The sequence below is a fragment of the Aedes albopictus genome, chromosome 1, assembly GCF_035046485.1.
Source record: "Aedes albopictus strain Foshan chromosome 1, AalbF5, whole genome shotgun sequence".
Taxonomy (NCBI): Eukaryota; Metazoa; Arthropoda; class Insecta; order Diptera; family Culicidae; genus Aedes; species Aedes albopictus.
This window is the reverse complement of record NC_085136.1, coordinates 270620609-271595763: the sequence shown is the minus strand read 5'-3', so window position 1 is coordinate 271595763 and position 975155 is coordinate 270620609. Positions and strand designations below refer to the sequence as shown.

Here is a 975155-nt window from a genome sequence, read left to right as displayed (position 1 = left end):
TATAAAACAACATATTAGTGTAATGTAAACATCAACATTTTATCAAAAACAGGTCCAGTACATTGTAACGGAAAATTTAAGGCCACACAACTACATGTTATGGCTTTAAATTTTGTTTTATTTACTGTTTTGTATGATCATTATGGAATTTTTGTAGCTTTTCGAGTAAAATAAATTAAGTGTGTCATGAAAACGTCACTATTACTCATCAAGAACATCCAGCACGCTTTCACGAATAATTTAAAGGCAAAAAACCACTTTGCATTGTAAGCCATTATTTTTATTAACCACTTTGCGTGAAAAATGTGATACTTTCGTTGATTTTTGAGTGAATCAAAATTTGAGTGTAATGAAAACATCACTTTTATTCTTCAAGTATGTCCCCCAAACTGCTACGAACATTTCAAGGCTAAAAATCTACATGTTATCGTTTTAAATTTAGTTTTGTTGACTACTTTGTGTAAAAAGTATGGAATTTTTGTGGTTTTCCGGGTAAAACAAAATAAGCGTGTAATTAGAACATTTTCATTGTTCATCAAAAATGTCGAGTACAATCCTACGAACAATTTAAGACCAAAAAAACTATATGTCATCGCTTTGAATTTTGATTTATTGCTTATTTTATGTGAAAAATAGGGTATTTTAGCAGTTTTTTGAGTAAGGTAAAATATCAGTGTACTGAAAAATCACTAATTTTGCATAAACATGTTCACTCCAGCTGTACGCATGATTTAGAGTCGAAAAAACCATATGCCATCGCTTTAAATTTTGTTTTATTGAACAATGTGCGCAAAAAATGCGCTCTCAAAAAAACTAGGAAGTGCCTTTTGCTTAATAACTTTGGGTAGACGCATCTATTTCATATTTTTTTAAGTGGACGATTATCTTGAAACCTGTCCGGTTCCATCGCAAAAAAAAGTTTTAAAATCGGTTGAAAAACGGCCGAGAAATGCCTTGTCAAAGTTGGACTTCTGACTTTTTTTGGACCCTTGGTAGTTTAGGAGTTAAGGATACCTTCAAATGTAAGTCAGAATCTCCAAGATTTATTCAGGAATTTCAGCAAGGGATTGCTTCTAAAGTTCTTCAATGGAAATTACGATGTAACACTGCGAACACTACCTGTGTTGGTTTAGCTAAATCTCCCTCTCACACTCTCCGTGGTAACATTCATAATCATCGATTGGAACCGTCACCCAAGAGTGATAAGGATGACCGATACCAAGCCCAGGATGTGATGAGAGCGGTGAGAGTATCACAAATTCCTCTTATTTTTTTTTTGGAAATTCAAAGGAAATTCATTTGGAAATTCTTCTAAGGGTTCGTCCAAGAATTTCTTGATAAATTTCTTCAACATTTAGATATTTCTGTAGAAATTTTTTTTTTAGAAGTTCTTAATTTCTTAAGTAATATCTGGAGGATTGTCTAAGGGAATCCCTTAAAAAACAGCCGGTGATTACTCTAGGGATTGCTAGGACTTTTTCAATTTCTGAAGGAATTCCGGAACAACACTTCTGAGCAATTTCTGAAGTAATCTTTGGAGGAACTCCTGGATGGATTCCTAGGAGAATACTTGTAGAAACTCATTTGGATACGTCCTAAATTCCTGGAAAGAATCATTAGAAACTTCTGTAGGAACTCTGAAATCAAATCCAAGGAAAAATTACCTGAGAAATTTCTGGATTTCTCTAAACATCCGGGAAAGAACTTCTGAAGGAATCTCTTGAAAATGTCCGCTGAAATCAGTGCGAAAGGTATTGGCAGAATTCTTGAGGAAATCCCTCAGTCATTTTCTGAGTGATCCCTGGAGAGTCTTCTAAAGACCTAACTGAACAAAGTCCTAGAATATCTATGGAGAAACTCGCCGAAAATTTTCCGGACAAACAAGTTCTGTAGAGATTAGTACACAAACATCCTTAAAGTGTGTGGAAAAATCCTACAGAAACAAAAAAAAAAAACATCAAATTATTTTTAATGTATTTTGCATGAAAACGTCCAGTATTGAAAAAAAAAGTAAACATTTTTGAACTTCCATACAAAATAGCTATTTTTGGTGGTCTATATCTTTGGAGTCTATGAATCAATTAGGCTGGAAATTGAACATAGGAGTAACAACAATCTGTATTTTCAATTTCCGTTGAGTTCAATTGGTTCCATTTGGAAATAAAAAAAAGTAATAATTGGCCCTCATAGCTGAACAACAAAATTAATTTTGAAATAATCTCATGCCCGTTTACTGTCGGGCTGCAAAGATTGAGAACATGTTACAAGGGCATTCTCTTCAAACATCTGGTATTAGAGTTCTGAGGATCATAATTCATTTTTTTTTAGTTAAAACGATTAATAAACTTCAAAGATATGGACCACTAAAATGGATTTTTGGTATGGACATCAGAAAATGTTTACGTTTTTCTTTTGAATACTGTAACTGTGAAAACTAGAGAATCTTTAGAGCACCACCGGTAAAAAACAATTCTGAAAGAATGCCTGAAGAAAAATCTGAATAAACCCTAAACAATACCTGAAGGTACTTCTGAAGAAACCCCCAGGGGAATTTCCAGAAGAATCTCTTTAAAATTTCTAGAGGAATTCCTGAATTAATGCCTGAGAAAATCCCTGAATACATTTAGCAGTACCTGAAGAAACCTCTGGAGAAATTCCAACAATTATAAAATAAAAGTTGCTGGAAAAGGAAAATCCTAGAGGAATTTTGAAACGAATCTCTGAGTCTTTGTAACAAAAATTCTCCTACAATTGCATATTGTAAAGACGTCTTTAAAAGAAATGCTGAAGAAGATCTCCTGGAGAAAATTCTGACAATATTCGTGGAAGAGTTCATTTAAAAATGTTTGAAGAAATACATGAGCGAATACATGCATGAACCTTTGTAGCAATCCTAGAAGAAATTTTCTAAAGAACTCTTCAATTAACTTTTGGAGGAATTTCTGAAAAAAAAACTAGTTTCAAGGTGATTTTTTTGAGAAACTTCTTGAGAAACTTCCAAAGAAGACCCTAGAACAATTCTCGAAAGAAGCTTTGGAGATATGTTCAAAGAAATATGTGAACAGGAATGGATTCTAAAGGAATACCTAAGGAAATCACTAATTACTGAAGAATTTTGTGAAATAATAATTCATGCAAGGGTTTCCCCAGAAAATCATGCAATATTGAAGTCATTCCCATGTGCCATACAAATATAGCGGGCGCCTGAAATTTGGAATCCTTGAGTAACCAGATCTGATTTACCTTGACAGTACTGAAATGGAGCGCTACTATACCCTTGATCCTTTAAAGAAGCTTTGCTGTAGCCATAGGGGCAGGTATTACATTTGAAGATAATAGATGATAATAACTTCCGTACGATCATTCATTTCCACTTGAATGGTCTACTTAACCAACCGCTGAGTTTTGGATCCACACGCGATAATCTTTCGCAATTATTTGTCCGCAATCCCCTGCACTGCCACTTACGCTAAACCTATCAAAATGCCTACAAACAATCGCAGGCAAACGGGTAAGTAGGTAGGTGTCCCTAGTGCAAAAAACTAAATTGAACCACGACAACGGCCTATGCTGGACACCACGTGATGCTTATCGTACTTGCTAATTGTGTGTACGCCTCCGGGGACCTCCAGGTGAGATCTGGAAAACTAGCTGCAGTTAGTTGCGGACGGTAGCTGAGCTGGCTGGAACGCTCGATCTAATCTCATCTGATCGATGCTATAGGGAAGGAAAAAAAAAAGATGGACCTCCCTCTGGTTTGCTGGTTGTTACAGCAGCCCAACCAGCGGAACGAAAGATGTGTCCGGTGGTGCGATTGGGTGATCCATCTTTCTGTTCCGGATTAGTATGGGTCTCAGTAGGACCCATTTAGCGCTAGTGCACGCAGGAGTAGGGTGAGCAAAGTTCCGGCCAAAATTTTTAAAGCTTTTGAAAATGTTGTGACCAATTGTGTTGTGTGTCACGTTATGATTCAGAGTTGAGTAATTGTTACCACGCAAATGTCCCTGTAACCCCTACGTGTACACAGTCAACAGATTTGGCGCTTCAGATTTCGTCGCTCTGGTTCAGACCGCGACAACGGTGGTGTAAGAGACCTGCACCTGGAATTACGGCTAATTGCTAGATTACAATGTGACGCAAATTAGCCAATCTGGTGTAGTGTAGGTATGTTCGCTTTCCCCGGGGGTTATTATCGATCGAGTTGTCTCCGTCGTCCGCTGAGCTGCCCAGGGTGGATCGGATTGTGCACTGTGCGCAGTGCGTGTAGAAGAAAATTCAATTAACTTAGATTAGAGATGTGGATAGTTGATCGGAAACCTTGCGTTAGTTGTTACATCATACCCTACCTCTGGATAATTGCATTGTCTTACGACGAGTTGACCAATTAGATGACAAGATGAACCATTGCGAACCTGATCGTATCGCATTCGCATTTCCCATAGGGTCCGAAACATAGTTGCTTTCACCTTTCGGCCGACTGCCCAGTCGGCTTCGGTGATCTCGATGAATAAATAATGGACTCTGATAACAGGAATTAAGTCCCCGCTGCAAAAGATCCAGTAATGCACCGTGCAATTGGGGTGCACCCGCCAATTATGCAATCCGCAAAATTGAAATGTAAATTCGCCCCTCCGGGAGACTTCTGCTCCCGGTTCCGCCCGCCTGATTGCATAAGGTTCGCCCTTCATCGGACGTCGTCGAGTTGCCATTAGTCGTCCGTCCTTTTTCGGGACCGCCTGCAGGAGATTTGTGGTCACACACCGCCACGCCACAGCCACGCATCTCATTTCCCCACGACCCCGAGGCCCGAATGTCAGAATGTGGTCCGAATTGGAAAATGATTCAAGGTTCCCGATTTCGCACCGCGAGGAGGAGCAACCTAGCCGAACGGCGGCATCCGGGAAGCAGACAACAGCCAAGGGCTCCGGGTTCAGGCAATTAGCCATAAAACATCACCCCGTTCGTCGTTGACGATGAGCCGCGCTTCACACAACGGGGGCCAGTTTTCAACGCTCTCTGCCGCCGCCGCCCTGAACTCCATAGAGGCAACGATCTCGCGCTGATCTCCATTCAGAAAGGCAGCCTTTGAAATGCGCCCATAGTATGGGAACTTTCGCATCATCTACCTCTTTGGGATACAATATATATGAACTAGACGTGGAATTTTTCGATTTTAAGGGAAAACTTTCCAGTGTTGAAGAATAGCAGGCATTTCAGGAGCGTTTCAAGGGGTTTTCAGCTGCGTTTCAGGGGGTTTCTGAACCTTTTTAAGGCGTTGCAAGAATGGGGGATTTCAAGCGTACTTCTATAGGATTATGGAGGTTTCAGTCAAGACATTTTAATAGTATGAAGCATCCCAGAGACCCCTTGGAACCTCCTAAAACCCCGGGAGTCCCTCTGAAACCTCCTAAGGCCCCTGAAACCCCGTGATACACCCCATTACCACAGAAGCGCTACGGATACCCTTGAGACTCCCATGAGACCGCCTAAAATGCCCCTGAGACCAATAAGTACCCCTGATGAGTCTTTACGAAATGCTTCTGAGACCTCCAGGTAACAACTAAAACCCACTGAAACCCCCTAGAGCAACCTGAAAAGCCTCTTAATATCCCCTATCGCCCTATGATCTCCTTGTACCTCCGAAACACCCTAAAACACGCCTGAGTCTCCCTAAAGCGCTCCACAGACGCCTTGGAACCCCCCTGAAACGCTCCTAAGAACACCAGATACCCCCTGAAACAACAAGGGACTCCCTAAAACGACCCTGAGACCCTATGGAACGCCCGTGGAATCACATGAGGTGCATCTGAGGTCTTCTGGAATTTCCCTGAAACTCCTTGGAACTCTGTGAAACTACTCTGAGACTCCTTGAAACGTCTCTGAAGCGCTCTCCAAGAGACCGCTCTTTTTTTATAGAAAGAGGAAATCTGCTTTTACAGATACCCAAGAGGTGGTTCCTCGGATTATGTGGGGTCGACACTAAAAGTTCTTTCTTTCTTTTCCTTGGCCTGAGTGTCCATCTACTCCTGCTGAACGAGTCCCATTCTCTCTAAGGGTTTCCAAGGGGGTTTCTGAAGGAAACTCAGAGCGTTCAGCAGGGATATTTCAAAGAGACAACGAGGAGCGTTTCAATGGTGTCAATCACCCTAGAGACCCTCTGAAACCCGGTAAAACCGAGTGAGGCCCTTTGAAATCCCGTGAGACTCCTGAAATGCTCCCGAGGCCCCCTGAAGTGCCCCTGACACCGCCGGGTGCTTCAAAAAACCTCCTGAAACGAACTTGAGACTTAATGAAGTGCCTTGAGATCGCCTGGAATGCCTTTAAAGTGCCCCTGAAACTCCCTGAAGCCCCCCTGAGATACTTTTAAATAGCCCTGAGGCCCCTTGAAGCGCTTCTGAGGCCTCTAGGTATCCTTTTTTACACACACCTTCAGGTTTTCTCCTTGAAACCCCCCAGAGCCCCTTAAATGTCCCCTGGACCCCCAGAAGCGCTCTTGTATTTAGTATGATCTCGATTTGTTCACTAGCTAGGCACCCTGTGTATTTCTACCTTTCTACATTTGTTTACTGGACTTGTCATCCAAATAAGTTCACTAAGCTTGAAGTTCTTTGACACGGGTAAAACGGCAGACTAAGCCTGACTCAGGCTGGATATGGCTGGCTGAGACTGTCTTCTGAAATGCTCGTGAGTCCCATTGAAACGCTCCACAGACCCCTTGGAACCCCTTTGAAGCAATCCTGAGACCCTCAAAAGCCCCTCTGAGGCCTCCTGGAATCTCCCTCAAGCTCTCTGGGACCCCTAAAACACCACTAAAACATATTTAAGACTCCCTGAAACGTCTCTGAAGTGCCCCTGAAGTGCCCCAGAGACCTCCTGAAACGACTTTGAAGCGCCTTTGAGACTTCCTACAGCCTCCTGTAACCCCTAGAAACCAGCATGAGAACCCCATACACCCCTTGAAACCCGATGAGCTCCATAACGACCTGAGACCCCCTGGAATGCCCCTTGGGCCCCCAGAAATTTCTATAAAACGCTCCTGAGACCCCTGAAACGTGCCCGAGACCCCTTTGTGCCCTCCTTGATATTCCTTGAAACATCTCTAAAACGCCCCTGAAGTGCCCCTGAGACCCCTCTGAAACACCCCTGAAGCGCCCTGGAGCGCATCTGAGATCCCCTTCAGCCTCCTGCAACCCTCATCAACCCACCGCCCCCCTCCCCCCAAAAAATCCTAAGTACCCTGAAGCGCCCCTGAGACCTCCTGGTACCCTCTGAAAACTCCTGAGATGCCTCTGAGGTCCCCTGGAACGCCTCTGGGACTCTCTTAAGTGACCCTGACACCCCCTGAAACACCCCTGAAGCGCCTCTGAGACCTGGAGTTTCTTGGAGCTCTCTGAGATCCACTGAGACGCCTGAGAAATCCAGAATCTATCGGGAATTCCTCAAGAGATTCTTGCGTTATTCCTTCTAGTGATTCAGACAGGTATTCCTCCAGCTATTCCTTAATGTATTTCTCCAGTAACGTACTCTAAGTATAACTCTATAGCAGATTATTTAGGTTGTTTATTCCAAAATACTTCCTTTTACAAAAAAAAAATCCATTAGAAATAACTTAAGAGTTTCAGTTTGGGATCTTTACAGAAGCTTATCTAGGCGTTTCTCTAGGAATTCCTATAGGAATTCCTTCAAAAATCCTTTCACGGATGGCTCCTGCTCAAAGAGTTTTATTCGAGAATTTATTCAGGATTTTTTCCTGAAAATCCTCAATATACTTCTCTAGGAATCCCACCAAAGGTTTCCCGAGGAGGATTCCTCCAAGCATATCCCTGGAAGTTCTTCAGATATTCATTGAGATATTCATTCAAGAGTACTTTCTGAGATTTTGACCTAGATTCTCCAGAAAATCCTTCAGCGATTCTTTCAGAAATTCCAGGTAGGATCGCTTTAAAAATTCTTTCGAGAGTTCTTCAGATTTTTAAAGATTTCGTCAAAGGTCTTCTATGGAGTATTTCAGAGACATCCTAGACGTCCTGGTACTCCCTGGAACTCCCTCAATTGACCCATTTAACTCCCTAAAACGCCAGTGACACCTCTTGAACCTTTTCTGAGATCACCTCAAACCTCCAAACCCTGAAGGCCCCTGAATCCCTCTAAAACCCCTGAAACCTTCTGGGACTCCTGAAGCGCCTAAAAACGCCCCTGAAACTTTCTAAAACTCCTTCAAGCACCCTGGGATTCCCTAGAGCGCCCGATGAGACGAGCTGGTTCCACACAGTGGCCTAGGGTGGTCGAAACCTTGATAGTGTTTACTTGATAGTGTTTGTTTGACTTGATAGTGTTTGTTTGACCTAATAGTGAAGATATGTGAGGATCATCTGTATGGAATGTTGTGAAAAAGTGGCCCAAAAAAGAGTTATCCTTCGATATTCTTTAAAAAGACCCGTTTTTAAGTTAAAATTGATCTGAAACTATAGTAGGATGTGTGCGCCAGCGATGGAGTTGTGTGATTTTGTAAGCCTAAGATCAGTGCTTTGGTGTATGATTTTCTTTTCGAAAACTTGCTATAGATTTCGTGGTTTTCATATATTTTTGAAGCTTATGAGTCAGAGGTTTTGACTGGCTCGTGTTCAGCAACGCACCACTGTGTTCCGTCTTGCAATTCCTTGAAACCCTCTAAAATGCCCCTGAAATCCTCTGGAGCTTTCCTGAGACCCTTTGGAGCACCCAGGAGGCCTCATTTTCTGTTCTTTTGGTGCTCAATAGCATAAAAAGGTAGAATACCACGCAGAATATTTTTTCTGGATCCTAGGTCATCCAAACTATTCTTGAGTTTAGATCCTAAAGTCTATGGATGTAACGGTAACTTCTTTCAGTATACAATGCTAAAATTTGTAATCATCATGTTCAGTAGGTCTTCTGAAAGGTTTATAGACAGTATCAGATCATTCGGGATATCCAAGGTCACCCAAACTGTTCTTGATCTTAGATCTTTAAGTCTACGGATGTAATGGTAACTTCTTTAATTATACAAAGCTACGATTTGTAATCTAAAGTTCAATAGACAGTGTCAGATCAGTCGGGATATCCTTAGTCATACAAACTGTTATTGAGTTTAGATCCAAAAGTATACGAGTGTAACAGTAACTTTTTTTCATTATACAAAGCTATGATTTGTTATCTATCATATCCAGTGAGTCTTCGGAAAAATCAATAAACAGTATCAGATCTGTTGGGATATCCTAGGTCTTCCATACTATTCTTGAGTTTAGATCCTAAAGTCTACCGATGTAACGGTAACGTCTTCCAGTATACAAAGCTACGATTTGTAATCTATCATGTCTAGTAAGTCTTCTGAAAGGTTAATATACATTATCAGATCAGTCGGGATATCCAAGATCATCTAAAGTGTTCGTGAGTTTAGATCCTTAGGTCTACGGGTGTAACGGTAACTTTTTCTATTATACAGAGCTACGATTTGTAATTTGTCATGTTACTGAAAGTTCAATAGACAGTATCAGATCAATCGGGACATGCTAGGTCAGTATCAAAGGTTGTTTTATATTGTGGGATGTTCTAGGTGTTCCAAATTGTCCTATAGTGAAGTCCTTCAAATCTACAAGTAGAATTTTATGTATTATCGCCGTAAGTAAAAGCATTGCACAACCTACTGGGATTCATGAAGCTCTTGACATCTACAATGTCATTTATAGACAACTATACGGATATTCCAGGTCAGCCAAACTTCCTTGGAGATCAGAACTTCAGGTCTGCACTTGTAACAAGAGTTATATCTGTTACACTGAGTAACGTTGCATAATCAACCGCAGTTACTGGAGCAATCTGAAGTCTATTAGCTTATTACAAACCTTTGGGACATTCACGATCGTCCAAACTGTTCTATAATGAAGTCCTTCAAATCTACGAATAACTTTATATGTTTTCACCATAAACGTTGGTATTACATAATCTGCTGGGATTCGCGAAGCTCTTGACATCTCCAATGTCATTTAGAGACACTACAGAGATAATCCAGGTCAGCAAAACTACCTTGGAGTTCATTACTTCAAGTCTACACTCGTAACAAAAACCGTATCTGCTATACTGAGTAACGTTGCATATTTATCCGTGGTTACTGGATCAATCTGAAGTCTACTTGTTTATTATAAACCTTTGAGATATTCAGGTTTATAATGAATTCCTTCAAATCTACAAGAAAAACTTCACGTGTTTTCATCATGAATAATAGCATAGCTTAATCTGCTGAGATCCGTGAAGCTCTGGAAATCTCAAATGTCATTTAGAGACACTATGGGAATGTTCCAGGTCAACCAAACTATCTTGAAGTTCAGAACTTCAGGTCTATACTCGTAACATCAAATTTGTCTGACATACTGAGTAACGTTTCATAATCAATCGCGGTGACTGGACCAACCTGAAGTCTACTATATATTATTATGAACCTTTGGGACTTTGAGAGTCGTCCAAACTATCCTGAAGTGTAGATCTTGATAGTAACAGTAGTTATTCTCACAATGAACTTTAAACTGTAATCTGTAATCCCCCTGGCATATCATGAGTCATTTCAAGATAGTTTTGAGATATTCCAGATATTCCGTTTAGTAATGTGACATAACCCACTGTGCTTACCAAAGTAGTTGAGGAACCAATAAGCGTTGTTATATATATTTGAGATATTATGGGCTTCTTTACTGTTATGAAGCTTAGTTGATGAAAACAGCCACTTACAGAAGACTTACTGGACATTATAGATTACAAATCGTAGCTTTGTTTAGTGAAAGAATTTACCATTACATCCGTAGACTTTAGGATCTAAACTCAAGAACAGTTTGGATGACCTAGGATATCTCGACTGATCAGATATTTGCTATTGACTTTCAGAAGACTTTGAACTTTCAGAAGACTCACTGGACATGATAGGTTACAAATCGTAGCTTTGTATATTGAAAGAAGTTACCGTTACACCCGTAGACTATAGAATCTGAACTCAAGAACAATTTGGTTGACCTAGAATATCCCGACTAATTTGATATTGTCTATTAACTATTCAGAAGACTTACTGGACATTACAGATAACAAATCGAAGCTTTGTATAATAAAATAAGTTACGGTTACACCCGTAGACTTGAGAATCTAAGCTCAAGAATAGTTTGGATGATCTAGAATAACCCGACTAATCTGATATTGTCTATTATCCTTTCAGAAGACTCACAGTACAATACAGATCACAAATGTCTAGCTTTGTATAACATAAAAAGTTACACCCGTAGACTGGAGGATCTAAACTCAAGAATAGTTTGGATGACCTAGAATATCCAGAAAATATTCTGCATAATAATCTACCGTATTGACCATAAAAACTACAGAAAAAACGTAGATAAAACTCCATAATAACGCTTGGAAAAATTCCGGCTTCAAAGGATTAAGCTATCTTGGCATACCCTTGCCAATTTTTCGAAATGTTGGGCTGAACAACAATCGCAAAAATAATTTTCCTCTGAGCAGCGATGAAGCCAACCCAAGGGAGAGAAAGAGCTCGCAGAAGACATTGTAGTACTTTTTTCGCGTAAAATAATAAAAAAAAAACAACTACACGGGTCGGCAGCAGCCAAAGTGACCGCGTCGTAAACAAGGAACGTTCAGCAGGGACGCGATGCGCGGTTGCGACGAGGTAAAATAACTTATTTAACATTTTCCACAACTTAAGTCACCTATACCGCGCGACCGAGCGGTGTGGACTACTCGTAGTAGCATCTGGTCTTGTCGTTCGTCCTAAAGGTAGGAGGCGAGACAGACGACAGACGAGTAGGCAGCAGCAACGGCAGCAACATTTCACACACTCGTCCGCGCCGTTTTCTCTCCGGCTCATAAATCTTGTGGACTTAATAACTTAATTTCATAATTTTATTATCAACGCTTTTCACGGCGCGACGACACCATCGCCGTCGACCGGTGACCGATAGTGGGCCGGCCAAAGGCAGACGATGGCGTTCACTGGGATGGGTTTTGAGGGGATGGGACTTGAGAACGGTGGAGCGTCATCGCGTTGCTAACGGATCTGAATTCCACTACAACATTTTAAGGAATTATATAGAACGCAACAACTGGAACAATTCATGAACCTACATACTAATACACACGATTCACTGAAACTTCGGCGCCCACGTGAGCTCGTGAAGATGCAGTGGGCGAGCGGTTGCATCAACATTTTCTTCCTCCTCTTCTTACTATCTATCACACTGAAGAAGCCTGTTCGTACCAAGCCTTATCAATAATCAATCAGTAATCACTTGACCTTTCTTTCTCTTCCCCAGCTGTTCATCAACAATCAGTTTGTGGACTCCCAGAGCGGCAAGACGTTCCCCACGCTCAACCCAGCCACCGGTCAGAAGATCGTCGACGTTGCCGAGGGTGACAAGGCCGATGTCGACTTGGCCGTCCAGGCCGCCAAGACTGCGTTCGCTCGCAGCTCTCAGTGGCGCCAGATGGATGCCTCGGCTCGTGGAAAGCTCCTGCACAAGCTGGCCGATCTGATGGAACGGGACATCAACGCGCTGGCAAACCTTGAGTCGCTGGACAACGGAAAGGCTTTCGGCGATTCGGTGTTCGACATGAACTGCGCCATTGACACGTTCCGGTACTATGCCGGCTGGGCGGACAAGATCCACGGAAGCACAGTTCCCTCGGATGGCGCGGTCATGACTTACATTCGCAAGGAGCCAGTCGGCGTCGTTGGCCAAATCATTCCCTGGAACTACCCGGTGCTGATGTTGACCTGGAAGTGGGCACCTGCGCTGGCCACTGGATGTACTCTGGTGTTGAAACCAGCCGAGCAGACTCCACTGAGTGCGCTGTACATGGCTGCGTTGTCTAAGGAAGCTGGCTTCCCAGATGGCGTTATCAATGTGGTCAACGGATACGGACCAACCGTCGGAGCGGCCATTGTTAACCACGCGAAGATCCGCAAAGTTGCATTTACCGGTTCGGTGGAAACGGGTCGCTTGATCACCGAGGGATCATCGAAGTCCAACCTGAAGCGAGTTTCGTTGGAACTGGGCGGCAAGAGTCCGCTGGTGGTGTTCGATGACTTCGATGGTGAGTAACAGAGTCTTACTTCATACCCAAACAGATTCCAAATCCAATCCAATTTCACCCGAATTTCCTTTAATCATGTTTCATATCTTCAACTGTAGTGGACGAAGCCGTAGAAATCGCCCACAACGCCATCTTCGCCAATCACGGCCAGAACTGCTGCGCCGGAAGCCGTACATTCGTTCAGGAAGGCATTTACGACAAATTCGTGGCAAAGGCCGTCGAGATGGCCAAGGCCCGCAAAGTTGGCGATGCATTCGCCGACGGTACCCAGCAGGGACCCCAGGTGGACGAAGAGCAGCTGAACAAGATTCTGGGCTTCTTCGAGTCGGCCAGTAAGGAGGGTGCCAAGCTGCAAACCGGAGGCAAGCGCCACGGAAACGTCGGATACTTTGTGGAGCCGACGGTGTACTCGGACGTCACGGACGAGATGCGCATCGCTCGGGAAGAGATCTTCGGACCGGTGCAGAGCATCCTGAAGTTCAAGACGCTGGATGAGGTTATTGAGCGGGCCAATCGTACGGAGTACGGATTGGCAGCTGGTGTTCTGACGAACAATTTGAACAACGCGTTGGTGTTCTCGAACGCCGTTGAAGCTGGATCCGTTTGGTAAATATTATAAATTCAATCGAACGTATCAGAATTCGTATAAACAACATTCCTTTTTATCATAACAGGGTCAACTGCTACGATTACGTCATGCCGACCACTCCTTTCGGTGGATTCAAACAATCCGGACATGGGCGCGAGCTGGGCTACGACGGTATCGAACTGTACACGGAAACCAAAACCGTAACGATCAAGCTGCCGACGAAGGTCTGATGAAAAGGTCACCAAGTCACCAGGTTCGTCCCACAGCGAAATTAATGAAAGTGAAAACATCCCCAATTGAACGGCGATGCGATGAAGAGACGACTGATGATTGTCGTCGTCGTTTAAATAAAAACAATCCGTTCGAAATCAATTAACGTTTAAAATTCATTTTTCATTATCCACGATCCAGCGATCGACCGATCGAACGCTAACGAACGCCCTCGATCGATTATTGCTCTCGCGGTGAAAAGCGCGCGCTATATCACAGCGGTTCCCAAGTGTTGTTGCCTTTCTCGTACACCAAGATGTACCGACAGGCTATATGTTCACTCCAAAAACGAAAATTTGAAAGAGCGCTCGGAGGGGTCAAGTCTTGTATATCAATCGACTCAGCTCGATGAGTTGAGATGATGTCTGTGTGTGTGTGTGTGTGTGTGTGTGTGTGTGTGTGTGTGTGTGTGTGTGTGTGTATGTGTGTGCGTATGTGTGTGTACAGAAAGGTCATCTCATTTTTAGATAGTAAATATCAAACGATTTCAACGACCGATGGTTCATTCGACGGGGCATTTTGTCCCATTGTTTCCTATTAAAATTGGTTCAGATCGGTCAAGCCGTTCCGGAGTTATGGCCATTTCGGTGTTTCGGACCGGTACCCAAGAACGGGATCAGATATGAAAACGCAGCAAACCCATGCATGCGGTGCATCAAATCGCGGCTTTTTCGGTAATCTTATAAACAGTTAGTAAGAAAATAAACTCGGACCGTATTTGAAACAACGGGTTGCGTTCCGGAGCCGGTTCCGGGTAACCCGACGGAAGTGGCCAAGCATGTAAGTGAGCCAAATGCATGCTTTTGATACATGAAATCGCTGCTTTTTCGATAACCTGATGATCAGCTAGCAAGAAATTAGGCTTTTTTTATTCGATTTTTATTAAATTTCATAATAGATGTTTGATTGAAGATGTAACATTGATATTGTCTGTTTATATATAACATCTTCTTCTTGTGTTAATTTCTGACTCTACGTTCCCACAGGAACTTCGCTGGAATTTCAAGGGAGTTCCAACGGCGTTTCAAAGAATTTCAAGGGCTTCCAAGGGTTTTCAAGGGATTGCACGTGCAGAGTTTCAGGGACACTTGAAGGGTTTCAGGAGGAGTATATGAGCACCTGGGGAGCCGCACCAAAAACCACCTGAAACTCTCTTACAACTCTTCTTCGGCAGCACCTCCTAAATCTCCTGAATACCATTGAAACCACACTGGAAATCCTTGAAACGACATAAAACTCAATACAGGCCTACTAAAATGCTAATGAAACCCATGAAACGCTCATTAAACTCCATGAGCAACTATTGCAACTTCTTGAAACCTCTAAAATGCCCGTGGAACCATCTAATCTCCCTGATATGCTTCTGAAACTCACTGAAACGCTCCTAAAATGCATTAAAAAGCCCTGAAAACTCATGAAACTCATTAAAATTGCGGCTCCTTGGTCGTGAGGCTAGGGTCACCAAGCTCTTAGTCGCATCGTGCTGAGGAGCGCGGGTTCGATTCCCGCCACAGCTGTCAGGAAAAGTTTTCGGCTGTGCCACTGGGCGTTGCATGCTAGTCTGTTGTCTAGTGTCGTGCTTCCTTCAAAGAGCGAAAAGCTCACTGGAAGCATTGAACGTGTCCGTGTCTTTAAAAAAAATATTTTGAATAATTTTGAAACCCTAGGAGACTCCCTGGAAAGCCCCTGAACCACCGGAATCCTCCTGAAGCCTCATGAAACCTTCAGAAACCCCCTGAAAACCCTAGGAGTACCATGAACCGCTCTTGCAACCTCTGAATCCCACTGAAGCGTGTTACCAAAGGCTTGGGAACAAGTTGGTTGCTCAAGGCAGGGTGTTCAAAATTTTGTAGGGATGAGAATAGGTACATAGTTCTTCCACATTTCTTGAGAAGCGTAGGTCTTGACAAGGACAATGGATTGTTAAATTAAAATAGGTACAAAAGATTTAATTATGGCACAAATACAAATTGTAAAACTATCCTAACATAAAACAGAAATCTTCTAAACAATTACTGGTCTAAATTAGTTTAAATTCGATAAGTATATAAATCAGACGCATAAGATATCTCAGTGTATATAAACTGCTATAAAAATCTGACCTCAACACTAACCCTAACCCTTCGACGTTACGTCAACTATTAGTCGGGACGGTTGTCATCACTGAGTCCCGGAAGAAGCAAAGGATGAGAGAGGGATGGTGAGGAGGAAGGGAGAGAGGAGGAGGAGTTATGTGAGCTGATATCGAAGAAAGGAGGGAGAGTAGTGACGACCTTAGAACCGAGCGGACGCATTTTTCAAAGGACGGTTCACGAAACGACGGGTGTGACTCAAAGACGAAAACGATCCAAAAAAGTGTTCGTAATACGGTTCACGTCAGAATCGGAGGAGTTTTCCCGATACGCCGAAGTCATCAGCAAGGCCCCTAGTGTCCGGAGGGAACAGGTTCTTAGAGGGCCGAACCAAGACCGAACTGGAAGATTGGACCAGCCCGTTTCGATCGGATACGGCTCAGCGAATCCCGGAGAATCCTCTTCGTGCACGTGGACGGGCTGAATCGGACCATTGCGACTCCCTTAACCGGAGGTTCCACGGAAAACCATCCCAGGTCGCCGGGCAGGAAAGCGACCGTTATTCTGGATTCTGGCGAGTCCCTTGCTGGTGGTTGTTCGTGCGTCTCGCCATTGCACCGCCACACGCCACGGGCAGAACCCGGGTAGAGGTGAAATACTGACGATCAAAACATGATATTGATTTGATTGATATAAGAGATAAAAAATCTGAAAATAATATCTGAAAAATGTACCTGGAACATCTGAACAATATCAAAATTTGATATTTCAAGATCAAACGAATAGCTTGCTGCTATTGGTTAGATCTTACAAGATCTAATTTTGACCTGATGATGATGATCCAGGAGTAAATTCCAGATATTATTTTCTTTTATCTCTTATATCAATCTAACCAATATCACATTTTGATCTCAATATCAAAATATGCTATTATTGAGCTCTTTTCCTCTACCCGGGAAGTGACCAAAGTCTTTGAGGTGAGGGTTTAGCTTGCTAGACCCAAAATCCGATGCGTCGCGTCGCCGTGAGCGAGCATGCGGAACGTCGGAAAGACCATCCTGCACCAATCAACCCGCACCAAGAACATTCCCACGTGCTGATCCTGGTTCGCGGAAAACCAACCCAGGTCGCCCTAGTACCGGCGGTGAATCCGTTAGACAGGAAAGCGAGCGTTATTCTGGATTCTGGCGAGTCCTTGGTTGGTGGTTGGTCGTGCGTCTCGCCATTGCACCGCCACACGCCACGGGCAGAAGGGACCAAAGTATTGGAGGTGAGGGTTTAGCTTGCTAGACCCAAAATCCAATGCGTCACGTCGCCGTGAGCGAGCAAGCGGAACGTCGGATAAACCCTCTAGCACCAACAAGACCACACCAAGAACTTCCCCAAGTGCTGGACCTGGATCGGACGATAGGAACGATTCGGCGAGTTCCGGGCTGGTGGTCCCTGAGCGTCACGCCATTGCCAGCCCACACGCCACGAGCTGCACCGGCCGTAGTCTTTTAGGTGAGGGTCAAGCCAGCTAGAACCCAATATCCGATGAGCCTCTGCGCCGTGAGCGAGCCCGGGAACGTCGAGTCCCAGCATAACCCCAGAAGTACCCGTTGCAGATCTACTGTGTACCACCTCCGCCTTCAATAGCCTACGACCGTGTCACCAGGCGAAGTAGCCAGCTCCACCACAAAGCCAGCCAACACGACCCACCTCTCTCTCCATAGCCAGCATGCGTCACCATGGGACCCACCAATAACAGAACGGCCGCAACGATTATTCCCCCCTTAAATGAATGTAAGTCAAAAGAAATACATGTATAAGCTAAATTTGTATTGTGTTTGTGCCATTCTTTTTAACGGGAAGAGGTCCTTGGATGTCTTGTGTTGTTCCGCCCCTGTTCCTCAGTCTCTTGGTATAGTTGGTGTCCACTCGTAGCAAGTAGGTGGCGACCCTGAGGTTGGAGCCCTGAGCTAGTCGATTTTTACAAGCGCTATGGAAACTGAATGAAACGACTCTGCACCTACGTAATGTCTTCTGAATCTCCCTTGGAACCCCTGTGGAGTGCCCTGAAACATCTCGAAAGCATCTTGAACCCCCTTAATCCCCCTGTTATGCTCGTCAAATGTACCCATGTAGCTCCACAAAACCTGTTTAAACGTCCCCGAAATTTTTCAGGACGCCCTAAGGGGGCATCCATTTAGTATGTCACTCAAAAATGGGAATTTCCAACCCCCCTCTCCCCTTCGTACGGCTTTTCCTAGCAATGTATAAAGCTTTACACACTTTTCAAAATACCTTCTCCCACCTCTAAGCGTGACGTACTTTATGGATGCCCCCTAAGATCACTCAGGAGTCTCTTAAAATGCTGATGAATCCCTCCTGAAATCATCTGAAATGCTCCTGAAAATCTTTAAAACTCCTTCCAGAAAACCCCGAAATGCTATGAAACCCCCAAGAACCTCATGAACTCTGACGCTTTAGAAACCCCACAAAACCTTTTGAAGCATCCCTGAACCCCCATGAACAAATTTCTTCCAGGATCACCGGAATACCCTGACGGAACTTATACTAATACACATACACTTTAACTTCAATATACATATACAACAGTGTGGTGACGTTCTCCTCCATCATAGTAACCTAGAAATAATGTTTGGTATGGAACTCCATGAGTTGATATGGAGTCAAGGAACATCGACTCATGGAGGTTCGGCTGTGCCTAAATGGATTGCAAGGATGCAACGAAGTTTAAGAAGGGTGAGTGACTAGGAGATTAGGAAGCGGGTTATGCGGGGTTTCCTAGGGCCTTCAGGAAGAGAGAGAAGTTCGAAGGCGTTACAGTGGGGTTTTGGGGCGTTTCGAAAGGTTTCGGAGGGTGCGTTCGGGGTTTGCAGAGGTGTTTTAGGAGATTTTCTGAGGGTTCTGGAGGCGTTGCAGGAGCGTTTTCGGAGGGTTCGGAGAGACTCAGGTGTGTTAAATGGGGTCCGAGGGGGCTTTAGGAGGTTTTCGGAGGAAGTTGAGGAAAAGTCAGAGGAGTTTCAGTGAATTGCATAGATGTGGGGCGTTTTTTAGAGTGTAGGATATAAGGTGCGTTACAGTGCGTCCAAGGGGTTTCAGGGGGATTTCAGGAGATATTTCATGAAATCTTAGAGGATTTGCAGGGAATTCTGGAGGCGTTGTATGAGCGTTACAGGACGTTTTTGGGGGCTTCAGGTGGTTTGCGGAAGCGTCGCAGAAAAACAAATTCGGGGTTCCGGAGGAGTTGCGTGAGTGTTTTAGGAGGTTTAGGAGGGTCTCAGGTGCGTTTCTGGAAATCCAAGGAGAACTTCAGGGGGTTTTCGGAAGAATTTCAGAATCATTTAGAGAATTTTCCGCGGATTTCAGGAGCGTTACAGAAGAATTTTCGGTGGTTTTAGTGGTTCTTATTAGCATCGCAGAGGGTCCGAGGAGTTTGGGGGTTAAGAGTTGTTTCAGGTAGTTTCAGAGGACTCTCTGCGGGTTTCAGATACGCATTGGGGGATTCTGGAGGGTCTCATGCAAAGTTTGAGGGGGTTGAAGGGGGCCTATGGTTTTTGAATATACATTTTGATTATTGCTCACAGGTGAGCTTCTCAGGGATTTCAGATGTGTTTTAACCCTCTAATACCCAACCCCGCCTTTGGACGGGGTATAGTTTGAGCATTTTGGTAATTTTTGTTTCGTGGAAAATCAAAATTTTTATATTTTTGGCTGATATTAAGGACTGTTTTGTATATCTCAAAATGGTTTTTGGTATATTTCAAGGCATATTTACTTTTTTTATAAATCATTGAAAAATTGATGTTTTAGTCACCTTCTAGAAGTTATTGTTTATTTTGTATTAAATCGCTACAATTAACATATTTTGCATTTTTCCCAAATCATTCTATCCTAGTTTTATAGTTTAAGGGAATCGAATACACTCTAAAATTATTTTTTTCAAAATTACACGGAAAATAAAATTTTCTATGAAAAAAATTTAAAATAAAAATATTTCAACAATTATCATAAAATCTCTAAATGTTTTCATCTAAAAAAATCCGTACCCCAAATAGGCTTCCAGGAAAAATATAACACTGTGGAGATGTTCAAAAATAAAAATTAGAAAAATCAAAAACTGATAGGGAATCGCGCCACTTGGGCGGTGGCTTCTATATTCGTCTGTTTTCCACTATAACTCAGTCAAATTTGAACCAATTGACACTACTTTTGGAATGTGGTGAGATAGGTATAGTATCTACCTGTGTACAACATTTCAAGTCAATTGATTCAAAATTGATTGAGTTATAGTGGAAAACAGACGAATATAGAAGCCACCGCCCAAGTGGCGCGATACCCTATTCACGAAATCGAGAATTAAAAAGAGTCATCTTCCAAAACATGTTTAAATCGATTTTAGATGACGAAAAATAATATTTAGATCAAAATCAAAAATTTGGGTATTAGGGGGTTAAGGCGTTTCATTAACGCTTCAGGCAGTTTCAGAAGGGACTGAAGACGTTACAGACTGATTTCGCTTGAAGATCCGATCAAATGGGCTTTGAAGATTCTTAGACAAACAGTGAACTCATCATTTGACAGCATCATTTGATGCTGTGCAAGCATGAATTCCATCCAAACACTTAAGTAGATGCGATGACTTATAAAAAAAGACAATTCACACCGTCTTCAGCCAGATGCTGCACAGACTGAACACATTACTTACACTAGACAACGGACAACACACAGAACACCCAGTGGCCCAGTGATGAATTTTTCGTTTGACGAAAAATAAATCCGAGGCTTACGATACGCCTAGACGACTGCCGCCGCTAACCGCACGGCCATGAAACCCACATGACTTATGCTCAAGAAAGTTTTTATTGAACCCTTAATAATCTCAACACCGCCACCGACCCTCATCACTCACTCCTGAACATGCCCCAAAATCGGCTCCTTTCTTGTAAAGCAACCTTATCGCTAATCTTGAGCACCACAACTATTCTAAACATAATCAAATTTTATTCAGGTTACGTTTATATATAAATAGATATGGATTCTACCTAAATGGATGTTCCAGTGGCATCCCTGTGGAAGCAAAGTTCTTGTAGTGCCGTTGACACCCAGCCTTCAGTTGCAAAATAACGGGTGATTTCATCCAGGAGTCTTAGTAAAGGTACCCAAAAAGGGTGATCTGATTGTATGCGATAATTGACGGGGCATCATGTTACTGTGTATCGTTCTCAAAGTCCTCAGCAAAGTGATCCTTAACCGGATACAGGAGAAGATTGACGCAACTCTCCGACGGCAGCAAGCAGGATTCCGTGCCGGACGATCCTGTGTGGACCATATTGTCACGATCCGTATCATTCTGGAGAAAATCGATGAATTCCAAGAATCTCTCCAGCTGGTGTTCATTGATTACGAAAATGCTTTTGACCGTCTCAATCACGGAAACATGTGGGAAGCCCTCTGGCGCAAGGGTCTCCCCGAGAAAATCATCGGCCTCATTGAAGCACAGTACAGAACATTTTCGTGCAGAGTACTGCTTTGTCCGATTCCATCCGGGTCGTTTCTGGAGTGAGGCAAGGATGTATACTATCACCGCTACTGTTTCTCATCGTAATCAATGAGATCTTGGTAGAAGGGCCCATATAGCCGAGGCGGTAAACGCACGGGTATTCAGCATGACCATGCTGAGGGTGACGGGTTCGATTCCCGGTCGGTCCAGGATCTTTTCGTAAAGGAAATTTCCTTGACTTCCTTGGGCATAGAGTATCTTCGTGCCTGCCACACGATATACACATGCAAAATGGTCATTGGCAGAGGAAGCTCTCAGTTAATAACTGTGGAAGTGCTCATAGAACACTAAGCTGAGAAGCAGGCTTTGTCCCAGGAGGACGTCACGCCAAGAAGAGAGAGAGAGAGAGAGAGAGAGAGAGAGAGAGAGAGAGAGAGAGAGAGAGAGAGAGAGAGAGAGAGAGAGAGAGAGAGAGAGAGAGAGAGAGATCTTGGTAGGTACGATAGACCGTGAACCAAATCGTGGATTGCTGTGGCAACCCATTACCATGGAGTTGCTCTCCAAGCTCAACGGCGCTCTGATATGCAGAGCAAGCTTGATGATCTTGCCAATCGCTCCTCAGCGGCAAGTCTTGCCATCAATATCAACAAGACCAAATCCTTGGATGTAAACACGGTCAACCCTTCCAGCTTCATAATAGCAGGGCAAACAGTGGAGAATGTTGAAAGCTTCCAATGTTTTGGTAGCAAAATGGCGACCGATGGCGGCACCAAGTTCGACATAGGTGCATGGATCAAGAAGGCGATGACTGCTTTTGCGCAACGAAATCCGAATTTTCAACTCGAACGTGAAATCTGTGCTGCTATACGCCAGTGAAACCTGGTGTGTATCAGGGGAGAACACTTAACGGCTGCAGGTCTTCATCAATAGATGCCTGCGGTATACAATTCGTGCATGGTGGCCTCACAACTGGATCTCCAACATGGAGCTCCATCGTCCATGTCATCAAAAGCCGATTGTGACAGAAGCTCGGGAGCGATAGTGGAGGTGGGTCGGCCACACTCTACGGAGAGGCGGGAACGAAATCTGCAAGCAAGCGTTAGATTGGAACCCAGCAGGACATCGCAACAGAGGCAGACCCAGAGGCTCATGGCGGCGCAGCCTTAACAACGAAATCATGCAAGTCGACAGAAATTTGACCTGGCCACAGGTCAAGGCGATGGCTGGCAATCGCTGAGGATGAAAATCTTTCAATTCGGTCCTCTGCACCACCGCAGGTGCCCAGGACTGAAATTAAGTAAGTAAGCTTTAACAAATAAATGTATGTCTGTACTTACGAGTTGGGAAACACTGCCATCGATATTCAATAAGCCACACTTTCGGCGTGCTGCACCAACCACCCACCCCCGTGAGCGTATGCTGGCTGGACCAACCATCAGAAGGACATGCTTGTTTTGCATCGTTTTATTATCTTTCTGACAGCAAATTAATTCACTTTCAAACACACAGTCGGAATGGTGGTGATGGTGGTCGGCAGCTGCGCACAGGACCCCAAAACAAACAGGCTGGCGCAGCGCAGCGCGGCGATCAATAACTCTGACGGTGCAGACGAAATTAAAAAGAAAAATGAAAGTTCCCGTTTTTTTTTTCGGGGAGACGGACGGTTCTTGTTGTTTGGTTTAGGGTCCTTCCTTCTTTGCTCGTTGTCGTCCGTCGTCGTCATAGCAGGAAAATATGACCAAGTGACTGTGCGACAGCCCAGAAAGAGATTCATACTTATTACCTTGACAAAATTCTGGGAAAGTTGTCGAAAAGGAAATTAATGGCTGGAATCCGCTGTTCGAGCAGGCTCAGACATACACAAATTTTATAAGACATTTCTTCGATCGGTTTATGTGCGGTGGGTGAAATTCTGGCACCAAAGAAGGGCCTCGGGGAAATTTAATTGGAATTAATTACGTGTGTCACCGGTTTGGTGCATGGAATGGTTGCAGTGGTGGTTGTGCAACGTGAGTCATCAGACGCGCCAACTTGGCCAAATTATTGGGGGGCAAAGCCTGGTTTTTCTGATTTTTTGAATGGGAAAATCGAAAAATCGTCAAATATGGGGAGTGGGGAGCAAAACGATGCTTGACCCCCCCCTATGTTGGTGCCTATGGAAAGGTAATGCAAATTTCTTCTCACTGAATAAAGTCAACTTGAGTATGAGCGTTGACGACCGTACAAGATCCAACAAACAAAGCTTGGGAATAATTCATATACTGCTCTCAATGTGTACCTTCGGGAACTGCAAACTTTCACAAGTTAAATCTTTACGCTCATCAGGGAAGAGAAGATGTGTTGGTGTAAGGTGCGTTACGACTAGAGATCAAGTTCATATCCGATACATCTCCACCCTATGGACTTGAACAAAACAATAGGACGCAATCAGTGAAGTACTAGATTGAAAGTAGTGAGCTGAATTTTTGTATGGTGAGATGACCAACTCTCCATTTCTGCAATGAAATGGTGCAAGCAGCGTGGGTTTTATGATTTCTTGACTAATTTGATGCTGTTTGAGCAAAAGTTTGGGTAACTGTGTTGTTGAAGTTGCAAGAAATAAATAGTACAACATCACAGTTATCCAAATTTTTGCTCAAACAGCTTCAAATTAGTCAAGAAATCATATAACCCACACTGTTTGCACCATTTCATTGCAGAAATGGAGAATTGATCATCTCACCATACAAAAATCCAGCTCACTACTTTCGATCTACACGCAACCTGAGATTGGCAGATTCTAATACAATTGGGTATGAAACATATACAAATATTGTATTAGGGCCTTGCAAATACAAAAATTGGTAGGTGGCAGTAAACCAAAAATTGTATTGGCTTCCTAGAATCTGGAAAAGGAAAATGTCGCATGTGTGCGTGTGCTCTGTCGCACTGGTTTCTCATTATTTGTTCTATTTTTAGACTGATCATGGCAGCAGCGGCGGCATCAATTACCAATACATGTTTAAAAAGAAATACGGGCGGCGTCGGGAATCGAATCGAGGCACTATCATGGTGATACACAGTATCCTGCGCTCTAACCAGCACGACTATAACTGCACATGAATAGACAAGAGGCTGAAAGCCATCATGATCAACACAAACGTGGCTTGGCGATGGAAGTGCTACAGCCGCCACACTGCACAATGGGTCCAGAGCCGTATTTGCGAAGACAAAACTGTTTATGCTTCAGCCTTAAGTTTTTAGACACATTTTGTGTTTGAGAAAGTTTATTTCCAATTGTTGACCCTATTCCCTATTATTGTTATGTTAGGGTGGTTCGTCTGGTTGAACTGATTCAAAAATCTGCTTTCTAATAATTTTATTTGCGATGCCATGATGGATGGTGATGGATCGTTTAATTAGAAATTCCACCAATAAACGGCAAATTCTAATTTTCATATATCTCAGGACTCTCACCACTTAGAAAGTTGGTGTCTTCGACAACGTTGTTAAGTGAGTCAAGGGCTTACAGTTAATGGTCCACTAGGCGGCGCTAGTTACACATTTGCAAAATCATTCAAATGATTGATATTTTTTCGTGAAGTAATCAACAAGCTGTAAGTTTGTTTTCTTTGAACGTGTCTAAGTCAAGTCAAAGGTCAGCCGGGGCCCGTGGCGTAGTTGGTCACACGTTCGCTTCATATGCGGATGGTCATGGGTTTGATTCCCAGCCCCGGCACTTGCAATTTTTCGTCAGTTGCTTTTCCCCCAAGAGCAACTGACACTGACCCTCTTCTGAGCCCCATGGCTCAAATGGACCCGGATACCTGGACATCGGCGAACTGCTACTCATAATGGACCCCCAATCGGACTGGAAAGGAACAACGGCCATCCATCATCATCCTTGTGCTCATCATTCTACTAGGTATAAAGTAGAAAAAGTGAAAGCAGCAGAAAGGCAATCAGTTCGATAAAGTAGAATAGAATCTTAGGCGCTGTACAAAATGTAAGTGCAGCTGTCAATTGAAATTGCTCACGTAGTGCCCCAGTGGACAATAGAGCTGTAAATTAGGTTAAGTGATCAAGAATAAAAAAAAAAGTCAAAGGTTTTTCAAAGAGCTATGTATTAGTCATAATTGTGCAATGTCGCATTTCATTCGGTTCACTTGATCCAGAGATATAGCAATTAGACGAAGAACACTCAAATATGAACTACTTTATTAGAGTTGCTCCAATTTTATGTACAGTTAATCAATCGAGCCCAAATTTGTACCGTTTATAGCTTACTAGTTGTGCAACTGGCAGGAAAAATTTTGATTACTTGTTCCTCAACGAGTTTGATTTAATTGGTGCAAATTTGGGCTTGATTGATTATTCAACTTTACACGAAATTAGAGCCCTTCTATCTATATCTAGTTTTTGACTTCCGTTTATCACATTACTGTACCTTAGGACTAAGCGAACCGAATTAAATTAAATTTTGAAAGTTTGTGACTAATGTATTGGTCTTCATTATCGTTGGACTCGACTAAAATATGACCAAAGGCAAAAAAGTTGCAATTTATTGAAAACTTTTCGAACAGTTCTAATGATTCGAATGTTTTATCCAAGGGCTGAAAGTCTCTTGAATAAACACAAATCAATCAAATCAATCGAATGTTTTAATTTTGTAAATTTGCTATAACTTTGTAAAACATTCTGATATTGTATAGAGAATAATTAATCAGCAGATTTTTGAATAAGCCACACTTGATTGACCGTAATCATTTCACAATAATGAAAAAAAAGAAATGACAGAACTTGGCAGAAACATTTTTGTCTTCGTAAATACGACTCTAGACCCATTGTGCACTGAAAAGCCCGCATCCAGCAGGTTGCTGTTTGCAAGTGGAAAATTCCATGTAGACAATAGGACGCGAAGCTCAGCAGCGAAGCGAAAGTTATTTTTAGACGCAACCCGGTTCAACTTCTCGGGTTTGAATGGAGGTGTTTGTGTGTAGTGGTATGGAAGCTATGGAACCGTGTAGCGCATCTTAATACAACGAATAGATTATGATTTATCACATTTTCTGTACGTTTTTAATACATAAATTGGTAGAAAAGGCATATCTCAATTTTTGGTAGCTTTTCTTGTTTTGCGTGTAGTACTTTACTGATTGCGTCTTATAGGGCCCATCACTAGCTACATTCTTGCTCAATCCTGTAATGAGCCTGGACTGGATGGTGGATTGAAGGTGCTCCTTGAGCCATAGCAATCCAGGCTTGATTCTGGACCCTCGCCGTACTGTTGTTGCTGCCAAGATAGTGTAAGCTCGCTGATTTTCTCAAGCAGATTTAAGTGGCTTGCCGGCTTCTTCGACGGCGAATGTACAAATCACTGTTACTTATTTCCTGACAGACATCTAGGTTGCTCTACCCACCCTACGCTTCCGGAGTCCCTTCCGCAGATGCACCTGCCGAGTCGAGCTTTCGTTGCGACTGGATCACTCTTACAACCTTCTCGGATCTTGACACTACTGGTAGGAGACGTACATGCTCGATGCCGATGATCATTCCTGGTTTGGCATCCTTGTAACTTTTGACTGGCATGCCATGTAGATATGCGTAAGCTTTGGATACTGGGTAGTTTAGTGTTTGGCTGGGTAGTCGTAACTCACTCACGGTCAATACGTTGTTCAAATGGAACGTTTCCTTCTTGCCACTACAGTAAATCTTGACGATGACCCTTTAGGAACTCTTCTCATACCTGCCGATTTATCGGGATGCTAACATAAGGCTGAATTTCAAAAGGCTGAATGCACAAAAGGCTGAACACGAAAGGCTGAAAGTAACATAAGGCTGAATTTCAAAAGGCTGAATGCACAAAAGGCTGAAATTGCTAAAATACAGGAAATGAGTTACAATACTTCTTCTTTTTTTTTTCTGGCGTAACGTCCCAACTGAGACAAAGCCTGCTTTCAGCTTCTATACGCATTTCAACAGTTATTAATTGAGAGCCTTCTCTGCCAATGATTACTTTGCATTTGTATATCGTGTGACAGGTAGGAAGATACTTTATGCCCGCGGTTGTCAAGGAATTTTCAATTACAAAAAGTTTCTGGCCCGAGGGAGAATCGAACCCGTCACCCTCAGCATGACTACCCGTTCACTAACCAGATCGGCTAAATATATGAGTCCTAGTCATAGAATGTGCTTAGTGAAGAGGCTAATGATGCATACCAACTAACACAAAAATGACTAATGGTATTTCAATCGGAGATTTTTCCTTCTTTGAGCATGAGCTATTCTTTCGAGTCATGCTGTTATAGAGATTAGTTGCCATTACAGCTGCCAACAATGTGATCAGAGGTTTTTCCTTCTTTAAAATATATGCTATTCTTCCGAGAAATACTGTCATAGTTATGTAGGCGATCAATAATGCATACTTTAGCGCGGAAAAACAGTCCTAACGCTGTGGAGCGGACCTGGTGTGATGGTTAGAACACTTGACTATCACGCCGAGGACCTGGGATCGAATCCCACTCCCGACAAACTCACAAAATGTGGGTTCTTCCTTCGGAAGAGAAGTAAAGCGTGGGTCCCGAGATGAACTAGCCTAGGGCTAAAAATTTTGTTAATACAGATAAAAAAAAAGTCCTAACGCTTTCCGATTTTGAACATAGTAACGGAAGCATGTTCGTCCAATAAACCATCAACCAATGAGCGATAGTGTGCGTCAAATGTCAAACTCAAGCAAAACCAATGCAAGTGTCAGAGCTGAGTAGTCGGCCAACTAGCAAATTTTCATAAAGATCATTATATCAGTGTACGATATGAATAATTAGAGTGTTATATCTGTTTGTCTGTGATGTTAGTATTGCCTTTAGGCTTGCATGACTGCCTTTAGGATCGCCGTTTGAAAACTAGTCGAATCATTATTTCAGCCTTATGTTATTTCAGCCTTTTGACATTTTCAGCCTTTTGTGATTCAGCCTTTCGTATGTCTAACCATTTGAAACAAGAACAGCTGGGGATGGTAACATAAGGCTGAATTTCAAAAGGCTGAATGCACATAAGGCTGAATACAAAAGGCTGAAACTATGGATATGTAACAAAAGGCTGAAATTACAAAAGGCTGAAATAACAAAAGGCTGAAACATGGGTTTCAGGCCTGTGTGGGCTTCGTGGGCGGGTGGTTAACGGCGTTAGTTGTTCAGGTGTCTCGTAAGCCTCGGAGTGTGGGTTCGATTCCCGCACCAGTCGGGGAAAACTTTTCGTGAAACGAAAAATTCTTCACTGGGCCACTGGGTGTTATATGTGTTGTCCGTTGTCAAATGTTAGTATTGTTCAGTCTGTAGAGGGCAAGGTCGAAGACGGTGTAATTGTCTTTTTTTAAATGTCACTTAACCGAATAGGATATAATGATTTTAATTCTAAGGATGATTACTAGTTGTACAGTACTAGTTACAATAATATTACAATATTACTAGTTGTCCCATGTACAGCCTAGTTCAACGGTTAAATTATGATCTATGCATATACCTCGAAAGGACAGCCTATCTAAAAAAGCGGGAAAAATCTCTGATGGGAGAGTAAGTATTGTGGCCGCAAATAGTACAGTGTAACGACTAAGTGGAAAGGTTTGATGATAATATCTCCATACTAATAACTCTCCCATGATAGATTTTTTTCTTTTTTTAAATAGGCTGTTCTTTTGTGGTATATGCATATATTCAGTGCTGGCATTCTTACCAATGTGTAAAATGCAACGAGCTTCTGCGTGCGCATATTCCTTAAAAACGATTTATCAGAGATTTCTCCTTCTTTTGAACATAGGCTGTTCTTACTGTGTTTGGATGTTATAGCTACAGCATTTTTGCTTCTTTTAAAATGTTGAAAGAACAATAATTTAAGTTCAGGTGTTGAAGCAGCTTACTTTTTACCAGATGTTTCTCCTTCTTTTAAACATAGGCTATTCTTTCAAATAGTATTGTATTCGAACTGAACGCGAGCCAAAAATGAACTGAACACTTTAAATTTTTTGGACGACAAAGAATTGAACTTGCCTGTCAGAGCTTTTGCTGCTTAAGAACATCATTTGGCTTTGAGTTCATATGCGCTTATCTTCATCATTAAATCCTATGTGCCTTCTTTCCTAGGACTAGGACCTTGTGCCGCATCTCCATGTTTGGACGTTATTATGTTATGTCACGGGAAAATGCGTCACATTGATACGACATTGTGGTCTCGGATATTGAAATACAGCTCTAGGCATTCGGATTTTTTGAAACACACGATAGTCGGGCTTGTTCACTCTCTCAATAGAAGGAGATTCTTAATCGAATTAGTCCAAAAGATTGCTAAAATTGACGAAAAAAATGGCACAAATATGGGGTCTATAGTTAGCCTAGTGGTTAAGGCTATGGATAGCCAATCCGGAGACAACGGGCTCGATTCCCGTTCCGGTCGGGAAAATTTTCTCGACTCCCTCGGTATAGTGTATCATTGTGCTTGCCTCACAAGGTACAAAATTCATGCAATGGCAGGCAAATAAAGCCCTCCAATTAATAACTGTGGAAGTGCTCAAAGAACACTGAGTTGGAGAGAGGCAGGCCAAGTTCCAGAACGTAGAGCCGTACAGAAGAAGAATGACCATTTTAGTTCCACAGATACCAGGGTAACATGTTAGTCAGCATGCTACGGGTGCAGTTCTTTCCATTAGTTTATGCCGCGTTCAATTTGCATGTTCAAATATATTTGATCGCAGTGTGCCGAGTATAAACTTGAACGTAAATTGATCACGTTCACACTGTGGTACTGCAATTCGGTTCTGAACTCCTATGCGCACAACATTGCTTGACATATATGTGAAATAATTTCTGTCGACGCGAATAAAGCGGTATAGTTCCCGGAGTTCTGGAAAACCCGAAAATCTCCTACGTTAATACATTATTGGGCTGAGGAGGGGTGAAGTATAAGAAAGTTTTTATTTCCTGTCATGGTTCCTTGAGAAACTTAATCAGGAATGGCCAACTGATGGACTGCCGACCAGACTCTACTCGTTTAGGCAATTTTATGATTTTCGATGGGTCACGCCGCTAACTCCGTACTGTATTGTATTAAATTATATGATTGGAAATCTGGATTTTCCAAAACCCATGTTGACCGGACTGGTACGCTCAGATATGATTCCAATAGCAGAAGAGTTTCTGAATCTAATGAGCTCCAAATGTTTGAAATCTGTGGAAACATGGTGGAGGTATAGCCATTTCATTTTCGCGGATCCCACGGTACCCTGCCGGCGTTCAATTTGGAGCTCGTATGCGTTAGAAATTTTGAACTGAACAAAGTTCAAACATTTTGGAGCAATAGTTACAATTGTTTGCATCTAAGACTCATTCAACCTAGTTTCCGTGTTACACAAAATACTTCAAACGAGTGGAAATGAAATGTTGGCGATTTTTTTTTTGTAAATTTGAGTTTAGTATTTGTGGAGTATTAGCCGATATGACATTAACATAGACATTATGATAACGAAATCCATAATATTATGATCCACTCGAATGTCTTTTCATCAGTTAGAGCCTTAGCTCACGTGACTAGATGTCCATTCGATGAATAGTCCAATCAACTAAATGTCATACGTCATACGTCCTCTTCCGTAAAATGGGTTTTGACCGAATGTTCATTTGACCAAATGTCCGTTCGACCAAATTTCCAAAGATTTTTTTATTTCCTATGATCATTTCAAGTCGAGTCGAATGTTTTTCAAAGGTCAATAGACTAGCCATTAATGTTCAAAATGTCATTTCATTCGATTCTCTACAGCTTTCAAAACTTTTCAGCCTTTTGATATCTTTCAGCCTTTTGATACCTTTCAGCCTTCTGATGCTTTCAGCCTTTTGATCATTCAGCCTTATGTGTTTCAGCCTTTTAATCATTCAGCCTTATGTGATTCAGCCTTTTGTACGTAACCCGAACAGCTGAGGATTTGATGCCCTTCGTTCCTGCAATATGAGCAGGTTTGCGACGTAGACTCTTTGGCTGACGTATCATTCCCTCTCTTCGTTACATCATGTGACTCGTTGGTACACTTAGCGAAGTAAACTACTGAAATTTATCAAAATACCTAATGAAATTTAGCCATAACTGTAAAGCATGTTTGCCATAAGAATGCCTTATGAAAGTTGAACATGCTTATTATGACCTATTTACATAAGATAAACTTATGAAAAGAGCAGAAAAATCGTTAAATGATGCAGACTGGAATCGATCTATGAACGTCGAGATCACTAGGCTCGTGCCCAACTCACGCGTCTATCGACGCTTGAGAATTTCGTGTTGCTAAATGTGTATGAAAGCCAAACTGTGAGTCGATTTTGCGCCATAAACCGACATTATGAAATTCATTCTAGCCGTTATGAATTGTTTAAAGGCCATTTCATAAGTTAGACCTTATGATAATCTTAGGTTTATTTGCCTGAGTGCATGTGTGGCCAGATTTTCTCTCTGCTTGAGATTCTCCATACTCACTTGTGTGTGATGATTTTGAGCAGAATCTACATCGATGCCTCAGGTGCCAGATTGACAAGGCCATCCATGAAACCACTAAACGTTGCCAAGTTGACATTTTTGAAGGCCTGCTTGTAAGTTCCCCACTGCTTCTTCAGCAAGGTCGGCAGCTTATCGACCAACATTGGATTCGATAAATCTCGCGTTCAGTATCATACAGGCGTATCTACAATGATCGATTTCTCTTAGTCGATTTTCTCTTCGGACTATTACGAAAAATACAACGAATATTCGTATGATCTCTCGCTGTGTTTCGGTGAAAGACGACTAGGACTAGCATCTAAAACAACAAAAACAACCGAAAATGATTTGCCGGCCAAGTTATTAATAAACGAGAAAATCGATGAAGAGAAATTGATCATTGTAGATACGCCCGTATGATACTAAGCGCGAGAAATGTACTTGTTGATTAAACAAATCTACCTAGATTAAGTTATCTATAATTTTTTACCTAAGATGTTTAAAACGTGTAGAATGCGATGCATATCTTCAGTCGAGTCATGTAGAAGACACTGAAGACGACCTTACCTAAGGTGGGAATTAAAAGGAACAGTTCTTAACCCGATTTTCTTTTTACTTACAGGTATTCAACTAACAAGCCCAGGTTCATCATCATCACCATGGCTACCAAGCGGACGGAGCAGAGTTATTTCATCGATTTGAAGAGATCCATCGTAAGCATTCAGGTAGACGTGCTATTTTTGAAGAAATGTCGAAAGGAGAAACTAACACCCGTTAGTCATAGGATTAAGGCCAAAGCGGAGTACATCGCAGACACCCTCAAACTAAGCCAAGTTGGACAAGCTGACACTCCTCAATAAGGGGTTAGGATATGCGGTTACTTCGAAGCCAGACGTGAAACATCATCGTGGATATGAAAACAGCAGCGATCACACAAAATGTTGCAATCAAAGACCAACATACAATCAGGAACATCGTAGCAGACGCCATCAAAACAGAACAAGGCAGGAAGGTAAATCCAGACGAGACAAGGATTTAAACGGACCTTAAAAAAACAGTATACTACATGAAGGCAGACAAAGATAACGCAGTGGTTATTATGGACAAGATGGACTATGACAGATGGAGAAGAAGATAAACGAAGGACCATACAGACATCTATGAGTAGTCCCACTACACGGAATAATTAGACTGACAGACAAGACCTTGATAGACTGTAAACCCATCATCGGAGAGGCTCGTTTGAAGGAGGCAAATCCTATTTTTCCGTGGATCAAAGGTCTCCTTAAAATTTACAAACCCGGTTAAGAAATCCGCGAGATTATTTCAGCTGAAGGATGCCTTACCCACAAATTGGCTAAATGGTTTGTCAAAGCGTTCCAAAGTATGCCAAAACCCTTCCCCACCAGTTCGGTCAAAAACACTCAGGAAGTCACCCAAAAGTTGTTGGAATCAGGAACCATCGGGGAGGACGAGATGATAGTTTCTTTTGACGTTGCAGCACTATTTCCTATTATTATTATATTATATAACTGAAAATTCTTTAAAGAAATTGATTAGAAGTGTCTTCGGCCATTTCGATCCGAATTAACTCGTTATTTTCTAAAAAAAAAAAAAAATGAAATGAATTCCTTCAAAGATTCTTTGGGAGTGTTTCTAGGGATTCCTCCAGTAATCCAGCCAAGGATTCCATAGGCTGTCCATAAACCACGTGGTCATTTTTTTGGGACTTTTCAACCCCCCCCCCCCCCCCCCCGTGGTCATTTGTCCATACAAAATTTTTAATTTGTCCATACAAAATGGTCATTGGCCGAACCACCCCCCCCCCCAGGCCCACGTGGTTTATGGACGGCCCCTTAAGGGATTTCTGTATTAATTACTCCAGACATTCCAGAGTTTCTTAAAGGAATTCCACTAGCGATTCCTTATTGTCGTGCATGTATTCCTTCAGGGATTCCTCGATTAAATAATTCAAGGACCCCTTCAAGGCATCCTCTAGAAAGTTATCCAAAGATTCCCCTTCAAAAATCCAGCAATCCCTCCAGAAATTTATTTAGGAATTCATCCAGAAACTCCTCCAGAAATCACTGCTGGGATAACTGCAAAGATTCATTCTGAAATTCTTCTAAAAAATATTCCAGGAAGTCCTTCAGGGATTCCTACAGCAATTCCTCCAAGACAACCATCAGAATTTCCTTCAGAAATTTCTCCAGGAATTCCTCCAGCGATTCTTCCATTTTTTCAGGAATCCCTCAGGGATTCCCATAAAAATATTTTCAAAGAATTCCTCCACAAATTCCTCAACGAATTTCTCCAGGAATTTTTCTTTGACTTTTTCCAGGATTTCTTTCCAGAAATCCTCCAAATATTCATCCTGATATTACTACTGGGATTACTCCAAAGATTCCTCCTGATATTCCTCCAAAAAATACTTCAGGAATTCCTCCAGAGATTCCTCGAGCAATTCCTCTAGCAATTCCTAAAGGAAATCCTTAAGAAATGTCACAAAAAAATCTTGAAGATATTCCTCCAGGAATTTCTTCGGAGATTCCTTTAGGAATTCCTACACTAAATTCTTCAGAGATTGTTCTAACGATTTCTCAAGCTAATATTTCAAGAATTTACCCAGATATTTTTTTTCGAGGAGCTCCTCCAAGAAATCCTCTAGAAATTCGTCCAGGTTTCCCTCACAGAATCCCTCTATGAACCCCTCTAGAGATATTTCCAGAAATTCCATGATGAAGTCGTTAAGAAATTTCTTTAGAAATTTCACTATAAATTCCTCCAGAAACTCCCCCAAGAGTTTCTTTAGAAATTTCTCCAAGAATTTTTCCAGGATTTTCTCCCAGATATTCCTTCGAAAATCCTAACACCGCTAGCCATGATGGTCTCCAATAGCGGAAGGTCCGAAAGAGCTTGAAACTATTGAGAAATCATCATGTCTACAGGTCGTAAGCCCTGATAAAGTGTGGAACGTTTTGATGGCTGTGATCCCTGACCATCATGTCAAAACCCAGGGATACCCAAGTGACCATACTGTTAGGGTGTAGGGGTTGCATGTGTGAGGCGCATATATTGACAGGCATTGCTATGGACCGTTAGGGCTGAGTAGGGTCGAAGAATGGATCTACGATTGCTGAATTATACTGAAAAACTCGTGATTCAGCAGTGGTGGCACCGCTTTCCGCTTTTGGTCGGCCTTGGTGGTTTGTGTGGGGTGGTGCGTGTCGGTGTGTGTGTGCTTTGTGCGTGTGGTGCTTACGGCTTCAGCAGGGTGGTTACTTGGGTAGTGTGGGATAATTGGGTTTGGGACTGAGGGGGTCGTCGTTGATAAGGCCGACATCATTGAGTGCTCAGTGTTGGCGGTTGTATTGGTGACGATTTCTTCAGCCTTAAGATCTCATTTATACCACGCACAGATTTTTGGGAAGAGGGAGTACTTTGTAATGCAAGAGAGGGACTTAAACTCTGCGTTACGGGTTGGGCGAGGTCATGCAGATAGACTCAACCCAGGTGACCGTGCGGCTCGGACAGTGATGCATGAATGAGTGCGGTGTGGGTGAGGTGCGCTGCCCTGTGGGTGCAGTTGAGTCCGGGTTGGAGTGGAAAGAGACCCTTCTCTACTCTAGGTCGGGTTCGGTTGTACGGGCGTGGTAGTGTTTGTCTTATTTGTGCCGTGTTGTGCGTGAATTGCGGCTCGAGCTGTGTGGTTACTTGGGAAGTATTGTGCTCTGTAATCTAGATTTTGGTTTTAAGGTGAAGCTAAGGCTGGGCTGTGCCTCGGATTTGTTGGGCGCAGGTCGGGAGAGCTGGTGGCAGTTTGTGCTGGGGGGTTTACTCGATTGGTTATTCACTGATGGTGGCCAGTCGATCGACTTATCGGCGCTGCCTGTCATTTGGTTCTTGGGGTTTGTGCTCTCGAGGTTCGGGGCGTTGCTTCGTTGTATCTTCGCTTTAATACTAATATTCCTTGTTTGATTTAACTGACTGTTTTCTACAGGCGTTTAACTCATTCTATTTCATAGATTGCCAAATTTAAGGGTAATGGTTCAATAGGGTGTTAGCTATCAGAGTGGATTAGAACGAGTTGGCGCCTACAATACACCAACACTGACACACACACTCCAATACTTACACGCACACATGCACCTACAACTAGCTGTAAAAGACCAGTGGGCGGGACAATGGTGCCTACCCAACAGTTGTAGGTGGGGTGTTTGGCTTAGCTACATGACTTGGTCCGGCAAGCCCATAAACATCAATTGGTAGACGTATTGCCTAGTGAAAAGACAACGCAGATGGGCGAAAGCCAGGGGATGCGTTGATAATAGCAGAATAGCAGCAGAATAGCAGATATTCCTTCGAAAATCCTCCAAAAATTACTACAGATATTTCTCAAGGAACACCTTCAGTGATCCCTACATGAATTGCTCCAGTAGCTTCTCCTGAAAATCCTCCAGCAATTCCTCTAAACATTTCTCCAGGAATTCCTCTAAGAGTTCCTCCAGGAATTTCCTTCAGAAATCCCTTCAAGAATTACCCCATAAATTTCTTCAGGAATTCCTCCAGAGTGTCTGGAGCAATTCTTACTTGAATCCCTAGAGTGATTCTTGGAAGATTTCTTGAAGGAATCTATGAAGAAATTCATGGAGAGATCATTGATGAAGTTTCTGGAAGAATTCCTGGAAAAAAAATCCCCCATAAATCCTTGCAGAGATTTTTGCAGGAAACCCTGGATCGCTTCAGGTATTTCTCCAGGAATTTTTTAAGCAATTCCTCCAAGAAAAACTCCAAGAATTTCTAAAGAAAATCCTCCAGAAATTATTCTTAGATTTTTTCTAGGAAATCCTACAGGAACTCCTCCAGAAATTCTGGCTGGAATTCCTGCGCGAATTCGTCGGAGAATCCATTCTGGAACTTCTACGGGAATTATTCCAGGAAATCCTCCGGAAATACCATCAGAAATTTTTATAAAGATTTCATCTTAAAACTGTCTCTGGAGTTTTTCAAAGAATGCCTCCAAGAATTTCTTCAGAAGTTTTTTTTTCTAGATTTTCAACACGAATTCCTCCGAAAATATTCCAAAAATTCCTTCAGCAATTAATCCAGGAAATCCTCCGGAAATTTCATCAGAAATTTTTATAAAGATTTCATCTTAAAACTGTCTCTGGAGTTTTTCAAAGTATGCCTCCAAGAATTTCTCCAGAAGTTTTTTCCTAGATTTTCAACACGAATTCCTCCGAAAATACTCCAAAAATTCCTTCAGCAATTAATCCAGGAATCCCTCCACTAATTGCTTTAAAAAATCCTCCAGGAATTGCGTAAAAATTTTTTCCGGAATGCCTCCAAATGATCTTCCAAGAATTCGTTTAGGAATCTCTCCATGAATTCCTGCAAGAAATCCAAAAAATATAGGAATCCCTCCAGGAATTGCTCCAGGAACAACTCCAGGAGTTCCCCCAGAAATTACATCAAGCAGTACTCCAGGGATTCCTTTATGAATTCCTCCAGGATTATTTCCAAGAATTCCTCCAGGAATTCCTTCAACAATTTCTTCTAGAACTCCTTCAAGCATTCCTACACGAATTCCTCCAAGTATTCTTGAAGCAATTCCTACAAAAATTGCACCAGAAATTCCTCCCAGAACTCCTACAGGAATTTATCCAATATTTCGCTAATATTTCTTCCTATAATTTCTCCAGGAGTCCCTTCAAAAAAATCCCCCGAAAATTACTACAGAGATTCCTCTATGCATTCCTCCAGTAACTTCTCCAGGAAGTCCCCCAAAAAGTTTTTTCAGGAATTTCTCTAAGAGTTTCTCCAGGAATTGCTTCATTAATTATTCCATAAAGTTCTTCAGAAATTCCTCCAGAACTTCAGGAGGAATCTCTAGAGGAATTCCTGCAAGAAAACCAAGAGTAATTTCTGAAGGAATTCCTGGAGGATTACCTGAAGAAGTCCTCAAGGGATCCCTGGAAGAATTTCTGGAGGAATCTCTGGAGAAATTTCTGGTGAAACTTCTGGAGAAATCCTAGGAGGACCTCTCAGGAGGATTGCCTGAAGAAATCCCTAGAGGATTTTTGGGACAAATCCCTAGAGAAAGTTTTGAAGAAATCTCTGAAGGAATTTCTGGAAGAACTCCGGGAGCAACCCCTAAAGGAATCCCTGGAAGAATTACTGGGGAATTTCATGGAGGAGTTCCTGGGCGAATCTCAGGAGGAAATCTTGGAGCAATCCTTGGAGAAATTCCTTAGAGCAATGCCTTGAAGAAATCGCTGTAGGAATCTCTGAAGCAAATCCTGGAGGAATTCGTGTAAGAATTTCCCTAGAGAAATGTTTGGAGGAATTTCTTGAAAAATTCATGGAGAAAATCTTAGATGAAATAGTGATTCCTAGAGGAATTTCTTCGAGGATTTCTGGCGGAATTTCTGGAAGAATGTCTACATGAATTCTCAGAAAAACTTCTGGATGAATTCTCGAAGAAAATCCTTAATAAACTTCCCAGTGAATTCCTGGAGAAATTCCAGCAGTAATTTCTGGAGGACTTCCTGGAGGAATTCCTGTAAGAATTCAAGAAAAAATCACTAGAAGAGATCCTGGGCGAATCTCTGGAGGAATCCCTGAAGAAATTCTTGGAGGAATCAATACAGACATTTCTGGAGGAATCTCTAGTTAATTTTTGGAGGATTCCCTGGAGATATTTTTAGAAACATTCCTGGACGAATCAAATTAAAAATTCAGAATATTAACTAATCGCTGGAAGAAATCTTGAAGGAGTCCCTGGAGGGATTCACGGAGTAGTTCCTGGTTAAATTCGCAGATGAATTTCTGGAGAATTTCCTTAAGGAACTCTTCGAGAAATTCATAGAGGAATTCTTGAGGGACTCCCTACAGAAATTCCTGGATAAATCCCTGGAGGGAGGAATTTCTAGAGGAATTCCTAAATTAGCTTTTGAAGGAATCCCTTGAGGAATTTCGAGTAAAAATCCTAGAGGAATCCTTGAAGAAATTCGTAGAGAAATAACTCGTGGAAATCAGAGAAGAATCCCTGGCGGTATACTCGGAATAATTCCTGGAGGTATTCCTAGAGACACTTCTGGAACAATCCCTGAAAAAAATCCCGAAGAAATTCCTGGAGAAATCCCTAGATTAATTCCCGTAGAAACTCCTGGAGGAATTCCTGATAGAAGTTCTATGAGAAATTCCTGGTAGAATTCAAGGAGAAATCTCTGGAGGAATTTCTGGAAAAAAAAACTTGGAGGAGCTCTCGAAAGAATTCCTGGTGAAATTACTGGAGGAATTCCTGAAAGATCCCCTGACGGAATCCTGAATCCTTGGTGGAATGCCTGGAAGATTTTTAGAGGAATCCTTAGCAAATTTTTGGCATTCCAGGAGTGGTTGCAGGGGTTTCATGGGCGTTTTAGGGGGCTTTAGGGTATTTCAGGAAGTTCCAGAGACGTTTCGGGGGTGTTTCATAAGAATTCTGGGGTTCAGAGGCCACCTATGCAGTTCCTGGAGTTTCCAGGGGCGTTTCCAGAATTCAGGAGCGGAGGGGGGGGGGGTGTGTTTCAGAAGTATTCCAGAGGTTTCATGGTTTTAGGGGTTTCAGAGACGTTCCAAGAGTGTTTCAGGGGGTTTTAGGAGCGTTCCAGGAGTATTCCAAGGGGTGTCAGGGGGTTTCAAAGACTTTTTAGGAATGTTTCAAGGGGTTTTTAGGAGCGTAATATGGGTGTTCTAAGGGGTTTCAGAGTGCTTCATCGGCGTTCCAGAGGTTTTAAAGGGTTTTCAAGGGCATTACGAGGCTTCAGGTGATTTCAGTGGGTCGCAACAGTGTTCCAGGGGTTCCAGGGACGTTTCATGGTGCTACAGAATGGCGTTTCATAGATTTCAGAGGCGTTCCAGTGGTCTCCATGAGGCTTCAGGAGCGTTTCATGGGGCTTCATTGGGTTTCAGGGGTTTCAGAGGGTCAGATGGACGTTCGATAGGCTTCGGGGAGTTTCAGAAGCGTCCTAAAGGTGTTCTAGGGGTTTCATTGGAAAATCAAGGCCATTCCAGGGATTCCTGATATATTCTAGAATACTGAAACCCCTCTAGAATGTCTCTGAATCTTCCATGAAAATCTCCTAAATTTCCCCTGATTACTCCGGAAACCCCTTCGGAACCCATCTGGAGCAAGGTTGCGACCATTCATTTGCAAAGATTTACATTCATTTGCTATTATCTCAGTTCAGAAGCATGCTATCGAAAAACAATGTATGAATGAATTTAACCTTGTAATTTTATCTGAAAGTTTGCCGAATAACATTGGGGTCGCAAACGTATACCAAAGTCGTGAGCGAGCTGTGAAGGCAACTCTCCACGCGGTGAATGTAAATTTCATTCACGCTGTGGAAAGTTGCCTTCACAGCTCGCTCACGACTTTGGTATGCGTGTGCAACCCCAATGTTATTCGGCAAACTTTCAGATAAAACTACAAGGATAAATTCATCCATACATTATTTTTCGATAGCATGCTTCTGAACTGAGATAATAGCAAATGAATGTAAATCTTTGCAAATGAATGGTCGCAACCTTGATCTGGAGGCCCCTGAAAAGCTGTAATGCACCCCTCCGAAACCCTTCTGAAACTCCAATGTAACTGAACCAAAATTTTGACAAATTTGTTAAATTTTCACCTCCGGAGTGTTCCTCAATAATTAGTGAGAATCGGCCAACAATAGGATGTGCAAGTTCTACGGGTTCCAGACTTCCGATACAAATGTTCTAGTTTCTCTTACAAAATAAAAAGAAAATGAATTCTATGGGAAGTAAAAGGAATGACTGGATCTGAACATGCGCCGGATAGTGTTCTACTACCGTGGAATTATTCACGGAAAAAACAAATAAAAACGAAAATTTCAGTACTAGCCGTTCAACAATTGGTAAATTAGCCAACCTCCCACCATGAGCAGCGGATATTGACGCCTCCGGGTTCAGGTCATGCGATGTATCTGTGGTCCGCACCATCATCCAAAGAGCGCAATTATGGCAATCGATTAACTTTCGTTTGAAGATCGTCGCACATCTCTGCAGTGCCTTCTGGGGCAGAACATATCCAAAAGAAGAAAAGAGTTATTCTTCCACGCACGGTCAGTCTCGAAGGCTAAGAAAAAATATTAACTGTTATTTTACGCAGAAATTCTTTGCGTATGCATAATCAAGGCGTCAGATTGCGAATTAGTGGGCGAGAGGTGGTGATGTGATTGATGGATTCAGTATGGCCGTAGGAACAGTCTTTAAGGTTGGTCTGGGTAATGTAATTGGAAAAAGATTGGACGAAGTTTTCAAATATGCAACTGGGTGATGAACTGGTGCTAAATACAGCAAAAATTGTTATAATGCGATAAATTTGATCATGGTAATCCTTCCATTCAACCCACCTATGAGTTTACTGCGAAGAAACCGCAAATGACATATCGATCTTGCTTCGGAGATGTGAACCGGCTGTGATCGATTTCAAGATATGAAGGCGTCTTCTGTACTACACTGTCAGTCCTGTCAGTAATGAAAGCTGGCAGCAGTGACAGTTTTGATTAGTTTCACCTTGACTGTAGCGATTTCCCAGTAGTCGATATAATATGACTAGCCTTGATTGTGGGTTGAGTCTGTTCTTCGGAGAGGCAGGTCCACTCGAGAGTAACACGGTTTGTGGTAAAATGGATCATTCGCTATAGCATTTAACAAGTGTTGATTTGTGGTTAGCGAGATCCAAGTTTGAAGTAGTTACCTGCAATACGAGCAATCAAGGTGGCACACTCGAAGCCACGTGATAATTAGACTCGTTTGGAATCCAGTGCCATTGAAAATTCGATAGGCTTTACACTTCTAATTACTGTCACTCTTAATTGCAATTCAAAGCATGTAATGTTGAGATGGATTTACAAAACGATCAGTTCAGATCTTTAAAGCTCAATCATTGCCGTTCGAATGACACTCAATTATGACACCGCTAGTTAAACAAACATGTCCGCCCAACAATTAACCGCTTTCAAATGGCAATTATCAGTCAATATATCTCCCCCAGCCAGAATGACGCAGCAGTTGATCAGGCCAGTTATAAAGTTTCTCACCGCATCGCCCCTCGGCTTAGATGCTCAAGTCGAAGCACCATGGAGTCCCATTCGGGGACGGAACACCAAGTGCAAACGTAAGTCCGGAAAGCTTCGAGGCGGAACCAACCCCCACGCCCGTATCAGCTATGAAGAAACGCTATGAAAACGGTACGGATTGTGATGCTGTTGGTTGCCGTTCTGCTGCTGGAAACACTCCGCCGAATCGACGCCGCGGTAAGATTAGAAATTCTGAAGGGGTTTTAAGAGATATTAAAACCAATAATTTACTTTTCTACAGATGACAATGAAGCAAATCAACGAATCCATGGAGACTATGAGGAAAGCTTGTGCTCCGAAATTTGATCTTACCGAAGGTACGTCAAATATTGTGGATTTACCGGCTACTTGTATTCTACCGGTTACTTGAGTAGCCGTTACAAAGTAGCCGTTTTCATATAAAAATCAACTTGATTGTCAAAATATGAATGTCGCTGAATAGCTAGTGGCAACGAGAAATAGCGCACACAATAAAAATGTTTAAAAACATTTTTAAGTTACTCTTTTTATAAAACGGCTACTTTGGAGGCCATACTGAAGCGACCGGTAGAATACAAGTAGCCGGTAAATCCACAATACTTTACAACTTTAGAATTAATGCGTTCATTACAACTTGAACATCAATAGTATAACTAGTCACCTGACAAGCTAAGTAAATTAATCCTAATTGTTTCAGCAACCCTTAACGAACTCAAGGCCGGAAACTTTCGTCCCGACGCAAACAAGGAAATGAAATGCTATGCCAAATGTATCGCTCAAATGGCTGGCACGGTGAGTTCCACAAATTCCTCTCGTGTTCATGTCCTCAAGGTATCCTTACGCATTTCATTTCTTTCACCAGCTAACCAAAAAAGGCGAAATCAGCTTCACGAAAACGTCAGCCCAGATCGAAGCTCTACTGCCTACAGAACTGAAAGCCCCGGCCAAGGAAGCACTGAAGGCGTGTAAGGATGTTCGTAAGTCATCATTCTCCACCCTGGTCTGATTAACTCCGAGAGACAATAATCTTCTTGAGTATTTCAGATGCTGAGTACAAAGACAGCTGTGATAAGGTGTACTATTCCGTAAAATGCGCCGCTGATTTCAATCGAGACGTTTTCATTTTCCCATAGAAGATCTCCGGACCAAGCCAAACGAAAACTGGACTATGATAATGGATACACAAATACGTCAATAAGACGTCCCTTAGTTGAAAAATAAGTGTTATTTGATTACATGTCTAATGGTCAATCTGTCTGTTTCCGCACTTTAGCAATATAGAGACAAATCCTGTTATTAATGATAGAAGAGTTATTAATTTCAATAAAAGTACTATCTGCAATAATGTTGCAGTAGCTTATACATCTTCTTCTTATTCTTCTTCATGACTCTACGTTCACATTGGAACTTGGCCTGTCTCTCTTCAACTTCAACTTGGTGTTCCTGGAGTATTTCCACAGTTATTTGAAGGACTTTCTTTTCCTGCCATTGCATGAATTTGTTCATTGTGTGGCAATGATACACTCAGATCAATCTTCAGCACAAAAGAACAGCAACGATCAATCTTTGTAGACTTATGCAAAATGGTACAGCCCAAGTGGCGTTAGTCCAAGAACCTTACTTTCGTAAGGGGAATTTCTATCTAGGAAACCTTGTGAATCCGGTGTTTGCTACTTTCGGTAAAAATGAAATGGCAAACTCACGAGTCATGCCTCAAGCATGTGTGCTTGTCAACAACGCAATCGTTGCTACACTCATCTCTGAACTAACTACTAGAGATGTATGTGCTATCACAATCGATGTATCTGTTGGAAACCTCAACAGGAAATTCGTTTATTGTTCGGTTTATTTACCGCATGATGAACCATCCCCTACGGATGCTTTCAAGCAAGTCATTGCATACTGCACTTCAAAAGGCCTTCCGCTAATTGTTGGTAGTGATGCTAATGCTCACCATATAATCTGGGGCAGCTCAGACATCAATTTAGGAGGCTCCAGTTTGATGGAATACTTAAGTAGTACAGATCTTGGATTACTTAACATAGGCAATCGCCCAACCTTCATGGTATCTGCTAGAGAGAAAGTGTTTGACATAACGCTTTGCTCTAGCAGAATTAGTCACGAGCTGACCAATTGGCATGTGTCAGATGAAGAATCTTTATCTGATCATCGCTACATCTTGTTTGAACATGCGAATGTTACTTCGCAAGCTTTGCGTTTCAGGAACCCCCGGTCAACCAACTGGGATCTCTTTACCGATTTGGTTGCAGCCAAATTTCATGGATACTCACCATCCATTGACAATCCAAGTGATTTAGATGATGCCGTTGATACTACAACGGCCTTCATCATGGAAGCTTTTGAAGAAGCTTGCCCTCTGCGGTCTGTGAAGACCACAAGAGGAACCCCTTGGTGGAACTCTGATCTGGTGAAGCTCAGGAAACAATGTAGAAAGAGTTGGAACAGACGACGTTCTGCTGGATCGGAGGCTTTCAGGTCGGCTCGCAAGGCCTACCAGAAAGCTCTTCGGTCTGCTGAACGATCCGGCTGGAAAAACCTTTGTACTAATGTTTCCAGTCTGAGTGAAGCCAGTCGGTTAAACAAAATCCTTGCAAAATCTAAGGATTTTCAAGTGAACGAACTTCGTTTACCAAATGGTGATTTCACTTCCTCTGATGAGGAAGTTTTGGAATGTTTATTCAGTACACACTTCCCCGGATGTGCGGATATTACATCTTCGGATGAACCTGATGTCTTTTCTTGTAGTTATGATTCTTTAGCTTTTGCTCGGAGTATCATAACTTTAGAATCGATTGAATGGGCACTTAATAGCTTTGCTCCTTTCAAATCTCCTGGGGCAGATGGAATTTATCCTATTTTGCTTCAGAAGGGATTTGATCATTTCAAACATGTTTTGAAAAAACTACTTGTTTGCAGTTTTGTTACAGGGTATATTCCCAAATCCTGGCGGGATATTACTGTCAAGTTTATTCCGAAAGTGGGTCGTGCGTCGTATGAAGAAGCAAAGAGTTTCAGACCTATCAGTTTGACCTCTTTTCTTCTGAAATGCTTAGAACGCATTGTCGATCATCACATCCCTGATGTTCATCTGGCCAACGTGCCTCTTCATGTGAACCAATATGCTTACCAATCTGAGAAGTCCACTGTGACTCTTTTACACAAAGTTGTTTACGATATCGAGAAGGCATTCGCTGAAAAGCAATCCTGCTAGGGTGTTTTCTTAGATATCGAGGGTGCCTTTGACAACGTGCCTTTCGATGCCATATTGGAAGCCGCACGGGTCATGGTATATCTCCAATGATTTCCAATTTGGATTCACCAAATGCTCAAAAGCCGACATCTCTTCTCGACATTGCGTCAAGCGGCGATTATGAAATTGAGTGTTTGTGGATGCCCCAAAGGTGGAGTCTTATCAACTTTTTTGTGGAATCTCGTAGCAGATACGCTATTGAGGCAACTCAATAATAGCGGTTTTTCTACTTATGGTTTTGCCGACGACATTGTTAGTCGGTAAGTGCATCAGCACCCTTTTCAACCTGATGCAAAACGCTCTTCAGGTAGTTGAGGGTTGGTGTCGCCAATATGGCCTTTCGGTAAATCCGAGTAAAACATCTATTGTTCTTTTCACGGAAAAGCGAAACCGTATTGGTGTTCGACCTTTACGTCTCTTTGATTCTGAAAGCAATGTGACTGAACAGGTAAAGTATGTTGGAGTCATTCTTGATTCCAAACTTTCCTGGACACCTCATGTTGAGTTCAGAATCAAAAAAGCTTGTATGGCCTTCGGGCAATGCCGGCGAACCTTTGATACAACTTGGGGTCTTAAACCCAAGTATATCAAATGGATTTACACTGTTACTGTGTTCGCCATGTGATAGCTGAGTCGGCAGTGGCCAGTCAATGCTTTGACCAGCATGCTGCAATTCTGCTTAGACAGATTAGTTAGATACTTCGCCACCCGTAGAGATGGCTCAGCACTATACAATTTGGTTTGACGACATGACTCCAAACTATTCCAATATTGTCTGTGTTGAGTGACAGCCCAGGTGTGAATCTGAAGCTTAATCCAACACTTCGATATCGGAATAGCTGGCTCAGGGCCAATGAAGTCATGTGATGCTCCAGAGCGAGCTAACTCATCAGCCAATTCATTTCCAACGATGGAAGAATGACCAGGTACCCATAGAAGGTGAACAGCGTTTGCTGAATTCAGCTCCTCGATTTGAGTTCGACAAGCGATAACTATCTTCGACCTGGAGTTGGCCGAAGCAAGTGCTTTAATAGCAGCCTGGCTATCTGAACAGAAGTATATTACTTTGCCCATTACGTGCTGCTGAAGTGCTGATTGCACTCCGCACATAAGAGCAAAGATTTCGGCCTGAAAAACGGTACAGTGTCTACCAAGTGAATAAGACTGATACAGCCTTAGCTCACGAGAATAAACACCAGCACCTGCTCGACCTTCGAGAAGGGAGCCATCAGTGTAACATACGATGCCGTCTGAAATACTTCTTTCCAGATAACCAGATATCCACTCTTCCCGGGAAGGGAATTTCGTGGAAAATGTCCTATATGGAAAATTACAAGCAATTGTAAGATCACTTGGAGCAAGGACAACTTTGTCCCAATTCACCAAAAGTGGAAACAACGAGGAGTGTGTTGAACTCCGGTTCACAGGAGTTTCCTCTAGTAAACCGAGTACCCATAGGCGGTAAGTGCAAGAAAGTGCTTCTAGTTTGAGATGAATGTGTAGTGGGACAACGTCAAAGGGAACTTCGAGCGCTGCCGTAGGAGTTGAAGAGAACGCTCCAGACATCGCCATTAAGCACATCCTTTGGAGATGGCCTAACTTTGATCGGACCGTTCTCACTTCGCCCTTTTGCCACCACACAAGACATCCATAGGCCAATATTGGCAGAACCACAGTTGTGTAAATCCATTTGATATACTTGGGTTTTAGACCCCAAGTTGTACCAAAAGTACGCCGGCATTGCCCGAAGGCCATACAAGCTTTCTTGATTCTGAACTCAATGTGAGGTGTCCAGGAAAGCTTGGAATCAAGAATGACTCCAACGTACTTTACCTGTTCAGTCACATCGATTTCAGAATCAAAGAGATGCAAAGGTCGAACGCCATTACGGTTTCGCCTTTCCGTGAAAAGAACAATAGATGTTTTACTCGGATTAACCGAAAGGCCATATTGGCGACACCAACCCTCAACTACCTGAAGGGCGTTTTGCATCAGGTCGAAAAGGGTGCTGATGCACATACCAACTAAGAATGTTAGGTAGTCGTTGGCAAAACCATAAGTAGGAAAACCGCTATTATTGAGTTGCCTCAATAGCGTATCTGCTACGAGATTCCACAAAAGCGGTGATAAGACTCCCCCTTGGGGGCATCCACAAACACTCAATTTCCTAATCCCTGCTAGACGCAATGTCGAGAAGAGATATCGGTTTTTGAGCATTTGGTGAATCCAATTGCAAATCATTGGAAATATACCATGACTCCGTGCGGCTTCCAATATGGCATCGAAAGGCACGTTGTCAAAGGCACCCTCGATATCTAAGAAAACACCCAAACAGAATTGCTTTTGAGCGAATGCTTTCTCGATATCGTAAACAACCTTGTGTAAAAGAGTCACAGTGGACTTACCAGATTGGTAGGCATGTTGGTTCACATGAAGAGGCACGTTGGCCAGATGAACATCACGGATATGATGATCCACAATGCGTTCTAAGCATTTCAGAAGAAAAGAGGTCAAACTGATAGGTCTGAAACTCTTTGCTTCTTCATACGACGCACGACCCACTTTCGGAATAAACTTTACAGTAATATCCCTCCAGGATTTTGGAATATACCCTGTAGCAAAACTGCAAACATGTAGTTTTTTCAAAACATGTTTGAAATAATCAAATCCCTTCTGAAGCAAAATAGGATAAATCCCATCTGCCCCAGGAGATTTAAAAGGAGCAAAGCTATTAAGAGCCCACTCAATCGATTCTATAGTTACAATACTCCGAGCCGAAGCTAAAGAATCATAACTACAAGAAAAGACATCAGGATCATCCGAAGATGTAATATCCACACATCCAGGGAAGTGTGTGCTGAATAAGCATTCCAGAACTTCCTCATCAGAGGAAGTCAGATCGCCATTTGGCAAACGAAGTTCGTTCACCCGGAAATCCTTAGATTTCGCAAGGATTTTGTTTAACCGACTGACGTCACTCAAGCTGGAAACATTTGTACAAAGGTTTTTCCAGCCGGATCGTTCAGCAGACCGGAGAGCTTTCCTGTAGGCCTTGCGAGCCGACCTGAAAGCCTCCGAACCAGCCGAACGTCGTCTGTTCCAACTCTTTCTACATTGTTTCCTGAGTTTCGCCAGATCAGAGTTCCACCAAGGGGTTCCTCTTGTGATCTTCACAGACCGTAGAGGGCATGCTTCTTCAAAAGCTTCCATGATGAAGGTCGTTGTAGTAAGGACTGTTCATTTTATAAAGAGGACACCTTATTTGTGTGATATCTTTTTTATTTTTCAATAAAATTCTTATCGGTTTTTTGCATAAATTTCCATAGCTTTTTTACAGTGTAGGAAAAATATAACATTATACAAATTGTCCTTAGTTATGGAACTGAAGCGGTTTTCGTTAAAACTCAATAAAACCCCATTTCTCAAAATTCGACACAACTTTCCACATACATAACTTTAGAATTTTCATAAACTTTTCAATATGTTGGGATCTAATACTATTCTTCTAAAGGTAGAGTGTAATAGTTGGTCAGTAATAATGCACCAAGCATTATACAGCTTGATATAGTGAGTTGCCTTGTTATCAATGAAATTGATAAAAAATAGTTATTTAAATCCAGTGATGCAATAACACTACGGAATCAGTTCAAAATTTGTCCAGTATAGAAGAGAAACGCATTCTAAATGATACCGAAGAAAAATATGCTTTAAAGTACATTCTTCATCATTAATTTAATACTTAATGATGGCCATAATGAAAAATTGCATACTTTTTGCTCCATAAATGCAAGTTTTTGAATCTAGAGAAGCTTATTATTATTTATTTTCAGCAAGGTCTGACCCTATGTGATTATATACCTTATTTGAAAATAACTACATGTTAATTTTTATTTTCGACATCATTGTTAAGTTGTATTTGCAATAGAGTACATCGTTATTTAGAAGAACCTTCAAAGAACGAAGCGGTTTTATCTCCGATAACTGCCATGAAGCACAGTAACCAAGCCAACAATGCTATCAAGAAGCGGTTTTCTGCATTTGAAATTGCATTATTAGTACTTTCGACTAGATCCATTGAAAACATTCAAAATTTAATATTTTTATACATTTTTGTTTAACAAATAAATTTTATTCTGAAAATCGAGTCCAACTTGTAACTTTAATATCTCAACAACCATTATTCTGATTAGGTTTATATTTTGCCAGAATATGTATCACTCAAACTGCTGCAGCATGGCAAACACTTTTATGCAATTAAAAACGATACACCGATGTTTTACAGAAATTTTGTGTTTATCTTTAGTTTTTGGTAATTGAAAAATTGATCTCTCGAAACACTTTGCCACATTTCTAAGAAGTTAAATAATTTTAACCCAATTTATTTATGGTTATTATCTGCTAATATAATGTACTGAACAACTAACCAAGGCTGCTCAAATTTGAACTACGCGTTTTCTTTTTATAGCCTTGCAAAGTTGTCCTCTTTATAAAATGAACAGTCCTTATCAACGGCATCATCTAAATCACTTGGAGTGTCAATGGATGGTGAATATCCATGAAATTTGGCTGCAACCAAATCAGTATAAAGATCCCAGTTTGTTGACCGAGGATTCCTGAAACGCAATGTTTGCGAAGTAACATTTAAATATTCAAAAAAGATATAGCGATGGTCAGATAAAGATTCTTCATCTGACACATGCCAATTGGTCAGCTCGTGACTAATTCTGCTAGAGCAAAGCGTTATATCTAACACTTCCTCTCTAGCAGATACCATGAAGGTTGGGCGGTTGCCTATGTTAAGTAATGCAAGATCTGTACTACTTAAGTACTCCATCAAACTGGAGCCTCTCAAGTTAATGTCTGAGCTGCCCCAGATGATATGGTGAGCATTAGCATCACTGCCAACAATTAGCGGAAGGCCTTTTGAAGTGCAGTATGCGATGACTTGTTTGAAAGCATCCGTAGGGGATGGTTCATCATGTGGTAAATACACAGAACAATAGACGTATTTCCTGTTGAGGTTTCCAACAGATACATCAATTGTGATAGCACATACATCTCTGGTGGTTAGTTCAGAGATGAGTGTAGCAACTATTGCGTTGTTGACAAGCACACAGGCTCGAGGCATGACACGCGAGTTTGCCATTTCATGTTTACTGAAAGTGGCAAACACCGGGTTCACAAGGTTTCCTAGATAGAAATTTCCCTTACGAAAGTAAGGTTCTTGTACCAAGGCCACTTGGGCTGTACCATTTTGCATAAGTCTGCAAAGATTGATCGTTGCTGTTCTTTTATGCTGAAGATTGATCTGAGCTATCCTAACCGTAGCCACTACCCAAACTAGGTAAGATTAAACTCTTCGCAACAACAGCACAACAAAGAACAGCAACAATAAAACCAAATCGGTATCGATTGGAAAACGCCAAAGGCGAGGATACACAGAATACACTGTGTAAATCGCATAATGCGAATCCATATAGGTGAAAATTTAAACTAATTAACAACATCTTCATAATCCCGCCCTTATTTAGCCTCAAGTGAGACTAAAGAAGGGCAGCTGATTGTCTCGGAGAAACACAAGGTCCACTGCACCATTGCTCCGGTTAGCGCAGTAAGGGCTACATACTGTGGAGGGCGCCCTGGTACTCCACAGGCTCCGTTAGCGGTTAGGTTTTTATTAGACCCCCCTAGCCATTCATTCCTAGGCACGGTAAGCATAAAGCCGCATCACACCATGAATTAGGGGTCACCTGTTGGTGGATTCTTACCACCGGAACAGGCGGTCCGTAGTGTTATTCTTAGCCAATTGAGACAATCGCTACCGACACTACACAGCTATCTAGGCTGATCGAGAAAAGAAGTTAATATTGATGATCAACTTCATACGGACTCGAACAGCCGAGCAAACTTTGGCAAAGTTGTTGTAAATTTCATGGGCTACTTGGTGCTGACAAAGTTGATTCGTAATACGTCCACTAGGCGGCGCTAGTGAGCAATATCATGATATATCTTATATCTCAGGATCCTGATATCTTAGAAAAATGGTGTCTTCGGCAAAGTTGTTTGGTATGTCAACGGCTTACAGATTATTGGCCGTTTAATTCGAAATTCCACCACTAGGCGGCGCTATTGAGCAAATAAACTTTATATTCTATGTATCTCGGGATCCTGATTACTTAGAAAGATGATGTCTTTGACAAAATTGTTTGGTAGATCAAGTACTTACGGATGATTCGCAGTTTAATTTGAAATTTCATCACTTGGCGGTGCTAGTGAGCACGTAAACATTATATATTATGTATCTCTGGACCCTTATTACTTAGAAAGATAGTGTCTACGACAAAGATGTTTGGTATATCAAGGGCTTATAGATGAGTGATAGTTGCGCTAGTGAGCATGTAAATTTTTAATCTCATGTAGCTCAGGATCCCGATTAAAAGGGCACGGGACACCGTCTTCAGCCAGAGGCTGTACAGACTGAACAGAACTCAACACTAGACCATGGACACGACATACATTACATGCACCAGTGGATAGCATGGTGCGGTTACACGCTTGGTAACGCTAACCGAACGGCCACGAAGTTCCACTTTACTCAGAAAGATGGTGTCTTCGGCAAAGTTGTTTGGTAGATCAACGACCAAATGGAGCAAAAGTTACCTCTCGTGCCAACCTTCTAAAAGATCGATAACTTACAGATAGTTGTCCGTTTGAATAGTAATTTCACCACTAGATGACGCTAGTGAACATAAAAAATGTATATGCAATAGTTCTCAGGATCCTGGTTACTAGAAGAGAGATGGTGGTTTCGGCAAAGTTGTCAAATAGGTTAAGTGCATTTGGTTGATGGGTCGTTGAAATCAATATTTCGCCAGTAAGTGGTGCCAATGAGTGCAAATTTTATATCATATATCTCCGAGTCTGATTACCTGGGAAGTTGATATCTTTGGCAAAGTTGGTTGGTAGATCAAGGGCTTTCAGTTGATTGACCATTTGATTCGTGCTTCTGCCATCAGAAGACGCTAGTTGTAAATTTGCAAAAGCATGAACGTGTTCGTCTAAAAAAAAAAAACCAACGAGCTGTAAATTTTTATACTTCCGAAAGTTTTCAAAATTTGAAAATTACACAACTAGTTGATTATAATTTGTTTAAATTTGCACTTGATTGATTAATTTTACATGAAGTTAAAGCGCTTAGTAAAATATTCAATATCTTACCATCGTATTTCAATATACTCTATCTTAAGGTTGTCAATGTCACGGGATAAGCACAGACAAACAGACATACTACTCAAATCGAAATCATCGCACGATTTAACGATCATTTTGAAAATATAGTGTGGTTCGGACTGTGCTCGCAAGTGTCATGGTGGCGCTGCTGTGCCACCGTCACCTCTCAATTTTGGAGAGAAATGAACGCGACGCCGATCAATGTTTACATAAAATGACTCAATCATGAACCTTCATTCATGTTTTATGGCGCCTAGGGGGAATCGTCACCTGCAAAATTGTTACATCGAGCCGAGGGAATCAACACCTACAAATGAATGCTTCGGATTGAGCATTATAGAGGGTGCTAGTGAGATGCCAAATGATGTTTTGAAACCATTTTCTTCTAAGTAATATGTCTGTTTGTCTGTGGCATAAGGACATCCATCCTTTATCTATCAAACAACAATGTCGAAGACATCATCTTTCTAAGTAATTAGGATCTTGAGATACATGAGGTATAAAATGGGAATGCTCACTAGTGCCACCTAGATGTGAAATTGCACGTCATATTTGTCTTCATCAGTTAGTGTTTGATCTACTAAACAACTTTTCAAAAGACACCATCCTTCTAAATAATCAGGGTCCTGAAACACATGAGTTATAAAATTTGAATACCCACTAGCGCCACCTAGATGTGGAGTTTTAAATCATACGGCTCTCCATCAGTTAGTGTCTGATCTACTAAACAACTTAGCTGAAGACATCATCTTTCTAAGTAATCAGGATCTCGAGATATATGAGTTATAATATCTGAGTACTCACTTGTGCCACCTGGATGTGGAATTCCACATCATTCTTGTCTTCATCAGTTAGTGTTTGATCTACTAAACAACTTTGCAGAAGACACCATCTTTCTAAATAATCAGGGTCCTGAGATATATGAGTTATAAAATTTCAATGCCCACTAGCGCCACCTAGATGTGGAGTTTCAAACCAAACGGCTCTCCATCAGTTAGTGTTCAACCAACCAAACAACTTTGCCGAAGACACCATCTTTCTAAGTATTCAGGATCCTGAGTTATATGGGATATAAAAAAATACATGCTCACTAGCGCCGCCTATCGGTTGAAAACTGAATTTCTCAGATCACCTCGCGAAGGCCCTTGATATCCCAAGTAACTTTGCCGAAGACACCATATTTCTAGATCATTTAGATTTTGAAATACACTAATTCACATTCAACTGTCTATCTTATCTTAAATATAGTACGTTCTTCATATTGCGATTTTCAATTTTCCGCATTATAAGGAGCTATACTGTTTTCAAAAAAGGTCTTATAATATTCCAAATAAGATTCCTGTAGAATAGATTTGGGGTTGACATCGATAGAAAAGATGGTTTCAAAGTAATAGTCGATAATTCTCATGTGTTGTACAAAGTACAACAGCGCGATTAACGGAAGGTTAAGTGAAACTGACTTCAGAAACTTGAATCTTCAGGACGTTCTGCTGTTCTTGACCCGCTGTGGTAAAGAGTTATAGGCTTTCTGTACGCTTTATGCGTTATCACAGGGCCCTTCTCATGGCGCTGTTTGAACCCATTGTGGTACGCTTATGTTTGAACCCATTGTGGTACGCTTATTACAGTGTCCTTTTCAGGACGCTATGTGAACCCATTGTGGTACGCTTTTGCGTGTATGACGATCCTATTCCCTTACCTGTCCTTTCCCCTGTCCTATCCTTTTTCCTTCCCTTCCCGAGCAGAAGAAAATAAAAAATGAATAACATATCAAGGTATTTTCCTTAAATACTACCATACCTTGATATGCCCCTCATTAGGTGGTAATAAGAGGCAAAATAACAAAAACAAAAACCAAAAAATGTATAAATAACACCTAGAAAATAACAAGTCTTAATATTTTAATAATGAATGCATACCTAAAATTTCAAGTGCAGTATTTGTTATCCCAAAGTTATTGAATAACAAACTAATAACATGTCTTGTTATTAAATGTTTCATTTGTTCGATGACTTCATGATGAAATAGCAAATCTTGTTCTTCGGTTATTTTCACTGCTAATCCAACAAATACCACGTTAATACCAAAATCTGCTCAAATACCTCCAACAGTTATTGTGATGTTCTCATAACATTTCGTAGAATAACGCAGCAATAACAATTTTAGGTATTAGATCACATGTTGCTCTTCGCATGGTATTTGTAAGGTATGCCCTCCTGCTCGGGTTCTCCGTCGGGTAAATGATGAATAGGCTCGTGTTCATGGCGATGGCACAAATTTTCCAAATGGAGGAGAACGTGCCTCTAGAGCCGACCTACTGATACCTGATACCCTATTCTGGAAGTAGCTCTCCAGTATCCGGCATAGGCTATCAGGGACTCCTAGGAGGTGTATGACGTACTCAATGGCGGCCCAGCTGACGCTGTTGAACACATTCTTCACGGCCAGCGTGACGACCGTCCAATAGGAAATTGCCCTTCGCTTCTTTTGGAGCGCTATCTCGGCCGTTTGCTTACACCATTAATAGTGTCCACCATCGATCAACCCTTCTGGAAGCTAAGCTGGCTATCCGAGAGGCATGACTCATCTGGTTTCTCGGTATAGACCTTCAGCCTCGACAGAGTGATCCGCTCCAATAGTTTTCCGGCGGTGTCTCGAAAGCAGATAGGTCTGTATGCCGATGGGTCACCAAGTGGCTTCCCGGGTTTGGACAGTAGAACCAATCTTTACCTTTTTCACCTCTCCGGATACTCTGCGCCTCTGTCCAGGCGCATCTGCATAGTCATTCTGAACATGTCAGGGCTAGCTTTGAAGGCCGTCTTAATGGCTACTGTCGGGATATCGTCCGGACCCGGACCCTTATTCAACTTGAGCAACTTCGGTATTGTGCTATTCTTCACCGGGGCGACCTTGCTTTGGTTGATTTGGCCACAGGGGAGCGTTCCGGGAGTACTGACGCGCCCTTCGTTTTGGCCATGACTATTATGTAGGCATCACCGCAATGGGGTCGTGTTGACTGTCTGGCAGAGATTTTCGAAGCACGTCCACTTACGTACCTTAATCTCTTTGTTCAGTTTAGCCGCCCTTCATTCCATTCTACCCTAACCGGTGCGAGCTCTTCGCACCTTCTAGTTATAAGGCCGGATGCGCGGAGTTTTGCTATTTCTGAACACCACCAGTATACAGGTTTGCATACATGTCTGGGTAGGGATCGCCGTGGTATTGTGGCGTCACATGTACGACATAGGATTCCGACTGAATCATCGTTGGATAGATCGTCGTTGTTCATGAGAAATCGCTCCACAAATGCCGGTTTATCGAAGTGCGAGGTCAACCATCCTCCTCCCTGTTCCACCCTGTATAGAATTGCCAGATGGTCACTGTGCTTGTACCACTTGTGCGGAGGTGTAAAATATGTAAGTGTCTTGATAAACCGCTTTCTACCTTAATTGACATTTTTCAATACTGGAATCAGTTATTTAATATACCGCCTTAGAATAAGGGTACACTTATTATCTATTACTTGCAGACAAACCTCAAACCTTTATTTATTCATGTTTATCGTCGCGGTTGAATCGACCAGCTGCATGTAAACAATATTTTTCTCGCCTACATATTTCTTGTATTTTTTATCATCTTCTTCAGAACTGTCATCATCGTACCAATCAAACAACCATCCGAAAAACCTTGCATTTGCAGCGGGACTCTCCGGGTCGCCTTCCATTGTACCCGCCGTAGTTTGATTGCTCTGCATCATTGCCGCCAATAGGCCACTTCTCATGTTATCGCCAGGCTCCTCCTTCTCCTCTACGGGTGCTTCCACTGTATTTCCACAACCACAACAGCAACACGCACTGCAGCACATTGGTCGAGCCTCGATTGAGATGATGGGAAACACTAGGATGGTTATAAACGCCAGTGGACCTAGACGAGGGAATGCGATCATGTTTGTACGAAAAGTGATTGGAGGTTCTGAAATGACTGCCGAACAGGAAAGCTTCGAAGTAGAGAAATAATCATTCTTACGGCCATTATATTTTTATTGCCAATTACAATTAGAAAACATTTGCATCAAATCACATGGTGTACGCTTCCCACATGTTTCTGTTTGCAAAACAAAGGTCTATGTCAGGGCTGCATTCTAACGTTGTCCAGACATATTTGGTCCGTGCGGTCGTCAAACGGGTCAGATATGAGATTTTGTTCTGAGACGTCTATAGTGATTTAGAAGTAGTCAAAATCCTATGACAGATTTCTTAGTCCGCTGTAATACCACCAATTTGAGCGACGAATCTGAACAACATCTTCTTATTTTCGGATAGGTCGACGAACAGTGGCGACTCATACCTAGTTGTATTTGAATCGAATCTACTGCGCAAAAGTTGTTTCTCTTCCATTATACATCCAGTCCTGTTGTTAGATCGAAACACTGAATCGTTCCCTTCAGACTATATGAGTATCTTTCTTCATCCTATGCTCCTATATTTATTCTATTACAGCAGATCAAATCATTTAGGCAACGATTGTTTCCATTGTGTTTTGTTATAAGGCATGCTCACTTCTAACAAAAAATACAAAAGTTAATGAAGCAAAACAGGTAGCGCATACTTGCTTTGTATTAGTTAGGATGGAAATGGTAGCACTTTGATAGATTATTATTTTTACAAGACTGGAATTAGTTCGTCCTAGTTCGCCATAGGTTAAAGACACACCTAATTGATAACTTCAGGCAAACCTCAACTCTTTATTTATTCAAGTTTATCGTGGCTTTTGAATTGACCAGATTCATGTAAACAATATTTTTCCCGCTTGTGTCATCTTCTTCAGAACTGTAACTGTCGTAACTGTCATAGGAATACCAACCAAACAGCCATCCGAAGAACCTTGCATTTGCAGCGGGACTTTCCGGGTCGTCTTCCGTTGTTGTTGTTGCTGTATCCGCTGAAATTTGATTACTCTGCAGCATTGCCCCTAGGCCACTTCTCATGTTGTCGCTAGGCTCCTCCTTCTGCTCTACGGGTGCTTCCACTGTAGTTCCACAGTCACAACAGCAACACGCACAACAGCATTGTGGTCGAGCCTCGATTGGTATAATTGGTGACAACAGCAAGGTCAAAAACGCAAGTGGACCTAGGCAAGGTAATGCGATCATGTTTACAAGAAAAGTGATTGGATGTTCAAGTATTACTGATGAACGATGAGGGTTCGGAATGGGAAAGTAATAATTCTTCCAGTCGTCTTATGTTTGCTGCCAATCACAATAAGAAAACATTTGTTGAATCATATGGTGTGTGTTTCCCACATGTTTGGTTTGTTAAACAAAAATTTACATCAGGGCTTCTCAACCTTTTTAGTGCATTACAGGCAAAGTCCGTCTGTTTACATGACCAGTTTTGTATGAGTTTGTTCTGAGCCATCTTCACCTTGGTGTTTGAAATAGTGGTGTCATCGGGGTTACTTTAAGATACTCACTAAGTACCCAGCTCAAAAATAATAGTTTACGCAACAAGATGCATAATGAAGATTTTTACAGCACGAGTCTACATTTATCCAGCAAGGCTTGCCGAGTTGGATATTTTCCGTGCAGTTGAAACCCGGAATTTTCGACAAGCGAAGTTGGATTTTTCTCCAAATCCGTGCGTCGAACCTAACTTCGGAAGTGGTGCGCTGTATAGCGGACCAGGTTTACTATACAGAATAATTACGACGAGTATTTTAAAAATCGAATTCTGCACCGAGTTGCGTACAACGTTTTTTGTAATTTCATAAATTACCGATTGAGGATAGTTTTTAACATATCGTTTTCATCAAACTACACACTGATGTTTATAGCAATGTTTAAGAAAGTCTGATGATCATAGAAGTATATACTGTGCAATGGTCACAATTTTTCAAAACTGCGTCCAGAAAGCACAAAGAAGTTGATCAAAACTGAAATCAGTGCTGTAATGGTTCATTACGCAACGCAAGTCAGTGCTGTAATGAACCATTACAGCACAGGGAATCTGGTGTGAGAAAGTAGGCCTTTTCCTGACAGATTTGCGTGAGGTAAAACAGCCTATTATGATGAGAAATTGCAAAAAAATCCTTTCCAACTGAAATAAAATCTTATATGAGATATGTTCGTGTGAGAATAAGCTACTTTGAAAACTGGGGCCCTCTGTCACTGAAAATATTCTGAAAATTCCTTCAGAAATTCTTCCAGGGATTCCATCGGAAATTTCTTCTAGGAACTCCTCTTCTATTCCTTCATGGAATCTGTCAAAACCTCTTCCTATGATTCAGTCAGAAATTTACTCCATGAATTGCTTGAGAAATTCCTTCTGGGATATCTTCATATAGTCCACTAAAGATTTCTTTAGAACTTCCTCAAACAAATCTTCAATGGTTTCTTCAGTGCCTTTTACCGAAATTTCTTCATGGACTTCTCCAAGAATTCCCCTAAATTTATCTGATCTAATTATTTAAAAAAAAAATACATGAATTCATTCGGCAAGTTTCTTCAGACATTGCTTTAGAAGTTGTGATGATAATTAGTCTAAGAATTCATTTCAATATAAAAAAATTTGGCACTTAGTATAAGAATTATTGACTTGAAATAGCAACATCATTTAACATATGTTCTTTTCAAGCTTGCACATACTGATCTTGCGATATTAAACATGCCGAGTGACATTAACCCATCTCCTCTATTCATATTCCTTTCATTTGGTTGTAATCAGGCTTAACAGAAACTCCCTCGCGAGAAAATGAGGAAGCGATTTCGGCGATTTTCTGAGGAGAACAAATAAAACTCTGATACCACAACGCAAATCTTCAATAGCACCGAGCGTGAGCTTGCCGCGCATCGAGGAGTTCGTCCAACACTCATAATTGCTTGTTGTGTTTCTCACATCCACTCACACTCAAAAAGCTTTCGCGAGTTCCACTCCCATACAAAGAAATACTCTCGAGGCAAAAATCGCACTTTTATCCGAAATCATCATCGGCTCTTTTTTTGTTCCCCTCTTCCTCGCTCAATTTTTATTGCCTCTCTATTTGGGGTTCGTTCGCTCCCTCGCGACAAGGCAGAAGCAAAATACCGCTCTAGAGCATGTTGCAAAACTCTTTTGATTTTGAGGAGAATTATCAAGCCTGGTTGTAATCTGAGAGAGAGGAGACAGCTCACTGACAGCCACGATGTTGACATGTTTTCTTCTTACTTCTTTTTACAACTTTGTGGGCCGCACAATGGTTTGAAAATATATTATTGGTCAAAAATGATTTGCATATTGAGTTCGTTGCGACAGAGCATGGAAAATAAATGAATTCGTTGCGCTGGTCGAGCAAAATTGATCATTAATATTTTATTTTATATAATTACAATAAACGGAGCGAAATTTTAATAAGATCTTTTGGATATTTGGCCACTCCACACCATCAATGTGCGATTTTCAGCTCGGTTTGCGGTGACAGTTTGTGACAGGTCCTCCTTGACATTAAGTAGCACGCAATCGAAGCCAGCTGTCTCCTCTCTCTCAGGTTGTAATGTCAGCAGGGTGGGTAGTGTTGGCAGCAAAACTTTGTAATTCTGAAATCTTCCAAAAATCCTGCCCGAATTCTTCCAGGGGTTGCTTAGGAAATTTCCACAGAAATATTCTTAATGGTTCCTAAAGAAATTCCACCAGTGGTTTTTTCCGAAATTTCTCTTTTTTTGTAAAATTCTTGAATGGGTTGCCTCGAAAATTGCTCCATGGATGCCTACACAAAATTTCTCTAACGATTCCCCTAGAATATCTTCTACGTAATTTCTTCAGACATTATTCCAAAGAGGCTCTATTTCAGGAGATTAATTTAAGAATCTATATATATATCAAAATGCAGTGGCATTTAGGGGCATCTGGGGTAATACGCACTGTCGAGGCAAAACGCACCCCCTTTGTTTTTCAGGGATTATCGGTTTTAGAGCTTTGAAACCTTATCAGTCTAATAGAACGTCTTAATAAATGAGCATCTGGAGAATGTTACATATCTGCGTTACGTAATTAGTGAGAAAAATGAATAAAATTGAAAAGCACGATTCTGATATAATTTTCCCGATCGTTTGTCGAATGATTTGATGGTGAAAACCGACCAAACATCTAATGCTGTTGTGTTTATTCAGTTCATTGAGGGCAATGCTAAGCATAGGAAAAATAACTTAAACAGTAATCTACGTAAATTATATGTTTTAAACTATTTTATTTTTTGCTATTGATTGGGGCAATATGCACTCCATTGGTTGGGGCAAAACGCACCTATAGAAAACAAGCTGTAATAATATCTATGAGTGCTCTGTAAGTAATCGCAAACAAAATTGAGCTATTGTTTGTCTTAAAACCTTATAAAACATGCATTTTGTCTAAGAAGTAAAAAGATTTCTAAACTCGACGGTGCATCTTGCCTCAATGTTGTGGTGCGTCTTGCCCCTTTGTTTGAGTGCATCCTGCCCCATTGTTGTAGTGCATTTTACCCCGAGCAAGGGTGCATACTGCCCCGCATAAACATACGAAGCCGTAATGTTAGTCTTTACAAAAAACGTTATTTTCAAGAGCTGAACTGTATTAAGGCTGAAATTTTGTTTGGTTTCTCTTAGAATGAAAGTATATGCAATGAATGCATGCATTAAACCAATAAATTATTACCTTTTTATATGCATTTGGACGCATCTTCCTTAAGTGGTGCGTATTACCCCAGAATCCCCTAAGAGACCGCGAATAACTTGCGAACGGAGCGTCCGTTTTAGGTCGCCTTTGTTTTTTTCTGTTAGTTTTCACCCAAGAAAGGTTCATGAGGTGAAAAACATTGATAAATTGAGATTTTTTTTTAGAAAATCGCTTTTCATATTTTGTAAACGACGAGGGTGGTGCGCTTGGACTTAAATCGTCAGAAACGCAGTAGGCAAGACAAAGTTTGCCGGAGACAGCTAGCTTCTTAAAAAATCATTCAGAAATTATTCTCAAAATTTTTTCCAAGCACTCAATTAGAACATTTTCTACGGATTCCTTTAAAATTTCCTCACAAGATTCTTACAGAAAAACTTCTAAAGGATCCCTTAGCAGTCGTTTGAAATCTCCTTTATATATTTAATTCAAAGTTTCTTGAAATATTCCCTAAGAAACCTTTCGTTGATTCCAATGAATTCCTTTGAACAACCCTTTGGAAAATCTCCCTCAGGCTTTAATAATAAATTTTTCCAACGAATTCCAAAAAAAACTTAAAAAAAGATCCTTACACAAACCCTCCAAGGGTTTTGCCACAGAATCGTGTAGATTCCTTTAGAAACTCTCAAGAGATTCCTTCAAAAGTTTATCTTGAGATCAGTGAATCAAAATTCAAGCAACGCGCAACAATAAAGACAATGTCACAACCTGAATTTGTTGCGACATTCTACCCAATGCGACATAGGTTTGTCCCAACTTGAACAGAATAGGACAAAGATCATGTACCACGAGTTTAGCGATTTTTAAGGCTTGCATTATGATTTTCGAGCGGTAACATCGAGTCGGTAAACACTGCAACGCTGCTAAAGTTTTATCATCAAAAAGTTCGATTTTGGCTTGGTAATAATTGATTATTTCCGAGTTGAAATGTACGCAACAAATTCAGCTTCCGTTTTGTCTGCAACAAAAATGTTCGAGATCATGTTACCAGTTGGGATAAAGAGCAATGGCCGCGTCTTCTTTGTTGCTTGTTTTGTGCCTCTTTTGTCTGACAATTCTCTTCACTGCTAGAGATTATAAAATCCTTGCGAAAAGATTCCATATATTTCTTCAATGATAACTAATTCTATAGGAATACTTTTCACAAAATCTTCCAGGGATTCCTTCAAAAATTTCTTCAGGTATTGTTTATAGAAATCATGCATAGATTACTTCAGAAACTCCTCCAAGAAATTTCTTCACAGTTTCTTTCTGAAATTCTTGAGGAGATTTTGCCAAGGTTGTTGTATATTGTTGAATAATAAGCACTGATTTTTTTTTTGTTATTTTTTTATGTTTTCCACGGTAGTAGAAAAATACCAAGTGAACGTCTAGACTCCAGCTATTACTTATACTTCGTATTCAATTTGATTTCCTTTCAATTCCATTTTCTATTTTCAATTGCTTTGATATTCATGCACACAACAGAAACACGTGTTTGATGAACGAATTGGGAATTGAATTGCGAAAAGAAATGCACGTGCTCCGGTAGGAATCGAACATACGACTCCAAATTCGCTAGACGGGCGCTTCTTTCCTCCAAACCACGGAGCCAGTTGACCATCCTTAAGGCGAAACTGGAAGCAATGCCTCATATTTTTGGTTTTTGATTATTTATTAAATAACGAAGCAATATTTTCAAAATTAGTTTTCGTGCACATGTAGAGCATGCATCAAAGTATCCTCTGCTTTTTTTTATTGTGGAAAAAGTTTTCCAGTTTTGCGGAAACCATTTTTTTGTGAAATTTTATTCAAAAATGGTTTCTGCGAAAACGAAAAACATTTTCCTCCACGAAAAAAAAATCAGGAGATATCTTGATCCATACTCTACATGTGTACGAAAACCGATTTTGAAAATATTGCTTCGTTATTTAATAAAAAAAATCAAAAACCAAAAAGTGAGAAAAATGATCGAGTTTCGCCTTAAAGGCACAGAACTTAACTCGGTTCCACTTATGCACAATGTTTGTTCCTTTTGACAAACTAATCTCCTTCGGATGGAGTTAGATTAACATCCACACGTCTCTTTTGTGCGCAAATTCAAATTTCAATTTGGTCATCAAACACGTGTTTCTGTTGCGTGTATCTATGAATGTCAGAGCGATCAAATGTTGCAATTTCCACTTGGTTTGGTTAGCCTAAACAAAAATCGGATAATTGGCTCCTATTTATAATTGAAGTTCGCCCAGGGATTTCTTCGCAAATTTCCAAGGGGCCCCTAAAATTGTTTTCACAGATTTTCCAAAAAATCCCCCCAGAATTCCTCCACTTATTCTTTTAAAATATTTAGGCGGCTTCATTGGAATTTTTTTTTCCGGGTATTACTTTAAAACTCCTCCTTCTGGAATTTCAGTAGATAAACATTCAAAAAGAAATTATTTGAAAATTCTAGAAAATCTTAGGAAATTCTTCAGACGCCTTTTTGAGAAACTCCTGTACGTATTTATTCAAAAATTACTCCAGGGTGTTCATCAGAAGATTCATTCAGGAATGCCTTTGAGGGTTATTCTAAAAACCTATCAAATTTTTCCTCATGTATTCGTAATCAAACTTTGTCGAAAATTCCTGCTGAAATTCTGACAGAAATTATTTTCCAAATTCTCCTAAAAAAATCATCTGGGACTCATTTGGAAACCACCGGTGATTCCTCCAGAGTATTCTCAAAGATTTTTCTTAATTTTGTATGAATTATTTCGCAAATTTCTCGTTTACCGGATTCTCAGATTCTCGTTTTTCTTCGAAAATTTCTCCAAGCATTTTACTTATAATATGTAGATGCTTCTATAATTTCCCCAAGAAATTCTTAAATAAATTCTTCCAGAGATTCCTTCAGAACTTCTCCAGGCATTCTTTTCCAAATGCCATAAGAGTTCCTTCAAAAGTTCCTTTCGAAATTTCACTCGATATTTCATCTAGTATTCCTTGAGAAAACCTTCCAAAGATTTCACTGCTAATTCTGGAAAATATACTACGGCTTCCTCAAATTGCTTCAGCCAGGGATTATTTTCTAAAAAAAAAACATCCAAAAACTCCTCAACAAACCCACTCAGAATTCTTCCATAAATTCTTCTAGGAATTTCTAGTGATTCCCTCGAAAGTTTTTCCCCAATTACTTCTTTAGAAAATCTTCCATGCATTGCTTCTGAATTGTTTCTTAGAGAACCGATCGAATTTTCTCTAAGAATCCTGTTTAGAAGATCAATTCAGTTGCTTCAAAAATTTCGCCAGGTATTTCTTACGAAAATGTTGAATTTCTGTGAATTCTCTAAAAATTTCTTCAGAGTTCCCTTCTGAAATTCTTCTACAGATTCCCTCCGAAGCTTGGTCAAGTATTAAGTTGACACCGTTTTATGAATTTCTTTTGCAATTTATCCATCCACGGATTGCTTCAGAAATTCCTTCAGCGATTCCACCAAAAACATAAGAAATTCAGAATTTCTTCAGAAAGCTTTCTTAGTACATTCGTCCTGGGATTCTATTGGAAAATCTTCAATGATTGGTCCTGAAAGTCTTCAACAAACTTTTCCAAGAATCACTTTGGAATTTACTACTGTAAAAAAGAAAAAAAAACACACTTCATCCAGGCATTCATTTTTTTTCATTTGTTTTAAAGATTCCTTCAAGAATTTATTCAGAAATTTCTGCATGGATTCTTTAGGAAAGTGTTCAATGACTTTCTTGAGAAGTTCCTCTGAGGATTGCTTTAGAAATTATTCCAAAGGTTCTTTTAGATTTTTTTTTAAATTCTTTTGAGAGTTCTTTTGGAAATCCCTGTATCGGTTTCTCCAGAAATTCTTCTAGACATTCATATTGGTATTCCTTCCTTACTTCATGGGCTTCTTCAGGAGTTTCTCCGGGGATTCGATTGGAAGTTCCCGAAGGAATGTTTTCAAAAATTTCTATAGAGACTCCTTTAAAGATTTTTGTGAGATTTCCTCCAGTGCTTCAAACAGGAAGTCCTTCAAAAATGTTTACACGAGAATACCAGGAGGAAGTACTGATAAATTCCTGGAGGAGTTCCTTAAAGAATACAAGGAGAAATTCCTGAAGAAATCCTAAGAAGAGTTCCTGGGAGAATCTTTGGAGGAATTTTTAAAATAAGTTGTTCCAGAATGAATCACAGAAGTTAATCCCGGGTTGAGACATGCAGAATTTCTTGGAAGAATCCATGGAGGATATCCTAGAGGAATCCCTGTAGGGATTAACTGAGGAATCTCTAGAAATACTCCTGGAGAAATCTCTAGAAGAATTCCTGGAGGAATCTTTGGATGAGTTTTAAGGGGAATCCCTGCAAAAATTTACAGAGGAATCCCTGGAATAATTCCTGAAGGAATCTTTGAAGAAATTCGTGATGGAATCCCTGGGGAAATTCCTCGAGAAATCCCAGGACAAATTCCTAAAGAAATTGCAGAAGCGATTCCTCTTAACACTCTCTGTAGGATGTACTGGATTAATTCGTAATTCCTGGAGAAGTCCCTGACAGAATTCCAAGAGGAACTCCTGAAAGAATTTTAAAAAGTGTTGCTGGGGGAATATTTGGAGGAATTTTTAAAATAATCCCTGGATTTGTTCCTGAAAGAAACACAAAAGAAATTTCCGAATGAATCCCTGGAGGGATTCTTGGAAGAAAACCTGGAGGAATTTCTGAAAAAAATCCCATGAGAAAACCCATAGGAAATCCCAGGAAAGCTTTCTCAATAAATTCTGTAGAATTTTTGTAGGAAAAAAATATGAAATCCGTGTCTGCAATAATTTTTTAACGGATTATTGTTGGAATCTTTGGACGGACTACCAAAAGAATGTTTTATACAATAGGAACTCCTGGATTATTTTTTAGCTAATCTCTGGTAAAATTCTGGTATTCCTACTGAAATATTTCGAATCATTCGAGATTATTTAGGGAATAGTTCCAGAATAAATTCCTAAAGGAATTTCTGAAGGCTCCTTGAAAGAACTCCTAAAGAAATCCCGGGTATTTTGCTCTTAGCATGACGTTTGTTCAAATTTGCTAGTGAAAATTCGTGTAGCAGTAGCACATAACTGCACTCTATAGTAGCATATGGTTTTACAAGGTCGTACCGGAACTAGTTCTGGTATACCTTGAAAATTTGGCATGCTGTTTTTGTATTCCATGAAAAAACATCACAAAATTTAGCCATTCAACCAAACTTGTTTTTTGATAAGATTTTATGATAACATTGAACTGGTTCCCTTGGAGAAATATTCGGCGAAATGGCCTGTGGTTCTCGACTTAAAAAGTTTGAAAATTGTGGACAAAAACCTTAATTATTAGAATAATTTATTTTTGTGATATTTTTATCTGGAACTCTGAAATATAGATAATCTTTGAGTTGGCTCGATTTAAAAAATAATTTGGCGGCCAGGGGGACACGCCCTTCCCCCTGCCCACCTCTAGCTACGTCCATAAATTTCACCGAAAGTATCACGAAAAGTGGGCTTCGTGACCATGCGGTTAGCGGCGTCAGTCGTCTAGGCGTTTTGTAAGCCTCGGAGTGCGGATTCGATTCCCGCTCCAGTCGGGGAAAACTTTTCGTCAAACGGAAATATTCGCACCACTGGGTGTTATGTGTATTGTCCGTTGTCTCGTGTATGTAATGTTCATTCTGTGCAGCCTCTGGCTGAAGACGGTGTAGTGTCTTTTAGAAGTTTGTGCAGGTAGGTATGCTTTTATGAAATTCCTCAGAAAATCTTCTTTTGATTTTGTCAGAAATTTTCCTTTGAATCCTTCTGATATTCCTCTAAGATTTTTTTAAGAGTTTTATTAGAGATATCTACAGAAATTCTACAATTTTCTTTGTAAGTTCCTTCCTAAATCATTTAGAGGACTTCCAAAGATTTATTCTGAAACTCCTCTAGGGATTTTTTCAAACATATTTTCAGAAGCTTGATAGAATTATTTTTATAAAAAATAAATTTCTATAAAAATTCTCCAAATATAAGAATCGTTTTCTTTGCGTTAAAAATCGCATTTGCATTCTCATGCTATTTTTCAGAAATTTGGGCCCCTTCTTGAGGGACTACTGAGGTTTGAGATACTGACTTCAAATTTTGATCCGATCTTGTTTAGCTAATCTCTAATTTTTGCAAAAGAAAGATATGGCCTAGTAACCAGTTCCGATTTTACCATGTCAGCACTGCTTGAGAATAATCAAAATCAAATGAGTGATCTTCTAGTCCATTTTAAAAGCATGCAATTTGAACAACGAAAGCTGCTCGGATTACATCACCTTATTTTCGGAAAAGTCGTTGAACTGCAGCGGCTCATAATATCTGAACCAAATCTACTGCGCCATAGTCGATTTTCTTCCATTACACATCCATTCCTTCTGTTAGGTCCTAAACACTGAATCGTTCCCATCAGTCTCTAACCTATCATCACGCCAGCACACAGCTAGCAGCCCTTGGATCATCTACCTACGATGCGCGGTATGCTAGGTCTAGGGTATTAAGCACCTCCAAAGGGCATTCGAAAAGTGATACGATCCTATTAAATGCTTTCTTCTGTGCGCTCTGCGTGCTCCCCATTATGTTACAGAAGCCAGCCGATCCCAGCATCATCATACCCAAACTACATACCTACGTCGAATTGCCACACATGCGGCATGGGGTTAGTCACATTGCAGTGGCCGCAGTGAATTGCGATCGGAAGGTAAGTGCCGCGTACGCCTTCTTCTTCACTCACAGCTTTTTATTACGTAATGCGACAGGGCGCGCGATTTGTTCGCGAGCATCTACTCTACTAGGTAGGTACTAGCCTCAGCGGGAAAGAAATGTATAATTACGGTTATGGCATTCATTTCTCTTCCGAGCCTCGGCGGAGCATGTCAGTGTAGAGGTATGTAGGTATAGTACGACTGTCATCATCGCAATCGAGCGAACTTTTTTCTTCCTTCAATGCAGCAGCTGTTCAATTTGTGCCGATTCAAAGGGCCACTTCAGATCAGTGAAAATCGAAAATCTTTCTCGGCCATCGGCATGTATTGATGAGCAATGATTACACTGCTCGACAAAATTTTACAAAATTTGGTGTTATGGGATGAGAAAAAAAATAACAGGGGTTTGGGACTCTAGAAGGGTCATAGAGAAAGAATTTTGGAAAAATATTGGACCGGGCCTTAACAGCTTGAAACCGAGGTTTGTATGGAGAACTTGGGGTGTTCAATTGATATGTGCATTAGAACGTGCCGTGCATATTTTTAGGCGTTTTCGGTATTTGGGTTAGTTTCGTTATTGTCTAACGCCTAAATATATGCACTGCGCGTTCTAATGAAGTTATTGAACACTCCAAGTTCTCCATACAAACTTCGGTTTTAAACTGTTAAGGCCCGGTCCAATATTTTTCAAAAATTCTTTCTCTATGACCCTTCTAGGGTCCCAAACCCCTGTTATTTTTTTCTCATCCCATAACAAAATTCAGTGTTGAACGGTGTTATCAAAATCGGTCACCCGAAATGTGTCCGCCTGTTGAAGAAGAGGACGGCTCATCAAATTAACGCAAGGCCTGAGGCCCAAAACTTAGAATCAAAGGATAAACAAGACAGGGCGGAATCAAAAGGTACAAACTGATTTCACTCCTTAGAGTCAGGTTTCCTATTTTTTGCTTTAGTGATTTACAGTTTTAAAACTTAGTAATAATGTCTTACGATCTTTTTATTCAGATCTACATGTTTTGTTGTTCAAAGATCGCACCACACAATGCAGTCGTAGCTTTAACATCTGACAAATAAGGCAAACAACAATCCACAGCTGCCATGTGTGATTACAAACGAAACAACCGTACAAACAGCATGCTCATTCATTACACGGAACTATTAGCGAGCAAACGAACCAACAACAGAACAGAACAATCTGTATCCATTTCTGCGGAAAACACAACTTGCACATATTTTTAAGGCGGGCTTCCATCGCATCGTCGTCGTTTTCTTCGCCCCAGACACGGGTCATTAGAAAGCAAAGATCGCTGTTGCTTAGAACATTAGAACCCATTGCATTGCCGGTCCGGAGTAGTTGAACGGTTGTAATGCCGTTGTTCTTCCGTGGAAAAGCGTCTTTATTGGCACAATAAACTACAAATGACTGCATGCTAATATGTTTTCCGGCGAACGAAGACGACGACGACGACATCGACGACGGTTGCAAAGACGTGGTCCGATAACGACCGACTGTTGGTGGAAGCTAGCGTTTTGTGCTGTTCACATTGACCGAGAGGAACAAATGCATACATGTACTGGATACGCATGATGTTGCGACGAGGACTAATGCGCTTCTCTCCGCCCTCGGGGCACATGTAGCAACAAATAGCATTAGCACGATATCATATTTCCTGGATGTTCGTGTGAGCCCATCGACGACGACGACGACGACTGTCGAGCTGAGAAACAATGTAACTTGTGGGGCAATGCACAAGCGATCGGGAGAAATTATAGTGGCAATTAGTGACCTGTGCGGTTGTGGGAGCGCGTGTCGTTATCATTATGGTCAATCGTAAGATGGGAGTCGTGGAATTCTGCCAGCTGTGTAGGTCCATAAGGATCAGCTGGAGCTAGTGCTCGAATGTTTCTCATTACGAAGATTCACAGCTTTGCGAGATTGATAAACCATGCATTTTTGAATGCAAGACATTAACTGGCAGAAAATTTGCGGAATACACATGGACCTCATCCTTCATGAACAGATCAAAATCCACAGAGGAACTGTCGAAGCTTTAGAAGTTGCCACGATTGGTGTCAACCGAAGATAGGTTTACCTCCAGCGTCATGTTCCAGTAGTACACACTCATAAAACGAGTTTGAGAATTCTGTTCGAGCAGCTTTTCGAAGTTTTCTATGACCAAAAGATTCACAACCTTGCTTCGAATGAGGAACCGAATCAACAACTCCGCAAAGCGTAAGTCGAGTTCGTGCCACCTAACGCGATCCAAAGGCCATGGTACTGAACCCGTTGAAGTTTCAGCAGAAGGTCAAGCAGAACGAAGCATAAACGGGCAACAGCCGAGCCCGTGAAGCTGAAGGTTCTGACGTCCACCCAGACGGAGCCTTTGGCGGCACCCTAATGGACAGAAAAAGAAGAGGAGAAAGAAGTCGAAGGAACATGAGCGCAGACCAAGGAAAGGTAGGAGGGCAGCGAGAAGGGTGACGTGCTCGTCATCTAAACGGAAGAGTCAAAGTATTTGGAAGTCTTGTGTTGAAGGCGATGAGGAGCGACGATCTACAAATACGCCGCCTACAAGTTCTTCGCCGCCTGGAGGAAGAAGTTCTTGGTAAGGGCTAAGAGTATCACGGTGACGGCACTTGCCGCTGAAACAACTTTATTCTGCTATTCTGCTACTATCAACGCATCCCCTGGCTTTCGCCCATCTGCGTTGTCTTTTCATTTAGGCAATACGTCTACCAATTGATGTTTATGGGCTTGCCGGACCAAGTCATGTAGCTAAGCCAAACACCCCACCTACAACTGTTGGATAGACCATTGTCCCGCCCACTGGTCTTTTACAGCTAGTTGTAGGTGGATGTGTGCGTGTAAGTATTGGTGTATGTGTGTTAGTGTTGGTGTATTGTAGGCGCCAACTCGTTCTAATCCACTCTGATTGCTAACACCCCATTACCCTTAAATCTGGCAATCTATGAAATAGACTGAGTTAAGCGCCTGCACATAATAGTCAGATAATCGAACAAGGAATATTAGTATTAAAGCGATGAATGCTCATACAATGAAACAACGCCCCGAACCTCGAGAGCACAAACTCCAAGAACCAAATGACAGGCTGCGCGAACAGTCGATCGACTTGCAACCACCAGTGAATAACCAATCGAGCAAACCCTCCAGCACAAACCCCCTCCAGCTCTCCCGACCTGCGCCCAACAAATCCGAGGCACAGTTCAGCCATAGCTTCACCTTAAAACCAAAATCTAGATTGCAGAGCACAATACTTCCCAAGTAACCATGCAGCTCGGGCCGCAAATCACGCACAACACGTCACAAATAAGACAAACACTACCCCGCCCGTACAACCGAAACCGATCTAGGGTAGAGAAGGGTCTTTTTCCACTCCAACCCGGACTCAACTGCACCCACAGGATAGCGCACCCCACACACACTGCACTCATGCATCCATCACGACCCGAGCCGCACGGTCACCTGGGTTGCTTCTATCTGCATGACCTCACCCAACCCGTAACGCAGAGTTTAAATCTCTCTCTTGCATTACAAAGCAGTCCCTCTTCCCAAAGTTTTTGCGTGGTATAAATGAGATTATATAGCTGAAGTAATCGTCACCAACACAACCGTCAACAATGAGCACTCAATGGTGTCGGCAGAATCAATGACGACCCCCTCAGTCCCAAACCCAATTATCCTACACTACCCAAGTAACCACAATGCTGAAGCCGTACGCACTGCACGTACGAAGTACATACAGACCTACCCGCACCGCCTAAACAAACCACCTAGGCCGAACACAAGCGAAAATCGGCGCCACCACTGTTGAACCACGACTATACCAGTAGGTATAATCGCAATTAAGCAATCGTAGATCCATTCCCCGCTACTACTCAGCCCTAACGATCCATAGCAATGTTTGTCAATATATGCACCCCACACACGCAGCTCCCACACACGCAGCCCCCACATCCCAACAGTATGGTCACTTGAGTATCCCTGGGATTTTGATTACATGATGGTCAGGGATTACAGCCATCAAAACGTTCCACACTTTACCAGGGCTTGCGACCTGTAACCATGATGATTTCCGCTATGGGAATCCATTATGGCAAGCGATGTTAGCACTTGCCGCTGAAACAACTTTATGGTTATAAACTGGACGAGATCACGGACGGGGAAGAGCTCGTCATCCCAAGTAACACAGAAAACATCTTAAAAAATTGAAAGATAAAAAGTTGTTTTATAAATGTTACATAAGTGGATGGAAATACATCTTTAGCTATAATAATGCTCTATTTAGGCTGGACGATGAATAACTTCAAAATACTATCAATGATTTCAACAGGTACGAAATGTGTTATTTGTACTGTTGAATAACGTTATTAGAGCATCAAATACACTACAGGCAAACGCAACAACTTTGCTATCTTCTGTTAACGTTTTCACATTAGTATACGTCAAGAAACTGGCCCCGATAATGTCCGAGTGTCACATGATGTCCAAGCGACGAAATGCTTTTTACGCACTTCAGCTCTCGGAAAAAAACAACAAATTGAGCCGCTTTTCAACAATATTGATGTGCTGGATCTCATCATCATCATCAAGCATCCGCAACAAAACAGGTCATCATCTACTACTTACCACAGCGCCACTTCTTCTTCAGTGCCACAGCAAATTCGCTAAATCTTTCAATCCAGTGCTATTCGGCGCAAATCGTCATGCTACCTAAGAATTTTGCAGTCACTGTTGAATCGATACTAAACTAAATCAACCCATCGGGTGTGGTTCAGAGTCTTGCTTCAGCTGTCCGATGTGGTGCATCACAATCCATCACGCCCAGCTGCTGATTAATTTCAGAGCAACGAATTCGTGAATTATTCAACGACGATTTATTCTTTTCACAGGGTTGGCCACAGGGAACTTGTATTCCTGTGGAACCCGGGACTTTTTACATTTGCGAGCGGGAAACATTTACGAGCCACGGGGCCATTTGCAAAACAAACTAAAATAATTGTTTTGATTTGATGTTTTGACAGATTGAGTCTGGCCGAGAAACAAGTTATAATTGAGTTATTTTAACGTTGTTTTATTGTTTGTCGCAACACATCTTCACAGCTAATGTGTGAGCATGTTTAAAAGATGTTGAAAAAACGTGTCGAAAACTTTATTACAAGTATTTCCACGTCTTATTTTACAGTCGTTTTCACTACGTTCTTTCAACCTAATTTCCACTTAATTCTAAATCCACTCGGAAAAAATATCTAGCTGACAGTACCTGCTCAAAATGTGAGTACAAGTGTTATTACGGGAAAAAATGAATGTATATTTTTTAACTTTGTTAATCATTCAGAAGAAATTTGTATTTTTGTTAAGTTTATAATACTCAAATCTTACTTTTTCATATTTAGTAATGAACAAGAGACTAAATTTTAACCACAATTGAAACATAATGTGGTCCTAAATCTTTAGAACGACACTGTAAGCTTCAAGAAGAGTCAGCCATATTGATATTCATGTGGATCTAAAAAAAATCTCGTAAATTGGATTGATCATGATATACTATTTCGTCTAGGTCAATGGCGCATGAAAAATTGGCAAGTAAAATCATAACATTCACCACAAATCTTGAACCGCAGGTGAGCATCAGCATAACTAAGTGTCAGTCATTCTATTATTTGTTATTCGTAAATTATCGTATAGGAACATTGACTTCATCACCATCAATCCCTTCATCGGAATGAATAATCTGATAAAGTAAATCCCTTTTTTTATTTATTATATCTTTTTTTTTCATTTTGCTTTTGTGTCTGCTGCTACGCCAAACATTTAGTGCGGAGTTTTATTGACCTGTATTATACATGTTTTCTACAAGTCATATGATTGGCAAAAAAACAGTTTTAATCTTTATGTATGTTGTATGTTCTATAAATGTTTTCTGCTAGCTGGATGTCATCAAAATAACTATATTGCAATGTGAAATTTTTTTGTACTATATATGCGTTTTGAAAGCATCTGTTACTTAAAGTTAACGTGATAATACCTTGTCAATATATGAGCGTTAAGTTGGAACGTCATTATTAGTTTTATATATGTATTAGGATACATCTTATATAGCTATAAAGATGTTTTATAAGCCGCCATTTTTTGCGCTGTTTTGAGATTATAAGTGCTTGATATCAAGTTAAAATACAAGCAAAATACATCTGATTGAGTCTGAAACGTGAATTTTAAACTATTATATAACAAATTGTGTTACTTGGGATGGTACTTCGGGAACAGTGCGAGGTGCGGGTGGCCACTACATCTATTCGGCTACGGAAAGGCCCGTCAGGCACACAGATGGCCTTGGTTCAACTACCTGTGGCGGACGTCAATAAGTCCGTAAAAAGTAGGTAGACCTCCCGTTGGGTATCAGGTATCAGAATGCCGGCTCCCTCCATTTCCATGTCCTCCATTTGGGACATTTTGGAAAATAACGTGCCTCAGGAGCCGGCCTTTTGATACCTGATACCCAACGGGAGGTCCATGGTGCCTGACCTTCAGAAGAGCCCCAGCTGACAAGTCACAATGCATAAAACGCAGCCAGACTTGCACCACAGTGACACAGTCCAGCAACTGCTGTTAGGCTGCCGCTAAGTGGGGCGAAAATCGTCATCGTAGCGGACTCATGCTGAGCACCCACCGGTAACGGTAATTGGATCGCGGATGGATCCGGAACAATGATGGCGATATGGACGACGGGCAAATACACCCCGTCCAGGAGTTGAAAACTTTTTTACGAGGGCTTCATGGTCGTTGGAGTCAAGGGAGTCTTCTTCTGTTTCTGCTATGCACCTCCACGGTGGCCGATCGAGCAGTTCATACAGATGCTGGACTGTATGACGAGTGGACAGGGCGAAGGCCGGTAGTAATAGCGGGTGACTTCAATGCTTCAGCCGTGGAATGACGAAGCCGTTTTACGAACCAGCGGGTTCATGATCGATGCAAATCTGACTGATGTTGGTTCCAAAAGTACTTTTAGCCTGAACGGAGCGCAGTCGAACATCGATGTTACTCTTTGTAGCCTAACAAGTAGTTCGAACAGGAGGTTAGATGATGCCTGCGACCAGCTAACGGTTCGCCACAGTAACGACTACATGGACAGCAGGTAGCGGGTATCCTAGGGTGAATGAAGAGTCTACTAGGCCAAGTCCAAAATCTCGCCTCGAAGATGGCGTTCGAGGTTGCTAAAGTCGCACTTAAGACCGTGTTAAAGGCAAGCCAAAACGCTTGTTATTGTTTCTGCTACGCAGCATTGTTTAGACGAGGGAGTTTTTCTGGAGATTTGAGCGGCAGAGCCTGGTCCTATTGCCAAAGCCGGAGAACCCACCTGGTGACCCTCGACATATAGACCAACACAGCGGGGAAGATACTCCAGCGAGAGCTTATTCCCCAAAAAAATGTTGATGTACATCGATAATGTAGATGGTATCTTGAGTAATAAGATTGGTTTTTGGAAACTACCTCTTGATTAGCGACTGCACTAGCCACTCCTCGCGTCCGCGAGCCACCTGCTCTGTAGCCCCGAAACTATTATGGCGATAGCAAAGCAAAGCAAAGCAAAGATAATTGTACACATCGTAGTTGCTACTCCGTGATTGACCAGAACAATCGAAGTTGCACAGAGATCCAATGAATGGTGCTTGGGACCAGGCTTGTTATTTGCTCCCACAATGTGCCTCAAATGAACGTTTTTGCTCTCTTTATTTTTGTGCGTTCCTACCGAAGTCGTTTGTGCGGGAGCGATGCACAAAGAGAGAACGGGAGCGAGACAAAGAGAAACTTCGAGCCACTTGAATCAACACAAAGTGTAACTTTTTTGTGCCTCATTTTTGAGCAACCCGGTAAGTTGGTGGACTATTTTTATGGCGTTGTTTGCAGTATGAGCTCGCCGATCGGGTGGTATGTCATAATTGCACATATAAATACTTGTGCAATTGTTAATAAATGATTTGTTATCACAAACATATTCATGTTTACTCCCGGCGTACACAAAGTGCCTCAATTTTGAGGAAACGCACTTTTTTGAGCAATCAATCCGCACGTTTTTCGGAGTCACAAGCTACAAGCAGGAAGCTAAAACAAAACGAGAGAAAACGCTCTGGCTTTGAATGCGGGAGCGCGGAGCAGATTTTTTGTTCTCTTGTTTTGCTCTGAGGAGTATTCCATGCCTGCTTGGGACTAGCTACACACTCTCAATGTGCACAAATCGAGAGTTCAATATTTTAAAGTCAATAACGGCGCCGGCCACGTCCTTACGGTCATCGGGAAAGGGGAAGGAATGTTAGTTCGACAACCGTTGTTACTAGAAACCGTGGAATCCACAGCGTCTCCACAGTTGTCTCGGGAAGGAGTATTTGTTAGCAGGGTAGGGTAAGGTGTGGATCTTGGAGCCACCTTTGGTAGGTAATATGATCCACAAGTTTTATGAAAATACACGACACGGTCTTCATCCCGATTATGATATATTTGGTCGCGATAGTAAGGATAATGCACATACGTCAACGATCGTTCTATATTAAACGCGTCACCGCATCGATCGTTTACATTTCCGTGAAAATCGACTTTCCCAAGAAAGTTATCGCGCGCTTCTAATTTTGCATTCAATATTCGCGTCCGCATCTTCCTACCGAGAAAACCGACCGACTCACGGAAATAGTCACGCGTTTCCCACGATATTGAACTTAGAGTATACGGAGAACAAACTTTCAAGCTTAGGCAGCTATTTTCGAATTATGTATTTTACTAAGAGTTGTCCCAGTCCTGTAGTCGACAGCCGTTGAGGTAATTAAGCCAATTATTTTAAATTTGTGTACTGATTTATCGACCGTATTCTATAATTAACTTGATGATTTTGTGGCTATATCGGTCTCTTTCTACTCATAAGTATAAGGGAGCAGAGATCAAAGTGGATAATGAAATGATAGATATGATAGAATTCGCTAGGTAGCGAACAAGTGTGAAAATTTTATAGAAGGTGAAATTAGGCAAGTAGGCTATGCATTGAACGAATACATCGAATGCGTGAAACTTCTGCCGTGCGACCTGTGCTTTTAAACAGATCGGCTTGGTTGGTAGTTCATACCACCTTACCAAGACTGGCAAAAGTTTCAGGCACCCGACTGCCTATGTATTGTTCTGTTTTCATCACAAATTCTATCGATCGGTAGCTTTTTCGGAATTCGCACTCCGTTCATAGAGGTATGCCTATATCGCGGATAGAACACTTTTAAATTTGCTCAATGATTGTTGTGAACTGCAATCACTTTCTTCTAACATATTTATCGCTTCAATAGCAGGCCTGCACCAGAACTACAAGATTAATTTGCAGATATTACAGACTCAAGGAGTCCTCATGAAAAAGCATTGGCGAAATTACCCCAACTTCTTCTAGTATGAAAAGAAAAAAAAACTCGGAATGATCTCACCCAGTTCCATGTCGTCGGATGACCGCAACCACTCCTTAATTCCTTCAATTATCTGCAATACTGTTTGCTATCAAGTGTGCATCCATTTTTATCACTTCACGAGGAAGGAAAATGTGCACCTGCCCCAAACACATGTCACTCCTCACTAATTCCTTCGAACAATGCAACGCGACCGAGATTTTTATTGCAACTGCCACAAACAAGCGTTACTTTTCGTTTTTTCCGCCGAACAATGCAACCCGATCGAGATCCCCATCGCAACTGCCCCAAACACGCATATTTTTTTCACTTTTTCCTTCGAACAAAGCCACCCGATCGCGATCCCCATCGCAACTCCGAAACTATTATGGCGATAGTCGATGAAAAGGTATAGGGCACTGCACTGTTTTGAATTTGTATGGGATTTTGACGTTTCTTGGCCTTGTTGTTTACAAAATTTCTGTTAGAGTGAAAGAGAAGGAGAGAATTTCATGCAGTGCCCTATTCCAGGCAAGCTGGTCTTTTTACATCCTCTAGCTAAGATTGTCCGAAGTCATGTCCATTGGCGGAGCCAGCTTTTTCATTTTTCTTACACACTCTCCTAAACATGCAAGAGAAAGAGCGAGATGAAAGAGGAGGCAAGCTGCCAACGCTTCCATCTTTCTCTTTCTCTTGTATGTTTGGGTGTTGAGAAAGAAAGAAGAAAAAGCTGGCTCCGCTAATGGTCATGTCCGCACCACATGTGGTAACGCATTGTGCGAGACGCGTGCGCACAAACAAGACGTGATCTGCCGTTTTCTCTAAACCAGGCTTAACAGAAACTCCCTCGCGAGAAAATGAGTAAGCGATTTTGGCGATTTTCTGAGGAGTGAAAATAAAACTCAGAAATCACAACGCAAATCCTCAACAGCCCCGAGCGCGAGCTTGCCGCGCAGCGAGGAGTTCGTCCAACACTCATAATTGCTTGTTGTGTTTCTCACGTCCACTCACACTCAAAAAGCTCTCGCGAGTTCCACTCCCATACAAAGAAAGACTCTCGAGGCAAAAATCGCACTCAAAAACCCAAAATAATCATCGGCTCTTTTTTCGTTCCCACGGTCACAAAATTGACACAAATCTGTGTATCTTTGAGCCAAATTTGCGGTCGACCGGATCAGCACTCAATTTGTGCAAAGGTGACTTTACACAAATTTGTGTTGATCCACGTTGTCGATTCACCGAGTGTGAAAATGACACAGCCAGAGAGCGCATGGAACGAACGCTTGAAAAAACGCTTGGAAACGAACGCTTCGGTTACGGAAATGTTTGGGATATTCATGCATTTTTAAGTTTCATATCAATTAATTTGCAATAAAATGAAACAGAAATCAATACTTATTATTATTTTTTGTTGAAGGTTTTTTGTGTCAATGTTAACTTCTCTGAAGCACCGCGGTCGGACTCGATTTTCCGGAGTCGGGATCTGAAACTTTCCAAAAATATATATAGCAAATGTAATGCTGTACCAAAGAATAAAAATAGAAAGAATGCCCTCTCTTGCCTTTTTCTATGTAAACGTCAAGCGACAAGACAAGTGGCGCTCTCTAAGCGTATCAAGGTGGAAGCTCTCTGTAACAGTGTTCGTGATTTGTCATCAGAGAAGGTGGTGTGCGTATGTTTTGATATCCGAATACAATCATTAACGCACACTATCATATGAAGGTTGAACTTTCATCCGCAGATAGCGCTGCGGTTGTGTCCCCCCGAACATAAGCGGAGTGGACATTCTTGATATTCTTATTCTTTGGCTGTACGAAGCTGAAATTTCATCTGATTATTACGCAATCAAAGTTGGTTTAGCAAAATTTCTACTTAATACAGCATTCCGTTTGCCAGATATATACTTTGGTAGCTTAAGAGCCTGACTACGAGTTCAACTTTTTCCCATTTTGGCTTAACGAATTACATCCAAAATTGCAAAACTTACAAGAACTACTAAATTGCTCCTATCTTCGCGATTGTTTGTAAACAGAAGTGAAACACGAAGCAATTCGAAACGTTTAGCATGCTCGCTCTCGTCGAAATAGCGCACACAAAAATGTGTAACTTTAGGTTTGCACAATTTCTGTGTCATTTTTGCAAACCGTTTCAACGCATTGAAGCGTTTTTTGCTAGCTTTTCGATGATTTGTGTCATTTTGACACAAGCGATGAGTAATCTGTTTTAAGCGTGCCCCTCTTCCTCGCTCAGTTTTTATTGCCTCTCTGTTTGGGGTTCGTTCGCTCCCTCGCGACGAGCCAAATGCAAAACACCGCTCTAGAGCATGTTGCAAAACCCTTTTGATTTTGAGGAGGATTATCAAGCCTGCTCTAAACCTACACAAACCGGACATTCGGGAGAACTCACACGAGCGAAATGGTATAGTGTAGATACTGTCTCTAAAGCAATCATGGCCCAAAAGGACCTGAGCTAGGTGGAATGTTACTTCTCCATGGCGCCGGACAGGACTACGATGAGATGTTTGCACCGATCATCACTTATCATCAGTCTTATTCGAAGCGGAGGCTGTTATTACTGAAACACGTTGACGTTAAAGCGGCATATTTGTACGGCACTCTGGGAGAGTAGCTGCGTCAGACAACCACGTGTTCCCAGCACATCGAGACCCACTGTCGCGAAGGAATTTCTACTGTTATAGAAACAACTGCCCATTATGTTTTATCAAAGGCAAACAGGCGTATCACTTCACCTACTTCTCATTGTTCCACTTTTCAACGGTTATAGTTCAAATACTCTGGAGTTCACACATCGCTCATTCGCGGCGCTCGAATCACTTTTGCACCTATTTGACGTTTGCTCAACTACCGCCACCCCGCCACCTACTGTGTGTGTGTGTGTGTTGTGTGGTACTTCTGTTTGTGGAAATTTCTCCTAAACTGCCTGAGTGCATATGAAGTAGTGTTAGACCGTTGCCGTGATTGAAATCATGACGTTATGCCCGTGGTGAACAGTTGTCTTTGCGTATTTGCAAGTCTATGCAATGTCTAACAATCCAAACGGACAGAGAAGTAATCGATTGAGCTTACAGGGTTTTCTATAGGGTAAAAAATATATTTGATTATAAAATAATTACTTATAAAAGCTTACAAAGATTTCAAATAGAACGGAAGCATTCCCACAAAGACACTTCTTGCAACGTTTCGAGTGTTTGATTCAGAGATGCGAAGACATCGGGACACCGTTCCAAGGAAGAAACAATCGACCGCACACAGTGCGGTCATGCCGATTGTCCAGTAGTTCTGCCGTTGCGCAGCCAAATATCCCAATCCCAGCAGATTAAGTACGTTGAAGACCCTCGCCACGTTGTTGAAGTAGCTCTCCTTGAGTTCGGTGACTGCCAAGGCAGTCGGAACAGCCCCGGCAAGCACCAACCCCAACGTAGGTGCATTCCATACATCCAGGAGGCCACTTTGGCGACAAAGTTCCATGTTGAGCATGGTCCACGGGACGAATTTGGACAGCTTACAGGTGATTTCACTCCAACGGGTCAAACTTCGAGGGGGCACACCGCAGCAGTTGAGCTCCAAGGATCGGAGCATGGTTTTGGCCATCAGGAATGCTACGGCACCATGGACGTACGGCTCGGACTCGTGCGAAAGTTGCATCAACGAAGCGGTGCAGTTTGCACCGAGCACGAAATGGGTAAACTCTTCACTGGAAATTTCGACGTAAACATCGTCTTCGTTTTCAAGCATCAGGTCAGATTCGGAATCCGTCAGTGCGCGAACAGACATGGTTGTCTGGTTTTTCGTGGTCTGGAGCTTGACAGCAAATGAAGTTGAAATGATTTGATGGATTTCCAGGCTGCTTTGCGCTTTCTTATTTTTGATGTGTTGAGCTTCCTGTCACATCGGTTCTATAACATTTACCCGAAAACCATTTACCCGAAAGACATTTGCCCGAATGACATTTACCCGAACGTCATTTACCCGAATGCGACAAATACCCGAATGCGACATTTACCCGAATGCGACATTTACCCGAATACAACATTTACCCGAATGCGACACTTACCCGAAAAATAAAAAAATGTGTACTTGATCCCCATATGATTTGTCAATAATAAATATGTTATGGTCCGGTATCATATAGCAGGCTTTGGTTAGACCTAATAATCATCAGACTGAGTGATCATCAAGCACTCTGGTACAGGACTAACTGGCTGTCACAATGCTATTTTTATCAAAAAATTTTAGTTGATACATATTCTGTTATTTTGCGGCTCCATCCAATTAGCCCGAACGCCAATCCGAATCAATCAGGAGGTCGCCCAAAAATTGCAAAATTAGCTATTTATATACACGGTTACAAACTGGCAGTCATACCGCAAAGATTATCCACTTCTTCTAAGATTTGCCTTCTTTTTAAAATAGGCTGTTCTTTCGAATTTACATTGTCCACCCGTGAACTGTTGATGAGTTGGTCAGCTGGTACTGACAAAACTGGTAATTTCTCCATATAATGTATTCATTTTTTTCATAAGAGGCTACTTTTTCGAGTTGGAGTTGAAATGTTATTTAATTTGTTGCGGACGAACTACTAACTCCATAGGAGACCCGTGAATCCATCTTTCTACCTATATCCTTTAGGGAACTATTATACTTACTATGGGGGTGATGACCCATTCGGGGAAATGGCTTTTGGAATAATGTCCTATTCGAGGTTATGACGGCATTCGGGGTAAGAGGGTAGAGTTTCTTTAACAGTCATAGTATCACTGTGTTGTTTGGTGGCCAAACTATTACCTATTTTTCGGAGATTTTCCCTTCTTCTCTTCAAAGGCTGTTCTTTCGAGTTGCACTGCTGCATATTTTGTTTGCGTTCGCACTACTAACTGCACAACAAACATCGTTGCTGTACAATAGAAGAATAAGCCATTCATAAGCTTAATTTTTGAAATTTTGATTGAATAAGCTTTTATTCAGCTACCATTGTTAGTTGGGATGCATATAATTATTGTCCTTGTTTCGATTATATGATGTTCTTTTAAATTACACTCTTACATGATTGAGTGATGGATTCCAAGTCTACTTCTAAGATTTTTCCTTCTTTTAACAATGGGATGTTCTGTTTGGTGAACAATCTGCAAACTTTTCTGTCAAATATTATTTTCTAATGATATGTGGATTTTCCGAGGGCTTTTTCTAATCGTTTCGAACTAATGACCATTTGGACTACAAACAGAGATTTCCCCTTCTTTAAATCATAAACTGTTCTTTGCTTATCAAAAGAACAGCATATGAATCAAAGAAGGGTAAATATCTAGAGTGAACGCTAACAGCGTTAACATAACAAATGTAAGCTGCAGTTATGAGTTTTATTCAAGCATATGCCCTGTGAATTCCTATCACGGATCTTTTCAGGGAAAATTTAATGCTTTTGTGATCCTCAAAACAAAATAATACATGCACTTTTTAAATTGAACAAAATAAGTGAACTTTATTCACAAAATCATAATTTGGGCATAGTAATAAACTATTCGGGTAAATGTCGCATTCGGGTAAGTGTCGCATTCGGGTAAGTGTCGCATTCGGGTAAATGTCGCGTTCGGGTAAATGTCACATTCGGGTATTTGGCATTCGGGTATATGTTACATTCGGGTAAATGGTTTTCGGGTAAATGTCTTTCGGGTAAATGGTTTTCGGGTAAATGTTATAGAACCGTCACATCATGTTATAAGAGGTTACGTATTTGTGCATAATCTGCTGGTCTCAATCGATTGTATCATACGCCGATTTGAAATCGATGAACAAGTTATGTGTGGGCACGTCGTATTCGCGGCATTTCTGCAACACCTGGCGGATGGTGAACATCTGATCCGTTGTAGCGCGTTTACACTTGAATCCAGCCTGATCCGGGACGATCTCTCTGGTGATAGACGGTGACATAAAGTTTGAGGAGTTAAATCCATGGTTTGAGAGTGCTGGTTAATTGACCGCGTAATAGCAGCAAGTGCCCAAAATAGCTCACCTGCCCGAATGGTCCCAGACCCTACCTTGCATCCACCCATCATCGTGTAGAGATAAATACCTATCGAACCAAAATTGATTGTTTGTTTGTCTTTCCGGCAGTTCTCCGCTGTAGCAGCCCCGACCCACAGTTGCGTTGCGTTGTCGTGATGAGATGATTAAAAGGTCTGGCCGTGTTTGAGCGTTCATAATATGCCAATTTAGCTCGCTAAAGTATCATTGCTTGTAATTTTCGTTTAATCAGCCAGAGAAGGTGTACAATTAAGGCGATCCCCGCACTCTCACTTTCGACGATCGTGGACCGAGCAAGAGCGCTCTTGCTTGGACGGAGCTTCCTTGTTTTGATGGTTGATTATTCATTTAGAGTGCACTGATTGTGTCTCATCGTCGCCGGCGGTGGCCAGGTCTTTTGCCTATGAGTTGGGCTGGGCTGGTCAGGATCCACGGAGGAAGAGAGTGTTTATTTGCAATGATGATGAAATCGGCCACACACAAGACAAGACTCTACGATTCATTTGAGAGGAGATTCGACAGGTTTATAGTCAGGCTGGACCTTAATTGTCTCCTGTTGAACCTGAGCAGAGGAGGATGACAATCGAATATTCAATATAGGTATGTTCGCTCGGAAAGCTCTGTACGTGAACCTGCAAAGTACTTAACTTTATCGAGAGCAAACTTATACTCGTCGATGTACGTATTAAAGAACCAGGCTCAGGAGAGGTTCAATGATCTCTCTCTCTCGAACACTACCGTTGTTTAAATAAATTCAAAAAAAAAAACACATGTTTGCATGACTTGTAGAGAGAGTTTGTCCTTTCCCCCAGCTCGGGAATACATGTGAGCAATAACTTTCGCCAACCAACAACGTCGCAACACCGGATCGATTGATCACCGCGCGTGCAATTCGACAACCGGAGGGCAATTGATTTTGTAACTCCCAAACGGGCTTGGCATGGGCTTCGTTGAGCAATCTGCTGCCTGTTCCCAACCAAACAACAAGTTTAATTGTTTTTCTTTTATTCTTGAAATGTAGAAGCTCGGCAATCAAGCACGAACAACTCGATTCGAAAGAAATGCCTTGCCAATGCAACTCATTTGAGTTGCATAATGTTCATAATGCAACTCATTTGAGTTGAATTATGCGACTATTTTCCTTTATGCAACTCATTCCAGTTGCATTATGAGCCGGTACGGAAAAGTTGATCATTATAATACTGAAATGAGTAGTAAAAAATAGAAATTATGACACTGAATTGCATAAAAGCATATATTTGACCCTTCAGCGTGTTGTACAGGGGATGGCCAAAATGTTTGGGATAGGCAACTTTTTTTTCTCTCACAAAAAAGTTCAACATGCTATAACTTTTCATAGAGGGCATCAAAAAATCTCAAATTTTGACTGTTTGTCAACCTATTATATGTGCTTCATTGGTACAAATTTGGGCTCGATTGATTAATCTTTTGCTAAGATAGAACCGTTCGGGTAAAACACTATTTTTCAGACAACTCATTTTTGAGCTGTCACATCTCGGAAACCAGTGAACCGAATTGAATGAAATTTTGTACGTACACTAACAATATATAAATGCTTCTCAAACTATTAAAACATAGATACTTTTTGAACGTTGAAAAAAGTTATCATGGATTGACACTTTTTCGATTTTCCTCGAAAAAATTTAATTTTTTTACGTCAATGTCAATAAATTTTAGTGTTAATGTCCAAAGGTTTTCCACTTCTGTTCTGAAGTTAGCTTTAATCAGATATATTAGAGCCTATTTAGATTGAAGGAAGAACACATTGAGTAATTTTTGTGTGATATTGTAAAATTGACTTATTTTCATCTATATGGGTAAAAATTTTAACCCGGTATAACTTAATTCGCCGTGAGAAAATATTACATCTTATAACGTTGTATTAAGTATCTATCTATATATTGTTGATAAACGATAAAAAAATTATTCATTTCGGTTCACTAGTTTCCGAGATATGGCAGCTAAAAAATGAATTGTCTAAAAAATAGTGTTTTACCCGAACGGTTCTAACTTTGCGAAAAATTATTCAATCGAGTTCAAATTTGTACCAAGGATGCACATATAATAGGTTGACAAACAGTCAAATTTTGAGATTTTTTGATGCACTCTATGAAAAGTTACAGCGTGTTAAATTTTTTTTTGGGTGAAAAAAAGTGGCCTATCCCAAACATTTTGGTCATCCCCTGTATTTTGTACGATACGTTGAAAAAAGCTCGTCTGTTCTTCATTAATCAGCGTGGTGTTGGTAGTGTCCAATTTCTGAGAAGTCTTCGATTTTTATTAACTCGTGTGTTATTTCTCTGCAACTCATACTTTATGTGAATATCAACAACACTTTCGTAAAAAACATAGCTGAACTGTTTTGGAAATGATGTACTTTAAGGACTAACCCCTAGACTAACCCAGGATTGTCTTCTTGATTTCCTTCAACATTTTCTCCAACATAATGAAAACCCGTCCTAAGATTTTTTTTGTTTGAAAATGTCTTCATAATGTCTGCCATGACAAATTTAAAGTTCTTTCATCCATTTTGTCCATGCTTTTTAGTATTCTTGGAATGTCCTGAATCTGTATTCCTCTATCAATGAACCTTCAATGGTATTGTTCCGAGTGCATCCTTGCCGGAATTTCCCCAAATATAGTTTTATAAACTATATATGCTGCATATACTCATCTCAGAAAATACAGTGCCGATTCGTTCGATGGAGGCTCGTTAGATGGGCTGTCTCGATGGTTGGGTGTTGTTGTCAGTTGTCCCATCGAACGAACACGATTGCTAATCGGGGCGCAATCGTGACCCAACCAGCGAATCCAGGCTGCAATCCTAAAGAAATGTGAATTGACGTATTCCCTGAAGGATTCTTGGAAGAATTTTTGAAAGTAAAAACCTGGAAACTTTCAGTGGAGAAAACACTCGAAGTATCCCTCTGAAAAATCCTGAAGGCAGTCCCTGGAGAAATTATTTTATTTTTTTAAGAACTTTCACATAACGGGATCCTTAAAAAAATCGTTGAATTGACCTGAAGGAATCGCTGGAATATATTTGAGAAAAAATGCCTAGATGAATTTAGGAAGAAATTCCTGGTGCATTCCCAAAACAAATTCTGGGAGAAATCCCTGTGAGAATTCCGAAAAAATCTTTCCTTAATGAATTCCAGAAGGATTCTCTGGATAAATGTTTGAAAAATTGAACTGTAACTGATAAAATCCCTGAGTAAACTCCTGAAGAAACTGCTGGAGGGATTTCCGAAAGAATCTCTGGAATCCTAAGATAAGTCCTAAAACAATAGATGGAGGAATCTTTTCCGACATTCCAGAGGGATTTTTTTAAGGAATCCATTAACAAATTATTGGAAGAATTCCTGAAAAACTTTCAAAAGGAACACTCTCAAACATCCCTGAAAAACTCCTAGAGGAATCTCTGGAGGAGTTCCTGAAGAAATCCCTGAATAACTACGTGAAAGATTATTAGGAGAAAAAAAAGAATCTCAGGATATATACCTGACAGAATCGCAGGACGAATTTCTGAAAGAATTCCTTTGCAGGAGCTGCAAGGGGTATTCTTGAAGGATTTCATGGATGGATTCTTGAGCATGGATGAACTCTTAGAGGATTTCTTGGATAACTTTGTGAAAGAATTCCTGGATGACTTCTTGGAGGAGTTCCCGGCTCCTGTTTGCATCACTTCTAAATCATCTTAAATAATTCTAATACAAATCGGTAGAGTAATTCCTCTAGAAATCCTTGAAGTAGTTTAAAAAAGGTTTTAGGTATTCCTATATGAATCTTGGATGCATCCCTGGAATAAAATAATGGAAGGAACACCCGAGCGATTTTTTAAGAGATTTCGAGAGGCAGTTCTGAAGAAATCACTAGAGGAATTCCCGGAGCAATCTTGGAGGAATTTCGGAAATAACCCGTGGAGGAGTTCTTGGAGGAATACAAGAAAGGATTTCTGAAGGAATTCCTGGAGAAAATGCTGGAGGAATCCGTAGAGGAATCCCTGGAGGAACCCCTGGGGGAATTCCTGGAGAAATCCCTAGATGAATTCGTGGAGGATAATCTGGAGGATTTCCTGAAGAAATTTCTGGAGGAATTCCTGGAGCAATCACTGAAAGAATTCCTTTAGGAATCTCTGATTGAATTCCCGAAGAAATTTTGGGAGGAATCTCTGGATGAATTTATGAAGGAATCCTTTGAGGAATACCTGGAGTAATTTCTGGATAAATTCTTGGAGGAATTCCTAGAGGAATCCCTGAAGCAATTCCTGGAGAAATACCTGAAAGAATTTCTCAACAAACCTCTGAATGAATTCCCGAAGAAACTCTGGGAGGAATCCCAGGAGGAGTTTCTGAAGAAATCCCTTGAGCAATTCCCGGAATAATTTCTGGATAAATTCTTGGAGTAATTCCTGGAGGAATAACTGTAGAAATTTCTGGAGGAATCCCTGAAACCATTCCTGGAGGAATCTCTAGAGGTATTCCTGGAGAAAACCCTGGAGGATTCCTGTATCAATTCCTGGAGGAGTTCCTGGGGAAATCCTTGGAGGCATCCATGATTTTTTGGCGGAGTTCTTGAAGGAAGATTCTGGAGGCTTGCCTGGAGGAATTTCTACTGAAATTTCTAGAAGAATTTCTAGAGACATCCTTGAAGGGATCTCTAGAAGAATCACATTCCTCCAGGGATTCTTGGAGGAATACCTGGACTGCCGTTCCACGCATAATTGTCCCATGTTATATGGGATTCCCATATAACATGGGACAATTGGGCGTAGAACTGCAGTGGAGGAAAAATTCTTGGATGAATTTTTGGAGGAATTCCTGCAGCATTTCCAGGAAAAATCCTAGAGGAATTCCAGGAAAGTATTTCTGTAGTTCTTGCAGGCTTTCCTGGCAGAATTCCCGGAGGAACTCTTGGAAAAATGCTTGAACTTCCTGGAGAAAATGCTGAAGGAATTGCTGTAGGATTTTTTGAGGGAATACATTGAGTAATTCCTGGTGGTATCCCTGGGGAATCCTTGGATAAAATCCTGGAGAAATGCCTTGAGAAAATCCTGGAGGAGGTTTTTTCTGTAGGAATGTCTAGAGGAATTCTTGGAGGGACGAATTCCTAAGTGGAGGGACCTTTGGGGAAATTTCTAACAAATTCATGGGGAATCACTGGAGATTTCCTATAGAAATCTGTGGAGGAATTCTTCGAGGATTCCCTGAAAGATTTCGTGGAGGAATCCCAGCAGGAATTTATGGAGAAATTCATGAGGAAATTCCTCGAGGAATGGCTAGAGGATTCTCCAGAGTGATTCCTAAACGAATCTCTTAAGGAATGCCTGCAGGAAGCCCTGGAGGAATGCCTTTAAGAATTCCTGGAGCAATGGCTGGAAGAATCTCCGGAGCAATTTGTGGAGAAATTATTTTTTTTATTTCGTTATTAAGAATATGGTTGTTCATCATCCGAAGAAATTCCTGAAGACATGCCTGTATGAATTCCTGGAGGAATCTCTGGAGAAATTCCTGGAGGGTTCCCTGCAGAAATTCCCAGAGGAGTCCCTGGAGCATTTTTGGAGGAATTCCTGCGGGAATCTGTGCAGGAATTTCTGGAGGAAGTACTGAACAAATCGCAGAAGGAGTTATTGGACAAACCCTTAAGGAATCCTAAAAAGAGTTCGTTCCCAAGCAACACACATGTTCTATATTAGTTACGACAGCGCAAGTTTTGGTTGTATAGAAGTTCATTTTACGTTATTTCAACACAAGGTTAGAACTACGTAAAATTAACTTCTATACAACCAAAACTTGCGCTGTCGTAACTTTTATATAACATGTGTGTTGCTTGGGTTGCGGAACTCCTGTAGAATTTCCTGAATGAAATTCTAAAGGCATCCTCGGAGGATTTCTTGGAGAAATTCCTAGAGATATCGCTGTAGGAATTCAGTTAGGTATGCCTGGAGGAATTCCTGAACGAATTCTTGTAAGAATTTCTGGAGAAGTTCTTGGAGGAATTCTTGGAGGAGTCCCTGGATGAATTCCTAGAGGAAATCATGGATGAATGCCTGAAGATATTCCTGAAAGAGTTACTAAAGAAATGACTTGAGGGATTGCTGTTCCATTCTTGGTGTAATTTCTGGAAGGGTCTATGGGAGAATTCCTGGATGAACTCTTGTAGGAATGCTTTGAGGAATTCTTGCTGGAGGAAGCAGGAATCTCTAAAGGAACTCCGGGAGGAAATCGTATAGGAATACGTGTAGGAATTCCTGGAGGAATCTCTGAATAAATTTTTAGGGAAATCTCTGGTGGAATTCGTGGAGGAATTCTTCATTTAATTCTGGGGGAGCTCCTATAGAATGTCCTGGAGGAATCCGTAGAGGAATTCTTGAAGAAATCTTCGGAGGAATGTCTGAAGCATTTTTTGGAACAATCGTTGTAGAAATTTCAGGACGAATTCCTGGAGGTATTTCTGGCGGATCCAAAGAAAACCTCTGGAAAGATCTCCCTCAAGAAATCCATGAATGAACTCTTGGATAAATGTCCAGAGAAATCCTTAGCGCATTCCCTAGAGTAATTACTTAAAGAATGTCTGAAGGAGAAACCCCTGGTAGAATGCTTGAAAGAATTGCAGGAGACATGCCTGTAAGAATTCCTGGAGAAATGTCTAAAAGTCTTCCTGGAGGAATCTCTGCAGGAATTCCTGGAGGAATCGAAGGATATGACTTTTTGAAAAAAAGTGATTTTTTGAAGAAAACAGCCAATATCATTTCAACTATGAGAGATAGAACATTGAGCTCTTTGGAAAAAGTATGCGTCATTGATAGTTCTAAAAGTGCTTGGATTAAAGTTTTTACAAGAAGCAAATGTATTAAAAATTATTGCAAGGAAACTGAATTTCATGGATCACCCTAACATGATTCTTTAAAAAAATATTAGTTCGGAACCATAAGAGATAGAACAATGGTTTCTTCGGCAAACTTGCTCTGAATAAGTCCTTTCACAACTTTGTAGAACATTTTGTAAGCTTACATAAAACTTTTAAAAAGCAGATGTTTGGATCAGCTAAACAAGAGGAACCACCCTAGTTTCACAATGATGAGAAAAATGGTCGAAAAATATGAAGAAACTTTCCCAAAGACACCATGTATCTAAAACAAACATTTTTGTCTTCGTAAATGCGGCTCTGGACCCATATTGTGCAATGCAACGAAGAAATTATTCTCTGTGGTTGTGAAATACGATGTTTCGTAAGCAGAAAATCCACGCACACTTTTGCTTGCATCCTCCCTAGGCGAAGAATACTTGTTGTTTACCTTTTATCGACGGGAAAAAGTGAGTTTTTTGATCAATTGAACAACATTTGCTGCATTCTGCCGCAGTGAAATCCAACATTGTAGTGCTACATAACATTTGTGGGGTGTGAATTGAAGGTTGGATCAACAAGTGATTCTTGTGAAGTGAAATTTAAACGGCGATGCAGAGCAATTCGACTGGCTGCTGCTTGGGCACGATTGCCTTCGAGAAATAAATTTCAACTCGTAAGTAGAGTGAAATTGAAACGTGAAATATTGCGTCATTATTTGATTTCCAATGAAAAAGAGGCTGATTATCAATATGTAGTCTACATCGTTTTGCTTTCATCTAATGAGCCGTGGCGAAGGTAATTCAGAATATCTGTAATTGTTTGCTATTTTCTTTCTGATGAGACGGAAATTAGCGCATACGACGAAGTACATTTTTATCTTATTTCTCGGGGATTTCGGCTTTCAGTCAAAGAAAAGCGTTGATTTTCTTATCTCATCGCCAACGTTTCGATCCAGATGTTGGGATCTTCTTCAGGGCTCGATCAGCTGTTAGCTCTGGCAGTGTTGGCAAGTGTCGTGGATCCTCCTGGTGTAGACCTCCCATTTTGTACCACCCACCCACTACCTTCGAGGGTGCTGACAGTAAATGAGACTTGTGCAGTGCAAATTCAAAAACGAGACAATCAACCGTGAGATGTACACGGGATTAGACAAAATTGATTAATTTCGAGCCCTGAAGAAGATCCCAACATCTGGATCGAAACGTTGGCGATGAGATAAGAAAATCAACGCTTTTCTTTGACTGAAAGCCGAAATCCCCGAGAAATAAGTCAACTTCCCAGTCGAACCTCTACAAATACATTTTTATCCTATCATACCACTCGGTTTACTTTATCAAAACCCAAAGCAATGTAAGAAGCCCACATTCAAAGCATGACAATAAACACTAATGAATGTTTACTATATTCCTAGTTTTATAGCCATTTCTCAGAAACAGACCTCCATTCTGGGGAACATTTAACTCGAAAACGCATAACGCTCACACTCAGTCGTCGTACCATACTATACTGATTCGCAGTGCCATGAAGAACCTGTCACTGATCCTTCTAGCCCTGTACATTGCAGTAACAATCCATCCTTCGGAAGCTTTTCCCCAATGCTGTGCGTCGATGTGTTGCTCTTGTGGTTGTGGATCATCATCTGGCAACAGTCCGACCATGGCAGATGGGATTGACGTTGGCGGCGATGAGGACGTCGTAAGGAAACGTAAAACCAGTTGGCAAAAAGCCGATACAATCATTAACGGGGTCCAGGCCGCAGCCGACGTGGGAAATTTGATCATGGGGATTGCTGGTGTAAGTTATGGCGTTGAGCTGTTAGAGAGTATCTGATTTTGATGATCATTTGTTTTTTTTTTGTTTTCTTGCAGGCTGGTTCATAATTACGCGGCGGATCACCATTCATGTTTTAAAATACGACTTTTTTTTGTGAATTTGAAAATACAACAATACTGAATGTGGAGTGATTTTTGTGCTATGACTCGAATTATTACCGTGCTTTGGCTGATTTCCTACTCTCCGCATCGATCAATGTGGCGCTAGCTTTGATGCGCGAAAAATCGCTTAAAAGTAAATCACGATGCGTCTGGGGATACCCGGGTACCTGCACAAGATTCTCTAAAGTTACTTTCAGAATCGAGTACCACTGGTCTACGACACAGAGGTGGGTCGGAAGTGCTTCCACATTACCTCAGGAGTTTCGCAAGGTTTCATCTTAGTCTGGTGTTATGGAATGTCATGTACGACGAGGTGTTGAGGTTAGAGTTCCCTTTGGGAGCAGCAATCGTCGGCTTCGCTGACGACATTACGCTACAAGTCTATGGTGAGTCGATCGAAGAAATGGAATTGACTGCAGCCCACTCGATCGCAGTTGTGGAGGAATGAATAGCTCCAGGAAACTGGAATAGGCTCACTACAAAACTGAGGTGGTGGTTGTGAACAACCGGAAGTCGGAGCAGCAAACGGTGATCAGTGTAGGTGATTGCACTATTATTTCGAAGCGCTCCGTCAAATACTAGACGATGATCGAAGATATGCTTACCATCGGTAGCCAAGTTGATTACGCCTGCAAAAGAGCCTCCACAGCTATAGTGGCACTGTTCCGGTTGATGTCCAATACCTCTGCGGTATATTTCAGTAAGCGCAAGCTCCTGGATAGTGCCGGCTTGTCCATACTAAGGTATGCCGGCCTGGCTTGGAGTATAGCGCTAAGTAACAAAAGCAACCGAGGTAAGCTGGTAAGTATCTAAAGGCAAATGTGCCTGAGGGGTTGTGAGAGTGTACCGTACCGTGCCACACGATGCACCATCACAAGTATGGTGCCTATCGGTATATTTATCGGGGAGGACAAAGAGTGCTTCGAAATACGCGGCATAAGAAGCATACGTAGGATTGGCCAGATTGGTCTCCATGATCAAATGGCAGCGCGCGTGGATCACTTCCACCAAAGGAAGGTGCGTGGAACCACAGGTTGATCCCGAGGGCAGATAGCTGAGTTAACAGGCGCCATGGGGAAGTAACACTTCACCTGACTCAGGTCCTTTCAGGCCATGGTTGCTTCCGACAGTATCAACTCCGGACAATCTTGTCCAGAGGATGTGTTATGATAAGTTTGCCTTAGACCCTGTTTCAGGTGGCATGTGGACTCAGAGAATGGCTAGTTCAGATGCTATTCAAGAGTTGATCCAAGGGTTCCGAGTCGGCTACGTTGGTCACACCGGTGCCCTGAGGTCGAAGTAGACCCTTACAGCGTTAAGATGGCCGCGAGGAAAACATCCTAGTAGCGTTGCTGTCGTGGCGTCGGATCCGAGTCCGCGATTGGATAGGGGTCCTCGGTAACGGTCGGGCAGGTGGAGGCCCCACTGTCAGCAACTCCTTCTGAGCTGAACCTTGAGTTGAAAGCAGGCGTGGTGTCGACCCTACCTGCCTTCCGAGGACAAAGGGAGTGGTAAGGATGACGCGGTAAACTGGCTAAGTGCCAGCATGCTACCTTGGTGAACTCCCTAAAGCGTTCCATCGATGTTCGTTGCGGCAGGCTACGTAGCAACCATGAGAGTGCGTTGTGCACTAGCCCCTCTTTGAAGCAAAGCCTTCTTGGTGGTTCCGCACAGACGAAGGGTTTGGCGACCATGGGGATATTGTTTAGTGGGTCAAGGAAAGAGTAGTCCTGGCCCCCACTTTTTTTTAGAATACGCCCCTTAACCCTACACTACCTGGTTCAGGTATCTTCTGAGCAGAATATCCCCCGTGGTTAAAAAGAAAAAAAAAATGTTCGGAGTGATATCTCTACCGCATACCTCTTGCATACCCGACCTTTGCTCCACGAAGCGTGGACAAAGACCACATGCTCCGCAGTTTCGTCGCAGTCTGCGCTTTCCGGTCAAATGCATTAAAATCTGTTCAGATTTTACTCACATCCAGTGTATGACGATTACCTCTAATGAATGTTTACCATTTCTAACTCAAGTACCAGTTCCCAAAAACAGACTTTGAGTCTGTAAAGTATTTAGTAGGAACACTCATAGCCCTTGCGCTTAGTCGTTATACTATACTGCACTGATTTACAGAGCCATGAAGAACCTGATCCTTATCCTACTAGCCCTGTGCATTGCACTAAATATCCATCCCTCGGAAGCTTTGCCCCAATGCTGCCCGTCGATGTGTTGCTCTTGTGGTTGCGGCAGCGGATCTGCTAGCAGTCCCACTCTAGCGGATGAGCCTGACGTTGGCGGCGATGAGGAACTGGTACGGAAACGCCACTCTGGGTGGAAAAAAGCCGATATAATCATCAACGGGGTGCAGGCTGCGGCCGACGTGGGACATTTGATCATGGGTGCTGCTGGTGTACGTTATGGAAGCTCTTGCTACTTTAACAAGGATCTGGTAAAGGCTAATTGTTTATATGATTTCTTTTCCCTTGCAGGCTGCGTCGGGTTCCTAATTATGCCGCGGATACATGTATTGAAATATATATTGTTTTTTTTTTGGTAAAAATTTTAAGTTTCCCCAAATACATACATTAATAAATATTGATTCAAACTGATTTTATATAAAAAAAAACTGCACCGTCTTTCCCTAGAGGTTGCACGGACATGGAAAAACCTATGATACACCTAGAGGTCCAGTGGGGAGATTTCCATTTGACGAAAAGTTTTCACCATCTGGAGCGGTAGGCGAACCCACACTCCCAAACGCCATGACGACAAACGCCGCTTACTACACGTCCGGGAAGCCCAAAAAGACTTGAAATCTGCTTGGTATCTTGGATCAGCATTTTACTGTGATTCCTTTTACATATAATTTACTATCCAAAAGCTTCAAAAAGTATGTCTGCAAAAGCACCAAGCATTGCTAGAACCGTAAATGTGTTGAAGTAGCCTCGCTAACCAATGCAGAAGTTTTGTTCAACCTGACCAAAGAGCACCATAGTGGCCCAGTACACGCCAGCAAAGATTCCTGCTTGAGCCTTTAAGCCAGTGAAGCAAGTGCAGCAAGCTTCTTGCTGAAGGCTTCTAATTTTAGGCTCGTAGTTGAAGCAATCTAGCAGAAAGCTTCGGGCCAAAAGCTTAAGCTCCAAGCTTTTTGTCAGAAAACATCTAGCTGGGAGCTTCTACTTGAAAGCTTGTAGCTTAAAGGTGCAGGAGAACGGTGTGTGGCGAAGAAGGATGAACCACGAGCTCGCTGCACTCTACGATGAACACAACATCCTGAAAGTGGCTTAAGCTGGACGGATACGGAGGGCGGGACATGTTGCAAGAATGCCGGACAACAACCCTGTAAAGTTGGTGTTTGCTAATCATCCGGTTGGTATAAGAAGGCGTGGAGCGCAGAGAGCACGATGGGCGGACCAGATAGTGCGTGATCTGGCGAGCGTTGGGCGTGACCGACGTTGGAGAGCTGCAGCTGAAAATTGAGTATTATGGCGGTAAATTGTTGATTCAGTGTTATCATGAATTTGATGTTTAACTAAATAAATGAAATGAAATGATTACTTGGGTAGTTTTAAGCTTGTAATTTTAAGCTTCCAGTCAAAATCTTCAGCAATTTATCTGAAAGCATTTAGCTAAAAGCTTCTGGTTTAACTGAAGCGGTTCTGCTTCTGTCTGAAAGTTTCTTTTTTAAAGCTTATAATTTAAAGCTTGTTGTCGAACTCTTCTGCAATTTAACTGTTAATTTCTGAATAAAAACTTTAGCTGAAAGCTTTCTGCTAAGAGCTTCCAGCTTTTAGCTTGTAATTTAAAGTTTCCCGTCGTTATCTTCTGCCATCTAACTAAAAACTTCTGGCTTCAAATTTTTGGCTCACAATAAAGCTGACTTTCAAAATCTTCTCCTATCTACCTGAAAGTTACTAGCTAAAAGCTCTAGTTTTAAGCTTATAGTTCAAAGCTTCCAGACGAATGCTTTTGCGATCTAGCTGAAGGCAATTTAAAGCATCCAGTTGAAATTTTCTGCAATCTACGTGGACAATATGTCATCATAGAAATGACTTCAATATTGCGCCAAATTGAGACTTATTCTAGAGAAACACCTTCATGAATAATTTTTCTAATTTTTTTTTTCTGTTATCGCGAAAAAAGCATTTTTTGTGAGAAATCCTTTTAGCAAATCGCCTTTAAAGTATCAAATCCGATATTTTTTTTTAGAATGCCTTCTTTCTTATGCACTTTTTAAGCAATTTCTTCACGATTACTTCCAGGGACACTGCCAGAAATTCCTTCAGGCTTCAGAGATTCTTTCAGGATTCATCAAAATTTTTCCATTATTTTTATATGTTGTAGATCCAAGCAGGATTCCCTTGAATGATTTAAGTAAAAATTTCTTCACTTGTCCGATTCCATTCCTGTCATTGTAATGTTTTGAAAAGTTTCTCAAAAAATTTTTCTGGAATATCTCCATGAAGTTTCTCAAAAAAACTCTTAAAAGATTCATCCTGAAACTAGTACACGGACTTTTTCAGATAAGTTTCTTCAAGATTCTACAGGGATTCTTAGGAAATTTTCTTCGAAGATCACTACAGTAGTTCGCGAATGTATTTCTTCAAACATTTTTGAAGGAATTCTTCCACTAATATTATCAGAACTTTCTCCAAGAGATTTTCTTCGGAATTTTCTTCAACGATTTCTTTAAAATATGGAACATCAGGAGATTTTTTTTTCATGATGATTCTTTAAGAAATGTATATTGGGTTTTTCTTTGGAAGTTCATTTCAGGAACCCTTTTTTCTTAAATAATGATTGCTCGTAATATTCAGACAAAGATTTTTTTTTTATTTTTTTATATTTGATTCAGAGATTTTATCTTACCCTTAGTCATTTATTTAGAAAATCCTCTAGAAAATTCATAAGAGTTTCTTCTGGAAATTCTTCATGTGGTTTCTCTAAAACTTCTTCTAGCTACTGCTACTGGATTTCTTAACACCTAGGGATTGCTTGGTATTAATAAACAACTTTTTTTCAGAGATTCTAACAAAAATTCTTCCGGTAATGTCTTAGGAACTTCTCCAAAGAATCTCCAGTTATTCTTTCAAATAGTCAATAAAATTAAATAGATTTTGTGCAATTTTGTTTCTGCAGAATATGCTTCAAGGAATTTTGGTGTACTAATCTGTTCAAACCATGTTTAACATATTGTTCCAAGAATTCCTCCAGGAGTATCTGCAGGAGTTCTCCCTGGAATTTCTTCAGGAAACCCACCAGCGATTCAACCATGCAGGGATGTCTGCACACATTTTCAAGAGATTCTAAAATTCTTTCACGGAATTCGTGCAGAAATTCCTGAAGCATATTTACTTGGAAGTCCTTCCACAGTTGCTTAAGAAGTTTTTTTTTTCTGTATTAACGAGATTTTTAGCCCTGAACTTGCCCATCTCGGGACCCACGCTTTACTTCCCTTCCGAAGGGAGAACTCACATTTTGCGAGCTTGTCGGGAGGGAGTGGGATTCGATCCCAGGTTCTCGACGTGATAGTCACATCGGGTCCGCTCCTACAGAAATTTCTCATGATATTTTCATCTTGAAGAGTTTCTTCAGGTATTCTCCCAAGCATTCATCCGGGAATTCCTTCAGAAATTACATCAGAAATAGTTTAAAAAATTCTTGTTTTAGAATCCCTTCAGAAAATTTCCAATAATTTCTTCTAAGAATCTCCAAAGTTATCATTAGGATTATTTTTGAGGATAAAGGAATCTTAAAAAAAAAAACTCCTAGTGATACCTTAGGTAATTCTTAGAATGTGGAGCGGACCTGGTGTGATGGTTAGAACACTTGACTATCACGCCGAGGACCTGGGATCGAATCCCACTCCCGACAAACTCGCAAAATGTGAGTTCTTCCTTCGGAAGGGAAGTAAAGCGTGGGTCCCGAGATGAACTAGCCCAGGGCTAAAAATCTCGTTAATACAGATAAAAAAAAAAAAAAAATTCTTAGAATAAATAAGACATTCATCCAAGTATTTATTTAGAAATGCCTTAAGGGGTTCTTTCATGATTTAAGTCAGTTATTTTTGTACAAGTGCTGAAAGAACTTCTAAATAATCCAAAAGAAATATCTGAATGCTGCAAAAATTTCTCAAGGCATTCTTAAAGGAACCATTGGAAAACATTCTCAAAAAATCTCTGTAGGATTACTCCATGAAATAACTAGCTGAAATTCCTGAAAAGATCCTAAAAATGTCTTTTGAGATATATTCGAAGGTATCCGTAAACAAATTTTGGAAAAAATACAAACTTGAACTACTGAAAGAATCCCTGAAGAAATTTCAATAGAAATCTTCAATAGAATCCCAGTACAAATCTCAGGAAGTTCCTCTCAAAGAATCTGTTGATGAATATCTGAAGAAGTCCCAAGGAGATTCGTGAAGGTATCCCAGGAAAAATTTCTGATGAAATTCTGAGGAGAAATAACTGGAAACACTTTTGGTGAAATCCTTTGTTGAATTCTAAGAAAAGTTTGTTGGGGAAAAAATGTTTTAATAAATTTTTTTAAAGATTTTCAGAAAGATATCATGGATCAGCCTTTTGCAGAAATTCCTGTGGAAATACTCGGAGATCCATGAATACTCCAGATCCCTGGAAAGGAAGATTTTTGATATTTTTCAAAGAATCCTTGTAGAAATTCCATTAAATTATGTCTGAATTAATCCCATAAACAATCCGTGGAGAAATTAAGGTCATCTTTACATGCTATTTCAGAAAAAAATCAGAAGAATTGTATGGAGGAATACCTGAAGAGCGATTCCAAGCAACAGCATCAAAATTAAGGAAATTTTTTAATTCATGATTTTCTATTGAACTGAAACATTGCACAGTTTTTCAGTTCCATCTAAATAGCCATTTTTCGATATCAAATTTTTATTTTGAATCACGACTAACTTTTCAACAGGGTGTATGTGAAAATGGTTCAAAAATATTCAAAAATCTGCACAGCCAAAACGGTTCGTTCGATTGCTATGAATTTTTCAGTAAAGTTAGATAACTAAATGGTGATTCCTAAGAAAATATACACTGTGAAAAAAAATCTTTTTTAACATGAAAAAATATAATTTTTGGCACAAAAATTCAAATATCTCAAAACCCTATCTTTTTACCAACGTAATTTTTTTAGGGAAGACGGTCCATTGTATAAGCAATCTACCATAAAAATTTGGTGATGGTAAACTCATAAACAAAAAAGTTATAACATTTCAAACATTTCACAATTTTCACATTTGGTAAATATTTTTTTTCTGTGTAAATTATTTCGGTCAGAAATCGCAGTTTGATGCTAATTTTATTGTTCAGCAAAGTTAGATAACTAAATGGTGATTCCTATGAAAATTTACACTGTGAAAAAAAATCTTTTTTCACATTAAAAAATATCATTTTTGTCACAAAAACTCAAATATCTCAAAACCCTATCTTTTTACCAACGTATTTTTTTAGGGAAAACGGTCCATTGTATTATAAAAATTTGGTGATCATAAAAATTTGGTGATGATAAACTAATAAACAAAAAAGTTATGACAATTCAAACATTTCACAATTTTGACATTTAGTAATATTTTTTTTAGTGTAAATTATTTCGGCCGGAAATCGCAGTTTGATGCTCATTTTATTGTTAATGGCCTTGCGTGAGTAAAACAAGCTGTTTTTATTATGTATTATGTATATTATATAGGGCCCATATAGCCAAGGCGGTAAACGCACGGGTATTCAGCATGACCATGCTGAGGGTGACGGGTTCGATTCCCGGTCGGTCCAGGATCTTTTCGTAAAGGAAATTTCCTTGACTTCCTTGGGCATAGAGTATCTTTGTGCCTGCCACACGATATACGCATGCAAAATGGTCATTGGCAGAGGGAGCTCTCAGTTAATAACTGTGGAAGTGCTCATAGAACACTAAGCTGAGAAGCAGGCTTTGTCCCAATGAGGACGTTACGCCAAAAAGAGAGAGAGTATATTATATGTACAGTAATGTTCCGATTTCATCACGCCCTCCGCGCATTAGTCGTTTATTCATTAATTTGCTGTTACATTTGAGGACAACTGTTTTCCCTCTTCTTCAAGATGGGTATTCAGCGTGTTTTGCAACGTTAAAAATATTGAAATGGGTATAGATGTTGAAGGATATTTCAAAGCATTATTGAAAAGGGGCGTGATTAAATTGTTTAAACAGATGTCGCTGATGGTACGGTGGCATGACTCTCTGCACTTAGCACTTCTGGCAATTTCTCAGTTGTTGTCGTTTTCGAACTTCCTGCGCTCTGCTTTACCGATGATATACAGTTGGTTCGTTTGTCAAAGTCTAGACGGCAGGACGTGCGAATGCGTAAATTTGTATTCAATGTGGACATTTGGGCATAACCAGTCTCTTTCAGTTTATCTATGGTGCTTTCGGTGAGATTTCGTAACGCTTTTGAACATTTTTTTTTCATCAAACGGTCTACAAGAGAGCGTTGAGTTGAAGACCTTTGGAAAAGCGACTGTTCATGTTGTTCGTTAGATTATAATAAACAAAATCACTTATTAGTTTTTATTGACTAGTTTGGTGTTTTTTGCTTGGCTGAAAAAAAAATACTATAAAATTTTTAATATCCATAGCGGTAGTATTTTTTTGCTTTTTCGTGAGCATTGTCATGGTATGTATACAGACAAACAAACGTAACACTGACGAAATTTTCATTGACCACGCCTTTAACGATCACTTTGAATCTTGGTTGTGGCTTTCATAGCCAGAAGAGCACCCATCGTTTTTCTTTGCGTTTGACGCTTCACACTAGCGCCTTCTGATGACGATATTGCACAACGCAGTGTTTCGTGAAACATTTCCACCAGGTGGTGGTAGTGTGAACTGGGCGATGGATTTTCACGAAAATTGTTCTAGGCGTTTCGTCTGTTTGTCTGTGGTATGTACCTCTCATGCATTTGTTGTTGAAGTTACTCGCATTCTTCCGATCATAAAGTATGTTCTCTAAGAGGTATTTTTTTTGCAGATAAACTAGACGTATACGCGTATTTTTGATCACAAGACTGGATCGCGTCTAAGTTTCAAATAGTAATTATGAATAATCAAACAAAAATATCATGAAAACAACTTGTTTAATTCAGGCGGTAGCTTTTACAATAAAATCAGCATCAAAATATAATTCTCGAAATAATTTACACAGAAAAAAATTTTTTTTTTTGTTACTAAATGTTGAAATTGTGAAGTGTTTGAAATGTCATAACTTTTTTGTTTATCAGTTTACCATCACCAAAATTTTATGGTAGATAGCTGATATAATGGGCCATTTCCCCTAAAAAATTGACGTTGGTAAAAAGATAGGGTTTTGAGATATTTTAGTTTTTGTGACAAAGATCATATTTTTTTAAAGTAAAAAAATAATTTTTTTACAGTGTATATTTTCTAAGGAATCATCATTTAGTTATCTAACTTTGCTGAAAAATTCATAACAATCGAACAATCCGTTTTTGCTGTACAGCTTTTAGAATATTTTTGAACTATTTTCGCATACACCCTTTTGAAAAGTTAGTCGTGAGAGAATATGAAGGTTTAATATCGAAAAATGGCGATTTAGATGAAATTGAAAAACTGTGCAAAGTTTCAGATATTTTTGAAATGGTCGCTCAGGATCGACTGACATGACCCCGTGGAATTCCTCTGAAGGAAATTCTGGATAATTCTCTGTATGAACTCTTGCAGGAATCCGTGGAAAAATTTTGAAAGTAATGATGCAGTATCTCTGGAAAAATTCTTGCAAGATTGAATCGCTGATGAAATTCCTTGCAATATTTTTGTGGGAATTTTCGATTGAATACCTCAAGCAATTCTTAAACACTTCTTGAAGAAAGACCCGTATAAATTTTTGGATATCTTGCTGTTAAAACCACTGATTTTTTTTTAAGAAGATTTGAAAGAACTTCTGAAAAGTTGCTTGGAGATATTTAATAAGGATTTCTCAAACGAACCCGAATAAGAACTCATAGAAATCTGACTCAAAGAATTCCAAGAAAACCCAGGATAATTGGTTGAAGGAATCCCTGGAAGAATTTTTAAAGGAGTCTGTGGAAGGTTTTCTCGATAAATCCGCTAAAGCATTTCTGAAATAATCCGTGAGAACTCTCGAACTGATATTTGAAGGAATCTATTAATTCTAGAACCGTTATTAGAGAAATTTCAGGAAGACCTTCTTGAGGATTTTCTGAGCAATCTATCCCTTTCGTGACGAACCAGCACAATTGTGCTGTTGAGCGGTAACAGTTGTGCATATATTTTTCATCTGTTTAGACTTTGTTCTATGTAATGTAAACTGTTTCAATAATTCAGGCATTACTTATACTTGTATGTGTGCAAACAAACTTTTGTTTACGTTGCCTGTGAGATTTACCACATCAACGTCAACAGAAAAAGGACAAAAATCGTAAAACATGTAAAAGTTTTATCTGTCGCATATTTATTATTTCTGATTTATTAAGATAGTCAAAGCTAGAAATCGAAAGATTAAGAGTAGTTCTTTCAAATGAGGAAAAATAATGGTTGTTTTGTTGGGAAATCTAAGAGTTCTGGTGACCCAAAGTTGAGCCATTTGTATGGATATTTCACTTTCTGCGCTCCGTCCCGAAAGGGCAAGATGTTCTGGAAGAACTTTCGAGAAGGAATTCATGGAAGATTTCCTGAAAGGAACTCCTTGAGGATCTTCGCAGGGAATTCATGAAGTTATTTCGGAAGGAATTCCAAGAAAGCTTTATAAAGAAGTTCTAAAATTAATTTCAAGTGTTATCTGTACGAAAATTTCGATAAAGTCGTAAAGGATAAATTCCTGAAGGAATTCTCCGAAAAATTTTCTTAGGTATAACTGGCACTATTTTTCAAAAAATCCCTGGATATTTTTTTGAAGGTATCGCTGAAGGATTTTCTGAAGAAGAAGAATTTTCAGGATGGTTTTTTAACTGAATCCTCCGAAAAGTTTCTGAGTGAATCCTTCTTTCGAAGAATTTCTCTGAAACATATCAATTAATCATATGTCTCCAGTTAGCCTAAAGGCTAAGGCTATGGATCGCCAATCCAGAGACGGCGGGTTCGATTCCCGTTCCGGAGATAATGTATCATTGATACTGGGCATAATGTATCATTGTATTTGCCTCACAATATACAAATTCATGCAATGACAGGCAAATAAAACCCCTTCAATTAATAACTGTGGAAGTGCCCAAAGAACACTAAGTTGAAGCGAGGCAGGCCAAGTCTCAGTGAAGATGTTGAGCCATGAAGAAGAAGAAGAAGTAGAAGAATAATTAATCACTGTTAGAAAGTAAAGAAATTCCTAGAAGAAAAATCTGAATGAATGTTTTTATTTATGTATTTATTTATTTCGGTTTTCGTGCACATGTAGAGTATGGATCAGGGTATCTTCTGAATTTTTTACGCGGTAGAAAATGTTTTTCGTTTTTGCAGAAACCATTTTTGAACAAAATTTCACTATAAAATGGTTTCTGCAAAAACGAAAAACATTTTCTACCGCGCAAAAAATTCAGAAGATACCCTGATCCATACTTTACATGTGCTCGAAAACCGATTTCAAAAATATTGCTTCATTATTTAATAAAAAATCAAAAAACAAAAATATGAGGAAATCCTTCCAGTTTCGCCTTAAATAGCCTTGAGGAATTTGTGGGGTGACCATTAAATAAAGTTCTGAAAAATGCCCGGGGCAAATTTCTGAAAGAATTCCTGAAATATTTCTTCAAAATTTCAGTTTTAAATTTCAAAATATTCCCTGGAAAAATATCTGAATCCTGCAAGATGTTCTTAAGAAATTCCTGAAAGAACCATTGGAAAACATTCTCAAGGAGTCCTTGCAGAATTTAAAAAAAAATGAAGCAATTTCTAAAATAGTCCATTGAAGAACTTTTAAGGTAATCACTTGTTGAAATTCATGAAGAAATCCTTAAAAGTTTGAAAAAGTTATTAGAGATATATTTGTAACTATTTCTAAAGAAATAGCAGAAAGAGTTCAAGGAGGAATTTCTGAAAAAAAAAAAATTCCTGAAGAAGTTTCAGAAGAAATCACCTGTAGAATCCATGTAGAAATCTCAGGAAGTACTTCTCATGGTATCAGTAGGTCGGCTCTAGAGGCACGTTCTCCTCCTGGAGGAATTCCTAGAAACGTTTGTTGAGGAATTTTTAAACAAAATCTGGGAAAAGTTTTCAAATATTTTTTGTGAGATTTTCTGAAAGTAATCCTGGAGCAATTGTTGGATATATTTTTAAGAAATTTCTGAAATATTTGGAGAACGCCTAGATTAACATCTACAAAGATCCCTAGAAAAGAAGTTGTTAAACGCACAATAATTTTCTCGATTCCGAACTCACAACTGGAGAAACGCGGACCGGCCTTCGATGTACAAAGTGGATGGAAAATAGCAGCGGCAGATACTGGGAGATTAACACTTGCGTAGAACTAATTCACTTTCGGTTTTGGTATCCATGGAAGAAAGCATTTCTCAGAGAACACTCCGAAGGCATTCCCGACATTTTTTTTATTCCCAGAAGATTTTCTGAAAGCATCGCGTGCAGCTGAAATCTTCCGTTAAAAGCTGATTGATCGAATGTTATGCTTCTTACCGTCAGCTTTTTGCTTTCGTTTCTGACTTCTAGTTTTTTTTAATGGTCATGTTCCGACAATGTACTTAACTGTAATTAATGTTTACGATTACTCGTTTACAGTGTAGTATAGTGCAGCTGGTTCTCGGAATATTTTGATGTTGAATGGTCTACTGACAGTTTGATTCCTATTTAGCCAACACGGTCACACTGTCCACTGCTATGAAATACTTTAAGTTCGTATTATTTGCTCTGTGCATTGCAATGAAAATGGGTGTATCCGATGGGTATCCTCAATGTTGCTCAACGGCGATGTGTTGCTGCTGTATGAGTGATTCATCGCAAGTATCTTCTATGCACAATCCACCCGACTATACCAATGATAGTGATGGACTTACCAGAAGAAGAGGTTCAAAATGGGATAAAGCAGATACCGTTATCAAAGGGATCAAGGTTGCAGTTGATGCTGGCAAAGCCGTCAAGGATATCACTAAGGTACGTATCGTGGAAGCTTTAAAACTTTACCTATACCATCTTGAATCTTGGTTTCTATTTCTACAGGTTGTATCATCGGGATAACGATCTGTGTATACTATCATCCATAGATATCACGCAACAGAACTTTTTGAACGGAAAACTTTATTACCGTTATCTTTCGTTTATTTTTGTAAAACATTAGTGGAGAAAACACCACTTGTGAAGAGTGAAAATTTACTAAAGTTGTTTGTTTATTTACTTCCGGGGATGTTAACCTTTTATGGGCCCGTATTTTCTTAAAATATAGGTAAATTCAAGAGAAATAAGCCTACATAAGACAAAACTTAAAAAAAAAATAGGGAAATTCATAAGCCCGACGACAGATTTCAGCGCAGAACAACTTTTGTAAATCTGTAATCCTCGTGCATATACAGACCCACTTGTCTCTGGATCGCCGGTAATGATGACAGAACAATTCAACTGGATGCAACAGGTGAAAACGCAATAAATATACAAAGTCTGCTGTTCCCTCGAGCCAGTGTAATAGAGTCGTCAGTGCCAGCTGCCAGCAGCCAACCAGCCAGCCAGCGTATTGAAAGTGTAACGTGCACTGGCACCCGCTAATGTCAGATAGGCCAAAGTCATTGATGGTTGATCGGAAAATCGTGCAGCTCGGTAGACATAAACTGCCACTGACTGACTGCAGAAGGGAAGCGGTGGAGCATCGGATGAAAGTAAATCTATCGGTGGAATATTGCCGTGACCTTTTCGGTTGGAAGGAAATGAAAAGTTTGGAAAAGGTGGACGAGTTTAGGTCTTGGTTTAGGTCGGGATGAAATAGGTTTCTTGATTGAAAAAAAGATTAAATGAACTTATGCCTTTCCAATTTTAAAATCATGAGAAAACTGACGTGTAACTCGAATAGCCCTCTTCATGCTATGCCAAATGAAGTTGTTCATCTTATTTCAAAAGGGAACCAATTATTTCCGTTGGTTTTGTTATGATGCATGCTCACTTCTAACAGAACATCAAAAAAAAATAAACAAAACAAATAGATTTTAACTTGGTATTTTTCGGCTTTCAGTCACAGAATAGCGTTGATTATTTTATTGCATCTTGCTTTGCTTTTTTGATTACCATGCAAATGTTCAATCGTCCAAAATGTTTGCTCACACGTCAACATTGGCGTATCTAGGATTTTTTCCTAGGGGGTGCCCAGAGGGTGCCAGATTTAGTGGCTTTCAGCCGCTCAAACCGATTGATCTAATTTGCAAAATTATGGAACTCGGCCTTCTAGATAAATGTGAAGTGTTTAAAACGTCTATTAGACAAATGCTGTATTATTGTGAACTAAAAACTCAGTAAACCGCAGAAACTAAAAATTCTCCAAAAAATAAGGTTAATATAGGATATTTTTATTTTCACTCTAAACTTCACGTTTACTACGGCAAGCTCTGTGTTTTATCGTATGCAAGCAATCATTTGAATATAAACATATCTTTCCAGAGCAACTGTAATACTTGGTGTTAAATCAGGATACTTATTTGCATTTTCGGTTTGAACTTAACATAAATAGTGACTGTCTTTATCTTTTATAAGTTGAAAACTACTACGTGAGCATAAATTTATTTTTGAAGAGCAATTGAGAGTATGATTCATAAAAATTACCAATTTTTAAATAAGAAGTACGTAAAATACAAGAAGTTTGTATTTTCGGAAATAATATTTCGGCATTCCTCAGAAATTTGTCCGACAATTTATTAGAAAACTGTTTTGCAATTTGTTGCACAATTCAAATTTCTTTTGGAAATCCCTCAACAATTTCTTTGACATTGACAAATTTCTTCGGCAACTGCTTTGTATCCTCTACGATAATTTCTTTGAGAATAAGTTTGGAATTTGTTACAAAAAAAAACTTTCAGCATATCCTTTAATAATTTCATTTGTTAGTTCATGGAGTTTAAGTGGCTTATTGTTAAATGTCATTTCAAACTCTTCGGATTTTTTGAGCGTTCCTTCACCAATCGTTTTAGGAGTTTCTCAAGAGTTTTTCCTTTAATTATGCCACCAATCCATTCGATATTTTATTCAATTTCTCCAGCGCCTCTCGGTATCTCGGTATCAACATCTTTCGGTGAAGTCTTTCAATTCCCATTGTATTTTTTCGGGATTTCCTTCGGTACGTTTTTTTTAAATTTATTTTATCTTTGTAATTAAATATTTCTTTGATAATAAATTTGAGGAATTTCTCGACAATTACATTGAAAACTTTTTCGGTAATTCTTTTATAATTCACATCTATAATTCCAGTGAATGTTATCAGACAAATAATTCATCGAGTTTTCTTCATTAATAAATTAAGGAATTCCTACAACAGTTTCTTTCGGGATACTTCGGCAATTCCAATGAAACTTGCTTTGAAAATGTTATCAGGCATCAGGAATCGTCTTTCGTTATTCCTTTGGGAAGTTATACAGTATTTCTTTTGAAAATTCCTCTGACAAATTTCTTAGAGATTTCTTTCGGTTTTTTTTTTTTTTGAAAAAATCTTCGATTGATAGCATTGAAACCAACTTTTCCGCCACTCACCGCATCAAAACAAAAGCGCCACCGTATATGCACTGTAACATGGTGACAGCAGTCGAGTTACGTCAAATCTACGATGGTGCTATCTGTTCATTTCATTGCGGCCGATTTAGTTATTTTAGTTTTCCATTCTTTTGAACATTTCTTCACAATTTGGACGAATCCCTTTTCAAATTCGTTCAGAAATTCCTTCGATGTTTTTTTTTTCAACAAGTCATTTGAGAATCTCGCTGGCATGGTTTTTGGAAAAGATTTCCTCTGAAACTCCTTTTGCATAATATTGAAAATTCCTTCGTGAATTGCTTCGGCAATTTATTTTGGGATAGGTTTTGGCCGATTGTTTTCTTAATTTCATCTTTCATAATTTATTCATAAATTCTTTTGGCTATTATTATAGAAATTACTTTTGAAACACCATTGGAAACGCATTTTTTATAGCAAATGATCTGTGAATTCTTTCTGAAATTCTTCAGCAAGTTTTGATGGTATTTCTTCGAATTTTCTTTTGAGATTTTCATCGAAAACTCCTTTGCGATTAAGCAGTTACTTCAATATTCTTTTGAAAATCGAACTTCCTTTTTAAAACTCCTTCAGTTTATTCGAGAATTTCCGAAGGAATTATGTAAGAAACTATCAAAAGAATGCCCCACGAAATTCACACAGACGAACCACAAAAGAATATGCAAAAGCAATTGAGAAAATAATCCGTAAAGAAATCGTCCGAGGAATTTCCCAAATTATTGGCTTAAGGAATTACTAGAGAAATGGCCGAAAAAGCTACCAATGAAATTTACTAATAATATTTAAAGGGTAATTTCCAAACAAATTACCGGAGGAATTTCCAAAGGAAGTGCTGAACACCGAAGTAGCTCACTAAAGGATCGCGGAAGAAATTCAAGATTAAATAGCCAAAACATATCTCAAAGAAACTTTCGAATATTTTTTTATGAGAAATACCGACAATGTTTTTAAGAAAATTTTCAAGGCAGTTTACAAGTAATGAAAATAAATAGAAAAAATTCATGAAAAATGACAGAACAAATCACAATAAAACTGCCAAGGAAATTTACAAAATAATTGCAAAAAGAAATGGCAAAGGTATTGTTCAATACTTACTCAGAATTACATAAAATGAAATTTCCCAATTAGAATAATTAATTAATTTTGACTCACGCAAAATAGTTTTGACCCACTGTGCACACCTAACGCACATCACATGTAAATAGTAGCATAAGAAATGTAAATAAAATTAGTTGAATTTCGCATCTCGCCGCGTTTACACCTATCCTGGTCTTGCTTCGGTTTGTGGTGTCCGAAAATTACCAAATCGCGACGATTCCACCCGATTATACCCGCCCGCTTGTGCGGTGCTTTGTGGAAGTAATTTGTGCAAGAGTTGAAATCGGAGTGGGAAAGAAAACTTGTCTTCCGCTGGGAAAAGTGTCCCACGGACGAATGAAACAAGAAGAGTGGTTAAGTGCTAAACATAATCGATCGAAGGACCACAATGTTGACGCCGTTGTGGATGGTCGAGCTCTGGGCCCCGGGTGTAGGCCATAATGGTCAAATGTGAAACAGGAGTTAGGTCATCTTTCATTAATCGCACTAACAAACTAGAGTTCCACATAGTTCAAATTTATTATTCTATTTGCACATATACACTATTTACATTAGGATCATACACCCGAAGGTATGTGGGTTTAAACCGGGGTATTGACGAGCGCGCACGGGGCTGCTCTGATTGAGCCCGAAAGACTGTACGGGGTGGCAGTCAACTACTATACTGACTATCTGAACCTTGCTGCTAACGAGGTGAACCATCCGAACCGATAGGTGATTGTTTACGAATCACCGTAGAATCGGCCCGGACTATAAGGTAGTCGCTGTGAAGCTATACAAACAGCTGATGTCGAGTATTAGCCGAAGTCAGATCAGCTGTGTGTGATACTGGAGATCACTCAAACGTAGGTACCCGATAAACTACCGTGGATAAATTATTATGTGCTGCACTATGGGCGCAAATTGTGCGGACGAGTGGTCAAAATACAAAACATTGTTCACTTTAGGCGTGAACAGGTATTTCAGAGGAATCACCGTTGTTTCAAAACAAATTATTTCAAGTTTCAAAACGAATTTTCAATAAAATGGTTGATTAAATTTCAATGGAACTACCGCAGATATTCTTAAAAAAAACTATAAAAAAGGTCGAAGGGATTCTCAAAGAAATTGTAATATAAATAAAGGAATTTACACAGTACTTAAAAAAATAACGAAGGAATTACAAAGGAATTTCAAAAAACATTTCCTTATATATTTTCGCAAAATATTTCAAAGAAGTTGAACAACCAGGGCCGGATCTAAGGGGGGCCGGGGGGCCAGGGCCTCGGGCCCCCACACTTTAGGGGCCCCCACAAAACCCTTTTTTTGGTTTCTAACATTAACTTTATTTTTCATATTGCTCAAGTTACTGTTCAAAAACAAGGAAAATTTTTTTTGCTTATCTCTCCGAGGGGCCTCCACATCCGCTTGGGCCCCGGGCCCCCGCAATCCTTAATCCGGGCCTGTGAACAACAATTTTCAAAAACATTACTTCAGAAATTCACAAAGCAATTCAGGAATAACCGAGTCCCAAATGAATTGTCGACAAAATTTATAAATTTGTTACTGATGGAAAAACCGAATGAGTTGTTAAAGAAGTTAACAATGGTTGCAATAATTGCCCACCATGTGTCCAAAGAAATGCTTAGTTCGATTTAATTAATAAAATGTTGATATGAATGTTCATCTCCATCATTGATGGTCCACCAAAACACCAACTTCCTGTATTTTACGTATCTCCATAAAATTACTTGTAATACAAGAAATTTATTCAAAATTACAAAATAACAGCGTTAATTCAATGAATATTGAGTTGGAACTGCACATATGAATTTACTGTGTTGTGTGTAATTTTATAAATTTTGCAATTTTTAGAGTTCAAACTTCTAACAATTCTTCTGGTAAATTATTCACAAGCTGAAAATCAAACGGGTAGTCGCGATAAATATTAACCCTCTAATACCCAAATTTTTTATTTTGATCTAAATATCATTTTTCGTCATCTAAAATCGATTTAAACATGTTTTGGAAGATGATTCTTTTCAATTCTCGATTTCGTAAATTTCAGTTTTTGATTTTTATAATTTTTATTTTTGAACATCCCCGGACTTTTATATTTTTCCTGGAAGCCTATTTGGGGTACGGATTTTTTGAGATGAAAACATTTTGAGATTGTATGATTATTGTTGAAATATATTTATTTTTATTCTTAGAAAATTTTATTTTCCGTGTAATTTTAAGGAAAATAATTTTAGAGGGTATTCGATTCCCTTAAACTATTAAACTAGGATGGAAGGGTTGGGGAAAAATCTAAAATATGTTAATTGTAGCGATTTAATACAAAATAAACAATGACTTCTAAAAGGTGACTAAAACATCAATTTTTCAATGTTTTTTTTTAAATGTAAATACGCTTTAAAATACACCAAAACCATTTTAAGTTATACAAATCAGTCCTGAATATCAGCCAAAAATATAAAAATTTGATTTTCCACGAAACAAAAATTACAAAAATGCTCAAACTATTCCCCGTCTAAAGGCGGGGTTGGGTATTAGAGGGTTAAAATTTCCTGTATTATACGTGATTTTTTGAAGGTTTCATAGCCTTTGAATAGAGCATCTGCAAGTATTTCAGAGCAACATTTCTGCCCTAAAATACTAAATTTGAAGGAATGACACGTAACTTCGATAATAAACCCCAAAAAAAGACTGTGTTACCTCAAAAATTGGAAAAGCATTGGGAGTTATAAATGAGGCGTATTGAGTGATAAATAATGAATTTCAGTTTGTAATATTTGAACAAGGCTCTGCAACGCAGCATGAAGAGCTAGACAATTTATAATAAAGCCAGCTGGAAGGAAATCATGTTGAAATTTGGTTTGAGAAAGTGTATATTGTCTATTAAATTAGTCAACTGTGAAAGTTCCATACGTAACCAATCAAATTTTAAGCAAATGGCTGACATCAGAGGACTCTACCCAGAGCAGTCACAAAAATCATTCTGGATCTACCGTGAATTGAACCTACAGGGGATAAACAAAATGATCGGGACAGGCAAAATTTTCACTTTTCAAAAAATGTTCAACTAGCTATAACTTTTTGAAATAAAGTGCATCGAATATTCTACTGTAAGTTCATCAACTAGTTGTGTATCAGTAGTCAAAATTTGGGAAAGATCGGGCCATTTTCACGAAGTTATAAAGAGTCTTGAAAAAGGTAAAATTATCCAATAGCCATCTTTGAGCTATTATATCTCCGGATTTCATGAACCGATTGCAATGAAATTTTGACCATTCATTACTTATATAATGAACTCTGAAAAACATTTGACTTAGCTTTACATTTTTAACAAGAGAAAAAGTTTTAGCGATTTTATTTTTTTTACGATTTTTTAGTAAATTGGTCTATTTTTAACCCTTATGTGGCCGACAGGGTACCCGGGTACCCAGCGCCCATTTAAAAAGCACGGTGTAGAAAAAAGCAAAAAATTTGTCGGACACATAACGGTTAATATGTACCATTACTTTTTCAATTTGTTGGCGGCTATGTCGTTACTTTCCTTCAAAACACATTTATATATAAGTCAATTAGAGGAAAATTAAATGAACTATAATTTGCATCTTTAATTTTGAAACGTTGTTGAAGTTTTGGATAATTTGGTGTTTCATTAGAAAAATAATCTAATCGTTATAATTTTCTTCGGTGTTAAGAATTTTAAGTTAAGTCAACGGTTTTTCATAGCTCATTATATAAGTCATAAATGGTCACAATTTCATTTCATTCGGTTCATTGAATCCGGAGATATAACAGCTCAAAGTTGGCTATCGGATAATTTAACATTTTTCAAGAATCTTTATAACTTCGTGGAGAATGGCCCAATCTTTCCCAAATTTGAAACACTGATAAACAACTAGTCGATGAACTTACAGTAAAAATTGGAAAATGTTTGATGCACTTTTCTAAAAGTTACAACTAGTTGAACATTCTTTGAAAAGAGAAAATTTTGCCTGTCTTGATCATTTTGTCTATCCCCTGTAAATAGCACCAGATCGATCCAAATTAACTGTACATTTACCAGATTAGCCCAAATTTCTAATCTGTTAATATTTTTCTGTTTGCGTAACTGTTAAGATGAACCAGCCTAGGGCTGAAAACCTCTATAATAAAGAAAAATTAAAAAAAAATGCGTAACACCCGTACGCATTAGTGTTGTAATTAACCCGTAATCATTACTGTATTGTTTGATTGTTTAACATTAAAATGTTATTTTTGGTCATACACCACACTTTTTTTTCCAAAAGATTATGTTTAACTTATCGTTGTTCTACACAAAATAATAAGCTAGTATAAATAAGCATCACTTTGGTGCTTAATTTGACGAATATAAGTCTGTTGATTGTTCTCACAGTATCCACAGTTATCCCGGGTATAGCTCGGGTTTTGTTCAAATGCGCCATTAACACATAGTTGATTTATCATGCGAAGTTTGTAATTTTAGGTGATTGTTAACGGAAAAATTCTAGGGGGTGCCAAATTTATTCTAGGGGGTGCCAGGCACCCCTGGAACCCCCCCTAGCTACGCCAATGCACGTCAAACACTAAAGAAAGTAGCAAGTAAACAAACCGATTATTCCATGCACCACCCAAGAAGTGTAACCGACGCTTAAAATCGCTAGCAGCGAAACGAACCAATGTATGCTGAAACTGATGGAAACATATTGTGGTGTGACAAAAAATTTCTGCAGGGGGTCGAATACGGTGCAAAAAAAGCAATAGATCATTGCCAACGATTCAATCCCGTGGTTGGGATCATCATCAGGGCTCGATGTGCTTTGACGAAGATCCCAACCACAGGATCGAAACGTTGGCAATGATCTATTGCTTTTTTTGCACCGTATTCGACCCCCTGCAGAAATTTTTTGTCACACCACAATATGTTTCCATCAGTTTCAGCATACATTGGTTCGTTTCGCAGCTAGCAATTTTAAGCGTCGGTTACACATTTTGGATGGTGCATGGAATAATCGGTTTGTATACTTGCTACTTTCTTTGGTGTTTGACGTGTGAACAAATATTTTAGACGATTGAACATTTGCACGGTAATCGAAAAAGCAAAGCAAGATGCAATACACTGAGCAGAATTTGTAGTAAGGGTACACACACGATACCTTCCATCCATTCCTCCGGTAATACTTCCTCCCCCCAAATCTTGGTAATGACCCAGTGTAGTGCAGTGTAGAAGCACTGATGAGAGTGCTTCTCCTACGTGTTTTAGTAACTCGCTTGGTAGTTGATCTGCTCCAGCGGCTTTGTTGTTTTTCAACCGGCTAAGCTCTTCAATCTCTTGGAGATTAGGGGCTGGAAATCTTTCGTCCTGCGCACGTACTCCTAGATCTGTTACCACGTCCCCTTCGGTGCTTGCAACGTCGCCAATGAGGTACTCATCGTTATGCGTTATGACCACCTCACGCTCGCTCGTGAGAATATTCCCGTGATTATCTCGGCACATGCCGGCTTGTGGCACAAAGCCTCTGCGCGAGCGGTTCAGTTTCTCGTAGAACTTTCGCGAGTCGTTAGCGCGGTACAGCTGTTCCATCGCTTCGTGATCTCTTTCTTCCTGCTGGCGCTTCTTCATCCGGAAGACTGAATTCTGCCTGTTCCGCGCCTGTCTGTAACGTGCCTCATTCGCTCTCGTACGGCGTTTTTCAACTGTTCACATTCGCCGTCGTACCAGTCGTTTCTGTGATTCGGAGTCGCGAAGCCTAGTGCTGTAGCCGAGGTACTACCTATGGTGGGTCGGATGTCCCTCCAGTCATCTTCAAGTGTAGCTGCGCCAAGCTGCTCTTCCGTTGGTAGGTCCACTGCTAACTGCTGCGCGTAGTCTTGAGCCACTTCTACGTTACGCAACTGCTCAATGTTGAGCCGCGGCGTTCGACTTCGACGCGTGGTAATAACTGTCGAAAGTTTTGAGCGCATGCATGCAGCGACTCAGTAGTGATCCGAATATATATTCGCACTGCGGTATGTGCGGACATTGGTTATATCCGAGAAGAATTTACGTCGATTAGAACGTGGTCGATTTGGTTTTCTGTCGGGTGATCTACAGGTGGCTTTGAGGATATCTTTGCGAGGGAAGAAGGTGCTTCGGACTACCATACCACGAGAGGCTGCAAAGTTTACGCATCGCTGGCCGTTATCATTCGATACGGCGTGCTTCCTCTCTTCCTACCTGCGCGTTCATGTCGCCGACAACGATTTTCACGTCACGCGGCGAGCAACCGTATGCTCTAACTGCGCGTAGAACGCTTCTTTCTCGTCATCAGGTCTCCCTTCGTGTGGGCAGTGGACGTTGATGGTGCTGTAGTTGAAGAAACGGCCCTTAACTCTCAACATGCACATCCTTGCGTTGATCGGCTGCCACCCGATCACACGTTGTCGCATCTTGTCCAACACTATAAATCCTGTTCCCAGTTCATTGGTGGTGCCACAACTTTGGTAGAAGGTAGCCGCTCGAAGCCCGGTTTTCCACACTTTCTGTCCAGTCCAACAAAGTTCCTGCAACGCCACGATGTCGAAGTTGCGGGGATGTAGTTCGTCGTAAATTATCCTGCCACACCCTGCGAAACCAAGTGACTTGCAATTCCATGTTCCAAGTTTCCAATCGTAGTCCTTATTTCGTCGCGTGAGTCTACAGTGCTACAGCACTCGGCTTCACGACTCCGAATCACAGAAACGACTGGTACGACTGGTACGACGGCGAATGTGAGCAGTTGAAAAACGAGAAAAATGCGGCATGGGCGAGAATGCTGCAACACCGTACGAGAGCGAATGAGGCACGTTACAAACAGGCGCGGAATAGGCAGAACTCATTCTTCCGGATGAAGAAGCGCCAGCAGGAAGAACAAGATCGCGAAGCGATAGAAGAGCTGTACCGCGCTAAGGACACACGAAAGTTCTACGAGAAGCTGAACCGCTCGCGCAGGGGCTTTGTGCCACAAGCCGACATGTGCCGAGATAATCACGGGAATATTCTCACGAGCGAGCGTGAGGTGATCAAGAGGTGGCGGCAGCATTACGATGAGCACCACAATGGCGACGCTGCAAGTACCGAAGGTGGCGTGGTAACCCACCGCCGCCAGCTAATTAGATTAGAATCTCTACGCCAGCGTCGTGAGTACCATCAAAGAATGTTTGCTTTCGACATAGTGAGTGGACATCTAGACTGTGCACCGCTCCTGCAATGCGTCAATTTTTATGTTCCTGCTCGCCGTCTCCGCCAGCGTCAACTGTTCCACGCTACTAGGCACACGACAGTATTTGGCCATAATCATCCCCTGGAAAGATGCCTCGCCCTCGTCAACGATTTGCCTTGGTTTGATTTTAATATTAGTAGAACACAATTCAAAACGTGTATTAGAAATATAAGTTAATTTTGTTTTTCTGTTTTATCAGTCTGTACGGCAGTTTTGCCGAAGACGTAGAAATAAATAAATAAAATAAACAGATCTAGGAGTATGTGCACAGGACGAAAGACTTCCGGCCCCTGACCTCCAAGAGATTGAGGAGGAGGTTGGCCAGTTGAAAAACAACAAAGCCGCTGGAGCAGATCAACTACCAAGCGAGCTTCTAAAATACGGTGGAGAAGCACTGGTACGAGCACTACACTGGGTCATTACCAAGATTTGGGAGGAGGAAGTATTACCGGAGGAATGGATGGAAGGTATCGTGTGTCCCATCTACATAAAGGGCGACAAGTTGGATTGCGGGAACTACCGCGCGATCACACTACTGAGCGCTGCCTACAAGACACTCTCTCAACGCGCTACAACGGATCAGATATTCGCCATCCGCCAGGTGTTGCAGAAATGCCGCGAATACAACGTGCCCACACATCACTTGTTCATCGATTTCAAATCGGCGTATGATACAATCGATCGAGAACAGCTATGGCAGATTATGCACGAATACGGATTCCCGGATAAACTGATACGGTTGATCAAGGTGACGATGGATCGAGTGATGTGCTGTTCAACATTGCTTTAGAGGGTGTAATTAGGAGAGCGGGGATAAACACGAGTGGAACGATTTTCACGAAGTCCGTTCAGCTGATTGGTTTCGCTGATGATATTGATATTGTTGCTCGTAAATTTGAGACGATGGCGGAAACGTACATCCTACTAAAGAGTGAAGCCAGGCGAATCGGACTAGTCATAAATGTGTCGAAGATAAAGTACATGATGGCAAAGGGCTCCAGGGAGGGATCATCGCGTCCGCCACCCCGAAATTATATAGACGGTGATGAAATCGAGGCGGTTGAAAAATTCGTGTACTTGGGCTCACTGGTGATCGCCGACAACGACACCAGAGAAATTCAGAGGCGCATTATGCCTACTTTGGACTCCACAGAACTCTACGATCGAATAAAGTTCGCCGTAACACGAAGTTAACCATCTACAAAACGTTGATTAGACCGGTCGTCCTCTATGGGCACGAAACAGGGACCCTACGTGCAGAGGACCAACGCGCCCTTGGAGTTTTCGAACGGAAGGTGTTCCGTACCATCTACGGCGGAGTGCAGATGGAAGACGGGACTTGGAGAAGGCGAATGAACCACGAGCTGCATCAGCTGCTGAGAGAACCAACCATCGTCCATACCGCGAAAATCGGGAGGCTACGGTGGGGGGGTCACGTCATCAGGATGTCGGATAGCAACCCGACTAAAATGGTTCTCGAGAGTCATCCGACCGGTACAAGAAGACGTGGTGCGCAGCGAGCTAGGTGGGTCGACCAAGTGGAGGACGATCTGCGGACCCTACGCAGAGTGCGTAACTGGAGATAAACAGCTATGGACCGAGTGGAATGGAGACGGCTATTGTGTACAGCAGAGGCCACCCCGGCCTTAGCCTGATCGAAAAAAAAGACCACTGGGACGACCACGCTGATGGGGCTACCCCCTTGGATCTAGCTGGGCGTGATGCAGCATTTCTTACTCAGCCGTTGCAACTCAGCGTTGCGTTGGATGCCAGAACAGACGCTGTTTGAGCCGCACCTCCTTGGTGAACAGACGCTCGGGTCGTACCTTCTCAATCTAGCTGAAGTCAGAAGTACAACGGTGCCCAGGCTGCACTACCAGCTAAGTACACAACTCTTAGCTGGCGGTCTTTGTCATCGTTTGACCCGTGGAAGCATGAGGTAGGTACTTGTGAGGACGCTCTCCTTATCGACTCACCGTTTTACAGCCCAGTTACTTCTTATAAATGTCAATCAAAATATGGGGTTTGGCTTCAAAATCGGAGAATATTTTTAAAAGTGGAAAGGCCTACCCTATATGAGACAATTATACGTTGAACGGCAGTGATGACCTGAATATTATTTCTTTTACGGCAAGTTGTTGCCGTTGTTCACATAATAAATTTAGCTGGAAATGCACTTTTGTCATCAGCAATTTAAGATATTCTGATGCTGTTATGTTTCAGGATGCAGTTAGTTTTTGATGTATTTTTTTTTTTCTTGCAGATGACGATCGTCACTATTTTTTTCAAACCTTTCCGGGTTAAAAATGCCACCAAAAATTACAAAACTTTCAAACACCTGCCAACCGGCGGGCTCCAAATACCCAATGTACAGCAGCATTTGGAGTCACACGCAAGTTCGCGACGTCCAAATACTACCGCAGCGGTGCATTTCCCGATTTCAATTAATTAAAATTTGGCCCCCGTAAATCACCGACCACCTTCTTCTGGAGCTGTACAATGTTTCATAATTGCCAACCTGAGCCAGAGCTGAATGTGCCAGGCCAGTCAGTGGTGGATCGCGTGGATCCACCGAGTACGCCATCCTGCTGTGATCCAGCAATGTCTTGCCCGAGCGAATCAAACTCAAGTTGGGGGTGTACGTACACTGCACTGTATGTACATTATACAGTGCACTTTATGACAGGGACCTGCCGAGTTTGAAGTCGAGAGCGCGCGGGAGGAGCCGATGTCGTAAATCGTTCATCGACGGAGGCTTTGCGAGGGTGATGTTGTTGCACGCTGCCTGGATAATTCCCCGATTAAACTAACGGACATATGGAGTGGAGGTGCGTTGCATGACGATCACGATACAAATTATAACCTGGCAAAACTGTTGCGATTGGGGTAGGAAAATGCGGGGTCTTTGGTATAAAAACCCAAAACTTGCTGGAACTACAACTTCAAAAATTCTGTATTCTCTCAACCTACGACCAGTTTCCATCAAGTCAAAAATCATTGCAGACCTCAGCTGCAGGCTTTCCTTATTTAAGTCCACTCACGATTGCATTCTACCAGGCTATAATCAAAATCACCTTCGACACATTGGCACATGATGTAAACACGCTTCTTCGCGCCATTTGCCATTACAACGTTTGAACAGTCAGACCGACGGTCGCAGATCAGAGCAGCAGCGTTGATCAGCAGGAGCCACCAAACCGCGCGCAGGTATGCGCTGCGCATGCACTTTTCTCGCCACACGGTCGTCGTGATTCGGTTCAAACACTAAACGAACGGCTCACCACTCGTTAGGCAGCGCAAATAGCTTACCTTTAATTAAATTAAATTATCGATCTTCGCGTGGGCAATTAATAATACACAAAATCAACAGCCCGGGCATGAGTGGAAGAGTCAGTCCAGAAAAGAACGGATTATTGCAGACAAATGGACGAATCCTATTTTTTGGGCTTCGAGCGTTTACTACATCTCATTTTGGCCGACGTATCAATCTTTAGAGTGGTCCTTCTTCAGCGTCTATTATTAATTTATTTGAATTAAATTTACAACCTTGATATGTATGGAATCTTGGAAGTATGCTTTATATGCAGAATTCGCCTTTGGTTCGACAATGGTAATACAGTGTCCATTTGTCTGTGACATAACCTAGAGCAACCCCAGCACCACAATATGTAATAATCATCGGCCGATTGGAATTTATGACAACTGCAAGCGCCTCTGTCCATCCGCGCGCATGGTGCACGTCGTGTCGGTCATCTCTGCAGCACCTATAAATGTGCCAACTAATTAAAATCTGTTCATCAAACGGGCGATAAATTTCCATTTCTCAGTCGAGTCCAGAGTAATTTTGCGCAACTTTCATCAGGTTTTAGCTGAAACGGTCAAGACCTCTGTTCGTTCATCTGTCCCAGAAGGGGACACTGGGCACTGCCGTGCCGTGATCGTAATTCAATTTCCTAATACTACAGTGCGGAACACTGAATAGATGCGCGAATATGTACAATATCAATACGCACCTCATCAACAATCCCACCGAGGAACAGCTCTTGAGGGTACAACAACGTCCGGTCGGTCGGTCGACGAACAATACGGACACCCACCGCCTACGCAACTACGATGACGACGAAGACTTTGCTTAACATCATAATCCCCACTTTCGCCCTATTCCAGCGCCAGGTCGGTTTGCGGAACTCAGACATCGCATCTCCATTATTGTTGATGTATCTGGTCTTGGGTTCTTTGCCGCCTCAGTGCTCACCAATAATGTATCTGCCGAACATTATGGGTTGGATCTGCTAATCGCTCACACTAAAAGCAGCTTTCACATTTACAGTACTGGCCAAAATTATAGGCAGTGATGATGATACGATGCATAGTTCGATATACCTTTCTTCGGGTTAGCTTAACTCAAATGCCATTATTCGAATATAAGTGTTTATTGATCACGAAATAAAATTGCATTGTTTCAAACATCAAGCAAAACTTAACGAAGGAGAAAGAATTCAAATCTTGAATTTGGTCGAAAATTGTCTGGCCAAAATTATAGGCACTTTATCGACCTTCCTAAGAAAGTTTGATGTTCTATTTCAGACATTAGTAATAACATCACCAGGATCCTTCAATATTCCGTTTAGCAGAGGTGTTAGTATTGTTTAGAATCGAGATCATTGGTTTGTAAGTTTGATTTTGGGTGTATTTTATCAAATGTCAATGATAGCTATCTCGAGATACTTGTGATTTCTAGTTTATAAATTTGCAGTTAATAATAAATGTCCTCCATACGTTTCCAAAAGGTTTTAGGTGTAGGTTAGTGGGCAAGCCGTCCAGAATATGAACTCCCAGCTATTGTAATGGATAAGTTTTGTTGTATGGCATTGAAATTGATTAATTTTGAACTGTGAAATAAAGCGTTGGCTTGTTCAAAATACCTGTAACCATCATTACGACTAAAGTTCTTATTGAGATATTTCTCGTGGACATTGGAAATGTTTCTGATATACCTAATGGAATTCAATCTATCTTTCTATGAAACCGGCAGTCCAGTTTCTATTGAAGAAATGCAGTCTCACACACTGTTAGTATCCAGTCCCACTTTCCGTTATTAGTTATACAGCCACTCAAAAAAGCGGTTTTCAGTCTAAGACAACAAGTAAATTAAGAACGCCTCGAAGGGTGCCAAAAACATGCCCATTGGAGCCAAATACAACGGTCCCATGTTGTATTCAGTGATTTTATTCTTTTTGAAGAAATTTACTGGAATATGGGGTGTCTGTAAGGTGGACTGTAGAATAACGCAATATGCTATTCAGCATCCAAACACGACTGCAAGGGGCTGGGGTAGTAACAGTCTGTGGGGGTGATTTTTTTTTAAAGATATTGATCCCCTGATATCATCTGGGGTATGCTGAATGCCAAACAATATATCAAAACTATATCTGTTGTCTAGGATAAACACTTTGATGAGAACTTCAGTTATAATGATGATAGCTGGTATTTCCATGAAGAGAATGCTTCATATCACAAGGTGAAATATCAATTGATTGGTTTCAAAGCCATGGAATTTCTGTCCTAGTTTGATCGTCAACTAGCCTAGACAACAATCGTATTGAGAACACTTGAAATATTTTGAAAAGCAGTTGTAAAACTATCAAACTAAAAATCTCCAGGTATTCGTTGTAGCTTTCATGGATATTTGTTCAAAATTCACCAAACGCCAATAGCATAAACTTATGATCCCGATTCCAAACCGTGCTAAAAGAATATTTAAGGCTCGTGAAAGTATTATAACCTCGATGATAAAAAGTTTCTGAGATAGGACATCATACCTTCTTTAGTAGGTCAACATAGTGCCTATAATTTTGGCCAGACAGTTTTTGACCAATTTCAAGATTTTAATTAGTTTTTCTATGTTGATAATCGTTTGGATTAAAAAACGTTGTATTGTTAATATGTAGTCAATACACAATAATACTAAAATAATTGCATTTAAATAAAGCTATCTCAAAGGGAGATTTATCAACCTAAACATAGTATCATGAGCATTGCCTATAATTTTGGCCAGTACTGTATGTCGGTAGATAAAAAATCGCTTTCTGAGTTTCTCATCAAATATCGTGCCTCAGCTTTTGAGTCGGACACAGACTGTTGAATGGCAGGTATAGAATTCACGATATTCTCTGTGCTGCACACCTTCTTGTGCCAACCAGATCAGTAGTGTACACCAACTTTGCAGGGTTGTTGTCCAGCTATCTTACAACAGACCTTGCCCTCTGTAACCTTCCGGTTTCGACGCGTCGCTCGAAACCTTCAAGTGCTTGCCGGTACTCCTCAAGTATGATCTTCAACGTTGATCGGTCCAAAGTAGTCGAGACCTGTGAACGTAAAAGCTCAAACGTACGGTGTTAGGCGGGAGACTGGAAGTGGTGCCATCGATGGAACTTGCGGTGAGCATTTCTTGATTTGGCACCATACACATCTTACGCTCGCGTCAGAATACCCATTTTTTCATTGCTATCTCTGTCGCTCTTCAAGAGGCTCCATTTAAAAATACCCATTTATGAGTTGGGTGGCCCAACTTGAAAATGGGTATTTTTAAATGGACCCTTTTGAAGAGCGACAGAGATAGCAATGAAAAAATGGGTATTCTGACGCGAGCGTGCTGTCCGCAATTTTTCTGACGACAACTCGTATCTCGGAAATATGTACTCGTTGTCGTAGCTCGTTCACTACAGTCTCGTTGTTTGCCGTGTTTGTATCTTCTCTGGTACTAGCCAATTAGTAGTTGCGTGACGCAGTGCTTCTTCGGGAGATTGACGGGACACTTTATTTCCTGAGAAACGCATTCCGCAGTTCTTAGTCTACTGCCCTTTCTAAAAAAGGAGACAATTTGTAGATGCGACTTTTCTTATCGATCCAAGCTGACTGTAAATCTTCATTAGCTGGTACAACTGCATACTCTTGCTTGTATACCTCCATTTGGATCAGCTTGAACACCAACGTTTCTGTCTGTCTCCGCTCTTCGCTACTCGGCACTACTCCAACTCCGCTGCATGTCTGCTTCCAACAATTGATGTCTCCGAAACGACGAACGAACGTTACCACACCAATCAACCGTTCCCATGTAGAGAAGCGCTTAAAATCAAAAACTTGTTCATCTATTTATTATTGATGCACGTGGACAGCCTTTAGCTCTTCTATTGTGTCAGCTTCAATTGCTTTTTTCGGCCATTCTCGTTCCGGCCGATATAGGAACTCTGGAGCCTTGAATGACCTACTGTTTTCGTCGAAACTAGGGCCTCGACCCCATTAAGATGCTTCATCAGCGACGTTCATATCCGTTGGAACCTTTCTCCAATCGCTGACATCGGAATCATCCAATATCTCCGTGACCCTGAAGGCTACATACTGGCGATACTTTCTTGCATCTGATCTAATCCAGTTCAGCACCGTGGACGAATCACTCCACATGATAGTACGTCTGATCGTAAGCGTATGGTCCGTCGTTATGGTTTTTCGAAGTCGTGTACCAATCACAGCTGCCTGGAGTTCTAGTCGTAGTACAGGGAGTAGCTTTATCGGTGCCACTTAAGTTATGGCGGAAACTGAACTACAGCGAATCAGTCCACCGTCATCTATACGAAAATAGCCAACGGCTGCGTAAGCAGCAACACTGGCATCGACGAACACGTGTAGTTCTAAGGAATCGTATGCGTCAGGACTGCAGCCAGGGAAGTAACATCTATTTTAACGTATTTTAACGTCTTTCAACGACCCGAGTAGGTTCAACCATTTTTCCCACTGCTGGATGATGTTTGCTGGCAGTTGGTCATCCCAATCGTTGCCGGACTTCCATACGTCCTGGATTAGCACCTTTCCGTGTACTACGATACCCAAAGGATCTAACACGCTCATCACGAGATGCAACAACTCGCGCTTGGTTGGTACGATGAAGGAATGGAGTAGACATCGAAGATCTTCACGGAACGTTAAGGAAAACGAGAAAACGTCTTCCTGAGGCAGCCATACCATTCCCGGGACACGCTCAAGATTACTTCCTTTGTCCATGACGAAACTCTTCACGGATTTTGTGTTCTGTTCGCCGATTTGTTGCAAAACTTCTGTGGAGTTGGACATCCAATGCCGAACCAAGAATCCTGCTCGTTCGTGAACCTCTTTTACGTTCATAGCCAGCTGAACGGCCTCGTCGACGGTATCAACACTGTCCAGGTAATCATCAACGTAATGATTCTCCGTGAATGCCCTAGCCGCCTTAGGGAATTTTTCTGAATGCTTCATTTTCACGGCCCTCATGTAGCTTCAGCGTCGTTTTCAATCTCGTATTGTCTAGTCCGATCAGAATACCGGGAACTGCGTGTGTGTAGCATTGAATTGGAAAGCCCCTTAGATGCGGAAACATCTCTTTCAGCTCATCGTAGCACACCGATTGTCGTGGCAACTCCATGGAGTTGACGGTCTGAACGTTGCGTAGTTTGAAATGCTTTTCGCAAACTGCGCCGGATATGCTGAGCTGGACGGTTTGTGATTATTCTTCTGTGCGCTTCACTCCGTTGGTCCTCTGCATACGCAAGGGCGTCGTTGGCCCATTCACTCCTAGTTGTTCCGCTAATGATTGCTCTATTAGAGTGGAATTCGATCTACTGCCGAGAAAGGCGAAGGTAGAAATGGAACGGGTCTTGGAGTGGAGAAAAACCGGTATAATCCGAAAAAATACATGATGGCGTTGTTGGTAGACAGAAACTACACCGGGCACGTTTACCGGATGAAGAAGAAAGCTGCTTACTGCTTTTCTCGCCTCGCCTTTCAGACTTCTCTGAAGCCGCATAAGATTCTCCGCATCGTTGTACCCACACATTTGCGTGGACTTTTCGAAACTACTCCAGAAAAGTGGCTACTCTGCCGGATTCCCAGAGAAAGACGGAAGCTCCTTGGGAACGCGCCTTGGCCGCGCTGCAAGTTGTTGAGCATTCGGACAACACACAGTGGTTGGGACTACTATAGGGGTTGCGATGGTGGAAACTGCACTGACGAGATAGGAGGTTGGTAGATGGAAACACTCACTACCGGAGGATATGATACGGGGTATTGATTTCCCCACATCGTTGAAGTGGTTTGTACAATAGGGTTCGGAGTGGAAAACAGGCTCGCATTTTGTGAAACCGTGTGATTCAAAAAACCAGGAGGATAATTACCATGGTTACTTGTTCTCAAGCTCGTTGGAGGAACATACATAGATATACCTGCACACCCTAACTGAGGACGTGATTGTGGGATTGCGTTTGACGAAGGTATTTGGTTGTAACTGTAATTTGGCTCTACAGTTCTCCAAGCTGTAGTTTCTGAATTGGTTGTACTTAGCAGGGACGAAGTGGTAACGTACGGATTTTCAAAACCTACTTGATCAACCATACCAGTTCGCCCAATACTCCGGAAATAACCACCGTCTCTTGGGTAGATGAACACCGGCATTTGAGAATGGATAACGCTGTTCAAAGTTGCTAGCACTGGTGCCGATTTGTGCTCGCTGCTATCTATTGCCGGCTGCAGAACTTCTGCAGTCCGAGGGGTTGATTGCATATGAGAACGTGCTATATCGGAGTTCCGAACATGCCGCCCGGTGAAGATGGGCGACATGACGATGTCTAGTGATTTCGGAAGAGCCCTAGTTGCGTTGAACTTGTCCGCAATTGGCACTCCAGCCGAAGGCTGCGGCTCTGTTTCGACCAGGCCAACTGTCTGTGATGTGGGTCCAGTGGGAGCGCTTTCACCAGTTTTGGTACCCAGGATCACCGGATGGCTTTCATCCATCAGCTGAACTGACACTGCATGACATTATCTCCTTCTCTTTCACATTTATAGAAATTTTGTAAACAGCAAGGCTAAGAAACAAGGCTATAGAACGCCGGGCCCGTAGCGTAGTGTTAACACGTTCACTTCATAAGTGGATGGTCATGGGCTCGATCCCAGCCGCGGCACTTGCAGTTTTTCGTCTGTTACTCTTCCTCTCGAGAGCGGCTGATACCTGACCCTCTTCTGGGCATATGCTCTATCGGACCCGGAAACTTGAATATCGGCTAACGGTAACTCATAATGGACCCCCCATCGGACTGGAGAAGCAACAAGAGCCACACATCAACATTCTCGTGTTCATCATTCTACCATGGAGAAACCCCGGATGATCTTGCTGTATGAATTCCTGATGAACTTCCTCTATCAATTCCTGAAAAATCCTGGAGGACTCTTTTAAGGAATTTTTGAGGAGTTCGTAGAGAAATTCCTGAAGAAGATTCTGAAGAAATACCTGAAGGAGTTCCTGGAGTAATCCTTAAATGAAGTCTTGAAGAAGTCAGTTCCTGGATAAATCATCCAGGAAAATAATTCCGGAAGCACTTCCTGTTTGACGCCTGGAAAAAACTCTAGGAAAAGTCCCTGAAGGAGTTCTTGGAAGAATCCATCAAGAAATCCCAGAAAATATCGGTCAAACTACAGGTGAAATGCTCTTAAGCATTCCAAGATAAATTCTTGAAAAGAAAATCCAGGTAAAATCCTGTATGAAGTTCCTGGAGGAATCCCAAAAAGAGTTCTAAAAGGAGTTCCAGGAAAAATCCCTGAAGAGATTTGAGAATAAAACAGTGCGAGAATTTCTGGAAGAATTCTTGAAGAAGAAATCCCTCAAAAAATTCTAAGAAAATTGTCTGAAGAATTTTTTAGAAGAAATTGAAAGAAGTTCATAGAGGAATCCCCAAAGAATCCCTGAAATATTTTTTTGGATAAATCAGTGAAGGATTTTTTTAGAAATTTTTGAAGGAGTTCAACAAGAAATCCCTCAAAGAATTCCACGAAAATTTCCACAAAAAAAAACAAGTGAAATCCCTGAAGAGCCCCTGAGGAAATCCCTGAAAAAAGTCCTAAAGAAATTTCTGAAGGAAATCCATGATGAAATTCCTGGAGAACTCCCTGATGGAGTTCCAGAAGAAATCCCTGGAGGAATTTGAAAAGAAATGGAGAAATCCTTGAAGGAGTTGCTGAAAACATATCTCAAGCAATTCCACGAAAATCGCTCAATAATTTCCTGGAAAACCTCCAGTAGGAATTCAAAAAAGAATTTCTAGAGAAATACCCGAATGATCCCTGGAGAAAGGTGAAAGTCTCTCTAATAAAGACAAATCAATCAATCAATCCCTGGAGAAATCATTGAAGGAGATTCTAGGGGTATTCATGAAAAAGTTTACGAAGACATCCCTCAAGTAAATTCTTGGAGGGATCCCTGAAGGAGTTCCTTCAGCTTCAGAAATACATGATGGAGTTCCTGGAGAAATCCATGAAGGAATTTGAGAAGAAATTCCGGGAAAAAGAAGAAGAGAAATATCTGCAGGAATCCCTGAAGAGTTCCTGGAATAACCCCTGGATAGTTCAGGGATTCCAGAAAACAAAATAAATCAATGCATGCAATTAGAAATGCTTGAAGTAATTCCTGAAGGAATTCCGGGTGAAATTCCTAAAGAAACTTCAAGAGAAATTCCTCAAAGAATTATAGTAGAAGCCTCTTGATAAATTCCAAAAAAAAAATTGCGGGACGAATCCCTGAAGGATGTGCTGAATAAATCCTGAAATTTCTAGAGGAATTCCTGAAAGAACTTCTGGAGGAATCTCTGAAGAAAGTTCTCGAAAAGTTTCAGAAAATAAGTCTTATAGGTATCTCTAAATAAATTCCTGGAGGGAGGAGTTTCTAGAATTCTATTTTACGAAACGACAACAGTGTTAATATTGATATTTACACTCACGGGCTGGGACGCGACCTCCTGTAAATTTTTTATCCATGAAATGATTGATCAGTTTATCCGAAACGTCTCGCAAATGGCTCATATAGTTTATTAGCTTTATGGTCCACTGCACGAACTTACGCCGGCCTGCTTACTCTCACACGAAATTTGACGTTTGAGAGGTGCCGACACCTCTCAAACGTCAAATTTCGTGTGAGAGTAAGCAGGCCAGAATAAATTCGTGCAGTGGACCATTCTTCATTACACTAACAAACCTAACCTCAAAATGACTGACAATTCTCACATCATTTTGACAGATGTAACATGAGCATGAAAAGGATGGCAACAAGATCGTTAAAGTAGAATACATGAGCCGCCTTTTTCGTGCATGTGTGTGGTCTGTCAAAATGACCTGAGAATTGTAAAACATTTTCATGGCTAGCTTTGTTGGTGTTATGAAGAATTGTTGTTAAGGAAATTATAAACAAATCAAGCCTAACTTTACAAAACACCGCATGTAACAATCGCATTCTCGATCTGAGAAAATCACCTCCAAAATTTTGAATTTTTCTATGAAATCGTAATTAGTGTTTTCATCCCTAGAAAGCTTCAGACATAAAACTCAAATGAGGGATCTGATATTAATTTTCGGATTATTTTCATTTAAATAAGTGAAACTGATAGATAGGGTATTTTCTCTTACGTTTGGTACATACGGTATTTGTTGATACATTGTTGACTCTGAAGATGGTATTGAAATCCGCATCTGCGTTCTGCTGTCAGCAATTGAATTATGGTCACATGCATCATACACTAGGTAGGAACACGCAGTGGCGGGAAAGCGGTACTTATTGTGGTTCCTTCAAGCTACAGAAAAAGGTGACACCAAAAGACCGTATGTCGCAGTTTGCTATGATACCATCAAAATGGGTATTGAGGTATTACTACCCTATGTAACAAAAATACTGGTTCCAATATACTGTAACATAAGGTGTTTTTAATGTTAATTGTTTTAAACTTTTGGAATGCTAATTGACGAGAAGAAAAAACTCTACACATAGAATCCGTATCACTGTATGCATTTACATCAAAACCTCGATTTGTTTACATTTGCGACATACGGTGTTTTGTAAAGTTGAGCTTGAAATTAGCTGTCCTGTCAAACGTCGTTCTGCCTGCCTACTGTGTTTTTTGACATGCAGCTCTGAAGAAAAATGCCCCGCAATATGGAATTAAATATTTCTTGTTCTCGCTGCCTTCCCGGTCGATTTTCTCAACTTTTTTTTCGTACGAACACGTCGGAGCCCTGCACGAATGAAACACTGAAGGAAAGTCAGTCAATTCGAAGTCATTGAATATAAAGCCGCACAGATAAAAATAATGAGATTTACACGTCATGTAAACTTCAGTTTAGTCATGTAAACTTAGTGTTAAACATTTACCCAGCTATGCAATACGGGATAGGTACATCAACCTATGGTTTGGTTCACTATGAATCGCACCTATTAGGATCTCGTGGAACAATAGTGGTGATATTATACCTACATCCTAACGTCCTGGACAGCGTTGTGCAATACTCTGCAGGAAAATGCCTCGTACAGTGCTTCAATGAGGCCGGTGATTTTTCCAGGGACATCTTTGGGTCTCAGGGCTCACCACATGTTTCTTGATTGAGACGGCCAAAAGCTTTTTCGTACTCATTTTATGACCAGAAAGAGCGACACTTGTATCAATTTAAGTTGCTCCAAGATGATAGGATCACTATGCGGAAGACTTTGAAAATTTGAGAATTGTCGCATACAGCCAGGTCACCTTTTTTTATTGGGAAGTTGGTTGAAAATGTCCCGATGTTGGGTTGCTTGGGAAGCTTGAATCTTATCATCGCAAGTGCAGCAAATTTCAACTTGACATGACTGCATCCGTATGCAAAAGTAATTTACACATAACATAATGCAGAAGAATCGTATGCAACCAATAAGTTCATGATTAATTGCATTCATAACTGTCCGAGATCATAAACTGGCCGATGATTCTTCCACAGAGGCTTCTGTTCCTCCAGGCAACGCGTATCTTCCCCATAAACCGTTTTAAGAGTTAATTCTTCCTGACCCAGCAGCGATAATGATAGTAATAAATGTGCAAGAATGAGTGATTTAGTGAGATGCTGCTGTCCCATTGAGGCCCAATAGCCATTTATCACCAGTATTGAAGGAACGGAAATTCGGCCCAACACTGTTGGCTGACTGGGATACCTGCAGGTGTCCATGCCATAAATTACCGGCAATGGAAGTGCATTACAAGGTACCGGGATCAGAACACGGCCACGGTCAAAATAAAAATTTAGCAATTTCAGAATGTAACGGGGATTGTTTGTTTAGTTTCACATGGTTTATTTCAAGGCATATAGAGGACAACGGCTCATCAGCAGCAGCGGTTCCGATCGGGCCCCGTTGTTCCCGTAGTGGGTGCCGTTCTCGTGGCCTGTCAGAAGGCCTGACTTGCCAACGAATCGTGAGCTATAAATCACACCGAACTTGGCGGGTAAATGCGCTCAAACACAAATTACGTTTCAAGAACGAACCTGGCAATCTATCTAACTGTAACGGTGTCGCCGGCGTCGTGCGCTTTTTCCCATTTGGATCTCGGAGTTCTAACCCCAATCCGTCAGTGCCATGGTAGAATGATACCGCCGTCAATGCCACGCGAAGGGAAATAAGAATTCTTGGGTATTCTGGCGATCGCCGCCACCCCAATAAAACAAACAGCGAAGCCCATTAGGCCAAGCGTTCTTAGCTCATGAGTTGGGGACATCATAATGAAATGCGCATTGGGTGAAAAAGATATATCTCAACACTCATCTAAGAACATTAGGACAAAATGCGCTAGTTGAATGTATAAGTAATCTAAAATCCCACTTCATAAAACCAAGATCATTGGATATACTGAACCTCCCCCACAGAGTGCATCTAACCCCGCATCACTCACAAGCGGGTGACAGGTCCCTTCCATGATCACAGAGAGCATTCAGAATCGTTCCCGTCTGTCAAGGTAGAATCGGAAAGAACAAAACAATAGCGCGAAGCGCTCACGCCGGCGCGGGAGGACGAAGACCTCTAGCCACTGCACTGACAGGCTCCAACGAAGTCTCCACATCACCGCAGAGACAGCACCCGGTCGGACTGGACCAGATTGGATTGGATCCGATCGGTCGCCTCTTGCCTCCTGCCCTTCGCTCTGCTTGGTTGATCGTCCGCTCGGAGGGTGCACAGAAAAGGCAATAACAGAATGTTTTCTAAAAGTCGTGACATTCCATTTTTCTAGCGTGTATGCACGCGACCCCGCGAATGCGCGCAAAAAATAGGTGTAAAAGCGTCCCTTTTACGTCGGACACGAATGGAAAGTTGCAGCCAGCCAGCGCGAGCTTTGGGGCGACCGTAGCCGGCCGGCCGTCCCACAGTGGGGCACCCGATGGTCACAAATTCGAACCGGGAAAAAGGCTTTTCAAGACGTTTCAGGTTGATTTGAAAGTGTTTTCCAGAGATTGCAAGATGCTTTCATTGAGGTTGCAATGATGTTTCATATGTGTTTCCGGACGTTTCAAGACGTTTCAGAGGGTTTCCAGAGTTTTCAAGGGAGGAGTTTTAGAGTATTTCAGGTGGTTTGACGACGTTGCAGTTTGAAAGTGCTTCCCGGAGGATTCTGGAAGGGCTTAAGAATGTTTAAGGCATATTTCAGTAGGTTTTCAATGCGAACCAGGGGAAATTTAGGCAAGGTTCAAATGGAGTTTCAGAGGAGTTTCAAGTGGTTTGAGCAGTAGCGAAGCTCGTTTGTAACATCCTGAAAATCTACAACTCTCCTGACAGCCCATGGAATACCAATGAAACGTTTGATACCTCCTGGAACCCATTAAAACGCCCACGGAATCTCGAGCGCCTTTTGACATCTTGGAACACCCCTGAAATCCCTTGAAACTATCTTTAAACCCACCGGAACACGCCTTAGAATTCCACTGGAACGCCCTGGAGCGCTTTTAGAATCCCTCAAAATTCCCCAAAACCCTCTGGAAAGTTCCTAAACCCCTCTGAACCCCTGGAGCGCTTTTGAAATCTCTTGAGACCTCTGGAACACCCCTGGAATACCTCTGAAACTTCTTGAAAGCCCATGAAACCACTTCAAACACCCTGGTACACCCCAGGAATTCCCTGTAATACTCCCTCAACCCTCTGAAACCGTCTGAAATACCACTAAAAGGCCTCTAAAGATTCTGGAACCCCCTGCAGCGCTCCGGAAATCCTGTAGGACCCCTACAATACCCCTGGAACGTCCCTAAAACCTCATGATACCACCTGAAACAAACTGAAACGCTCCTGAATTCCCTTGAAATCCCCAGGAATGCCCCTGAAAAGAAGAAAAAGAGATAGCCCATGCATCCTCTTAAAACCTGTAAATCTTATAGCACCCCTAAACTTCTTAAATTTCCCTTCAATGCCCCTTCAACCTTCTGATACTCCCTGGAGCACAAGAGCAATGGAACGCCTCTGCAACCCTTCTGATACCTATGGAACTTCCATGACACCTCCAGAAACTCTGGAGACCCTCTAGACCGACCCTGTAACACTTCTAGTACCCCATGTAACGCTCCTGAGTCCCTATGAAATCCTCCTGGATCGCTTTTGAAACACTCCTGGAACGCCCCTGAAACCCCTCAATTCCCAAGAGCAAATGTTTGTTTTTCCGTTGGAATGCACGATTGGAATTCCGATCAACGAAGAATGTTCAAGGTTCAATCAAGAGTTACTCCAGAAGTTTCATTGGATTTTTTCCGAACTTTCTTCCGTAAATTCCTCAAAGAATTTCCCAAGCAACACGGCTTGTTTCCAAGCCAGTAACAGCAACATCAGTGTAATTTATTCACTGTTCGTGAAACACAGGGCCCATATAGCCGAGGCGGTAAACGCACGGGTATTCAGCATGACCATGCTGAGGGTGACGGGTTCGATTCCCGGTCGGTCCAGGATCTTTTCGTAAAGGAAATTTCCTTGACTTCCTTGGGCATAGAGTATCTTCGTGCCTGCCACACGATATACACATGCAAAATGGTCATTGTGCAGAGGAAGCTCTCAGTTAATAACTGTGGAAGTGCTCATAGAACACTAAGCTGAGAAGCTGGCTTTGTCCCAGTGAGGACGTTACGCCAAGAAGAGGAGGAAACACAAAATGACCCGGTACATCTGTGATAAACTGTGATGAACTGGAAATTTTCTCGAAAATTCTTTAAGAAAATCATCCAAAATTTTGCCTGGGAATTCTTCGAGTAGCACCAGGAATTCCTTCATGTATATTTTCCAAGAGTTGCGACAGCTCCTCTAAAAACTCTTCGAGTTAACGAGTTACAATTATACGTATGTCGAAAACCTGGCACTCGTCCGTCAACTCTTCAAGGAATTCTTCCAGAAAGTTTATAAGTGCCTTCGAGGATTGTTTTTGTTTCCTATACCCAGTTGCTTCAGTAATGCATTCAAAAATGTTCCCAGGAGTTACTCCAGTACTTCTTCCCTGAAGTCCACACAGAGTTCTTCTGGAAGTTCCCACAAAAAGTATTTAAAACTCCACCAGCAATTCGAACGGATGTTCTTCCTGGAATTGTTAAGGGAGTTCCTTCAAGAATTCCCACGAAAGCTCCTTCAATTTTTTTTCTCCCAAAAGTTACCCTCGAAACTTCTACAGAAGATTTTGCATGTTTCTCCCTAAAGTTCTTCTGATTTTTTTTTTGATATCTCATGCGGAAGTTTCTTCTTAATTTTTGTCAGGAATTTCTAAACGGCAAGCGTCCTAAAGTGTGAAATACAGTTTTCGTAAATGATTGTTTATTTAAATTCGGCATTTTTTCTAAGAACTAACCTATCATCTATCGAGAGTTACTCCAGAAGTTCCTCTGAGTATTCTTCCGGATAACCCTCCATAAAATCTTCCTTAAGCTCTATGGGACTCTTCTGGAATATCCATAAGGATTTTTTGTAGTTTTTCAGAATTCTTCTAAAAGCCCCTCAAATGTTCCTCTGGGAACTTTCCAAGAAACCCATTCGGCAATCAGTCCTTGTTTTTGTCTCGAATTGTTTCTCCCCAATTTGTTCCACGTATTCATTTGAATGTTATTCAAAGAATTGAAACAACTCTTCTGAAAACTCTTCCAGTTGTACCTCCGGTAGTTACTAGGAACCATTGTAAGAACTCTTCCAAGAATGTCTTCAAAAATTCTTTCAAGAGTTCCACCAAAGTTGTTCCCTGCAATTGATTCGAGAATCCATTCAAAACCATTCTTCAGAGTTTCTTCAGAACTTCTTTCCCGAGTTCCATCGAAAATTTTTCTTGAAGTTTTTTAAAGGATGCTTTTGGAAGTTTCTCCGGAAATAATTTTGAAAGTTCTTTCACAAATCCTTCAGAAGATTTTGCGGAAATCTCTTCTGGAACTCCTTTTACAAACAGTTTCTAGAGTGTTTCCAGAAATTTAGCATTCTTTTCAACAGCATTTGCGATCGTGCGTTCGCTGGAAAATGTTTTTTTTCCATTACTTCTCCTGGGAGTTGCTACAGAATACGAAAGTTATTCCGAGAAGTCATGGAAAATTTCATCCGAGAATTTCAAAGAAGTTTTTAAAAGATCTCTTCTCAAAGGGCCTCCGAGAATTCCTCTGGCATCTGTTCCAGGGATTCTTCTGGGAATTGTCCCTTGCCGTTGCTTTGGCAATTCTCCATTAGTTCCAATTCCTCAACTTTTTCCAACAAAATTCTCAGAAAGTTCTCGCAGGACTTCCTTTGGGAACTCCAGAAGCTTGTGATCTCTTCTAGAAGTTTCTTCGAAAAGTTCTTTCGGAAATTCTCTAGAAAATCATCAATAACTTTGACTCAGCATTGTTCTACTAGTAACTCCAGAAACTCTTCCGAAACTTTGTCTAGTATTTTATTTTCTTGAAAGATCTTCAAGAGATCCATTCGGTAATTATTTTAAAAGTTTCGCTTTGTAATATTGGTGTTGCAGTCTTTTTGACTAAGAAACCTCGACCGATTGAACCCTTGAAAAACAAAAACCATAAACAAGTAACTTCCGATCCCCAAAAGGACTGCAATGCCAATATTCTGCTGCAAAGTCATCCCAGTCGTATGTGTCTCAACCAAGTATTAAAAGTTTCACCTGAAATTCTTCGAAAGAAGCTTGTTCTTTTTTTGCCTAATAAATTCTACGCAACATTTCCCTCGCATCCATTTTGTTCTATTTCAGAGAGCGAGTAAAGGCGCTTAAGCCTACACTCTTAGAAAAATTCATGTAAATTTAAGTTCTCTTGGATGCGGCCCGTTTGACACAAATTTATGTCTTCTATCACAAATAAAGTCGAGTTTGCAATCGCTAAAACCGAATCGACAGATGCAACATATGAAAGTAAAATAACGAACTGGATTCGAACACTGGTCCGCTGATTTGGAGGCACGGACTATACCTTCTTCTTTTTTTTCTTTGTGGCTCTACTACTCTACTGGGACTTGGCCTGCCTCGCTTCAACTTAGTGTTCTTTGAGCACGTCCACAGTTATTAATTGAAGGGCTTCCTTTGCCTGCCATTGCATGAATTTGTATATTGTGAGGCAAGTACAATGATACTCTATGCCCAGGGAGTCGAGAAAATTTCCCCAACCGGAACGGGAATCGAACCCGCCATCTCCGGATTGGCGATCCAAATCCTTAACCACTAGGCTAACTGGAGATCCCAGACTATACCTCTCCGCCATATAACCGAGTTGTAGGGCTAGCAATAAATGTTAAACTGTTTCTACCTACCTGGTCAGATAGGTTTGTTGACATCTTGTGCAATCTACTCAAACTTACATGATGGATGTTAAATTCAGTCAAATTGGCCATTCAGTCATAAAATATTTAAGTACGTTGATAATTTACGCCACGTGTAAATTCCTATTTTTTTTTAGAGTATAGGTACAAGGGCCAGGACACGGACGAAATACCTGTGTTCCATCCCAGGAAGCGAAGGACCAAGGGGTGACATTAACCTTCTAAGCATCATCATCCGCATCGATTTTCACGTATTTTGCTTTCTTAAAAGCTGAGCGGTTGGTACAAGATGTCTCGCTTGTAATGCTTGTAATGCAATGTCGATATACTGCAAACATTAATAATGACAAGAAAATAGTAGAACTAGTCGATTCTATCATTTTCCAGGATTCTTTCAATGAATGGCTGTGTATGTGTAGACTAGACTAGACTAGGCTAGTTCCTCCGAGAATTTACAGATCTCTCTCTATAGTTGCTTCAAAAATTCTTCTAGCGCCTATTTCAGGAGTTCCTTCGTGATTTGTATTCAGAATTCCTTCGATTTTTTTTTTCTAAGATTCTCTCAGGAATCCTTAGGTAGTTCCACCTAGAGCTCTTTCGGACCATCCAAAAATAATTAACTACAGTTGATTCGTTTTTTTTTTTCGAGAAACTCATTCATAATCTTTCGACAGTTACTCCAGAAGTTCCACTGAGCATTATTCTGAATTTTCTTCCGTAACTTCTTCCGCCAGCTTCACCGGATATTTTTAAGCAAATGCGTTTAGAAAATCTTCCAAAAATTTCCCTGGGAATCCTTCTAGAAGTACCTCCTGGGATCCTACTGGAATATCATCTTGGATCTTTTTGGTAGTATTCCAGGAGTTCTTCTAAAAAGTCCTCTGGGAGTTCCTTTACATGATCCTCGGGGAACTCTTCAAGTTCAAGTTCATCCGGAAATTGGTCCTTGTTGTTGCTTCGAAGAGTTTCTGCGCAATTTTTTCAGAAATTCGTTTAGATGTTTTTTTTTTTCCAAGACTTGCATCCGAAAACTCTTCGAGATGTACCAGTGGTAGAAATTCCAGTTCCAGTTCCTCCGAATATTTTTCTATGTATTTTCCGGAAAGTCCTTTAGAATTTTCTCCTGGAACTAGATGAGGAATTATTCTTTCCAGGAGGTTCGGAAGCTTTTCTGAAAACTGCTGGAGAAGTTTCTCTGGGAATAATCAGGATGAGGTGTTCAACGAATTCCTCCGGAACTTCTTTAAAGTGCTACACTCTGTAGTTGTTTCGGAAATGTGTATTTTTTTCCTGGAGTTCCTATGGACATTGTTCTTCCGAAAATTGCATCCTACATCCATTGCTGAAGTTCTTCCAGAAGTTCATTAATGCGTGTTTCAGTGATTTCGTTCGAGTATCACTCCAGTACTTCTTTCGAAAATTCCCATGGAACTTCCTCCAGAAATTATTCCGTCAGCTCCTCCTGGAGTTGTCCCAAAGGTTTCATCAGGAATTACCCTCGAAGCTTCTACGGGATTTCATCAGAGGGTTTTTTGGAAGTACTTCCAAATGTTCTTCGGGAAGTTCCTCTAGAACTCTTCCAAAAGTTATTCCGAGAAGTCATCATAAAATTCCAACGCGATTTCTTGCAGAAGTTCTTGCATGAACTCGTCCTAAAGGTCTTCCGGTAATACTTCTGACAACTGCTCCAGGAAATTGAGTATCATTTGTTACATGCCGTTGCTTCAGCCATTCTCCAGGAATTTTAATTACTCCCGTTTTTTTTTTAAGAAATTCTCAGAGGGTTCTTACTAGAGCTCCTTTGGAAACTCCAAAAGTTAGGAAAGTTCTCCAGAAAGTTCCACCGGAATTTCTTACGAAACTTTCCTTGGGAAATCATCAAACATGTTGGCTGGGAGATATTCGATTAATACCTCCGGAAGCACTTCCAAAAGTTCATACAGGATGTTTTTTTATAGATCTTCCGTGAATTATTACAGAAATTGCTCCGGGGATTATTTAAAAGTTTTCTCCAGAAATTCTAGGAAACTTCCTCTGAGAGTTTTCCTTGCTTTTGTTCCAAAAATTGTTCTAGGAAGTCTACCACTTGATTTTCCAGGAATTTCTACAGAAACTTTATTAACCAAGTATTCCTTATGATACTTTATAATGAGTTGCAACAGCTGCTTTGAAAACTCTTCGAGTTGTACCTCTAGTGGTAACAAAGAACACTTGCGAGAACTCTTCCAGGAATTTCGTCGAAAATTCTTTTAAGAGTTCCTCCGATGATTGTTCCCTACAGTTCAACGGGACTTTCTGAAATATTCCCAAAAGTTTTCTTCGAAAATTCCTCCACGCTTTTCTCCAAGACTTCTTGTTTGAGTTTTATCAAGAGTGCTTCCAAAAGCTCCTCCGACGATTTTTTTAAGTTTTCAACAAGAATCATTTCTAAAGCTCTCTTCTTAAAGTTCTTCCGGGGATTCTTCTGCCATCTGTTCCAGGAGCAGAGATCCCAGATTATTTTTATCAAAAATCTGTATCAATACAGATTTTTCTGTATCGCCGTTTTTCAGGGTATAGCAGACACCGAGAGTCATATATTTCAAAAGAAACTAACAAAAATGTACTACTTTTTGACGGTTTTAATTTTTTACTGGTTTTCATTTTTTAGAACATGTGTGGAAATGTACAAATTTTTATAAATTTTTAAAGTTTAAGCAGAAATTTATAAAGTTTCCATTGAATTCATTGAAAATAACTTCAATTTTTAAGCTTTCTGGAGAAATCTGTATCAAACTTCAAAAATCTGTATTTTCTGTACTCTGTATCTTGTCTGTATAGAAGGTAAAAACTCTGTATAATACTGAAAAATCTGTATATCTGGCATCTCTGTCCAGGAGTTCCTTTTTGGTACTTACCAGGAAGTTCTCCTGGAATTCTATCGGAGATTATTTCGGGAATGCTCCTGAAAACTCTACTAAGAACTCTTTCAGATCATCCAAACATTGTTCACTTTAGTTGCTTCGGTAACTTTTCTAGGAACTCACTAAATGTCCAGAATTTTTTTCCGAAGCTCCTCTGGGACTTCATCCGGATTTCTCTCCGTAGTTTGTCCGAACATGCCACCATAAATTTTCACTTGAATGTCTTTGGAAAATCTTTCAAAATTTTGCCTGTGAATCCTTCCTGTAGTACCTCCGGGGGTTTTTTCCTTTGAATTTCTTTGATTTTCTTTTATTTTCTTTCTTTTCTTTGATTTTCTATGAAACTTCTTCCGTGAATTATTATGAAAAGTTATATGGAAACACTTTTAAATGTTCCTCCGGGAATTCTTTGGTATGTCCTCGTGGAATTGTTTTGTGTTTTTACATCAATAATTCGCTTGGGCATTCCTATGCAAAATTTCACAAGAATTCCTAAGGGAACTTCACTAGGGATTCCTACGAGTATTTTCCCCAGAGTTGCAACAGATTCTGCGAAAACTCTTGCAGTTGTTGTTGTATCTTCCTTGATATCCATGATCTCCCTCTGAGAAATTCCAGGAGATTCTGCGGAAATTTTTGTAGGAGTTCCTCCAAAGATTCTTCCCTAATTTTCAATGGGAAATTAATTCTAAAACATACAATCTCTGAAGAATCTTCAGGAGTTCCATCAGGAAATATTTCCTGAGTTCCATCGACAATGCCCCAAAACTTCACCAGAGAAGTTTTTTTTTCGGAAGTTTCTCTAGACATTCTTCAAGATTTTTTTCCTGGAATTCTACAGGATTTTTTTTTTTCGAAAACGTCCACTAGAATTCATCAGAAATGCAGCTCAGTGGTCTTTTCCTGACGATTCTTGATAATCTGTTCCAGGAGTTCCTCCGGAAATTATCGCATGCAGTTGTTTTGAGAGTTTTTTTTTTCCAGAAATTCCAGAAGTTTCTCCGGAAAACTCTAGGTATTCCTCGGAGAGTTGTTGCAAAAACTTCTTCTGGAATATCTAATTTCGCATTGAATCTTACCAGGAATGCTTCCTTGAGCTGTACCACAAATGTCGCCGGGAACGTTATCACAAAGTTAAGTCGTTCATCCAAAAACACTTCGAAGAGCTCCTCTGGAAACAATCGGAAACTCACCCGAAATGTTTTTCACTAAATATTCCGAAAACTTTTTTCAAGCGTAACTCACTGCAGTGGCTTCGAGAATGCTTTCATTGAAGAATTCTATCAGGAATTCATGTAGGAAAAAACAGGAGTACACAGATGAAAATAATGAGATTTACACGTCATGTAAACTTCAGTTTAGTCATGTGAACTTAGTGTTATGATGATTTACATGATATATCATGTAAATTTGTGTTATATGTCATGTAAACACACAGAGTCATGCTGAATTACATGACATAAAATAGAAGTTTACATGCTATTTTATGACTTTTATACGATATGTCATGTAAACCTCTGTGATATCCCACGCTCCAATCATGTGCATCACATGTCACAGATTTTTACACTCTTTTTTCGATCTGTGTATATTCAAAAGCTTTTTCAAGTTGTTTCTCCAAAAATTACACCCAACGGTTGCTTCTGTAGGGCCCATATAGCCGAGGCGGTAAACGCACGGGTATTCAGCATGACCATGCTGAGGGTGACGGGTTCGATTCCCGGTCGGTCCAGGATCTTTTCGTAAAGGAAATTTCCTTGACTTCCTTGGGCATAGAGTATCTTCGTGCCTGCCACACGATATACGCATGCAAAATGGTCATTGGCAGAGGAAGCTCTCAGTTAATAACTGTGGAAGTGCTCATGGAACACTAAGCTGAGAAGCAGGCTTTGTCCCAATGAGGACGTTACGCCAAGAAGAGAGAGAGAGAGGTTGCTTCTGAAATTCTTGAAGCAGCTCATTTAAGAATACTTCCTCTAAAGATTACACAGATCCAAAAAAGAGTGTAAAATTATGTGACTTATGATGCACATGATTGGAGCGTAGGATATCACAGAAGTTTACATGACATGTTATGTAAAAGTCATAAAATATCATGTAAACTTCCATTATATGTCATGTCATACAGCATGACTCGGTGTGTTTACATGACATATAACACAAATTTACATGATATATCATGTAAATTTGCATAACACTAAATTTACATGACAAAAATGAAGTTTATATGACGTGTAAATCTCATTATTTTTATCTGTGTACTCCTTTAGTTTTTCCGAAAATTCTCCCGACAGCTTCTCCAGAAATTCTACTCAAAGTTTCTTCGGGATTTCTTCCAGAAGCTCTTCGGAAAGTTTTACCATAAAGTATTCTTCATGAAGCTTCTACAGGAATTACTCAGAAATTTTCTTTACGACAATTTCCGAATGCTTTTTCGCTTCCGGAATTCTTCCAAAAGTTCCTCCGAAAAGTACCTTACCGAAGTTCCTGCTTGGTCTCTCACTAAAATTTCCCCGAGATTTAATCTGAATCTCTTCCGTGAGCTCCTGCGTGATCCTCTTCAGTGGTTCCTTCGAAGGTTACTTCAGTGTTTCTTCGAAAAATTGCCTTATAGTAAAAAAAATAGAAAATTTCTTCGAAATTATTCTTAGAAGTTCTTCTGAATTTTCATGCGTTTATTGTTCTGGAAGTGCCTCCAGGAATTCTAACAGTTAAGTTTAAACAAAAGTTCTTCGCGCTGCTTTCACTTTTTACCCTACAATGGGTGAATAATGAGCACTAGGATAATGTTGTTTGTCCCTTTTTCCAGTCCGGATGGAGGTCCATTATGAGTTGCCGTTCGCCGATATCCAAGTATCGGGGTCAGTTTAAGCCATGTGCTCAGAAGAGGGTCAGTGTCAGCTGCTCTCAGGAGGAAAGAGCAACTGACGAAAGTGCCGGTGGTGCTGGGATCGAACCATCTGCTTATGAAGCAAACTTCCAGCTCCTATGAAAACTCTTCAAGTTGTACCTCGAGTACTGTGGGTACTCGAGTACTCTGGGTACTCTTCCTCGAGTACTGGGTACTCTTCCAAGAATTTCTTACAAAAAATCCTGCAGGAGTTCCCGCGAGGATTGTTCCCTATGATTGAATCGGAATTTCATTCGAAATCTTTCTTACGGTTTCTTTTGGGGGTTACTTCTATCGAGAATTTTTCCAAGAGCTCTGGGAATGATTTCAAAAGCTCCGTCAAAACTTCTTCCTGTAGTTTATCCTGAAATACCTCAGGAAGTACCTCTAGGGATTCTTCCAGTAGCTCCTCCGAAAATTCTTCTTCGTGAACTTCTCCTATAGTTTTGTCGGATTCTGCTTCGGGTGTTCCTTATGAAATTCTTACTTGCTGGTTTTGTAAAAAAAATATTTCAAAACATAAGGTATTCCATACTGAATTCGTCGAATTTTTCCGAAACCCTACCAGGTACTCTACCGTGAATTTATCCAGGAATTTTTCAGGAGTTTTAGTAGGTAGTTCCTCCTTCGGGGAGTTTGTCTTGAAACATCCAGGAATCCATCTGGAAAGTTTTTCACGAATTCCAAGGGAAATTATTTCAAACGTGATTATTTGCAGTTGCTCTTGCAATTTTTCCAGTAGTTAAATAAATAATTCACCCAGGAATTTTTATGGGATTGCAAAAGTTTTTATTTTTGGAATTTTTCAGCAATTCCTATGAAACTACACTCAACTGTTGTTTCTGAAATGCATCCTGGAGGTTATATAGGAGGTTACTATAATAGTGGTAGTCCTGTCGAGAATTCCCCCGGAGGTTTCCCAAAAAACTTTTTTTTTATTGTGAGAGCTCAGGTTTCCCAAAAGTTTCGTTAGCATTTATTTCGTAAGCTACTCCGGAGATTATTGCCCTTTTCCGGCTATACCAGTCGGCTAGTATGTCTGAAATAGACGTAAAAACTTGAAGTATTTTAGGCAAAGTACGTTTAATTGGCAAATTGAGAGATAAATTTGTGAAAAAATTACCACTTGTTTTGGTGGGATTCGAACCCACGACTCCGTTATCGCTAGTCCGGCGCTTTAACCAACTAAGCTACAGAACAAGTTACAACTCTGCAGAATAGAAAGTCAAACTGGATTCGAAGCACCACCCTAAACCGGGTCCGTCTTTCGCAACTTTATCTCTCTTTCGGCTCTTAGATGCCAATCTCCCGCACTCTCGCGGCCTACCAACAACAAGTGTGCGCGTATTGTTTTTAGAATGTTGATATTGAAGCTCGACTGACACATACTTCGTCACCAACCATATGATCGGTGTAAACTCAGTATGCGTTGAGCCGAAAGAGCCGAAAGAGAGATAAAGTTGCGAAAGACGGACCCGGTTTAGGGTGGTGCTTCGAATCCAGTTTGACTTACTATTCTGCAGAGTTGTAACTTGTTCTGTAGCTTAGTTGGTTAAAGCGCCGGACTAGCGATAACGGAGTCGTGGGTTCGAATCCCACCAAAACAAGTGGTAATTTTTTCACAAATTTATCTCTCAATTTGCCAATTAAACGTACTTTGCCTAAAATACTTCAAGTTTTTACGTCTACTCCGGAGATTCCTTTGAAGTTTTTCTTTGGGATCGCCTCCAGCAGTTTCTCTGAGAGTTTGTACAGAAGTTCCTCCGAAAATTCTTACAGAATCTCTGGAGATGTAGTTGGTCTATCTCTCAGAGGAATCCTGGATGGAATAGGAAATATCTGGTGGAACTCTTAGAAGATTTACATGGCATCCCAAGTGAAACTCCTTTAGCAAACTGTAGCAGGTGGAACTTCTGCAAGAACTACCAAAATAACTGCTTGAATAGGATCACGGAGGAACTCCAAAAAGAGATGCCACAAAAAATCCAAAGGAACATAAGGAATACATACATCATGCAGAAACTTCTGAAAGAATTCTTCGAGGAATTTCTGGAAGAATTCCCAGACAAACTGGTAGAAGCATACCTGGAGCTAATCCCTAAGACAAACTCCCAAGAAATTTCGGAACAAGCTTCGGAAAGAATTACTTCTGGAACTTCTGGAAGAATTCCCGGAGGAACATTTGGAAGAGTTCCCGAATAAGCTTACACAATAATTCTCAAAAAAAAACCTCGAAAGAGTCTTCCTGGGGAATGCTCTGAAGGGCTACTGGAGTAATACTCGTAGGAACTCCTGGAAATACTCATAAACAACTTTCCAGAAATAATTAAGAAACATGTGCAAATTCCATTGAAATTCCTGGAAGAATTCAAAGACAAAATCCAGTTTTTTTCCAGGGAAATTCCTGGAAGAATTATCCACTGAACTCCTGGAACAATTTCCAAAGCAATTTCAGGGAATCACGCCTGTAACAATATTCCAAGAAATTCGGGAAACAATTTTCGGATGGATTCCTGATTGTTTCCAGGAGTTTTCGGAGGAACTGCTGAAGCAACATGACAAATTCCACAGAAGAATATCTATTAGGATTTCGTTCGAGGGATTCCAACGAATGATCTGAGAAATACCTAGATTTTTTTGGGGAAACCTGGAGTTCTAGGAATAATTCGTCGGAGAAACTACAAGAACCTGCAGGAGAAGATCACGGAGGAATTCTTAGAAGAATTCCCTAAGGAGCTATCTCAAGAATCCCTGGGGGTACTCCCTGAGGAATTCACGAAAAAATTGAATTGAACTTACAGGACAGCACGAAAGAACTTCTCAAGAATACCTCAAAACCCGAAAGAACACCTCAAACCAAAAAAAAAACTTGAAAAAGTTCTCAAAAGAACTCCTGTTGTTATTCTAGGATGAGTGTTATTGGAGGAACCCGTGAAGGCATTTCCGGAAAAAAAATCGCATTGGAAGTGGTGCTAGGATTGAAGAAACTTCTCATAATATTTTTGGAGGGACTGGTAATGGAATTCATAGAAAAACGCATTAACTAATTTTCGAAGAATTTCTCTGAGCAATTTCTCAAGGATTTTCTGGAGGAACTCCTGAAAAACTGAACTCTCTAAAGTAAGGTTTCCCTGGGACGATATTGAAAGATTGTACATTAAAATGTTTCAATAATTTCTAAAAAACCTTTAAGAAGCTCAGTGTATCAATTCGAAGGATTTTTTCGAAGGTTCTCATAAACAATTCCCGTAAAAACTTCTTGTAAAGGATAATTTCATCAATTTTTTCTTTAGAAGGAATGTCTCGAGAAACTCCCGGAGGAACTCCTCAAAAAAATTCTGTTGAAACTCTTGAAATAGTTTTGGGAGAGACTTTTTAAGTAACTCACTGAAACTTCTGAAAGAATTCTAAAAATCGCTTGAACATGTCTCGCAGGCAGAGATGCCAGATGATTTAAAAAAAAATCTGTATCCCATACAAAATTTGGGTGAAAATCTGTATCCCGAGCAAAAATAAAATAGCCCCTCTAGCTCAAAAATCTGTATTTCATATAAAACGACAGATTACGGATGCTCGAAAATCTGTATAGTACAGATAAATCTGTGTATATGGCATCCCTGCTCGCAGGGTACAATGATACATTGCCCTTCTCTGGCACTTTACCTGATTGCTGGTATGTCTGAAACATTCTGGAATAACTTGTAAATAATTAGTAGGCACGAAATGTTGCTAATTGACAAATTGAGAGGTGAAATTCGTGAAAAAAATCGCGTTCTGGTGGGATTCGAACCCACGACTCCGTATCCGCTAGATCGGCGCTTTAACTAACTAAGCCACAGAACAGGTAATGATTCTGCGGAAGACTCCTTTTTCACAAACCCATCTCTCTTTTAGCTTAGATGCCAATCCACAACACACTCCAGAAAAAATAACAAAGGATACTCTTTTATTCCCCTTCGGAGCGCAAGCTGCTATCGGCGTCTTGATGGTATTCAATGGGCTGCACATGCTTACGTATGTCATTTAAGTTGTCACGCGCTGGGCGCATACGGGAACATTTTAGAGGAATACCAAACTATTCAATCAATTTCTGAAAACTTTTGAGGGTATTCTCTGAGCAAATCCTAAAAGGACCCCCAGGGTAAATGTCCACGAAATTCTCAGTGGAATTCTTGTAATAATTATCGGAGGAACTTAAAATCCAACTCCTTTCTCGAAGCTTTCTCGGATGAACTTATGATAACAAAAAGGAAATCCAGTAGTACAGTTTCATCTTATTTGTACCAGAACTGTCAAGGAAAAGTTAATTTGGAATGCTCCGGTGGAAATGTGACCTTCTATCGAAATGTCTGAACTTGGAAAACGACTTTAGATACCGACTTCTTTTCATGACCACTCAGTAACAAAAATGATCCACTGTGCATCGTCGTCGGTGGCGTTTTGCTGAGCTAGTTAGGCGATGCATTTGAGAGGTTGATCGCCGCCACCACCGCGGTGTACCGCCGAGGCGGAGGAGCAGGTCGAGAAGCGAGAACCTGGGGACATTGATCTCGCCAAGTGTTGGTTGACCCTCAGCCTCAGCAGTGGTGAACTTTGAACAACGGACCACGCAGCCAAACACGGGCAACGACGACGGCGCGGCTGGTGATTGACCGGGGCCGGTGGTGTTTTGTGATGAGTACGTGTGTTAATAAATATCTCCCTTTCAGCAACCCTCGCTCGGCAGCAGCCAGCCAGGCAGCGCCGCCAGGTCGTGCCGTATGTGCAATGTGCAGTGATCCTCGTCGCCAAGTGTTGATTTTCTGGATCTACCGCGCGCGCGCTCTCACTGCATGGCAGCAGCGCAGGACACTGAACTCCAAGGTACCTACAGCGAAACGACTGACTGTTGTCGTCCCATCATCCATCGTCGCGTTGTGAAGAAGGTGCTTCTGCTTCTGAGCTGTGTGATCGATGTGGTGTCGTTGCGGGCGTGATGGTTCATTCTTCACGGTGGCCATCCGTCATTGAGCGAGCTGAAGTCTGAACGACGACCGAAGAAGCGGGCGGAGGCGTCAGGTTGCATGACGCAATTCGTCACCGTCTATCGGTGGTGGCGGCGCCGTGTTGATCCGAATCAGAATCGGTTGGTCAGTGTCGTCAATGAATCGTCGAGACGGACCAAAATCCAGCTGAGTTGGTGCATTACAACGAATTATGACGGGCTAATTGTGGAAGAAAACAATGACGAATTGTTGTGAATCACTTCAAGTGCTAGATAAAAAGATGTAAAAGGTATATGTTTGAATTGCTGTTCAAAATAATCTGAAACGAAGAGGATATGAATAAGGGGAAAACATGTTCATGTGACGAGCAATCAGCTGTATTTTCCTTCTGGAAATCCACTTGAGATTCCAGGGAAGAATCCCTGGACAAATTAATGAAGATGTCTCTTGGAGTATTCCAGGAAGAATTACTAAGAGACATTTCTGGAGGAATCCCTGGAATTCTTGGACAAACTCCTGGAGGAATTCCTGGAGAAAATCCTGGACGATTCCTGGAGATACATTTGATCAAATTACTGGCGGAATCGCTGGAGAAATTCTTGGAGAAATCTCTTAGAGGAATTCTTGAAGGAATGCCTGGAGAATTTTCTGAAGAAATATCCGGAGGATTTTCTTGAGCAATTTCTTGTTGAATTAATGGACAAAGGAATTCTTGGAGGAACCCTTAGCAAAAAAAAACTTAAGAAAACCCTCTAGAAATTCTTGAGGGATTTTTTCGAGAAATTCCTGGAAGAATTGATGGAGGATCCTCGGAGAATTCCTGTGGAAATCCCTGGGGAAATCGCTGGAAAAATTCGTGAAGGAATCCTTGAGGCATTTCTCGGAGGAATCTCTGGATGAATTCTTGGAAAAATTGCGGGAGGAATTTCTAGGAAATTCCTGAAGGAATTCTAGAAGAAATGCATTGAGTAATTCTCCTAGAAAAATGTCTGGAGCAATCCCTGGAGGAGAAATTCCTGGATAAATTCCTGGAAGAATTTATGAATGAATCTTTGGAGGAATTCCTAGAGGAATGCCAGGAGAAATTTCTAGGGGAATGCCTGAAAGAATTCTGGAAGCAAAATGTCGCATCGACGAAAGTAGTGACCGTCAACTCGTGCAGTGTGCAGCAGCGTCGAAAGTACGTACCGGTCGGGATCAACAGATCGCCAGTGCGACACCGGTTCCGACGTCACCATCATTTCTTCGGAATCGTGGAGGAAGATTGGCAGCCCTTCAATGGCCGTGTCGACGGTCGTAGCCAAGTCAGCGAGCGGTAGGCCCCTGCAGATTGAAAGTGAGTTCACATGCGATCTTTCCATTGATGGACGAGTGATGCGTGGCACGTTACGTGTTACGAAGGAGGAACTCCACCTACTGGGTTCCGAAATGATCGATGTTTTTGGATTGTGGTCGGTTTCGTTGGACTCCATTAGTAACCGTGTCAGCAGTACTCCAGCCAAGGGTGCAAGCTGCAAGCCGAGTTCCCGCGAGTGTTGGCTGGTAGTCTCGGGCTCTGCAAGAAAGCGAAGGTGCAGTTCCAGCTGAAGACCAGAGTGACCCCTGTATTTCGGCCGAAGCGTTCGGTTGCGTACGCGATGTACCAGGCAGTCGACAACGAGCTGGACCGATTGGAACGTGCGAAGATCATCACACCGGTAGATTTTTTGAAGTGGGCAGCTCCGATTGTGGCGGTTCGTAAGACAAATGGGAAGATCCGGATCTGCGGAGACTATTCGACGAGACTGAATGAAGCGCTGCAACCTCATCAGTATCCGTTACCTCTGCCGCAGGATATCTTCACCAATCTGGCAAACTGCACGATCTTCAGTCAGATTGACCTGACAGATGTACAGTCGCCCGAGTCCAGATGCGTTCCTGAACTGTGAAGCCGCGCAGCAGCTGTTGTGGCAATCCGCCTCGGAGTCGAGTATAGACATCGCGCTTCTTTCGGACCCATATCGCATCCCCCCCAATAACGGGAACTGGGTTGCAGATAAGGCCAAGAAAGCGGCGATCTGTACGACCGGTCGGTACCCGGTCCAGGAGATAATCTCCACGACGTGCGAGGGCTTCGCGATCGCGAAGATCGGCGGAGTCTACTACTGCAGCTGCTATGCCCCACCTAGGTGGCCGATAGGTCAGTTCTCGTCCATGCTGGATTCGCTGTCAAGCGCTCTAGCTGGACTGAGCCCCTTGGTCATCGGTGGGGACTTTAACGCGTGGGCGGTCGAGTGGGGCAGTCGCTCTACGAACGAGAGAGGTTGGGCTCTACTCGAAGCTATGGCGGGATTGAACGTTGAGATCGCGAATGTCGGCAGTGTAAGCACTTTTAGCAGAAACGGTGCGGAGTCCATCATTGATGTGACCTTCTGGAGCCCAGGGCTTAACCCTAGCTCAGACTGGAGAGTTGATAACGGATACACGCATAGTGATCACCTGGCGATTCGATACAGTATCGAACAGGGCGGTAGACGGCAGCAGTCGAGGATAAGCGACACTCACCGAGGATGGCTAACCTCGAGTTTCGATAAGCCGGCATTTGTGGAGTGGATGCTCATGGAGCAGAATACAGACTACTTGTCTAGCGACGGTCTAGTTGGTACCTTGAGACGAGCGTGTGATGCGGCAATGCCGAGGCGATCCATACCCAGGAATGGACGAAGACCGGTGTACTGGTGGTGTCAAGAAATCGCGGAGCTCCGTGCATCTTGCCACAGGGCAAGGAGAAGGATGCAGAGAGCCCGGACCGATGAGTCGAGAGCGGAGCGAGAGGTGGCATACAGGGCGGCAAAGTTGGCACTGAACAAAGAGATCAAGGTGCGTAAGCGGGCGTGCTTCAACGATCTCTGTCAGACGGCCAACACAACCCCCTGGGGTGATGCGTACCGCGTAGTCATGTGCAAAACGAAAGGCACATCTGCACCACCGGAACGCTCTCCCGCGATGCTGCAGAGGATCGTGGAAACGTTGTTCCCGCACCACGAGGTGAGACCATGGGCACCCACACCACAAGACCATCCTGGTCCGAGTGAGGTTCCCCCAGTGACGAATGAGGAGTTAGCCGCAATTGCGAAATCACTTAAGCTGAACAAGGCCCCGGGCCCGGATGGCATTCCGACGGTGGCTATCAAAGCGGCCATCGAGGCTAGCCCTGACATGATCAGATCGGCTATGCAGAGATGCTTGGATAGAGGCGAGTTTCCGGAGAGGTGGAAAAGGCAAAAGTTGGTTCTACTGCCCAAGCACGGGAAGCCACCAGGCGACCCGTCGGCTTATAGACCAATTTGCCTCCTGGACACGGCCGGGAAACTCCTGGAGCGGATCATTCTGTCAAGGTTATTGGTCTATACCGAGAGGTCGGACAACGCGGGGCTATCAGACAGCCAGTACGGGTTTCGCAAAGGTAGATCGACAGTGGATGCCATTAGGTCGGTGACTGGATTGGCCGAAATTGCGCTGCAGAAAAAGAGGAGAGGCATACGGTACTGCGCGATCGTAACGCTAGACGTTAGAAACGCCTTCAATAGTGTAAGCTGGGCCGCCATAGAGAGCGCCATATCTCGCTTAGGGGTCCCGGCTGGCCTAAGGCGTATTCTGGGTAGTTACTTCCAGAACAGGGTGCTGATTTACGACACCGAGGAAGGCCAAAAACAGTACAATGTCACTGCAGGTGTACCGCAAGGATCCATCTTGGGTCCGGTACTGTGGAACGCGGCATATGATGGAGTACTGAGGCTAGCACTACCACCGGGAGTAAAGTTGGTTGGCTTCGCCGACGACATTACCCTGGTGGTATACGGTGAGTCGCTCGAAGAGGTGGAATTGACGGCAGCGCATGCGATTGACATAGTGGAGGGCTGGATGAGGTCGAGGCAACTGACACTCGCACACCACAAGACAGAGGTGGTGGTGGTGAACAACCGCCAGTCTGCACAGCAGGCAGTGGTCACCACGGGCGGGTGCTCGATCGAGTCCTGTCGCTCACTGAAGCTCCTTGGAGTCATGGTCGACGACAAGTTGAGCTTCAGTAGTCATGTCGAGTATGCTTGTAAGAGGGCGAGTGTAGCGGTTATGGCATTGTCTAGGATGATGTCAAACAGTTCGGCAGTTGTCTCGAGTAAGCGGAAGCTGCTCGCGTCAGTCGCGGTGTCCATACTACGGTATGGCGCCGCCGCATGGTCGAACGCGCTCAAGCTGCAGAGGAATGTTGACCGACTGGAGAGTGTACATAGGCTGATGTGCCTCAGGGTGGCCAGTGCATACCGGACTGTCTCGAAAGACGCGGTATGCGTGTTAGCGGGCATGATGCCGATAGCACTGGTGTTGGCCGAGGATGTTGAGTGCTACGATGAAAGAGGTACGAGAGGCGCGCGACGAAACGCCAGAACTTCGTCTATGGTGAAATGGCAAAGAGTCTGGGACTCTTCAACAAAGGGTAGGTGGACACACAGGCTCATACCGAGCGTGTCCCGGTGGACGTGTAGACCCCATGGCGAAGTGAACTTTCACCTGACACAATTTCTGTCGGGCCATGGGTGCTTTAGGTGGTACCTGCACAGGTTCGGGCATGCAAACTCACCCTCATGCCCGGAGTGTGCAAACAGGGCGGAGACGGCGGAACATGTACTCTTCGAGTGCCCGCGTTTTGCGGAGCAGAGGTCGAGCATGTTAGAGGTATGCGGCAGGGATACTACTCCCGATAACATTATTGAGAGGATGTGTACGGGGGTGGACGAGTGGAATGTCGTGTCGAACACGGTATCCACAATCGTGCTCCACCTCCAAAGGAAATGGCGGGCCGACCAACAGTTAGTCGAGTTGGCCCCCTAGAGATATGCCGAGTGTGATGGCTGACAGATGAGCGAGAGTGCGAAAGCACAGTCCCCCCCCTCCTCTACGAAGTAATCCCTAACGGGCGTGCCGCGGAGCAAGGTCAGGTAGTGCAGAATGTGGTTTTCCTACGGTGTTGCTAACCAACAGGTTTCCTCATTCTATAAAAAAAAAAAAAAAAAAAAAAAAGATGCGTTCCTGAAAGTGGAGGTGGACGAAGGCTCTCGTAACCTCCTGACGATCAACACGCATCGTGGACTGTACCGCAACAACCGTCTTCCGCTGGGAGTGAAAGCTGCGCTCGGAGCATTTCAACAGCTGATCGAAACGATGCTGGTCGGATTGAAAGGGGTGAGCGGTTACCTGGACGACATTGTTGTTGGCGGCGTCGACGAAGAAGATCACAACAGGAATCTTCGTGCGGTGCTGCAGCGGATCCAGGAGTTTGGATTCACCATCTGACCGGAAAAGTGTAGCTTCGGGAAAAGCCAAATCCGCTAGTTGGGGCATCTGTGCGATCGGCGCGGAATACGGCCAGACCCGGCAAAAATCGAAGCGATCCAGATGCTGCCTGCGCCGAAGGACGTCAGCGGAGTTTGTTCTTCTCTGGGCGCAATAAACTATTACGGAAAGATCGTTCCCAACATGCGCACGCTTCGGTTCCCGCTCGACGAGCTGCTGAAAGGAAAAGGAGAGTTCCGTTGGACTGCCGAGTGTCAGCGTTCTTTCGACCGGTTCAAGGAGATCCTTGGTTCCGACCTTCTGTTGACCCACTACGATGCGTGACGAGAGATCATCGTTTCGGCAGATGCTTCATCGATCGGCGTCGGCACAACTATCAGCCATAGGTTCCCCGACGGTTCAGTGAAGGTGGATCAGCACGCGACACGAGCGCTTACGAAGGCGGAGATGGGCTACAGCCAGCCGGATCGCGAAGGACTGCCAATGGTGTTCGCTGTAACGAAATTCCACAAAATGATTTTCGGCGCTGGGCGCTGACGTTGCTGTTGTACGACTTCACCATCGAGTACGTGCAAACGGAGAAGTTCGGGAATGCCGATATCCTGTTGAGGCTGATCAACAACCACGCCAAGCCTGACGAGGATTACGTGATTGCGAGCGTGATTTTGGAGGAAGATTTGCGGTTTGTGGCGGACGAAGCAGTAAGCTGTCTTCCGCTCAGTTTCAAGTCGGTGAAACAGGAGACGCAATCCGACGAACAGCTGTGCAAAGTGTACCGATACTTTCGAGAAGGCTGGCCGGAAGAGGCGAAGATCGTGGATCCGGAGATACGCCGGCTCCATGGAAATCGAGATTCACTGTGCACCGTTCGGAGAACGCTTCGTGATTCCCGAGAAGCATCGGCAGCGGTGTCTGCGGCAGCTGCACCGGGGACACCCCGGAATCCCACGAATGAAGGCGTTGGCAAGGAGTTATGTATGTGTATTGGCCGTCGATTGATGAGGAGATTGCCTATTTAGTACGTGAAGGCGTGTAAGCACTGCGCTTCCGTAGCAAGGAGTCCACCGAAAGAAGCACCCGTTCCGTGGCCACGACCAACTGGCCCATGGAAGCGAGTTCATGTGGATTACGCCGGTCCCATCGACAGAGTGCATTACTTGCTGGTAGTCGACGCGCATTCGAAGAGGCCAGAAGTGGTTCCAACACAACGGATCACTTCCACAGCCACGATCAGCATCTTGAGAAGCATCTTTGCCCTGCTGGGATTGCCTGAAACGCTCGTCAGCGACAACGGGACGCAATTCACGAGCAGCGAGTTCCAGCAGTTCTGCAGCGACAGTGGCATCTATCACGTCACCACGGCACCGTTTCATCCACAGTAGAACGGTCAGGCTGAAAGGTTCGTGGACACGTTCAAGAGGGCGCTGAAGAAGATCCAGGAGGGGAAGGTCGGCGTTGGAGAAGCGTTGGATGTTAACCTACCGCACAACACCGAATCGACAGGTCGACGAAGGTAAATCACCGTCCGGAACAATGTTCGGCAGGCGCATCAGAACAAGTCTGGACCTGCTTCGCCCTCCACCAGAGTGCCCACCGAGTGCCGAAAAGGAAGAAAACCGAAGGAGCTTCTCTGCGCACGATGCCGTTTATGCGAAGGTGTACAGCAACAACAAGTGGCACAGGGCACCTGAAACGGTGTGTGAGAAGATCGGCAAAGTGATGTACACCGTCTGGGTTGAGGATCAGCGGATGGTTCGAGCGTATGTTAACCACATGCGCAGTCGTGGCGGTACTACACCAGGTAGCAGCAGGCCGCAGTCAGCACTGCCTCTAGACGTTCTGCTGGATGCGTGGAGCATTCCGAGAACTGCGCCGCCAGTCCCAACACCATCTTTGATCCCGACGGACCCCACGGACTCGTCAAGAAAGTTTCCAACGTTGCCACCTGTGCCGTCTGCGTCCTCGTCGGTGTCTACGTCCATGTCCTTGTCATCATCGTCATCAATGTCTGCTACGTCAGCATCCCCGGAGTTCGCATCGGCAGATAGGAAACCAGTTACTCCGGTACAGCTCCCACGAAGGTCTTCCAGAGCTCGAAGGCCTCCGAAGTGGTTCGACCCGTACCATCTCTATTGAGAAGAGGGGATGTTGGGGACAACATTAACGCGGATAGCCCCTACCTATGCCGCCGCCGCTGGACTCGCGAGCGACTGTAGATCTGTCACCCTTTGATGTCGACATGGCGCATACATATGTAATTGATAATGAATGAATGTTGTCCAATGTAAAATGTAAATAAAGTTTAGTTTTGTTATTGTTCGTTTACCGCAACAACGCGTTTTAATTCGTTCGTCCGTTTAACTATGTTTCAAATTGTTTCTCGCGCTAATGACCGCAGTACGCGAGTTCAGCCACCACGTACGGGTACGGGATACAAAACAAATATACCCATATTTCATGGTTTTATGGCCTAACACTCCATTAAATAGTCGCCATCTTGAATGTTCAGCCGCCATCTTGGATTTTAGGCCGCCATCTTTGATATTCTGGTCGCCATTTTTGGACTCGGGACATCTTCCCTATACAAAATATACCCATATTGCATAGTTTTAGGGCCTAAAGCTTCATGAAATAACCGCCATTTTGAATTCGGAGCCTCCATCTTGGATTTCATGCCGCCATCTTGGACATTCTGATTGCCTTTTTGGACTCCAGACATCTTTCTCATATTAAATATACCCATATTGAAAAAAAGACACTACCCATATTGCATGATTTTAGGGCCTAAAACTCCACTAAACAATCGCCATCTTGAATTTGGAGCCGCCATCTAGGATTTTAGACCTCCATCTAGAATTTTGAGCCGACATCGTGGAATTGACGGTCTCCAGTGTTGATTTCCGCACAGATTTCGTCAACCATGCTTGACGCACATATCGCCGCAGGTTGATGTGTCGTGTGATGGGACTTGGTTTAGTTTGATATAGGGTAAATGTTCCAATTATGGCTATAGTACCATAGAAGACTGGGATGAGAATGCCTTAGAAAACAAAGACGACAGAGAAGGCAGACAAAACTGAGAAGATTGAGAAGAATGGGCAGGCAGAGATAATAGAGAAGACAGTGATGCCAGATAAAACAGTAATACAAGGAAAATATACAAGATAAATAAGTTTAAGAATAAGATTACAAATCTTAATAAAATGACAGAAAAACAAAAAGGGGAGCCGAGAAAGACGAGAAAAGAGATATCAAAGAAGGATGACAGAACAAAGAGGACAGAAATGCTGAACAGCAGAGGAGACACAGTATAGAGATATCACACGAGTATGGACACATCGACACGAACTTCCATGCATTTCATTTGCTAATATTGTTTGCATTGGTAATGCTAAGTTTATGCATAGGAGCACTGTCAATACTAGTTCAAAGTGTATTATTTATTTTATTTTAATACCATGAGCTAAATTGACCGCTCATACTTGCTTCTCCGTTGTGGCAAGAAAAGTTGTACATACACATGGAACCAACTGGTGCTGCTAGATATTAGTTATATTTTTAATGTGTAAGTGCTAGTGATACCATTCTTTGACAAAATTGGGCAGAATTCACGTTCACAGGTAGGCAGCAGTTCAGAGAAACGCCCATGACTAAGAACTTGTAACAAACTGATTATCCCTACCGCTTTTTCTTCTCGAGAAAACTCCGGCGCAGACACAATCTCATTCCACCGCACCTCAGGCGATAACTAGCGCCGGTGTAACCGAACCCTCTTGCCTGCCATCCGCCGAGCCAAGCGGCTAGGTCAGCGCCACCAATCACACCAATAGGGCTATCTCCGCGGCTGTCTGGCTGGCTGGCTGGGCACTGCACTGTCCTGCGGTCGGACGGCCTGAACGGACGACGCTACAAAAGATCGCTGATTCGGTGTTGTCGGAGGGTGTGGTTGGACTTGGACCGTCGCCGCGTCGTAGAGCAAGTAGCACAGAAGCCGATGAGGGCCGGGCCGCGGCCACGACAACTCCGACGAAGGTAATAGCGAAAAAATAATAAAATCTTAAACAGCCCAGCTTACCTGAAATAAAATGCCGCGATAAAGTGATTAATCAGGAGGGAGGGTTGTTGTGTGAAGTGTGTGTGTCTGTGCTTGGGGTTTCAGCCGACGATATCCTCTTAAATTAATTTATTATAATTAAAATAAATATTTATAAAACGAAATTAACGCGTTGTCAAGCGCAAGACGACGTACGATTGCCTTGTATTTAGAGGATAGAGCTTGGGGTCGCGCAGGATGAGAAATTGCTTGCGGAATCTTTGTTTGGATTGGAATAACGACAAAGAGGAGCCTTTATCTGCAAAGCCTGATATATGGGGTCCACATTTCCATGGAGGTATGTTGAAGTTATCTGGCCAAGAAAGCGAATTAAATGAAATCTGTGATAAGGTAATCAGTACAGTTTTTCGCTATCATTCAATTGAAGCTTATGTTATCTAAATTTAGATATAAAGTGTTGAGTGGAACAATTAAGATTATGGCTGAGTATTTAATTGATCTCCTCTGCTTCTGCTTCTGCTTCTGCTTCTGCTTCTGCTTCTGCTTCTGCTTCTGCTTCTGCTTCTGCTTCTGCTTCTGCTTCTGCTTCTGCTTCTGCTTCTGCTTCTGCTTCTGCTTCTGCTTCTGCTTCTGCTTCTGCTTCTGCTTCTGCTTCTGCTTCTGCTTCTGCTTCTGCTTCTGCTTCTGCTTCTGCTTCTGCTTCTGCTTCTGCTTCTGCTTCTGCTTCTGCTTCTGCTTCTGCTTCTGCTTCTGCTTCTGCTTCTGCTTCTGCTTCTGCTTCTGCTTCTGCTTCTGCTTCTGCTTCTGCTTCTGCTTCTGCTTCTGCTTCTGCTTCTGCTTCTGCTTCTGCTTCTGCTTCTGCTTCTGCTTCTGCTTCTGCTTCTGCTTCTGCTTCTGCTTCTGCTTCTGCTTCTGCTTCTGCTTCTGCTTCAGCTTCTGCTTCTGCTTCTGCTTCTGCTTCTGCTTCTGCTTCTGCTTCTGCTTCTGCTTCTGCTTCTGCTTCTGCTTCTGCTTCTGCTTCTGCTTCTGCTTCTGCTTCTGCTTCTGCTTCTGCTTCTGCTTCTGCTTCTGCTTCTGCTTCTGCTTCTGCTTCTGCTTCTGCTTCTGCTTCTGCTTCTGCTTCTGCTTCTGCTTCTGCTTCTGCTTCTGCTTCTGCTTCTGCTTCTGCTTCTGCTTCTGCTTCTGCTTCTGCTTCTGCTTCTGCTTCTGCTTCTGCTTCTGCTTCTGCTTCTGCTTCTGCTTCTGCTTCTGCTTCTGCTTCTGCTTCTGCTTCTGCTTCTGCTTCTGCTTCTGCTTCTGCTTCTGCTTCTGCTTCTGCTTCTGCTTCTGCTTCTGCTTCTGCTTCTGCTTCTGCTTCTGCTTCTGCTTCTGCTTCTGCTTCTGCTTCTGCTTCTGCTACTGCTACTGCTTCTTTTTCTGCTTTGCTCTCTTTAAATTCAATCAAAACAAAGGTTTTACCAGGCAAATAATGTATCACTTCTTTGGAAACGAAACTTTAACGTTAAAAGAAAGATAACTGAAAGTACAGTATTGTTCCGATTTTATCACGCCCTCCGCGCTTCAGTCCTTTATTTTTCATTCATTTGCTGTTACATTTGAGAGCAAAAGGCTCCCCTTTTCTTCAAGACAAATGTTGAAAGCGCATTTTGCAACGTTAAAAATATTGAAAATGCCTATAGATTTTGTAGAATATTTAATAGCATTTTTGAAAAGGGGCGTGATAAAATCGGAACAATACTGTAATACAAAAACATCCAATTGCCCGTTTTGATCTAGTGTCATCGATGAAACGATGCTGATGCTTCACCGTATCGAATTCCTCACTTTTTTTTTGCTCAACCACAAACGGCAACGAATTCTCCACTGGAATTCCTCGGGAAGCAATCCGCGCAGTCAGTCGATGGTGCATATATTTTTTATTATTATTTCGCAATCCTTATTTGCACACTACACGGTTGTCGATCGAGGATCGATGGTTGCTTGGCTGCTCGTCGCAACAATCGACTTAAGATCCCCAATCCTCCCTCCTATGCTGCCCGTTCGTTGTCGTCGTCGTCGTCGTCATCGTCGGCACATCGCAGAGAAGCGCCAATGCGCGATGCATCTCGATGTGCCCCTAGCAAACCACGAATCGAAGAGATTTTCACACAGGTTTAATTTTTCTTTTATTTGTTTTCATTATAATTCGATTAAAATGCTGTTACCGAGCTGTGAAATCCCTGTCGGCATGCGGACGTTCCTCGGTGATTGCGGCGGCGACGCGACGATTTTTTACAATGCTGGTGCGCACCTATTCGCGTTTCAGGTGGGGATGTTCAGATATTTTTTATACATTAAAAGCTTAAGAATAAGCAGCTGTCAATTGGGTTCTTTAGGGGTATCCGGATTATTTTATAATCGGATTCTCCGCCCAAAAAATAGTCGAAATGCAAAATTTCATAATTTTTGGAGTCCGGGAACTATTTTTAAAATGCATTTAAAGTTTGTATGAGTAAAATTTTTTGTTCGGGTCGAACTGTCATTTTATCGATTGATCTGTCATTCTATCCACGAAAATAAAAACTGTTTTGTTAATTTAACCATCAAAACAAAGGTATTGGAATCCAATAAAATCACGTTATATTCAGAAAAATGGGCTCTTTCGATTAGGCTATAGAAAATAGCAGTATTTTATTCACTAAACAACCCAATTCTCGACCAGTTTCAATCTTTTCTTTTTGTTTCAGAAGCTAAAATCAGTTTGTATCTTTTTTGTAGCCAAAATTTAAACCAGATCTGAGAGAATTCATGCATAACATCTGCCGGTTTTCTACAAACTGGAGCACATTAGGAAAAAAAGAATGAAACAATGGGTCCACGTCTGGAAGAACATCAACATAGTGCAGATGACGAAGTCACCGATGGCGGTTGCATGATGCAGCTGCACCAATGCAGCTCTTTGTGGTTGGTGGATCCATAGAAGTGTTGTCCTTGAGACTAATGAACGGCGCACGTTATGCCTTATTCGTTGATTGAGGGCGAACGATGGATCAAATAAAATAACACTCTTAGAAAACACATATTATGAGTCACATAAAACATGTCGTGATAGCCTTAAACACTTTGTGATATTAATTTACATGGTGCATTAGAGATTTTGTTTGTCTAAAGGTGATTCAATATTTAGTGATTTAGTATTTTTCATTTGAGGACGCCATTGTTACTGAATCATCCTTAGTACTATAAACTTAATTCAATATTCAGCTCATCAACTACACTTTTGTTTGCTTTTTAGATTATAGCACAGAAAAACAGATGTAACACTTGCGAAATTTCCATCGACCACGCTTTAAACGATCATTTTAAATTTTCATAGTTGTGGCTTTCACAACCAGAGGCGCGCGCATCGTTTTTCTATGCGTTTGACATTCCACACTAGCGCCTTTTGTTGACGATATTCCACAACACTGTGATTCGTGCAACTTTTCCACCAGGTGATGGTAGTGTGAACTGGGCGATGGATTTCCATGAAAATCGTTCAAGGTGTTACGTCTGTTTGTCTGTGTTATAGTACTTTAATAGTTCTTAACTGAAAACTTTCATTGTCAACTTAACATTTTGAATTCATATAGGGTTTTTATGTAATTCCCGTCTATCAAAGCACCGACCAATAATGATCGAATTCATTATTGCACCTCGCCTAACACCTCATGGCGTACCTCCAGGAATTCCTACACGAATTTCTAAGGGAATTCCTAAAAATTTCACTGGAAATACCAGCCTAGGACTCTCTCCGAGAATTTCTTTACGAATATCTACGGGAACACCTTTAGGAGATTAACCGGGATCTCCTCAAAAAGTTTCCTGAGCAATTCCTCTACGAGTTTTTTTTTTATTCTTCAATCACTTAACCTAATTTACAGCTCTATTGTCCACTAGGGCACTGCGTGAGCGATTCCCATTGGAAGCTGTACATACACTTTGTACAGCGCCTAAATGTATTCTATTTCTAATTGTACTACATCAAACTGGTGGCCGTTGCGCTGCTTTCACTTTCTACCCTATCATGGTAGAATGATGAGCTCGAGGATGTTGATGTGTGGCTGTTTGTTGTTCCTGTTTCCAGTCCGATTAGGGGTCCATTATGGATTGCCGTTCGCCGGGGCTGGGATCGAACCCGTGACCATCTAAGTTCATCCGACAATTCCTCTATGAGTTCTCTACGAGATCTTCCTTGACTAATTTATTGGGAATTCCTTTAGGAGTTACATTGGGTATTCCTCCAGGAGTTCTTTCAGGAAATTCTGTAGCAGTTCATTTGGTATTTCCTCTAGGAGCACCTCCGGGAAGTCCTCTACGACCTCCTGGAATTTCTTTACGAATTTCTTCGGAAATCCCTCTAGAAGTCCCACTGGGTATTCCTTTAGAAACTTTTGCGGGATTTTTTTTGGTAGTTCACCCGGGAACTTATCTAGGAACATCTCCGGAATCTCTTTCACGAATTTCTTTGGAAATTCCTTTAGGAGTTCTACCGGGAATTCCTCTAGAGGTTCCGCCGATAATTCCTCCCATGATTATTCAAAGAGTTTCCTTTAGAAGTTATTTCGGGAATTATTTGTAGGAATTCATAGTATTTCCTCCGGGAATTCCGCTAGAAGTTTTTTTTATGGAATTCCACATGAAGTTTATCCGGAAATCCCTTTAGGAGTAGCTCCGAGCATTCTTTTACGAGTTCCTCCGGAAATTCCACTAGAAATTCCTTAATAAGTTCTTCTGGGGATGCCTTCAGGAGTTCATTCGGGAATTCATCTAGGAGTACTTCCGGATATTCCTCTAGGAGTATCTCCGGGAATTCCTTTACGAGTATCTTCGGGAACACCTTTAGGAGTTTAATCGGGATCTCCTCAAGAAGTTTTCCAAGCAATTCCTCTACGAGTTACTACAGAAGTTTTTCTTTCCTAGAAGTTATACTCAGCAATTCCTCTTAGAGCTCTTCCGGAAATTCCTCTAAAGTTCTGCCAGGAATCCAAGTATGAGTTTATCTGGCAATTCCCCTATGAGTTCTCTACGAGATCTTCCTTTACTAATTTAATGGGAATTCTTTTGGGAGTTCCATTAGGTATTTCTCAAGGAGTACTTTCGGGAATTTCTGTAGCAGTTGATTCGGTAATTCCTCTAGGAGTACCTCCGGAAATTCCTCTATGACCTCCGGGAATTCCTTTACGAATTTCTCCGGGAATCCCTCTAGTAATCCCACTGGGAAATCCTTTAGAAATTCTTCCGAGATTTTTTTTCCAGTAGTTCATCCGGGAACTCATCTAGGAATATCTCCGGAAATTCCCCTACAAGAATCCGAAAATTCCTTCACGAATTTCTTCGGCAATTCCTTTAGGAGTTCCACCGGAAATTTCCCTAGAGGTTCCTCCGATTATTCCTCTACGGGTTGCTCTAGATGTTTTCCTAGAAATTGCACTACAAGTACCAGGATGGAGTTTTCTCCAAGAATTCCTCAAGGAGTTCCATCGGTTATTACTCTGGGAGTTCCTTCGGAAATTTCTGCAGTTCTTCCTACGATCATTCTAAGAGTTTCCTCTAGAAGTTCTTCCGGGAATTTTTGTAGTAGTTCATCCAGGAATTCCTCTACGTCCTCCTCTACGAGTTCTTCTATTCTTTACAAATTTCTGCGGGAATTCTTCTAGAAGTTTCACTGAGAATTCCTCAAGAAGTTGCTCCGAAGATACGGATTGCTCTAGAAGATTTCCTAGAAATTGCATTGGGTACATATACCACAAGTTTCCTCCGAGAACTCTTCTTGGAGTTCCTCCGATCATACTTCCAAGAATTCCTCCGAAAATTATTCTAGAAGTGCTTCCATGAATTCCTCTGGGAGTTCTTCTGGCGATTTCCCTCAGAGATCTTCCAACAATTACTCTAAGAGTTCATCTCAGATTTGTTTCGGGAATTCTTTAATCAGTTTCCCCAAACAATCATCCAGGAGTTTCCGCAAGGAATTCCGGAATTCCTCTAAAAGTTTCACCGGGAATTCCTCTAGAAATTCTTCCCGGAATACCTTTAAGAGGTCATCCAGGAATGCATAAAGGAGTACCTCCGCGATTTTCCCTACGAGTTCCTCCGGGAATTCCTTTCCAAATGTCTTCGGGAATTCCTCTAGAAGTTTCTCTGGCGATTCCTCTACGAGTTGTTCTAGAAGTTTTACTAGTAGTTACACAGGAGTCCCTTCGAGAATTCCTTTTAGAGTTCCTCTAGGAGTTCTTCCGTAAATTCTTCCACTAAATCCCCTGAACATTCCTCTGGGAGTTCCACATGGAATTTCTCTAGGAGTGCCCCAGTAATTACTCTAGCAGTTCTCCAATGAACTTCTCTAGGAGTTCCTCCGGTAATTTCTGTAGGATTTCCTCTAGGAATTTCTATAGGAGCTCCTCCGGGAGTTCTTCCGGGTATTCCTTTAGCAGTACCTCCGGGTATTCATCTTGAAGTATCTCCGGGAATTTCTTTAAGAATTCCTGTAGGAGTTCGAACGGATTTCCTCTAGAAGTTCTTCCGGGAATTCCTCTATAAGTTTCCCTAAAAGTTAATTTAGAAGTAGTTCTGGGAATACCAGGAGTTTCCTTTGAAAATTCCCCTAGTAGTATCTCCGGAAATTCCTTGAACAATTCCTTTGAGAATTTAACGAGAATTCCTTAAGGAGTTTGACCGGAAATTGCTCTAGAAGTTTGTTTAAGAATTTCTTTAAGTAATTCAACCGATTTTTTCTTCTCCGTGTTCCAGTCGGTATTACTCTTGGAGTTCCACAGGCAATTTTTCTATGTGTTCCTGCGAGACCTCTTCTAATATTTCCACCGACAATTCCACTAGGCGTTCCACTTGGAATTTCTCGCGAACTTCCTTCCGGGAATTCTCCAGAGTGACATTCAGAAGTTCTCCGGGTATCGCTCCTTGCAGTTGCTTAGCGAGTTAGAGAATCTCAGGAGTTCTGCTTGAAAACCCTCTACGACTTCCTTTGAGAGATCTTCTAAGATCTCTACCACGAATTGCAGATGTTTGGCTAGGAATTCTTTCAAGAACAAAGTCTAGTATTTTTCGAAAATGCAGTAGTTTCTCAGGAAATTTTTCTAGGAATTCCTACGGCGAGTTTTTCAGTGGTGAACCGGAAATTCTTCCAGGAATTGCTCCGGGAATTCCTTCAGAATATTCTTTGAAAATTCCTCCATCAGTTCCTTCGGAAATTCTTTCCGAAAATTCTTTAACATTTTTCTTTGGAACCTTTCCTCATTCTTTGGAGGAGATTATTAGGAAATTTCTTCTGAACACCCGGAAGATAAATCTTAAAAGGACTTCCAAAAAAAAACCCTCTCAAGGAAATTTAGATAAAAAATTCTTGTAGGATTATTGGGAAGAATGTCTTGTAGATTTACTGGTGAGTTTCACGGTGAAATTCCTGAAGGAATTTGCGGTAGAAAATCTTTGAGGAGTTCTCGTAGATTCCTGAAGGAATCCCAGAAGAATTGCTGCAGGAATCCCAGAATGAATTCCTGGAGGAATCCCCGAAGGAAATCCTGGAGGAATCCCAGAAGGAATTCCTGGAGGAATCCCAGAAGCAAATTCCTGAAGAAATCCCAGAAGGAATTCCGGGAGGAATCCCAGAAGGAATTCCTGAAGGAATCCCAGAAGAATTGCTGCAGGAATCCCAGAATGAATTCCTGGAGGAATCCCCGAAGGAATTCCTGGAGGAATCCCAGAAGGAATTCCTGGAGGAATCCCAGAAGGAATTCCTGGAGGAATCCCAGATGGAATTCCTGGAGGAATCCCAGATGGAATTCCTGGAGGAATCCCAGATGAAATTGCTGGAGGAATCCTAGAAGGACTTCCTGGAGGAATCCCAGAAGGACTTCCTGGAGGAATCCCAGAAGGAATTCCTGGAGGAATCCCAGAATGAATTCCTAAAGGCATCCCAGAAGGAATTCCTGGAGGCATCCCAGAAGGAATTCGTGGTGGAATCTCAGAAGGAATTCCTGGAGGAATCCCAGATGGAATTGCTGGAGGAATCCCAGAAGGACTTCCTGGAGGAATCCCAGAAGGAGTTCCTGGAGGAATCCCAGAAGGAGTTCCTGGAGGAATCCCAGAAGGAGTTCCTGGAGGAATCCCAGAAGGAGTTCCTGGAGGAATCCCAGAAGGAGTTCCTGGAGGAATCCCAGAAGGAGTTCCTGGAGGAATCCAAGAAAGAGTTCCTGGAGGAATCCCAGAAAGAGTTCCTGGAGGAATCCCAGAAGGAATTCCTGGAGGAATCCCTGAAGGAATTCCTGGAGGAATCCCAGAAGAAATTCCTGGAGGCATCCCAGAAGGAATTCCTGAAGGAATCCCAGAAGGAATTCCTGGAGGCATCCCAGAATGAATTCCTGAAGGAATCCCAGAAGGAATTCCTGGAGGAATCACAGAAGGAACTCCTAAAGGAATCCCAGAATGAATTCCTGAAGGAATCCCAGAAGAAATTCCTAAAGGAATCCCTGAAGGAATTTCTGGAGGCATCCCAGAAGGACTTCCTGGAGGAATCCCAGAAGGAATTCCTGGAGGCATCCCAGAAGGAATTTCAGGAGGAATCCCAGAAGGAATTCCTAGAGGCATCTCAGAAGGAATTCCTGGAGGCATCCCAGAAGGAATTCCTGAAGGAATCCCAGAAGGAGTTCCTGGAGGAATCCCAGAAGGAGTTCCTGGAGGCATTCCAGAAGGAATTCCTGGAGGAATCCCAGAAGGAATTCCAGGAGGAATCCCAGAAGGAATTCCTGGAGGAATCCCAGAAGGAATTCCTGGAGGCATCCGAGAAGGAATTCCTGGAGGCATCCCAGAAGGAAATCCTGGAGAAATCCCAGAAGGAATTCCTGGAGGCATTCCAGAAGGAATTCCTTGAGGAATCCCAGAAGGAATTCCTGGAGGAATCCCAGAAGGAATTCCTGGAGGAATCCCAGAAGGAATTTCTGGAGGAATCCCAGAAGGAATTCCTGAAGGATCCTCAGAAGGAATTCTTGAAGGATTCCCAGAAGGAATTCCTGGAGGAATCCCAGAAGGAATTCCTGGAGGAGTCCCAGAAGGAATTCCTGGAGGAATCCCAAAAGGAATTGCCGCACGAATCCTGGAAGGAATTGTCGCACGAATCCTAGAAGGAATTGTCGCAGGAATCTCAAAAGAAATTGCTGCAGAAATCCCAGAAGGGATTTGTGGAGGAATCCCAGAAGGGATTTCTGGAGGAATCCCAGAAGGGATTTCTGGAGGAATCCCAGAAGGAATTCCTGGAGGAATTCCTGGAGGAATCCTAGAAGGAATTCCTGAAGGAATCCCAGAAGGAATTCCTGGAGGAATCCCAGAAGGAATTCCTGGAGGAATCCTAGAAGGAATTCCTGGAGGAATCCCAGAAGGAATTCCTGGAGGAATCCCAGAAGGAATTCCTGGAGGAATCCCAGAAGGAATTCCTGGAGGAATCCCAGAAGGAATTCCTGGAGGAATCCCAGAAGGAATTCCTGGAGGAATCTCAGAAGGAATTCCTGGAGGAATCCCAGAGGGAATTCCTGAAGGAATCCCAGAATGAATTCGTGAAGGAATCCCAGAAGGAATTCCTGGAGGAATCCCAGAAGGAATACATGGAGGAATTCCAAAAGGAATTCCTGGAGGAATCCCAGAAGGAATTCCTGGAGGAATCCTAGAAGGAATTCCTGAAGGAATCTCAGAAGTAATTCCTGGAGGAATCCCAGAAGGAATTCCTGGAGGAATCCTAGAAAGAATTCCTGGAGGAATCCCAGAAGGAATTCCTGGAGGAATCCTAGAAGGAATACCTGAAGGAATCCCAGAATGAATTCGTGAAGGAATCCCAGAAGGAATTCCTGGAGGAATCCCAGAAGGAATTCCTGGAGGCATCCCAGAAGGAATTCCTGGAGGAATCCCAGAAGTAATTCCTGAAGGAATCCCAGAAGGAATTCATGAAGGAATCCCAGAAGGAATTGTTGAAGGAATCCCAGAAGGAATTCATGGAAGAATCCCAGAAGGAATTCTTGGAGGAATCCCAGAAAAAAATCCTGGAGGAGTCCCAAAAGGAATTCCTGAAGGAATCCCAGAAGTAATTCCTGAAGGAATCCCAGAAGGAATTCATGAAGGAATCCCAGAAGGAATTGTTGAAGGAATCCCAGAAGGAATTCATGGAAGAATCCCAGAAGGAATTCTTGGAGGAATCCCAGAAAAAAATCCTGGAGGAATCCCAAAAGGAATTGCCGCACGAATCCTAGAAGGAATTGTCGCAGGAATCTCAGAAGAAATTGCTGCAGAAATCCCAGAAGCCTTGAAGCAATTCTCAAAGAATTCCATGGATAAATTCCCGGTAGAAGTCCAGAAGTGGTCTCTGGAGCATTTCCTGATGAATTTGCTGGAGCTTTTTTTTTTGGTTTTTATTTCTGTGTATTTTAACTCAAGCTAATTCTACACTTAATTTGCTGGAGCATCCAACGAAGAAATTCCCGGAAAAACTACCAAAGGAACTCCCGGTAAAACTTCTGAAGAAAATTCCCAGAAGAACACCTTAAGGAAGCTTCCGGGCGGATTCCGCAGAGATTTCCGTAGGAATCCCTGAAGAATTCATAGATGAACTTCAAGAGAAATTTGTGAAAGACCTGATGAAAAAAGTCCCGAAAGAACTTCTGGAACAAATGCTGGTGGAACTCCCAAATCGGAAATAGTATCCAAAGAATTCCCTGACGATTTATTAAAGGAATAGCAGGCGAAGTTCCTAAGGCATTCCCAGTAAAACTGGAAGAAAATTTCAGAGGAACTCCTGAAGGAAGTCTCGCAAGAACTTAGGCTCTGAGGGGATACCCGGAGGACCTCCCGAACGAATACTCGAAAGAACTCCTAAAATAATTTCTGTGGAGAATTCTTTGGAAAATTGTAAAGGCGTTCTCCGACAATATTCTAACGGAATTCCCAGAGCAAAACTTAAAGGAAATTCTTGAAGGAACTCCTGAAAGTATTTCTGTAGGCACTCTTCGCGTGAAATGAAACAAAGTGTTGTAAAGTCCTATTAGATTTGGAACGAAACTGTGCTAAAATATAATTTGAAACTGCGCTGTGGGAGGGTAAATTTTGTGTTAGTCTATTCATCTGTTCAAAGTTTGGAATGGAACGCTACCGCTGAAAACGACCTAAAAGAACTACGATTTCCTTTAAATCAATAACACTAGTTTACAGCATTTTTGAACTCGGTAAGCTGATGATCATTTTTGGTGTAGAATCATGCCCTTTGTTCGAAAACGCGAAGGAAAAAAATTACAGTAGAGCGGAAATTTTTTCGACTTTCCATACAAGGTTGATGATTTGAAATCGATTTTTGTTCTATTTTTAAGCAACGTCGCTCACTTCACACATCGCATTCTCCGTAATCAATGCTACGATTGAGCTGATTTTTTTACTGTAACTCGCCTACATATGATATGTCAAATAAACGTTGAGAAAGAATGTTTAGATTGTTTTTTTCTTATTGAAAAAAAATACATTTCTTCATATATTTTTGGAAATTTGGCTAAAATTTAAGGAGATCGTCCCTAAAACTCGCCAATATCTTGAATTTCATCAATCTGACGCAAAACCTGCATTCAGATGATCGAATGGTATTGTATTTAGCTTTTAATTTATGGAAAAAGATTTGAAATTGGTTGAACAAAACGCAAGATATTTGAATTTTAGTAAATTTCATATTTTGAAAAGTTGTAAAACTCGATATTGAGCTTAAACTCAAAAAGTGCTCTACTTAAAAAATTTTGAAGCACGGTTTCGAAATCAGTACTAAATTGTGCTTCAAAAATTTTGGTCGTTGACAGACGACTTTCGTTTTGTTTTGTAAACAAGTGTAATTGTCCTTCGGATTTTATTTCCGTCTAGTCCACATCTATTTCGAGCACAATCTGAATTCAATTACCGGTACACCTTCTACGTGACACTATGGTACCTAGGATGCATCCTAGGCACTGTTGCGGATGGCATAAAAACGTGATCGAAATTGTTTTGACCATGAAAACATGGTTTTTGTTATTTGGTGTCTTCGGCAAAGTTTTTCTATAAAATAAGCCCTAATTTGGGTTACGTACAAAAGGCTGAAACACGAAAGGCTGAAATAACAAAAGGCTGAATTACGAAAGGCTAAATCACAAAAGGCTGAAAATGTCAAAAGGCTGAAATAACATAAGGCTGAAATAATGATTCGACTAGTTTTTAAACGGCGAGCCTAAAGGCAGTCATGCGGGCCTAAAGGCAACACTAACATCACAGACAAACAGACATAACACTCTAATTAATCATAGCGTACACTGATATGATGATCTTCATGAAAATTTGCTAGTTGGCCGACCACTCAGCCCTGACACTTGCATTGGTTTTGCTTGAATTTGACATTTGACGCACACTACCGCTCATTGATTGATGGTTCATTGGACGAACATGCTTCCTTTACTATGTTCGAAATCGGAAAGCCTTAGGACTGTTTTTCCGCGCTAAAGTATGCATTATTGATCACCTACGTAACTATTAAAGTATTTCTCCAAAGAATATCATATATTTAAAAGAAGGAAAAATCTCTGATCACATTGTTAGCAGCTGTAATGACAACCAATCTCCATAACAGCATGACTCGAAAGAATAGCTCATGCTCAAAGAAGGAAAAATCTCCGATTGAAATACCATCAGTCATTTTTTGTGTTAGTTGGTATGCATCATTAGCCTCTTCACTAAGAATATTCTATGACTAGGACTCATATACAGGGTGTTTGCTTCCTGATTGTACATATTTTAAGGGTAGATAGAGGACCTCGAGCCATGAAAAAGTGTCCAAGGAACATGGGGTCGGAAGTCACTGCTAAGTGAGTTATTCAAAATTCGATGTTTTTAAAAAGGCTCAAATTCAAAAACTTATAACTCAGCGATCTTTTATCGGAATACAAAAATTTTTTTACGAATCAAAAGCTTGAACCTTTGAGATTTTATGCTTCTTAGACGTAAACTAAATAAAAAGTCATTTTCATTCATAAATTTTAAAATGTTTGTGGCAGAAGCCAAAAAAAACAATTACTTTTTGTGCTATTTTTGGTGTTATTTAAATGGAAATGACGTTTTTTGGAAAAATGTTCTTCTACAAAAGAATGTTTATTTAATTATCTAGAAAACCTTCTTTGAGACCAACATTGTATGATTTGTAGTTTGGTCACAATAATCAATTCAAAGTTATGTAAAAAACTCATCGAATTGCGGAAAACATCGCCCCGATTGCATTGAACCGTGCTTTGGCAGCACTTCCCGTTTGGTGCTTGCTTGCACTCTCCCCAAAAGCAGGCAAGAGAATCGAGGGCCAACTCGCACACCACTCGGACGGTTGGCACACGACCGACCAACTCGCTCAGATTGGTGCTGTGTATGGTCATGTATGACCAACATTACATCAATCTGAGCGAGTTGGTTGTCCGTGTGGAAAGTTGAAGTAGCATGTGAGCTGCTCAACGTCTTTGTTATTGTAGATGCGATCAATACGCGCGTGGTTTAGAAAATCGCATCGATCCTCCGCTCATAAGGAGACGACGACGCGGTGGTTATTTGTCAAAGGACGTGCGTACAAGATTAATTGTAGCCGCAGCGATATTAATGTTGGCTGCTGAGCGAGGAGAGCAGATGAGAAACGAGCTACGGCGGGGTGTTTAAATCCTTCGTTGATTGTTTATTCCTTGCACTCGCAGTCAAACTGCGGTGCTGATAAGATGGGGTGGCGTGCGCTAACGTACTTTTCAACAATTTTTAACAAGTTTAAATGTATGATGCTTTGCTTAAATGTTTTGTTAATTTTCAATGTCAAATAACGTATTTTGATGGATATTTGGGATTTTACGATAATGCTGGGGAATAATTTTAGGGATTGTTGGCAATACATAAATCATGGTTCAGAGATAACGGGATTTATTCCAAGGGTTGATGGGTACTCTAATGGTATCTTTGAAGTTTTTAGGAAATGAGGGGCACATTTACAGAATTTTAGGGGTTTTTAAAGATGTCGGGGTAAAATTTAAGAGATACTTAGATCTTTGAAAAAGTTTTAGACATTTTGGAATACGTCATGGTACATTCCTCAGGTTGTTGCGGATTTCTAAAACAAACTGGTAATTTCAGAAGATACTGAGGATAGTTTGGAGGAAATGTAAAACTTATTCGGTGACTGTACGGGTTTTTTAGGAGACGTCGGGGCTCATTTCAAGGAATGTTAAATTAGAAAAAAATCTTTGGTAATTTTAGAAGATACTGGGGGTTGTTTAGAGAAAGCAAGGGACTTATTCAGCGACGCAGGCGTTTCAAGGAGATGTCGGGGATTCAAAAGGAAACTTAAGTAACTTCAGGAGATACTGTGGGTATTTTGAAGAAAGTGGGGAACTTATTCAGCGACTTAGGGTTTTAAGGAGATGTCGGCGATCATTGTAAGAGATGTTGGGGATTCCAAAGGAGACTTTGGTAATTACAGGGAATGCTTGGGGTATTTTGGAGAAATCGGGGAACTTATTCAGCGACTTAGGGTTTTAGGAGATGTTGGCGTTCATTGTAAGAGATGTTGGGGATTCCAAAGGAGACTTTGGTAATTTCAGAGAATGCTTGGGGTATTTTGGAGAAATCGGGGAACTTATTCAGGAACTTAGGGTTTTTAGGAGATATCGGGGATCATTGTATGAGATGTTGGGGATTCCAAAGGAGACTTTGGTAATTTGAGGAGAAGCTTGGGTTATTTTGGAGAAATCGGGGAACTTATTCAGCGACTTAGGGTTTTTAGGAGATGTCGGCGATCATTGTAAGAGATGTTGGGGATTCCAAAAGAGACTTTGGTAATTTCAGGAGAAGCTTGGGGTATTTTGGAGAAATCGGGGAACTTATTCAGCGACTTAGGGTTTTTTAGGAGATGTCGGCGATCATTGTAAGAGATGTTGGGGATTCCAAAGGAGACTTTGGTAATTTCAGGGAATGCTTGGGGTATTTTGGAGAAATCGGGGAACTTATTCAGCGACTTAGGGTTTTAGGAGATGTCGGCGATCATTGTAAGAGATGTTGGGGATTCCAAAGGAGACTTTGGTAATTTCAGAGAATGCTTGGGGTATTTTGGAGAAATCGGGGAACTTATTCAGGAACTTAGGGTTTTTAGGAGATATCGGGGATCATTGTATGAGATGTTGGGGATTCCAAAGGAGACTTTGGTAATTTGAGGAGAAGCTTGGGTTATTTTGGAGAAATCGGGGAACTTATTCAGCGACTTAGGGTTTTTAGGAGATGTCGGCGATCATTGTAAGAGATGTTGGGGATTCCAAAAGAGACTTTGGTAATTTCAGGAGAAGCTTGGGGTATTTTGGAGAAATCGGGGAACTTATTCAGCGACTTGGGGTTTTTTAGGAGATGTCGGCGATCATTGTAAGAGATGTTGGGGATTCCAAAGGACACTTTGGTAATTTCAGGGAATGCTTGGGGTATTTTGGAGAAATCGGGGAACTTATTCAGCGACTTAGGGTTTTAGGAGATGTCGGCGATCATTGTAAGAGATGTTGGGGATTCCAAAGGAGACTTTGGTAATTTCAGGGAATGCTTGCGGTATTTTGGAGAAATCGGGGAACTTATTCAGCGACTTAGGGTTTTAGGAGATGTCGGCGATCATTGTAAGAGATGTTGGGGATTCCAAAGGAGACTTTGGTAATTTCAGAGAATGCTTGGGGTATTTTGGAGAAATCGGGAAACTTATTCAGCGACTTAGGGTTTTTAGGAGATGTCGGCGATCATTGTAAGAGATGTTGGGGATTCCAAAAGAGACTTTGGTAATTTCAGGAGAAGCTTGGGGTATTTTGGAGAAATCGGGGAACTTATTCAGCGACTTGGGGTTTTTTAGGAGATGTCGGCGATCATTGTAAGAGATGTTGGGGATTCCAAAGGACACTTTGGTAATTTCAGAGAATGCTTGGGGTATTTTGGAGAAATCGGGGAACTTATTCAGCGACTTAGGGTTTTAGGAGATGTCGGCGATCATTGTAAGAGATGTTGGGGATTCCAAAGGAGACTTTGGTAATTTCAGAGAATGCTTGGGGTATTTTGGAGAAATCGGGAAACTTATTCAGCGACTTAGGGTTTTTAGGAGATGTCGGCGATCATTGTAAGAGATGTTGGGGATTCCAAAGGAGACTTTGGTAATTTCAGGGAATGCTTGGGGTATTTTGGAGAAATCGGGGAACTTATTCAGCGACTTAGGGTTTTTTAGGAGATGTCGGCGTTCATTGTAAGAGATGTTGGGGATTCCAAAGGAGACTTTGGTAATTTCAGAGAATGCTTGGGGTATTTTGGAGAAATCGGGGAACTTATTCAGGAACTTAGGGTTTTTAGGAGATATCGGGGATCATTCTATGAGATGTTGGGGATTCCAAAGGAGACTTTGGTAATTTGAGGAGAAGCTTGGGGTATTTTGGAGAAATCGGGGAACTTATTCAGCGACTTAGGAGTTTTTAGGAGATGTCGGCATTCATTGTAAGAGATTTTGGGGATTCCAAAAGAGACTTTGGTAATTTCAGGAGAAGCTTGGGGTATTTTGGAGAAATCGGGGAACTTATTCAGCGACTTAGGGTTTTTAAGGAGATGTCGGGGATCATTGTAAGAGATGTTGGGGATTCCAAAGGAGACTTTGGTAATTTCAGGAAATGCTTGGGTTATTTTGGAGAAATCGGGGAACTTATTCAGCGACTAAGGGTTTATAAGGAGATATCGAGGATCATTCTATGGGATGTTGGGGATTCCAAAGGAGACTTTGGTAATTTCAGGAGAAGCTTGGGGTATTTTGGAGAAATCGGGGAACTTATTCAGCGACTTAGGGTTTTTTAGGAGATGTCGGCGATCATTGTAAGAGACGTTGGGGATTCCAAAGGAGACTTTGGTAATTTCAGGGAATGCTTGGGGTATTTTGGAGAAATCGGGGAACTTATTCAGCGACTTAGGGTTTTAGGAGATGTCGGCGATCATTGTAAGAGACGTTGGGGATTCCAAAGGAGATTTTGGTAATTTCAGAGAATGCTTGGGGTATTTTGGAGAAATCGGAGAACTTATTCAGCGACTTAGGGTTTTTAAGGATATGTCGGGGATCATTCTATGAGATGTTGGGGATTCTAACGGAGACTTTGGTAATTCCAGGAAATGATTGGGTTATTTTGGAGAAATCGGGGAACTTATCAGCGACTTAGGGTTTTTAAGGAGATGTCGGGGATCATTGTAAGAGATGTTGGGGATTCCAAAGGAGACTTTGGTAATTTCAGGAAATGCTTGGGTTATTTTGGAGAAATCGGGGAACTTATTCAGCGACTAAGGGTTTAAAAGGAGATATCGAGGATCATTCTATGGGATGTTGGGGATTCCAAAGGAGACTTTGGTAATTTCAGGAGAAGCTTGGGGTATTTTGGAGAAATCGGGGAACTTATTCAGCGACTTAGGGTTTTTAAGGAGATGTCGGGGATCATTGTAAGAGATGTTGGGGATTCCAAAGGAGACTTTGGTAATTTCAGGAAATGCTTGGGTTATTTTGGAGAAATCGGGGAACTTATTCAGCGACTAAGGGTTTATAAGGAGATATCGAGGATCATTCTATGGGATGTTGGGGATTCCAAAGGAGACTTTGGTAATTTCAGGAGAAGCATGGGGTATTTTGGAGAAATCGGGGAACTTATTCAGCGACTTAGGGTTTTTTAGGAGATGTCGGCGATCATTGTAAGAGACGTTGGGGATTCCAAAGGAGACTTTGGTAATTTCAGGGAATGCTTGGGGTATTTTGGAGAAATCGGGGAACTTATTCAGGAACTTAGGGTTTTTAAGGATATGTCGGGGATCATTCTATGAGATGTTGGGGATTCTAACGGAGACTTTGGTAATTCCAGGAAATGATTGGGTTATTTTGGAGAAATCGGGGAACTTATCAGCGACTTAGGGTTTTTTAGGAGATGTCGGCGATCATTGTAAGAGATGTTGGGGATTCCAAAAGAGACTTTGGTAATTTCAGGAGAAGCTTGGGTTATTTTGGAGAAATCGGGGAACTTATTCAGCGACTTAGGGTTTTTTAGGAGATGTCGGGGTTCATTCTGTGAGATGTTGGGGATTCCAAAGGAGCCTTTGGTAATTTCAGGAAATGCGTGGGTTATTTTGGAGAAATCGGGGAACTTATTCAGCGACTTAGGGTTTTAGGAGATGTCGGCGATCATTGTAAGAGACGTTGGGGATTCCAAAGGAGACTTTGGTAATTTCAGAGAATGCTTGGGGTATTTTGGAGAAATCGGAGAACTTATTCAGCGACTTAGGGTTTTTAGGAGATGTCGGCGATCATTGTAAGAGATGTTGGGGATTCCAAAGGAGACTTTGGTAATTTCAGGGAATGCTTGTGGTATTCTGGAGAAATCGGGGAACTTATTCAGCGACTTAGGGTTTTTAAGGAGATGTCGGGGATCATTGTAAGAGATGTTGGGGATTCCAAAGGAGACTTTGGCAATTTCAGGAAATGCTTGGGTTATTTTGGAGAAATCGGGGAACTTATTCAGCGACTTAGGGTTTTTTTAGAAGATGTCGGGATTCATTCTATGAGATGTTGGGGATTCCAAAGGAGCCTTTAGTAATTTCAGGAAATGCTTGGGTTATTTTGGAGAAATCGGTAAACTTATTCATTGACTTAGGGTTGGGGATTCCAAAGGAGACTTTGGTAATTTGAGGAGAAGCTTGGGTTATTTTGGAGAAATCGGGGAACTTATTCAGCGTCTTAGGGTTTTTTTTTTGGAGATGTCGGGGATCATTCTATGAGATGTTGGGGATTTCAAAGGAGCCTTTGGTAATTTCAGGAAATGCTTGGGTTATTTTGGAGAAATCGGGGAACTTATTCAGCGACTTAGGGTTTTTAGGAGATGTCGGCGATCATTGCAAGAGATGTTGGGGATTCCAAAGGAGACTTTGATAATTTCAGGAGAAGCTTGGGGTATTTTGGAGAAATCGGGGAACTTATTCAGGAACTTAGGGTTTTTAAGGATATGTCGGGGATCATTCTATGAGATGTTGGGGATTCTAACGGAGACTTTGGTAATTCCAGGAAATGATTGGGTTATTTTGGAGAAATCGGGGAACTTATCAGCGACTTAGGGTTTTTTAGGAGATGTCGGCGATCATTGTAAGAGATGTTGGGGATTCCAAAAGAGACTTTGGTAATTTCAGGAGAAGCTTGGGTTATTTTGGAGAAATCGGGGAACTTATTCAGCGACTTAGGGTTTTTTAGGAGATGTCGGGGTTCATTCTGTGAGATGTTGGGGATTCCAAAGGAGCCTTTGGTAATTTCAGGAAATGCGTGGGTTATTTTGGAGAAATCGGGGAACTTATTCAGCGACTTAGGGTTTTTAGGAGATGTCGGCGGTCATTGCAAGAGATGTTGGGGATTCCAAAGGAGACTTTGATTATTTCAGAAGATACTTGGGGTCTTTTAGAGAAATCGGGGAACTTATTCAGTGACTTAGGGTTTTTAGGAGACGTCGGGGCTTATTCTATGAGATGCTGGGGATTCCAAAGCAGACTTTAGTAATTCAGGAGATACTTGGGGTCTTTTTGAGAAATCGGGGTACTTATTCAGCGACTTTGGGTTTTTAAGGAGGTGTCGGGGATCATTGCAAGAGATGTTGGGGATTCCAAAGGAGACTTTGGTTATTTCAGGAGATGCTTGGAGTGTTTTGGAGAAATCGGGAAACTTATTCAGTGACTTAGGGTTTTTAGGAGACGTCGGGGCTTATTCTATGAGATGCTAGGGATTCCAAAGGAGACTTTAGTAATTCAGGAGATACTTGGGGTCTTTTAGAGAAATTGGGGTTCTTATTCAGCGACTTAGGGTTTTTAAGGAGATGTCGGGGATCATTGTAAGAGATGTTGGGGATTCCAAAGGAGACTTTGGCAATTTTAGGAAATGCCTAAAAACCCTAAGTCGCTGAATAAGTTCCCCGATTTCTCCAAAATATCCCAAGCATTTCCTGAAATTACCAAAGTCTCCTTTGGAATCCCCAACATCTCATAGAATAACCCCGACATCACCTAAAAAATCCTAAGTCGCTGAATAAGTTCCCCGATTTCTCCAAAATACCCCAAGCTTCTCCTGGAATTACCAAAGTCTCCTTTGGAATCCCCAACATCTCTTACAATGATCGCCGACATCTCCTAAAAACCCTAAGTCGCTGAATAAGTTCCCCGATTTCTCCAAAATACCCCAAGCATTCTCTGAAATTACCAAATTCTCCTTTGGAATCCCCAACATCTCTTACAATGATCGCCGACATCTCCTAAAACCCTAAGTCGCTGAATAAGTTCCCCGATTTCTCCAAAATACCGCAAGCATTCTCTGAAATTACCAAAGTCTCCTTTGGAGTCCCCAACATCTCTTACAATGATCGCCGACATCTCCTAAAAAATCCTAAGTCGCTGAATAAGTTCCCCGATTTCTCCAAAATACCCCAAGCATTCCCTGAAATTACCAAAGTCTCCTTTGGAATCCCCAACATCTCTTACAATGATCGCCGACATCTCCTAAAAACCCTAAGTCGCTGAATAAGTTCCCCGATTTCTCCAAAATACCCCAAGCATTCTCTGAAATTACCAAATTCTCCTTTGGAATCCCCAACATCTCTTACAATGATCGCCGACATCTCCTAAAACCCTAAGTCGCTGAATAAGTTCCCCGATTTCTCCAAAATACCGCAAGCATTCTCTGAAATTACCAAAGTCTCCTTTGGAGTCCCCAACATCTCTTACAATGATCGCCGACATCTCCTAAAAAATCCTAAGTCGCTGAATAAGTTTCCCGATTTCTCCAAAATACCCCAAGCTTCTCCTGGAATTACCAAAGTCTCCTTTGGAATCCCCAACATCTCTCACAATGAACGCCGACATCTCCTAAAAACTCCTAAGTCGCTGAATAAGTTCCCCGATTTCTCCAAAATACCCCAAGCATTCTCTGAAATTACCAAAGTCTCCTTTGGAGTCCCCAACATCTCTTACAATGATCGCCGACATCTCCTAAAAAATCCTAAGTCGCTGAATAAGTTTCCCGATTTCTCCAAAATACCCCAAGCATTCTCTGAAATTACCAAAGTCTCCTTTGGAATCCCCAACATCTCTTACAATGATCGCCGACATCTCCTAAAACCCTAAGTCGCTGAATAAGTTCCCCGATTTCTCCAAAATACCGCAAGCATTCCCTGAAATTACCAAAGTCTCCTTTGGAATCCCCAACATCTCTTACAATGATCGCCGACATCTCCTAAAACCCTAAGTCGCAGAATAAGTTCCCCGATTTCTCCAAAATATCCCAAGCATTTCCTGAAATTACCAAAGTCTCCTTTGGAATCCCCAACATCTCATAGAATAACCCCGACATCACCTAAAAAATCCTAAGTCGCTGAATAAGTTCCCCGATTTCTCCAAAATACCCCAAGCTTCTCCTGGAATTACCAAAGTCTCCTTTGGAATCCCCAACATCTCTCACAATGAACGCCGACATCTCCTAAAAACTCCTAAGTCGCTGAATAAGTTCCCCGATTTCTCCAAAATACCCCAAGCATTCTCTGAAATTACCAAAGTCTCCTTTGGAATCCCCAACATCTCTTACAATGATCGCCGACATCTCTCAAAACCCTAAGTCGCTGAATAAGTTCCCCGATTTCTCCAAAATACCCCAAGCATTCTCTGAAATTACCAAATTCTCCTTTGGAATCCCCAACATCTCTTACAATGATCGCCGACATCTCCTAAAACCCTAAGTCGCTGAATAAGTTCCCCGATTTCTCCAAAATACCGCAAGCATTCCCTGAAATTACCAAAGTCTCCTTTGGAATCCCCAACATCTCTTACAATGATCGCCGACATCTCCTAAAACCCTAAGTCGCAGAATAAGTTCCCCGATTTCTCCAAAATAACCCAAGCATTCCCTGAAATTACCAAAGTCTCCTTTGGAATCCCCAACATCTCATAGAATGATCCCCGACGTCTCCTTAAAACCCTAAGTCGCTGAATAAGTTCCCCAACATTTCTTACAATGATCGCCGACATCTCCTAAAAAACCCTAAGACGCTGAATAAGTTCCCCGATTTCTCCAAAATAACCCAAGCATTCTCTGAAATTACCAAAGTCTCCTTTGAAATCCCCAACATCTCATAGAATGATCCCCGACATCTCCTAAAAACCCTAAGCTCCTGAATAAGTTCCCCGATTTCTCCAAAAGACCCCAAGAATCTCCTGAAGTTATCAAAGTCTCCTTTGGAATCCCCAGCATTTCTTACAATGAGCCCCGACATCTCCTAAAAAACCCTAAGTCGCTGAATAAGTTCCCCGATTTCTCAAAAATACCCCAAGTATCTCCTGAAATTATCAAAGTCTCCTTTGGAATCCCCAACATCTCATAGAATGAACCCCGACATCTCCTAAAAAACCTTAAGTCGCTGAATAAGTTCCCCGATTTCTCCAAAATAACCCAAGCATTTCCTGAAATTACTCAGGGTGACTCAGGGTTTCTAGGAGGCGTCGGGGCTTATTCTATGAGATGCTGGGGATTCAAAAGGAGACTTTAGTAATTCAGGAGATACTTGCGGTCTTTTAGAGAAATCGGGGAACTTATTCAGCGACTTAGGGTTTTTAAGGAGATGTCGGGGATCATTGTAAGAGATGTTGGGGATTCCAAAGGAGATTTTGATAATTTCAGGAGATAATTATCAAAATCTCCTTTGGAATCCCCAGCATCTTTTACAATAAGCCCCGACATCTCCTAAAAACCCTAAGTCGCTGAATAAGTTCCCCGATTTCTCCAAAATAACCCAAGCATTTCCTGAAATTACCAAAGTCTCCTTTGGAATCCCCAACATCTCATAGAATGATCCCCGACATCTCCTTAAAAACCATAAGTCGCTGAATAAGTTCCCCGATTTCTCCAAAATAACCCAAGCATTTCCTGAAATTACCAAAGTCTCCTTTGGAATCCCCAACATCTCATAGAATAACGCCGACATCTCCTAAAAAACCCTAAGTCGCTGAATAAGTTCCCCGATTTCTCCAAAATACCCCAAGCTTCTCCTGGAATTACCAAAGTCTCCTTTGGAATCCCCAACATCTCTTGCAATGAACGCCGACATCTCCTAAAAACCCTAAGTCGCAGAATAAGTTCCCCGATTTCTCCAAAATAACCCAAGCATTTCCTGAAATTGCCAAAGTCTCCTTTGGAATCCCCAACATCTCATAGAATGATCTCCGACGTCTCCTAAAAACCCTAAGTCGCTGAATAAGTTCTCCGATTTCTCCAAAATAACCCAAGCATTTCCTGAAATTGCCAAAGTCTCCTTTGGAATCCCCAACATCTCTTACAATGATCGCCGACATCTCCTAAAAACCCTAAGTCGCTGAATAAGTTCCCCGATTTCTCCAAAATAACTCAAGCATTTCCTGAAATTACCAAAGTCTCCTTTGGAATCCCCAGCATCTCATAGAATAAGCCCCGACGTCTTCTTAAAACCCTAAGTCACTGAATAAGTTCGTCGATTTCTCTAAAAGACCCCAAGTATCTCCTGAAATTATCAAAGTCTCCTTTGGAATCCCCAACATCTCTTGCAATGATCGCCGACATCTCCTAAAAACCCTAAGTCGCTGAATAAGTTCCCCGATTTCTCCAAAATACCCCAAGCTTCTCCTGAAATTACCAAAGTCTCTTTTGGAATCCCCAACATCTCTTACAATGAACGCCGACATCTCCTAAAAACTCCTAAGTCGCTGAATAAGTTCCCCGATTTCTCCAAAATACCCCAAGCTTCTCCTGGAATTACCAAAGTCTCCTTTGGAATCCCCAACATCTCTTGCAATGAACGCCGACATCTCCTAAAAACCCTAAGTCGCAGAATAAGTTCCCCAATTTCTCCAAAATAACCCAAGCATTCCCTGAAATTACCAAAGTCTCCTTTGGAATCCCCAACATCTCATAGAATGATCTCCGACGTCTCCTAAAAACCCTAAGTCGCTGAATAAGTTCCCCGATTTCTCCAAAATACCCCAAGCTTCTCCTGAAATTACCAAAGGCTTCATTGGAATCCCCAACATCTCTTACAATGATCGCCGACATCTCCTAAAAAACCCTAAGTCGCTGAATAAGTTCCCCGATTTCTCCAAAATACCCCAAGCTTCTCCTGAAATTACCAAAGTCTCTTTTGGAATCCCCAACATCTCTTACAATGAACGCCGACATCTCCTAAAAACTCCTAAGTCGCTGAATAAGTTCCCCGATTTCTCCAAAATAACCCAAGCTTCTCCTGAAATTACCAAAGTCTCCTTTGGAATCCCCAACATCTCATAGAATGAACCCCGACATCTTCTAAAACACCCTAAGTCGCTGAATAAGTTCCCTGATTTCTCCAAAATAACCCAAGTATTTTCTGAAATTACCAAAGTCTCCTTTGGAATCCCCAACATCTCATAGAATGATCCCCGGGGAACTTATACAGCGACTAAGGGTTTCTTAAGAGATGTCATCTCTTAAGAAACCCTTAGTCGCTGAATAAGTTCCCCGATTTCTCTTAAAGACCCCAAGTATCTCCTGAAATTATCAAAGTCTCCTTTGGAATCCCCAACATCTCATAGAATGAACCCCGACATCTCCTAAAAACCCTAAGTCGCTGAATAAGTTCCCCAATTTCTCCAAAATACCCCAAGCTTCTCCTGAAATTACCAAAGTCTCCTTTGGAATCCCCAACATCTCTTACAATGAACGCCGACATCTCCTAAAAACTCCTAAGTCGCTCAATAAGTTCCCCGATTTCTCCAAAATAACACAAGCATTTCCTGAAATTACCAAAGTCTCCTTTGGAATCCTCAACATCTCATAGAATGATCCCCGACATCTCCTAAAAATCCCCTAAGTCGCTGAATAAGTTCCCCGATTTCTCCAAAATACCCCAAGTATCTCCTGAAATTTTCAAAGTCTCCTTTGGAATCCCCAACATCTCTTGCAATGATCACCGACATCTCCTAAAAACCCTAAGTCGCTGAATAAGTTCCCCGATTTCTCCAAAATAACCCAAGCATTTCCTGAAATTACCGAAGTCTCCTTTGGAATCCCCAACATCTCTTACAATGATCGCCGACATCTCCTAAAAAACCCTAAGTCGCTGAATAAGTTCCCCGATTTCTCCAAAATACCCCAAGCTTCTCCGGAAATTACCAAAGGCTCCTTTGGAATCCCCAACATCTCTTACAATGAACGCCGACATCTCCTAAAAACTCCTAAGTCGCTGAATAAGTTTCCCGATTTCTCCAAAATACCCCAAGCATTCCCTGAAATTACCAAAGTATCCTTTGGAATCCCCAACATCTCTTACAATGAACGCCGACATCTCCTAAAAACTCCTAAGTCGCTGAATAAGTTCCCCGATTTCTCCAAAATACCCCAAGCTTCTCCTGAAATTACCAAAGTCTCCTTTGGAATCCCCAACATCCCATAGAATGATCCTCGATATCTCCTTATAAACCCTTAGTCGCTGAATAAGTTCCCCGATTTCTCCAAAATACCCCAAGCTTCTCCTGAAATTACCAAAGTCTCCCTTGGAATCCCCAACATCTCTTACAATGATCGCCGACATCTCCTAAAAAACCCTAAGTCGCTGAATAAGTTCCCCGATTTCTCCAAAATACCCCAAGCTTCTCCGGAAATTACCAAAGGCTCCTTTGGAATCCCCAACATCTCTTACAATGAACGCCGACATCTCCTAAAAACTCCTAAGTCGCTGAATAAGTTCCCCGATTTCTCCAAAATAACCCAAGCTTCTCCTCAATTTACCAAAGTCTCTTTTGGAATCCCCAACATCTCTTACAATGAACGCCGACATCTCCTAAAAACTCCTAAGTCGCTGAATAAGTTCCCCGATTTCTCCAAAATACCCCAAGCTTCTCCTGAAATTACCAAAGTCTCCTTTGGAATCCCCAACATCCCATAGAATGATCCTCGATATCTCCTTATAAACCCTTAGTCGCTGAATAAGTTCCCCGATTTCTCCAAAATACCCCAAGCTTCTCCTGAAATTTCCAAAGGCTCCCTTGGAATCCCCAACATCTCTTACAATGATCCCCGATATCTCCTAAAAACCCTAAGTTCCTGAATAAGTTCCCCGATTTCTCCAAAATACCCCAAGCATTCTCTGAAATTACCAAAGTCTCCTTTGGAATCCCCAACATCTCATAGAATGATCCCCGACATCTCCTAAAAATCCCCTAAGTCGCTGAATAAGTTCCCCGATTTCTCCAAAATAACCCAAGCTTCTCCTGAAATTACCGAAGTCTCCTTTGGAATCCCCAACATCTCATAGAATGATCCCCGATATCTCCTAAAAACCCTAAGTTCCTGAATAAGTTCCCCGATTTCTCCAAAATACCCCAAGTATCTCCTGAAATTTTCAAAGTCTCCTTTGGAATCCCCAACATCTCTTGCAATGATCACCGACATCTCCTAAAAACCCTAAGTCGCTGAATAAGTTCCCCGATTTCTCCAAAATAACCCAAGCATTTCCTGAAATTACCGAAGTCTCCTTTGGAATCCCCAACATCTCTTACAATGATCGCCGACATCTCCTAAAAAACCCTAAGTCGCTGAATAAGTTCCCCGATTTCTCCAAAATACCCCAAGCTTCTCCTGAAATTACCAAAGTCTCTTTTGGAATCCCCAACATCTCTTACAATGAACGCCGACATCTCCTAAAAACTCCTAAGTCGCTGAATAAGTTCCCCGATTTCTCCAAAATAACCCAAGCTTCTCCTCAATTTACCAAAGTTTCTTTTGGAATCCCCAACATCTCTTACAATGAACGCCGACATCTCCTAAAAACTCCTAAGTCGCTGAATAAGTTTCCCGATTTCTCCAAAATACCCCAAGCATTCCCTGAAATTACCAAAGTATCCTTTGGAATCCCCAACATCTCTTACAATGAACGCCGACATCTCCTAAAAACTCCTAAGTCGCTGAATAAGTTCCCCGATTTCTCCAAAATACCCCAAGCTTCTCCTGAAATTACCAAAGTCTCCTTTGGAATCCCCAACATCCCATAGAATGATCCTCGATATCTCCTTATAAACCCTTAGTCGCTGAATAAGTTCCCCGATTTCTCCAAAATACCCCAAGCTTTTCCTGAAATTACCAAAGGCTCCCTTGGAATCCCCAACATCTCTTACAATGATCGCCGACATCTCCTAAAAAACCCTAAGTCGCTGAATAAGTTCCCCGATTTCTCCAAAATACCCCAAGCTTCTCCGGAAATTACCAAAGGCTCCTTTGGAATCCCCAACATCTCTTACAATGAACGCCGACATCTCCTAAAAACTCCTAAGTCGCTGAATAAGTTCCCCGATTTCTCCAAAATAACCCAAGCTTCTCCTCAATTTACCAAAGTCTCTTTTGGAATCCCCAACATCCCATAGAATGATCCTCGATATCTCCTTATAAACCCTTAGTCGCTGAATAAGTTCCCCGATTTCTCCAAAATACCCCAAGCTTCTCCTGAAATTACCAAAGGCTCCCTTGGAATCCCCAACATCTCTTACAATGATCGCCGACATCTCCTAAAAAACCCTAAGTCGCTGAATAAGTTCCCCGATTTCTCCAAAATACCCCAAGCTTCTCCGGAAATTACCAAAGGCTCCCTTGGAATCCCCAACATCTCTTACAATGATCGCCGACATCTCCTAAAAAACCCTAAGTCGCTGAATAAGTTCCCCGATTTCTCCAAAATACCCCAAGCTTCTCCGGAAATTACCAAAGGCTCCTTTGGAATCCCCAACATCTCTTACAATGAACGCCGACATCTCCTAAAAACTCCTAAGTCGCTGAATAAGTTCCCCGATTTCTCCAAAATACCCCAAGCTTCTCCTGAAATTACCAAAGTCTCCTTTGGAATCCCCAACATCCCATAGAATGATCCTCGATATCTCCTTATAAACCCTTAGTCGCTGAATAAGTTCCCCGATTTCTCCAAAATACCCCAAGCTTCTCCGGAAATTACCAAAGGCTCCTTTGGAATCCCCAACATCTCTTACAATGAACGCCGACATCTCCTAAAAACTCCTAAGTCGCTGAATAAGTTCCCCGATTTCTCCAAAATACCCCAAGCATTCTCTGAAATTACCAAAGTCTCCTTTGGAATCCCCAACATCTCTTACAATGATCGCCGACATCTCCTAAAAAACCCTAAGTCGCTGAATAAGTTCCCCGATTTCTCCAAAATACCCCAAGCTTCTCCGGAAATTACCAAAGGCTCCCTTGGAATCCCCAACATCTCTTACAATGATCGCCGACATCTCCTAAAAAACCCTAAGTCGCTGAATAAGTTCCCCGATTTCTCCAAAATACCCCAAGCTTCTCCGGAAATTACCAAAGGCTCCTTTGGAATCCCCAACATCTCTTACAATGAACGCCGACATCTCCTAAAAACTCCTAAGTCGCTGAATAAGTTCCCCGATTTCTCCAAAATACCCCAAGCTTCTCCTGAAATTACCAAAGTCTCCTTTGGAATCCCCAACATCCCATAGAATGATCCTCGATATCTCCTTATAAACCCTTAGTCGCTGAATAAGTTCCCCGATTTCTCCAAAATACCCCAAGCTTCTCCGGAAATTACCAAAGGCTCCTTTGGAATCCCCAACATCTCTTACAATGAACGCCGACATCTCCTAAAAACTCCTAAGTCGCTGAATAAGTTCCCCGATTTCTCCAAAATACCCCAAGCATTCTCTGAAATTACCAAAGTCTCCTTTGGAATCCCCAACATCTCTTACAATGATCGCCGACATCTCCTAAAAAACCCTAAGTCGCTGAATAAGTTCCCCGATTTCTCCAAAATACCCCAAGCTTCTCCGGAAATTACCAAAGGCTCCCTTGGAATCCCCAACATCTCTTACAATGATCGCCGACATCTCCTAAAAAACCCTAAGTCGCTGAATAAGTTCCCCGATTTCTCCAAAATACCCCAAGCTTCTCCGGAAATTACCAAAGGCTCCTTTGGAATCCCCAACATCTCTTACAATGAACGCCGACATCTCCTAAAAACTCCTAAGTCGCTGAATAAGTTCCCCGATTTCTCCAAAATACCCCAAGCTTCTCCTGAAATTACCAAAGGCTCCCTTGGAATCCCCAACATCTCTTACAATGATCCCCGATATCTCCTAAAAACCCTAAGTTCCTGAATAAGTTCCCCGATTTCTCCAAAATACCCCAAGCATTCTCTGAAATTACCAAAGTCTCCTTTGGAATCCCCAACATCTCTTACAATGATCGCCGACATCTCCTAAAACCCTAAGTCGCTGAATAAGTTCCCCGATTTCTCCAAAATACCCCAAGCATTCCCTGAAATTACCAAAGTCTCCTTTGGAATCCCCAACATCTCTTACAATGATCGCCGACATCTCCTAAAAAACCCTAAGTCGCTGAATAAGTTCCCCGATTTCTCCAAAATACCCCAAGCTTCTCCTGAAATTACCAAAGTCTCTTTTGGAATCCCCAACATCTCTTACAATGAACGCCGACATCTCCTAAAAACTCCTAAGTCGCTGAATAAGTTCCCCGATTTCTCCAAAATAACCCAAGCTTCTCCTCAATTTAGCAAAGTCTCTTTTGGAATCCCCAACATCTCTTACAATGAACGCCGACATCTCCTAAAAACTCCTAAGTCGCTGAATAAGTTTCCCGATTTCTCCAAAATACCCCAAGCATTCCCTGAAATTACCAAAGTATCCTTTGGAATCCCCAACATCTCTTACAATGATCGCCGACATCTCCTAAAAAACCCTAAGTCGCTGAATAAGTTCCCCGATTTCTCCAAAATACCCCAAGCTTCTCCTGAAATTACCAAAGGCTCCCTTGGAATCCCCAACATCTCTTACAATGATCGCCGACATCTCCTAAAAAACCCTAAGTCGCTGAATAAGTTCCCCGATTTCTCCAAAATACCCCAAGCTTCTCCGGAAATTACCAAAGGCTCCTTTGGAATCCCCAACATCTCTTACAATGAACGCCGACATCTCCTAAAAACTCCTAAGTCGCTGAATAAGTTCCCCGATTTCTCCAAAATAACCCAAGCTTCTCCTCAAATTACCAAAGTCTCCTTTGGAATCCCCAACATCTCATAGAATGATCCCCGATATCTCCTAAAAACCCTAAGTTCCTGAATAAGTTCCCCAATTTCTCCAAAATACCCCAAGTATCTCCTGAAATTATCAAAGTCTCCTTTGGAATCCCCAACATCTCTTGCAATGATCGCCGACATCTCCTAAAAACCCTAAGTCGCTGAATAAGTTCCCCGATTTCTCCAAAATAACCCAAGCATTTCCTGAAATTACCGAAGTCTCCTTTGGAATCCCCAACATCTCTTACAATGATCGCCGACATCACCTAAAAAACCCTAAGTCGCTGAATAAGTTCCCCGATTTCTCCAAAATACCCCAAGCTTCTCCGGAAATTACCAAAGGCTCCTTTGGAATCCCCAACATCTCTTACAATGAACGCCGACATCTCCTAAAAACTCCTAAGTCGCTGAATAAGTTCCCCGATTTCTCCAAAATAACCCAAGCTTCTCCTCAAATTACCAAAGTCTCCTTTGGAATCCCCAACATCTCATAGAATGATCCCCGATATCTCCTAAAAACCCTAAGTTCCTGAATAAGTTCCCCGATTTCTCCAAAATACCCCAAGTATCTCCTGAAATTATCAAAGTCTCCTTTGGAATCCCCAACATCTCTTGCAATGATCGCCGACATCTCCTAAAAACCCTAAGTCGCTGAATAAGTTCCCCGATTTCTCCAAAATAACCCAAGCATTTCCTGAAATTACCGAAGTCTCCTTTGGAATCCCCAACATCTCTTACAATGATCGCCGACATCACCTAAAAAACCCTAAGTCGCTGAATAAGTTCCCCGATTTCTCCAAAATACCCCAAGCTTCTCCGGAAATTACCGAAGTCTCCTTTGGAATCCCCAACATCTCTTACAATGATCGCCGACATCACCTAAAAAACCCTAAGTCGCTGAATAAGTTCCCCGATTTCTCCAAAATACCCCAAGCTTCTCCGGAAATTACCAAAGGCTCCTTTGGAATCCCCAACATCTCTTACAATGAACGCCGACATCTCCTAAAAACTCCTAAGTCGCTGAATAAGTTCCCCGATTTCTCCAAAATAACCCAAGCTTCTCCTCAAATTACCAAAGTCTCCTTTGGAATCCCCAACATCTCATAGAATGATCCCCGATATCTCCTAAAAACCCTAAGTTCCTGAATAAGTTCCCCAATTTCTCCAAAATACCCCAAGTATCTCCTGAAATTATCAAAGTCTCCTTTGGAATCCCCAACATCTCTTGCAATGATCGCCGACATCTCCTAAAAACCCTAAGTCGCTGAATAAGTTCCCCGATTTCTCCAAAATAACCCAAGCATTTCCTGAAATTACCGAAGTCTCCTTTGGAATCCCCAACATCTCTTACAATGATCGCCGACATCACCTAAAAAACCCTAAGTCGCTGAATAAGTTCCCCGATTTCTCCAAAATACCCCAAGCTTCTCCGGAAATTACCAAAGGCTCCTTTGGAATCCCCAACATCTCTTACAATGAACGCCGACATCTCCTAAAAACTCCTAAGTCGCTGAATAAGTTCCCCGATTTCTCCAAAATAACCCAAGCTTCTCCTCAAATTACCAAAGTCTCCTTTGGAATCCCCAACATCTCATAGAATGATCCCCGATATCTCCTAAAAACCCTAAGTTCCTGAATAAGTTCCCCGATTTCTCCAAAATACCCCAAGTATCTCCTGAAATTATCAAAGTCTCCTTTGGAATCCCCAACATCTCTTGCAATGATCGCCGACATCTCCTTAAACCCCTAAGTCGCTGAATAAGTTCCCCGATTTCTCCAAAATAACCCAAGCATTTCCTGAAATTACCGAAGTCTCCTTTGGAATCCCCAACATCTCTTACAATGATCCCCGACATCTCCTAAAACAACCCTAAGTCGCTGAATAAGTTCCCCAATTTCTCCAAAATACCTCAAGCTTCTCCGGAAATTACCAAAGGCTCCCTAGGAATCCCCAACATCTCTTACAATGATCGCCGACATCTCCTTAAAACCCTAAGTCGCTGAATAAGTTCCCCACTTTCTTCAAAATACCCACAGTATCTCCTGAAGTTACTTAAGTTTCCTTTTGAATCCCCGACATCTCCTTGAAACGCCTGCGTCGCTGAATAAGTCCCTTGCTTTCTCTAAACAACCCCCAGTATCTTCTAAAATTACCAAAGATTTTTTTCTAATTTAACATTCCTTGAAATGAGCCCCGACGTCTCCTAAAAAACCCGTACAGTCACCGAATAAGTTTTACATTTCCTCCAAACTATCCTCAGTATCTTCTGAAATTACCAGTTTGTTTTAGAAATCCGCAACAACCTGAGGAATGTACCATGACGTATTCCAAAATGTCTAAAACTTTTTCAAAGATCTAAGTATCTCTTAAATTTTACCCCGACATCTTTAAAAACCCCTAAAATTCTGTAAATGTGCCCCTCATTTCCTAAAAACTTCAAAGATACCATTAGAGTACCCATCAACCCTTGGAATAAATCCCGTTATCTCTGAACCATGATTTATGTATTGCCAACAATCCCTAAAATTATTCCCCAGCATTATCGTAAAATCCCAAATATCCATCAAAATACGTTATTTGACATTGAAAATTAACAAAACATTTAAGCAAAGCATCATACATTTAAACTTGTTAAAAATTGTTGAAAAGTACGTTAGCGCACGCCACCCCATCTTATCAGCACCGCAGTTTGACTGCGAGTGCAAGGAATAAACAATCAGCGAAGGATTTAAACACCCCGCCGTAGCTCGTTTCTCATCTGCTCTCCTCGCTCAGCAGCCAACATTAATATCGCTGCGGCTACAATTAATCTTGTACGCACGTCCTTTGACAAATAACCACCGCGTCGTCGTCTCCTTATGAGCGGAGGATCGATGCGATTTTCTAAACCACGCGCGTATTGATCGCATCTACAATAACAAAGACGTTGAGCAGCTCACATGCTACTTCAACTTTCCACACGGACAACCAACTCGCTCAGATTGATGTAATGTTGGTCATACATGACCATACACAGCACCAATCTGAGCGAGTTGGTCGGTCGTGTGCCAACCGTCCGAGTGGTGTGCGAGTTGGCCCTCGATTCTCTTGCCTGCTTTTGGGGAGAGTGCAAGCAAGCACCAAACGGGAAGTGCTGCCAAAGCACGGTTCAATGCAATCGGGGCGATGTTTTCCGCAATTCGATGAGTTTTTTACATAACTTTGAATTGATTATTGTGACCAAACTACAAATCATACAATGTTGGTCTCAAAGAAGGTTTTCTAGATAATTAAATAAACATTCTTTTGTAGAAGAACATTTTTCCAAAAAACGTCATTTCCATTTAAATAACACCAAAAATAGCACAAAAAGTAATTGTTTTTTTGGCTTCTGCCACAAACATTTTAAAATTTATGAATGAAAATGACTTTTTATTTAGTTTACGTCTAAGAAGCATAAAATCTCAAAGGTTCAAGCTTTTGATTCGTAAAAAAATTTTTGTATTCCGATAAAAGATCGCTGAGTTATAAGTTTTTGAATTTGAGCCTTTTTAAAAACATCGAATTTTGAATAACTCACTTAGCAGTGACTTCCGACCCCATGTTCCTTGGACACTTTTTCATGGCTCGAGGTCCTCTATCTACCCTTAAAATATGTACAATCAGGAAGCAAACACCCTGTATGTAGTCGATCTGGTTAGCGAACGGGTAGTCATGCTGAGGGTGACGGGTTCGATTCTCCCTCGGGCCAGAAACTTTTTGTAATGGAAAATTCCTTAACAACCGCGGGCATAAAATATCTTCCTGCCTGTCACACGATACACAAATGCAAAGTGGTCATTGGCAGAGAAGGCTCTCAATTAAAACCTGTTGAAATGCGTATAGAAGCTGTAAGCAGGCTTTGTCTCAGTTGGGACGTTACGCCAGAAAAAAAAGAAGAAGAAGTACTATAACTCATTTCCTGCATTTTTGCAATTTCAGCCTTTTGTGCATTCAGCCTTTTGAAATTCAGCCTTATGTCACTTTCAGCCTTTCGTGTTCAGCCTTTTGTGCATTCAGCCTTTTGAAATTCAGCCTTATGTTAGCATCCCCCTAATTTATGGAAATATCAGTTTTGTGATCAATCCCCCTAAAAGTGAGAAACGATTTCTATCTTTTTTATTTGTACACTAAAAAAATATGTTTGTTCAGAGAAGTTGTAGACAATTTTACTAGAAACAACTTTGCCGAACATACAAAATTTCTATCTTTTGATTTGTATGTACATTTGAGGCGTTTTTTATGAAGTGTTGGGAACCACTGGACCAACCTAGTGATCAACCGATCGCTACCACCACCAACACTGCTATGCTCACTGGTAGCAGCTTGACTGCTACCCGTAGATGCGCGAAGCATAAATATTTGTAAACAATAATAAATCAGCCATTGTAGTTAGTCCGCGCGCTTCCCGCAAATGCATGTACGTTTTTAGTTCGTTCTTTTAATAAAGTTTTATTTATGTTATTAATGTACGTTCGCGTTTGATTCATGTGCAATGATGCACTCGACCACCCCGCCGGCGCGTACGTAACAGTGGCGACGAGGAAAAAGTGAATTTTTGAGAACATTTTCGCGCGAGTGAGTGAAAGTGTTTCCTTCACGGAAGAGGAGGAGGATCTCGGAAGACGGAATGTTTTCCCCACCCGGAGGTGACCGGCCAGGATCAGTGCCGCCGGCGAATGGACTGCAGCAGCATCCAGCAGTTCCAAATCACCAGCCGGGAGTGTCATTTCAGCCACAGCAACCACCGTCGGTTCCAGTCATCAACCCTCCTCCGTTCCTGCAGACCAGTGGTTCACAAGCTGGTTCATACGTACCACAGCAGCAACAGCAAAATGTTTCGTCGGTCGATCCGGTGACGCTGCAACTTTTTCAGCAGATGCAACAGCAAATCAATCTGCAATTTCAGCAGCAGCAGGCGTTCCTCACCCAGCAGTTGGACGTATTCCGGACGGCGATGTCGGCAATCCAGGTCAGTGTTCCGACGAATCCGGAGCAAATACTCGACTCGCTGGCGAGTAACATCCGTGAGTTCCGGTACGAACCGGACCACAACGTTACATTTGGCGGATGGTTCGTTCGTTACGAGGATTTGTTCGCCAAAGACGCCGTTCGACTCGACGATGAAGCCAAGGTCAGGTTGCTGCTACGGAAGCTAGGCCCATCGGAGCACGAGAGGTACACCAGCTACATCCTCCCAAAGAGTCCCAACGCAATCAGGTTCGACGACACGGTGAGTAAGCTTAAAAGCTTATTCGGAACACCAGAGTCTGTGATCAGCAGGCGGTATCGGTGCTTGCAAGTCAAGAAGCAAGTGACCGAGGATTACAAGACGTTTGCCTGTCGGGTGAACAAACTTTGTGTCGAGTTCGAACTTGGGAAGCTCTCGGAGGACCAATTCAAGTGCCTCATGTTCGTCTGTGGGCTGAAGGCGGAAAGCGATGCGGAGATCAGGACGAGGCTGCTCAGCCGCATTGAAGAGCGGGACGACGTCACCCTGGAGCAGATTTCGGACGAGTGTCAGCGGCTGCTCAACATCAAGCACGACACGGCGATGATCGAAACAGCGTCTTCGTCGGCAGGAGTGCAAGCAGTGCAGAAGCAGTATGGCAAGCGGAACTTCCGTTCCGGGAAAGGATCACCACAGTCAAGATCCAACCATCCGAAGAGCGCCGGTCCAGCAACGCCTTGTTGGAACTGCGGTGCCATGCACTACTCCAGAGACTGTCCGTTTCAGAAAAACCGGTGCAAGGAATGTGGTCAAACCGGTCACAAGGACGGATACTGCTCCAGCGCGAAGAAGATCAAGTCTCCCAGCAAGCGGTACACAGGAAGGCAAGCGAACACAAGAAGTGTGCAGGTGAAGAACATCCGGAAGCGACGAAGGTTCGTGAAAGCGGAGGTCAACGGCAGGCAAGTCAGTCTGCAGCTCGATACTGCGTCGGACATCAGTATCATCTCCGAGCAGACCTGGCAGAAGATCGGGCAACCTGCATCAACTCCAGCGACCGTCCAAGCAGCAACAGCGTCGGGTAAACCCCTGAAGTTACAGTTCCAGTGTTGCTGTGAAGTCGCCATCAAGGGAAAGAAGCGCACTGGTCGGTTCTTTGTAGTCAAGCAGCAGCTCAATTTGCTTGGACTAGACCTCATCGACGCGTTCAACCTCGGGTCGGTGCCAATGTACCAGTTCTGCAACCAGGTTCGCAGCTCTCCGACTTCCGTCAGCTCCCTCAAAGCAGCCTTCCCGGGCGTTTTCAGCGATGCACCAGGGCTGTGCACGAAGGCGAAGGTCAAGTTCACGCTGAAAGAAGGAAAATCCCCAGTGTTCCGGCCGAAGCGACCAGTGGCTTATGCCATGTACAGCACCGTCGACGCCGAACTGGATCGGCTTGAAAAAGCGAACATTATCACTCCAGTCGACTTTTCAGAATGGGCAGCTCCCATCGTCGTTGTTCGCAAAGCAAGTGGCGCCGTTCGTATCTGTGGAGACTACTCCACGGGCCTCAACGACGCTCTCCAGCCACATCAGTATCCGCTTCCGCTGCCGGAGGACATCTTTGCTAAGTTAGCGAACTGCAAGGTGTTCAGTCAAATCGACCTGTCGGATGCGTTCTTGCAGGTAGAAATGGACGAAAGCTGCCGGGAGATGCTCACCATCAACACTCACCGAGGTCTCTACCGGTACAATCGGCTCCCACCAGGAGTGAAGGCAGCACCCGGAGCATTCCAGCAGCTCGTGGACACGATGCTCGCTGGGCTAGAATGTACGTCGGGCTATCTCGATGACGTTCTGGTCGGCGGCGTAGACGAAGCAGATCACCAGCGTAACCTCGAAGCAGTTCTACGTCGCCTCCAAGAATTCGGATTCACCATCAAGGCCGAAAAGTGCTCATTTGGCCAGAAGCAGATCAAGTACGTCGGGCATCTCATCGACGAGCAAGGTCTGCGTCCGGATCCAGCGAAAATCGAAGCAATCTGCAACATGCCAGCACCAACCAACGTCACCGAAGTTCGCTCGTTCCTGGGAGCGATCAACTACTACGGGAAATTCGTCCCGAGTATGCGCAAGCTTCGCTATCCGCTAGACGAGCTCCTCAAAGCAGACAGGAAGTTCGCCTGGACAGCGGAGTGCGAGAAGTCCTTCACCACGTTCAAGCAGGTTCTCCAGTCGGATTTACTTCTGACGCATTACAATCCGCAGCTTCCTATAGTGGTTTCAGCAGATGCATCATCGGTAGGAGTTGGGGCGACCATCAGTCACAAATTTCCAGATGGGTCGCTAAAGGTAGTGCAGCATGCATCCAGAGCACTGACAGCCGCCGAACAAGCCTACAGTCAGCCAGACCGCGAAGGACTTGCGATCATCTTCGCCGTGACCAAGTTCCACAAGATGCTGTTCGGACGGCATTTCACGCTACAAACCGACCACGCACCACTGCTTCGAATCTTCGGTTCGAAGAAAGGCATCCCAGTCTACACAGCGAATCGGCTTCAGCGTTGGGCACTTCAGCTGCTACTCTACGACTTCGACATCGTCTACGTGAACACCGAGAAGTTCGGGAACGCCGACGTTCTGTCCCGGCTCATCAACCAACACGTCAAGCCGGAAGAAGACTTCGTCGTAGCCAGCGTCATCACCGAGAACGATGTAAGATCGATAGCATTAGATGCAGTTGATGCACTTCCTCTCCATTTCAGGGCGATTCAGCAGGCCACCCGCTCCGACCCTGTTCTTAGCAAGGTCTACCGCTATATTCAGCAAGGTTGGCCAAATTCCAAAACTGCCATCCAGGACCGAGAGGTTCAGCGGTTCTTCGACCGTAGCGACTCACTGTCCACGGTTCAAGGGTGCGTCATGTTTGCTGAACGCCTTGTGATTCCCAGCAGTTTCCGGATGCGTTGCCTACATCATCTCCACCGAGGCCATCCGGGGATCCAGCGCATGAAGGCGATTGCGCGCAGTTACGTGTACTGGCCGTCGATCGATTCGGACATCGCTGCGCACGTCAGTGGCTGCCACAGTTGCGCAGCTGCAGCCAAAAGTCCGCCCAAATCAGCGCCGTTGTCGTGGCCCAAATCAACACACCCGTGGCAGCGGGTTCACATCGATTACGCTGGGCCTATCGAGGGAGAATACTTCCTGCTCAGCATCGATTCGCATTCCAAGTGGGTGGAAATCGTCCGGACCAAGTCGATCACAGCCTCAACTACCATCGGAATCCTACGGAGTCTGTTCGCTCGCCTCGGCATGCCAGAAACGCTAGTCAGCGACAACGGCACGCAGTTCACCAGCGCCGAGTTCGCGCAGTTTTGTCTGGAGAGCGGGATCAATCACGTGACCACCGCACCGTTCCACCCGCAGTCCAACGGTCAGGCAGAACGTTTCGTGGACACATTCAAGCGAGCGATCAAGAAAATCCGAGAGGGGAGAGGAGCTATCCAAGAAGCACTGGACACCTTCCTGATGACATACCGTTCGTCACCGAATCCGTCAGCACCCGAAGGCAAGTCTCCGTCCGAAGTCATGTTCGGGCGCAAAATACGGACCAGCCTGGACTTGCTTCGTCCGCCAACAACAGTTCAGCCGTCGGACGATCATCAAGCTGCACGGTTATTCGGGAAAGGTGATCTGGTGTACGCCAAGGTGCACTCGAACAATTCCTGGAGATGGGCACCTGCGGTAGTATTGGAGCGGATAGGTAACGTCATGTTCAACGTGTGGGTGGAAGACAGACGTATGCTTCGGTCGCACATCAACCAGTTGCGTAGCCGAGCAGGTGCTGGCAACACACCAAATCCCAGCACGATTCCGTCCAAGGCCGGCAAACATCAGTTGCCTTTGGACATCTTGCTTCAAGCCTGGAATCTACGCCAACCAAGTCAGCATCAATCAACGTCTGCTTCTCCGCCACGTTCTCCGCTACCAACTTCAGCACCATCCATTCCTGTGGCACAGATGCCATCGACGCTTACAGCACCATCCGAGCACTCGACTCCACTGCAAGCTACACCAGCTCAACCGAGCCTGGTCTGGGTTTCTCCAGCCACGACGGAGACTCGTGGGTCGTCTTCTGTGTCAGTGTCAACGTCCAGATTCCCATCATCCTCGGCAACAAGCTCCGCAGAGTTTATGTCAGCAACAGAGACCGAAACATCTGGCCCGTTACCTCGCCGCTCTTCACGTCAACGAAGACCGCCGATAAGGTTCGACCCGTACCAGCTGTATTAAGAGGGGAGATGTTGGGAACCACTGGACCAACCTAGTGATCAACCGATCGCTACCACCACCAACACTGCTATGCTCACTGGTAGCAGCTTGACTGCTACCCGTAGATGCGCGAAGCATAAATATTTGTAAACAATAATAAATCAGCCATTGTAGTTAGTCCGCGCGCTTCCCGCAAATGCATGTACGTTTTTAGTTCGTTCTTTTAATAAAGTTTTATTTATGTTATTAATGTACGTTCGCGTTTGATTCATGTGCAATGATGCACTCGACCACCCCGCCGGCGCGTACGTAACATGAAGCAACCCTAAAAATCAGTTTTTTCCTTATAACTTTTTCTATGCATTTTTGACAATTTTCAAATGTTCTAGCAAATGTTTTGCCTTATAAAAACGCGTAACTTTCGCGAAAAAAGTATATATCTATCTCTCATATTTATCATGTTATTGGAAATTTCACTTCAAAATATGCTTATGTTTGACATACCCATTTGTTAACTTTCGCACGTTTTCGCAGGCCAGGATTTTCACAGTTGAAAATATGGAACGAGTTTTATCTATTGCAAATATAGCCAGTTTTAGCCTGATTTCGCCTGTATATTTAAATTCACATACTAGAAATGACTATCATTATAAAATGTGTCATTGTAAAATGATCAACATATCAAAAAATGTACTCAGTGCTTTTCTTACATGATTTTCCCACATGAACACGCAAACACGTTTTCACAGAATCATTTGGAACTGCATCAGATGACTTTCCCATAAAATTTAAGTTTTTTTTATCAGATAAAAAGTGGTTCCCAAAGTAGTACGATAAGTCTCTTCCACAAAATAAACGATATTGTCAAATGCTCTTTCGTGTTCATGTACACTTTGCGAAACTGATGTTTCGATTAAAATTGATTTTTTATTTGTTTACTTGAAAAATAAAACTTATTTGTTAATATTAACACATATCATTGATTATTTATTTATTTATTTAAATTTAAATTAATTTAAAATTTAAATTTAAATTTATTCATCATTAAATGCATTGCTTCCAGTTACTGTTTATATGTTTTTTTTTGTCCGAGGAAGCACAAGAGTCACGCAACAAAGACATCAGGAATTACAGAGAGGATCATACACATAAGTTTTCAAGAATCCAAACTAGCACAGATCTCTTACATTGACTGCTTGAAACATCTGATCCCATAATAAGGATTGTTGGACTATTTCCGAAAAAATAACTAGAGCATCATAAACGTAGAATGCGAAAAACCTTTTGCTCATAACATATGACGAGATAGTAACTGGAAGCAATGTAATTAGTGATGACGTTAATCAATGATATGTGTTAATATGACCAGATAAGTTATATTTTTCAAGTAAATAAATTGAAAACCATTTTTAATCGAATCATTAGGTGCTATTATTTGAACATTCTGAAAATTAACATTTCTGCAAAGTGTACATGAACACGAATAATTTTATGAGCATTAGCAAGAGCATATAACAATATCGTTTATTTTGTGGGAGAAACTTATCGTGTAACTTTGGGAACCACTTTTTATCTGAAAAAAAAACTTAAATTTTTATGGGGAAGTCATCTGATGCAGTTCCAAGTGATTCTGTGAAAACATTTTTGCGTGTTCCTGTGGGAAAATCATGTAAGAAAAGCACTGAGTACATTTTTTGATATATTGAACATTTTACAATGACACATTTTATAATAATAGTCATTTCTAGTATGTGAATTTAAATATACAGGCGAAATCAGGCTAAAACTGGCTATATTTGCAATAGATAAAACTCGTTCATATTTTCAAATGTGAAAATCCTGGCCTGCGAAAACGTGCGAAAGTTAACAAATGGGTATGTCAAACATAAGCATATTTTGAAGTGAAATTTCCAATAACATGATAAATATGAGAGATAGATATATACTTTCTTCGCAAAAGTTACGCGTTTTTATAAGGCAAAACATTTGCTAGAACATTTAGAAATTGTCAAAAATGCATAGAAAAAGTTATAAGGAAAAAACTGATTTTTAGGGTTGCTTCATAAAAAACGCCTCAAATGTACATACAAATCAAAAGATAGAAATTTAGTATGTTCGGCAAAGTTGTTTCTAGTAAAATTGTCTACAACTTCTCTGAACAAACATATTTTTTTTAGTGTACAATTAAAAAAGATAGAAATCGTTTCTCACTTTTTGGGGGGATTGATCACAAAACTGATATTTCCATAAATTAGGGCTTATTTTATAGTAAAACTTTGCCGAAGACACCAAATAACAAAAATCATGTTTTCATGGTCAAAACAATTTCGATCACGTTTTTGGACCATCCGCAACAGTGTGGGATTGTCAAAAATTGTGTTTATCCGTGTTTACTCGAAAAGCCGGTCGAACTCTTCGCAATTCAAATCAAATCATGTGTTCAAAGAACGATCAGCAAAAACCTTTCAAATTGAGATAGTTGTAACTTTAGAATGACGACCAAAATGTTTCGGTTGATATTTTTGTCGAGTTGATGATAATTTTGCCCATCAGTTCATAAAACGCCATCACACTTGCAACGAAAACATCTTTCCCTGTAGTTGTGAAGCACGATGTGCACAAAATCCACGCATACATTTCTTTGCATCTTCCTTTAGATGAAGACAAGTTGTTGTTTACAATTCATCGACGGGAAAAACCAATTTATTTCAGTAATTGGGCAGCCTTTGCTGCATTACACAGCAGTGAAAAGCACCTTTGAAGTGGCCTCAAGCTTTTGTGGGGTGTGATTTAAAGGTCAGTCCAATAAGTGAATCTGGCTAAGTGAAAATTTAACGGTGATGAAGATCAATTCGGCTAACTGCTGCTTATGTGCGGTTGTCTTCGTCATACGCAAAACGAGAAAAAAATGTGAAGTCGTAAGTGGATTAAAACTGAAACGCTACACTCTTAAAAAAATAGGAATTTACACGTGACGTAAACCATCAACGTACGCAAACATTTCATGACTGAATGGCAAATTTGACTCAGTTTTACATCCTTCATGTAAGTTTGAGTTGGTTGCACAAGATGTTAACAAACCTATCTGACCAGATAGGTAGAAGCAGTTTTACATTTATCGTTTGTCTCACAACTGGGTGATACAGCCGAGAGGTATAGTACGTGCCTCTCAATCAGCGGGCCAGAGTTCGAATCCAGTTCATTATTTTACTTACATATGTTTTATCTCTCGCTTCGGCTCTAGCGATTGCTGGCTCGATTTTATTTGTGATAGAAGACGTAAATTTGTGTCAAACGGGCCGCTCCTTTTATGTGCATCCAAGTTAACTCAAATTTACATGAATTTTTCTAATGGCGGTAAGCTCCACAGCGTCCTAGACGCCAATCACGTATTATCCTCGATTTTCTCAAGCACCAAACGGTATTATCCTTGATTTTAATCTGAGATTTAACTTTAGTGCGCCGATTTCGACGCATTAAAAATAAATCTCGGATTTACAAGAACTGGCTGCGTGCGGAGCACGCCTGCTACGCAATCATGTTGGGAAAACGTCAGAGCATAATAATCAAAACAAACTGTAGAACAAACTGGAGTTTTTGTGGCGGGCGTAAAGTTAAAATTACTTTTTAATCGTAAAACGGTATTTTTCGGAGGAAATCCAACTGGACTTGTGGCAACGTTGGAATGTTACTGAATTTCACGACCATTTACCGCTTGAATTGACGGAGCAACGGAACGAAACTTGTGTATGTTCCCGCCACAGAATTGGAACATCGGCATGGAGATCTCCATCTGCGGCTTGCAGGAGAGGCTTTTGCTTCTTATTCTTGGCTTAACCTACCCACTGGAACAAAGCCTGCTTCTAGTAAAAAATCAACCAGTGAATCAGTGATTTTTTTTCGGGGATGCCTCCAGGATTTCTATGAATTGCTGTAGTGTTTTTTTTAAGATGTCTCCAGAAAAAACCTTCGCGGATTCTCGCAGGATTTTCTAGGGAGATTCTCTCAGGAATTCCCTCAGAAACTCCAGAATTTTTTTTCATGATTTTCTTCAAGAACACATTTGGGAATTTTGTCGTGGATTATAAAAAGATTTTTTTTGGGATTCTCCGGGATTCCTTCGCAAATTCCTGTAGCAATTATTCCGGGAATTGCTTCAGCGATGCCTCCAGGGATTGCTTCGCAGATGCTTCTAGGGATTTTTAGAGGATTCCTTCATGGTTTTGTTTTTGTTTGTTTTTATCTGCGAGTATCTTCAAGGATTCTTCGTAGTAATACTTTCTAGGAGATCTCCAGGAAAAGTTTTAAGAATTTCTCTGATTTTTTCAAAGATGCTTCTAGGAAATCCTTTGCAAAATCCGTAAGGAATTTTATCAAACATTCTTTAAGGAATTTATCTAGGACTCCCCCCGAGCAGTCCTTCGGGAATACCTCCAAGAATACTTTCAAGTATTCTCCAACTATAACTTCGGGGATACCTTCAGAAATTTCGTCGGAGATTCCTTCAGGATTTTTTCCATAGATTTCTCGAGAAATTTCTTCGGAGATTCTTCCAGAAATTCCTTCGGGGGTTCCATTGAAAATTCCTGCAATGTTTTCTCAATGACTTCTTTCATGTTTTTTTTTTTGCAGAAAGACCTACAAAAGTTCCTATTCGGATTGCTTTCAAGAATTCCGTCTGGGATGTTTCCAAGAATTCATATAATTTTTTACTGGGATTTCTCCACGTACATTTTGGATTTTGGGGGTTTCTCCAGGAATTTATTCGAGGATTCTTCCAGTAATTCCTTTGGAGATTCCTCCAGGATTTTTTTTTCAGGGAATCCGCCAGCAATTCTTTCAGGGAATCCTCCAGGATTTTTTTTTCAGGAAATCCTCCAAGAGATCCTTCAGGGTTTTCTTTCGGGAGTTGCTTCAGGGATTCCTCCAGAAATTCCCTCAGGGATGCCTCCAGGAATTCCTTCAGGGATTCCTCCAGCAATTCCTCCAGGGATTCCTCCAGGAATTCCTTCAAGGATTCCTACAGGAATTGCTTCAGGAATTCCTCCAGGAACTACTTCAGGGATTCCTCCAGGAATTCCTTCAGGGATTCCTCCGGAATTCCTTCAGAGATTCTTCCAGGAATTCCTTCAGAGATTCCTCAAGGAATTCCTTCAGGGATTCCTCCAGAAATTCATCCAGCGATTCAAAATTTGCAAGATGCCTCCAGGAATTCCTTCAGGGATTCCTCCAGGAATTCCTTCAGTGATTCTTCCAGGAATTCCTTTAGGGATTCTTCCAGGAATTCCTTTAGGGATTCCTCCAAGAATTCCTTCAGGGATTGCTTCAGGAATTGCTTCAGGAATTCCTCCAGAAATTCCTTTAGTGATTCCTCCAGGAATTGCTTTAGGGATTTCTCCAGGAATTGCTTTAGGGATTCCTCCAGGAATTCCTTCGGGGATTCCTCGAGAAATTCCTTCAGGGATTGCTCAAGGATTTTCTTCAGGGATTCCTCGAGGTATTCCTTCAGGGATTCCTCCAAAAATTTCTTCAGAGATTGCTCTAGGAATTTCTTCAGGGATTGCATCAGGAATTCCTCCAGGGATTGCTCCAGGGATTCTCACAGGAATTCCTTCAGGGATTCCTACAGGAATTCCTTCAGGGATTCCTACAGGAATTCCTTCAGGGATTCCTACAGGAATTCCTTCAGGGATTCCTACAGGAATTCCTTCAGGGATTCCTACAGGAATTCCTTCAGGGATTCCTACAGGAATTCCTTCAGGGATTCCTACAGGAATTCCTTCAGGGATTCCTACAGGAGTTCCTTCAGGGATTCCTACAGGAATTCCTTCAGGGATTCCTACAGGAATTCCTTCAGGGATTCCTACAGGAATTCCTTCAGGGATTCCTACAGGAATTCCTTCAGGGATTCCTACAGGAATTCCTTCAGGGATTCCTACAGGAATTCCTTCAGGGATTCCTACAGGAATTCCTACAGGAATTCCTTCAGGGATTCCTACAGGAATTCCTTCAGGGATTCCTACAGGAATTCCTTCAGGGATTCCTACAGGAATTCCTTCAGGGATTCCTACAGGAATTCCATCAGGGATTCCTACAGGAATTCCTTCAGGGATTCCTACAGGAATTCCTTCAGGGATTCCTACAGGAATTCCTTCAGGGATTCCTACAGGAATTCCTTCAGGGATTCCTCCAGGAATTCCTCCAGGGATTCCTCCAGGAATTCTTCCAGGGATTCCTCCAGGAATTCCTCCAGGGATTCCTCCAGGTATTCCTCCAGGAATTCCTCCAGGGATTCCTCCAGGGATTCCTCCAGGAATTCCTCCAGGGATTCCTCCAGGAATTCCTCCAGGAATTCCTCCAGGGATTCCTCCAGGAATTCCTCCAGGGATTCCTCCAGGGATTCCTCCAGGAATTCCTCCAGGAATTCCTCCAGTAATTTCTTCGGAGATTTTTCCAGGAATTCCTCCAGCAATTCCTCCAGGGATTCCTCCAGGAATTCCTCCAGGGATTCCTCCAGGAATTCCTCCAGGGACTCCTCCCAAGAATTTCCTGGGGATTCCTCCAGTAATTTCTTCGGAGATTCTTCCAGGAATTTCCTCGGGAATTCGTCCAGAAATTCCTTCGGGGATTCCATCAGGAATTGATTCGGGGATTCCTCCAGGATTTCCTTCAAGGACTCCTCCAAGAATTTCTTCGGGAATTCCTACAAAAATGCTTTCGTAAATTCCTTCGGAAAGATTCTTCCAGGACTTCCTTTGGGAATTCCTCCAAGAAATTATTCGGGAATTTCTCCAGGATTTTTATTGGAAATTCCTTCAGGATTTTTTTGTACGGAAATTCCTCCAGGAATTTCTTCAGGAATTCCACAAAGAATTACCTCGGGAATGGCTTTCGGAATTCCTCCAGGTTTTGTTTCGGAAATTCCTTCAGGAATTGCTTCGGGAATTCCTCCAGGATTTGCTTCGGGGTGTCCTCCAGGAATTTGAGGGTTCCTCCAAATATTCCTTTGATGATTCCTCCAGAAACCGTCACTGAGGGAATTTTTTGAGGATTTCTTGAGAATTCTCTGAGGAAATTACTCAAGAAATTCCGATGAAATTTCTGAAGTAACCGCTGCAAAATTGTTTTGAGTAGTCCCTAAAGGAAAGCCTTGAGGATGTTCTGATGTACTTGAAGAATTCGTTAAGTAATGCATGTGGAAATTTCTTATGGATTTTTGAAGACATTTTTTGAGGATCCTTGCCGAAGTTTTATGAAATTTCACTGGGGAAGCATATCTGGAATCTCTATAATTCTCGGAGGAATATCAGAAGAATTTCTGGAGAAATTTCTTAAGGACTTTCTGGACGAATTCCCGTAGGAATTTCTGGAGAAACTCTCTGAGGAATTTCAGGAGGAATTTCAAGACAAATTCCCGGAAGAATTTCTGAAAAAAAATCTGGAACAGTTTCCAGAAGAGTTTTTGGGTGAATTCCTCGAGGACTTTCTTGAGGAATACATGGCAGAATTTTTGAAGGAATTCCCGGAGGAAATTTGAAGTGAATTTCAAGAGAAAATCCTAGAGGAATTTCCAGAGGATTTTCTGAAGGTATTATCGGAGGAATTTCTGGATGTATATCCAAAGAAATTTCTTGAGATATTTCATGAAGAATTTCCGATCAAATTTATGGAAGAACTTCCTGAGGAACGCCCGGAAAAAATATGGTGGAATTCCCGAATAAATTTCTGAAGGGTTAGTCCTAAGAATTTTTAGAAGAATTTCTGGAGGAATTTCTGAAGGAATTCCTGAAAGAATCCGTAAAGTAATTCCTGGAGGAATTTTCGAAGAAATTCCTGGAAGAAACCCCGACGCAAATCCTGGAGAAATGTCCGAAGAAATTCCTGGAGGAATCCCCGAAGAAAATCGTGAAGAAATCCCCAAAAAAAATCCTGAAGGAGTTTCCGGAGAAATTCCTAGAGCAATTTCCAAAGCAATTCCTGGAGGAATTCCCGAAGAAATTCCTAAAGGAATTTCCGAAGAAATTCCTGAAGGAATTTCCGAGGAAATTCTCGGAGGAATCCCCGAAAAAAATCCTGGAGAAATCACCGGAAAAATTCCTGGAGGAATCCCCGAACAAATTCCCGTAACCCCGCAGGAGTTCCTGGAGGAATATTCCTGAATATAATCCTGGAGAATCCCCTAAGCAATTCTTGGAGGGATTCCCAAGGAAATTCATGCAGTCATTTCCGAGAAAATTTCCAAAGGAATTCCCAAAGAAACTCCTGAAGATATCCTCGCAGCAATTCCTGGAGGAATCCGGAAGAAATTCCTGGAAGAATTTCTGAAGAAATTCTTGGAGTGATCCTTGAAGGAAGTCCTAGAGAAATCACCGGAGGATCTCCCGAAAAAAAATCCTGGAGGAATTCCCAAACAAATTCCTGGAGGAATCCCCAGAGGAATTTCCGAAGAAATTCAAGAAGGAAAACCTGGAGAAATCACTGCAAGAATATTCCCGAAGAAATTTCTGGAAAAAATCCCGAAGATATTTCTGGAGGAATTCCCGAAGAAATTCCTGGAGGAATTCAACCCGGAGTAATTCCCGAAGCAATTCGTGGAGGAATTTCTAAGGAAACTCCTGGAGGAATTCCCGAAAAATTTCCTGAAAAAATTCCAAAGGATTTGCTGGAGGAATTCCCGAAGAAAATCCTGGAGGAATCTCCAAAGAAACTCCTGGAGGAATGTCCGAAGAAATTCCTGGTGGATTCCCGAAGGAATTCATGGAGGAATTCCCAAATAAATTCCCGGAGGAATTTCCGAAGAAATTCTTGGAGGAATCCCCGAAGCAATTCCTGGAGAAATTACCGGAAGAGTTCCTGGAAGAATCCCTGAAGGAATTCCTGGAGGAATATTCCCGAAGATATTGCTGGAGGAAATCCCGGATAAATTCTTGGAGGAATTTCTTAAGAAATTCCGAGAGGAATTCTTGAAGAAATTCCTGGAGGAATTTCCTAAGAAATTCTTGGGGGAAATCCTAAAGGAATTCCTGGAGGAATTTCCAAAGGAAATCCAGGAGAAATCCCCGAAAAAAATCCCAGAGGATCTACCGAAGATTTCCCAGAGTAATGTGTTGAGATATTTCCAGGGGATTTTATGGAGTAGTTCTCCAAGCAATTTCTGGACAAATTGCCAGTGAAATTTCTCGAATAATTTCCAGATGAATTCGTGGATAAATTTCTGGAAGGATAGCCGATGGAATTGAATTCCAGGCGAAGTTTTAGAAGGAACTCACGGATTTTTTTTGCAGGAATAACCGGAGGACCTCCTGCAGAAATTCTCGGAATAATGTCTAGTTTCCCGACAAAATTCCTCCAAAAATTCCCAAAGGATTTTCTGGAGGTTCTCTCGTAGGAATTCCGTTAAGCATTTTTGAATTGATTCCCGGAAGGATTATTGGAGCAATTTCTTGAGAAATTCCTTTATGAATGCCAGGAGAATTTCGTGGACGAATTTCCGGAGGCGTTCTCGTAGGAATGTGTGTTAGTACTTCCGTGAGGATTTTTTGAAGTAATTTCAACGGAAATTTTGACCCACAGGCGTTTCTGCTAGAGAAACCTTACAGAAATTTTGATTTGAGGAATCCTTGAACTAATTGAAGAAAATAATCATGGATGAACGTTTCGAGCTACGTACTTCCAAAGCAAATCCTGAAGCAATATGTACTTGAGGCACTTTGGTTGAAATTTCACAAAAATATTTTACGGCAAGTTTTGTAATCTCTCGGTGAATAAGGAGGAATTTAGGAATGAGATTTGTGTAGAGATTTCTGGCATGATCCACCGAAGCAATGGAAAAAAAATCTGGGAAAGAGCTTCTCGAAGAATCCCGGATGAAATGTGTTGCGCACACAGCCGCCGGGCGGGATATGTGGTGCTTTCTGTTTGAACTGGAAAACTGACAGCGGTGGGGCGTTTGATAGTATCCACTTATCCTCGTTGGGTAAATTACGATTGCGTTGTGCATCCAACGCTCATCGCGAAATTCCTGCCCACCGATCATGGGCCATCACGCAGGAGAAACAAACATTTTTTTTTTGCACGAAAAAAAAAGAGTAAATAAACACCAGCTGATTGAATGCTGAAGCTAACTGAATTGACATTTCCGCGAGCTGGACAATCACGAGAGAGAAAATGGCTGCGTGCTTTCTTTGTTAAATCCTCTCTTGAAGCTCTTTGGTGCTTACCGAACGGGGTATCAAATTTAATCTCGGATTTGGTAAATCCCAGATTAAATCGCGGCTAAGACGCGTTGGTGCTTATCACCATAAGAGTGTAAGTTTTCGGTTTTATTCGATTTCCAGAGCTATAGCGGCAGATTATTGATGGTTAACATCTTTTTGCTTCCTTCAAACGAATCATTGGCAAAGGTAAGTTGGAATATCTTTAGTTATCATCTATTTTCCATCTGACATGACGAGAATCAGCGCACATGACGAAGTAAATTTCTACCCTAATACAAACTCCGTTCGTTGAACCAACTATGCGTCACGATTTCAAACCTCATAGCGCCCAATCCATCCCATCCTGCGCAATAACGTGTCCCGCAGCGCGCTTTCGTGATCGATGCGTGCCAAAAGCCGCGGGAAAGCTCATGCACCACAGTGCATAAATTGCACTCCTACCGACCAACGGCGCTCTGAACAATTTCCACCTCCACATACTACTGCCACCGTGGTCAACCGGACCGACGCGACGACCGACTGACTTGCAGTCCAGCGCAATAAGATTAATCGCTGATATGATTACGATTTTTATTAGCGCTTTTACAACCGTCGTCATATCGACTAATTCCGCATAGTTTTGTGCAATCTTGCTTTACGGCTTCCCGTGCGTAGCTCAACGTCGTCTTCGTCAGTATCCATCCAATCGATCTTCAGATCTTCGGACGCATGGTTGAACTCCAACTCCGTTCCCCCGTAGACGTAGTCCACTTGCGCTCCGACGACCCCTTCCATTCAGCCCTGACCAAGCACCAATAAATCCAACTGACATCCATTATAAGCACCGCGACAAGCCTAATCTGTGTTCGCGACTTCGCGCGAACGATCTGAGACGTACTGCTGCCCTGGCACATATAGCCGCAGGCATCTCCTTCCGCATCGCAGCAGTGCGCCGCCACAACTCGTTCGGATTTGATCCGTTTTCCACGGTAGATTTGCATCGCAATCATTCAATGGCAAATGAATGCGGTGATTCGCGTTCTCAGGGAGCGAGCCCCCTGAGTGGTTGATGGAGCTGTTAGCTGGTTGGGGGAGAAATCTAGCGCCGGTTGACTTTGCTGTCCTAAACAAATGTATACATGGTACGAGTTGTTTTCACGCAGCGATCGAAACACCCTTTGTTTAGCTCAAAAGAGAAGTCGATGGTCAAAATGATGGTCCATGGCTACGTGGAAAGTATTACATTGACGATCTCATTCATCTGCCAAACACGTGATTCAACAACCATTTTCGATAGGGTAATCCTAAATGTTAGAGAAAGGCCCAGATAGTTGAAGAAAGTCCGATGGCGAGCACAGGTCAGCAACTGGATGCGAACGTAAAAGCGGCCATGGCTTCAAAGAGCATGCCAGGCTTCAATGACCTCTCAACGGCGATGGAGACCCATGCGTACAATGATTTGACAATGACCATGGAGATGGTAAAAAGTAAGCTACTGCGCCGAAGAAAATAGAGAAGTCTCGTCAAAGCAAACCCAACCTTCGCGTCGATCCCGAGAGGATCGCTTGCAATCGATAGCACTGTGCAACATTGTTGAGGTCATGAAAAGTATAACCAATTTTGACCTAGGCGTTTCAATGGCGTAGACTCGCTTTGGATGTGATAGGGTTAATTAAAACACTCTATGATTGTTGAATTGAAACTGACTGTATTCTCCGGACAAGCCGGTATTTATACCCCCCAAATATGTTGCACATCAATTATTACATACCGGGTCTTATGGAAGACTCCTGGAGTGACTTATGCTAGGTCAGCACGTGACAAAATCAATCGGTCCGAACTTTGCATGTCGCAAACGATCGAACTGTAAACAGAGCAAGCATGGAACCTTGATGAAGTTCAATCGTTTTGCGTCAGCATATAATTCTGTGACCACCGTATTTTAATTTATTAACCATGGGCACGTCTTTTCATTTGTGCACCACAAGGATTTCAATGGCATTTCTAATTGATAACGGAGAATCAATGGGATCATGAAGGTTTCAGGGGCGTTTCGAGGCATTTCAGGAGCGCTTCAAGGGGTTTCAAGGTCATTTGAGGGGGCTTCAGGAAACCTTCAAGGATGTCGAAAGGGATTTCCAGGGCATAACAAATGAATTACGAGGGTTCCAAGGTGGTTTCAATGACATTATGGGGGTTTCAAGGCCGTTTCAGGAATTTAAGGGGCGTTTCAAAGGGTTTCGTGGGATTTAAACATGAAATCAAAAAATAAAAACAATAATCATAACTCAGGTGGAGGTAGTGGTGGGATCAACCCCTTCGCAAGAAGCGGGTTGATGAGGTCTCCGAGAAGGAGAAGGGAGGAGATAGGCGCTGGGAGTTGCGTACGCAGCTCAAGCGTGGGTGCTCCAGTCCACTTCCCGGCAAGCCAGCCGGTGGAGGTTATGGACGGAGCATGGTTGTTGAGGGCCGTCAACCGAGTATCCAAAGGACGGTCCGCAATAGAGGTGGCTGAGCAGCAGCTTGGCAAAATCATCGACTTTGCGTCCACTAAGTCGAATATGAGCAAGGACCTGAAAACGGCCTTAGACTTAGGGTGTCGATCGACGATGCCAAACAGGGGCACGCGGCACTCGCGTTGCTGACTGGTGCAGCAGCGGAGCCTGCAAATGAGAAAGGGCCGAAGTTTACCCAAACGGAGGCCTTCTCCTTCGCAGGAAGTCCTAAACAGGCGGAAGCGACTGCTCGCGACAAACGAGGCAAGCAATCGCAGAAGCGGGCGAGGCAGCCGTCAGGCGAGGAGCTGTCTGGTGGTGCCCGCAAAGCCAGGCGAATCATTACCCCGAAAGTGGGTAATAATGCCGGAAGGTCGGACCCCAGCCAGGGTTCCCGGAAAGCTGGGAAGGGTGGGCCTGAAAAGGCTGGCCCGTCCCGGAACGATGGGAACAAGGGGTTGCGACCGCTGGTGGGCCCTCAACAGCCACGGAGCAGGGCGATCCAAGGGAAGGACCCCACTTGGACGAAGGTAGAGCGGAAGAAGAAGAAGAAGACGAATCCGCAGGTAGTAGCGCAGGACGCCAAGCCAAGGCGTAGGAGGGCAGGTGCCAAGCGCGAGAAAGCCGACGCGATCGTCATCAAGACGGAACAATCCAAGTACTCGAACGTCTTGAAGACGATGCGAAGCGACGCCAAGCTTGAGGGTCTTGGAGCCGACGTACGCAATATTAGACGTACTCGTACGGGCGAGATGATCTTGGAGCTGAAGCGCCAGAAGGAACACAAGGGCGCCGCCTACAAGAAACTAGCAGAAGAGGTCCTTGGTGAGGGTGTGCAGGTGAGGGCTCTGACACATGAGGCGACTCTGAAGGTCAAGGACATCGATGAGATGGCCGCCGCAGCCGTTAAGCTACGAAAAGGGCCAGCAGGGACACAGATAGCTTTTTTTCAGCTACCTATGGCGGACGTTAAAAAGTCCGTTAAAATAGGGAGAATAAAGGTGGGCTGGTGTGTATGTCACCTGACATTCCACGAGCCACCAGAGGTTTGCTTCAGGTGTCTGGAACCAGGACACAAGTCGTGGGACTGCAAAGGCCCCAACAGGCGCAAACTGTGCAGGCGATGCAGCGCTGAAGGTCATACGGCCCAAAGCAAGTGGGAGACGGGTATCGCCATCATATCGGACCCATACCGAGTACCCGCCGGCAACGGCAACTGGGTCGCGGATGGGACCAGAAAAATGGCGGCGATATGGACGACGAATTAATACCCCGTCCAGGAGTTGGTGTCTACTACCTATGAGGGCTTCGTGGTCGCCAAAGTAAACGGGGTCTTCTTCTGTAGTTGTTATGCGCCTCCGCGATGGCCGATCGAGCGGTTCACGCAAATTCTGGACTGCTTAACGACCGTGCGAACAGGGCGAAGGCCGGTGGTAATAGCGGGTGACTTTAATGCCTGGGCCGTGGAATGGAGAAGCCGTTTCACGAACCAGCGGGGTCATATCCTGCTAGAAACACTGGCCATCTTAGATGTCGACTTGGCTAATGTCGGTACCATGAGTACCGACAAGTTGAAACGGAGCGGAGTCAATTATTGACGTGACCTTTTGTAGTCTTGGCTTAACAAGTAGTTCGAACTGGAGAGTAGATGATGGCTACACTTACAGCGACCACCTGACTGTTCGCTACAGTATCGACTACAACAACAGCAGACAGTGGATAGAAGAAGAGGCGGCTAGGCCAAAGCCAAGCCCTCGCAGGTGGAAGACATCATACTTCGATGAAGGGGTATTTAGAGAGGCGCTCCGCTGTGAGCGAAACTTAATCGGTTTAGACGGCGACGAGCGGTGCTCTCACGTGCGTGTGATGCGACCATGCCTAGGCGAGTTCACCCTAGAAATGGGAGGCCACCGGCTTACTGGTGGACCGACGCGATTGCAGACCTGCGGCGCGCCTGCCTATGGGCGGCTTATGTAGCGAGCACGATCAGAGGAAGAGCGAAACAAACGGCGGGTGGTGTTCGCCGCTGCAAAAGCCGCGCTTAAGACCGAGATAAGAGCAAGCAAAAAGGCCTGCTTCGAGGGTCTCTGTCCGAGTGCCAATACGAACCCTTGGGGTGACGCCTACAGGATCGTTATGGCCAAGACGAGAGGTGCGATGGCTCCTACAGAGCAATCTCCAGATATGTTGGAGGAGACTTTTTCCGCGTCATGATCCTAGTCTTTGGCCTCCTTTCGTAGGACAGCCGGGGACTGGGGCTGGCGATGAGGAAAGGGTCACCGATGTGGAACTTGCGGAGATAGCTAAGTCCTTTAGCGTAGGTAAGGCCCCAGGTTCGGACGGTGTTCCGAACTATCCGGAGTACTATCGGTATGGCCATGCCGCTTCGCCCTTCTGCCCGGAGTGCAAAAAACATTGCCCCCCTGAAGCAGTCGCATCAAGGGGTCTGCGGGGATCGAAGCATATAGGTGTTGTAACGTTTTGACGTTTTTATTCTGTTTAAGTAAAATAAAGTATGGATTCAATCAAAATAAATTGTTATATATTTTGAATATTTTGATTTTGATTTTAGAATTTGTTTTTTTTTTTATAATTCATTATTAGTTTTCATGATTATTTTGGTTAATTTGTAGCTTTTGACGTTTTTATCTTTTTAAGTAAAATCCTAATTGAATTGGATTCGTTGAATTTGCCTTAGAGTTTGAACCGTTTCATTTAGTATAGATTATCCGTTTCATATATGGTTTGTGTCTAGGCTAAGCTAATGACGATTCATGTTACGTATCTTATAGGACTTTTTCGATGGCGTTAAATAGTTTTTTACGGCCATGTGCGATTTGAATTTGGCGCACTTGTATGTATATAATAGTTTGTAGATTCAATAGACGACTGATTCAATAGCAGGAAATTTACTTGACTAGAGAAATCGACTTGACTCCATCACTTTTAGTTAGAGTCGGCTGGAGAACAGAAGTGAGCTTCGGCGATCTTCTGCCAGGTTTAAGTCTTGTAAAGGTGTGTAGTGTTTAGTAGAACTGTAATTTTGTAAAGTAGTGCCATTTGAAGTGAATTTATTGTTAATTGACTTTGTTTTTCGTTCTGTAGAGTCTTAAATATTGGATTTTGTCGCCAGGGGCAGACACTCTGTTCCCTGTGCGCTTATTTGTTGTTTTAAAGGTAAATATAAAAGTGAATTCGTTTAGTGTATATTGTTTTTAATTTGTGTTCCCTTTTTGGACCTCAGCGTCCGAAGCAGTCAGTAGTGTGCGGTAGTTCGGCAGCAGCAAAGTTTCGCGCGCTCGCTTTGCTAGATTTTTGCGATTTTTTTTTTCTCTTCTCTCTGCGGGGCTCCGACGACGGGACGAGTGTGCGCGCGCCGTGGTTGAGTCGGTTCCGAATTTTTCGCTTCCCTTCGGCGCTAGTTTCCAATACACTTTTAGTTGATAATAAATATTTTCTTTCATTTTTTGCATTTACACAAAAAATGTTAGTTCGGGTTCGCCGGTCGAGAAAAAATCCGGGCGCCGACAAGTGAGTCGCGTTCAGTGTATTTCTGTGTGGAATAGACTAAAGGTTTCTGCTCCCTAGTGGAGTGGAGACGCGCGATAGAATTTTCTTTTTGGCTAGTTCTTGCGTCGAAAAGTGGTCGGTTGTTAACGGCGGTTTGTGTATATTGATCCATTGTCAAATCATATCACCAACCATAGGTGACTCCCGGACTGACAATGTACCTTACCCTACTAACAAAAAAAATCCTTTCTGCGACAAACGTGGAGATGCAGCGATTCGCGGTCTTTTTAACAACGTTTGTCTTACTAACATTCCCTTCCATCCTCGATGACCGTAAGGACGTGGCCGGCGCCGTTATTGACCTTATTAAAGTTGAGAGCTCTCGACCTGTGTACATTGAGAATAGTAAGCTAGTCCCAAGCCCTATTCATTGGTTCCTTGTGCAATTTCGATTGCTCTGGTCAATCACGGAGTAGCAACTACGAATTGTGCGGTCATCTATGCTCATGCTCATGCTCATGCTTTTTGGACCTCAGCGTCCAAAGACGCTTTTTATTTTGGGCTTTAAGCCATTTCCGCTGCTCCTTGCCCGCCAAAACTGGCAGCCAAACGGAGTAGGGATCACGTCCGGCCTACCTGCGTACAGCTTACGTACGATCGGGCAGAGTACCGGACCGCCGACACTCCCCCTCCGCACCTATAGATCGGTGAACGATAAGGAGAGCGCGACGTCGACGAGTGGCCAAGAGCAAGCTTCGAGCATCAACAAAACCTGCGCAGGTACGTCGTTTGAGTTCATGGCCATGATCATACACACATACAACACACACACACACTTGACGAGCATTTGTAAAAAACAATATACATACGAATGAATTCAATTGTTTTAGTTTTTCTTCGTTTTTATTATTATTATTTGTTTAATTCCTTAAATTCTTTATTAATAAACTCACTTCAGTGACCTCTAAATGTTTGTTATAGTTTATTCTGATTCTTAGTATCTTGTTATGTAAATTTCTGTTAGTGATTCGGTTTGTACGGTTTGTATATTAGATTTTGGAGTTTTTAATCGAGTCAGCGGCCGTTCGAGAAAGCCCTCGAGATAAGAGTCGTGATTTAGTCGGGCAAACCTAAAATGAACCGGTGGTCTCCGGTTCGCGAGAGTGGCGCAAAAGCCACCGCGTTTTGACAATCTCTCGAGCAATTCGGCGAACGGTTACATTGGCGCCCAACGTTAAAAACTACAAATTTTCATCTCAAGTAATCTGAATTGAGATGATTTATTATTTGGTTTGTTTGTTTGAGTTTAATTTGAATTTCAGTTAAAATGTCTTGTATGTTTTTGTTCTTTCTTGGTTTTATCTACGAGTTTGAATTAAATTGAGTTTGATTAAGTTTTTTTTAAGTTTTGTACATTTTCGATTTATTTTTTTTAGTATTTCAGACTTCGTTTCCTTAATATTTCAGTTAAGTATAGTTTTTTAAAGTTTAGTTACGTTCATTTGAGTCAAATTTAACGCAAAGTTCAACTTTAAGCATAAATTGCATGTAAATTGACTTTTTTTATGACTAATGATGGAATTTTATGTCTTTAATTGATTTTTGCAATATTTTATTTTACTTTTGAAGTTTTTCTAAGAAATTATTAATTTTGAATGAATTTTAGACATCTATTTTTTTAATTTTGGTTGATTTGCGGCGATTTTTTGAAGAATAGATAGAAATATATGGACAGAAAAGTGTTTTCGACGTTTTTCTCTTTTTAAGCAAAATTACCATTGAATTCGATCAATGAAATTTTGTTTATACATTTATGTTGTGTTGTTTAGACGTGTTTGGAAGACTGCGTAAAGCAAGTCAACCAAATGATTGTCGCTTAATATTTTTGGTTAGCGAAAAGGCTTACGAAGGTAATTTAGTAGTTTTGCTTATCCTATGTTAGTTTTAAATCAAAATTAGTGAAAAAGTGGAATGACTCACCCTTTGATACGTTTTTTTTCGTCGCGATAACTTCTAGTTTCATCTCCGTTTTGTATCCGATGGAGGAACTTCTCCGTCATCAAACGATATCGTCGAGTTCCATCTCGCGTACTTTCTACTGCCGCCGTCGGGTTTTCACCATCGCGCGTTTGTAGCGGTTAATTACATTCCTTCGTTAGCTAGTGGATCATCTGCAATCCATTCGGACCAGGTACATCACTAGCGTTCCAGTACGCAATCCGTGACGATTTCTTTCGCGATCTACTCCGGTGTTAATCCGCATTGTCGTCGACGAACCGCCGTTTGAAGGTCGCCGTCGAGTAATCTGTAAATATTGGAAAGTTATTAGTATGGTAATTAGTAATATTTATGAATAAGTTTAGGTTAAATTTCGGTTATCATTACTTTTCGATCAGAAATCATTATTTTTTTCTGTAAATCGGTCTTGGGATTAATTCCCCAGACGACAACCATAATTAATCAATCATCGCGTCGGGACTGTGAACATTGTCCGTTAGCGATGTTTACCTCTTCTATCGTAACGAATACGATAGAAGAGAGCCGCCATATTCAACGTTAATGAGAATGCATTCGTACTTTACCTTATTTACCGTTACTGCTTATTCCGACGAGGTCCCGAGACGAATACCTGAAAATATAACCATAAAGCAATTAATTCCAAATATTAATAAAGAAACAGTAGTTTATACTCCCCCGGTTTATCCATTAAGCTTCGAGTTTTTTTTTCTCCACACCGCGACCGCGACGATCACCACCGATTTTGACTTTTGTTTTTATTTTTGTTTTTCTTTTCCCGTTCCATTTCATCTCGCGTCGGTGACAGCGCAGACGTCACTCGTGTTGACAGTACGTTTCGTTCGTTTCGTTGCAGTTGGTAGTAGAACTTGCATGCAAGATTTTATGCTGTCAGTTTACATCAGATGTTTACATAGAGCTGTTCGATATTTTTTGCAGATTCTGAGTTTTGTCAAATTAAGTTTGATGTTTGGAATTTATTTCTGCTTACGTTTATGCAGCGTTCGATTGCATATGAGTCAAACAGAGTTTTGAGGTGCAATCAGCTGCGGTTTAGTTCCGTTACGTTAAGGAGAGTCAGGGAGGAGGTCAGACGCAATGAGCTGATGGACTCTGATGATCCGAGTTTAAGCAGTTTGGTTTGCGAATGTGTCGACGAGAGTGTTGATGATGCAACCGACTGTAGTTCCGTTACGTTAAGGAGAATCAGGGAGGAGGTCAGACGCAATTAGCTGATGGACTCTGATGATCCGAGTTTAAACAGTTAGATGTGCGAATGCGTCAACGAAGGTGTTGATGATGCAACTAACTGTAGTTCCGTTACGTTAAGACCACGGCTATGTAAGTTTATTGACATTGAGGAGTTCCCATTGTGGTAATCGTTCAACGAGTAACGATTATGTAAGTTGTTTGACAGTGGAGAATTCCCTTTGTGGTAGTCGTGATCGAGTCTTCCGTGTTAATTGCAATATGACCATCAATGTAAACTGGACATAAGTTTTGTGTTTGACGTTAAGTTTGATTCAACTGTGTAGTTTTCTTTTCGAGTATTTTGTGAGTTATGAAAATTTGATCAGTTTCTCTGATCAAATTTTCATAAAACTGGGTGGTGTGATGTAACGTTTTGACGTTTTTATTCTGTTTAAGCAAAATAAAGTATGGATTCAATCAAATTAAATTGTTATATATTTTGAATATTTTGATTTTGATTTTAGAATTTGTTTTTTTTATAATTCATTATTAGTTTTCATGATTATTTTGGTTAATTTGTAGCTTTTGACGTTTTTATCTTTTTAAGTAAAATCCTAATTGAATTGGATTCGTTGAATTTGCCTTAGAGTTTGAACCGTTTCATTTAGTATAGATTATCCGTTTCATATATGGTTTGTGTCTAGGCTAAGCTAATGACGATTCATGTTACGTATCTTATAGGACTTTTTCGATGGCGTTAAATAGTTTTTTACGGCCATGTGCGATTTGAATTTGGCGCATTTGTATGTATATAATAGTTTGTAGATTCAATAGACGACTGCTTCAATAGCAGGAAATTTACTTGACTAGAGAAATCGACTTGACTCCATCACTTTTAGTTAGAGTCGGCTGGAGAACAGAAGTGAGCTTCGGCGATCTTCTGCCAGGTCTACCTGCGTACAGCTTACGTACGATCGGGCAGAGTACCGGACCGCCGACACTCCCCCTCCGCACCTATAGATCGGCGAACGATAAGGAGAGCGCGACGTCGACGAGTGGCCAAGAGCAAGCTTCGAGCACCAACCAAATCTGCGCAGGTACGTCGTTTGAGTTCATGGCCATGATCATACACACATACAACACACACACACACTTGACGAGCATTTGTAAAAAACAATATACATACGAATGAATTCAAATGTTTTAGTTTTTCTTCGTTTTTATTATTATTATTTGTTTAATTCCTTAAATTCTTTATTAATAAACTCACTTCAGTGACCTCTAAATGTTTGTTATAGTTTATTCTGATTCTTAGTATCTTGTTATGTAAATTTCTGTTAGTGATTCGGTTTGTACGGTTTGTATATTAGATTTTGGAGTTTTTAATCGAGTCAGCGGCCGTTCGAGAAAGCCCTCGAGATAAGAGTCGTGATTTAGTCGGGCAAACCTAAAATGAACCGGTGGTCTCCGGTTCGCGAGAGTGGCGCAAAAGCCGCCGAGTTTTGAAACTTCTCGAGCTAATTCGGCGAACGGTTACAGTGTAGCAGAGTTTTTCCAATCGGTTTTCTCTGCTGAGGGAGGATGGGAAAAAAAATACACAAACACACACAGACATCATCTCTATTCGTCGAGCTGAGTTGATTAGGATATGTGACTCGACCCTCCGGGCCTTCTATCAGAAAGTCATTTTTGGAGTGAACGTAATTGCAACCTTACAGTACACAAGTACTTAGTGTACGAGAAAAGCAAAACGCCGTCTAGTAGAAGCGGAATATGAGGAAATGGAACTGCTGTGCTGTTCTCAATATAGGTATACGGAAGTTCTATCAAGCGCTCAAAACATTTCGCAACAGCTTTGTCTCACAAACTGAAATGTGGAATGATAAGAACAGGAGCCTCTTGACGGACGGACGGAGGTGATTGCAAGGTTGAAACAGCACTTCGATGAGCACCAGAATGGTGTGGGGAGCGCAGACATGCAGGACAAAAGCATCTCAATGTGTAAAATTTTACATTACATAATATTTGATCGAACCCCAAAAAAGTATTGGACCATTCCCTAGCTCTCATTGGCCAGCAGCATCGTAAATTAATCGAATGGGCATCATGATAAATTCACCTGGATTTACCAGATCAACCACAATCACGATAAGCCACTTGATTAACCTATGATTCAACAGCTGTCCAGTTTCGATTCGACCTCGCCAAACGATCAGGATCATCTGATCATCACCACCGTTGAAACCTTTCACTCTTGTCGATCGTGCCGTCATCGGCGATGTACGTAGATTCGACACACCCTTATAAGGGGCAGAAATATTAGCACGTAACGCACGCACCTTGTTGCCCGTCAAACGTGTTTCGTTCGACGTCTCTAGGAGATTGATTGGTGTGTCGTAAAGGAACGTCCGTCATCGTCGTCGCTGCAGTTTCGCGGCAGGATCTTTCCACCCATGCCCCAAAGGGGGCCGGTTTTGAACTTGAGTTTTGCGACCCCCAGTTCATCATAACGACTTGACTGACCACGGACGAACCGGAGAGGTTCAACGCTCTGCATCAGACTCCTCGGAGGCAGATAGGAGATAGGCGATTGGACACCTTCCAAATTGCCGCGAACCTGCTTCGCCCAGCCATCAGTCACACGGACGACGTGGGGCCACATATGATCTGGCTTGGGAGCGAACGGACTCGTCAGGAAATAACAGGTATTGACCATTTATTGATTGAACGTGAGCGTTCCCCTCGGTGGTGATGGGAGAAATTTTTGCATAAAGTTTGAGCGCGAGTCAAGGCGGTGATCTATTGGTTGTCAAAATTTGATCGAGATCTTGACTCGTATGCACCGGGTGTGGTGCCGTCCACCGTAACAGGTACCACAGCACATCAGGTTTGTGTGGGGTTGTCCCGAGCTGGAGACTGACCAGTCAGTCGCTTGTGTCTTTTAGGTGAGACCCATGGTATAAGCGAAGCAAAGTTGAACTTCCACTCTCCTCCAGCAGTGCGTTCAATGAATGCGCCCGGGCCGGGTGTGATTTTGATAAATGCTTTAGAAATCGACAAAGCGGTTGTTTCCTGCATGTACGGGCTACGGTTTTTAGTGTTTGGTCTTTGTGTAAAAAAAACCAGTCGAGTTTGAGCAATAGTTTGATGAGGACGCACAGCAGTGGAAATGCTCTTTATTATTATCAATTGCTGGTCCAAACCTTCATGACACTTGCATAATCCCTAGCTTAACCCGACCTCAAATTAGACAACATTATCTAATTCTCTTGCATTCAACCGAGACACCTTCAAGCAACGAACATCTCAAACACAACGTTTGACAGCATGTTTCTTGTCGTCCCGGGCGCATGAAGCCCCAAACCCGAAACAACATGACACTAATAACGTCATCCCGAAATCAGCACCTTCTATCTGCGAGCCGGCTGCATGCTGAGTCGGTTTGTTGTGTTTCTCTGCTGCACTGCCCAGAGCCCAGACCCCATCTCATTGAAGTGTTTGACGTGTGTCCTGCTGCAACAGCCAGCAGTCAGTGGCAGCCTTAGTCGGTCCGACGACGTCGAACGATTCGACTCGTGCTATCGTGATTACCTAATTCACATTTTAACACCTTCCTACCTGTCTGCCAGAGAGTTGGCAATCAGAAACGGTCGTCGTCGTCGAGTCAACAGGACTCCCCGACACACAGTCGGGGCAGCGGAGTAACTGCTCAGCTCTCAGTCAGGTGATACGCAGTCTCGATACTCACAAATTTTGCCTGTCGTCTGGTTTGTTTAAACTGAAACATTAGTCTGATGGCATGTTCGACTGAACGTGACATGGGTATAACTCGCACCCGGCCATCATGGGTGTAGATTGGGGGAGTGCAAGGGGCGTCGTGCATCCCCTCTAGATAATAGAAAATTTAAAAAATTATAGAAGATGATGAGAACGGTACAGCAATTCCATTTCCTCGCACCGCGCTTCTTCCAAAAGGCGTGGCGTTACTATTTCCGGAAGAGGCGCGTCTGCTGCTTCCGATAGCGTTTAAAACTGCCCACATTCTGCCTAGTGCCATGCTGCAGCATGACCGCTCGCACTGCATTCTTCTTCTCCGCACATTTTGTCGAGCCAGTTGTTCCTTTGACTCCGTTCCATGTACCCGACGGTACTCATTGCTGTGTTGGTCGTAGGTAATTGAATTGCACTCCAGCAGTCCTCCTGGGACTCACCCTCGTCCGGCAACGCTGTCTCGAAAATCTGCGCATATTTAGTAGCGACATCTGGATGCTTCAGTCAATTTGTGCAGATGTACCTATTTTGGGCACTTGCCGCTATTATAACTATAAGTCAATTTCATGACAATTGATTTGAGTTTTTGTATAGGGTCAGATACTGTGCGTATCACACTATGTGTCAAAACTTAAGTTATTAGTTATAAAATTGACTTTTATTTCTGTTCGGGACATGTTGCCAAGAGTGCTCATCTTCGTACGGGGCGGTTTAGTGTGTTTATGGAGAGAATGTTGAAATGCCGCTTTTTTCATTCGGATCGACCGCACGGTGTCAAAATTTCGATTATTATCGAACATTCATATATCTCGGATTTTTCTTTGGAAATGATTAGTATTTGGGCTATATAGGGTGACGAAGGGTATTATCGGCAGGTTTGTTTTCTTCGTCATGAGGGGTTTTTGTGGGCCTAATTGCCTGAAATTTGGGCATATAACTCAGCTTGGTTGGGAAGGATTTGAGGCCAACTCTGAGACATACAGGTTTCAGAAAACCCCCCATGACGAAGAGAACAAAACTGCCGAAAATACGTAAGTTCCCCTATTCATAATCGGGAAACTAGAAAATATTTCATCGGCGAAAATTTTTCCATACATTTTGTATGGGACGTTTTTTGGGCTAAAATAGTAATTATTGATTTTTAGTATGAAAAATAGACAAAAACTTTTTCCCGATAAAATATTTTCAAATTTTGCATTTATACATTATAGCCGAAATTCTAACATTCTATGAAGAAAAATCCAAGGTACATGAAAGTTCGATAATAATCAAAATTTTGACACCGTGCGTCGTCGTCGTCGTCAATTAGAAAGTGCACATCGTCGTATCAGGTATCAGGTATCAGTAGGTCGGCTCCAGAGGCACGTTATCCTCCATTTCGGAAATTTGTGCCATCGCCATAAACACGAGCCTATTCATCATTTACCTGAGGGAGAAGGGAAGGAAAAAAGAATAGGACAGGGAAAAGGACAGGTAAAGGAATAGGGTCTTCATACACGCATAAGCGTACGACAATGGGTTCAAACCGCGCCCTGAAAAGGGCACTGTGATATCGCATAAAGCGTAAAGAAAGCCTATAGCTCTTTACCACAGCTGGTCAAAAACAGCAGAATGTCCTGAAGATTCAGGCTTCTAAAGTCAGTTTCACTTAATAAGTGTTTACCGAGTACTCGGAAACGCAGTTGCGCAAAAACTGGACAGTTACATATCAAATGATACGAAGTTCCATAATCGGATTCACAGCTATCACATGCAAATCAATCAGCTTGCTGAATATTCGCCATGTGATAGCTAAGTCGACAGTAGCCAGTCAATGCTTTGATCAGAATGCTGCAATTCTGCTTTGACAGATTTGTTAGATACTTCGCCACCCGTAGAGATGGCTCCGTACAGTACAATTTTGTTTGATGACATGACTCCAAACTATTCCAGTATTGTTTGTGCTGAGTGGCAGCTCAGGTGTGAATCTGAAGCTTTACCCAACACTTCGATACTGGAAAAGCTGGCTCAGGACCAATGAAGTCATGTGATGCTCCAGTGTGAGCTAACTCATCAGCCAATTAATTTCCAGCGATGGAAGAATGGCCAGCTACCCATACAAGGTGAACAGCGTTTGCTGAATTCAGCTCCTCGATTTGAGTTCGACAAGCGATAACTATCTTCGACCTAGAGTTGGCCGAAGCAAGTGCTTTAATGGCTTTAATGGCTATCTGAACAGAAGTATATTACTTTGCCCATTACGTGCTGCTGAAGTGCTGATTGCACTTCGCCCATAAGAGCAAAGATTTCGGTCTGAAAATCGGTGCAGTGTCTACCAAGTGAATAAGACTGATGCAGCCTTAGCTCACGAGAATAAACACCAGCACCTGCTCGACCTTCGAGAAGAGAGCCATCAGTGTAACCTACGATGCCGTCTGAAATACTCCTCTCCAGATAACCAGATGTCCACTCTTCCTGGGAAGGGAATTTCGTGGAAAATGTATATATATGGTTCGCCGGCATTGCCCGAAAACCATACAAGCTTTCTTGATTCTGAACTCAATATGAGGTGTCCAGGAAAGCTTGGAATCAAGAATGACTCCAACGTACTTTACCTGTTCAGTGACATTGATTTCAGAATTTAAGAGACGCAAAGGTCGAGCACCATTACGGTTTCGCTTTTCCGTGAAAAGAACAATAGATGTTTTACTCGGATTTACCGAAAGGCCATATTGGCGACACCAACCCTCAACTACCTGAAGAGCGCTTTGCATCAGGTCGAAAAGGGTGCTGATGCACATACCGACTAACAATGTTAGGTAATCGTCGGCAAATCCATAAGTAGGAAAACCGCTATTATTGAGATGCCTCAATAGCGTATCTGCTACGAGATTCCACAAAAGTGGTGACAAGACTCCCTCTTGGGGGCATCCACAAACACTCTGTTGATACTGGCAACATTTCTGGTCACGCTCCGATGACGGCCGGAGCGAACCGTCAAACTTATGTCAGGGAATCTGTAGTGGTTGGTGATGACAATTAAGGGCGGACGGGACGGTCGAGAAAATATCCGCCTTTGCTCTGTTGCTACTAAGATGGTAATCTCAGATTCTACTTCATATTTTGCAACAAAAACCTATCATTGTGTATGCTCACTTGCAGTGCATATGCTGATTGGTTTTCAGCATCTTCAGTGCGATAGGTCTCGAGATTACCATCTTCAAAATCGCGAGGCAAATTGTTAGAAAGAGAGGCAAGATAGGAAAAATAACACGGCGTTCCGTTCCACCTTAATAGAGCAATGTGATGGCCTGCCTCGTCATCGTTATTGTTGGCCAAAGTAGAGTGAAGAACACTTGTGTAAGGTGAAAACTCAATTGAACTCTAATTAAAAACGTAATGCTAAAACTTAATCTAATTTGAACTTACAGCTATTTGTGCCTAGTATCTACAGTTATAAAAATTCATAGATTGTTATTCCCGATAACCTACACAAAACGTTACACAAATTGTAAGTTAGAGTCTAAATTGTTTGAACTTAACCTAACTTAAACTATATATACAAATACTCCTCGTGTTAACGGTAGTACGGTTAGAATTGTGCGATAAATTATCCATGCAAACGATTTTCTGTGAGTACAAACATGCAATTAACCTAAAACTTAAACTAATTAAAAATAAAATTTACAGCTAAAGCTACATTACCACCAACATAACGGTGTTGTAATTTGCTACAAGAAATCGACCAGGGGATCGCAGTTCATAACCACAACGGGAACACACTCAATTTCCTAATCGCCGCATGACGCAACGTCAAGAAGAGATGTCGGTTTTTGAGCATTTAGTGAATCCAATTGAGAATCATGGGAGGTATACCATGATCCCGTGCGGCTTCCAATATGGCATCGAAAGGCACGTTGTCAAAGGCACCCTCGACATCTAAGAAAACACCCAAACAAAATTGCTTTTGAGCGAATGCCTTCTCGATATCGTAAACAACTTTGTGTAAAAGAGTCACAGTGGACTTTTTAGATTGGTAAGCATGTTGGTTCACATGAAGAGGCGCATTGGCCAAATGAACATCACGGATGTGATATGGTCGACAATGCGTTCTAAGCATTTCAGAAGAAAAGAGGTCAAACTGATAGGTCTGAAACTCTTTGCTTCTTCATACGACGCACGACCCACTTTCGGAATAAACTTTACAGTAATATCCCGCCAGGATTTGGGAATATACCCTGTAGCAAAACTGCAAACAAGTAGTTTTTTAAAAACATGTTTGAAATATTCAAATCCCTTCTGAAGCAAAATAGGATAAATCCTATCTGCCCCAGGAGATTTGAATGGAGCAAAGCTATTTAGTGCCCACTCAATCGATTCTACAGTTTTGATACTCCGAGCCGAAGCCAGAGAGTCATAACTGCAAGAAAAGACATTAGGTTCATCCAAAGATGTAATATTCACACATCCGGGGAAGTGTGTACTGAATCAACATTCCAAAACTTCCTCATCAGAGGAAGTGAAATCACCATTTGGCAAACGAAGTTCGTTCACTTGAAAATCCTTAGATTTTGCAAGGATTTTGTTCCACCGACTGACTTCACTCAAACAAGAAACATTTGTACAAAGGTTTTACCAGCCGGATCGTTCAGCAGACCGAAGAGCTTTCTGGTTCCACCAAGGGGTTCCTGTTGTGATCTTCACAGACCGCAGAGGGCAAGCTTCTTCAAAAGCTTCCATGATGAAGGCCGTTGTAGTATCAACGGCATCATCTAAATCACTTGGAGTGTCAATGGATGGTGAGTATCCATGAAATTTGGCTGCAACCAAATCGGTAAAGAGATCCCAGTTGGTAGACCGGAGATTCCTGAAACGCAAAGTTTGCGAAGTAACATTTACATGTTCAAAAAAGATGTAGCGATGGTCAGATAAAGATTCTTCATCTGACACATACCAATTGGTCAGCTCGTGACAAATTCTGCTAGCGTTACGTCTAACACTTCCTCTCTAGTAGATACCATAAAGGTTGGACGGTTGCCTATGTTAAGTAATCCAAGATCGGTACTACTTAAGTATTCCATCAAACTAACAAAAACTCCTTCCCGTGACAGTCGTGGAGAAGATGAGGTGATCTCGGTCTCTAGTAGCAACTTACGTCACACTAACATTCCTTCCCTTCCTCGATGATAAGGACGTGGCCGGCGCCGTTATTGACTAATAAAGTTGGAATCCTCGAACTGTGCACATTGAGAGCGGTAGCTACTCCCAAGCTCCGTCTGTTGATTCCTTGTGCAATTTTGATTGTTCTGGTCAATCACGGAGTAGCAACTATGTACGAGTTGTACGGTCATCTATGCTCATGCTCATGCTCATGGGACATAAACCACTGTGGCCAATATTTGATCTATAGTGGTCATTGCACAATGGATCCAGAGCCGTGTTTACGAAGACAAAAATGTTTGTGCCTAAACCTTAAGTTTTAGATACATGGTGTTTTCGGCAAAGTTTCTCCTTATTTTTCGACCTTTTTTCTCATTATTGTGAAAATAGGGTGATCCCTCTAGTTTCGCTGATCCAAACATCTGCTTTTTAATAGTTTTATGTACGTTCACAAAATGTTCTACAAAGTTGTAAAATAACTTATTTGGAGCAAGTTTGCAGAAGAAACCATTATTCTATCTCTTATGGTTCCTAACTTATAATTTTTTATAAGATTCATGTTAGGGTGATTCATAAATTTCAGTTTTCCTGAAATAACTTTTAATTCGTTCGTTTTTAGTAAATACTTTGTTCCGAGCACTTTTAGAACTATCAACGACTCATATTTTTTCCGAAGAGCTTAAAGTTCTAACTCTCATAGTTAAAAAGATATTGGTATTTTTCTTCGAAAAATCACTTTTTTTTTTTAAATGTCATATCTCAAAAAGGAGCAAATGGATTTTCAATCTTCCGGTTGCATTGGAAAGATCGTACTCTGTTCTATTGATGGTGAAAAAACTGCAGGTACCTTTTTTGTTTAAAACTTTTTATTGAATTTTGAAAAAACGATTTTTTTCATGGAAATGCAGTTGTAACTTTTAAAATCGATGAGATACAAACTTGACGTCTTCGACAATATTGTGAGTTTTTGGCTGCTCTAAAAGTGCCCAGAACAAAGTATTACGAAAAAATCAACACATTAAAATATATTGAATAAAAACCGATTTTCATATGGAAAGCGGAACATTTTCAGCACACTCGACTAGTCTGTGTTAGATAGATCGAAGTAACCATGTCAAAAATGTTTAAATTTGCTTATAATCCATAATTCGTCGATGAACTCAACTTAAAATGTGATTTTGATAACCATTTACCAAGCTACTTTGATCTATCTAACAAAGACGAGTTGAATTTGCTTGAAATGTGTCATTTTTCATATGAAAATCTGTTTTTACTCAATATAATTTTATGTGTTGATTTTTTCGCAATACTTTGTTCTGGGCACTTTTATAGCAGCTAAAAACTCACAATGTTGTCGAAGACGCCAAGTTTGTATCTCATCGATTTTCAAAGTTACAACTGCATTTCCATAAAAAAAATCGTATTTTCAAAATTTAATAAAAAGTTTTAAACAAAAAAGGTACCTGCAGTTTTTTCACCATCAATAGAATAAAGTACGATCTTTCCAATGCAACCGGAAGATTGAAAATCCATTTGCTCCTTTTTGAGATATAACATTTTGAAAAAAAGTGATTTTTCGAAGAAAAATGCCAATATCGTTTTAACTACGCGAGTTAGAACTTTGAGCTCTTCGGAAAAAATATGCGTCGTTGATAGTTTTAAAAGTGCTCGGAACAAAGTATTTACGAGAAACGAACGAATCAAAAGTTATTTCAGGAAAACTGGAATTCATGGATCACCCTAACATGAATCTTTTAAAAAAATATAAGTTAGGAAACATAAGAAATAGAATAATGGTTTCTTCGGTAAACTTGCTCCAAATAAGTTCTTTTACAATTTTGTTGAACATTTTGTGAACGTACATAAAACTATTAAAAAGCAGATGTTTGGATCAGTGAAACTAGAGGGACCACCCTAATTTCACAATAATGAGAAAAAAGGTCGAAAAATAAGAAGAAAGTTTCCCAAAGACACCATGTATCTAAAACTTATGGTTTAGGCACAAACATTTTTGTCTTCGTAAATACGGCTCTGGACCCATTGTGCATTGGCGTAAATAGGGAGTGACCTGGCCGCTGGCCCGCTCTAGTATCACGAGATTCAGGATATACGTATCTTTGGAGTAGTTCTGGAGTATAAAAATCAATACCGTCATGGCCATGCACACCCCCGCCCCACTCCTAGACTTATGACCTAGTTACGCTTCTGATTGTGGTATACCCCTCGTCCTTTGTATAGTGCATGTCATATTACTTTATCACTATTGAGAAGTAATAATCGTTTAGTAGGGTCTGGGACCATTTGGGCAGGAGCACCTATTTTGGGCAGGAGGTTTGGATTGTGAAAAAGAAGATAACCATGTGCGACTGTGAAATCGAAGTTCAGTTCTAGGCCTACTGGCGACGGAGATAATCGAGTGACTCTGTAGCTTGAAGGAATAGAAACACCCGTCTAGCGAATTGCGAGTCGTGAGTTCGAGTCTCACCGGAGAACGTGGATTTCTTTTCATAATTCAAATCTCAATTTGTTCATCGAGCACATGTTCTGGTGTGCACATGGATGTCAAAGCATTTTTAACAGTGTAAGTTTAGTCATATTTCACTCTATACAAGCACACAAAAGAGGCCGAGGTGAACCCTGAGAGTACATTTTCATTTTGAGAAAGTTCCACCAGAAGCTGCCTAGAAGGCTATTTAGCTTCCTTATGCGAACTTTCAAGTTCCGAAATTACTTTAAAATGAAACTGATCAGAAGGCTAAAGAGCAACCTCTAGCAAGCTGCTTAGCTCATAAAGTACCTACCCTCCCATCCCTCTTATATTACTTTTGATTACTTGGGTAGGCACCCCCTCGGACAGTCTCAAACACGCCCATGACCATCACCATTGCAGCTGAGTCTCTTGGGTTCTCTCCGACTTTTCGTGAACGTTTGAAGCTTCGAAAGCGATAACAAGTGTACAGAAGACATCTTTCTGACTGCAAGTTGCCATGTGCGACGTTGTTGTTGGTATCACCAAAATGTGGCAGCAAAATGAAACAGCATCCCTTTCATGGGGTCAGCAGCACTTTCCTCGTTGACTGGGCCCAACATTTTAACCTGAAGGTGCATTTGCATGGTAATGCATCATCATCATCCTCATCATCATTTTCTGCTGTTGTTGCTGCTGTTGGTAGTGCTATTGCTTCATACATCAGCATCTATTTAGAAGCGTGAGCTTTTCTCCACCGCTGGGCACTTGGCATGGCAGGAAGGCAGAGGTGGCCACTCACTCACCCACTAGGGTGCAGCCGTTGCGTCGCCATCCATCGTCGCAGCAGAAGCTCATCAAAAATAGCTCTAAGAGTCTCCGGTCCCTGATGAAGTGCAAAGGAAAGGCAGGCAGGCGAGCCCCAGCAGCAACCAGAGATGAACGCAGCGTGACCAATGGTTCGGGTCGGGTCGTGCGTGGTTTTCGGCACTTGCGGTTGCGGTCGTCGTCGTCGCGCGGGAAGATAATTTAGAGAGAAAATTTGCCTCTGCAATTGCTGGGCGCATGCAATCATGCTGCTAGTGCTGCTGCTGCTGTAATGTGACCTGTACTTTCCATCTGCAGGCTGGCTGCCTGGCTGCATCGATTTGCGGACTGAAAGGGTGTACGAGAGGAAGGTCATTATCGTTACAGCACGCAACCAGAAGGGAGAGTACCTACAGTTGGAAATGGGCATGCGAATTCGAATCGCACATGTATCATCAGCACCTTGTTGTTACTTTGTTGGAGAGTAGGTAATGGTCCCTTGAGGTTAACCATCACTACTGGATGGATATCAGTAATCGAGAACGAAATCGTGGTTTGCTGGAAATGACTTTATCTGATGCGATCTGGTCTGCCAATCATCTCTGTATGCAGCAACTGCATATGATACACTTCTCCGTCGTTGTACGATAGGTGGAATGGTGCAGAATTAGTTCATTTTTAGCAAAGCTCTAGTTGCTTCCCTGAATCTGAATAGGGGGCCGTTCATAAACCACGTAGGTTTTATTGAGGGAAGGGGGGAGGATTTCTCTGGTCGAAGTCTACGTAATGGCACAAATGTCCCAAATGGAGGAACGTGCGTCTGGAGCCGGCCTTCTGATACACAAATTTTAAAATGTTTGTATGTACGAAAGTCTACGAGGGGGCAGGGAGTCTCAGATGACCAAAATTTGGTCTACGTGGTTTATAAACAGCCCCTAGCTTTACATTGGTCAGAGCATTCATTTTTCTTCGATTCTATCTACCTGTTGGCAGGGATGGCATGCTTCTCAGTGTGAGTGCAAGTGTGCGCGGTTTTAGTATGAAAATGAGCTGCACTGTGCACATTTTCAGTGCAGAATGCCATCCCTGCCTGTTGGTCTATTTGGGAAATTTGTACCATCGCAATGAACACGAGCATATTCATCATCTACCCTCACGGTTAAAAATTCGGAGCCCAAAACATGACGAAAAAATTATAAAATCATAAAATATGTCGCTTGATAACATGACTAAAAGTCATAGAACAATGCCGCTGAGTCATAGAACCATAAAACAGCGGCATGAAGCCATGAAACAAAACAAAATAGATTTATAATTATTGGCACTTTTTGCGGATGGAACCAAAATCATAAACGATAAGTACGAATTTCATAAATAAGGTTTATGATTTCATAAATTTTCACCATGATCCAGTGTACATGCGGCATGATTTTAAGCCGCAAATTTGTAATTATTAGTTCCAAAAATAAGGAACGGCAAAACTCGTTTTATGATATCATGCCGATTTTTTATGGTATGTATCCATAACCTAAAAACACATATTTATCGTATAATCATAACGCATTTTGACAGTTTCGGATTCCGGATTTTTACCCGTGTAGGTAGAGGGAAAAGGATATGAGATGAAATGGGGTAAAGGACAGGCAGAGGAATGAGGTCATCACTAACTTAAAATCGTACCTCAATGGGTTTGAACAGTGCCCTAAACAGGGCACTAAAATAACACATAAAGCGTGGAGAAAGTCTAGAGCTTTTTAATCACAGCGATTCAAAAACTACAGAATATTCTGAATATTCGGAGATATGAAGTCAATTTCACTTAGGGTCGATTTCTTCACCCTGGCTTAAGCGTTAAACCAGGTTAAACTATATGGGTAAGCCTGGTTTCAGTTAGCCAGTCTCCATTTAGCCTAGTGGTTAAGGCTATGGATCGCCAATCCGGAGACGCCGGGTTCGATTCCCGTTCCGGTCAGGAAAATTTTCTCGACTCCCTGGGCATAGTTGTAGCATTGTACTTGCCTCACAATATAGAAATTCATGCAATGGCAGGCAAAGAAAGCCCTTCAATTAATAACTGTGGATATGCTCAATGAACACTAAGTTGAAGCGAGGCAAGCCAAGTCCCAGTGGGGACGTAGAGCCATAAAGAAGAAGAAGAAGAAGAAGTAGGCCAGGCCTACCGGTTAAACCGAGGTGAAGAGATCGACCCTCAACTTAACCCTCCTTTGGCATTAGGGTCATTGTTGACCCAAACTGTACGATCGTAGAGTTCTGCGGAGTCCAAAGTAAGCACGATTTCCTGCCACAATGCGCCTCTGAATTTCTCTGCTAGTGTCGTTGTCAGCGGGCACCAGTGAGCCCAAGTACACGAATTCTTCAACCGCCTCGATTTCATCACCGTCGATATAAATTTGGGGTGGCGGGCGCGGTGATTCCTCCTTGGTGGAGCCCTTTGCAATCATGTACTTTGTCTTTGACACATCAATTACTTATCCGATTCGCCTGGCTTCACTCTTTAGTCGGATGTACGTTTCCACCATCGTCTCAAATTTACGAGTAATAATATCAATATCATCAGCGAAACCAAGCAGCTGAACGGACTTCGTGAAAATCGTTCCACTCGTGTTTATCCCCGCTCTCCTAATTACACCCTATAAAGCAATGTTGAACAGCAAGCACGAAAGACCATCACCTTGCCGTAACCCTCTGCGAGATTCGAAGGGACTCGAGAGTGTCCCTGATACTCGAACTACGCACATCACTCGACCCATCGTCGCCTTGATCAATCGTATCAGTTTATCCGGGAATCCGTTTTCGTGCATAATCTGCCATAGCTGTTCTCGATCGATTGTATCGTACGCTGATTTGAAATCGATGAACAAGTGATGTGTGGGCACGTTGTATTCGTGGCATTTCTGCAACACCTGATCACTAGCGTGCGCAGGGTTCTTGCTTAGGGGGGGGCACTACAATGATGGTACAATATATGTGTATGATCATGGTGCAAAATAGAATTATGCTGTTACACGCAATATGAATTTCCAAGAAGGGGTTTCAACATGCTGTGTTGCTAAACATCGCTAAGTACTTCATATTGGGATTCTGGAGAAGGCTTCGGATGGTGATATTTTCAAGGCAATGAAAAACTTTAATATGAAGTCATTATCTCGACTCTTATAAAATTTTATACAGTGTCGGACAAAACAATAAGACCACCAGCCATTTTTCATACAAAATGACCAACTTTGAGGAAATGATGCTCGGTTTCTGGTGAACCGATTTGGCTGAATTTTTGACAGTCGCCATGGAGTTACGTGAATTTTGATTTGTATTTAATTGATCGAGTTCTGTTCACTACATCCAAAGTTACAGATATACGAAACGACAAAATAATAGGACCACTTTCAGATGGCCATTATCGAAGGATATATATCTGTATCTGAAACTTGATAATTGATAAACAAGTACTAAAATTAAGGATGCCATTTAAACTTGGGGACCTTTTTATTGAATTGACCACAAATAATTATCATAAAAATCTGGTGTTCGAATTTTGTCGCACCGTATATCTGTAACTTTTGATGTAGTGAACAGAATTCAATTAATTTATTACAAATCAGATTTCCCGTCATTCCATGTCGGCTGTCAAAATTTCAGCCAAATCGGTTTACTAGAAACCGAGTACCATATCTTCAAACTTGGTCATTTTGTATGAAATAGGACCGGTGGTCTTATTGTTTTGTCCGACACTGTAAATGTATCAAATACAATGTAAAATATCGAGAAAATTATCAATTATAGAGAAAAAAATAATGTCGTTGTTAAAGAATTTTGATTTTGGGTAATCAGTGATGCTACAATTGGAGAAGACTCCATAGATTGATTCAGAATTCCTAGATAGAAAATTTCGATCGGAATCCTTGTTGCAATCTACAGAGATTTCTCCAAACATTCGTGCTTGAATTCCTTCAGGAATTCCCCCAGGAAGCCTTATATATTTCTCCAGAAATTCCTCTAGTGAATACTCCAGGAATTCCTCCAGAATTACTCAAGAGAATCGTCCTGAAATTTCTTCTAGGAAAAATCCTCTAGGAATGTCTGCCACAATTCTCCTAATATTTCCTCCAGGAATTCCTCTAGGAATGGCTCCACGGATTGCTCCAGAAAATCCTAAAGGAATTTCTCAAGAATGACTTCCACGAATTCCTCCTGGAATTCTTCGAGAAGTTCCTCTAGGAATTCCTCCAGAAAATATCCAGGAAATTCTCAAGGAATTTCTTCAGGAATTCCTCCAGGGATTCATCCCTAAATTACTTCAGAAAATCCATCTAAAACTACTCCACAATTTCCTCCAAAAATTTATCGAGCAAGAACGCCAGAAATTCCTCTAGCAATTCTTCCAGAAATTTCTCCAGTAATTCATTCAGGGATTTATCCAGATAATTCTCTAGGAATTTCTGCCTGAACTTCTCCAGAGAACCCTAAAGAAATGACTCCCGGAACTCTTGGAGAAATTCCTCCACGGATCCCTCCAGTAATTTCTCCAGGATTTTTTCCAGGAATTTCTTCAGGAATTCTTCCATGGATTCCATCCGAAATTTTTCAAGGAATTTATCCAGGGATTCCTTCAGGAATTCCTGCACGGAATCCTTCACATAATCCTAAATCTTCCTAAATTTCTCCCAGAACTTTTCTAGGAATTCCTCCAGGGATATTTCCCTCCTGAAATTTTTCTAGGAATAATCCTCTATGAATGTCTAACAGAATTCCCGTAATGTTTCCTCCACGGTATCCTCCATAAAATCCTAAAGGAATTTCTCACGGAACTCTTCCAGCAACCCCTCGAGAAATTTCTCAAAGAATTCCTCAAGGTAATTCTCAAGAAATTTCTTCAGAAATTCCTCCAGGGATTCATCCATGATTTTTTTCAGAAATTCCTTAACATTTCCTCCAGAAATTCCTCTAGGCATTCTTTCAGAAATTTGTCGAGGAAAAACTCCTCTAGGAATATCTGCCAGAACTCCCCGGGAATGTCCAAGAGGAATTCTGCGAGGAATTTGTTCAGGAAATCTTCCACGGATTCCTCCAGGAATATCTTCAGGATTTTTCCAGCAATTTTTCCAAGAATTCCTCTAGGGATTCTTTAAGGCTTTTCGTCAGAAATCCAGGTATTCCTTCAGAAATTGTTCGAGTAGTTCCTTCAGACATTCCTCCAGAAATTCATCCGAGATGCCTCCAGGGATTTCTTCCCGAAATTCCTCCACGGATTCCTCCAGAAAATCCAAAAGGAATTACTCCCGAAACTCTTCCAGGAATTCCTCCAGGAGTTCCTCGAAGAACTTCGAGAGAAATTCCTTCAGGGAATCCTCCACGGAATCCCCTAGGAATTTCTCCATGATTTTTTCCAGAAATTTCTTTAGAAATTCCTCCAGGGATTCAATAATGAATGTCTTCAGAACTTCCTGCAGATATTTCTTCAGAAATTCCTCGAGAAGTTCCTTCAGAAAGTTTTCCAGGAAGCCTCACATTTTCCTCCAGAAATTCCTCAAATAATTCCTCCAGTAAATACTCCAAGAATTCCTCCAGAGATTCCTCCTGAAATTTCTTCTAGGAAAAATCTTTTAGGAATGTCTGCCAGAACTCCTCCAATATTTCCTCCAGAAATTACTCCAAGAATTGATCAACGGATTCCTCCAGACAATCCACGGAACTCTTCCAGGAATTCCTCGAGAAATTCCTCCATGGGTTCCTCCAGAAAATTCTCCAGGAAATTCTCAAGGCATTTCTTTAGAAATTCCTCCAGGGATTTATCCATGAATTTCTTCAGAAACTCATCCAGGAACATTTTCAGAAATTTCTCAAGGAAGAGCGCTAGAGATTCTTACTGGAATTCCTCCAGGGATTTCTCTAGAAAATCCTCTGGGAATTTATGCCTGAATTTATCCAGTGAATCCTGAAGGAATGTCTCTCGGAACTCTTCCTAGAATTCCTTCAGGAATTCCTACTGGGAATCCTGCATGCATTCCTTCAAGAATTCCTCCAGAAGTTTCTCAAGGAATTCCTGCAGGGATTCGTTGAAAAATTTCTTCAGAAATTCTAAAAAAAAATACTGCAGAAATTCCTCCAGAAAATCCTTCAGAAATTTCTCGAGGAGTTCCTTCATACATTATTTCAGAAATTTCTCCAGGAAGCCTCACATATTTCTCCAGAATTTTCTCAAATATTTGCTCCAGGAATTCCTCTAGTGAATATTCCAGGAATACCTTCAGAATTACCTCCAGGAATTGCTCCAGAGATACCTTCAGGAATTCCTCCAGAGATTCCTGATTTTTTTTCTAGAAAAATCCTTTAGGAATGTCCAATATTTCCTCCAGGGATTTCTAAAGGAATTGCTCCACGGGATCCTCCAGAAAATCCTAAAGGAATTTCTCCTGGAACTCTTATAGGAATTCTTCCTGGAATTCTTCGAGCAATTCCTCCATGTATTCCTTCAGGAAATTCTACAGGGAATTCTCAAGGACTTCTTCAGGGATTCCTTCAACGATTTATTCATGAATTTCTTCAGAAATTCGACAACAATTCATTCAGAAATACCTCCAGGAATTCCTTCAGAAAATCCAATAGGATTTTTTGCCTGAATACCACCATGGATTCCTCCAGGAATTTCTCCAGGATTTTTTTCAGGAATTCTTCAGAAATTCCGCCATGAACTCCATCAGACATTTCTCAAAGAATTAATCCAGGGATTCCTCCAGGAATTCCTGCACATAATCCTAAATCAATTTCTTCCATTACTCTTCTAGGAATTCCTCCAGGGATACTTCCATGGAATTCTCATGAAATACCTTCATGAACTGCTGCAGGAATTCCTACAGGAATTCCTCCAGAAAATTCTCTGGGAATTTCTGGCAGAATTCCTCCAATATTTTCTCCAGGAAATTTCTCTAGGAATTCCTCCAGGGATTTCTCCATAGATTCCTTCAGGAATTTATCCATAAATTTCTTCGGGAATTTATTCAGGAATTCATCCATGAGTTTCTTCAGAAAGTCCTCAAAAAATCCTTAACAAATTCCTCGAGGAGTTCCTCCAGACATTCCTCCAGAAAGCCATAAATATTTGTCCAGAAATTCCTTAAAGAAATCCTCCGGGAATTTGTCTAGTTATTCCTCCAAGAATTCATAAATGAATTCCTCCATGAATTCTTCCAAGAAATTCTTCAGGAATTTATCCAGAAATACCTCCCGAAATGCAAACAGGGATTCCTCCAAGAATATCTCCAGGGATCCCTCAAGGAATTCGTCATATATTCTCCCAGAAAATCCTCCAGGAGTTTCTACTGGAGTTCCTCCAGGAAACCTAAAATATTTCTTCAAAAGTACCTCAAAGAAATCCTCCAGGAATTCCACCAGTACTTTCTTCAAAAATACCTTCAGTAATTCCTTCATGAATACCACCAGGATTTTTTGCAGGGATTCCTCTAGGAATTTTCGCAGGGATTCCTTAAAGAATTACTACTCGGATTTCTCCAGAAAATCCTAAAGGAATTTCTCCCGGAACTCTTCCAGGAATTCCTCGAGAAATTCCTACGAGGATTTCTATAGGATTTTTTTCTGTTTTTTTTTAAATTTCTGCAGCAATTTCTACAGAAATTTCTCCTGTGATAACTCCAAAAATGTCTCTAGTCGTCCGGCTAGCGGCGTCAGCCGTCTAGGTGTTTCATAAGCCTCGGAGTGCGGGATCGATTCCCGCTCCAGTCGGGGAAAACTTTTCGTCAAACGGAAAATTCTCCATTGGGCCACTGGGTGTTATGTGTGTTGACCGTGTTCGTAATGTTTAGTAGTAGTAATGTTCAGTTAGTAATGTTCAGTCTGTGCAGCCTCTGGCCAAAGACGGTGCAGTGTCTTTCTCCCGGAACTCTTCCAGGAAACTTCTTCGAAAAATTTCTCCAGAGATTCCTCCATGGCTTTTGCTAGGAAATTCTCCAGGAATTCGTTCAGGAATTCCTCCAGGGTTTCATCAATGAACATGCAACATGCAATGAACAATCCACATGTTTTCAGGAATTTCTCCAGAAAAACCTCTAGGAAATGCAAGAGGGATTCTTCTAGGGATTGCTCCTGAAATTCCTCCAGGAATTTCTCCATGGACTTATCCTGGGGATCCTCCAGAGCAGTGGCGTCGTGTAACCTCACTTTTAACTGTGCACCGACCCTAAAACTTGCAATTGCAGAAAATTTATGATCAAAATCAGAATAGAACTGAGTGAAAGCAGCAATTCTCGTCATTTTCCAATTATTACAAAAAATGTTCAAAAAAATGCAAGAATTCATACCTGGTGCCCCGGTAGATTTGAGGTTAGGGAATCGCCACAGCTCCAGAGATTCCTTTAAGGATCATTTCTGGACTGCAAAACGGTGAGTCGATAAGGAGAGCGTTCCTCTAGGAATCTCTAGGAATTCTTCAGGAATTCTTCAAAGATTTTTCATCTGACTCATACCAATAGGCCACTAGAATGGGCCTGTATTGATACTAGATTTGCGGAACGGAACAAAAAAATACTGGAATGGAATCGATGTGAACCTGGAATTACAATTGAACGGCACTATAAGATTCCGAAATTGTCATTTCACAGGAATGGAACTGACATGGACCTGGAATTGACTGAAATTGCATAGGATTGGACCTGGAAATGAAACTAGAAATGCAATGGCGTAGAAATACTTATGAAGTCTTACTGGAATAGCACTCAAGTGCAACTAGCTTTGCACTGGAATATCACTGGAACGACATTGAAATGGCACTGAAATGACATTGTAATATTACTTAAATGGAACTGGAATGGCACTGAAATGGACCAAAAATTGCACTGGAGTGGTAAAGAAAGGAAATTAGAATGGACATGAAATGATACGGATACTGGCGTGTGTAGCATATTTGGCCCATGTAGAGAATCCCATTGATCGTGGCACAAGTAAGCTGCACACGGCAAAATACTATCCTGAAATGGGTCTGGAATTCAACAGGAATAGCATAGGCAAGGTCTCAGCATGCCACTGGAATGGCACTGAAATATGTCTAAAATACCCCAAATGTATGTTTAGGTCTTATTGCGCAGGATCCACGGCGTCTGCATGACGAATGCAAAGTATTGAAAGTTTATAAACAGTGGCTGGAACTAGCGTTGGACAATTTTAAATCGATATTCGCAACATCGATGTTTTTGTTTCGATTTATCGATTTTTTGAATCGATGTTGAGCCCCACAAAATCGACTGAATCGATTTTTCTTTCGATTCAAAAATATTAAATTTTCATTTTTCTTCAGAATGCATTGTCTCAACGTTATATCAATTTTCAAGGATTTTTTGTGGCCCAGGGAGGGGCGGGAGCTGACTTGAGATGACTTTTAAGGATAAACGTCCTAAAATCCCACTACAAAAGTGCATCAGAACTTCAGACGCACATATCTCAAGAAGCAAGCTTCAAACAACAGTGCATTTTATTATTATGTTCTTGCTCACTTGTAATAAGCTTAAAATGAGAAGCTCAGGTGCGGTGTTTTATTAACGAAGAGGTTTGTGCCTTTGAAATCGTGAGTAGTTGCCAAAGTCGGCCATTGTGGTGGCCATTTTGCGATTCTAACAAGTCTGTCCTTAAGCGGCATGGGCGCCCAATATGGAATATACACATAGGCATTGGAGTTTTGAGGCATCAAAATGACTGTTTTAGATTTGTTTCTAGTTTCGTAAACTATATGAGTATGAACAATTCCTCCAGGATTTGCTGCAGTGATTCCTTTAAGAATTCCACCAGACATTTCTTCGAGGATTTGTCCTGGGATGTTTTTAGAGGTTCCTCCAGTGATTGTGAAAGTGCTGTTTTCAAGGTTTCCTTCAGTAATTTCTCCAGAGATCCGTTGGGTTATTTCTGCAGATACTTCTTCAGAGATTTCTTCAAGGATTTTTACATATACATTAATGTTCCGATTTTATCACGCCCTCCGCGCGTCAGTCTTTCATTTTTCATTAATCTACTGTAATATTTGAGAGCAAGTGTTTCCCCTCTTCTTCAAGATGAATGTTGAAAGCTTGCTTTGCAACGTTAAAAATATTGAAAATACGTGTAGATTTTGTGGAATATTTAAAAGCATTTTTGTAAAGGGGCGTGATAAAATCGGAACAATATGTATTCCTTCCAGAATTCCAATGGAGATTGCTCCAATAATTCCATGTGGAATTCTTTGAAGTACTTCTGCAGGAATGTCTCCCAGAAATTCTTTAAGAACATTTAAAAAGATCCATTAGAAGTCCATCCAAGTTTTCCTTCAATAATTTGTCTAGAAATTACTGAAGACATGGATTTCTTCAAATTTTAATCCAGGGATTCCTACAGCAATTCTTCCAGGAATTCTTGTGAGATTCCCTAAAGAATTCCTCGTGGGATTGCTTCCGGGATTCATCATGGGGTTTCTTCGCAAATTTCTCCAAGATTCCTCCAGGGATTCAACTGGAAACTCCTTCTGCGATTCTTTTGGGAACAACTCCTAGCATTATTTTGAAAATGCCTCCGAGAACTGAGATTGTACGTCGTTTCCCGGAAAACCGTTTCCCGGAAAGCCATTTCCCGGAATGTACCGTTTCCCGGAAAACCATTTCCCGGAATGTACCATTTCCCGGAAAACCATTTCCCGGAATGACCATTTCCCGGAAAACATATTCAATATTTAAAAAAACAACATTTCTATTATTTTCATTATTTTGTAAATATTTCTTTGCATAAAAATAATAATATTATGTACTACTCTCAATTTGTATTATTTTTTTTATGACGAGTATTATGAATAATTGAAAGCTCTTAATTACGGTATGCCTCCACAGCTAATCGGAGGGACAAGAACTTTTCCAGTTTTTTGATCTTACGAATATCAAAGACTCCTTGTTGGTAGCCTAAGTATTTGTCAAAAGTATTGCGTTCCTCTTCTTTGAAAACTAAAGTTTGTTTCATATAACTGTTATAGAAGTATAACTTTAAAGAACAGCCTATGTTTAAAAGAAGGGAAAATATTCGATGAAATAGTTAGCAGTTTGATCTCGATAAACTCGAAAGAACGGCATATGCGTAAAAGAAGGGAATATATCATATGGAAATATTGCTAGCTTAATGCCAACAACTATTCTAACTGTGTAACTATAAAGAACAGCCTATGTTTAAAAGAAGGGACAATATTTAATGAAAACATGGACAGGTTAATGCCGACAACTATTTTGAAAGATATGTCGGAAGAACAGCCTAGGTGTAAAAGAAGGGAAAATATCGATTGTGTAACATTTCGCCAAAAACCATTACGCGGAATTCTTATTCACGATGGAGCATATCGGAAAATCGTTTTGCGGAAAAAAATAACTGATCGAGAGACTACATCATGATAAGATCTAAGATTCAAAACTCAAAACAGCAAATGAAGTATGGATTTTTTCATATCAACAATTAAATTTTTGAAAGGGTATACTTCGAAAGAACGGCTTATGTATGAAAGAAGGAAAATTCTTCGATAATATTAATTCAGAAGTTGTTCTTCTAAAATCAGCATAACGCATAATATTCATCAAAGAACAGCCTTTGTTGAGAAGAAGGGCTGATATTTGGTATCTGATTAATAGCATATCTGTAAAAAAACAGCGTATGTTTGATAGGTAGGAAATCCTCTGATACAAAAATGAGATTTGTTTTGATTTATGTTATAACAGTACAAGCTAGTTGGAACATCAAAAAGAAGAGAAAGCCGATCAAGTTATCCCTAAGGAGTGTTCCTTGACTTAAGGGTTACGCGGTCACGTGGTTTACAAAAAGCAATATTTTAACATATATTGCTTTCAGTCAATAAGGGCGGACGTGTAGAAGCTGAGAAGTAGGATCAGAGCGAAAATGATGATGCTGGGAGATTAGGCTCAATTGACATGAGGCGATTAATCACTGGGCTGAATAGATGTAAGACCAATTGGATTGTAAGATCTGCCTATTATTAAAAGAAAGAAAAATCTCATAAGAAGGAGTTAGTTGCTGGTTTACTAAATAATACTGTAGCACTGCAACATATAAGTTAACAAATTATTCTTTAAAGAAGGAAAATTTTTAAATGTAGATATCAGTTTGGTCACCATCAAATGTTATTTGGAAGGAGACCACATTTAAAAAGAAGGACAAACCTCCGACGTAGTTAGCAGTAGACCACCAATAAACAACATAACTGTCCAACTCGATAAAAAAAACTCGATTTAGAGAAGGATACATTTCTGAAGGTAAAGTCAGCAGCCTGGGCACCAAAAAACACATTAACCCTCTAATACCCAAATTTTTGATTTTGATCTAAATATCATTTTTCGTTATCTAAAATCGATTTAAACATGTTTTGGAAGATGATTCTTTTTAACTCTCGATTTCGTGAATTTCAGTTTTTTTATTTTTCTAATTTTTATTTTTGAACATCCCCACAGTTTTATATTTTTCCTGGAAGCCTATTTGGGGTACGGATTTTTTGAGTTGAAAACATTTTGAGATTTTATGACTATTGTTGAAAAATTTTTATTTTAAATTTTTTTCATGGAAAATTTTATTTTCCGTGTAGTTTTAAGGAAAATAATTTAAGAGTGTATTCGATTCCCTTAAACTATAAAACAAGGATAGAATGCTTTGGGAAAAATTTAAAATATGTTAATTGTAACGATTCAATACAAAATAAACAATGACTTCTAAAAGGTGACTAAAACATCAATTTTTCAATGATTTTAAAAAAATGTAAACACGCTTTGAAATACACCAAAACCATTTTGAGATATACAAAACAGTCCTTAATATCAGCCAAAAATATAAAAAACTGATTTTCCACGAAAAAAAAAAATTACAAAAATGCTCAAACTATACCCCGTCTAAAGGCGGGGTTGGGTATTAGAGGGTTAATAGTGTTACTCTAAAGAAAAGCCCATTCTTAATAGAAGGAAACATGTTCATTTTATCAGCAGTTTGGTCGCTGGCCAAAATTTTCTACAGTGTAACTTGAAAGAACAGCCTATTATCAAAAGAAGGTGGAATCTTCTATAGAGTGCCGGATTTCATCGCCGCAAACTTAACAACACATATACAGTCTTTGACGAAGAAGACAAATGATGGAACATTTAGCAATTCGGTATTTTGCTGGAAAGAACAGCCTTATTTGAAAGAAGGAAGAATCTCTGATGGAGTTACCAATATAAGCGCTTAAAAGTACAATCTATGTGACAACAAATGCTTATTGATTATTACGCCTAATGCCCATTCGTCCTGATGACGTTTGGCCTAATGGCCTTTGGCCTTACGTTCGAAATTCTTGAGAACAGATTACGAATCAAACAAGGCAAATTTTTATTCAGGAAGGTATTAGATTTACAATCAATTAGTATAATCGGAGAGCTAAGGTTAAGCAGAGTTAAAGTTAAGCAGAGAAAATAATTTGTCATTCTTTTATTGTCAAATGTTAATTTCTTGATTTAGCTTTGGCTTGACCAAGCCATGCGGAAATTACACTGTTGATTCTTCTATTGTTTGTAAAATATTAAATTCCGCGAAAAAGTATTCCGCGAAAAGTCATTCTACGAAATGATATTCGGCGAAATTGTTCATTCCGGTAAATGTTGCACTGCGAATGTAATTCCGCGAAATGGTGTTCGGCGAAATGGTATGCACCCAAAACAGCCTATGAAATTATTTGCAGTTGGCTTCCAAGCTTAATGTCAACAACTATTTTTGCAATTTAACTAGAAGGAACAGCCTATGCTTGTAAGAAGGGAAAATATGTGATGAAAACTTGGCAGTTTGATTTCGTCGGTGGTTTGATGCCGACAACTATTTTAACAAAAAACTCAAATGAATAGCCTTTGAAATAAGGAGAAATTTACTATTTGTGAGAATTACAATAATTGAAAAAATTACGGTCCCTCATGCATTCTGCAGTAAATGATTTTGTGTCCTTCTTATCGATTACTGTTCTTTGAATATCAATACTGTCAAACACTAGGTCAAACATTATACAATTATAATTCACTGCCATTTTTTACAAAACACGGAGAAACTCAAGTACTTAAATTTGCGTTTTTTTAAACTCACTTTTGAGTTCTTTTTTGTCTCCTCTCTCATCCACTCTCTTTGTTGTTGTCAGAGAGCGAAGAGCGAACCAACCCAACTTTGACAGTTCGGTGCGGGAAGCCAAAATTGAGTAAACAGCATTTCACTCAAATTTGAGTATTTTGAACTAGCAGTTGGGTGCAGGGTTGACAATCGTCCTTCTCGTCACCACTGCGTGAAGATAACAAGAAAACAATCTTCGTCCGAAAGTACAACGGTGACGATTATCCTTTTCGTCGTCGACTGCGGGCTTCACGACGAAGCTCAACCATAAATAGTCACCCACCAACTTTTTCGTCGTCCTCTTTGTTCCCTGGAAACGAGCGACGACAGGCCAAACGAACGCCAACAGGGAATAGCTTGTATTGGCGTTTCAGCACCTACGATGGTGTAAAAATTCACTAGCTCAGTTGGTAAGAGTGCTGGATTGGCAATCTAGAGGTTCGTTGTTTGATTCCAGGTTCAATTATTTTCTAATTAAACTCATTTTTTTTGTGTGTTACTGGTGGCAACATTGACTCCGTCGGCTAGACGCACTTGGACGAAGAGCGAAACAAAACGAATGAAGATTTTGTTTTCGTCACGACGCAAGCCCTTCACGACGATTCGCTGGCTTAAATGAGTCATTCGATGTGGAACGAGCAACAATGACGATCTAGTTTTCGTTCTCGTCGTCGACTTTTTTGGTCGTACGGCGACGATTTTCAGCCCTGGTTGGGTGAAAAAAACTTAGCCGGTAGGTACTTTGCCGCACGGGATCAAATGTAAAAACCCACTTCAACATCGCTTCCACGAACTCAAATATGGGTTCCCGCACGCAACCCCGAAGTTGATACCGATATTGACCATGCATCGGAACCCTAGTCCTTTCTGTTTCAAGTGTACAGCGGATTCCTCCAGCGATTTTTCCAAAAAGTCCTTCAGGAGTTCTTCCAAGAATTTCTGCAGAAATTTCTCTAAGATTTCCTCCAGGAATTCTTCAAAATGTTTCTTCTCCAGGGATTCCTCTCAGATTTCCCCTAGGGATTCATCCAGGCATTCATAGAAGAATTCCTCCAGGGATTCCTTCAGGTATTCTTGTAGGAATTCCTTCAGGACTTTCTTTAGGAGTTCCTCCACCGATTCATACAGAAATTTTATAATATCGAATTGATGTGAAAACATCGATTCTAAGCATTGGATTGAATCGGTGCATCGATTCTGCTGGTCCGATTCAAATCGATTTACAAAAATCGATGTCTCAGTCAAACTTGTCCAATGCTAGCTGGAACCACTTTTATATAACTGCAGGAAGCTGATTTAATCAGCACGAGTTAAATTCCTGTTATGTCAAAAACAAATCAATTGTCAGTCCAAACAATCAGACAATTATACACATATCATTCGAGCCCTTATCAATATGCATCAAACACGTTTTTCATTTCGTTCATCCGCATCGGAACCCAGTGCCCTATTTGGTGCGCCACACAAAAAGAGCACAAATATCAAATTATTACCCGGCAAGAGAAAAGAGAAAAATTCCAATTTCTCACTCTACAAATCAGATTATTATCACTCTTATTAGGTACCTACCTGCCTCAACAACACCCGAATATCGATTAAGTGCCGTAATAAACGAAATGAGAGAAAAAAAATCAAATTATCCTCCGCGGCTGACAGGGCCCCAATACCTATCTACCTACCGAGCATCCATCGAACGAAACCAACAACGAGGGCCTCCCATGATAAACATCGTTACGCACGAACTGATCGCCCCCTGAACGATTCGGAGTGCACCGGATCGGACGAGATGTCCTACTTCACACTCTGTCCGATCAGGTCATCTTGCTGCGACCGCGCGGAGAGCAGGGCCACTGCCACTGCCTGGTGCCATGGGGCCCGGTGGGCCACCTCGCCTCGTGTCAATGAAGGCAAATGAGCATCATTCGTTGGACTCCGCACCTCAGCAGCCGAGGAGGCGAGAAATACGTAATAACACAAACAACACATCGACAGCAGATCAGCAGCCAGCTGCCGGGTAGCCCGGGTGCTACCACCAAATTTAGGGGGAGTTTGTGGTCCAATTGAACGTGCGCTCGCGTGGTGTGATTAGGGCGCACGATCGACCCATCGAAGACGACGACGACGACGACGAAGGTGTTGGCGAAGGTGCGTGCGGGGGTTGTTTGAAAGCATTGCGCCAATATTTGGGTGTTTGGCAGTGCAAAAAAATAAATGTGACGACCGATATTTGCCTACAAACCTAGTTCAGCACGCCGAATGACTTACTGACCGGGTGAGCTGAGTGGCTGCCATTGGCCACATCTCTTAGTAGGGCAAAATAATGTTTGCAAAGTCACACTTTCATCGGCACGAGGGGCTGGCCGTTGGCCGCGCTGGCTTATACAATCAGCAGTTCAACATAACGGTCAATTTGGGGAGTTCTGCAAGCAATTACCACTACTGCGATGGATTCAATTCTGCACGCTTTGTGTCGATTTGCTTTGGTTAAATGGTTTGTGTTGCTAAACTTCGGTGCAAGTTGTTGTGATTTTAGGAGGTGTTTTTGACAGATGCTATTCTCTTCGTAGACAAATTTGAGTAACATTTCATGTTGATCGATCGTGATTGCGGTTTCACGATGAAATTTCTATTCTAGCTTGAGCAACTCACCACACAACAAACCAACGAGATTGCTACTGAGGTCTAACAGACCCCTGTGTAAGTATTGATCAGCTAGAGGCGATAGTCTGCACCGGTAGTGTCCGTGTACTAGCTAGGGAATTCCCAAACTCAACCGGAACGAATGGCCCAAAAGTGTACCAGACAACGTGACCCTTTTCAACCCGACGGTTTACAAATTATACGAAATTGTGTGACCTGTTGATTTGTATATCGAGCCCTGAAGATGGTCCAATAGCCGGACCGAAACGTCGGCGATGATGTGTAATTAACCAACGCAATTTGTTAGACTGCAAGCCGAATTTTTTCCGAAAAAACAACCATCATACAGTCGAAACTTGTAATCAATTCCTTCAGTGATTTCTCCAGGTTTTTGTTTTTGATATTTCATTAGAGTTTCTTCCGGGATTCTTTACGGTTAAGGTAGCCTGGATATTTAAAGGATGTCATGTGGGGTTTCAGAGGGCTTTTCAAGGGGGATTTTCAAGAGGGTGGGAAGAGGGGTTTGCTGCATGGGGGCTTCGGGAACGTTTTCGGGAGGATTCGAAGAGTCTCAGTTGCGTTACAAGGGATCCGATGGGATTTTAGGGGATTTCGAAGGCATATTTAAAAGTTTTAGCGAATTTTAGGCGCGTTTTAGAGGCGTTACGCAGGAGTTACGTAGGCGTTTTCGAGGTTTCTGTTGTCTTAGGTCCATTACGTGGGGTCCAAGCGGGTTTTAGGGAGATTTCAAAGGCATTTCAGGAACTTTTAGAGGATTTTAGCGGATTTTAGAAGCGTTACGCAGGCGTTATGTAAGCGTTTTCGGGGGTTTTGGAGCGTCTCAGGTGCGTTACATGGGGTCTGGGGGGATTTTGGGGGATTTCGAAGTTATTTCAGAAGGCTTCAGATAATTTTTGGCTGGTTTCAGAGACGTTACGTAGGCATTTTCGGAGGTTGCTGAGGGTGTCAGGTGCGTTACATGGGGTCCAAGGGGATTATAGGGGGATTCCTAGGGCGTTCCAGGAAGCTTCCACTTGTCAGCACACAGTTGCATGAGGTTGTGTAAGCATGACTTTCATTCAATCACACACACAAGTAATGCAGATTCGATTACTAATGCTCAAGAAAGTTTGTAGAAAACCTTAAACAGTCACAAACTGATCCCCCCCCCCCCCCTCATCGCTCCCGTTGAGCGCGCCCCAAACTCCCCTTAACTCCACTCGTTACTTATTTTCCGTAAACCAACCTTATCCCTAATCTAAGTTACTCCAACTGCGCTGAACACAATCAGATTCTATTTAGGTAACGTTACCAAAATGGAGGGACCTGAATAGAATTTAGCTAAATAGATCATACCTCAATGGATGGAGCGGACCTGGTGTGATGGTTAGAACATTTGACTATCACGCCGAGGACCTAGGATCGAATCCCACTCCCGACAAACTCACAAAATGTGGGTTCTTCCTTCGGAAGGGAAGTAAAGCGTGGGTCCCGAGATGAACTTGCCTAGGGCTAAAAATCTCGTTAATACAGATAAAAAAACCTTAATGGATACTACCTAAATGGAAGTTTGGGTGTAGTGTGACCGTTTAGATTCATAGCTTAAGAAATATTAGTATGCTCTAGATAAAATGTGTGTCACAGGTAGTCAAAATATTATAGGAGTTCGGAAAAACATGTAACCATGATTTACGAGAGAAGTTAGAATTTTGCCAACACATTAGAATGATTGCTGTTTACATTTTGTTAATTGCTCTCAGTTGGGGCCAGCAGCGAAAAGTGCGGATAAGAACCTTTATAGCATCTAGTTTCAAGCGCTGACTGCCCGGCGGCGACACCATCACTTGTATTCAATGCATCGTCTGTGCTAGTCTCGGTTGTCAACATTATCAAATTCTCACTTCAAGCTCACGGAAGCATAGTAGACAAAAACTGTCAAATCGTATGAAAAAATAGCGAAAAATGTTAATTGTTAGAAAACGGGACAGTTTTGTGAAAAGTAAGTAAATAGAAATCAAGAATAGTTTGGAAAGGCAACTTTTTATGTTTACTCATGTTTCGGAATAACTTCTAGCATTAGCATTAGTATTAGCATTAAGCGAGTCGCACAAATTCGTAGGTGGTACAGTCCTAGATCGCTGTTATGAGGGTTGCCTCGCCTCCTTCCCGTCCGTATCAAAGCACAAAGATTTGGGACTAATCTCTGACTCTTAGACAAGACTGACGCAAACCTCCAATGGTCGAGCACTGTCCTGGCCACGTCCTTGCGACTGCTGAAGGATGGGAAAGGATGGTTAGTTTTGGACACCTATGAAAAATGTAGACAGCTCTACGATCTCTCAGGCCGGGTGTCACGGGAATTTGGGTGTTGTTAGTGGAAGGGTAGACTCCAAAGGATACGCTTGGACAACGTTCAGGCCACATTTGTTAGACTGCTTTGAATCAGTTGTCTGTTCAATTCATCCTGGTTTCCTCGTCATCTTGATGGCATTTGGTTGAGTTACTACCCAGACAACCAATTTGCAAGTATAATGAAGTTTATGTTCATGTTATACGTACTTTTATGCGGTAAAGTTACATCGCATAAGATGCAGTAAAAGTGCCTTATGCGTACAAAAGTGGAGGCGCTATACGTGCATTGACGGGAAAATAATGACGCTATATGACTTGAGGCGATATCTTATGCTATGTACGGTATGCACTATTGCGACGTAATATAGCACCTTATGCGACTTAAACTATTCGAAATAAAAAAATCTTGTCCCTTAAGTATCGAACTAATAACCTTTGGATTATCGAGCCGCACTTCACACTTAGCACCAAACACTACTTATGAAACACACTGATTAAATGTTATGACATTCTAACTCACCTCAGTGCTTGTTGAAATGCACTTGGTTTCCGTGCGCTGTACGTGTTCGGCAGACTCTTTGGAAATAAAAATGATGTAGCATGATTTCCCGCACAGTTACCACTACTCCTCTCTTGCTAGCACCACCCATTGTTAATATTAAGATCAACAAAACAAAAATCATGACTTTTTAACCTGTTTTGTAACCATAATGAAGACTTTTCTCTTTCATTTAGCTTTTTGGCACTCCAACAGCACCTCTTTCATTGTTATCACATATTACATCGCAATATGCCAACTTTAGCGATTCTAGCTTATGCGAGTTTGTATGTACATTTGAACGAGTTTATTTTCACTTTTATGCGATTTAGTTTGTACACCAATGCGAGTTAAACTGACATAATTAGAAAAGCACCAAGTGAAGTCGTATAATCATCGCAGTACGCAATTATGCGAATTCAATTGACACTTTGCGAGTTCACTCGAACGCTTTTGCGAATAAGCAAAATTCGTCGCAACAAAACATCGGAATATCGTCTACTATGATGTAGTCATGCATTATAAAAGTTAATTTGCACGCTTATATGATTTTACCAGATACATCGCAGTAAGTTCAAAAAATAACATCATATGCGATGAAAATTATCCCTCAACCGTACATATATGCGATAGTGACTTAAAATAGTAATTTATACGATGTACAGTGTGCATCCTTATGCGATTCCTGGTTGTCTGGGTAGATTCTTCGTTTGTTAATCTGGAATATAAAATGATATCAACATCGTACGTCAAATAAGCTACATATTAGTGATACGCTCGCCACAGTTACATATTTTTACAATATTATTTATATCATACGATAAATTTACCTGCACCCTGCTGAAATAAAATGTTAATTAGCAGTACATTGAAACAAAATAAACTACAAAACATAAAAAAGTGCATCAAACTTCGATCTTGGAATATTTATAAATACGGTAAAATTGTATTTGGTAGATCTTACACCGCAACGCACCATTCTAAGGCCGATGACATAGTAAGGCGGCGCGTGAAGCGATGCGCAACGCGTTTGTCGATCAGCTTTCATACACGCGTCGAGCAACGCGAAGCATGACACAGTGACGCGTATCCGAAGCGAAATTATCGATGCCCAGCAGGGAGGTTTAAAAACGACTCTGGCCCAGCACCATAATCACAACCATCAGGTTTTAGAACGCTCAAACCACGACCAAACTCACACCTGACCTCACCATTCCGTCGTGACGAATTCACTCAAACAGCACACACCACACACTAGGCGCACATAATCATGAAACGGTCCTAGCTACCATCATCAGTTCCCCGTACAGCAACTTGTGCATGCACGCGCGTGAAAGCACTCGACGGAATGGTTTGACGCAGCTGCCGACGCTGTGATTCGCGTTCACTCTGACTGGTCAACGCGTCCCACCATGTGTTTTGCACTGGCGCTTACAGAAACTGTTCGAACGCAAACGCGTTGCACTGCGCTTCGCATCACGCAACTCCTTACTATGTCACCGCCGTAAGGTGATCTACCCACGCTACGGGGACTCATGTTTCGGAATAACTTCTTCGCCGATAAAATTTGTTTTTACTACCACACAAAAAAGAGTCATCTGATATATTTTTTTTTAGTTTGGAAAGTCATTCTGTGGGCCTGAGCTTCGGCTTGACATACTTCTGCATAATGACCTGATGCCCCCTTCATGTGCAAAATCTCATGGCTAGGCAGCATTTCCGTGCGGAGGTAAGTTGCACTCGAGGATGCTGAAGTACAGTAAAAGCGACCATGAACAACACACGTAAGAGCATCACCGGGTACGTGGAACGGAATCAATGGAATGGTTGGTTTGACGAAGAGTACAGATTCAATTATACATACTGCCCTTTACTGGCATTTACCAGATTAGAAGGGACGTAATGTTGCTAATTTACAAATTGGGAGATGAAATTGAGCTTGTGCTTGAGCTTGATTGACCGCCCATGGATGCTACACCAGTATCGCCAGACCAGCTACACTCACACAAGGAATCAATTAGATTATCTGCCGGGGACAAGCAGGCATCTTCAGTGTGTGAGCGTAGGTGATATTCTATTTTTGGGCGACAATGGCGCCTGCCACGTCAGGTTGCAGATCAATGTGGGGAAGGGGAAGGAAGTGATGATTGCAATCCTTTGTATCCACATCAGACCGAATATACCTCTGCGTCTGCACAAACTCATGCGGATGTCGGAGTGTTGGAGGGATATGATTGGCAGAGGGCTCACACATTGGTGCGTGGATGCCAGGCGTAAGGTGATAGATTAGTGCGACACAGCTAAAGCAACACAGTTCGCTTGATTGCATAACCTGTAGGCGTTATCTGATAGATTGACAATGTGCTGTGAAAGTTGGAAGGAAAAGAAACGGCTTTTCAACCGTTTCTGTTTCTAGCGATGGCTATGAACATATGAATATACATGAGTTGTATATATAGAGAGGAGACTATAGAGAAAGTGGATAGAAAGATACAAAGTAGAAGGAAAAAAACGGGCTAGGGAATGAACCCAGGACCTTCTGCATAAGAATCAGAATCGGTAGTCACTAGACCACCAAGCTCGTCCTTACAAATTGGGAGATGAAATTTGTGATGAAATTGCGTTCTGGTGGGATTCTGATGGGCCAACATGAGATGATCGAAAGGTGGAAGCAGCACCACTTTTGACGTGCTACTAAACGGCCGAAAAGATTGTAGGCACGGTGGATCAATACAGTACCAATGGACGGACAGCCAGCTACGTTCCACGAGCCGAAAAGCGCAGGGATGAAGACAGGATCCCTTTAACGGATGGACGTGAGGTGTCTGAAAGGTGAAATGAGCACCTCCATGAGCACCTGAACGGAAAAAAATCTTCCGTTGGTTTGAGCTTTGTTCGCAGAACACAAATCGTGTTATTTTAGTCTGTCGATCATTCATCGCGGTGCCGGAAATAACGCGCTTTCGATGTGTTGTTAGATTGGGCTTTGTACATGTTTGCATAAGAGTATTTCCTACAATAATGGTCTCTACTCTGAAATGCGTTGACAGATCCTCATTTTCAACAGCGAACACCTACGAGTCCAGATTCTTGATAAATTCGAGCTAAAATCGTTGAATATGGTGTACACATTTTTTGTTCACACATTCGATGACTCTACCAGTACGAAAAGTGAAATCATCTCGCATTTGACAAGTCATCTCAACTCATTTCGCACCTTCTTTTCAATTAACATCCTTTGTACCTGTCTCAAATTCCTGATTCTTCCAATGATGACGATGATGATATCGAATCTTATCGACAGTGATTTCCATCTTCTTCGACTTCAGTCTAGTAGAGGCTCCAATTCGCTACGGACTGATCGATGAGCTGGCTCCTTTCCTCTGACTCATCTCCACCACCGCGCCGTTGCCGCGTCAAGTTCTGCCCGGTCCGGTGCGATCTAAAGAAATAGTTAGCTGGCCGCAATTGCGTCAAAGCTAATCCTCAGCGGGTGAGCTTTCGAGAGATTGTTGCTTTCATTTGAACCTTCGGCCAATGAAAGGAAAAGCCCATAACCGATCGATCGGAATGGAAAAGAGCTATTGAGGTGCTGGACGTCCCCCTCAGTCTCAGACTGTCTAGGTCTTTAGGATGATGATTCGATAGTGGGAAGCGCGTGCAAACGCTTGGGCGCTAAGCTTTGCACCGCCGCGCCGTCACAGTCAATGCGGGGAACAACTCGTATGCTGAGGGTGGACGAGGAGGATGGCCGACGTTTGACACGCTCTGTCTGGCTCCTTACTGCGCTTGGTGGGATGATGGGATGCTGGACTGACTGGAAGGTACACCCAGGTCTAGGTATATGGGTAAACTTTCGCTTGATTCTTTCACGCTATGTCCATTCCGCGTCAGTGAGATTGGATGGGTACTCAAAGTAATGCAGCGCCACCATACCGCGATGGTAGCTGTCAGATTTCAGGAACAAACGAGTTTCACTTTCTTCTAGGGCAGTGGTTTTCAACTTAGGTTTACTTGCCCGTATTGGCCAGACACCCTTTGCGTTTGCTATGAACTCGACAGGTAAATAATTCAGCAATATCCAGAATTATCCAACAACGAATTCAAAGGATTCATTAATAATAATGTTATCCACATAGATATATAATACTGCCCTAAAAGATACAACACACGATTTGAGCATATCCTTTTGATATGCTCAATTCAACCAATTGAAAACCACTGCTCCAATCTGAATCATCGCAACCCGTGATCGAGGAATTGTGAGTGAGTCCTCGTTTTTGAGGGTATGCGGAAAAGCCAATTCTTTCGCGCATTTGTTGCTGTTCTGGTAATTGCCTTAATGTGACTTAGTCACGGAACGTCCATCCGTGAGAAGATGTTTAGCTATGATTGTGATTTATTGTACATTTTTGTTTATACCGAGAATAGCCCAGGGCAGGCAGCAAATACGCTTTTCACTCGATGGTTGTTACGCAAATTATCGATCCGATGCCTTCTGGTTTGGGACCGGGTAGTGACTAGTCACATTTTTTCCCTGACATCATGTCCGAATCAACACGATAGTGCTTTCGAAGGTAGGTAATTCAAGCTCCCATCTCGATGGTCACTTTACACCAGATGATGATACCTGCCTCACTGCGGGCGCAGAGACCATCTTCCATCAGCCATTACTCAGCAGTTCTTCGCCAGTCGGTTGGTTCGGTTGAATCCCAGAGGCATCAGGTACCTACACCTAATACTTCCTCCCCCGAAACCGAACCGACCGCGACCCGGCTCAACGTGACCCCTCTTATCTGCTGCTGCCACCCAACTCACTGGTCTTGCGCAATGCCTTCACCACACCGCGTTAATGAGATATTACGGTGCGCACTTTGGACCAAAGGTGATGATGATGGCTCGAACAGAGTGTGTCTAATCACACACACTCTCTGTAGGGTATTGGCAGGTGATGTTCATGAGCAGCACCCCGAACCTTTATAGAAGTGAACCCTTCCGTCTCTATATGATTGCATTGCGTTGCGTCGTTGCCGTCGCGTGCTGGGCCCAAAATCGACTCACGACCCAGGGTAAGTGAGTGTTAATTAAATTACGCGTGCTGTCGATGTGCATGACCTATCCGGCTCTGCAGGTTGAAAGCTACGATCGACATCCGTCTTCGTGGTGAACTTATGAGTAGACGAGTAGAGGGAGCTTCGATTGCCTTGTCCATTTACGTAACGCACACTTTCCTATTATTAAATTAGTTTTTTGGAATCGTAAGCATGTACTTAAACGCTTACACAAAGCAAAAATTGGGTTTGTTATAAGTTATTAGTAATTACTTATTACTTATTACAGGAATGATGTTCCGAAACTATATGTATCATCAGTCATCGGTATGCTCTGCGTAACCGACTTTAAATCCTTGGACTGCCTCTTGTTTAGCGTCTGAATTAATCACTCCTTGAGTCCTCGTACCAGCTCCTCTATAGCTAAAAGACGATTTTGGTGGTAGCCGATGGAACAGAATTGCAGTGAAGTTCATGTTTGCATACACTCTGGACAAAATTGTCCGGAGTCATGTCCCCAACACATGTGGCATTCTCCAAAGAGAATTCGGGAGAACCCGCATTACCGAAACGGTGTGGTTACTATTCACCCCATAGCGCCTATTGACCAAACTATCTACCCTCAGAATCAACCTGTGTATCCACTTTCCTTTGGTAGAACTGTCCCACGGCGTGCTGCCATTTGACCATAGAGGCCAATCTTGTAATCCTGCGTATGTTCGGGACTGAGGCACGTTCATCCACCCCTAACTTCAACCCTGGATCAAATTTATCTCATGGGACCCCCAGCTCAACCACCCAAGGCTTAATAGACTCCAATGTGGAGACACACTCTCTGAGAGGTTCCAATTACGCCTTTGATAGGTTCTATAATTGACGTCATATAGTTTTAAGATTGTACCTCTTTAGTGTCCAATTGGCTACAAGACAAACGGTTGTGTTTTCAATGTTAAATGTACCAAATTGTAAATATGTAAATTCTGTTACTATAAAATAAATGTATTTAGTGAGTCCAAATAAAGTGTAGTCAGTGATAAACATATGTACCTGTGTCTATATTGACCATGACCGAGAACCACATATGACTCAGTCCGAGTTGTGGAAGGTCAAATACATGGATCACAATCATTCCTTACACCCCTTGGAAAGGACGCTTCCGTGGGCATGAACTCTTACGTGTTGGGACCTGGGCGAAGGGAGTTCCCGACACCTCATGTGCCATGCATTCAGGATACCGATAGGCACCATACCAGTAATGACCCAGAGCGCATCGTGTGATACGGGACGGTACGCGCTCACAACGCTTAGACTTATCATTAGCCTTTAAGGACTGTCCAGATTACCACGTGGCATACATCGCAAAGCTATTGGACATCATCTGGGGGCAGTGCCACTAGCTGTGGAGGCTCTCTTGCAGGGAATAACCAACGTGGCCACCAAATGTAAGCTCATCGTCGATCATCACCCCCCAAGTGTTTGACGGAGCTTCGAGGTGAGTGCAATCGCCAACACTGATCACGGTTGGCTGTTCCGATTTCCGGTTGTTCACAACCACCACCTCAGTTTTAAGGTGGAACAATTCCAGTTTACTGGAACTCATATCCACTCCTCTTCAAATGCGATTGAGTGGGCTGCAGTCAATTCCACTCTTTCGATCGATTCGTTGTAGACCTTCAGTGTAATGCGAAGCCGACGATCTTCACCCCCACCGGGAACTCTAACCTCAACACCTCGTCATACAAGACGTTCCATAACACCGGACCCAGGATGGAACCTTGCGGGACTCCTGAGGTTATGTGAAAGCAGTTCCGACTTACCTCTGCGTCGAAAACTAATACTAGATTCTAGAAGTAACTTCCGAGAGTCTTGTACAGGTATCCGGGTATCCCCAGACATTGGAAATAGCCGCCCAACTGACGCAATTGAACGCTTCCTTACTGTCATGGGATTCTCCCTTTCTCTTACGCTTAAGCGCTATCTCGGCGGTCTTTATTACCGACAAGATAGCGTCTACGGTCAAGCACCCTTACCGGAAGCCAAACTGGTTACTCGAAAGACCGATTACACCTTCGGTGTGCCTCAACAGTCTGTCGATGATGATCTTCTCGAGCACCTTACCCGCCGTGGCGATCAAGCATATTAGTCTATATGCCGACGGGTCTCCGGGTGGTTTCCCCGCCTTTGGCAATAACTCCATTCGCTACTGCTTTCAAAACTCTGGGAAAACTCCCTCGTCCAGGCATTTCTGCAGTCTTGAACATCCCGGGAGCCTCTGCAATTACTACTTTTAAGGCCAAGTTCAATACTTCGTCCGAGTTTGGGGCCTTCTTACCTACGCTAAGGAACTTTGATATCACCGCAAGTTCCTCAACGGTGACCCTCTCCTCATCGCCAGCCCCAGTCCCCGGCTGTCTACGAAAGGAGGCCAAGGACTAGGATCATTACGCGGAAAAAGCCCCTCGATGATCCCCTCCTACATCTCCGGAGATTGCTCTGTAGGAGCCATTAAACCTCTCTTCTTGGCCATAACGATCCTGTAGGCGTCACCCCACGGGTTCGTATTGACACTCTGACAGAGACCCTCAGAGCAGGTCTTTTTCTTGCTCTTATCTCGGTCTTCAGCGCGGCTTTTGCAGCGGCGAACACCACCCGCCGTTCATTTTGCTCTTCCTCTTCATAGCTTTTTTTTTTTTTACTTAATCATTTATTTAAGGCTCATGCGCCAACAGGCATAACGGAGCCGAATCCAGTTAAAACTATTTACAATTTCATGTTTTTGTCTTATAAACTATGTTAGTTTTGGGAAACCGAAAAACTCGCGGTTTGGTCGAGGTTAGGGGGAACAACAATATTTGAGGAAAGGATAGGGTGATGGGGCTTTTCATTGACACGTGGCAGCTTGGTGTGGCGTATTGCTGCTGGTCAAACGTAGAGTGGACATACAACCTGTAACGATACATACAGACGATTTTCGAAGGGACACGAGGTGGACAAGTGGAGCAACAAGACTGGGATATCAAATAAAGACACGAGGTGGACAAGTGGAACAACAAGACGGGGATATCAGACGAAGACTTCAGCTTGCTTCAAGAAGTCGTACACAAATCGGATCTGGCAATACCGTATTCGGGACATTCCCACACAACATGGTTGATATCTTGATAGCCTGCTCCACAGCTACAACGATTGCTATCTGTGAGCCCTATTCGATAGAAATGCGAGCCCAGAGAGTAGTGATTGGACATAAGTCGACACATTATCTTGATAAAATCTCTACCCATATCCAACCCCTTGAACCACGCCGTCTTCGATACCTGTGGGAGAATTGAGTGTAACCACCTGCCCAACTCTCCTGCATCCCATTTTTGTTGCCAACTAACCAAGGCATGCTGACGAGCAATCGAAAAAAATTCATTGAAAGCGATATGACGGTCATAAATATCGCCTTCCATAGCGCCCACTTTGGCGAGTGAGTCCGCTTTCTCATTGCCCGGGATCGAGCAATGTGAAGGGACCCAAACCAAAGTGATGTTATATGCTTGATGCGATAAAGCACTCAGAATTGATCGAATTTCGCTCAGGAAATACGGGGAGTGCTTCACCGGCCTCATTGAGCGAATAGCCTCAATTGAGCTGAGACTATCCGTAAAAATGAAATATTGATCAGAGGGAAGAGAGGCAATTCGCTCTAATGCGTAGTGTATAGCCGCCAATTCTGCGATGTATACTGAGCAAGGACTTTGAAGTTTATGGGCGGCGCTATGAAGCTCATTAAATACACCAAATCCAGTGGAATCATTTGTTTTTGACCCGTCAGTGAAAAACCTTCTGTCGCAACTGACTTGGCCAAACTTGTTTGCAAACATTTTAGGGATGTGCTCCGATCGGAGCGGATCTGGAATTCCACGGATTTCTTGCAACATGGACAGATCAAAAACTATAGTGGAATTGGAGAAGTCTGGGAAGCAATCACGGTTGAGAACATTCGAAGAAGGATGAACCTCCAGAGTCATGTACGAGTAGTACACTGTCATAAACTTTGTTTGATGAATTCGTTCGATCAGCTTCTCAAAGTTTTCAATTATCAATGGATTCAGCACCTCACAGCGGATGAGGAACCTTAACGACAGTTCCACGAAACGATCTGATAAAGGGAGTACTGCTGCTAGTACCTCCAAACTCATTGTGTGCGTCGAGTTCATGCAGCCTAACGCGATCCGAAGACAGCGATACTGGATACGCTCTAGCTTCAGTATGTGTGTTTTCGCGGCGGACTGAAAGCAAAAGCTACCGTATTCGAGAACCGACAGTATCGTTGTACGATAAAGCTTTATCAGATCTTCCGGGTGGGCTCCCCACCATGTTCCGGTAAGTGTACGCATGAAGTTGATTCGTTGTTGGCACTTCTGATACAGATAATTAATGTGCTTTCCCCAGGTGCCTTTAGAGTCGAACCAGACCCCCAGATACATATGTGAAAGACTTTGAGTGAGTTCCCTACCCAAAAATTGAAGCTCTAGATCTGCTGGATCACGCTTCCTAGAAAAGACAACTAACTCAGTTTTCTCCGGAGAGAATTCGATACCCAGCTTTACAGCCCAAGCAGACAAATTGTCTAAGGTATCTTGCAGTGGTCCTTGCAGATCTTCCGCCTCTGGTCCGGTGATAGAGACCACGGCGTCGTCCGCAAGCTGTCGTAGCGTGCAATTTTCCACGAGACATTCGTCGATATCTCTGACGTAAAAATTGTAAAGAAGGGGGCTTAAGCATGAGCCCTGGGGGAGACCCATGTAACTAATTCGTGAAGTTGCCGAGGTTCCATGAGAGAAAAACATGTGCTTCTCAGACAACAAGTTGTACAAATAGTTGTTTAAAATCGGAGAAAGCCCACACTCGTGGAGTTTGTCTGAAAGGACATCAACGCAAACGGCATCAAAAGCCCCCTTAATATCCAAAAATACTGAGCCCATTTGCTCTTTTTGAGCGTAGGCCTCTTCATAGCTCTTCATAGCTTGCCATTGTCTCAGTCTTCAGCACGACATAGGCCGCGGTGAACACCACTCGCCGTTCGTTTCGCTCTTCCGCCGCCTAGCCTTTGACCACCAGTGAGCCGGTGGTCTCCCATTTTTAGGATGGACTTGCTTAGGCATGGTCAGTCACATCGCACGCACGCGAGAGCACCACTACCTGCTTGTCGCCGTCTAAACCAAGTAGGTTTCGCTAACGGTGCAGCGCCTCCTTAAATACCCCATCGTCGAAGTATGATGTCTTCCACCTGCGACTGCTTGGCCTTGGCCTAGCCGCTCCTTCCTCTACCCACTGCCTGATGTTGTTGTAGCCGATACTGTAGCGAACCGCCAGGTGATCGCTGTGAGTGAAGATATCGTCTACCCTCCAGTTAGAACTGCTAGTTAGGCCAGGACTACAAAAAGTACTCTTGGTACCGACGTTAGCCGGTTCGACATCTAGTATGGTCAGTGTCACTTGCAGGATCTGACCCCACTGGTTCGTAAAATGGCTTCCCCATTCCACGTCCCAGGCATTATAGTCACCCGCTATTACCACGGGCCTTCGCCTTGTTAGCACGTTCATCATACAGTCCAGCATCTGCGTGAACTATTCGATCGGCCACCGCGGAAGCACATAACAGCTACAGAAGAAGACCCCGTTAACTTTGGCGACCACGAAGCCCTCATAGGTAGTAGATACCAACTCCAGGAAGGGGTATTTACCCGTCGTCCATATCGCCGCCATTTTTCTGGACTCATCTGCGACCCAATTGCCGTTATCGGCGGGATCGACCCTTACAGCGATTAAGTGGCCGCGGAGAGGAAGTCCCGGTAGTGGTGGTGTCGTGGTGTCGGTTTACTGGGTTGGACCCGAGCGTGGAGACCCTGCTGTCAGCAACCTTCTGATGCAGCCGATAGGGCCTGGAGGGTAGTGATACCCTTGCCTTCAGCAGATCAGATCGGGTTGCACGTGGGCATCAGTTCTTGATGTCTGCCAAGCAGTTGGGCGCGGGCGGGGTTGACCCTGCCCGCCTTCCGAGGACAAAGGGAGTGGCGAGGACCACTCGGGAAACTGGCTAAGCGCCAGCATGCTACCGTGATGGACTCTCCAAAGCGAGTCATTGATGTTCGTTGCTGCAGGCTACACAGCTAACCTTGAGGGTGCGATGTGCACTAGCCCCTCTCCGAAGCCATGCCTTCTTAATGGTTCCGGAGAGACAAAGACTTTGGCGACCATAGGAATGTGTTTTAGTGGGTCGAGAAAAGAGTAGTCCTGGCTTTTACTATTGTTGTAGAAGACGGCCTTGACCCCACACTACCCTAACCTTCCTGTTAGGGTGTTTGTTGTGCAGATTTTCCCCCCTATGGTTTATAACAGGCCTGCCCAACCTTTTTCATCCGCGGGCCACTGGTGAAACTGTATACCAGTCGACGGGCTAGAAATAAAAATTCGTTAATAATACATTATTTTTATATCTTTTCTGAGCATGGCTAGATAATAGAAAAGAACTTTTTTTACAACTTTTTTGCAGTTTAATGTTTCTAATGAAATTTGAAAGGCTTTTAATTTCTTGCAGAATATTGGAGCTTGACAAAGTATTTAGGAAGTTTCAATAACATGTTTCAATGTAGTACTAGACAGAGCTATTGAATGGCACAAAAAAATCTCTGATTAGCTTCAAAAATTGTGATTAAATTTCTCATGTTTTTCCTAAATTAAGTTTATGGCGTAATCATTCTATTTTGTTTTACAATTCGCTTGATAAATTTTCACATTACAAATTATTTTTTTATTAAGAATCTTTTACTTCAATTCTGTAGGACACTCAAACCAAATGCTTGCATATTTTTAAATCTTTTAAAAATTTTACAAAATATACTCTACAACGGGGGGAGCGACACTAGTTTTGTCAAGCCGAAAAACCCCAAAAAACCGAAAAAAGTCGAAAAAACACGGTAAAACCCGTAAAAATTTTGCGGGTTTTAGCGACTTTCAGCTTTTTTTCAGCTTTTTTTTTTGAGGTTTTTTTGGCTTGGCAAAACTAGTGTCGCTCCCCCTGCTCTAAAAAGTCATTTTTGCAGTCCCATGACTTGTGTCCTGATTCCAGACACCTGAAACAAACCTCCGGTGGCTCTTGGAACGTCAGATGGCATTTGCACCAGCCTACCCTAATCCTCCCTACTTTAACGGACTTTCAATTGGTTTCGGCTTGCAGTCACAGAAATAAGCGTTGATTATTTTAATTCATCGCCAACGTTTCAATCCTCGGGTTTGGATCTACTTCAGGGCCTGACTGTGGATGAACAGTTTGAAATTGTAGAAAATTGCGGGCCATTTCACCAAAATCCTGACATACATCCGGGTAAATACGGCACTTCACAAGTTGTTTAACTTCGAGTAAACAAAAAGTAAAAATGGGCAATTACCGAGATTAAAACCGTCAATAAACCACAGGACCCCAAAAAGATCCAAACCCGAGGATCAAAACGTCGGCGATGAGTAAAAATAATCAACGCTTATTTCTGTGACTGCAATCCAAAACCATTAGAAGTTCCAATAAACAAAACGGACTTTCTTACGCCCGCCACAGGTAGCTGGACCAAAGCTACCTGTGTCCATGCCAGCCCCTTCCGTAGCCTAACAGTTACCGCAGTGCCGTGACGAGCACTTCCACTTCGATGACCAAGTCTAGTTTTTTTCACCGTCAGCGTCGCCTCTTGTGTGAGAGCCATCACCTCTACCCCTTCGCCAAGGACCTTCTCCGCCAAACTTATGTAGGCGGCGCCTTTGCGTTCCATATCGCGCTTCAGCTCCAGGATCACCTCGCCCGTACGAGTACGTCTGATACTGCGCACGTCCGCTCCCAGATCCACGAGCTTGGCTACGCTTCGCATCGCCTTCAAGACGTCCGAGTACTTCGACTGTTCGGTCTTGATGACGAGCGCGTCGCCTTTCTCGCGCTTGGCACCAGCTCCTTTACGCTTTCACGATTTGGCGTCCCTGACTTCCTCGATCTACACTTGACCTTCGTCCAAGGGAGTCCTCCCCGTTGTTCACCCTACTCTGTGGTTGCTGAAGGCCTAAAAACGGTCTCAACCCCCTGTTCCCTTCCATCTGGGACGGGCTAGCCCTTTCAGGCGCATCCTTCCCAGCTATCTGGGACGCCTGGCTGGGGTCCGAGTTCCCAGTATTACTGTAGACCTTCGGGGTAATTATCCATCTAGCCTTGCGGGCACCGCCTGGCAGCTCCTCACCTGATGGCTGCCTCACCCGCTTCTGCGAGTGCTTATCACGAGCAGTCGCATCCACCACACCTTTTGGACTATCTGCGAAAGCGAAGGCCTCCGTCTGAGTAAACTGAGTAGACACGTGATCCTGCTTGGAATCATCTATCGACTTGCGAAGTCGCAACAGGGCCGTTATTTTCCTTGCTGATGTTGGACTTCGTGGACGCAAAGTCGATGATCTTGCCAAGCTGCTGCTCAGCCACCTCGATTACGGACAGTTCTTCTCTTTTTTGGTTCATGGCCTTCAACAACTACGCTCCGTCCAGTATCTCCACCGGCTTAGCTTGCCGGGGCATGGAGCGAAGCTCTCACGCTGGAGCTGCGTGCTCAACTTCCCACATCTACTTCCTCGCTTCTACTTTACTGGAACCTCGCCAACCCACTTCTTGTGGAGCGGTTAGCGTCGCCACTACCACTTCCACCTTGGTTTTGATTTTTGTTATTTGAATTATTCAGGATTAATCTCACGAGTAGTACGGAAAAAGATGTCCACCACGCCAGAGCCCTGCATTAACGCGGTAAGGGACAAAATACTGTGGGGATGCCCGGGTACCCCACAGGCTCCGTTAATGATCGATCATATTTTCACCCCCTCGATCAGTCATTCCTCGGCACAAGTCGCTTGACACCTTGAATTGGGGTTAGTACACTCAAACCTCCATTTAAGTAATGAACCGGGGATACTAAAATGGATCCATCACGTAAATGGATTCATATTTTATCTTAATTAGAGTTCATGCTTATCTATTGCAGTATTGTCGAAATAAGCCAGTAGATCGGTAGGCCGAAATCGTTATTAGGTCGAAGAGGTCATTAGGTCGAAAATGTTGTAAGGTTGAAGAGGTCACCAGGCCGATGTGTCGTTTGGCCGAAAAAAGGTCGTGTGGGCGAAAAATATTGTTACATCAGTTTTTATTTGGCCAAATAGGTCATTGGGTTGAATTAGTAAATGGGCCGAATAAGTCATTAAGCCGAATAGGCTGAATAGACCATTAGGTCAAATAGACCCAAGCCGAATAGTTCATTGGGCTGCAAAACGGTGAGTCGATAAGGAGAGCGTCCAACATAGCTCTGGTCCTCACAGTTCCTATCTCATGCTTCCACGTCAAACGATGACAAAGACCGCCAGCTAAGAGTTGTGTACTTAGCTAGTAGTGCAGCCTGGGTGCTGTTGTCCTTCTGACTTCAGCTAGATTGAGGAGGTACGACCCGAGCGTCTGTTCACCAAGGAAGTGCGACTCAAACACCGTCTGTTCTGGTATCCAGCGGCTGAGTAAGAAACGCTGCACCACGCCCAGCTAGATCCAAGGTGGTAGCCCCATCAGCGTGGTCGTCCCAGTGTCGGTTGGGACGTTAAACAGAACTGGCTCGATGGCCCTCCGGCGAGACACGAGTGTTAGCGTAGGCCCAATAAGCCACCCGTAAACATCTACATTGCAAATAACATAGGAGAAAATATGACTCCATACAATCGGCAAAGACCCACGCGACGAAATAAGAACTACGATTGGAAACTTGAACATGGAATTGCAAGTCACTAGGTTTCGCAGGATGTGACAGGATAATTTACGACGAACTACATCCCCGTAACTTCGACATCGTGGCATTGCAGGAACTTTGTTGGACTGGACAGAAAGTGTGGAAAAGCGGGCATCGAGCGGTTACCTTCTACCAAAACTGTGGCACCACCAATGAACTGGGAACAGGACTTAAATATAGTGTTGGGCAAGATGCGACAACGTGTGGTCGGGTGGCAGCCGATCAACGAAGGGATGTACATGTTAAGAGTTAAGGGCCGTTTCTTCAACTACAGCATCATCAACGTCCACTGCCCACACAAAGGGAGACCTGATGACGAGAATGAAGCGTTCTACGCGCAGCTAGAGCAAACATATGATGGTTGCTCGCCGCGTGACGTGAAAATCGTTGTCGGCGACATGAACGCGCAGGTAGGAAGGGAGGAAATCGGGTGAAACAGCCTACACGCCGTATCGAATGATAACGGCCAGCGATGCGTAAACTTTGCAGCCTCCCGTGGTATGGTAGTCCGAAGCACCTTCTTCCCCCGCAAAGATATCCACAAAGCCACCTGGAGATCACCCGACCATCAAACAGAAAACCAAATCGACCACGTTCTAATCGACGGTAAATTCTTCTCGGATATAACCAATGTCTGCACATACCGCTGTGCGAATATGGATTCGGATCACTATTTAGTCGCTGTATGCATGCGCTCAAAACTTTCGACAGTTATCACCACGCGTCGAAGTCGAACGCCGCGGCTTAACATCGAGCAGCTGCGTAACGTAGAAGTGACTCAAGACTACGCGCAGCAGTTAGCAGTGGCCCTACCAACGGAAGAGCACCTTGGCGCAGCTACACTTGAAGATGGCTGGCGGGACATCCGATCCGCAATAGGTAGTACCTCGGCTACAGCACTAGGCTTCGCGACTCCGAAACACAGAAACGACGACGGCGAATGTGAACAGCTGAAAAACGTGAAGAATGCAGCATGGGTGAGAATGCTGCAACACCGTACGAGAGCGAATGAGACACGTTACAGACAGGCACAGGACAGGCAGAACTCAGTCTTCCGGATGAAGAAGCGCCAGCAGGAAGAACGAGATCGCGAAGCGATGGAAGAGCTGCACCACGCTAAGGACACACAAAAGTTCTACGAGAAGCTGAACCGGTCGCGCACAGGCTTTGTGCCAGAAGCCGACATGAGCCGAGATAATTTTTTATTCTTCAATCACTTAACCTAATTTACAGCTCTATTGTCCACTAGGGCACTGCGTGAGCACCAATTGGAAGCTGTACATACACTTTGCCCACACATCACTTGTTATCGATTTCAAATCGGCGTATGATACAATCGATCGAGAACAGCTATGGCAGATTATGCACGAATACGGATTTCCGCATAAACTGATACGATTAATCAAGGCAACGATGGATCGAGTGATGTGCGTAGTTCGAGTATCAGGGACCTTCTCAAGTCCCGTCGAATCTCGCAAAGGGTTACAGCAAGGTGATAGTGTTTCGTGCTTGCTGTTCAACATTGTTTTAGAGGGTGTAATTAGGAGAGCGCGGATAAACACGAGTGGAACGATTTTCACGAAGTCCGTTCAGCTGCTTGGTTTCGCCGATGATATTGATATTATTGCTCATAAATTTGAGACGATGGCGGAAACGTACATCCGACTAAAGAGTGAAGCCAGGCGAATCGGATTAGTCATTAATGTGTCGAAGACGAAGTACATGATGGCAAAGGGCTCCAGGGAGGAATCACCGTGCCCGCCACCCCGAATTTATATCGACGGTGATGAAATTGATGCGGTTGAAGAATTCGTGTACTTGGGCTCACTGGTGACCGCCGACAACGACACCAGCACAGAAATTCAGAGGCGCATTGTGGTAGGAAATCGTGCTTACTTTGGACTCCGCAGAACTCTACAATCGATGGTTAGCCAACTATCTATACGGGAGACGATAGACATTACGACCCCTGAGAAAGGCCAAAACCCTTCGGCCGAAACGTCGGGAGAGTAGAAAACAATTCGTTCTCGACTTAAGGACTGAGAAAGCCACCCAAAACATCCAGTCAAAACCCTCATGAAAGTCTCATAACGATACTTTATACAGTTGCAACAATATCAGATTAGAGGAGAACTCGTCAAACACGAATCTAAGATTTTGACTCCATTCCTTTTGAAACTCCAAGAAGAGAAGCAAATGTATAAAACTAAATAGCCTGAAAATGCATTTTCGTGTTCGTCTATGTCAAGATCAAATGCAAGAACTTTCATTCGAAATGCTCAGCCCATATTGCACAACACCCACAATTTGAGATGACAAGACCTGTCACAGAGTGAACGGGCACTGCATCACTCAGTTCAACAGCACAAAGGTTCAAACGATGAGTCCCTTCCGTAAGTGTCGGTTGCCCTCGGCGTGACATTTCCCAAATTCTGTACAGAGACCCATGTAACGACGACGCTGGACGCAGTATTTCTCCAATGTACAACCAACTCTCATAAACTTCGAAAAACCCCGAAGGCGAGCACGATCCAACCAAACGACGACCCTGGCGAGAACGCAACATTCACAGAAATTCAACCACCAGCCAGCAGGTCCGCTTCGCACAACAATAGCTGATTATAACTCTTATCATGGTGCAGGGCCCGGTGCGATCTTTCCCTTCGGCAACCTTAGAGCAGGCCAGGAACCAACCATTCAATGTGGTGAAGTTTCGCGCTGGGATGGGGCTCGTCGTTGGCCAGGAAGGCAATCGGGAACCCTGTGTGCGAGACGGGTTCCCTTTGTTGTTGTGAGCAAGATGCTAATAATTCTCATAATTGACCATGGCCATCGGGGCGCGCTGTGGTGATGCGTTGATGTCGAGGATCCTCCTCAATTCGGACAATTTGGCAGGTTGCAGCGTTTTTTTTTTTGTTTTCAAGGGATTTATTTTTCGCACACGTTTCGCTCCTGCACCTGTCATTAAATATTTATCCATGCCAACAGGGCATCTCTGCACCGAAAATAGCCGCATCCAAGCCGCATCGAAATGTTAATATGTCTCAAATTTTCTCCCCGTTCGTGCTCTGGAGGTGGTCGTAATGGGATGGTAAGAGAACTGCATTTGGACCTTCGAAGTTTGAACAACTAAAATGAACATGAAAATGTACATTGCTGGGCCAGAATGGTGAGATGCAATATTTCCGGAAGCGATTACAAGAAATCCGTGTAAGAGAAGGAACAAGCAGACAAAAGACGGTCCAATTTAACCCTTTGAAGCCGGAGTTCTTTGTACGTATTTCTAAGGTTTTGGCGCTCAACAACATAGAAAAGGTAGAATATGATGCAGAATATTTTTTTCTGGAAATCCTAGATCATCCAAACTGTTCTTGAGTTAAGATCCTAAAATCTACGCGTGTAACGGTAACTTCTTTCATTATACAAAGCTACGATTTCCAAAATAACATGTCCACTAAGTCTCATGGAAGTTTAAAAGACAGTATCAGATCTGTCGGGATATCCCAAGTAATCCAAACTGTTCTTGAGTTCAGATCCTGAAGTCTACAGGTGTAACGGTAACTCCTTTCATTATGCAAAGCTACGATTTCTACCATGTCCCGTTAGTCTTCTGAAAGTTCAAGAGATAGTCTCAAATAAGTCGGGATATCCTAGATTATCCAAACTGTTCTTGAGTTTAGATCTCAAAGTCTACGTATGTAAAGGTAACTTCTTTTATTATGAAAATGCAAATCTACGATTTGTAATCTGTCATGTTCAGTAAGTCCATCGAAAGTTCAAAAGAAAATATCAGACCAATCGGGATATTCTAGGTCATCCAAACTGTTCTTGAGTTTAGATTCTAAAGTCTACGCGTGTAACGGTAACTTCTTTCATTACACAAAAGAACGATTTGTATTTATCATGTCCAGTAAGTCTTCTGAAAGGTTATGTTTAGTTGGCGATTCAGTCATCAAATTGATTGAAAACGATGATTAAATTTTCATCCAACGTTTCGCTTCGTATGGAAGCTTCTTCAGGGACTCTAAAAGTGTTGTTTATTTACTGTTTGTTTGTCATTAGTGCTTAATTTCTTACCAATTTGTATCGTTTTTTTGTCTAGTCGGATTTGTTAAACGTTGAAATGTCAATATTGCTAGAGTCTGTTGTGGATATTTTACAAAGATTATGGTGTGATTTGTGTGAAATATTTTTAAAGTGTACTTACAATTTGTTTTGGGGGTGGTAGCATTACGTAACATCCGAAGCATGTGCGAAACAACCAACAACAAACTCCGAAGGCTAACCGAGCGAGCAGCATCAGGCCTACAGAGAGAGAATCCAACTACAAACGCCGAAGCTCTACTCAATGCAACTCGTGTCTCAATTCCCCCCGAGGTTTCACTACTACTGAGCCTAGGACCGAAATTCGCACTCCCCTTCACGAGCGTGGGCGAAACACCAATATATCATCTAATAGCAGACATAGAAGGAATCCTCAAAACGAATCCAGATGCGGATGTCCAGGAGAGAACCAGGTGTTTGATAGCGAACAACATTCAAAACTTCCTCCATCGCTCAAGAAAGGGACCACACAGCTCAACCACCAACAAGCAGTTGGAACAAGCGGAGCGTCGTACGAGAGTTTTCCTCCGACAAAATCCCACTCTGTTGGTGTTGAAGGCGGACAAGGGGAATAAGACTGTGATCATGGAGAGAGAGGACTACACCGCGCGAATGAAGGCTATGCTCACCGACGAAACAACTTACGAAAAAATCAAACGAGACCCGACATCCACGTTTCAAGCGAGAAACAACAACCTGGTACGACGCTTGCAAAACCTGGACTTGATTGATCGATCGACAGCAACACAGTTGATCACGTACAAGGCGGTCTGTCCTAGAATCTACGGACAACCCAAACCCCACAAACCTAATATGCCTCTCCGGCCAGTGGTTCCATGCATGACAGCCCCGACGTACCACTTATCCAAATTTATTGGTAACATTATCCAATCATCCATTACCAGTAAATACAACATCAAAGATTCATTCGAATTCTGCGCTTTCATCAACAATGTGCAGATTCCAGAAGGCCACATAATGGTCTCGTTTGATGTCGTGTCCCTCTTTACCTGCATCCCAAAAGAACTCGTCCGAAGGAGCATCTTCAAGAACTGGGTCAACATCACCCAGAACACAACTATATGTCTAGATCTATTTTGGGAAGCAGTAGAGCTATGCATCGACTGTAGTTACTTCGTATTTGAGGGAGAATACTACAAACAGGTGTTTGGAACGGCAATGGGGAATCCCCTATCACCTGTAATTGCGGATCTCGTCATGGAAGACATACTGAACGACGCAGTGGAAAACACTGGGTTTCCGATCCCATACATAAAAAAATACGTTGATGACTTGTTCTTAGTGCTACCACCGAGCAAGATAGACGAAGTGAGAGAGATATTCAATCAACAACACACCAGTATAAAATTCACGGTCGAAACAGAAACAGATGGACGGTTACCCTTTCTAGACATGATGCTAATTAGGAAAGAGGATCACACTGTCGTCACCGAATGGTACGCAAAACCCGTGGCTTCCGGAAGAATATTGAATTATTATTCATGTCATCCGATGCACACAAAGATGAATGTTGCGGTGAATTTTGCTAAGAGAGTCTTCCAACTTTCGACAAACTTGGAGTCATCAGCAATTAACAGCATCATACACGACCGTTTGAAGCAGAACGACTATCCAAAACAAATAACCAGTCGAATCATAACCCGAATAAACAGAAGAGTAACACCAAATACAGCTATGGAAGTGAGCGTAGAGGACACTGGAGAAAAATGTTTCCGCTCACTCACCAATATCGACGGCCTAACAGAGCAAATAACTAAAACCATACGAAAAGAATATCCCAATATACACATAGCACACAAGCAGGCAAAAACAGTTGGCTCGATTCTACCCATGGTGAAAGACAGAATCAGCCAAGGGGAAAAGAGCAATGTAGTGTACAGGATAGACTGCGCAGACTGTGATGCATGTTATATTGGGATGACAACAACAAAACTAAAGAGCACGCTCTCTGGCCATCGATCAAACGTGAGGAAGCTGCAAAAGCTGAGAGAGGAGGGACACACAAACAGGGACGGAGCAATAGCAGAAATCAGAGAGAAGACAGCATTAGTTAACCACGCAGCAGCAATGGAACACTCGTTTAAGTTAGACGAAGTAGTAATAGTAGACAAGACACACAAATCAACCAACCTCCAATTCCTAGAGAGTTGTCACATATACAACACTGAGAAAACAGTAAACAAACGATCGGACACAGAAAATCTACACGCAACCTATGCAGGAATACTACACACATTTAAGAATGCTCAAAATAGAACCAAAACAAATCACACCAATAGACCTAACACAAACAGACCATAGACCATAATATTATTGACACACTTCCAAACTAGATAGTTCATCCAAAGTTGACCCTGCTAAATTAGTGCTTTCCGTAATGCTACCACCCCCAAAACAAATTGTAAGTACACTTTAAAAATATTTCACACAAATCACACCATAATCTTTGTAAAATATCCACAACAGACTCTAGCAATATTGACATTTCAACGTTTAACAAATCCGACTAGACAAAAAAACGATACAAATTGGTAAGAAATTAAGCACTAATGACAAACAAACAGTAAATAAACTACACTTTTAGAGTCCCTGAAGAAGCTTCCATACGAAGCGAAACGTTGGATGAAAATTTAATCATCGTTTTCAATCAATTTGATGACTGAATCGCCAACTAAACATAACCTGAAAGTACGCCTACAGTCGTTCAAAACCAGAGAGTCTTCTGAAAGTTCAAAAGGCAGTATTAGATCAGTCGGGATTTTCTAGGTCATCCAAACTGTTTGTGAGTTTAGTTTTTAAAGTCTATGGGTGTAACAGTAACTTCTTTCATTATACATACACAGAAAAAAATATGAAAGTTAAACAACACGTAAATTGAAGATCAACTGAAGTTTGCGACATTCGTCCACATTCGCATCGCAAGTGATTGAGCGGTGATGCGATTCATGAGTGATACGAGTAATATTGTTCATAGGAATTTTTGATGTTTTCAAAAAATGTTTATTATTTTCTTTGCTAATCTTGCATTTCAACAACAATGCACTAAAAATGTGTGCATTACAGGCAGAAATTCTCTTCTACTTATGTTAATAGCTGCTTCGATCGCTTACTAGCATTCTTCGCCATTCATTCATTCGCTTGCGATCCGAACTGCGACGAATGGCAACGAATATCCATGTCAAGCTACTTGTGCATCGCTTCCCACTGGTGATGGGGTTGCGTGTTTGATCACGACAATCCGTTTGCTGCATCTTTCTCGATTCGCTTCAGCAAAGAGGAGTGAAATTGAATGGAGTGAGGTGAATATACCGATCCTTGGTTCGAATTCAGTTCAATATTTTACTTTGATATGTTTTATCTATCGAATCGGTTCTAGCGATTGCTAGACGCAAGAACAAACAAGTTTCATTTTGGGGTATCTTCGAAGACGCAAATTTACATGTTTGACCTCTAAATTTGTGTCTTTGAAGACAAAAAAGACAATTCAGGACACCTAAAATTACATGGTGTTTTCTAGGTGTGTACGATATGTTATCTACATGGTAATCTATCATGTGCAGTAAATTTTTTGAATGTAGTACTGTCACGTTTTGACGTTTTTATTATTTTTAAGTAAAATAATTTTGCTTTGAATTCATATATTTTATTTAGCTTAGTACGCTTGAATAAGATAGTAGTATTTGAATATGATTGAGTTGAATTTGAGATGACGAAACGGTTTGAGAGAAACGGTTTTGACGTTTTTCTCTTTTTAAGCAAAATTATGTATATAATTTGTTTAATTAGGTTTTCATTAAGTAATTGCTTTTGTAGAAATTGACGAGAAATAATACGATTGCATTTGAATTCATAACATAACCTGACTTTGCTTGTGACTGTTCGTTTTGTAAATATAAATAATTTGTCGGTATAAGGTTTGTGTCTCGGCTATAGCAATGCCATAAAAAGACGTAGTGAGTGCAGCAATGGCTCCTGAATATATGTATCTCAGTTACACCATCTTGACGAATCTAGACCGGCGCCAAATTCTTAATTCGCCATTCGAATTTGTCGTTGGCGCAATTTCTAGAGATAATATGTTGATTGTTTAGATAGGTTTCATGTTGGGAAAATGACTTGAGCTCGTGCATTTCGCTCGCATATCGGCTGGAGAGTAGTAGTTTTTCGCGTTACAGTTTTTTAGAAGTTATTTTTGCTATTTGAAGAGTTTTGATTCGTGATAATTGACTAACGTTATAAAGCCTAGTGACGTAGTCTCCGTCTAGTTACGCGATCGCTACTCAAGTTTTAGTTGAGAATTTGGTACAAAAAGCGCTGTGGCGCTTTTTGGTACGGGCTGGAGTAAAGTGGAGCGTCGACCGGAGTCGACAGCCCAAGGCATCGTGGCGATTGAGCCACCAATTTCGTCGAAGGACAGTCTTTCGCTTCGAGTCCGTGCAACCGCCAAGGCCCGCCCCTAGGGGTAGCAAAACGGAGTGTGAGTGAGGTCGCTTAGCCAAGTGAAGCGAAATTACCGGTGGTCGCCAATCAACCACCCGGAACAGTCCACCAAGTTACAACCCGTGTGGACCGCCCGAAAGAACGAAGCGAACCGGAACTTCCTCATGGTAACCAACTTCGCCCCGCTCGGCCTAGTAGGAATGTAAGTACGCGAAGCCTGGTCGTTGGGCAAGCGGGTTTCTGTTTGAAAGGGAAGGTTCGATCCGGACGTTCAAGGGCCGCAAAATCGGAAGTCTTCCGTCCAGCCGCCACTCACCCCGCACCTATAGTTTCGGCCATACCCGCGCGGACTCGCTACGCTGCCCGCCATTCTGCAGCAAAGGCGGAATCTCTTCGGCGCCATTACCCCGAAGGTTTCCACCGCCATCGCCGAGGTTCGTGCTGTCTACGAGCATCGCATCGATTCAACGTCCAAAATCCTGCGCAGGTATGTGGAAGTTTTATTTGTTCATGGCCATGACTAGCTTCCGTTAGAGTTCCCCGTTATCCACATTTTTCGTCCAACCCGAATGGTAGTTGATCAATAAAGAAATTGTTAGAGTTGAAGTACCGAAACTTTGTTACGTTCCGTTTTTAGCACTTCAGAAAGAGTTTCGCTTTTCTTAAGGTTTTTCGTTTTCGTTCAGTTCAGGCTAACTGAGAATCGGACTTCCACTCTTCAAAATCGATATTGCGTCTAGGATTGAACGAGCTGAGGTTGTTGGGGTCATTAAGGAAAAGGTTGGGATAGAGTTCGGAGTTGATCTAGATTCGAAAGGATTTTGAGTAATTTTGGAGTCAAACGACCGTTCGAAAGCCCTGAGGAACTTGTCTCAGCAAAGTCGGGCAAACAACAGACTGGTGGTCTCTCAGACGAGAGTGGCGCTTAAGCCACCAGGTTTACCAAACCCTCGTGCGAGTTTTAGAACGGTTACAGTACTATGGACATCATCAGATCAGCTGGGGTCATTCAAACTATTATGATGTTTAAAATCTAGCATCTACAGCAATTGAAGTTTCTGTTTTGGCTGTATGCTGTATGTTATGTTGTATAATCTCTTATACTTATTGGAGCTCAGTGAATACAATCAGAGACTATGAGCTTCTGGATATCCAGAATCATACACACTGTCCTGCAATATGGACAACATGCAACATAGAGTCTACAACCCTTATAATATCTTTTTTGCTGTTTTGTGTTACACAACATTACCAACAGTAAAGAATGTTCTATCTCATTTATTTAGCGTTCATTATAATTATAATGAAACTGAATCAACAATTCTTCATCACAACACTCGGTTTATGGCTGTAGTCCTAATCCTCGGTCACGTCCCACATTTGCATTCAGATTTGTGTTCGAGATGTGGCTTCGTCACATCTACACCTTAGCTGGAAGTTCTCAGTTAGGGAAGTTTAGTTATTATTATTATTATCTTTATTATCGAGACTTTCAGCCGATGGCTGGTTCATCTCCGATCAGGGAAGTTTAGTAATCCTGAAATATCTCAAAGGTAATTTGGAATGGATCTGAGTTTCACAGAAGTTCACGGATCTTGGTGGGCTAGACTAGGTAACGTAACTTGTGATGGCACAAATAATGAGTACAACGAATGCAGATTTAAACAAAAAATGAGTTTCATAAAAATTTGAACAAGCAAAGGTGCATAACAATGCCTTCTAGTCTTTGAACAATATAAGTAAATATGATGATGATTAACCTGGGCTTGTTAGGGGAATATCTGTAAGTAAAAGAAAATCGCGTTAAGTACTGTTCCTTTGAATTCCACTAAGAATTTGCATCCTTTGACAGATACGTATTTCGACCTCAACTGTAAGGTCGTCTTCAGTGTCTTGTACTCGACTCGACTCGAGTCGAGTCAAGTACAAGACACTGAAGACGACCTGCAAATTCTTAGTGGAATTCAAAGGAACAGTACTTAGCGCGATTTTCTTTTACTTAAGTAAATATGGTTCATTATGTATCATTATTCAGTGTAGCAGACTAGCAATGCAAGTGTAGATATAAAGTTGTGTGTCCATGAAAGATTGGATGATCTAGATAATCACAACCCGACTAGATGGACATTACAAAATTATAACAAGCTGTGTTATTTTGTTACAATAAATTTTTATAACAAGGGTTGTTATAAAACATGTACCGTTAGTAGTTAAAATAACAGAAATTCTAACAAAGTTGCCATATGGGAAGAACAAAAATGTAATAGCTTGTGTTATGATCATAACCAAAGTATTACAAAATTTGTTCCATAAAATATGATAGAATTTAACAAAATTATAACAAATTGTGTTATAATTCCTTGGCAAACTTTTAGGGTAAAACTAAATTTTTATACTCATTTTTGGGTAAATATTTTTATGTGTGTTATTCTATTTTTAGAAAAAGTAGGTGACATAAAAAAAAGTTTCCAGTACGTTATAAAACTTTCGGATCCGAACGGGATTTGAACCAAAACACCTACCATCGGTAGCAATCTGACACCTCTGCCAATGAGGCCATCACAACACTTGATTAGGGCGGTGATAGAAGCTGTACTGGTTCTACGTATTGCCAGTTTCCTCATTCAAATCCTTGTTTGTCAGATGCACACGAGCGGAGTAGTATGACGTCACATTGAACTCGTTGACGTATAATAGACTTGATTTGTCGTTAGTGATTTTGTTTTAATCTTTCACAATTATATCTTATGCAGATATGATAACAGCTGTAGATATGATTTAGTTATCATTCACGTTTTTTTATTTCAAGCAATGAAATGGAATCTATCACATAAGGGCCATCCATTAAGTTTATCGTCACGTTTGGAGGAGGCAGGAAGGGTTGAAAATTTCCAATTTTAGCGTGACGTACTTAATAGATGCTCTCTAAGGTCGAAACAGAATAGTAGAATAAACAAATTCCATGTTATAATGATTTAGTCCCACTTTTGCTTTCTCCATGTTCAATAACATTCACTACTTGGTATACTTTTTGGCGAAAATAGAACAGCAGTACTGTTTTGGTATTTATTATAATCGATCTAATGCTTTCTCTTGTAAAGATACGTCATTTGTGTAAAATCCAACTCAAAAGTATTGGAAGGCATACAAACCGTAGTTCCATGTAATGTAAACATTGTTCATCCGGTCGCAAATGGCAGCACATGCAATATCCATCGTTTAAGAAGACTTTGGGTATTATCGTGAGGTTTTTCTCTTCGTCTTGAGGGTTTTATCGGCCAAATTGCCTGAAAAATCCCGGTCAACCAGTGAGAGATTTTGGATATCGATCGATATCGATTTGTATTGAATCGATGGCGATCGCTATCGTCAGATAAAGCTCTATAAAGGAAATCCGAATCTGGTGGATACGGATGCCCACGCATATATGAAGCTTGTTTAAGGTGGAACATCAAGAAATCCCATTGCAATTTTGCATACAAACTTTAAAAGCACAAATCTGACGAACGAAGCATCGACCCAAGCCGCTCTTGTTTATCCTGGCTTTGCTCACTTGCAAAAAGAGGCAGCTTTTCCAAATCGAGAGCATTTGTTCATGAGTTTTCAAGATTGGTGCTCTTGAAAACGTGAGTAGGGGGCGAAGTCGGCCATTGTGGCAGCCATGTTTGTATTCTCTGAAGTTTCTCCTTAAAACAATAAACAAGTTGAGAATTTACTTTTTCCAAAGTTGTATTTCTTTGTTCTTAGTTAGAGTTTATCGATAAAAAACAACCCATTATCATCATTTAACGTTAGAAACTTCATTTGTTTCTGCAAAATAAAGTTCACAATCTTCCTATAACTTTCAAACTGTTCTTCCAATCAAGTGAATGATTGTACAAATGTGTTGGAAATAATAAAATGTTGTTGATAGAGCATCGAATAACTCATGAAAATAGCGCATTTTCTTACATACTGAGAGACTCATGAAGTTAAATTCCGAATATCTCGGAAACGGTTACTTTCAGAAAGGTTATTACAGTAGACGTTCGGTCAGTGCAAGCGGTTTAACTGCAATGCTTTTGAACTGCGAGTCCGGTAAGTGTAACAAATTTGAGTTATCGCCATGTTTGCCCAAATGAACAGACGGAGAAGTTCACGTTTATTTAACGTCAGTTGATGGTTTGTTGATACTGTCAGGCGTTCCAGTTATCGAATTTTTGTTCGCTAAGTGAAGCGTAAACATGTTGCAGTTATCGTCTACTGTATCTTTGACATCCTACTAAAATATGAAAACGGTCTGATAAAAAGTTCCAAACCTTTTTTCACGTTGTTCACCCGACTATCTATCGCGTAATATTACAAAACTAAGTTTAACAGAGAAGAAAGAAAAGCTAATGATCTGACGTAGGGGAAGTATGTCAATGGGTAATTCTCGCTGAGACCGGCCCACTATTTACACCTTGTCTTCAAAAATGTTTAAGATGCCGATTTTCTGAAAGCCCTCGCTAAAAAAGTAAGAAAAATGCATTTGGTTACTCAAATTGATGGACCCCCTGTTAGTTAGAGCCACAACAATTTTTGCAGACCCCTCGATTTTGGTCAAATGGTGGCTCATTTAAACCGTTATAACTCGAAAGTTTCTCCAAAAACAACCTCAAAACGAATTGTTGTTGAGAAGAGGAAAGATAGAGCTACCTTGATACCTTGTTGGCTACAAAGTAACTTTACTCCAATGCCGAGCGTATAGTAGAGCACCATCTTCGTCGGTCTTGGGCGATGTTCCTCCAGTTTCCCCGAACGTGTAGGGATCGTAGATCTTCTTCAACCGCGTGCAGCCAGCGAGTTCGCGGCCGCCCACGAAGTCGCCTATCTCTACCGGGTTCTCTGCTGAATATTGTTTTCGCTATTCTTTCTTCCGACATTCGCACTACGTGTCCAGCCCACTGAAGTCTGCCGTATTTTATACGTTTCACAATATTCGCATCTTCGTACACTTGGTACAACTCGTGATTCATGCGTCTGCGCCACACTCCATTTTCTTGTTTCCCACCGAGAATTGTCCGCAGCACTTTGCGCTCAAAAACTCCAAAAGCTTTTCGGTCTACCTCCTTTAACGTCCACGCTTCGTGACCGTAGAGGGCAACCGGAAGAATCAGAGTCTTATACAGAGCGAATTTTGTTTGCGTTTGCAAGTTACGGGACCTAAGCTGGCTACGCAATCCGTAAAAGGCCCTATTCGCAGCTGCAATACGCCTTTTCACTTCACGGGAAACGTCATTGTCACATGTCACAAGTGTTCCAAGATAAACAAATTCTTCAACAACTTCAAACACTTCCCCATCAATCACTACCTCAGCACTAACACCACTAGGCCTGCTTCTGCCTCTACCCGCTATCATGTACTTCGTCTTGGTAGAGTTAATCGTCAAGCCTATCCTCGCTGTCTCTCTCTTCAGAGGAGCATAAGCTTCCTCCACTGCCCTACGATCGATGCCGATGAGATCAATATCGTCCGCAAAACCGAGGAGCATGTGCGACCGTGTGATGATAGAGCCATTCCTCTGCTCTGCAACTTTTGAAAGAAGAAAAAGACATCTCTAATTTTTTGATATGTTATGCATAAATGTCTCAGCTTTCAATTGATGCAAAAATTTTGAAAATCGGTGGTTGCCCTCACGGTGAAAAAAATGTTTTGGTATAAAAATCCAAGATGGCGGCCAAAATCAATATGGCCGAACCAACTTTTTATTATTAAAAATAGTAGCTCTATCTTTCCTCTTCTCAACAAAAATTCGTTTTGAGGTGGTTTTTGGAGAAACTTCCGAGTTATAACGGTTTAACTGAGCCACCATTTGACCAAAATCGAGGGGTCTGCAAAAATTGTTGTGGCTCTAACTAACGGGGGGTCCATCAATTTGAGTAACCAAATGCATTTTTCTTACTTTTTTAGCAAGGGCTTTCAGAAAATCGGCAACTTCAACATTTTTGAAGACAAGGTGTAAATAGTGGGCCGGTCTCAGCGAGAATTACCCCAATGTTTACTTGTTATGTTTCACATCAGACAAGACATTACCATTGTGCCACAAAACTAACCCAACATCATCTAGAAAATATTGTGCTGTTGCGTCAACAGGTTCTTCGCCACTGCTTCCAGCAGAAACAATATTCTTCAAAACGCTACAAAGCGCTGTAACAGTACCAAAACGTACTCTATGAAAGCAGCTGTTTTGTTGGTGAGGATTCTTTTTCGATTGGCAGTTTTTTTATTACACTTCCAGCTGTAATGATATCGCATAACGATAGTAGCTTCAAAGCACTGCTGGTTTGGGAAGAATTTGGCAGATTATAACTAAATAATAAGTTGTTCTGTTGCATTTTATGACGCCATCCGCAAATTAATCGTGGGGGTGGTTTTAACATGACGATTTAGGCGTTGCGTTCTAAATGAATGCTATATGTTTTCTTTTATAGCTTTTGGCTCGAGTGGTCAATATTACAAAAATGATCAAACTATTTCGGGTCAATACAAAAAACCCAACAAATTTTGAAATTATTTTGTTACAAAAAATGTTGCAAAAACTACAATACATATGTTACGAAATTTTGTTATAGGCAATTATTTTAATATGCATAATGTTACAAATGCTGTTATATATCTGTTTGAATAAATATTACAAGTTTTGTTATAGTTTTGTTTTTAAAATAATAACAAATATTGTTACAATTTTGTTATGATAATTCACATATACGAATCCTTACAACAAAATTATATGAAATTGTGTTATTTCTAACAACGGTTGTAATAATTTTGTTATAATCTTGTTAGGAGCTTCTGGTCGGGAAAACTATCATGAAGTGACCCTTAGGAGTTAAAAGGTTCATGGATCCTGCAGTGTACCAAACAATTGTCCATACAGCAATTTTTTAGTCATAATAATTTTTCATTCAAATGTTTATAACTTTTTTATACGTTAATCAAAAACGCTGAAATTTAACCAATCATAAACCATATATTAAAGCTCCATTGGTAAAATTTTGAGCGAGATCGAATAAGTTTTCTGAAAGTTATAGAACTTTTTGTAAAACTTATAAGATTTTTTGAACACATATTTAAAACATTATATCTCAATATGTACTCGATGAAACTTTTTTTATTTATTTTTTGTGTTACAGCTTATACCTAAGGCTTCCATACGCAGCTTCGTTTGTGGTTTTATATTAACTACAAACAATATGAAAAGTCTGTATATGTTCACAGTGTCATTTGGAAATTTATCATATTTTGATCATTAAATGTGCCAAGTGTTTTCAACTTTTTTAAACTTTCTTAATGTAATATTTTTATACAGGACCTACTGAACAACATATGAAGAGAAGGTCCTATGCATTTTTCGTTCAGTTAATGCACTTTTATTGGTGGAAAACGTTTGGCAGATTATATGTGCAAAATATGGTAATTTTTTAAACATCGTCAATTACATAAGCACAAAAATGTCTAGACTTTGGAAGAATACCATCTGGCCCTTGTTGGACAATTCTTAGAGGATTTCTGCAACGATTCCCTCAGGATTGCCTCCAGGAATGCCAGATGGGATTCTCTAGAAATTTCTGTTGGGAGTGCTAAAGAAATACCTTCAAGGATTCCTCCAGATATTTCTGCATGGATTCGTCCAAGAATTCTTATGGCTATACCTCTAGAAACTCTTGATAGAACTCCTCCAGCAATTCTTCCTGTAATTTATTCAAGGATTTTTTAGAAATGTATTCCTGCTGGGAACCCACTTTTTAAACATCCAATTTTAGAAAATACTGCTGGGATTGGTCCAGGATTGCTCTAAACATTCGGGCAGAAATCTTCCATATTTTTTTTCTGATTTTCGCATACAATATCTGCAGGGATTCCTTCAGGAGGTTCCTGTTGAAACTCTTCGAAAATTCTCGCCAAGAATTTCGAACAAATTCTAGTAGGATTTCCTGAAGGAATCCCAGCACTAATTATTGGATTTCGAAGAGCAGAAGGAATACGTGTAAAAATCTCTGAAAAAAGCATAGCTGGGAACCTGGAGAACTTCATGAGGACCAGGAATCCCTAGAAAAAATCCTTGTGGAATTTTCGGAGGCATTCCAAGAAAAATTGCAGGAAAAATGTTTCGAAAAATCCTCTTAACCCTTATGTGGCCGACAGGGTACCCGGGTACCCAGCACCCATTTAAAATGCACGGTGTAGAAAAAAGCAAAAATTTTGTCGGACACATAACGGTTAATATTTCTCCAGAAGTACCTGATGGGATTCTGCTAGGAGTTTATGCTAGGATTTCTCCAAAGGTTCCTCTGTAAATTGCTCCGGTGATTCCGTTAAGGATTTCCTCACGGATTTCTCTAGGAATTCCTCTCGGAATACCTACAGAAATTATTGTTGGGATTCCTTCATGAGCTCCTGCCAGGATTTCTCCAAGCATACTTACTGGAATTTCTCAAGCATTTCCAGATGGTATTTTTGCAGTTATTTCACTAGGAGTCTTTCAGGATTTCGTGGAGGATTTCCAGCAGGATTTGCTTGAAGAATACCAGCAACACCACTTGAATGATTCCTACCACGACTGCCTGAAGAAATCCCAGCGGCGTTCTAAGAGCAGTTTCAAAAGAAATTCTCAAAGGAATCTTAAGAGGATTTAAAATAAAAATACGAGGAAAAAATCATAAAAGATCTTTAGAGAAATTCAGAATAGATCTCTTAAATTTCAGGGTGAATTTCTAGTGGCAGTGTTTGGAATTTTATCGCGAGTTTCTGAGTGGTCTATACTCAGCTTGTGCTACACTCGACGAATGTAACAAAACATGAAAGGACGTGCTCGGTAACGCTTCCCGAAATGCTACTCATCTTTTTGTTCGGTTCGATACGAGAATGTAATCAAGAGAGCTGCTCGGAAATGTTAGCGAAAGAAAAGCATTCTGCAGCAATATTTTTTGTCAGAATATTTTCATAACTCTTGATTTTTATGGTAACGTCACCTGCAACATCATTATTATAATTTAATTTAAAAGTATGTAAGGTTTTTACAACGAAAATACGACAAATAATGATAAAAATAACGTATATTCACAGTTGTTCCAACCCAAAGATAAGAGAGCATCAGAAAGTGTTACACACAGTGATGCCCGCATCTTGCTGCAGCTATTGTATATCGGAGTATTTTCTATGTATTCCTCCGTGAACCATGCAACTCGACGAGAGAACAAAGACGCGTTTGGTAATTGAAACAGGACCAACATAAGGGAAGAAAACTGCCTGGTTCATTTATCACTTCGGCTTCCAAACACTTCCACACAATTGTTTGAAACCCAGCAAGAATTTCTAGAGAAATAATTCCGGAAGAATCCTTGAAGTAATTGGATAAATTCCAAGAGGAATTCTTGAAGGAATCCTCAGGAAAATCTCTGGAGTTCCACAAGAGGTTTTTTTGGCGAAACCCAGTAGGCATCTTTGGAGAGTTTCCAAGTGGAATCTCTTGAAAAATGCCTGAAGAAACCACAGAAGGAACTCCCTTCAGAAATTCTCCAAGAGTGAAATCCGCGGAGAAATCTTTGGAAAATCCTCTTCTCATTCCTCCATAAATGCCTGATGGGAAATTATTTATGAGATTGCTCCAGAGGTTTCTCCAAGGGTTTCTCCAAGTATTCCAATCATCTTATCTGTGGTTTCTCCAGGGATTCCTGAAGAACCCAGCAAATCTTCTTGGTGCATTACACCAGAAATTTCTGAAATTATATCAGCAGCATTGCGGTAGCAATTCCCCGCAAGAGTTCCTGAAGAATTATCAAATGAATTACCAGCTAGCATTACTGGATTCTTATTGTAGCAGGAAATTTTGAAGAAATATCTGGATCAAAGCTGGATTTTTTTAAGAATCTCAGCTACACGGTAAAAATTCTGCACGCTCGATGCAAGGGAAAAATCCCTTAATTATTCAACATATCAATCAACATGATCAGAAATGCTTTTTCCTTTGAATTCACAATGCTGTCACTGTTGATCTAAGAACCAAAATAAACCCATCGGAGAAGTAAACTGAAAATCACTTCCATTTACACTAGTGCACTAGTGTACAAAGCTACATGATCTGATGTGAAAAGTTCTTGATTTGGAAATAACTGCTTTAGACATGACAGATGGTAGAAAGTGGTTCGCATCGATTCACAGCTTTCTAACAGTTGTGAGGTAGAGTAGTGGTAAGACCAGGGATCATACAGGTCAAGGTCCGAGTATGAAATCTGGGTTTGGGACAAACAGAGGGATAAACTTTTTTTTATTTTCGTTTTCAAATCAAAACATTGTCAACAGCGTGTTGCAGCGATATTCCATTGAAATTGAAGAGGCATTGGGTGTTACTTTCAAAATGATATACAAATGATATCAAATTGATAGGCAAATAGTGCGAATTCAAGTGCCAATCCCCTCATATCAGCGTGCAGATTTTTTACCGTGTATAATTGCATGTAATATTACTGCAATAATTTCTGGGGAAGTCCTAGTATCACTCCAGGATTTTTTTTGTAATATACCTCCTGTGATTTTTCCAGAGATTTCTCCAATACTCCACCAGGAAATCTTTCTGGGATTTCTCCCAAGTTATTTCTCCCAAGTAGGTTATGTTTCACAAGGAGCGTAATTCCAATAAGAAAAAGCAGAAGGAGGTTTATTTCATCACAAAGATTAACTTTGTAGAACACACGAAAGTTTCCAAAAATCCCTTGAAAGTGTTATAACGAAAAAGCTATTTCAAGGGGTCATCCACAAACAATGACACATAACTCCTAAAATTGAGCAAATAATGTAAAGGTTTGTTCGGAAAACTTTCCAACAATACATTTTTCTGTAACTTTGCAGAATACTATCTTCATTTATGAATAAAGTCAATTGTTATCGCACTTCTAGGTGGATTAGTCACAAACGTAAACATTTCAAAACTAAGATTTAAGTTTATAGAACAAATTCTTCTAAGACACCATACCGATAAAGTCAACATTTAAGGTTGCAAAAAATGAAATATTGATATGAACCCCAGTATACAGTATGTAGCAGGTTTCTCCGGAGATTATGTCCGGTGGCCACATCTGATAGTTTCTAAATGGTTTAATACTGTAGATAAACAATGTTTGATGGTGGAGGAGTAATGGAAATAGAGTGAATTTAATTGCGATTCATAACGGAAAACATGCTGTGTACCAAAAAACAGCCCTTTCATAAGAATCTGACCCAGTGACCCACCGGAATAACTCCGGCCACAGGGACCATTCCGACGTTCTCTGTCCTCTTTTCAAACTAGACATACATATGTACGAGTATACTGTGAAAAAAATATTCAAATCCATTGAGTATTCACTAAACGGCGAGAGTTTTAGTTCGTTTGCGCTGACTCAGGCCGATACGGGTTAACCCTCGAGCGTTCGCGTCTCTGATTATCTGCAGCAACGCCGCGCTCACGCTGTGTACCACATGCGTGCATTTTTCATGGTGCGTGTACTCAGTACACGACGCGACCGCTCCCGGGTTAAGGTAAGCATTCTGAAAAATATGCTTTAGATTGCATGGCACCAAGCTCCCACAATCTAACGCAAAGCTTAGCCTCTTACACAATTATACCCCCAACTGCCCTTACTCATTTGCAGAAAAAATGCAACCAGCCGTGTGACAAATCCGTGCCGGTCCGCATTCCTAATTAAATATTACCGGTCAGTGCCGTACGCCACCGTCATCCGCGGCAAGAGACTGTTCATTCGCCGCCATCCGCAGCCAGTCAGCCTGGCGGCGCGGCAGTAGCAATCGACAGGATTTGCTAATTAAAATAGATGGTCTCGATCGCACCTCAACGCTCAACGTACATATACCCGTTTCCTATGCTGTTGAGCAATCCAATCTAGGTCTGTAGGATCAAACCAATCGGCACCATTATTAGTCCGACGCAGACCTGGCCTGGAGGCTTGCGATTTTAGCTACCCTACATCAATCACAAAATTGAGGAAGACAATCAATATTGAGATTAATTTCTTCCGTTGTTTCGTTGTATAAGATGCCGAAAATCATTAGATACGATCAGTGAATCGTAATTCATATGTTATCTGATTTAATCCGTGAACAGTAGAATCGTAGTACATTCATTAAGTTACATAACTTACATTTTCTTGTTCAAACATTAATCATCAAAAGAATTTAGCTATTTCAAAAAGCTCCCACTACCCCCTATAAATAGGGGTCATTGGGAGCTTGCAAGAAGCATGCAAAGCTCCCGCGACAGGGGGTGAACGGTTTAAAGAGCAGAAAAGAAGCCAATTCAAATTTGCAAACTGAAGATTTCAGCAGCGCAACAATTGTGCAATTACCATAATCTATAGCCAGCCAGCAGTGCGCAGCTGCCGATGCCCGCCAAAGCTCGACGACAGTAATTGAAGTCTTTTTAAGCGAAAACATTCGCAAAATGGCATCTGCAAAACTGTTTTGAAACACACTTTGCGTACTGGGAGTACCTACTGCTTCCGACCATTGGTAGTGTTGTTGATTTTGCAATTTAAATCAATCATCTTAAAACGTTTGACCGTCCCACCCGCTCCAGCCGTGTTTCGCTATTTGACTGCGATTGATTGTGGCGTGGGACAGTGCTATCACCTTCGTTTGGCTGGGCCCGAGTTGGAAGATGTAGCACGATTATACTCTGTGCTGTAGTTGAAGCGGTAAACACGCGGTGGTTCTCAACCAGACTACTCTGAGTTTTTTCTCAGTTGGTCCAGAAACATTTCGTAAAGGAAATTTCCTTGACTTCTTTGGGCTAGGAAGTATCTACGAACCTGTCAAAAAATAAACAAATGTTCGAATGGCTGACTTCATAGAACAAGTAGCTGAGAAGCAGACCATATACTAGATGGGACGTGACGCCAGGAAGAGCAAGAAGAGAAATGTAGCATTGGCTAAACAAGATCCCCCGCAGTAAGAATGGTCGGCATCAATACACAGTGTAAGGGCTAATCTTCGAGAAAGCATGGATCGAAACGATATGCTGTGATTTTATACAGACGTCAACAGTACACGATACAAGAGTGCGCTAGTGTCCGTATTATGCGATGGAAAATGGATGTACGGAAGATTTCTCCAAAATCTCGGCAGCAAACCTTTGGTAAGCTTTAAGCTAAAACGGGGCACAGTCGGTGTAGTACTAGATTTGTAGCAATGAGCGGAATTTTTGTATGGTGAGAAGGTAAATTCGTTTTCCCGTAACGCTCGATGATCGTTTACCTCAGTGGCCTAAATTGTTTATATTGTGAACCCACGCACCCGTGAACCTGGATGGAGCCACCATCATGAACGACTGGCTCATCGCTTTCCACGATGTCTTCCGCAGATAACCCTTGCTACACGTCCGTGAACCCACTGATGACACGCCGTTCCACCTACAACAAGAACGAGATCACCGACTTTCAGGTCCCGCGTTTCCGTAAACCATTTGGTCCGGCGAGTACTCCTTTACCCACCTACGCCAGAAGTCGTCGCAAATCGATTGAGCCAGTTTCCAGAGCTGCTCCGCAGGCCCCCTCGCTGTAGTATTGTCGTGGATGGCATAATCTACAGACCACTGGAGTTGCCCAACAGAAAGTGGTATGGTGTGAGCGATTCTTGATCTGCCGACTTAATAGGAATGTAGGTGAGATGCCTGGAGATTATAATGAACTCGGTTTCCACCAGGATTGTTTCCCGGGTTTCTTTGTCTAATTTTCGAGGGCATCCGCAACTGCTCCAATTGGTTTTCTCCGGAGAGCATCCATTTTGTTCTGGCACTTGTAAAAGATGATCCCAGAGCTTCGTTCCGCTCAAGCTGCTTTTCTAAATTATTACCTGCACCCTAGAAGCCCGTTCCGCCGGACTGATATGATGCACGTTCAGTTGACAGATTGTGCACTATTTCGATGTGCACCGCACGCACTGTCAGGCAACGTCTAACTCTGACAAAAATCGTCCCTAAAAAATCTGCCCCAATAAATGTAAATGGTCGGACGAAAGCTTGCAGTCGTGCCAGTGGATGTGGAGGCATTGGTGGAGGTTGTGGACGAATTTCTTCAAGAGACAAGAGATACATTCCCTTAAACCTTCTCGACGAGACTTCGCAGCTTTACCACTTCAAATAGTTGCTGCATTTCGTTCACAACGGCTTCCCATGCTCTGCTCTGCTCTGCTCTGCTCCATAACAAGAAGCTGAGAAGCAGACCATTTACTAGATGGGTCGTGACTGCTCCGCTCTGCTCTGCTCTGCTCTGCTCTGCTCTGCTCTGCTCTGCTCTGCTCTGCTCTGCTCTGCTCTGCTCTGCTCTGCTCTGCTCTGCTCTGCTCTGCTCTGCTCTGCTCTGCTCTGCTCTGCTCTGCTCTGCTCTGCTCTGCTCTGCTCTGCTCTGCTCTGCTCTGCTCTGCTCTGCTCTGCTCTGCTCTGCTCTGCTCTGCTCTGCTCTGCTCTGCTCTGCTCTGCTCTGCTCTGCTCTGCTCTGCTCTGCTCTGCTCTGCTCTGCTCTGCTCTGCTCTGCTCTGCTCTGCTCTGCTCTGCTCTGCTCTGCTCTGCTCTGCTCTGCTCTGCTCTGCTCTGCTCTGCTCTGCTCTGCTCTGCTCTGCTCTGCTCTGCTCTGCTCTGCTCTGCTCTGCTCTGCTCTGCTCTGCTCTGCTCTGCTCTGCTCTGCTCTGCTCTGCTCTGCTCTGCTCTGCTCTGCTCTGCTCTGCTCTGCTCTGCTCTGCTCTGCTCTGCTCTGCTCTGCTCTGCTCTGCTCTGCTCTGCTCTGCTCTGCTCTGCTCTGCTCTGCTCTGCTCTGCTCTGCTCTGCTCTGCTCTGCTCTGCTCTGCTCTGCTCTGCTCTGCTCTGCTCTGCTCTGCTCTGCTCTGCTCTGCTCTGCTCTGCTCTGCTCTGCTCTGCTCTGCTCTGCTCTGCTCTGCTCTGCTCTGCTCTGCTCTGCTCTGCTCTGCTCTGCTCTGCTCTGCTCTGCTCTGCTCTGCTCTGCTCTGCTCTGCTCTGCTCTGCTCTGCTCTGCTCTGCTCTGCTCTGCTCTGCTCTGCTCTGCTCTGCTCTGCTCTGCTCTGCTCTGCTCTGCTCTGCTCTGCTCTGCTCTGCTCTGCTCTGCTCTGCTCTGCTCTGCTCTGCTCTGCTCTGCTCTGCTCTGCTCTGCTCTGCTCTGCTCTGCTCTGCTCTGCTCTGCTCTGCTCTGCTCTGCTCTGCTCTGCTCTGCTCTGCTCTGCTCTGCTCTGCTCTGCTCTGCTCTGCTCTGCTCTGCTCTGCTCTGCTCTGCTCTGCTCTGCTCTGCTCTGCTCTGCTCTGCTCTGCTCTGCTCTGCTCTGCTCTGCTCTGCTCTGCTCTGCTCTGCTCTGCTCTGCTCTGCTCTGCTCTGCTCTGCTCTGCTCTGCTCTGCTCTGCTCTGCTCTGCTCTGCTCTGCTCTGCTCTGCTCTGCTCTGCTCTGCTCTGCTCTGCTCTGCTCTGCTCTGCTCTGCTCTGCTCTGCTCTGCTCTGCTCTGCTCTGCTCTGCTCTGCTCTGCTCTGCTCTGCTCTGCTCTGCTCTGCTCTGCTCTGCTCTGCTCTGCTCTGCTCTGCTCTGCTCTGCTCTGCTCTGCTCTGCTCTGCTCTGCTCTGCTCTGCTCTGCTCTGCTCTGCTCTGCTCTGCTCTGCTCTGCTCTGCTCTGCTCTGCTCTGCTCTGCTCTGCTCTGCTCTGCTCTGCTCTGCTCTGCTCTGCTCTGCTCTGCTCTGCTCTGCTCTGCTCTGCTCTGCTCTGCTCTGCTCTGCTCTGCTCTGCTCTGCTCTGCTCTGCTCTGCTCTGCTCTGCTCTGCTCTGCTCTGCTCTGCTCTGCTCTGCTCTGCTCTGCTCTGCTCTGCTCTGCTCTGCTCTGCTCTGCTCTGCTCTGCTCTGCTCTGCTCTGCTCTGCTCTGCTCTGCTCTGCTCTGCTCTGCTCTGCTCTGCTCTGCTCTGCTCTGCTCTGCTCTGCTCTGCTCTGCTCTGCTCTGCTCTGCTCTGCTCTGCTCTGCTCTGCTCTGCTCTGCTCTGCTCTGCTCTGCTCTGCTCTGCTCTGCTCTGCTCTGCTCTGCTCTGCTCTGCTCTGCTCTGCTCTGCTCTGCTCTGCTCTGCTCTGCTCTGCTCTGCTCTGCTCTGCTCTGCTCTGCTCTGCTCTGCTCTGCTCTGCTCTGCTCTGCTCTGCTCTGCTCTGCTCTGCTCTGCTCTGCTCTGCTCTGCTCTGCTCTGCTCTGCTCTGCTCTGCTCTGCTCTGCTCTGCTCTGCTCTGCTCTGCTCTGCTCTGCTCTGCTCTGCTCTGCTCTGCTCTGCTCTGCTCTGCTCTGCTCTGCTCTGCTCTGCTCTGCTCTGCTCTGCTCTGCTCTGCTCTGCTCTGCTCTGCTCTGCTCTGCTCTGCTCTGCTCTGCTCTGCTCTGCTCTGCTCTGCTCTGCTCTGCTCTGCTCTGCTCTGCTCTGCTCTGCTCTGCTCTGCTCTGCTCTGCTCTGCTCTGCTCTGCTCTGCTCTGCTCTGCTCTGCTCTGCTCTGCTCTGCTCTGCTCTGCTCTGCTCTGCTCTGCTCTGCTCTGCTCTGCTCTGCTCTGCTCTGCTCTGCTCTGCTCTGCTCTGCTCTGCTCTGCTCTGCTCTGCTCTGCTCTGCTCTGCTCTGCTCTGCTCTGCTCTGCTCTGCTCTGCTCTGCTCTGCTCTGCTCTGCTCTGCTCTGCTCTGCTCTGCTCTGCTCTGCTCTGCTCTGCTCTGCTCTGCTCTGCTCTGCTCTGCTCTGCTCTGCTCTGCTCTGCTCTGCTCTGCTCTGCTCTGCTCTGCTCTGCTCTGCTCTGCTCTGCTCTGCTCTGCTCTGCTCTGCTCTGCTCTGCTCTGCTCTGCTCTGCTCTGCTCTGCTCTGCTCTGCTCTGCTCTGCTCTGCTCTGCTCTGCTCTGCTCTGCTCTGCTCTGCTCTGCTCTGCTCTGCTCTGCTCTGCTCTGCTCTGCTCTGCTCTGCTCTGCTCTGCTCTGCTCTGCTCTGCTCTGCTCTGCTCTGCTCTGCTCTGCTCTGCTCTGCTCTGCTCTGCTCTGCTCTGCTCTGCTCTGCTCTGCTCTGCTCTGCTCTGCTCTGCTCTGCTCTGCTCTGCTCTGCTCTGCTCTGCTCTGCTCTGCTCTGCTCTGCTCTGCTCTGCTCTGCTCTGCTCTGCTCTGCTCTGCTCTGCTCTGCTCTGCTCTGCTCTGCTCTGCTCTGCTCTGCTCTGCTCTGCTCTGCTCTGCTCTGCTCTGCTCTGCTCTGCTCTGCTCTGCTCTGCTCTGCTCTGCTCTGCTCTGCTCTGCTCTGCTCTGCTCTGCTCTGCTCTGCTCTGCTCTGCTCTGCTCTGCTCTGCTCTGCTCTGCTCTGCTCTGCTCTGCTCTGCTCTGCTCTGCTCTGCTCTGCTCTGCTCTGCTCTGCTCTGCTCTGCTCTGCTCTGCTCTGCTCTGCTCTGCTCTGCTCTGCTCTGCTCTGCTCTGCTCTGCTCTGCTCTGCTCTGCTCTGCTCTGCTCTGCTCTGCTCTGCTCTGCTCTGCTCTGCTCTGCTCTGCTCTGCTCTGCTCTGCTCTGCTCTGCTCTGCTCTGCTCTGCTCCTGAGATAAAGAATCATCATCTTCCATTCCACATTCATACTACAAAGTCATCCGAGCAAAACGATTTTATGTGTTCTTTTTTATAATAAGTTAAAGCTTGATCACTTCCTCCCAGTCGGAAATTGCCATCAAGATCATCATCGTACTTTACTTGAACGAACCAATGTAGCCTACAACAGGCTTCGATCGTGTGGTTCACTGCCCTAGTGGCGAAGCGTGTGATGCCGTGCGCCAAGTCGTAGAGAAGGCGAAGGGAAGCCCCCCTGAAGAAATATTATTGATGATGGTAGATTTTCCTTTCATCGCGACAGCGAACGAACACTCGTGGCCGCGCCGGCAGCTGGTCTGGCATGGCATGGCCTGGCCTGGACGTCGAATAGCCCTGGGGCCATGGTTCGCTTATTGATGTAATAATTGATTTAAACTACCTGTCGATCATTTGCGCGCGCGAGTGTGGTTGTTTGCGGAATGGATCGGAATGGTGGGTCCTGGAAGACTGGAAGATGCGGGAGCCTTCGCGCGATTATTGGTGGGTGACTGCCCTCACTCCTAATGGACACGCTGCCACCGCGCGCGCGGGTGAATGTCATCTGCTGCACTGGGACTGAGATGAGTGTATGCGGGCGGGAGGGAGTCGTTTCTGTGTGAAGGCTCTGACTTATTGAAGTGAAGGATATGCCGGAGCTCTGGGAGATAATGTCAGATCGATTGAAAACCACTTCAGGAATAACTGGTTGGAGGACTAAGTTGCAGTGCCGCCGTCGTGATGCAGTTTGGAGTTTCATTTTTCACGTTGCACGTCAATTGACTTCATTAGTGCAGAATTCAAATTGGCAATTCAGACGTGCTTGGCAGAAAGCAGTACTTTTCCCAGGTTAACGATTTTTCTTTTCTTAAAACATCGTACGAGATGTCACTGAACCCAAAAAGTGTGAGAATTGATTACCTAATTGATTCTTCAGATACCTAGATATTTATTTAAGAAGTTTTCAGGATTTAATTTCTTTCTTTTTCTTTTTTCTGTATTAACGAGATTTTTATTCCTGGGTTAGTTCATCTCGGGACCCTCGCTTTACTTCTCTTCCGAAGGAAGAGAACTCACATTTTGTGAGTTTGTCGGGAGTGGGATTCGATCCCAGGTCCTCGGCGTGATAGTCACGTGTTCTAACCATCCAACCAGGTCCGCTCCACTGGATTTAATTTAATAACGACTAACATAACATATACACATTTTGTACGATACCCTATTATTTGCAAGAATTTTTTATAATATATACCAATAATTGACGATTGAGGTTCATCTACTCTACAAAGTGCTACCGTAGATCGTCTTCCGTCGTCTCTCACCAAAAGTGAATGAGTCTGTGGGAAGTTATCAAGCCGGCTTCGTCGACGGTCGCTCAACAACAACGGTCCAGATCTTCACCGTGCTGCAAGTCCTTACAGGGATACATGGGGTCCACTGGACCCCAGGCGCCTTTCAGAGTTCGTCTTTGATGGAACACACTCAGCGAGGTGACGAAACTGAGGCCATGAAGGTTTCCCTTTTAGGGTTAAAAACACCGTGAATACCAGGCTCCACTTGGTAATCGACTTTAAGGCGGCGTACGATAGTATCAACCGCACAGAGTTATTGAAAATTATGAACGAGAACGGCTAACTAGACTGATTAAAGTGACGATGGACATTTGTACTAAACTGGGTAAGGATTTAGGGCGATCTGTCCAGTTTAATATCGTCCTGGAAGGTCACTGGATTTTTCACGAAATCCGGCCATTTTTTTTTTGTTTTACGGATAAAATGAACATGATTGCTTAAACATTTGCAACGGTGGCAGAACTGTTCACCTGCCTGAAACGTGAAGCAGCAAAGTGCAGACTGATAGTGAACGCGTCAAAAACGAAGTACATGCTGGCTTGAGGGATTGCGAACGACAATGCAAGCCTACGCAGCAGTGTTACGATAGACGGAGATACTTTCGAGATGCTGGTGCAATTCTTCAACTTCGGTTCCTCATTATGCTTAGTTTCCTGCTCCCAAGTAAAGCGAAAAATTCCTCCTTTTTCCGTAAGTAGTTTTGACATTTGTTCAACTGACAGCATTTTAATGAAACGATGCTGTAAAAGGGATGTGAAGAAAAGGGCACTAGGTTGTTTACGATTTGGACATAAAGAAATTTCGTTCATTTCTTCAACAAATGTTATTGAAATTGAAATGTAGGTGGTGTAGTGGTAAGCGTGGTAGCCACTCACCCCAGTCGGTTAAAATTCCAGTCGACGCCGATGGGAATTTTTGAGACATAAAATCCGTGATCATGCCTTCCCTCGGATAGGAAGTTAAGCCCTAGGTCCCAGCCCATGTGTTGATTTGTTCGATATTTAGGGTCGCAGGTCGCAGGTGTGTGGTGGCTGCCTTCCTGGGCGTCGGAATAAGAGGCTTAGCTCCTAGACCCAGCCGACGTAAAACACAATTGGCGCCGAACGAAGGATTCTTTGTGATGAATTTTCTGGCATCCCGTACGAAAGTGTTTCTATGAGATTGCACAGAAAATCCTCTTAAAATTCATCAGGAGTTCGCCGAGGATCCTCGTAACGTGTCTCTGAGATTTTCATTAGAAGTTCTACAAAAAATCGCTCCATGAGTTCCTTCTAATGTTTTTTTTCCAGGATTTAATAGCATGGGATCTATTAAGAGTTCCTTCAGGGTTTTCTCCATAGGTGTTTTCTAAGATTCTACCACAAGTTTTTTCGAATCATCCTCCAATAACTTCAACCGGGATTTCTCTAGTACTTTTTTCCGGGATTCATTCAGATATTTATTCGGAGATTCACGCAGAAATTTCTTCCGGGATCATTCAAATAATTCCTCCAAAGATTCCTACAGATATTCCTCCGGAGATTCCACCAATAATTCCTCCAGGAATTCCTCCGGAGATTCCTCCAGGAATTCCTCCGGAGATTCCTCCAGGAATTCCTCCAGGAATTCCTCCGGAGATTCCTCCAGGAATTCCTCCGGAGATTCCTCCAGGAATTCCTCCGGAGATTCCTCCAGGAATTCCTCCGGAGATTCCTCCAGGAATTCCTCCGGAGATTCCTCCAGGAATTCCTCCGGAGATTCCTCCAGGAATTCCTCCGGAGATTCCTCCAGGAATTCCTCCGGAGATTCCTCCACGAATTCCTCCGGAGATTCCTCCAGGAATTCCTCCGGAGATTCCTCCAGAAATTCCTCCGGAGATTCCTTCAGGAATTCCTCCGGAGATTCCTCCAGGAATTTTTCCGGAGATTCCTCCAGGAATTCCTCCGGAGATTCCTCCAGGAATTCCTCCGGAGATTCCTCCAGGAATTCCTCCGGAGATTCCTCCAGGAATTCCTCCGGAGATTCCTCCAGGAATTCCTCCGGAGATTCCTCCAGGAATTCCTCCGGAGATTCCTCCAGGAATTCCTCCGGAGATTCCTCCATTAACTTCTCCGGAGATTCCTCCAGGAATTCCTCCGGAGATTCCTCCAGGAATTCCTCCGGAGATTCCTCCAGGAATTCCTCCGAAGATTCCTCCAGGAATTCCTCCGGAGATTCCTCCAGGAATTCCTCCGGAGATTCCTCCAGGAATTCCTCCGGAGATTCCTCCAGGAATTCCTCCGGAGATTCCTCCAGGAATTCCTCCGGAGATTCCTCCAGGAATTCCTCCGGAGATTCCTCCAGGAATTCCTCCGGAGATTCCTCCAGGAATTCCTCCGGAGATTCCTCCAGGAATTCCTCCGGAGATTCCTCCAGGAATTCCTCCGGAGATTCCTCCAGGAATTCCTCCGGAGATTCCTCCAGGAATTCCTCCGGAGATTCCTCCAGGAATTCCTCCGGAGATTCCTCCAGGAATTCCTCCGGAGATTCCTCCAGGAATTCCTCCGGAGATTCCTCCAGGAATTCCTCCGGAGATTCCTCCAGGAATTCCTCCGGAGATTCCTCCAGGAATTCCTCCGGAGATTCCTCCAGGAATTCCTCCGGAGATTCCTCCAGGAATTCCTCCGGAGATTCCTCCAGGAATTCCTCCGGAGATTCCTCCAGGAATTCCTCCAGAGATTCCTCCAGGAATTCCTCCGGAGATTCCTCCAGGAATTCCTTCGGAGATTCCTCCAGGAATTCCTCCGGAGATTCCTCCAGGAGTTCCTCCGGAGATTCCTCCAGGAATTCCTCCGGAGAATCCTCCAGGAATTCCTCCGGAGACTCCTCCAGGAATTCCTCCGGAGATTCCTCCAGGAATTCCTCCGGAGATTCCTCCGGAGATTCCTCCGGAGATTCCTCCGGAGATTCCTCCAGGAATTCCTCCGGAGATTCCTCCAGGAATTCCTCCGGAGATTCCTCCAGGAATTCCTCCGGAGATTCCTCCAGGAGTTCCTCCGGAGATTCCTCCAGGAATTCTTCCGGAGAATCCTCCAGGAATTCCTCCGGAGAATCCTGCAGGAATTCCTCCGGAGAATCCTCCAGGAATTCCTCCGGAGAATCCTCCAGGAATTCCTCCGGAGAATCCTCCAGGAATTCCTCCGGAGATTCCTCCAGGAATTCTTCCGGAGAATCCTCCAGGAATTCCTCCGGAGAATCCTGCAGGAATTCCTCCGGAGAATCCTCCAGGAATTCCTCCGGAGAATCCTCCAGGAATTCCTCCGGAGAATCCTCCAGGAATTCCTCCGGAGAATCCTCCAGGAATTCCTCCGGAGAATCCTCCAGGAATTCCTCCGGAGAATCCTCCAGGAATTCCTCCGGAGAATCCTCCAGGAATTCCTCCGGAGAATCCTCCAGGAATTCCTCCGGAGACTCCTCCAGGAATTCCTCCGGAGATTCCTCCAGGAATTCCTCCGGAGATTCCTCCGGAGATTCCTCCGGAGATTCCTCCGGAGATTCCTCCAGGAATTCCTCCGGAGATTCCTCCAGGAATTCCTCCGGAGATTCCTCCAGGAATTCCTCCGGAGATTCCTCCAGGAATTCCTCCGGAGATTCCTCCAGGAATTCCTACGGAGATTCCTCCAGGAATTCCTCCGGAGATTCCTCCAGGAATTCCTACGGAGATTCCTCCAGGAATTCCTCCGGAGATTCCTCCAGGAATTCCTCCGGAGATTCCTCCAGGAATTCCTCCGGAGATTCCTCCAGGAATTCCTCCGGAGATTCCTCCAGGAATTCCTCCGGAGATTCCTCCAGGAATTCCTCCGGAGATTCCTCCAGGAATTCCTCCGGAGATTCCTCCAGGAATTCCTCCGGAGATTCCTCCAGGAATTCCTCCGGAGATTCCTCCAGGAATTCCTCCGGAGATTCCTCCAGGAATTCCTCCGGAGATTCCTCCAGGAATTCCTCCGGAGATTCCTCCAGGAATTCCTCCGGAGATTCCTCCAGGAATTCCTCCGGAGATTCCTCCAGGAATTCCTCCGGAGATTCCTCCAGGAATTCCTCCGGAGATTCCTCCAGGAATTCCTCCGGAGATTCCTCCAGGAATTCCTCCGGAGATTCCTCCAGGAATTCCTCCGGAGATTCCTCCAGGAATTCCTCCGGAGATTCCTCCAGGAATTCCTCCGGAGATTCCTCCAGGAATTCCTCCGGAGATTCCTCCAGGAATTCCTCCGGAGATTCCTCCAGGAATTCCTCCGGAGATTCCTCCAGGAATTCCTCCGGAGATTCCTCCAGGAATTCCTCCGGAGATTCCTCCAGGAATTCCTCCGGAGATTCCTCCAGGAATTCCTCCGGAGATTCCTCCAGGAATTCCTCCGGAGATTCCTCCAGGAATTCCTCCGGAGATTCCTCCAGGAATTCCTCCGGAGATTCCTCCAGGTATTCCTCCGGAGATTCCTCCAGGAATTCCTCCGGAGATTCCTCCAGGAATTCCTCCGGAGATTCCTCCAGGAATTCCTCCGGAGATTCCTCCAGGAATTCCTCCGGAGATTCCTCCAGGAATTCCTCCGGAGATTCCTCCAGGAATTCCTCCGGAGATTCCTCCAGGAATTCCTCCGGAGATTCCTCCAGGAATTCCTCCGGAGATTCCTCCAGGAATTCCTCCGGAGATTCCTCCAGGAATTCCTCCGGAGATTCCTCCAGGAATTCCTCCGGAGATTCCTCCAGGAATTCCTCCGGAGATTCCTCCAGGAATTCCTCCGGAGATTCCTCCAGGAATTCTTCCGGAGAATCCTCCAGGAATTCCTCCGGAGAATCCTGCAGGAATTCCTCCGGAGAATCCTCCAGGAATTCCTCCGGAGAATCCTCCAGGAATTTCTCCGGAGAATCCTCCAGGAATTCCTCCGGAGAATCCTCCAGGAATTCCTCCGGAGAATCCTCCAGGAATTCCTCCGGAGAATCCTCCAGGAATTCCTCCGGAGACTCCTCCAGGAATTCCTCCGGAGATTCCTCCAGGAATTCCTCCGGAGATTCCTCCGGAGATTCCTCCGGAGATTCCTCCGGAGATTCCTCCAGGAATTCCTCCGGAGATTCCTCCAGGAATTCCTCCGGAGATTCCTCCAGGAATTCCTCCGGAGATTCCTCCAGGAATTCCTCCGGAGATTCCTCCAGGAATTCCTCCGGAGATTCCTCCAGGAATTCCTCCGGAGATTCCTCCAGGAATTCCTCCGGAGATTCCTCCAGGAATTCCTCCGGAGATTCCTCCAGGAATTCCTCCGGAGATTCCTCCAGGAATTCCTCCGGAGATTCCTCCAGGAATTCCTCCGGAGATTCCTCCAGGAATTCCTCCGGAGATTCCTCCAGGAATTCCTCCGGAGATTCCTCCAGGAATTCCTCCGGAGATTCCTCCAGGAATTCCAACGGAGATTCCTCCAGGAATTCCTCCGGAGATTCCTCCAGGAATTCCTCCGGAGATTCCTCCAGGAATTCCTCCAGAGATTCCTCCAGGAATTCCTCCGGAGATTCCTCCAGGAATTCCTCCGGAGATTCCTCCAGGAATTCCTCCGGAGATTCCTCCAGGAATTCCTCCGGAGATTCCTCCAGGAATTCCTCCGGAGATTCCTCCAGGAATTCCTCCGGAGATTCCTCCAGGAATTCCTCCGGAGATTCCTCCAGGAATTTTTTTTTTTTTTTTTTTTAGTTCTTTATCTTCTTTATTAGGAGCAGGGAAAAGCCCCTGGGAGTGGAATGTCCATTTGAATCCCTTCTCCCAAAGGCATAAAACCTCCTCTTCTTTTCAAAATACATTACAATGGCACTTCCAGTGAGAATTATATCTCTTTGAAGGAAGTGCATAAACTGTTACAATTTAATTTTAGAAAAATATATCAAATTCATTTGTGAGGTGACGATGACTGGTGGGAACGGTGGTGAAGGAATACGGCTGACGGGTTTTGCAATCTCTTCGGTTGGTAGATGAGCCCCTTTCGGACGCGCGTGTGGTCTGGAACAATTCATTAATTTTATTAGGCGCGCAGCATCACTAACTTCGGCCAGACATATACCAGCATCTTACCTGGAAGAGCTGAACTATCCTCTCGGCCGACGGATGAGCGGACCATAGACGGTTGTCCAATAGTACATCGCAGTTGCAGCAATACGAAAGTCAATTTCGATGGTATTATACGCACGTTATGGAAGAGCTGGATTTTCCTCTAGGCCGGCGGAAGAGCGGCCCGTGGACGGTTGTCCGCAGCACGTCGCAATAGAGTAGCAGCAAGATGGATCTCGGCCGACGGATGAGCGGACCATGGACGGTTGTCCAACAGCGCAGCGCAATGGAGTTGCAGCATGATGGAAGCCAGTTTCGGTGGTACTTTCAGCACATTGTGGAAGGCAGTGGCAATGTTTTTTCGCAAGTTCTGGAACAGTTTTTCGGTCTAATTAGACGCGCAGCATCACTAACTTCGGCCAGACATATACCAGCTTCTTACCTGGAAGAGCTGAACTATCCTCTCGGCCGACGGATGAGCGGACCATGGACGGTTGTCCAACAGCGCAGCGCAATGGAGTTCTAGCTTCGGTTGTACTTTTCGCACGTTGTGGAAGTCGGTAGCAGTGTTTTTTTTTGTAAGTTCTGGAACAGTTTTTCGGTCTAATTAGGCGCGCAGCATCACTAACTTCGGCCAGACATATACCAGCTTCTTACCTGGAAGAGCTGAATTATCCTCTCGGCCGACGGATGAGCGGACCATGGACGGTTGTCCAACAGCGCAGGGCAATGGAGTTCTAGCTTCGGTTGTACTTTTCGCACGTTGTGGAAGTCGGTAGCAGTGTTTTTTTTTTTTTTTTGAAAGTTCTGGAAGAGCTGAACTATCCTATCGGCCGACGGATGAGCGGACCATGGACGGTTGTCCAACAGCACAGCGTAATGGAGTTGCAGCATGATGGAAGCCAGTTTCGGTGGTACTTTCAGCACATTGTGGAAGCCAGTGGCAATGTTATTTCGCAAGTTCTGGAACAGTTTTTCGGTCTAATTAGGCGCGCAGCATCACTAACTTCGGCCAGACATATACCAGCTTCTTACCTGGAAGAGCTGAATTATCCTCTCGGCCGACGGATGAGCGGACCATGGACGGTTGTCCAACAGCGCAGCGCAATGGAGTTCTAGCTTCGGTTGTACTTTTCGCACGTTGTGGAAGTCGGTAGCAGTGTTTTTTTTTTTTTTTGAAAGTTCTGGAAGAGCTGAACTATCCTATCGGCCGACGGATGAGCGGACCATGGACGGTTGTCCAACAGCACAGCGTAATGGAGTTGCAGCATGATGGAAGCCAGTTTCGGTGGTACATTCAGCACATTGTGGAAGCCAGTGGCAATGTTATTTCGCAAGTTCTGGAACAGTTTTTCGGTCTAATTAGGCGCGCAGCATCACTAACTTCGGCCAGACATATACCAGCTTCTTACCTGGAAGAGCTGAATTATCCTCTCGGCCGACGGATGAGCGGACCATGGACGGTTGTCCAACAGCGCAGCGCAATGGAGTTCTAGCTTCGGTTGTACTTTTCGCACGTTGTGGAAGTCGGTAGCAGTGTTTTTTTTTTTTTTTGAAAGTTCTGGAAGAGCTGAACTATCCTATCGGCCGACGGATGAGCGGACCATGGACGGTTGTCCAACAGCACAGCGTAATGGAGTTGCAGCATGATGGAAGCCAGTTTCGGTGGTACATTCAGCACATTGTGGAAGCCAGTGGCAATGTTATTTCGCAAGTTCTGGAACAGTTTTTCGGTCTAATTAGGCGCGCAGCATCACTAACTTCGGCCAGACATATACCAGCTTCTTACCTGGAAGAGCTGAATTATCCTCTCGGCCGACGGATGAGCGGACCATGGACGGTTGTCCAACAGCGCAGCGCAATGGAGTTCTAGCTTCGGTTGTACTTTTCGCACGTTGTGGAAGTCGGTAGCAGTGTTTTTTTTTTTTAAGTTCTGGAACAGTTTTTCGGTCTAATTAGGCGCGCAGCATCACTAACTTCGGCCAGACATATACCAGGAATTCCTCCGGAGATTCCTCCAGGAATTCCTCCGGAGATTCCTCCAGGAATTCCTCCGGAGATTCCTCCAGGAATTCCTCCGGAGATTCCTCCAGGAATTCCTCCGGAGATTCCTCCAGGAATTCCTCCGGAGATTCCTCCAGGAATTCCTCCGGAGATTCCTCCAGGAATTCCTCCGGAGATTCCTCCAGGTATTCCTCCGGAGATTCCTCCAGGAATTCCTCCGGAGATTCCTCCAGGAATTCCTCCGGAGATTCCTCCAGGAATTCCTCCGGAGATTCCTCCAGGAATTCCTCCGGAGATTCCTCCAGGAATTCTTCCGGAGAATCCTCCAGGAATTCCTCCGGAGAATCCTGCAGGAATTCCTCCGGAGAATCCTCCAGGAATTCCTCCGGAGAATCCTCCAGGAATTCCTCCGGAGAATCCTCCAGGAATTCCTCCGGAGAATCCTCCAGGAATTCCTCCGGAGAATCCTCCAGGAATTCCTCCGGAGACTCCTCCAGGAATTCCTCCGGAGATTCCTCCAGGAATTCCTCCGGAGATTCCTCCGGAGATTCCTCCGGAGATTCCTCCGGAGATTCCTCCGGAGATTCCTCCGGAGATTCCTCCAGGAATTCCTCCGGAGATTCCTCCAGGAATTCCTCCGGAGATTCCTCCAGGAATTCCTCCGGAGATTCCTCCGGAGATTCCTCCGGAGATTCCTCCGGAGATTCCTCCAGGAATTCCTCCGGAGATTCCTCCAGGAATTCCTCCGGAGATTCCTCCAGGAATTCCTCCGGAGATTCCTCCAGGAATTCCTCCGGAGATTCCTCCAGGAATTCCTCCAGGAATTCCTCCGGAGATTCCTCCAGGAATTCCTCCGGAGATTCCTCCAGGAATTCCTCCGGAGATTCCTCCAGGAATTCCTCCGGAGATTCCTCCAGGAATTCCTCCGGAGATTCCTCCAGGAATTCCTCCGGAGATTCCTCCAGGAATTCCTCCGGAGATTCCTCCAGGAATTCCTCCGGAGATTCCTCCAGGAATTCCTCCGGAGATTCCTCCAGGAATTCCTCCGGAGATTCCTCCAGGAATTCCTCCGGAGATTCCTCCAGGAATTCCTCCGGAGATTCCTCGAGGAATTCCTCCGGAGATTCCTCCAGGAATTCCTCCGGAGATTCCTCCAGGAATTCCTCCGGAGATTCCTCCAGGAATTCCTCCGGAGATTCCTCCAGGAATTCCTCCGGAGATTCCTCCAGGAATTCCTCCGGAGATTCCTCCAGGAATTCCTCCGGAGATTCCTCCAGGAATTCCTCCGGAGATTCCTCCAGGAATTCCTCCGGAGATTCCTCCAGGAATTCCTCCGGAGATTCCTCCAGGAATTCCTCCGGAGATTCCTCCAGGAATTCTTCCGGAGATTCCTCCAGGAATTCTTCCGGAGATTCCTCCAGGTATTCCTCCGGAGATTCCTCCAGGAATTCCTCCGGAGATTTCTCCAGGAATTCCTCCGGAGATTCCTTCAGGAATTCCTCCGGAGATTCCTCCAGGAATTCCTCCGGAGATTCCTCCAGGAATTCCTCCGGAGATTCCTCCAGGAATTCCTACGGAGATTCCTCCAGGAATTCCTACGGAGATTCCTCCAGGAATTCCTCCGGAGATTCCTCCAGGAATTCCTCCGGAGATTCCTCCAGGAATTCCTCCGGAGATTCCTCCAGGAATTCCTCCGGAGATTCCTCCAGGAATTCCTCCGGAGATTCCTCCAGGAATTCCTCCGGAGATTCCTCCAGGAATTCCTCCGGAGATTCCTCCAGGAATTCCTCCGGAGATTCCTCCAGGAATTCCTCCGGAGATTCCTCCAGGAATTCCTCCGGAGATTCCTCCAGGAATTCCTCCGGAGATTCCTCCAGGAATTCCTCCGGAGATTCCTCCAGGAATTCCTCCGGAGATTCCTCCAGGAATTCCTCCGGAGATTCCTCCAGGAATTCCTCCGGAGATTCCTCCAGGAATTCCTCCGGAGATTCCTCCAGGAATTCCTCCGGAGATTCCTCCAGGAATTCCTCCGGAGATTCCTCCAGGAATTCCTCCGGAGATTCCTCCAGGAATTCCTCCGGAGATTCCTCCAGGAATTCCTCCGGAGATTCCTCCAGGAATTCCTCCGGAGATTCCTCCAGGAATTCCTCCGGAGATTCCTCCAGGAATTCCTCCGGAGATTCCTCCAGGAATTCCTCCGGAGATTCCTCCAGGAATTCCTCCGGAGATTCCTCCAGGAATTCCTCCGGAGATTCCTCCAGGAATTCCTCCGGAGATTCCTCCAGGTATTCCTCCGGAGATTCCTCCAGGTATTCCTCCGGAGATTCCTCCAGGAATTCCTCCGGAGATTCCTCCAGGAATTCCTCCGGAGATTCCTCCAGGAATTCCTCCGGAGATTCCTCCAGGAATTCCTCCGGAGATTCCTCCAGGAATTCCTCCGGAGATTCCTCCAGGAATTCTTCCGGAGAATCCTCCAGGAATTCCTCCGGAGAATCCTGCAGGAGTTCCTCCGGAGAATCCTCCAGGAATTCCTCCGGAGAATCCTCCAGGAATTCCTCCGGAGAATCCTCCAGGAATTCCTCCGGAGAATCCTCCAGGAATTCCTCCGGAGATTCCTCCAGGAATTCCTCCGGAGATTCCTCCAGGAATTCCTCCGGAGATTCCTCCAGGAATTCCTCCGGAGAATCCTCCTGGAATTCCTCCGGAGAATCCTCCAGGAATTCCTCCGGAGAATCCTCCAGGAATTCCTCCGGAGAAACCTCCAGGAATTCCTCCGGAGAATCCTCCAGGAATTCCTCCGGAGACTCCTCCAGGAATTCCTCCGGAGATTCCTCCAGGAATTCCTCCGGAGATTCCTCCGGAGATTCCTCCGGAGATTCCTCCAGGAATTCCTCCGAAGATTCCTCCAGGAATTCCTCCGGAGATTCCTCCAGGAATTCCTCCGGAGATTCCTCCAGGAATTCCTCCGGAGATTCCTCCAGGAATTCCTCCGAAGATTCCTCCAAGAATTCCTCCGGAGATTCCTCCAGGAATTCCTCCGGAGATTCCTCCAGGAATTCCTCCGGAGATTCCTCCAGGAATTCCTCCGGAGATTCCTCCAGGAATTCCTCCGGAGATTCCTCCAGGAATTCCTCCGGAGATTCCTCCAGGAATTCCTCCGGAGATTCCTCCACGAATTCCTCCGGAGATTCCTCCAGGAATTCCTCCGGAGATTCCTCCAGGAATTCCTCCGGAGATTCCTCCAGGAATTCCTCCGGAGATTCCTCCAGGAATTCCTCCGGAGATTCCTCCAGGAGTTCCTCCGGAGATTCCTCCAGGAATTCCTCCGGAGATTCCTCCAGGAATTCCTCCGGAGATTCCTCCAGGAATTCTTCCGGAGAATCCTCCAGGAATTCCTCCGGAGAATCCTGCAGGAATTCCTCCGGAGAATCCTCCAGGAATTCCTCCGGAGAATCCTCCAGGAATTCCTCCGGAGAATCCTCCAGGAATTCCTCCGGAGAATCCTCCAGGAATTCCTCCGGAGAATCCTCCAGGAATTCCTCCGGAGAATCCTCCAGGAATTCCTCCGGAGAATCCTCCAGGAATTCCTCCGGAGAATCCTCCAGGAATTCCTCCGGAGAATCCTCCAGGAATTCCTCCGGAGAATCCTCCAGGAATTCCTCCGGAGACTCCTCCAGGAATTCCTCCGGAGACTCCTCCAGGAATTCCTCCGGAGATTCCTCCAGGAATTCCTCCGGAGATTCCTCCAGGAATTCCTCCGGAGATTCCTCCGGAGATTCCTCCAGGAATTCCTCCGGAGATTCCTCCAGGAATTCCTCCGGAGATACCTCCAGGAATTCCTCCGGAGATACCTCCAGGAATTCCTCCGGAGATTCCTCCAGGAATTCCTCCGGAGATTCCTCCAGGAATTCCTCCGGAGATTCCTCCAGGAATTCCTACGGAGATTCCTCCAGGAATTCCTCCGGAGATTCCTCCAGGAATTCCTCCGGAGATTCCTCCAGGAATTCCTCCGGAGATTCCTCCAGGAATTCCTCCGGAGATTCCTCCAGGAATTCCTCCGGAGATTCCTCCAGGAATTCCTCCGGAGATTCCTCCAGGAATTCCTCCGGAGATTCCTCCAGGAATTCCTCCGGAGATTCCTCCAGGAATTCCTCCGGAGATTCCTCCAGGAATTCCTCCGGAGATTCCTCCAGGAATTCCTCCGGAGATTCCTCCAGGAATTCCTCCGGAGATTCCTCCAGGAATTCCTCCGGAGATTCCTCCAGGAATTCCTCCGGAGATTCCTCCAGGAATTCCTCCGGAGATTCCTCTAGGAATTCCTCCGGAGAATCCTCCAGGAATTACTCCGGAGATTCCTCCAGGAATTCCTCCGGAGATTCCTCCAGGAATTCCTCCGGAGATTCCTCCAGGAATTCCTCCGGAGATTCCTCCAGGAATTCCTCCGGAGATTCCTCCAGGAATTCCTCCGGAGATTCCTCCAGGAATTCCTCCGGAGATTCCTCCAGGAATTCCTCCGGAGATTCCTCCAGGAATTCCTCCGGAGATTCCTCCAGGAATTCCTCCGGAGATTCCTCCAGGAATTCCTCCGGAGATTCCTCCAGGAATTCCTCCGGAGATTCCTCCAGGAATTCCTCCGGAGATTCCTCCAGGAATTCCTCCGGAGATTCCTCCAGGAATTCCTCCGGAGATTCCTCCAGGAATTCCTCCGGAGATTCCTCCAGGAATTCCTCCGGAGATTCCTCCAGGAATTCCTCCGGAGATTCCTCCAGGAATTCCTCCGGAGATTCCTCCAGGAATTCCTCCGGAGATTCCTCCAGGAATTCCTCCGGAGATTCCTCCAGGATTTCTTCCTTAGATTGTTCCATGAATTCTTCCAGAGATTCCTCCGGAGATGCCTCCAACAATTCAGAGAGGAGTTTCTGGAGGAATCTCCGGGAGGTTTTCCCCGACGAATTTCCATAGGAACTCCTGGAGGAATCTCCGGAGGAATTCCTGGAGGAATCTTCGGGGGAATCTCTGGAAGAATTTCCAGAGGAATTCCTGGAGGAATATCCGGAGGAGTTCCTGGAGGAATCCTCGGAGGAATTCCTGGAGGAATCTCCGGAGAAATTCCTGGAGGAATGCCCAGAAGAATTCCTGGAGGAATTTCCTAAGGAATTTTTGGAGGAATCTCCGGAGGAATTATTGAAGAAATCTCCTCCGGGAAATTACTCCAGGAATCCCTCCGGGGATTCCCGGGGAAATCCTGCAGGAATTCTGGAAGAATTGCACAAGAATTTCAGAGGAGCTCCTGGAAAGTTTAACGGAGAATTCCTGGTGTAATTATTGGTGAATTTCTGGTGTAATTACCGAGGTTATTTTATATGAATTCCTGGGAAACTCTTGAAGGAATACCCTGGAAACTCATTGGGGAATTCACGGGGAACTCCAAGAGAAATTCTCGAAAATTCCCTTGACGAATTCTTGATGAACTTCTGGAAGAATTTCCGGGGAACTCCTGGATATACTCCCGGCGAACTTGTAAAGTAATTAACGGGAACTCCCGGAAGCTTTATCGGGAATTTTGCTGGAGGAATTACCTGAGAATTTCTGGATGATTTCCTGGGAATTCCCTGGAGGAGATTCCTAATTTTTTTTGAGAAATCTTACGCTCCATACAAAAATATTTGAGATCTCTTATGAAAAATCGTACAAGGTGGGTCGGGGTGCTGGGCGTGTCGAACAATTGTCAAAATTCCCTTACGTAATAAATGGGCAGAATCCCGACAGAAAAACTGGAGGTTTCGTTGAGCCCGACGGGCCTTGGAGAGAAGTTCGTATTTCAGCAGAATCTTGTGGACAATGACCCGAAGCATACTGCCGACAAGACCAAAACTAGGCCGTCAACGAGCGCCTCACTACACCTGGAAGTGCTAGGTAGCCTATGCTGGATCCTAGAGGGCTACTTCCTCGTTCACAACACCGAGGAAGAAGAAAGGAGCTACAACATTACCATGGAGGTATCTCAGGGGTCAACCATGGACCTTGTAATATGATAAGCGGTGTATGACTGCGAATTGAGGCTCACACAACCACCAGACGTAAAGCTGGTTGGCTATGTCGACGACAATACCCTCGTGGTACACGATGAATCGATACATAGCTGGCAGAGGCGCAATCAAGCCGATCGGTAACATAGGAATACCATTAGTAGATAACGCAAGCAATGTAATAACCAATGCTGGATAAGAAGAAGGTTTTAATCAAACAAGATTCTGTCGCGCTTCTTGTCTATCAAAATGAGGTACTATGAGGAGTCCCTTATCGATGAATGCCAGGCTGGTATTTTTGAAGGCCGGTCAACGTTTACGCAGCAGATGACGGCAAAAAAGTTCCAGGAATTGTTATAAAGAATCGTACGATTCATTGAAATGAGCTTTGGAGGATCATGTGAGCACACTGTTTTCCTACGAAACAAATTCAGCTGATGCAACATTGGCACCGTAGACGAAGTGTCTACGGATGTTACTTTAGATGGATTGAAGCAGGCAGATGCACATAAAAACTGCATGCACCGCACAAACGTCTAATTGACATACAAAAGGTGGCATCCAGGAATTACAGCCCTCTGCCCAAAAACTTCTAGAAACAAAATGAGTATGAACCCCATAGTTTCTTTTTTTTTTCTTGGCGCAACATCTCAACTGAGACAAATCACGCATCTCAGCTTAGCGGTTCTATAAGCACTTTCTTAGTTTTTAACTAATAGCTTCCCTCCAGTTAGCCTAGTGGTTAAGGCTATGGATCGCCAATCCGAAGACGGCGGGTTCGATTCCCGTTCTGGTCGAGAAATTTTTTTTGACTCCCTGGGCATAGTGTATGTATATTGCACTTGCCTGACGATATACAAATTCATGTAATGGCAGGCCAAGAAAGCTCTTCAATTAATAACTCTGGAAGTGCCCAAAGAACACTAACTTGGAGCGAGGCAAGTCAAGTGTCAGTGTGGACGTAGAGCCATAAAAAAGAAGAAGAAGAAGAAGAAATAGCTTCCTCTAACCATGATAATTTTGAATGTTTTATCGTATGCCAGGCACAAAGATGCTCTATACTCATGGAAGTTAAGCAAATTTCCATGACGAAAAGTTTCTGGACCGACCGGGAATTGAACCCGTCACCTTCAACATGGCCCAGCTGAATATCCGCATGTTTACAGCTTCGGTTTATTGGCTGTATTTCATAATTGGTATATTCCGGTCAAATTCATTACATCGCAGCACACCCTATTCCCACTCACGTGACCAATCAAATGATCCATATCTGCGCCCCGTGGCACGAGCCGTCTTAGTTCTTCATTCATCGCCGCGCCGGCTCGAGATTGATTGACTGATCAAACCGTTTTCCTGAAGCCCAACCTATTAGATAACACACATCGCATGTATCGACACCCGCAGTCGGCAAGCGCTGCTCACTCGCCGCTTCGATCTCACAGGTCCTACCCATATCTTCCTCTCTTCCATAGGTACCTGGTGACCGGCTTTTCAGTGTTCAGTGTGCTCTAATAAACCCGTCGTCACCGCGTCGCCATCCGTCGTCCGACGTCCACCGCAATTCTTCCGCGCGCTCTTTCACGTCACACCATTTGATTCGTTTCACTTTCAACCCGTCCGGGGCGGGATCCAACGCTAGTTCATGCATCCTTGACACCTATCTCGTGCGCGCGCGCCAAATTGGAGCCCCTCGGTAGATTAGAACAATCGATCTCAGGCCAAAGCGCGCGCGGCTCCAATCAATTGGCTAAGCCGCGGCTCTGTCTTAGCCATAAGACGCCGCGCCGACGACGTTGTCTGTTTTCTTCACCCTCATTCCTCTCTAAGTGCACACGACGATCAAAATGAAAAATGAAAGTGATGCTATCAAACGGTTTTTTTGAGGAGGGGTACCGAGGCAGTCGGTAATGGGCAAAGAGTGTATCCAAAGGTGATTCGTCCGAGGGGTGATTATTTAAGCATTAGGAAGGAAAAACGATTTTATTTCGTTCTCTTCGTTCGGAGGTGCTTCAGCAGTCGGCAGCCAACAACAACTGGAGCACTCGCTGAGGGAAACCATGATTTCGATACGCGAGAGGGGAGCGAAGTGACGGAACATTATAAACGGCGATCATGACCTGTCCGTCAGGAGGATTGAGTTACCTCGAGGAGACCATAATCGATGCGATGCCATCAGATACCGCCTTCCTTCTGATGGGCTTTTTCCTGAAATTGGATTAAAGCTCTCGGTTTTCGGGATGCGCATTATACATATCTTGTTTGATGGAGAAGCCTCCAAGAGGTGTGTGATTAGGCGGGTTACGTACAAAAGGCTGAATCACATAAGGCTGAATGATCAAAAGGCTGAAACACATAAGGCTGAATGATCAAAAGGCTGAAAGCATGAAAAGGCTGAAAGATATCAAAAGGCTGAAAGATATCAACATGTTGAAAAGTTTTGAAAGTTGTAGAGAATCGAATGAAATGACATTTTGGACATTTATGACTAATCTATTGGTCTTTGATAAACATTTGACTCGACTTGAAAATGATTTCTCTCTCTCTCTTCTTGGCGTAACGTCCTCATTGGGACAAAGCCTGCTTCTCAGCTTAGTGTTCTATGAGCACTTCCACAGTTATTAACTGAGAGCTTCCTCTGCCAATGACCATTTTGCATGCGTATATCGTGTGGCAGGCACGAAGATACTCTATGCCCAAGGAAGTCAAGGAAATTTCCTTTACGAAAAGATCCTGGACCGACCGGGAATCGAACCCGTCACCTTCAGCATGGTCATGCTGAATACCCGTGCGTTTACCGCCTCGGCTATATGGGCCCTAAATGATCATAGGAAACAAAAGAATCTTTGCTCGAAAGTACATTTGGTCAAAACCCATTTTACGGAAGAGGAAGTATATGACATTCAATCGATTTGACTATTCATCGAATGGACATCTGGTCACGTGAGCTAACTCTAACTGATGAAAAGACATTCAAGTGGGACATAATCTTATGGGTTTCGGTATCATAATGTCTATGTTATTGTACTTTCTTCAGTATCATATCGGCCAATACCCCGCTAATACTAAACTATGTTTGCTCAAATTGACAAAGGATTTCGCCAACAATTTATTTCCACTCGTTTAAAGTATTATGTGTGTCAACTCGGAAAGTAGGTTGAATGAGTCTTAGATGTAAACAATTGTTCGGGTAATTCGGGTGATAAGCGGTAGTTGAGGCAAAAACTATTATACCTAACTGTTGCTCAAAAATGTTTGAACTTTGTTCAGTTCTAAATTTATAACGCGTGCGAGCTCTAAATTGAACACTACCGAAATCCGCGAAACTGAAATGGCCTTACTTCCACCATGTTTCCACAGATTTCAAACATTTTGAGCTCATTAGGTTCAGAAATTCTTCTGCTATTGGAACCATATCTGAGCGTACCAATCCGGTCAACATGGGTTTTGGAAAATCCGGATTTCCAATCATATGATTTAATACAATACAGTAACGGAGTTATTGGCGTGAATTATCGAAAATCATAAAATAGCCTAAACCAATGGAGTCTGATCGTCGGTCCATCAGTTGGTCATTCCTGATTAAGTTTCTCAAGGAACTCCGGGTGACTAAACAGGTTTATTAGCATCACATATCGACAGAAACTATTCCCCCCAATGTTGTGCGCATAAGAATTCAGAACCGAATTGCAGCACTGCAGTGTGAACGCTTTCAATTTGCATTGAAGTTCATACTCGGCACACTGCGATCAAATATATTTGAACATGCAAATTGAACGCGGCATGAACTGGAAAGGACTGAACCCGTAGCATGCTGACTATCATGTTACCCTGGTATATTTACGCCATTTCATCCTTCAATTTTGGCAATCTTTTGGGCTATCAATCTCCTTCTATTGAAGAGTGAACCAGTCCGACCATCGTGTGTTTCGAAAAATCTAAATTCCTGGAGCTGTATTTCAATATCCGAGAACACAATGTCGTACCGAAGGATCTATGATGCATTTCCCTGTGACATAACATAATAACGTCCAAATATGTAGATGCGGCATAAGGTTCTAGTCCTAGGAAAGAAGACACATAGGATTTAATGATGAAGATAAGCGCATGTGAACTCAGAGTCGAATGGGAACCGAGCGGGCGCTCTTAAGCAGCATAAGCTCTGACAGGCAAGTTCAATGTTTTGTCGACCAGAAAATTGTGTTCAGTTCATTTTTGGCTCACGTTCTGTTCGAATACAATACTGCTTGAAAGAATAGCCTATTTTATAAGAAGGAGAAACATCTGATAAAAAGTAAGCAGCTTCAACACCTGAACTTAAATTATGTTTCTTTCAACATTTTAAAAGAAGGAAAACCTCTGATAAAAAAAAGATGCAGCTATAACATTCAAACACAGTATGAACAGCCTATATTCAAAAGGAGAGGAAATCTCCGATGAATCGTTACTAAGGAATATGCGCACGCAGAATCTCGTTGCATTTTACACATTGGTAAGAATGCCAACACTGAATATATGCATATACCTCAAAGAACAGCCTATTTTTAAAAGAAGGAAAAATCACTCACGGGAGAGTTATTAGTATGCAGATATTATCATCAAACCTTTCCGCTTGGTCGTTATACTGTACTATTTGCGGCCACAATACTTACTCTTCAATCAGAGATTTTTCCCGCTTTTTTAGAAAGGCTGTTCTTTCGAGGTAAATGCATAGATCATAATTTAACCATTCAACTAGGCTGCCTAGTAAACCTCCTTAGGGGCTGTTCATAAATCACGTAGACCAAAATTTGGCCTTCTCAGACCCCCCCTCCCCCCTCGTAGACTTTTGTCCATACAAAAATTTTGAAATTTGTATGGAGCGTAGACTTTGGTGAGACCCCCCCTCCCCCCAAAAAGTGTACGTCGTTTATGAACGGCCCCTTAGCATTAAAATCATTATAACCCATTCACCTTAGTGGCATTTGAGGCCTGATATCCTTCGGCATAATGACACAGCACCAACGGGAACGACATTTCGGCAAATGCCACTCCGGGGAATAGTATTCCGGAAAATATAATACCTTGTGTAATACCATCTTTTAAATCATTAAACCCTCAGCTCAGATTCGATAGAGTTCATTATTCACGGCGTGCATATGGTGAAGGTTTATCACAAAAAAATAGGCATCGCCAAATCCGCCGTTTTTCGAAAATATGGACTTCTAGCTTTCATTTAACGTGTTCCCCAAAAAAATCCACCGAGGGATCCCGAACAACTTTTTCAGAATACTGTTTTTCCCCATACAAAATGCACGGTTCCAAATTAATCCCTATTTCTACTTAACGCAAACATACCCAATTTTTGTCTGAAAAAGTTCCCCCGATGGAATATTTCGATGTTGGGCTTGAAAGAAAGCAGGTAGCGTCAACTTTCACGTAGCGTAAAAATTAGCGATGCCCATTTTTTTGTAATAAATTTGTTCTACCAGACACACCGTGTATTATGCACATTTCAAGTTTTGGAATTTACCATGTTTTCAGCCTTTTGTTATTTCAGCCTTTTGTAATTTCAGCCTTTTGTTACATATCCATAGTTTCAGCCTTTTGTATTCAGCCTTATGTGCATTCAGCCTTTTGAAATTCAGCCTTATGTTACCATCCCGATTAGGCCGAGATGCATCGTTATTTCAGAAACGAGGTTTCGTTTGTGGCGACGTTTGGCAGATTGCAGATTGGTAATTGATGCCTCAGCGGAAGGTGCTGGGCGAAACCCGATAGGAAAATGATGATCATACTTGGAAATGAAGCTGATGTCAGGTTTTAGGAAACGTGGGGTTTAACGTTGGCTCCATGTAGACATCGTCAGCTCAGAAGTGATACGGTTTTGTTTATATATTTTTTTCATTGCATGAGTAAAGTACAGGCTTGGTATTGGTCACGATATTCACAAGTGTGCTATGGTTTTGTTCTAATGATCCTTCACTAGCGGACTCGATGGTAGTAACCATAGATCGTATACGCTAATGGAAAAGTCGTAACCAAGAAACCATAGGTGACCGTGACGATTTGTTTCTTTGTTTGAAGGTCTTATACACTGACCGTCAGCCAATTAACCGTCAGTCAACGTTGTAAACGTAGCTGAAGTCTCTGTACTTCAGAAATTTTGCATGTGAAAGCACCACCTCCCCAAAAAGAAAAATATTGCCCCTGCAGCAATGAATGCATAGATTTACAGTAAGATTTGATAATTTTTATTCGACATTCTAAATATTTCAATGTCAAACCTTTATTCTAGTGGAAGGTAATCTGGATTCATAATAACCGATGGTTGACGTTATCCCACTCTTGATATCGTCAGGTTAGAACTCCTGCATATTTACCGATGGAACGAAAGTTCCGGAAGAATCATAACGGCTACAGTAATGCACCTCTTCCTATAGATAATTAGGCAAATAAAAATTGAATCAAAATATGTTTGAGTAAATGATAATCTGGAAACGTTTTTGTTTCATTATTCATACTCCATTTTAGAAAGAATAAAAAACGTATATTTTATTCTGCGTACTTTTTTAGTTATGTAATTTATATTAACTTGGAAAAACTGCGTAGTAATTGTATGAACGACCAATTTGGATGAACATGAGAATATGAAATGATGGGCATTATTCCGTCAGTTTATCAAGGTACATATCTCCCCTGTCGTCCCGATTACCCATCGAATTCAGGCAGCACTATCTCTTCCGTCCAAGTCTTCACTAGTTTTTGGTCAGTTCCCGTCGATCCGTCGCTGAATGCCGTGACTCAGCAAGAGAAGACCATTGAGTTCTATTGGAAGTTCGAGGACTGGGTTGAACGTGAGGACCCCACCCTCGAAACGGTGGCTCAAAGATTCGGCGTATCACATCGATTCGGAAGTGCTGATCAACTGAGCAAGGTTGAGTTTGCCATCTATCCTGGTAATATTCCGTCATCCGGCTTAAATAGAAAATCAAAATATTAAGTGGACTATATTCGTTTGAAATCGTTTTGAAAATCAGGCCAATTAACCTTCACTTGTTCTGTCGTGCGCTTTCTCATAAACTTGGATTTTTTATTTATAAGGCCGTTACAAATATTTATTTCACTTTTTGTCCCACCACTCTTTGGCTGGTCGAGGGGGGGGGGATAAAAATAATAAAGCATTTATTCTGAAAAATATTAAGAACTCATCGTATTTGTTAAAGAATTTTCAGCAAGGCCCGATATTTTGATAAATATTTTTCATCTGCCCCCTCGAAATGTGAAATCCAGCCAAAAAATTTTGAAGGGGGGGGGGGGGGGGACAAAATGTCAAAAATAAACTTGTATCAGCCTAATGTTAAAATGAAAAATTAATTCCAAGAGTAGTTCACGGCATTCAGAATTCACATCGTCCGGGTAATTCAAATAAGCACTGTAGTTATCTAACTACTGCAGTGACCGTTTTGACCTTGACCATCAATTCAGTAACCAATGAAGTTCGTTGTTTGAAAAACTTTATGGGCTTTTCCTATGGTTACTAAAACGTTCTTTTGACGTTCGTAGCGCGAAGCGCTCCCGAGCAACGCCCTACACGATTTAGAGAGCCTATTGCGATGGCACGACTGTGACCGCGTAAAACTGGTTTTAGTTACGTGAAAGTGATTGCCAACGGTGATCAATGCCAAGCCTGGTAAAGTATCCATAATGTGGATCTACTGGATGTTACTGGACCAATCTGAAGTCTACTAGATATTATTATAAACCTTCAGGTTCGACTGTCCTTTAATAAAGTCCTTCAAATTTACAAGAATAGTTTTCCCCATAAATACAAGCATTGCATCATCTGCTGAGATCCGTGAAGCTCTTGAAATCTCATATGTCATTTAGAGACACTTTAGTGATATTCCAGGTCAGCCCAACTACCTTGGAGTTCAGAACTTCAGGTCTACACTCGTAATATTTGCCAAATGTATTATATTGAGTAACGCTCGACTTCTCTGATACTGTCTATTGAACTTTCAAAAGACTTACTGGTCATGATAGAACACAAATTGTAGCTTTGGATAATAAAAAAGGTACCATTACACCCTTTGGCTTTAGTATCTAAACTCAAGAACAGTTTGGATGACCTAGGATATCCCGACTGATCCGATACTGTCTATTGAACTTTCAGAAGACTTACTGGTCATGATAGAACGAGAATCGTAGCTTTGAGTAATGAAAGAAGTAACCGTTACACCCGTAGACTTTAGGTTTAAATCTCAAGATCAGTTTGGATGACCTAGGATATCCCTTGGTCTAATACTGTCTATTTAAATTTCAGAAGTCTTACTGGACATGATAGAACGCGAATCGTAGCTTTGAATAATGAAAGAAGTTACCGTTACAACTGTAGACTTAAGTTTTAAAACTCAAGAATAATTTGGATGACCTAGGATATCCCGACAGATCTGATACTGTCTAATTGAACTTTCAGAAGACTAACTGGATATGATAGACTACTAATGGTAGCTTTGAATAATGAAAGAAGTTACCGTTACAACTGTAGACTTTAGTTTTAAAACTCAAGAACAATTTGGATGATCTAGGATATCCCGACTGATCTGATACTGTCTAATTGAACTTTCAGAAGACTTACTGGACGTGTTAGATTACACATCATAACTTTGAATAATGAAAGAAGTTATCGTTACTCCTGTAGACTTTGAGTTCCAAACTCAAGAACAGTTTGGATGACCTAGGATATCCCGACTGATCTGATACTGTTCATTGAACTTTCAGAAGACTTACTGAATATGATAGACGTAGCTTTGTATAATGTAAGTAGTTACCATTACACCTGTAGACTTTGGGATCTAAACTCAAGAACAGTTCGGATGACCTAAGACATCCGGACTGATTTGATACTGTCTGTTGAACTTTCAAAAGACTTTCTGGTCATGATAGAATACAAACCGTAGCTTTGTATCATGACAGAAGTTATCGTTACACCCGTAGACTTTCAGATCTAAACTCAAGAACAATTCGGATGACCTAGGACATCCCGACTGATCTGATACTGTCCAATCAACTTCTATAAGATTTTTCGGACATGATAGATCACGAATCGAAGCTTTGAATAATGAAAGAAGTTACCGTTACACCCGTAGACTTTAGGTTTAAAACTGAAGATCAGTTTGGATGACCTAGGATATCCCGACTGATCTGATACTGTCTATTGAGCTTCCAGAAGACTAATTGGACATGATAGACTACAAATCGTAACTTTATACAATGAAAGAAGTTATCGTTACACCCGTAGACTTAAGAACAGTTTGGATGACCTAGGATATCCGGACTTATCTGATACTGTCTATTGAAATTTCAGAAGGCTTACTAACAAATCGTAGCTTACTTACAAATAATAGCTTTGAATAATGAAAAAAGTCACCGTTACGCCCGTAGACTTCAGGATCTAAACTCAAGAACAGTTTGGATGACCTAGGATATCCGGACTGATCTGATACTGTCTATTGAACTTTCAGAAGACTTACTGGATATGATAGAATACAAATCGCAACTTTGAATAATGAAAGGAGTTACCGTTACACCCGTAGATTTTAAATTTAACACTCAAGAACAGTTTGGATGACCTAGGATATCCAGACTAATCTGATACTGTCTAAGTGAACTTTCATAAGACTTACTGGACATGATAGACTACAAATCGTAGCTTTGTATAATGAAAAAAGTTACCGTTACACCCGTAGACTTACGTATCTAAACTCAAGAACCGTTTGGATGACCTAGGATATCCCAACCCAAGTAACATTTTGATAGCTTATTAGTCTTGTAGAGGTTTTGAGAAGCGTAATAAAACTTTATATGAAAAGTTTGGTTATATGATTGTTATAAGAACCTCTTCTAGTTTATTTGACTTAAAAATGCTACTTGAGAACTGATCTGATACTGTCTATTAATTTTTCGGAAGGCTTACTGGACATGATAGATTACAAATCGTTGCTTTGAATAATAAAATAAATTACCATTACACTCGTAGACTATAGGACCTAAACTCAAAAACAGTTTGGACGACAATGATACATATTACCCTTTTGCTGGTATTTTACCAGATTTGCTGGTATGTCTGAAACTACTAGAAAAACTTGTAACTGAAAGGCACGAAATGTTTCCAATTGACAAATTGAGAGATGGAATTGTGAAAAAACGCGTTCTAGTGGGATTCGAACCCATGACTCCGTATTCGCTAGACCGGCGCTTTAACCAACTAAGCCGCAGAACGGTTCTGCGGAATAGTAAGCTAAACTGACTCCAAGCCCACCCAGATCGAAAAATGAGTGTAAAATTCTGTGACATATGATGCACACAATTGGAGCGCGGGATATCACAGAAGTTTACATGACATATCATGTAAAATTCATGAAATATCATGTAAAATTCATTAAATATCATGTAAACTTCCATTATACACGGTGTTCAATAAGTTCGGATACACACTAAAATTGAATTTATTTCCCATCTGTAATTCAGATTTGCAAAGTGAATGTATTAATTGAAAGCTCACATAATACTGATCAAATACAGTATATGTTTTGAAATAAACTGTCCTTTATCCTTTTATAATAATTGCAAATGTGTCTCAAGTTCCTTTCGGCCGGCACGCACGTCTTTCTATGGCATTTCGTCTAGTTTTTATTGAGTAATGGTGTTAAGTTAAATCAAATTAGGTTGTTGCCCTCAGCATTAGTGGTAGCAACTATGACCATACGAAATAATTTATAAGATTCAGATTGGGTGAAGTACGGAGTCATTTTATCTTGATCTTTAAAATTGATAAAATTGTCGCTGCACCTGCTTTACCGACTTTTGTTTTGTATAAAAGCAAGGCTGCGTTATATCTCAGTTTAATCCATTATTATCTTTTCCAAAACTTGATTATATCCCTATTGTAGCAAATTTTAACCAGAATAGGTTTTATATAATGTATTTATGCCTTCTATATAGATTTAAGCACATTTAGACTAAACTTGCAAATTTATCGCCATATCATCACTGAAATAGCAGTGTAAAAGTTTTGTCTATTAATTTAGTTATTTTAATTTAGTATAGTGAGATGTAAACTCAAAAGTCAACGTTTTAGACTTCTGTAGCATGAGCAATTTTTCGAAAATTATATTAGCGTGCCGTAGCTATCAAATATTAGATACATCTAAAGCTTATCAAAAAAGTAGAAAAAGACGTCATTCAAAACCATATATTGCATTTGATCAGTGTTATATGACCTTTCAATAAATACATTTACTTTGAAAATCTGAATTACAGATGTGAAATAAATTCAAGTTATATGGTGTATCCGAACTTATTGAACACAGTGTATGTCATGTAATTCAGCATGACTCTGAGAGTTTACATGACATATAACACAAATTTACATGATATGTCATGTAAACCATCATAACACTAAGTTTACATGACTAAAATGAAGTTTACATGACGTGTAAATCTCATTATTTTTATCTGTGTACACCATGAACACCCCTACTTTCACAATTCCATCTCTCTTTCTCTTTTTTCTCTTTTAGTATACGTCGAGAGAGATTCCATCAGAAACTTCTTGGAAGTTACATTTAGAAACTCTCCTAAGAGTTCCTTTAAAAAAAATCTCTAGAGAATGGTCTTAAGTAATTTTAAAAGTCTTCTTTAGAAATTCATTCAGGGATTCCATTGAAAATTTTGATTTTTTGAATTTCTAAATGTCTTCAGAAATTCAATCAGAAATTTCATCAGAATTTACTCATTAAATCCGTTTTTTAATTTTTTCATTAGGTACCTATTCTTTAAAACTATTTGTCTTACCCTAAGAATTCAGATTTTATTCGTATGGAAATTCCGTCAGGAATTTTTCCAATGATTTCTTATGAAACTTCGCCACGGATTACTTCATTTTTTCTGGGGATTTATTTAGGAAATCCTCCTGGGACTCCATGAAAAACCCCTATAAAGATTCCCTCAATGATTTCTTTAAAAAAATAAGAGTTTCGCTTCATTAGAAATTACCATAGGATTTCTTTCAAGAAATCGTCGAGAGTTTTGTGCATAAATTTCTTCAGAATGTCTAGCAATATTACTCTTATGATTCAAGCATTTTTCCGCACATTTTTTTCTATAGATACATATGGAAATTAATACAAAGGTTACTTTAGAAGTTCCTCCGTGTATTTCTTCATGTATTTTCCAAAAAAAATCCTCAGGATTTCCTCAAGGAATACCTTCAAATATTTTTGAACAGTTTTTTTAGGAATTTATTCAGCAATTTCTCTAAAAATATTCTTCAGAAATTTCAACAGGATTTCCTTTAGAAATTTTTCACAAGATTTTTGCAGGAATCTGAACAGATGTTTTTATTTTTTTGGTGCTTCCTCTGATATTCTCACAGGGATTTCTTCAGAACCTTGTCCGGTCCAGAAATGTTTTGAGAAAATTTTTCAGGAATTTTATCAAAGGACTCCAGATATTATTTAAAAAAAATTGCCGGTAAATTCTCCTACGACATTGTTCATACGAAAATTCTCAAAAAAAAAAATCTCCAGATATTCTAGAAATTCATTCAGAAATTTCTCTGGGGTTTTTATAAGATTTAACAGATTTTATTGCAGAACTTCTTCCTAAAATACCTAGAATATCTCCCGAGATTTCTTTTAAAAAAGCAGGATTTTTTTCGGACATTTTTCCACAGATTCAAAGAGAAATTTCTTCAGAATTTCCTCCAGAAATATATTCAGAGACTTCTTCAACAATTTAGGCGTTCAGTTTCAAATCTTACAGGTTGTTTAGAGGAAAACAATCCCAATGCAATATCTGGAGTAATTCATGGGGAAATACATGTTGGAATTTTTGAAAGAAGAGTTTTTTTTAAGAAATCCCTGGAAAGATTTCTAAAGTATACCTTCGAGGAATTTCTGATGAAATTCAAAACAAAATCAGCAGGAATTCCTGCAGGAATAACAGACAAAGCTAGTGGAGGATCCGATGTAGAAATATCTTAAGAAATTTCCGAAGAATTTTTTAAACGATCCCCTAGCATAGCAGAACTCTTGCAGCTTCCTCCGGAAGCATTTTTGGAAAAATTGCTTGAATATTTTCAGAAGGAATTATTGAACAAAAAATCCTGAAGTTATCCCTGAAGGTATTTCTTAAGCCTCTTATTGCTTTCTGATGATAATCTTGAAAAAAGTTGTGACGGAAATCCTGCAGAAATAAAAAAAAAACGGGAGGACTTCTTGAAAGAATCACTGAAGGCATTTCTGAAGGAATGGATTTTGTGAAGAAATATTATAGTACGTTACTCGTCAATAAATTGTTAAAAAATTCCTGGAGAAATTCCTGAGATATACATAAACATACATAAAAGATTACCGGAATATTTTCTGAAAAAAAATTCCCTGTAGAAAGGTCGAAATTCATCGCAAAAGGATTTATAAAACACAATCCTTCGACGGCTTCTGGAAGACTCCTTGGAAAATTCCCTGTATATATGGAGGAAAACTTTTGGAAACTTGTGGATGTATTTCAACAAAAAATTTATAAAGAATTCCTGGATTTTTTTTTAAATTTCTGGAGAAATCCCCGGAAGAGTCTAGGCAAGAAATCCTGAAAGAGTATTCTAAGGAACTCCTGTGGCAATATCTAGCTAGAGGCATTCCTGCCAGATTCTCTGGATAAATTCCTGGAGAAAACCCTGGAAGATGTTCTTGAGAAAATTTCAAAAAATAAATCCAGAAGCTGTTCCAGAAAAAAAAAACAGAATTTCTGAAACAATTCATTTTCAAGAAGAAATTCCTGAAGAAACTCATGGACTAGTTCCTGAAAGAATCTTTCTACAAATTGTTTCTCAGATTCCTAAAGAATTCTCAAGGAGAATTCCTGGAAGTAAATTCCAAAGTAAACCAAGGACAGGAATACATGTTTAAGAAATACCTAGATGAATCTTGCCATAAAATGAATCAGAGCGTGCAATACATCTAGTAAAAAATCGCAAAAATAAATCTAGAATGGGCTTCCCCGGATTAGTTTTTTGAACAGGATCCTTAAAAATATTTTGTTCCAGACTAGAAGATTCTAGCAAAAATATAACATAATTATAACAAAACATAATATTTATACCTCATTGTGATATAATCATGTTTGAAATCTCTGGTATTTCAAAATATGATATAAATATGTTATGTTATGCATGTTGTATAACAACTCATTGCGAAATAATTTAATTTTGATTCGTTGGCAATCAGAAAATAATTTTACACAATTATATCAAAATATGATACAAACTAGTTTTCTTGACGCTAAAATATATATCATTCAAGCTGTCCCGGCAAACGTTGTAATGCCTGCCTACAGTGTTTTTGACACACATTTCCATAGAGAGGTGCCAGAGATATTCCAGAGATTCTTCGAGACATTCTTCCGCAGGTTGTTTAGGTAACAGTTCAAACAAATCTTTCAAATTTTCGTCAGAAATTTCTTCACGAATTGCTTTAGAAATTCCTCCAAAAATTATTTCGAAGACTCCACTTAAGATTCCCAACAAGTTCTGGAAGAAAATCTTACATGGTTTGCTTCAGAGTTTCATTTATGGAATCCTTTAGAAAATGCTCTGCGGATTTCTTGGGAGATTTTTACAGGGATTTCAGAATTATTTCCAGAGATAATAATATAGGAAATATTCATATATTGTTTTAAAAAATTTTTCACTTCTTTAAGTAAATCTTGCATGAAAAACTTCATTTATTTCTCCGTAAATTTGTTCAGAAATATCCCCAGAGTTTCCATTAGAAACATTTTCAGAGATTCTCAGAAATTTTTGAGAAATTCTCTTTGGATTTATTCAGCTAATCAGAAGTCTAGTATTCCTTCAAAAGTTTTCCCACAGTTTCTTTCATAAGTTCGTCCTGAGCTTAATTTAAAAATTTCTCCAAGAATTACTTCTGAAGTCAACCTAGAATTTTCCCCATAATTTTTCCTATGATTTGTTTTGAGAACCGTTTATAAATTTCTTTGAATATTTCTTCATGGATTCTTTTAGAAATTCCATTACAGATTATTTCTGAAAACCTTCCACGATTTTTTTTCAGAAATTACAGCACGAATTCTTTCATAAAATAATCGAAAAATTATTTCAGAAATTTTCCTTTAGAAAGTTGTCCATGAATACCTTCAGGAATTTCTCCAGCGATTCCTTAAGAAAACCTTTCGTGAATTTCTTCAGAAATTCTTCCAAGAACCATTCCAGAAATATCTCAGAATTTGTGTCAGTAATCCAAACAGGTACTTTGTTTTACTCTTTCAACGATTTTTTCAGGCATTTCTCCAAGGAATTTCTATTGGGCCTTTTTCGAAGAAATCTCTCCATGGTTCTCTCCAAAGATTCTTGCGTATGATTCCTTTAACCTTTTGAAGACGGAATTTTCATCTTTTTGGATGCATCCTCACTGGTCTAGAACACGTTTGTAAAGGCCCAAAGGGTTAAATGATTCCAGCAGGAATTCAAACAGAGATTTACTTTATGTATTTTCTAAGAAACTATTCCAGGATTTTGTTCAAGGATACCTGTAGGAATATATCCACGAATTCATTCAGGATTCAAGCAATTTACTCGTTCTTTCCTCCAGGTATTCTTCTAGGGAGTATTTCAGAAATACATTTAAAAATTCTGTCAGCAATTACGATATTTGGAAATCGCCCATCGAATTTTATTATATATCAAGACATTCTGTTACGAATTCCAGCAGGGGTTTCGCCAGAAGTTTCTTCAAGTATTCCTCCGGTATTATCTTTTTTTTATGGGGATTTCCATTGGATTTCTTCAGACAACTTCAATCCTTGGAGGAATTATTTCCTCCAGATTTCATCTGAAATTCGACCCAGGATTTGAATAGATTCCAGTGGTGTTCCAAGGAGCTCCAGAAGTTTTCACAGGGTTTTCAGAAGCAGCAATGTTCCAGAAATGTTCTGGTGGATCTCTTTGGTTTTCTGGGGCATTTCAGAGCTGTTCCAAGGTGTCTGAGGGGGTTTGGAGGGGTTTCAGGAGGTTCCAGTGACGTTTCCAGAGATTTTAGTTGACGTCAGAGGGGTTTCAAGATATTTTAGGGGGTCTCCGGAGGTACCAGGGGCGTACTAAAGGGTTACAGGGTACAAGAAAAACCTGCTCTCCGAGAAAGTTTTCAGGGTTTTCACTCTCATCAACTTTACAGAACATTTTATTTCGATACCTTTTGAAACCAAAAGGTAAGTGCCAAAACTTGGAGTATGTTAAGATTTCGCACTTAGGACACTTTTGTACATAACTCATACATACATAATCCTTGACCTCATGTAACGTAGCAACTAAAACGTTATCGTTGACAATAAAACAACAAATTACAAATTACAATTACAAACTCGGCTTACACACTTAAATTCATAAATTGATCTCGGTAAACGGTTTACCGAGAATCCAACAGCTGATATCTCGGTAAAATATTTACTGATTCTCGGTCAAAATTTTACCGAGATTTCGGTAAACCATTACCGAGTCTCAGTGAACTTTGCCGAGATCTCGGTAAAAAGTTGGATTACCGAGATCTCAGCAAAGTTTTAACGACATCTCGGTGAAACTTTTACCGAGATTCAGTGAAAATTATTACCGGATTCTCGGCTGTTGGATTCTCGGCAATCCGTTTGCTGAGGTCGGCTATTTAATTTAAGTGTGAAAGCTATGAGCAAAGACTTCAAGACTCTATCATGGATGATTTTTTAGTTATGTATTATTGTTTTCCACTAATTGTGATCCTCAGGCTGTTTTGCTAGGGCTCATGAAGCCGATACGATATGCGCATGGGTGACGGGTTAGTTTCCGGTCAGTCTAGGAACTTTTCGTTAAGCTTGACTTCATCTGCATAGTGTGCCACACGATATACATATGCAAAATGATCATTGGCAGAGGAAGCTTCTAGATACTGTTGAGGTGCTCATAGAACACGAAGCTGAGAAAAAGGTTTTGTTCCAGTTGGGAAGTTTTTATAATTCTTCAATCACTTAACCTAATTTACAGCTCTTTTTGTCCACTAGGGCACTGCGTGAGCGATTCCAATTGGAAGCTGTACATACACAGAGAAAAATTTCTACTCAGTGGCTGAGTTGGTCTTACTCAGAAATCGAAAAATCCTTTGTTTTCTTACTCAGTTTCCGTAAAAAGTGGGGCAACCCATTGCCAATGGGTTGTTTCACTTTTAGCCGAAACTGAGTAAGAAAACAAAGGATTTTTCGATTTCTGAGTAAGGCCAACTCAGTCATTGAGTAGAAATTTTTCTCGGTGTAGACTTTGTACAGCGCCTAAATGTATTCTATTCTAATTGTACTACATCGAACTGGTTGCCGTTGCGCTGCTTTCACTTTCTACCCGGTCATGGTAGAATGATGAGCACGAGAATGTTGATGCATTCCTGTTGGTTGTTCCTGTTTCCAGTCCGATTGGGGGTCCACTATGAATTGCCGTTCGCCGATGTCCAAGTATGAGGGTTCATTTGAGCCATGGGCTCAGAAGAGGGTCAGGTGTCAGCTACTCTCAGGGGGAAAGAGCAACTGACGAAAGTGCCGGGGCTGGGATCGAACCCATGACCATCTGCTTATGAAGCAAACGTGTAGCCACTACGCCATGGGCCCCGGCGGGTTGGGAAGTTACGTGATCAGATCCAGATGATTCCTTGCCGGGAGTTTGTTGTTCGACGTAAAAAGTAGGGTGTAAACAGTCAATAGATCGGCGCGGAAAGTAGACGTTGAACAAATAGTGAAAAAAAATGTTTGAATATTGGCTATTTTTGTTATCCTTTGCTATCGGAAGCTGTTTCAGGTCTAAACACATTCTTAGTTGATGACAGGACCTAAACATAGAAATACTTGCCAGGACTTGGTGAAGCTGTATGGAGGTTGCAAAACATATCAGTTAGAAAAAGGGCCCCGATACATTGTTGACTCACGTTGTGGTCCCGCACATTAGTTAATTTGGCCCTTAATGTTCAATTCACAAAGATAGAAGTTATATAAAAGACCACACGTCGAAGAATTATTAAAAAGCATCGAAAAGGCTGAAATATGCATATTCACTGTGTCGACGACATCATTCCCGTAACATTTCATTAGCCGAGGAGCTGAACATCAATGCGGGAAAGTATACAGCCATACTCCTTAATTTCTGGAGGTCCCTGGTGCTTTCTGGACATCCCAGCATCAGCAGATGTACCACTCATTAAACATCCTCACGCACATTGCTCGCTCACCCTGCTGATAATGGCATGACTCATTCCGGTTGCGAGCTTCGTTCGCATGCCATACGGCAGTGAAAACGATCCCCACCATCAATTTTGGGCACGCGAACCTGCTGCCAACGAAGATGTTCCATAGTTCCCATGGAAGATAATGTGCAGAAAAACGCAAACACAAGTTGCTTTGCACAAGTTGCGAAGCATTTTCGCGTGTCCGTCTGTAGTACTGTGGGCATCCTTCAACCCGCGCGCAGGTTAAATGTAAATCTAATTCAATTCTGTTGCCCATTCAAACGCAGCAATGCAATGTTTGCACCGTTGTTCGAATGGTGTTTGCACTCTCCACAACCAACCAACGCCACTGGCAGGCGACAAACGACGAAGATGATGATAGTCTTTGCGCTCTTGGGAAGGCTGCTTACCGCAGCAACACTAGGGTATCTCAAAATTTGCAAATTGACAGGACATTTGTGTGCTCGATGTGATAGTTGAGGAGTTGCTACGAGTCTAGAATCGCTTGATAGACATAGACTCGTATCCAGTCCCACTGCGCTGATTTTGAAGATGCCTGGATGTTTCAAGGCCTGTCCAAGCTGATGTTGGAGTTGCCGAACCATGCTGTTGACATTTCCCGTTGTAGTTGGCCTTCGGATATCCTACTAGCACCTTCGACCGCTCAGGTTCAATCGACTTGATTCCAGCCGTTGACATCTTCTACGACCTTCTTCGTGACGGAATGCAGTTCTGACTGTTCTGTTTCCCAGAGGAAAATCAACCTACTTTTGGGTAACTAGTTTATTCGATATACTCAATTTTGGGCTGAACCAACCCAAAAATTAGGTAGTTTGGATCTTCCGTGTAGGGGCCTCAGGAACACTTCAAAGAATCTTAGAGGATTAATGAGACTTCAGAAGTTTCAAGTGGCGTTTCAGATGGGGGTTAGGAGTGTTTCAGGGGGTACCAGGAGATCTCAGGGGCATTTCCAGGTAGTTACACGGTGTTCGAGAGGTTACAACAAGGTCCCAGAGACGCTTAAAGGAGCATCAGAGTTTGCGCAGGGGGGTCTCAGGGGGCCTCATGGGGCTTCATAGGATCTCAGGTTTCAAGATTTAAAACTTCTCTGAAGCCCCTGAAACTCCCCTTAGTTACTTTATAGCGCCCCTGAAACATCCTGGTACTTTTTGAAACGCCACTGAGTCTCCAGCAAACATTTTAGCTGTATAAGAGTGGAACAAATCACTCTGAAGCAAACTTTAGCTTAAGATACTGTTATTCAGCTAGTAATGGTTCATGGGTCCCTCTGCAACTCCCTGAGACCCATTACTCGTCCATAAGGCCCCATGAAATCCCCTTGAGACCCCCATGATACTCTATAAAACACTCTGGGACCTCCTTGACACGCCCCTAAGATCTGAAACCCCATAAAACACCCTGAAACCCTCTGGAACTTTCCTGGAACCTCTGAGCCCCTTAGAAGCGTCTCACAGGAAACCCCCTCCCTCCAGAACCCACCTAACACCCTACGATACGCTACTGAGACACCCTGAAGCACCACTGATACTCCTCTAAACCTCCTCAGAGGCCCCCTGCAAGCTCACTGAGACTTCCTGTAACTCATCTGAGATACCCTGATGCGCCCCTGAGAACTCCTGGTGCTTCTTGAATCCCTCTGACACCCTCTGGCCCTGAGATCCCCTGAGACTCCTAAATTCCCTTTGAGACCTTTGAAGCCCCTTGCAATCACATGAAACCCCATGAGATGACTCTGAGACTATATGGTACCTCCTGAAATTCCTCCTGAAAGGGTCCCATTTGAAACGCCCCTAATATATCCGGTTACGCCCTAAAACGCCACTTAAACCCTCTGGAACCCTCTCATAAGCGGCCCTGAGGCCAACTTGAAGCCTCCTGAAGCGCCACTGAGACCCATGAAGCGGCCCTGAGGCCTTCTGAAACCTCTGTACAAACACCTGAGACGACCCTGAGACCCCTTTAAACACCCCTGAGTTCTCATGTGACCCCCTGAAACCTTATTTTCCTTTAAAAGATCCTCCCGAAATTTCTATAAGAATTTCATCGGAGAAACGTCCACGGGTTTCCTCAGAAGACCTTTCATAGATTTTCAGAAGATCTTCCATAGATTCAAATCCGTCCAAGAAGTCAACAAATCATCCACTGATTTATTCACAAAATCTAAAGAAATTCTCAAAAGGTTGCTCCAAATATATCTTTAAAGAATATTCCACAGTCTACTTCAGAAGCTCTTCCAAAGTGTCCTTGAAAAATTCTTCCACGGATTTCTTTGGAAATCTTCCTGGAGATTCCTGTGGAACATCTCAATATTTTTTTCCAAGGACTCCTTAAAGACATCTTCTATGGGTTCTTTCAAAATTGCTCCATGGATTTCTTCTGAACTTAGAAACTCCTTCAGCGGTTTCTCCAGGAATTTAAAAAAAAATCTTCAGCGATTTCACGAAACCTTCCAAAACGAATTATCAAGAAATTTTCATTGCTAATTCTTTTAGGAATATTTCTATGAGTGCCTTCTAAAATCCCTCTAAAGTGCCCCACACAATGCATACGTTTGCGTGACAGTAGTTTGACACATTTCCCATGGGAAAACTGTCAAAAAAACGCAAACCTCGACGGAACGGACGCTATGTGCTCCAGGCTTAAGGACAGACTTGTTAGAATCCCAAAATGGCCGCCACAATGGCCGACTTTGGCACCTACTCAGGATTTTGAGCGCACAAATCTCTTCGTAAACAAAACCAGCGCACCTGATCTTCTTATTTTAAGCTTATTAGGCGGATACAAATTTATTTTTGACTTTTTGTCTCCCCCCCCTTCAAAAATTTTTGGCCAAATTTAGCATTTTGAGGGGGCAGATAAAAGAATATTTATCAAAATATCGGGTCTTGCTAAAAATTCTTTAACAAATCCGATGAGTTTTTAATATTTTTCAGAATTAATACTTTATTATTTTTATCCCCCCCCCCTCGACCAACCAAAAAGTGGTGGGACAAAAAGTGAAATAAATATTTGTAACGGCCTTACAAGTGAGCAAGAACAGAATAATAAAATGCAATGTTGTTTGAAGCTTGCTTCTTGATATTTGTGCATCTGAAGTTCTGATGCACTGTTCAAGAGGGATTTCAAGACGTTTGTCCTTAAGGATTACTTTTGGAATTCTCCTAGGAATTCGTTTAAAAATATCTTCCGGAATTTCTCTAGTGATTCCTTAATAAATTCTTTCTAGTCTAGTCTAGTCTAGTCTACACATACACAGCCATTCATTGAAAGAATCCTGGAAAATGATAGGATCGACTACTCCTATAATTTTTCTTGTCATTATTAATGATTGCAGGGCATTAGGGATGCATTACAAGCGTTAAAGCGGCCAGGCCTACTGTGCAGCGTTGATATTGTTATTGTAATCAGAAAACGGGGACATCTCGTACCAACCGTTCCGTGAAAAGTGAGAATAATATACCGCTTCGTTGGAAGTGACTTTGCTAAGAATGTTAACGTCACTCCATGTCCTCTGGAATCCTGGGATGGGACAACGGTATTTCCCCCGTATGCCCTGGCTCTCAAGCCTAGGCTTAAGCGCCTTTACCCGCTCTCTGAAACGAAATCAAAAGTTATGGTATCTAGCCCTCCCCAAATGAACATTTATTCGTAATATTCGGTTGTTTTTACACGAGTATAAATAGCGAAAAAATCAGAAAGATCTCACCATATTGTTTCCAATTGGGGCCTTGGCAATAAAGCAAGATTGTTTCAAGCTGATCAGGTAAAATCAGCGTCAGCATCACACTATAGCAATTTCGCCTTATTGAAACTCAATCAAGGTACTTTTTTGTGTGGCAGCTTTTTCTCGTGAATCAAAAAATATCACTTGGAAGTCCACTTGCACTTGTACCTTTATTTTTATTTAGTCCACAGGGATACAATGAAACTAACACAAATTGCGAAAACATTTTCTGTACCACCTAGTGATTCCTAAATAAATTCTTTCAAAGAAAAACTTTCCAAGACTCCTTCAGAAACTCAAACAGGTAGATCTTCACGAAGTTCATCAGAGATTTGTTTAGGAATTGCTCTAAAGATTCTGGTGAAAATTGGCGCATTAGTTTGTCCAGAAATTTCTCCAGGGAATCATCCAGAAAATTCTTTAAGAGCTCCTCTTGCGATTCTTGCATATTATCATATTCAAGCAGGAACTCCATCTGGATTATTTCCAGATATTCCTCCATTTATTTCCCCAGAATTCTTTCCGACATTTCCTCTAAGGAGTTACGAACTTCTCCACGAGTTCTCCAGGAATTCTTTAAAAAACATTTCATAGAAGCTTATCTAGGTGTTTCTCCGGGAATTACTGCAAGAACTTTTATAAAAATATGTTCACAGATTGCTTCAGGATTACAAAATAATCATACAAGAATTTTATTGAACAATATCTTCAAGAATTTTCCTAGAAATTCTTCAGTAAACTTTCCTAGACAATCCCCCAAAGGTTTCTTGCTAAGTTTTACCAGGCAGTTCAACAAAAAATCTTCCTGGGACATTCCCAAGTATATCTCCAGATATTTCTCTAGAGATACTTCCAAGAGTTACTTCTGAGATATACCCGGGCAGAAATGAATTACAAAACAATTGCAAGTTTTACCATTCAAAAAGAATTACTGAATGGTAAAATTTGCCATTTGTTTGTTTGAAATAAGTGACAAAAGGGCAAAAATAATAACTGAAGTTGTTCAATAAAATAACTAAAGAATGTCAAATTTTAACATTACAATGGCAAACCAAGGACAAAAAAATAAAGGTTGAGAATTGCAAAATATACCATTAATAAATTAATTGAAAGAACAATATCAAAATGAGTTATTCGCTTGCCAACCCAAAGAAGGGTATATTAAGTTGTTTATTCCAATAATAAATTGAAAACTTCTAAGTTTTCTGGGTAGAAAGTAATCGCAAACAAATATCAAAAGTTACCATTACAATATCCAAAATTCAAATTTTGTCATTATGTTCTTCTTTATAAGTGCCAAAACTGCGATAGTTTATCAAACTCGTTATGGGACAACATAATCTCACCAATTGCAAAATTTGTAATGATAGCCAAATAAGACATTCAGTAGTTATTCTTCCAAATTTGGAAAATGACAAGCGAATGGCATATTTTGATATGATATCATATTATGCTATTGACATGTTGTTTCAAGCTCTTCATGAAAAACTCATGAATGACAAAATTAGTTATGACGATAAAACTTGTTATTCTTTTGTTTTTGGTTTGCCATTCACCTCTACCTGCGTATACATACATGTACACATATGTATACAGGACTTCTACTGGAGATTTGTTCAGAAATTCTCTCCGAGTTTTTTTCCGAAAGTTCTACTCGGATTCCTTCAAAAATATCTCCAGAGACTCTATCAGAATTTTAGAAATTTCTTCAGAATTTTTCAAATGTTTTTCCGTGGAGTTTTCTTATCACAAATATTTCTCGGAGATTCCTGCAAGAATTGCTTCAGATATTCCTCCAGGACTTTTTTCAGAAGTTTTTTTTTTTCAAAAATTGCCCAAACAATGCTGGTAGAAAACTTGGAAGAATCATTGAAGGAATCCATTTCAAAATTCTTGGTTATACCATTGGCAAATACCAGAAGAAGTTCTTGAAACTATTCTGCAGAACAATTTTTGAAGTTATCTCTGGAAGAGTTTTGGGATAGACGGCTGACGCTGACAGTAACCTGTAGAAACTTCTTAAGATACCTCCTGAATTACACTAAGGTCTTTTTTACACGGGTAGTTTTTCTGCTTTAACTCGGTCAATTTTGAACCTACCTATCTGATTTTCCGTACACAGGTAGTACTAACCGTGTCTACCTGTGTACAAGTTTTCATGTGAATTGTCTCAAAATTGACCGAGTTAAAGCAGAAAAACTACCCGCGTAAAAAAAGACCTTAGTGTACTGTACTGCTAAGGACGATCTTCGGCGGCGTGCAGGAGAACGGTGTGTGGCGGAGAAGGATGAACCACGAGCTCGCTGCACTTTACGGCGAACCCAGCATCCAGAAAGTGGCCAAAGCCGGAAGGATACGAAGGGCAGGGCATGTTGCAAGAATGCCGGACAACAACCCTGCACGGCTGGTGTTTGCTAACCATCCGGTTGGTACAAGAAGGCGTGGAGCGCAGAGAGCACGATGGGCGGACCAGGTGGAGCGTGATCTGGCGAGTGTTGGGTGTGACCGACGTTGGAGAGCTGCAGCTGCAAATCGAGTATTATGGCGGCAAATTGTTGATTCAGTATTATCATGAATTTGATTGTTTGAGTATGCGATAAAACCCCAAGGCTTCAACCCTGATTGCAAGAAGCCTCCAGCCACAGCAGCAGCAAATGATGAACAATATATCGTCGGTTTCCTGCAATAGGGGCACAACTCAAAATTTGTCATTTTTGAGATTTTGATGGCAAATGATGAAAAACTATGTAAAATTTCATCTCACAAAGACCCGTTCCAAAATTCGTTGTAAAACGCGAGATTTGGGCATTTTCACCAATTTTCCGCAGTAAGGGCACAACTCAAAATCAGTCAACTTTTTCAATAGTCGTTGAAAAATAGTTGTCAAAAATTCATGAAACAGATAGTCCTTCAGCCCCTTTCAATGATACAACCACCAAAATTTGTTTACTTTTGTCAAATGATGAGAGAAATAAGTGAATTTGCAGGAGGTGCTTCATGATTGCCAATTTTCAAACGCTTATTCTGAAAATTCACATATTTTGAGTTGTGCCCCTATTGCAGGAAACCGACGATATCACCGTCGTACTGGATCAAACATAGAACCGCTCATATCTGCAACCAGCAACAGCAGCAATAGTCGTCGACTACCTAAGCCTGACCAACTGACCGTATGAAGAGCAAGAGCACCCGATTGTAATCCCTCTCCAGGGGTTCGCTACTATCCATCCAGCCAAGCCCGTCATCATCATCGTCATCACCATCATCATCACCGTGAGGGTGATAAGGAGGGCCATATGATAAGAGCGGTTAGAATCGCTCTGAGAACCTTCGAGGAAGTCATCGCATCGCGAGATCGGAGGACCGGTGGAATCGACGAGTTGGAGTGAAGATCAGTCCAAATCCATCCGGTCACCAAGGCACACGGGCGGTGAACCTACGGCCGGTTAATTTTAATCCGTTTTGTTCGTGTGAATATGTGTTAGTTTTAAGATCAACAATTAAATAGTTTGATAAGAATAAATCGTTTTTACATGTCCGCGATAAGGCTTTAATAAATGTAGTGTTTCGCTAATTAGTCGCGAGTGGTGATTTTGATTGGTGTGACACCGAAAGGCTGCCCAAGAACCCCAAACGGCTCGATTGAAGAAGTTGATGTGCATGCAGTTGGATAATTCGTGTGGCTGAATTTACTTTCGATGTTGGGGACAGGAACCCTCGCAACTATCCACAATTGAGCTATCTGCCCCAGGTATTTGGACCTTCCCCTTCATTGATGTTAACTAAATAAATAAAATAATGTACTGAAAAAAAACTCACTTGAAATTTCTGCACAAACTTTAAAGTAATTCCAAGGAAAAATTGCTTGACAATTTTCTGAAGAGATTATTTTTTTTTTAATGATTCCTGAAATATCCGTTGATGTATTTCTGTGGGTATCATTTAAAAAATGTCTACAGAAGCTGCAGACAAAGGCACTGTGCAATTCCTAAAGAAATTCTCTTATCAATTTCTGAAGATTTTTTGATCCTGTTGAGATACTTCTTGAGGATGCATAAGTATATTTATTAATGACGGGAAGTATTGCAACGATGGCTAGGGAGGGGGTGTTTATAGGGGAGAGTAAAGGAAGGTTACAGGGGCATTTCAGGGGGTCCCAACTGGTTACAGTGGGGTACCAGGAGATCTCAGGGGAGTGTTCAGGGGTCTGTGGGGGTTTTCAAAGGCATTGCAGAGGATCTTAGACGGGGTTTGTAGGGGTAACAGGTACGTTTTCGGAGGTTTCCGAAGGTCTCACGTTCGTTACATGGGGTCTGGGTTTGGGGGTTTTGAAGGCATTTTAGGAAGTCTCAGAGCATTTTAGGCTGTTTTCAGAAGCGTTGCGAAGGCGTTTTCTGGAGGTTCCAGAGAATCTCAAGTGCGTTACATAGGTTCCGAGGGGGTTTTAGGGAGATTCCGGAGACATTTCAGGCTGTTTCAGAGCATTTTCGACGGGACTCAGCGGCGTTACGGAAGGGTTACGGCGGAGTTTTCGGAGGTTTTGGAGCGTCTCAAGTGCGTTACATGGGGTTCAAGGGGAACTGAAGAGGCATTTCAGAAAGTTTCAGAGTATGTTCGGCGAGATTCAGAGGCGTTATGGAAGTGTTACGGAGGAGTTTTCGGAGGTTTCGGAGCCTCTCAGGTGCGTTACATGGGGTTCGAGGGACTTTAAGGGGGATTTTGGAGGAACTTTAGGACGGTTCAGAGCACTTTCGGCGGGATTCAGAGGCGTTACGGAAGCCTTACAGGGGAGTTTTCGGGGGTCTTGGAGCATCTCAGGTGCGTTACATGGAATTCGATGGGCGGATTTTGGTGGGATTTCGAGAAGCTTCAGAGCATTTTCGATGGGATTCAAAAGCGTTACGTATACGTTAAAGGGATTTTTCGGGGGTTACGGAGTGCGTTATATAGAGTCCGAGGAGGTTTCAAGAGGATTTGGAGGAATTTCAGGAAGTTTCACAGCATTTTCGGTGGGATTCAGAAGCATTTCTAAAAGAGGAGTTTGGGGTGGTTTCGGAGCCACTCAGATGCGTTACATGGGGTCCTACGGGATATAGGGGGGATTTTAGAAGCATTTAAGAAAATTGCAGGGTATTTTGGGCGGTATTCAGAGGCGTTACGGCAGTCTTACGGAGGAGTTTTCAGTGGTTTCCCCCTTGAATGTCTTTAATAGGGTCCAAAAACTCCATGAAACGCCCCGAAATGCTATGAAACCCCTTGGAACTTCCTGTTTTGGGCTCTCTGGGAATTTTCTGGAAACCCCCTTAGCCCCACCTCAAATGCCCAGGAGCAGGCCCTGTTCTTGCGAACTAGATTCCCTCATTAAAGCCCAAACTTAATTTATACATAAATTTCTCTCTTTTTATGCCATTTTTAATTTTTGCACATTTTTAGCTTATGCAGTCCCAGCCATGTGCATAAAAAGAGGTTCCAGTGTGCAATTTCTGAAGAAATCAGTACACAGAAATTAAAAAAAAACTACCTGAAAAAATCTGTAGGAAATCCAGCAGAAAGCAAAACGAAATTCTGAAAAATTCCCGAGATAACCACCGAAGAAATTTCTGTAAAAAATGAACGTTTGAAGGAATCTTTGAATGAATACGTGGATGAAATGGACCCTCAGCAAATATTCATAGAAGAATTTCTTGCGAAAATTGCGTAGGAATACATTCTGGAAGAATTTTCTCTAGAATTACTGAGAGAAGACTTAAAGAAATTTCTGAAACATCACCGGAAAAATTTCTGAAAGAAAAGCATATTGCTGGAGGAATACATGAAAGAACTTCTGGAGAAACCTTTGAGGGAGTTCCTGCTCAGTCTATTGAGAAATTAACATAGGGAACCATCTCGGCAGGGGTCCTATTTTGGGCACTTTTCTGATATAACTCAGCCAATTCTGAACCAATTGACACAATTTTTGGAACGCGATGAGATACGTATAATATCTAGCTGTGTACAAAATTTCAAGTCAATTGGTTTGGAATTGACTGAGTTATAGGGAAGAGTGCCCAAAACACCGGCTGCTGTCCAAGTGGTTCGCTACCCTATGAGGTGATACGTAAATAAACTTCCAGAAATTCCAATAATAAATTCTGAATTTCTTGAAAAAAAAAATCTGAATTTCTAATGGAGAATCCTAGATGAATTTTTGAAAAACTTTTCCAGGAGACATTGTCTCCTGGAATTGCATATTTTGAAGAAATTCTTAGAAGAGATGCTCCGAAATTTTCTTGAAGACTTCTGGGAGAAGTCCGAAAATAGAACCCCGTGAAGGAAATGCTGATAATATTCCTGGAGAAATTCCCTTAGAAATATTTAAAGAAATACATGCACGAACTTTAATCCGAAAAGAACTCCTAAAGGAATCTCTGGCAGTGTCCCTGGAGGTCATCGTGGAGAAAATATTAAGGAAGAACATGGGAAGGAAGAATTCTCGGAAACATACTAATCGATAATTATAAAAAATAGTGAAAAAATATGTATGGTATTCATGGAGCGGTTTCCCAGGTATAATTCTCAATTGGGCGCAATATTGAAGCTATTTCCATGGGGACGTTCCAGTATAGGGCGCTGAAATTTGGAAACCTTGAGTAACCAGCACTAATTTTACCATGACAGTACAGCTGGTAGGTAGTACTGCGCGGAACAGGACAAGCCTTGGCAGCAGTGATACGATAGACGGGGATACCTCTCGAGATGGTGAACGAATTCGTCCAGCTCGGTTTCTTACTAGCGAATGACAACAACATCAGTCGTGAAATACGAAGACGCTACCAGTGGTCTGATACGGACTCTAGAAGAAACTAAGGTCAAATATAAATTACCACCGCATCAAACGCACCATGTATAAAACGTTTTTAAGGCCGGTGGTTATTTACGGGTACGAGACATGAACCATACTCGAGGAGGACTTGCCAGCACTCGCATTTTTTACAAACGACGCGTGCTGAGGACAATCTTCGGTGGTGTGTAGAAGAACGGTATACGATGGCGAGAGAATTAATTAATCACGAATTTGCTGCACTCTACGACGAACCCACCATCCAGAAATTTGTCATAGCCGGAGAAATACGGTGGGCAGGATATGTCGCAAGAACGCTGGGCATCTACCCTGTAAACTTGGTGTTTGCATTTGATCCAGTTGGTAAAGAAGCCGAGAAGTGCAGAGAGCACAATGGGCGCAGCCATTATGAATATGAATCGAACCGTGCAAACATTATGCTAATCGGTTCATTCGTTCGTGAGTTATATTGCATCAACGGACATTCAAACTCATTTTCTTTACTTGAGATTTTTTCTCCGTCCCCGAAGAACTATGAAATAACCAAAGAGGCAAAATTATAGATCACCCTAATAAACAATATGCGAATTTGCTTGTTGCACCTGAGCCGTTTCGACAAACAGAGCTTCACACCGATTCGATGCATAATTTCGCATTCACTCGTGTCCATTTGTCTCCCCTAGTCCATCGCCCTGGCGGCGGATGGCGACAGAGGATGGATGACCCGTGAAATTCACCAACTTAACAGCAAAACGGTGTCTGCGCGACAAGTTCACCAGCCAGCGAGAAGACACTTAACCTCGGGCGTCCCGTTGCGTTGCTTGTTACACCTCCTTCCAACTCCGTCCTCTTTACCGTACGGATGGGGGCAATAGACAGACGCCAACAAGTCGATTGTTGTAAATACACGCGGAGAAAAAGTGCGAACGCACCATGAAGATACGTACTCACTCAGTTACTTACTTATGTACTTACGCGCTTCGTCATCCATCGCCGTTCGCGCATGGGTCGTGTTTTTTGCTGGTGTTATTATTTTTGTTTTGAATACCCTTTACTACACTGATGCTACTTACGTTCGACACAGGGTACGGCCAGTAGTAGCGGAACGGCGAGATTCCTCTCCAAAAATAAGCGATTCGCAACTCACCCGAAACGAAACGGGAATCTCCCGGCCGAGACGGCCGGCGACGATTATGAGTTTGCGCAGCGCATCGCACACATGTCTTCTCCTGGTTGGCGATGCTGTAGTGTGCAATCCTTCTGCTTGCAATTTCTCTACCTACTGTCAATGTTCTTCATCGAAGCAGCTGCGGGCTGATCGGTTGACGTTGGACCATGTGTGCGGGACGAAGTGAGACATTCATATGCAAAACATGCGGCGGCAGCTCGATTTATGCTGGGAGACGCCACCACCATCGACTGACCAAAGGAGAAATGCATTGGCTGACGACGACTAGTGTTGGGATTTTTGAAGAAAAAATATGGTGAAGGCAATCCAGCTATAGAAGTTAGAAAATGAGAAGCATTAGCCAAATTGTACTGCATTGCTCGCCGAACCATTCGTTTCGTCGGCTTTTTTCTACGGACCCAACAGCGTCGTTGATGGCTACATTACAGCTTCCTACATTTCAGGGTCCAAATCGAGCTGGCCCTAGTCTGGCAATGCTGCTCCGAGATTCTGCGCGTATGCTGAGGCTATATTCTGTTGCTCTAGTCACTCTAGGTTCTACCGTGGTGGTCGCCGGTACCGTACATTGTTGATAGAAGGTTTTGGGCGCAGTTTGACTGTCACCAGATAGTGGTCGGAGTCGATGTTATCGTCACGATAGGCGCTTCAGTTAATCGATAATGTTGGATAAATGCCGTCCGTTAATCAGAACGTGGTCGATTCGCGATTCCATCTGCTGTGGCGATCTCCAGGTGTAGCGATAAGGGAGGCTATGCTGGAAGGTGTTACGAATGACCATGTTCTTGAAAGCGACGAAATTGATGAGACGCAGACCATTTTCGTTCGTCAGCTGATGAGCGCTGAACTGTCCAATCGTCGGTCTGAACTTCTATTCCTGGCCTACCTGAGCGTTTAGGTCTCCTATGGCGATCTTGACGCCGTGGTTTGGGCAGCGGTTGTACTCGCGTTTGAACTACTCGTAAAATGCGTCTTTGTCAACATCAGTGCTTCCGGAGTGTGGGCTGTGTATGTTTATTATACTGATGTTGATGAATCGGCCCTTGATCCTCAACCTGCACATTCTTTCGTAGATCGGCCGCCAACCAATAACGCGCCTCTGCATGTCGCTAATCACGATAAAAGCTGTTCTCACCTCTAAACGTTCGCGTCATAGATCCAGTCCAACACACCACCTGCAGCGCTACGATTCCGAAACTGCGGTCCTTCAGTATATCACGAGTATGCGGGTACTCCCAATGAAGTTGAGAGATCAGCAGTTCCACATACCGAGCTTCCAATCGCAAGTCCCCTTTCGTCGCTGTGGTCTTCGTCATTGGTATCGGTTCGTATTCATCTTATGTTGATTTTCGGTGTTTGTCTTCTTCAGCTTGCTCGCAGGACCGGACACTAACGCCCTACTTTCCAGAGGACCATAGTGTACAGTTGAGCTTAGATTCCGACCCTGGTATTCGAACACTGATCAGCCGCAACATGGAAATCAGACACTGTTGTGAGTCGCTCCTCCAGGAAAACAGACGCTCCCTTCCTTCTCTGTCGGCCTACGTCCAATGTTCCAACGAGGATGGTTGGTTACCCAATCTTTCCTGAAGTTGCCAGCAGCCCACCTAGTGCCACGCGGAGCTAGGGATAGGAGTTGCTGGGCAGAGACTGATGGATCTCAATGGGATTAGAATTACGTGAAATGCCCATTGCCGAACCTTTACCATGCCACAGTACGTCTGCCTCGCCCCCGATGAAGCCTTGGCAGATCTCTAGGTACTTGCAGTACTAACACCAACTGAGACATCAAAGATTGCTAGCTCTTCAGTCGTTTATCATCCAAATCGTATCTTAACTAACTTTGGTGGGTAGTAGGCTCAAATTAAACATTCCTTACTTACGCTGATCGGGCTCCGGACTCGAACCCCATGAAGAACATGTGCACCCCTTTCCTAGCCTCCCTGCAAGAAAGTGAGGGAGGATCAGAAACAGTGGGAGTTGGATTAGGCGTCCAACCAGGCACAGTAAAAAATAGGAGATTGCGAAATCCTTAGGTAAGAAGACCACCGTGAAGCGAGCTCACAGGAGGCTGTGTTCGTGATGAAGGATCTGGACGAAGTTACAGTCAATCCGACTGCCGGTGGAGTCTGTCAGCAAGCTGTCGGAAACTGGTGAAATCAAAGTCGAATAGCCAATATACTCTGTGTCCGCATCCCGAGTCACAATGAAAAGTTGTATCAGGCATATTAAGTTTGGTCACCAGCGGCGAAAACGGACATATTACACGATACAACATAGAGAAACCTAGGTGCAAACCAAAGGACGAAATAACCATACGTTGGGAGGCTATAAATGCCCAGCTTAAAAAAAGGCAAATGCTGGCTTACAATGATGCAACACAAATTATTCTAAATTATTGTGACAGCGCACAACAACTGTTGACAAGCAACAACAGAGACGAAGGGTGATGTTGCGATCATTGCGGAACTGTTCTAAGGGAACGCTGCAATGGACCCGAGCAGAAGAAAATAACAAGTGAATAACATATCAAGGTATTTATCTTAAATACTACCATACCTTGATATGTCCTTCACTAGGTGGTAATAAGAGGCAAAATAACAAAAACGAATACCAAAATTTTGTACAAATAACACCTAGGAAACAACAAATCTTCTCACTTGAAGTGCAAATTTTCGGTAATACCAATCCGTGTGGTCAAATTATGAAATTCAAATAACTCAACGTACATATGTACAGATGGGTAAATTATTGGTTAAATTGAGAAAAAATCCACAGCTCAGGTGAGATTTGAACTCACGACCCTTATTCGCTAGACAAGTGCTTTACCAACTAAGCTACCGAGCCAATTAATGACCCGACAACTTACACACCAAATTTTTCGAAACGCTTCCAGCACAAAAAAAATCAGCAAAATAAATTGCTGAATTTCAGCAACATTTTTGCTGAACTTCAGCACAACGTTGCTGATCAACTGTCAAAATTGCTGGATGGTTCAGCAAGTTGAAAAATACTTGCTGATATTCAGTAAATTCATATTGCTGAATGAAATCAGCACAAAAAAAATCAGCAAAATTTGCTGAATACCAGCAAACAAAATTTGCAGTGTAGTTGTCATAAGGTTCAAATCTAATCTCATCGATCTATATCATCTTCCCCTAAACCGCAAATATAACCATCTCTGTTGTACATATGTAGGGGAATTGGGGGTAATATGAACACCCTAAGCGTTTGTCGTCTTTTCCAATAGAAATATGACAAAATCTTTCTTTATTACCCTGTTGCATCGTAGATGGTAATATATTCTAAGAGTTCTGGAAGAAAATATTGATGAAAAATACAATTTTCTTACATTATTTTCGATTGCAAAAAAGGCAAGAAAACAGAGTCATAAAAAATAGTGTGGGTAAAATGAACAATCGATGGGGGTAAAATGAACATGTCTTCAAAAACTAGCTGAAATGTTTAATTTCGATATATTCAAGTGTAGGTTAACAAATTCAATGTAAACTTTATATGCTCCACTTTTAAAACTTTTGATATAAAATTTGGAATGTGCTGGAATCATTATTTGTAAAAAATGCACTAAAATAAGCGGTTTTTAGGGTAAACATCTTATTTTATAAGCGTAAAATATTTTTTTCTTAACTTTTTGCTCTAGTTGTGTCATAATATGTATTCTAGATTTCAATATGCCGAGATTGCACAAAATTTTGTTAAAAATGGATAAAGTTTGAATCAGCTGTTCATTTTACCCCCAAGTCGTGCTGGTTTTAAAGTTGTTCCTAAAATTGTATTGAAAGCATAACCTAATTATTTTTTTCAACTGAATATTGTCTTTTGGGAGTACATTATTGGAATATGACATTACATATGTCATAATCTGCGAAAAATATACGAATAGACCTTAATTCAGATAAGTTCAATTTTACATCAGAGCACATTTTTCACGTGGGTTCCGAATTTTTCGTTATAATCAAGTGTTTTATTTAATTTTAAAGTTCAAAATCTGCAGTAGTATAATAATTTACGCTATCACACAGTATCCAATCGTTAAAACATGCAGAAAAACGCTTATTGCTGTAAAACATCACCCTGTTCATTTTACCCCCCCTGTTCATTTTACCCACAATTCCCCTACGAAGAGCGAAAGCGATTTGTTTATTGTTTGAAACTGTTTGCCTATCGTACAGGCAACGCTTCCTCAACCACTTGTAGAGGAAGAACAATGCTACCTGGAAGGCGATCAAACGCGTCGTTCGCATTCTATTTGATACGACGGGTAACTACGTAGAGGTAGATGCTCGAAAACGACTCACTTGAAGTGCAAATTTTCGGTAATACCAATCCGTGTGGTCAAATTATGAAATTCAAATAGAATTGAACCTTATGACAACTAAGTTGTCGGGTCATTAATTGGCTCGGTAGCTTAGTTGGTAAAGCACTTGTCTAGCGAATAAGGGTCGTGAGTTCAAATCTCACCTGAGCTGTGGATTTTTTCTCAATTTAACCAATAATTTACCCATCTGTACATATGTACGTTGAGTTATTTGAATTTCCAAACAAATCTTGTTATTTTAATAATGAATGCATACCTAAAATTTCAAGTGCTGTATTTGGTATCCCGAAGTTATTGAATAACAAACTAATCATATTTCTTGTTAATAAATGTTTCATTTGTTCGATAACTTCATGATGTAATAGCCAAACTTGCTCTTCAATTATTTTCACTGCTAAACCAACAAATACTACATCAATACCAAACTCTGCTCAAATACCTCCAACTGTTATTGTGATGTTCTCATATCATTTCGTAGAATACCGCAGCAATAACAATTTTAGGTATTAGAGCACACGTTGCCCTTCGAATGGTATTTGTAAGGTATGCCCTTCTGCTCGGGGAGTGGTGGATGTAGCAGCAATGACAACAATAGAAGTCTTAAACAGATTCCCATGGTTGAGATCTCCATACGAAAGATTCGTGATTGCGTAAGTAAATGATCTCTGCTACAAAGCTACGCGTGTCCTAGATGGACAAAGATGCAATACAACCAGATGTCGTAACGGTAGGATGTTGGATTTCGATTTCGATATATCCAGAAAAATGGCAACGTGGTTTATGGACAGCTCTAAAGACGATATAGTCCATCGTTTATGAAACACATAGACTGCAGGGTGAGCGATGAGAATTTCCACAGCGACCACCAGGAAATTCTCTATAGGTCAGAGATCTCTTTTGAGGATATGGAGAACGAAGAAGCGTTAGCAAGGATATATCACAGACAAGCAGACGTATCACCACCGACGAACCGACGTGACAGCTAGAACAAATAAATTCAAATTTGTTGTCCGCGACGCCATGATGAAAAATAAGCGAACACTATCGCCACCTCTATAACGGCCCGCGATGGTTTGGTAGCTCGACACTGAACCCCCATGTGTTCATATAGGAAACGGTTCGCGTCTGCGCTGATTTGACAGAAGCGATCGCTCGCTTCGGTGGTCGACCGTTAAATTTGGGGGGGACACTTTTGAATCACCACTGTCACGTCGGTTCGTCGGTGGTATCACTTGGGACAAATTGCGATAAAAATCATCGTCACGAAAACATAATCGCCCAATGCTAATCAGGCTGTGTTACGCAAACCACTCAGTAGGTGGCGGTAGTGAGCAAACGTCAATCAGGACCAAAAACGATGCGAGCGCCGTGACCGAGCGATTTGCGAACTACAAACTACAAACTACGAACTACAAACCAAGCCGTTAGTCGCATCGTGCTGAGGAGCGCGGGTTCGATTCCCGCCGCAGCTGTCAGGAAAAGTTTTCGACTGTGCCACTCGACGTTGCATGCTAGTCCGTTGTCTAGTGTCGTGCTTCCTTCAAAGAGCAAATAGCTCACTGGAATTCATTAAACGTGTCCGTGTCTGTCTTTTTAAAATATTTGAACTAACCGTTAAAAAGGGTGACGATGAGAAGTGAAAAGAGACAGACGTCTGTTTGTATGTGGATATATGATGCGGTGAAGCCGAGGAAGATGGCTCCAAAGAACGATAGACGTCCAACGTACTGGTGGCATATGATCACTGACAAACAGACGCAACACTCTTCAAATGGGCTTGGCACATGCATTTAACGATGAATCTAAGTTGCTTTTGCTTTTCGATCCTTTCACCAAAGGCTCTAGTGTTCGATCGCTTTGACATTTGCTGCCACAGATAAAAATAATGAGATTTACACGTCATGTAAACTTCAGTTTAGTCATGTAAACTGAGTCTTATGATGGTTTACATGATTAAGCATGTAACTTTTTGTTATATGTCATGTAAGCATACAGAGTCATGCTGAATTACATGACGTATAATAGAAGTTTACATGATATTGTATAACTTTTACATGATATGTCATGTAAACTTCTGTGATATCCCACGCTCCAAACATGTGCGTCATATGTCAAAGAATTTTACACTCTTATTTTCGATCTGTGTAGTGTACACATTGCTGAATGATGCAAAAGAAAATTACAGGCGGTTTGTGTACGTAAATAGAAAGAAAATCGCGTTAAGTACTGTTCCTTTGAATTCCACTAAGAATTTGCATCCTTTAACAGATACGTATTTCGACCTCAACTGTAAGGTCGTCTTCAGTGTCTTGCACTTGACTCGAGCCGAGTAAAGGTAAAATTGAAAGGCCCAATGACGCCAGAAGAAGTGTGCCCAGACAAACTGAAAGGAATTGTAGAGGGTCTAATTCCGAAACACGATACAACGACGTGAACTGCTAATCGACTATTCTCCAATGGTCAGCTCATTACGGTGGCGAAAGCATTCCCTTTGGATCCTGACGTACAACAGTGTGCTACCATTGAAGTTTCTGGAAGGAGTCGTCATCGCGGGCTTTGCAGCGACGTGGCTTAACGGTTCCAGGCGAAACGATTGAAGAAGTGGAAATGCTGGTGTCTGAACCCATGCATACCGTTGAAGGATGGGCAAACGAAGTAATGCTGCAGTTAGCCCATCACAAGACAGATGTGTTTGTTGTTAGTAATTGCAAAGCAGTCCAAAAGATAGAGTTCATGTAACCAGTGGCTCCATTTGTTACTTGTCGGCTTTACCGTAAGGTACATTTTGCTTCCTTCAAAGCCACCATGCACTTTATGTTGCAGTACGGGCTAGAATGATATTCTTGTATGAATTGAGCGTGAGTGCAGACCATATCTCAACACCAACATATATTACCCAAAGTACTCGCTTAAAGCGGTTTGAGCGCAAGCAGAACATTTGAGCTTACCTTACGTCTATATTTATATCACCGACGAACCGACGTGACAGCTAGAACAAATAAATTCAAATTTGTTGTCCGCGACGCCATGATGAAAAATAAGCGAACACTATCGCCACCTCTATAACGGCCCGCGATGGTTTGGTAGCTCGACACTGAACCCCCATGTGTTCATATAGGAAACGGTTCGCGTCTGCGCTGATTTGACAGAAGCGATCGCTCGCTTCGGTGGTCGACCGTTGAATTTGGGGGGGACACTTTTGAATCACCACTGTCACGTCGGTTCGTCGGTGTTTATATTTGTATTTATTTAGTAAAACGTAAGCCTTCAGTTCAACACTTTTTGTTAGGTCAAGGAAACAAACATACAGAAAAAAAAACTGGTGGATAACTAAAAGATACTACTTAGGGCCGATTTCTTCACCTCGGCTCAACCGGTAAGCCAGGCTTACCCATATAACCTGGTTTAACGCTTAAGCCAGGGTAAAGAAATCGCCCCTTATAGTATTACTCATAAAAAACGCAAAAATTACTCGTCTTGAAATCATAAGTATGGCAAGGTAGTCTAGAGCTCGTTTAAATTAAAACTTCAGTCAGGTGCTTTGTGAAAGAATTTAGAGTATGTTTTGCTGCTAGTGCCAATCAATTCCGCATAATTGCTCTACCGATCGGCAGGCATATCCGTGATAAAGTTGAAAGGCGGGGGATGATGAAGCACCTAGAGCGCCCATGTTGACCTTTTTGGACTAACGGAAGGATGTAGCCAGGAAGTTCTTCGTGATATGCCTGTCGCATAAAGCAGCATATGCGGTTGAAGTAGTTTTTCAGGAGGTCATGTCCAAGAATAGTATCCCGTACAGTTGCGGTTGATTCCCTCGAAGTATGTTATGGACAAACCGTAGCGAAGCCTTGAAGCAACGGTTCAGTTGTTCTTTAAGGGCCGCAGACAATCCGTTGTAGTAGACCACATCGCAGTAAGTGATCAGTGGGATGACTACCGTCTGCACGAGTTTCCTACGTATCGCTGTGGTCCGTACCGGTGCAAAATGCCTTAATGTTCGCAGAGTGCCGAAAACTTTCGCAGTTTTATCGTTTACGTATTCTGTCCAGCTCAAATGTTCTGTCCATATGCAAACCCAGGTTGATGACGGTATCTGAAAAAGCGACTGGTTTCCCGCAGAAGAAAATGTTTTCGATGGAAATAGTATTTTCCTTAGAGAAAATAATGGCTTGCGTTTTTCTGGGATTTGGGAAAGCGCACTAGCCTTTGCCCAGTTCTCGATGGTGATCAGATCTTCGTTGATGGTTGTTATTAGTCTGTCGATGTTGCTTGTGGGACCCGAAATAAAGGTTTGAAGGTCGTCTGCATATAGCTGATACTTGCATTTCAGCTGCGCCGGCACATTGTTGATGTACAGACTAAACAGCAGAGCACTTAGACAAGACCCTTGTGGTGTGCCTTCAGGTACAGACCTTTCGGCCAATCTTGACAGCTTGACTGCGTTGGCTAAGAAAAGCAGCCACAAACGCACCAGCTTGATCTGAAAACTGGAACTCGCTGATCAACTTGTTCTGTAGTCTTCGATAATTGATGCAGTTGAACGCAAGGGAAAAGTCGACCAGAACCATCACGGTGCAACGATTCTGACCGAGATTTGTGTAGATGTCGTGCGTTATTTTGACGAGTGCCATTGTGGAACTAAATCCCCTCCTATACCACGACTGATGCTTGGCCAGTAGTGGCCTGTTAGGGTTGTCTATGTGCTCCGAGAATTGGTAGAGTATGGACGCTTATTGGTCTGAAATCCTTCGGTTGGCTCGGGTCTGTTGTTTTAGGGATCGGAGTAACAAGTGCTTGTTTCCATATCGAGGGATAGACTCTAGCGTCTATGATGGAGTTGAAGAGATGAGCCAGAGCAGGAAGGATGTGCGGTTCGAGCATTTTCACAAATGAGATAGGAATATGATCTGAACCTGTGGCGTTGGTGTGGATTTCATTGGCCCATAGGTGTCGTATGGCGGAAGGGACCACAGTCTCCAGTACCTTATCATTAGAATGATAAGTGCGCTTCACTTGCTTCACCATAAATGGGCCGAAGTAATCCACACCAGTGTAACTGAACGCCAGGACGTATGAGGTCAACCGAACTGCTGGAAGTGAGCTTATCATCGGTGCTTGTGGCACGGACTTTGTGATTCGGTAGCGCTGGCAGTCTCTGGTAACCCTTTTGAATTTTGAGTCTTTGGCGTACTTCGTTGAAGGCAGTTTCGTTATGCATGTGCAGAAAACGCAGGTGGTAGCTGTCGTCTAGTAGCAATGGACAAAACAGAACAAACAGACAACGGACTTCAACTTCTGCTAACCGCTCGAGTAGTAGAATCCAATTTCTCCACATTCCTTGTAGCTCCGGCAAGATACCATCGTCCCAATCCGTGCCGACCTCCAAATATGCTGCATCATAGTCCTCTCACAGACAAACAGACGTATCACTTGGAACAAATTTCGATAAAAATCATCGTCACGAAAACATAATCGCCTAATGCTGACCAGGCTGTGTTACGCAAATCACTTAGTAGGTGGCAGTAGTGAGCAAACATCAAATAGGAGCAAAAACGATGCGAGCGCCGTGACCGAGCGATTTGCGAACTACAAAATATTTGAACTAACCGTTAAAAAGGGTAACGATGAGAAGTGAGTAGAGTGAGACGTCTGTTTGTCTGTGGTCCTCTCTTCCAGAAAGTTCTTCATGTCATTTCCACCGTTACAACGAACAAGAACAAATCTTAAGCTGGCTTCCAAACCATCCACAGGATTCGCTCGTATTAGGAAGCTGATCCTTCCAGATCCAGAGATTTCGGTGAATGCTCCGTTTCACCTAGGCATCGAAAAACTGCTGACGAATACGATGAAAAGTTCCGTATTTCGAATCCTCCTAGCGCGTGCACGCCCTTCACCTCGTTGACTAGCTGAACCGCTTCCACGACGGTATGTACGCTATCTAGGTAATCGTCTACGTAGTGGTCTTTAATAATGGCCATGGATGCCTTCGGAAACTGTGACGCGAATTCTTGTGCGTTTTGGCGCTTAACGAACTGCGACGAGCAGGGAGAACATGTCGTTGTCACAGCTGGGTAACAATGGAACAAAAACTTATGTGACTGCTTATCCTCAGAAGTGATCCGGACCTGATGAAACAGTTCACGGATGTCCCCACTGAATACGATTAACAGAATAGCGACCAACGATGTCATCATATCTGGTCCATTAAGAAGAATATCGGTGAACGACAGTCGATGTACCCGTGCCGCAGCTTCTCAAATTAGACACACTTTCTCCGGTTTCTTCGGGTGCCTCACTACTTCCAGTGGAAGATCCCACACGCGGCTGGGGTCGGTGTATTCCAACTCTTGCTGCGTGATTTTGTGTGCGTATCACTTTGCTCCATAATCGCGAATTAACGATACCACTTTTACTCGCAGCTCTTGGCCCTTTGCGAGACGCTTCTCTAATTACTGCAGTCTCCACAGGAATAGAGGCTAGCCTTCCGTAATGATCGGATAATCGTACTTCCAGATCAGCCCAGTTTCAAAACCTCCTTCAATCCTGTGCATCGTTTTATGTAAGATGACACGGCACGAGGTCGATTGTCTTCTGCCGACTCGGTAGAGGTGGCCACCGCAGCTTCCTCACCGTAGCTTCCGCAATAGCGAAGCACTGCTTCATCAAATCATGCATCTCACGGTTCACAGTTTGTTGCTCTTCTTTTATTGATAATGAAATTACATTCTTGTGCGATATTTTCAACACAAATCTTGCGTCTGAAACACCGTCCCTCGGAGAAAGAGATGTTGCAGTCAAGCTTGCAATAACCTCCCATCTGCATCTCTCCGTTCGTACAGCTCCGACGGTCTCCAAAACTGCAACAGCTGAAGTGCCTAAAACCTCGATCAAGCGCAGCAGTGCAACCAACTCCAAACTCCAACCGATCCATGCGTCGATCCCTTTCGTCGTCGTTCGGTCGGCTCCACAACACGACGACGACAACGACGCGACGGCGTCGCCGAGAAGCCTTTCCACTCGAGCGCAACCGGCGATCGCTCTCAGTTTCATTCTGTTCAGCGATCGCGCCGGTCGTACTTTTTGCATGGCATGCGCTATCCGCCACGCTTGTGTACAGAGAGAAGGTACGAACGAACCAAAACAAACCTTGCGCGCGGTGCTGCGGCGATCTCGTGAATTTCCGCCGGGCAATGGTTCGCGTTCGCGATCAATCGCGATCGCGACACTTTAGTTCTATGGTCGTTTCGTCGCGGTTTGACGGTTGAGTGCCAGCCAGGTTGGGAGTTCGTGTATGCGCGTGCGCGATCGCGCTCCAGTGAGCAAAATCCTCGCGTGTGATAAATCTTGCAAGCAGTGCACATTTTGCGCGCTTCGATGCACTTTTCTATGGACGCCGCCGCCGGAGCACTAGAGTGGTCTAAGATTATGTGGGGAAAGCTAAAAGTCTAGAATTGTGAATCTTACCCTTGTGAAAGTAAAATTGTAATGGTCAAGACTATCATCTTACATTTAGAACTTGTTAAGTTGTTCATGGTTCAGTACGGTTCATCCCACAAGGTCTTCAGATTCAGATATGGATCACTCTACTGAACAACGGCAGTGCACTGCCTGGTTGCAATTCGGTCGAAAGGACCGGATGGAAACGGGAACAGCCTGCAAAACTGCGATCGTAGTCGCTAGCTTGTTTTCTTTTCGGTTTCGAGTGGCGGCGGTTCGATGTTGAGTTGTTGCGAATTTCGCTTTTTCTCCGGCTGTTTTCGGGTTTTTGTTTTGGGAAACCTTTTCTAAACGCGGTCCATCGGACGCGACGTCGGTGATCGCCGCGGGAAGGAAGACTAGCGGTCGCGTGGTGAAGATCGTGCTAACTTTTCTCACTCTCTCTGGCGCGCGTTGTGTTTTGGTTTCGTTCGTTTGCCGGCACTTGATGCGTGTGCGAAATCGGAAGAAGCGTGGGAAGAGAGTTGTTGGGTGCTGGCTGACTGGAGGACCTTGATATCTGTCTCGTCCGGTGAAGAATGTGAAGATGGTGCAGACTTGGTGACGAGACTGGATACTGAGTTAGTTGTTTCGTTACGAAGAAGAAGCCCAGAATAAGAAGTTATGTTTCTTGCAAGTTGAATTGATTTAGTTGCGGTGTTTGAGACCTCATGGAAAAGACGGTCGAATAAATGATACAACTCGGTGCAGTGTTAGTGTTAAAGAAAATTTGTTAAAAAAAATCGGTTGAGAAACCCTGAAACAATTGTTCTGAAACGTGAGTAAACTGTTCAAGTTTTATGGTATGATGCTTCAAAAGTGGCAGCTTCAGTACATCTGGTGCAGGTGATATAAGAGTTACAGCGGCGACAAAACGTAAGTAAACAACAGCTGTTTAGAACAGCATTAGGTAGTTAGATGTTAAAACAATGACCGATGTTGACAGTTTATCTAGCATACAGAAGCGACTTCCTATTGTTTTCAACTGCTGTCGACAACAGTAAACAGCACGCCTCAAAAGTATTTAAATCTTTTAGTTCTACACGTGTACAGATTATTTAATTCATTGGACAAACCGAGAATAGCAAAATGTTTAGCTATACATACAGCCATACCTCGATATAACGTAACTTTTTTTTATTACAACTTTTTGCAATTCAAATAAAAATCTTAATTTATAGAATAGTATATACGATAGTACGCCCCTTCTGGAACCAAGCCTGCGCCCCAGTTGAGCATTATTCGACCAATTTCGCAATTTTATGGGATGTTTAGTTGTATAAGAAATGTTATTTAGCTTTTTACAGTACAACCATTGCATCTTACTTATTGACATAACATCCCTACTGGAGCATAGTTTTTAAACTCCAAACGACAGTAGGCAGCAGTAGGAGCGAATTCAGAGGAAACCCTTCAGAAAATCTCTAGAGAAACTCTTTGATTAAACCCTGGTGAAATTCCTTGACAAATCATTGTGTGTATCCCCGAAGAAATCCACAGAAGAACTCTTGAAGAAATCCTTAGAGAAATTCCAGGATAAATTCCTGGTGCAATGTGTGGAAAAATGCCGTGAGATTTCCCGAGGAATTTCTACCGCAATAAAATTAAAAAAAAAAAAAAAAAAGATTCTAAAGAAGTTCGTGAAATATGAGGAATTTCTGTAAAAATTTCGGGTGAAGTTCCAGCAATATTTTTTGGAGAAATTCTAGCACGAATAACTGGAAGAACCCTAGTTGGAATTTCTGGAGGGGTCACAGCGTGAATCCATGGACAAACTCAGGAGGAATTCCTGAAGAAATTGTTAAGAAAAATCCTTTAGAAAAATTCACGAGGTATCGCAGGAAGAATTCTTGTAAAAAATTAACTGCCTGGAAAAGTGAAATTTCATCACATATTCCATTTTCCATTCAAACTCATCAGGAGAAATCCTTTCAAGAATTTTTGGAATAATAATCGGTGACTATCAGTAAGAAACTTCTATGGAGTCTCTGGAGAAATCACAGTAGAAGTTTTTCTCGGGTAATCTGAATAGGAAATCCTTTAGAAATTCCATCAAAATGTGCTGGATAAATCCCAGCAGGAATCCCTAAGTGAAATTTAGCAAACATTCCTTGAGCAGAAATAGTTGATATATTGGAGATTTTTGGAGGGATCCTAGCAGGAGTGATTGGAGAAATCCCAGAAGATATTTTGAGAGATAAGGGAATTAATCCTTGTGTAAATCTCTACTGTTCTTCGGGGAATCCTACAGAAACCACAGGGGAAATTCCTGGAGAAATGATATCAAGAACTTCTGGAGCAACTACAGTAGGCATTTCTAGAGAAATCCTAGCAGATATAAAACCCTGTAAGAAATTAAGGAGGAATAACAGAAACACAGACAAACAGACGTATCTCTTAAGCGATTGAACTAACGCCTTCGGTGGAAGAATCGGGAAAATAAAATGAAATTTGAATTTATCGTCCATTTCGAAGAGTCAGGAGTGTTACGTCTGTTTATATCTGATAGAAAACAATTCATGCAATGCAATGGCAAGCAAAGAAAGCCTTTCAATTGATCAGTGTGGAAGTGTTCAAAGAACACAAAGTTGAAGATACGCAGGCCAAGTTCCAGTGGGAACGTAGAGCCATACAGAAGAAGAAGGAGAAGAAGAAGAAGTGATAAGAGAATCCTAGAAAAAATCTCTGAAGAACTCCTTAATCCTTCAGGGCCACGCCATTGTAAAAAGTATGGCAATATGAAAAACCTCACTTGTCGTATACAGCGCGAGCACGGTGCAGTTTTAGAACCAAACAGGCACGTGTCCTGAAAGGTTAAAGAATCCCTGGATAAATAACTGGAGGTATTTCATCCATCAGGAAATTCCTGTGTAAATTCCCGAACTAATTGTGGAGGAACCACAAGAAGAATTCCTGGATATCGTTTGATGTTGACCATCTCCAGATGCAAAAAGAAGAATCTTGCTTTATGCAATATCAGTTTGTATAGTTAGATATAAATAGGCATGCTTTGAACTTGATTTATGTGTGTTCTTGCAACTTTTTAAGAATATATAAAGTACAATGGTTAAAAAATATGTAAGGAATGCTGAGAACCACTGTTGGATGAATAACACAATCTTTAGGGTAATTTTCTTTTCAAAATACTCATCTATAAATCGAAATTCTGGATTTTTTTTGCTTCGATATAACGTAACTTCGATATAACAACGAAAACAAAAATGCAGTTACGTTATATCGAGGTATGACTGTATAAAGCTCAACAGAAAGCTTCATAAAGAGGTACAGTGGCTATCTAATATTACATTACCGAAGGTTAGGGGATGTTCGAGGTGCTCCAAATTTCCTTGACCCAGGTCATACCAAAACCATGCGCGTAACTACAGCGCATTTGGCTCCTGAGCTCCAAAGTCGTGCGCGCTTTTTATGTACTACAGCCAGCGTGTACGATTTTGAAGCTGGGGGGCCAAATCGTTTAGTTATGCGCATGATGAAAACGCAAGTTCGGATTTAAACCGTAACCATCATCCGGGACAATCTTCTTTTGGTAAAAAGGAGGCACTAGCTCCAGTGAGCCTAGTAATTAAGGTTATGGATCGCCAATCCGGAGACGGCGGGTTCGATTCCCGTTCCAGTAGGGAACATTTTCTCGACTCCCTGGGCATTTTGTATCATTGTCTTTGCCTCACAATATACAAATTCATGCAATGGCAGGCAAAGAAAGCCCTTCAATTAATAACTGTGGAAATGCTCAAAGAACACTAAGTTGAAGCGAAGCAGGCCAAGTTCCAGTGGGAACGTAGAGCCATATAGAAGAAGAAAAAGAAGAAGAAGAATAAGAAGAAGAAGAAGAAGAGGCACTATCCTCCGATGTTATAAATATCTTACGTATGATTTTCCTTGACCTGATATATAGCCTGTCCAACAGGGTGTCGTGGTGTTACTAATAAAATACAAAATGGCTGTTGTGTTACTTACCACAGTGGACTGTATAGGGTGTTTGGGTTTGGGGATGAGGCTGGCTATTGGCCGGTTTGGCCTCACCGGATGTGCTCGCGTCCCCGCAGAGACGAAGCCAGGTGGGAGCAGGAGCGGTAGGGAGCTCCTTCCCAGGGATGCCCGCAGGCTGTGAAGTCCCTGTGACTTCACCTCGAAACTGGTGGACTGGAACAGCCTCGGTCGGCTGTCAGCACCTCAACTCCTTAAGTGGATATGCTCGCGTCCCCGCAGAGACGGAGCCAGTTGGGAGCAGGAGCGGTAGGGAACTCCTTCCCAGAGATGCCCGCAGGCTGCAAAGTCCCCGTGACCTTACTTGGATGGTGGTGGACTGGAACAGCCTCGACTGCCAGCACCTCTACTCCAACGGCGGATAGAACTCTGGTCAGAGTTCTATTACCTCAATCCCAAGGGAAGGGAAAGGGAGAAGTAAAGCCAGGAAGAATTGCTTCTGAATAACTAAATATATTTATTCTCTACTTGTCGAACGTTAGCCGGTTCGAATAAAACTGTTCCCGAAACTGCGCAACACGCGCATATTTATAGCTGGCTCCGATGCGCTCTAGAATCACGTGGAACATTCTAGGCGTATCGAGTGGTGATGATGATGATGACGGTATTCGGTTGCTGATAGCGCGGGCCAGGCACGTCGCATACGGTAGCTCTCTTGCTCTCGGTTGATCGGGTCACTCACGCTCTCCGTGGGATCTCTCTCTCTCGACGTTCGTCGCAAGTGCTTCGTCGTCGTCACGGTCGTTGTATCGTCGTACGCTCTCTCTCGCTTGCCAGCAGGGATGGAGGTAGCCATCTCGAACGTTCCAAGGCGTGCACTCACAGTCGTTCGGGGGAAAGTGGGGCACAACGGACATACGACAGGGAAGTGGGAGTACAATGGACATCGGTGTCATAATTTCTTCATTCAGTGCGCCTTGCGGACTGAACATTCTCCCGCCGGCAAGTGTAGTCACCGCAACGTTTGGATAAGAGGAAACAAAACTCAAGTATTGGTAATGGTGCTACATTGTGTACGTTTAAACTTGTTCACTCTGGGGCACACTGGTATAAAGCAGCATAGTGCACAGTTATACACATATATTTGGATAATGGTTTCGATTTTAAAGTATGACGATTTGGTAATGGTAAAATAAGAACGAACTAACACTAAATGAGTACGAATCAATATTTCAGGGTTTGTAGAAGCTATGTACAGTACAGACGAGATTCTTTCTCTTGTTTGATTGAGATATGGGGGGTCAACTCACATGTTTTTATCAAGAAGAATGCGACACAGTTTGGCATTATAAGGCAATTGATCGTGACGAATTCTGTCTATCGCTGGGATGGATACCTTTCGGTTATTCTTTACACGAAGATCGAGAATCTTTCGCGAGTCGTTGGTAACAATTCTTTCAGATTTTTTTAGGGATTTTATCTTGGGATATGGACAGTCTGTGACATTCGCTTCTCGTGACTGTGAACAGAGATTATTTGGAACACTCATGCGTATATCAAATCTGACAGGCATATCGGGAATGTCACTTGGGGGAATCGTATCATCAAAGAGGATATGATGGCATACTGTTAGCATCGAAAAATCGTTGAGCAAAGATTGGAATTCTGGCAGATGATCGACATAGTCTATCAATAGTAATGGATCGACACGAACAACGGGTTCAATACGAGGGTAAGTGGACAGAGAATACTGATCAGACCTTTCTACGGTAGTGGTTGGAACTAGCTTAGCTGCGACATGTTTCGATTCTTGATACTTGTACAGAACTTCAGCAAGATACACACACGAGGGGAACGATTGCAAGTCGGATTCAGTATTCGGACTCTCTCGGTAGGTTTCTCCTACCAGCCAATCACAATGGGAATCTCGTAGCAAGGGAAATTGTTCAGACAACTTCATGTAATTGAGATGAAAACCTGACGAGATGTTCGATGAATCGACAACAGTGGAGGAAGGAAATAGTCCGGCTGGTTTGGGCAAAACTAGGCTGGACGCTAAGTTATTACTTCTGGAGCGAACTGGGACAGTACACGTTTGACTAATGGTGGATGTAGCAGTACCAATACCGGTTAACGGAATACTCACCGAACCGCAATCATAATGGTCCCTACACGGGTGCAACGGAGTCTGATCCAAAACGTTGACGATATCGGTGAATTGGAACACTTGGATCGTCGACCTTGCTGGAATACGGGAATGAGCGGCATTGATGGACGCATCATCGCTCGTTGGCTGACATAATGGAACTGGGATAGGAACACCAACTGGAGTGCACGCTGGAACTGAGACTGAAGGTTGACTTGGTGTACACGCTGGAACTGGACTCGGAGCTGAATCTGGCGCTGGATCAGGAACTTGGCTTGGTTGATTCTCGGGATGGTTCATTTCGCTGCTATCCTCTGGTGGTTGTATCGTCTCAATCCTGTAGCTGACGGTTAGCTGGTTGAACATGGTACACTTGAACGTAAGATGGATCTCGGCGCAGAAGTCACAACGTTGGTATTCTGAGGCTACGGATGTAGCAATGTTCACATTTGGCACTGGATGCTTCGGCGGATTCGGCTTGGTTGGTGGTCGATGCTTGGGCTGGATATTCTCGCCGGATGACTGGCATGTCTTCAGCTCAGACACGCGCTCTTCCGGGGAATCGATGGTCTCGCTGGACATGGGTAACTCTGCTTTCATGATCGTCGACTCACACGGCATTCTGTTCTTGTCGTTTAGAGACAGACCTCGATTGATGGTACTGCGCTCGTTCGGTTGTTTACAGGCTCGTGCGTAGTTGCAGTCGGTGATGGTGTTAACTTCATTCAGACCGGTGGTGTGGTCTGTCGATGATTTCTCTAGTTGGCAAAGGTTTGTGTGGTCTCGTTCGCTGATCATGTCGACCACATCCTCGAACTTCTCGGAATGCTCATACCGTACTTCGAGTGTTGGTAGAGCACGCTGGAGCGGAGATTGGATTATCTTCGGCTGCTGGTTCATGGTAGGCGATGGCTGCACATGTGGTATTGATGCAAACCTCTCCATCCAACTCTCGAGAAAGATAGAGACTTCTTCGTAGAGGTCTAAGAATCCAAAGTAATAGTCGTCTTGCTCCTCGCGCTGGGTTGGCGAGGACAGGGCGATGATCTGGTGGTGGAGCCGGGTGAACTCGTCGTAGGATTTCTGAACACTTCGTTGGTATACTCGCACTCTAGCTGGGGTTAACTGATCGTTATCTGCGTCGGCTTGCTTGAGGTTTGTCCGGATTCTGTCCACATTTCGATGTGCCATTCCACGGTTGTGGAACAGCGCCTCAAGTACCTTGTCGTTCTCAATAGTGTCCGAGACCTTCTTCATTGTAGTACGTTTCAGAAACATCTTGGAACTCTTCTCGATGGACTTGTTCTTCACAGCACTTCACGATCACGTTACAGGTGCCGACGCACTCTTCGCGTTTCTCACGATTTCTCTTTTTTCTCTGGCCACCGATGCGCTTGTCGCAACGGTGAGATGGAATCGCACTACTAGTCCCGATGCGACGAAAATCACACTCTACGCGCCGGCGAAACTATTCTTCACAGGTGATCGACGCGTTATCGCAACGGATGGGATATAGCACACACGAGTTTCGATGCGACGGATCAGCGCACTACGCAACGGCGGATTGATTTATCGGGAGACCGACGCGTTGTCGCAACGGATGGCGTTCCCGAAGCGATGGAAACACACTCTACGCGACGGCGGAATTACTCCACGTTGTCTAAGCCACGTGGACGCTTCTAGAATAACACACTCTTCACGAAATACACACACGGTAATCGACGCGTTTGCCGCAACGGAAGTCGTTTCCGAGACGACGGATGCACACACTACGCGTCAGGGGAACACTCCACGTTGTCCAAGCCACGTGGACGCTTCTAGAATAAAACACTTGTCACTTCACGGATATGTACATCCACAGCTACCGACGCGTCTGTCGCTACGGAGGAATGGAATCTCTCGAGGGTTCCGAAGCGACGGATAGAACACTCTACGCGACGGTGGAATCACTGACGGAATGTTACGCACTACTGTTCACTGATTAGGCCAACAGGTACCGGCACGTTTGTCGCAACGGAGGAATAGAATCGCACACAAAGATTCCGAAGCGACGGATCAACACACTTCGTGACGGTGGAATCAGTTCGAAAGTACACGCACTACTGTTACACTTCTCACTGGGTATAGTACTGGTTCACAGGTACCGACGCGTGTGCCGCAACGGAGGGATGGTATCACACACGGGATCGGCTGCGACGGATACAACACTGCACGCGACGGCGGAATCACTGAAGCCACGACCACGATTCGAAAAGCAGCGTTGTTGAAGCCACGCTGACGCTTTCACTTCACGCTGTCGAAGCCGCGTGAACGCTTCTGGGATCACACTCTCGCGTTATTGAGCTACGCGAACGCTTCTTCACTACACTGCACGCTGTTGCAGCCACGTGCACGCTTCTGTAGCTACTCACTGCCGCGTTGTCGAAGCCACGCGGAACGCTTCTTGGATTACACACTACCGTGTTGTTGAAGCCACACGGAACGCTTGTACACACTACCGGATCATGTATCCGGCTCGAAGGACCAAAAATTGTTGTGTTACTTACCACAGTGGACTGTATAGGGTGTTTGGGTTTGGGGATGAGGCTGGCTATTGGCCGGTTTGGCCTCACCGGATGTGCTCGCGTCCCCGCAGAGACGAAGCCAGGTGGGAGCAGGAGCGGTAGGGAGCTCCTTCCCAGGGATGCCCGCAGGCTGTGAAGTCCCTGTGACTTCACCTCGAAACTGGTGGACTGGAACAGCCTCGGTCGGCTGTCAGCACCTCAACTCCTTAAGTGGATATGCTCGCGTCCCCGCAGAGACGGAGCCAGTTGGGAGCAGGAGCGGTAGGGAACTCCTTCCCAGAGATGCCCGCAGGCTGCAAAGTCCCCGTGACCTTACTTGGATGGTGGTGGACTGGAACAGCCTCGACTGCCAGCACCTCTACTCCAACGGCGGATAGAACTCTGGTCAGAGTTCTATTACCTCAATCCCAAGGGAAGGGAAAGGGAGAAGTAAAGCCAGGAAGAATTGCTTCTGAATAACTAAATATATTTATTCTCTACTTGTCGAACGTTAGCCGGTTCGAATAAAACTGTTCCCGAAACTGCGCAACACGCGCATATTTATAGCTGGCTCCGATGCGCTCTAGAATCACGTGGAACATTCTAGGCGTATCGAGTGGTGATGATGATGATGACGGTATTCGGTTGCTGATAGCGCGGGCCAGGCACGTCGCATACGGTAGCTCTCTTGCTCTCGGTTGATCGGGTCACTCACGCTCTCCGTGGGATCTCTCTCTCTCGACGTTCGTCGCAAGTGCTTCGTCGTCGTCACGGTCGTTGTATCGTCGTACGCTCTCTCTCGCTTGCCAGCAGGGATGGAGGTAGCCATCTCGAACGTTCCAAGGCGTGCACTCACAGTCGTTCGGGGGAAAGTGGGGCACAACGGACATACGACAGGGAAGTGGGAGTACAATGGACATCGGTGTCATAATTTCTTCATTCAGTGCGCCTTGCGGACTGAACAATGGCAATACTATAAAATTACAAAATGGTTTTGCCTAAGAATTTTCTGTGGGCTCGTGGACATGACCTAGATGCGGTGTTAAGTACTATGGATCGTAAAACCTTCCAAGGTTTTGCTTTTCTAATCCAAGCGGTGTCACACCCTGATACATCAAACTGGGCAAGGAAGGGATCACTTATGAAAACACGCTTACTGCAATGTCTGGGTTTGGGTGTTGTTGCACGGTTTGCACTATTGGCAAACGTTGATTTATATATGAGTAATTGGTTGCAATAGCGTCCGTTGTTTTAATTACTATTAGTATTATAGTTGTAATAGTAATTGTCATTTTTGTTTAACATAAGTAAGCCTGTATGAGAGGGTAATTCCTCGGTTCAAGGCACAACAATTTTCTTTGTTTTTAAACTTTTTTTCTGGGACTTTTTCTACAATCAAGTGGAGCAGTTGTGCTGGAAAATATATGAATATATGGTAACTTTCCATATCTCAACCCTTTGAGAGTAGTTAAAAATATGTGACAAGTTTTCTATTTTTAATGCTAGAAGTTTTTTTTTTCTAACATTTATCATTTTGCAAATCATCGATAATTTTCACTGGTACTCGTCACAAATATAGTCTTCTAGCTAATGGAAGAAGAACCAGCAGAACCTCCATGGTGCATGGATTGAGTAATCTAGGTTATTGTTTCAGAAATAAAATAAAAATTCATTATTATGAAGGATTAAAACATCACGATACATAGAACCTTACAAATGCACAAATTAGAAACATCACAAATGGACGCAGCACAACACAGAACACAAATATGCCCTGTTATCCAGATGGATAACACCTCCACAGGATGACGAGGTTTCAATTATTGGTTTGGGTCGATCATTCAATCCTGGAATTGTATTTTATTTGGCAGTTTGCCGTTTAGTTTACAATCATTGCTGCTGCTGTCATAGCTTGTTTTTGTCTAGGAAAACTTATCCTAATCGAGCACCCCAGTTCGGGTTTCATCACTAGAGCTTTATAACTTGAAGTCCGTGCCAGGGAAAGATTTACATCTCCAGTACTTAACTGCTGCCCGAAATGGCCTGATAGTTGGCAATCAAAATTGGGTTGCATTTCATGGGCCTCTGTTCTGCCAGAACCCTATAAATGTGTACTAAAACACGGGGAATATTTACAAGTTAAAATAAAACATGTGTCACAAAGAATGCACGAATATAGAATTTATAACACAAACACATTTAACAATTATTCTGTCTTATTATGTAACAAATATTTAAGAGATGAACCAGCCTAAGGCTGAAACAACATTATCTTCACTACTCTGGAATCAAACATTGTAGGGTTTACGGGCTCCACTATCAATTATGTCACATGTCCACATGAAAATCATTCCCGTTGATGGCCGCTGGACCTCGCAATGTATTCTACCGTTTTTCGCAAGTGAAGAACTAGTCCTAAGTTAAAATTCATTATAATATATCAGAATAGCCAGCTTACTTATTGCCCGTTAGAGAGCATCCATAAAAAGACGTAGTTTTTTGGGGGAAGGGGGGGTATTTGAGATTTTGTGACCAATGATGCAAATTATCACCTCACGAATGCTCAATCAACTTATCAAAAGTATTTTTATCGCTTGTGATTGAACAGTGTACAGTTCAGCGATGATCATAGGCAAAGAGGTGGCAAAACGAACATGATGTAACTCATAAACGATTTTGAACACATCTGTCAGTACCGCCACATGCTCACCCGAACAGCCGAATGGGTTGGTTTTAGAAGCTACGGTACGAACGCTCGACACGCACACAGAAGCAACATTCGCATGTACCGACACCACACCAATAACGTTTCCAGCCTTCGATGCTTCGCGATAAGGTGATCGAAAAGCATCGAAAGCGATGAAAAGACAGGCTTGGCTGGAACACAACAGCTCAACGGCGAAAAGGAGCAGCCAACAATGCTGATCAGCGTCGAGTCTGTTCGTGTGCTATTCGTACGGGAGGTTGGTTTGATGAAGCGAGGAAGGGCGAAAACGTATTCGTTGTCGAAAGCGAATCGCATCATTTCGCGAATGTTTTCACCAAATAGCAAGCTTGTTTGTGTCGAAGTGTGACGCTAAAGGGGTAGGGGTTTATGATATGCTACGTAGCTTTCTACTAAGCCTATTGAAAAAAAAGTATTTCGTAATAATTCATTTTTTTACTTGCATTATTCAGTAAATCAAAATAGTTAGTTATGTAGCGAGTTGCAAGAAGGTTATTTTTGATTTTTGGATAAATATGAAGAGTTCTGAAAAAATAGAGTTTTGCAACGAGTTCCATACTAGTTATTTATGTAACGAGTTGCAAAAGGATGATTTTTTCAGCACGAGTTGTACATTTATCCAACGAGGCCTGTCGAGTTGGATAAATACGAAAAGTGCTGAAAAAATCGAGTTTTGCAACGAGTTCCATACAAAATTTTATGCAATGATTTTTTCATAATGCAACCCATTTGAGTTGCATAATGTTCATAATGCAACTCAAATGGGTTGCATTATGAACATTATACAACTATTTTTCATTATGCAACTCATTTCAGTTGCATAATCAACCAGTTCGGAAAAATTGGCCATTAAACTTATTGATGGCACATATTCCGACGTTATGTTCAACGTATAGGCAGAGCTGAAAAATATCAGACCTCTCAGTTGACAGCTTGACCTCCTTCACTATCACTGGAGGCCGATCAACACCAAGACGATACAACTTTTTCACAAACACAGATACCTTAACGATTTTCGACAAAGTATTTTCTACACACTTCTACACACGCTATATTTTATCATCATTGGTTACAAGATGCATGTAAAATTTGACAAAAACATGCAAGTAACTGAAATTTTTCATACTGAATCCCATTCAACTTTCAACCACATTACAGTGCGTGAGGAAGCAACCAGTCGCACAAAAAAATTACGCAGTCATTTTAGACGCGAAAGACAATTGAAAAAGTTTGTTCGGAGTTATTACGATTAAATTTTAATTTTCCCATACAACGTTGACCCATCCTTCTGCATTATTACACCTCAGGAATCTGAAATGGTGTGGTTGGATGCAGACGCGCCAACTTGATCAAATTATTGGGGGGGCAAAGCCTGGTTTTTCTGATTTTTTGTATGGGAAAATCGAAAAATCTTCAAATATTGGGGGGGGGGGGGGGGCAAAAGCATGCTTGCCCCCCCCCCCCTAAGTTGGCGCCTATGGTTGGATGAGATCGTCTTAGTTTTGTCAAGATATCTATCGCTTGCTTTAATTTTTCTCACTTTTGAATTCCGACGAAGCACCCAACGCTAGTTTTGGAATACTACCGGTAGTTTCTTATGTGGTCGCGACTATTTTCTTGCTTACCGTTCATCAGGTTATCGGAAAATCCACGATTTGACGTGTCGCATGCATGGGTTTGGTTCGCTTTTATATTTGGCCACTTCCAGCGGAACACTCGGAACCGGTTTCGGAACACCATCGGTTGTCGCAAATATGGTCTGAAACTATTTTCTTGCTAATCGTTTATCAGGTTACCTAAGGAGCCGCGATTTGATGTGTCGCATGCATGTGTTTGGTTCACTTAAATAATTGGCGGTGGAGCGGGCCTGGTTAGAGGGTTAGAACTCAAGACTATCATGCCAAGGGCCTGGGATCGAATCCCACTTCCGACATATTCACAAAACGTAGGTTCTTCCTTCGGAAGAGAAGGGAAGGGTCCCGAGATGAACTAGCTTCGAGTTAAAAATCTCGTTAATAAAGACACTTCCGGAGGGAACCCGGAACCGGTTCCGGAAAACCACCGGTTGTCTCAAATATGGTCTAAAACTATTTTTTACTAACCATTCATCAGGTCGTCTAAGGAGCCGCGATTTGAAGTGTCGCATGCATGGGTTTGGTTCACTTATATATTTGGCCCTATCTGGCGGGACATACGGAACCGGTTCCGGAACACTACCGGTAGAATCTTAGGTTGTCTGAGACTATTTTCTTGCTTATCATTCATCAAGTTATTGAAAAAGCCGCGACTTGATGTATCGCATGCCTGGGTTTGCTTCACTGTTATATTTGGCCACTTCCGGTGGGACCTCCGGAACCGGTTTTGGAACACCGGTAGTTTCTTCTGTGATCTGAAACCATTTTCTTGCTAACCGTTCATCATATTATCGAAAATGCCGTGGTTTGATGTGTCGCATGCGTGGGTTTGTTGCATTTTCATATCTAGCCCCTTCCTGAGGTACCGATCCGGAACGCCTAAATGGCCATAATTCCGGAACGGCTGGACCGATCTGAACCATTTTCAATAGCAAACAATGAGACCAGATTCCGCGTCGAATGAACCGTCGGTCATTAAAATCGGTTGAGATTTACTGCCGAAAAGTGACGTGAGTTCGTTTGTACACATACACACACACACATACACACACAGACATCACCTCAATTCGTCAAGCTGAGTTGATTGGTATATGTGACTCGAATTTCCGGGCCTCCTATCAAAAAGTCATTCTTGAAGTGAACATATAGCCTTTCCAGTACACTTAGTGTACGAGAAAGGCAAAAAGGTTTTAAGCATACGGTAGTAAGAATTTCAATGGGATTCCTATAGTATGACTCAGGAAAATTCGGTGTAATTTCTTGGCGTGAGCAGAAGAATTACATTGGAATTCGAGGAGAGATCTGATGCAAACCAGATCAATATCTGTCGAGATTTTCGGTGGATTCCGGTGAGTTTTCGTTTAGGATAATGAGTAGAGGTTCTTGTGATACGTATAAATCAAGAGGGAATGCTAGGATACTTTTAAAGGGTTTATGGTTTATGGTGCTATGCAGTTGATGGCTGGAATCTGGTGGAAATGAGATTTTTCCAGAAACTCCTCACGGGAATCCTCCAGGAACTCCTCCCTGTATTTTTGCAGTAACTCCTTCTGGGATTCTTTCCGAAATTCTTTCAGATGTTTTCAATGGAAATCTTCTAAGAGTTTTATTCCTCAAGGATTTTTTTTTATAGAATTTCTTATGACACTACTCCAGGATTTTCTTATATAATTTCTACGAGGCTTTCTTGAAGAATTCCTCCGACAATTTCCTCAATTGCTGAAGGAACTATTATTTAAGGAATTTCTTATGGATAACATTTCCACAGGAATTCCTTCTGGGAATAAAAAAAACTTCTGAAAACATTCCAAAAAGAGCTAGAAGAATCTCAAAAGCTCCTGGAAGAATCTTGACAGGAAATCATGGAGAAATTCCAAAAGAACTCTCGTGAGAAGTTCTTGGAGCAATTCTAGATGAAACTTTTAGTGAAATCTAGAATAAACTCCTAGAAAAACCTCAGAAGGAGCTATTTGTAGATTCTTAGAAGAAACTTCTGGCTCAATTTATGGAGAAAACACGGAAGAAATTTTTGATGGAATCGCAAAAAAAAATGTCTGAAGGAATCAAGAAAATATGTAAGTTTTGAGGAATCCCGGAAGATTATCCAGCCTACTATCCAGCTAACACTTCTGGTGAAATCTAAAAAAAATCCTGAAAGAATTCCTGAACCTGTGGGAGGGGAGGGATTGCTTGCGGTATTCTAAGAGATCCAGGAGGAATCCTAGTGGGAGTGAACGGAGGGATGCCAAAAAAAAGTGCAAAGAGGAGTCCTAGGAAAAAAATCCTGGATAAATCCCATCGAGGAATCCCAGATGAAATTCCTAGAAGAATCCTGGAAGGAATTCCTGTAGGAATCCGAAAAAGAACTCCTGTAGGAATCCCAGAAGCAACTTCTGGAGGGGTTTTAAAAGAATGCTGGAAGAAATTCTTGCAGAAATCTCGAAATGAATATATCTGAGTGAACTCCAGAAGAAATTCCCGAAGGAAACCCAGAAGGAACTCCTGGAAAAATCCAGGAAGTAACTTCTTTAGAAAACTTAGAATGAAGTTCTGATGGGATCTCAAAAGAATTACCGGTTGAAATCCCTGGAGAGATTGTCCAAAGAAACTCCTGGGGGAAAGAAGGAAAAAGTAAACCTTGAAAGAACTCTTGAAGGGAACTATGGATCAACTTAAAACGTTAGAAAAAACTCCTGGAGATACCTCAGAAGGAACTCTAGGAGAAATCTTAGAAGCATCTTCGGAAGGATTTCTTGTAGGGATCTCTGAAGCCTGAAGGAATACAAAAAAGAGGAATTCCTAAATGAAATCCCAAAGGAAATTCTTGGAGAAATCCCAGATGAAAGTGCTGGAGAAATTCAAAAAGGAATTCTTAAATATGGGAATATCAAAAGGAATTCCTTGAGGAATCCCAGAATGAACTGCTGGGAGAGCTTCAGAAGAAACTCCTACACAGTCGTCCAAATTTCATGGTGAATATTATTCAAATGAAATCAATTTGATATACTGAACAGATTTATGTCTCCAGTTAGCCTGGTGGTCAAGGCTATGGATTTTCTCGACTCCCTGGGCAATGGCAGGCAAAGAAAGGGCTTTAATTGATAACTGTGGAAGTGCTCAAAGAACACTAAGTTGAAGCGAGGCAGTCCAAGTTCCAGTGGGACGTTGGGCCGTAAAGAAGAAGAAGAAGAAGAAGAAGAATACGAAGAAGCAGAAGAATTCTTAGCAGATTTAGTAAGCAAACTAATATCTGAAGATAGAAAGAAACGACAAACCTAGGGAAGTGGAACCATCTTGGCTTCTTATTTGGACAATTTTAAGCTATAACTCAGTCAATTTTAAACCAATTGACTTGACATTTTTGACCGTGATGAAATATGCATAATATCTAGCCGTGTACATACGCGCCAACTTGTGACGTAGTTGGTGGGGCGAAAATATTCAAAAAGAGCAATTTTTCCGTGACTCTCTTGTGAAACTGGTCTAGTCACACAAGTTTTTCATATACCATCAGTGTACCAGTAGCCGCTCACCGTCTTGAAAATGATGTTTATTGGCATAAATATGTATGATTGTCTTCATCTATGTATAATTCGGCACGCATATTTTGAATATCCGTGGAAAAAGGATTGTATTTTTGCAGGGAACTTTGTTTTATACGCTCGTGAGCGGCTTTTGGAACATGAGCGACTACTGGTACACTGAGGGTACCATATTCTTAGGTTATATAAGGTAATATAGGTAAGAAGCTGAAAGTGGTTGAATTTAGATATGTCGTAATGACATTTTCAGCACTGGCCGAAACTAACAGTGATGGACCGCACAAACTTAGGCAAAATACTGACGCATTCACTGATAAAATCAGTGTGTGTTGGAGATGAACCAGCCGCGGGCTGAAAATCTTCTTAACCCATATCCGCCCAGCGTCCTATTTATAGGACAGATGCCCCGAACGCCCAGCGTCCTATAAATATGACAGTCCTTTCATGTGAATATCTCCAGAATTATGCAAAATTTTAGAATACTTTCTTCAGAGAAGATGGTTTCCGCACCCATACCTTGCTCATGGTGGACAATATAGTTTGTGACTGGTTCACTAGGTGGCGTAAACGATGCTGCAAAGATTACATATTGTCACGATCTATGAGCTTCATTTCCAATGCGAAAATAATTTATTTCCCTGGAATCTTGACAATAATCAATGATTTATAGTTCATTTCTTCGGCAGAGTTGTTTATCAATACATACAAAAGTCAATGTATGTATGATTGTATGTTTATATGCTTGTATGTTTATATGTTTGTATGTTTTTCTATTTGTATGTTGATATGTATGTACGTATGTATATTATGTATCAATGTACCGGTATAACTTTGGAATGCGTCAAGAAATTTCAATCAAATTTGGCATACGCATTCCTTAGGATGTGGATGTGGTAGTAGAGTTATTGGAATTCAGGATGGCGGCTTAGGTTCCAAGATGGCGGTGAAAACTCCACAATATATGCTTTTCAACGGTAATACTGCTTCGGTTACTATGCAATATGGGTATCTATCGATCGGGCTTCATATTGCGACATTTGCACCCATTTAGACTCGGCCAAAATTCGTTATTATCACAGTCGAATTTCGCACACGACTTCGCAGCGGCTAGCGTACACAAGTTCGATTGAGTTCGTGACAGGGGCGTCGGATGCACAACAGGTAAACAAAATAAGTTTGATTTGTTTGAAATGTCGCTGGGAAATAAAGATCTAATGGATTCTCAAATTATCACAGTAGTCTAAACATTTATGAGAAACCCAATAAGTAGAACTTAAAAATGAATATCCGACGCCATTTTGAAATCCAATATAGCGGACCATATCCAAGATGGCAACCATGGAATGCTAGTTTGATCTATAATACCATGCAATATGGGTATCTATCGATCGGGCTTCATGGGTAGAAGTCAAAAATCGATTTTGACCCTATTTTTAAATCCAAGATGGCGGACCATATCCAAGATGGCAGCCATGGAATGGTAGTTTGAGCTATGATACCATGCAATATGGGTATCTATCGATCGGGCTTCATGGGTAGAAGTCAAAAATCGATATTTGACCCTATTTTTAAATCCAAGATGGCGGACCATATCCAAGATGGCAGCCATGGAATGGTAGTTTGAGCTATGATACCATGCAATATGGGTATCTATCGATCAGGCTTGATGAGTATGGTAGGGTAGTGGGTAGGGTAAACGGTAGAGAAGGCGGTCTGGTAGAGGGTTTGAATGAATGATACAGTAGAGGGAGTGGAGTAGAAGGTTAGGGTAGAGGATAGGATAAACGGTAGGGAAGTGGGTAGGATAGAGAGTAGAAGGTGGGAAAAAGTTAGGGTAGAGAGTAGGGTAGACGGTACGATTAAACACAATATAGACTAGAGGGTACGGTAAAGGAAAATGCAGTGGTTATGGTAGAGTATAGGGTAGAGGGTATGGCAGATGGTAGGGTTAAAGGTTATGATAGAGCGCATGATAGAGGGTTGGAATAAAGGGGCAAAGAAGACAGTAAGGTAGAGGCTAGAGAGTGGGGTAAAGAATTGAGATGAGATTAGATGAGCTGAGATTTTTTGTTTCGAGATACCTTCAGGAATTCTTTCCAGGATTTCTTCAGGCATTCCTTTCGAGAATCTTCCCAGGTTTATTCCCAGGATTCCTTCAGATATTGCTTCCGAGATCGCTGTACGTATTGCTACGGAGTTCTATTCAGGTATTTTTACAGGGGTTGCTTTGGAAAATCCTGAAAGGTTTCTTTTAGTTATTCGTTTCTGCATTCTTTCAGGGATTTGTGCTGGAATTCTTTCAGAGATTCCTTTCCGGATTCCTGCTGTGACTCTTTAAGGGATTCCTCCCGAAAAAAAATATATGAGAAAAGGTAGATTTCTTCCGAGATTGTTTTCAGGCAATCCTAGATCATAGAGACATCTTCTATGGTTCTTACAGGAATACTTGCTCAGCTTCTGACCGGCAAGACCAGAAGTCATCAGGAATCATGATCATCTCTCTAAGGATTCCATCAGGTATTCTTCACAGGATTCCTTCACGAGAAACTTCAGTGTTCTGTCGAAACATATTCAGAAAATGCCAATGGAATTCTTACTACGAGCCGGGATTCTTGCTCGGAATTTATACAGCAATTCCTCCCGGGATTTCTCCTGTGATTATTTCAGGGATTCCCATCAAGCTTTCAGCTGAGATTCCCTCAGATTTCTACCAGATATGCCTCTCAGAAATCCTTCAGTAAATCCTCTCAAGATTCCTTCAGGGATTTCTACCGGGAATGTTCTTCCCCCCAGCGTTATGTTTTTCAGACTTTTGTACGTAATTCAAAATTGCAATTGGTAGACCGAATAAAATTGAATTTTTTGGTGGTTTATCATTTTTCATGTAGCCGAAAGACATCTTTTCGATGCAGCGATGCCAGATGAATTTCTGTACCACTCGTTCAAAAATCTGTATCCCATACAAAATTTGGGTGAAAAATCTGTATCCTATACAAATGAAAAATCTGTATTTCATACAAACGCAATCTGTATAGATGCTCATAAATCTGTATAATACAGATAAATTTGTATATATGGCATCCCGCTTGCGAGTCAGCCGCGTAGTTGCCGGCTAAGAATAGGACTACTAACCCCAATTCAAGGTGTCAAGCGACCCGTGCCGAGGAATGAGTGATCGAGGGGGCGAAAAAGATGCTCGATCTTTAACGGAGCCTGTGGGGCACCTGGGCACCCCCCACAGTAAGCTGTCCCTTACCGCGTTAATGCAGAGCTCTGGCGTGGTGGACATTCTTTCTCGTGCGACTCGTGGGAATCAAATATGAGTAACAAATCCAATCAAATTCAGAAATCAGGTGCAGTAGGTAGTAGTGGTGCGATCAACCCCTTCGCAAGAAGCGGGTTGATGAGGTCTCCAACAAGGAGAAGCGAGGAGTCAGGTGCTGGAAGCTGCTTACGCAGCTCAAGCGTGGGAGCTCCTGTCCACTCCACGGCAAGCCAGCCGGCGGAGGTTATGGACGGAGCATGGTTGCTGAGGGCCATCAGCCAAGTAGTAGGAAAAGGACGGCCCGCATTAGAGGTAGCTGAGCAGCAGCTTGGCAAAATTATCGACTTTGCGACAACTAAGTCGAATATAAACAAGGACCTGAAAACGGCCTTGCTTCGGCTTAGAGCGTCTGTCGATGAGGCCAAGCAGGAGCACGCGGTCGCATTGCTGGCTGCAGCAGCGGCGGAACCCGCAAAGGAGAAAGCGTCTAAGTTTACACAAGCGGAGGCCTTCTCTTTCGCGGGTAGTCCGAAGAGAGTGGAAGCGAATGCTCGAGACAAACGTGACAAGCATTCGCAGAAGCGGGCGAGGCAGCCGTCAGGTGAGGAGCTGTCTGGCGGCGCCTGCAAGGCCAGGCGTATAATAACCCCGAAAGCCGGTGGTAATGCCGGAAAGTCGGACCCCAGCCAGGGTTCCCGGAAAGCTGGGAAGGGTGGGCCTGAAAAGGCTGGCCCGTCCCGGAACGATGGGAACAAGGGGTTGCGACCAATGGTGGGCCCTCAGCAGCCACAGAGCAGGGCGATCCAAGGAGAGGACCCTCCTTGGACAAAGGTAGAGCGGAAGAGGAAGAAGAAGGTGAATCCGCAGGCAGAAGTGCAGGACGCCAAGCCAAGGCGTAGGAAGGCAGGTGCCAGGCGCGAGAAAGGCGACGCTATCGTCATCAAGACGGAACAGTCTAAGTACTCGGACGTCTTGAAGACGATGCGAAGCGACGCCAAGCTTGAGGGTCTTGGAGCCGACGTGCGCAGTATTAGACGTACTCGTACGGGCGAGATGATCCTGGAGCTGAAGTGCCAGAAGGAACACAAGGGCGCCACCTACAAGAGGCTGGCAGAAGAGGTCCTTGGTGAGGGTGTGCAGGTGAGGGCTCTGACACATGAGGCGACTCTGAAGGTCAAAGATATTGACGAGATCACCGAAGTGGAAGAGCTCGTCACGGCACTGCGGCAACAGTGCGATGTGCAGGTGGCCGCCGTAGCCGTTAAGCTACGGAGAGAGCCAGCAGGGACACAGATAGCCTTGGTTCAGCTACCTGTGGCGGATGTTAAAAAGTCCGTTAAAGTAGGAAGTATAAAGGTGGGCTGGTGTGTATGTCACCTGACATTCCACGAGCCACCAGAGGTTTGCTTCAGGTGTCTGGAACCAGGACACAAGTCGTGGGACTGCAAAGGCCCCGACAGGCGCAAACTGTGTAGGCGATGCGGCGCTGAAGGTCATAAGGCCCAAAGCTGGACGAGTCCGCCCATCTGCATGATCTGTACCGGGAAAACCTCGAAAAACAGACATACGATGGGTGGTCCAGGGTGCCCGGCCTTTAAGAAAGCCGTAGTGAACAATAAATCACAGTGCAGGTAACGCAGCTGAACCTGAACCACTGTGATGCGGCTCAGCAACTGCTTTGTCAGGCGGTTTCTGAGTGGGAGACAGATATCGCCATCATTTCGGACCCATACCGAGTACCCGCCGGCAACGGCAACTGGGTCGCGGATGGGACCAGAAAAATGGCGGCGATATGGACGACGGGTAAATACCCCGTTCAGGAGTTGGTGTCTACTACCTATGAGGGCTTCGTGGTCGCCAAAGCAAACGGGGTCTTCTTCTGCAGCTGTTATGCGCCTCCGCGGTGGCCGATCGAGCAGTTCACGCAAATGCTGGACCGATTAACGACCGTGCTAACAGGGCGAAGGCCGGTGGCAATAGCGGGCGACTTTAATGCCTGGGCCGTGGAATGGGGAAGCCATTTCACGAACCAGCGGGGTCAGATCCTGCTAGAAACACTGGCCATCTTAGATGTCGACTTGGCTAATGTCGGTACCAAGAGTACCTTTAGTCGAAACGGAGCGGAGTCAATTATTGACGTGACCTTTTGTAGTCCTGGCCTAACAAGTAGTTCGAACTGGAGAGTAGATGATGGCTACACTCACAGCGACCACCTGGCGGTTCGCTACAGTATCGACTACACAACAGCAGACAGCGGATAGAAGAAGAGACGGCTAGGCCAAGGCCAAGCCCTCGTAGGTGGAAGACATCATACTTCGACGAAGAGGTATTTAGGGAAGCGCTCCGCCGTGAGCGAAACTTAATCGGTTTAGACGGCGACGAGCTGGTAGCGGTGCTCTCACGTGCGTGTGATGCGACCATGCCTAGGAGAGTCCACCCTAGAAATGGGAGGCCACCGGCTTACTGGTGGACCGACGCGATTGCGGACCTGCGCCGCGCCTGCCTACGGGCTAGGCGACGGATGCAGCGAGCACGATCAGAGGAAGAGCGAAACGAACGGCGGGTGGTGTTCGCCGCTGCAAAAGCCGCGCTCAAGACCGAGATAAGAGCAAGCAAAAAGGCCTGCTTCGAGGGTCTCTGTCAGAGTGCCAATACGAACCCGTGGGGTGACGCTTACAGGATCGTTATGGCCAAGACGAGAGGGGTGATGGCTCCTACAGAGCAATCTCCAGAGATGTTGGAGGGGATCATTGGAGGACTTTTTCCGCGTCATGATCTTAGTCCTTGGCCTCCTTTCGTAGGACAGCCGGGGACTGGGGCTGGCGATGAGGAGAGGGTCACCGATGTGGAACTTGCGGGGATAGCTAAGTCCCTTAGCGTAGGTAAGGTCCCAGGTCCGGACGGAGTTCCGATCCTGGCCTTAAAAGTAGCTATTGCAGAGGCTCCCGAGATGTTCAGGTCTGCTATGCAGAAATGCCTGGACGAGGGAGTTTTCCCAGAAGCTTGGAAGAGGCAGAGCCTGGTACTATTGCCAAAGGCGGGGAAACCACCCAGAGACCTGTCGGCATATAGACCAATATGCTTGATTGACACGGCGGGGAAGGTGCTCGAAATGATCATCCTCAATAGAATGTTGCGGTTCACCGAGGGCGAAAATGGTCTTTCGAGTAACCAGTACGGTTTCCGGAAGGGGAGGTCCACCGGAGACGCTATCTTGTCGGTTACAAAAACCGCCGAGAAAGCACTCGAGCCTAAGAGGAGGGGAATTCGCTTTTGCGCGGTAGTGACTCTGGATGTAAGGAATGCGTTTAATAGCGCCAGCTGGTCTGCTATTGCCGATGCGCTCTTGCGTCTGGGGATACCGGAGTACCTGTACAAGATTCTCGGAAGTTACTTTCAGAATCGTGTACTAGTTTACGACACGGAGGTGGGTCGGAAGTGCTTTCACATAACCTCAGGAGTCCCGCAAGGTTCCATCCTGGGTCCGGTGTTATGGAATGTCATGTACGACGAGGTGTTGAGGTTAGAGTATCCAGTGGGAGTGGTGATTGTCGGATTTGCCGACGACATTACGCTCGAAGTCTACGGTGAAACGATCGAGGAGGTAAAGTTGACTACCAACCACTCGATCAAGGTTGTGGAGGCGTGGATGCGGTCCAGGAAACTGGAGCTGGCTCACCACAAGACAGAGGTGACGGTTGTTAACAACCTGAAGTCGGAGCAGCAGACGGAGATCAGTGTAGGAGAGTGTACTATCCTGTCAAAGCGCTCCGTCAAACACTTGGGCGTGATGATCGACGATAAGCTTACCTTCGGTAGCCACGTCGATTATGCCTGCAAAAGAGCCTCCACAGCTATTGCGGCACTGTCCCGGATGATGTCCAATAGCTCTGCGGTGTACGCCAGTAAGCGCAAGCTTCTGGCTAGTGTTGCTACGTCCATACTTAGGTGGAAGAATCCTGGTAGGAGTTCCTTCAGAAATTTTGGGAGGAATTCGTGGAGGTATCCGGGTGAGTCAATTCTGAAGTAAATTATCCACCAAATTGGAAGTATTGGTATTGTCAACAGAATGTAATTATATCGTGTTATTCTCAAGATATTCACTTCAAAAGAAGCGTACTTATTTGAGGACGCTTGCCACTCGGTAATCTAGGATGCTGGGCATATACGAACTAATTAGCGTCATTTTGAGCATGAGCATGAGCATGAGCATGATTGACCGCCCGCGGTTGCTCCTCTGTTATTGCAAGGACAACTGCATTTACACAAAGAACCAACAGATGATGCTTGGGATTAGCTCTTCATTGTGTAAATGCTGGAATCCCAATACTTTTCAATAAGCAATACCAGCGCCGGCCGCGTCCGAATGCAGGTCAATTGAGGATAGGAAAGGAAGTGATGACGTGATTCTCGCTTAGGCCAATAACCGAGGAATTCTCTGCGTTACTACGAGAAATCACTAGGAGTTTGGACAGGGGAAATGGAGTTGTGTTGAGGATTTTGTCGTGGTAAACGAGTGTAATGTTTTGATTCGCGATTAATAATGCGCTCGCGAAGAAATATCCTTCTGAATCTTGGACGACGAACGCGATCTATTGTGTCTCAAAACTCACCCTACATTAGTTATTCATTCGCAACTAAGGAGAACACAATGCTAAACACCGACGCATCTGTAGTTTGCGTTTCTGCGCGAGACAATGCTGAACGCGATCAATTCACAAGTATTAACAAAATAACACGTGATAAATAATTCAGAAAGATCTTACCGCATGGTTCGCCGTCTATCTTTTACCGACCCTCTCTTTTTCCAGAAATTCATGCAACCTTTATTTGAGTCAAAACATTTATTCATTTGGACTAAAATATTACAAATGTCGACACCGAAGATGACGAACCATTCAAATTTTTGTGTCCATGAAAAAAATGAAAGGAAATTATTTATTATCAACTAAATATGCATTTGGAACTAGCGCCGACACATGACGTGACGAACTTTTCAATATTTGTTAGATAAAAACACAAAAACCAGAGCTGCAGCATCTTACACTAACTGGCCTCGAAATTACACTGAACTGCTACAACAACACACGGGTACGACGATGTGCACATTTAAATTGTCGACGCCAACGCGGCCGATCCGAATAAAAAAGCGGCACTTCCTGTGCCTCCAAAAACACAGTAAACCGCCTCGTACGAAGATGAGCACGCACACAGGACGACGACGCGATGCAACGACGAACCAAGACGGGCTGAAATGTCATCCGCTGCTGGCATCACACGACCGACTCGCACAAAAACTAGTTTTTTTCTTCTCTAAAAGCACGCACACAGAACGGCGACGCGATGCAACGACGAACCAAGACGGACTCTCATGCAACCTTTACTTCAGAGCGTTCATGATTAACAAAAATTTTAATCATGATTAATCATGATTATTCAATCACAAAAAACTGGAAATGATTAAAATATGTATATATGTATATGTATATATATATATGTATATATATGTATATGTATATATGTATATATATATATATATATATATATATATATATATATATATATATATATATATATATATATTATATAACGCCTATATAAATATATATATATATATATATATTGTTTAACATGTTTTAGAAGTTTCAAAAGTAAAAGCTAACTCTGAGATTTTTGAAAACAAAATTATAAATTATATTATCTAGAACAGCATTTGAACCAATTTAAATTGGATCATTTATTTTATATGATGAATCATTTTTGGTGATGAATGATTAATGATTGATTAATATTTTTTCTTATGATTATGTTTAAGTTTTTCTGCACAAATTGAACAAAAACCAATCATCGTCAGATTCAAGATTTGTGTAGGAATTTAAAATTGCCAAATCCACCAATTACGCAGTATAGAATCGTTTAAGGTCTCATATACGAACTAATTAGCGTCATTTTGCAGAAAAACTTTAATATAATTTTCATTACCAAATAATCCTTGATGTATTGAACACTTTTGCCGAAGACACAAATATTCTATACATTCCGAATCTAAAGATATTCAAGCTAAATTTAACTTTCAATCCATGATTTGAATAAACAATAGTGCCACCTACTGGGCTAATTCCAATTCCATTTGTTCGTCACAAGATTGCCCTTGGTCTATTGAACAATTTCGCCGAAGACAGCATTATTCTAGGAAGTGACGATCACAAGATATAATCATTCGTGTCGTGGGGTCCAATGGACCCCAGGGGACCAAAATTGCCCGGTTCAACTTTGACATAAAAAATAATCTATAGTACGCCATGAAATATTTGTTATTTTTGCACAAATAACTCATCGTGGTGTAGTTTGAAGGTACTGTGAAAACGGGACCGATGTGTCAATCCAAACTTTTTTGCGACCACTTCAAAGTGGTGCTGGGGTCCAATGGACCCCAGGTATCCATTAGAGGGTTAAATGTTAGAAACATGACAAATTACAATAAACCAATTTTCTTTACAATGGCCAAAATGTTTGGGATATGCAACTTTTTTTTTCTCTCACAAAAATAGTTCAACAAGCTGTAGTTTTCCATAGAGTGCATTCAAAATTCTGAAATGTTGACTGTTTGTCAACCTATAATACGTGCATCATTGGTACAAATTTGAGCTCGATTGGTTAATCTTTCGCGAAACTAGAACCATTCTCGTGAAACACTATGTTTAGACCACTTATTTTTGAAATGTCATATCTCTAAAACCAATGAACCGAATCGAATGCAATGTTGATCGTTTATCAACAAAATATTGTCCCTCGAATGTCTTAAAAATGGGCACTTTTAGAACGTTGAAAAAAGTTATGTAGAATGGACACTTTTTGAATCTTTCTAAGAAAATGCTATTTTTTCAAGGAGAAAATATTAAATTTCATAAGGTCGTATCAAGTATCAACATATTGTTAATGCATGTTCAAAATTTCTAAAAAATCGATGCATTGGTTTCGGAGATATAACAGTTCAAAACTTATTGATCTCAAAATAGTGTTTTATGAGAACGGTTTAAGCTTCGCCATAGATTATCCAATCGGCCTCAAATTTGTACCAATGGTGCACATATAAAAGGTTGACAAAGAGTCGAAATTTGAGAATTTTTGATGCGCTCAATGGAAAGTGACTGCTTGTTGAACTTTTTTTTTGGGGAGAAAAAAAAAGTTGCCTGTCCCAAACATTTTGGCCACCCTCTGTAGGTATACAACTTGTTTGTTTTCAAAGAGATGCATTTTTATCAATCTCAATTCACCCATTTTAAGACCACAATCTCTTCCAACCACCAAAACCAATATCACCTGCTTCACTCACCTCTCAATGCACACCATACCCGCCGTAAAACCTCAATTATCAACTTACAAAACACTGGGAAAACATGACCCATCAATTACCCAATCAAAAGCCAACAATTTTACGGTACCGTCTAATGGCTATAATTCAATCAGTAGTGGCCGGCATTAATTTTACAACCATCATTCATTTAGAGGTAGTACCACACCACAGCCCCGAAAGCAGCAAACCCCAAACAAACAAAAGAGAAAGAGAGGGTCCCCCATCCGATCCCATTGACGATGACGACGACGATCAAATCATCATCTTTTGGGCGCGTAAAAAGGGTATTGCGGGGGGATTCGGTATAAAATGCCAAATCTTAAAAAAAATGTATTTGCCTAACTAAATTAAGTTTTACTTTCTCCATAACTCAGAACATTCAAAACAATAAAGAAGCATTGTTTTCTTCGATAAAAATATTAACCAAAAATACAATGTTACATACTCACCAAACCATTTGGAGAATTGCTCAAATGGCAAGTTTTTATCTTTGGTATTCAATTTTGATACTTCAGGATGGTTTGTTTGAACCCTAATCCTATTAAATTAAAAAGAACGTTTTAATTAAACCCAACGTCATGATTTTGATTGAACTAAAATAGATATTGATACAATTCATAGTCATGTTGAAGTTTTTTTTTTTTTGAAATCTAATTTCACTCGCAGACAGCTCACACTCTCCCTCTCTAAGTCAAAGCAGAAGAAATGCTTATCGGTACTCTTAGACCCAAGCAAAAAACCACGATAAATCGTTTATGCTTCTCTCGCTATCTCCTTTGCATGCGGAGCGGAGCTTGCTCGAACGGTGACAAAAAGTGTACAACACGGTGGAAGACATAATAGCCTAAGTAACATGTTCATGACCAAAAAGTCTTGAAGATGTTTTGAGAAACGTCATAAGGCCCTTTTATTAACACCTTTTATTTTTAGAGAATCATCTGATGATTCTGTAGAGAATCCTCTCAGGAATCTGTTGAGAATTTCCTCAGGATTCTGTAGAGAATCTTCTCAGGATTCTATGGAGAATCCTCTCAGGATTCTGTGTAGAATCCTCTCAGGATTCTGTGGAGAATCCTCTCAGGATTCTGTGGAGAATCCTCTCAGGATTCTGTGGAAAATCCTCTCAGGATTCTGTGGAGAATCCTCTCAGGATTCTGTGAAGAATCCTATCAGAATTCTGTGGAGAATCCTCTCAGAATTCTGTAGAGAATCCTCTCAGGATTCTGTGGAGAACCCAACAAACATTTTTGCTGAACAAGAGTGAAACAAACCATTCTTAAGCAAACTTTAGTTTAAGAAACTATTATTCAACTAGTTCTGTTACTTGGGAATCCTCTCACGATTCTGTAGAGAATCCTCTCAGGATTCTGTGGAGAATCCTCTCAGAATTCTGTGGAGAATCCTCTCAGGATTCTGTGGAGAATCCTCTCAGGATTCTGTGGAGAATCCTCTCAGAATTCTGTGGAGAATCCTCTCAGGATTCTGTGGAGAATCCTCTCAGGATTCTGTGGAGAATCCTCTCAGGATTCTGTGGAGAATCCTCTCAGGATTCTGTGGAGAATCCACTCAGGATTCTGTGGAGAATCCTCTCAGAATTCTGTGGAGAATCCTCTCAGAATTCTATGGAGAATCCTCTCAGGATTCTGTGGAAAATCCTCTCAGGATTCTGTCGAGAATCCTCTCAGGATTCTGTGAAGAATCCTCTCAGGATTCTGTGGAGAATCCACTCAGGATTCTGTGGAGAATCCTCTCAGGATTCTGTGGAGAATCCTCTCAGGATTCTGTGGAGAATCCTCTCAGGATTCTGTGGAGAATCCTCTCAGGATTCTGTGGAGAATCCTCTCAGGATTCTGTGGAGAATCCTCTCAGGATTCTGTGGAGAATCCTCTCAGGATTCTGTGGAGAATCCTCTCAGGATTCTGTGGAGAATCCTCTCAGGATTCTGTGGAGAATCCTCTCAGGATTCTGTGGAGAATCCTCTCAGGATTCTGTGGAGAATCCTCTCAGGATTCTGTGGAGAATCCTCTCAGGATTCTGTGGAGAATCCTCTCAGGATTCTGTGTAGAATCCTCTCAGGATTCTGTGGAGAATCCTCTCAGGAATCTGTGGAGAATCCTATCAGAATTCTGTAGAGAATCCTCTCAGGATTCTGTGGAGAATCCTCTCAGAATTCTGTGGAGAATCCTCTCAGGATTCTATGGAGAATCCTCTCAGAATTCTGTGGAGAATCCTCTCAGGATTCTGTGGAGAATCCTCTCAGGATTCTGTGGAGAATCCTCTCAGGATTCTGTGGAGAATCCTCTCAGGATTCTGTGGAGAATCCTCTCAGGATTCTGTGGAGAATCCACTCAGGATTCTGTGGAGAATCCTCTCAGGATTCTGTGGAGAATCCTCTCAGAATTCTATGGAGAATCCTCTCAGGATTCTGTGGAAAATCCTCTCTAGATTCTGTAAAGATTTCTCTCAGGATTCTGTGGAGAATCCTCTCAGAATTCTGTAGAGAATCCTCTCAGGATTTTGTGGAGAATCCTCTCAGGATTCTGTGGAGAATCCTCTCAGGATTCTGTAGAGAATCCTCTCAGGATTCTGTAGAGAAACCTCTCAGGATTCTGTAGAGCATCCTCTCAGAATTCTGTAGAGGGTCTTCTCAGGTTTGTGTAGAGAATCCTCTCAGGATTCTGCAAGGAATCCTCTCAGGATTCTGTAGAGAATCCTCTCAGGATTCTGTGGAGAATCCTCTCACGATTCTGTGGAGAATCCTCTCAGGATTCTGTGGAGAATCCTCTCAGGATTCTGTGGAGAATCCTCTCAGGATTCTGTGGAAAATCCTCTCAGGATTCTGTGGAGAATCCTCTCAGGATTCTGTGGAGAATCCTCTCAGGATTCTGTGGAGAATCCTCTCAGGATTCTGTGGAGAATCCTCTCAGGATTCTGTGGAGAATCCTCTCAGGATTCTGTGGAGAATCCTCTCAGGATTCTGTGGAGAATCCTCTCAGGATTCTGTGGAGAATCCTCTCAGGATTCTGTGGAGAATCCTCTCAGGATTCTGTGGAGAATCCTCTCAGGATTCTGTGGAGAATCCTCTCAGGATTCTGTGGAGAATCCTCTCAGGATTCTGTGGAGAATCCTCTCAGGATTCTGTGGAGAATCCTCTCAGGATTCTGTGGAGAATCCTCTCAGGATTCTGTGGAGAATCCTCTCAGGATTCTGTGGAGAATCCTCTCAGGATTCTGTGGAGAATCCTCTCAGGATTCTGTAGAGAATCCTCTCAGGATTCTGTGGAGAATCCTCTCAGGATTCTGTGGAGAATCCTCTCAGGATTCTGTGGAGAATCCTCTCAGGATTCTGTGGAGAATCCTCTCAGGATTCTGTGGAGAATCCTCTCAGGATTCTGTGCAGAATCCTCTCAGGATTCTGTGCAGAATCCTCTCAGGATTCTGTGCAGAATCCTCTCAGGATTCTGTGCAGAATCCTCTCAGGATTCTGTGCAGAATCCTCTCAGGATTCTGTGCAGAATCCTCTCAGGATTCTGTGGAGAATCCTCTCTAGATTCTGTAAAGATTTCTCTCAGGATTCTGTGGAGAATCCTCTCAGAATTCTGTAGAGAATCCTCTCAGGATTTTGTGGAGAATCCTCTCAGGATTCTGTGGAGAATCCTCTCAGGATTCTGTAGAGAATCCTCTCAGGATTCTGTAGAGAAACCTCTCAGGATTCTGTAGAGAATCCTCTCAGAATTCTGTAGAGGGTCTTCTCAGGTTTGTGTAGAGAATCCTCTCAGGATTCTGCAAGGAATCCTCGCAGGATTCTGTAGAGAATCCTGATTAAGTTGTGCACAGAATCCTGAGCGGATTCTCTACAGAATCCTGAGAGGATTCTCTACAGAATCCTGAGAGGATTCTCTACAGAATCCAGAGAGGATTCTCTACAGAATCCAGAGAGGATTCTCTACAGAATCCAGAGAGGATTCTCTACAGAATCCTGAGAGGATTCTCTTCAGAACCCTGAGAGGATTCTCAATAGAATCCTGAGAGGATTCTCTACAGAATCCTGAGAGGATTCTCTACAGAACCCTGAGAGGATTCTCTACAGAATCCTGAGAGGATTCAATACAGAATCCTGAGAGGATTCTCTACAGAATCCTGAGAGGATTCTCTACAGAATCCTGAGAGGATTCTCTACAGAATCCTGAGAGGATTCTCTACAGAATCCTGAGAGGATTCTCTACAGAATCCTGAGAGGATTCTCTACAGAATCCTGAGAGGATTCTCTACAGAATCCTGAGAGGATTCTCTACAGAATCCTGAGAGGATTCTCTACAGAATCCTGAGAGGATTCTCTACAGAATCCTGAGAGGATTCTCTACAGAATCCTGAGCGGATTTTCTACAGAATCCTGAGAGGATTTTCTACAGAATCCTGAGACGATTCTCTACAAAATCCTGAGAGGATTCTCTATAGAATCCTGAGAGGATTCTCTACAGAATCCTGAGAGGATTCTCTACAGAATCCTGAGAGGATTCTCTACAGAATCCTGAGAGGATTCTCTACAGAATCCTGAAAGGATTCTCTACAGAATCCTGAAAGGATTCTTTACAGAATCCTGAGAGGATTCTCTACAGAATCCTGAGAGGATTCTCTACAGAATTCTGAGAGGATTCTCTACAGAATCCTGAGAGGATTATCTACAGAATTCTGAGAGGATTCTCTACAGAACCCAGAGAGGATTCTCTTCAGAACCCTGAGAGGATTCTCAATAGAATCCTGAGAGGATTCTCTACAGAATCCTGAGAGGATTCTCTACAGAATCCTGAGAGGATTCTCTACAGAACCCTGAGAGGATTCTCTACAGAATCCTGAGAGGATTCTCTACAGAATCCTGAGAGGATTCTCTACAGAATCCTGAGAGGATTCTCTACAGAATCCTGAGAGGATTCTCTACAGAATCCTGAGAGGATTCTCTACAGAATCCTGAGAGGATTCTCTACAGAATCCTGAGAGGATTCTCTACAGAATCCTGAAAGGATTCTCTACAGAATCCTGAAAGGATTCTCTACAGAATCCTGAAAGGATTCTCTACAGAATCCTGAAAGGATTCTCTACAGAATCCTGAAAGGATTCTCTACAGAATCCTGAAAGGATTCTCTACAGAATCCTGAAAGGATTCTCTACAGAATCCTGAAAGGATTCTCTACAGAATCCTGAAAGGATTCTCTACAGAATCCTGAAAAGATTCTCTACAGAATCCTGAAAGGATTCTCTACAGAATCCTGAAAGGATTCTCTACAGAATCCTGAAAGGATTCTCTACTGAATCCTGAAAGGATTCTCTACTGAATCCTGAAAGGATTCTCTACAGAATCCTGAAAGGATTCTCTACTGAATCCTGAATGGATTCTCTACTGAATCCTGAATGGATTCTCTACTGAATCCTGAATGGATTCTCTACAGAATCCTGAATGGATTCTCTACAGAATCCTGAAAGGATTCTCTACAGAATCCTGAGAGGATTCTCTACAGAATCCTGAAAGGATTCTCTACAGAATCCTGAAAGGATTCTCTACAGAATCCTGAAAGGATTCTCTACAGAATCCTGAAAGGATTCTCTACAGAATCCTGAAAGGATTCTCTACAGAATCCTGAAAGGATTCTCTACAGAATCCTGAAAGGATTCTCTACAGAATCCTGAAAGGATTCTCTACAGAATCCTGAAAGGATTCTCTACAGAATCCTGAAAGGATTCTCTACAGAATCCTGAAAGGATTCTCTACAGAATCCTGAAAGGATTCTCTACAGAATCCTGAAAGGATTCTCTACAGAATCCTGAAAGGATTCTCTACAGAATCCTGAAAGGATTCTCTACAGAATCCTGAAAGGATTCTCTACAGAATCCTGAAAGGATTCTCTACAGAATCCTGAAAGGATTCTCTACAGAATCCTGAAAGGATTCTCTACAGAATCCTGAAAGGATTCTCTACAGAATCCTGAAAGGATTCTCTACAGAATCCTGAAAGGATTCTCTACAGAATCCTTAAAGGATTCTCTACAGAATCCTGAAAGGATTCTCTACAGAATCCTGAAAGGATTCTCTACAGAATCCTGAAAGGATTCTCTACAGAATCCTGAAAGGATTCTCTACAGAATCCTGAAAGGATTCTCTACAGAATCCTGAAAGGATTCTCTACAGAATCCTGAGAGGATTATCTACAGAATCCTGAAAGGATTATCTACAGAATCCTGAAAGGATTCTCTATAGAATCCTGAAAGGATTCTCTACAGAATCCTGAGAGGATTCTCTACAGAATCCTGAGAGGATTCTCTACAGAATCCTGAGAGGATTCTCTACAGAATCCTGAGAGGATTCTCTACAGAATCCTGAGAGGATTCTCTACAGAATCCTGAGAGGATTCTCTACAGAATCCTGAGAGGATTCTCTACAGAATCCTGAGAGGATTCTCTACAGAATCCTGAGAGGATTCTCTACAGAATCCTGAGAGGATTCTCTACAGAATCCTGAGAGGATTCTCTACAGAATCCTGAGAGGATTCTCTACAGAATCCTGAGAGGATTCTCTACAGAATCCTGAGAGGATTCTCTACAGAATCCTGAAAGGATTCTCTAGAGAATCCTGAAAGGATTCTCTACAGAATCCTGAAAGAATTCTCTACAGAATCCTGAAAGAATTCTCTACAGAATCCTGAAAGAATTCTCTACAGAATCCTGAAAGAATTCTCTACAGAATCCTGAAAGAATTCTCTACAGAATCCTGAAAGAATTCTCTACAGAATCCTGAAAGGATTCTCTACAGAATCCTGAAAGGATTCTCTACAGAATCCTGAAAGGATTCTCTACAGAATCCTGAAAGGATTCTCTACAGAATCCTGAAAGGATTCTCTACAGAATCCTGAAAGGATTCTCTACAGAATCCTGAAAGGATTCTCTACAGAATCCTGAAAGGATTCTCTACAGAATCCTGAAAGGATTCTCTACAGAATCCTGAAAGGATTCTCTACAGAATCCTGAAAGGATTCTCTACAGAATCCTGAAAGGATTCTCTACCGAATCCTGAAAGGATTCTCTACAGAATCCTGAGAGGATTCTCTACAGAATCCTGAGAGGATTCTCTACAGAATCCTGAAAGAATTCTCTACAGAATCCTGAAAGAATTCTCTACAGAATCCTGAAAGGATTCTCTACAGAATCCTGAAAGGATTCTCTACAGAATCCTGAAAGGATTCTCTACAGAATCCTGAAAGGATTCTCTACAGAATCCTGAAAGGATTCTCTACAGAATCCTGAAAGGATTCTCTACAGAATCCTGAAAGGATTCTCTACAGAATCCTGAAAGGATTCTCTACAGAATCCTGAAAGGATTCTCTACAGAATCCTGAAAGGATTCTCTACAGAATCCTGAAAGGATTCTCTACAGAATCCTGAAAGGATTCTCTACAGAATCCTGAAAGGATTCTCTACAGAATCCTGAAAGGATTCTCTACAGAATCCTGAAAGGATTCTCTACAGAATCCTGAAAGGATTCTCTACCGAATCCTGAAAGGATTCTCTACAGAATCCTGAGAGGATTCTCTACAGAATCCTGAGAGGATTCTCTACAGAATCCTGAAAGGATTCTCTACAGAATCCTGAAAGGATTCTCTACAGAATCCTGAAAGGATTCTCTACAGAATCCTGAAAGGATTCTCTACAGAATCCTGAAAGGATTCTCTACAGAATCCTGAAAGGATTCTCTACAGAATCCTGAAAGGATTCTCTACAGAATCCTGAAAGGATTCTCTACAGAATCCTGAAAGGATTCTCTACAGAATCCTGAAAGGATTCTCTACAGAATCCTGAAAGGATTCTCTACAGAATCCTGAAAGGATTCTCTACAGAATCCTGAAAGGATTCTCTACAGAATCCTGAAAGGATTCTCTACAGAATCCTGAAAGGATTCTCTACAGAATCCTGAAAGGATTCTCTACAGAATCCTGAAAGGATTCTCTACAGAATCCTGAAAGGATTCTCTACAGAATCCTGAAAGGAATCTCTACAGAATCCTGAAAGGATTCTCTACAGAATCCTGAAAGGATTCTCTACAGAATCCTGAAAGGATTCTCTACAGAATCCTGAAAGGATTCTCTACAGAATCCTGAAAGGATTCTCTACAGAATCCTGAAAGGATTCTCTACAGAATCCTGAAAGGATTCTCTACAGAATCCTGAAAGGATTCTCTACAGAATCCTGAAAGGATTCTCTACAGAATCCTGAAAGGATTCTCTACAGAATCCTGAAAGGATTCTCTACAGAATCCTGAAAGGATTCTCTACAGAATCCTGAAAGGATTCTCTACAGAATCCTGAAAGGATTCTCTACAGAATCCTGAAAGGATTCTCTACAGAATCCTGAAAGGATTCTCTACAGAATCCTGAAACGATTCTCTACAGAATCCTGAAAGGATTCTCTACAGAATCCTGAAACGATTCTCTACAGAATCCTGAAAGGATTCTCTACAGAATCCTGAAAGGATTCTCTACAGAATCCTGAAAGGATTCTCTACAGAATCCTGAAAGGATTCTCTACAGAATCCTTAAAGGATTCTCTACAGAATCCTTAAAAGATTCTCTACAGAATCCTGAAAGGATTCTCTACAGAATCCTGAAAGGATTCTCTACCGAATCCTGAAAGGATTCTCTACAGAATCCTGAGAGGATTCTCTACAGAATCCTGAGAGGATTCTCTACAGAATCCTGAAAGGATTCTCTACAGAATCCTGAGAGGATACTCTACAGAATCCTGAAAGGATTCTCTACGGAATCCTGAAAGAATTCTGTACAGAATGCTGAACGGATTCACTACAGAATCCTGAAAGGATTCTCCACAGAATCCCGAAAGGATTCCTTACGGAATCCTGAAAGAATTCTGTACAGAATGCTGAACGGATTCACTACCGAATCCTGAAAGGATTCACTACAGAATCCTGAAAGGTTTCTCTACGGAATTCTGAAAGAATTCTCTTCAGAATCCTGAGAGGATTCTCTGCAGAATCCTGAAAGGATTCTCTACAAAATCCTGAAAGGATTCTCTACAGAATCCTAAGAGGATTCTCTGCAGCATCCTGAGAGGATTCTCTACAGAATCCTGAGTGCATTGTCTGCAGAATTCTGAGAGGATTCTCTACAGAATCCTGATTGAATTCTCCACAGAATCCTGAAACGATTCTCCTCAGAATCCTGAGAGGATTCTCACAGAGCAGAGATGAACCAGCCACGGGCTGAAAGTCTCTTTAATAAAGATAATAAAAAAAAAAAAAAAATTCTCACAGAATCCTGAGAGGATTCTCCATAGAATCCTTAAAAGATTTTGCACAGAATCCCGAAAAGATTCTCTACAGAATCCTGAAAGGATTCTCTACATAACGCTGAGAAGATTCACCACAGCATCCTGAGAGGATTCTCTACAGAATTCTGAGAGGATTCTCTACAGATTCCTGAGAGGATTGTTTACAGAATCCTGAGAGGATTGCTTACAGAATCCTGAGAGGATTGCTTACAGAATCCTGAGAGGATTTTCTACAAAACCCAAAGAGTATTCTTCATAGAATCCTTCTCTAGAGAAATCAGGCTTGTGTAGAGAATCCTCTTGTTGTTCTGTAGAGAATCCTCTGAGGATTCTGTAGAGAATATTATCTTTTTTGCTGCTTGCTGATTGTTTCCACGGGTTGGCCTGACACCAACTCACTTGCTACATCCGTGCTTAGAGTCCTTCACTGGCGCTCGGACGTTTATGAGCCGCCTCTAACCTAGGAAATAAACTATGTTCTACTGTTATAAACCGTTGCTCCTAGAGAATAGGCGTTCAGTCTTCTGCTAGAAATTCTTCCCACAATTTCGCTTCACTGTAAATGTCACTTTGCGCATCGAACCAGTCTAAATGCGACTTGTAACTAGAGTGACCAATCACGTGTCGATAGAAACGCCGTATTTATGCCAGATAGCTTGCTATAACTGTTGAACCGCGCACTCTGTCGGGTGTGTACGGTATATGAGAAGCTCTAGCTGCTAGCAGCTTTCCACCACAGCAGAGGAGGAAGTGTGCGGCTGCCGGCCACGTCTGTCTCCACTCTGCAGTGCATGCAAAGTGTGGTCACCGGATTGCACAGGACGCGACGTTCATAAACCGACCCGAACCCATAAAGTGACCAATTTTTATCGTTTTGTTATACATTTTTATTTGGAGCGAAGTAGCAAAAAATATGGGTATGGAGCTACGAACGCCATCAGCAGCCGTGCGATTAAAACTAGTTGCTGGCGAGCGCGTGAGCTAGCGAGTAAAGAGTGGCTTAAACCATATGGCTTAATCTACGGTGCGGCGTTGAAGGTATATTCCCCGGTCTAGTCGGTAGGCGCAGCTTGGAGCTGAACCATAAATTCCCACTCGAAAGCCGTTGCCGGACCGAGATTCTGATTCTGACCAAGAACCGCAAGAAGTCCACCACACGGCACCATCCAGGAACAGGAAGGCAGCGTAGGTGGTTTATTTGACTTTTCGTGACGTTGGGGTATTTGGATTGGCTAAATTTGTGGTTTGACACATTCCTGCTGCTACTTACTGTTGCTGAGCGTGGGACCACCTATTGACAAAAATTAGTCATTACAGCAGCAGTAGCCCATATAGCCGAGGCGGTAAACGCACGGGTATTCAGCATGACCATGCTGAGGGTGACGGGTTCGATTCCCGGTCGGTCCAGGATCTTTTCGTAAAGGAAATTTCCTTGACTTCCTTGGGCATAGAGTATCTTCGTGCCTGCCACACGATATACGCATGCAAAATGGTCATTGGCAGAGGAAGCTCCCAATTAATAACTGTGGAAGTGCTCATAGAACACTAAGCTGAGAAGCAGGCTTTGTCCCAATGAGGACGTTACGCCAAGAAGAGAGAGAGAGCAGCAGTAGCAGTAGGAGCAGCAACAACAACAACAGCTAACAAACAACCTACAACTCACGGGAACAAATTATCTTCTGCTTCTTGAGTCTGGATTGCATCAACGGTCTTTACAAGCCACACGCGCGTTGTTCAGTCCATCCAAAAACGGCAACAGCTGTTTGCGGACTGGTTTTCCGTCTAAGGTAGGTTACGGTGCGGTCAGTTCCCGTGATTATTCCAGAATGATTGTTTCACCTAACAAGGTTGCTGCCTGGTTCAAGTTGTTTGTCTGCCTGTCTATCCAGTTAACTTCACTATCGTTTAATTATGACTCAATACTTTTACCACAAACACAGTTTCGATAATTATTTTGATTGGTCAGCGGCGCGAATGTGTGTCAATGCCTGATGTACAGACAGACAGACAGACAGGCAGGTGCAGAGCAATGACGAATTTCCGTTGAAAGTTGGTCGTGCTGCCGTTTTGGTTAATTTTTTGTGACCAAAAAAAGATTAAACCTCGAAACCGTAAACCGCTAGGAACGAAGCATTTGGAGATCCCACGCAATTAAGAATCTTTGCCCCAAGTGGACATCGTTATGTGACGGAAAATTATGAAGTGATTTGAGTCCTACCTGGTGAAGGTAAATCAATTAGTTAAGGAAATTGCTAAAGCATTTCATCTGGCGATTCTTTTAGGTAATGGTAAAAACTACTATTTTTTACTTCAGATGCTTTAAGAATTCCTTCGACAATTTCTTGAAATTTCTTTTGACAACCACTTCGGTACAGCCTTTGAAGAATTCGTTCAGTAATGCTTTTGAGTATTCCTTCGGCAATAAAGTTGGCAGTTCCTTTTGCAAATCTTTTAAAAAATTCTACAACAATGTCTTTAGGGATGCCTTCTGTAATTTCTTACAGCCAATTCTATGAGACTTTTTCCGTTAATTTCTTTAGGAATATCTTGCAATAACTTTGGGAATACTCTTAGATTTGTTTTTTTTTTTAATTTTGTCCATAAACTTTTTGAAAACTCCTTTGGAAATTTATTTGAGAATGTTTAGAGCAATTTATTTGGAAATTCTTTTGGCAATTACTCCGGTAAATCCTTCGGAGATTCGATCAGCTATTCCTTTTGGATTTCCTTCAGACGTTAGAAATTCCTTCAGCAGTTCCTTTCGAAATACCTTCAGTTACGCTTTTCTTCAGTAATTTCTTTAGTAGTTCCTATTAAATCCTTCGGAATTTCTTGTGGAAACCGCCATAGTAATTCATCTTGGAACTTTTTTTTATGTGTATTTGTTTGCAATTCATTTGGAAATATGTTCGTCAATTCCTTATGGTATTGTAATTTCTTTGAGAATGTCTTCGATAATTCATCTTAAAATCCTTCGGCAACTTTCTGAGAAATTCTTCACATAGTTTCTTCGAAAATTCATTTGGCAATCACTTCAGTAAACCCTTTAGAGATGCGTTCAGCGATTAATTTGAGAATTCCTTCGGCAATACAAGTCTGTGATCCGTTCGAAAAACTATTTGGAATTCTACAATTTATTTTAAATTCCTTCAGAATTTTTTTGAGAATATTTTCAGCAATTTCTTTGAATAATCTTTCAGACTAAGAGACTTTTTTGTATTTTATTTTTTTTTTGAATAAAGGGATTCTTAAAGAAATTACAAAAAAGTCTCTAAGTCTGAAAGATTATTTAAAGGAACTGCTGAAAGTATTCCCAAAAAAAATTCTGAAGGAATTTAAAATAAATTGTCGAATTTCAAATAGTCAACACTTAGAAGATTCTTTTAAATTATTTTTGTTTTTTATTTTTTTTGACAGATGTTATATATTGCCATTTACTGGCATTTACCAGTGCTGGTATGTCTGAAACATACTGGAAAACACTTGTAATTAATTAGTAGGTACAGAATGTTGCTGGCTGACAAGTTGAGAGAGAAATTTGTGGAAAAATCGCGTTTTGGTGGGATTCGAACCCTCGACTCCGTATTCGTTGGACAGGCACGTTAACCAACTAAGCCACAGGTAACAATTCTGAGCAATAGAAAGCCAATCTGACTCCGAGTCCACACCATGAACATTCCTGTTCTCACAAATCCATCTTTCTTTCGGCTTAGATGCCAATCCACAACACACTCGTGACTTGAGAGCGACCGTGACGAGCTTACGGCGTATACTAAATTAGACACCAGCAAACAGACTGCTTGGTTGTTAGGTATGCGGAGTACGCGAGTGGTTCTCGGCTTCATATGTATAAACAATTCGCTCTTGCCTGTAATCAATGGGCACAAACGCGAGTGTGTTGTGGATTGGCATCTAAGCCGATAGAGAGTTGGATTTGTGAAAAAAGGCATGTTCATGGTGTGGGCTCGGAGTCAGTTTGGTTTTTTATTCTCCAGAATTGTTACCTGTTCTGTGGCTTAGTTGGTTAAAGCGCCGGTCAAGCGAATACGGAGTCGAGGGTTCAAATCCCACCAGAACGCGATTTTTGAAGAAATTTATCTCTCAATTTGTATATTAGCAATATTCTGTGTCTTCTAATTATGTACAAGTTTTTCCCAGTATGTTTTGGGAACTTCTTCGGAAATTCCTTCGGCAATTTTTTTGAGAGTGCGAAGAAAGACTCGGACAAGTGGGTTGCGTTTCCTCTCGCGTTCGCCGGTGTGATGGGCTTTTTTTCTTGGTCGTCGGACGTTGTGTGTGCGTGCTGCTAAGTGGAAGTATCGAGTTCCGTTTGTGATGCTCGGTCGTGTAGATATTTCCGTGGCATCGAATGGTCTTCATGATGACTGGTGTAATGCATGCCTTCCGGTAGACGCAAAGATAGATTCTAATGGGTGAGCTCGTTCCATATTCATGTTTGATTTATAATAGGGTCTTGTATCACTTGGGCTGGTGTGCCTATTTTGGGGACTTGCCTCGGTGACTAAGTCAATTTCATATCAATTGATTTCATTTTTTGTAAAGGGTTAGATACTGTGCGTATCTCACTACGTGCTAAAGAGTAGATTATTAGGTATGAAATTGACTTAGGTATAGTGGCAGGTGCCCGAAATGGGTACACCAGCCCAGGTGGTGCAAGGCCCTATATTTTCAAGTATTGATCCATACTTCTCCTGTTGATATTTGTTGTGATATCTGTTTTTGTATACTTCATGTATATGTAACAATCGTTCACCTAATTTGTACGGTTCGTCACTGTGAGTGTCGACTTGGTTGTTTAATTTATACCCAGGGGGATGGCTTTCCGGTCTTGACGAGGATGGAAGAGATGCTATTTTATCTTGTCCACAATTGAGTGGCATTGTTTTCGGTTTTGTCGGGACTGGGGCCGTCCTTCAAGAGTTATCGATTTCAGCACAAAAGTTTGGTTCAATATCTCGATTTCATGATAATAAAAGCAAGTAACGATGTAGGTATAATGATTCACCAGTCCTCCTAATTGCGAGGTGGCGCAAGATCTCTCTCGTTACATAAGACATCCCCAAAATTCTATTCTGAATCATCAGGGTCTCACCATTCTTCTAAATTGTGAGGTGACACAATTGCTTGTATGTGTGTTTTGTTTATGTTTACAGTTGCATAAATCACATTGCTTACCAAAGTGAATTCTGATCTATGCAATTATCCATCCCTCCCTACTGATAAAAATTCCTTCCCGTGACAGCTGTGAAGGGCACAGTAGTATATACAACCTCTAGTAGCAACGGTTGTCAAACTAACATTCCTTCCCTTCCTCGGTTGACCGTAAGGACCTGGCCGGCACCGTTATTGACGCAATAAAGTTGGAGCTCTCGGAACGTGTACATTGAGGATGCTGTGCTAATCCCAAGCCTCATCTGTTGGTTCTCTGTGCAATTCCGCTAGCTCTGGTCAATCACGGAGTAGCAACTACGAAGTGTACGGTCACCAATGCTCATGCTCATGCTCAATTCTTTCGGCAGTTTCTTTGAATATATCTTTGGTAATTACTCCAGAACATCCTTTAGATATTCATTCAGCAATTCATTGGAGAATTCCTTCAACAATTATGTTTAAAATTCCTTCAGCATTTTCCTTGAAATTTTTTTTCCGGAATTTCAAATTGCTTCGACAATTTCTTTTTAATACCTTCAGGAATTTACTTGGGAATTCTTTCGACAATTGCTTTGAAATCGACGATTTTTTTGGAATCATATTCAACAATTTCTTAGAGGAATTCCTATTGTATTTCGTTTTAGAATGTTACAGCAATTTCTTTAAGAATCCCTTCTACAATTCCTCTAATTTTTTTTTCGGAAATAACCCGAGAAATTCATCCCATAATTTCTGTGCTTCGGTAATCACTACGGTAAACTCCTACGCAAAGAAGTGGGTAATTCGTTCGCAAACTGTTTGAAATTTGGCATTTCTTCGCATTTTTGTTTAATTCCTTCTGCATTTTTATTTTTTGTAATTTCTGGGAGAATCTTTCAGCAAACCCTTAGTGATTCTTTTGTTATTTCTTTGGGAAACCAACTTTGGGGATTCGTTTACATTTTTGTTGGATTTTTTTTTTCGAAAGATTTTTTAGAAACTCCTTTGTTTATTATTTTGCAAACTTTTTCGGAAATTCCTCCGGCAACTTTTTTGAAAATTCCTTCGGCGATTACTCCAGTAAATCCTTTGAATATTAATTCAACAATTCATTTGAGAATTCCTTTGGCAATTATGTTTAAAATTCCTTCAGCATTTTCCTTGTAGTTTTGTTCGGAGTTCTTTGAGAATTGCTTCGATAACTCCTTTAAAATTTCTTCAGCAATTTTCTTCCCATTGTTTCCATGAAAATTGATTTGATAATCACTTCGGTAAACCCATTGGAGATTCAATCAGGGGTTACTTTTGGGAATATTTTCTATAGTTCCTTTGAAGAATCTTCAGCTATGAGCAACCCCTTAGAGACTTCTTTCGGAAATTTCTTTGGAAATCCCTTGGAAACAACATTCGGGATTCTTTAACATTTTTCTTGGATTTTTTGACTACAAATTCTTTAGAAACTTTTTAACCAATTATTTTAGGACCGCCTTCGGAAATTTCTTTGAAAACTCCTTTCGGCAATTACTCCAGTTAATTCTTTAGTTATTCATTCAGCATTTAATTTGAAAATTTCTTCGGCAATAATGTTTAAAATTTCCTCAGCTTTGTTAACTCTTTTTAAAATTTGTTTAGAAATTATTTCAGATTTTTTAATTTGTTCGACAATGCCATAATAAAACTTGTTTTGTAATTTATTTGGGGATTTTCTTAAAATTCCTTCGTTTTGTTTTATTTTGCTCGATAATATCTCTTGAATTCCTTCGACGATTCCTTCTCAACTCCTTCGGGAATTTGCTTGGGAATGCTTTCGACAATTTCTTTCAAATCGAAAACCATTTCACCAAACCCTTGGAAGATTCGATCAGCAACTCATTTGGGTATTCTTTCAGCAATGAAGCTGGAAATCCCTTCGACATACTCTTTGCTTTATTTCAGAATACCCCTATAAATTCCTTTTTGGTTTGCTAATTCCTTAGGAATGCCTTGTTGGGCGTCGTCCACGAGTTATGTACCGCTATAGGGAAGGAGGGAGTATGGCTGTGTTACGCCCCATACGAAAATTTTAACATTTTCATTCTAAAGAGCTTTGCGAGCGGGGACGAAATTTAATCAAATATTGTTCCTATTCTTTATTTTTGTATGGGATAGCGAGCCAGTGGCTGGTATTTTGGGCACTTTTTCACTAAAACTCATATAATTCCTAACCAATTGACTTCAAATTTTGTACACGACTAGATACTATAACAATCTCATCGCGTTTCAAAAAAATAGTGTCAATTGATTCAGAAATGGACGAGTTGTAGCCGAAAGTGCCTAAAATACAAGCCATGCTGAGATGGTTCTACTTCTCCATTCTTTCAAATCTGATAAAAAAGGCGAAAGTTTTTTTTTTTTTTTGAAAAGTGAAATATAAACTGTTTAAGGTATTCCCGAGTAGATGAAAAAACTAACGAATAACACATTCAGTTATTAAAAAAATGAATTACTGAAGAACAAAAACTGATATTGGTTTGATTGAGATAAAACATCAAAACAATATCAAAATCTAGTATGGAGAAGTGTTCAATAATAGCTCGTTATGATAAGACAAGACAAAACAAAAGACCATTACACCGTCTTCGACCTAGCGGCTTCTACAGACTGAACAATACTAACATTTTGACAACGGACAACACATATAACACCCAAGGGCCCAGTGGAGAATTTTTCGTTTGACGAATAGTTTTCCCCGACTGGAGAGGGAATCGAACCCACACTCTGAGGCTTACGAGACACCTAAACGACTGATGCCGCTAACCGCTCGGCCACGAAGCCCACTTATTACATAATACAAAATAAAACAATGGCAGACAAGATTTGTCGACCTTTTTCTTGAAAAAATAAGAAAAACTGCCAATATCCAGCATCGAACCAACGACCTTAGAATTCATATGCAACGATGCTTACCACTCAACTGCGGCTCACTGTTGTGAATATCATGGCAACAAGAGCATGAGGTTCTTCGTTTCCCCAGCTCAGAAAGGGGCACATGGCATTTCACTAATATTGAGCCATCTCTAAGAGTGTATGTGTTCCTTTTCGTGCAGAAGAGCTTAATTTGTTCTTATGTTGAAATTTTCAGATATTTCGACAAGAACAAAAACTGTTATCACTTTGAGTTATTGGTGCGATATTCTGTAAATTTTTGAATAACACATCAAAATCACTTAGAACTATGATAACAAAAATTGTTCGATTTGAGATTTGATTTAGATATTCTCGTCTGCCCGGGTTGGCCTTTTATCAAAAAGACCAACGATTCGTTTACCGCCAAGATTACTACTATCAGTAGGTCGGCTCCAGAGGCACGTTCTCCTCCATTTGGGCAATTTGTGCCTGATTACTACTAGAATGTTCGACAGAAATTGTCCTTAGAACTTCATAAGAATGACGTCTTGGTATTTTTTTTTGATCAATGTGTTTTTGACATTTTAAGTCCAAGCCCTTGTTGAGAATGCATGCAAATCGGGTTTGAAAGTTATAAGTTATAAGGAGAGCTACTGTAGATGTTCAAATCCCGTGTCTGCAATTTAATCACAAATGTTACATGTATGTACATTGTACATATACTCCCGATCAAAAGTTTGGGGTCACCCCCTTAAAAACATGTCATTTTTTTAGGCCCATATCTCCGTCAATTTGCGTCCGATTTCAAAACCCTATGTCTAATTCAAAAGATAATAAGTCATAGAAACTTTGAACTAGAGGTTCCATTTCCCGACCATTTTGGTTGTCCCGGGATTCGGGATAAAATTTGTTGCTTGTCCCGGGAAATCCCGGGGTCCCGGGAAATTTTTCAATCTGCTTAAAAACACATTTTTGCGATCAGAAATATGTTATATTCATCATATCAAATAAATAAATGGTTCACATCAAGTAACTGGTCTTATCAATTTGAATTCGTTCTCTAAAAATACGACTTCAAGAAGCAAATGTTTTTGATGATTTCATCGAACAGTGAGGGTCGCTTTTTAGAACGGATATATCCGGAGTTCAGGGCTCATATAGCCGAGGCGGTAAACGCACGGGTATTCAGCATGACCATGCTGAGGGTGACAGGTTCGATTCCCGGTCGGTCCAGGATCTTTTCGTAAAGGAAATTTCCTTGACTTCCTTGGGCATAGAGTATCTTCGTGCCTGCCACACGATATACACATGCAAAATGGTCATTGGCAGAGGAAGCTCTCAGTTAATAACTGTGGAAGTGCTCATAGAACACTAAGCTGAGAAGCAGGCTTTGTCCCAGTGAGGACGTTACGCCAAGAAGAGAAAGAGAGATATCCGGAGTTCGATTTTAAGATTCGGGGCCAGCTTACCATGTAGCTCAAAAAGTGACAACTCTTTCGCAATTACTTTCGAAAATTCAATCATTTCCGAATCAGTCTAAGACGGGTTGCCATATTACTTTATAGCCGATTCCAGTTCTTCGCGCATGCTCGATGGTGTTATGCATACAAGACAATCCAGCATTCAACTCGGCATCATCATTATCGGTCTGTCTTTGGCAGTCTCGCAACAATCGAACTCCCAGTTTCTTGATGAACTTAATCTTTTGCGTTTTCGATGAGCTTTCCAGTTCTGCTGGCACTTGCGTTGACGACGGAAGACCTTGAAGGAACTTTAGCGCTGTTATTATTTCTTTTTGGCGCCAATTGTTGATTCTTTTCATAATTGCATGGAAGTAACATTGGAGTTACTTTTTGTAAGCTTCGAATACAAGAAACTCAAGCTGCCTTCCGTAGACAATAATATAGCATCCCGTCTTCCCAATGCTTCCGAAGCGAGTCTGATTGGCTGAAGAGCTTCCTGATGATTTTTTGCAGCTTCAAAATCATTGTCCATGTCCAACATAAGTCTAGAAAGGCCTATTTCGAAAAAAAATCTTTTTGATGCTATCAAAACCGTAAATGAAGTGCTCCAGCATTGTTTCAGTCGAGTTTCAACGAGTTTTGATGTCCACATACAGTTGAAATGGTTTATGTAACATTTTCGTCGTGATTTTTTGTTAAAGGCGATTTTTGAAAAAAAAAATCACGACTCTTCGAATACGTTTCAGAGATTCTCCAAATTCAAATCAAAGCGAAAAATATGTGTAAGAAATGTGCGTCCCGGGAATCCCGGGATTTTCGGGACGGTGAAAAATGTTATCCCGGGATTCGGGAAATCCCGAATTTTTCAAGATTCCGGGATTTTTTGTCCCGGGATATCCCGGGTTGGAACCTCTACTTTGAACATGATTTAAAAGAAACTGTTTTAAAAAAATTTGCATGTATACTTAACTCAAAGTTGCCAAATTTTCTAAAAAAAATGAATTAAAACTTACGACAGTGTCGCTGGAAATTGGTTCGATCTAATTTTAAGATAAGAGCGGTAATATAACCCATTTTCTATTAGCTTTCAACTGTTTTTTACAGATCTTATCTTGAAAATCTAGAAAAAAAAAGTTATAAGTAAATTAACTCTTTATGTCATCGACCAAAAGTTTGGGGTCACCCCTCAATATGATGTATCAGCCAAAAGTTCGGGGTCACTTTCGTAATGCATGGAAAAGTGATTTGGTGATATCTTCGTCAACTATAGTTCAATTTTAATTCTTTTTGGATCATTTCATAGATAATTTACGTAACTAAATTTACGTTTGATGTCTTTAACTAAACGTATTTACCGATTTTTATATATAAAAATGTTATGTAAAGTTAACACATTTCACCACACTTCAAAAAATGAGGCAACTTTCCGTTAAGTTTTTGTATGTAAATTTCAACAAATATGTGTGGTTCAATGTCTATGCAGCAAGTATCATTTATTTTGTTTCAAATAAGCCAAGAAGAATTAAAATTGAATGAAAGATGACAAAGATATCAACAAATCACTTTTCCATGTTTTACGATAGTGACCCCGAACTTTTGACCGATACATCATTATGAGGGGTGACCCCAAACTTTTGGTCGATGACTTGAGGAGTTAATTTACTTAATAACATACACTGAACGGCGGCTTGCGGTGAAAATTACTATTCTGAGGGTCAATTTAAATACACAACGCCACTAAATTTGTGCAGACTGATTGTCGTTTCAATTCAACAGAATTATGTTTTCAATTTTACCATGGACTCGGTTTTCAATTTAAAAAAGTTACTGTTGGCAACCGGATTCGGACCAAGAACCTTGACATCACCAGGCTCGCACGCTACCACTCGGCTATCGAACCGGTTGATGTGAGAAGAAACAAAACGCACACAAGAAGCGTTAGTGGGTCGATGATCATGTTTTGCCATGGTAAATTTAAAAACTTTGTCATGCTTGTCATTACTGCAAGCCGACTTTCAGTGTATTTTCTAGATTTTTTAACTAAGTTCTGTAAAAATCAGTTGAAAGCTTCCAGCGACACTGCCGTAAGTTTTTATGCATTTTTTAGAAAATTTGGCAACTTTGGGTTAAGTTTACATACAATTTTTTTTGAAAAAGTTTTTTGAAATCATGTTTAAAGTTTCTTTGACTTATTATCTTTTGAATGAGACCTATGATTTTGAAATCGGACGCAAATTGGAGAAGATATGGGCCTAAAAAAAATGACATGTTTTTGAGGGCGTGACCCCAAACTTTTGATCGGGAGTGTATATGTAAATGTCTTCTTTAAAAATGTATTAGAAAAAAATTGACCTTTTATTGAGTACTCTATCCTTCAGAAAGAAATTCATCCAAAAAGTCTGCAGGATTTTCGTCGATACTGATGTCAAACTGTTCGGAAAATATATTGAAAATCTACATTCAGCTAGTTTACAAACTCTTCCAATTTGTCAAAAGGTTCATGAATCATGTAACTTACTTCCTTCGTTTTAAGGTGCCATCAACCAATATTTTAGATTCGCTCGAATTGCTTTAATAAACGCTACCTGATATTTCAAAACTGGCTTTGAATAGAATTCTGTGGAATCCGAGAAAAATCTACTAGACTTCTAGCAGATAATTTTTGAAAGTTTTTCCAAAATAATTTCAAAAACTAAGTTTTGTAGAATGAATTCCACTTAAAAAACCTTTTGCATATAGCCAGTCCTGTTTTTGTTGCATACGTTATCATCTTGAAATAGCTGAAACTTATCAAATGCTGTCTATTCAAAAAGGCTTTTTCGGAATGCATTATCAACATTTTAAGAAACTTCTAGTTAACCAGTCTCTAACTTGTTTCGATAGAAGGCTCGGAGCGTCAAGTCACTTATACCAATCAATTCACTTCAAAGAATAGAGGTGATGTCAGTATGTGTGTGTATGGATGTGTGTATGTTAGACTATATACAAAAAAGGCAACTAACTTTTAAGGTACTTTCCATTGAACGATTTTAGCACGAATCGAACCGAAATTTTACCGCATTGTTTGCTATTGTAAATGATTTGGATTGGTCGATACGTTCCGGAGTTCTGGCCATTTTAGTTATCTGGACCAGCACCGGTCAACAGCCCCGTGCACAGAAAAGGCGACAAGGGAGGGGTTTTTCCAAATTTTGGCAAAGGGCGGAGGGGCGCCTAGTGTATGAAACATCGGCAAGGGGTTTAACCCTCAAAACCCTTCCCTTGTGCACGGGCTTGCCGGTGGAACTGGTCATATTTAAAACTGAACCATACCCTACCATGCGACACATCAAATTGCGTAATATTTTTCAAAACCAGAGTGTCGTGTGAGTTTGTGTGCAAAATTTGTATAAATTATGTAGACAAAAAGGCTGTTATTTTTATTTAAGATTTTTTTTCAGCGATCTTAGATTAAGAATAGTCTGACATAAACGGCAGTGTTCACATGAATGATTAAAGTTATACTAAAGCAAAAACAAAATCAAAATCTAATAGGGAACTTAAGTATTTTCGGCTGTTTTGTTCTCTTCGTCATGAGCTGAATTTAAAACCTATTGAACTTAAATTTAGCCTCAAATCCTTCCCAATCATCCTGGATCATAGGACCAAATTTCAGCCAATTTGGCCGACTAAAAATCCCGAAAAGAACAAACCTGCCGACAGTACCCAATGTGTCACCCCACAACAAAGATTTCTCTAACATATTGGAAAAAATCCAAGCAACTTTTGCGCAAGCTCAACACGTACTAAGCGGACCAGTACTTGTTTTAAAAATATTGAACATTCCTAGTTTTCGAGAATCGCTAGGGGAAAAAACATAAAAATGCATCATTCTTTCTGCGGAATACGGTACCACGAAGAAAGAATTCATGGGGCAATATCTCCCATAGATTACACTACGAATTCTTACTTGGGTATGACTTTTTTGGCACAAAGTTTTTCTTAATCTTGTACGAATCACACTCGCATTCATTCCACGGTCTCTTGAATTCCGAACATTGACAGATTGAACTGTGATCTCCAACTGCGCCAACTCCGAACCACAAATCAGTGCATCGTTTTGATGTGTTCCAATTCGATAAAATCTCACCTAGATTCCTGCTTAAACACCAGCTGATTATCCATCACCGTCGCCGTCCGTTAATCCGGAGGTGTTTGAGATCACCCAGCGTGAGGCGGCGGCGCCATGCCATCCACAGCCCATTGGAACACATTAGCAGCCATCATCTCATTAGGATTTCAGAGGCGCGCGCGCGCGCTCGGCCACGCTTATCGTGTTGTGTTAAGGTGTTTGCTTAACGAGCCATCTGAATCCATAAAGACACCCGATGCGATGGATGCTGTGGAATGCCGTTCGAGATAATCAATCCCTTCCCGGCACCCAGCACCGAAAAAAAAACAGTTCCATCGAGCGATTCTTCGCTGGGTGCTTCTATCTAAAAGATATTAGCCGTTAAGTTGACTCGGACGACGACGACGGAGTAGAGCGCAACACAAGAAATCCGTCCCGAACCAATCCATTTCTTATCCCCCATTTGTACGAGATGATCCGCAACCGATTACTTCACCTTCGACCACGTTGCATTCGTGCGATCCAGTCTCAGCCAAACGAACTGCTTTAGTGCGAGCATTCCCGTTCACCAAGGGGTCACACACACGCGCGATGCGCTTTCTCACGCGAGATGTTCAACCGACCAACCGATCGACCCCACAGAGATTGATGGGGCTATGACGGATGATGAGTAGGACCGCTCGTCATCACTCGGCTCGGCACAAAACAACAGGTTATTGGTGGGTGTATGGGAAAATCGATGCAAAAGGTACCTTTTGGAAGTAAATCTTGTGAGTCCAGTGCACTGCACAAAAGGAGTCTGAAGAATACATACTGAAAAAATAAGCTTAAGGCGAAACTGGAAACATTTCCTCATTTTTTTGGTTTTTGATTTTTAATTAAATAACGAAGCAATATTTTCAAAATCGGTTTTCGTGCACATGTAGAGCATGGATCAAGGTATCTTCTGAATTTTTTTTGTGGTGCAAAAGTTTTCCATTTTTGCGGAATCCATTTTTTTGTGAAATTTTATTCAAAAATGGTTTCTGCAAAAACGAAAAACATTTTCCACCACGAAAAAAACAGGAGATACCTTGATCCATGCCCTATATGTGCACGAAAACCGATTTTGAAAATATTGCTTCATTATTTTATAAAAAATCAAAAACCAAAAACTGAGGAAATGGATCCAGTTTCGCCTTAAGGTCAAAATTGTTTTCTATCAAGTTTGAGATAGTAATCCCTCGAATCTTCCCTTTGCTAGTTTGAATTTTTGTCACCCTTAATCTTGAACACACCGCGGGCACTTCGATTCCCTGTGCTGAAATAGTATTAAAGTTTTAACCAAATTCCCGTCTATATAAGCTCCGACCAATATTGATCGAATTCATTCTTGCACCTCACCTAACAATACAGAACAGATAAAAATACGCCATCACAGTACAACGAAGAAATCTTTCTTTGTGGTTGTGAAATACGATGTATTGAATGGCCAAAGGTTATTGCAACCATAACAAATTGCAAATGCTCCATAGAAAACCAAAAAGCACTCCATAAAGAATGAACATATATTCCATGAAATATGTCCAAATTACCTATAAATAATTGAAAACATTCCATACTTTATAAAAAAAATTACAGGTAAAACATAAAATTTGCTCATTTACTGAAATGCACCATAATAAAATACAAATGCTCCATAAAAAAAATAAAATTGTACCTATAGAAAATTGAATATTGCTTCATAGAAAAATTAAATTGCACCATAAAAAATTGAAGTTGCACCATAGAAAATAGATAAATGCTCTATAAGTATTATCAAACTGCACCACATAAAATACAATTTGCTCTATGAAAAATTGAAAATTCTCCATAACTTTAAACATTTGCACCCCTAAAGCAGTGCAACGTAAAGCAATTCAGCCCTGTCAAATTAAATTATGAGAATATGCTATCTATGGACGAATTTCAGTTTTTCATGGAGAGATTCATATTTTCTATGGTGCAGTTTGATAATACTTCATATATTTTCTATGGTGAAATTTCAATTTTTTATAGTGCTATTTAATTTTTCTATAGCGCATTCCTTAATTTTCTATGGACACAATTTTATTTTAATATGGAGCATTTGCATTTTTCTATGGAGCATTTGTATTTTATTATGGAGCATTTCAATATTATTTATTGGTGCAAAATTTCATTTTATGTTTTATCAGTAATTTTTTTATTAAGTATGGAACGTTTTCAATTATTTATGGATAAAATTGCACATTTTCATGGAACATATGTTCATTCTTTATGGAGCGCTTTTTGATTTTCTATGGAGCGTTTCTATTAGTTTATGGGTGCAATAAATTGGCTGCCGTTTTGAATGCAGCAAATCCACACACAAACTTGCTTGCATCCTCCTTAGGCGGAGACAACTGTAAAGAAACATTTTGCGAGTAAACCCGATTGAACAGCTTCTGCTGTATTCTACAGCAGTGAAATCCAACTTTGAATTGTCACAGACATTTTGTGGGGTGTGAATTGTGGGTTGGTTCACCAAGTAAATCTGGCGAAATTGAAATTATTCGGGGATAAAGAACAATGAGGCTAGCTGCTACTTTGGTGCGGCTGCCTTCGTCGTACGCAAAACGAGAAAAAAAATGTCAACTCGTAAGTGGAGTTGGTTATTGATAGTCTACGTCTTTTGCTTCCATTTGATGAGCCATTGGCAAAAGTAAATAGGAATATCTGTAATTATCGGATATTTTCCATCTGATATGACGGGAATTAGCGCACATGACGAAGTAGATTTCAACTTCGTACTAATTAGCTTCCGGTGATCGTTCTGAAGTCTCGAACACCCATTGATCTTTTTTGAGCTTAGTGACTATTGCTATGTATCACGGTCTCCTCCGTATCATCACGCACATGATGTGTACAATCAGTGTGGTTGTTCTATGCGTACCGAATACAGTTTGTTTTGACATGCAATTTTAAAATCCGGATTTTCTAAAGGTTCACACTAAGACCGCTCAACACCTAGAATGTGTAAGACCTACTCATAAGTGAATATTTTCCAGACCACACCAAAAATGTGTAACAATTACACATTCACAAAAAACAGCTCGTACACCCTTCTAGATGCGAAATGTCGATATTTTTTGTTTACCAAGGTCACTAGGAAACCTAGCTAGATTGCGCAACATTTTTTTTGTGAATGTTTCGATTTTGCGGACGCAGAAGCTCATTTATTGAATGTGTAAGGGTTACACATTCTTTGTGTAGTCTGGAAATTATGCATTTTAGTGCTGAGCGATTTTAGCGTGTATGTATGTCAAACTAGCGCTTTTGAACAGCGTGGAATTTTCCTTGGAGTAAACATTCCGGCATTTTTTGTGCAAAATACATGTTCAGTACTATCGAACAAGGTAGCCAATCAATAGCAGGTAGCTTTGAATAAAAGCAGGAATATGCAAAATACATGTTCAGTACTATCGAACAAGGTAGCCAATCAATAGCAGGTAGCTTTGAATAAAAGCAGGAATGGCCAAGTTTTGAAATTGATCACTTTCTCAGAAAAATCTGGAACCTTCTACAGATTGGCCAGTAAGTCTCAGTGGTATGAGCTATCGGTTCGCAAAATCCTGAAGTTTGGTACTCTTATTTCCACAGCCATTGTCACTTTTGAAATTGGTCACTAATCAACTTCTCCTGAGGCACTGAAGCCAGCTACGGATTGACTAGTTAGACTAGAATGCAAATCTGAATATGTTTTTGCACCAATCAGCTCGCAGAAGTTTAAAATCTATTGTACGTGCCCAACGCGTGCAGAAGAAAGATGTACCATCCATTCATCCTCTGCGACGTGCCTCCATCAAGAAACTTTCTAACTAAATGCACTCAGAATGGGTGGAGCTTATTTTGCAGTGCGCTCTGCGCTGACCGACTTCCATGACGATGCACAGAGGTCCAATTTTGAGAAAAGCTGGCAGAAACTCAATTTTTGAACATGTCTTATATGGGATACATCTAGGGATACAGTATATTGAGCTCATCCATAATACCAGGAGCACTAACTGGCATTTAAAAAAATTGGAAATATTGATTTTGTATCTTGTTACAGCACTGAATAGCTGCTGATGGAAAAAGCGCTGAATTTTTGATAAAGAACACAAACAAGATCAACCACTACAAGAGTCTATTGATATAAGTAATACAATTGCTTTCAAAAGTTTATTTGTAAGTTCTTGTGTATATCAGACATCTGCAGTGGAGCAAAAGATCAAAATAACACTTTTGGTTTCACAATTGACATCAAATGTCATTAGTACGAGAAATTCTTACAGTTCGACTTCAAAGTGTCTTACAAATCGCTCCCCGCTACTCCCCGCGGGAAGATTTCGTTCTAATGCTCGTTTATGAATGCAGAATCGGTTAAAGAAAAATGCAACTGCCAAGAGCTGCCAAAACAATAGCGCCATGATGATATGTGTATAGTAAAATTGTATGAAAAACATCAATTTTATTCGGATTTTGTTCGAAGAAATCGACAAAAAATGAAAATGTCTGTAAAATGAAATTGAGCGCTAAATCATGTTATAATACACTCATATAGGCTAAAAATAACAGACTACTATGATTTGGCAATTTATGCCAGGTATTTTCAAATCTGGACCACTGTGCGATGGCAAGGTCTATGTAATAAATGTAATTTTCATGTTTTTTTTCAGAGTTACACTCACTTGCTGTTTTCTCAGCTCAGAAGCATGCTATCAAAAACAATATATGGAGGGCTGTTGCCTTGAAGTTGTATCTAAAAGTTTGCCAAACAAAATAAGGGTCGAGCACTTAGATTGACTTAGATACCCAACAAGGAATAAAAAAAAAGAAAAAAAAAGGGTCGAGCACGCACACCACAGTCGTGAGAGAGCTATGAAGGCAACTCTCCATGAGCTTAATGTGAAAGTGCCTGAGAAGGATAGCTCTGCAAAGGTCGCAGCGGTTATAGAGGTAGCCATCCTTTAATTCCAAGGGAATCGTCAGTGAAACTTCCAAATCAGGTTCGTCTCAGGTGGTTAACATGATAGCCACCGACTTTTCAGTTTCTGGCAGGACTTAACAGTATGCTTCTCAAGTTAACAAGATGACGAAGGAAGACAGTTTTATGCTCGTGCTCTGTTGGATTCAGGTAAGGAAGGCAACTTCATCACGAAACGGCTTTGTCAACGGATGAAGACCCACCAAGAATGGGTTGACATTGCGGTACGCTCGCGAGTTTCTCCATTCTCGCTATCCATGAGTTTCCTTGTTCTGCTTAGTGAAACGGTGGAAGATTGTCTGCTACAATCAATACGGATGGTTGGTCGACACCTCCAGGGATCAAACTGACTGATCCTGAGTCTGGTAAAGTGACACTCCCAAAGGAAGAGACGCTGTTTCACGACTGGCTGAATCCGGCGCTATCCGGCGTCTTCAAAGTACCGAGCGTGGATTGAGCATAAATTCAAATCTTCACAAAAGCTATCACGACTTCATGGAGGAATATGAGTCGATGGGACAAAATCCCCTAACGTAGTAACGCAGAGAGTTCCTCGGTTATTGGCCTAAGCGAGATTCACGTCATCACTTCCTTCCCTATCCTCAATTGACCTAGATTCGGACGCGGCCAGCGCTGGTATTGCTCATTGAAAAGTATTGGGATGTCGGCATTTTCACAATAAGGAGAAGGCCAGTCCCTAGCATCTTCTGTTGGTTCTTTGTGTAAATACAGATGTCCTTGCAATAACAGAGGAGCAACCGCGGACGGTCAATCATGCTCATGCTCGAATATGAGACAATGGGACACATGGTGAAGGTAAAAGGTGCAGCTTTAGCATCTGAACGGCAGTGGTTTCTACTTCATCATCCCGTTTTCAAGGAAGACAGCACTACCACAAACGTCAGGGCGGTGTTCGACGCTGCCTGTGCGACGTCTCATCCGGCGTATCGCTTAACAATGTGTTACCGACCGGACCGAGGGTCGTTCATAAACCACGTAGACAAAAACTTGATCATCTCAGACACCCCCCCCCCCTCGTAGACCTTTGACCATACAAAAAAAAATTGTTTGGAGCGTGGGCTTTGGCCAGACCCCCACCCCCCCCCCCCTTCCCCTATAAAGTCTACGTGAACAGCCCCCCGGTAATATAGGACAACTTGAGGTCAATCATCTTGCGGAGTCATACCAAACAGCTAACACGAAGACGTCTATGATGTAGAATAGGATGCTGCAGTGGAGGCCATTTGCGTACGTGCTTCCATCAAACCGCGTGTAAAACGTACGCATATCGCCTCCACTTTAGCATCATATCATCATATTCTACATCATACAGGTATACCTCGATTTAGTGGACATTTCAATTTTTGAAATGTCCATAAAATCGAATTTTACATAAAATCGAAACAATTTTTTTTATTTTATTTTAATTTAAATTTTATACCAAAATGTATCAAAAGTTATAACAACTATTCTATTCTATTCTATTCTAGTGCTTGCACAGCCAGTATTGAAAAGCATCCTGGAAATATCAAAATTTCTTTCGATATTTTCTTGTCAGCATTAATATTTGCAGCATGTCAGAGACGTGACACAAATATTAAAATGGCCAGGCCCACTGTGCAGACTAATGGTTTGGAAGATAATTCAAAAATTTAAGGCAATCAGGCTATCCACTTATGAACAACATGATTGACAAACCTTTTTGAATTGATTGAAGGAAGAAACGGGGACAACCGTACCAACCGTTTCGTTAAGGGGAATAGTATTTGTACGTTCGTTGGGAGTGGTGCTGCTAAGAAGGTTAATGCACACTCCGTTTTAGGTGACGTCTCTTCTCCTGGGATAGGACACAGGCATTTCTCCATGTGTCCTGGCTTTAAAGCCTAGGCTTAAGCGCCGTTACTCGCTCTCTGAAACGAGAAGAAAATATAATGATCCCTTCCCCGAATGTACAGAAAAAGAGGCCCATATAGTAAGCACAATAAAAAATATGAAATTGCTACAAGTATGCCATTCTATCGAAAAAAAAAATTAAATTATAATTTACGAAAAACGTATAATAAAATACTTAAAAAATCTTCCTGAACCAAGTTTGGATCTGGCGATTATCGCAAAGAACCACAATGGCAACATGAACCCGATTTTGCGAATCAAACAATGATCATTAAATAAGTATATAAAATGGTTGTTGAAATACATAATATTTGCACACTTTCCATGACTACTATGAAAAATATAAGCAAGCTTTCACAATACAACAGCATGAAACAAACTCACCAAGTCAGGAATCCACCTCTCCACTGCTCCTTCTCTTGTCGTACACTAAACGATACACTATCTTCAGATTGATTTTAGATTTATTTTAGATTCAGGTTTAATTTCATCCCAAACCACCGTACTGGTAGTCTTCCTATTTTCCTTAAATAATTTATTAATCGTTCCCAAATATTATCCCAACCACTGTTAACACTCTCCCGGCAATTGAATTTTGCTCGTTCGAAATCGCACATAATCACTATTACTCCTGTATATCCGGTGGCAGCATCGCAGTTCAAACTGTCTCCACTACTGGCAGCCGCGGCTTTGTTTTGGTCGACGGGCGACCCTTTGTGCACCACCCCGGTGGTAGTACATTTAGTTAACACAAAAATGCTCACGGGAGTGAATTTTTCCTCGAAACTGAACACCAGCGGAAGGGAAACGCGACGAACGGAACCCCGACGAATCAACGTACTGCGTCCGAAACCCCTACACTAAAAACACATCTGCGGAGCAAACTTTTCTCTTCCCACTCGCATGTAATATGATGAAAAATGGAACGAATAATCTTCGGCTTTCAAAAAACCCACAAAATCATCCATCCATATAGTTTTCTTCTGTCCACAAATTTTCTTTCAGCCTTCGTCGGACGGAATTCACGAGCTATTTCAACACTTTTTCGAAGCGCGCGAGATCAAACTCTTGGAAACCCCGGTCCAAAATTGCGGTTACACTACTGCGGTTTGTTACACTTATTACTTTTCTATGAATCACTATTCAATTACATTTAGTTTTAGTTGAAAAGAATCGGCTGAATAAAAAATTGAGAGATGCACAAAAATGACAGCCAAATAAATTTTAAACGTCCGCGCGCGCTCGCAGGCTGCTGGGATCTCCATTATCAAAAGTTATAACAACTGCATGAAAACTGAGTTTTCGATAAAAGGCTCGGAGTTTTTGGCATATATTAGTAATTCTCGCTAAATAACGAATTAACCACTATCTCGCTATTTTCTTACTATCGAAAACTTTTGTCGACAAAACTATGTATGGTTGGAAATAAACCAAAATTTTGAGCAATGGAAATACACAATAACATTATTTGCATAAATGTCCCAAAACATTTAAGGACAAGGTATTTGGAGTACATTGCTCAAAATTTCTAGAGCACCGTTTTTTAGAACCGTTGAACGGATTTGGATTAAAATGCATTACGCTGTTGACAACCACTGAACAATTAGCGTGATGCATTTTCATCCAAATCCGTTCAAAGGTTCTAAAAAACGGTGCTCTAGAAATTTTGAGTTATGTACTCCAAATACCTTGTCCTTAAAAAGTTCAGAAATTCACTCAGGGATTCCTTTGAAAATGTCTCCGAGGATTTATTTACCCTGGAATTTTTGCACGAAATGCTTCATAAATTCCTCCAGGGATCGCATCTAATCCTCAAGGGGTTCCTTCGAAAATTTTGAGGCTCGTGACAAGCACTTGACATGGCGTGATTTCTGGATGTGCTGTATTTGCAGAACATTCTTTCTGTATAAGTAGTGTAGGTTTGTGCCGCTATCTGTTCAGTGTCAACGCAGAATTTTCAACTTTATAACGATGGTCTCCGAATAAAACTTCCCACATCAAATTATTATGTTATAGAATATTTCAGAAAATCTTCCATGTGTTCCTCCAGAAGTCACAAAGAATTATTTAACGAAATTTGGCAAGAATTGCTTCACCAATTCCTCCGTGATTTTTCACAAATCATTCCAGAGATTGTTTTTTTTTTTTTTTTTTGTCTGTATTAACGAGATTTTTAACCCTAGGCTAGTTCATCTCGGGACCCACGTTTTACTTCCCTTCCGAAGGAAGAACCCACATTTTGTGAGTATGTCGGGAGTGGGATTTGATCCCAGGTCCTCGGCGTGATTGTTTGAGAAATTCGCCCAGGGATTACTTTAGAAATCCCTGAAGTTATTTTTTTTATAAATTTCCCTAGGTATTCGTTTGGAGAATCCTTTGGAGATTTCTTTAGAAAATCTACCAAAAATTTCTTCAGAAATTCTTTTAAAACGTCTTTCTATTTTTGTTTGCGGAAACTTGTTCGAGGATTTGGCCAAAAAATCCTTCACGGATTCATTAAAAAAAACCTTTCATTGATTGAGTCGTAAATTTTATTCAGAGGTTTGTTTAGAAATTCCTTTTATTCTATAAATTTCACAAAGAATTCTTTCAATGCATATTTTATCATTTACTTCTGAAATTCCTCCACTTTTTTTTCAAAAAAATTATCCATGAATTAGAGTAGAAATTCCTCTAGTGATTCGTTCAAAAATGCGCTCAGAAATTTCACTAGGGATCTCTCAGAAGTGTCAGAAAGAGTTGTGTATGATTTTTTGTAGATATTTCTCCAGGGATTTCTTCAGAAAATCCTTCAGAGTTTTATCTTTTTTCAAAACTTTTTAGATTTTTTAGTCCGAAAAATCCTTTGGAAAATCCTAGGATTCAATTAAAAATCGTTCAACAAATCTTCCAGGAATTCTTAAAGAAATTCTGACAGATTTTTTTTTTCATAATATCTTCGAGGGATTCCTTTAGACTTTAGAATGTCATTTAGTTTCAGTTTCCAGTGTCAGTTTCCAGAAATGTTGCATGGACTTGAAAAATCTTGCATAGATTGTTCCAGAAATTCATCTACGAATTTCTTCAGATTTCTTTAACAGGGATTCTTAAAGATTTTTTTCAAAGCATTCATCTAGAAAACCTTCCATGTACTTTTTCAAAGATACTCCAAAAATTTTTTTTTAGAATTTGGTATATTGAGTATCAGAAGCTCAAAACTCCTTCGAATTTTTCTAATATGCTTTCTCAAGATCTATCTCAAAGATTGCTTAGGACTGACTAGGAATTCTACAAGAGAATATTAAGGAAATTCTCAAAATTTCTTCACGTTCCTTTAGATATTCCCTCAAAACATTTGTCCAGAAATTGCTTTAAGGATTTCTCAAGAAAGTCTTAGGAATGTTCTAGTTCTAGGAACCATGACAACACCAGAAATAATTTATCACACATCTTGTAATCTTCAAAAGCATGACAATGGTCTTTTAATGGAATTTGCTACAAATTGGAATTCAATTAGCAGGCATCTACAAAAAATATCAGGAATATAATGCAATAGTAGGCAATCAGTGAAGTACTAGATTGAAAGTAGTGAGCTGAATATTTGTATGGTGAGATGTCCAATTCTCCATTTTTGCAATGAATTGGTGCAAACAGCGTGGGTTATATGATTTCTTGACTAATTTGATGCTGTTTGAGGAAGTATGAGATTAAGGTAAATATTAGACCGATGCAAATTTTGAAATTATCGCTCCCCTATGCTTGATCGATGCCAAATCGGGTTCTAATAGTCCTACCAAAATTTGAGCTCGTTTGGATTAAATTTGACTGAGCACACACCATTTGAAGTTTGTATGGGAATTACTATGGAAAAGTCAAGCTTTCATTTGCACAAGCTGAAACTTTTTTCCATGTTGATTTTAAAATTAAACCGATGTGGATTCACATAGACTACATTGCCAGCTTTCAAATTGTCGAAGACACCTAATATGTAAAACCAACAGAAAAATTGTTATTCAATAAAATGTGACTTTAAATCTTTTGAAATGATGTTTCTCTTTGCTTTATGGGAACACTGCGTGCGGGAAATTCTGCCTAGTAGGCCTAAGGAAAATCTTGCAATGCAAATGACAAAACGTGTTGGCTTGCAGCCAAAGCGAGAACAGCTGCTCTAACTGTTGACTGGGTAGTAAATTAGGACAGAAATAACAGAGCGAAGACAAAATAGCAAACTAATTAAAGGGACACTTTCTCATACTCTGAAACGAATACAACCACTTGACCCATCTTACTTACTGCCAACGTTCCATAACCCGAAACATTTAAATCCTTCAAGATTTTATGGTCGGTCATCTTGTCATGAAGTTCTCCGCCTTTTGCCAAAATTACGCAAAAACTTTCCCCTAATGCCTGTTTTGTAGACGGGCTTCAATCCTTAGGACAGTTTCACAATATCATGGGCTAGCCAGAGTTCCGCTCTATGGGTCTATTCATTAACTACGTAGACTCTCAGGGGAAAGTGAGAGTTGGCCCAAATTCTACGATCCATCCAAATTTCGAATTACGAAGGGAAGGGGGTGTCCTGAGATGACCAAAATAAGTCTACGTAGTTTATGTTTATGGACAGTGCGCATGCAAAGCATAAGAGCGTATATCCAAGAGTTTGTTATGGGAAGCAATATGGGGAGCAATTTTCGTCTTTTTATGGTTTCTATTGAAATATCGTAATAAAAGTGATGTTCATTTGTAAAAATAAATTCACAAAACACAATCATCATTCACTGGATTCGCTCGGTTTCGCTGATGCTGCGTTTTGTTGTGTTTTCGTTCTGACACTTTGTTTTGCATGATTTTCCTTTGGCCTACTAGGAAAAAAAATCCGCGCGCAGTGTTCCCATAAAGCAAAGAGAAACATCATTTCAAAAAAGTTAAAGCCACATTTTATTGAATAACAATTTTTCTGTTGGTTTTACTGGTTAGGTGTCTTCGGCAATTTAAAAGGTGGTAATGTAATCTATATGAACCCACATCGGTTTTAATTTTAAGTCAACATGGAAAAGAGTTTCAACTTGTGCAAATGAGAGCATGACTTTTCCATAGTAATTCCCATATAAACTTTAAATGGCGTGTGCTCAGTCAAATTTAATCCAAACGAGGTCAAATTTTGGTAGGACTATCAGAACCCAATTTGGCATCAATTAAGCATAGGGGAGCTAAAATTTCAAAATTTGCATCGGTCTAGTAAATATATAGAACTAAGTATATCATGAGGTATGCTTTGACGCTAATATGGGTGCTGCACAAAACAACTTATTGATCTGAAGTGCTCCGCGTGTTAAAAGGCTGAAAACCCCTGCATTATAAGTCATCATGATACAAGCTGCAACTTTTAAACTGATTGAATATTAAAAATTTTACCATTAAAAAAATTGTACATAAAATCGAGGTAAAATGTACATAAAATCGAAGTACATAAAATCGAGGGTCTATATAATCGAGGGTCCACTAAATCGAGGTATACCTGTATGCGATCGTGTGTTGGCTGGGTGCTCGTCTCGGACGTCAAGAAGATGTATCATCAAATCTTGGTGCATCCGGACGACAGACCTTTACGTACGGAACGTAGCTAGCATCATCTAGGCACAAGGACAATCAAACAGCTAGCGATGGATGAAGAGGTGATATACCTCCATGTTGCAGCTGCAGCGAGTGAGATACATACATTGATGATGTCATCACGGGGGCAGATTCGGTGAAACAGGCTTGTGAGCGTGAGCTTCGTAAGCAACGGAATGAAATAACGGAAAAGTCTAGATTTGGGCTCAGAAAGTTGGTTTCCAATTATCACATGGCCTTGTAAGGACTTACTTAAAACAACCTAGCGATCCGAAAGGTGGACGGAATCAGCTTGGACCCGGATCCGTCATGGAGACCCTCGGACTTACCTGGATGCCGAGGAATGATCAGTTGAAGTTTAAGTTCGACATTTGGGCGACGCAACAAGATCAACAATTCACCAAACGGGAAGTGCTATCCATAATTACGATGCTTTTCTACGCCCTAGAGCTAACAATCACTACTGTGAAGATCGTGATGCAGCTTCTCTGGAAATTTTGGAACAACAGCGACCATGAGCTGGAATGGGACCAGCCAATATCTTCGATGGTGGGTGAGGTTTGATGGAGGTACCTTACACAATTTCTGCTCAACGAAAGCAGGATCGATCGTTGTGTCTTCATTCCCAACGCAGTTTCCACGGAAATCCATTGCTTCTTGGACGCCTCTAAGATGGCTGTATTTTTGTGAGGAGCGTAGATGCAACAGGAAGGACTAGGGTGCGATTAGTTTCGTCCAAATCGAGAGTAGCCCCTTAAAATGTCTAACGATCTCGCGTCGGGAGCTTTGAGGCGCTGTTCTATCCGCGTAACTCTTCGAAAAGGTTCAAGAACGCCTTAAATTCCCGACGCAGTCATATTTTTGGACGGATTCAACCGAACGGTGAAATCCACACGCTCATTAATCCGGTGGAGGCACGTACATTGTAAGGAGAATACGGCCGACTTGATTTCTTGGGGTATCATGCCGAAATAAATAATCCAAAGCAAATAATGGTGGTGTGGACAGCGATGGTTCGAACGATATTTTGGACAATGGCCAATTACGCTGGAATCATTCAATGTGGTTGAAATAGAGAAGGAGAAGCGCCGAACAGCTGTCTTTTGTACCGGTTCCCCTGTTGCAGAATCCCACGATTGGTATCTAAGAAGATCCTCATCGTATGTCGAGCTCGTTAGGTGGATGGTGTGCTAGTTACGGTATCTCAAACTTTTACGTACTCCGAAGGAAAAGCGGAATCCACCAAAATTTCTGACGAATGCGGAATATGAATAGGCGGAGTTTGCGGCACTGCGGATGGTGCAGAAGGAATTCTTCGTGGATGAATGGAAGGCGTTGGTGGTTTGGTCCGTACATATCTGAAGATCAGGTTATCCATGTAGGAGGTAGACTACCATTGGCGAATCTGGTGGCCGTGGCACCCCTTTGCATCCCACTCTTTCTCGTGTTTATCAAGGAGAATGAGTGAGAAAAAAGAAAAAGCTAGATTCGCCAATGTAGACTGCGCCATTCAGAAGAAGCCGAGGATATCTGGTCATCATCTTGCCAAGTTGATCCTCCAACACTACCACGAAAAATTGCTTGGCAGCAGTTTAGCAACGCTTTTGGCCGTTAGGAGGGAGAAACTTAGCCCGAGACCTAGTCCAATGATGCATCAATGGCACTTCAAGTCTCAGAGTGCGCCACTCTTTGGAGGCTGCTGGGAGGTGGTCAGGCGCATGTATTTAAAGTAGCAGGAGAGGCATCGGTTTCATCTGAAGGGTTTAGCATGCTGCTTGTCCAAATAGAAGTCTGTCTACACAGTACGAACTAAATCTGTAAATTTATGACGAACTGAATGTAACAAATTGACCTCCATCGCGTTCGATAGAAATTTATGTGTGATCTTAAAATTACACTGCTGATTTCTGAGAGAAAAGTGTTAATTGAGCACCGAATTTTCAGAGAAACTTAAAAAAACCTTCATACGAGAATCGAACTCACATCTTCCGAGTGAGAGTTCACGCCTTACCCCTCTAGGCTGTCTCACCAAGCTGAAGAGAAGGCAATCAAAGAAAAACTTCTTCCACCATAAAGGAACAAACTGTTGTACCGCTTCGGCCACAGAGAGTGAGAGAGCAGTCTCCGCAGTGAGGCAGACGACTGAGCGTAGCTGTCCTCGTTTACGTTACTGCATGTAAATTTCAAGCAAATATGTCTCAAAAAATGTAAACAGTACGCACGATTGGCTGATTACTGAGCGGACAGTATCATCTCTCGGCAAATGGCTGTAATTTTGTAGCTTCTGCTATAATTTTCAGTCGATGCTCAACTTACGTGCTGTTTAATTTTCATGATTTCTTTCTGTGTATACTCCCGACCGTTAACACGTTTTTTCGACGACCCCAAAGATTTGGAGCCATTCACGCTGCCCATTTTTTAATCTGATTCATGGTCAAAAAATTAGCTATTTTGGCGAACGCAATCAAAAGTTATACAATATTTTCTGTGTGCCAATATCATCGTTGACACCCTTTACATTTCAAAATGGCTTTTGGTGTCTTTTGAAGCATATTTGCATTTTTTTTTAAATTAAAAAAAATGTTTTTGTCATCTTTCAGATGTCATTATTTCTTTTGTATTGAATCATATTCTATATTTTCCCCCAATCATTCTATCATGGCAAAAGAGCTTAGGGGAGTTGAATACACTCTTAATTATTTTCCTAAAAATAACACGTAAAATAACCATTTCTTCTCATTGAAAATAATTTCAAATATTTTTTTCAAAAACAATCATAAAATCTCAATGTTTTCATCTTGAAAAATCGGTATCCCATATAGGCTTTCTGGAAAAATATAAAAGTGTATGGTTGTTCAAAAATAAAAATTAGAAAAATCAAAAATCAAAATTCACGAAATCGTGAATAAAAAATAATTTCTTTCCAAAACATGTTTTAATCGATTTTGATGAAAAAAAAATTTAGATCAACAGGGTTAAAATTTCCGGAAATCTCCTAAATTGCCCTGAAACATATTGAATCATCCATAAACGCCTGAAGCGCCCTGACACGCATTTAAACGCTTTGAAACGCCTCCGAAACGTCGGGAAACCTCCGTACACCAAGCAAAATTCTACTCAGTGGCTGAGTTGGTCTAACTCAGAAATCGAAAAATCCATTGTTTTCCTTCCTTTTCCGTTAAAAATGGGCCAACTCATTGGCACGTAAGTTGAAGATCAACTGAAATTTGCGGCAGAAAAATGTAAATCACCAACATTTAAAGTCAGCCGAGCAGCCCGCTGCTAGTCAGACGGCTTGTTTAGAGATTTTAAAGCATATTCGCTTTAAATTTACATGCATCTGCCAGCCACTCTCCGTCATCAGCTAAACGAACGGCTGCTCGCAGCTGTGGCGGTTTCCTCGTTGTCTCTCTCAGTACTCTCTGCAGCAGCCGGAGCATTTCGGAAATAACGTGCATTATGGTAGAAGCAATTTAACTTTGACTGTCTGCTTTTCAACAAGCTGAGATAGCCGAGAGAGTTCGGGCGTGCTACTCACACACCAAGGATTTGAGTTCAATTCTCGCTCGGAGCTCAATTTTTCTTTATATTTTCTAATAGTTATCTGCAATGTAATTTTAAGATCGCACAAAAATTTCGGTCCTTTTGTTACATTCGATCCGTCATAAATTTACAGGTTTTTTTTCGAACTGTGTAGTATATTATGTGTAGCTAATACCATAAAATTTTCATTAAAATCGATTGAGTATTGGCGCAGATATTGTTGAGATCATAAAACGAGATTTTAGAAAATTTGGACACCTATTTCAAAAAATTGCTTAGGCTATAACTTTTTTGTTACCTCATCAAAACGCTTGAAAATTTCACTCGATATTCTTAACATAGTATCAATTAAGGCGAAACTGGAACCATTTCCTCACTTTTTGGTTTTTGGTTTTTTATTAAATAACGAAGCAATATTTTTAAAATCGGTTTTCGTGCACATGTAGAGTATGGATCAAGGTATCTCCTGATTTTTTTCGGCTATAACATTTTAATGGTATGATCAAATTGAATGAAATTTTAACAAATTACTTCTTCATACATACTTTACGTACATAAAAATTTTCATTAAAATCGGTTTAGTATTTTTGGCACCAGATTTGCACAAGATTCTCAAGTGGAAATTTCCTTGTTTCAACGATATCTCCGTCAACCGATTTTAATGAAATTTTTATTGTATTAGCTACATATAATAGGGTGACGATGGGTATTATCGGCAGGTTTGTTCTCTTCGTCATGGGGGGGTTTTTGTGGGCCGAATTTGAAATTTTGGCATATAACTCAGCTTGGTTAGGAAGGATTTGAGGACAACTCTCAGACCTACAGGTTTCAAAAAACCCCCCATGACGAAGAGAACAAAACTGCCGAGAATACGTAAGCTCCCCTATACTATTCATGGTAAAAAAATAGCTATTTTGGCGAACGCAATCAAAAGCTATACAATATTTTCTGTGTGCCAATTTCATCGTGGACACCCTTTACAGAACAGTCCTATAAGCCAAAAATATAAAAGGTTAGATTTTCCAGGAAATAAAATATACAAAAATGCTCAAACTATACCTGTCTAAAGGCGGGGTTGGCTATTAGAGATTTAAGAGGGCTTCGGAGACTCGCAGGTGAGATCCACGGTAGTTTCGAGAGGGTTTCAGAGGCGTTTCAAATCGTTTAAGGCCTTTTGATGCGTTTCCGGGCGATTCAGAAGGTTTCAGAGGAGTTTTAGGGGGCTTCAAAGGTTCTCAGATGAATTTCACGGAGGTTTGATGCGGCTTTCAGATGCGTTTCAAATCGTTACATACTTTAGTTACTTTACTACATTACGTACTTTACATTACCTTACTAAGCTTTACGAATAAAAGTGGCGCCAAACAAGCAACTGCATCGTAGTTCTCTGACCGGATCGGTTTTGGATTTTCCCCTTTATCGAACCACCGCCGCAGGCGGACGATACGTTCGTCTGGGACAAATTCGGCCTATGTTGTAGGCCTATGTTACGAGAAAACGGAGCATAGTTAATTCTTTGAGAAAGGCATAATAAATGTTACCGAAACGTCGGATGTAAATTTGAGAATCTGTTTTGAGATATTCCTCCCATGAGCCATAACCTCCAAACATTTACGATAATAGTTATATGAGGCTGGGTAAGTATGACCTTTAGTCATAAAGCTCTTAGGGGCAACCAAATAAGATCCGATGACCTATACTCAAGGAAGTTCTCGGATACAAGCATAGAACCCACCACTGCAGCTGTAAGAGTATGAACCTCAGTCATAATGCTCATAGATACAACTAGAAGCTCACGTATATTCGATAGCCCTTACTCAAGGAAGTTCTTGGAGACCCTTAAAAAATGATCGAACTCACCAGACCATAGCTACCTGCGGCTATGTTAGTATGAACTTTAGTCATGAAGCTCTTCAGATTGGAGGTCCTCAAACAGAAAATGAACCCTCCACTTGAGAGCACATAGTTGCATAGGGCTGTGCTAGCATAAATTTTATTCATAATGATACAATAGAGGAACCTAAATGGAGGTTTGGCTGTACTTAGTATTTTGTATATCAGGTAAAAACAAATTCGCATACTCGATACCTCCGATAATAACACTAAATTTAGATACATGCAAAAACAAATCAACCCCAATCATCAGTAGGACTGTACAACATTCCATTTGAGTACCATTTCACCCCACATCCCCCTACCAGGAAGCAGAAACCCAAATCCGCCGCTGCGCATGCACTTCAAATAGGATAAAAGCTCAGTTTCGACTCGGGTGATCCACCCTCATTCCCGTTTATCATTGTTCACGGGCGCCCTTTCAATAAAAACGTAAACCGCGGTTCCATGCATATATTGTGTGCAGACCGCAGTAGTGTAAAATCAGCGAAAAATGTGCCGATTAACCGCTTTCCTGGCTCTCTACCTGGTCCGGTCTCCGGTTCACGCATCTGCAGCTAGGCCTGGGGTCGGGTCGTCGTCGGTCTTTATTGGTTGCTTGATGTGCCTGCCCTATGGGTGGTGGCTCTGCGCGGGTATTTGAATAGAGATGGTTTTTTTGCGCGCTTTGCGGCCGGTTAGCAGCTGGGTTAGCAGTACCACCACTCGCACTCGGAATAAAGGCGCATTTACGATCAATGGCAACAAAAAGAGCGTAAAATGGGCGGATCGGATCAGGCGGATGAGCTTTAGCGGGGCTTTGACGGCGGCATTTGCTGCGGTGGTATTTAGAAATATCGATCTACTGTGTGTCGGCTAGGTGGAACGAAATTAGATGTTTTTGATGGATGTTTGATTAATGGGGTTTAAACCGTGGGGAATAATGTACGAGATGAGATAACACACATTTGATTGCGTAATTGGAGGGAGATACGTAGTTAGTGCTCTAGTCCTTTTACATCGCTAAGTGGAGCATGCAGACACCGGTTGCCACTAGGACTTTTAGATTAGATCAGTATATTGAGGACATTTTCTAAATATGACAGTTGCTTTACCGGATTTTGTGAAAATCATTACACGGATGTTGAACCCGGCTTGTCACACAACACCTTCCAGAGCGATACTGTAGAGTAGACATGAGAGTCCTTTACCTTGTCGCAGTCGCCGGCAAGATCCGAATGAACTGGATAGTTCACCTGAGTCCCCAACGTAGTTTTGCACACCGTTCATCGTTGTTTTAAACAGTCTAGTCAGCTTTCCATCAAAGCCGTTTTTGTTCATGATATAGCTCTGTGTGGTCAGTTCTGTCGTGTGCCGCCTTGAAGTTGATGAACAAGTGGTGCGTTATCACCTGACATTTATTCCATTTCTGGAAGCTTAACCGTACGGTAAAGATCGTGTCCGTTGTCGATCGGTCGTCGATGAAGCTGGCTTGATAACTTCCCATGAAGTCATTCGTTTTAGGTGATAGCCGACGGAAGATGATATAGGATAGCAATTTGTAGGCGGCATTCGAAATGGTGATCGCTATGAAGTTCTGACATTCCAAGTGATCGCTGTTCGCGCGTTGATTACCACGGTTCTTCGGACACAATTTGGAAAACTCGCGACGGATTTTACTGCTTTAAAACGACTTTATTAGGCGAACAGAATCTAACACCAAGAAAATGTTGGCTTCACAACGGTGTAATCCGATTTTATTTTGCTCTTACCAGCGATTGGAAGCGATCACAAACTGTACCTGCTGAACCAAGCATCGTGTAGAAATTTCATGTAGAATTGGAACAACTTACCTGGCAGATAAACTTCTGGACAGGAGACCGTTTCATACGGTGATAAGATATCTGCCAGGATTCTTGAGTACCGTTGTGCTTTATGGGGTGATAGCTTCAGTAGACATTGGACAATGTTAGTGGCGATGTGTAGACTGCTGACTGATATTACAGATTTCGGTGTATTTCAGTGACTTCGACCTTCGATGACTTGCGACGTGACGATGACTCTGGCTATTTCAAGGAAAGCTTCCTGACCGACCGATGACGATTCTGATCTGAAGGACTTCTTGACAAACTTTGACGATCGATGGTAGATTCGATTTGCTCTAATACTCGATGACGTTGATGCTCGTTGGCTTCTTCTCCTTCTTCTTCATATTCTTCTTCTTCTTCCTCTCCTTCTTCTTCTTCTCCTTCTCCTTCTTCTTCATCTTCTTCTTCTTCTTCTTCTTCTTCTTCTTCTTCTTCTTCTTCTTCTTCTTCTTCTTCTTCTTCTTCTTCTTCTTTTTCTTCTTCTTCTTCTTCTTCTTCTTCTTCTTCTTCTTCTTTGTGGGTCTACGTCCGCGCTTGGACTTGGCCTACTTCGCTTCAACTTAGTGTTCTTAGAGCACTTCCACAGTTATTAATTGAAGGGCTTTCTTTGCCTGCCATTGCATGAATTTGTATATTGTGTGGCAAGTACAATGATACACTATTCCCAGGGAGTCGAGAAAATTTTCCCGACCGGATCGGGAATCGAACCCGCCGTCTCCGGATTGGCGATCCATAGCCTTAACCACTAGGCTAACTGGAGACCAGTGATTGGCTTCCTAGTTATCTTTAAAAGCGGACGATCCTCACAGGTTGGCCATACCCACCCATAGACGACACATACAGGGGATAGAAAAAATTATCGGGACAGGTAAAAATTTCACTATTCAAAAAATGTTCAACTAGCTGTAACTTTTCGAAAAGTGTATTGAATATTCTCAAATGTCTACTGTAAGTTCATCAACTAGTTGTGTATCAGTGGTTTAAATTTGGGAAAGATCGGGCAATTTTCCACGAAGTTATAAATATTCTTGAAAAAGGTTAAATTATCCGATAGCCAACTTTGAGCTATTATATCTCCGGATTTAATGAACCGATTGCAATGTAATTTTGACCATTCGTGACTTATATAATGAACTCTGAAAAACATTTGACTTAACTTGAAATTTTAAACAAGAGCAAAAATTATAGCGGTAAATTGGTATATTTTTAATATGCATCCCATTACTATGTCAATTTATTGGCGGCTTTGTTCTTACTATCCTTCAAAACACATTTATATATTAGTCAATTAGAGGGAAATTAAATGAACTATTATTTGCATCTTGAATTTTGGAACGATGTTGAAGGTTTGGATAATTTTGTGTTTTATTAGAAAAATAATCTAATCGTTATAATTTTCTTCCGTGTTAAGAATTTTAAGTCAAGTCAACGGTTTTTCATGTATCATTATATAAGTCATAAATGGTCAAAATTTCATTGCAGTCGGTTCATTGAATCTGGAGATATAACAGCTCAAAGTTGGCTATCGGATAATTTTACCTTTTCCAAGAATATTTATAACTTCGTGGAAATGTCCCGATCTTTCCCAAATTTGGACCACTGATACACAACTAGTTGATGAACTTACAGTAAAAATTTTAGAATATTTGATGTATTTTTTGAAAAGTCACAGCTAGTTGTACATTATGTGAAAAGTGAAAATTTTGCCTGTCCCGATTATTTTGTCTATCCCCTTATTGTTTACGGACGTATCCACTCTCGAAAGTATTTGGTTCGTTCGAGTGCATAGTCCATTTGAATTGTCTGGCGTAAACGAGAATACGAACGATTTACATTCGAAAATGGATTCGATCGTAAACAAAAACGAGGGTGATAAACTCAATTTTGACAACAATGAACGGGAGACAGCTCGAAATTTAATCATGACTATCGTTCGTTTGGTTTAACAAACGGTAGAGAGGAGAAAATCTAGTAGATATCTTTCTCGAAAGTTTAACAACTACATAACTTAACTGGGGTTGCGGAGGTCTTATTTCAACGTCCGCCGTTGGACGAGTTCTAGCTTTCCTCTTTCATCAGACGGTAGATTGCCTCGTATCGGCAGCACACATACCTTGGAGATCGTTCGCTGGTAACTGCCGTCTTTGGTCCACACGGTCACAACTCCAATGTTCCCGTCAGATCCAGGGTGGACTTCGGTCACCAGTGTCAACTGCCACTGGTTGGCAAATTCTCCTCCTTGGGAACAACCATAGTGCCAACAGCTATGTTGACTCTCTGCCTCGTCCATTTCGTCCGGTTGTGGAGGTTGGAAAGATACAATTCCGATCATTTCTTCCCAAGCCGAAAGTATATTCTCTGGAACTCCACCAAGATTGGGTTCCGGAATGACCGTTACCGGCCGCTGGATCAAGAAGTGTCCAGGGGTGAAAGCCTGAAAGTCGTCCTGATCGTTACTGATCTGGGGTCAGTGTATTTGAATGCAAGGTTGCCGTTTTTCCTATACCGGGACTGTTTGCATCCTGTTGCAATCCAGGCTGCGGGTGCCAACCGTTCGCTTGAACAGTGTCTTTAACGACGTCACCGACTGATTCCCACAGTCCTCCGAAGTTCGGTGAGCAGGCAGGAATGAATCGGATCTTGATTATGCCCTCTAGGGGGCTGTCCATAAACCACGTGGTCATGAGGGGGGGGGGGTTCGGCCAATGACCATTTTGTGACAAATAAAAAAAATTGTATGGACTAATGACCACGCGGGGGGGTTTGAAAAGTCCCAAAAGAATGACCACGTGGTTTATGGACAGCCCCTATCGTGTGTCGCAATACTGCAACCGTGTTAACTCGCGAATAGCTGGACTCTCATCCAGCTTTCTTCATGTGCCGACTAGGCACACGTAGACTACTACGAAGTATTTGGTTGGTCGGGTTTGACGCTGCGGGTTCAGCATGTGGAATGGACCGGAATAATCAACACCTACTTTCTGGAACGGGAAACATGGCCTGACTCTCTCGGGGCGTAGATCGGCCAGAAGTTGCTCCTGGAGTTCGCCTGAATCGCTCCCGAACTGCCATGACTATCTGCTGTTGACCATCGAGGAAGTATTTGCGGTGGTTATACACTACGACAACTATCATGAAAGGATGATGATGATCGAGTATGTACGAAGGATGCTTCTTGCTATCCGGAACAGCTGCGTTCTTCAACCGGCTGCCAATGAACAATACGCCTTCAATTAGTTCCGAAGCCCGAATATCACACTAGGAGAAACAGTGGTGAGGGCCACGACAATATAGTCTTGTCCTACAAGTCAGCCAGGTCGAGACTGCCCTCGTCGATCTGTACCGAATTGGGCCAGTACTGGATTTCCAGCATCAACCATTCCGGCCCGTGAAACTATCGGGAATTGTACTGTAACTACGCTGGACTCATTCCCGGAGAAACAATGTCTGTCGGGTTGTCCTCACCGGTGCGGTGACGATTTGCAACGAAACGTGATGAAAGCCAGCAATTTCGGCAAGAAGAATCCAGCAGACTGCAATAGTTCTACTATCTGAACCAGGGTCTTCCCTTCTTCAATGTCGACTACGCCGGACAGCATATTATCGACGTCGAAGTCCCTTCTGAGGACCTTTGTCGCTGTAGGATGCAACTTTTCACCTCGATCCGACACGGTAGAATCTCTCGCACTGGAATACAGAGTTTCGAGGCGGCACTTCAGAGCGGACTTGAACGATGTATTGTATACACAGCTGGATGAGATTGTAGTTGCTGGATAGGAGCCGTAGGCTTTGATGGAGTGATCGACTGTAGTATGGAGTAAGGGCTGTTCAAAAAGTCCAACACAGCGAGATACTGTGCAACTTCTTTGTTGTAGCGGTGGGTTTTCCGCTGCCGTAGGGTAGCCATATTCTCCAGCATCTGCAGATTCTTCTAACACGCGCCAGTCAATCGGTTGAGCTCATCGTAACTTCCTTTTAGAGCGTCTCTCCGGCGAAGCGGTGCGCTTTGACGACTAATTTCTTATTCTCGTACCAGCTCTTCAACGCCTTCCACGGCACCGCATAATTGGCTGCCGACAAATCGATGGAGTTTATTTCATGCAGCGCACACCAGGGACAACGAAAACCTCAAATCCTCCGTGAGAAGATTGCTGTCGCGGACTCCGGAAGCTGTCACGGAACGGCACCCATTCGTCGATCTTTCCAGTGAACGACGGTAGCCTTATCTCGGGGAGTTTTACCTTAGTATCAAAAGCAGCCGCGAGGTACACTGAATCTTTCAGCAGGGCAGTCATACTCATGATGGTTTGTCATGTCACACGCAATAAACTATAATTTATTATTAATTAATCAGTTCTTATACATAATAATACAAACTACTTACAGTTTCGTTGTTTTTCGCCTCGGAACAATAAAGTTCCATTGCATTCGTACGGCTGCTAGCTTCTACGTCTATTGAATATGTAGTAGACATCAATAAGCACCGATTGCAAAGCAGAATACCACTCTCTCTTCTTGGCGTAATGCCCTCACTGGGACAAAGCCTGCTTCTCAGCTTAGTGTTCAATAAGCACTTCCACAGTTTTTAACTGAGAGCTTCCTCTGCCAATGACCATTTTGCATGTGTATATCGTGTGGCAGGCACGAAGATACTCTATGCCCAAGGAAGTCAAGGAAATTTCCTTTACGAAAAGATCCTGGACCGACCGGGAATCGAATCCGTCACCCTCAGCATGGTCATGCTGAATACCCGTGCGTTTACCGCCTCGGCTATATGGGCCCTATATGGGCAGAAGACCACCGATGCCCAAAATATACACACGAAGCAAATACAGCTGGCATTCAGGGGTTCGCATCACCATTCGTACGTAACACTTAGCAAACTGGATTCCTGATTGCACATCCGCGGGGTTTGCGACGTGGAGTTCTTCAACGTACTGCATCCAAGCTACAGGAAAGCGAGCGATTCTTCGTCCCCATCGCCTTCCTTAATCGAATCCTCCAAAAGTAGCTCAATTCATATTCGGATCTCGAGAAACTGGCTGAATAACTTGTCCGACGCATCCAGTCTAACGCTCACCTGTCCTGCATCTCGCTTCATTTGGAAACTACTGACGATCTGCCGAATTTCTACCATCGAATTCCGCAGCTGATGCTCCTGCTTGTTAAGGGTTCGAAGGTCAGGCATAATAGGTAACAATTACACTAACACTTGCACTAAAGAAGAAAGGAGCTTTTATGAAAGAAGATAGTAACAGTAACGTGCTATACTGCCGTTCTACGCATAGTTGTCCCATGTTATATGGGATTCCCATACAACATGGCACAATCGGGCGTAGAACGGCAGTATATGACACAGCTTCTTATGGGAGTCTGTTTTGCTTGTTACAGTGTAGTTGTCACATGCTTTGCACCAAACTAAAACAATGGATTCTCGCATTTATGTCTTAATCCATCACACCTGTAATAGATTCACATTGGAAGAAAGACCATTTCCAACCCTCTCGTTTTAAAAAAATGACTATTATTGAGTTCGGTGAAATATCATCGAAATCGAAATCTTCACATTCAATTTTGATTTTTATATTGCCTAAACTAATTATCATGCCTGATCAAATATTTTCTTTCATTTTCATTTCAGGGTAATTATCAGCTTTGCCATCAAGCTCAATAAGGGTTTTGTTGCATCAGAAAATTCATATTATCTACATTTACCATGGTAAGAGATTAAAACACTTATTTTCATAATGAATCAATCCTTATGCGTCTAACAGGGTTCCCGGGTACCCATCACCCAGTTATCAGGTATCAGAACGCCGGCTCCAGAGGCATGTTAAACTCCATCTGGAACTGTTATGCCATCGCCATAAAAAGGCATATTTCATCATCTAGGTACCTGAAGGCAGGCTTGACAGAAACTCCCTCGCGAGAACATGAGGAAGCGATTTCGGCGATTTTCTGAGGAGTGAAAATAAAACTCAGAAATCATAATGCAAATCCTCAACATCACCGAGCGCGAGCTTGTCGCACAGCGAGGAGTTCGTCCAACAGTCATAATTGCGTGTTGTGTACCTCACGTCTACTCACACTCAAAAAGCACTCGGGAGTTCCACTCCCATACAAAGAAAGACTCTCGAGGCAAAAATCGCACTCAAAAACCCGAAATAATCATCGGCTCTTTTTTCGTTCCCCTCTTCCACGCTCAGTTTTTATTGCCTCTCTGCTTGGGGTTCGTTCGCTCCCTCGCGACGAGGCAGAAGCAATACACCGCTCCAGAGCTTATTGCAAAACTCTTTTGATTTCGAGGAGGAATATCAAGCCTGCCTGAAGGAAAGGAAGTAAATTAGGATTGGGATGGGGATATGGACAGGTGGAGAGGCTGTTCAAGCCCGCACGAAGTTGATCATCAATATTAACTTCTTTTCTCGATCAGCCTAGATTGATGTGTAGTGTTGGTAGCGGTTGTCTTAATTAGCTAAGAATAACACTACGGACTAGTTCAAATTTTCACCTATGTATATGGTTTCGCATTATGCAATAAACACAGTATATTCTGTGTATCCTCGCCTTTGGCGTTTTCCAATCGATCCGATCTGGTTTTATTACTACTATTAGTTGTGCTGTGATTGTAAAGAGATTAATCTTGCCTACACTGCAAATTTTGTTTGCTTGTATTCAGCAAACTTTGCTGATTTTTTTTGTGGTGATTTCATTCAGCAATACGAATTTACTAAATATCAGCAATTATTTTTCAGCTTGCTGAATCTTCCAGCAATTTTGACAGTTGATCAGCAACGTTGTGCTGAAATTCAGCAAAAATTTTGCTGAAATTCAGCAATTTATTTTGCTGATTTTTTTGTGCTGGAATTTGGTGTGTAGTTTGAGTAGTGGCTACAGTTAAGATAGATCGGATCAATCTTCAGCGTAAAAGAACAACAACGATCAATCTTTGTCGACTTATGCAAAATGGTACAGCCCAAGTGGCCTTAGTCCAAGAACCTTACTTTCGTTAGGGGAATTTATATCTAGGAAACCTTGTGAACCCGGTGTTTGTTACTTTCAGTAAAAATTATATGGCAAACTCGCATATCATGCCGCAAGCCTGTGTGCTTGTCAACAACGCAATCGTTGCACTATGGGCCAGAAATCAAAATTTCACGACAAAATTCAAAAAAGTTGTTTTTTTCTTTAGATCAGTAAATTTTCATATGTATGTATGACTGTTTGGGCTATGTTTGATTGCATAACGACTGATTTTTTTTTTTATTTGAGCATGAGCATGATTGACCGCCCGCGGTTGCTCCTCTGTTATTGCAAGGACAACTGCATTCACACAAAGAACCAACAGAGGATGCTTGGGATTAGCTTTCTCTTCATTGTGTAAATGCTGGAATCCCAATACTTTTCAATAAGCAATACCAGCGCCGGCCGCGTCCGAATGCAGGTCAATTGAGGATAGGGAAGGAAGTGATGACGTGATTCTCGCTTAGGCCAATAACCGAGGAATTCTCTGCGTTACTACGAGAAATCACTAGGAGTTTGGACAGGGGAAATGGAGATGTGTTGAGGATTTTGTCGTGGTAAACGAGTGTAATGTTTTGATTCGCGATTAATAATGCGCTCGCGAAGAAATACCCTTCTAAACCTTGGACGACGAACGCGATCTTTCGTGCCTCAAAACTCACCCTACATAAGTTATTCATTCGCAACTAAGGAGAACACAATGCTAAACACCGACGCATCTGTAGTTTGCGTTTCCACGCGAGACAATGCTGAACGCGATCAATTCACAAGTATTAACAAAATAAAACGTAATAAATAAATCAGAAAGATCTTACCGCATGGTTCGCCGTCTATCTTTTACCGACCCTTTCTTTTTCCAGAAATTCATGCAACCTTTATTTGAGTCAAAACATTTATTCATTTGGACTAAAATATTGCAAATGTCGACACCGAAGATGACGAACCATTCAAATTTTTGTGTTCATGCAAAAAATGAATGGAAATTATTTATTATCAACTAAATGTGCATTTGGAACTAGCGCCGACACATGGCGTGACGATAACGACTGATTTTTTTTTTTATTTGTAACAAAATTGTATCGTTTTTTGTATGGAGAAACTTCTTATAAGCGCAAATTCTCGATTTTAACCAATATTAAGAAAAATGTGCCCAACAAATATAACACCTACATTTCCTCACAGCAAATTTAGTACATTTCTCGCGTTTGGTATCATACGGGCGTATCTACAATGATCGATTTCTCTTCATCGATTTTCTCTTTGGTTAATAACTTGGCCTGCAAATCATTTTCGGTTCTATTCATTGTTTTAGATGCTATTTCTATCTGTCCTTCACCGAAACGTATCGAGAGATCTATCGAATATTGGTCGTATTTCATGGAATAACCCAAAGAGAAAATTGATGAAGAGAAATGGATCATTATTGATACACCCGTGTGATACTAAACGCGAAATTTTGCATTTTTAGTGCACAAATTGCGATGTCTTTAAGTTTAGATTAAAATATTACAATATTTACTCAAATATTACGGTTTATAGGCCAATTTGTTCAAATAGCAGTAGTATTCGACATGCAATCGATCTAGGAAGCTAGTTGAGGCTCTTCTTTTACGGAAGCTGCCGGACTTTTTTGTGGGAAACCAAGTTAGAATGATGATTAACCTGGGCTTGTTAGGGGAATATCTGTAAATAAAAGAAAATCGGGTTAAGTACGGTTCCTTTGAATTCCACTAAGAATTTGCATCCTTTGACAGATACGTATTTCGACCTCAACTGTAAGGTCGTCTTCAGTGTCAGTCGAGTCAAGTACAAGACACTGAAGACGACCTTACAGTTGAGGTCGAAATACGTATCTGTCAAAGGATGCAAATTCTTAGTGGAATTCAAAGGAACCGTACTTAACCCGATTTTCAAGTTAGAATGATTTTAGTGCATGCGTTAATTTTACAATGTTTTACGCTGTGCTTCAATAACCATCCACACTAAGATAGACTTTTGCCATTATGACGAAATCTCTTTCTGGCTTGCGAAACAATACACATAGCAACAAACTACTATTATTCTGTAAGGATTGTTTCCGGTAAAATTGTGATTGTAGGCGTTAAAATCAATACAACACACTTACTCAAAGTGCAAAGTTTCGATACATCAATTGGTGTGGTCAATTATGATTTTTAATAACCTCAATTTATGTATACCTGTATAAGTTTTTGGTGAAAAAAATCGCTGCTCAGGTGTTTCAGATGTCCGGCATTTGGCTGAATGCCGCTTGGCTGAATTATGTTCAATTTTTTTTCATATTCTAGTTTTTTTTATTATTTTTATTTCTGTGTATCCACATTCTAGCTGCCAATACGTTCATCATTCATTTTTCCTTCTTCCTTCCTCCAATCATTCACTATTCTTTCTAGTTTTACAATTCAGGGATTAGTTGGCGTTGAAACTGTCAATATTTTATCAGAGATTTTTCCTCCTTTTAATCACAGGCGAATATTTTTGTTGGATGTAAACTGCGCATCCCTATCGAAAAGTCAGTTGACGCTCGTCGCGATGACGTATCCGAACAAGCCGAGCCGAATGGCTCGAACGAGGTAATGAATATACAAAGAATCAGTCTTATCTGATACTCCAGCAAGAACAGTTTATTTAGTCAGTTGTGCGAGAAAACGAAATTACCCTTTCGCTCGATTCTGTTCTTTTGGTTTAAGTCCTCCGGGTTTGGTCTGTCCCGCAGCGGCATCGCAGTATTTAAAAATTTTGAGTTATACTGACGTGTAGAACAGTGCCACGATTGTTTCTTCTTCAGCCAAATGGCGTTCGACCAAGCGGCAATGAGCCAAATGACACTCGCCCAAATAACTCGTAGCTAGTATTTTAACAATAAACAAATTGTGTTCGCTCTTCGTACATATGTACAAGTGGGATGGATATATTTGCGATTAGGGGAAAGATTTGATTTTCCTTATAATATTTAAAATGCCGTGTCATTGATTGGATCTATAGCTAAGTCGGCAAAGCACTACTGTAGCATATAAGGGTCGTGAGTTAAAACCTCATTTGAGCTGTGGATTCGTTCCTTATTTCACACACTAATAATGTATTCATCTGTACATATGTATATGTATGTGTACGTTGAGTTAATTTAAAATTCTAATTGATCACATGGACTGACATACCGAAACTTTGCACATTGTGTCTGTGGTCTGTGGTATTGATTTAAAAGCTTATAATTACATGTATATCTGAAACAAACCCTTCCATAATGGAAGTTGTTTGTTGCTATGTATATTGTTTCGCAAGCCATAAAGTCATTGCGTTGTAATGTCAAGAGTGGATGATTATTGAAGCACAGCGAGCAATATTGTAAAATTAAAGCAAGCACCAAAATCACTCTAACTTGCTTTCCCGCAAATTCCCGCAAAAAGTCCGGTAGCATTCGAAAAAGAAGAGTCTAAACTAGCATCCTAGACCGGTTGCATGTCGAATACGGTCGAATACTCCTACTTTTTGAACACATTGGCTTATAAACCGTAAAATTTGAGTAAATATTGTAAAATTTATTTTTTAAACTTAAAAGCATCGTAGTTTGTGCATCAAATATGCAAAATATACAAAATATACTTTTAAGAAATGTATGCGTTATAGTTTTTGGGCACATTTTTCACCACAAATCACATTTTTCTTAAAATTGGTTAAAATCGAGAATTTTCGCTTATAGGAAGTTTCTCCATACAAAAAACGATACAATTTTGTTACAAATCGAAAAAATCAGTCGGTAAGCAATCAAACATAGCCCAAACAATCATACAAATATGGAAATTGATTGATATTCAAAAAACAACTTTTTTGAATTTTGTCGCGGAATTTTAGTTTCTGGCCCATAGTGCGTTGCTGCATCCGTTGCACATCCGGGATGTTCATCTGGCCAACGTGCCTCTTCATGTGAACCAACATGCCTACCAATCTAGTAAGTCCACTGTGACTCTTTTACACAAGGTTGTTTACGACATAGAGAAAGCATTCGCTCAAAAGCAATCCTGCTTTGGGTGTTTTCTTGGATATCGAGGGTGCTTTTGACTACGTGCCTTTCGATGCCATATTGGAAGCCGCACGGAGTCATGGTCTATCTCCAAGATTTCCATTTGGGTTGATCAAATGCTCAAAAACCGATATCTCTTCTCGACATTGCGTCTAGCAGGGATTAGGAAATTTAGTGTTTGTGGATTCCCCAAGGGGGAGTCTTATCACCACTTTTGTGGAATCTCGTAGCAGATACGCTATTGAGGCAACTCAATAATAGCGGTTTTCCTACTTATGGTTTTGCCGACGACTACCTAACATTGTTAGTCGGTATGTGCATCAGCACCCTTTTCAACCTGATGCAAAACGCTCTTCAGGTAGTTGAGGGTTTGTGTCGCCAATATGGCCTTTCGGTAAATCCGAGTAAAACATCTATTGTTCTTTTCACGGAAAAGCGAAACCGTAATGGTGTTCGACCTTTACGTCTCTTTGATTCTGATATCAATGTGACTGAACAGGTAAAGTACGTTGGAGTCATTCTTGGACACCTCATGTTGAGTTCAGAATCAAGAAAGCTTGTATGGCCTTCGGGCAATGCCGGCGAACCTTTGGTACAACTTGGGGTCTTAAACACAAGTATATCAAATGGATTTACACAACTGTTGTTCGTCCAATATTGGCTTATGGATGTCTGGTGTGGTGGCAAAAGGGCGAAGTGAGAACGGTCCAATCAAAATCAGGTAAGTGTTGGTTGTTTTGTGTCGTGAGTGTTACCGAGAACTTCGTGATTTGTGATGCGTGAAATGTAAAAATGTAAAATGGCAGGTAATACTCGTGGTTAGTGTAGGTGTCACCCAGCTAAAAGCTCCCGATAGGCTAGATAGGACAACGTCAGGCTCCACCACCCTAAACAGCAACCATCAATACTACACACTGTAGTTGAAAACCCCACCACCAGAGGGACTGGTTACCACTCATTGAGCGGCCCTGAGGGGTGGCGTAACGGAGCCATTGAGAAATGGGATGGCTGGAGAGGGCAATGACCGAGGAAAGAGGTCATGAACCTCAAGGCAGTCAACGACTCGGTATGCTATCACTTGCCCAGAGTTCGTCGACTAAGACAGTAGTAAAAGTTTGGAAAGTTTGGACAGAAGTAAAAGTTTGGAAAGTTCTATGCAGAGTTATTGGAGAAAGTTGAAAAGTGGAAGAAGTGTCAGAGAAGTGGACTACAGGTAATACCAGTAACCGTAACATTTAAAACCTGTGAGTAATGCCCTCTCTGTGCTACAGAACCCCGCCGTTTTTGACTTGAAAGTGCCCGACCGATTTCCCTACGTCGTTTCCGTGACCATCTGGGCGAATTCCGGCACAGAACTTGCCGAAGGCCGATCCGTCACCATATCGGCAGGACCGAGACGCGTAGGAGGTTCAGGAACCCGTGTAGTGCCACCCCAAACCCGTTGCCGTTGTTCATAGCGGTGTAGAGTACCGTGCGCCGCCATCGCGTACGCCAGCTGTACAGAGGACTGCGCGCCGCCATCGCGCACAGTATCCAGGACGCAGTGGAGGACAGGTGTGGTGGAGTGCTGCAGGAGAGGGGCCCCCAACGATAAGGTCAGGTTAGCTTTAAGGAAGTGGGAGATAAAGGAAGTGCCAGAAATATACAGTGTAAAACCTGAATAAAGTGTAGTTGTCCGTGAAGTGCTGCTGTGGTTATCTATTTCTAAGTGCGAGAGTTCCCTGCCCGCGAGTTACGGAACGTGAGCGTGCCGATCCTGAGGCTATTGTGTCGGGGAGTCTCAGTACCGCTCCCGACCGACTTACCCGATAATTACAAGGGCGAAGTGAGAACGGTCCAATCAAAGTTAGGCCATCTCCAAAGGATGTACTTAATGGCGATGTCTGGAGCGTTCTCTTCAACTCCTACGGCAGCGCTCGAAGTTCTCTTTGACGTTGCTCCACTACACATTCATCTCAAACAAGAAGCACTTTCTTGCACTTACCGTCTATGGGTACTCGGTTTACTAGAGGAAACTCCTGTGAACCGCAGTTCAACACCTCGTTGTTTCCACTTTTGGTGAATCGGGACAAAACTGTCCTTGATCCAAGTGATCTTACAATTGCTTGTAATTTCCCATATAGGACATTTTCCACGAAATTCCCTTCCCGGGAAGAGTGGACATCTGGTTATCTGGAAAGAAGTATTTCAGACGGCATCGTATGTTACACTAATGGCTCCCTTCTCGAAGGTCGAGCACGTGCTGGTGCTTATTCTCGTGAGCTAAGGCTGTATCAGTCTTAGGGCCGATTTCTTCACCCGGGCTTAAATTTTAAACCAGGCTTAGCAAAATTTTAAGCCGAGCTTAACTTTTTTTCGATTTCTTTACCTCGGCTTAACCACTAAACCCGGTTTACTAAAGCTACGGTTTACGTTAAGTGTGGCTTATTTTAAGCGGTGCTCTGAGGTGGCTTAGCAGCGCTAAGCCAGGCTTAGGCCGCAAATTGCAGAGTTTGGGTTTATTCACCTGCTTCATGGATACGCTTTTGAACAGCAGAAATTATTTTTGTTAAAGTACATATTTATGAACGATGCAATTGTTAAACGTTTGGATACGGATGAAGGCGATGATAAAGAAAATGATTATCTACAGCCGGCGCGTCGTCAATAAAATGAAATATTCGACATCGATTTTTGGAACAATCAAGTTTTTACATTAAATAGAAAGTCTTCAAAAAGGCACCGTGTTGATGGTTTTGGAAATTTTTCATCCTGATTTGGAAGTACATTAGCATTGAAGTTTCTATTTATTTCGTCCGGTCCTTCCATAAATTCAGGTCACATAAACATATTTTTGCCTCTTATGGTTCAAGAGATATTTTTTTTTTAACAAACAAACTTAGGATGACAATCAAAAAAAAAATCTTCTAATAACTTGTTATAGGGTGCGGGCACCGGTTTTGGCCAGTCTAAGAGAAATTATTTTTATAAAAATAACCAATAAATCCTATGAAAACAACCAATGCGTCAAATGAAAGGTTTATATCTATACTTTATAAGAAAAATGTAGAAATCAAGCTAATACTTGATTTTTGTATTAAAAGTGGCACTGGCCAAAATAGAAGCACTGCCGCAGTTTTGGCCATATTCTCAACTTTGGTTTCTATTTTGGCCAATCACGTGTATTTCTTATGGGAGTGGCCAAATTTGAAGCACCCTGGCCAAAATAGACATATGGGAGTTGATTTTTTAAGGAAAATTATTTTTTTCTTTTCTTTTTCTTTAGTCAAAATGCATGCTTTTGACAGCTTTAATCATCATATTGCATTAAAATCTACTAAAAAAAAAAAAAATATGCCGATTTAAATCGTAACAGGCTGAATACCGCACTATGGCCAAAACTCCGGGCTGGCCAAAACTGAAGCTTCTACCCTACACTGATTTCTTACAAAAACTTAGTTCAAAGCACGTTTAGCCCATCGAATATTCCACATTTTGACTCATTCTAAATATAAAAAGTATTATTCGTGGTGTACTTCTAAATATGACTTACTTTGAATAACTAATAGGGTGACGTTGGATATTTTCGGCAGGTTTGTTCTCTTCGTCGTGTGGGTTTTTGTCGGCCAAATACCTGAAACATGGTCATATCATTCAGCTTATTTTGGAAGGATTTGAGGCCAGCTTTGAGTTCAATAGGTTTCATAAAACCTCCCATGACGAGAACAAAACTGTCAAAAATTCCCCTATCTAATAATGACGCAAGTGGATTTTAAATATCCTATTGCAACTCAGCACTATGAAATTTGATTTATATCACAACGGACTAGTTTTTGGTACTATCCATTTGCAGTTCAATGATTCATGCAACTGATTTTGGCTGTATCTTGCTTTATCAAATTTTAGTGTCTAGCATGATGGAATACATGACCGTTCCCACCGAACCACCGCAAAGCACGATGGTGCTGATGGAGATGATCATATTCTAGTGATTCGTTTTTCATTGCAAAAATGTTTTGCAACTTGTTGCAATACTAGATCTTTGGATCCCATTGTTGCATGATGAATATTAATTGCCTTTTTCGAAGATATTCGATGACATTTAATCTAGATAGGACGAAATTATATTTTCTGCAATGTGGCACTCCAACTTTGTACAATGAAAGGCAAATTCGAACACCAAATGTTGTGGAACGATCATGTGGAGTAGATACTAAATCGAAGATCTTCGATACTAGCGTTGGGTAAAATATCAACAGTCTAGGTAGTTCATCATTGTTAACCCTTATGTGGCCGACAGGATACCCGGGTACCCAGCGCCCATTTAAAAAGCACGGTGTAGAAAAAAGCAAAAAAAAGTCGGACACATAACGGTTAATTTCCTTCTGCATCCGAAAAAATTGCCGAGCGATTCTGCTTTTCCTGCTAAAATTTTTGTTGTTGTTACTCCATACTACATATAACTGGCATTTCGAAATATCGGCGGCTTAAAATGACGTTTCCATTGGAAAGTCACTGGAATGATATGGGAAATTTCGTTAAGCTTGGCTTAGCGTAAGTCATCGCCTTCATTTGCTAAGCCGGTGTGAAGAAATGCAAATATTTAAACCTGGCTTAAGAATTTGGCTTAACTTTAAGTGTGGTTTAAGATAAACCAGGCTTACGTCGTTAAGCCGGATAGGTGAAGAAATCGGCCCTTACTCACTTGGTAGACAGTGCACCGTTTTTTGGGCCGAAATCTTTGCTCTTATGTGCGGAGTGCAATCAGCACTTCAGCAGCACGTAATGGGCAAAGTAATATACTTCTGCTCAGATAGCCAGGCTGCTATTAAAGCACTTGCTTCGGCCAACTCCAGGTCGAAGATAGTTATCGCTTGTCGAACTATTCACCTTGTCGCTGTTCACCTTGTATGGGTCCTGGCCATTCTTCCATCGCTTGAAATGAATTGGCTGATGAGTTAAGCCTGGAACACATAGCGTCCGTTCCGTCGAGGTTTGCGTTTATTTGACAGTTTTCCCATGGGAAATGTGTCAAACTACTGTCACGCACACGCAAACGTATGCATTGTGTGGGGCACTTTAGCTCGAACTGGAGCATCACATGACTTCATTGGCCCTGAGCCAGCTATTTCGATATCGTTGGGTAAAGCTTCAGATTCACACCTGGGCTGCCACTCAACACAGACAATACTGGAATAGTTTGGAGTCAAGTCGTCAAACCAAATTGTATTGTACTAAGTCATCTCCAAGGGTGGCGAAGTATCTAACAAATCTGTCTAAGCATAATTGCAGCATGCTGATCAAAGCGTTGACTGGCCACTGCCGACTCAGCTATCACATGGCGAATATTCAGCAAGCTGATTCATTTGCCTGTGATAGCTGTGAATCCGATTATGGAACTTCGTATCATTTGATATGTAACTGTCCAGTTTTTGCGCAACTGCGTTTCCGAGTACTCGGTAAACACTTATTAAGTGAAACTGACTTGAGAAACCTGAATATTCAGGATATTCTGTTGTTCTTAACCCACTGTGGTAAAGAGCTGTAGGAGTGTAGGCTCTCTTTCGCTTAATGCGATATTACAGTGCCCTTTTCAGGAACTGCAAACGTCAGCAGACTGCAAACGAAAACAATACTCGCGTTGATCAAAATTCTGATTCTTCCGGTTACTTAAATATTACGGCCATGAATCATGGGCATTAATAAATGCCTTTGGAGTCATCGAACGTAAAGTGCTGTGAACAATACTCGGCGGTTAACAGGAGGATTGCATCTGGCAGTATCGCCAGAATTGAACACGGCAGGATACGGTGGGCTGGGAACGTAACTCGTATGCCGGAGGAACGACAAGCCATATTCAGCAGAGAACCAGAAAGGGGAACCAGGAAGGCTTCGTGGTAGGCCACGTACACGTTGGCTCTTCACAGTTGAGAAGTTCTAAGGCTTCTAAATGTTCATAGCGATCAAGTATGGGACAGTTATGCGATCACTGACAGCGCACTGGTCATGTAATGCCAAGTAGAAGATCCACGGTAAGACCACAAAGATTTATTTCGACAATGTTTAAGTATCGCGATGCATTTCCAACAAAACGTAACATTTGAGCCTAAATGTCAGCCCATCAGGGCTTCCAATTTCAAAACTACAAATCAATCGACAATTCGAACCGAAATTACGCAACCTAAAGTCAAATACTGCATTTCCCATACATAACTCAGTGCGCTTACTACACACCGAGTGATTTGTACATGTGCACCAATTACACCCTTTCGCATCCGTAGTAAGAGCAAAGGTGAGTGAGTGTGGATGCCAAGAGATGCCGAAGATCATATACCCTGCCAGCTGCCACCATTCCCGTCGTGTAGTCTGCCATCACTTGCATTTGCTGATCTCTGCAGTCTGCACTAACTGAATGGATGGCATCATCATCGCCGGCGCAAACGAACCGTTTAACCTTTTGGTGGGAGCAATAAAATTCAAATTAAATTGATCATCATCGCCATCCGTCAGCCGAATGACATGCACCGTGCTGTAAATCCGTAACGAAAAAGAAAAACGATCATTTCGAGAGCAAAAATTCATAAAGTTTTACAACTTCCCTTCCGCGTCACTCGCTAGCAAGTCGCTGCTGCTGGCGCTGTCGGTTGGTTGCACAGCACACTGTCCAAACTAAATCTCGTCGCGTCGACGAAGGTTCCGGTCTCGCTACTGATGTGGCTGACTTACTGACGACCAGAGCGCGATCTCGATTCCTGTCAACGCAGCAATGATGTAAAATCATGGGAAAATGGTCCATCTTTTGCTTCAAGTTGCGACGCGGCACGGATGAGAGGAGAGCGTTTGACGAGACGGTATCTAACTAAACTAGGCGGATGACTGGGCAACCAGGGAAGAAAGGTGATCGTGAAGGGGTTTTGCATCAATGAAGTTTTGCAGGTTTGAGTTTTTGACAGCCCTGAATTAGATCTGCTGTCCTACTGACTGGTCTTCTTTCCTTGCTGTCTGCCCGTCGTCGGTTTACAAGTAAGCATCAGAGGCGTGAGTAGAGCAAACCTTTCAACTGTTTTCTAGCACGGTTCCGGGTCATTTGACCGAATGCCGTTTGGCCGAACGCCATCTGGCCGAGAAGGTCATTTGGCCAAATGCCGTTTGGCCGAAAAATTAATGATGAACTCATGTGAGCATGCCACTGTTCTTCACATCAGTATAACCCGAAAGAACAGCCTATGATTCAAAGAAGGAGAAATCTCTGTCAAAAAATATCAAAGTTTCACCACCAATTAATTTCTCAATAGTAAAGAAGAGCCTGTGAATAAAATAAAGGAAATATTTCTGATGATCATAGAGGTAGTTAGAATGTTAACCGAAGGTCATGCTCACCTCTAAGTTCAATTGATCATAATTCGGCCAAACGACATTCGGCCAAATGGCCGGACACCGTTGAATAGACCATTCCCGTCTGACCTAACCCCACTTTTTTATATTTTTCTTCGAAAGACAATTGGTTTTCATGATCATTGCCGCTTTTGAATATTTTTTATATTGTTTCCTGATTTTCATACAAATTTTTGAAAATTCCAAAAATCTCTCCAAAATGATATAAAAATCGCCGTGCGAAGTAGTGTGGCTCCGTCCCTGGTCTGTGGAAATATTTAAAGTGTGGAGATTAGGCGTCCAACCGTCCAACCCTGTCGTCAACCTGACATGTTTACATTTTAAAATGTCAAACCCGCTCGACTCGCTAATCATCAAAGTCGGTTCCCGCGTATCGAGCATCCATCTGGACGTACCTACTAAATATCCAATAATGGTTTTCCCCAACAAAAAAAAACGTGTGATACCGGTAGCGGCAGCAACGAGTAAAACAACAGCGGAGTTCTGGATCGCCGGCCGGCTGGAATGGGAACCAATATATTGAGAAGGGAAAACTGACTGCGACAGTTTGGCGAATCGGAACTGCCGAACGGCAGCTGCAGCAAAATCTCGAGGAAATTAGGAAAAAAGCAAATGTAGGAGGGATTTGTAAGTATATTTTTATTTTCGTACCTATGAGCCTCTGCACGAATTTGCCCTGTCCTGCTCACTCCCACAGAAAGTTTGAAAACAGCGCGCACAGTAAAAGTCAAATTTGACTTTTACTGTGCGCGCTGTTTTCAAACTTTCTGTGGGAGTGAGCAGTAGGCCAGATTCGTGCAGAGGCTCATAATATGTTTACTCACACATTTCTATGACCTTTCCAGATTGCCACTGAGATCGATTTCAACGAGAATCTGAGTGCAGTACCTGGCTCCAGTAGTCTCAACATCTCTGCCATCGATCGTCGCAGTTCGCTTCGGGCGGCAGCGTCAGGCGTACAACTTCCCCGATATTATCGGAATGCATACTCCTCATCAGCACCTCCCACAGCAGCAGCAAGCGTTAAATTGCCTTTTGCAGCGTGCGTACTGCGCACTGGTTTGTTTGGATTAACTAACCAAGTCACGGCACCAAACATTATGGCCCATTGCGGAGGAGCAGGAAGCCAATGAAAGCCGAACTTCGGTCGGAGGTTTCCTCTGAAGAAGCAACTGCAGGAGGAGAAAGTGCTGAGGACTTTAGGGAAGAGGAAGGAGAGCGCATCGGAGAGTAGGGTATCCCATCTGAACCCAGACGGAGATACACCAGGAAGTAAAAGTGAAAGTTTTTCGGCCGATTATTTCTCTTCCCCGGGGAAGTGAGGACCATCCCCCGGAAGGTAGAACTGAGTAACTTCCTCGGCAACACTTGCCAAATCACTCTACCTGCTCCACGCCGTGCCATCTGATCTCTTGCGAGCATAATCTTTGCTCGGATACTAGCCGGTTTACTTGCAACATGCCCTGCCCACCGTATCGTTCTGGCTTTGACCACTTTCTGGAAGCGGGTTCGTCGTAGAGTGCAGCGAGCTTCCGTTTATTCCTCTCCACCACATTCCGGTGTCCTGCACACTGCCGAATATCTTCCTTTCACGCGACGCTCGAAAACTCCGAGTGCTTGCAGATCCTCGAACTCGTGCCCGTACAGGACCAGGACCAGGTACATTTGGCGTGTATGAATCTAGGTAGGGTAAGGGTGCCCATCATTGGGAGTATTGAAAAAATATTGTAGGTACCACCTAATGAACGATTTCAGCACGTTAATTGGTAGTTTTCTATTTAAATTTGCTTGGAAAAATATAAAAAACTATCGTTTCTCTATTTTTGATGATAAATTGCTTGTACCAACATTAGGCACACTGTTCCTATTATGGAGGTAAACTTCAGTTTTGATTCCTAATGTTGCGGTATCCCATTGAATTCATATGGGATACCGCAACAATAGGAACATAACAGCAAAAATATTAAGGAAAATATATTTTTAAATAGGTTTTTGGACAAATCTTAAGCACGGAAACGATGCAATCTCACAATTGAAGCATAATACACATCTATAAAATATGCCTTTTTTGCCTGCTTGTTATTTGTGCTTATCTAAGAAAATGGCTTTTACAATGATGGGTTGGCAGAGATTTGTAACACTTCCAAGTTCGAATGAATCAGGAACTGGTATCGTGACATCACTTCTTCTTCTTCTTATTTGTGGCTCTACGTTCCCACTGGAACTTGGCCTGCCTCGCTTCAACTTAGTGTTCTTTGAGCACTTCCTCAGTTATTAAGGGCTTTCTTTACCAGCCATTGCATGTATTTCAATATTGTGTGGCAAGCACAGTGATTCACTATCCCCAGGAAGTTGAGAAAATATTCCCTCCACTAGGCTAACTGGAGACCCGTGAGACCGTGGCATCACCTAATTCCAATCACTTTTTTTCGGTTCTTAATACCGTTCACCACACCATGCAAAACAAATAGGGTCAACGGAATTAGGAACCGGAAAAATAAAGGATTGGAATTAGGCGATGCCACGATATTGAATATTGTTCCTTATTCTGCGCAGATATTTTAATACAAAGTTTTAAACATGTAATCAAAAGAAAAATTCAGTTTGTATTCTACGTTTCTAGTAATTCGTGCGTGCCTTTACGTTTCAAGAAGATAGTATTAAAAACATTTTTTTTGCTTTGCACTAGTTCAACCGGATTAATTTACCTAAGTGAAACATTTGCACCAGCCCATAGGTATTTTATTTGGTTCATGCAAACATTCGTTAATTATATCCTTTAATTGACGATAGGGTTTACGTAAGTTTACATGGAAGAGTTTACATGAATAGAGGCACTGACTCGGGACGAGAAAGAAAAAAAAATAGAAAACTACGACCGCGCAGGTCTCACGGGAATATGGGTGTTAGTAGAAGGGAAAGGTCCGAAGGACGACGTTCAACGTGGTCAACGTTCAGTCACATAATACATTATTATACTGCTTCGAAGCAGCTGTCTTCATCCAGGTCATCTTGGTCGAAGCTGGACTGTTCGATTGCGAAATTTTAATCTGAAAATTTTGTTGCACGTTTTGAATTACAACTTATATGGTTACTTTTGACAGGAAAATATAAATAATTAAAATTCGATGTGGTAGAACCGTAACGCATCAAGGTGAACTTGTCGGTATCTCAATACTAAATACTCACGTTACGGAACAACGAAAGATTTTGTCTTTCTTCTCAAATTATTAACAAAGGGAATTTGAAAACAAATCATTACTATGCATTTAGATTGGTTAATTTGTATTACATCATAATCTTGATTTGTTCTCTAAAATATTAGAAAGCAATCCGCTAATCTTTTTATTCTATTCTAGTAATTCCTATTAACCATGGTAATCTAGTGGTAATTTGATTGCCAAACAATGTTAAACATTTCTTCCTGAAGAAGTTTTCGTCACTCATCACTTCGCATCGTTGGAATCAATATGGATGAATGGAGTCAGATATCATTACTGTTATTGTTTTATGTATTTTTTGAATTCGTAAATAAACAGTACTGCTTGGAGGGGGGGAGGGAGGGGGTGGGGTTGTTTATATAAGTATATTAGCACGCATCCGAAATTCCCCGGAGGGGGGGGGGGGTCTATGGCCAAGACTATTGATTATTGGTAATGATTATAATTTCATGTAGCTGACGGATTCATCATGCCCTCTTTATTTGCGAAGTGACACGAAAAAAGTAAATATGAAACAAAAGAAGTATGTAAGTATGAAAATAGGACCATTCCTCTTAATAATCAGAACTTGTCGTTGAGAAGGTTCACCAAGTCCTCTGAAGTTGTTTGGTGAAGCACAATACATTTATTTTGCAAATAGAACCATTTCTCCTAAAGTTTGTCGTTCAAAAAGGTTCACCAAGTCCTCTAAAGTTGTTTGGTGAAACACAATACATTTCTTTTGCAAATAGAACTATTTATCCTAAAGTTTGTCGTCGAAAAGGTTCACCAAGTCCTCTGAAGTTGTTTGGTGACGCACAAAATATCTACTTTGCAAATAGAATCATTCATCCTAAAGTTTGTCGTTGAAAAGCTTCACCAAGTCCTCTGAAGTTGTTTGGTGACGCACAAAATATCTACTTTGCAAATAGAACCATTTCTCCTAAAGTTTGTCGTTCAAAAAGGTTCACCAAGTCCTCTAAAGTTGTTTGGTGAAGCACAATACATTTATTTTGCAAATAGAACCATTTCTCCTGAAGTTTGTCGTTGAAAAGGTTCACCAAGTCCTCTGAAGTTGTTTGGTGGAGCACAATTCATTTATTTTGCAAATAGAACCATTTCTCCTAAAGTTTGTCATTGAAGCACAATACATTTATTTTGCAAACAGAACCATTTATCCTAAAGTTTGTCGTTCAAAAAGGTTCACCAAGTCCTCTAAATTTGTTTGGTGAAACACAATACATTTATTTTGCAAATAGAACCATTTCTCCTAAAGTTTGTCGTTGAAAAGGTTCACCAAGTCTTTTGAAGTTGTTTGGTGAAACACAATACATTTATTTTGCAAATAGAACCATTTATCCTAAAGTTTGTCGTTGAAAAGGTTCACCAAGTCCTCTGAAGTTGTTTGGTGACGCACAATCACCCTCATTCTTGTTTTCGATCGAATCCACTTTCGAACGAAAATCGTTCGCATTCCCGTTTACGCCAGCAAAATCAAATGGCCTACTGATTCGATCGAACCAAAAACGTTCGAAAGTGGATACGTCCGTAAACAAGAATGAGGGTGAATACATCTACTTTGCAAATATGTAGAACAAAATATTGATTGACTTCATACGGGCCCAAACAGCTGATAAAAATGATGGAATGGGAATGCTTTTGAATTTTGACATTGATAATTTAAAAAAAATGAAGGAGTTCTATCTTTGTTTTAGCTTTGTCTTAGCTCAATGATATGCTTGTCATCGGCGTGTGCCATACTGATATTCAGCTAAAAGGGATTTCAGACCAGCATTAATTCCACAAATGTCCAAATCCGAATTTATTATATACACCTATATTTCTATACCTAACACCCTGGATAGGGTAGTGAACGTATTTTGGCCCACCCTGGGATTTTTATTACAAAATCTTGGCAAATTCGGTTCGGCATGGTGCAGCCCTTTGCAGTAGAAGCTCGGGCCCCCGTCGCTAGCATGGTATATAGATCAGCACCGCCATGTTGGCTACCCGGATCAGTTCGATGTAGCGGTCGATCACTTCGCTATCGTGCCGCGATAGGACACACTCCATGGCCAGTCGCAACTGTTTGCTGGAGAACTCGATCTAGTGGGTGGCCGGATTCAGCGAGGGATGCATGAAGTGCTCCAGGTTGATGAACTGCTTCGAGTTGTCGGTGATTTTCTTGTCGAACATTTTTGATTTCACGTGCTACTGGCTCATGGACAGGCAGTCTTGCGGATCGTCTCGTGCGTTGCCATCTGTAGATTGATTTGAAAGGTGTGATACATATAGCAATAGCACAGTTTCGAATTTACCCCAGCGCACTTCAGACCACTGAGTGCAAACAAAGAACTTCACGGAATCAATGGTTTCGCTTTTGTCGAAGCAATTTGGTGGAAAATTGTCTACAGAGGATGTCCCTCGGAGGGTACCTGAGGGCCAACTAATCGCAGTGGCTGAATGGCCATCTCCTCCAACTTCTCGGCGGTAAAAACGTTCCTTACGGCGCAAACTTATCGGACATCGGCCGCATTGCTGGACCATTCGACTTCACAAATCAAGAACCGCGGGAGATGTCGATACCTGAACCACAACTGAAATAGATTTAGTTTTTAAATAGTTAATAAATAAATTTCAATTAGTTACGTAAATTAAATTACTTTCAGCTTCGTATCATTTTCGATTCTTACTGATCTGATTGCCGCGACAGTGCTCTTGACCGCCTTCGGAATCTGAACCACTTGTACTTTTGCAGTTCGCTGTCTCGAAAGTGAGCTAAATTTGCCGGCCAAGATCTTCAGTACGGTGGATTTGCCGATACCGTTTTGCCCGACCAGTCCCAGTACTTCTCCCGGGCGGGAAATCGGCAAACGATGCAGGGATGCAGCTTGTCCATCCGACTACCGGGCAGGACTTCTTGCACTTCTATGGTGTGGTGACATCGTTTCGGTTTGTTTTGTAGGTAATTGTCCGAGCCGACGATGGCGATACGTATCTGCTTACTGCGCGGACACAAACGAATCGCGGACAGACGAGATTTTGGCGACTTGGCGACAAAAATGCTAGAGCTGTTTACTTTTGTAGCTTCGATAAAAAATGTTGACCAATGTTTTGCTGGTATCGGCGGGGTCGGAGCGGATGGGATCAGATCAAAACAAAGAATATCAAACGTAACAATTGACAGCCAGCTGATTGAAAATTCTCCGCATCTCTCCGTTTTCTCGTAGAGGAGAAAGGGGTTCATCGGGTTTTGTGGAAAAATATTTTATAGGAGACTATGGGGAAAAGTGCTACTTCGCAGGTTTTTCATTGTTTTTCAATAGTTAGAGGCTTCAAAACATATGGGTTCTTTGGGAAAGTTTGCTCAATAAATTGTCGGAAAGCCGTAGAGCACATAAAATTTTTTGACGGGAATGGTCTATACAAATAATACCTTGTTCAAAAAATACTACGTATATTAAACAACGCCGGCTTCTTCTGGTGGCCCTCAATCCCGTGATTGTGGCACCGCTTTTGACAAACGGTGAAAGATTTCTACAGATTTCCCCTAAAACTCCTCGAAGAAAGCCTCTAAAATTGCAATCTGGGTTTTCTGCAGATTTTTTCTTAGATCTCTGCAGAATTTCCTTCAAAGATAGTTCAGTAGTTCTTTCAGAGATTTATCTAGGAGGATTCAAGGATGCCTCGAGGAGTTTTATCATGGATTTCTTCAGAAGATCTTTCAGCCATTTATATAGGGATTGCCCCAGAAGTTCTCTAATGGATTTCTCCAGGAATTCTTTCTGATAGTTCTCCTGGGGTTCCTTCTGTGTTTCCTCCTGGAATGTCTTCAAGGATCCAAGGAGATATCTCTTGAAATTCCTTCGGTATGCCTCTTGAAGACTTTTCAGTGATTCTTTCAGGCGTTCATTTAGGAACTTCTCAATGCGTTCTTTCAGGTATTCCTACAAAAGTTCTTCCGGGGATTAATCCAGCAGTTTCTTCGAGTATTCCTGCAGTATAGTAGTTCCTTTAGAAAATACTCCAGAAGTTTCTTTAGGGATCTCCACAGTAGCTAGTTATAGAATTCAGGGATGCATCCTGATGTTTCATTAGGGATTCCTCCCGAAGTTCCCCTTCAGGATTTCCTACAGGAGGTCCTTGAGAAATTAGTCTAGGAGTTCTTGGAGGGATCTCTTTATGAATTCCTACATGGATTTTTCCAGGAGTTTCTTTACACATTCCTTCAGAAGTTTTCAGGGATTCATGAAGATGTTTCTTAAGGGATTCCTACTGGGATTTCTTCCTCCAAAAGTTCCATCAGAGATCTCTCTAGGAATTCCTTCAAAGTTTCTTACAGAAGGATCCAAGAATTCTTCCAGGAGCATTCAGGAATTACCCCTGAAGTTTCTCCATAGATTCTTTCAGAAGTTCCTTCAGGAGTCCCTTTTGAGGTTTCTCAAAGAGTTCCTTATGAGATTCTCCCAGGTGTTCTTCCAAAGATCGCACCTGGAGTTCTTTCGGAGATTTTTCCAGGAGGACTCAAAGTTGTCTCCATTCTGAAGAAGTTTCTTCCTGAATTGATGCAGAACTACCTTCAAAGAGGTCCCTCAAGAATTTCTTTAGAACTATAATCAGGTATATCTTTAAAATTTCCAAAAAGGATCTCTCATGGAGTTTCATAAGAATTCCTGCAGGAATTCTTTCGGGGATTTCTCCTGAAAATTTTTCGGGGATTGCTTCGGGTAATCCTTCGGAGATAGCGCCAGAAAATTTTCGATGCTTCTTTCTGGACTTCTTTTGAGAATTCCTCCTGGAATTCCTTCGGAAATACGTTAATGGAATTCTTTTTGGGATTCCTTCTAAATTCCTTCAGGGATTCCACCTGGAATTTCTATGAAGATTTATCCTAGAACTCCTTCGGAGATTTCTCCGGGAATTCCTTCGAAGCTTCATCGCGGAATTGCTTCGGGATTTTCTCCTGGAATTCCTTCGAGAATTCTTTCTGGGATTCCTTCGAGAATTCTTTCTGGAATTTCTTCAGGGATTTCTCCTGGAATTTCTTCGTGGATTCCTCAAGGAATTTCTTCGGTGATTTCTCCTAAACTTCCTTAAGGGATTCGTCCTGGAATTTCTATGGGGATCCTTCCTAGAGTTCCTTCAAGGATTCTTTCTGCAGTTCCTTCGGGGATTCCTCCTAGAACCCCGTTGGGAATTCCACCTGGAACTCCTTAGAGGATTTTTCCTGGAATTCCTTCCGGGATGCCGCTTGGAAATCCTTCGGGGATTTCTGCTAAAAATTCTTCGGAGATTTCACCTGAATATCCATTGGAGATTCCTTCGAGAATTCCTTCTGGACTTCCTTCCGAGATTCGTTATGGAATTTCTTCGAAGATTTCTCCTGGAAATCCTTTGGGGATTCCACTTGGAATTCTTTCGGGGGTACCTCGCACTTCCTTCGAGGATTCCCCCTGGACTTCCTTTGGAAATTCTGCCTGGATTTCCTTTGGGGATTCATTCTGGAATTCCTGTTATTTCTCCGTGGATTCCTCCTGGAGTTCCTTCGGTGATTCCTTCTGCAATTCCTTCGGGGGTTTCTCCTGGAATTCCGTCGGAAATTCCTCCTGGAATTCCTTAGAGGATTTTCCCAAGAATTTCTTCATAGATTGCTCTCGGAATTCATTCGAAGATTCTTCCCTGAATTCATTCGAAGATTCCTCCTGGTATTCCTTCGGAGATTTCTCCTGGGAATCCTTTAAAGGCTTCTCTTGGATTTCCTTCGAGGATTTTCTATTGGACTTCGAAAATTTCTTCTGGACTTCGAAAATTCCTCATGGAATTCCATCGTGGACTCCTCTAGGGGTCTCCAATTAGCCTAGTGGTTAAGGCTATGGATCGCCAATCTGTAGACGGAGAGTTCGATTCCCGTTCGAGTCGGGAAAATTTTCTCGACTCCCTGGGCATATAGTGTATCATTGTCCTTGCCTCACAATGTACAAAGTCATGCAATGGCAGGCAAAGAAAGCCCTTCAATTAATAAGTGTGGAAGTGCTCAAAGAACACTAATGTCGAATTCGTTTATTTGCACTGTCTGCACCGCTTTGCTACCGGGTGTAGCAAACTTGCACCGAAACCGTTCGTTTATTCGCAGGTACTGTTCTGTTTTGACACCCGATTGGCACCGGTGCAAGAAAATGCTACACCCAGTTTGAGCGCGGTGTAACAGGTACAAAGCTAGTTTTACCAATACATGCATATCGCTGAACTTGTATCGTGGTTTTGTTTTGGTAGGAATGATGATTTTCTCTTCGGCATTAGGTAAACAGTTTTCTTGGATATTCATTTAACAGCAAATCTGTGCGTTTAAAAATTATTTAAACTTGATCGATATTATCACGTCTTTCAATCAACTTCTGAGGAATCTTCAAAATTTATCGGTAAAATGAAATTTCAAAGAGTTGATTCAACGTATATTTTTCCCATTACTATTTTTTTTTTTGATTATCGCAAATATGTGGATTACTCAAAATGATTTTATGCTATTCAGTATTATAATTTATATTTTATCTAACTCATTTTGGTGTCATTATCGCCATTTTTTCCGAACTGGTTCATTATGCAACTGAAATGAGTTGCATAATGAAAAATAGTTGTATAATGTTCATAATGCAACTCATTTGAGTTGCATTATGAACATTATGCAACTCCTATGAGTTGCATTATGAAAAAAAATCATTGCATAAAATTTTGTATGGAACTCGTTGCAAAACTCGATTTTTTCAACACTCTTCGTATTTATCCGAATCGGCAAGCCTCGTTGGATAAATGTACGACTCGTGCTGAAAAAATCAACTTTTTGCAACTCGTTACATAAATAACTATTAATCATTAGAATTTTCTGTCGCATGGTGATCTTTCAATTATGAAAAAAAAATGACGTAATAAAATTTTGATAAGCCCAGAATAGAAAAAAAATCTATTCATTCAAATTGGACTGAAATATTACTGAAGCAACATTTTGTAGGTACAAACAGTTTCAAAAACCGTAAATTCTATTTTTTTATATGTCTCGGGAACACTTACAAAATCGTTTTTGAACCCCAGGAGTGCTCTTGAAACCTCTGGAATCCAATGAAACATTCATGAAACTCCCTGGAACACTCCAGCAATGCACCTGAAACTCCCTTTAATCCCCAGGATTCCCTCATGGAACGCCTCTGACACTCTCTACAATACCCCAAGAATGCCTATGTAACGCCCCTCAAATCCCCTGAAGCCTTATAGAACGCCTCTGAAATCCCATGTAACGCCCCTGACACTCTCAGGAACCCCTCTGGGATCTCTTGAACCCTCCTGAGTTCCCTGGGACACCCCAGGAACGTCCCTGTAACACCTTGAAACCACATGGAATGCACATGAAATTCCCTCGGCCACCCGTTGACCGCTCCGAAAACCCCATTAAGCCCTTAGAACACCTTTGGGACGCTTTTGAAACCCCCTGAACTCCATGTAGTCCCCCGATACCCCCTGGAGGATCCTCAACAGAATCCTGTGAGGATTCTCAGCGGCATCCAGAGAGGATTTTCGGCAGAATTCAGAGAGTATTCTCGGCGGAATCCTGACGGGATTATCAGCAGACTTCTGAGAGGTTTCTCAACAGAATCCTGGAAGGATTCTCAGCAGAAAAGTCTCTGAATCTCTGACAATTGTCTTCCCAGGAATTGCATCTTTGGAAGAAATCTCTGGAACTCGTTGAAAAATTTCCAGAAGAATTCTCATGGCATTTTTATTACAGAAATGTTGGAAGAATCCTTGAAGGAATTTACTAAATAATCGCTAAGGAAATCCCCAAAAGAATTTCTGAAAGACCATTGCTTGAATCATTCCAGGAAGTCTTGCAAAAATCTTCTTTCTGTAAAAAGTTCTTAATTTTTTTATAAATTTTGAAAGAATCTCTCAAGGAATTTCTGACGTTATCCCTGGAGAAAACGTGTTTACAAACTTATTGTAAGGATTTTTTTTATTAATTTACAAAATGTGTGAAAGAGAAACAAAATAAGCCCTTCATATAATTGTCAAGAAAAGCTTATAAGATTTTGTTCAGTAAGCTCTGAAAATGCTTTCAAAAGTTTTCCAGAAGTTTTTTCCCAAAAAAAAACATTTTTCCAGGACTTGAGACTAATGAAAAAACTATCAACCATGCTCGGTAATATGGAAACTTTATTATCGTCAAGTGTGTCAGTGGCTTTCTGATGTAATCCAAAAATTTCACCTAGAGGCTGCTGTATAAATTTACCATAATTTCCTTTGGGAATCTTCCCAGGATTCTGCTGAGAGTCCTTTCAGGATTTTGCTTCGAATCCACTCAGAATTTTGTTGAAAATCCTCTCCCAAGATTCTGCTGAGAATCCTTTCAGGATTCTGCTGAGAATCCTCTCAGGATTCTGCTGCGAATCCTCTCAGGATTTTTCTGAGAATCCTCGTAGGATTCTGCTGAGAAACCTCTCAGAATTCTGCTTATGTAGAATCATCTGAGGATTCTGCTAAGCATCCTATCAGGATTCTACTGAAAATTCTCTCAAAATTCTGCTTAAAATCCTCTCAGAATTCTTTTGAGTATCCTCTCAAGACTCTGATGAGAATCCTCTCAGGGGTCTGCTGAGTTTCTCTCAGGGTTCTACTGAAAATCTTCTCTGGATTTCGCTGTGAATCCTCTCAGGATTCATCCAAGGGTATGGCTCTGCCGAGAGTCCTCTCAGGATTCTGCTGAGAGTCCTCGCAGGATTCTGCCGAAAATCCTTTAAGGATTCTGCCAAGAATCCTCTCAGGATTCTGCTGAAAATCCTCTCAGGATTCTGCTGCGAATCCACTATGGATTCTGCTGCGAATCCACTATGGATTCTGCTGCGAATCCACTATGGATTCTGCTGAGTGTCCTTCCAAAATTCTGCTGAGCATCCTTTGAGGATTCTGCCAAGAATCCCTTCAAGACTCTGCTTAGAATCTTCTCAGGATTCTGCTTAGAATCCACTCAGGATTCTATTTAGAATCCTTTCAGGATTCTGCTGCGAATCCACTATGGATTCTGCTGAGAATCCACTATGGATTCTGCTGAGTGTCTTTCCTGGGTTCTGCTGAGCATCCTTTCAGGATTCTGCCGAGAATTCCCTCAGGACTCCGCTGAGAATCTTCCCTGGAGAATTCTCTCAAGATTCTGCTGAGCATCCTCTCTGGAATCTGCCGAGAATCCTCTCAGGATTCTGCTGAGAATCCTCTCAAGATTCTTACGTGAATCCTCTCAAGATTCTTAAGAGAATCCTCTCAAGATTCTTCCAAGAATCCTCTCAATGTTTTCCCGAGAATCTTCCTAGGATTCTGCTGAAAATCCTCACAGGATTTAGAATTCTCTTAGGATTCTGCTGAGAATCCACTATGGATTTTGCTGAGTATCCTTTCATTATCCTTCCGAGAACCTTCTCAGGATTCTGCCGAGAACACTCTCAATTTTTTTCCGAGAATCCTCTCAGGATTCTTCCCAAGATTCTGCTGAAAATCCTCTCAGGATTGTGCTGAAAGTCCTTTAAGGATTCTGCCGAGAATCCTCTCAGGATTCTGCTGAAAGTCCTTTAACCCTCTAATACCCAAATTTTTTTTTGTTCTAAATATCATTTTTCGTCATCTAAAATCGATTTAAACATGTTCAGAATCATCTTCTATCTTTTTAATTCCCGATTTCTTTAATGTCAGTTTTTGATTTTTCTAATTTTCATTTTTGAACATCTCCACTCTTTTATATTTTTCCTGGAAGCCAATTTGGGGAACGGATTTTTTGAGATGAACACATTTAGAGATTTTATGATGATTGTTAAAATATTATTATTTTAAAGTGTATTTGATTCCCTTAAACTATTAAACAAGGATAGAATGATTTGGGAAAATTTTAAAATATGTTTATTGTAGCGATTCAATACAAAACAATACAAAATAAACAATGATTTCTAAAAGGTTAACATAAATTTTTCAATGATTTTAAAAAAATGTAAATTCGCTTTAAAATACACCAAAATCCATTTTGAGATATACAGAACAGTCCTTAATATCAGCCAAAAATATAAAAAAAATGATTTTCCACGAAACAAAAATTACAAAAATGCTCAAACTATACCCCGTATAAAGGCGGGATTGGGTATTAGAGGGTTAAGGATTCTGCCAAGAATCCTCTCAGCATTCTGCCGGGAATCTCCTTAGAACTCTGATGAGAATCTTCCCAGGATTCTGCTGAAAACCCTCTCAGCATTCTGTTAATAACTTTCTCAGGATTCTGCTTAGAATCCTCTCAGGATTCTCCCGAGAATTCTCTCAGCATTTTGCCGAGAATCCTCTCAAGATTCTTCCGAGAATTCTCTCAGGATTCTGCTGAGCATACTCTTAGGATTCTGCCGAGAATCCTCTCAAGACTCTTCCGAGAATCATCTCAAGATTCTTCCTAGAATCTTCCTAGGATTCTTCTGAAAATCCTCTCAGGATTCTGCTTGAAATTCTCTCCGGATTCTGCTGAGAATCTGCTATGGATTCTGCTGAGTATCTTTCCAGGGTTCTGCTGAGCATCCTCTCAGTATTCTGCCGAGAATCCTCTCACGATTCTTCCGAGAATCCTCGCAGGACTCTGCTGTGAATCTTTCCAAGGTTCTGCTGAAAATCCTCTCAGGATTCTGCTAAGAATTCTCGCAGGATTTTATTGAACATTCTCCGAATTCTGCTTAGAATTCTCTCAGAATTCCGCTGAGATTTCCCTCAGGTGTATGCTGAGAATCCTCCATGAATACCCTCAGGATTTTGCCGAGAGTCCTCTGGGGATTCTGCTGACAAGGGAAGGTTACGATGGTGTCCCCCGGGGATTTCAACCGGACTATTTTTGTTGCATTCTACATGTGGAAATATGAATAAATCCAAAGCCTTTCGGGTGATGGGCCAGTGGTGTAGTCAGGAGGGGCCCTCAAAGGGAAAAATTAGGCAAAATATAACATTATTGAAAATGCTCAAACGTCATCAAAATGTAAATTTCACAATGTATTGAAGTAGAAACAGGCAGAATATGCATGAATACATGATTTTGTATCAAATTTAATTTACCCTGGGCGTTGCCAGGGTAAGAACCAGTTGAAGTTATTTTAATAAAAATGTATCACCTTGATCATCACCCATCCCACCCTGGCAACGCCTGTGGTGAAATAAATTTATCTTGAAATCATGTATTCATGCATATTCTGCCTGTTTCTACTTCAATACGTTGTGAAATTTGCATTTTGATGACGTTTGAGCGTTTTCAATAATGTTATATTTTGCCTAATTTACCCCTTTGAGGGCCCCTCCTGACTACACCACTGGCCCATCACCCGAAAGGCTTTGGATTTATTCATATGTCCACATGAAGAATGCAACAAAAATAGTCCGGTTGAAATCCCCGGGGGACACCATCGTAACCTTCCCTTGTGAGAATTCTCTCACAGCAATCTACTCAGCATCATCCCAGGATTCTGCCGAGAGCCTCCTCAGGATTCTGCTAAGAATCCCTTTTGTGGATTCTAATGAGAATCCCTTTTGTGGATTCTAATGAGAATCCCTTTTGTGGATTCTGTGGAAGATTGAGTGGAGATTATTTGAATTTTTGATTTTATGAAGGGTTCGCTGAAAGTATTTTTGAAGATATTCCTGAAGAAATTTGTGGACATATTTCTAAAGAACTGGAGAAAAAATCGTCTGGGTAAGCTTTTGTAGAGATCTTTTGAAAAAAAAATTGATTGCGAAAAAAAAAAACTTGACAACGATTGCGATGAACTCTTAGTAGGATAAGTGTTCAGAAATTCCCCAATTTCTGGGTGGGTGAGGATGTTCGGGAGTAACGTCACCCACTTACTACAACCCTGAGCTGCTTTAAAGCAGATGCACACAAATGCTAGAAAAGGACCCCATTACAGGCTCTCAATTATTGGGAGAGATTTTACGATGATCACTTGATCGACAGGCCTTAGGCTCATTAGGATAGGTTTATTTTTAGTACCCACTAGCCAATGGTCGGGGTTAGATGGAGTGGGACAATATTTTAATGTGTTAAATGTATATTCGTTTGTGTAAATAAATGTAAATTGTATGTAATTCGTAACGTTAAATAAAATGTAGTTTGCACGGAACCGCGAGTGTCGTTATATGAAGAACCAAGTTCCGAAGGAAATGGATTATCCATTGTGATAGACCAAGATACCCCCCCCCCCCCCCCCCCCCCCTTGGATGGATTCGTGTTGGGGTTTGGAACCGCTTTCCACTGCTCGGCTATCGAAGGATTCCCAGTGAAGGACCATTCCCCAACATTCTGTAGAAATTCTTAGGAAACATTTCTTAAATTCTCTTAGAGAATCCACTGAGCCATTTTTAGAGTTATCTCTTAAGGAAATTCCGGAGTGAGAAATATCTGGAAGAAATTCTAAAGGAATCTCTAGAGAAATTCCTACAGGGTTTTCGGGATGAATCCCTGCAGAAGTTCCTGGAGTAAACTACTGTTTTTCTAGGTTAAAAAGTTTGTTCCAACTAACTAAAACGGTGTTTTAGGGGAAAATAGGACAAAATGACCACTTCCAGTCAATGACACAAAGTTTGTCTGACAATATGCACTGATCAATTCTACGTGAGGAAAACATTGTTTTGTTAGCTTAAATTAGATAAAATTATTTCTTAAACGAGAAAAACCGTGTTTTAGGGAAAAAATGGGCACTTCTAGTCAGTGACTCAGAACAAGTTGTGCCTTATCATTACACATTAGGAAAAAAAATACTTGGTTAACTGCAATGAGTTGGAGCTAATTAGGGAAAAATGGAGCAAAACGGACAATTTTAAACTAACGCATAGCGCGTGGTGTATCACATAGTATGAAGGGTCGATTCTACATCAGAAAACATTTATTGGTTAGCTGCAATCAATTGAAACTATTTTTAAATCCAGAAAATCCGTTGTTTAGGGTAAAATGGAGCAAAATGGGCACCATCACCCTAAGACACAGAACGAGGTGCACCTTAAAGTATGCGCCGGTTAATTCTACATCAATTAAAAATTGATTAATTAGCCACAATCAGTTGATACAATTAGGGCCCATATAGCCGAGGCGGTAAACGCACGGGTATTCAGCATGACCATGCTGAGGGTGACGGGTTCGATTCCCGGTCGGTCCAGGATCTTTTCGTAAAGGAAATTTCCTTGACTTCCTTGGGCATAGAGTATCTTCGTGCCTGCCACACGATATACACATGCAAAATGGTCATTGGCAGAGGAAGCTCTCAGTTAATAACTGTGGAAGTGCTCATAGAACACTAAGCTGAGAAGCAGGCTTTGTCCCAGTGGGGACGTTACGCCAAGAAGAGAGAGAGAGAGTTGATACAATTGTTTAATTCAGAAAAATAGTATTTTTAGGGGAAAGTAAGGCAAAATGGGTACTTCCGGTCAATGACACAAATCAAGGTGTTCCCCAAAGTATGCGCCGGGTAATTCTACATCAGGTAAAAAATGGTTGGTTAGCCGCAATCAGTTAAACTATTTTTTAATCCAGAAAGACAGTATTTTTAGGGGAAAATGAGGCAAAATGGGCACTTCCAGTCAAAGACACAGATCGAGGTATGCCCCATAGAATGCACCTGTCAATTCTACATCAATAAAAAATTGGTTGGCTAGCCGAAATCAGTTGAAACCATTATTTAATTCAGAAAACTGGTTTTAGGGGAAAACAAGGCAAAATAGACACTGACACGTAAATTCCGGTGAATGAAACTATCACCAATCGATTCCTTGACATTTTTCCTTTCGGAAAAGATGGACTTCAAAGATCGCAATCAGCCGCAATAATTAAGTGCCTTTTTGGGTATTGGGACTTTAAAGTAAATTTGCTGCATTTTATGCGAAGTAGCTTGCCCGTATGAGAGTACGTATAACACGGTCAAAAACTTCATTATACGTGTAAATTTGTTGCCTAGATACACCCTTGGTCGATCTGTTATGTTTACTCATCGAGAGAGCATCGGCGGTCACCATCAATGGTTCATAGATTTTTCGTTTTTCTTTTATGACGACGGCAACAGGGCTCTGGATTTCCAATGTGTCTACCGCACTCATGAGGTCTCTGATGTGAAAAAAGGGGAGTGTTAAATGGTCAGCCTCTCCGTCACGCGGACGGGAGCTGACAAAATGTTGTATAATTTTCAATCCTCTACCAATACGAGATGTGAGCGAAGCTAAAAAAAATCGCTTTACTGACGTTTGTGTAACACGCTTTAGCCGGGTACTACCGGTAAAATGCCGTTTGATAAGAAGTTTATAAACTGGTCACTGGGCTGCCAACCCAACAACGGTCATCGCATAGTGGTGCTTTGGTGGAGTGATGTGTCGATGTCGAAGTCGCGCGTTATGAATGAGAAACAGGAAAGATTGGGAAGATGTAATCGGATTTGCTGATTGGACCAGTTGGGAGCATTGTTGGATGGTGGTAGCCTTAACAGTTTATTTGGCAAGTTTGATTTTGATTGATAGGATTAGTGAAAAGGCGATTATGGATTTTACCATTTGCTGAAAAGGTGGGTTGTTACATCATTTTTGACCATATTGTCACAAGTTTAGCCAACTCATCGCATCGCAAATTTAGACACATGGCTGTAATTCAACGGAAAATAAGGAAACGTTGAGAAAGATTAAACACGGTACATATAAATAAACTAATAATCATCTCCAAAAACAAAAAGTCCAACATTCAGAAAGAATATCAACCTCCAGGCAAGTTCTAATGGCGAGGCTTCTGAAATAAATCATAATTATAATTGTATCCCATTTCGCTCTTTAAATTACACCCTTTGGGCCAAAAATTGCACTTGAAAACAACGAAAAATAAAACCGAGAGTGAAATCTTCGCCCTTCAAGTCGGTGCCCATAAAGCCGCTGATAATTACAATTACTCACTTTCGGTATCCGAGGGCTCACCATTCGACCATTCTTATGCAGCTCTCTTTTCTCCTTAGCATTCGAAATCGAAATGTAGCGATGCTGCTGGTTGCTCTGGTTGCTGGTGGCTTGGGGCAGGAAAAAGTGGAAATTTATACATCATAAATGTTGCTTACCGGCAGCAACTATCGACGCACGGCTGCTGTGGATTTATCAGACCAGATAAAGTGCGGCGACGACTGCGACGGTGACTGGACGACTGCAATGAGAGTTGTATTCTGTGATAATCCAGGACTGGTTCCTGCGGCAGTGTAAACGTACGACGTCTGTGTTTGGCTTCAGAAGCATCTGTTCAATGTACACACAAATAAGAATGGCTAAATTTCCGTCGACAATAACGTGAGCCGTGAAATACGAAGGCGCATCATCTGTGGAAGTCGTGCCTACTATGGGCTCCAGAAGAAACTGCGGTCAAAAAAGATTCACTCCCGCACCAAATGTACCATGTACAAGACGTTAATAAAACCGGTGGTTCTCTACGGACACGAGACATGGGCGATGCTCGAGGAGGACCTGCAAGCACTCGGAGTTTTCGAGCGACAGGTGCTAAGGACGATCTTCGGCGGTGTGCAGGAGAATGGTGTGTGGCGGATGAACCACGAGCTCGCTGCACTTTACGGCGAACATAGTATCCAGAAAGTGGTCAAAGCCGGAAGGATACGATGGGCAGGGCATGTTGCAAGAATGCCGGACAACAACCCTGCAAAGTTGGTGTTTGCTAACCATCCGGTTGGTACAAGAAGGCGTGGAGCGCAGAGAGTACGATGGGCGGACCAGGTTTAACGTGATCTGGCGAGTGTTGGGCGTGACCGAGGATGGAGAGCTGCAGCTGCAAATCGAGTATTATGGCGGCAAATTGTTGATTCAGTATTATCATGAATTTGATGTGAACTAAATAAATGAAAATGAATGAAATTTCCGTCGAAATGTTGTAGAATTTTAGCTCAAATTTGCTGATCATCAGAACGGATTGCAAGAAAGTTCAGCAAACGTTCCAGATGGCAAACCACTAATTGCTTGTTGTAAGAATGCCAGGTGACAACCCTGCAAATTTAAACTAACAAGTATTCGTCTGAAATGTCGTCATTTGAAAGCAATTTTGAAAGTTCCTTATCTCTGGCGTTCTGCAATCAGATAATACAGATAAATCTGCCGCAAAAGAACAGCATTTACCGTTGCAAACTTATGTAGCGTGCTACAGTCCTAGAGCGCTGTTCATAAACTACGTAGTCTTTTTTAAGCCATCCCCCCTCGTAGACTTTTGTCCATACAAAACAATGAAAATTTGTATGGAGCATAGACTATGGTCTGAAAACCCCTCTTTCTCCCTAAGAGTCTACGTAGTTTATGGACGGGCCCTAGTCATAGTGGCAAACGTCCATCTAGATAACCTTGTGAACAAGGTTTTTGCAATTTTCAGTAAAAATGAACAAACTAACTCACGTGTCATGCCTCGAGCATGTGTCTTTTTCATTCGATTTGCGTGCATATCAGTACAGAGTGATAAACTAATATTTGGAAGCGCCAGACAAAAAAAAACTACCCAAGTAACATTGTTTAGTCAAATGAACTAGAAGAGGTTTTTAAAACCATCATACAACCAAAATAAAAGGTATACAGCTTTATTACGGTTGCCAAAACCTCTACAAGACTTATTGATCATCAAAATGTTACATTGGTTATGCATGCACTTCGACGCTATCACGGTGTCGCGCTTGTATTTTTCATCTGATTTGAGCATGATCGATGTGGTGCAGACTGCATTTTTTCTGTTGTTCCATTCACGAAAATATAAATAAAAGAAATCTGCAAAAAAAACAAGACTACTTTATCAAAAAGACATGAAACTCTGCTGTTTTACCATACTAACGTACTGGCACCACCGCCAGTGTAGCTAAGGTAGTATATTTGTATATGTAGATTCACTCATACTATCTAGAATAGTTCAACCTTCAATCGTGGGTGCACTGCGAGATTTATTGCCATAGGCTAGTTAGTTCATCTCGGGACCCACGCTTTACTTCCTTTCCGAAGAAAGAACTTACATTTTGCGAGCTTGTCGAGAGGCCGATGAGGAAATACAGCACTTTACGAAACCAATTGTTAAGATATGATATCAATTTAAAAAAAAATTGTATACTCAATTTTTGTCAATTTTTGGCCCTTAAATTCCAAATTATTGAGGTTTTTTTCAGAAATTCTTCAAAAGATTTCTCCAGAGATTCGTTATAGAAAATGTTCTATTGATTAAGGATTTTTCCTGTCATATTTTTTTCCAGAATTTCCTCTTCGAGAGCCTCAAGATGTTTCACCTAGAATTATTCTAGAAAACCTTCAATAATTAAGCAATTCCTGCCTGGATTATTTTAGAAACTTCTTCGTGGATGCTTTCAAAAGATCATCGACGAACTCCAGCCATTCTGAAAGTGTTTTTTTTTATGTCAAGAATTCAGATTTTTTCCAGAAGATTCTTCAAAAATCTTCTAAATGTTACTACAGAAATATTTTTCAGAGGTACCTTAAGATGATTCACTAGAGATCCGTTAAGAACTATCTCTAAACTTATTTTTCTCTAGAGATTCCTCTATAAATGTTCCCAAGCATTTTTGAAATAAACCTTCTGTGGATTGCTTCTACAAGTGCTGCATTGATTCCTTTGAAAGTTCATAAATTAGGTTGCGCAAAAATTGCCCATATTCAACCCACCTTCTCCCTGTGGCACACTTTTTGTATTGGACCTGTGAAATTTGTGTATAGGTGTCACACTTTTGTGTTTTGGTATTCCTTCCTGTATTCACCCAGATATGCCTCCAGGATTACTTTCCAGGAATACCCTTCTTGGATTTCTTACTCGGTTTCTTCAGAAAGTTCAGAAGATTTCTCTAGAAATAATCCATAGCAATTTCCTTTCCCTTGGAAATTTTTAATGAGATTACGCTATTAATCTACATAGAATTAAAAGTGTTTCTCCAGATATTCTTCCAAGGATTCCAGGTTCCTTCCAGGTATTCCTCCAGAGATATCTTCAGCAACAGCTTTTAGGATTCCTTCAAGAATTTCTCTGGAACTCGTTCAGAGATTCTTTTAAGACTATCACTAGGGATCCCTTAAGGATTAGGACAGAAGATTTATTTAAAAACTTCATCAAAGATTCCTTCAGAAATTCCTCTCCACGGATTCCATCCAAAAATTCTTCGGAAACTTCTTGAAAAATATCTCCAGAGATTCCACTAGCAGTTTAAGGATTTTTTTATGTCTATGAGCAAGCGATTTCTTAGGAAATTCTTCCTCCAAATTTTGGATTGTCCAAAAATTTATCTAGCTTTTTTCAAAAATGCCTTAGTGATTTTTTCGGAAATACTTCAAATGGTTTCTCCAGGATTTTTTTTGGAAAATTTCTTCAGGGGCTACTAGAGAAATTTAAGAAGTATTTTTTTTATTTTTCCTGCTGTTCCTTTACAAATCTTCTTCTTCCTGGTGTAACATCTCCATTGGGATAAAGCCTGCTTCTCAGCTTCTCTGCGCCACCCTGAGTGTCATGCTGAATATCTACGCCTCTACGGCTGAGGCTATAAGGGTCCTTCCTTCACAAATAACGCCTGGGATTTAATCAGAGATTCCTCGAGGACAATACAGAAAAAATACCGGAAAAGTGCTCCAACGATTCTCTCAAAGAACTTCTGAAGGAATCCCTGGATACATCTCTTGCGATTCCAAGAAGAAATGTTCAAAAAAATTCCTGACGCGAATTCTGAACAATATTTTTTGAAGCAATTTCTAAAATAACCTACGGAAAAGTTCGTGGAGAATATCTGGAAGAACTGCTTGATACAGGTCTAAAGGAAATCCTGAAAGAATTTTATGAAAAACTGTGTAGGAATTCAAGGAATAATTCCTGGAGGAGTACTTGAAATAAAAATATATATGAAAGGGTTATCTTAAGGACACCCTCGGGGAATTTCTGAAGTTAATCTCAGAGAAAGTTCGCAGGGAATCCATGAAAAAAAAATCAGTAAGAATCCGTGTTGAAATTGCAGACAAGGGTGCTGGGGGAATTCTTGAATAAATATCTAAAAAAAATCTGGAATGATTCCTGGAGGATACCCTAGAGTAAACCTTGGAAGAACTCCTGGCGATACTTCTGAAGGAATTCCAAAAATAATTTCGTGCAAAACACCTGAAGGTATTAATGGATAAAATAAACTGAATCAATTTCTGAAGTAATCCCTAGAGGTATTTTCAGAGGAAACCCAGCTGAAATTTTAAACAAATCTGAAAGAATTCTTTAAAGAATCAATTAAAGAAAATTTAAAACAAATTGAATGTTTTAAATGAATCTCTGATGGAAAGCCTGGCCAACTGGAAAATGCTTTGCTATAATCTCAAGAAGAATATCGCTAAAAATTACTGGAGAATCCAAGAGTTAAATTCTAAAATGATTTCAGAATAAAATCTGGAAGAAATCCTGAAGAATGGTCTTACATCTCAAGGCAAGTTTGCAATGCAATCTCTGGAGCAACTTCTACAAGAATCTTTTGAGAATTATCTTGAGAAATTTCTGAAAAAAAACCACTTGAGTAATCTTTGATGAAACTTCTGAAAAAAAAGCTGGTTAGAAATTTCTGCAGTAACTATTTTTTTTTTTGGAAATAGCTGAAGCAATATCTGGAGAAGAGCCGGGAGGAAAAGAAAGTTTCTGTAGATATTTCTAGAAGAATCCTGGAAAAGCTGAAAAAAAATCCCTTTTTTTTTGAGGAATTCTTGCTGCGCTCATAGCTTCTCATAAATTTCTGTAAAAATTAAAAAAATATTTCACCAAGAAGTTTTATAGGAATGGCTTTTTGAAAAGTATTCTTTGAGTAGTTATTGGAGATGTATTGTGTTGTTTCTTCTGTATGGGGTAAGTACCGCAGCATAATCGAATGCGTACATCATTGTCTCGCATGTAACCGTTAACAGAAGATGCGCGAATATCTCGTATTTTGTTGTTCCTTGTTTAAAATGGTGGGTGATTGTTTACAACGTAGTTCAAATAACCGTCGTTACTTGTGGGGAGAGCAAATGACCTATATAATTGATGTTTCGATCAAATTATCAATATCTCTGCAAGCAAATTTTTCTACATTGATTTGAGATTACCACAAAGTCTTTGATTACCATCTTCTAGAAATTATCGTTTTTCTTCTTCTAATGATATTATGTTTCCTTCTATTTATAGGTAAGGCATCGTTTTAACCGGACCGGTATACAAGACGGCATCAAACGGTAGGAGATCTTTATTCGACTCCAAATATCTATGATTTCCGAAAATGCTGAAGAAATTGCTCAGAAATTTGAAATCATTGAAAAAAAAACATGCAACCGGGGATCCGTATATTCGCCTATTTCCACCCATATTCATTCCTCTTTGTTGAAGCGAGTCGGGTCGATTCGAGGAAAATGCAGCAATCGGATTGGACTGAATGGACCACGCAACCCCATCGCCAGTACGATGCGCTGCGTCATTCATTTGGCATTGTTGTTCATTGCTGTTCGTTCGTAGTTCAGATTGGAACCGAAAGAATTAACGGTGAATGGTGGTAGGTCACTCGCGAATTGCATTGCCGGTCGATCCCGCAGAATTTTATTAAAGCTTCCACATTCGCCTTGTCCATCCTAATGTTGACCGTTTCTTCTGAATGTTAAACGCTTCACTGTGGTAGCCGAAATTTTGAACTATTTGTTACAATGTTTTCGGATTTTCACTTTCAAATTCTATGGGAAGGATTCCTAGCGATTCCTTGGGGCTTCTAAGGAGGTTTCAGGGATGTTTCAGAGGCGTATCAAGGCTTTTCAGAAGATTTATGGAGGGTTCTGAAGGGGATTCAGGAAACTAGGAGACTAGTATCAGGAGATTTCCAGAGGAGTTCCAAGGCGGTTCGGGGTGGCAGGTCATATCATGGAACACCCTTGAAACCCCAATAAACTCCCTGGAACAGCCCTTGAACCCCTTGGAACGTCCTGGGATGCCTCTGAGACCACCTGAAGCCTCTAAAACAACCATTACGCACCTTTGAAATCCATTGAAGCTCCATAAAACGCCTCTGAACCCTTTTGACACAGCCAAGGAATGCCCCTGGGACTTCTTGAACACTCTAGGATATTCCTAAAGCGCTCTTGGAACCCCTGCTTCCCTTCTGGTAACTCCTGGTACCACTGAGACACCCCTGGAACATCCGCGAAACACTCCTGAAACCCCCTGAAACCCCCTAGGATGAGCGCGACCTGCATACCTTTTCAATAGCTCTACAGTGTGCCTTCCGTCGGCCTTCGGTGTGAATTGCCGTTTCAGACCTAGAGATAAGCACTTCTTGTAGTCAGGGTTAGCGGGTGATCATCAACCATTATTTAACTCTTCACAAACGGTGTATAGCGTGTCCTGCCTGGGTATCACAAGGCCGGCTCCAGAGGCTGCGAAGTGTGTCGAAGGCACGAGAGGTCTCCTTTCGAAGTTGTCAATTTACGAAGGTGTTAGTACACCGGGTCAAATGTTTGTCCAAAAAGAAACCAATGCTCGAACATCTGCTTGACTCGATCGAATTTTCAATAGTGTCAAACAGATGTTGTTTTTTGAGTTCCTTCCTTATGAAATATTTGACACTGTGTACTTCAGGCCTTACACCACCGTTTGTTGCGATCGACAGAGGGGTTATCAATCGATAGTTGATTAAAAACAGTTGATAGCATTTTTAATCTTAAATCTTCGGTACAGCGAATTGAACTCATCCATTACAATACTTAGAATTTTTCTGAGACCCTTTAAAACATCATGAATCCCCCTGAAACACTTCTGAAACGCTCATGAAGCTCCCTGAAATTTCTGAACCGTCTATGATAACCCCTGAAATCCATGGAACGCTCCTGAAGCCTCCTGGGATGCCCTCAATCACTCCTTGGAACACACGAGAAACCTCTGAAGCTTCCTGGGATACCATTAAAACAACTTAAAATCCTCTGAAACATTATAAACCCTCTGGAACACCCATGCTACTCCTTGAAAATCCCTGGTACCCCATGGAACGCCTCTGAAACCTTGGGACGCATTTGGAAATCTCTGGAACCCTCTGGAACCCTCTGAAGCCCCATGGAACGCCCCAAAACACCAAGAAATCCTTCTAAACACCACTGAAACGTTTCTGGTCCCCTTGATACACCTTGAAGCTCTTTGGAACACTCCTGGAACGCCCCTGAAACCCTTTGAAAACCCCTGGAACCCCAAGAAATTTCCATGAATTCCCCTGAGACCCCATGAAACAGTCCTGAAACCCTCTGAAATTGCATGAACCTCCTTGGAACACCCCTGGAACGCCTCTGAAACTCCACGTAACGCCTTTGAAATCCCCTGGAAACGGAAGCCTCTCTAACACTCGTGGAACGCCTTTGAACGCGCATGTTACGACTCTGGAACTCCCTGAGACCCCCTGGAAAACCGCTGGAACACCTCTGAAACCCCTCGAATGCTTTTGGAACGCTCCCGAAACCTTGAAACCCCCTGAAACTTTTCGGATCTGTAGGGGTGTTCCGAGAAGTTTCAAGATTTCGGGAGCGTTCCAGAAGCTTACAAGGCGTTTCATGGGCACCCCTGAAATACTCCCGAAACACTCCTGAGGCCCATTGGAAGCTCCTGGTACGCTGCTGAAACCCGTTGGAACATTGTTGCATCGTCCCTGAATCCCCTTAAAATTAGGTAAATTGATAAAAAAAAAATATAAATTAAGGAAAGACATGCCACCAGTTTAAGTAAGGCCAGTGTTAAATAAATGGCATATGAATGCCCAATAAATCTGTGATAAAATATAAATTTATTTAAATTGCAATAAAAGAGTAATTTGAAACAATACAAAATTGTAAAGAACCTAGTTCTTGTAACTATGATGTGAATTTCATATTTGTGATGAGTTTATGAGCAACGCTCATTTCATAACATCAATTTCACAGAACGGATGTAGGCCACTGAGCAGGCTGTAAGAATGCCAGGGATCGACTCTAATCTCAATAATGTTCTATGGTCCTCCGGACAGTAGAGTGTTGATGTCCGACTCTACGAGCCAGCCGTAAAAAAAACAATTGCAACGAAAATCAACAGCAGAATAATGCGATCCTGGACCACCGGCAATGACCTCAGCCAACGAAAAAAACTTGCGATTGGAAACTCGGTACATGGAATTGTTGATCACCCAACTTCATTGAGAGCACCCGCATACTCGCCAATGTATTGAAGGACCGTGGGATCGGCATCATGGCGCTGCAAGAGATGTGTTAAACAGGATGGATGGATGGTGCGAACCTTGAGATGTAAACATAGCATCCACCAGAGCTGCGGCAACACACGCGAGCTGAGAACATCATTCTGTTATCATGATGCGGTGATGCGCGTAAGCGGATAGTTGCGGATTGACGAAGGAATGTGCAGATAGAGGATCAAGGTTCAAATTCAGTTTAATCAACACGCAAAGTCCTCATTCCAGAACACAGATGATAACAAGGACGCATTCTACGCACAGCTTCAACGTGCATACGACCGTTGTCCAAGCCACGACGTCAAGTTTATCATAGCCCAGTAAACATTTTGGTCTATATAATTTGTGTTATACATATCCATATAAGAACCAACATACTCGTATATAGTGCACGAAACGGCTATATACGTACCAAAGTGGAGGCCATATATATACTTCTGACGATTTTTCTCGATTTCCTTTGAACAGTAATATGATGTCCCAAAGTATCGTCGGAAAAATAAAAACGACTTTCAATGATAAGTATTACGATGCCCCATATTGCCGATGAAAAGTAAAAAAAAAATGGAATGTCAGTATCCAGCTTTGAACACAAAACATCGGGGTCCATAATCCAATACCGTACCTCGGTACCAACTCATCTTTCTCGAAAAGACATTGAAATTTGGCCAACTTAAACTCAAAGGTTGTCCGTATCAAATGCCTTGTTATTTTACCAATGGTGCTGATACAGCGAGTCGGTCGCAAATTCTCTCTAAGTCTTTGCGACTTCATTTCGTGCTTTTCAGATCGGATGTGTAATATTAAGACCTGCCAGATATACAACTTCTAACGATCTTAGGTTGCACTTTATGGTGCTTGTCTTGTTTACATTACAACAGTGCCGTCGCGCTCCAGCCGTCGTCGTCGTCGTCGTCCATCGTCGCGGAAAAATTAATATTTCTCGTGAAAGTCTCTTAAATAAGGACAAATCAATCAATCGATTTCTCGTGAACTATTTTCGTTTGTAGTGGAAAGCTGCTTTTAACACCCAGAACATCTTGTGGGTCGGTCATCGGCAACAGAGTAAACAACAACGTTTTGGTAAGGCGTGCATCCAAATACTGAATAGTTGGAGCACCCAAATATTCCCAAGGATCAAGTGAATATCAGCCCCCAACTTTAATTTGCGGCTAATACCTATCATTGAGTGTTATAATTGCAATCAGTTGGTGCACAATTTTGATTTTTTGGTGTAACGAAAACTTGGGTAAAAACAGATTCAGAAACGGCGGCCCAGTGAGTGGAATTAGTGCCAAATTGTGGGTAGCACCGTACCAGTGGCAGTGATGTGGGGGAGGCGGGATTATGCTATGCTAATTGCGTTGACTGCTGGTCTGTTCCTGGCATTTATGTACTGCAGAGGTGTGGAAATTAAACATTATATCATGTAAGTATTATTCCAGTCCTGTATTGAAAACAACTAACTTCCGGCTGAATCGCAATAATGATTTATGTTCACTATTCTCTTGGTCGGTTGGGTGACAATTTCTTTGAAGTCATTACGATTGCGCTCAATGCTTGTCTGACTGAATATATGATATAGTATTTTTGTTGACAAGTTACGATTTTGATTTGCTCTATTTACGGCTTGTGCTGTTTATAATACTGCCCGTCGTAAGCACATCGCAATACTGATTTCTATACAAGTTTTTTCGACATTATTGCTGCAACACTTATCACTTCCTGCGATTTCGATTTCTAACAGAATAAATTACGATTTTGAATGAATATCGTTTTACGATACGTGGTTTACTGGGAGATGACCTAAATACTCAGATAGGCCTGGAAGAGGAATTCAGACCGTAGCACATTTTCCCAACATCTCTTATCGTTACACTTAGAGATCACCATAGCAAACGAAATCACAAATCGACCACTTCGCATTGACGGTACTTCTCCGACATTAGCGACGTCAGAACCTATCATAGCGCTAACATCGATCACTATCTTTTCGGAATCCACACGGTACCGGCGTCCGCCATGGTATAACCTAGACTGAAGTAACCGGATGTCGCTTCAGCATATGTGCAGATTCTTGAGGTAGCATTTCCAGACGAAAGCGATCTCGATGAGGCCCCGCAAAAGTACTGCTGAAGTGCAGTAAAATCAGTCATCAACAACGCAGCCAGTAACACATTCCAGTACGTAGAACGGAGTCGACGGAACGAATAATCCGATGAGGAGTGCGGGCCAATTCTGGGGAAGATGAACGCAGCGTAGGCGATAATGCTGTAGAAAGGTACCCGGCAGAACATGGAACTATATAAACAGAAGCGTATTCAGCAGACTCGTCTGAGCTGAAATCTGCAGAGATAAAGAGGAGGTTGTGAGGTGATCGAAAGGTGGAAGCGGCACTTCGATAAGCATCTGAAAGGAGAACGTAGGCACGAAAGACCACGACAACGCCGGGGACTACATAGCTCACAGTTTGGCGTACACCAATGTAGCAGAGGATGGAAATGAGCCAACTCCCAAGTTGAGGTAAGTTAAGGATACCATTCACCAGTTCAAACCCAATAAAGCAGCAAGAAAGGATGGTTTCGCAGCTGAACTCATCAAGATGGACCCATAAAAGTTGATCATGTGCCTGTGCCGGGTGATAGTCAGGATCTGGGAAACCGAACAGCTTCCGGAAGAGTGGAAGGAAGGGGTAATCTGACGCATTCACAAGAAAGGCGACCATTTGGAATGTTAGAACTTCAGAACAATCACTATTTGGAATACCGCATAGAAAATGCTATCCCATGTAATTTTCCGTCATCTGTCACCTAATACGAATGAGTTTGTGGGAAGTTATCAAACCAGCTTCATCGACGACCGGTCGAAAACGCACCAGATCTTCACAGTAAGGGAAATCTTCCAGAAATGTAAATAGTGCAGATCCCCATGGGGCTGTCCATAAACCACGTGGTCATTAAGGGGGGGGGGGGGGGGGGGTTCGGCCAATGACCATTTTGTATGGACAAATAAAATTTTTTGTATGGACTAATGACCACGCGGGGGGGGGGGGGGGGTTGACAAGTCCCAAAAAAATGACCACGTGGTTTATGGACAGCCCCCATGCATCATCGGTTTCAAGGTGACTAATGACCAGGCTTGTAAACATTCCACAGTGGTCCACGAACCATATTTACGAGGAAAGATGCATTCAACGCCTTCAAATGAGTTTTCAGGCAAATATGGTCTTCTACAAAGTTGTCCCTAATAATAATGCCCTCTTTTCAATATACCTGAAAATTAGGGTGGTCCATATTTTCAAAGAAATTGGTAACCAAACTTTTTTATTTGCAAGAATAACTGTATACATTCTTCGGGAAAGTTGTAGATCTATCAATTTTGAGCAAGTTTGCGGAAGACACTATTTATGTAGCTTTAAAATTGACCGATCTAGAGGTATTTTTCTGAATAAACTTAGGGTGGTTCAAGAAAAACCGGTTTTCTGGCGTTAACTTTTTCAATTTCGATTTTTCATTAAAGTCGCCCAAGAAACACTTGTAGAGCATTCGAAGACGCGTCGTTTCGGGCACTGAAATGATCGTTATCTCTTTTGGTTCATAAGTTAGAGGCATTTTTCTTATGATATCATAGTTTTTTAAAAAGGTGTTTTGACGGGTTGGGGCAAACATAAAAAATATATTTTGCCCGCATTCAAAAGAAGAAATGTTGTTATAAAACATATCAAAAAATTAAAGGGGTGTTATTTTTGTAACTCAAGTGAATAATACTTGAAAAGTGTCTATTTTTTCTAGAAAATCCTCAATATCTTTTGAACGGAATGACGTAGCAACATTTTCAGCGCACGAAAATTTGCGTTTTTGAGAGCTCTAAAAGTGGTTTTTAGGCGACTTTGACGAGAAATTTGAAACAAAAAAGATAAAGCAAAAAACGGTTTGTTCTAGCGTCACCCTATGAAAACTATGGGAAAATGCTCCAAATTTGGTCAAAACAGTTTAAACCCTTTATCCTTTTTGTTTCAAATTTCTCATCAAAGTTGTCTAAGAACCAGTTTTAGAGCTTTAAAAACGCACATTTTCGTGTGCTGAGAATGTTGCTACGTCATTCCGTTCAAAAGATATTGATGATTTTCTAGGAAAAATAGGCACTTTTCAAGTATTTTTAACTTGAGTTACAAAAATAACACCCCTCTAATTTTTTGATATGTCTTATAACAACATTTCTTCTTTTGAATGCGGGCAAAAGATATTTTTTATGTTTGCCCCAACCCGTCAAAACACCAAAAGAGATAACGATCATCTCAGCGCACAAAACGACGCGTCTTCAAATGCTCTACAAATGTTTCTTTCGCGACTTTGATGAAAAATCGAAACTGAAAAAGTTAACGCCAGAAAACCGGGTTTTCTTGAACCACCCTAAGCTTATTCAGAAAAATACCTCTAGATCGGTCAATTTTAAGCTGAGCTTGAGCTTGATTGACCGCCCGTGGATGCTACTCCAGTATCGCCAGACCAGCTACACTCACACAAGGACCAATGAGATAACTACCGGGGACTAGCAGGCATCTTCAGTGTGTGAGCGTTGGTGATCTTCTATTTTTAGGCGACAATGGCGCCTGCCACGTCAGGTTGCAGGTCAATGTGGGGAAGGGGGTGGGGAAGTGATGATTGCAATCGTTTGTATCCACATCTGGCCGAATATACCTCTGCGCCAGCACAAATTCATGCAGATGTTGGAGTGTTGGAAGGAATTGGATGGCAGAAGGTTCACACATTGGTGTGGGGATACCAGAGGAAGGTGATAGAATTGTGTGTTTTTATTATTTTTTTTTAAAGATGTGCAGCACCAGCTCGCTTGATTGCATAACTTGTAGGCGTTTTCTAATAGGATTGTGACACTGTGCTGTGAAAGTTTGGAAGGAAGGGAAACGGCTTTTTCAACCCGTTTCTGTTCTAGCGACGGCTATGAACATGTTTATATACATGAGTTGTATATGTAGAGAGCAGAGAGAAAGTATATAGAAAGATACAAAGTGGGAGGAAAGGGACGGGCCAGGAATTGAACCCAGGACCTTCTGCATATAAATCAGAAGCGGTAGCCACTAGACCACCAAGCCCCTCTAGATCGGTCAATTTTAAAGCTACATAAATAGTGTCTTCGGCAAACTTGCTCAGAATTGATAGATCTACAACTTTCCCGAAGAATGTATACAGTTATTCTTGCAAATAAAAAAGTTTGGTTCCCAATTTCTTTGAAAATATGGACCACCCTAATTTTCATGTATATTGAAAAGAGGGTCTTATTTTTAGGGACAACTTTGTAGAAGACCATATTTGTCTAAAAAAACATTTGAAGGCGCTGCATGCATCTTTCCTCGTAAATCTGGTTCGTGGACCATTGTGCATTCGACACTTTTCACTACCTTCGTTTCATTGCCGCGGTCGGGTCTCAGCTTGCTTCGTAACATTCGTGCGCTACCGCTACCTCTCATACACAGTACGAGAGGTAGAACGAAGATAAATCAACGTCGTCTGACACGATGACATTTGTCTAATTCCAGCTTTTCGCATGATTTTAGCCAATTTTGATTATGATTTGTATAATATAAGTTTATTCGTGCTTATCGACTACTAGATCGACTACGACGCATACATTTAGCCAAAACAGCTCTCCTTATGGGAACGACAGTAATAACAAAAACAAAACCATCTCCTGAAGACGCTATCGTGGTCAAGCGCATTCGTTTGACATTTTTGTTTCGCACGGTAGTTTGATCGCTTGTGATGCGAATGTGGCAAACAAAGGCAGCTGAATATCGACGAAAAGGTGTCAAAGACTGTGATCGCTAACAAGACTGCTAATGACATTATCGACCACACAAAGCTTCGGAAAGTTTTTAAGGATAATGACTTTCCCGGGAAACTTACAAAGTTGATAAAAACAACGATGGTCGATGGGTGGTGTGCAAAACTACGTAAAGGTTTCGGATGAGCACTGTAGTTCCTTGGAATCTTAACGGAGACTACGACATCGTGATGAACTTCCATGGCTTTTCTACTCATATGGGACAGTTATGCGATCATAGGCAGTGTAGAAGTACGGTGTGTGGCGACGAAGTATGAACCACGAGCACGCTGCACTTTACGGCGAACCCAGTATGCAGAAGGTGGCTAAAGTCGGAAGGACACGGTAGGTAGGACATGTTTTAAGAGTGCCGGATAACAACCCCTGCAAAGATTGTGTTCGAAAAAAAAAACAAATGGTACAATATGACGTGGAGCGTAACAGACAATGTGCGACGTTCCCAAAGTTGGAGAGAAACTGCAGTGAACCTAAATGTGCGGCGTATAACTGTACACTCAGTATTATCTATGTAAAGATGCCACGTATTCATTTAGTAATAAATGATTATATTAAAAGTATTATATTCCGAGAAAGCTGTTCATCCAAAAAAAGTAGCTCAAGAATGCAGAAAATTCAACACGAGAGTAACAACAGATGATTTTACTCAATTACATCAACTTTGAGTACCGTTAATCCATTTACGCATTTCTACCATCGACGACCTTTGCAGTTGGGTACCCTTGGTATCTCCTTGTCAGGCACGTACCGTCTACGAGCCGTAAACCAAAATATTTACCAAGTCGTTTGTGTCCGCACTTGCGTCAGACGCATTTTTTAGCACTTTCCGTTGGCTGGATTGTTCTTGTACCGAGCAGCAGCAGCAACAGCAGCGTCCAAATTCAACGCACATCCGCAGAGGGAGGTGGTGAAGATGATAATGTTCACGGACTGGGGTTACACAACACGCAAATTCGTAAAATTCGACCTTGGCTTAGTCTTCCATTCCAGCAATCGCCTTCCTACCTACACGATGAGAGCAGTATGCGCTACTTTGCGCCGAGGAATTTCGAAACATCACCCCATTGCGTGCCGACCAGGAAATTCTCCGACCACCTAGGACGTGTCGCAGACTCAATACGTCGTTGCTGTTGCAATGTAGTCGCCGCACGCCGGGCAAGTGGAGAAGTATAAATTTTTGGCCACCGAACAAAACACGTGCTGACTGCTGACTCACACCGGGAGCGCACAGTTTGGCGCCGACCGACGGTCGTCCATGTGCTGCGCGGACATTATTGAACTACAACAACGCAACAACGGTTGACTGGACCCGGAGGAGGAGGACAGTGACTCTCAGAGGTCCAAGTCCAGTCAACGCAGCGCAGAGCTGACCACTGACCACTAGCGGGTACTTTGGCATGCAGATTTGACCGCGATTGTGTAGAGTCACACCGCGCCCGCCCGTTTAGTGCTCTACGGCCTGGCAGTTTGCAAATTCCTGCGACCTGAATGATAATCACCCTCACTTGTGTTGGGCAGCCTTTTGGTCGGTCGTCGAGTAACGGTAATTGAGTACCAACCAACCAACCAACCAACCACAAAAATGGCCATATCTTGGGTGTAGTTCACAAAACGACGAAAAAAAATATCATAATAAATTGAGCTTGTGTACCTCGGACCAGCGGGAGGAAAAAAGTGGCCTTCTTGAATGTTGGACACGCGCCTGTTGGCGCGTTGTCGTCGCCGTTTTCGTCGTCTGACTGACTGACTGACCAACAGAAAGAGGGTTGTGGTGGCGTATCTAGGAGGAGCCTTGGATACCTGACAACCCCTGTAATGTATCCACAATCGAGATTTGGAATACACTAAAACATCCGTTTAGGTAACGAGTCGGGACTGCCTAAATAGAGTTTTTACCTAAATCGATTCAGTTTATTACGTACGTAAATGGATATGAAGATTGCAAAAAACTTTAAGAAGGGTGAGTTCCCTGATGATTTAAAAGGTGCCAGATTTCAGGGGTTTCAGAGGGATTTCATGGGAGTTTCAGGAGGAGGCGGAGTGTGGTGTCAGAGGCGTTGCAGGGGGGGGGGGGGGTGGGGGGGTTGGGCTTCAGGGGTATTTTCGGGGAGTTTCGATCCGAGTGGGTTTTGAGGGGATTTCGTGGGCATATCAAAAAGCCTCAGAGTTTTGGCGAGAAAACTTGTGATTATTTGCGAGTTTCAGAAGCGTTACGAATGCGTTTTCGGGGGTTTCTGAGGGTCTCAGATGCGTTACATTGGGTCCGAGGGGATTTTAGGGGGATTTCGAAGGCATTTCAGACAGCTTCAGATGATTTTTGGCGAGTTAAAGAGGCGTTACTCAGGCCTTACGTAAGCGTTTTGGGGGGAGGGGGGGTTTCGGAGGGTATTAGGTGCGTTACAAGATGTCCAAGGGGGTTTAGGGGGATTTCGAGGGCGTTTTAGGAAGCTTCAGAGGATTTTTGAAGGGTTTCAGGGTCGTTACGCAGGCATTTTCGGGGGTTTCAAATAAATAAATAAATAAATAAATAAATAAGACACTACACCGTCTTCAGCGAAAGGCTGCACAGACTGAACATTACTAACACGAGACAACGGACACACAGATAACACCCAGTAGCCCAATGGAGAAATTTCCGTTTGACGAAAAGTTTTCCCCAACTGGAACGGGAATCGAATCCGCACTCCGAGGCTTACGAAACGCCTAGACGACTGACGCAACTAACCACACGGCCACGAATACCACAAGGAGGGCCTCAGGGGTGTTACTGGGGATTTTGAGGGGGGTTAAGGGAGCTTATCATTTCTAAAAATACATTTTGGTTCACAGTTCTTAAGTAAGCTTCAGGGAGATATCAGCGGCGCTTCAACGTGTTTCTTAAACGTTTCAGGTGGTTTCAGAAGAGATTCAAGACGTTCCAGACTGTTTACGGTTGAAGATTCGATGACCTATACTCAAAGGAAGCTCTTAGATATTCTTAAACAAATTTTGAACTAACCACTTGTCAGCACAGAGCTGCATGAGGCTGCGTAAGCATTGAATCATTTAGGCGCACAAGTTATGCATGTAGATTCGATGATATGTTCAAGAAAGTTCTTAAGAATCGTTAAACAGTCCCAAACCAACCCCATCCCCTTTCATCCCTCCCCTTGAGCACGCCCTGAACTCCCCTTAAATCCAAAAAAAAAAATCCAGCATAAAGCGTTGAATCTACATTACTTGTACATTACATTACTTGCTTGTACAGCCTCACGCAACTATGTGCTGTCAATGTTTGTTTAAGAGATTCCAAGAGCTCCCTTGAGTATAGGTCATTGGATGTACACGCGTAATCAGCCATCTTGAATCCGCCATGAATCCTTTCTGAAACCGCCTGAAGAGGTTATGAAACGCTTTGAAACGCCTCTGAAATCCGCCTAAAAGCTGACACTTTCTGCAATGTCTCCGAAAACCCTTGAAACCGCCTTGGGCCTTCTGTACCATATGATAACCTCTAATGATTCTTCTGTCTTTCTGTAATGCCTCCAAAAACTCATTGAAACCCTCTCGGACTCCATGTTACGCACCTAAGACCTATCTAAACTACCGAAAACGACCCTGCGAAGCCTCTGGAACCCGCTGAAAATCCTGTGAAACTTCCTGAAAAACCACAGCCTAAAGCCCCCTCAGACTCTCTGTAATGCATCTGAGATCCTCCTAAGCCCTCGAAAACGCTCATGTAACTCCATTGAACCTAGCCAAAAATACCTCTAATCTTCCTGAAACACCTCCGAAATCCGCTTGAAACGCCCTCGGACTCCATGTAACGCACCTTAACCCCCTGAAAACCTCTGAAACTTCCAGAAATACCTCAAAACCTGAAGTCCCCTAGATACACACATGTTACCCTCCGAATTCTTCAAGAGCGATCTTGTAACACCTCTGAAATCCGCTGAAAATCCTCTGAAACTACCTGGTATATGCCACCAATAACCCCTTGAAGCCACTTATGACCCCCATCTGAGACCCTTCGAACCTACTTGAAATACCTCCCAATTCCCCCTCAGAATCCCTGTAATGTTTCAGATACCCTCTGAAACCCCCGAAAATGACTAGAGCTTTAACGCCTCCAGAACCTCACGAAAATCCTCTAAAACTTCCTGAAATGGCTCCGAATACCTCTAACCCTAAGTAACGCACCTGAGACTCTCCAAAAACCCTAGAAAACGGAAGATTCGTCTGGATTCCTACCGGCTTAGGCATCGTATACAAATTACGTAACGCAATAGGGGGAGGGGGGGAGTCCAGCGTAGCGTTACGACCCATACAAAAAATTTCGGGCTTTCATATACGAAGGGGGGGAGGGAGTCTAAAATGGCCAATTTTAGCGTTACGTAATTTGTGTAAATTCGTGATCGATATAATTTTGGACTTGAAAAATTGTCTTTAGTGGTTCAGTGTCTTCGAAGAAGACTTGGTAGGCCTTGAAAGCATCACAAATGTGATAAATCCACGTAGAAGTAAGATAGAAAATTGTTTTTTTTTCTTTCATAAGTGCAGATAGCGTGTTTATTTCTTCAAAAAAAGGTGTCAGTGTAAAAAAACTTGTGGAAAAAAAACTTTTGTTCTATCTGCTCAAGTTTTAGAGAGATAGGCCATTATTTGTGTACGACCTCTTGAAATCAGTTTATTTGTTGTAATTTTGCTTGTCATTTTTAGGAAATTTCAAATATTCGAGGAAGTTATTTAATATAATAAAATACGTGTTTCTTCTTACATTAATACATTAATCATAAATCAACTAAAAAAATACTCCGAATAATGTCTTACTGTCTTCAGAAGAAAAATGTATTCATGAACACACTATCCTCACTAATGTAAAAAAAATCGAATGTTACTCTTAGTGATATTATTAGTGATACTTTCAACCCTTTGGAGCCGGAGGGGTCAATATAACCCCGGCGATGAAACCGAGCATAACAAACGTATTCGAGACCAGCGAGGTTGCGGCAGCAGTGGCGAAATTATCCGGCTCCAAAGGGTTAAAGAAGGGCGCAAACATATCAAACAGCTCCTTTAAACACACTTAACCTCTAAAATCAACTTTTCAGGTCCGATGATCACAACATTGGGCCTTTGGAAACAGTGTGCGGCTCCAAGAGGTGAACATCTTTCCTTGAGAATCTTGAAGAGTTCCTGAGTTCCGATTCCCTCTGGAGTTTCTCACAAGGATTCTACAGAATTTCTTTCCAGAATTTATTCCTAAGGGTTTCCTGGTATTGCTCTCAAAGTTCCTCGTAGGATTTTTCCCGGAGTTCCTGCTGTAGTTTCTCTAAGGATATATCTCAGATATTCTCGCGGAATATCTTCTTCCCCAGGAAGTCTTTCAAGTATTCCTCGCAGAGTTTTTACAGGAGTTATTCTTGGAATTCCTGCTAGAGCTCCTCCAGGGATTTTAAGAACTTTTTACGAATTTTCTGCAGAAGTTCCTAACAAGATTTTTAGAGAAGCTTTTCCTGTAATTCATTTAAGAAGTTTCCGCGAGTGCTCTTCTAAAGTTCCTCCCTGGATTTCTACAGGGATTTCCAGCCGGAATGCTTTTCGAAGTTTCACCTGAAATTTCTCTCGGAGTTCCTCTCAGGACTTTTCTCAGAAGTTTCCTTCCGATGTTGGGCTTGGGTTGCCTCTTAGAGTACATTGATTGATATATATTGCCCTTTTATGGCATTTATCAGATTTGCTGTGGTATGTCATGCACATACAAAAAAAAACATGTAGTTCGAAAGCACGGAATGTTGCTAATTGACAAATTGAGATGGGCATCTAAGCCGAAAAAAAGGTATTTTTTTGAAAAAAAGGAGTGTTCATGGTGTGGGCTCGAGTTTCCGCTTTCTATTCCGCAGAATCATTACCTGTTCTGTGGTTTAGTTGTTTAATGCGCTGGTCTAGCGAATATGGAGTCGTGGGTTCGAATCCCACCAGAACGCGATTTTTTCACAAATTCATCTCAATTTGTCAATTAGCTACATTCTATGCCTTATAACTACAAGTTTTTCTGTATGTTTCTCAGAGTTTTTTATTCATAATTTACCCTGGGCTTTTTCCTAAGATGGTTTGCCTGAAGTGTCTTTAGTGAGCTCTTGCTGATATTTCTCATGGAGTTCTTCCCGTGATTTCTTTCAGGACTTCTTCCAGGGTTTCCTCGTTATTGTTTACAAAATTTCTTACAGTGATTCTCGTGTAATCATTTGTTTGCCGATTTTCTCCGGAGCTCTTCCAGGAAGTTATCTCTAGATCTAGGGTGCTCCTTTGGAATTTCATTGATAGTTGCACCCGGAATTCTATCAGGGATCTCTGCAGGAATTGTCACAGAATGTCTCCTGGGATAACTAACGAAATTCCTTGGGAAAAATTCCCTGAGAAATATCGGAAGATATCCAGCAGAAACTCCACCTATTGGAGAATCTCGAGAGGAACTTTGGAAAAAAATCTTTATAAAACTGAGACATCTCCGAAAAAGTTGTGATGGTAATCCTGGGAAAAATACAAGTATAAACCGTGGAAACCTCTTGGAGAAACTCCGAAAAGAACTACGGGTGAAATCCCGCGAGAAAACCCCAAGAGAACTATCGGAAACTCTGGAAGAAATTCCTGGACAAGAATCCCCGGCAAGAATCTCACGAAAATTCAAAGAAAAAACTGTTGGAAAGTTATCCCTTGAACACCACCATAAGAAATTCTTGAAGAAATTTGGAAGGATCTCCGGGAGGAATCCAGCGAGAAATTTTTGAAGCATATCGGGAAAACCTCTGGAAGCAGAAACCCCGTGAAAAACTCCTGCAGAAATCCTGTGACGGACTCTAGTAGGAATCACAAGAACATCTCTTAAAAATACTGAAGAAACACTGAAAAAAAAAATTTCATGGGAGCAAATACGTATAAACAATCTCTGGATGAAAACTTTGGATAACTTGTAAAAACCAGAAACAAACTCCAGTAAACTCCAGAAAAAAAAATCTAGGATAAAGTCTAAGAAGAACTCGCATGAAGAATACTGTGAGAAACTTCAAAAGAGGAAAAATGGTAGAAAACCAAGGAGGAATCTCAAGGACTTCAAGGAAGAATCATGGGCAGATTTTCGAGAGACATGCTCAATTTCTTTAAAAAATGAATAAAATTTCTTTAAAAGATTGTTAAGGTTTGTTCAGAAACGCCATTTCTTTTTAAGAATTTACTCCAAAATTATTTTGAAAAATTTTCCTCGAGTATTCTAAGAACAAGGTGCAGGATTTTTACTAAGCATCCCTCCAAAAACTAGTTCACTTAATCTTCTTTGGAGTTCTTCAGAAATTTCATCAGATTTCTTTATTATATCTTTTTCGATAACTTCCAAGAGTTATACCATCAACTTTAGTTCATTGCACTATGTTCTTAGCCCAGAAATTACCTACATCATGAATTCCTGCTGATTTTTTCTTACTTAGAAGAATCTTTCGAGTAATTACTTCAGGTGTCCTGATGAATCATCGCGAAATGTTTTATAAAAATCCTCGGAAGAGTTTCTAAATTAATTTGCGGATGGTTTTTAATACCTTAAGTAATTTTTCGAAGACTTTTCACAAATATTTGGTGTAACTTCTGAAAAATTCAGAAGAAATTCTTTACGGAATCCTAAAAGGAATCCGCGGGAACAACCATCATTAAACTAAAATAAAAGTTTTAGGTTTTATTGTGGTTCTTAAAACCTCTACAAGATTAATTGGTCATCAAAATGCCACTTAAGATGTCTGAAGTAAAATTTGTAGAAGTTCTCAAGTTTATCCTAGAAGAAACTTCGGTTGAATTTGCCGTGAAATTTATACAGTACTCCTGAAAGAAACTTCTGAATAAAATTTAGGATATTTTTTTTTGGGGAATTCTTGGATTGATCCGATGAAGAGTCCCAGAAGAAAACTCTAAAGCAGCCTTCAATAAATTGTTTTAATGATAAAGTGGAACACCTATTAGTAAAAAAATAAAAATAAAGATAAATTCTGCTGCATGTAATTCCAATTATGTATTTTGAGCTCTACTGTAAGGTCTCGTGCTTGACTGGTCTATTTTTTTGTTTTGATAATATCCTGGAGACATCTTCTGAGCAGTCCCTGGAACAAACCTTAGAATCATTTCTGAAAATATCCTTTTAAGGATTGCATAAGACAACTAAAATAAAATTCTAGGAAATTCCTTGAAAAAATTCTAAATTAAATTTCAGGGGATTTCATAATGATTTTTTGGGAGAATTTTTAAATGTATAAGAAAGCAATTGTTTGAGTAACCGTTGGAAAAATTATTGAAACACCCAAGAGGAATCTTAGCAGTAACTCTTGCAGAAAATTTCGAACGAATTTTTGAAAAATTCTGGGTGAAACTCCTAAAGTGATTGTTGAATAAAATTATGGAGAAGACCTGCTAGAATGCCCGACAAAACCTCGATCAATTTTTTTTTTAAAGAAACCTTCATCATTTTTTAGAAAGATCTTAAAAACAAGCAATGGAAGAACATTTAGACGAATCCGGAAAGAAAACTCATACAAATTATTCATGAAAATTTGTGTTAGAACACGCGATGGAATTAAAAAATACTTTAATGCAGTGATCAAGCTTTCCAAATAGATAAAAGAGAAATTACAGGATAGTGGTATTAAATATTCTCCAGAATAAAATCGTGCATGTGTTTTGGTTTATCCTTTCCGAAACGAAAGACAGAAAAGGGGCCGTTCAAATATGACGTCCATAATTGAGAGAAGGAGGGGGTTCTGCGAAAGTGTGACACTCCATGTATTAAATAGGTACACGAAAAACCGTGACAGAGGGGGAAGGGAGGTCTAAAAATCCTGAAAATGATGGACGTCATATTTGAATCGGTCCAAAGTGAGCATTCCTATATAAATGACTCAACTTTTGCTTTCTAGAACTAGACGTTTTATCAAAACGATACTTTTTCTGCACCATTCAGAAGAACTACTCCATATCTTCTGGTTTTGAAGCTTGCTTATCGCGATTAATGAAAATAAAAAAAAATAAAGATAAAACTTGTATTCCTTTTATAGTTTATATAGTTTATAGTTTATTTTCACTTATAAGGATGACTTGTGTAACCAAAGCATAAAAGTATACAATATCATATCACCCAAACAATTTTCCATGTTTTACGATAGTGACCCCAAATTTTTGGTCGATGACATCAAGAGTTAATTTACCCAATAACTTTTTTAGTAGATTTTTTAGCCAAGTTCGGCAAAAAGCAGTTGAAAGCTAATAGAAGATAGATTAAATTACCGATCTCATCTTAAAATTTGGTCGACCCAATTTTCAGCGACACTGTCGTAAGTTTCTATCCATTTTTTTTAGAAAATTTGGCAACTTTGGGTATACTTTACATTCAAGCATTATTGAAAAAGTTTCATTTGAATCATGTTTAAAGTTTCTTTTACTTATTATCTTTTGAATGAGACCTCCTCTCCTCTCCTCTTCTTGGCGTAACGTCCTCACTGGGACAAAGCCTGCTTCTCAGCTTAGTGTTCTATGAGCACTTCCACAGTTTTTAACTGAGAGCTTCCTCTGCCAATGACCATTTTGCATGTGTATATCGTGTGGCAGGCACGAAGATACTCTATGCCCAAGGAAGTCAAGGAAATTTCCTTTACGAAAAGATCCTGGACCGACCGGGAATCGAACCCGTCACCCTCAGCATGGTCATGCTGAATACCCGTGCGAATGAGACCTAGGGTTTTGGAATCGGACGCAAATTGGCGGAGATATGGGCCTGAAAAATGATTTGTTTTTTAGGAGGTGAACCCAAACTTTTGATCATGAGTGTATATCAAATGAAAAGGGAGAATATAGAAGATAGAAAGCTACAAATGAGGAGGAAAAGAGGCAGGCTGGGAATTGAACCCAGGACCTTCTGGATACGAACCAGAAACGGTTGCCATTACACCATTATGTTTTAAATTTAGTTTAGTTGTTTAAAATAATAAAGAGTGAAAATGTTCTAGTGCCGAATACCTCTTAACTCCCCTAGCTACACCAATGGCTAAAAAAAAAACGACGAAAATATATTGCAATGATTTATCGGAAAATATTACACTCAATTTGCAAATTGTATATGTGCTCCTACTGCACAAGTCAATCGAACTGCCTGAAAAAGGGACGTAACGAATCGCGTTGCATGGGCCTGCTTCCACTGACTGACTGACTCTGCGCCCATGCCCAATGTCCAATGCCCATGCTGTCTGTGGGGCGGTCACGTCGCCGTCCACTTAGAGTTTATCTATCATTTCTCGCTGCTGCCACCACCCTTAAGCCAGCCATCATCAGAGTCGCACAGGGAGATCTTGGGTAATTCCCAGGGGTAACGGGCGGATGGAGGAGTGGAGTGAACTTTTCCGCACCGATCGCTATTAATAGAGCACGTGATATTTACGGCCCCATAGATAACTCCTCCGATACCAGAAAATGCACACAATACGGTGGAAAATGAATGGTCCGTCACCGCCCGGGAGATTGAGTGCACTTCGAAAGGGTTAGGGTTCAAGCTTTGCGTTGGATAGGGACTATTCAATTTATGAAACGGAAAACTTGTCTCTTCGATATCTTTTTTTTTTTTCAATAAAACTTAGTAGAAGAAAAACACTAATATTCGCCACTGCTCTAGTTTTTATTTATTTATTTATTTATTTATTTATTTATTTATTTATTATTACTATGTCTTCGATAAAAAAATCGTACAGACTGGTTCTTAATCTAATTTAATAACCTATTCCTGAAGTTCTCCTTCGTCATGCCAAAATCGAACATGTTGCTAACTTCATTAAACACTCGTATGCAGGAGCTCAAAGGATTGTTGTGGCCGTAGTTTGTTCTATGCCCAGGAATAATGAGGAAGTCGTTTTGTCGAAGTTGACGCGTCGGTACATTCAATGACAACTGCCGTAGGAGATCCGGACTGTCAATATTGTTCTGCAATATATCGAACACGACTAGCTGATGTGACTTTTTACGCCTATCAGAGAGCAGTTCCAGATCGATTAGGCGGCAGCGTGCAGGGTAGTCCGGGTAGTTTTTGCCTTATTCCTTCAAATTCAATTTTTATGTATGTACTGGCGATGATTAGAGCAGAGTTTTAGGGGGGGGCGAAAATTATTGTTCTTACTCTATCAGCATTTAAGAACTTCCTATAAACATTCAACATTGCAAGAAAAATAGAACAACCAACAAAATGTTCTTAAATACGTGGCTGAAGCGGTTTTACCTTAAAAAAAACACATAACTTTAAATGCTTTGTAACTATCTACATACTTTACATACTTTACCTAACACTATTCCACTGAAGTGAGAGTTCAAATTTGGTCAGTAGTATTATACCAAACAGTAGCAAGCTTAATGTAGTAAGTATAGTACATAAGTTTTCATAGAAATTGAAATATTTGTGATGCAAAAGTATTGGCTCAACATTTGTCTAGTCCTAGTATAATCCAAATGATGCAGAAATACTTATGCTTTTAAAGTGCTTTTTTTATCATTAGTTCAATGTACAATTATGATCATAGTGAAAAGTTGCACATTTTTCGCTTCATTGCAACTTTCTCGACCATATAGAAACTAACGATTGTGGGCCAATATAGCCACAGCGGTAAACACGCGGGTAGTCAGTACTATCATTTTATGGGTGATGAATTCGATTCCTGGTTAATCCAGGAGATTTTCGCAATGGAAAATTCTTTGACAACCTTGGCCATCTCGAGATTAATTTAGGAATGCCTTCAGAGATTTTTTTTCCGCGATTTTTTTATTGATTCTTCCTGGATATCATTTAGGGATTCCTCCAAAGATTCTTTCATGGATTTCTCCCGAGCTTGTTTCAGGAAAGTCATCCAAGTTTTTTTTAACGATTTATTAAGGCATCCTTGCTGATTTTATTCATGGATTTCTTCCTAGGTTTTCCTATGATTTTTTTAGGTATTTCCCTCGGAATTTCTGTCAGGACACCTAACAGGATTTTTCAGAGATTATTTCAACATAATTTTTGTGGATTGCCCCAGGGATTAATTCGGGATATCTGCCGGGAATCCTTCTGTATTATTCCAAGCATTTTGTCAGGGATTCCTTTCTGGAATCGTCCCAGTATTCCTCTTGAGGTACCTTCCTGGATTTCTCAAGGGATTTCTTCCGGGACTCCATCAGAGATTTCTCCCGAGCTTCTTTTAGGAATTGCTATCGTGATTCCTTCCGATATTTCTTCTCCCAAGCAACACACATGTTATATAAGAGTAATGGCAGTGCAAATTTTGGTTGTATAGAAGTAAGCTTGAAATTGTTTCAACATTGTGTTAGAATTACGGCGAATTACTTATACAGTCGAGACTCTTATAAGATCACTGCTCGGGGGGCGCAATAAGAATCCGCTTAATAGGAGACTAAGAGCTTATGGGATTTCGGCATTTTGGGGGTGTGGCCTATTATCTCGGGTGTGTTAAGAGTTAACGCAATACTTTCTTCGGCAAAGTTTTAGGGCTTGATAAGATCTACCATTTAGAACTTTGGTTCATATGATTAGTTGGCAATTTGGCCGCTAGAGGGACCATCAACAATTTGATGCTCAATTGCACTACGGGAACCATATCAGGTTGTCAAGCAAACGTTACGATATGCGACAGCTCAAGACCCTGATAATTTGGAAGGATAGTGTCTTCGGGAAAGTTGTTGGGTACGCCAATAACTTACTGACGATGAGTTGCGAAGTTCGAAATTCCTCCACTGGGCGGCGCTAGTGAGCAAGTAAAATATCAAAACCTCATATCTTAGAATTCCGATAACTTAGGAAGATGGTGTCTTCGACAAAGTTGATCAGTATGACATGAACTTACATAAAAATAAACACTTGTTTCGCAATTCTACCACTAGGCGGCGCTAATGAACATGCAAATTTTAGAAATCTCATAGCTCAGAATTCTAATAACTTAGGAAGTTGGTGTTTTCGGCAAAGTTGATCAGTATGACGTAAACTTACATAAAAATAAACATTTGTTTCGCAATTCTGCCACTAGACGGCGTTTACCGGGTTTTTTCGTTTTTTTTTCGACTTTTTCGGCGGTTTTTCGGCTTTGCATGTTCACTAGCGCCGCCTAGTGTCAGAATTTCGAAACAAGTGTTAATTTTTATGTAAGTTTATGTCACTCTGATCAACTTTCCCAAAGACACCAACTTTCTAAGTTATCAGGATTCTGACCTATGAGATTTCTAAAATTTGTATGTTCACTAGCGCCACCTAGTGGCAGAATAGCGAAACAATTGTCTATTTTTATGTAAGTTTATGTCATTCTGATCAACTTTGCCGAAGACACCAACTTCCTAAATTATCAGGATTCTGAGCTATGAGATTTCTAAAATTTGAAAGTTCACTAGCGCCTCCTAGTGGCAGAATTTCGAACCAAGTGTTTATTTTTATGTAAGTTCTTGTCATTCTGATCAACTTTTCCGAAGACACAAACTTTCTAAGTTATCGGAGGGAGCGACACTAGTTTTGCCAAGCCGAAAAACCGCCAAAAAAATTGAAAAAAGACGAAAAAACCGGTAAACGCCGCCTAGTGGCAGAATTGCGAAACAAGTGCTTATTTTTATGTAAGTTAAGGTTATACTGACCAACTTTGCCGAAAACACCAACTTCCTAAGTTATCAGAATTCTGAGCTATGAGATTTCTAAAATTTGCAAGTTCACTAGCGCCTCCTAGTGGCAGAATTTTGAACCAAGTGTTTATTTTTATGTAAGTTTATGTCATACTGATCAACTTTGCCGAAGACACCAACTTCCTAAGTTATCAGGATTCTGAGCTTTAAGATTTTTAAAATTTGCAAGTTTACTAGCGCCTCCTAGTGACAGAATTTTGAAACAAGTGTTTATTTTTATGTAAGTTCATGTCATTCTGATCAACTTTTCCGAAGACACCAACTTTCTAAGTTATCGGGGGGAGCGACACTAGTTTTGCCAAGCCGAAAAACCGCCAAAATAAATCGAAAAAAGACGAAAAAAACCGGTAAACGCCGCCTAGTGGCAGAATTGCAAAACAATTGTTTATTTTTATGTAAGTTTATGTTATACTGATCAACTTTGCCGAAGACACCAACTTTCTAAGTTATCAGGATTCTGAGCTATGAGATTTCTAAAATTTGTATGTTCATTAGCGCCGCCTAGTGGCAGAATTGCGAAACAAGTGTTTATTTTTATGTAAGTTTATGTCATACTGATCAACTTTGCCGAAGAGACCATCTTCCTAAGTTATCGGGATTCTGAGATATGAGGTTTTGAAATTTTACTTGCTCACTAGCGCCGCCCAGTGGAGGAATTTCGAACTTCGCAACGCATCGTCAGTAAGTTATTGACGTACCCAACAACTTTCCCGAAGACACTAACCTTCCAGATTATCAGGTTCTTGAGCTGTCGCATATCGTAACGTTTGCTTGACAACCTGATATGGTTCCCGTAGTGCAATTTAGCATCAAATTGTTGATGGTCCCTCTAGCGGTCAAATTGCCAACTAATCATATGAACCAAAGTTCTAAATGGTAGATCTTATCAAGCCCTAAAACTTTGCCGAAGAAAGTATTGCGTTAACTTTTAACACACCCGAGATAATAGGCCACACCCCCAAAGTGCCGAAATCCCATAAGCTCTTAGTCTCCTATAACGCTCATCCCTGTCTAGTAGGAGTTCGTTTAATAGGAGTCCGTTTAATAGGAATTCGTTTAGTAAGAGACTCGACTGTATATAACCAAAACATGCACTGCCAAAAGGGCCTGTCCATAAACCACGTAGACTCTAAGGGGGAGACGGGGGTTTCTGGCCAATGTCTACGCTCCATACAAATTTCAAAAATTTTGTATGAACAAAAGTCTACGAGGGGGGAGGGGGGGTCTGAGATGGCCGAAAAAAAGTCTACGTAGTTTATGGACAGCGTCTAACCAGTGTACGCAGAATATGGCACCGCAAGCGAAAAATAGGCAACAAAGAAGACACGGCAACAACGCTTTGTTTTTTCGTTAGCAGATAATGACAAAATCGCTCCCCAGTTTGTTCACAACAAAAACGGTAGGAATATTTGTCTCGTTCTATTCTCATCTTGATTTTCGCATTATTTTACAACTGAAACTCGACTCTGAGGTTTGCAAGAGTCTTAATTCGTCCAAATGCTTATGAATTCGATTATATGGGTCGAAAATTTTAGCAAAAAAGCCGGAATATCCGTACACGCACCAGTAACGATGTTTGTTTTATTGCTCGCATCACATGACATGCGTTTGTTGCGGAGCGCCTTTGTTACCAACATGCACCGCTTAAGGTGAAACGGGACGCCGTGTTATTTCTCCTATCTTGCCTCTCTTTCTAACAATTTGCCTCGCGATTTTGAAGATGGTAATCTCGAGTTCTATCGCACTGAAGATGCTGAAAAACAATCAGCATATACACAGCAAGTGAGCATACACAGTGATAGGTTTTTGTTGCAAAATATGAAGTAGAATCTGAGATTACCATCTTAGTAGCAACAGAGCAATGGCGGATATTTCCCCGACCGTCCTGTCCGCCCTTAATACAAAGCGTTAGTTTTTCGGCGTGATCCGTTTTTCGTACCCTGGCCATAACTCTTTAATGACATGTGTGCTGTTAAGGCTAGAATTTCTCCTGGGATTTCTTCTGAGGCTGTATTCCACCAGGTAACTTTACCGGGATTCCCGCGGGGATTACTCTATGTGGATATTCTTTGATAAGTATGGGAACATATGCTACAAGGGACAAGATAATGCCAAAAATCGATTAAAAATGCAACTCCATTTATAGTTTCTACTTTAACCCTTTGGAGCCAGAGCGACCCCGGTGATATAACCGAGCATAACAAACGTATTCGAGGCCAGCGTGGTTGCGGCACCAGTGGCGAAACTATCCGGCTCTAAAAGGTTAAGAAATGATATTGTATCGACTAATAATCAAACCCAGACTCCAGACATCTAAAAATGTTCTTACTGAATAAAATATTTCAAATTAGATCATATTAAAGTGGAAGTTTAAGAGAAAAATAAGAGACGTTGAACAGAATTATTGAAGAAATCCTTGCTGAAATTAAAGAAATCCTTGGAAAAATTCCTTAAGAATTCAAAAAGAAATTTCTGCAAAAACAATCAAAAATTGTTGAATAAATTCTGCTTGAATACCTGGACTAATATTTCAAAAAGCCCTTGAAGACATTCTGAAAATATGATATAATAAATTGCTGAAGCTTTTAAAGCCGAATTGTATCAACCCTGCTTCCGTAGCCTCGCCGGATTCAAACACGTTTGTTATTCGTGGTTTCATCGCCAAGGCAGTATATTATCCCCTTCCAGTCAGAAAAGATTAACGAATACATAGAGAAATTCCTGCAGGAATAGTTGCACAATCAGCAAAAAAAACCTTGAGAGAATGCTTGGAGCAGTTCCAAATGGATTCCTTGGAGGAATTTCTTATGATTTGATTAGAGAAATTCCTGATGGAACAACTGGAAGAAAATTTGGAGAAATGTCCGTAGGAATCATGGTTTTTTTTTGTTAAATGCCTTGGAAAACTACTTGCACGAATTCTCGAAAGAGTACTTGAAGGATATTCTAGAGGAATGATTGAAATAAAAATCTTACAGAATTCCTGAAGATTTTTTTTGTAGAAATCCGTAGAGAAATTTATGAAAAAAAATCTTAGAGAAATTCTTGAAGGTTTACTTTTAGGATTGTTCAAGAAATTCTTAAAAGATTCTTTATGGAATACATGCAAAAATTCCCGAACAAAGCCTTAGTGAGCTTCCGATGGACTCATTGGAGGTATTATTGGCAACAATTCTGAAAAAAAAAACACCTGGGAAGTGTTCGTGAAGAAACCCGTGACAGAATTCTTCCAGGAATCTTTTTTTTTATTAATGTGCATTTTAACTTAAATGCTAATTCTACATTCATTCTAGGAATCCTTGAAAACATTATGATACAGAGTTTTAAGAGAATTGCTAGAGAAATCCTTAGAGTATTTCTTGTGCTTTAAAATCCTTGGAGGCCTTCATGAATGAGTACTTAAGGGACTTCTTGAAAGATTTAGGAGGACTTTCAGACGAAATTTTGTAGATATTTTTAAAGAAATCCTGGGAGTGAATAACTGACACGATTTCTAGTGAAATTCCAAGCGTAATTCTTGCAGGATCTCCACGAGAAACCTCCTGCAGAAATACTTGAATGTTTACCCGCCAGTTTTCCCTCAACTACTTAACTACTAGTAGTTAACTTCCTTAAAAGTAGTAGTAGTTAATTGAGTACTTAAGGGACTTCCAGAAAAAAAGGACTTTCTTAAGGATTTAGGAGGACTTTCAGAAGGAATTTTGTAGATATTTTTAAAGAAATTCTTGGAGTAAATAACTGACAAGATTTCTAGTGAAATTCCAAGCGTAATTCTTGCAGGTTCTCCACGAGAAATCTCCTGCATAAATACCTGAATGTTTATAAATTGATAAAAAAAAATACACAATGAATAAGTAAAAAGAAAATCGCGTTAAGTACTGTTCCTTTGAATTCCACTAAGAATTTGCATCCTTTGACAGATAAGTATTTCGACCTCAACTGTAAGGCAGGCTTGTCCGCACTGAACGCATGAAAATTCTGCTCTTTTAATTTACACCACCAAAACCATCGTAATCGTGCAATCTTCCTATCTTACCCGATAGAAAGATTTTGAAAATGCCCGAATGTCATTTTGAACTGTCAAAAAACCGCACCGCAATGCCACACTGTGCGCGCAAAAAGAATTTCACCCGGGTGAATTCACCCCAGTGAATTTCTCATTACGCGCTCAGTGCGGCACTGAAGTGCGGTTTTTGACAGTTCGAAATGTCATTTAGGATATTCAAACATCCTTCTATAAGGAAGGAAAAGAAGATGGCATAAACACGACGGTTTTTGTGGCGTAAATGAAAAGAGCAGAATTTTCATGCGCTCAGTGTGGACAAGCCTGCTGTAAGGTAGTCTTCGGTGTCTTGTACTTGACTCGACTCGAGTCAAGTACAAGACACTGAAGACGACCTTACAGTTGAGGTCGAAATACGTATCTGTCAAAGGATGCAAATTCTTAGTGGAATTCAAATGAACAGTACTTAACGCGATTTTCTTTTTACTTACAGATATTCCCCTAACAATTCCAGGTTAATCATCATACACAATGAATGCTATTTCCCACAAAACTTTTCACTGGAAAAGTCGAAAAACTAATTTGGATGTCCGGAAAAAAATCTAAAAAAAAGTTTTTGGAAGGAAATACATAAGCTACATTCTGTGAAATTTTCAATATGTGGTTTTCTCCCATTCTTGAGCTATGACCAATTTTGTGGAAACGTCCAGTGCTATATGAGTCGTTTGTTCAGGTATCAGTAGGTCCGCTCCAGAGGAACGTGAGCCATTTGTTACTCAGGAACGAAAAAAAAACACATCTTGAAAATTTCACAAAATATAGCTTATGTGATTCCCTTCCAATGTTTTTTTTTTAGAATTTTTCCGTACTTCCTAAATAGTTTTTGTGACTTTTCCAACCGATTTTCCTCAACAGTGGGAAATTTTGTGGAAAACAATTTAAAATTATTTTTTTTGATTGCCGAGAAAATTTGCCTATGATTTCGCAAAAAAAAAACATTGTGTGACATAGTGCTACATATACGGCTATGACTGTTTAACGGTTAAATGAAATTGAATGAAATTTTGACACAACACTTCTACATATATAGAGTAATGCGGGGCAAAAGTTCGCACGGAGCAAAAGTTCGCAGTGGGTCTTTTTCTGAACACGAGTTAAGAACCCAAACAAATTTGCATGGGTTCGACACATAGTCAGTCCAGTTACTCGTCAACAAAAATTGGAAGGATTTCGTTATGGTGTGGCAGAGTTATGCGAAAAAATGTGTTTCTAGGTGTTTTGATAGATTTTTTGGGCTTTTTCGAATAAGAATTTGTAGTAACAGGAAGAAGAAGAATCTCAAAATCTCTTGATGTCGGAGAATCGTTATTCCATAGTAGTTCAAGAGGTGCACTCAAATAAACAATAAACTACTAGTGCTTCTTGCAGAAAGGGACATTGTTAAAACCTTGACGGTGGGGCAAAAGTTCGCACTAGCTTTCTGAAAGTAGTACATCAATAAAATTACAGAATCTTTGCAGTAATGATGGTTTCGTATAGAAACTACTATATGTGTATAATATGTGTAGTATGTACCCTGAAATCGTTCCGGCAGAGGGTTTGAATTTTGTTTTGTAAGAAGATCCATTGTAAGGCAAACATTATGTTCACCCATTTAAATCAAGAAATGAAAAATGGCTAAAAAAAACATTTTAAAACATTTTCTTCGTCATCCTCGTCGTGTCTTTTCGTATGTTTCTGAAGGTCATGTTATGCTCTTCTACTTTACCGGGGTCTTTCATAGCTTAGTTTGCAAATTCACAGTTATAATTCATCACCATACTAACGGGGTTAAGATTCGATTACGGTCCCGTTCAATAGTTTTGCAGCATATTTGATTTTCTTTAATGTATTTTGTGCAACACGTATCTTTATGATTACCCCACAATGTATTTTGATAACTTCAGTTATGCAGGAAAGGACAGCTTCTTGTTAGTAGTTGTGGAAGTCTTCATAAAATACATTGTATTCCAAAGCTAAACACCAGGTCGTATTCCAGATGGGCCGTAAAGCTAAGAACAGAAAGATACAGATTTCACGGCTAAAGTGAAAGGACTAACATAAATTACCGTGAAATAAATGCACATCACACCAATAAACTATGCTATTCAACGTGCGAACTTTTGCCCCGCATAATGCGAACTTTTGCCCCCACTATGGGGCAAAAGTTCGCATTGGAGTACTTGCATTAAAAATTGTATTACTGAAACTACGAAAAGAACGCGAAAAAATCTAGTACTACGTTTTGAAGGCAACATGATAGGAACCCGTTTAACGAAGAAAAACGATATTATATATTTTTTAGCTATTTTGTGAAGTCTGTTAGGTGCGAACTTATGCCCCGCATTACTCTACTATACTTGCAGAGATATTTCCATTAAAATCGGTTTTGTATTTTAGGCTGCACAGTTTTAGGTGATAAAAGTGATATTTTTTAATATGTTTGGGCAAGGTTCTCAAATGACAAGTCTCTCGTTTGACAAAGGCCAACACATTTTGATGATTTTTTTTTGGTAATCAATTGTTATCATATCATATATTCTTCATCTTTGATCGTTAATGAGGGCCTGCGTGACATGTTTGCGGAAAATGCTTAAATAGTCTTAGTTATTGTTTATTTGTGAGTGGTTGAACTTCAACCATAATTATCTCGGAACAAACTTTCTAATGCTTAGTTTGATTTAGCAGAACCATCCGGTCACATTGGCTTAGCAAAATTGTATGAAATCAATCATTTTGTTCAGATTTACAAGGAAATCGAGGGCTAAATCATGATACAATACATTTGTTCTGACTAAAACTAAAACTAAAACAATACATTTGTTCTGACCAATACATTTCTGACTAAAACTAGCAGACTGCAATGGTTTGGTCATTTTTGCCAGGTATTTTCAAATCAAACGCTATCCCCATTTCCCAATTGACATTTAAATCCCCAAACCAACACCTTAGGTGTCCCATTGGCACTAAAGCTTAGCACCAAAGTAACACACATCGCTCTAATCCCGTCTTGTTCCACTTTTTACAAAGTAATCCGTGCACACTTTTCCAAATCCCGTGCATCGCATCACCTGCATCGATCGGGGGGGAGCTCGAATCGAATGCATTCATCCACGTCCTTAATGTGTTTACGGTAGGTATTTGTGTTGCAATAATGCAGGCAGCACCCGATGCACGCGAAACCACTTTTCAATCCCCACGACGACGACGACAATCATTGCAAAACCCGCAAGAGCGCAAAATCTTCAAACTTTGCCCATATTTTCAACTTTTCGATGGATGCATTTTCGAGGAGGGTACTATGGGTTAGAGATTGAAGTTTTGCGACGAAACTATTATTTTCTTGCAGTTTATCAATCGAAAACACAATTGTATGATTTTGCAGTTTAGTTTTTTGTAAAATATTTAGAGAAAAAAATCCCCTTGAAATTTGTAAATGTTTCAAATTTGAAAATCAAACGAAATTTGGTTTTCACTGACTTTCATCTGAATTTCTTACCCACAGTGTTAAGGTAAAGAAAAAAACCTCGCAAATCTGCTTAGCGCCCTACCGCTGCTGCTGCTACTGAGTGCACACGAATCCAATCAAGCTCGCTTCTGAAATTTATTTTTCAATTATTGTACAATTCGTAACCGTCAATTAGGATTAAAACATCAAAAGCACGGTGGCGGCTACCGACACCGACTGACGCGACCGACGACGACTGCATTGCTACCTCCTACTGGCTGCATTTATTGATTGTGCACTTTTTCCTCGTTCGGTTGGTTTTCCCACACCAGATGTGGTGCGAGATGTGCATTCCAACATGCGACGACGACGCGACCGACGGGTTCAAACGGTTGTGAAACCTACCGCCTGCCTCTAAGAAGGCCCTGCCAGAAGCTTAAGTGAAGTGATGTGTGCAAATTTCCCGCCCGACTGGTGCACCCAGAATTGAACCGAATCAACGATCGATGGCATCCAAGAGATATGGGTGGCTTCTTAGCGGTGAAGGTGTCACGCCACAATGGAATAGTCTACTTGGTATCGTATCGATGCAGTCAAAGGTGTTTCTCAACTCCGCTAGAAAACTTCGAGTGCTTGCAAGTCCTACTCGTGTATGGTCCAATATTCCTCAAATATACCTCTTCCTTCCATTCTTTCGGTAACTGCTCGGTTTCCCAAATCCTAACTATCAACCAGATAGGTCGCCAACTTTTCTGTGCCCATCTTCAGCAGCGATACCATCCTCACCAGCTGCTTTGTTCGTTTTGAGCAGCTGGATGACATCCTTAACTTCCCTCAGCGTGAGAGTTGGCTTATTTCCGTCATTTGCTGCAAAGGCGTAGTCGTTTCCTGTGTTGTCGTGGCCTCTCGTGCCTACATTTTCCACGTCATTCAAGTGCTCAGCTTATGGAAGTGCTGCTTCCACCTTTTTATCACCTCACGTTCATCCGTCAAGAGGCCACCGCCCTTATCCCTGCATATTTCGGTTCGCGGCGCAAAGCCTTTGTGGTATGCGTTGAGCTTCTATTAGAACTTCCGTATTCCATGGGAACGCCATAGCAGTTCCATTTCTTCGCACTCCACTTCTTTCAGGCGGTGCTTTTCCCCCCGAAAGAGGTGGGTTTGCTGTTTCCGCTTCTGTTTGTAACGTTTCACGTTCTGCCGCGTTTCTTGCTGCAGCATTACCGCCCGTGCTGCGTTTGTCTCCTCCAAAATTGCTCTTCACTCCTCGTCAAACCATTGCATTGTAACCGTTCGCCGAATTAGCTTGAGAAGTTTCAAAACTCGGTGGCTTTCGCGCCACTCTCGCGAACGAGAGACCACCGGTTCAAATTCTAGTTTACCCGACTAAAGTGACGACTCTTACCTCAAGGGCTTTCTCGAACGGCCTCTGGCCGAAATAAAACCCATAAACGTACCAAATCTATTATACAAAACTTACAAACTGAACCAATAACAGAAAATTTACGCAAAAAGAAACAAGCAGAATAAATAACAACAAGTAAATGAAAGAAAGTATTTGAAGTGAATTTATTGTATAATCGTCAAAAGGGAAGAAACTAACTCAAATTAAAACATCAGAACAAAACAAACAATTGAATTCATTAGAATGTATATTATCTTACACCATTGAGCGTCAAATTTGTGTTGTGTGTGTTGTGTGCAGGGTGCAAAATTTTCATAGTCATTGACTGAAAACAGCACGAATTTGAATGATTCTGCACTGAATATTCAAAACAAACAAATTCATTTTCGCTCTCCCTCTTCACATAGTCAGTCAATTCGTAGTCATTGAATATGAAGCCGATCGAGAAACATCTTCATAATTACCTACGTTTATGGCTACGATTCCTTCCAAAAACACTCCACAACAATCAAATGGGAAAAGATCTGTGTGAAGCACCGTTAAATGTAATCGAAACGTTAATATTTTTTCGGCAATTTAACACTTTGTAAGATGTTTACAAATATTCATTGACTTTCATTCAGTTGACAAACGAGTATCGAGCAGCTGAATATGAATATACAGGCAAGTGAATGAAAATTGCCGCACGGTGAACTTCAGCTCGTCTGCTCGAAAATTTTGCGCCCTGGTTGTGTGTGTGTATCATGGCCATGATTGACGTACCTGCGCAGGTTTTATTCGTTGGCGTTGCTCTCTTGGCCAATCGTCGACGTCGGTGGGCTCTTCCAACTGTTCGCCGAATTAAAGGTGCGGAGGAAGGGTGTCAGCGGTCCGGTACTCTGCCCGAACGTACGTCTACCGCACGCGGGTAGGCCGGATATGCTTCCTTTGCTCCGTTTGACTGCCATTCGTTGGCGGGCGAGGAAGAGCACCAGTAGAGCACGGAAAAAATGGCATAAAGCCCCAAATAGACGCTTTTCTTGGACGCTAAGGTCCAAAGACGAGACACAAAATTATAACAACATACACTAAACACGAATTCAATTCCAATAATTACCTTTTTTACAACAATTAAACGTACAGGGAACAGAGTGTCTGCCCCTGGCGACAAAATCCAAAATAAAAGTCACTACAGAATGAAAAACAAAGACAATTAACGTTAAATTCACTTCAAATGACACTACTTCACGAAACTACATTTCTAAGAAACACTACACACCTTTACAAGACTTAAATCTGGCAGAAGGTCACCGAAGCTCACTTCTGTTCACCAGCCGACTCTAACTTAAAGTGATGGAGTCAAGTCGATTTCTTTAGTCAAGTAAATTTCCTGCTATTGAAGCAGTCGTCTATTCAATCTACAAACTATTATATACAAGTGCGCCAAATTCAATTTGCACATGGTCGTAAAAACTATTTAGCGCCATCGAAAAAGTCCTATAAGATACGTAACATGAATCGTCATTAGCTTAGCTTAGACACAAACCTTACATGAAACGGATAATCTCTATCATAGGAAACGGTTCAAACTCAAAGACAAATTCAACGAATCTAATTTAAATAAGATTCTACTTAAAAAAGATAAAAACGTTAAAAACTACAAATTAACGAAAATAGTAATAATTTAAAGAAACGAACTTTCAGTTAAAATACTAAAATATTAAAAAAAACGTATTTATCCAAATTTATTAAACTGAATTCAAACTTTATTTTACTTAAACAGAATAAAAACGTCAAAACGTTACACCATTCGTTTCGTCGACTCCTTTTCAAGTACCCGCCAGAGCAAAGGCGGATAACAAAATGATAACAAGTTCTGTTATCTGGTTATCATTCGATTGATAATTGAGTTTGTTATCATTTAGGTTGAATTAAGAGCCAACATAACAAAAATGATAACTCATATTTACTTTTCGAATACCAAAATGATAAAAAGTTAAGTTATCATTGAGTTCAAGTTGATAACTAATTGTGTTATGCAATATTTTGTTCAACATTTCATTCAGTTATCAACATGAAAAAATACATCTGACTGATAACTGTTTTTGTTATCAATTAGTTATCATCCAGAGCTGTTTTATCGACGAAAATAGTAAAAATCTACTTTACCGGCATCGTCACCTATTGAAAAAAGTTTCTTATAATTTACAACCAATGTTTTCAACTATTGCGCCCAGGCGGGTCTCGAACCCTGATCGAGTGATTGTCGGTCGCAGCCGATAGCTCCTATACCAACGGGACTCATTGAGAGTGAGAGTAATAAAAGGCCACGCTTTCGTACTGCAGTCGCATTGTAGGTGGTAAGCGGAATCTATTTTAAGATTCCAGGTTCATCAGACTCTCAGTTTCGGGAAAGCTTTGAAATATGCGCTTGGAAACTGATAACATATTTTGTTATCATTTAGTATTTTAATGTTATCGCGATAGACCAAAATTATCGATAACTAAATTTGTTATCATCTGGTTATCATCAATTGAAAAAGATGATAACAAAAATAACAAAATGATAACACCGATAACACAGTTTATTATCAAAGTGATATCACTTTGTTATCCGCCTTTGCTCGGGTTGTGCTCTCGGCTGTGTCGTTGCTGACTGCTTTTACTGTTCAGTGGTCCATATTTTCAAAGAAATTGGGAATCAAACCTTTTTATTTGCAAGAATCACTATATACATTCTTCGGAATAGTTGTAGATCTATCAATTTTGAGCAAGTTTGCTGAAGACACTTTTTATGTAGCTTTAAAATTGACCGATCTAGAAGTATTTTTCTGAATAAGCTTAGGGTGGTTCAAGAAAAACCGGTTTTCTGACGTTAACTTTTTCAGTTTTGATTTTTCATCAAAGTCGCCCAAGAAATACTTGTAGAGCATTTGAAGTCGCGTCGTTTCGTGTGCATAGTTTTTTAAAAAGGTGTTATGACGGGTTGAGGCAAACATAAAAAATATCTTCTGCCCGCATTCAAAAGAAGAAATGTTTTCATAAAACATATCAAAAAATTAGAGGAGTGTTATTTTTGTAACTGAAGTGAAAAATACTTGGAAAGTACGTATTTTTTCTAGAAAATCATCAATATCTTTTGAACGGAATGACGTAGCAATATTCTCAGAGCACGAAAATGTGCTTTTTTAAAGCTCTAAAACTGGTTCTTAGACAACTTTGATGAGAAATTTGAAACAAAAAAGATAAAGCGTTTAAACTGTTTTGACCAAATTTGAAGCATTTTCCCATAGTTTTCATAGGGTGACGCTAGAACAAATCGTTTTATTGCCTTATCTTTTTTGTTTCAATAGGCACTTTTCAATCATTTTTCACTTGAGTTACAAAAATAACACCCCTCCAATTTTTTTATATGTTTTATAACAACATTTCTTTTTTTGAATGCGGGCAAAAGATATTTTTATGTTTGCCCCAACCCGTCATAACACCTTTTTAAAAAACTATGATTTTTTAAGAAAAATGCCTGTAACTTTTGAACCAAAAGAGATGATGACCATCTCAGTGCACGAAACGACGCGTCTTCAAATGCTCTACAAGTATTTTTTGGGCGACTTTGATGAAAAATCGAAACTGAAAAAGTTAACGTCAGAAAACCGGTTTTTCTTGAACCACCCTAAGCTTGTTTAGAAAAATACCTCTAGATCGGTCAATTTTAAAGCTACATAAAAAGTGTCTTCAGCAAACTTGCTCAAAATTGATAGATCTACAACTATTCCGAAGAATGTATATAGTGATTCTTGCAAATAAAAAGGTTTGATTCCCAATTTCTTTGAAAATATGGACCACCCTAATTTGTATGCACATTTTAAAGAGGGCCTTATTATTAGGGAGAACTTTGTAGAAAACCATATTTGCCTAAAAACTCATTTGAAGGCGTTGAATGCATCTTTCCTCGTAAATCTGATTCGTGGACCACTGTGCATTGTCGATGACGGAGAGTTTTAGGCGCAATTTAACCATCGCCAGGTAGTGCTCAGAGTCGAGTAAACGCCTCGATAAGCCCTGGCATCGTGTTGCCGAATAATTGCCATCCGTCACTTAGAACGTGGCCGTGAACGTGATCTATATTGGAAAAAGGTGCTACGTTTGACCATATTCTCGTAGTGAAATCGATGAGTCGTAGGCCGTACCCGTTCGTTAAATACATGGATTCCTACAGTTGTTAAGTTTCGAATTTCTTGAAGAATTCCTTCTAGAAATTAAGCTTAAGAGCCGTGGGTAGATCACCTTAAAATGGTGCGTTGCGGCGTAAGATCTACCGCCACATCAAATTTCGATCTTGTTAATGTTTGCATGCCTAAAGTGGCCGATCTGTGGTAAGCAGACATTCCAGGATCGAGATTTGATGTGTTTTTTATTGTTTTGTTGCTAATCCACATTTTATTTCAGGAGTAATCAGGTAAATGTTTCGCATATTTTATATATGCTTATTAATCATGATTATGATTGTTTTTCATACAAATGTATAACAAAACATACACAACACACACTCACTTACATTACATATACATATCTCATCATAATATATTGGGAAAGGGAGGGACCATCAAGGCACCCGATTGAAGCGATTTGGACAGGAGCTTGGAACTGCCTCCTCCTTGTTGTTAACATTTCGTGGATTGAGGGCGGGCTCTTCGACCCCATCAATTGGGAGTATTCTGTCAATCGAGGGCTTGATTTTGCAGTTGTTCGTGAGAACTTTCTTCTGGAAGGAGATTCGTTTCCCCTGACGCGGGTTTCGCACAAGTGTCTCTGCTTGCGGGTCCGCATAACCCTTTTTGGCCCTTCATACAGGAGAATGACTGACCACTAACAACAGCACAATCTTGATCAAATCGCTTTTCAGATTATTCCAGTACTATAGGCAGCTGCCTTGCTATAAAAGATGGTAGAACAATATCATCAAGTATGGTTGAATGTAGGAATAAAAAATATGCATAGTTTTTCAATTCAAGTTTGTACGTAGAGTCTATTTTTGGTATAAAAAATCCCAATTTCAAATCCCGATTTGAATTTGCTAAAAATGTTTCGTTTTCCATATGTAATCTGTTTTTATTCAATATAATAGAACAGAGTGCAATCTCCTTGAAGCAATAATTCATTTGCTCCTTTTTGAGGTATGACTTTTTGATAAAAAAGTGATTTTTCGAAGAAAAAGCCAGTATCTTTCAGCTATGAGAGATATGTATAACATTGAGCTCTTCGGAAAAAATATGAGGCGTTGATAGTTCTAAAAGTGCTCGAAACGAAGTTTTCACGAAAAACGAGAAGATTAAAAGCTATTGTAAGAAAACTGAATTTCATGGATCACCCTAACATGATTTACAAAAAAAAAAATAAGTTAGGAGCCATCAGAGATAGAATAGTGATTTCTTCGGCAAACTTGCTTCAAATAAGTTCTTCTACAACTTTGTAAACGTTCATAAACTCTTAAAAAGCAGATGTTTGAATCAGCTAAATTAGAGGGACCACCCTAATTTCACAATGATGAGAAAAAAGGTCGGCAAATAAGAAGAAACTTTCCCAAAGACACCTTTTATCTAAGGCACAAACATTTTTGTCTTCGTAAATACGGCCCATTGTGTATTTTTTCCTATTGAAAATGGTTCGCATCGGCACAGCCGTTTCGGAGTTATGGCCATTCAGGTGTTCCAGACCGGTACCCCAGGAAGGGGCCAGATATGAAAATGTTTCAAAATCCTCATACAACACATCAAACCGCGGTTTTTTCGATAACCTGATGAACGCTAAGCAGGAAAATAGTTTCGGACCATATCTGAACCGGTAATGTTCCGGAACCGGTTCCGGGTGTCCCGCCGGAAGTAACCAAATAAAAAGGGACCCAGACTCATACATGCGAAACGGCAGGAAAATAGTTTCAGATCATATCTGAACCTCTAGTTTTCCGGAAGCGGTTCCGGTTTTCCCTCTGGAAGTGGCCAAATAAACTAATGAACCAAACCCGTGCATATTGCATGCGACACTAGGGTGTCCCAAAATAGAAAAAGTGTCAAAAAGTTAACTTGCTCACCCTTAGAATGATAGATTAGGTTCCTAGCAACAATAGTTCCATACATGAAAACTCAATCAAAATATATTTAGAGGTTGCACGCATCGATTTTATGAAAAATGGACGATTTTTGGTATTTTTACCAAAACAATGCTAATATGAGTTGAAAAATAAAAGAAATAAAAGTCATCAATCAAAGTAAATCATAGTTCTGGGTCCCGCAAACAAAGTTTGGAGGGAGTTTAGGTCATCAAAGCTGATTTTATATATTTGGCAAAGGTTAAAATATCAAAAAATCGCGATTTTTTTTCACCAAAATTTTCAAAAATGCTCAATTTATAAGGATTTTGAATTTTTTCCTGCGAATCACAATTCCCCTATTTTATAGCAAATTTTGTGTAGATTATTTCGGCTGAAGACAGTTTTGAGCTATCTCCTTCATGAGCTGAGATATCGGTATAATAATGATAACACAATCAAGGAAAAAATCATGTTTTCTTACGTTAGTCGATTTTGTTCACTAGTTTCCATGACTACTATGCAATTAAACAAAACACGACAAATTTTAGACATTATAGTACGTGCAAATGCACATTTTTGAAAAATTTCAGGAATTATTGGGTTGCTTTGATCATTACTGATTCATACTGCATGACAGTAACAATATGTAAATGTTTTGAGAGTTAAACATCGTTTCATATCTACATATGCTGAACATAACTTTTCACACTCGATTTGTGAATACGAAAAGATTTTTTTTTTCTTACATTTCATCTGGTGATCAAATAGCAGTAGCAAGCCACCGATTCAAAACTTGTAATTTTGGTTGAAAATTATGTTTTAACAAGTAAGCAGCGCAGCCGAAAGATTTCAACATTGACATTTCTTAGGTTAACACCTCTTGTAACATATTAGGCCAGCCACTACGTTTATTTTTTTAAATAATAGTGGAATCTAAACATCCTGATCCTTTCTGAAATCCAACTCTAGCTGCAAATATGTGCGCTTATGGTTCGCTTTTTAAATCAAATTATATAATAGAAATCAATATTGTGTAAAGAACTAGCTTTAGTTAAAATTCGCGAATAAAAAGAAAAAATATCCTTATATTCGTGAAAATACCTGCATTTCCATGCACATATTTAATTTTTTATTTCAATTGGCTGAAACTATAAAATTATATTTTTCTTTCTTGCAGTTTTTACTAGCTATTTTATTTTCATTTTTGTTGTTTTCGCTGTTAGAGCATTAGTTCTGGTATGACTAGAAAGAACCTATATGTTTGCTTAACAAGAGCACCAAAATCTACTTGAAAAAGGATAACATTGTTGAGCGATCTACACATCACTCAAAATATATCATATAGAACATCACACATTGAATTTGATTGTCTGACTTGCGATCACTTATATTTTTAAAATATCACAGCAAGCCACTTTTTGAGCCTTTCTTTGAACCGGTAAGCACAATCAATGTAAAATTATCAAAGTAACCCAATTATATCTGATAATCTTCAAAAATGTATACTTACATAACATAACATATCAAAAACTTGTTATTTGCTTTTTTTTTGCATGGTAGTCATAGAAACTAATGAACAAAAACAAATAACATAAGAAAACCCGATTTTTTTCATTGATTGTGTTATCATTATTATGCAGATATCTTAACTCATGAAGGAGATAGCTCAAAACTGTCTTCAGCCGAAATAATCTACACAAAATTTGCTATAAAATAGGGGAATTGTGAATTGCAGGAAAAATTTTAAAATCCTTATAAATTGAGCATTTTTGAAAAAATTGGTGAAAAAAAAAACGCGATTTTTTGATATTTTAACCTTTGCCAAATATATAAAATCAGCTTTGATGACCTAAACTCCCTCCAAACTTTGTTTGCGGGATCCAGAACTATGATTTACTTTGATTGATGACTTTTATTTCTTTTATTTTTCAACTCATATTAGCATTGTTTTGGTAAAAATACCAAAAATCGTCCATTTTTCATAAAATCGATGCGTGCAACCTCTAAATATTTTTTGATTGAGTTTTCATGTATGGAACTATTGTTGCTAGGAACCTAATCTATCATTCTAAGGGTGAGCAAGTTAACTTTTTGATACTTTTTCTATTTTGGGACACCCTAATGCGACACATCAAATAGCGAAATTTTCTATGATCAGATAAAAACCCAGCAAGACTTCCCGTAGTGTTCCGGACCTTTCGATAACACAAAGAAAGGTTAGTAAATAAATTGACACATACCACATAAGTTACTACCAGTGGCATCACCGGTTCCGGGTGTCTCACCGGAAGTGGTCAAACATAAAGTGATATGCGATACATCAAATCGCGGCGCTTTTTCGGTAACCCGATGAAGAGAAAGCAATAAAATAGCCTCAGACCATACCGACAATCGGTAATGTCATGGAATCGGATCCGGGTTTTTCGCAGGAAGTAATAAAACGTAACAGTTTACCAAACCCATGCATGCAGCACATTGTTAGGAGAAGCTTTCAGCCCTTACCCGCTGTTACCCGGCAGGGCGGCCTAAAGCAGGGTACCTCCACTTAAAATTCAGATTTCGGATGAAATTAATTGGGAAAATATAAATAAATAAATTTCGCAATATTCTTTTAATTAATCTATCTGACCTTCGTTTTGCCCCGTTCTCCCTTTTCGCACTTTCGCTTTGGTCGACTCGTTGGGGCCCTTCGATGAACAGCAGCGGTGGTGATGGTGGTCGCTGGCTTCACACGCCTGTGCGAAGCTTCCTCCTTCTTCTTCTTCTTTCTTCTTCTGCTTCTTCTTCTTTTTGGGCACTTTAAGACTGCTGAGCAGTCGTCCTTGGCGTTTAGCTAGGGGGAAGAGCGGGCTCCTTTGTCGGATCCCCCCTAGCGACGGTGGTGTAAAACACCGGATCTATCCACTCGCCGTGAATGATCCCGGCAGATTCCGCAGAATGCTGCCACAAGTTGTACGCCCCTTTGTACAAACTTGTCTTCGTTCTCCTTGACAATTAGCTACACGGGCGAGACTGGCTCTATTGGCTGAGCCCGTGTAGCGAGAACGGTCGATGTGTGGTACACTTGGCGAACCGCAATGGCGGTGGTCCACACACCTTTTGGCACTATCACTAGCACTCACTTGTTCCCGAACCGCGGCCGGCACTTTCCTCTTTGGGAACTACGAACGGACACTCCCGACGTTGCTGGGAACAACCATCCAGCTAATATATGCGACACGGAGGCTGATTCGCGCTTTTTCCCGGTCAAATTAAACGGGGAACAAAATCGCGTCCGTCGTTGTTCGCGGTTCGTAACCATTTCCTCTCGATCAAAACAAAAAACACCACACACCGCACTCGATTGTTTCTGCTGCTTGTTGCTGCTGATGTGTGCCTTGGAGTGGGGAGATTGGGGGTCAAATGCCTCACCGATACAATATACATACGAATTTATATCCCTAATTTTAACTAAATAAATAAAAATTAATAAAAATAATCAAATTAAATGGCACAAAACACAGTGGTGTATGTGGGTAAAATGCACGCAACAACAAAAGTACACAAAATTGTAACCACAGGTTACAATCTCGCCCACACCGAGGAGAAAAAAAATTGTGAACAATTTTTTTTAACTAGCCCTAACACCTAACACCGATAACAATAATAATGAAACGAATTAAAAGAAAATAAATTAACATGAAAATAAATAAAAAATAATATAAAGTGTAAATAAAAAATCTGCCTAACCTAACCAAACAAAGACATTTTCCACAGATTAAAAGTGTTTACATCGACACAATCAGGGAACGACCGAACAAAAATAAAAACTAAATCGGTATATCGTCTCGTGGTTGTTCTGCAGACAAGGACTGGGACCCGTCGCTATTAACGGCACCAGACCACCCTCGACACATCCGGTTCTCAATGGGAGAGCTAAGAATCTTCAACTCCCCCAGACCAATTCGGGATAGCACCTTAAACAACCTGACTTCCTAAAACCCTGCTAGCCTCCGGTCGGAAGTAGCGTAGCAGAGGAACGGTTGTCATGGTCTTGTTTTGTTTTGTTATTTTTTTCTTTTGACGTCCACTATTCCCGTCCTGACGGTATTTATATTAACTACACAGGTGGGGTTCCAATTCAATCCACATTCATCCAAAGTGTATCACTCATTCATCCCAATCACTGGCCTACGCGTACACACAATCACACAAGACATTTGAATGAACACCCCGCCATTTCACACACTTTCACTCATTCTCATTCACTCCCATTATTTTCACTCATACAATACATTTTCCCACTCATACAGCACACAAAATACCAAAACAAACGGGCAATGGACGCAAGGTATTGTCTTTTACGCTACAAGTAATTCCTTTTCCAAGGATACTTGAGCAAGACACCGAACGTGAATGCAGATCAATTACGAACTGATTCCGTTTGGAATCAGTCGAATTTCCCTGATTCTGGCAGATAAAAACAACGAAGAACAAACAAATTAAAAAAAGATAAAAATGGTGTTGTCATCTATGCGCTGGAAATCAACATGAAGATTACTTTCAGTGTACCGGTGCGCATACATAGATGACCTCCCGAATGGATCCACGGTCGTGGTTTGAGTCCTTCCGGCAGGAAGGAAGATTAAGTTGGGGTGTTGATAATGAATTGAGGTGATGAACCCTAGAGGTTCACAACCTCGAAGAATTGTCAGGTGCCGGGAGATTTAGGTGTCGGCTCCTGAGGAAAGAAGATGATTGCCAGCGTGAAGTGATGCGTGATGTTCCCGGATCCATCGATCTTCGGAAGCTCCCAAGTGAGCAACCTGGTGAAGTCGATATGGTGGATCCGAGAAGCTCCTGGAAGATTTTATATTCACGCTGGCTTGGGAAAATTTGCTGTCACCCTCCAACGGCTCAATCAGGCTGTGTGGGCGACACCATTCTTCTTCAGGTGAGTATTGTGATTAAAGATAGTGTACTAACCAGTGACCTAGTATTGACAACCGTGGTTGTCAAGCCAATGTTTGACAGTCTTGGGCTGCCGCTAAGATTCTGGAATCGGACACTCCCCGGTGGTCCACTAACTTTTCCCACAACCTCACACTGAATTTGATATCTACTTGCAGGTCATCGTTGAGCAATATGCAAGCAACGGATGCCTGAATCAAAGTAATTGGAAAGTTTATCTTTGAAGTAAACATTTAGCATTCACTCCCACTCTACCAATTTGGGAAAATTTGTTATGAGAAATTTAATGGAAACAACACTTGAAGAATTGGCACAGATAGAAGCTACGGGGATTTTACGTTGAAGACTTACAGAGGGATTAGATTGCCATCATGTTTAATTGGATCTAATCCCATTATGCAAACAATAAGGGCAGCGAGAAGCTTCAAATCCCTTAAATCCACACAGTACGCAGAAAACACGCTTGGGCTTTGAACACTTTTCATGTTCATGCCCCTGAATTCCGCAGTTGTAGCACACTCCCAAGTGTGGCGGACGGTGTTTGTCCACCAGGGAGCTCAAACATATTATGCCTTCTTGTCGCGACTGTGGAGATTTAGGGATTGGGCTAGTCTTCTCTCGGAGATTTCTTTCGGGTCGACCTCCCGTTTCTTTGAAACGAAGAGGTGGAGGTCTATTTCGTTTTGGTGACGATGGAGGGCTATTCTTGTTGTAGAATACCCTTGGTTTGTACCCATTTCCATTGTCACGAGATTGTTGTTGCTGCTGGCTTTGTTTATAACCATCATATGCAGGCTTACTTGAAATTGTAGATGCTTCCTTGGGAACTCCAAATACTTTCTGGTAAATGGAGATTTTGGAAGCATCTATGGTCTTTCCGATGAGCATCAACTCGGACAATGTGTTCACCGGCTTGAAGACGAGTACCTGTTTATAATCAGGCCTCAGGTTTCGCTTGAGGATGTCTAGCTTCTCGTGGGAACTTAGCGGCGCAGGCATAGCACGGAAGATCTTCTCCATCTCAAGATAAAAATCTTGGAAGGATTGATTCCTCTGCTGTCGCCGCTGAGACGCTTTCATCCTCAGCGCAGCATCAAGTTCCGGGTGCACGAAGTTCGCCTTCAACTCGCACACCAGGTGGTTCCAGTTGTAGAACCGCTTCTGGGAACGCATCGCTTGAAACCAAGCCAACGCGTTACCGGTGAACAAATGCATTGCCGAGCTAAACAGTTCTGCCTCGGACATTTGTTCTGACTCAGCGTAATGGTGAACACATTCCAAAAATTCGTTGAGTCCCATTCCTTCGTCATTCCCAGCATACTTCCTGATTTTCCAATCGGCCACCCGTTGGGGCCGACGCTGGTAACCGGTGAACTCTACCGATGCTAAGCTTCCCGACTGATGCGGAAGCGCGAAATTCGGGAGAGTGTGTTGTTGGTAAAAGTTCTGGGAATTGAGCGAAGGTCCGAGATTCTCAAAACTTTTAGAATTATTCACCTTACGGGACTCAAAACGTCTAGGAAGAGGTTGATTGGGTAGTCCAAAGTTCTTGCCAGAAGTTTGCATCTGCAGGTTCTCCGGAGTACCCAAACCATCTAACGCTTGCTGATCAAAATCAGGCAAATCCGGTAGAACGGGACTTTGTTGCAATCGAATATCTTGCGTATCTACCGGCAAACTCGGGGAGTTTACGTTAGGAATGATTTTGTCGACGATGTCCTGTAACTCAGAAATCTTCTCGCGAAGTGTTTGCACTTCGCGGTTAGTTTTCTGTAGTCCGGATGCAATCGTACTAATGGACGCAAGGCCGCTACCTAGTTTTCTGACTACATCTTCTAGTGAATCAACTCTAGATGCAGTCCTAGTTTCGCTTTGATTGATCTGCTCTTGTGTCCTTTTAATCTCCGCCCTTATGTCAAGTAAGACATCGCGAATTTCTTCGCCCACCGCCTGATTGGAGGATGCTTCAACGATCGGAAGTTGGTTCCCTTTCGGTGAAACATCCTTTCCCGCGGCAATTTGAGCCAGCAAATCCTCACCATCATCTTCTTTGTTTTCCTCGGTTGGCGTGAGGGGAGGCACCAAACTATTCGCGAAGTGGTAGTTATGGAGGGCTACCACATCGCTCAACAAATCTGCAAAGGTCTTATTGGCCTCCCCCACGACATAGTTTTTGACGATTTGGAGCCGAGCACCCAGATGGAGCAACCTGCTCCGGTAAACCTCCTTGTTCGGACACCTGTACCCCAAATCCTCCTTCATGGACTCAAATTTGCCACGACAAAGCTCCAATTCAGCGTCAATATCCCCTTTAAAGGAGCGGACAGTGGTCTCGGAGCATTTCTGTTCACTGACCAATAACGCTCGCAGTTGACGACGCTTTTTGGAACTGGATTGATCCGATCCAGGAGGGACAACAACACCGCGGGAGTTCAATTCAAAGTCAATTTCGTCAGGTTCCAAGTGATCGGCACGCAAATGGAAGTAGGCGACGTTGAACTCCCCCAACGTCAACATGTCGATCAGCATTTTGACGAATGAGCAACACAAATTTTCAAAATGTGGACGAAATCAAAACTTACCAACTGTTTCGTTAGTATAAATACGGTGAGGAACCAAGTTTCGGCTTACTGACGGTTCCAAAATGGTTCTCGGTCACCAGGTTGCGTCAAATGCTACCCCAAATCGGCCCAGAAGAATCAAAAATCCCGCCCTGAGAACAAAGAGACCCAAAATGCACCAATTCGTTCTGCAGACGAGACGAATAACCGATTTAGGACAACACACAACAATACAAAATAAATTTAACGACCACGCGACTGTGAAAAATATCCCCACCACTGTGTTTATTCCACCCAAAATCCAAATTTTGGTGGAAGTACCCCTCGCTCAGTGAGAAAAATCGAAGATTTTTCGTCAAATTTACGTTGGGCGCCAATGGTTAGGAGAAGCTTTCAGCCCTTACCCGCTGTTACCCGGCAGGGCGGCCTAAAGCAGGGTACCTCCACTTAAAATTCAGATTTCGGATGAAATTAATTGGGAAAATATAAATAAATAAATTTCGCAATATTCTTTTAATTAATCTATCTGACCTTCGTTTTGCCCCGTTCTCCCTTTTCGCACTTTCGCTTTGGTCGACTCGTTGGGGCCCTTCGATGAACAGCAGCGGTGGTGATGGTGGTCGCTGGCTTCACACGCCTGTGCGAAGCTTCCTCCTTCTTCTTCTTCTTTCTTCTTCTGCTTCTTCTTCTTTTTGGGCACTTTAAGACTGCTGAGCAGTCGTCCTTGGCGTTTAGCTAGGGGGAAGAGCGGGCTCCTTTGTCGGATCCCCCCTAGCGACGGTGGTGTAAAACACCGGATCTATCCACTCGCCGTGAATGATCCCGGCAGATTCCGCAGAATGCTGCCACAAGTTGTACGCCCCTTTGTACAAACTTGTCTTCGTTCTCCTTGACAATTAGCTACACGGGCGAGACTGGCTCTATTGGCTGAGCCCGTGTAGCGAGAACGGTCGATGTGTGGTACACTTGGCGAACCGCAATGGCGGTGGTCCACACACCTTTTGGCACTATCACTAGCACTCACTTGTTCCCGAACCGCGGCCGGCACTTTCCTCTTTGGGAACTACGAACGGACACTCCCGACGTTGCTGGGAACAACCATCCAGCTAATATATGCGACACGGAGGCTGATTCGCGCTTTTTCCCGGTCAAATTAAACGGGGAACAAAATCGCGTCCGTCGTTGTTCGCGGTTCGTAACCATTTCCTCTCGATCAAAACAAAAAACACCACACACCGCACTCGATTGTTTCTGCTGCTTGTTGCTGCTGATGTGTGCCTTGGAGTGGGGAGATTGGGGGTCAAATGCCTCACCGATACAATATACATACGAATTTATATCCCTAATTTTAACTAAATAAATAAAAATTAATAAAAATAATCAAATTAAATGGCACAAAACACAGTGGTGTATGTGGGTAAAATGCACGCAACAACAAAAGTACACAAAATTGTAACCACAGGTTACAACATCAAATAGCGGTTTTTTCGATAACTTAATAAATGTTTAGCAAATAGGCGCAGATCACATGTGAAACGGTGTGAACAATTAGCCTAAGTTAAAATTCACAAATAAAAGAAAACAATTGAAACTACCGGTAGTGTTTCGGAATCGGTTCCGTGTGTCACGCCGAAAGTGGCCAAATGTAAAAGTGAAGCAAACTCATGCATGCGATACATCAAACCGCGGTCTTTTTGATAACATGATGAACGGTTAGCAAGAAAATAGCTAGAAAATCAGTGGAGCCTCGTGGCCGTGCGGTTAGCGTCACGAAGCGTATAACCGTTCCATTCCATATTTATTCAATTGTAATTTTAACTGACCAATTTTTGGTCTTATTAAAATGTAATCTTAATACTATACAACTACGTTAACACAGACATTGATAGATTAGGCTATGAAAATCAATGATTCGTAAAATACTAAGAAGCTTGAGTAACACAATCAACCATTTATATATAAGCTAACACAACAACAATACCGATTTTAACAACAATAATGAGACAGCTAACAACAATAAAACACAACATTACCGATTTCTTCACGATTGATTTGGTTGCCAAACAACGTGGCGATTTTCAAATTCTTTGAATTTAAGATGTTTAGGCCATGTAGAAGGCTGTAAAGCCAACGATTTCAATTTTTTGTCTAACATAATTTTGAAAGAAATGTAATCTCTTTCAAATTCTTTCTGCTTAGAACCAAGCTTCCTCACCTTCACTTTACAGTAATCGTCAATATTCAAACTATCGCATACGAGCCTAGTAATGTCTTCATTTGTAGTTCTACAATCAACATTGGTCAAAAAGAGAGAGAACGTATCGCCAATATCGGTTTGCGTTAAAGATGTAGTGTTACCAATAGATCCGCATTCGCTCGTATCTCGAGTTCCATTGAGTAGCTGGCTATTGTACACAGCAGGTGAAACAGGCGTAGAATGTTGCTGTCTATACGTTTGCTGTTCTGTGCGTTGAGATATAATCGTAGTGAGTACATCAACAATATCGCTCACTTTCGTCTTCAGCTCCTCGATTTCGGCTTCACATGTTGATTTATGAGTGCAGCAGTCAATCGTTTCAACGACATCCTCGGCGGGGGCATCGGTGGTGGCATCACGAGAACTGCAATAGTCTGCCAAACACGCATCACACATCCAAAGAATGTTTTTGGCGAACAAAGCACGAACGGTGTCCTCAGCTAAGCCAACGCAGTCAGCGTGATATCGTTTCGCACATTTTCCCTCGCAGACAGTGTATCGTTCGATCTTACGGTCGATGGCGAACGCGCATTTGTTACACTGCATTATGGTGAATCCAAGTAGGTACTCACAGTCACAAAAGTATGAAATGGCGATTGAAGATTCTGAAGCTTCTCGGCTTTTTATTTTGCTGTCGTTTTAGGTTCAATTAGAGCACCAAAACTTCTTAACGATATAACACAAAGATAATGATGTTCAGTTTATATCACTTATCAGTGCAGGAACAATTTTTAGAAGTGAATAAACACTATTTTTAGCACAAATAGACTCAGCGAATCAAACAAGCAGTCGGTTACGAGGCGGTAACTCAGATCTCTTCATAGGATAAGAGTTCGATTAAGTTTCATTCAGCTGTACAGCCTCTTGCTGAAGACGGTGTCAGTATAAACAAAATAGAGACTACCGGCAGTGTTGCAGAATCAGCATTGGATGCTTCGACGAAATTATGAAACTCAACAAAATCGATGCTAGCGATAAATATGTGTAAGACAACACAATCTTGACAAAACTAAAGCGATTTCGTCAAATCACACCATTTCAGATTCTTGAGACGTAAAAATACAGTATGATAAAATCAAAAGTTTATCGTATCAACCCCGAACAAAGTTTTTTCAATCCCCTTTTGCGTATATAATTAGTGCGCACAGTTTTTGTATAATGCTTGAGATCGATGTAATGTTATTAAAATTTTAATGGGTTTTAGTATGAGAAATTTCACTTGCTTGCATTTTTATTGTCAAATTTAACATGAATTTTGTAACCAAAGATAATAAAATATAGGCTAAAGTGTGCAAAAAAAACTTTGCTTGCTAGTGAAGTTGGTCAAACAATCAACAAAAAGTTTGGATATTTTTCAGCTCTGCTTATACGTTTAACATAACGTCGGAATATAAGCCATCAATAAGTATCAAAATTTAATGATGGCTCAAATATTCTGAATAAGGCTGACACAAATTTCAGTTTTCTCTTATGTCACTCACTCCCCATCCCTCCCCCAGCTTTCGGAAAGTTATGGTCAGAATATAACATTTTAAGGAAGGGCACAAATAAGTTAATCAAAACATTTTAAGGTTCGAGTCCCCAGAAACTTTCCAAACAAGTCCAAATATTTCAGGGATTTTGCCTAATTGTTTGGGTATCTTTCCATCAAATACATTTATTATTTAACATGCCCCCCCCCCCTTGACGCGTGTGTGACGAGCACTGTGACAAAAGAATAAAATGAAACTTGTTCCGTTCTAAAGTGTTCTCAGGATTCAGGAACACTTCAGCTTATGTGTTTGTCCAGGATAAGCCTTACTTCGTCAATTTGTCCTATCCAAAAGTGATTGCCGTTTTTAGATGAAAGATGAGAGATGATTATGATGATGATAATGATGATGATGATGATGATGATGAGAGATGAGCGGTGACAGGTAAAAGATAAGAAAAGAATGATAAAATGAGAGAAGCGTGATAAGAGATAAGATTCGAGAGATGGTAGATGAGAGATGAAAGGTACGAGATACATATAGATTAGATATTTCAAATGAAAAATAAGATGAAAGTTGAGAGCTCACAGTTAAGAAATGCGAGATAAGAGATGAAAGATGAGAGATGATGATGATAATGAGCGATGGGAGGTGAGAGAGAAGAAATGAAATATGAGTTATGAGAAATGAGAAATGAAAGGTTAAAGATGATGATGATACTGATGAAAGATGAAATAAGAAAGATGGAATATGAGACATAAGATATGAGAGATGAGATACGAGAGAGATGAGAGATGAAAGATGAGAGGTGAGAGATGTTGATTATGAGAAATGAGAGATGAGAGATAAGAAATGAGAGATGTTGCTGATGAGAGATGTTGATGAAGAGAGATGGAAGATCAAAATGACTGTGGTAAAGGTTCAAATAGGTTATAAAAGTGACAAAGATGGTGATTGGAAAGTAGGATGGTTGTGAATGTGATGATTGAAAATATTGTTTTTAGAACGAATACAATTGTAAGTTGTGCTAGGGATACCAAGAAAGGGATAACAATGACATATAGTATTAGCAGCGGTGATAAGCTATCAGATGAACAAAGCAAACGAAACAAATGACTACTTGACTACTTGTTTACAAAAACAAAATTCCCTGATTTCTCCAGGTTTTTTCCAGGTCTAAGAAAATAATTCCAGGTTTCTATTACACATAATGATAAATTCAGTAAATTGAACAGACTGCCAAATTTCCCATAAATGTACAAGGCAGGAAAAACATTGCTGAATTTTATAACAAAAAACTTATAGAAAACTTTATGGCGGCATGACTAGAAGTATTTTCGGTTGAACTATTTAGGAAAAAAAGCAGCTACCGAAACAATATACGGTGGAGTTCATAGAGACGTGATGTTAGGATTTCAGATCAAATTTGAAACCAATTTCTAATAAATGTATCTATCCATTGGTAAGGATTTTTGATATTTCCTTTTATTTGGGAAACAATTGTTAAAGTTGCTCAAAGTGATGTCACACCCCGAATTTCCAGAAGCACATGAGGTTTTCATTTCGCTATAAGTGATTCTCACTAATGTTACTGAAGATCCATCAGTACTCAAAAATCCTCATAGTTTCAGCCTAATTGCAAAATAAAGGCATTACACCGACAATTATTTCTGCTTAGTGGGTGAGTTGGACTTACTCAGAAATCGAAAAATCTTTTGTTTTCTTATTCAGTTTTTGTTATCTGTCAAAAGAGATTCCATAAGTTTTACAAAAAAAAAAACTTGTTGAAGAAATTCAAGCATTTTATCTCTATACTTCACCACAATTTCTTAAAGAAATTCATATTGGTCTATTTCAAACTTACTCGTCTCTGTGATGTTTCATGTTCAATAAATTATTACAATTTCAACAACAATTTCTTACCACCAAAAATTCCCTGTTCGGATCCAGAATTCCCTGATAATTCCAGGTATTTTCCAGGTTGAATGAAATTCCCTGATAATTCCAGGTTTTCCAAGTTTTTCCAGGTAGTAGACACCCTGAAATGGTCAAGATGAAAACAAACTTCAGTCTTGTAAAGTATCTCACATGAGTAGGTTTCGTCATTCGCAATTTTCCTCGTTGTGCAGAGTTTTGGCCGCCGGCATTGGTTGCACCGGACACTACACACGGTACTCATCAATTGAGCTCACAGCACGGAGAAACAGTAACGAACGTCTGACTGCGTCAACGATTATCTACACGGAGAAACTGAAAAACTCAAAATTAGGTACTTTTACACTAAATTTTGAGTTCTTTTTCATCTCCCTTTTCATGCGCTCTTTCTATTGTTGTCAGAGGATGAAGAGAGAAACAGCCCAACTTTTGCAGTTCAGTGCGTCAACCCAACACTGAGTTTCTAGCACAGTACTCAAACTTGAGTGAATACAACCTAGTCGAAATTTCGGTTGGGTGAAAAAAAACTTAAAATTATGTATTTATTTCACATGGAAGCAAGCAAAAACAACCCACTATAAACATCGATTCTTTCAACTCAAAATTGGGTTTTTAAATTAAGAAAAATGTAATGATTTTTTGATTTTATACGAAAGAGCACATTTTTCTGAACCACCATGAATTTTTTCAGATTTTTAGAACTTCATTTTAGTACCTAAAATCGCTTTCGAAGAGCCCAGTACAAAATGACAGCTCCGCCCAGTACAAAATGCGATGAGGGGTGATTCGACAAATCGCTCCCATACAAACTTCAAACTGATTTTTAAATAGGTTCCCGGTCACCAAAATTCATGAAAATTTGGATTTCGGCTCAGTTTTGCATGCAGGTTCTGAATATGAAATTATCTCAACACCGCTAAAGAAGCCAATTGGCTTGACGCACGCAACCCCGAAGTTGAGAGGAAAGAACTCACTTTTGGGTAGTTTCGTCTCTCCGTGTATGAATGATTCTACACTACTGTCAAGACTGCGCTAGTGCCCACCATGTGTAATGACCATAGGAAGAGAATTCACTGACAAACAAAACAAAGGTGGCAACGGTGAAGCAGAGTGGGATCACCAACCTTGGATGAGGTTAAGAAGGTCCTGAATGGGCTAAAGATCAATAAGGCTGCGAAGGAAAGAATCCCGGTCAGAGGCTGAGTGTTCCTAAACCACGTTAACCAGAACTTGGCAATCTGAGACCCCTCCCATCCCGCCTCGGAGACAAAAATTTAAAAATTTGTAAGGGAGCGTAGACTTTGGCCAGACCCTCCTCCCCCAAGAAGTCTGCGTAGTATATGAACGACCCCTCAAGCATCCGATAAATTTTATCCTTCGCCCAGCGTGAAAATGAGACCTGTAAATATGAATTTAAAAAAAAAATCACAAGAATTACATGGAAACCTTCAAATTTAAATTTAAAGTCCTTTGATACAAATGCTAAAAAGAAGTCTTATATCCCACAATATTCATAACAGAGAATAACGATTAAAATAAAAGTGAGAACCTCTAATCCACGTTCCGTTCCCACGCACATGTGCACCTGAACACCGAATAGAAAAGTGAGATTCGAGTGGATCCTCCACCACGATGCACGGAACGGCTTAACCGCTGAGTAAGTGCACTCGGATTAATCGGATTAAGACTTTGGCTGCGCGGTGCGAATGAAGTTGTCGACTTAACGACGACGACGACGGTGAAGATGCGCTGGCTGGCTGCTGCCAAGAACTTAACCGCCGGTTTCGAGATCCGAGCATGCTTGCATACTTTCGTTTAACTGCGGTCGGCGAGATGCATCTTGAGGAGTGACCCAGATTTCAGATCGATCGCAGTGGCAGATCTTCTTCTTCTTGTTGGCATAACATCCTAACTGGAAAAGGAGATTGCTCTCAGCTTCCAAGTAGAGAATATGTTGAATACGAATGATCGGACTTAGGCTTGAAAAGCGTTGCTTTTCAGTCATGCACCCATCCACTGGAGCTCTGGAAGGCCTTCCATTATTATTGGATTGAAAGTGATCCACGCAGTCAGTGGTGGTGGGTACTGGAGTAGTAAAATCCAAACGTCACGGGCGGCCCGCTATAAAAAGACAAACGACTCTCGACTCCGAGTGAATTGAGCGGAAAACGCACTGCATCCATTATCAGATTACGGGCACCGGAGTGTCATCGTCTTCGGAACTTAACAGCAGCAGCGGCGGGCACGCTTGTTGGCTCACTTACTGAATGCTTTGAGGGGAAATCGGTACGAAATGCATAATCGGTATAATAAAAAAAATCTTGCACAAGCTTCTCGCAGAAGCTTGAGAATCCTTCTCCTAGAAGCTTGAGAAAGCTTCTCTCAGAAGCTTGGAAAAGCTTCTCCCAGCAGCTTAGGAAAGCTTCTACCAGAAGCTTGGAAAAGCTTCTTCCAGCAGCTTGGGAAAGCTTCTCCCAGAAGCTTGGGGAAGCTTCTACCAGAAGTTTGGGAAAGCTTCTTTCAGAAGCTTGGAAAAGCTTCTTCCAGAAGCTTGAAAAAACTTCTCCCAGAAGCTTGGTTCAGCTTCTCCTAGAAGCTTGGGAAAGCTTCTCCCAGAAGCTTGGGAAAGCTTCTCCCAGAAGCTTAGGAAAGCTTCTCCCAGAAGCTTGGGAAAGCTTCTCCCAGAAGCTTGGGAAAGCTTCTCCCAGAAGCTTGGAAAAACTTCTCCCAGAATAATAAATAAAAAGAAAATCGGGTTAAGTACGGTTCCTTTGAATTCCACTAAGAATTTGCATCCTTTGACAGATACGTATTTCGACCTCAACTGTAAGGTCGTCTTCAGTGTCTTGTATTTGACTCGACTTACAAGTACAAGACACTGAAGACGACCTTACAGTTGAGGTCGAAATACTTATCTGTCAAAGGATGCAAATTCTTAGTGGAATTCAAAGGAACCGTACTTAACCCGATTTTCTTTTTATTTACAGATATTCCCCTAACAAGCCCAGGTTAATCATCATTCTCCCAGAAGCTTGGTTAAGCTCTCCCAGAAGCTTGAGAAAGCTTCTCCCAGAAGCTTGGGAAAGCTTCTCCCAGAAGCTTGGCAAAGCTTCTCCCAAAAAGCTTGGGAAAGCTTCTCACAGAAGCTGGGGAAAGCTTCTCCCAGAAGCTTGAGAAAGATTCTCCCAGAAGCTTGAGAATGCTTCTCCTATAAGCTTGAGAAAGCTTCTCTCAGAAGCTTGGCAAAGCTTCTCCCAGAAGCTTGGCAAAGCTTCTCCCAGAAGCTTGGCAAAGCTTCTCCCAGAAGCTTGGAAAAGCTTCTCCCAAAATTTGGGAAAAGCTTCTCCCAGAAGCTTGGAAAAGCTTCTTTCAGCAGCTTGGGAAAGCTTCTTCCAGAAGCTTGGGGAAGCTTCTACCAGAAGCTTGAAAAAAATTCTCTCAGAAGCTTGGTTAAGCTTCTCCCAGAAGCTTGGGAAAGCATCTCCCAGAAGCTTGGGAAAGCTTCTCCTAGAAGCTTGGGAAAGCTTCTCACAGAAGCTGGGGAAAGCTTCTCCCAGAAGCTTGAGAAAGCTTCTCCCAGAAGCTTGGAAAAGCTTCTCCCAGAAGCTTGGAAAAGCTTCTCCCAGAAGCTTGGAAAAGCTTCTCCCAGAAGCTTGGAAAAGCTTCTCTCAGAAGCTTGGGAAAGCTTCTCCCAGAACCTTGGGAAAGCTTCTCCCAGAAGCTTGCGAAAGGTTCTCCTAGAAGCATGGAGTAGCTTCTCTCAGAAGCTTGGAAAAGCTTGTCCCAGCAGTTTGGAGAAGCTTCTCCTAGAAGCTTGGAAAAGCTTCTCTCAGAAGCTTAGGAAAGCTTCTCCCAGAAGCTTGGCAAAGCTTCTCCCAGAAGCTTGGAAAGCTTTTCTCAGTAGATTGGAAAGATTCTCCTAGAAGCTTGGAAAGCTTCTCTTAGAAGCATGGGAAGCTTATTTTAGAAGCTTGGGAAAGCTTATCACAAATCCTTGGGAAAGCTTCTCCCAGAATCTTGGGAAAGCTTCTCCTAGCAGCTTGTGGAAGCTTCTCCTAAAAGCATTATGAAAGCTTCTCCCGAAGCTTTGGAAAGCTTCTCCCAGAAGCTTTGGAAAGCTTTTCACAGAAACTTTGGAATTCTCTCCTAGAAACATGGAGAAGCTTCTCCCAGAAGCTTGGAAAAACTTCTCCCAGAAGCTTGGGAAAGCATCTCCCAGAAGCTTGGAAAGCTTCTCCCAGAAGCTTGGGAAAGCTTCTCCCAGAAGCTTGGGAACGCTTTTCCCAGGAGCTGGAGAAAGCTTCTCCCAGAAGCTTGGGAAAGCTTCTCCTAGAAGCTTGGAAAAGCTTCTCTCAGAAGCTTGGAAAGCTTCTCTCAGAAGCTTGGGAAAGCTTTTCCCAGATGCTTGGAAAGCTTCTCTCAGAAGCTTGGAAAGCTGCTCTCAGAAGCTTGCAAAGCTTCTCTCAGAAGCTTGGAAAGCATCTATCAGAAGCTTCGAAAGCTGCTCTCAGAAAATTGGAAAGCTTCTCTCAGAAGCTTGGAAAGCTTCTCTCAGAAGCTTGGAAAGCATCTCTCAAAAGCTTGGAAAGCTTCTCTCAGAAGCTTGGAAAGCTTCTCTCAGAAGCTTGGAAAGCTTCTCTCAGAAGCTTGGAAAGCTTCTCTCAGAAGCTTGGAAAGCTTCTCTCAGAAGCTTGGAAAGCTTCTCTCAGAAGCTTGGAAAGCTTCTCTCAGAAGCTTGGAAAGCTTCTCTCAGAAGCTTGGAAAGCTTCTCTCAGAAGCTTGGAAAGCTTCTCTCAGAAGCTTGGAAAGCTTCTCTCAGAAGCTTGGAAAGCTTCTCTCAGAAGCTTGGAAAGCTTCTCTCAGAAGCTTGGAAAGCTTCTCTCAGAAGCTTGGAAAGCTTCTCTCAGAAGCTTGGAAAGCTTCTCTCAGAAGCTTGGAAAGCTTCTCTCAGAAGCTTGGAAAGCTTCTCTCAGAAGCTTGGAAAGCTTCTCTCAGAAGCTTGGAAAGCTTCTCTCAGAAGCTTGGAAAGCTTCTCTCAGAAGCTTGGAAAGCTTCTCTCAGAAGCTTGGAAAGCTTCTCTCAGAAGCTTGGAAAGCTTCTCTCAGAAGCTTGGAAAGCTTCTCTCAGAAGCTTGGAAAGCTTCTCTCAGAAGCTTGGAAAGCTTCTCTCAGAAGCTTGGAAAGCTTCTCTCAGAAGCTTGGAAAGCTTCTCTCAGAAGCTTGGAAAGCTTCTCTCAGAAGCTTGGAAAGCTTCTCTCAGAAGCTTGGAAAGCTTCTCTCAGAAGCTTGGAAAGCTTCCCTCAGAAGCTTGGAAAGCTTCTCTCAGAAGCTTGGAAAGCTTCTCTCAGAAGCTTGGAAAGCTTCTCTCAGAAGCTTGGAAAGCTTCTCTCAGAAGCTTGGAAAGCTTCTCTCAGAAGCTTGGAAAGCTTCTCTCAGAAGCTTGGAAAGCTTCTCTCAGAAGCTTGGAAAGCTTCTCTCAGAAGCTTGGAAAGCTTCTCTCAGAAGCTTGGAAAGCTTCTCTCAGAAGCTTGGAAAGCTTCTCTCAGAAGCTTGGAAAGCTTCTCTCAGAAGCTTGGAAAGCTTCTCTCAGAAGCTTGGAAAGCTTCTCTCAGAATCTTGGAAAGCTTCTCTCAGAAGCTTGGAAAGCTTCTCTCAGAAGCTTGGAAAGCTTCTCTCAGAAGCTTGGAAAGCTTCCCTCAGAAGCTTGGAAAGCTTCTCTCAGAAGCTTGGAAAGCTTCTCTCAGAAGCTTGGAAAGCTTCTCTCAGTTTGGGAAAAGCATCTCCCAGAAGCTTGAGAAAACCTCCCCCAGAAGCTTGAAAAAACTACTCCCAAAAGCATTAGAAAGCTTCCCTAAGATGCTTGGAAAAACTTCTTCCAAAAGCATGGAAAAGCATTTCCCATAAACTTAAGCAAGTTCCCCCCAGAAGATGGAAAAGCTTCTCCCATAAACTTGGGAATGTTTCTACCTGAAGCTAGGGAAAGCTTCTCCATCAAGTTTGGAAAAGCAGCTTTAAATAGCATTTCCCAGAAGCTTGGTAGAGCTTCTCTCGAAAGCTTTGGAAGGCTTCTCCCGGAAGCTTGTGAAAGCTACTTCCAGAAGCTTATCGGAGTATCTCCCAGAAGGTTGGAAAGCTTCTCTTAGAAGCTTGAAAAAGCTTTTCGTAGAAGCTTCTTCTAGAAGCTTGGGAAAGCTTCTCTCGAAAGTTTGGGAAATCTTCTCCTATCCAATCAAAACTTATTCCACCTGATTCATTTACCCCCTTTCACCCCTACAACAACTGAATGTAAGAGCACGAAATACAAGCGGTGCGCTCCGTAATCGGCCCGGCACAGCCCAAGACAGCAAGTTGTTTTACAATGTTTCGAAAATCGGAACATAAATATTTGTCAAGCCGTGCGCGTCAGGTAATTTAAGCTCATCAGATGCCCGACGGCGCATGCAAAACTGAAAGAAAGAAAAAAGTGGTGGCCTTCGTTTGTGACAAGACAACACGCTGGAAAACTATGTGGGCGCTTGCGCCTCACGAAACCTCACGAAAGAAGGCTTAACAGGCGGCATTTGTAACCGGAATATGGCACGCCAATTTGTCCATATCGGTTATCGGGTGAGATGAAGTGATTTATCTTGTCGATATTGTCGATATTTTTAGCCTTCCAGTGTAGGTCTTAAAAGCATTTTGGCGGAGATGAAACTACTGCTCATACGAATATACTCTAATTTATACTTATTCTCCTTCTTTTAAAATCTTCATTAATAAAAGGCAATAATAATAACAATATTCTTCTTCTATTTACAGGTAAGGCCTTCAAATCAAACCGCTTTTTGTGCAACAGCAAGTATAATATTCTACATATTTTTAAACAACATGTATTTGGAATTACTTTCTACACTACACGAAGATACTTTATGTCCATTGTCTAAGGACATTAAGAAAGAATCCTGAACAGAGCGGGAATCGAGCTCGCCAACTCAGCATGATGTTGCTGAATACCCTCTGGGCACTCCAATTGATATTCCATACGCTATCTAAGCCTTGATTGATAAACCGTGTAGAAAACAAAACACAACTTACACCTATGATCTAAACATGTCACCATCCCAAATACAAAACAACCAACCCCAAAGGAGATCATTTCGATTTCACGCTTTCTCACTTCTATTCGTCGTGCCTCCAACCACCACGGTCAGCAGCCACCTGGTCGTGATATCCTCAACTCATTTACGAAATGACTCCATAATCGTACCTCATAAGTGATTCAATTGTGCCGGAAAAAAGGCACCCCCTCGGGATCCAGCCAACCAAGAGATCTACTACAGAAGGGAAGCAAAAAAAAAAAAATCTGCCGCCGCGCTACCTAATCGGAAAATTTGCAGATTGTGTCTCTGATGATGGTGGACAATCCCCAAATCCCCCGCAGCCATCCATTTGCGCAGTCGTAGATATTTCTGCTCCGCAGCCGCCGAAACCGCAGCAGCCCATTTCACGGAACTTCTCAAAACGGTGCGACGCGACGCGGCCCTCGAAGGGGAAGCTACCTAACACAGTACTACTACCGCCACTCCTCTCTGGCTGACTTCGTAGTATACTCGACGCCGAACAGATGGACAAAACTCGAAAAATGAGGTCAAAATGCAATTATTCTAAAAATGCAATCTGAAATTCTCTAGAATACTGCTAACTGAGAAGCCCATGCAATAATGCCTCATCGAAATCCTTTTCAAGAATCCTTGTTGTAATATGTCCAGCTCTCAGGTAGCGTGATTGAAATTTATGTGTGTGGTTCACGCGTTCGGAGAGGTAGGCTAATGTTTGACTTTATGAAGAGATTCCTCCAGGAGATTCTACTGCGATTCCTTCGGGCATTATTCAAAGCATTTCTCCCGGTATATCTCAAGGAATGCTTGCTGAGATTCAACCAGGAATTCTTCCTGCGATTTATTTTGGAGTGTCTTCCGCGATGAGGGAGCTCCTTCAGATATTTTTCCATTGGGTTTACTCAGGATTCCTTCAGAAGATTCCCCTGGCATTCTTCAAGAAGCTTCTACTGACATGCCTTTAAAGAATCTAACCCGCATGCCTGCAGGAGTTTCAGATTCTAGGAATTCCTTCCGAGATAACTCTAAGAATTCATTCCGAGATTCCTCCAGGGATTTCTTCGGCAATTCTTTCTGGGAAGAATTCCTTCCGTGGTTTCTCCAGAAACTTATTCAAAGACGCCTCCAGGAGTTTCTTCTGGGATCTCGACAGGAATTTCATCCGGAATTCATCCAGAAGTTTTTGTTTTAATCTGCTGCAAGACTTCCTTGCAGTATTCCTCGGGGATTCCTCTTAAAACACCGTGCGAGATTTTCCAGGATATCCTTCAGAGATTTCTCCAGGAGCTTCATCCGGGCTTCCTCAAAGAACTCCCACAGGGATTCCTCCAGGAACTACTACAGAAATTCTTCCAGGAACTGCTTTCGGGTTTCCTTTGGAAGTTGGAATTCCTGCACAAACTTCAGGGATTCCTTACTAACCTTACTTACCGGTCAGGCTAAGGCTTGAGTGGCCTCTGCTGTACATAGTAGCCGTCTCCATTCCACTCGGTCCATGACTGTGTGTCTCCAGTTCCGCACTCTGCGAAGGGTACGTAGATAGTCTTCCACCTGATCTAACTCGCTACGCACCACGTCTTCTTGTACCGGTCGGATGACTCTCGAGAACCATTTTAGTCGAGTTGCTATCCGACATCCTGATGACGTCATCCGCCCACCGTAGCCTTCCGATTTACGCGGTTTGGACGATGGTTGATTCTCTCAGCAGCTGATACAGCTTGTGGTTTATTTGCCTTCTCCAAGTCCCGTCTTCCATCTGCACTTCGCCATAGATGGTACCCCGAGCAGGAATGAATAATTGCCACATAACTAGAGCATACCAAAGTCAGGTATCATACCAAGACAAGGTATTGGTCGGTTATCCAGGTATTGAAAATAACTTATTTTGGTATTTTGTAGGTATTGATACACTACCTCAACCAGTTATTGGTTTGGTGTTGAGGATTGCTTGAGGTATTATTCAATGATGGAATATTCGCTATTTGTATGGAAAACCGCCGATTATTATTTAGGTATTGCCATACCTGAAGTCATTATTCACGCGTTATGCACAGAATGCACACCAGTTATTATTTTAGGTATTTTACCTCTTATGCAGGGCTACTTAATACCTCATTCAGGTTGTAGGTATTCGGTTTCCATACCTGTATTAGTTATTCTTCAGCTATTTTCTCCTGCTCGGGACGCAGCACCTTCCGTTCGAAAACTCCAAGGGCATGTAGGTCCTCTGCACGTAGGATCCATGTTTCGTGCCCATAGAGGACGACCGGTCTAATAAGCGTTTTGTAGATAGTTAACTTCGTGTTCGTTCCACTCGTGTTTATCCCCGCTCTCCTAATTACACCCTCTAAAGCAATGTTGAACAACAAGCACGAAAGGCCATCACCTTGTCGTAACCCTCTGCGAGATTCGAAGGGACTCGAGACAATCCCTGATACTTGAACTACGCACATCACTCGATCCATCGTCGCCTTGATCAATCGTATCAGTTTATCCGGGAATCCGTATTCGTGCATAATCTGCCATAGCTGGTTGTAATATTGTGAGTAATTCGGATTTTATAGACGGATTATTTATAGGAATAATAATTAGATCACACACTGTGTATTCACTGGTTCATTACCTGTCCTGACTACTCTACTCTCAGTTCTCTTCTCTCGAATCCATGGCCTACCACATATTCTACGATACTACACTGGTCTCGATCGATTGTATCATACGCCGATTTAAAATCGATGGTCAAGTGATGTGTGGGCACGTTGTATTCGCGGCGTTTCTGCAACACAAGGCGCATTGCGAGCATCTGGTCCGTTGTAGCGCGTTCACCCATTAAAGGTTTCCTCGGGAGCTAATTTTGGAATTCTCGCAGATGTTCCATTGGAAATCCTCACGGAGATTATTGCGAAAGCCTTCGAGACGATATTTTAACCCGGGAGCGGTCGCGTCGTGTACTGAGTACACGCACCATGAAAAAAGCTCGCTTGTGATACACAACATGAGCGTGGTGTCGTTGAGGGTGGCTGAAGACGTGACTGCTCGAGGGTTAACGGAATTCATTACAGAATTAATCCAGGAGATCTGTACGAAATTATTCCATAAGCTTTTAATAAAATTCCTACAGGAGTGCTTTGGGAAATTCCTCCAACAATTTCCTAAGCAATTCGTCCAGAAGTCTCTCTGGGATTCCTGCAATAGTTCCTTCAGGGATCTATTTTCTCTGGAATTTCTTGTGAGAATTCCAGAGAATTAAAAAAAAACTGCTGAAGACGTTCCAAAAGGAACTGGAATAATCTCAAAAAAAATACTACAATAGATATCCCTGAAGTTACTTCATGATAAATCTCAGAAGAAATTCCTGGAATAATGTCGGAAGGAGTACCTGGAGTTAACCCAGGAGAAAATCCGAAAGAAATCCCGGTGATAATCTCTGTAGGAATCCCGGTTGGAATTGCTGAAGAAATCCCGGAAATCACTTCTAGAAGAATCTCAGATGAAACCTCTTTCGGCATTTCAGAAGAAAAAAAACTCCTGAAAAACCTCCCTGGGAAAACCCACTAGGAAACGCCTGCAGGAATCCTGGAATAAATTTCTGAAGAAATCACGAAAGGAATGCTTTGAGAAATCCCGGAAAGAATTCCTGGGCGAATCTGAGGTGAAATACGTAGAGGAATCTCAGAAAGAGTTCCTGGAATCTCAGAATTAACTCCCGAAAGAATCTCAGAGGGAATTGAAGAAAACACTAATTCAACCCCTGTTAAAATCCCTTAACGGATCTCCCTCAGTAATCTCAGAAGGCACTTTTGTAGGAATTTTGAAATATATTTCGAAAAAATAACGCAACGGAATTTCTGAGCAATTTCAAATAAATCCTGGAAAAATTGTGGATGGTGGAGTCCCTTAAAAAAATTTGCAAGAGGCTACTGAAGAAATTTGTAGAAGGTTTCTTTTTGAAATTGTTTTGGCAATTTCTTCAGAAATATCTTGTGGTATACCTTCAGAGATTCCTCCAGGAATTCTTTCAGATATTTCATAACGGATTTTACATATGTACTTTATTAACCCTCTAATACCCAAATTTTTGATTTTGATCTAAATATCATTTTTCGTCATCTAAAATCGATTTAAACATGTTTTGGAAGATGATTTTTTTTATTTCTCGATTTCGTGAATTTCTGTTTTTGATTTTTCTAATTTTTATTTTTGAACATCCCCACACTTTTATATTTTTCCTGGAAGCCAATTTGGGGAACGGATTTTTTGAGATGAAAACATTTTGAGATTTTATGATTATTGTTGAAATATTATTATTTTAATTTTTTTCACGAAAAATTTTATTTTCCGTGTAATTTTAAGGAAAATAATTTTAGAGTTGATTCGATTCCCTTAAACTATTAAACAAGGATAGAATGATTTGGGTAAAATTTAAAATATGTTAATTGCAGCGATTCAATACAAAATTAACAATGACTAAAACATCAATTTTTCAATGATTTAAAAAAAAAATAAATACTCTTTAAAATACACCAAAAACCATTTTGAGATATACAGAAAAGTCCTAAATATCAGTCAAAAATATTAAAAAATGATTTTCCACGAAACAAAAATTACAAAAATGCTCAAACTATACCCCGTCTAAAGGCGGGATTGGGTATTAGAGGGTTAAATAACATAAAAAATACTGAAGCGTTTGTTCAAAAATTACTAAAAAAAACCATGGATAGGGTCTGGGACCAATAGCACCTACTTTGGGCACTTGCTGCTATAACTCAGTCAAGTTCAATCCGGTTGACTTGAATGAATGAACATGATTAGATACTGTGCGTATCTCAAAAAACAAGTCAAACGGTTCAAAATTGACTGAGTTATAGAAGAGGGCCCAAAATAGGTGCTCTTGCCCAAATGGTCCCAGACTCCACCTCTGGATATTCCAAGTTGAAATTTTTGAAAATTTCTTGAACAGATTTCTGAAGTAATCGTTGAGGAAGCCTTTATTGAAATTCCTGAGGAATACCTGGAGGAACTTTTTGGGATGGCTCTAAAGGAATTCTTAGAAAATTTTATTGAAAAACTTAGAGAAATTGCAGGAAAGATCCTGGAGGAGTTTCTGAAGAAAAAAAAACCTATCGGTTTCTGTACAGATCTTATGTCAGAGGTTCAAAACAATCGAATGTGATGAAAAGGTCCCGTTATCCATGCATCGGAGCTCTAGCCCCGTCCATGTCTAAATTCTAGTTTAGTATAATAGCGATTGCTGGCGTATTTTCGGTCCTCGGGTTGCTTATAAAACAACTGTTTAAATTAAGGCCGACGTTTCGAGCGTTTATTCACTCATCTTCAGGGCAAAATCAAAAGTTGTTTTTAGGTCAAGTGGGTTTCGATGGACTGATGGAACGGCTAACAACATTACAACAGCTTTCACCTAGGCACATCTAAACAGGTTTTCAATTCTAGTTTAGTCCCAGGACAGCATAGAAAAACCAAGTACTTCAGGATAGTTGCAAAACTCTGTCACATTGGAGAATGTGTATAATCGAACTCACGTGAGTCCTTGAATTATTACATTATTATTACTTATCAGTCAACACTCATACATCAGGTATCAAATGATACCAGTTAAAGTTACCACATTATGGCATTTTTTAAGAATTCTTCTAAAATTTGTATTGGCAAAATTGCTTTTATGTAGTTTTTAGAATATTTTTGGCGAATTTTTATGAAAAAAATCTGGTCTATTTTAAATTTAATAAAATGGACGATGTTCTTGAAACCTGTCCGGTTCCATCGCAAAAAAAAAGTTTAGTAATCGGTTGCAAAACGGCCGAGAAATGCCATGTCAAAGTTGGACTCCCGACTTTTTTTGGACCCTTGGTAGTTTAGGAGTTCAAACCAATACTGGACAGAAATTGGTAATTCTGGAAGCAGGTTAATGAATCCAGAGAAAGCTAGTAGGGACAGAAAACAAAAGGATGCTGGGAAGAAGCTGAAACTGGCAAATATAGGGGCTGTCCATAAACCACGTGGTCATTTTTTTTGGGACTTTCAAACCGCCCACCCCCCCCCCCCCCCCCCCCCCCGCGTGGTCATTAGTCCACACAAATATTTTTATTTGTCCATACAAAATGGTCATTGGCCGAACCCCCCACCCCCCTCATGACCACGTGGTTTATGGACAGCCCCATATACATCCGGTCAAAGAATTCTGAGGTATCCGTTAGACGGGGATTTCAGTTGAGATTTTAGGACAATGTGGGGTTATTTATCGGGAACAAGTTGGCATGGTAACAATCAGAAGATTTCGAGAATAAACTAATGTATACGTGCGATGCCGGGTAAAGATTCTTCCAGGGAATCCTCTTTTTTTTAAGACTTCTGAAGATATTTCTTCATAGTTTCAAAAATAAGTATCTGAAAGTTTTCATTAGAAGAATCTGTCAAATGTTGCTTCAAAAGTCTCTTTATGATTCAGTAGTTCTACGAAAATTCCACCAGAAGATGCTCGGAAATTCCACCAGGAGTTCCTACGAAATACATCCATACGTTCCCCGAGAATATCCTCAGGAGTTCATGGAAAAATATCTCTAGAAGTTCATCGGGGATTTCTGCAAAAGTTCCATGGGAATTCCTTCAGGAGTTCCTTGGATAATCGTGCAAGAATTTCTTGGGAATTTTTCCGAGAATTGATCAAGAATTCCTGCAGGAGTATCTGACATTTCTGCAAGAGCTCCTCTGAAGTACCTTCAGAAGGTCCACGAGAGTTAATTGTGATTTCCTTCAGAAGTCCCTCAGTAATTTCTTCAGGAGTTCCATGGTATTAGTTCCAGGAGTTCCCTGGGGATTCGTCCAGAAGTTCCCAGGAAATGCTTCCAGGAGCTCCGTGGAAATTTATGCTGAAGTTCATTGGGAATTTATCCTAGAACTCTTTCAGTAGTTCTTCCAAAAGTTCCTCCAAGAGTTCCTCGAAAATTCCTCCAGGAGCTCCATTGGAATTCGTCAAAGAGTTTCTTCGACAGGTCCTCGGGTTTTTTTTTTCCAGGAGTTTCTCGGTATTTTTTCCCCAGAAGTTCCTCGGGAATCCCTCGAAAATTTCTTAACGAGTTCTTCGGCATTTTTTCCCCAGAAGTTCCCAGGAAACTCTTCCATGAGTTTCTCGCGAATTTCTGCAGAAGTACTTGGGGAATTTCTTCAGCAGTTCTTCCAGAAGTTCCCCGGATATTCTTCTATGAAATTCCTTTATAACTTCACAACCACCCCCCCCCCCTCCCCAGATTCCAGTTGCTCGGCAATTTGTCTAAGAGATCTTGACAGTTTTTCAAGGACTTCTCAGGAAATTTATTCAGGAGTTCCGGCGGTAATTCTGCTGGAGTTTCACGGGGATTTATCAACGAGTTTCTCGGAAACTTCACCAAGAGTTCGATGGAATTTCTTCAAGATATTCCTCAGAAATTTCTCCAAGAGTCCTCGGAAGTATCTCCAGAAATTCCACGATATTCCTTCAGGAGTTCTTCAACAATTTCTCCAAGAGCTCCTCGGAAGTTGCTCCTCGTGAATTTCTCCAGCATTTTCTCGGGAATTCCTCCAAGAGCTCCTCAGAAATTCCTCCAGAAGTTCCTTGGAAGTTTCTTCAGAAGGTCCTCGGGAATACTTCCAGGAAGTTCACTGGAATTCCTCCAGGTGTTCCTCGGGAATTTCTCCAGGAGTAGCTCTGGAATTTCTTCCGGAGTTTTTTGGGAATTCCTGCAGGAATTCATCGAAAATTCCTGCACGAGTTCCACGTTCTCCAGGAGTTCTTCGGAAATTTATATGGAGGAAATACAAGAATTCCTCCAAGAAATCCATGGAAATTCTTCAAGATGTTTCTATAAAATTTCTACAGGAAGTTCTCGGGAATCCCTCCAAAAGTTCAACGGGGATTCCTTTAGGAGTTTCTCGACCATTTCTCCAGATGTTCCTCATGAAATCCTCTAGGAGTTGCTTTCGAATTCCTTCAGGAATATCTGAGGTGTTACTCAGGAATTTCTCGAAAATTCAGAAGTTCCACAGAAAAACCTTTTGACTGTTCCCCGGAAAGATCCCTCCGTGAGTTCCTCGTCAATGTTCCCAGGAGATCCATGGAAATATTCCTAGAAGTTGCTAGGAAATTCTTTCATAAGTTCATTGGAGTTCCTCTTCAAGATTCCCTTAGGAATTTCTCCAAGAGTTCTTCGGAAATCGCTCGAAAATTCCACATGAATTCATTAAGAAGCTCCTCGGGAATATCTCAGACATTTACCCATAAATTCTTCCAGGAGGACTTCCGAAAGAATTTCTAAGGAATTCCCAAGGAACTCCTAGAGCAATTCTCAAGGTACTCCTCGAGGAATTCCCAAGGAACTCCTGGAGAAATTTTCGAGAAACTCCTGGAGAAAATCCCAAAGAACTCCTGGAGGAATTCCCGGAGAATTCCAGAGAAACTCCTAGAGGGTATCCCGAGGAAATCATAGAGAAATTCCCGAGCAGCTCCTGAAGGAATTTCCTAGGAACTCCTGGAAAAAAATTCCAAGGAGCATTTGGAGGACCTCCAGGAGAAATTTCCGAGAAACTTCAGGAAGAAATCCCGAAGAACTACTGGAAGAATTTCCGAGGAACTCCTGGAGAAATTTCCGATGAACTCCTGAAGGAATTCCCGAAAAACTTCTGGAGGAATTCCAGAGGAACTCCTGGAGGAATTCCAGAGGAGTTCTTAAAGAAATTCCCGAGGAAATACAAAAGGAATTTCCGAGGTGTTCCTGGAGTAATTATCGAGGAATTCTTGGAAAAATTCCTGAAGAGTTATTGAAAAACATCCCGAGGAACTCCTGGAGGAATTCCAGAGGAGTTCTTAAAGAAATTCCCGAGGAAATACAAAAGGAATTTCCGAGGTGTTCCTGGAGTAATTATCGAGGAATTCCTGGAAAAATTCCTGAAGAGTTATTGAAAAACATCCCGAGGAACTCCTGGAGGAATTCCCGAGGAATAGAGGACTGCCTGAGGAAATCCTTGAGAAATTTCCCTGGAGAAATTCTCTAAGACTTACTTCTTCATTCAGTCCTGGACAGTGGGCACCCATGGTGGGGCTGTGGGCTGAATATTGAAAGATCTCCATTCTGGGCGATTGCCAGCCATCGCATTGAACTGTGACCAGGTCAAATTTCTGTCGACTTGCTTGATTTCGTTGTTGAGGCTGCGCCACCATGAGCCTCTGGGTCTGCCTGTGCTGCGATGTCCTACTGGGTTCTAATCTAATGCCTGTATGCAGATTTTGTTCCCGCTCCTCCATGTTGGAGGTCCAATCGTAAGGCCACCATGCACGAATAATATATCGCAGGCATCTTTTGATTAAGACCTGCAATCGTTAAGTGCTCACCGCTGATACATATCAAGTTTCACTGACATACAGCAGCACATATTTCACGTTCGATTTGAAAATTCTATGTTTGGTGCGTAGACTAATCTGATTGTTTTTCTACACACTTCTTAAACTCGTAAAGGCATCCAACGCTTTCTTGATCCTTGCACCTATGTCGATCTTGGTGCCGCCATTTGGCTACCAAGATATTGGAAGCTTTCCACATTCTCTATTGCTTGCCCAGCTACCGTGAAGCTGGAAGAGTTGACCTTGTTTACATCCAACAATTTGGTCTTGTTCACGTTGATGGCGAGACTTGCCGCCGAGGAGCGGTCGGGAAAATCATCGAGCTTACTCTGCATATCAGAGCGACGTTGAGCTAAGAGAGCAACTTTATCAGCCAGTTCGAAGTCATTTAGGTACTCTATGGAAATGGGTTGCCACAGCAATCGACAATTTGGTTCACGGTCAATCGCACCTACCAGGATCTCGTCGATTACGATAAGGAACAGTTAGCGGTGATAGTATACATCCTTGCCTCACTCCAGCAACAACCCGCAAGGGATTGGACAAAACACCGTTGGGCAGTACTCTGCACGAAAATGCCCTGTACTGTTGAATGTTATTCCGACAACCAGTGATCGTACACGATGTTGAACAAGAGGTGTATGTGTATGGAGTAGTTTTTCCAAGAATAATTCAGAATTGGCCGCAATAGTTAAATCATTTCTCTGACGGCGTACCAGTATAAGGAACGCTGAGTTTTGAGAAGCTTGAGTAACCAAATTTAAGTATGACAGTACTAGGATATTTCAGAAGGGTTTAGAGGGGTTAAAGAACGCTCTAGGGAGTTTAAAGGGGCCTTCAAAGGGTGTTCCAGGTTTCATGATGTTTTAGATACGTTTCATGAGTGTTTTGAGTATCTTATCAGGTTTAAGCAACGCTGTAGGCTGTTTCAAAGAGTTTCAGAGGCGTTTCTGGAATTACAGGATGTTTCAAAGGCGTACCAGGGTGTTAAAGGGTGTTACAGGCGGTTCATCCCAAGTAACACTTTGCTAGTCAAATAGACTAGAAGAAGAAGCCATCATGAAACCAAAATAAAAAGTATTTGGTTTAATGCCGGGTTTGAAAACCTCTACAAAACTAATTGGTAATCAGAATGTTACTTGGGATGAGCCCTCTTGGAGATTGGATTATTTTCTTGCGCGTTTCAGGGAGTTTCAATGGATTTATGATACAGTCCCTGGAGTTTCAAGGGTGTTCCTGTGAGTTTATGAAGCCTGAAAGTTTCAAGGGCGTTCCAAGTGGTTTCATGGCCATTCTAGGAAGTTCCAAGGGGTTTCAGCTGTATTCCAAAGGATTCCAGGGAGTTTCAGGGAGTTTCAATAGAAGATTTCAGAGGGAGGGATTTCAGAAAATTCAAGGGTTTTCAGAGGCTTTCAGGAGGTTTAATGCGCGTTTAGAAATATCCAGAAAACACCTGAAGCGCCTTGAAACGTGAAACACCCTGAAACGTCTTGAAACGAAATATGCCTTAAATCACTGTAGGATACATATAACCTCTCTGAAAGCATCCTGCAGCCTCCAGGAACCATTTTCAAACAAATTATATAAAATTCCGACTATCGGAGTGGAACGTTCAACAATTAGCATGAATCGGTGCACATTAAGATGAGCTATCTTAAGGATGCATTCAGCACTTGGGTTCCAGACTTCCGATACAAATGTGCTACTTTATATTGGAAAATGGAATGAAGAATGGAAGGAATGGAATGGAATTGGGGTATTTACGTGAAACTAAATCTGGAAAAACAAATGAAAACATAAAATCCAGTACTAACTGTTCAACAGTTCGCAAATCACCAACAAATCTTCTTATAGCTGGCATAGAAGATCACAGTTTCTAATGATGTTTTGTTGTGTACCTGTAGATTGAAGTGTCTATTTAGCCACTTTTCCGCAACCCACGAGTTATAATTTGGTCATTATTGTCTCGCTATTTTTAGACAAAAATTTAAGATTGTCGCCAAAAGTAACGGAGTGATTGCTCATTCACCTGAACGTTTCTTTCAAAAATCAACCATCATTTACCCGATTTATCCCACCGTGCACCATTCGGTTGTTGGTATGGCCCCACGAAACTTTTCATTTGAAGCACCATAATTTATTGCCATTCAGTTATGCTCTAGCTGGAGCATGGTGGAGGCTATTTTTGCCTTCTTCAGCAGCAGCAGCAGCAACAACAACAGTAGTGGCGGCGGCAGTGGCAGTAATGCGACTACAAAACACCCGGCGGGTCCATTCGGAACTTGGTTTGAGCCATTTTGCGCGCGCCCAGGAATGAAAAGCTCATTAAAATTATCTCTCCCTGTGGCGTATGTGTGTGTTTGCGAGGGACTCGATCCGGATCGGCCTTTCGACTTCTTCACTCCTAATGGCAAAACGGCTCCCCTGGCTAGCAGCACCCAATAGTGACCGGGGTCTCTCATTGTTATTTGCTTAAATTGTAATTCATGCGCAATAGGCATAAACTATGAAATTAATGATACAGCCCGGACGGCTATATAGCCTCGGCGTGGAACCTGGCCGAGGTGCGCCCGGCAGAGAGTAGCCATTTGGTTTTTTCCCCTTCAGAAGCAAAATTTATGGTTTTCTAGTGTAAACAAATTATTGGTTCGATTGAGAGGAAATTGGCAGAAAAACACAACTTGTGGCCACTGTGTCGTGGGGCGCCCACGTAGGTCCCCCCTAGTGTGTCATTGGAACGAGCAATGGATGACATTCATTATTTGTTGCAGCTTCCTTAAATTTTGCTGTACGCGAAAAGCTCTGTTGTGAAACCGGTAGATTTAGTAATAGAAATAATAAGATTTTTCAGAAATCATCTTATTTAAGATCTCATTTTGAATGCTGTAAGGGTCATTCAACAGTTTCTGTCCACATAGGACATTACCTGCTATCTGGTTTCAGGGTATCAGTTGCCCTCTTTATAAAAATTGACACAGACTGGAAGCGTGAACAAATTCATGCCACGTATTCCGGCCAACAACTTGAAACCACTGCAGCGTCCTTGAAGAGTCGGCGAACACCAAGCTGGTTTTCGCGAGGACTTTACCCTATTACAGATTCCCGTACTCATAATTTTTACTGAAGACATACTAATTAATTATCACTCTTGCCCATAATTATCATTTATCTTATTCACCAAATCACTGAATCACCCATTTGCTCAAACATTCACTCATTACCAGGTTCACTCACTCACTAACTCCAAAACTCACCTATTCACCCTTCACTCACTCACTCACTCACTTATTCGCTTACTTGCTCACTGACTGATCATTTCACTCACAAATCACTATGTCAACCTATTGCACTGCCGTTCTAAGCATAGTTGTCCCATGTTGCTTTTTGGAGATTTTGACTTTTTTGCACCAAGTGCTCTATTTTCACATATATTTTCATAAAACATCAAAAAATAACATACTTTGTTCGAAGACTCTGTAAAAAGCATGTCAAGTCAAATTGTCCCACTGTTTAACCCTCTAATACCCAATCCCGCCTTTAGACGGGGTATAGTTTGAGCATTTTTGTAATTTTTGTTTCGTAGAAAATCGTTTTTTATATTCTTGGCTGATATCTAGGACTGTTCTGTATATCTCAAAATGGTTTTTGGTGTATTTTAAAGCGTATTAACATTTTTTGAAAATCATTGAAAAATTGATGTTTTAGTCACCTTTTAAAGGCCATTGTTTATTTTGTATTGAATTGAATCGCTACAATTAACATATTTTAAATTTTTCCCAAATCATTCTATCCTTGTTTAATAGTTTAAGGGAATCGAATACACTCTAAAATTATTTTCCTTAAAATTACACGGAAAATAAAATTTCCTGTGAAAAAAATTTAAAATAATAATATTTCAACAATAATCATAAAATCTCAAAATGTTTTCATCTCAAAAAATCCGTTTCCAAAATTGGCTTCCAAGAAAAATATAAAAGTGTGGGGATATTCAAAAATAAAAATTAGAAAAATCAAAAACTGAAATTCACGATATCGAGAATTAAAAAGAATCATCTTCCAAAACATGTTTAAATCGATTTTAGATGACGAAAAATGATATTTAGATCAAAATCAAAAATTTGGGTATTAGAGGGTTAATTTCTACGCATGTCTGTCCCACAACTGAAATTTTACGCATAACAGTTCCACTTTAAAATTTCTACGAAAAACCGATACGTTAAGCATTTTTAGTAACTTACTTCACCTAATAGAATGGCTATTTCAATACTGGATGGTATAAACTCTTTTTTTATGTTGGTATTACGCTCCAGCTGGAACAAAACTTGTTTTCCAGTTTAAAAAAAAAGTAATTTCTTCGTAACTTGCAGTTTCAATCTAAATTCAAATTTTGTTGCAATGTGTGTTGAGCTCATAAACCAATCATAAACATTTTAACTTAATTAAGAGGCTCAAATGTCGTGAAGCATGACGAAGCCGATCCAATATAATGACAAAGGGGATGCTGAATTGAATGACTGGTATATGTGAAAATTTTCAGAATTTTAGCAAGCTTGAAATATTGTTGGTAAGGGCGTTGATGATTTTCACTTTTTTATTTCAATGTGTTATCCCGAGAATTTGATTGAACTAGTGAGTCGGTAAGTGAGTGGCTTAGTAATTGCCTATTTCTCTATGAATAAAAAAGGACACTTTTGTATTAAAACCAAATTGAAGACTATCTGCTGGAGGTACTGAACAATGAATCAATAAATCAATTGATGAGAGATAAACCGAGTAGGTGAATTGAAGAGTAAGTGAGTGACTTGGTGAGTGAGATTTTGTAAGTGTGTTGGTTGATAAGTGCGTTGGTTTCTTGATGGGTTGATGGGTAAGTGAGTGACTGTTTTGAATGAATGTGTTAATGAGTTGTTTAGTAAAGGCCCGTTTAGACTATCTGATTTTTCGGTCTGATTCGAGCGATTTGAGTGACTTTTCTTTACGATTTCATACATTTTTTTCGAGCAGTCACTCAAATCAGACCGACAAATCAGATAGTCTAAACGGGCCTTAAATTGATAAATAAGTGACCTAGATGCTCAGAGACTTGATGAGTAAGTGAGTTCTTGAGTAAACTTGTAAGTAAGTGAATTGGCGAGAAAGTGTATGTTAGTAAGTTGTGTCGTAGATAAGCGGCTTTCTGTGTATATTATGCAAGAGAAGTGATAGAGCCACAAGCGTTATTCTTATTATTGTATTTGTATTAAAATTTAACACGGTACCGTAATTGCTTGTTTTCTAATAGGATGAATATAGAACCGTAGCGTTACCAACGGCATTCTGACCCTTCATATTCAAATAAAGATGCATGAAGCAATTATAAAGCCGTGACCTGCCTCTAATGGTAAATCACTCTAAAAATTTGCTGGGATTCCTATTCATATGACGCAGAGGAAGGCATGGTGCAGAATCTTTTGATAACTTAAGCTGTTGTATTTCTAAACATATTTTATTTCAATGATATGTACATATTTCTCGTCCTTTAAAATTAATACAAAAGCTTAATCAGTTTTATTGTTTGATGGCCATTAGGCAAAATAGGCCAGTAGGCAGAAAAGGTCATTAGGCGGAAAAAGTTATTAGGCCGAATAGGTAATTAGGCTGCAAAGGACGTTAGGTCGCAAAAGTCATTAATCTGAATAATTCAGGTATAGAACAAAGTAATTTGGCCAAGACCTGGTCAAAAGACCTTTTCGGCCTGAAGACCTTTTCGACCTGAAGACCTTTTCGGCCTGAAGACCTTTTCGGCCTGAAGACCTTTTCGGCCTGAAGACCTTTTCGGCCTGATGACTTTTTCGGCCTGAAGACCTTTTCGGCCTGAAGACCTTTTCGGCCTGAAGACCTTTTCGGCCTGAAGACCTTTTCGGCCTGAAGACCTTTTCGGCCTAAAGACCTTTTCTTGAAAATGGCTTCTTCAGTCTCGACAAAATTCAAATACTGCAATTCAATTTCGTTCAACGTTTCGGTCGCATATAGGACCTTCATCAGGGACATCACAGATTCTTGAGTCATTAAACGTTGGACGAAATTAAATAGCAGTATTTGAATTTTGTCGAGACTGAAAAAGCCATTTTCAAGTTACATTCCATCACAGTCGTAACCAAAACTTAAGACCTTTTCGGCCTAAAGACCTTTTCAGGAAAGTTTTCTCAGACTGGAACGAGAATCAAAGCCACACTACGTGGACATCAAAACATACGCCTAAATGGCTGGCGCTGCTAACCACACGGCCACTTACTAACTCACTAATTCACTCACTAATTAACTCACTTGTGCACTCACTTACTCCTACGGAACAGATCTCACATACTCATAAACCAACAAACTCACTTATTCACTATGTCACTCACTGACTCACTAACTCATTTACTTACTATCCAACACACACTCACCAATTTATCAATTCTCTTACCAACACATTAAAATTCACGGGGCAACTCCTTATAAGTTGTAACTTTCCTAATTCGTATCTGACTCACTCACCAACTCACTTAATCTTGGAGCACATCACATTCACCCTCTCAGTAATTCGCTAATAAACTTCTCAATCACCAACTCACTCACCTATTTCCTACTCACCCAATTATAAAGAAAGTGTTAAAATTTGAAGCCACTCTTATGCTGTCTTTCGGCTCCGTTTTGCCTCGAGATATTTGAGCCTTATGGCGAGACTGGAAGCATTTCCTCACTTTTTGGTTTTTGATTTTTTATTAAATAACGAAGCAATGTTTTCAAAATCGGATTTCATACACATGTAGTAGAGTGTCCTTCCCGGGACGTCCCGGGACAAGAATTCCCGGGATTTGAATGATTTCGGGACTTCCCGAATCCCGGGATATAATTTTAGAAATCCCGACAATCCCGGGAATCCCGGAATGAAGATCATTCGTAGCTAAAACTGCCAAATATCCAAGCAAAACCTTGTTTTCTCTTTTGGAATTTTATCGGTTTTCTCACATACTACCCATTGGGCTTTGGACACTAGGTTATACTTAAGAAAACATTCACGACAAATTTGGTTTTATCTCTCTCTTTTCTTAGCGTAACGGGACAAAGCCTGCTTCTCAGCTATGAGCACTTCCACAGTTGTTAACTGAGAGCTTCCTCTGCCAATGACCATTTTGCATGTGTATTTCGTGTGGCAGGCACGAAGATATTCTATGTCCAAGGAAGTCAAGTAAATTTCCTTTACGAAAAGATCCTGGACCGGCTAGGAATCGAAACCGTCACCCCCAGCATGGTCATGCTGGATACCCATGCCTTTACAGCTGTGGCTATATGGGCCCTTGGTTTTATATAATGCCTTAAAATTAAGTTTTGAATTATACTGGTTTATTCAGTGGCGGTAAGAACTAACTGGACGTGACCCAAATACTATATTACATTGTAATGTTTGGAAACCTGAGTCCAAACTTGTACTATATTATGTGAATTATCCGATTTTTTTAGAAGAGAATTCATGAATCTCAAAAACGAGTACAACGTCTTTAAAATTATTCAAAAACCGGAATTGCAAAAAAAGCCAAACTTCTGTATTGAAATATTCATAAAACTATGAGTTCAAAAGATTTCCTAAAGTTGCAATGAGGTTGAACAGATGCGTTTTTTTACAATGCACCAAAATACAAACATTATCCGTAGCGATATGGGACGGATTATGATGCTTTTTACCACTCAAAATATAAGATATTTGTAGAAAATTAACTTGCAATAAATTAACTACTAAAGAGTTGAAAACAGACATTTCTTGGTGAACTTAACATTGATCTTTTATTTCTCTTTATAGATGATTTTTTACATAGAATAATGGTTCATTACATTGTACAATAATTGAATAAAATGGCTTATAATGAAAACAAAATATAAATGTGTTAAATAAATAATAATATTTGAACTGCACAAGAGCAAAACAAAACAAATTTCTAGGTTTTTATTGAAATTAAAAAAAAAATCTCGGGATCCCGGGATTTCCCGGGATTAGATGAGTATTTTGTCCCGAATCCCGGGACAAGAAAATTGGCCGGGAAATGGACACTCTAACATGTAGAGTATGGATCAAGGTATCTTCTGATTTTTGTTGAGGTGAAAAATGTTTTTCGTTTTTGCAGAAACAATTTTTGAACAAAATTTCACAAAAAATGGTTTCTGCAAAAATGGAAAACATTTTCCACCACAAAAAAAATCAAAAGATACCTTGATCCATACTCTACATGTGAACGAAAACCGATTTTGAAAATACTGCTTCGTTATTTTATAGAAAACAAAAACCAAAAAAATGAGGAAATGCTTCCAGTTTCGCCTTATGCGTGAGATTATAAGATTCTTAGAAGCACACAATGTTTTCTATTGATAAAATATAACAAACACGTACAGAACAGACCACATCGAGCGTGAAAAGAGACGACTTATTCTCGTGGGACTGATATGCGTAGAAATTTCGCCAACAGGACCACATTTCTAGGCATAACAGTCCCACTAATCTTTTTTTTTTTGCTAAAAACACTATATTGGGGTTTCCAGTTAGCCTAGTGGTTAAGGCTATGGATTGCCAATCCGGAGACGGCGGGTTCGATTCCTGTTCCGGTCGGGAAAATTTTCTCGATTCCCTGGGCATAGTGTATCATTGTACTTGCTTCACAATATACAAATTCATGCAATGGCAGACAAAGAAAGCCCTTCAATTAATAACTGTGGAAGTGCTCAAAGAACACTAAGTTGAAGCGAGGCAGACCAAGTCCCAGTGGGGACGTCGAGCCATAAAGAAGAAGAACTGTATTTATAAAAATATTTGATTGGAAATATTTCAGGCATGAAAATATAAGCGATTTCCAACGATGCTATGAAAACTTAAATCCAAATTGTTGCATCGTTTGGCCAAAAAAAAACAAGAAAAACCGGTTTGAAACTTTAATCGCGATTTTCTCAGTTTCAAGTTTTTCAACATGGGACAACTATGCGTAGAACGGCAGTGCATCACTCATTAAATCGCTAGTGGTGTACACTAGCTCACTAACTGGCTCACTCATTTTTTTAACTCACTATCTCACGCTTTTGCCAAGGCACTCATTTAATTATAAACTCACTATATCACTCACTTACCCACTTTGTAAATGACATATCCACTCATTAACAGGCTCTCTCACCAATTCACTAACGCATTAGCTAACTCACTAACTCGCTCCCTTATTCGATCACTTGTTATCTCACTACACACCAATTTCTTTTGAAACGCTTCCAGCAAAAAAGTCAGCGAAATTGCTGAATTTCAGCAAATTTTTTGCTGAAATTCAGCACAACGTTGCTGATCAACTGTCAAAATTGCTTGATGATTCAGCGAGTTGAAAAATAATTGCTGATATTCAGTAAATTCGTATTGCTGAATGAAATCAGCACAAAAAAATCAGCAAAATTTGCTGAATACCAGCAAACAAAATGTGCAGTGTACATTACCCACTAATTCACTAAATTACTCACTAACTCACTAGATCACTCACTAATTCACTACATTACTCATTGACTCATAATATACTTCACTCACTAACTAACTTATTTACTCACTAGCAGGCTAACTGACTCAATAACTCACTAACAGGCTCACTCAACTCATTAGCTCACTTACTTACTTATTAGCTCTCTTCATAACTCACTAACTCAATACATCACTCACCAACAGACTCACGTGGCACTTTCTCTGTCCCCTACGCTCGAGGAGGCGGAAAAGTGACCGAGCGTCTACCTCCATAGGAAGCTCAAAAGAAGGCGTGCCGCTGAGCACATTAGGGCCAAAACCAGTAAGGCTGCAAGGACAAGAATATGCCCAAGGATTTTATCAACACGACGCTATTCCACTTCCTTAGTAAGAATGAGTGACACCATTCTGAAAGGGCATTTGGGCCGGCAATGGTACGTTTGCCCCCGTCCCGATCAAACCGTGGCATACCTCCTAGTACGTTCAAAACTCGCCACCTAAGCTGGTGGAAAGAAGGCTCAGTTGAAATTTTTTGACTAACGTCGATAGGCTCTGATCACGGTACCCCATGAAAGACCGTGGCAACCTTATCATGGTCTCCCTGTTACATAGATAACCATGAGTTCAATAGACCACTAGTTACAACGAGTGGAAATAGCGGCTCGGAGAGGGGGCCCCAAAAGCATAGAGAAATATAACGATAACAAGAGCATCAACGGCGAAGGTGTGATGAACCCTTCGCAAGAAGCGGTTTGGTGAGGTCGCCGACAGAACAGAATCAGCGAAAGCAACAACATCAGCTAGAGCAACAGGAGCGGGAACAAGAGCTGCACGAGCGAGAGCTGGAGCTGTACGACCAACAGCAGCGCGAGCGGGAACCATTAGCAACGACAGTTGCGAAGCGCAAAGAATTTACTTCCAAAGCAATCGAAGATGGAAGCTACAAAAACTATAGCGAACGAACTCCGGGATTTCGTCCACAACATGCACAAGGACATTAAGGAGCTCGTGGCAAGAATCCAAGGTAGCCTGTGGTCAGCCATCAAAGACTGGAAAAGACTGATGCAGAGAGCGAAAGCTCGCCTTGGTGACAGCGGTACTGCAGCAAGTGAAACCCGGTACAGCTCCCTGTAGAGGTACCAAGCCGAAGGGAATGTCATTGGGGACGGAAACCACACCAGTATACAGCCCAAAGAGAACCAAATCTTCTTCTGGAGGCAAAAGATTGGCAGCTCGATAAAAAACAAAAGAGTGGATGCCAGACCGGCGTATGAAGCAATTGCCGGCGGAAAAGGTGACACCTCCTGGCGTGAGGTCCGGAACAGGAAGGACGAAAGCAGAAAGGATAGTACCAAAATCCAAAACCTTCCAGAAGGAGGAAGAAAGGTGAAGTGGCCATCGTGAAAACCAGCAAAGATACGTATGCCGAAGTCTTGCGAGCCATGAGAACGGATCCACAGCTCAAAAAGTTTGGGAGCTGACGTCCAGAAGATTAGGCAAATTCAGGCAGAAGGCATGATTTTCGTATTGAAAAAAGCTCAGCGTACAAAGAGCTTACGGAAAGAGTAACGGCACGTTAAAACCATGTGTCCCGAAGCGACGCGACGATACAATAATGCAAGGAGCTGGACGAGATTACCACCGAAGAGGAAGTGAGAACCGCCATGACTTGGAAGGCGTGAAGATGACGGAACGCAGAAAGCATCGTTGAAGCGTGCAGTGGACGCAGGCAGCAAAGCGATGCCGATCGGCAAACGGTAGTTCGGAATGCCCACTAAGGTTCTCCCAACGACCGGAAGGGTGCTACAGGTGTCTGGAATACGGCCACCTGACATGCAACTATAAATGAATCGACAGAAGTAAGCTGTGTAAGTAGTACGATCAGGAAGGTCATAAAGCGCAAGATTGCAATAACGAGCAAATATGTTTGTTTAGTGCTGACAAAAGTCGTAATAGACGCGCGACGGGGCGGCCTGGATGTCCGGCCTTTAACCCGTAAACACTCGGGATGATCTTCTTTTGACAGACATTCAATGCCTTCTTTGTTTTAAAACATTTTACCCTGGAATATTGTTGCAGTCAAGGGGGAGTACTCCGAAGTTTGTGTCACAAATCCAACATACTAAAACAAATTTTAAACACGATGAATGATCACAGGACAGTCTACAGTACTCTAAAAGCTTCAAAGCACCCCTAGAATATTCATGGTGCATGAATAGGGTGATCTAGGTCATCCAAACTACTCTGGAATTCATTTTCTTAAGATCTACAACATATACCATCATTTGTGTTCACTTTGTTCAAGCAATTTAGCCACGTTAATGTTCATTAGATCTCTCAATGCTACGAGCAACTCGATATTGTGGAAGTTGAACATTACGTGAAATCCAAAGGCCTCCAATACACTTTGAAGTTTGGGTTACAATATCTACATACTGTATCATGCTTGAATTGAAACATGTAGTCGTGGAATGTAGTCTATATTGCTGATGCAGCTTCTGTGCATAACTATTATGCTTTTGGTGCATTCATGGTATATTCCAGGTTTTCCAAACTGTTCTGGAATTAGGACCTTCAAAGTCTACAGGATCTACTCTAGTTTCTATTTACTCTATCGGCACATTTCTTCCCCGATTGTGTCTATTGCACCTCATAATATTACGAGTATCTCAAAGTGTTGCTATTTGGGTGTCCACTGGCATACGAATGGACCCAATGTACTTTGAAGTATGGGTCGAAAAATCTTAGGATATTTGTATTGTAGCGAATGCTCGCGGAATATGATCTACGCTATTCTTAGAGCCTCAGAGTAAAAACATTTACTTGGTGATCCAGGTCATCCAAACTATTCCGGAATTAAGACCTTTTAGCTTTACGAGCTTCACTCTTGTATTTCTTAACTTTATCGATGCAATTTCTTTTTTCTCTCTTTTTTCGATTACTTCTGTTGTATCTCATTGTATTTAGAGTATCTCTTTGAGTTATTTGTGGATCCACTGTCAAACAAATGATTTTATGGTATTTTGAAGCCTCGAAAATTATTTGCTCCAGTCGTTACTCGGAAATTCCTCCAGGAGTCCCTCAGAAATTCATCGTGATGTTCTACGAGAATACACCCCAAGCAACACACATGGTCACAAAACAGTCATGGTAGCGTAGTAAGTCATAGTGATTTCTGTGCAACCCATACATGTGTGATGCTTGGGAAATGTCTCCAGGACTTCCGAGAAATTGCCAGGAAACTCGTGAAGGATGAGTTTCCTGGCAATTTCTCGGAAATTTCTTAAGAAGCTTGTTTCGTCTAGGGTTGTGTGGTGGAAGAGGGAGATCCAGGGACGACGAAGAACAACTACTGCTTTCTAAACTAAATGGATTTTATTAGCCCCCGAGAGGCACACGCCTGCTCGGGAGGGATCTTCAACTACTATTCTACATTACATCAATTCGTGTGCACCTTTTATAGGTGCACACAGTACGGACGAACAAATAAAATATAATTATTCAATTGTCGCGCGCACGGCAGTGCGCTGGATGATGATTCAACGGCGCCCACCGCGTCGTCGGGCTGACGATGGATTTAAACAATGTGCAGCGTGGTTGAATAGAACAATTCACATCACACGCTGTTTGGATGTACCTAATCAGTGGACAATATTTGGCGCGCTCTCGGCGCGAGATCAAACAAAGCTATTTTTTAATTCCTCCAGGAGTTCCTCGGGAATTACTTCAAGCAACTTTTGAGAAATCCTGCAGTAGTTCCTCGGAAATTCCTCCGGGAGTTCTCCGAGGATTCCACGGGAGTTCCCTGGGGATTCCTCAGGAATTCCCCAAGGATTCCCCAGGAGTTCCCTGGAAACTCCTTCAGATAATTTCCCAAGAGTTCCTCCAGGAATTTCTCCTCAGATTCCTCTAGAAAGTTTTCCATGGATTCCTCCAGGAATTTTCCTGAGAATTCATCCACGGGTACCTTCAGCGATTCCTCTAGAAATTCCTCAAGAGATTCCTTCAGGAGTACCCCCTGGGATTGCTACACGAATTCCTTCCTGCATGGGTTCCTCCATGGATTCCTCCATGGATTCCTCCATGGATTTCTCCATGGACTCATCTAGAAATTCATTCAGGTATTCCTCCAGAGATTCCTCCAGAGCTCCTTCAAGAATTAATCCGGGAGTTCCTCCAACAACTAGTCCAGGGATTTCTTCAAGAATTCTTCTTCTTACAGAAATTCCTCCAGTGATTCCTCTTGAGTTTCCTGTACGAATTCTTCCAAGAAAATTTCTACGGGTAATTTTCCCGGATGATATCTTCAGAAATTCCTCCAGCACTTCCTCCAGGACTTTCTCCAGGAATAACCGCTAATTCATCTAGGAAATTATAAAGAGATTCCTTCAGAAATTCCTTCACGATGTCCTCCAGAAATTCTTCCAGAGGGTTTTCCAGGAATTCCTCCACGAATTCATCCCGTAACTTCTCCAGCAATTCCAACAGGAGTTCTTCCAGTAACTCCTCACAGGGATTCCTCCTAAAATTCTTCCAGGGATTCCATCAGTCATTCCTCCAGAAAATACTCCAGGAATTCCTTCAGGAATTACTCCGAAAATTCCTCCAAGAATTCCTAAAGGAATTACTCTACGAATTCTTCCTGGAATGCAGGAATTTCTCTATGAATTACTACATTAGTTCCTCTAGGAATTGTTCCGGTAAATACTTCAAGAATTCATACAAGAAATATTCCAGGAATTCCTCCAGGAATAAATGTAGGAATTCCTACAGGGATTGCTGTAGGAAATACTACAAGTATTAATCCAGGAATCACTTTACGAAGTCCTTCTGGAAATACTCCAGAAATTCTTCCAGGAATTACTCTAGGAATTGTTCCAGGAATTCTACTAAGAATTTCCCCAAAATATTTGAAATGTCTCACAAATTACATCATGAATTCTTCCAGAAATAACTCCAAGAATTCCTCCTGGATTTTCTCCAGAAGTTTCTTCAAGAAATTCTTGAAGAAATTCCTGAAGTATTCTTGTTTGAAATCAGGCAGGAATTTCTAAAAGATTGTTCTAGGAGGTCTTGGTTAAGTTCCTAGAATTCTTGAAAGAAGTCTTGAAGGATTGTTGGAGGAATTCTTTGCGTATGTCTTGGAGCAATTCATTGACTAATTTTTTGAGAAATTTTTGAAGGATTTCCTGGAAGAATCCCTGAAGGTATTTATTGAAAAATCCCTGAAGGTATTTCTAGAGGAATTTACAAAGGAATCCCTGGCCAAAATTCTGGAGGGATTCTTGGAGGATTTTTTAGCAGAAGTACAGGAGCAAGTCTTGGAGAAATTCTTATTGGAGTTCCTGGCAGAATTCTTGATAGAATTTCTGGACGGACTTTTGAAAGAATTTTTGAAGGAAAATTTTTGAAGAATGCCTGGAGAAATTCTTAGTAAAATGCCTGGAGGAATTATTAAAAAAAATAGTGGAACTCTTGGAGAAATTCTTGGTTGGATTCTTGGAGGAATTCTTAACAGAATTTTTGGAGTAACTCCTGGAGAAATTCTTGAAGGAATTCTTGGAAGAAGTCACGGAGCAGTTCCTGGAGAAATTCCTCGAGGAGAGAGGTATTAAACCGTAGAGGCGGTAGCTGAACTAAACCTTAGCCGCTGTGACACAGCGCAACAATTGCTGTGGAAATCTGTATCGGAGTCGAAGTGTTATGTGACTTTCTTTTCAGAGCTGTATCGCATACCAGCTGGACACGGTAACTGGATCGCGGATAAGGCGGATACAGTTGCTATCAGGACGATGGAGCAGTATCCCAACCAAGAAGTAGTGTTCCAGGCAAACGAAGGCTTCGTGATCGCCACAATTATTGAGTTTTTCTTCGTAGCTGCAACGCACCCCTTCGATGGACAGTAGAACAGTTCAACCAGATGCTAGCTGACCTAACCGATGAGCTAACCGACCGGAGACCTGTCGTAATATCCGGTGATTTATTTGCCTGGGGCAGCCGCCTCACCAACCCAAGAGGGCGTGTTGCAAAACTCAACGTGCACCTTCTGTAGCCCCGTTCTGGCGCGAAACATGAACTGGAGAGATTGCGACGGTGACATCTGGAGGTGCGGTAAAGCATCGAAGTATGGCCACGAAGTACAATTAACGGCAGACAGACAACTTCGCGATCGAATGTGGAGAACGATGCAATTCAACAAGGAGAATTTCGGCTCTCAGAAGAGAAGATCCGGGGTCGAATTTGAGGCCGGAGGAGTGAACGGTAGCGCTGGTACGTGTGTGCGACAAAACCATGCCGAGTTCGTGCTGAACCCTAAACTTCGGGACCTCCACAAAACCTGCCCTAAAGCCAGGAGATGAATGCAAAGAGCTTAAACCTGCGGCTAGAGAGAAGAACCAAGAGTTGGAAGACAGAGATCCCATATCGGCAAGTCTTGGGATCGGGAAGGTCAAATCGCTGTGCGCACAGTACTAGTGCTCGATAACAGCACTAGGCAGTTAACCTCAAGGGTGCAAACTGCACAGACCCCTTTCCAAACGGTTCAGGAGAGACGATATCCTTGGCTGCAATCATGGACGCTTTTGGGTTAGGTCGAAAAAATAGCTCCTTCTCCTTCGTGAAGGGAGATTGCAGTCCCTTCTACCTATGCTAATTCAACGGAGCAGGTTAACGGAAGAAAAACAGGCGAAGTCAATACTTAGAAGAGAGCCCGACCAGACAGATTCGGCGTAAATCGGAGCGAACTATAGCTTACCATAAAGACTGTTGAACAATGCAATGCTACCGTTACTACAAGTATGACCTCAGAGATACACCGTCAAGTATTGTAACTTTGGTAGAGAAAGCATTTTAATTAATAGGTATAACAATGATGAGGATCATGCGTATCCGCCTTCATTCATATACTACAGAATCGGACGACTGATTGTGGTGATATCGATGCTTAATAGATATCGGATTGAAAGATTGATGTTAAGCAGGTCTATACACTATTAATTCAGATCCATTTATCGCTAAATAAATAAAGGTGTAAATGATCGCCTCTATCATACATCTTCACTGAGTTCAACAGCTTTCAGCGAGCTGTTTCAAAGATCACGAGCGAGCGTGGGCTTTAGATACCTAGTGCTTACTTCCCACGGCAATCTCTTTCACGCTCGGTTTCAATCTTCACAGCCGGGCGCCAGGAACTAATTTCCAGCAGCCAATAACCTGTCGCCGCGGTCAAGATATCTCTCGACTCGACCGACAGCGTGCGCGCCTGCGCACACAAAACGATCATTTGTAGTCGATTCGATTATCATCCATCCGCCAACGAAGACGACGATGACGGCGATGCGGTGCCAGATTGAGATTCTTGCGTAGGTGTGGTCCCAGCGAGGGGATTGTTGGCTACTCGCGGACCGCGAGTCGCGGTCATCGATCGATTGGACAAATATTCCGCGACCAAAACGCATCAATAATTCCTACCGTTGTTCTTCTACTGGATCGATGTTTACAGATGAAAGCAAAATGTTTGACTGCCCGAGTGGGAAACGTAAACAAGTTGGTGACTGGATGTGATACGTATTGTCGATCGCCTATTGACCGATAAAACTTTGATATTACACCCTACTCGGGATGCTGCACACGCGGATTTCCGCGCGACCGACCGCGAAGACCGTGAGTGGGCGGAGGCGGCGCGTGTTTACCGATTACTAATCCGATTCTGCTTCTTCTGCTACGTATATGATACGAAACTTGAAATCCCGGTGACCCGTTGTAAATGCCTTGCGTATTCCATAATGATGAAAAGCATCAAAAGACCCGTTATCGGATTGTGCTGGTTGAAGGTGAGGATATTTCGACTGAATATCATACATATTTCATTCAACATTGAAAAGAATGTGATTGGCTTAACTGTAGAAGTTGTTAAGGGTTTATCATACACAAGCCTGTCCGGCAAACGTTGTAGTGCCTACCTATTGTGTTTTTTGATAAACAGCTCAATAGAGAAGTGCTTCGTAAATTCATCTGTATGGAAGCCCCCATTTCCAGAGGTAGGAGGTCTCAGAACCTTCCTCATCAAAAAATAAAAAAAAAACCTGCATGCAAATTTTCACGCCAATCGGTCCAGTAGTTTTAGTGCAGATCCAGTTCATTTCCAGCATAAAAAAACGAAAAAAGCTGTAATTTTCAACTTGATATATATTTTTTTCTAAATTTGAATGACATTTTGTTATACACGGGACTTTTTTATAATGATTTTTTGCATCAACTTTTCTTATTTTTTTTATCCGAAAAATCCTTCGAAAATTCCTTTAGGCATTCTCTCAAACGATCTTCCATAGATCTATTCGAAAACATTCTCGGGGTTTGCTTTAAAAATTGCTCCAGGGATTTTTTTTTTTTTGAAAATCTGAATTTCTGTCAGAAGTCTTTTTGGGATTTCTTTTAAAATTCCTATGATCCCCTTCACAAATTTTTCGATGAATTCTTTCAAAAAATCTCCCATGACTATAAATTAACAAATTATATATTCGACTAATAATTTATTCAGAAATATCTCCATATTTTCCACCAGAGATTTTTTTTATTTCTCCAAGGACAACTTCCACAGATTTTTCGATAAATCTTACAAACAACCCATGCTGAACTCCTTTGAAAATTCCTAGTAGAATTACTTCAAAAAATCTTCCAGGAAATCCTATAGAAATTCAGTAAGAGGTTTTCTCACTAAAATCTCATTCTTTTAGTTTTTATAATATCCTCCAGAAATTTATCTACGAACTCCTTGAGAAAGTGTAGCACGGAAAGCTTCCTAAATAGAATGTTGCATTGATTCGTTTAGAAAATATTTAAATATCTTTTTTTTTTTTCAAATAATCTTGAATAGGTTGTTCCAGAAATTCATATACGAATTTCATCAGATTTTTTTTTCAATAGAAATTCCTCCAGAAATTTTTCAAAGCAATAATCTAGTAAACTTTTCATGAACTTTATTAAAAATAGTCCGTGGATTTTTTTTTTGAAACTGATTCACGGGTACATTAAGAATCAGAAATTTGGAACTCCTTCAAAGCTTTCAAAAGAATTCTATAAAAGATTTTTTTTTTGTCTTTATTAAAGAGATTTTCAGCCCTAGGCTGGCTCATCTCTGTGTATAAAAGATTATTAAAGATTTTCTTAAAATTTCTTTACACACCTTTAGATATTCCTTCAAGACATTTCTTTTCCCATATAGCCCATATAGGACCCATATAGCCGAGGCGGTAAACGCACGGGTATTCAGCATGACCATGCTGAGGGTGACGGGTTCGATTCCCGGTCGGTCCAGGATCTTTTCGTAAAGGAAATTTCCTTGACTTCCTTGGGCATAGAGTATCTTCGTGCCTGCCACACGATATACGCATGCAAAATGGTCATTGGCAGAGGAAGCTCTCAGTTAATAACTGTGGAAGTGCTCATAGAACACTAAGCTGAGAAGCAGGCTTTGTCCCATTGTGGACGTTACGCCAAGAAGAAAGAAAGAAACATTTCTTTTCCAGAAATTGCTCTGAAGATTTCTTAAGAAAATCTTCCAAGGGTCCCCTGCCCTTAGAAATACAGATTCTTTCAGATATTCTTATAAGGATTCTTATGGAAAGGCTGGAATACATTGTGAAGAGATTTCTGCAGAAGTCTGCACAGAAATTTCAATAGAAATTATTATTTTTTTCTTAAAGATATTTCTACGAAATTGCATTAGAAATTAATTTATCCGGTAGTTCCTTGAGAATCCTTGCTACAGAAATTCATTTAGAAAACCTTCCAAGGAACGCTTCAGAAATCCTCCAAGAAATTCTTCAGAATTTTTTCCAGCGATTCCTTAAGATAATCTTCCAGAATTCTATCAGAACTGCCTTAGGAGATTGCTGTAGAAATTTCATAGTTTCCTTTAGAATTTCTCCAAAGTTGTCTAAAGATTGCCCTAGAAGTTAATGCAAAGCTTTCCTTGGATTCCTTCCTAAATTACTCCACGGATTATTTAAAAACATCTATTATGGAATGCTTTAGAAATGGTTATGAAATATCCCTCAGAATTTCCTAAAAACATCCACCTAAAATTTCTCCAAAACTGTCTCGAGAAAAACTTCAATGGGTTACCTCACAGTTTTCTTCCATAGATTTTTTCAGAAATCCGTTCGAAAATTCTTTAGGAAATCACTGGAGTTCCTACAGAGAATCCCACGTATTTCTGCTGACATTTACTCTATGGACAAATCTAAAGCTTTTCCATGAATTCAACTTCCTAAGACTTCCTAAGAAGATTTCTTCAAAAATTCATTCAGAGATTCTTTCAAAAAATATCACCAGAGTTTTTTTCAAAAATTTTAGAAAGGGATATCTCCAAACTTTCTTTCATGGAGTTTCAAAGAATATAATAGACGAACCAGCCAAAGGCTGAAGTCTCTATAATAAAGCTAAATCAATCAATTTCTATGAAATTGCTCTAGAAAATTCTTTGAATAAACCAACAGAGATTCTCGTAGACATTCTTCTAAAGGTTTTTCCAAGGCTTTCTTAAAGGATTCCTTCAGGGATTCTCGCAGAAATTCTAACAATGTTCTTTTTTTTAGAAATTGCTCCCCCAGTTCCGTCCGACACATCTTCTGGGATTCCTGTACAGATTCCTGCAGAACTTGATTTAAATACTCCTCTGGAGAATTTTTTTTTCAGAAGCTCTTCCAGGAATTGCGCAAAAAATTCTGGACGAATTCTTGAAAGAATCTCTGAAGGTATTGCTAAAGAAATCCTGAGGATTGTCTGAAGGAATCGCTCAAAAAACTCCTGTTGATACTTTTGGGGACTCCTCGGAGAAGTTTATGTAAATTTTCTGGTGGGAATCCTAGGCGAAAATTGCTGTAGCATTTTCTAAATTATCTCTGGACAAATTTCTGGATAAATGCCTGAAAGGTCACCTGAAGAAACTCCTCAATTACCCTCTGAATTCCAAGAAAAAAACGGAAAAACTTTTGGAGGAACTCTGGAAGAATTTCCAAGGAAATTCCCGGAACGATTCCTGGAGAAAAACATTGAGGAACTTTTGAGGGGATTCTTGAAAAATGTCCTTAATAAACTTCTTTGGAATCCTTGAAGGATTTGCTGAAGAAATGCTTGGAAGAAAACCTGGATTGATCTCTGGAGAAATTCTTAGAAGAATTTATCAGGCGATTTCTGAAAGGATTAGAAAACCAACAGAAGAAAATAAATTCTGGAGGAAAATTTGCTGAAATCAAAATAAAAATCTTAAAGAAATTCTTTGGAAAATCACTGAAGAAATTTATTTTAAAATTCATTTTTTTAAGAATCTTTAAAAATATTTCTGGGATAACTGGAGAAGCCGCTACAGGTATAAGCAGAAGAAATTCTTGAAAAAGTCAAAAAATAGATTCTGAAGTAGTTTATGTAGGGCAATTCCTGAAACTCCTTGAGCATCACCGGAGATTTATTCCGAATGAATCCAGGGCAACAATACCTGAAAAAGTATTTGAAGGGAATTCTGTAAGAAACCACTTGAGAAGTTACAGCAATAATGCATTTCCTAAAGAATCTTAGAATCTCTGTGAAGAAAATTGTCCTGGAATGGAAATACAAATTTAAAACATAATCTTTGAAGGAATTTCTGGAGAAATCCCTGTAGAAATTCTGGAAGAATTTCTTGAGAAATTTCTAGAACAATTCCTGGAGAAACAGCAAAGAGAATCTTCTGGAAGAAACTCTGCGATTATATCTCCAGAGGAATTTGTTCTGAATGAATTTTTGAAAAATTCTTTTGCTAGTTTCAAGATTAATCTTCTTTAGAAACTCCTGAAAAAGACCCAAGAAAAATTCCTTCAGGAATTCCTGAAATAAGCTCTGGAGGAATCGCTAGAAGATTTAAAAAAAACATGAACAGGAATACCTTCAACCTGGAGGAGTCTTCAGAAGAATCGTTTGAAGAATTCTTGTTGAGATCATTCTAGAATAAACCTGGGAGAATTCTATTTGTGTGCAAATTCCGGAAATATTTTGTTAAATGCCGAAATAATCCCTATAGGAATTTTTGGCGGTATCGCTGAAAGTCGTCGTGGAGAAAATTCTGAAGAAATACGTGGAAAAGAATGCATTCAAAGACAGAGATTCCTTTGACTTAGTTGGACAATGAGAGTATAGAGATGTTGAAAGACAAGAGCGCAGCGAGGTCGGTCATGCTGCAGCATGGGACTCCGCAGAACGTGGGTAACCCGAAAAGAACACGGAAACAGCAGACCCGTCTCTTCCGGGAGAAAAAGCGCCGCCTGGAAGAAGCGGAATGTGAACAAATGGAACTTCTAAGCAGTTCATAAGAAACACGGAAGTTCACCCAGAAGCTCAACACATCCTGCAAAGGCTTCGAGCCGCGAGTCGAAATGTGCAGGATGATAAGGACGGGAGCATCTTGACTGACGGACGTGAGGTGATCGAAAGGTGGTAGCAGTACTACGACGAACTCCTGAATATTGCGGAGAGCGCTGACATGGGGCATAAAGGCAGCGGGAGAAATGACTACGTCAGCACAGTAGGAAGCAACAACGAACCAACATCCACATTGAGGGAAGTGAAGAAAACTATGCAGCAGCTCAAGAGCAACAAGTCAGCTGGTAAGGATGGTATCGGAACTGAACTCATCTTAAGCTAATGAACTCACTCAAAGCTAATGTTTGTGGGAAGTTATCAAGCCGGCTTCCTTGACGGCCAATCGAAAACGGACCAAATCTTCACCGTGCGGAAGTCCTCCAAAAATGCCAACGCACCACCTGTTCATCGATTACAAGGTGGCGTACGACAGTATCGACCACAGAGAGCTGTGGAAAACCATGGACGAGAACAGCTTTTCCGGGAAGATCATTAGATTGATCAAAGCGACGGTATATAGGAAACTGCTTAAGGGTTTCGGGCGATCTGTCTCGTTTGTTCGAATCTTGCCGGAGACAACGACAAGATGATTAAACGTGAAGGAGCAAAGGTTCGACTCACTGTGATGACCCGGATGACACAGTGCTAAGTGAGTGGACCAGGTACAGAACGATCTGGCAAGTGTGGGACGCGACCGAGGACGCAGGACTGCAGCCACGAACCGAGTGTTGTGGCGAAAAATTGTTGATTCAGTTTCATTATGATTGTAATGTAATGCTAAATAAATTATTGAATAAATCTACATTGTTCCTTACTTCGCAATAACATTTCCCAAGATTGGAGATTTCGGCCAATCTCGAGTCAAAGAGTCGCATAATTTCACGTCCACCCAGTTCTCCCTAACTCCACCGCTTTTTTTACCCTATTGGTGACCACAACTTCATCATAAGCATGCACCTCGCGATCGCATTCCACAGCAGCCCCGCACTCGCAGTAACCTGCGTTACCCGCTGGTTGTAGCGGCCTCCTCAACGAGCTCTCGGAAGAAGTACGCGCACAAAGAGTCGAAAGACGCGTGGTCAGCTACCATAATTTTCGATGACTGGACTGCTGGGACTGACTGTTGCGGTGGTGCCACAAAGTCCGCAACGGACGACAACGACTGACTGATGGCGGCGGTGCGGTACGGTGATGAATACCGTGTACGTTCACGACGGACCGGAGTTGTTAGATAATGGTAACTGTTTGCGAGCAATTTCAACCACAGACGATGACGATGACAACGACGGGAGAGACCTTGACCTTGCAACATTATCTTCTAGCGTAGCGCAGGGTAGGAGAGCTCTATGGATCTATGGAATCAATCGCAACGATACGGTACGGATCTTTTTTTTTCTCTCGACTAACGTTAATTTGTTCGCATCAATTGCTGTCGCGTGGATGAAATTTTTAAGTTTTTTGTTCAAGGTTGGAGCTTGGAAGGACCGTCTTAGTCGTTCGCAGCTATAATTATGACATTAATTTTAGTTTCTAGAAATGAACTTTTCGGTGATGGTTAACCATCCATCGATTGCAGCTAGGAGCAGCCGGTATTGTTCTCATAAATGATATGCCTAAAAGTTCAAGGGATTTAAATGTATGCCAAGAAGGCTATTCGATAATTCAATTATGAAAAACCGACTTGGACTTAAATGCTTGAAAGTTGCAAGCTTAGCACCTCTAGTTTCTTCGGAAACGGTTGGGTTGGCCATCGAACGGTAACGGGACGTGCACGATCCCACCATTTAAAACTGCTACTCTGAAATTCAATCCAATTGCCAAGTGCGCCTCCGTTTATCGGATTATCTTTCTGTGTCAGTGAAAGGGATGAGAATCAGTCCAAATCAAGTTTTTTTTTTGAAAATCTGTGGAATTCAAAAGAAAATCGTAAAATTTTTGAAAATGACGATTTTTAAAACATTTTTTTGTAAATTTCGGGTAGAATTAGAAATTATTCCCTGGAGAAATTTCTGGTTGAATTCATAGAAATTCCTTGAATAATTTCGAGAGCATTTTCTACTTAGAGAAATTTCCTGAAGAATTTTTCAGAAAAATTACAGGAGAATTACCAGATGACTTTCTAGAGTATAAAGAAAGTTCCCTAAAAAGTATAAAGAAAGTTTCTTGAAAACATAGTGGTACAGAAATATCCACAGGAATATCTTGAAGATTTTTCTGAAAACTTTTGGAGCAATATCATTAGGAACATTGAACGAGGTGAAATTTTGTTATGATCCTTTGATGGAATTTTTAGAAGAATTCCAGAGAAATTCCGGGAGCCATTTCCACAACAGATCTTGGAGGAATCTCCATAAGTATATTTTAAAGGTGCCTGAGATTATTTTCAGGAAAATTCTTTGAGAAATATCCAAGGCAGTTGCTGGAGAAATTTCCCAAGAAGATCTTAGGAAAATTTTCTGACTTATTCCGGGAGCAGTTTCTCACATGATTTCTGGGAGAGTATCATTGATATTCTTCGACTAACCTCCAGGAGAGTTGAATTACATTCAACTGTAATACCCACAGAAATTCGATAAAGCTCCTGCAGAAATTCCAAGTTTCAAAAATTTCCCGGTAGTATTTCATGGGGAACTTTTAAAATACAATGACAAAAGAATTCGCGAAACAATTTCTGGAGAAATTTCATATGGCATTTCAAGAAACAAAAAATAAATATGTAAGTCAGTTACTAGAGAAATTTCCTGAGAATGTATTCTTGAAGGAATTTCCTGATTAACTTATGAAAACAAATTATGCATGATTTCTGGAGAAATTTCTGGCTGAATTTCATAGAACTTTATCGAACAATCTCCAGGAGAATAATTGAATTTCTTTCTTGAGTAATACATGAAGCAATTTCCTGTAGTGTTTCGTGAAAAATTCGTGGAGAAAATTCTAGGAGAATCCCTAGAACAATTTTCTGAAAATTCCTGGGGAAGTTTCATGGAATACACTAAAAAAAACCTCTCAAAACACTCAAACGAACTGCAATAGTTTTATCTAGAGGAATTTCTAAGGATATTTCAAAACTTTCTCTAGAGAAGAAGTACATTTTCCTGGAAGAATTTCTGGTTGAATTTAAATAAAATTCTTTGACTCATCTCCAGAACAGTTACTGGATGACTTTCTGGAGTTATACATAGAGAAAATTCTTCAGGAAACTCGGTAAAGCTCTCGGAGAAATTTCTGAAGCAATTTTCAGAAATTTCCCGAAGGAATTTCATGAGGAACTTTTGTAGAAAAAAAGTCAAAGAGAAATTCTTGAAGCAATTTTCATAAATTTCCAGGAGGAATTTGATGGGGAACTTTTATAAACAAAAAAATAAATAAATATGCCAAACAGTTACTAGATAGATAGATGCATGAATAAATCATGCATGATTCCTGGAGAACTTACTGGTTGAATTTCATAGAACTTGTTTGAACAATATCCCACAGAAAATAAGTAAATGACTTTGTAGAGTGATACCAGAAGAAATTTCCTGCAGTTTTTCGTGGGAAATTGGTGGAGAAAATTCTAGAGGAATTCTGGAGCAATTTCCTGAAGTTTCCTGGAAGAATTCCATACAAAAAACTTAGCTCCTCTAAAGAATTCCAAAAGTTTTCCCAAGGAATTTCCATATCATTGAGGATAAATTGTAGGAAAAATTTCCAGAATTACATTACAAAGAAGATTTAAAGTTAATAAAAAAATAAGTTTTGGCAGAACAAGCAGTTATTCAGCTATCATTGATAGGTGGGAATTCCTGAAAAAAATGTTGAGAATTTCCTGGACGAATTTTCTGACGATTCCTGAAGGAATTTCATGGGAAACTCCTCAACATTTTTCAAAATAATTTCTCGTTATATCTAGAAAATTCCTGAGGAATTTCCAAAAGCGTTTTTGAGGAATTTCTAGGAATATCATGAAAGCTTTTCTGAGAAATTACCGGAATAATTTCCAGAAAAAAAAATCCTGAAAAAATATCCAGGAGAGTTCATGAAGAAATTTCCTTAGGTTTTCTTGGAAAAAGCCACGAAATAATGTCATAAGGAATGACTAAATCTATCCTGAGGAATTTACTTCAGAGAGATTCCTGAAAAAATCCTAGATCTAGAGATGTTTCCAGAGGAATTTTCGGATAAATCTTGTGAGGAATTTTTAGTGTATTTCTTGGTAAATTTCCTGAGGCAATTATGGAGGCATTTCCTGGTGAATTTCTGAAGGAATTTACAGAAAACAAAAATAATGTAGGCGTTTTCAGAGGTATTCCTGGACGAATTTCCAGAAGAATTTGTCGAGAAATTTCCAGACCAGTTTTTATGGGAATGCTCAAAAATAAATCGAAATCTCAGTTTTCAAGAAGAATTTCCAAAGAAATCCCTAAAGAAATTTTTTCGAGAATTTTCAAACAAGTCTCTAAAACAGTCATCAGAAGATTTCTGAAAAAAAAAACTGCTCAACAATCCTGGGGAAACGTTCCTGGCAAATACCTATATGCACTCTTGGAGCATTTCGTCATGTGGAAGTAGTTCATAATGAATTTATATACAAATTCTCTGAACAATTTCCAAAAAAATGAGGATTCCTGAGGAAATTACCAGAGAAATTTCTAAAGGAAACCCAAAGAAACTTCAGGAACTTACTGTAAGCAACTTCAATCTCCGGGCTAAGAAATTTCTCCAATAGGGACAATCTAGAAAAATTCCGTGATGTATTACAAATTCAGATGAATCCATGGCAAAATTTGCAAATAAATTCTTGTGTGTATCCCTGATGAAATTTCTTGAAGAATTTCTAGTGAATTTTAAGAATATCCAGAAAAGAAACTGATTGACTTTCTAAAGTAATACCTTGATAAATTTTGCGAAACATTTTATGTGGAATTTATGGGGATATTTCTAAAGAAACTCCCGCAGAAATTTTCTGAACATTTCAGATGAAATTCTATGACAATCTTGTGGAAGAATTTAGATAAAAATTCTACAAGTAGGTATTATTCATATAATTTCCTGCAGAATTTCCAGAGAAATTCCTGGAAAAAGTATCCAGAGGAGTCCCTCGAGGATTTTTTTGAGAATTTTTAAGGTGATTTTCCTGAGGAATTCCTGATGAAAATTTCTGTGGAATATCTGGATGGATTTCCAGATAAACTTCTGGATAAATTTCAGATTCAGATAAATCTTCGGTATTCAGGGAACCTACGCAAACTTCCTAAATAATTATTGAGCCAATTACCTGATTGATTTCTGAACGAATTTCCGGCTAAATTTTAAATAAACTCCTCGAAAGCTCCCTGAAAATTTGTGCATGACTCTCTATAGTAATACATAGAAAAAAATCATGAAGAATTTCAAGACACATGTCTATATAAGTTGTTTGAGATTTTTTTTGTAAATTTCTAGAGAAAATTCGTGAAGATTTTTATGGAAGAGCTTCTTAAGAAACTCTTGGTGGATTTTTCAGAGCTTTTGGAGGTATTTTCAGAAGAAATTTCTCGAGTAAAATGCAGGGAATTTCCTTAGGCACTTTTCAAACAGATCTTGAAGGAATATCCCTTAAAAAAAACTTTAAAGCATTTTCAAATGAATGCCTATCAGAATTTCCAGAAAAAAGTCCTAGAAGAATATCCAGGGAAGTTTCCAGACAAATTTCCGGGAGAATTGTCGAAAAAAAATGTGGGGGATTTCTAGCAGAAATTCACGACAAGTACCACAAAAAAATAGTAAACAACTAAAAAGGAAAAATTTCTTTATGAGCACCTGAGGAAAATTCCAGAAAAATGCTTGGAGTACTTTCCCGAGCAATATCTGGAGGAATTTTCAAAGGAATTTGTGAAAGAACTTCCAGAGAAGCTCCTGGAGTCATTTCAAATGAATTTTTGGGAGAAATTCCGTGATGTGTCGCATTTAATTTTCTGATAATTTCTTGTGAGAATTTTCTGATAAATTCCTGGATGGGTTTCTGAAAGAATTTCTAAACAAAATCTTGAAAAACCCCTGGAGAATTACTAGATGATGTTCTGGACTTATGCCTGGAAAAGTTTTTCAGGAATTTCCGTAGATATTTCTCGATGAATACCTGGAGGTATTTCACGTAAAACTACTGGAGTTTTTGTTGTGCAACTTGTGGAGTAGCTCGAAGCATGCTTCGAGTATTATTCTGAGAAATTTCGGTAGTAGTTCTTTATTTTTTAGGAGGAATTTCCCAAGGAATATCTGGATAAGTTGTCAAAGGAATTTGTGGAGGAGAAATCTTCAGGGATGCCCCTGGAGTAATTTCAAACTAATTTCTGAGAGAATTTTCTAAGAATTTCCTGGATATTTACTATTGAATTTTCTGAGGAGTTCTCATTGGAATTTTCTAATAAATTCGTGGAAATATTTCTAGAAGGGTTTAAAAAAATATTAAAAAATAAAATTCCTGGGAAATACTGTATCATTTTCGGAGCTCTTCATGAAACATTTCCGGAGCAATTTCTATATGAATTCCTGGACAATGTTTTTGAAACATCATGAAGGATTATCTTGAAAAATTTTTGTGAATTTTTTTTAGTAGCTTCTTCTGTGAAATTTTTTTAGTAGCTATTTCCAGAATGATTCCTAGAGGAATGTTTTATCTTTATAATCTACATTTTTGGCCAGTTCGTTTTATTAACCAGAACACTTGACTAATTGCTTTCGGAACTTAACTTCCCTTCCAAAGAAAGGATTCACATTTTGTGAGCTTGTCAGAAGTGGGATTCAATCTCAGGTCCTTGACGTGATGAGCATGTGCTCTAAACGTCCTACCAGGACCGCTTTATTTCTAGAAAAAAATCGAGAAAAATGAGAGAAATGTTATAGGAGCTCCTAAAAGAATAACCTGGAAAGTCCCTGGAGGAATTTCATGAGGAGTACCTTGAATCTATGGAGGAACTCGAAACAGAAATCGTGAAAGCATCTTCAACGATATTCATGACAGAATTTCTTGATGAATTTACAGAGCAGATCTTGTAAAAAAACCCATAAAAATTTTTAGAGAAATTATCAGTGATTGACGCATTTTCAGAGGGATTTTTTTTTGCAAATGTCTGAGAAATTCCTGAAATATTGTTCAGGGAATTTTCTGATATTCTTGGGAAAATTTCAGAGAAAATCCTGAACAAACTTTCTGAATTTCTGGCAGAATTCCCTGAGGAGCTTCTGGAGAAATTTCAGACTGAACTTCAGGAGCATTTCTTGAAATTCATATAAATCAGGAGAAATTTCATGAAAAAATCCTGTCCGTTGCCTTGAAGATTTTCATAAAAAAAAATTAAGCAATTTTTGGACAAATTCGTAGAGGAATCATCAGAAGCATTTTCTTAAAATTTACAAAGATATTTTGGGAAGAATTTTTAGAAGTATTCCTAGAAAATAAGCTTGGAAATTTTCTGCAGAAGTTTACTAAGAAAATCAGCGATTTTTTTAGAAATTTCAAGTAGCATAATTTTACTGGGTCTGCTTAATTCCTAGAAGCATTTTAGAAGGAATCTTGGGAAGTTCCTTGAGAAATTGTATATGGAGTACCTCGAATCTCTAGAGGAATTCGAAACAGAAATTATGAAGGCATCTTTAAAGATATTCCTGTAAGATTTTTTCCAGAGCAGATCTTGTAAGAATGGCCAGATTAATTACTGGAGATTTTATCAGTTGATTTTCTTAATGGGTTTATGGAGGAATGTCTGGATAAACTTCCAAAAGAGTTTTCGGATGCGTTTTTAAAGAGATTAATCAATTGTCAGGTTGATTAATTTTTAGAGAATTCCCTAAAATAATCAACAGGGAAATTTCCGAATATAAAATTTCTGTAAAATGTCTGGACAAACTTTCGGATCAATTCCTGAAAGAATTCCCTGAGTAGCACCAAAAGAAATTTGTGGTTGAATTCCAGGAGAATTTCTTGATAAACTTCAAAACCAAAAGCCAGGAGAAATTTTATGAGAAATTCCTGCAAATTTCCTGAGGATTTTCATGAGAAGCATTTGATGCAATATCTGGAAAACTTTTTCAGGAATATTTACAAGAGTTTTCAAAAAAACTTGAAAAAAGATATTTTGTGATGAACTTGCAGAATTATTCCTACAGAATATTCCCAGAGAAATTTCCTGTAAAACTAAAACTTTAGAGAAGATACTGGAGCATTTTATGAATGGATTTTTACCTAAATAAATTTCCTAAATAAATTTCGTTCATATTTTAAAATTTTTTAGATGAATTCCTTGATGAATATAAAACAGAAATCTAAAGTATCGCGGATAAAATCTTAAAAGTTTTCTGGAAGAGTCCCATTGAAATTACTAAAGATTAAACGTTAAACTGTGAGGTTAAAGAAAATATAATACAAATCGGTGGAAATTCTTTTAGATACAAAACAAAGTTGAAAAAAAATACAACTTAACAAGTTTTGTGGGCACCACCAATCTGAGGGTTTCCAATAGTATCGTGGAGCACAGCCACGGCTTAGAGTGTTTGCAGACGAACTTCTGCAGGAGTTCAGAAAAAATCCTGAAGAGTTGATGCGGGATGTTCCAGACAATAATTTCTTAGAAGAGCTTATTTCTTGAGAGAAATCCTAGACAGTTTCCTGATAAATTTCAACAGGTACATCGAATAAATACCGAATAACATCCCGGACGATTCCTAGATAATTTTTTAGAGTAATTCCTTTGCAAATTTCCTGAAAATTTTCTTCAAGAGTTTGTAGATTAGTTAATAGAAGACTTCCTGGAGAAATTATCAAAAAAAAAATCTCTAGAAATATCCAGAGAAACTCCCGAGGTGTTCATGAAGGAATTTGTTCCAGAATTTCTTCTGAAAGTTCTTGAGAAACATCAGTATTGATGTCCTGTGCAAATTCTGGAGAAAAATGTCTGATAAATTTATAGAAGAATTGCTGGGGAAATTCCTGTCAGAATTTCTATATAAATTGCTTTATGGATTTCCATAAAAATCCTAAAAATGCTTCCCAGTGAAAAAATCTTTGAAAGATATTTACTGCTGAAAGACTTTCCAGAGCAATTTCTGAAGGCATTTTGCTGGGATTTCTGAAGATATTTCATAAGAAATTACTGGGTGAATTCCCTGGGGTGCTTTTGGTAAAACTTCAAAAGATTTTCAACATAAATATCCAGAAAATTCCTTAATGTATTTGGCTGGAATTTCCGGAAAAACCGATGGTAGAATTTCCTGAGGAATTTTATAGAAGAATTTTTAAAGAAAGAAGAATTCCTTGATGAAATTATAGAGGAATTACCCGATAAACTATTTTGCGATTTCTAGAGTGATGAAGGAATATGTAAAGAAACGCCTGGAGAAATTTTCAGAAAATACAAAAAAAACTGTCTAAAAAATCCAAGGACTGATTTCTGGATGAGTTTCAGACAAAAACCCTTGAGGTATTTCCAGAAGAGTTCACAGAGAAATTTGTATAGGAACATTTTCAATAGAACTCTAAAAAAATCAGCGAAATTCCTGTAAAACTGTACAGGAGCAGTTTTGATAAATATCTGAGGAGAATCCTCCGAGGATTCTGAGGAGATTCCTCCAAGGTTTCTGTGGGGGATCCTCCGAAGATTCTATGGAGAACCCTCTGAGGATTCTGTGGAGAATCCTCCGAGGATTCTGTGGAGAACCCTCCGAGGATTCTGTGGAGAATCCTCCGAGGATTCTGTGGAGAATCCTCCGAGGATTCTGTGGAGAATCCTCCGAGGATTCTGTGGAGAATCCTCCGAGGATTCTGTGGAGAATCCTCCGAGGATTCTGTGGAGAATCCTCCGAGGATTCTGTGGAGAATGCTCCGAGGATTCTGTGGAGAATCCTCCGAGGATTCTGTGGAGAATCCTCCGAGGATTCTGTGGAGAATCCTCCGAGGATTCTGTGGAGAATCCTCCGAGGATTCTGTGGAGAATCCTCCGAGGATTCTGTGGAGAATCCTCCGAGGATTCTGTGGAGAATCCTCCGAGGATTCTGTGGAGAATCCTCCGAGGATTCTGTGGAGAATCCTCCGAGGATTCTGAGGAGAATCCTCCGAGCATTCTGTGGAGAATCCTCCGAGAATTCTGAGGAGAATCCCCCGAGAATTCTAAGTAGAATCTTTCGAGGATTCTGAGGAGAATCCTCTGAGGATTCTGTGGAGAATCCTCCGAAGATTATGTGGAAAATCCTCCGAGGATTCTGTGGAGAATCCTCCGAGGATTCTGTGGAGAATCCTCCGAGGATTCTGTGGAGAATCCTCCGAGGATTCTGTGGAGAATCCTCCGAGGATTCTGTGGAGAATCCTCCGAGGATTCTGTGGAGAATCCTCCGAGGATTCTGTGGAGAATCCTCCGAGGATTCTGTGGAGAATCCTCCGAGGATTCTGTGGAGAATCCTCCGAAGATTCTGTGGAGAATCCTCCGAGGATTCTGTGGAGAATCCTCCGAGGATTCTGTGGAGAATCCTCCGAGGATTCTGTGGAGAATCCTCCGAGGATTCTGTGGAGAATCCTCCGAGGATTCTGTGGAGAATCCTCCGAGGATTCTGTGGAGAATCCTCCGAGGATTCTGTGGAGAATCCTCCGAGGATTCTGTGGAGAATCCTCCGAGGATTCTGTGGAGAATCCTCCGAGGATTCTGTGGAGAATCCTCCGAGGATTCTGTGGAGAATCCTCCGAGGATTCTGTGGAGAATCCTCCGAGGATTCTGTGGAGAATCCTCCGAGGATTCTGTGGAGAATCCTCCGAGGATTCTGTGGAGAATCCTCCGAGGATTCTGTGGAGAATCCTCCGAGGATTCTGTGGAGAATCCTCCGAGGATTCTGTGGAGAATCCTCCGAGGATTCTGTGGAGAATCCTCCGAGGATTCTGTGGAGAATCCTCCGAGGATTCTGTGGAGAATCCTCCGAGGATTCTGTGGAGAATCCTCCGAGGATTCTGTGGAGAATCCTCCGAGAATTCTGTGGAGAATCCTCCGAGGATTCTGTGGAGAATCCTCCGAGGATTCTGTGGAGAATCCTCCGAGGATTCTGTGGAGAATCCTCCGAGGATTCTGTGGAGAATCCTCCGAGGATTCTGTGGAGAATCCTCCGAGGATTCTGTGGAGAATCCTCCGAGGATTCTGTGGAGAATCCTCCGAGGATTCTGTGGAGAATCCTCCGAGGATTCTGTGGAGAATCCTCCGAGGATTCTGTGGAGAATCCTCCGAGGATTCTGTGGAGAATCCTCCGAGGATTCTGTGGAGAATCCTCCGAGGATTCTGTGGAGAATCCTCCGAGGATTCTGTGGAGAATCCTCCGAGGATTCTGTGGAGAATCCTCCGAGGATTCTGAGGAGAATCCTCCGAGGATTCTGAGGAGAATCCTCCGAGGATTCTGAGGAAAATCCTCCGAGGATTCTGAGGAAAATCCTCCGAGGATTCTGAGGAGAATCCTCCGATGATTCTGTGGAGAATCCTCCGAGGATTCTGTGGAGAATCCTCCGAGGATTCTGTGGAGAATCCTCCGAGGATTCTGTGGAGAATCCTCCGAGGATTCTGTGGAGAATCCTCCGAGGATTCTGAGGAGAATCCTCCGAGGATTCTGAGGAGAATCCTCCGAGGATTCTGAGGAGAATCCTCCGAGGATTCTGAGGAGAATCCTCCGAGGATTCTGAGGAGAATCCTCCGAGGATTCTGAGGAGAATCCTCCGAGGATTCTGAGGAGAATCCTCCGAGGATTCTGAGGAGAATCCTCCGAGGATTCTGAGGAGAATCCTCCGAGGATTCTGAGGAGAATCCTCCGAGGATTCTGAGGAGAATCCTCCGAGGATTCTGAGGAGAATCCTCCGAGGATTCTGAGGAGAATCCTCCGAGGATTCTGAGGAGAATCCTCCGAGGATTCTGAGGAGAATCCTCCGAGGATTCTGAGGAGAATCCTCCGAGGATTCTGAGGAGAATCCTCCGAGGATTCTGAGGAGAATCCTCCGAGGATTCTGAGGAGAATCCTCCGAGGATTCTGAGGAGAATCCTCCGAGGATTCTGAGGAGAATCCTCCGAGGATTCTGAGGAGAATCCTCCGAGGATTCTGAGGAGAATCCTCCGAAGATTCTGAGGAGAATCCTCCGAGGATTCTGAGGAGAATCCTCCGAGGATTCTGAGGAGAATCCTCCGAGGATTCTGAGGAGAATCCTCCAATGATTCTGAGAAGAATCCTTCAAGGATTCTGTGGAAAATCCTCCGTGTAATCTTGGGAGAATCCTCCGAGGATTCTGTGGAGAATCCTCCGATGATTCTGTGGAGAATCCTCCGAGGATTCTGTGGAGAATCCTCCGAGGATTCTGTGGAGAATCCTCCGAGGATTCTGTGGAGAATCCTCCGAGGATTCTGTGGAGAATCCTCCGAGGATTCTGTGGAGAATCCTCCGAGGATTCTGTGGAGAATCCTCCGAGGATTCTGAGGAGATTCCTTCGAGGATTCTGTGGAGAATCCTCCGAGGATTCTGTGGAGATTTTATGGTTGTTCTTACCACAAAAAACGGGTGATTTCCTACGTTGTGTCCTTTTTTTAGCGTTTCCACCCACAGGACGACGTTGACGACTGGCAATTAGGTAGCAGCACACAGGTAAGTCACTTTTCTTAATTTTCTTCCTTTTTTACAGGTTCCACAGGACAAGATGACGGCGAGCACCACAGACACGGATGAAACCACGAAAACGAACTTCCTTAACAGGCCACAAAACTCAACCAATTACTTATTTCCTATGCATTTTATTTTCCACAGACAGTACAACAAATTTTGTTCCGAACTTCTATCTTCTTTATTCTTTCTAGTTATACTTCTGCTCTTCAAGCGAACCCAAACACCTGTGGAGAATCCCCCGAGGATTCTGTGGAGAATCCTCCGAGGATTCTGTGGAGAATCCTCCGAGGATTCTGTGGAGAATCCTCCGATGATTCTGCGGAGAATCCTCCGAGGATTCTGTGGAGAATCCTCCGAGGATTCTGTGGAGAATCCTCCGAGGATTCTGTGGAGAATCCTCCGATGATTCTGTGGAGAATCCTCCCAGGATTCTGTGGAGAATCCTCCGAGGATTCTGTGGAGAATCCTCCTAGGATTCTATGGAGAATATTCCGAGGGTTCTGAACATGGGAGGGTTCCTTTCTTGCAATGGATGGCTATGAGAGTTAAAGCCATCCATTGCAAGAAAGGAACCCTCCCACTTTAGGTGACCAGATCCAACCTTTTCCGTTGAACCCGCTTCGAAGTATGAAAACAAAACGCAACAATAAACGAAACGAATGATGTTCCGAATCGAGACACCACGCGGGGCCCATACGTGTATGTCACTTGCTGCCTCGCATCGAGTCGCTATCAAATTTCCAACTACATATTACAAAACCCCATCAGCCAGCACACAACGGTGCAGTGACTGGCATCAAAGTGGCAACTACTACTGATTCAGCAAATCCAAGGTCAAGGAACTAACCGCCAGTCAGTCGCGGAACAGGAAATTTTCCTCCATAGAGACACGTGGTGGGTATCGCGTTCGCTTGCTAGAGTCGAGGTAGAACACCAGCTGTGCGAAAGTTCTATACCATCCGCCCTATGGCGGGTGTGATGCATTGAGTCATTACCACGTTAAATGGCATCGGTCCTCCTTTTTGTGAGTTGCCCGCGCACACTCATGAAAGCAAGCATGCCGTTTGAAAACTTATGGTGATTACAATTATTTATTTTGAAACATTCACCGATGAACGATAGAACATCCATTGCGGGCCAACTCTCTGGATGGTTGCTTGCTACGCAGTTAATGAACAAGCATAGAGTTCAAGGGGTGTCTCAAACAGTGACCATCTGGAAACTGAGACAATTGAGATCTTAAGACACGAAGAATGATAATCTTGGGCTGGCCAAAAACCACGTAGCCCTTTGTATAACTTTTGACTCACTTCCCCTTCGTAAGCTTATTGTTGATTCTTATGCCCGGCAGATGAATCGAAACATCAATCGCAGACGGAGCTCTAAAGGGGAGATTTCTAGCAACGGGACCGTAAAAACCTTTCCTCCTTCAAAACAGAAAATTTCAACCCGCACCCAGTACCACATCTAGTCATTTTCCTATATCATGACTCTCTGAAAACCATTCGAGTTGTAACTGTCAAGGTGCCTCCAATTGGATGGCACGTGACGCCCGTAACAAACCGAACATCAACCAGATGCAGTTCTTTCTTTCTCCGAATCACCAATCAACGGAACACCACAGAGCACACTTGCTAAATCTTGTGTATGTAGATTGTAGGCACACCGTAGGACGGAGTGATATTTACTGGATACTTCTGTTGAGCGTTTAAAAGCAGCTAAAACAGCCGGCCGAGGCGGTAAACGCGCGGATATTCGAGACGGAGTTGAGGGTTCGATTCCTGGTCGATCCCGCAACTTTTCGTACTAGAAATGAATATGGTTTTCCGGTAAACCTTTTGAGGCTGATACGCGCAATGCCGTATAAGTTGAAATCAAGAATCCCATCTCTTACCAATCTCGTTGTTGCTTCTTTTTTTCAAAAATTCAATTCAATTCAACCCCAACTTACGGTACACCAATTTGACTACCACCAGCCATTTATTTATTTAGAAATCCAAATCTGCCCATTGAACTAGCGAGCGCGACTAGCCAGTGTTGACTGCAAGCGCACTTGCGCTCGCACCTTCTCTAGTCAATCTGTCCAATCGGAGTGAATTAAATAAATAAATTTACATATTTGAACCCATCTTGGTTCACAGAATCCCATCCCATCAGCAGTGCAGCAGCAAGTGACATCGTTGCGTCTGGAAGTGGTGATCCAGATTCCGGCGCCCCGTCTAGCCCAAGTCTATGGTGTTGTCGTCCAAATCCTGTCCAAGTCTGGGTTGTAAAACTGTCCCAAACTAGATCACCAGCAGTTCGATCCTCCCGCTTTTTATCAGATATCAGGAGGGTGGCAGACGAGAAGGCAACTGACGAAAAGCAATCGATTTATAAACTGAAGATGTTGGCATTCCGATCGTCGTCTGTTGTCGTTCGTACGTTAAGATGAGGGATTTGGTGTTAAATGTACCGAAGTCTTGTAAAGGCTTTCTGCAAATCCTGGAAGTACTTTCCGAGAAACCTTGGAAGGGCTTCCCCTCCGGAAGCCTTGGAAGGGCTTCCCCTCCGGAAGTCTTGGAAGGGCTTCCCCTCCGGAAGCCTTGGAAGGGCTTCCCCTCCGGAAGCCTTGGAAGGGCTTCCCCTCCGGAAGCCTTGGAAGGGCTTCCCCTCCGGAAGCCTTGGAAGGGCTTCCCCTCCGGAAGCCTTGGAAGGGCTTCCCCTCCGGAAGCCTTGGAAGGGCTTCCCCTCCGGAAGCCTTGGACGGGCTTCCCCTCCGGAAGCCTTGGAAGGGCTTCCCCTCCGGAAGCCTTGGAAGGGCTTCCCCTCCGGAAGCCTTGGAAGGGCTTCCCCTCCGGAAGCCTTGGAAGGGCTTCCCCTCCGGAAGCCTTGGAAGGGCTTCCCCTCCGGAAGCCTTGGAAGGGCTTCCCCTCCGGAAGCCTTGGAAGGGCTTCCCCTCCGGAAGCCTTGGAAGGGCTTCCCCTCCGGAAGTCTTGGAAGGGCTTCCCCTCCGGAAGCCTTGGAAGGGCTTCCCCTCCGGAAGTCTTGGAAGGGCTTCCCCTCCGGAAGCCTTGGAAGGGCTTCCCCTCCGGAAGCCTTGGAAGGGCTTCCCCTCCGGAAGCCTTGGAAGGGCTTCCCCTCCGGAAGCCTTGGAAGGGCTTCCCCTCCGGAAGCCTTGGAAGGGCTTCCCCTCCGGAAGCCTTGGAAGGGCTTCCCCTCCGGAAGCCTTGGACGGGCTTCCCCTCCGGAAGCCTTGGAAGGGCTTCCCCTCCGGAAGCCTTGGAAGGGCTTCCCCTCCGGAAGCCTTGGAAGGGCTTCCCCTCCGGAAGCCTTGGAAGGGCTTCCCCTCCGGAAGCCTTGGAAGGGCTTCCCCTCCGAAAGCCTTGGAAGGGCTTCCCCTCCGGAAGCCTTGGAAGGGCTTCCCCTCCGGAAGCCTTGGAAGGGCTTCCCCTCCGGAAGCCTTGGAAGGGCTTCCCCTCCGGAAGCCTTGGAAGGGCTTCCCCTCCGGAAGCCTTGGAAGGGCTTCCCCTCCGAAAGCCTTGGAAGGGCTTCCCCTCCGGAAGCCTTGGAAGGGCTTCCCCTCCGGAAGCCTTGGAAGGGCTTCCCCTCCGGAAGCCTTGGAAGGGCTTCCCCTCCGGAAGCCTTGGAAGGGCTTCCCCTCCGGAAGCCTTGGAAGGGCTTCCCCTCCGGAAGCCTTGGAAGGGCTTCCCCTCCGGAAGCCTTGGAAGGGCTTCCCCTCCGGAAGCCTTGGAAGGGCTTCCCCTCCGGAAGCCTTGGAAGGGCTTCCCCTCCGGAAGCCTTGGAAGGGCTTCCCCTCCGGAAGCCTTGGAAGGGCTTCCCCCTGGAAGCCTTAGAAGGGCTTGCCCGAGAAGACTAAAACAAATCATTTCCACGTAGAGCACTTTTCACATCGATCTCCCCTACGGCGACGACCGACGGCGTGATTTAAATTACTACCGCACGCTACTATTTCTAGGTTATAGCACAAGGAGAAGACGCGCACTGAACTGACTGCAGCAGAGTGCAGCGGCGACACAAGGCAAGATGCTGATTGCACTGAATAATGCTGTTGATCGGTGCTGCCGGTGCTGCTCTCCACTCCTTCCGTCCGGCGATGCGATGGAAGGCGCTGGCTGGGTTATGTCTTGTTTAGGAATATTTTAATGTTATCATTTTATCGCTTCGTTTGCGAGTATTAAATACTTGTCGACGGAGACAACGACGACGACGATGAAGCTGGGTGTAGAGCGTAGTATTTCGTTACAATTCGACCATCGCGATATGGAGTGGCGGTGCGGTGAGATGTGTGGTGTGTTCGGTTGACACCCGATAGCTCGGTCTAGGTTAAGGTTTCCTTGTAGATTGTACCGAGATTGCAGATGATTTGCATGCGGGTGTGCTAGCGGGGGTTGATGTGGCTTAGAGGGAAGCTCATAGTAATGGGATTGTAAGTACTGGTTTGATCTTTCTTGTGAGAACGCATTACATGCGGTTGTGAGCTTGAAAATAAACCATTTATTGCGTTTCCTAGAGTGTGTGGTTAGGTAGGATGATTTGGTTCTGATTCAGAGCAATACATTCTGATTATCCTATGTTGAGCAAATTCAAATAGTTGGTTATGCATAAAATTAATTAACACGCTTTTTCTTATCTCTTCTTTTCAGATAAACGGACTAAGACAACTACTTATTTACTGTACAGCTGCTGGCGATTGCTACATTACATTGTAGATCCTTGGCGTGTATCTGGCGGCAACCAGGCGAGATCTTTAATAAATTATTCTTGAGATCCTTGACGGATTCCTAAAAAACCATTGCTACCTTTTGCCTCCTTAAAGTCGATGCACAGTGATGCGTTAACTGTATTTCTTAAGGATTCCACCTAAATTGAGAATCTGGGCCGTTGTCAACTGGCCGTCGTTGAAGCCGGCTCTATGATTGTCCAAGATCATATTTGCTTAAGATCTTCCGGCATCTATGAAGATGAGCTGGTACTCGGTAGGAAGCATTCTTGTCGCCTTTCTTTTTTATACTGGTATGACCTTCGTATACGACTCCGATACCTTAGACCTTTGAATGGCAGAGCGCCTCCCAAAATACCTTGTCATTGAGGTATGATGTCTTCCACCTGCGAGGGCTTGGCCTTGGCCTAGCCGACTTTTCTTCTACCCGCTACCTGCTGTTCAGCGTCGTCCCCGCTGTGAAAGCACTCACATCAACGCTCTCGTCAAGGACCTCTTTTTTTTCCTTCTGAACCATAGGGGGATAAATCTGCTCAACAGACACCCTAACAGGAAGGTTAGGGTAGTGTGGGGTTAAGGCCGTCTTCTACAACACTAGTAAAAGCCAGGACTACTCTCTCCTCGACCCACTAAAACACATCCTATGGTCGCCAAACCCTACGTCTCTCCGGAACCACCAAGAAGGTATTGCTTCAGAGAGGGGCTAGTGCATATCGCACCCACAAGGTTAGCTGCGTAGCCTAGCAGCAACGAACATCGATGACTCGCTCTGGAGAGTCCATCACGGTAACATGCTGGCGCTTAGCCAGTTTCCCGAGTGGTCCTCGCCACTCCCTTTGTCCTCGGAAGGCGGGCAGGATCAACCCCGCCCGCGCCCAACTGCTTTGGAGACATCAAGAACTGATGCCCACGTGCAACCCGATCTGACCTGCTGAAGGCAAGGGTAGCACTACCCTTCAGGCCCTATCAGCTGCACCAGAAGGTTGTTGACAGCAGGGTCTCCACCTTCCCCGACACTTAATCGCTGTAAGGGTCGATCTCGACCGCAGGGCACCGGTATGACCTACGAAGCCGACTTCGAACCCCTGGACCACCTCTTGTACTGCATCTGGACTAGCCATTCTGCGAGTCCACGCGCCACCTCCTCTGTAGCTCCCAGACGATATGGGTGATAGCCGTTGAAACGGCGTTCCAGCTAACCTCATCCCTACACATCCTCTGGACCAAATTGTCCGGAGTTGTGTCCACCCCGCATGTGGCAAGCATGCGGTCACGCATTGTGCGAAAACGCGGGTACACGAACAAAACGTGTTCCGCCGTTTCCTCTAAACCATTGCACACTGGGCATTCGGGAGAATCCGATCCCCTCCAACATCTCTGGAGATTGCTCTGTAGGAGCCATCACACCTCTCGTCTTGGCCATAACGATCATGTAGGCGTCACCCCACGGGTTCGTATTGGCACTCTGACAGAGACCCTCAAAGCAGGCCTTTTTGCTTGCTCTTATCTCGGTCTTAAGAGCGGCTTTTGCAGCGGCGAACACCACCCGCCGTTCGTTTCGCTCTTCCTCTGATCGTGCTCGCTGCATCCGCCGCCTAGCCCGTAGGCAGGCGCAGCGCAGGTCCGCAATCGCGTCGGTCTACCAGTAAGCCGGTGGCCTCCCATTTCTAGGGTGGACTCGCCTAGGCATGGTCGCATCACACGCACGTACGTCAAGGACCTCTTCCGCCAGGCATTTGTAGACGGCGCCCTTGCTTTGCTCGTCGCGCTTGATCTCGAGGATCATTACACCTGTGCAAGTTCGTCTAATACTGCGCACGTCGACTCACAGATCCACGAGTTTGACATCGCTCTTCATCGCCTTCAAGACTTCGAAGTACTTGGACTGTGCAATCTAGATGACGAGCATGTCACCATTCTCGCACTTGGCACCTTCTACGTCTCCTAGGTTTGGTGTTCCTACGCTCCGCATATCCTGCAGTTTCTTCTTCCTCCTCTTTCATTCAACTATGGTATAAAGGGGGCCCTCCCCATTACCCGCTCTAACTTGTGGTTTCAGTTTCCTTCAATCCAGGACGGGCTGGCCTTTTCAGGCCCACCCTTCCCGTCTTTACGAGACGCCTGGCTGGGATCCGACTTGCCGGCTCTACTACCGACTACCGACTTTCAAGAATAACAGCCGCCCAGCCATCCGGGCTCCGCTTGGTGGCTCCTCATTTGACGGCTGCCTCACACGCTTCTGCGATTGCCGCGATTGTCGTAAGCGATTGCATTCGTTACACTTTTGGGGCTACCCACAAATTCAAAGGCCTCCGTCTGGGTAGACTGTGGAACCTTCGACTTCACGGGCTCTGCCGCAGCCGTAGTTTCCATGAGTTTCGCATGGTCTTGCATGGCTGCCGTCATTGACTTTCAAAGTCTGAGCAGGGTCTGTTTGGATCCTTGCTGATGTTGGACCTCGAGGACACAAAGTTAATTGAGGAGTCAAACCACCTCCATCGCAGAGAACCCATCTCTATTCTTGTTGATGGCAGCTTTCTACTTCTCCTTCTGCTTTTCTTTAAAAAGACCTAACTAGCCCACTCCTCGCGAAGGGATTGAGCTCCATTACGCCACTACCGCTACCACTAGGATATTCATTGTTATTTGTATTCAATTTGAATCCTACGAGTATCACGGGAAGAAAGGTCCGCCATTCCAGAGCCCTGCATGAACGCGATAAGGGTCGCTTTACACCTTGAATTGGGTTACCCCGTTTGGTGAACTCTTACCACCGGAATAGGTCATCCGTAGTTCTCTTCATAGACGGTAACTACACGGCAGCCATATCGTAGTATGGCTCGAATCTACAGCCGAGCTGTTTGGCATGATCTTCGGTAACGCCAAGGTTCACCCAGCTGCTTCAATGATCGTTTGGAGTTGATCATGCACTCACTCGTGATGACCACACTTGTTCCTTGGACTTGTGAATATTTGCGAAATTCCATCTGTAGCGGCCTCATCCAATCCTCTGTTATATCCATCGAATGCACCACGCCACGGTCAACTGCACTTCCGCCATCCTTAACACGCCGTCGTACGCTGCGTTTATTATTACCAAGCCCACGATTGACCCCTAAGTATCCCCGTGGTGATGTTGCAGCGCATATCTCCAACCTCGGTGTAATAGATAAGCACCCTGTTTCGGAAGTAGCTCTCCATGATCCGGTACTGCGGGACTCCATGGCTATGGCGGTTTTACAGTAGTGCCTTAGTTGACACTTTTGAACACATTCTTCACGTCTAGCGTGACAACCGCGCAGACACGGATTCCCCTTTGCTTTTTTTGAGCGTTACCTTGATTAATTACGTTACCTCATCGATTCGTCCTTTCCGGAAGCCAAATTGATTGTCCGAGAGCCCATAGTTAACTGACCTCTCAGTAATCATCTCCAGCAGCTTCCCGGCAGTGTACAGAAGGCTGATTGGTCTTTACGGCTTCCACAATCCTTTGTAGCATCTCGGGGGAAAGCTTTGTGATGCCTACAAGACTTTTGTTCTGGTCTTGACTATTCTGTAGGCCTTCCTCCAGGGATTCGTTTTGGCTAACTGACACAAATTACCGAAGCGTGACTTAATTTCCTGCCAATTTAGCCGCATTGCAGGCCTCATTTCACTCCGTTCTACCCTTATCGGTGAAAGCTCTTTGCATCCGTCTCCTATAGCTCCTAGGCAGAATGGGCAGAGACCTGCAATTTCCGGGCACTGGTGGGCAGGTACTCGTTCTTTGGTAGGTATCTTCTTGGCATTTCGACATCGCACGCGTGACAATGGGCTCCGACTAGACAGCTTGTCGGTGTTACCCTCCGTGAACAATCATTCCACAAATGTCGGCTCGTGGGAGCACGAGGTAAGACATGCCCGGTGGCTATCGATGACCCTCGGCTGTAGCCTTCTTCGAAGATCTTCCGTGTTTAACCGTGATTTACCGAATCGCTAGATGGTCATTGTGCGTGTACCTATTGTTGAGTACTGTGTGTGTATCCAAAGCCTGAGTTAGGGATCAGATGCGGACTTCAAAAGGTTACACCATTCATACTGTAGGTATTTTGTCGCCAACGTTCGCGAAGTTCACAAACAGGTCATACTTCCGAGAAGTTAGTTAGTTATGCGCAACCTCATTTAAACTCCCAGACATTGAAGTCTCCACCGATGTCAACATGACTCAATCGGACTAGTGCGCTGGATAACGAATCTATACCCAAGCAACACACATGTTATAATAGAGTTACGACAGCGCAAGTTTTGGTCGTATAGAAGTTTATTTTACGTAATTCTAACATTGTGTTGAAATAACGTAGAATAAACTTCTATACAACCAAAACTTGCGCTGTCGTAACTTTTATATAACATGTGTGTTACTTGGGTAGTGGACGAGGACAGTCCTATAGACCATTTGGGGTCATAGCTTCTCCAGTAGTACACCCCGTTGATGTTCGCTATTGCGAACCCCTAGTAGGACGATATCTGTACTTGTCTCCAAGACTGACTACCACAGCAATTGTTGTGCGGCCTCACAGTTACTTAGGGTCAGCTGTGTAACCTGCAATATCGCCGGCTGTTAGGTCCTCCCGTGTTCCGGAGCATTAAGACCCATCCATCGCGTCGTATGGCCCTTGTTCGCGGTGCAAATCAGGCATTTTTCTGCTGAGTGCAACATCTACCTCGTACTGCTGCTTAAGAGCGACTGCGAGCTCATCGGTGTAGATGATCTCATCCAGGTTTTTACGCTGGATAGTCGTCTCCATCGTCATGGTTCTCACCTGCACCTTCTCGCCCAGGACCTCCTGGGCTAGTGCCTTATAGAAGGTGTCCTTTTGGCTGCCTATTTTTTCAGCACCAGCATCACTCTCTCGGGTGATCCAATTTGCCGGCCAGAGATGGAATCCTCCTCAGAGCAAAACAAGAGAACAAAAAATCTGCACCACGCTCCCGCATCCAATGCCAGAGCGGCTTCTCTCGGTTTCTTTCACCTTCCTGCTTGCAGCTTGTGACACCGAAACATGTGCGGATTTGTTTGCACAAAAAAGTGCGTTTGCTCAAAATTGAGGCACTTTGTGCACCGGGAGTTAACATAAATATGATTATGCTCATAAAATCAATAATTAACCAGCGCACAAGTATTTATGTATGCAATTGTGTCATGCAATGCGAATGCGAACGATCATACCGCGCAAAACGCCGGTGAAATTGTCGAACAACTTTGCGGGAGCCTCAAAAATGATGCACAAAAATGATTCTCTTTGTGCTGATGTTTGTGGTTCGACGTTTCTCTTTGTTTTCGCATGCTTCCTCCTTGCGCTACGCTCCCGCACAAATGATAGCGGTGGGAGCGTACAAAGATAAAGAGAACAAAAACATGCATTTGAGGCACATTGCGGGAGCAAATGACAAGCCTGATGCCGGCTATATGTATCCGTCCTCCAGTCAGAGACTGTCTGACACAGCAGTTGCTGGGCTGCGTCACTGCACTGTGCAGTGATTTGGGCTTAGCGACCTTACCTGCACTATGATTTTTTTTTTCATTTGACGCTGAAGGGTCGTTCTTGCTGGAATTTCTTTCGTTCTTCTTAAAACTTCTAGAAAATTGTCCAAGATTACCAGGATTACACTGCCAGAAATTCCTTGGAGTACTCTTTCAGGATTTATCATAAAAAATATATCTTTGTCCATGGATTTTTATGAAATGCCCGCCAGAATTTTCCTTGGAACTTCTTCACAAGTTTTTCAAGAAATTTCTCAAATGATTCTTTTTTAAACTGGTCCACAGGTTTCCTAAGAAAAATTTCTTCCGAAATACACACCTTCCTTTTGATTTATTTTCCAGATTTTTTTTCCAATTATGTTCTCAACAAATCCTGCATAAATTACTCCAGAACCTATTCCTTAGCATTTTTCAAGAAATTTTCCTGCAAATACATGCAGAAGGTTTTGAAGTTCTTCCAGGATTATTTTTTTCAAAGATAGCTTTAAAAATTAATATTTTTTATTTATTCAGTGGTTCTCTGAAAAATTCCTTCATGATATTTTTTTTTGTTTCCGCAGGACCTCTTTCAGAAATTTCTCCAGGTAGGGTAGAAGCTTCAATTTTAGATAGTACGGAATTTTGGCTATAGTGCGCTATTCAGCCTGTTGCGATCTAATTCGGCATAAATTTATTTTTTACTAGTAGATCCTAATACTATATGATGATTACAGCTGTGAAAACCTATGTTACAAAAATAAAAGAAAATTAATTATTATAAAGGATTAACGCATCACGATACACAAAGAACCTTACAAATGCACAAATTAGGAACATCTCAAATTGACGCAGCACAACACATAACATAAATGTGCCCTGTTATCCAGATGGATAACTCCTTCCGATCACAGGATGACGAGGTTTCATTTATTGATTTGGGTCCGTCAGTCATCCTGGAATTGTATTTTTGTTGGCAGTATGCCTTTTAGTTCACAGAATTTGATGCTGTATTCATAGCTTGGTTTTGTCTAGGAAAACTTATCCTAATCGGGCATCCCGTTTCGGGTTTCGATACTAGAGCTCTATAACTTGAAGTCTGTGTCAGGGAAAGGTTTACGTCTCTAATATTTAATCGCGACACGAAATGGCCTGAATGTTGGCAATCGACATAGGATTGCAATTCATGTACCTCTATTTTGTTAGAACCTTATAAATGTTAATTAATAAAAGGCGAATATTTACAAGTTAAAATTCAACATATAACACAAAGGACGCACTAATATTAAACTTTGAACACATTAAACAATTATTCTGTTTTATTAATGTAACAAATATTTATACCCGTAACACCTAATGGGCCCATATACCCGAGGCGGTAAACGCACGGGTATTCAGCATGACCATGCTGAGGGTGACGGGTTCGATTCCCGGTCGGTCCAGGATCTTTTCGTAAAGGAAATTTCCTTGACTTCCTTGGGCATAGAGTATCTTCGGGCCTGCCACACGATATACACATGCAAAATGGTCATTGGCAGAGGAAGCTCTCAGTTAATAACTGTGGAAGTGCTCATAGAACACTAAGCTGAGAAGCAGGCTTTGTCCCAGTGAGGACGTTACGCCAAGAAGAGAGAGCTGTAAAAACCATACATTTTGATCGACAACTGAAAGAAAAAAAAAATTCCTTTAAAAAATCAGCTCCCTTATGTCTATTTTGACCAGGCTGTTTCTAATTTGACCACTCGCATAAGAAATACACGTGATTGGCCAAAAAAGAATCCAAAGTTGAGAATATGGCAAAACTGCGGCAATGCTTCTATTTTGGCCAGTGCCACTTTTAATACAAAAATCAAGTAGATACTTGATTTCTGCATTTTTTTAACAAAATTTAGATTGAAACCTTTCTCTTGGCACATTGGTGGTTTCCATTAAATTATTAAAAATAAATTATTAAAAATATTTTCCTTACACTGGCCAAACCGTTGCACAGTGGCGGGGCTCCATACAAATGTCGGACAAAACCTAAAACTTTCCCCAAATGCGCTGAAATTCACATGTCTAGATAATTTGGGTGTGCTGAATCTATTTCTGGCATCAAAATTTACATAACTTGCATTATTTTTGTGTAAAAGTAGGTTTAAAGTATCAAAATAACCTTATTTTTAATAGAAAATAATGAAAGCTTATAATAAATAACTTGGCATCGTGTTTATTTGTTTTGGAATATTGTTTTAGTGCTCTATGTTAATCTACATAGTTTTTTTGATGAAGCATGTAGAATTGTATAAAAATGCGAGTTAAGAAGACAAAATTGCTTCACACTTTTTATTAAGTGAGGGTTACATTCTATTCATCATGTCCGCTTGTCAACCAGCGAAAATAACAATGACGATACCTCATACCACATCTATGTAGAACAAAAGTCGACAATACAAGCTCACAGCACAGACACACAGACATCTCATGCTACTCATATCCCATTGATCCTCTTATTAACAGTTAGTTCAAATAATCGGTAGTTCGTAAATCGTACGCTCATGGCTCTAGCATCATTTTGGCTCCTGTTTGACGTTTGGTCACCACCGCCACCTAGTTATTGGCATTGATTGGCGGTTTGATTGGCATTGAGCGATTATGTTCTCGTGACCACTATTTAAATAGTTCCAATTTGTTCGAAGTGATACGTCTGTTTGTCTGTGCATTGGTCTCTGGTCACCATTTCAGTGGGGTTTTTGAGTTAATCATTATTGAAAATAATATTGCCGAATTTCCGAGAACGTATTTTAGCAAATGAAACCTTGGATGATTAGTTCATAAAATAATAAATATGCATATGTAAGGTACATTCCTTTTTGAATGTACAAGAAATCCGTTATTTCATTAAACTTATTAAAAGGTAAACTACATATAGCTACTTAGTCTAAAATAATCGATATAAATACAGTCTATCACAAAATCATTCAATAACCGCTCTGTTGTATTTGCTCAAAAATACACTTGTTGAATACAGTACCAACGAAATGCTGTCTCAAAAGACCGAATGCGCGACAATAAACAGGTTAAAACCCCTCCCCAGTACATTCTACATAAGTGATAACGCAACATATCAATGTGCTATGATGACTTTTATATTCTGGACGGAAATTTTAAAAGATATTTTATAAGTTTACGTTCGAAAACAAAATTCATAAATTTTGGACTGATCCGCAACCATGCGTCTCCATTACAACTTTTTTTCAAAAAAGTAAATTTTTTGTTCTAAGCGCAGTTTTGCGCAGACAGTGACGTACAGGGGATGGCCAAAATGTTTGGGATAGGCAACTTTTTTTCTCCCGCAAAAAAATTCAATATGCTGTAACTTTTCATAGAGTGCATAAAAAAATCTCAAATTTTGACTGTTTGTCAACCTATTATATGTGCATCATTGGTACAAATTTGGGCTCGATTGATTAATGTTTCGCAAAGTTAGAACCGTTCGGGTAAAACACCATTTTTTAAACAACTCATTTTTGAACTGTCATATCTCGGATACCAGTGAACCGAATTGAATGAAATTTTTAACGTTTATCAACAATATATTGATACTCAATACGACGTTATAAAATGTAATATTTTCTCACGGTGAATTAAGTTATACCGGGTTGAAATTTTTACCCATATAGAGGAAAATAAGTCAAATTTACAGTACCACTCAAAAATTACTAAATGTGTTCTTTCTTCAATCTAAATAGGCTCTAATATATCTGATTAGAGATAACTTTAGAACAGAAGTGGAAAATCTTTGGATATCAACACTAAAATTTATTGACATTGATGTAGAAAATTACATTTTTTCGAAAAAAATCCAAAAAGTGTCAATCCATGATAACTTTTTTCAAAGTTTAAAAAGTACTTATGTTTTAATCGTTTGTGAAGCATATACATATTGTTAGTTTACGTTTAAAATTTCATTCAATTCGGTTTACTCGTTTCCGAGATATGACAGCTCAAAAATGAGTTGTTTAAAAAATAGTGTTTTACCCAAACGGTCCTAACTTTGCGAAACATTAATCAATCGAGCCCAAATTTGTACCAATGATGCACATATAATAGGTTTACAAACAGTCAAAATTTGAGATTTTTTGATGCACTCTATGAAAAGTTACAGCATGTTGATTTTTTTTGTGGGAGAAAAAAAGTTGCCTATCCCAAACATTTTGGCCATCCCCTGTATATCCCCAAAAACTAGACAAGATTTGGGGTAAGATGCAACACACCTGATCGTTCCGAACTGTTTCATTAAAAACTACTAGATCAATGTAGTCTGAATTTATAATCAAAAAAATCAGTAAAAGTTACATTTTTGGAATGATCTGAAAAGACAACAAATGTAAGCTAAGATTCAGATTGAATGTTGTAATGCTAAGGTTAAATGTATCCCAAAACAATAACAAAATTCATGGATTTCAATATCAGCTATATGTTACACATTGCGACATTGAAATTATGGTTTGAAATTATGATGATAAAAACATATTATTCAATACATAATTTTTCAACTTTGAAAAATTCCCCTGGACTCAATTTTGATTCAATTGACTTGAAAATTCGGATTTATCTTAGTTGAAGTATTTATAACAAAAGAAAAATGTCAAAGCAATGAAATTTTGAGGTTTTGTCCGGCCTCCGGCCACTGTGCGTTGTGGTATTTTTGTATACAAACCCCTTCAGAAATTGTACAACAAAATTTTCACAAAATTCCTTCAGAAATTTATTGAAGGAATTCTTCAGTAATTTCCCCAGTACCATTGGCTGCGATTTCTGCAGACATTTCAAAAGAGATTTCTTGAGAAATTTCTCTGCAGGTTTTTGCAGGACTCCCTCTCAACATTTCTTCATCATTTTTTCCTTGGAAGCTGCTAGAATTATGTACTCCAGAAGTCTCTCATGACTTCTTTTCTCCTGAGATTTAAGGTGGTATCTTTGAGGTGTTTCTTTAGGAACTCTCCCAAGTTTTTCCTAGGCATTTATCCAGATATTGAACCAGATATAACTTCAGAAATCGCTTCAGGATTTTTTGTCCAGGAATTCCACTTGGAAAATTTCAAGTATTTCTACTACGAGTTTTCAAAGTTTCTCCAAGTGTTTTTAAAAGAATTTCTTGAGGCATTTTTCGAGAAATTTCTCATAATTTCCTTCAAGGGTTCCTCAAAGGATTCTTCAGAAATTTTGTCTAATTTTTAGAAGAACTTCTGAGTAATGCCTACAAGATTATCTGAACAAATGGTGCAGGGATCTCCATAGAGATCTCTGAAGACATTCCAGGAGATATTTCTGATGGAACTGCAGAAGCAATGTGTAAAAACATGCTTTTAGGGATTTCTGCAGGAATCACTGAAGGAATTTGTCAATGAACTGTTGAACCCTGGTTAGAACACTGGATTTGTAAATAAAATTTTGGAAGAATTTCTGAAAAACTCCATGAAAGAACTTTTGAAAAAATCCCTGGCTGAAATTCCACAATCAGTTTCTACAATTCTGGAAAAATCTGTGGAGGTAAAAATATTTCCTCAGATATTTTAGAAGGAATACAAGCAGGGATTTCTGAACAAAGCCCTAAAGGATTTTTTAAAGAAACCTTGAGAAGAATCTTGAAGGAATCTCGGGAGGAATTTCTTAAAATCTTCCTGGTGAAATACCTGGACAATCTTCTCGGGAAACTCTTGGTGGAATTCCCAGAAAAATATTATCGACGAACTTATGGCGACACTCGTGAATAAAATCATTACAGTAGACGTTCGGTCGGTGCAAATGGTTTAACTGCAATGCTTTTTAACTGCAAGTTCGATAAGTGCAACAAATTTTCAGTTATCGTACTGCTAAATGTCAGAATGATGCGCCATGCCAGCCCAAATGAACAGTCGAATGAGATTCACGTTCATTTTAAGCCAGTTGTTGGTTTGTTGACGCTGTCATGCGTTGCAGTTATCGGATTTTTGTTCGCTAAGTGAAACGTAAACATGTTGCAGTTATCGAACGTCTACTGTAATTCTTGGTGGTTTTTCAGAAAGTATTCCTGGAGAAATCTGCGGAGGAACTTCTGAAGATAAAAATCCTGAAGGATTACCCGGAGAAACGAATAAATAAGCGTCTGCAAAGATGTATGTATGTATGTATTTACAATCCATCTCCCACTGACCGGCAGTGCTTTTATGGAAGAAAAATGTCTGCGTCTATTTTAACTTTTATCCATAGACGCAAACAGTTTTAGTCCTGGAGATAGAAGGTGATAGCTCTACTGCACGTCCAACGACCCATTTCAAGTATGACAGGGCTTCCACGTACATCTTGAGGTCGTTTTCTGGAACAGTAAGCCCCGCATTGATGCATCCGGATATCATTTGGATATCTGAAATGCATTAACACTTCCTGAATCAAAAATTTGCATTTTTGTTTCTGGCGCGTATTTGATATGGTAAATATCCCATGTATGATTAAAATGACGTTTTTTAATTAGAAAGATCTCACCAAGTTCTTCATAGTCTGCCGTGATGTAGTTGTATTCTCATTTCTCCAGCGGTGCAGCAGCGATCGAAATAGGATTTATTTCATTACCGCGTACACTTAAAACGACGTACTCTTCACTTTGCCTCCAAAATCACACTAAACCGCCCCGTACGAAGATGAGCACAGCCAAATCGGCGACGACGACGACGCGGCCGGTCCGAATGAATAAGCGTCTGCAAAGATCCCTTAAAAAAAGTAAAATCCGAGGAGAAGCTATTGAAGTTATCCTTAGAGAAAATGCCGAATATATTTCTGGGGAAATACCTGGAAGAATATATGGAGCAAATCCTGCATTAATCTCTGTATGAACTCCTGCAGGAATCTCTGGATCAGTTCTGGATTAATCTCTGAAGAAATTCCTGGACACAACCCTTACGGGAAATTTCAATGGAATCCCTAGCGCAATTCCTGAATAAATCAGTGGAAAATCCTAAATTTCCAATGATTTTTTTTATTTCAAATGAATCCCTAAGAATTTTTAAAGTAACTTCCAGAGGAGTTTCAGAAGAAACTCAAAGAAACCAACATAAACAAATTCTTGAAGAAATTATTGAGGGAATATCTGTAAAAAACCCTGGAAAAATTTCTTAAAGAATCCCTGGAAGAATTTCTAAAAAAAACTCCGTAGGAGGAGTTTCTGAAAGACACCTTAGAAGATTTCGAGACCGACATCCGGGAGTATTTTTTTGATCCAATCAATGGATTAATTTTGAATGAAATCCATAGAAGATTGGAAGAATGGAGGAATCTCATTAGGAATTTTAAAAGGAATCACCAAAGAAATTTCTAAAAGAATACCTGGAAAAATTTCTGAAGAAATCTTTTTTAGAATTTCTGAATAAATCCGTAGATGATTTCCTAAAAGAATTCTCGTATGGATTCCTTAAAAAAATCTTTGGATAAATTTGTAACTGTAAGCTTTTCTGGGAGAAATTTTGGAAAAATCCTTTATGCAAATTCCGAATGAAATTCTACAGGAAATTCTGCAGCAATCCATGGAAGAAGTTATGAACAGTTTTCAATAGAAATCAGACTTTTCGAAAGGAATAACTGGAGGATTTTCCTAGTCTTCTGGGACACTTGATCGGGCCCAACTCACGGACTTTGTTGTTTCTTTATTTTCCTCTTCTTTCATTACGAAAAATAGCTCATCTTCCAACGACTGCCGCGTGCGTATTTGTCAGACTACCCGCGAATGCGAAAGCCTCAGCCTGAGTTGCCTTTAGTACCACGTACTTTCAACTTCACGGGCTGTGCTGCTGCCATTGTTGCCATGAGCTTGTCATGGTCATGGAGTTTCGGCAAGCTCTACTTGAGGTCCTTCCCGATAATTTGCTTCAAGGACTTACTTACCTTATCGGTCAGACTAAGGCCTGAGTGTCCTCTGCTGTACGTAGGGGTCCCTGTCTCGTGCCCATAGAGTACTACCGATCTAATCAGCGTTTTGTAGATGGTTAACTTCATGTGATGGCGATCTTTGTTCGATCGTAGATTTCTACGAAGTCCAAAGTAAGCTCGATTTCCTGCCACAATGCGTTTCTGAATTTCTCTGCTGGTGTCGTTGCCGGCGGTAACCAATGATCCCAAGAACACGAATTCGTCAACCGCCTCGATTTCATCACCGTCGATGTAAATTCGGGGTGGCGGGCGCGGTGATTCCTCCCTGGAGCCCTTTGCCATCATGTACTTTGTCTTCGACACATGAATGACTAATCCGATTCGCCTGGCTTCACTCTTTAGTCGGATGTACGTTTCCGCCATTTCAAATTTACGTGCAATAATGTCAATATCATCAGCGAAACGCAGCAGCTGAACGGACTTCGTGAAAATCGTACCACTCGTGTTTATCCCCGCTCTCCAAATTACACCCTCTAAAGCAATATTAAACAGCAAGCACGAAAGACCATCACGTTGCCGTAACCCTCTGCGAGATTCGAAGGTACTCGAGAGTGACCCTGATACTCGAACTACGAACATCACTCGCTCCATCGTAGCCTTGATCAATCGTTTCAGTTTATCCGGGAATCCGTATTTGTGCATAATCAGCCATAGCTGATCTTGATCGATTGTATCATACGCCGATTTGAAATCGATGAACAAGTGATGTGTGGGCACGTTGTATTCGCGGCATTTCTGTAACACCTGGCGGATGGCGAACATATGGTCCGCTGTAGCGCGTTCACCCATGATATCCAGGCTGATATTGCCCCACGAACAATCTTGCAATCAGTGATAGACGGCGGCATAAAATTTGAGAAAGTATCTTGTAGGCAGCGATCAGCAGTGTGATCGCGTGATAGTTCCCGCAACCCAACTTGTCGCCCTTTTTGTAGATGGGACACACGGTGCCTTCCATCCATTCCTCCGGTAGTACTTCCTCCTCTCAAATCTTGGTAATGACCCAGTGTAGTACTATCACCAGCGGCTTTGTTGTTTTTCAACTGGCTAACATCCTCCTTAATCTCTTGGAGGTTAGGAGCCGGAAGTCTTTCGTCCTGCGCACGTACTCCTAGATCTGTTACCACGCCACCTTCGGTGCTTGCAACGTCGCCATTAAGTTGCTTATCGTAATGCTGCAGCCACCTCTCGACCACCTCATGCTCGTTCGTGAGAAGATTCCCGTGTTTGTCGGCACATGTGTGCTTGTGGCACAAAGCCTCTGCGCGAGCGTTTCAGCCTCTTCGAGAGCTTCCGTATGTCCTTAGCGCGGTACAACTCTTCCATCGCTTCGCGATCTCGTTCTTCCTGCTGGCACTTCTTCATCCGGAAGACTGAGTTCTGTCTGTCCCGCGCCTGTCTGTAACGTGCCTCATTCGCCCTCGTACGATGTTGCAACATTCTCGCCTATGCTGTATTCTTCCCGTTTTTCAATTGTTCACATTGGCCGTCGTAGCAGATCGAATGTCTATCCAGCCATCAAGCCATTCAAGTGTAGCTGCGCCAAGCTGTTATTCCGTTGGTAGGGCCACTGCAAGCTGCTGCGCGTAGTCTTGAGCCACTTCTACGTTCCGCAGCTGCTCGATGTTCAGCCGCTGCGTTCGACTTCGACGCGTGGTAATAACCATCGAAACCTTTGAGCGCATGAATACAGCGACTAGGTAGAGATCCGAATCTATATTCGCACTGCGGTATGTGCGGACATTGGTTATATCCGAGAAGAATTCACCGTCGATTAGTATTAAATACCAAATTTTAGTCGATTTGGTTTTCTGTTTGATGGCCGGGTGATCTCCAGGGGACTTTATGGATATCTTTGCGAAGGAAGAAAGTGATTCGGACTACCATACCACGGGAAGCTGCAAAGTTTAGGCATCGCTGTTCGTTATCATTCGATACGGCGCAGCGTCCAGGCTGTTACGCCCGATTACGACCTCTTCAAGGACGCAAAGTCGATAAACACGTCTTGCTGTTGTACAGCTATTTCCATGGTAGAAAGCCCTTCGCGGTTTTTTTTTGTTGACGGCCCGCGCCTTCCACACTCGGTCCATTACCTCTCCCGACGACATGCCAGGCGGAGTTGCTAACCTTTTTATTTCTCTTAAATTAATTAAATAAATGTGTAATTGTAGCAATCGCCTGCCTATCACAATGGCCTTATATCATTTTCCACCTAATTAAGGCTTATCTAACATCACCAGAAAATTATCACTTGCACTAAAGCTTAATTACACGTTCTCTCCATACTTATGTTTTTTTACTCTTTACTCTTCTCTATCCGGGAGAATGGAACTGACTTTGCTCCTCGGAATAACAGCGCATCGATTTATCCGTTCTGCTTATCCAGTCGGTAGGTAGGTATTCACGTTTGGTAGCAGAAATGAAGCGATAAAGTCACCAGCAAAGTGAAAAAAAAACTTACACCAAACCAGACACTCATTAAAAACAAATAAAATGATAAGTGCGCAAACAGTGAGCTGAGCGAGCGCATAAATACCGACCGACCGCGCATGCACAATTTATGCGACAGCCCAGCAGATATCCGGAGACAAGAAAACGAAATTCGTGACGTTCCGTGGCAAAAGGAAAGCAAAAGTCGAAGAAATGGTTCCCCGCTGGGGCAGCAGTAGCAGCAGCAACACTTGTCACGACATCGGGATCCAGTAGAAGTTCCCCTACTCGCCCACTAGTACCCTCAACCAGATGAAACTTCGCACGCCAAAGCACAACGAAAAATGACAAACCTAAACAAACTCAAGGTGGTCGTCATTGGCAGCTCCAAAGTGGGAAAATCAGGTGAGTAGCATCTCCTTTCAGTCCGAGTGTGGCGGCGCCACGCTGCTGCTGCCACGCTATCCTCGTTGACGACGTTTATTGTTATTGATATAGTTATGGTTATGACACGTGGCAGTGAGTGGTGAGGGCCTCCTCGTCGATTGATGGCTAACTGCAGTTGAATTGTTTTCTATTGGAGTTTAATTGTCGTCGTCGTTTCCATTTGAAGTGTCCGGCAACGGACGGAAGCCTTGAGGATGGCCAACTAGGGCTTCGTGCCGGACGGAATGCTGAACCATATTCGTATAATGTTGGGGTGGTTTATAGGTTGTAGCTTCTTAACATTGACCTAGTCCGGGCGATTGAAGATTCACTTGTGGTGGTTAGTTTGAAACATCCATAAAATTAGTTTTCATTGGTTTACTTAACTGAGAGTTGTTCAGCTTAGTAGAATAACTAGCCACAGAAGTCCAATGCCGCGACTGTTCGTGTGACTAACATCTAGTTTGCCACGCCCTTACAGCGTCAGCAGCGGTAGTAGAAGTGTCAAGTTAATTTTGTTTACCTGGACACTTTAAAATAGTAAATTAATGCAATTAAAGGTATTAAAATAATTGAATAAGAAAATTGACTACATTGGAGTTCTAGTGTATTTCTATTTTCAGCTTATTCATCTTTTTAGTCGTGCAGATTGAAATGATTCCTTTATGTACTTCAATATCTAACTATGACAATACTGAGTTAAGCTCTAAAACCATGCGCTATGGGGTTAAACGGCCGCCATCTTGAATTTTTAGCCGCTATATTCAGACATCTTGCCTGAAGAAGATGTTTGAATATAGCGGCAAGATGGCGGCCGTTTAACGGAGCTTTAGGCTCTAAAACCATTATATATGGGTATATCTGGTATGGGGAAGAAGTCTGGAGTTCGAAAATGGTGACCAGAATTCGCAAGATGGCTGACTTATATCCAAAATGGCGGCTCAACATTCAAAATTGCGACTTTTTTTAAGAGTTTATGGCTCAAACATTAAAAGCCAGATAAACGATGTGATTTCTGGTGTCTTGGAATGGTTTTTTGTTAACCTTCATCCAGCAAACGTACATTTTCCACCTGCGGAAAAGCACAAAAATGGTCTTACCTTTTTTGTTTTTCGATGGATTTTGATGAAATTTTCACAACTTCCCGAAAAACTCGTCTAGTTTATGATGCCGGGGACTTGAGTGCCAGGTCCACATGATTCCGGAGTTATTCCGGATTTTCTTGGGGTACCAAAGTTGGCCACATACTTTGCGCAACGTATATATCAAGATCCTGATGAGGTAGAAGTATAGTGTCTTCGGCAAATTTGTTCAGCAGATTAAGAACTAACTGGCAACGGCGACTTTGGTTCGCGATTCGGCCGCTAGGTGGCGCCAGTGTCAAAAACGTGCAAACCCTTATATCTCAGAAACCTGATAAGATAGAATGATGCTGTCTTCGACAAAATTCTTCAGCAAGCTCAGAACTACCTGATAGTAAAGTCTTTGGTTTGGGATTTATCCGCTTGGTGGCGCATTGTGTCAAACACGTTTATTTCGATACCCTAATAAGGTACAAGCATGCCGTTTTCAGCAAAGTTGTTCAGCAAGCTAAAAATTGTCTGAAAGTTGAGTCTTTAATTCGTGATTTATTCGCTAGGCGGCAGCTTGTGTATAATATTTAAAACAACGGGACGGCCACCTGTTTTTTTTTTCAATATGGAGTTTGACAGGTTGGATTGTGCCTCTTTACGTAGAGCATAAATTTATGCTCCAGCCAAAATATTCACCAATACTGTCGTGAAATTTGAATGTTTACCCTTTTACGAGGGATATTGGTGCCAAACGCTTGGATCACATTAGATATCATTGAAGTGTTGATTATGAAAAAGTGATATTATTTGATAATCTTCAATTTGAGAATGTCAATGTTTAGGTAAAGTTCCTACAGAGAGTGGAAATCGTTTGTGAAAAGACACGCAACACCTCTTTTCGCAAACTGTTCGCTAAAGTGCGTTTTTCCTTATTTTCTCCCCCTGCTGTATTGAGTGAATGTTGGTATTAGTGAGCTCTGGTTGCGCATGATAAGCGGCAACAAAATAAGATCACCGTAGAACCCCCGTGATTTAAACACGTGTATTTCGTAACTGTAATAAGCCAAAAGCATGGTGTTTTCTGTAAAACTGTTCGGCAAATCTGCAATGGTGACGCTAGGTGACACCAGAAATCAAAACATTAAAACAATTTTATCTCAAAAATCGGAAAACGTCCAGCAAATTGTTCCGAAAGTTAAGAGGAAGTAAGACGTATCTGGTGTCCTTGGTTCTGATATAATTCGATATTGTATGAACACCCCAATGAACAAGAAGTATTCCATTTTCAGCATAGTTGTTCAGCAAGCTAAATGCCATTTGGCAGGATAGTAGACAGTCGAGTAACACCGTTTTTAACTCCTGCGGACAAATTTTGTCGCCCTACAATATTGCTTCTTTTCCTCCGTTTTTTTTTTCTTCCGGGAATGTCTCCGCGAATTTCTACAGGAACTCTTCTGGGATGTTTTCCAGGAATTTCTCCGGGAATTCCACCGGGAATTTATCAAGAACTTCCTCAAGGGATTCTTCAGGAAATCTTCCGGGAATTCTTCTAGGAAGTTGCTCCGGGGAATCCTCTAGGAAATCCTCCAGGAATTCCTCCGGGGATTCCTCCGGAAATTTCCCCAGGATTTCACCTAGGACTCCCATCAGGAACTCCTTCAGGAATTCCTTCGGCAATTTCTGCAGGAATTCTTCTGGGAATTTTTTCAGCAATTCCTCCGTACTTTTTTTTCCAAAATTTTCTCCGGAAATTTCACTGAGAATTTCCCCAGGAATTCGTCCATGAGTGAGAATTTCCGGGAATTCCTCCATGAACTCCTCCGGGAATTTATTCAGGAATTTCTCCGGGATGTTCTATAATTTTTCCAGGAGTTTCTCCAGGAATATATCCGGGAATTTTCTAAGGAAAACTGTCGGTTTTTTTTTTTTTTCAAGGAAATCCTCTGGGGATTTGTCCAGGAATCTCTTCAGGAAGTCTCCTGTGATTTTTTTTTTCACAAAACCCTAAAGAATTTCTCCTGGAATTCCTTCAGGGCTTCCTTCACGAATACCTCCGGAAATTTATCCTGTAATTCCTCCGGAAATTCTCCAGGAATTCCTCCGAGATTGTCTCCAGGAAATCCTCCAGGGATTGTTTTGGGAATTTCTTCTGAAAATCTTCAAGAAAATCCTCCAGGATTTTTTTCAGGAATTCCTCCGGGGACTCTTCTGAAATTCCTCCGCGAATTTTTAAAGGAAATCTTCAGGATTTTCTCAGGAAATCCTCTGGGAATTTCACCAAGTATTCCTCTGAGAACCCCTTGAAGATTTCCTCCAGGAATTCCTCAGGAAATTTCTCTAGGAATTCGTCCGGTAATTTCTCCAGCATTTCCTCTGGAAAATTCTTCAGGGAATCCTCCTTCCTGGGGGATTCGCCGAAGGAAGTTCCTGGAAGAATCTCTGGAGGAATCCCGTGAGGGAATTCCGGAAGAATCTCCGGGAGAATTCCTGAAGAAATACCCGATTATTCCCGAAAATAATCCCGGAAAAGTCCTAGGAAAAATACTGAAGGAATCACCGGAGGAATTTCTGATGGGAGTCTTAGAAGAATTCTCGGAGAAATTCCTGGAGGGAATCGTAAAGAAATTCCTAGTGGAATTCCAGGAAAAATTTTGGAAAGATTTCCTGAAAAAAAATCCTAGTGGAATTTCTGTAGAACTTCCAAGGAGAAGTTCCAGAGACATTTCCGGAGGAATTCCGGAGAAAACAAAGGAGGAATTCCTAGAGAAATTCCCAGAGGAATTGCTGGAGAAATTTTCAGAGGGTTTTCTGAAAAAAAAAATCACGGAACACTTCCTGGAGAAATTCTCAGTGGATTGTTTTTTAAACAAAACCGGAAGTTTCCTGAAGAAATTCCCGGAGGAATTTTTGGGGGAATTCCCGGACATTTTTTGAAGACATTTCTTGAGCAATTCCTGTCGAATTTCCTGAAGATATTTCCGAAGGAATTCCTGGAGATATTCCTGGAGGAACTCCTAGAAAAATTCTCGGAGATATCCTGCCTGGAGAAATTCTTGAAAGAATTCCTGAGGAAATCCCGGAGCAATTCATGGAGCGCAAAGTATGTGGCCAATTTTTTTTACCCCAAGACAATCCGGAATAACTCCGGAACCATGTGAACCAGGCACTCAAGTCCCCGGCATCATAAACTAGACGAGTTTTTCGGGAAGTTGTGACAATTTCATCAAAATCCATCGAAAAACAAAAAAGGTAAGACCATTTTTGTGCTTTTCCGAAGGTGGAAAATGTACGTTGGCTGGATGAAGGTTGAACGTATGAAAGTGTGATTTTATCAATATGACACTTGAGTTTTGTTGAAATGGGTTCACGTCCCCGGCACGACCCGCAAGTGGAGTTCAGAAAAAAATTTCCGTTTCTGGTCAGAAATCGTCCGTTTTTTGGTGCCGTTACAGTAACAAGTTCGTTGGACGAGCTGTGTGTGTATTTAGTAGTAAAGTTAAAACACTTTATGTTACCTAACCTCAAAAGTTAGGCTATGTGTTAGTGTCGTATTGTAAACGTCAACGTAGTATTGCTATCATGGGAAAAGAGACATCTGCGCTGCTTGCAGCTGTGCAAATTCCCAACTGTGAAGAACAAGAAATCCAAGAAAGCAACGCTTATCGGATGAATTTCCAAATTTTAAATATCCAAAATTTCAAGTTTTTTTCTGCGAAAACTTTGGTCTTCGCAGAATGCCTATCCCAAAAACGACAAAGACCCAGCCACGTGCGATGACTTAGAAACCGTTAGTCAAACAATGTGTGACCTCACGTCACGGATAGCGAAGCTCCAAGCAGACATAGAAAACATCCAGCTAGTACCCAGGCAACCAGGAGCCGTATAAGCATGAACGCTGTACATCATATAAAGAACTTTTTAAGCCACTTGCACATATATGTACGGCGGAGGGTAAATTTTCATTGCATATGATGTTAATTTTAGAACTTATGGCGATGTATCTGGTAAAGTCATAAAAGAGAACAAATCAACTTTTATAAGGTATGACTACATCGAAGTAGATGATATTCTGATGTTTTAATGCGATGAACTTTATTCATTCGCTAAAGCGAGCGAGCAAACTCGCAGTGCTAATGGAATTTGCATAATTGCGTACTGCGATGATTCTACGACTTCGCTTGGTACTTTTCTTAATATGTCTGTTTAACTCGCATTGGTGTACGAATGAAATCTCATAAAAGTAGAAATAAACTCGGTAAAGTGTGCATACAAATTTGCATAAGCTAGAATCGTTTATGTTGACATAATGCGATTTAATATGTGATAACAATGAATGAGGTTCTGTTGGACTGAAGATGCAGTACCAAAAAACTGCAAGTATGTGAAGGGCCATCATTACACAAGGTCACATGGACTACAAGGTCATCATTTTTTGTTTTGTTGGCATGATAATCAAAAATGGGTGGCGCTAGCCAGAGAGCGGTAGTGAAAATTGAACGGGAAATCATATTTCGACGTTTTTAACTCCAGATAGCTTGCCACACACTAGCGCCGATTAACCAAGTGCTTTCCAACAAACACTGAGGTGAGTTAGAATGTCATGATAATCAATCAACTCGTTTCATAAGTAGTGTTTGGTGTTAAGTGTGAAGTGTAGTTCGGTAATTAGGTCATTAGTTCGATACTTGGGTGATGAGTTTTTATTATATATTTATAAGTTGCATAAGATGCTATATTACGTCGTAATAATACACATCGTGCATCGCATAAGATATCGCTTGAAGTCATATATCGTTATTATTATTCCGTCAATGCACGTATAGCGCCTACACTTGTGTACGCATAAGGTACTTTGACTACATCTTATGCGATGTAACTTTGTCGCTTAAAAGTGCGTACATGGTAATAAACTTCATTATACGTGCAATTTGGTTGTCTGTGTAAATAGCAAATCGATCATCATCTTCGGAGTAAACAGGATGAAGACCGGCTTGAAAGCCAGGCCGTTGCCCGGAACCTGTTAGATTAGCAGTCAATAAGGTACCCAATTCCGAAGGCGAAAATTTTCATGCGATTGTGGAAAGTGTCCTCATGTTTCTCGGTATAGATCATCTACAGAACAACTTGATCAACTGTTTCCGCTTTAAGGGCGGTTTCCAGTTCACAAGGAGTTTCTCGGCCTATCTTGAAATGCCTGAATCTCCCAAGAAACCGTTTTTCTCCACAGTACGCAGTTGCGCAAAACCAATCTGGATATCGGGAAGGTTTCAGTACACGACCAACTGTGTGGATCATCTCCTACTACGCATCAAACTCAACGAGGAGTTTCTATTCTTTCGAAATGCATGTGATCTGGTATTATCATTACTAGGAGAACGACACCAGACGGTTCGTGTTGGTGAAAAGATGTCTGCTGTTCGCGAGGTTACTGTCGGAACGCCCCAAGGCTCTTACCCAGTGAATCAAAATTCAATCATCGCGCAACAATAACGACAGTGTCGCAACCTGAATTTGTTGCGACATTTTACCCAATGCGACATAGGTTTGTCCCAACTTGAACAGAATAGGATAAAGATCATCCAGAGCGAGTTGAGAGATTTTTGAGCCTTGCATTGTGATTTTCGAGCGATTACTTCGAGTTGGTAAACAGTGCAACGCTGCTAAAGATGTGTCATCAAAAAGTTTCGCTTTTGGATATGTAATAATTGATTGCTTCCGAAGCGTCGACAAAACAGTGCAGCTCCGCAAGGCCGTAGTCAGGAGCGAATCTAAATCAGCCAATTTAGACGTTGGAGAGTCTTGGAAGTTGATCGCAGAATTGACGACATTTCCATTGCAGATCAAGTTATACTTTGTCATCCCAATCCAATGCCAAAAGCTACAGGTGTTGCATCAGCATAGTCTGTACAATAATGGGAGTGATGATTCCGAGGAAGTCGTACAACTGCGCAATGGCGGACAGGTTGTTGCGCTTCGTATCTGGCAGGTTGTTTACGACAGACATTCGCCTCGAGGTCCCAGTGAATTCTCAAGGTCAGGATGGTTTCGCCAGGATCAAAGCTCTGTGATGACTGTGTTACGAGAAGTTCGGGAGGGAGTTCGGCTAGAACGGGAAGTGAATTCGAACTCCATTTACGAAGACGGAATCTACCCTTCTGCAGCAGTGTGTCTAATTCTTCGCGAAGCTGGATGACATTAACGATACGGTCGGTTCTGCCGAGGAAAGCATCAGCGTAAGTGTTCTTCTTGATTTCTTTGTTTGCTTTCGGGTTCCTTCATCCGCATCAAGCTGAAGAAGAGTTTGTGTAGCGAAAAATGAAGAAGGCTCCAGACCGTTACGGTTACGGTGCTCAATTCGAATTCTTGAAGCAGCTAGGATTCATCCCCACAGTATTCTTTTCAGTGTTCGGTCGTGATCGTGCATTGTAATCTGGCGATACACTTTAGTCGAGTAGCTGACTAAAGCGATCGGAAACTTCCGAAACCGGAGAACTAGGCGTAACAAATTGGCTTGAACAAAGGGGTCCGAGGAGCAAGGAATCGTTCAAAGAACGTCCAGAGCTCGTCCTTGCAGATCCATCGAAAACGACTCTAACTTTCGTAGTGGAGCTTGACTCCTTCAGCACGGGATGATGTAGAAGGTAGCAAGCCTTCAGGTTCAGCAGAATCGGTGTCATGTGCTCAAGCGAAATGTATTTCCTGATGAAATCGTGGTCTTGTGTCGGTTTAGATGCTCCAATCAGCTCTTCGTGGTTGTAGTGTTTGGCATACGCACTACGTATTTACATATCTGACAGTTGACTCGCGGGAGCCGTTCACGCGGTAACTATTTTCGCACCTTTGCTCGTTGATTTTTTTTTTTTTTTTTTTTTTTTCCTCCCCTGTTGGGGAATTTAAGCCACTGCGTCCAATAAGCTGAACTTTTGTGGCATGTCCCGTTTTGATATTCGCATCTAGCCAGCTAATTACCATGTGTCAAGTAATCAGCTTCTGCCACGACGCGTCGTCTCCCAGTCAGGTGCAATGAAATTAATAAACCCCAAGACCTTCCCAGGTTCTGCAGACCAGATCTCACTGGGTTGCAAGCAACCACTATTTAGAAATCTTTGCCTGCGCGTGTATAAAGCACCACAACTGCAAAGCAGATGTTCCGAGGTTTCACGTTCCGTATTACAGAAACGACAGATATCACTCTGAATCTGGCCAATATTTTTCAAGTGATACCTGCTCGGACAGTGTCCAGTTACTAGGCCAGTGTATGTACATAGAGCTCTCTTGTTGAGCTCTAAGAGCTTTTTGGTTTTATAAGCATTTGGTGTTATAAATCGTTTTGACTGATTGCAATTTTTGACGTCCATCCAATTGGATATCACCCTCTGCTCAGCCCAGCGTTTCAGGTCCATTTTAATTGTACAGTTTGATATACCACAGAATGGTTCTGGGCCAGCAAACTGTAAATTGGAACCACTTTTAGCAAGCTCGTCTGCCATTTCATTCCCTTCAATGCCGCAGTGACCTGGAACCCAGTATAAGTTTACTGAGTTCCCTTGGCACAGCCTGCGCAGTGAAAGAATGCATTCCCAGACAAGCTTTGAAGTACATTTGTAAGCGCACAATGCTTTTAGTGCAGCTTGACTATCTGAGAAAATACAAATATTTGCATATCTGTATTTTCTCTCAAGGCAGATATTTGCGCATTTCAAAATAGCAAGAACCTCTGCTTGAAACACCGTAGGATAGTGTCCCATCGCCACTGATGTTTGTATTCCAGGGCCGTAGATTCCTGCTCCCGTTTTTATTCCAACTTTTGAGCCATCTGTATAGAATTTGATTGATCCTTGACGAACAGTGGGACCTCCGACTTCCCAATCTGCACGAGTTATTTCGTGCAACTTGTAAGGAACATCATGGTTCTCCACAGGTTTCATCCAGTCTTTAATCATTTTCATTACTGGCCTATTTTGGAAATATTGTGAAATGCTCAGGTGACCTACAAGATCACCTGGCATAAACTTTTCAACTCGTTCAAGTCTCAGCAATTCCTTTTCTGCTTCTAATTGCACGTACTCGTGCAAAGGTAGCAGATTGAGAATCGCATCTAAAGCTTTTGATGGAGTGCTTCGCATCGCTCCTGTAACAGCAATGGACGCAAGACGTTGAATTTTCGCAAGCTTTGATTGTGTGGTAGCCTCTTTTGTTTTTGGCCACCAGACAAACGAAGCATACGTCACTTTTGGGCGGATTATGGCAGTATAAATCCACATTATCATTTTTGGTTTCAAGCCCCACTTCCTGCCAATAGTTTTGGAGCATAACCAGAACGCACTTGTTGCCTTACCGATCACGGACTCAATTTGAGCATTCCAGTTCAGTTTGGCATCCAGAATCAAACCTAAATATTTGACTCGATCACTAGGATGAATTTGTATCCCTCCAAGCCGAAAAGCTTTTAGGTTGATCTTCCTTCTCCTAGTGAAAGGGACAATTACGACTTTTGACGGGTTGATGCTAAGGCCCTCCTTAATACACCATGAATGTGTATAGTTTAGGGCCCTTTGCATTCTCTCCGAAACAGTTTCGTCATACTTTCCTCTCACTATTATGACTATATCGTCTGCAAAGCCCACAACTTCGAAACCTCTTTCCTTCAAGCTTCTTAGAAGATCGTCTACAACTAAGGACCACATTAGTGGTGAGAGGACTCCTCCTTGAGGGCAACCCTTTGTTGCCCTTACTGTTATAGAAGAACTTCCCAGCTCAGAGGTGATTTCTCTTTTTGCAAGCACAGTATGAATCCAATGTATGATACATTGGTCGAAGTTTTTATTCTCCATGGCACGCTTCATAGATGAATAGGAGGCATTATCAAATGCTCCTTCTATATCTAAAAAGGCGCATAGAGCTATTTCTTTTGCTGAAAACGTTTTTTCCACCTTTGTTACTAGCGAGTGAAGTGCCGTAACCGTTGACTTACCAGATTGATAAGCAAACTGGAAGTCAGACAGGGGATGCTCTTTTATGTAAGAAGAATTGATAAAATCCTTCAAAACCTTTTCCATAGTCTTCAACAAAACTGAAGAAAGACTAATTGGTCTATATGCTTTCGGATGCATTTTATCTCGTTTCCCCTTTTTCGGGATAAAGATAACTTTTACAAGTCTCCATTTTGATGGAACGAAATTCAATCTCAAACTAGCCTTGAACATCTCAATTAGTGATGGAACCAACACCGCTTCTCCGTTTTGAATCAGTGCTGGAAATATCCCATCAACTCCTGCAGATTTAAAAGGCTGAAAAGATCTTATCGCATTTTCCACTCTGGCCTTCGTGAAGATTTCATCAGCTAAATCTGAGGCGGTGTTTACTGTACTATTTGACTCCATTGAGTTTATACTAGCACATCCTTCACCTTCCAGAGATATAGTATCATTGGAATCCACACTTAGAACCGAACCTGGAAAATGGGTTTCCATCATTAAATCTAAAGTTTCACAAGGAGTTTTGGTAAAAGCTCCATCGTCACGCTTCAGATTTCCCAATTCATTTGCATGATCTTTTGCAAGCGTTTTTTGTAGTCTAGCAACTACAGGAGTACTGTTTATGTTTTCACATGTCAGCTCCCAAGATTTTCTTTTAGATTTTCGTATTTCGTTGTTGTACTCAGTCAGGGCTTTCCTATACTGAGTCCAATCTCCCGTTTGTTTCGCTCTATTGAACATTTTACGAGAAAATTTTCTTAGGCGATCCAGTTTAAAGTTCCACCATGGCACGTCTCTAGTAGAAGACGATTGTATGGTGGGACAACTGCTGTTAAAGGAATTGATGATACTTTCATTTACTCTTTGAGAAAATGATTCCAACTTTTGGGTTGAATCGATAGTTTCCCCCATTGTAAAAGAATGCGAATTCAACAATTCTACATATTGATCCCAGTTTGTCTTCCTGGGATTTCTAAATGCAGTTCTAGAATAATCTCCACCGCTCCAATTGAAGATTATGTGTTTATGATCAGATAGAGAAATCTCATCTGACACGTGCCAGTTTGTGATCTTGTCAAAGATTGCAGCGTTGCACAGTGTTAGATCCAAGACCTCTTGTCTGATTGCATTTAAGAAAGTAGGTTTATCACCATTATTACAAATGTCTATATTGTTCGAAGACAGATACTCTAATAGTGACTCACCTCGACTGTTAATATCCGTACTACCCCAAACCGTGTGATGCGCATTGGCGTCACAGCCAATGATAAACGATTTGTTGTTTTCTTTACAGAATTGAACGAATGATGCGATCTCAGGAGGAGGTACCTCAGGAACATCACCAGGAAAGTAAGCTGAAGCCACAGCGATCTCAGTTTTACCCCTAGTGGTTGGTACCTCTACCATGACCGCAACAATGTCCCTTCTGATAAACTCTGTAATAGGATAACATTTTAACGTTTTACGTACTAGGACAGCAGTTCTGGGAGAATCTTGTTGCTCATCATAAAATAGTTTACTATTTTGTGTCAGAACACCAAGAATCTTTCGTTTATTGGACCATGGCTCTTGAATAAGCGCCACTTCCAGTCCTTCTTTTTTAAACCTTCGACTCAACACAGCAGAAGCACCTTTTGCGTGATGAAGGTTTACCTGTACAAACTTGATTCCAGTCATGAAAATATACATTTACCCACTTTTATTAAGCCTCGGAATTGAGACTTAAGAAAAGTAGCCGATTATCCCGGAGACAAATTAGGTCCACTGCGTCATTGCTCCGTTTAACACAGTAAGGGCAAAAATACTGTGGAGGGTGCCCTGGTACTCCACAGGCACCGTTAGCGGCTAGGTTTTTATTAGACCCCCCTAACCATTCATTCCTAGGCACGGTACGCATTAAGCCGCTTGACACCATGAATTAGGGGTCACCTGTTAGTGGACTCTTACCACCGGAACAGACGGTCCGTAGTGTTATTCTTAGCCAGTTGAAGGAACTGCTACCGACACTACACGGCTATCTAGGCTGATCGGGAATAGAAATTAATATTGATGATCAACTTCTTTCGAGCCCGAACAGCCGTTGCTCGTTGATGAAGTAGTTCGAATCGTTATGGCTAATTTCCACTTCGTACGTACTGTACAAAAAGATAGGACAAGTAATGATTCCGCTTCGAAATTACTTGTGCAGTTCGCAGATGGCAAGTAAGGAAAAAAGGGTAACACTCGTAACGCCTCCCATGCGAATCAAATGGAGCTGTCACTTTTCCTTGCGGAAAAATAGTCCGCGCTATTATTCCGCAAGGAAAAGTAACGTTTCTCCCCGTACTGGATCAGTTGTCAAAATTACTTGCGGAAAAATGTGGAATTTTACTTGAGCGCTCTACTTGGCAACAAGAAACTAAGCTTTAACTTAAAGCCTTTAAGCAAAAAACGCTCTAGCTGCCTAACTATGAAAGCTACAGTCGCTGTATGACACGTAACTGCGGGCCGTGAATTCGTGCCACCGATTTTCTAAAACCTTCCGGTCACTATCCGGCCGAATAAATACCGTCTCGACGAGTAATGAGCCAGGCCTTTATAGACGAAATCTTTCATCGCGCAGGAATGAATAGTGGGCGGCTCCAATGATCACATCCACTCTTTGAGAAGTGCAGAAGTCCGGATCAGCCAGACCTTCGGGAAGTGTCCACTGAGCAGTGGAGAACGAAACAGATGGCGAGTCATGGCTAACTCTTCGCAGAACAAGAAAGTGCAGTGATTCGTAGATGTTGGCCGCACAAAATCGAATTTCTGCACGTCCTTCGTGTTTCTCATCGGTGGGGACGATACTGTCAACTGCGGCAATCGGCACGTTAACAACCTTGCGGGGGAGGTGCAGCTGCTGACACTGCGCTCGCTGATTGCGTTGCACTGCAAACCGGTGTCCAACATAGCGCGAGCAATGTGCTCTTGGCCGTAAACGACGATGATGATCAGTACCACTGTCGTGAGGAGGACGCTGGCGTAGGAGGACTTAACCGTGGATACAATCTTTGGAGCGGGAATCACTGTAGGAATCTCGTAAAAATGTCTTTATCAATCCCTGGAGGAATTTCTGGGAGCATGGCTGGAGAAATTCCTAGATGAATCCCTGGAAGAGTTCCTGGAGCAATCCCAGGAGAAATTTTTGAGAAATCAGGAAGAATTTCTGGATGAACCCTTAGAGGAATTCTTGGAGCAATCCCTGAAGGATTTCTGAAAGAATTTCTGGAGGGATTTTTGAAGGAACTTCTGGAGGAATTCTTGGAGAAATCCCATAGAGGTTTCTTGAAGGAATCCCTGGAGGAATTACAAGAGGAATTTCTGAAGGACTCCTACGATGAATTCATGAAGGAATTCGTAGAGGAATTCCTGGAGAAATTCTTTAAAGAATCCCTGGAGCAATTCCTGGGGAAATTTCTCTATAAATCCCTGGAGGAATTCTTGGAAGCATACCTGGAGAAATTCTTTGAGGAATCCCTGGAGGAATTCCTGGAGCAAACCTAGAAGGAATTTTTGAGAAATCTCTGGAAATATTCCTGCAATAAACCCTGCAGGAATTTCTGAAGGAATTCCTGGAGGAATGTATGAAGGAATTTTTGAAGGAACTTCTGGAAGAATTCATGGAGGAATTCCTGCATGAATGCCTGGAGGATTTCTTGAAGGAATCCCTGGAAGAATTATTGGAGGAATCCTTGAAAGAATGCTTGGAGGAATCCCTGGAAATCCCTGGATGAATTTCAGAAGGAATTTCTGGAGAAATTCCTGGATGAATTCCTAGAGGAATCTCTAGAAGAATACCTGGAGGAGTGTCTAGATGAATTCCTAGAGGGATAGCCAAAGAGCTTCTAGGAGGAATCCCTGGAGGGTTACTTGAAACCATAGAAGAATTTCTGGAGAAATGCCTGGATGAATTCCCGGAGCATTTCCTGGGAGGAATTCTTGGAGGGATTCTTAGAAGAATCCCTGAAGCAATTTCTGAAGGAATTCCTGATGAAATGTCTGGAGAAATTCTTAGAGAGGAAATGCCTGGAGGAATGCCTGGAGGAATGCCTGGAGGAATCCCTGGGAAAACTGCCTACTTTCCGGCACTTGGACGTCGATCAGCCACTCCTAACATAGATGAGGAGCATGAATGAAACATTTCTTTTCTTCAAAGATTAAACGTAATCATTTTCCCATCCATCTAAGTGTCAGTCCACCGCAAATACAGACATTCCTAAGAGAAGGTTCACTGCCACCAACTTCAAGGCCATGACATCCACGACTCCTTCTCATTAGTGTCAACCAAATGCATTTTCCTATTTCTCCCTCCAAGTGATGGCAATCAACTGTCGCTACTCCTAGTCAAATTGTGAATACTTTAGATTCCCCAAGTCAGCAGGTGGCGGCGTATCTCTATGGCGTACCGTCCGCGCAGCGCAGTTGGTTTGAGAGTCAAGTGTGACACTCGTCTGTCACATTCAATTCCCCACCGGCCACCGGTTCCGCCGAAGCCTTTTCCACAGTTGGATTTTGATCGTTAACTTTAATTATTATGATCGTCGCTTGCTTTCTTACCGACTTGGCGTACCAGGAACCAGAACCATACCGTTAGCTGTTTGTAGAGGAGATTTCCCGGTTTTGCGATGGCAGCTGGATCAGCGTCCACTGATTTAGTGCGCGAGTGACCCGTAATTAGGTTATTACATTACAATAAACATTTGATAGCGGTCAATAAAAGAAGGCTTCAGAAAGAGGCGGGATAATCTAATGCAAGGTGGAAAATCTACTGTACAGACGTGATCCACGGGAGGGCTAACCTCCTCCTGGATGGAGGAAAGATCGCTCGCTAACGAGGAGCAAATTGAATGGAAATAGCCGCCACCACGATGGCCCAGCTTCTGGGACCGTAAAATACTTACAATATTCGGAGTATCCTTGCAGAGGCTTCGTGACGCGAGTCGAAATGTGCGGGAAGTCGAGAGCTTCTTGACGGAAAGACACGATTGATCGAAAGGTGAAAGCAGCACATTCATGATCACCTGAATGACTAGATTAACGTGATCATGCAGACCAAAGCAGTGGACGAACCGAAAATGAAGAATCTCCCACACTTTGGGAAGTTCCGGTTGCCATCTGCCAGTTCAAAACAACAAAGCAGATGCTAAGGACGATATCGGAGCGGAACTCATAAAGATGAGTTCAGATAAGATGGAACCGGAGAAACCGAAGGGAATGATAAGAACTTAAGAAACTTAAAGCAATCATTACTTCGAATTTCAAGTACACAATGCTATCTCAGAACATATTCAGTCATCTATTATCAAAAGCAAATGAATTCGTGAAACGTTACTAGATCTTTACCGTACAGCGTACACTGCGGCCACTTCGCACCTTCAGTTTCATATATTCATATGTCTAGCAATTTTTACGATAAAATCTATATGTAAAGCAACATGTATTGCAGACATCGAGCTTGTTCGTTGAGGACGAGGACCTACATGAACTCAGTATAGACGGAACCGGTTAGAGTGCTGCTTCAAATCCAGTTTTGCTGTCTATTCCGCAGAGTTGTTATGTAGCTTAGTTGGTTAAAGCGCCAGACTTGCGTTACGAAGTCGTGGGTTCAAATCCCACCAAAACAAGTGATAATTTTTTTTTTTCAAGTTTTTACGCCTTTTTTAGACATACTGGCCGACTGGTATAGCGGGTAAAAAGGCTGATGGAACTTATTGATAAATCTACTGAGCGTATTCCGGTTGATGATGATGATTGCCACTAGCCTCTCAATAATGGTCGCAAAAACCCTTTCACCCGCTGCTTGTTTGTCGTGGCGGCGGTAAAGATGTTTCCAAGCGATAAAAACTAAAATGGAAACGGACACTAAATGGGAGAGGAAAAATTGCACATTTCTTTGCGGCACACACGACGCGATGGTTGGTTACGGTTACGGTCGGCCAGCGGCCGGCGGCACAGACCGCGAGCCGACGACGATGGTGGCGAAGAACTTCAACGTCGATCACACCGGGAGATACCTGCCTGCCTGCCTGCCTAGTTATGTGTGGTTAGGTCGCGCACGTCGCCCGGTTCAACAGCGAGATGATGATCGAGCGGCGGCGCGACGCGCGATGCTGGGCACTTGACGGCAGTTTAGATTAGTGCGATTGACTGACCGAACCAGAGAGACAGAGAGGAAAGGAGCGCATATATGCACCATTATTGCCGGGGTGCTATTTGGAAGGTGTAGAAGGTGGTCGTTAGGCAATTGCTGACAGATTGTTGACTTAATTGACGCCAGCAGCAGCAGCGGATGGGTTTCCGATTTAATTGAATGTCTTCGGTGGCAGTCCGAGTCCGAGACGCTGACAAAGGTCATGGTTGGTATTTTCACATTAGGTGCGCTTTTCGGGGAGCAATTTCAAGCTCAGGGACGGTCGGTACGGATTTACGTAAGACGGCATGGATGTGTGTAATTATTTTCACAAATAACCAACCGGAACGGACATAAAGCTGTTCGAATTAACAAATGTTACGTACGCGTTTGAAAGTATTACCAACAATTACACGTTTTGGTGGCACAAGGTTTTCTGTAAGCCTATCAATCTCTCCCTTCGAAATGTGGCAATACTTTGATAATTTGAACAAACACAATTACGTTCCAAAAATTTTGCTAACAAACAAATTGATGATCTTACGAAAATTGTGGGCTTTTCAAACAGCTTCCGCCAAGACTTAGAGAAAAGCTCATACCTACTGCTGATTGGTAAACGAGCGAATATTCTTCAAGAGACTATGTCAAAGTATCTGGTTTGATTTCCACTTGGTCTAGGAATGGAAATGAACATTTACTTGGTGTAGCACTAGGGGCAAGGCAGATACAACGAGAGTAACTCTGTTATCGAAGTATTGCTCAGAATTCCTCTGGATAGCTCTGGATCACTCTGGCTTTCTCGAAGTGTTGCCTGATACCAGTGAAAAATCGAGCAGTCTTGCCCGATTTTTCGCTTCGTAGAGACGTTTCTAAATGAATTCGAACAAAGAATATTACCCAGGATTGCTCAGAGTTGCTCCGGATTGCACAGTGAAGTGTCTTACCCCTAGGTATAGCATATCCACGCAGCTGCCACTCGAATGACGCATTCACCACCAGTCCGACCCTTCAGGACGTTTCAGGCAGCTCTGCCACCATTCCAAATGTTCTGGCGATAATATCGGCTCGGGGGCTGTCCATAAACCACGTGGTCATTTTTTGGGACTTTTCAAACCCCCCCGCGTGGTCATTTGTTCATACAATTTTTTTTTATGTCCATACAAAATGGTCATTGGCCGAACCCCCCCTCATGACCACGTGGTTTATGGACAGCCCCTCGTCGCATTGCACCTTCTAGAGCGATGTTGAAGAGTAGGCATGAGAGTCTGCCACCTTGTCGCAATCCCCGGCGAGTTTCAAATGAACTAGGAAATTCATCCGAAACCTTTACGCAGTTTTGCACACTGTCCATCGTTGCTTTGAGTACTCTGGTCAACTTTCCAGGAAAGCCGCTTTCGTCTAAGATTTTCCATACCTCTGTGCGGTTGATACTGTCGTATGCCGCCTTGAAGTTGATGAACAGGTGATGCATTGGGTCCTGGTATTGACGGCATTTCTTGAGGATTTGTCGCACGGTGAACATCTGGTCCGTTGTGGACCGGCCGACGATGAATCCGGCTTTATAGCTTCCCACGAACTCATTCATTTTTGGTGACATACCGCGGCGCAGGTCGGAAAAGTGGAGAATTTCTGTCCCATCATCGGTACGGAGAGCCTTCACAATGGTTTGAGATTAGTCAACTTTGCTGCTCCCAAGGGGGATGACCGTTAGTTGTACCTACTTTGCACGCAAGTTTGTAGCCAAATCAACCATGTGCTGGTGTTGGATGCTGGTATCGGGAGCCTAACAGAGCAGGAATAGATATAGGGAAGCGAGTAGCAGAGATACGAATCCACCGCAAAATAAAACATTGTGATTGCTCAGGCGCAAGAGAGTATAGAATAGAATGATATGCGGAGGTTTTACGAAAATGTCGATGACGTGTAGAAAAAAACCGAAGCGATAGCCAGAATTCTGATCGACGACGACGAACAAGCTGTGGAAACTCCAACGCTAGACGAGGTCAAAACAGCAATTTAAAGACTGAAGTATAGCAAGGGCCGGATCAGTTGTTCACCCCAAGACAGAAATTCGATAAATTTAAAAAGTACAACTTGCAGATCCATCATCTGTTTATCAGCCTAAGTTATCTGTTTCTGGACAAGCGTCTTGAAATCCCAGCTCATGCAAAAAATAGCAATAGTTTTCAATAAGATTTGTGCGCTTAAAATCGTGAGTAGGTAACAAAGGCGGCCTTCTTGAGATTCTTACGTGTCTGTCTTTAAGCAGAGATAACCAGATTAGTTAACACAAAAAAAATAATTCTAATGTGAAATATGTGTAACCCAGTAAAACGTGACGTGAATCAGCACAGACCACATCATATATAAAAACTCTATGATTATCTTTAACATGTAAAGTTTCGATCCACAGTTCCGGGTCATTTGGCCGAACGCCATTGTAATGGAAACACTAAGAAGAATAACCTATGATCAATAGAAGAAAATATTTTAATGGTCAAATTGGCAGCTACAATTGTAAAAAGTTGCTCTGATTTGTTTGATCATAATTCGGCCAAACGACCCATTCGACCAAATGGCCGAATACCTCGATCCTCGTATGCTTTTTGTTCAACTGACATATGGAATCATAATATATATAAATTATAAAATAAAACATGGAATGCCTTCCATACTGTCAAATTTATCCGCATTATCAACAATATCCAGTATCTTCCAAAGAAGAATTTCAGAGTTTCTTGATGATACATAATGCATAATTTATATATACAAATGAATAACCCTAATCAATGGAAAATATATTATTAATATTTATTAAAAACACTTTTCCCCTTAACTAAGGAAAATGTGTGATTCTCATAAAAAGCAACAAAAATCTTTCAGGGCGAGTGACCCTCCATTTCCAGAATCGAACACAGAGAAACACTTGACCAAAAAAGTACCACCCGTACCACCGTCGCAACGATGAACAAACGACCCGTAACGTGTGCGGCATTTCGTTTTTCAAAATCAAGGTTCCAATTATTTTAATCGTGGGCAGACAATACGAACGCGCGCGATCGCCCGCCAGACCGCCTGACAAAGGCATGGACATGCAAAGCATTGATGAGCGGAGACTCGTTTGTTGCTTGTTGGAACCTCTGTCTGCAGCTGATGGACAGGGAAAGCAGAACAAGCTTTTGTAAAAACTGTAAAACGAATACCGTAATCCGGGGTATCATTGATCAGCGGGGTAACATTGATCGGCTTGACCCACCTCATGAAATGTTCAAACAAGCATTTTACATTGAATCAGTTTCTGCTATGGAATGGTATACCGTAATCTGCTATCATTCAGCTATTAAATGACATGCAATTTATGAAAATTGAATTTCATAAACATTGAATTATTCGATGTTTCCATAACTGTGTTTCGTAGCGCAATGAGATACATTGTCAAACATTCATGCTTGGCGTGAATACTAGATACAATATGAGGTTCGAAATCACTGTATTACTTCATTATGATGTCCTAGATGTGGATTTAATAAACGAAACTTGTATGAAAATGCTATTTTTCAGTAAAATATACGATTTATTAAAAGTCGGCTATAAATTCCTTAAGCCATTGCCTACCTTTAGGCGTTATTCGTGGTTTAGAGGATTTTAATCCTAAAATAACTTAAAAAGTACATAATTTGTAAGAATTTGGACAACATATTCGAAATCAGCGACCCCGAATTTAGTAACTAAGTGTATTTTCAACACAAATGAACATTGATCACTGACATGATCAATGTTACCCCAAATCAACACAATCAAAAATTAGATTAAAAAACTTATTTAAACATGTTTTAAAGTTTTACAATACTTTTTCGAGTAGCTTAACACATACTCAGAGAACCAGTACTTGTTTTAAAAATATAAAACATGTAACGTTTGCTTCAACAAGAGAATTATTCAAGAAAGATAGAAAATTCTGATCAATGTTACCCCGGATTACGGTACTGAATAAAAGTGAATGTGCAGGTAGGAACACTTTACTGTAACCGGCTGGTGGGTTCTCAAATTGTCTCTTTAAATAGTTTTATTTAAAACTAGTTTTATTTAAAATTCTAAAATTTAATTAACGAGTGATGAAAAAATTTATTGAAAGCCATTCCCGAGAGACGGTGCTTTTATGAAACGATATTTTTTTATGATTTCAAATATACACCTGATAGGATTGCACAGTTGCTGATGAATTCATGCCGTTTAGCAAAAGAAGTGTTTCACTACGATAGCTTGCTTCTTTTGATCTTTTGGAAAAAATAATCAATCGCCCTAAAAATGAGATAGAAAATTGATTTTTGATTAAGTTTTTCAAGATTTTAGTTTTTAACTCAGTAACATTTCATGATACGTTACGTTTTTCTTATCAAAAGCACCTTGCTTTTCTAAATAACTTTTTCACCTTTCTATAAAGTTTTAGATATTAATATGTAACACAATATTAATACACAATTTTTCATAACATTGTATTTTAGCAATTAAAAAAATAGAACAGTTGTTCTAAGTTTTATATCTTTGAAGCTATATTTTAAGCGTGAATTTCAAGATCAAGTTACACAATTTGAGACACGGACACGTTCAATGCCTCCAGTGAGCTGTACGCTCTTTGAAGGAAGCACGACACTAGACAACGGACTAGCATGCAACGCCCAGTGGTACAGTCGAAAACTTTTCCTGACAGCTGCGGCGGGAATCGAACCTAAGCTCCCTTGCGCGATTCGACTAAATGCTTGGTGACACTAGCCGCACGGCCACGAAGCCACACAATATAGGTAATAATAAGTAAATTACTCCATACGCATGTGAAAATCATTATCTCTCTTAGAAGTAGTCAAAAATAATTATAAACTGTTAGAGACTGTAAGAATAAAATTATTGAAGCAAAACTAAAAAAGATATTGAGAAAATCCTTCTTTTTCTTCTTTATGGCTCTGCGTCCCCACTGGGACTTGGCCTGTCGCTCTTCAACTTAGTGTTCTTTGAGTACTTCCACAGTTATTAATTGAAGGGCTTTCTTTGCCTGCCATTGCATGAATTTGTATATTGTGAGGCAAGTACAATGCTACACTATGCCCAGGGAGTCGAGAAAATTTTCCCGACCGGAACGGGAATAGAACCCGCCGTTTCCGGATTGGCGATCCATAGCCTTAACCACTAGGCTAACTGGAGACCCCAAGGAACCATCGGTAATAAAAACGTAACGTATCTTGAAAATTAACGGAGTTACAAACTTGGCGTCTTCGACAAAGTTATTTTCGACCCCATTCTCGGCACTACAGGGAAGCAAAATTGGGGTGATACACAAATTGTGTCACGCAAAAATCGACCTTTTTCAAAGCACCCTACCCCCCCCCCCCCCCCCCCATGTCACACTTTTTGTATGGGACCTTTAGGATTTTTTGTAAGGGTCGTCACGTTCTGCAAACCCCCCCTCCCCCTGAAAGCGTGACATAATTTATGTACGACCCCATGTGCATTACCAAAATTCACACAGAAACGACCGTTTTCGTCCACTTTTTCCATCTGAATCAGATACGTTGCGTGAACTTGTTGTGAACAGTGATTATTGTGAAGACTTTCTGCCGGAAAGTTGCTTTTGAACGAGTTTACTGCACCTACAGGGGGTGGCCAAAATGTTTGGGATAGGCAACTTTTTTTTTTCTCTCACAAAAAAGTTCAACATGCTATAGCTTTTCATAGAGTGCATCAAAAAATCTCGAATTTTGACTGTTTGTCAACCTATTATATGTGTATCATTGGTACAAATTTGGGCTCGATTGAATGATGTTTCGCAAAGTTAGAACCATTCGGGTAAAACACTATTTTTAGACAACTCATTTTTGAGTTGTCGTATCTCGGAAACCAGTGAACCGAATTGAAATAAATTTTGAACGAACACTAACAATATGTATATGCTTCACAAACTATTTAAACATAGGTACTTTTTAAACGTTGAAAAAAGTTATCATGGATTGAGCGCCATCCACAAATTACGTAACGCTGTAGGGGGGGGGGGGGGGAAGGAGAGTATGGCCGAGCGTTACGGTCCATACAATTTTTTTTCGGGTTTTCATACAAAAAAGCGTTACGGAGGGGGGAGGGGGGGTCGAAAAATTGGGATGTTAGCGTTACGTAATAAATGGATGCTTGACACTTGACACTTGCCTTGACACTTTTTGGATTTTACTCGAAAAAATGGGATTTTTTTACATCAATGTCAATAAATTTTAGTGTTGATATCCAAAGATTTTCCACTTCTGTTCTTAAGTTATCTCTAATCAGATATATTAAAGCCTATTTAAATTGAAGAAAGAACACATTTAGTAATTTTTGTGTGAGATTGTAAATTTGATTTATTTATCTCCATATGGGTAAAAATTTCAACCCGGTATAACTTAATTCGCCGTGAGAAAATATTACATTTTATAACGTCGTATTAAATATCAATATATTGTTGATAAACGTTAAAAAATTCATTCAATTCGGTTCACTGGTTTCCGAGATCTGAAAGCTCAAAACTGAGTTGTCCAAAAATAGTGTTTTACCTGAATAATTCTTACTTCGCGAAAAATTAATCAATCGAGCCTAAATTTATACCAATGATGCCCTTATAATAGATTGACAAAGAGTCAAAATTTGAGATTTTTTTATGCAGTCTATGAAAAGTTACAGCATGTTGATTTTTTTTGTGGGAGAATAAAAGTTGCCTTTCCCAAACATTTTGGCCATCCTCTGTAGTCCAGCGCCAAAACCAGCGCTACGTTTGGAATGACCATGCGTCTCCATCACTTCAAAAATGCCGTTTATTTTTTTATACATTTACAGCCATGGGCTACTGGGTGAACTTCAGTTAGTAATAAAAATACCAGATTATTCTTCCAGCAGTGCCTTCTGATAATGCTTCAAAAGTTGCTTCTGTGATTTTTTTTTTAAAAGAGTTCGTTCTGAGGTTCCTCAAGGAGTTTCTAAGAGTATTTCTTGGATTCTTCCAGAAGCTCCTTCGGGGATTCCCTCAGGATTTTCCAAATTTGACCAGAAGTCCAAGAGTTATCCAAGAGTTCCTTCAAAGATTCCTCTTAATGGAATTTCTACCGTGGTTTCTTTATGTATTTCTCCAGAAGTTCCTTCCGGAATTCACTCCTTCCTGTTATGATTTCTTTAGGGCTCAAATAACCATCATTCAGTCATCAGCAATCATCAATTATTAAAAGTAGTTTTCTTCTTTTAAGTCACAAAGCCATCATTGAAAATAATTTCACTATTATCCATATGGTGGCCAGAGTGTAGTGATAAATTTTTATTTACATTTGTTGAGATTTCAGCGAGAAAACTGCTTTTGAATTTTTGCTAAGCGATGATAGTTTGTTCCCTCTTAAGAGCCCTCTGGGATTTTCAAGGATTTTCTTAAAATTCCGGGGAAATTTCAGAGTGACTTTGGAAAACTCCAACTTGATTTTATATGAGTGATTCATATTTTCCCAGGAGTGTACCCAGGATTCCTTCAGAAGTTCCCTCTGTGATTCTTCCAGGAGTTTCTTTTTTTTTGAAATTTCTAAAGAGGTTCCATCTAGCACTAGGAATCCTCCAGATTCACTCAGTTCAGAGTTTACTTTTACTTTCAGAAGTATTTTTACTGGGATTCCCAGAAAGAGATCCTGGATAAATGTCATCTCAGAAAGAGCTTTTGAAGGAAATTTTAAAAGAATTCTGGAATAAGTTCTAGGAAGAATCCCCCGAGAAGTTTTTCCTAGACGAAGCAACTTCTTAAGCAATCTCGGAGAGAACTTCTGGAGGAAACATGGCATAAATCCATTTGAAATTCCCAAAAGGATCTCACAAGGAACTCTTGGTGTAATCTCCGGAGAAAATCCTGAAGAAATCCCAGAAGAAAGTATGGGAGAAATTCATGAAGGAATTCTAGACAGAGTCCCTGGAGTAATCCCGATAAGAGCCAATAAAACCCCGCAAGAAATTTTTGGTGAAATTCAGGAAAGATCTCTTGGATCAATCCCAGAAAGAACTCTTGAAGATATCTCAGAAGGAACATCTTGACTCCTCGAGAAATTACAGAAGGAACTTCTTGAGGAATCCAGGGAAAAAAAATCCTGGAAGAATCTGGGAAGAAATTCCTGGAGAAACCTTAGAATTTTCAAAGGAGGAATCTCTTAAAAAATTCCTGGAAAATCCCACCAGAAGACTCTTGAAGGAATCAAAAATCCAAAAAGGAAGGAGTGAATTCCGCAAGAAATCACGATTGAAATTCCCAGAAAGAGAAATCCTTGAAGGAACTCTTGGATGAATCCCAACAGCAACTTCTGGTCAATCTTCGAAAATTTTGGAGGAATTCCAGAAAAAAAAACTTCAGGGGGTATTTGTAATGGAGGGAATCCTTGAGGGAGCTGCTTGAAGAATCCAAGACAGATTCTGAAACTCCTTGAGGAATTTTAGAAAAAGCTTATTGAAAAATCACAGAAGAAATCTTTGAAGTATTACCAGAAGGCACTGCTGGAGGAATTCTTAAAAAAGGGAATGATGATTAACCTGGGCTTGTTAGGGGTCTGTAAATAAAAAGAAAATCGGGTTAAGTACGGTTCCTTTGAACTCCACTAAGAATTTGCATCCTTTGACAGATACGTATTTCGACCTCAACTGTAAGGTCGTCTTCAGTGTCTTGTACTTGACTCGACTAAGGAACTTCTTGTCGAATCCAAAAAGAAACTTCCTGTGGCTTCCCAGATTTTTTTCCTGGATAAACACCATAAGAAACTGCTGGAGTAATTTCAGCAGGAACTCCTTGGGGTCCTTCGAAGGAACCTCTGGAGAAATCTTAGAAAGAAGTATTAGATCAATCTCTGAAGGCACTCCTGGAGGAATTCCAGAAGGAGCTCCTGAATGAATCTTTAAAAGAAACTTCCGTAGGAAAAACAGAAGGAATTTATGGTGGAATTCAGAAGGAATGCCTGAAGCAATTGTTGGAAGATTATCACTCTACAGGAGGCGTATTCGCTGGTATTTTTTTCTAATTGAAGTTCATCCATTAGTTCATGGTTGTACACACTTAAAATAGAATGCCGAGATCGGCTGTGCGAATTCCGGTTAAAGTTCATTTGCTGAAGTCTCGGCTAAACGCTTGACGTTTGATGTTTGATGCCAGCGGTACCCATGGGTGCTGCTATGAATAAACCTGACTTTTTGCTGATATCTCAGTTAATTGCGATCTAACGCTCGGCTGTGCAAATCTCGGAAAAAGAATGAAAATTAGCCGAGCTCAATTGAGTGTGTATAGTGTATATGTACAAATATATAAAAAAAACGTCATTTTAACCATCGAGCGATCGCGCTGATGGTGGTGGCTCTATTTTCAAAATGGCCACCCTAACGGCGAAACAAAAAATTACGGGTCTAACTATTTTCGGTAAAGATCTATTTCTTCTTTTTAATCATCATCTTCTTCTTCTTTATGGCTGAACGTTCACATTGGAACTTGACCTGTTTCTCTTGAACTTGTCTTAGAGCACTTCCTCAATTATTTATTGAAGGGCTTTCTTTGCCTGCCATTGCATGTGTAACAAATACAATGATACTCTATGAAAATTTTCCCGAACGGAACAGGAATCGAATCCGACGTCTCCGGATCATAGCCTTAACCACTAGGCAATTTAGAGACCAGTAACGAACACTTCTTCCAAATTTGAGCAATATGGGAGCACTTTTATTTAGAGTCTATTCTTTTTTCATGAAATGGCTGTATAGATAATGACTTTCTGAGATGAAAATATCTAAAATCGATGAAAAATTAGCGGAGACATTATGATCACTTCAATTTAGAGCCAAACATTTTAAAAATCGGTGGAAATTTCACAGAGATATGATCATATCATTTTCATGGGACACTGTCGGCATTCTACGGGTGTTTTTCTTTAATTTGCTGTAATTTGAGTGCGGTTGCATGGAGGAAAAAATATGCATGGTTTTTTCATTGAAACTTGTATGTGGAATCTATTTTTGATATTAAAAATTTCAAAAAAATGCTTTCTTTCGCTTGTTTAAAAATCAGTAAAAAAAATAAAAATTCGAGAAAAAAGTTAGAATTATTTGACTATTCTGAACTACTTGACAAATTTTGAGGCTGAAAATCAGATTTCTACAGAAAAATAATAAAAAAAAATCGAAGGGTACGGTTCTTCAAAAATTGAAATTATATCACATCTTACATAGATCTGCGATGAATATTACTCTCAGTGTCCTTAAAGGGCTTCAAATATCCTGAAATATCTTTGAAAACATCATTTCAATCCAACTAAGCCTTTTCGACTTATAATTTTTAGAAGAGGAAATTAGGCTTTTCCATTTACCCCAGATTCAAAAGTTAGGTGAAGAATATTGCAAAATCAAATATTGTCATCGCGGTTGAAGCCCGAAGTTTCGAATCGAATTTTCTCCAAATCCATACGTGAATCCTAAAGTCGGACGTAGTGCGCTGGGCAGCGGATCTATCCAGCGCACTTTGCCCGTCGTACGTCCGACGCACGGTTTAGGAGAAAAATGGATTTTCGCGAGTCAAAAATTTCGATTTTCAACTGAACGAACAATAACATGATAAACTTTATCAGATAGAAGCTCATACATGAGAAAAATTTCACTTGAATTGAAAAAGGTCACGTCTACGCGATTCGTGAGTTGACTTGGAAATGCTGCATATGTTCTGTCTGAATTAGCATAACATTTTGTCTTGAACGACTATACCGATCCAGTGCCAAAATGAATTGGGAACCCCTGAATTATAACTTAAGTGATGCGTACGCATATCGAAAATCATACGTAGATGGGTAAAGCGACCGTCAAGAGTGCTGTAAAAGTAAAAAGCTGACGCACTTGTCTTAATCCTACTTATCCTGCACCATTGTCGCGTCGTAGCGGCCGAGGCATATCGTGATTGAAATGCGTGTGATTGTGATTATTAGTGACGCGTGCTTGCTTACTAGGGAACCAGGAATGAATTATTCATATAAATGCAGCATTTCCATCGAATCGAATCCAATTTGTTTAACCTGACAAATTGACGACGACGAGACTGACCGATCGACCGCTGCAATGATGATCGATAATGGGAAAAGATTGTTGCGACCATTAATAAACTTATAGGTACAACTGTAGAAAACAAACACAGGAAATACTTCAGATATTTCAAAAATCTATACAAGACATGAAAAATAGATTTGAAAAAGTAACATAGGAGAAACAAATAATGTGATCCTAAAAGCACTTTTGGAAAAGGCAGTTAAGAAAACATTCTAGTTAATGGGACTACATAAAGAAAGCTTGCACTTACATTGGGGAATGGTCATTTCTTATTAAAAACACCTTTCAATTCATTAGAGTATTCACATACGAGTTTTTGTATGTTCGCATTCAACGGCCTACCATCGACAACCCTCTGCAAATGGAACGTGCCAGCTAGTAGGAAGGTTGGAAAGGTTGATTGACACAGTTTTCAACTTTTGGTCATCTAACTGCACGCGGAGACAAATGCGTGACAGTTTCGCGCCCGCCCGGACTAGGTCACTTTTTGCTTTCAACCTTACGTAAAAAAGGTTCGAGGGTTTTTTTTCTTCCTTTCTTTAATTGAAGCTCTGCCATATCCATGCATGCATATGTGAAGGTGACGATTGTGTGTGACTAATCTGGGTGTCTTTTCGCTTTCGTTTCAGCCGTCACCGTGCGATACCTGACGAAACGTTACATCGGAGAGTACAGCTCTTCGAGAGGTTCGTCACTTTTGTTACATACGTACGTCGTTGAAATCTTTCGAATGCCTCACTATCTTTTTCAGATTTCGTCTACCGACACAGCGTAATCTACGATAATGTCACGACCGAGGTGGAAATTCTCGATACCTCCAAATGCGACGTAAGTATAGAGTCAACCGAACTTTTTCTTCATAAAGTTCTAACCTTTGAATATTGTTCTTCACCCACAGAAGCGAGGCTGCTTGTACGAGCACCTTCGCTGGGGCGACGCGTTCGTCGTGGTGTACTCCATCTGTGATAAGGCCAGCTTCGAGGAGGCCGCCGACTACCTGCAGCAGCTGACCAAGCTCAAGCTACCGTCCTACTACACGATCCTGCTGCTCGGGAACAAAAGTGACCTCGATCATGCACGGTAAGGGTTATAATGTTTTTCAATTGTAAGATTTAGTTGTTCATGGCGGTTGGGTAGTACTTTGGATCCTCGGGTCATTTCCAAGATTTGGGAGGAGGAAGTATTACCGGAGGAATGGATGGAAGGTATCGTGTGTCCAATACCATAGCATAGCATAGCCGACCGTACACATCCTGGGGTGGCTGTCGATAGAGACGTTTAATGCGCCAGAAAAGTTGCCTGGGACTTGACAAACCTTTCATTTAACGAACTCTCGACACCTGGCCAGGTCCTTACGATCAGCGGGGATAGGGAGGAAATGTTGATTAGATATCTACTCAGAATATGTCCAAGAACTTGGCCCACTTCATAGATATCTGGAGTTGGAAATTGGATAGGGTTTAATGGGGTGCTTTCCTTGGCGAAAAAGCGCATGAGAAATTGTCATGGTTTAATCATTTACCTGGTTACCGCTGAAAAAGTAAACATAAGCATTAAGCAAGTCGCAAAGGTTTCGTAGGTAGTGGAGCTCTAGATCACAGTTATGAGGATTATCTCCTTCCCGATAAAGATTGGAGACTTATCTCTGACTTCTCGACAAGACTGACGTAATCCTCCAACGTTCAGACACACCATTATTAGACTGCTTTGAATGAGTTATCTGCCCAATACGTCCTGGTTTCCTCGTCATTTTAATTGCATTTATTTGAGTTAGTTGATTTTTCGGTTGATAATCTGAAATATTAGATAATATTAACCTTGACGTCGAATAAGCTACATATTAGTGATACGTTCGCTACAGTTCTATATTTTTACAATATTAATTGTATCATACAATATATTTACCTGAATCCTGCTGAAATAAAATGTTGATGAGCAGCAACATTTCATTTTCATTTTCATTTTCATTTTGCAGCATTTGGGTGGGCAATGAGAGCGCAAGTCAGTCCAAAGCCGATGATAAGGAGGGGTAATGGCTGAATAGTCTTTGCTGATCACATAAACGCCATGGGATAGGAAAAGGGTATTTTGGTGTGGGATTAGGGTGTTGGTGCAGACTTGACGATATCAATGCTATTCAGATGCAAAATAATTTTAAGGCTCAATAGTGAATCGCATACCTTCCAAAACCAAAAAACAATAATCCACAAAATACCAAGCAAGTCATAGAAAGAAAAAGCGCCCGATTGTTTATTTTGTCAATTATAACAAACGGAAACTTCTACCCTCTCCGACTCGCCAGTCATCCCGGAAAAAATGTCCCTTCAGTTCTGGAAAATATATTATCCCCAATTAAGCCTTTAATCGAATTGTCCGCGTGGTCTTGTAGTACCCCTGCTAGGTAAGAATCAGTCATTGCCATACATATTAAATGCTAGACATGACCCCATGGATAGCATTTGCATATGTAAAAGCTCTGCTGATGTGACTTTCCTATTAGGCAATTCTCTCATCTCATGTTTGTCTTCAAAACCTTATCAAGCTTAGAAAATTGAAGTTGATAAACAATACATTACAAGGTTCGAATTCCCATAGAATGAGATCATTCATTCGCACTACAACACCATAGGAGATAATACCACATTGGCTGATTACAGTACAAATGTGAAAAATCTCCCTTTTCCCCCTATCCGCAACCCGGGGACGCGCCCTGTTGGATTTCGAAAGCCTCGGAGAATATTACAAACCTTCAATGGCATTCCCATAAACTAACCCACATTGCCCATTCAGGGGTCTGACTGGGCCAATTACCCTCCCTCAGTTTGTAATATTCTCTCCAACTTGGAATTATATTTTCCCGGCACATAAATGACTTCGACAAATGTTCGATATACTATGCAGCGTCATGATCAGTATAACTATATTAGATGACTTGGAGATCTGATTCTTACAGAATTGTTTGCCATTGATTATACATTCAGCTATTCTAATCATTACTGCAAAGGCCATCGACCACATGCCTGAAATCAAAGCTTCCTGGAAGATATAATCCAAGCCCAGGGATGGAAGGTATCGTGTGTCCCATCTACAGAAAAAGCGACAAATTGGATTGCGGGAACTACCGCGCGATCACACTACTGAGCGCTGCCTACAAGATACTCTCTCAAATTGTATGTCTATCACCGATTGCAAGAGAGTTCGTGGGGCAACATCAGGCTGGATTCATGGGTGGACGCGCTACAACGGACCAGATGTTCGCCATCCGCCAGGTGTTGCAGAAATGCCGCGAATACAACGTGCCTACACATCACTTGTTCATCGATTTCAAATCAGCGTATGATACAATCGATCGAGAACAGCCATGGCAGATTATGCACGAATACGGATTCCCGGATAAACTGATACGATTGATTAAGGCGACGATGGATCGAGTGATGTGCATAGTTGTCGTAGAGTATCGGGGACATTCTCGAGTCCCTTCGAATCTCGCAGAGGGTTACGGCAAGGTGATGGTCTTTCGTGCTTGCTGTTCAACATTGCGTTAGAAGGTGTAATAAGGAGAGCGGGGATAAACACGAGTGGGAGATTTTCACGAAGTCCGTTCAGCTGCTTGGTTTCGCTGATGATATTGATGTTATAGCTCGCAATTTTGAGACGATGGCCGAAACGCATATCCGACTAAAGAGTGAAGCTAGGCAAATCGGATTAGTCATTAATGTGTCGAAGACAAAGTACATGATGGCAAAGGGCTCCAGGGAGGGAACACCGCGCCCGCAATCCCGAATTTATATCGACGGTGATGAAATCGAGGCGGTTGAAGAATTCGTGTACTTGGGCTTACTGGTGACCGCCGACAACGACACCAGTAGAGAAATTCAGAGGCGCATTGTGGCAGGAAATCGTGCTTACTTTGGACTCCGCAGAACTCTACGATCGAATAAAGTTCGCCGTAACACGAAGTTAACTATCTACAAAACGCTGATTAGACCGGTCACTCTATGGGACCCTACGCAGAGTGCGAAACTGGAGACAAACAGCCATGGACCGAGTGGAATGGAGACGGCTACTATGTACAGCAGAGGCCACCCCGGCCTTAGCCTGATAGGTAAGTAAGTTGGATCCCCGAAGAATCATACAGATATGTTAGTGGCGTGGGTGACCCATGCAATGTGTTTCTTCCTCACCCGCACACGACAATATCACGGGCAACCAGAGGAGCCGAGAGGATTTTCAGCATATTTTGGAGGTTTCAGAAGTTCTCATATGCGCTACGGTCGGTTTCAAGGATTTTCGGAGCCATTTCAGGAAATTTTAGAGGAGGGTTTAAGAAGCGTATTATTGCAGGATTCCGGAGGGTGAATTACATTTTTAATAATGGTCCTGCTGCTCCCGCAGAGACCCTGAGGTGACCAGGATCGCTAGTTGACCCTGTGGAGTTTTCCGGTACTGATGAGGGATTAGTCATATCATCTGAGTGGTTTGTTGAATCTACCTCGACTGGAAGGATACACAGCCTGGAAATAGAGCGCGGATAGTTCCGGATGGCCACTTGACCATTACTACGCGCACCATTCCACCTTTTTTTCTTCTAAACCATAGGGGGCGGCACCTACTCAACAGACACCAGAAAAGGAAAATCCAGATAGTGTGGGATTATGGCCATCTTCTAGAACAGAAGTAAAAGCCTAGGCTTCTCTCTCATCGACCTACTAATCAGCATTCCCATGGTCGCCAAACCCTATGTCTCTTCGGAACCACCAAGAAGGCATTGCTTCGGAGAGGAGCTAGTGCATATCGCACCATCCAGGTTAGCTGCGTAGCCTGCACACCTAGAAAATATCATGTAATTTTAAGTGTCCTGAACCTGACATATACGAGCATCTTCAAAAACACAAATTTAGAGGTTATGACATGTAAATTTACGTCTTCCAAGACACCCCAAAATAATTTTTTTTTTCTTAGCGTCTAGCAATCGCTAGAACCGATTTGATAGATAAAACATAGAAAAGTAAAATATTGTCATACATGGGATTTGAACACTGGATCTGCTGATCGTGAGCCACATCTCTTACCTCTCGGCTATTTCACCGAGTTGAAAGGTGGCTGTTGAACGTGATACTGATTCTACGTTTCTGGTGAAACGGATTTGTTAACTAACCAGCACTTACATGATGCGCGTAAAATTAAGTCCAATTTGTAATTCAGTCTTGAGAACATTTAGGTTTTTTGGTGATTCCGTTTCGTGGAAATTTCAGAATTTCTAAGTGTGTGGTGTAACGAATATCGATGATTCGCTTTAGGGAGTCATCCAAGGTAGCATGCTGGCGCTAAATGAGTTTCCCGAGTGACCCTTCCCAAGTAACCAAAAGTTCCGCTTCCCATGACAAAATGCACTTTCAAGTTCCGCGAAGTTCAGATAAAGTTCCACATGGAACTTTCTGGCTGCTTAAGAGGCTAACGATGAGCCTTGGTGGAACTTCGGTCACAAGTTCCGGCAAGGCTCATTGTTAGCCTCTTAAGCAGCCAGAAAGTTCCATTCGGAACTTTATCTGAACTTCGTGGAACTTTAAAGCTGCTTAAGATGCTACTCGGAACTTTGTCGGAACTTTCAAGTTCATAGAAGTTCAGTTCATTAGCATTGTGTTTCAATGAAGGTTAAATTTATTTCTTTTACAGAAAACAACTGTTTAAGCATACACGAATAAAAGACAAATATGAATTTATCAAATCAATGAATACTAGGCATGAGCAAAAAAAAAATGCCGCCCATCGGATTCGAACCGATAGTCGCTGCGTGAGAACCCTACGCTCTACCACAGTGCTACAGCTGCGATTGAGTTAACAGCAGATAAAGTCTGATTTGAATCGATTTTCTGTCGGCAGTTAGTTTTGCACATTTGTACAGTAGTGAAGTTAGCTTGACTTTGTCAAGTGTGTTCAGCAGCGCAGCGTTAAGTCAGCAGGCTATCACGCAGGAGGATCCAGTTCAAATCTACATAGCAGCGACATGTGGGAAAATATGAATTAACAGAAGCAATTTCCAGACGTGAATCACAAACCCACCAACAGGGTTGTGATTCTGAAAAACAATTTTTTGTTTCTGCATGAATTTTGTCAAAGTTCTGTCAGAAGCTGCTTAGAAGGCTATCCAGCGTGCTTATGTGAACTTTCAAGTTCCAAAATTACTTAAAAATGAAACTGCTGAGAAGGCTAATGAGCAACCTCGAACAAGCTGCTTAGCTTATAAAGTACCCTTTTATCTGAACTTTTGGTTACTTGGGTGCACCCTCCTACACTGATCTCCGTCTGCTGCTCCGACTTCCGGTTGTCAACAACCGGCACCTCTGTCTTGTGGTGAGCCAGCTCCAGTTTCCTGTATCGCATCCACGCCTCCACAACCTTGATCGAGTGGTCAGTAGTCAACTTCACCTCTTCGATCGTTTCACCGTAGGCGTAGACTTCGAGCGTAATGTCGTCGGCAAATCCGACAATCTTCTCTCCCAGTGGGTACTCTAACCTCAACACCTCGTCGTACATGATATTCTATAACTCCGGACCCAGGATGGAACCTTGCGGGACTCCTGAGGTTATGTGAAAGCACTTCCAACCCACCTCCGTGTCATAAACTAGTACTCGATTCTGAAAGTAACTTTCGAGAATCTTGTTCAGGTACCCCGTACCCGGGTATCCCCAGACGCAGATGCGCATTGGCAGTAGCAGACCAACTGGCGCTATGAAACGCATTTCTTATATCCAGCGTCACTACCGCACAAGTAACGAATCCGAATCCCCCTTCTCTTAGACTCGAGTGCTTTCTCGGTGTTTTTTGTAACCGACAAGTTAGCGTCTACGGTGGACCTCCCCTTCCGGAAGCCGTACTGGGTACTCGAAAGACCATTTTCGCCCTCGGTGAACCTCAACATTCTATTGAGGATGATCATTCCAAGCACCTTCCCCGTCGTGTCTGTCAAGCATATTGGTCTATATGCCGACGGGTGCCCGGGTGGTTTCCCCGCCTTTGGAAATAGAACCAGGCTCTGCCTCTTCCAAGCTTTCTGGGAAAACTCCTTCGTCCAGGCATTTCTGCATAGCAGACCAGAACATCTCGGGAGCCTCTGCAATAGCTACTTTTAAGGCCAGGTTCGGAACTCCGTCCTATTCTTTCCCTCCGCACCTGGGGTCTTTGCTATCCCCGCAAGTTCCACATCGGTGACCTTCTCCTTGTAGTGTATTAACACGAACCGTCCCGACTTTCTGGCATGTTACGTCATACTAAATTATACAACACCAATACTGGTAAAGATACCAGATGTACCTACCTTATATAGAAGACCTTGATTGATACATTGACAGGTAGCGAAAGGTAGAGAGAGAGGAGATTAGTCAGTGACAGACGGGCGCGGAGGTGAATACTACAACTGGCGACGAGGATGGGATTCTAAACAGCACGGTGGGTTGTTGTTGTTTTTCTTCTTAGTGAACAGTTTCCGGATGAAGTGGAGGAACGGCCAGGTAAGGAATCCATTTGCATGATTTGGATTTGACCAAGAATGGACGGTTTTCGGTAGCCGGTGGAGAAATGTTTATTTTGATGCTCGTGATTTGCACGATGAGCGGAAGTTACCCAGCAAAGTGTTTATTTTTACTCATTGTGTTGCTTGCATGCAAGGAAGAGAAGATTACATGCATTTGAATGAAAAGGGAGAAGTGGTCAAGTGTGCGCAACGATACCTTTTGAGCGTCTTATGGCTGCGCATCTTTTGATTATATCGGAGTTGCGAGAATCGTAAGGATTCTCCGCGTTTAGAAAATCATTAGGATTTTCTCGGATTGCGAAGATCGGAAGGATCTTCCAGTAGCGAGAATCGTAAGGATTCTCCGTGTTCAGAAAATCAGGAGGATTTTCTCGGATTGCGAAGATCGGAAGGATCTTCCAGTAGCGAGAATCGTAAGGATTCTCCGTGGTCAGAAAATCAGGAGGATTTTCTTGGGTTTCGAAGATCATAAGAATCTTCCAGTGGCGAGAATCGTAAGGATTCTTCGTGTTTAGAATACCAGGAGGATTTTCTTGGGTTTCGAAGATCAAAAGGATCTTCCAGTTGCGAGAATTATTTAGATTCGCCGTGTTCAGAAAATCTGGAGGATTTTCTTGGGTTACGAAGTTTGAAAAGATCTTTCAGTTGCAAGAATTGTGAGGATTCTTCGTGTTCACAAAATCAGGAGGATTTCTTAAGCTGTGCAGATCGGAAGGGTCTTCCAGTTGCGAGAATCACAAGGATTCTCTGAATTCAGGAAATCTGGAAGATACCCGGGTAGTGAAAATCGGAAGGATCTTCCAATCGCATGTATCCTAGCGATTCTACGTGTTATGAAAATCAGGAGGTTTTTCTTGTGTTGCGAAAATCGAAAGGATCTTTCAGTGGCGAGTGTTTCGGGGATCCTCAGTGTTTCAAGGTTGCTAAGATATGAAGGACCTACCATTTGCGAGAAACTTTAGGAGCCTCCTCGTTAAGAAAATTTGAAATATCCTAAGTTTGCGAAGACCGGAAGCATTTTCCAGTGACGAAAAACTTAAGGATTGACCATGTTACGGAGGGCGGAAGGATTTTCTGCAAGAATCGCGAGGATTCAGTAAGTGTAAAGAATTTGCCATGGGCATGTAGAAGCGTATAAGCTACGTAAATACAAGGAACGTCATTGGGTGGCAAAGATACAAGATAATAACTCAAAAACGGATTCTTAAGATTTCATCCGACGTTTCGGTCACTATATAACCAACAGTCGAAAAAAAAAAGAAGAATGTTCCAGTTAAGATAATCGTGGTTATTCTGGAGGATCCATATAGTCGATGTGGTAAACGCTGGAGTATTTAACTACACTGAGAGTGCCTGGGGTTTATTGCAGAATATTCAAGTAACTTTTAATATGGAATTTTACTTGATTTTCTTGAACGTAAAGTGTATCCATCACACAATAATGTGGCATGTTACACGATGGGAGAATGCAAAAAAAAAATGTGATTGGCGAAGAGAGGTCTCTGAGAATATATTATCGTCGCAGCACTAAATCGAAGTCGTGACACGCGCGACATGTAAAGTTATAGATGCGAAGTAAATTTGAACAAATGGTTAGCATTGCGCATCATTCAGCTAGTTAAGAGCTACTACATGCACTCATCCGAATCGAGTAGTGACACATTAAAGTGAGTAAAAACTCAATTTTCGCACCCCAGTTCACTTCGGATTCCAAGCAACAGCATAATAGTCGCAATGTTCATATTACACTGAACTGAGAAACTAGTTTGGTCCCATTAGGACCATCACGCCATTTAGAAAAGGAATCGAAGTAAGGATTCACTGCATTTTTGGGAATTAGCAAGGAGTTGTACGTTTGTGATTGTTTTATATTTACGTAAATACTAATTGTTCGTGTTTACAAAAATACTAAGTATTCGTGTTACTGAAGCTGAAAGAAGCTGCCGAATTCGAGAAAAGATAGAGGCAATGAACGATAGTGCTAAGATTGGATCGTTGATGAATCTAAGGGAAGTGATGATGATTAACCTGGGCTTGTTAGGGGAATATCTGTAAATAAAAGAAAATCGGGTTAAGTACGGTTCCTTTGAATTCCACTACGAATTTGCATCCTTTGACAGATACGTATTTCGACCTCAACTGTAAGGTCGTCTTCAGTGTCTTGTACTTGACTCGACTAGTCGAGTCGAGTCAAGTACAAGACACTGAAGACGACCTTACAGTTGAGGTCGAAATACGTATCTGTCAAAGGATGCAAATTCGTAGTGGAATTCAAAGGAACCGTACTTAACCCGATTTTCTTTTATTTTCTAAGGGAAGTGGTTTATAAGATGACGGCCTGCACATGATGTCTGTGTAGCTTTGCAACATGGAGTAGCTAATAATCATGTGGTGAGATTTCGGTGGAATTGCTGAACGGTATATGAATCAGCTGATTTGAAAAGGATGAAATAAAAAAAAAATATCCAGAAGAATGGAGTCAGTTGAGTTGTGTGAAATAGTGAGAGATGAAGATGAACAGGATGGATCAGTGTCCCAACTGATATGGAGAGTTGAGAGTTGAGAATCGTGACGGTCAACATACCTTATTGTCATACATGCTCGCCTCATTCGTTTTGTCAAATTGGAGACTGCAAGTTACATTCCCGTTCCGGTCGAAAAAAAAAAGATTTCCGGTTTCATTGTGCTTACAACACAATATACAATTTCACGCAATGGCAGGTGGAAGGAGGCACTTCAATTAATAACTCTGATAGTGCACAAAGAGAACGAGGTTGAAGAAAGACAGGTCGGGTTCTAGTGAGAGTCAGGATTTCAAAAGAAGCAAAAGCATCAACTAATGAATTGATTCGTTTAGTTCTGAGTGAAAATGTCGAGAATCACAGAATACACTTTTGGTTGTCCTACTGCTGTGTTTTGTACTACTCAACAAAAAAAATCAAAGTATTAAACGCAGCTCTAACGTGTTGCTGCTGACCGCATAAAAACCGAAAGGTTGAGTGAGTGTATTATAGGTATGTGACTCACAGAGGTGAATTACACTTTGAAAACTTTACGGCCTATTTAACTAATTCACAAACTAATCATAAGTTAAACGAAAAATCAGCATGGATTTGAATATCTGATTGCTGTGGATGCGTTGATTCTGGTCACATTCTTAATAATTTCAGTAACTAGCGACTGAAATAATCTTTCTTGGGAAACGCTGTTCTCGTTTTCCCGTACACTGGAGACAAACTTCAATATAGCATCCGATTACTAATTTAGAAAGTTTGAATTCAAAGAGTGTTTCAATGAATTATTTGGAGGCCGTCACTGTGAGATTGATTATTAGGTGTCAATCCTAAGTATCGAAGTACTTGTGAAGCCCAATCCTGATCATGTTTTGCCGGCAAGCGCTGTAACGAATAACCGGAAATAAGAACTGTTATATTCTTCAGATAAAGAAAAGCAAGGCAAAATGTTTGGTATGTTAGAAATATAAATGAATATATTGTAGGGACTTATAAAGAAAGACGTGTAGTTCGTGCTACGGTGCTCTTTATTATGACATAATACAGTTTTTTGAAACGGCAAGGCCTACTACAGTTCGGCCATCTTGATTTTTCACATCGTCCTCGATGTGCACGGCTGCTTCAACTTTATTTTCCTTAAAGCTCCAACTCGTCGACAAAGTCTCCGATGTTGTAATGCATCACTTATGCTTAAATCTTCACCTGCTGCTCCCAACGCTTCTGTGTCATTCCATTTCGTAACTCCTCTCGCCGACATCGTCCGAGAGTAATGGCCAGATAAGATCCGCTTCTAGATTCACTGTCGTTTCGCTGGCATTTCACTTTTTCCATAGGTAATTGTAGTTCTTCAAGATATCGTGATGATTTCTTGAAAGGCAACTTCTAATTTTGACGAAATAGTTCCAGAATGTTCACGGTTCCATCTCACTTCTGAAATGTAGGGACTAAAGAAAGACGTGTAGTTCGTGCTACGGTGCTCTTTATTATGACATAATACAGTTTTTTGAAACGGCAAGGCCTACTACAATATCTACTTTAGACAAGACGAAATTCCCTTTTTCCGAATGAACAGCTGATCCACATGTATGTAAACTTCGAGATGTTTCGATGATAGAGATAGAGTTAATTTGGCGTAAGCGTATGTGGATTGAGCTCGTTACAATAGTATTGATGTCTCCGATGTTAAAAATAATAATTACACGGAGTAATGAAACTCGATAAATGAAAAAAAAAACGGATTCATGTAGGTGCAACGTAACATGAACTAATGTTTTGAATTGGAATGGTATTGCCATCGTTTAGGCTAAGTTTGGTTATATCGCACGTGACATTTACTGCCCCTCTTCGCATGTCAGTCCCATGTTGTTTTTCAAAGTGCCTACGTTTTGCACTATAACTCCAATTGTTTTCGAAAAAGTGTATTCAATTCTTGCATACACTTTTCGTGGAACATTGGGCTGTGAAATGAGGCAAGAAAAATATCAAATTTATTTTAAATGATCTCGTGAGAGACAAAAATATGATTCGCATTAGAAACGACATGGGACTGACATGCCAAGAGGGGCAGTTTAGATGAAGAGAAGGAATTTGAAGTGGTATGAAGAAAATAGTTACTGCATAGATAGCTACAGACGTCTCTAAACTAAAATAAAAAAGTAAGGGAGATTATGGCAGAATCAACGTACAGTAGACGTAGAATAACTGTAACATGTTTACGTTGTTTAATGATCGAGATAATGAGGATAGGTCAAAAGTTGGACTTGTTGTTAAACGAATCACATGCTTCTTGGATGATCGTATAAGTTAGATTATTCAGATTTTAACTGATCTGAAGTGATTTAAGAATGTGTAGTCAATCATATGGGACTCGAAATAATTGCAACTTTTCTTCGGTATAAATGAGTTACTCTAACATGTTGTACGGCGCTTTTGGCCAAGATTTATGTATTAATATTCGGCTATAGTGACGAGCACTTTATTTATTGTTGAGGGGGGATTGTAGTGTATTAACACGAACCGTCCCGACTTTCTGGCATGTTACGTCATACTAAATTAACACCAATACTGGTAAAGATACCAGATGTACCTACCTTATATAGAAGACCTTGATTGAAAGGTAGAGAGAGAGGAGATTAGTCAGTGACAGACGGGCGCGGAGGTGAATACTACACTCCTCATCGCCAGCCCCAGTCCCCGGCTGTCCTACGAAAGAAGGCCAAGGACTAGAATCATGACGCGGAAAATCCCCTCGATGATCCCCTCCAACATCTCTGGAGATTGCTCTGTAGGAGCCATCACACCTCTCGTCTTGGCCATAACGATCCTGTAGGCGTCACCCCACGGGTTCACATTGGCACTCTGACAGAGATCCTCAATGCAGGCCTTTTGCTTGCCCTTATCTCGGTCTTAAGCGCGGCTTTTGCAGCGGCGAACACCACCCGCCGTTCGTTTCGCTCTTCCTCTGATCGTGCTCGCTGCATCCGCCGCCTAGCCCGTAGACAGGCGCGGTGCAGGTCCGCAATCGCGTCGGTCCACCAATAAGCCGGTGGCCTCCCATTTCTAGGGTGGACTCGCCTAGGCATGGTCGCATCACACGCACGTGAGAGCACCGCTACCAGCTCGTCGCCGTCTAAACCAAGTAAGTTACGCTCACGGCGGAGCGCCTCCCTAACTACCCCTTCGTCGAAGTATGATGTCTTCCACCTGCGAGGGCTCGGCCTTGGCCTAGCCGCCTCTTCTTCTATCCGCTGTCTGCTGTTGTTGTAGTCGATACTGTAGACGAACCGCCAGGTGGTCGCTGTGAGTGTAGCCATCATCTACTCTCCAGTTCGAACTACTTGTTAGGCCAGGACTACAAAAAGTCACGTCAATAATTGACTCCGCTCCGTTTCGACTATACGTACTCTTGGTACCGACGTTAGCCAAGTCGACATCTAAGATGGCCAGTGTTTCTAGCAGGATCTGACCCCGCTGGTTCGTGAACTTCTCCATTCCACGGCCCAGGCATTAAAGTCACCCGCTATTACCAACGGCCTTCGTCCTGTTAGCACGGTCGCTATGCGGTCCAGCATTTGCGTGAACTGCTCGATCGGTCACCGCGGAGGCGCGTAACAGCTACAGAAGAAGACCCCGTTTACTTTGTCGACCACGAAGCCCTCATAGGTAGTAGACACCAACTCCTGGACGGGGTATTTACTCGTCGTCCATATCGCCGCCATTTTTCTGGTCCCATCCGCGACCCAGTTGCCGTTGCCGGCGGGTACTCGGTATGGGTCCGATATGATGGCGATATCCGTCTCCCACTCAGAAACCGCCTGACAAAGCAGTTGCTGGACCGCGTCACAGTGGTTCAGGTTCAGCTGCGTTACCTGCACTGTGATTTGTTGTTCACTGCGGCTTTCTTGAAGGCCGGGCACCTTGGACCATCCGTCGGATGCCTGTTGTTCACGGATTTCCCGGTACAGATAATACAGATGGGTGGATTCGTGCAGCTTTGGGCCTTATGACCTTCAGCGCCGCATCTCCTACATAGTTTGCGCCTGTCGGGGCTTTTGCAGTTCCACGACTTGTATCCTGGTTCCAAACACCTAAAGCAAACCTCTGATGGCTCGTGGGATGTCAGGTGACATTCACACCAGCCCACCTTTATTCTCCCTACTTTAACGGACTTTTTAACGTCCGCCACAGGTAGCTGAACCAAAACTATCTGTGTCTCCTGCTGGCCCCTTCCGTAGCCTAACGACTGCGGTGGCCATCTGCACATTGCACTGTTGCCGCAGTGCCGTGACGAGTTCTTCCATTTCGGTGATCTCGTCAATGTCTTTGACCTTCAGAGTCGCCTCATGTGTGAGAGCCCTATACTCCATCACCAAGGACCTCTTCTGGGATCATTTCGCCCGTACGAGTACGTTTAATACTGCGTACGTCGGCTCTCAGACTCTTAAGCTTGGCGTCGCTTCTCATCGCCTTCAAGACGTCCGAGTACTTGGACTGTTCCGTCTTGATGACGAGCACGTCGCCTTTCACGCGCTTGGCACGTACTTTCCTGCACCTTGGCTTGGCGTCCTGGACTTCTACCGGCGGATTCGTCTTCCTCTCAACCTTAGTCCATTGGTTCGCCTTACTCTGCGGTGGATAAGTGGAAGTGGCCCACCAGCGGTTGGAACCGCTTGTTCCCATCGTTCCGGCGCGGGCCAGCCTTTTCAGGCCCACCCTTCCCAGCTTTCCGGGAACCCTGGTTGGGGTCCGATTTTCCAGCACTGACCTTCGGGGTAATAACCCAAGTAACCAAAAGTTCCGCTTCCCATGACAAAATGCACTTTCAAGTTCCGTGAAGTTCAGATAAAGTTCCAAATGGAACTTTCTGGCTGCTTAAGAGGCTAACGATGAGCCTTGCTGGAACTTCGGTCACAAGTTCGCGGAACTTTAAAGCTGCTTAAGATGCTACTCGGAACTTTGTCGGAACTTTCAAGTTCATAGAAGTTCAGTTCAGTAGCATTGTGTTTCAATGAAGATTAAATTTATTTTTTTTACAGAAAACAACTATTTGAGGCTTTTGGTTACTTGGGAATACGCCTGACCTTGTGGGCGCCGCCGCTCACCCGACGGCTGCCTCGCCCGCTTCTGCGAGTGCTTGACACGCTTTTCACGAGAATTCGCATCAACCACCTTCCTCGGACAACCTACGAAGGAGAAGGCCTCCGTTTGGGTAAACTTTGGCACTTTCTTCTTCACCGGTTCCGCCGCTGAAGCAGTCAGCATCGCGAGTACCGCGTACTCCAGCTTGGCTTCATCGATCGACACCCTAAGTCGATACAAGACCGTTTTCAGGTCCTTGCTTATGTTCGACTTAGTGGACGCAAAGTCGATGATTTTGCCAAGCTGCTGCTCAGCCACCTCTATTGCGGACCGTCCTTTCGATTCTTGGTTGACGGCCCTCAACAACCACGCTCCGTCCATAACCTCCACCGGCTGGCTTGCCGGGAAGTGGACTGGAACACCCACGCTTGAGCTGCGTCCGAGATCTCATCAACCCGCTTCTTGCGAAGGGGTTGATCCCACTACTATTTCCACCTAGATTCTGATTTTTATTGGACTTCATGATTAAATCCCACGAGTAGCACGGGAAAGAATTTCCACCACGCCAGAGCCCTGCATTAACGTGGTAAGGGACAGCTTACTGTGCCGTGTGCCCAGGTACCCCACAGGCTCAGTTAAAGATCGAGCATCTTTTTCACCCCCTCGATCACTCATTCCTCGGCACGGGTCGCTTGACACCTTGAATTGGGGTTAGTAGTCCTATTCTTAGCCGGCGACTACGCGGCTGACTCGCAAGCGGGGGGTTCGTCAGGCAGGCCCCAGGACTGTAGCACCTATTGTAGGAATGATAAGTAATAAACTTGAAATCAAGTTTATTACTTATCATTCCTACATCTCTGGGGGGTGCGTCTAGGAAAGTGTGACAGTACGTGTATTAGGTATAGGGGCAGGGGGGGGGGGGGAGGGGGTCTAGAAATCTTGAAAAACGGTGGACGTAATAAATGAATCTTCCCTATCTTTAACGTATCAGATGTTGTCTGTATCGATCACGATTCTCTCTCTCTTCTTGGCGTAACGTCCTCATTGGGACAAAGCCTGCTTCTCAGCTTAGTGTTCTATGAGCACTTCCACAGTTATTAACTGAGAGCTTCCTCTGCCAATGACCATTTTGCATGTGTATATCGTGTGGCAGGCACGAAGATACTCTATGCCTAAGGAAGTCAAGGAAATTTCCTTTACGAAAAGATCCTGGACCGACCGGGAATCGAACCCGTCACCCTCAGCATGGTCATGCTGAATACCCGTGCGTTTACCGCCTCGGCTATATGGGCCCACGATATCGAAGTTAAAAATATAAATATAGCGCATTTAGTTCACCACTGGACTATCGCACTAGTTTTCACGAGTGCGAAAACGTAAATAAAAGTGCGCGATTGCATCAAATCAACTCGGTGTCTTCAGAGCACTTGTTCACCATAGTTTGAAGAAATAGTGCGCCGAAGACATCAACCTGATTTGATGCAATCGCGCACTTTTATTTACGTTTTCGCACTTATGAAGTCGCAGTTCGCAGTCCAGTGGTGAACTAAATGCGGTATACAATTTTACCTTTCTTTTTCACTCCCCAGGGAAATCTCCGTCAACGACGGCCAGGAGCTGTCCTTCCGCTACTCGTGCCAGTTCTACGAAGTCTCGGCGGCGGAGAACTTTGCCGGCGTCTCACTGGCCTTCCAGTCGCTCATCCGCGAGGCCCGCTCGACCCAACTGTTCCGGGCGCTTCCCCTCCGCCGGAAACTGGGCGTCAACAGCGTCTCGAAGGCGCTCGGTAACATCTTCGGCAAAAACAGCAAAGGCGAACGGAAGAAGAGGCCCTCGCTCAGCATATGACGTCCAGCGTCGACGGCGGCGGCGATGGTGGACCTCGAGGATTCGAGAAGTATTTTGTAAATAGACAACTTTTGAGCAACTGTACAACAAATAGTCGGTAGAATTCTAGACGTTAAAAGACTAATGTTAAGTTGTAGGCATAAGACAATTTTCTTTATAAGCTAGCAACCATTCCCGGACGGAGTTGTAAAATATGTCATTTTTACGGACAAGATATTGTAAATAGCTCAAACCCTTGAGAAAAAGTTTTAATTTTACGTGTAAGTGATGTTTAAACAAACGATTAACAAATAGTTGTTAGCAGCAAGCTGAACCCATGAACAAATCGATTTTATGTTATTTTATGGACACGTGACGTTCCTATTTGTGTTATGTCGAATTCGTTTTTGATTCAGTTCCAACCTGGGTTGGAACTGGATGAGATCACAGTTTCAACCCCAACCCGACTTCGGTTTTGCTTGTACTAAAGTTTGTTTGAGTTTGTTTGACGTTTGTTTGTTTACACATTTTCCGCCAATCCAGTTCCAACCCAGGTTCAAAAACGAATTCGACATTAGTTTGTAAGTGCGCGCACTGTACTTTTGAGACTTTTGAAACAAAATTTGAACCTGAATAAAACAGAACGAATTGGATTTTTACCATTTTATTTTGGAGATAAACGGCTGTTGTTTTCCATTTCCTGTATCACAGTCCTGGTTTAAACAAAATCTAAATTTCATTAATCTCTCCCCGGTTTACGGTACTTGTGAAGAATGTAGTGCAAATGGGTATGTTTTTACAAATAATGGGTTTTCACACATGAATGTGCAGCTGTGTTATTTTAAACGCCTTAATGTATGCTATTACACAGCGTAACTCGGAGTAACTCCACAATTGGCTGCGTGCTTAATGAGCTACGTTTTCCCTAGAAATCCTCTACATAGAGATGAGCGGAAGTTACATACGTCGATTCGGCAACGCTGTTTGTTTTGTTTACAACAGCTGCCAACACTTGCTACAAAGCTAGATGTTCAAACTTTGTGCGTGACTTCGTTGTGGTTCAAGTTGTTTTGTTTACATTTTCTAATAATGGTAGAATTTTTTTTTTGTCAAAATTTTGTTGAAATTGCGGAGCAATCGAAGAAATCTGAAATTCATTGCAAGTGTTACGCTAATTATATCGGCAGAAGTGATGCAAGAAGCAGCAATGGAAGTTTTTTCGACAAGTTCAGCAACAAAAGTGTCGTCATAAGCATGAGCTTTTGAAAGCAGAATTAATAATTTTTTTTATCTTTTTACTAAACATGCATAGGTATATGCCGCCAATATCTTGATATTAAAAATAAATAATTTTGATTTATTTAGTTCCGATTGCAATACCATTCAAACGACGCCTTCCTACGAACGATAAGCATGTTCGTTTGGCTCACACTTTGACAGTTCTCTCTGCACGATTGGCTCACAATGGCCGCCTCCGCAGATCTCTATAATGTAGGATTACTAGGGAAAACTAGTAATCCTACATTATAGAGATCTGCGGAGGCGGCCATTGTGAGCCAATCGTGCAGAGAGAACTGTCAAAGTGTGAGCCAAACGAACATGCTTATCGTTCGTAGGAAGGCGTCGTTTGAATGGTATTGCAATCGGAACTAAATAAATCAAAATTATTTATTTTTAATATCAAGATATTGGCGGCATATACCTATGTATGTTTAGTAAAAAGATTAAAAAAATTATTAATTCTGCTTTCAAAAGCTCATGCTTATGACGACACTTTTGTTGCTGAATTTGTCGAAAAAACTTCCATTGCTGCTTCTTGCATCACTTCTGCCGATATGATTAGCGTAACACTTGCAATGAATTTCAGATTTCTTCGATTGCTCCGCAATTTCAACAAAATTTTGACAAAAAAAAATTCTACCATTATTAGAAAATGTAAACAAAACAACTTGAACCACAACGAAGTCACGCACAAAGTTTGAACATCTAGCTTTGTAGCAAGTGTTGGCAGCTGTTGTAAACAAAACAAACAGCGTTGCCGAATCGACGTATGTAACTTCCGCTCATCTCTATGTAGAGGATTTCTAGTTTTCCCCTCCTTGGATCAGCTGTTTCTCGACCGGTAACGTTCGAAATGTCAAATCCGTCTGTCTCTCACGCTCTCGTTCGCAACATTCTCTCTGGCTGCCGCGCGCGTTTCAGTCGCAGTTTTGTTTTGATTCCGCGCGTGTTTGTTGTGCATTCGCCGGTTCGATCGTCGTCGTCGTCGCGTTTGATTTGAAAACGTTTTGCGAGGTTTTTAAGGTGTTTTAAATTTGAATCGTGGTTCCCCGTTTAGCCGCTCAAAAGATAACTCAAGATGCCAAAGCCAAAACCAAAGGCCAAGAAAGCTCAACCCGTGGAGGAGCCTCCGGCGAAAATGCACAAAGGTGCCCTCACCGTGGCCCAAATCAACGCCGATGAGTTGACCTTCGTAAGTATAATCCCCCGGAAGTTAACCTGTTGCAGACCGGTAGACAAATTAACATCGTTATTCTTTCAGCTGGCCAACCGGTTCTGGGCTCCGGACACGGCCGGCAGTCACGAGGAGTACAACGCTGGCATCATCGAGGAAATTTATCGGCGGGAGATTTGTGAGTCGCGCTACTCGATGCGTCGGATCATGATGTTGGAGTTTAGCCAGTATCTGGAGAATTATCTGTGGCCAAACTTCCGCGGTGAGGTGGCCTCCCGGGCGCATCTGATGTCGATCGTGGTGATGTTGAACGAGAAGTTTCGCGAGAAAGTGGAAGTGTGGAAAGTGTTCGAAGTGAATGGGGATCAGTTTGCGGTTTTCTTCCAGCGGGTGCTGGAAGCGTGTCTGGAAGACACGGTGGTCAATGCGTTCAATATGCGTGAGCAAACGGCGCTGTTGGTGTTCTTGAATCATTGTTTCAATAGTATGGAGGTGGAGCTTTGCAGGAATCAGGCGAAACGACTGGTTTCGCTTGCGATGTGGTCATGTTTGCAGCCTCGTCGTCGAGAGCAGGAATTGAAAGAGATTCCTGAGTGGCGCAAGTTTTGGAAGAAGCTCCAGAAGCGAGACAAGGCCACGGATAAGGAACGCCTCGAGTGGGAGAGGCACTTTTTGCAGAATCTAATGATCAAGTTTATGAACATTTTGGAATCGATTCCGGAGGAAGGAGAGGTATTTGAAGAAACGGTGCGCTATTGTGAGCGGTTTTTGGAGTTCCTGATTGATTTGGAAGCGCTGTTGCCGACCAGACGGTTCTTCAATACAGTGATGGATGACTGCCACGTGGTGGTGAGGTGCTCGATGGCGCCGCTTTTGCAGCGAAACGAGGGAAATCTATTTGCACAGGTGAGTCAAAGATTATATTGAGTCATTGAAGTTGTGATAATAAATACGAACTGCAAAGGATTACAGTTCGTTCCATTGATCCAGGTTTTGCATTCCGAGATAAAATTGTATGTCGTAGGGTACGTGAACCATTATTGGCCATCATAATTAAAACTAGTTTTCAGACCAACATGAGAGTTTGTGTCAAATGCACAAAGCTGTCGCAACAAATGTCAGCGTATTGTTAGAGCAAGCTTGTGGCCTCCGCAAAGATGTTGAAAGTCCGAAAAAATCTTCAGGAAGCAAGCAAGCAAGCTAAATTCGGATGCAAACTAGAATGTGGATGAATCTTGGAGTTATAAACTTGCACCGTAATTCTTCCCAGAGAGCTTCTTTAGGAACTCCGTCAGGGATTATTTTCTGGAATTCCTCCAAAGATCCCTCCATGATTTTGCTCGCTGAGTCCTAGCGATTTTTTTTCAAGGATTAGATTGTTGTTCGAATTCCTAGGAGTTTCATAGAATCAACGCCAAGGTGCATTTCGGGATTTCGCCTGAAGAGGCCTCCACGATGCTCCCGGAAATTTGTCTCAGGATTTTTCAGTACCTTATAATTCCTTTGTGGATTTCTAAAAGTGTTTCTTCGGGATTTCCTACAGAGGTAATTAATGGTCTAGAAATTCCTTCTGTGATTTCCTATGAAGTCCTTTGAAATTTTTTCTGAGGTTTTCCAGGATTCATTTCTGAATGTCTCGCGATATCTTCTTGGGATTATTTTAAGAGCTCCTCCCGGTATTTCTTCCATCGGTCTCTCCGCGTGAATCCCTAGCAAATAGCAATGCTAAGCGCAGGAAGAATAACCTAAACAGAAATGTAGGTAAATTATATTTTTAATACAATTTTATTTTTTTGTTATTGGTTGGGGCAATATGCACTCCATTGGTTGGGGTAAAACGCATCTATAGCAAACAAGCTATTATAATATCTATGAGCGCTCTGTAAGTAATCGCAAACAAAATTGAGCTACTGTTCGTCTTAAAATCTTAGAAAACATGCATTTTCTCTAAATAGGAGAAAGATTTATAAACTCGACGATGCATTTTTCCCCAATGTTGTGATGCATGTTGCCTCTTTATTTGAGTGCATCCCGCAAAATTGTTCTAGTGCATTTTATCGCGAGCAAAAGTGCATACTGTCCCGCATAAACATTCGAAGTCTTCACAAAAAACTTTATTTTCAAAAGATGAACTATATTAAGGCTGAAATTTTGTTTAATATCGCTTAGAATGAAAGTATTTGCAAAGAATGCATGCATTAAAATAATGAATTATTGCCTTTTTATATGCATTTGGACGCATCTTCCTTAACTGGTGTGTATTACCCTAGAATCCCCTATTGGGGCACCTTTAATAGTTTTTTTTCGTATGTATTAACGAGATTTTTAACCCTAGGCTAGTTCATCTCGAGACCCACGCTTTACTTCCCTTCCGAAGGAAGAACCCACATTTTGTGAGTATGTCGGGAGCGGGATTCGCATTCGATCCCAGGTCCTCGGCGTGATAGTCTTGTGTTCACCAGGTCCGCTCCACAACCTTTAATAGTGATTGGACTTCGAGGAGGGATATGATTGTTTGAACATATGTGCAATCTTGCACTCTTTTCCACTGAAACATCGAATCCTGATTAATCAGTCCATTTTGTCACGGTATTAACTGCCGTTTGAAGCTTACGACTAGTACTTTTAGGGGTTCTTAGGGTTACAGTAAAATAATATCGTCTGCGTAAACTAGAATGTACACTTATTTGGACAAAACTCCAAAGACCCCGTTCATCGCCACAAAAAAAAAAGAGTGACGGCAATGACGGAGCCCTGAGGAACGCCCGTGTCTTCGGGAACAGATTTTGAACGGTTATTCCCAATTACTACCTGAAAAGATCTGCCATTTAGAAAAAAAAATATAAAGGATAGCATGTTACCAGTAACACCCCATTGGATCAGCTGTTTGAGCACGTTCGGTGCCCATGCTCGGTTATAGGGGAATCAACGTATTTTGGACACAGCGTTACGCCAATATATTTTTGACATTTCCATTTGTTTTTGCTGTAAGTGTCCAAAAAATATTGGCGCGTTGCTGTGTCCAAAATATGTTGGTTCCCCTATTCCTTAGATAAATCAAGAGAGGCTATTTCGATGTGGTCACCCCGACCTAATGCTTCGTCCAAAATCTGACCTAGTGCTGCGAAGTACGTCCCTGTGCCGGATCCAGATCTAAAAGCATGTTGCCGATGATCTAACCTATTGTTCTCTTGAAGATGCTGTAGATATTAGCCTTCTGTTGATCAGTCACTCCATTATCTTTGATCTTTGAAACAGCTGGTGAGCGCATTGGGTCGGTAGTGTTTCGTCCCGCTGGCTGATCCAGTGTTTTTTATTGGAATTGGAACTACCAAACTGTGGTTCCAGCTGGAGGGAGATGTACCATTAGTCCAATTCCATTTTCTATTGAAATATCTAGCAGGACAGCTTTACAACGTAGCGGCAGTCTCTTCACCATAGGATAGCCAATATCATCTGGTTCCGATGATATTCCTTTATTTATTTATTTATTTATTTATTTATTTATTTATTTATTTATTTATTTATTTATTTATTTATTTATATATTTATTAGTTTTATTCAATATTAATTCAATAACACATGGGTACAAATAATTTACATGAGCTGAGCTGTGGGTAACCTTTCAACAGCTATAGTTCGAGAATTGCAAGACTATCGGCGATTAGGATACTAATTCAGATTAAAAATAATCAACTAAAGGAAAAATTACGAAAAAAAACCTTTGAATTAGCTAATAGAGTTTAGGGATAGTTGGAGGAAAATATGTATCTTAATCTAATATCACAGGTAGGTGTTGCAGCAGCGGATTTGCTGAGGTGGTGCATCCCATCCAGAACTTTGGAAGCACACGTTGGAACCAGTCGTCGATTCTTTCTACGTTTGTGGTTTTATGAACGTCGTCAGTTGAATGGAATGGCTCCAAGTTCAGCATCATCTTGAGGATTCGGTTCTGTTTAATCTGGAGCTTTTTTCTGTGGGTTGCAGCACAATTGTACCACGCCGGAAAACCGTATGACATTACAGGCTTGAACACCGTTTTGTACAAAAGCAGTTTCGAGTTTGTGTCCAGATGTGAGCGACGATTAACCAGCCGATAGAGCATCCTGATGAGCTTATCACACTTACTCAAGGCGGTTTTGATGTGCAGGGCAAATGTAAGTTTGCGATCCAAAGTCAGATCCAAATAACCTACGTCATCCGACCATGGAATATGGCGCCCCCATACAGAGATATCGTTTTGTGGAAGTTTGCGGGGACTTCGTTTTCGAGTTAAAAAAATTGCCTGCGATTTTTCAGCGTTTGACTTAATTTTCCACTTTCGTTGATACCGTTCGATGGCATTTTGAGCCGCTTGTAATTTAGTGAATACAATGGTCGGGTCAGAGTCGGAAGCGATGAAACCAGTATCGTCAGCGAAAAGATAATATTTGACATCTTCGAGCATCACCAGGTCGGCGGTGAAGATATTGTACAGCGTGGGGCTTAGCACAGCACCTTGCGGTACACCGAATGGTACATCCATGTCGACAGATGACCATTGACGCACACTTGGTAGGAACGATTCGACAGGAAGGAACGAGTAAGTTTCAGGATGTACATAGGAAAGTTACCTTGAAGCATTTTGTGCAGGATTGCTTTCTGCCATACTGAATCGTATGCCTTCTCAACATCTAGAAGCACCATACTAGATGATTTTCCCCGTGCAAAATTTGAGCGAATCTCCCTTACAAGCCGCACAAGTTGATGATTTGTAGAGTGACCCCTGTTGAACCCGAACTGCCCATCTGGAACAATCCGCGTGATCTCCAAGTGTTGTTCGATGCGTTTGAGAATTATGCGTTCAAAAAGCTTGTTAAGGGAAGACAGCAGGCTGATTGGTCTGTAATTTGACGGAATCGTTGAATCTTTGTTCGGTTTTGAAATGGCGATTACCACGGCGTGTTTCCAACTAGCCGGAAAGTATCCGAACCGAATGCATGCAGAGAAAATTTTGGCTAAGAAGATATGGGCTTTCCGAGGCAGTTTCTTCAGCACACAGTTTAGTATTTTATCTTGCCCTGGAGACTTTTTTGGTTTGAGCTGTCGGATGATCTGAACTATTTCCTTTGGACGCACTAGCCACGGATGTGTTCCTGTCAGATCAGTCTGGTCGATATGAGCGATTGATCCATTCACTTCTGCAAGAGTATCTGGATCGTCAGGCATTTGATTGGTGTGGGCATGCGCAAAGCTCCTGGCCAAAAGCAAGGCTTTCTCTAGCGGGGAAGCGATAAACGTGTCTTCGTGGCGCAAGGGTGGGCTATACTTCGTAGGTTTCCGCAAAGCCTTTTTGATCTTCCAAGGTGTGTCGCGATCACCGTTTCGCAGCGTTTCCTTCAACTTGCTGAAATTAGCCTGATCGCATTCCTGTCGGATTCTACGATTTAGCGATAGCACGATGTCCCGGTAGATTGGGTCTCTCCTAGAAATCCTCTACATAGAGATGAGCGGAAGTTACATATGTCGATTCGGCAACGCTGTTTATTTTGTTTACAACAGCTGCCAACACTTGCTACAAAGCTAGATGTTCAAACTTTGTGCGTGACTTCGTTGTGGTTCAAGTTGTATTGTTTACATTTTCTAATTATGGTAGATTTTTTTTTTCAAAATTATGTTGAAATAGCGGAGAAATCGAAGAAATCTGAAATTTATTGCAAAAGTGTTACGCTAATCATATCGGCAGAAGTGAAACAAGAAGTAGCAATGGAAGTTTTCGACAAGTGCAGCAACAAAAGTGTCGTCATAAGCATGAGCTTTTGAAAGCATATTTTTTATCTTTTTACTAAACTTACATATGCCGCCAATTTCTCGTTATTAAAAATAAATAGTTTTAATTTATTTTGTTCCGATTGCAATACCGTTCAAACGACGCCTTTCTACGAACGATAATCATGTTCATTTGGCTTACACTTTGACAGTTCTCTCTGCACGATTGGCTCACAACGGCCGCCTCCGCAGATCTCTATAATGTAGGATTACTAGTCTCTCCTTCTGTACCACTGTCGCCGGCGTTTGTTCCGCAGCGCGATCAATGCTCGTGTACTCTCCGGGATTTTTGCAACTTCATACGTTCGTTTCTGAACTTCTGGAACTGAGGCAGCTTCAGCATCCATTAGCGTCGTCGACAGGAATTCAATAGCAGCATCAACAGCCGCTACATTGTTGAGAGCTATAACAGTCGGATCTAGCAAATCTAATTTAGAGTTGACTTCACGTTGGAAACGAGGCCAATCTGCCCGTGAGTAGCAGCGACACTTAGGTATTGAACTTTCGATAGGCGCCGAGAGATTAACGTTCAATATTACCGGGAGATGGTCTGATGACAATTCGTTGAGAGCGACTGGCTTGGTCATATCCAACAGGTTGTTTGAAAGGGTCAGATCCAGAGTGGATGGCCGGCCACGGCCAGTGGGATGAAACGTATGGGCGTCCGGAAAATGGATGAAGAAGTTGTGGTTGGCTGCCTCCTGATACAGTAGCGTTCCAGCTTTGTTAGCCTTCAAGCAGTTCTAGAGGCGATGGCGTGCGTTCAGGTCGCCGGTAATGAAGAACGGCTCAGCTCTTCTTGTGAGAGTAGCAATGTCTCGACGGAATTGGGTCCAGATCGATCGTCTCCTCGCCAGTGGTGGAAAGCATCATGCGCTTGACGTGTTTTTTGGTTCGCATCAAACACAATCTTTGCTCACGCGCTCGCGAACCCAAAAAGAGAGAACGGTTCACGATTTCCTGGATCGACGAACCAACACAAACCAAATGTCAAACGAGCAGAATCGCAGTTGGTTCGCCAGAAGGATCATAATGTAGAACACTTGGTTTGTTGCCATTTTTTATACACTTAAAGTTAATTAGTTTGGTGTTTTTTGATTATACTGGTCAGGTACCATTCCAATAAATGATATCGACGAAAAAGTTTACCAACATTTGATTTCATTACAGAAATATCGGCCGCGAACCTCGAAAATAAAAAAGCATCGCGCTTGCAAAAGATGCGATGCACTCGTTGGCGTTCGTGTCGTACGATCGTGAGACACAGACGTACGAACACCATCGCATAGCAAAAGTTTGCGATGCGATGGCATTTTTTTGTAGCGCGTAAGCACACGTTCGCGATCAATTTCCACCACTGCTCCTCGCACCAGGGAAATAGGCAGCAATTACATGTAGGTTCTCGTTTCCCACGCTAATAGAGATCCCCACGCTTTCGATGACATTAGTCGAAATATTTAGCTCGGTAAACCTGAAGCCTCTCCGAACCGTAATCAAGACACCTCCCCCACGTTCGGCGTCGTTGGAAATACGGTCGAAACGGATACAGGAAAAATTTGAGTGGTAGAATGCTTGCTTATGCTGCAGCCACGTTTCGGTTACGATCCCTACGTCCACCTTGTGCCGCTCAAGGAAGTCGAAAAATTCTAGCTTTTTGCCATGAACGTTCCAGTTTGCCAGACGTGATATTCCTTTACCTTGCTGTAGAACAAGGGCATATTCATTCATCGATAGCTTCGGCTGGGATCCGGCTGAGGAAACCAGACAATACTTAGTATCGTCACAAGGAGCATAGCTCCGCAAAATAGTCCGCTAACGAATCTGCGACTATTTCTGGATTACGCGTGGTGCAACTATTGATTTTGAGGGAGCGCGCCGTTTTCCTTGGATGGCATTTAACCTTTTCCACAGATCGGTTGTAAATTGGTTGTCGTTGTTAATACTATCCAAGAAATTAATCCAGCTGTTCCGAGTTTTTCTATATTTTTTTTGTATCTTCGTGTTTGTTGGGGTGGCCGGCTGGTAAGCGTTTCGCTGCACGGAGAGCTTTTCTCCTTGCTTTTACCGCGTCTTTAGTTTCTTGTGATCACCACACCATGGAAGAGCTCGGCGCCCAGGGGTAGTACTCGTGTTCGGGATTGATGATTGTGCAGCGTTGTGAATAAGGTCAATCGGGTCAATCAGTTCTGAAATTGAACCGGGTGTTGTTTCATCTAAGCTAGCTTCCACAGAACTTTGGAAGGCTGACCAATCTGCTTGGTTATACAGCCAACGTGGTCGACGCGAAATCCCAGGTGAAGTCTCATTAAAGAATAATGTAATCGGTACTTGATTACTTCCAAGCGTATGTGTTATCGATGCTGATGTCGCTGTAACATCCACCGTAGTTTCCTTTTGTCCGCTAATAAATGTGGTGGACCCATCATTCAGAAAGTTAAGGTTGAATTCGTTTGGCACGTCGGTCAATAGCGTACCACGAGAGTTATTCACCGTGCTTCCCCATATACAGTCTCCCAATAGGATGATCGGTTCTGGTATTTGCTCCAAGACGTGACGTAATTGATTTTTAAGATCTTAAGATATGCCATTCTTTTAAGATACAACGGAAACAGGGAAAGGCCACGAGATACGGACGGCTACGAAAGGAAGTTCGGTATCAAGATTAATTTGGGAAAATGGTATTGCTACCGTAATGCCTAGTGCAACGGAATGGTAGAAGTTTCGACCGCACATGGTAATCCACTTGTAGCCTCCAGAAACGGAGGTTTCCATCCAACTGGACGAGGCTTTGTGAATTTCCTGAGGAGCTAATATTGCCGGTTTTCGCTCCCGGACAAGGTACTGAAGGTCGACTGTATTATTTAAAAAACCATTCATGTTCCACTGTAAGGCAAAAGAACTACGTATACAATGGTGGGTAGATTGCGGAAGGTCTGCAAGAGGAGAAGAAATGCTAACGGGTGGCCACTAAATAACGGGAATGCTTTTAGCAGCTGATTAAAAACAATAGAAGCGTCCATAGAGTAAACATTTTTTAGACAAAACCATCGTCTATCTATCCACAAAGTCAGCGTATTTTTTATTTTGTGTCAACTTATTCTGTTCTGCAGAAAACGACATTGAAACAGGAAGCACTACCAAAACGCCTTGGACGGCTCTACTGATTGCTCAAAACAATCGTAAAAAAAGTTAATAGTAAACCATTATAAAACTAGAACCCGCCCGGTTTTGAATGAATTCCACATTTCGGCATCCCAAGAAACAGATCCTGAAGGAAATAGAGGAAAACTAGCAAAACCAATAAGCATGATATCATTTCACATAATAAAATCTTCTTTTGTGACATGGGCTGGATAAATCAATAGAATGCCTTGTTAAATAACAAATATTTACATCAAATCACATTTACACATTGAACAACATGTAAATGGTTCGTTATAAAAAAATAGCACAAAAAAAGTTCAACAATGAACCGCAGTGCACAAATTACATCGACACGTTTTGGTGATACAGAAAAATAACATTTTTTGGAAATTTCTATAAATGTCATTTACGGGAAAAGGCTACAACCAAAGCAAAAAAAAAAAACAAGTCAGTATCCCCATTTTTTCTTATTACTGTTTGAGTGTGTAGATGCTAAAGGTAGCTGAGAAACCATTTATTTTGACCAACGATTTCACAGACGCAGAAAATGCGTGAAAGTAAACTCTGAAAAGTCGTACAAAGCAGTTGCTCCAACATCACTGCAAAAAAATACTGTACAAATTACTACGTTCAACTTTCTTAAATTTTATATTTTCCATGGACGTACATTGTTAAACCTTTACGATAGTTAAATTCAGATTGCCATTTTTAAAGATCATATATTTTTAAGAGCACATTCAAAGCATTCCCGTTATTTAGTGGCCACCCGTTATATGACGTACCTGGTTGATTTATACTTGAGTTACCGTATCTCCTGGCATGAGATTTATCATACAACTCGGCGTTGGTTACCTCCAAGCCCAGAGGTTGGAAAAAGCATTGTTCCGGTTAAAAAAGGAACGGTTTACAACGATTTCGTATAGGGTATCTTCTTGTGGACTTACTGTTTCCATACACGAATTCCACGGTGTCCTCTGTGTGCCGGAGGGAGTCCACCGGTACCGGGAGAGATATCGTGGCCGCATTGGTGGGGATCTGATTACTCGAGCCTCTGCTGTATGTAGATAGTTATTGCTGGTGGAGTATTGGTTTACATCTTCGTCGCTTTGGATATCATCAGCAGTGCTGAAAAATTCATTTCGTCATATCCAAATTCAATCACCTACAGCTCATTTTAGAAGTTGAACCTGAGAATATGGTATATGGAAAACTTGTGCGGCTAGACCAGTTCTGCAAGAAAGTCACGGAAAAACCGCTATTTTTCGAATACATAATATAAATGTCACGGACTACCTTCGAAAAATGCGAATGATATTCACGGTAAATATCATTTGGCATTTTTCAAATGTAGTCCGTGACATTTACATTAAATATTCGAAAAATAGCGGTTTTTCCGTGACTTTCTTGCAGAACTGGTCTAGCCGCACAAGTTTTCCATATACCATATTCTCAGGTTCAGCTTCTAAAATGAGCTGTAGGTGATTGAATTTGGATATGACGAAATGAATTTTTCAGCACTGATCATCAGTCATTTCTTTGTTTTTCCTGTGATTTCTCTTGGAGTTGAAAATATCGTTATTGACATTCTGCCGGATGGGCGGATAAACATTTGTTGGCACGGAAATGACTGATCAAAAAGAGATATACAGAGTATTGTTATTCTAGATCATCGATTCCCTGGTCACCATGGTCGCTTCGTTTTGGTTGCTTTATTTAGCTATATTATAGAGAATTTCAACCCTTGGTTGGTTCACGCTTCGTTTTGGTTTAGAGGGTTTACTGGAGTCGCTGCCGGGATCACCTTCGGAGTGATTTCTTTTGGAGAGGGTGGTTTGGATCGAAGCTATCTATCGATTACGCTTCGTGCTGTCATCGGATGAAATTTCCATAGCTGGGTCGGGTCGAGATCTTTCTTCAGTCGATTTTTCTTGTGCTTTTTTCGACCTTTTCCTGGCTGTGATGTCCATTCTTGATACTTGCGGAGTAGTTTTTTGTGTCTGGTGTAAGATTCAGGGTATCTGTTTGCGGTGTCGAGTTGGTCGGTACATCCTGAATTTCGGGAATATGTATTTCGAAAGGAGTAGTAAAGCTTGATTGGGTTTCGATGGCATTCACGTAGATCTTTCTCAAATATTCGATTTCCAGGTCCTTCTTCTTGATTGTAGCCTGTAGCTCGATGACACTTTTGATTAGTTGGTCTACTCTAGTGATCAGGTCTTCGATGGTGCCGTGCTGCTGGACCTTGTCCATTCGCTGTCCAACGCTGCGCCCTTGTAACGATCGTTCCAGTTCAGTTCAGTTTTCGATTAGCCGCCGTACCGTTTTAGAAAGGTCTGATATTTCCTTATCTTTGCTAAGAGCTGCTACCCCGGCGAAAGAACCACGATTTCTGTTGTTTTCCTGCAGCAATTATCTTGCGAATTATCTTCTGGCCTGTGGATAGGTATATCTTTTATCGATTCGGATGTGTTGAGCATCTACCTCCTTCATGTATATCGGGCATTTTCGGCTGGACACCGGGTGGTCGGTCGAGTTGCATGATTGTTACACGTTAAGGGTCTGCAGCGCCCATGTTATCAGCCATTCCAGAAGCGGTGGTGGTTCTATCATCCTCGTGTACTTCGGAGCACCACAGACAAACAGACGTAACTCTTAGAGGAAATTCATCAAAAATTTTGCCCGGTGTCATTTTCATGAGCACACTGCCATCTGTTGGTAGAACCGCGCGCGACACCGTCGGCCATGATGGATTTCAATTTGACGTTTTGCTGACACGCACACTACTAGACAAATTTCCTGTAATTTTTGTTTGCATCATTCAGCAACGTGTACACTGACAAACGTCAAAGCGATCGAACACTAGCGCATCTGGTGGAGCGATCGCGTAAATCAAATAAAATTTGAATTTATCGTTAAATGCATGTACCAAGCCGTTTTGAAGAGTGTTACGTCTGTTTGTCTGTGGGAGCACGTTCCACAGGTTTGATTAACTTGTAAATAACGTTTTTTGGTTAGCCCATATTCCCAGCACTTGTAACAGAGATGGGAGCGGGGTAATGATTCCGTGTTTTGTATCTCGATCAACCAAAATCGATGTGATCGGCAGCTACTGTTCCAGAGATGGTCAGAATAATAGTGGGACTGTTCATCAACTTACTTTCGGAACTCTTCTTATTGATACGGCAGATGCCGCGGACTCCTTGACCACTAAGCTGTTCCAGGAGGTAATCATCATTCAGATCCACACAGTCATATTTACTAACAACACATTCCCGTTTGTTTACCGTTAGATGTTCCACAATCTGAATTCTTGTTCCATCTGTAAGCAGGTCCATTTTGAGGAGCATTTCGCACCTTCAGTGCGTAAGAATACCACGGCGCCATCGATCGCTTTACCGACCCATTTTCCAATGGATGTTCGCAAAAGGAATGGGTCCAATGGCAGTGTACCTGTGGTTGCTTTCATCTGGAGGACCTGGATGGCGCCAGAGCAACCATCGTTGTCCATGTGTAGTGGTACCATGTGGCCTGCATAATCGCCACGGTACAAGTTGCTTGGCCCTTACCACCGGGACCCCTTGGATCCCTAAAGTGGGGCGAGGTCCTGAGCATCGGCACCATGCCGGAGTACGGAATTAGATCCACCTTATTTGAACTTTCTTTAGCTAATGCTCACATGTGGTTAGAAACAAAAACAACAAAAGAGAAAGGTTTTAATCTACTCACGCACACACACACACACACACACACACACACACACACACACACACACACACACACACACACACACACACACACACACACACACACACACAAACGCTGGATGCTCGGAAGATACAGGACGTCCTTTCCGGATTCCTCCAGAGTTCCATCTGTGATGTCTCCAGGAAATCTTTACGATATTCTATCAGGAATTCTTTCAGAGATTCTTCTAGAAATTCCATTCGGGATTTCTCCAGGAGTTCCATCTAAGATTCCACTAAAAATTCCTTTCCACATTCCTTCCGGGAATTCATTTCCGAACTCCTCCAAGAATTCTATCTGGCAATCGTTTAGGAACTCCATCGGGAATGGCTTGAGAATTCCATCCAGGAATTCCATCCGAGATTCCTGCAGGAATTCTATCCGGGAAACCCTTTTCCGATTCTATCAAGTATACTTTCCGAGAATCCTTAAGGATTTCTTTCCAGATTGATCCAGCAATACCTTGTCGGATTCCTCCAGAAGTCCATTCGATATTTATTCAGGAATTTCAACGGGATTATTTAAGGATTCCATCCGGGATTCCTTCAGGTGTTTCATCCGGGAATCTTCCTGGAATAACATCAAAATTTCCCCCTTAAAACTCCTTCCGGGATTCCTTCAGAAAATGCTTCCAGGATTCCTTAACGAGTTACTTTCGCGCTTTCTTCAGGAATTTTTTGGTTAATGGTCCAAGAAAAGCTCCGGAGCCGAAGGGAGCTCAAATACATAGGTTCCGGCTTGTTGAACCCTGCTACTAGTTTATATTAGATGTACTAGTCCCATCCCTTCCAGCCAACAAGAACTTCTATAAGACGTAGAATAGGATGCTGAAGTGGAGGTCATAAATATGCGTACATGCTTTCATTTATTTCATGCGTGTACGCATATCACCTCTCCATTTCAGCATCCTATTCAACAGCATATGCGATTGTACTATTAGCCCTCCGATGATGTTCATGTGGTACGCTCCTACTATTACGGTCATTATCCTCCTTAATCATCGGCTTTGGATTGACTTGCGCTCTTGTTGCTCCACCAAATGCTGCACAATGGAAGATAGTAACTTTGCAGCTATAATACAGCATCGGATGCTGTGTTCAATTACGGTCCAATAATTTTCCAAGATGTTTTAGATTTTATTCTTGTATCTTTTTCAAGGTGTATATCCATGATTGGAGTTTTCTTTCATGAAATAATCTAACAACCAAGCTATACAATTATCATTTAGTCATTAGTTAAACTAAAAACTTTTGTTGACCTATCCTACTTACGTTTCTCTTTTTTATGAGTCTTTGTCAATGTTAATAAACTTGTTTACTCTAAGTGTTAACTGGAAGTTAAGCTCTTTCTTTCCTTAGCACTAGTATCTACCTAATCGGTCAACAATTGCTGATTTTGTTCCTAATGTTATCATCGCTTCGCATATGACTCATTCAATTTAAAGTAAAGCACACTTATTTTGTATATGTATTATCATTAATACCACCTAGAATAATTTGTTTCTCTTTTCGATCGTACGTAACCTAACCTAGTGAAATGGATCAACAACTGGACGTTTTTAGTCGTAGGTATTCATGTCATACAACCATCGTTATAGTTATATCTATTAATCTGCACCAATTCTTTCACGTTTCAAAGGAATGTGTTTTTCCTGACTGTCTCACGGTGGAAGACCCCCGCATTTGGTTATGTCCGTTGCTTGCGCCGGAGGAGATTCTTTTCTAAAGATTCCAAGTTGAATAACTAACTTCGACGTCGTATGGGAGATTCTTTCGGTACTCTGACTCTGACTTGGGTTTGTTACGGTGGTGGTGCCGCCGGGGTCAGTAATCACCGCCATTCATGTAGGTCATCTCGTCGCCCCAGTCGGACGTTTGGGGAGGTTCATTGTAGCAGCAGGACTTTTTCAGTAGGAATGTGACGTGCTTCTGGCGGAGGACGCAAATGTAGAGGATGAATGGGGCCTGCAGGGCGTTCACGACGATGTGTGTGTAGAGCAGGGCGTCGTAGTGCAGCCAGGATAGGATGAGGAAGAGCCACGAAATGCTCATGACGAGGAAGATTAGCGAGAACATGACGAAGCTGTGAAGTGGAATGTTGTTTGTATGAATCTGTCACAGAATAGTAAACCAATTGTACTTACTTTCCCTTAAGTTTGTGGTGTATCCGCCCGTACACGTTCATCCGGTTGATGAACTTCATCGTGGTGACGTAGAAGAAGATGTTCACCAGAATGATGAACGCGATCGGCGTGAAGAATACGGCAATACCCAACCAACCGATGTTATCCTGGTCTTCGAAAATGCTCGAACTTTTCTTCGCGTTTGGCCCATCCAGGAAGAAGTGGGAGAATATGGCCACCGCAGCCATGGTAGCCGTCGCGCCCCACGCATATCCGGAATACAAACAGTACTTGCGACCGTCGGTAACTCGCAGAAACACGTTACGAGCTCGAAACGTTTTCCAGATGTAGTAGCCCATGCTGTTGAGCCAGAAGAAGGCCCCCAGAAGGCTGATGTAGAAGAAGGAATCTGCCACGACGAAGCTAACGTGACTGCTGAACTCGGTGAATATCCGGACCAGATCGGCTGCTTGGCTGATGATCAGACACACCGTGATGGATGTGACGATGTTTCCCACTAGGTCTCTGCAACAAAGAAACAAAAGTTTTCATAGTTAGTACCTGTAAAAGCCTATTCTCCCAAAAACCTACCTCAGCGTGGGCAGCACAAAGTAGATAATCGCCACCACCAGCAGGATCACGATGGCCATCCCGTGGCAGATCGGGTTGATAATCTTGCGCAGCAAAAAGTCCGTGTCCGTCCATCGGATGGCCTTCTCCGGTGAGCACACGGTGGCGAAAATGCCCTCCGGTTGCTTTTCGTTGCTACTCAGCGCCTTGTCCAAACAGTACTGGCCCTGTTCGTAGTCGTACTGGAACGGAGCCTCCGTGTGGATCTCGGCCACGTACAGATGGTTCCAGTCATCTTCCGGTTCGTTGCGGGCGTGCGGGTCCAGTATCAGATGACGCACCTTGCCGTCCGGGAAGAGAATCAACTTGTCCTCGCTCTGCGTGGTTGGTTGTTGGAAAGAGAAATTGTGGAAGATGTGGACACGCGTATAATGAACAAGAGTAATTTAACGCTTGTCGGACCACGTGAGCGGTCACTGAGGTTTTGGATTGCATCCAGGAGCAGTTTTGTCGCGAGATAAACTGCCGGTGGACGCATAATTGTCCCATGTGCAAAAACAGACAATCGAGAAAATCGCGTCCAAAGTTCAAAAAAGTAAAATGCCTCAACTATGAAGCTTAAGTGCTGAATCGTGTTATAACATCGACCAATTTTGAATTTGAGCACTAATTTTTGTTTTAGAGCGATTTTATTGTTCCATAGGATTTGCAATGAAACGTGACGCTTTTGCGTCCACTTTTTAGAATGTGACAAATCGGCGTTTCATTTTTTCGACAATTTTCAGAACAAACTAACTCTTTTTATTTCCCTGTATGATAGTACACTATAAATCATGTTCATAAGCTGCAAAAACTCAATATTGCCAAAAATGCACATGGGACAAATATGCTTCCACCGGCAGTAAAGTTTTTGCGACCTTAAAAACATGGACGACATGCATCACAACGAGTTAATCAACGAAGTTTTTTTAAGATTCATAGGTTAAAATTGAAAGACTATACAACTATTTCTACTTTGGAACTGTTTTGATTTTATGAAACATTGTAAGTATTCAAATGATGTGTTAAACGTACTGCCGCAACCGTTTCGTCATCTCCATCGTCATCATCTCCCATGAACTTCGTTCGGGTTATGACACTAGCAGCAGTGCATTATGGTGACGACATCAAAGCTAAAAGCTGGGATGATTCGCACCGCATGGTATACACATGAACACTCCCATTCTCATGTGGGGCGACTGCTGATGGCATTGATGACGACAAAGATGACCACGTAGTAAAAGCTCGTACTGCTGGTGCTGATGCTGGTGGTAGGACGGAATCTTACCTTTTCGTAGTGGAAGATGGGCCACTTTTGCATGGTACCGCAGTCCGGAGCTCCGATTATGTACTTGATAGCTTCGACCTGAACGTTCTGCGCGCCATTGCGACCGGTGAACTCCGGTACCCACAGAGCTGAATAGTTAAAGCAGAGAATATGCGGGTTAGGAAAAGAAAAATATGATACTAATAAAGTACAGGACAGAGGAAAGTTATTTGTTTTTCAAGTTTTAAGCCAAATAGATTCGAGAAGGTTCTCAGAACCATAATAAAGCCAAAATTCATTCGTTTGGACATTATAACGTTTAAGAGGACATGACATTTCTACTTAACTCTGACATCCTATTTAACTCTGAGCTTACTATGTCCATTGACCATTTTTTTGTCCTTTGGGCATCTTTTTCTTCCTGGCATACGGCTCCAAAAAGACAAATTCTGCTTCTTAGTTTAGTGTTAGCTTTCTATGAGCACTTCCACTGCGATTTAACACTAAAATACAGTGGAGAATCCCCCTCCTCTTATGCTGAAGCGCTACCAGGGCGTTTTTGTAATCAACAAGATAGCGTCTACGGTAGATCTCCCATTTAGAGACCATTTACACCCTCCGGGTGCCTCAACAGTCTGTTGAGGATGATCTCCTCGAGCACTTTCCCTGCCGTGTCGATTAAGGTTTAGCCGCTTACAAACCTATGGGAAGACTGCCTTGTTCAGGTATTTCTGCATAGCAGATCTGAACATCCCGGGAGCCTCTGCAATAGCTACTTTTAAGGCCAAGTTCGGAGCTCCGTCCGGAAACCTACTCTAAGAGACTTTGCTACCCCACAAGTTCCTTATCAGTTACCCTTTCCTCATTGCCAGCCCCAGTCCTCCAGCTGTCCTACGAAAGCAGGCCAAGGACTTGGATCGTGACACGGAAAAAAGCCCCTCGATGATCCCCTCCAACATCTCTAGAGACTGCTCTGAGAAGTCATCACACCCCTTGTCTTGGCCATCACGATCCTGTAGGCATCATTCCACGGATTCCCATTGACACTCTTACAGAGACCCTCACAGCAGGCCTTTTCACTTGCCCTTATCTCAGACTTCAGTGCGACTTTGGCAGCAGCGAACACCACCTGTCGTTCATTTCGCTCTTCCCCAGTACGTGCTCGCTGCATCCGTCGCCGAACCCGTAGACAGATGAGAAACAGGTTCGCAATCCTTAAGTCTATCAGAAGGTGGACTTGCCTAGACAGGGTGGTATCGCGAGACCTTCGCTACCAATTGGTAAGTAAGTTTTGCTCACAGCAGTGTGCCCTTCTACCTCGTCGTTGAAGTAAGATGTATTCCAGCGACTTAAGCCAAGCCTCTCAGGTCTTAGCCTAGTCGCTTCTTTCTCTATCCGTCCATGCGGTTTTTGTAGTCGTTACTGTGGCGAACCGCCAAGTGATCGCTTTGAGTGTAGAGCGTCTACCTTCCAGTTCAAACTATTAGGCCAAGACAACAAAATATAATGTCGGTGATCGGCTCCTCTCCGTTCCGGCTAAAGTTCTTTTAGTAGTGACATTAGGACAACTAGCCTGACCAGTGCCGCTATCAGGATCTGAATCCGCTGGTTTGTGGAACGGATATTCCACGACCGGGGTTATAGAAGGCAACAGTTATTACCACCGGCCTTCACCCTGTCAGCACGATCGTCATACAGTCCAGCATTTGTGTGAACTGCTCAATCGACCACAGCGAATGCACATAGCAGCTACAAAAGAAGGCCGTGGCTACCACGAAGCTCTCGTAGGATGTAGGGACCTAACTTCTGGGCTGGATATTTGCGCGTTGTCCATATCACCGCCATTTTGGACCCATCCGCGGTCCAATTTCCGCTACTTGATGAGTACTTTGTATGGGTCCACTATGATGGCGATATACGTGCCCCACTCAGCGACTGCCGGACAGCTAACAGCACAGTGCTTCAGGTTCAACTGCGTTACCTACACAGTGACTTGTCATCTGAAGTTCTTCTGGATGGACATCTTTGACCTCCCGTCGAATCCTTGTGCAGTTTGCAGATTTCCCGAAACAAATCAAGTACGTAAAAGGGTTCGTGTTTCGCGCCTTATGACGAGAAAATCTCCGGTGGCTTGTGTACGCACAGCGAATATACCTATCCTATCTTGAGCTTACCTACCTATGTACTTTAGCGAACTTCTTAGCGTCTACCACAGGTTGCTGAACCAATGCCTCCTGTGTCCCTGCCGAGCGTTTCCTTAGCCGGACGGCTGCGGTGTCCATGCGGAGTAGAATACTGCGTACCGTGGGTACATAGTTATGGATCACACACAGTTACGGATCAATTCGATGTTTACGGTCAAATGTCGCCTCACTGCACAGCATGACATAACCCAGCATACTCTTCATAGCATAAACACTACACTATGTCACGCCATGCCATGCTAAGCTGCAACATACGACCGTAAACATCGAATTGATCCATAACCGTGTGTGATCCATAACTGTGTATCCACGGTACGTCAGCTACAAGACCCACGAGCTTGACACCGCTCCTCATCGCCTTCACGACCTCTGAGTACTTAGACTCATCCGTCTTAATGTTGAGAGTATCATCATTTTAGCGATTGGTCCTTGCTCTCCTACCTCTCCTGGACTTGGTGTCCTGAAGCTGTAGAAATTAGCTTGTAGACGTGTGTATTCAGTAGTGGTGGTTCAAACTAGAATAAATGTATTTCTGACGATCTTAAATCCTCTAATATTCATGGCATACTACGGCTTCACTTGCTCAGTCTTTCAACTTCCAACACTCCTCCGAAGTCGTAGTCCCATGCAACTCCGGAAGTACTTCAACTACGGTTTCTGCAATGGCTTCGTTAGTCCGTCAGCTATCTACTCATCCATCCGTACTCACGTAGATAGATTAGGTTGTCAACTCCACGATCGAGGGCTTCTCTGTTGTAGTGATGCCGAATGCCGAGAATTGTACCCGGCATCTGTCGCTTTCGGCGGTGCAACTTTGGTTGTCGCAGTTAGGCTGGACTGCCTGCGTCACTCCAACAAACTTGTGATACTGCGCCACCAGGATGCCTCTTGTACGGCGGCCGACTCCGCCATGTACTCCGCTTCACTTTTGGTTGGTTTTTGCAGGATCACGATATCTCGCACCTCCTGAAGAAAGAAAGACGTATCCGCTTGTGGATTTCCGCTGATTGGGATCCGATCCCAAGTCAGCTTCGCTATACCTTCCAGATTGGCGTCTCGCTTGCAGTGCAACTTCTGCTTTGATGCTCCCCGAAGGTGTAGGGGAACGTGTTTCCCGACTATCCAGTGCTTCGGTCCAGGGTTTTGGTTGAACCTGGTGAGGACGTTGACCGCAAACTGGATCAGATACATAAGACATCCGATTACCTTCTGGAACGACTTCCATCGTGGCGGACTCTTCGTCGTTTTTTGGCGACATTTCAGTTGAGAGCTTCTCGCTGTAGTTCATCGAAATTTTGAGGGGCATGTGCACTCGCTCATGTTGCACCGCTTCCATACGGTCTCGACGTACGCCTTCTGGTCCATGATGATACCGTCGTCGTTTGTCTTCTCGATCGGAATTTCGTCGCAATGCTTCGCTGTTCCGAGATTCTTCATACGGGAGTGTTTGCTGAGATGCTCCTTCCACTTGTTTTTCATGGCTTCATCGTTGCTCATGATGATCATCAGATCGTCCACGTAGATAGCCACAATGACAATCTTTCCTGCTCAGTTCCTCACGTACACGCAGGGATCGTATTCCGTGGAAGTCTGTCCAAATTTCTTCATAGCAGCATCAAGCTTCCGATTCCATACTCGACTTGAGCTCTTATTCAGTTTGCAGACCAACGTTTTGATGATGCATGTTGGTTGCTCCATATAAATCTTTTTGTCCAGCTCGCACTGTAGAAACGCCGTTACAGCGTTTTTGTCTAATATCATGTAACTAATGACGTTAAAGTATAGCCTAGGATATGCCGAAAAATCAAAAATTCTCAATTTTACCGTGACGTACTTAATGGGTGCTCCTGCTCCCTAAAGGAATAACATCAATAATAAAATCTCAATTTTTGGCCTAGGTTACCAAGCGAATAACTTTTTTCACAAGTGTCGAATTACTTTGCGGTCTTCGGAAAAGTTTTTCGGCATATCCTAGGCTATACTTCAGCGTCATTGTTAGTACGTTTTAGACAAATTTCAATTTATGAGCAAAATGCAAAAAACACGTTTTTCCATACCCAATTCCATACAAATGTCAATCGCAATCAGTGAATCAAAATTCAACCATCGCGCAACAATAATGACGATTTTATTGACCCAGTCTAATGTGTATCTTTGTTAATGTCACTTAGACCAATTTTATTATAGAACCCTTGAAGAAGATTGAATATACAATAGAAACGTCGGGCGTAGAAAATATGCCTTAGTTCTGACCACTCTAAAGACTGAAAGCCGAAAAAGTCTTCCGGTATAAGTCTCACTTTTACCGGCTTTTTCGGATTCTGTACTACACCCAATGGTAGATACCAGACCTCAGTTAGTTCCGTAGACTTCAGCTCCTCAGCGTGAATACGATGTGCATATCCCGTGGGTTCATAGTCTGCAATCTGCTCCTTCAATATTGTTTCAAGTATTGGATGCTTACTCAACCGGGTTTTCTAAATCGTTCAGACGTCTCACTGCCATTGGATAGATGTCAGGGAAGCAGATGCGATCAAACTTCCATAACAGTCCCATTTCGAAAACACCGTTCACCTGTCAAGCTGTTGCTTCTAAAATCTCCCGCTCTCGTTTGGCTTCTGGTTTTACTGTAACACTTGATTTCTCAACCGCAAAAAATGATTGTTCCATCCACTGATGTAGTTCTCTGTTTCCAAGTTCGCCGTCCAAATGTAGATTCATCTGTTTTATGACTGTACCACTGTGCATGCTCTTCCCGAAGATCTACCAACCAAGGCTGGTTTTGATATCAACTGGTTCGTCGTTCCCTCGCTTAGACGCAGCGTGGATAGCAGTCTAACATGTTCGATTCCGATGATGATGTCAGGAGGTGCATCCGCATCACTACAAACTGGAAAACTTTTCAAGCAATGATAGAAACGTTGCAACTTAACGTAGCACATAGTCTGTCTCGGCAGTCAAAGATCCTGTACTGTTCCGACACTGTGAACTTCTTGCCTTCACCGCTGATGGCGATACTGATACGTTGGGATTCCTTCTCGTCTCTCGATATATTGCAAGATTGCTTTTTGTTTACTTGAAACAAATTTATCAGTATCCAGCAGTACTGGAATAAGGCTTCCATCCGTGGGCTCGGTCCTTCCAAAATCATCCGTAGAATTTGACGAGGAAGTCGACGTTGAAGTGGGAGCAATTAACACCGAAATATTTCCAGCATTTGATGTCACAATGCTGGCATGGCTGGTGTTGTTACGGAGATGGATACCGGAATCGTCACTAGATATCCTGGAGGGTCTATCCACTGCGGTTGCCACCTGGACCTCTGTTGCCACAGTGCCGTGATAAGTTCATCCGCGTCCAGGTTTTTGACCTTAGAGTCGCTTCCGCGGTGAGAGCCCTCATCAAGCACCTGCGAGTTTCATCGCACTTGAGCTCGAGGAGCATTTAGCCAGTAAGAGTACGTCGTGTACTGCGTACGTTAGCTCCAAGATCCACGAGCTAGGCATCGCTCCTCATCGCCTTCAAGACTTATTCTGACTCTGAGTGCTTAGACACGCCCGTCTTAATGACGAGAGTGTCACCTTTCTCGCACTTGGTCCTCATCCTCCAACCTCTCCTTGATTTGGTGTCCTTAAGCTCCCGTTTTTCTTTCTTTTTCCTCTTCGTCTTCAGCCTGTTCACTCTATCCCTGATGTCTAACCACTGTCTGTTAAAAGCACATAATCTTCCGTATTGTGCTCTCGGATAGCAAAATCTGTGTCAGCGGCGTGGCTTACCAGGATATCGAGCATGTCATGTGGACATGCGATAAGCATCGTGAGGTTAGATCTAAGCAGTATTAAATTCTCCGGATCCGCGAAGAGAACAACAGAAACCCATTAGAGAAGTGTTGGCGGGTCTTGATTTGGAGCAGATCAGTTTTTGAAGCGTGTAGATTTTGTATGTCCTTGTTTTCGTAGTCCGATGTGTGGTTTTGTTGTTCGTTCCCTGTCTTTCGATGTCACCCTTCCGTTTGTACTCTTCTTGTCGATTGTCTTGACAATCTGCCCCATCAGTGTTTTGAATATAAATTTTCAAATAATTCAGTTTAACACCTCCTTATAAATTTTCAATTGTTGTTTTCCCTAACCTATTTAGCCACGAGTACTGTGGTTCCCCAAACTAACATAGTTTATGACAGTACAAATTTAAAAGTATGATATCAGTTTACAAACAAAAATATACAAATTATTTCGGCTCCGCTATGCCTAGGTGGTGGCCGAGCCCACCAAATCTAGATGAACATTTGAAAATGGCCTATCTGCTTTTTGTAAACACACATGTTTCTGTCTTTGTAGGGCCCATCTGCATCCACCCACGCACATCAACACCCTTAACAGATAGCTTGAAGAACACTCTTTCTGATAAGGGTATTGATGTGCGTGGATGGATGCAGATGGGCCCTACATAGACAAAAACATGTTTGTTTACGCAAAGCAGATAGGCCCTTTTTAAGTGTTCGTCTATAAATTACAAATAACTGAAAAAAAGACTGATCCAAGGCCATCTGAAAGTTGAACCCAGATACTCTTAGCGAGGTCTTGCTGAATTGCTAGTGCGTTTTGTTTACTCCGCTCTGAAAAAAAATAAGCAAATTAAGGATTTTTTATCAAAATTTTAAAACAAATTCTTGACACATTTTTTTTAATTCCATATCATGTTTCAAAGAACATCAACTAAGTGCCACTTTCACATCTCTACTGCTCAACGTTTTCAATCCACAGCTACATACAAGAAACTCCATAAATTTTAATCAAAAAACATTTAACTCGATTCTCCGACGAGACGACCCCCCATTTCTCTCGCATAAAGGTGTAGGGGTTTGGCTAATTCCCGTCTAACTAAGCACAGACCAATAATAATGATCGAGTTTATTCTTACACCTCGCCTAATGTCTCATGGGCATTTTGGTATCAATTACGAATTTATAAATGAGCATCCATATCGTGTAAAAACATATTGTGAAAGAACTATAATTTCCTTCAAATAGGAAAATTGAATAACTGTTCCTCGAATTTTGTTTCCGTCTTGTCCAATTCAATTCAATTCCCGGACACGTTCTACGTGATACTATGGTACATACACAGTGCAACGAAGAAATCTTTCTCTGTGGTTGTGAAATACGATGTTTCGTAAGCAGAAAGTCCACGCACACATTTGCCTGCATTCTCCCTAGACGAAGACAACTTGTTTACATTTTACCGACGATAAAAAAGTGATTTATTTAATTGATTGAACAGCTTTTGCTGCATTCTGCAGCAATGAAGTGCCACTGAGCTTTTGTGGGGTGTGAATTGAATGTTGGTTCAACAAGTGAATGTGGCGAAGTGAAAATTGAACGGTGATGAAGAACAATTCGGCAAGCTGCTGCTTTGGTGCGGTTGTCTTCGTCGTACGCAAACGAGAAAAAAAATTAAAATTCGTAAGTGAAACGTAAAGTTTCGCGTAATTATTCGATTTGGGCTTGTTAGACTATCAATAAGTCTGCTTCCATCTAATGAGTCATTGGCAAAGGTTAAGTAGGAATATCTGTAATTACTAGCTATTTCCCATCTGATATGACGGGAATTAGTGCACATGACGAAGTAGATTTCTACCCTATATGTTAGTGACCGTGGCGGACACGTTGTAGCCATTAGACCACATTCTAACAATCTTGCATCGCCAGCACAGCATCCAGTATCACCATACCAGAAAGTCTCCATGGGAGGAATTTCCCAAACAATAAAAGCTTCTAAAATCGTTGCCAAAAAGTTTTGCATTATAGTCTTCGCGCTCTATTCCTCTGCTGTCTCCCACCGCTCTCGCTTCGCTTTAAAAGAGGCAAAAATGCGGGTGGAAGAATTCCCGCTCCCTCGTAACAGCCAACTTTTCCAATCCGCTTCGAAGCGAACCGGGGGTGGAACGTCCGGAAAAGCCAAAGCAAAGAAAGTTTTCGTGTTTTCCGCTGTTCTGCCGGTTAGTTCGTTTTTTTACGATACTTCCGTAGTCGGTGGTAAATCGGTATGGAAATCGATTTGGACGCTTGGAAGTGAGCAGGCGACGTGACTCTACCGACTCTACTGGTGTTCAGGAGTAATGAACCGTTATGAGTCATGCGTTGTCAGTTTATATATGTCAAAGTTGCAGTTGTTTTTTCGATTCTCTGTGGTCGATAGTAGGTTCATTAAAACTCGAAGATTTCCAAATATAAAACATCATCCTTACTCAGGATTCCTGAGTGGACATGTAGATATCACTTTGCATCAGTACACCGGGGAAAGTTGAAATAGCGAGTTACGTGAAGTTATCCTACAATGAAAAAAATTCGAATGTCCATAACACATAGTTTCGAAGCAATCTTTTGTTAAAGCCAATTTATCGATTTTTTTTTCAAAACTTCGCGTTTTATATTGTTTTAGCTGTTCCAGCTTACCCCGGCGAATCTTAGTGTTGGAAATTCCGCTCTAAATGCTTTGTTTTTTATACATACGAAAAAAAAGTAAATAATTATTAAAACAGTTTGGTTAAGAGTAATCGAATGCCTTTCTGTCATAAAACTATCTTAAAGAGAACGTAAAAAAATCTACAAGCATTATTTTCGTACAATAAATGCATAAAGAGTTTCTAAGCTTGGTTTCAAACATTTAGCCTGACTGTTAAGATAAAATTCATAGTAGGAGATGAACCAGCCATAGGCTGAAAATCTCGATAACAAAGATAAAAAAAATCATAGTAATGACATATCTCTCATTTTATTCTTATTAGTTTTTCTCTATCATGGTTCTCAGCACCTTACCTACTGGCAGTACTCATTAACTTTCTTTTGCTTGTACAAATAAACGCTAAACTTCAATTCTGATTGAATACAGTGCGACAAGCGCACCCTTATTAAAAATAATCTCTCAAGTTTGCAGTGGCTACATCAAACCGGAAACTGCCTTCGTTGATTCACTCTACCTCTTCTTTTTAAAGACAGCTTCCAAACTCATAAAAAAGAAATAAACTAAGAACAAAGTTTTGTGTATTGGGGCTGTTTTATGCCTCTGTGTATAAATCTTGCGGCTATTGGCAGCACCGCGTTGAAAAAAAGAGGAACGTTTTTTTGCGAAATCAGCGAAGTTACTTGACTCCAGGCGGTGTGGTGAAATCTTTTCAAATTGCTGGAGGAGAGTCTCCTAATGGATGGCCGGATACAAGGGCGAACAAGTAGAAAGTGAGCCAAGAAAGCACGTGAGAATTGTTGAACATCAATTTAAGAACTGAATTTTTGATAATATCCTCAACTGACCATTTTTTTTTTCGAATAATATAATGGCATGCCTCTTCGCAATATGCCTCTAAAATTCAGGAGGAGGTTATCCCTGATACATTACATGTCATTTTTACCAGTGGCGATTCCCTAACCTCAAATCTACCTGTTCAACGAATGTAAATACTTAGATTTTCTCAACAATTCGGCTTGTAGTTTGTAGAGAACGATGAGATTAGCCGTTTTCGTCCATGTACAATTTTATTCTGATCCTGAATCCTCCGCAAATGCAATTTTTAAGATCGTTGAACAGGTAAAAAGTGAGGTTACGAGACGCCACTGATTTTTACAACGTTGTCTCAAGACGTAAAACTGCATGTGTTTAGAGGCACGATGTGCGTTTAGTTAACGAATAATTGAGAGATAAATTTGTGAAAAAAATACTACGTGGTTCTGGGAAGATTCGAACCCACGACTCCGTTTAGCTAGTCCGGCGCTTAAAACAACTAAGTCACATAAGAAGAGGCGATTCTGCAGAATAAACAATCAAACTGGATAATCATCCTAGGTGCCATCCTAACCACAGACACACTGGTATAGCTGGAAAACGGCAATTAATTAGTTGTCATTGCTTAAGGTATTTTGTGATAGATCCTCAGATTTTTCTGAGTACTTCCGCAGTAGATAATCAAAGAATTTCACCACAACAGAAAGAGCAATATTCAAGCTATCTGATAAGTGTGTTGATGTGAGTGGATACAGGTGGGGCATACAGAGACAAAAATGTGTTTGTTAACAAGAAAGCAGATAGGCCCTTTTCAAATGTTACGCTAGAGGTTTTTACGAAATCGTTTTGAGGAACTTCATTTATGATTAACCGGATCAGAATCGTAAATTTAAAGCGGAATTCATCTAGAAATCTGCACTCTAGGAATGTAATTTTGGGGACATGTTTCACCGATGGATTTCAGACATGGTTCACAAAAAAGTTTTGAAGATATGTTTGGGAAAAACAAATTTTCAGCCCTTCTTGAAACATTCATGAAGAAATTGAACATGAGCTTGAGCTTCATTGACCGCCCGTAGATCCAGTAGATGCTGCTCTAGTATCGCAAGATCAGCTACGATCAGCACAAGGAACCAATGAATTAACTGCTTTCGGTAAATCAAGCGCCGTCAGGCGGGGCATTGATTGATCCGAAATTTCCCCACTAGATGGCACTACTTGGCATTAACAATTTAGTAATATAATATCTTCATGCGAACTTATCTGAAGATCTTAAATTTTTAGAAGCGTAATGTCTTCAGGAAAGATGCTCAGTCAAGCGGTTACAGATAGTGGACCGTTTGATTCGAAATTCTACCAATAGGTGACGCTAGTGAGCATGCAAATTTAATATCTCATAATCTCAGTATCTTCATCACATAGAAAGATTTTGTGTTCGGCAAAGTTGTTAGATAGGTCAAGGACTTACAGATGTAAAATTTGATTCGGAATTTCACACACAGATGGCGCTGGCTTAAATTTGTGATTATGTGAAGTTGTTCAGTAGGTGAGGAACTTATAAATGATGGATCATGTAATTCTGAATGTTGCTCATAAATGGCGTCAGTTTGCATAAACATTGTCTACCTCATATGTCTAATCAATCATTCTAATCATTTGGAAATATTGTGTTTTTGGCAAAGCTGTTTGCTACAAGAACTAACCAATTATAGACCATTTGATTCGAAACTCTACAAAAAGATGGCGTTACTAATAATATAAATTGTATATTTTATATATCCATGGATCTTGGTTACATACAGAGACAATGTCTTCAGCAAACTCGTATAATAGGTCAAGAGCATACAAAAATTGGGGGCCACTTGACAGAGATGGCATTCTCCTCCATTGTGAGAATTTATAATCATACGTTCTATTGGGTTACGTACAAAAGGCTGAAAGAACAAATGGCTGAATAACAAAAGGCTGAAAATATCAAAAGGCTAAAGTCTCGAAAGGCTTAAATGATAATTAGAAGCCATAAATTCAAAAACATTCGTTTATTATATAAAGTCCATGGTATGCTTTATTGATCAGCCACATGGTTATGGCAATATTTCTCACTAGCGCCCCCTATTTGTGGAGTTTCAAATTGTTCAGCCCATTATCTGTAAGTCTCTGACCTACTCAATAATTTTGCCGAAGACTCCATATATCTTAGTGATCAGAACCCTGAGTCATATGACACATTCAATTTGCTTGCACACTAGCGCTATCTATATTTTAAGTTCCGAAACATGCCACACACCATCTGTCAGTTCTTGACCTACCCAACAACTTTGCCGAAGACACAATCTTTCTTGGTGATCAGCATCCTGAGATATATGAAATATAATATTTGCACGCTCAGTTGCGACATCTGTGTTAGAAATTTTCAAACGAACGGTCCATCATTAGTGAACACATAACCCAATAAACAACTTTGCCAAAGTCCGGATCTTGATATATATGTGATCAAATACTTAATATTTACATGCTCGCTAGCGCCACCTATGTGTGAAGTTCCGATTTAAATAGTCCATCATCTGTAAATACTTGACTTACCCAACAACTTTGCTAAAGCTATCGATGTTCAAACAAGTCATTTTTTTTGGGAAATGGTTTTGTGGCAGGGGGTTCACGTTGGTGTGTGGATGTCAGGCATTGTGTAGTTGACTATTCTAAAGAGGATGAAGCGGTTCGCTGGATGCGTAACTTGCACGTAAGATATGATAAATTAACACTGTGCTGTAAAGTTGGAAGGAAGAGAAACGGCTTTTCATTCCGTTTCTGGTTCTTAAAGCGTTGACTATGAGCATACATACATCGAATATGTAGAGAAGAGAAAGTAGATGGAATTATACTTAGTAAGAGGAAAAGCACGGATTAGGGATTGAACTCAGAACCCTCTCCGTACGAATCAAGAATGGTAGCCACTAGACCATCAAGCAACTGATATCGATTTTCACCATCTGTAGCTCTTCCAACCTACTACCACTCGACCACACTCCGAAATGATCGGAGGTATTTTGGTTAAATGGTTTCTGGCTGCCCATCCGTTCGTTCCTCTTTGTCCGCTGCAGACACACTCGGAAAGCAGACGTTGACAGAAAAATGTTTTACGGCCGTCGTCGTCGTTGTCGCCGGGGAAAATGAAAGGAAATTTAATTTCGACTGGGAAAACCACCCTCCCAAAAAAGAGATGAGACTCTGCCCGTTTAGTGTTCTCTGTATCTTACGGTTACGCTCATAATGCCCTTTATTAGGGTGACCCAGCGTGGTACGAAAAAAGTTCTCATCTCTTCAATTAATAAAAAAGACAATTATAAGTATAAACCAAACGATTTTAGGTTTTGACATCTAGATGGCGTTGCTATTGAACGTCAATCATCACTGATTTCACAAAACTTACAAGTGATTTTTTCTCGCCGATAACCACAACATAACCCGAAACTTTTTCGAAAAGTTATGCCACTACCAAAGTCGTTTATTTTGTTGCATCTTCATGATGTTTGGACGAGAACAGCGCCATCTTTCTTTGAAAGTGGCGTTTGAGCAATATTTGTTATATTTCTCATACATTTTTAAGGTTATTAAATCGATTCTCTTAAAATTTAAATCATATCATTTGGAAACACAGCGTAAACTTGTTGAACAATAATTTTCTTTAGTAATCTCGAAAGTTTCTGTTTGTGAAACGATTACAGTGCACCCTACATGTAAAACTGGGAAACAAAATACTCTTTTTATCTTTTGACTAGTGTTTTGTGGCTATAAAATTTTGGTTTCACTTTTCGGATTATCCTAGTGCCCGTTGTTACCCAAGAAAATGACAGGCGTGCGGTCTTTTAACTGGCTTTTTAGGAAAATGATTCCGAATTGTCTAAGAGTTGTGAAGAAAAGCAAGAGAGAAGAAAAACACAATCATGAGCTGATGATGGAATTAATGTTGGGTCGTTCGCTTTCGCTATCGCTATCGCTCGTCCCCAGCAGATCGACCCTGTGCCCTGGCGTTGGACTGGTTTTTGGAAAAACAGAATACCTACTTACACAATTTTCGACAACCAGCAACAAAGAAGCTGGGATTCGGCGGCGGATACCAACTAACTCTGAACCCGCAGAGAAGGATGCTGATAAGCGATAAGACGCGTTCGCCGCGTTTCGTTGCCTGATGGTGTTTCGAAACAAAGTGCTGACACCGACGACTGGGTGGCACAGCATTGACTATAGGGCAGGTTGGGTGGTGCTGGGAAGATGAATGGGCTGCCTCTATCTCAAGAATAATGTAGGGAAAACCTATGCCACTTTGGAAACATGGGCACACCACGATAACAACAAGGACAACGGGTTCAAGAGTGCCGACAACGAAGATGGAGCAAATTTATCTAGATTTTATTCTGATGGTTTGCAAAGATCGATGAGCGAGGCTCATGGTTGATGGTGTTTGGCGGTGGTAATTGTGGAATTGGTTGAATGAATAGTTTAAACTGTTTGAAAGAATTGCTGGAAAAATCTTGAAACAATTTCTATGTACATGCTAGAAAGATTTCCTGCAAGAAATCTTCGAGCAGTCCTTGTTTTCCTTGAAAAAATCTTAGATAATTCGCCGGAAGAGTTCCTAAGGAAATGCTTAAAGAATCCCTCGGGAAAATCTGGGAGAATACCTAGAGGAATTCTTGGGAGATCTCTAAAGAATTTCCTGAAAAAAATCCTAGAGAGTTCCCTGAAATTGTTTTTGGAGGCAGCACTGGAAGAATCTCTGGAAGCAATCCTTAGACTTAGAGGATTGCATAGAGGAATTCTTGGAGAGTTCCCTTGATTATCCCTGGATCTCCTCGTCGAAAAAATCCCCTTGAAATTTCGGAAGTAATTTCTGGGGAAATAACTGGATGAATAATTGAAAGAATTACTGAAGAAATCCTAGAAGAAATCCTGAAATATGTTTAAAGCACATTCTAGAAAAATTTTTGGAGAAATTGTTGAAGAAATCTCTGAATTCCTTGAAAGAATTCAAGAAAAAAAAAACGCTTGGGTAATTTCCTAGCAGAGTTCCAAAAGGAATACTTAGAAGGATTCCTCGGGAAAACTCTGGGAAAATATCTGTAGAAACTCTTGGGTGGGAGACTTCTAAATGGTTTCCTAAAAGAATTCCTTGAACTCATTTCCGAATGAAACACTGAATGAATCTCAGGAAGAATTCAAGACAGAATCCTTGAAGAAGTCTTGATGACTTCCATGGACAAACTCCTGGAAAAATCTCGTGGGAAGCATTTCCGGCGATTTTTTGAAGTTATTTCTAAAAAAAGCCTTGATGAAAATTATGGAAATCTTAGGAGAAATAGAAAATAAGCTTTGAAAAAATGTTAGGTGAATTCTAGGGAAATAATGCACGTTTCTTTTACTAAAGTTCCTGGAAATCATGAAATCCCTGTGATAATTTCTGGTAGACTGGACGAATTTTTGAATGAATTTCTATAGAAATCCCAGCAGAATTCCTGAAATAATTTTTGTAGACATCCTAGAAAGATTTTTTAGGAGAAGTTCCAAGTTTTTTTAAATCCTTGAAATATTTCTTTAAAAAACTGGATAATTTCCTAACAGAGTTCCAAAAGGAATACCCAGAAGGATTCCCCAAAGAAACTCTGGAGGAATTTCTGGGAGAATACCTGTTGGAACTCTTTGAAGACTTCCAAAGGATATCCTAAAATAATTCCTAGAGGACCTAATTTCCTAAAGGATTTAATAATATTTGGAAATTATTTCTCTATGATATACATAGAGAATCTACGGAAGAATGCAAGAGAGAATTCTAGGAAAATTTTTGGAGACCTCCCTAGACAAATTTGTAAAGAAATTTCTCGGAGAATTCCTTGGGAAGCATTTTGGGGAGTTCTTGGAATGGTTTCTGGAAAAAATCCCTAAAAAATTTCTTGGAAAATTTGAGAAATCTCTGGAGCAATAACAAACAGTATATTTGAAACAATAACTGATGAATACGAGGGTAAAATGCACGATTATTAGATTAAAACTCCTGAAAATGATGAAATCCCTGCAAAAATTTCTGATAGACTGGATAAACCTTTGAAAAAATTGATGAAGAAATCCCAGGAGAATTCCTGCAATAATTACTGAGAACATCATGGAAAGATTTCCTGGAGAAATTATTTGAAAAATCCTTGAAACAAAAATCTAGGATAATTTGCTGGCAGAGTTCCAAATGGAAAAATTAGATGCATTAGAGAAACTCTGGAGAAATTTCCGGGAGAATATCTGTAGAATCTGCTAGGAGATTTTGAAAGGGTTTCCTGAAAGATTTCCCAGAGAATCCTTTAGTAATTTATTGAGTTTATGTCTATATGAAACATTGCAAGAATCCAAGAGAGAATCCTAGAAGAATTCTTGGAGACTTCTCTGGACAATTTCCTGGAGAACTTTCCCCGAGAATCTCCTGGGCAGCATTTTGAGTGAATTCTTGAACTAGTTTCTGAAGAAATCGCTGATGAAATTTCTTGGAAAATTTGGGGAACCTCTGAAGAAATAAAAAATAAAGGTTTGAAACAATGGCTGGGCGAATTCTAGGGAAAAAATTTTTGATTCTTTGAATAAAATTCTTGGATATGATGAAATCCCTCCAATAATTACTGAAAGATACTGAAAAAAACTTGTAATTAGTTAGTAGGCACGAAATGTTGCTAATTGTCAAACTGAGAGATGACATTTGTGAAAAAAAAATCACGTTCTTGTGGGATTCGAACCCATGACTCCATATTCGCTAGACCGGCGCTTTAACCAACTAAGCCACAGAACAGGTAATGATTCTGCGGAATACAAAGACATTTTTTGCCTACTAATTTATTATTACAAATTTTTTCAGTATGTTTCAGACATACCAGCAAATATAATAAAATGCCAGTAAAGGCCAATATGTATCATTGAATTCCTGAAAGACTAAATGAATCTTTGAAACCAGAGGAGAATTTCTGAATGCTAGAAAGAAATTTCTTGAAAAAAATCGTGCAAAAAATATTGAGAATATCTTAACAGAGTTCTCAAAGAAATACTTGAAAGAATGCCTCGGGGCATCTCTAGAAAAACTTCTGAAGGTTTTTTTGGAATAAATTCCTGAAATTATATCAGAGGAAAAACTAAAGGAATTCTAGTGAAACTTTTGGAGGCATTCCTGAAATAACAAAACCTAATTCCTCGGAGATTCCCCTGAGAAACATTTTGAAATACTTTCTGGAAAATTCTTCTTAGAACTTGGAGTAATCTTTGGTGGAATTAAAGAGAATAAAAAAATCAAGATTAGTTTATCTAGCATCTCTGAAAAAAATAACCGTGAATCTCTAGAAGATTTTCTGGACGAAGTTCTAAAAAAATTCATAAAGGTAAATTATTGTATTTCCTGGAGTAATTCTAGAGGTCTAATTAAATGAAATCCTGTGAAAGTAACCTTTGATGGCATCAGATAACTTTCACAGATAACAGCTGCTAATGATCTCATCCTATATACACGGTACTTACTATGGGAAACATATACATAACAAGAGGAGTTTAAGGCATATTCGAAATTGATGGATTAGGGGGTTTGGGACTATGCTAGGTTCTTCAAAAACTTCCTTGAGAATAAGTTATCAGATCTACACACATAACTTGTGACCTCTCGCTGTATTGTGAATAACGTTTATACTCACATTGGCTTATACTTCTATATTTAATCTAGCTATGAACTTAATGGCTGATTAACAGTATCCGAGGACTCCCTGGGGTATGGCTCATCGGATCTACAAGCGTAATCAAATATCCTTCTGAGCATTATGGTTGAAGTGCATGCTTACATAGACTCATGCAACTATGTGTTATCAACTAAAGAGTTCAATATCTGTTTGAGTATATACAAGAACTCCCTTGAGTATCGATGGTCATCGAACCTACAAACGTAACTAGTTGTCTATTAGAGCTTTAAGATTAAGGTTGATTCTCACACGGCCTCAGTTAGCTACGATCTATGAAATAGAGAATTGAATAGCTCTAAGAGTCTCGCTATAGAGCCCCCATAGATCTCTCATGAAGCTCTCGTTAAATGTTTTGGACTCCTTGAAACCTGTGGAAACGCCAGGAAACGTCATGACGTCCTCTAAAACTTGAAGCTCTCCTGAAAGACTTGCCTTTGGAGCCGACTTACTGATACCTGAAGTCTCCTAAAATCCTCGAGCATCCATTTTAAACCCTCAAACCTCTCTAAAAAACCTGTAAAGCAGAGTGCTCATCTAAAAGCGTGTAAAGCATCCTTGAAACGCCCTGAAACACCTTGAAACGCCTCTGAAACCCCCTTGAAATCTCTCTGACGTATTCCTGGAAGCCTGTAAAGCAACCATCACACAACCTCCCCTCTTCCCCGGATACTACTTTGAAATCTTCTGAAATCCAAAAAAAGGCCCTAAAACCGTTCTAAGCCCTATTTGAATCTATCCTGAAGCTTGACTTAAAGCATGAGAACACCTTGAAGTGTACGGAAATATCCTGATACGTTCTGAAGGGCTACTAAAACCCTATGACCCTATGATGCTTCCGGGGTGGTCTCGTAATACCTCTAAAACTCACCATCTCACCACCACTCATCTAGAGATCTGAAAGTTTGTGCAACCCTCAGAAATTCTTCTGTAATCCCCCAATGCTTCCTGAAATATCCCTGAAACCTCTAATGAAACCTCAAACCCTTCACCCTTCTGCATCCTTCTTATTTGTCCCTCAACTCCGTAGGATCCCTACTGAAACGCTTTGCAACCACTTTGAAATGTATCTGAAACCCCTCTGAAACTCTCCTGAATTACCTACCCATGAAGCCCCCGAGAACCTCTCTAAAACCCAGCATGATCTTTTCCTTTAAATCTCTCGGCCACTTATCTCATCCTTAAACCTTTGTCGTACACAACACAAGTGCGGTGAATTTTTAGGTTAGAATTGGCGCGCGTTCCGAAAGGTTAAACTCCTTTGGAAACTTTCATAAACATAAAGATATCTAGGTAATAAACTGATTTCATTTGGTATTGACTTCATTTAAGTAAAAAATCTATTTGTGTGCCCCCGATCCCGACATTTTACCATTCCACTACTGGTGAGAAGTGAAGAATGATAAATGAGCAATTTGGAGTAAGGAGTGAGCAGTGAAGAGTGAGAAGGTGGAGACTACTGTGAGGAATAAGTGTGGGTTTAGAAGTGAGGATTTAGTAGTGAGCAGGACGGAGCGATAAGTGAGGAGTTTAGATTGAGTAGTGAAGAATGAGCTGTAATTAGTGAGGGGTGAGCAAATAAGCAGAGAAGAGTGAAAAGTGGAAAGTGACTCAAGCCGTACCCGAAGTAACCATGTATACTAGCGCCACGTGGTGATGACATTCTGAATTATGGAATCCAGCAACACCAGGAAGTGGTTGTTGTTCTGAACAACTTTTCCGACGACAGAATGTTGCTATCTTGCCGAAGTTCTGAGAGAACTCACTACATAGACATGGTACGCATTACCAATCTGGGAACAAAATGGAACCGGTAGAATGTAGAACTTATCAGCAGAGGAATTTCAATCTTTTGTATCCTACGTTTCTAGAACAGCAATGCAGGATACACAAGATTGAATTTGGATTCTAAATTTTCTGAGTTAGGGCTGTGCAAAACAATAGTTTGCCTGTCGGTACTTAAATTGCGCGTTAAACAGCGAGTGAGAAGTCGGAAAACAGAAGTGAGGAGTGAAGCAGTGAGAAACGAGAAAAAAAAGAATGATGAGAGAACAGTAAAAAGAGTAGAGTGATGAGTGAATGAGAAGTAAGCAGTGAGGAAGGGTGAATTAGTGAGGAGTGAGCAATGAGAAGCAAGCAGTGAAGTGTTAGAAGTGAGAAACAAGCTTCAAGGAATGATAAATGAAAAATAGAAGGGCCGCTATTGCCATAGCGTTAAAGACGTGAGTATTCAGCATGACCATGCTAAGGGTGACGGGTTTGATTACCGGTCGGAGCCATGAGTTTTTCCTAAGGAAAGTTTATTGGTTTTCTTGGGCAAAGAGTATATTCGTGCCTGCTGCACGATATACACTTGCAAAATGGTCATTGGCAGAGGAAGCTCTCAGTTAATAACTGTGGATGTGCTCTTAGAACAAGCTGAAAAGCAGGCTCTGTCCCAGTGAGGACGTTACGCCAAGAAAAAGAAGAGAGAAGTGAGCAGTGAAGTAGTGAGAAGCAAGAAGACAAAAATTAAGAGTGAGTAATGAAGAGTGGAAGTGAAGAGAGCAGGGCGAGGAGCGAATAAACAGTTAGCAGTGAGGTGAGTGAGGAGGGGGCATAGAAAAGTGAAGACTGAGGAATAAGGTGTGTGAATTAGTGAAGAGTGAGGACTGAGAAGCGAGCAGGGAAAATGAAGCTCGAGAAGTGTGAAGGAGCGAGAGTGAGCGATGAGCAGTTAGGAGTGAGTAGTGCAAAGTGACCAATGAGGAGTGACCAGAGAAAAGAGGAAAGTTAGGAATGTTTCACAGAAGTGAGAAGTAAGTGGTGTGGAGTAAAGAATGAGCTGTGAAAAGTGAGAGGTGAGTAGTGAGGAACAAACAATGAAAAATGAGAAGGAAGCAGTTAGGACTGTTCAGGAAGTACTGAGCAGCGAGAAATTGAGCAATGTGAAGTGTGGAGCCCTGAGAAGTGAGGAGTGAGCATGGTAAATTTCCGCTCACCAGTTTTTTTTTTCTTTGGCGTTTTCTAAGATGGTCATTAGTTAATAATTTTATTGATAACGAAATTTAGATAAATTTATTCTGATTCTATTTACATATAGTTTGAGAAATGCTATATGTGATCCAGTATTTAAAAGTCTGCCATTCTCTATAATACTGGAACTCATCTCGTTTTGGATGTGATTTGGTGTTTTATTTTTTGTTTAGGAGACATTCGAAAAAAAAACTACGAAGACCAGACTGTCTTTCCGAAAGCGCAAGAATACAGTTGCCACTGGCAGCCACCATTGTCCATAAGCTTCTTCCAAAACACACATTGCCCTCGCCTTCATCCTCGCCATGAGGTCAACAGCGGGCGACACCCTCTACGATCCTGCTGATCCTTTTGTACGTCAAAACGCAGAAAAAGAAAATCCAACAAAGCCACCACGCACCGCTGGCTGCTGCCATGCCGGTAGGTAAGCGCAAAAGTTATTCTGCCACTTTTGCATTTCTGACGACTTTGTTCCTCGATTTCAAAGGCAAGAGGAATGTGCTTCGCAATCGCATTATACCTATACGTTGGGCTCGAGCTCAGAAAGAGACACCGGATGTTCCGGACTTTTCGCCTGTCGACTGTTACGTTGCAACGGGAAAGTCTTCTCTGTTGCTGCGTTCTTTCCGAATGACGTTCTGGTTATCGTGGAATTCATGCTAGAGCAAGTTGGAGCATCGATGCATGCCAAACAGAAGTGGCTTTCGAATGCATTGAATTATTAGAACATAACGACATCTCGGTTGATACCCAGTCCGTGACCGGGCACGTGTTTCGGGGCGTAACGCTTTCTCTCCTTTTTAGGACCCGGCTTCGGAACCTAATTTCGTGATGTTCCGCTTTTATAGCGATCTAGTGTTTTCACTTGACTGACATGCAACACAACAGAGAAGATGTCCTCTTTCTATAAGGATACATAACATGCCAGTCTATCAATGTTTAAGTTATTGCCATTGCCCTTCGTACAGGAAGGATAATCCAGAAGAGAAAAAAAAACGCATGAACAGGCGAAAGAGATTTCATGCATCGGTTAAAAATGCATTCCATGCCCTCATCGCATCGGAGCGGATATGAGGATATGAAGAATAGAAACGTTGCACTCCCGTTCGTTGATAATGCGCTCTGCGTTATGCATGGTGATGCTCCACTATGCCAGTGGTTACCAACAGACACGAAGGATTTTGATTTATGTAGATATGTCTCGATACCAATGTATAAAAGGTAACTGAAAGGTGGAAGCAGGACTACAGTGAACACCTAAATGGCTTTCTGTAGAAACCTTTTCCACATGTTTGCGTCATTTCTACCAGTATTGTTTACGTGAAACTGTAATTCTACTGAAAATGAGCCATCATTCTTTAGTGAGGCTCAGGCTCCGTCTAGTTATTTGCTCGGGAACCACTTCCGTACCAGGTGAAGGTATGAACCTCCCAGAAAGAAGCAAAAAAGTGATTTTATATGAATTCCATCTTCCGTTCCGTTCGGATCAGCAGAATACAAAAATCCACAGAAAAAAAAACGAACGAAACGAAGAAAGTAAGGGTGCGCTGCAACTTTGCTGCAGCTGGCTGGGTGCCTGAGTGGCACGTGGATCGGCGGCGGTGATCAGCTGCTTTGCTACTTGCATTATGTGTGTAGGCTGGAACCGCACAGACCCAGGAAAAGGACTGAACTGGATTGGAACAGCCAGCCAGCCAGCCAGCGTCCAACCGGATTGATTTTCCATTCTGTTGCACCCGGGCCGGGTTCAGGCTGATGATGGTGGTAGGAGGGTAATAAGAGTGGCGCTCATCGTGGTAGCACTCGCAGTAGCTAGGGAATAGGATATCCTGTGATATTGTGTTTGCTCACGACGGGATTGTGCGATTCAGGTTTTGTATGCAAATTTCGGTCATGGATGGTAAGTGCTGCAGGATGAGGGTTGGTTGGAAGTTATTTGCTTACCGAGAGGAAGTTGTTATCGAAGGTGCGATGGATTCACGTGTGGAAACAAATGTAATTGAAATGCAGTCATTATGATTTGGTATTTGGTAGGATCGGTTTGGAGCATGCTGTGCTGTCTTTTCCGAAAGCCGTTTGACTAAATAATATTTAAGTGAAACGAAGTTAGAATTGGGTTTTTGAATTTAGATACCGTCGTTGGAGATGAGAATGGGTCAAAAATCCATACTGCCACATTCATTGTTCTATAACTTTTGCTTCTTTTGCCCCCGTCAATTTTCCGTAAAACTAAAAGTATATGCAAATTGACCCATTCTTACCCCTTCGAGGGGGTGAGAATGGGTCAAAGAAACCGATTTTTTTTATACTCCAAGAGTTTCTCCAGAAAGACCTCAAGTTCTATCAGAAGCTTCAACAAATTCCTCCAGAAGGGTTGTCCCATAGCTTCAAGTGTTTCCCCGTAAATTTCTGGTGGAGTTTCTTCAGGAATTCCTCTGGAAGTACCAAATACCTGAATCAGATCTAATGATTCACTACACATTTTTGTAGGAGCCGCACTTCCTTGATGAACAACCACTCGAAACCTACCTCCTCAATCTTGCTGAAGTCAGAAGAACAACACGTTTGTCCATTCTGAACTACCAACTAAGCACACAACTCTTGGCTAGTGAGCCTTATCACTGACCCATGGAAGCATATGGTAGGAGCTTGTGAGAACCAGATCTATGCTGGACGTTCCGTTCAGGTTGTTTACTCACGATTTTGCAGGCCATTTTCTCAATCAGCTTATTCAAAGTTTCTCCAGATGTTCATGTAAAAGTCATCCTCCTCGAATGCTACAAAGAGTTTCCTTCAGGAGTTGAACTAAAACTTGCTATAGATTTATTTTCACAGAAGTTCTTTTACATAATATTCTAGGAATTACTTTAAGATGATGATTTCGTTCGGGAATTGCTTGAGGATTTCCTTCGGTGTTTTTTCGAGAATTCAATGTTAGAATTGTTCCCTGCAAGTGCTTCTCTAGGTGTTCTTTCAACAACTGCTCCAGCAGTTCCTTCAGAAATTCCATCTATCAGTTTTCCCTGAAACTCCTCCAAAGATGAAAAATGGTTTCCGGAATTTCTCTGGAAGTTTTTTTTCTATAAACCATCCACGGTTACTTCTAGGAATCCCTCCAGGAGCAAAATTCAATTAAGAAGCACATGGTGGAAAAAAAATTTAAAAATATATATACTAATTCCAATTGTTTTGTATATTACCAAATACTTGTTGTATTTTTGTAGAAATTCCTTTTTGAGTTAAACTAGAAGTTGCTGTACTTACTGTTTTAGGATTTCTTTCAAAAATACCCCAAGAAATCATCAAGGAGTTCCTTCTTAAGATGTTCTTTTCGAAATCCTTCCAGAATTTCTCCAGAATTCGCTTTATGAATTGTTTCCTGAAGGAATTTTTGTATTAGTTCTTCCAACGATTACTCCAGCGATTCTTTTAGATCCTAGCATACTTTCAAAATTCTTCCAGGAGAAAAAAAACATGGTTCGACCATCCTAACTGAAAATACATCACTTTTTGTACCACACAACAAAAAATCTGAATTTCTCGGTGAAGCAAGCATGTGCTAGTCACAAAAAGTTGGGCTTCCAAATCATTCTTGACTTCTATTCACACACTTTTCACTGCTAGCGCCAACTAGAAGCATTCAATGGAAAAGCAAACAAAAACTAGGCTATTACGAAACGCATGATGAAATTTAAAAATAACAACAAAATACCTTCCTGAAGGAACGTTTGGAGTAACTTTTAAAGGGGCTTCTAGAGAAGTCTAACAAGTATCTGTTAGATAAATTCTTGACACCATTTCTGAAGAGGAATTTCAAAGATATTATTGCGAAACTCCTCGAGGGGCTGCTGTATGAGCTCCTAGAGAAATTTTTCAACAGACTTTTGGAGAATTTTAGAAAGAACTCGTGAAGAAGGTCCTGGGGATTTCCTAAAAGAATTCCTACAGCAGTACCGGAAGAAACTCCTGGAGATATAAATGCATTAATGGATTACTGGATGAATTTCTGAAGATCATTAGGTAAGATTTTTTGGAAAATCTCATGAGAAAAATCTCTGCGGGAACTCTTAGAGCAATGCTCGAGGAACTGTTGGAAGAATTCCTAAAGCAAATCGCTGAAAGAACTCCTTCAGCAAACGCAGAATAAACTTTCAAAATAATTCCTAAAAGCAGTCGTGCAGTATTTTCTAAAGGAACTCTTGACAGACTTTCAAAAGAAACTCCTAGTTGTATTCCTACAGAAACTTCTAGGAAGATTCCTGAAAAGACTCCTAATATCCACTAAATTTAGTTCAAACCAAGAATTATGTTGACGTGAAGAAAAAAATCCAGCGATACTGTTGAAAATGGAATTCTCTTGCACTTTTTTTAGTTTTATCTACATTTTCCATCTGGTTTAACGAAACACTTCAACAAGCATCTACTTAACAGATGATCATCTGTGAAATCATCGTGAATCGTGTTGTATTTTCTGAAAAATCATCCATCGTATGTTACTTTCAAAAATTCTCCAGGAGAAAAAGTCAATTGAGAAACACATGATAAAATTTGAAAAAAATATTTCTTTTTTTAATTTATTTTTATTTTTTTCTTTTGAAAAATTCCTGAAATTTCTCAAAAGACTACTAGGAATTTTTCAGTAGGAACTCCTGAATAAGCTCAAGCAGGGCTTCATAATAGAATTTCTGCAATAGTTCCTGAAGAAACTCATGGAAGAATATTTGGAGAAAATTTTGGAAACAACCAAGAATCTATTACCAGACGAATTTCTAAAGTTAATTCTGGGAGAATTCTTGAAAAAAAACTTTAAAAGGTACTTTTGGAGTATTTAGTGGATCACTTTCAGATTTTCAAACAACTGCTTCAGGAATTTATCTATGAATTTTCCTAAGAATTCATCAAAGAAGGGTATCAGCAATTTTTCCGGGATTTTTGCTTTTCTAAAGATTCATCCATGGTTACTTTCAAAAATATATCCGAAAGAAAAATTCAATTGAAAAATACATGATAAAAAAACTGGGTTTGCTGAAAGAGCGCCTTGAAGATTTTTTGAAAAATTCGTGGTAAAACTACTAGAGAAATTTCTGAAAAAATACTCTTAAAGTAGTCTCAAAAGTATCTCTTAGAAGAACTCATTTAGCCATTTCTACTTCTAACTCCTAGAGAAGTTTTTGAAGGAATTTCCAGAGAGATCATAGTAAAACTACATTAGATATTCCCAAAGAAACACCTTATGAAGTCCTGAATAAGAACCTAGAAAAAAAATCTCAAGAGACTTCCAGAGAAAATTATTCAGTAGAAACTCCTGATCAAAGTTAAGCTGGATTTCCTAACAAACAAAAAGGAACAATTGTTGAAGCAGTTCCTGAAGAATCTCCTGGAAGAATACCTGGAGGAACTTCTCGAAACATCCATGTATCAATTACCGGAGGAATTCCTAAAGTTGATTCTGGGAGAATTAAAAAAAAAAACTATTGAAAAGCTTATCACTGCCGAAAATTTTGGAGCAACATGTGGATCAATTTCTAGTTGAACTGTTAGAATAATTTCTAAACCAGGCCCTGGAGTAATTGCTGAAGAAATTTCTTCAAAAACCCTTGAATTAAATCCCACAATAATTCTATAATAATTTCTAAAACAAAACTTTTGGAAGAATTTCTGAAGAAGATTTTTGAAGGAACTCCAATTTTGTTTGACAATAATTTCAATCAGATAATTAAGTTTATAAGAGAAAAACAGTGGTTCTATAGGAGCTCTTTCAAAAACTGCTACAGCTATCCACCCATGGTTACTTTTAGAAATTTATTCAGGAGAAAATTCAATTGAGAAATACATGATAAAAAACTATTTCCCTGAAGAAAACTCCAAATTGTTTTTGAAAAATTCCTGAAGAAACTACTAGACAAATTTCTGAAGCAACATCTCAAAAGTATCTCTTAGGGGAACTCCTAGAGAAATTTTTGAAGAAATTACTAGAGAGATTATTGTAAAAACGCCATGAGAAATTCTTAAAAGAACTCCGCATGGAAGTTCTAAATACGCTTCTAGAAAAAATATCAAGAGACTTCTAGAGATATTTCTGCAGGATCTCCTGAACACACTTCAGCAGCATTCCTGAAGAAACTCCTGGAGGAACTTCTCGAAACATTCATGTATTAATTACCGAAGAAATTTCTGATGTTAATTCTGGAAGAATTTTTGAAAACTTGAAAAACTTCTTGTAAATCTTTTCCCTGCTGGAACATTAGAAGCAACTCGTGGATCAATTTCTAGTGGAACTTTTGGAGGAATTTCTACAGCAACCCCTGGAGTAATTGCTGAACAAATTCGTTCACAAGCCCCTGAATAAAATTTAACAATAATACTGTAGTAATTTTTTGAACAAAACTTAGTTTGTTTACAAAATCCTTCAAGTATTTATCTAGATATTTTGCCAGGAATTAATAAAAGTATGATTTCAGCAATTTCTCCGGGATTTTTGTTTTTTTTTTATTAATCCAGCTTTCAGAAATTTCTCTAGGAGCAAAATTTAATTGAGAAGCACAATATAGTAAAATGTTTTCCCTGAAAGAAAGCCTATAATTGTGTTCGAAAAAATCCTGGAAACACTACTAGAGTATTTTTTCAATAAATTTTTGAAGTTTATTCTGGGATAATTTTGAAGGAATATCCAGAGAGATCATTGCAAACACTCCATGAAAAATGTCTAACGGAACTCCTCATGGAGAAAGAATATCTGGAGGAACTTCTGAAAACATCCGTGTGTTAATTATCGGAGGATTTTTTTAAGTTAATTTTGAGAGATTTAAAAAAAAACTTGGAGATATTCCTGCAGCCACTTGTGGACCTATTTCTAGTGGAACTGTTGGAGTTATTTCTAAAACAACCCTTGGAGCAAATTCTGAAGGAACTCCTTCAAAATATACTCTCTAAACTCCCAGAATAACGCTGTAGGAATTCTTAAAAAAATCTCCTGGGGGAATTCCTGAAAAAAAATCCCAGGAAGTCTTCCTAGATATGTCGGCTTTTAGTCTGACAAATTGCGTTGATTAATTTCTTATAATCGCCGTGAAGGGTCAAGCCGTCTGGTACACTTTTGGGCAGCGTACGCAAAATATGCCACCGCAAGCGAAAAACAGGCAACAAAGAAGGCACGGCAACAACGCTTTGTTTTTTCGTTAGCAGATAATGACAAAATCGCTCCCGAGTTTGTTCACAATAAAAACGGTAGGAATATTTGTCTCGTACTTTTCACATCGTGATTTCGCATCGGATTACAACTAAAACTCGACTCTGAAGTTTGCAAGAGTCTTAATTCGCCCAAATGCTTATGAATCTGATGATGTGGGTAGAAAATTTCAGCAGAAAAGATGGAATATCGACACACGCACGGCAAGCGATGTTTGTTTTATTGCTCTCCTCGCCTGACATGTGCTTGTTGCGAAGCGCCTTTGTTACCAACATACACCGCTTAGGACAAAGCGTTTGTTTTTCGGCGTGATCCGTTTTTCATACCCTGCTTTTGGGCGATTCGTTCTGGTTCTCTAGCTTATGTACGGATACTAGCTGACGGTCAGTACAGACAATCGGCGATAATCTGAAAGGTTTCCATCTGGGATTTCTGACAGGTGTTCCTGGTATTTCTACCAGAGTTTCTCCCGGGATTTCTACAGGAGGTTTCCTGGAGGTATCTGCTGCAATACCTCCCAAAATTTCTTCTAAAGGATTATCCGATATGCTTCCGGAGTTTCTTGCCGGATTCCTTCCGGAGATCCCTCCAAAATGTATCCAAAGTTCCTTCATGAGTTTCTCTTTCTAGTTTTTCGGGAAGGCCTTCCAACAGCTTTTTCCCGGGATTTTGTGGGATTTCTGCAAATTTATTTATATTTATTTATATTTATATTTGATTTGATCCATCTGACATAAAAATTGTCTCAATGAATATAAACTAAAAAACATACTTAAAACATAAACGGCACAAAGTTAATTACGTCTAAAATATTCTATAAAACGGTTACGCAGCGTCGAAGTTTGTATATTGAAGACGAAGATAGGATAAACTTGGCTGAATTTCATTGTCATGTGTCTAGTCGGATCATGTTGCCCGTATCAAGTATTTGAGCTACCGAGACTAACGAAACTCCTGTTACGTAGGCGCCGCTCAGGGGCGTAGATATCGATGTTTGCCAATATGTTATGCGAATCGATTTCACCTTTGAGCAATTTTGCAACAAAAGTGGCTTGCGACGCATAACGCCGGTCCTCCAGAGTATCGATCCCCAATAAACGACAGCGTTCCGCATATGGAGGCAGGTTTTCCGGATCACGCCAGGGAAGATTTCTCAGGGCATATCGCACGAATTTCTTCTGCACGGATTCAATTCGAGTTATCCAGCTTATGTGAAATGGACACCATACCACAGCAGCAAATTCCAGAATGGAACGTACCAGAGCACAGTACAATGACTTCAGGCACAGTGGGTCTCTGAATCCTTGGCTCATCTTAAGAACAAACTCTGGACAAGCTCTTTCAGGGATTTCTGCCAGAAAGTTTTCCAGAATTTGACTTGGGCTTTCTCGCGGGATTTGGTGGGATTTTTCCTTAAATTTCCCAAATATATGCTCCCGGGATGATTCCCCCATTTCCCCCCCGGGATGTCCCAGTTTTTATCAGGATTGCTTCTGAAATTCCTCCCATTTATCAATTAGGTCACCTAATTTGGATGTTTGCGAAGTGTCTCGCAAAATTTCATCTGGATTCTTTCCGACATTTCCACAGAGTTTTTTTTCACAGGAGGTTATCCCATTAAGTATTTCGAGAAAGAATCCTGAACATTTTGTGAAAGGAATACCCAGAATCGCGGAGAAATTTCCGGTAGAGAACCTGGGAAGGCATATGGGATAAATAATCTCAGACATATCACTACAAGAAATTCGCTTAATCACAAAAGAAACTCCGGAAGATACTCTGGAAAAAATCTTGGGAGGAAGTCCAGTATAAATCCAGATAAGTTCTGAGAGGCATCCCAAAGGCAACATCGGAAGGAATCTTCTCAGCGGATTCCCGGGGGAAAAAAATCAGAGGAAAATCTCAGATAAAACTTCGAAAGAAATCCCACGAGAAACTTCAAGCAGAGGAGAGGATGCTTCTAAAGGAGAATCTGTAGAAGGTAGCTTGAAGATATTACAGAAAGAACATCGGAAGAAATCCCTGGAGGGAATCCTGCAGAAAATTCTCCTGACTCCTTTGGAGGAGCACTAGTAGAAATCCCAAGAATAACTCTTGTAAAAAATAGGGTAAATCCCATGAAGTCTGCTTGGGAAATTCCAAGAGAAACAAGGAGTATCTATTTATTTATTTATATAATTTCGTCTTCGAAGGAACTTCGAGAAAAGTTCTTCGAGGGACTCTGGAAGCAATACCGGGAAAACCTCTGGAAGAAATTATGTAGGATCCCCGTGAACATCTCCAGTAGAAATTGGTAGAAATTCAGTAATATTTTAAAAGAGGAATTTTTCGAATCTTCGAAAAATGATGGTTGGAATCCGAAAATATCTTCGGGAGGAATTGAAGAAGGAATATGAACAAAAATGCCGTAAAACATATAGAAGGAATATACTGAGAAATCCAAGAGGAATTTCTGAAGGAATTTCTGTAGTAGGGTTTTAATTTCCAGATAAATCCGCGTCCGCATAGAATTTATACACCGTGTGATCGGGATCATCGACTTGCCGGAAATATTTACTTGGGGAGCCTACTTGTTGATCCTATAGCAGGGTTAACCAGATTCCTCCTTGATTCAATTTACCGTTCGAATAATCATGCGGAGGAATCTTTAGCATCTTACGGAACCACAAACATCCACTAAGAAGCTCAATATTTGTATTCACAGTTCTCTACTACACACATGTAGTAAAAGCTCATGTTCGAAAGTAGAAAACAATACTATACAATACGTGTGTGCAGAAGTATGCTTGCAGGAAGTTGGTTATTCAGCGCGAAAAGTAAACAGTCAGTGTGAGTAGAAGATTCGGAAGTTCGCTTCCCGGGAGTTGCTTATTCGTCGCGAAAAGTAAACAGTATGCGTGGAAAATAAGATTTGATTAGTTGGCGCGAGAAGTAAACAGTGTGTGCGAAAGTTTCGGAAATGCGCTTGCAGGGGGTTTGTTTTTCGGCACGAAAAGTAAACAGTGTGCGCGGAATATTCGGAAGTTCGCTTGCCGGGAGTTTGTTATTCTGCGTGAAGTAAACAGTGTGCGCAGAAGTTTCAAACCAAGGATCGGTATATTCGCCTCACTCCATTCATATTCACTCCTCTTTGCTGAAGCGAATCGAGAAAGATGCAGCAAACGGATCGTCGTGATCAAACACGCAACCCCATCACCAGTGGGAAGCGATGAGCCAGCTGCTTGACATGAATATTCATTGCCATTCGTCGCAGTTTGGATCGCAAGCGAATGAATGAATGGCGAATGGTGAAGAATGCTGGTGAGCGATCGAAGCGGCTATTATCATAAGTAGAAGAGAATTTCTGCATGTAATGCATACATTTTTACTGTATTGTTGTTGAAATGCTAGATTAGCAAAGAAACTAATTCGAAAACATCATAAATTCGTATGCACAATATCAATCGCATCACTCACGAATCGCATTCGCTTGCGATGCGAATGTGGACGAATGAGTAATTTCCACCGTTCGCCGGAGTTTGCTATCGTCGCTGACAAGCATACACACGAACTAAAGCGACAACCGTTCGCTGCTGACTGTCTTCGAATGTGGAAGAAGATGAAAAGTGGAAATCAGGAACCCTGATTCAAACAGAGTTACGTTGTAGATTCGGAAGTTCGCTTGCCGGGAGTTTGTTATTTAGCGCGAAAAGTAAACAATGTGCACGAACGATTCGGAAGTCCTTTTGTAGGGAGTTTGTTATTTGACGAAAAAATTAAACAATGTTCCCTACTACACACATGTAGTAGTAAGAGGTTATGTTCGAAAGTGGTAAACAGAGTGTGTGAGGAAGTTCGCTTGCTGGGAGTTGATTAGTCGACGCAGAGAGTAAACAGTGTGCGCGGAAGATTCGGAAGTTTGCTTGTCCGTTGTTGGTGATTCAGTATAAAAAGGAAACAGTGTACGTGGAAGATTCTGAAGTTTACTTCCCGGGAGTTAGTTATTCGACGTGAAAAGTAAACAGAACCCGCTGAATTTTCCGATGTTCGCTTGCCGAGAGTTGGTTAGACAGCACAAAAGTAAACAGTGTTTGCGGAAGATTCAAAAGTTCGCTTTCCGGGAGTTCGTTAGTCGGCGCAAAGAATAAACAGTGTGCGTGGCAGATTTGGAAGTTCGCTTGCCGGGATTTGCTTAGTCGGCGTGAAAAGTAAACAGTATACGTGGAAGATTCGAAAGTTCGCCGAGAGTTGGTTAGTCGGCGCAAAAAGTAAACAATAAGGAGTGAGCAACCAGTTCACGTGCAGCTCGTGCCGTTCGTTGTCATTACGAGTTTGTATACGGAGGAAGAAACAAGTTTCGAGGGATTTCCGCACGCTGGATTTCAGTAATTCTTTCGATTTTACGGTTTATCCTTCATTCAGCAACTGCTGAGTCAGAAAGTGGTGTGAACGAGTGAACATTCGACATGGTTTGGAAGCATTCTTAGCCCATTGGATGCTAAAACAAAAGGAAAACAAAAAATCAGTAGAAAAAGAATACTCGGTGAATTCGTTCCTTGTTGTTTCCCTTTATATTTGAACATGACATGTACTTGGGGATTTCGAGAAAGGTAGTCCAAGGAATGATCTGGTTTCCGGATGAATATTCGTGGGGTGGCCAGGCTTTTATCACGTGATTAGCCATCATATATTGTTTCCGAAGGTTTCCGGTGCATTAAGCAAATCATCAGGTAGATCATTCCCTTCCAGTATTACTCCGCAGCAATTGATGTAAAGCGAAGACACTGTTTTTTTTTTGACGTGTGTCACCGAATAAAAACGTCTCTGCAGCCGTAACACATTTCTTCAACTATCACTAATGGTGCGCTTACCCTGTCCAGCAACAGAGTAGCATTTGCACCAATTCCCTGTAACTTACTGATTTCTGTCGTAGCTATCATTACTTACAATCATTTTCCCATTTCGATCGTCCTTCTGCTGGGCCACTTCCTGAAAACTACCAAACCTTCGCATAAATATGCCACTTTCAAACTGTTTCCAAACAACTTTCTCTCTCGTCCCTTACCTTACCCCCAGCATCTAGTGGAAATCATACTCACTCGCATTGATGGTGTCGGCGACGGTGCACTTGCCATCGTACATGACCTCGAACTTCTCGCAGCACTTGTTAATCCGCACCGCGTACGGGTGGTTGCTGTTGGCGTTCTTCTGCGGCGTCGTTGATGTGGCGACCGATCCGACGGCCAGCGTGGCCAAAAGTTGCACCAGCAGCAGGGCTATTAGCTTCCTGCTGCTGCTGTTGCTGGACGACAACAACGACGATACGGACAGTGTCCTCCCGAGCAGTAGTCGTAGTAGTGGTTGGAGCATTTCTGCGTTCGTTCCCTGGTGTTATATCTACCGGTTCAGATGTAGGGTGTAGTTGGATTGTGTTGATTTAGTCCTGTTTGACGATTGCACTAATGGAGATAGGGGTGTATTTATAAATTTGAGCGTCGTTTACTTTGGCGGTGAGCTGAGCTGAATGTGAGCCTGAGCCGTCGTTCGTCGACTTCTGCAAGATCCTAGGAAATGCGGCTGGGAATGGGACACCCGGTTACTGCTTTCTTCGCTTTTGCCTGATCCTCCTCGGGTTTCGTGGTGGTTTCATTTGAATTGGCTTGTTTGCAAGTGTGGAAATGGCGACGACTGCTGTGCTGCTGACGACTGTCTCTCAGTCAGCACAAGTTCGAGTGGCACGACGAAGCGCCTCGAAGTGGAAGTTAATTGAAGCTGCTAGAGCTTTCCGCAAGTAGACTAGAGTATTTAGTGAGGGATTTAGTTTGGTTGATATCAGCTTGCCTTCTGCATCGCTGTTGCCTCTTTTGATGGAGAATTGCTATTTTAGTTGTGAAATCTGAAACGAAACAGAAGGAAAACTCGTTACTGCTGGAATCAATGCTTACAAAAGTTTCAATACGTTCAAAAACATTCTTGTTTCAAGCTAATGGAAGCCATTAAACTTCTTTTTATCTTGAACGCAATAGTACAACTTCTTATAGGACCAGGTGACAACTCCATTCCTTTTATGATAATTGCTCCGCCGGTCCAGCTGGCCGTATCCCCAAATTATGACCCTTTATCAAACAAGATTTTCGCATTCCGCTTTCCTCCGCTTCAATATACCGTTATATCGCTTCGAATCACGTGATTCCAGTGATACTACCCAGCAGGTACCATCCGGCTGAAAGTACGAGACCAAAAAAAAAGACGAGAAAAATTGCAATTTCATTCCCATGTCACTTGACGGACTGACAACGCGCTGTGGTCGTTCACGCTTCTTCCCTGGTGGCGGGAGCCACTTTCGCGGTGCAGCAAGTCCAAACTAGGATATACAGGAATGGAGAAAATTTCTCCATCACCGTCGTAACGTAAGCACGTTTTCCTTCTGCGCTGATACCGCGGGAAAATGAAGAACTGCATATTTGGAATCGAGCATATCTTCTCAGTGCCGCGCCGCGTCGTTGCAACTGTTCGGACGTGATGATGACGGTGATGATGATGAAGATGGGGAATTGTGCACTGACTGGTTCATCCAGTGTCCAGTCCGAGTGGTTTGGGTTAGACGTGCGAGTGCTCCGTTATGTGTTCGGGAGTTTTTATTTGCATGATTGTGAGACTCCACCTGGAATTGTACGAACCATTTTAAACTTAATTCGGGATGCTCCAAACTTCAAGAAGCAGAACTTCAGATCTACACTCCTAACTGTAGTCATGCTATACCGAGTAACGTTGACATGATCAACTGAAAAAGGACTGACATGAATGTGTTATACATATACTTTTTAGATACTCAGATTCCTCCAAATTGACCTGGAGTTTAGTTTAGTTTAGTTTAGTCTTCCCATAAATTTGTGATTTTCGCTATCAACTGTAACATCACTTATTCAATGACTATCAATGATACCAATCAGGCATGAGAATGAGACTTTTTTCTGTTTACCGTTCATCGATACTGGCAGTAAAATTAAAACAAAACAACGGCAGCACCAATACCATCAGACGCCGCGCCGACGGCAGTCAAGCAGACGCTTGATGGTTTTCGCTTCCCCACGATAATATATATGAGCAGTCATGCTGAGGCGTATGATTGCGAAAAATGTCAAATATTTTCAACTGCTAATAACTCACTTGTTTTAATAAATAATTTAAATCGATTTGCATAAATAGCTAGAGCACACTCCTAGCTTTTTGATGCATGTAAAGAAGTTTGTCTAGAAGCGGTTTGAAACGCAGAAAAATGCGAAAATGGGTGAGACAGAAATTTCTGTCGTCGTTGTGCTCGAGTACTGGCGCTCTCGCGCTTGGAAACCGTTTCGAGGAAGAAAACTGCAGGAAAAAAAATGTTATGACATTTATTTTTCGAACAGTTTTAGTTTGGCTGGGCCTGTAATGTTCGTGTGGAAAAATGTCAAATGTACAGCCGGTAACCGTTTTTTCCAGTACATTTCTCATCCCTGATACCAATGATACCATTCAAACTATACGAATCATTCTGATATTTTTTGGGATATTGCAGACCAACCAAACTACTCTGGAGAAGTCTACACTCATAAAAAGTAGTCATATGAATTTTAATTTTATAGAGTAACATTGCATAACTAACCAGTTTGTCGTTTGTTGTGAGAGGCCTTCTCATTGATACATCATAAACTATGAGTTTTTGTAGTGCACAGAGGTTCCACACTTGGTTCCACATACATAAAATATGTGATTACAGTTTATCTACAGCTCAACGAACTCAAGTTGAAAAAAAAAGTTAAGCTCAACGAACTCAAGACATGACTTCAACCAGAGAATTTACCTACTTTTGTTAAATGTAGTATTAGTTTCTGGAGCTAACCACTATTTTCGAGTGCAAATAACTCTCATTGTAGTCCAGCTATGGTTCTCTAAAGTCAAGGCATGATTTCGCTTAGATCATCTAAATATTCCTAGGAATAGTTTCGAGAGACTTTTCTATTGACACAAGATAAAATATGAGTTTATGCAGTACACATAGAGGTTCCATATAGTTAAACATGTGCTTACAGTTCATCTACAGCCCAATGAACTCAAGGCCTGACTTCAACCAGGCCATCCCGGGTACTCAGGAATCTATTCGAGGAATTTACTTACTCCTGTTCGGTATAGTATTGGTTTCTGGAGCTAACCGCTGTTTCCCGCGTGCAAATAACTCTCATTGTAGTAAATCTACGGTTCTCTGAAGTCAAGGCATGACTTCAATCAGATCGCCCAAATTGTCTGCTGTACGTTGACATACAAACATTATACAGATTTTCAACAAATACTTTCAATTAAGAGCAATAAAAACAATTGAAAATCATCCGTGGTTCGGACAATCTATCAAGAGATTCAGAAAATATAAATAGTACCTATTAAGAGCAACACATGTTCTAAAAATGTCTCCGGTGACCTATGGGGTTAATAAGGAAATCATATCTGGTGTTTGATATCATTTGAAAACAGCAAAGGTAAATGTAGACTTGGATGGATCAGAAATGTTAAATATCCCAAGAACTCAAAGGAGACCTATCGAAGAATCCCAAAATCGAACCTGCAACTATCATTAGGCTACGGAATTTGTAACCTCCCATTGAAATACTTCGTTAAGAAGAAAGTTATGGTGGTGAAAATCGCACTTGGCCTTAGTTTTTTCTGACTTGACCCAGTGACCCATCAGCCTTACTCCGTCCAGAAGTCCATAAAACGTTGACCCCGTATATTTCCGAAACCAGAGTGTTGTGCGAGTTTGTATTCAAAATTTTGACAAATTCTGTTAAGACATGGGCTGTTGACAAACGGGTTAACTATGGTTACCGGACCTCAGAAGGTGGGCTCCAGAGGCACGTGCTCCTCCATTTGAGAAGTGTGTGCCATTAGCGGACCTACTGGAAGTACAGTTACAAGTGTATAGTATCTACATCTACATTTGTAACTGTAGTCATATCCGTTACATGTACAAAACAAAAACAAAATTTTCAAGAAAGGCAATGGTTTCTTTGTTCAAAGAAAATTTCGTCTAACTCTAACTCTTAATGCACCAAAACATATCAAATTTTCCAGAACATTCCCTTAGACCCTTAGAGATTATTTCAGGAACTCCTTCAAGGTTTACTTAAGAAGTATCATCTAGGAGATTCTTCCATCCTACTAAGAGATGTTTCCTTCTTCAGGGATTCCCACTGAGATTTCTCCAATAATTACATAAGGAATTATCCATGAACTCCTTGAGGTACTTCCTCGCATGATTTCTCTCGGGAGCCTTTTCGGATTCCTAAAGGGAATCGTTCCGAAATTCCTTCAGGAATTTCTTCAGATTTTTTCAGAGATTCTACATTTTCTCCTGGGATTTCTTTTCCTTTAAGGTGCCCTTCATGATTTCCTTAAGGGGTTCCTCCTGAAATTATTTCAGGGAAGCCTCCAGAAGTTCTTTCAGGAATACCTTCAGAGATGTCTCAAGGAATTTCTTCAGAGATTTCTCCTGGAATTTCTTCAGAATTGCTCCATTGATTTCTTCAGGGATTCATCCACATTTTCCACATTTTTCTGGGATTCTTCCAAGTTTTTAAGGGATTTTTTTTTTCAAGAGCTCATTTAGCGATTCCTGCAAATATTTCTCCGGTGACTGTATCAGGAAGTATCCGAGGATTTCTTGAGAGATTTTTCAGCGATTGCTTCATGAGTTCCTTCAGGTATATCAACATACACTACCCGCCATAAATATGGAATGCATATTGCAACACTCATACTGAGCATTGTATTACTCTAAAAAGTTTTGCATCACCCTAAAATGTGTTTATATCAGGTTATTGAGGCACAAATCACTTATGAACCCAGTAATTCTCTTTGAAAAATGGAACTTGTACCCATAACCTAATCGGTTCTAGGTTTACTCCATTCCCTGTGGTAGTTTTTAACGCTTTTCTTCAGGGATTTTTACCGGATTCAAAAAATTCCTTCAAGAATTTCTCCAGGAATTCCTACAGAGATTCTTCCAGGAGTATATTCTGGGATTCTTTTGGGAATTTCATCCGGGGATTACCACAGGAGTTCTTTCAGGAATTATTTCTGGGAAACGGAATGTGGTTCTTCTAGGATTTGCTGCATGGGTTTCTCCAAGAAGTCCTTCAGGAATACATTTGAGAAATTCGATCGTTCCTTCAGGAAGTCCTGTAGGAGTTCCTCCAGGGATTTCGTCAGGAATTGCTCCAGTAATTCCCTCAGCGATTTTTCAAAGAACTCAACTCAATTATGCTTAAGCTAATCCCTTAAGTCAGTCTTTCTCAAACTTCTTTAACGACGCGTGTATTTCGCGATCCATAGTTTGAGGAGTGGGACCCAAAGTTATTTATATACGAACTTCTCCAGGAATTCCTCGAGGAACTTCTAGTTTAGGATAGAGACGAACCAGCCAAGGGCTGAAAGTCTCTTTAATAAAGACAAATCAATCAATCAATCGAGGAACTTTTTTAGAGATTGCTTCAGGAAATCCTTCGTGGGTACCGCCAGATTTTTTTTCAGAGATTTCTCTAGGAACACTTTCTAGAACAAAAGATGCCTTCAGGTATTCTTTTGGTTATTTCTTTATGAATTTCTTTTGGGCATAATCCAAGAATTTATTTAGGAATTCTTTCGGTAACTCAAGGATATCTCCAGCAATTTTATTCAACGATTTCTCCAGGAATCCCTTCAGGCATTTCTGCAGGAATTTCTTCAGAGATTTCTTTAGGCATTGCTTCGGAGACCTGCGCAAAAATCATTCAGGGACTGCTTAAGGAACTGCTTCTGAAAGCCCTCCAAGAGTTCCTCCAAGGAGGCACCTTGAATTTCTTCAAGAACTGTTCCAGGAACTTCTTCAAGGAGCCCTCCAGGAGTTGTTCCACGGGAAATTCCACGAACTTCTTCAAGAACTCCAGCAGTCATTCTTTCATTAGTTACATCAGAGATTTCTCTAAAAACATTCATGGATTGATCCAGAAATTCATCCAGGAGCTGCAGAATTCCTCGGAGAAAATTCTGAATATTTTGCTTAATTTTGCTGATTGGAATGGCCCAGAAAAATTTGTTGCTGAACTTTCGGCAAAATTTGCTGAATTTCAGCAAAACGGGACTGGTATTCAGCAGAGTTAGGGTGAGAAGTCTCTGAAGTAAAGCTTGAAAGAATTCATGGAACAATCTTTTGCAGGAACTCTGAAGGTGTTTCTGTACATTTTTTTGGACAAGTTACAATAGAATTTATTTTTTCCGAAATAGTTTGCGGAGCAAGTATTCAGTGAGTTCTTGGAGGAATCCCTGTCGGAGTTCCAGGAGGAAACTCTTAAGATCTTATTCTTCTTTTCTTCTTCTTGTCATAACATCCGCACTAGGACAAAGCCTGCTTCTCCACAGTTAATAACTGAGAGCGTTCTCTGTCTATGACCGTTTTGCATGTATTGTGTATATAGTTAGCACCACTTTTATCCATTTTAAACATTTATTACCTGGTTCCATGTACATGTTGCTGGAGAAGCAGCTATGGGCGGTTTAACTCATGCTTATTACAGGTAGGTATGTTCACTTTTTGTCGCTATATGTTTTTGTCACTATCCGATTCGTCAACATCTTTGGAGAATTCCCAGAAATAACTACTAGAAAATGTCTATAAGGAACACCATGAGGGCTCCCAGAAGAAATTTTTGAAGGATTCCCACATTAAAAGCATGCAAAAAGGAACCCTGGAGGATTTAAAAAAAAACTGCTAGAGGATTCTCAGAAATAACTCCTAAAAAATTATCGAGGAAGTATCTCAGAAGGATCTCCAGAAGGATTTCCACAACGAATTTCCAAATGATCCAACAAGAAACTCTTGGAGGATTTTCAGTAAGAGCTGTTATTGAGTTCCTAGAAATAACTCCTGGAAGATTTCTATAAGGAACACCAGGAGGGCTCTCAAAAGGATCTTCTAGGGGATCTTCAAAAGGAACTTTTGGAGAATCCCCAAAAGTAACTCGTGTTGAACTCCCAGAAGCAACTCTTGGAGGATTTCCGTAAGAAAAAAACATTAAGAAATCCTTCAGAAATCCCCAAGACGAGTAAAGATAGAATTCAGCAAAATATTTTGGAAATATTCAAAACCAAAGCTCCAGAAGAAACTCGTACTGCACAAATGCCAAAAAATAAACTCCTGCAGGAACTCCTTCCTTCTTTATAGGAGGAAATGGTTGAGAAATGTTTGGATGAGTTCCTAACGGATTTCCTCGAAATATTTCAGAAGAAACTTTTTGCAGAATCCCACAAGGAACTCCTGATAAAATCCTAGAAATCCTAGAATTAAAATCTGAAGGAACCCCAGAAACAATCAGGAAGATTTTCTGAAAATAATCTTGGAGGAGTTCTCGTTGGAAAGTCTAGAAAAATCGGAGGAATTCCGGTAGGAATTTCGGAAGAAACATTGTGGTGAATTTCAAGAGGACTCTTGGATGAATTTTAAGAGGATGGCTTGATGATAACCTAGAATGATTTTCTCAAAAAAAAAATCCGATTCCTAGTGGAAATCTTGAAAAAAAATCCCGATGGAACTCCAGAATGAATTAGAAATGGGGCATGTGGGTTAATCCTTCCTCCTGAACAAATTTCGGGGGTTGGAAACTATATCCTCGAAAAAATCTCATAGAATTCCAAGTGGGATGATGCGAGTTAACCTAGAGGATTCCCAGAAAGCAATTGTTCTGAAACCCTAGAAGAAGTTTTGGAGAAGTTCCAAGTGATTGCATAGAAAGAATACTTGAGATTTCCTAAAAGTATCCCAGAAGAACCTACTATAGAAATCTGCGCACGAATATCTGGAGGAATCTCTACTCGTGCCTTCCGGATGGAAACATGTCCTTCTTTGTCAGATGTGCAGATTTTGTCAACTAATGCCGTTTTTCTTTATTATCCAGTTCCAACCTAGGTTCAAAAAGAAAAACGACATAAAACTCGTGGACCGTGTCTAGTCTAGTTTAGTCTGGTCTATACATACACACACAGCCATCTATTGGAAGAATCCTGGAAAATGATAAAATCGACTACTTTTATTATGCCCCAAGCTGAAAATCTCGATAATAAAGATATTAATAATAATATTTTATAATCATTTTTCTTGTCATTATCAATACTTGCAAGGTACCAGAGATGCCCACTGTGCAGTGTCATTGAAAAAAATTGCACAAATAGAAAGGCGACATCGTGTTAGCCGCTCCGTATAATGTACATTATAGATGAGAAGCAAAAACCGTTGGGAGTGGCGTTGCTAAGAAAGTTAATGCCACTCCCTTGATGATATTTTTCCTTGGATAGGACATAGGAGCTTACGCCTAATGTCCTGGCTCGAAAGTCTAGGCTGAAGCGCCATTGCTCGCTCTTTATAACGCAACAAAGTGTTGCTCTCATCTCTTCCACGCTTTCAACTAAAACTCGTGGACCGTATTGACGAAAATGGAACATACCTGTATTTCAATGAAGTATTGACGTAGGACTACGTCTCTCTTTTCTATACCGGGTGTCATTCTAAATTTTCAGAAATCGGCCGCGTTACGTTTAAAGTGGAGATTTTGAGCGTTAATAACTCAGCCATTTCTCGTTGAATTTTCAAAATTTTGGCATCAATCGATTGCAAATCTTTACACCAATTATGTCCAATAATAACATTAGCTGTTTTTCAATAACAAACTATTGAAAAATTGGGAAAAGTGAACCCATGTTTATTCCAGCCAATCACGATCGAGCACATTTTGGATGCACCAGTCGAATATAAAAGCTACTGCTTCTTCGCATCTTCCCTCATTTGTCTTTGTCGTCTCGAGGTGAACGCATCGAACGAGAGCTGCCGTGTCGGCTTGGTGGCGGTGGTTGTCGGCAAGGGTGCTGTTGCACATTCGCCTTCTAACCGTCTAACGCGGCCGACCATGGAAGGATTACTTTTCATCGAAGTATTTCGAAAATCGGATTGATTGGCAGTGGTGGCAGAGGCAGCAGCAAAATTCCAAGAAGGATCCGCCACGACGAACGAATTTGCGAGTTGCGTGGCTTTTCTTCCACGGCCTCGATTCTTTCACGGATTGATTGGCGGCGGTGCATTGCTGAAAGCATCAGGAATCGCACCACGGGCAGCAAATGGCGGGACAGTTTTCGAACGGTATCAGCACGGCTAAATCCATCATACATTGCGCGTCATGATAATTTCACGTCATTTTCTGTCCAAAACTGTCCAATATTCAAAAGGCCCTTTTCAGGACCATCGAAAACTATTCCTCAAGAGTTGTGAATCAGATAATTATGTCATTCCATTGATCGATAAAAGTGTGGTATAGCCGAAAAGTGAAAGATTGAATGCTTGACGGCCCCGCAACAGTGATGATGCCGGCCACTAATGGTTCCATCTGGAATTTTGCAATGCCTTATCCTATACGGAGCATTTCCGGAAAACATTGTTCAATTATAACATTTTTCGAACTGAATTAATCTAAATCTTTCAATATTTTGGTTACTTTATTCGTTAAATGAAAACGTTTCTTATTTCTCGGTTAATTAACCGTTTCAAGCGTCTGGTGCATGTGGGGCGGGTCACGTAAACGAAATTATCTGGAAAGCCAGCCAAATGGGAGGAGCTGCATCTGCAAATCTAGGGGCATAAAACCTGTTCCCACTGATTTCTTTCGTCATTTTCCATGGATCAGTCAGGGAGGGTGGATGTCACCTCCACAGCTGAGCAGTGGCACATCAACCCAGCGGCGGATCTCGGCTATCGTGCTGATAGCGCCAGGAATCTCATCCACGGCAGAAAGCGGCGTAGCAGTTTTCGGTGGCATCCAGTATTTAGAAAGGATAAAACCAACACGCATTGCGTGACATGATGCTTTTGTTTCTAAAATCGTCAATCAAACGGTTCTTTCCAGGATCACCGAAAATGATTCCTCAAAGGTTGTGAATCAGATAATTTCATTCCATCAATCGAGAAAAGTGTGGTTCAACGAAATATAAAAGATTGAATGTCGGCCACTAATCGTTCCACCCAGAATTTAGCAACGCATTGTCCTATCAGAACCATTTTTCGTGAAACATTGGGGAGCGTCTATAAATTACGTTAGGTTTAAAGGGGGGGTGGTGGGGGTTCAGCAAATTGTGACGACCCATACAAAAATTTCATAGGTCCCATACAAAAAGTGACTAGGGATGAGGAAGGGTTGAAAATGACTAATTTTTGCGTGCCGTAATTTTAAGACGATCCCTTGTTTAATTCTAGCATTTTTCCAATTAAAATGATCTAAATCTTCCTATATTTTGGTTACTTTATCCGTTTAATGATTTTTTTTCTCATTGCTTGGTCGAAAATCGTTTGAAGCGGCTGAAGCATAGGGGGCGGGTCATGCAATCGAAATAAACTGGAAAGCCAACTGAATGGGAGGAGCTTCATCTGCTAATCTAGGGGCATAAAAGCTATTCCCTCTGATTTCTTTCGTCATTTTCAATGGATCAGTCAGGGAGGGTGGAGGTGGATATCACCTCCACGGCTGCGCAACAGCACGTCAACTGCGACGAGTGATTACACCAGGAATCTATTCCACTGACCACGGCTGTAAGCGGCGGGCCCGGCAAGGATAATGGAAGTAACCTCCGTAGCTGGGTAGCTGCGCACCAACCCAGCGACGGCTCTCGACTATCTATCTGATAGAACCAGGAATCTCATTCACGGCAGCAGGCGGCGGAAGTTTTCGATGGCTTCCCGCATTTAGTGTAGATAATTTTCAATAGTCTTTCTAAAATCAATCGTTTTTTGAACGGACCTTTTCAGGGCCAGAGAAAATTATTCCTTAAGAGTTATGAATCGGATAATTTTCGGATATATTCCAACGATCGGTAAAAGTGTAGTGCATTCGAAAAGTGAAAGGTTGAATCGCAGACAGACGTTCAAGTTTGACTCAGCAGCATGTGTAAAAAACATGGCCGCCACAAATTGCCAAGTGGCAATCAGCGAACAGATGGCGTTAGCGACGTTCATATTCAATCGCTGCCGCACATGTGCGTTGCGACCAACAACTGTCACCACGGTCATCTTCAAGCCGGATGGCGGGAAAAGACCGCACGTGTTGCACGCTAATATTGTCTATCCGGTTGGAATCAAGACCGACATTCAATCAAAAATTGCCATTTTCTTGGTCCACAAGTGTCGCAGCTGTTTCGCATCTAATGCGCTGTGTTGCTGACAACAACGGGAAGGATGCGCACTACTTTTGACATGATTAAAAAAACGTCGCGAGTTGGGTCGCGTCGCGACTTGTTTGTGCGAAGTCCGGTTTGGTGGCGGCCCGACAATAATGTTGCCACATAATTTGTGCAGAATGAATGACTTTTATTTAATGTCTAAAATATTTTGAACAAATTAGCGCAGGACTCTTGTAAAATATTTTACACATTATTACTTTTATTTTACATAGATTTGTTTGAATAAAACTGCATTTGGATGAACTTCACTTGCATTGGGAAATCTTTGTGAATGTGACGCAAATGTAGGAATGATTTTGACAGTGTTTGTTTTGATTTTATTTTTCGGTGGGTGGTGAATTGGGTGGTAAGTAAGCGGCTGGAAGCACGTGGTTTCTCAAACTGTCAACTGCACGCGACTTCACTGTGGCAATCGGTTACCTAGGTGTCGCTAGTGAAAATTTACATGGAAAATTTGAATAAATTTGTTCGAGCTAGAACGTCTGTCTGCGGTTGAATGCTTGTTGGCTCAGAAACAGCAAAATCGGTCACTAATCTTTCTATCCGAAATTTAGCAAAGCGTTATCTTATTCGGACAATTGCACCTGAAACATTGTTTCATTCTAATATTTATCGAATTAAATGATCTAAACTATTCAATACTTCGATTAGTTTATCTGTTCGATTATAAATTGTCTCAAAGAACGGTCGCAGTCATTTGAAGCGTCTGACACAATGTGGGCGGGTCATGCAAATGGAATAAACTGGAAAGACCGCCGAATGGGAGGAGCTTCATCTGCTAATCTAGGGGCATAAAAGCTGTTTCCTCTGTTAGCTTTCGTCATTTTCCATGGATCAGTCAAGGAGAATGGAGATGTCACCTCCCAGCTAGGCAGCTGCACACAAACTCAGCGACTACTCTCGGCTATCGAGGTGGTAGCACCAGGAATCTCATCCACGACAGCAAACGGCCGCATTCAGTATGGGTAAAATCAACTCGCATTGCGTGATGAATTCATGCAATTGACTTGCCAAAATCTTCCGTTTTATAAACGGTCTTATCCAGGATCAGCGAAAATGACTCCTCTAAAGTAATGATTCGGATAATTCAAAGTGACAGACTGAAAGCTTGGTAGTTTAGCAATAGTGAAGTCTAATATGTTCTTCCCAGATGAAAACAACGTATTGTCGAATGAGTTTCACGTTAAACTTCAATTAAAAGGATCTATCAAACGCCGTTCAATTATCCAATAATTTTATCCGCTCGATAAAACTTCTCGCGTAGAAGAGTAAATTAATTATTTCTCTTCAAAACGAAATAACTCTTGAACTAGTCAACATCTTCCCAAGCAGGGTTCCTGATTTCCACTTTTCATCTTCTTCCACATGCGGAGACAGTCAGCAGCGAACGGTTATCGCTTTAGTTTGTGTGTTTGCTTGTAAGCGACGACAGCAAGCTCCGGCGAACGATGGGAAGCCACACTTGAAAATTACTCATTCGTCCACATTCGCATCGCAAGCGATCGAGCGGTGATCAGGGAATGAAATTATCAACAAATTGAGACGAAAAACGGCGTTTTTCGAGCAACTGATTTTTTTCTGTTTTTACTTTTTCTGTGAGAAATGTTTATCGGTCGTTGCTGTTTGTCCCCGATCAAAGATAACCGAAAACTGGAAATCGCTTTTTTCATTTTCGCTATTCAACTTTATCGCCTGCAAAGTTATCGCGATAATTATCAGAAAACAAATAACAAAAATTTGCTGCTAACGGGATTCGAACCTAGACCCTCCACAAAAATGTGTATGAGCGCGCACCAGAACCACACGACCACACAAGCTGCTCGAGAGAGGACAGAAATTTTATACATAAAAGCTACAGTCGGTGCCGACGGCACTACGGACAGGCGAACAAAGAGCAGAAAGCAAACCAGTCAACTTTTCATTGTTGCTGATAATCGATTTTCGGCGCTGCGGAACGAGCGAAAACACATTCTCGGGAGAAGCCCGGGTCTGAATTTATCGCACGTCTTTTTTCGCCGATAATGCGTGTGAGAGAGGTTTTTACAATCGCGATCGTGATCGATAATTTCATTCCCTGGCGGTGATGCGATTTGTTAGTGATGCGAGTGATATTGTGCATACGAATTTTTGATGATTCCAAAAAATGTTTATTATTTTCTTTGCTAATCTAGCATTTCAACAACAATACACTAAAAATGTATGCATTACATGCAAAAATTCTCTTCAAGTTATGATAATGGCCGCTTCGATCGCTCACCAGCATTCTTCACCATTCGCCATTCATTCATTCGCGTGCGATCCAAACTGCGACGAACGGTTACGAATATCCATGTCAAAAAATTTGCGCATCGCTTCCCACTGGTGATGAGGTTGCATGTTTGATCATGACTATGCGTTTGCTGCATCTTTCTCGATTCGCTTCAGCAAAGAGGAATGAATATGAATGGAGTGAGGCGAATATACCGATCCTTGTTTATGAATGCGTTCATGGCCCGTTTACATATTTGCTAAAAAAAAAAGTCTCTCAAATAAAGATAAATCAATCAATCAATATTTGCTAATTCTACGCGACAGTTCAGTTTCGAGCAGTATTGGCGTCAATTTAGCGCAATGTAAACACTTTTTAGCAGACAATAAATTTAGCATGACAAAATCAGAAGCTTCTGAATTCGGTGCTAAAACTAGTGGACAATAATGAGGATATTAGATTGTCCGACACAATTAGCATCATGTAAACGGTCTACTAGACGAATTGTCAGCTAATTATGCCATCACGCCAATTTTATTGGCAGATAGGGAAGTGTTTACATTACGATAGTTTGGTATCAAAACAGTCGGACAATTTATTGTCCCAGATTTAGCAGCTAAATTTTAAGCGGCAATGTAAACGATACTAGCGTGGAATAAATTGTCCGACAGAATATTGTCACTTATTATTATCACATATGTAAACATTGTTATGAGAACATAAAAGTCGGAATTTCGTTCCAGCCTTTGTCCTACGTCAACATTACGGTTATGTCTCAGACATTACCCACTCCTAGTTTTTTAGATGACAAAATGACGCTTTATGTCACTGTTCAACTAACCCTACGAAATTTTCATTGTATCTCGTTCTTATTGATCATGACAATAAATATTAACTTATTTGCAACATGTGGTGTTGGAACAATGCTAATGTCAATTAAATATTTCGTTCTTCGCAAAACCAGCTTCGCGAAGAAAAAAAATAAAGCATCATTCCATTAGGCCAAATACATTTTCATCAAAAACCTGTTACTGCTGTTGACCGTAGTGCAGCCAACGACTGCGCGATTTTCCATCTGCCACACACGCAGAGGATCCATCCAGCCGTTGAAATGTTGCGCAATATCGTATATCGGAGCCTAAATACAACAACGATATCAGCAGATGGCAAGCAGTCCGGAATCCGAATCAAGCCTCCGTAGCAACTTAACGATCCATATATGAAATAAAAACGTAACAAAAAAATAAAACTTCGATTTGGCACCGTCAAACGAGTGGCGATGATAGCCCGGGAGAAAGTTGTATTCCCACTCCCTTCTGATTTCAATGACGCAATCAGTTTTGGGAGTCATCGATCCGATCCGATCCGAATATCCAAACGATGCTAAATGATTTCCGTGTGATATCCACGAAAACCGACGCCACCGTGGCTTCTGGCTTGCAGGTGATTATTGGAAACTCATTCTCACGATTCCAGCCGGCAAACTTACTCCGCGCCATCATAAATCAATTGCCGTTTTGCTCCGATGCGATGGCTGGAAATTGCATAATCCCGCCATCCATGCTTGAGCGGTTGGCGAACTACTAGTTACCCACTGTGTAAGGATACAATCGCGCATTAAATGCCGCGGGAGGTCGTTAAGTGTGGGGATAAATGTTTTTTGACGGCTAACGAGCTAGAAAAATTAAATTACTCCCTGGGCGAAACGGCGGTAGCGCCGGGACCTCAACGAAGTACCAACCGGGGGGAAGGAAGCAATTAACTTGTTGACGTCTCCTGTAAATTAAATGCATCTTGCTCTTCTGCTGGTAGTGGCTGACTGGAAGAGTTGATTAGGATCATATAGTCCGAGCGGTACACGCTCTGGCATTTGAGCAAGACCATGCTGAAAGTGACGAGCTCGAATCCTGGGCGATCTAATTTTTTTTCTATAATACATATTTCATTGACGTCTTTGGGCATAGTGTGTCTTTATACCTGTCACATGATGATTGAAGCAAAATGGTCATTAGAAAATAGAGCTATCAGTTAATAACTGTAGAAATGCTCATAGAGCAATAAGCTTAGGAGCAGGTTCTGCTCCAACTGAGACGTAACACTAGTCAGAAGAAGAGCTGGCTGTACCAGTTAGAGATGGTGATCGTTCTGCATTGGTAGCTCAGTAGCGTGCCAGTAAAAGGCTATTCCCGAACAGAAAGAGTGTAAAAAAAAACTTTATGGATGCTATCTCTCATCCTTACAGCTGACGCTGACAGCCGGCGGCGGTGGGCCCTTTTATATCGATGGAGTGCGCACTACTCTCCTTTCAGTTGGTTTTATGTGCCTTCACTATTCCCACTTCCCAGTTGAGAAGTGGAGGCGAATATCTATTTCACGCGATGTCCGTCCAGTTTGTATACTACAATGGAAGCATGCTGCTGTTTCTGAGGAAAGTATATTGGGTGGTTATCGAAAGACCTAATCCAGCATGTTCTTAAACGAAAGAGCAAATTTGACTAAACCTGTTTTCATCATGGGAGACACTAATATTGCAGTCAACTATGTATAACGAGATTCTGAAGACTATGCAAATCTCATGCATTCATTTGGCATTATAGTTTTCAATAAAAAAAAAAACAAGCAAAACAAGATCTCAAAATGGGAACATCCTGAATCACGCAATGTTGCAATTTGCAATGTACCTGTCGACGGTGTAGCTTTGATATTGGAGTTCTTGTACATGAAAGTGATGAAGTGCTGAAAAATTGGAAAGAGCTCTTAGAAGGATACATAGGGGTTTTATCTAATTTCCGTCTATCTAAACAAAGACCAATAATGATCGAATTTATTCTTGCACATCGCCTAACACCTCATGGCCAATTCGATATCAATTTCTAATTTATAAATTAGCTTCCTTAACACGTAAATAATATTCTTTATAAGAGAACTACAATTTCTTCAAAATGATATGATTGAATAACACAGCGTAACAAAAAATAACTTTTTGTCTGTCTCAAGAGCAAACTTATGTGTCTCCGAAGGATTTTGGGCCGCTGAATCCGAATCCGGGCTCAGATTTGCTCTAACACGTCACAATTTTGAGCTATACCTCAATTTATAGGGCAAAATATGCGATTCTGGGCTTTTTTGACTGCAAGCCATTAAGCAAGGAATTTTTTTTTAAGTAATCAAAAGATTAATTGGTAAATTTTCATCTAAATTAACGATTCATGCAAAATATTTCGTTTTACCAAATCGAATTTGATAGTTTTAAGCGATTTATGTTAGGTACAATATTTCCCATACAAGTCATCCTCCAAAAGTTGCATGCAAGTTTTCATACTAACATAAAATGCTTAAATCTATCAAATTTGATTAGATAAAACAAAATATTTTGCATGAGTCGTTAATTTAGATATTAATTGATCAATTAACCTTTTGATTGCTTAAAAAAATATTTCCAAGCTTAATGGCTTGCAGTCAAAAAAGCCCAAAATCGCATATTTTGCCCTATAAATTGAGGTATAGCTCAAAATTGTGACGTGTTGGAGCAAATCTGAGCCCGGATTCGGATTAAGTGGCCCAAAATCCTTCGGAGACACATAAGTTTGCTCTTGAGACAAAAAAATGTTGCGCTGTGTAATTATCCCTCGAATTCTGTTTCCGTCTAGTCCACGTCTATTTCTGGCACAACCTGAATTCAATTTACGGCACACCTTCTATGTGGTCGATGGTACATAGGATGGTCAAATATTATGATTTTACTGCTAAGGTGTGTCATTCTCTTCGCAGTACGATTGAGCAGACAGTTCTAAATTGAAATGGATGTAGCTTTAGAATGACGACTAAAATATTTCAATTGATATTTTGTCCACCAGATCACAATGCGCCAGCACAGTGCAACGAAGAAATCCTTCTCTGTGGTTGTAAAATACGATGTTTCGTATGCAGAAAATCTACGCACACATTTGCTTGCATCCTCCTTAGATGAAGACAACTGTAAATAAACATTTTATCAGCTTTTGCTGCATTCTGCAGCAGTGAAACCCAACTTTTAAGTGCCACCACAGAGCTTTTGTGGGTGTGACTTGAATATCAGTTTGATAGGTAAACCTGGCGAAGTGAAAATTGAACGGTGGTGAAAAATAATTCGCCTAGCTCCTGCTTTGGTACGGTTGCCTTCGTCATACACAAAACGAAAAAAAATGTCAAATCGTAAGTGGAGTGAAATTGAAACCTAAAATTGAAATGCATAGTCTTGCGATTTCCAGTGCAATAAGGGCTAGTTAATGTCTACATCTTTTCGCTTCCGAGCCATTGGCGAAGGTAAGTTGGAATATCCGTAATTATTTCCCGGGTAGAGGTGAATGGCAAACCAAAAACAAAAGAATAACAAATTTTATTGTCATAACTTATTTTGTCATTCATGAGTTCTTTATGAAGAGCTTAAAACAACATGTGAATAGCATAATATGATATCATATCAAAATATTCCATTCGCTTGTCATTTTAAAATTTGGAAGAATAACTACTGAATGTCTTATTTTGCTATCATAACAAATTTTGCAATTGGTGAGATATTGTTGACCTTTTGCGAGTTTGATAAAACTCGCAGTTTTGGCACTTATCAAGAACAACATAATGACAAAATTTGAATTTTGGTTATTCTAATGGTAAATTTTGATTTTGTTTGCAATTACTTTCCATCCAAAAAACTTATAAGTTTTCATTTTGTTATTGGAATAAACAACTCAATATACCCTTCTTTTGGATGACAAGGGAATAACTAATTTTGATATCGTTTTATTTTCAATAACTCAATAATGGTATATTTTGCAATTCTCTATCTTAATTTTTTTTGTTCTTGGTTTGCCATCGTAATGTCAAAATTTGACATTCTTTAACAATTTTATCGAACAATGTCAGTTATTATTTTTGCCCTTTTGTCACTTATTTCAAACAAACCAATGACAAATTTTACCATTCAGTAATTCTTTTTGAATGGTAAAACTTGCAATTGTTTTGTAATTCTTTTCTGCCCGGGTTGCTATTTTCCGTCTAATACGACCGGAATTGGCGCATATGATTTCCTCCATATTAAAAGAGTTTTATCAATGAATGAGTCAACAAAATTCTGGCGTGGTTTAAAAAGCATTTCTTAAAAAAATCCAATGAGTAAATCTGGCAAAAATTCTTAAATAAATTCCAGAATGGAATTGTGAACCTTGTTTCGGAAAGAAAGTTTTCGCAAGAGGTGCTACCAAAAAAAAAAATATATAAAAAAAACCCAGATTAATCCACCTAGTGGTGATAGTGCCTTTCTCGTCGAATATGTACTCATGAACTTTTCGTCGACGTTAGCCAAAATCTTCCTGAATCCTTAAAACACTTCATATAGAAGAGCAACAATTTTAACAAAGCCATCATCGATTTTCGAAACTTATTGATGATACATTTTCCGATGTTATGTTCAACAGCAAAACAGAGCTGAAAAATATCAGACCTTTCAGTTGACTGCTTGACCACCTTAACCCTAGTCGTGTATTGGGGTCATTATGACCCCATTCCATCCACTACGGCAGCGGGGTGAGCGTTAGCTAATGCATGAAGGTTAACGTTATTCACAATCACAGATCACTTTGTGATCTTCGCCAATGTTTATTTCAGCACACTTTAGGCTATATCTTATTATCATTGGTAACATGATTCATGTAAAATTTGACCTTCCTACGAGAAAATTACAGAAAATGTAAATTTTCCATTCAAATTTCAATCGCAATGAGAAGAGTGAGGGCTCAACCAGCCGCACCCAAATTGTGAGCAGTAATTTTAGAAGCATAAGGAGATTGAAGATTGAAAAATTGTATAAGGTGTTGATGCGATTAAATGATATTTTTTCCATGAAACGTTGATCCATCCTACTATACATTTACACCGCAGGAATCTGAAATGGTGTGATTTGAAGAGATCGCTTTGGTCACAATTTTGTTCTCTTGCATATATGAAGACTTTGACCATTTCTTCACTTATGATCTTACCCAACGTTTACATGCTATCGAAAAAGCCACAATTTGATTTATCGCTTTGACATTTATTTTGTTCATCTTTATAATTCCGCTATTTAGCTTGCATGAGTTTTGTTAAATTTTACGTTTGACCACTTCCGGCGGGACACCTGGAACCGATTCCGGTTGTCTCAAATATGGTCTGAGACTATGTTTTTGTCAACTGTTCATCGGGTTACCTGAAAACCCGAAAATTAATGTGATCTGAGGCTATTTTCGTGCTAACCGTTCGGCAAATTTTTGAAAAAGCCCCGATTTTATGTATCGCATGCATGCTTTTGGTTCACTTCTATGGAACACTCGCAACCGATTCCGAAATATTATTACAAGTTCTAGATGTGGCCTGAGACTATTTTCTTGATGACCGTTCATCAGATTATCAAAAACGCCGCTATGATTTAGCTCCCTTCTATATTTTACCACTTCCGACGCGTTACTCGTCTTGTCACCAGTCCTGAAACACTACCGGTTCTCCCAAATATGGTCTGAGATTATTTTTTGATTAACCGTTTATCTTGTTACTGAATAAGTCATTGATGTGTCGTATGTATTGGTTCTCTTTTACATTTGGCCATTTCTGGCGGGACACCCGTAATCGGTTCCGTAACACACTAATATGGCTTGCGTCTATTTTCTTGCAACTGTCCATCATGTTACCTAAAAAGCCGTGATTTGAGCTATCGCATGCATGGGTTTGGTGTCACTTCCGTCCCGACACTACCGATAGTCTCTTAAAGAGTCTGAGCCTATTTGCTTGCTAAAGTTTATTAAGTTATCAAAAAAGCCATGGATTTGGTTCAATTTTATATTTAGCCGCTTTCGGGGGGAAACCTGGAACTAATTTCGGCACTACTGACAGTCCATAACGTGGTCTTAGCCTACTTCCTCTATAACCGGTCATCAAGTTGTCGAAAAAGCCGTGATTTGATGTGCCGCATGCAAAAGTTCTGTCAACTTTTATATACGGCCACTTCCGGCGGAACACCCGGAACCGGTTCCGAAGCACTACTACTTCAGATATGGTCTGAGACTGTTTTCTTGCTAACTGCTCATCAGGTTATCGAAAAAGCCGCAGTTTGATATGTCGCATGCATGGACATGCATGATCCCTGGGGAGACTTGTTCCCACCATATTTTATCGGAACCAAGTTTTCTTCCAGCATATTTTTTCCAAAACGACATCTGGACAGACGACAATATTTTGGCTGCAATTGATTTTAATTGTGTATTGCATTATTTTTTAATGGCCGATGGTTAGTTTTCAGTCTTTCAGAAATTTTTTAGGCAATTCCGAAAAATCTCAATTAGTGAAAATTGAACCAAATCGTGTCAAAATTTCACAGCACATAGTATGAATAAAGTGCTATCAAACGTTTTTATTCAAATAGGGCTGTTATATAAATATTTCAATTAATGTAACTTAGTATACAACAGTGACATGGGGAGACTTGATCCCTCAAGGATTACACACACATTATACACGTGAAAAATAAAATTCGATTTGAAAGCCTCTATTTACTCGGAATTCTAGTATATTCAATGATAAAACGTGTCAGATAATTATTATTTTAGTACAAACCATGAAAAGGGGGATCAAGTCTCCCCGTTTTCAAGATACGGCATATCCTTATCAATTTAAGGAAATCTTATAATTTCAAATACACCGTATGCATAAAAAATGCAAGGAAACTTGAAAAGAAAATGAATAGGAAGCTTCTGGAGTTATTTTCCCTATAAATTAATCATGAGCTCAAAAGGGGATCAATTTTGACCCATTTTTGAAAAATACATTAAGACATGCCTACATAAAAACACAGTTTTGAAAACTTTAACAATAATTTAAAGTCCTTCTGTTTTGTATAAACTTGCAATAGATGTTTACCTGCTATTCTGTACGAAAAATGGATTTAGTTTTGTGTTTTTTTCTTAAAGTTACAGGCAAATTAAGAAAAAGGGATCAAGTCTCCCCAGTCTCCCCTACTGGTCCGAAACACCTAAATGGCCATAACTCCGGAACGGCTGGACCGATCCGAACCATTTTCAATAGAAAAACAATGGTACCAGATTCCGCGTCGAATGGACCGTCGGTCATTAAAATCGGTTGAGGTTTACTGCCAAAAAGTGATGCGAGTTTTTTTTTTGTACACATACACACATACACACACATATCGTCGAGCTGAGTTGATAGGTATATGTGACTTGACTCTCCGGGCCTTCTATCAAAAAGTCGTTTTTGGAGTGAACATATAGCCTTTCCAGTACACTTAGTGTACGAGAAAGGCAAAAACATTCCAAACCGTATCTTAGGGAATATCCATTCCAACCGGTTGGTTGAAGCGCTGGTCTAGCAAACTCGGAATTGTGAGTTCTATTCCCACCAATATCCGCTTTTTTGTCAACAAATAGAGACATGCAAGTGTTCCCGGAAAAAAATATGCGAAAATCCTTTTTAGGTAGCGTAAAGTGGGGCAAAAGTTCGAGTGGGGCAAGAGTTTCTTTTGAAGCATTTGAGCTTAATTCAAATTATATCTTTCGGGTGTCAAGGTTGTTCGATACCTTTTTGAAAAAGAGTCTATTCTCCAAAAGCTGTCTATTACTATAAGAATAGTCGAATTCCTCTAGCTTGCCTTTAAAACAACATAGAGTAAAGTGGGGCAAAAGTTCGAGTGGGGCAAGAGTTTCTTTTGAAGTTTTTGAGCTCAATTCAAATTATTTCTTTCGGGTGTCAAGGTTGTTCGAAGCCCTTTTGAAAAGCAGTCTTTCACTCCAAAAATTAAGTAAATTGATCAATATTTCGAAGAGTTATGACAAAATTTTGGTTTTTGATCAAAAAATTATAATTTGCGATGGTCCTTCTAACGCATGGATTGTAATTGTAATGAAAATGAATCCGGTCTTTTATTTTGGGGCGTAACTGGGTATATTTTGAAGATGCTTTGGCATGTATAACTTTTTGCAAAACAGATTTGGAAATCATATTTTACACATAGTGGGGCAAAAGTTCGAATTGTGGGGCAAGAGTTCGAGTCATGTGGCAACTTTGGCTAAAAACCTAAAATTCTGCAAAATGTACATATTATCTCTAAATATGATGGAATTAGTGAGAAAATTCGATCAAAGTTGAAAAAAAATGTTGTTTTATCTGAATTTGGCGGAAAACTTCAAATTTTTGGTGTAATAAATTTAACCCTGATTTGGGTAAAGTCCAGATCGAACTTTAAAGTGTATTCCAGTTCCAACATCAAATATTAATTGGTTTCAGATATTCCTATTATCAAAGTGTCAAAATAGTGTGCTACGGTTAGCAAAATTCCACAAACACTAGATTCGAACTTTTGCCCCAGTGGTGGGGCAAGAGTTCGAATAAGACACACACACATGCAAACAATGTTGTAACTCAAAATTGAAGAGACATGTGGCGTAACTTTGTTCAGCAAAATTTTAGCTCATGAGAGGTAGAATCACCACACTGTATTTATTTATTTTTATCTGCTCCGATTTTTTGGGAAAACATGAATTTTCAACTAGGGTCGAACTTTTGCCCCACCTTACTCTACACTTATGCTTTTTGTTGCATAACCAAGTATTTGGTTGCAATCAACTTTTGTAGAATTTTATAATCAGTAAACTGATTTGCAAAGCATAGGTAAAATATACTATATATATATATATATATATATATATATATATATATATATATATATATATATATATATATATATATATATATATATATATATATATATAATATATATATATATATACAATATACAATGTAATTATTAACCCTTGATAAACCTTTTGAATTCCAAAACACATTGTTGTTTAACCGATTTAGATCTCTTGTAATTCAGTCTTGAACAAGGTCTTGAACGATTCAAAACTAATAATAGTATTTTCTGTTTATTTTCAGGTATGTTGCTTGCTCGCTCCAATCGGTAATTGGTAACAGTAGACCTTCCTTTTTTGTTCGGAGCTGTACGGAGCATGGAACGCCGGCGTCGCCGCACCGATTCTCTGGTTTGGGTTGATAAAGAGCAGTTTGTTAGAGCGGAATTTAATTTGCAGACGAGACGTGCCACTTTTGTTTTTCATTTTATGTGGTATAATGCTCATACTAGTACAGAGTTTCTCAACTCAGTGTTCTAGAAGTAGTTCCACAATTAGTAACAGACCAACCAGGAATCGAACGCGTCATCCACAGCATGGTCTTACTGAATAGCCTCGCATATATCAATTCGATGGGGCCTGTGACACTGAATCTGGCTATTCTAGGAGGAAAGTGTATGCTATTGAATAACTATTTGATTGAAGAAGGCATTCTGATGGAGATACCATTCCTTGCATCAGACGGTTAGCTAGAGTAGCTAGAAGTAGTATTTGTATAGAACAGCGTTTCTTAAAGTATGGGATGTGACCCACATGTAAGTCGAAAGCTAAAAAGGGTACTGAAAAGGGGGAGCTACTTTTACAAATCACATCAGCAAGGAGAAACGAATAAGAGCAGAGTTTTGTAATATCAGGAAGGTTAATGCCTAACAATACTCGGATTCTTACTTCAAATAGCAAACACCGTCTATCAAAACAACATCGAGCCACGCCAAAGCAATTCACGCTAACGCTTCAAGCGAGTATCAACAACATTCAACTACAGCGATTGTTCTTCTTTTTGAGACACACGATGAAACACGAAGCTCTGACTGCTTGATTTTTTGTTCTACATCTCACATTCAAATTCATACGGCGTGCTACGTTTGTGTTTGTCTCGCCATGCAATACAACTTAACCAATTGAACTTTATCCGAACAACAGGGTGATAATCTTATAACAGAGAGCGACATTGTTTCCGCGCCGGAGCGACTGGTAACGTATGCGTTAGGCATGTCACGACATTTCCAAAGAAAGAGCGTGGTGCAAGTTCTCATCGTTTTAAGATGTTGATGGTGCACAAGACTGAATAGGAGTGAAATGACGCAAATGGACGGTGTTAGAGTGTTGAACTTCATCGAAGAACTTCCAACAACCCCAGCCCTAATGGCGCCTGCGAACAACTCTTCCATCACTTCTCAACATGTTTGAAAATATTTGTGATTTTGTCGACAGATTAGGGGACAAGTGCAAGCTAGGAACGCATACACAAACTAGACGAGTTGTGGGAGAAGGTTAGCGATGCGATCCTGAACATCGAGATTTACGAAGAGTCAACCGAGGAGGAGTAGGTTTACTCAAAGAAACGATGTAGTACGACAACCAGCACTACAACGTGAAGTCGTTGAACAAGGCTAAAGAGATGGAGATATCACCAGCCATGAATCCAACCGTCGAACACGTACGACTCCTACAAATCAAGGTCCAGACCATCGACAACAAATTTGAGCTTCCGCGAATTGTATACTTCCCTGATTCATTTGAAAGAATACTTACACGACGTGAATAAGTTGCTCAAATGATTCAAACGTATCACCGAGTCGCAGGATCAGCTGGTACGACCAGTGGTTCACAAGAAATTGCTGGTGATAGACATCCTGTGTTCTCGTTTGAATCCAACGACGAGGAGTTGCAAAAAAAAACTCTCGTCAACTAAGGTACAGGAATTGTTGGAATTTCTGCAGCTTATAGAATAAAGCTACTGGAGTCTTTGCCTGTTATCTTATTTCATGAGTGTTTACTAAATACTATTTAGCCAGTTCCTTTTCCGAAAAAGCAGTTCGATTTACATTCAAGTTACATCCCAGTTTATGCAACAACAACGGACCATTGGGTATTATGCTCCGAAGACCACCTTCTATACCAACGACCGACTTTCCAAGAGATAGGTATACCAGATCGTCACATGGTATTACGGAATCATGGACTCTGCCATAACTACTTCAAGCATGGACATCATGCGATGGAATGTCTCTTTCGATACGTGTTCCGAAGATGCAGAACTTCTCGAACATCTATCAACAAAGGTAGAAATGGATCTTCCATATTGTGTTGGACTACAACAGACAGCAATACCGAATCACCAGCTAACCGCAGTACTCAGTCGCCAGGAAGATCAAAGATTCCCTAAGGAATGTCTATTCGGATACCATCCAATAATTCCAGTAATAAAACATCTTTCCTAGATGCGACCTAACCGAGAAAGACATCGATATAGCTTGAAATGAACAAGCGAATACTCCACGGAGTAGTACTGAAGGGAACAACCGAATGTTCGTATCGATAACATTCAGAATAAGCAGTAAAAGGTTGAATCCGACATCCAAATGGACTATTTCCCAGACTACCGTACTAGGAGGTACATGGGGCCAACTTCGGAAATGATCACTGTCCGATTGAAGGAGTGATCAACCAAAATCTAACAAGCCCTGAGTTTAGAAGAAACAAGGCATTCCCACCTAAATTGTACTGGAAGACCAACCGACAGTCTACTAAGTCAGCCCAAGGAAATCACGTCCAAACCGATATTTAGGATCAGTTCCATAACAGACGGAACTCTGATTACCTATTACTAAAATGATTTTTTTTTTATTTGTGCAAATAATGTGTTCAGAAATGAGAAGAAATACCTAGATTCAAAAATGAATTAACTGTTACCAATTACCGATTGGAGCGAGCAAGCAACATACCTGAAAATAAACAGAAAATACTATTATTAGTTTTGAATCGTTCAAGACCTTGTTCAAGACTGAATTACAAGAGATCTAAATCGGTTAAACAACAATGTGTTTTGGAATTCAAAAGGTTTATCAAGGGTTAATAATTACATTGTATATTGTATATATTGTATATATATATATATATATATATATATATATATATATATATATATATATATATATATATATATATATATATATATATATATATATATATATATATATATATATATATATATATATATATATATATATATATATATATATATATATATATATATACAATATACAATATACAATATACAATATACAATGTAATTATTAACCCTTGATAAACCTTTTGAATTGTATATTGTATATATTGTATATATATATATATATATATATATATATATATATATATATATATATATATATATATATATATATATATATATATATATATATATATATATATATATATATATATATATATATATATATATATATATATATATATATATATATATATATATATATATATACAATATACAATATACAATGTAATTATTAACCCTTGATAAACCTTTTGAATTCCAAAACACATTGTTGTTTAACCGATTTAGATCTCTTGTAATTCAGTCTTGAACAAGGTCTTGAACGATTCAAAACTAATAATAGTATTTTCTGTTTATTTTCAGGTATGTTGCTTGCTCGCTCCAATCGGTAATTGGTAACAGTTAATTCATTTTTGAATCTAGGTATTTCTTCTCATTTCTGAACACATTATTTGCACAAATAAAAAAAAAATCATTTTAGTAATAGGTAATCAGAGTTCCGTCTGTTATGGAACTGATCCTAAATATCGGTTTGGACGTGATTTCCTTGGGCTGACTTAGTAGACTGTCGGTTGGTCTTCCAGTACAATTTAGGTGGGAATGCCTTGTTTCTTCTAAACTCAGGGCTTGTTAGATTTTGGTTGATCACTCCTTCAATCGGACAGTGATCATTTCCGAAGTTGGCCCCATGTACCTCCTAGTACGGTAGTCTGGGAAATAGTCCATTTGGATGTCGGATTCAACCTTTTACTGCTTATTCTGAATGTTATCGATACGAACATTCGGTTGTTCCCTTCAGTACTACTCCGTGGAGTATTCGCTTGTTCATTTCAAGCTATATCGATGTCTTTCTCGGTTAGGTCGCATCTAGGAAAGATGTTTTATTACTGGAATTATTGGATGGTATCCGAATAGACATTCCTTAGGGAATCTTTGATCTTCCTGGCGACTGAGTACTGCGGTTAGCTGGTGATTCGGTATTGCTGTCTGTTGTAGTCCAACACAATATGGAAGATCCATTTCTACCTTTGTTGATAGATGTTCGAGAAGTTCTGCATCTTCGGAACACGTATCGAAAGAGACATTCCATCGCATGATGTCCATGCTTGAAGTAGTTATGGCAGAGTCCATGATTCCGTAATACCATGTGACGATCTGGTATACCTATCTCTTGGAAAGTCGGTCGTATGGTATAGAAGGTGGTCTTCGGAGCATAATACCCAATGGTCCGTTGTTGTTGCATAAACTGGGATGTAACTTGAATGTAAATCGAACTGCTTTTTCGGAAAAGGAACTGGCTAAATAGTATTTAGTAAACACTCATGAAATAAGATAACAGGCAAAGACTCCAGTAGCTTTATTCTATAAGCTGCAGAAATTCCAACAATTCCTGTACCTTAGTTGACGAGAGTTTTTTTTGCAACTCCTCGTCGTTGGATTCAAACGAGAACACAGGATGTCTATCACCAGCAATTTCTTGTGAACCACTGGTCGTACCAGCTGATCCTGCGACTCGGTGATACGTTTGAATCATTTGAGCAACTTATTCACGTCGTGTAAGTATTCTTTCAAATGAATCAGGGAAGTATACAATTCGCGGAAGCTCAAATTTGTTGTCGATGGTCTGGACCTTGATTTGTAGGAGTCGTACGTGTTCGACGGTTGGATTCATGGCTGGTGATATCTCCATCTCTTTAGCCTTGTTCAACGACTTCACGTTGTAGTGCAGGTTGTCGTACTACATCGTTTCTTTGAGTAAACCTACTCCTCCTCGGTTGACTCTTCGTAAATCTCGATGTTCAGGATCGCATCGCTAACCTTCTCCCACAACTCGTCTAGTTTGTGTATGCGTTCCTAGCTTGCACTTGTCCCCTAATCTGTCGACAAAATCACAAATATTTTCAAACATGTTGAGAAGTGATGGAAGAGTTGTTCGCAGGCGCCATTAGGGCTGGGGTTGTTGGAAGTTCTTCGATGAAGTTCAACACTCTAACACCGTCCATTTGCGTCATTTCACTCCTATTCAGTCTTGTGCACCATCAACATCTTAAAACGATGAGAACTTGCACCACGCTCTTTCTTTGGAAATGTCGTGACATGCCTAACGCATACGTTACCAGTCGCTCCGGCGCGGAAACAATGTCGCTCTCTGTTATAAGATTATCACCCTGTTGTTCGGATAAAGTTCAATTGGTTAAGTTGTATTGCATGGCGAGACAAACACAAACGTAGCACGCCGTATGAATTTGAATGTGAGATGTAGAACAAAAAATCAAGCAGTCAGAGCTTCGTGTTTCATCGTGTGTCTCAAAAAGAAGAACAATCGCTGTAGTTGAATGTTGTTGATACTCGCTTGAAGCGTTAGCGTGAATTGCTTTGGCGTGGCTCGATGTTGTTTTGATAGACGGTGTTTGCTATTTGAAGTAAGAATCCGAGTATTGTTAGGCATTAACCTTCCTGATATTACAAAACTCTGCTCTTATTCGTTTCTCCTTGCTGATGTGATTTGTAAAAGTAGCTCCCCCTTTTCAGTACCCTTTTTAGCTTTCGACTTACATGTGGGTCACATCCCATACTTTAAGAAACGCTGTTCTATACAAATACTACTTCTAGCTACTCTAGCTAACCGTCTGATGCAAGGAATGGTATCTCCATCAGAATGCCTTCTTCAATCAAATAGTTATTCAATAGCATACACTTTCCTCCTAGAATAGCCAGATTTAGTGTCACAGGCCCCATCGAATTGATATATGCGAGGCTATTCAGTAAGACCATGCTGTGGATGACGCGTTCGATTCCTGGTTGGTCTGTTACTAATTGTGGAACTACTTCTAGAACACTGAGTTGAGAAACTCTGTACTAGTATGAGCATTATACCACATAAAATGAAAAACAAAAGTGGCACGTCTCGTCTGCAAATTAAATTCCGCTCTAACAAACTGCTCTTTATCAACCCAAACCAGAGAATCGGTGCGGCGACGCCGGCGTTCCATGCTCCGTACAGCTCCGAACAAAAAAGGAAGGTCTACCCACCACCGCCGCGGGAGTACCCGCAGGTACCCTCCGAAGCCTGCCCGCCTTTCGCGTTAATTCTTCAGAGAAATAACGATTTGCACCGTATTATTACGGCTCATTAGCACCGTACGTACGTAATCACCCGCTAAATTGTTGTCTCCCGGCGGCAGCCAGCCGCCCGATGATGGTGACGGCGGCCGTCGTTGAGTCCTTTTCGAGAAGTTGAGCCGGTACTGATTTGGACCTGGGACCTGGGGGTATGTTGTGCTCGTCCGTAGACTATTCGCGAGGTAGACAATAGGAGCGTTTATCTAACTGTGAGTCGTTGGACTGAGAAGTATTATTCGTAATTCCAACTGTACAGATTTGTGTTTTTGTTTGTTTCAAAGCGAAAAATTACGAAACATTTATTTGTTTTGTACAGAACTGCTTTAATGAATTCTTGAATAGACAATTCGTTTATTTTGCAGTGTCTTCAAATATGAATATGGCATACAAGTACCGAAGAAATTGTGATCAATTTAAATTCAAACGATGGATAAACAACATTTCATGGTTTTCATAGAGGCAACCCAAAAATTTATAAATATAAACGGTTGAAATGCATCAGCAGTTCAAAGCCCCAGCAACTAACAAGCATCGTTTTCCGATAACCAAATCGAGTTCATTCAAAAGCAGTCTCAGCTCTAAAACGGCCAACAACCATTCCGAGAGAGAAAAAAAAAGGAAATTCTCGGAAGGAACAAAAAAGCGATTCGCAAGCATCACCCACCAGAACTCTGCAGATGCAGAGAAAGCTTTTTCTTATGGTCCACAGCAGCCGGAAACGAAATGGCCGGAAAATGGACCAAAAAGGGGGAAAGGACATCAATTTCCCGTATTGCACAACACAAGCGAACAAAAGGACCTGCTAAGCTATAACCAACCAAGTGGCCCGGGCCCAAGCCGGAAAAGTGGTGGGAAAATCTCATTTAAAGGATTCGCTGGCGTTTGGTTCGGAGGCTTGTGCGCGATAAAATGTGGTATATTAGAAAATATAACCTGGTACGATAAACGATATGTATTGCGATGTAAATCATACATTGACCGCACACATTGCAATTACGTTTATGCGATTTTGACGTAATTTAGTAATAATATGATGAAATCCGTAAAATCCCATACGAGTTATAGTTCTCTGAAATAAGTATATATTTTAATATCTCGTAAATTCTACAAATTTGTAAGTTATTACGATGTATATACAAGTTTACTAGATACGTCATTACATGTTCCATAAACAACATCATATGCGATGAAAATTGTACATCCGCCATACAATAGTATGTAATAGTGACTTAAAGTAGTACTTTATACGATGTCTGCATCTTTATACGACTCCTGGTTGTCTGCGAAGGATCATGTTTTCCTGTTACTTCGTATATTCCCAGAAAGTTCCAAATCACCAAGGCGGAGACATTTATCCACATTCTGTCGCCAACAAGCTTTCGTCTGATCCTCAAAGTAAACAACCGACCTAGAAAAAGCAAAACCCACAAAAAAAACGAAAATCGGTGACAGCCGGTGTCGCGTGCTGCAACCACTTGGGATGAGATGGGATTTCCCCGCAGCTGCCTGCTGGAAAAGAACCGGTCGGTTTCCGATCTCCTGTTTCAACGTTTGGGTCGAGCAAAGGGTACGCGCGTCTGGGCTTCACCCCATCGCGTCCGCGTCGTCGTAATGTTGCACCCCGTGGGGTTTTATTAATATTCATAGAAAGGATGTTTTGATCGCGGACACACATAATTTATGAATACAGATCAGAGTGATTCTGTTTTCTGTTTATTTACAACTCCACCCGGAGGTGCAAATGTTTGCACCGACGGGTGACGAATGACAACACCCGGCACAATCAATATCCCACGGATCATCAAGCATATTCATTGGATCACCTTACACCGTTCGTGCGATGGGATTCCAATTTACTAAACCGTTTATCACAATCATCGACAACGACGACATGATGAGCTCAAATCAATCTTGACTGGTAGAATAGGGTGGTGGAATGAGGCATTTGTCTGCTTTTTTTTGTAGTACCAAATCGAATGGTGAAGAGGTCCATGTAGCTCAGCCGATTGACTCGCAGCATTTCAGCAGTATCCTGCTCAGGATATCTGGGTTCGATTCCCGGTACGGTTCAGGATTTTTTCGTAATGGAAGTTTACTTAGCTTCCCTGGTCATAGATCATCTTCGTGCCTGCCACACGATGTTAAAGTTCAATCATGATTATTGGAACAGAAAGATTTCAGTTAACATCTGGAGAGGCATCAGCTCATAAAATATTACGCCGGGAAACAGGCTTTGTCCCAGTTGGAACATCACGCCAAAAAAAGAACGAGGAAAAAATTATCGATAATTGATTGAACATTTTTTCGGGGGTGAACGTGAGGATTCAATCTTGGTTCAGACACCCGTCGATTATGATTTTCCTCTTTCTCTTTTATTCTGTATTGAATGATTGAGATCAAAGGAGAACACTCGTGGCAAGCAGTAGACCTGTGAGTGATGGAAATTGATGATTTTTCTTGCAATTAGTAGGCCAGAAGGGTTTCATTGCTTTGCCTGGTTAATAAGTACATTGCATTGCTTGCACCAAAAACAACCTTACTTCGAAATTCCTCGCATGAACAAGCTAATATGAACAAAGTCGAATCTACCCTAATTCCACACCAACGAAAAAATCCATCAGTACGTTGTGCCTATAGCCGATGTGGTAAGTGCATGGGTATTCAGTATGGCCATGCTGGGGGTGACGGGTTCGATTCCCACCGGTCGGTACAGGAGCTTTTCGTAACTGAAGTTTCCTTGACTTCCTCGAGCGTAGAATATCTCCGTGCCTGCTGCAGCATATACACTTGCAAAATGGTAATTGTCAGAGGAAGCTCTCAGTTAATAACTGTGGAAGTGCTGACGTACCCCACTCTAAGCTGAGATGCAGACTTAGTCCTAGTCGGGGAGTTATCTCAAGAAGAAGAAGAATTTGCGCCTAAGACTTTTCCATATACAATGAACGTAGTTGTCCACAATAATGGGCGAGTGAATGCATCATCAATTACTTCACTTTCCCAGTATTGACCTACATTCTGATGCAGTAGGTGCCATTTTTGTCTAAAAGTGGAAGTTCGCCTAGTTCCAGAATCCTAACTTTTGTTGTGGCTTAGTTGCTAAAGGCGCCGGACTAGCGAAACGGAGTTCTGGGTTCGAATCCCATCAAAACATGTAGTATTTTTTCAAATTTTCACTCAGTTTGACAATTAAACACACACTGTCTTCGAAATTTGAGTTTTTTGTTTGTTTCAGTCAAACCGGCCGAAAAAAGGCAGCGCAATAGAATTTGTTTGCAATTTAAACTTCCAATAACTCTATGAACATCGAAAAACGTACTTCCTGTAACCTTATTTGCTGTTTTGTTTAAATTCAGCATTTCTTCACAACCTGCTCCATGAGCAGAATGACGTTTAAACCATGTTTAGTTGAAAAGATGTGCAGATTAGTTAAGATCAGATTTAAAAAGATATCGGTGATCAGATTAGAAGCGGTCCAACCCAGCGAAGGTAGTCGGTCTGTATATGGACATGACCGAAATCGTGTTAGATTGATTTTGTCCACAACTAGGTTACCCACCGAATTGGGCTGACTCGTGCCAATCGTGGAATCGTTACTGATCAATTATCAAGCTCCACTTTAAAGAGAATATCACAGCTTTCCAACGTGATCAGTTCAGCAGAGTGTCTTTTATAGTTCAGCGTTCAACTCTTGAAGGCTTTTACATATTTCCAACCTGGACTTCTTCAGAAATTCCTTGTAAAATCCCTGAAAGATTTTAAGTAAAATATCTCATTAATTTCCACCGAATTCTTATCAGTCAACTTCTTGGATAAATTCCTAAAGATCTGCTTGAAGTTATTTCTAGGATATAGTGCAGAAAATACATCGGAATCCGCTCAAGTCATAAGCGGATGGTTATAGTATTGATTCCCAGTCCCTACACCTGAAACTTTTTGTTAAGCCGGTCTTCCTCCCTAGGGCGGCTGATACTTGCCAGGGATAGGGTGCGACTCAAAACTCTTTGCGCACCGCACATGCTGCTACGAGACAACACAACATACCAGAAGGAGACGAGTGCGTGCAATCGGTTGTGTGTTGCCCACTTACTTTGCTGTGCGCTGGAGGTTTCCTGTCTCTCACGCTCTGTAGTATGCACTCACTCTGTGCTTTGCACTTTACTTGACACTACGCATGATTGGGGAAATTTCGAATCAAACGATTCATCATTTATAAGTTCTTGACTAGCCTAATAACTTTGCCGAAAACACAAAAACACTCTCTAATTAATTTATTACGCGATTTTTTTTCTGTTTGTTGACAAGCACCGCCACAAGCACGGTGCATTACTCCCTGCACCGTAGAGTTAGTGCTGCGATACGTCACTGTCTCTCGGCAAAAACGGGAGACAGCACTTGAGATTGTGCGAAGCTCATTCTTTTTTCGCACCGTACATGCCGCTAATCCCTGATACTTGCTCCATTTCAGACTCTTTCTTGGAGACTACATATCTTCACTATCACTTTGGAACTTTTTGTAGAAATTTTTCACTTGAAATTTAAAAAATAACACTTCACTTCACTTTTGCAAAAGTAAAAAATAAATGAACCTTTTTAAGAAAAACTAATAAAGCAAATTCCTTTTTATTCCACTACTTCGCTTATCTTTGGACAGATAGGCCTTTTTTTGTCTGCGACTTACAGACTTCTTCAGTGTTGAGCACTCGAACACTACTGATTCATGACTACACAAACGGCAACTCTCAAAGAACCCTGAAGTTAGGTTAAAAAGTTAAAAATTAAAAAAAAAAATGTGTGAATGGCTGAGTACCTATACACTCCCGATCAAAAATTTGGGGTCACCCCCGCAAAAACATGTCATTTTTTTAGGCCCATATCTCCACCAATTTGCGTCCGATTTCAAAACCCTAGGTTTCATTTGAAAGATAATAAGTCAAAGAAACTTTGAACATGATTTGAAAGAAACTTTTTCAAAAAAAAAAAAATGTATGTAAACTTAACCCAAAGTTGCCAAATTTTCTAAAAAAAATGAATATAAACTTACGGCAGTGTCGCTGGAAATTGGGTCGACCAAATTTTAAGATGAGAGCGGTAATATGACCCATTTTCTATTAGCTTTCAACTGCTTTTTCTAGAACTTAGCTAAAAAATCTAGAAAAAAAGTTATTAAGTAAATTATCTATTCATGTCATCGATCAAAAGTTTGGGGTCACCCCTCAATATGATGTATCAGCCAAAAGTTTGGGGTCACTTTCGTAAAACATGGAAAAGTGATTTGGTGATATCTTCGTCATCTATAGTTCAATTTTAATTCTTTTTAATTCATTTGAAAGATAATTAACTAAATTTACGTTTGATGTCTTAACCTTAACGAATTTCACAATTTTTGTGTATGAACATGTTATGTAAAGTTAACACATTTCACCACACTTCAAAAAATGAGGCAACTTTACGTTAAGTTTAAGTATGTAATTTTCAACACATATGTGTGGTTCAATGTCTATGCAGTAATTATTATTCATTTTGTTTCAAATAAGTCAAGAAGAATTAAAATTGAATGAAAGATAACAAAAATATCAACAAATCACTTTTCCTTGTTTTACGATAGTGACCCCAAACTTTTGGCCGATACATTATTTTGAGGGGTGACCCCAAACTTTTGGTCGATGACAGCAGTTAAAAAGCAGTTAAAGGTTATTGGAAAATCGGTTATATTACCGCTCTCATCTTAAAATTTGGTCGACCCAATATCCAGCGACACTGCCGTAAGTTTATATTCAATTTTTAGAAAATTTGACAACTTTAGGTTAAGTTTACATCCAATTTTTTTTTTTGAAAAAGTTTCTTTTAAATCATGTTCAAAGTTTCTTTGACTTATTATCTTTTGAATGAGACCTAGGGTTTTGAAATCGGACGCGAATTGGCGAAGATATGGGCCTGAAAAAATGACATGTTTTTGAGGGGGTGATCCCAAATTTTTGATCGGGAGTGTATGTCTATTGTTGCGTACAGATAGTGATACGTTTGGTGCTTGGTGAAACCGGCAACACTGAAGCAAGGTTGCGAACTACAAGCGCCGGCGCTACCTAGAAACAATCGATTAGGCAGTGTTGTTTAATCAGTGAGCCCGGTAGAAACTGCACTGCGGTTAGGTGACCTGTCTGTCTCGTGAAGGAATACTAGATTGTAAGTTTGAATGAAATGTAATTCAATATAATATAATAAAACTGAGTAAATTTGCAGTATTGAAGCTGCGTGAAATAATGCTGCTATCGATATGGTGTTCTGGTTCCGAGCGCGACTGACTTCCTAACATCTATATTTAGCTGTTCCTGAACGAATTTCTAAAGGCATTCTAGCCTTACCTTCAAGTTTTTTAGTAGAAGTGCTAATGAATTCCTAAAACATGGTGAAGAGAATTTCCGGAAAACCGTAAACAGCTCGGAAATATCAAGCCATTGGGAAAGCACCAGTAATTACATATAGGCACCGGGAATGTTCAACTTATGCCTTACCTTTGACTTCGATAGTTTATACAATTCTATATTGATAATAACAGTCAGGTAACATTTTCATGGAATTGTCATTAAGGTTCCTCATCCTCGGTGAGGTGCTGGATCCATTGGTAATTGAAAACTTTGAGAAGCTGATCGAACGAATTCATCAAACAAATTTTATGACAGTGTACTACTCGTACATGACTCTGGAGGTTCACCCTTCTTTGAATATTCTCAACCGCGATTTCTTCCCAGTCTTCTTCAATTCTACTATAGGTTTTCATCTGACCATGATGCAAGAAATCCGTGGAACCCCAGATCCGCTCCGATCGGAGCACATTCCAAAAATTTTTGCAAGCAAGTTTGGACACATCAGTTGCGACAGAAAGTTTATCACTGACAGGTAAAAATCAAATGATTCCACTGGATTTGGTGTATTTAATGAGCTTCATTGTTCCGCCCATAAACTTCAAAGTCCTTCCTCAGTATATGTCGCAGAATTGGCGGCTATACACTACGCATTAGAGCGAATCGCCTCTCTTCGCTCTGATCAATACTTCATTTTCACGGATAGCCTCAGTTCAATTGAGGCTACTCGCTCAATGAGGCCGGTAAAGCACTCCACGTATTTCCTAAGCGAAATACGATCATTTCTGAGTGCTCTATCGAACCAAGCATATAATATCACCTTGGTTTGGGTCTCTTCGCATTGCTCGATCCCGAAAGCGGACTCACTTGCCAAGGTGGGCGCTATGGAAGGCGATATTTATGACCGTCATATCGCCTTCGATGATTTTTTTTTTCGATTCTCCGTCAGCATGCCTTGGTCAGTTTGCAACAAAAATGGGATGCAGGAGGTTGGGCAGGTGGTTACACTCAATTCTTCCACAGGTATCGAAGACGGTGTGGTTCAAGGAGTTGGATATGGGTCGAGATTTTATCAAGATAATGTTTATTAAATCCGGAGATATAACAGCTCAAAGTTGGCTATCGGATAATTATACCCTTTTCTAGAATCTTTCTTACTTCGTGTAGAACAGCCCGATCTTTTCCAAAATTGGACCAGTGATACACAACTAGTTGATAAACTTACAGTAAAAATTTGAGAGAATATTTGATGCCCTTTTCGAAAAGTTACAGCTAGTTGAACATTTTTTGAAAAGTGATAATTTTACCTATCCCAGTTATTTTAAGTATCCCCTCCCAATTATACTTTTGTGGCAATCCTGAAGTAATTTCTTAGATTGAATAATAAAACTTAGCAATAAAGCTCTTTGTTCTGCAAATCTGAGATTAAATAGGCATAAAATATCCATAAGACTAATCTGGCCCACTCTTCAGGAGATCTTCAAGGCTGCTAGTGAAGACTGCTTTGAAACTAGTTGTATTTATGTACTTACACTGATGATTGATTATAAGAACTTCATAAAACTTTAACAAGAATAGCTTGAGGCATGTTGATCTTTTAGCTGTCTTTCTCAAAAGTGCTAATAGTGCATAATAAATGAAATCTTTTACCTAAGCATTATTCAGATGCGAACTAGTTTTGTTTCATGGATGAAATGTTAAATGAACTGTGAATTAATTTTCATCAAATTGAAATGGCTAAAGCATTAAAATTGCCTGACAGATCATTGCTGACAGGGAATCAAAATTTTCCGTGCCATACCCACTTTGTCGTTGATATGCCACCTAAAACATACGAAAATAACAAAGCGCCTCAAAAATAATATCATTCATTAATATACGAAGACATAGATTTCCTATAAAAACAAAAGTCTACGCCACTTTTTCAATTCTTTCTAAACATGGCTGCCGTTCCAAGCGAATAAAACTCATGCAGCCGCCATCAATTGGGTTTTTAAATTAAGAAATAGGGTATCAGGATGCTTCGTTGGCATAGCCCCCTCGTTCGGCCTATCTCAATGTAAACCAAAAACTCAAACAAACACGCATAATTGGATACCGGAAAAGCTATGCGCCAAACAACTGTAACATTTCGTTTCAATTTTAGCACTTTGGAGCATTAAAATTGAATGAAAATGTCACTTTGTTTAACTTTTGTAAACGCCACGATTCTTCGGCTTAGTGGGTAGTCTATACACATGATCATAAATGGCATGATTCTGGAACATTTCGAATTGACTTTTCAATAACTGAACATTTGATGCGACGGTTAAAGACGCTATTTTGGACTTGTGTATTTGTTTTCAACGAATAATAACTATTTTACAAATTGAATGTGGGCCGAATATCTTGGCCCATCAGTAAAGTGACGTCAAAAACAACGATAAAATGACGTCAACAACATTTCTTGCGTAAGAACCAGAAAGAACGAACAGGAAGAAAGATTATGTGTACGGTGACTGTAAAAATATAACACAATAATAGGGTTGCGTTGTTTTTGTTACTAGATTAAGAAAGAACTTTAGTTAAAGTGATTTATTTATAGATTTTTGAAAATTTGGCTACGAAAATGTAATTTAAAAGTAAGATTGGTGAACAAACAGAGATAATACTTCAGCAGAAATATTGAAAAAATAAGATAATAAGTGGATCTAGTGCATGGAAAGCAATAGGCCAACGTTGTATCCACTGATAGGCCAATGTTTGTAGCATAGACCAACGTTGCACACCATCGCATCGATTTTTTTTCAGCTTAATTAAGTAAATTTTTGAATATTTACGTAAGTTTAGAGTGCCTAGAGTGTGTAATAGGGTCAACATATTATTTCTAGTGCTATTAATTCATGAGTTATGGTCAAAATTGTCAAGGCGGCTTGCAAATTAGGCCAATGAATGGTACACATACCCTATATATCAATTTTTTGATTTTATACGAAAGAGCACCTTTTTCTGAGCCACTATGATTTTTTTCAGATTTTTTGAACTTTATTTTGGTACCTAAAATCAATTTCAAAGAGATTTTTTGAAATTACCTTTTGACAGCTGGGTAACTGTTTGACAGCTCCACCCAGTACAAAATGCGACGAGGGGTGATTCGACAAATCGCTCCCATACAAACTTCAAATTGATTTTTAAATAGGTTCCTGGGCACCAAAATTCATGAAAATTTGGATTTCGGCTCAGTTTTGCATGCAGATTCAGAATATGGAATTATCTCAACACCGCTAAAGAAGCCAATTGTTATTACCTTTAATCCATACCACCTCAAAACAATGATGGAACCAAGTCGCCTTGCATGAAATCTACAACATTTATTGAAGATTGATTTTACTAGTGATAATCTTAAGGCAGATTTGTTCGTCTTAAATGAAACTTATTCGTTTTATTCAAGAGTAGCAGCCTTTGACAATTGTTTGTTTACCTTTTTGGAGCTAGAAAGTTGTTTCTGTACATTTTGCGTCAGGAAGTGCCGCTTATGTTATAGTTTCGTGTAATTTAATTAGTGCATTAGTAAAATTTACTTGTATTGCACTATTTAGCACGAGCATGCGAAGAGTCACAGTAAGTACCCATTTCATTTTTGATTCAAGTTGCTGTGGCCTGTGTGAGTAACTGGCTGATGGTTGGACGACAGCAGCAAGCTACTCGCATTTTTGATTGGCTATAAAATTAATATTTCGTCGATATGACTACTTTTGAGCACCAAAACGGCTAAATTAACAGTGAGCAAAAATGTTGGAGTGTTTATATTTGCATAAGTAAGCCAATTTGTTGCATTATTTATTATTTGAAATAATAAGATAGTTCGTTGTTTTATTATTCCGCTTAGTTCTTGTTCCAGGGTAGAGGCTCTAGCTCCAGAATTAAAAGCTTTAAGAAGTTTTTAAAGGAGAACAACTCAGATGAATTGTACTTTAATAAAGAAGCATAAACTTTTAATAAAATTGGTTGATGTTATGTGTTGAAAGTAACTTCAAATACGTCTTAAAACTTATTATAAGATTAAATGCCTTAGTGAATCAAGTTGTTTTATGCGCGATTTTCATAATTAACTTGAAGAAAACTTAAAAACCGCATACGAACGGAGATTATTTTGTCTTGATAAAAACAATTATGAATGTTTCATGAATTCTTCATGCTATGATAAAGCTTCTATAAAAATAAACAAATCAAAAAGGAATTCAAATTGTTACTTGGGCTGTATGTCCAATCACTACTCTCTGGGCTCGCATTTCTATCGGTTCACAGATAGCAATCGTTGTGGCTGTGGTGCAGGCAATCAAATTTGTGCTCCCTAACCTCGACCAAACCGCGAGTTCTACGGTTACCCAAAACTAACATAGTTTATAAGTCAAAAACATGAAATTGTAAAAAGTTTTAACCGAATTCGGCTCCGGTATGCCTGTTGGCGTAGTAATTATCGTCAAAGGTATCTTACAATTGTCGACATCTATGAATAAAGCTACTATTAACAATCAAGATGATCAAATTGAACTGTTGAATCCACAGTTTAGCACAAATTTGATGAACTTTTGTATTTATGATCATAAGATTGCTAAATAACTGCTGAAGATAACACTAGTTTACAGCATTTTTGAACTCGGTAAGCTGATGATCATTTTTAGTGTAGAATCAAGCCCTGAGTTCGAAAACGTGAAGGACAAAAGTCGCCAACTCCTGGATTTTGAATATTTTTCTGAAATTTAAGGAGATCGTCTCATATATGTACTCACCAAAATCTCGACGTCTACCAATCTGATGCAAAACCTGTATTCAGACGATCGAAACGTATTATAAGTAGCTTTCTATTCATACAAAACATTGAATATTGGTTGACTGCAATGTAAGATATTTGAATTTCTGTAAAATCCATATTTTTAAAACTGTACAACTCGATTTTTAAATTTACCTCAGAAAGTGCTCTACTTAATTATTTTTGACGCAAGGTCTCGAAATCAGCATCAAATTAAGCATCAAAAATGTTGGTCGTCGATAGAAGTTCACGACTTTTGTTTTATTTTGTAAACTTGTGTAATCATTCAGGAATGCTTTTCGGATGAATGAGAATCTACGTAGCGGCGGAGTTACTTAACAGCAGCTCTTCTTCAGTGGCGTGATTTCGGGTGAAATTAATCGACGTGAGAATTTTTGTTTGCCAAAAATAATGTATTAAACATGAAATAAGATGGGAAAAATTACCATCATGTATTTGGTATTTTTCGGCAAGTTCAGGGAACAACATTGAAAAGACCCAAGTCTAGATGTTTAACGATATTTTTCGGACATACTACACAAGTTCAGACGAGATTCTGAAACTGTCAAGATAGCTTATCAGTAAGTTTACCTGAATCAATAAGAACTGAACCTTATAAGAGTTTTATAGGAGATCCCTTCAAAGAGCATCTTGCCCAATCCCAGAATTATTTTGAAAAAAAAAAACGTAGGCAAATAACTTTAGATACACTGCAAAATATTTTTGCTGGTAATCAGCAAACTTTGCTGATTTTTCGCGTGCTGATTGCATTCAGCAATACAAATTACTGAGTATTAGCAATTATTTTTCAACTTGCTGAACCATCCAGCAATTTTGACAGTTAATCAGCAAAGTTGCGCTGAAATTCAGCAAAAATGTTGCTGAAATTCAGCAATTTATTTTGCTGATTTTTTGCGTGCTGGAAGCATTTCAAAAATTTTGGTGTGTAGATAGTATGAAGACATCGACGTCCAATAGGGCTATAAGAATTCATCTCTTTATTCTGTTAAAAAAATACCTTCCTTGTCTTTTTTTATTCCTCTCGTTTTCCCCAGTCCTATAATCTACATTCTTCTTTTTGATCTCAAATAACCTAGAGAAAAAAATATAAAAAAAAAATCCTGGTGGAATAATTGGACGAATTTTTGGAACAATTTATAAATTCCTTGGATAAATTCGTGAAAAGGGCCCATATAGCCGAGGCGGTAAACGCACGGGTATTCAGCATGACCATGCTGAGGGTGACGGGTTCGATTCCCAGTCGGTCCAGGATCTTTTCGTAAAGGAAATTTCCTTGACTTCCTTGGGCATAGAGTATCTTCGTGCCTGTCACACGATATACACATGCAAAATGGTCATTGGCAGAGGAAGCTCTCAGTTAATAACTGTGGAAGTGCTCATAGAACACTAAGCTGAGAAGCAGGCTTTGTCCCAGTGAGGACGTTACGCCAAGAAGAGAGAGAAATTCGTGAAAAAAAAACATTGGAATAATTCATGAAAACGACATAGGGACGAAATGTCGTAAGACAAAACGTAGAATTCCAAAACGTCGCATTGCAATAAATGAGTTGTGGCGGGATCTTCAAAACTGATTCACAAACCACAGCACAAGCCATAAGTTTTCAACGATGGATTCCCTTGTGGTCTAGCTGGTCTGTTAGTCATTGTTTAGTCACGTCATACATAGCACGTGCCTGTATTTTAAAGCGTCGTGCCGGCCGGCAAAGCTCCACCGCACAGCGCCACACGAAGAGCCAAAAAGAAACCAAAACCGACCGTCATCATTTCTCGCTAAACACACCATTATGTGAAAGTGAAACCGCACATTTCGCGTTGTTCGGTTAGTAGCAACGTGTGCCATCAACAAACCTCGCCATCCCGCCCGTGTTGTGTTGTATATAGATTTGTTATCATTAAAAAAGAAACAAACACCCAAACGAATGAGCAAAACGATACAAAGTGACGTGACGGATGAGGTGCTGCCGGTTGGTAAGCCCAAAAGTGAAAATCACGAATCACGTACATAACCACCAACCGACGACGGCCGCTGCTAGGCATAAACCCGTTTTTATTTGGTCCGGAGCACTTGCACACGCTGACTGAACCGACACGGAACCAATTGTTTCGTGACGAAGCGTTCCGATTGTACAAATTTATCGGCTGTTTGTTTCAGTGTGTTTCAACCTGTTTTGGAATGGCTGCATCTGCTACACAAATGTCGAGGTTTGGTGGTTTGAGGGCTACTGCTTCTGATTCTTATGCAAAAGATCTTGGGTTCAACCCGTGAGCAGCCCTTTTTCTTACTTTCTATCTACTTTTTTCCTCTACCGTACATATACAAATTACGTACATTCAAAATGTTTGTAACCATCGGTAGAACTAGGAACGGGTAAAAACTCGCTTCCCTTTTAACCAACTTCTCAGCGCAGTGTCAATAAATCATATCACACCCACAAGTTATGCAACCGGGGAACTGTGCCGGTCAATCAACATATATACATTCTGTCACCTTACGCCTGGCTACCACGCACCAACGTGAACCCACTGCCACACACTCTATTCCCACAAAACACTCCGATATTCCAGCATGAACTTCGCATACTCCACATTGTTAAAGCATGTTTCCCCAAGATTATCGGGGAATCTTTTAACGCATTACATAAATCGAATGGAAACTCAAATTAAGTTTCGAGACGCAGAAGAATTGAACTTCGTGTTCTGTTCGCTCACTATCGTCAGATTGGAAACTGCTGCTGCTCCAGCATGGCAGTAGTAGCAAATTGAAACGCTTCACTGTTTCGGGTCAGAAAGGTCACGTACAATTGGAGAACTGGTGGACATCGCTGGCGCTATTAACACGACATCGCCGTCAGCATTTCGTAGAAATGTCCCAATTGATTTAATTACATAAATAAAGTGAAGCGGGGGTAGCTACAGGAACAAAACTACATAGAAGTGAACAACTATTTCCGATGCAATTAAAACATCGGAACATAAAACAGTGAACTAGTTTGCGGAATGGATGAATAGACGGACACGGAATTGATGTTGTGATGGGTTTTTATTGCAATTTGCCTATCATTGGCACAGGAACTCATTAAAAATTTGTACTTAGTTTCCGCGGTGCTCTAGAATAACTTTGCGAGTGCGGGAAGGAAAGTTTTCTGCTCAGCCATGGAAGTGCAAAAATCCAATGGAATCGCGGTATCGAACCCCCGAGGAACGCGATTGCTTGTATCTACAAATGGCGAACAAAACAACTGGGAAGGTAAAACTTGCTTGCAATCGGATAACTTGTTCCTAACTTTGCTAGTGGTTTTACTATGTGGTGATGCTTCATTTAAGTTACGATGAAGTTGCTGAAGCTCACAGGGATGTACTAGATAAAGTCCGTAAATTAGTATCATTTTTTGCTATGGGACAGTAGTTAGAAACGCAACCCTGATCAAGCAAACAATTCCTCAACTAAATTCTTCCTGTTTGATATTCTCACCCAGCTTCGCCCGTATGTCTGGCTTATCTCAATCGTGTTTACATGACAACGAAAACGGGTTGTGACTTTTCTCTTTGCCACAAATCCTCGAAAAAAAAACTTGTAGCTAGTGAGAAAAGACCCCCTCCTGACAGGAAGCGATTGAGTGCTTCCAGGCTGTTTGGAAGATTGATGTTCACACATAATACAGTGCGCAGCGGAAATTTAAAACAGAAATTTTATTTTAGTCATCCGTTGCCGGTTTAATCACAGTGGTCCCAATTTCATCCTACTCTATATTGAAGGAAAACGAAGAATCGCGACATCACTCACCAAAATGCGACTGATACCTAAAGTGCCACGCTTATGTCATTTGTGTTCCAGATCAGTTAATATTCAATCGCACTCGGTTGAACGATCACCTGAACGAGTGAGGTGATCTCACACGATCACCCATGTTGTTGTTGATCGACTCGATTCAATCAACAACTGCACTCACCAATACGCACACAATCTTGCAGCATTGCCGCAAAGATTCCCGTGAAGAACGGAACGATTCAATGTGGATTATTCATTCTTCCGTTCGGAATTAGCATACCTTGATCATCATCAGTTCAGAGAAAGATTCGCAAACAGATTGATTCACTCGTTGTCGCTGACTGTCAACGTCAACTGGTTTGCGACGCGACGACGCGTTGATCACTGACGAAGATACGAAACGCTATACGCAACGCATGGATGCGCAAACTCATTTGCAAGTATGTACACTAGTAATAAACGTTGTACTGTCATACTGATTGCAGTCTCGTTGCTGCATTGATGTGAGTTAATGACGACGCGATCATTTTCGTTGTAAGCAGAAAACGGCGCGGCGTGCGCACAAATACTGTCTGGTTTTTATGCGCATTTGTTACGAATGAGGAGAGAGATGAAGAATATATTTTATTAGCCATTGCAAGCATTGCATGTGAAAGGAGCCTAAGTGCTTTTTGTAAACAAACATGTTTTGGTCATTGTAGAGCCCATCTCGATACACCCACGTTCATCAACATACTTATCAGAAAGAGCAGTTTTCTGCCTACCTGTAAAGGCTGTTGATGTTCGTTGGTGGATGCATTTGGGCCCTACAGCGACCGAAACATGTTTGTTTACAAAAAGCACCTAGTCCCTTTTCACATGTTATGCTAGATTTGCAGTTTACGCTCCATACAGATTGTGCTACATGACAACGATGATTCTTTTTAATGCTCCTAAAACCTAAGCTGTTACGCTAGACGCATCACGAAGGAGTAGTGTATGTTGAGCGAGCCTATCTGGAGTGATCGGATAGAGCTGCTAGAGGATTTCCCGAAACAAATTGCTGGAGGTTTCTAAGAAGGAAATTGTGAACTCATTTGGGAAATTCTTTCAGGAGTTTCTTTGGGGAATTCTCTTGGAGATTCTTCCAGGAGTTATTTCTGGGGATTTCTCCAAAAGTTCCTCCTGTGGATTGCTCTAGGTGTTCCTTTTAAGATTTTTTTTCCTAGAGCTCCCAAAAGAGTTCCTCCAGAAGTTCCCTATGGAGATTTCTTCAGCAGTTCCGTCCGTGGATTTCTCCAGGAATTGCCTCTGGTGATTCTTCCAGGGTTTCCCTGTAGGGACTCTTCTAGGAGTTCCCTCCGAGGATTTCTCCAAGTATTTATTCTAGGGATACAACTTGCAAAAGTTATCCTCGGAGTTCTTCCTGGGGAGTTTCATCCACGAAATCTTGCAGCAGTTTTGGAGATTCCTCCAGAAGTACCGTCTGAGTATTTTCCCGAAGTTTTGCTTGAGGATTTCCTCTTGAGTTTCTTCTGAAAATTTCTCCGGAAATTCCATCTAGGCATACAGTATGCGGCAGGAAAAAATGCGAAAGTGTTTTTCAACTTCAAACCTCATTTTCGTCCATTTGACATTAATTAATCTATGTTTCAACGTTCCATGATCTATAATAGACTAGTTTTCTGAAAAGTTAATTAAAAAATTTCCCATTTTGGTCACTAACCTTTACAGGGCGGCGCCTGAAGATGAAGACAACCAGAATTTTCAAACCGCAGAAAATCGCACAGGTCGCTGAATTTCGCATTTGATAAAACAAAATATTTGATTTTCTCTACAATATCATCAAATATATGTACTTATTTCATCTACCATGTGAAACTACATGGCTCTGGATCAGTGTGGTCTGGTTGTTCATCGAATTTGAGCTAATTTTGTTACTGTTATAGTCATTTTGTTTAATGACCATTGGGCGCGCAGTTTATTGATATCCGCTAATTAGGCCTACATTATCACATGTTAAACATCAAATGTGTCCATTTTTATTTTTCAGTGCTAGAATATAGACATTGACTGATACACTGTCATGAAAAAATAGTCATATATATCCCATATTTAGCGTGTAATAGTGCCTTGAACTTTTCGCATTTTTTCCTGCCGCACCCTGTACCTCTAGAAGTTCCTCCTAGCGATTACTGCAGCGGTTCCCTCTGTAGGTTTCATCAGGAGTTCCCTCTGGAAATTCCGCCGGTAATTTCGTCTTTAGAGTCCAAGAATTTCATCTCAAAACTATGCTATGATTCCCTTTGCAGATTTTGGCAAGAGGTCCCTTGGGAAATTCCTCCAGGAGTTCCATTTGGGGATTTCCCATGCGTTACACCTGGATTCCCCAGAAGATCCTTTTAGGACTTTCTTCTGAGGATTCCTCTAGAAGTAACTTCTGGGAAATACTCCAGGAATTTCTTCTTGAGTTCCTTGTGAAGATATCTCCAGGAGATTCATCAGGGGTTTGGTGAGTTTTTTTAGGAGTTCTTCCTGAGGGTTCTTCTAGGATTTCCATCTACAAAATCTTCCAGAAGTTCTGGAGCTTCCTCCAAATATAACATTTGAGTATTTCCCAGGATTTTTTTAAAGGATCCCCCCCCCTGGAGTTTCTTCTGAAGATTTCTCCAGGAGTTCCATCTGGGCATTCCTCCAGAAGTTCCTTCTAGCGATTACAGCATCGGTTCCTTCTGTGGATGTCTCCAAGAGTTCCCTCTGGAGATTCCGCCAGAAATTTCGCCAAGAATGTCCTCTTGAGATTCTGCTATGCTTCGCTTCGTAGATTTTTCCAGGAATTCTCTTTTCAAACTCCTCCCTGAAAATCTTTTTGGTGATTTCCCGGTTGTTCCTTCAGGATTTCCAAAGAAATCCGTTTGAAGATCCCTTTTGTGCGTTCCACTAGAATTAACTCCAGGGAAATAATTCAGAAGTTTCTTCGAAAGTTCTATCTGGGGATTGCTCCAGGAGTACCTTCTGAGATTCCTGTTGGGTTTTACTCTAGGGAATCATCCAGGAATTCCTTTTGCAGATTACTCCAGATTATGTTTGTTCAAGGAATTCCTCCAGAAATTCCAGGGAACTCCTCTAGAAATGCATAGACGAAAGTCTAGGAATCCCTAGAGCTATTTCATGGGAACATCAAATGAGGTAATTCTGAAGTTGTCTTCAGAAAAAACTGCCTCAGGAATTTCCCCAAACATTCCTCCGTGAATTCTTTCATGAAATCAAAGAAATTCAAGACTTCCTCTGGTACATCTTCTATACATCTTCTATAGAATTCCTCCAAATTTTTTGTATGGAGTTTTTTTTACGCGGCCGCGTAAATGAAAACCGCGTAAAAAAAGACGTGACTGTACTTAAAAAAATCATGCGCTGATTTATCAGAGAATTTGCCAAAATTTTCTCCAAGAATTTTTAAGAATTAAGAATCCTGAAGAAAATTTTGCAAAGATTTTTCTAAATATTCTTTCAAACATACTCTAAAAAAGGAATTTCTTCAAAAATTTAATCAGAAATTCTTTCTAAATTCTTCCTGAATTCTTTAACGATTTTTTTAACATTTTTCCGGAGATTCCTCCCACATTTTCTCCGATCTTCTCGCAAGGGTATTTCCGGAAATACTTCCAATGATCTCTAAAAGAATGATTCCAATGATTTCTCCAGATTTCTTACTAGGATTTTTTTTTTCAAAGATTTTTCTATGAACTCTTTTCAGATCTACTTCAAGAATTTTTCCAATTACTTCTCCGGAAATTCTTCAAAAGGATGTCCCCAAAAATTCTTTTTCAAGATTTTTTTTCCAGATATTCTTAAAAGGATCCCGTCCAAGGATATCTGTGAAATTTCTTTTGGAGATTTTTTTACATTCTTCGAAGGATTTCTGCGAAATTTCTTCCAGGGTTTTCTGCAGAAGATACCGTAAAAATTCGTGCTAAAAATTACTAGAAGTGTCCTCGACTTAGCTGCTGGAGGGATCTTCGGAAGTATGCCTGTAGAGTTGCTTAAAAGACTTCTTCTAGGAATCCTTTAACCCTTCAAACGTCTGAAGACGTCCTCTAAAAGTATCTTCTGGAAGATCTCACGAAGAATTTTTTGGAGAATTCTTGAGGGAACACTTGGAAAAAAAACCATTAAGGACAAACGTCTTTAAATCCCGCTTGAACAGTGCATCAGAACTTTAGACGCACAAATCTCAAGAAGCAATCTTCAAACAAAAGTACATTTTATTATTCTGTTCTTGCTCATTTGTAATAAGCTTTAAATAAGAAGATCAGGTGCGCTGGTTTTATTTACGAAGAGATTTGTACCCTCGAAATCGTGAGTAGGTGCCAAAGTCGGTCATTGTGGCGGCCATTTTGGGATTCTAACAAGTCTGCCATTAAAAGAAGCAATTGGAGCAACGCAATTCATTCAAAAAATTTCTGGATAAATCCTTGTTATGGTTCTTGGAGAAATTCTTAAAGGAATTCTTGGAAGATTTTCAGTCGAATACTGATAAAACGCCCGGATCAGGATATCCAGATGTTTTTTTTTTGGAATAATTTTCGAAAATGCTGCAGGAGAAACTGTCTACGAATTTCTGGAAGAATCTTAGCTATAATACTTGAAGTAAGAATTCTTTGAAGACTATCTGGGAGATTTTTTGGAGGAAAAATACCTGGATTAATAATTTAAGCTTCCGTAGCTCCTGGAGAAATCCATGGAAAAATTCCTGGAGAAGGGCTTAAACATTCCTTAGAAATTTTTTTGAAGAAGTTTTCGATAATTTTTAGATAAATCCTGTGTTTTCTATCAAGACAAGACCGTACCCAAGGGAGGGGTTTTGGGGTAACCCTTTACCTCCGATATTCCATACACTAGGCGCCCTCCGTCCTTTGTCAACAGGAGGAAAAAACCCTCCCTTGCCTTTTCTGTGCACAGGCCTGTGCCAAGACTACAAAAGAAATCCTTACGAATGTTTCCAGGATATCCTTAAAAAATCCTGAAATAGTTTTTCGAAGCCCAAAAAAAACGGTTTCTTGGAGGAAAAGTCTTGAAGATATCCTAGAATGGATTCAAGGATACCAACATACCTTCTTGGAATGATTCCTGGGGAAATATTTACATGAATTCTTAGATGAATCTTTGAATGAAACCCTAGAAGAATACCTATAGAAATTCTTGGGGGGATTTCTGGAGGAAATTCTTAAATAATCATTTTCGCAATCCTTGGAAAAACTGTTATTACGAAAAGTCGAAAAGGATTCTCATGAGAAGTTATGCAGTAAATTCTAAGAATTGAGGGAGTTCTTGAAAAATTATTTACACGTGATTGAGGAAATATTTAGATCCGTTGGAGAAATCCCCGGAAAAATACTGGATGTATCTTTACAGAAATTGGTTGGGCAAATTCAAGAAAGAATCTGCGGAAAATTTCCTGGGAGAATCTTTAGAAAATTTTCTTAAGAAATATCAGAAAGGATTGTGCAAAATCCTGAAGAAATCCATGGAGGAGGCATTGGAGAAATCCCTAGAGCAACTCCTGAAGAACTTGTTCTGCAAGGTGTTTATCATTGGTGAGTTTCAGAAAACAAAATCAAATAAAAATGTATGGAGTAAATCTTATGAGAATATCCTGGAGGAACGCTTAAAGCAGGCCTGCCCAACCTTTTTCGGCCACGGGCCACTGGTGAAACTCCATACCAGTCGACGGGCCAGAAATAAAAATTCGATAATGATACATTTTTTTTATCTTTTCTGAGCATTGCAAGATAATACGAAAAAACTTTCATAATTTTTAAGATGACAATGACACTTTTTTCAGTTTAATGTTTCTAATGAAATTTTTACGCTTTTTTGAAAATTCTTACAGAATATTGGAGCTTGAAACAGTATTTAGGAAGTTTCAATGAAATGTTTCTATGTAGTACCAGACAGAGCTATTGATTGGCATGAATATACATTCTCTGAAAACTTCAAAAAATTATGATTTAATTTTTCATGTTTTTTTCTAAATTACTCGAAGTTGATGACGTAATGTTTTTATTTTGTTTTACAATCTTATCAAGAGAATTTTCACAAACTTTCGGGACCCATACTTTACTTCCCTTCCGAAGGAAGAACTCACATTTTGCGAGTTTGTCGGGAGTGGGATTCGATCCCAGGTCCTCGGCGTGATAGTCTAGTGTTCTAACCATCACACCAGGTCCGCTCCACAAACACATTACATTAATTTTATTGTTGAGAATCTTTTACTTTGAATTTGTAGGAAATTCAAACCAAATGCTTGCATTTTTAAACCTTTTATAAAATTTTCAATATACCTACACTCTAAAAATATCATTTCAGTTTTTAGAATTATTAAAATACATTTCTATTGAAAAAGGAAGTTATTGAGAATTATTATTTATCGGGCTAAATTCTATTATTTTTCTCCAATCGTGCCGCGGGCCGCACAAAATGTCCTCGCGGGCCGGATCCGGCCCGCGGGCCGTACGTTGGGCAGTCCTGGCTTAAAGGGATATCCTAGATAATGAAGGAATTCCTGGAGCAGTTCTTTCTTCTCATGGAAACTTCTACAAGAATTTCTGGAAGAACTCTTAGAAAAATATTTTGAGAAACCCTTTCGAAAATTCCTAAAGAAACTCCAGCATAAATACTGAGGAACTCCTTAAAAGAATTCCTGAGGAGGCCCTCGAAAACCTTCCGAAGAAATTACTGTATAGATTGCCAGACGAACATCGGGATAAAAAAACTGGTAGAATTTTTGGAATAACATCAGTGGTGCCATATAGGTGAGTTCGTTCCGTTTTGCCCTTGGGGTGAAAACCTGTGCCCCTTCCTGGAAAACTAGGACCAAGGAGTGACATAAACTTTCTTGGCAACGTCACTCCCACTGTTAATATTTACAATATATGCTACGATATGGAACGGTTGGTATGAGATGTCTCCGTTCTCTGATTTCAATTGAGAACCAAATGAAGCATTGATGTCTACAAGATGCTTGTAATCGCCGCTGTGCTGCATTCATTAATAATGACAAATAAAAATTATGGAAGTAGTCGATTCTATAATTTTTCATGATGTTTTCAATCATTGAAATTCAATGATTGGCTATGTATGTGTAACCTAGACTAGACTAGACTATAACAACTGGGAACATTTCCCAGAAGACCTTCTTGAAGATATTCTATTGCAATTACAACTAAGAACTCCCGGAACAAGGCTCTGGAAAATTATTAGAATTGCTGCAAGAATTATCAGAACCACTTCTTACCTAATGATTAACTTCTAGAAGAATTCTTAATTTTTTAAGGAAATTTTGAAATATCTTCCGGTAGAACAGCTGGAAGAATTCTTGGAGCAAGAATCGGAATCGGATCGGACGAATTCCCACACGGAAAATCCAAACTACCTAATATTTGGGTCGATTTTACTCAAAATTATCGAATATATCGAATAAACTCGTTACCCAAAATTAGTTTGTTTTCCCTCTCTGGCTCACCAATGTTTCCAAAAACAAACAAAGATGCATCTACGCAAAGGTGGTCCTTGACCCCAATAAGCCAAATTTGGGTAAATGTCGGTTTACTCAAAATTGAGTTGAATGAGGGAATCTAAGGTTGAATTTATCTACTCTTGAGTATATTTTTTAGCTGGGGGTAAAGGCAATCTACCTAGCGTGAGTTTAATCGATTTACTCAAATTTTGGCGAACTATGGAATTGCGTCAAAAGAACTTAATTTTGGGTAGTTTGGCGGTTCCGTGCACAGAAACTCCTGGAAGAGTAACTTCTTGAAAAATTTCCCAATGAATTTCTGGAAGAACTCTAGAATGTATTTCTTTAAAAACTCACGAAGGAACTCCTGGCAGAAATCTCGGTGGAAATTCTCCAGAACAACTTTTGGAATATTTGCAGACGCTTTATTAAAAGAATTCACCAAAAGCTTTTGAAAAAAAAAACTTGAGAAACTTCTCGGAAAATTCTCCATTTCTCAAAGAAATTACGGGAAAAAAATATAGAAAACCTTTTAGGATCTCCAATAATTTCGATCTCTTTAGGTTCTCTTGAGAATTTCAAAAAGAACTAATAGAAGGACTCTCACAACTTTCTTGAAAGAAGCAATTTTTGGGAAACTTCTATAAGAAGCCTCACAGAAAGAAACTTTTGTATGAATTCTCCTTAGAATATCCGGAAAAAATCTCGGGGGAACTTTTGGAAAAAATTACTTAAGAATTTCTGGAAAAACCGTCGGAGGATTTCCACAAAAAAAATCTCAAAGAAATTTCCGTGAAAAGCTTCTAGAAAAATTTTCGCATACACATTTGAATAAATTATGTATTCTGGAAGAAACATTTGGAAAAAAAACATATTAGAGTAGAAATTACCGAGGAATTTCGTTTGAAAATCCCAGAAATAGCTTCTGTGAGAATTTGGATAAACTCCTGGGTAAACTCTTGGAGTTATTTTCAGAGAAAATTTTAAAAGAAATTTTTTTGGAATATTTTTTGAAAAGAAGAACTTTTTAAAGGTCTTAAAGAATTTTAGGCAGAAATCCATGAGGTTCATCTAGATCAATTTTTTGATGAATGCTATTTTTTAGAAACACCTGGAATAATTTTCGAAGGACAGCTACTGGAATATTTCCAGAACTACTTCTTTAAACACATCTGGAAGATCTGTGAGGATTTTTTTTCTCTCGGGTGAATTCCCTATAATAAAAACTATCGCTGAAACATTTAGAAGAATTCCTGAGGAACGTTTTGGGCCTGTCCCATAAATTTCATACGTGACTCTGGGTGGGTGTTGGTTGGCAGGAGGTCTAGCTAAAGTCCACTGTCTTTCTTCACTGATGAGAACATAATAACATAAAAGAATCATAACTTTTTTGCTTTCATAGCAGTTCGACAGACAAGAATTACAAAAATCCTAAATAAACAGTCCTCGTATTTAGTTTCCTGCTCCATTTGAATACGTATTAGTTAATGGAACCTGTCTAATCTGCTAGTGGTTTCTCCTCAGCATTCATTCTGCATTCTGTTCGTCCTCCGCACCATGACTGACTGTTAGCTGCTTTGCCACAAAATCCACCTGAAAGCATTCCAACATTCACGAAAAATAATCCCCCTCGCTCGCAAGCACTTGTACTGCCATCAGAACGCTAATCCATTTCCCATCCCATTACACGACGACAACAAGTCAGCTTGTCTTACACGCGGGCAGATTTAAACATAAATGGAACATTGCTGAGCAGTGCCCTATATTGCGCCCCCGTGGATCGAGTGGCGAGGAGACACCCGGGTGGCTACTGGAATCATAACACGACAGTGGTGGCACAGTCGGTGGTGGGACACTGGGACATATGTGATTAACGATACATATCTCGCTTAACTTTTCGGAAGGACCTATCTCATTATGTTTACAGTATCTTTTGCTGATAACTAAGCCGATAAGGCGAATACCATCGAAAGAAAACGGAAGAGCAGAGTATCTCTCAACTTTAGATAGGTCGTTTTGAAAAGTTGAACCTGATATATTCATTCCAGCAGTGCAAAAACGGCAAATCCGCTGTTGCAGGCCGTCGTTTTTCATCACATACCACACCACACACAACCACGACGATCAACCAACGAATCGACATCTGACTGGAGAAGTCTGTTCCACCGTTTTGAGACCCGCAACACCACGAAACACCACACCACAACCACACTACACTGTATAGGCGGGTTTCCGCTTTTTCTTTGCTGGTTGGAGTGCTTCACTGCTTGGTGGTGGCAGACGGCTCTCTTCGTTTTTTATTGGTATGATTATTGCTTGGGTTATTATTTTTTCTGTGTCCATTGTTGTTGTGTGTCGTCTCCTTTTTCCAAAAACTGTAGTCAGTGAAGCCACCGCACCGCTGCTAATCGGGTTTCATTCGTTAGCACACTTTAATTCCTTTAAGGCTTAAGCTTCTTTTTGGTACACTCATTTTTTGACCGCTGGCTGCTCCGGTTTGCATACACACCACGTTCGTATTCCGCTTCCATGCTGTTTGGCATTATTTGTTGATGTAAACATTCGGCTTCGATAATTTCGGTGTTTACTTCCAACTTCACACAACCACTTGCACGTTTGGAAAATGCCACAGCAGCAACACACAATTGGCATAACTCTAAACTACCTGAGCATTAGGGTGCGGCCTATGTTTCAAAATATCTCTCAACTGAAAATTCGTGTTTTTTCCTGGATTCAAATCATATATGGTCTTTACGCCTCCTTACCAATTCCGTATCAATTACTAGTTTATAAATTGGTTTCCATATCATGTAAAAAATATTCTAAAAGAACTACAGTTTCCTTAAAATTACAAGATTGAATAATTGTTTTCGTCAAAATTATGTTTCCGTCTAGTCCACGTCTATTTTGGACATAACCTGCATTCAATTCCCGGCATACCTTCTACGTGAAACTATGGTACATAGGATGGTCAAAAATTGTGATTTGTCCGTAGGTGTTTATTCGGAATGTCGGTTAAATTCTTCGCAATCCAAATTAAATCATGTATTCAAAGTACGAAATCACATATTGTTTCTTCCATCTGGTGAGGCATTGGCAAAAGTAAGTCGAAATATTGGTAATGATTGGCTATTTTCCGTCTGATGTGATGGAATTAGCGCATATGACGCTATTTGAGAAAGGGCAGATTTATCCTTGCCCTTTCTCAGGTTTTTTTTTTCGGGGTTCATTAAGAGTTTCCTTTGGGATTTCTACAAGCGTTATTGTTACTATTTCTTCTGGAGTTCTTCCCGCGATTTCATTCTGTTATTTTTTTCAGGCTTTCCTTCGTAGTTGTTCTCAAGACTTTTTGCTGTGATCGTGCTTCATAGATTTTTTTTTCCCAAGATTACTTCCAGTAATTTATTCTGAATCCCCACCTAAAATAGCCGCGGGATCCATTTTGGGATTTCCGTTATTAAAACTTTGGGAGTTCTTGTCCGGATTTTCCACGAGTTTTTCTCGGAATACACTGGAACCTCTTGATTGAAATCTAAATAGGGCGGAATAAGAGAGAATTTTGTGCATTCAATTCAGTCAGTTTTCGAGAAAAACGATTTTGCCGTTGTTTGTGTGAGATAGCTCCAATGGGGTTTTCTGGGATTTCAAGCGATCCAGGAGCGAGGGGGTATCAGGGATGTTTCGGGGGCTTCAGGGGAGAAAGCCTAAATTAAAATTTCTGGAAGTTTTAGGTACGCTTAAAAGGTATTCCAGGCAGATTCCAGGGGTTTCCAATTTGTTTCATAAAGTTTGAAGCCCCTACAGAGGCTTTTTTAGATGTTTAAGGGGCATTTCAGAGCGATTCAAGGGTCTCCAGGACCTTACATGAAATCCCCTAAAACGCTAAAACACCCCTGAAACTCTCTAAATCCACCTGCGATTACCGGAACCACGTGAACCCATCTGAGGTTTTCTAGAACGCCCCTGAGACTACGTGAAACCCCCTGAAATCTCCTGAGACTACCTTAAACGCCCTTGAAACCCACTGAAATGCTTTGAACCCTCCATTAACCTCCTCAAATCCTCTGGAGCTCCTTAAATCGTTCCTGAGACCCTCTGAAATCCCCTTGAGTCATCTAAAATGCCCTGATATGGCCTTGAGACTCCCTGAGCCAAATGACATTCCCTGAAACTCCCTGAAATCCCAAAAAAACTGAAATCCCTAAGAAATCCCCCTGAATCCTCCTGAGGCCAAGCCTGAGACCACCTAAAACGCACCTGATATCCCCTCAAACTCTCATTAGACTTCTCCCAGGGCGTACGCTCTGAGAAACATTGAAACAACCCCTGAAATGTCTCTGAAAACCCCTGCATCGCCCTTGGGATCTCAACTTTAAACGCCTCTGCAACCGCCCTGCAATTTACCTGAGAACCTCTGAAATTTCCCTGATATCATTTGCGATATCTGATCACTCCAGGAACTCCCTGATCCCTGAGCTCTATAACCACTGACCTACCCTCCGTTCCCAAACCCCTTGGAACTCCACGAAATGCCTAGGGAATCTCACGAGGAACTCCGAGATGAACTACTGGAGATATAACGAGTAAAGCTTCGGAATAAATTCCGTGAAAAAGTGGTACATCTCAGAAAATTTAAGGCAGTATGCATGGAAGGAAATATAAGGGAACTCCAAGAACTCTGGAAACCTTTGAGATAAATTTCCGAAGGTACTACGGGAAAAACCTGTCGAGAAGCTCCAAGATCATTTGAAAAAATCTATGAGAGAAATCCCTGGCACAAGTGTACTTCTTCTTCTTTACGGTTCTACGTCCCCACTGGAACTTGGCCTGCCTAGCTTCAACTCAGTGTTCTTTGAGCACTTCCACAGTTATTAACTGAAGGGTTTTCTTTATCTTTTCGTTAGGGACGAGGAATCCAGGATGCAATTTTGGTTGAAATCCTCATAGAAATTTCGGAACAAATTGTGCATAGATTTCCAAGCACAAGTTTAAGTTGCAAGAAATGGAGAAAAACAACAACACGGTTACCCAAAGTTTTGCTCAAACAACATCAAATTAGGCAAACAATCATAATACATACCCAGACCCACTCACTAGGCTGCTGCATATTTTTCAAAAGTTGTTGAAACCTGGAATTCGGAAGCTCTTTTGGATTCAAATGACTTATGAAGAGAAATGGCCGAGTTTGAGCTAAAAATATTGAGATTTAGAGGTGGCGCAATCGCCTCAAAGTTGGATTTTCGAGTAATAAAAATGTGTTTTCAAGTGCCATAACTTTTTCAATTTTCAACCGATTTTCAATCTTTTTTTATGAATCTCTCACAAATTAAATTTTGAATAAACTTGTAGAACATATTTTTTTTTTCAAAGTCACGAAAAATATGAGTTTTTGAAGAAAAAATATCTGCAAAAGCATGCTAAAAGATTTGAAATTGGTCAAGCGGTTAAAAAGGTATCGGGCCCTAAAGTATTTTTTTTTTGTAAAAAGAAGAAAAAAATAAATTAAATCTTTAAAAACTCATATTTGGCGTGACTGAGAAATTTCATGTTCTACAAGTTTATTCAAAATATAATTTGTGAGAGATTCATAGAAAAGGATTGAAAATCGGTTGAGAATTGAAAAGGTTATGGTACTTGAAGTGAAAACATCTTTTTATTACTCAAAAATCCTACTTTGAGGCGATTGCGCCACCTCTAAATCTTAGTATTTTTGACTCAAACTCGGACGTTTCTCTTTTTATGTAATTTGAATCCAAAAGAGCTTAAGAATTGCAGGTTTCAACAACTATTGAAAAATAAGCCGCAGTTCAATACCCACGCTTTTAGCATTCAATGCAGAAACGGAGAATTTACCTTTTCACCATACAAAAGTTAGCTCATTATTTCAAATCTAGTACTTCACTGATTGCGTCGGAATAACATTCTATTATTTGGACGATACCATGAATTGTCTTTGTAGTTTCACCGCCTCACAACACCTTTTCAAAACAAACACGAATTTTCGGTTTCAGCAAATTTCGAAGAATAGGCCGCACCCTACTGAGCTCGGAGCTTGGATACATCAGCAACGTAATCGAACGGGGAATTCCACTATCTATATGCAGCACCACATCACCTTCATCAGCATCGTTAGTTCTCTTCTCGCAATAAAATTCCAATTCAGCCCACAACAGCGGTAAACATAGCAGCACACGATTAATCCATCGTAATTCGGATATTAAACATCCTCTTCGCCCACACTCTCCTCCCCTATTACCCCTTCCGCCACATGATTGGAACGATTCTCACCCGAAAACTAAACCACAGGCACTGGTATTCCGTTATTACTGCATCTATCTATCTATCGATGCACATGGACATAGGATGCATCACTCGTTCAAGACACGCAGTTTAATCACAACACAGGCTGAGGCTACTCAGTATCCACCACCGACGACGACGATGACGACGTTGATGGTGACCACATCCAAACGGGATGCTTCCTGCCCTGTCGTCGTCACATGCAGGCAGCTGATATAGGTACGACCTGACGAGACCACATCGACCGCAACCGTCCAGACCGTGCAGCGTCCAATCACGCAATTCGTTCACGTAACCGTCACGATAAACATACAAAACGCCAGCCCGTTTTTCGCTGTTTCCAGACAATGATCAAAGCGATGCGATGTGCCACGAAACGAAACTACAGCAGCGGGATCAAACAAAAAAAAATGAACGCCAGCCGGTTAAACCAACAACGTTGCAAACGTTCGCCGCGACCAACCGATCAAAACTGAATTCCACACTCCGTCGTTGCCGTGTCCGTGTGTCCCACACGCCACACAGTCGGTACTCTCTGTGAGACGCGACGACGGTAGGTACGGTAGATCTATCCATCCATCCGTTTTGGCCGGTTGTTCATGTACACTACCCGTCGTAAGACTTTTGATAATCGTGCATCGTACAAAGATCTCGACATCTGTAAAGTAGAATCTCTCGATCCTCACATCTTCGTTGATCATTAGAATTTTAAGTTGTCCTAGCTGCAACACTTTTCATGTGAATTCATTCTTATGACAAGTAGTGTACGTATACGTACACACAACTTCGGTGGTGCACACCTTTCCGACAAATCTTCCCCGCATTTGTCCGCATCCCTGCATCGCCACACAAATCCAAATATGTTGATGGGTGAATACTGGTACTTCTCAACGGTTAACGAACCGTTCGGGCGTCTAACGTGCCGCGGCTCGCATAACGAATGTGCGACGGAATACGGAGACGGGGAGTGCCCGTTCATGCCCAACCAAGCCTGGCTGGGTTGCTAGCTGCTACTAGGCTCGGCTGGGGTGAGTATGTAGTAGTTTGGATTTATGGAGTTTCAACGAACCGGTCCAGGCTCGCTGGGAACTCGCCGTTGTTGCTACGTGCGCGTTGCGCTGATCATTATTTAATTGTGTGGTGTACGATCGGCACCGCGTTTGAGAGCCCTGATTGTAGGGGTGATCATTATTTGATAGGGTCTGGCTTATCAATATTATGGCTTAAGTGAAGTAATCAATCATTTTAAATATCAGGCCAAACATTTCAATAGGTCCTATCTGCATTTGAGAGGCTCTCTTTGTTAACTTTCTCTTTCAATTATTGCAGTGTAATAGTACACTTTTCAACTATTTTTGCAGTACAAATCAAAAGACGATTGTTTTGTCCATCGTTCAATGCAAGGAGATAATCATAATACAAATAAATAGCTGAGATATTAACGAAAGAGAGGGAAACCGAAGAGAGCCTCTCTTCTGCAGATTGGACCTTTAGACATGTTTGGCCTGATATAGCTTTCATTATAAAGTATGTATGTAATGGTAGGGATCAATTCATTAACCCCCGACTAGAGGAGACAATTTTTTCATCTTTTAACTCTGTCCCCAGTGGTAAGATATACCGTTTCCCCACTTAGGTTAGAAGATCACTGAACCACAGTGACTGTACACTGAACACTAGGTTGGTTATTTATTAAGAAGTTCGTTCCATATTATTACAATAATTACCAGCATACAATTAAACACTCTTTTTCATATATTTTCACAAGTTTTGAAAGGCTCGTTACATCAAGTGGGCTGCAAAATGGTGAGTCGGCAAGGAGCGCCCAACATAGAGCTCTGACCCTCATAAATTCCTACGGGTAAATCGATGAAACAGACCGCCAGCTGAGAGTTGTGTACTTACATAGCTGGTAGTACAGCCTGGGCACTGTTGTCCTTCTGACTTTAGCTAGATTGAGGAGGTACGACCCGATTGTCTGTTCACCAAGGAGGTGCGGCCTAAACAGCGTCTGTTCTGGCATCCAGCGGCCGAGTAAGAAACGCTGCACCACGCCCAGCTAGATCCAAAGTGGTAGCCCCATCAGCGTGGTCGTCCCAGTCTTGGTTGGGACGTTAAACAGAACTGGCACGATGGCCCTCCGGCGAGACAGGAGTGTTGGCGTAGGCCCAATAAGCCACCCGTAGATATCCCCATTGCGAATAACATAGGAGAAAATACGACTCGATACAATCGGCAAAGACCCACGCGACGAAATAAGGACTACGATTGGAAATTTGGAACATGGAATTGCAAGTCACTAAGTTTCGCAGGATGTGACAGGATAATCTACGACGAACTACATCCCCGCAACATCGACATCGTGGCGTTACAGGAACTTTGTTGGACTGGACAGAAAGTGTGGAAAATCGGTCATCGAGCGACTGCCTTATACCAAAGCTGAGGCACCACCAATGAACTGGGAACAGGATTTATAGTGTTGGGCAAGATGCGACAACGTGTGAACGGGTGGCAGCCGTTCAACGCAAGGATGTGCATGTTAAGAGTTAAGGGCCGTTTCTTCAACTACAGCATCATCAACGTCCACTGCCCACACGAAGGGAGACCTGATGACGAGAAAGAAGCGTTCTACGCGCAGTTAGAGCAAACATACGATGGTTGCTCGCCGCGTGACGTGAAAATCGTTGTCGGCGACATGAACGCGCAGGTATCGAATGATAACGGCCAGCGATGCGTTAACTTTGCAGCCTCCCGTGGTATGGTAGTCCGAAGCACCTTCTTCCCCCGCAAAGATATCCACAAAGCCACCTGGAGATCACCCGACCATCAAACAGAAAACCAAATCGACCACGTTCTAATCGACGCTAAATTCTTCTCGGATATAACCAATGTCTGCACATACCGCAGTGCGAATATAGATTCGGATCACTACTTAGTCGCTGTATGCATGCGCTCAAAACTTTCGACATCGGTTATCACCACGCGTCGAAGTCGAACGCCGCTGCTCAACATGGAGCAGCTGCGTAACGTAGAAGTGGCTCAAGGCTACGCGCAGCAGTCAGCAGTGGCCCTACCAACGGAAGAGCAGCTTGGCGCAGCTACACTTGAAGATGGCTGGAGGGACATTCGATGCGCCATAGGTAGTACCTCGGCTACAGCACTAGGCTTCGCGACTCCGAATCACAGAAACGACTGGTACGACGGCGAATGTGAAGAGTTGAAAAACGAGAATAATGCAGCATGGGCGAGAATGCTGCAACACCGTACGAGAGCGAATGAGGCACGTTACAAACAGGCGCGGAACAGGCAGAACTCAGTCTTCCGGATGAAGAAGCGCCAGCAGGAAAACGAGATCTCGAAGCGATGGAAGAGCTGTACCGCGCTAAGGACACATGAAAGTTCTACGAGAGGCTGAACCGCTCGCGCAGAGGCTTCGGGCCACAAGCCGACATGTGCCGAGATAATTACGGGAATATTCTCACGAGCTAGCGTGAGGTGGTCGACAGGTGGCGGCAGCATTTCGATGAGCACCTAAATGGCGACGTGGCAAGTACCGAAGGTGGCGTGGTAACAAATCTAGGAGTATGTGCACAGGACGAAAGACTTCCGGTCCCTGACCTCCAAGAGATTGAGGAGGAGGTTGGCCGGTTGAAAAACAACAAAGCCGCTGAGGCAGATCAACTACCAAGCGAGCTTCTAAAATACGGTGGAGAAGCACTGGTGAGAGCACGACACTGGGTCATTACCAAGATTTGGGAGGAGGAAGTATTACCGGAGGAATGGATGGAAGGTATCGTGTGTCCCATCTACAAAAAGGGCGACAAGTTGGATTGCGGGAACTACCGCGCAATCACACTACTGAGCGCTGCCTACAAGATACTCTCTCAAATTTTATGCCGCCGTCTATCACCGATTGCAAGAGAGTTCGTGGAGCAATACCAGGCTGGATGTATGGGTGAACGCGCTACAACGGACCAGATGTTCGCCATCCGCCAGGTGTTGCAGAAATGCCGCGAATACAACGTGCCCACACATCACTTGTTCATCGATTTCAAATCGGCGTATGATACAATCGATCGAGAACAGCTATGGCAGATTATGCACGAATACGGATTCCCGGATAAACTGATACGATTGATCAAGGCGACGATGGATCGAGTGGCGTGCGTAGTTCGAGTATCAGGGACACTCTCGAGTCCCTTCGAATCTCGCAAAACCCTCTTACGGCAAGGTGATGGTCTTTCGTGCTTGCTGTTCAACATTGCGTTAGAAGGTGTAATAAGGAGAGCGGGGATTAACACGAGTGGTACGATTTTCACGAAGTCCGTTCAGCTGCTTGGTTTCGCTGATGATATTTTTTATTATTGCTCGTAAATTTGAGACGATGGCGGAAACGTACATCCGACTAAAAAGTGAAGCCAGGCGTATCGGATTAGTCATTAATGTGTCGAAGACAAAGTACACTACCCGCCATAAATATGGAATCGCATATTGCAACACTCATACTGAATATTGCAGCACCCAAAAAAGTTTGGTATCACCCTAAAATGTGATTATTTCAGGTCTTTGAGGCACAAATCATTTATGACCCCCCTAATTCTCTTTCAAAATGCAACACGTACCCATAACCTAATTGGTTCTAGGTTTCTATTTTTCCTCCTTATTTTGGGTGATGCCAAACTTTTTGGGTGCTGCAATACTGAGTATTGCAACGATTCCATATTACTGGCGGGTAGTGTACATGATGGAAAAGGGCTCCAGGGAGGAATCACCGCGCCAGCCACCCCGAATTCATATCGACGGTGATGAAATCAAGGCGGTTGAAGAATTCGTGTACTTGGGCTCACTGGTGACCGCCGACAACGACACCAGCAGAGAAATTCAGAGGCGCATTGTGACAGGAAATCGTTCTTACTTTGGACTCCGCAGAACTCTACGATCGAATAAAGTTCGTCGTAACACGAAGTTAACGATCTACAAAACGCTGATTAGACCGGTCGTCCTCTATGGGCACGAAACATGGACCCTACGTGCAGAGGACCAACGCGCCCTTGGAGTTTTCGAACGGAAGGTGTTGCGTACCATCTACGACGGAGTGCAGATGGAAGACGGGACTTGGAGAAGGCGAATGAACCACGAGCTGCATCAGCTGCTGAGAGAACCAACCATCGTCCATACCGCGAAAATCGGGAGGCTACGGTGGGCGGGTCACGTCGTTAGGATGTCGGATAGCAACCCGACTAAAATGGTTCTCGAGAGTCATCCGACCGGTACAAGAAGACGTGGAGCGCAGCGAGCTAGGTGGGTCGACCAAGTGGAGGACGATCTGCGGACCCTACGCAGAGTGCGGAACTGGAGACAAACAGCCATGGACCGAGTGGAATGGAGGCGGCTACTATGTACAGCAGAGGCCACCCCGGCCTTAGCCTGACCGGTAAGGTAAGTAATGGGCGACTTCAACGCGAAGGTTGGTTCTTACAATGAGCGAGAACGGTGAGCTGTTTGCAAAATTTTGTGCCAACAATGACATGGTGATTGGGAGATCGCTCTTTCCCCAGCAACCAGTGCACAAAGTGACATGGGTTTCCCATTATGCCTCACGGAAAATCAACCGCGTAGCTCCGAAATTGCGTCTAACCATCATCTTCTAATCGGCGAGATCCGATGCTAGGATCCATCGGTATGAGGAGAAAATCGGGCGCCGGTTCAACACACGCGGACTGGAAGACATTGCGGTGAAAAGGGCCTTCGTCGAGAAGCTAGAGAACCGTGCTGCGGATATTCCGGAAGGTGAAAGCGCTGAAGATCAATGGGGCGCCATCAAGAACGCCTTCATTATCACAGGCGAGACTAATTTGGGTGAGCTACGCACCCGGAGAAAGCAGTGGATCTCAGATGATACCAGGAGGAAGATAGAGGAGCGAAGGAACGCCAAAGCCGCGATAGAGCGAGCGAAAACACGAGGAGCCAAAGCCGTAGCCCTTCAGCGCTATTCGGCTTTCGAGAAGGAAGTGAAACGCTCATGTAGACGGGACAAAAGAGCGTGGGACTCCCTAGCTGACGAAGGCGAGAAAGCCGCAAACACCGGCGACATCCGTCTCCTCTACGATGTCTCAAGTCGCCCTAGTGGGACCAAGATGAATGGTACGTTGCCCGCGAAAGACATGTCTGGGCAGTTATTGACCGACCCGGCTGACCAGTTGAAACGCTGGTTCGAGCACTTTGGAAACCTTTTTCAAGTATCGACTACGCCATCAACACCTCAGTATGATCCGCCAAGGGTTCGACGCATAACCCGTGTCAACACCGAAGCTCCAGCAATTCAGCAGACAGAAACAGCCATCTGTAGCTTGAAATCCAACATAACCCCGAGGGTCGAACGCATATCAGCCGAGAAGCTCAAAGCTCCGTAGTATCCGCACAACTGCTGCATATGGGGAACCGCGACATTTCCGGCCGACTGGATGCAAGGCATCTTAGTAAAGATATATAAAAAGGGTGACCTGACTGTATGAGGTGATTGGCGGCGTATCATTTGGTTGTGCATCGCTCTCATAGTCCTCTGTAAAGTGATCCTTAACCGGATACAGGAGAAGATTGACGCAACTCTCCGATGGCAGCAAGCAGGATTCCGTGCTGTATAATTCTGTGTAGACCATATTCTCATAATATTTATGACAACTTATTCTTTCTTTTTGTAGTCATGCTAACATCTTGAACAACCCTAATTATTGCAATCTACCACTTCGTGAACACCTTTCGTTAATAAATTTACTGATACTTGCTTACTTCTCCCATTCACCATTCCCCTAACTATCGTTTCATTTCCGAGTCATAACTAACGCACACACTATAGTCATACGTTCACCCCATCCAGTGCGGTTCAGCCAAATAAACCTACACCTAGGAACAAACAGTTTGCATCACGTCGTTGCCCATTCGAACAACAACACATCGAAAGCACAAACAAACAGGTAGACAGACCCTACTCAGAAAGGTACCCCACACCGCATGGTGGAGAGACTGGCGACCGGCACTATTGCCTGAGTGGTAAATAAAAGTACAAACGACATCAACGATCGACCTGAATGTTCAAATGTGCGGGAAAAACTGCATTCAGAGAGAGAGTGCAATCCAAACACACCACTGTGCACTACTGGCAAAGCCGAGCGACTCGTCCTGAATAAAGGGAAATTTTGCGCGTTACCTGGATTTCAGGAGGATAGGGTCCTGGTCATCAGGTATGGGAAGGTAGCCTTTTGAATGCATTCTACCAAACCACACCACCCAGCTTTGCGTACGGTTAAAAAAGCAACTTGAATTTATAGTTGAACGTTGCACTAATGCACGGTATACCCGAGTAAAAAAAACAGTATGTGGTACCCTTAATTTTGCTAGCTAACACATGAGATGGTATGAAATAAATCATTCTGATAAGAATCAGATATCTGTGAAAAATGTTTTGGCTTATTCATTAGAATGAATTAGAATCATTCATTTAGAATAAAATTCGCATTTAGTCTGAAATAGTCGGAATATCTGGCAACCCTGCAATATAAAATATTGTTCTATAATTTAAAGTGTAATTGTGTTTTTGCATGTTGCTCCGTACAGATTGCATCTGTTTTAGATGAGTATCGTTATAACTAGAATCTCTACTCTACACCGTTCATAAACGCAGTGAATCGTTCCAAACCATGTCTCAACGGTGACGTTACGTATATAATGCCGTTTGCTAAATCTGCGTTGTACTATCTAGCAATGTACTTGACAAAGAACTCAAAGAACAGACTTCCAACGCGAATGCAGCATATTGCGTCAGTCAGTGATGAGTAGAAATATTTCATTACAGAGGTGGACGTTTAGCCACAGAGAACAGACGTTTATGCTCGCACAAAACTACGTCGAAATCGTGTGTAAAGGATTGAAGTGTACATCAATGCCATCATTGGAGGCTGCTCGACATATAAATTCGATTTGACCACAATGGCAGTGTTGATCGTTAAACACACACTAGCCCATAAAGCGACACGAGCGCTCAAATTCCAAAAACGGCGAACACTGGAAACCAAAATGACAACACAACATTCAGTGGAAGTGATGGGATGCTAGCGTCACGCAGCGGGAGCATAACGACATACTCTGACATGACCGTTACAAAGTTTTACACGAGGCAGAAAGCAATGATAGACGTCTGTCCTCTGTGGTGTTTAGCTCTGTTTCTTTCCTTGTTTAAAACTTCGTTACTGTCATATTAAAGTAGCCCGTTATGCTCCCGTCGCACGGCGCTAGAAACCCAAAGCTTACAGTGTTGAGTTGTATTTTTTAGTTTTCGAATCAACCGCGTTTGGCATTTCAACGCTAGCATCGCTTTGTGTGCTATTGTATTGTAAAGATTAACATCGCCATCGTACGGCCAAAATGAGTCTATAGATTGGACAGTCTTCATATGTGGCGTTAAGGCGCACTTTAATTCTTTATACAAGTTTTTAACGATTTTTTGCATCAATTATCTGTGATTTCATATTCATTTTTGGTACGTTTTAGCAAAGGTAACTAGCCGATTGCAGCGCCGTCACGATGTTGCTACCTCTATAGCACTGAAATGTTTTTAAAAACTTTTCCCAACCGACTTGGATGTATGTTCTCTGTGGCTGAACCGTGCATCACTTGTACAAGATTGTTCAGTTTATTCCTAGAATTGAATAGGTCCCTATTCACCATTTTCAGCAAAAAAATAGAACAAGCTCTGAAAAACGACCCGTCACATAGAAAAGGACAAATAGGTGTGTTAAAGTCACTACTGCGCCACAAAGGCCTGATGTTAACAGGATCAAATATTTGGCAAGGAGAGAAGAATGAGCGTTTAGTTTTCTCTCAAAATTCGTTCAATGTTCAATTTATACTCACATAAAGCTGTTCCACAAAAAAAATAGAGTGAGCAGTGAGCAGAATAAAGAGTGAGCAGCATAAAGAGTGAGCAGTGACGAAGCAGTGAAAAGTTGGTAATCAGTAGGTCGGCTGCACAGGCACGTTCTCCTGCATTTGGGAAATTTGTGAGCAGAGAAATATGAAGCGTGAGGAGTGTGATAAAGTGAGGAGTGAGACTTACGGAATGAAGAGTGAGCAGTGAAGAGTGAGAAGTGTAGAGTGAATGAGAAGTGAGCAGGAGTGAGTAACGAAAACAGGAGTATGTGGAGAGTTAACCAATGAAGAGAGTTAATCAATGAGGAGTGATAAGTGAATAGTCAGTAGTGAGAAGATATAGGGTCTTGTACCATTTGGGTAGGTGTACCTATTTTGGGCACTTGCCGCTATAACTAAGTCATTTTCAAACCGATTGATTTGAATTTTTGTGTAGAGTTAGATACTGTACGTGCCTAACTCTATACAAATTTTCAAATCTATCGGTTTTAAATTGACTTAGTTATAGCGGCAAGTGCCCAAAATAGGTACAGCTGCCCAAATGGTACAAGACCCTAATTGATCAACCAGTAACTCAGGTGCTCCAGTAGTACTAAAATGGTCAAATTAAACAACAAGCTATGAATTCAATCAAAAAGTCCAGGACAGTGCTGAAAATGTCATTGAGCTGCAGGTGATTGAATCTAGATATGTCGAAATGACATTTTCAGCACTGGTCCGGGATACCAATCAAAGTGCTACATATTTAGAATTGGCATATTTTTACAGCTGAATAAATTCACTGGAATCACGCATTCGCTATAATTCGATATGCCTTTAAGTATCAAAATTAAAACACTCACTCTCCAAAACATCCAGGTCATCTTTATGACTTTTAATTAAACGTGGTAGAGCTTGAACTTCAGACTGGCAGATGTAATTAATGAACGGGTGCATAAAAATGCCAAGTACAATCGTTGTGAAGTACGGTGTTGGACCATTCGGGTAGGTGTCCTAATTTGGGCATTTTCCGCTTTTACTCAATGCGTACTTCATACCAACTGATTCGAATTTTTCGGCACGGCTTGATACTGTATCTACATTCTACGTAGTTCTCGGAGTACGAAAATTATGTCAATTGGTATAAACCAAGCCAGAGGATCGAAACGTAGCCGAATGTGCCCAAAGTAGGACCGCCAACCCAAATGGTCCCACATCCTACCTCTTCATCGCCTGAAATTTCACCACGGGACCAGTTGCGCATCTCGTTAAAAATTTCCAAAAAAGAGCCCCTGTTTTTCCATGCTACCATAGTACCTACCATACAATGTATCATCACCGCCGCATGGCTTTGAATTGCCACCTCCAGCTAAAGCTAAAGGTTCTTGCAGGTAGAGGTACGTCGTCGCCCACCTTTGCGTCGCGTCGTCTGCTATTGTGACTGGTGATGATAACGTTGCACCAGACCAGACAGAGAGAATCTCGTGCTGTGCTGTGATGTGGTGGTTAATGAGAACATGTAACGACCGCTTCCCCGGCCCTGTCGGGGTACTATAGTACAATATATCGTTCCCCCGTGACAAACGGTCCATGCACGCATGGAGACGAAGGCGAAAAAACAGCCACGTTATTTTTAGGAAGCATAAATGCAGGCGTTTGCTACTCGCCCGCTGATATGGTGGTAACGATATTTTCCCGGCAGGATTTTTCTTTCATATTGTGATGAGAATACGACGGCAGTTGTCAGTTACCGGGTAGACTATAAAAGCCTATGGAGTTGAAATAAAATCAGTGTAATGCGAATGCATGGATTACATATAAGATAGATTTGATACATAATAATTAAGAATAAACATTACAGTTCTAGATTAAATTCGGCAGTATAGAAAAGAATATACGAAATATTTAGCTCAAAATTGTATGTCCTGCCCATCGTAAATGGTCTAAATGGTCAGCTAACAATGGTGGCATTACCCATGCCATCAACGAAACAAACAAATTGACCAGATTTCATGAAAATCGTCGTATTGCATCATCTAAGAAGCATCATTTCAAAGCCTCCGAAAGAGTTCATACGACGTGGATATTTCGGACAAATTTCTACACAGGGTTTATTTTCATTTATTTAGTTTAACATCAAATTCATAATCGATCCAGTTGAAAACACAGCGTAACAAAAATTAACTTTTGGTCTGTCTCAAGAGCAAACTTATGTGTATCTGACAGATTTTGGGCCGCTGAATCCGAATCCGCGCTCAGATTTGCTCCAACACGTCACAATTTTGAGTTATACCTCAATTTATAGGGCAAAATATGCGATTTTGGGCTTTTTTGACTGCAAGCCATTAAGCATGGAAATATTTTGTTTAAGCAATCAAAAGGTTATTTGGTCAATTAACATCTAAATTAACGACTCATGCAAAATATTTCGTTTTACCAAATCGAATTTGATAGTTTTAAGCTATTTATGTTAGGTACGATATTTCCCATACAAGTCACCCTCCAAAAGTTGCATGCAAGTTTTCATACTAACATAAAATGCTTAAAACTATTGCATCTTGCTTTGCTTTTTAGATTACCGTGCAAATGTTCAATCGTCTAAAATATTTGTTCACACGTCAAACACCAAAGAAAGTAGCAAGTAAACAAACCGATTATTCCATGCACCACCCAAAAAGTGTAACCGACGCTTAAAATTTCTAGCAGCGAAACGAACCAATGTATGCTGAAACTGGTGGGAACATATTGTGGTGTGACAAAAAATTTCTGCAGGGGGTCGAATACGGTGCAAAAAAAGCAATATCAAATTTGATTATTGCTTTTTTTGCACCGTATTCGACCCCCTGCAGAAATTTTTTGTCACACCACAATATGTTCCCACCAGTTTCAGCATACATTGGTTCGTTTCGCTGCTAGAAATTTTAAGCGTCGGTTACACTTTTTGGGTGGTGCATGGAATAATCGGTTTGTTTACTTGCTACTTTCTTTGGTGTTTGACGTGTGAACAAATATTTTAGACGATTGAACATTTGCACGGTAATCTAAAAAGCAAAGCAAGATGCAATAAGTAAAACGAAATATTTTGCATGAGTCGTTAATTTAGATGTTAATTGACCAATAAACCTTTTCATTGCTTAAAAAAAAAATTTCCATGCTTAATGGCTTGCAGTCAAAAAAGCCCAAAATCGCATATTTTGCCCTATAAATTGAGGTATAACTCAAAATTGTGACGTGTTGGAGCAAATCTGAGCTCGGATTCGGATTCAGCGGCACAAAATCCTTCGGAGACACATAAGTTTGCTCTTGAGACAAAAAAATGTTGCGCTGTGAAATCGGAGTTTTCGACTAGCGAAGTTACATTTTTCTCGAAATCCGTGCGTCGGACCTAACTTCGGAAGTGGTGCACTGCATAGTATACCAGGTCCGCTATACAGCGCACCACTTCCGAAGTTAGGTCCAACGCATGGATTTGGAGAAAAAATCAACTTCGCTAGTCCAAAATACCGGGTTCCAGCTTAATTTATAATATTGCGATTTGCAGCTAGCTCTCCAACGTCGGTCACGCCCAACGCTCGCTAGTTCACGCTCCACCTGGTCCGCTCATCGTGCTTTCTGCGCTCCACGCCCTCTTGTACCAACCGGAAGGGTAGCACACACCAAATTCGCAGGGTTGCTGTCTGGCATTCTTGCAACATGCCCTGCCCACCTTATCCGTCCATCTTTAGCCTCTTTCAGGATGTTGGGCTTACCGTAGAGTGCAACGAGTTCGTGGTTCATCCTTCGCCACCACACATCGTTCTCCTGCACACCGCCGAAGATCATCCTTAGCACGCGTCGTCCATAGGGGACCACCTGTCTTATTAGCGTATTGTACATGAACAGAGTACGTTTGGTGCGGGGTGAATCTTTTTTGACCGCAGTTTCTTCTGGAGCCCGTAGTAGGCACGACTTCCACTGATAATGCGTCTTCGTATTTCGAGACTCACGTTATTGTCAGCCGTTAGCAAGAAACCGAGGTAGACGAATTCTTCACATTGTTGCCAAGGCTTGTTCTGTCTCGTTCAGTCCCATCTACCAGCATGTACTTTGTTTTAGCCGCATTCACCGCCAGTCTGATCTTTGCTGCTTCACGTTTCAGGCGGGTGTACAGTTCTGCCACCGTTTCAAATACTCTAGCAATAATAGCCGTGTAATCTACAAAACAGACAAATTGGCCGGATTTCGTAAAGATCGAACCCCGCCTGTTGAGCCCGGCTCGTAGCACAACTTTTTCCAGGGCGATTTTGAATAGTAAGCAGAATCACCTAGTCGCAGTCCCTGTCGAGATTTTAAGGAACTGGACAGTTCACACGCTGTTCTGCGCACCGTCCATTGCAGGGTAGTAAACCTGAAAAATCTGGCGAACCTAGATTTATCACGAATTGATATTTGAAACTTGCAAACTTCAAGTAAATTCCTGTGCGAAATTTAAAGAAATATCACAGGATAAGCTTCTACAGAAATCCCGGGACAAACTCAAACAGAAAGCTCACGATAATTTCTTGAAGAAATTACGAGAAAATCTTCGGAACAAACCCCGGAAAGAACTACAACATAAAATTTGTGAAATCCTAGTAGAGTTGAATAGTCGAATGGTTTGGACGCACGACACAACGTTCAATTCGTAGTTCAGCTCTGTATATACGATAATGTAAAGTCGTTGATCGCAGCCCCATATGTATTTATCGGTACTTTTAAGCGTCCATAAGGCCTACATAAATGGTTTCGCTGATAATATGAGGAGTCCAACCAAACCAAGATCGCTGGAAAGGCATTTGCGATAGGGCGATTCGTTTCTCAAGTGGATTTTTCATCGGTCGTGGGCAGATCAATCTTGTAACGCAGGTTCCCAAATGGAGTCCTAGACGTTCGATGCACTGGTCACTGTCAAGGTCTATCAATGTTTTCAACTCATGGTTGCCTGGAGAAACACCTTCTAAAACGGCTTCAGCGTTTGATGTCTATTTTTTTTTCTACGGGCTTTCCTCCAGAGAACAAGTCGTGCATGTATGAATTCTAGCACAGAACTTAAAAAACCCTCGGAAATCACGTTCGTTTTCGGCGAGTTGATGGAGTATCCTAATTGCCAAAAATGGTGCGCTCGCTGTGCCGTTCGTAACAGTCCGTAATTCGTAGATGCCCATTGGAGCATTCAGCAACTTTCGCCAATCTATTCGCTGTAGAGTTGTGTTGTACTCGTCAACTATTATATTCTTGAAACAATTGGTTCAGTTTTCAGGGTATCATTTGAGAATGATCTTGCAAAGTCTCGGTAGGATCTGTCAAGCTGTTCTCTCGGGTGACGGCGTAGCGTGGGAGATGATAGCAGAGATATGGTGGCTTCGGTAGTCATGGACTAGCTGGAGGCACCCCAGTTCCTCATAATCTCTGATGAAATCTAAGTATTGGTTAGCAAGCTCAGGCATACGAGACACGCGATTCTCGACGAAGTGGAAGCGACGAAGGGTAGAACGACCTAGATGCTTAAGCGAAAATCAATCCATGTGGGGACCATCGTAGGAACAAGAGATAGTTCGATAGAAATGAACCTCACAAGCAGCTTCTTCGACGGAGTAGTTGGTGGAATCGTTATCTTCTTCTTTGGCCCAGAACTTTTCCGTTAACCCTTTAGGACGCGCAGCATTGTAAAAAGTACAACACTACCAAAAAAAAACCTCGTTCGTCGTATACAGCGCGAGCGTGGTGCAGTTTTAAGTTCAAAGAAGCGCGCGTCCTGAACGGTTAAACGATGGTGGTCGACAAAGACAATCACAATACTTTTAAGGGATCGAAGAAAATTTCTGCTCCCAGCAAGAGTTGGACGGATTGGGTTGCGTATCGTGGACTGCGGTCGAGTAAGATTCCGTGCGAAATTTCCCAGGAAGCCGTCAGCAACAAGAACTCCACGGTGGTAGAGTATCCAATCTACTGACATGAGAGTGGATGGTCGATTGCATTTTGAGCCGGGCATGCGTTGTACACCGTCCGGTACCAGTTATCGGAACGTTGATCTTGATGCGTTTGGACTTTATTTGTTGAGCAAAGCAGCACTCATCGCCGGAGTCCAGAGGTGCTCTAGCGGCATTCTTGATTCCACTAACTGTCAGAAGCGGTCCAGGTTCAGGCTGGAAGGGTCTCCAGTTAGACTAGTGTTATGGCTATGGATCGCCAATCCGGAGACGGCAAGTTCGAATCCCGTTCCGGTCCGGAAATTTTTCTTTACTCTCTGGGCATAGTGTATCATTATGCTTGCCTCACAATATATAAATTCATGCAATGACAGGCAAGGAAAGCCCTTCAATTCATAACTGTGGAAGCGATCAAAGAACACTAAGTTGAAGCGAGGCAGGCCAAGTAGGAACGTAGAGCGATAAAGAAGACGAGGAAGACTGGAAGAAGCGCAGCTGACTGGTTGTGGTACTGCTGCGGCGGAGTTTTTAGGTTGCTCGTTTACAACAGGAATCGCGGTGGCGGTTGAGATTCCCAGGGTCATGGCGGTTTCTACTCTTACGATAGGTGCTGTGTGATGGGCATTCACGAGCTTGGTAACCCTTTCGGAGACAGTTGCAAAAAAGTTTGTGGCGTCGGGCATCCTTCTTCTTGTCTTCAATAGTCATGTTAGATAACAAGGCGCATTGGTACAACAGATGGTGGTCGGAACAGACAAGGCACTTGCGATAATTAGGGTGACTAGCCCCGTGGTTGGCAACGAAACGAGACTTCTTTGGGGCGTTTTCGGATAGAAATTCATTTGGCTTGCTGATTGTCTGCATGACAGTGGCTCTAAACTATAGGAAGGTCGTCAGCTCATTGAACGCTACGTCTGTGTTTGTCGACGTGTGGTCCTTCCAGTCACGTGTGGAGGTCGGATCTAGGCTGCTACTCAGCATTCGGATCAAGATTTGTCCTAGTAGTACTCTTTCCTCTCCCCCAGCTGTTTAGGAACTCTGACATTTGTCTCCAACTTCTCAACAAGTGAGTGTAATTCCGAAGGATCCTCTTTTCAGTGAGGGAAATTCAACTAAATGGAGTTCTGGTAATGAGTTGTCAGCAAGTTTCACGTCACCAGGTAGTTGTCGACGCCGCCGATGGTGATGGTCTTAGCTTGAATTAGCTTGAGGGCACCTCCGGAAAGTGAAGATCGCGAGTAATAGATCTTATGAGGATAATGGAGAGCATATGCGACGAGTAAACGAGAGACACGAAAAAGTCATACTGGATTCGAAATCCGTGCGGATCTTCAGATATTGACCCAGGCCTTCGTCGTCCAAAGGCTCGAGTTCCACTTGCGTTGCGTTGCGTTTATGTGTCCAGGTAACCATTAAGCCATAAAAATGGCATTAAATCAGCTCTATAGTCGAATATAGAAACTGGCTAACATAGCTAATTGGCTCTATATCATCTAATAGAGCTGCTCAAAAGCCACTTTTGGCGCATTATTCGGCTGATATACGGCCAACTTCAAAATTCCGTACCAAGTCTCTGGAGCGAGTGTTGTCAAAAGTGACAAAGAAAGAAGGAAAAATGATATGGGAGGGTGTTGATCGAGTGATGATTTAGTGGTCAATTTGGTGGTGACGAATGCAGGAAGAGAAGTGATGCTGGAGAAGCAACATGTATGTATATAAATGGTCGGAAAACGTTTTCCGACCGGAGGTGGAGTTTGTAGAACAAATAAACTATTAGAGTTGTGCCTGGAACCTGGTCTGGAATCACCACATTTGCTTAAAAGATTCCATTATCTCTTAAAATAGTATTCCGAGCAGCATTTGTCGAATGACAACAATCCTGTTGTCAACAGGATGATCCTGTTCCCCCGATCCTGATCCGGGGATGTATTAATCATGACCGACTTGAGTCTGTTTTGGTTGAAATCATTGATAAAGACGTCATGTACCCCAAGCCCTGTGACAGCACTGACAAACTTTTTTACAGCCTGTAGGCTTTATATAAGCATACAGGGCTTATTTTAGTTTTAACTGTTTATAGTGCCTATAAGTATTAGGAATGCTTACATAGAGCTTTTTACCACTGAACAGCTGTTCAATGAACATTATAATGCTTAGAACAGTGCTTGGGTGTTACCTGGGTGGTTTCAGAGGGCCACCAGGTGCTCCAGACGTACCAAAACATGGTGAGAATCCTGCTCTTCCTGGTGTTCCTCCACGAAGGTGAACTGTAGTGAGATGACGAGAATGTCCGGGACATGGAGTAATTTGGATGACGTAAGACCGGGCAGCTCAAAAGAGAAACTGTTGGTCGATTCATGACCAGAAAAGAGTAGGTATTTTCTTTTGCTGCTCGTGTTGCCTTTATACGTCGTTTCGGTTGACGGATTGACTGTTGACGAATGTCAATTATTGTCGGTCTCTATCGTCGCTCGATGATCGATGATCAAGGTAAAGGATAATTGTTGATCGATGACGTAAAGATGTCGCCTCCATCGTTTCTCGCATAAGTGAACAGTGTTGTAGTATGTAGTATGTAGTATGAGTACTGTATTTACCGAAATGATTGTCATCATACCAGAAAACAAACAAAGCGCAAGACCAATTCAGTTACGTTTATTAAAATCCATAATTTTATGCTTGAGTTATTTCAACACTGCGCATTCAATAAACATTCTCTGTTATCTTCAACTTATCTTAGTGCGATTCTGCTGATTATCAACAATATGATAATAAACTATGTATGTATGCCTTAAGCTTGGAAGCAAACGATCACTATCCTACATCTGTTAACAGCTATTTGCTTATACACAGTATTTGCTACGTACTGCTTTGCTTTAACTAACATCTAACTAAATCTTAAATTGATGAAGTACCTTCGCGTAAGTCACTGTTTCGTGTGTGTTAAGCTTGTTGTTAATCTTCTGTTGCGCTTATTTCCTAGAGACGGTAATGCTGTTGCTGCTGCCTTATGTTGTTTTTGGGGAAAAACCATTCCCCTCCACCGACGTGCACTTCCTGTGTTATTGTTCCATTCACTTGATGATTAAGTCATACTTTCCGTAGTCTCGACCTGCAGCTGGAGAGAAAGTGAGTTTTGATTAACGACAGGGTTGAGTGTTTACTTGAATTATAGCCACCAACCTTCCTCCTCCGCCAGTTGTTCCTGTTCGTCATCCTTGAGCTGGGCCCAGCTGGCCGGATACCGGAAGCAGAGCACCTTCCGTCCGGACAGTTCCCGTTTGATGCGTTGTCGCCAGACGATCAGCACGAAGAATATCAGCACCCCATGCAGGCAGTTGATGGAGTCGATCAGGAACCTAGAGCGAAAAAATAGAACTCAAGTGGTTTCTTTTGTTTGAATTTGGAGCAGTAATAGCGGAAATGCAGATAAGTTACTCTGCAGCAGTGTAATCGCCTTCAACACTGAAGTGCTTTTAAAGAGCATCCCGACTTGGAAGAAACAGCAGTTTATGTTGATTTCATAATATCGGTTGTTTTGAATTTGATCCCATATAACCGATGCGGGAAACGTGCAGAAAGCACCTCAGTTTAGATTCAGTTCAGACATAGCTCCATACTCGGGATGAACTCTCGAAAAATAGCCATTCCACAAACTCACCAGAACCAGGACCGATGCAGACGTCCGTCTTCCACGTGGAAGGAGATGATTTCGAAAATCCAAATCAGTCCGGCCAGCAGAAACAGTTTCAAGTAGAGCATGCATCTGGAATAGAAGATGGTGAAAAAAAAACGAATAGAACGGAATTCTAAAGGGCCTTGTGCCGCCACACGTTTTTGACACTCTTATCTGCTGCCGGCCGTTGTTGTTGCTTGCAACAGTTCAATTTCTCGAGTGGAGAAAAAGGGTGGGGCAGCACGAGCGCACTTCACTTACTTGTATCGGAGTGCTTTCTTTCGATCCGGGCTAATGTCATCGCCGCTGGCATGCAGATGATAGCTGGTCCACACGAAGAGGAAAATGTTGATGCTAAGCATGACGCTCAGCGGCAGATAGACGAAATAGGACTGCTCACGTTCCGCTGCACGGATGGGAATGGAAAAAAAACGAGCGAGTTAGATGTTGGAAAATTGGAATGCAGGAGGAAAAAAAACGGTGTGCAATAACGTCGAAATGGGACATAAATAGGAACATGAAATCGAAAATGGATGCATAAGAGATCATGAAGTTAGTCGCGGTGGGTGGGAGGAGCGGAATGATCCAGCACATATCTTGGAGAAATTGAATTGCTACTGGTGCATCCGTTTGCCGAGAAATCACTTTGGACGAAAAATGTAGCAAGTGGACAAAATATGGATTAGCGATTTGTTGAAGTATATTGGAAAAACTTGTAATTAGAAGGCTCGAGAAGTTGACCTATTGACAAATTAAGAGATGAAATTTGTGAAAAAATCGAGTTTTGGTGGGATTTGAACCCACGACTTCGTATTCGCTAGACCGACGCTTTAACTAACTAAGCCACAGAACAGGTAATGATTCTGCGGAATAGAAAGCCAAACTGTTGACATGAATTATTTGGACATGAATTATAAGCAGTTGTTTGATATTAGCTTTTACATCCTATAGTATACGAAACTATATCAAACCACAGCATAGGGCAATAGGAAACAACTCTCAACTGTCAGACCACACCCGACTTACACGGCTCCAATTCGCAGTGTCCCGGAGCTATCCGGGCCCAATATTCTCGCTATCAATGAGTTCCTCCACTCCTCCCTTCCCCTAGACGACAAACATTTAATCATTCGCGAGTGATTCGGTCGGACCAAGATCGACGTGTGGTATGCTTGTATAAGTGACCAAACAGTGCGATCCTCTCTGTTTATCGGCAATCGTTATCACAGTGAAACCATTTCGTCAGCGCCGATTATAGAGTAGGACAGCCAGCACATCTTCCGCTGATTGGGTCGGCATCACCGAATCCAATGTGAATACCGGCCGCTCAGCAGTTTTTTTTTTGGAGCAGTCTCCACTGTACCAGTGAGTGTATCAGGCTTCAACTATTCTCCGCACTCACAGGCGATACAAAGTGGTCCAGGTCATCCCGAATCTTCGACAAGTTTCGACGCTTAACTTTTCATCGCCCAACAGCTGGCAACCTGCCAGGTCGGAACTCCCATCATTTTCTGGAAACCCTGCTAAATGGCCGTTCTATTGGAGAAGTTTCAAAATATCAACGAGAATTTGCGGCTACAGAGATTCGGAAAACCTCATGAGGTTTCAAAGATGCCTCAACGGAGAAGTAAGGAAGGCGATGAACTGTTGTTTCCTTCTCCACCCGTTGAATGTTCCGGAAATGCTTCGAACTTTGAGCACCCTCTACGGACGACAACAGGCCATCATCGGGACATTGCTTGCGGAGGTACGAGCTACTCCGGCTCCACGAATCGAGAAGTTGGAGACTGTCATCAATTTTGGATTGGCGGTACGGAATCTCTGTGCCCACTTGATAGCCCCGATTGGGCAAGAGATGCATTTAGCGAACCCGGTGTTCATCAACGAGCTGGTCGACAAACTTCCAGCTATCATCAAGCTGGACTGGGCCTTGTATACAGGGCGCGGGGTATGAGCGGATTTGCGGGCTTTTTCGGAGTACATGAACGTCATCGTTGATGCAGCGAGCCGGGTGACGCCGGTCATGGATAAACCGGAGAAATCGAAGGGGAGATCCGTCGTGAAAGCCCATGCGTCGGCAAGCTATACAAGCAAGAGTCACGGGTAGTATAAACCGTGTACGACGAAGACAAGCTACACAAAACCACCCGTTGGAGCTAGTGACAAGACATGCTTGGTTTGTAAGACTAGAGGAAACAAACCGATGGACTTTGGAGAATCGATGGAAAATTACACAGGACCTTCACCTCTGCAGAAGGTGTCTATACCCGCACGGAAAATGGGCCCTGAAAAGTGTCGCTATGCGGTAGGGACGGCTGTAAACAACGCCAATACAAGCTGTTTCAACCCGGCGACCCTAGGAAAGAACGAGAATCTAGTGCATCTTCAAGTGCTGTAACGGGAGTAGTAACTGTCCACCGAAACGGGCACAACAATGTGCTGCTCAGAATCATTCCCGTTATGTTGCACGCCAAGAGCAGATCCGTCCAAACCTTTGCCTTCCTAGACGGAGGATCGGACTCAATTTTACTGGAAAAGTTGCTGGTGGGTTGTCTCGGCGTGCAAGTATCTGTGCTCTCCACTGTGGACCAACGAAGTTAAAAGAACCGAGAGAGATACCTGGAGGGTCCACTTCAACATCTCCGGAGTAGGGCAAGGCAAGCAGTTCCAATTAAGAGGCGTACAGACCGTGGAGAGTATGGACCTACCCCACCAGACAATTCACTTCGAGGAACTTGACGGTTGATTCGCTCATCTACGAGGGCTACCTGTCGTGAGTTATTGCGATGGAGTTCCGGGTATCCTAATCGAACTAAACCCAAGGTGTAGACTTCCCAATGACCCGGTAGTCACCCTAACCAAGGCTAGGTTCGCTAGGATAGGTGGTATTCGGCCGTACCTGGACCCTTGATCAAACCCAACGTCATCGGGTCCTGCACGTCTGCACCCATTCCCACGGCGACGACCTCAACGAACTTCTCAAGCACTTCTTCTCTACGAAGAGCGTAGGAGTGTCTACGGCGAAGGTTACGCAATAAGCGGATGATCAACGAGCATGAGAAATTCGGGAATCGACAACGGTTCAGACTTTCTCTGGTAAATACCCTTTCTTACAGGCCTTCTTTGGAGATACGATGGCGTCGAGTTTCCGAATCATCTTCCAATGGCCGAGTTACGTCTAAAATGCCTTGAATATCGCCTCACCAGATCACCAGAACTCTACGGTAAAATGAGGCAGCTGATGGCCGATTATCGAGTGAAAGGTTACGCCCATAATGCCACACAACGGAATCAGATTCAGATTCCAAATGCGTCTGGTGCCTACCCTTAGGGGTGTTCGTAAACCCAAGAAAATCTGATAAACTTCGCGTAGTCTGGGATGCAGCCACCGCAGTTCAAGGAGTCTCGTTCAATTGACAAGCACAGAGGTTCCTGCATGGTTTCACGTAATCGCCGTACTCCACTCAATATGCCAAGAATGTCAACGCCGTATAGAAGTTCTCGAGCGCAGCCGTTGCGATCATGGAGAACCATTACTTCGACGACTATTTGGATGGCGTCGACCGTGTCGACGAGGCGGTACAGCTGACATCCGATGTTAAATGGTTCATGAACGAGCAGGATTCCAAATACGACCCTTAACGTCGAACTCTCCAGAACTGCTCGAGTGAATCGTAGAACAGAATACCCAAGCAGTGAAAAGCTTCGTGATGGACAAAGGCAGCCAGCAGGAACGTATTCTAGGAATGGTCCTGCTGCCAGGCGAGAACATGTTCTCGTACACGACGGCCTTCCGTAGCGATTTGGAGCGCCTTTTGACACAGCCGTCATCCCTACCAAGCGAGAGGTTTTACGGCTGGTAATGAGTCTGTTCGACCCTCTGCTGGGGCTCATGGTATCTTTCGTCATTGAAGGAAAAGTTATTATGCAGGATGTTTGGAGAGCAAAGGTTGGCTGGGACGAACGTATCCCCGCTGAAATCATCCCTCGGTGGCAGCAGTGGCTGGAGGTGCTGCGGCCACTGGATAGAGTGAAGATTTCTTCACTTTACAGCAAGGAAGGATAAAAAGAAGTTCGATGTTGCTTGGTTGGAGCTAAGATAGAAGTTGCTTCCTTGAAACAACTCTATATACATCGCTTGAAGCGTCAGGCAGCTAAGATTGGGGCGCGGCCAATGAAGACAATTGCCGACATCTACACCATTGCAAGCAAGCGCAGAGTACTATGGCGCTATTCACGAACTGTGCTTTAGTGGATCCGGTCCGATTAGAGACGATATTGCCAGTTCGTGGCATTCCGCGTCACGGAGATACTGGAGGAGACGAGTGCTGCAGATTGGACATGGGTACCATCCAGGCAGAACGTGGCGGATTAAGTTACCAAGTGGGGAAAGAGCTCCAACTATTTTGAAAGTCAAGAACGCTAGAAAGTCAGTGGCCCGTGGAAGATTCTGGGATGGAGGATTGTACGACCGGAAAGTTGCGGAGCGTCCACGTCAATGTCAATGGCAAAAAATCCCCAAATGGAGGAGAGCCGACCTACTGATACTACATTAACATGCAGATTTCGATGCAGCCTATACTGAAGTTGCAACGGTTCTCCAAGTGGGAAAGACTGCTCAAATCGATAGAGTATCTTCTTCGGTTCTACAACAACTTCCAGCGAAAAAACGACGCTTACTTTGAAATCCACGTGGTTGCTCTCTCGAGCTTAGAGTTGATTGCAGCGGAGCATTCCGTCTGGAGGTTGGTGCAGGCAGAGGCTCTTTACGACGAGATCCGTACTCTACGCAAAAAAACAGTCCGTTCCCGAAGGCCAGCAGACAACTGTGGACATGAGTAGCCATATCTAAATACAAGCTGTCACCGTTTATCGGCGAAGGAGATCTCATGCGGAAGAATGAACGAATAGCACCGTACGGTACGAAGTAGTCGTCCGGAAGGCTACGGAACGCTGCAGTCGCTGCTCAAGTATTGCCTCGGGTTCAGGAAATGGAACCGCTACCGGTGTCCCGGATCACTCCCTACGTGAGAGCTTCCACTTTCGTAGGACTGGACCATTTCGGACCACTGACAGTTCGCGTTGGACGAGCGAAAGCAAAGCTTTGGGTGGCCTTGGTTACTTGCCTGACCACCAAGGCTATCCATTTGGAGGTTGCGGCTTCGTTAAGTACGGATTCCAGTAAGCAAGCTATACGCAGGTTTATCGCAAGACGAGGAGCTCCCCAGGAAATCTATTCGGGCCAGGGTGTGAATTTCCAAGGTGTTCGCAGTTAACTAGACAAAGAAATACGGTCTGTCAATGATTCGTTGGCTTCCACCATGGCCTACCAAAGGACCCAATGGAAGTTCAATCCCCGTACGCTCTTGGGTGGCGTGTGGGAAAGGCTCGTGCGCTCCGTTAAGAAAGGGCTTAGTTGTTAACTAACGGATAGTAAAACCGACGATGAAGCTTTGGCTACTGTGCCTGCCGAAGTAGAATCGCTGGATGATTCATACCCATTGACAAATTTGCCCCTGGAAAGCGAAGAGCTCGAAGCCTTGACATCCAACATTCTTTTGCTCCTGAACTGCAGTGGAGTGGTTCAACCTGCTGTGCGACCGACGGATGAAGCAGCAGCTCTGTGTTCCAGTTCGCTGGAATTTTTGGACAACTTCTGGAAGCGTTGGCTCAAGGAGTTTCTCCCGGTGATATCTCCTCAGTCAAAATTGTCAACCCAGGTAACATTTTTTAGTCAGATAGACTAGAAGGGATTCTTGAGTCCGTCATAAAACCAAAGCAAAGGATATTTGGTTTTATTACGGTTGTCAAAACCTCTACAAGGCTAATTGCTCATCAAAATGTTACGCAAGGTTGAAGTCGGCGATTTGGTGATGATTGCCGGCGATAAGGAGCAAAACAACTGGATGCGAGGAAAAATACTCCCAGTATGCATTTCCAGGGAAGGACCGGCGAGTTCGGCGAGTCGACGTGCAAACTACGATGGGAGTTCAGCTACGTCCGGTATCGAAGTTGGCGCTATACTGAACGTCGCTGTAGATCCAGGTATAGCTGAAGATCCTGGCTGCAATGCAGGTGGAGGTGTTTTCGCGACCGAACCCATGGTGTTCCAGTACCGCTCAAGTAGATGCGCTGTAGTATACCAACTACACTGGAACCTCTTTTTATGCACATGGCTAAGACTGCATAAATAAAAATGAGCATTATTTAACCCTGAAAGGGATACCTTCATGGCCTCAGTTTCGTCACCTCGCTGAGTGTGTTCCATCAAAGACGAGCTCTGAAAGGCGCCTGGGGTCCAATGGACCTCAGATATCCCTTTTAGAGTTAAATAATGCATAAAAAAGGGAAATTTATGCATAAATAAAGTTTAGGCTTTAATGAGGGAATCCACATAGTTCGCGAGAACAGGTCTTGCTCCTGTGCATTTGAGGTTGGGCTAAGAGGGTTTCCAGAATGTTCCAAGGAAGCCCAAAAAGGGGTTCTAAGGGGCTTCAGGGGAATAAGGTTTTTATTTTTCAGGGGGTTTGAGGAGCCTTTTAAGGGCATTCTATCAAGATTTGTTGGCGTTTAAATCGGATTACGGGGAATTCAGGGGCATTTCAATAGTATTAGGGGGGGTTTCAGGGTCGTTTCAAGGGCCGTCAATGGCAATTCAATGGATCTCAGGAGCCTATGAAGGGCGTTGCCAGGGGTTTACGGAGCATTTCAAGATATTTTAGAGTCATTTAAGAGAGTTTCGGGGTGTTTCTGGAACATTTTAAGGGCGTTCCTAGAGGTTTTAGGAGCGTTCGATAGCATTTCAGAGGCGTTTCAAGGGCTTTTCAGGGGCGTTTCAAGGGATTTTCAGGTGCGTTTCAGGGGGTTTACGGGCCCTATTAAAGTCGTCCACAGGGTTTCAGAGGCATATAAATACGCAGAAAAAAAAAATATTGAACTCAAAAATAAAGTGCAGGGGCGTTTCAGAAGATATGCGATGAGGTCCCAACCTCCAAAACTTCTTGAAATGCGTCCAAAATCCCCCTTTAATCCCCTCGAACCCCATGTAACGCACCTGAGAGGCTCCGAAACCCCCGAAGACTCCTCCTTAACGCTTCCGTGACGCCTCTGAATTCCGCCGAAAATGCTCTGAAACTTCCTGAAATGCCTCTAAAACCTTCCTAAACCCACTCGGACCCCATGTAACGCACCTGAGAGGCTCCGACACCTCCGTTACGTCCCTGAACCCCGCCGAAAACGCTTTGAAACTTCCTGAAATGGCTTTAAAATCCCCCGTAAACCCCCTCGGACCCCATGTAACGCATCTGAGAGACTCCTCCGAAAACCCCCCTGAGATTTCCTGGTAATCCGCTGAAACCTCTTAGGACCCACTGAAACGCCACTGTAACCTTTCTTCGCTCTCCCCTATAAACACCCTCTGACCGCTGTTGCAATAGTTCCCGTCATTATTAAGTATTCTTATGCACAAGCTTTTCCTTGTTTTCATGTAGGACATAAAAAGGTGCATAAAATAATAAAAAAATGCATAAAAAGAGGTTTTAGTGTACCAACACTATAGCAAATCTACCGCTATGAAAAACTTAGTTCTATAATTGTTGAAATTCATTTTCCTAAACCTGTTCGTAAATGAATTTGAAATTACCTACAGCTAAACATAAAACAATGAAGAATAATGTTACAAACTAAAAAACTGTAAGTTAATCTTAATTTATTACTGCGTCCCACCATCCAGAAAAGCATTCGATTTACTGACTCTACCAATTTGGCATTATCGCATCCAAACTACAGCCCCGCTAGTCACATTAAGGCGCATTTCTAATCTAGAAGATCGCGATATCCACACCGTTTTCCGTTTCCTTGTTATTCCTACGAAGATTCTACACCCACCGCGCTTCTAACCACCCCCACTCGCCGCAGGAGTCCCAAATCCAATAAGTATGATAATTTCGCACTACGTATCGGTTCAACCCATAAACATTCGAGGAAATTGTCTTGGGGCACTGGGGGTAAGAAGCCCATCCCCTGAGCTTAGTCAAATAGACCAATAATAATTATAATAATGACAAAATGACCCCCATTTTTGTACTCATCGAGTACTTATAAAAATGTTGGTTTTGTTATGATACGAACTTTATTTTTTTAATTTTTTTTTTCATTTTTTAAACCAGTTTTTTATACTAACTTCTCAACCAACTTCTGACAGAATTTGAATAGCATAGTGTACTTCGCTCACTAATTCAAGCCCACAATTGTGTGATTAGTGTACTCATTTATAAAAAGTGCTACTGTACGCTTTAAACATGTTTTTTTTTATTTTTTTTTATTTTTTAACCAATTCTTGACACCTATTATACAGTACATTCATGTCAACTCATTTTTCGCATAACTTCTGCCAAAAGGTAAATAGCATAGACAACTTGGCTAACTAAAATTAACACTAATAAAAAAATGTTATATTGAATGGTTCGAACTGTTCATTTTTGTAAAAAAAGAAAAAAAAAACAAAAATCTGTCACGCCAAAATTGCATGAAAAGTAACATAAACAGTGTTTAAGTAAAATGCGCTAATTCAAATGCCAAGTAGCATTTTGAATCTAACGTGGTAAACCTCACACAAGTGTGGGCATATTACCACCAATTCCCCTATTCGTATGAGAATATCCCCAATGGAATGAGCAGAAGCACAGGGCCAGGACACTTACTCCGGAACCAGCAGGATATTTCGCCGAACGTCGGATTCCGCATGTGGTAGATGTAGACCATGGCCGTCAAGGTGAGCGCCACCGTGTGTGCGTAGATGTGATTCAGGACGTACCATGCCTTCTCGCGAATTTTCCACCGCCGTGCACTGTGAATTTATAGATAGCAAGCAGAAAGCGGAAGTTGGGAGATTTGAAAACGGTTGTTATTGAGCGAGACGGGAAAGGGAATGATTGGCGCGATTTACGCGCGGTCGATTCCCATCAGCATCAGCGTCAAGGCGCGCGCGGTTGTCTAGTCTAGTCAGGCTGACTAAGCGATTCGATGGGATTCCTGACAGACGGTTCGGCGGTCAGCCTGCGTAAGGGAAAATGGCTATATCCGTTGCTGCTGCATCCGAGCGAGCATATGCAAACGTGTTGGTCATGCTGGGGAATTATGTAAAAATCTGGGCTACATGCCGCGCCGTCGTCCGGTCCTACGTCATTTGAATGATGACCAACAATCACGGTCGAACTTGACTCATCCATTCGTCATTGTCAATCAGTCAGTCAGTCAGGAAGGGCAGAGTAGGGCACAGCTAGACCTAGATATATCTAGAATAGACGAACGCGGGGGGCATCTTGAGAACATTACTCACACTGTCAACTTCCAGACGTTGGCCATCACCGTGTTCAGCCAGGCGAAGTAACTGATCATGAAGAAGTACATCAGGAAGGCTGGAATGAACAAGAAATGGAAACGTTAGTCAATTGAGGCAGAGGTTCCCAACTGTTTGATTGCAAACATTGCCATTTTCTCTTTCAACTGGATCTGCTTTCGATTGAACTGGATTGGTTTTGCATTAAATTTGGATTGGATTTGGATTGGATTTGGATTGGCTTTGGATTGGATTTGGATTGGATTTGGATTGGATTTGGATTTGATTTGGATTGGATTTGGATTGGATTTGGATTGGATTTGGATTGGATTTGGATTGGATTTGGATTGGATTTGGATTGGATTTGGATTGGATTTGGATTGGATTTGGATTGGATTTGGATTGGATTTAGATTGGATTTAGATTGGATTTAGATTGGATTTGGATTCGATTTGGATTGGATTTGGATTGGATTTGGATTGGATTTGGATTGGATTTGGATTGGATTTGGATTGGATTTGGATTGGATTTGGATTGGATTTGGATTGGAATTAGATTGGATTTGGATTGGATTTGGATTGGATTTGGATTGGATTTGGATTGGATTTGGATTGGATTTGGATTGGATTTGGATTGGATTTGGATTGGATTTGGATTGGATTTGGATTGGATTTGGATTGGATTTGGATTGGATTTGGATTGGATTTGGATTGGATTTGGATTGGATTTGGATTGGATTTGGATTGGATTTGGATTGGATTTGGATTGGATTTGGATTGGATTTGGATTGGATTTGGATTGGATTTGGATTGGATTTGGATTGGATTTGGATTGGATTTGGATTGGATTTGGATTGGATTTGGATTGGATTTGGATTGGATTTGGATTGGATTTGGATTCGATTTGGATTGGATTTGGATTGGATTTGGATTGGATTTGGATTGGATTTGGATTGGATTTGGATTGGATTTAGATTGGATTTGGATTGGATTTGGATTGGATTTGGATTGGATTTGGCTTGGATTTGGATTGGATTTGGATTGGATTTGGATTGGATTTGGATTGGATTTGGATTGGATTTGGATTGGATTTGGATTGGATTTAGATTGGATTTGGATTCGATTTGGATTGGATTTGGATTGGATTTGGATTGGATTTGGATTGGATTTGGATTGGATTTGGATTGGATTTGGATTGGATTTGGATTGGATTTGGATTGGATTTGGATTGGATTTGGATTGGATTTGGATTGGATTTGGATTGGATTTGGATTGGATTTGGATTGGATTTGGATTGGATTTGGATTGGATTTGGATTGGATTTGGATTGGATTTGGATTGGATTTGGATTGGATTTGGATTGGATTTGGATTGGATTTGGATTGGGTTAGGATTGGATTTGGATTGGATTTGGATTGGATTTGGATTGGATTTGGATTGGATTTGGATTGGATTTGGATTGGATTTGGATTGGATTTGGATTGGATTTGGATTGGATTTGGATTGGATTTGGATTGGATTTGGATTGGATTGGATTTGGATTGGATTTGGATTAGGTTGGATTGGATTTGGATTGGATTTGAATTGGATTTGGATTGGATTTGGATTGAATTTGCATTGGATTTGGATTGGATTTGGATTGGTTTTGGATTGGTTTTGATTTGGATTGGATTTGGATTGGATTTGGATTGGATTTGGATTGGATTTGGATTGGATTTGGATTGGATTTGGATTGGATTTGGATTGGATTTGGATTGGATTTGGATTGGATTCGGATTGGATTTGGATTGGATTTGGATTGGATTTGGATTGGATTTGGATTGGATTTGGATTGGATTTGGATTGGATTTGGATTGGATTTGGATTGGATTTGGATTGGATTTGGATTGGATTTGGATTGGATTTGGATTGGATTTGGATTGGATTTGGATTGGATTTGGATTGGATTTGGATTGGATTTGGATTGGATTTGGATTGGATTTGGATTGGATTTGGATTGGATTTGGATTGGATTTGGATTGGATTTGGATTGGATTTGGATTGGATTTGGATTGGATTTGGATTGGATTTGGATTGGATTTGGATTGGATTTAGATTGGATTTGGATTCGATTTGGATTCGATTTGGATTGGATTTGGATTGGATTTGGATTGGATTTGGATTGGATTTGGATTGGATTTGGATTGGATTTGGATTGGATTTGGATTGGATTTGGATTGGATTTGGATTGGATTTGGATTGGATTTGGATTGGATTTGGATTGGATTTGGATTGGATTTGGATTGGATTTGGATTGGATTTGGATTAGATTTGGATTGGATTTGGATTGGATTTGGATTGGATTTGGATTGGATTTGGATTGGATTTGGATTGGATTTGGATTGGATTTGGATTGGATTTGGATTGGATTTGGATTGGATTTGGATTGGATTTGGATTGGATTTGGATTGGATTTGGATTGGATTTGGATTGGATTTGGATTGGATTTGGATTAGGTTGGATTGGATTTGGATTGGATTTGAATTGGATTTGGATTGGATTTGGATTGAATTTGCATTGGATTTGGATTGGATTTAGATTGGTTTTGGATTGGTTTTGATTTGGATTGGATTTGGATTGGATTTGGATTGGATTTGGATTGGATTTGGATTGGATTTGGATTGGATTTGGATTGGATTTGGATTGGATTTGGATTGGATTTGGATTGGATTTGGATTGGATTTGGATTGGATTTGGATTGGATTTGGATTGGATTTGGATTGGATTTGGATTGGATTTGGATTGGATTTGGATTGGATTTGGATTGGATTTGGATTGGATTTGGATTGGATTTGGATTGGATTTGGATTGGATTTGGATTGGATTTGGATTGGATTTGGATTGGATTTGGATTGGATTTGGATTGGATTTGGATTGGATTTGGATTGGATTTGGATTGGATTTGGATTGGATTTGGATTGGATTTGGATTGGATTTGGATTGGATTTGGATTGGATTTGGATTGGATTTGGATTGGATTTGGATTGGATTTGGATTGGATTTGGATTGGATTTGGATTGGATTTGGATTGGATTTGGATTGGATTTGGATTGGATTGGATTTGGATTGGATTTGGATTGGATTTGGATTGGATTTGGATTGGATTTGGATTGGATTTGGATTGGATTTGGATTGGATTTGGATTGGATTTGGATTGGATTTGGATTGGATTTGGATTGGATTTAGATTGGATTTGGATTGGATTTGGATTGGATTTGGATTGGATTTGGATTGGATTTGGATTGGATTTGGATTGGATTTAGATTGGATTTGGAATGGATTTGGATTTGGATTTGGATTTGGATTTGGATTGGATTTGGATCGGAATTGGATTGGATTTGGATTTGGATTTGGATTGGATTTGGATTGGATTTGGATTGGATTTGGATTGGACTTGGATTGGATTTGGATTGGATTTAGATTGGATTTGGAATGGATTTGGAATGGATTTGGATTGGATTTGGAATGAGTTTAGATTGGAATTGGATTACACTTAGATCGGGTTTGGATTGGATTTCAATTAGATTTGGATTGGATTTGTGTTCAATTGGTGTCAAGTTGTGATGGCCTCGGCCACGTGCTTGCTAGTAGTGATCAATTTTTATTTTTTCGTTGATTGTTGATGAATACATAGTCGAAGTTTTATGATCCTATAATTGTTTTGGCCACGTCCTTGCAAAAAGATGTTTCATTCACATAGGGTTTACGATATGAGTTTTCTTTTCATTATTTGACTTTGTCAAGATGGGAGTATTTACTATTCAAATTCAAATGACAAATTGCCCCGGCCACGTCCTAACAGATCAAGATGTTTTACTTCTGGTAAAATTTAAGTTTGAGAACGCCTGCTTTGAGGTGAATTGAAATCGGCTACACCAACATTCTACCTGTAACATCGATTCCCATGAAATGGAATCGGTTCGCCATTCAGGCGCGTGGTTGCCGCTGAACCAAATGTTACGAATCAAGGGACACATAAATCCAATCCTGCCAGGAGAGCAGTCGCAGCTCGTCAGTAGTGGATTGGATTGCAGCGTGTGCGTCCGACCCCACAGGCAATAAATTATCGTTTGGGGCTTTCCCCGTTCATGCCAGACGCTCTTTGCTGGTCGATGAGTCAGTCACTTACTAGTGGTCAGAGTGGTTCGAGTGATTGGGGATCCTTTTTATCCTTTTTTTTTGCTGCTTCCTTGTCGAACACGGTTGTCACTGCAGCCAGCAATGGCGGTGGTGATGAAAATACAGAGTCCCTTGTCGGTCCCCTACAGAGTCGGTGACATTATCGGATATACCAATAAACCAGCTCGACCTTTTTTCTATTCACTTGAACAAACTTGTTGAAGCGGGTGAAAGTACACTTTAGAAAAACTCGCGGCAGTTTCTTATTGACACACGCGAAACGAGAAACGTGCCTGACATGGGGTCATGACAGTGATGCCAGATTGATTCAAATGGGCAACACTCATCAAAATTTCTCAAATTTTCCTAGCAAATCTTCCATAACTGAAGAAAATTTTGAATTCAACCATTTATTAGCCAAATTTCGTATTTCTTTGCGAACGTGGAATTTTGCTGGCAACACTTCCTCCCCAACATATGTCAGCTGTTCAACCCAGTTTCCGTTCCCGTAGAGATCAATTTCCCGGATATCGAGTGAGGAGATTCCACCAATATCTCCCCTGCTCTCTCGCTCTCCCCTCCCCCTGTTTCAATCGGAAGTGGTGCGAATTGTTTTCTCACGTTTGACGGCTGAAACTGCACCTCGGATGGATGGTGTCGATAACTTCGTACGACGACTTTGATGTTATCGTTGCGAGCTGGGGTTTTCTCCGAACTGGCCTGGAAAGGGGGGGACCAGACGGTTGGTTGGTTGATTGATTGAACCAGCAGAGACTTCTTCCCGGTTGGCCTCAATTGGGTATGGGCACTTGACACGTGAAATTGCCTTTTGAGTTGGGAATGGGGTTTTGTGCGGTTCACCGACAGCTAAGGAATTGGAACATAAGATGGGCTGTTTCTTTGGAAGGTCGTAGGATTTTTTAACCTTTTTCTTGGAAAATCTGGTCTTTTGAATAAAATCGGTCGTTAATGGAATGGAAAAACTTTTTTTTTAAATTTGTACGTGACTATAACAAAACAAAATAACAGTGTTTGGTATAATTTTGCTCCTGATTTCAAAGATAAAACTGTTCATCTGCTGCATTTTCTTTAGATCTACGTCAAATCATAACCCATTTGAAACTTATTCTGGTATTTTGCTTTCTTTACAGGTATGTCCCAAGGCGTATGTGCACGAACCATGTAAATCATTCGTAGTTTGGTAAGATTTTTGCTATGCTTGTTAATCCCCGAGAAACAGTAATATTGTCGATTTATAAGTTCTGTCATTGATGTCGTTGAAGTTTCTATCAAATAGTTGCACTTGAAGGCTAGATGATGAGCCACGTGCAAAAGTAAAAAAAATAATAATTTCATAAAAGTTGCATCCTGATTTTTATTTTCAGTCAGTAGCTTCTTCCGACATTTTTTATAAACTCCTTTATCGTTCAATTTTTTCATAGATTTTTTTAAAGATTTTTCGGGAATTCAGAAATTTTAGATTGATTTGAAAAATTTCTTAAAAAACTTCCCCAGAGCCTTTTAAAAAAAAAATCCTCCATGAATTTTACTGAACATTTCCGCAAAAAGTAGTTATTATTTATCTCTAGGAAAATTCTCGGAGATTTTTTCCAGATATTTTTTATTTCAAATTTTTAACTCAAAAGTTTTTTTTTGCGAAAATCTTTTTTTAACTTTTTTTTGAAATTTCGTCAAGAAACTGCTCGCATCTCTTTGCCTTCCTATAGGGTTCAGAAGATATTTTGCTGTGGCATGTCTTCTAAATTCTGAGAATTATATTCAGATGAAGTCTTGAAAGAATCCTCGGAGGAGCTCGTTATCGTATTTTTGGAAATATTACTAAATAAATTGTCAAGAGAAATATTCAGAGTACATTATTGGAGGAATCTCCAAATAGTGTTACGAGTGCTAAAGGAAAACAACGGAAATCAATAGTTATATTTCGAAGAGTGTTGATCGTAATTTCTCTCTTTCTCGCTCTTGTCCCTGGAAAATTTCCCAGAAGAAATATTGGGAAAATTTCGGGATTTTTTTTTGAAGAAATGTGTGCAAGAATTCTCTGTGGAATTCTTAGATAAATCTCAGGAACGCTTAAGAAACCAAGCAAATCTTGAGAAATTTCTAAAGAGGTGCCCTTAGGAATTCCAGAAGAAGTCTTAAAACTATCAACTGGTAAATTTCTTGAAAGAATTTTTATCTTAATTGTAAACTGGTAGAATTTTTGAAGGAATCATCATAGGAATTTCTATTTGAGTTGACGGAGAAATGTTAAGATTCTTCTGGACAATATTTGGAAAAAAAATCCTCAGAGGAGCTTCAGGGGGACTCCCTAAAGATTTTTTTTAAATTTTATATGGAATTTCTGGAGGACCTCATATAATTTTTTAGGGGAGTTCTCAGAGTAGTTTCTGAAGGAATTTCTGTGAAAACCCTCGGATGAACTTTTGGAGGAGGAACTTCTTTCGAGAAAATCTCGTTAACATTTACGAAGAGATGATCAGATTAGTCGTAGAATTATGCTTTGGTAGAATCCTTGAAAGAATTTATGGATGAATCATCATAAGAATTTCTATTTGAGTCAACGGAGAAATGTAAGGATTCTTCTGTAGAATATCTGGGAAAAAAAACCTTACGAGGAGCTCCTGGAGGATTCTCCGAAGAAATTTCTTGGAAAAATTTTAGAAGAAATTTCGAGAGAAAACCTCACATAAATTTGTTTCTGAAGGAACTTCCGGGAAAATACTTGGATGAACTTTTGGAGGATCAACTTTTCGTTAACACTTCTGAAGAACTTTTCGGAAGAATTTCTTGATAACTTCTCGGAGAAATCTATGAATATTTCATTTTCGATGCACTTCTAGAGGAATTCTCAGAGTTTTGAAGAAATCGTCGCAGGAATTTTTAGAAGAATGTTTATGGAATTTATAGAGGAATCCAGTTTTGCATAATAGTTTATAGAAATCATCGGAGAAATTGGTAAAATTTTGTCTTTGAGGGTAGAAAATGCTAGATGAATTCCAGAAGAAAAAAAACTGAAGGATGCACACAATTCAGGAGGATTCTTCGGAATCACTAATGGAAGATTAAAAATAAATAAAACACTTAAAAATTTCGAAGTTTCTGGAGGTATTTGTGGGGAAATGCTCGGATGAATTTTTGAAGGAGGAATTCCTTTCGAGGTAATCTCGTTAACATGTTTAAGGATCTTTCGAACGAATTGTTTGATAATTTCTCGGAAAAAATGTGGATAAGTTTTTGGATGCATGATTTATGGAGGAATTCTCATAAAATTGCTTCGCAGTATTTTTGCATGCAATTTTAAAGAAATCACCGTATAAACATCAGAAAAATTATTAAATTATGCCTTTGGGGGTACTTCAACAGAAATCTTTAGATATGCTTCTGAAGAACTGTTGCTAGACGAATCCCTGGAAAAAACTCTGAAGGACGGACACAATTCTGGAGGATTCTTCGGAATAATTTATAGAGGATGTTTTTTTTTGTGGAAAATCGTCGACGACATTTCTTAAGACGTTCTTGGCAAAATCCTCGATGGCTTTTTAGTGAAAACCATGGGCAAATATTCGTTGAGCTTTCAGGAAGACAGTTGTTAATAAAGCTCTCGGTTAAATTTTGGAAGAAATTATTTGAAAAAATCTAGAAGAATCGTTGGAGGAACGCTTGGAGGATTTTTTTTAGAAATTCTCAAACAAATCCTGGGAAAAAAAATCAATAAGTGTTGCCTGGGGATTTTTGCAGCAGCTTTCCAAGTAAGTTCTGGATGTATCCTTTGAAAAATTTCTTGAGAAATCCTCGAATGATCTCTCAAAACAAATCTTTGGTGGAATTGCCGGAGACATCTTCTGGGAATTTTCTTGGGCAAAGATTTCTGATTTTTTCTACATAGAATGTTTTGGGAACTTCTAAGAAATTCTTAGAAGAATCCTCGTACACTTTTTAATGAGAAACAACGGTTGACTTTCAGAAGGATACTATGTTAAAGACCTCGGTGAAATTTCGGAAGAAATTAATGAAAACATAATCTGGAAGAATCGGTTGGAAGAAATTCTATGACAAATCCTGGAAAAAAAATCTATAAATGCTGGGAATTTCTGCTGCAATTTTCCAAGTAATTTCTGGATGAATCTTTTGAGAAATTCCTAGAGAAATCCTCGAAGGATCTCTTGTGGGCTTCGTGGCCGTGCGGTTAGCGGAATCAGCCGTCTAGGCGTTTCGTAAGCCTCGGAGTGCGGGTTTGATTCCCGCTCCAGTTGGGGAAAACTCGCCATTGGGCCACTGTGTGTTATGTGTGTTGTCCGTTGTCTCGTGTATGGTAATGATCAGTCTGTGCAGCCTCTAGCAGAAGACGATGTAGTGTCTTTTTAAAAAAAATCTTCGGTTGTATTGCTGAAGATATCTTCTGGGAATGTTCTTGGGCAAAGATTTCTGAAAATATCTTCTGCAGAATTTCAGAATGAACCTGTAAAAGGAGTTCTGGAACAATTCCTTAAAGAATATTTGAAAATATGCTTGAAGAAGTTCTTGGGAGTATTGTCGAAATAATTTGGAAAAGAATTTCTTAAATTTTGTGGAAATTCCAGAAAATGTTCTCGAAGAAATTCCTGTAACAACGTTGTAGAATTTTCAGGAAAAAATGAAGCAGGCATTCTTGAAAAAATCTTCGGACGAATTTGCGGAAAGTTTTTAGTAAAACTTCTGAAGTAATTCTTGGAATGAATTGTAAAGAATTTTCAAAAAAAAAAACGTAGAAATGTTTAAAAGAAATCTTCATATTTTTTAGAAAATATCTACCAAAAACTAGTAGGAAAATACTCAGATGAATTCCTAAAGGAGAACTTTCGCTGGAAAGGTGTTTAGATAGACTGATGAAGCTTTTAAAAAACTTATAAATAGACATATTATTTATTTTGGAAAAAAATACGATTTTTGCTAGTTCATCAAAATGTTGTAATAATTTTCAGAATTACTTTAGAATTAATTTATGTAAAAGTCAGACCTAAATCGCTCACAGTTGTAATGACAGTTTATTAATTATATACTTCCAAAATCACAACTTATCGAAATCTCACTAGAATACCCAGTTGAATGGCGTGACTTCAAAAATTCTACAATGTTGAAAAATCTCTTTAGCGGAGTTCCTGTGGGCACTTTTGGAAAAATAGTTAAAGAAAATCCTGGAGGTAATTCTGAAAGAACTCTTGGAGTACGTCTACAAAAAAACTCTAGGTTGGACTTCGTAGAAGAATGATGTAGGGGTTTCTAATCGAGTACCAAAAAGAACTTTTGGAGGTATTTCAGGAGGAACTCTTGCAACAATTTCTAGATGAAAATTTTGCTACAATTTCGCAGAGAAACTTTCCGACGATCAGCCTAGGATTTGCTGATGGAAATTCTGGAGGAATCACAGGTAAAACGCTTAAAAGAATCCCTGGCAAACCCCCAGAGAAAGCGCTGACAAAATTCATAGAGAAGTCCTTGAAGAAACCGCTGGAGCAAATCCTGAAATATCTACTGGATGAAGCTCGAAAGAATTTACAAAGGAATTTTTTCTGAAGTAATCTCCGAAGGTATTCCTCCGGAAAAAAAACTCTGAAGCAACTCTTCCTGGAGAAATCTCTGAGGGAACTCCGCCAGAAGGAAATTATTAAGTACCATCTCCTGGGAAAACCCATCAAGAGAACTCTTCATGGAGAAATCCCTGAATAAATTCATCCTGAAATAATGTCTTAAAGAACTCTAGACAAGTTAAAAAAAACTTGAAAAAATCATTTAAGAAAATCCTGGGGGCAGTTTTAGGAGAACTATTTGAGAACTTCTCTGAGAAACTCTAGGTCGGACTTCGAAGGAGATCTTTTTTCAGTATTTGCTATAGAGGTTTCTGAATGAATACCAACGAGAAAGGGCTTTTAGGAGAAACTGTTAAACAAATGTCTAGATATTGTATATGGAGTGTCTAAAACAAAAACTTTGAAATTTCTCAGAGAAACTTCCCGAGGATCGCCTTGAGGAATTGCTTATAAAACTCCTGGAAGAGTCACCGCTGAAACTCCTGGAGAAATCACTGACAAAACTCGTGGAGGAAACCCTGGAGGAATTCCCCAAATATCCACTGGATGAATCTCGAAAGGATTCGTGAAGGAACGTTTTCTGAAGAAATCTCAGAAGACACTCCTCCGGAAAGACTCTCTGAAGGAAGTTTTCCTGGAGAAACCTCTGAGAAACTGAACCAGCATGAATTTCTAAAGTATCAACTTCTGGAGGAACCTATAAAAGAGATCTGTTTTGAGAAATCCACGAATGAACTCCTCATGAAAGCATGATCAAAACAACTTCTTCTAGATACTTTTCTAAGAGTAGAAAAGGTTCTCATAACCATAATAAAACCAAAATAAAAAGTATTATGGTTCATGACGGTTCTTAAAACCTCTACAAGACTAATTGGTCATCAACAAGTTGCTTCGGAGGTGTTGTCTCTAGGAAAACATTCTGAGATTTTCATGATCAACTTTTGAAAAAAAATCTCGAACTTATAAAGAAATAACTGAAGGTTTGCTTAGAGAAGTTGCGTTTATAGAAAATAATAAATAAAGACATTTTTTATAAACAGTATTTTTTGGATCTGTTCATTTATGATGATTTAATAAGAAAACCAACCTGGAGACGTTTTAGCTAGCTTGTCGAGATGAGTTGATGGACGTAACATTGTTTAGTTAAATAGACTAGAAGAGGTTCTTAGAACCATTATAAAACCAAAAATAAAAGGTATAAGATTTTATGACGGTTCTCCAAACCTTAATAAAATAAATTGGTCATCAAAATGTTACTTGGAAGAGCTTCTAATAGCTTTTTTGCATTTATTGTAAAATCATTTTGGAACTCTTTAAGAATTTTTTCATTGTTTCTGGTTAGTATTCAGAAATTTCTGATGGAATCTAATCACAATGATGTTTAGAACTAGATTCGAAGGACTCCCAGGTATTTTAGGGAATATCTCGAGAGCATGTCTAATTACACTTCTTGTTGAATTGGTGGAGAAGTCCATGGTAACGTTCTTTAGAAAAGCTGAAGATTTCTTCACAAACTTTCAAACATTATTCTGGAGAATGTTTCGCGAAAGATGGTTCTCAAACATTGTTTTTAATAAAAGGAAGAATTTCCGGTATAACTAATAGACAGTATTTCATATGCTGAATTATTTTTATCTAATACTTCAAAAACAAATTTCTATGTAATTAACAAAAAAATAACATTTCTATTTTCCGGAAGCACACATTCAAAATTGCCAAAAAATCTTCCTATAAGTTTGGGTAATATTTGCTTTTAGCTTTCCACAAAAAAATAGTCAGGCATTCTGTATGTACATCAGTTTCTTTGAATTCCCCTAACATGCGAACATATTCCTGGCTGAATACTTAAAGAAAACTGTGGAGCGTAAAAATCCTTAAGAAAAAATGGGGCTAAATTTTTCGTGAGAATCATCGCACTTATCACAAGAATTTATGGATTAATCCTCGATTTTTTTTTTAAATTCAACCTATCTGTAACTTTTGTAACAATAGTTATCGCTGAACTTTTTCAGCAGTTTTTGAAAATTGAAATGTTTTGTAGTTCGTCACAGATAAATGAAAACAATCAGTTGAGAAATAACTGAGGTATGGTAATCTAAAGTTGACTAGTTTGTATGGGAAAACAGCTTTGGTGCATTTTTATTGCCCGATACTGTAGATATTTTCAAGGAAATCTTCGGATGAATTGTATACAGGAAAAACCTGCACAAGAATTAATGAAAAGATTGTCGAAAAAAATCGCAAGAACCTTCAAAAAAATATTAATAAAAAATTCCTCAGAGAAATTTCAAAGGAATTTTAGGAAAAATTCTGGAAAATCGTTGGATTTATGCAGAAACGCTCGGTGCAATTTCTGTAGTAACTTTTCGCTTGACTCTTGAGGCGGTTTCTGGAAGAAATCTAGAAACAAAAGTACTGGAAGAATCATCACACGATCTGGATTGATTTTTTGAGGAATTTCTCGCAGAAATTTCTGCACGAATTTTCGAAGAAACTTATGCTGGAATCCCTGGAGGAATTTTTGGAAAAATTCTGAGATAAATTCCAGGAGGTATCTTTGAAGAAACTAGTGGTTGAGTTCTTGAAAAAATTCTGGAGAAGGAATTTTGTTGAAGAAACTCATGAATTAATGAGGAGAGAAAAAAATCCTCGGATAAATTTCTGTTAGAACTTATCGGCAGACTCTTGAAGCCGTTTCTGAAAGAAATCTAGAAACAAATATACTGGAAGCATCACACGATCTTCTGGATAAATCTTCAGGATTTGTTTTTAATGAGTTTTCGAAGAAATTCGTGTAGGATTACTCGCAAAAGTTTCTGCACAAATTTTAAAGAAACTTGTTCTGGAATCCCTGGAATTTTTAAAAGCATTCGGAGAAAAAATTCTGGAGGAATCTTTGAAGAAATGTCTGGTGAAACTCATTGAAAATTCAAAGACATTGTTTAAAACATGTCATGAGGAACCCACGGAAAATATCCCAAAAGGACCCTCGGAGGAGTCGCGAAATTTCTTGAGGAATTATTACAGGAATTTTCGGGGAAACTCTTGAAGAAATTTTGGGAAAGATCATCACAGTAATACCTGGATTAATCTTCAAAGAATTTTCTGAGAAATTCGTAACACATTGGATAATTGGAATCCCTGGAAAATTCTGGAGGAATCCTCGGAGAAATTTCTCGAAGAATCCTGTAAAAAATTCTGAAGGGTCTTTTGGTGGAATGCTTGAAGAAATTTTAGTGAAATGTATACAAAGGCAAATTTCTGAAAGAACCTGAAATTTCCTGGTGGAATACTCGAAGAAATTTTTATTTAAAAAATCGTGTTTAAATTTACTGGAACATCATTGCAAGTATTTCAGAAAGAATACACGGTGTATTCTACGGTAGGATCCTCGCAGAAATTCGTGGAAGATTCCTTGGAAGAATTTCTGGAGAAACTATCAAAGAACCTCATTAAAGGGACCTCACTGTAATGCTTGCAAGAATTTTCGAAGAATATTTGAAAGAATTCCCATTAACTTCTGGGTTATTTCTCAAGAAAATTTCTGAAGAAATTCTTTGAAGATTCTTTGGAGGGGTTTCTTGAGAAACTTTTTGATAACGTTATGAAGCATATATTGGAAGGAATTCCTGAAAATTTCCTGAGGAAACTTTGGGAAGAACCTCTGCCGTTATGAAGTAGCTGTAGCGGAATCCTCGGAGAAATTTTCAGAGTGTTCAGTGGATTTTTTTAGAGAAACCATTGAAGGAATGTTCAATAAAAGTTTTGGATAGTAGCAGAGAACTTGCCGGAAAAATACTCAGAGCAATTTCTGGAGTTTTTTAACGAAAATTTCCAAGAATCCTCGAAAGAATTTATTTAAAAAAAGCCTTCGGAGACAGTCATGTAGAAAAGTCCGATCTTTTCCAAAATTGGACCACTGATACACAATTAGTTGATGAACTCACAGTAAAAATTTAAGAATATATGATGCCTTTTTCAAAAAGTTACAGCTAGTTGAACATTTTTTGAAAAGTGAAAATTTTACCTGTCCCAGTTTTTTTGAGTACTCCCTGTATCTAGAGGAATATATTTCTGGAAGAATCTTCGAAGGAATTTCTGGTGTAATCATTGATCATATTTTTAGAAAAATCTGTGGAGAAACCATCCAAGTGATTTTTTTTATTCGTGAACTTTAACTTAGGCTTATTCTTCACATAGAGTGTGAACGAAATCCCAAAGAAAAAAATTTCAAAGAAATTTCTGGCGGAATCCTTACGGCAGTCCTCGAACGAATATCTATAAACTCTGGTAAAAAAAACTCTGGTCTGAGCGAATCGACAAAGAGTTTTTTTTTATTGCCAGACGAATCTTTACGAAATGTCTAGCAGAATTCTCGAATAAATTCGTGGAGGATTCCTCGAAAGAATGTTTGAAAGAATTATGTAGAAATCATATGAAACATTCCTGATGGCATTTTTTGAGGAACTTCTGGCAGAATTCTTGAAGAATTTCTTAGAGAAATCTTATGCTGAATTTGTGGACTCCGTTCCGGTATGACTCTGGCTGTTTTGGCAAAATATACTCCTAAAAATCGCTAAGAAGTTTCTTAGAAATATCTCTGAATATTCTCATAAATTACTCTTGGAGTTCAGTTTGAATTTCAATCAGCAAATTCTTTCGAGAAATCCGTTTGATTGTTTACTAGAGTTTCTCCTATTCAGATGAAAACTTCGTGCAGCAGTCTGGAAAATACTTTTCTACATACATACATACATTTATTTGTTCAACATCATTAAGACAAGACATAATCAACAATAGTACGCCACAATACTCGGTTTGTGGCTGCCGCTCTCCATCCTCGGTCGCGCCCAATGCTCGCCAAGTCACGCTCCACCTGGTCCGCCCATCGTGCTCTCTGCGCTCCACGCCTCCTTGTGCCAACCGGATCCGTTGCAAACACCAGCTTTGCAGGGTTGTTGTCCGGCATTCTTGCAACATGCCCTGCCCACCGTATCCTTCCGGCTTTGGCCACCTTCTGGATGCTGGGTTCGCCGTAAAGTGCAGCGAGCTCGTGGTTCATCCAAAATACTTTTCTATACAGTCTGAATTTTGTCAGATATTTCTCTAGGACTGAATTCCTCTATAAACCACCATTCCAATCAAAAACTGATATGGTTAATATCCGAATGTCTTGAAATTTGGTGGATATGTCGACATCGACAATAATTGATTCCGTATTTATTAGAATGATCATTTTTAGGATAGATTGGTTCAAAAAATCAAGATTTATCGAAAACTACATTTTTTTTAAATCATAACTTTTGAAACAATTGACCAATTGGTTATCGATTTCATATCAAATGCGACGAAAGGGCGCAAGTGAGTTTGGGTGCAATAAATTTGCAAATATATTAGGTTTTTCGTGTTTTTATGGTCTTGGGAACAAGGGCTAGTATTTTAATATTTTTATCAAAAAAGTTTTGAGATGTATATTTTTTAATTAAGAAAGTCTTATTTTAACACTAGCTACTCTCAAATGTTCCTAAAATGTAAATCCTATTAAAAAAAAATCATTGTATTGCAAAGTAATCCACAAAAATACAAGTATTGATAGTTTTATAAGGATTAAAAAAAATCAATGTTACAAAAGTGTCTAGCTTCTTCTTCTTCTTCTTGGCGTAACGTCCTCACTGGGACAAAGCCTGCTTCTCAGCTTAGTGTTCAATGAGCATTTCCACAGTTTTTAACTGAGAGCTTCCTCTGCCAATGACCATTTTGCATGTGTATATCGTGTGGCAGGCACGAAGATACTCTATGCCCAAGGAAGTCAAGGAAATTTCCTTTACGAAAAGATCCTGGACCGACCGGGAATCGAACCCGTCACCCTCAGCATGGTCATGCTGAATACCAGTGCGTTTACCGCCTCGGCTATATGGGTCTAGCATGAGAAAAATAAACAAAAAATTAAAAAAAAGGTTTGTGTGTATCGATTATTTTAGTAATTTGCCGTGTACGAATTTAGCTTCGGCTTCTTTGGCTTTAGCGTTGATAATTTGTTATCTTCACCGACGTTTCGGTCCTCTGATCGAACCTTCGTTAGGGCTCGATAATAATAAACTGGCCATTTTATAAAAAACTTTCGATTTTTTATGCTTTTTTGGTGGCGCACATCCTATATAGTTGTTGGATTAGATCATGGTCAAGTGCTTTTGTATGGATGTGTTTAGTCCGACTAAAAATATGGTTTGGTCATTGGTTTTAGCAGGAGATCTAGGGAACTGGTTGAACGCTATTATAACTAGTGCACATTCATCAAAACAAACCTTGTTTAGGAAGTTTCCATATGCTAAAATTATATTAATCTAGATTCTAGTTCACTTTTCTTTTTCTTTATGGCTCCACGTCCCCACTGGTACTTGGCCTGCCTCGCTTCAACTTAGTGTCCTTTGAGCATTTCTACAGTTATTAATTGAAGTGCTTCCTTTGTCTGCCATTGCATGAATGTGTATATTGTGAGGCAAGCACAATGATACACTATGCTCAGGGAGTCGAGAAAATTTTCCCGACCTGAACGGGAATCCGGAGACGGCGGGGATTGACGATCCATAGCCTCAACCACTAGGCTAACGAAGACTAGTTCACTTATAGGTGAATCAATTACATGAACAATACTTAAAAAAGGGATAATAAATCTTTCTTTTAATTTTTTTTAAAGGATTTATTATTCCACAAACATTTTTTATTAATACACTATTCCTCTGGAATAAACTTTTCGAGTGCAAAGCATTTTCGATCACGAATCTGGGCCTGAACAGTGGTGTACTTTACACTTTAAAAAACAGTAGTGTGGCAATAACGGAACAAAAAATAGTTCCATCATCTGTAAAACTTCGAACCACCATGAGCAGAAACTGAACTGAACTCCCTCACAATCAGTCACGTGGAAAATGGCTAGTTGTTAAAACTTCCATAGAACTTGGCTTCCGAGTGGATCCTTATACTTTTTCCTTCTTCTACATTGCACATAATGCAATTCACGAAGCGTGAGCCGCGCCATATCTGGAGAACTTTTACCTGGCTGGGAAAAGCACAATAGCCACGCTGCTGGCTGCACAGGAACTGCCACCAGCAGTTTGGCATCATCGACGTCGTCGCCGTCATAACCGTTTTACCACGAGTAACGCAAAGCGAGCGGTGCTCGAGGAATGTGCATATCATCGATGCAATAACTTACACCTGCTGCAGTTGCGATGCTACTAAGCGCCCACCCGCATTAACCCCGGCATAAACGATGACGACAGGTAGGTAAATGGGGAAAATGGCACTTTTGTTGCATACAAGAAGACTTACCCATCGTCATGCAGAGCACCGGATGGAAGGTAAGCGAAGCCTGCAGCTGCACCATGCTCAGCAGTATCATAAACACCATCAGGCAGGCCACGGCTATCGAGGTGACCTTATCCTGCGTTTCCCGCAGGTCCGGAATGATGAAGTAGATGTAGAGGGTGGCCGCCAGGAAGAACACCGAAATCAGCATCATGATGCCCTTGCTGAAGAACAACGACACGTTCGGTTGCTGATCTTCCGCGTTGAAGCACACCAGAAACACCGGCTGGTTTTCGGTGCCTTCGACCAGCGTTCCGGAGCAGTATCTGTGGGGAAAGTGCGACACATGATTATCGCTCGTTGGAAGAACGACGTTGTTTGGCAAACTTACCTCTCCCAGTCGACTTCGTACTCATTTTCCACCAGTTTTCCCTGGGTGTCCACGTGCACTTCCGTCTCCACCTCCTGGTAGATGATGTAGTACTGACTGCAGTTCAACTGCAGCGGATACGAAGCGTTACCCGTATGGTTGAAGCATTCCCGGTGGACCGTGGATAGCACGTCCTTGTCACGGCAGCAAGACTGAGCCCTCACGGTGAGAGCGGTCGGGTCTGGCCCTCCGTTGGAAGATTGTTGTTGTACTGTAGTTGCTAGAGAGCCGGCTGCTAGAACGCAGCCAATCACGACGGTCACCAGCATAATCGAATCGCGAAATTTAAACGTCATGTCTTTGCTGCTACTTGCGGAACTACACACCCCGGGAAACTACTCTACTCATTGAGGTTTGGCGAAGATTTTGGCACAATTGTTACCCCACACACACCCCTCCCGAAAACCAACAGCTCCTTCTATAAGCGCCTAGCTAAAAACACTACTAACAACTGTTCACACCTTTCACCGAGTCATGTTTCCGGAGAACCGTTGTTGTTTTGTAGTTTACTACCCAGCCGACCGATCGCCCAACCGACTGTTAATGGCTACGTAGCGACGAAGAAGCCCAGGAGCGTGCAGCCGAGACAGAATACGGAGTTCATTAGCCGTGCAGCACCTTACTGTAAAGTAAAGTATATCGTTTCACCCGGTGCACACAGACGACGGCAACCGTGCCCGACCGCGCTCTGCTGTTAAGCCACCTGGAAGACAGAGAGAATCGTGATGTGGTGCATTATTAATTCATTAGTTTGGCAACTAGTTAGTTACTGTGAAGCAATGTGGGTTGGTTCGACGACGACCACGGTTGGGGAGAGTGCTGTGATATGCACCATTTACATGAGATTTTCGGACAATTTCATAAGCAAACATGTAGGGTCATTCGTCAATTTTTGAACAGTTGGGCATTTTTTTTTATTATCGTACAAATTGGGCCGAAGGGTATCAGATTTTCATGAAACTTTTTTCCACAGGCAGGGTTTATGGATATATAAACAAAAAAAATTGAGAAAAATTCAGGGTCGCCTATTTTCCCGGAAAACTCAGGTGGAAATTTTTGATTTTCCCCTGACACTACTTACTTTGAAAAATCATAACTCAAGAACGAAGCATCGTAGAAACAAAGTTTTTTTTTAGAAAATGAAAGCAAATTTTCTCAGGAATCCAAAAAAAAATATGAACTGGATAAAAGCCTTCCACAAAATTTTCCAAAGTTGAGAAAATTTGTAAAGAAAAACCGGAAAAACTATGCCCGAACTCGTGCAAAATTTTCGAAAAAATATTTTCGAGAAGGTTATTTTATAAGCTTTAATCGCTGAAATTTTTGGAATGTACTTTTTTTTCGTTTTTTGAGTTATGGCCAATTTTGTTGAAAAATGTCCAAATGTGCCATAAAAGCCTTTTCTTTGAAAAATCATAACTCAAGAACGAAGCATCGTAGAAACAAAGTTTTTTAATGAAAACGAAAGCAAATTTTCTCAGGAACTCAATAAAAATTTGAAGTAGAACAAGATTTGCACAAAATTTTTCACCGTCGAGTTAATTCATAAGGAAAAGCCGGAAAAACTATGTTCGAACTCGCGGAAAATTTTCAAAAAAAATATCACGAAATTTACCATAACTCAGGAACAAAAATTAAGTGCATTCTAAACATTTCAGCGATAGAAGCTTATGAAATTACCGTCTAAAAATATTTTTTTGAAAATTTTCCACGAGTTCGGACATAGTTTTTCCGGCTTTTCTTTATGAATTTTCTCAACGGTGGAAAGCTTTTAGCACTTCATATTTTTTTTTGAATTCCTGAGAAAATTTGCTTTCGTTTTCATTAAAATAAACTTTGTTTCTACGATGCTTCGTTCTTGAGTTGATTTTTCAAAGAAAAGGCTTTTATGGCACATTTGGACATTTTTCAACAAAATTAGCCATAACTCAAAAATGAAAAAAAAGTACATTCCAAAAATTTCAGCGATTAAAGCTTATAAAATAACCTTCTCAAAAATATTTTTTCGAAAATTTTCCATGAGTTCGGGCATAGTTTTTCCGGCTTTTCTTAACGAATTTTATCAACTGTGGAAAACTTTTTCCAGTTCACGTTTTTTTGGATTTCTGAGAAAATTTGCTTTCATTTTCTAAAAAAACTTTGTTTCTACGATGCTTCGTTCTTGAGTTATGATTTTTCAAAGTAAGTAGTGTCAAGGGAAAACAAAAAATTTCCACCTGAGTTTTCCAGGAAAATAGGCGACCCTGAATTTTTCTCAATTTTTTTGTTCATATATCCATGAGCCCTGCCTGTGGAAAAAGTTTCATGAAAATCTGAAACCCTTCGGCCCAAATCCGTACGGTAATAAAAATAATCCCCAGTTGTGACTGCAGTTTTTGTTATCATTTTTTCCGTAAAGTTCTGCAAGCTTGTTGAAAAATATACTCTTCCTGAACGAGCCCTTTTGTATAGTTTTCATTGATTTTTTTAACTCCAGTTTTCAAGAGAAAATAACACAATAATTATTAACCCTGAAATATCTCTTGTCGCGTATCCATTACATACACTTAAAACTGGGACCGGTTAAGTCAGAAACGGGAAAGCACGCTTATCACACAAGTAAACACAATTCCTAAAAGAATCCTTGAACAAATACATAAAGAAATCCTTGCAAAAATCTTATGAAGTTATCTCTGTGAATCCTACAGAAACTTTTGAAAAATGTTAAGAAGAATCAATGGAGAAATCCTTGATGAAATTCATGGTTAAACTTTTAGAGGAACCCCGAGATGAATTTCTGCAAAAATTACAAGACGAAGTCGTACCGGAATTCCTGAAGGCACCCCCTAAGTAGTTTCTGTAAAAACACGTAAGTTCCCGGATAAATCCTTTGAGTAATTTCTGAAGAAATCCATCATGCAATCTCCAAAGGAATTCCTGGAAGGATTCCTAAAATGATGTCTGGATAAATTCCTACAGAAATCTCTAAAGATATTATTGTTTGGATTACATTTAAAATCTACGGAGATATTCCTGAAAAAAGTTCTGGGAGAACATCTGGAGCAAATCCTGGAAGAATACCAGCAGAAATAGCTTGAGAAATTCCAGCGTGGATTTCAGAAGAATTTGCAGTAAGAAGTCCCCTCAGGAATGCCCAGATAAATTGTTTGAGTAATTTGTGGAGAAATATACTCGATTCTTTTTTTTTACACGGGTCAGATTTTCGTTCAGTCAATTTTGAGCCGATTCTCATAAAATTGTGTACACATGTAGGCACGATTAGTACTTCCCATGTACGAAAAATCAAATCAATTGATTCAAAACTGACTGATAACAAAAATAAAAATGATCTGAGTGAATGTAAAAAATCAGGCATCCATAGATTTTTTTATAAATAAATTTCAAGAGGGGTCCCCGGAAAAATGGCTGGATGAATCTCTGGCAGAATTTCTTGGAAAATTCCAGCAGAAAATTCTAGAGAGAAGAATCCCTAGATAAATTCTTGGATGAATCCACGAAGTAGTTCTAGCAGGAATTAATGGAGAAATCCAAACAGAAACTCCGAGATATATTCCTAGAGATTCTGTAGAAATTCCTCGGAAAAGTCCTGCAGGAATACCAAAAACACTTTCAAGAGAAATAAAAGCAGACACCACAGGAGGAATGCTTGGAAAAATTCTGAGGGACATATCTGACTGAATTCTTATTAAAATCCTTGATAGGATTTCCGGGGGAATTTCTGGAAGAAAACCAGTTGAAATTCCTGAAGGAGTCGTGGCAACAATTTCTGGAGGAATCCCAATACAAATTCCTGGAAAGTATGGTGTAATAAATATTAAAAAAAACTGGAAAAAATTCGAGAACACTCCAGAAACAATCGCAGCTCAAAATTACCGTATACATTTCTGTCGTCTCTGTTCAGAATCACCCCCACCCCTTATCTTTCCTCTAAGATTGCGTGGTTTTTGAACGGCTTCTAAAGAGTGTTAAATAATTCGTCAAATTTCAACCTTTTTTGAACTTAGAATTGATGAAAATTGAGTTGATTTTGGAACTGGGATAACAATTTGGTGGTTAACTTTAAGCCTCGAAAGCGGATTGTTGTAACTTACACCCCTTTGCATCTAGCCCACTCAATTTGTATATGACACCAGAAGACATCAACTGAATTAGTATTGGTTATAAAATGATAATGTTGAGTAAAACACAATTACACATGTCTATGTTGCCTTTCACAGGCTTGTTCCAATTTGCAGGAACGTCGAATCGTACTGGGAAAAACTTGAAAATTAAAAGACACAGTATGTTGATTAATTGGCAAATTGAGATATGAAATTGTGAAAACAATCGCGTTCTGGTGGGATTCGAACGCATGACTCCGTATTCGCTAGACCGGCACTTTAACCAACTAAGTCACAGAACAGGTAACAAATCTACGAAATAGAAAGCCAAACTGACTCCGAGCCCACATCATGAACACTCCTATTTTCACAATTCCATCTCTCTTTCAGCTTAGATGCCAACTCCTCAACACGTTCGCGGTTGTGCCTTCTAAACATACAAGCTAGAACGAATTGTTATTATAGTACCGAGACTTACTGTCGCACTCCGCATACCTAGGCACCGAGCCGTATATGCTGCCGGTGTCTATTTAGTATGCGTCGAGAGCTTGGTTCGGTCACACGCTCAAGCGACCAAGGTTTTTATATATTGTAAGGCTGAGCATGACGTTTAGTTTGTGGAGAAAAGCAGAGGAAGCGAAATTTTAAAGGAATTTGAGGTGGCGGGGGATTTGTTTTCAGAATTTCTCACGGTGAAAAAATAATGGCCGCTCAGCCAGTTTTAACATCTAAGACTACCTTAGAATATGTAAATACCTTGCAAGCAACCAACTGCGCCGATGAGACGCATGTAGGGTACACATGTCTATGTTGTCCTTCACAGGATGTACCAATTTGCTGGTATATCGAAACGTACAATTGCATCCCTCAATTTGCAAAATTTATCAACATTCTGTGTTCTAATTTTCAAGTTTTTCCCAGTATAACACAATTATATTTTTCTTATTCAAAAAAGCTGACAAAATCGGAGCCGGAATAGACAAAATCGACTCACCGCGGCAGTCCTAAAATCTGGACGCAGTGAACTTCACCCGACAAACGAGACAGAGAGAAGGGGTTAAGAATGAGCAGTGAGGAGTGTGCAGATGTGAGTAGTAATTTCTGACTATTGAGCAGTGAAGGAGTGGGAAGTAAGCAGTGTAGAGTGAGGAGTAAGATGCGAGCAGTCAGCAATGAGCAGTAAGGAAAGTTAAGCATTGACAAGTGAGTAGTAATGAATGAGAAGTGCGAAGTAAAAAAAGAGAGAAGTCAAGAAGGAGAAGTGAGCTGTGGAATAATGAGCAATAAAGTAGTAAGAAGAGAGAAGGGTGTAATGAAAAGTGAGCAATGAATATTGAAAGGTGCTGAGTGAGTGAGAAGTATACCATGAGAAGGGAAATGTAAATAGTGGGAAGTGAGAAGAGACCAGTAAAAAGTCAGAAGTTAGAAATAAGTAGAGAAGAATGACTGATTGAAAATTAAGAATGAGGAATGTTAAGTAGTATTAGTAAGTGAGTAATGAAGAGGAGTGAGGGATGAGAAGTGAGAGCAGTCAATTAGTAGCTATATGGACTCGTCCATAAATACCTAGATTTGAATTGGTCAGCTACTGATTGTTTGATTTTGTGCTACTAGAAAAAGAAAACAAAAAAAAAATACCAGCCAAAGTACTCCCGATCGTGTGTAGGCAGTGTTGTCAAAAGCGATTGAAAATACGTGTCACATACATACATTTTTATTATGTCACATACATACATTTTTATTATAAGTGCATAATTTCAATGAAAATGAATTAATTTACATATTCATGATTAATCTTCTAATACCCAAATTTTTAATTTTGATCTAAACATCATTTTCGTCATCTAAAATCGATTCAACCCTTTTTTGACATTCGGGTCATTTTTTGACCCAAACCGTACACTACGCAAGCGAGCTCTTCCCAAAGTGATGCAAAAGGAAGGTTAAACATGTTTTGGAAGATGATTCTTTTTAATTCGCAATTTTGTGAATTTTGCTTTTTGATTTTTCGAATTTTTATTTTTGAGCATCCCTACATTTTTATATTTTTCCTGGAAGCCTGTTTTAGAAACCAATTTTTAGGATGAAAACTTTTTGAGATTTTTATGTCTATTATTGCTAAAACATTTTTATTTTAAATTTTTTAATGGGCTTTCCTCATTCATGTTCCATTTGCCCTATGTTTCATATTACATAAATAAAATACTTCAATGATATTCACCGTGTGGAGCGGACCTGGTGTGATGGTTAGAACACTTGACTATCACGCCGAGGACCTGGGATCGAATCCCACTCCCGACAAACTCACAAAAATGTGGGTTCTTCCTTCGGAAGGGAAGTAAAGCGTGGGTCCCGAGATGAACTAGCCTAGGGCTAAAAATCTCGTTAATACAGAAAGCAAAAAAAAATAAAATATTCACCGTAAAAACAACTTTCAACTTGGAGCAACACAAAATGTTTGGCAACACTAGGCCGAACGGTGCTTCGTTCACCGAAAGGAAAATAAACAACACACAAATGGGAAGAAAAGAAGATCCATAACAAGCCAGTTGTCCGGTCTCGCCTCAGGTAATTGGCTGTGAAGAGAGGGCAATGAAAAGTGAGAAACGAGGAGTGAGAAGATGGTAATGAGGAAAAGATTGAAAAATGTAAAGAATTAGTAGTGAAAAGCAAAGAGTGAGAAGTGTGATGAAGTGATAAGTGAGGAGTAAAGAGTGAGCCGTGAAAAATTAGGGGTGGGGAAGTGAATGAGAAGTAAGCAGGAGTGAGTAGTGAGTAGACAAGAGTGATGAGTGCAAATCAGTGAGGAGGACGGAGTGAGAAGTGAACCAAGTAGAGTGAGAAGAGTAGGACTAGTGAGCAGCAAGGATTGAGAAACGAAAACGAAGACCGAAGAATGTTATACAGGTGGTACTTGTGAATAGCAACATATAACATATAAAATAACTACGAAAAGTCTTGTGTTCTGCAAGTTGAGCCTCGCGTGTGTTCCTAAATCTTGATCTAAAAATTCGGCTCGTTTTGTGCTTCCTCCTTTATTTTCATAACATTTTTCTGAAATCCTAGCAAGAGTTGCGGAAATTCTATAAGAATTTTGAGTGCGAATCTTGGATTTTCTGAGGGAATCCAGATAGCATTTGTGAAATTCAGTAAAAATATTGAGGTATTTTAGGCGGTATTTGTGTGCTTAGTGAGGAAAGTCGGGACCTCCCAACGAGTACTTGGGCATTTTTTCAGATATTGGGGTGCATTCTAAGGCAAATTGGAGCCTTTAAACGAGTGTTTGGGTATTTTGAGCGATAGTTGGATGCATTATGAGAGAAGTTGGGACCTCCCAACGAGTTTTTGGAAATATTAGGAAACATAGAGGATCATTCTGGGGAAGTTGAGACCGCATATTAAATGTTCGGTTATTTTAGAGACATTGGGGTATCTTCTGAAGAAGTTAGTGCCTCATAATGAGTATTTGAGTACATTGGATATATTGGGGAGTATCCTGAGAAAAATTGGGACATTTGAGGAATTTTGAGTCTTTAAATGAGTTTTTGTGCAATTTAGAAGATATTGAAGTGATTCTGAGCATAGTTTGGACCTCTTAACGAGTATTAGAGAATTTTAAGAGATATTGGGGTACGTTTTTAAGAGAAAATGTACCTCTAAATCAGGGCTGCCCAATCTTTTTCGATTGTTTCAAACGTTTTTAGTTCGTGCAATCCCAAAAATTGTCAGCCTTGAGATCTTTTAGCGTCAAACTAAAGCCTGATGATTGAACTAATAGATACATGTGTTGAAATTTCAATTTAATGTATCCACTTTGCTACCCTTTGGGCCGGACTGTTCTTTGTGTTCAACTGTACGGGTAGCTAAACGTCGTCCAAAAATTCAAACTTTTTCTCTTGAATGAGTTATATGTTACACTTAATATCCATATGATGCGAAAACATTCCATCTATGACTTGGTTGGGCAGCTCAAAACGATTATTTGGGTATTTTAGGTGCTGTTGAGGAGCATCTCGTAGGAATGACCCTTATAATGCACCACAATATTGTTTGAAATACCCAAACGGTCGTTTGGAGGTCCCAATTTTCCTTAGAATGCACTCCAATGTCTCCTAAAATTCCCAAATACTTGTTGTGAGGACCCAACATGCCTCAGAATTCATCCCAATAAATACCAATTATCCTGATGAAATCATCATCATTCTTGCTCATCAAGAAGAAAACAATGTTAAAACTTAAATCGCGTTTTTCTCAAGTTGCTGTTTTGGGACAAGTTGCACACGACAGGAAAGAAGGTCTTGAGACTGAGGATCCAGTCCTAAAACCTTTTGTAACGCTAATGAAAGGCCTTTTAAACCCCACGGAACCCTCTGAAACACCTCTGAGACTCTCTGAGTTCTTTCGAATTCCCCTTCAAACGCTCCTGAAACCCCTGCAAAACTCCCTGAAACCTCTTTCAAACCCCCTGAGGTCCCTTTAAAACCATCATAAGCCTTCCCAATTCGCCTTAAACGCCGCTGAAACTCGTGGAGCCTCGTAGCCGTGCGGTTAGGGTCACCAAGCTTATAATCGCACCATGCTATGGAGTGAGGGTTCGATTCTAAAAAGACACGGACAACGTCTTCAGCTTTCGGCTGTACAGACTGTTTTATTAAACTTAACATTAGACAACGGACAACGGAGCATGCACCAGTGGAAACGGGGAAGAAACTATTCTCACGAAAAGTTTCAACGCCCGAAGCGGGAATCGAACCCTCACCCCATAGCATGGTGCGATTATAAGCTTGGTGACCCTAACCGCATTCCCGCTTCGGGCGTTGAAACTTTTCGTGAGAATAGTTTCTTCCCCGTTTCCACTGGTGCATGCTCCGTTGTTCGTTGTCTAATGTTAAGTTTAAAACAGTCTGTTCAGCCGAAAGCTGAATACGTTGTCCGTGTCTTTTTAAAAACTCCATGAAGAACCTGAAAGCCATTGAAACCCCTTGGAAAGATCCCTAAACATCCCGTGGAACCCCCCTGATGCATCCCAAATTCACCTGAAACGCATTTGAAGGACAAACGTCTTGAAATCCCGCATCAACAGTGCATCAGAACTTTGGACGCACAAATCTCAAGAAGCACGCTTCAAACAACAGCGCATTTTATTATTCTGTTCTTGCTCACTTGTAATAAGCTTCAAATAAAAAGATCAGGTGCGCTGGTTTAGTTTACGAAGAGATTTGTGCGCTCAAAATCGTGAGTAGGTGCCAAAGTCGGCCATTGTGGCGGCCATTTTGGGATTCTCACAAGTCTGTCCTTAATCTCCCTGAAAACACCTGGGAGACCAACAGACAATATAGCCGAGGCGGTAAACGCACGGGTATTCAGCATGACCATGCTGAGGGTGACGGGTTCGATTCCCGGTCGGTCCAGGATCTTTTCGTAAAGGAAATTTCCTTGACTTCCTTGGGCATAAAGTATCTTCGTGCCTGCCACACGATATACGCATGCAAAATGGTCATTGGCAGAGAAAGCTCTCAGTTAATAACTGTGGAAGTGCTCATAGAACACTGCTGAGAAGCAGACTTTGTCCCAGAAGGACGTTACGCCAAGAAGAGAGAGAGAGAGAGAGACTAACAGACAAAATTGGTCGAATTTCGTGAAAATCGGGCCACGACTTTTGAACCCGGCATAACACCTTCCAGGGCAATATTGAACAGTAGACATGAGAGTCCTTGTCTTAGTCTCCGGCGAGTTTTGAACGAACTAGACAGATCGCTCGAACATTTTCCCAATGTTAAAAAAAAAATCAAATTATTTTTAATCAATTTAGTGAGCTTCCCAGAGAAGCCGTTGTCGTCCATGATTTTCCATAGTACAGTGCGGTCGGTACTGTTGTACACTGCATTGAAGTCGATGAACAGGTGCTACGTTGGGACTTGGTATTCGTGGCATTTTTGGAAGATTTACCGCACGGTGAAGATCTGGTTCATTGTCGAGTCGAGCGGCCGTTGATGAAACCGGCTTGATAAATTCCCACAAACTCATTGACTTAAGGTGAGACACGACGGAAAATGATCTGGGATAGCAGAATTTCCGCTTGGAAATTCTCACACAACTTGTAGATGAAACAAATGACCCCTTCCTTCCACTTCTTCGAAAAATCTGTTGGGTCTCTAAGACCCGGACTATTAGTAGGTGCTGGCAGGTGGCCAACTTTTTCGGTCCCCTTTTGATGAGTTCAGCTCCAATACCATCCTTTGCAGCTGACCTAATGCTCTTGAGCTACTGGATAGCGTCCTTAACTTCCTTCGACGTGGGAGTTGGCTCTTTGGTGCTTCGTGCTGTATTGATGTAGTTATTTTTCCCGCTGCTGTGGTTCTCCATGACTGCGCTCTCCATAACATTCATATGCTCGTCGAAGTGCTGCTTTCACCTTTCGATCACCTCAAGTGCGTCCGTCAAGAGGCTCCCGTTCTTATCTCTGCATATTTTAGCTTGCAACAAAAATTATTTGTGAGATGCGTTGAACTTCAGATAGACCTTCAGTGTTTCTGAGAACGACAAAGCAGTTCCATATCCTCGCACTTCGCTTCTTCCAGGTGGTGTTTCTTTTTGTCTCGAAAGAGGCGAGTCTTCTCCCTTCGCTTCTGTCTGTATCACTCCACATTCTGCCGCGTTTCATGCTGCAGCATTACCGTCTGTACTGTGTTCTTCTGTTTTGACTATTACATCATATTAAGAGGTGATCCCAAGAGTGATCCCAAACTTTGATCGATGACTTCAACAAAAAAAATGATCGGATGGGAATAGAACCCACGACTAATTAAAAACTGACGTGCACCTTAGCCAACAAGACCACTGAGTACAAATAACAACTCAGTGAGATAAAAGCCAAGTGTGTTTGTTATCAGAAAGAAGTGCCTTCCAATCTGTTCAGATACCGTGGAAACCTTTTTTGTTCTGCCGGTTCATATTACACTACGTTCCTCTTTTCACAGTTTTTTGTGGCATTTTTGCCACCCAGACGGCGAAGTGTCTCGGTATACTGTATAGGGAAGGCTGGGTGGCGCTTGTTTCCTTGTTTCAGAAAGGTGCATGATTTGCAATACCAATTATTGCTTAGGAACCGGCACCAAACAGCAGCGCAGCGGGTTTGCGATGAGCCGTTTTATCGGGTGTTGCTGGAACATATCTCCAACAATTAAGCATGTTTTGGGTGATGATACCCACCCACAGCTATTTCTGTTGCTATCATATTACTATGGCATTACGGGGGATGTAATGAGTCTTGTAATTGGATGTATAACTAACGCTATGTTGACGCTCGGTAATAATGGTAAATGGGATGCAACCCAAGTAAAGTTACTAGGTAATGATGAGCTCCATAAAGTTTTAGCGATAGTTACAAATAGCCTAACGACTTGTTAATTTTGTGGTACATTAACTAAAATTGAAACTGTCGGTATGGTATAGAATTTGTGTGGACTTCGACTCCGACTTCTTGCAGTGAAGAAGCAGAAACTAGTGCGTAGTTGTTAGCTCGAGTATGTTGCAAAGTTTTCTGGGTATGGTTATTTTTATCTTATTGACGAAGTTTTTAGACCAGACACGTTTTGTAAGTTGTTCGTGAGTGGGATTCAATCTCACGCCATACACCAGATCCACATTTCTGTGTTCTGCCGTTGGTATTCCATGAATTCAATTTTCGTTCAGCCAACGACCAAGCGATGAAAGGATTCATATAAATTGGTGAGCTCGTTTCACATTATTATGTTATCGTTCATAAAACGAACTGTTTAGAAAATAATGAAACTCTTCGACCGTGGAGATCCACAGTCTTCACTATCTGCATCTTTAGAAACATCAAATGAAGTTTTATAAAGACATAATGTTAAGTATGGTCGGAGCTATAGGAACGACGCTACCGTCTATGCCGTGGTTCTTTGTATATTGTTTAACTGGTATCTAATGCTTCCTGTTCAGTGACAAACTATAATTTCCGCCAGTCAATGAATCCCTAATGGCAAAATAAGTCATCCAAACCACAGATAGGTACCAGCTTATATATCTAGTGCAATTAGTCACGGTGGTTGCCAAACTTAGGGATTACCCACACTCTAAGTGACGTACGAGAGCAATTGGCGTTCTCCTGCTAATGCCTAAACAAACAAACTATTTCGCTGTTGCGTCCCAGCAGACGTCGTCCGGTCGTCAGCCGGCCAGATGTCACTCAAAGCGATTAGTACATAGAACTGTGGCGTTTGTCGTTTCCCACGTCAAAACCGGAAAATAATTGCTACGATTGACTTAACCGCCCCGTCGCCCATTCGACAATAGTGTCGGATCGGATACCCCCTCAACCTCACACTCTTGAAAAGTAACAACTTTTGCCGCGCATAGGGAACGTGTTGATTAATGGATACGCCCTCTATCTATAAATGGAGGGAACCGCGAGAACCGCGAGTTCGCGGTGATTAATTGACGCCGCTGACGCGCCGCTGCTCCATATTTTTCGATTTTGATATTTCCGATGAGCTAAAACAACTGCGCCGCACGGCGGCGTTGAACTTCACCATCAATGCAAACATTACTCTGGCTGGCTGTTGGCTGGGCTGTTGTTTGTTGTTTGCTAATAAATAATGCGAAAAAGGCGTAAATCTGCTCTCAATCAACGGTCGTAATTCAAGCTTCGGCTACCATACCACAGCTTGAGCAGAACAGCAGTCAGCTATCTGGAACGATGATTCCAAATTGCTTCGGCTGATGATCTTGATGCCGCCAGGCCGGGCCGGGAAGTTTGTCTAGATACAGATGGGGAATGAAGAATTGATGGCAGTAAAAGTTGTTGTCGGATGTCTAATTGAAATTTAAGTGATTTATTGGGTTCGGTTTTGGAGAGCGAAACTTCGTTCTGGGAATTTCGGTCAAGGATTATCGGAGAATAAAATACGGTATGAGGCCAGCAGTTGGGGATTGGAAGGTAATCCAATAAGTCGGTTGACCTTGGTAGTCGGTATCGGGTTCAACATTTCCTATGAAAAGGGGAACCATGTGTAGTTGATATAACTAACAATGCCAACAAGAACCTATACTGAACGACATGCATGCATGCTGTATATCAATCGGCTTAGTTAAGAGATTGGTTTCGTATCATCAATTGCAGTGGTTTTCAACGGGGGGTGAGTCCACCGTCGGAGGTTAATTTCACTAAGTTATTGAATTCTTTGTATTACCATGTATAACACTGAACTTATTCTAAAGTTAATCGGTGTGAATCCAAATTTCACCGAGTATTGTGATGAAGAATTGTTGTTTCAGTTTTATTATAGTTGTTATTAACTCTAAATAAATGACATAGATTCAATCATTATGGTTGGTAATGTTTGTTGGTAATTGTTTGTTAATGGGCCCACATAGCCGAGGCGGTAAACGCACGGGTATTCAGCATGACCATGCTGAGGGTGACGGGTTCGATTCCCGGTCGGTCCAGGATCTTTTCGTAAAGGAAATTTCCTTGACTTCCTTGGGCATAGAGTATCTTCGTGCCTGCCACACGATATACGCATGCAAAATGGTCATTGGCAGAGGAAGCTCTCAGTTAATAACTGTGGAAGTGCTCATAGAACACTAAGCTGAGAAGCAGGCTTTGTCCCAATGAGGACGTTACGCCAAGAAGAGAGAGAGAGAGGTTGGTAATGTTGTGTAACTCAAAACCGCAAAAAAGATATGCATGTTGTCTATACAGGGTGACTGGTAATTCGTGTTACACCCGAAAGGAAGTGAAAGTAGACCATATTTGCAGCAAAAAATTGTTCTACAGGTAGGTCCGGAAATCACTGCTAAGTGAGTTATTCAAAAATTAGTGTTATTAAATTACCCCATCTTTAAACATCTTTAACTCAGAAACTATGAACCGTATTATCAATCTAAGCGCATGAATAGAAAGTTTAAAGCTTTGTCTTTTAATGCTCTTCGGACAGGTAATTGATAAAAAGTCATTTAAGTGCAGAAATTTTGACTTTTATGTAAAAAGTGCCTAAAAATGTACCCCCTTTTCACCTTTTTTGATAGTTTACTCGTGAAAAACGTGATAAATGTGAGAAATGTTCTTCTACAAAACATTCATTTTTTGATACGCTACCAAACTGTCCTTTGGTGCAACATTGTATCTTTCATAGTTTTGTCACAATCTTGAATTTAAAATTTTGTGAAATAAATCAATGTTTTTATTGCAATACTGTCTGGCAACCCTACACGTTTGCTTGCTGTTAGTCGTCGTGCGCATGGCAACGAAGTCCAGCGTCGCGGCGGTGGTCATCGTTTGACAGAGCCAACAGTGAACGGCAAATTGCGCGCTATGTTTATGAATCAATCTCAAGGCATCCTTTTCTTTGGGTGAAGATTCAATTCGCCTAGATGCCATACATCCAAACCCACTCACTGGTGGAATTTAGCGAGATTATACCGCTGGGTGGCACCGTTTTAAGGGATATTCAAACCTACGGGCCGAGACTGGGTCCGGGCCGGGGCCGCGGCTGAGACTCGATAGGGCTTTTGTCGCTTCGTTCTCACTGCACACAATGCTCACCGGGCTATAGCGCCTGCGCACCAGCAATTTATGTTGCGCGAACGCACGCACAGTATGAAGCGGTTGTCATTTATTTTTGTTTTTGTTTCTGCGCACTTTCTCCAGTGTGTTTGATGTACATTCATCCAGAACTTTCTTTTGTAATTTCTACAGGAATCTGGGATTCCTCCAGCTTTGTTATGATTTCCCTTGGAAGGCTTTCTGGGACTCTCCCGTAGTTCTTTCTGGAAAACGTCTAATGAGATTCTTCTAGGAGTCCTTCCTGGTATTTCTCCAGCTACTCCGTCTGGGTTTTTGTCCTTGAGTTCTACTAAAATTTCTTCTGGGATACTTTCAAGAACTGGTTTAGAATTTTTCTTCAGAAATTCCTCCAGGAGTAGCTTCCCACAGTTTATTTATTTTCAGTTCAACGGGAAGCCCTCCTGAAGTTCCTGAGAGTGAGTCCAGGAGCTCCCCAGGCATTCCTCCAGGGCACCCCCAAAAAATACCAAGGGAATTTCTTGAGAATTAGCCCAAGAATTTCTCCAGCATTTGTCGTAGAATCACCCCAGGATTTTACTGGGAATTTCTCCATTATAACTCTGGAAATTAATGCAGGAGTTCTCCAGCAATAATGCATGCTTCTCTTCAGGATTTTTCCCGAAAATTACTGAAGGACTCAAGGGATTTCTCCAGAAATTCCTGCATTAATACCACCAGGACTTCCTCAAGGGATTCCTCCAAAAAATCCTCCAAGATGTCAACTAAAAATTCTTCCAGTAGTTCTTCCAGGAATACCTCCAGAAATTCCATCAGGTATTTTTCCAGGAAGTCTTCTTGGAAATACTCCAGGCATAACTCCAAGAATTTCTCCGTGAGTTACTCCAGGTATTCCTACAGGATTCTTACAGATGTTTATCCAGGAACTACTGCAAGATGTCCTCCAATTTTTTTCCAGGAAGGAATTCCTCCAGTGATTCCTTCATAAATTTCTCCAGTAAATGCTCCACAAAATTCTTTAGAGATTCCGTCAGAATTCCTTCCTGTATTTCCTCCAGGAAATCGTCCAGAAATTTCGCCAGTGATTCCTTTATTAAATCTTCTATGGATTCCTCCAGGAGTTCGTACAGAATATCCTCCAGAAATTCCTCCAGACATCCCTCCAGAAAACACTCTAGAAATTCCTCTAAGAATTTCGCCAGTGATTTCTTTCGTCCAGAAATTTCGCCAGTGATTCCTTTAATGAATCTTCTAGGGATTCCCCCAGGAATTGCTACAGAATATCCACCAGAAATTCCGTCAGGCATTCCTCCAGGAATTCCTACAGAAAATTCTCCATGAATTCCTCCAGGAATTTCACCAGGAATTACTCCAGGAATTCATCCACGAACTTTTCCAGCAATTCCTCCAGGAATTCCTCCGAAAATTCATCCAAGAATTCTTTCAGGATTTTTTCCATAAAGTCTTCCAGGATATACTCCATGAATTACTCCAAGAATTGCTTCAGGAATAACTCGAGGAATTCCTCCAAAAATTCCTACAAGAATTCCTTCAGGAATTCTTCCATAAAGTCTTCCAGGCTATACTCCATTAATTACTCCAAGAATTGCTTCAGGGTGAACTCTAGGAATTCCTCCACGAATTGCTTCAGAAATGTCTTCAGGGATTCCTACGGGAATTCTCCCGGGAACTACTTCAGCCTGTTCTCAAAAAAATTCTCCAGGAATTCTACAAGGAAATACTTACGGGATTCCTCCAAGAATTACTCCAGGAACTACTCCAGGAAAGCCGTCAAGAATTCCTCCCGGAAACAATCCAAGATTTCCCACAATTTCTCTTTGAATTACTCCAGGAATTCGTCAAAAAATTGCTTCTGAATTTTTTCCAGAAATTCCTCCCAGAATTCCTTTTAGAAATACCTCAAGGAAATGCTTCAAGAATTTCTTCAGAAAATCCTTAAAGAACTCCTCCAGAAGTGCCTCCAGCAAATCTTTTAGGAATTCCTTCACGATTTTTTTCAGTAACTTCTCCAGATATTGCTTAGGAATATCTCCAGGAATTCGTCTTGAAGAACTATTCCAGAACTTACTCCAGGAATTACTCCAGGATTTCCTCAAGAAATGTCTCTAGAACTTCCTTCAAGAATTCTTTCGGTTAACTTTCCAGGAATTCCTCCCGGAGTTATCTCAGGTACAGTATTCCTTAAAGAGTTACTACATAGATTCCAGAAATTGCTCCAGAAACTCCGTTAGAATTTACTCCAAGAATTCCTCCAGGAATCACTCCAGTAATTCCTCAAGGTAGGATGTTATCCAGGAATTTCTGTACGAAATCTTGGAAAAAAATTTGAACGGATTCTTGATTGAAATCTTGAAAGAATTCTTGGGGGAGTTCCCGTAGCAGTTTCTGGAATAATTTCTGGAGGATTTTCAGGGAGAATTCTGGAGTGATTTTTTGGGAAGATCGTGTAGGAATTTCTGGAGGATTTCCTGGGAGAAATCCTAGAAAAGTTTATTTAGGAATTCCTCCCAGACTTCCGCCAAGAATTGCTTCAAGAATCCCTCTATGAATTTCTCCAAAAATCCCTCGAACAGTTCTTCCTGGGATTTTTGAAGAAATTTATTCAGGATTTGCTTTACAAACTCCTCCTGGAATTCCTTCACAAATTCCTCCAGTAATTTCTTCAAAAATTCCTCTAAAAGTTCCTCCATGAATTCTACCAGGAAATCCTCCAAAAATAACTTGTGAGATAGCTCCAGGGAGTCCTCCTTGAATTCCTCCAGGTATTGCTCTAGTGACTCTTTCAAAAACTCCTTCAAGGCTTACTGCAGATATTTCTCTAGGGATTACTAATGAAATTTCTCCAAGGAATTCCCCCAGGAATTCTTCCAAGACTCCCTCCAGGTATTTATTCAAAAATTCATCCAGGGATTATTTTAAGAGTTCCTCCAAGGATTCCACCAGGGATTCTTCCAGGGAGTAATTCCTGAAAGAAACTCCGAAGGAACTCCCGGGAGGAATTCTTAGATAAATTTTCGGATGACATCCTACCTAGAGGAATTACTGGAGTGATTCCTGGAGGAATTCTTGGAGTAAGTTCTAACGGAGTTTCTGAAGCTATTCCTGAAAAAAATATGAAGCGCTTCCCAGAGGAATCCCTGGAGTAGCTCTTTAAAGAATTCCAGTACCTGAGATAATTCCGGGAGGAATTCCTGGAAGATTAACCGAAGGAATTCTTGGAGGAAATTCTAGAGACATTTCTTGAGGAAATCCTGGAGTCATTCCTAGAGTAGGTTCTGGAATAGTTTTTGGAGAAAGCCTTGAAGTAATTCATGGAGAAATTCTTAGAGTGTTTCTGGGAGGAATTTCTGGAGGCCTTCCTGGAAAAATTCTTGAGGAATTTCTAAAATAAAACCTTGAGAAATTTCGGGAAGAATTTCAGGACGAACTCTTGGAGATATTTGTAAGCAATATCTGGAAAAATTCCTGAAATAATTCGTGAAGGAATTCCTAAAAGATTTTAGCCACTTCTGAAGCAGCTCTTTAAAGAATTTCTGAATAAATTCTTCAAGCATTTCCTTGAGGCATTTCTAAAAGGAATTCTGGGAGGAATTCTGGAAAAATTCCGGAAGGTTTTTTTTTTATGAATTCCTGAAGTAATTCAAAGAGAAATTATGGGAATTCTTGGATTGTTTCCAGGAGGAATTCTTAGCGGCTTTCCTGGACAAATATAGGGAAGAATTCGTGCAGGAATCCCTGGAGTGGATCCTAGAAGAATTCCTGGAGTCATTCTTAGAGGAATCCCGTAAGTATTTCCTTGTAGAATTCCTGGAGGATTTTTTGAGGGTATTCTGAAGTAGTTTCTGGAAAAATTTCCGTAGGAATCCCTGAAGTCATTTCTGGAGGATTTTCTAGAGTTATTCCTGAAGCAATTCTTAGAGTAATTAATGGAGTATTTCCTGGAATACTTTATGGAAGAATTCCTAAAGGAATTCTTAGAGGAATTTTTGGCGGAATTTCTGAAGAAGTTCGTGGATGAATTCCTGGAGTAATTCCTGGTGCAATTCCTGGAGGAATTCGTGGAGTATTTTCTGGAGAAATTCCTGGAGGAATGCCTAAATGAATTTCTGGTGGATATTCTGTAGGAATTGCTGGAGGAATTCCTAGACGATTTATTGAAGGAATCACTGGCGAAGTTCTTGGAGGAATTCCTGGAGTATTTTCTGGAGGAATTCCTGGATGAATTTCTGGTGGATATTCTGTAGGAATTCCTGGAGGAATCCCTAGAAGACTTATTGAACGAATCACTGGCGAAATTCTTAGAGGAATTGCTGGGGGAATTTCTGGAGGAATTTCTAGACGATTTCCTGGAGGAAATTCAGGAAGGAATTCTGGAGGAATCTATAAAGAATTTTCTGGAGCATTTACTTCCAGTTATTCCTCCATGAGTTCCTGCAGGAATTCATCCCAAAATTCTTGAAATCCTGCAGGAATTCCTCCAGGAATTCCTCCAGAAAATCCTCATGGGATTCCTTCAGAAATTCCTTAAACGAATTCTCCCGTGAATCATCCAAAGATGCCTCCAGGAATTCCTTCAAGGGTTCATTCAGGAATTCGTCCTGGGATTCCTCCATAAATTCCTCCTGTAATTGCTGCAGGAGATTCTCTAGAGATTCCTCCAAGGATTCCTCTAGAATTCCTTCCAGAATTTCTCCCAGGAAATCATCAAGATATTCCTCCATTAATTCCTTCAGTAATTCCTCACGGAATTCCTCTAGGAATTTCTACAGGAATTCCTAAAAAAAAATCTCCAAAAAATAGTCCATGCATTTCTCCACGAATTACTTCATGAATTTCTCCATAAATTATTCCAGGAACACCTCCAGAAATTACTTCAGGTACTACTCCAGGAGTTCATCCAGGAATTTCTCCGGAAATTCCTAAAGGAATACCACCAGAGATTCCATCAGGTATTTTTCCAGGAAGTCTTCTTGCAAATACTGCAGGCATAACTCCAAGAATTTCTCCGTGAATTACTCCAGATATTCCTACAGGATTCTTACAGGTGTTTATCCAGGAACTACTGCAAGATGTCCTCCAATTTTTTTCCCAGGAATTCCTCCAGTGATTTCTTCATAAATTTCTCCAGTGAATGCTCCAGAAAATTCTTTAGAGATTCCTCTAGAATTTCTTCCTGAACTTCCTCCAGGAAATCGTCCAGAAATTCCTCCAGGAATTCCCCCTGTTATTCCTCTAAGTTCTAAGTATTTCGCCAGTGATTCGTTCAATAAATCTTCTAGGGATTCCTCCAGGAATTCCTACAGAATATCCACCAGAAATTCATTAAGGAATTACTCCAGAAAACACTCCAGGAATTCCTCCAAGAATTTCGCCAGTAATGCCTTCAATAAATTGTCTAGGAATTCCTCCAGCATCTCCTACAGAATATCCACCAGAAAATCCTCCAGGCACTCCTCCAGAAAACACTTCAGGAGTTCCTCTAAGAATTTCGCCAGTGATTCCTTTAATAAATCTCTCTAGGAATTCCTCCAGGAATTCCTACAGAATATCCACCAGAAATTCATCCAGGCATTCCTCCAGGAATTTCTCCAGAAAATACTCCACGAATTCCTCCAGGAATTCCACCAGGAATTACTCCAGGAATTCATCCACGAACTTCTCCAGAAATTCCTCCAAAAATTCCTCCAAGAATTCCTTCAGGAATTCTTCCATAAAGTATTCCAGGAAATACTCCATTAATTACTCCAAGAATTGCTTAAGGAATAACTCTAGAAAATCCTCCAGCAATTGCTACAGGAATGACTTCAGGGATTCCTACGGGAAATTTTCAGAAACTACTTCAGAATATCCTCAAAAAAATCCTCCAGGAATACTACAAGGAAATACTTACGGGATTCCTCTAAGAATGACTCCAGGAATTCTTCTAGGATCCACTCCAGGGATTCCTGCACGAATTCTTTCCGATATTTCTCCAGGAAAGCCGTCAAGAATTTCTCCTGGAAACAATCCAAGAATTCCCATTATTTCTCTTTGAATTACTCCAGGAATTCGTCAAAAAAAACCTTCCGGAATTTTTCCAGGATTCCTCTTAGAAATTCTTTAAAGAGCTGCTTCAGAAGTGGCTCCAATCTTTTAGGAATTCCTTCACGAATTATTTCAGGAGTTCCTCCAGATATTGCTTACGAATATCTCCAAGAGTTCGTCCTGAAATTCTTCCCGAAATTTCTCAAGGTTTTATTTTAGAAATTCCTCAAGAATTTTTCCAGGAAGGCCTCCAGAAATTCCTCCCAGAAACACTCTAAGAATTTCTCCATGAATTACTTCAAGGCTTTCTCCAAAAACTATTCCAGAACCTACTCTAGGAATGACTCCAGGATTTCCTCAAGAAATGTCTCTAGAATTTCCTCCAAGAATTCCTTCGGTTAATCTTCCAGGAATTCCTCCCGGAATTATCTCAGGTACTGGAATTCTTTAAAGAGCTACTCCAGGGATTCCTCTGGGAAGCGCTTCATATTTTTTTCAGGAATAGCTTCAGAAACTCCGTTAGAACTTACTCCAAGAATTCCTCCAGGAATCACTCCAGTAATTCCTCTAGGTAGGATGTCATCCGAAAATTTATCTAAGAATTCCTCCCGGGAGTTCCTTCGGAGTTTCTTTCAGGAATTACTCCCTGGAAGAATCCCTGGTGGAATCCTTGGAGGAACTCTTAAAATAATCCCTGGATGAATTTTTGAATAAATACCTGGAGGGAGTCTTGGAAGAATTCCTGGGGGAATTCCTTGGAGAAATTTCATTAGTAATCCCTAGAGAAATATCTGCAGTAAGCCTTGAAGGAGTTTTTGAAAGAGTCACTAGAGCAATACCTGGAGGAATTCAAGGAGGACTCCCTGGAGCTATCTCACGAGTTATTTTTGGAGGATTTCCTGGTAGAATTCATGGAGGAACTTTTAGAGGAATTTTTGAAGAAATTACTGGAGGAATTTGTGAAGGAATTCCAGGAGGAGTTTGTAAAGCAAATCCTGAATAAATTTCTTCAAAAATCCCAGGAAGAACTGTTCGAGGGATTTTTGGAGAAATTCATAGAGGGATTCTTGAAGCAATTCTTGGCGGAAGTCTGGGAGGAATTCCTAAATAAACTTTTCTAGGATTTCTCCCAGGAAATCCTCCAGAAATTCCTACACGATCTTCCCAAAAAATCACTCCAGAATTCTCCCTGAAAATCCTCCAGAAATTATTCCAGAAACTGCTACGGGAACTCCCCCAAGAATTCTTTCAAGATTTCAATCAAGAATCCGTTCAAATTTTTTTCCAAGATTTCGTACAGAAATTCCTGGATAACATCCTACCTTGAGGAATTACTGGAGTGATTCCTGGAGGAATTCTTGGAGTAAATTCTAACGGAGTTTCTGGAGCAATTCCTGGAATCTATGTAGTAACTCTTTAAGGAATACTGTACCTGAGATAACTCCGGGAGGAATTCCTGGAAAGTTAACCGAAAGAATTCTTGAAGGAAGTTCTAGAGACATTTCTTGAGGAAATCCTGGAGTAATTCCTGGAGTAAGTTCTGGAATAGTTCTTCAAGACGAATTCCTGGAGATATTCCTAAGCAATATCTGGAGAAGTTACTGAAAAAAATCGTGAAGGAATTCCTAAAAGATTTGCTGGAGGCACTTCTGGAGGAGTTCTTTAAGGATTTTCTGAAGAAATTCTTGAAGCATTTCCTTGAGGTATTTCTAAAAGGAATTCTGGGAGGAATTTCTGGAAAAAATTCAGAAGCAATTTTTTGACGAATTCCTGGAGTAATTCAAAGAGAAATTGTGGGAAATCTTGGATTGTTTCCGGGAGGAATTCTTGACGGCTTTCCTGGAGTAGTTCCTGGAGTAATTCTTGGAGGAATCCCGTAAGTATTTCCTTGTAGAATTCCTGGAGAATTTTTTTGAGAACAGGCTGAAGTAGTTCCCGGGAGAATTCCCGTAGGAATCCCTGAAGACATTTCTGAAGCAATTCGTGGAGGAATTCCTAGAGTTCACCCTGAAGCAATTCTTGGAGTAATTAATGGAGTATAGCCTGGAAGACTTTATGGAAGAATTCCTGAAGGAATTCTTGTAGGAATTTTTGGAGGAATTCCTCGAGTTATTCCTGAAGCAATTCTTGGAGTAATTCATGGAGTATATCCTGGAAGACTTTATGGAAAAAATCCTGAAAGAATTCTTGGATGAATTTTCGGAGGAATTCCTGGAGGAATTGCTGGAAAAGTTCGTGGATGAATTCCTGGAGTAATTCCTGGTGAAATTCCTGGAGGAATTCATGGAGAATTTTCTGTAGGAATTCCTGGAGGAATGCCTGACGGAATTTCTGGTGGATATTCTGTAGCAATTCCTGGGGGAATCCCTAGAAGATTCATTAAAGGAATCACTGGCGAAATTTCTGGACGAAAGAAATCACTGGCGAAATTCTTAGAGGAATTTCTAGAGTGTTTTCTGGAGGGATGTCTGGAGGAATTTCTGGAGGATATTCTGTACGAACTCCTGGAGGAATCCATAGAAGATTTAATAAAGGAATCACTGGCGAAATTTCTGGACGATTTCCTGGAGGAAATACAGGAAGGAATTCTGACGGAATCTCTAAAGAATTTTGTGGAGCATTTACTGGAGAAATTTATGAAGGAATCACTGGAGGAATTCCTTCCTGGAAAAAAATTGGAGGACATCTTGCAGTAGTTCCTGGATAAACATCTGTAAGAATCCTGTAGGAATACCTGGAGTAACTCACGGAGAAATTCTTGGAGTTATGCCTGGAGTATTTCCAAGAAGACTTCCTGGAAAAATACCTGATGGAATTTCTGGAGGTATTCCTGGAAGAACTACTGGAAGAATTTTTAGTTGACATCTTGGAGGATTTTTTGGAGGAATCCCTTGAGGAAGTCCTGGTGGTATTAATGCAGGAATTTCTGGAGAAATCCCTTGAGTCCTTCAGTAATTTTCGGGAAAAATCCTGAAGAGAAGCATGCATTATTGCTGGAGAACTCCTGCATTAATTTCCAGAGTTATAATGGAGAAATTCCCAGTAAAATCCTGGGTGATTCTACGACAAATGCTGGAGAAATTCTTGGGCTAATTCTCAAGAAATTCCCTTGGTATTTTTTGGGGGTGCCCTGGAGGAATGCCTGGGGAGCTCCTGGACTCACTCTCAGGAACTTCAGGAGGGCTTCCCGTTGAACTGAAAATAAATAAACTGTGGGAAGCTACTCCTGGAGGAATTTCTGAAGAAAAATTCTAAACCAGTTCTTGAAAGTATCCCAGAAGAAATTTTAGTAGAACTCAAGGACAAAAACCCAGACGGAGTAGCTGGAGAAATACCAGGAAGGACTCCTAGAAGAATCTCATTAGACGTTTTCCAGAAAGAACTACGGGAGAGTCCCAGAAAGCCTTCCAAGGGAAATCATAACAAAGCTGGAGGAATCCCAGATTCCTGTAGAAATTACAAAAGAAAGTTCTGGATGAATGTACATCAAACACACTGGAGAAAGTGCGCAGAAACAAAAACAAAAATAAATGACAACCGCTTCATACTGTGCGTGCGTTCGCGCAACATAAATTGCTGGTGCGCAGGCGCTATAGCCCGGTGAGCATTGTGTGCAGTGAGAACGAAGCGACAAAAGCCCTATCGAGTCTCAGCCGCGGCCCCGGCCCGGACCCAGTCTCGGCCCGTAGGTTTGAATATCCCTTAAAACGGTGCCACCCAGCGGTATAATCTCGCTAAATTCCACCAGTGAGTGGGTTTGGATGTATGGCATCTAGGCGAATTGAATCTTCACCCAAAGAAAAGGATGCCTTGAGATTGATTCATAAACATAGCGCGCAATTTGCCGTTCACTGTTGGCTCTGTCAAACGATGACCACCGCCGCGACGCTGGACTTCGTTGCCATGCGCACGACGACTAACAGCAAGCAAACGTGTAGGGTTGCCAGACAGTATTGCAATAAAAACATTGATTTATTTCACAAAATTTTAAATTCAAGATTGTGACAAAACTATGAAAGATACAATGTTGCACCAAAGGACAGTTTGGTAGCGTATCAAAAAATGAATGTTTTGTAGAAGAACATTTCTCACATTTATCACGTTTTTCACGAGTAAACTATCAAAAAAGGTGAAAAGGGGGTACATTTTTAGGCACTTTTTACATAAAAGTCAAAATTTCTGCACTTAAATGACTTTTTATCAATTACCTGTCCGAAGAGCATTAAAAGACAAAGCTTTAAACTTTCTATTCATGCGCTTAGATTGATAATACGGTTCATAGTTTCTGAGTTAAAGATGTTTAAAGATGGGGTAATTTAATAACACTAATTTTTGAATAACTCACTTAGCAGTGATTTCCGGACCTACCTGTAGAACAATTTTTTGCTGCAAATATGGTCTACTTTCACTTCCTTTCGGGTGTAACACGAATTACCAGTCACCCTGTATTGCAGGACAATGTGTACGATTCTGAATATCACGAAGCTATGTCATAGTCTCTGATTGTAGTATGTGAGCTCCAGTGAGTATAATAGATTACAAAACATATCTCTATACAGCCAAAACAGAAACTTCAATTGCTGTAGATGCTAGAAGTTACTAATACACGCGTAGACTTTAGGATCTAAACTCAAGAACAGTTTGGATGACCTACGGTATCCCGACTGTTATGATACTGACTTTTGAACTTTAAGAACCCTTACGTGACATGATAGAATACAAATCGTAGCTTTGTACAACAAAAGAAGATACCGTTACACCCGTAGACTTTGGGATCTAAACTCTAGAACAGCTTGGCTTACCTAAGGTATCCCGACTGATCTGATACTGTCTTTTGAATTTTCAGAAGACTTACTGGATATGATAGATTACAAATTGTAGCTTAACTTAATTACCGTTACACGTGTAGACTTAAGGATCTAAACTCAAGAATAGTTTGGGTGACCTAGGATATCCCGACTGATATGATACTGTATTTTGAACTTTCATAAGACTTACTGGATATGAAAGAATATTATATAGTGAACAAAGTTAGCGTTACACCCGTAGACTTCAGGATCTGAACTCCAGAACAGTTTTGATGACCTAGGATATCCCGACCGATCTGATACTGTCTTATGAACTTTCAAAAGACTTACTGCACATGATAGAATACAACTCGTAGCTATGTATAATAAAATAAGTTAGAACAGTACTGTTACACACGTATACTTCAGAATCTGAACTCAAGAACAGTTTGGATGATCTTGGATATCTCGATTGATCTGGTACTTTCTTCTGAACATTCAAGAGACTGACTAGACATGACAGAGTACAAATGGTAGCTTTATATAATGAAAGAAGTTACCGTTACATCCGTAGAATTCAGGAATTATACTCAAGAACAGTTTGGATCATTTAGGATATCCAGGAAAAAATATTTTGCATCATAGCCCTTTCTATGCTGTTGAGCACCAAAACCACAGAAATACGTAGAAAAAAAAAACTCTATAATAACGCTTGAAAAAACTCCGGCTTCAAAGGGGGAAAATCCTAAAAAGTCGAAAATCTTCTGCTTCTTTGTTCTGGCGTTAAGTACCCATGATACCCTATGCCCAAGAATGTCCAGAATGATTCCATTAAGAAGATATCCTGGATCGACCGGGAATCGAAACAGTTACCCTAGTCAGGTATCCACAAGAAATTTCGTTAGAAAATGTGCTGCAGGATTTCTACCCGCAAAAATATCGAAATCTTTGAAGTTTTGTTTGAAGAAACTTTAGGTATGGGATAATATTAAATACGTTTAGACTATCCCCACCAGTGCGTAGTAAGTCGGTGAGTAGTAGAGGTATGAAATCCGGTTTCATTTCTAATAACCTCCCGTTGGTAAAACATGTCCTATTTTGTTTCTCTACCGGTGGTTGGTAGTAGTACTTTTAACCGAGAGGCACATAGGCACATAGAGAAGCAAATAAATGTCAAAATCGTTCAAATTAGGCTGAACGGAATATCTTGATCTTTGAAAATGAACTCCACAAGACTTACTCTTCTTCTTGACCCCAGGAGGAGTCCTTGAAGAAGTTTTCAAAAGAATCTCTCCAGCCATTTCAGAAGAAATTCCACAAAGAATACCAGGGAAAATCCCTGAAGGGGTTCATGGAGGAATCCCTCAAAACATCTAGAATGAACTCCAAGAGAAATCCCTGAAGGGTTTTTTAGACGTAAATTTCTGAAAGCCTTAAGCAGAAATCGCCGAAGAAATTACTGGAGAAATCCATGAAGAACTTCCTGTATGAGTCAATAATAAAAACTCCTGGAGAAATCTGGAGTATCTGGAGGTGTCCTTCAAGAAATTACAAGAGATATCGCTTAAGAACTTCAGGCAGAAATCTCTTAAAGAATTCCAGTAGGAATCCCTGAAGGTGTTCCTGGAGATATTGAAGGAATCCCTGAAGAGTTTCTTTAAGAGATCCTGAAGGAATTCCCGGAAGTCATAAATCTTCCAAAAAATTCCATAATAAATATCTAATGGAGTTCCTGGAGGAATCCCTGAAGAATTGGACAAAACTTTTCAGAAATTACAGGAGATGTTTCTCCAGCGACTTCAGGGGGAATCTCTTCTTAAAAATTCTTGTAAAATCTATGAAGAATTTCAAGAAAAAATGATGAAGGAAACCCTGAAAAACATCCTGGAGTAATCCCTGAAGCACTGTCTTATGAATCCTTGAAAGAACTCCTGGAATATATCTGAAGTATCTGGAGGAGCCCCTCAAAAAAAAATTCAGAAAAAAAACCTCAAGGAAATTTAGTCAAAATACTTGGCAAAGGACTCCAGGAGGAAGAATTGCTTATAAATCTCTCAAGAAGTTCTTGGAAGAATTTTAGAAGTCTCTGATAGAGCTCCTGAAGAACTTCACGAAAAATTTCTGGAAAAATCCTTGAAGGAATTTGAGGACAAATCTTTCAGAGAGTTCCTGAATAAATCTCTCTAACAATTTTAGGAGAAATTCTTAAAAGAATTTCAGGTCCAATCATTGTAGAAATTGGTTTGCGGAGGAGTCTCTGCAAAATATCAGAAATAATTTATGCACAAAATAATGAAGCAGTTCCTGGGAAACCCCTGAAAGAGTTAATGAAGATATTCTTCAAGGAACTCCAGGAAAAATCTCACAAAGAATTCTAGGAGAAATCCCTAAAAGTGTTCCTGGTGAGATGCTCGGCAAAATATATCCAAGAATTCCAGGAGGAATTTCTGAAAAAAGATCTGGAAAAGGAGATCCATGAAGGAGCTTCTGGAGAAATCCCTGAAGGAATTTAAGACGAAATTACTGAAGGAATTCCTGAAGAAAGTTCTCCAGTAATTACAAGAGATATTCTTCAAAGGTTTCCCAGAATATCCCTGAAGATTTTTTTGCAGGAATTCAAGAAGAAATTCTTAGAAGAATCCCCGAAAAAATCCTGAAACATTCTGTGGAGGAATTTACAAAGGAGTTTATGAATAAAGTTCTCAAGGAATTCCGGAAAAAATCACAAAGTATTCTAAGAGAAATGTCTGAAGGGATTCCTACAGGAATTTCTGAACAGTTCCAGGAGAAATATGTGAAGAAGTTCCAGGAGAAATTCTCAAGGAATTCCTTAAGAATTCCATCAAGTAATTCAAGGAGAATCCTTGAAGAAATCCCTAGAGGAAGGAATCCCAGAAGGAGTTCCTGGAAAAATCCCTGAAGGAATCCTGTGAGCAATCCCTTAAGAAACCCAGGAAAAATTTCGGATGGAACTAAAAAAATGATGAAATTTCTAGAAGAATTGCTAAAGAAGACATTTATCAAGGAATCGCTGAAAAAATACCTAAAGGAAACCATTAGGAAATTTTTAGATATCCCTTACAGAATCCCTGGATAAATTATAATAGGAATTCCTGTATTGTCATGAATTTGATGTGAACTAAATAAAAAAATAAATGGAGGAATTCCTGTAGAATCTCTGAAGGAATTTCTAGAAGAATTCCTGAATTAACGCCAGGAGAAATCTCTAACAGAACTTTTAGAAGAATGTTTGAAGCAACTCCTGAATTAATCCCTGAATAATGCCTGAACTAGCCACAGAGAAACTTTTTGAATCAATCCTTAATGGAATACTTGGAGGAATCATTGAAAATATTCCAGGAGAACCCCTGACGGAGCTTTAGAAAAAATCTCTGAAAAAATCCTAGAGGAATCTCTGAAACAACTTCTAGAGAAATGATTGAATTTCACTTCTTGACGAAACTTCTGTACGAATTCATGATCAAAGTAACATTTTATTTGGAAGAAGTAAATCACAGTGACTTCTGCACAACAAAACCTGCGCCACTTCAACTCTTCTGTGACAAGTGTGTTACTTGGGAATAAATTTCTGATGGGGTTCCTGGTAGATTGGCCGATTTTCTTCTGAAGAAGCACCATTCACTCTGCGGACGAGGGTTATTTTGAGCCATGCAGCTAGCCATGGGGCTCGCAGTTCAGTTATTAGGAGAGTCGCTGTTTCGGATCAAAGTCCAAAGGAACTTCTGGAATATTCAGTTCTTTGTTCTCCAATTTGTTCCCACTATCGAGTTTATCTTCTCGGGTCCATTTTTTCCTTTGCGGCTTTGACGCAATCAATGCATCGTTGTTGGTTTCGGCCAGCCGAATGGGACATACGCAAGTATCAACCCAGGAAGGAACCACGGTTTCATGGACTAGAGATCACCTTTTATGTTTTACTTGTTAGGCATTGTTTTATTTTTGTTTTGGTATCCAGATTCCAAAAAAAGAAGGTGATAACAGCGATTGGGTTGGGTTGCCAAATATATGAATCCACTGTTCATCAGGAAGGTAGGTTGTCAATTCTAATCCGATGTAACAACGATTGGTAGGGTTCTCCGTTATGATGGGGGTTGCCAATTTAGATTTACTCACGCCTTGGTGGGCATCGTCTTAGAAGGGATTCAGTTGCATTTCTTCCTCAATTCCTCAAACAATTGAAAAATTCGAGAAAATGAGAAACTCCACCAGAAAGTCTACAAGGGTATTGCATTACAATTAAGTCTGAAATTTCCTGCTATAATTTGAAAAATCATCAAAACTATTACAGAAGTTTCGCTAGATATGTTCCACACTTTCAGAATCAAGGACTGAATGTCCCAAGTAACACACTTGTTGCAGAAAAATCACGGTGGCGCAGGTTTTTGTCGTGCAGAAGTCACTGTGACTTACTTCTAACAATTAAACACTTACTTGCTAGAAAACAATCCCAGTGTCTTCTGCGAAAGAAATACAGTGGCTCTTCTGTGACAGGTGTGTTACTTGGGGTAGATAACAAAAATATAGTTTTAAAACTTGATCTAAGAAGATTGATGGATTTGCCAACACAGCTGGTGTGTTAGAAACTGATGGAACATTTCCTTAAAATTACCACAGAAAGTTTTTTTTTGGCAAAAGTGCGTTGGAATAGTGGGTTCAGATGCCAATAAATTTGGTCATTTCAGCATTCTATCGATAAAGAATACACTTTCCTTTCTCCGACTTTCGTGGATAACATGCCATGGCTACGCCTAGTGGCAAGTCGGGCTCCGTAGACTCTAGTTCTGCTGCAATGATGCGGTACGCATATCCTTTTTCGACGCATTTCGCTTTTTGTTACCTGACTTGTCTATCTAGGAAATTGTCTTTCGCCAGTTTCCTCTTTGTAGCCACCATTCGTCGAACCTCAGTCATGGAGAAACTATTCGTCAGATAGGTTCTTTTTAACGCCATAACAGCTTAGATCCGAATCTTCCATCTGCTTTTCTGGTAATCAGTATTACTGTTGTCTACAGCGATGATTAACCGATGGGATTCATCGAATTAGCTATATGGTAGATGGTTTTTAAAATGCGCGTAATTCTCGCAGAGTTCTCCGTTATCCATAGTTTGAATTGTTAACTTTAGTGGACCAACCGTCTTGGCTTTTCACGGAAAGCGCCTATCTTCGTTTATGCCGGTAATCGTAATTTCAGTGCGTCTCGATCCTTATTGCAACACTCGTTGAGTTTTTCTTTGTTAAGCAGGTTGGCTACTTCTGCCACTAGTATACCGCATTATCCCATGGTGTATGGAAATCCTTATGTACATGGGGCAATTATGCGTAGCATGACAGTATAGTTGATGAAGAAAGAACCACCGTCTAGAAATGCATACAGCTCTACCCGGGTAACCATTAAGCACTGTTATAAGCGTAATACAGGCCGTTGACCAGCATTCCCGTGCCAACAAGCTCTGTAAGAGGTTCCCAAATGCATACAGGCCCTGTCAATCGTAAGCCCTTATATAGGCCGTATATCGGTACATAACGCTAATTTGTAGTGCTTGTTAACCCTGTGCCTTCAAGCCGAATAAGAGGGCTGTCAGTGTTTTTGAACGGCTTAAACTGCCTGACAATCGTGTCAATCAAAACTGATTGCAACCAAAACAAAACTGCGGGGCAATATTGAATGTGAATGCAGTTCAGCGGAACGGTTAGAAAACAAAAGCTATTAACAAGTAACACCGTATTTAATCGATCACGTATGTAGCTGTTCCCCTAAGAGCTATTATTTATCTGGAATTGTGATTCCTAAATGTTTTTTTATCTGACTTACTTACTTCTAACAATTAAACACTTACTTGCTAGAAAACAATCCCAGTGTCTTCTGCGAAAGAAATACAGTGGCTCTTCTGTGACAGGTGTGTTACTTGGGGTAGATAACAAAAATATAGTTTTAAAACTTGATCTAAGAAGATTGATGGATTTGCCAACACAGCTGGTGTGTTAGAAACTGATGGAACATTTCCTTAAAATTACCACAGAAAGTTTTTTTTTGGCAAAAGTGCGTTGGAATAGTGGGTTCAGATGCCAATAAATTTGGTCATTTCAGCATTCTATCGATAAAGAATACACTTTCCTTTCTCCGACTTTCGTGGATAACATGCCATGGCTACGCCTAGTGGCAAGTCGGGCTCCGTAGACTCTAGTTCTGCTGCAATGATGCGGTACGCATATCCTTTTTCGACGCATTTCGCTTTTTGTTACCTGACTTGTCTATCTAGGAAATTGTCTTTCGCCAGTTTCCTCTTTGTAGCCACCATTCGTCGAACCTCAGTCATGGAGAAACTATTCGTCAGATAGGTTCTTTTTAACGCCATAACAGCTTAGATCCGAATCTTCCATCTGCTTTTCTGGTAATCAGTATTACTGTTGTCTACAGCGATGATTAACCGATGGGATTCATCGAATTAGCTATATGGTAGATGGTTTTTAAAATGCGCGTAATTCTCGCAGAGTTCTCCGTTATCCATAGTTTGAATTGTTAACTTTAGTGGACCAACCGTCTTGGCTTTTCACGGAAAGCGCCTATCTTCGTTTATGCCGGTAATCGTAATTTCAGTGCGTCTCGATCCTTATTGCAACACTCGTTGAGTTTTTCTTTGTTAAGCAGGTTGGCTACTTCTGCCACTAGTATACCGCATTATCCCATGGTGTATGGAAATCCTTATGTACATGGGGCAATTATGCGTAGCATGACAGTATAGTTGATGAAGAAAGAACCACCGTCTAGAAATGCATACAGCTCTACCCGGGTAACCATTAAGCACTGTTATAAGCGTAATACAGGCCGTTGACCAGCATTCCCGTGCCAACAAGCTCTGTAAGAGGTTCCCAAATGCATACAGGCCCTGTCAATCGTAAGCCCTTATATAGGCCGTATATCGGTACATAACGCTAATTTGTAGTGCTTGTTAACCCTGTGCCTTCAAGCCGAATAAGAGGGCTGTCAGTGTTTTTGAACGGCTTAAACTGCCTGACAATCGTGTCAATCAAAACTGATTGCAACCAAAACAAAACTGCGGGGCAATATTGAATGTGAATGCAGTTCAGCGGAACGGTTAGAAAACAAAAGCTATTAACAAGTAACACCGTATTTAATCGATCACGTATGTAGCTGTTCCCCTAAGAGCTATTATTTATCTGGAATTGTGATTCCTAAATGTTTTTTTATCTGTATTAACGAGATTTTTAGCCCTAGGCTAGTTCATCTCGGGATCCACGCTTTACTTCACTTCCGAAGGAAGAACTCACGTTTGTCGGGAGTGGGATTCGATCCAAGGTCCTCGGCGTGATAGTCACGTGCCTTAACCATCACACCAGATCCGCTCCACCATTCCTAAATGTTTGTCTATCCGTTAAAATACGAAATACTGCTCAAATTTCTCCTCTATTTGCTACGGATTCGCCTCCTCTATCTCAAACCCGCAAACCCCACTAGAACATAGGTAATCATGTTTGTCTCCGGACAAAGCAACGATGGTAATCTCTTGGATTCCATCAGCTTCTCACTCGGTTTCGTATGAAACTGTTTCCTCAGCCGATGCTACTGAACGGTATCTAATGCATTAGATTAGAACATCATGATTTTGAAGATTCGGCTGCTTTAAATACGGGTTTAAGAAAGCGAAATCCATTATGCGTTGGTGGAGCAGATGGGAAGCATGATGCGAATCGACTGAAGAGGACCTTGAGGACATCGACTGGAATCTGGATAGAGCAGCAAAAAAAATCGACAGAAGCATAAGATGCCAGAAAAAGACAGAAGATAAACAAATCATTTTATTTTTTTCTTTCTTCTTTGACCCACTTTTGACAGCTCTCTCTCTCTCAGAGCCTCGGTACGGTGGGTTGGAGTCGAGGTTGGAGTAGGCCGTATAACAGCCGAATAATATACCAAAAGTGGCTTTTGAGCAGCTCTATTGGAGGATAGCTCTGTTAATCATGTTCTATATTTGATTATAGAGCTGATTCAATGCTGTTTTTACGGCTTAATGGTTACTTAGGTACGCTTTGAGGGTATGCTAACCCTCATCAATGTAGATTGTAGGGCTTTAAAATTGTGTGTCCAAAAGTTTTCAGACATTCTCTAATCTATATGATGAAGATTGAGAACCTCAGGCCCACATGGAGTCTGGTTGCCAGCCAGCATGGCCCTGGCATTGCACTTGGGCAATATTGTGCACTGTATTGTGTTGTGTGCAGTGCACGTAATAATCCGTAAAGCGTTACCAATATTCACGGTCCATGGTCAAAGAGCGATGTGCCTGGATGCGCCCATTGGCATATCGTAATAATCGAACGAACCCGCTCTACTTTGTGCATGATGAAGCCGGAGCTCTTGAAGCGAATCTTATACCGTAAATCATCAAGAGGACCGCCGCCTGAATAAACAAACTAATTCTGATCCAGCATTAATTCCAATCGCCATAAAAATTCACTTGATCGTTTTCCATCCAATTTACAATGACGTTCTTTATACAGATATGTGCGTCGTCGTCGGTCTAGAACATAAACAATCTCCCGATCCCCATTTGGGTTGATGCTTCTCCCGGCAGTAATTTATAATCCAAATACACAAATTCCCATTACCGTTTCTCGGAAGTCTCTACCCGTCCGTCGCGACGCGTCGCCCTACCACAAGGAGAAACCCCGAAATCCAAACCGGATAAACAGCGCACACAAATTTGTTTACACTCCCGCACCAACCAAATAGACTAGTTCGCCCGCTGCCGACGCCGACGGAGGTGGTCGAAACGTGACGAACATATACACATTACACATCCCCCGAAACAGAATTGAGTCGTTATGTTGACTGACAGCTTGTAACTAATCGTTTGCAGCCAACCAGCCACCCAGCCAGCGCCAGCGGGATCTCTCATACAGTTCTGTTTCTCGAACTTGAACTTCACCACTGCTGCGACGAACGTGCTATGTGGTGAGGGTCTAAGTTCGATACTGAGAGACGCCATCCTGGGGACTGCACTTCCTAGTGTGCTCCCCGATGCACAATTCATCCCAAGAATTTACTTTTCAGTCACCTACCTATGGCGCTATAGCGCCACCGGCGGTGGCGGCGCTATGACTATGATGCGTTCCGTATTCGTCGCTGTCGCGCATTTGCATTCCGTTCACACAACAAGCCGTAAATCATTGCTCAGCGCTTACTTTTTATCGGCTCCATCATCGTAAGGGCACAGCTGTTCGGCTTCATCCACGATTAAAGTGAGGGAGTTGCAGTTACTTATGGGTTGAATGTAACAGGTTCAGGTCCATTACCATTACGAATTGTAAACATCAAGATGTCTCGTATTTGTTAACTGAAAGTCAATTCAAATATGTACCTTCAATTGAGAATGTAAGTACTAATTTACAGTCCAATAGGGCTCTGAGTGAGCGAAGACACATTCAATGCTGTGTTGCTTTCAAGTAGGGGAAAAGCGGGTAACACCGTCAGGGTGGGTAAGCCCGTCACCCCAATGAGTTTACCAGAAAACAGTTATTTAGTAGGTTTTTGGCCACACGCTTTATTTGTTTTTACCATTTTTACTTTTTCGAGACAAATGGTACCAAAACTTACCTGTCAAATACGAAGAAAATAAACAAAACAAACGCACGCGTCATTGCACCAACGGTGGATGTAATATTTCGTCGGTAGAATTTAGCTTCTGGATTACAAAAGAAGTGCATAAATTCACTTTTATCAATCATGTATTCTCATCTGTACTATTCTTTAGTGCCAAGATTCATTGAATGGGCAGTTTCAACAATTATTCAGAAATTACGGTGTAATTTAAGAAAAATGGCCTTTTCGGGTAAGCCCGTCACTCATTGGCGGGGGTAACACCGTCATGCTTTTCGGATAACCGGATGTTTGTTGAACTGGCTAGGAATTTCTATTAGATGCCACGCAACTACAAACCGATGACTAACCGGGGAAATTTATATAGGGGTCGTCCATAAATGACGTAGCATTTTAGGAGGGGGCGGGGAGTTGGAATCTTGGATTATGCTACGAGTTATGTGTTACGTATTGGAAAATAGGCTACGAGGGAGGAAGGGGGTGTCAAAAATCGTAAAAAAATCTACGTCATTTATGGACGACCCCATATGGGTATTTCTATGGCGTCTTTCAGTAATTCCTACACGGAACCGCAAAACTACCCAAAATTGAGTTCTTTTGACGCAATCCCATAGTTCCGCCCAATAAGCCAAATTTGAGTAAATCGATTAAACTCACACTAGGTAAATTGCCTTTACCTCCAGCAAAAAAATATACTTAAGAGTAGGTAAATTCAACCCAAGACCCCTCCTCATTCAACCCAAATTTGAGTATACCTACATTTACTCAAAATTGGCTTATTGGGCTCAAGGACCCCCATTGGGTAGACGCATCTCTGTTTGTTTTTGGCAACATCGGTGGGAGAAAGAGGGAAAACAACCTTATTTTGGGTAACTAGTTTATTCGATATACTCAGCTTTGAGTAAAATCGACCCAAAAATTAGGTAGTTTGATTTCTCCGTGTACGGTTCCTAATTTGTCCTACTAAATCTTCTAGGATTTCTCCAGGAGTTCCTGCTTGGACTCATCCTGTTTCTTCTGGACCTTCTAAGGGCATAATTTGTGGGTTTTTTCAGAGATTGCAAATTCACTAGCGCCGCCTAGTGGCAGAATTCCGAAACACGTGTCCCGTTTTATGTAAGTCTATGTCATACTGATCCACTTTGCCGAAGACACCAACTTTCAAAATTATTGGGATTCTAAGATACGGGGTTTTGAAAATTTACATGCTCACTAGCGCCGCCCAGTGGAGGAATTTTGAACTTCGTAACTCATCATCTGTAAGTTATTGGCGTATCCAATTAATTTTCCGAAGACACTATTCCTTATCAGGGTCTTGAGCTGTTGCATATCGTAACGTTTGCTTGACAACCTAATATGGTTCCTGGTAGTGCAATTTAGCATCAATCTGTTGGTGGCGCCTCTGACGGCCACGTTACCAACTAATCATATGAACCAAAGTTGTAAATGGTAGATCTTTTCAAGCCCTAAAACTATGCCGAAGAAAGTATTGCGCTATAACACACCCGAGATAATTGGACAAACCCTCAAAAAGCCCAACCCCATAAGCTTAGTCTCCTAATAAGCGGATTCCAATTGCTCCCCCCGACCAGTGATTTTATAAGAGTATCGACTGTAGACCATCACTGCACATCATAAATGTCTTGAAAATATTTTAAAATTAAAATCTTCAAAAGTATCTTTATAAAAATATATATGACGGACTTACCCCGTTAGGTGACGCCCTTACCCCATAGGGGTGACGGTCTTACCCGCACTGAATTAATAACATCAATATTTAATATAGTTGTATTATGTACATTGTTCGCAAGAATAAGCATAATTTGACAATTCTAACGCACAAGTCTTATAAAAAAATAATGAATCAAATATTCTGCGTACTGAAAATATCAATTTACGTCTTACATTAATTTTGAAAAATCCGATTGCTTAAGGTGACGGGGTTACCCCTTCCTCCCCTATAGGATCTGCAATATTTTTTATTTTATCTTCTATTTTCAATTTTAGAATGAATAGCACGTGTAGTTGTTGCTGTTGTTTGTTTGTCAGTTCGTTAGGAGATTGGCATGGCGGTCTTCAGACTAGCATTTCTGATTCGCATACAGAAGGTTCAGAGCTCAATCCCTGGTAGGACTCATTGCTCCTACACAGATCGAAAAAAGAGTGCAACATTGTGTGACATATAATGCACATGATTGGAGCGTGGGATATCACAGAAGTTTACATGACATATCATGTAAAAGTCATAAAATATCATGTAAACATTAGAGTGGGTCATCGTTTATATGGAAAAATGAAAAATTCAATGGTATCCCATCAGATCAAAGCTTTTTTGATCCCATTTCAGGACCCAAATGAGTGTGCAAAATTTGGGCACGATCGGTTATGTCTACATTTTGCGCATCGCGTTTGAAGTTTGTATAGGGTTTTACATGGGAAAACACACTTTTTTGCATTTCTCTCATAACAAGCTCGAATTTTTCTAAAACCGTGTAACCGATAAAGTGAAAACATAGCCTAGGGTGTCCTGAAAAACTTTGTCGAAGACCGCGAAGTGATCTGATGCTTATGAAAAAAGTTCTAGCATTGGCATTGCTTGGCGAAACAGCATGATTTTGTTGCTATTGTTATTCCTTTACATGTTAAACCATAAACACATGCATGCGGTTCGTTGGATATAACTATTTTCACAAGCATCGGATCGCTTTGCGGTCTTCAACAAAGTTTTTCAGAACATCCTAGGCTATCATTTTACAGTATCAGTTAAAAAGTTTCAGACAAACTTTTTCAACTTATGGCTAAAATACAAAAAAGTATGTTTTCCCATACAAAATCCCATACAAATTTCAATTGCAATGCGCAAAGTGTAGACGCAACCGATCGTGCTCAAATTTTGTACAGATACTCAGGACCCGAAACGGAACCAAAAAAGCTTTGATCTGAGAAAACGGTTCCGATGACCCACACTAGTAAACATCCATTATAAGTATGTTATGTAATTTAGCATGACTCTGAGTATTTACATGATATATAACACAAATTTACATGATATATCATGTAAACCATCATAACAATAAGTTTACATGACTAAACTGAAGTTTAATTGACGTGTAAATCTCATTATTTTTATCTGTGTACTTTGAATATTTCTATCGACTCTGATTATCATGCATGTAATTTTTATTTCCATACTCACACCACAGTACAAGGATCGAAAAAAGAGTGTAGAAATCTATGACATATAATGCGCATAATTGGAGCGTGGGATATCATAGAAATTTACATGACATATCATGTAAATGTCATGAAATGTCATGTAAACTTCCATTATATGTCATGTAATTCAGTCTGACTCAGAGTAATTACATGACATATGTATAACACAAATTGATATGATATATCATGTACACCATCATAGTATGAAGTTTACATGACTAAAATGAAATTTACATGACGTGTAAACCGCATTATTTTTATATGTGATAATCAATCTATCATATTACGCGTGCTAATTGGCAGTTCGTGAACTGTATTACATCATTTCCACAGTAAGTTTAACGCATCCAGTTTACCGCCTTACGCCCAGAGCTGAAGCGTGGATCCAGCCGTTTTTAGGAAGCACCCACACTGGCCCCCTTTATGCTTAATGGGACAGAGAAGTAAATTGTCGGGCAAAAGAATAAAAGTACAACTACAGAACGCTAGAGGCGCTGTTTCCACATAGGGCACTGCAAGCCGCAATTGCTAATATTGCGGATTTTTTGAAAAAAAATCGCAGCTGTCAAAGTCCTACCGCAGCCATGAAAATCATCATTTTTCGAAACAGATGCCCTAATCAAAGTATGATGCAATGTGAATTACTCTGGAAAGCAACGACCACGGTATAAATATCACAAGGCAGGCTAGTAACATATGTAAACATCTATTTTGGATGTAAACATGTGACGTCGTTCTTATCGTTTTACACGTTGATCAAATTGGTGTGGAGTACTAGATCACCTATGAACAATTTGAACTACGTCATCAAAAAGCTGTAAGATTTCGGGATTATCTCACCTTCTGTACACCGTGGCAACGACAAACAATGATCATCGCGTCGTATCCAAGGCATCCTTGACCTGATTGATGATAACTCGGTGAAAATCAGTAGTCTGACAGCAGCGAGAGTTTTTTATCTTCCATAAAACGGATTTTTTTTCTCTAAATTACCAATATATTTTTTTATGTCTTTGACGTTTCGTAGCCTTGTTGTTTACGATTCGGACTTAGACAAACTTCATCAGTTTTCGGACTTTCGGAAAATTTCGCCAGCTTTCCATGGGTGGTTTGGTTTCATTCAGCATGTGAGGTTCGTGTGCGTGCAAAAGTGTGCTGATTTGTGACTTGATGACAGCACGGTGGCAGGAGATCCTTGTGGGATTCCCGATTCCTTCGGGAATTCGATTTCCTTCCGCCTTGGTTCCTCCATCGTTCCTGGACTCCTTGTGGGATTCCCAGGGAGTTCTTGATTAGATTCTTCTGTGGGTTTGTTTAGAATTCCTTCAGAAGTGTTCTCAGGGGTTCTTCCAGGAGCTGCTACTGAGATTCTTGAAGAGGTTCCGTTTGGGATTCTTTCAAGAGCTCTTGCCAGGATTCCCCCAGCAAGTACTCACGGGATTCTCCCAGAGATTCTTTCCTGGTGTCCTCGAAGAATACTATCTGAGATTATTATAGGAGCTGCTGGATTTTTTTTTAATCAGGTAATTCTGATTTTTTTCAACCGTCTTACTTCGTTTATACGACACACACTGTTGTCGAATCAACGGGGTAACGTTTTAATTCGACAAACTGGCTACCCTGTACTGCTTCATGCAACTCAAATTTGGCAACCCTGTTTTTGTTTTTGTTTTGATTTCAATGTTATTTACAAACAGTTTTGAGCGGACCATGGTAGGTAAAAGGAAACCTTTCGCTGTTCTTAACAACAGGTAATGTTTTAAGTTAAATACTGAAGATTTATGAAACAAATCATCAAAATTTCAGCTCAACACCGGTGCCGCCTAAGAAAAAGCATATTGTGTTGACTCTTCAGCTAAAAGTTCAAGTGCTCCAGCGCTTGGACGGAGACAGTACAGCAGCAGAAGTTTCTCGCACGTACAACGTCGGCCGGACGACGGTTTTGGGAATCGTCAAACGGCGGGAGGCCATTCAGATTGCGGCACAAAAGTATGAAGGGAACGCAGTTACTGAACGACGGACGATGAAAACAGCAAAGTTCCTAGAGCTGGAAGAATCATTGTTACTTTGGGTCCTACAGGAACGGACGAAGAAGCACATTCTTACACCTGAACTTGTGAGGACAAAGGCGGAACTTTTGTTTTCGATGTTGCAGAGCCGTGGAGTTTTCGTCTACGCCAATTTTGTGTTTAGTAACGGATGGTACGACAGATTCAGGAAGCGATATGGGCTGAAAATGATTGCCGTTGAAGGTGAAAGAGCTTCAGGGTATTTAGCTGCATTCGAAGAACTCAAAACCGAATTCGTCCGTCAAATCGAAACGAACCATTTTGATAAGTCAGAAATCTACAAGGCCGACGAATCTGCGTTGTTCGTTAAACTGCTTCCATCTCGCACATTGGCTTTGAATGACGAAGATATTGCAGAAGGAAAAAAAGTTGTCAAGTCAAGGATAACCTTCATGCCCTGCAGCAATATCGATGGGTCGAACAAACTGCCACTGATGTTCCTTGGCACTGCACAAAATCCACGAGATTTGCCAAAAACAAGTCAGAGCTACCAGTGTAGTACAAGAGCTCCAAAAAAGCATTGATGAATCGAGACTTGTTTAGAGGGTGGTTCTATGAACAGTTTGTGCCGTCGGTAAGAAAGTTTACCAAAGCGAAAGGGCGAGAGCCCAGAGCGTTACTGCTCCTAAATAATTGCTCGGTACATCACGATGGTGGCAACGCTCTCGAAAGCGATGACGGAAAAATCAAGGTAAGCTTCCTATCTCCGAATGTCACATCTCTTGGACAACCGATGGATCAAGGTGTCCTTCATGCTGTGAAAAAAAGATACAAGAAAAAGCTCATGCTGCATTTGCTTCTCGATTGTCATTTCTTGTCAGAAAGACATTGTTTTTGAGGAAAGGCTTTAAAAAATTTCCTTGCGTCAAATCATTGACTGGTTACTCCAATCCTGGGAGAAAATTTCTCCAAAGACAATCGAAAGTTCATGGAAAAACCTTCTTGATGAATATCCTCTTTTTCCTTTGGAAGATTCTTATGAATGATCGCTAATCGAAGATAATCTGTCCCTAGTGCAGTCCACAGCTCATTTCTTTCAAGAAGATCCATCAAATGACGAAATACGAGATTGGTTTAATGATTCAGTTTGCGACAGTAATGGTAACAAAATCATCGGAGATTGCGACATATACAGTGAAAAGGAAATTTTTAACAGTGTTGTCCTGAAGAGAAAATCTGAAGATGAAGATGGTGAAGAAGCGAGTGAAGAAGAGTGGCTAAATAAAGACGATGGTTTACCAAATTGCGATGGTGAGCGAAGGCTTGTTATTGAAATCTACGACGAAAGACGCGAAAATCATCAAAAGGCAATGGATTACGTGGATTTCCTTATTGATTTGATGAATCGTAAATGAGATGCAATGGAATCTATCAAAGTGCTATCGTTGCGAAGTAAACTAATCGAATCTGAATGGCAGCGACGTCGGCAAGAGGAATGAATCGTTTTCAATGTTGTAATGTTATCAAGATAAATTAAAGAATAAAATACGTACGGGGTAAGACGGTATATAATAATTATTATAGATTACTCCTTCCAACAAGAAGACGGGCTTGGTGGTCTAGTGGCTACCGCTTCTGATTTATATGCAGAAGGTCCTGGGTTCAATCCCTGGCCCGTTCCTTTCCTCCTACTTTGTATCTTTCTATATACTTTCTCTCTGCTCTCTACATATACAACTCATGTATATAAACATGTTCATAGCCGTCGCTAGAACAGAAACGGGTTGAAAAAGCCGTTTCCCTTCCTTCCAAAACTTTCATAGCACAGTGTCACAATCCTATTAGAAAACGCCTACAAGTTATGCAACCAAGCGAACTGTGCCGCACATCTTCAAAATAATAAAAACACAATTCTATCACCTTCCTCTGGTATCCACACACCAATGTGTGAACCTTCTGCCAGCCAATTCCCACCAACACTCCAACATCCGCATGAATTTGTGCTGGCGCAGAGGTATATTCGGCCAGATGTGGATACAAACGATTGCAATCATCACTTCCTTACCCCTTCCCCACATTGACCTGCAACCTGACGTGGCAGGCGCCATTGTCGCCTAAAAATAGAAGATCACCAACGCTCACACACTGAAGATGCCTGCTAGTCCCCGGCAGTTATCTCATTGGTCCTTGTGTGAGTGTAGCTGGTCTGGCGATACTGGAGTAGCATCCACGGGCGGTCAATCAAGCTCAAGCTCAAGCTCAATTACTCCTTCCAACAAGATTACCCCAGCAATTTTTCCTGAGATTTTTCCAGGAATTCATTCCGTGGTCTCTCCACATTTTTTTGGATCCCCTTAGAATTTCCTTCTATAATTCTTCAGGAATATAGGACCTATATATGCGACACTTTCTGGGGTCCTTATGAAGTTGCCTCTGGAATCCTTCCAAGAGTTCCTACTGGGGATTCAAGGGATTACTTCCGGGATTTCTCATGGAGTTTCTCCAGGTATTTAATCCGAGATCCTCCTAATTGCTTCTGAAGAAAACCAAAAGGAATTTACTGTTATTCCTCAAGAAAATCCTGCTGTAACTTCATGAGGCATTCCATAACCAAAAGCTGCTGGAGGAATTTCTCAAAATCATAGCAAGAGCTCTAAGGCATGGTTCCCCAGGGGGTCGCCGGCCTTCATCCAGGGGGTCGCGAGGGACAGTCACGTAACGGACAACAAATGAAAGAATTTCTATGGGGGGTCGCGATCATTCAATAGGTTTAGGAACTCTTAGGAAAGAAGATGGTTCTTTAACTAAGAGTGCAGACGAAATTTTAGAAACCATGATGAAAACACATTTCCCGTGTTCTATTCTTGTTTCAACTGAAGACCAAAATACATTTGCATCACATACTGTTGGTAATAAAACCAGGAGATATAATCAAAATAATGATGATTCAACTGGGATAGAAAGCATGAGGAGTGATGAATGTATTTTGGCCAATGAAATTTTTACAGAACAAAAAGTCGAATGGGCGATTGATTCTTTTGAACCCTTCAAAGCGCCTGGTAGGGATGGAATTTTTCCTGTACTACTGCAGAAGGGAAAAGAAATTGTAACACCCGTTTTAACTAAAATGTTCCAATCTAGCTTATCATTAGGCTACATTCCTACAGCTTGGCGAGAAGTGCGGGTCACTTTTATTCCCAAAGCAAATAAGAAGGATAAATTATCACCAAAATCCTTCAGACCTATTAGTTTATCGTCCATTATGTTGAAAATAATGGAAAAACTACTAGACGAGTATATCAAATCGTCATATTTAGCTAAAAGCCCTTTGAGCCAAAATCAATTTGCATATCAAGAGGGCAAATCTTCAGTAACTGCACTTCATAAGTTGGTTACAAAATTAGAAAGATCCTTTGATGCAAAGGAGATTTCACTTGCTGCGGTCCTTGATATTGAAGGAGCGTTCGATAACACATCTTACGATTCAATGAGGAAAAATGTCAAGACGTGGTTTTGACAGATGCATTGTTGATTGGATCGGAGAAATGTTATCAAAAAGAGAGATATCATCTAACCTTGGCAGCTTATTTATTACCGCTAGAGCTGTTAGGGGCAATTTCTTCACCCTGGCTTAAGCGTTAAACCAGGTTTAACTATATGGGTAAGCCTGGCTTACCGGTTAAGCCGAGGTGAAGAAATCGGCCCTTAAAGGGTGCCCACAAGGAGGCGTGCTATCACCTCTATTGTGGTCTTTGATAGTCGATGATCTCCTCAAAAAACTGGAAGCACAGGGCTTCGAAATAATTGGCTTCGCTGATGACATAGTCATATTAGTTCGTGGTAAATATGACAACGTTATCACTAACAGAATGCAAACTGCATTAAATTTTGTCTCCTCGTGGTGCGATAAGGAAGGATTGAGCATAAATCCTTCTAAAACCACGATCGTACCGTTTACACGACGGAGAAAATTATCAATTACTAATTTGAAATTGAAAGGAACCTTTTTGGAACTTTCAAATACAGTCAAGTATCTTGGAGTATATCTTGACAGCAAACTTAATTGGAATCTACATCATGAGCAGGTAGTTGGTAAAGCTACAAGTGCTCTATGGATCAGTAAAAAAACTTTTGGTAAAAAATGGGGATTGAAACCGAAAATGATCCACTGGATTTACTCGGCAATTGTGAGACCCAGAGTTACCTATGCGTCACTGGTCTGGTGGCCTAAAACAAATGAAAGATTAGCACAAAAAAAGCTTGAAAAACTATAGATAGACTCTTTCAATTACTGGTGCAATGCGAAGTACACCGTCTAAAGCGCTTGATACTTTACTTCATCTCCTTCCACTGCATCAATTTGTACAATTAGAAGCTGCAAAGAGTGTATTGAAGCTCAAAAGAACTACACAACTCTTTGATGGTGACCTGAGAGGGCATCTCAGTGTTCTGAAAACAATCAGTATCGACTCTCTAATCGTTAACCCTCTAATACCCAAATTTTTGATTTTGATCTAAATATCATTTTTCGTCATCTAAAATCGATTTCAACATGTTTTGGAAGATGATTCTTTTTATTTCTCAATTTCGTGAATTTTAGTTTTTGATTTTTCTAATTTTTATTTTTGAACATCCCCAAAGTTTTATATTTTTCCTGGAAGCCTATTTGGGGTACGGATTTTTTGAGATGAAAACATTTTGAGATATTATGATTGCTGTTGAAATATTTTTATTTTAAATTTTTTTCATAGAAAATTTTATTTTCCGTGTAATTTTAAGGAAAATAATTTTAGAGTGTATTCGATTCCCTTAAACTATAAAACTAGGACAGAATGATTTGGGAAAAATTTAAAATATGTTAATTGCAGTGATTAAATGCAATATAAACAATGACTTCTAGAAGGTGACTAGAACATCAATTTTTCAATGATTTTTCAAAAATGAAAATACGCTTTAAAATACACCAAAAACCATTTTGAGATATACAAAACAGTCCTAGATATCAGCCAAAAATATAAAAATTTTGATTTTCCACGAAACAAAAATTACAAAAATGCTCAAACTATACCCCGTCTAAAGGCGGTATTGGGTATTAGAGGGTTAATAATAGTGATTGGATGAAAAAAAGATACAATTTTGATCGCTCTTTTGATGTGATTAATCCAGGGCGAAATCTGTGGACAAATGGTGGCCCAGAACTACACCCAGGATCAATCGTATTTTATACTGATGGTTCGAAATTGAACGATCAAGTAGGCGCAGGAGTGACTGGCCCCGGGATCAACATATCAATTCCTATGGGCAAATGGCCACCAGTTTTTCAGGCTGAAATTCAGGCGATTTTAGAATGCAGTAATATTTGCTTACGCAGAAACTACAGATGTCTATTTGCATGATGTCTGATAGCCAAGCAGCTCTCAATGCTTTGAAATCAGCAACATGCACTTCTAAACATGTTTGGGAGTGTATTCAATCACTTCAACAATTAGCTTGTCGCAATCAGGTAAAGCTATTTTGGGTTCCAGGGCACTGTGGAATTGAAGGAAACGAACAAGCCGATATGTTAGCAAGACTTGGATCGTCTAATCAATTCATAGGATCAGAACCATTTTGTGGTGTGTCTGGTTGTTCTCTCAGAATGGAGTTTAAAACATGGGAACATGAGAAAATAAAATCCAACTGGGAAAACACCACTTCTGCGAGGCAGTCGAAACGTTTCATAAAGCCGAACGTCTCAAACACGCGCAAAATTTTAGAACTTTCTAAAAAAGATTTCAGTTCTTTTACTGGCCTATTAACAGGTCATTGTCCGAGCCGGTATCATCTGAAGCTGATTGGAAAGCTTCAAGATGATATGTGTCGCTTTTGCGGCATAGATACAGAAGACTCGGAGCATTTGTTGTGCCGTTGCCCGGCAATTGCAGCTAAAAGAATTAGGTTCTTCGACAAGGGGCTGATAGAACCCTTTGATGCCTGGAGAACAAACCCCAATGCGGTAGTACAATTCATTCGAACTGTAGCACCGTGTTGGGATCAAGCTAACAGTCAAGGTTCGATTATTGCTACTACCAATGGCGATACGTCAACTTGACATAGCCAAATAAAACTGGGGCATTTGTCACAATAGATCTAAAAGCTGGTCGCAGTGACTTAAATACCCAACAAGGAATAAAAAAAAAAAATGGGGGGTCGCGAAAAGTACGTCTGCTGGCTAAAGGGGGTCGCGCTCCTGAAAGTTTGGGAACCTATGCTCTAAGGAATCACAGACAGAATCTCTTTAGGAATCTCATATGAAACTACTGGAAGAATCCCAGAGAATCATCAAGAACTCCCTGGAAATCCCACATAAAACTCCTGGAGGAGTCCCGGAACATATTTGTGGAGAAACCGCGAACGATTTCTAGAAGCAATCTCGGTTGAAATTCCTGCGCAATTCCTCAAGGACCTCCTGGAGCGGTGCCATCGTCATAAATCAGCACCTTTTCCCAGGCTCGCAAACCCCCTTATTTAGAATTAAATCAAACTACCTATAAAAATCTGGTTCTAGAAATGCATATGCAACTCTTTTATGACCAAATTTAGTCATACATGAGTTGCATATACTTTTGTAGAACATGTGTGCTACTAGGGCAATGCAGTGCAATATAGTAGCATCGATTTTTAAAAGTTGTAGTCTTACAAAGTATTTATGCGAAACTTGGATGAAAATATTTACACGATCCATTGAGGTTCATCTGGACCAATTCTATTAAATCTTTTCAACTTAACTTCCCCAGTCATATAACTAAGATCATCTCCCCGCACCGCTTCGTGATAATTTAATTGTAGTACTGTTAAAAAGATCCAATTCAATATGAGTGCACAAAACCGTCTAGGGAATTCAGGCAGACCATCCGAGGCTGAGAAAGCCAAATTCGCCGAGGAATACTCCTTCCAGTCGATAATTTCACAGTAGATCTGCCATCCTAGGCTCTGACATTTATCTGTAGTCATATCAGCCTCTTTGCATGTATGTTAGTATGTAAACTTGCATGCAACTTTTGGAGGGTGACTTGTATGAGAAATATCGTACCTATCATAAATCGCTTAGACCGTTCGCAATGCTGTTTTATTTTGTATGGCGAGTTTTAAAATTTTTAAAATTCGCCATTCAAAATAAAACAGCATTGCGAACGGCCTTAGAACTATCAAGTTTCATTTTGCAAAACGAAATGTTTTACATGAGTCGTTAATTTACATGATAATTGATCAATTAACTTTTTTTTTTATTCTTTATCACTTAACCTAATTTATAGCTCTTTTGTCCACTAGGGTACTACGTGAGAGATTCCAATTGGACGCTGCACTTCCACTTTGTACAGCGCCTAAATGTATTCTATTTATTCTATTCTACTTTATTGAACTGGATTTGCCTTTGTGCTTCTTTCACTCGTCTACCCTGTCCATGGTAGAATGACGAGCACGATGATGCTGATGTGTGGCTGCTGTTCCTTTTCCAGTACGATTGGGGGTCCATTATGAGTTGCGGTTCGCCGATTTCCAAATTCCGGGTCCATTAGAGCTATATGCTCCGAAGAGGTGCCAGGTGCCAGCTGCTCTCGGGGGGAAGAGCAACTGACGAAAAACTGCAAGTGCCGGGGCTAGGTTCGAACCCATAACCATTCGCTTATGAAGCGAACGTGTGGACCACTGCGCCACGGGCCCCGACAATTAACTTTTTGATTGCTTAAAAAAAGTATTTCTATGCTTAATGGCTTGCAGTTAAAACAGCCCAAAATCGCATATTTTGCCCTATAAATTGAGGTATAACTCAAAATTGTGACGTACTGGAGCAAATCTGAGCCCGGATTCGGATTCAGCGGCCCAAAATCCATTAGAGACACATAAGTTTGCTCTTGAGACAGACCAAAAGTTAATTTTTGTGTTATTATACCGTATCAACATTATTTTGTCGAATGGCCGACCAACGTTAGGTAGTTGTTCGGCTATGTTGGGCTATGTTGATTTAAATTTCTTCACTTCAAGAAGATATAGAAAAATCAGAAATATACGAGTTTAATAATACAATATTTAATCCAGTTTGTTGCCAATTCCGCTTTGAAACTTTGAATGATCTAAAAAACATTACTCTTCCCAAAAATAACCTCTTTCCACACAATAAAACAATTTCCCTCAAATCACATCCCTCACAGTCTGAAGGAAATCCCTCAAATCAAATAAGAAACTCGCTTGAGTCCCTCCGCCCACACTGACTGCACGCTAACCGACTAACCTCATCCGGACAAGTTTTTCCTCCATAAACAAATACCGTCCTCCCTACTTTTGAAGCATTATATTACATTATAGCTCGCAGGAGACTGACTTCTGTATCTATCTACAAGGAAAAAAACATGCTAACTCGCAGTCGTAGTCACTGCTACTACTCCCTGTACATGCCTTGTCAGAGTGCTGTTGTTTGACAGCCTCTTTCCGCGGAGCAGCCAGAGCGCATCAAAAGGTTTTCCTCGCTCGCCTCAGCCAGCAGTAACAACAGTTACACGGTTACAGAAGTTACACAGATTTGTGTACTACTAGATCAGCCTCACCGCTGTGTCAAATGTACACAGATACTTTTCCGGCTCTAGCGCTGGCATGAAAACAAAATTAACAATTATTGTTGCACTGATTGATTCCTGATAATGCATGTCATCGTTCAGAGAAAAATAATAATGAACTTTGCTCTCATACCAGTGCTAGAGCCAGAAAAGTAACTGTGTACATTTGACACAGGGGTAGAGGCTGATCTAGTAGTACACAAATCTGTGTACATTGTACACAAGCCTGTGTTGTTTCGTTTTAGGGTGTAGTTGTTGTAGGTACAAGTGCTCCTCTCTGCTTATGCTTGAGGGTGCCCGAGTGAGTTGTTTCGCTCGAGACTCGACAGCAGCAGTAGAAACAACAGCCAACCGACAACCAACCAACCAACAAGGGTTGTCCGTAGTCCGTCTCCATCGTCGTTGAAGAATATGCCAAAATATGCATATTTGCGCGTTTGCAGGATGAATTTTTCATTACGTTTATTAGCTCGAATGGCTTCGGGCTTCGGGGTGGCGTATTCTTTCTTGGTCTCTGTAGATGCAAGGATAAGCCAAGGTGAAGATGTCTAGGGTTCGATTCTCGGTATGGTCCCTGAGTGTAATATGTCTTGGTGTCCTCCACGATATACAGGAATACAAAAATCGTAGCATTGGTAAATAGGAGACGTTCTGAGAAACATGCTATGTCCCAGTAAGGAAGTAATGCCAAGAAAAATAAGAAAAAGGCTTGAGAATGAAAGATGGATGGTAGTATTATCAGAGCGCTGAACACAGCGAAATTCGTTAATTCCTCCGAGTTGGCTAGAAACTGGAAGCCTCACTCAAGTAAAACTTTTCCTCTTTGTATCTCTTGATTCTTTTAGCCTTTTTACCATGCTTCTTGGTGGGCTACAAAAGTTGATGAATGCTTTGAAACTTAATTATGCATAATATTTCAGATCAAGACAGAAACATAACTGATTGTCCGTGCTAAGGAGTTTAGTTCCTAAATTTGATAGAATGTTTTGAATTACCTGAAACCGTCGTCACGATTATGTAGCAGATTATTAGGAATGGAACCGAGATAGAGCCTTATTCACCAGGTGTAGGGTAGAAATCTACTTCGTCATACGAGCTAATTCCCATCATACCAGACAGGAAATAGTCAATCATTACAGATATTCCAACTAACCTTTGAAAATGGCTCAGTAGATGGAAGTAAAAAAATGTAGACTATCAATAACATGAGTTGAAAATGTTCCTAGTTTTACGTACGACGAAGGCAACCGTACCAAAGCAGCGGCTAGCCGAATTGTTCTTCATCAGCGATCAATTTTTACTTCGCCAGATTCCCTTGTTGAACCAACCCTAAATTCACATCCCACAAAAGGGCTCTATCCCATTTGGCATAATGCCGTTTGGCATAACGCCGTTTGGCATAATGCCATTTGGCATAATGCCGTTTGGCATAACGCCGTTTGGCATAATGCCATTTGGCATAAATGCCATTTGGCATAACAGCCATTTGGCATAATGGCCATTTGGCATAACAAATATTATGCACATTCTTATCTAGAAGGCTGTTCTTCGTGTTATGACAAACGGCATTATGCCAAATGACCATTATGCCAAATGACCATTATGCCAAATGGCCTTTATGCCAAATAGCAAAAGCTGAATGCAGCAAAAGCTGTTCAATCAATTAGATAAATCACTTTTTCCCCGATGGTAAAATGTAAACAATCAGTTGTCTTCGTCTAGGGAAGATGAGGGCAAATGTGTGCGTGGATTTTCTGCATACGAAACATCGTATTTCACAACCACAGAGAAAGATTTCTTCGTTGCACTGTGATGGTGTATTATGATATGGTGGGCAAAAATATTAATTAAAATATGTTGATCGTTGTTCTGAAGCTATATCCAACTCAATTCAAGAGTACTCAAAAGTACGCTCTGAATTGCGAGGAATTTGACCTACGGTCAAATCATAATTTTTGACCATCCGTTGTACCATAGCGTCAAGTAGAAGGTGTGCCGGGAATTGAATCCAGGTTGTGCCAAAAATAGACGGGGACTAGACGGAAACAGGATTCGAAGGACAATTATTCAATCTTATTATTTTAAGGAAATTGTAGTTCTTTCGCACTATTTTTTACTTGATATAGAAGTTAATTTATAAACTAGTAATTGATACCAAATTGGCCATGAGACATTAGGTGAGGTGCAAGAATAAACTCGATCGTTATTGGCCGGTGCTTAGTTAGACGGGAATTAGATCTAAACCCTATTTTATCTACCGCAATCCTCCAAGTGGAGTGAAACCGTTTGGCTTTTCAGTGCCATCGCCAGCAGACCGAACCGCACCCTTTTAATTATTTCCAAAACGAGAACCCCGATTCAAACTTTATCTTATGGTTGGAGGAAGCATTCGGCATTGGCCAATCCTGTTCCTACCATTTGGGGTTCCGGAGTAATATGCACTCCGAAAACACAATGCTTTACCGTTTTGTTTATTTCCAAATTTCCAGTTATATGTAGCATTCTTGATTTTATTGTAGTTTTATATGAAACAAACGATCTGTTTTCCCGAGTAAGTTATTTGACGCAAAAGTTGAAAAAAAAATCTAGGCGTAAGTGCGATTGTCCGACGAAATGGAGTTTGGTGAGCTCTTTCCAATTAATTATGTGCAAAATATCATCTATCGGAAGCTGTTTTAGTTCTACATATTCCCAAGCAACAATGAATGCTGAACAGTGAGAGTATTAGCTGAACAATAGCTGATTAATGGTGTCAATGGCTGAACACAATGACAGCTGAGTATTGATCTGAAGTATGGCTTGTTCAACCTCTTGAATCAGCAATACATAGATGGCTGAATTTCAAGTTGAATAGAATATTATTCATCTGGGTAATCAGCTTTAAAACATACACCAACATGCAGAATTGATCATCTGCTGTTCAACCTTTATTCAAATAATTTTTGATAGCTGACCCAAGTATGAATTTGTGAAGTCCACATCGCTTCTTCAGCCTCAATAGACTTAGTTCAACTTATTTTTTTGACTATTCAGACTTGACAAGTATTGCTCTTGTTTTCGAGTATATATATACACAGTTGTGTGTGGTGCAGGTGCTAGGGTGAGTGACTATAAATTAGGATGTCCGAGTTCAATTCCCAGTTTTCCTACAGATGAATGTATACATTCCTTAACATCTCTTCTGGAAGTAGACGCAGCTAATGGTAAAAATAGGCTCACATAAGTGTTTTTATTATATCTTTACGCAATTCACAAATTAAATTGATTACTGATTATGCGCTTATTAAGCTTTGAATCAGCCTTCCAATGAACCTCAAATCAGCTAAAGGTTGAATAAAATCACCATAATTAGATGTTTAGGAGCTGAATAAAGGATTGTACTTCTTGTGCTCAGTTTTTGTTCAAATGAAGGCCGATTTAAAATAATTGGAGAAACGTTTATACAGCATCAAATTGTTACCTGGGTTTTCTAAGTTGATGATAAATGCTTACAGGGACTCGTCTTTCTTTTGCAATCACTTTTGGTTTTGGGTGTTCAATGCTTTCAGCCTACCGGTACTCAACTAGTGTTATTCATCTAAATTTAAATCCTTACCGACAGAGTCAGATCGCTGAGAACATTTCATTCCAGAATCCAGCACCGAATTAGGCAGTAAACTTTCCGTCCCCCTGCTTGCGAACCAAAATTTTCTAATAATTTTTTTTTCTACCTTTTCATCTGTCTCTTTTCAGGTAAGCCATCCCCCGCAAAAAGTTTCTTCCAGTTCGATTTTCCCATGACGGCGGCTAATGCGACACGGCGCGACAGCCGGGACCGATGAAGATGGAAAAGTTGAGTGCGAGAAAGAGCATTCACCATCACTTGGGCTGGAAACGACGACACCTTCGGGTGCGTGGTGCTCCGGTATAGGTTAATCATGTCAAACGGTTCATCGTTTCAAGGTAAAATGACAATTTCGGGGATTAATTCGGTTGAAATACTTTGTGCTCGGATTGGTGGAACTTAGTATGGAAGTTGTTTTATAGATTGTTCTTAAAGTTTAACTTGGATAATGGAACATCTGCGAAGTTTCGGTTGCGCAAAATGCACTTGAATTGGGTGAATTTTTCGAGTTATCTCCGAGTTTTGGTGAATAAGATTCTTATGAAATTAAGGACAGACTTGTTAGAATCCCAATATGGCCACCACAATGGCCGACTTTGGCACCTACTCACGATTTTGAGGGCACAAATCTCTTCGTAAACATAAGCAGCGCACCTGAGCTTCTTATTTTAAGCTTTTTACAAGTGAGCAAGAACAGAATAATAAAATGCATTGTTGTTTGAAGCTTGCTTCCTGAGATTTGTGCGTCTGAAGTTTTGATGCACTGTAGAACCGGGATTTTAAGACGTTTGTCCTTAATATGATAATTAGCTTTAGAAACAGGAATTTTGTCAAGACGAGAGATATTCAAAGGCAAAACTAGGAAAACAGACGGTCTGATGAAATTCTTGGGATAAATTTGTGTAAAGACTAGTGTAATAGACTAATAGGAGAATCTCAGACAGTTTTTTTTAAATGCCTGGAATCCTGGAAGGATTCTCAGTAGAATCCCGGAAGAATTCTCAGTAGAATCCTGGAAGAATTCTCAGTAGTATCCTGAAAGAATTCTCAGTAGAATCCTGGGGGGATTCTCAGTAGAATCCTGGGGGGATTCTTAGTAGAATCCTGGAAGGATTCTCAGTAGAATCCTGGAAGGATTCTCAGTAGAATCCTGGAAGGATTCTCAGTAGAATCCGGGAAGGATTCTCAGTAGAATCCTGGAAGGATTCTCAGTAGAATCCTGGAAGGATTCTCAGTAGAATCCTGGAAGGATTCTCAGTAGAATCCTGGAAGGATTCTCAGTAGAATCCGGGAAGGATTCTCAGTAGAATCCTGGAAGGATTCTCAGTAGAATCCTGGAAGGATTCTCAGTAGAATCCTGGAAGGATTCTCAGTAGAATCCTGGAAGGATTCTCAGTAGAATCCTGGAAGGATTCTCAGTAGAATCCTGGAAGGATTCTCAGTAGAATTTGGGAAGGATTCTCAGTAGAATCCGGGAAGGATTCTCAGTAGAATCCGGGAAGGATTCTCAGTAGAATCCGGGAAGGATTCTCAGTAGAATCCGGGAAGGATTCTCAGTAGAATCCGGGAAGGATTCTCAGTAGAATCCGGGAAGGATTCTCAGTAGAATCCGGGAAGGATTCTCAGTAGAATCCGGGAAGGATTCTCAGTAGAATCCGGGAAGGATTCTCAGTAGAATCCGGGAAGGATTCTCAGTAGAATCCGGGAAGGATTCTCAGTAGAATCCGGGAAGGATTCTCAGTAGAATCCGGGAAGGATTCTCAGTAGAATCCGGGAAGGATTCTCAGTAGAATCCGGGAAGGATTCTCAGTAGAATCCGGGAAGGATTCTCAGTAGAATCCGGGAAGGATTCTCAGTAGAATCCGGGAAGGATTCTCAGTAGAATCCGGGAAGGATTTTCAGTAGAATCCGGGAAGAATTCTCAGTAGAATCCGGGAAGGATTCTCAGTAGAATCCTGGAAGGATGCTCAGCAGAATCCTGGAAGGATGCTCAGCAGAATCCTGGAAGGATGCTCAGCAGAATCCTGGAAGGATGCTCAGCAGAATCCTGAAAGGATTCTCAGTAGAATCCGGGAAGGATTCTCAGTAGAATCCGGGAAGGATTCTCAGTAGAATCCGGGAAGGATTCTCAGTAGAATCCGGAAAAGATTCTCAGTAGAATCCGGGAAAGATTCTCAGTAGAATCCTGGAAAGATTCTCAGTAGAATCCGGGAAAGATTCTCAGTAGAATCCGGGAACGATTCTCAGTAGAATCCGGGAACGATTCTCAGTAGAATCCGGGAAAGATTCTCAGTAGAATCCTGGAAGGATTCTCAGCAGAATCCGGGAAGGATTCTCAGTAGAATACGGGAAGGATTCTCAGTAGAATCCGGAAAAGATTCTCAGTAGAATCCGGGAAAGATTCTTAGTAGAATCCGGGAAAGATTCTCAGTAGAATCCGGGAAGGATTCTCAGTAGAATCCGGAAAAGATTCTCAGTAGAATCCGGGAAAGATTCTCAGTAGAATCCGGGAAAGATTCTCAGTAGAATCCTGGAAGGATTCTCAGCAGAATCCGGGAAGGATTCTCAGTAGAATCCGGGAAGGATTCTCAGTAGAATCCGGAAAAGATTCTCAGTAGAATCCGGGAAAGATTCTCAGTAGAATCCGGGAAAGATTCTCAGTAGAATCCGGGAAAGATTCTCAGTAGAATCCGGGAAAGATTCTCAGTAGAATCCGGGAAAGATTCTCAGTAGAATCCGGGAAGGATTCTCAGTAGAATCCGGAAAAGATTCTCAGTAGAATCCGGGAAAGATTCTCAGTAGAATCCGGGAAAGATTCTCAGTAGAATCCGGGAAAGATTCTCAGTAGAATCCGGGAAAGATTCTCAGTAGAATCCGGGAAGGATTCTCAGTAGAATCCGGGAAGGATTCTCAGTAGAATCCTGGAAGGATTCTCAGCAGAATCCGGGAAGGATTCTCAGTAGAATCCGGGAAGGATTCTCAGTAGAATCCGGGAAGGATTCTCAGTAGAATCCGGGAAGGATTCTCAGTAGAATCCGGGAAGGATTCTCAGTAGAATCCGGGAAGGATTCTCAGTAGAATCCGGGAAGGATTCTCAGTAGAATCCGGGAAGGATTCTCAGTAGAATCCGGGAAAGATTCTCAGTAGAATCCGGGAAGGATTCTCAGTAGAATCCGGGAAGGATTCTCAGTAGAATCCTGGAAGAATTCTCAGTAGAATCCTGGAAGGATTCTCAGTAGAATCCGGGAAGGATTTTCAGTAGAATCCGGGAAGGATTCTCAGCAGAATCCGGGAAGGATTCTCAGTAGAATCCGGGAAGGATTCTCAGTAGAATCCGGGAAGGATTCTCAGTAGAATCCGGGAAGGATTCTCAGTAGAATCCGGGAAGGATTCTCAGTAGAATCCGGGAAGGATCCTCAGTAGAATCCGGGAAGGATTCTCAACAGAATCCTGGAAGGATTCTCAACAGAATCCTGGAAGGATTCTCAACAGAATCCTGGAAGGATTCTCAACAGAATCCTGGAAGGATTCTCAGTAGAATCCTGGAAGGATCTCAGCAGAATCCTGGAAGGATTCTCAGCAGAATCCTGGAAGGATTCTCAGCAGAATCCTGGAAGGATTCTCAGCAGAATCCTGGAAGGATTCTCAGCAGAATCCTGGAAGGATTCTCAGCAGAATCCTGGAAGGATTCTCAGCAGAATCCTGGAAGGATTCTCAGCAGAATCCTGGAAGGATTCTCAGCAGAATCCTGGAAGGATTCTCAGCAGAATCCTGGAAGGATTCTCAGCAGAATCCTGGAAGGATTCTCAGCAGAATCCTGGAAGGATTCTCAGCAGAATCCTGGAAGGATTCTCAGCAGAATCCTGGAAGGATTCTCAGCAGAATCCTGGAAGGATTCTCAGCAGAATCCTGGAAGGATTCTCAGCAGAATCCTGGAAGGATTCTCAGCAGAATCCTGGAAGGATTCTCAGCAGAATCCTGGAAGGATTCTCAGCAGAATCCTGGAAGGATTCTCAGCAGAATCCTGGAAGGATTCTCAGCAGAATCCTGGAAGGATTCTCAGCAGAATCCTGGAAGGATTCTCAGCAGAATCCTGGAAGGATTCTCAGCAGAATCCTGGAAGGATTCTCAGCAGAATCCTGGAAGGATTCTCAGCAGAATCCTGGAAGGATTCTCAGCAGAATCCTGGAAGGATTCTCAGCAGAATCCTGGAAGGATTCTCAGCAGAATCCTGGAAGGATTCTCAGCAGAATCCTGGAAGGATTCTCAGCAGAATCCTGGAAGGATTCTCAGCAGAATCCTGGAAGGATTCTCAGCAGAATCCTGGAAGAATTCTCAGCAGAATCTTGGAAGGATTCTCAGCAGAATCCTGGAAGGATTCTCAGCAGAATCCTGGAAGGATTCTCAGCAGAATCCTGGAAGGATTCTCAGCAGAATCCTGGAAGGATTCTCAGCAGAATCCTGGAAGGATTCTCAGCAGAATCCTGGAAGGATTCTCAGCAGAATCCTGGAAGGATTCTCAGCAGAATCCTGGAAGGATTCTCAGCAGAATCCTGGAAGGATTCTCAGCAGAATCCTGGAAGGATTCTCAGCAGAATCCTGGAAGGATTCTCAGCAGAATCCTGGAAGGATTCTCAGCAGAATCCTGGAAGGATTCTCAGCAGAATCCTGGAAGGATTCTCAGCAGAATCCTGGAAGGATTCTCAGCAGAATCCTGGAAGGATTCTCAGCAGAATCCTGGAAGGATTCTCAGCAGAATCCTGGAAGGATTCTCAGCAGAATCCTGGAAGGATTCTCAGCAGAATCCTGGAAGGATTCTCAGCAGAATCCGGGAAGGATTCTCAGTAGAATCCTGGAAGGATTCTCAGTAGAATCCTGGAAGGATTCTCAGTAGAATCCTGGGAGGATTCCCAGTAGAATCCGGGAAGGATTCTCAGTAGAATCCGGGAAGGATTCTCAGTAGAATCCGGGAAGGATTCTCAGTAGAATCCGGGAAGGATTCTCAGTAGAATCCGGGAAGGATTCTCAGTAGAATCCGGGACGGATTCTCAGTAGAATCCGGGAAGGATTCTTAGTAGAATCCGGGAAGGATTCTCAGTAGAATCCGGGAAGAATTCTCAGTAGAATCCGGGAAGGATTCTCAGTAGAATCCGGGAAGGATTCTCAGTAGAATCCGGGAAGGATTCTCAGTAGAATCCTGGAAGGATTCTCAGTAGAATCCGGGAAGGATTCTCAGTAGAATCCGGGAAGGATTCTCAGTAGAATCCTGGAAGAATTCTCAGTAGAATCCTGGAAGAATTCTCAGTAGAATCCTGGAAGGATGCTCAGTAGAATCCGGGAAGGATTCTCAGTAGAATCCGGAAAAGATTCTCAGTAGAATCCGGGAAAGATTCTCAGTAGAATCCGGGAAAGATTCTCAGTAGAATCCGGGAAAGATTCTCAGTAGAATCCGGGAAGGATTCTCAGTAGAATCCGGGAAGGATTCTCAGTAGAATCCGGGAAGGATTCTCAGTAGAATCCTGGAAGAATTCTCAGTAGAATCCGGGAAGGATTCTCAGTAGAATCCGGGAAGGATTCTCAGTAGAATCCGGGATGGATTCTCAGCAGAATCCGGGAAGGATTCTCAGTAGAATCCGGGAAAGATTCTCAGTAGAATCCGGGAAGGATTCTCAGTAGAATCCGGGAAGGATTCTCAGTAGAATCCGGGAAGGATTCTCAGTAGAATCCGGGAAGGATTCTCAGTAGAATCCGGGAAGGATTCTCAGTAGAATCCGGGAAGGATTCTCAGTAGAATCCGGGAAGGATTCTCAGTAGAATCCGGGAAGAATTCTCAGTAGAATCCGGGAAGGATTCTCAGTAGAATCCGGGAAGGATTCTCAGTAGAATCCGGGAAGGATTCTCAGTAGAATCCGGGAAGGATTCTCAGTAGAATCCGGGAAGGATTCTCAGTAGAATCCGGGAAAGATTCTCAGTAGAATTCGGGAATGATTCTCAGTAGAATCCGGGAAGGATTCTCAGTAGAATCCGGGAAGGATTCTCAGTAGAATCCGGGAAGGATTCTCAGTAGAATCCGGGAAGGATTCTCAGTAGAATCCGGAAAAGATTCTCAGTAGAATCCGGGAAAGATTCTCAGTAGAATCCGGGAAAGATTCTCAGTAGAATCCTGGAAGGATTCTCAGCAGAATCCGGGAAGGATTCTCAGTAGAATCCGGGAAGGATTCTCAGTAGAATCCGGGAAGGATTCTCAGTAGAATCCGGGAAGGATTCTCAGTAGAATCCGGGAAGGATTCTCAGTAGAATCCGGGAAGGATTCTCAGTAGAATCCGGGAAGGATTCTCAGTAGAATCCGGGAAGGATTCTCAGTAGAATCCGGGAAGGATTCTCAGTAGAATCCGGGAAGGATTCTCAGTAGAATCCGGGAAGGATTCTCAGTAGAATCCGGGAAGGATTCTCAGTAGAATCCGGGAAGAATTCTCAGTAGAATCCGGGAAGGATTCTCAGTAGAATCCGGGAAGGATTCTCAGTAGAATCCGGGAAGGATTCTCAGTAGAATCCGGGAAGGATTCTCAGTAGAATCCGGGAAGGATTCTCAGTAGAATCCGGGAAAGATTCTCAGTAGAATTCGGGAATGATTCTCAGTAGAATCCGGGAAGGATTCTCAGTAGAATCCGGGAACGATTCTCAGTAGAATCCGGGAACGATTCTCAGTAGAATCCGGGAAAGATTCTCAGTAGAATCCTGGAAGGATTCTCAGCAGAATCCGGGAAGGATTCTCAGTAGAATACGGGAAGGATTCTCAGTAGAATCCGGAAAAGATTCTCAGTAGAATCCGGGAAAGATTCTTAGTAGAATCCGGGAAAGATTCTCAGTAGAATCCGGGAAGGATTCTCAGTAGAATCCGGAAAAGATTCTCAGTAGAATCCGGGAAAGATTCTCAGTAGAATCCGGGAAAGATTCTCAGTAGAATCCTGGAAGGATTCTCAGCAGAATCCGGGAAGGATTCTCAGTAGAATCCGGGAAGGATTCTCAGTAGAATCCGGAAAAGATTCTCAGTAGAATCCGGGAAAGATTCTCAGTAGAATCCGGGAAAGATTCTCAGTAGAATCCGGGAAAGATTCTCAGTAGAATCCGGGAAAGATTCTCAGTAGAATCCGGGAAAGATTCTCAGTAGAATCCGGGAAGGATTCTCAGTAGAATCCGGAAAAGATTCTCAGTAGAATCCGGGAAAGATTCTCAGTAGAATCCGGGAAAGATTCTCAGTAGAATCCGGGAAAGATTCTCAGTAGAATCCGGGAAAGATTCTCAGTAGAATCCGGGAAGGATTCTCAGTAGAATCCGGGAAGGATTCTCAGTAGAATCCTGGAAGGATTCTCAGCAGAATCCGGGAAGGATTCTCAGTAGAATCCGGGAAGGATTCTCAGTAGAATCCGGGAAGGATTCTCAGTAGAATCCGGGAAGGATTCTCAGTAGAATCCGGGAAGGATTCTCAGTAGAATCCGGGAAGGATTCTCAGTAGAATCCGGGAAGGATTCTCAGTAGAATCCGGGAAGGATTCTCAGTAGAATCCGGGAAAGATTCTCAGTAGAATCCGGGAAGGATTCTCAGTAGAATCCGGGAAGGATTCTCAGTAGAATCCTGGAAGAATTCTCAGTAGAATCCTGGAAGGATTCTCAGTAGAATCCGGGAAGGATTTTCAGTAGAATCCGGGAAGGATTCTCAGCAGAATCCGGGAAGGATTCTCAGTAGAATCCGGGAAGGATTCTCAGTAGAATCCGGGAAGGATTCTCAGTAGAATCCGGGAAGGATTCTCAGTAGAATCCGGGAAGGATTCTCAGTAGAATCCGGGAAGGATCCTCAGTAGAATCCGGGAAGGATTCTCAACAGAATCCTGGAAGGATTCTCAACAGAATCCTGGAAGGATTCTCAACAGAATCCTGGAAGGATTCTCAACAGAATCCTGGAAGGATTCTCAGTAGAATCCTGGAAGGATCTCAGCAGAATCCTGGAAGGATTCTCAGCAGAATCCTGGAAGGATTCTCAGCAGAATCCTGGAAGGATTCTCAGCAGAATCCTGGAAGGATTCTCAGCAGAATCCTGGAAGGATTCTCAGCAGAATCCTGGAAGGATTCTCAGCAGAATCCTGGAAGGATTCTCAGCAGAATCCTGGAAGGATTCTCAGCAGAATCCTGGAAGGATTCTCAGCAGAATCCTGGAAGGATTCTCAGCAGAATCCTGGAAGGATTCTCAGCAGAATCCTGGAAGGATTCTCAGCAGAATCCTGGAAGGATTCTCAGCAGAATCCTGGAAGGATTCTCAGCAGAATCCTGGAAGGATTCTCAGCAGAATCCTGGAAGGATTCTCAGCAGAATCCTGGAAGGATTCTCAGCAGAATCCTGGAAGGATTCTCAGCAGAATCCTGGAAGGATTCTCAGCAGAATCCTGGAAGGATTCTCAGCAGAATCCTGGAAGGATTCTCAGCAGAATCCTGGAAGGATTCTCAGCAGAATCCTGGAAGGATTCTCAGCAGAATCCTGGAAGGATTCTCAGCAGAATCCTGGAAGGATTCTCAGCAGAATCCTGGAAGGATTCTCAGCAGAATCCTGGAAGGATTCTCAGCAGAATCCTGGAAGGATTCTCAGCAGAATCCTGGAAGGATTCTCAGCAGAATCCTGGAAGGATTCTCAGCAGAATCCTGGAAGGATTCTCAGCAGAATCCTGGAAGGATTCTCAGCAGAATCCTGGAAGGATTCTCAGCAGAATCCTGGAAGGATTCTCAGCAGAATCCTGGAAGAATTCTCAGCAGAATCTTGGAAGGATTCTCAGCAGAATCCTGGAAGGATTCTCAGCAGAATCCTGGAAGGATTCTCAGCAGAATCCTGGAAGGATTCTCAGCAGAATCCTGGAAGGATTCTCAGCAGAATCCTGGAAGGATTCTCAGCAGAATCCTGGAAGGATTCTCAGCAGAATCCTGGAAGGATTCTCAGCAGAATCCTGGAAGGATTCTCAGCAGAATCCTGGAAGGATTCTCAGCAGAATCCTGGAAGGATTCTCAGCAGAATCCTGGAAGGATTCTCAGCAGAATCCTGGAAGGATTCTCAGCAGAATCCTGGAAGGATTCTCAGCAGAATCCTGGAAGGATTCTCAGCAGAATCCTGGAAGGATTCTCAGCAGAATCCTGGAAGGATTCTCAGCAGAATCCTGGAAGGATTCTCAGCAGAATCCTGGAAGGATTCTCAGCAGAATCCTGGAAGGATTCTCAGCAGAATCCTGGAAGGATTCTCAGCAGAATCCTGGAAGGATTCTCAGCAGAATCCTGGAAGGATTCTCAGCAGAATCCTGGAAGGATTCTCAGCAGAATCCTGGAAGGATTCTCAGCAGAATCCTGGAAGGATTCTCAGCAGAATCCGGGAAGGATTCTCAGTAGAATCCTGGAAGGATTCTCAGTAGAATCCTGGAAGGATTCTCAGTAGAATCCTGGGAGGATTCCCAGTAGAATCCGGGAAGGATTCTCAGTAGAATCCGGGAAGGATTCTCAGTAGAATCCGGGAAGGATTCTCAGTAGAATCCGGGAAGGATTCTCAGTAGAATCCGGGAAGGATTCTCAGTAGAATCCGGGAAGGATTCTCAGTAGAATCCGGGAAGGATTCTTAGTAGAATCCGGGAAGGATTCTCAGTAGAATCCGGGAAGAATTCTCAGTAGAATCCGGGAAGGATTCTCAGTAGAATCCGGGAAGGATTCTCAGTAGAATCCGGGAAGGATTCTCAGTAGAATCCTGGAAGGATTCTCAGTAGAATCCGGGAAGGATTCTCAGTAGAATCCGGGAAGGATTCTCAGTAGAATCCTGGAAGAATTCTCAGTAGAATCCTGGAAGAATTCTCAGTAGAATCCTGGAAGGATGCTCAGTAGAATCCGGGAAGGATTCTCAGTAGAATCCGGAAAAGATTCTCAGTAGAATCCGGGAAAGATTCTCAGTAGAATCCGGGAAAGATTCTCAGTAGAATCCGGGAAAGATTCTCAGTAGAATCCGGGAAGGATTCTCAGTAGAATCCGGGAAGGATTCTCAGTAGAATCCGGGAAGGATTCTCAGTAGAATCCTGGAAGAATTCTCAGTAGAATCCGGGAAGGATTCTCAGTAGAATCCGGGAAGGATTCTCAGTAGAATCCGGGATGGATTCTCAGCAGAATCCGGGAAGGATTCTCAGTAGAATCCGGGAAAGATTCTCAGTAGAATCCGGGAAGGATTCTCAGTAGAATCCGGGAAGGATTCTCAGTAGAATCCGGGAAGGATTCTCAGTAGAATCCGGGAAGGATTCTCAGTAGAATCCGGGAAGGATTCTCAGTAGAATCCGGGAAGGATTCTCAGTAGAATCCGGGAAGGATTCTCAGTAGAATCCGGGAAGAATTCTCAGTAGAATCCGGGAAGGATTCTCAGTAGAATCCGGGAAGGATTCTCAGTAGAATCCGGGAAGGATTCTCAGTAGAATCCGGGAAGGATTCTCAGTAGAATCCGGGAAGGATTCTCAGTAGAATCCGGGAAAGATTCTCAGTAGAATTCGGGAATGATTCTCAGTAGAATCCGGGAAGGATTCTCAGTAGAATCCGGGAAGGATTCTCAGTAGAATCCGGGAAGGATTCTCAGTAGAATCCGGGAAGGATTCTCAGTAGAATCCGGGAAGGATTCTCAGTAGAATCCGGGAAGGATTCTCAGTAGAATCCGGGAAGGATTCTCAGTAGAATCCGGGAAGGATTCTCAGTAGAATCCGGGAAGGATTCTCAGTAGAATCCGGGAAGGATTCTCAGTAGAATCCGGGAAGGATTCTCAGTAGAATCCGGGAAGGATTCTCAGTAGAATCCGGGAAGGATTCTCAGTAGAATCCGGGAAGGATTCTCAGTAGAATCCGGGAAGGATTCTTAGTAGAATCCGGGAAGGATTCTCAGTAGAATCCGGGAAGAATTCTCAGTAGAATCCGGGAAGGATTCTCAGTAGAATCCGGGAAGGATTCTCAGTAGAATCCGGGAAGGATTCTCAGTAGAATCCTGGAAGGATTCTCAGTAGAATCCGGGAAGGATTCTCAGTAGAATCCGGGAAGGATTCTCAGTAGAATCCTGGAAGAATTCTCAGTAGAATCCTGGAAGAATTCTCAGTAGAATCCTGGAAGGATGCTCAGTAGAATCCGGGAAGGATTCTCAGTAGAATCCGGAAAAGATTCTCAGTAGAATCCGGGAAAGATTCTCAGTAGAATCCGGGAAAGATTCTCAGTAGAATCCGGGAAAGATTCTCAGTAGAATCCGGGAAGGATTCTCAGTAGAATCCGGGAAGGATTCTCAGTAGAATCCGGGAAGGATTCTCAGTAGAATCCTGGAAGAATTCTCAGTAGAATCCGGGAAGGATTCTCAGTAGAATCCGGGAAGGATTCTCAGTAGAATCCGGGATGGATTCTCAGCAGAATCCGGGAAGGATTCTCAGTAGAATCCGGGAAAGATTCTCAGTAGAATCCGGGAAGGATTCTCAGTAGAATCCGGGAAGGATTCTCAGTAGAATCCGGGAAGGATTCTCAGTAGAATCCGGGAAGGATTCTCAGTAGAATCCGGGAAGGATTCTCAGTAGAATCCGGGAAGGATTCTCAGTAGAATCCGGGAAGGATTCTCAGTAGAATCCGGGAAGAATTCTCAGTAGAATCCGGGAAGGATTCTCAGTAGAATCCGGGAAGGATTCTCAGTAGAATCCGGGAAGGATTCTCAGTAGAATCCGGGAAGGATTCTCAGTAGAATCCGGGAAGGATTCTCAGTAGAATCCGGGAAAGATTCTCAGTAGAATTCGGGAATGATTCTCAGTAGAATCCTGGAAGGATTCTCAGTAGAATCCGGGAAGGATTCTCAGTAGAATCCGGGAAGGATTCTCAGTAGAATCCGGGAAGGATTCTCAGTAGAATCCGGGAAGGATTCTCAGTAGAATCCGGGAAGGATTCTCAGTAGAATCCGGGAAGGATTCTCAGTAGAATCCGGGAAGGATTCTCAGTAGAATCCGGGAAGGATTCTCAGTAGAATCCGGGAAGGATTCTCAGTAGAATCCGGGAAGGATTCTCAGTAGAATCCGGGAAGGATTCTCAGTAGAACCCAGAAGTGTTGAACTTTGTCTACTGAATACAAATAGTTTCTTTATTTTACTAATTACTTGTGCCCTCATGTTCATCACATTCAAAGATATATTTTGATACTTGAATCGATTCTGGTTATATCCTGGTGGTGTTCTAGGCAGCATTAAATGCTATGGAGTTCTGATTGTAAGGGTTATACCTTTCTAATTATGTAACTAAGGCCTTTAAATTTGGACTCGTAACAATGCGTCGGGTAGATTTTTAAACTATAAATAGGATTTTTTGGTAATCATAGAAGACCAGTTTACTCTCCTTTTTCTTCTTGGCATAACGTCCCAACTGGGACAAAACTTGCCACTTATGAGCACTTCCACAGTTATTAACTGAGAGCTTCCTCTGACAATGACCATTTTGCATATGTATATCGTGCGGCAGGCAGGAAGATACTCTATTCCCAAGGAAGTGATGGAAATTTCTTTTACGAAAAGTTTCTGGAACTGTCGGGATTCGAACATGTCACTCTTAGCATGGTCATGCTGAATACCCACGCCATTAGAGCTGTGGCTATAGGGGCCTTAACATAGCCTTGTAATGCAAGCCATGTGTGACAAATTTCCAGATCATTGGGTCATCTACAATGTGAAGTGGTTAAGGCCTTCAGATCTACACTCGTAACGAAGCATCGGGTACACTTCAAACTTAGCGTAACGCGTTTGAGTAGTCTTAGTAGATCAGTAGATGTCAACGCATCCAACATATTACTAGTCATAGAGGTTATTTTCAAAAAGTAATGAAGCACTAAGAAGGACTTGTCTTCTGTATCAGAAGACCAATACGGAGCGTCATGGAGCTCCTAATGCTCTAAAAAAAATACGATCCTGAAACACTAGACGAAAGGACGAAAGTAAAGACACTTTTCCAGAATTCAGTTGAGTTCTTCAACATACAGATTGAATTGTGCTTATAAATGTGTAAAGAAATGAGATTTCAAATCCTAATTAAAAACTATGAAAAGACCGCAAATTTGGAGAACGGCACTATAATGGGAAGTGTCGCATCGCGTCGAGTATTTTCTATGGTTCAACAGGCTCGTTCCTACAAGTAACACCACTTCATCAACCCTCTATAACGAATGGTAGTGTAAAACTTCATTCTCTCGCGCCCTAGATGTCACGTTCCGTGCCAAAGAAAGCGTGAAATGCACTTAATGAAAAAAAAAAAAAAAACGCCGTAGTATTAATCCTCGTTGTAACATCGTTCCCTATTCTATGGCGCTGATTCAAGCATCCATCCTCTCGGGCAGTGAATGCTACCATCAGCTTCACTTCGTCTTCATCGCACACTGTTGCATGCGTGGAAAGAAAATAATGACGCTCCGTCTGGTATTCTCCCGCATCAATTCCGCTGCTGCTGATTCAATTGGACAGAAACTAAGATTAAGTTCTTCCATGGATTATCGACGATTCGATCGGTCTGGCCGTCGTTGCCCTCGAGAGTGTCGCCAAAGTAATTCAGAAGTCAGCAGGACAGTACCAAGGAAGCCAAACAAAGCGAGAAAATGATAATATTTTTTTAGATACCTACACAACGTGCGAGGGTTGCAAGGGGACGGGATGAAAAACTTTGGCTTCGATTTAATCGGGAGGGAAACGAACGGAAAACGAAAGTGGGCCAAACTAAGGGTATTTTGCTCGGAGAATGGGTGAGATTGAAAGCGATACTCAGTTAGTTTCTTCGTATCCTTATTCCCACGTCTCTCAGTGCATGAACAAGTTGTGTTGATAAAAAAGTTGATAAAAAGTTTTTAAACATCATCAACAACATCATACGTACCGAGATCAATATCATTTTGAATAAAGGTTTGAATATCGGTTTCCTGGATAAAAAAAGTATTGCTACTGACAAGGCTGGAACCTACGTTCATAGTTTGTAGGGTTGCCCGGCTACCCACATACACCACCGTTACCGGTTTCTAGTTCTCGGTGTGTAGCGAAAATAACAATGAACTTTGTTAAACAAGTTATCATTCCATTGTTGCTTCAATGTATTTGTGATTTGAAACTTTTTGATAACGATTTTCATTGTGCCACCTTGTAAACTGTGATACGATCGTGATATTGCATCGAGATACGGTCCGACACGCGCAAACTGACGGACGAACCCATCCACGGAGAAAAGTCTTATCAAACTAGCATTCATTCCGTTGTTGGATGGTGTACTTGCTTAACGGAAGGAATGCGGAAGGAAGGACATGATACTACTCGGGAAAGGAAGAACCCCTTGGTTATACAACCCCGAGCACTGTCTAACGTTGAAAAAAATGAAAGATTTAAAGCTTGACGTGGAAACTGAAAACTACAATGCCAGAACGATGGCCATTGGAACAAGGGAAACTAATTATGGCGCGTTCTTGACCGTACTTTTCTATTAGCTAGCAATCCGTTCGTATCGCACTTGTTTCAAGGCTTTTGTTTCGAACGGAAATCCAACTAGTGAGCTAGTTTCCCCAGCACAAGCTGAGTGCGTGCCGAGAATGCTATAACATGCTCAGCTCATGCTCAACGTAGAACGGATTCGATGGCAAAAGTAGAACCAGGCTATAAAGCTGTCGCTTCTCATAATTTAAATTCCTCTGATTTTGCGGGATTCGCTTCTCGGCTTCTCGGGAGCATTTCCACTTTCCGAGCAAATTTATAGACTGACCACTAAATTCATCCACATATTTATGAACATTGATTTTCGGAACTGGAATTTCGTGGGAATGAAATATTGATCGAACAGTCAGGGCGAGTGTCGCATAGAGCTCTCTAGCTTTCGTAGAGCCTACCGCTGCTACCGGCTGGAGGGCGGCCTACATTCTAGCGAGGACGAGTTTCCCTGTTTTGCGAGTTTCTGCACTTTACTCGGATGCTGGGTAGCAGTCAGTGCACTGGTGGCATGGAGATTCATCCTGGTCTGGTACAGCCGACCAGCCAACCATAATGGGCAAATGTAATTGATGAAAAAAGAAGCAAAACCAATGCTATTGCCACGGAACAGTAATGGAAGAATTGACCGATTTTCAACATTTATGTTATGCAGTTCAATCACGACGTTCAGCTCGCTGCTGTCATCTCGAAAATGCACATAAAAACCACGTTCATTTAGTCCACCACTGTAACCGTCATCTCCGGAAGTCCCTCCTTCATGCATCGTGTCCCTTGGGGCACAATGTTGCGGATTTAGTGCCCTTTTTTTATGTTTGCTGTATATTAGGCTGCGGCTTATTTTTCAAAAGTTGTTGAAACCTGGAATTTCTTTTGGATTCAAATGACACAAAAAGGGAAACCTCTGAGTTTAAGCCAAAAATATTGAGATTTAGAGGTCGCGCAATCGCTTCAAAGTCGAATTTTCGAGTAATGAAAAGGTGTTTTCACTTCAAGTGCCATAACATTCTCAATTTTCAACCGATTTTCAATCTTTTTTTATGAATTTGTCACAAATTAAATTTCAAATAAACTCGTAGAACATCATTTTTTTCCAAAGTCACGCAAAATATGGGCTTTTGAAGATTTAATTCATTTTTTTCTTCTTTTTACAAAAAATTTAACTTTAGAGTCCTATAACTTTTTAACCGTTTGACCAATTTTAAATTTTTTAGCTTGCTTTTGTAGATATTTTTGTTGCCTAAGAATGCTGTGAATAAACTATACCTTTAAAACAACGTTCCAAAATAGATAAATACCAAAAACCGTTCAGAAACACGTATTTTATTGGAAAAATCAGAATTGTGGCAAAATTTTAATAGTTTTCATGCTTAGTTTTGAGCTCAAAGTGAAAAATGTATACTAAATAATCATTAGGAAGCCCTCAAATTCAGTTTTTGGAGTGTTCTGAATCAAAAAAATATTTTTATGTTCGAAATGCGAGGAAAAAATATTTGAAAAAAATATCCTCCAATGTGTTCCATATCCCTAAATGTGATGCTAAGTATCTGGTTTGGAGTAAAAAATTGCAAATAATTTTCAAAAACTCCAATTATGCATGAAATAGTCAAGTTTTAAGGCATGTTCTGGCTGTTTTTGGTGAAAAGTATTATAAAAATGACTACTTTGATGAAAAGTTTGTTTAGGAAAAAGATAGGCAACAAAAATAATTACAAAAGCAAGCTAAAAAATTTAAAATTGGTCAAACGGTTAAAAAGTTATAGGACTCTAAAGTTAAAAATTTTTGTAAAAAGAAGAAAAAAATGAATTAAATCTTCAAAAACTCATATTTTGCGTGACTTTGGAAAAAAATGATGTTCTACGAGTTTATTTGAAATTTAATTTGTGAGAAATTCTTAAAAAAAGATTGAAAATCGGTTGAAAATTGAGAAAGTTATGGCACTTGAAGTGAAAACACCTTTTTATTACTCGAAAATTCGACTTTGAAGCGGTTGCGCGACCTCTAAATCTCAATATTTTTGGCTTAAACTCAGAGGTTTCTCTTTTTGTGTCATTTGAATCCAAAAGAGCTTACAAATTCCAGGTTTCAACAACTTTTGAAAAATAAGCCGCAGCCTACTGTATATGTTTGCATCTCTCGGTCTACCGCCACCACAGCAGTTCCCGAATGGTCACCAGTAGTGAGGGAGAAACAGTGCTCACATATGAACGTGGCATCCATGGTATGACGTTGTGGCTAGGCTTCCCAAAAAAGCGGGGGCAACCGGGTAGGAACAATTAAAATGTCAGTATCAAATAGACGAGCTGTCAATAGCGGGATGGTTTTCCCGCCACGGCACGGTCAGGCCAGTAACGTGGTTGAACGTTGAACTGTGTGCTTTCGAGCTGGAAACAGGTCAGTTTGTCAGTCGGTGTCAGGACAGTGATGGTGGTAGCGTAGCCAGCATATAAACTGGGAAATTGAATTGTAATTATGGTTTAATAGCTTGGTCAGATGTAATTTGGTAATAATGATTTTGATATGTATTGTTATTTCAGAGAAGACTTTTCGGTTCACAATGTTCGTAATTTTCCTGAGAGATTCGGTGGAATGCCCCGGAGAGATTCTGTGGAATCTCTTGGAGAGATTCTGTAGAATCTCCTGAAGAGATACTGTGAAATCTCCTGGAGTGTGGAATCTCCTGGAGTGATTCTGTGGAATCTCCTGGAGAGATTCTGTGGAATCTCCTGGAGAGATTCTGTGGAATCTCCTGGAGAGATTCTGTGGAATCTCCTGGAGAGATTCTGTGGAATCTCCTGGAGAGATTCTGTGGAATCTCCTGGAGAGATTCTGTGGAATCTCCTGGAGAGATTCTGTGGAATCTCCTGGAGAGATTCTGTGGAATCTTCTGGAGAGATTCTGTGGAATCTCCTGGAGAGATTCTGTGGAATCTCCTGGAGAGATTCTGTGGAATCTCCTGGAGAGATTCTGTGGAATCTCCTGGAGAGATTCTGTGGAATCTCCTGGAGAGATTCTGTGGAATCTCCTGGAGAGATTCTGTGGAATCTTCTGGAGAGATTCTGTGGAATCTCCTGGAGAGATTCTGTGGAATCTCCTGGAGAGATTCTGTGGAATCTCCTGGAGAGATTCTGTGGAATCTCCTGGAGAGATTCTGTGGAATCTCCTGGAGAGATTCTGTGGAATCTCCTGGAGAGATTCTGTGGAATCTCCTGGAGAGATTCTGTGGAATCTCCTGGAGAGATTCTGTGGAATCTCCTGGAGAGATTCTGTGGAATCTCCTGGAGAGATTCTGTGGAATCTCCTGGAGAGATTCTGTGGAATCTCCTGGAGAGATTCTGTGGAATCTCCCGGAGAGATTTTGTGGAATCTCCTGGAGAGATTCTGTGCAATCTCCTGGAGAGATTCTGTGCAATCTCCTGGAGAGATTCTGTGGAATCTCCTGGAGAGATTCTGTGGAATCTCCTGGAGAGATTCTGTGGAATCTCCTGGAGAGATTCTGTGGAATCTCCTGGAGAGATTCTGTGGAATCTCCTGGAGAGATTCTGTGGAATCTCCTGGAGAGATTCTGTGGAATCTCCTGGAGAGATTCTGTGGAATCTCCTGGAGAGATTCTGTGGAATCTCCTGGAGAGATTCTGTGGAATCTCCTGGAGAGATTCTGTGGTATTTCTCGAAGAGATTCTGTGGAATTTCTCGAAGAGATTCTGTTGATTATGTCGGAGAGATTTTGTGGAATCTCAGAGAGATTCTGTGGAGTCTCTCGGAGAGATTCTGTGGTGTCTCTCGGAGAGATTCTGTAGAGTCTCTCGGAGAGATTCTGTGGAATCTTTCGGAGAAATTATGTGGAATCTTTCGGAGAGATTATGATGAATCTCTCGGAGAGATTCTGTAGAATCTCTCGGAGGGATTCTGTGGAATCTCCCGGAGAGATTCTGTGGAATCTCCCAGGGAGATTCTGTGGAATCTTTCGGAAAGATTCGGTGGAATCTTTTGGAGAGGTTCTGTGGAATCTCCCGGAGATACTGTGGAATCTCCTGAAGAGAGATCGTAAAGAATCCTCTGAAGAGATTCTGTGGAATCTTCTGGAGGGATTCAGTAGAATTGTCCTCCAACATACTGTAGAATGTCCCGGAGAGATTCTGGGGAATATCCTGCAGAGATTCTGGGGAATATCCTGGAGAGATTCTTGGAAATATCCTGGAAAGATTCTAGGGTACATCCTGGAGAGATTCTGTGGTATTTCTCGAAGAGATTCTGTGGAATTTCTCGAAGAGATTCTGTTGATTCTGTCGGAGAGATTTTGTGGAATCTCAGAGAGATTCTGTGGAGTCTCTCGGAGAGATTCTGTGGTGTCTCTCGGAGAGAATCTGTAGAGTCTTTTGGAGAGATTCTGTGAAATCTTTCGGAGAGATTATGTGAAACCTTTTGGAGAGTTTATGATGAATCTCTCGGAGAGATTCTGTAGAATCTCTCGGAGGGATTTTGTGGAATCTCCCGGAGAGTTTCTGTGGAATCTTTCGGAGAGATTCTGTTGAATCTCCCGTCGATCCTGTGGAATCTCCTGAAGAGAGATCGTAAAGAATCCTCTGAAGAGATTCTGTGGAATCTTCTGGAGGGATTCAGTAGAATTGTCCTCCAAAATTCTGTAGAATGTCCCGAAGAGATTCTGGGGAATATCCTGGAGAGATTCTGGGGAATATCCTGGAAAGATTCTAGGAAACATCCTGGAGAGATTCTGTGGAATCTTTTCTAGAGAATTTGTGGGATCTCCCGGTCTCTCCGGTCATCCTGAAGAGATTTTGTGAAACCTCCCGCATTTTGTGAAACCTCCCGCAGAGATTCTGGCAAATCTCCCAGAGAGATTCAGTGGAAATAAATTCTGTGAAATCAATCTTTAGGAAAGATTCTGCGGAATCAATCTCTAGGAAAGATTCTGTGGAATCTTCTGGAGCGATTCTGTGGCATCTCCTGGGGATATTCATTGGAATCTCCTGGAGAGATTCTGTGGAATCTCCTGGGGAATCTCTTGGATCTTAAGGAAGTGATCCTGTGGCATCTCCTGGAGAGATTCAGTGAAATCTCCTGGAGAGATTCAGTGGAATCTCCTGGAGAGATTCTGCGGAATCTCCTGAGGAGATTCTGTGGAATCTTCTGGGGAGATTCTGTGGAATCTTCTGGGGAGATTCTGTGGAATCTCCTGGCAGATTCTGTGGAAACCTTTGGAGTGATTATGTGTACTTCTCTAGAAATCTCTTGGAGAGATTATGTGGAATGGAGATATTGTGTCAAACCTTCTGGAGAGTTTCGCTTGAATCTCCTGGAGAAGTTCGGTGGCTCCTTCTGACGAGATTTGGTAGAATCTCCTGGTGATATTCGGTGGAATCTCATGCATAGATTCGGTGGAACCTCCTGGAGAGATTCTGAGAAATCTCCTGGAGAGATTCTGAGGAATGTCCTAGAGGGATTCTGTAGAATCTCCTGGAGAGATTCTGTGGAATCTCCTTGAGAGATTCTGTGGAACCTCCTAGAGAGACTCAGTGGAATCTTCAGGAGAGATTCAGTGGAATCTTTTGGAGAGATTCTGTGGAATCGCCTGTAGTGAATCTGTGGAATTTCCTGGAGAGATTCTGTGGAATCTGCTGGAGAGATTCTGTGGAATCTGCTGGAGAGATTCTGTGGAATCTGCTGGAGAGATTCTGTGGAATCTGCTGGAGAGATTCTGTGGAATTTGCTGGAGAGATTCTGTGGAATCTGCTGGAGAGATTCTGTGGAATCTGCTGGAGAGATTCTGTGGAATCTCCTGGAGAGATTTTGTGGAATCTCCTGGAGAGATTCCTATGGAATGCATCGGAGAGATTCTGTGAAATATCCTGGGTAGGTTCTGTGGAATTTCCTGAAGTGATTCTGCGAAATCTTCTGGAGAGATTCTGTGAAATCTGTTGGATAGATTCATTGAAATCTCCTGGAGAGATTCTAGGGAATCTCCCGAAGAGATTATATGGAATCTCCTAAAAAGATTATGTGGAATCGCCTGAGCAGATTCTGTGGAATCTCCTTGAGAGATTCAGTGGAATCTCTTGGACAGATGCTGTAGAGTTTCCTGGAGACATTCTGTTGATCTCCTGGAAATATTCTGTGAAATCTCCAAAGAATTTTTGTGGAACCTCCTGGAGAGATTCTGTGAAATCTCCTGAGAAATTTTGGGGTGATTCTGTGGAATCTCCTGGGGAGATTTTGTTGAATCTCCTGCGGAGATTTTGTGGAATCTCCTGGGGAGATTCTGTGGAATCCCGGGCAGAGTTTAAGTACTGACGATCAAAATGTGATATTGGTTTGTTTGAGATAAGAGGTAAAAGTACTGAAAATAATAGCAAAAAATGTTCTTAGACCATCTAACCAATAGCAAAATTTGATATTTGAAGATCAATCAAATAGCTCACTGCTATTGGTTAGATCTTACCAAGAGCTAAACGTGCTATGGAGAAGATGTTCTAGGAGTAAAATTATGATATTATTTTCAGTACTTTTACCTCTTATCTCAAACAAACAAATATCACTTGTTGATCTCCGTATCAAAATATGCTATTATTGAGCTTTCTTCCTCTGCTCGGGATCTCCTGGGTAGATTCTGTGGAATCTCCTGGGGAGATTCTGTGGAATCTCCTGGGGAGATTCTGTGGAATCTCCTGGGGAGATTCTGTGGAATCTCCTGAAGAAATTCTGAGATTCTGTGGAATCTCCAGGAGAGATTCTGAGGAATCTGCTGGGGAGATTTTGTGGAATCTTCTGGGGGATTCTGTGGAATCTCCTGACGAGATTCTGTGGAATCTCCTGACGAGATTCTGTGGAATCTCCTGGGGGAGATTCTGTGGAATCTCTTGGAGAGATTCTGTGGAATCTCCTGGAGAGATTCTGTGGAATCTCCTGGGGAGATTCTGTGGAATCTACTGGGGAGATTCTGTGGAATCTCCAGGGAAGATTTTGTGGAATCTCCAGCGGAGATTTTGTGGAATCTCCAGCGGAGATTTTGTGGAATATCCAGTGGAGATTTTGTGGAATCTTCAGCGGAGATTTTGTGGAATTTCCAGCGGAGATTTTGTGGAATCTCTAGCGGAGGTTTTGTGGAATCTCCAGGGAAGATTCTGTGGAATCACCAGGGGAGATTCTGTGAGATCTCCAGATGAGGAATGGATGTTTCCTAAGTTGATGGTAGGTAACGGGGCATTTAAAATATGTCTTTCAAAGCTGAGAGAAATATTTATTACATTTCTTAACCAATATAGGGGAAATTGTGTATTTTCGGCAGTTTTGTTCTCTTCGTCATGAGGGGTTTTTTTGAAAGCTGTTGAACTCAGAGTTGGCCTCAAATCCTTCCCAACCAAGATGAATTATATGACCAAGTTTCAGGAAATTTGGTCGACAAAAACCCCTCATGACGAAGACAACAAACCTGCCGATAATACCCATCGTCACCCTATCTTTCACATCGCGATTGAATAATCCATATGCAGAAGTTCATTGATGAGCAATGCAATTTATCACAGCTTCATCTATGATCGTTTTGTTTAGCATTTCAATTGCCACAATAATGTATCACATTGCTTGCAATCGCTGCTAATCGTATCTCGATGAGACATCATCAGCAACTCAAATAATCAAACTCGTTTGTAGTTCATTCTGTAGACGAGACGGACATGAGCATTGAGCAAGTTTCCGTGTGACGCCAACCCTACACAAACACACACACCCATGCCAAATTCCATCAGGTGTTTCAATTAAAATCCCTTCCCTAAGGCCTAGTTTACATTTGTAATACATTTTTAACAATTGTCAACCTTTTGTTCATCAGTGCTCGCTCACAGATAGTAGGTAGGTACGTGCCACATTGCATGGCACCCCAGTTCTGCCTAATCCAAAACGTTCGTGTGTTCACCTCCATAGGCTTTTGGTAGTTTCGGTCAACCTGCAATCACGCTGCTGCTGGTAATATCCAGATAGTTTTACGTGAAGTGGAATAATTAAATTACAACCCAATTAACACGGCGGCACAAACTACGGGACAGCACGGCCGCTGGCGCTGCGCTACGGACTGGTTCGCGTATGCGTTGGAAATCCTTTGTATGCAGCGTGGGAAATGTGCACTGTAAAAAAAGTGACACAAATTTATGCGTTTGTTCATAAAACACTTACTTGAATGAATATTTAAGACACCTTTATCAGAAATTCTTATAATGTCCTTCTCGGACAGAGCACTGCCTCAGTTATAAACTGAGTGCACTTTCTTGACGTAAATTCACACTTCTTCAAAAAACTCACAAACTCGGTTCGCATATTCTTCCTATTTTATCACACTACGTTGCTGTCCCTTCCCCCCAAGTCAGCAAAGATTATATCAGACTACTGAATTTACAAACTCGTCCGTCTCGCGTTGAGTACAACCAAACTTCTCCTTTTCTAGCATTTTAGTGCTAATAGGATGGCAAACAACCACATCGCCCAAAACACCGTCAAACTTTTTCAAAGTGCACCGAAATCTAATTTGCTTCTTGTTTGCCAAACGCGCGCTTTGATGAAGATGTGTGTGAGGGTGTGTGAAGAGGACTTTATGGGAGAGCTTGAGGTTTCCCTCTGTCTCTTAATAGTTTCGGCTGGAGCGCGCGCGTGCATGTGAAATATTTGCATCATAAAGCTAAGTTTCCTGCTGCCAAGTAGAGCGCTCAAGTAAAATTCCTCCTTTTTCCGTAAGTAATTTTGACATTTGTTTAACCGACAGCATTTTTACGAAACGATGCTGTAAGAAGTATGTGAAGAAAAGGACACTGCATACGGCGGTTGCTAGATAAATTATTCATTGTTCGTGTGGCGTTTCGTGGCCTTGTTGTTTACGATTTGGACTTAGAGAAATTTTGTTCGTTTCCTCAGGAAGTGTGATTGAAATTTAAATTTAATTTTTGCGCGCGTATGGGTAAAATCCAGATAGTGAGATTTCAACGCCACTGTGTCAAAATCTCGATTATTATCGAACTTTCATGTACCTCGGATTTTTCTTCGGAAATTGTTAATATTTGGGCTATATATTCATAATCGAAAGAGGAGAAAATATTTTATCGGTGAATATTTTCCCATACATTTTGTATGGGACGTTTTTGGTTAAAATCAGTATTTAATTAATTTTAGTATGGAAAATAGATAAATCAAAATTTTCCCCGATGGAATATTTTAAAACTTTCCAATTATAAAGTATAGCCAAAATGCTGACTTTCTGTGTAGAAAGATCCGAGGTACATGGAAGTTCGATAATAATCGAAATTTTGACACCGTGCAACGAAGTTCCAAGGGAAATGCTAATGAGAGACGCTGGGATTCTGAGGGAACTTTTAATGGGTGTGTGAAGAATTAGCCTAAGTTAAAATTCACAAATAAAAAGAAATTAAAAAAAAAACTTTTAATGGTATTACAGCGAGAACTATGGTTGGATACTAATTATAAATTCTGCAATATTGGAGTTCGGATTACGGTGGGAGGAATTCGGCTGGGACTCTGACGGTTACCTTGTGGAGTTTTAGATGAAATACGAGGTAGGACAAAGCTTCACGGGGAATTTAATGAAGATACACGAAAGATTCTATGTGATGAATCTTTTGGCATTCCGTACGAAGGTTTTTCTGGGGTTTCACAGAAAGTCCTCTTGAAATTCTTCCAGATGTTCCACCCAAAAATCCACCAGAAGTTCGCAGGGGATTCTTATAAAATGTCTCTGAGATTTTCATTAGAAGTTCTACAAAAAATCCCTCCGTGAGTTCCTTCTAATTCAGGATTTATTTATTTTTTTTTTTTGGGATCTTCTAGGAGTTCCTTCAGGGTTTTCTCCAGAGGTGTTTTGTAAGATTCTACCAGGAGTTTTTTCGAACTAGGGGAAATTGCCTATTCTCGGCCGTTTTGTTCTCTTCGTCTTTGGGGTTTTTTTGAAACCTATTGAACTCATAGTTGGTCTCAAATCCTTCCCCACTAAGCTGAATTATATGGCCAACTTTCAGACAATTTGGCTGACAAAAACCCCCCATGACGAAGAGAACAAACCTGCCGATAATACCCATTGTCACCCTATTCTACAATAATTTCATCCGGGATTTCTTAAGTATTTTTTATCCGGGGTTCACTCAGATATTTATTCGGAGATTGCTGCAGGAATTCCTTCCGGGATCATTTCAGGAGTTCCTTCTAGGATTTCTATAGGAATTCATTCTTAGATTCGTCCTGGAGTTCTTTCAGTGATTCTTCCAGGATTTCTTTCTAAGATACAACTTTTTGAGATTCATCTAGGTTTTCTCTGGACGTTTCTCATGTGAATCCTCAAAGAATTCCTTTTGTAATTCCTCTAGCTTCCTCCGGGATTCCTCCAGGAACTCCTACTAGGTTTCCTCTAGGAGTAAATTTATGGGTTCCTCTCATAGTTTCTTCTGGTATTTCTCCAGGATTTTCTTCTAAGATTACACCAGGGGTGGCATCAGGGACCTCTCCAGAAATTTTACCCGGGGTATCTTCCGGGAATTTTTCAAAAGTTCTTTCCGGAATTTCTTCAGAACTTCCAGACTCCTGGAAAATAAGTCAAGGTTCTTCCAGGAGTTCCTTCTAAGATTTGTCCAATAATTTATCCAGGATATCCTTGCGGGATTCCTCCAAGAACTTCTACTGGGATTCCTTGCAGATTACATATTCTGGAATTCATTCTGGAAGTTTCTTAAATTTTGCTCATGAAAATACTCCAGAAGTTTTTTTTTATTCTTTATGGAAGTACTCCAAGACTTGCCCTTGAGTTCCTTATAAAATTCCTCCAACAGCTTCTTAAGGAATATCTTCAGCAGTTTTGCAGGAAATATCTATACGAGCGATTTCAGAGATTCTTTCAATACTTTCTACCCAGATAAAAATAATTTCATAGGAATCTTCTGGAGGAATCTCGGAAGGAATTTCTAGAGAATTCCATGAAGGAATCTCTGAAGGAATCCCTTATGGAGTTACAGGAGTAATCCTGGAGAGAACTCCTGGAAGTTCTGAACAAATCCTAAACAAATTGCTGGAATAATATCTGAGGGAACTCCCTTAGGTATCCCAGAAAGAACTCCTGGAGCAATCCTGAATAATTTTCGAGAGAGATCTAGGATGGAATTTCTGGAGGAATCCCAAGCAGAAATTCTGAGGGAATCCCAGAGCAATTCTCGTAGGGATCTCGGAACGAATTTCTGGAATTCAGAAAGATTTCATAATAAAATGGTAAATGACTAATTTTTTACCAGGAATAGTGTATTACGTAAAGCTAATACTATACAAATTTCATCAAAATCGGTTGAATATTGGTGGAGATATCGTTGAAACAAGAATTTTGCCATTTGAGAAGTTTGAGCAAACGAACGTTTTAAAAAATATCACTTCTTCACCGTTATAGCTCTAGATTCAAAAATACTGAACCGATTTCAATCAAAACTGTTCTGTATGTAAAGTATACATGTAGAAATATTGTGTAAAAATTTCATTCAATTTGATCTAGCCGTAATAAAGTTATAGCCGTATATGTGGGACAAAGTCACAATAAGCAAAAATGTTTTTTTTTTGTATCGTGACATTCACACAGTTATAACTTGAAAAGTTTTCAAGCAATTTGGCTAAGAACAGTTTTTATAATGGTTTTACAGTTTCAAATGCTAATAAAAATCGGAACAGTCATGACAGTAGTACAAGCAAAATAGTACACACGGAATAAAATGGTTAAAATATACCTAAAATATGCCTTGAAGCGATTTGAGTTTTGAATACTAGAAAAACGTATTGAACCGATTTTAAGATTTTTTTACCAGTTTATTGATACTCTGTTAAGAACTTCGAGTGAAATTTTCAGACGTATTGACGAGTTACATCAAAATTCTAGCCTTTACAATTTTTAAAACGGATGAAAAAATTTGCTAAATTCTTATTTTATGATATTAACAATATCTGCGCCAATACCAAACTGAATTTGTTGTCATTGTTACGGTATTAGCTACACATTATATATTATTCCTGATCAAAAAAATATTTGATTTTGTGAACGCAATCAAAAGCTATACATTATTTTCTGTGTCCAAATTTCATCGAATACAGTCTTTACTTCTCATGGTTCTAGTGCACCATAGAACATTTTATTCAACAAACGAAATGAAATGATTATGATGCAACAGTTTTTAAAATCATTGTCTCCTCATCAGCTAAACACAAATGCTATTTACTTTTTTCAATAGTCGAACTATTTATAAACAATTCAGTTTTAGGGTGTCTTTATAAATTTTAAACTACGTAACGGCAAATTATTCAACCTCAACCTCAACCTGAGGGACGACGGAGCACACATTATAGAGCGACATGGCTAAATACTAATGCACATTGTGAACGCGCAGGCGCGAAAGAAGAAACACAAAGAAAGAGAAATGTCCCTTTTACTCACGGAATAATATATCGACATATTATTCCGTACGGAAAATCAACAACATGACTGACAGCATCGCATGACAGTGCCATCTGTTGGCAAATCTTTCTGGCTGTGAATTACTTATCAACTGCGAACGCTTAAGTAATTTTGATTGCAAAAATTTTACGTGACCATTACTTGTCCTATCCTTTACCACAGTACTTACCAGGTGGAAACTAGCCATAAAGGCTCAGTGTTCAGAATGTGCATAGAATGTAGAGTGGAGGAGGTGTGGCTGATTGTGGTGCTTTCTTCTTTGCAGCCGTGCTTTATGATGCAATTAGTATGTTAATCAAACAGTCTCGGTGTTTAAGTGGGATGCTCAATTTTTCCATTGTCTCGTTCATACAATGGGGTCTTGGAGACCAATCTACGAAGGAATGATTCGATATACGAGGTCCTCCATCTTACACATTCATCTTCTTTTTCTAAATATGAAAACTCCAAATAGTACAAAATATAGAATCTTATATAGGTTTCTGCAGCTAGCTTTATAAGAAGGTATTGCTACTAAAAGCAGTTACGGGTGGCGTAGCAAGGGAGGTGCGGATGATGCGGTCCGCACCGGGCTCCAGAATTCAGGGTGCCTCCAAATCAGGGAAGATTTCTAACACTGATAGGTATGTAGTTGCCCCTACGTGATTATCAAAAGTTTTTAGACACACAGATGACTAATTTAATGTCCTATTAGATATCAACATTATAAATGTACCCACTTTATTTATATAGTTCGGCTAGTTTAGTTTAGATATTTGGTAATAACTCTGTGTAGTTGCAGGGGCCCCAGAATTAAAAGAAAAAAATGTGTTAGGGCATAGTTTTCGTTTGTTTTTCCGTGCATTATTCCACTTTAGTTAAAAAATATCCAGTGAACGTCTAGATTCACTTATTCCTTATACTACCTATTGAATTTGTATTCCCTTAAATTCCATTTTCTAATAGAAAATAGAACATTTGTATGGGAAGTCTGTAACAAAAATGTTGAACGCTTCCTTAAGCTAACTTATCCTAATGTTGGACGGTTCTCGCTATTTGTTGAACGGCTGAAGCTTTGTTCGTGATGACGTATAACCCGACATAAACCTATCATTGGCCTGTTTTTATTTTGGGCTCCAAACCCAAAATATACCCAAAAGCTATCCAATGTTGGTCCAACAGTGGTCCAACATTCGATAAAATTTGACCCTACTTTGACCCGATATCCGATATTTTTTCACTCTGGCGGATTTTGTGTTTTGTGCCCAGCAAGTCCCAGCTAGTGACAATTCATTTAAATGACAAGGAATAGCTCATTTGAAGAGACCTTTAGTGGCCTGAAATCGCTTTAAACATGACTAGATGCAAAATGGCTGAAAAGATTTGATTAGAAGCGAGAACGATAGAAGAAAAGTACGCCTTTAAAAGTCCCTGAAACACTCCTGGTAACCCATGGGATCCACTCAACCCCCAAGAACTCTCATGGAAAGACTCTGAAACCCCTTGAAAACCCGTGGGTTGCTCTTTAACCCCCTGGAACGCCTTGAAATACTCCTAGGACCTCCTTAACAGTCTGAATACCTCTTGAACAACTCTGGAACGCCTTTGAAACCCATTGAAAACCACTGGAACCTTTCTGAAGTCCTCTGGATCACTCCTTGAACATCCCTGGAACGCCCTTGAAACCCCAAGAAATTCGCGGTTAGGTAAAGTGTAAAAAATTATGCCAGTGTTCAACAATTGGATCATGGATGCATAATGAGAGTGTGATAATTTTTTTTTTTTTCAAATTAAATTACATTGAAAATGTGTTTTTAAACAATGTTAAACTGTTAAGGGCATCCTTCCAATTATTTTAACTATGGTGTGACTTTGATATTTGTGGTCAATTTGCCCGCAAAGCTTAATTCGTAACAGCAATTTCTTAAAATTAATCTGTGTAGTTTTCGTGTCATCAGCGGTATAAAATGTTCAATCAATATTTTTGAAGTGAAATATGTATGATTTTGTAACTTAATTAGCGCAATATCGTGACACACATATGCATCTACATCATACATTTACGTTGAGCGAAAATTACTAAAGTATGATTTATAACAAAATTTCCAGAAACTGTTCAACATTTGGGTAGTGTTCAACAATTAGCGAATTACCCTAGATATTGGCATAGCTCAAGGTAGCGGCTGAAATTCAGGGGCCCCATTTATGAAAACAAATGAGAATCGCAGGAATGCTAAGTGTAATTAACGTATTTTATCAAGTATTTCTTTTCAAGAACTCTGATGATATTCCTTGAAGAACTTCTGCGGGAATTCCTTCGGGGATATCTTTTACGATTTATTTAGCAATCACTCAAGGACTTCTACAAAAATTCCTCTAAATTTACTTGATAACTTTTTTCAGAGGTTGCTTCAGAAAGCATTTAGGAATACTTACAATGATTTCTTCAGGAACTCCTTCAAGGATTTCTTTGGAAATTTCTTCAAAAATTTCTCAAGGAGTCTTTAGAAATTCCTTCAAGATTTTTTTAAAGAATTTCTGCAAGCATTTCTTCAGATGAACCTGAACGAAATTCTCCAAGGTTTCTTTCAGAGATTTCTCTAAGAAGGAATCATGTAGGGGTTTTTCAAGGAAAATATCTTTAATGAATTTCTAAGACCATGCTTGAATGGATCTTTGGGAGATTTCCTAATGGAATCTGAAATTTATTCGGATAGAATCCTTGGGTTGATTTTGAAGGTATCTTTGATAATATTCCTGAAGGATTACTACAAAAATCAACTTTTTAATATCTAGCATAACATGTGAACAGGACCCAAGAGCGAAAAAGGAAACAAACATGTTTTAATTGCGGTAGGTCTCATCTCGATCCATCCACACACATACTACTTACTACTAACAAATACTGTGATGAGTGTTCTTCTTGCTAGAGGTTCGCGATCGAAATAAGTTTGTTTACAGAAAGAACCTTGGCTTTTTCACATGTCAGGCTAGAAGTACTGTGAGGAATTGTGTAAAGGGTTTTTGAAGACATTTTGAAAGCAAAGGGATTTTTGGAAGAATTTCTCATGAAATGCCTGGATTATTTATCAAAGATATCAATGGCGGAAACTCCGAAGAATTCCTAACAAAGTCTATGATGTATATCAAAACACAACACAATAACTCCTTGGAGCTTGGAGAAATTTCTGAAGGCGTTGGGTGAATTTCTGTAGGACTCCCTGACGAAATTTGTGCAGGAATCCTTTGGAGATGAATGTGTTTATCTTTGTAGGTTTATCTGAACGAAAACTTTGAGAAATTCCTGAAGGAATCTTCGTTATGTAGCTCAAAAATCCTTAGAGGAAAAGATTAAATCCTTACTGGAATATCTCGAAGGAATATTTTAAGAATTGTGAAAAAGAAATTCAAAAAATCATCTTTGGACGATTTACTACAGCAATTATTGGAAGAATTTCTGAATGAATCCCTACAGGTATAACTAAAAAAATGCTTGAACAAATTCCTAAGAAATCCTTGAAAGGACTTCTAGAAAAATCATTCGAAATTAAAAAAAAAAACAATCTTGAAAATTCTGGAAGGATTCCTTTGGGAAATTGTTGAATAGTTCATGTCCCTGGTAGAGAAACAGAGCTCAATTACAGTATATTTTGATATGGAGTTCAAAAAGTGATACTGATTTGATTGATATAAGAGACAAAAATCTAAAAAATATCAAAAATTTACGCCTTGGACATCATCATATTTAGATCTTGCAAGAGCTAACCAATAGCAGCGAGCTATTTGGTTGATTTTGATTTCATTTGAACATTTTTTAGAAATTATTTTCAGATCATTTATCTATTATATCAATCAAACCAATATCACGTTGAGGAACTTTTTATGTTACTCTTGGGAATATAACTAAAGAAATTTCTTCAGAAATGTTTGGAGGAGTTCTCGAAACAATCACTGGAACAACTTTTGAAGAAATTCTTGGAGGAATTTGTAAAGAAATCCTTGAAGAAATTCCTAGACGAAACGTAACAGATATCCAAGGAAGAGCTCTTGGGGATTTCCTTTAAAATATTTTACTTACTAATATTTGGAAAAAGAGCTTAATGAAATCGTCAGTCATGTTCATAGAAGTTTCGTGATGGATTATCCGAACGAATCCTTGGTGTTATTGCTAAAGAAATCTTTTAAGGTATCAATAAAAAAAAAATCCTCATGGATACTCCCCCTGGATATTCAATCTTGACGCGATGGGAGGGCTTAACCCAATAGCTCTTTAGCGCCAGTTTATTCACCACCGCTTGAACTTTGAGCTAGATGTAAGTATCTGGTTTACGAGTTGAGCGCAAGTGAAGGAATCGGCCGTAAGTGCTAATGGGAACCAAAGGAGTATCCGTTGTTCATTTATCACAAGTCACAGACAAGTTATAATTAAGCTTGCACAGACCTAATCTGTGCATTCTTTGAATTTTCTCAAATCTGACAATAATTGTTAAATTTAACGTAACGCAAGAGTGGGTAGGGGAGGTCTCTGCGTTACACTCATCATTCATCATTTTAATTCGAAAGTACACAAGACAGGGGACGCTAGGATAAGTAGACTTACAGCCTTACAGATTAGGTTATCTTAACAACTAAATTTATTACCATTAGACAATTATGGACTGATTAGGTAATGATAAAACTGTGATTGTTGAAATGAGTTTATATTTGTGTTTCTTATTTTTACCTACCTACAAGTGTATATATATAAAAGTTGACAAATAATCTCTATCATTTTTATTTTTGACACAAAAATCAGCTGACTGAACTTTTTTTTTTGTTTTTATATCTTAGACGGTATTATAACACTGACCAAAAAAAGCAGGAATTTAGTTACTTGTTTCTTTAGGACTTAGGACGGTTGACAATGTAAAGGGTTACGGTGGATATAATAATTCTTCGGACTGAGATGATCACAGATATGCAGAAGACGACTAGCGAAATTAATAACACAATTTGACACATTATAGACTACATTTTGACATGAAGGGTTTTACAGATTCCTTTTCAACATCGAATGGAAGCTCAAAAATTGTTATCTAATACTAACTAATATGAGAGTTATTTGGGGGTGATGCTGGTGCTGTTAATGACCAACATCGATTATTGACACCATTGGTAATCAGCTTGAAATAGTTCTCAGAATATGTTATAAAATAACTTATTATTATTATATATATATATATATATATATATATATATATATATATATATATATATATATATATATATATATATATATATATATATATATATATATATATATATATATATATATATATATACCTATATATTATTTGATTATTGTTTAGGGAAGGTGTCAGAACAAATAGTTGCCCATATCGGCTAAAAACGCTAACTCTGGTAGCTGTCTCCAAATATTTTTCAGAAATATCAAATCTTTAATAATTAGCTATGACACATATTTTTGCTCTTCTTTGTAATATTTCTCAGTACTTTTCATTGAAGGCGTTAACTTAGACAGCCTTCTTTTCTCTGAATTTTCGATTATTGAAATATTGTTCAATTATCAAATCATCTTTGGAGCTTCCATTCGGTCAAAACACTAGTGCAATGGGAATAGTTAAAACACAGTATTTTTAAAAACTACTACGACCCAATACTAATTACTACACACTTTGCTCAAGTTGACGACATCGTCTAGTCCATCGTGAGAATTGGTCCTAGTAAGGGGAACGTTGGGAAACGGTCCTGCAGCTCCACCTGGTCACTCTACAAAAAAAATCCTCATGGATACCTTGGAAAACACCAAGATACAAGGAATTCCAGTAGAATTTCTTGGAGAAGTTGCTGTGGGAATTCTTGAACGAATTCTGGCATTTTTTAATTTGATTTTTTGAAGTATTCATTAAGAGAATTCCTGAATCCTTGAAAGGTTTATTGGAGGAATTTTAAAAGCCTTTCTAGCAAAAATACTCGAAAGATTGATCGGCTGGAGGAATTCGTGTAGATTTTTTTGGAGGAATTAGTGCAAGAAAATAAAAAAAAATCTTACAGGTGTAATTATAGGAAAACATGAAGAAATTCTTGCAATAAGAATTCCCGAAGGATTTCTCATACAAAATTATTGATAGAATTCAGGGTGAAATCATGTTTGAAATTTTTAATGGAATACTTGAAGAATTGCTTGATGAAATTATTTTAAGAAATTCTAAGAGAATACTTGAATAAATTTTGAACGAATCTTAGGAGAAATCGCAAGAGGATTTATTGGATGAACTACAAAAGAAAAAATCCTGAAAGAAGTTTGAGAGGAATTTCTGAAGGCATCTTTGAATGACTGCCTTAAGAAACCTTAGTAGAAGTTTTAAATCAATCCCTGGAACAATTCCAAAAGTAATCAACGGTAGAATCCTTACTGATTTTATTAAATAAATTGAATAAGCAATTCTCTATACGGTTGATGAAACTTTCGTAGGAGTTTCTAACAAGGTACTTGAAGAAATTCTTTGGAAAATTTTCAAGAGATTTTTTGAAAGAAATCCTTGGAATCCTTGCCGTAGAAATTCTTGAAATGATTCCTGGAGAATTTCCAAAAGATATCCTCTATGAAATCTTAGCCTTACATGACTAATTTGAAAAATGTTGCTAGGCATTCTTAAAGAATTCTTAAAGAAAATGGCAAAACAGTCTTAGGAAGACTTCTTGAAATTCTTGAAGAAACTTCTAAAGGAAATATTTAGTTTTTTCATGATAGGGTACCAATTCCTTTACTAAGCATATACGCTTCTTCCCATTTTCATCTCATTCAAAACAAAGAAACAAAGTGGGTTGTGTTTTGTTTCTTGTTTTTGTTTTTGTTTTAGAAATGAGCTCGAATTTTGTTCAATTACGGAATAAATCGTTACCGAAATCGAATAGGATGAATTCTGAATTGCAAGACTACTAAGGGCATGGTGACCCTACCAGAAATCCTCAGAGAAATATTATAAACGATTTATTGGAGAAATTTTTTGAAAAATTATTTTTAAATCCTGGAGACGTTTGAGGAAACTAAGAATGATTTTTAAAAAGGTTTATCTCAAAGGAATCCTATTAAAAATCGCAATAGAAATTTTTAGAAGAGTTCCTAGAGGAATGTTGGCAAAAATTCCTGAAGTAATCTTTAGGGAAACTACTACAATAGATGGATTTTAAAGAATTCTTTGGAGGATTTCCAGAGGGATTTTTCGAAAGAATTACTATAGATTTTCTTAGAGGAGCTTCTGTAGGAATCCTTTGAGGATTTTTTGAATTATTATCCAATGGATTATTTGGAAATTTCCTAGAAGAGTTCTAGGATGAATCTCTTAGTTAAAACTTAGAGAAACTCCTTGAGAAACCCTTACAGATTTTTTTTTCGAAGAAATCGTTGCAGTAATTCTTGAAAGGATCGTTGGAAGATTTTTTAAAGGAATTCTTTGAAAAATGTCTTAAGAAATCATCGAAAGGACGCCAAGATGAGTGATGCTTAAGAAATGCGAAGACAAATCCTTGGAAAAATCTCGGTAAGAGTTATGTGAGGGAATAATTTAGAAATTCTTGCAGAATCTTTGGAGGAATACCCTGAGTATACCAGTAGCCGCACATGTTCCAATAGCCGCTCACGAGCGTAGAAAACGAAGTTCCCTGCAAAAACACAATCTTCTTTCCACTGATATTCAAAATATGCGTGCCGAATTATACATGGATCAAGACAATCATACATATTTATGCCAATAAACATCATTTTCAAGACGGTGAGCGGCTATTGGAACATGAGCGGCTAATGGTACACTGACGGTACTTTCGTGGAAAAATCATGAAAGGAATATTTGGGAGATTTCCAGAAAAAAAAAAACATGTTGGGATGATTGACAAAATTCTAGAAGACTACTTTCTACTACTACTCTCTTTGGCGGAATTCCGATGTATTTTCTTGGAAGAATATCCGGTTGCGAAGGAATCATTGGACATTTTTTGTAGCAAGAACTCTTTGGATGATTTTTCACAGATATTATTCATAGAATCCTTGTTAGACCTCCTGGAGCTTTTGCAAGAATCTTTTGAAATCCTTCTGAAGTATTTTTGAAAAGAAGTCAAGCCTAACTTTACCAAACGCCGTTTCTAACAAAATTAACGAGCGGAGAAAATCGAAGGGGAAGTTCACTGTTCTCATAGCAACTCATACATTGAGCATTTCGGAAACGTGAAAAATCGGGTATTTTTTCACAAATCATCCCCAAAGGTGAGTGATACAAGCAAGGGGAATGACATATCCTTTTCTAACCGGAATATCCGCATTTATCCGTTTCTAACCGTCGCTAACCGTTGCTAAGCGAGCTGCTAAGTGAGCAGCGGTTAGACACGGTTAGCGACGGTTAGAAACGGATAAATGCGGATATTCCGGTTAGAAAAGGATATGTCATTCCCCTTGGATACAAGTAGTCCTTAACGAAATTCAGCGCCTCATGGAAAAATCTTTTTTTTTTTGTTTACATATGTTACATACGGTGTTTGGTAAAGTTAGGCTTGAAGTGTAGAACTACAAATAAAAACTTTAAAAAATACTTTTAAAACCAACCTCGGAGACATCACTGTAAGAATTGCTGAAGGAGTGCTTAGAGAAATTCTGAAGGACATCATTGCATTAACCCGGGAGCGGTCGCGTCGTATACTGAGTACACGCACCATGAAAAAAGCTCGCGTATGGTACACAGCGTGTGCGTGGTGTCGTGGAAGGTGGCCGAAAATGCGACTGCTCGAGGGTGAACCATCTAAAAGGTTCTTGGAGACAAGTTATTCTCCAAGAAAGATTTCTTAAACAAAACGGTAGAACAGTTTTTGAAGGAGTTCCTAAAGGATTACTTAGTTGAATTTCTAAATAAATTGTTAAAGAATTTTTCGATACAAATCATTTAAAAACAATCTTACGCTCATTGATGGAACTCCGGGATGTATCCTTGCAGAAATCCCCGAAGAAATTCATAAAAGAATATAGAAAATAATGTTTAAGCTTCCGTCAGTCAGCTGGTCACCACAGCCAGCACTACGCTAATGCTGAGTACAACAAACGAGATTTTTCAACGTGTTGTGCAAAATACAACAGTGCGATCACTCGAGGGTTAAATGGATAAATTTATCATTGTAAAGCATAATTTTCATGGGGGGGGCACAAATTTGGTTGCGCACCGGACCCCCACATTCCACAGTGGTTCCATTTGTTCAGGGAAGCGGTCATAAATCATTTTCTCCGTTTTTTGAAGGGCAGAATCATTATTAAAAACCAGGAATACAATGTTATGACTAAAAGGGATGTTTCAGTACGTTTTCATGAACATCACTTGAAAAATATTGACTTAGAACATTTTTATTTATGATAATGAAAATATCATTAAAAAAGCTTTATTTTGCACAAAAATCAGTAATGAAATATGTTCAATTATTATGAAGAGTGGTTCGAATTATATAAGTTTCTTCCAAGTATAACAAGTTAAAACATGTATGACACGACAGTATCATAATAGATTCTTGTTAATAGTATCAATATTAGCATCATAATTGTGATTTTATTTCTGCTGTAATAAAACATTATATAAAACTGAATATTTTTCCTCGAAAATAAGGAAGTTTTATTGTCGAAATACAGAAAAATCATCACAAATCGAATTTCTTTGTATAACTATAGCATCAAATAACCAATACTATTAATTTTGAAACAATAGAGAGATAGTGCAATAACAAAATCAATTACTACTGTAATGGCAAAATTTTATTTATTTATTTTATCGTCTTTAATCAAATATTCCGGATTATTTCATAATTCGTACATAAAAGAAAATTTTAAAACCGAAAATTTAATGTTTTACATAGTTATATGGCATACAATTAATGGGCTTGCATTAAAAAAAAACAAGTATATGCAGTCGTTTTTGTTTCTAGCTATTGCATTGGAAATGCTATCCAGTAATGAAGTACGCAGAATTTCAATCAAAGATAGCTCTAATTCAATAAAATAACTATATATAAATATCGCTCTACATTGCTATATGTATATTCGACAATAGTATAAACGACATCAATATGAATACAAAGATTTAATGTAAATAAATTTTTCAAATATTTAGATTTGGGATAGGAATATGAAGTAATAAGTCCAGTAAATATTACTCACAGAACGTATTTACTCCTTCCTCTTCCAGCAATACAGTTTTAGGTAGCTTTTGAGGAAATTTTGTCAATATTAGCATTAAATGTAAAATTTCATATAAACTTTGACAATTACAAAGGTATGTAGGTTTTGACGAGACCAAATGAGAATGGTTATTATTCGATTACTCATTGAGGTATGAGTAGCTCCAGAACTGCGTTTTTTATAATTAGAAAAAGCATTTGCAAAGTTTGTGTCCAAACAAAATGTCCCTCAATGTTTGTTAAAAACATTGAAATATCTCCTGTAAAAAATTCAGTAATTTTGGTACGCATTTCAGACTGTTACAGAAAGACTAGTATATATATAATGTTGTAGTTATTTTAATACAAATTTTTATAAAAAATAACCGGTAACTTCCAATACATCCTGCAATCTTATATGCAAATATTTGCAGCTACAATCTTCACAGATTGATTCTCCTACTCAAATCTGATCATTTGATGGCTGACGATTGATTAAATGTGGTTCAGAACATGTTTGAAATGATACATGAATTTTTATTATGTATATATTCTATGGAAAAAATAGGGTGCCTATTTGTTACATCCTTATTGGTCAAGAAACATCCAGTTGCACTTCTTGGTGCTTTGGATTTGACAGATAAACATCTATTCTGATTCTCTGCGTTCAAAACCATTTGAAAATCCACTTGGTTTTATTATATGAAGGTGCTGTGTACAACTCGATTGTCATGCAATTTTTCGACAAATTTTGAGAATGTCAAATTACATAACAGTACCCACGCTCTCAAGCAAAATATGCAACAGAAACTTACATAAAAATGGCTTGTCTGCATTCTTGGAAACATCATTGACTAGTAAAAATTATACAAACTCATGAATTAAAAAATCAATTTTTCGATTTTTGGCCTATGACGGTACCACTGTGCATTCCTAGCTACGCCACTACGTCCTATTGAAAAGTTTGTGTCGATTTGTGGGAGTACTTCTCATATCAAGAACGATTGTCCGTTGAATTGTTCGAATTGCAATAGCAATCATAAGTCATGCTGTTGGAATTGCCTTACCCGTAAGAAAGTTGTTGAATTGCGTACCCGGCAGATGAATCGAAACATCAATCGTTGAACGTACCAAATATATAGACAACTTAGATTTCTTCAAATCTTCGAACAAATCTCGTTAAACTTCCAGTTTCACAACACTCATATTTTAATGAAAGTTTGAACTCTGAACTGAACCTGAAAATCAAATTAACCTCGCGATTACGGAGATGTAGCTTTTCGGAAGCGGTTTGTTTGTTTTGCTTCGCATTCGACGACGACGACAACGCCGACGGTTCTGCTCTTTCTCCGTATAAGGAAACCAGCCAGCAGCCAGCGTCTGTTGGCCGTCGGTCGTCCTCGTCATGGTGCTTGTCGCATAAATGTTGCAGGCTTCCCCAAGCTATCAACCGCGGCGCGGTGGCCGAGTCGAATGAGTAGACCGACGAAGATACGGACGAAAGACAGACGAACCTGTTTTCAATGGCGCGTCTGACGGCCTTGACCCCTCAATTCGGTGTTCGGTGGGTGGCGGTAGCGACGGATTACGACGGAATCCGTCGTTCCGGTTCCAAAGTGTCTTTTTTGTGCCGTTCCACCAAGTTCGATAAATATTTACTAGGTAGATGGAGAGAACCTGAAACAGAGGCAAGCTGCCAAATATGGACCTTGGTGACCAAGATTTGCGTATCCTATAGCTAGGTAGGTAGGTCGTAGAACGAAGGGCGGTGTGGTACGGTTGTGCAATCCTCCTCGGACGAACGGTGCACTTGTACGGCGAGCGAATGTGTTGAATGCGATAAAACTTGTTGATTTACGGAAATGCAATGGCTGAGAATATGGTTGGGTAGTAGGATTCAAGTGGAAGGATAGAGGACTGTGTTGGTCGGAGGAGCTACAGAGCTGCGCTATGTAGCTAGCATAGAAGCGGCGGATGCTGATTGCAAAGCGGAACGCAATAAATCTTGGTTCGTTGTCCTAGGGAAGTTGTTCTTTTGTGGACGCAGGAAAATGGGTTTCGAGACTATTACGATCGTTAGGATTTAATTAAAGGTACGGCTGGGTGGAGGAAAACTTCAGCAGAAAACGGTGTTGGTTTAGTAGTAAAACGAGAAATTACTACCGCATGCGGCATGGAACAGCTTTGGGAAAGCAAATTCGTGTTTTCTGAAGAAGATTTCCGTACTACTATATAGCTGTACCATGTACAACTGTCATTAATTTCACTGTCAAATTTGGTCGAGAAGCAGATTGTTCTAGGAAATAGTTTATACTGGATTGCTTCGTTAACAGTTACAGGCAAGCATTTGAACATTGGAAGGCAAATTTCAAATCTGCAAAAGTTGGGACACAGTTCCATCTGTCCAGCACCCCAACTAACATTTTTGCTGAATAAGAGCTTAAGCGAGCTTTCTTCCAAGGACGTTTGCTCCATAAGCTTTTATGCAGCTACTTTTGTTAGTAGGGGCTGCTCCCAATTTCATCATAGTCAAACCCAAAGTTGAAACGCTGTTCGTGTTATTCCTTATCTTTGTAGTTTCGGCTGTAAGCACGTATGATAACAAAAGAAACGGAATCAGTCGGTACCATAATCGTTTTTTTTCTGATCTGGATGAATTTGGCAGCAATTGCTAATGGCTCCGTAACCCTATGGTACTTTTGATCGGCAGTCTAATCTTTATAGAAGCGGTTCGGTCATTGAAACCAATGATGTATATCCTGTACGAAATACGCCAAGTATTGAGTGCGTTGTCAAAACGCTCATAAACTATCGCCATGACTTGGGTCCCTTCGTATTGCTCGATTCCGGGCAAAGAGAAAACGGACTCTCTGGCTAAGCTGGGTGCCTATGAAGATGATATTTACAAGGGTAACATCGTCTTCGACGAATGCTTCCCAATGCCCGTCAAAAACCTTAATTAGCCGACAATAGAATTGGAACAGTAAATAGTTGTCCCACAGCGCCACAGGTGTCGAAGAAGCCAACTCCTTGAGGATTTAGGTCGTGGTTTCAACCACTATTTGTTGTGCCTTCCGTATCCCTGAGAGGGATTCCTTCGAATCCCTGAGTGGAATTCCTTCAAATCCCTGAAAAGGACTCCTTCGAATCCCTAAAAGGGATTCCTTCGAATCCCTGAAAGGGATTCATTCGAATCCCTGAAAAGGATTCCTTCGAATCCCTGAGAGGGATTCCTTTGATTCCCTGAGAGGGATTCCTTCGATTACCTGAGAGGGATTCCTTCGATTTCTTGAGTGTGATTCCTTCGATTCCCTGAGAGGGATTCCTTCGATTCCCTGAGCGGGATTCCTTCGATTACCTGAGAGGGATTCCTTCGATTTCTTTAGTGTGATTGCTTCGATTCCCTGAGAGGGATTCCTTCGAATCGCTGAGAGGGATTCCTACGAATCCCTGGGAGGGATTCCTACGAATCCCTGGGAGGGATTCCTTCGAATCCCTGGGAGGGATTCCTTCGAATCCCTGGGAGGGATTCCTTCGAACCCCAGGGAGGGATTCCTTCGAATCCCAGGGAGGGATTCCTTCGAATCCCTGGGAGGGATTCCTTCGAATCCCTGGGAGAGATTCTTTCGAATCCCTCCCGAGCAGACGAGAATAGCAACAGCATAATAAAATGTGTTATTTTGGAAAAATAACTGAGTAGCGGAAAGAGTTATTTTCATGTTATTTACATAACATATCCTGTTATAAACTTGTCTGTCATAAGCGGCAAAATAACAAATATTATAACAAAAAAATGTTCCTGGAAGACCTGTTTAATAACATGTTTTGTTAGTTTCAATAACAACTTAATAACAACGAATTTTGAAAATATTTTAATAACAAATTTTGATATGAATACGTTATTGATAACAATCTGAAAACAAAATTTGCTTTTTTTTCTGTTGCGGATAGGAACTCCTCCAAAGTCCCATATGCATTCAATGGGATACGCAACAATAGGATCTATTGTTAAATGTTTCATTCATAATTGGGACGCTTTTTTTGTCGCAAGCGATTTCTTATCGAAAACAGAGAGAAACAATAGTTCTCGTTTATTTTCCAAACAGCTTACGATGAAAAACTACCGTCGTTTTGAAACCCTTTATTAGGTGGTTTATTGTTTATAAGATTAATTTACATTATTACCTCTTTGATTGACACATTTATCCTAGTTAATCTAAGTGGGCTCGATGCAGTGAAATCAATAAAAATAAAATGTCTAAAAATAATCAATGGAATTCTTGATCACTTATTTTTTTTACATTTTTGTCGAAAATGTGTTGTTCGTCGTTGAATTCCACCAGTTGATCCAGAATGTTTCATAAAATGGCTAACACTCTATTACACTCTCTATTTTCGTATTCATACCTAACTGAAACTGGGACAAAAAAAAACAGGTATACTTTTCAAAGTGCTTATAAAACAAAAGGCTGATAAGTTGGCTCTGTAACGTAATGTCAGTAAGAAGATGAACTGATGACAAAATAATATTTTCTCTTACAGTTCCTAACGGAATGCTGTGAACAACGAAAATCTCGAATGGTGTAGTTTTGATTGCAAAGCTAGTTATGTTGTAATATTAATGATCAAATATTTGTACTAGTCTCAATGACACAATAATAACTGAATTTGTGCTACAACAAAACAAGTTATTGAAATGTAATTTAAAGAAAATATACCAAGAGCACGATCATAACAAAATAAGATTGCCCAACAGAACATGTTATGGAACGGTGATGACTTAATTAGTTAATAATAACAAACCGAGATATAAAAACAGGTTTTGTGATTCCGTTGTTATTGTTTTGATATTTTCCTCTGCTCGGGCTGGGAGAGATTCCTTCGAATCCCTGGGAGAGATTCCTTCGAATCCCTGGGAGAGATTCCTTCGAATCCCTGGGAGAGATTCCTTCGAATCCCTGGGAGGGATTCCTTCGAATCCCTGGGAGGGATTCCTTCGAATCCCTAGGAGGGATTCCTTCGAATCCCTAGGAGGGATTCCTTCGAATCCCTAGGAGGGATTCCTTCGAATCCCTGAGTGGGACTCCTTCGAATCCCTGAGAGGGATTCCTTCGAATCCCTGAGAGGGATTCCTTCGAATCCCTGAGAGGGATTCCTTCGAATCCCTGAGAGGGATTCCTTCGAATCCCTGAGAGGGATTCCTTCGAATCCCTGAGAGGGATTCCTTCGAATCCCTGAGAGGGATTCCTTCGAATCCCTGAGAGGGATTCCTTCGAATCCCTGAGAGGGATTCCTTCGAATCCCTGAGAGGGATTCCTTCGAATCCCTGAGAGGGATTCCTTCGAATCCCTGAGAGGGATTCCTTCGAATCCCTGAGAGGGATTCCTTCGAATCCCTGAGAGGGATTCCTTCGAATCCCTGAGAGGGATTCCTTCGAATCCCTGAGAGGGATTCCTTCGAATCCCTGAGAGGGATTCCTTCGAATCCCTGAGAGGGATTCCTTCGAATCCCTGAGAGGGATTCCTTCGAATCCCTGAGAGGGATTCCTTTGAATCCCTGAGAGGGATTCCTTCGAATCCCTGAGAGGGATTCCTTCGAATCCCTGAGAGGGATTCCTTCGAATGCCTGAGAGGGATTCCTTCGAATCCCTGAGAGGGATTCCTTCGAATCCCTGAGAGGGATTCCTTCGAATCCCTGAGAGGGATTCCTTCGAATCCCTGAGAGGGATTCCTTCGAATCCCTGAGAGGGATTCCTTCGAATCCCTGAGAGGGATTCCTTCGAATCCCTGAGAAGGATTCCTTCGAATCCCTGAGAAGGATTCCTTCGAATCCCTGAGAGGGATTCCTTCGAATCCCTAAGAGGGATTCCTTCGAGTCCCTGAGAGGGATTCCTTCGAATCCCTGAGAGGGATTCCTTCGAATCCCTGAGAGGGATTCCTTCGAATCCCTGAGAGGGATTCCTTCGAATCCCTGAGAGGGATTCCTTCGAATCCCTGAGAGGGATTCCTTCGAATCCCTGAGAGGGATTCGCTCGAATCCCTGAGAGGGATTCGCTCGAATCCCTGAGAGGGATTCCTTCGAAACGCTGAGTGGTATTCCTTTAAATCTCGGAGGGGGATTCCTTCCAATCTCTAAAGGTCAAGAGGGATAACCTTGATTTCCTGAGATAGATTCCTTCTAATCACTGAGAGAGATGCCCTCGAATCCCTGGGAGAGATATTCTTGAACCCCTGGAATATCTCTCCATTGAAAAACATTTCGTCTACTCGTTTCAAGAGATTCCGTGGAATTGCGATGGCATAACCATAGCAAAGCCCTGAACATTATTCTGTAAGGTTAGCAAAACCTCTCAGCTCATTTCGGAAAAAATGGCAAACAATAAAGTTCCATTTTCTCCAAAATGATGAAATCGCCTAATCCAATAATAATCGTCCGCTAATCCTCGCCGCTTTGCCAAAAGATCAGTCTCCGTATCCGTTTGAAAATCAAATTTCAACCAGAAGCCATCATTTATGAACTCATTCCGTCACACCGAACCAAGACCGACTCTCCGCATGCCATTGACCGTTGCCATGCACCACCACCGTCCTCGCTTTTAGCAGCAAATCTTTATTGATTCACGCTCGGCTTACGTCCTACGCTTCGTCCCGAACGAGAACTCTGCCGATCCTGCTCGCTGTTGATGACTGTGTCGCGTGAGAAGAGGACATGAAGCTGTTTCGCTACCATCATCCGCCCGCAGACTCCCGTAGTCATAGTGAGTGCACCACGCCACACCATGGCCAAGACGGATTATGGATGGCACCCGATTTGTTTTCGTTCCACTGCCCCACCTCCCCTCTTCACATTGTTGGCCACTACGTACCAGTACAGCATAGTAATTGGATTACCGAAGCAAAAGAGTTCATGGATTCTGCGGCGCGGCGGCAGCTGAGCGAGCACCGAGTTGAGCAGAACGTAGAAAATATGGAAACAAGATGCGAACTGTCAGCTCTTGGATTCATCATCTTGCGTCGCCGTCGAAGGAGAAGCCCCCACAGATGAACGTAATCTCGCATTTCGCTTTTTTTGTTTTTGCTGTTGAGTCCTCAGAATATTACGGAGGCATTACACGTGGTCACGTTCGAGAGCTATATACCACGACACGAGACGACTCCGACGCCTCATGAATGTCAAAGCGGAATCAATGTGCGAAATACGGAGGACTGGTCGTTGTTGTTGAGTGCGGCGCACATATGGTCTCGCAAAATTTGACAACATAAAAAGTCAAAAGATTAAGAAATTTATGTGCATTTTATTCTATAGCAGACTCCGGTTGCTCCGCATCTGATGTTGCCGCCGCCAGCTAGCTGCTACAATTGATACATACATGGATGGAATGCTTATGATGAGAACGAACGACCGACCCAAACTCCGGAATGATTCCCTCGTCTTTATGGGAGGCATTCTGTCCGTGTAGTTATTCATCGGGCAGTCGTCAAATCGGAAACCGAAAGATTGATGTCGTCATGTTCGTTTTGGAATCCCTTGGGATAATGTTTTCGAGGGCAAAAACATCATAAATTTTCAAACTGAGTTCCTTCTGTAGGGTGACGGTTGACGGAGAGTGGTGACCTTTTCACTGGGTCGCTTGAATTATGTTTTTTTACTGAATGGGTTAGGTTGTCATTTCCAACTTTATATCTGTTAAATCGGAGCTTAATATGACTGAAATCATTCATCAAAATGAGGACCACTTGACGTGGATCACCTAACTACTTTAAATCCCTCAAGTTTACATTTTTTACTGCGTTATGTAACAGTAGACTGAACGTATTCCAATAGTATTGATTCTCGGGAAATCAAAGGAATCCGTCACAGGGAATCCCTCACTGGGGTTCGAGGGAATCCCTCTCGGGGATTCGAGAGAATCCCTCTCGGGGATTCGGGAGAATCCCTCTCGGGGATTCGGGAGAATCCCTCTCGGGGATTCGGGAGAATCCCTCTCGGGGATTCGGGAGAATCCCTCTCGGGGATTCGGGAGAATCCCTCTCGGGGATTCGGGAGAATCCCTCTCGGGGATTCGGGAGAATCCCTCTCGGGGATTCGGGAGAATCCCTCTCGGGGATTCGGGAGAATCCCTCTCGGGGATTCGGGAGAATCCCTCTCGGGGATTCGGGAGAATCCCTCTCGGGGATTCGGGAGAATCCCTCTCGGGGATTCGGGAGAATCCCTCTCGGGGATTCGGGAGAATCCCTCTCGGGGATTCGGGAGAATCCCTCTCGGGGATTCGGGAGAATCCCTCTCGGGGATTCGGGAGAATCCCTCTCGGGGATTCGGGAGAATCCCTCTCGGGGATTCGGGAGAATCCCTCTCGGGGATTCGGGAGAATCCCTCTCGGGGATTCGGGAGAATCCCTCTCGGGGATTCGGGAGAATCCCTCTCGGGGATTCGGGAGAATCCCTCTCGGGGATTCGGGAGAATCCCTCTCGGGGATTCGGGAGAATCCCTCTCGGGGATTCGGGAGAATCCCTCTCGGGGATTCGGGAGAATCCCTCTCGGGGATTCGGGAGAATCCCTCTCGGGGATTCGGGAGAATCCCTCTCGGGGATTCGGGAGAATCCCTCTCGGGGATTCGGGAGAATCCCTCTCGGGGATTCGGGAGAATCCCTCTCGGGGATTCGGGAGAATCCCTCTCGGGGATTCGGGAGAATCCCTCTCGGGGATTCGAGACAATCCCTCTCGGGGATTCGAGACAATCCCTCTCGGGGATTCGAGAGAATCCCTCTCGGGGATTCGAGAGAATCCCTCTCGGGGATTCGAGAGAATCCCTCTCGAGAATTCGAGAGAATCCCTCTCGGGGATTCGAGTAAATCCCTCTCGGAGATTCGAGTAAATCCCTCTCGGAGATTCGAGAGAATCCCTCTAGGGGATTCGAGAGAATCCCTCTCAGGTATTCGAGGAAATCTCTCTCGGGGATTCGAGAGAATTCGAGAGGATTCGAGAGAATCCCTCTCGGGGATTCGAGAGAATCCCTCTCGGGGATTCGAGAGAATCCCTCTCGGGGATTCGAGAGAATCCCTCTCGGGGATTCGAGAGAATCCCTCTCGGGGATTCGAGTGAATCCCTCTCGGGGATTCGAGATAGTCCCTCTCGTGGATTCGAGTGAATCCCTCTCGGGGATTCGAGATAATCCCTCTCGTGGATTCGAGAGAATCCCTCTCGGGGATTCAAGAGAATCCCTCTCGGGGATTCGAGGGAATCCCTCTCAGGGATTCGAGGGAATTCCTCTCAGGGATTGGAGGGAATCCCTCTAAGGGATTCGAGGGAATCCCTCTCAGGGATTCGAGGGAATCCCTCTCAGGGATTGGAGGGAATCCCTCTCAGGGATTGGAGGGAATCCCTCTCAGGGATTCGAGGGAATGCCTCTCAGGGATTGGAGGGAATCCCTCTCAAAGATTCGAGGGAATCCCTCTCAGGGATTCGAGGGAATCCCTCTCAGGGATTCGAGGGAATCCCTCTCAGGGATTCGAGGGAATCCCTCTCAGGGATTCGAGGGAATCCCTCTCAGGGATTCGAGAACTAATCTTTAGCCCCTCTTTCCCATGTGGCCACGCCACTACACGGAGAACACATTTCCAGCTACTCCTTGCCTATTCTTCTTATTCTGAAGGGTTAGTAGACATTTTCAAATGCATCAAATTTAGTGAACCGTTTAGTTTAGGAAGTTTTTGAAAACTTAACAAATAATGAAAGTTATTTCGACAAAGAATCATAAAGCATGTCATCATTACGTTCCACTGAATCCAATCACCCGAATACTGGGTCACCCACATCCGACTCTCTCTCTACGACACACAGCAGAAGTAGTGTTATTGATTGTTCAATTTTCCGGATACGTAAATCTCGATGGTCACATTGAACTGTTGTCGATATTGTCCCATCGCATCAGGGAAAGCTTTACGATGCCACCCTTCGCCAAGCACTCGACAGGGGGCAGAGCACTATCCCCTTCCACATTTCGGAGTTGAGTGGGATTGTTTTCCTCCTTGTGTTGACAAGCATGAAAAGAGCATAAAAGGCAAGAGCGGAAATGGAATCCTTACGAACGGAGAAAGAAAAACACACGCAATTTTATATGTCTTACGCGTGCATTATTGTGTTCTGGTTTCCATTTCCGTTTACCTTTAGAAGCTACCAACAACGGGAGGAGATGAATTCTCGGATACTTTTTCAAAACGACGTATAATACACGCAAATCCTATGTTGATACGTCGTTTTGAATAAGTATCCGAGAATTGTCCATTTCTGCTGACGAAGATGCATAAATCCGTTTCATATGTTCAGGATGACGGGAAATGCGAGGAGGTCAGGTCGTAAACATTGCGGAAAGCTACTCGTTCCAAAGACGTTTGCGAAAGCTCTTGCCAAGTCGGATTTTGCACTGAAAGAAATCATTTACTTGATTTCTTTTATCACACCTTGATTGGTATTTCGCGCTTCGTACTCAGTCAGTGCTCCCGGGGCATCATCCGGTCAATAATCATAAATACTGGGTTTTTTTCGGTTTTATCTTTTTTATTAATCCTATTCTATTTGCGTCTCACGTTGACGGTCAGTATTGCACATGCTACCTCTTGAATTTACGTTCACTACAATAAATCCGTCTTGATCGTTCTCTTGAATCTTTTTTCGTTCGGGAATGCCGCATTATCGTATACCCGATAAAATTAACATAACAGGAATATAACACAACTATACCAATTACAGTTTAAATTTTGACAGCACCTTTTTTTAGTTTTTTTTACAGGCTTGGTATAAACTGATACAAATTGATACTATAATGTGTTACAATTCGAGTAACAAAGGTTCTTTTACTTTTTTTTTTGAAAAATTGGCTTCTTCAGTCTTGGGATATTCAAACCGGTGAGTTTTCCTTTATCCGACGTTTCGGCTCATTTATAAGGCCATTCTCAAGGGGATGTAACGAGGAACGGTTGACAGCTATGCCCTAGAAATATAAATATCATAAAAAGAGGAAATGTCGGACAAACCAAAATTCACCGTTTTGAATAACCCAAGACGGCAAAATCCAGAACCAACAGATTTTTTAACATAATTGTTTATTTTTAGAGAATTTTGAAATTAATTTGTTTTTTGGTCTGTTGTCAAATAGTTTTACTATTATGAAAATTATTTAACACAATTCTTGATGATTTTTTTTTCAAACTATCATTGGTGAATTTAATGATTAGTTTTCAACATTGTAACAAAATAACATAACCTGTTCAAATGTTGTCATTCTCATTTGATCGGGTTGTCACAACTCCCATCCATCAGCCAGGGACTATCGTCTTTCGTCAGCAGCCAAAACACTCCTTGTTCGTTTGTTTTTTGTTTTGTATCAAATTCGATATTTTTGTTGATTTCTTCTGTATTCTGAGTGCTCGTACCGCTCGCTCGTTCAACACTTGAGACCTCAAGACAATAAATAACGCACCACCAGAGCCACACTGCGACTGGATTGCTGCCATCGCGTCGTAATAGTCGTACAACTGGCTGACTGCTGTGTGTACCCACTTGACTTTAAAAAGTTGCTCCTTCAAGTCTTGTTTTGATCACCGATGGTGTATCGTGTTCGATTTGATGGGAAGTATTACTTTACTCAGAGACGGAAAGAAACATTATTTTATGCAGAATTTACAAAACTGGTCAGTTGAAGTTTGGCTTTTCGATAAAGGCGATCAGAACTCCAAGAGCTATCCGATGATGACCTACTTGATCCTAGGTTTATCCATCAGGTGATTCTAGTTAGTCTTAGAAATTCTCAACGTCTGTATCACAAGAATGTGACCCCATAAATTCGAGAAAATCCCTCTCCGGGATTCGAGAGAATCCCTCTTAGGGATTCGAAGGAATCCCTCTCAGGGATTCAAAGGAATCCCTCTCAGGGATTCGAAGGAATCCCTCTCCGGGATTCGAAGGAATCCCTCTCCGGGATTCGAAGGAATTCAAAGGAATCCCTCTCAGGGATTCGAAGGAATCCCTCTCCGGGATTCGAAGGAATCCCTCTCCGGGATTCGAAGGAATCCCTCTCCGGGATTCGAAGGAATCCCTCTCCGGGATTCGAAGGAATCCCTCTCCGGGATTCGAAGGAATCCCTCTCCGGGATTCGAAGGAATCCCTCTCCGGGATTCGAAGGAATCCCTCTCCGGGATTCGAAGGAATCCCTCTCCGGGATTCGAAGGAATCCCTCTCCGGGATTCGAAGGAATCCCTCTCCGGGATTCGAAGGAATCCCTCTCCGGGATTCGAAGGAATCCCTCTCCGGGATTCGAAGGAATCCCTCTCCGGGATTCGAAGGAATCCCTCTCCGGGATTCGAAGGAATCCCTCTCCGGGATTCGAAGGAATCCCTCTCCGGGATTCGAAGGAATCCCTCTCCGGGATTCGAAGGAATCCCTCTCCGGGATTCGAAGGAATCCCTCTCCGGGATTCGAAGGAATCCCTCTCCGGGATTCGAAGGAATCCCTCTCCGGGATTCGAAGGAATCCCTCTCCGAGATTCGAAGGAATCCCTCTCCGGGATTCGAAGGAATCCCTCTCCGGGATTCGAAGGAATCCCTCTCCGGGATTCGAAGGAATCCCTCTCCGGGATTCGAAGGAATCCCTCTCCGGGATTCGAAGGAATCCCTCTCCGGGATTCGAAGGAATCCCTCTCCGGGATTCGAAGGAATCCCTCTCCGGGATTCGAAGGAATCCCTCTCCGGGATTCGAAGGAATCCCTCTCCGGGATTCGAAGGAATCCCTCTCCGGGATTCGAAGGAATCCCTCTCCGGGATTCGAAGGAATCCCTCTCCGGGATTCGAAGGAATCCCTCTCCGGGATTCGAAGGAATCCCTCTCCGGGATTCGAAGGAATCCCTCTCCGGGATTCGAAGGAATCCCTCTCCGGGATTCGAAGGAATCCCTCTCCGGGATTCGAAGGAATCCCTCTCCGGGATTCGAAGGAATCCCTCTCCGGGATTCGAAGGAATCCCTCTCCGGGATTCGAAGGAATCCCTCTCCGGGATTCGAAGGAATCCCTCTCCGGGATTCGAAGGAATCCCTCTCCGGGATTCGAAGGAATCCCTCTCCGGGATTCGAAGGAATCCCTCTCCGGGATTCGAAGGAATCCCTCTCCGGGATTCGAAGGAATCCCTCTCCGGGATTCGAAGGAATCCCTCTCCGGGATTCGAAGGAATCCCTCTCCGGGATTCGAAGGAATCCCTCTCCGGGATTCGAAGGAATCCCTCTCCGGGATTCGAAGGAATCCCTCTCCGGGATTCGAAGGAATCCCTCTCCGGGATTCGAAGGAATCCCTCTCCGGGATTCGAAGGAATCCCTCTCCGGGATTCGAAGGAATCCCTCTCCGGGATTCGAAGGAATCCCTCTCCGGGATTCGAAGGAATCCCTCTCCGGGATTCGAAGGAATCCCTCTCCGGGATTCGAAGGAATCCCTCTCCGGGATTCGAAGGAATCCCTCTCCGGGATTCGAAGGAATCCCTCTCCGGGATTCGAAGGAATCCCTCTCCGGGATTCGAAGGAATCCCTCTCCGGGATTCGAAGGAATCCCTCTCCGGGATTCGAAGGAATCCCTCTCCGGGATTCGAAGGAATCCCTCTCCGGGATTCGAAGGAATCCCTCTCCGGGATTCGAAGGAATCCCTCTCCGGGATTCGAAGGAATCCCTCTCCGGGATTCGAAGGAATCCCTCTCCGGGATTCGAAGGAATCCCTCTCCGGGATTCGAAGGAATCCCTCTCCGGGATTCGAAGGAATCCCTCTCCGGGATTCGAAGGAATCCCTCTCCGGGATTCGAAGGAATCCCTCTCCGGGATTCGAAGGAATCCCTCTCCGAGATTCGAAGGAATCCCTCTCCGGGATTCGAAGGAATCCCTCTCCGAGATTCGAAGGAATCCCTCTCCGGGATTCGAAGGAATCCCTCCCCAGGATTCGAAGGAATCCCTCCCCAGGATTCGAAGGAATCCCTCCCCAGGATTCGAAGGAATCCCTCTCCGGGATTCAAAGGAGTCCCTCTCAGGGATTCGAAGGATTCAAGGAAATCCCGTTCAGGAAATCAAGGGAATACCCTTTTGGAAAAAAAACACTAGACAAATGTAATTCTCCAAGAAACCAAAACACAACTTTGGAAAAATTGTTAAGGCAATATAATGTTTTCTTGAATGTAGACATCACCCACCAAAACTGATGGTTTTGCACCATCATCTTATTCCTGGAGTTCGCATCGTGTCATTTCTCGTTGCCATTTCAATCGCACAGTTCATGATAGGTTATTCTGCTCTCAGAGATTCGAGGAAATACCCTTTTGGAATAAAACACTAGATAAAAGTAATTCTCCAAGAGACCCAAACACAACTTTGGAAAAGTTGTTCAGGCAATATAATATTTTCTTGAATGTAGACATTACCCACCAAGACTGGTGGTCTTGCACCATCATCTTTCCTGGAGCGCACATCGTGTCATTTCTCGTTGCCATTTCAATCGCACAGTTTATGATAGGTTATTCTGCCCCCCCTGATAAGTGCGTGAAAGCGAAACCCATTATTGCGCCGTACCCATTCATCGGAATGCTTCCGAATGATGATGTGTATTTTGTGCCAACCAGCAATATGGAATGTGTCAGCAGCAGTATTTACGCAAAATTGCAATACATTTTTCCACTAGCCACCCACCAGCCTCTCCCTGTTGACGTCGTCGTCGTCGTGTCACACAGCCGAGGCATAGGCTCATAGTTCGAATGAGTTCCATCATTCGTCGGACACCCACAAACAATTGCTATCGATAGGTCATTTTATGTTCAGATCGTTGCACTGATATGGTTGATAAAATCGGATATTGAGCTATAATTGATTATTGTCGGTGCAATGGTTTTCAATTTGTGCTAAATCAATCGGAGCACTATCCCGAAACTGGTAGCTAATTATGATTGACCTATTTTCGGGTATGACATGTGTTTTGTGCTACGCTTTCGAGATTTCAATGGTCGAATAATTTCAATTGATGAAATGTTTCAAAATGAAACATTCTTTAATTTGATGATTGAATTCCTGATTATTATCATGACTTTTTTAAAAATAACTTGTGTTGCTGTTATTCTATAAGTTGATCATAACTAATTAAGTTATTTTACATCTACTAGTAGAGTATTTTTGCTATTCTCTTCTGTCCGCCAACTAGGTTGGGAAAACTCTGTCACCCTATTGGCTTTGTTTGTTTTAGCTAGAAATCATAAAGTTATTAGCAAGGGTGGCATTCCAATTTGATCCCATTTTCTGGAACTCTTCATTCAAATCCGGTAATTATTCTGAAAGCATCCATCCCTCTTTCGAAGGACTATTTACATCGGCTTGTCATCGAGCACTCCAAATAATTGCCCCTACGTCGCAATTTTTCCCGATGTTTACATACCGCGTATCCCAATAAATATTTCACTCACGTAGGTCGTCCACCAGTCCTGTTTACTTCGCACTTCGCATATGAATGAATTACCATTGGGTTGGTCACCGGAAAAAAAAGAATCAAATGCCTCGGACAGCACAATTCGAAACAACCACGTCAAATCTACGCTGCATTGTTTCTGTTTACTCAACATAACTTCGTTTGTTTCTGTAGAATCACGTGTTTTCTACTAGTCGGTCGCGTTACAATCTTCTTTGTAGCATGTTCCCGCGGCTATACTATAACGACTATAGGTAGGTTGGTCGAACTTCGAATAAACAAAATTCGAATTGCGATCCCATGTCTCACGGAGAGCGGACGGAGGCCATCGCACATGGTAGGATCTTCGTCGAGGTTCGAGCGCCAAAACAATGCCTCATAAATCGCTTACGTATGTACGACGTACGTCCTTGTTGGCGGTGTTCGGCTGTAGCCGCCACCGAGAGTGTGAAAGAAGCGAGCGAAAGGCACGTCTGGCTCATATTCTGGAATTCTTCAGGATGGTTTCATTCATCCGTCCATCGTCGGCGCCGTTGTTGAGACTACACCTACCCGAGAAGCAGTCTGCTTTTTTGGTGTCAAGATCATAAAGTGACGGTAGACGGAGAGTTTTTCCTAGAGTTGCGGTTCTCAATCTTGCAATGTTGGCATTTCGCTTAGGAATAATTGAAATTGACAAGAGGGTAGAAAATTTCTTCGTCGTATGCGCTAATTCCCATCACATCAGACAGAAAATAGCCGATCATCATAGACTATCGATAATCAGCCTCTATAGCACTGGAAATGGAATAATTACGCAAAATATCACGTTTCAATTTCATTACACCTACGAGCTGACAAATTTTCTCGCTTTGCGTACGACGAAGGCAACCGCACCGAAGCAGCAGCTAGCCGAATTGTTCTTAATCGCCATTCCATTTTCACTTCGGCAGATTTACTTGTTAAACTAACCTTCAATTCACACCTCACAAAAGCTCTATGCCACTTCAAAGTTGGATTGCTATAGAATGCAATAAAAGCTGTTCAGTTAATCAAAGCAATAGTTTTTCCTATTGGTAAAAATATGTTTAAGGTTTCTTTAGAAATATTTCCCAGGATTCTTTCCATATTTTTCCACGCCTTTTTTCTTGGTATTTCTTTTTGATCTCCTCCAGATGATTCTTTCGAATTCCTATCGGCTCTTTTTCAAGATTCGAATAATACTTTCTGGGACTATTTCTTGAGAATCTTTCAAGTTTACCGAATTCCGATCGATTTTCACAGGGATACTACAGCACTCCTTACCCAAAATTTCTTCCAGAGGTTTTTCTGGCTTTGCTTCCAAAGTTTCTCGTGGGATTCTTCCCGGAGTTCCTCCTGCGTTTGCGTCCAAAGAAGTTTTCGTAGACTCCTTCTAGGATTTATTCCGAGAATTTCACAAGAATTTCTCTCAGAATATATCGCAGGTGTTGTCACAGAATGACTCCTATAGTTTCTCTCGAGATTCCTGTTGAAGATTTTCCGCAATTGCTCCTGGTATTTCTCATAGGACTTCCAGAAGGGATCTTCTTGGGATTTCTTCCAGAGTTGCTACAGGAGCCTCCTGGGATTTCTCTCAGAAGATTCCATCCGGTGGTGTTTGTCCTGGGATGTCTCTCGGAGTTTTTTTTTTTCGGAAATTATCCTGAAATTTCGCCGAAGATTTTCTTTCCGGAGTGCCATTTAGGATTTCTGCAGGAGCTGATATTTCTCATTGAGTTCTTCCCGTGATGTCTTTCAGGGTCTTTTCGTCGTAGTTATTTCCTGCATTTCTTGCAGTGATAAGCTCCCGTCGAAATCCCTACCGGAAATCGTCCCAAATGCTATTTATGAAAACCATTGAAGGGCTCCAATTTTTGCAGGGATTTTCCCGGAGTTTCTCTCGGAATTCTTCCTGGAATAACAAACATTTTTTTTGTTTAAAATTCCAGCAGATATTATGGAAGGAATCCAGGTGAAATCTTGTGCGAGACTTCGCAAAGACCTATTGCAGGGCTGTTACAGGTTGCGCGGATTTTGCGTTTTTCGCGGTTTTTGCGTTTCGTGTGGATTTCGCGCGTTTTTGCTAATTTCGGCGCGGATTTTGCGGAAATGGTTTTCGAATGCACTTACATTAAACATTTAGACAAGATGCTCAACGAAACCAGAAAAAAATAACGTTCGCAAATTAGTGTTATTGAATTTTGTGCTTAATGAAAATCAATGTTAATAGTCCCTAGCATGGAGTGCTAAAGTTGTACTGCACTGTACGCATTTGTTAAACTGAGAAGATCTCCTGAATTTCTTAGTCAAATTTCTGAAGTTATTTCTGTCTTAACTCTGACATCAATTTGGATAACATTTTGGATAGAGTGGCAAGAATTCTGGAATAATTGCTTCTTGGTGATTCTGAAATCTTTTTTATGGATTTACACTCCCGTTCAAAAGTTTGGGGTCACCCCCTCAAAAACATGTCATTTTTTTAGGCCCATATCTCCGCCAATTTGCGTCCGATTTCAAAACCCTAGGTTTCATTCAAAAGATAATAAGTCAAAGAAATTTTGAGCATGATTTAAAAGAAACTTTTTCAAAAAATTTTGTATGTAAACTTAACCCAAAGTTGCCAAATTTTCTGAAAAATGAATAAAAACTTACGGCAGTGTCGCTGGAAGTTGGGTGGACCAAATTTTAAGATGAGAGCGGTAATATGACCCATTTTCTATTAGCTTTCAACTGCTTTTTACAGAACTTAGCTAAAAAATCTAGAAAAAAAGTTATTAAGTAAATTAATCCTTGATGTCATCGACCAAAAGTTTGGGGTCACCCCTCAATATGATGTATCGGCCAAAAGTTTGGGGTCACTATCGTAAAACATGGAAAAGTGATTTGTTGATATCTTTGTCATCTTTCATTCAATTTTAATTCTTCTTGACTTATTTAAAACAAAATGAATGATACTTACTGCATAGACATTGAACCACACATATTTGTTGAAATTTACATACTAAAACTTAACGTAAAGTTGCCTCATTTTTTGAAGTGTGGTAAAATGTGCTAACTTTACATAACATTTTTATATACGAAAATCGTTAAATACGTTAAGTTGAAGACATCAAACGTAAATTTAGTTAATTATCTTTGAAATGGGCCAAAAATAATTAAAATAGAACTACAGATGACGAAGATATCACCAAATCACTTTTCCATGTTTTACGAAAGTGACCCCAAACTTTTGGCCGATACATCATATTGAGGGGTGACCCCAAACTTTTGGTCGATGACATCAGGGATTAATTTACTTAATAACTTTTTTTCTAGATTTTTTAGCTAAGTTCTGTAAAAAGCAGTTGAAAGCTAATAGAAAATGGGTCATATTACCGCTCTCATCTTAAAATTTGGTCGACCCAACTTCCAGCGACACTGCCGTAAGTTTTTATTCATTTTTTAGAAAATTTGGCAACTTTGGGTTAAGTTTACAAACAAAATTTTTTGAAAAAGTTTCTTTTAAATCATGTTCAAAGTTTCTTTGACTTATTATCTTTTGAATGAAACCTAGGGTTTTGAAATCGGACGCAAATTGGCGGAGATATGGGCCTAAAAAAATGACATGTTTTTGAGGGGGTGACCCCAAACTTTTGAACGGGAGTGTATTTGCAGAGAGACGTCTACCGGAAGTTTTGGAGAAACATTTGGTAGAATTTTGTAGTCCAATTTAACAGAATCTCGTAAATTGGAAGACTATGTGTGTCGTAAGATATCAAAATAAGAAAGATACAGGAATAGTCAGACTTAAGCGACGAAATTGAACTCGCCCTAATATTGTACTAACCTAACATTTATGACACATTATCGCCTTCTTTCCCCGATTCAGGCGAAACTAGAGCTGATTTTGTTATGAAAACATTGCCGTTTTTCTTCATTATCCAGTTCCAACCTGGGTTGGAACTGGATCAGATCACAGTTTCTACCCCAACCCGACTTCGGTTTCGCTTGTACTAAAGCTTGTTTGACGTTGTTTGTTTACACATTTTCCGCCAATCCAGTTCCAACCCAGATTAAAAAAGAAAAACGGCAATAAACAGCTGGTAGCTGAGAACAATAAGGATGAACGTAAACATCTGTGAACCAGCTGGTTTTGTTGTGTAAACATGATCAGCTGGTGGACAGTGTTGGTAAAATCACACTCAAGTCTCACTCATGAACCACTCTTGCGTGAGCAAACTCGCGCGCGATTCTAAATCATTTTCTCACGCGCGGGATTTTCATGCAAAGTCTCGTTCTCGCGAGTCAAGCGCCAAAAACTCGTTCGCTTGTAAAACGAAACCAAATCAATTTAAACGACATTTCATGTTATTACATGCAAGATATGGTCTCATTCTGTCATACAACCGTCAACACTTCGTTGTAAATTATAAGCAAACCGAGAAATAAAGCAATGAGTAAAATCATGAGTCAAATCATGCTTGATTTTAACGGTGGTGAGTTTGGCGAGTCAAGAATCACGCGTGAAAAAACTCAACCATGAGTTTTGAGAATTTGAGTTTTTACCATCACTGCTGGTGGACCGAGAACAAAAGACCTTAATGGTAAACATTGAGACGGCCGGCGAAAACTGTCACATTATCGGGCGAGTTGCAAAAATCCTGCGACTGAGAGTGACAGCGAAATCGAAAGCGAAATATGAGTACGACGAAATTTATTGCATCAAAGTCTAAGTCAGGGGTTCTCAACCTTTTTGAGGTGGCGACCCCCTTTAAGAATTATCAAAACATCTGCGGCCCAATGATTTTTTTTAGAAAAAATATGAATTAAATTAACGAAACCGAGTTTTTTTTTGGGTACCGTGACGTAGCCAGATATTTACTGTGGGAGGGTTTTCCGACGATCAATAATACGTTTTTTTATTCGACACTTACATTTCGTAAACAATGATGTCATGTACATTTAATTTGAGCCGTAGCTGAAAAATAGCGGTGCAGCCGAAATTTTTTTCTTCTGAAGGCGTTTTATACTGAAAATTTCTTCCTCAAATTGTGGCTTTTTGGGGTGACGGTATACAACATTAAAAATTGGTATAATTTGCACAAAATAGAATAACAATTTAGTATTTTTTTGGTTACATCGCGGCACCCCTGGACTGGCTTCACGGCCCCCCAGGGGGCCGCGGACCACCGGTTGGGAACCCGTGGTCTAAGTCGAAAAAAAATCGCAATAAGACGTAAATAAAACAAAATAAATAAATAAAATTCCTGGAATCAGTTATTACTACTTGCGAAACGATTTGTTTTGCTAAAACTATGTTTTCCGATTGGAGCACCCGTTGAGAGGGGCACAGTTGTTAAAGGGTTTCTTGATATAATTTTTGGAGGATTTTTTTTTTGCAGAACACTTGAAGAAATTGTTGAAGATTTCGAAATCCTTAGACTAAGGACATTCTTGCTGAAATATCCATCCAATCTTAATTTCCACGGGTGTGGTGAGATCAAAAACTCTTACGATAAATGATATACTGAATTTATACTTTTCTAATTATCTCTTGCTTATTGTTCAGAACATTTGCCAGACATTTTTTTTTATGAAATGCTTCCTTTTTCATAAATATCGTCCCAAGGGATAAAATTTAATGTAGGTTTAATATATCAAAAAAAAAAATCACTAGTATTATACATATGATTCTTTACAAAAAAAAGTTTCTGCAGAAAATAATCCATGAATTTCTCAAAAGTTTCTGAAAATTTTCTTGCAATTCTCTCATATGATCTTTTGGGATTTCAGATGTTGAACATGACAGAAGTTTCCTAAAAACTGACGCTTTTTTCTCGTAAAATAGTGGACACCCTGATTGATAAGCAATCAAAGAACTATTGATCCAAAACTTTTTATTGCAATTAAATAACTAGTTTGTTTAAACTCTTGTTTGATGTAGAAGTGGTCATGGTCATACAAAGTCATGGATTAGTAATAGTTAAACATCAATTTTCTCTTAAAAATTCTGGCTTTTTATGAGTGTGAGTCATCAAAGCCATATGTTTTGTACTGGCGCGGATTTGATGACCTCGGCGCGGATTTCAAATAGCTTGGCGCGGATTTTGCGGTTTTCAAATAGACACTTTTGTAACAGCCCTGCTATTGGAGAAATCTCAAGAGGAACTTTGGAAGAAATTTTGAAAATAACTGGCACATCTTGAAGAAAGTTCTGGGAGTAGTCCCGAAAGGAAATATTGAGAAGTTGTAGGAGGAACTCTGATAACCTCTAAGAGAAGGAACTATGGACGAATTCCCGTGAAAAAATTCAAGAAAAATCCCAAGAGAAACTGTTGGAAAGCTATCCCGGAAAACCACTGAAAACTTTGGATAAGTTGTGGAAGAATCTTCGGGCAGAATCCAGGAAGCAACAGCAAAGATGAAAATTTAGTGATCATGATCAGATATCGAATATGTCGCGGTTGAACGGCATCGCGCGATCATAGCAACAACGATAACATTTTGTCGTCAAGCATCCTACCAAACTACGGTCCGAGAAGAATGATTCGCTCGGCGTATGCGGGCGCGATGCGATCGTTATCATATAGTGGAAATGATAAATTCGTGATTTCATTCACTTTTTGAGTATTCTTACTGCTTTAACTTCCAGATATGCTTATGAATGCATTATTTCTAATCATGAATACGGTTTACGGGTGTTTTTGTGGCAAAAATTGTGATGAATAAAATTTATCACGACTTGTAACATAATCCGATAACGGGTGATCACGTGATAAAGCGTGCATCAGATGCTTCGATTGTCTCTGTGATACGAGCACGGTGTGAGGCGTCGGCATCATGCTACTGCAAGAACAAGGCAATCTTGGATTATACGTATCCTGTATCGTTTGTCGCTTGAAGTGATTTTCTTCCATCCTTGTGCAACAGAGAACTCCTGCAGAAATTCTAGGAGAAACTCTGGTAGAAATCGCAGGACCAACTCTCAGAAACCCCTAAAAACATTGTTAAAATCTCTGAAGTAACAAAACTCTGGATGGAAATTTGGGAGAACTGGAGAAAGGCAGAAAAAAATCCGACTAACCTCCAAGAAAAAAAACCTTTACGAAGATCTCGTAGGAAGAGTTCTGTGAAGAAACTACGAAAAAAAATAAAAAATAAAGATGGAATTGCGATGAACATCCGAAGGAGATCCTTAAAGAATTCAAGAATGAATTATGGATAGAATTTTTAAAGATATCCTCAAAGGAATTTCGGAAAGAATTCTCGATAGATTTCCAATCCAATTTCTTAGCAAGTCTTAGCCAGAAGAAGGCATTCCCTATTTTTGAAAAAAAAAAATGTTGTAGCATTCATCAAACTATTATGGAAAAACCCGAGCAGGAGAAAATATCTGAAGAATAACAAACTCAGGTATGGAAAACCGAATACTCACAACCTGAATGAGGTACTAAGAAGCCCTGCATAAGAGGTAAAATACCTAAAAGAATAACTGGTGTGTATTCAGTGCAATAATGACATCAGGTATGGCAATACCTAAATAATAATCGACGATTTTTCCATATAAATGGTGTTTTTTTTCCATAATTGAAAAATACCTCTAGCAGTCCTCAACACCAAACCAATAACTCGTTGAGGTATTTTATCAATACCTACAAAATACCAAAGTAAGTTATTTTCGATACAAAAATACCGGCCAATACTTCGTCTTGGTATGATACCTGACTTTGGTATGCTGCAGTTATGTGTCAGTTATTCGTTCCTGCTCGGGACTGCTGACACTCTGAGTCTGCGCAAGTTCATGCGTCTATCGAAGTGTTTGGGTAACGTCTATTAGGCAAAGCCTGACGTTGGCAGCAACTGCATTTATGAAATTATAGTCATCTGCTCCGACGCCCAGTGGCTTCCAGTTTCGTTGATCTGTTTTTTTTTTATTTTTATGTTCCTATGAATAGTAGTAAACTCTGGAGAAAACATGTGATCTGAAGAAATCTTCCTAAGATTAGGAATTCCTGTAGAGTTGTGGCTTCGTGGCCGTCCCAGCTAACACGAAGTCCTATATATGGTATGCGTATATCGCTTTCACTTTTGCATCCTATACAACATCATATACGATCGTGTGTTGACTGGGGTGCGGCTAGTGTCACCAAGCATTTAGTCGCAACGTGCTGAGGAGCGTGGGTTCGATGTCAGGAAAAGTTTTCAGCTGTGCCACTGGGCGTTGCATGCTAGTCCGTTGTCTAGTGTCGTGCTTGCTTCAAAGAGCGAATAGATCACTGGAAGCATTAAAAACGTGTCCGTGTCTTTTTAAACGAAAAAAATGATTTGTTTAGAAACTTGCTTGTGAATCTATCCAGAATTCGTTCCTGTTGAGAACCACTGGATTGGCTCTCATGCTCTCGTCGTTCTACGTGCTCGCCGATAGCATTTCGTTATGCCTTCGGTCGATGCACAATCGCAGAGATTAATTAGAAGCATTTTAACCACCGTGTAGTAATGTGTCGTCTTTGCAATGTATATTTTATTATGTAGGTAAATAAATTTCAATGTGTTATTTCGCTTCACCAGTTTTCAAGTTTCACTAGTATTTCCTTCCAAGATTTGTCAGATTTTCTTTCGAAGTTCCTCTCGAAATTCCTGCAATGTGCTTACTGAGTTTCTCGCAATATTTGACCTAGATTCCTTCAGATATTTCTCTGGGAATTTCGTAGGTTCGTAGGAGGTAAGTCCTGAAGAATCCCTGCAAGATCTCCGGGAGCAACTATGTATTGATTGAATCCTAAAAGGAGAACCGAGAACTACCGGTGGGAATGCAGGAAAGAACTCAGGGAGCAAACTCGGGAATATTTTTAAAAATAAACTCTCGATTCCCCTGCAAGAAATCCTATAGACAACTACGAGGAAACACCTGGGAGAACTTCTGAAAGAAATCGCGGGAAAAACCCCACGAGAAATATTACTAATAGCTCCTGCAGAGATCCCAAAAAGTAACTCCAAAGGTCAAGTAAACTCTTGAGGGAAAGATGAATTCATAAAAAAATCAGAGAGACATCGCTGACGCAACACCGGTAGGAATCTTCTAAGAGAAGTCCCGGGAACAATTCCAAGAGGAATCTCTCAGGAGATTTCAGCATAAATCCTGAGAGAAACCCCACCGAAACTCAAAAACGCATGTAAAATTCAAACGAAACTCCAAAAAAAACTCTAAAGACTCTGATAATCAGGGAGAAATTCTGTAGGATTCCCGAGAAACACTCTAGGAGAAATCAGTTGGAGTCCAGGAACCTTAATCTCAAGGACGAACCCTGGAAAGAATTTAAAAGATTCTTTGATAAATGCCGGTAGGAATCTGGAAGAATCTTCAGGAGGAGTTCAAAGAAATACCAAAAAAAAATGTTAACGAAATTCACGAAAACATATGAAAGAAATGCAAGAAGGCATTCCAAGAGGTACTTTTGAAGAAATGCCAGAAAAAAAGGCCTGACGGAATTGCTGCAGAAATCCTTGTAATGGAATTTCTACAACTTACAGATTTATCCGCGTCTGCAAGGAATTCGTAGCGTTTTATGGGAGTCGCCGGCTGTTGGCAAGCCTAGATCTGTTTGATCTAGATCTAGGAGCCTTCTTCTTGTTCCTCCAGCACACGGCGCTCCAGATTACAGTCACTCCCAACGTAGTTGTACAATAATCTCATTTTTCACGAAACTGTTGGTACGAGATGTCTCCTGGGCCAACCAAGTATCGAACTAGTCATCCTCAGCACAATCATGCTGCATACCTACGCCTTTACAGCTGTGGCTATAGGGGCGCTCTCCAGACATTCCTCCGAAGATTCCCCCAGAAATTGTTCCTTCGGATTTTTTTTTTATTTTCCCCAAGGATTCGTCCAAAAATTCCTCTAAAAAATTCGAAAGTTCTTTCTTCCGGTAAATCATCCAAACACTCCTCTATAAACAGCTCCGAGGATGCATATTAAAATTCCTGCGAGGATTCCTTCAAAATTTTGTAAAGCCTCCAGAAATCCTGCATAGATTTTTTCCGAGCAATCCTCTGAAAATTCATTCCAGAAGCTCTTCTGAAAATTTCACGAGCATTCTTAGATAAATTGCTCCTCCAGAAGCTCATACGAGGGCTCCTCCAAAAATTACTACAGAAACTCCTCGGAGAATTCCGCTTTTGAAGCCTCGTAGCCTTGCGGTTAGGGTCACCAAGCTTCTAATCACACCATGCTGTGGGGTGAGGGCTCTATTCATGCTAGGGCGATGAAACTTTTCGTGAGAATTGTTTCTTCCCTGTATCCACTGGTGCATGCTCCGTGTGTCCCTTGTCTAGTGTTTAATTTTGTTTAATCTGTACAGCCTCTGGCTGAAGACGGAGTCTGTATCTTTTTTTAGTGTCTGCGAGGATTCCTACAAGTATTTCATTCAGAAATTTCTACTTAAAATTATCCACGATGCTCCACTGGAACCTCTAGAAATTTCCTCGAAGTATCCTAAAATTTCCACAAGAATTCTACCGAATATTTCACCAATGACTCACCTGGAAATTTTGGATTCCTTCAGAAAATCTTCCATTAATTTTTCCAGAATGTTATTCAAATATTCCGTCTGGAATTCTTAGGAATACTCTTCAAAAACTTCTCTGAGGTTTACCCAAATGTTTTTTCAAGAATTCCTCAGGTCCAAATTTCTTACAGTAATTTAGCCCGGAAATTTCATGGACAACTCCTCCACAAATAATTACGAAGATTCCTCTAGAAAGTTCTCTTAAAATTATTCTGCGGATTGCTTCAGAAAGTCCTTCGTGGATTCTTCCAAAGATGCCATTACGAACCAAGAATTCTTCCAAGTTTCCTGGAATGTTGTCCCCCTGGAATACCGCTCTTGGAACATTAACAGCTTCAGTGTTTATTTTTATAGTTATATCTTGTAATCCTTTTCAAGTTGAGGTTTCCATGAAGGAATCTAAGAATCCTGGAAGCGTTCCTTGTAAAATCAAGAAGGCGTGTCACTACATAATTGGAAAAAGGATTTCCTGACAAAACAAAAGTTAAAACCAAATAGGATCGTGCAGATCCCTGACAAAATTTCGGAAATAATTAATAAAAGGTTTCCGGATAAGCAAGATTTAGAACAACATTAAATAAAAAAATAAAAGAAATTTTTGTGGTATTTCCCAGTGGCATATAGAATGACTTAGGGTATTATTGGCAGGTTTGTTCTTTTCGTCATGGGTGGTTTTTGCCGACCTGCACATTGCCTGAAACTTGACCTTTATTCAGCTTGATTGGGAAAGAATTTTGGGCCAATTCTGTGTTCAACAGGTTTAAAAAACCCCATGACAAGTAGAACAAAACTTCCGAAAATGCGTTAGTTCCCCTATACAATATTGTTTAGAATTCTAGATAAAATTTTAGTAGGATTTTGTGAAAAAATCTCTCGGGTAATCCTTTGAGAAATTTTCAAAGCAACGTTTTAAAAATGAAATTCCAAAAAAAGAATTTTATGGAAAAATTTAGGATTTTTTTCTACTTATTTCTGAAAAGATGTGTGAAGAAGTTTCAAACATTATTTCAGAAGTAAACGAAAGGAATTCTTCCAGAAATACTACACGAATTTTCTCCTCAAATTATGCAAGGGGTTTCTTCTAGATATCAAGTTTAGCAAGTTCTATCAGCAGCGACAACACAATTTTATTTAACCCTCGAGCGATCGTGCTGTTGTATTTTGTACAACACGTTAAAAAAAATCTCGCTTTTTGTATTCAGCATTGGCGTGGTGCTGGCGGGGAAAGCCAATCGCGCGAGTTACGGAAGGTCAAAAATTCTTCCGAGAATTCTACCTCATGTAGGGTCTGCGTGCCCTTAGTTATCTTACGCTCTTAAATTCATTCTATTTTTTTTGTTTAGAGAGACTTTACCGTTCTCGGCATTCGTCTCTTATTCATTCTGAAACTATTACATCACCTATTGTTTCCGTTCTTTTTGTTATTATTCGTGCCCACTTCTACCAAAAAATGCAATAATAAGAAACAAAACAAACAGAACTTAATAAGGAAACAGTTTTTATTTAATTCCCGTCTATTTAAGTATGTATCGGCCTATAATGATCGATTGTATTCTTGCACCTCGTCCAACGCCTTATGGCCAATTTGGTATCAATTACTATTTTTTAAATTAGCTTCTATATCATGTAAAAACATGTTGTAAAAGAACTACAATTTCCTTACTTATAATAACATTGAATAATTTTCCCTCGAATTCTGTTTCCGTCTAGTCCAAGTCCAAGTTGGTCAAAATCCCAATAATATCATGTGTTCAAAGTAGGATTGAGCAGAAAGTTTCAAGTGAACATGAATAATAATTAAAGTTTTTGTCCGCCATCACAGTACAACTGAGAAATCTTTCTCTGTGGTTGTGAAATACAATGTTTCGTATGGTGAAAATCCACGCACACATTTGCTTGCATCCTCCCTAGACGAAGACAACTTGTTGTTTACATTTTACCTACGGAAAAAAAGTGATTTACTTATTTTATTGAACAGCTTTTCTACATTCTTCAGCAGTGAAATCCAACTCTGAAGTGTCACAGAGCTTTTGTGGGGTGTGAATTGAAGATTGGTTCAACAAATGAATCTGGCGAAGTGAAAATTGATCGGTGATGAAGAACAATTCGTCTGGCCGCTGCTTTGGTGCGGTTGCTTTCGTCGTATGCAAAACGAGAAAATGGAATTGAAACGTGAAATTTCGCGTAATTATTCGATTTCTATTCAGTGCTATATGGGGCGGGTTATTGATAGTCTACATGTTTTTGCTTCCATCTGATGAGCCATTTGCAAAGATAAGTTGGAATATCTGTAATTATTGGCTATTTTCCTTCTGATATGACGGGAATTAGCGCATATGTCGAAGCAGGGTTCTTCCCTACCCTGATTCCAACAATAAATCGGCATTCCAAACTGAAAATACATCAGAAGACTGTTTCGTGTGGTAGTAAAATCGTATTTTCTCGGCGAAGAAAGCATTACTAATCTTTTTTTGTAGTGTAACAGAATCTAAAACATTTTAATTTATCAGAAAACAAATGTTGCTTTCTTGAGTGAAGGTGTTGTGACATTCATCACCAAACCTTTACGTATGTGGATAATCGAATTTTCGTGTACCTTGACAATACTAACACTCTCTTTAGTTGATATGTTCATGTCAAATTCATTGAACAGCTCATTGCTATCAAAGACCTCTTCCTGCTACCGGGGTGAAGGATAATATTTCCTGTACGATAAATATAGAGAGTGAAAAATAACCTGACGCAGATAATGATATTCAAATTGATACTAATTGAAATTGCATTACTAGTTTTAGCTGAATCGGTTGAAAGAGGAATGAATATTACTGTGTTTATCATTCTACCTATTCGGTGTATGAGATGTTTTAGTCTCTCAATTCTAACGTTACATACCAACTTGAACAAAGCCCGCTTCTTAGCGTAATGGACGTCTCTACAAGTATTTGATCGCTAATGCCATTAGATTTTCATACTATCACGTGACAGGCACAAAGATGTAGTTGTTTCACAGTAGAAAGGCTCAAGAAATTCTTCAATTTAGGTACTGTTTATCTCCGCGTCCGCGTGGAACGCAAATCTCAGATTGGGGAACCCTGCTGTTGTTTCTGAGTATTCTGCAAAAAAAAGTGCCCCAATAACGAATTCACACCACGACATTCCGTGTTTGTAACTTGCAGTTGTGCAAATTTTTACTCCTTTTTGTTTTTCGTTCATACGACTCTGTGACGAATGCTACATACCAATAAAATTGCCGTTATTTTTAAAACCGATAGGCGTTGAAATAGATCCATTAATTTGTTCATGGCACTGCTCATACACTATATGTATTTCCTAATATGCACCACGCCTTGGGTCAGCAGATAAAAGCCTAGTACAGATGGTTTCTTTCCACACTGATAACCAACCATTCCCCCTCCAAAAGCACTCTCCCCAATCGAACCGTGTGCGTGTACAAACTTCGATAAGATTACGTTAAATAAAAAAAAAACATTAAAAACAACGTACACTTCGTCGGAATCCACCCTCCTGATAGGCACTGATGACTGACTGTTGCTTCTGCTGAACGTAGTGACGCTCCACAGCCAGCGCTATCTTCGCTTCCAAAGCCTCACTCGAACTTATCGTGAAGGTATCCAAACAAGTTGCAATCCAATTCGGCTTCTCCTCCAGTGTAAAGTGTGTCACTGCTCTTCTTCCCGCTGAACAACTATATGTTTGTATTGTGACACAGGTTGTTTATCTACCGCCGCGGTCACCTTTCGCCGCCGAACAAAAATCTACGCGCTCGCACCCGTGTTGTACCTATTGATAACACGCGGAGCTAGAACCTGATGGTCCACTGACTTATCACGCGCGAACAAACGAATCCCGAACCGTCACGAGCCAGGTACTACCTACTACTAGGTGTAGCGAGAAACCGATGTCGAGCGTTCAAGTGTTGTATTCACACTGAGGCTTCGGTTCGGTTCCAACGAGGAATCAACGTCCCCCTACGGTGGTAGACCATTGCTCAGCTGGTCGATATGCAGTTGAACATAACGCGTTGTTGCGTTATGGAAGGTGCTGGAGAGTTGTCGTCAGCGCGCGAGACATTCTGTTCTTGGGACAGGTTCTGATCGCAACTGGAACAATCTCCACTGAAAGAGATTGCCTGCCTCTCTCTAAAGTGTGATGTTTATGACAATTTGTTTTCGATTATTGTGAACATTTCAAACACTTTGTGGCAATAAAAATGATAATTCAACTCGTGAAATTCTTATCATCTTGGTAGCGCCACGAGACATCGGCATCATCAGCAAACAGCTTTCTATGACTCGTTCGTCGCACCGCACAGTGGTTCCATTTGTTCAGGGAAGCGGTCATAAATCATTTTCTTCGTTTTTTGAAGGGCAGAATCATTATAAGTGATCAGAAATAGCATGTTATGACTGAAAATGGATATTCCAGTTCATTTTCATGATCATCACTTGAAAAATATGAACTTTGAACATTTTTATTTATGATAAATGAAAATATCATTAAAAAAAACCTTTATTTTGCACAGAAATCAATAATCAAATATTTTTAATTATTATGAAGAGTGGGTCGAATTCTGAGGAATTTCTGCTAAGTATTGCACGTTAAAACATGTATAGCACGACTGTATCATAATAGATTTTTGTGAATAGAATCAGTATTAGCATTATAATTGTGATTTTATTAGTAGGTTCTATTTCTACTGCAATAAAATAAATATATGAAACTGAATATTTTTTTCAGAAATAAGGTAGTTTGCATTGTCGAAACGCAGAAAAATCATCACGTATCGAATTAGTATGTATAACTACAGTACCTAATGCCCAAAAGCGATAATTGTGTAACAATAGTAACAATAGTGCAATTAAAGAATCAATTACTTCTAAAATTATTTCAAACAAATATTCAGGATTAATGCACAAAACGTACGTAAAAGGAATTTTTCCAACCATACAAATATTGCTTTACACAGTTATATGTCAATTCATGGGCCTGCGTTTTGCACAATAAAAAAGATTCAAGTATCTGTCCAGTCGTATTTGTTTCTTACAATTGCATTGCAACTGCTATCCAGTAATATAGTACATAGAATTTTAATCATGTATAGCTCTAACCCAATAAAAAAATATACAAATACCCCTCGTCATTGCAATTTAATCAGTGCCTGCTATTTCAAAAGAAATCAATTTGTACTCTAAGATTTAACGTTAATGGATTTATCAAATATTCCGATTTGGGAAGGGAATAAGAGGAGTACTCCTTCTTCTTCCAGCACTACAGTATTAGGTACTGAATGGATTTTGAGGAAATTTTTCAAATGTTGGCAGTAAATGCAAAACTTCTTATCAAATTCGACAATTACAGAGGTAAGTTTTGACGAGGCCACATAAGAATGGTTGTTATGCAACTATTGAGGTATGAATACCTGAACACGTCCAGAAGTGTATTTTTTGTTCATAATTTTAAAAAAAATCAGAGATTGTTTTCAAATAAAATATCCCTCAATTATTGTAAAAAGCTTTGAAATATCTCCTGTAAAAATTTCAGTCATTTTGGTACGCATTCCAGACAATTACAGAAAAACTAGTATATATATAATTTTGTAGTTATTTTAATACATATTTTTTATAAAAATAACGGGTAACTTACAATACATCCTGCAACCTTGTATGCAGATATTTGCAGCTACAACCTTCACAGATTGATTCTCCTACTCAAATCTGATCATTTGCTGGCGGACGATTGATTATATGTGGTTAAGAACATGTTTGAAATGTTACATGATTTTTTATTATGTAATTATTCTATTGGTAAAATTATGTGCCTATTACTCACATCCCCATTGGTCCAAAAACACCCAGATCCGGTTTTTAGCGCTTCGAATTGGAAGATAAACATCTATTCTGACTCTCTGCGTTGAAAACCAATTGAAAATCGACTTGCTTTTGTTATACGAAGACACGGAGTACAACTCAAAAGTCATGTGATTTTTGGACAAATTTAAAAATTGTGTAATTGCATAACAATAGCCACGCTCTCACGCAAAATATGCAACAGAAACTTACATAAAAATGGATTTTCTGCATTCTTGGGAACATTATTGATTTATAAAAATTATACAAACTCATAAATTAGACAATCAATTTTTCGATTTTTGGCCTATGGCGGTACCACTGTGCACCGGAATGTTCGTTCTGGTCCCATCGCAACCAATACTGCAGGAATGTCTAAAAAATAAATATACAATTTATTGGCGCCTTTGGTTGGCGTTACGATAGACTGCGTTAGGGTTTTCTCTTCTTCACAGTTTATGAGAAACGAATCCACTGCGATGGCGCGTTTACGAGAGAACGAGAGTATGTGCTACGAACGACGACCACGTGTCTGCTTCGAAGAGAGTTGCACGAGGTTTTATATTTGTTATGACCAAAATGCCGGTTGGCAAACAGCATACGTGGACACGAATAAATCGCATCGTCTCATTATGGTTTTATATAATTTTGTTCTGTCTGCCGTTTTTTAATCGTGATTTTTTATTACCCCATTCATTGCGTTTTTATCGTTATGATGGCAATGGCTCTGGTGCTGAAGTCGGTCCGAAGTTCTTCTTCGTATCGTCTTTTTGCGTGTAGGTGTGTAATGCGAAACTGCAGTAATTAGATTGACGTCTTTAAACGGGTGAGCTCGTTTTATGTTATTGTCTTCTTATATACAATAATGAGGCACGATAAACGCTGGATACATATTTTATTTTTCGAAATTTAAAACCCGTTGAGATTTATTGGCCTCTGTCCAGCAACAGGGAACATCAGATAATCAACCCCGGTAGGAACTTTGGTCGTAAACTGCCAGGGGACGGGGAGAGGTTTGTTGGCTATTTGTATTGATGTTTGTATAAAAATTGGCCATTACGCTAATATAAGGGAAGTATTTTCAAACATGTAGGAAGCAATCATTTTTGTATCAATTGCCATTCATAGCGTGGGACGTAAGTTTTTTGTATTGCTTTTTTATAGACAAAACAAGCGATGACATGCGCCTTTGTCATTCGTTAGTTTTATTGGTGAATGCCGTTTTCAATTAATAAACATACAAAAATAAGGATTGAGATGATCAATTGTAATGATAGTTCTATATTGACCTGCTAAACTACGTTACCGAAGAATAAACATGATTAAATGAAATCATGTTTTATAATAATTCTACTATAAGTACTTTTAACCTTCAAATGGGCGTAACTGAAGATTTTGGCAAACATTATTTTTGAAATTCAGTTTATGGGTGTGCAATAACTATATAAGTGAAAAAGTAAATGAACTGTCGTTTATGTTTTTCATTGTATATTGTTCTGGCTATAATAGTAAATGAAGCCAACAACGTCCGTATCCTACCGGTTAAACAATACTTCCCTTATACTGGCGTTATGGCTAATTTTTATACAAAATGCCGTCAATATTAGTGCATAGTATCAAATTGTAGCATTATTAATGATACTTTTTATTATTTGGGACTTTGAAGCATGCTTCCGCTATGAAATATGATGTTTTTCTATAGAAACCCTGATTTTTTAGGGGTTAGGCCCTTTAAAAGGGCGTAACTCAAAATTTCGTCTAACGATTATTTTAAAAAATTATCCAGAGGTGTAGGAATGATAAAAAAAAAGAGAACGGCGTTTCAAATTTTGTTGGCAAAAGCATGCTTCCGTTTTGAAATATGAAGTTTTTCTATAGAGACCCTGATTTTTTAGAGGTTAGGCCCTTTAAAAGGGCGTAACTCAAAATTTCGTCTAACGATTTTTTTTAAATTTGTCCAGAGGTGTAGGAATGATAAAGAAAGAGAATGGCGTTTCAAATCTTGTTGACAAAAGCATGCTTCCGTTATGAAATATGATGTTTTTCTATAGAAATCCTGATTTTTTAGGGGTTCGGCCCTTTAAGAGGGCGTAACTCAAAATTTCGTCTAACGATTTTTTTTTTTAATTTGTCCAGAGGTGTAGGAATGATAAAGAAAGAGAATGGCGTTTCAGGTTTTGATGGTATATTTTTTTTTTATAATAACGGTAAATGAAGCACCGTGTAGGGGGTTGGCGTCTGGCCCAGTAAGTCAGCCGTAAAAAAGCATTGCAACAGAAAATAAACAACACGAACCGAGACCAACGGCAAGGATCCCAGCGAGTTTGTAAGTTTGGTACGTAGAGCTTCCGATCTCTCAACTTCAGTGGGAACATCCATATACTGGCCGATCTACTGAAAGACCGCGGCTTGGCATCGTAACACTGCAGGAGGTATGTTGGGAGGGACAGGATCCATGCGAACGTTTTGAGGTAATCATAGGTACTATCTACAAGAGCTGCGGCAAAACACGCGAGCTTGGAACAGCTTTCATCGTAATGGGAGGTGCGTCATTGATGAAAGATTGTGCTGGATAATGATCAAGAACCGATTATTCAACTTCAGCATAATCAACGTGAACAGCCCACACTCCGAAAGCACAATGACGTTTCCTACGCTTGCTAAAGCTATCACACTTCAGTAGGTTGTGGGCACCAGCAGACTTCTGGAAATTCAAGAATCAAGGACTTCTTTTACGTGTACTCAAGATGAGCGGATTCAAATCGTCGCACATTGGAGTAAATCATATCAAAACCTGATCATAAGTGGAAAAACTCAAAATGAAGTAATTGCGGTTTCCGTTGTGTTTTTGCCAAGTGTAGTTATCGTGTAATCGTTTGACAGCTAAGCAGTGTCCAAATGTTCTGTTTACGCTTATCAGAAGAGGTTTAGTAAAGCTGAATGTTAGCCGTTTTCTTTGATATAACTCACAGCGCGTGCAAGTTTTGACCGTACAAAGTGAATAAAATTGATAGTCATTCAATTCAACGATGCAGTTTGCTGAACAAGGTTAATATTGTTATTCTATTAGTTTGAAACCCAAATAAATTGACGTTAAGTTTACATACAATATATGAAAATATTGAAAAAAAATATTTGATGGAATCCTTTACCGTACATTCAAAATGAAATAAGTTAATTTTCCGGCTGTTTCCGGGAAATCTGCTTTTAGTGTATGATAAAACTATTGTTCCTCTTTCAAATGCAGAAAGAAAACCTTCCGGATGTTTCCGATTTCAAAAGTGGCAAAAAATCGTGCTAATTATATTATTATATGATATAATTTGCCCAAAAACACTATTTGGCCCTCTGAACGTATTTTTGCTGAAAACTAGAATTCAACAGCTTTCAAGCAAAAAAAGAAGTTTAAAATCGGTCAACTGGTTCAAAAGCTGTGATTTTTTGAAAAATTTTAGTTTCGAAAAATCTTGATTTTTACAATCATAAAATTGGTCACCCTAATGATGAAATAAAAAAAATACGGGTCTAATTATTTTCGATAAACTACAAAACCACCAAGTATCACGATGTTCGGAGACACACTCTATCAATTTTCTATGGCATGGTTGTATTATTATCAAAAAAAAAATCTTGTTGAAGTCGGTTAGATTGGTTGTTCCTCACTGCTAGGTGAATTTATTGTAATAAAATTCATTGAAAACTATGAAATACGTTTCATTACTAATTTGGGTTGTATTTGGGTTGCGAAAATACGTCAAAATAATTTTGATCAGTTTTGATGTACTAGGTGCTCCACTGTGCGTAACTGAAAAAGCTTGGAAATCTAACTGTCTATTCTGGAAGTTCCGGATCGAGCCACTATGGGCCAGATATCAAAATATCACGACAAAAGTCAAATAAGTTGTTTTTCTAAGATTAAATTTTTTTCATATATGTATAATTGTTTGGGCTAAGTTTGATAGTATACCGACTGATTTTTTCAATTTGTAACAAAATTGTATAGCTTTTTGTGTAAAGAAACTTCTTATAAGCGAAAATTCTCGGTTTTACCCAATATTAAGAAAAATATGATTTGTGATGAAAAATGTACCCAACAAGTATAACGCATACATTTTCTAACCTTAAGTTTAGTATATTTTGTATATTTGATGCACAAATTGCTATGCTTTTTGATTTAAAAATAAATTTTACAATATTTACTCAAATTTTACGTTTTATTTGCCAATTTGTTCAAAAAGTAGTAGTATTCAACCGTGTTCAACATGCAACCGGTCTAGGATGCTAGTGGAGACTCCTCTTTTTTGAAAGCTACCGGACTTTTTTTTGCGGGAAACCAAGTTTGAGTGATTTTAGTTCATACGTTAATTTAACAATATTTTACGCTCTACTTCAATAATCATCCACTCTTGCCATTACGACGCAATCACTTTCACACCAATTTTTTTTAAATGCTTCCAGCACGCAAAAAAAACGGCAGAAGAAATTGCTGAATGTCAGCAACATTTTTGCTGAATTTCAGCACAACTTTGCTGATCAACTGTCAAAATTGTTGGATGGTTCAGCAAGTTGAAAAATAATTGCTGATACTCAATAATTTGTATTGCTGAATGCAATCAGCACGCAAAATATTTTGCAGTGTATGGCTTGCGAAACAATATACACAACAAACGCTTTCAGCAATATTTTGCTGGATTTTGCCGAGCTGAAGGGTCCAGAAATTTTTTTTGCTGAACTGTCAGCAAAGTTTGCTGAATTTTAGCAAAACATTACTGGTGATCAGCAGCGTTTACTGAACAAATCAGCAAAACTTTGCTGAATTTCAGCAATTTTTTTCTAAAACCTTCAGCTCGGCAAAATTCAGCAAAATTTTGCTGAAACCCTCAATCGATTTTTGGTGTGTACATAGCAACAAAGAACTATCATTCTGGAAGATTTTGTCTCAGATATAAATGTGAATGTGAATCAAGACCACACACTTACTCAATGTACAAAGTTTCGGTATATTGTGATTTTACTTCAAAGATGAATCCAAGGGAATTTGCTTGAGCTGTTTGGGAATCGCCGTTAAATTCAAGGGGCGTTTCCATACGTTCTTGTTAAACTATAAACTTCTAAGTTAATGCTCTTATTACGTTAAACGACCTCTACACCGATTCTCTGTAAAATAATATGTGAAACACGCATTGAAAAGAATTTTCCAAAAAATTTAGGGTATGTGTGCCATCAGTAATCTCACGCTCCCATATTCATCCTATTCGAAAACAAGCGATCACGGCACCGATTGATTCCGTTCTTTTTGTTTTCATGGGTGCTCTCTTCTAACAAAAAAATACAAAAATAAGAAACAATACAGAAACAGCGCTTCAATCCTTTGTTTTTCGTAGGATGAAAATAAGAGCCACATGCTTAATAAGGGAATCAATACCCTATAACGAAAACTTTTTATCTCGACAAACTCTTCCGAAAACGCATTGGAGCGCCCCTCCGACTATGCTCCTCCATCCTTACCTCCATCAGCTGGCAGCACCGGCAGCATAAGCAGCGTAAAAGAAATGTCAGATTGAATCAAAACAAACCACACCAATCAAGAGTGAAAATCTCGCGCACGTGTTGCTCCTACGTTAAATATGTCAAAGCGATGTGTAAGTGTGGCTGCTGTGTCGCTCTGCGATTTCAACTCACGACTGTTATATGCGACACAAGTGCTTTACCGACTAAGCTACCGAGCCAATCGATAACACGGAATTTTAGTTGATAAGGAAAATAAAATCTTTCCCTTAATCGCAAATATATCCATCCCATTTGTAGATATGTACCAAGAGTGAGCGCAATTTAATTATTGTTCAAATACCGGCTCCAAGTAATTTAGCCGAGTGTCATTTGGCTGATTGTCGCATGGCCGAACGCCATTTGGCTGAAAGGGTCATTTGGCCGAAAGAGTCATTTGGCCGAATGCCATTTGGCTGAAGGAGAATGGATGAACTTAAACGATCGTGCCACTGTTCTCCACATCAGTATAACTCGAAAAATCGTCAAGGTGGAAAATTCTCTGATAAAATATTGACAGTTTCAACGCCAACTAATTCCTAAACTGTAAAAGTATAAAGATTGATTTTCAATGATTGAAAAAAAAGAAAAAAAAACAAAAAACTTATCCATCCATACATAAGTTGAGTTCATTAAAACTCATAATTGACCACCCGAATTGATGTACCGAAAATTTGCATTTTGAGTAAGTGTTTGGTATTAATTTAAAAGCCTACAATCTTAGTCATATCTAAAACGAAACCTTCCATAATAATAGTTGTTTGTTACTATGTGTATTATTTTGCAAGCCATGAAGTGATTGCATCGTAATGGCAAAAGTGGATCTTGGAGTGGATTATTATTGAAGCACAGCGTAAAATATTGTAAAATTAGCGTATGCACTTAAATCACTCTAACTGGGTTTCCCGCAAAAAAGTCCGGTAGCATCTGAAAAAGAGGAGTCTCCACTAGCTTCCTAGACTGGTTACATGCCGAATACGGTCGAATACTACTACTTTTTGAACACATTGGCCAATAAACCGAAAAATTTGAGTAAATATTGAAAAATTTAAATTTAAACCTAATTGCCTATGATCGCATATCAGTTCCATATCTGCTAGGTTTCATGTTCATATGAGATAGTTATGCGTTCATAGGCAGTTAAAGACATCGCTATTTATACATCAAATATGCAAAATGTACTAAATTTCATGTTAGGAAATGTATGCGTTATACTTGTTATACTTTTCTTAATATTGGTTAAAATCGAGAATTTTCGCTTATAAGAAGTTTTTCCATACAAAAAACTATTCAATTTTGTTACAAATAAAAAAACAGTCGGTATACAATTAAACATAGGCCAAACAATCATACATATATGAAAAACGGAAAATCTCAGAAAAAAACTACTTTTTCGACTTTTGTTGCGAAATTTTGATTTCTGGCCCATAGTGCGAGCTGATGTTGAACCTTGAAGGATCTCAAACCGTCATCACCGTACCCACGCCGTCTGTCGTGGATGTCATCTGGACAGCAAACGCGCTGTCAACACGTCGACACGCGCACTTATCGGGCTATCGATTGAAGATTGCAAACTTCGTCACGTCATCCAGGCCGGAACAGTGAATGACATTTAGAACATACAGAAAAACTTGTAGTTAGGAGGCCCATACTGTTGCCAATTGACAAACCGAGAGATGAGTTTATGAAAAAAACGCGTTCTGGTGGGATTCGCGTTCTGTACGACTTCGTATTCACTAAACCGGCGCTTTTACCAACTAATCCACAGAACAGGTAAATAATTCTGCGGAATAGAAAGCCAAACTTAATTCGAGCCCACACCATGAACGCTCTTTTTTCACAAACAACCTCTCTTTCGGCTTAGATGCCAATCCACAACACACCCGCGTTTGTACCCAATTACTACAAGTGCGAGCGAATTGTTTTCATATGAAGCCGAGACTTAAGCCTTCAGTACACGCTTTGCCAAGTGTGCAAACTTTTCCGCACGCTTCAACCAACAGCAAAGCATATGCTTGACATTTCCGATGATTTGTCAATGTTGAGACCACTGTTGGCCTGCTGGATTACACGTGCGGAAAAATTTGCACACTTGGCAAAGCGTGTACTGAAGGCTTTACTCTCGCAATCCGCATATTCTCAATTTAGTTGAAAATCGTAGTTTTCGACTAGCGAAGTTGGATTTTTCTCCAAATCCGTGCGTAGGACCTAACTTCGGAAGTAGTGCGCTGTATAGTAAAACTGGTCCGCTATACAGCGCACCACTTCCGAAGTTAGGTCTGACGTACGGATTTGGAGAAAAATCCAACTTCGCTAGTCGAAAATTCCGGGTTTCAACTGCACGGAGAATACCTAGCCACCAAGCAGTCTGTTTGCTGGTGTCTAATTTAGTATGCTTCGAGAGCTCGGCACGGTCGCACGCTCGACGACCAGCTGTGCCGATGCGACGCAAGCTAGAGTACACAATGTTGGACACCTTAAAGAAATCCTACGAGAGATCAGCTTTATCAAGTGAGGTCCACATGTTGCAGAAGCTGTGCTCGCAGCGATTATTGGAAGGGAAAAGTCTTCCGGAATCGTATGTTACTCTTGTTAAGGGTAAGTTACTATATGAGTGGAGACACCGAGAGGAACAACAAGCGGCAGAAAAAGTCCTGCGAGCCAGTGAAGAACCAGTAGTGGAATCGTCATTTACAAGAGCGACGGTTACGTGTCACTACTGCGTCAAGCAAAGTGAATTGAAAGAATCTCGCCAAGGATGGCAAGGATGTCGAACAGTAGAAATCGAAGCAGAAGGTGAACATGGCCACAGTCGGCGAAGCGTGTTTGGCCACAACACAAGCGATGTCGGATCAAGTGGTTTCTGAAATCTCGATTCCGGAGCTAATTCACACATGACCAACTATATTAGTTTGTTGGAGACTCTGGATAAGTCCCGCAACGAAAACATTACCGTCGTAGCGGATAGACAACAAAACAGGGCATCGGTGATGACACATTCCAAGGCGTTTTATTTTAGCGTCATTCCTCAAAAAAAAGAGCTAATTGATTTTGGATATCTTGATTGCATTGAAAACGTTGTACTCTGTTCTATTAGACGGATGATAATGTGATTGGTGCTGTTCCTAAAGTAGACGCCAAGGTATATACATATTCTAAGGTAGTCTCAGTTGTCAAAACTGGCTGAGCGGCCATTATTATTTTCGGTGGTACTGATATTTATCCATGCATCGGAACTCTAGCCCCATCCATGCCTTGCTTCTAGTTTAGTCCCAGGACAACATAGAAAAACCCGGGACTTTAGGCTAGTTGCAAAACTCTGTCAAATTAGAGAATGTGTCCTGCAATAAGAATGCACGTGAGTCCTTGAATCACTAGAACTTAACAGTCCTTGATAGGTTAGTACGCAATTAGATACGTAAAGCATGTTTGTTTTCCTAACAGCAAGTGTAGTCTCGGGTGGGCAAAGTCCGATTCTTTAACTATCAGCAAGGCAGAATAAATGCAATTTTAGAAACTTTCATCAGTAACAAGGACTTTGTACTGTGAATCCTTATTACCAAAACACATTACCCCAACTTGACAAACCGGATGTCACTAGGGTTCGGTTTGGTAGATCTTGAACCGTAACGCAACACATAAAGGCGATCTACCTACGTTACAGGCTCCGTTAAAGATCGAGCATAATTTAAACCCCCTCAACCATTCATCCATCAGCACGGGTCCCCTGACACCTTGGATTGGGGTTCCCTGTTTAGTGGACTTTTACCCCCGGAACAGGTGGTCCGTAGTGTTATTCTTAGCCAATTGAGACAACCGCTACCGACACTACACAGCTATCTAGAGGCTGATCGGGAAAAGAAGTTAACATTGATGGTTAACTTCATATGGACCCGAACAGCCGGAAGTTGCTTGCGGTTGCAGCTAAACAAGGTATTGATGGTGCGTCAATATGATGTCAAGACTGTCTTTCTATACGACAATCTTGAGGAGGAGATTTACTTCCGTCAACCGCCCGGATTCATAGTAGGTACATAGTAGGACAGGAAAGCAAGTTTTATCGTCTTAAGGAAAGACTTTACGGACTGAAGCAGACCCCTAGAGCTTGGAACCACAAGCTGCACACAGAACTGCGATGGATGGGTTTCCAAAGGTGTGATGGCAACCCGTATATTTCTCGAAAGAGGGAAGGTTTGATGCTACATCCTCGTCTGTGCCGACGACCTTATCATCACCACCTGTAACGTACGAATCATCCAGAGAACAGCTGAAGGACTCCAGATGCATTTCAACTTTTATGGGAGACGTACCATGGTATCTCGGAATCAAAGTGGATCGTGACGAAGGCGGTGATTTCGCCTTTAACCAAACACGATTTATCGACGAAATCTCACTGCAGAACGCTAAAGGATTAAAAATCCTTATTGACATTGGATATTTCAAGCAAGATATTCGGATTACAAAAAGTATAAGAAGTTGTCTAAACTGCTGAAGTATGTGTCGTTGAACATAGCCGGGCATTTCGGCGGCCGTCGCCATCCTTGGCCGAAAAGCAGGTTACCCAAATCGACTGGAACGAGCTGAAGCTGGTGGCCCGGTATTTGGAGAGTACGAAGGACTACACACTGCGAGTAAGCAACAATGCGAAGGCGGAAGATCGGGTTGAATTCTCTGACGCTGACTGGGTCGAAAGCAGAGAAGATCGGGTGCCCAATTCCGGATTTGTTATGAAGTTTAATTGTAGAACCATCAGCTGGGCAACCATGGATAGAACCCTACATGAAGCTGGCCTGTGTTTCTCTTGAAACTAGTGATGCGGAGTTCGTTGCCTTTTCGGAAGCCACACAGAAGCTGATCTGATTGAAGCGTCTTTTGCAAGACTTCAATGAGGATCAGAAGTACCCCGTCATATATGAGGATTTTCAGAATGCGCTGAAAATGTTGGTCTTGAGACTTTTTTTTATTATTCTTCAATCACTTAACCTAATTTACAGCTCTTTTTGTCCACTAGGGCACTGTGTGAGCGATTCCAATTAGAAGCTGTACTTACAATTTGTACAGCGCCTAAATGTATTCTATTCTAATTTTACTATTCCCAACTGGTTGTCGTTGCGCTGCTTTCACTTTCTACCCTATCATGGTAGAATGATAAGCACGAGGGAGCTGATGTGTGGCTGTTGGTTGTTCCTGTTTCCAGTCCGATTGGGGGTCCATTATGAGTTGCCGTTCGCCGATGTCCAAGTATCCGGATCCATTTGAGCCATTGGCTCAGAAGAGGATTAGTGTCAGCTGCTGTCAGAGGGAAATAGCAACTGACGAAAGTGCCGGGGCTGGGATCGAACCCATGACCATCTGCTTATGAAGCAAACGTGTAGCCACTACGCCACGGGCCCCGGCCCAGCAGAAATTGTAGGAGGAATTGCTGGAGAAAGCTATATAGGCATATCTAGAGGAACCCCATCAGGAATGCCTGGGGGAATCCAAAGAGAAATTCCTTGAAGAAATACCTAGAGAAGTCTCTGAAAAAAACGGTAAAGTTATTCTGGAGGAATCCATAGAGAAGGCCCTGAAGGAATCGCAGGAAGAATTTCTGAAGGAAGATTTACCGGAAGAATTCCAGAATGCCAGAATAAAATCCAGTAGAAATCACTAGAAGAATTCCTGGAGGTACCCTAGTTAGAATTTGTGGAGGAGGCATTGCTGGCAGAACGATTGTATGAGTTGTTTGAGGAATCCTTGGAAGAAGACCAAAAGATGTTTCTGCAGAGAGAGAATCCCCTAGAAAAACACCTAAAGGTATTATAAATAGTATGAATTTTTGGAGGAGTCCTACACGCAAAAAAAATCCGTTCCGGTATACGTGCACTCCCAGTCACGGCAACGGGAACAAACGGGAACTATGCATAGCAACGATAACAACAATAAGAAATGTACACCGTGAACTAGATTTCACGTTCTCTAGAACGCCCACATTGACAGCTGGAACTAGATCTAGTTCACGGTGTATATTTGCGATTGTTTGTTCACGTTTATCAGAACGGTTTTCTGAGCGTGTATGATAAATTGCTGGTAGAAGCGCAGTTGTACTTATTTGAGGGATCCCAACTAGAATTTCTGGATAAAACATCTGAAGATGTTAGAGACGAATCAGCCAAGGGCTGAAAGTCTCTATAATAAAGACAAATCAATCAATCTGAAAATGTTCCTAAAAGAATCACCGTAGAAACTTCTGGAATAATCCCAGGAAGATTGTATTGAACGATCCCACCAAGAACTGTTGAAGGAATTCCTGAACGAATTCCTAAAAGGTGCCCTTAGAGGTACCATAGAAGGAAATGCCAGAGAAATCCTAATAGAAATTGCTGGAGGCATCTCTACAGGAATTATAGGAGAAATCTCATTAGGGATGCCGGGGAATGCCTCAGAGAAGTTCCTTGAATAAACACAAGAAGGAATACCTACAGTACTTCTTGGGAGAATCGGTAGAGATCATAGGAAACATTTCTAGAGGAATCTCAGAAGATTTCCCGAATGTATTACTGTAGGTAGGTATACCAGGAGAAATCCTTAGAAGTGTTCCTGGAAGTTTTCACCAAAGTTAGAATTTATGGATGAGTCGTAATAGGCATTGGTTGAGAAATCCCAGCGGAATTCATGGAGGAAGGCCAATAGGAGTTTCTGGAGAAGGCACAGGAATTTCTGGAAGAATCCCAGCAGAAGTGCTAAAGGAAATTTCGAGAGGAATTCCTAGTAGAATTCCTGATAGCACCACAGTTAGAATTTCTGGAGAAGTTTTAGGAGAAATTACGGGAAGAACCGCAGCAGGAGTTGCTTGAGGAATCCTAGCAAGGATTACTGGAGGAAGGCCAATAGGAGTGCCCGTAGGAATCCCATTAGGAATTTTTCGAGGATTCTCTGGATATGATCTCTGAATGAATTTATGGAATAATTGCCGAAAGAACTTCTGGAAAAATCCCAGTCTTGAATAATTTCACCTGAAGGAATCAAAATTGAAATTTCCAGTAGAATCCCTAGAAGAATTCCGAGAAGTATCATAGCAAGAATTTCTAGAGTAGGATTTCTCTAATAATTCTTGATAGAAAAAGTTGCTGAAGGAATCTCTGTAGAAATGTTTAGTGGAAATCCAACAGGATTGCTTGGACGAATTCTAGGAGAAGTTAATTGAGAAATTATCTCGAGGAGTCCTACAGAAATCCTTGGAAAAAACGACAGAGGTATAGAGCTCAATAGCATAAAAACGGTATAATATTATGCAGCATATTTTTTCTGGATAACCTAGGTCATCCAACCTATTCTTGAGTTTAGATCCTAAAGTCTACGGGTGTAACGGTAACTATAGCTACTATTTGTAATCTATCATATCCAGTAAGTCTTTTGAATGTTCAATAGGCAGTATCAGATCAGTCGGGATATTCTAGGCCATCCAAACTGTTTTTGAGTTTAGATTTGGGTTCTGAGATGACCAAAAATGAGTCTACATAGTATATGGACAGCGCCCTAGGCCATCCAAACTGTTCTTGATCTTAGATCCTAAAGTGTAACGGTAACTTGAAATCTATCATGTCCAGTAAGTCTTTTGAAAGTTACAGTCAGTGGTTGTTTTTATCAACTAAGCTTCATAACCATAAGGAAGCCCATAATATCCCAAAAATATATAGCAACGCTTATTGTTCCTTTAACTACTTTGGTAAGTATAGTGGATTATGTAACACTCCTTAACGTAGTTGCAAAAGCTATTACCACAAGCTATGGTCTTCGGAGTAGTGTTGTTGACCTGGAATATCTCAAAACTATCTTGAAATGACTCATGATATGCCAGGGGAATTATAGATTACAGTTTGAAATTCATTGTGAGAATAACTACTGTTACTATCAAGAGCTAAACTTCAAGATAGTTTGGACGACCCTCAATATCCCAAAGGTTCATAATAATATACAGTAGACTTCAGGTTGGCCCAGTCACCGCGATTGATTATGAATCGTTACTCAGTATGTCAGATATAGCTGATGTTATGAGTGTAGACCTGAAGTTCTGAACTCAAAGATAGTTTGGCTGACCTGGAATATCCCTGTAGTGCCTCTAAATGACATTTGAGATTTCGAGAGCTACGCGGATCCCAGGAGATTATGCAATAATATTATTTATGGCGAAAACACATAAAGGTTTTCTTGTAGATTTGAAGGATTTTACTGAATGTACCAAAGGCTTATATTAAAAATAGACTTCCCAGACTTATTCCTTCAGGAATTCCTAGAAGGTATCCTTGGAGGTTTCATAGAAGGAATTGCTAGAGAAATCTTAATAGAAATTGCTGGAAGAATCTCTACAGGAATTAGAGGAGAAATCCCATCAGGGGGACTCCTCAGAGCAGTTCCTTACGTCTAATTTCCTGAATTTTCTGATAAAAATATTAATTCACGGTACCCCTTTGGTCTCGAAACCTTGAAAACGTGAAAAAACTAATGTATTTGCATATTTTTTGCACAAAAACACAATTTGGCCCATTTATCGATTTTTTCCAGAAAACTAGAATTCATTAACTATCAAACAAAAACAAGAAGTTAAATCGATTAACTGGTTCAAAAGTTATGATTTAGAAAAAATAGTTTTTAAAAACCTAGATTTTCAGGACCACCCTAACTGAAAATTGGTCACCCTAATGACGAAATAAAAAAAAATACGGGTCTAATTATTTTCGAAGAACTATGAATCAACCAAGTTTCGCGACAGTCGAAGTTGCACTATATCGTTTTTCTATGGAATGGCTGATATAGTATCTACAAAATCTTGGCAAATTATTATTTCCAATAATCCATTGCCAAGATTTTGTAGAGATTATATGATAAATGTAATAAAATTCTCAAGGTGGGCCAAATTACATGCCCCGGGTCAAAAAACGTCCACTACCCTACGCCCAGGATTTCTAGAAAATTTCTCGCCCAACAGGTTCCTCGATAGTCCTCACTCCTAATAATGAACGAATGTCGATTTTATTCGCATTGTGTCCTAAATGCTTCAACCAGGCTGAATATTTTGAAACCTTTTGAAAATGAGTTTTGGATTTTGAACAGAAACACGCAAGTTTTTGATTCCGCAATATTTTGCTTACATTGTCAAAGTTTTATTATGAAAGAAAAAAATGTCATGAATTGTTTTAGAGAAACTAATACTACTTAAAATAATCACAAAAGATACATGAAATAGTCGTACATAAACCAAATTTAGTTTAAACGGAACAATACATTTTGTCTTATAGAATACTCGAAATACTTAAATGTATATTTTTTTATAATTTGATTGCACGGAACCTTGCTCGATTCGGTTGTTAAATGGTAAGATTAGGGTGAGCCCAAATCGCTGCCACTGCTGCCCGCTCACTTCTGCTCCGTTCCTGGGCGCATTCTTACGCACATCATCCGCGACGGTGGCGAGAGACCAAAATTCCGCAGGATCGATACCGGGTCCATAAATTTGTGAAGTTCCGCGTACGGTACAATTACGTCCAATGTTCCGTGGGTCAGGAAACATATCTTGCAGAACCGGTCGCGAACGTGTGGCAGTTTAGTCTCCGGGAACGTGCCGACGATCTGGTTCATGATGTGTTCAGCCTTAATGGAATAATGTGGGTTTATGTCCTGTACCCAGTCGTATTTGCACTTAATGCATAGCATTTTTTTCGTTGTGAGAATCTTTTGGAAGCACTAAACGGTTAATCGCGAAAACTTTTGTCGAGATGTGATTCTTACGTGCTGAATTATTTGATCCGGTTCTTACAGCGATGGTCAATTGATTCCCATTATTTTCTTCTGCACAATGGCTCTTCCAGTGATGAACAATAGAGCTGTCATAACCGAGTTTTTTATAGCATAGCTCACACTTTCGTCTGTGGCTGCATACATGACGTAAACGCCAACAAGACACAATGAAATTTCTATTGTACTTAAATTAACCCTTTGAAGCCGGAGGGGTCATGTCATATATGACCTCAACATAGAAACGGCTGTAGAAATTCACCCATTCGATAAAACAGAATACTGTGTTCGGCAAAGTTGTTACAAAAATGGGAGAAATGGGAATATTTGTATTTGGGACTTCATTGATAACCTAGAACATCCTGAACACCATGAAATTTGGAAAAAAAAAACAAAATAATTGACATACCAGTTATTCTAAAAACTGAACTTGGATGTGGGTTACGTTTATATGCATTCATTTACCCTTTGTCAAGAATATCAAAAGGTGTTTTATATACTGGGATGTTCCAGGTCTCCCAAACTGTCCTATAGTGAAGTCCTTCAAATCTACAAGAATAATTTTATGTATTTCGCCATAAATAATAGCATTCCATAACCTACTGGGATCCGTGAAGCTCTTGACATCTACAATGCCATTTATAGACACTACAGGGATATTCCAGATCAGCAAAACTACCTTGAAGTTCAGAACTTCAGGTCTACACTCGTAACAGTATGTAGCCATATCTGTTATACTGAGTAACATTTCATAATCAACCGCAGTTACTGGATCAATCTGAAGTTTACTAGCTTATCATAAACCTTTGGGATATTCAGGGTCGTTCAAACTGTTCTATAATGAAGTCCTTCAAATCTACAAAAATAATTATATGTGTTTTCGCCATAAGTAATAGTATTGCATAGTCTGCTGGGATCCGCAAAGCTCTTAAAATCTCATATGTTACTTGGAGACACTACAGGGATATTCCAGGTCAGCCAAACTAGCTTGGTGTTCAGGATTTCAGGTCTACACTCGTAAAAATAGCCATATCTGCTATACTGAGGAACGTTGCATATTTATCTGTAGTCTACTTTTTTTTTATTATAAACCTTTGGGACATTCAGGTTCGTCCAAACTGTTCTATAATGAAGTCCTTCAAATCTACAAGAAAAACTTTATGTGTTTTCGCCATAAATAATAGTATTATATAATCTGCTGGGCCGGGGCCCGTGGCGCAGTGGCTACACGTTCGCTTCATAAGCGGATGGTCATGGGTTCGATCCCAGCCCCGGCACTTCGTCAGTTGCTCTTCCCCCCGAGAGCGGCTGGCACATGACCCTCTTCTGAGCTCTCATAGCTCAAACGGACCCGGATAATTGGATATCGGCGAACGAATGGACGACCCCCAATCGGACTGGAAAAGGAACAACAGCCACACAATCATTTCATCACCGTGCTCATCATTCTACCAAGCACAGGGTAGAAAAGTGAAGACAGCACAAAGGCAAACCAGTTCGATATAGTAGAATAAGAATATAATAGAATACATTTAGGCGCTGTACAAAGTGTAAGTGCAGCCGCCAATTGGAATCGCTCACATAGTGCCCTAGTGGACAAAAGAGCTGTAAAATAGGTTAAGTGGTTAAGAATAAAAAAAATATAATCTGCTGGGATCCGCGAAGCTCTTGAAATCTCAAATGTCATTTGGAGACACTACAGGGATATTCCAGGTCAGTCAATCTATCTTTGAGTTCAGAACTTCAGGTCTACACTCGTAACATCAGCTATATCTGACATACTGAGTAACGTTTCATAATCAATCGCGGTGACTGGACCAACCTGAAGTCTACTGTATATTATTATGAACCTTTGGGAGGGTCGTCCAAACTAGCCCGAAGTTAAACTCTGGATAGTAACAGTAGTTATTCTTACAATGAACTTTAAACTGTAATCTGTAATTCCCCTGACATATGAGTCATTTCAAGATAGTTTTGAGATATTCCAGGTACACAACACTACTCCAGAGACCATAGCTTGTGATAACAGCTTTTGCAACTACGTTAAGTAGTGTTACATAATCCACTGTACTTACCAAAGTAGTTGGAGGAACAATAAGCGTTGTTATATATTTTTGGGATATTAAGGATTTAGCCTTACTGTTATGAAGCTTAGTTGATAAAAACAACCACTGACTGTAACTTTCATAGGAGTTACTAGACATGATATATTTCAAATCGTAGCTATTAATGAAAAAGTTTTCCGTTACAGTTGTAGACTTTAGGATCTGAAGGTTTCTGAAGGGAATGAGCATATTCGAGTAACTGTGAAAGTGGTTCAGTTTTTAGCCAATTATATCTTTGATCCCGATACACCATAAATCACCCAGTGCGCATTTTTCGGTGAATAAAGTGATGGACTAAAGTTCAGAAGCGAAACTATTTAATTTTCGTTCGCGATCGTCACTAAAAGTACATATTTAGTACGGTCTATTGTAGAGTTCCGCACCGCAAGCCCTTCAGTATTTTTCTGTCCATTGTTTTTGTTGTCTACCGTCAACCATCAACAAAAGCTACCGAAACATGAACCAAAACAAAGTTGCCAAAACAAACGTGCCGATCACTCGGTCGGTATCCACATCGTCTGTTTGCAGCGATGGCAATAACAGCAAACGGCCAAGGGATGAAAAGCAATCCGACGAGGACATTGACTGCGATATGCTTGGAAAAATTCAGCAGATGTTTGCAGCTTCCAACCTGAAGATCGAAGCCAAAATCGATGCCAGCAATTCCAAACTCGAGGACAGGATCACTGGTTTAGAGAACATGCTATTTGCCTTGAAGACGGAGTGTACGAGCAGCATTAATAATCTGTCGGCGGCAGTAACAGAGGTACGTGCTGAAATTAAATCCACTACCGAACGAATGGATCGCTTCGAGAAAGCCAATGATCTCATCATTTCGGGTATCCCATACGTCATCAATGAGAGCCTGCTGGAGTCGTTCCATAAGCTCGCTACAACTCTGGGTTACAACGATATGGATCGACCCCTAGTTGACCTTAAACGGTTGATGAAAGTTCCAATTCCCATCGGAGCCACACCACATATCATCTGCCAGTTTGCTTGTAGAAATGCGAGGAACACGTTCTACAGCCGCTATCTTCGATCAAGGAATTTGTCTCTACGCCATTTGGGATTCGACAGCGACCAGAGAGTATTCCTGAACGAAAACCTCACTCAAGAAGCTAGGGAAATCAGGACTGCTGCGATAAAGATGAAAAAACAAGGACTGTTCAAGAAGGTTTTCACTCGCGATGGGATCGTGTTCGTCCAGCGTTCAAACGGGTCCAGCTCCGAGCCAATTAACGATGTCATGCAGCTTGGTGTGCAGTCAAATTCAACCCTTTCCAAATAGTTTTTTCTTTTCCTTCCCTCAGCTCTCCGTGTCTTCCCTCCTTATACTTTCCATGACTCCGTCCACTCCTAAAAGTTTTCAAAGTCAACCCTATCCAAGTAATTTATCTTATCCTCCATATATTTTCCATGTTTCCATCCTTCGGTTACTCCTATGATTTCTTCCATTCCTAAAAGTCAGTACCGTCGTCAAGTTGTTGCTGCTGCTGTTGTTGGGAGGACACTGTTGTTGCTGCTGTTGGGATGCGGGTCGGCGATGTTGTTACTGCTGTAGTGTCATTCGTAAGTTGTTGCTGCTGCTGTTGCTGGGAGGACACTGTTGTTGCTGCTGTTGGGAAGTGGGTCAGCGATGTTGTTGCTGCTGTAGTGTACATGCATAGTTACTCTGTTGATAATGCTTATGTTTGCGCATTGCTGGTGATGATATTTTTCATCTACTATTAGGGATATTAGACTTTATTTATACACTAATGCTAAAGCTGAACTACAAGATGTAATGAAATATTTATGACAGAAAATAACGTTTTAAATTCTACTTCGCTCAATATTGCATGTGGGAGGGATTCTTACGACAGACTTTTTTTAAAGCTAAGTTTATCCCCTTGTTTTGATTATGGATAATGTTCCAGATGTGAATGCTTCCGTGAACTCCTTGATTCCAAGATTTGTTTTAAATGCTGCACTTAAAAATGATCAGTTGAATGTCGTTCATATCAATGCTCAAAGTCTTCTAGCGAGGAATTTTTCGAAATTTCATGAACTTCAGATGACTTTTTGTGACAGTAAAGTTGACGTAATATGCTTTACTGAAACATGGCTTAACGACTCTGTTAGCGACGCTATGATCAACATCGATGGGTATAAGCTAATCCGAAACGATCGAAATAGACATGGTGGAGGAATTTGCGTGTATTTGAAACAATATTTAGGCTATCGTGTTATATCAAGGTCTCCATTGATCCATCATGATAATATAAGCGAAACAGAATTTTTAGTAATTGAAATCAAGTTTGGTATTGATAAGCTATTGCTTGGGGTTGTTTACAATCCTCCTAATGTTGATTGCTCTGAGACACTGAATGAATTAATAGGAAATTTAACAGTACAGTACGATAATACCTTTTTCATTGGTGATTTTAACACAGATTTCCTCAAATCTGTGCCGCGAACAAGGAAGTTCAAGGAAATGCTAGCGAGTTTGTCATACGTTTGTGTAAATAATGAACCCACTTTTTTCCATCAGACAGGTTGTTCATTACTTGATTTGATTTTAACCGATTCTCCTGAAATTGTCACTAAACACGATCAACTCTCGATGCCAGGGGTTTCTCATCACGACATGATAATTTGTTCGATTTACTTGGCCCAAAGAGGTACTGAAACTGTGGTTACCTACCGCGACTATGTTAATTTTAACGCTCCCGTGTTACAGGAGGCTTTTTATAGTATCGATTGGAGTATTTTCTTTAGCATGAACGACCCAAATGAAATGCTTGATTTTTTGAACTATCATTTCCTTTTTCTCCATGATAATTATATACCTATGAGACGTAAAAAAAATAAATCCACCCCGTGGTTCAATACTGATATCTCTCGTGCAATTATCGATCGAGATTTGGCTTACAGTACCTGGAAACGATCTAAATCAGATTATAATAGAAATGTTTACAAACGGCTTAGAAATAAAGTAAATTCAATGATCTTTCAAGCCAAACTCAACAATGACAGGCTTAAATTTAATGCCGCATTACCTAGTAAACAACTTTGGGCCAATATAAAGAAACTGGGGGTTACTAAAGAATCTAGATTTCCTAATGATGATTTTTCAGCGAATAATATCAACGATTTTTTTACCTCCAACTTTTCAAACGATGTTTCGACAGATCCTGTATTAATAAACCATCAAGGTTTCAGTTTTCATTCAGTCTCAGATCATGATATCATCAACTGCATTTTTTCAATCAAATCGAATGCAGTAGGATTTGATGAAATTCCTATCCAGTTCATTAAGCTTCTTTTACCTCTGGCATTACCAATCTATAAGCTATTATTCGACACCATTATTGAAACCTCAATTTTTCCTATAGCATGGAAGAGTGCTAAGATAATTCCTATCAAGAAGAAAAGTAATTGTTCATCAATCGACAACCTTCGTCCAATTAGCATTCTCAGTGCCCTCTCTAAAGTCTTTGAAAAGCTTTTGAAATTCCAAATTTCGAAGCATGTCATCGATAACAATATGTTGCACCCTTTTCAGTCTGGGTTTAGAAGTAATTTCAGTACCAATACCGCCTTAACCAAGGTACATGATGACATAGCTCGAACAATAGACAAGAGAGGCATAGCTATACTGCTATTGATAGACTTTGCTAAAGCATTTGATAGAGTATCACATGGCAAATTGGTAAGAAAATTGGTGCATAAATTTAGTTTTTCTCAGTCTGCTGCTGTCTTGATAAAATCATACCTCAGCGATAGGTACCAGGCTGTTTCCTACAATAACGCCTTATCATCGTTTAGCCAAATTAAGTCTGGAGTTCCGCAGGGTTCTGTTTTGGGACCTCTTTTATTCTCTTTATTTATTAATGATCTTCCTAATACGTTGCGGTTTTGCTCAGTCCATATGTTCGCTGACGATGTTCAGATATATTTCTGTAATTCTGGTGAGATTAACATGGACGATATTGCCAGAAAAATAAACTACGATTTGAATAGTATCCTGCAATGGTCACGCAATAACTTGCTGACCGTAAATCCATCTAAAACTAAAGCTATGCTGATAACGAAATATAGAAATCCTCCCGAAGCACCAGTGCTTGTTTTTGATGGCCAAAGGGTTGAATTTTTTGAAAAATTCGATAATCTGGGGGTCATTTTCACATCCAATTTGTCATGGGATGCTTTTATCAATGCCCAGTGTGGTAAGATATATGGTTCTCTCAAACGGCTGAACATGGTGAGCAGGCACTTTGAACCTACAACGAAAATTAAACTCTTCAAGTCTTTGATACTCCCTCATTTCATCTACGGAGAATTCGTTTACTGTAATGCATCCGCTGCATCGCTCAATAAATTGAGAGTTGCACTAAATTCATGCATAAGATATGTGTATAATTTGTCGAGATACTCTAGTGTTTCTCAATTCCAAAAAACGTTGATAGGTTGTACATTTTCAAAATTTTATGCTTTCAGAACATGCATACAAATGTTTAAAATTATCAAGACAAAAGAGCCTCCTTACTTACACAATAAACTGCAGTTTTTCAGAAACACTAGAACTATGAGATTGATTGTACCTCAGCATTCAACTTCTTACTATGGTGACTCGTTGTTCACGAGAGGCATTTCACTTTGGAATCGATTGTCGTCAACTCTTAAATCATCTACTAGTTTAAACAGCTTTAAAAGGGGTCTGTTAGAGGAACTCGAACACATGCAATAATAGTATTAGAAAAATAAAATCAGAAACTTGAATTAGTTGTAAATTAATCGTCAAAAAGCCTAGTTTCACCAGAGTGTAACATTTAAGAAGGGGATTTCCTTACGTTACATGAATACAAATAAATAAATAAATAAATAAATAAACTCAAGAACAGTTTGGATGGCCTAGGGCGCTGACTCATTTTTGGTCATCTCAGAACCTAGAATATCCCGACTGATCTGATATTGTCTATTAACCTTTCAGAAGACTTACTGAACATGATAGATTCAGTACAAATCCTAGCTTTGTATAATGAAAGAAGTTATCGTTACACCCGTAGACTTTGGGATCTAAACTCAAGAACAGTTTGGATGACGTAGAATATCACGACTGATACTGCATATTGAACTTTTAAAAGACTTACTGGATATGATAGATTACAAATAGTAGCTTTGTATAATGAAAGAAGTTACCGTTACACCAGTAGACTTCAGGTATCAGTAGGTCGGCTCCAGAGGCACGTTCTCCTCCATTTGGGAAATTTGTGCCATCTCCATGAACACGAGCCTATTAATCATTTACCTGACGGAGAAGGGAAGGAAAAAGGATAGGACAGGGGAAAGGACAGGTAAGGGAATAGGATCGTCATACACGCAAAAGCGTACCACAATGGGTTCACATAGCGTCCTGAAAAGGACACTTTAATAACGCATGAGCGTACCACAATAGGTTCAAACAGCGTCCTGAGAAGGGCACTGTGATAACGCATAAAGCGTAAAAAAAGCCTATAGCTCTTTACCACAGGTCAAGAACAGCAGAATGTCTTGAAGATTCAGGTTTCTGAAGTCACTTTCACTTAATAAGTGTTTTCCGAGTACTCGGAAACGCAGTTGCGCAAAAACTGGACAGGTACATATCAAATGATGCGAAGTTCCATTATCGGATTCACAGCTATCACAGGCAAATGAATCAGCTTGCTGAATATTCGCCATGTGATAACTGAGTCGGCAGTAGCCAGTCAATGCTTTGATCAGCATGTTGCAATTCTGCTTTGACAGATTTGTAAGATACTTTGCCACCCTTGGAGATGGCTCAGTACAATACAATTTGGTTTGACGACATGACTCCAAACTATTCCAGTATTGTCTGTGTTGAGTGGCAGCCCACGTGTCAATCTGAAGCTTTACCCAACACTTCGATATCGGAATAGCTGGCTCAGGACCAATGAAGTCATGTGATGCTCCAGTACGAGCTAAATCATCAGCCAATTCATTTCCAGCGATGGAAGAATGGCCAGGTACCCATACAAGGTGAACAGCGTTTGCTGAATTCAGCTCCTCGATTTGAGTTCAACAAGCGATAACTATCTTCGACCTGGAGTTGGCCGAAGCAAGTGCTTTAATAGCAGCCTGGCTATCTGAACAGAAGTATCAGAAGTATATTACTTTGCCCATTACGTGCTGCTGAAGTGCTGATTGCACTCCGCACATAAGAGCAAAGATTTTGGCCTGAAAAACGGTGCAGTGTCTACCAAGTGAGTAAGACTGATACAGCCTTAGCTCATAAGATTAAACACCTGCTCGACCTTCGAGAAGGGAGCCATCAGTGTAACATACGATGCCGTCTGAAATACTTGTTTCCAGATATCCAGATGTCCACTATTCCCGGGAAGGGAATTTCGTGGAAAATGTCCCATATAGGAAATTACAAACAATTGTAAGAGGATCTATCGAAAGACTTTCGGATCTGTACTCGATATTGCGGCCGCTCAGTTCAAAAGGCGATATATTACTGACTAAGGGTATTGTTTAAAGTATAAAAGAGTAAGTCCAGAAGAACTTAGGAACTTTAGGGTGGTTCGTAAATACAAATTTCACAATTCAAAGAATTTCAGTTATAACGGACACCACAGGTTATATCCCGCCCCGGCGATAATCCTAATGTTCATCGGGGTCATCGGAACTCGTGTTGTCGTCCTCGCTGTCCTCCAGCAACGCATTGACGGCCCAAGGCTTCATTCGATCGGCAGCAAAGACAGTTGACGTTTTCTTCTGTTTCAACTGCACTCCAGGCACATCGACAATTATGTAACGGTCATTTCCCAGGGCTCGTTGCACTAGGTACGGCCCTTTGTACTTCGGCTCCAACTTCTTGCTGAAACCGGTAGCTTGCGGATCCTTTTCCACGAGTACAAGTTCGCCTTCAAGGTATTGTCTCGCCGGACGTCGTGACTTGTCGAAGTAATGCTTCTGTTTGCGCTGTTCCTTCTCGATCCGGCCAATCACTTCACGCTTCAGAATCTCCGTATCTTCCGCCTCCGGGACTTCAGCGGCGAACATCATCAACAGCTGGTTTTGCATGATATCTCTGGGATTGTAGTTGAACAGGAGTGAATGCGGGGACACTTTGGTTGAGTCGTTGACCATGGTGTTGAGTCCCCACTGGATCATACGAAGATGTTTATCCCAGGATTTGTCGTTATCCGTCACCATGCAACGAACAGCGTCCAGTACGCTTCGGTTCTCACGTTCGACTTGCCCATTTGCACGTGGGCTTCCAACGGCGATCTTCACGTGTACTATGCCTAGGTCGATGCAGAAACTCTCGAATTCCTTGGAGGTATAAGCTGTTCCACGATCGGTGACTATGCGTCTCGGCTTCCCAAAAACAGCAAAAACTTCGTTCAGCATCTGGATCACTGGTGATGTCTTCGTATTGCGCACCGCTTTGAGCACAACGTACTTCGTAAATCCATCGACAAGCACGATGATATGTTCGTTCAGTGATGACGAACGAATAAACGGACCGACATGGTCCAAATGGATCGTATCGAACGGTACTGCAATCTTTTCGATCGGATGCAGCATTCCTTCCTTTGCTCCTCCCTTCGCTTTCACATAGGCGCAGTGTACGCACGACCCGATATACCGCTTCAAGTAACTCCGCATTCTTCGAAACCAGAAACACCTCCTTACGGCCTCCAGTACCTTCTCCACTCCCTTGTGCCCAAGATCGTCATGGTAATTGCGGGCGATCCGCCAGCGTGCTCTTGTTGGTACTACCCACTTCAGTCCATCGGTGCACTTCCTCATCACGCCCTCGTCCTTCAGAGCGTATTCCTTGTGGATCTGCTTCTCCCGGTTTTCGACAGGCGGCTTCGTAAGAATCTTCATGATTTCGAACAGTTTTGGGTCTTCTCTCTGCAGCAACTTCAACCACTCATCTTCTTTGATGCTCACTTCCATCACATGAGCCATCACCGGCTCTGGTTCTTCTGATTCCGGCTCAAACACTGGGTTCCGACTCAAGCAATCGGCATGTTGCATCCTCTCCCCCTTTCGGTGCACTAACTCAAAATTGTACTCCTGCAGTTTCAGCAACCACTTGCCCACCACCGGTAACATCACTTTCTTGGCCATTGTTTTCTTCACTGCTTCGCAGTCCGTCACTACTACGAAATGTCTTCCCAGTAGATATTTACGGTATCTTTCCACTGACTCCACGACCGCCAGTGCTTCTAGTTCATAACTATACTTTTGGCACTCAACTGACGAAGTCTTTCGGCTAAAATAGCTTATCGGATGCAGGCCATCTTCCATTTGCTGCAACAAGATTCCTGACAGTCCGTGTAAGCAGGCGTCGGTGTGCACTTCGAGATTTCGTGCTGGATCATACATAACTACGACCGGTTGATTCACTAAAGCTTCTTTCAACAACGCAAACGCGGTTTTCTGTTCTTCTTCCCACTTGAACGGTTCATCCTTCTTCGTGAGCCGCGTTAACGGTTCAGCAATTATGCTGAACTCCTTCACGAACCTCCGAAAGTAGTTGACTAGGCCAAGAAACTCACGGATATTGCGCACATTCACCGGTTGTGGAAACTCACTGATTGCCCGAATCTTCTCTTTCCCCGGTCGAATTTCCCCTTCACTCACTTCGTGACCCAGAAAATCCAGGCTGGTCTTAAAAACTGGGTTTTCTCCAAATTGATTGTTAGGCCACATTCCATCAACCGTTTCAACAAAGCTTCGAATTTCTTCAGCACATCAGCCCACCGCGCCCACCGAAAATCGCATCATCGAGGTACACTACAATCCCAACCGAACGAAGAGGAGCGATCACCGTATCGATCATCCTTTGAAACACTGCACTACCGTTGCTTAGGCCAAAAGGCATTTTCACAAACTCGAAATGTCCAAACGGTGTCGAAAAGGCAGTAAACCTTCGACTATTCTCCGATATCGGGATTTGATGATACCCACGAAATAGGTCCACCGCAGTGAACAGTCGATTACCTACTAATCGGTTGAGGCAATCTTCGATAACAGGCATCGGCCAAGAGTCCTTCACTGTTTTAGCATTAACGGCGCGATAGTCCACCACCATGCGCCAATCACCGTTTTTCTTTCGCACTAACACTGTGGGGCTGTTGTACGGCGAGCTAGATGGTCGAATAATGTTAGCTGCCAACAGATCGTTTACCGTACTCTCAACCACCTTTTCTCGCGAGTACTCCATGGGATACTGCTTCGTATGTATGGGTTTTTCGGGTCCGATGAGCTCAATCACCATCTCACATCCCTTTGCGGTACCCATTTCACGATAGTTTTTTGCGAAACATTGTCGATAGCTCTTTATAAACTCGAAAATTTTCTCCCGCTCTTCACCAACACTGTTCACGTTAATCTCTTCGGCAACAATCGGTTCATACGCTTGGATGCTGTACACGTTGCCCTGTGTACCACTCTGACCTGGCGAGGGTCCACTCTGCGTCTCATCGTTCTGCGATTCCACGATCTTCTCTATTCTCACGCTACCCTTCTCCTTCACAAAACGAATGTCCTCTCGATCGAGAATATCTCTACCGATGATCATCGAGTTCCATTGAACCTTATTGGGCACTATGCACACATCACTCTCTACTTCAATACCGTCTACTTTAATCACTTCGGCACTTTTTCCCCGATCTTGAACCTTATTACCACCAAATCCCACAAGTGAGATGTCACACGGCTCAATACTGTTCAGTACACCAGCGCAGCTCTCCTTGATCGTAGTTACCGCCGAACTACAATCGTAAAGTGCATCGATTTCGGAATTTCCAATAACCACCGTTTTCACGAAATTACTAGGCTGGTGAATTTCTTGCATGGGTCGAGAGAACTGTTTCGGAGCCGATTTATTACAGTTTTTAGCGATATGGCCCTTTTGGTTACACCGGTAGCACTCAAAGTTCGCGTGAGATTTTCCGGCATTTTTCACACTGCAATTGGCAGCCACATGACCTTCACCATTACAACGATAGCACTTGATGTTGGCACTCGGAACTCCTGAGGTCTTCGCTGTCTTCAAGCTGGATGGACGCACACACCCGTCGGTAGGTTTCAGCTCACGTACTTCTCCTAACCATTTCAGCTGCTTGAGTAAATCCGGCAGGGTACTCGCTTGAGTAATAGTACCATATCTGCCCTCCAGGCCCAACACGATATACTTGATGATTGCTTCATCAGGTAATTTGCCTTTCCTGCCAAGAGCTACGTGGCTGTAGAAGTACGTCTCAATGCTCTCTTGCGGCAGCTTTTTTCGGTTGATCATAGCTTGATGAATACCGACGGCGTCAACAGACGTAGGGAAATCTCGAATCAATGCTGTTTTGAAATCGTCCCACGTATTCACCGTGACTCCACTGAACCAAAGCTTGACCGCGCCATTTAGGTTCAGAATGCCACATTGCAGCTTCCACTCGTCGTTCCCTTGGTATAGTGCCGCTGCCTTTACAATAGAATCAATCCATTGTTCCGCGGTAGGCGTTGTCGGTATATCTGGATCAAACTGCACAACCAGATCTTTCACATCTCGCACATCGAAACGCCGCTGTGTGTTACCCTGGGCAATACCAGTCAAGGCAGCAATCAATTGTTTCATCGCGGCGTCGTCCATCGTTGTCCGCTTCTTATAGCGTGGATCTTTGGACGAAAGAGCTTCAAAACTGAGACGTCGCGCACCGGTTGGAGAACGAAATAGCTCACTTTCAGAATCGGATTCTTCTTTAACACCACTTTCAGCTAACCGTGGCAAATTTAACTGGCCCGATGTGCTGCCCCCAGCTTCCTCCAGGCTAGTAGTTACGCCAACAACGCTTTCTGCCACACTTTTAGAAATTTCTTCTAAACCCCTTTCGGCTTCGCTCATCACACCGAAAGTTTCACCGATTCCGATACTGCCCGCGCCCACGATTAGCTTAGACACGCATTCTTAGACGCTAAACCGCGATCCCGTAACAAAATCGATCCTGTCTACAGAATTGTAAGAGGATCTATCGAAAGACTTTCGGATCTGTACTCGATATTGCGGCCGCTCAGTTCAAAAGGCGATATATTACTGACTAAGGGTATTGTTTAAAGTATAAAAGAGTAAGTCCAGAAGAACTTAGGACCTTTAGGGTGGTTCGTAAATACAAATTTCACAATTCAAAGAATTTCAGTTATACAATTGTAAAATCACTTTGAGCAAGAACAATTTTGTCCCGATTCACAGGAGTTTCCTCTAGTAGATCGAGTACCCGTAGACGGTAAGTGCAAGAAAGTGCATCTTGTTTGAGATGAATGTGTAGTGGGGCAACGTCAAAGAGAACTTCGAGCGCTGTCGTAGGAGTTGAAGAGAATGCTCCAGACATCGCCATTAAGCACATCCTTTGGAGATGGCCTAACTTTGATTGGAACGTTCTCATTTCGCCCTTTTGCCACAACACAAGACATCCATAGGCCAATGTTGGCCGAACAACAGTTGTAAATTCATTTGATATACTTGGGTTTTAAACCCCATGTATTACCAAAGGTTCGGCGGCATTGCCCGAAGGCCATACAAGCTCTCTTGATTCTGAACTCAATATGATGGACACTTCAAAGCTTGGAATCAAGAATGACTCCAACGTAGGGTCTTGTACCATTTGGGCAGGTATACCTATTTTGGGCACTTGCCGCTATAACTAAGTCAATTTTAAACCGATTGGTTTGAGTTTTTGTATAAAGTTAGATACTGTACGTGCCTAATTCTATACAAAAATTAAAATCAATCCGTTTGAAATTGACTTAATTATAGCGGCAAGTGTCCAAAATATTATATTATTAGCTTTATTAAGGAGATTTTCAGCCCGCGGCTGGTTCATCTCCAATTTGCCCAAAATAGGTACACCTGCCCAAATGGTACAAGACCCTACTTTACGTAAAAAGAACAATAGATGTTTTACTCGGATTTACCGAAAGGCCATATATTGGCGACACCTACCCTCAACTACCTGAAGGGCGTATTGCATCAGGTCGAAAAGGGTACACATACCAACTAACAATGCTAGGTAGTCGTCGACAAAACCATAAGTAGGAAAACCGCTATTATTGAGCTGCCTCAATAGCGTATCTACTACGAGATTCCAAAAAAAGCGGTAACAAGACTCCCCCTTGGGGCCCTTGGGTTCATCCACAAACAGTCAATTTCCTAATCCCTGCTAGACGCAATGTCGAGAAGAAATATCGGTTTTTGAGCATTTGATGATTCCAATTGGTCAAAGGCACCCTCGATATCTAAAAAAAACACTCAAACAATATTGCTTTTGAGCGAATGCTTTCTCGATATCGTAAACAACCTGGTGTAACAGAGTCTCAGTGGACTTACCAGAATGGTAGGCATGTTGGTTCACATGAAGAGGCACGTTGGCCGGATGAACATCACGGATGTGATGATCCACAATGCGTTCTAAGCATTTCAGAAGAAAAGAGGTCAAACTGATAGGTCTGAAACTCTTTGCTTCTTCATACGACGCACGACCCACTTTCGGAATAAACTTTGCAGTAATATCCCGCCAGGATTTGCAAAACCGCCCTGTTGCAAAACTGCAAACAAGTATGTTTTTTAAACATGTTTGAAATAATCAAATCCCTTCTGTAGCAAAATAGGATAAATCCCATCTGCTCCAGGAGATTTGAAAGGAGCAAAGCTATTAAGTGCCCACTCAATCGATTCTATAGTTACAATACTCCGAGCCGAAGCCAGGGAATCATAACTACAAGAAAAGATATCAGGTTCATCCGAAGATGTAATATCCACACATCCAGGGAAGTGTGTGCTGAATAAGCATTCCAGAACTTCCTCATCAGAGGAAGTGAAATCGCCACTTGGAAAACGAAGTTCGTTTACTCGGAAATCCTTAGATTTCGCAAGGATTTTGTCTAACCGACTGACTTTACTCAAACTGGAAACATTTGTACAAAGGTTTTTCCAGCTGGATCGTTCAGCAGACCGGAGAGTTTTCCTGTAGGTCTTGCGAACCGACCTGAAAGCCTCCGAACCAGCCGAACGTCGTCTGTTCCAACTCTTTCTACATTGTTTCCTGAGTTTCGCCAGATAAGAGTTCCACCAAGGGGTAGAATCACCTTCCTCTTAAGATCTGCACAGACCGTAGAGGGCATGCTTCTTCAAACGCTTCCATGATGAAGGTCGTGTTGGTGGTATCAACGGTATCATCTAAATCACGGATCGCCAATGGATAGTGAGTATCCATGAAATTTGGCCGCAATTAAATTAGTAAAAAGATCCCAGTTTGTAACATTTAAATGTTCAAAAAAAAAATGTTGCGATGGTCAGATAGAGTTTCTTCTTCTGACACATGCCAATTGATCTACTCGTGACTAATTCTACTAGAGCGAAACGTTGTATCTAACACATCCTCTCTAGCAGATACCATGAAGGCTGGGCGGTTGCCTATGTTAAATAATGCAAGATCTGTACTACTCAAGTACTCCATCAAACTGGAGCCTCTCAAGTTAATGTCTGAGCTGCACTAGATGATATGGTGAGCATTATCATCACTGTCAACAATCAGCAGAAGGCCTTTTGAAATGCAGTATGCGATGACCTATTTGAAAGCATCCGTAGGGGATGGTTCATCATGCGGTAAGTACACCGAATAGTAGACGTATTTCCTGTTGAGATTTCTAACAGATACTTCAATTGTGATAGCACATATATCTCTGGTGGTTTGTTCAGAAATTAATGTAGCAACTATTGCGTTGTTGACAAGCACACAGGCTCGCTCGCAAATTTTGGATGACGTAGGATATCTTGACTGATCTAATATTGTCTATTAACCTTTCAGAAGACTTACTGGACATAATAGATTAGGGTCTGGGACCATTTGGGCAGGGGCACCTATTTTGGGCACTTTCTGCTGTAACTCAGTCAACTTTGAACCGATTGACTTTATTTTTGAGACACGGTCAGATACGCACAGTATCCAGCCATGTGCAGAAATTCAAGTCAATCGGTTTGAAATTGACTGAGTTATAGCAGCAAGTGCCTAAAATAGGTGCTCCTGCCCAAATGGTCCCAGACCCTACTTACAAATCGTAGCTTTGTATAATGAAAGAAGTTACCGTTACACCCGTAGACTTAAGGATCTAAACTTAAGAATAGTTTGGATGACCTAGGATATCCAGAAAAAAAATATGCTGCATCATATTATACCGTCAATAGCATACCACCAAAACTACCGGAAAAAACATAGAAAAAACTCTATAATAACGCTTGGAAAAATTCCGGCTTTAAAGGGATAAAGCCATGACAATTGTTTCGCAAAATATGTTTTTCAATTGAATTATAGTAGAAAAGGGCTGAACGTTAATTGTTCATACTGACTTATACTTGTATACTTATACTATACACCGTATTTATGCATGCATTACAGCTTGGGGACTGTCCATTTATTACGAAAGACGATTTTCGACACTCCATCTCCCCCTTGTAAGATTGTTTGTATGAGAACGAGAACACAAGTATTTTTGTATGGCAAAACCACCCTCTCCCCATATACCCTTACGTAAATAACGGACAACCCCTTACCTAGCATGAGTTATCTTCCAGTCAGTAATGGAACAAGGAATGGATGCGCATGAATTGGTGAACTCGATTCATTCTTCATTGTCGTTCTTCAATTCAATTTTTAAATTAGGGTCCTAAGATAAACTAGCCTAGACTTGAAAGTCTCGTTAATAAAGATAAAAAAAATAAAATAGAAATCTTACGATTTTTTTTCTGTTGTTAAAAGATTTTTGTAATATAATTTGTGGTTGTTGAATAAAGACACACCAACGTTTTTACTTTTTTCTTTGTATTTTATCATATTGTCAAGTTTTCATTTTCTAAATCGTCTGTTATCACTTGTCCGAGTAACTAGTCAATTTTAAAAGCAACATATGTACCTTAAATATGGCCACTTGATCTTACAGCGATATTCTGAGCGGATCACTCATTAGTAATCTCATCCTTTCCGTTGTTCGCGCAGAAATTTTCCTTCGTTTCATTACTCCTTGCAAACCGCAGCTCCCGATTGCGAGCCGCTTCCAACGCCAAACGCATCCTCTTTGCCAGCGACAGTCGGTGATCACTTTGTCCAACCGATGACCGTCGTCCACTACTACTGGGGTTACCCTGTTGTTTGCTGGTCCTCTGCTGCTGGTCTTCAGCTTGCTTCCGTTTGCGAATATGAACGTGGTGGGTCAGCACACACAGCTCGGTGCACCCCGAGCACAACGTATCGCCGTCGAAGTGATTCCGTGGATAATCGAATAAAACAGCGAGCTCCTCCAGGATTTTCTGGATTTCCGGGGTCATACCTGAGAGCGGTACCCAATTCTGTTTGCACATGGCGCAAAGTTGACATTCCATATTGCGTTGGCGAGGGTCGGTCGGATACACTGACTGAGCTGGTATCGAAATAAGGTGTTTGCCTATCCGAAAGTTTAATCCAGTTGAGCAAGCAATGCAATAGTCGTACGATTACTATTGTTTTACCTTGTCAAAATGTTCGCCTGTCGCAGTTGTGAATACTAGCACTCTGCATCGTGACGTGAAGGAACAATGATATTTACGCATACACAGAGTCCACTGTAGGCTCTGCTATAGATATGAACAACTCAGCAGTTACAATCGGGTAATTTGTATTTTTATTGCCGATTGTATGCTCGAGCATACCCACATGCTCGAGTGTTGATTTAATATAATTTGCAATGACTAAGCAAAGAATAATGGCGCAAAAGAAGCAACACAAATGTTCATTATTGCATTATAGATTTATTATACCTATAGGAACGTGATTTTCATTTGATTATTATATTATTATTGGATTCTTCGCAGTTAGCATCATTAGGACATAATTGCTGTTGATAACATCCTCTTAGAGAGCGTTCATAAATTACATCACATTTTGAGACTGAGCGCCGTGGGACTTTTGAAGAGAATATCTTGAGAACTACAAACTATTTCAGCTTACTATCTTCGGATAAGTTGTTAATTAGATACATATTTCGTACATGGTGAACAATTAACTTCAGTATTTGCTCACTAGGTGACGCAAACGTTGCTGCAAAAATTACATATAGCCGCGATTAATGACTTACTTTACCGGTCAGACTAAGGCCTGAGTGTCCTGTGCTGTACGTAGAAGTCGTCTCGGTCCATGGCTGCGTGTCTCCAGTTCCGCGAATCGTCCTCCACTTGATCGAGCCACTTAGCTCGCTGCGCACCACGTCTTCTTGTACCGGTCGAATGACTCTCGAGAACCATTTTAGTCGGGTTGTTATCCGACATCCTGATGACGTGACCCGCCCACTGTAGCCTCCCGATTTTCACGGTGTGGACGATGGTTGGTTCTCTCAGCAGCTGATGCAATTCGTGGTTCATTCGCCTTCTCCAAGTCCCTTCTTTCATCTGCACTCCACTGTTGATGGTACGTAACTCTCCATTCGAAAACTCCAAGTTGGTTCTCTGAACGTAAAGTCCATGCTTCGTGCCCATAGAGGACTACCGGTCTAATCAGCGTTTTGTAGATAGTTAACTTCGTGTGACGGCGAACTTTATTCGATCGTAGAGTTCTGCGGAGTCCGAAGTAAGCACGATTTCCTGCCACAATGCTTCTCTGAGTTTCTCTGCTGGTATCATTGTCGGTGGTCACCAGTGAGCTCAAGCATACGAATTCTGCAACCGCCTCGATATCATCTCCGTCGATAGAAATTCGGGGTGTCGGGCGCGTTTATTCCTCCATAGAGCCTTTTGCCATCATGTACTTTGTCTTCGAAACATTAATGACTAATCCGATTTGTCTGGCTTCATCCTTTAGTCAGTAGTTTAGTATTCGGATCAGCTTGCTCTTCAGCGCATTCACAAAACATCAAAACAGTGCAGCAGGAAACGGAGTTTCCATCAGGAGCAGCAGCTGTGAAGAAATGTGGACGACTACGTCTTGATAGGCGGCAAAAGCGTACGAGGTGACCAAAGAAGTAATCAACGTAAACAGGCGACTGGGATTCCATATCAGTAATTGGATGTCCAGCGATAGAATGGTGTTGGAGAAGTTGGGTGAAGTGAACCTAAAGCCGTCGAAACCCATACCGGAGAATGACGTTGGTTTCGGACGTGAACTCTCAGTAGCATGACCAAATGTCATATGTCGGTTCCAACGAATGCGAAACGAAGTTTCGGGACCCAGGCGTACGTTTGTAGTCACCTAATCAAACAACCAGTCGTAGAGAAAGAAAGCTTTTCACGATTTGAATGAATGTGCTTTTTTCTGTTCGCGGCATAGCCACTGCGACCAATATTTGATCTATTGTGGTATATCCCGTGTCCTTTTAATAGTGCATGTCATATTACTTTATCACGATTGAAAAGTTGTAAAATATTCGGTTTTGTTACAGTAGTAATTTTAAACTTAATCACAAGGAAGGATTCTGATTGATAGATTCCGCTTTGACCACGCTCCTTTTTCAGTCAAAATCGGATTCCTTAACGAAAAAGTCAAGAATACCGATATTGACCATGCATCGGAACCCTAGTTCTTATAGTTTCAAACCAGTGAACACCGAATAAAAGATTAGGAATACTAACCAATTTTTCTTTGTTTCAAGACCTATCTCGGCCAGAGCCAAACCGAGACCTATCACTTTTACCAAGGTATGAAATGTAATAAGGACCAAAGTTTTTCCTTTAATTACTAAGCAGTTGGAAGCAGTTAGGACTAGAGTTCGGTTTGATAGATCTTTCGCCGCAACGCAACCCAAAAAGGTGATCTACTCACGCTACGGGCTCCGTTAAAGATCGATCATGTTTTAAACCCTCTCAACCATTCATCCCTCAGCACGGGTCGCCTGACACCTTTAAGTGTGTTGGATTGGGGTTATCTGTTTGGTGGACTTTTACCCCCGGAAACAGGTGGTCCGTAGGGCTATTCTAAGCCGGCATTTCGAGGCAGCAGGGACGAAAGTCCTGGGGCCTGACGCACCCCCCCGCTTGCGAGTCAGCCGCGTAGTCGCCGGCTAAGAATAGGTCTACTAACCCCAATTCAAGGTGTCAAGCGACCCGTGCTGAGGAATGAGTGATCGAGGGGGTGAAAAAGATGCTCGATCTTTAACGGAGCCTGTGGGGTACCTGGGCACCCCCCACAGTAAGCTGTCCCTTACCGCGTTAATGCAGGGCTCTGGCGTGGTGGACATTCTTTCCCGTGCTACTCGTGGGATTTAATCATGAAGTCAAATAAAAATCAGAATCTAGGTGGAAATAGTGGTGGGATCAACCCCTTCGCAAGAAGCGGGTTGATGAGATCTCCGACAAGGAGAAGTGAGGAGATAGGCGCTGGGAGTTGCGTACGCAGCTCAAGCGTGGGTGCTCCAGTCCACTTCCCGGCAAGCCAGCCGGTGGAGGTTATGGACGGAGCGTGGTTGTTGAGGGCCGTCAACCGAGGATCCAAAGGACGGTCCGCAATAGAGGTGGCTGAGCAGCAGCTTGGCAAAATCATCGACTTTGCGTCCACTAAGTCGAACATAAGCAAGGACCTGAAAACAGCTTTGCCTCGACTTAGGGCGTCGATCGACGATGCCAAGCAGGAGCACGCGGCACTCGCGTTGCTGACTGCTGCAGCAGCGGAGCCTGCAAATGAGAAAGTGCCGAAGTTTACCCAAACGGAGGCCTTCTCCTTCGCAGGAAGTCCGAATAAGGCGGAAGCGACTGCTCGCGACAAACGGGGCAAGCAATCGCAGAAGCGGGCGAGGCAACCGTCAGGCGAGGAGCTGTCTGGCGGTGCCCGCAAGGCCAGGCGAATCATTACCCCGAAAGTCGGTAATAATGCCGGAAGGTCGGACCCCAGCCAGGGTTCCCGGAAAGCTGGGAAGGGTGGGCCTGAAAAGGCTGGCCCGTCCCGGAACGATGGGAACAAGGGGTTGCGACCGCTAGTGGGCCCTCAACAGCCACAGAGTAGGGCGATCCAAGGGGAGGACCCCCCTTGGACGAAGGTAGAGCGGAAGAGGAAGAAGAAGGCGAATCCGCAGGTAGTAGCGCAGGACGCCAAGCCAAGGCGTAGGAGGGCAGGTGCCAAGCGCGAGAAAGGCGACGCTATCGTCATCAAGACGGAACAGTCCAAGTACTCGGACGTCTTGAAGATGATGCGAAGCGACGCCAAGCTTGAGGGTCTTGGAGCCGACGTACGCAGTATTAGACGTACTCGTACGGGCGAGATGATCCTGGAGCTGAAGCGCCAGAAGGAGCACAAGGGCGCCGCCTATAAGAGGCTGGCAGAAGAGGTCCTTGGTGAGGGTGTGCAGGTGAGGGCTCTGACACATGAGGCGACTCTGAAGGTCAAGGACATCGATGAGATCACCGAAGTGGAAGAGCTCGTCACGGCACTGCGGCAACAGTGCGATGTGCAGGTGGCCGCCGCAGCCGTTAAGCTACGGAAAGGGCCAGCAGGGACACAGATAGCTTTGGTTCAGCTACCTGTGGCGGACGTCAAAAAGTCCGTTAAAGTAGGGAGCATAAAGGTGGGTTGGTGTGTATGTCACCTGACATTCCACGAGCCACCAGAGGTTTGCTTCAGGTGTCTGGAACCAGGACACAAGTCGTGGGACTGCAAAGGCCCCGACAGGCGCAAACTGTGCAGGCGATGCGGCGCTGAAGGTCATAAGGCCCAAAGCTGCACGAGTCCGCCCATCTGCATGATCTGTACCGGGAAATCCTCGAACAACAGACATCCGATGGGTGGTCCAAGGTGCCCGGCCTTCAAGAAAGCCGAAGTGAACAACAAATCACAGTGCAGGTGACGCAGCTGAACCTGAACCACTGTGATGCGGCTCAGCAACTGCTTTGTCAGGCAGTTTCTGAGTGGGAGACGGATATCGCCATCATATCGGACCCATACCGAGTACCCGCCGGCAACGGCAACTGGGTCGCGGATGGGACCAGAAAAATGGCGGCGATATGGACGACGGGTAAATACCCCGTTCAGGAGTTGGTGTCTACTACCTATGAGGGCTTCGTGGTCGCCAAAGTAAACGGGGTCTTCTTCTGTAGCTGTTATGCGCCTCCGCGGTGGCCGATCGAGCAGTTCACGCAAATGCTGTACCGCATAACGACCGTGCTAACAGGGCGAAGGCCGGTGGTAATAGCGGGTGACTTCAATGCCTGGGCCGTGGAATGGGGAAGCCGTTTCACGAACCAGCGGGGTCAGATCCTGCTAGAAACACTGGCCATCTTAGATGTCGACTTGGCTAATGTCGGTACCAAGAGTACCTTTAGTCGAAACGGAGCGGAGTCAATTATTGACGTGACCTTTTGTAGTCCTGGCCTAACAAGTAGTTCGAACTGGAGAGTAGATGATGGCTACACTCACAGCGACCACCTGGCGGTTCGCTACAGTATCGACTACAATAACAGCAGACAGCGGATAGAAGAAGAGGCGGCTAGGCCAAGGCCAAGCCCTCGCAGGTGGAAGACATCATACTTCGACGAAGGGGTATTTAGGGAGGCGCTCCGCCGTGAGCGAAACTTAATCGGTTTAGACGGCGACGAGCTGGTAGCGGTGCTCTCACGTGCGTGTGATGCGACCATGCCTAGGCGAGTCCACCCTAGAAATGGGAGGCCACCGGCTTACTGGTGGACCGACGCGATTGCGGACCTGCGCCGCGCCTGCCTACGGGCTAGGCGGCGGATGCAGCGAGCACGATCAGAGGAAGAGCGAAACGAACGGCGGGTGGTGTTCGCCGCTGCAAAAGCCGCGCTTAAGACCGAGATAAGAGCAAGCAAAAAGGCCTGCTTTGAGGGTCTCTGTCAGAGTGCCAATACGAACCCGTGGGGTGACGCCTACAGGATCGTTATGGCCAAGACGAGAGGTGTGATGGCTCCTACAGAGCAATCTCCAGAGATGTTGGAGGGGATCATTGGAGGACTTTTTCCGCGTCATGATCCTAGTCCTTGGCCTCCTTTCGTAGGACAGCCGGGGACTGGGGCTGGCGATGAGGAGAGGGTCACCGATGTGGAACTTGCGGGGATAGCTAAGTCCCTTAGCGTAGGTAAGGCCCCAGGTCCGGACGGAGTTCCGAACCTGGCCTTAAAAGTAGCTATTGCAGAAGCTCCCGAGATGTTCAGGTCTGCTATGCAGAAATGCCTGGACGAGGGAGTTTTCCCAGAAGCTTGGAAGAGGCAGAGCCTGGTACTATTGCCAAAGGCGGGGAAACCACCCGGAGACCCGTCGGCATATAGACCAATATGCTTGATTGACACGGCGGGGAAGGTGCTCGAAAAGATCATCCTCAATAGAATGTTGCGGTTCACCGAGGGCGAAAATGGTCTTTCGAGTAACCAGTACGGCTTCCGGAAGGGGAGGTCCACCGTAGACGCTATCTTGTCGGTTACAAAAACCGCCGAGAAAGCACTCGAGCCTAAGAGGAGGGGAATTCGCTTTTGCGCGGTAGTGACTCTGGATGTAAGGAATGCGTTTAATAGCGCCAGCTGGTCTGCTATTGCCGATGCGCTCTTGCGTCTGGGGATACCGGAGTACCTGTACAAGATTCTCGGAAGTTACTTTCAGAATCGTGTACTAGTCTACGACACGGAGGTGGGTCGGAAGTGCTTTCACATAACCTCAGGAGTCCCGCAAGGTTCCATCCTGGGTCCGGTGTTATGGAATGTCATGTACGACGAGGTGTTGAGGTTAGAGTATCCAGTGGGAGTGGTGATTGTCGGATTTGCCGACGACATTACGCTCGAAGTCTACGGTGAAACGATCGAGGAGGTAAAGTTGACTACCAACCACTCGATCAAGGTTGTGGAGGCGTGGATGCGGTCCAGGAAACTGGAGCTGGCTCACCACAAGACAGAGGTGACGGTTGTTAACAACCTGAAGTCGGAGCAGCAGACGGAGATCAGTGTAGGGGACTGTACTATCCTGTCAAAGCGCTCCGTCAAACACTTGGGCGTGATGATCGACGATAAGCTTACCTTCGGTAGCCACGTCGATTATGCCTGTAAAAGAGCCTCCACAGCTATTGCGGCACTGTCCCGGATGATGTCCAATAGCTCTGCGGTGTACGCCAGTAAGCGCAAGCTTCTGGCTAGTGTTGCTACGTCCATACTTAGGTATGGCGGCCCGGCGTGGGGCACCGCGCTAAGTACTAAATGCTACCGACGGAAGCTGGAAAGTACTTACAGGCTTATGTGCCTGAGGGTTGCGAGCGCGTACCGTACCGTGTCACACGACGCTCTCTGCGTCATTACTGGTATGGTGCCTATCAGCATTCTTATCAGTGAGGACATGGAGTGCTTCGAAATGCGCGGCACAAGAGGCATACGCAGGACTGTCAGGATGGCCTCTATGGTCCAATGGCAGCGCGCATGGGACAGTTCCACCAAAGGAAGGTGGACCTATAGGTTGATACCGAGGGTAGATAGTTGGAATAATAGGCGCCATGGGGAAGTCACATTCCACCTGACACAGGTCCTTACAGGACATGGTTGCTTCCGACAGTATCTACACCGTTTCGGGCATGCGGATTCTCCCGAATGCCCAGTGTGCAATGGTTTAGAGGAAACGGCGGAACACGTTTTGTTCGTGTGCCCGCATTTTCGCACAATGCGTGACCGCATGCTTGCCACATGCGGGGAGGACACAACTCCGGACAACTTGGTCCAGAGGATGTGTAGGGATGAGTTTGGCTGGAACGCCGTTTCAACGGCTATTACCCACATCGTCTGGGAGCTACAGAGGAGGTGGCGCGTGGACTCGGAGAATGGCTAGTCCAGATGCAGTACAAGAGGTGGTCCAGGGGTTCGGAGTCGGCTTCGTAGGTCATACCGGTGCCCTGCGGTCGAGATCGACCCTTACAACGATTAAGTGGCCGCGGAGAGGAAGTCCCGGTAGCGGTGCTGTCGTGGCGTCGGTCTACTGGGTTGGATCCGAGCCCGCGGTTGGAAAGGGGTCCCCGGCAAGGGTCGGGGTAGGTGAGATCCTGCTGTCTGCAACCTACGGGTGCATCTGATAGGGCCTGAAGGGTAGTGATACCCTTCCTTTGCGGGCAGGTCAGATCGGGTTGCACGTGGGCATCAGTTCTTGATGTCCGCTCAGCAGTAGGGCGCGGGCGGGGTTGACCCTGCCCGCCTTCCGAGGACAAAGGGAGTGGCGAGGACCACTCGGGAAACTGGCTAAGCGCCAGCATGCTACCGTGATGGACTCTCCAAAGCGAGCCATCGATGTTCGTTGCTGCAGGCTACGCAGCTAACCTTGTGGGTGCGATGTGCACTAGCCCCTCTCTGAAGCAATACCTTCTTGGTGGTTCCGGAGAGACGTAGGGTTTGGCGACCATAGGAATGGTTTAGTGGGTACGAGGAGAGAGTAGTCCTGGATTTTACTTTTGTTGTAGAAGACGGCCTGTCAGACCTACACTACCCTAACCTTCTGTTAGGGTGTCTGTTGTGCAGATTATCCCCCTATGGTTTAGAAGGAAAAAAAAAAAAAAAAAAAAAAAGCCGGCATCTACACGGACTACATCTGTGGTGGTTAGTTCAGAGATGAGTGTGGCAACTATGGCGTTGTTGTCACAATAGATCTATCAACTGGTCGCAGTGACTTAGATACCCAACAAGGAATAAATAATGGCGTTGTTGGCAAGCACATGTGTTCGAGGCATGATACGCGAGTTTGAACACCGGGTTCACATGGCTTCCTAAATATAAATTCCTCTTACGAAAATGAGGTTTTTGGACTAAAATCACTTTGGCTGTACAGGACTGTACCATTTTGCATGCGTAAGTCTGCAAAGATTGATCGTTGCGGTTCTTTTATGCTGAAGATTCATCTGAGCTATGCTAACCGTAGCCACTAACAAAACTAGGCAAGATTAAACTATTTAAAACCAGATCGGTATTGATTGAAAAACACCAAATGCGAGGAAACACAGAATACACTGTGTAAATCCCAAAATGCGAAACCATATAGGTGAAAATTAAACTAATCAATGACATAATGTAGCCCTTATTCAACCTCAAGTTTAAGACTTGACAGCTGAATGTTTCGGAGAAACACAAAGCCCATAGTTTCCTTTCATCATGTAGTTTCTCTTGAGAATCCTGTAGGGATTCGTCCCATGATTTGTCCTGGATTTCACCCCAGTATTCTGCTCAGAGTCTTCCTGGGATCCGTTTCAATATTCTTCTAAAGATCCTTCCAGGAACTTCTGCCGAGATTCCTTTAAAGTTTTTTCCAGAATTTGTTAACGGATTACTCCTGGGATTGCTTCAAAATTTCTCCCGGGATTCTTTCTTAGATTTTCCCGGGAATTCCACCAGGGACTCCTTGACTGATTTCTCACAGAATGTGTCTTGGTTTTCTGTCAAGGATTTCGTCAGGGATTCCTCCCGGTATTTTTTCATTGCTTTCTCTCACAATTCTTTCTCGAATTTCTTCTGGTATTTTTCCTGGGATTCATTCAACGATGCCCCCCCCCCCTGTATTCCTTCCGGGATAGCTCCATTGATCCTCCTTGTGATGCCGTTAGGAATTTCTTCAGGGATATTTTCCGGCATTTCATCATTGATTTCTCCCGCGATTTCTGAAGGGATTTCTCCATGAATCCCTTTCGGGTTCATTGAAGAATTATCATCGAGATTCGATCAGAGTTTTCACCAGGATTCTTCCGGGGTTTTAAGGAATTGCTCCCAATATTCATTCAGGAATACTTTCAGGGATTGTTCCCGGGATTCCTTTAGAGATTTCTGCATAGATTCCTTCCAACATTCCTTCAGAGATTTCTCCCCGGACACCTTCCGGCATTTTTTCATTCATTTTGGGTTTTCTTTTGGAACCGTTCCTGATATTTTCTAGGGATTCCTCAAAGATATTTTCCAGAATGTCATTCGAAATTCTTTCAGAGATTCCTTCATTAAAACTTCCTGGGTTTTCTTTAGGAATTTCTGCTGGAATTCTTTTTCCTTCAAGATTCTTTCAAGGAAGGAATTCTTCCCAGAATTCCTGCAGGCAATTCTTACGGGATTTTTTCAGGGATTCCATCAGAGAATCCATCCTTCAGGGATTCCTGTATCATTGTACTTGCCTTACACTATCCAAATTCATGCAATAGCAAGCAATGGAAGCATTTCAATTAATAACTGTGAAAGTGCTCAAATAACACTAAGTTGACGAGATGCAGGTCAAGCTCCAGTGGAAACGTACATCCACAAGAAGAAGGATTTCTTCCGATGTTTCTTTCGGGATTATTTCAGGAAAACCTCCTAGGATTCTTTTCTTGGTTTGTTCCGGGATTTCTTCATTATTTTTCCCGTGGTTTATTATAGAGATTTCTCCAGCATTATAGCATTTTTTTCTGAAAATTCTTTAAGGGTTTCTCTCGTGACTCCTTCTGAGATTTCTCCTGGGATCATCTTGGAATTTTTTTTCTGAAATTCCTTCAGCAATTTCTTTCGGGAATCCTTCAGGAATTTTTCCTGGGGTTCCTACATCAATTCCTCTTGAGTTTGCTCCATTGATTTTTTCAGGATCTTTGTAATGGCTCCTCCCAGGTTTTTTTCAGGGATTTCTCCCCTTCAGGATGTTCAAAGGGACTTCTTGAAGACATTTAACTGGCATTCCTTCATAATTCTCAGAATACAAACCCACCCCCCGGAACTCTTTCAGAAATACTTTCAAGAACTCACCCTGTGATTCTTTCAGGGATTTCCTCCTGGATTTCTTCATTATTTCCTTCATTTTTTCACTTCTCCAAAGGTTCCTTTTGGGAATTACTCCAGGGATTCCACGCGGCATTCTTCCATATTTATTTGGGGGATTCCTTCTGAATTATTCCAGAGATTCCTTCCCAGGTTGATTTCACGATTCCTTCATTGATTTCTTTTAGGGATTCTGTCAGGGAACCCCTCAGGGATTCATTTGAGAATTTCTCCAGGAATTCCTCTATGAATTCCTCTCAGGTCGCTTCCAAGATTTCGCCTGCGAAACCTCCAGGAATCCATGAATATCAAGGATATCAAGGATATCTCAGGAACTTCTCTTGAGAATCTAACTGAGATTACCCTAGCTAGGATTTTTTCTTGGATTGGCACCGGGATTCTTTCAGATGTTCAAGTGATTCCATCCAGGTCTCCTTCCAAGATTCCTCCCGATATTTTTCCCAGGGTCAGGATGTCTTCCGGGATATCTTCAAGGATTTTTCCTGGATCTTTGTGAGGGATTCGTTCCGTGATTTCTCTCGATATTCCTCCTAGGATCTCCCTCGAGACTTTTCCTAAGACTATGCAAGTCTCCATAGTTCTCCAAATAATTTTCCCGGGATTCCTGTGAGGATTTCTCAATTTATGTGAGAGGGAGGATGCAAGAGGATATCCATGATAGAATAAAGCAACGTCATTTATAAATTCTCCCATATGAAAAGATCATGAACCGACCGGGAATCGAACTCAGGCACTCGCAGCATGGTCTTACTGAAAGAAAATGTTTGAATTGGACAAAAGTGAGAGAGTTGGAGAAAAATAAGAGACGGTTTATAAATATATGGGAATTGCTGTAGTAAGCCGTACAGTTGTCTTTTATTAGTATAGAACTTGAGAAAATTATCAGATGTTTAAGACCTATACTGAAGATTTTTTTTAACTGTACCATAGACTTCCGATTTATTCGTGGAAACATGTTTATTTTATTGTAACTTGAACATTGATAACAAATTTATTCCAAGGCTTGAATTGTGAGACATCTTGGGCGTTAACAAATAAATAAAGGAGCATGTTAAACCTTTCCTCTGTTGCTTGCAAAAATTCTAATACTTCTATACCGTTTCCTCTTCCATTGCAGCTTCTGGACATGCTAAAGTTCTACGCCCGTTTCGAGATCAACGACGAAACCGGCGACCCGTTGACCGACCACGACATGACCCAGATCCACTACTCCAAGATCAAAGCCCTGCAGAAGGCCGCCTTCGCCAAGTTTCCGGACCTGCGGTTGTTCGCCCTATCCAACGTGGCCAACGTGGATACCCGTGAGTCGCTGGAAAAGCACTTCGGTGCACTGGACGGTAAGAGTCTAAAGGAGATTGCTTGCTACCTGAACTTGGTACCGGAGGAACTGGTGGCACCCTTCGATTGGCACCGGCTGGACGAACCGTTCCTGAGGGAACTTTTGATTTCGCGCCATGAGCGGAGGGTTTCGCAGCTGGATTCGCTGAACGAGATGCCGCTGTACCCGACGGAGGAGATCATTTGGAATGAGAACATCGTCCCCACGGAGTATTACTCCGGGGAAGGGTGTTTGGCACTTCCGAAGCTGAATCTGCAGTTTTTGACACTTCACGATTATTTGCTACGGAACTTTAACTTGTTCCGTTTGGAATCGACCTGTGAGTAGCATTAGAATTTGGTTAGTCAACAAACTAAGATCCTTTCCTTATTTCAGACGAAATTCGCCAGGACATCGAGGATGCCGTCAGCCGTATGCTTCCATGGCAATCGGAGGAAGGTGAAGTCGTGTTCGGAGGATGGGCCCGGATGGCCCTTCCGATTCAGTCGTTTGCAGTTGTGGAGGTTTCCAAACCGCACATCGGCGAGAAGAAGCCTTCGCGAGTTCGGGCGGATGTCAGCGTTACCTTGAACGTTCGCAAGGAGATCCAGGAGGAGTGGGAGAACTTGAGGAAGCACGATGTTTGCTTCCTGGTTACGGTGAGACCGACGACCCCGATTGGAACCAAGTTTGATTATAAGGAGCACTTTGTGCCGCAAGTCGGACTGGTTCATGTCCGGGGATGTGAAATTGAAGGAATGTTGGACGCAAACGGACGAGTCATCGAAGACGGAATCGAACAGAGACCGCAATTGTCCGGTGAGCAACGTAATTTCCGCGTCTGGTTGGATTCCAACCAGTATCGGGTGGACATGGATATGCTCCAGACTGGCGGAGATGACGTCTACGAGGGTTTCAACATAATTATGCGTCGTAAACCGAAGGAGAACAACTTCAAGGCCGTCCTGGAGACTATCCGGCACTTGATGAATACGGAGTGCGTAGTTCCGCCTTGGTTGCATGATATCCTCCTGGGATATGGTGATCCAGGTGCAGCACACTACAGTCGCATGTCAGATCAGGCTCGAGTTCTGGATTTCAATGATACCTTTATGGACATTGATCACGTGAGGGCCAGCTTTCCGGGCCATGAAGCGGTAGTAAAAGAAACGGAATCCAGTAAGCTGGTGCGTCCTTTCCGCTTGACGTTCGAGGATGTTCCGGAACAAGTCGATAGCAGCGACGAGGAGGAGGACGAAAAGAAGGTTGAGCTACCGAAGAGGATCCTGGTGGAACCGTACACGATTCCAAAGCGCGGACCATACAAGTACAATGAACCGAAGAAGTAAGTTTAGTTCTAGACATTGTCTGATTTTGACTATTTTGTGCGCCTTAATCATATTTTTTAACCATGCGTTCAAGGAACAACCGTCTTATGTTTTCATATTCACATTCTAATCGTTATTTTTTTTTAGAAACGCCATTCGTTTCACACCAACCCAGGTGGAAGCCATCAAGGCCGGTATGCAGCCGGGTCTGACACTGGTGGTAGGTCCTCCCGGTACCGGTAAGACCGACGTGGCTGTCCAGATTATCTCCAATCTGTATCACAACCACCCGAACCAGCGAACCCTGATTGTGACACACTCCAATCAGGCATTGAATCAGCTCTTCGAAAAGATCATGGCCCTGGACATTGACGAACGGCATCTGTTGCGTTTGGGTCACGGTGAGGAATCGCTGGAAACCGAGAAGGATTACAGCCGCTATGGTAGGGTAAACTACGTGTTGTCGAAGCGTATTGACCTGCTTGGTCAGGTTCAACGGCTTCAGGATTCGCTTGGAGTTGTTGGAGACGTGGCTTACACCTGCGAAACTGCTGGTCACTTCTACTTGTACCAGATCATTGCCCGCTGGGAGAAGTTCCTCAGCGAGTTTGAGGGAAGCAAGGAGTACAAAAACGCTGCCGCTTTCGAAGAAGAGTTCCCATTCACCAAGTTCTTCCTAGATGCTCCGCAACCACTGTTCCATGGAAGCACCTTCGAAGAGAACATGGAGATTGCCCGTAGCTGCTACCGTTACATATCGCACATCTTCACAGAGTTGGAGGAATTCCGAGCTTTCGAGCTGCTTCGCAGCGGTTTAGATCGCTCGAAGTATCTATTGGTGAAGGAAGCCAAGGTCATTGCCATGACTTGTACGCATGCGGCTCTGAAACGTAAGGAACTGGTCAATATGGGATTCAAATATGACAACATCTTGATGGAAGAGTCTGCCCAGATTTTGGAGATCGAAACCTTCATTCCGCTGCTACTGCAGAACCCTATGGATGGCTACAACCGTTTGAAGCGTTGGATCATGATTGGAGACCACCATCAGCTTCCTCCGGTTATCAAGAACATGGCATTCCAGAAGTACTCTAACATGGAACAGTCCCTCTTCACCAGGTTGGTTCGTTTGGGAGTTCCCACAATCGACCTAGACGGTCAAGGTCGTGCCCGTTCCAGCATCTGCGAGTTATACAAGTGGCGCTACTCCAAGCTCGGTGATCTAGATCATGTCACTCAGTGGCCAGAGTACATCAACTGCAATCCGGGTTTCGCCTACGACTATCAACTGATCAACGTCGAGGATTTCAACGGCGTCGGCGAATCGGAACCCAACCCCTACTTCTATCAGAACCTCGCCGAGGCCGAATACATCGTCGCGGTCTTCATGTACATGCGCCTGATCGGCTACCCAGCGGAAAAGATATCGATCCTAACCACCTACAACGGGCAGAAGCATCTGATCCGGGACGTTATCGACGCCCGTTGTGCCGACAATTCTCTCATCGGAAAGCCCCACAAGGTTACAACCGTGGACAAGTACCAAGGTCAACAGAACGACTACATCCTGCTGTCCCTTGTTCGTACCAGAACGATCGGCCACATCCGGGACGTTCGGCGTCTGGTCGTCGCCATGAGCCGTGCCCGACTCGGATTGTACATCTTCGGTCGGGTGTCGTTGTTCAAAAACTGCGTTGAACTGCAACCGGCCTTCAAGTTGCTCACCAAGCGTCCCCTACAGTTGCACCTTCTTGCGGACGAAACCGTCCCCTGCTCCAGAAAGAACACCGAACTAATCGAGAAAAACAAACCTCACGTCATTTCCGACATGACCGAAATGGCCCAGTTTGTGTACAACTTCTACATGACGAAGGTCAACGTGATTCGTGACGAAATGGAGAAGATGAAGGAGCTGTACGAACAGCAGCAGAAGGAGCTGGCTGCCAAACAGCCACAAGAGGATCAGGAAGCGATTGCGGCAGCCAAGGCCGCAGCGGAAAAGGCCCAGGAGCAGCCGAAGGAGTTTGTTCCGACGCCGATTTGCAATGAAGTGGACATGATGGACGATTTGCACCAGCAGGCGATTTCGAAGAAACGCTCCAAGAAGAAGGGTGGCGCAATACTTACTATTCCGAAGGCGGTTTTGGTGAAGGAGGTTGTGGTCGAGGAGAAGGAAGCGGAGGATGAAGAAGGAAAGGCAGCGGAAGTTATGGAAACCACACAGGAGGAAACCGAAGCGGATGAAGAAGTTGGGCAGGAAGGGCCACAGGAAACAGCGGAAATGGCTATGGAGGAAAACGATAACAATGAAGAAGAGGAATCATGAAGATGAATAATACCTAGTGAATGGCAACAATTTTTTTCCCTTGATTAAAGGTAACATTTATATTATCATTGAAAACATTACAATTTAATAATTTCCAATATACTACTGAATCAATAAAAGTATTAAATTTGATTATGAAATATCATTGCAAATCGTTACCAGAAGAAAATTTGAGAATTTCATAAGGGAAAATCGGAGCTACAACCATTTGTTTGTAATGGTAGGCAAATTTCTGGTGGAATCCTGGGAGAAATTGTTGGAGGCATTTCCGAAAGTATACCTGGAGAAATCGATACCTCTATTTTGTGGAGTAATATCTGGAGGAATTTCTGAAGAAATAACAGTATGATTTCCTTGAGTCACCCATGGAGAAATTCCGGGACGAATGCCTCGAGCAATCCCTGGATGAATTCGTAGATGAACTCCTGGTGGAATATCTGGAAGGGACCTCTGGAAGAACTTCCGGAACAATCCCTAGATGTATTCCTAGAGGAATCCCTGGGGAAATTCCTGGATTAATCTGTGGACGATTTCATTAAGTAGGAATTCTTGCAGGAATACCTGGAGGAACTTCAAGAGAAACTGCAGGAGAAGTTCCTGGAAGAATTGTGCTCATTCTGCGAATGGAGTGACGTGACAAAAGTCGGAGTCGTACATCGAGGTGAGGAATCTGTTGAAGGTACATCCTTGGGGGTGCATCACACAGCTCAGTGGAGAGCTAGGCATCAACTGGTAGGTAAATGGAAATGAATTGTAAATAAGTTATACCTAGATTGAATAAAGGAGAGACACTGCGCTGGTAGCGATATCAGTCAGTGCCTGGGTTTTGAGAACAAAGCCTCGCCTGTGTTTTTATTTCCAACAGAATCGCGACTCGAATGAAGTGACTCTCCATTTGATTTACACAGCGAGTCACTTCATTCGAGTCGAGATTTGTCGCCTCGATGTACGACTCCGACTTTTGTCACGTCACTCCATTCGCAGAATGAGCACAAATTTCTGGAGCAAACCATGGAAGGAATCCCTGGAGAAATTTCTGAAGAAACCTTTTCAGGAATTTCTGGAGGAATCCTTAGGAAAAATTCTTGGAAAACCCCTGGAGGAATTCCTGGAGGATTCCCTGAAGAAATTTGTGGAGCAACCTTAGGAGGAATGTCGGGAGGAACTTCTGGAGAAATCCCTAGAGGAATTCTTGGGAAAATTCCGTAGAACTATCCCTGGAAGAATTCCTGGAAGAATCTCTAGAAGAATTCTAGGAGGAATCCCTGGAGAAATTTCTGAAAAATTCCTAGAGGAATTCCCACAAGAACTTCTGGAGGAATTCCAGGAAGAATTTCTGGAGGAATCCCTGGAGGAAATCCTGGAAGAATCCCTGGACAATTTCTGGTGGAATTTCTGAAGAAATTCCTGAAACTTTTTTCTGAAGGAATCCCTTGAGAAATTCCTGGAAGAATTACTGTAGGATAAGGTGGCCCACACTTATATGAAAAACAAAAATTTCGAAAAATTCCAAGTCTTACCTCTTCAATCAGTTGTTTTGGACTCCCAAATGCTACGTTCAAAATTTGAGCAAAATTAGTTGAGCCTAAGGGGGCGTTCAAAACGCTTGAAGTTTGTATGGGAAAACTTGGCCAAATGTATGCAGACATTTTAAATTTTCGAATTTTGCCGCTAGGTGGCGCTGTGAGCGTTCAATAATCAAACCCTTTGGTATTATTGAAGATGACTATATGCCAAACAAGTTTGTCGAAGACCGCAAAGTGATCCAACGTCTGTGAAAAAAGTTATACCCTAGGAAAAGTGGGGATAAACTTTATTGTTATTTTTCCAATACATGTAAAGGAATAATATCAATAATGAAATCTCAATACTTTGCCTCACTTTGCCTAGGGTATAACTTTTTTCACAGCCGTCGGATCACTTCGCGGTCTTCGACAAAGTTCTCTGACATATAGTCACCTACAATAATACCAAAGGGTTTGATTATTGAACGCTTACAGCGCCACCTAGCGGCAAAATTCGAAAACTTAAAATGTCTGCATACATTTGGCCAAGTTTTCCCATACAAACTTCAAGCGTTTTGAGCGCCCCCTTAGGCTCAACTAATTTTGCTCAAATTTTGAACGTAGCTTCTGGGAGTTCAAAACAACTGATTTAGGAGGTAAGACTTGGTATTTTTCGAAATTTTTGTTTTTCATATAAGTGTGGGCCACCCTACTGTAGGACTTTCCGGAAGAATTCCTGGAGAAACTCTTGGAGGAATTCCTGAAGAAATACCAGGGGTTATTTCTGGAGGAATTCTTGGTGGAATTCCTGGAGGAGTCTCAGGAGAAATGTCTGGATGAAATCCTGGAGGAAAGCCAGAAAGAACGCCTTGTGGAACTTCAGCAAGAACTCGTGGAAAATCTCCTGAAAAAAATACTTGGAATAATTCCTGGATAAATTCGAAAAGGAATTCCTGCGGAAATTTATGAAGGAATCCCAGGAGGATTTCCTGCAGAAATTCTTGGAGAAATTGCATTAGTAGTTTCTGAAGGAATTCCTGGAGATATTTTTGGATCAATTCCGGAGGCATTTCTGAAGGAATTCCTGGAGGAATTTCCGAAAAAAATCCAGGAGGAATTGCCGAAAGAATTCCTGAAGGAATTGCCGAAGAAATTCCTGGAGTAATTGTCGAATGAATTATTGGAGGAATTTCTGAATGAATTCCTGGAGGTATTTCCCAAGTAATTCCTGGTGGAGTCCCTAAATGAAATCCTGGAGGAATGCCTGGAGCAGAGATGCCAGATATACAGATTTTTCTGTATTATACAGAATTTTGACCTTCCATACAGACAAGATACAGAGTACAGAAAAAAAAAAAGATTTTTGAAATGTGATACAGATTTCTACAGAAAGCATTAACTTTGAAGTCATTTTCAATGAATTCAATGAAAACTTTGTAAACTGCTGCTTAAACATTGAAGAATTTATGAAAATGTGTACATTTTCACACATGTTTTAGAAAAATAAATATCAGTAAAAATTAAGTCGTCAAAAAGTAGTACATTTTTGTTAGTTTTTTTTTTGAAATCTAGGACTCCCGGTGTCTGCTATACCCTCAAGCACGGCGATACAGAAAAATCTGTATTGATACAGATTTTTGATGAAAATAATCTGGCATCTCTGGCCTGCAGGTATCCCTGGAGGAACTCTTAGAGAAATACCTACAGGTATTCCTGAAGGATTTCCTGGAGGATTCACTAGAGGAATTCCTGAAGGAATGCCTGGAGGAATCCCTGGAGAAATTCCTGAAGACATGCCTGTTGGAATTCCTGGAGGTATCCTTAGTGAAATTCCTCAAGAAATCACTAGAGGAATTCCTGTAGGAATCTCTGCATAAATTCCATGAGGATTCCCTGAAGAAAATCCCTGGAAGAACTCAACGTTGTGTTCTGCACCTTCAGTTTAATTATGTACCCCCATTTTTGCCCAACAACCTCCAACATCTATTGATTGGTGAAAACTACAATTTACTAACTACACGGATACATGTCGTTCTGAATTGGAATCACCCTGATACCCCATATGATGTATCGAATGAAAAGTTTTAAGTTCATTGTACCCTCAAAACTAGGTTAAAACTTTTCCTTAGAGGTTAGCAATTGAAACTATGCTGCAGTGCGCCTGCAGGAATTTAAATTAGACTCCAGGGATGTTTCCTCTTCCACCTGTTGAATGCGCAAACAACCAACAAAATGTGCCACATTTCGTCACATGGCCGAAGCGCGCCCAGTCTCAGATCCTAGCAACCAAATACCCACCCGGTTACCCGAGCGATACACCATCGATGCGTTGTGTTTATTTTTCTATTCGATTGTGGATTGTGTAAAATTTTTCTAGAATATAGGAATTTCCTCAAATAGCTTTGCTTATTCATCAAAATGACGGAGCGAAATATTGAACTACAAACGACTCTGGTCCGTTACAACAACCCGGTGTTGGTCGTTAAACACACAGAAAAGAAAGAAACCCCTCCGGATGTCGCAAAGGAGCAAACCGGTCGTCCCGGGTCCGGCGGAGCAGTTGTAGTGGAAAGTCCCCGGGAAACGGAAGAAATCCTTAATTGCATTCTGCCACCCAAGACCTGGGAAGAAGATGGACAGCTGTGGACCCAAACGGTGTCCAGTACGCCAGCTACCCGTCAGGATGTCATCAATCTGCAGGAGATGTTGGACACAAGACTCCAGCAAACGCAAGCCCGCGAAACGGGAATCTGTCCGGTGCGGCGCGAACTCTATACGCAATGCTTCGACGAGCTGATCCGGCAGGTCACAATCAACTGTACCGAGCGGGGACTGCTGCTGCTGAGGGTGCGTGACGAGATCGCCATGTCGATGGAAGCGTACGAAACGCTCTACTGCAGTTCGGTATCGTTCGGAATCCGGAAGGCTTTGCAAGCTCAGGAAGGCAAAGAGAAACTGCAGGAGCGCATTCAGTTGCTGGAGAAAGAGAAGGAAACGCTGGAGAACGCGATCAACGATATGAAGATCAAGGCCGATCAGTCCGAACGAAGGAATGCCGAACTGCAGGCGTCCGAGGAGAAGAAGCACGCCGAGGAGATTGCATTCCTGAAGAAGACCAATTCGCAGCTGAAGGTGAGTTGTTTTGGGGAAGCAGGGCATTATGGTTGAATAATGTTGAAAGTTGGATGCCTTTAAATCGCTATGAAACGCAAATCGTCTTCCACTTGATTGACCTATCTAGCTCGCTGCGCACCACGTCTTCTTGTACTGGTTGGATGGCTCTCAAGAATCATTTTAATTGGGTTGCTATTCGACATCCTGATGACGTGACCCGCCCACCGTAGCCTCCCGATTTTCGCAGTGTGGGCGATGGTTGATTTTCTCAGCAGCTGATGCAGTTCGTGGTTCATTCGCCTTCTCCAAGTCCCGTCTTCAATTTGCACTCCGCCGTAGATGGTACGCAACACCTTCCGTTCGAAAACTCCATGGGCGCATTGATCCTAACGTAGAGTCCATTGTTTCGTGCCCTCAAAGGAATACCGGTATAATCTGCGTTTTGTAGATAGTTAACTTCATGTGACGGCGAACTTTTTTTGATCATAGAGTTCTGCGGATTCCAAGTACACGAATTCTTCACACTAGCTACGCCAAAAAATAAGTGCGGTCTACTCATTTTTTTGTAAACATCCATGCTGCACATAAAATGTGTAACACCCGTACTTTTTTTAAATCAGCTCATGCACTTACATGAGCATGTATTTTGCAATAAGACGCTATCCATGAACTACATTTTTTTTTTTTTTTTTTTCTGTTCGGGTGAGCCACTGCGACCAGTATTTAGATCTTTTGTGGCATTACCCGTATCCTTAGTATTTAGTGCATGTCGTACTACTCCATTGTCATTGAGAGGCAATGGAGCATCGATTTCTGTACAGTTCCTGTTTTATTATCCCAGAGGTGCAAGAAATCGATTGCGATGAAAAGGTCCCGTTATCATAGAGATTTTAATCCCAGTGAAAGAGCGCCCCTAATCAAACACAATCCATTCGAATTCTGAGAAAAACAAAACGGTGGTACTGATATTTATCCATGCATCGGAACTCTAGCCCCATCCATGTCTTGCTTCTAGTTTAGTCCCAGGACAACAAAGAAAAACCCGGGACTTTAGGCTAGTTGCAAAACTCTGTCAAATTAGAGAATGTGTTCTGCAATAAGAATGCACGTGAGTCCTTGAATTACCAGAACTTTACAGTCCTTGATAAGTTAGTACGCAATTAGATACGTAAAGCATGTTTGTTTTCCTAACATCAAGTGTAGTCTCGGGTTGGCAAAGTCCGATTCTTTAACTATCAGCAAGGCAGAATAAATGCAGTTTTAGAAACTGTCACCAGTAACAAGGACTTTGTACCATGAATCCTTATCACCAAAACACATTACCCCAACTTGACAAACCGGATGTCACTAGGGTTCGGTTTGGTAGATCTTGAACCGTAACGCAACACAAAAATGCGATCTACCTACGTTACGGGCTCCGTTAAAGATCGAGCATATTTTAAACCCCCTCTACCATTCATCCATAAGCACGGGTCGCCTGACACCTTGGATTGGGGTTCCCTGTTTAGTGGACTTTTACCCCCGGAACAGGTGGTCCGTAGTGTTATTCTTAGCCAATTGAGACCGCTACCGACACTACACAGCTATCTAGGCTGATCGGGAAAAGAAGTTAACATTGATGGTTTACTTCATATGGACCCGAACAGCCGGTATGAACTACATACATACATACATTTATTTCTTCAACATCACATTTAAGACAAGACATATTTAACCCTCTACTTCCCATGGTTGCTCTAGAGCACCATCGATTTTCGACGAACTCCGGACAAACGAAATTAGATAAATATGATGCAATAATTTTTAGAATATGGTTATAACCTCATAAGGTTAACCCATCTACTGACTACTTGTTTCAATAGTTGAACTATTGATAAACAATCAAAAACCTGTTGATATACAACCAAAATTTTTTTCATTGATTTCGAAAAATTTAGCCAGTTTGCAATAACTTTTGTTCTACCACTTTTTTCGGAAACGCTTTTTTGGCATAGATATAGTCGTTCAAAGTCGTGGGAAGGAAAGGGTTAAGTAAGCAACAATAGTACGCCACAATACTCGCTTTGTGGCTGCCGCTCTCCATCCTCGGTCGTGCCCAATGCTCGCTAGGTCACGCTCCACCTGGTCCGCCCATCGTGCTCTCTGCGCTCGACGTCTTCTTGTGCCAACCGGATCAGTAGCAAACACCAGATTTGCAGGGTTGTATTCCAACATTTTTGCAACATTGTCCTGCCCACCGTATCCTTCCGGCTTTGACCACCTTCTGAATGCTGGGTTCGCCGTAAAGTGCAGCGAGCTCGTGGTTCATCCTTCTCCGCCACACACCGTTCTCTTGCACACCGCCAAAGATCGTCCTTAGCACGCGTCGCTCAAAAACTCCGAGTGCTTGCAGGTCCTCCTCGAGCATGGTCCATGTCTCGTGCCCGTAGAGGACCACCGGTCTTATTAGCGTTTTGTACATGGTGCATTTGGTACGTGGTTGAATCTTTTTCGACCGCATTTTCTTCTGGAGCCCGTAGTAGGCCCAACTTCCGCTGATGATGTGCCTCCAAATTTCACGGCTCACGTTGTTGTCATCTGTCGGTAAGAATCCTAGTTAGACGAATTCCTCCACCACCTCGAAAATAGGGTAATTCATGTATTTTGGACAGGCTGAAGACAACGTTGGAAAAATCATCTCCTAGCTTACTTAGAAAGCAATTGATTATTTCGCAAAGTTACTAATACACTTATAATATGACTGTACTTTGCGTTCCTAGTGACAAAAACCTTAACGAAAGCATTTTAAGCTGAGAAAACCACAATTTCCAATCGCCTGTTAGAATTGCGTTTTGGACACCGAATATATGTTTTGGACACCCTCAGATATATATAATTTGGACAGGGCAATTATCTCAATGTTTAGCCATGATTACTGCTAAAACATGGAAGTAGCATAAATTAACAAATATTTTCTCACGAATAATCAAATTTATTCGCTTAACAGGCATCTATTTTGATAACTATTACAGTTTTAGTTAAAATAGAGAAAATATCGCCAGACCCACAGAATACGCCTCCAAGTATGCAATTGTACAGCATCCCCATGTAGTTCGTCAGATGACCAAAATATATATACAGTAGAAAACTTGTAATGTATTTTGGACACCACCTATTTTAAGCGTTCTAGATGAATTTTATGAGATTGGCTGCCTAATGCTTCTTTATTGAACATTTTTCATTGCAATAAGGCTTTTAAATTTCTTACAATTATTAATTCAACGATTTTGAGGCGAATATTGTATGTGACTGCGAAGTGTATGTCGTCTCGCATACTTGTGCATTTGAGGGGTTTTAGTGAAAAAATTTACATTTTCGATAATTTTGAGGTAAATTCTTAATTGTTGAGCGTATTTTCACCGTAAGTCATCAGAATAGGGTCTACTTGATTCAATAATCGATATTTAGAAGTATAAACTTTTATAAGCTCTCCGGAACAAGACATACAACGCCGTGCCTGTCCAAATTACATACATGTCCAAATTATATTTTTTACTCTATCCCCGTCTATCGTAACATTACTACCCAGACGGATCCGGTCGTGTTCGGTTCCGCCTACCAGCATGTACTTTGTTTTTGAGACATTCACCACCAGTCCGACCTTTGCTGCTTCGCGTTTCAGACGGGTGTACAGCTCTGCCACCGTTCCAAATGTTCTGGCGATAATGTCCATGTCGTCCGCAAAGCATACAAATTGACCGGATTTTGTGAAAATCGTTCCCCGGCTGTTGAGCCCGGTTCGTCGCATCACACCTTCCAGAGCGATGTTGAGGAGTAGGCGTGAGAGTCCATCACCTTGTCGCAGTCCCCGACGAGATTCGAATGAACTGGATAGTTCACCTGAAACTCTTACATAGTTTTGCACACCGTCCATCTTTGCTTTAATCAGTCTAGTCAACTTCCCAGGAAAGCCGTTTTCGTCTATAATTCTCCATAGACGTCGATGAACAGGTGATGCGCTGGGACATGGTATTCACGGCATTTCTGGAGGATTTGCCGTACGGTGAAGATGTGGTCCGTTGTCAACCGGCCGTCGATGAAGCCGGCTTGATAACTTCCCACGAAGTCATTCGTTTTCGGTGACAGACAACGGAAGATGAACTGGGATAGCACTTTGTAGGCAGCATTCAAAATAGTGATGGCCCTGAAGTTCTTACATTCCAAGTGGTCGCCTTTCTTGTTAATGGGACAGATTACCCCTTCTTTCCACTCCTCCGGTAGCTGTTCGGTTTCCCAGATCCTGACTATCAGCCAATGCAGACAGGTGGCCAACTTTTCTGGGCCCATCTTGATGAGTTCAGCTGCGATACCATGCTCACCAGCTGCTTTGTTGGTTTTGAGCTGATAAATGACATCCTTAACTTCCCTCAGCGTGGGAGTTGGTTCATTTCCGTTCTCCGCTGCACTGGCGTCGTCGTTTCCTCCGTTGCCGTGGGCTCCCGTGCCTACGTTTTCCACGCCATTCAGGCGCTGATCGAAGTGCTGCTTCCACGTTCCGATCACCTCACGTCCGTCCGTCAGGAGGTCCCCGTCTTTATCCCTGCATATTTCGGCTCGCAGCGCGAAGCCATTGCGGAAAGCGTTGAGCTTCTGATAGAACTTCCGTGTTTCTTGGGAACGGCACAGCAGTTCCATTTCTACGCACGCCGCTTATTCCAGGCGACGCTTTTTCTGCTATTTCCGCTTCTGTTTGTAACGTTCCACGTTCTGTCGGGTCCCTTGCTGTAGCATTGCCGCCCTCGCTGCGTTCTTATCCTCCAAAACCGGTCTGCACTCTTCGTCGAACCATTCGTTCCGTCGATTCCGTTCCACGTACCCGATGGTGCTCTCGGCTTCGTCGTGCTTTCACTGTACTTCAGCAGTCCTCTAGAGGGGCCTCATCGAGCTCGACCTCGTCTGGCAACACGGCCTCGAGATGCTGCGCGTATGCTGAGGTGACATCCGGCTGTTTCAGTCGCTCTAGGTTATACCGTGGCGGTCGTCGGTACCGTACATTGTTGATGACGGAGTTTTGGGCGCAGTTTGACCATCACCAGATAGTGGTCGGAGTCGATATTGGCGCCACGATAGTTCCTGACGTCGATAATGTCGGAGAAGTGCCGTCCGTCAATCACAACGTGGTCGATTTGAAAATCCATCTGCTGTGGTGATCTCCAGGTGTAACGATAAGGGAGGCCATATTTTTGGAGGCGGCGAAATCAATAAGTCGTAGGCCGTTTTCGTTCGTCTGCTGGTGGGCGCTGAACTTACACATCGTCGGTCTGAATTCCTCCTCCTGGCCTACCTAAGCGTTCAAATCTTCTATGATGATCTTGACGTCGTGGCTTGAGCAGCAATCGTACTCGCGTTCGAGCTGCGCCACCAGTTCGACCCTCACGGTTTCGCCTTGTAGGCAGGTGACCGTACAGCTTTGCAACTTTTCCAAAAAATCAGGCGATTGTATCCAGTTAGCTTCCCTGGAAAGCCGTTTATGTCCATGATTTCACATCGCTCTGTGCGGTTGATACTGTCGTATGCTACTTTAGAACCGATGAATTGGTGATGCGTTGGAATTTGATATTCATGGTATTTTTGGAGGATTTGGCTGACGAACGGTCGTCGATAAAGCCGGATTGATAACTTCTCACTAACTTATTCGTTTCTGGTAACAGACGATCTGGGATCGGGATATCACTTTGTAGGCAGCATTGAAAATGGTGATCGCTCTTACATTCCAAATGGCTACCATTCTGGTGAAAGACGTAAACTACCCCTCCCGTCCACTGCTCCGGTAGCTGTTCGGTTTCCCAGATACTTCCTATCAATCGGTGCAGGCAAGTGCCTAAGTTGTCTGGGTCCATCTTAATGCGTTTATTTACGATACCATCCTTATCAAATGATTTGTTGGTTTCATGCTGGTGAGCCAGTAGCTGGATGCGTTTAGCTTCTGGTAGATGTCCTTGTTTCTTGGGAACGGCATAGCCGTTCCATTTCCTAGCACTGCGCGTTTATTATTCTCCCGAAAGAGGCTGTTTCCGCATTAAACCCTGGCCAAGATCACAGGGTTCGACGGTATTAAAGTGAAGGATGTTAATTGTAATTCTTGTAATGAAAATATCACCTTTAACACTTTAATGCGCCTCCAACGGTTCATTGCGAACCGGCTGCTACAGATGGAGTATGGCTGATTTATCAGAAATGCTCGATAAGCAGGAGGGACCTGCTGGGGCCTAGTAGTTTCTATACCCAGAAAACAGTTCCGGTCGATTGAGTCTGGGAAGGTTTCGAGAGTCGTTGTAAATCATGCAAATTTTTGTGTTTTGTGACGAGTCTCGGAATATTTTTTGAGTCAGTAGACTTTGAACTGTTTCCTGGGCTTCCCACTATTCGGTTAAAACACTATACAAATACACATTTAATTCAAATATGAAATAATTAGTAGTATCTCGCGTATTCAATTTGCTAATACATAGTTCTCAACATTTGATGTGCTTTCGTGATTCAATTTTCTCTATAATTTTCAATATCAATTTAAAATAACTAAGAAACTAATAGTGGGAAGTGGGAAGTGCAGCATTTAACAGTGCTTGCTTATAGATTCGAAGCTAACGTGTGATCAAGACGAAATCGACAAAAACTGACTACTTCGTCTTTGACTAACGTAGACTATTTATGACAAATTAGATATTTTTACATTTTTCGACTGAGTGTATAAAAGGTTTTCTTTAATATGGACTTATTTGGACCGATGCTGATAGTGCTAGGGATGTGGACGAAAGACAACTTTCAAAGATAAAAAAAAAACAATACTAGAATGAGGATCAACGAAAATGGACATAACAAACACATCGACTATCTAATAGATCATAGGCACACCAAAGATTACTGAATTATAGGGCACAGCATAAATATGAACAATAACATTCTTTAAACCTTGACATGACAAAAAAAAAACAAATACAAAATCGACCATATGACAAAACCGAAACTATTTTCCCGGGATTCCTAATGGAGTAAGAGTGCTGCGAATGAACCTCATTCGCAACATACCCTCACGCCTAATCATTGCAAATGAAAGCACCACGGTTTCTTACATGAACCAACCAATTACTTGCCGCCGGTGCAATTACCCAGCGCATCCAAATAGGAGATGCGCCGATTCTTCCGGAACCACCACCGACGCTGCTGCAACAACAGTGGCACCGAATTCTCCTTCGCCGGACACGCTGTTCACTGGGGACGATTTCCCAACATTGAGTAGCCAACAATTAGCTTCACCTCGTGCATCCAAACCTGATGTGCAAGAACAAAAGCCTCAAAACGACGACGAATGGACGGACGTCGACGACAATGGGAGCTCATCAAGTGACTACAACGAGGTTACAAACAAACGGCGGCGGTCGACTCGAAAGGCAAACGAGCCCAAAAAAGTTTGTGTAAACCAGTGTTCCCCAAACGCGGGCCATGGGGAAACAGTTGGAGTTGCTTCGAAAGAAAAATCTTGTGTGAAAAATAAAAATGGAAAAAGTGGTAGTTTTACTGTTAGTAGTAAGAAATGATTTTCGGCCACGTAAAGCTGCATACGGCGAATTGGCCTTTAAATAAACGATTTGGATAAAAAAAAACCGAAACTTTCACACCTTCTACCGTAACCTTCTGAGTCAGTACGCAACAGTGTCTTACTGGACGACATGTTCCGTGCACGGCTGGTGAACTGCTTCTTAAGGATTACGTTCTCTATCCTATCCAAAGGCCTAGTGAACTGTTGTTGTCCGCGCAAACGCGAGACGATTGTGCGCACAGTGATGGGAGAGGTTTCTACGTCCGTCGGCGTGCCGCTAGGAACCTTAAAAAAAAAAAAAAAAGAAAGAGGCTGTTTCCGCATTAAAGTTTCCCGTTCTGACGACTTCCTTGCTGTAGCATGACCACACGAGCTACGTTCTTCTCCACCAACATTGAACTGCACTCCTGGTCGAACGATTCGTTCCGTCGACTCCGTTCCACGCACCCGATTGTGCTCTCGAATCTCAACTGCGTCGCTAAAGGCAGCTGTTACTGTTCCTATCCATGTTTTGCCTATTCAGTCTAAACATTGGTTTTGGTATGATGAAATTTTGAATAGAGGGTTTTGATAAATAAGCACAAACATCCAACTGAAAATCCCTAAACACAGCTTGTGACTTATAATATCTTCATCTCTTTACAGGCTCAACTGGAAGGAATTATCGCCCCCAAGAAATAAGTCAGCTAAGGCTTTCGAAGCGCAGTTAGATATCTAGAATTATTTAGTCATACAAAAAATCTCACTTTTATTACATAACATGGAGAAATGCATTCGCTTTCTAACAATTTTACTTCGGACAAAATCTGTGCAATCCTGATTATTTCGTACCGAAATCCACCCATTCCGAGAAGACCAGAGAACCTATCTATGGGATGATTATACCTACCATGCTGCGTCCTTAGCGATTCTCAGCACTTCTCGTTGATCTCCGGAATAGCCTTGAACAAATCGGCCACCAAACCGTAATCGGCGACCTGGAAGATTGGTGCCTCCGGGTCCTTATTGATGGCCACAATCGTCTTCGAGTCCTTCATACCGGCAAGATGCTGGATGGCGCCGGAAATTCCCACCGCGACATACAGCTCCGGGGCAACAATCTTACCGGTCTGGCCGATTTGCAGATCGTTCGGTACGAATCCGGCGTCGACGGCAGCACGCGAAGCACCCACGGCGGCTCCCCACTTATCGGCCAGGTCATACAGCATCTTGAAGTTGTCGCCGGACTTCATGCCACGTCCACCGGAAATGACGATCTTGGCCGCGGTCAGCGACGGTCGATCGGACTTGGTCAGTTCCTGGCTGACGAACTCGGTCAGATCGGATTTGTAGTTGCCTTCGGGGGCTTTTTCAATGGCGGCACTTCCGCCGGTGCCAGCTGCTTCGAAGTTGGTTCCACGAACGGTGACCACCTTGACCGGGTCCTTGGACTTGACCGTCTGGATGGCGTTTCCTGGATGGAGGAAAATAAAAATAAGTTGGTGTTAAAAATTGTAAAAAAAGAACTCAAAATTTATTTCCGCCTCTAATAAAAATTATTCAATTATTTATCCTTTTCTGCAGACATTAATTAGAACAATCAATAACTCAATGTGCAAGTCACGGTCATGCAAGCATCTCATATTTTTAGAACAAATTGACTATTTCTAAAAATAATTCCATCCATAAACATTTTTGAAAGCTCATATTTAACCAAAGATATGAATAATCTACTACAGTCGGAAGTTTTGGCAGTTCCGTTACCTAATCCTATCCTTGCTAAGATATCACCCGCCCTATAACTCACCGGCATAGATCGTCCTGACGAAGGTATCCGCCGACTTGACGTCGATGATTTCCGACACCGGCGAAACGTCCAGCTTGGCGGCCACACGCGGCAGCACGGCCTTGCCGAAAGCAGAGGCTCCCGCCACGATGTGCGTGAACTTGAACTGATTCTGGGTGGCCAACACCAGAGGGGTGACCGCTTCGGCGACCAATCCGTTGAAGGCATCACCCTCGGCGACCAGCACCTTGGAAACACCGTCCAACTTTGCCGCAGCCTCGGCAATCGGACCGACCTTGGTTCCGGCAACCAGAACGGTCACATCCCCACCCAGCTTCTTGGCAGCGGTCACAGCATTGGACGTGATCGGGTTCAAGGTCTCGTTGTTGTGCTCGGCCAACACCAGTGTACTTTGGAACCGGCGAAGCTGCGAAGGGCGAACGGTAGAACAAATTGTCTTATGTAATAAATTACCATTTGTGAACACACAAAGATGCTTCCTCCACTAAACTAAGCGCGGCTTCTTCTTTTTGCTCGTTTCCCTCCTAGCAGCAGGGAGCACCCGTTATCAGTAGTCGCACTCCACCTTGCCGTCCATCCTGATACGGATTTCCAATCGGCATTTTGGCTAGGCTCGCAAGTGCGACGTCACGATCAGCCAAAACGGGTTTCGTAATGCCAGCGGCCAGAAAACACTATTCACCCTCCAATTTCTTACCTGGCTGGATCGGACAAAGTTAGAAGAATATCTTGCGAACATTTTGCAGCTTATTGCACGCACTTTGAATGATTTAATTTAAATAAATTTGAACCTTCTCCACGAACCACTGATGTTTCTACTGCTCTGCTCACTGTTGCACAGTCGACACGGAACAAAAACACACACAAAAGCCGTGCCGCGGATGACTGACAGTCGGATGACTTTTTGTACTTTGAACTCGTAACGCGTGAGACGTTACGTAGCACTTTCAGCTGTCATCATTGAAAATGATGATGGTTGCCAACGCTTGAAAATGTTTACTCAGTAAAAATATTTAATTAAAAAATTTCATCGATGTGACAATTCAACACATTTCTGATAATGCTCTAAATACTAATACATAATGTAGTATGTACTGGTTTTACCTACTTATGTGAATTAAATTAAGGAAGGAAATCGCCGGGTTGTATTGCATTCTCAGAAATAAAACTGATTTACGGCATCATCAGCATCGGCAGCCATGTTGGATATGTGCGGCTCGAAATTTCAAAGTGATAATTGAAAAGAAGAAGAAGTTTTGACATCCAAGCGGTGTGCCGTCGATTAGATCCTCGTCGCTGATTGGTCGATGGATGTAAACGGCACACCGCTTGGATGTCAAAATTCTTCTTCTTACCGCTTGGTGCATCAATCAATTCTCGGCCACTAAGGGTCTGTTCCAATTGGAGAATTAAAATTAATTTCCACTTAAACTTGACAGTTCGATAATTATTTCCTTAGGAGAACTGTCAAGTTTAAGAGTCGAACTGTCAAATTTAAGTAAAAATTAATTTTAAATTGGAACAGACCCTAATAAAGCGAATATTCATATGAAAAAGTATCATCCTATTTGCTCACTCGTACACTGAACCAAAGCATCCACCTGTTTCCGACTGAAAACCAATTCGCTTGCGCCCCTTTACGAGAGTTAGTCGAGTTTCGGATGATTGTCAGATGGTTGGGCTTGACGTTGGATGATGGGCAACCGAATACAAATCATCCAGAAATTAAAATGTTGTCAGACGAGTTTCTAATGAACGCTAACCCTACTTTTGAGTGATGATTATTCAGTTAGGGAACGTTCAAAAATTACGTCCAACATTTGGGGGAGGGGGGGGTCTAGAAAAGTGTGACAGTACGTGTATTGGGTATAGGGAAATTGCGTGACAGAGGGGGGAGGGGGGGTCTAGAAATCCCGAAAAACGATGGACGTAATTTTTGAATCTTCCCTTACAAAATGAAATCGATACATTTCTCGTATGAAGTAAGATCGCATACCATATTGTATTGTATTCAGTGTGTTAACTTTCCTATCCCCGATCACACACAAATGAAAGATATATTATACCTTACCTGTTAGCATCTTTTATACACATTGCGCCCGAAGAAGTTTGCTCGTTTGCTGTTGACAGCCTGAAATAAACTAAATCAGTTGTATCCAGAACGTGAACCTCATTAGTACTTTTATTGAAAGAAGATCTTTTTAGCTGACGACGAGGTTAAAAGTGAAAGTTAAGTTTGCGTGCAAAAGTGAAGTGGTTCTGGAGAAGCTGTGCAAGGCGTTCAATTGGGCAGATTTCGGCCAATCCTGGAGGTTTCCTTTGGTAAGTTGAGGACATTTTACCAGCAACAATTGAGCCATACACGCTAAGAAAATGTTACTCTAAAATGAGTAAGATTCACACAAAACTGAGCTAAACTGGAACAGCTCAAAAAATGAGTAAATTGCATTTCCAGCGATAGCGCTGAACCAAGTGCAAAAATCCAACTGGTTTAAGCCGTATAATATTCTTCGCATCATCAAGAATATTATACGGCTTAAACTGATGAGATTTTCGCACTTGGGCCAGCGCTATCGCTGGAAAAAAAATTTACTCAATTTTGAGTTGTCCCACTTTAGCTCCAAAATGAGTGAATTTTCTGACCGTGTAGTGTAAAAAAAAAGCCTGATAGTCTGAAAGAATACTATTGATTGTTCTTTTGTGTTGATATTGATAATCGCTTTTGTGAATACATTCTAAGACAGTATTGACGATCTTGCACCAAATACGACGCACAGGCAAACATAATTGTCCCACCACAAAATATGCACACCGGTTTCAGCATACATTGGTTGATGTCGCCGCTACAGTTTTCCAGTAACGGAGCGTTATTTTGGGGTGGTGTTTCGACTAATCGGTTTGTTTATGCACTGTTTCCTTTGTTGTTGGATGTGTGAACATTGTGCTGTCAAAGATTGAACATTTGCACGATCGTCGCGAAATCCTTGCAAAGCTCAATATTGTTTCTTTTATCAATAGCCGGTCTCAAGTGACGCTACCAGGAGGATTGAGCGGAAGTGCTTTTGAGCAGCTCAGACAAGGAAGATTGTGTTCCCAGGTTGAAAGCTTTCCCTGGTATAGGCCGTCGACGAGTAATTCGAGGCATAATAAGAAGTGGTTGCTGTTGTTGCGGAATTGGAAGTTGTTGCTGTTGCTGGGCAGTTGGAAGTTGATGTGACTGGAGATCGTTTAGTGGTGGCTGTTGCTGGATTCGGTGGCTTTTTGGAATTCGCTCTTGGATTAGTTAGACTTGCCGGTGGTGACGTTGAGGAAACGGAATCGGACTGGTGCTACTTGGCGAGATCATTACTGGTGTGCGAACAGGTACGTGATTTTTTGGTTCTTTTGATTGTGGGCTACAACATTGCCATCGCGGTTGTGTTTGAATTATATTTCTTTTACATTTCAAGTGTCGTGCCTAAGTTGAAATAATGGGACTTATCGGTACCATTGACCCGTATGTGCAGGGTACATCGTTTTCCCATTATGTTGAACAAATGGAATACATTTTTTCAAGCAATGATATCCAGGAAGTTAAGAAAAAGGACATCTTTTTGAGCTTGTGTGGGGTTACGGTATTCCATGAACTAAAGCGTCTGTATCCTGCTACGGACCTTAAAACTGTATCATATGCCGACATTATAAAGAAACTCAAAGAGAGGTACGATAAGGTAGAATCAGACATTGTGATGCGTTTTAAATTTCGATGCCGCGTTCAGGGACCGAGTGAAAGTAATGAAAATTTTTTACTTGACGTCAAGTTACTGGCCGAGACCTGTGATTTTGGTGAGTTTAGAGATTCCGCGATTAGGGATCAGCTAGTATATGGTGTATACGATAAAAACTTACAGCAAAGGTTGTTGGATGAAGAAAATTTGACCCTAAAGGTGGCGGAACGGATTCTGAAGACAAAAGAGGTAGCAGCGAATAGTTCCCAGGCGATCAATAGAACTAGCGAGGTGCATTCAGTTAAAGAAAGGCTAGGTTGGAAAGGTGATAGGATTGAAACAAGGGGTTACCGAGAAAGAGTTGGTGCGGAAAGAGGAAGAGATAGGAATCGTCACGAAAGAAGCTATGATAATAGGCGTTTACAGAAGTCATATACGAACTATAGGTCTCGGTCCCGATCGCAAACCAAGGGACGCTATTCTAATTTCATTTGCCATTATTGCAATATTAGGGGACATATCCAAAAGAATTGTTATAAATTTCTGAATAAATCGAAAAATGCGACAGGAAATCCGGTGAAATTTTTAGAGGCGGAAAATGAGGATAATCTCCATGACTATTTCAAGCGGCTGAGGAAGGACTACGATAGCGACGCAGATTCAGGTGATTACTATCCTTGTATGATGATTAAATCAATTAGTAGGATTAGTGAACTTTGTCTGTTGGATGTTTGCATTGACGGGAAATCCATTCAAATGGAAATTGACAGTGGTTCCTCAGTTTCGGTGATAAGCAGACCTGACTATTTGAGCAAATTCAGTAAAACCTTACTGGATCTTTTAAACCCAAATAAATCATTTAAAAGCAATTTAGCATATCCCCTTGTAGAAAATATGATTTGGACTCAGTCCAAACATATTAGGGGTGATCCTTTTGAAAAGCTTTCACCAGGAGACAAGGTTTACTATAGGAACCCTAATGTATCACAAACCCAGAGATGGGTAGAAGCTACGTTCACTAAAAAAATCTCTACGAATGTTTTACAGATTGCCATCGGAGCACATCTTCTCACGGCCCACAGGGGGCAGATAAAGCTCATCAAGAAGACTGAAAGGAGACGAAATGTCACGTTCCAGGTCGGTGACAGTATCACGAATAGACGGGGAGAGAAAAGGCGATATACTGCGTCGGATGATGAAGAACCATTCGATGGTTTCGAGTTGTCGAATGAACCCCCACCAGCTAGGAGTGAACTCCATCCAGAGGCATTGCAAGAGATCGTGGAAACCAAAAACGCATCGAATTACCAACCAGTTGGAGCTCGAAAATCGACTAGGAAGAAGAAGAGAGCAGAGCATGAAGATTTCCTGTACTATTAAGCTACATCAGTGTGAATTTCAAGTGCCATCGAATATTACGATTGATTAAGCGAATTAAAGTAAAAACACATTTGTAAGGACAAGTTGAATTGTTTGTAAGTTCAAGTTAAGTGATGATTACTAACTAAAAAGGGAAGGAATTGTATTGTATTCAGTGTGTTAACTTTCCTATCCCCGATCACACACAAATGAAAGATATATTATACCTTACCTGTTAGCATCTTTTATACACATTGCGTCCGAAGAAGTTTGCTGTTGACAGCCTGAAATAAACTAAATCAGTTGTATCCAGAACGTGAACCTCATTAGTACTTTTATTGAAAGAAGATCTTTTTACATATTTTCAGGAATTTACTTTCCCACCCCGCATAGTTGTGAACAAAAAGCGTATTATCTCACATGCTGTCCACAACCACTTGCGACTATTTCTGAACAATATGACATGATACCCACCATCACTTCAAATGGTAATGTTGGTATATTGTAGTATACCACTTGCCAAATTGTAATGGCCCTTTTCACAATATGGCGAATAGGCGGTTAAGTTAGGTTACAATAAAAAATCGGCTTTTTTCTCGAACAAAATTTTCACAATACAATAAGTCAAGATGTGGTCATGTTGTTCATTTTTTGCAACGATTATTGCAAACCATATTGTGGTAAAATTGTTAAACCATATATGTAGCTGATCTCTGTAACATCACATGAAAATGTTCGTTTATTGTTCTGTATGTTTAAGACAACACTGTATTATATTGCATTATTTTTTTATATAAAAAACAAATACAGTAGCTTAAGCTATAATGCATGATTATAATCGAATCATGCATTACAGATTAAACTAAGGCATTGCAAAAAAGCATGAACTAGTCATACGGTTTAAAAAATTTGTATAATTCAAAAATAGGGTTTGTGTTCCATCAGTAATCTCACGCTCCCAATTTCATCCTATTCGAAAACAAGCGATTACGGCACCGATTGATTCCGTTCTTTTTGTTTTCATGCGTGATCACTCCCAACAAAAAATACAAAAATAAGAAACAAAACAAACAGTGCTTCATTCCTTTGTTTTTCGTAGGATGAAAATGGGAGCCACATGCTTAATAAGGGAACCAATACCCTATGTGACACACAGCAAGAAGTTTGTTTCCCTCGGCATGGCTTCCGCCGGAACAGCTCTTCAATTCGGCAGTCTTCGGGAGAGGCCACTGCTTCCAGGTGTTCACAACAACCCGGAATACTTGATGCACACATTCGCGAATTTTCGATGGGTTCCCGAGGTGGTTCCGGAACTGATCTGCTCCCGCTTTAGTAGTTTTTTGTACGAGACAAGGAGCGGCCGGAGTTCACTTGCATCCTCCCGTTGGGCTACAGTGGTCATGGTTTGATGTTGCTGCTGCTGGTGGTCGTGCTTGGCGGAGCTGCTGCTGTGAACCGTCGTCGTCGTGGCCATAACGATGATGAAAAAACCGGGTGGGCGATTGGAGTACGAGGCCACTTGGGCCAGATCTGAAACGGCCGGATTGCCGTGGTTCTTCTCCAAACTGACACAAAACCTGCAAAAGACAACATTGAATGAGGATAATGCGAAATATTTTTATACAGAAAAAAAACGTACCGTTGTTATTCCAATTTTTTACGTTGTGAAATATGTTATGGAAACCCCACTTTTATTTGATGCAACACTCGGGAGTTTACCTTTCCGAATCACTCACTGAGAAGGCAGCTGTGTTAATCCTGGTGTTAATCTTTTTGTTGAAACCTTTCATTTTTGCTAAAGGTGGAACAAAACAATCGCGATCACGCTGCCTAGATGTGGAAGTTTGCTAATACGCAAGTGTTAACTACTACCAATGCATAGAACCATCTACCATGTTGTTGATCATAAGTAATATATGTTGAAATGCATAGATGTGAGTGTGTTACGCTAATGAGAAAACAAGTAATTCAACAATATATCAACCATATGTGACAAGTTTACAATCTAATATCGTTTAACAAAGTATGAACACTTTGATATATTGTTAATATCTGATATGTGTTGCTGATATATTTTTTCATTGTTGGAAGCATTTAGCTTCTTATTCTCCAACATCAAATCAATTGCTTGTGATGAACTAACATCAACAGTAAGAAGACGTTTACTGTTTGGAAGTTATGACAAATTGTATTTCTCTATGCGGGACATTTTTAAATGGAATTCGATTTTGTTTTATATTGAAACACTTTCTTGTTTTGTAATAAAACTTATATTATTTTATGAACGATAAAGTATACGTGTTCTTTATAACATGAATATGAATGAATGGTCTTCATTCGGATTCGCCCATGTTGTCGCTCACTGCCGAGTCTTCAGCCTTTTTCGTCGTTTGTTTGCCCTCCTGCTCCTGCATCGTTTGGGAATGTTTGCCGGTGTTTCCACTTTCGCGATCGGGATCTGTTGGATGATCAAATTGGGCACATGCTTTTACCACTTGAGAAAATGATGCTGAAAAACAATATAAAACTTACCTTAGAACGTTTAGTTTGCTTTTGTTTTTGAATAGTATACGAATATCGCAGTTTCAGTCGAGCAACAAACCGATTTAATCGAAACCAAAACTAAACCAATTCTGGTCCCTTCGACTGGTATGAAGTTTCACTAAATATTGTTCGTGCAGTTGAAAATCGGAAATTTTGACACGCGAAAATCGATTTTTCTCCTAAACCGTGTGTCGGGCGTACGTCGGGCACAGTGCGCTGGATAGAGGGCCAGGTCCGTTGTCCAGCGCACTACGTCCGACGTTAGGTTTCACGTATGGATTTTGAGAAAATTCGATTGTCGGGTGTGGGGAAACTTCGGGTTTCAACCGCGACGACAATACTTGTCGACGGGCCAAAAATTAAAATTCGATAATAATACATTATTTTAAATCTTTTCTGAGCATTGCTAGATAAAAGGAAAAAAACTTCCATAATTTTTAAGAGATTTCCAGCAGTTCCGTCTGAATTTTTTCTAAAAATTCCTTCAGAAATCCCATTAAGAGCTTCTTCTCTGTTTTCTCCTTTTGGAAATTGGAATGTCCTCAGTTTTTTTTCTGGGAATCCGAGCTTGATCTCGAGAAGTAATTCCCAGATAGAACTATTGGCATGACTAATGGTATATGTAGAGTCGAGCACATGGCATGGATCGATCATAGTAGGCATTGGACAGAAGGGACAGTCAGTCTGGGTGAGCGACAACGAAAGGTTGTATAGTGTTGCGTTAATAAACGAGAATTGTGAAATACTAAAGTTTGTGGAGTTTATCGTATTATAAATATCCGGAAATATACAAGTTCTACAAGTGGCGACGAGAATAAAAGGTAGGAGCAGAAAATAAATTCAGAAAATGTTGAAAATTCTAGATTGAGTTTAAATAAGGGCGAAAGTAACATGAGCGAGTTCTCTTCATCGACTCTCTCTTCTTTAAATTAAAGTGACAAGATGCAAGTATGGTTGCACTTTTTGGTCATTAATCGCTAGGTTGCGATGCAATCTAGCATCTAAGTGTAAAAAAGTTCGATTAAATTTGCATTTTGTCACTTTAATTTGCAGAAGAGAGAGTCGATGAAGAGAACTCGCTCATGTTACTTTCGCCCTTATTTAAACTCAATCTAGAATTGTATCTACGAGGAAGTGATTTTTTTTCCATAACATGTGGTTGCTCTAAGGCCACAGAAAGTGTTAAATGTGCAATGTGTAGTATCGGATGATGTGCACAAGTGTATTTTTTGTATCAAGTTTCAATTGTATCGATAAGAATAAAGGTAAAACCAAATTTTTATTTGAGTGAATCGCAGAAAAGAGCTTCAAATTAGACGCTTAATTTCGCCGAAAAAAAAACGCGACTGTTACTATGGAAACACCCCTCCGTACACCGTTAGAGGTAAGTCGATTTTCTGTTGAAGCAAAACCAACTGTTTCCATAGTAACGGTACCACACCAATGAGAGTATATTACAGGTGGGGAAGAAGAAGCGATGGCTATGTATTAGTAAGGAAAGAAAAATGTAAACACAAATAGTGACGTCACTATTTGACACGCGTTCTTATGGGAGCTGGCTTTGCTTGTAGTAGTGTCATGTTTTGCAGCAGACACGGATCTCACGCACACGAAGTATCTTCTTCCTCACCTTTATTAGACTCTCATTGGTACCACACCACCCCTCACCTGCTCACTAATTTGATTGGACGTGATGAATGTGTGCGTGCAATTTGCTCGGCTGATGCGTAGGTTGACGCCGACGGCAGAACCGACGGTGATGGTGCAATTTTCGAATTTGTTTCATGAATTTGCCAATCAATTATTACTGAGTCACTTTTAACAACTGCACACAAATTAATTCAACATTCCCAACTAACAATTGCAAGTCACAAACAAGCAAGCTTGCTGAATTGTGGCTTAATAATGGTAATGATAGCTGAACTAAAATTATGCTCAACACGTAACTGTTTAAATGATTTTTCAATTGAGAAAGTAGTCAATGTTCGACTTTCCTCGTCAGTATCAACAATGATAAATTAAAACACTTTTCAAAAGTTTAACAAGAAATTTATTCGACAAGCATTGGTTCCTTAACAAAAGAGTTAAACAAAACATTTGTCTGCATCTTATTAAGCTGATGTATCGATAAGCATATGCTCCTGAACAATGTGCTTTTCACATGTCAAATAAACGCCTTCATCCCGTCATAGTTTGACTCGGAACTTTGTTCGGATTATGGGATAAATCATGGCTAAAACTGTTTAGACAACCAAGTTATTAAAGAACCAAAATTTTAAACGAATCACATAAAATAAAACAGAATAGAATTACGTAGTTCAACATTGAGTGCCAAGAGACATAATCAACGTAAAAATGAGGCATTTATTTATTATTATTAGTATGAAACAAGATATCTTGTAAAATGGTTATTATATTTTTTTATCTTCCGCAGCAGTTCGATTGTACGATTGATCGATTGATCGATGCATTTGACATTTCAGTGCTGTCGTGTTTACTGAATATTGTTCCCACAGTCACCTAGATAATCAAACAGCATTCAGAAATCGACAAATTTCAAGTATCCCTAAACATCCTTTTCACATTAATAAAAAAAAAAAAAAATAATAATAAACATCCTTATGCACTATTTATTGAACATAATATCAAGATTCCATGACAAAAGCATAAATAAAAAAAATGCTTGACGGATCTTCGACTGAGCATGAGTAGATTACCTGAACAGATGCTGTGAATGCACCACGTCCAAGGCCATACCGCACCACATATTGTCATACATTTTTAAAGATCGATTTTTTAAAATAAAAATAAAAACATATTCATATCGCAATTAGTACGTCTGGAAACAATATCTTCAATAAAGACCAACACTTTTTGGCCGCATTCGATACAAGTTTTCTCACCGTGCGATAAAAATACTGACTGCGAAATCAGAATGGAAAACACGTGTTTTGGGCTGAACAGCTGTTGAAGTTGAGGCGTTGTTCAGTTGATTAGCACGTGCTGTGCTAATTCACCACTGCTGAACACAAGTTCAGGAGTGATCATTATTGAGTCATGGGAAGATTATGTTTTGCTTTGGGTGCTGTATCCCACCATCTCTAGGATGGCGCAGATAGGAAGGCATGCGGCTGGCAATCGACAGGTCTCGAGTTCTAATCCGGATTTAGGTAATTTTATATGTAATTCTTATTTCATAATAGGTGTTCTCAACATGAGAGCAAATAATTACTCTCGTGACAGTTCAACATTTTTGCATTTTATTTATTTTCAGTCATTTTTGCCAAAGCTGAATAACAACTTTCTTGTACATTTGTAAAACGCTTTGAACAACAAAAAATTAAGTTGGTGCACAACATGATGCTTTATAACTTCTCCAAATTTGTGTGAACAAAACCCGAACATAGGTTGTACGTGAAAATAATTCAAATGTTATTCAACATTATGCTGAATTAATTCGTCATAATGGTGCCTGTTAAATGAGTGATTGTTAGTTGGGTTATGATCACAAACACGAAGAGGAGTTCGAATTATATTAAATAAAAAGGAGACGAGCACTGATTTTTCAAATTTCGGTTTGCTTCAGGAAAGACTTGTTTGTTTACATACGGGTGGTTCGCTGGCGCTGGTGGTGGGCCAATGTCAAATCAGTGGTAGACCGACGCCGTCGATGTATATAGAGGTAATCACGTTCAAATGTAGGCGTGCCTTTTTAGTAGATGTAGTTGTGAAACTGCGAGGAAAATATTTGCACTCTTGCCCCGGACGTTAGTTTTATCATTATTTACCCGTTTTACCCAATTCGATTGGGTAATATTTGCATATGCAATCTGAATAGCCTTTCAATCGGCGTGCACTTTTGTGTGAGGAAAAATTTGCGCTAGTGTTCGTGTGTTGAAATGTCACTTATCTCTATATGTGCGTGGAACGATGACGATCAATGAAATTTTTTATGGCACATTTGAAATAAGCCATTTTACGAGACGTTTCAGAACAGCTGATCGCAGAAGCGGCGTCAACTGACAGAATTCCACGCACGTTTGTTTTGCTGAAATATCGTGTAATTTTTGAAAAGGTACTTGTTCGATAAATTGGAGATATGAGAAATTTGAGCCAAAATAGGCTCAAAGGCTGTCGTAAAAGCAATACAAAACTCAATAATTAATCAGGTATTTTTTTCGTTGCGATTCACTCGTTAACTTGCGAAAAAAAATTAAATAAAAATTTCTAATAAGCCATTTTACGAGACGTTTCAGAACAGCTGATCGCAGCAGCGGCGTCAACTGACAGAATTCCACGCACGTTTGTTTTGCTGGAATATCGTGTAATTTTTGAAAAGGTACTT

At 41.5% G+C, this 975155-nt stretch overlaps 16 protein-coding genes and 2 long non-coding RNA genes across 31 annotated transcripts; 13 read left to right on the top strand and 5 right to left on the bottom strand.

Moving 5' to 3' along the window:
- Positions 1–12310: 12310 nt before the first annotated feature.
- On the top strand, positions 12311–14071 carry LOC109400992 (retinal dehydrogenase 2). The gene is made up of 3 exons (XM_062846771.1): positions 12311–13110; positions 13209–13716; positions 13785–14071. Exons 1-3 carry the CDS (start codon positions 12501–12503, stop codon positions 13927–13929), a joined length of 1263 nt encoding a protein of 420 aa, XP_062702755.1. The 5' UTR covers positions 12311–12500; the 3' UTR covers positions 13930–14071.
- Positions 14072–42156: 28085 nt separating this feature from the next.
- Positions 42157–43530, top strand: LOC109401200 (general odorant-binding protein lush). The gene is made up of 5 exons (XM_029860185.2): positions 42157–42366; positions 42431–42506; positions 42866–42960; positions 43031–43145; positions 43213–43530. Exons 1-5 carry the CDS (start codon positions 42292–42294, stop codon positions 43299–43301), a joined length of 450 nt encoding a protein of 149 aa, XP_029716045.2. The 5' UTR covers positions 42157–42291; the 3' UTR covers positions 43302–43530.
- Positions 43531–94409: 50879 nt separating this feature from the next.
- LOC134287424 (uncharacterized) lies at positions 94410–94936 on the top strand. The gene is made up of 2 exons (XM_062849224.1): positions 94410–94747; positions 94827–94936. Exons 1-2 carry the CDS (start codon positions 94475–94477, stop codon positions 94842–94844), a joined length of 291 nt encoding a protein of 96 aa, XP_062705208.1. The 5' UTR covers positions 94410–94474; the 3' UTR covers positions 94845–94936.
- Positions 94937–105165: 10229 nt separating this feature from the next.
- LOC134287420 (uncharacterized) lies at positions 105166–106528 on the top strand. The gene is made up of 2 exons (XR_009997296.1): positions 105166–105477; positions 105544–106528. It is a non-coding gene; the product is annotated as an uncharacterized LOC134287420 (long non-coding RNA).
- A 41542-nt stretch (positions 106529–148070) lies between these two features.
- LOC134291737 (uncharacterized protein K02A2.6-like) lies at positions 148071–152126 on the top strand. The gene is made up of 3 exons (XM_062859866.1): positions 148071–148243; positions 148291–148661; positions 151855–152126. Exons 1-3 carry the CDS (start codon positions 148071–148073, stop codon positions 152124–152126), a joined length of 816 nt encoding a protein of 271 aa, XP_062715850.1.
- A 183-nt stretch (positions 152127–152309) lies between these two features.
- LOC134291735 (uncharacterized protein K02A2.6-like) lies at positions 152310–153508 on the top strand. Its single transcript, XM_062859862.1, has 3 exons — positions 152310–152446; positions 152530–153101; positions 153180–153508. Exons 1-3 carry the CDS (start codon positions 152310–152312, stop codon positions 153506–153508), a joined length of 1038 nt encoding a protein of 345 aa, XP_062715846.1.
- Positions 153509–153596: 88 nt separating this feature from the next.
- LOC134291732 (uncharacterized) lies at positions 153597–154262 on the top strand. Its single transcript, XM_062859854.1, has one exon. It carries the CDS (start codon positions 153597–153599, stop codon positions 154260–154262), a length of 666 nt encoding a protein of 221 aa, XP_062715838.1.
- A 36414-nt stretch (positions 154263–190676) lies between these two features.
- LOC134285625 (uncharacterized protein K02A2.6-like) lies at positions 190677–195926 on the top strand. The gene has a single exon (XM_062846770.1). The coding sequence runs from the start codon at positions 191063–191065 to the stop codon at positions 195659–195661; it is 4599 nt and encodes a 1532-aa protein (XP_062702754.1). The 5' UTR covers positions 190677–191062; the 3' UTR covers positions 195662–195926.
- A 70173-nt stretch (positions 195927–266099) lies between these two features.
- On the top strand, positions 266100–268568 carry LOC134287409 (uncharacterized). Of its 3 annotated transcripts, XM_062849212.1 has the most exons (3): positions 266100–268335; positions 268401–268465; positions 268519–268568. In XM_062849212.1, the coding sequence occupies exon 1, from the start codon at positions 266499–266501 to the stop codon at positions 268233–268235; it is 1737 nt and encodes a 578-aa protein (XP_062705196.1). In that variant the 5' UTR covers positions 266100–266498; the 3' UTR covers positions 268236–268335; positions 268401–268465; positions 268519–268568. The 3 variants fall into 3 exon arrangements, with proteins under 3 accessions (XP_062705196.1, XP_062705191.1, XP_062705193.1); XM_062849207.1 differs by having other exon boundaries at positions 268401–268568; XM_062849209.1 differs by having other exon boundaries at positions 266100–268465.
- Positions 268569–344825: 76257 nt separating this feature from the next.
- On the top strand, positions 344826–624762 carry LOC109429323 (ras-related and estrogen-regulated growth inhibitor). Of its 10 annotated transcripts, none has more exons than XM_062846762.1 (7): positions 344826–344928; positions 345919–346126; positions 579310–579820; positions 607785–607841; positions 607907–607983; positions 608054–608235; positions 623872–624762. In XM_062846762.1, exons 3-7 carry the CDS (start codon positions 579760–579762, stop codon positions 624128–624130), a joined length of 636 nt encoding a protein of 211 aa, XP_062702746.1. In that variant the 5' UTR covers positions 344826–344928; positions 345919–346126; positions 579310–579759; the 3' UTR covers positions 624131–624762. The 10 variants fall into 10 exon arrangements, 9 of the variants coding, with proteins under 9 accessions (XP_062702746.1, XP_062702750.1, XP_062702749.1 ...); XR_009996507.1 differs by having other exon boundaries at positions 344837–346126; positions 623872–624503; positions 624688–624762; XM_062846766.1 differs by having other exon boundaries at positions 344837–346058; positions 579372–579820.
- Positions 349794–357020, bottom strand: LOC134285623 (uncharacterized). Its single transcript, XM_062846760.1, has 2 exons — positions 351822–357020; positions 349794–351728 (listed from the first exon to the last, which is right to left on the bottom strand). The coding sequence occupies exons 1-2, from the start codon at positions 352650–352652 to the stop codon at positions 350535–350537; spliced, it is 2025 nt and encodes a 674-aa protein (XP_062702744.1). The 5' UTR covers positions 352653–357020; the 3' UTR covers positions 349794–350534.
- Positions 624763–626293: 1531 nt separating the features above from the next.
- Positions 626294–949356, top strand: LOC109429325 (RNA helicase aquarius). The gene is made up of 5 exons (XM_019705227.3): positions 626294–626582; positions 626652–627470; positions 945362–945902; positions 945959–946907; positions 947038–949356. The coding sequence occupies exons 1-5, from the start codon at positions 626469–626471 to the stop codon at positions 949214–949216; spliced, it is 4602 nt and encodes a 1533-aa protein (XP_019560772.3). The 5' UTR covers positions 626294–626468; the 3' UTR covers positions 949217–949356.
- Positions 640466–734672, bottom strand: LOC109429326 (probable G-protein coupled receptor Mth-like 5). Its single transcript, XM_029860238.2, has 7 exons — positions 734067–734672; positions 676177–676569; positions 675773–676116; positions 643280–643407; positions 641974–642329; positions 641404–641907; positions 640466–641342 (listed from the first exon to the last, which is right to left on the bottom strand). The coding sequence occupies exons 3-7, from the start codon at positions 676041–676043 to the stop codon at positions 641084–641086; spliced, it is 1518 nt and encodes a 505-aa protein (XP_029716098.2). The 5' UTR covers positions 676044–676116; positions 676177–676569; positions 734067–734672; the 3' UTR covers positions 640466–641083.
- On the bottom strand, positions 751570–899143 carry LOC109401017 (probable G-protein coupled receptor Mth-like 1). The gene is made up of 9 exons (XM_029860117.2): positions 898688–899143; positions 779391–780132; positions 779024–779325; positions 761947–762025; positions 761309–761454; positions 752868–753012; positions 752592–752696; positions 752114–752289; positions 751570–752048 (listed from the first exon to the last, which is right to left on the bottom strand). The coding sequence occupies exons 2-9, from the start codon at positions 779723–779725 to the stop codon at positions 752005–752007; spliced, it is 1332 nt and encodes a 443-aa protein (XP_029715977.2). The 5' UTR covers positions 779726–780132; positions 898688–899143; the 3' UTR covers positions 751570–752004.
- On the bottom strand, positions 879702–881210 carry LOC134287407 (uncharacterized). The gene is made up of 2 exons (XR_009997289.1): positions 880429–881210; positions 879702–880155 (listed from the first exon to the last, which is right to left on the bottom strand). It is a non-coding gene; the product is annotated as an uncharacterized LOC134287407 (long non-coding RNA).
- Positions 949357–952797: 3441 nt separating the features above from the next.
- On the top strand, positions 952798–962196 carry LOC109401051 (putative inner dynein arm light chain, axonemal). Its single transcript, XM_029860250.2, has 2 exons — positions 952798–953853; positions 962060–962196. The coding sequence occupies exons 1-2, from the start codon at positions 953140–953142 to the stop codon at positions 962093–962095; spliced, it is 750 nt and encodes a 249-aa protein (XP_029716110.1). The 5' UTR covers positions 952798–953139; the 3' UTR covers positions 962096–962196.
- LOC109429328 (electron transfer flavoprotein subunit alpha, mitochondrial) lies at positions 962135–964077 on the bottom strand. The gene is made up of 3 exons (XM_019705232.3): positions 963898–964077; positions 963201–963606; positions 962135–962867 (listed from the first exon to the last, which is right to left on the bottom strand). The coding sequence occupies exons 1-3, from the start codon at positions 963937–963939 to the stop codon at positions 962326–962328; spliced, it is 990 nt and encodes a 329-aa protein (XP_019560777.3). The 5' UTR covers positions 963940–964077; the 3' UTR covers positions 962135–962325.
- Positions 964078–965283: 1206 nt separating this feature from the next.
- LOC134287403 (uncharacterized) lies at positions 965284–968581 on the top strand. 3 transcript variants are annotated; one of them, XM_062849204.1, is made up of 4 exons: positions 965284–965522; positions 966219–966563; positions 966650–967571; positions 967955–968581. In XM_062849204.1, the coding sequence occupies exons 3-4, from the start codon at positions 966671–966673 to the stop codon at positions 968017–968019; spliced, it is 966 nt and encodes a 321-aa protein (XP_062705188.1). In that variant the 5' UTR covers positions 965284–965522; positions 966219–966563; positions 966650–966670; the 3' UTR covers positions 968020–968581. The 3 variants fall into 3 exon arrangements, with proteins under 3 accessions (XP_062705188.1, XP_062705184.1, XP_062705185.1); XM_062849200.1 differs by having other exon boundaries at positions 965286–965522; positions 966219–967571; XM_062849201.1 differs by having other exon boundaries at positions 965293–967571.
- Positions 968582–975155: the final 6574 nt, after the last annotated feature.

What these genes read in the sequence shown, in the direction of transcription:
- LOC109400992 (XM_062846771.1), top strand. Translation starts at nt 12,501, where the DNA reads ATGGATGCCTCGGCTCGTGGAAAGCTCCTGCACAAGCTGGCCGATCTG. An exon ending in GGTGTTCGATGACTTCGATG is followed by an intron (nt 13,111 to 13,208) that starts GTGAGTAACAGA and finishes CTTCAACTGTAG; the next exon opens with TGGACGAAGCCGTAGAAATC. An exon ending in GTTGAAGCTGGATCCGTTTG is followed by an intron (nt 13,717 to 13,784) that starts GTAAATATTATA and finishes TTATCATAACAG; the next exon opens with GGTCAACTGCTACGATTACG.
- LOC109401200 (XM_029860185.2), top strand. Translation starts at nt 42,292, where the DNA reads ATGAAAACGGTACGGATTGTGATGCTGTTGGTTGCCGTTCTGCTGCTG. An exon ending in TCGCTCAAATGGCTGGCACG is followed by an intron (nt 42,961 to 43,030) that starts GTGAGTTCCACA and finishes TTCTTTCACCAG; the next exon opens with CTAACCAAAAAAGGCGAAAT. An exon ending in GAAGGCGTGTAAGGATGTTC is followed by an intron (nt 43,146 to 43,212) that starts GTAAGTCATCAT and finishes TGAGTATTTCAG; the next exon opens with ATGCTGAGTACAAAGACAGC.
- LOC134287424 (XM_062849224.1), top strand. Translation starts at nt 94,475, where the DNA reads ATGAAGAACCTGATCCTTATCCTACTAGCCCTGTGCATTGCACTAAAT.
- LOC134291737 (XM_062859866.1), top strand. Translation starts at nt 148,071, where the DNA reads ATGGCCGTGTCGACGGTCGTAGCCAAGTCAGCGAGCGGTAGGCCCCTG. An exon ending in ATCGATGTTTTTGGATTGTG is followed by an intron (nt 148,244 to 148,290) that starts GTCGGTTTCGTT and finishes GCAGTACTCCAG; the next exon opens with CCAAGGGTGCAAGCTGCAAG. An exon ending in GGCAAACTGCACGATCTTCA is followed by an intron (nt 148,662 to 151,854) that starts GTCAGATTGACC and finishes AAAAAAAAAAAG; the next exon opens with ATGCGTTCCTGAAAGTGGAG.
- LOC134291735 (XM_062859862.1), top strand. Translation starts at nt 152,310, where the DNA reads ATGCGCACGCTTCGGTTCCCGCTCGACGAGCTGCTGAAAGGAAAAGGA. An exon ending in CTGTTGACCCACTACGATGC is followed by an intron (nt 152,447 to 152,529) that starts GTGACGAGAGAT and finishes CCGACGGTTCAG; the next exon opens with TGAAGGTGGATCAGCACGCG. An exon ending in AGGCGTTGGCAAGGAGTTAT is followed by an intron (nt 153,102 to 153,179) that starts GTATGTGTATTG and finishes GCGCTTCCGTAG; the next exon opens with CAAGGAGTCCACCGAAAGAA.
- LOC134291732 (XM_062859854.1), top strand. Translation starts at nt 153,597, where the DNA reads ATGTTAACCTACCGCACAACACCGAATCGACAGGTCGACGAAGGTAAA.
- LOC134285625 (XM_062846770.1), top strand. Translation starts at nt 191,063, where the DNA reads ATGTTTTCCCCACCCGGAGGTGACCGGCCAGGATCAGTGCCGCCGGCG.
- LOC134287409 (XM_062849212.1), top strand. Translation starts at nt 266,499, where the DNA reads ATGGAGAGAGAGGACTACACCGCGCGAATGAAGGCTATGCTCACCGAC.
- LOC134285623 (XM_062846760.1), bottom strand. Translation starts at nt 352,652, where the DNA reads ATGTTTCTGAAACGTACTACAATGAAGAAGGTCTCGGACACTATTGAG. An exon ending in CGAAGCATCCAGTGCCAAAT is followed by an intron (nt 351,729 to 351,821) that starts GTGAACATTGCT and finishes ATGTTCAACCAG; the next exon opens with CTAACCGTCAGCTACAGGAT.
- LOC109429323 (XM_062846762.1), top strand. Translation starts at nt 579,760, where the DNA reads ATGACAAACCTAAACAAACTCAAGGTGGTCGTCATTGGCAGCTCCAAA. An exon ending in AGAGTACAGCTCTTCGAGAG is followed by an intron (nt 607,842 to 607,906) that starts GTTCGTCACTTT and finishes TATCTTTTTCAG; the next exon opens with ATTTCGTCTACCGACACAGC. An exon ending in AGTGACCTCGATCATGCACG is followed by an intron (nt 608,236 to 623,871) that starts GTAAGGGTTATA and finishes TTCACTCCCCAG; the next exon opens with GGAAATCTCCGTCAACGACG.
- LOC109429325 (XM_019705227.3), top strand. Translation starts at nt 626,469, where the DNA reads ATGCCAAAGCCAAAACCAAAGGCCAAGAAAGCTCAACCCGTGGAGGAG. An exon ending in GTTCCGTTTGGAATCGACCT is followed by an intron (nt 945,903 to 945,958) that starts GTGAGTAGCATT and finishes TCCTTATTTCAG; the next exon opens with ACGAAATTCGCCAGGACATC. An exon ending in AAGTACAATGAACCGAAGAA is followed by an intron (nt 946,908 to 947,037) that starts GTAAGTTTAGTT and finishes ATTTTTTTTTAG; the next exon opens with AAACGCCATTCGTTTCACAC.
- LOC109429326 (XM_029860238.2), bottom strand. Translation starts at nt 676,043, where the DNA reads ATGCTCCAACCACTACTACGACTACTGCTCGGGAGGACACTGTCCGTA. An exon ending in TTTGTGCTGCCCACGCTGAG is followed by an intron (nt 641,908 to 641,973) that starts GTAGGTTTTTGG and finishes TCTTTGTTGCAG; the next exon opens with AGACCTAGTGGGAAACATCG. An exon ending in CACCACAAACTTAAGGGAAA is followed by an intron (nt 641,343 to 641,403) that starts GTAAGTACAATT and finishes TCCACTTCACAG; the next exon opens with CTTCGTCATGTTCTCGCTAA.
- LOC109401017 (XM_029860117.2), bottom strand. Translation starts at nt 779,725, where the DNA reads ATGACGTTTAAATTTCGCGATTCGATTATGCTGGTGACCGTCGTGATT. An exon ending in GGTGCTCTGCATGACGATGG is followed by an intron (nt 762,026 to 779,023) that starts GTAAGTCTTCTT and finishes TGTTCATTCCAG; the next exon opens with CCTTCCTGATGTACTTCTTC. An exon ending in AACGTCTGGAAGTTGACAGT is followed by an intron (nt 761,455 to 761,946) that starts GTGAGTAATGTT and finishes ATAAATTCACAG; the next exon opens with TGCACGGCGGTGGAAAATTC.
- LOC109401051 (XM_029860250.2), top strand. Translation starts at nt 953,140, where the DNA reads ATGACGGAGCGAAATATTGAACTACAAACGACTCTGGTCCGTTACAAC. An exon ending in AGACCAATTCGCAGCTGAAG is followed by an intron (nt 953,854 to 962,059) that starts GTGAGTTGTTTT and finishes ATCTCTTTACAG; the next exon opens with GCTCAACTGGAAGGAATTAT.
- LOC109429328 (XM_019705232.3), bottom strand. Translation starts at nt 963,939, where the DNA reads ATGTTCGCAAGATATTCTTCTAACTTTGTCCGATCCAGCCAG. An exon ending in ACTTTGTCCGATCCAGCCAG is followed by an intron (nt 963,607 to 963,897) that starts GTAAGAAATTGG and finishes CGCCCTTCGCAG; the next exon opens with CTTCGCCGGTTCCAAAGTAC. An exon ending in CGTCAGGACGATCTATGCCG is followed by an intron (nt 962,868 to 963,200) that starts GTGAGTTATAGG and finishes TCCTCCATCCAG; the next exon opens with GAAACGCCATCCAGACGGTC.
- LOC134287403 (XM_062849204.1), top strand. Translation starts at nt 966,671, where the DNA reads ATGGGACTTATCGGTACCATTGACCCGTATGTGCAGGGTACATCGTTT. An exon ending in CGATAGCGACGCAGATTCAG is followed by an intron (nt 967,572 to 967,954) that starts GTGATTACTATC and finishes AATGTTTTACAG; the next exon opens with ATTGCCATCGGAGCACATCT.